Source organism: Schistocerca gregaria, chromosome 4 (genome assembly GCF_023897955.1).
Source record: "Schistocerca gregaria isolate iqSchGreg1 chromosome 4, iqSchGreg1.2, whole genome shotgun sequence".
In the NCBI taxonomy this organism is placed as follows: Eukaryota; Metazoa; Arthropoda; class Insecta; order Orthoptera; family Acrididae; genus Schistocerca; species Schistocerca gregaria.
Window position 1 is genome coordinate 467,076,631 of NC_064923.1, and position 1,059,823 is coordinate 468,136,453.

The 1,059,823-nt window shown below is 42.3% G+C and overlaps 5 protein-coding genes and 2 pseudogenes across 10 annotated transcripts in view; 3 read left to right on the top strand and 4 right to left on the bottom strand.

Moving 5' to 3' along the window:
* Window positions 1-20,737, top strand: part of LOC126268077 (protein spire) — a 731,327-nt gene extending 710,590 nt beyond the window's left edge. For all 4 annotated transcript variants that reach the window (XM_049973536.1, XM_049973539.1, XM_049973537.1 and 1 more), the window contains 3 exons: window positions 3,499-3,600; window positions 15,268-15,563; window positions 18,642-20,737. In XM_049973536.1, coding sequence (XP_049829493.1) covers window positions 3,499-3,600; window positions 15,268-15,563; window positions 18,642-18,825 — 582 coding nt within the window. In that variant the 3' untranslated portion in view covers window positions 18,826-20,737. The remainder of the gene's footprint in view (window positions 1-3,498; window positions 3,601-15,267; window positions 15,564-18,641) is intronic.
* A 39,814-nt stretch (window positions 20,738-60,551) lies between these two features.
* LOC126268205 (WD repeat-containing protein 47) lies at window positions 60,552-695,819 on the bottom strand. 2 transcript variants are annotated; one of them, XM_049973832.1, is made up of 11 exons: window positions 695,735-695,819; window positions 587,482-587,539; window positions 396,894-398,603; window positions 299,900-300,061; window positions 266,081-266,162; window positions 85,757-85,968; window positions 74,041-74,210; window positions 73,507-73,677; window positions 67,387-67,523; window positions 64,892-65,111; window positions 60,552-61,927 (listed from the first exon to the last, which is right to left on the bottom strand). In XM_049973832.1, exons 3-11 carry the CDS (start codon window positions 398,582-398,584, stop codon window positions 61,782-61,784), a joined length of 2,991 nt encoding a protein of 996 aa, XP_049829789.1. In that variant the 5' UTR covers window positions 398,585-398,603; window positions 587,482-587,539; window positions 695,735-695,819; the 3' UTR covers window positions 60,552-61,781. The 2 variants fall into 2 exon arrangements, with proteins under 2 accessions (XP_049829789.1, XP_049829788.1); XM_049973831.1 differs by lacking the exons at window positions 587,482-587,539; window positions 695,735-695,819 and adding an exon at window positions 569,635-570,741.
* LOC126268280 (5S ribosomal RNA) lies at window positions 151,795-151,912 on the bottom strand (annotated as a pseudogene).
* Window positions 695,820-695,862: 43 nt separating the features above from the next.
* LOC126268206 (selenocysteine-specific elongation factor) lies at window positions 695,863-717,728 on the top strand. The gene is made up of 6 exons (XM_049973833.1): window positions 695,863-696,851; window positions 701,327-701,496; window positions 701,576-701,687; window positions 708,220-708,380; window positions 715,994-716,804; window positions 717,481-717,728. Exons 1-6 carry the CDS (start codon window positions 696,575-696,577, stop codon window positions 717,642-717,644), a joined length of 1,695 nt encoding a protein of 564 aa, XP_049829790.1. The 5' UTR covers window positions 695,863-696,574; the 3' UTR covers window positions 717,645-717,728.
* Window positions 717,729-760,905: 43,177 nt separating this feature from the next.
* LOC126365852 (syntaxin-6) lies at window positions 760,906-936,366 on the bottom strand. Of its 2 annotated transcripts, XM_050008513.1 has the most exons (7): window positions 936,106-936,366; window positions 928,361-928,533; window positions 770,085-770,179; window positions 769,884-769,943; window positions 765,564-765,796; window positions 764,808-764,902; window positions 760,906-763,972 (listed from the first exon to the last, which is right to left on the bottom strand). In XM_050008513.1, the coding sequence occupies exons 1-7, from the start codon at window positions 936,138-936,140 to the stop codon at window positions 763,896-763,898; spliced, it is 768 nt and encodes a 255-aa protein (XP_049864470.1). In that variant the 5' UTR covers window positions 936,141-936,366; the 3' UTR covers window positions 760,906-763,895. The 2 variants fall into 2 exon arrangements, with proteins under 2 accessions (XP_049864470.1, XP_049864471.1); XM_050008514.1 differs by lacking the exons at window positions 928,361-928,533; window positions 936,106-936,366 and adding an exon at window positions 788,382-788,527 and having other exon boundaries at window positions 770,085-770,194.
* LOC126268293 (5S ribosomal RNA) lies at window positions 826,763-826,880 on the top strand (annotated as a pseudogene).
* A 30,859-nt stretch (window positions 936,367-967,225) lies between the features above and the next one.
* On the bottom strand, window positions 967,226-969,117 carry LOC126365853 (TELO2-interacting protein 2-like). The gene has a single exon (XM_050008515.1). It carries the CDS (start codon window positions 969,016-969,018, stop codon window positions 967,654-967,656), a length of 1,365 nt encoding a protein of 454 aa, XP_049864472.1. The 5' UTR covers window positions 969,019-969,117; the 3' UTR covers window positions 967,226-967,653.
* Between the last annotated feature and the right edge of the window lie 90,706 nt (window positions 969,118-1,059,823).

Sequence of the window (1,059,823 nt, forward strand, 5' to 3'; positions counted from 1 at the left end):
AATTTCACGCCAGTCACATGCAAGAGTGGTGTTAGTTGTGCCACTATGAGTATACAAATCAGAATTGCTTTAAATAGACACTGTAATGGTCGTGAGCATTATTTGCCTTTGAGACTGGACATGGTTTGTTGGTGCCTGTCAAAAACACCTTTAAGGTAACAAAGATACCGTTATCAGTACCTCACTGAATTTGGATGAGATCATGTAATAGGGCTATGAGAAGCTGGATGTTCCTTATGTGGCAGGAATGTATCCAGTGTACATGGCTGCTGCAGTAGTGTTCATGAGGATATACAGTCACAAGAATTCCATGCTCCAGATGGGGATGTGGCACTATCGACAGGGAAGACCATTGTGTTTGGTGTCTGGCTCTGGTGCATTGTATTGAACCTGCAGCAGCAATTTGAGCAACAGTTGGCTCCTTATGTCAAAGACAGCTCTGAATTGAATGCTGTAGCATGAAATCCACTGATCCAAAACCACCACCATTTGCAACTTCAGTGGTGTAAAGGGTGAGGTCATTGGAGGTTAGGGTGAAGCTTGTTGTGCCTTGGTACCAGTGATTCCCATGTGTTAGTTAAGAGGCGGCCAATTTAGGGCATGCAATCAAGTTATGTGTGTGCTAGATGCACTGGACCTAAACCTGGAGTAAAACAGCTTTGCTGACAAACTAAGTGCAACAGGTGTGGAACTCCATCCTACAAACAGATATCCAGTATCTGTACAATAGAATGAATGCATGTTTGCATGCTTGTATTCAACATTTTGTTGGTGACACCAGTTATTAATGTGCCAGCATTTCAAATTTGCAATGGCTCATCTCATGCTTACATTAACCTGTGATCTAGCAATGTTACTCACTTAAATATGTTACCTAGACAAATATATTCCTGAAATTTCATTAGTCTACATTAATTATGTTTTGGTGTTGTGATGTTTTTTCCATCAGTGTATTTTGTAATGGGAACTGAAATTAACAAGCCATGGTCCAAGATAATATAGTTAGTGAAAATAATATGGTTATATTCTTTTTACATTCCTGCTGCTGGCACAACTAGTCCATTTACAGTGCCTAACAAAAAAGTGAAGCACCCAGAACGGGAGGAGGGAACAGCATAAAACCTCACTGGTTGAGAGGATATGTTATGTTATTTCAGTGATTACAAAACTGAGTCAAATATACAAAGAACTTGGCAGTATGAACCCACTTACCAGTATGATGATGCCCCCCCCCCCCCAGTTGAGCACTGATTAAATTTGGAAGAGTGTCAAAAACTGTTGTTTCCTCTCCTGAGGCAAGCCGGCACACAAGTGTTGCAACTGGTCCTTAATATACTGTTTACTTGCACTCAGAAAGAGGTGACATCTGAGCTGGTCTCATGCATGTTCTATCAGGGACAGATCAGATGATCTTCTTGGCACTGGGAGTACCTCAACATCATGCAGATATTTCGTAGAGAAATGGTATGTATGGATTATCATTGTTCTTTTGAAAAATGACACTGAGATTCTATTTCATGAGAAGTAATATATTAGGACATCCCGTGTCTGTGACATACTACTGTGCCATCAGATTTCCTTCAATCATTACTAGCTGTAAATGTTAGTCATACCCGATGGTTTCCCTCACCATGCCATGAGCATGTGTCTCTCCAAACCATTGCAAAAATGAGTCCTCTCCCGATGTTACCACCGTACTTGCTGATAGTGGTTATCCAGGATAGTGCAGAACTACCATTCATTGTCAAACATAATGGGATACTATTTGTCAACAGTCCATGCTTCTCAGGCGTGACAGCATTCCAAACACAGTTGTCTGTTTTGTGGTATTAACTCCAGCTTACGCATGAGATGGTAATTCTCCAATCCATCTGCTGCTAGTCTCTAAGCAACAGTGTGAGACAATACAGAATGTTACAGAGGGTCCATTACATGTTCTTGGATGGCAGGCACCAAGGTAAATGGGATGCAATGTGCCTGATGCACAAGACAGCAACACCCTCTTGTGGTGGTCGGATGTGATCAACTGGACCTTCACAAGTATATCTGCTCTCATGCTCCCAGGCAGTCTAACATTGGGCCACTGTCTCTCAGAATGCCCCACAAATATGTATATTGCACGATTCAAACAGCTGGAAAATTAGAGACCCACAATGCGGCCCCTTTCAAGCTGTCGGATGCTTGTAATGCTGCTTCACCCAAGTACAAGGCATCTCAGTGTACGTTAGTGTTCACTCAGTGTCTGATGCTGTTCATACCCCTTATATACCCTACCAGACATGGTTACAACACTAAACATTAACAACATTAATGCACTCTGCTGGACATACTCACCAATGATGTGTAAGTCTACAAAGTTAAATTGACATCAAACCATGTCATCCAGGAGCTTCACTTTTTTTTGTCAGGTATTGTATTTACTATTAATTGCAAGTGCCATATCAAAATACAGTTATTTCACAATTAATGAATGTAATTGATTGATTAGCTTCCTAATGTGGGACTTAGTTAAATTCATTGTCACAAGATTTATCTTGTAAAGAAAATCTGAAAATGTTCTTCATTCATATTATCTCTGTTAATGCTTAGCTGTGTTCTTCAAAATAGAGCCATAATCATAAACCTTTAAGATTTGAATATGCAGAATTTGTTGATGTGGCAATGGCATTTGTATATTTGCTATAGTAGTAGTTCACATGAGTGTTAAAGCCTCTTAATGTAAGAAAAGTTCAGGTTTTGAAAACATCTGATACAAGAGCCATATTTGGCAACTAAGTACAGCCATGTATGGATGCAGTATCAATGATTGGTGTGGGTACTTAGTATGTAGAGTCAAAGAGGCCCTTTGATTTATATAGATACGGATTTAACCATCACATTAAATGTGACCACTGAAGATAATTTCAGTCAATGGTTTGTGATATAAGGCAGGAGCTTGCGTAGTTGATACGTCATAGAATAATCTCTTTATTTGGCTCTTTCAAGGCTGGACTAATCCCCCTGGGGCATGTGACACTCTTCAGCAACAACAAATGTCCTCAGAAACAGCCTAAATCAAGGACACTCATTTAAAGAACAGTAAAGGATTGCACATTGAACTGAAATAAGAGCTTCAGTTGGTCCTCTTTCCAGTCACTCTGAAACCTTGACAGATACTGGTATGGAAGTGTATTCATTTCATTCTCACTGCATATACTGTGCCTTAACATCAGATTTCTTGCAAACAGAAAACTTTATAAAGAATATTGCTTCTTTGGTGTGGGTTTTTCCTCAAGTATCTGATGCTCTGACATTATTATAAAAAGGTAAAACAAGTAGAGCATCTGAAGAAACACTGTTAAACAGAAGGCATAGTGAAACACTAAAAAACAAATCTACTTTCCCAAGTTGCTCGTAAATTGGTTCTTGAGATAGGACTTAAACTGGACTTCAAATTAGTATTAAGCTCCACGTACTTAAAATTTATTCTGCTTATTTGAGATGTTATTTTCTTTCTAGGTGTGCTTCCTTTGCCTGAAAACAAGATTTGGAATCTTTGGTCCCTGGGGCCAGTTGTGCAAACTGTGCAAGAGAACAGTGTGTGCCAAATGTTATTCAAAGGTAAGGAGAAAAACATGAATGTGTTTAATTTTGTAATAGTAATTGACAGATAATTTTGGAGCAGTGCTACGAAGTGAACAAATTGTGTATGAGCCATATTGTTTTCCATGTAATCTGTAAATGATCCTGTTCCATTTCATAAATGTAGACTTGTATTGGCATACATAGTAAAGTTTGCGCAAGAAGCAGAGAACAGAAGATTTTGAGATGCTGTGCTATAGAAGAATGCTGAAGATTGAGTAGACTGAATAACTAATAAAGAGATAGTAACTGAATTGGGGAACAAAGAAATTTGTTGCAACTTTATTATGTGACATTATCAGTTGATAGAACACTTGCTTGGACTTGCCCTGGTAATGCAGGTAAGTGTGCGTATTGGGGGAGGGGGGGAGGGGGGGGGGGGGGGTGTAGAGACAGACAGAACTTGTAGAGCTTTGTAGAGGGAGACCTAAATATGAAGACATTAAGCAGATTTAAATAAATGCACTTTACAGTAGCTATAACAGAGATGAAAACTTTTGCACACAGTAGAGTAGTGTGGAGAGCTGCTTCAAATCAGTTTTCAGACAGAAGACAACAGAAACATAGTTTTGTTACTTCAACAATAGAAATTCCAGGATGGAATGTAACAGCATTATGAAAAGGATAGTTGTTGCACAAAACACACACACACACACACACACACACACACACACACACACACACACACACACACACCAGACTGTGGTAGCTGAAGCCACACTACAAGAAGCAGCAGCAGTAGTGCATGATGGGAGAGGCAACTGGGTGGGGGCAAAGTGTAGTCTGGGGTGGGGAGGGGGAGGAATAGCAGAGTAGGGGTGGGGGACAGTGAGAGCTGCTGGAGAGCATGCAGGGATGAGGTGGAGAAAGGATTCTGGATTCTCTGTGGTGGTGCGAGGAAATTTTGGAGGGTGAAGTAAATGTTTGTAGGTCTGTGAGGCAGGGTTTGTCAGCTATGAGGGGACATGGGGGGAGGTTTGGAGATTGTTGTAGAAGTGGTGGACAGTGGTACTCCAAGGTGGGAGTAGGAAGTGAGTAGGGTTGAGAGTTTTTTGAGGTGGCATTGTGCATGTTGCTATATTTCCTGGAGGGCAAGAGTTTCAATGTGTTTTATGGGATCCAGGAATTTGGTATTGCATAGCAGGAGAATTTTACAGATGGAGAGGAGGTATTGTGAGGTGGTTTGGGCTTGGTTGATAAAGTTTTGTGGGAATATGTCAGTGAGGGATAAGGACTGACTCACTCTGCACAGATGAAGGTCATTATGGAAGGAAGGGTGACAGCCAGAGATGAGTAAGATGGGTAATCTAAACAGACCTGAAACACATTCATGATCCTTTCCTCCAGAATCCTTCAGCCCTGCAGAACTATCAGTCCTTTCCAAAGGCCTCACCTTTTTCTCCACTTCCAAATTCAACTGTGTAGGACTTGTTAAAGACCTGCTCTCCTACTCCTGGTGCCTACAGTGGAAACACTTCCTCACTACCAAACCTACCAATCAGACTCGACAAAAGACCAATGGCCATCCAACTGTGATCTAACCTCACTGACCCCATATCATCCCCTGTTAACTTTCCAGAATTTCTTAACCTCGAACCTTGCCTCACCATCATTACTCAAATCCCCCAACATGCAAACTAACCATAAATCTGCAGAAAGAACTGTGGTCCACAGTCTAAAAGATGATTCTGACCTTATAATCCTAACTGTGGATAAAGGCTCTACCATTGTTGTTTCGAACTGCAAGGATTACGTGGCAGAAGGACTATGCCAGCTGTCAGATACATCTACCCTTGCCACTGTGACACTATACCAGAAATCCAGTAGGATCTTCATCTCTCCTCAAATCCTTTGACCTATCCCAGAAGCTCTCTCCAGAGTCCATCTCTGTCCTCACCTTTACCATTCCCCACAGTCCTATCTTCTACATGCTTCCTAAAATCCATAAGCTCAACCAGCTAGGACGATCCAGTTACTGTGCTCCACAGAGAGAGTTTCTGCTCTTGTAGACCAACACCTTCAGTGTGTTACCCGGAACCTACCCTCTTACAGAAAAGATACCGACCATTTCCTTCACCGACTCCCCATAGTTCCTGTCCCTTTACCACAAAATGAACTGCTCATCACTATTGATATCACCTCCCTTTACACTAAAATCCCTAATGCTCATGGCCTTATCCCTATTAAACACTACCTTTCTCACGCTCGATGGATTCCAAGCCAACCACCTTTTTCCTGGTCACCATGATCAACTGTATCCTCACCCACAGTTACTTCGCCTCTGAAGGCATTACCTACAAACAAACCCAAGGTGCGGCTACGAGCACCAACATGGCACCATCCTATGCCATCCTATTCATCGGCCATCTAGAGGAGTCATTCCCAAAACATCCAGAATCCTAAACCCCATCATCTGGTTTATATTCGCTGATGACATCCGTGCGATCTGGATCAAGGGTCAGGACACACTATCTATATTCCTCCAGATACTCAACAGCTCCTCACCCATTCACTTCACCTGGCCCTACTCGACACAACAAGCCACCTTCCTAGATGTTGACCTCCACCTCAAAGATGGCTACATCACTACCTCTGTCCATATCAAACCTACTAACCAGCAGTAATTCCTCCACTTTGACAGCCGCCACCCATTCCATACCAAGAAGTCCCTTCCGTACAGCCTAGCCACCCGTGTTCTTCGCATCTGGAGTGACGACCAGTTGCTCTCTGAATGTTCCGAGGGTCTCACTGAAGCCTTCACTGACCATCCTTGTACAAAAACAAATCTCCCGTGCCTTACCTTTCCAGTCTCCGACCACATCCCAAAGTCCCACAGTCCGGCCATAGAGGACCATTCCCCTCTAACTTAGTACCATCTGGGACTGGAGCAACTGAATTACATTCTCCGCCAGGGTTTCGATTACCTCTCATCGTGCCCTGAAATGAGAAATGTCCTGCCCACTATCCTTCCCACCCCTCCTACTGTGGTATTCTGCCGTCCACCGAACCTACACAATATACTCATCCATCCTTACACAACCCCTGCTCCCAATCCCTTACTTCATGGCTCATACCCCTGTAATAGACCTAGATGTAAGACTTGTCCCATACATCCTCCTACCACCTACTCCAGACTGGTCACTAACATCACCTATCCCATCAAAGTCAGGGCTACCTGTGAAACCAGTCATGTGATTTACAACCTAAGCTGCAACCACTGTGCTGTCTTTTTTGTAGGCATGACAACCAACAAGCTGGCTGTCCACATGAACGGCCACCGATAAACTGTGGCCAAAAAACAAGTGAACCACCCTGTTTGCTGAACACGCTGCCAAACACGATATCCCTCATCTCAATGACTGCTTCACAGCCTGTGCCATATGGCTGCTTCCCACCAATACCAGCTTTTCATGAATTGCACAAGTGGGAACTCTCCCTGCAATATATCCTTCGTTCCTGTAACTCTCCTGGCCTCAACCTTCATTAGTCATTGTCCTCAACCTTCAACCACTTCCCTGTTCCCATTTCAGTACTACACAGCCCTCTCTTTAGCCCACACACTTTTTACTTATCTTCTCTTCTCTTCCGCTACTCCCCACCACCATGTCTCCCCACTCTCCATCTAACCTGTCGACTGCACCTAGCCGCCCTACCCTTTCTCCACCTCATCCCTGCATTCTCCCCAGCAGCACTCACTGTCCCCCCACCCCTACCCATCCAGACTCATAACTGGGTGGTAGTCATGCCAATGCAAAAGGCTGAACAGCATGTACATAATTTGTGGCATATGACATTTCATTTCACAGGTAGCTCTCCCATTGAAGGTATAAGTTTTACCAGTTACAAGGGTGGAATAGGTGGTGGTAGGAGTGTGCATAGGGCAAGTCTTGCAGTGGGGATGGTCACAGGGGTAGCAGCCATAGTTATTCTAAGTTTGTTTTCAGTGTATATTGTGCTGGGACTAAATATCTGCTAATGCCATATGTATGATCATATGTCAATGCCCACCACACCTAAAATTGTTTTCATTGACCTCCCAAGCTCCGCAATATCATTTTCAGACTCTATGCTCCTTCTGTACCCCTCCCCCTACCCTGTGGCTGCTACCCCTGTGACCATCTCCGCTGCAAGACTTGCCCTATGCATCCTCCTACCACCACCTATTCCAGCCCTGTAACTTGCAAAACATACACTATCAAACAGAGAGCCGCCTGTGAAACGACATGTCATATACCAGCTGTTATGTAAACACTGTTCAGCCTCTTACATCGGCATGATTACCACCCAGTTACTAGTCAGGATGGACGGGCCTAGGCAGCGTGTGTACACAGTTAAGACACAAATCCTGTTGCTGACCATGCTGTACTTACACGACAGTCATGACCTCGGTGCGTATTTCACCACACGAGTGCCACACAATAGTTTCTCAGATCTCTGTAGCTGGAAACTAGCACAAAAACATTTTTTTTTGTTCTCATCAACCACCTGGCCTTAATTTATGTTAATTCCTCCTGTCTCAGAATTTCTTCACAGCAACTACTCCTTCCTTCACTACATTTCAGTTTCGTTTACTGTCCTGTCTATTTTTCACCATCCCCCACTCTCACCTCTGTTACATACAATGCAGTTAGCTTTTCACTCTTATTAACTGATGCACAATGTTTTACCCTGTAAGCTCTCAGGTTTTCAGATCTTATCCAGCACAGTCTCCCAGTCTCCAACAATCAGTCTTTCCTTCTCATCCTGTCTGGTAAGTCTCCCCTGACCTGACTTTCTGGGTGACTTTCCTATTACTTCAGACAGAAAGTTCAGCTTTAGAAGTAGGTCCTAGACTAAAACTGTCCTCAACCCATAGTTCCTTTCACCACATGAAGTACCATGGGCGCAGTTTTGTGTAATTGTTTTCAGTGTATATTTTGCTGACATTTAATATCTGCTAATGCCATATATAAGATCATACGTCAGTATAATGGGTTTTATTATTTTTGTGCTTGTGGCTATAAGACTGTGGTATGATTTGGTCATGTTCTCATTCATGTTGTTTTTCTTTCCATTAGAAGTCTCTTATCATAATTGGATCAAAATTGGGGAAACAGTTTCAAAGAAAAATTTTTTCAAGGCTGGGTGGTTAAGTGCCAAGCTGCAAGCCCAAATGTCTTGGTAAATCCTAGAATTTTTATCTGTCACTTACCACCTCTTTTATCTCTGGCAGTGTCTGTTGATATGAAAATCGCTAAGTTGCAGCAGGGTTCAGAATCCACATCAAACTGTAGGTCCCCCAATAACTGGCTGCTTTAGAACACTGCATTAGTAGAACCATAACTTCTTTCCACATTGTTGTAAAATTTGAACAAACATATCTTTTGTGAATATGTGATTGGACACCATGAGTTCGCAGCACTACTTCTCATTATGTGCTGCAAATCTATCTATCTACTATTTTTTTTATTTTTTCCATTGGATGGTCTTCTTTGTCCTGATTGTGCTTGGTTCTGGTTCATTTTGTGCATTCATTTTCTTACCTTCCAGCTTTCTACAACTTTTCATTATTAATTATACGGCCGCCTTGTTGGGTTTGACTTGCTACTTCCTTTCTAAATTTTACAGAAGTACGGATCTTGCAGGGAAAGTCATTCAACGTGGCGTATATTCCACCCATGTGCCTTTCTGTCTTTGCACCATTCTATCTTGCAATGGTTTCTGTGCCCAAAAACCAGCACAATAGCCATTCTGTTGGGTGGAGGGGGTCTCAAAGTACCTGCGTGGTGGTGGCCCCCTGAACACGCAGAGACTGCACTGTTGGTGTTGGAGCTGGAAACTCCCCACATAAGCCAAGGAGTACAAGCCCATCAAGGCTGGGCACGTGGGGACTCCGGCAATGGTTTACTGACAATTAACTATTGCTGTGGCTGGGTGGCATCCAGGGGGAGAGCCCCTATTCAGAATGGGGTGGTATGATGGCTGAAAATTTGCACACAAAGCAAATTAGACTTTCTTCTGCTCGTGGTCACACAGTCTCTTCTGAAGCAAGACTTATTACACTGCAGAGAGGTATGCCTCCAAAATGTTCCTTCCCCTGGCTATGACATGGAAGGAACTTAGGGCTCAGAGACAAGGTGCAAAATACTCCCTCCCCCCCCCCCCCCCCCCCCCGCCCCCAAAGTACTTGGTATGTTCTAGGACATAAAGCCTTTGTTCTTTATTGAATATGTTGAGGACACATTTGGGATAATAACATAAATTTCAAAAATGAATAGTGGCTCTGTTCTACTTTAAATGGCTTCTGCCACGTGGTCGTGGGTGCTGCTCACCTCTAACAAACAGGATGATGTTTGTCATTATAGTTGCACATAAAAGTCTCAATATATTATGAGGTATCATTTTCCATAGATGAGGTATGCATTTTGTCATTGTGCTTTGGGGACTAAAAGACAACAGAGTGGATACTGGAGCCTTCATCTTAGCCTTCAAAGGTGACTCATTTCCTGAGGAGGTGAAGGTGATGGTGTGTCAAACTGTATACTCTTCCTCCCATGTTTAAGATTTGGAGACATGTCTTCACATTGCAATACCAGCTCCGTCTGTAGGAACTGAGGCCTTCAGTTGCACGTAAACCCTCCTTGTGCCCCTCCCTCCATTTGTGTCAACTGTGGGGAGCACAATTTCCCTTGTTCATCAGACTGCATCATTTTCAAATGTGAAAAGAAAATCTTGAAATACAAGTCCCTTCACCGCCTCACATATCAAGATTCCAAGAAAAAAAAATGATCACCTACATCCTACACATATGCCAGTCCTCTTCAGTGACTGTGCTACACCCTCTCTCTTCTACATATGCCCCCCCGGGTCACACGACAGCACCTGCTCCCCTGGTGGTTCAGGGTCCTCCTCCTACTGTTTCCCCCACATCCTTTCTAGTGTGTAGATTCCCTGTCCATCAGGATGTTAGTCCCCAGCCCCAACTGGAGAAGCAGCAACCTCTGCTAGCACCCTTACCAGGAAGGGGCCCCTCAGGACTTTTTTTTCAATGACTCTTCTGATCTGCAACCAAATGCTAGCCAGTAGCCGAATGAGTTGGAGGTTGTAGGACTTCATGTTCCTCGTCTGCTCCAGATTCTGTGATAGACAAGTCCTCACAGAATTCTAAATCATCTAAGGACAATAAGTAGTCCTCCCAAAAAAGGGAGATTCTGATGGACCCCATGCCGCCAGGCCCCACATTCCACCTCTGTATCCAAGGCAGTGTTCCTGGTAGCCTCTACGGATTCCGACTCTCCTGCTGCCAATGAACCCTGATTTGGAACAAGTGGCAAGGTATACCTTCCCAACCAGTGGCAGCAGGTGGCATTGAGGCATGACTTGCCTCCTTGGTCCCTTCATGTCCCCCACAGGATACTAATGTCTTGGCCCTCCACTGAAACTGTAGCTGTTTTTTCAACCACTTGGCTGAGCAATGACAGCCTTTGTGTACTTGCCCTGTTTCTTTGCATTGTGCTTCCATTAATGCAGACCCCTACCCTTTGCAGCTATTGGAGCTATTATAAGAATCACACTGACTGTGAAACAGCTTCGGGTGGTGTTTGCAGGTACATTCTGGACTCTGACTACAGCAAAATACATGCCAGTCAACGTGACATTGGAGGCTGTGGCTGTTTGTGTGAATCTATAACATATCTTCTTCCCAATGAGGTGGTGTCCCAGAACAGGTTATGTAGCAGTTGTCTCAGCTCCCCTCACCCTTTCTAATATTGGGTGACTTCAGTAAGTGCAACCCTTTGTATGGTGGAGTTATGACCATTGGCCTCATTAAAGCTGTTAAAACTTGCTGCTCACAGAGCTCATTCTTTACCTTTACCTTAACACTGGTGTTCCCACACACTTCAGTTTGGCATATGGGTCTGATTCGGTCATTGACCTTTCCATTTCCATTTGCATGTCAGGTCTTCTCCCATTCATCCACTGGAGAGTTTATGATGACCTGTGCTACAGTGACCACATTTTCCAATCGTTTTGACCCTTCCTTGGTATTACTCATTGTGATGTCCAGCCAGATGGCCTTTCTCCAAAGCTGATGACGATGCTTTCATGACTGATGTTGCACTTAGCATCCCCCCACAAGGAGGTATTGATGCAGTTTCCAGAGCACAACTACAGCCGTTGTCAGCAGTTTACTCAGTGATCCCCTCTTCCTTGGGATTCTCTCAAAACAGTGAGCCAGTTGCTGTGAGTCTTGGCTCCATCCAAAGGTGGTTTTTGCCAGTGCAGTTCTACTGCTGACAATTCGGTTTGCCTGTTGTTCAGCTAGTTTTGGCCCCATATCAACATCTTATGGCCCTGTTTTGAATGTGCAGTCTACAGTGTTACCCTTCCTGTATTCTGACAACTATTGCTCCTCAGCTGTGGGTGTTGCTGAATGCCAATTGTATGGTGCCATATGAAAGGTGCTATCCTGGGCTCTCACTCGAGACTTTGTTTTCCACTGCCAAGACATGTCATGCACTTCAGTCCCCATCTTACTGTCCATCCTCAACCAGAACTCTACACTGAGGGCCAAATGCTCAATATTGTAGAGTCTTATTAGGTTTTGGGATTGGTCTTTGATACCCAGCTGACGTGGCTTGCCAGTCTTCACCTACTCAAGCAAACTTGCTAGTCTTCCTTAACACTCCTAACAGTCTCCATAATACAATCTGGGATGCAGACTAGTCTACACTTCTGTAGCTCTATGAAGCTCTAATCCTGTTTCACCTTGGTTATGGGAGTGGCTCAGCACCACTTTCAGCTGATGTGGGGTACAACTTGTGAGAGGTGCCTTTTGGACAATACCTGTGAACAGGAGGCTGGCGTGTCTCCATTACAGATCAGGTACCAGCAATGGCTGCTCAGTTATGCAATACACATTTGCTGTTCCCCTGAGCATCTGAACTACTGTGTGTTTCCTGTGTGGAGACATATTTACTACAACAGAGGCAAAGGTTTGTAGTCATGATCATAGTTTGTATACAGATTGTTTGATCTGAACTCCATCTCCCCCCCCCCCCCCCCCCCCAATGTCGACTGTCAGGAATCACATGTGCCCTGTCCTTGGATCTATCTCGACTTGTATTTTGAACTGAAAAATTCGATCGCTATGGTTTTTTTGCCACCTGTTCCTGGACATCCTTCATGTATTTCCAGGTGCAGAAGTGATATTCAGTGACAGTTCTAGAGTTGATAGATGAACCAGATTTGCCTACACACTTGGAAGATGCAGTGAACTACACTCCCTTCTGAATGGATGCAGTGTATAGCAGAATTGGTGACCATTGTTCAGATCCTCAGTCACCTTTGGTATTACACTGGCGAGTCATTGTTAATCAGCAGTGATTCATTGAGTTGATTTGTAATCCAGCTGTCAAGCAGCACTACCTTTGACACACATTTGTTATGACTGTCCAGGATTTCCTGTATGAAACCCACCATGCTGGATGCGTGGTCATCTTTATATAGCCCCTGGTCACTTGGAGATCCCTTAGAATGAAAATGCTGACCGGTTGTCCAAGTTGGCTACCAGGATACCAACTTTGGAGATGGGGATATGGGAACTGGACCTCTAGTCAACTCTGTGCCGACAGTTGTTGGAGGCTTGGAATCCAGATTGGTGTGGTCTGATTTCTCTGAATAAACTGCAAATCATAAAGGAGGTGGTGACTATGTGGCAGTCTTCCCTTCGTGCTTCTCACAGGGAATCTACTGTCCTATGTTGGTTTCACATTGGCCACACTTGGCTGATCCACAGCCACATCGTCTTCAGTGAGGATCCACCCCATCATCAGTGTGGTGCCCAATTCACAGTGGCCCATATCCTACTGGACTGCTCTAATTTTCTCATCTTACGGCGAAACCTTAAACTTGCTGACACACTACCTCTCATGCCAGCAGACGACTCCAAAGCAGCTGATCTGATTTTATGTATTACGTATGAAAGTGGTTTTCATCCCTCTCTGTGGCATAGGGCACATGGTCCAACACAAGGGGCCCATGGCTGCACTTGCTCAGTGGTCCGCCCTGCCTTCTGCCCTTACCACATTTTTAAATGTTCGTAGAGTTTTGTACCTGTACCTGTAACTGGAACTGGTTAACAGACTTATTGTCATTGTTGTCTTTCCTGAGATTTTAACACATGTTGCTAGTGTTCTTGTGGTAATGGAGGATGTGGAAGTGATGTCCAGATGCAGAGAATGTGTGTCCAGTTTAACACTCGCTAACTTGTACTTAGGTATGTCTGCTGGCTGTCTTGATTTTTGGACACAACTGAAGCCATTGGGATTTGGCTTGTGTTCTTCCTGCCTAGGGACTATTCCCAGCTTGACACACAAAGGGTTAGTGGACTGATGAACTTAGTTTTATCCCTTTAACCCCATCAGTCCACCTATCCGAACAAACAACCAGAAAAACACAAATTCTGGGCAGCCAAAAAAATTTTTGAATTGCAGTTTCACATAAAATAATTTCAAGAATCCATAATGATTATACATTATGTCCAAATCATTTGCATGTTTGTGTACCTGCTGCTTCGCAAATGAAACCTTATTCTCTTAATTTACACACACACACACACACACACACACACACACACACACACACACACACACACAGGTGCATTCATCTTTGCTTGCCAATGCTTGTAAAAGAAATTACAGGCCTTTCACATCCACAGTACTAACTTCATTGTATGGAACTCCCAATAAATATTTTTTTTCTGAAAGTGTGTTATTTGTATTGACAATTGTTAACTTCAATTGACAATTGTTAACTTCAATTTTAACAGTTCTTGTGACAATGCTCTGTTTCGTTAATAACGTAAAACAGCTCCTGGGAAGGCTCTTTCTCCAGATAGTGTTGGTAAACATGGTAAATATAATACTGAAATGTGACTTCCTGACAGATTGTTTACTTCCTTAAAGTTAAACACTGTTGTCTGATCTTATATTCATAGCCATACAGTGATATTTGGCCAGTGTCATTAATTTGAGTAGTTTTTGAAGCTATTGTACTCCAACTTTTTGTGGAGTTGCCTTTTCTAACAAGCCATATCATTTTCTAATAATCTTTTATTCCATTGTAGATTACATTTGTATAAGCTCCTTAAAAGTAATGTTTTAGGTTTTTTCATAATTAACACTAGCTGCCCAATACAACTATTTCATAAAAGTCAAGTCAGTTTATGGATTACATATTTATTCAAAAGTCCTTTTTTGACTCTTTTTCCATGTCCCAGAGACTACTCTTGGGATGACTGATGAATACAACGTAATGTAATTTTGGAGCTGTCAGTATTGTGTCCCAAGTTGTTCACGTGTTATCATGATGAACAACTGCCTGGATGAATTCCCCTCACATACACATGGTGGTATGTAATTTTTTTCTGGTAGTTGTCCATAATGATTATTGACCACGTAACAAGTGCTAATAAATCTGCCTATATCACACTGAATGTTCAGGAAGCATACAAAGTGTTCGTTAAAGATCAGAATGGACCTTCAAGAAACCTTCAGAGGCACAAGAACATGATGAGACTACCTGATATGTATGCATATCATGACCATGTGTTTTTGCTGTTTGTAATAATTACATTAATAAAATATGTTTCAACATCATTTCCAGATGAGGATACCAACTGAACATTTCTCCAGAGTACCTGTCTTTGCTTTGAGTCCGGGTCTGTCATCTCCAGAAGAGGAGACAAAGGAGTCATTTCCAAGGTCATTGATGTCACGACTTATGGTTCCTGACACAGCAGCACGAAATAGCGTTGGGAGTGCACCATCCAGTCCACATCTTACAAGAGGCGAATCAATGTCTGCACCGCCTTCTGCTATGAGCTCTAGTATGACGGGCAGCATAGAAGGACCACAGTCGTTACCTGCCATGAGTCCTGCCTCTACAGCCAGTGAAAGGAGGTATAATTAAATCTTATTCATTTCCTAGGTGTCACCTGCCTGCTAAATATATCCCACACTGTACCTGTACAAAACTCTCCAATGCAGTATGTTGCTAAGTGACTTCATACAATTCCAGTGCAACTTTGAAACTGAAGTAGCAGCTTATAATTTTACTTATCTTGCTCATTGCCTGTTTGGCATCCATAGTTCAACATCTTTTCCAGTTTAGAGAGAATTACTTGCTTTTTATTCTTAAATGTTCATAGATATAAATTGTAAATAAAATAGAAAGAAACTTCCACATGGGAAAAATATATTAAAAACAAAGATTCCAAGACTTACCAAGCGGGAAAGTGCCTGCAGACAGGCACAATGAACAAAACACACAAACACACATACAGAATTACTAGCTTTAGCAACCGATGGTTGCTTCTTCAGGAAGGAGAGGGAAAGACGAAAGGATGTGGGTTTTAAGGGAGAGGGTAAGGAGTCATTCCAATCCCGGGAGCGGAAAGACTTCCCTTAGGGGAAAAAAAGACAGGTGTACACTCGCGCACGCGCGCGCGCACACACACACACACACACACACACACACACACACACACACACACACACACACACACACACAAGCAGACATATTTATTATAATTATTTAGTGGACAAAAAAAGTCAGATTTCAACAAAAAGCATATATTGGATAAATACTGTGAAACAATACAAAATAGGATGACAGCATGTGTGCAATCAGTAGTAGGTTAGAATTCTGAGAAAATGTGGTGCATATGTGAAGGAAACCACATACAAGATGCTAGTATAATCTATTTTAGAATACTTTTCCAGTGTTAGGAGACCTTAGCAATTAGGCTTGTAACAGATATTGACAGGATTGAGACACACACTGGTCAAATTGTAACTGATAAATATATTCCACACAAAAACGTAACAAACATCAAGAGAACTTAAAAAGAGAGTGATTACATAGAAGGCAGCAATATTTACACGAAACCCTATTGCACAAAATTTAGAGAACTGGTTTTAGAAGTAGGCTGTACAATAATGGTTCTTCCACCATTATTTGCAGGAGAGCTTCTGTAAAGTCAGGAAGGTAGGAGATGAGGTACTGGCAGAACTGAAGCTGTGAGGACCGGATGTGAGTCTTGCTTGGGTAGCTCAGTTAATAGAGCACTTGCCCGCGAAAGGTAAAGGTTCCGAGTTAAGAGTCTCGATCCGGCACACAGTTTTAATCTGCCAGGAAGTTTCATATCAGCACACACTCCACTGCAGAGTGAAAATCTTATTCTGGATTGCTTATATTGTTTAAAGATCATGAGAATAAGTGCCCATGGTAGCAAGGCCACAGACATTGGAGGATGTTAATGTACAGAGGGTGGCATCCACAGACAAATGCAAGAGGTATAGTGATGATTGGGCAGGAACCGTAAAAAGATGGTGGACGAAATGATTAGTGTCATAGATATAGGAAGTGAGTGTCTTTAAGACCTGTTGGAGATGAGGGTCATCTTTTTGTATGGTCATTATGACCAGCCACAAAAAGGAAACTAGCACATTTTGCTGTGAAGTACTTTGGGAATGAGTAAGAGGTGGTCTCTCTCTCTCTCTCTCTCAATTTATGATCAAAATGGTGGAAACTTTGTCTAAAAGTGTCCCCAACTTTTTGCGCTAAAACTGAAACAAGCGACAGTGGGTCAGAAACTGATATTAGGATAGGAGAATCAATGGTCAAAAAGGCATATTTATTATGTTATGGTCACACAATGGTTTCATCGTATAAGAACAATGTAGTTCATAGTAATTGTTCAAAGCGATTACCACGAGTCTCGATGTATATGCGGCGTATACAGTTCTGCCACACACTCACAAAGATCCCAGGTGTCTGTTGTACACTGAAACTGACAGTGAGTGATAAACAGCATATACCCCTAACCACCAGACAGACATAATGTATATAACTTAACTCATAGCATATGTGTCATGTGACAACGGCATCCATTGCACCGGCCAAGTCTGGGCTTTCAGAATTGTCTGACACATTTCACAGTCAACTACAGGTGACCGGTTGCCTTTTTTAATTTTTTTTCTGTCATAGATTTCCATTATTGTAAATTCTTATTTATACTTTTAGACAAGAAGGTTATCCCATCATCTCGCTGGTATCAAGCCCAACACCACCTTTCTAATTCTCTTGGCCCCAGCCACATTCTAACACAAAACTCTATTTTTCCTTCAAAGGAAGATTTCCTATCCACCAAACTACTTGAGCCATTTGTGGTTTGGCAATGACAGCCTCTACTCTTTTCTCCAGAAATCTAAAATTTACTACCAAATTTGCTTCAATTGGTCCTTCTCAACTCCTCAAATGACTTCATGAAAACTGCAATTAATAGCAATCACACCAACCACTATTCCATTTAAACAGCTGTCACTAGTTTAACATCAAAAAGTCCGTTCCATACATCTGCAATAGGCAGCAGGAGTTATGTAGAAATAGCTTTACAAACATTATGGTGCACATCTAATCCAGAGACAAGATTTCCCACACTATCTTTTCTATGACATCAACCAATCCATCACTACTTTGGAACAGTCACTGACCAATATTTCTCTTATCACTCGGGCTTTGAAATGCTAAAACAAAACCTTCACCAAGGCTTTGACTGCGTCTTGTCATGTCTGGATTGGATCCAATCCAATTCAATTGCTCTCATTTCTGCATCATGTGGAACAAAAGATAGGAATGTATAGTGTGAAAGAAGCTGCAATTGGAATTACAATGAAGTGTCTATGTGGAAAGTTTAAATAACCAACTGTCTACCCAGAAAAATAACTTGAGCACCCACTTTCTAAACATGCTGAAAATTATTCATCTGTGAGACTTATGAGATTATGTTTCTCAAAATATATATCTAGCAACAACACAAGTCATTTATCTTTTGAGTGTTCCAATGGTCTGAAGATTTGCACCATATAAATAGATGTTTGTTGTGCTGTTATGTTTAGCTCCTTTGAACTATTTTAACATTCAGGAATAGTTCTCGTTAAAATTTCACTTTCCAAATGTAACAATTTATGTTACAGGAGTATGTTGAGCCGATCAAAAACACTTGGGCGACCTGAAACCAAGAAAGATAAGCTGAAGGGCCTCCAGATGACAGTCTGTCATGACTGCAAGACGATGGTCATACAGATTATTAAATCATCACGCACAAGTCGCAATAATGCCATTAGACACCTTACATTAAACCTTTCTCCTGTATACTGAAATGTTAAAGATGTGTAAAAGTTGTAAATATCCTAGATGAATAAAGATGTCTGTACCTGCACTTGACCTGTTAAACCCAGGGTAATATTGTGTTGTTAAGGACTTTGTAAGAAGCCCAGCTATTCTATATCATCCCAGCCATCAAATATATATTGCTGTTTCCTTACATAAATAGCAAAATGAAGGCTGACAACTAAATGAAGGTGCTGTGCAACCCCATGTAAATAATTCTGTACAATAATTTAAAACTGTAATCATTTTCATTTTCTCTCATTTCTTTATTTATTTCTGTAATTGTTTTGTCTGTCGCACATAAATGTGTAAAACTACATCCCTCAACATGTTGTTGAGTGAATTATGGAAGTGTTACAAAGCATCTGAGACATAAGAAAGATTGCATAATTTGCTGAGTTGTGTTATATGTTTAATATTTTATTCTGTCATGTTACTGAAACCCAGGACAGGCATAACATGTCTGTTGTTCTGACAGTGTGTGTCATTCTTGGTCCTCACTGAAGGAGTTTCATGAAAATTTTGAATCTCTGAAGTGAAGTGTGAGAATGAGGTTACAATTTCAGGGTCATTCACAAAATTAAATTTTCCACACAGTGACTGCAGTTATAGTATCAGTGATACATTGCTCTGAATCTCAGAGAAAGGAAGATCTGAGGTCTGAGTTTCATTAACGTTCATGAAATGGTTTTGTAAATAAGGTATGGAAAAGTGATGACTGTAAGAAATGAATGTATCTTTTCATCTTGTTGAAAAATCTGTAGAAGTTAGGTCTGTGTCAGACTGGTTCTTTCTATAGTTGTTAGTGGTGAAATAGTTCTGGTGATCATTCCTAAAAATATATGTCTAGAGTAATGTGATACTAATATTTATTTAAGACCTAATGAATGATCTAATTTGATAATATACTGTAGATACAATGTGTGAAAGCATAATATAGTAGTTGTATCAAACAAACTGTTGGGAATAGGAGATAATTGTTGAAGAGTACACAATCAAGTGCACAGCTTTTTTATTTTAAGAAAAATCCTGTAAATCTCCTACAATGGCCTTCACATATAAGCTAGTTACACATTGTTTAGATAAAAGGAAAAGCTGTGAAATTGTAGTACTTACAAACACCCTCCTACACAAGATATTGTGCAACAGAGAGATTCAGGCACTTTGCTTTACCATATAATTTAATACTGCAAATAGTTTGCCACAGTTTGATCTGAATCCTGTTTGTATAATTTTTCATAGAACATTTGTTTGTGCCATTCTAAAGTACAGTAAACTTGGATACAACCAGAAATGTTGAATAATTTTTTAGAAACCCACAGTATTTTTGTATAAATAGTGTTATTACATTGGGATTTACGTTACGTATGAGATGCTCCACACTTCAAAATTGTATAAACTGTCTTCGTACAGGAGTCCAGAAAAACATAGGCAGCACAGCAAGGAGAAAGTAAGTGATGACTAAAAAAAATCAAAATTGTCAGCATAGACAATAATGAAGAGATGAGTATTTTAAATGTGAAGGATGATAAAAATAGGATCGCTATATTTTAATTAACAAATGTTATTTTTATACCTGAATTGTTGTATAATTATTTGCACTCTGTTGTCATTTAAATTGTTGAAATGGTTGTCACATTATTTTAAAACAATTTCCACATGAATATGATCTGCCTTTTAGATGTGATTCTCATCCTTCACCTTCTTTCATAAGTCATACCCTTGATAGGAGTGAGTGTGGAAGGAACACAGACATTCGTAGTTCACAACAGTAAATGCCTCATATTTGTACATACATGTGTGTACGGTTTTCTTCTACTGTAATGAATATGCTCATTTCCTGTCCTGCACATTGTTATTAAAACTGTGTTCCCTTCAATAAAAAGATTGAGTTTTTTAATTGAATGATAACATGATTTTTCATATCCATTCTGATATTTTTTAAATAAGCCATAAATAATTACCTAAACAACAGTGTTCACATTCTTTTCAAGGTGGTGCACAAGAAGTCAGCATATTAATTTCTAAATTTAAACAACAGGAGGAGTAAAAGTATGCCAAAGTTTACAGTTGAGGTGTTAAGCTGTCAACAGGAACATAACCTAGGTGTAAATGTTTATTAATTATTTATATGCCTCTGAGTTGCTCAAGGCCTCAGCTGCTGTACAATGAGTCCAAGAAAGATACTGTTTTCACAAAGTGTGCACAGAATCAGCCAAGTGAAAAATGCGTGCAATACATACGTTTACTCATATATAAAAAAGCCGATTTTGGAATTTCCCTTTGTGAGACAATGTACAAGAAGCGTGTTCCAATTCAAAGTTCTAGATTCACTTACATTACTGATCACATCGCTTCTGCATCATGTTTCTTGGATTGTATCAATATCTGTTTGTATTGCATTAAAAACAAAGATTCCAAGACTTACCAAGCGGGAAAGCGCCGGCAGACAGGCACATGAACAAAACACACAAACACACACACAGAATTACTAGCTTTCGCAACCGATGGTTGCTTCTTCAGGAAGGAGAGGGAAAGACGAAAGGATGTGGGTTTTAAGGGAGAGGGTAAGGAGTCATTCCAATCTCTGGAGCGGAAAGACTTCCCTTAGAGGAAAAAAAGGACAGGTGTACACTCTGTCTCTCTCGCGCACGCGCACGCGCACGCGCACGCGCACGCGCACGCGCACACGCACACGCACACGCACACGCACACGCACACGCACACACATATATCCATCCGCACATACATATATCCATCCGCACATACGCAGACTCCACACCCTCAAGGTGCATCTCCGGATGCACACGGGGGAGAACCCGTACCGCTGCGAGATGTGCGGCGAGTGTTTCAACTTGCTCGGGAAACTCAAAACACACAAGCAGATCCACACTGGGAAGAAGCCATACAAGTGCGACGACTGCGGTAACTGCTTCTCCGCCCCGAACAGCCTGAGGCGGCACATGCGGATGGATGTGTTTTGTGTGTGTGTGTGTGTGTTCTAGATTCACTTACATTACTGATCACATCGCTTCTGCATCATGTTTCTTGGATTGTATCAATATCTGTTTGTATTGCATTAAAAACAAAGATTCCAAGACTTACCAAGCGGGAAAGCGGGAAAGGTATAAAAGCGCTCCCTTAAAACCCACATCCTTTCGTCTTGCCCTCTCCTTCCTGAAGAAGCAACCATCGGTTGCGAAAGCTAGCAATTCTGTGTGTGTGTTTGTGTGTTTTGTTCATGTGCCTGTCTGCCGGCGCTTTCCCGCTTGGTAAGTCTTGGAATCTTTGTTTTTAATATATTTTTCCCATGTGGAAGTTTCTTTCTATTTTATTTACATCATCTGTTTGTATTGCGATATATTGTGAAATTTCAAGCATTTAAGAGTGCTGCAATAAACTGGTACTGTTATCGTCAATTATAGGCTTAAAGTTGTTGGAGCTCCTATTAAATTTTTGAGAAAAGGAGGCCTAAACTTGTCGAAACAATTGTTCTCTAATTTCGTTGTACAGTTACTTCAGAAATAGGTTATTTTTGAGAGTTTTTGGATGCTTAAAAAAGAAACTATATTTCCCTAAGTTACTGGTACGAGTGTTTTGGACACACAATTTATTTTTTTAGCAGGTCAGTGTTTGTTGTTTGCAGTCCTGCCAAGAATATATCACCCCCTAAATTTCATTGGACATCAGTGCAAATAAATGTTTGTTTTTTGAGAATTTTCAGAAGCTACCATTTTCCTTTGCATAATTCACAAGCACTTTGTAGTCAATCAGCATTTGTGATTTAGCTACTGTAGCAGATTTTCTAACATATTTTGTTACATCTAGTTTTCCCTTAAGAGGAGTTGCCTTAATATATTATCTACATTTATCATAAATTAACTCTGTTTTCAAATTTGCAATCAACTGTAACTAACCTCAAAATATTTTAGAAAACTAGTAATTTCTACCACAGGTGCTTGTGTCCCTTTTATAGAAATTTCATTTTGTGTATTTTCTTTAGTTCTTATTGGGAATTAACAATGTCTTAGCTTAACAGATTAAAAGATAATCAGCAGGCTTAATTTAAAGTTCTTTGTTCACTGCCTTGTAAAACATTGTACCAGCCAAAATGCAGCCCCACTGTGAATGTTGTTCTCAAACACAGGATGAATTGATTGATATTTGTAAGCAGCTGGAAATCGCCAAGACTATTGTCAGATGATTGGTAGCTGCTGCAAATCTGTGTGTTGAAAGAGCTTCCAAGAGTCATGCTGGTACCTCAAGTATTATCCTCTCCTGTGGATCCTGCCTCTTCTATAGAAAGTACAGGATCTGTCATTACCCATCCACTTGACTGGGAGTGGGGTGTCACTCGTCGATCTAGGTGTCCTGTACAGGGTAGATGGGGAGCAAGGAGGACGTGGTGGTGTACCAATCCCTCTGACCAACAAGTTTGAGGTGCTCTTTCTCTCTGAGCCATTGGGACACATTTCACCTGTTTTGAGGAAACCTGTTTTTTCTGGTGTCAATAGAAAGTAAAGGCAAAAGGATAGGGCTCAGCAGTTCAGATATACAGCGAATGATGATACCCCTTAGGGAAATAGTAGCAAGGGACAGGGAAGGACATCAGATGGACTTATTTTGTATGCCTGGGGGTCTCATTCAAAATGCTGACGAGGCTATTCCGGCAGCCATTGAGGCAACAGGCTGCAACCAACTGGAGACTGTGGCGCACGTCGGAACAATTGATGCCTTTTGTCTGGGCTCTGAAGTCATTCTTGGGTCATTCCAGCAACTGGCAGAGAAGGTTGAGAAGACCAGTTTCAGTGAAGCTCACAATTCACAGCATTCCCCCCAGAACTGATTGTCACCCTTTGATTCTGAGTCATGTGGAAGGACCAAACCAGAGGCTTCAAAGGTTCTGTGACAAGGTAGGCAGTGATTCGTGGACTTTCGCCATAGGCTTGTGAACTGTAGGGTCCCCCTAAATGGGTCAGGTGTGCACTACACATCAGAGGCTGATACTCATGTAGCTGACTGTGTGGGGTGCACACGAGGGATTCTTAGATTAGGTGACTCTCCATCCAATACAGGTAATGACAGCTGTAGGAAATCCAGAAGATTGAAAGAAATGTATTCCACAGCTGAGCTTATCAAAATCCTCATGGTAAACTGCCAAAGCATTTGCAACGAAGTGCCAAAGTTTGAAGCACACATAAGTAGGTACAGATAGCTAGATGAAATCTGAAATTGATAGGCAAGATTTTTGGGGAAAATTTAAATGTTTGTTGAAAGGATAGGCAAAAGGAAAATTGTCACAGTAGACAAGAAACTCAAATTCACTGATAGAAATTGAAGGTGCATGTGAGACTGTTTTGGCAAGACCCCGTATCAGGTGTGGGCGTAAAATGATTGGATCCTTCTACTGCCCACCACACTCACCGCCCAACACAACTGAAATCATCATCTTGGGTTGTCGGGTGTTCTGCTGGATATTAGCATCATTCTTGCATGATATTTCGGTAATGTGCCTCGTAGCCTTCATCAGGTGCGACCTGAGACTGCTCCTCGAGTGAACCTGGTTGGTCCAATATTTATGTCTGTGGCCTTCCCCCTCCACTGGCAGTTGCAAGCATCCTTCTGCGGTCCATGCCTGCTCGCTGCAACCTGCTAGAGTGCTGCCATTCAGTTTTCCATTCGCTGCAGTTCTGGGCATTCCATCTTCAGCCTGGTGCGTTTGGAGTTCTGTCTGGGTTGCAAGGCGTTCTCCTTGCGGCCCTCTCCTGCTCACTGTGATCTTCTGGAGCGTCACTGTTCTGTTTTCAGTATGCTGCAGTTCTGGGTGGTCCTGCTGCGGTCTACGCCTGTCAGACCAACTACCGAATGTTCAATCTTTGGTCTGGAGAGCCTGGCCCACTTTCTGGGGATCGTTTTTTTATATCCACGCCTTCAGTTCTTCTATTCATGGAGTGCTGCAGCTGCCCCATTGCTCCTTTAACAATTCCAGAGCAGGATCCCAGGCTCTGTTTAGCTGGTACCCCATGTCGCGGTTCATGAGATTGTAAGTTACTTTTATCTCTATTGATTCCCTTATAAAACTGTCCCAAAATCTGGGTGTCTGTGCTAGAATATTGGTTTTATCATAATTCATGGCATGATCTAGTTCTAGACAGTGTTCAGCAATGGCTGACTTTGTCACCTGTCTTAATCGGGTGTGCCTTTGGCATCAAAGCCTTGGATCCTGCTCTGGAATTGTTAAAGGAGCAACAGGGACATCTGCAGCACTCCATGAATAGAAGAACTGAAGACACAGATATAAAAAAAGATCCCCAGACAGTGTGCCAGGCTCTCCGGACCGAAGATGGAACATCTGGGAGCGGGTCCGATGGGCGCAGACCACAGACGGAACACCAAAAGTGAAACGGCGACACTCCAGAAGATTACAGTGAGTGGGAGAGGACTGCAGGGAGAATACCTGGCAACCCGGACTCCAAACATACCAGGCTGAAGATGAACATCCAGGAGTGGGTGTGGACCCCAGAGGGAATGCCCAGAACCGCAGTGGACGGAAAACAGAACGGCAGTGCTCCAGCAGGTCGCAGCGAGTGGGGTGCGGACCGCAGAGGGAACGCCTGCAGCTGCCGGTGGAGGGGAAAGGGCACAGACATGAATACTGGACCAGGTCCACTCGAGTAGTAGTCTCAGTTCGCACTTGATGAAGGTTACAAGCTACATTACTGAAATATTGTGCAAGAACAATGCTGAAATCTGGCAGAACACCTGACAACCCAAACTGTCATTAGAACGCCAGGAAAGCCTGAAGAATTACACTACTGAAAACATTAGAGAAAACCTCAGTTCACTTGTATGAAAGTTCCTCAGTCAAACTGTAATCACTGGTGGAGACTTTAATCATCCAACAATTAATTGGGACAATTGTGGTTTCATTAGTGATGGGTGACAAGACATCTAGTGAAACTTCACTAAATGCCTTCTCAGTAAACTCCATATAGCAGATAGGCAGGAACGCCTATTCGTGATGGAAATTTATTGGATCTAATGACAACAAATAGACATGACCACCTTGACGATGTCTACAATGAAACTGGTATTAGTGACCATCATGCAATTATGGCAACAATGATTACCAAAGTACAGAGAACAGTTAAACAAAAAGCAGAAAGATGTATATGTTCATACACTAGACAGTAATGTCTTACCTCAGTGAGGAAATTGAAACATTCAGCACAGGTCAAGAGCATATAGAGGAACTCTGGTTCAAGTTAAGACTATGCACTGGAAAGCTAAGTACCCCGTAGAATGGTCTGTAATGGGAGGGAACCTCTGTGACATAGTCACTGCAAAGAAAATTCTAAGGAAACAAAGATTACTACAATAGGTGTAAAACAAAGCGTACGGCTATAGAGAGAGAGAGATAGAGATAGAGAGAGATGCTGTGAACGAATGGTGTTTGGCTGTCAACAGAGCAATGTGTGATGCCTTCAGTGACTACTGTAGCAGAATATTGTCAAATGACATTTCACAAAATCCAAAGTAATTCTGGTCACATGTAAAGGCTGGTAGTGGCACCGAAGTCCCTAGCAAATGAGACAGGAACTGAATTAAGGGCAGCAAAGCAAAAATCCTGTTTTCAAATGTTCCTTTATGGAGGAAAACTGAGAATTGCCCATTTTATTCATCGTACCACTGAAAAGGTTAATTTAAACACGTATTGTGTTGGTGGTGTTGAGAAACAGGTGAAATTATTAAAGCTGAACAAAGCTCCAGGGCCTGATCGAATTCCTGTCAGATTCTGTATGGAATTTGCAGCTGAGTTAGCCTTTCTTCTAACTAAAATTTATCATACATCCCTTGAACAAAAACACATGCCCAGTTCTTGGAAAAAAGGCATAGGTCAGAAAAGTCTACAATGAGGACAGTGAAAGTGGTCCATAAAACCACTGTCCAATATCCTTGACATAAATTTGTTCTAGATTCTTAGAACATAATCTGGACTCAAACATGAGGTAACTCAAACAGAATGATGTCAACATTAACCAGCATGGATTTCAAAAACAATGATCATGTGAAACCCAACTTGCAATTTCCTCACATGACATACTGAAAGCTTTGGCTCAAGGCAATGAGGTAGATGCAGTATTTCTCGATTTCCAAAAAGCATTTGACTCAGTACCATGCCTACACTTATTGTCTATAGTAGGCTCTTATGGCATATCAAGTGAAATTTGTGGCTAGACTGAAGACTTTTTGGTAGGGAGGACACAGCATGATACCTTGGATGTAGAATCAACTTCAGGCATGCCCCAAGGAAATGTGTTGGGACCCTTAATGTAAATGTTGTATTACCTTGCAGACAATATTAATAGTAAAATCGGGCTTTTCACAGATGATGCAGTTATCTTTCATGAAGTACTATCAGAGAGAAATTGCATAAATAGTCAATCAGATCTTGATAAGATTTCAACTAGGTGCGGAGAGATTGGCAACTTGCTCTAACTGTTCATAAATGTGAAATTTTGCCCTTCATAAAACGAAGAAATGTACTACCCTATGACTATAATATCAATGAGCCACTGTTGGAATAAGCTAACTCATACAAGTACCTGTGTGCAACACTTCGTAGGAGTCTGAAATGGAATGATCACATAGGTTCAGTAATGTGTAAAGCAGATGGTAAACCTCAGTTGATTGGTAGAATACTAGGGAAGTGCAATGAATCTCCTCTGTAGATTGCTTACAAATTTCTCATGCAACTGGTTCTAGAATATTGCTTGTGTGTGTGTGTGTGTGTGTGTGTGTGTGTGTGTGTGTGTGTGTCCTGTACTGGATGGAACTAACCGGGTATATTGAACATATACAGAGGGCAGCACAAATGGTCCCAGGTTTTTTTTTTAATTCATGAGAGAGAGTCAGAGATGTTGAAGGAACTAAAATGGCAGACTCTTGAGGACACGTAAACTATTCCAAGAAATCTGTTAACAAAGTTTCAAGAACTGGCTTTAAATGGTGACTTAAGAACTTAATATCCTCTATGTATTCCTGAAGAGGGTCAGCAGCCTTTTCAGTAGTTGCAGGGGCAACAGTCTGGATGATTGACTGATCTGGCCTTGCAACATTAACCAAAACGGCCTTGCTGTGCTGGTACTGCGAACGGCTGAAAGCAAGGGGAAACTACAGCCGTAATTTTTCCCGAGGACATGCAGCTTTACAGTATGATTAAATGATGATGGCATCCTCTTGGGTAAAATATTCCGGAGGTAAAATAGTCCCCCATTCGGATCTCCGGGCGGGGACTACTCAGGAGGATGTCGTTATCAGGAGAAAGAAAACTGGTGTTCTACAGATCGGAGCGTGGAATGCCCGATCCCTTAATCGGGCAGGTAGGTTAGAAAATTTGAAAAGGGAAATGGATAGGTTAAAGTTAGATATAGTGGGAATTAGTGAAGTTCGGTGGCAGGAGGAACAAGACTTCTGGTCAGGTGACTACAGGGTTATAAACACAAAATCAAATAGGGGTATGCAGGAGTAGGTTTAATAATGAATAGGAAAATAGGAATGCGGGTAAGCTACTACAAACAGCATAGTGAACGCATTATTGTGGCCAAGATAGATACGAAGCCCACACCTACTACAGTAGTACAAGTTTATATGCCAACTAGCTCTGCAGATGATGAAGAAATTGAAGAAATGTACGATGAAATAAAAGAAATTATTCAGACAGTGAAGGGAGACGAAAATTTAATAGTAATGGGTGACTGGAATTCAAGTGTAGGAAAAGGGAGAGAAGGAAACATAGGTGAATATGGATTGGGGCTAAGAAATGAAAGAGGAAGCCGCCTAGTAGAATTTTGCACAGAGCACAACTTAATCATAGCTAACACTTGGTTTAAGAATCATGAAAGAAGGTTGTATACATGGAAGAACCCTGGAGATACTAAAAGGTATCAGATAGATTATATAATGGTAAGACACAGATTTAGGAACCAGGTTTTAAGTTGTAAGACATTTCCAGGGGCAGATGTGGACTCTGACCACAATCTATTGGTTATGACCTGTAGATTAAAACTGAAGAAACTGCAAAAAGGTGGGAACTTAAGGAGATGGGACCTGGATAAACTGAAAGAACCAGAGGTTGTACAGAGTTTCAGGGAAAGCATAAGGGAACAATTGACAGGAATAGGGGAAAAAATACAGTAGAAGAAGAATGGGTAGCTCTGAGGGATGTAGTAGTGAAGGCAGCAGAGGATAAAGTAGGTACAAAGACGAGGGCTGCTAGAAATCCTTGGGTAACAGAAGAAATATTGAAATTAATTGATGAAAGGAGAAAATATAAAAATGCAGTAAATGAAGCAGGCAAAAAGGAATACAAACGTCTCAAAAATGAGATTGACAGGAAGTGCAAAATGGCTAAACAGGGATGGCTAGAGGACAAATGTAAGGATGTGGAAGCTTATCTCATTAGGGGTAAGATAGATACTGCCTACAGGAAAATTAAAGAGACCTTTGGAAAGAAGAGAACCACGTGTATGAATATCAAGAGCTCATATGGCAGCCCAGTTCTAAGCAAAGAAGGGAAGGCAGAAAGGTGGAAGGAGTATATAGAGGATCTATACAAGGGCGATGTACTTGAGGACAATATTATGGAAATGGAAGAGGTTGTAGATGAAGACGAAATGGGAGATACGATACTGCGTGAAGAGTTTGACAGAGCACTGAAAGACCTGAGTCGAAACAAGGCCCCCGGAGTAGACAACATTCCATTAGAACTACTGACGGCCTTGGGACAACCAGTCCTGACAAAACTCTACCAGCTGGTGAGCAAGATGTATGAGACAGGCGAAATACCCTCAGACTTCAAGAAGAATATAATAATTCCAATCCCAAAGAAAGCAGGTGCTGACAGATGTGAAAATTACCGAACTATCAGTTTAATAAGCCACGGCTGCAAAATACTAACGCAAATTCTTTCCGTCGAAATGTTGGAACACGTGAGGCAATACTGACCTTACGACTTATCTTAGAAGAAAGATTAAGAAAAGGCAAACCTACGTTTCTAGCATTTGTAGACTTAGAGAAAGCTTTTGACAATGTTGACTGGAATACACTCTTTCAAATTCTAAAGGTGGCAGGGGTATAATACAGGGAGCGAAAGGCTATTTATAATTTGTACAGAAACCAGATGGCAGTCATAAGAGTCGAGGGGCATGAAAGGGAAGCAGTGGTTGGGAAAGGAGTGAGACAGGGTTGTAGCCTCTCCCCGATGTTATTCAATCTGTATATTGAGCAAGCAGTAAAGGAAACAAAAGAAAAATTTGGAGTAGGTATTAAAATTCATGGAGACGAAGTAAAAACTTTGAGGTTCGCCGATGACATTGTAATTCTGTCAGAGACGGCAAAGGACTTGGAAGAGCAGTTGAACGGAATGGACAGTGTCTTGAAAGGAGGATATAAGATGAACATTAACAAAAGCAAAACGAGGATAATGGAATGTAGTCAAATTAAGTCGGGTGATGCTGAGGGAATTAGATTAGGAAATGAGACACTTAAAGTAGTAAAGGAGTTTTGCTATTTAGGAAGTAAAATAACTGATGATGGTCGAAGTAGAGAGGATATAAAATGTAGACTGGCAATGGCAAGGAAAGCGTTTCTGAAGAAGAGAAATTTGTTAACATCGAATATAGATTTATGTATCAGGAAGTCGTTTCTGAAAGTATTTGTTTGGAGTGTAGCCATGTATGGAAGTGAAACATGGACGATAACTAGTTCGGACAAGAAGAGAATAGAAGCTTTCGAAATGTGGTGCTACAGAAGAATACTGAAGATAAGGTGGATAGAGCACGTAACTAATGAGGAGGTATTGAATAGGATTGGGGAGAAGAGAAGTTTGTGGCACAACTTGACTAGAAGAAGGGATCGGTTGGTAGGACATGTTTTTAGGCATCAAGGGATCACAAATTTAGCATTGGAGGGCAGCGTGTAGGGTAAAAATCGTAGAGGGAGACCGAGAGATGAATACACTAAGCAGATTCAGAAGGATGTAGGCTGCAGTAGGTACTGGGAGATGAAGCAGCTTGCACTGGATAGAGTAGCATGGAGAGCTGCATCAAACCAGTCTCAGGACTGAAGACAACAACAACAATGTATTGTTCACATAGAGATTGTGAGAATAAGATCAGAATAATTACTGTGTGCATAGAGGCATTCATTCAATCAATCATTCTTGCTGCACTCCGTATGTGAATGGAATGGGAATAAACCCTGATAACTAGTACAATGGGACGTATCCTTGGCCACATACCTCGTGGTGGTCTGCAGAATGTAGATGCCCTCATGCTCATAAATTAAGGATAATGCTGATACATGGTGAAACAATTCTCTGGTGGGCAGTTTATGGGTTTAAATCACCTCCGAGTATGACCATGTGGTGCACTTGACCTGCGCTCATTGCAAGGTCGTTGCTGGCAGCAGTCCACATATGCAGAGGTGTGTTGGTGCATGTCAGAGTACGCTGCAACGAGAAAGCATGCAGACGTTTCCAAACATGCTAATGGTGACTGTTTTGAAAATGGCTCAAAGAACACACATTGATGACGTTATGAGGGGTAGGATACTAGGGCGGTTGGAGGCTGGTCAAACACAGCAGGTCATAGCATTGGCCCTCCGTGTGCCACAAAGTGTGAGCTCAAGATTATGGAAATGATTCCAGTAGACAGGAAAAGTGTACAGGCACTATAGTACGGGACGTCCACAGTCTACAACACCACAACGATATCTCACCGTCAGTGCCCGCAGACGGCCATGGAGTACTGCAGGTAGCCTTGCTCAGGACTGGAACAGTTGTCTCCCAACACACAGTCTACAGACGACTGAACAGACATGGTTTATTCAGCCGGAGACCTGCAAGGTGCATTCCACTGACCACTGACCACTGACCACAGGAGAGCCCGCAAAGCATGGTGTCAAGAATACAGTACATGGTCATTGGAACAGTGGTCCCAGGTTATGTTCAAGGATGAGTCCAGGTATAGTCTGAGCAGGGATTCTCGCCATATTTTCATTTGGTGTGTACCAGATACCAACCCATTAATGTCCTTGAAAGGGACCTGTATGGAGATTGTAGTTTGATGGTTTTGTGTGTGTGTGTGGGGGGGGGGGGGGGGGGGGGGAGGGGGAGGGGGAGGAGAAGAGGGTGGAATTAGGATTGGTGCATGTACACCCCTGCATGTTTTTGACAGGTCGGGTGTATCGGAATGTCATTTTGCACCAGTATGTCTGCTTTTCAGGGGCGCAATGGGTCCCACCTTCCTCCTGATGGATAACGTACGGCCCCACTGAGCTGCCATCATGGAGGAGTGCCCAGGCAATTGGAGTGGACTGCCTGTTCTCCAGAACTTAACCCCATCGAGCATATCTGGGATGCTCTCGGTCGGTATATTGCTGTATGTCTTCAAACCCCTATGACACTTCAGGATCTCTGAAAGGCACTGGTGAACGATTGGGAGGCAATACCCCAGCAGCTGCTCGACTACCTGATCCAGAGTATGTCAACTCATTGTGTGGCCTGTGTACGTGTGCATCATGATGATACCCCATATTGATGTCAGGATACATGCACAGGAAACATTGGCGTTTTGTAGCAAGTGTTTCGGGATGGTTTTCTTAACTTATCACCAATCTGTGTTGTGTGTGTTCCATATGTGCCTATGCTATTTGTGCTAGTTTTGTGTAGTGCCACGTTGTGTGGCCCCACATTCTGCAACTATCCTTAATTTACAAGCATGAGTATAGAAAAGACAATTCAGTCAGAATAAATAGTTATTTTATTTTGTTCTACCCCTCAATTTCAGTTTTCCACTTCGATCAACAGCATGTGGATTAGAACATCCTTAATCTAGTGAAGTGTATTTTGTACATAGGTGTGCACAGTCAGTAGTACATGCATATAGTTCATACTGAAATTATAACTGTTTGCTATAATGACAATTACTTTCTTGGAATTTGTTGGGGCCTTGGTGCCAAATTAAGGAAATGAATCTGAGGTGAGTCATTACATTTACTTGTTACATTGTTTGTATTCCAATCATAAATTAAGGCATCATACATGCACATAATTAATTACTTGCAGCATAAAACTCAGCAATGCAAGTTACATTTTTTCATCTGTTCATTCATGCCCGCATGTCTTTAATGAACAGATAAAACATATTTATACTTATTGCCAAGAGAATATTATTAGAATTGTGGCATGAATATCACTGTTTACTTTTTGTAATAACAAAACATAACTTCAATAAATGTAGACCAATGCACTCAGAATTAGCATGATGCTAAAATGAGATGTGGCACTATTAAAACTGTGTGTTTTGTTGCCATGGAAACATTGTTCTCGCATCTCCAGTACGTAGCATAATTAAGTGGAAAGTAACAGATTTTTATCTACCTATCAAATTCAGTTTACTGAAATGCTATGGATAGCATTAAAATTGCATTGTGATGAGTAATCACACAACATTTTTATTCACTGATCTGGTCAGCCAGCAAGCATGGAACTCCTAGACAGTTTGCTCCAAAGATTAAAAACTGCAGCATCATCATTATCATCATCATCATCATCATCTGGTAAGTATGTATGCTATCTGGTAAGTGTGTACGCTGTCGTATAATGGTGAATAATCCTGCAAGACGTGCAATTTATGATCAGTACTGAAGGAAATGTTTAGTACAGTTACTAAAAACAAATATATACAATTACTTCAGATGTAAAACAGTGATTCAAAAGAAAGAAAAAATACAAATACCTTGTTAATTACAGCTGTATCCCACTAAATCAGAACAAGCACACAAGGGCCATCCTGAATGTAAAGGATGTTTTGCTATACCACGATATTCTTTAATAATAATAATAATAATAATAATAATAATAATAATAATAATAATATATGGAAACTGAACTAAATGTTTTGGGACTCACTTTGCCTACTTTTCCACATAGTCACATTTGACATTAAGGCATTTGTCATATCCTGGCACCAGTTTGTGTATATCCTCTATATAATGTGGCCACCTGCCTATTTAATCACATAATGACAGTGTCCATCAGGTCTTCATGATTTATGAAGAATTTACCAGAATGGTGTTTCTTCAGTTTTGTGAAACTGAAGATATCCAACAGATGTAAAACAGACTGTAGAGGGGGTGCTCAAAGATACCACACTGGAATTTCTCAAGCAGCAAGGCTTGTGGCTACTGGGCAGTATGCTGGTGTGCTGTGTACTGTCATGCAATAGAAAAATTCCACATCAGAGCTTGACTTTCTGGTGCTTTTGGATAACCCAATAAAGATGTCAATGTGTAGCACAGTGTGCGTCACTATTGACTTGCGTTGCAGGGCATTAAGTTGATGAGTAGGACCCCTTCAATGTCCTAGTAAATAGAAGAAACCATCAGTGTTTGAGCTGATGCTGTTTGTCTGAATTTGGGTGGCTTCTGTGGTGACTGAGGACGACGTCACTCTGTAGACTGTCACTTCATTGTGGGAGTGCTAAGAGAAACCCATGGTTCGTTTCCTATAACAATCTGGTCAATGAATATGAAACCAACCCTTTCATAATGCTCCAAGAATGCTAGTGCATCACTCATTTTCACAGATTTTTGGTCATGTGCGGCACCCTAATTGCCTAGTGACATTTCATGCACAGGTAAAGGAGTCACTTCCTGACACTGTTCATGCACGTGTGTACACAACCGTGAAGCATCAGTTCTCTCAAACGATGCTATCCACCTTCAGTTTCAGTGAGTCTGTTTTGACGTAAGGGTGCCCTGGTCTCTCATTGTGAAAATTGGTTATCTCATTCTTAAACATTATGCACCAATTTCGGAGTCTGGCTGCATTTGTTACACCTTTGCTATAAATTGTAACAAGTCTGTGATAAATGTCATAGCATCAAATATTTTCTGCCTGCAGAAAACAAATAACACCTTGCACCTCAAGTCAGTGGGATTTGCAATCAGCACAGCCATGGTCACAGCTATCTCTGCCCTTATCACACGCAAGTTATAAGTGATATGGCAAGCGTCCCCATCACACTGAATGCAAGAAATAAATAAGCGGTTGCCATAAGACAGGTGCACAGTCTGTATGCACAAAGGTTCTTTTTTTTCTGGATGATCCTTGTACTTACAAAAAGTGTTGGACACAGATATAACAATAATAATGAGAATATTGTGACTGCTTTTTTTTCTTTTTTTTTTATAATGGAAATGAAATTATACTACTGGCATGGTAATTCTCAATAATATCAGCTTAGATGGTCAAAACTGTCATGAATATTATGTAGAGTCAGTGATGTATCTACTGGTGTATAAGCTGCACTCCACTTTCTAAGACTTTTTTTAAGAGAGAAAATTTCTTAATACACCTACTGTAAAACAACTGTAAAATATAAGTGCATATACAATATAAGGCATTATAAGGACATTCTCAAATCCACAAAATTCATCCTCAGGACTGAAGGAAGAAATACTTGAAGCCACCATGTCAGAAGCTAAATACTCAAACAATAAGTTATTCAACATTTTACTGATTCCACACATCTTAAGGGACTTAATCGCAGTTTCAGTTTTTGTAGAGTTCCATAAAGCTTTGACCCACTCACAAATTGGAGAAATGCTTTCCTGGTGGTGTAGCTTCAAAATCCATCCATTTGTTCCACTCCTCCTCCATAAGTCCCTTAAATGGTCTGTTGTATATACATTTAATGGCTGAAGTAAACTAATCAGTCCTATTACTTACAACACAGTCTCCAAGTACCTGAGCCTATTTTTAACATCAGCTGTCCTGTGAGAATGAAATTGATCCCACACTAACAGGGCAGGCTTCTTCAGCAGGCCTCCAAGTCGCCTATATCAAATTTTTATCTATCGACAACCTCATTCCTCCTCCGTCTGTTGAGTCTTTACTGTGTAGATGGACAAATGCTCCTTTAGAAATTGTTCCTTAGGAAGCATCTTTATATATATAAAAAGTGGCAGCAATTTTGTCCTGTAAGTACAGCAGGATAAAATGACTCATTACAGTCTTTTTCATGACCCTAGAATCCTCAGATCTGTTAGAAAGCTTAGCAGAGTCTTATGCATGTTACCAGTCCATGAAAGTTCAAACTTCTCATCTCTTTTCCTTGTGTTAATGACAAATACTCTGCTGGCATCTTCTGTGATATCTTTGTCTTGGTCTGAATTCAAAGCCAGTACCTCTTCAAAGATCTTGAACACCATATGTTGATCCAGTAAAGTCAGCAATCCATTTGTTATTGGATATTGCTTTCGAGTGATGTATGGTCATTTTCATAGAAAGTGAAATTCCCTCATGCCTGTACTCTATAAAATCCAAGTACTGAGTTTTTCTTCAAATTTTCTCCACTGAACGGATTCACTTCTCAGATTATGTTTACTGTGGGGTGCTTCTTTCAAAACATCTTTCTGATTTTTATCAGTTGAAGGTAGCCCAAAATGCATTCTACAGTCTGGTTCCCCATGCTCTCCAGGATATGCAATCACTTGCAGCTTAAATGCAATAGTATAGCAATGCCATTTTTCACTCACAGTCTGCAAATAAAATTACAATATAGATACGACACAAGTTTATCTCCACACTAAACACAAATAATAACTGAAGCATGAATAAAAACCGTTAAAGGTGGTGCATGTGCATCGATTGAATACTATACAACCAGAATACTAAAAATTTACAAGGAAGCTAAGATATAATTTCTTCAAGCTGAAACACAGAAATTTCGAAGAAATTTAGCTTTTAGGCACCTACTTTAACATGTTACCAGCGTGTAAAAGACATTTTTAACAAAAAAAGATTCTTATATGACAGTAAACATGGTAAATGGTATTTGCCTCACAAAAAATTGCTCCATAATTTGATAAATTTCAACAGATTTTATAATTATTAAGTGAGAAATATGGACAAATTCAATTCTCATATAATTTCTGCAGGGAAATTATTGAAGCTGGGACTACTAGCTTTTACCTGGCTGACATGAGGGACAACCACAAATTAAATTTTAATTAAATGAAAATAGAAGAATGTGATGTGAAAGTAGTTCAACTGGATATTATTTTGAAAATGAAAAATTTCGAAAACCATCAGAAATTAGTCTAAAACTGGAGGTGTTAGGAAATTTAAGCATCACGATAGTACAGTGAGTGCATTTAGTGATTTGCTATACAAAGATGTACAATCTTCTCTTTGAATGCCATAATTAGTAGCATAAATTCTTAGCGCCTAAGACATAGTTCAGATTTAACTAAGAAAATCAGCCCATCCATTACAGGACATGTGTAGTCATTCAAGCAGTGGAAAGTCGCAGACATATAGTTATCTTTGTTACTCAACTGATCATTTGTGAATGAACTGCAGTAAATGAAAAACAGTTCAGCTCTCAAGTGTTAGAAACAAAAATGCAAGCAGATTTTCTGGGCTGCCAAATGCACATTCTGGTGTAGGTACCAGTCTAATGACATGAATGAAGAAAGAAGTAAAGTCCACATCTGTAACGATGGCAGCTGAAAAATCTGTTAGAAAATAAATCGAAGGGTGTAATGACAAGAAACAGCTTTCAGTATATGATACAGAGGTACGTGATTCTCCACAGATTCCCTAAAATAAAAGGTAGGTACTAACCAAGATAATGGATAGCACTACTGGAAAAAATGAAAGAAATAACAGCTGTGTAAAAAAGAAGCCTAATTAACATATTTTTTAATGGCAATAGGCTACAGAGTGTGGCATCACAAATAGCCATGATGTTTAAGATCTTGATATAGAAAAAACAAACAGGAATGAAATAAATGACAAAAAATGAGCAAACATGTTGCTTTTAGACACATTGATGTATTTCCACTGGATATGACTTCTGAAAACCAAAATATCAAAGAAGCAGGGAGACAAAAAATTTAAAAAAAAAGTCCTTGAAATTCTTCATCCAAGGACTACTATGAAGATATAATCCTACAAGACTTACTCAGTAATTACACAAATCAGACTGGGATGGCTTGGGCAGAATACAGAAATGAATTATACAAAGACAGCATATTATAACAATAAAACTCCCTAATAGTTCACTGAACCAACTGAATATTGATCCTAATGAAAAAGACAACCAGTGTTCCATGTTTTGATGAGCAAAGCAAAGCAAAGCAAAGCAGAGCAGACAGTGACATTGACCTGCAAAAGAAAAATTACGTACAGAAAGTCTATGCACTGCAGTCTCTCATTGTAGGTCCATACTTAATACTACTGAAGCAAAAATAATAATGTGGGAAGAGACCACAACATGTTTATTTGTTGTTTTTGACAACAAAGTATATCACACGTCTTACATAGTACAATTAGCCTCATTTATACTAATAGGAGAATATGCTAGAAACAATACAAAATTAACAGAACATCTACAAAAACTTTTGTGAAGGCTTAAAAATTAAATACAAGACCACTGTCAATGAGCATAAGCTCAGTAACAGTACTGTAAATTAAAAAAAATATAAAAAGCAAGCAATCTTGTCTTTGAATACAAATAAAAAATGTCATTTATCAACTATATGATGGACTCTGTATTTTACTACCACCCAATGGGGAAACATATTCATGCAACAGAGTTAACAGAACTGGAAATTGTTGTTATACTTTAAGATGCAAATATAATGGCTGTAATGATTGTACACTTACTGTGAACATTACTTTTAAATCTCAGTGATGTTTAGAATATGTGTAAATCCACAGAGTGCGCTATCCAGCAGATCAAAGCATCAGGCCTATACCGTGATATAAGCTTCTGAGGTATGGTCGTGGGAACCAACAGTGTAGAGGAAAGCCGTGTTGTTTCTATTGTACAGACCCTTCATGAAGTTAGGTCATAGGAGAAATCTAATCCCCACTCTACCCCAATTACACAATCAGTTCTGAGGGTCTATGTTTCACGTAGCAGTCGTTAAACTAGGAGGTAGACTGTGGCTACTTGTAAACATCTTTTGAGGAATAATCAAAAGTTTTTGAAACTTGTAGTGCATCAGCCCAAATGGTCAAATAACATCCCGCATGGGCTAAGTGGGCTGTTAAGAACAGATGCCACACAATATCTGCTAGTGCATCGTATACCTAGTATTACTATCAAGCCTCAGTTTGATGCATTGTCTGCCTGTCAACTTCAAAGTTCTGCCGCTGTTATATGTTTACAGCAGAGAACTTACTCACTCATTCAGGAACCAACACAGGAAAAAGTGTCCATAGGTGTCAGAAAGCTGCACAAATTACAGCAATCAAAGACGGAGGACCAAGTAGAGTATTACAGTCACTGAAGGTAACTAGCATCAACACACCTCAAATGTAAGTTCGGGCAAAAAAATAAATAAATAAATAAATAAAAAATAAATAAATTTGGAACAATACACAAATATTTTTGAGATGATCATAGTGGTAAAGCATCATATCAACTATGCTATTAAAATCTAAATATACTAATTTTAAAAAGTTAATTCTTAATTTAACTGCAAATAGTGCTGCTAATGGGAAAATGTGCTGAGAATAGCTGAAGTGGACTTTCCATTCTTTGAAAGTGAACAAAGAGAGCTTTAAACAAACACTATTATTTTGATACTGTATCTTTGTTAGAGCAACTGTCGAAACGTTTTAAAAATCAGAGAAGTTCATACTTAGATTATTATGTACTGCACAATGACTGTGAGGATGTATATGGATATTGTGCAGTTCTGTGAGATCCTATTTGTATAAACTAAATAATATTAATGGCAATTTTATTGACACATTTATAAGAGAGGCAACAGAGTATATAATATTTATAGCTGGTGTACTCCACTAAATGTTAATTTTCTACATTTTGTTTTTCATAAAATTGTCAAACTGGCTGACCACCTAAACATACTTTGGTCAATGAATTTAATACTAAGCACCCAACATGAGTTTCCGACAAGGATCAACCTGGAAGAATCATTGAGAGATGGCAGGATGAGGAAGTGGTAGTAACGCAATTTGTTTAAGTTACAAAAGTAATTGGACCAACTCAGCAGCCCGATGGAGTTGATATCAGTCATATCTAACTGCATAGCCATGCATGCTGAAAGAAGATATTACAAGATTACTATTGACCCAATCATCATCTAATATTGAACACACTTAATACTTCCCTAAATGAACAAATACTATCAACTACAACCTTCAAGTCTGACTGGTGTTATTAAAATCCCCAGTGTTTTGAACAGGTCTCTACAATGAGCTCGATTACTATTTTTAATTGTTATTCTTATGATCCTTTCTGGTTTTCATAGTTTCACATATGAATAGATTGTAACTAAAAAGACACTGGCTTTTACAAAGTGATGCGTGAACTCTAAGGGCATAACATTAAGTATCCGTTTGTGCTCTCACAATGAACTGAGAATCAACATCATTTCTTGCTTTTTTTTTTATGCAGTCTGTGGAGGTGCCACAGTGACATTGTCCCTCTTAAGACTGAAATTTATGGAATTGTTTTCTTTATGTTTAGTATCACCTTGTCGGAGGTGTGAATTATGTGAAATACTTGTATCTAAAATTAAAATATGAAATGCCAGAAACACCTACTTTTACTTGAAATACTTCTTTCAAAAAGCATTTTCTGTTTTATTTCAAAAATATAGAAAATACCGATTTTTGTATTTGAGTACCTTAGGTTCAAATCCACTATGTGAACAAAAAACAAAATTTGAGTTAGACCCACCCTCTTGTATGGTTTTTCACTGGCTATAAATGCCATATCAATTAGGCTGCAAAAATGACTTGAATGCATTTAAAATGGGGTGGAAAAATCAAATGCATGTACAAAGATGGCCATGTCTTCAACACATTAGAATGTTAAACTGCAAAATCCTCATCAGCTCCAAAAGGGGCAAAGTTTTAAGGAATAATGGCTGCCAACAAAGGGTATGGATGCAGAACTGGGCATGTCATCTTGGAACATGTTACACATTATAAAAGCTGCAGTTCTGAGCAGCCTGTGACTAAAATGTTTAGACTGCTAGTACGAGGTGCATTCAAGTTCTAAGGCCTCCGATTTTTTTTCTCCAGACTGGAAAGAGATAGAAACGTGCGCATTGTTTTAAAATGAGGCCGCATTCATTGTCAATACGTCCCAGAGATGGCAGCACCGTACGGCAGATGGAATTTTACCACCAGCGGCGAGAACGAGAACTGTTTTAAATACTTAAAATGGCGGCGTTTTCCTTACTTGAACAGCGTGCAATCATTCATTTTCTGAATTTGCGTGGTGTGAAACCAATTGAAATTCATCGACAGTTGAAGGAGACATGTGGTGATGGAGCTATGGATGTGTCGAAAGTGCGTACATGGGTGCGACAGTTAAATGAACGCAGAACATCGTGTGACAACAAACCGAAACAACCTCGGGCTCGCACAAGCCGGTCTGACGACATGATCGAGTAAGTGGAGAGAATTGTTTTGGGGGATCGCCGAATGACTGTTGAACAGATTGCCTCCAGAGTTGGCATTTCTGTGGGTTCTGTGCACACAATCCTGCATGAAGACCTGAAAATGCGAAAAGTTTCATCCAGGTGGGTGCCACGAATGCTGACGGACGACCACACGGCTACCTGTGTGGCATGTTGCCAAGCAATGTTGACGCGCAATGACAGCATGAATGGGACTTTCTTTTCATCAGTTGTGACAATTGATGAGACGTGAATGCCATTTTTCAATCCAGAAACAAAACGCCAGTCAGCTCAATGGAAGCGCACAGATTCACCACCACCAAAAAAATTTCGGGTAACTGCCAGTGCTGAAAAAATGGTGGTGTCCATATTCTGGGACAGCGAGGGCATAATCCTTACCCATTGTGTTCCAAAGGGCATTACGGTAACAGGTGCATCCTACGAAAATGTTTTGAAAAACAAATTCCTTCCTGCACTGCAACAAAAACGTCCGGGAAGGGCTGCGCATGTGCTGTTTCACCAAGACAACGCACACGCACATAGAGCTAACGTTACGCAACAGTTTCTTCATGATAAAAACTTTGAAGTGATTCCTCATGCTCCCTACCCACCTGACCTGGCTCCTAGTGAGTTTTGGCGTTTTCCAACAATGAAAGACACTCTCCGTGGCCGCACATTCACCAGCCGTGCTGCTATTGCCTCAGTGATTTTCCAGTGGTCAAAACAGACTCCTAAAGAAGCCTTTGCCCCTGCCATGGAATCATGGCGTCAGCGTTGTGAAAAATGTGTGCGTCTGCAGGGCGATTACATCGAGAAGTAACGCCAGTTACATCGAGAAGTAACGCCAGTATCATCGATTTCGGGTGAGTAGTTAACTAGAAAAAAAAATCAGAGGCCTTAGAACTTGAATGCACCTCGTACTGGAGAGAATCTCATATGTTTTTGCTCCTATTGCTCCCTCGTAAAAAGAAACATACGAGAAGGTGTGGTTTTATGATAAATTGACCAGCTGGCACGCTCGTTCCATTGTTGATTTTAGAAAGACTTTGTGGTCGGTTTTACTGTAGGACAGTCTGAAATTGACACAGATAATTAAGAGGAAACTTCTACTATTGAAGAACATGTTGTTGAACCTGACAGAAATAGTGCCGAGAGCACTGTTAGTGATGACAGGGAAGAGGCCACGAGAAACTGTGGTTCCAAGAAGAGAGGAAAAAAGATACAGAACCGTGGAAACGAAATGTTGAGCAAAAGAAGAGGTAGGGAAGACCACTTCTTATAGTAATATTCATATATTTAAAAGTTACTGTTTTTTTTTTTCCGTCTACCTTCAGATACCAGAAAGGTTTCTGCAGATGCCGAACTGTAAACATCCTGCTGGAAAGCTGAAACGTAAGTAACTCACTATGAGGATGTATGGTGGATCCATGAACATTTTTAAGAATAAAGTAACCGTGACTGGCAGAGAATCTGTATCTGACAGCATGCCGGCATGTCATCTCGTTGAAAAACTGATCTTAGAGGGACAAGTGTCAAGAAAGCAACTAATTACAAAATTTGTACTCCCAAAATGATGTGAAGGAGTTTCTAAAAATGTAAGGGTTTGCAGATTGGCTTTTGTGGCGTTTTTCAGGTAAAAAAATGAGACTCAGCATAATTGTCAGAGTATGAGGAATGGTTCCTCACCTGCAACCACTGAAAGAAGAGGTGATGACAGAAGAATGAAGTTGCGTGAAGATCGGAAAACTACAGTTGTCAGACACATTGAATAATTCCAGCCTATCAAAAGTCACTATTCTACAGAAAAATGCTTCATTACCAATATTTGATTTGAGCAGTGTGTTACATGTGCAAGTAAAGTGGGAAATGTTTTGTAAGAAACATCCCAATCTGTATGTAAAGTATGACACTGCCAGACAGTGTTTTGCAATAATTTTAATTTCAGTTTCAGAGCACCTTGTGTTGATACATTTTCTACATACTCATCCCTACAAACAAAGATTTCCTTAGAAAATCGACCAACTGAAAAGAATAAATTGGAACATCAGCTCATAGCTTGCAAAATTCAGAGTAATATATTTTATTAAATACTGAAGGAAGACATCAGTGGTCAACTTATTTAAAGTTATGACTGGCAGAAGAATTCAGTCCTCCCAAATCAGGCAGCCTTTTAGTCAAGAGAGATGTACTTACATAATTTCACGGTCTTATGAGGTTCTTCTAGAAGTACTCAGATGAAACGAAAATGTAACCTTAGCAGCAGAACAAGTTTGCAAATGTGTTGAACCAGACTGCTTCAACACTTTGTCATCATCTGCTTCATGCTGATTTGGATGATGTCACCAAACTACATCTCTTTTCGGATGAATGCAGTGGGAAAAATAAGAATGTGACAACGATTGGGACCAAGACACAGAGGAATTAAAGACATTAGCTGCCAGCCGATATTGATTTATATCAATGGGGCAGATTGAAAATTTGTGCCAGACTGAAACTGTTTCCAAAGATTTCCCCATTTTCATAAAAGATGTAATTAACGTTAAGTCTGAAGTGAATGACTAACACTAATTAAAATTATTACTGTGTCTTATAATAGTTCAAGTTTTGTATTTTTTATCTAAAGGTTTGAACCTCTCTAAAGATTTAAAATAAAACAGCATTTCAGCATTTTCTTCGTTTAAGTTTCTCCCTTTCACATTATTTTAAAATACAGCTAATTCCTGACATAGCCAGATATGCACCTGAATTACTTCTATGGCTGGTTGCGCAACCAACTGCATTTCTATCATGGCCACTGATACAGTTGCACAAGTGGCTAACTCAACCATTTGGTTGAAAAATGGGCTAAAAATAATTTCTGAAAGAAAAGTAATAATTTAGTGGTTAATGTAGTAGTACTGTAGAATGTTCATCATTAGGTCATTATGGTTTTCCATTTTTATTGAGAAAATAACCACTTTTACAGCACTGTCATGAGATCAAGGGTACAATTTTCCATGGTTCCCCAAAAACCTATCAGCATCAACTTAGATGCCATTTCCACCTGGGCTACCCATTTGTAAAATGAAAACTGCTTCTCCTGAATTTTATTATGTCACACTTCATAGTTATCATTCATTTAATGAGACGTGTTTAAACAAAAGTAGTTCCACGGTGGATACAGACGGTGCAGTAAGCTCAAGAGATATACCTGTCAAGTGAATATAACAATGTCCCTGGTTATTAGAAAAGACAGTAAGACTTGAGCACACATTATTAACAATCTGTGTGAGGTAACAAAATAACTGGCACACCATAGTACTTGGAGTCAGGATTTGGGATGATAATGTATTGCAGTCTGTTATTTCCATAAATGAAGAGTGACAATAGAAAATGTTGTAACTACCAAATGTGTCATGTGTCAGGAGACTGAAAAAACAAGGAATCTCTGTTTCATCTCAGAAACCATTTGGAATAGGGCATGGGGCCACATGAAGATTTTTGCTTCAAATGATTGAGACACTCTGTATAAACGTGGATAGCCACCTGAAGATGAACCCCTTGGTTTAAAACTGATAGTGATGCTATTTGTGTAAATACACTACTGTGAGGGGGTGGGGGGAAATCACTGCACCTGAAAAGACGATGTCGATTTTGATCCAATAATGGCGTATGCCACCTGGAGGATAGTAGATGTACTGTTAATGGTTTCATTGTCAACAGATAGCATAGTGACATAGGTAACAGAACGCCATCTGAGTCTACCATTTAATAGGGAATGCTCACAGCCTGAAGGTTCAGTGTGGTGCAAATGGACAAAGCAAGTAGTTGACTGTGCCACGAAGATGGACAGTTGGTTGAATTGGGGGAGGTAACCAGTGAGGTCATCAGTCCCTTGATCTAGGACAGCATAAAGCAAGGGAAGAACAAGACAAACAGCACAGTCGAATCAAGGAGCAAACAACGAGGGTAAAAGGAATGTCAGGGCATCAGGAAGAGGAAAGAATATTAGGGGGGTGAATGGAAACGAGGAGAGCAGAGGTGCCCTAGAAAAAAATGGTTGAAATGGCTCTGAGCACTATGGGACTTAACTTCTGAGGTCATCAGTCCCCCATGCCCGAGGCAGAATTAGAACCTGCGACCATAGCAGTCGTACAGTTCCAGACGGTGCCCTAGAACTGCTACGCACAGTGAGGGACTAGCACCAATACCAACCTATCCAGTTACCCACTACAAACCATCATCATAATACAATGGGGATAACATCAGCGGAAGAAAACGAGAAACAAAACTCCACAACAGACCAGACTAAAATATAGGGAAAAGTCAGGGAGAACCTTGTGAGTGTGGAGGCAAGGTCAAGACGTCCAAAAAATGCATATGCTAACTGAGGGACTAATTTCAGAGGAAGATGCAGGGACTTATACCTAAGAATACAAACCACTTTCGCAAAGAAAATTGAGAACAGACGTAACCCTGCAAAAGTCATCCACTGACACCCAAGACAAGGAAGGTGGGAGGGTGTATTTAGTGCGAAGGGCCAAAAGGCAGGGGCAATCCAGCAAAATATGGATCACCATGAGTGGGGCCCCACAACTACAAAGTAAGAGCAGCTCATTGTGGAGCAAAAACCCATGAGTCAGTCTAGTGGCCAATAGAAAGACTGCACAGGATGGTAGATTCCTGACAGGAGAGGTATAAGTAAGAACACCACATGGTGGCAGTTTCCTTTATGGTATGAAGTTTGTTAGACAAGGGGGAAGCCTCGCAATAGTCAGGCCATGATTGAGCAAAATGGCGTTTGATGTAAAGCTGTAAATCTGCCCCCCAGAGGGTTCACAAAAAGCCATATGATCAGCATGTTCATTGCCAGGGATAGCTACATGACCAGGAACTCAAAGAAGCAGCATCACCCAAATCTGTCAGTGGCAGAGACCAAGGGGTGGCAGGAAAACAAAACTCAGGTGAGTGAGAACTGATAGGGCCTGATCTATGACCATCAATTCCACAGTAAACACACCACATGTGGCAGGCAAGAGATGGTGTTTCATGCCAGCAGAAAATGTGAAGGAATCCTGAAACTCTCATAAGAACATTCGGAACAAACAATGGAACACCATTGGAGCAATGGAGGCTTTCAGTCCCCGAAAAAGATCCATTCAAATCCATGGCTGAGGAAGTAACCAAGGAGGTGAGGTTGGGAGAGAATGTGGGGAAGAGGACAAGAAGGGGAGGTGGAAGTCATGGAGTAGAGATGCAATGTGGAGCCCAACAAGTAAAGCCACCTGAGTGCTGGCAGTGGGCAGGCAACAGCCCTAAGCCGTGAAAAGAACAGAATAGGAAAGGTCAGCAGGGGAAGAGCGGATAGTGATGGTATAGGAAACCCGGAGCTGGGGTCATCGAATCTAAGGGGAGGGATCCCAGCATCAACAAGAATACTTAAGACTCAAACAGAAGACTCAACCAGAAGACTATTGATGGGGCTAGTGCGAAAGGCACCTGTGGTTAAATGGATACCACTATGGTGAACCTGGAACAAGAGGAGCAACATGGAAGGGGCAGCTGATCCATAAAGTTGACAACCATAGTCCAGATGGGACAGAATCAATGGCCAGTGAAGGCGGAGATGGGCCAAATGATCCACACCCCAAGAGGTGTGGGCAAAGAAGCGAACAACATTGAGTGTGCAAAAACAGCCAACCTTCAGATGACGGATATGGGTCAACCAAGTATGCTTGTTGTCAAAAAGAAGATCAAGAAATGGAACTTGGGCACCTTGGTCAGGCATTGGGCAACGAGGTAGAGCCCTGGATCACATTGGGCTGTACTAGAGTGATAGAAATGCACAACCCTCAACTTGAGAGGAGAGAACTGAAAAGCAGTTGAGAGTGTCCACTTGGAAGCCTGCTGGATGGCATTCTGAAGCTGTCGTTCTGCAGAGGCCACCTAGTGGGAGCTGCCCCAGATGTAGAAATCATCCACATACAGAGCAGGGTGACCAACAGTCTGGCAGAGGCCCCAAGTCCATTAATAGTGATCAGAAAAAGAAGGACACATAATACTGAGCCAATGCCATTCTCCTGTGTCTGTGGTGACCTAACAGGGCCCATCTAGACTCTGAATGACTGGCAAATAAAAATCAGGAGGGAGGCCAAAAGACCCCACTCATGGGTTATGAGGAGGATGTGACAGTGTCAAGCTGTGTTGTAGACCTTATGAAGATCAAAGAAAACTGCGCCAAGATGGCAGTGCCGAGAAAAGGCCTGCTGAACTGTGTGGTTTCCAATCAAAGCAGATGATCGCTTGAAGACAGTTCCTCCTGAAAGCCACACTGGTAAGGAGATAAAAAATCATCAAATTCAAGGAGCCAGCGAGCCACCATCTGTTTGAATAACTTAGAAAGAAAACTGGCCAGACTGATGGGTCGGTAACTGTCAAGGAACAATGGATCCTTTGCCAGACTTAAGGATAGAAACCACAATACTTTCTCTCCATTGAGAGGGGAAAATTGCTTGGAGCCAAATATGGTTTAACACCTGGAGCTAATATCAGCATTGTGGAGGATTGAGGTGTTGAGGCACTTAGTTATGAATGGAATCAGGGCCATGAGCTGAACTGTGGGAAGAATAGTGTGCCAGAAGAAGTTCCCATTCAGTAAAAGTTTCATTATAGGATCCAGCCTGCAAGGAGTAAAACATAAGTGGGAAGCTTCAGCCTGCTGTTTCCAGAGGAGAAAGGCAGCTGGTTAGGAGGTTGATGCTCATGCCATCACAAAATGTGTTCCGCAGTGTTCTGTGAAATTGATGGATACGTACAAAATCCACCTGGATGGACACTGCCTGGAATAAACGACTGCCGCTGACTACCTTGGATGATGTGGAGTGTAGCCCACGCCCGTGATGAAGGGACAGAAGAACCTAGACAGGAGACAAAGGATTCCCAACACACCATTTGATTAAGTAATGGGCTTCAACACAAAGGTGTTTTAAAGATTGGCAGAGGACAACACTCACAGATAGCAGTGGCAGTAGCCGTGCTCCACCAAACAACTGGCCAACAGTGAATGGGGCCCAGCAAGTGGGGAATGGCAGTGTGTATTATCGCATTGGACAGATCAAGGACGACTTCAGCAATGCAACCTGACAAAGAAGGTGAAAACGACCTGAGAGGTATACAGAGGCCAACCAACACAATGGAAAGCCCAGTGGCCTGACCTGGTCACTGGGAGGTGGGAAGAGAATGAGAGATTCAATGGGGAGTGGTCACTATCACAGACATCATGTGGCAACCAGCGTAAGGAAGGAAGAAGGGGAGAGAGTAAAAGATCAATGGCAGAGGAAGTGCCATATGCAGCACTAAAACAAATAGGGGAACCATCACTAAGGAGGCACAGGTCATGGTCCACTAAAAACTGAGAATAAGGAGGAACTGACTACATGAAGAAGTGCTGAGCCACGAAGGGTGATGGGCATTAAAATCCCCAAGGAGGAGGAGGAGGGGGGGGGGGGGAGGAGAATGCTGAAGGAGGGCAGATGGGGCAACAGATGTAGGAGGCCTCTCAGGAGGGAGATAAAGACTGCAAACTGTGGCAGCAGAGGCCATGTGGACCCGAATGGCAACTACTTCCAATGTGGTATGAAGTGGGATCCATGTACTAACAGTATCCGTAAAGACCGACACACGAAAACATGAAACCCATGAAGGGACGGTGACTCAGCACCAGTAAAATGAGTTTCCTGGAGAATGACACTAGCTGCTGAGTGAAGCCGCCCAGAGTGGCCGTGCAGTTCTGGGTGCTACAGCCTGGAACCGAGCGACCGCTACGGTTGCAGGTTCGAATCCTGCCTCGGGCATGGATGTGTGTGATGTCCTTAGGTTAGTTAGGTTTAATTAGTTCTAAGGTCTAGGCAAGTGATGACCTCAGAAGTTAAGTCACATAGTGCTCTGAGCCATTTGAACCATTTTGCTGAGTGAAAGGCAAAAAGAGATTTAACTCTGGAAGGTGTCAGCAGCAGCCATTATAGTTCCATTGAATGATCACGAAGTGGGTATCCAAATGGACAGCAAATGGGTTGGAACCAACCACACTGCTGGGTGACCATCCATCACTAATCACAGTGGGGTGACATCCATAAATAAGGTGTCAGACTAAGGTTGCAAGGGGTTAGATGGCACCTCCAGGGGCACCGGGGAGGGGGGGGTTCCTTGTCCTAGAACTAACATTTCTTGTTTTCCTCTTTCAGGGATTCACGAGTGCAGGGCACATAAGGAGTGCAGGCTTCTGCAAACCCTGGAACCAAAAGAGAGCAGGCGACCTTGGGGTGTACAGAAGGTGCATCCCACAGCAGAGTTGTGTTCACAGACCCCTGGCCTGAAAGATGGCCGGGGCAGGGGTCCTGGGAGGTAGTCACGCCAGTGGCAGGTGCTGAAAAAGGGGGGCCCTTCTTTGTCTGGAGAGGGAGAGTGGCACCCAGAGAGGAAAGAGTGGGAACTACAGGGCATGGGTAGAGAAGTGGGAGATGAGACGGGGTAAGGAAGAGGCAGGAAGGGAAAGGATGTAAGAGAGACAAAAGTAGAAGAGATCAACACTGGGTGGAGTCGGTCATAGTTTTGAAGAGCGTCAGTATAAGGACGACGATCCGAGGACTTTTACTCTTTTACCTTCTTTTCTTTCTTGTAAGCTGGAAAATCTACCGAGCATGGAGAGTGGCAGTCATGACAATTTACAGACAGGTAGTGGAACACAGGGCTTCCCTCATGAACTGGGTGTCCACAGTTGCCACACAGAGAGTCCGCCATAAAACAAAACCACCGAAAGTACCTCATGGGTGTCAAGACATATGGCTTCACATCACATCAGTAACAAACACACAACCTTAACCTTGAAACTTCCTGGCAGATTAAAACTGTGTGCCAGACCAAGAATCGAACTCGGGACCACCCGAATTTGAGTCTCGGTCCGGCACACAGTTTTAATCTGCCAGGAAGTTTCATATCAGCGCACACTCCGCTGCAGAGTGAAAATCTCATTCTGGAAACCTTAACCTTGACCTTCCCTGGGAGGGTATCTCCTTCAAAAGCCAGACTTTACGACCCTTCTGCACACATCAAACAAAATGAACGCCATGTTGATATAGATTAGCCCACAGTTCTTCATCAGCTTCAAGGATGAGATCCCTATGAAAAATTATACCCTGGACCATGTTTGGAGACTGGTCAGGAGTAATAGACACTGGCACATCACCAAGATGATCACAAGCATGAAGAGCTGTGTAGTGGGTGGCAAAAGAAGGTTTGATCTAAAATGCATCCGACCACACCTTACCAAGAGATTCCACTTCGTAAACTCATCCTCGATATTATCCACAAAGAACAATGCCCTGATGGTGGAGAATGTGCCCCCATTCACTCTAGTACAGACTAAGTAGCAGGGAATGTGCTTCATCCTAAGACGGTGAGCCTAACCCTCCTCCTAGGGTGTAGCCAGGGAAGGGAAGGGAAGGGAAGGGAAGGGAAGGCTGCAGGGTCATACGAAGCAGTATTCAATGTTCTGTTACCATTCAACCAGATGGCTGTTTGTGAATGCCCAGATTTTTGCAACTTGATACAGGTCATGTGCCAAGAATCCACCTTGATACTACTCACTCCAATCAGGGGCTTCCCCCATGGGTGGCATCCAGCCACAGCATGGGCCGCCTGGAAGGCGGCTGTTGCCAGAAGTTCCCATGCTCCAAGATGATAAGCAACCACTCATTGGCACACATAGGCAGGCAGAAGCAGATCAAGTATCAGTAGTAGTGTGATCCCTGTGTTGGCATGGGACTCAAGTCAGATGGTTACATAACAGCCCCACCATATAGACTGGTTACACATGCTGGTGGCCTAGAAGGGCAGAGGGGAGGGGCTATGGTGGGGACAGAATAAGGGAAGGATGGGGGGGAGGGGCGAGTGGAACCCATACTGTAGATGCCAGGGAGGGAGTTCTTGTCCAAATGGATCACAATAAAGACAGAAAATTTAGAAGTGAAGGTGCCACATAAGTTGGACATGCTGTGTCAGTTGTGCAATGATTCTGTTACCATTTATCACGTGAATATTCTCACATCTTTAGATAGGGTTCTGGATGTCCACGCAGCACAGACACCTGCCAGGATCATCATACAATAAAGCAGCAGTGGCAGATCGTACAGCTACCACAGCAGAGAGAAGAGGGCTTGTGAGCCCTTACATGTAAACACAAACTGCTGTGAACCAGTTTTTGGTGTGGGATTATAGGCATTCCTCTCTAGCGCACCTTCCACTTACACCACAGCACCAATGTGCAAAGTTCAACTAGTGCCATCAAAGGATGACTTGGAACGTGGAATGGCACACTGTGGTCTTCAGCAATGAACAACGGCCTTATGGTGTTGAATGTGTCCCCATCCATTCTAGTACAGACTAAGTAGCAGGGAATGTGCTTCCTCCTAAGATAGTGAGTCTAGTCCTTCTCCCAGGGTATAGCCAGGGTACGCCTGCACACAAGTTACGGTTATTTACACATACGATGTAGACCTGATGAGCACTGCCCTGTAGTGTGCAATCACCCCAGGCACAATGGCCGCACACCATGCCTAGTGATCTGGGGTGTAGTAAGTTACAATTCTCATTCACCTTTGGTGCTTCTGGAAGGGACGTAACCAGTGCTCAGTACATGCTGAACATTGTTAGATCTGTTCTCTAGTCATTCCTGCAACAAAGAGGTTACATTTTGTTGCAGTATGATAATGCTCGCCCTTATACTGCCAATGAAACTCAACGTGCTCTGCAAGATGTGCAGCATCTGGCCACTATGATCTCTGGAATTGTCTCCCATTGAGCATATGTGGGATATGATGGGACGAGAAGTGACTTGTGCGACACATTAACCAACAACTCTTACAGAACTACATGAACAGTTTAAGCACACAAGGAATAATGTATCCCAGGACAGCACTCCTCAACTATATGTTTCACTGGATGTCAGAGTCGGAGCCCGCACTGCCGCCCTTGAATGCTACATAGACCATATACTAATATAGGTATGTCAATGTGGGTCAACACCTGGTACCTCAGAACCACTTATCTGTACTGTTGCAACAATAGGTCCTGACCGAATTAGAAACCTTTAAAAGGGTGCACTATTTTTTTTCCTGGTAGTGTAAATAGGATTACTAACAATGGCCAATTGCTGTTTTCTTCTTTGCAATCATCATCCTGTATTTTGTACAAAGTCACCATGTAAAAAACATCAGTTTTCCACAAAATAGCAGGGAGAAAGTTTTTGTTGCAAGTTCCATTAATACTGAGGCACTATGTTTTATTTCTGATAATACAAGTACAGAAATACAGCATTAGGTTACTAACCAGTAGAATTGTAGTCAACAAAAACTGATTCCCTTATCTTCCTAATTTTTTAATTCGAGAGCCAAGTACAGCTTGGCACAATGACCCTGTGCCACCTACTACTGCATGTTTGAAAGACTTTATTCATAGTTTGTCACCTACATCAAGTCTAGGGACATTCTGCACAGTTCTGAGGAAAAAATCGCACTGAAAACACGTTTTGTGAGAAAACCACACATATAACATTTTCATTACCCAGTCTTCATTAGTATTTTGGTTTGGACAATTTTAACCTTAACACACAAAGGAATTACAGACATTGGCTACAAGTGGGCAATGATTGCAATCAAAGCGGAAAGTTGAAAATTTGTACTGGACCGGAGTTTGAACCCAGGTCTCCTGCTTGTTAGGCAGATGCGCTGACCACTAAGCCATAGGGGTCACTGCAAATGCACAGGCTACCCCAGAATGCCTTGCATCAAACACAAATTCTCAACTTATTCAAACACTAGTAATGTAGTGCCTCTTGCCCATTTCCCCTTACTCACAGCATTTTACTGATTCCTGTAAGAGTTCGAGCTTGGTGTGCATCTGTACTGACAAGATCATTGGCTGTCTCACCTTAATCATATATTGGTGACTGTTCTTTTGGACATGTCTGAAAGATAATCATCACATATATACCTAGTTGTGACCTTGTCTCGCATATGCCCATGTTCTTGTTGCTATTGGATGCAATCTTTCCCAGTGTCCTTCAGACCCCAGATCTACTACTTCATTCTTCATACACCTTGCTAACTTTATCCAAACTCACAACTACTTCTCCTTTGAAGGGCAGATACACAACCAATTACAGCACAGCCATGTGCACCTGCATGGCACCTTCCTATGAACAACACTTTTAAGGGCCATCTACAGATCTTCCTAGCCTCCCAAAATGATATATTTTGGGTCTGGACAATCTACCACCATTACATCACAATCTCAACACCTTCTCTCCCATCTAATTCAGCTTCCTAGATGTGACACCCTCCTCTCTGATGACACCATCCACATCTCTGTTCACATTAAACTCACCACCCATCAACAGTACCTATATTTCGACAACTGTCATTCCTTCAATACCAAAAAAATCCCACGCATACAGCATGGCCACCCATGGACAGCATATCTGTAATGACAAGAACTCCCTTCACCAATATGCTGAGGGTCTCACCAAGGCCTTCACAGACAGGCACTATACGCCAGACCTAGTCTGCAAGCATACCTCCCATGCTGTTTCACCACACAACCCCAGTCCTCCCACGAGCCCCCAAGAATGAGCTAGAAACAAGTGTCCCCTTTGTCACCCTATACCACCCTGGACTGGAATAACTGAGCCACATCCTTTGTCACGGCTTTTATTACCTACTATCATGCCCTGAAATGAGTGATATCCTGTTTCAATGGCTGAATCACATCCAGGGCCATCTGGGTCCTCCCCTCCACCACCACTTCTTTGAACTGTGCAGATGGGAGTCATCCTTACTGTTTCCGAAATTATCCTAGCCTGAACCTAGGTGCAACCTACACCCTCCACCTAACAGTTTCCATCCCCTGTCCTGTCACTGCCTCCCTATTCCTGCCCCACACTCTCTGTGTGCTACCCTCTGCTAACACACCTGCCTTTCTTACCCCTTCCCCACTCCTCTCCTTTTACACACAACCCTCCCCTCCCGCCGCCTCCTGATGCTGCACCTTTAGACAGTCTTATCACACTTCCTCCTAAGCTCTGTGTTACCCTTTATACCCTTAACAGCCCTTCTAGCATTGCTGTTTCCATTCAAGGTGACAGTTGCATTCCAGTCTGAATTTCCAGATATGGCGGCCTTTTCATTGTGCCTGTCTGCAACTCAACATGTATAGCAATCTATTTTTTTCCTTATATTGTTAATATTCCAACTTTGAGTTTCCTCTTTGGATGTACATTTTTACCATCCTTACCAAAGTACTTTAGGCAGCAGAAGGAAAAGTGGCATAAAAGACATACCACTGTCAAGCTACCTCTTCTCCCAATTTGCATCTCTCTCTGTTGACAATTGCTTTTACAATCATTTTAATTTGTTCCCTCCTCAGAAATTTGCACTAGATCTTGCCGATACTAGTAGTTAAGCCACTTTTCTACACTATCAGCATGACAACCCCACTGGAAATCCGTACAGAGTTTCTTCAGCATACTTCCTTTTCATTGTTGTGACAACTGTATGAGTACAAGCAAACTACAGCAAGTAAAGTACTTAAGTGGTACAGGTTTTGTTTATTCTCCTTCAGTTTCCGAAGATCACTATTCATAATAAGCAGACCTAATTGAAAATCACAGACATACTTGACCAAAAAATGATTAACTTCATGAAACAAAATGGAACAATCTTGGTCTCTATCAGGGGCTATGATGGGGTGTGACACTGTGCAGAAGTAGAGGAATCACTTCCATCCTCTTACTGTGCTGAAGTCTTCCTTCTGTTTCTTCCATAAAAAAATTAATTTACAAGTATGTTAACTTTAAACACAATTCATTACAATGATTGTTCAATTAAGAATGACCATAATTTTTTACGGTCTTAATTTCCCATGCTAGAATTTAATTTGATAATATTATGTTAGTTTAATGTCTAACAAACACGTACTAGCTTCATTGATGGCAGTCGTGATTCCTGCCTGCGAGTGCTGGAAAGCTGAGAATTACAGTATCATCAACTACAGAAGTGTATGTTACAAGCAATGTTTGAGGAAGATCGTTTAAAGGTAATCACTGTTGATGAAACTTGGTTACATTACTTAAATCCAGAGAGCAAACAGCAAAACTCAGTGTAGAAATATCCTCCTCCAACTACCATAAGAAGGAAAAGCTGTTGCTTCTGCTGGGAAAGCTATGCTTATCTCATTTTTTCAATGAAAATAATCGATTTTTGAAAATACAATATAACTGGACACACAAAAAGATCTACTCATCAAGTGGCAGCAAGAGAACGTGGCCAAAATTTATTACAGTTTGCAAGTTTCCAGATGAAGCTGGTAGCTCCTTCTGGAAGACGGGTTGAAAGGAAAAGGGTGAAACGAAAGGAAAGGAGTGAAACGAAAGGAAAGGGGTGAAACGAAAGGAAAGGGGTGAAACGAAAGGACTGGTGAAATTTAGGAAAAAGGGTATAGTTCGGAAAAGTTGACCAGAATCCCAGGTCAGAGGAGACTTTTCAGATGGGATGAGAAGGATAGCCTTTGCCTCTCATCTTATCCAGTAAGTCGCACATGACCCCTTTTTCCTAAACCTCACCAGTCCTTTTCCTTCTGTCACAAGTTATGTACTTCTGGCAAGTGAGAGACTGTTTGTTTACTCTTAGGACAGTGGATCTTTGACATGTTGTATTGTATGTTCTGTGACTATGAAAAAAAGTGTTGTTAGACGGCTAATCACTGCTCTACTGTGATTCACGACACCTTCACCCATCCTCCTTCCTTCTGCCAGAAGAAGAAGCCACTGGCCCCAAAGGTTTACAAACTGTCCACTGCTTGTTGAGTAAATTTTTTTATCTATCCAATTACATTATATCATCTCTATTTTTTTTTATATTCGAGGAACTGTTTGTCAGCATGTTGTACTTGCATACTCATCTATAACTGTACAAGGCAGCCGGGATGCACTGGAACCTTTGAAAGTCCAGATCAGGAGCAAAACAGCAGACATCCAGCCAAGAAGATGGATGCTGCACCACAATAATGCATGGCCACACGTGGTAAATGTTAGTACTAAGTAGCGCAGATTTAGCTCCATGTAACTTTTTTCTATTCCATAACCTGAGTAGACACCTTTGTAGGAGACATTTCCCTTTATCAGAAATGATAGTGAAGGTGCAGAGATTATTCTGAAGGACCTTTAAAGAAATTGTTTCCAGTATGTCTTTGCAGACTGATAGAAATGTTGGACAGGAGTATCACATCCAAACGATACTATTTTGAGAAAGACAATCAAAACTACAAGGATGAGTAATGGTATGCCGGGGGGAAAATCATTGATTAATAAGGAATAATATAGGTAGTTAATTTCTTTGGCATCTACTGTAAGTATATAATGCTGAAGTACCAAACTGATTATTACACTCTATAGTATTAAAAAATGAACAGCAAAGTGCATAAATATGTTGCAGTAAAGTCAATAAAACAAACCAGAACCTCACACATCAGAAACATTACATAAAAATGGCATGGTACAAAGAGAAAAAACACTTGAAAATGGGAATCACTTTCCAAAACATGTAATGCAAAAAATATGAATAAAAGATAATGGTGACAGGAAGTAGAAAAGTCATTTAGGAACAAACTTACTATTTCCACAGTCACAGGCTTTCACAAAACCATTTGTAATGGACAAAATCACATTATAAATATTTTGTTCACAAACACTGCTCTATCAGCTATCTTACTGTTTTCGTATTCACGAAGAAATAACAATAATTCCTGTTGGCATAATTTTAATGTTGCATGTACTTATGTAGCTTATAAAGGAATTTTGAATCACAGTACTAAATCATTTCAAGGTATATGAAACCACTGAATACACAACACAAACAAATACAGATATCTGTTGTGTTCAGGCTAGAAAAAAGGCTGGAAAATAAACATAATAAATATAATGTGGAATAAAGGAAAGTAATCTGGTCAGTGGAAGTTGAGGAAAATGAGTGAGATATTCAACGAGTCGTGTAAGTCTCTTGCTCCTCATGATGGATTCGATCCTGGCAGCTAATATAGAAAAGCACTGCCTGAACAGAGTAACCACATCTCACTCACTGATGACTTACTATTTACTTACCTTAAGGCAACAAGAAAGATACTGCTAAATTAACCTCAGCTTCAATACAAATCTTATAACAAAATAATAGACAAAAGGAGAAACCTAAATTAGTGCCATTTACTGTAATTAAAAACTTTTAATAGAAATATCTAAAAGTTCTCAAGTTTCCAACATCAAGTTCATACTTCCATAAACAGTGGGGTTCATCTCAACACTGGCAGATAATCAACAACTCCCTCCACAATACTATGCTTACAAAATAATTGTTCTGTAATCAGACTGTAAAAAAAATCTTTGTTAAAAAGCTGGAGAAATTTTATTTCTATTTTAAATCTCATAAAAGAAATGCACCACCAGGACTATCATTAAGCTATGAAGAACCAATTGTTTTGCAGTAAATACTGTCCTAGAAGCTTCACTGTAGAAGCGAGAGAAAAAGTGTGGCAACTGATTCAGTCAGAGCTGCTACACTTTATGCAAATGTCATGCTGAATATGAAAGATGTGAAATCTCAGATGCTCAACATTTATTGTGCAATAATACTGTGACAGTATACTGCAGAAAGTCTGAGGTCAAGAACAGCACAATATTTATGCCATTGTAGTGTAGTTGTTGGTGCTGAACTCTGATGTACTGCTACTGCAATCACTATGTGCTGCAAAAAGAAAAGGAAGAGGAAGCAGCAATGGGTGAAAAAGAGACTTGGATGGTGTTCTAAATACAGCCATACCAAAACGCTAAGATCTTTCAGTAGAGCAACATTACTATCAGAATATTTTAAGGATGAACAAGGAATATTTCAGTGAATGGGTGAATCTTGTTATCTCTTATGTACACAGAAAAGATACTGTCCATACACTCATCGAATTTGGCTTTTCACAATGCTGGAAAAGAACCACAAACCCAAAAAGAGTATGATACATTATTGTAGAGAATTGGTACGTTGTGCTGTTATGTAATCTTCAATAGATAATTCAAGCTTCTGAAATGAGTAAATAAGCAGTTGCAATTGCAGTGTTATTTCCCTGCATTTAAGCACTTCTGTTGAATGTTACTACAGCTAAACCCTGAATAAGTATTACAAATGAGACCATGCTGGAAAACATTGCCTCCAAATTTTTTATGCAAAAACTCTTACAGCTTTTTAAATAAAACAATCATCATTAACATTCTATATCTGTAGTCTTCATGTCTACATATTTGCAGTCCTGCGCTGCTAAAAGGCTCCGAATTGTAGCATGTAACATGGTGGTGTGTAGGTAACAATGGCAGTGCGTGAGAAACAGCATGCTGTATCTAAGTTTCTAATTCAAAGAGTTTGTCCACACATGGAGCACCCTATCCTTCATTACGACAATGCCAGACCACACACAATCACTGCAATATGTGCAGCAATCCAGTGCCTTGGGTTCACTGACATCAATCATGCTCCATACAGTGCCAACTTGGTCCCATTCGATTTTCACATGTTTCCACAACTCAAAGAACATCTTCGAGGGCTTCACTTTGATAGTCACGGAGCTTCATCACTAAAGTCAAAAATTCTACTGTGATGGTATCAACAAACTGATCTCTTGGAAGAAATGTATTCATCCTCAGAGTTACTATGTTTAAATATGTAGATATGAAGAATAAAGATTTAGAATGTTAACAACATTTGCTTTATTTATAAGGCTTTCTAGTCATGTGTAGGCTCCAAAATGCTGAACAGGGCAGTGAGTGAAAAGTCACTGACTGAATGCAAAAAGACCTTATTATCAATATTACATTTCAGAATTTAAAGTCATTACATATCCCGGAATTTCAAGTAACCAGTGGACATAATAGATATATGTTGTTGTGGTAACAAACTTGAGCAGACGCCAGAGTTTTCACATAAAAATTTGGAGGCATTACTTTTCAGCACCCCCTAGTATATAATCAAACTACTCTGCTAAAAGCAGTTCAACAGACGATTTCTTTCACCTGTCTTTCCTTATTCATTCATATGGCATTGCTGTCTCCATGTCTGCAAATCACAAAGTCACAGCAGGAACTGTGATGTATTGCATAATATCACATTAATACAGTAAATACAGTATATTGGGCAGACAACAGACAATTGGGCTAGCTCTGCAGTCACCTTCAATCTATTGCGCTAGTTGTCAATACTGCTCGCACAGAGCCAGTATTATTAGGAAATATCCAGTACTGTGCAGTAAATATTGGGCATGTTAGGGTTACTTAAGGAAACAATGGAGAGGGTATTAATTTCTTGTGCACTAAAATTTTGTAATAGAAGATTTGTTGAGATAATATTTTCCATTTCTCCTTATCTCACCTGACAGTGTTAAGTAACAGGTTGAGACACTCATTTGACAGCACTTCTATTGGCAAATACTATCTTATTTCAAACACGGAAAATGTAAATCGCTGCTCCCAAGAAATCATAGTTTCCAGAATCTCCATCTTGATTTCTGTATTTTGTCCTATTCAAGTGCAACCATTTTGGAAGCATAATTATTCAAATAACTATGATAGCACAAAGTCATCTATAAAATGGACCACTAATACACTATGTTTTTGGTATACTTACAATAATAATAATAATAATAATTATTATTATTATTATTATTATTATTATTATTATTATTATTATTATTATTATTATTACTACTACTACTACTACTACTACTGTTTGCCATTGCTAACATTAGTTGTCATCAGGTATCTATCAATAGTGGTTACCCTGGGTAACAAAATTTTAAGCCAACATTTGGGAGCTATTGTGCACTGAACTGTTGTAAGCAGTGTCTTCCAGTACTTCCAGCACTGAAACTTTCAGCTGAGGTCAAACAATGGAGCCATCCTTTTGAGATTGCCAGTCCCTACAAAAAGTTTGTTATTTCATGGGAGTAATTTTGTGGTTAAAAACACATAACTCTGATAAACTGTTATTCACATCCAGGTACAAAATACAGTACCCATTTTTTTTACATTATATTGAGTTCAATAGTTGGAAGGGTCAATAAAACATATTTCAATTTTCATCTGTTATTACACTGCAGTTTAATTTGCACATAGAAAAAAATACAGCAGTAGACATTTGCTATTTTGAGTGGATTGAAAATGACAAATGATTAGGAGCTGTCACACATAGTATCTGCAAATGAAGGCACCTGGAATCCATACATACAATAGTTTAAATTTCACCACCAAAATGAAATACTTTTCAATAACAATGAAAAAGTTTTGTTTTATTCTAATGAAGATCATTGGTTACTACAAAAAAATTGTCTAAAATACTGAGTATCCATGAACTTGTAAAATAATGATAAAAAGCATTCTGAAGCTACTCTGTTACAGAAAACATTTATCTTACATTACATGCTGCAAATTTAACTACACGATTATGATATACAGTTTAACACTTCGCAGATTTCTATACAGGCAATATTAATGAAAACTTCACTTAACTCATAACATGCACAAGGTGACAAAAATAATGTTTAAACAATTCATAAGAATCTCTCTAATCTCTTACACTTGTACAGAAAACACACACACACACACACACACACACACACACACACACACACACACACACACACACAATTCAGAAACAATGTTACTTGTATGCACTGTACATTATATACATATTCCTACAAATAAAAACTTACAAGACCTGCATTGTCAGAAACTATTGAATTTTCTTCAGTAAGAAGCATCATTATTACATCATATACTGAGTTAAAATTCTGTTCGATTCTGTATAAGAATAAGAATCTTGCCTTGCAAATTCTTTATTGAAAATAAAGAGCAAAATGTGCTGTATCTCTCTCTCTTATTTCATATTAATTTTCAGCATATATATTTTTATTAATATTTTGTGAATTGTTTCCTACATCAGCACTGCTTGTTAACATTGATTATACAAATGGTACTTGGAACAGTAACATCAAAACAATGAACTCAAACTCAATAACCACTGAGGAATAAAATTTTAAGATGTGTACGGAGTGAATTAAGATCTACTTTTATGAAAATAGAATCTATATTCACAATGATCTACACAAGTGCAGCTGACAGTAGCCAAAAAATACCATACACATTGAAAAAAGCTATGTATCCAACAAAGTTAGAACAAGCATGTTGTACAAGAGGTACTAACACAGTTTGAATTTTCTCCTCAGGTACATCTGATATTAAACATCAAAAATTAATTAGTTTAAAAGGATTATTTGCCACTGTTAACATACAAAGAAAAAAGATAAAATGAGATTCAAACAGGAGGCAAAGCCCATAGAGTTGCAGTCTTGTCAGCGCTCGTACTGAGGAATGAGAATTCAGTTGGATGCCAACGCCCCGAAATTACCTTGTCTTGATGCTGTGCCACGACAACACTTGGCAGAGGTAGAGTCAGATCACCTAGAAATTTTTAAAAACAAATACCTTGTACACAAATTTAGAGATGGCATTCCATGTTATTGACATATATTTTCTGCAAAATTGGAACACTGAGTGCATATGGTATCTAATAAAACTTCACAGATTATTTCAACTTTGGTCTAAATTTAGAAACTGGAAAGATCGTGGTGGGTGGGGGGAGTTTATAACCTCCAAGACATGATAAATTTAGCTAACACTGAAAATAGAAAGAGGATACAAATAACTAACAACACATACAAAGGAGACAGAAATGTCAGAATGGCACCTCTGAAGGAGAGAAACAATTGCAAGCCTATACTACTACATACTGACAAGTTGTTGTTTAATGTTGTAACCAAAAGTATGGAAATGTAATTCAACTTTTTATATAATACTCCACTGGAAATATTAACTGAAATAATCTATGTAATTTTTTTTTACAACAATGCACAGTTTCTCCGTTACTGCCTAGTGCAAGAAAGAAAATGCTCTGCTGTGCTGTGCTGTATGGTTTTGTTTTCTTTCTCACAATGAGTTTCAACTAATGATAGCAGGGCGGCATGTTTACACAAGTTGTTTCCCTTGTATACATATGGTCTCTTTATACAATATGAATCACCTAAAATTCGCATGGCAAATGTTGCAGATATGGAAAGTCCTACTGATCTGCAGTTTTCATAAAATGGATTCATAGTCAGGGACTTGTATTGTTAGCCAACCAACAGATTGTAATAATACTTGGGATGTGTATATTTGTGCGAACATACACTTTTTTAAATGGAGCAATGTCTATTGGTATTAACAAAATAAAAGTAGGGTAAATTAGAATGTCAGTGGTGTTTGTTGCAGGATTATTGCTTAAAAAGTTTCCGCACTGACACTTGTTTCTACCATTCAACCTGCATAACCACTAGGTACAAAATTGTTGTGTTTTCTTACTGTGTGCTAGTATGTTCCCCAAGTGCTTTGCAACTTGCTAGTCAGTTAATGTGTGATAGTCCGAGCAGTAGGTCGTGAGAGGATTACGCGATCTACCTATGCAGAAAAAGCGAACATGCTCATGGTGTATGGAGACTGTAAGAAGAATGCAGTTTGTTCTTGTACGATGTATGCAGCACGATACCCCAAGGGATGTTAACCATCTCGGCAATTATTTATCAACCTCTTCAACCAGTTACATGAAAGTAGTAATATAACACCTAGACAACATAACACAAGGAAGTAAGTGGTTTCAGAAGAGAGGCACATTAATCTTCTTGCTGCTGTTGCAGTTGATCCGCATGTTACCTCCTGTGCAACTGAAAGTGGAGTGGCATGAATCAGGCAAGTGTCTTACACATTCCCCGTCAACACAAGTTTCATCCCTATCACATTTCTCTCCATCAAGAGCTGCATGGAAACAACTATGAGAATCGTGTTAAATTCTGAACATGGGTATTAAGACAGGATACTCCAGATGTATATCATGTATCTTGTTTAATGATGAAGTCACATTTAACAATAATGGCCAAGTAAACTTCTGAAAGATGCACTAGTGGTCTGTTGACAATCCCATAGGGTTTGTCAGCACCCATGGAGTGTAAACATGTGGTGTGGGACACTGAACCATCAGCTCATAAGTCCGTTATTCACAGATGGAATATTAAACGTACCCAACTATTGCAGTCTCCTAACCGGATGCTATAAGATGTTCCTCTGCAAACTAGGAGGAACATGTGGTACCAACATGAAGGCCGTCCAATGCATAGTGCACCAAGTACTATAGCGTATCTCCATGAATTGTTTCCAAATCATTGGATGGATACAGAGGGTCTATACCTTGACTGGCCCATTCTCCAGACTTGAAGCCAGTAGACTTTTTTCTTAGGGGAAAGGTGACAGATGCTATCTACAAAGACATACCAACTACACCTAATGGTAGCCAATGACATATTACTGCAGACTGGTCGCAAGTGTGCAGCAGTCATTCCACGCCACACTGGAAGCATGCACTGCCAGTGCCTGTGGTCATTCTGAACATAACGGTTTCTCATTACTTGTCAGAATCTACATAACCATTTTACACACCCATGTTGTTCTTTAGTGTCTGCTACTATGCGTACTGTAGAAGTGTTGACGTAGAAAGTTTTCAAAATAGGATATCTCATAAATGGCTCATACTAGAATCCAAAAACACCGCCATTGATATTCTAATTTACTCTACTTTTAGCCTGTTAATATCAACAGGCATTGTTTTATTTAAAATAGTGTATGATCATGCAAAAATACAATTTCTAAGTATTATTATAATTTGTTGATTGGATAAAAATATGAGTACCTGACTATCAGTCCAGTCTGTGAAAACAGAATATCAATAGCACCATGATTTCCACAACATTTGTGGTTCAACTATTAAGTGTATTCAACTTGTATGCATTTCTGAACAAAAATAGTATATGCAATGATGTGCCCTTTCATTTTCTTCCTTGCAGTCAGTTTTCACGGAAAACAGGAAAATTTTATTTATGGTATATCAACTTATGGTTACAATACTGCTACGGAATCTGAATTTGCAACAACAAACAAACAAAGATTGATGTAAAAGACATAGGGAGGAAAGCAGATGGACAATGAGAGATGAGGGAGGGAGGTCAGTCTCCTGAAGAAGTTTGGCTATACAGAACTTACAGAACTGGAAATGCCATGTGGATAGGGCCTTCCGTCAGGTAGACCATTCGTTTAGTGCAAGTCTTTTAAGTTCATGCCACTTCAGCAACTTGCGTGTCAGTGGGCATGAAAGGATGATGATAAGGACAACACAACACCGAGTCCCTGAGTGGAGCAAATCTCCGACCCAGCCAGGAATCGAACCCGGGCGTTTGGTATGACATTCCATCGCACTGACCACTCAGCTAACAGGAGCAGACTATTCAGAACTAAAGCAAATACATTGATACTGTATGTAGTTTAACCATGTGCACCCACCTTGTAGATCTGTGAGGACTAATTTGTTGTCATATCCACCAGTGAGAAGATAGTAGGCACTGGGGGAAAATCGTATTGACCGAACTTCAGCAGAGTGCGGCTTGAAGCACTGCACATTACGCCCACCCCTTATATCATATAAAACACAAGAAGAATCTTCATGACCAGAGACAAGCAAACGGCCTGAAGGATCAACACACACAGCAGTCACTGGTGAGCCCTGAAAGACAGAAAGGACAATACAGTAAGAGACAGTGCAAAGTGAGTACCAGAAAGCAGATTATGTGATACAGCATTTCATAAACAGAAGCTATCTGTGATGATTGAACAAGAGAGCTAATAATTGACGTAATTAGGTAGCACAAGATCAGAAAGGCACGAAAGTTTATAAAATTAAATAATTAATTCACATGACACACAATGCAATGAATTCTATTTTACATGTGTTATGTACCAACAATAAAAGTCTCCAATGTAGAATTTTCTAGGCAACACTCAAACTGAACTATGAACTGTTTTCCTTCCCCTCAGTAGTAAAAATGCCAAAAATAAGGAAAGTATTAAACATTTGTATAAAGTTATAAACGAGGAAAATACACAATTCATCTATTACAGAATGGCTTGGATCACATAGCAAAGCTTTACCGTCTTTTGTTTTAGCAAAAATTCTTATCACCTTCCAAGTACTCTCCATTACACACAATACATTAGTCCAGTCAGAGTGTCCTTTGTTGGAAACATTTTCTATACTCATCTGCAATGACTCCTCCTCTTCAGATGTAGAAATGAGAAGAAATTGCACACAACTATTTCAGGAGAGTAAGATGCAGGTGGCAAAGTAGTAATGCTGTTTCTGACCAAACACTGGTGCCCCGAGAAGGCTGTGTCAGCAGGAGCCTTGCAATGGTGGAAAAAATGGATCTGCCACAGATAGTGTGTTTATTTACGCATACTAATATGTAATCATCTCAGAACCACCAAACAGAAAACCTGAGAACTGTCTGGCATGGTGGAGGATACATCCACACTCTTTCTCACATCAAATAAATGAGCACCACCTTTGGTTTAATGAGCTTTTCTTGGGTGAACTTTACTGTTTGTTTTCAGAAACATAACAATAGCACCATGACTTCTCATCACTAATAATCTTTGAAGAAGTAGTGGGTTTAGTTTTATAAAATTCTTTGAAAGCACAACATGCTCCCATTTCATGCCCTTTTCGCTGGTTGGTCGTAATGTGAAACACAAATTTGGCAGAAATCCCTCTCATTCCTAAATGTATCATTAATATTTGCTGCACTGAGCTTGAATACAATCCAATTAACTCTGCTATATTTTCAATTATCTGCTGTAAGTATTCAAGCACAAGCTCACAAATTTGAATTCTACTGAAATTTTCACCTGTTTCGGCAGTTGTTGGACTTCTGGAACATTAATTGACGATTTGCCATTTTGAAGAGTGAAAACTACTCATACACTTGAGTTTTTCCTGTAACATCATTGTAAACTGTTTTCAACATCATAACAGTTTCTACAGGAAGTATAATTTCAAGTCCAGGCATTGTTCATATATAACTGCCTCCAACAGAGACAAGGAGAGTGTCAAACACCAGTGGGGAAAGAAAAAAAATCACTTATAGGCACACAAGAAGGAGTTGTGTGATGAACTCCTATCCAGAAAAATGCACTCTACGCCAACTGTCCACGGCAGCATGACTTTAGATAACTACTTCAGGGTAACCCTCAGAAATTGGTCCTACACCATCCAAAAAATCTTGAAGAGGATAGTATCATTTCTTTTTACTCGATAGGTGGCTTTATTCTTGAGCAAAACAGTTTATTATTTCATCTTGGCACTTTTCATCCAAGTTATGTAGGAGGGATTACAGTTATCACTCAAAAATGGATACACGACTGAGCCTAACCAGTTGTTATTAAGGAAGAGACTAACTTACACACAAAGCTGCCTAGGTTTTATCCTTTGTCCATTATAGTCACACTCTGCTGAATGGAACCACCAGCCATTAAACACACTGCATAGCATTCTTACCTGAACTTTGCCAGCTTTTTAGAATTCAAGTCACCTATGGCTGGTCTGCACACCAAATCATACTGATGTGAGAAATTACCCTCTTCATTTGTAGTTTCTTACTATTTATTAAGAACAAATTTTTGTGCTTGTAAATAAAACAATATCGCAATAGAATTGTTGAGTCACACATAGGAACAACACAAATACTGTCAAACAAGTAAGGGTTTGGCCAAAAAGGCCTCCTTCCGAACTAGACAACAAACAACATATCAAGATCTAAACTGGAAGGAGGCCTTTTTGGCTGAAAGCTTACTTGTTTGACAGTCTCTTCGTTGCACGTCTCTGTGACCCCAACGTCTCCTCTATATGGTGAGTAGCGCCATCCTTTCCATAATATTGTCATTATTCAATCCTGAACTTTCAAGTGTTTGACAAAGTTAGAATTAATATTATTGTGACTTACTCTGTTTCCTGGTGCTGTAGCCGGTGTCACCATATTCACACACCCACGGGTCCGCAGATCCCAGAATCTTACAGTCTTATCTTGTGAGCCACTAACAAACATTGCACCACCCCAATTGTACAGTGTCAAAACATGGCCTGAAAAATACAGAGGGCACTGTTAATGCCATGATCATCAAGCGATTCACTACAGAATATTTATTTTGCCTCAGTTTATTTTCGCAGTTAAATATGTAAACTTCATTAGGTGTGAGACTATGGTAATAGCCACATGCACATTACAAAATATTTTTAACATACTGATGCCAGCAGCAATACACCATTAATAAAATGATCATAGAAAGGAGGAAGACTAGGGTTCAAAGTCCCATCACTGATAAAGTCATTAGAGACTTATCAGATGCTTAGACTGAGGAATAACAGAAACAGAAATTGGCTACACCCTTTCACAAGAAGTGTCCCAGTATTCATCTTAAGCAATTTAAGGAAATCACAGAAGCCTATATTGTGACAACCAGATGGGGATTTTAACTGCCGTTATTGAGTTATACAATGATAAGCCAAAACATTAAGACCACTGTCCACTGCAATATTGGATGTCATCAGATGGTCTTGTGGGGATGTGACATGGTAACAAAAGTATGTAAGTGGAGCAGATATGGATGCCAGATCACCCTAGCAAAGATATAGGTTGCAAAAAATGGATAAAGTAGGATAGATGGTGATCTGTGGCATCCTTGCTGAAACAGTACAATGCTTATGCATGCACAAATGTTTCACAGCACACTGTTCATTGTACATTGTTGAACATGGAGCTCCACAGCAGGCCATCCCTAAGTGTTCACTGTTGAACCAACGACATCAATTATGATTGCAGCGAGCACAAGACCATCAGGATTTGACTGTCGATCAATGGAAATGTGTTTGGCTCTTCAGGTGAATCACATTTTTTTGCTACAGTAGGTCACTGGTCATCTCCACAAACACAATCATTGAGGTGAACGGCATCTCCAAGTGTGCAGCATACCACAGACACATATTGGTGGGATTGATGTCTCGGTGACCAAATTTGCCTAATGTAAACTCTATGGAACCCATCTGTGTAGGCGAGTTACATTACCTGTGCATAGGCATCTAATGCCACGTACCTCCCCAAACCTACCAGCAAACTGTCGGATCCTCGATACACGGAATCAGCAATGTATTCCAAAGACTGACAAACAAGCTATTACGCAGGTGGTCATTATATTTTGGCTCATTAGTGTAGACGGAGAGCAGGGACTTTTCTGGAGTGATTCATAATGTTGTTGGGGAGGCCAAGTCAACCATTACATCCAGATCATACAAAGAAAGAGCACGTTATAAATCAATACAACTAAATTATGGTCGCAGATTCCCACAACTGACAAAATCATTTGGAGTTATCACAGGTCAACCACATGTACATCTAGCAAGTCCATAAACTTGATTACAGATGTAGCCTAATAAATTAATTACTTGCAAAATTCTGAAACTACCAACGTGTTGTGTAAGTATGCAACTGTCAGAATAATTATGTGATTATGATAAATCACTTTTACTGAAAATTCCAATAGGGTGTTGGCCATTAGGAAAAGCTGTGCCCGTTCAAATTTTGCTTGTGGTCCAAGTGGTCACAGAAGGAAATTTTTATGTACTTGTCCTCACATTGGTGTCACATGGAAAGTGCAACCCTAGAGCAACAAAAGGTCTCATCCCTGTCAAAGATTTAATAGGGGTAGCTCGGTGCTGCTTCCTTGCAGTGTTGGCGACATGGACTACATTTTTAGCTGTACAGCCACACTACACAGGTTATAAAATGGACCAGTGACACCAGATTCCACCTCATTTGTACCTCAGTCGCATCTCATCCATTTCTTGGTCATTTACTTTGGCTTATTTGTTCTTTGTTAATACGAACACAGACACAGTAGTCAGCCACTGTGCTGGATACAAGCATGCTCTGACCTCCATTACCTTGTAACACTATATGGGCAATGGAAAATCTGCATGCTCATCAACTGGTATCACTTCATTCTGCAAAAGTGACTGTGTCCTGCTGGTTGACAGCATAGTTTATTGTAGGGCTGTATTTTTTCGAGGAGATGTGTCCTGTGGGTCACGTTACCTGCAGAATCACTGGTGAATGCTATGACAGTCTTTTGCACAGCAAGCGTCACTCCAACCCCTCAATGGTATGAATGTCTGGGTACGATTATGTTTAGGCAAGGTGGCATTCCTCCGCACATTACACAGCCAGTGAAGCGGCTGCTGCAGAGGCATTTTGGAAATGCTAGATTTATCAGCCATTATTTCCCTACAGCCTAGCAGTCCAAATCACTTATCTTAATCCATGTGACTTCTGGCTGTGGAGTTATCTGAAAGATTGTGTGTTCAGTGCTTCAGTTATGAATGTAGCTGAATCAGAGGTGCACACTGTGCAATGCATTCTGAACATTACCCCTCAGGCACTACGATCTCCTCTGGGATGTACTGTTTCTCAATATCAAGTTGTGGCAGAAAATGGTGGACAGCATATTGAACACTACTTGCACCAATCTCACGACAGTTAGAAGCCCATGTCATTTTGATTTATATGCTGTTTTTGGAAACAAGACAATTAAGTCCCAATTAGTGTTTAACGTCCCGTCAACAACGAGGATATTAGAGACGGAGCACAAGCTCGGGTTAGGGAAGGATTGGGAAGGAAATCGGCCGTGCCCTTTTAAAGGAACCATCCCGGTATTTGCCTGAAATGATTTAGGGAAATCACGGAAAACCTAAATCAGGATGGCCGGAGACTGTATTGAACCGTCGTCCTCCCAAATGCGAGTCCAGTGTGCTAACCACTGCGCCACCTTGCTCGGTCATGGTGGATGGGCAAATGTAACTAACGGTGCCACAACTATTGACTGCCAAACCTGTGCTGCCATGCACTTTGAACAGTATGGATGGTGTAATGTGCAATTCAAAGCGTAGTTATCATACTACAATTCATTTCTCATTTGTAGCCAACACCCCTTACGTTAAGACACATACAGTGCCATCTACTGGTAAAATTTTCATTAATTAATTAATTTTTTGTTCCATGTTTCCCGCTGCATCAATAATATGCTGCTCAAATTTGATGTCATTCTGAGCAGTTGATCGCTTTCTACAGCAATTTGAAACTGGAACTTCAATTATGAAAACCCTATATTTTTATTCACAGATGAGGAATAATCTGTTTTTATTCATTTAAGTGTAAGGCATTTCGAATAATATTTGTTAATCATGGACAATAAACAACAATTTTTACCTATATTTGTTATCTGTCATTCAAATAAATTTTGCCCAACTCTGGTGGTGGCTGAAGGGCATCACACATGTGCACTCTGCAAATTGGCAGCGTAAGTACAAGTGAACAAGCACCCATTTGGCTGCGCCATCTGCATGGCAGTGTACAAATGCTCTCTCAACTGTTGTTAGGCAAAGCAACATCCAGAATCGTCGGAAAATTCCGCCCAACTGTGCGAAGTATATCCGTGCTCTCTTTTACACACCATAGCCATGAACAGAATGTAGATTGGGCATGCACTTTAAGCGCTCTAGTGAGCAATTTCAGTGGAAAGAAAGGTTACAATAAACTAAAGAAAATTATCAACATCCATGAAGCTAAAATAAAACTATAAAATCTATTCTCAAATTAATAAGAAGGCCCACATTCACCGAGACTGGAAACTGTGTACATCACACAGGGTAATTAATACCTAAAGACATGAAAATCAACTACTGGCTTTCAAAATACTCTAATCAATATGGGAGACATAAGAAAAAAAGTGTGTGTGTGTGTGTGTGTGTGTGTGTGTGTGTGTGTGTGTGTGTGTGTGAGTGAGTGAGAGAGAGAGAGAGAGAGAGAGAGAGAGAGAGAGAGAGAGAGAGAGAGAGAGAGAGAGAGAGAGATTTGAGGAAGGGGGGATATGGTTAAAGTAAGTACACAGTAAATAATAGTGTTGTTGTTTTGAACTCTGATTTATTGATTCATAGTAGTTAACTATGAGCGACTAGAAAGTTGTGCTATGATAGGATCTTTTCTTGTGTGTGTTTGTGATCATTAGTGAATTATGTTTTCATTATGGTGTGAACTTAAATGCTTAGAACACACTCTTATATGTCTTTCAAATCGCTAACAACCAATAAGCCAGCAAGCCAAGCTATGATGCACGAGCTTGGAAACTCGCATCAAAATTTAAGCTAGTGAATAAGTAAATGATCATCTTTATTAACTGAATTTTTTTCTGTACCATAAGTACACAAATTGGAGAGAAGAGAAATTTGTGGCACAACTCGACTAGAAGAAGGGATAGGGTGGTGGTAGGGCATATTCTGAGGCATCAAGGAATCACCAATATAGTACTGGAGTGCAGCGTGGAGGGTAAAAATCGTAGAGAGAGACCAAGAGACGAGTACACTAAACAGATTCAGGAGGATGTAGGTCGCACTAGGTACTGGGAGATGAAGTAGCTTGGACAGGATAGAGTAGCATGGAGAGCTGCATCAAACCTGTCTCTGAACTGAAGACAACAACAACAACAACAACAACAACAACAACAACAACAACAACTACTACTACTACTACTACTACTACTACTACTACTACTTTTCCTGATACTTCTATGTCACCTGCATATTAATGTACAAAAATTTCATATTCAAAACTATTTTTTCTCAAGCTATGCTATTAAAACATCTGACCAATTCAAATCAGAGGAAACAAATGACAGAAATTCACAAAGAAACAGACTTAGCAGCTGTATTGTTCTTGGTCCGTTAACAAAACAGACAACTATAAAGGAAACTAGGTAAATCTCTGGATGACAACTTTCATGAAATTTTATGGGATGAAGTAAGAGGGTAAGGGACTACAGGAATTTGAATGTACTACCTAATCATCTGAACTTGAACACAGCTTATGAAAGTGGGACCTGTGCTCTTCATTTGTATTTTGGTAATGGAGTGTTAGAAGTCAGCACTTTAAACTAAACTTTTATTTCATGTAATGTGCAAATTGTGACTGCACTGGGATGACAATTAGAAGGACTTAATGTGTCATGAACAACAAATGGTGCCTACTAGATAACAGAGTGAAACTGGATTGTCCCTTGTTACGTCTGGTAAGTTAATTTATTTTTTTCACCTGCTTCTTCAAATGTAAATCGCATGTCCCATATCCATGGATTACAGATTTTGTTGTATGTATGCTCAGAGCATCAACTATTTGTGTTTTATTATTTCCCTCACCTACACTACTCATGTCACTTTTCACATTTTCAATTAAGGCCCTGGCACTCTTTTTTTAAAAATTTGGTGTTTCATACATACTTTACATTATCATAAAAAAATTCATCCTTAGGGTTACTTTTTGGGTTTGCTCTCTGGAGATGATCATCCACAGAAACTAGAACTGGTTGGCACGCTGGGAGCTGAAGTGCTGGCATATCACTATACTGACATGCCAACATTCCACACTATTGCATCTCACCGTCTACCTGATTGATATGACATTGTGGACCAGTCAGTCTAGTAAGGATGTACAATCCAGATCAAATACACCTACTCACTCTCCAACACAACTAGCTCCAATTTAATTGGTCATAAAAGTTACAGATACTCTACATAGGCCACAATATTCATTAATGTAGGTACAAACTTTAAACCAGTCAGCTGAAACAATTCACTGACCCAGAGAAAGCAGAATACTTGTTACAAATGTGCACACATCACATAATGACATGAAGGTCCTCAGATCTGATGAGTTTGGCACACTGTAACTTAGTATTATAGTCACCCCTTACTTTAAATAGCTTTATTGTAGGAGTTGCGACTCTAAAATGTGCTACTGACAGTTACGTTGATTCCATGTTCACCCAACAAAACGTTAGTGACTGTTGTCTGGAGATATGTGAGCTTACTTTGAAATTAAACAACTTCAATTATTGTATAACAGATTTTTCAGAAGTCATAATAGAACCACTGCTAAGCTTTCCATGGTATTTATGAAACAGAAGTGTTACACTTAATAATAACGATCAATTATTAATTTACAATTAGATCAGTGACATACCTGAATGACCACTCAGTGCCAGGAATGATGTTCCTGTAGCACAGTCGGTCACATATATTTTGCAGTCACCAGCACCACCACTAATAAGAAGGCTGGACTTGTTTGTTGTATCCTCAAGGAAGCACAAGTCCCGGACAGTTCCATCATGCATTGTAAGCTCTATTTCTTGACCTGTAGGATAGAAAATTTTATTTTACAACTTACCTATTCCAACTAGTTTAGTTCAAGGTGTACATCTTGCATTTATACAGAAAAAACACAAAGCAGGAGTTAAGCACAAAATCAGCAAACATAATTATATAACAAAAATGGTTATTTCTCTCTGATAAACAAGAAATAGATTTTCTGGATTATGTTGACAATACCTATTGAGTCAAAGGTTTAATGAAACCTTTAGTACAGATTACTTATGGAGCTTTATCATCAAATGACATCAGATTTTCCTTGCAACATCAAACTCTACACAAATAAATTATCCTTACATTCCACTAGTGAACACTGTAATTCATTCTGAGTATTAATTACATAACTCACCCTCTAAATTGGAAGTATCTGCATTGAATCGCATTAACTTCAGAGTTTTGTCATTGCTTCCTGTAGCCATTAAATCACCAACTGGAGTCCATGCCAAACAATATATTGAACCTTTGTGGTGCTTTGTACGCTTAAACAATACTGTTGGCTGATATGTAGCATGATCTTCCCTATAACACAGAAAATGACCTACATCAGTAAGAAAATTATTTATTTTAAACTATGTTATTGGACTAGCAAATACAAGTAATATTTCTGAAAGTATACAGTCACTTAAAATTAGCTTTTCTTTAGTGAAGAGATGTTCAAACCAAGGGGTTAGAGTTTAAGATCCCATCAATAGCGAAGTTGTCAGAGATGGAGCACAAGCTTGGATTACAGAAGTGTGAGGAAGGAAACTGGCTATGCCCTTCTCAAAGGAACCATCCCAGTATTTGCCTCGAATGATTTAAGGAAATCGTGTAAAACCTAAATCTGGATGGGCAGATGTGGATTTGAACTGTCGTCCTCCCAAATACAAGGTTAGTGAGCTGACCACTGTACCAAATCATTCAGTAAGTTCTGGCAGCACACAACATGAACACATTGCTTATCACTCCTGACTCTCCTTACTTTACACCTCACATTGGTCTGTATACGTTCTCTCCTTCTCTCATTTCTATTTAAGAATTTGCTATGCTACTGTTATAATTTTTCCCTTCAGACAGGTGTACCCAATTGATAAAGAAATTGATGGAGAACAGCACTTAATACTGCCTACATTCAAAGAAACAGATCTAAAACTACAAAATGGATTTACCAGTCCAAGAAAAGACATTGCACTCATTCCAACACCACCTCAATTTGTACCCACTTACTTTACAACACCTTTGCCCTTTTTCCCCTCATTATCACATTTGAACAGGTGATTTCATTTCTCAGCATCACATACTCCTGCCTCTATTTATTGTACTATGCATATTTGGTGTCCTCTACAAACAACAGAATAATTACAGCAACATTACAAGAAAACCAAAGTTATCCCAGTGTGTCAGTTTAGTGATATATTGAGCAATTTATAGATAATCATACTGGAAAAACTACATTTTTCTTTAACTATCAGGGACTATAAACTACAACACAAGAATACAACTGGAGTCCTGGAGAGGTTCAAGAGCACATAAATTCTTTTATTTCACAATTTTATTAGGGATCATCCTGTGCCAGCATCAAGCACATTTAACAGATGGTTCTCCGTCTTTGCCATTTCATTTAGGTACCACTGATGAAAGGAGCAATCTTTCCCCTTTGCATACAATTTTATCTCATAGTGACTGGAACAGCAACTAATATGGCATATTCTCTTGTGGAACAAAAAGACTGATCATTCCCACATTTTCTCTAGTGTATTATGCGACTTGGCAGTGCTTTCAGTAAGTGAAAAAAGTCAACCATTGGTGATTATACAGCAACTCTCATGTCTCTTTTTTTGACATCAAACTGGTGTAGAAGTCCACTGATATGTTTAAAGCTTTGCATGTGAAATATCATTGTAAACTGAAGCACCAAAGAAACTGGTATACACATGCATATTCAAATACAGAGATATGTAAACAGGTAGAACACTGTGCTGCAATACATGCTGAGCTGGTAAAAGTGTATGGCAACATCGCATCATCATATCGATGGTAGGAAATGAAAACCTCGTAACTGCATTTTGTGAAATTGTACAAGAGAAGCAAAAAAGGTTTCTTAAAAAATATATAAAGTGATACCAGTACAGATAGTAATGCTACATGTGTAACTATACAGTAGAAGCCTATTTATTGACAGATTAGAGAAATCCATGCACTTTCATCTCACTCTTTGATAATGGAGTTACTCGAATCCTAAGATTTTGACAGACAATGGAGTAATGGGGTTTTAATTGCTTATCATCAATATGACACTGGGGTTAGATGATACAGGTGTTTCCTGTGTTGTGAAAGAAAAGTCTGAATGGCAAAGAACGAAATGCCGTACAATACTCTGAAGGACTGGGATTCGCAAGACAAGTGGTGGCCTAGGCAACGCTTAATTTATAAAATTTTAGGTGCTTGAATGCATAAAAATCTTACGGTGAAATCATGTTTCTACAAAATAGAAAATGTCTTTTTACAAAATACTGTTCTGGAATTCCAGTTTTTGAAACCACAAGATGTAATATAAACAATTGGTGCTACCTTCTTTCCCAATACAGTGTCACTTTGCTTCATAGTTCTGCTCTATACATATTGGGCTATTGCTAGTTGGTAGTCTTCATGACTATGATGTCATTCTTTCAGTTGCTGCCAGCCACAACTTTCAGATAGTTTCATTGTAGCTGTTAATTGGTACTGGACACATTTTCACAGACCAAACCATTTAGCAATGGCTGACAAAAATATTCCTGAGCCATTGGGGTCATGTACAGATCCAACTTCCTGAACAGTTAGGAAAAAGAATTCACCATGTGACATGAAACATGGAGTTAGGTGTCATTTATTTTCTACTCACTGAGTTGTATAATAACTGAATTGATTTAAGTTCATATTCATTACTAGAAATAAGAAAAACATTTGAACATGAACGTCCCTGTAATACGAACAAAGCTTAGCTTATCTTGGGTTATACTGTAGATCTCTGATGCTGATGATAGTCGTAATCAAAAGACAGTATACGCAAAGTTTGCTGATGCACACCGATCACGACTAAAGAACGAAGCTCGAATTCTACAGTTATGTTGTGACTTAATATACGTGACATATTGCAAGATATTTTGAACATAACACTAGTTGCCACCGGTGGGTTCCGTGACTGCTCACATCATTCAAATGCCAGCCCATCTGAGGCAGCACAGAAAATATGGCAGCATGAGTCAGGCCAATACACATGATTTCTTAAGCCACCTAATCACCATATTTGAGTATATTGCAATGACCCCGAGACAAATGTGCAAACTAATCACTGGGACTGTATAGCTTCACCACTGCCTGAGATTGTGAAGACTCAACCGTGAACGGACAAGATGAGCGATTTTTTTGTCCCCCCCCCCCCCCCCCCCACGCACTCACGCGTTTTGTGTTAACAGATTATACTCGTCAGAAACAAACTGACACAGGAGCATACTATCGAAATTTCCTGACGAGGTTATGGGACGCTGTCAAGAGCAAGTATCGCTGGAAGCTATCCAATGGTGTGGTTTCACAGGAAGCAGTCACACTTGTTGCTTCTTTGGGCTACCAAACTTCACCCCAGCCTCCGAATTCTTCTGACAGAGCACCGAGGAACTTCGTTCTCTTTCCTCATGTGAAGAGACAATTGAGGGTAGGTATTTGACAATGAGGTGATTTACGAAGTGATTTTCGAGGTTGAACTTTTCCTTAATAGCCGAAACGCAGACTTCTACAACCAACGTCGCTACGAATTCTTCAAATGTTGGGGAAAAAAGTGTCACCCTGAAGAATGAGTATGTCGAGGAGGACTGAAATCACCACCAGTTTTCATGGTCGCAGCACGATTTGTTCGAGGTGATAATCGAAACTTTGTGATCATCACTCGTACGTTTCAACATACACCATTGTGGTTGGGATTGTGGATCAACAGTGATTTAACAGAATGCGTAAAATCATCTGAGAAAGAACGAAGTCGTCAGCTGCCACAACAGTATGCAAAGAGTCAAAGAAAAGGGTAGGTTCTGACGTGATACGTCTTTGATGGACGAGTAGAAAAATGCTTAGAAGCGCGTTCGGCTGAACCGTGAAACCTAAGAAATTCCAGAAAATCTCTGACGTTTCGAATGGAGACGTAGAATAAGAAGATGAAACGAGCATGGTCCTGGCAGACATTGCTCCCCAGAACGTGATATCGGTCGTGTCAAGAATTTTTTTTATGGCCACAAGAAACTGGTTGGAGAAAGCAGTCCCGCTCATTAGTAGCAACGCGAGAAAGTGAACTAAGTCAAGACGACGGACGACTGTGAGGGCGACTCCACCTGTTATACAAGCGGAGTCAACAGATAGGCATCAAAGCTGTGGAGGCACCACCGACTGCGTTACTCGAGGTGGCACGCGAAACAAATTACAAGCTTCTGTTCAGGAGTTCCTCAGATATGCATGAAACACGTTAACTACTACAGACTCAACGTAATACTTCGCCCGATCCTCGATAAACTGCTGCTAAGTGCCTTACAGCCGTGTGCGCGTTCATTTTTATCTTCTCTTCACAGATACGTACTCATCATTACTAATATGCGACATTGGATATTATTATGAAGGGATAGGTAGATCATTAGAAGTTGTGTTTCGAAGTTGGGAGAATCTACACTACTGGCCATTAAAATTTCTACACCACGAAGTTGACATGCTACAGACGCGAAATTTAACCGACAGGAAGAAGATGCTGTGATATGCAAGTGATTAGATTTTCACAGAATTCACAAAAGGATGGCGCCGTTGGCGACACCTAAAACTTGCTGACATGAGGAAAGTTTCCAATCGATTTCTCATGCACAAAAAGCAGTTGACCGTCGTTGCCTGGTAAACCTTGTTGTGATGCCTCATGTAAGGAGAAGAAATGCGTACCATCACGTTTCCGACTTCGATAAAGGTCGGATTGTAGCCTATCGCGACTGCGATTTATCTTATCGCGACATTGCTGCTCGCGTTGGTCGAGATCCAATGACTGTTAGCACAATATGGAATCGGTGGGTTCAGGAGGGTAATACGGAACACCGTGCTGGATCCCAACGGCCTCGTATCACTAGCAGTCGAGATGACAGGCATCTTATGCGCATGGCTGTAACGGTTGGTGCAGCCACGTCTCGATTCCTGAGTCAACAGATGGGGACGTTTGCAACACAACAACCATCTTCACGAATAATTCGTCGACGTTTGCAGCAGCATGGATTATCAGCTCGGAGACCATGTCTGCGGTTACCCTTGACGCTGTATCAAGACAGGAACGCCTGCGATGGTGTACTCAACGACGAACTTGGGGGCACGAATAGCAAAACGTCATTTTTTCGGATGAATCCAAGTTCTGTTTATAGCATCATGATGTTCGCATCCGCGTTTGGCGACATCGTGGCGAACGCACAATGGAAGCGTGTATTCGTCATCGCCATACTGTCGTATCACCCGGCTTGATGGTATGTGGGTGCCATTGGTTAACGTCTTGGTCACCTCTTGTCCGCATTGCACTTTGAACAGTGGACGTTACATTTCAGATGTGTTACGACCCGCGGTTCTACCCTTCATTCGATCCCTGCGAAACCCTACATTTCAGCATGTTGCAGGTCCCGTAAAGGCCTTTCTGGATACAGAAAATGTTCGACTGCTGTCCTGGCCAGCACATTCTCCAGATATCTCACCAATTGAAAACGTCTGGTCAATGGTGGCCGAGCAACTGGCTCGTCACAGTACGCCAGTCACTATTCTTGATGAACTGTGGTATCGTGTTGAAGCTGCATGGGCAGCTGTACCTGTACACACCATCCAAGCTCTGTTTGACTCAATGCCCAGGCGTATCAAGGACGTTATCACGGCCACAGGTGGTTGCTCTGGGTACTGATTTCTCAGGAAATGTGCACCCAAATTGCGTCAAAATGTAAACACATGTCAGTTGTATAATATATTTGTCCAATGAATACCCGTTTATCATCTGCATTTCTTCTTGGTGTAGCAATTTTAACGGCCAGTAATGTATGTAGAAACACGTGAAATGTCACGGGAAATATTTCGTGACTTCTACATTCGACCACACGCAGGCTTATGGTTATTTCAATGTTTCAAACGTGACCAGTGATGTTACGAGACTAGCTGGCTTAACTGGGTTAATATATAACCGACTACTTCTATGGGTAGTTTTGGGACTATTAGCATTGTGTACTAGATAGTAGATGACTACTGATACGAGGAAGAGGCGTGTGGATGTCTGCAAAAACAACTTCTTAGGCTTTTCAGGCTTTTACTCTAAAATCTTCACCCGTGGCTAATGCTTATTTTATCAACTTGTTCCGCATCAAAGGAGCATCGGAACAGAAAAGCCCATGTGCATATTACATAAATCGAAAAAGTCATAAAAATGATGAACAATGTAAATTACACATTGATCTGGTTTTTGGGTACTGCATGCATTGTCCTTCACAACAATCCGTTTTCCGTAGGTTGCCAGTGCTGAGGTTTATTGTGTCTTACTTAATTCGGGTTGAGAGACAGAGAGAGACGACCTATTTCACAATAATAAATGCTACACGATAGTTGTTCTCATTTTGAACAAAAATAAATAAATAAATAAAAAAGTCAGAGTGTCCAGGTCATTCACGTGTCGACTTCCCCAAAAAGCTTACGAGAAAGGACTAAAAATGTTCAAATGTGTGTGAATTCCTAAGGGATCAAACTGCTGAGATCATCAGTCCCTAGTCTTACACATTACTTAAACTATCTTACGCTAAGAACAACACACACACCCATGCCCCAGGGAGGACTCGAACCTCCGACGGGAGGGGCCGCGCAGTCCGTGACAGGGAGTCTCAAATAGCGCGGCGAGAAAGGACTAGCACAGTTATTTTATTCTGAAAGACGTGTTAGTAGATTCTGATGTAATTATTTTAGTAGTGGGTAGCCACTAGACATTATTTGCCAACGTTTTCACAATAATTTCATAATACTAATGTGCTAGAGCTAAACAGTTTTTGGACAAAACAAAAAAAATTTTGACTGACTATTTCCAAGTAAAAATAAAAGTAGCAATTATGATTATATTTATATATATTCTAAATTACTCCTCTTGTAATAGCTAGCAAGGAAGGACAGAAGATGAAGTTCTAACATCCCATCGAGAGCAAGTTCATTACAGGCAGAGCACATGAACGAATACGACACAGGTGGAGAATGGCTCTGAGCACTATGGGACCTAACTTCTGAGGTCATCAGTCCCCCAGAACTTAGAACTACTTAAACCTAACTAACCTAAGGACATCACACACATCCATTCCCGAGGCAGGATTCGAACCTGCGACCGTAGCGGGCGCGCGGTTCCAGACTGTAGCGCCTAAAACCGTTCGGCCACCCCGGCCGGCGACACAGGTGGAGAAGGAAATATGTTGTGTTTCCTGCGAAGGAAACATCCCGATTTTTGTCTAAATCGAAATATGGAAACTACAGAAAAAGTAAATCTGGATGGTCGGACAAGAGTCAATCATGCTCCCCAGGAATGCGAATCAAGTTCTGAATCTCTCTTGGGTGGGGCTGCTAGTTTATTATAACGCCAGCTATTTTACAGATTTTATGCAAACACTGCATTACATTGTAGCCAGTACTGATTGTGGGTCTCCGACGTGCCGTACTACTATACAATTTACCGGTACGGTAAATATCTTTTATTATTTATGTAAGAACGATAAAAGAAAGGACCCGCGAAATTAGACACCTATATGCACAAAATCGGTTTGGTGCAGGATTCTTGAACATGTTCTCAGTTGTAACATAATATACTGGTTTGAGACGGGAAAGCTTCTGTCTATAAACCAGCACGGGTTTAGCATCGGTCTGTGCGAAACTCAGCTTGCCCTTTTCTCGCATGAGATCCTGCGAACCATAGATGACGTTCAACAGGCACATTCCATATTCCTTGATTTCCGTAAAGCCTTTGGCACGATGCCGCACTATAGACTGTCAAGAAGGCTGAGCATACAGAGTAAGTTCCTAGATGTGTGCCGGCCGCGGTGGTCTAGCAGTTCTAGGCGCTACAGTCCGGAACCGCGCGGCTGCTACGGTCGCAGGTTCGAATCCTGCCTCGGGCATAGATGTGTGTGATGTCGTTAGGTTAATTAGGTTTAAGTAGTTCTAAGTTCTAGGGGACTGATGACCACAGATGTTAAGTCCCATAGTGCTCAGAGCCATTTGAACCATTTTTGAACCTGTTGCAGTAGGTACTGGGAGATGAAGCAGCTTGCACAGGATAAGAGTAGCATGGAGAGCTGCATCAAACCAGTCTCAGGACTGAAGACAACAACAACAACATGTGTAATTGGCTTGAAGACTTCGTAAGTACTAGAACGCAGTAGCACTATCCTCGACGGCGAACGTTCGTCAGAAACAAGGGTATCGTCAGGAGTGCTCCACGGAAGTGTGACGGCACAGCTCTTCATCTCTGTCTACATACATGACCTGACGGTCAGGGCGAGGGTGGGCGGTATGCAACTGTTTGCTTACGATGTCATGGTGTAGAAGAGCTGTCGTCGTTCAGTGACTGCAGGATCACTTGGACTTTCTAGTTGGTGTGACGAATGGCAGCTTGCTCTACATACGGTAAAATGTAAGTTAATGCAGATGAGTGGTAAAAACAATACCGTAATGTTGGAATACATCATTAGCAGTCTGCTGCTGGACATGTCAGTATTTAGACGTAACGTTGCAAAGCGATATGAAATGGAACGAGGGTGTAAAGATTGTAATAGCAAAGTCGAATTTTAGGAAAGTCTGGTTCCTCCATAAAGGAGGCATCATATAGGACACCAGTGGACCCATTCTTGAGTGTTGCTCGGCTTTTTGGGGTCCTCATCAGGTCGGATTATAAGACGACGTCGAAGCAATTCAGAGGCGGGGTGCTATATTTGTTACTTGTAAGTTCTAACCTGAGTCGAAACAAGGCCCCGGGAGTAGACAACATTCCATTGGAACTACTGACGGCCTTGGGACAGCCAGTCCTGACAAAACTCTACCATCTGGCGAGCACGATATATGAGACAGGCGAAATACCCTCAGACTTCAAGAAGAATATAATAATTCCAATCCCAAAGAAAGCAGGTGTTGACAGATGTGAAAATTACCGAACTATCAGTTTAATAAGTCACAGCTGCAAAATACTAACGCGAATTCTTTACAGACGAATGGAAAAACTAGTGGAAGCCGACCTCGGGAAGATCAGTCTGGATTCCGTAGAAATGTTGGAACACGTGAGGCAATACTGACCCTACGGCTTATCTTAGAAAATACATTAAGGAAAGGCAAATCTACATTTCTAGCATTTGTAGACTTAGAGAAAGCTTTTGACAATGTTGACTGGAATACTCTCTTTCAAATTCTAAAGGTGGCAGGGGCAAAATACAGGGAGCGAAAGGCTATTTACAATTTGTACAGAAAGCAGATGGCAGTTATAATAGTCGAGCGACATGAAAGGGAAGCAGTGGTTGGGAAAGGAGTAAGACAGGGTTGTAGCCTCTCCCCGATGTTATTCAATCTGTATATTGAGCGAGCAGTAAAGGAAACAAAAGAAAAATTCGGACTAGGTATTAAAGTCCACGGAGAAGAAATAAAAACTTTGAGGTTCGCCGATGACATTGTAATTCTGTCAGAGACAGCAAAGGGCTTGGAAGAGCAGTTGAACGGAATGGGCAGTGTCTTGAAAGGAGGATATAAGATGAACATCAACAAAAGCAAAACGAGGATAATGGAATGTAGTCGATTTAAGTCGGGTGATGTTGAGGGAATTAGATTAGGAAATGAGACACTTGAAGTAGTAAAGGAGTTTTGCTATTTGGGGAGCAAAATAACTGCTGATGGTCGAAGTAGAGAGGATATAAAATGTAGACTGGCAATGGCAAGGAAAGCGTTTCTGAAGAAGAGAAAGCCATGCGGATAAGATGCCTGTCATCTCGACTGCTAGGGATACGAGGTCGTTGGGATCCAGCACGGCGTTCAGTATTACCCTCCTGAACATACCGATTCCATATTCTGCTAACAGTCGTTGGATCTCGACGAACACGAGCAGCAATGTCGCGATACGATAAACCGCAATCGCGATAGGCTACAATACGACCTTTATCAAAGTCGGAAACTTGATAGTACGCGTTTCTCCTCCTTACATGAGGCATCACAACTACGTTTCACCAGGCAACGCCGGTCAACTGCTGTTTGTGCATGAGAAATCGGTTGGGAACTTTCCTCATGTCAGCACGTTGAAGGTGTCGCCACCGGCGCCAACCTTGTGTGAATGCTCTGAAAAGCTAATCATTTGCATATCACAGCATCTTCTTCCTGTCGGTTAATTTTCGCGTCTGTAGTACGTCATCTTCGTAGTGTAGCAATTTTAATGGCCAGTAGTGTAGATACAGATATGAAAACTGAAAGAAGCTGTGCAGGTCATGTCGCCAAGGAAGTTATTTGCTAAAGAGATAAGGAAAGACAGACATACAGACGGCGATGTAACGGAAACTATGTGAATGGCTAGAATATGTGAAGCTATACAGGGCGAAAAGTATTTCAACCGACAAACTCGGGGAGGTTGCAGGGGACATCAAAACAAATATTTTTCCCTAGTGTTATTTTTTCCTATGAGGATTATTTAAACCGGTGGAGGCCGTATTAAGCTCTTCAGTTGTTAGAGGCCGTATTATGCTCTTCAATTGTTAGAGAGCGTATTATGCTCTTCAGTTGTAGGCAACTACTGTCCACCAGTGTAGTAGTGCATTGTCTCCGTTTACTAATGGAGCGATACACCTGGAGTGAATACACTGATAAGGTTAGTGCGTGCTATGTAGCGCACCACATCGGACGAGCAGCACAGCGGGTACAACAACAACAATATCCTAATCGCCGTATCCCGCACCATACGACTTTGCTGCCGTGTACCAATGTCTGCGTGAGACCGGGTCATTTAGCAAATTACCTGGACAGGAACGCCGTCGCGCGATAAGAACGCTGCAATTTGAGGAAGCTGTCTTGCAACATGTGGAGCGGGATCCTTCAATCAGCACTCGTGCAATTGCACTTAACATGGGGACGAATCAGACGAATGTAAGAACAGTCCTTCGAGAGCAATAGATACGTCCATTTCATTTACAGCGTGTCCACAGCCTGGAACCAGTTGATTATGCACCCAGTGCATCGCGAGCACTGCTGGAAGACGTCCCGCTCCCTCCAAGACAACGCATGCGGTTCCAACATAATGGGGCACCGGCACACTTCAGTCGTCGTGTGTGTCGATTCCTGGACCGACGGTTCCCAGAAACGTGGATTGGCAGAGGTGATCCTGTACCCTGGCCTGCTCGATCCGCAGATATGTCCCCTCTGGACTTTTTTTGTGTGGGGAGAGATGCGCAACCTTGTTTACGCAACTCCTGTTGCATCAGAAGAGGATCTGGTTGCCCGGATAGCAGCAGCAGTGGGAACAATTCAGGATACTCCTGGGGTTTCTGCCCGTGTCAGACAGAACATGATCCGACGGTGTAACCTTTGTTTACGGGTCAATGGAGGCATTTTTTTAAAATCTGCTGTAATTGAAATTGGGTTGTGTTAATGTGTTGTCTCCTGGTCATAAAAAAATGGAAAAGGGTTTCTTGGTTTAATTAATTTGCCGCCAGAGAAATCTTCCTCTATCGGTTTAAATACTCCTCATAGGAAAAAATGACGTTAGGGATAAATATTTGTTTTGATGTCCCCCTACAACCAGAGTTCGTCGGCTTAAATACTTTTCACCCTGTATGGACGACTCTGGTTAGACACTGTACTGAAAAGTGAAGTCAACAGAAGGTTTCCACCTAGCAGTAGATGTCAAATGGCTGATGGACAAGAAGGGAGGAGGAGGAGGAAGACAACAACAACAAAAACAACAACAATAATAATAGTTTGAAAGATGTAATTTCCACGATTATGATAAGGTGCGAAACGTGTCTGCTTTCCGTGTGAGGGGAGGTATCAGAAGTAGGCGAACGCACCTGAGGTCCGAGAGCTTGGGGTAGGAGCAGATGCGGAGCGTCTTGGAGTTGGAGCCGACGGCGTAAAGGCGCCCCTGCGGGTGGAACTCTGCGCAGCGCACGGCCTGCACGTCCTCCAGCGTGGTGACGGCGACGAAGCGCGGCCGGCCCGGGCCGCCGCCGCTGCCCACGCTGCCGTTCAGGTCGCCGTCGCCCACCGCCGTCGCCGGCTGCTGTAACACGCAGGACAACACGTCGTCACACGCTGCCCCCCGAGCAAGCATCTAGCGTCGCACAGCGTGCCGCAGCTCTCAAACTTTAATCAGACTGTAACTGCCGAACAGAGTGCTGGTCCACCTTCGGAGAGCAATACAGCAGCGATTCCACATGGCAGGGATTCGACTAATGTCTGAAGTTACAAGCCGTGGTTAGGGGTCGGGGGCGGGGAATAGTCGAAAAAGTGACAAGAATAATTCTTCGGCAATTGGTAGAACTGGCGCCTCCACTAGACATTTTGTATTAATTGCCCTAGCAGCATTGCTGTAGTAACATTACTGAGGTCACTGTGACTGTCTTTGTAAGGCCTACTCATTAGATGAATTTTTGGATATAGTAAATGGGTAATTTCCCAACCCCCCCCCCCCCACACACACACAAAAAAAAATTAAAAATATTGAGTGTCATGTAAAACTTTGTGTAATTTAATATCTTGTATAGACACCTTTTATTAACCTGACACGTTCCACATCATTACGAAGTGTCGTATTCATGATATATGGAACAAGTACTAATCTAATCTGATTTCAAGTGTTCGGCTGGCAGACATTAGACACCTAAATACCAAGATGCTAACAACAGGCTGCGTTTCCTGTTGCGGAAATCAGGAGCACAAACTGTCGCAATGCTTCGGACGGCTTATGAGGTTTACGCGTGGTTTTCTGGTTTTAAAAGTGGTCAAATGTCAACTGGTGACGAATCACGACCGCGACGTCCGACGAATTCCAGAAGGCACGGAAACACTGAAAAAAATACTTCTTGCGATCGTATGTGAGCACTGTAGAACAATCGATGAATCTGTAGAAGTTACTGGAATATCCTGAAATCTGGACTGAAGATGACACGGCAAATTTGTTCCGTGTGTGCTTTCATACGACCAGAGGGTCAATCACTTGCGCGCGTGTCGGGAATTGAAAGAACAGTCAAAATCTGGTCCGCATGATGACGCAAAAGCCATCACAGACTTCAAATCGTGGTGTTACTGATAAGACCCAGAAACCAAACAACAATACAGTCACTTGAAGATTCCTTCATTTAGGTGGATGAATAGCCGTTAGTTGCCGCACGCCAAATCAATAGTTACTCCCTCCTACCTACCTACCTACCTACCTCTCTCTCTCTCTCTCTCTCTCTCTCTCTCTCTCTCTCTCTCTCTCACTCACTCACTCACTCACTCACACACACACACACACACACACACACACACACACACACACATCGCGACATCAACGGGATCTTCCACCACTAATTCGTTCGCCAGAGTTTCACATTTAACCAATATTACTACCCTGAAGTGCTAATACAATTACGTGAGGCAGTGACAAAGAAACGACGCTCACTGTGACAAGCAGATGGGCTTCCGCACTACGGCAACGCCACTGCGCACACAGCAAACAGTGTCAGGCAGGTTTTGGCGAATAATTAAATGACAACGGTTTCCCAACCATTCTATCTAGTGCACATCATACGGCTGTTCGCCAAAGCAGAACTTAACTTGCTGTAACTTATTTTGTCCTCCACCCACTGATTCCTTCCACTGACTCACCATTATACTCAACAACGACGAGGTAGTGGTGAAGGGGCAGCGCGATGTAGCACATTACTTTTGTTCCAAACACACACTTTTTTGCAGCATCGCAGCTTGCTTGTTTCTCTGGATTTCCAGCGTCTGGGTAACCAGACGAATGACACTTCCCTCCCTTGAAGGCGTATAGCCGCGCGGGATTAGCCGAGCGGTCTCAGGGGATGCAGTCATGGACTGTGCGGCTGGTCCCGGCGGAGGTTCGAGTCCTCCCTCGGGCATGAATGTGAGTGTTTGTCCTTAGGATACTTTAGGTTAAGTAGTGTGTAAGCTTAGCGACTGATGACCTTAGCAGTTAAGTCCCATAAGATTTCACACATTTCTTTTTTTCATTTGAAGGCGTATAAAAGTAGTTTGTGTCTTGCGAGGTCTAATAGTACAAGTGTAATATTAAAGACAGGAGGATTTGATGTTATAATAGCAGACCAAGTGACAGGGAATTTTGGAATGAGACGCATTAGGCTGTAAAGTGGATTGAATTAAAAAGCTATGGCACCACATGTCGCTGAAGTGGTGCTTATCAAATTAAACAAACAACAACGGCTGTTATCACTTCTGATGCGTCCAAACCTATTTTAAATGGATGGATCGGCGCGTACTGTAAGCAACGCAACAGAATCTCATACGAGCAAGCATAAACACTTATACCCTTCCCCAACGTATGCAGAATACACGAAATCATATTCGCCACAAGCAGTACTGGGAAAGCAAAATACAAAGATTTTTTATTCCCCGCCTCTCTCGACAAGTTAACTAAAACATGTACAGTAAGTTAAAAAACTGCCACCCGTGGATTACGAGCTTCCCCGTGCATTTGTATGGAAACTTTACAACTGGCTTTAAGAGTGAGACAATGTCATCCGTAATGTTCGCTCAGAACTACAGAAATGTACTAACACAAGGGTTTTACAGAAAAAATAACGGGGTCCCAAGAAAATAACCTTGTTTCTTTTGTTTCAGAAAATACTGCGACAGTAGAGTCATCAAATACCCTGCCTTGTGTATTTTCATTCTTTCGTGAGCTGTAAAGTATAGCCATGAAGGAACATAAAGCAAGCTAGTTATCTTAGCACATCGTTGACTCCTGACAAAATTACCCCAGAGCGTTACGATTCCATTATCTCACATGTAATAATTTCTTGCTCTCTCTCAGTGTTCGGTCACAAAGTCGTTAGTGTATCGCGGCGACTTACTTGTGACGGAGCGCTACTAGTTTGCCACCGTTATCGCTCGTTGCTGTGGAGTCAAAAAGCAGTGTTTTTCACTACTGGTGTTTTCTTTTGAGACTAGGAAAGAGGCTCATAACCGTTGTACATACTGAAATATCCACATACTGCCACAACCACCTTCCAAATTTTACGGTCATAACTCGACAATAATTTTTTGTTATCTATACAACGAGCTTTTGTTTTCTAGAAGAGATTCACAGAATATGGAATAACAGACAGACACGATTACTGCCAAATGTAACTTTTTTTTAGTTCTATAAAGGCAGTGAGTATTTGAAACACACAGAAAGTAAGTTTTCATTGCTAGCCAGAAAGCACGCCCATATCTCAAGCACACACTCACTCTTTGGCCAAAATCTCTAGCGTGACTGAAGAGGGAGTTTATCGGCTCAGCCTATGCTTTCGTCACACAATGGCAAAACGCCGCCGTATCAGTCACTGCCACCAAGAAACGTCCAACACCGCCGCAAAAAAATGCAAACAATTCAAGACTCGGTAACGGATGTAGTTATGATCAAGGCGACATAGAGCATATTTATCCGAGAGCTCAAAGCGCGATTCGGATCAGAGTTAAATGTACCTTCGCCAAAGGCCGCGACGGAAGGAAGCCCGAGGATGCGGACGCGTGCGAGAGAGAACGCGGTTTGCGGTCGCTGTGTTTTCCCCACTGTCGGTTTACTGCGCTTCCACGCCAGCAAGCTAAGCATCCGCAGGCAATGAAAGCGGTTATTAGCGGCCCAGCATCACAAATATTTTCTCACGTACGCTATAGCGCCGAAAAAACAAAAAAGCGGCTGCCGCTATGGATACAAAAACGTGCTAGGAGACGTGACAGCCACATGACGACTTCCGCAATCCTACACCGTCTCCTTTGAAAGCTGTCCTCACGTCGCCAAGGAGCTTGTGACGTCACAACATAGAATTCCACGTTCCGCTACACTGCTAAGCGTGAAGAAAATAATCTGGGGTGTCATCAAGAACCTGGGGTGTCATCTTATGGAGATGAATGTGGGCATCGAGATGCGATATCGGTTTTTTGTCACAAGCAGGACTTGGAAGTCCCCGGATTGTGGCGTTAAATACTGTTTTCAATGGATTTTTTTGTCGTAGCTTACGTGCTGTTTCAAGACATCAGCAAATTGAGAATATCTCAAAAATGCTTTGCTTTACATACGATTTGTTATAATAAAATGACAGGAAGCTACGTATCTGTGGTTCCATGCTCGACATTTTTAGTGTTAACGTGTGCTATGAAAAGTACAGCGTTTCAATGCTACGGCACAATGACCCAGCAAAAAGAGCGTCGTTTTGGTACAGTCTGTCAGTTAAATATAAAATTTGTACATACAGTCTACCATATACGTACGCCCGGCTGCCATGTCGAAGCCATACGGTAGTTGACCTATGAAGAGACCGTCAGTAGATAGGTTCGCGTCCATCCCCCCCCCCCCCCCCCCCCCAATTCCAATTTGTTCACCTTTTGTTTCGTAAAAGGTTCTCGGAGGTTCCTATTAATTTAAGTGAAGTATTATCTGCACTAATCGATGTTATTGATTAAAAATAACGTATTTGCTGCAATTCTTGTTACATAATCCAATAACTGGAATGATTCTCCAGTGACCTGAAATCTTAACGTGAATGCTAGTCTATCTCAGAAAGTAAACTTAAGTTACATACTGGAAGTTTTGGCTATTATAAACTTCGTGTAAAATATATGTACCTATCTCCTGGTTCTATGGACTGCCTCGTGTTTTTATTTCCGGAAAATATTTTTTTCAGTGATGGTGAGTAGTTAGAAAAAATACCTTCGCCGATTCAAATGTAGTTACGAAACGAATCTCTATCTTGAAACTTAGGAGATGAAGAACGTTAATTCAGGGTGTTGGTAGTCATGCAACATCTACATCTACATGACTACTCTGCAATTCACATTTAAGCGCTTGGCAGAGGGTTCATCGAACCACAATCATACTATCTCTCTACTATTCCACTCCCGAACAGCGAGCGGGAAAAACGAACACCTAAACCTTTCTGTTCGAGCTCTGATTTCTCTTATTTTATTTTGATGATCATTCCTACCTACGTAGGTTGGGCTCAACAAAATATTTTCGCATTCGGAAGAGAAAGTTGGTGACTGAAATTTCGTAAAAAGGTCTCGCCGCGACGAAAAACGTCTTTGCTGTAATGTCTTCCATCCCAACTCGTTTATCATATCTGCCACACCCTCTCCCCTATTACGTGATAGTACAAAACGAGCTGCCCTTTTTTTGCACCCTTTCGATGTCCTCCGTCAATCCCACCTGGTAAGGTTCCCACACCGCGCAGCAATATTCTAACAGAGGACGAACGAGTGTCGTGTAAGCTGTCTCTTTAGTGGACTTGTTGCATCTTCTAAGCGTCCTGCCAATGAAACGCAACCTTTGGCTCGCCTTCCCGACAATATTATCTATGTGGTCCTTCCAACTGAAGTTGTTCGTAATTTTAACACCCAGGTACTCAGTTGAATTGACAGCCTTGAGAATTGTACTATTTATCGAGTAATCGAATTCCAACGGATTTCTTTTGGAACTCATGTGGATCATCTCACACTTTTCGTTATTTAGCGTCAACTGCCACCTGACACACCATACAGCAATCTTTTCTAAATCGCTTTGCAACTGATACTGGTCTTCGGATGACCTTACTAGACGGTAAATTACAGCATCATCTGCGAACAGTCTAAGAGAACTGCTCAGATTGTCACCCAGGTCATTTATATAGATCAGGAACAGTGGAGGTCCCAGGACGCTTCCCTGGGGAACACCTGATATCACTTCAGTTTTACTCGATGATTTGCCGTCTATTACTACGAACTGCGACCTTCCTGACAGGAAATCACGAATCCAGTCGCACAACTGAGACGATACCCCATGGCTCCGCAGCTTGATTAGAAGTCGCTTATGAGGAACGGTGTCAAAAGCTTTCCGGAAATCTAGAAATACGGAATCAACTTGAGATCCCCTGTCGATAGCGGCCATTACTTCGTGCGAATAAAGAGCTAGCTGCGTTGCACAAGACATCGAGGATACCGATAATATGCACATGCACTTTAAGTGTATTCAATGTAAAACAAAGTGGAGTGTAGATTCAACAGAGTTAACGAATAACTTCTACTACTACGTGCTCGGCGAAGTTATTGGCCGGCCGCGGTGGTCTAGCGGTTAAGGCGCTCAGTCCGGAACCGCGCGACTGCTACGGTCGCAGGTTCGAATCCTGCCTCGGGCATGGATGTGTGTGATGTCCTTAGGTCAGTTAGGTTTAAGTAGTTCTAAGTTCTAGGGGACTGATGACCTCAGTAGTTAAGTCCCATAGTGCTCAGAGCCATTTGAACCATTTTTGAAGTTATTGATCAATGCAAAATACAATCGTAACTTTTGAATGGATTGCATCAGGACATTCAAACTGCACGGTACACCGCGCGGCATGATAGGAATTAGTATGCGCATGCACGGTTTGATTTAGCGACTAAGCCCACTTTCATTTGGATGGGTTCGTCAGTAAGCAAAACTGCTGCATTTGGGGAACTGAGAATCCGCATTTCGCAATCGAGATGTCTCTTGACCCTCAACGGGTGACTGTGTGGTGTGCAATTTCGAGTCACGGAATAATCGGTGCAATATTCCTCGACGGCACGGTGAGTACCGAACGACAGTAAGGGTTTGGTAAGATGCTTCATCCCCATTATAAAAAGTGACAATACGCGGTTCATGCAAGAAGGAACTCGACCCCATCTTATCTTAGCAGGAGTGTGTTTAATGTCCTGGAGGAGCACACTGGGGACCTGACTAATTTACCTGTTTTCATAAAGTTCAATAATTGTCACCCTATATTCAGATCGTTGTACAGCCTTATGTAGTGTTCAAGCCAACGACGAATCCAGAATCTTCTTCGATATTTTCTTCGACAATCGCTGAGAGAGTTAACGCAGCTATTTATGTACGTTCATTTTCGTAAACGAATTGTGATTTTCACGCCAGATGCAGCCAGGAACTACCGCTGGAGCGCTGCGGTCGCGTATCACGATAAGAGACGCGTTTTGTTAGATGTTACAGGTCTTCGTCTTCACAGCGTGCAGCAACCACGACGGTCACTCCGTCTGACGGGCTTGGCGATGAGAAATAGGCTCTGTGAGATGTTGTCTCTGGGACAGAAACGAACCTAATAAGTGTACGTACTTTTTTCCCCGCAAAACACAGTTCACACTTGTGTCTTATTTTGTAATTAGTAATGTTTTGCCAGTTGTGATTTAAGAATAATAAAACACTATTAGTAATAACAGTGAAGTGCATGCACGAACATAATCAGCTCATACTGCCATACTTCTTTAAACATTTAGAGACTAATTTCAGAATCTCCGAGCGACCGCCGACTAATGATACTGTTGTAGAAAATAAATTAACAGACATTTCGTCACGGTTTGTCCGTGATTAGCTTACTTTACATCTACATCTACACACCGCAAGCCACGATTGTCACTTCTCCCCTCTCCTCTTCCAGCCGCGAATGGTCCTCTGTAGGAACAATTATTAGTAAGCCTGCATGTGAGCTAGAATCCCCAAATTCGAAGTTCATGGTCTTTTCTCAAGATAGTCGTAAGAGAAAACAATATATTGGTTGAGTCCTCTAGGAACGTACGCTCTCAGAATTTCAACAGCAAACACATCGTAATGCAGAGCGCCTCTCTCGCGGTGTCTGGCACTACAGTCGTCTGAGCATCTCCGTGACGCTTTCGCGCTTACTAATTGAACCTGTAACGAAACGCTCTGATCTTCTTTTGCCCTTCTCTATTTCCTCGATCACTGCTATCTAGTACTGATCCCAGACTGACGAGCTCTATTTAAGCACTGCTCCAACGAGCAGCTATCTCGTTTGTAGGTGGACTACACTTTAAAAGGTTTCTTCCAATGAATCTCAGCCTGGAATGTTTTCATTCTACTTGAGATCGCTCCGTACGCATAGTCCTAGATATTTTGTGTATGCGGCTGCTTACAGTTATTGTTCTGCAATCGTGCAACCACAAATAATCGGTCTTTCTGCCTATTTACGCGTAGTACTTTTCATTTAACTATGTTCAGGATTTTGTTTGTAACCCGCCACCTTTAGTAACAATATTTTATTTCCCTGTTTTAGTCGACCAACAGGTTTCGAAGTTAAAACTCGCCTGTTTTCAATTACTGTCTATCTTTGGGTTTCCCATCTGCTTCAGTTTAAAACTACCACCAGACCCACGCAACATCGATGAATAATGTCCAAATTTGCAGTTAAACTTCAAATCAAGCAACATATACACATGTGCATTGGTAAATACCATGAACATGTTACATTAAGTGTATCAGGAAGTTTTTCACCGATACAGAAGATGAACATTTCGTGGCCAAATGTAGGTGATACGAGCTAAAGCATATGTGACGCTCCAAGACCTTGAATGCAGTTTCTGAAAATGGAGCTATAGCTAGGAAACCTGTTGGCCCAAAATATGAAAATAAAACAATGTGACCTGCGAATAGGGAACTTCCAGTGCCATACAATCGTGCGAAATACACTGAGAATTACAGAGGATCTACCTGCTGGCAATTCACCCACAATACGAACAAATCGAATGTGCAGGAATGCTTGTTTATGTTTAGTTGTAACATCAGCGATGAATTATCAGGACCGTGTATCATCTACGGCTGAGCGTCCGAAGCGATTTAAGGCGCAAGAATCAATATTTTCTGTAGGGACGACCACAAAGAAGACAATTCCGATATTTATTGCGTAGTATTGACGAGCGGCAAAATGCTCCTATCTGAGCACAAAAACGCGGATAAGTTTTTGTTTATTTAAAAGACTAACTGAAAAGTGGGGTACCAGCCGCCTCATTCTACCTTTCTCAGCGCCTTTAAAAATGTTTCCAAAATTTTTTGGCATGAAAACATATTCCCGCTCTTTTTTAACATAAATTTCACGCAACTCCCACAACTCCCTTCTCTGTAACTAGCTCACAAACACCAGTCCATCACTAAGTAGCTCATACTCATCCGCTCCCACCACTTGCTTACTCTCACTCACTCACTCACTCACCCATTGTCAGTAATTCTTCATGTCAATGTCTCATGTCTCACAGCCACATTCTCCCTCGTTCTGTCCTACACCACAATCTCCTCTCACTGTCACATCTCCCTCTTTCTCTCTCTTACTTCTAATATCTCATTCCTGCTGCTACTGCTGCCTCTTCTCATTGTCACTATTTCTATTTTCAGCGTTGTCACCGTCATAGACTCTGTCTCTCATTGTCAATGGCTCTCACCCACTTACACTTTCTCCTGCTCTATTCCTGTCTCCTCCACTCTTTTCCTAACTCTGTTCTGTCACTGTCAGTAATGTTTCACTGCCACTGTTTCCTTCGCTTTCTCTCACATTGCCGTCGTCTCCTTTGCTCTTTCTATACCATAAACACAATCTACTGTCTTCCAGTATTTACTACTTTTTCCGTCTCCTTTCACTGCCACCATCTCCTCTCTCAGCAAAAAACGCACGAATATACTTGCGAGCCAATTTTTTTGCAACTGATACTTCAGAGCCTTGCGCAGTTGAGACCTCACTTTTCATTCAAAGTCTTTTAAACATCAGTATATTCGCCTTTTTTGTGCTCCGATAGGAGTATTTTTTCTTTGGTTCCCTTCTTTTTCCTGCTGCAGCGGGGCAAGTCACTCATATGAAAAGAAATGTATTAGGCAGTAAAATTTTGAGTCTGCTTCTTGTGAAACTGAAATAATACAAGACTAATTATACGACTCAGGCCGGATTTTACGTGCAAAAAAATTGCATGTGCCTCATTACTACAACATGGGGTGTCAAGAACCTTTCTGATGATAACAGAGACACTTCACAGCAAATTTCTCCGGGCTACGCCACTTTCCCAACTACGTTTCTCGCCTCGCATTTTACGTGTGAATTTTACGAGTACATGCAGGGTAACTTCGAATATCGGAATGAATAAAGATACCAAGAAAATTTTCGAGGTTAAGTGATATCGGCGTCTTACAAGGGAAACTCCCCATTGCACATCCTTCAGATTTAGCGGCTAGAGGGGCTCATTGGACAGCCCGTCAAAATCTGAACAAAGGTCAGGCATTAAAACAGGAAGGAGGTGTACTGAACTGTGAAGAAAAAAGTAAAACAGAAACAGTGTACGGCCTAAACTTAAGAAATGAATATTGAACGATGAAGTGAAGCGGCAGCATCGTGGTTAAATAGTCACAGTGTTGGGCTTTCGAATGGGAACCGCGAACCTTTGATGACAAGGCGAAAGTCAACCGAATCTTTCACCGGAAAACGTACCTGGTGTGTCATAAACGGCATTAGTGACAGTACGTGAGTCATATAATAGGACCTAATGCGTACGTCTGGTGAGTGGGTGAGATATGCCTCCTTGCCTAATTTACGTGTTCGTATGAATGTGATCACTTCCAAGGAAATAATGAAAATATAATAGTTTGTTACCTAAGCTGCGACAAATGAACGCAACTGTTTCACAATCACACAGTTTCTCTGTGCTCAGTCAAAACATGAGATTTTAACGTTTTTGAAGTTGCGTTCCGCCTTGAAAGTTTCGCTCTTGAATCCCTTTGTTGTAACCCATTTCACAAGCGTTTATTTGTTGTTTTCATTTCTGTGAGACGTCTACGTGGTATCTCGGCTCCTTTCACTATACATCATATTTATACTTGCGACGTTAATGTATGCTTACCACACGACTCATATTCTATAATCAACGTATAATATTACAACTTCCAGGACTACAGGAAGAGAACAAACATTTCAATGACCGGGAGACAGTTCATAAAACTGTGTAAAGAAAATAAAAATAAATAAATGATACATGAGGGTTTAGAAGCCGACTTGCCAATTTGGTAATCCAACACCGTAACCACTTAACCACGACACCAGCGCTCTAGCATCTTCCTCAATGTTGCACTTGTTAAGCTTGGACTGTTCACTGTTTCTTTAATTGTCCAGTACACCTTCGTTCCCTAAGCTGGAAGTAGTGTGTAAAATTCATATTTTGAGCATGTATAGTAGAATGGTAACACTAAGATGACCTTTCTGTTGGTTATACAAATGGCCCGTAGCCCAAAAGCCATACAAAACACTTGACCCTACCTTTTTATCACCTACAGAACCCGAGGTGAGACCTGGAAAAATACCATTTTTATGCGAGAGTGTTGGAACTGCACGCTGTTGCATGTGTGCCTATAAAGGAGACAAGAGTACATTCCAAGAAGAGCTACACGTTGCGTCACGCGTTTATTTACTAATTGCGAAAGCACCATAGGGGGCTCATAACTCCAGTGGCAGAAGCTACGACATGTGTCGTACATGACGAATATTGCAAAAGAAAAGAAAAAGAAAAGAAAACGGCTGTACATGTTCCAGCAGTAAAATTATACTTTCTCCCACATTCTCATGGTAAACTTCATGCTGATACACTAGGCCTTGAGGGTAAAAGCCGCATGAACTCTAGCTTATACATACGATAGACAACAGCAACGTTCCTTGCCGTGACAAAGGAGGGGTGAAATTATTGTGACGCAACACTATCCACCCTCCACAACGTGTTGTAAGGATGCTTATCTGGCATACATGTAGATTAAACCTGGTGAGAAGCAGTGACAAACAGATTAATTCAGAGGCATGAATGTGCTTCCGGAACATTACTGTAAATGACCGAGAAATCGATAATAATCCAGCAGTTCAGCGCAAGAGTTTCATTTTATCGTTACATAAATGAGGCGAGCTGCTGTTTTGAAAGGATAACTATGTGACACGCAAAACCGAAATTTAAACGGCTGAAATGGCAGCCAGCCAACAAAAAATGAAAATAAGGTACATTCCGCTTCGAACTGTGTAATGATTCATTTAATGAGCCTTAACAAAAACTCATAATTTCTTCGCACTGCTGGCGACTACGCGTGTGTTGAATATACTACCGTGGTGCTAATTACTGGAACGGGAAAACGAGCTGGGAACCCTCTCTTCCAAGAAAGTACTCTGGCATTTCGCTGGCGTGATTAAGGCCGCTAGAAAACAAGCACCTTGGACGATGAAGCAGGGCAGCGTCACATTTGCTTTCTAACTGGCGTAAAGTTTCCTAGTTGATGACACTTTTGAAGGCTTGCGTGTTGCCCGTGGCTCATTCGTAAATTGCACGTGCAGTTGACGGCGAAGAGCGTGTGCACAATGGCTGAGCTGGCCAGAGCGTGGGAGACCGAATGTGAGCCTGCAGGCTTTCTTCGAAACTACGAGGTACATTCGAGTTCTAAGGCCTCCGATTTTTTTTCTCCGGACTGGAAAGAGAGAGAAACATGCGCGTTGTTTTAAAATGGGGCCGCGTTCATTGTCAATACGTCCCAGAGATGGCAGCACCGTACGGCAGATGGAATTTTACCGCCAGCGGCGAGAACGAGAACTGTTTTAAATACTTAAAATGGCGACGTTTTTATTACTTGAACAGCGTGCAATCATTCGTTTTCTGAATTTGTGTGGTGTGAAACCAATTGAAATTCATCTACAGTTGAAGGAGACATGTGGTGATGGAGATATGGATGTGTCTAAAGTGCGTACGTGGGTGCGACAGTTGAATGAAGGCAGAACATCGTGTGACAACAAACCGAAACAACCTCGGGCTCGCACAAGCCGGTCTGACGACATGATCGAGAAAGTGTAGAGAATTGTTTTGGGGGATCGCAGAATGACTGTTGAACAGATCGCCTCCAGAGTTTGCATTTCTGTGGGTTCTGTGCACACCATCCTGCATGACGACCTGAAAATGCGAAAAGTTTCATCCAGGTGGGTGCCACGAATGCTGACGGACGACCACAGGGCTGCCCGTGTGGCATGTTGCCAAGCAATGTTGACGCGCAATGACAGCATGAATGTGACTTTCTTTTCGTCGGTTGTGACAATCGATGAAAAGTGGAAGCCATTTTTCAATCCTGAAATAAAGCGCCAGTCAGCTCAATGGAAGCACACAGATTCACCGCCACCAAAAAAATTTCGGGTAACCGCCAGTGCTGAAAAAATGATGGTGTCCATGTTCTAGGACAGCGAGGGCCTAGTCCTTACCTATTGCGTTCCAGAGGACACTACGGTAACAGGTGCATCCTACGAAAATGTTTTGAAGAACAAATTCCTTCCTGCACTGCAACAAAAACGTCCGGGAAGGGCTGCGCGTGTGCTGTTTCACCAAGACAACGCACCAGCACATCGAGCTAACGTTACGCACCAGTTTCTTCATGATAACAACATTAAAGTGATTCCTCATGATCCCTACTCACTTGACCTGGCTCCTAGTGACTTTTGGCTTTTTCCAACAATGAAAGACACTCTCCGTGGCCGCACATTCACCAGCCGTGCTGCTATTGCCTCAGCGATTTTCCAGTGGTCAAAACAGACTCCTAAAGAAGCCTTCGCCGCTGCCATGGAATCATGGCGTCAGCGTTGTGAAAAATGTGTACGTCTGCAGGGCGATTACGTCGAGAATTAACGCCAATTTCATCGATTTCGGGTGAGTAGTTAATTAGAAAAAAAATTGGAGGCCTTAGAACTTGAATGCACCTCGTATAGTGTCGTGGGCACCCAGTAATCGGAAGTAACACATGCGCAAAGACGAAAAAAAATTAGAAGTCACCGTGGTTATCCAGTTACAGAACCGGGAGCCTCTCGTTTTCGTAATAGATGAACGCTGACGTACCTACTTCAGCCTGAAGACAGAAGGGTCCCCTCTTGGTACGTATCGGATTCGACAATGCTCTGGTACTTTCTACAGTTTTACAGAATATATTGAAGGTCGACAGATTTTTATTAGATCGTTTTAGTGTTACTCAAACACACTATCTGTTCAAAAGTTTCCAGACACCCCATGTAATGCGTAATCGATCATTAGATACCACGAGTAGCGGCCACGCCAGTATAAAAGGAGGCGGCGAGTTCTTTGTTGTCAGTAGAGAAGCAGCAACAGTCGAATGAGTCCGTCAGGAGAGCTCAGTGACTTCGAATGTGGGCTAGTTATTGGATGCAGCCGAGTAACAGGTCCATCAAGGACATCTCAACCCTTCTCAAGCTCCCCAAGCCGACTGCAGATATTGCGACTGTGGAGTGGAAACGCGAAGGAACAACCACAGCTAAGCAAAGACCAAGCAGGCTGTTGTACTGACAGATGGGAACGGGGGATCATTGCGGAAGGTGGTTGTAAAAAATAAAACGTAATCAGCGGAAGTGTTCAATGAGAGTTCCGAAGCACTACCAGCAGACTAACCAGCACAGTCACTGTGGGTGGGGAGTTAAAAAGAATGACTTTTAATGGTCAAGCAGCTACTCATAACGCACATGTATCTCTTAGTCAGTTCTAAACGACACCAGATGTAATGTAAAGAACGACGTCACTGGCGAGTGGATGATTAGAAATGAGTGTTTTTGAGTGATGAATCACGTTATACCCTGCGGTAATCCAATAGAAGGATTTGGGTTTGGCGAATACTTGGAGAACGTTACGTGCCATCATATGTAGTGCCAACAGAAAGTAAGAGATGGTGTTAAGGTATGGGGGTGTTTTTCGTGGTTAGGGTGTGGTTCCCTTGTTATGCTTAAGAAAATGCTAAATGTGGAATGATGTGAACTTTTGCAGCATTGTGTACTGCGTACAGTAGAGGAACAGTTCAGAAACAATGAGAATTTTTATCAGCTTGACAACGCAACCTAATGTAAATCGGCACCTGTGAGGCGATGGTTTGTAGACAATAACATTCCTGAAATGGACAGGCCCACACAGAATCTCAACCTAAATCAATGAACCGTCTAGAGGGGGTGGGGATGTGTTACAACGTCAACTTCACTCCACATCCCAGCGTCCAACCTCATTGGTTTCGACTCCTGAAGATGAATGACTGCTATTCCTCCACAGATATTCAGACATTTTATTGAAACTGTCTCTAGGAGAGACTGTACAACCGCATATGGATGTCCGGTAGTAGCTATCCACGTACTTCTGATCAGACAGTGGATTCGTTGTTAATGTTGATACACTTCTGTATGAGTTCGAACCAATTTTGTAAACATTTTTTCCACCTCCTGTTGGTAACTCAAAACGATGATTTTGAAAGGATTCCACAGCTTCTTGAGGTGATGTAAAACGCTGGCAACGTATTTTTTTAAAATGCGGGAACCAATTGAGATCGTTTGTCGATAAATCAGGTAAAAGCGGGCAATGAGGCATTAAGCAGGTATTTTTTACGTCAAAATATCGAATGTATGACTAACTGTATGACATATGGCATTGTCATCACGATGAATCGTTTTCGGTTGTTTCTTCCTGAATTATTACTGATTTGCGATATTTTATATCGTTCAGCATCAGCTGTTCTTCGATCCTCTAAAACACCACTCCGGATATGTCCTGTGCAACTAATGAAACAAGTGATGGTTTTTTTGGAAGTGCTTCGCGAGCGAACGATTTTTGTTGATTTCGATTGATCCTGGAACACCCAAACGATTGACTGCTACATAGCGTCCGGATCGTACGAACATGCCGCAGTCTTCGGTATGTGTAAGAGTAGCTCTGTCTCGTGGTAAGTCACTGAAGGTCCTCTCAGACAGCGATGCGAATAGCGTCCATGTTTCCTGAAACTGCCGTCACGAAATTAATCGTTGATGGAAGGACGACCACAAATTCTTCAAACCAGTGGTGAACGCACTTTCTGAAAGTGACTGGTTACTAGAAGTTGAACAGAGATATTTCAGGCGTTGTTGTGGAGTTAGGCTTAAGAAAAATTTGGAACAAAATCAAAGAAAATTTTCACTTACACTCTCCATTTTTTCATAACTCTTGTTTCTTTAAAAGCTCGATGTGGACAAACTAGTCTGCCAATTTCTGAACCGCTATTGTTTTATTGATACGATAGTAATTTCACATCTCGACAGCGCATATATTGGTTCGCGAAATGTGACACCTTCCACCATTAAAATTGGCACATCTCAGGTGTCTAACGTGAGCGAAGGCAAGAGACATCACGGAACTTTCTGCGGCTAACTGGTTGAATCCACATCTGCTAATGAGCATTAATATAATTAACACTGCACTGAATTCAACGTCTCTAATATTGACCTCCCTTGCAGTTAAAAGAATATTTCGGATCTCTCTCTCTCTCTCTCTCTCTCTCTCTCTCTCTCTCTCTCTCTCACACACACACACACACAAACGTACGCGCGAGCGCGTAGGCGCCTGTTGGACGTAACGACAATCAGTAACAAAGGAAACGAGTAAAGAATACAGGGTACATACGATTTAAAAAATTTGCAGTTACTTCTACAGCCCAACCAGACAGGTTAAAAAAAAAAAAAACCCACACTTATTCCACAGTCAGGAGAATAACGCATTCAATTTTTCGCGCCATTGCAACAAATGCATATTGTCGGTGTAATGAGGATAATTTATCAGTCCAAATCTATACTATTGTACGGAACACCCACTCAAGAGTGTTTACTGGACCTCTCAGTGCCGTTCCAAAGGCGTGGCGACGCAGCACACCTTTTCCCCTGTTGCGTAAAGGGCCGTTTCCATTTTACGCATAACTTACGCGAGGTGGAAAAAAGAAGGCGACTACTAGCTAGACCCAAGCAGGAAGCGGTGCGCGCGCCCCTCATCTCACGAGCTCACTTTCACCGGCCGCTCGGCTGCCAGTGACGACGAAATAATAACTACGGCACGCCGCTTTCTGATCGGCCGGGACGGGAAATTGCCGACAGATTTACGAGCCGGAAGCGGAAGCCGCTACCCGCAGCCCTCAGGAGGCTGGACAACAATTCTGTTTGGACTAGTTCGGCCTGCTAAGGCTTGCGCTGAAAAAAAAAAAAAAAAGAAGAAAAAGGCACCCAACGAGCGGAATCCACCGATCAATTATTTCTACTTCCACTGCTTTCCTCTGTTGACGTTCGTGTAGCGTGTGATTGTGTGTGTGTGTGTGTGTGTGTGTGTGTGTGTGGGGGGGGGGGGGGGGGGGGTTCTAAAATGAGACAGTTTTCGCACACACTTTTACACAGCACTCAATGCGGGGCTCTTTTATCGCTAATTGTACATCTATGAAGTTTTCTCGTTATTTTTATACGTGTATAACGTCAACTGTTTCATACACCTTAAATCGCCTATCGTCCAATGCAAGACAGTACATGTTATCGTGCTTACGATTAGCATCGCTGCCTCTTCTACGGAAGGACCCTGGTTTGATTCCCGGTACCTACTCAAATTTTTTCTGCGTTAAGCTGATCTGAAGGGGGTCCACTCAGCTTCATGAGGGCATATGAGAGAGATGATGATGTTTGGTTTGCGGGGCGCTCAACTTCGTGATCATCAGCGCCCGTACACACTCCCAATTGTTACACAGTCCAATTTCTTCACATTCCTATCTAGCCACTGTCACAAATGATAATGATGAGAATGAAATGATGAGGGCAACAACATAAACATCCAGTCCCCGGGCAGAGAATATCCCCAACCCAGTAGAGAATCGAACCGGGAACCCCATGATACAGAGGCAGCAACATTACCCACTAGACCATGAGCTGCGGACTTGTAGTAAAATTGAATAAAGAAACAGCCGCATCACCAGAATTCATGTACTGGCAATAACCTCTGGAGGGATTGGGGAAATGCAGATCACATGTCCCACGATCATTTATCGATCCTCGTACTGTCTTGTAAGTTGCAGCCGGAACAGGCCTAAGATTGAATCTGTGAGTGGTGCTTAGGTGTTTTCGTTGATCTGTGGCAGCAGTGTTGTGACGTCTTCAACAGGGGTCGCATTCAAGGTACGTGCGCCCATGTTTGCATTCTGTGGCACATTTCCTTACTGCTTAAAATGAAGAAACGGGGTTCATGTAAGTCTTTGCTTATGTTAAGGTTCATAGTAAGTCGTTGTGCCTAGTCAATCCCTTGAAAAAATATGTTTAATTAAAAAGAGAGAAAAAACTACTCAGCATCTTGTGTTACTGAGCAACCAATTCTAATAGAAACAAATTATACCTACGCCTTATCTAAGATTTTGACCTGAATCAACCGTGTCGGGTGGAATACAGAAGTCAAATACCAAACTAGACTACGGAAAGGAAAAAAAGGTTACTTTTCGCTACAAAAACTTATGTACTCCCAACTCTTGACTAAGAAACCAAACAAACTCTACATCGCAATTATCAGGCCAGTGCTGCTATACCGAGCCGAAGCATGGTGCATGACCAAAAAATAAGAGCACCAACTTTCAGTCGTCGAAAATAATGCGTACAGAAAATTCTCTACGAGAATATTTCATCAAGCAACATACAGATGGATTTGGAGAGTCAACTAATTAAGCTAAGACCACAAACCCTCGGTAGTTAATATCGCCAATGCTAGAATTTTGCAATGGGCACGCCATTTGTCAGTGTGGACCATGGCAGAATAATCCCTCAGGTATATGACAAGAAGATGGCCGCGCGGGGTAGCCGGGCGATCTTAGGCATCTTGTCACGGTCCGCGCGGCTCCCCACGTCGGAGGTTCGAGTCCTTCCTCGGGCATGTGTGTGTGTGTGTGTGTGTGTGTGTGTGTGTGTGTGTGTGTGTGTGTGTGTGTGTGTGTGTTTTGCCCATAGCGTAAGTTATTTTAAGTAGTGTGTAAGCCCAGGGAGCGGTGACCTAAGCAGTTTGGTCCCATACGATCTTCCCACAAATTCACAAAAATTTACAAGGAGATGGAAGGCTCCAGACCCTCTGGAAGACCAAGAAGCAGACGGCCTGACGAGGTGACCTCAGACTGCAGAGTGCTGGGTATCACTGGAAGTGGCACAGGACAGGAAGAACTGGAGCCAGGTAGTGAGTAGTGAGCGGCGCCGGATCTTCACGTCCCAAACAAGCCAACAGCGTGAGTGAGTGGATGAGTGACACATTGGATGCAAAAAAATATTCGAGAGGTTGCAGAGATGGTTTTTCAAACCAAATCGAGGACAAGAAATAGTGCCAGGAAAATGTACAACAATACTGCAGAACGTCGAAGTGTAGCGGGAAAACGCCTGCTCCTAGGCTACCCCCAGGCGTTTGTACTCTCGACGGGCGGGTTGCGCCCGACTCCATCTAACGTCATATGCTTCCGGATATGCGTTCCGATCCTCAATCTGATCTTCAAGACAACCTCTACAACCCCACTGTGTGTGTATCGTGTAGTTATACACTGTATAATCTTAATTAGTATAACGAGCTCCCCTTTATGGAGTTAATACGGAAGTATTAGAGCACAGCTAACCGAAAGACTCGGATGGTAGAAGTACAAAGCATACACTTTTTTTTTTTATACCGGAAATTGTTATTTACAGTATTTACAGAACACGCTACAGGTCGCATCTGACAGCCCACTGCTTTACTTACGCTTTATTCGCCAGAAACTGAATTTATTTACAAAAGTACATTTAAAACTCACCGTATTTCGTAACACTTTCACTTTACTTTCCGGAAAGCCGAGACGGCGATATAGTCAAACGAATTTTGTCGTGCAGACTAATGATAATACGACACAGTGCAGTGGCTCGGCGTTTGTGATAAGTGGTTCCCCGGTTACCTCGGCTTCGCATTGTTCCTTTACTGAACAATCATTTTTCATTATATCTGCATCACTTAAAAGCTCAAAATCCGGTTCAAAGACGCCGCTATTCAACTACCTATGGTCGCACGTCATCTACGTGTCTACAACTACAAATACGGAAACATTCGTTCAAATTTTTTATAATTTGAACGAATGTAATAAATTGAACTTTGGTTTTTTTTTTATTTTTCAGACAGTGTCGAACTTCGCACAGATAATTCGCGCATTGGATAATTTCCACCCGGAACATCGGGAGTCTGCTGTACTTTAAAGTGATAGACAATAAATAATATGAAACAACAGCACATAATCTTCGGCAAAGATCCCAGATTCGAGTCCCGGTCCGGCACACAGTTTTAATCTGTCATGATGTGTCAAATGAGCGGCAAAGTTTGAGAGGTTTGCTCTTCAGGTAAGGCGTAGGGCCTGATGTATCAATTGTCTCTCTTAAGATAAGTAATATAAGATATTGACATGATGCTCCGTAAACATTAATGCAAAAATAAATACTATCTCAATCGTACCCACTGTAACACATTTTCTCGAGGCCCATGCGTGCTAGCCCCGTTCGCTACTGAAGTCGCCTCGGACCGTGCCCGGCTGCAGGGAGGGGGGGGGGGGGGGTGAGTCTTTCGCTAATTATCTTAAATAGGTGTCAGCTGGAGTACACTATGCAAATATTAAGGGCACGATGGCCGGTGTTTTCCAACATCTGTCGCACAAAAACTACTGAAAGACCAGCCAGGAAGGAGCACTTTACATTAGATGTATTAAGGGGGGGGGGGGGGGGGGAGGCAGGAGATGGCCAATGAGAGCTGCCACATTCTGCTTCTGGAGCGGTTCAGGAATTGCGAAATCCGGGTACTCGATCACTAGTTCTACTGGGTGTTGATATCGTGAACTATCTAGAGTGGAGGTGTTGATTAGTATTGATTTCAGTTTTCATAGTCTTACTGATCCACCAAGTATTTTTTCCACTGCGAAAATCTGAGAAGAGTGGTAATGGTATTTCTTGTGTGTTTGCTAAGTGGTTTTTATAGCAGAGTGTTGTTTTTAGCGAGGGTGTACATGGCCAGTAGCCAAGCAATCCTCAAACTAAGTTGTGGAGCTAAGAAGCTAGTTGGATGGTTGGTGTTTCAATGACTGAGGTGGACTTGGCAGCGGTTATCATTGAAACTAATTAATTTGTTATTTTCTAAGTATAGTAGTTTGCACAGGAATCTGAGTATCTGTTTTTGTTATTCTTTCCCTATTGTATTTGAACAGTATATAAATATATACATATATATTGTTGTAGAGATTATCGGTGGGAGTTGTTAGGAAGAAGCTGGAGGGAGGTAGTGCGTGAACTGTTAGCTGTGTTATATGCCAAGTTCGTGTCTCGTAACTGTTGCGATAGTAGTAGGGCTGCTACAGGGCATTAATTATTGATTTTGGAGTAGTGAAAATTTTAACTCCATTCCGTGCGTCAAAGTGGAGCTGACGATTCTTAGTTAAACTAATCAAACCCTAGCAATACCAACGCATTTTCCATAACGCCTATTGCCAAGGGGGGTACGTTGCGCCTACCCTAAAAAAGTTAAAAACAATCTTCGTTAATTGTTGCTGACTTCTATTAACAACATACTTTTTAAATAGGTGCTCATGTGTAAGTAGGGTCCAGAAACTGAAAATATCTTTTAGCATACCCTTAGCAACATCAATGTATTTTCAGTAATGTATACTACCAAGCTCAGGGTACTTTATGATCACATCAAGAAAAATTTCGTTAGTAATTTTAGACTTTTACACACAACTTCTACAGAGAAACCAATGTCTCAGTGAGGTCCTGAACCTGAAAAAATTTTATATGACGTTCACTATGAAAAGTGACATCATCTACTAAGACTTAAATTTTTAGGTTAAGTTTAGCTGATATTTTAAAAACATTTATGGAATCTGGTAGAAGAATTCATTATAAACAATAACTTTTTCCAAATTTTAAAATATAAAGTAACAGACTATATTTAAAAGTTTTTGGAAGTTGGACACAAATAACCCCCCCTCCCCACGCTTGGCATTCGGAGGATGAATGTGTGTGGCAGTGCACAGAATTAATCTGGACCTGGCAATAAACGTTTCCAATTAAAATGCACAGCAGTACATCCCGTAATTTGTGTCGCACGCTATACATCGCCAAGAGCACGTGGGTTCAGGCAGCGGCCTCGAGCGTGATTTAGGCGACGCTACAGAAGCCCTCGAAGCACGGGCGAAAGGAGCGTTTCAACATTATGGCTATAGCTGAAAAGAGAGTGAACACATCAGTTCGCTTCTTCACTCGGGTACGGAAGGAGGAGGACAAACAGGAAAGAGTGGCCCTTAAGAACTTTGAACTGCGCCCCTGAAAAGGTACCGGCCGGGGCAATACCGGGCGACCGAGTGCGCAAGGAAAGCTGAGCTGCGAGCGGAACAAGGGAAGCCCGGCCAATTGGGCGTTGGTAATTGCTAGAAAGCGTTCCCCGAAACGCCGCAGTCGGTCCTTCATAATTAGGGAACGCGGCGGCCAGCCGCAAGTCGCGACTCGGTGCCGGTTTGTTTCGCACGGAAACAGACTTTCACAGCCAGGCAGGCAGGATTAATTGCTGCTGCGCCCCGGTCCTCGGCGTCAGGAACTCTGTGTCAGTGTCCTTGGCGCGAGGTCGCACTCGCGAACATTCCGACGAGAGAGAAGCAGCGCTCCCACAGAACACGCAATATGACTGTCTTCACAGTTAACAGAAGATCACCACAGATTCAGTGTGTTTTTCGTGCAAGAATACACACACCTATACAATCATTTAGGGTGTATCAGTAAATCCTCCGATTCTTCGAAGAATAGAACTTCTTTGCACGAGGGGCGTGCAATAATTAAAGAGGGTAACTGCTCTGGGGAAAAAACTGTTAGTACGGCCAGTTTGGTACTTTTATGGCTTTCAGTTGGCATCACTGGACTGAGCCCTGGTCAGCTGATATATCAACACTGTTTTGTTTATATCCTCAAAAATACCTTTAAAGATGGTGAGTCCGCTTGAAACGTCCACATTAGTTGAAGAACGTTCTGTTATTCGTTTTTTACTTCCAGAAGGCGAGAAACCAGTGGATATATACTGTAGAATATTGAAAGCTTATGGTGAAGGTTGTATGAATCGCGTAAATTTTTACAAGTGGGTAGAGCAGTTCAGAAATATTCGCGGCTCAGTCACTGACGAACACCGTTCTGGCCGACCGGTTCAGTTTCAACACCCTCATTTGAAAGTTGAATTGAGGACATTATTCGTGCTAACCGCCCTGTTCAAGTTAGCACTGGTACAGTTCATAACATTGTCTGTAACAAACTGAAGTATCGCAAAATATGTGGAAGACGGGTTCCAACGGAGTTGACGCAGCTACACAAGGAAACAAGATTGAGACTGTGCATAAAGCTAAAGGAATGTTATGGAAGAGAAGGTGAGCACTTTCTCAACAAAATTTTAACTTAAGATGAAACTTGGTTTCACTATTATGAGCCAGAATCAGAAAGACAAAGCATGGAATGGAAGCACACCAACTCAGCTGCCAAGAAAAAATTCATAACCTAAGCATCAGCAGGAAAGTCATGTTGACGGTGGTTTGGGATGCTGAAGGTCCAGTTTTTTGTGACTATCTTAAAGAGCAGCGAACAATGAACAGCCAATACTACACAGATTTGCTTTTAAACAAGATGAAGCCAGCAATGAGAGAGAGAGAGAGAGAGAGAGAGAGAGAGAGAGAGAGAGAGACGACGCGGATGTCAGAGGAGGTGTGATTCTCCAGCAAGACAACGCACGTCCTCTTATTGCTCAACTAAACCGTGAAACCATCGACAAAATGAGCTGAGAAGTACTGCCTCATCCCCCTTACAGTCCTGATTTAGCACCTAGTAATTTCCATTTTTTTTGGTGCACTAAAGGAGGCATTACGTGGGAAGAGGTTCCAGGACGACGAGTATGTGAAAAAGCTTGTGGGGAAATTGGTTTAAACATCAAGATAAAGAGATCTCTGCAGACAGAATAAAAAAACTTTTAGCCCGTTCGAACAAATGCATAAATGTTCAAAGGGATTATGTTGAAGAGTAGAAAAAGTACTGTTTTGTAAAAATAAACGCTTTTTCTCCAGACCAGTTTGTCCCTTTAATTACTGAATGACCCTCTTACGATACAGCTTCAAACGTCCGATTACTTTAAAATGAACTAATGTGTTACATATTTAAGTATCTAACCCAGATAGAAGTTTAGACATGGTTTGGAATATTGCGTAAATTTGTTGGAAGTCGCTCAAATACTGGATGGTTATAGTATGGGTTAATTGTGGGCTGTGTATTACACTACCTCAAGACATAGACATCGTTTCTAGTTAAAACTATTCCGGTCCTTTTCCCATGAAAAGCAACAGCAAAGAATACAAAGACAAAGTCAATTCATTTCATACGCCACATTACAAAGATTAATTTCCATGAACGATTGGAACATTTTTGTTGCGCCTTCTGGTTGTTAAGCTTGATTATTCCACGGATAACATTCTTAATATTTTTAATTTATTAAAAACGGAGAAAATCGAGTTTCGTGCTGTTATTAAACATTTTCGTTTGAAAGGATGGACTACCGCACAAATCAAAATAGAACTGGATGAAGTCCAGATGCACTCTGCATCATCACTGAAGACAATTTACTTTTGGATTAATGAATTTAAACATGATCGGTCTTGCACCGAAGACGATGCGCGTTCCGGCCGTCCAGTTGAGGTCAAAATTCACGATATGATAATGAAGACCGCCGAAGAAAAGTTTGTGAGAATTCTGAGGCAAAGGGGATCTCAATTGAGCGAGTGTATGGTGTCCTGCGCGGAGAACTGGCTATGAAGCTGTGCGCAAAGTGGGCGCCGCCGTTGCTTACAGCCGACCAAAAGCGCACCCAGCACATGTCAACACAATGTCTGGCGATGTTTAACATCAATCCAGAAGAATTTTGCTGCGGTTTGTGGCTGTGGTTGAAAATTGGATCCATAATTACACATCAGAGTCAAAACAATGGACAAATGATGGTGATAGTGCACTGAAGGAGGCAAAGACCATTTTGTCATCTGTTACAGTGATGGCTACTGTTTTTCGGGATTCCCAAGGAATAATGCTCACAGTTTACTTGGAAAAAGGCACAAACCATAACTGAACCCTATAATGTTTCATTGTTGGGTCGTTTGAAAAATGACCAAGGTTGCCACACAAAAAAGTGCTCTTTCACCAGGATAGCGCACTATCCAACACATCAGTGATAACAATGGCGAAAGCGCGTGAAAAGGGCCTTGAGCTGGTTCCTCGTCCACCCTATTTACCAGTATTGGCCCCAAGTGATTCCTTCCTGTTCCCTAACATGAAACTGTGTTGCTGGGAAGAAATTTTCATAAAAATGAAATGATCGTATGGCATTGCTGGCCGAGAGGCCCCATGCGGGGAAGTTCGGTCGCCGTATTGCAAGTCCTTTTTAGTTGACGCCACTTCGGCGACTTGCAAGTCAACGATGATGAAATGATGACTAAAGACACAACACCCAGTCGTCACGAGGCAAAGAAAATCCCTGACCCCGCCGGAATCGAACCCGGGACCCCGTGCGCGGGAAGCGAGAACGCTACCACAAGACCAATGAGAAACGGATAGCTGCATCAAGGAGTAGTTTGCAGAATTCTACGGAGCTTGTTTTTCTGAAGGGAAGGAAAAGTTGGAGGATTGCTGGACCAAGTGTATATTTCTCCAAGGAGGCTATGTCGAGAAGTAAGGTGAGCTGTTTAAAAAACAAACATTTTTCTTGCTCTTTTACATGACTTACCAAACCTCCCTCGTAGAATCGCATCACGCCGAAGTGACACCTTGGGTCCAAATGGAAATTCATTTCGCTTTGGGATAAGTCAGCGGGAAGATTAATAACAAGAAGTGCAGCAGAAACACAGAGCAGCGGACCTGGGTGGAAGCTTCGCTTTCCCGACGCCAGCCGCTACAGGAAATAAGATTAGAGGCGCTGGCTGCGGAGAGAGTGTCGTGCGTCCTGCTAACCGCGATATCCCGAGAAGCTGCAGCCAACACCAACACCGGCCGCTTCGCTAAATTCGGACAATCGCCGGAATCGGCCCTTTAAGGCTCCCATTATTGGAACTACCTTCCTCTGTCAAAACAGGATGTGAAGATAAAATGTTCAACTCAGTACCGGAATACTGTTACAACGACTTCTTCAGCTTCGTAAAGTCTCAAGGCCGTCCAAATATAAACTTCCAAGTAAAGCAGCCAAGTTCTTCAGAGCGCTGTTGGACTCCATACAGCAGTTCGAGGACCTAAAAATAACTGTGAGTTAACTGAAGACGAAACCTTCATCCAAAACTGGTTTTACCAACCAAATTCGGGAAAAGAGAAAGCGACTGACTGCGGATTTTCCTCCGCTGCCGGTAACTTTCATCCCGTGATGATGAGTCGTCCGGCAGCAGTTCCTAACTCCACGAGGTTTGGAATTAACGAAGTCAGCAATTAAATGCCATGTCGTTCCAAATCATAAGGCAGACATCCATAACTTAGTCTGCCGTGCAGATGAAAAGAATTCATTTAGCAATTTTGATTACATAAATATTACTGCTTTCCTGACTGACAGATCCGACGCACAGGAACAAAGCACTTCTGTCTGCTACAATGCTTTGTCGGGACAGCATCCCAGAGTTAAAGAACATGAATATAACGCAGAATCGTGTGCACTTCTAACTACTGTAGTAACACTGATAGTCAATATGACTGCAGAATGGGTTGAAAGGTAAATTAGTAACTTAAAGAGTGTCAACAGAAAAAGTAAAATGAAAATTACATTCATTATACTATGTTATGGCTGTGAGGTATTATTTAATTTCAAAACTCGCTAAAATACTTGATTTTCTTCTAAAGTTAGAAACGGCAATTCTTTCATAGGATGTATTCGATAGGACTAGAGTTTAAATGAGCGGTGGAAACGGATTCTAACCCCAACTGTACTTTTTGGCAGGCAATGCTCTTACCGGATAGACCATACAGTTATGCCTCACTATCTGACTTCACAGCTTCAGTTCGGCAGTTCCTCTCATACACTGATGATGAAATAGTTTGCGAAAATAAAAATTAGTGTCGAGAGAGAGAGAGAGAGAGAGAGAGAGAGAGAGAGAGAGAGAGAGAGAGAGAGAGAGAGAGAGAGCTCTCAAGTACAGTTCGGAGAATGAAGGCCAGGAAATCGACCACGTTCTTTTCAGAAGGAACCATTCTATCATTTAGGAGAATCACGGAGAACGTAAATGTGGATGGTTGTATTGTAATTTGAAACCCGTCCTTCCCTAATGTGTTTCCAGGGTGTCACCTCTTTCCGTTTCTAGAAAAACTGTCTACAAAACTCTATTTTTCAACATAATCTTCGTTCAATGCGGCGATCTTACGCCACCTTTAATGGGGGAGCGTGTATGCCCGCATGGTAGCGCTCTACTGGTTGATGTCGGAGCCAACGTCTTACTGCATCAATAACCTCCCCATCATCCACGTACTGCTCCCCGCAAAGAGCATCCTTCATTGGGCTAAACAAATGGAAATCGAAAGGTGCGAATTCCGGGCTGTAGGGTGGACGAGGGAGAACAGTCCAATGAAGTTGGGAGCTGCTCTCGGCTGCGCAGATTGGTGCTGAGTCTAGCGTTGTCATGGGTAACGAGAAGTTTGTTTGCGTTTTTAAGGCGACGAAAACACTGAAGTCGTTTCTTGAAACTCACAGCTGTATGCGGCCGACCGGCACGCGAGAGATCGGACAGTTTTGAGCGACCTTGTTGCAGTGACGACAGACGCCTCGCCCAATGACTCACCGTGCTTTTTTTCACTGCTTGGTCGCTGTAGACATTCTGCAAGCGCCTATGAATATCTGCGACGCTCTGGTTTTCCGCCAAACGAATCTAATTGGCAGCTTTCTGAGCGAAACACACCTCCGTTACAGATGCAATTTTGAAGGCTACATATGGCGCCGCAACCTATCGGAACTTACGAAACTATGAAAGCTAAAGTGGAAATATTCCACGATGTTCCACAAAAATTGTTTTTTTCTTTCTTTTTTTTTTAAACCAAAACTGGCCGAGAAAACAGTTTGTTACACTACTTATTGAACACCAATCGCACATTGTCGATTACAGATAGTATTTTTGAGATCCACGAAACAAAGTGACGTAGGGTCAAATAATACATTTAGACAAACACTTTTTTTTCCATTTGCTGCTACATGTCAGGTATACATTTAAATCCTCGCGCCATAATACTGTAGCAAGTCGACAGTGGCGCCATAACAAAATGACACAGCCTGGGGGAGGGGGGGGGGGGGGGGAGGCGAGGATTTCAATGTGTATCACACCTGTAATATCAAACAAGCAAAAAATATAATTACGTAAATTCATGTCTTCGAAGTAATAATTAGAACTTATAACCAACGCACAATACTGCGAAGCGTGAGACAGTCATACCGATACATGGCGTACTGGAAAACCCATAGTGGTGGGCGACACAAAATGTGCGCGAGATCTTTCTGCCGGTATCATACAGAACTTAAACAGAGATGAGGTGCCTTCACATGGCAATATTGCTGACATTACTTTCGCTAACGCCTTCCATAGATGGACAAGCCCTTAATGAATATCAGCAATGGTCCATGATAGTTCTGTTCGAGTTGCCGTCATTCGACCGAATTCATCTCGTCCCTGTCCAATCGGATGAACATCTGGTACGGGAGCTGGACACACCAGACTAATTCAGCCCTGTGTATCATCCATCAGATGTAATACGCAGGTTAATATACGCCACCAATGAAGCTCTCACATCATTGCTGGATGTCACTTAGCCCACAATCATTACAGTGGTTTAGGAAACACATGCAGTGGCATACGTGCTCCGGCCCCAATGGAAGCGCTGATGCCATCATATTGGTTTGTATTCAAGACCCTAGGGCAATTTTCACCCTACGAAGAAAATACACGTTTTTAAATGTGAGCAGGTCAATACTGCACTGTTCTTGGGTTCACACACGGTGGACAAGATTCCACATTTGCCGAAAAACACTATTCGTGTGTATCAGGGGAATGCATGTGGTGTGTCACAGTTATTAAACAACTCAGTCTGAAAAGAATTCATCTCATAGTTCGCTGAGCATACAAAACGACATATCGAACCCCGTGATATACAGTTTGAAGGGAGAAGTGCGGAGACATCTCAAGGCAGGGTTCGAATCATTAGGTAGATGTCTTCCAGAACTTAAGGCAAGATGACAACCCCATACTAGATTGCAGCACGTGGTGGAGCGTGTCCGCTCTATTGTTACATTTTCTAGCCATCCAGAATCTTTCCTACGGCTGTGGAATTATGTTACAGAAGACACTGAACTCCTATGAGACTATGGCCAATTATTACTCCAATACTTCGATCACGAGTAATGGTATCCAAAAGTGTTATCCTGTTACCAAATGATTCAATAATAGCGTACCCAATGCATATATACTCAGAAACGCTACTTCCATGTACAGCTGCAGAAAAACGAAAGTTTCGTCCCCGCGTTCGATGCAAAGTACATTATGTGATTCTGCGCTTCTTCACGATGGTTTAGTCCGTAGTGGCACCATGAGGCAAATTCTTTCGTGGATCTCAAATATTTCCTAGGTTACAGACAGGTGTCTAGGTAGTGTCTTAAGGCGTTTATCGCTAAATAACATCCCCAGAGGGGCGTGCCCAACGGTTCACAAAATAATGACTCTAATCATTGGCACAGCCTGACTCTTATTCACAGTCCCCAAACCTCTTAAAAACTAAAAAAGGAACAACATCGATACTAACTGCTATTATGCCCATGTGGACGAAAACGTTAAAAACAGAACAAAAACTTAGCAGTGTTTCTACAGTCCCCTCTTCTCTCTTCCAATCCCTTGTCTCTCAAGAAAGTAGGCACTTCTGAAGTTATACATTCTGAAACCGTCTACTTCTGCTATTCATTTATCAGTATAAAAATACAGAAGATTTGGATTTAACATCTTGTCGACGAAGGTGTCATTATTGACGGTGATTGATTACGGATTTGGGAAGGATGGGGAAGGAAATCTATCTTTTGTTGTTGAAAGCGAACCATTTTTGAGCAGTTTGCGAAAACCGCGACTAACGTTATGCTGGATTCCCGAACGGAATCTGAGCTTCTAACCGCATATGAAAGTCTATTGTTTTACCACTGTGCTACCTCACACTCGATTTGACTAAGCTGCAGATGTGTCGACTACCTGCTACTAAACCTGTCCGGGAGGGAGGGGGTTTAAACTAAGGAAAGGCGTGTAGAATCAAAAGCGTGCCAATGCCTCAGAGATCGCCATATTAACTTCGCAATCCGTTAGTTTCGCCGTGGCTCCTCACAGAGGCCGCATGACTACGACCTTTTGCCGTACTTTCGATACCGCGAGCGAAATATTTATGGCCATACTCTCTCAGGTCGCATTCCGGTGCGGACGTATTTCATCTGCGTACAGCTGCGCTGAAAGCCCTTCACCGCACAGTGGAGAGAAAGGAATTCGATACGAAACTGTTTGGTAATAACTATTCTTGAAGGCCGAAACGTTCGCCGATTTCGCAGCCACTCGTGAGATTTCACGGCGCTGGCGTGTGTCGGAACAGAGGAGCTGAGACCTTTGAAGAATTCTGCAGCGCCTGCATATGGCCTTCTACGCGGCACAGGAGAGCGACAACAATATTTCACGGCCGAGCACATACCCTGAGAAGCAGACATCAGCTTTCCACGGCAGCGTCTCGTGGTAACGGGGACAATGAGTAAACGAACACGCGCCCCAGGTATCTGATGAACGCACTATTTCAGGGAAAAGACCGTCTGACGAGAAGGCAAGCACGAACGCACACGTTCTGGATTTTTCTTGCGGGTAAGATTTTGGATAACAAGCCCGGGCACTCTTAGATGTTGTTTCCCACAGATAGTAAAACCAAGAGAAACGCTCAAGACTATTTTTCTGAAGTTTTGTACTGCCATCTTCGTTCAACGATGTGTAAAGGTAGTATTATCAGCGATCTTTTGCTAAAAAAGAGAGCCAACCAACTGTGGATCGCATTATGCACCAATATAACGATCAACAACATATCAATTTATTATGGTGACAGATCCATTTGCGTGAAAAAGCCGATAACTTTAACACTACTACCGTCCCGTCATGTATCCCTAGGAGTTTTAGACCGAATTACAAGTACTTGTTTCATAAGTAATACTATTTTTATAGCCTTTGCATCTTCACTGCGCGACTGAAGATTAACTCCATTCCATTTTGCGGGCTACTGCGTACCAATGTTCCATTAACACTACCCTATTCTCACAGGCATGAGTAAGTGAGACGAACAGAGATGTCGTACCAATCAACTACCACAGCAACTCGTACTTCGAAAACGTGTTACATGATAATATTACTAAATTATCCGATTTATCTATTTAATTACAGATGACACTGATGTCCATCGTCCCAAATATATGCCTGGGGTTTCAGTGGCGAGCCATGTAATTCTGTCTGCAGCCAATACAACACATACACTATATGATCAAAAATATCGGCACACATACTAGTGGATCAGTAATACTGTGGGTTTGAATCGTTCGCTTTTATGGTGGCTTGAACTGTGTGGGAGGCACTTTCAATGACATGTCTGAATGTCCGTGAAGGACTGGCAACCCGTTCTTCCTCAACATCCGTAACAAGGGAAGATAGTGACGCGATCGCTGGGGTTTGGAGCGAAGTCGGCGTTCTAACCCATCCCAAAGATATTCCAGGTCGGAACTCTGGGCTTTCCAGTATAATTCAAGAGTGCTGTTGCCTACAAACCATTACTTCGCAGATGATGCTTTGTGGCAGGGTGCATGTACCTGACACAATCATTCATCATCATCTCCGAACTGTTGCTCTACCGCATGCAGAACAAAATGCTGTAAAATATTCCCATATTCTTCCGATCTTCCCGCATTCTTAAACGCAATAAGAGGAGCACACCCTAACCACGAAGAACCCACCCATACCGCAACACCATCTCCGTACTTCATCGCTGGCACTACACTTCGTGGCAATTAACGTTCTCCAGACGTTCGATAAACTCAAATCCTGCCACCGGTTGCCAAAAAGTATAGCGTGATTCATCACTCCAAAAGACTCGTTTCCAGTCACGCACTGCCCAGCGCAGTCGCTTTTTACATCACCTACAGAAACGCATGGCTTATGAGGAGTTGCTCGACCACTGTACCCTGCCCTATTTAATCTTTTTAATTCGCTACAGTCAGTCATTGTGCTATCCGAAATGCTGGCAGCACTCTGAATTGCACGAGTGATCCTTTCCGCGTCTTTCAGTGCATGAGATCTGTCTGATCTTGTTTTAGCTGTGGTTATTCCTCTGCATTTCCAATTCAAAATCGTATCATCAGTACATGAGCTGCTTTAGACAGGGTGAGGCCGTTGTGGACGAGCGGTTCTAGGCGCTTCAGTCTGGAACCGCGCGACCGCTACGGTCGCAGGTTCGAATCCTGCCTTCGGCATGGATATGTGTGATGTGCATGTTGCTCAGAGCCATTTGAACCACTTGAAGACAGGGTGAAATGTCCCTAATGGATTTGTTACTCAGGCTGCACCCAACAACTAGCGACGTTCGAAGTCACTGAGCTCTCCTGGCCGACTTATTCTGCTGTTCCTGTTTCGCTGCCAAGATCACTTTTTTTAACTTTTCATTCTCTGCTCTAATCAAGGAGGGCGGGCAGCTCAAAGGCTTCTTGTATGCCCTTTTCAGCCATTCTGTTTTGTTATGTTGTTTGCATCCTTATTATTTTTTTGTGCTGGGTGGGCTTTATAACTGCAAACAGGAAATTTATCTGGAGACTGCTGCTGGGGACAGCTACGGTATTTGCCTTACGGCCAGATGACAACGCAGTACTCCCCAGCCCCGTTTTACAGTGGCCGCTCCGCCTCTCCCGACGTCTGGTGGTCGAGTCCTCATCACAGATAGGGTGTCTGGATACTTTTGATCAGTTCGCGTGGCCAAATCTCCTGATATCTTACGGTGAGTTTTGTGCGAGGTTAGGCTACGCAACCTAGAGTATAGTGAAAGTTCCATAATTTTAAGATAGAAATTAGGTACTTTGAGATAAGGAATTGAATCTTTAGTTTTCGACGTTTTCCACTGACGGATAGAGCCTGAGTTCGTAGTAACTGTTGACAGTGACGTCCACCAACCATCACGCATGCAAAACATCTTCGAGTGAAATTAAGCTGCGCCGTGTCAAACATCCCAATTGTCTGTTGCACTCTGTGGTTATAATTGAAGTGCAGCTACTCACAGGTCCAGTGTGCGCAGTAATTATAGCGTGGCAGATGCCACACCAAGCTCACCTGTGTTTTCTAATTTTATTATCGTCTTCCACAAGCCATTTAATGAGATCGGTGTCCTCTCCTCAGGCTTTTCGGACGGCGATACTTTGTCAATGCAGCACAGTATTTGGTGCCGTTCACATCAAACAGTTTCACTAAGAGTGCACGTTCCCTCTTCTCGACAGCCGCACTGTACACTCACGTTATGGCTTGTCAGATGACTGTGTTTGTCACATCGCCGTACGAACAGTGTATGAACACCATATTTGCGCCTAGCGGCCACAGTTGGAACTATTTTTTTTTCAGCGAAAATCGGTTCCGTATTAACGTATCAGCATATCTACCAAGCTTCGTTGCAATAGGATAATGACAGCCCACACTGTCAGCCAGCCGGTACAATGAGACAAGCAGCTAGAACACTAACAATAAGCCTCTAATCAGTTTCTGTTGGGTTTGAGACACCGCCGATTTCGCGTGAACAGCTTAGCAGTGAGCCAAGTCTTTTTTCCCCATAAAATCCAATACCACCTCCTGAAATTCTATCGAGCGACAATTCTTTTCAGAGAATCTTATGTTCTCTGCGGCTTATGCCACCTAGTTTCTAATAAACTTCTACCAATTTCTTGCAATTAAGATGACATTTTTTGCGAAAGTTTCCTCTGTCAATTCTTTCAGCTTTAAGGCACCACATCCTTCTGCAACACACATTAATTATATCTTCAAAACCCTGTAACGAGTAACGCTCCACCTCAGCTACCATGAACGGTAAGGAGTGGTAAACAATGTGCAGATGTCCTCGATGATTGCGTATAGTTTCTTTACTAAGTAGCGCCCCCAACGTCGATACGGCATGCAGTTCCTCCCTCCCCCCCCCCCCCCCCCTCTCCACTCTATGAGGCATAACCAGTTTACAAACACATACCTCACATGCATTGCTCATTCATGGGGTTCTAAGAGTGTGAAATGCCCCTTTCCCACCATTATTCCTTATTTGAAACTACTCGGCCGGCCGGAGTGGCCGTGTGGTTGTAGGCGCTACAGTCTGGAGCAGAGCGACCGCTCCGGTCGCAGGTTCGAATCCTGCCTCGATCATGGATGTGTGTGATGTCCTTAGGTTAGTTAGATTTAAGTTCTAGGCGACTGATGACCTCGCATAGTGCTCAGAGCCATTTGAAACTACTCAGTTAAGGATCCTGTACCATCTGTATGACTTGTGACCCTGAACTTATGCGCGGATGCACTGCAAGTAAACGCGGTACACGTGTCTTGCATCAGAAAGAGTTAACGCAAATAATCCACAGTGTTGTAACAAGGGACGATTGTAAATAGGCTTGAGCTCGGCAATCCGGGAGAGAAAGTTCATCAATTAACGACACAAAGAGCGGATAAAAATACGCGACCACTTGACAACAACAATTTAGCTATTAACGCACAGTCACGATGGAATTTATACAATATTTCAAAAATTCTCAAATACTTTGTTTCGGACGGCAGCCATCATCACTTTCTGCAGAAAGCAGACCAGAGCGCTGTCAGTTTCTCATTGTATCTTCTTTTACTTTTAACAGACACTGATGACCTGTGGCCGAAACTAGCTGTTTGGGAAGTAATGCAGTATAATTGCGATCCGGACTGTCCATTACAATTAAGTGGGAGAGATTTTACATGTTCCAAGATCCACTATCAGTATTTTTATTCTGAAGTGGAAATGTTACCGAAACACAGCTATCGGCCTGATATCCATGGTAAATTAGCAGATAGGAACCGCTGAACTGCGAAAGGTGCTTTGTCGATTATTAAAAATTTCTGCTCCCGCAGATAGGTCAGTGACACGTCGGTCTATAGTGAGGCGAGAGGATTGTTTTCATAATCGCGCTGCTGCCACTGGTCACAGTACGTATTTTCGCTTCGACAGGAGACAACGACATCGTGATGTGACGAACGAACAATGGTGGAGGGTTTTAAAGAGTTACGAGCCACTCTAAATGACGTGTGTGTAATTACTTACTCAGGTACGTACTGGTGACAGCGATTCTGGGAAGGTAGTATGAGATAATGGTCGATCAAAACGTTTCTGTTTGAGGGCGTTGTTGCAGAGCCGAATTTAACGTCCCCATCCGACAGATGGGTCACCAACAGTGTCACACTCATGAAGCTCTGCAGAGAGGTTTGGAATTTAATCCAAGGCATTGGCGCGAAGACTAATCGTCAGGAACTTCTACGCCGCAACCTCTCCTCCCCTTGCTGGCATAATACTGACGGCGAAAATTTTGCATTAGCAGGATTCGAAACAGCTTACCGCCGGGTCGAGCGCAACCTCACCGACATGCGTTAGCGATCTCAGGTATGGAGGCGGGTAGCTACGTAGATAGTATGCTAAATTGTAAACAATAAATAAACGAACACTGACGTCAAGCCAGTTATTACAAAGGAACTGCTCGAACCAAAACTGAGCCAACAGAATTGAGGAGTCGAATGAGAGAGGACAATGGTGATACGGTCACGCACTTGGCTCCGTTCTGAACTCTGAGCAGTGGTGAATGAGAGTAACGATGCACTGGCGACATCACCATCGTACAGATGGAAAGAACGCACAGCCTGGCAGCGGCATCGCTGGCTTTCTTTTTCGCTGTTCCATCTGCGGAGCGGAGCGCTGGGAGATCGGTCGTGCGCTTCGCTACACGCCCTGGTTACTCTGACCGCAAAGACGTTTACGTGATACAGCCATACGATTCCCAGTAAATTGCCTGCACGAGTTCCTAGTGCAAACTGGGTCTTACTAAAAATTCTCCTACTTGCGACTGTACTCGCTTCAAGAACGGAACAAGTTAAGCTTCTATTCAATATCTCTCAGTCCAATTCCTGTCGAATACGGAACACTGATGGAGACTGCAGAGCAGCAGTACAAATTCTTGGATTCATATTTTTTCCTTCACTCCTGTCCTCATAAACTGCAGCAGACACCTTTCCTCCCTTTTAATAGCAACTGCCTCACTCCCTGTAATGTTACGGGAAAACTTCGGATATGTTAGCAAACTATTTGACACTGAAGCGCCAAAGAAACTGGTATGGGCATGCGTATTCAAATAAGACATACGAACAGGCGGCGCTGCGGTCAGCAATGCCTACATAAGACAACTGTCTGTCGCAGTTGTCAGATTGGTTACTGCTGCTACAATGGCAGGTTTCAAGATTTAAGTGAGTTTGAACGTGGTGTTATAGTCGGCGCACGAACGATGGGACACAGCCTCTCAGAGGTAGCGATGAAATGGAGATTTTCCCGTATGATCATTTCACGAGTGTACCATGAATATCAGGAATCCTGTAAAACATCAAATCTCCGACATCGCTGCGACTGGAAAAAGATCCTGTGAGGATCGGACCAACGACAACTGAAGAAAATCGTTCAACGTCACAGAAGTGCAAACCTTCCTCAAATTGCTGTAGATTTCAATGCTCGACCATCACCAAGTGTCAGCGTGCGAATCAGTCAACGAAACATCATCGATATGGGCTTTCGCAGCCGAAGGCCCACTCGTGTATCCCTGATGACTGCACGACACAAAGCTTTACGCCTCGCATGGGCCCGTCAATACCGACACGGGACTGTTGATAACTGGAAACATGCAGCTTGGTAGGGCGAGTCACGTTTCAAATTTTATAGAGCAGATGGACGTGTACGGGTATGGGGACAACTTCATGAAGCAATGGACTCTGCATGTCAGCAGGGGGCTGTTCAATCTGGTGAAGGCTCTGTAATGGTGTGGGACATGTGCAGCTCGAGTGATATGAGACCCCAGATACGTCAAGAAGGTAACACGTACGTAAGAATCCTGTGTGATCACCTTCAGCCATTGACGTCCATTGTGCATTCCGACTGACTTCGGCAGTTCCAGCAGGACAACGCGAGATCCCACACGTCCAGAATTGCTACAGAGTGGTTCCAGGAACACTCTTCTGGGTTTAAACACTTCCGCTGGCCACCAAACTCCTAGACATGAACATTATTGAGCATGTCTGGGATGCTTTGCAGGGTGTTGTTGAGAAGAGATCTCCACCCCTTCGTACTGTTGCGGATTTATGGACAGCCCTGCAGGATTCATGGAGTCAATTCCGTCCAGTACTACTTCAGGCATTAGTAGAGACCATGCCACGTCTTGCAGCGGCACTTGTGTGCTCGCGAGGGCCCTCCACGACATTAGGCAGGTGTAGCAGTTTCTTTGCCTCTTTAGTGTATAGGAAAGGCGAGCACAACTGCTGAAGGTCATGATCAGTGAAAACACCACTGACAGCTGGCACAAGTTGGTTTTAATTGAATACACTACCGGATTCATGGCTCAGGCCGCGTTTTCAAGTGCAACCTAGATACTAAAGAATTAAAATATAGTTGTAAATTGTACTGCGAATTTGCACTATTATATGAAGATTATTGGAAGACATATCCTCACAAAAATGATTTTATTAAGCCATAGCGTTCTTAGTCAGGCTATTGCCATTCTGAGAATATTAACAGTATTAAAAAAAAATTATACGAACGAAGGATAATTACGAAGGCGGTCCATGTAATATTCCCTAATAATGTTGCCGGGTAGATCGAACAGGTATACTGGCCATTCATTTCATGTGCAAGTTATCTATGAGAAAAAGAAACAGTGCTGAAGGCTAAAACATGCAGGAACAACGTTTTTCGACCTGATAGAAAGAACAGTTTTCTCCGAAGTGGAACCTAAATACAGTAGTCTACTAAAAAATACCGCTTCATTGGTCTGATCAGATGGCTGATGCGTTACACCATCCCACCTGGTTCCCACCGAGGAAACAAATCTTTCTTTTTTAATATCCATTATTGATTGCATTAACAAATTCTGATTCATATCATAACACAAATTCCCAATACAGTTTATAATTATATTTTAGTTTTTAAATATGTAGGTAGCACCGGAAGAGACTGCTGTGAGCCGTGTAACCGTTAGTGTCATCTATTAAAACCAAGTTTTACCAGCTGTTAGTGGTGTTTTCATTCATCAATCGGATATGTTGTGAAAGAAATGTTAGAAAAGCCTGTAACGACATCAAAACTGCGATTACTGATACAGAATGTACCATTTGCGGTAGGAGATTTTACTGTGCTTCAGCAAGTGAGTCTAGTATCTTAACCGCTGTGACAACTCTCTCAGTGTTTACAATTAACTGTACTTATCATTAAAATAGTCAACCAGTGATTGCGTCATCCTATGCCATTTGTCTTTGCAGTTACTGAAGATTGGTGTCGCAGACAAAATTTACGTCATTATTGTTGTAAAATATATTTTGGAACGGATCACTCGATTTAGGCAAAACCTATAATGGATGTATGTTGCTATCATGGTACACAGCTGTCTCATTGTTAGGTTGTATAAGTTTCACTGCAGTGTTCAATTCTCCTTCCGTGGTTTTTATGTCCGCTGATTAGACCGATGTTTGCCTAGTGCTCCTTTCCCCACATGACTTAGGAACATTTTTTGTCAGGCTGTTATGGACTATAAGGTAGTGGAGCGTGGATACAGAAATTAATTCAAGGCCGATGCCGCTCAGCAGACTGTTTACAAGTATGGAAAATCGATAACCCCATCAATATGGGAATTTTATATTAGGCGTGGTGCATGGTCCTATGGCCTCTGATAAGCGCTTGTCTTCCTCTTAGCCAGATACTGGCTCACCTGATCAGTTACAGGACGGCCTTCACTTCACAGTGTAGTTCTGGACCGACCTGGAATTTATTTTTGCTTTTACAAATCCAAATCGCTGCCATGGGTTTACAGGTAGCAAATAGATTAAAAAATTGCGAAGTCTGCCAGATAAAGTATCCTCCCTCTACCTGTGTGTTTGGTTGTTTTCAGAACTTGCGCAACACTTTGAGAGTTGCTTTTCTATCGTGTGGATTTTAGCTTCTATAGCATCAGCTTCCTAAGCGGATGTATTAGGAAAAAAAGGACTAAACTAAGGACAAAATGGCATTTAAACACTGCCTCTATGCCCAAACTCTCCCTCAGCAACAATATTTCGCGTTGTGGCTTTACACGGAGCAATGGGGTCGACTAACCCCCATGTAATCTTCTGCCAAGCGTCGTGATAAGCGGTACAGATGTGGTTTTCTCGACGTCGGAACCTCTCCTAATCGCTGAAGTAGCTCATCAGTTGGACTTACGAGGCTGCGTGCACCCCGTACCAGGCCTCGGTCCCCCGAATGACAGTTAGCGGCAGTGGCAGTGGCCACTTAGGGGACCGTCAATAACAGTGCTCTTCCCAAATGCGTTTCTCAGTGCGTTAAGCACTGTTGAACCTCACGACTCCCTCAATCGTACCGACATGGCATGACCGACCTAACCGGCGTATTTCGAATGGAAACACGGCAATGGCCGGACTACGGAATGTTTCTGACAGTACGATCCAAAAGAACATTCCTACGTACTTAACCTTATTTCTGTTGATCACGGGAAAATGAATACGTATTCATGCCTATTCTGAAGTTAACAGAAGGTGTGATTGATGCTAATACGTAAATAATGTGGACTTCTGATTAACTGGTGGTGTCTTTGACATTCAGTCACGTAAATCTCACAACAGTACGTTGTGTATCACAGAGATTGATCCCGAAAGTAATTTGCAATTACTCGTCGTAATTCTTTGTTTGTCCCACTACATGGGGACGATGAATACGTGTAAGTGACTACACGAATCCTTTTCTCGCAACCAGATCGAACAGCGCAAAGAATATACAGCCTTATTTAAATTAATTAGCCTTTAACATTTAAGCTCCAAAGTAGTAACACTGTCGCGGCCGAAGGCCTAATGTCTGCAGGCACGCCATCATAGCGCCCTGCTCTCTACGGCGATCTGAAATGTCTTTAAAGTATCGCCCACAAAAATTACGAATCTATCTAGTATTTCCACTATGCTCCTCTTGACTACTTTTATCGCTCACCACATGGCACGCGCAACTGAGCGTTACGCGAATCTCTCACTGCAGTGACTCCCTGTAAACTGGCTAGGGTAGAACTTCTCTAGGCAAATCACTTTGGTCCCGTAGTGTTTATTTTCTATGTTTCTTGTTATGTGCGTGACTATATGCGTACAACGTACACAAATAATGTCGACGAATTTCGCCATCGGCCACCAGTAGAGCAGTTTCTCACACCATGCAGCTATTTTATAACGCCGTAGTTTGTTTTTACGAGCGTTCATGCGTTTTTTTCATTTGGATAGCCACATAAAATCCGCGTTACAGGCTTCTAGGGATTTTAGGGCGGTCTTAGATAAAATTCTGATAACAAGCCTATGTCCGGCCACGTATCGTTGGATGCAGAATAATGTTAAAGATGGGTCAGTTTGAAACCATTACCACGGTACGCACACAGCGGAGACAATGAGCTCTGAGCTGTCGGCTCTACAAGAGCCCAGGGCATGGGCAATGTTTTAAGCAATAGTGGGATTCTCTTCTGCGTGACTAAGAAAGCAGCGCGCGCGTTCGTGAAGCACCGTAGTCAAGCCTTCTAGTTGCGAACGTACCACTTTCTCGCAGCCGGTTTTGTAGTCTGAAGAAGATGGTGTGCGATGTCACAATTACGAGGGTTATTCGGAGGTAAGGTCCGAAACGCCGTAGCTAATCCATTGTCACGCGAGTACTGGAACACCGGCCGTTGTGGCCGAGCGGTTCTATGCGATTAACTCCGGAACCGCGCTGCTGCTACGGTCGCAGGTTCGAATCCTGCCTCGGGCATGGTGTGTATGATGTCCTTAGGTTAGTTAGGTTTAAGTAGTTCTAAGTCTAGGGGACTGATGACATCAGATGTTAAGTCCCTTGGTGCTCAGAGCACTACATTCGACTACATTCGTTATCTTTTTATTGTTTTTGTCGATGTTGATCCTATAACCACCTTGCGAGACACTGTGCACTCTCTGCATTGCTTATCAAAACTTTATATCTATCAAGTCGCCACCACAACTTCTTGAAGTTTGTAGTACGCACAGAGAAACACCCTGTAATTGCAAAGTAAGTTCGTTCCACACCGTAGCGAAAGGTAGTAATTATGAACCACTGCACGTGTAATTTACTGATCCTAGTTCTAAAATGTGTACTTTAATTCGAGTAAACCACCATTTGACTGTGTATTATCATATTTATGTTTTATACTATCCAGATTTCGCCTTTTATGCTACGAGGGATATCCACAAAGTACATTACGTTTTGGAATTAAAAATAAATAAAGTATTGGAATTTTTTTTATTACATACAGATGAAAGCCACACTTAAATACTACTTTTCTACATAGTTGCCATTTAAATTAAGGCACTTATCGTAGCGAAGGACGAGCTTGGAAATTCCTTCATCGTAGAATTCTGCCGCCTGCGCCTTCAACCACGTGGTTACCTCTTCTTGAATCTGTGCGTCGTCATCAAAACGCTGAATAGCCAACCACTTCTTCATTGCTGGGAATAAGTGGAAGTCGCTCGGTGCCAGGTCGGGACTGTACGGCGGATGAGGAAACAACTCCCACTTGAAAGATTCGAGAACTTCACGAGTGGCATTTGCCGTGTGGGCCCGGGCGTTGTCGTGAACCAGCAAGATCTTTGAGCCCAACTTTCCCCTGCGCTTGTTTTCTATTGCTCTTGTGAGGTTGTGCAGAGTTTGGCAATACCTCTGAGAGTTTATTGTAGTGCCTCTTTCCAGGAAGTGCACAAAATTCACATCTTTTCTGTCCCAAAAGACAGTCATTACGTGGTTGCAGGCGCAGGCGGCCGAAGGAATTTCCAAGCTCGTCCATCGCTACGATAAGTCCCTTAATTTAAACGGCAACTATGTAGAAAAGTAGTATTTAAGTGTGGCTTTCATCTGTATATAATAAAAAAATTTACAATACTTTATTTATTTTTAATTCCAAAACGTAATGTACTTTGAGGATAGCCCTCGTATTATCGAGTACAATGGTAATATTTGTTAGACCATTATCAAGTCATATCTGTTACGGGAATGCCTTAATAAACATCTAACAACTTCTAGCATTTTACTTGATAAAGACATAAAAGCCGAAGTCTAAGGCAAATATAATAATACACAGTGAAATACTGCCTTAAAAAGTATTGCACGACTGTGGCTCGACGCTATGGAATACTTTAATTCGGACTAGAGATGCGGCAGGGTGGAGCGGTACCTGTCGGCAGCGGCGCGCGGGAGCGAGCAGGTTCTCGGCGGAGGAGCGGTGGTGGTGTCGGCGCGCGTCGCGCTCGGCCCAGGGCGCGTAAGGGTCTTCAGGGTAGGCGTCGTCCCAGTCGCTGGCCGTGTCGGAGCGCACGTCTTCTAGCGAGCGCGTCCTGGAGCGCCGGCACGCCGGCAGCGCGCACGCGCAGGGGGCGGCGGCGCGCGCGCGCGAGGCGCGGCGCTGGGGCGCAGGCAGCGGCAGCGGCAGGTGGTGGCGCGCCGGCTCCACCACCAGCAGGCGGCGCTGCGGCGCGCGCGTGTCGCGGTACAGCGCGGGCGCCATGAAGTAGTACTCGCCGCGGCTCTTGTTGCTGCACTCGACGTACTCGCAGCGCGGCAGCTGCGGCTGCGGCTGGTGGTACAGCGGCGGCCACGGCCTCGTGTGCGACAGCATGCTACGCTAGGCTACTCTACTGGGCATCTCTGGCGCGCGCCGCGACACGACTGAGCGCTGCTGACCGCCGACCGCTCTCTACTCTCTCCGCTCGCTCACGCACGCCCCGCGGCAGCCTCCTACTCCTCCTCCTCCTACTACTACTACTCCCACTACTGCCGCCAGCATCATCAGCGCCGCAACTGGCCCGCGACGTCGCAGCCTGCTCTCATGCCTTACTTGTCTAGCTCTCTGGACCCGCGCATCGTTATTTCACAAGGGAACCTCCCCATCGCACCCCCCTCAGATTTAGTTATAAGTTGGCACAGTGTATAGGCCTTGGAAAAACTGAACACAGATCAACCGAGAAAACAGGAATAAGTTATGTGAAAAAAAAAGGAAAATATACAAACTTCGTAGTCCATGTGTAAGATAGGCAACATCAAGTATAACGTAAGCTCAGGAGCGCCGTAGTCCCGTGCTTAGCGTGAGCAGCTACGGAACGAGAGGTCCTTGGTTCAAGTCTTCCCTCGAGTGAAAAGTTTATTTTCGCAAAGTTATGATCTGTCCGTCCGTTCATTGACGTCTCTGTTCACTGTAACAAGTTTATTGTCTGTGTTTTGCGACTGCACCGCAAAACCGTGCGATTAGTAGACGAAAGGACGTGCCTCTACAATGGGAACCGAAAACATTTGAGTGCAAGGTCATAGGTCAACCGACTCCTCCACAGGAAAACACGTCTGATATACTCTATACGACACTGATGACGGAATGTGCGTCACATGACAGGAATATGTTGTCGACCCACCTAACTTGTACACTTAGCGAATGGGCTAAAAGAGTCTTCTACCTTGCCTGATTTAGGTTTTCTTGTGCATGTGATAATCACTCCAAAAAAGTGATGAAAACATAAGAGTTTGTCACATAAACTGCAAGAAACGAACGCAACAGTTTCATAGTCGCACAGTTTTCCCTGTGATCTGTAAAAACATATGTTTATAACGTTTTCAAATTTTTCCGTGTGTAGACCGTCAAATCCTGCATGTGTCCAAGCAATTCTGAACATGTTCTGGAATTCTGGAGAGCGAAGATGATTATGTGTGAGTGCCTGAACTTTGATAATTGTCTGAAAATAAAAAAAATTAAACATTTGACTAGGGGGAAGACTTGAACCAAGGACCTCTCGTTCCGCAGCTGCTCACGCTAACATCGGGACCACGGCGCTCCTGAGCTCACACTATCCTTTATGTTACCTATCATGCTCTTGGACTACACAGTTTGTATATTTTGCTCATTTTTTTCATAGCTTCACACAACTTCTTCATGTTGTCTCGATTGATCTGTGTTCAGTTTTTCAAAACCTATCCACTGCGCCAACTTACAACTAAATCTGAGGGGGCTGCAATGGGGAGGTTCCCTTGTCAGCAGAAACAGCGCATCCAAACTAACGTGAACAGGCACCCTACACTGATTACACAAAAATCACTTGATAGCGAGTTGCAAATACACATATGACAGTAATATCGCGTATACAAGGTCAGTCATTTGTGCTCAGGTGAGTCATGTGAAAAGGTTTCTACATCTACATCTTTATCCATACTCCGCAAGCCACCTGACGGTGTGTGGCGGACGGTACCCTGAGTACCTCTATCGGTTCTCCCTTCTATTCCAGTCTCGTATTGTTCGTGGAAAGAAGGATTGTCGGTATGTCTCTGTGTGGGCTCTAATCTCTCTGATTTTATCCTCAGGGTCTCTTCGCGAGATATACGTAGGAGGGAGCTCCTTCGGTGAAGGTATGTTCTCGAAGCTTCAACAAAAGCCCGTACCGAGCTACTGAGCGTCTCTCCTACAGATTCTTCCACTGGAGTTTATCTATCATCTCCGTAACGCTTTCGCGATTACTGAATGATCCTGTAACGAAGCGCGCTGCTCTCCGTTGGATCTTCTCTATCTCTTCCATCAACCCTATCTCGTACGGATCCCACACTGCTGAGCAGTATTCAAGCAGTGGGCGAACAAGGGTACTGTAATCTACTTCCTTTGTTTTCGGACTGCATTTGCTTAGGATTCTTCCAATGAATCTCAGTCTGCCATCTGATTTACCGACGATCAACTTTATATGATAACTCCATTTTAAATCACTCCTAATGCCTACTCTCAGATAATTTATGGAATTAACTGCTTCCAGTTGCTGACCTGCTACACTGTAGCTAAATGATAAAGGATCTTTCTTTCTATGTATTCGCAGCACATTACACTTGTCTACATTGAGATTCAATTGCCATTCCCTGCACCATGCGTCAATTCGTTGCACATCCTCCTGCACTTCAGTACAATTTTCCATTGTTACAACCTCTCGATATACCACAGCATCATCCGCAAAAAGCCTCAGTGAACTTCCAATGTCATCCACAAGGTAATCTATGTATATTGTGAATAGCAACGGTCCTACGACACTCCCCTGCGGCACACCTGAAATCACTCTTACTTCGGAAGACTTCTCTCCATTAAGAATGACATGCTGCGTTCTGTTATCTAGGAACTCTTCAATCCAATCACACAATTGGTCTGATAGTCCATATGCTCTTACTTTGTTCATTGAATGACTGTGGGGAACTGTATCAACCACATTGCGGAAGTCAAGGAACACGGCATCTACCTGGGACCCCGTGTCTATGGCCCTCTGAGTCTCGTGGACGAATAGCGTGAGCTGGGCTTCACACGATCGTCTTTTTCGAAACCCATGCTGATTCCTACAGAGTAGATTTCTAGTCTCCAGTAAAGTCATTATACTCGAACATAGTACGTGTTACAAAATTCTACAACTGATCGACGTTAGAGATATAGGTCTATAGTTCTGCACACCTGTTCGACGTCCCTTCTTGAAAACGGGGATGACTTGAAGTGATTATTGCCACGCGACAGGAATAAACGGACCTGGAACGCGGAATGTTAGTCGGAGCTAGATGCATGGGACATTCTATTCCGTAATTCTTACGGAATTCAATATTCTGCGATCCACAGTGTCAAGAGCATGCCGGGAATACCATATTTCAGGCATAACCTCTCACCAAGGACATCGCAACGGCGTTTGGGTCGAGTTGTCACTGCGAACAGACAAGCAACACCCAGTGAAATAACCGCAGAACTCAATGTGGGACGTACGACGGACGAACGTATCCGTTAGGACACTGCGGCGAAATTGGGCGTAATATGATACGGCCTTTGCTAATAGAACGACATAGCCTGCAGCGCCTCTCCAGGGCTCGTGGCCGTATCTGTCGGACCCTGGACTGGCCACGTGTGGCCAGATTTCAGTAGGTAACAGCTGATGGTGGGGATCGAGAGTGGCGCGCGCGCGCGCGCGCACACACCACAGATCCGTGGACCCAAGTTGTCTGCAAGACCCTGCACACACTGTTGGTGATTCCATAATGGTGCGGGCTATACAACTGAACGTGAAATGGTTATGCTCGCACAATGCGTTCTGTCACCGGGGCACAACTGTTCGCAATTCGTCTGAAGAACATTGCGGACAATTCGAGAGAATTATTTGTCCAGCCAGATCGTCCGACATTAATCCTGTCGAAAGTTTATGGGACATAATTTTCTGTGTCCTATTAGCCCAGTATTGTTTCATTCTTCCTGATGTGGCTTCTTCTTCTTATTCTTCTTCTTCTTCTTCAGAGACTTTGATTATTCGCTTGGTTTTCGTTTTGAGTTGAAACCCCAGCAGCGATGTTGTAAGCTATATCGCAGAAGTTAAGTGAGTATCTTTGAGCTGCGCGAGGGCGCTATGTTTAGCTGGGCAAGAGAGAAAAGTCGAAGTTTAAGTGTGTTAGGCTGACAATACTAACCAGCGTTAGTGACGAAGCTATGGCCATATTAGGATTCAAATTTAATGTCTAGTTTATCATTTTGTTCAACCAACATGATTATGAAACAGATTTGTGAAGGAAGAAATCTAATGGAAGGTCAGGTAAGTACAATAATGATAATTTTTTTCACTATTCCTGCGCCATCGAACGAACTTGGTTATTGTACTTAAAGTTGTTAGATTTGAGAGATAGGAAAGCGTATTGTTTGGATGTTGAGAAGTTCATTAAATTTAAGATCTGCTTTGAGGACTTGTTCTCAATATACAAAAAACACCTTGTCATTTATGCGCATATTTCATTTTCTTACTAACCTTTATCTTACAATTCTTTTTAATGGATGGCCCAATCAAGTTACAATATGACAGTTGATTTATTAGCTCAGGCTTACAATCAGAAACAGAGTACTTCATGTCATATTTTTATTAATTTAGGTGACTTTCAACACATTTGTGAATGTTCAACCTTTCATCACCCGCAAGTTCTGTTAACTGTTGGGCGTCACATCGAAAGTATCAGGACATAAGTGTAGCAGTGCCCAGCAGCTCTTGAGCACCAGAATACACGGATATGGTTAGTTCGCTATATTTTACTGTGTAACTGAATATTCTCCTTGCTATTTTCCATGGTAATTATTGAATGATCGTTTTACTATTCATTACAATAGAGGCTATTTCGTAATTAGTTGTTTTAGTCCATAAAATGAAGCCAAGTGTACGAAGTATGTTTTCAAAATTTTTGTATGAATCATTAAAAGAATCACCTAACCTAATAAAGAAAAATTGCTTCCTCCAGAAAAAATTCAGGTCTGAAATAGTTAAGTCCTTCAACGTTTCCTTACATCATCTTGGTTTTTGCCCCCCAGAAGAAGTCAAAATTTTTGTTGTTGATCTATTTGCGTTCATTCTAATGGTGGTCCATAGGCAACGGCCTTGCCGCAGTGGATACACCGGTTCTCGTGAGATCACCGAAGTTAAGAGCTGTCGGGCGTGGTCGGCACTTGGATGGGTGACCATGCAGGTCACTATGCGCTGTTGCCATTTTTCGGGGTGCACTCAGCCTCGTGATGCCAGTTGAGGAGCTACTCGACCGAACAGTAGCGGCTTCGGTCAAGAATACCATCATAACGACCGGGAGAGCGGTGTGCTGACCCCACGCCCCTCCTATCCGCATCCTCCACCAAGAATGACACGGCGGTCGGATGGTCCCGGTAGGCCACTCGTGGCCTGAAGACGGAGTGCTTTAATAAAAAAGCAATACCTCTTTCCCGCATTGTGTCACAGTTTTCCGATAGTTCGGTAAAGAGTTTCATTGTTGATATGAATTAGTTTGTTGTTGTGGAACCTGAAATCAAAGATTTTTCTTAATATCTTCCTTTCTTTGGTCTCACGCCTTTCAACTGAGCCATGGTTGGTGATGGACAATGTTTCGGCTGTATACAGGGCTTTCGGTTCGATTACTGTATTGCAATGCCTTATTTTTGCATTCAATAAGAGGGACTTCTTGTTATATGCATCTTCGGTGAGTTGGAAGGCCAGTTCAGCCTACGTTTTATTTGATCCATGATTAACAAAATTTCGTAGACAACCTCTTCGTGACAAGAACGCACATTTCCACAAATCTATCTAGTCCAAAACATGAAAAATGAAGAAAAAAGGAAGTTACAGCTGGAAACGAATCCAAGGCTTGCAATGCATAGCGTTACAAACAGAAAATGAATACTTGTGGCCGAAGGAAAGTTTTACAACTGCTGCAAAAAATAATCATCTTATTTATGAAGTTGTCAACTGCGAATTAAGTTATGGTTAAAATTAAAGGAAGTGACAATTTTATTTTTGTCGAGACCACACGAAAGCGCGGTCATTAGTGCTCGAGCGTTGCGAGAAGTAGAAACCATACAGAAAAATTATGTAAAATGTGTAGTAATCAAAAATAGCGCCACAATTAACAAAAAAACTAAAAATTGTACAATAAACTAAGCACGAGTATACTCAGAGATGAAATACCACTTACAGGAGGATGACTACTGAAGTAAAATGTAGGAGGAAACAACACAGCAATCGTCAATGGGAGAATACGAGAGGCATAAAAGTATTTTATGCGACCAAGATTAGCAAACACGGAGCGATGGAAACTATCCGTGTACACGAATAGTAAGCCCCAAATGATTAGTAGCACAGTATCGTATTTTCTGAACAACAATGAAAACTTAATTTTCGTAGCCTTGAATACGAGTAACTGAAACGTATCCAAACAATACAGTTAATTTTAACTTGGAGCACAGCATCTCAATTTACCTTTCAGACAATCCAAGATTAGTTTAGTTAAGTATATATTCTGATAAACCTTATTTTAAGGTAGCAGAGTAGCTCTACCTTTCCTCTAAACTGCTTAAATTATCATCTCTTAAACCTCACTGCACTCTACGGGAGTCATTAGAGTAGACACCATGGCATCTGGGTGTGATAAAATTCAATCGATTGTCGCTTATTCTGTAGTGTATGGGGACCTAAGCAAATTCATTTCCATAGGGTATCACTGCACGAATACTTCAGTCGAGATTAGAAAACCATATGACCATTTTGAACGCGATTTTCAAGCAAAAAATACACGCTACTACGGGCTATTACTCACTGGGAAAACACTAAGATAACAAAAACCAGCAGTTGCATCTATTGAGAAGAAAACTAATTGTGTTACAATGCCATTAAACGTCAGGATTTTCCGGATAAACTGCGCATTTCATATCCTAGCTTATTGGGATAGTATGATCTGATGTGTATTTATACAGTCTGCTGTTCAATCGTGTGATAGGGTTTATATCACAATAAAAGACAAGAAAAGTTCAAAGTAATTTTAAAAATAAATTATGCACTACTTTAATCTGATTTTATAGTGCTAGTAGCTACAGTTTTAAAAGGTAAGAGAAATAAATTGCTGCTATCATTAAAGTTCAATGAGTCAAAATTGACGTGTTTCAGAAACGCGAAATAAAACTTCTATGAAGAATGACAAACCGACGAATTGGTGCAATATCCAAGCCGTGAGACCCCATCATTTTCCTACGCACAATCACGCATTATGAATGTACGTAAAAGCCATGCCACACTCTGTTAAGCAAGCTAATGCATCCACTTCACGTCTGCTGGACTAATACCATACTGTATACACGTTCTGAATACACAGGAAGCTTATAGAAGAATAAGACGTCAGATGTGGCTGTGCCTAATACCACAATATGTAACATTTCCTAAGCTATCCTAACTGCCTTAGAGAATGTACCCTCGATGAATTATGGCAAGGATGCAAGGAAGCACTGAATGTAACAAGTTTTGTTTTGAAGCGTTATATACGTAATTTGGCTATTTCCGCCCTCCGACCATCCAATCACGTATGCTCAGTCGTAAGGGACGTCTGCACGTTAAGCTGGTACATAGATCAAACATTTTCCCGGAAGCCAATTTTCTTGGAAACAAATTAATGAACGTACCAGATCTGTTTGTTTCAATAATCTCGCGGGGATCTACAACCTGGTGCTCACAGGTTTTCAGAGGCAGCTTGAGCAGGGGACAAACTTCGTTCCTCATCATCAAGCCACCTGTTGAACACATATCATATTTGATCCCCCTTGCTAACAGCTGGCTGCCACAGGTAGCTAAAGTGCACAAACCATGACACGATGCTATCTGTAAGTGGATTATATCTTCGTACAGTCACGCACTTTTGGACCCCAATGCATCTTAAAGACATATGATCTCAAAGTACAGTACTTATCTACATTTGTGAACTTTCGTCTAGCTTCAATTTCAGAACAGTCTGCCAAGTTTATTTTGCGGAAAACTTTAGAAATTAGCAGTTTTCTTTACGTAATGTTCAGTTTGGCAAAAAGCACCAGTTTCGCTATCCAATCGACTACTTGCTCGCACACTAAGCAAAAACCTGGCTTATAATGTTACATAACCAGATACCAAACAGTGAGTGCAGCTGTTGGGCCCCAGCTCCACTACATACCTACGGCAGTAATCCCGTGGTCTGACCCGGCGAGTCGCCTTTGGAAAGCTGTTTCCACGCTCCATCGTTTTCGCTGCTGTGTCGTCATGCTGTAATACACTAAATGAGTGAAAGCGAGAGCCAGAAATTGAAAAAGCTGCGAATATTTCTCGATGCCGTGTAGCTATTAAGCCATTACTTTCACAAATCATGTTCACAGAATAACTTCACAATGTACGAAGCCAACAACGCTACTCACTTGTGTCCCCCACCCCCCTCCGTCCAGGGAGTTCTCTCCCTTCTGTGTCTTCCGTCAGCTTTAATGTTATCCATGAGTTCCTGCCTGTGTCGTACCCACTGTCCCCCCCTCCCCCCTCGTCATCTCTCAATCAGAGTGCTGAAATGGGATGAATGATGACTGTTTTGAAGACGCTGCTCCTGCTATTCCCAACATTTCTTCGTTTGAGACACTATGGTATCTTCAACATTCTCTTGCAACACCAGATTTCGAAACCTTCCAAGCTTTTATTTTCCACCGTCCTCATCGTTCAGGTCCCTGTTGCGTACCTGCATAAACTCCTAAATAATCGTTTCCTGGCAGGTAAGGAAACACTGTTTGTCGTGAGTAGCTTTCTTTTCTGGATGAATGAGTCTTGTAACTCGACTATTCTAGATCTATCTAATATCTGTAGTACTTCTGCCAACTTTTCATCCCGAAGGTGCACGACTTCGATATCTTTTTCATCTCTTAAGCAGTTAATGATTTTTATTTTTTAGCTTCTTCTGATCTCCCACTTTTTCTATTAAGACCCCATTCATCTGGTGAACCGCCTTCTGTAGCTCGTCTTCATTTACATCGAATAAAGCAATGCCAACTGCAAAACCGATCTTTCTGAGGCTTTCTCCATCAACTGTTATTCCATGTATGTTGGTTTCTGAGGAATCTATCATTGCGTTTTCCATGTACCAATTAAATAATAGTATTTGTTTAATATCTTAGTTCATGGTCAGACTTCCCTTGATTCTTGATCCTTGGAGAACTCCATGATTATCCCTTTATTCCTGCAGTGTATTTCTGGTTTCTTCATCTTTAAACGGCGACCAAGATTGGTGCGGGAAGTATAAAGGTACTACCTAAAATTAGTCGCGTAGTTAATATTGCCTTCGTGATCCACGGTTCCTTCGAAATCAAACCTCATCATTTTGTAAATATTCTTCATCATTCTTCCGCATACCTTCACACATATTCGTGATTAATACTCTTAAGTTATCTGATACATGACTGCGTACTGTTCGCATTTTTTCCACTGTTAGTCTTTAGAATGAATATCATACCTGTCTGCTCAAAAATTATACACTATTTCTGCTAAAAATTATAGCCTATTTATCCCTTCATATAAATGTCATTTATAATATGAAACAATATGTCTTTAGTTATTTCTACGTCTTTTTTCAATAGTTCTCTAATAAGACGGGTTACTAGTGAAATTCTGAAGTGTTGTTTCTCTTTAGCGGTGAGCTATCGCGTCGGCGTCGGAGTCCGTACATCCGAAACTACCACTGCACCTTCGTTTGCAGCGACTGACACTGCACGATTACAGAGGCGGTATTCTCCAGGACTAATGTCACTGACTAACTTCGCCAATGAAGTCAGCTTGAGAATCAACACATCCATACACGCTACTGTCCACACAGGAATTCTGCGCCAGCGACAAACACTCGCGACACTGACGTAAGAAGGCGCGGAGATTGCCTTGAAGGGGACTGCTGGCAGCAGACAGTCTCCTACACCGAACAGCGTGAGGTGAAGGACGCAAAAATGCCACATGGCCGCGACCGGGAAGGGCTGAGGAGGAAGTGGCCCCCATCTGCAGCAACGCTTGGCGGCTATTGCGAAAACGCTCATTTCGGTTATCTAGCGCTGTTACGGCTAAAGCCACTGACAGGTCAGAGGACAGCACTGCACAATGGTTTAGTCATCGTAAATGAAAAATACGTACAGGGTCGTCCATTGATCGTGAGCGGGCCAAATATCTCACGAAATAAGCGTCAAACTAAAAAACTATAAAGAACGAAACTTGTCTAGCTTGAAGGGGGAAACCACAAGGCGCTGCCATAGGTCAAATGCATATCAATTGCGTTTTTTTTAAAAATAGGAACCCCATTTTTTATTTTATATTCGTGTAGTATGTAAAGATATATGAATGTTTTAGTTGTATCACTTTTTTCGCTTTGTGACAGTTGGCGTTGTAATAGTCACAAACATATGGCTCACAATTTTGAACGAACAGTTGGTAACAGGTAGGTTTTCTAAATTAAAATAGAGTACGTAGGTACGTTTGAACATTTTATTTCGGTTGCTCCAATGTTATACATGTACCTTTGTGAACTTATTTCTGAGAACTCATACTGTTACAGCGTGATTACCTGTAAATACCACATTAATGCAATAAATGCCCAAAATCATGCCCGTCAACCTCAATGCATTTGGCATTCCTCTCAACAGAGAGTAGTTCGCCTTCCGTAATGTTCGCACATGCATTGAAAAACCGCTGACGCATGTTGTCAAGTGTTGTCAGTGGATCACGATAGCAAATATCCTTCAACTTTCCCCACGGAAAGATATCCGGGGACGTTAGATCCGGTGAACGTGCGGGCCATGGTATGTATGGTGCTTCGACGACCAGTCTCCTGTCATGAAATATGCTATTCAGTACCGCTTCAACCGCACGCGAACTATGTGCCGGACATCCATCATGTTGGAAGTACATTGCCATTCTGCCATGCAGTGAAACATCTTGTAGTAACATCGGTAGAACATTAAGTAGCAAATCAGCATACATTGCACCATTTAGATTGCCATCGATAAAATGGGAGCCAATTATCCTTCCTCCCATAATGCCGCACCATACGTTAACCCGCCAAGGTCGCTATGTTCCATTTGTCGCAGCCATCGTGGATTTTCCATTGCCCAATAGTGCATATTATGCCGCTTTACGTTACCGCTGTTGGTGAATGACGCTACGTCGCTAAATAGAAAGCGTGCAAAAAATCTGTCATCGTCCCCTAACTTCTCTTGTGCTCAGTGGCAGAACTGTACACGACGTTCAAAGTCGTCGCCATGCAATTTCTGGTGCATAGAAATATGGTCTACGGGTGCAATCGATGTTGATGTAGCGTTCTCAACACCGACGTTTTTGAGATTCCCGATTCTTGCGCAATTTGTCTGCTACTGATGTGCGGATTAGCCGCGACAGCAACTAAAACACCTACTTGGAGGTCGTGGTTGACGTTTCATATGTGACTGAACACTTCCTGCTTCCTTAAATAACGTAACTAGCCGGCGAACGGTCCGGACACTTGGATTATGTCGTCCAGGATACCGAGCAGCATACATAGCACACGCCCCTTGGGCGTTTTGATCACAATAGCCATACATCAGCACGATATTGACGTTGTCCGCAATTGGTAAACGGTCCATTTTAACACGGGTAATGTATCACGAAGCAAATACCGACCGCACTGGCGGAATGTTACGTGATACCACTTACTTATACGTTTGTAACTATTACAGCGCCATCTATTACAAAGCGAAAAAAGTGGTACAACAAAAACATTCATATTTCTTTACGTACTACACGAAAATGTAATACAAAAAAGGGGGTTCCTATTTTTAAAAAAACGCAGTTGATATCCGTTTGACCTATGGCAGCACCACCTAGCGGGCCAACCATAGCGCCATCTGGTTTCCCCCTTCAAGCTAGACGAGTTTCGTTCTCAGTATTTTTTTCGTTTGATGCTTATTTCGTGAGATATTTGGCCTGGTCACTATCAATGGACCATCCTCTATATTCCAAATGAAACCATTCCGCTTTTGACTGCTAGAACACCATTTATTGCGACTGAAATTTCGACATTCTGTTATTCTCAAGCATTGAGAGATGAGGTAGCTTACTGAGTAATATAAAGCTGTGTCATGCTGTGTCAGAGCAGTGGCGTGAGCGTTGTGGATGTATCAGCCCTTCGTATACCTTACAGAGCTGAAGAAATAAAGATATAAACACGACAGTTTAAATTTCATGTAGTACGCTTGGTAACTATCACAAAAGCGGCAAAGATGACATCTTTGGAAAATACACGTCTTTGCAGTTACTCTCGGAGCTCAGCTCAGAGATGACTTATCTAGTTGTTTGCAAGCACTAGAATGGTGAGCGTGAGTCCACGGCAGCCCAGATCAGAATCGCAGCTTTCTCTGATCTGGGACCTCAGGGCCTGGGACCTCTCTCTCGTCGAGTATCCGGTGCGTGCGGTTGGGCAACGGCTGCCCTCGCACACAATGGACGCCGTCTGTTGCCTCACTTCGCCTATCACGGCGTTCCTCGCTCCACTTCTGCAGTCTTTCCGCTCACTACAGGGGCAACAGCCTCTTCGTCGTCCACAGAGAGAGGTATGGAAGGGAGTCGTAAAGGAGGAAAAAAAAATTCAACCACAGATAACGGTTTTTTGCGTCTGAATTAATTATCTGAGAGTAAAACTTCAATACCGTTCGACTACACGACAGTAGTCTCTGTAATCGATCATGCTGTCAAGTATCTATTCAAAGTAATTTCATGTGGAACAGCCAATCAAATCTGGCCATGTGGAACAGCCAATCAAATCTGGCCTTGCGGAAAGGCGATACCAGTTGGGTTTCGGATCTCGTATAATGGCTACAAGAACAAAATTAGAGGCATCGGGACGTATACAGATCAGCAGTACTGGTAACGATTCTGGAAGACCTTTCAAATCAAGCGAGAACGTAACTTCGCACGGTTTCAACAATGCTTTCACAAAAGAACATAGTATTAAAAGGTAAAGCTTTCCCGAAGACATACATCAGTGATACGAATACCAAACGGACGCGGCTATTACCCAGGACATTTGTACAAAATTGAAGTTTCAACCTCTTCATATTGCGAAGACCACTCCTGAGGAAGAAGGTCTAAGAAGTAGATCTAAATCACCTCCTCCTTGGCTGTTCTCACCAAACTTCATAAGATGAGCCTTGCCCGCAGCCAAAAGTCTATGCCCACATCGCAAGATACTTTCAAGAAATGGACATTCATCTGTAAATTCTGAGATGTGAAGACATCGAGCCGCAACAACCGTACAAGTTGATTGACTGTACAAGTAAATATAAACTGCTAGTAGAAGAAGAAACCGCATGCTGTCATTAAACGCCTTTGTAATTGATTATTTGTGTACAGTGTTAATCTCTTGCCTGATTAGTTGCTTAATTCCAATGATGAACACACTAAATTACTAACACGCCCAGAACAGGAATAAGAAAGTTTCTGTTATTTGTAGCGTCTCCGCACCATTACTGAACCATAAGACAAGCGAAGAGGAAGGGTGCGAGTGGGAGGGTGGTGAGTCCTGCACACCCCGTTGAAACTGGACGGAGGGTTACCAAGAAAGGATGGAGATTCTTTTTTTAACATCACAGTGCTTCACTGTGAATAGACCTGTTGTATTCCTTGCCAGAAAGATGAAACAAGCAGTAACCAACATTTGAAATAATCCTAGTAAAGACAGGATATCGATTGTATTCTGAAGCACAATTAGCCATTGAGTAATGGTAAACTTCAACATAGCAACAATGCTACTTCTAATATTACATAATTGTTACGTATGTTAACATAGGTATCTCTTAAATTTACCGTATTCGGAGAGGTGATGGCTGTATTATTTTTTACTATTTTCTGTCAAATTACCCAGTTCAGAAATACGAAAGACGTAATTTTTATTACGTAGCGGTAAATCCGATGAACAATTAAAGTTGCAGGTTGCCTATCTAACGGCTTCCAAGTGCAATAAAAATTTAATTTCTATATTTTATGTAATTATTGACCGAATTTAAAATTTTTAAATGCTCTCATATTCTACTCATTAAGAGGTATGAATTTTATGTTAGAGATGTAACACATTGAGACAAGTGTTACAGTCACAAATTGTGTGAGGAGGCAGTGTAACTCACGACCCACATTGTTGTTGTTGTGGTCTTCAGTTCTGAAACTGGTTTGATGCAGCTCTCCATGCTAATCTACCCTGTGCAAGCTCCATCTCCCAGTACCTACTGCAACCTACTTCCTTCTGAATCTGCTAAGTGTATTCATCTCTTGGTCTCCCTCTACGATTTTTACCCTCCACGCTGCCCTCCAATGCTAAATTTGTGATCCCTTGATGCCTCAGGAAATGTCCTACCAGCCGATTCCTTCTTCTAGTCAAGTTGTGCCATTCTCTTCTCCCCAATCCTATTCAATACTTCCTCATTAGTTACGTGATCTACCCACCTAATCTTCAACATTCTTCTGTAGCACCACATTTCGAAAGCTTCTATTCTCTTCTTGTCCAAACTATTTATTGTCCATGTTTCACTTCCATACATGTCTACACTCCATACAAATACTTTCAGAAACGACTTCCTGACACTTAAATCTATACTCGATGTTAACAAACTTCTCTTCTTCAGAAACGCTTTCCTTGCCATTGCCAGTCTACATTTTATATCCTCTCTACTTCGACCATCATCAGTTATTTTGCTCCCCAAATAGCAAAACTCCTTCACTACTTTAAGTGTCTCATTTCCTAATGTAATTCCCTCAGCATCACCCGACTTAATTCGACTACATTCCATTACCCAAACTATATTCAACCAGTATTTACCGATGACAGCACTTTGCGACTTCCACGAACTTTACACGTCTTTCCAAGCTTTTCGAATTTTTTTTCTCGCTTACAGGTTTTTGTCTCTTAATTCGTAAAGGATTTACACGCTTCACGTCAAATATTTAACATTTTAAACCATTTGTAAAGTAATCAAGCGTTTCAAGCTGTTTTATATGTGGGAGTTTGATTCTTTAAAGAATGAGAGAATGAGATTTGGTGTGCAGGCGGGGAAGAAATGGGGGGGGGGGGAGGAGGGGGGGAGGACGAGTGCGATTTACTGGTATCACAGGATCTGTGAAAATGTTATCAGGTTATTAAAATTATGCATGAATATCTGCACCGATGTTTTCATTTTGGTTCTTGCGAATCACGGAATAATACGAAAATAAAAAAGAATTCGCACCGCGTTGCGAGTACGGAGCGTTTTAAAACAATAAACCTTACGCCAAGGTGACTACCTCTGTATTTCGCAGTCACACTAAAAAGAGCAGCGGAAACGTCAGTTTTATCAGCGTTACTCAGTGAATTTATTCGTTCAGCTGCAGCGTAGCAGAAGGTGAAAATTTTCTGTCGTGCTCATGAAGTGTAGCACATCCTACGAAGGAGCTAGCTTATAAAGCCCTTGTTTGACGAATAGTGGAATACTGTTCGTGTGTCTGGGATCCATACCAGACAGGATGGACAGAGGAAATAGAGGACGTTAAAAGAAGACCAGATTCGCTTGATGAATGTGAAAGCTACACCGAGATGCTCATCCAACTCCTGTAGCAAATATTATAAGAGAAGTCTTTTGTGTCATGGTGTGGTTTACAGCTAAAAAGGCGTGAGCGGATTTTCCTAGTAGTGTCTGTCAATATATTGCTTCTCCCTACGTGCAGAAAGGGGAAAAAGGTAAAATTAAACATAGCTCACACGGAAGCTTGTCAATATTTATTTTTCTCGAGCACTATTATCGACTGAAACAAGAGGGGAGGGGCGGATGAGGGGGGGGGGGGGGGGGGGGCGTGAGTTGTGTTTCTGTGGTACACAAAGTAACCTTCACCACACAACGCAAGGTGATATGCGCAGTGATGGAAAAGTAGAAACAGATTCGCGAAAGCCCATTCCGTAGCTTATAGGCAAGATGACGCAGTCGTCAACACACTGGATTCGCATCGGAAGGACAGCAGTTCGATTCCCCGTTCGGACATTCAGATTTAATTTTTCCGTTGTTCCCCTAAATAGTCGAACGCAAATGCCAGGACGGATCGTTTGAAAAGGCTACTTCCCAATTCACTCCCCGTGCCTTCCTTAATCGGAGCTTGATCTCCGCTTCCAAAAGATTTCGTCGACAGGACGTTAGATTTTTTAAAAATTTTCCCTTCTTTTTCCGCCGCAAAATTAAGTTATGAGTAATTGTAACTACCTGTATGCTTTGTGAACTTATTATACTAGGGTTGTCCAGAAAGTAAGTTCCGATTGGTCGCGAAATGGAAACCACTGGGAAAATACGGTACAGCTTTGCACAGATGTGTTGGGCAGTGTCTCTAGTATGCCTGTCGATCGTGTCGCGTCGCTCTTTTCATTTTTGAGTGAACAGTGAGCACGTACAGATGCGTAGGGAATAGCGTCTCCCGCCAAGTATGAGAGCCTGATTAGAGATTTCGCCTGTGTCATACAGCCCACATAACACAACTGTCGAGCAGTTCCTCCTTCTGCCAATTCTCGGCCGCACACTGCAGGGGCAATGAAGACGCTCCTGCAGCGTTTCCGATGAGAAGTATTTGATCACCCACAATACAGTCCGTAATTGGCTCCCCCCTGAGTCTCGTCTCTGCTCACAAGAACCTCTGGTTATAAAGACAAAATTTTTCCACAGGCAACGTGCTCCAGACCAATGCAGATAACTGACCAAAAGCACAGGCGGCTGACTTCTATGACGAGGATATTGGAATGTTGATAAGACACTACGACAACACACTAAGTTGGAGCGGCGACTATGTAGTGAAGTAGGTGGTAGGTGTACCTAACTGTTGCAAATAAAACTTTTCTGGTTTTCACTGTGGTTTCCATTTCGCTGATCGGAACTTACTTTCTGGATAATCCTCGTATTAACAAATGCTCTCAGTTTCCCTGCAAATCTAAGGCTCAGGTTCGGCAGCGTGGGAAAAATTTGCTACACTATAGATCACTGCACAAGGAAACCGTCCGAATGACAGGAGCATCGATCTGCGGAATACGGGCCACCGCAAGCATCCAGACTCCCCCAGTGGGGTAAGAAACAGACCGCACCTGCCCCAAATTCAAGGTCCATGAGCAGGCTTACGACTCCGAGTTAGAAAGTTATCGCCTGCCGCCGGACCACATGGACGATTTCTATTTGACGGCGCGGCGCCACGCTTGTTCGGTGGGCGGTATGCGGCGTGGCGAGCCCAGGAGTCACTCTCTGGAAGGCATCCGGCCGCTAGAGGGGGGACGGGACAGCTCTGCTCTTTGAATCCATCTGCGTGTGGCGTGTCCAACGTCTTTCACCAAAGCCATTAGCGTGATTTCACCGGACGAGTGCTCTACAGTGGCCGAAAGTCTAGTCACGCCACTCTTTGGTTTCGAAATCCATTCGTCGACAACACTGCAGAGATTACGATCATTAACGTAAGTAAACTATGGCATACCAATCAAGGTAAACTGCTGATTTAACAACAACTAATTATTTACTATCGTACAGGTCAACAGCTGCGTATCAGCAGATTCCGATGTAACAAACGTACATTATCGTCACACCTGAGGAGAAACATACAGAACACACTTAGTGCAGTTTTCTGCAGCCTTCTTAGTGGTAAGATAACCAGTGTAATGTAGGCGTAATTCGGGGTGATTTTTCCCCGTGTACAAACTCTAGGGACTGATCGATGACAGGATACGGAACAAAACAGGTCTAATGAACTTATGTCCGGAAACGCAGGTTTTCCATGCTAGAGACCATTTGTTCAATCATACATTGTTACCATAACCCAAACATTTACGAACATATGTTCATAGACTTTTTTTGATCTGTATCTTCTCGTCGATGAATCCCTAGAGTTTGTACACAGTGGAAAAAATCGCGCTAAATAATTTTATTACTCATACTTGTGTTACGTGATTAAAATCACTCCGTGCTAGCTTCACCATCCAACAGAAACGTCGTAAGCACTTCTGGTATTGTATTGTATCTATATAGCGTGATAAATACCGTAACTGTTGGACATGTGCTATCTCCCAGTAAACAACAGTGAAGTGCCCTTCCCACGACAATTTCAGAAGAATGATTTGCTTGTGGTATTGGGCAGGAGGGGATTATTGCTCAGAATCGTGCCGAGTGTTCATCTGAGATCTGTTGTTATGTTCTACAAGACTGCATCGCAATTAATAATGTTATACTGCTGTTATAAAATGTACGTAATGATCCTTGCGGTATGTGTGTGTGTGTGTGTGTGTGTGTGTGTGTGTGTGTGAGAGAGAGAGAGAGAGAGAGAGAGAGAGAGAGAGAGAGAGAGAGAGAGAGAGAAGTTCGAGCCTGCCTTATCGGCTAACATTTACGGCAGGTATCAATCGAAATAAACACAAACTCGTTAGGCGTGCGCCATCTCTAGAATCTCATGATGCAAACTAACCAATCAGATGCAGTCACCTGCGCGAAGAAGTAGGAGCCTCGCCAGTTTCATGACAGGACTCACCCGTTCACGGCGATGACAGAGGCAGTCATCGAAAGCTAGGTATTTTTGCGAAGCACTCAGGTTCGAACTAAATGGTTTTGATATTAAGTTTAATGGATTCATGTGTCTTAAAATTCTCTCGCCATCAAATGGGATGTGGACACGTTTTAAACAGGTCACAACAAATTGTGCTCCTGTAGGGAAAAATTTTAAGAACTCAAGCATCAAGCAGACGAGTATAGGCCCAAGTGAAATTATGGTCAGCCTCGATTACAATGTGTACTACAAATACACAGATATGTAACAACCTAGCAACAGACAGGGGGAAGAACAGCAGGACGATCTAATATGCAGATTAACAGGAACTTCCCAAGTGCGAGCAGGACTTGGGCACAGAGGGTTCTGTACAAACTTAATTATGTATACAGATAGTTCATCCCTCCAAGGAATCGAGAATCTCTACGATTTTTGCCTGTTATCGATATCGATTCTGGCAAGATATCAGTCCTGGGAATTCCAAGACTGTATCGAAATCTTTATAGTAAGTCATGAGACCAGCCCGGATATACAAAAAGAACCGAGCAAGGGACTTTAAGTTTATGTGTGCAGAGAGAGAGGTGATGTAATATTTTCATTTACTTACTAAAATACGACGACAGCTTACATTTTATGTTTGCTTGAAGTAATATTTTTCCATTACGCTTTTGACGGATGAAGTATGCAGTGTAAGTCGTAACGGCAAAAAGATACTTAACATAACGTATTTTACGGACTACGACCTACAATCACACAAATGTGTCAGTGGATAAAACATTCGTGGTCCAAAGTGAGAGAAGACATTATTGTTAAATCTTTCGAGAACTGTGGCATAAGTAACGCTCTCCACGGCAGTGAAAACCATCTTATATATGAAGGGGACAACGATGACGACGAAGACGAAAGTTCAAATGACGATTTTCAGGGATTTTAAAGGTCAGTAAGGTTTTATAAACTGAAATTTTTTTGTCTGGCTTTGCAGTCTAATAATGAAAATGATAAAAATATTTTTTTTAATGCTTGAAAATTAAGGTGCGCCTTCCAGTCCCTAGCGTCTGAAAGTCCGTAAAATACGGTACAGTTCAACAATTTTCGGATATTTTTCCTTTACGTTTATGGTGAAACACGCTTCCTGCCAAATTTCATGATTCTAAGTCAACGGTAAGTGCCCTAAAGGTTTTGATGAGTTTGCTAGTAGACACAAATGCCGTATCTCTTAATTTCATTGACTTACAAGTTTAAATTTTTTACATTGCCAAGGGCCCATAGAACTTAGTATGTGACGTAAACTCCTGGAAAAAAAGTTCTTTACAATAGGACAAATGGACGACAAAGCTGTCCAATGAGGGTTCTGTTTTTACCGACTGAGGCACGGAAGCCCAAAAAGAGAATGAAATTGACATTCAGAAGATATCTGCGCGCCATTTACGCAGCAGAAATCAGTCCTACTGACGTGCTCTTGAGCAGTTGATAAATAACAAATTTCGACCCCATAAAATTACAAAAACATAAATCATGTAAAACACGTGAACTCAAACGTTGCCAAAGTTTTCTCTTATTTTAACCACAGAGGTAGAGACTACCTGACGCAAACGATTTATTCGAAATGCTTATTCAAAGTCAGTTGCATTAAGAAAAAAACTGGACATCTGATTAAAAAAAAAAGAAAGGAAAAAAAAACAATATATTTGAGATGTTTCTCTCAGTGAATCTCCTATTGCCATTTCACTCTTATAAGGTTTTCTTACTGTACGGTTCTTTTGACACTAGTTATTAACCTCGAGCCAAGATATTTGAGCCGACAATACGGGACACACAAATTGAATTACAACTGGCGTGGCTGACAAGGCGGCTACTAAGTAACCAAAACAGTCTGACGAAAGCGAAACACGGTTACGTAAAGTCTGGCAGACGGTCCTGCCCTTCCACTCTCACTTGATGCTCTGCTAGTGACATTTGGAGGCACCAGAGCCTAGTATATGAGCGTTAAGAACCCACGAAACTTTTTTTTTTTTTATCCTCGAGGTAACGCTACAAACGGCGCCGTATATCAGACGCCCCAACTTGTTACGTGGCGTAATAATAAGCGCTGGCTGCCTCTAAAGCACGGTAGTCCCGAAGTACTGTCCTCACACGCCTTTCTCAAACCTCAAGCTCTGAGAGCTGCGAACAGTACAGTTTAAAGCCAATCACTTCAAGGCCACAGTATTTAACACTACCTATTTCAGCAATTTATCGACAGAAAATTCATCGACAGAGAGATCAAGAGTCTACGAAAGCAAAAGCATTAAATTAAGACTTCATTGTGACTTTGTAATGGTAACTATCATTCTCAACAAAAATTCCAATTAATGGAGTTTTAAGCGACCATAATTTTCAAGCTAACTGAAAACGGAGAAAAATAAGTGATCCTTTAGTACAGCGGTTATGGACAGAGATACTTATCTTGTTTTGACTCACCTGTCTTCTGACTGGTTTGATGTAGCCTGCCAAGAATTCCTATCCTGGGTTCACCTCTTCACCTCCGAGAAGTACTTTGATCCTACGTCCTCAATTATTTGTTGGATGTTTTCCAATCTATGTCTTCTTTCGAATTACTTACCCTCAAACTCCCGCCTACTAACGTTCCTTTCTTCGCCAATTCTGCGACGAACTTCTTCATTTCTTATCTCACCAATTCACTTAATTCTTAACGTCATTCTACAGTACCACGTCCAAACTCTTCGATTCTTTTCCATTGTTTCAACAATCTATGGTTCACTTCGATACAATACCGTGCTCCAAATGTACATTTTCAGAAATTTTCTTCAAATTGGTATTACAAGACTTCTCTCGGTCAGGAATGGTCTCTTTGTCTGCTTTGTAAGCCTTCCTTGCTTGCTTCATGCGTCACGTATTATTTTGCTTCCAAGCTATGTACCAGAATTCCCTAACTTCGTCCACCTTATGGTAACCAATTTTTTCCTTTAAATTTATCGCTATTCTAATTTCAGTCAATCCTTATACTTGGGTCGATTTTTAGTTTATTCTTAAATCATATTCTGTACTCATTAGACTTACTTCCATTCAGCATGTTTTGTAATAATTCTGTTTCACTAAAGATAGCCATCTCATCTTTTTATATCCTTTCGCCCAGAAATGTAATCCCATTTTTGAACCATTCGGCCGAGCGGTTCTAGGCGCTACAGTCTGGAACCGCGCGACCGCTACGGTCGCAGGTTCGAATCCTGCCTCGGGCATGGATGTGTGCGATGTCCTTGGGTTAGTTAGGTTTAAGTAGTTCTAAGTTCTAGGGGACTGATGATCTTACAAGTTAAGTCCCATAGTGCTCAGAGCCATTTGAACCGTTTTTTGAACCATTATTTCTGCCATTGCTCCTTCGCCGTATAGATTGAACAGCAGTGGCGAAAGACTGCATCCCTGTCTTACACCGTCTTCAATACGAGCAGTTCACTTGGTCTTCCGTACTTATTGTTTCTTCTTGGTTCTTGTCGTTATTCTGTATTACACATCTTCCCCTATAGCTAACTCCTATATTTCTTAGAATTTCTAACACCTTGAACCATTTTAGATATTAAATGGTTTTTTCTAGGCTCAAAAACCAACCAAAGTTTTTAGATTTTTGTTAAATCCTGCTTTCATTATCAATCGCCTTTACCCGCCCTAAAACCACCTGACTGTCATCTAACAGTTACTCGATTTTCTTTTTCATTCTCTTGTATGTTATTCTTGTTTGCAATTTAAGACACATGCGCCGTTAAGCTGATCATGCGATAATTCTCGTACGTATCTACCCGTGCCGTCTTCGGAATTGCGCGGACGATGTTTTTCCGAAAGTCTGATGATATGTTTTCAGATTCAGATTCTAGAACACCAAATTAAATACTCGCTTGGTTGCCAAACCACTCAGTAAGTTCAGAAATGATGAAGGAATATTATTTATTCGTTCTTCTTTACGTGATAACAAATCTACAAAGCTCTATTAAAGCCTGACTTCACTATTGGCTCTCCTGCGTCTTCCATATTGACTCTCATTTCTTCTTCTCTCAGATCATTAGATAAGTCAATCCACTCTCGTAGAGGCCTTCAATGTACTCTTTTTCACCTTATCGCTCTTTCCTCTGCGTTTAACAGTGGGATTCCCATCACTTCTTAATGTAGCCGCCATTGCTTTTAATTTCAGTCCTCCCATCGACCATTTCTTTTTCAATTTCTTCAAATTTTTTCTGCAGCCATTTCGCCTTATCTTTTCTACATTTCCTATTTATTTCATTTCTAAATGATTTACATTTTTGTATTCCTGCTTTTCCCTGAACATTTCTGTATTTCCTTCTTTCGTCGATTAATCGTATAATTTCTTGTTGCCCAAGATTTCTTCAGTTAGCAAAGATCGTCTGATCAACTTCTGTGATCGGGCTTTTTAAAGATATCAACTTCCCTTCAACTGAACTGCCTACTGAGTTACTCATTATCACCATATCAACAGCCTTAGAGAACTTTAAATGCAAACTTTCCTCAGTGATTCTTCCGGGCGACTCTCTTTGACTTCAGTCTAGTCTCCATCATTACTAAAGTGTGATCTTGAGCCTATATCTGCTCCTGGCTACACCTTGCAATCCAATATTTTATTTCAGAATCTGACTCACAATGTAAACAGCTGCATCTTCCTGGGTCTCTGAGACTTTTCCAAGTGTACCTCCTCGTCTTGTGATTCTTGGACAGTGTATTCGATATTAACCAACTCCGCCCGAACAGGCCATGAAGGCCCAATGGTAACGACCGGGCGCCGTGCCATCCTCAGCCCACAAGCTTCACTGGATGCGGATACGGAGGGGTATGTGGTAAACACACCGTTCTGCCAGCCTCCGACCGTATATCAGTTTACGAGACCGGAGTCGTTACTTCTCAATCAAGTAGCTCCTGAATTTGCCTCACGCACGCCGAGTGCACCCCATTTGCCAACAGCGCTAGGCAGACCAAATAGTCACCCATCAGAGTACTAGCCCAGCCCGACAGCGCTTAACTTCGGAGTTCTGACGGGAACCGATGTTACCACTGCGGCAAGGCCGTTGGCCTGTATTCGATATTACTAACTGACATTTACTGCAGAACGCTATTAGCTTGTTTCCTCTCTCATTCCTACTACCAAGCCCATATTCTCCCTAATTCTGTCTTCTGCTCCTTCCCCTACCCTTGTTTATCTGCTGCTGAGTGAATCTCTGAAGACTCGCAGAAGCTTAGAAACTTGACGCAGCAAACGAGAGAACATGCCTCGCTTTTTAATAATGACACGCTTGAACTACGTAAGGTTCTCGACAAAATATGCTTCAATTATATTTTTATTTCCTATGATTCTGGGTTGAAATTGAATGGAAAGAGAGTTCGCTAGGTTTTGTCGCAAGGCAGAGGCAAGAATTGTGAAGATAAATGGAAGAAAATATTTCAGAAACAATGACAAACGGTTCGTTTCAGCACTTCGTGAAGCTCTTAATTTCGTCTTCTCTGCGGAGGGAAATCGCCTACATATTATAACAGATTAATTATATTTACTGCACTGAAAATGGCCACATAGTGATCGAAATCTGGATAGGCAACTAACATAATTTGCGACTGAAACTTCGTGACAGGTTAAAACTGTGTGCCGGACCGAGACTCGAACCCGAGTTCGATTCGCGGTCCGGCACACAGTTTTAATCTGCCAGGAAGTTTCATATCAGTGCACACTTCTCATTCGGGATCAGTTGCGACTGTTTGCTGTGTCCCCTTACCATATGGTGCAGCACACACAGTTGCTGCCAGCAGTGTACCACCATATTTCCGAAGTAAGTGCCGAGCACTCGTGCCCCGGTGGCGGTGCCGGGATGCCAGTACAGGGGAGAGCGCGCTCCCGGATGAACGCGGCGTCTGCGGTGCGGTACCCGGCGCTTTCGCCGCACCAGCTGACTACTCCTAGTTTCGCTCTGCCGCGTGCGGGAGATGGGCGCCCGACGCCAACAGCAGCTGCTGGCCTCATTTCCTGGAAGGTGCCTCTGCTGCCGTTGCCGTGAAATCGCCCTAACTACCCATTGTGCTGCAATCTCCGCTGCACCCTTCAAGCGCACGCCCGTCAAAACGCACCTAAGCGAACTACGGCAGCATGCCCTAACTAGCTCCTTAGTTGCTTGTATAATTACCCTCTAACAGTTCTGTACCCACATACGCTATATGCTCCGATAGACGCTATGCACGGCACGCCGCACAATACTTCGTACCAGTGCCACACCCAGATAGGGGAGGCCATTTTCCCTCGTTCCAGTTTCTCCTAGACGGTCCTAGGTCTACTCAGCCCCCTATAAAATGAGAACGGGGGTTCTTTCCCACGAGTAAAAAGCGGCTGGCGCGATGGACCGGCCACCCTCGTTCTCCTACTGCCGCGACGATGACAGGCTAATAATTCGGGTACGGGCTATCGCCACCTATTTTTACTTTTTATTATTTATTTATTGCTTGTTTAGCCTGATCTCTTACATCTGACCAGGAGCAACCCACAAAAGACACTTCTACATAGCAATCACAATAATAATAATTCGCATTATTAAAAAAAAGTAATGATTTGCAATACAAATCTACTACTACTACTACTACTACTACTACTACTACTACTACTAATAATAATAATAATAATAATAATAAAGGCATTAAGAATTATACTGATTAGTTTAGCGTATTTGAAGCTTTGATTGGTGCTAGAATAAGTGGAAGGGATAATGAAAGAAGAGTGGATTTGAATGGAAGTGTAGGTGTCTGCTAGGAAAGAAGATAATTTGAATAGTGAACTCTGTAGACAAGGGGAGAGGGGAGGAAAAAGTGGTGAGAGAGAGAGAGAGAGAGAGAGAGAGAGAGAGAGAGAGAGAGAGAGAGAGAGAGAGAGAGAGAGAGAAAGGGGGGGGGGGGGTTGATGAGAGTGAGTTGCAAGAAACCAGGGCTATTGTGATAGAAGGCGGACCATTAGTTGTCCTTTAACGTTTGAAAGGATTTTAATTTCTGTAATATTTTGAAGAAAACAGTTCCAGAGTGGGGATTCCTTATACAGAAAACGGTTTATAGAACATGGCAATGTTGTATGGCGGTAACGAGGGAATTTTACTTTGCTGATAATCAGTATTTCTACTGTACTGACCAGATAGCATCTTGTGAATTGCAGATAAATAGGAAGGAGTGCCATGATTGAGGAGAACATGCAACAAACAAAGGATATGATAATCTCTACGATTATCGGCACGTAGCCTTGATAATTGTGCATAGCGTGTATCACAAATGTATCGCACACAAGAATTCACCGCCAGTTCCAGCCGCCGTGAGCTCTCAAACGTCCTTGGAGAAGTGTCACCATAATCCAAGATGGCGAGTATTAGTGACTGTACGAGTTTCTTTTTGTATTTTGTCCAAACGGTCGGTACACGTTACGAACGCTGACGGCAGTAAAATCGTTCCGCAGTCTGTCGCAAGTGCTGGTTCCCGAATTTCCGCAAAAAGGTTCCGCGAAAACATAGCCTCCTTCCCCTCTAGGACTCATCTCAGCTCATGGGCATTTTCATAACACTTTCTTACTGACCGAACCAATCTAGGACCACGCCTTTGAATTTCTTCAATGTCTTTTTCTTATCCGGTTCCATAAAGCTGTGAAATACTCTAACATTGTTAGAGAATAGTGTGGGAAAGCGTTCTGTACGCCGTCTCGCGTACAGGTGCACCAAACTTTCTCCCACCAAACTCAAGTCGGCCATTCGCGCTCATTACAACTGGCCTCACGAACTCGTTCCACTTCCTGCCGTTTCTTCAAGTTATTTAATCTAAGCAAATTATTCCAGCAGCAATAATGTATTCGAACGTAACAGGAATTTTCCTGCTACTCATCTGAAACAACTGACACTTGTCAACGATTAAAGCACGCTGCCATTCTTTAAAACCCCATCAAAGTTTTGTCCAAGTCGCCGCTACAGTGACTCAACGACGACACCATCCTTTAAACATATCGTCATCAACTGACAGTCTCCGATTGTGAACCATCATATCAGATAGTTTCGTAAATTGAGTGGGTAAGAGGTCTTATCACACTTAACTGCATCTCTCCTGTCGCTACCTGCATCTCTAATAAACACTCGCCGTCTAGAACAACATACCGAGTTTATTTTACGGTTTGGGCATCTACAACTGAGTTACTTAATAAAATATTTCAGTTTTTAAAAAAACTATTATCATCTAAAAAATTAGTTGTTAGTAGTCCCTTTATTAAAAGAGCATTTCAATAACATGACGTCAATTGAACTGTTAGGCGGCCTGACCTTCCTCCTTCAGGCATAGTCACGTCTCCACCAAGTGGCTTTTGCGGGAATTTGTTGATTTTTTATCACTGGTCCATACCCGTGGCTCATAAACCTCATGTACACTGCCCGCGCCTGCTGCCTATTTAAATTTTAGACGTTTCGCCCTGTAACCACACAATTTATGTGGTTCTGGCAACGCGACCTCCATCCGAACGTCGGGAACCGTGTATTTTTCACTAACTAATTATAAATTAGTTATACGTATACACTCGAGGATGGGATTGAAGCACCACGCAAACGGTTGTGTATGATACTGTAATAAAGGTACTACTATCAGCTGATGTGGCTACAAAAATTTTTTGATGATTTTAATAGTTTTTAAACTTTTTAAAATATTTCATCACTAAAAAAAAATTCGAGCAAGTCACGTATTTGAAAACATTCAACATGCTCTTTTGTTTGGCAAGTATCCAACAACTGTTACGATGTAGCAACAGTACACTAGTTCAATATGCATTAATAGAATGTGCCATCATTGTTTCTAACAGAGCTAGCTGATTTCTAGATAGCTTCTACTACATTTGATCACGATTTTTTCCACCTACTTCAGATTTATCCAGTTCTTACTATCTTCTCCACTAGCATTCTGATATGGTCCGCGTATTACATGCTTTCTAGTTCCAGTGAGTCTTCACTAGTGGTACCTAACATCTCAGGGGCTTCAAAAGCAATTTCACATCATCAAACTGTTTTTACATTCTAACTAATCAACATATATTAATTTTTTCTAGCTTATGAGGGTCACATTCATAAATTGCGTTCCGGACGATATGAAGAGTATAGCGAAATTATAACTGTCAGAGTGTGTGCTGAATGCGCGGAATGGGGAAAAAACGACCATCGTCATGGCAGTGATACGTAGGTAATACAGCGATTTCATGCAGGCAGGCATGGAGTGTGGATGTAAATCCGATACAGAACGCCTAGGGGTGCTTTCCATCGTTCATTGTGCAGGTCTCTTCGCAGGGGCACAACATCTCCAAGTCATTAAAACGGCCTTATATCGAGTCCTTCGAAAACATTTATAGTTGTATCCACACTGATTACAACTACTGCAATCTAATGACAAGCCCCACCAATATGAAATTCGCCATAGACATTTAGGAAGCATCTACCAATGACCTGAAACAATTTGCGCGCGAGAATTTATACTGATGTAAAGAGTATTTATGATTGAACTTTTGCTATTTGAGTCATTGTAGACGGATAACCGTTTACCGTATGGGTACCAAACTTTATACGAATTATGTTCAGACTAGGCGCTGCAGCATTTGCGTTGTTAGTAGGATTACTGCCATGACTTAGCGTCAAGCGCCCGACACTGGTACGCCAACAAAGGGAAAAAACACAAGCAGTAGTGCAGTACACTTCCAGACGTCAACATGCGTCTGGACATGGTGAACAGGGCTTTACTCGTAAAGCTGTTTTATCAAACAACAGCAATCGTGCTCTTCGAGAGTATCGACACATTAAAAAGAACACGGAGAGGTCTTTCTGCACCGGAGTTGAACAACATGATTCGGAAGTTCGAAGTAACTGGAGATTTGGGAATTGCTCCTGCAAGAGGGTAACTGCCAATTGCGCCGCTAATTGGAGAAGTTACTGTTGCCATGGCTGAGAACGCTGGACGCAATCTGCGATCTGCAAGCAGTGCACGAGCTGTGTCATGACAGCTGAACATTCCATACTTCACATCCCACCTGAGAAGATTCACGGAGCAGTAGAGCAATATCTAGAGCGTACCATGGCATCGTGGATGCAGAGTGCCATCACAATGATCAACGTTTGTAACCTGTAACGTAAACACGGTACGCAATTAATAAATGTTGCCCCCTCATGCGTAAATTACAATGTGTTTCCTTACAAATGATGGCACATAGTCCATTGTCCTACGATCACGCGCTTCTCGTGGGGGGGGGGGGGGGGGGGGGAGGCTCTCAAGTAGTGAAATTATAAGCACCCAGGACTACCCAAACACTTTGGGTATTACTTGTTACAATTTGTCGTGTTGTTCTCATTAAGTACATGCAAGTTTTGAGTAATTAACGAACCGCGGAATGTCAAATTTTTCAACAATACATTAATCAGAGTAGGTTGTTAATTCGGAAGATAATTTATTTCGCGTTGTCTCTACAGCACTCAACTACAAATTAAGTTTTCTGCACACGTGGGTAACTACTGATAACGGTTACTAAATATGACGCCAAGTGTGTCATTGACTTATCGTTCCCATGGTCTGATCATGTTACATGATATACGCTTCTCTTGCACGTATATTTCGTAGCGTCGAAAATTTGTTTCTGCCGGAACATCAGTAATACACTTATTTTGGGTGGCATGCTTAGCAGAGTTTCAGACAAGGCAAATGAACGACCCGTGTGTAACGCGACTGTGTTCCTAACATAACCCACTGCCGTAGCTCGTCTTACAAAAACGATTTGTTTGGATGGATTAGCATTAAGCCTTTCACGTCACTCGGAACAGCTGAGCTGCTTGTAGTTCCAGCTCTGGTCGCTAGAGAGCAGCACGCACCGGCCAACGTTTCCCTGTCGCCCGATAGAGCGCACTAGTGCCCGCTCACTGTGCCTGACGGTTAACGCCCATAGGAACATTTAACAGTCCGAATACCGCGGTGTTAATAACTAAATCCATGGGAAGTTGCGTGCATATGCCCCCTCTCGGAGAAGCAACAGCAACCTAATACGCACGTCCACCTCAGCCTGTAGTGTGCCGGCAACCGTTTTGTGCTGCATTATCGATCTCTGGTTTCGTAAAGCTGGAAATTCACTTCATTAGCACAATTTTGCGAAATATATGATAATTTCTTGACAGTATTTTCAGATCTTGTTTTTATGAAATGTAACTATCTCAAATAGGGTTATATTACTTGTCAACATAATGCACTAGTAAATCTATCATGAAACTACTTTTTGTACAAGACATACAAAATAAATTCGAGTGATTTTTGCTTCGTGAATTACAAGGTTTACGTATCTTTTACGTAACCTATGCCTTTCGATGGCCTATCACAGCAAAACTTTCGAAGTTGATAACTACATGTCAAGCCATAATGGAACTCACTTTCGTAGTCCTAATGTCCTACAGTTGGTCTAACGACCACTCTTGGGGACAACCCACAGATCGCAATCTTCTTTACTTTTTTACGTTCCTTACTAACCTTATCAATACGACAGCACAGAGAAATTTTTCGCACTACATTTTATATCGTCATTTAGGATACTCAGATAATAGTAATGAGGGATTTTGCCTTCAACATTCTCCACAGGACACTACTTAACACACTTGCAAAGCGTACTCTAAAGGCTCGGACATCGGCTGCGACAGCGTAATCTAATTCCACTAGGTCTCTTAAATAAGTCCTCTGCCGTGGTGGTTTCTAGCAAGTAGTGGCCCTCCAACACGTCGAAAATCTAGAGAAAGAACTTTAATCGCAGACTTTTACACTTGGTCTAATATTTTAGGCGATCACTATGAACGGACTACGAGAACGTGTTCTAAATTGCACATATCTGAGGCCTCAAAATTCATCTGTCATTGTTGCCGCGTAAACGGTCTCTCCCGAAGCTGCGTAACGAAAATGGACGGAGGTTACAGTTCTACATCTACATCCATACTCCGCAAGCCACCCGACGGTGTGAACGAACGGCAAGCTCAGATGAGCCAGAACCGATGAAGGAAAGAGGCCGTGGCTTTTCTAGGCGATTGCTCCTGCAATCGACCGAAATAACAATATCGAAGGTCGGAAGTCGAAATCATGCTTGCTAAGGAGTGTTAACAACACTAAACATTTCAGTAATCTAGCAGGGTGGTTTGATAAGTTTGGTAAAAAAGCAAGGAAAATGTTTCGTAAACAACTCATCTAATTCCTCGACATGATCTCCTTCAAGGGCTACACACTCAGTCCAGCGATCCTCCCAGAAGAAAATATGATTCATGCATTTTCGCCATTGATATTGCTGATGTGTGGGACGGTGCATTCTCCTGGCGAAAGAGCAATTTTTTTGTGTGCCAAGCTTATGTCGTCCTCCTGCCAATGCAAGTTTCAAATGACTTAACAATGAAACTTAGTAGTGTCGAATTATGGTTTCTGCCTTTTTTCAAGTAATAAGTCACGATTATTCCTTGGTAATCCCCAAAAAATAGACGCCATCACCTTACAAACTGACAAAATGGTCTTGTCTTCTTCGGTGCACTTTCACAAGCCTTTGTCCTTTATTTTGACCCTGGTGTGTAATGATGGATCCAGTTTTCAACCAAGTTCACAAACCGCAGCAAAAAGTCTTCCGGGCTGCAAATAAATATCGCCAGACATTGTGTTGACATGTGCTGGATGCGCGTTTGGTCGGCTGCGAGCAATAGCGGCAGCCACCTCGCACACTACTACTTCATGGTAAATTCTCCACGAAGGATGTTCTGCACTTGCTCAGTTGAGAAACTTACAGTCTCAGCAATGGCACGAACCTTTATTTGGCGGTCTTGATTACCGTATCATGGATTTTGTCAAAGGTTTCCTTTGTGGTGAGTTCAGACGGCCGAAACACGCATCGTCAAAATATTCTTCTGTTTGAGTTCAATAGGGTGGTGACAGCAGCGAAGGCAGCTAGAAACATTTGCGCAATATATGAGGATAATACCATTGGACAGAGCGCAGCAAGAGAATAATTTTCTAGTTTTAAAGAGGATCGTTTTGGTATTAGGCTCTCTACTTTCAGGAAGACCTCCGGGTTTGAAGATGAGCAAGCGCGGCTACTTAAAGAACTACGGGGATAAAGATTTGTGGAATGTTTCGCATCCATTCGTCCGTCTCCCGGGCCCCACATTCTCAACGCCTACATTTAGCTGGCGTCTCATCGCTTCTATTGCACAAGCGGTGGCGCCGACACAACGACCAGTCCCCATATCTCGAGACTCCATCTAGGCTTGCCTCACGCCGTGGCATACTTCCCTTCCTCAGTGGAATACCTGTGCCCAATACGCAAAACGTAACGTATCAATGCGGGCCGCGATCCTTACGAAAAACCATTAGTTTCCTTACAAGCTAATGTAGCGGCTGAAATAATTTCGCGACGAATATCGTGCTTCATAGCCTTGAAACGGCGAAGATCTTCATTCATAAGGGAAAGCAAGTTCCAAAACTGTCAGTCTATGCATATGGATTTTCGATGATATATTGTGACTGTTGGATAAAGTGTGTTATATCCTCGTTAGGTCCGGAGCAACACGCAGCAATGTCTTACAGAGCATATGTTTGCGACAAAATACAGACGTTAAGTTGAATCACGTATAGACAGACATGGAAGTACTTATCACGTAGGTAACAACACGAAGCATTTAATGAAAAGCAGAGCATGAAGTCTGGCTGTCGTGTTTAACAACTTTAAAATAGACACATGAAAACGGGAACTTCCAGTAAGTCGGAATTTTAACGGTAAAACGTAGAGACAAAATTGGTAATCGCAGTTCGTAAAAGCAGGAGTCAGATGCTCCTGAGACTCTAATATGTATCGAAACTGAGTGAATCGCTCATCATTTTTACAATAGTGCTTGATTGACATTCGGGTCTTTATCAAATGCAGCGAGCCACTTCGTGTAGATCGATATTAAATTATAGGCTGTGATTTTGTGGATACTGAAACATCTAGAACAAACCCTCCCAACTTGTTCAACCGGTCACATGACAAGTTGAAGTTGCGCCTGTTGCCTTGCGATGAACAATTTGCCATTAAGGGTGGAACGCGGTCAGGACCTTGTAATTCCACCTCTATAGCTTCCTTGACGTACGAGCTACGTTTGCGTAAAAGCAAGTTGCAATCCTCCAAACGCCGTCGACATCCAGTACAGTCCATTGTCTCGCGTCTCCCGTTCATTCACGCTCCAGAAATTCAAAGTGGAGCCCAATACAGTCTCGTATAATACATGCCAGGCCATCACACCGGTACAAGTAAAATGGAGCCCTTACACAGAGGACTTTTTTCGAGGTCCATTTTGCCGGAAATCTTTAAAAAAAAGCACTCAGTTGCGTTTACTCCTAATATGTCAAGAATATTCCACTCTGCAATCTACATTTATGAAATTCAAAATTTCATTGCACAATAATGTTACGCCATCCTCAGACATCCACACAGATGACATGCAATCGTGTGTGTTGACGCCAATAGTAAGTGATGCTAATGCCTTCTTAAATCACCTGCTTCTTAAGGTGGCCTGCGCAGTGGATGGTGTACGAGTATGTGAACGCAATGAAATTTGACTTTTTAATCTCTCCCGGAGTAACTGAAGGCGAGGTAATCCACGGATGTGTCGCAGAGAGTCCACACATTTTTACTTATTGTATATTCAATGAACTGTGGATGAAGCCCGACGAACAGGTATTACATGCATTTATCAATAATGACAGTGCATTGAGAATGGATAGTTTCTAGTTGAAATCTTGATCTGCCAATAAAATTAAAAAGGACGACTGATAGCTGAAATCTATTATTTACAAGTATTATATAAGATCTTTCACCGTTCTTATGTGGCAAGTGCAACAGTCCTTGATTAGTACTCATCTGGGCCCGTTACGTGTTATGAGACCAAGACGCTGCTGTATTTGATTATATTGTTTATTACTACAGGCCTATTTTGACGTGATTGCCGGTGCACAGATAATCTGAAGATGACAATCACGCCAAAGTAGGCGTTATCGATTCATTAAAACAACGCTAAACTCTTGCTATTAAATTATTGGGACGTAGAACATCAATTTCGTGACGTCTGTCTCTGGCACTACTTTCTACCAGAGGAAGAAGACTAGGCACAGCTTCAAAAAAAAAAAAAAAGTCATCGTTTCACAGTTTCTTTTTCAAACTGCTTAGTATTTGTTTCTAGAAGGACCAACGGAAACTGGAGGGATAATAAAATGACCGTGCCTCGTGAAATTGCCTCACACTGTAAGAACAGACCCACCCAACCGTTGCCCCCTTCCGGGAGAGCGACAGCTCTCTAAAAATGTGGAGACCATCTGTTCACTTGTGACGCAAGTAATATTTCACAGTGAGTCAGCAGCTAGCTCGGCAGATGGTAACTCCAAGTGCCGTGCCGTGCCATAGTGCGACGTCGGAAGCTCTAGGTAAATGAAACCAAAAGCGTGGCACTCGTTATTCCTTCGCACATCTTACGTCCATATGTTCTTAAAGGAATTTCCGTTACAGAAGCATTCTTCCTTCTTGTTATGCTTTCACAGTCACTAAGTCATATATGCAGGTCAGGGTTTCTTTAGACAGAGTGACAGAGAATTCTCTGGACAAACTGATAGGGTTTGCTGAGGAATGTCGGATGAATGTCAGAAAAAAAAAAACGTCACTTCGTCCACTACAGAGAGAGAAAAAAGTCAAACTTTTATATACACACCGGAGTTTGGGTACAGGGTTCATTAACATGTTACTTTACATGTGCAAAGTTAGTCTGTCACTGTACAACATGGAAGGTGACACTGACGGTTACCGCAGACATAGTCAGCTTACCCAAGCGGAAATGACATGATTGGCACAGGGGAGAAAATAGGGCATGGTCATATCAATCCAGTCAGAAGGCTATGACATATATATACAGGGTGTTCATAAATAAAGAAAAGATGTTGTGTGGACATGTGTCCGGAAACGCTTAATTTCCATGTTAGAGCTCATTTTAGTTCCGTCAGTATGTACGGATGAGGCTTCATTCCAAGTGATCAAATTGTAAAGTTTCACAATCAACATGTGTCGGCTGACGAGAATCCGCACGCAATTGTGCAACCACGTCATCAACACAGATTTTCTGTGAACGTATGGGCAGGCATTGTTGGTGATGTCTTGATTGGGCCCCATGTTCTTCCACCTACGCTCAATGGAGCATGTTATCATGATTTCATGCGGGATACTCTAAATGTGCTGTTAGAACATGTGCCTTTACAAGTACGACACAACATGTGGTTCATGCACGATGGAGCTCCTGCACATTTCAGTCGAAGTGTTCGAACGCTTCTCAACAACAGTATCGGTGACCAATGGATTTGTAGAGGCGGACCAAGTCCATGGCCTTCACGCTCTCCAGACCTCACCCCGCTTGACTTTCATTTATGGGGGCATTTGAAAGCTCTTGTCTACGCAACCCCGGTACCAAATGTAGAGACTCTTCGTGCTCGTATTGTGGACGGCTGTGATACAATACGCCATTCTCCAGGGCTGCATCAGCCCATCAGGGATTCCATGCGACGGAGGTTTTATGCATGTATCCTCGCTAACGGAAGACATTTTCAACATTTCCTGTAACAAAGCGTTTGAAGTCACGCTGGTACGTTCTGTTGCTGTGTGTTTCCACTCCATGATAAATGTGATTTGAAGAGAAGTAATAAAATGAGCTCTAACATGGAAAGTAAGCGTTTCCGGACACATTTCCGCATATTTTCTTTCTTTGTGTGTGAGGAATGTTTCCTGAAAGTTTGGCCGTACCTTTTTGTAACACTCTGTATATCTGATGCGCAGATTCCACCTATGTACAACAGAATCCGGAAGCTTACAGCTACGCATTTTCTGCTATAATCATGATGTCTTCTCCGTCTTGAGGTCGAAAGAAAAACATGTGAGCGAGGCGCTTCCTGTCTATTACCTTTGTGGAAGAATGACGCACGCTCCTTAGAAGTCGGGTAGTGTGGACAGGTTCTCAAGTGGGTGGACCGCTGCTGCCGCCGACTCCGACCTCTATAAGGCATCGGACAGACGCCGCCAAGGTTGCAGCCAAATGCCGACTTTGGCAGGTGGTTTCCGTTCACTGGAGTGCCCCACTCATAAGCTAACAAGGATAGCTGCTGCCACAATCCGTTCGAATAGACATGCGGCACTCCTCAATGTTACGCGGCGGAATATGATGGAAAAGTATACAGTTTCAATGCAACTCTCTTGCATTCTGTACCCTGTACTCAGCAAATGAGTACACTAGGAAATCAAAGGCCAGCGCAAACTGTTGTTTGTCTATGAAAAATACTTCAGAGATTGTGTTCACAAAATCACTGTATTTATAAAACAAAACAATACACAAATGAAGTGGTTTTCAAAGAGTCTTTAAACACCCACCGTAGTACTTTCTGGAGTTGCATTTAGTACCGCAGTACAATTTTCTTGCATGTCCTTCATTGCGTCATACTGAATACGGTGGGTGATCCAGCACTGCGATCCATCTGAAAAGCTCGTGCAATGTCTCCGCTTTATGGACTGGGATGTCGTTATTTAGGAGCACCGAAGAACCTACCTCTCGGTATTCGCGTCGAATTCAATGAATTCTCGCCCACTAACGCTGGAGGACTCAAGTAATTTGATGTTGCCTCACCACTGCCATTTTCCGGAGTCCCAGACATGTACTGTTATATTCGCGCCAGGATGCCTGCTGCAGCAATGCTAACGTTTTGATTTTTTACACTGCTTCTTTCGAAACTTCAAGGATCGTAACTCCGTAACTAGCCAAGAGGTAGCATTGCAGTTTGGAATTTCACACAAGCAATCCTAACGGAACTGAAACAAACACTATACCTTATGTGAATATTTTTGTTAGTTAGCATGTTACTCATTATCTTTGTTACGACTAGTATACAAAACAGCCTATAAAATAACTAAACAAGAAAAAATAAAGTTTATTCAGAAGTAATCTAGTATGGAGACAATCGCTGGGATTTCTCACAACACGGTGGTTACACATAAATAAGAAATAAAATGATTCAAATACAGCCAGCTGCTTATTTCTTCATTTACGCTTCTATTACGCAAACCAGTGTCAACTGCTTAGCAAATGCCTACAATTGTAACAGTTTCTTCCCGTTCCAATATCGTATGGAGCGCGCGAAGAACGACATTGTAAATGTGTGTGCGCGTTGGAATTAGTCTAATCTTGTCTCCGCGGCTCCTGCGGGAGAAATACGTAGGGAATGATGAGCATCTCTAAATTAATCATTTAATGCTGATTCTTGAAATTCTGTAAGTAGGCTTTCGTTGCGTAACTGGTGCCTATGTTCAAGCGTCTGCCAGTTAAGGCTTTTCAAGATTCCCGTGACGCTCTGCCACGACTCAAACCTTCGTGGCCATTTGTTCCGCCCTTCTTTATTTTCGTTCAATATCCCCTGTGAATCTCATAGCGCACGTGTGGGATGCAATGGGGAAGCTTACTGCAGCACGCCGCGCGGGCTTAGCCGAGCGGTCTCAGGCGCTGCAGTCATGGACTGTGCGGCTGGTCCCGGCGGAGGTTCGAGTTCTCCCTCGGGCATGGGTGTGTGTGTTTGTCCTTAGGATAATTTAGGTTAAGTAGTGTGTAAGCTTACGGACTGATGACCTTAGTAGTTAAGTCCCATAAGATTTCACATACATTTGAACATTTTGAACTTACTGCAGCACGTCTAAAAGCACCAACGACGATCCAGCAATTGTGAACAGCGTTGGTAGAGGAATGGAACGCCTTTACCACACGGATTCCTTCCCGAACTTGTGTACACACCGGAGCACGTTGAAGTACGTGCGCCGTCGCCCGTGGGGATCACACACCTTATTAAGTACCACGTTCCGTCTTTTGTAACGAGCGAGGTGGCACAGTGGTTAGACACTGGACTCGCATTCGGGACGACGACGGTTCAATCCCGCCTTCGGCCATCCTGATTTAGGTTTTCCGTGATTTCCCTAAATCGCTCCAGGCAAATGCCGGGATGGTTCCTTTCAAAGGGCACGGCCGACTTCCTTCCCCGTCCTTTCCTAATCCGATTGAGACCGATGACCTCGCTGTCTGGTCTCCTTCCCCAAAACAACCAACCAACCAATTCGTCTTTTGTATTGTCCAGGGGACCATAATCAATCGCAGTAACTTCAGTTTAATTATTGTATTTGAATAAAGGTATCATTTTTGTTCGTACTTCTTTAATTTACCTTTTGTACTACACTGCACCAGTGCTTTCTATTTTATAGTCCAAATTTCATCGAGCTATGTTACTTGGCAGCGAAATGTTATGCGAATGTTACTTTCACTCTTAATTATTACACAACAGTATATATCCTAGCATTTTACGAAGTGTACAGTTTTATATCTCTGAACATTTAAAACAAGTCGACAACCTTTGCAGCACTTTAAAATTCTATCGGGCCAGAAGGAATTTTGTGCAGTTGTCGGAGAGTATATCATCATTCGTACCTGCAACGGCGGAAACTTTGAGGCTACTATTGTCTGCAAGGTCACTAATACACATCAATAATAAGGGTCCAAATATACTTCCTTTAGACTATCTGATGTTACTTCTACGACTCTCCACGTAAGATAATTTGCTGCGTCCTCCCTACTATACGAAACCCTCAACTCCGTCACAGATTAAGTTTGAGGTCTCATGTAATCGTACATTTATCAAGAAAAACTGGCGACATTCTGGGTCAAATGCTTTTCGGACGTCAAGTGAGAAAAGTTCAAGTTGAGCTAAGAATTAGGCACTCTTGGTGGTTGGCATGGAGGGAGTCATTCTGAACGATATGCCTCATTACGTTTGAGCTCATTGTAAGTTCTCTGACTGTGTAACAAATATATGTCAAATGATATTGGGCGCTAGTTCTGCTACCATCCTTGTAAACTCGTGTGATATTTGTGTGCTTTTCCAGCTACTAGGTACAGCCTTTTGTTCACGCCATCTGCGGTTCATTACGAATCGACGTACGCCGTTTAATTTTCATCGCATATCGTACCCTGTACATGCGAATATTTTCGTTTTTTAACTAAGATCGTTACTGAACAGTACAAACAGCACCTTAAATTCAATTAAGGTAACACCTACGTTCGATTAACTAAGAACCTTCTGTGACGGCAACGAAGAAGGAACTTATCCTGCCGACCCATCCGTTTTCAATTAATGTGACATGCTTAGGGAATTTTCGGAAATAAAAAAGTTGCTTGTTTTTAAATCAGGAAGTCTTACTTCACCTCTTGTTTGAACTGTAGGTTCTTACACCGGCAAACAGTTATCCGCATGCCGTTTACACTTAGCTGTGGGCGTAACTGGGACGGAGGTAACGCTTTCACCGCAAAAGTCACATTGCCCACACGGTATGAATATGCATAGCCATGCTGTGGAACTACCGTAATTTTCAACTCTCTCACTAAATGTTCACACTTGTACGTACGTCTTCGTGTAACATTCAATTCATCTGCACTTGTCAAAGGAATTGAATTTTCTAATTTCTTCCTTGAGACAATGGACTTTCACAACATTTTTTGTTACCTTGCACCCGTCACTCCTCATTCAGGGCAGGAACTATGCCCACTATCATTCTTAGAGCGTTTGAATTAATTCGCGAAAACGTTAATAAATACTTCTTTATGCTATTATTTCACCGTTTGGTAAGTCGGTAGCAGGTGTGTGTGTGTGTGTGTGTGTGTGTGTGTGTGTGTGTGTGTGTGTGTGTGTGTGTGTGGTGTGTGTGTTTGTGTGAATCTATCATTTTCCTTCATACACACTGATTTCTCTGAAACAATTAGATCCGAAGTCAAAAAGATTATCAATCACTCGAAAAACGCCGACTGTTTACTACCTAGCTTCACCGAGCGATGCACGGATGTATAATGTAACAAAACTAAAACTCCATCGGACACACTTTGGCACAGGAAAAAAAAACAAGCGGAAATAATGTTAAGGAAATAATGTTAAGGAAATAATATTCACGTTTGCAGTTTTTTATTACAGTAGGTTCTTTCTGTCCAACTGTAACACGTTTCGAAGTAGGACGTCAAGAAATACACCCGAAATATAGGTTCGAGATAAGTACAGCATTTCACAGTCGGTACGCGTCTTATCCAGAGCACTATCATAAAATAATAGTACTGTCAGTTTTTTAAAATGTTAGAGGGGTGTTCATATATTCTTTGCATTCCAGTGCTTGTAATCTTGCGCTTGAAGATTCCATACTTATTTTATATGTTAATGAAAATTGGTACTACCATCACGAACAATGAGGAATCAAAGAGGAATTGTGTCTTCGATTTCAGAAGCACTGCTACTGAACTTTTGCAAAGCGTTACTAAGGAAAGAGGAATTGTGTCTTCGATTTCAGAAGCACTGCTACTGAACTTTTGCAAAGCGTTGCCAAGGATGCACTAACTGATGAAACAGTGCACGACACTGAATGCACCTCGCACCAAACTTTTAGTGGAACGGCGAAATGTTTTAGGGTTCCCAGTCGAGCTGAGCATTGAACTCCTGCACCCTATGGGCTCCGAACGTTTATATAACATATCTTCACTGCCTAAACATCAGATTAGTGAGTGATTGCCGTAACGGTCCTGTTTATAACAGAGTTTTACTCTCGTAGTCAGCTATGCCATTCGATGCGCATATTTTTGTTTCCATCGAGTAGATATTCCAATGGTGTTTGTCTGCCATGACGAATAAAATAACCGATGAGACGGTATTAAGAGCAAGACTACAAGCGCTGTTTCCACTGAAAATTCCATGCCTGTTTTACAGCTTTTCCAGGCGTCACATATAGTGAATCGTTATGAACAGGATCTGAAAATTTATTGATCTCTCATCCGTCAGAGCCGGTAAATATCAGTCGCCTGAAAACAAATGGGTTTTAGAGGGCATAGCAGGCTGAAATCCAATTCTTCTATACATTTTTTGCACAACACCAACAGTACCTCACATCTCCAATGACATGTTAAGCCCTGCTCTTCTCTCCCCCGATCACCTCACTGTTCCATCAGAGACCACGCAGTAAGTAAACATTAAGATCATCGCTCGCAGCTCTTACACTATCTGATTAAAAAGTACACAGACACCTCTACGCAATGCGGAACTGACCGCTAGATGTCGAGGAGTGGAGTCGCCAGTATGAAATGACGCCGACAGTATTGTGTTGTTAGCAGCGAAGCAGTAACAGCAGAGTGGGTAGGTCAACAGAGCTAAGTAACTTGTAACGCGCACTAGTAGTTCGACGTCACCTGAGTAACAAATCCGTCAGGGACATTCCAACCATTTCACAGTGGCCCAAGTCGACTTTTGGTGATGTGATTGTGAAGTGGAAGCACGATGGAACAACCACAGCTAAACAACGACAAGGCAGACTCCAATGTACTGACCGATTGGACATTCGAGCGTTTCGATGGTGGTGGTAAAAAACTGCATTTCAAGAGAATGGGTATAGTGCTCCTGCAGCTCCTTGTAAGCCACACATTTCTTTAATCGGCGATAAATGACGCTTGAGGTGGTGTGAAGAGCGAGCCACTGGACGGTGGATGACAGAAAGCCAGCGATTTGGAGTGATGAATGACGCTGTACCCTGTGGCAATCCGATGGAAGTGTTTGGGTCCGGCGAATGCCTGTAGGATTTCACCTGTCATCATGTGTAGTGCCAACAGCGGAGAACAGGAGATGGTTTTATGGTATGGGTGTGTTTTTCGCGATTACGGTATGGCCCCCTTGTTGCGCTTTACAAATCCCAAAACAAATGGTTCAAATGGCTCTGAGCACTATGGGACTTAACATAACATCTGAGGTCATCAGTCCCCTAGAACTTAGAACTACTTAAACCTAACTGACCTAAGGACATCACACACATCCATGCCCGAGGCAGGGTTCGAACCTGCGACCGTAGCAGTCAGGCGGGTCCGGACTGAGCGCCTTAACCGCGAGACCACCGCGGCCGGCTACAAATCCCAAAAGTGGAAGAATATGAACATGTTTTACAGAATTATGTACTGCGCAAAGCAGAACAACAACTCGGAGACGATGGTAGCACGACAACGCGCCCTCTCACAGAGCGGCATTTGTGAGGCAGTGGTTTGTAGGCAGCAACATTCCTGAAATGGACAGGCCTGCTCGGAGTCCGCACCTGAAGCCAATGAAACACCTCTGGAATGAGTTAGAATTCCGACTTCACACCAAACCTCAGAGTCCAGTATCACCGCCTTTTTATCTGGTTTCGGCTCTTAAAGAAGAACGGCTGCCATTCATGTATAAATATTCAAACACCTCATTGAGGGTGCTTCCAGTAGAGTTCATATCCTCATAAAGGCGAAGGGTGGTTACCCACTATATTAACGTCTACTGAAGCTGTCCGCAACACTTCTGATGAGATATTGTATACCTTGATTGCAATTCCGATGTGCCTGGGAGCTAAATGTCTACAAGAGTGTTAGCACAACAATGAACAGAGAACTGGACTAGCCACACCATCTGACTACTACTGTCACATTAATAATACGGTTCAGGCATCTTATCGTAATCAGACTCAGTCGCAGCTAACAAGAAGTGGTAAGGATATCACGATGGCGCACAACAAATTCAATGCAGCAATCTGACCAGGAGAGCATAAACATTGCCATTACAGAAACATGCAGCTGTTACTACGCCTTCGCTGCCAAAAGGGATTACAGCGAAATGGCACGGCCTCTTCCCTGAGTTACTGTCACTGTTATTTTATCCATGTTTATGTCTAAATTTACATACGTATACTTCACGGTCCACTGTGCAGTCCATGGTGGCGAATACTCTCCGTGGCAATATTAGTGATTTTCTGTCTTATTCTAATCGCGTACTGAGCGAAAGAAAAACAACTGTCGTGTTTAACACTCTTATCTTACTGTCTGCGTTTATAAACCAGATAAACGGTGGTGTCAGTAACATTGTTACACGTTCTTCCACGGATACCGAATCTGTAAATTGATCCAATAGGGATATTGGAGAATAGCGTCGATTTTCTTCAAAAAACTCCCAACTGAGTTCTCCGTACATCCTCGTATTCAGCGGCCCCTTCCTCTTTCAGCAGTGCGGCTTTGAACTAGTTCAATTTCTATGATCAGGACTCCGAAGTCCAAAATCCTGAATCGGTCGCAATAGCGTCTTGTATTCCATTTCCTTTACAAAGGAATCTCACTTTCCGAGAAAGGCTCATGGAAATTAGCCTTTCGTGATACTGGAATGACGTTTGTCCCCTTTCATATACCTTTTAGGTACAGGTAAAACTGTCATCAACCCGAAAGTTGAATTTTGTAACGAAGAGATTTACTTGCCATGGCCCTAATGCAGGCAGCACGTGTTGCCTTCCTCAGAACTTTGAACTAACTCACACAGCCAATTATAGACGGACCTACAGTTAAAAGTGGGCTACAAACCATGGCACAACTCGGTATTTTTCAAATTAAGAAACATTACCGGAGGTGGTAGAAGTGATAAATGACAGAAAAATCCTAGGAAAAACTGGGAATCGAACCTGAGACCTTTGGATTCGCAGTCTGACATTTTGCGACAAACTCCGAGCCAACCTACAACCCCTACATACCTAAATGTTACATGCTCCAGATCCTTGTCACTAATCTTGTAATTGGGTACTATCGATTTCTTCATCTTTGTTTCAGGCGGTATCAGCTCCAGCGGCGAACAATCGTAATGATGACATATTGTTTATGTATACTGGGAATAACAGAGGCCCTATTACACGAATTTGGTGTGCACGTTCACTGTCACTTTCGTTCTACGAACACTACATAGAAAAATGAAACCATCAAGTCGGCTGGAAACCTATCCTCCAGCAATCACGCTGAGACGAGAGCACAATTGAGGATTAACTTTTTTTTTAGGTAAATGTTTGTCGATAACCTTTGAGTGAGAACAATCTCGTCAGCTAAGCGTATTAAATTGCTGGAGTCGCGTGCTGGAGGAAGGCGGATTCGTCTTGGCTGCTGCATTGGTGATCAGAGTGTCGATTAGAATGCTGCACACCATTCCGTAAGGAGCGCCGTCAGGCGCCTGCAGCTGGCAGCTAAGGTCCACGGGCCGTCTGGAAACCGGCTTCCCGTCTGTAGCGGAGCATCCGCATGCAGATGGCGTCCGCTCCGTGACTCATTAGCAATCCTTGTCCCCAGCAACCGGCGCCAGCGCGTGTCAGGCCCGTGTCTCCGTTTCCCGATCGCCTACCGCCGTCTAGACTACACGGTAGAGCCAACACAGAAGAAAGTAATGAATGTGTTGTGGCAGTTGTCAACGGGAAATAGGAACCACTAGAAGTGCAAAATGGGGAACAGGAAAAAAAAGATGACATTCGAATTACAATTTTTTTTCCAAATTAAACTATATGATTACCAGCGACCTTTTCAAGTGTCCCACATCTATGATGTATATATGCAGACCGAAGCGAAAAAGTTTTATCAAGGCCAGGATTCGAACCTGGATCTCCTGCTGACTAGGCAGATGCCTTAAAACTACACCACCCTACCACAGTCGCTTTGCACACTGCAAGACTATCCTCACACACCTCCTTCCTATTCACGCCTCATTCTCAGCCCTCTTGGTCCTCCGCCCAGAACATGAGAATTTAAAAATATTGTAACCTCTGAACATGTCATGTGTATCACACATACTAGAAAATAAATGTGTGGCACTTACTGTGAAATCAGTTGTAATTTTACAATTAATGTAACGCCCCTTTATCCTTTAATCTGATAAGAAACATACGTTTAGTAACCTCCTGCGCACGTGGGTAGATAAATGAAAACAGCACAAATAAAATAAATGAAAGCAATGGTCAGGTTTCGAAAACAGGGCGCAGAATTAAGAGGCCGCGACGCTAGCCACTGAGCCATTTCTTCTGAGGATATCGCGCGATGAAAGGCACAGAAAGTAAGTCGAAAACTTTGACTGGCGTTTCTTTAAGAAACGGTCGAATATCTACGGATAAGCCGAGACACATGTTTGTTAATTTTTACTCCTCTGCAAGTGAGCGAAGCTTGAGAAATCGGGTAGTGGCCCTTGCCGTGTTCTCCTCGTCAGTATTCTTCTTTATGTTTACAATCTTGCCTTTCCTTTCAACCATAGCACACTGGACAAAAGACATTAATATCGAAAGTAACTTAAATGCTTTTTGTTTGTAAGAAAGTGGGCGAGAAACAGGTTATAGCATGTTTATCACCGTGGTCAGACACACTCGACAAGTTGAATGTTCCTAAAGTTACGAACAAAGGGACTTACACAGTGCTCAATTTAGTGGAGGAGTTTTGAAGTACAAAGTAGCTTCTCTGGTACTTCTAGACTGCATCGAGTTATTAACCATGGCACATCCCCTTATGGCACTTTCAGCGCTTCCCATTTACAACCTTCAGCTGAATATTTGAACCAGACTACGATTCGGATCCAAATTTCCTGCTTTTCACGAGCAGTCTACTTGGCCATAATGCTATCTGAGAACGTCTAGAGGCATGACTCAAATTTATACTGTTCCTGCGTTTCCTCCTATTACTTCTGAACAAACACCGATGGTTCTCCACTTCGACAGGGTATGGTACGCCATCGTCCTCCTCCATGACCGTTCCTCTGGTGGTCCTGTTCCAAAACTGAGAATCATGTTTGTTCGGAAGTAATAACTGGAATCGTGAGGAAATAAGATTTAATTCGGGCCTGGAAGCATGTTCAGACAGCCTAATGTATACGACGACTGATCACAAAAACCAGGCAATTTTGGTTCGATTCCCTGTGTAGTACAAATTTCCATTAACCACAAAATTTTCCTTACATTCGAATTCAGCATTTATGAGTGTGCTTTCATTGATATTTCAAGTTAATGTATATCTTTTCACTAATCCCCATTAGCTACTTTTACTTGAAGTCAGCGAAATTAAACAGAACAGGTTAACTGGTTTTGATTATAAACAGAAAATTCTTTAAATATACTGGAAGCGCTTGGGGCAAAACGTGGATGGTACCGTCTGAATGCAAGAACTGCAATTAGTGACGGGAATAAGTCACATTCGTTAACTGTTTAGAAGTGGAAGTCTGATCTGATTTACGACGTCACAACCATATACATCTAGCCATTGAGAAGGTAATCACGGAAGTTTGATTCACTCATAAAAGAGGCCGGTTACGAAACTCCTGTTCGACGAACCCGAAATTACGTTTCTGGAAACATTTAGAAAGTTGGATTAACATAGGAGGTGGAATACATTCAGAGAGGAGTTGCGCGATTCAGGACAGTCTATTGAGTCGGCACAGGGTGTAACCGAAATGCTCAACGAACTCCAATGGAAAATGTACACAAATTTCGCCTCAACTGCGCATTTTATATTTTAACAAAACCGACTTCAGACCTACAATTCCATTTTCAAGTGGTATCTGAAGAAAATAATCAGCGGAATGTAGTAGAAGTCCTTCAATTTAGTGTACTGCTACTTTATATATGTAAGTTCTTTGACAGCTTTCGCTTACTATTAGTGTTCATTCACAAACCTGCATTCCACGAAAAATACAGTCCTGTTCTGATAACAGTGCTTTTTCATAACCAAATGTGATCTGTATCCTATATTCAAAACTTAAATATTTTAGAAAATTAGCTCTCCACTTTATGTGTTTTTCTAAAAACTATGACCTACAATGTCATTACTATTAATTTCACATTCATCTGAAGTACTGACGACCATTAATTATTGTCTGAAACACGGAATGACTAAAATTGAAATATTTCAGAAATAACTCATGGGAATGTTGGCATGGGTGCTACAGAATTTAACTAAATGACGTATAAATTCAATAATATTTGTATCAGGTTACCCGCTTATTGAAAAAAAACCAACGATTGTTAATGTGGACCAAAGGAAAAGTTCTATTTCCGAAAATAAAGGTGCCATGTAGGAAATTGGAATGTAGTCAATCATTCAAATACTCGAGAGCGCCAATCGTGATCTCGCTTGTAACTATTTGATTTTGGACTAACTACAGGAGACATAGGTACTGTGTGTAAAACGCCGAACTACGCTAAAGTGGCAATGTTCGCAATGTAAAGTCGTCGTTGATGACACAAGACGAATACTCTGTAAGAGAACGTGAAGTGACCGGGAATCCAATAAACCTCTTACAGCGAGGAATCTCTTAGAGAACTGAGACATAAAGAACAACGTCTTCTAATGGAAAGATTTCAAATTCAGATTAGTAGGAAGCATATCTTAATGATTATTAACGTTCTAAATGACCCTCTCATGAACACAATCAATTTTTAAGTGAACGAGGGTTCACAACTGCCAGCTGTTTTAATTAGTCACCTTACAAACTGTTTGTGGGAGGTTAGAAGCTCTGATCTCGCAACGAATTCTAAGAACTAGTGGTGGTTCCCTAATTCCGGTATGTGGGAAGAGGACAACTCTTCCTTTCGCGCCAGACGCAGGCGACAGGTTGAGCCGGCTGCAGATGACTTCAGCCGCTGTGGAATGTGCAGTGGTCTGCACCGTCGGAGGCGGCGCGGGTGTGGGTCAAGGCTCATAAGTACCGCCTGCTCCCCAGATCCGTGCCAAGGACCGCACGACGCTCCACTGGAGCGCAATGCTGCGCAAAAGCAGTGCCGATTACACGCCAATAGCCTTTTGTAAAGAACAGGGAACATTACTTCTGCTGCAACAGACGAATTAATCGCCATTGATTCAAATTATTTCTGAATTGGTATGACCTGTCCCCCCACAAAGCATTGACCACGTCGCGGTAGGGCGGCTTGCGTGCTTCAACGCTACAAAAGTGTCGTGCCCTAGGTGCAACCACATCGCAGAGGTTATCTGTGGAGAGATCTGTGGTTCCTAAAGAGGAGCGGTAGCCTTTCCAGTAATTGAAGCGGTAACAGTCTGGCTGATCTATGATTCAGTCCCTTAACATTAGTCAGCCGGCCGTTGTGGCCGAGCGGTTCTAGGCACTACAGTCTGGAACTGCGCGACCGCTACGGTCGCAGGTTCGAATCCTGCCTTGGGCATGGATGTGTGTGATGTCCTTAGGTTAGTTAGGTTTAAGTAGTTCTAAGTTCTGGAGGAATGACGACCTCAGATGTTAAGTCCCATAGTGCTCAGAGCCATTTGAACCTTAACATTATTCAAAACATCCCTATTACGTTGGTACGGCGGACGGCTGAGAGAAAGGGGAAACTACAGCACCTACATTTCCAGAGGACATGCTGTTCTACTGTATGGCTTAATGGCGGCATCTTCTTGGGTAAAATATTCCAGTACTTAAAACAGTCCCTGATCCGATTCTCTGGGCAATGACTACCCAGGAGGGGACTGTCGTCGAGAAAATCAAAACTGTGGGATGGAGTGTGGAATGTTACATCCCTTAATAGGGGAACTAGGTTACAGAATCTGTAAAGAGGGAGACATATGTTGAAATTAGATATAGTTGGAATTAGGGAAGTGCAGTGTCAAGGACAGGACTTCTGGTCAGGTCAGCACAGTACAGGTTTACCAATACGATCGATTTACTGGTGAGTGGGTACTGAATCAAATGGTTCAACTGGCTCTGAGCACTAATGGGACTTAACATCTGAGGTCACCAGTCGCCTAGAACTTAAAACTAATAAAAACCAAACTAAGCTAAGGACATCACACACATCCATGCCCGAGGCAGGATTCAAACCTGCGACCGTAGCAGCAGCGCGGATGCGGACTGAAGCGCCTAGAGGCGCTCGGCCACATTGGCCGGCGGTACTGAATCGATTTTGGGGAGAAAACAAGTTTTGATACAACTTCACTAAAATGGATTAGTTGATAGTATGTGTCCGAAGGCATCAAAAAGTTATCAGTATGGTTACGATGTTAACGGAGTGGTGGCGACGGGGAGGGGGGGAGAGGGAGGGAGGGAGGGAGAGGGGGAGAGAGAGAGAGAGGGGGGGGGGGTAGAGAGGGAGGATTGAGGTAGAGCAATCCTTGGGACAGTATGGAGGTTCAAATGAATGTAGGCTGCAGTAGTTCAACAGAGATGAGGAGGCTTGCACTACTAGCGTGGAGAACTGTGTCAAATGGGTCTTCGGACTGAAAACGAAAACGACAACAACAACAACACGGCTAGACGACTGTTCAGACCGTAACTAAAATATGTTCGCTTGACGGGTTATAGAACGGTTATTCGGAAAGTGAGGTCCGATAGGTCGCGAAATGGAAGCAATAGCGAAAATCCGATGAAGCTTGCACATATGTGTTGGACAGTGTCTCCACCGTGCCTGTCGATCGCCTCACGTCCCTCTTTTCTGTTCTAAGCATCCAGTGAGCACGCGAAGATGCCGAGAACAACAGTGTCTCCCGCCATGTCTGGCTGCCCGCTGCGAGGTTTCGCCAGATTTCATACAGCCCCATGTAAAATACCTGTCATACATTTCTTTCTTCACGACAATTCTTGGCGGCACAGGGCAGCGTCAACAAGGACGCCAATGCAGCGTTTTTGATGGGAAGTAACAGATCAGCCACCATACAGCCCAGAGTTGGCTCCCTTCGATGTTCAACTCTGTTCACATGAACCGCTGACTATGAAGACAACAGCCTGGGAGTAACAAAGAACAGCAGAACACTGCAAAGAAGTGGCGGAGGGCACAGGCGGCTGCCGTGTACGATGAGTGTACTGTAAAGTTGGTGCGGCGACATGTAGAGAAGTAGCTGGAAGGTGTAGCAAACTGTTGCAAATAAAACATATTTGATTTTTCACTGTAGTTTCCATTTCGTGACCGATCGGACCTTACTTTCCGAACAGCTCTCGTACTAATGAGCAACAATGATGAACGCAAAATAAAAGGGTATTTTAATCCAACGAGAGACAGTGCGACAGACCTAACATTCAAAAAACAGCGACGTACTCTCATCTAGTTATGCAACTGGGTGATATCATTACTGCTTCTGTAAACTGCTATGCTATGAAGTATGTGATAGACTTAAGAGCACATTCATTCGCTTAGCGTTAAGCAATGTAAATAATTAGAGCTAGTGGACGGCAGCACACGTGTGGGGGCGCGAACAACGTCCTCGGAACAGCCGTGCTGGGCGTACACACAAAGGACCGTATGCTAGCTCGATCAAGCGAAGTGCTCCTGGCGATGACGCCAGCGCGGCGGCGTGATGTGATTGTGAGAAAACGGATGGCGCTATTCGTGTATTCGGGCCCAGTGATAAACTGAACACCAAGTACGATAGTTTACAATTTGCGTCACTCTTTTCTCTGTTGAAGGAATGGGAAACAATGAAGAACAATGGCGCTCGAAGCACTCTGCATCTCAATTACTCACAGACCGAACCGTTGTTCTCCCGGGCATACAATTTGGTCGAGCTATAGAGAATCATCGTGCGACAGACAGAAAAAAGTGCTTCGTAGAGGGTACAAGGCTCCATATTAGCAAAATACGGAGCTGTAACGGAAACGGAGGTCAGTTTCTGTGTGTGTCAAACCATGCAACTCGTGACGGAATTCATACCTTTGTAGAGAAGCTTAACTGGAAGATATGAATCAAAGAGAAGTAGAACAGGTGTCCAGACATGTCACCTAACTTTTTCATGCCAGCGAGAAATTATTATTAGAACACTCGACTAATACCACACGTCCTGCGCTCAAACATAGCGTTCGGCGGTACACTAATCCAAAGCCGATGCACCGTCGCTTGAGCTACAGTAAGATATGTCTTAACTAAGAACAAATGTCTTTTTCGATGACTGGCTGCAGGTTTAATAACTATGATATTTTTAGTGCGCGTTAAAGCTACACTGGCGAATACTAGAGCCACGAGCACACAAATAATTTAATGGCTGAGGCGGGAAGGGAAAGGGGGGAGGGGACACTTGGTACTGTTCGTCAGTGTGCTCTTGTAGCAGGAGTAACACCCGTCCACATGTCCTCATGACTGTAGAGCGCTGCTGCTCTGTCCTGCACGTTTACTTGACAGTTCTCCAACTGAACATACACTACACGATCAAAAGTATCCGGACACCTGGTTAAAAATGACTTACAGTTCGTGGCGCCCTCCATCTGTAATGCTGGAACTCAATATGATGTTGGCCCACCCTTGGTCTTGATGACAGCTTCCACTCTCGCAGGCTTACGTTCCAATCAGGTGCTGGAAGGTTTCTTGGGGAATGGCAGCCCATTCTTCACGGAGTGCTGCACCGAGCAGAGGTATCGATGTTGGTCGATGAGGCCGGCACGAAGTCGACGTTCCAAAACATCCCAAAGTTGTTCTATAGGATTCAGGTCACAACTCTGTGCAAGGCAGTCCATTACAGGGATGTTATTGTCGTGTAACCACTCCGCCACAGGCCGTGGTGCAGCATACATGCCGGCGTAAGCACTGATTTTTTTTTTGTGCAGCGGAAATAAGTGATAAACCAGAGGCCGAATGCTGATAGCATTATGAACCTTTCTTTTGAACAGAAATAATGAAATGCGGAACTTTAACCTGGATGTTGTGCCACCAAACAAGTAACAGCAGGAAACGTAACGCGCACGTCGAAAACATTGAATAATAAAAAGAGTGTAGAAAGAGGTAGAAAGAAACCTGAAAATATCACAAGGGTCATTTCACTTCAACAACGAGGAGGTGTATTAATTACAGACCAGTAGCCGAAATACATATATAGTAAATATTTCCAAAGCGACAAAATGTGATCAAAAGTGAAAAGGGTACCACAATGGTGGTGAAATGTGTTTGGTTAAACACGGAAATATAACTGTGCTTTACTAGAGGACAGACGCTGTTAATTATCATCTTAGCTCCTCATCTTCATCGCGAGGGTTGCACTGCGCTGCTATACTTCGGTCCCCAAATTAGCAGAGTCGCTAGGCATACTTCGCAAAAAAAAATTTGAGACAACGGTGGTCTTCAAGAAACGCGCTGGAAGAAACTGTAGATTCTGCTAAAAATGGAATAAATATCTGATTAAATGACAACTGAATTTCGCTTAAAAATGGTTCAAATGCCTCTGAGCACTATGGGATTTAACATCTGAGGTCATCAGTCCCCTAGAACTTAGAACTACTTAAACCTAACTAACCTAAGGACATCACACACATCCATGCCCGAGGCAAGATTCGAACCTGCGACCGTAGCGCCTAGAACCGCTCGGCCACAGCAGCCCGGGGAATTTCGCTTAAGTTCGACATCGAGTGTATATGTGCACTATTGGAAACAATGCACAAATCTACATCCATCTACTTTTCCAAAATACAACCCACAGTAATCGACGTTTCTATCCAAGGTCATGGCAAAGGTGTTTCCCACCGTACTAATTATCAGATCTTCTTCCATTCCATTCTCGTGTGGAACGCGGAAACAATGACGTCAAAACGCGCGCTGTAATTAGTCTAAATGTGTCTCCGTGATCCCCACGGGAGCTGTGTATATTGTAGTATATTCCTAGACTCATCACTGAAAAATGATTCTTGAAACTTTGCAAGTAGGCTTTCACGGTTAATTCGGGTGAATCTTTCAAGTGCCTGCCAGTCCAGCTTCTCCAACATCTCCGCGACACTCTTCCGTGAGTCAAACAAACCTGTGGCCGTTCTTGCTTGCCTTCTTTGTATACGTTTAATGTCGCTGCTCGCCCCCATTGGAACGGGTCTCTCAGGCTTTAACAATATTCTAGAATGGATCACACGAGTCTTTTGTAAAGTGATCTCCTTTTTAGACTGATTACGTTTTCCCAGTATTCTACCAATAAATCGAAGTCTATTACCTGCGTTACCAACGATTGAGCCTCAGTGATAGTTTCATTTCATACTCCAACAAATTGTTACATCCAGGTACTTGTGAGAGTTGATTGTACTTGCGACTCACTGGAATTGTAATAAGAGAAGAATATGGATTTTTCTCATTCGTGAAGTAGAAAATTTTTCGTTTCTTAACGCGTAAAGCAAAATGGCTATCTTTAGTTCACTTTGAAACCCTAGCAAGATCCCACTTAATATTTGTAAAGCTTTTATTTAGACAGTACTTCACTACAAAAATAATTGCATCATTTGCGAAAGGTCTGAGGTTAGAGCCAGTATTCTCTGTAGGGTCAGATGGAAACATAAGACACTGCCCTGAAAATTAAGAACGGTGTATTCTTAATCCTAGGAGTACCAACTTACTTAGGTTAGTTACGTGGAGCACCAACCAAGGGCAAAATCTGCCTGTGTTACGTATCCAATGCGAAATCAGCGCAAAAAGTGCACAGTGACGTGACTAAAAACGTAATTTTTGTAACATATAGGGCGTTCAAATACCTGTAACTCAATATACTATTTTTCTCTGATGAGAAGTATGAGAAGCAACAGTGATCAGGACAATGGAAGTTTGCATAAATTAAGTCCGCACTTGATCATATAGGCTGTTCAAAATTTCTATTCACTCTTTGACCTAATAACTGAATAATGCACTTTTGTTCTTGACGAAAAATTTCAAAAACGGAAATAAAAATGCACAATAAAGGTTACCCCATATTCAAAACTTTCAAGAAACACACTTCAATTGGAGAGAATACTGTCATTTACAGATGACATTTACCCCCTCCAACAAAATGAATGATTCTGAATGACTCTTACACAGATGGCCACAAACTCCACATCGCGGAGTTTTTGTATATGAATAAACAAATGGAGATAGCATTTAAAGGTAAAAACACGTAGCCAGAACTTATTTGAGGAAACAGCAGTTACTGCCATGCCAAGGTTACAAAATTAAATTGACACGCAATTTGAATTATGGTCACAGGTAGTGTCAACACAGGGTAAAACGTGTTCTTGAGCACAAACGTTGTACTTGCATTTCCAATTTGTAAAGTTTTAAACAAATAAGTATACAGTAAAGCACTTTATAAGCTGAAAGACAAATAAACAAAGGATATCTATTACGATTTTTTAATAAAATAAAAAATCATGGGAAATTTATGTCCTTCTATGGTGGTTCTAAGGCTAATAAATCTACATCTTCATCAAGCGTTGCCGCAGGACGGAACACGCATACTTGTTGGAATCTAAGTGGGGCTTCTTTTAAGAACTGCATGTCCTCCATTTGTCAGCTGCCACGACTGGGGCAACTCTGACAGGGCAAATCAGCGTTGGGAAGGGAACGCACAGTCGGCAGGTAGAGCGTGGTGCGAAGCGCGCAGGCGTGTATTGATTCGGTGGCTACAGCTGCGAGCGTGCTCCCCATTCGGGAGGCGTGCCCGCAGGCATTACACGGATCGTGCGCTCTTTGCGGGCCATCGACCGGCACCACTGCAAATGGAGCCAAATATTTCCTCGCCGAGCGCTGCCGCTCCCCAAAAAGAATAGAACGCGACTGCCGTTGCCAGTAAACAGTTGCGCGAGTTGCAGAACGCTGAAAGGAACTCGAGTTGACATGAATCACACGCTCCGACTACGGCCAGGGGCACATAACGGCTGTCATTGCTGCTTAAGCGTTGGCTTGTATCGAAAATCAGAACTTTTTTTATGTTCCTCCACCCGTCACCATATCAGTCTACATTAAATCACTAGTTTTAAATGTTGCACGTGTTACAGCAACTTTTGTCATATATCTATCAGACAAATGAAGTGTCGATATAGGAAACGCCGGCCAGTGTGGCCGTGCGGTTCTAGGCGCTTCAGTCCGGAACCGCGCGACCGCTACGTCGCAAGTTCTAATCCTGCCTCGGGCATGGATGTGTGTGATGTCCTTAGGTTAGTTACGTTTAAGTAGTTCTAAGTTCTAGGGGACTGATGACCTCCGATGTTAAGTCCCATTGCGCTCAGAGCCATTTGATTTGGGAAACGTACTCTGCTGCCTGTCTCTAGGCTTGATCGACGTGCAAACCATGGAAAAAGTATTTCAAACAAGCGGTGGTACATCGCGTATGGTCTTTATGCCAAACAGTGCTTCTCTCTCTGGAGTTTCAAAATTTAAAATGCATTAGAAACAGTTTTGGTTGACTACAGTTCTACTAGTCTAAACATAATGCTGTATTTCCGTACTTGGACTATCACAAAATAAAACATTGTGCCACAGTATTAAAGAGACTTTGAATAAAAACTTTCTTCCTGCTACTTTGTTGTTTGAGACTGGCTGTGTACGGAAAACAAGTTCATCCATGAAAAGAAGAAAACAGCAACTAGCCACTGTTCATAATGGTACTTATTTACACAAATAGTGTTGTTACTGGTTTCGAACCGACAAGTTCATTATCAGATGGGTGTTCGCATTTATATTACATCTGCTGTTGTTTACGTGAGTTGCTAAAAATCAAAAACGGCAGACGAATAATGTAAACAACACAAATATAGCAAAAATGTGAACAAACGTCTGACGACAAACCTGTCGGTAAATAGTGTTATTAACAGAGGCAGATAGCCATTTTCTTCTTTGCGAAGAGCCATTTTCTTCTTTGCGAGGATCAACTCGCAAAAACTTTCTTATTGGCACTTAGAACGTTCTTAATAAAGTAACAGCGTAACCTTTTGGATGTTATACATAAAAAATGGCTCTCAGCACTATGGGACTTAACACGGAGGTCATCACTCCCCTACTCCCTAACTAACCTAAGGACATCACACACATCCATGCCACCGTAGCGGTCGCGCGGTTCCAGAGTGTAGCGCCTAGAAACGCTCGGCCACTCCGGCCGGCGATGTTATACATCACCTGCGTAAAAATCAGTTACGACGTCAGAACTATTACAACTTTTCGAAGCGTTGGAGTACGCAGCAAACTGTATTGAATACGAAATTACTGTTTTCACAGACTCACGGACTGCACTCATAATGCTGAAAAAACGTGACTTATGAAATTATGCAACAAGTCGGTAGTCTGTAAAATGACCACAAAGAAGTCGTGTGCATTACAGACCACACAGGCATCCGCGGCAACGAACAAACAGTCCTAATGGCTAAATATGGTGCAGCTTCAAGCAAACCAAGCCATCCAAAGGCACAGAACACTGATTTTCTACTACGACTTTAAAAAAAAGGCTTTATAGAGAAGTGATCTCAACAACTCGTTGCTAAGCCAAGGAACTAGCGTCAAGAGATTTTTATACAATAATCGCACGCACGAGATTAATTTATGGTCGTTTTAAAAAATATCTGCATCAACTGGGACTGACTGACGCTCTTCTTGTAGCGGTCGTCGATCATATGAACCGCCTAATATTAGGACATCCCAAAAAGAAAACCACGACCGGATCGAACACTGCAACAATTGCTGCGGGGTACATTGGCTCCCATTGCGTTACCAATCTGTTGGGAACAACAACAACGTCATAGTTTATAAATATCTACATACACTACTGTAGGGGTTGTGAGTCCTTGTAATAAGGTAGTGGAAACTTTAGATTCTGTGAATAAGACAAGAAGTGTTTTTCTACGTTTCATCGCTAGAAAGTCATTTTGGTGCAGAAATGAGCCTGGAAAGACCTGAATCATGAGATTACTTCTGAATACAGCTGAGAAGTATAGGCTGGAGGGGCGACTAACTACCCTACACACACACACACACACACACACACACACACACACACACACACACACACACACACACACACACACAGACAGACAGACAGACGCGCGTAGAGAAAACTTCTATCAAATTTTGCTACAAATTCCTGAAAATTTTAAGTGTTGTTTCGTAAATGAATATAACCGTATTTTTCAGCGCGAGCGTTTCACTGCATGTAATAGTTATATGGTCATGGAACGAAGAGCCAACAAAAAAAGGGAAAACCAAAATATGGATGACGCCCATATCAAATGTAATGTCACTTCCCAAAATCACAGGCTAACGACGACAGAGCTTAGACAAACATAAACATTACTTTCACGCGAGCAGGTCGACTGTAGCAGTGCGTCGTGAAGCAATACGGTAAAGAAACAAGGTAGTTTGTGCTTCAGTGTGAAACTGGAAGAAATGGCAGCTTGTTTACCGGAGATGCCGATTACGGAATTACATTTCGTAGAGTCGAGCGTTGTGTACTACGTGACCAGTTTGCGTACTCTACACCTGATCTGCCAGCAAATGGACGGAAGGACTTGTAAACAAGATGATGCCTGCCTCGTATAATACCTGCTAGGCAGTGTCAGCCACACTTCAGAGACGATACGAACAATTTTTTCCCGCGCTTGTTGAACCTACTATCAAGTGTCTCGACACTGTCTAGCAGTCAGTAGGGAGGCTTCACGATCAGATGTGGGGTAATATCCCTAAATTCGATATGATGATAAAATCAACAGTCGAGATGGCAATAACATTTGTTTATTTATCGGTTTAGGCTTATGTAAAAGCATCTTCAGAATTTTTGGCCCCCTATGGCTGGTGATAGCGGCTCCTAGCTTTTCTCGTGATGCAAAGATCCTACAGTGTGGCATCATGAGAAAACTGAGCAGCCGCCGGCACTGGCCATAGGGGGCCAAAGATTTTCAAGATGGCTTCAGAACATGCCGAAACCGGCAAATAAACAAATGTTATTGCCATCTCGGCTGTTGATTTTAACCTAAATATAGCACCAGGTCGCAGTACTCCATGGACAACGTTGTCTAAATTTTACACCCAGAAGGTCTGGCGACCGACTTTTCGATTTCGCCACCTCCCAACAACTCCCAAGATTCTTAAGACTAGGCCTACCTAGACCCAGAACATGATCAAAAAATTTGTTTCTGGTTGTGTAATACTGAATTAGTACAAACTTTCCTTTTAAAATTATTATGTATTTTGGATTTAGCTTAATTTACTCTCTAAAAATATGTGGCGCAGGTTTGTCACGACACGTTCTCTGAAAAGTGTATCATTCGACATTTCCAGTAATTCCACAGATATATCTCTGAAACACGTTCCAACAGCTGGCTAACACAGTTAAGTACCAAGAGCAACTGTTTCAGTGCCCGATGGCGAATCTCAAGAATAACCTAAAATACAGGGAGTATCAAAAAGAATAATCCGATTTAAAAAATCGGAACTATTATGTTATTTGAGATATGCGTAAGCAACTTACTGTTGGAAAGAGCAAACACTCAATTTTTACATGGTTCCCGCTAGGTAGCTGCAATATGCGACCACTTCAGTTCTAGTATAAATAGTGTCGGGACAACAGAAAGCGTTTCGTGTTCTACGTTTTGTGCAGTGTGGGTCAGTAATAATGTTCAGCGTGACTTTCGTACTAGGTGTATGGCGTTGATCCTCCTAAAACAGAGCATTACACAAAGGCAAATCCCCGGACCGTCCCCGAGTGTCTGACACCGACTTCGAACGCACCCGCCATAGTTTCACAAGGTGTCCGCAGAAATCCGTTCGCCGTGCACTTCGACAGCTCAACATGTCCCCGATGTCCGTTTGGGGTTTGTTGCGTCGGCATTTACACATCAAACCATACAAAATTCAGTTACTGCAAGCTCTTCGTGAAAGTAACAAACAACAACGTACGGAGTTCTGTAATTTCGTTCTTGGCAAGATGGAGGACGGCAGTTTTCATCTAAGCTTAGTGTTTAGTGACGAGGCAACATTCTATTTAAATGGAAAGGTGAACCGTCATAGTGCGATAATATGGGGTACGGAACAACCACCTGAAGTTGTACAACATGAGGAGGACTCTCCCAGATAAGCGTAGCGGTCATCTCATACATATACTTGGGTGTAACACTGTGAGGATATGAAATGGAACGATCATAGGGGCTTAATCGTAGATAGGGCAGGTGGCAGACTTCGGTTCACTAGGAGGCATTCCGAAAATGCAACCAGTCTACAAAGTACACTGCGCACAGAACACTCGCGCGACGCATCCCAGTACTGCTGAAGAGTGTTGGACCTACACCAAACAATAGGAACGGAGGATATCGAATGGATGCACAGAAGGGCAGCACGAATGGTCACAGGTTTGCTGGACCCGTGGGAGAGTGCCACGAACATGCAGAATTGGCGGACGCTGTAAGACAGACGCAAGCCATCCCGTCAAATCCTACTTCAGAATCAACTTTAAGAGATGAATCTATGAATATAATACAACCACCTTAAGTGTGACCCCCACAGAGATCGTGAAGACCAAATCAGACAACAATGAAATGGGAAAAACTCATGGGATACCCACAAATATCGTCCCCGGCGTAGTGCAGCAGCTTCACGTGGCATGGACACAACCGGTGGGATTCATGTCGGGCGATCTGGATGGGCAAATCATTCGCTCTAGTGTCCAGAATGTCCTGCAGATCAATCGTGAACGAAGTGTTTGTTATCATGAATTTCATGAGTAGCCATTTCCAATCAATGACGGGTTCAGCTGGACCAGGGGACCCAGTCCATTCCGCGTAAACACAGCCCACACCATTAAGGAGTCACCATCAGCGTGCACAGTGCTTTATTGACAACTTGGGTCTATGGATTCGTGGAGCCTGCACCACACTCGAACCGTACCACCAGCTCTTCCCGACTAAAATCAGGAGGTGCCTGAGCAGGCCAGTGTTTTGCAGTCGTCTAAGGGCCCAAACTATGTGATCACGAGCCACGGTATTCCCATAGTCGAGAGTCGAACCGATATGGTCAAGAGCCCAACAGAGGCGCTGCAGGCGATGTCGTACTGTTAGAACAAGCACTCGCATTGGTCGCCTGCTACCATAGCCGATTAACGGCACATTCCGTCGCACTTTCCTAACGGATACGTTCGTCGTGTCGTCCCACGATGATTTCTGCGGTTATATCACGCAGTGTTGCCTGTGTGTTAGCACTGACATCTCTATACAAATGCCGCTACTCTCGGTCGTAAAGTGAAGGCAGACTGCCACTGCGTTGTCTGTGGTGAGAGGTACTGCCAAAAATTTGGTATTCTGGTCACGTTCTTCATACTGAGGATAGCGGAGTATTTAATTCCCTCACGATTTCCGAAATGGAATGTCCCATACATCTAGCTCCCAGTAGGATTCCAAGTTCAAACTCTTAATTCTCATCGTGCGGTCATAATCACTTCGGAAACCTTTTCACATGAATCACCTGAGTACAAGTGACAGCTTCGCCAATGCACTGATCTTTTACTTTTATACCATGTGTACGCGATACTACCGCCATATGTACACTGTGTGTTCAAAAGTATCGCCCCCCCCCCCCCCAAAACATACGTTTTTCATATTAGGTGCATTGTGCTGCCACCTTCTGCCAAGATACTCCATATCAGCGACCTCAGTAGTCATTAGACATCGTGAGAGAGCAAAACTGGGCGCTGCACTGAACTCACGGACTTCGAACGTGGTCTGGTGATTGAGTGTCACTTGCGTCATACGTCTGTACGCGAGATTTCCACACTCCTAAACATCCCTAGGTCCACTGTTTCCGATGTGATAGTGAAGTGGAAACGTCAAGGAACACGTACAGCACAGAAGCGTACACGCCGACATCGTCTGTTGACTTGATAGAGACCGCCGACAGTTGAAGAGGGTCGTAATGTGTAATAGGCAGCCATCTATCCAGACCATCACACAGGAATGCCAAACTGCATCAGGATCCGACGCAAGTACTATGACAGTTAGGTGGAAGGTGAGAAAACTAGAATTTGATGGTCGAGCGGCTGCTCATAAGCCACACACCACGCAGGTAAATGCCAAACGACGCCTCGCTTGGCGTAAGGAGCGTAAACATTGGACGATTGAACTGTGGAAAAACGTTATGTGGAATGACGAATCACGGTACAGAACGTGGCGATCCGATGGCAGGGTGTGGGTATGTCGAATGCCCGGTGGACATCATCCGCAAGTGTATGTAGTGCCAACAGTAAAATTTGGAGGCGGTGGTGTTATGGTGTGGTCGTGCTTTCATGGAGAGGGGGGGGGGGGGGGCTTGCGCCCCTTGTTGTTTTGCTTGGCACTATCACAGCACAGGCCTACACTGATGTTTCAAGCACCTTCTTGCTTCCCACTGTTGAAGAGCAACTCTGGGATGGCGATTGCATCTATCAACACGATCGAGCACCTGCTCCTAATGCACGGCCTGTGGCGGAGTGGTTACACGACAGTAACATCCCTGTAATGGAGTGGTCTGCACAGAATCCCGACCTGGAATGTCGACTTCGTGCCAGGCCTCACCGACCGACATCGATACCTCTCCTCAGGGCAGCACTCCAAGAAGAATGGGCTGCCATTCCCCAAGAAACCTTCCAGCACCTGACTGAACGTTTGCCTGCGAGAGTGGGAGCTGTCATCAAGGCTAATGATGGTGGTGGTGGTGGTGGTGGTGGTGGTTAGTGTCTAACGTCCCGTCGACAACGAGGTCATTAGGGACGGAGCGCAAGGTCGGGTTAGGGAAGGATTGGGAAGGAAATCGGCCGTGCCCTTTTAAAGGAACCATCCTGGCATTTGCCTGAAATGATTTGGGGAAATCACGGATGCTTTCGATCACAGTGTATACGTGCATATCGCTATCCCATGACTTCGGACACCTGAGTAACTACAGCGCGCACAAATCATTTATGAACTTGTTGTTACCGCGCTCCATACACGAATGGAGCGGGAAAATGTCTTAATGACACATACACCTCTGCCATTACACAGTAGTTGGCAGAATGTGGGCGTAGATGTAGAGTGAAATGATCGTATGTCATTGATCGGGAGACCTCGTCAGGGGTTATTCGGCCGCTTGATGGACGCCGCTTCAGTGACTTGGGGCAATGAGATGAAATGATCAGGACAACACAAAGACCGAGTCGGCGAGCGGAGAAAACCGCTGACTCTGCCGAGAATCGAACCCGGGAGCCCGAGATCTAGAGGCAGTGCGCTAACCACTTGGCCGCGAGCTGCGACCTGGCTGATCGAATAATTTGCTAGTAACAAGCCCATCCACGGACAAGCGTGAGCTGACATACCGGAGAGTCTTCGCGATCCGTCACCGGTGGCGAAGGAGGCGACGTCGGCGGCGGAAGGTGGCAGACGGTGCTGGGACAGAGGCAGCAGGGCGGCAGCACGTGGCAGCAGGGCGCGAGCTGCAGGGGCAGGCAGAGGTACGGCGTGGGCAGGGCCGCGGGCAGCCGCTTCTTGTCGAGCAGCCCGCGCAGCGCCATGCCGGCCACTGTCGACAGTCGCCTGAGCTGTGCGCCTCCGCCTCCGCCTGCCCCCGCCGGGACACGGCCGGACCTTCACGCCCCCGGCGGACGCCAGCCGGCTGGAACCGACGCCGCTTTCTACGACCGCTCCTTACGCAATTCCTCTGCCGGAAGACCGAGCCCCGGGCCGCTTCCCCTACCAGCTCGCCACATCGTCATTTACGGCATTCGCACCTGGCATCGAGCTCTGCATACTTTAACTTTGCTAAGTCTGTAAAATGCAAACTTTCCGGACAGAACTATTAAACTCACTAAAATATTGCGCGCTATTATGTCGTTGTCAGGTAGATTTTCTCGGCATTCTCACTTTTCGTCCGCTTTCCTTGCATCTTTAGTTGGGAGTTCGGTTTCCGACTGACCCTCCCCAACAGATCGCTCCAATTTGAAGAAATTTTTAGTTGCAGAGTACAGCCGCGCAGGTCGTTTTGGGACATGGGACATAAACAAACTGTGTAATTCAAAAGCAATCGCCGATAAACATTTTCACGTCTGTATACTGCAATGAAACTACATTCCAGTTAGCAACGACATACAGTGAGCAGCGATCAACTGGACGAATTCCTAACTGTAGGATCAATCAGGTGGCTCGTAGTGAAATTAAATACTTATGGAATATCGTGATTTCTTGTCAGAGAGGTAGATATTCTATTGAAGCCACTCAAATGGTGGCTCCATGGAGCCACAGCATGCGCTGATGCACTTTGGTTGGATCTCAGCGAAGAGTGAAATCTGTATCGCACAAATTTCGCCGACACTACAGGGCAGCTACCGGTGTGTATTTGCAAATATTGTACAGCATGCTTAAATAAAGGGAGGAGAGATTTTATGTTCATGTCAGAAGAGAGGATGCCGAATCCAGCAAATTTTTCCATTTAGTCACTGGTCGGAAACGCACGATCGCTTGTGTATTTATCCTAAACTGTCTCGCACGTTTGCTAAAAAGTGTATACTGCTAAAGTTAGCTATACGTAATCGTTTAATCTTAATTGTTACGCCTAGGCATAAAATCAGCATCTGGCAGAAGTAAAGCTGCAGCTCAGATGGTGGAGCACTTGCCCTCGAAAGGCAAAGGACCCGAGTTCGAGTCTCGATCGGGCACACAGTTTTAATCTGCCAGGGAGTTTCTTATCAGCGCACACTCCGCTGCAGAGTGTAAATCTCATTCTCGAATCTTCAGATATGTACACGACAACAGATGTAGCACAGCAGAACAACAACAACAACATCCTACAATCCGACAAAAAAGCATTTATTGACACAGCAGATTCTGTCTGCTTACTGGGCACACTTCCACGCATTCTTCCGATAGTGGCTGCCGTTTTACGGTCGAACGTTGCCTTTTCGATCTGTATCTGACCACGCACCTTCGCAGCACCTCATCCAGATTATCTGTGGAGGTTAGAGATGAAGCCAATTGCACAGCAGGAGGCAATGAGCGCGGTACAAGTGTCACCGCCATCTCTCATACAGTAATTACACCGCATAACATGAAGCTTGCACAGGATATAGTGGCATGGAGAGCTGCATCAAACCAGTCTCAGGACTGAAGACCACAACAAAACAACATGGAATACAAACTTTAACCGCAAATAACTTACAGTCATCATGGAGCAGTCAAACACGTGACATCAGTTAGGTACGTGTCTGCCAAAGACAGTGGTAAACTAAATGGTCATTAGGACATTAAAGGAAAAGCACTGGGATAAATTTAATACTTTCTCCGCGTTCGGTGATTGAGCGCACTAAATTCTAAAACGTATTTTGTGCCAAAAAATGATTAGCACATTAATTGGATAGAAATTTGTACGTGAGCCTGCCGCCAGATATTTGACGTTTCCTCAAATGCGGGAAAAAAAAATCTAGGCGTGGCGTGATGGTCTTCAATCGTCGGCCCTGTAGGATCAGCTTCCATTTTATTACAAAACACACACACACACACACACACACACACACACACACACACACACACACACACACAAATTAGGAGCCTATGATTTCAAAATTTAGAGAGCGTAAAACTTACGGACCTTCTTTAAACATAACAAAACGTGAGGTTTCAGCATGACATGGTCTTCGTACGGTGCGTGGCCATAAGTACCCTGTGCCACTACTTATCACTTCCTGTCCTGCAGCCGGCCGCTGGTGGCCGAGCGGTTCTGAGCGCTACAGTCTGGAACCGGGCGACCGCTACGGTCGCAGGTTCGAATCCTGCCTGGGGCATGGATGTGTGTGATGTCCTTATGTTAGTTACGTTTAAGTAGCTGTAAGCTCTAGGGGGACTGATGACCTCAGATGTCAAGTCCCATAGTGCTCAGAGCCATTTTTGAACCTCTAATGCTCCACTCGCAAATAGAGCGAGGGGGGAAACAAAATGGCTCTGAGCACTATACGACTTAACTTCTGAGGTCATCAGTCGCCTAGAACTTAGAACTACTTAAACCTAACTAACCTAAGGACATCACACACATCCATTCCCGAGGCAGGATTCGAACCTGCGACCGTTGCGGTCGCTCGGTTCCAGACTGTAGCGCTTAGAGCCGCAAGCCCACTCCGGCCGGCAAGGGGGGAAACGAATGCCTACATACCTCCGAACGAGTAATAATATCTTGTTCGTGGTCCTTACGCGAATTGTACGTTGGCGGCGGTAGGATCGTTCTATAATCAATATCAAATGTAGGTTCTCTAAATTTTCTCAACAGCGTTCCTCTAACGACTGTTGCCTTCCCTCAAGGCATTCCCATTTGGGTTTCCGAAGCGTCTCCCTAACAGTTGCGCGTTGCTCGAACCCAACAGTAATAAATCTAGCAGTTCGCCCCTAAAATGATTCGATGTCTTCCTTTAATCTGACCTGGTACTGTTCCCAAACACACTAGTAGTATTCAAGACTAAGTCTTACCAGCGTCTATATGCTGTTTCCTTCACAGATGAACCACACTTTCCTAGAATCGAAGTCGACCGCCAGCCTTCCCTACTACAGTTCTCACATGCTCGTTGCATTTCATATCGCTTTGCAACGTTAAGCCAGCATATTTTAACGACGTAACTGTGTCAAGCAGGACACTACTAATGCTGTATCCGAACATTGTCCATTAGTTTTTTCTACTCATCTGCATCAACTTACATTTTTCTAGATTAAGAGCTAGCTGTCATTCATCACACGAACTATAAATTTTATCTACGTCATCTCAACGACGATATGCACTGGGGATCCGAACCGCTGTCCTCCCGGATACTCGTCCACAGCGCCAATTCGCTCGCTCGGTAAACGAAAGGATTTGACTGAAGAGTTATAATTTGCCTCTCAAAATTCATCTTGCTGTACAAGACTGAAACGTGGAGTCTCACAAATCAGCAGCTCAAGTGAGATCTGTTAAGTTCAGTGAAAGGTTGCACACGCCACGTCCAGATGAGGAATGAACCCATTAAAAATGTTGAAGGGACAGAAAAAAAACAATAGAAATACAGAAACAGGTGGAAAAAACTAGTTATCAGAATGCCGGAAGAAATACTGACTAAACCACTGTTGGGATACGGGCCAAGAGAAGGATGACACCATGGTACGCCCAAAATGAAATAGGCTCATAGATAACCTTTGAAGAAGAAACAAGCAGTTAGCCTAGGAAATGACGATGATGGTGAAAGTTAATCTTACTTTTACAGCCAAGGGTGGCAGCACTCGCCAAAGAATCAATAGGAGCGAGTGAGGATGGGTCTTAAGGAACAGTGACGTTTATGTCGCACGATTAGTCGGCCTCGCGCTCCGGCGTCACACGCACTCCCAACGCCGTGATCGATAACAGCCGAGAGGCTGGTTATTTGGCAGCTCTCCACACGCAGCAATCGGAATTGCAGATGAATGCCAACTCTGCGTGGTGCGGCGAGGCGCGGCAACGTACCAGGCGTTGCGGCAGCGGCAGCGGCCCACGTCGGACATTCATCAAGCCGCGCGCCACGCCCACCAGCCGGGAGTCAAGTTCAGGACCCTGCCCGCGCAGGGGGGCGAGGCCAACCACGCTGGCGTTGCGTCCACTCATAACTTCCTCCAACACTGGTAAATCTAGTTTCGTAAGGGAAACAATTTCTAAGTTTCCGCTATCATCTTTCCCTTGCTCTCATGGCACCTTTCCACACTTCAGAATCTCTGAATCAACTCCCAACAGAGACACTGCTACACTACGTACCCTCTGCGACAAATTGCACGGTGGCTTAAGGAGTTGCATAAATGTAACTTAAGCATCGGAAATAACGACCTCCTCCTCTCCCCGGCCCGGAAGCAATTAATTGATAAGCGAACCAAATTCAGTGTTACCTCTGTCATCTATCCCTTGCTATCACGACACCTTCCCATACTTAAACAACTTCTCACAGTAACCAGCGAACAGACACACTTCCCCATCTCTTAACTTTCCAAATAGATTTTCTTTGATTGACAATCTTAGACAACTGAGAAAATTCCAGAATGAGATTTTCACTCTGCAGCGCAGTGTGCGCTGATATAAAACTTCCTGGCAAATTAAAACTGTGTGCCGGACTAAGACTCGAACTCGGGACCTTTGCCTAAGAGCTCAGTTGGTAGAGCACCTGCCCGCGAAAGGCAAAGGTCCCGAGTTCGAGTCTCAGTCCGGCACACAGTTTTAATCTGCCAGGAAGTTTCAACTGAGAAAATTATTCTCAAAACTTGAAATCTTGCTTCATTATGGTCTTAATTTGGCTTTTTTCTCCTAACTAGACCCGCGTCGTTATATTTATTTACTTATCAATGCAGAACATCTACATGTTACTGCAATACAAAATTTCAAAGGCTTCTAATATTTTCCTGTATGTCAACCAGACGCCTTTCTCGCCCGTGCACAGCTGTACTCCAAACACACCTCTTCCAAAGTAGTCTTCTGATCACAATGCATGTATTTTTTTATCTTAGCACCTATTTATTTTTACAGAAAACTCGTCTGCCTTGTCAATCCTCCTTATAATGTCTTTCTTGCACCTTTCTTTCTATAGTGCAAAATTCGTTCACCTGTTGTAGATTCTCTTGATCAATTTCAACATTTAGCCATCAAGCATATCGAACTGTGGTCCACTCCAATCAATAAAGAGCAAAACGAAACGCTTTCACCAATAACCAACCGATTTCTCTCCTTTTTGATTCTGCCATCCACTTAAGTTACGCTTACCAAGAAGTACTATTATGTGACAACTCGACAATAGGCATGTGATAGTGCATACACAAATCTAACCAATAACTTATTGCCACCATGAAGAAGGCAGACTGAACAACTGCCGTAAATTCCGTGATTTTATATACTTCATGATACGGGCACAAACATGAGCATTTTCTTTAACTATGTAGCACATACCTAACGCAAATCCCAAGAGCTGTCAGGCTCATTTTATATGCTGTTTCGAAAGATATTTGCTACTTCGTATTTGGAAATGTCTAGGGATCAGGCCAAAGAAATACTACTAATCGGATGTTTCATGTGACATCCGATTTTTATGTAAAACGTCGATTTGTATTTGAAGTGTAATCCCACATAAGTATAGTGATATATTCGGCTTAACAATACGTATTAGCACAGTTAAATAAAGGTAGACGAACTAATATTCCTGTCTCAACATGATGGTGCAGTTGCATTGAAGCAACGGACCGTGCAACGCCAACCGGCACACGAAGCAGGGCAAGAAATGGTAAATGAATGCTAAATTACGCGACGAACGGCTCCACAAATTTAACCGGAAGTTTTTACTAGTCGATCCGGATTAATTCCCTCCACTGGTACACATGTGAAAGTAAGAGTCGCCAGCTTCACGATGACTTACATGCTAGGGTTAAACTTGGAACATCTCCAAAGCTAATAGTTAAAAGCCCTGTAGCTATACTACTACTTTCAAGGAGGATTCCCAAATCAGACCACTGGAATGGAATGTGTGTACCGCTCTCACTCCAGTGCACCGTCTTCAATTGCTTACTGGCAACACCCGCCGACTGTCACAACAGAAGAGGAGCACAGTTGAAAGTCAATTGTGAAAAGCTCACTCAGAAACATCACGCTCAAATTTAGACGGAATCAAGTGAAATTTATTGGTATCTGTTACACTAGCCAAGTCCGTCACTTTTACTCAACACAACCTCCAACTAGCAGATCTCTCCATGTTACGATCTGAGGCCGCCTTTTGCCGGACATTCACAGTCCACATTTATCGATCTAGAACGCCCGCACAGAAACACCGGTAAGTGCCTACGCAGAATTCGACGCCAGCGCATGGGAAGGCATTCTGTAATGCTTTGTTGGGTTTCCGTACGGGAAAAATAACCTCGTTGATTACGAATGATCGTTAAATGCAGATTTCCGAATGATAAGTACTTTAAAAAAAAACAAATTCCGCCCCAGAGGCCCACGTTTTTCGCTTCAACCCCACGAGGGCTGACGGCCGACTCATGAATTTCGCGAGCTCCAGACCGCTCCAGTGATTTTTTTCTTTTTTTTTTTGCATATAGGCCTTCCAACCAATCAGAATCAGGAGCAGGAGCAGCATGTAAGCTTTTTCTTTGGCTATTTCCAGCTACTGCTTACAGTACTTCTGTTAAAAACTTTATCTGAAATGGATTGTGGAAACACCGGCCAGCATGGGAAAAAGCTCTTCCTGTAAGTCAGCCATTTAGGATGATTTGGGAAATACCGGCCCATCAGCTGCAGCCTGAAGAAAGCTTGCTTCCCCCTGTATCCGAACACCGGAAGGTAAAGCATACACGCACAGCCAGTAAATGGTATTATATACTGATCGAGAGTAAGCCACAGTATCAATTACTTCCTCTTATTAGCCAATGATGATGATTATTATTATTATTATTATGATTTGTGAGGTGCTCAACGGCGCGGTTATCAGAGCCCGCACAAATTCCCAGTCATTCCATTTCCCAGTCTCATCACTTTCCTGATTGATGATGAAATGATGAGAACAACCCAAACACCCGATCCCCGGGCGGAGAATAACCCCAACTCAGCCGGGAATCAAACCCGGGACCCTGTGATCCAGAGGCAGCAGCGCTAACCACTAGACTACCGAACACCGCAAGACTAATGCAGGACAGCTCGATAGAATGGACACACAAAATGCATTTTAAACATTTTGTTTGTAAATGGGAAAAAAGATGTTTTCCATTGAGCGTATTTGCTTGCCTATCAATGCACTGAAAAAAATTTAAATCTCAGTTAAAACACTGGAGATAATGGCCCAGACGACTGTTAGGTAAGACGCGCGCGCGCGCGCCTGTGTGTGTGTGTGTGTGTGTGTGTGTGTGTGTGTTAGAGAGAGAGAGAGAGAGAGAGAGAGAGAGAGAGAGAGAGAGAGATATCTGTGAATCTACATCACGTTCCTTGAGTACACTAAGATTGGCTCTTGGTACTTGCTGCGTAATTACTTTGCAAGTGAGATAGTGGGACGTAATGAAAAACCTGGAGCAGGTCAGGTGTTTCACTTCCCGGTCCCGACCAGCCCGAAGCGTTGCGAAATGCCAGCCGGCCGCGCAGCCGCAGGCAGCCCACACGCTGCTGATGGCGTTTAAATCGCTCCCGCCCAGGCGCGGGGCTCAGGTGGGCAGAGCCGGTACCCAGTAATTGGTGCGTGGTCGCAGGTGCCGCCCACGGTGGAAACCTAACGCGACTAACTTCCTGGGCGCAAGACAGCGAAGTCAATAGTGCCTTCAGCAATGGTTTTCAGCCCTAAAACTCGTGTCAGGCGCGTATACCAGTGTCTTGCCTCTTTTAAATGAACACAGCTGCTGTCAGTTCCATTCTCGATACCGGGCTGGTCATAGGAAACTTTCACAGTGGAGTGGCTAAGTTTTGAAAGTGCGTCGGTTTACATGAAGTAAAGCCTTGACAGCGAAAAAGACATCTACTCTAAAACGAGCTGTGAAATAAACATGCTGGATTATGGATAACACAATTTTCGTCTAATTTTTCATCATCCAGGACGATCATTTCGCAGTTCGTTTACGAGTAGAAGCCTTTCTCGCAGTCTGCGCTTGTCCAAGATACCCAGTATCAATTTTTTCTTGCTGGTACGGGAGTATCGACGTAATTGCTCGTTCTAGGAGCCTCATCTTTGACTTCGGTGATTTCTACCCCCCCCCCCCCTTCCGTTTTACTCTATAACACTTCCCAAGAACTTGACTCTCTCCACCTTCATTGTTCATCTCCAACCATTATTCCGCTAGTTGGTCTATTTTTCTTTCTTTCTAGCTGTAACCAAGATCTCACATTAGTTTACATTACAGTTCATTCCATACTCTCAGTTTCTTCTCAAACACCCAGTTGTTCCTGAATCTCCTCCTCCTCCTACTCCCTCTTTCCACAGATCAAGTCGTCCGCGAATACCACTACTTTCATCGTGTCTTCTCCACTTTTTTCTGCCACATTAATCATTATCTCGTCCCAGACCAGAAGTTACTTTGAAGTAACAGCCTTCCAAACAAGTGCCATTGCCGGGGATAAACGTAATGAAAGCTGGCTGGCTTGCCGGCTGGTGGCTGCGGGCAGCAGAGCGTTGCGCGACACGGCGCGATCTCCGTGTCGGATGGCGGCGCGGCCGCGGAGAACTGTTCCGGCCGGCAGCCGCGGCCCTGAAAACTTGGGCTGCCGCTCCTGTTGGCAGAACACAGACCAAGAAGCAGCCCGTCTGGCGATAACAGGGCAAGGCTGCGCATGTTCTTACAGTCTGCCTATACGAGATCCAATTACTATAATTTATAGATGCGCTACTAATTTTAGTTTGTGAAGGTTGGAGGATTAAGTTAAATGACCTCGAAGACGAGGTCAGAGACAGAACACTAACTAGGACTAGGGAAGGAAATCGTCTGTGTACTCTTCAAAGGGACCATCCGGGCATTTGCTCCAAGTGATTTAAGGGACACCACGAGAGAACTGAATCTTTACGGTTGGACGGCTATTTGAACCGCGGCACTCCTGAATGTGAGTCCGGTACGTTAGCATAAGGTATTCTGGCTCGGTTTTCGCTTCGTCACAAATCTGAGAGCGTACATACAGTATGGATATTCGGAACACATCTGCAGACTACCCATTCAAGGATCATTGCAAAAAAAAGTTACACTATCTAGTCCAAAGTATCCGAACATCGCTATGTAATGCCCGTGTGGTGTCGACTGAAATAAGACTTGCAACTCGGCGGCCGAACTACCCGAATGATGCCTCCCAGCCAACAATGCCACACGATCATTTTATTTCGTCTATACGTAATGCGGAGACCATTAGAAGTCACGAACCGTGGACCCACAAATATAGAAAGAGGCTAGGCAGGCTACTGCGTTCTCAGTGCAGAAGCAGGTAACGGCGCAATGAGTCGGCCGGGAGTGATCAGTAACTTCCATCGTGGTGCAGTCATTGGATATCACAAGAGAAACTCCCTATCGCACGCCCCTCAGATTTAATGGTAAGACGGCCCAGTTGAGAGCCCGTCAAAAAGTGAACACAGGTCAAGTATGAAAACAAGAAGAAAGTGTACTGAACTGTGAAAAAAGGACGCAAAATAAAAACAGTGAACGGTCCAAGGTTAACAAGCGCAACGTTGAGCAGCATGGGATAGCGACGGTCTCGCGATCAAAGCTCCCTCGTTCCTTTTTCTTTTCTTTTTTTTTTTCTTCCCCGCTGTATTCAAATTTGTGTTGTGTCGTGGTGTAACATCCGTGTCCAACAGCGAAGTGTAAGGAAGGGGCCTATAATGAAAGTTGATTCTGCACAGCCACACTATCAGCAGCCGAAAGGACGTGGCTTTCGAATGAGAACTGCAAACGTTTGATGAGAAAGCGATAAGTTAACCGAATCCACCACCGGAAAACACGTCTGGTGTTTCACACACGGCATTAGTGGCAGTAGGTCTGTCTCTTGTCGACGCACCTAACTTATGCGCCTGGTAAGTGAGTGAGATATGCCTCATGTGAATACGATCCCTCCCAAGAAAATGATGAAAACGTGACAGTTTGTCACATAAGCTGCAACAAATGAAGGCAACAGTTCAGAATCATACAGTTTCTCTGTGTTCTGTCGAAACACATGTTTTTAACGTTCTGGAAATTCCGTTCCGTTTTGAACGTTTTGACTCTTGAATTCCTCTGTTCTAACACAGTGACCTCTATTCAGTTTTTGACGAGCTAGCTAGTGGGCCATCTTATCACTAAATCTGAGGGGAGAAGATGGGGTACTTTTCTCGTTAGTAACAAAGCCACACAAAGTTACCCAAGTCGACTGTTGGTAACGGTGAGGTGAAAAAGCGAAGCAAAAACAACAACAACAGCTAAACCAAGATTAGGCATACGCCAAGTGGTGACGGACTGGTAACGTCGAGCACTGCGGACGATGGTTGTGAAACACCGAATGAAATCGGCAGAAGGAATGACTCGTGAGTCGTAAAGTGTTACCAGCACAATGACTGTGCGTAGGGAGTAAAAGAATGGGGACAATAGTAGACCAGCTCCTCAAAAACCACACATTTCTGTAGTTAGTGCTAAGCAACGCTTGAAGTGGTAGAAAGACTTATACCACTGGACAGTGGCTGACAAAACGAATGCCGGTGGATGTGGCCGAGCGGTTCTAGGCGCTTCAGTCTGGAACCACGCGACCGCTCTGGTTGCAGGTTCCAATCCTGCCTCGGGCATGGATGAGCGTGATGTCCTTAGGTTATTTAAGTTTAAGTACCTCTAAGTTCTAAGGGACTGATGACCTCAGTTGTTACGTCCCACACTGCTCAGGGCCATTTTAGCCATTTGAAAACGAATATTTTGGAGTGATGAATAGCGCTATATACCTTGGCAATCCGATGGGAGAATTAGGGTTCGGCGAATTCCTGGAGAACGTTATCTGCAATCATGTCTAGTACCAAGAGGATAGCGTGGAGGAAGTAGTGTTACGGTGTTGTGATGCTTCTAGTGGTTGAAGTGTGGTCGCTACTGTGCTTAAGAAAACGCTAAATGCGGGAGCATATGAACACATTTTACAGCGTTGTGTACTGCGTACAGTAGAGCAGCGGTTCAAAGACGGTGATTGATTGTATCAGCATGACAATGCATCCTGTCAAAAACAGCATCTGTGAGGAAATGTTTGTGGATAATAACACTCGAAGTGGCCGGACCTGCCATGAGTACCGACTGTGGAACGCCTTTATGATGAGTTAGAACGTCGACATCATTACAGACCCTACAACCGATATCACTAGCTTCTCTGGTTTTGGTCGATGAAGGAGACTGACATTCCTCCACAGACAGTCAGACAGTTCGCTGAAAATGTCTCCAGAAGAACTGAAGCTGCCATAAAGGACACACCCTATATTAATTACCCCTAATGTGTGTCCGGATACTTTTGATCAGATTGTGTACGTGACCGGCCATCTTAGTCTGCGGCCACACTGTGATTGTAAGACTGAAGTTAGGGTATTTAATAAAAATAGGGCAGACCTCGACGATTAGGTTGTTTTAACACCACAGTGCTCAACTAGATATGCTCCTATTTGTGTCACTACCTTCGTCCGACCTTTGAGGGGCCTTACCTTTCCAGCTTTTAAAGGACCTCCGGTTTTACGTAGACACCGAACCGGCGTGTTATTTTTCGTATTAAAAACCACTGTCACGAGTCACAGAAGCGACAAACATAATAAAAAGTTCTGAACTCTGCTCCTTTGGATTTTTAGTTTGGCACTTTCCCGACAGTGCTACCAAGCCACATCAGAGTATATAATACGGACAGAAAACAGACTATTATCGTATTATTTTCACTATAATATGTATATAAAATAGATAATCAATTCTTATTTTTACTATGTCCGACGCGGTTTGATGAACTATTTTTAAAGATAACAGTTCAGGTTTTCGTCTTTACTTCAGCATTTCCCCTCTCTGATACTGATACAGGTCTGCATGGGTAAGAGAAATGCAACCCGTACCTCCAAGTCTCCTACCCACATCTGTGGATATAAAAAATTTTGTAAACCTCTTTAACCCATGTACACCAGAGGTCCAGCGACAGGTTTATAGATGGTCTGGTTTTCCGTTTGCTGAAGTCTAACCTCGTACTGTACATTCCATAGGCTACGAAAGTAGAGGGTGGTAGTTACTACATTTTGATATAACTTTTCACTTGTTTTATACGATCCGTAAGTCACAACTTTATGTCGTAATTACTGAAATGCATTATATGATATTTTCTTAGATCATTTAAGCAACACTGAGACGTCAAAATAAGTCGTGTAAAAAATCTTTTATCTGGCACACTGTTAAATGTTAGCCACGTAGTTCGTTTTTACAAATCAGGTTAATTCCCCATGATATTAAATCATTTTAACGCGGTACACTTCTCAACGTAACGAGCGTTGTGCTGTGTATTTGTAAATACAGAGGGTAATTCAAAAAGAAAGAAGAGATTTCATTGTTTATTACAGATAAGCTAGAAACACACCGCACGTGTCAGTGGTTAGAGGAAGGTTCAACGTTTTGACAAAGCTACGCTGTTGTTTGTAGCTACACGGAGACTACACCACAAGAGAAATCATTTTGTGTGCTGGAATTTGCGCTAAGTCAACCCATTCTTTAAGTGCAACGTATATTCCGCCGACAATCCAGTAGGAAGCCGCCCCTGCACAAGCAGATTTATGAATGGCATAAAAAATTCTTGGAGGTTGGTTGCATATGCAAAGCGAAGAGCAGTGGTCGGTCACGCACGTCTGATGAAAAAGTCGAGCGTTTCAGAGGTGCGTTCACAAGGAGCCCTCGGGGAAGTCCATAACATGGGCAGGCCAGCCCAAACAACGGATGCGGCGTGTTCTGAAACGAGCCCGGCGTATGAAGCCTTGGAAGTTGCAGTACTGCAGCAATTTCGTCCCGGCGATGATAACTGAGGATATGAATTTTGCATTTAAATTCTCCAGGATATGGCAGAGGTTACTTTGCGAACGAACGACTTATCTTTACGACAATTTAGGTTAAGTAGTGTGTAAGCTTAGGGACTGATGACCTTGGCAATTAAGTCCCATAAGATTTCACACACGTTTGAACACTTGATGAAGTAAACCGCCATAATTTAAGAATCTGGAGGTCACAAAATTCCGGTGTCGTAGTCGAACATGAAAGAGGTTCACCGAATGTGAATGTGTTTTGTGCCGTTTCTGTACAAAAAGTTTTTGGACCCTTCTTTTTTTTGTGGAGGAAACTGTGAGAGTAATATAATACCTGGACATGTTGCAAAATTGGTTGGTTCCTCACCTTCACGAAGATTCCAATGATTTCATTTTTATGCATAACAGCGCCCCGCCTCACTTTCACCTTGAGGTGCGACGTTACCTTAACAGTATCATCTCATAACGCTGTATTGCAAGAGATGGACAAAAAGATCTTTTTCATTGGTTTTCGCCTCCTAGGTCACCAAACCTCACACCTTGCGAATTTTTTCTTCGTGGCGTACATAAAAGGCAGAGTCTTTGTGCCACATACGCAGAGAAGGCTGGGAAATCGAATTGTTGAAACTGTCGGTTCCATAAACGGCGACCTGTGGATTTGTACGTGGAATGAAGTAGATACCATTCCGGTGTTTCTCGAGCAAAGCATGGTGCTCGTGTTGTGTGTGTGGTATAGTATCTGTGCCATCATAAAACTGGGAATCTTCCTCTGTCAAGTAACATGCGCAATGTATTTCTATCTTTTACGGTTTGCCTGTAATAAGCAATTGAAATCGGATATTTCTTTCATTATCGCCTTGTATTTAGAAGAAACACTGAGTGATTCACTGATTTGTGCGCATTCTAATGTCCCGTAAATGATCAAAGCAAGAAAAATGAAAAAAAAAAACAGCACCTCAATCAGAGGAGACGGAGTGATCTTACTGCTTTTTGCTTACCTTACGTGGACCGTATCTGACTTTTCACTTCTTGCAAGTGCTATCTGAATTTCTGGATGGCAGATTGGAACTTATTTTTAGTAACAAACAGTAGCATCTTCAACACGTCCCTATGACTACACGAGAACCGCAATTCGGTAATTTACCTGTGGTTTTATCTACAATATGAATTAGCCTCTGTGGCGTAATACAGTCCCATCATTTCGATCCGAACCACCCCCCCCCCCCCCTCCCCTCTCTCACACAGACTCACACTCTCACACACAAGTTAAAAACATGCTAACACTGGTGACAAAAGAGGATATCAGCAATGTAAAGCACTGATTAATAAGAAAGGATATTTTGGATTAGCTCATATGGAAGATCAATTCATATCTCATATTAAGCGACAAACGTAAGACTCTAAACATGTGTGTCCTGACCTACTGTAATGCAGATAGTATCAGTTTTTTATTGAAGAGTTAGTTAGCAGTAGATCAGTATCCAAACAAACTGTAAATTACGCAATACCACATACGCACTGGAATTCGTTAAAACTCTCTAAACCGTTTGGATACAACACAAGTCGGACATCAACAAATGTTCTTGAGGTACTCGTTCTGCCGTAAATAATGCCATGCTCAGTTACGTATAAAAGCTCTTAAAGTAGAAATCTAAACGCTCGAAGCCCCGAGCTGTTGCTGCCTCTTACGCTCTACAGCAATGCAGTCCAGGCGCAGGAACTGCATCCCAAGGACATTTTGAGCAGCAGCACCTGACGAGCAACACTGTCTCGCGTAGGAAACAAGGGAGCCGAAGGCAAGCGGGGAAGCAATAACTCAAGTCTTGCAAAACCGCCGCCTCTGTTTGTCCTCGAGTCACGGTAAAACAGCGGCACTGCATTGTAAAGTTGACTAAGGACTGAAGAGGTGGACTGAGTCAGTGTTTTATTGTCTTCAGGAATGTCATGCTGTAAAGGATATGCTTTGATTTTCAGCTCTACAAACTAATTCTGAATATAATGCAGAACAGCTCTCTCCCGAAGCAATTCAAATGGTTCTGAGCACTATGGGACTCAACTGCTGTGGTCATCAGTCCCCTAGAACTTAGAACTACCTAAACCTAACTAACCTGAGGACATCACACACATCCAAGCCCGAGGCAGGATTCGAACCTGCGACCGTAGCAGTCGCACGGTTCCGGACTGCGCGCCTAGAACCGCAATCGAAGCAATTACCAACTCTCAAATGACTAACTGCCTTCATTGGCATACTGAGTGGGGAGTTTCGTAAACATGCGGAGTTCCTATCACTTTCAAGTCTTTTGCAGCTCCGCAGCACATCGCAACAACCTTCTCTCACCTGTTTGACTAACTACGAGTTCACAAGACATATGACGAAGTTAAAAGGAGACTTTTCTGCATATCACTGAAAATAACGTTTATCTGCAGAATATGTCTATATAAACGAGGATCTAAAAATTTTATCCTCTTCTTAACTTATTGTAGTTTCATACACACCTGTGAAGAGACACGGGGCATTAAGGAAAAGGAAATTCTTTCTAAGGAAACGAAAGAATGACATACGCTTGTTTTTATTTTAGACACACACACACACACACACACACACACACACACACACACACACACACACACACACACAGTCAATCATCATCGTCTTTTTACTATACATTGCCACGTTGTTGTTGTTGTTGTTGTTGTCTTCAGTCCTGAGACTGGTTTGATGCAGCTCTCCATGCTACTCTATCCTGTGCAAGCTGCTTCATCTCCCAGTACCTACTGCAACCTACATCCTTCTGAATCTGCTTAGTGTACTCATCTCTCGGTTTCCCTCTACGATTTTTACCCTCCACGCTGCCCTCCAATGCTAAATTTGTGATCCCTTGATGCCTCAAAACATGTCCTACCAACCGATCCCTTCTTCTAGTCAAGTTGTGCCACAAACTTCTCTTCTCCCCAATCCTATTCAATACCTCCTCATTAGTTACGTGATCTATCCACCTTATCTTCAGTATTCTTCTGTAGCACCACATTTCGAAAGCTTCTATTCTCTTCTTGTCCAAACTAGTTATCGTCCATGTTTCACTTCCATACATGGCCACACTCCAAACAAATACTTTCAGAAACGACTTCCTGATACATAAATCTATATTCGATGTTAACAAATTTCTCTTCTTCAGAAACGCTTTCCTTGCCATTGCCAGTCTACATTTTATATCCTCTCTACTTCGACCATCATCAGTTATTTTACTTCCTAAATAGCAAAACTCCTTTACTACTTTAAGTGTCTCATTTCCTAATCTAATTCCCTCACCATCACCCGATTTAATTTGACTACATTCCATTATCCTCGTTTTGCTTTTGTTAATGTTCATCTTATATCCTCCTTTCAAGACACTGTCCATTCCGTTCAACTGCTCTTCCAAGTCCTTTGCCGTCTCTGACAGAATTACAATGTCATCGGCGAACCTCAAAGTTTTTACTTCGTCTCCATGAATTTTAATACCTACTCCTAATTTTTCTTTTGTTTCCTTTACTGCTTGCTCAATATACAGATTGAATAACATCGGGGAGAGGCTACAACTCTGCCTCACTCCTTTCCCAACCACTGCTTCCCTTTCATGCCCGCCGGCCGCGGTGGTCTCGCGGTTCTAGGCGCGCAGTCCGGAACCGTGCGACTGCTACGGTCGCAGGTTCGAATCCTGCCTCGGGCATGGATGTGTGTGATGTCCTTAGGTTAGTTAGGTTTAAGTAGTTCTAAGTTCTAGGGGACTGATGACCACAGCAGTTGAGTCCCATAGTACTCAGAGCCTTTCATGCCCCTCGACTCTTATGACTGCCATCTGGTTTCTGTACAAATTATAAATAGCCTTTCGCTCCCTGTATTTTACCCCTGCCACCTTTAGAATTTCAAAAAGAGTATTCCAGTCAACATTGTCAAAAGCTTTCTCTAAGTCTAAAAATGCTAGAAACGTAGGTTTGCCTTTTCTTAATCTTTCTTCTAAGATAAGTCGTAAGGTCAGTATTGCCTCACGTGTTCCAACATTTCGACGGAATCCAAACTGATCCTCCCAGAGGTCTGCATCTACCAGTTTTTCCATTCGTCTGTAAAGAATTCGCGTTAGTATTTTGCAGCCGTGGCTTATTAAACTGATAGTTCGGTAATTTTCACATCTGTCAGCACCTGCTTTCTTTGGGATTGGAATTATTATATTCTTCTTGAAGTCTGAGGGTATTTCGCCTGTCTCATACATCTTGCTCACCAGCTGGTAGAGTTTTGTCAGGACTGGTTGTCCCAAGGCCGTCAGTAGTTCTATGGAATGTTGTCTACTCCGGGGGCCTTGTTTCGACTCAGGTCTTTCAGTGCTCTGTCAAACTCTTCACGCAGTATCGTATCTCCCATTTCGTCTTCATCTACATCCTCTTCCATTTCCATAATATTGTCCTCAAGTACATCGCCCTTGTATAAACCTTCTATATACTCCTTCCACCTTTCTGCCTTCCCTTCTTTGCTTAGAACTGGGCTGCCATCTGAGCTCTTGATATTCATACACGTGGTTCTCTTCTCTCCAAAGGTCTCTTTAATTTTCCTGTAGGCAGTATCTATCTTACCCCTAGTGAGATAAGCTTCTACATCCTTACATTTGTCCTCTAGCCATCCCTGTTTAGCCATTTTGCACTTCCTGTCGATCTCATTTTTGAGACGTTTGTATTCCTTTTTGCCTGCTTCACTTACTGCATTTTTATATTTTCTCCTTTCATCAATTAAATTCAATATTTCTTCTGTTACCCAAGGATTTCTAGCAGCCCTCGTCTTTGTACCTACTTTATCCTCTGCTGCCTTCACTACTTCATCCCTCAGAGCTACCCATTCTTCTTCTACTGTATTTCTTTCCCCTATTCCTGTCAATTGTTCCCTTATGTTCTCCCTGAAACTCTGTACAACCTCTGGTTCTTTCAGTTTATCCAGGTCCCATCTCCTTAATTTCCCACATTTTTGCAGTTTCTTCAGTTTTAATCTACAGGTCATAACCAATAGATTGTGGTCAGAGTCCACATCTGCCCCTGGAAATGTCTTACAATTTAAAACCTGGTTCCTAAATCTCTGTCTTACCATTATATAATCTATCTGATACCTTTTAGTATCTCCAGGGTTCTTCCACGTATACAACCTTCTTTCATGATTCTTAAACGAAGTGTTAGCTATGATTAAGTTGTTCTCTGTGCAAAATTCTACTAGGCGGCTTCCTCTTTCATTTCTTAGCCCCAATCCATATTCACCTACTATGTTTCCTTCTCTCCCTTTTCCTACACTCGAATTCCAGTCACCCATTACTATTAAATTTTCGTCTCCCTTCACTATCTGAATAATTTCTTTTATTTCATCGTACATTTCTTCAATTTCTTCATCATCTGCAGAGCTAGTTGGCATATAAACTTGTACTACTGTAGTAGGTGTGGGCTTCGTATCTATCTTGGCCACAATAATGCGTTCACTATGCTGTTTGTAGTAGCTTACCCGCTTTCCTATTTTCCTATTCATTATTAAACCTACTCCTGCATTACCCCTATTTGATTTTGTGTTTATAACCCTGTAGTCACCTGACCAGAAGTCTTGTTCCTCCTGCCACCGAACTTCACTAATTCCCACTATATCTAACTTTAACCTATCCATTTCCCTTTTAAAATTTTCTAACCTACCTGCCCGATTAAGGGATCTGAAATTCCACGCTCCGATCCGTAGAACGCCAGTTTTCTTTCTCCTGATAACGACATCCTCCTGAGTAGTCCCCGCCCGGAGATCCGAATGGGGGACTATTTTACCTCCGGAATATTTTACCCAAGAGGATGCCATCATCATTTAATCATACAGTAAAGCTGCATGTCCTCGGGAAAAATTACGGCTGTAGTTTCCCCTTGCTTTCAGCCGTTCGCAGTACCAGCACAGCAAGGCCGTTTTGGTTAATGTTACAAGGCCAGATCAGTCAATCATCCAGACTGTTGCCCCTGCAACTACTGAAAAGGCTGCTGCCCTTCTTCAGGAACCACACGTTTGTCTGGACTCTCAACAGATACCCCTCCGTTGTGGTTGCACCTACGGTACGGCCATATGTATCGCTGAGGCACGCAAGCCTCCCCACCAACGGCAAGGTCCATGGTTCATGGGGGGAGGGTTGCCACGTATGACACGTAATATTTGAAGATGGCAAATGTATGTATGAAGTCGGTGATGACTGTTATAACTGTTATTGTGCACATAAAAGGAGAAATAAATATACTTTTTCCCTGTGTCATGTGAAACAGGACGGACGTTTCATTCCTATCATCGGCAGATTAACAGCCCTGATATGCTAGCCACTAAATTGATGACAAAATATTTTTGTAATCCGATAGCGGAAAGCCCTAAGCCTTAGAAAAAGTGACGTTTGTGAAGCTTTTTTCAAAATTAACGGGGATTTCTGACAGAAGTGATTAGGAGAGGAGACGGGGACATCAGTTCAGGCAAAGATGTGCGACATTTCGCGACAAAGGAGGTGAAACAAATATTTTGCGGAAATTTTTCAGTTTGAAAAGAAAGGTAATCCTGTTATTTCGAAGGTTGGCTTGAATACTGAAATGCGTTACTAGATATTCTCTTACTAGAGGTGGTATTCGTTTCCCTTTGTTTGACCTGTCGTGCTGATTTATCCCATCAGTCGTAGGGGGACCAATAATATTATGTATACTGTCAACAACGGTGCAACTTGACACTTTCCATGTATAAAAATCATTGGCAGAGGCGAAAGAAACAGTGATCGAAGAAAACATCCGATCATCCGTCGATGTTTGGACCCTGAACCTTTGCGTTCTAAAATCGGGCGTATGTCACGGAGTATTAACGTTCCATCATTCACACTGCACCCCTACTTACAATAAATTGTTCAGTTTTGATACATACACCACGAAGAAAAATATTTGCCCATTTGCGAATAAGTACTTCCTAAAGTTCTTATATCGACCTTTTTTAACACTTTGAAATACTCGGAGTGTCCGACTCGAAGGAACATGACGTATATGTGCAGAATCAAAGGTAGGTGTCCAGTATCAGTGGACGGTAAAATATGGAGGCAAGTACTTCATAAGCTTTCCTATGGCAGGGCTATCAACAAGTGACTAAAAACACCGCCCGTTCACAGTGACAAGTGTCATTTAACGACTGAAAATTACGGTGTTGTCTGCCACATGAAGAGAAGCAACAGCTCCAAAAGCGTCGGTTTCGGTTGCGTCACGGACAGAGACGATTATCCGTGCGACTATTCAATGCGACCAGAAAAGGAGCGCCTCGAATCCGCTGGGTGCGCCGAGACCGGAGGCGTCAAAGAAGGCGGCGCCTTGCGGATGGTGAGGGCTTCCAGTGGGTCACGGGCCGACCCGGGGTCGCGCGTCCCACTTGCTGTGGCTGCTACACGGCACCAAATGTCCGCGCGGGTCATGACCGCCGTCGCCGGGCGCGAGGTCACGTCAAAACTGAACAGGCGAGCGCTCTCCCTCCCCCTCCCACCCACCCCGCCACATTCCACATACAGCCGCTTTTCCAACAAGTAACACAAGTGGCGAGAGGAAGGGAGGGGACTTCATATCTATATGAATCACCGTTGATTTCTCTAAGAGCAATCTCCTATAACAGTCAAGCCTCCGGTCCGTTGTGCAAAGCAACATTACGTAACACCCATAGCACATTTGCGCAATACGATTTCTCCGCTCTCTGATCCGTATTGCGTTGTGCCGCTTCCGGAAAAGCATACGTAAGCACTGCATGCATCAGAACTTGCAATGTTACTGACGTAGAAGGGGACATATTACACGAGATATAGCAAAATCAAATAACGCTCTCAATAAGGTGATCAGTGCACCCAGGCGTTGTGAAAAAGTGTAGCGAACTCCATATAGCAGTGTCCACTAACAATCTTCTTTTTATTATTGTGATTCGTAACTTGACGATACAGAAACGTAGTAAAAAAATATTACAGGGAAGTCAGCATGGAGAGGAACTGCAATATCTCATCTGTAGAAAGAGTATGTACCACTGACTTCGCCACCTCATATATTTCTGAAATGAAACAAAACGTGAAAAAAGCAGTCGACCAGGGACGCACCTATTGTCAGGGGCTCATAATGGGCAGAAATGCAAAATCCCTACAATTAAGCAAACATCACTTTCAACACAAAGTTACTTTTTATTAGTGGCACTTTTTTTTTACTGAAATCGAAACTAAAGGTACAATCAGTGAAGACAGACTTGATATCACTGCGCTAAACCTTATGCCTTCTGGAGTACTTACGACTTTTAAAATAATGGAAGAGGTGCCGCAGTTTCTGCTGTAATGCCGTAATGCGTGTTGCCTGCACTGTCTTTAAGCCTGCTGTAGACAACCCTTGCTTTGCACATTACGGCAGAAACTGATGCTGTTGCCATCGTTTAAAGCCTACGTATTTCGAAAGGAATGAAGTTTAGAACAGTGAAAACTAGCCTGCCCTCACTAATTATACCTCCAGTTTTCATTTCTACAGAAAGAACAAACATTTGCTATTTAAAAAACGTAAATTTGTGTCGCAAGTGATGTTTGTTTACATTTACGGATTGTGCATTCCTGCCCCTTGTATGAACTTCCACATAGGTGCAACCTGGCCAATTGCATTTTTCACTTTTTGTTTAGTTTCGGAAATATATGAGGTGGCAGAGTCAGGTGGGACACCCTATATGTCTCCGTGGACTCCGGAATTGTGTAGTAAAAGACGAGTGAGCATCTGGCAGGCTGCTTTTCTTTCCACAGATTTTTCTTTAAGAGTTCAACATGATGTTGCAGTTATATCTAACTTTGGGATTTGCGAGGACTTTATCCTTTTAGAGGGGTCAGAAACTTGACGAGACGAGGTACTGGCGCATTTAAAGCTGTGAGGACGACGGGTCGTGAGTTGTGCTTGGGTAGATCAGTCGGTAAAGCACTTACCCACGAATGGCAAAGGTCCTGAGGTCGAATCTCACCCTGGGACTCAGATTTGATCTGCCAGGAAGTTTCATATCAGCGCACACTCCGTTGACTGTTTTCCTCTTCTGTGGACTTATGCTTCGGTTTCGTTTAAGAAAAGATATGGGCGACCGATTAAGAGTTGCAGTCAAAGCTCAAATTATCACTTCGAAAAATTAAAGTTACGTGATTTTTTTACTTTTCTCCACTTGTGGTACGCATTGAAATCCCCGCGCCACTAAAGCACAGCACGCCGCTAGAGGACCAGGAACGAAACTAGGCAGGCCATTGATCAAGGGCCATGTTGTGAGCTACTGCTCAGATGTTGCAGCTGTGTCAGACCGATCCAAGCGGTTAAAGAAGTCATCTGGATTAGCCTGATACAGTTGCAATATTGAAAAACTGAAAACGAATGCTGAAAACGAATTAACTCACAACATAGCCCTACACCAATGGGCAATGTTGTTTTGCTTCTTCTGTAGGCGTTCTGCGCTTTTGTTGAACGTGGATTTTAATGTGCACCAAGAATGCAGACAGGTGCCTGAAAACAAAAAAAAAAAAGAAATAACCTAACTTAAATTTTCGAAGTGGTAATCAAAACTTTATGACTCCGTACATTTCCATTCTTCGTGAAGATAAACTGCCTATATGCAACCGGAATAAGAAAAAAAAGGCACCAACCGTGTTTTCAACAATTGTGTGACGTGCTAGAAAGAAAGATAGAATTCTTATTTACTATGAAAACTTCTGATCGTCACTATGGGATCGTGAAACATTGTCATCTCTTCCTATTTTCCAAAACCGATGTCAATAGTGAACGCAGCACGTCCGAGAATATTAATTCTTTAATTCCATTGCGGTGTAGGCTTAAAACTCACCACTGTCCCACTGTCCATTAAGTAATTCAAAAACAAAATCATTAACGTGTGATCAATTCAACACGATGCAATCACTTCTGCTTAGGGTTCAGTGTGATATCGGTACTATAATTTCTGGGACTCTTGCTCTTCTAACTAATATATATATATATATATATATATATATATATATATATATATATATATAGCAGAGCCGCAACAATGTCGTCACAGGATGAGACGTGATATAACCAACCTGACTATCTACTTCGAAGCACTGGGAGATTTGCACTAGCAACTGGGAAACGGTTCTTTTATTTTCAAGTTAACTTTCATTGCTTGTTCTTACAACTGATGCCATGGCCTTAATCGTAACTGACCTGTAAAAGCTTCTGTTAAGTCATTTATTACAGTTGCCCAATGATTAACGGAGAAAGTAGGTATTTGTTATAATTACAATACGCTATATGACAGGTTTGTACCAACGACATCGAGTGCTGGGCTTTTGTTGCGCTTTAGTGCAAAATGTGAGGCCATCAGAAACAGATCCCTATTTTAGCGCTTAAAAGGAAGGGTAAAGGAAATTATCTTGGCTTTACTGAACATCTAGCGACCTGTCCTACCTTCGCCTGAGTAGCACAAAGTATCTATGGGCGGACGATTTGTTTGTAATATGGATGGATGGATGGATGGATGGATGGATAGATAGATAGATAGATAGATCGACAGACAGACAAAAACCTTCCTTGTGAATCAGTTTATCTGTTAGTGAAAACCGTATCAATAACGTACGGTAGTTCCTCAGATTAGGATCCACGCAGAGACTGAATAAAGCAGTTGGATACTTTATATATGTCTAGAAACTCGACCACCATTCGGCTAGGAAGGATTGCTCGTGGCAGAGCTCTTCGGAATGCTGTCGGCTTCTAAGTGCGCGGATGGCGGACGGATGTTGTACAAAGTAGTCCGTGAGGAGGCGTGGATGGAGCCGGCTGTATCATCGAGTTCCACGTACGGCGAACGGGACACACAGCGTTACGTCAGCACTGAGTCAACGCGTTGTTCCGCAGCGTCGCCAGCAGTGGCCGTAGCTGGAGAGCCAGCTGGACTACGTTTGGCGTTCTTAGCTTCCACGGTTTTTTTTCCGTGCCATCAAGTCGTTTGCATGTCTAAGAATTACGTACATTCTACTTTTCGAGCAATTTCTTTCATCCGTTACCCTTCATAAACCGTTTATAATATAAATAGAACGGTTTCATGGAAGGCTAAGAAAACTATCAAACATCTGAGGCTTAACAATACAGCACACATTACACTACATAAAGCAATACTGAATAGAGACGTTTCTGTTTGTGAATAGGAGTAACAATAGTATAAATTCCTAATTATATCTGACGCGGACTGGAACCAATAGTTTCGAATTATATCTGACACGGACTGGAACCAATAGTTTAGTAATATATACTTTGTAGAGAGCTGTATTTCAACAGCTAGGGATAAAACAAGAACAGTTTGGGAATTTTTGTTTTGTTTATTATGTTTCTTGAACATACGTGTGTTATGGTGTATTATTTGAAAAAAATTAAGTGAAGCTAACAATTTCATACACAATAAAGGTTTTCACAGAATATTCGAAACCGGAGACGACAGGCAAACAACAACTAACAAGCAAAAAACAAACAAAAGCCTTCTGTTTCGCCAAGGCGTCCTAAAAATTGCCGAAGACTTCAAAAACACTGTCACCATAATATTAAAAATAGTGGGAATTAAATGCAACCACTGACTTAACGATGTCCAAGAAATCAAACCAACGATGTACAGCAACGCCCACAATTGGCGAAATCACAACAGAAATGCGATTTCAAATCCAGAATACTGCGCGACGCGTTCGCGTAGACGGGCGTGATATCCTTTGACGTCTGGGGCTGAAGGATAAAACGCAAGCTGTACGATCTGTGCAACTCATCCGAGCAATCGTTCCTTGTAGAAAGATCTGTAAGTCACGCGTTAATGTAGTCCAACCAAACGGTTTTAACAATTCCGTTACAAAATAATGAACAATGTCTGTTCTGGCAGGTTTGCGGCCACAGGGAGTTAGAGGAGATTTATATAGTTTATAGAAGTTCTGACGAAGGAAAATGGTACCGGTATCAAAGATGCAAAAATTGTGTGTGTCTAAAGGTACAACGGTAAATTTTGAATGTCAACAGTGTAACTGTTTACCTACCCATGAATAACTTAAGATCTCTCACTTCTACATAGTAAATTTGTCGTCCACTGCCGAACCCTCGTAGTTAATCTGCGAATGTTCTTAACATGATTTACTAGTGTGTAATTACGCATGCCTCAGAGGCCAAGGCTAATTTGTGCAAGGCGAAGATATCCGCCCCACGGCGGAAGTTTGCTCCCGGCCTCACGAAGGATGCACAAACAGCCAGTCGCTAAAGGTAACGGCGTACCGCGTTAGCAAACATATCTGACAACGACGGACTCAGTTTACCTATTACAGGGGGACCTGTGAGAATATAAACACTGCAAGCAAACCTGTTCCAGCATATGAGATAAAGCGTGCTGTAGCTTTACAGAGTTACACCACCATTTTTTCCGCTTTTCCCCCTCAAAGAAACGCTGTCGACAGTCACTTCACAATCATTTAAGTGTTTAAATAGCTGCAGCAAGTACGGATTGCGCCAAATTGCCATAGGCAAAAGCATCATTTAAAATGATTTAAAAAATGATTTAAAAAATGTTTCAAATGGCTCTAAGCACTATGGGACTCAACTGCTGTGGTCATCAGTCCCCTAGAACTTTGAACTACTTAAACCTAACCAACCTAAGGACCTCACACACATCTATGCCCGAGGCAGGATTCGAACCTGCGACCGTAGCAGTCACGCGGTTTCGGACTGAAGCGCCGAGAACCGCTCGGCCACCACGACCAACAAAATAATTTAAATCTGGCTGTTTTGGGAATATTGTTGTCCATTACCACAATCATATTTACGCTTACTGTAACCTACAAAACCGAAAGCATTACAGAGAAGACTCTCTGGAACTTTAGTGCTCTGGTTCTTAACAAGCAACTGCAAATACCGTAATATTTTTCTATTTCGCATTTTATTGAGGGTTTTTACTGAAAGCTCTAATTGTCTATACCCACACTAATGTGTCAGATGTGCGGGAATAAGTATTTTCTGTTTAATGATAGGGTGGTTGTTACAGTTTCGTACAAGTTGCAGATAGTATGTTGTCCTCTTCCGTGGAAGAGTTGTCAGCAAATCTGAACGCCGTCCGGGTTCGATTCTTCTTGTTGCTGGCAAGAAGTCTTCCTTTGCAAGGCTGTAAATGTACAATCGAGAAATTACTTGGTTGCGGAGCTGTTGGTCTCGTTTCGAAAGCGGACAGTAAAGGCCAGGAGAGTTGTCTGCAGACCACTTGTCATTCAACACTGTCATCACTTTATGTTTTTGGGGATGTGTAGCACCAGTCATTCGGGAGGCCAACTTACAATAAAAAATGAAGCTCGATCTAAACTTAATCACTGGCGGCAGTCAAGGGGTATTAACCTGCAGGCTGCTAGTAGAAAAACAATGCCTTTTTAATCTCGGCAATACAGTAAGGAAAGAAGATTGAATTAAGTTCAGTTTCTCTGCAACAGTGTAGTCATTATACTTTGAGCACAAGTTGAGATTTTAATACTAACAGCTTCCGTCTCCCACTAATATACACAATACTTTGTGATTTGTACAATATAAATTTTGATCAGTACACAAGTAAATGGACCTCGCACGCGACGGCGGTAAATAGACTTAAAACCCCGATGATTTCATGGAATACTTGTGAAGAACGAATAGTAATATACATGGCAATCATGTACGTAAATCATATTATGTAGCTGCAAGATCCACCACTGATTTATTTAATTCGGTTAGGATCCGTATAAACTACCGAACAGGATGCGTATTCAACATTACAGAGTAGGAAAAACTAACAGACTTCCTTGAAGTGTTAATTCTGTCTCTCATGTTAGCATTTACTTTCTTTAAAACAAAATATCTTATTCACAAATCATTTGGTTTGTGGCAGACCTACAGGAAAAATATTTGTTCTGCCGTAACACAGTCGTTAACACTGATGCTATGCATTCGTCCTATCTTTCTATCTTGTCTTGCTTCGTTGGGTCTCTCTCTCTCTCTCTCTCTCTCTCTCTCTCTCTCTCTCTCTCTCTCTCTCTCTGTGTGTGTGTGTGTGTGTGTGTGTGTGTGTGTGTGTGTGTGTGTGTGTGTGTGTGTGTGTGTGTGTGTGTGTGTGTTTTGCCACCTTTCAAATGATGACAGACAAAGAGCAGGTATTATGCCCACGCTGGATCTCTGTGGAGTTACTGCAGTGCATCAAGGTTGAAAAAAAGGAAGTAATCGACTGCAGCCTTATAAAATAATCCATTCTAGAATTAACTGTGGCATTTGAAGAATACATGGTAAATATAATTAGGGATGGTCTAGTTTTAATTCCCTCCCTCCTTCCTAGCGAAGCCGAATCCAGTATATTTAATATTACAACGTAATCACAAGATTTTACGTTATAAGTGATTCGAGATCCTTGATCAGTTACAGACTGAGATGGCGGAGGAGTATCTACGTAGGTGCTGCAAGGATCGTGACGTGTACCTTCACTCAGACTGTCAAAAAGCGCTGGAATCTCTATTACAGAGCGTTGCAGAATGTCATGAATCCCCTGTGAGGCTAGAGGAAAATAACAGGTTAAACCTGTTTTGGATCCCTATCGATTGGAATTGGTGGTAGCTGAGGAGGCTGGCCAGGACAGGTAAGACCACCCCACTTGTTGAACCGGAATCTGTCCTAACCATCACTAAAGCGATGGCAAAATCAAAACTACGTAGCTGGATGGGGAAGCAGCACACAGAATATTGGACTATAATCCAAAAACACGCCGCAAGACAATGAGGCCGAACCATGTTTAAAGGGAAATTCTGCACGCTTGGACTACAAGGAGGAGGCAGATTAAATTCAGTGTAGGACTAACGACTGTCCATAGGAACTTCAGGAACCACCTGCACACAATAGGTATAGAGAAAGAAGTCCGGAAGTGCAGACTATGTGGTACACAGTATGAAAACAACACGGCTCTGCATCTTCCAATGCGACAAACTGGAGGCCAAAATCCCTAAAGAAGTTGTGGCTAATAAAGGCCCTGTAAATGAACTTTTGCTATCGTTCAAGGGTACAGGCTGGCTTTACTAGAATGACAGAGCGAGAAACATCACTTTCGGAGCGGACAGCGGTGAGCAAGTCCACTGTTTTGCGCCCAAAAGTAAAACAAATTCTACCTGTTATGGGTATGTATAAAGACGCAAAGGAATCTGTAAATTCAAACGTAGAGGGCAGACATTGTGCTCGACTACTACATCTAAATTACACGCACTGGTAATAATCTGGACCTAAAATAATATGTACGATTACATCAAACACTCCCATACTTTTATGTACACACACACACACACACACACACACACACACACACACACAGATGGTGCAGACATGCCAAAACATGTACTAAAACAAGAATTGCCAGGCGTATTTATGAAAACCTATTTCAAATGCATTTCTCAGAGGCCGTCTTATTTAAGGAACTACGTTGTGCAGTACAGTGCACGGTAGATTGCGGACAACTCTGTAACCGATACACAAAGGAATTAAAGACATTAGATACCAGTGGACATTGATTTATATCAATGGGCAAGTTAAAAATTTGTTCTGGACCGAGATTTGAAGCTGGGTGTCCTGTTTACCAGGCACATGCAATGACCAGTACGCCATCCAGACACAATGGTCACCACAACCGCACGGACTACTATTGCCTATCTCCAAATTCTCAACTTATAGCACCATGGGTTCCAATCCTAGTCCGGTACAAATTTCCAGCTTGCCACACTGATATAAATCAATGTCCAGTGACATCTAATGTCTTTAGCTCCTTTGTCTCTTGATTCACGGTGGTCGCAGGATCCAAACGGTGTCTGTTCATTCGGAGATATCCGGAAGAACAGACACCACATACACAGGACGTTTCACAACACATATTACACAACTTTTACAGATTGTACAGGGGACTTGGCAGATCATGCTTTACAAGGGAATCCACCATGTCCGGAAACGTCATCCAACGACGCAACAGAGTGTCAAAGTTCCAGACGCCGGCGCGTTTAAATTTATATACGTCCAAGGTGATGCCGTGTTGATGTTACAAACTTTCAAGGACGATGGAGACGGATAAATGCATCAGTTTGAAGTAAGAGTCCCTGCTTTTGAATCTAACGAGTCTGATAGTAGAATTTATGTACTGATACTGGTGTTGCTCACGAATGTGGGTTAAGGAAGTTTCAGAGGTGGTAACACGGACCAAGAGAAGAAAATGTGTCTAGTAAATATGGGCTCTACAATACTTCTGAGGAGCTATAAACACCTGTTCATCTTCGCGAGCGTGAAAAAACACATCCACCATTGAACAAGTACTCATAGCTCTTAAGGTATGCATTCTAGAACCCATGTTTACTGGACTTTTTTCCTTGTTTTCGTCCATACTACTCCCTCGGGTTGTTGCCTACCCTACATTCTTAGGAAGAACATTAGCAGGAAACATATTCCACTGCCAGAGGTGTCAGTAGGGTTTTCGCTTATAACTTTCGATTCGTTCGTTTCCGGTACAGGAACCCTTATTTCGAATTGATACATTTATGCTCCTCCATCATCCTAGAAAGTTTGTACCGTCATCATGTAATCACCCTATATATACATACCGACGCATGCGTAATTTCTATTTAGCGTGTCCCCGAAGTCGCAGGTTCACCAACAGAAATTTATGAATCATGCCCAAAGAGTTAATATTGAAGTACTTTTATTAGGTATCTACACTGAACCCTGATTGCGCGTTTCGCATCAACCACGCCGGCCACCTACAAATGCGTTGCAGAGAGGGTTGTGACTTTCTTAATTAATGCAATAGCGGGTGACGACATCGAAGGAAGACCTGTGATGAATATAACCATCATTAAATTGTAAAGCGAAAGGAATAACTGCCTCACATTTGTGGGAAATCAAGACTGTAACACAATTACAGCGGACCGCCGTAGTGATTATTATTGTGCTAATTTATTACTAAGCGGCAGAAACAGTGACACGAAACAACCGCCACAGCGGTATCAGTCGATCAGACCCTTATCCTTAGGACAAGGTCAATCTCTAAGTCATTTATTACGCTGCTACTTGGTGACTGATAATACGCAAACCAAACGGGAGTGTTTCAGTGTCCTTGGTCTAGCAAGTACCCTCTGTAACCTCTCTGAAGTGTGTAACATGAATTGCAAAGCACCTAATATGTAATCACCCTATACATACATATATACATACATACATACATTTACATGCGCCGACGCATGCGTAATTTCTACTGATCGTGTCCCGAAGTCGTAGGTTCACCAACAGAAATTTATCAATCATGCCCAAAGAGTTAATATTGACGTATTTTTATTAGGTATCTACATTGAATCCTGATTACGCGTAACGCATCAACCACGTCAGCTTAACACGAACCCCATAAACTAGGGAGACACTTACGCACACGTAACACTTCGAAACCCTGTAAGTACCGGGAAAAGAATGCTACGATACGATCGAACAGATGTGACGATTATCCGAATTAGCCCGCAAAGCAATACGCGAAGGAGATACAAAGAAGGAAAACAAGGACGTTAATTAGCTCTCAGTGCACTGCGAGACAGCTGCAGCGCGCCTTACCGCCGCTCTGATGATGTCCTCCCAGAGTGGGTCATCGGAGCTGCAGGAGAGGCGACGCGAGCCATAGACGTCATAGGAGCTGCGCCTGATGGAGTCGAGCGAGTCCGTGGAGAACCTGCGGCGCGACGAAGCGACAGACGACGAGCCGACCGAGTCCCTGCGGCCCGAGCCGAAGGACGACGAGCCGACAGAGTCCCTGCGCAGCGAGCTCGTCGACGAGCCGACGGCCGAGTCCTTGCGCAGCACGGCGGCGGACCCGCCGTGGCCGTCTCGGCGCAGGAGGGACCCCGTGGATCGCGCCAGCGAGTCGCGGCGCACCAACGAGCCCATGGACTTGGCGATGGAGTCCCTGCGCAGCGTGCCGGGGAAGGCGGACGGGTGCACGAGCTGCACGTCGCGGCGCGCCGGGGGCGTGGAGAGCGCGAGCGAGCTGCGGCGCTGCGCCGCGGCCGACGACGACAAGGTGTTGAGCGCCGGCATGGACTCGCGCCGCGGGCCCACAGAGGAGCGCCGCCGGCCCGCCAGGTTGGCCGCGGAGCCCCGGCGGGCGGCGGCGCAGCCGTGCACTTCGCAGCTGCGCGACTGCACGCGCGACTCCACCACCACCACGTCGGAGGCGCGCCGGCCCTGCCGCGGCGCGTCCAGCCTCACGTCCCTGAAGAGCGCCTCGAGGCGATTCACGGGCGTCGCGGCGGCGCTGCTCATAGCGCGGCTGCTGCTGCTGCTGGCTCTCGGCTGAGCGACTGTGGCCGATCCGGTCGCGGCGGCGGCAGCCGGCGGTCGGCGGTCTCCCACCAGGCGGGCCCCCGTGGTTCCCTCCACACACGCGCTCGCGCGCCAGACCTCCGCTAGCCATATTAGGCCCGTTGCCGCAAATCATCGCAGCTGCGCGAGGGAGCAAGCCCGCTCTTATCTCTAAGTGTCCCACCCCGAAGCACTCTGCGCACCTACTCTGCGCCCCTGTTAGCCTTTCCAATCGTGTTTACACCTAAATCACTGAGCAGCGTCCCGAAAGAGGCGAAAGCATCTACCGGGTGGGGCAAATAAAAGCGGATCGGACGAGTGGATATTATTTCATGTTAATGAATGCGTATAACCACACCCCGTGACACGCACGCAACGTGTACGCCCGCCACGTGCTCCACACCGGTTCAGGGCGTTGTGCCAGCTGTGTCAGTATGAATGGAACAGTCCAAAGTGGACGATGGTACTCATAGTGTAACATCGAGTGTGCGTTTGAGAAGTTACGTGACAACAAAGTCGTAAATACGATGTGGTCAGTTGTTTGCTGAGAAGTTTAATGGCGTCAAAGTGCCAGCAAAGAGTGCCATGCAACGCTGACTCCGAAAAAAAAAAAAAAAAAAAAAAAAAAAAAAAAAAAAAAAAAAAAATGCCTGCACACCAGAAAATGTGGCTGTAATTAACCAGAAAATGCTTCACAGTCCTGCCAAATTAAGACTACGCCTGTCGCAAGAGACAGGGATATCACGTCGATCATGTACCCTGCAACTCTGTTCTCAGAGCCACTTTTATCTGGCCCACTCCACAGCTTTGCTTCCTACTCCATCTAACAAGGGATGTCTCTCGGCTGCAACAGGAATTTGTATTTATATTTGAACTATTGAACACAGACCCACCTCGTATTTCTAACCAGACCTGCAACGGCGTGTGATTGTGTTGCCCTTGGTTTGTCCACAACAGCGCTTGCAGTCCAGGAGGAGAGGAGAGTTAACACGGCAATCAGTCAGTTACCTCAGGAACCAGTTCACATGTTTACTGTAAATGAACAAGATCATTAATGTTTCGAACGTTTTAAATACTGTGGCATCCAAGTTAACTCTCTTTAACCCTTTCACAGCACCTGGCTACAATTGTGTACATTAGCTTTTACTGCGTCTTAGCTCCAATTGAAATATTTTTTTCCCAGTGGAAACCTGAGTTACACTTTTGTGAATGGTCAACCTTTTCACCATGCGCACGTGCTGTCAACTATTGGGCATCACTATGAAAATATCAGCAAGTCAATGCAGCATTGCGCACCAACTCGTCACCACCAGAATACGCGGACGTGGTTGGTTCGCTACATTCCTCTGTATAATTAAATGTTGTTATTGTTGCTGTGCGGAGTGGCCGTGCGGTTTGAGCCGTCATGTGACGAACTGCCTGGCCACTCCCGCCGGAGGTTGGAGTCCTCCCTCGGGCATGGATGTGTGTGTTGGTATTAGCATAAGTTAGTTTAAGTAATGTGTAAGTCTAGGGACCGGTGACCTAAGCAGTTTGGTCCCTTAAGAATTCACACACACTTTAACATTTTGTTGTTAATGTAATTATTGAATGATTATTTTACACGCTTAAGTATTGGGAGTCTCTGCTGGGTTGTAGGTGTACAGCTTTCAGGAACAGTTTGCCTTTGATACACCCACACTACACAACTGTGACCACGTCATTGCCGTGTTGTGAGGGTGTTTTTCATATCAAAATCGTGTACTAATAGGCCTCAGTAGGGGGAGAACGTGAGTAGCTTCGCTAAAGAGTCTTTTACAGGCGAAAAGATATCAAGTTTTCGCCATGAAAGCAAGGCAAAGAGAAAGAAGCATTCTACGGTATTTTATTCCTACAATTTAGTTCCATTTTAAATCGTCTCTACAAGATTTTGCGCTTAGGGTGTCGTTATCAACTTGTACGTTGAACTGCTTTCTTGCTCGTCCTAACTTTTAGCTCCAATACATCATCGCTTCTGAACACACAAACACATTAACTTTGAAATAGTTTTGGATATGATCGGAAGCATGTTGTCATAAGTATCGGTCATTTTGTTGAATGTCACATTTTCCTTCGCCGTAAGATACAGTTAAATACCTCATTTCCACTTAACTATAGACGAGTGATAAAATTAGGGACCCTAAAATATTTAAGAAATAAAACGCAATTAAACTGTATCTGCACTTCATCTACGTTACTTTTACAGAGAGAGTAGACGCCTCTCCTGCCGCTTCTGCCTCTTTAAGGAGCTTCAAACGACTGCTGTTTGGTGCCGAACTACAAAACGTAATATTCACTGGTACTGTCGAAATACAGATTATAATTTAGGCCGATGGTGGACACCCCTGCAGACTTCAGAGAGTTGCAGTGTTTTTTCTCCCTCAGTAGTCCTAACGCAGAGTTTGCCACAGTCCATCTAATGCACATTTCTTGGAAGAAAATAGCGCTAAACCCAACCCACGACACTCGCGAATGCCATGTCCACGAAATCAGTAGCAAGTTCTGCTGGTTAGCTTTCTGCGTATATATATAAGCCAGAAACTGAGCTGAATCCACTTCAATGAATACTTCCTTTAGCATTTTGTGTGTGTGTGTGTGTGTGTGTGTGTGTGTGTGTGTGTGTGTGTGTGTGTGAGTGCGAGTGCGAGTGCGCGCGTACGCGCGCGCGCATATGCTTGTGTAGTAGCAGCAGTAGTATAATAGGAAAACTGGGTTTAACGGTCATTAGAGGTGGAGCACAAGCTCGGATTGTGTGAAGGTTGGTAAGGAAACTAGCCGTGTCCTTTCAAGGGAACCATCCTGGCATTTGCCTGGAGCGATTTAGAGAAATCAAGGAAAATCTGATCCTGGATGACCGGACGCGGGTTTGAATCGTCGTCCTCCCGAGTGTTCTAACCAGTAGTAGTAGTAGTAGTAGTAGTAGTAGTAGTAGTAGTAGCGGCGGCGGCGGTGGTAGGGGCAGGATGGACGCACTCCATCCTATGTATGTGAAAAGAAAGCCGCACACCCTGCCCCTATCTAATATGTGCTCTTATTTCTAATACAGTTAGCGTCTGATTACAAACATTAAATACTACATCAAAGTAAGGGGGCGCTAAAGGACAACGAGCATGGCATCTGATTAGTTTCCTGCGCCTGTTTACACTCGGAAGAACGCCGCTCCTGGCAGGGCGCTTTTATCGCAGCGCAGTTGATGTAAGCATACGGAGAATCATGACATCATTTCCAGCAGCGTAACACTCGAGTTACGCAGAAGTTTCTGCATTTTATTCCTGCCGCACACTCTACAGTTTTAGTGGCCTCTTCATTGTATTCTTACATACCAATTGTCGTATGTCATGGATTATTATGAGAACTAAGACATCTGGAACATCAAATAAATCGCGAAAAAAACAACAGACGTTTCCATTATAAGTTGTAGTCTCGCGAAATGACCACAACGATAAAATCAGAGAAATTAGAGCTAATATAGAAATTTATCAACGATCATTCTTCCCATGCGTCATTCGTGAATGGAGCACGGAAGCGGATGTCCAGGTGGCTTGCGGAGGAATGCAGCAGACAGCGAAAGGTCGTTCCCTCGAGAAAATCACTTACAATAAATCAAGGAATTTGAATGGGGGGGAAAGATGGTGAAGAGCGTTAAACTGTAATGAAATAACATGTTGCTTTTTCACCTATTTCGCGCCTCGTTAACGTTCTATTGTCATATGATGGTAAGTAGCTTTGTCTTCTGTTCCTCTAGCGTCCGCCCTTCCTTTCAGTAGGCACTACTCGACGCAAGCGAAATAACGAGAAGAATACCTAACAGTGATGTTTCGTGTTTAGAGTAGCAGTTTCTTCTTTAAAGGAACTAGAGCGCATAACACAGCAATTACGCTTTCTTCAGATCTCGTTACGAAAACTGCCCACCATAACTAACTGGCTTCGCTATTCCGGCTTGTAAGCATCAGCTTAACTGCTACAGCGAAAGGGTTCCAAATATGTGTATAAAAACAGATTCCTGCTGTGTAAATACGAATCGAATATCGAGCACTACAAAGTCACAAAGAAGAGGGCGGCATGGCCATGTGACGCCAACGTAGCTCTTACTAATATAGAGAATGAACTACAGTTTCTCGATGTGTTTTTAAATATTACCCATCACGGCAAACTGTACTTCTAGCCGGAATGGCGGCACCGTCGTATTTACACAAAACAAGAGAGAGAGAGAGAGAGAGAGAGAGAGAGAGAGAGAGAGAGAGAGAGAGAGAGAGAGCTCTAAGCACAATGTGCTCCAGTGTTCTTACAAGTGGTGCGCTGAGACACGCATTGTTTCTATCAGCATATAAACCCTGGTCGGCCGTTTCGTTGTTGATATTTCTGGCTCACTCACTCACTATACGAAAGCGTTTTCAGTGTTATGAGCGTAGAACTGTGCCTATTCTAGATAAAACGCTTGAAATTTAATGTTTTATTTATTTATTTATTTATTTTCATTTAAATTCGTACGTGAGACTTTCTTGTAAATTTAAAAGCGAATCGCATAAACAGAATTATCTCCCGGAGTCTTTCTCCACTCGCTTTTCAGTTCAGCTGTAGGTATGAAGAGCTGCGAAGCTCATGCTGAGTTGGTATTTTTGTGTACTGTTTATAAGTCAGCGGAAATTTCTGCCTTGTGGTATATTTCACATATCGTCAAAACAATACCTTTTGTGAGCCCTTACGCCCTTTCCTTCTTACTCGAATTAGATACTCTAATCATGCTCTGCACGTTATCCTTCCGCAGTAGCAACTCGTCTAATTATTAAACTAACATTTTGGAAGCTTGTTAAGTCTTCTCCTTCGTCATCATCTTGTCGTCAAAACTGAAGACGTTAATCGCAAGCTATTGTGTCTGCCCGCGAATAAACTGTCTTATATACACTGAGGAGCCAAAGAAACTGGTACACCTGCCTAATAACTTGTAGGCGCCCTGTGAGTACGCAGAAGTGCCGCAACACGATATGGTATGGGCTCTACTAATGTCTGAGGTAGTGCTGGAGGGAACTGACACCATAAATCCGTAAGCGTACGAGAGATCTCTTGTGAACAGCACGTTGCAAGGCATCCGAGATGTTCTCAATAATGTTCATGTCTGGGGAGTTAGGTGACCAGCGTAAGTGTTTAAACTCAGAAGAGTGTTCCTGAAGCCACTCTGTAGCAATTCTGGGCGTGTCGGACGTCGCTTTGTCCTGCTAATGGTTCAAGTCTGTCGGAATGCACAATGGACATGAATGGATGCAGGTGATCAGACAGGATGCTTACATACGTGTCATCTGTCAGGGTCATATATAGGCGTATCAGGGGTCCCGTATCACTCCAACTGCACACGCCCCACACCATTACAGAGCCTCCACCAGCTTGAACACTACTCTGCTGACATGTACGGGTCACGGATTCATGAGGTTGTCTCCATACCCGTAGACATCCATCCGCTCGATACACTTTGAAACGAGATTCGTCCGACCAGGCAACATGTTCCTAGTTATCAACAGTCCAATGTCGCTGTTGACGGGTCCAGGTGAGGCATAAAGCTTAGTGTCGTGCAGTCAGTAAGGGTACACGAGTGGGCCTTCGCCTCCGGAGAGCCCATCAATGAAACCTGCAGCAATCTGCGGAAGGGTTGCACTACTGTCACGTTTAGCGTTTCTCTTCAGTAGTCGTTGGTTATTCTTGCAGTATATTTTTCCGCCCACAGCGATGTGGGAGATTTGATGTTTTCCCGAATTACTGATATTCATGGTACATTCACGAAATGGTCGTACGGGAAAATCCCCACTTCATCGCTACCTCTGAGATGCTATATACCATCGCTCGTGCGCCGACTGTAGCGCCACGTTGCAACTCACTTAAACTTGATAATCTGCCATTGTAGAAGCAGTAACCGATCTAACATCTGCACCAGACACTTGCTATCATATAGGCGTTGCCGGCCGCAGCGCCGTATTCTGTCTGTTTCCATATATCTGTATTTCAATACCAGTGTCATTGGCGCGTCAGTGTACTGGTATTACTTTGCATGCTTCATTACGAGATTATAACGACCACTAACTACTTCTAACTGTACCGTGGCTGTGCTGTGAAACGCCACGAACTAGATTAACACTGTAGCGAGCTCACAGATCGTTTTGCGAAGAACCAGAGCCCTTGCAAACACACACAGTAAACGGCGTCGCCGAACATGTTGTTTTGGGGATACAGCTCACACCATGAAAAATGTATCTCCATTTTACGTGGAATTGGGTTCAGGTACCGACGATTACATATCTAAGCACGAATTTCTCACCGCCAGGGCGAAGCTAGTGCCTCAAAACGCATAGTGCCGGAGGTCCTCTCGGTCAGTATTTATTAGCAGCGTAATTGGCGAGGGACGTATCGAGATAGTCTGCACAATTGTGGTGGCGCTGTGGTTAACGCAACTGCCTAGTAAACAGGAGATACAGGGTTCGAATCCCGGCCCGTCACACTTTTTGACTCGTCGCCAGTGACTCCGCATAACGTCCCGTTGCAGCTTATATCAAATGTTCCGATGTGTGTGACTTCCTAAGGGACCAAACTGCTTAGGTCATCGGTCCTTAGACTTACACACTACTTTAACTTAAGCTAACTTATGCGAAGAACAACACACACACACACACACGCCCACACACACGCCCACGCCCACACACACGCCCGAGGGAGGACTCGAACCTCCGGCGGGAGGGGCCGCGCAGTTCGTGAATGACGCCTCAAACCGCGCGGCCACTCCACGAGACCAGCTGATATCATTAGTGTCTTCCCTTTCCTTTACTTTCTTTGCTCCCTCCTACAAATTCAATGTCATAATATGTATCACGGCATCGGATTCCGCGTGGTGTCTGCTCTTTCAGACGCGTCCGAGTGAACAGACACCACGCATTCGTATAATGTATGTATGAATGTGGTTGGCAGGTGAAACCTGTGGCACGCGCAGTTAGCAACATAGAAGTCGACCTTAACAGCGATAACTGGCTCTGGCAGTCACTAAACAAGATTGCTGACGCCATCAGAACGTCAATATCTGCCACAGAAGGGGGATCTGAATCACGCAACTCAAGGGCACTGTGTGCGCACTGCTTGCATCTTGATGAGAGATCAGAGCGTATGGTAGGCTGCGGGGAATGTTTTGAACACCGAGGGCAGTACCAGTTCGTGGATGCCCACAAGTTCCTATTCCAATATGTTATCACAAAGAGGACTGTGGCAGTACCGTCTACACGAGAAGTAAGTTTCAATCAGCCCCCAGCATTTAGTTACTTGTTGCAATAGTGAGAAGGATGTATTTTTAATACCCCTGTGGTAGACGTTAACTATCTGGCGTTCTCTTGCAGCCATAAGCTTAGACACGAATATCAACCTAAAGGCGCGAAGAATTAAATGGCTTTCGTGAACACCGTTATTCATCTGTGCCCTCATGAAACTATAGACTTGGTACTTACTAGAACTAGAGCACAATTGGACGTACTTTACGAGACTGTAAAAACCAAATGAGACATTCACCTCACTACATGCATTCCTAAATGATGAGAATTTTACGGAAAAAACATGCCTGAAGAATTTATCTCCCCTATTACCTTTTAAACTAAAATATATATTTTAACAGCGAATTTTTTGATAGTCCTACGATACATAAAATCAGGTCAATTTAAGGAGATACGAGTCAGTACAGAACTGAAAAAAAGCTAAAACGAAACAAATTACAACACAGTACAACCAGACGCCACAAGGTTCTTTTTCTACAAACGAAGGTATCATTTCGCTCACCATTACACTATTCCTGGGGGCATACAACCCTTTTACATTGAGCATGTAAAGCAAAGGCAATGTATACATCTACATGGATACTCTGCAGATCAAACTTAAGTGCCTGGCAGAGGGTTCATCGAACACCTTCACAAAAATTCTCTTTTTCTAATCACGAACGTCGCGAGGAAAAAACGAACACCTGTATCTTTACGTGCGAGCCCTGGTTTCCCTTATTTTATTATGCTGATCGTTTCTCCCTAGGTAGGCTGGGGTCAACAAAATATTTTCGCATTCGGACGACAAACTTGGTGATTGAAATTTCTTGAGTAGATCCCGCCGCAACGAGAAACGTCTTAATGATGTCCACACTAAAAACCTCAATCATTTGTGACGCTGTGATTCTTGAGTTTCTCCCGGCGTATTTGATAATCAAAATATCCACGGGTGTACTGCCGGTCTATAGTGTCCAACGGGCACAATATTTCGGCGATCAAACATGTCGCCATCATCAGGTGAACTGACGGACTGAGCTGTGAACGCGCCGACACACTCTCCCCTATTTTTCTTAACATTTATGTCTCAGTACAACCTGCCCTGTAACATCCCTACAAGCATTTCAAACATTTTCTGACCGCCCTTTATAGTGCGTGACTGAGCAGAGACAATTTCGATGGACTCACAGCAAGATTACAATTCAGATAGTCTCGTCCTTGTTTTTGTCCGACCTGTTTCGGATATGTATGCAGGAAGATCTAGATTTAACGTAACATCGACGATAAGATCATTAAAGAAGAAGCGCAGACTCGAACTGGAAAAAGAAGTGTCCGTGTATTTTCCAAACTACGTTCGCGGCATTTACCTTATACGATGACGGGAACCACATAAGGCCTAAATCTGGATGACTGAAAGGTGATTCAAATCGCAGTCCTCTCGAATGTGAGTCCAGTCTCTTATTATTACGCCACTTAGGTATCCGCGGTACAGTCCGGTACACACGGAAGGCAAGATCAGAGAGCGTCGAGAACTGCATGAGAAAATTCATCCCGGCTGCCAGCAGAGCGGAGTTCAGGTAGGTTACGTATAGTGGTCTGCTGGGATGCGGATTTTCTTTGTAGTTGAAAGTTAAAGGACAACATCAACATTATGATTTTCGTCCACTTGCTCTATATTGAACCGAGCGAGGTGGCGCAGTGGTTAGACACTGGACTCGCATTCGGGAGGACGACGGGTCAATCCCGCGTCCGGCCATCCTGATTTAGGTTTTCCGTGGTTTCCCTAAATCGCTCCGGGCAAATGCCGGGATGGTTCCTTGCAAAGGGCACGGCCGACTTCCTTCTCCGTCCTTCCCTAATCCGATGAGACCGGTGACCTCGCTGTCTGGTCTCCTTCCCAAAACAACCCAACTCTCTATGTTGAAATTTCGGGAGAAAGCTTTCCGAGAGAGTCTGACAACATATTATTTCCTGGTAAACACATGTTGCGAAATAACCGCGACGAGAAAATTTGAGAATTTAGACCTAATACAGAGGCTCCCCGACAATCTTTCTTCTCGCGCACCCTACGCGAGGAGAACGGGACTGGAGCGATCAGTTAGTGGCACCGCAAGTACCCTCCGCCACACACACTTAGGTGGCTTGTAGAATACGTAGATGTATACATGCGATTGATGCACACAGTTATGCTATTTGTCACTTTTATTACTTATTGTGGACCGAGTGATGCTATAGTAGCTTGAATGGAAAGGATATATGCGATGTTGACAAGTGCGTGATGTTAAAGGTTCAAATGGCTCTGAGCACTATGGGACTTAACATCTGAGGTCATCAGTCCCCTAGAACTTAGAACTACTTAAACCTAACTAACCTAAGGACATGACACACATCCATGCCCGAGGCAGGATTCGAACCTGCGACCGCAGCGGTCGCGCCATTCCAGACTGTAGCGCCTAGAACCGCTCGGCCACTCCAGCCGGATGATGTTAAAGCTGCGGAAATATCGTCCTCCTAGGTTTCCGCATAATTACATCTCCACAATGTTTCCGTCGTACTAGCAGCTCCTTAACATCTGAGTTATTTCTGTTTCGTCTGCAATAACAGGCGTTACTTATCTGTCACCAAAAGCAGTCACATAACACCATAAAGACGACTCCATGGACTGGAATCTTTACTTCACGATCTGTTGCCTTTTTTGTGTGTCGCACATGAGGTAAGTCATGTTCGGTATAAAATTAGGGGAGCTATAAAAGATTCCCTTAATTGTACTTACAAGAATAAATGCAACGTTTAGAACGTTGAGAAATGCAGCACGTTATCATTATTCTACACTGTACTGCATTTACGTACATTTGGCAAACTGGTTGCGCTGTTGCATCTTCAAAGTTAAAGTGTCGGATCTTGGTTCTCACTCCGTAAAAATATGAACTACTTCAAAAGTAGTCAACAATATTACAAATGGCGCAGTTTCTCGCTATCATGATAGAACTTTGTTTACGTCCATTTAATTCGTTGTTAGGTCCCTTTACAATAAAGAAACCTGAGGTGACCGAACTTACGGGATACCTTCTAATATCGAACCGCGCCTTCTTTTGTCCTGTTTAGTACAGCAGCTCGACGTGCCATAGACTCAAGAATTCACTGGAAGTCCCCCGCAGAAATATTGAGCCATGCTGCCTATACAGAAGTCCGTACCTGCGAAAGTGTTGCCAGTGCACGATTCTGTGCACGAACGAACCTCTCGATTTATCACAAAAAATGTTCGATGGGATTCATGTCGGCCGATCTGCGTGGCCAACAATTCGCTCGAATGGTCCAGAATGTTCTTCACACCAATCGCGAAAACTGAAGTGACCAAATTCATGGCCCAGTGACATGGCGCATTGTCATCCATATAAATTCCATCGTTGCTTGGAAAGGTTGCAAATGGTCTCCAAGTAGCGGAACGTAACCATTTCCAGTCAATGATCGGTTCAGTTGGTCCAGATGTCCCAGTCAGTTCGGTGTAAACGGCCCACACCCTTATGGAGCCACCACCAGCTTGCACAGTGCCTTGTTGACAACTTGGATCCTCGGCTTCGTTCGGTCTGCGCCACACTCTAACCCTGCCATCAGCCCCCACGAACTGAAATCGGGACTCATCTGACCAGGCCACAGTTTTCCAGTCGTCTAGCTTCCAACCGACATGGTTGCGAGCCCAGGCGAGGCGCTGCAAGCCTGTTAACAAAGGCATTCGCATTAATCGTCTACTGCCATTGCTCATGAACGCGAAGTTCGCCGCACTCTCCTAAGGGATACATTTCCACATTGATTTCTGCGGTTATTTCACGCAGTGTCGCTATTCTGTTAGCACTGACTACCCTACCCAAACGCCGCTGCTCTCGGTCATTACGTGAAGGCCATTGCGTTGTCCGTGATGAGTGGTAATGCCTGAAATTCGGCATTCTCGGCCCTCTCTTGACAATTTGGATCTCGGAATATTGAATTTCTTAACGATTTCAGAAATTGCATGTCCCATGCGCCTGTCTCCTACAACGATTCCGCGTTCATAGTCTGTCAATTCCCTTCATGCGGCCATAATCACGTCTGAAATCTTTTCACATGGATCACCTGAATACGAATAAAAGCTACGCCAAAGCTTGTGTATGCGAAACTACCACCATTTATATATGAGCATATGGTTATCCCATGACTTACGCCACCTTAGTATAATTCTTTCCAGGGCACCACCAACCGAATGAACTTCCACCACGACGAAAACTGGCCAAGTGTAGAGCACGAACTGAACTTAATTTTAAAAGCGAACAGCAGTTTGAAGATGAATCTGTTGCTTCTCAACCGGTGCCGGAATTATTTCGTTTTAATAAATACAACTAGTAAGAGTGCCTGGTCGCTGCTTTTACTTTTTGGTATTATTTAATACAGTCACCGTCTAACCCTGTTTTGTGATCTGATGTAATACTCATTTCACGTAGATATACTCCTGTGTACGCAGTTTCGGTACGTTTGCTTCGTTCTGGGAATTTTTAATATTACTGTGACGAGAGAATCACTGATTTACCATTCTCCAGCTGTTACAGCTTTCCGCCGCGGCAGTTAACTGCACAGAAAATCGGCTGCAGCAGCTTCGACCCCTGGAGTGGGTGCGACGTAAGCTGTGAAGCACCATTAACAACATCAACGGCGAGGCGAGCTGCAGCAAGGCCCGTGTCCCGGCCTGCGGCTGTCAGCAGAAGGCGGAACGCGCCAGGCTTGCACAAACAGCGCCTTGTTGGTCCAGATAACATCCGCCGGCTAGGCGCCGCATTCCTCTGGCGCTCCTGCTGCCCAAATGGTGCGCCTCGCCCTCACATCAGTTCTCGCATTCCTCTCCAATAGCCACGCCCGTGTACGTCGCCCATTCGTCCATTACTAAACGCAATGGGGGAAATGGGCGGACGCCTTTCTTATAATTGCCTCTTATCACCAAGCTTTTTCAGAAATCCATGTCTAACTGATACAAGTTTGTAGGCTTCCACGGCCGGTGTCATTTTGGATAAAATGATTTTAGGTACTCGGTCGTGTCACTGTAAACTATTAAAACATATTGCCAACATTTCGATACACTTGCTGCAATCCCCTCCAGGGCGGTTCACCGGGCGAAGATGGCCGCGGCTAGTCGGTCGAAACGTCGGAAATTTAGACGAGAAACTGTCACCAGTGCACGATTTGGACGCGAACTGGTCTCTCGATTGTCTCCCGCAAATATTCCAAGTAATTCATGTCGGGCGATCTGGATGGTCAAACCACTCGCTCGAATTGTGCAGAATGTTCTTCAAACCAATCGCTAACAAATGTGGCATGTGACATGTTTCGGAAGATCAAGTTCATGAACGGCTGCAAATGATCTCCAAGTAGCCGAAAATACAATTTCCAGTGAAATACAGGTTCAGTTGGCCCTGAGGACCCAGTCCATTCAATGTAAACATAGGCCACACCATTATGGAGCCACCACCTTGTTGACAACTTGGTTCCATGGTTTCGTGGGGTCTGCGCCACACACTAACCCTACCGTCTGCCCACGCCAAGGTTTTCCAGTGTCTAGGGTCCAACCGATATGACCACGAGTCCAGGTTGTCGTTCTGTTAGCAAACGCACTCTTGATGGTCGTCCACTGCCATAGCCCATTAACGCCGTATTTTGTCGGACTGTCTTAACGGATACGTTTTTCGTACCTTCCACATTGATTTCTGCGGTTATTTCACTGTTGCTTATCTGTTCTCACGGACAATTCTACGCAAACACCGCTGGTCTCGGTCGTTAAGTGAAGGCCGTGGGCCACTGCACAGGCCGTGGTGACAAACCTGAAATTTGGTGTTCTCGGCAGACTCTTGACACTGTTGATCTCGGAATATTAAATCCCTAACGATTTCCGAAACGTAATGTCCCATACGACTAGCTCCAACTACCATTCCGCGTTCGAAATCTGTTACTTCCATTCGTGCGGCCGTAATTAGATGGAAAAACCTTTCCACTTAAATCACCTGAATACAAACGACAGTTCCGCTAATGCACTTTGCGTACGCTGTACTATCGCCATCTGTACATGTGCACATCACTATACCATGGCTTGTGAGCTCAGTGTATTCTACATTTATGCGAATTTTAACGGGTTTATGATTCAGAAAACGCATTTGAATGTTGACTGATTGTGCAAAGATCATGTTATACCCCGCGTAAGGAAGGGAAAGGTCTACCAGCAAGTATTGGAATTGGCCAGCGGCAGGATCAAGACTGCGGTATAACGTACAGCGATACTGTTGCTCGCCTGGGTCGGTATTCCATGCCTGTCGTTTGAATAAGGAATCAATGGGTTCTAAAGGGTCACACTCGATGCCATTGAGGATCTCCATGGCCTCTTGCGACTAGCGCCCGAGAGGAAGCACTTACGTAAGACTGATGCAGGAGATAGAGGAGAGCCAACGGAGAGCGGTGTGTCTCGTCACGGGATCGTTAAAGTCGGCGCGGGAGCGTTACAGAGATGCTCACCAAACTTCCCACGCGCCATTCGCGAGAACTGGGTAGGGGGGATCAGCAGGGGTATCAGAAGTACACTCTGCCACACACCGTCAGATGGCTCGTGGGGGATCGTATAGCCTGATTAAGTATCTTGAGTGAAGGAACCGGCTTGTTTGCGCCAAGAAAAGAATCCATTGGGGCAGTGCGACGACGCCTGGAGCACCATGTACTGTCAGCACGGCCACAATTATTGCGGCTTCCACTGACGCGGCAGTACAGAAGTGCGCAGGCAACGGTGCGCTCAACGACAACAGTGGACAGTACCACGTTGTCTTTTCAGGTGAGTGCCAATTCTGTCACAGCATCACAATGGACGTACCCGTGTGTGGAGGCTCCGAGGAGAAAAAGCTTTGCCAGACTGCATTCGCGATTGCTTTCCGGGCCCAGAAGCAGGCTTTATGGTGAGAGTGGGCGGAGTGTGCATGCCGTTGGGTACACGACACCAGCATCTCTGGTTCGTATTATCGGCAATTTGGACAGCAGTTCTGACCCGTTAATGTTAGTGATGATAGCTATCAACGAGATAACGCAAAACAGCATGTTGCTCCAGGTGCCCCGGTCTACTTCGACACAGAGGGCGTTGACTGTTGTTCTCGCCGGAACGTTTCCCATATCTCTCACGACATGAAAGCATTTGGGATAGATTGTTGAGAGCCTGGCACGTCACTGCTGATCAGGTATTAAGATTTCTGAACTCTGGCATAGAATTCAAGCAGCTAGGAATGAAGTACCCACATCTGTCATCGAAGACAGTCACAATCGATTTAAAGACGGGTTAGAGCAGGCCTTAACAGCTCGCCGATTTTGAGCACGAGCACTCGCGCCAACTCAGGAACTTGCGAGCAGAGGAGTTGTGGCGTACTGGGAACTGAGGGAAATACGCGCGCATCATGTGGTGGTGTAGCAAACACAGGATAAGTACCAAATGCGAAACATGGGAGGAGTCACGTGACAGCTCTGTCATCTAAGAGTACCAGTGACGAAAAGAGCAATGACGAGTTGGCACTTTGTAACACCGACAATGTCTTCCAATTTCAATCGAAAGTACGAAGAATCTTATCTCTGTATACAGAAAGATATGCTTGCAAAGTGTTCAGTGTTTCATAAATTTTAAAACTTAAAAGGAAGCAGAAATAAGGAAGAAGAGGAAGAAAAATCAAGTGAGTGTGCCGTTCGGACGACTTACAACACGTTTCTACAATTAGCAAAGTCCTTGCACCCTTCCACAGACGATGATTTAATAAGAGAATACTTGTGGTTGCACCTGAACATTTATGTCCACTTCAGGTACAATAGTTTCGCGCGGTGTCATCAAACAAGATAACCATGCTCTCACATACAGGTTATGGCAGACAACGTTCAAAACCAGACTGCTAAATGTTTTTAAGAATTGTTTCATATTCTTTAGCGCTCTATGGAAGTGTAGATATCACATACTGTTGGATGTGACATTCTTAGCAGCGTTGAAGAAAATGTAGAAGTATAGGCTTCATCAGGAATTCATTGATTTGTGTTTCTACGGAGAGAGCTCCCGAGATATGTTGGAAGGTGAACTAGGATTCATAGCGCAACTGAATGGTAACATGAAAAAACTCCCAGTACTGAATTCGTGGCAGCTCTGTATATCATATTTCGCACCCCCGTATGTCACCAAATTACCTACCAATTCACCCACGTATTCTTCCTATTAGGAGCACAATAAGTAAAATTTAGTTATTTCCCACAACACAGGTCAGCTATGTATTGAACAAGCAGATGCCGCTTTCTCCTGAGACAAGTGGACACAGTTAACCATTCCCCCGTCCGACAGTTCTTTTGAAGCCGTCCAAGGTTCTCTATTAATAGGGCCAGGAGTGTGGTCTCATGTGGGGTTACTCGTTAAACTCAATGGTTTCCCCAGGCCAAATAACAAATAAGTAAGGTCTTAAATAATCATTTGTTGGCTACGTATTCCTTGGCTGAAATTTCTATCTCAGGCGTGACCGCACTGTCTGTCTGTCAGTACGTCGGTCTGCTACCGTAATGCGCTTCTTAGTCGCTGCTGGAGTACTGATTATTAATTCGTGTTTTGCTTCCCCTTTGGAAGTAGGTCTATAAATAGACTAAAGAACTAGACTGGCCCCTCTGAAAAGCAACTTTTGAAATATAAATTTAATTTCTAACAAGACAAAACCTCGCTTTTCATCGACACCTGGCGTTGCATGAAACACCATTATGACATTATAACCAGCGTTAATTTGGGCTGATCGCATGTAGTCACAGCAAAAAAGCATCACCGTGAAAAGAAACTCAACACCTTACTATTTCTGTAAACCAGTTCTGCGCCTCGCTCTTCCCAGAATCAGGACAATTATGTTTGGCTTCTTATGTAGCATTAACATTTGCGTACCTGAGACACACACACACACACACACACACACACACACACACACACACACAAACAGGGCGCGCATGTGTGAATGAAAAATAAAAAATGAAATATTAGGTGAACTCTGTTATTAAAAAATTATGTGAACTTATTTTAAAAAAAAAAAGGAAAAGTAGGTAAACTCATTATTTCACAAGTAAACGTTGTACTTGCCGATACATTTATCCCACAGAGACAAGACGGTCAATGCCTTCATGGAAAAATGTATGTGGTTGCGTACGAAACCATGAACAAAACGCGTGCATCTCTTCGTAAGAAAGAAATCAACGTCCATGGATGTCTTTCTCCGGGGCTCCAAAATACAGAAATCGAATGGGTAGAGATCGGGAATCTATGGAGCATATGTAACGGCTTCCCAGAGGAACCTCTGCAGCGCAGTCGAAACAACCTTTTGTTGACTGCAGAAATTTCGCTATGAAGCCTTTACACATTCTCCGTACAATCGTGATATCTCCCCCCACGCAATTTCCACAGTTTTGGAGTCCCTAAGAAAGACATCCATGGCCGTCTATTTGCTTCAGACGAAAACATTCACGGCTGGGTACAAACATGCTTTCGTATGCAACCGCAAACATTTTTCCATGAAGGCGATGACCGTCTTATCTCTCAATGGGATAATTTATCGACAAGTACGTCGTTTACTTGTGAAATAATATGGAGTTTACTTACGTTTCCATTTATTTTTTATAATAATAAGAGTTTACCTAATTTTTCATTTTTTCATTCACATGCGCGCGCGCGCTTTGTGTGTGTGTGTGTGTGTGTGTGTGTGTGTGTGTGTGTGTGTGTGTGTGTGTGTCGGAGCACTACGAAATCAGTTGCACAAATGTTGATGTTACATAAGAAGCCAAACCTAATTGTCCTGATTCTGGGAAGAGCGAGGCGCGGAACTGGTTTACAGAAATGGTAAGGTGTTGAGTTTCTTTTTCTCGGTGATGTCACATCGCCTACGTGCACCAATAAACTCCAGCTACCACGCTCCTTTTACGAAATGCAACACAAGCAAATGGAGCTGTTGCACTGGCCGGGAAAGCTGGCTTCATAAGCGTTCTAAACCTAAAATACAGTGGAAAAAATTCTAGTACAAAGACATGAACATAGTCTAACAAGTTCAATAACAGTAATGCACCTAATGAGGCACTGGCTTCGTGTGAAATAAGGATTATCTGTTCTTGAAATTCAGATCTGCTAATTGTTTTAACCCACCTCTATAAAATCAATGTCTTCATTTCTCATAGATGTATTAAATGGTCATTATCAAAAGGCAGGCAGGCAAGGGGGAGGGAAGGGAAAGAAAGAAAGAAAGAAAGAAAGAAAGAAAGAAAGAAAGAAAGAGACAGACAGACATCACGACATTCGGTTGTCCATAGGCTGCAGTTCAGGCAAGAACGTTTCTCATGACACATTCGACAAGAAACACGACGAGACTACGAGAAGAGGAGGACGAGAAATGACTGATGGTTGCCCAAAGAGGGCGATCCTCGAAATCAAGTCAATTCGTGTGGGTGACAACTAATACGTATCTACGAGTCTTCGTTTTAACTCTAAAACTTCATATAATCATCGGCAGCTAAGTGACTTTTGCAGGGAAAAGCTGTCTAATTAGAATTTCATATATTTTTATGAAGGTACTGAAATGTGGGAGCACTCTTCTGACCACCCTGAGCTGATAGAGATTTATGTAATTTATGTTTGTGCACAAGTACTGTAAATACGTATAAAAAGATACACGCTCAAAGAAATCTTAAAGAGAAAAGCCTTGATTCGACCCTAAACATCACGGAAGGAGGTCATTTTCATTATGCGTAGCCCATCGTGAAGACCACGGGGAAGACCTTCGAAATTCCTTGCCAGAAACATCCCAGCGAAGAGATGCTGTACGACAAACAAAACGGTGAAGTATGCTAACACGTATACAAATATTGTGCTTAGTTTGTTTATTCATTACAGCTCACTGAAGGCTCACATGCACTCTGGCTTCTTTGCACAGTGACCCGACGCATTTCTTACAGAGTTTGCTAAAGTAGGCCTACCACTACTGTATTTGTTGTCTGGTTTATTGCTACAGATACGAAACAATCTCCTGACCTTTTCTATCATGCAGGGCTTAACTGTCATCTCGTTTTCTAGAGAAAGTAATGAATTCGGTATCTGTACGCTAAACTTGCATCGTACATACAGTTAAATTTACGGGGGCGTTCTGTTTGTATAAACGCATAATAATGACTTCACGGTTCAACCTCAAGTGAGGCAAATCGTGTTTGCATCAACAATATCTTGATGACTGCCGTTTTTGCCATGTGTGTTTTGCAGTGATGAAAATGAGGTTCAGTATGTGATGTTACAAGCACGTATTTCGTGATGTCACCAAATACCAGCGGATACACGAGTTGACAACTTATTTTCAGGACATTTGGCGATTTGAAAGAACCATGAACGAGACATATGTCCTGAAACATGTACACAAAGGTAAGTTCTAGTTTGAGATATACAGTGTAACAGGTACAAAAAGTAAATATTTTTTATATGTGGTATCTTAATATGTATCCACTTTAGTGTCTTACTTGTTTTTTCTCTGCGTCTGTCTTCCCGCAAACACGTCGCATAGTTTCGCACTCATATTTTTTTCGCAGTCGTAACAGCAACACGAAGTGGACTACGCCTCTCAGTATAGGCTGACCGTTTACTGAGCACGTGTTCACGCTTCAACATCTAATCTGCTGCCTAGGGGAAAATAAGCACTAATGGCTTGCTCTCGCCGCATGTACTTGGAGGTACTAACATAAATAAAAGGATGCTACTCTTAATAGCCACAATAATTAATCTGCAAACGAAATAAAACTGGTGTAGTGTCGTTCAGTAAACTGTCCTCAGTCATCAACAACTCGAGCCGAGTCTTTAGAGAATTTCAAAAGAATATACTGAATGTAAGTACATAAAACTGCAACCAGTCATTTTTTGAAGTTATTATTCCATAAACTGGTTTTTCGAATCTTTTCTGGTTCATCTTCAGATAGTTTTCGGAAAGTTACATTACTGTTCCTAGCATAAGGCTGTGTGCTGGCTCTGTGACAAAAATACAACATGCTTTTATGTATCGCTGTATATGTCAATAGGGATGCAACATTTTAGTTTTGTACTTACTGCGACAGTATGGGCGGTTTTTTTCTGTTAGTCCATCTGTTTGCTTTCATTTTGATGGTAAATAAATACATGAATTACTACAAGAATTAACTTCAAGTGATCTGACGTCTTATTTCTATTCGTATATTAACGTAGAATATAGTCAATTTGTGATTATTCATGTTAATGCCAATCTTGATTAAAGTATATGCTCATAAACTGACAGCGTTATACGTTAATATACGAACAGAAATAAGACGTCAGGTAACTTGAAGTTTGTTCTTGTAGTAATTCATTTATGGATTTATTTTATTTTGAGCTCTCATGTTAACGACAGTCTGATTGAATTATTTGCCCATATACCAACTTTAATAGATGCAAACAAAAACAAATAACGTCTCCGAGCAAACTATGATTATGACATATCTTTTGTCAAGGTCTTTGTGACAAGCAACAGTTGTATAGCACATGCTGCACGATGGCAAAGTTTCGCTATCACAGAGTAAATGTATACAGACTGTGTAAAAGTGTATTAAGTGACGTATCAACTGAACATCAAAATGGAAGCCGACAGATGGACACCAACAGAAAAAAGTTGCCCATACTGAAATTTTGCACACATTTCGACAGATAAACAGTACTGATGGCGATACATTAAAGCATATTCCATCTTTGTCACAGAGCCAGCACACAGCCTTATACTAGGAATATTGATATAATTCCATAAAACCCTCTGAAGATGAACCAGAAAAGGTTCGAAAACTGGTTCATGGAATAATAAATAACTATTCATAAAAGTGACTGGCTGCAGTTTTATGTATTTACATTCAGTTAACAGTCATGGGTTCTGAAATATCTGTAAGGGATAAGAACAAAAAGAATATACGTATCAAATGATAGTGTGTGACCGAAAAATTACGAAATTACAAGTAAAGAGCAGCTGTTCGAATATGAGTCAACAAATATACATACTTGTATCTCGTGCAATGCCCATGAAGGTAAAATAGAGATATTCCACGTCACACGGACACTCACCAGTAATCTATCCTCCCGCGCACCGTTAGAGACGAGAATAGGAAAGGGGGCACGCGACAATGCTAGGCAAAACACCCTCTGCCACAGTCTATGCGGTGACTCGCGGACTAAAGTAGTACAATTGAAAACATAGCTATATGAATAAAAATCAAACTTGTCTGTCGATGTTGTTAAAGAAAGATTTGACTTCTTTTGGCTAATCTATGGCATACATTCTTCAAGTCGTAGGGTACGCGGCAAAGATATGCACCACAGTGTAATAATAATAATAATAATAATAATAATAATAATAATAATAATAAATATAATGGCGTGCGACGAGGGCCTCGCGTCGTGTAGACCGCTCGCCGGGTGCAAGTCTTTCGATTTGACGCCACTTGCACGTCGATGGGGATGAAACGACGATGATGATTAGGACAACACAACACCCAGTCCCTGAGCGGAGAAAATCTCCGACCCAGCCGGGAATCGAACCCGGTCCCTTAGGATTAGCAATCCGTCGCGCTGACCACTCAGCTACCGGGTGCGGACTGCACCGCAGTGACACGGCAAGTTTACGAGACATGTATTCTTTGGAAATTCTTTGTCACTCTTAGTTCAGCTTAAAGTTATGTTGACGTGGTCCAATTTAGTAATCGGAACTGAACCGACGCAGCAACGTGCTAATTAAGAATAGCAGTCCTCTGGACTCATTCCCTCTGCCTTTCGTTCTTCATACACACATCTCTCTTACACTGACTAGAGTACCGCTCCATGACTGAGGTCCGGAAGCACGTTGCTGCCTTCAGTTTTCTAAAATACAGCCGGCACGTGCGCTGGACTATCAAACCACAGAAGCTACCGCAATGTTTCGCAACGCCGTGTCGCCACTCGTATCTGTGTACGCAACTGCGGCGGCGTGACGACCCCGCATTTCTGTGGGTTGTGCGCGGGCATTCCTAACACGTCGCAAGGCCGACCGCTCTCACAGATCGGCGGTATTTTTCCGGAGCGGCTGCTGTTGCAGCGCCGGCTGTGAGGAAACGCGAGCGGGCGCCATATCGGCGTCGCGGTCGTCCGTGGCAGAGGACGCCGGCCATAAACGGCGCGACGAGCCCAGCGCTGTGAGGCACTACCTGTTGTCTCGGCACTCGAGCGCACAGTTCAGCTCTGCTGGAAAAAGTCTTCAGCAGCCTGAGGTGACTGCAACGATATGCTCCTTTCTGGCTGAAGTACGAGTAGCACAATCAAAACCTATGTTGAATTAACTGGACTACAATTTCAGTAAACTACTACTACTACTACTTCTTCTTCTTCTTCTTCTTCTTGATTGCCTTTTTCCCGACTCTAGAGTCGGCATTGTTACATGGATCCCGGCAATTTTTGCGGTCCTCACACGGAACGAGGCAGTTAATGCAAACGCGGGAGCTGACGGGACATCCGAACTCACGAGAGACAGCGTTATCGGCATACGGGACGAGCTGGTTAACTCAGCGCTCTCCAGCGGCCGTTGTCTGCTTTATTTGGCTCGCAGGCTACACAGTTTCTTTACGAAAACGGACTCGCGTCACATAGCTCTGTCGGCGAATGTCGAGTAAGATTCTGGACTTCTCGGTGGCTTGCACAGCGAATTGCTGGTACAGGAATACTACATAATGCTGTACAACCAACGATCCGAGATATATACTAGTAGCAGTTATTCATTAATTCAAATTTTAATCCCTTTTCTGTTTTAAGATACAGTATCTAATGTCAGTCTGGACATTAAGATACAGTATCTAATGTCAGTCTGGACATTAAGATACAGTATCTAATGTCAGTCTGGACATTAAGATACAGTATCTAATGTCAGTCTGGACATTAAGATACAGTATCTAATGTCAGTCTGGACATGCATAACGTCCATATTCTCGATGTTGCATTGACTACCAAAACTCTGAAATAACGTACTTCATCACATAGATATCAAGATCTTGAGTCGTTTCGAAAATTCATTCGAATGGAAGAGTAGATTCTTCCGAAGCTGCTCACCATGAATAAAAACGATATTTATCGGTAAGATCTAGCACGAGGTTGTCCCTAAACCCAGACATAGGAATTTATATTTTAAAGAAAATTTCATAATAGCAAAATCTTCCATTATGTAATTTGCGTTTACATTCACACAACCTGGCAGTCACGTAAAGATTTCTGGATACTGGGGAAACATTCCAGTTGTTCGTCTCTGCAACAAGAACTGCAGCAAATACATTATTTACAATAAATAACATCGGCTACGGCAGATATTGCTTCTATTAAATGAACAAGAGAGAGCCAGATTATTTTAGAAAACAAGAGGTGAAAAATTGCAATGAGGTAGACGCGAACCTGCAAGCCTTCTCTTCAGAAGACACGAATTCACGACGCTGGCAACGGCACTACCACTTCGACACAACGACCGGAGCTCCGTATAATGCGAACACTATCTGAAGCCTTTACCTGCAAATGTCACTATCTGATATTCAATATGCAGACTGTACCGAAAAGAAGCGCTTTTGATAAATCATCAACGTGCCGCAGCATTCAAACTGTAAACTTCCGTAACACATAAGTTATGACACACAAACATGAACTACACGAACCGTTACCTACCGACATATGATTTCTTGTAGTTTTTATTGTAACATTATTATAACAGACAGGTGCTGCAAACGTCAGCCATGTTCAAAGTTGTACGCTTCTTACACGCCCATGTATCAAAGGCTGTCTCAAAGTGCACAGGCATCAGAAAGAAGATCCTAAATACAGATAATTACCTTACCTTCAGATGAAGTCACCCTTAGAGGTGACGAAACCTGACCAAGGTATCCAAAAAATCTGTGCAACCCGTCGGCAGATTTTTACATATTTTTCAAAAACTAATGTGAGAGCGTTGTCTAACGTGTGTGTGGCGTGTCTCTGAGGCAGGACTTTGGGTACCAGCCTGGTATTTACCTAGTAGGATGAAGGAATCCACATAAAAGACTACATCCAGGCTGGCCAGTTCACCAATCCTTGTCGTTAACCCGAGAGCCGGATTCGATTCGGGGCAGGCGCGCCTCCCCAAGTATTCAAATCCCAGTTAAAACATTTCCTTGTGACTCTCACTTATTCTGTACAGGATTTCTTTGCAGTAATTTAGAACCTTCCTCTGTAACGTGTTATTTATGTAATACATCTCTCAAACATTTGGGTTGCGTCGGTTCTTTATTTTAGTTTATAATTTTTTCTGATAAGCATTCAGTAAACTATGTTATTTATTCGTCCCACGACAAAGTAGCTTTGGCTCGCTGTTCTAGATATACATAAATTCTCTGCAAGACACGATACGGTGCATGGCGGAGACTACTTTGTACCACCGCTAGCCGCTTTCCTGTTCCACTAGCTAATAGGGCCACGGAAAAACAACTGTCTATATGCCTCCGTACGACTCGTAATTTCTCGTGTCTTATCTTCATTGTCCTTACGCGAAATGTATGTCGGCGCGAGTAGAACCATTCCATCAACTTCACATGCCAGTTTTCTGAATTTTCTCGATAGTGTTCCACGAGAAAAAAAAAAAAAAAAAAAAAAAAAAAAAAAAAAAAAAAAAAAAAACACTAACCCACCGGTAACAAATCTAGCAATCCGCCTCTGTACTCCTTAGATGTCTTCCTTCAATCCGACCTGGAGCGGATCTCGGACGCTCGAAGAGTACTCAAGAATGAGTCGCACTTGTGTTCCATGTGCGGTCTCTTTTACAGGTAAACCACACGTTCTTCAAATTCTCCCAATCGACCAAAGTCGACCATTCGTCTTCCCTACTATAATCCTTACGTGCCTGTTCCACTTCTTATTACTTTCCAACGTCACGCCCAAGTATTTAAATGACGTGACTGTGTCAAGCAGGACACTCCTAATGCCGTATCCGAACATTACAGCTTCTCAGAATGAGATTTTCGCTCGGCAGCGGAGTGTACGCTGATATAAAACTGCCTGGCAGATTAAAACTGTGCCCGATAGAGACTCGAACTCGGGACCTTTGCCTTTCGCGGGCAAGTGCTCTACCATCTGAGCTACCGAAACACGACTCACGCCCGGTCCTCACAGCTTTACTTCTGCCAGTATCTCGTCTCCTACCTTCCAAACTTCACAGAAGCTCTTCTGCGAACCTTGCAGGACTAGCACTCCTGGAAGAAAGGAAGGTAGAGCACTTGCCCGCGAAAGGCAAAGGTCCCGAGTTCGAGTCTCGGTCTGGCACACAGTTTTAATCTGCCAGGAAGTTTCATTACAGCTTTTGTTTTTCCCACTCATCTGCATTAACTTACGTTTTTTCTATATTTAGTGGTAGTTGCCATTCATTCATCAGATCAACTGGGAATTGTGTATAAGTCGTCCTGTATCATCCTACAGCCATTCAACTTGGACACCTTCCCGTACACCGTAGCATCATCAGCAAACAGACGCAGACGGCCGCTCATCCTGCTCTTCAGATAGTTTATGTACACACCGAAGAAGAGCGGACCTACCACATTTCTCTGGGGCACTCCAAACGATACCCTTGTTTCTGAAGAACACTGGCTGCCGAGGACAATGTACTGAGCTCTGTTATTTAAGAACTCTTTGAGCTATTCACATATATGGGAACCTATTTCATATGCTCGTATCTTCGTTAACAGTCTGCAATGTGCCATAGAATATGATAATGCATAAATGAAAAATAAAGAAGCTACAGATACCAGATGTCGGGGCTTGACCCGTGACGCAATATTTCCCTTTATGTTAGTATAAATGAACAGCTAAAGGTTGTGCAGACTTTACACATTTACGCCATGAAATACTGTACGTCTATACGGTGTTGAAAATTACGCCTACCGTAATAATTTGGACAATACGTTTTTTACAAATGAAGCTATCTATTATTCTGTGCAGGTAATTTTATACGTACCATACTTTATACAGTTTGTCACCTGTAAACAACACCGGAATGTTTTATATTTTTATGTTTCTGTTTCATTTCGAGCTGAAAATCGCTGTATCATTTTGGATTGCTTGTGTGTAACTTACGGCTTCTGTTGCTGATGTGTGTTTACAGTTTTATCAGACGCAAATAAACCACACAATCTCTGTTTTACCGTTACCCTGTATTTTGTTTTATACCGAAAGCACAACTATCGTCAGCTCATGTGTTACTGTAGCTACATCATGTTCAGGTGTTTCCCTGTATGTCTGTCTGACAGATGCCTAGCGACAGAACAGAAAACTGATAATATCTGTTTTGCTTTCATATTTTTTGACGTTCTGTCATAAAAACTACTGTAATACTACTGTGGTTTGTATTTTCCATAAATCAGATTCCTACGAGTGGCTTATGTCCGCTATTTTAACGACGACATGCATCATATCACGAGGATGGTATCGGTAAGCTCAATATTCAAATTTTCAATGAAAGTAATGTAAGTGTGCGCTGGCGACATAATGAAACCACTTCCACGTTTCAGTTACTACTGTATATATCATTCAAAAGGGTGGCTATTAATTGTACAGTAACAATAACAGTCGCATCGACGCAGCAAACAGATGGTAGAATACCATATTTAGTGCAGTAGCTCCGTACGCTTTCAACACATTTCCGCATGATGTTCCGTGATCATTTGCAAATCAAAACGACAGAAATAAGAGCTTTTAATGTATTTAAAGTATTATGACACACAAAAAGACGGAGCTCGGCGAATCCAAGGATGTGTAGAGTCGTGAATGCGCCGTACACGTAGAACTAAGCGACGACTTTTCTTGCGCATCCCTTAAGCTCAAATTTAACGCAAATCTCAGGCTGTGGTGGATTCATGAACTGAAAGGAAACTGTGGAAGCAAGTACCGCAAACGCCTCAGAATGCAATGGATTCGTGAACTACAGTCGTGCAGAAAGGAAAATTTTCTGACGACTCCCTCTTACAACCTGCCAGCAAACTAGTGGACGCTACTGTAGTGACCTCGTTCTCGGAGCCAGCACGTCTAGGCGGAATAGCGGGCAAATGACGAGACTGGTGATTAGAAGGCGCCACTGCACAGAACGTGAAATGTCGACGCCTACGTCTTGTGAGCAGTCTCAACAGTTCGTATATTAAGTGCATAAATGATGAGGGGGGAAAGCGAGATTATTCTGCCAGCTGCACGTGGGAGCTAGACAGCACATTGAACTCAGGGAGGCAGACACTATGTAGATTTGTGGAAAAAAACAATTGCGTATTTCAGTACCCAAAATCTGTGGTATGAATTCCATTTTACACACCAGTTCCCATTTAGGTGTTGCAGTTTTCGGAGACGCTGGCGTAGTTAATCAACCTGTTCCTATGAATCGAGAAGATATTACAAATGTAGTAATAAAACCTATGACAGGATTCGTGTTGTTAAGTCATGGGAGATAAAGTTATATTGTTTTCGGTGGAAGAGGAGACGTTAGGCTTCATCCGGGCAAGATGTCACTTTGGTGTTGTGTATCCTAGAAGCGTAAGGCAGCTTTCGTTCCCAGATCAGTAATAATTTCAATTCTATTCATACCAACTTGTCTTTGTGATATTTCCTGTATCATGTATCACACAATTTATCTCCGACACTTTTTCCCCCATTTAGTACTGACCACCACATTCCCGTTCGTCTTCTCACTTTTTCTCTAATGTTGTTTTAAACCGTACTTACGGTTAAAACAATATCCAAGAAATAATTTGAGTAAAACCGTCGATTCTGCTCGCCAATGCGAGGGATGTCGCTCCTTTAATGTCTACTATCGCGCCTGTTTGGTAAGGACTCCAAACATTTGAGCATCACCATAAAGTAGGTCGTCTTATCGCCTTGTTAACGGTTCCCTTGAAACGAGGCATTACACTTTCCTACATTTCTCCTAACAAATCCAAGTCCCGTATTCGCCTTCTCCATTACTCGTTTCACATCTTCGTCCCATTGCATATGGCATCGTAGTATTTAATGCTGGATATTTAAACAGGGTAACGGCTTCATTTCACAGTTAATCTCATAATCTAATACTACCAGATTCTCCCTCTTGTTCATAAACACTAACTTTTAGATAAACACAACTAACATTTACCATACAAGTGGAAATGATGTCTTTGGCGTTCAGCAATTAACTAGCCAGTAGAGAACAACATCATAAGCAAAGAATGAGACTGCTAATGCATTCGATAATTCAAATATTAATTGAGAACGTCCTAGGATAAATCCTTTATATTTATCTAAAATATTAGCAGCTCCATTACACTTTTTGGGACCACATTTGATATTAACACCGTTTCTGCAGAGGCTTTGCCATACAGCGTAACTCATTTAGTTTCTATCTTCAAATATTCTTTCAGTCAATCATGTATCCTAGAAGATGCCCCATATAATAAATGGGCAGTGCAAAGTCACGTGACAATTTTACCATTCCACTCATCGGTCAGTAATAATCACTGCACCTATTTTAACACGAACAAATTCGCATCTCTCGCTTAGATCGACGATCGCAGTAATGTCTGAAGTTCACTCCGAAAATATTTCTTTATTGCGTGTTAACATAAATTACAGATTAAATTTCGTACATATAGTGCGTGTGAAGCTTACCTGGGCGTTTAGCAACCACTACTAAGCAAATCCAACACAAAGAGTTCGCTGTGAACGCAAGACACTATTTAAGGAAATTAGTTTACATAACTGGCGTTCTAGTTGACTTTGCATAAACATCAGTGAACGAGGAGGAAAGGTGGCTGTAGAGGAGGTGTCTCCGTGTGTGTACGTCAAAAGAAGCCTCTATTTTTCTCTCTACCAAACGTAAAATGGAAAGTAACAAAATGAGACAGAAACGACTAAAGTTGTCCAGAGTTTTCAAAACAAATGCATTGCTTTAGCATGAAGTTTAGCTCTGCACTGAACATTTTCTAAGAAGAATGCTACTGCACTTTTGAGTATTATATTTTGATGCCACTGGTATATGGAACACAGTCACACTATCCAAATAGTAATGGCTTCAAATTGCATTTTCAAAATACTCCAGAAGAGTATTTTCGCAATAATTTAGAGCGCATGGGGTACAGTCTTATACTGACTACCATGGCTACTGGTATTCTTTCGCGGTACCTAGAGTCGGCAGACATATTGAGTCTACCTAACAGAAGGCACAGATGTCTGATACTTCCCTATCGGTATACACCGAGGCGTTGTTGAGGATCGCTAGCTGCTTGTCGGTAACAAAAGCAGGTCATTCTAAGACCTATCTTAAGGGCTAAGATTCTCTAAAATTTACGTTAATTAAGTTTACAGTGCAGAGAAATGACATTCTTAACGTTACAATCCTTACGCATTCGGCGAGGTGAATCAGCAGTCTGCACTTTTAATTTAACCCATTCCTTTCTCAATGTCGTTTAATTTTGAACAAGGAAGCGCGATAAACAATGTATTTTTTTCCCGACAAAACGTGTGTTGCAACAGAATCAAATGAAGACATTTGCCGTACAACAACGCGATTTTGTTCATCTCACGGTAGCGCAACAAACAAAACAAAACATGTTGTCTCCTTGTTTTTCGGCCTTTTGTTTTTCTGCAGTTGCACAATCACAAGTTTATAGGTTAACTGCTGTCTTCTGCAACAGTAATAAGACTCTTATTAAGACCATGTGCTTTTACATTATTCTAAAGCACCTTCAGTGGTTACTGTAACAATATGGTTTTTTCTCTTACAAATTTGTTTGTTATGATCATGATCAGTTCGCACGCTGTACTTAACTGCCATAGACCGTGAGTAGCGGAAAGAATAAAATCTGCCTACAGTATCCAGCGAATCATCCGAACTGTTCGTGACCATTTCAAACAAAATTATGAGGAGAAAACCATGTTGTTACAGCGACCACTGAAGCTGCTTTATTCTAAAAGCAAAACGCATCTGGTATTAACAAGAACTTTATTACAGGTACAAAAGACGTCAATTACCTGATACAGCTTGTAAACGAAGTAAACAAAATTGTTCCAACAGTCGTTCTAAGAGATTTTTTGGCCACTCGAAAATGGCCATTATTTTTCTTTAAATAAAAGTATTTGTTGCTAGTTGCGGTTTTAATTCAAAATTCTCATGTAATGTAAGATGTGATCACTTAGTACAAAACTTTCCAACTTAATCCCATTTCATGTTTCTCAATTGTGAGAGAGTCTACGTCAGTTAACTACAAAACAAATGTGTGTCCATGGCGCTTACCCATCACTTAACAGTTTTCTGAAACGATTTATTTCGTGTAGGTGCATAATTGTACAAGGAAGCGTTCACCCGAATTTCACATGTGTAACACACGATATAATAAGAAATTGACAATTTCACACGCATAAAAATTTTACGGCAAAACAGTGATATTATCCGCTTCGTTGTACAATTAATACTATTTTCTACGAAGATGTTAGCTCTCCTGTACAACGGACGTAATGAAGCAGATAAGCTTTCTAATGAGTTCACAGTGCATTTTGTGATCTGGGAAACAGGACGTTCAGACGGGATAAAACATAAGCACTGACATTTATGACGATGTGTTGCCTCTTCCTAATCCGAGACAGACGCCTTCCAGGACTATTAGCTTTGCTTTAATGTAAGCAATATGATATTGAAAGTCACGATTTATGTGACTGTCAAAAGGAACTAACGCAAGACGCCAAATTACACTATCACATTTAAGACATTACGGCATCGACAGCACACGCAAGGAAGCACGATAAGCAACACGGGAGACCATTACTGCCAACGCTTGCGCGGAATACACGCAAATCACGTTAAGTGCGCCCACAAACTAGGAGACACTGAGGCCGTAAAGTAATTAGGCTGTGGCAAGTTTAATTGAAGCCGCTCCGTGCCCGGAAGACCAGGCGGTGGTGCGAGAGTGAAACGCGGCGCGATCGCCGGCAGTGGCCACATCTGGCGGTCGCGGCGCGCACTACGTGCAGGCGGATCGTTAGTACCCGTCGAGTCCATTAATTATTCAATCGGTGCTAGACACGACAGCGTGGTCACCCAGCCCTGAGAAGGTACTTCAGTTTTATCTTCCGCGTGTGGAAGCAAGCCGATGGGGCTGCAACACCAGCGAGGCAGCTACCGTCGCTGCCAAACCGTCCAAAACAGCGTAGCTGGTCAGCGAGTTTGATAATTTCTACGAGGGCTGGATTTACAGACGACGGCGCTCTACAGGAAGATTTTTCGGCGACCTTCCCCAAACATTGAACATCAGTTTTTGCTTTCGACTTCTGACTTTTACATACATTTCTTTGTTTCGCTACAAAATTATGATCTCAAATTAGAAAAGAATTATACAGGGTGAGTCACTAACTATTGCCACCAAGAATAACTCCGAAAGTATGATAGGAGCTGAAAAGTTTGTGGGATAACAGTTCCATTGGACAAAGGTGGTTATAATGTGACGTTCGTTTGTTGCTAGGTGGAGTGGCATCGGAGATATGAAGGTGAACTTTTTTTTTTTTTAGTGGGATGCTATAGTTTGGTACTCATTTTCTGATAGCGGCTATCGAGACGAATCCAGTGATGTGTAACAGTAAAGTCTTTGAAGGTTAACGAAGGTCACACAGGTCCATTTACAGAAGGTGTTCGAAGTGATGACCATTGGTATCAATGCAGTGCTGCAATCTTATGGATTGAGTGGTAAGAAGCACATGCTCTGACAATTCTGTCTCGCGTATCTTCAGGAGTAGTTGGAATGTCTTTATAAACAATATATTTTACGAATCCCCGCAAGGAAAAAATCCAGAGGCGTCAAGTCTGGCGAACGAGCCGGCCACGACAAATCTCCTCCGCGTCCAATCTAACAATCTGGAAATTGTCTCTGCAACTCATTTCTAGCCATCAATGAAAAATGTGCCGGACACCCATCGTGTTGATACCACATTCTGTTCCTTGTTTCTAAAAGTATTTCTTGTAATAACAGACCTAATGTTTATTGCAGTAATGTGGTGTACTTTCTAACATTAAGATTTGCTTTGATTTAGCAAGGTTCTAGTCAGTAAATAAAATCAAATTAATTAATGTGTCATCCCTCTGAATCTGAAGTTGAGTCCATCGGCAGAATTCAATACGACGCATACAGTCCGTACCAGGTAATTCTTGGTGGAGACATTTGGTAAGGATGGTGTTTATGGCGATGCAGAACACGAACAACACTACTCTGGCTCAGTCAGATTCCCTTGCGATTGGACGCGAACTAACACAAGGATCCCGAACCCACAGCGGTAAGCGTATTTAAATGTAAGACGTCTAGGGTGGGTACGTTGAGGATATCTTTCCGCGTATAAGTCTCTAGCTCTTACGGAATTTCGTTGGCATTCTCCGTAAATGAAAATCATATCGACTTGTTCTTCGAAGGCATCATTCACATTCGCTTGATTCGACGATTACTGATTAGTACTGTATTGCGAAAGTGTTGAATGGTGTTCACGTGTCAATGGCATGTTAGATGGATACGCCGTATTCGGCATATATTTACTATTTTCACGATATACGAGAATGAATTGTCAGAGCATGTTCTTCGATACGGCTCGAAGTGATAAGGAATACCACTCAGACCATGATAAGAAGTTTGCAGCACTGGATTGATACCAATGGTCATCACCGCTAACACCTTCTGTAAATGGACGTTCATGCCACCTTTTTGACCTTCAAAGACATTACTGTTACACATCATGGGATTCGTCTCGATAGCCGCTTTCAGAAAATAAGTACCAAACTGTAACATCCCATTTTAATAAAAAGTTGAGCATAACTCTGACGCGACCCCACCTAGCAACACAAAACCAACGTCATATTATGGCACCCGTTTTCCCGTGCAACATTCGTCCCACGAACTTTACAGCTGCTATCATACTTTCGGAATTATTCTGGGTGGCAATATTTAGAGACTCACCCTGTATAATTTCTAATGGAATTATGGAATTACTCTCCACAAACCTGTACCGATTTAGAAACCGTGGCTAGTGCTAAACTCAGCTTGCCTTTTTTTCGTACGATATCCTACGAACGATGGATGAAGAGCAACAGGCAGTTTCCATATTCCTAGAATTCCGTAAAAGCGTGTGCGACAGTGCCCCACTGCACACTTAACGTTAAGTTCGAGCGAAACGGAATACGTTCTCAGATATGTTAGTAGCTCGAAGACCTCTTAAGTACAATAATACAACGCAGTACGTTCTCCTGGACGGCAAGCGTTCATCATAGCCATGGGTATTCTCAGGAGTGACCTAGGGAAGTGTGATTGGACCGCTCTTGTAGTCTATTAGTATACATTAATGATCGGACAGGTGGCGGGAATAGCAGTCTGCGACTGCTTGCTGATGACGCTGCAGTACACGGGAAAGTATCGTCGTTGAGTGACCGTCGAATGATACAGGATGAGTTGGGCGGTACTTCTCTGTAGTGCAATGAATGCCAACTTGCTCTAAATTAAGAAAAATAAGTTAATGCAAATGGGTACGAAAAACAATGCTGCAGTGTGCAAATACGGTATTAGTGATGTGCTGCTTCACACATTCACATCAGTTAAATGTCTAATCGTAACGCTGAAAAGCGATATGAAATGGAACGAACACACAAGGACGATAGGAGGCGAAGAGCATGGCCGACTTCGTTTTACTGGAAGAGCTTAAGCGAAATATTACTGTAAGAATTCTGAGAACTAATATTTTCGGCTGACTGCACAGCGATTATACTGCCACCAACGCACATCTCACGTAACGACTGCGAAGACAACGCAAGACAAATTAGTGATCATATTGAGGACATAATCTTTTTCTCTCGCTCCAATTGCAAGTGGAACATAAAATGTAATGACAAGTGGTGGTACAAGGTACCTTCCGCTATGCACCGCATGGTGGCTTGCGCAGTATGCAAGTAGTAGATGTTGACTCCGCACGAAACAATTACCTTCTTCTTATTGTTATCTTTGAGCTGCGAAGAGGACAGCTATATATAGATTTCTTTAAAAATACGATAATAGCTAATGCGCGTAGTGATGACAGCTGAAGATCAAAGCAGCGTCCTGTTTCGCCGGAGAGCTTCTGTGAAGTTTGGAAGGTAGGAGACGAGGTACCGGCGAACTAAAGCTGTGAGGACGGATCGTGAGTCGTGCTTGGGTAGCTCAGTTGATAGAGCACTTGCCCGCGAAAGGCTAAAGTCCTGAGTTCGAGTCTCGGTCCGGCACACAGTTTTAATCTGCCAGGGGGTTTCACTTCAGCGCACACTCCGCTGCGGAGTGAAAACTTCATTCTGAAAATATCAGCTGTACTGAAGAAGTTAACCACGTAAACATCAATATGTAATCCTGACGAAAATTCACCGAAACTTGTTTGAGTGTTAAATAACAAGAATTTGTGTTTCCTCACGGAAGAACCGCATTTCGAGAGTTATTTAATCTTTTGTACTTTACAGATGTTACCAGTGTTACGCTAAGCAGTACCATTTCGTTTAACAAACAGGCAGGACAGATTGCATCCTACATTTTTCGTTGTAAAGTAAGAACTTGCCGAACTACTTAGTAAAAGGTTAAGTCCACAAACATTTTACGTTTCCTGGTGATACATAGGCGCAAGATGAGGAATATCCGACACCACCATTCAAATGGTTACGAGTGACAGAGTAACAGCATACAAATGACCTACAGAAATGATGAAAAAATTCTTAAAGGCGAGGTACCGCATCACTGTATAAAATATTTTAATTATGAACTGTAAAACCAACGTTTCGACTGTATTACAACGGCCTTCCTCAGAGCAACACTGGTTTTGGTGAAGGAAAGGTGCCTGTATTTACTGCATACGATTGGTGTCAATACGTTATATTTGTGATACTTTATTGGCCCCTAGAATATAACAGGCTAGGGAGAGGTAGGAAAGATGTTATTCGTTAGCTAGCCGGCCTGTTAGTGATTGGAGGCAGACTGCAAATCAGCGGTTCGCTTCTGGTGGCCATGTTTTCTTCCTGATGTGCGGGGAAATTCACTGACAGTCCCTCTCCAGCTGTTTGTTTAGGCTGTCGCGTCCGTGCCCGGTGAGACTTCAGTCGCGATACCGCTCGTAGCCCGTTGGACACGGGCAGCTGGCAGCCAGAAGCCGTCCTCTCTACTGATGTTCTCAGGTTGCTTGATAACTTCTATCGTCTCTCGAAATTTGCGTTGGCGCGTCCAACACTATGCCGCCAGCTCACAGGCTTCCTAGAACAAGGTAGGCTGTTCACAGTCACGGCGGTGTCCCGCTATCGCTGTACCAATCGGACATACAGTTTATGTTACGCTACCCATGTGCTCACTCGTCTGCTAATTCGTCTGTCTCCCGTGAATAGCTACTCATTGACAACGTAATTCATATACTCCTGCAGTATTTTATTTGTTGACTACATCCTTGATACATCCTATCATGCTGTGGATACTATTCGGCAGTTGTGGAAAATCGGCTTGAAACCTCGTCGCTGCCTAGCCCTTCACTGATGCTCATTACATACGGTACTTGCGCACACTTTCTTGTCTTCAACGGTTGTTTTATTTCGGTTGGCCTTGGTGGCTTTTATCATAACCGTTGGTGCGAAACTTTGTGATGTAGCTCCCACGATTCTTCTTTGATGTTGTCAGTGTGTCACTCATTCGGTACGCACGGTCAGTCAGCGTGTGCAAAACTGAATACGTCTGAGGAGGGAGATGTTCTTCGTACCATTACTTGGTGTCTCCATTCCGATTACCATGAATATGAACCACGATATTTTTTCAACGTTCTCGGTGACCAAGTTTTCCTTGTCTTCTACACCTCCATGGTCAGTATGCAGTGAACAGTCCGCAGCTCGTGGTCGTGCGGTAGCGTTCTCGCTTCCCGCGCCCGGGTTCCCGGGTTCGATTCCCCGCGGGGTCACGGATTTTCTCTGCCTCGTGATGACTGGGTGTTGTGTGATGTCCTTAGGTTAGTTAGGTTTAAGTAGTTCTAAGTTCTAGCGGACTGATGACCATAGATGTTTAGTCCCATAGTGATCAGAGCCATTTGAACCATTTGCAGCGAACACTCCCATCTTCCAAGATAGCATTCCCGTTCACAGGGCTGCGCCAATGCATCGCTGGTTTAACGGACACTCAAGAATCCTACTGCACTTAGGCTGTTCCGCTAAATCACCCTATTTTGATCCCAGAGAAAATTTCTAGGACTACTTGGAACAGCAGGCGAAATGCAGCAATCTACGTCCCCGTAATTTTGTATCTCTGTGGGATGTAACACTCAATTAGAGGCTTCAGCTGCATACGGCATACCACAAGAACTGTGTGGATTATGTTCCTCACTGAACTGTGCTCAATGTATTCTCGTCTGGTGTACATGTTATGTCTACAGAACAGTGACATTTTCTTAATATCTCTTAGTGTCCAAGAACACCCCTAACTATTTGTTATTAAATTCAGTTTTTTCGGAAACAGTGCCTGACAAAATAAAAGCGCCCAGAGGGGAGAAGGAAACGAAGTGCCACTTCATGAGTTGATAGGGTATGTGATATTTCAATGATTAAAAAATCGAGACAGATGTATACATAACTTGGCAGTATGACGCTGTACGCTATCTGGCCTCGATGTATAGCATCCTCTCTTGAAGCAAGCTGGCTCACAACTGTCACTGGTCCCTTACATCCTGGATACTGGCACAGGGACGGAGTTAACGTCCGACCTGCTCTACCGGAGACAGAACGGAAATCGCTGGCCACTGGGCTACCTCACCATCATGCAGACAGTTCATACAGACAGGATGTTTGTATGGACGAACATTATCCCGTTTAAAAATGGCAATACTACACTGCCGTCTGACATAGCATGCACACATCAAAAACAGTTTTGCTTCACCCCGGTTCCCATAACTCCTGAAGATCGACGTTGACTGTGCATGCTGTATCACAGGCACAGTCCCTTTCACTGTTCAGAGATGTCACTATACCCGCCCAAAGACGTAAACAACCATGCATGAGCGGTGCCTATTAAACGGCCCACAATCGATCAGTTCGTCATTCGGCCAGGAATTAGGTACAAGGCTCGTGTTGTCTGTAGTTCAACCATGCCTAGATGGTCAATACCGCGGTTCGATCGCGTCCGCATTGTTACTTTGTGCCAGGAAGGTCTCTCAACAAGGGGAAGTGTCCAGGCGTCTCGGAGTGAACCAAAGCGATGTTGTTCGTACATGGAGGAGATACAGAGAGAGAAACTGTCGATGACATGCCTCGCTCAGGCCGCCCAAGTGTTACTCCTGCAATGGATGACCGCTACCTACGGCTTATGGCTTAGAGATACCCTGACAGCAACGCCACCATGTTGAATAATGTTCTTCGTGGAGCCACAGGTTGTCGTGTTACGACTCAAACTGCGCCTAATAGGCTACATGATGGGCAACTTCACTCCCAACATCCATGGCGAGGTCCATCTTTGCAACCATGACACCGTGCATCGCGGTACAGATGGTCCCAACAACATGCCAAATGGACCGCTTAGGATTGGCATCACCTTCTGTTCACCGATGAGTGTCGCATATGCCTTCAACCAGACGTCGGAGACGTGTTTCGAGGCAACCTGGTCAGGCTGAACGCCTTAAGACACACTGACCAGCGAGTGCAGCAAGGTAGAAGTTGCCTGATGGTTTGGGGTGGCATTATGTGGGGCTGACGTACGCCGCTAGTGGTCATGGAAGGCGTCATAACGGCTGTACGATACGTGAATGCCATCCTCCGACCCACAGTGCAACCATATCGGCAGCATATTGGTGAGGCATTCATCTTAATGGACGACAATTCACGCCCCCATCGTGCACATCTTGTGAATGACTTCCTTCAGGATAACGACATCGCTCGACTAGATTGACCAGCACGTTCTCCAGGCATGAACCCTATCGAACATGTCTGACATATATCGAAAAGAGCTGTTTATGACGTGATCCACGAACCACTCTGAGGGATCTACGCCGAATCACCGTTGAGGAGTGAACAATCTGGACCAACAGTATGCTACGACGAATACAGGCTTGCATCAATGCAAGAGGACGTGCTACTGGGTATTAGAGGTACCGGTGTGTGCAGCAATCTGGACCACCTCCTCTGAAGATCTCGCTGTATGGTGGTACCGCATGCAATATGTGGTTTTCATGAGCAGTAAAAATGGCGGAAAAAATGTATATGATGATCTCTATTCCAATTTTCTGTACAGGTTCCGAAACTCTTGGAACCGAGGAGATGAAAAACTTTTTTTGGTGTGTGTATAAATACGCAAGTTGTCGGTGGCGTACCCTTGTTCCCTAGGCTACTACCACCCGTGATCTTAAGTCATAAGCGATAGTTTCGAGCAACTGAATGCCGCTTTGCCTCTCCAAACGTTGGAAGAATGGTCCCCCGTCAGGTCACAGCCATACTCGACGACGATCGCCATCTGGAGTATTGCAGAACCGCAATTCGTCGCTAGACGAAATGCGACGCCATGCATTATCAGCCCGTACATCCTCGTCATGGCATTACTCCAAACGCAGCCATTTGTGTTGCGATGTTAACGGGACGGTAATTCGTTTGTCCAGCTGCTGCTGGTCTCCGGCGAATGGTGCGGGATGACAAAACGCTGCATAAGCTCATTAGTTCTTCCCGGATGGGAAGTGCAGGTGTGAAAGGCTTGCGATGGATTTAATCAGGCCACTGTCAAATCCCAATGCCGCACAAATTTTGATACTGCACGTTTCGACCATCAGGCCAAACTGAGCCCTTCTTCAATCTCTGCCCATCGTTGTAATCGCTGTCTCATATGGCTACGCGGCGTCTCCGTGTCCTCGAACAGTTATCACTCAACATCTGACACTCCTCACGCACCTTGTATGTCTTATCAGTGCTGGTAACAAGGCTGAACACGAACGACATTAATGCATTTTGATGGCCGTTTTACCCAAGGTAGACAATTTTAACTATAATCATTTACATACTCGTCGATGGTGTATACGTGTATGAAGTTTCTGTGTGGTTAATATTTTTTTGTCAGGCAGTGTAGAGAGAGAGAGAGAGAGAGAGAGAGAGAGAGAGAGAGAGAGAGAGAGAGAGAGAGAGAGAGAGAGAGAGAGAGGGGGGGGGGGGGGCGGATCAGTAGAGAAACCACAGTTAAGCGAATTAAACCCAACAAATTTACACAAAAGCAAAAAAGAAGTAGAGGGGACGAGAAGACCGAGATGCAAAGAGAAGGGGGACGGGGAGATTTCCTAGAAATGAGAAGCCACTGAAGCTCTTTAACGATCGCTGCACATTTTAGAAGCCAACTCCCAGAAATACGCCCGCCGCCTCCGCGGCAGCTCTTTAGATAAGACGCTGTTCTGGAATACGAGCAAAACGAGAGGCAGTGTATCATTCACGGGGTGGCCGGCGAAAAGCCGCTCTTAACCGCCGGATTTATACCCCAGAGTCGCATTAAGACTGTGTCGTCGACTCTGCGGGAATGTGTCCTCTCGTGTTCCCGACTCCTCTTAGTAACAGCAACCCGAGTAACAACGTCCTCTACGCCAGGAACTTGCAGCTATTTAATGGCAGAGTTAATCTAGTGTTTTGTCTCCGACTTGCAGTTTAAACACTAGGGAGTTTATGTTTTCATGCTAACGAGCTGGTTAGGTTGTTATTAACGGATACGCTTCGTACTTTGGTACAAGATTCTTCATAGACGCACGGTCGTACTTATCACAGTCAAAAACCGACATTAATGCACTCTCCATTATTCTGAACATCACCAGTTAAAAGGTATTCTAGCAGCGTAGTAAGCACGGATGTAATTGCACCTGAGATACAAAGTTGCCAACTTTCTGCTGTGGGGAAAGTATAACTCAACACTTTAGATTTCTAACTAATCAACTAAATTTGTTTCCTGAGGACATCAATCATGTGTTCTATTATTTCCAAATACAGGCATTATAGAAATTAATTACAGTGTATTGGCTCTCATTGATCATCAGCTCGAGATTACTATGCGCAACCACACAGATGGTAGGTGAATCACGTGAGATCCCAGTTACTATCAGAAGACTTCATGACAGTATGCCGTACTGATCTCCTCCTCCGCCAAATTCTCCCTAACTCCTCAAATATAAAATTATACACATAAGGTGTGTTTACAGAGTTAGAGTGTTTATAGTACTTAATAGCTACTGTGAGGGTAGAGTGTAAATTATTCTTTACGAGCGGTTGTTTGAGCGTGAGGAAGACCTTATATGAACAGTGGCCAACACGATTTTTTTTTTTTTTTTTTTGTGTGTGTGTGTGTGTGTGTGTGTGTGTGTGTGTGTGTGTGTGTGCGTGTGTGTGTGTGCGTGTGTGTGTGTGTGTGTGCAGCGCCATGTATCGGCTGTCCCAGAAATGTTGCGACAAACTTGAAACGGTTGCATAGCAGGTGTCTAGAGGAACAAATAAGAGAATAGAAACCCGTGTCCGGGAAAGTCATCCTACGACGCTACAGAGCACCCGGCGGGGTCAGGGATTTTCTCTGCCTCGTGATGGCTGGGTGTTGTGTGATGTCCTTAGGTTAGTTAGGTTTAAGTAGTTCTAAGTTCTTTGGGACTGATGACCATAGATGTTAAGTCCCATAGTGCTCAGAGCCATTTACTACAGAGCATTTGCTGAGTTACAGACGCCAGCGCCTGCCAGTAGGCCATCCCTTCGGCAGCCAATGTGATGTACGCTGACGGTCCGTAGGCGGAAGGTCTCGCAATGCTGTTTGTTATTCAATGATCGTGACTGATTTGCACGATAGCCAGTGGAGAAGTTAGAGCTAGCTGCTGCGTAGGAGGGCCTCGTCTTCTGTGAATGCGACGCTGTGTTGCCTTGGTGGATGACGGTTCCGGACACGGGTTGCGATCTGCAATTTATTTTTTTCCTGCATACTGAAAAACATTTGAGATTTTAGAGGACTCCAGGAGAAAAATAAATGGCGGGTGGAAGCTCGTGTCCGAAACTATCATCCCCTGAATCAACAGAGTATCGAATTCGTACGAGACAAGGCCTTTCTACGCTACAACTAGTTCCATCTTCAGTAGTGGTCACTAAAAACAACACTGCGAGACGTCTCTCCTGCCACCTGTCAGCGCACAAACCCATGCTTGTTGCCGAAAGGATGGCCTAGTGGTAGGCGCCGGAACCTATAACTTCGATGATCTGCAGCGTCACTGGACGACGTTACCAAATAGGGGTTCCTATCCTCGGCTTGTTCCTCAATACTCCCTCTACAATCCCACGAATTTTGTGATAACATGCTGGGACATAACTGAATCAAACAAACCTGGAACTCCCGGAAAGTGCTGTGCTAGCCAGCAATGGCTGGTTCCCATACATAGATCTGCGTTTGCCATACACAAGAAAAGCAAAGGAGAGCACAAACGCTGGGGAGCGGGCAGAATTTGTTTCACTAATGGCTTCTTCTTATCCTTAACGATGTAACTGTCAGAAAATCACCATTATTGGTCTCAGTTTCTGCTTAGAGCGAACTGCCAATTGTAGTTGGTTTTCTGTATTGAAAAGAAATGGCTTTATGGATCAAAATATCACAAAGTCCCCTTTGAACACTTTCAAAGAAGTACTTCGAACCAGAAAGTTCACGACACTGAACCCCTTAAATCTAGTGGGTTGCCGATCCCTTGATGTCGCAAGCTCCAAGCAGTTCCACGAAAGTGTTTCACCACAGAGACCTTTCAGCCAACTCACCTTCAAGAGCAGAATTCAGTAATGACCAGTGCTCATTTTATGCTCCCATTAATAGCATTTACTTTTCAAGCGCTGCTTCCTGCCAGGACTTTTCGCTATTCTATTTCCAACAGCTGCTGAGGCGCTGAAGACCTTGCTTTCGTGCGCCCAAAACCCCTCTACTACTACTACTAAAAAAGCTGCTGAGAAAAACCTGTCTTCATTGGAAAATGACTAGCCCATAAATCAACCTAGTTGGCTACGTGCACAAAGGACTTTTAGACATTTTACATATAGACCAACCCATGAACTGCTGACTTGACAAAGCCCCCGATCACTGGTTAACAGACTCCATCTCTAACAAGCAATAGGACAGCCCCTTATAGCGGCCAGAATATTTTATAGTAGCTAGAACAAATACGTGGAAAGATCGGTAAGAAAATTAGCTTCCATTTTTTAATCTGCAAATTCTTACATTAAATGTATCAACGAATCAAAAAATACAGGTTCGGGATTTTTTTATGAAACCTGGTGCACTGATTAAATAACCTTCCGCTCGCCTCTGAAATCACTCATGTTAATTAACACGAACATGATACATACTGTTCGATAAAGACTACTCACTAATTTTGTGCGCTAGGTGTCGGTTCCGTAAGTAGTATAGGTACTTTACAGTTTCTCAACAGCGTAACAACGGAGCTTCTCACAAATGCATTTCTGTTCTTGTACCTTCAGAGAATCACTCTGGCTTCATTGCAGACGTTAACAAGTTTTAGGTCGATTTTGCTATGATCTGCCATTTTCATGTCGTTTCTACGTTAAGATCCCAATACATTTAAACTACAGAAGTTTATTGACAACCCTGTAATTGAATACTATCTGACACTCTGTTGTGTGCATTACCTCGCGTCAATCCACGTTTTATCTACTTCTCCTTACGATCATTCTGCGAAGATGTTTTGTTGTAGGCAACAGGACTGTCAGCTAACAGTTAAAAATGCCGCTGACATGTGATAAATAGTTTTTATACACTGACACCAATAGCAGAGATGTTACTCTTCTTTCGGTCGCACGTTATGTTACTTTTGTTTCTGTCAAAGAATATCCGTCGTCCAGATTAATGTACTGCTTCATATCAGGCTAAATTTTTAGTCATTTACAAGGGCTACTAAGAAAATAAGAAACGATCGATCGCCAAGTGGAAACCACGGTGGAAATGAAAACTGTTTTATCTGCAACAGTTAACTACACCTTCAAGCTACTTCCCTAAATAGTCGCCGTTCCGACTTACAAATTTGTCGTAGCGTTGTACCAACTTTCCAATACCCTCCTCATAGAATACTCATCCTGTGCTTCCTGACAATTTTCTACACTGGACTGCAGCTCAATTTCTATGCCAAAATGTTGTCTTCATACACAGCGGTTCATCTGAGAAGGGATGAAAATGAGAGAGGGCCAAGTCCGAAGTATATTGTGGGTGATCGAACACTTCCTACTGAAAACGCTGCAGGAGCGTCCTCATTAACCTTGCAGTGTGCGCCTAACATGTCATAAAGATGGACATGCATGACAGTTATGTTCTGTGTGGTTGCATGAAATCTGGCGAACTCTTTGGGCCGGCTCCATACTTGGCGGGAGAAATTATTTTCTAGGCATCTTTACGCGCTTACTGTGCGTTCAGAATGGAGAAGAGCGACGAGAAGCTACCTGCGGGCATACTAGGGACATTGCCCAACATCTGTGCAAAGCTTCATCGGATTTTCACTGTGGTTCCCATTTTGCGACCGTCCGTCTCACACTTTTCGAATAGCTCCCGTATAAATTTGTGGTGATGCTGCAACAGTCGTCCTCCGAAACTCTACGATGAAGTATCTGGACGTAAAACTTGAAATGCAAATCTTTGCTAATATGAGACACAAAATATTCATTACCATTAAAACTTCTAGAAGATGTGCTAAGACGGCTCAGAGACAGCGGCTGCATTTCTGTAAATCGCGATGTAAATATATTTCTGTAAAAAATGAAACACCCTCAAGGACTGTGTTCAGTGGTACCATGATAAAATATATGCACGCTGAGGCGCTGCAGAGTTAGTGTTTTATCTGTTAAGGTCATGGCGATCAGGAGGCCTGTCTCTAGCACGCTCTGTTTTGACTCTGCAAGCAGTAACTGCGGTGAGTCAAAAACTGAAGAGTGCTCCCAACATTCATTCCAGAGTACAAACATGCCCCTAGGACTAGTACGTGCTCCTATAGAACACCCTCAGCCATCCGAATAGAGTCATGCTGTGGGGCTGCGGGAAGCTGTGTGGACTTGCCGACGAACACGTGCCGAGAACAATGTATCGTAGGTGGTGGTCGATGATAGTACATTCCCATAGCTGCAGACCAGGTTCTGGCCGTTCACGTGGTTCAGACGCACGTTGCGTCAAGATCGACTAATTGTGCGGATGGCACTGGCTGATCGAAAATTGCCCAGGGACGCAATCTGGCCACACCTGCTGTGTCATCAAGGACCACTGCAAAATGTGTGAGAGCCGCAGGATTAAGATTACGTGTGCCTATAGCAAGACTACCAGTGGCATCACGACAGCGCCAAGTATGGCTACTCCTGGTGTTGTGAAAGAGTGAACTAGAGAGCGGAATGCAGCTCCGTTGTCTTCAGTGATGATGGTAGGTTCTGTCTGTATGCGAGTGATGGACGTACATTTGTATGGCTTAGACCTGGTGAGCTGCCTATTTCAGAGTGCCCTGGTACGCGACGCATAGGTTCCATCCCAGGATTGATGGTATGGGAGGCCCATCACTTACAACATGCGGTTACATTTGGTGTTTCTGCAGGGTCAGTAACCAGTCCCCGCTACTTTTCGCAGGTTGTTAATGCAATGCTACTGCCATTTCTTCTACAGAAACGTGGCGGCTGCTACGACGCAAATGATCTTAGTGATGTATAACAACTACCCAGGCCAGCAAGATCACCAAATCTCTCGTCAAATGAACACCTGTGGGACATGGTGAAGCGGGAATAGCTCGTTCTTCTGGGCCTGCAAGAACCATTACTGAATTGCAACATTAGGCGCCAAATGCTTGGGATGATCTGCCGCAGGATGCCATTCAGTACCTTTATGATAGTTTGCAAGCGAGAATCACGTTTGGCGTTGCTGCCAGAGGGGGCTGCATCGTGTACTGATGCGATTGTTTGGGCCCTCTTTACTGCGACGTGTTCCATCTGATCTGAATCTGTCATCATAAATTCCTACAATGACGAACTGCCTTGTCAATAAAACTACCTTGTTCTTGAGGTTGTTGCTTTTTTCCGGCAGCGTAACAACAAGAGCATCGAATAAAACGTCAGAGGTCAACAACACATGCAAACGTTTGACAATGAGCTGCAACATTGTGTCAACCTGTGGCTTCAACACTCCAAACTGCCAACTTTGCCACTTGTCACAGAGCGTTTGCACATGAAATACCAACTCCTTTGTCTTTAGAACGATGTTAAGAGGCACACGTTATGTCCTAAATCCTGGTTCTGCGCAGGCGTGTCTTACCTTGACGGTGTCGTAGTGTCCGTCGGGCAGGTCCACCGCGCAGTTCCCCGCGTGATACGACAGCGGCGCCGGCGGGTGATCCCTGTGGACAAGAATACTGTTATAACACAGCAGTAAGCCAAACACACACACACATTCTCTCTGCAGCTCCAACTGCTTACTTGCCCACCTCGCTGAAACCGCAAATACCTCGTATACCCTAGACTTTTTTTTTTTTTAATAATGTATAGTCATTTATGCAGACTGAAGCAAAGAATGAAAATTTGTACCAAGGCCGGGATTTGAACCCGGGTCTCCTGCTCACTAAGCTGATGCCCTAAGCGCTATGCTATCCTGTAACAGTGGTTTTGATCAGCTGCTGGACTAATCTATCACGCTCCCCCCCCCCCGTTTCGTTCGATGCTGAGGTGTTATTCCAACACAGTTGAAGAGCCTCTGCATTATTGTTCGAGTTTAGGGGGAAAACCATGTGGGCTGAGGCGTGAATGAGAATTTGGATTGAGGAGGGAGGCGTGGTAGGGTAGTCCGTGCAGTTGTGCAAAGCTACTGTGCCAGGGTCACGTAGTGGTTAGCGAAAATGTCTAGTCAGCAGGACACCCGGGTTCCATTTCAGGCCTTGGTAAAGATTTTCATTCCTTGCTTCAGCCTGCATCCGTAATTTAGTTGAAAGGGTCTCCGAAACCATAGAGGTTTTTTTCTACATCTGGTTTATAGAGCGGCTGGCTGAGGACTGCCCATTACATTACTGATTACTACAATCTTTTGAAATGTAGTCAGTGTACAACGAGAGTGCTTACAGAAAGCTCAAATGTGTGGGACCCATACCGAATAGGATTAACAGACAGGCAGCGTAAATGGTCACAGGTTCGTTTGATTCCAGCGCTGTGGATATGATGCAAAACCTCAATTGGCACCCGATTGAAGATAGTCGCAGATTATCCCGCGAAAGCCTACTCACAGACTTTCAACAACAAGTACTAAGGGAACAATGTAAATATATTCCTCATCCTCCTACGTACTGTTCCCGTGGGGACCGCGAAGGCAAGATTAGACTAATTACAGAGATACTTAAACAGTCATTCTTTTCACGCTGTATATGCGATTGGAACAGGAAGAAACTGTACCATGCAGTACGATGCTAACGAGTTTGCAACGTATGTAAACGTCGATCACTGTTCAGAAATGGTGTTACAAGTAAACAATCGACCACAATTGTCTTATGCTCTCTGCGCATGAACAGAAGATAAAAACATTTCACTGCTTCAACTGGTCAGTACTAAGTAAGTATGAGGGCAAAACTGAACTTATCTGGCTTTGCACTGACAGAACTTTTACAGGTAGAAACCTACTTAATTTACGGCGTTAATCCCTTTCAGGTCAATCCACACTGAAGGAGGTGTGCAAAATACCCTTTTACAACTTGTTAGTGGAAGAGTTCTCTTCACTGGACTTAAAATGTCTTCACGACAAATTTCTTTGGATGCGGAAATAGCTGGAAGCCAGAGTGTGGCAAATCTACTGAACAGTTCGTACATGAATTATTTTCTAAAATGGTCCAAGGGTTGTTAACACGAACTACCTCTTCGTAATTGAAATATTTAACAATGTTATGGGATTCTCGTGAACAATTTACATATGGTACATGGAGATCAGAACTGAATTCTCAGATAAATTTGTGGCAATACAGCAATGAGGTTAACATCATCCGCAGCTTGTTCCGACTGAATGTTGGGTGTCTTTCTCGTAGTTTTCGGGCAACTTCTTTCTTACTTTCTTCCTTCCTTCCTTCCTTGTAAGCAGTTCAGTTAACTGATTTTTAAATGACGCAACGTAATGGATACCCTGGGGACAATCAACACAGGGCAGCAATAATATCTAATAGTTCCTAATGACAGTTTGCGTCACATGGCACTTCTTTGAAAGGAAGGAAGCATAGTCGGAATTTCCTGAAATTGAATAGTGTCATTTGATTCTTAGGCAGATATCGAATGTAAGCCAACTAAGTAAAAAGGGGGGGGGGGGTTAGATGACCGGGAGGAGATGAGTAGAGCTCTCCTCTATTTCTCTGATTATTTATTGCAGCAGTGTGGAGTTTAAAAGGGAATACGTTGATTGGTGATGTCACAGTAGCACATAAAACTGTACAGCCAAGACGTCAAAGTTCGAAAACGAAATGGCAAAGGAACACCACACCGCAACATGATATGAGGTATGCAGCAAATTATGTCTGTTAATGATAAACGAAACTAAGGCTTATGTTGTAAGCATCGAACCTTCGCCTTGCTTAAAACTTGACCGTAAAAGAAACGGAAAGGTTCTATCTGAGAAGCGAGCTAAACAAGGATGCCGAAGAACGAAGGCGACTGCAGTAAAATGATGCAGACAAAGACAACATCGTCAGCTACAAAGCTTCGTTGGTATTCGCTAACAACACCGAATAGGTAAGTAGTGCCTGAAAGTATAGATACGAAGCACATCACTGAATGAAGGTGAAACGTGGGAACCCGTCAAATCGGGAAAGAAGGAACTTTTACAATTTGAAACGGTGTGCTACAGAAGTGGAACAGAAACTCAAAGTGTTATAATTAGAGTACAAGAAAGATGTGAGGAAAACAAGTTTTTTGAGTGGTTTTCCCGTTACGAAAATGGTGAAATGTCAACTGATGACAAACCCAGTTCTCATCGTCCTTCAACGGACAGAAATGTTGGAAACATTCGTGCAACCATCAACGAAGATCAACGACGGACCACTGAAGAAATTGTGGAGCTGTCGGGATGACTGAGTTCAGTGCAGCGAATTGTGACAGAAGATTTTGGAATGAAAAGAGTGGCTGCCAAATTTGTGGCACGACTGCTGAGCAAAACCAAGGTGGCGTGGAAGCATGCAGTGCTTTGAAAGAACTACCGAAATGATCCGCACTATTTTTCAAAAATTTATGGAGATGGAGTCGTTCATTCCGCAGGATTAGACAGTTATGGAGGCTTTTTTACTTGGAAGATGCCTTTTTATTGCAGTTAGGTATTGGATTTTCCATCATGACAATGCCCCTGCTCACACAGTTTTTGACCAAAAATCGTAGGACCCCATCTCTCCCCAATTCTCACCCGATCTTAACCTGTGCGATTTTCTGTTTTGTTTTATAGAATGAAAAACAGACATGAAATTAAAGCAGTTTGCTGATCTTGCTGAGCTGAAGGGAAAAAGATGTGACGGAGGCGCTGTCAAACACCACAGAGGATGAATTTAAACTGTTTTGAAAAATGGAATAAAAGGTCTGACAAGTGCGTTAGTGGAAGTGGAGAGTATTTGGAAGGTGATTGAAGGTTTGTGCTTAAAATGTGAATGAATAAGTTAAAAAAGTTCGGTTTATTTTGGGTAACCTCTCATAGTGCAAAGCGGCGTTCTGCTGAGCGAAACCATCGGTCTCTTCTAAACCTCAAACTGCAAATTGTATGGATGTCTCGTGCAAGTTGCGGAGAGGGACGGAAGCAGCAACTGTGCGGCCACTGGTGTCTGAATCTATTTTTAGACGTTCAATTAGGACAGGCCTCCCTACAGCATGAACGGCAATTGCGTCCAATGAGAGATATTTCCGGCAGTGGTAGGCTGAGTCAGCGAGGCCCGCGCCACCTGCTGGATTAGCTGGACGAGTTCGGCATGCGCTACCCAGATCACGGAATAGTCATGTGATTCGTTTCAAATCTAAATTCAAGAAAACGCAGGTGACACCTGTATATAAATATGGTAAAAGAAGGCAGAATTAAACACCAGAGTCCATAACTAATTTGCTGGAGAATTCTGGAACATGTGAGTTCTAATATAATAAATTTCCTAAGGACCGAAAAGCTTACGTCCATGAATCGGCATAGCTTTAGAAAGCATCTCTCAGTTTACCCTTTTCTCGCATGATATACTGTGAACTATAGATGAAGGGCAACAGGCAGATTTCATATTTCCAAATTTCCGAAAAGCAATTGACAGAGTACCTCACTGCAGACTTAACTAAGGTATGAGCATACGGTACAGGTCCCCAGATATGTGTGTGGCTCGAAGACTTCTTAAGTAACAGAATCCAGTATTTTGCCCGAGACGGTGAGTGTGCACAGACAAAGGTATGATCAGGAGTGCCCCAGAAAGTGTGACGGGACCGCTATTATTTTATACAAACATATATGATTTGTAATTAAGTTATACACAACTGCAACCAGTCACTTTTTTTCAATAATAATGCTTTATTACATGAACCGGTTTTCGAACCCTTTCGGGTTAATCTTCAGATGATTTCGGGAGGATCCGGGAAGTTACATCATTACTGGTAGTAGCATAATGCTGGGTGCCGGTTCTATGGCAGTAAGATGGGTCACACTTTAATGTATCGCCATGACTATAGCTTATCTGTCGATATGGATGGAAATTTAGTTTTTACTTACTGCGACAGTATAGGCGGCTTTTTTCGTATCTGTATGATTTGGTGGATAGGGTGAGCAGCAATCTGCGGTTGTTTTCTGATGATGCTGTGGTGTACGGGGAGTGCTGAAGATGACTGACCGTAGGATGATACAAGATGATAGACAAAATTTTTAATTTGGCGGAGTAGAAAAAACAAATCCATAACGTTCGAATACAGCAATAGAAGTCTGCTGCTTGACACTTTCACTTCTCTTAAAGCACGAGTGCGCAAGGATTACAGTAAAGAAGGCTAATGGTTGATATCGGTTTACTAGGAGAATTTTACCGGAAAGTGTGATTTATCTGTAAAGGAGACCGCACACAGGACAGTAGAGCGACTTCTTGTTGAGTACTGCTACAGTGTTAGAAACCAGTACCAGGTCGTATTAATGGAAGAGATTGAAGTAGTTAAGAGGCAGGTTGCTAAATTTTTAACGGTAGGATCGAACAACACGCCAGTGTTAATGAGATGCTTTGGGAACTCAAATGGGAATTCCACGAGGCGACATTATTTTCGAGGGACGCTATTGAGAAATTTAGAGAACTGGCATTAGAAGCTGACTGCAGAACGATTCTGCTGCCTCCAACAAACATTTCGCGTAATGGCTACGAAGATAAGATACGAGAAATAAGGGATCATACGGAGGCTACAGACAGTCGTTTTTCCTTCGCTCTATTTGCAACTGGGAGGACTAGTAGCGGTACATGGTATTTCCGCCACACACAGTACGGCGGCTTGCAGAGAGTGTATGCGCGTAGATGTAGATCAACAGCAGCACGAGGTGTGACCCCCAGGGGCAAGAATACACTCTTTGAATGTTGTCAGTTCTTGACGGTTGGAGGCTCGTACGAACGCGTACGGCTTCCACAGCATCCCAGACATGCCCTATAGGTGACAAACGATGGGACTGGTCGGGCCAGACAAGCATCCGTACATTCTTCAAGGCATTTGTGGCGTGTGTTGCAGTGTGGGGCCTTGCATTATCGAGTCGGAATGTGTCGTGCGGTATCCAAGTCACATAGTGAGTGAAAAGAGTGATCATCATTTTTGTCATAGACTGGTGAGCTTCCGCTTACCTTTTCATTGCCAAGTGGTTATTAACACTACTACCTCCGATGCTGTCGCAGTAAGTAAAAACATTCGTTTTTCGACACAATTTGCCGTGTAACTACAACACGAGGCGATGTATTAAAGCTTTTTCTATTTTCTCGCCACAAAGAAACAGTCTCCAGTTCTCAGCATTGCGCTAACATTTATATGTAACTTCTGCATGCTTATCTGAACATAATACTGAAAGGATAGGAGGCTAGTTAATGGAAACGAACATTTATTAAAGAACTGGCTGCAGTTATCTGTATTTATATTCAACAAAACTTAATTGACTGCCTTATCATATAGCCGGTTTTCACATGCACGATCTGTTTTAGATTAACTTGTCACAGCGCACAGTGGGCCACCGCACTACAAAACCTAGAGAGAATAAGAGAAAAATGTGCACGTTCCCACTTTCGTCTCGCGAATTTTTTTTTTTTTTTACATTGCACTGGTGCATGTCATTCCAGTCTCAAGTCGATATAACACATGCCGTGATAGTTGACGGTAAACAATGAATCGGACGACGCTATACATTTTCAGATAATGTTTGTGTTGTCTATTTAATGTATGGACAGCGATCCTGTTTAGTTGTCACTATAAAATATGAAGCTTAGCGCTCCAAAAGGTATGTTTATGACATTTTCAACCGGCGTAATGACGTATATCGACTTAGAACTAAACTAATACGGGTTTTATCCGAAATCGGTGGCTACAAAATGTCCTCTACGTGGCTCCACTTTCGTAAATGGCTCTCTTACTACCTTAATAGTAGAGTTACAAACTTCAGATGTATTTGCGAACACTTTTCTGCACTTTCTAGTAGGCAATTCTACCGCTTGGTAAAAACGGGCCCCTCCTTAGAGCAAATATCTCAAACTACTGTCTGGACAAAAATACCGGTTGATCAAAAAGTCAGTATAAATTTGAAAACAGAATAAATCACGGAATAATGTAGATAGAGAGGTACAAATTGACACACATGCTTGGAATGACATGGGGTTTTATTAGAACGAAAAAAATACAAACGTTAAAAAATGTCCAACAGATGGCACTTCATCTGATCAGAATAGCAACAATTAGCATAACAAAGTAAGACAAAGCAAAGATGATGTTCTTTACAGGAAATGCTCAATATGTCCACTATCATCCCTCAACAATCGCTATAGTCGAGGAATAATGTTGTGAACAGCACTGTAAAGCATGTTCGGAGTTATGGTGAAGCATTGGCGTCGGATCTTGTCTTTCAGCATAGCTAGAGATATCGGTCGATCACGATACATTTGCGACTTCAGGTAACCCCAAAGCCAATAATCGCACGGACCGAGGCCTGGGGACCCGAGAGGGCAAGCACGACGAAAGTGGCGGCTGAGCACGCGATGATCACCAAACGACGCGCGCAAGCGATCTTCCACACGTCTAGCAATAGGGGGTGGAGCGCCATCCTGCATACACATCGTACGTTCCAGCAGGTGTTTCTGATTCTCTCTCTCTCTCTCTCTCTCATTACAGCTACTTTTATGCACGATTGTCATGTGGAGTCACTGACGTTTTGCTGTCCAGTGCCATCTGTCGGACATTTTGAGAACTTTTTTTTTGTTCTAATAAATCCCCATGTCATTCCAAGCAGCATGTGTGTCAATTTTTACCTCTCTATCTGCATTATTCCGTGGTTTATTAAGTTTTCAAATTTATACTTACTTTTTGATCAGCCGGTATGTCTGGAGCGTTTTCTATAGAACTCTCGGGGAGCTATTCGTCAAGCGATCGTTTTTTTCTTTTCCTGCAGTAATGACACATGGCAACATCCGTCCATATAATTACGTTTCTAGCATTTGTAGGTTTAGAGAAAGCTTTTGACAACGTTGACTGGAATACTCTCTTTCAAATTCTGAAGGTGGCAAGGGTAAAATACAGGAAGCGAAAGGCTATTTACAATTTGTACAGAAACCAGATGGCAGTTATAATAGTCGAGGGACATGAAAGAGGAGCAGTGGTTGGAAAGGGAGTGAGACAGGATTGTAGCCTCTCCCCAATGTTATTCAATCTGTATATTGAGCAAGCATTGAAGGAAACAAAAGAAAAATTCGGAGTAGGTATTAAAATCCATGGAGAAGAAATAAAACACTTTGAGGTTCGCCGATGACATTGTAATTCTGTCAGAGACAGCAAAGGACTTTGAAGAGCAGTTGAACGGAATGGACAGTGTCTTCAAACGAAGATATAAGATGAACATCAACAAAAGCAAAACGAGAATAATGGAATTTAGTCGAATTAAGTCGGATGCTGCGGGTATTAGATTAGGAAGCGAGACACTTCAAGTAGTAAAGGAGTTTTGCTATTTGGGGAGAAAAATAACTGATGATGGTCGAAGTAGAGAGGCTATAAAATGTAGACTGGCAATGGCAAGGAAAGCATTTCTGACGAAGAGAAATTTGTTAACATCGAGTATAGATTTATATGTCAGGAAGTCGTTTCTGAAAGTATTTGTATGGAGCGGAGCCATGTATGGAAGTGAAACATGGACGATAACTATGTTGGACAAGAAGAGAATAGAAGCTTTCGAAATGTGGTGCTACAGAAGAATGCTGATAATTAGATGGGTGGATCATATAACTAATGAGGAGGTATTGAATAGAATTGTGGAGAAGAGGAGTTTGTGGCACAACTTGACACGAAGAAGGGACCGGTTGGTAGGATATGTTCTAAGGCATCAAGGGATCACAGATTTAGCATTGGAGGGCAGCGTGGAGGGTAAAAATCGTGGAGGCAGACCAAGAAATGAATACACTAAACAGATTCAGAAGGATGTAGGTTGCAGTAAGTACTGGGAGATGATGAAGCTTGCACAGGATAGAGTTGCATGGAGAGCTGCATCAAACCAGTCTCAGGACTGAAGATCACAACAACAACAACAAGACATAATCGAAGCTGCTGCGTTGCCGATTCGTCGGCTATCTGAAGATGCGCAGCAATCTCGGAATAAGGATTTGCGGCGTTACCGAGAATATTTTACAATCAAATATTCACGTGAGAAAACTATGCAAATCGCATTCCATCGGCTTCTTGCATCTACTGATCGGTTCATCTCAACAGTCCAGAGAATAACAACTGAAGAAGATAAACAGTTACCTCCAGACAACCCGACACCGACCCTTCTGAAAGTAGTAACAAAGCTACCAATGTGACTATGATTTCGACTGAAAAATGTAAAATATCCAATAACAATTTTCAATACGAAGATTTACGCTTCTAAGTCGTCATCCACGACCTCTTCTTACATTATACAAGAAGTTTCACTCGAATCCGCTAAATTTATAACTTTTAATCTGCTATTCCCAATTTTGTAATTCCGACAACGGATACCTAATCATTGAGTCCAAGAATTTAAAAAGAACACAATTTTGTTGGATTTTATATCCAGTTTTCGATTAGGTCCTGGTTTTGAAGCGAGTTGGCCAACTGTGAACCGCAAGGAAACAACTGCGCACTGATTTGCCACCACCAGTCTCTCATCTTTAGTGGCGAGGTAGTATTTAGAGCAGATAACATTCCAGAATCACAGCGAGATACGCAAATATCAACGAATTAATATTTCCATCAAGAACGAAGAGTTAGGAAAAAAAGGTAGACTACGGTTTAAAGTCCCGTCGACGACGATGTCATTAGAGGCAGAGAGCACAAGCTACGAGCTGGTGAAGGATAGTGAAAAAAAAATCGGCCCTGTCTTCACTTTTAGAGGAGGCACAGTAAACCTGAAACTGGAAGCTTGGACGGCAGTTTGCACCGCCGTCCTTACTAACTCGAATCGCTGTCAACCACAGTTTCATCTCGCACGGTAACTGCTACAGAAGCGAGGCATGGGGTTAAACTTACGTTTGATCAGTGTCAGTTGTCAATATACTAGGGGGTTATAATTAAATTTTCTATACTTGAACCTGTGTAGATGAAAAAACATTTACCCATGTTGTTACTCAACTTTATAGGAGTGACGTTCAGATTGCGTGCTGCAGAATCTGCGTTTTTAGTAGTGTCAGCTTCACGACTTGCTGTGAGGCGCCGGAATTGGTACGGCGAAGTTGAGTTTAAACAGAAGCATAAGTGTGCATTACAGTTGCAGGTCGTCAACATGGGTCCGGACAAGATGACCTGTTTTATGAACACAACAGCAATAGTGATTCTGCTACTCGTGAGTATCGACACCTGAAAGGAATACGGAGAGGTCCTCGTTCCGCACCAGGGTTAAAGAAGATGGTTCGGAAATTCGAATTAACTGGTGATTTGGGAATTGCTACCGAAAGATACCGATGGCCAACTGCGTCACACATTGCTGAAGTTACTGTTACCATGGCTAATAATGTTGGACGCAATGTGCGATCTTCAAGCACTGCAAGACAGCTTCACGACAGCTGGGGCAGGGGCCACATCCCACATGACATGTTTCGGGCCGCAGCAGAGCATTCTGTACTGCGTTCCACACTGTCGGGGTCGTTTTCGTCACAGTGAGCAACGTTAGTAACCTGGAAGATGAACATGGTACGTTATTAACAAACGTTACCCTCTCATGTAGAAATTAAAATAGTTTCTTTCAACGGTTTATTCTTTACTTTTCTTCCACATGTCCTTTAAAATGTTTCCATTAAGTTTCGTTGTCACAAGATCACTCATTTTCCCATGGGGGGCCCTCTCAAGTAATAAAAGTTTAGTTATAACCACCCAGCATACATGGCGTACTGTCTTGTGGCTATTTATGTTGTCTGACTACTCCAGCACAAAGCATTGCTTTGAAGCGTCGCTTTCGCACTACGCAATCTGTTTCATACAATCAAGTCCACAATTTAAGTGATATGATGTGACGTCAAACATGCGCAGACGTAACAATGGCAGCATTTATTTTCCAAGGTCACAGTTTGATCGTGAGGTGGTGAATGCGACGAGTGTGATATCATGTGAGTAGCTATAATTCTTGCTTGATACTGATTTTACGCGTAGTGAATTTTGATGAGTGGTGTGTCCCCCATTTTGATAACGTAGTGTGTTTGGGGGGAAGAGAACAAACTTCAAGGTCATCGGTCTCTTCGGATTAGGGAAGGACGGGGAAGGAAATCGACCGTGCTCTTTCAAAGGAACCATCCCGGCATTTTCCTGTAGCGATTTCGGGAAATCAAGGAAAACCTAAATCAGGATGGCCAGACGCGGGATTGAACCGCCGTCCACCCGAATGCGAGTCTCAGCACTAAATGTACCAAAAAAAAAGAAGGTTGAAATCAAATTTTTAAACCAAATATTAGACATGACTAATACATGGGTAAAAAGGTGAAGGAGAAGTAAAAAACTAAAATTAAGAATAATGGCCTCTAAGCGAGCAAACTATCCAACCTTATAGTTTAAACAGGAATCTGAGCCAAGTAAAACCTTAAATCCTTTTCAAACTTGTCAGTGGTACCCTCAATTGAGAAAATATAGTTATATAGGAAAGTCACTGCCATCTTTACCGAATTAAAAAAAATACAAAATCACCGAGATGCACTGAAAGTGGCACGCCACCAGAACAGCGCAGAGGGCATCGTTTTAAAACAGCTTCTTTCCACCCATGTGACTAGAGTGATGGCAGCTCTGACTGAATTGTTGGCTTGGTATTATGTCCGAACCTACTAGCGCCCATCTGATAACCATTAACGGGCGATAAATTAACAATCAATGGTGATTTACCCGCTCTAGTCGTACAATAATGTGGATAATCAAATGACATAACTCTGACTGTTACACGCAAAGGATGTGGTTCAGTATCTCAATTGGTTAACTGTCCGGTTCCATGACGTTCCCTGCCGTAGTGTGACATTCATCCCTAGCAATGCTTTGTGAAAAGCGGCTAACAGAACCACGGTTCGTAACTGTGCCCGTAACAACGGGACTTTTCGTGTCAAAGAGGCGGGGAGACGAAGCAACCACGGAACTCAACTTCCAATCAAAGGAAAAGCGGTGAAAAAGTCTGCCCTCAAACCCACGTACGTTTTCCTTAATTATCCTAAATAGGCTCCAGCGAATGACACTTTTTTTATCAGTAATGTGATGAAGAGTAAGGAGACAGAGTAACACGGTCAAGAGGATCTTGTTTAGTAACCCAGTGAAGTGAGCATTCATCTATAATTTGATGAATACTTTTCAAGTATGGAGTAAGAGAACTATAGTATCACATTTGAATACAGCAACGACAAATACATTGCAAGATACGTTTTACCTGTTGAGGGTACTCTAGCTCCAGCGAAGGCTATTTAACCTGTTGCTAATAATATATCACGACAGGAGCGCAATAAGGCACCGCCGATATTGGACGCTGGAAGAGTGACTCAAGGGATGAGGTTTTTCATCTCCAAGTAACCGACTCACTGCGGTGTTTCTCTCTCTCTCTCTCTCTCTCTCTCTCTCTCTCTCTCTCTCTCAATAGAATTTTATCAATACGTTGCCGCGACGTTGCCCAAATGACATTCGAAGCCCTCGCTAAGTTCCTCCGTAGGAAGACCAAGAATTACACAAGAAATGTAGAAAGCAATTCAATTACGAGACAGATTTTTTTTCCAACGAGAATGTTTGTCGTAGAAATCGACGTCGAGATATTTGGGTTCACCAACTACTGCTCAAGTTACATCAGATTTCTTCGAGTAGAGCAGGGACAGATTTTCATCTCGTTCTATTCACGTTTAAACAAAAGGTATACCTAGTTCCTGACGCCAGTCACGATAATGAAATAAATAACACACTGAGTTTAATGTAACACACATTTCTGACTCTTTGGTCTCCGAAATGCGTCTCAAATGTCGAAGTAACATACAGAGTTATTTACATAATTCATGTATTTTCACATAACTGGTCACTAACGTTCACGCCGTTAACAGTGACATTACTTTCACGGACAGGTAGCTTTTATGAATTCCGCTAATCACCGCCCTCATCAAATAGGTCACAAAGTAACTTATCGCAAGAGAAAAATAATTTTCTTGAAGGAACTGGCCTTACAAATTTTATCACTGTCGGGTAACCTACTGAAGTATTTATTTGCTGTATCTCTCCCCATGTCCACGCGTTATTTTCCGCATGTATGTTCCCTTAATTAGAAAGAAGCAGCATCCTACTGTTTTTTTTTTTTGAGTCAGTGTTCATTCTTGTCGTTTGTTTGAAAATGAAAACAACGTCTAGTTTCATAAATGTTTACAAACAAACAATTTGACATTAAAGTCGTTCGACTCGACCAAACGTAACGCGCTTGACACCAAACCGTTAGGAAATATACATTACAAAATAAAGCCTCGACAAATTTCCAGGCAAAACTAATTAACCATAAAACCGCGGACATGTTGATGTTCAGGATGGTCATTATAATCAGAATCAAGAGGGAACATCCGCTACTGAATATGCTGGAAGATGAACGACGGATGCAGAGAAGTAACGAATTACATGTTCAGACGTAGCTGGAATATCCAAATAGTACCATATGATCTTTTGCTATATGTGAAGAGTATCTTCATATACACGATTCTTTTTTCTAGTGATAAACAGTAACGGCTGTAGAGTCTTTGCAAAGAGTCAGTTTAAACTTGTGAACTGCAGGAAACCAAATAAATATGCAGATAAAATTCAATACCTTTTTTGGCTGCTGTCTTCCGTAGACTCTGCGCACTGTAAATGATATGGAAACAGGTGTACCCAGTAAACAACTAACAAGTGTGATAAGGCTATGGAAATACCGGTACAGTTATCACGCAGTGAAGAGGGCATTTGCAAATATTTGGATGTGAAAGATACAATTTATGCTAACATTTGTTAAATAATGTACTCGCATACATTCTGTTTGCGAAACAATATTAACAACAAATTTGCATAGCAATCCATCACTTCTGTGCTGTGTTTGTTTTATGACAGTTGATAGTAGAAATTTTAAGCTGTCAACACGATTTGACTGGAAGTCACAATGTTCTGAAAATAAAAGTACTTCTGACGCTACAAGAGTGGAAGGCACAAAGAGAATTTAAAAATTATTCCAGCCCATCTTCGCACGTTGGTACAGCAAACTTCTACTGCTACTATTTAAAAAACCGTCTAAGTTCCACATATTTCTTTACTAACTTACGAACGACGCGTTTCGCCCGGATACGGCATCATTAGGTTATGTTAAAATACGAGAAATTGTCTTATAAAAAGCAGCCTCCATGAGATTACCTTTATTATGTTTTATGCGGCATCATGCCCTCTTCGCATGTTTTTGTATGTAATGGGCAAAAGCTGCTATGAATTTGCTGAATGAACTCATTTTCATGCGTAGACTGTTCTTGAATCCAGACTTAACGTACACAACACAGTTTTCTCGCGAGAGTGCGTACTTAGAGAAGAGTAATGGTGAACACTATAAATCGCTCTACGTCTCTCTCATAATAAAACTTCATCCATAAAGCCAACAGTTATCCAATAACTCCAAATGCAATTAAAAACAGCGTGCCTCGCAAGAAAGTAATACAGGAAATAACAAAGCAGGGAAGAGTTGAACACAGATCTTGATGACACTGACGTGAAGGAAGAAAGATTACATCATTAATGGCGACAGTCTGTATTTGTGCAGTAACTGCATTCATTAAAATATGATGCCCATCAGACGTTTAGATTACTGGTATAATCACGCCTGGGGGGCTAAAATGACGACACGAAATAATACGTGTTTTCTCATGCTTAGTATCACGAACTTGGCGAGTATTTGAACTGTGATTGTGTGACATGTAGAGGTTTGAACCGGCACTACGAGCGTTCTCGAATAGCCGAAGTTGTTAAGGCGCCACTAATGACAAACAAGAAATCCGGGTTCGAATCTCAGAACGTCACAAATTTCCATTTGCCGCAAGTAGCTGACACAAATAAATATTGCCAATATGCAAATCAATTTTAGAAAGAAAGATTCGCGGAAGTACCGGTAACACGGAGCACAAGTTGAGAGCGGAAATGTGAAGAGCACAAAATCGGCCACGGCTCCTTCCAAGGGAACATTTTTGCATTACATGATTTGGTGAAATCATGGTAGACATAAATCGTGATAAACAGTGATTTTACAACCAATCCTCATAAATTACGCTCAAATCGTTTCGAGACCTGAGTCATCTCGACTGATGCTCGAGGACAACATACTAAAAAAAAAAAAGTTACCGAACACAACTGTTGCATTCGGGGGCGACAAGAAACGATACAGAAGCTAATACACATGTTTACGCTTTACCAAACTGTGTTCTTTCAGTTGTCAGAATATTAATGACGGGAGACGAAATCTCTGGCTACCTAAGGAGAGACTACAACGTGTCTAACACGTGTGTCTACAATTAGACATCCACATTCTATGACAACTTCCCGAATGTCGCTCAGGAAGGGTTTTACACGTATTGCGGTGTCAAATACACCTACAACATGTAACATGAAGTGGACAAAGCGCTGTGTGAGACCAGGCGAGAAAGCAGAATGTATCGTCTAGTAGGACTTTTCGATCATAATATGCTCAGACGACTTACTTTCATCGACGTTCCTTGTTTGTGAGTAGTGTGTCAGCGATCTTACAGAAAATACCAGAGTAAAACATTTGCCGAAATCACTGGGAAATGGGAAGTAAACGAAAACCCAACCTGGGCAAAGTGAGCATAGTACAGAAACCCTCAGCGACTGAAGGGATCATTTCTGACAAATGGAAAACCATCAACCGCCAACTATCAGCCAACTGCACACTATAGTAACTCGTCTTAGTATCGGCACTACTCGCAGCGAAGACATGGCTTTTGCAGCTGTGGCCGAGTGGTTGCCCCTACGTAACGTCAAATTGGCAATCTGATACAGAAAAGTAAAGTAGAAATATCCCGAAGAATGTTCTCATGGTAACTGCTTCAATGTTAATCTGATTTATTGCTTCCAGTAAGATAAGTAGTAGACATAATTTAGCCGTCTTATGTTTCCGAAAATCGTACTGAAAACACATCAGAAATCTTTGTAGCACTCCGTTTACTATCAACGCGAACATTCAGAATTCCTTCTGTTTCTTCACCACAATACCGGAAAAGAAGTGAAATGCCACTGGCTAAATATACCAATGATGTGGTCGTTTACCCATCGGTACTGATAAAATAAATTTTTACAGCATCCAATAAAGTTAGCGGCTTCATCCTTGTCAAAATATTTTGATGGTTGCCTTAGCAGTCTTCGTCGGATAACCATCCAGATATGTATTTTGTCGCTGAACACACGCGATTAGCAGTTATTTGACTATCGAAAGCTACAACAATAATCTGTAGTCGGGCAGACAGCTCTTAATTTGGTTATTTTGTATTTTACAACATACAACTTCTTTGCCAATAAAAGATAGCTATTAAATCTAAGGTACCGGGTGACAATTAATTAACTATACGAAATAATATCGTCAACTTCTAAACGATTTGCGTCAGGACGTTCAAACTGCATGTTGGCAGCGGGGGATGATGGGATTTAGTAGGCGCTGTGTGGTTTGGTTTAGCAACGAAACCCACTTTCATTGGCATGGGTTCGACAATTAGCGTAACTGGCGCGTTTGGGGGACTTCACCCTCAAAGGGTGACTGTATGGTATGCAATGTCCAGTTCCTTGATGGCACTGTCGCTACTGAACGGAACGTGAAGGTTTTGGAAGATGATTTCATCCCCATTATCCAGAGTGACCCTGATTTTGACAAGATGTGGTTCATGCAATACGGAAGTCGACCCCGTCGAAGCAGGAGAATGATGTCCTGGAGGAGTACTTTGGGGACTGCATTCTGGCTCTGGGGTACCCAAGATGCCACTGGCATGGGCCTCGATTGGCCGCCATTATTCTCCGGATCTGAACACGTGTGACCCCTTTTTGTGGGGCTATATCAAAGACCGGATGTACAGCAGTAATCCGACAACCATTGCTGAGCTGAAAACATCCATTCAGGAGGGCATCGACAGCATCGATGTTCCAACACTTCAGAATGTCATGCAGAATTTTGCTATTCGTCTGCGCCACATCATCGCCAATGATGGCAGGCATATCGAACATGTCACAACCGAAATCAGAATATCTGTAGTGACGTTTACATATTGAATAAAGTGTGTGCACGTCGTAGTCTGTAACTAATGTACTTTTTTTCATGTAGTTCAATAATTGTCACCCTGTATACGAAGTTTTCTGAACTTTAAGCTGTGAACGTAACGCCTCAATTCTTCGCAGTTGTCTGGGAATGGGTGACCTACCATCATGAACTGACGGAGAGAGAAGAAATGTGCTAAACTACTTTGCGACTCTTCCTGTATCCGCACATTAAGGAATATAGTTTGCTCTCTGGAACAACTTTTGGTGAAGTTCGTGATTTAACAGGAGGTTAGGAACCAAGTTTTTTTTAAAAGTCTTTTTAATCTAAAACCAGTCTTCCAGTGTCAGACCGAGAAATTATCACCTTCCCTTGGAATGCAACATGCAGTGTCGGCAAACACAAGTACACATCAAACAGAGCTAATGAAAGAGGGAAATGACGCTTCCTTTTGCACAATGCCAGTGTAGCTTATCTCCTCCTCTGCTAGGAAATCCAAACGACTATTGCAGAACAAAGGGGGACACGCAGCTATTCATGCAGCGTGCAGGCCGTGACGTCAGCTGCGCTGCTTCTCTAAATAAGGCTACAGTGGCATTTCACAAAAGGAACTGCCATACATGCCACTACTCACAACGAACTTCAACCAGCGGCTCTCATGGACTTACGCTCAGAAAGGCACGCCTTTCCACGAACTTCCCAAACTTTCGTTCTAGGTACGTTATCCATTCTGCATCTCCATTTGTTCTCTGCAAGCCACTTAACAATGTGTGGCACCGTGTACAGTGATCTCTTAGCATCCCTCCTATTGCAGTCGTGAATGGCGCGCGAGAAACACAATTTTCGGGAAGCCTCTTCGTAAGCTCGAATTTCTCTGATATATACACGGTCGTTAACTGAGATCTTACACAGAGTGTTTGCATCAAACGTCTAGGGGTGACAGATCATGTAATGGGGAACAACTTTTGTTAGAGACACTGTTCGCCGATGCTTCCTGGCGACGCTAGGCGTCTGTTATTATGAGTTACGCCATGGTAACATTCGGCAAGGCGTCGGTACTGGTAAGCAATTTGTGTTGCCTAAAATCCAGGCCTCTGCTTCGCATGAAAGGGTGGTAAGCAGAGCTTCTAAAATATGTGTTTGATCTTAGAGACGTTTTTCTTGTTGAAAATCACTGTCAGTTTACTGAAATAGGTATTATGCAGCACTATGGTGGCCTTTATTTTTTTCATATTCCGTATTTCTTCACGCACAACCCCTAGTTTTATTTCCTTTTGTTTTAAGAAGAAGAAGAAGAAGAAATTTAATACCTATTTGGTGAAACTGGAGACGAGGAACCCATGCTGCAGAGATCGAGAAGTTGTTCCATGTCATACGTGTTGTTTCTTGCTGCTTATGCATGTGCTTGACTGAAATCACACTCCAAAATGAAATTTTCACTCTGCAGCGGAGTGATGAGAGTTCATTTCAGTCAAGAGTTTGGACATGTTGAAGTTAAGCATGGATTTAGATTTTTTCAGTAGGTTCCTTTTCCTCGGGATCCGAAACCACCTATCTTGGTGCAAAGATGCAAAGAAAAGTGTTAAGGTGGCATGTCATTTTTTCTTCCAGGAGTGCTAATCCCGCATGTTTCGTAGGAGAGCGTCTGTGAAGTCTGTAAGGTATGAGATGGGGTAGTGGTGGAAGTAAATCTGAGGACGGGTCGTGAGTCGTGCTTGGGTAGTTCAGATGGCAGAGCACTTGCCCGCGAAAGGCAAAGGTCCCGAGCGAGTCTCTGTCCGGCACACAGTTTTAATCTGCCTGGAAGTTTCAAGTGTAGTCAAGTTTACGTTCATTCAATGCGTGGCACTCACTAATAACGATACAGACAGATAAAACCAAACAAATAAGGTTGTTTCCACTGGCACAAAATGTACGGGCAATCGGAAGTGAGCTATTTCCTCACATAATATGAAAACAACTGCAATAATTATTCCGATAATGTGCGCAGGTGGATTGCCAGGATGGTAATACTGTGATCTCGCAATACTCTTAGGCTGTCAACTCATTACGACTGGCTAAACTTTGAGCGTTTCACTACAATTTTATTTCGGAGTGGAAGACAATGTATGGTTATTTTAATTAATGTCGTAGACAGAAGCAACAATCTGAAGAAAATATTTCCCGTCGTTTCCGTTTCGAACACGGGGAGGAGTTGGACACACAGGGTTATTCCCAAGTATGTTTCAGAAATTGTTTCAGAAACTGACTGAGTAAAAATTACAATACATACAGAAAACACTTACAGGAGTGGATACAAAATGTCTCTAAGTTTTTAACTCACGTTATATATGCTCAAAATGGACAACATCTGTGACATGACAAATGTAAATACGAGCGCGCAATTAATTGGCACGAATGGTCCAGGTATGCGAGACAGAACCCGCTACGCAAATCCGTTCATTGGGTTGTCTACCAGCAGGCGCGAATTAATTCAATGCAAGAATACTGGCATCAAGCGAGTACAAGACAAGGTTAACAATGAAACCTGAATACAGTATAGGCTACAGGTGCAAGCTGTAATTGTAAGAATTCTGGAAATCTCATCGGACATCATATTACTATTGGGACAATGACACAATGCAATAACATGCAGAAAACTCTCGCTGGTTCTCCGATAACGTTCTGTGGCACACATGCGCCCCGGTAGCGAAAGAGATAAGAAGCACGTGGAAGTGTAAGACATTTTTCAACAGTGTATGTTTTAAAGACCTTATTATGACCTTTCCGCGGCTAAAGGCACTAATGCGAACACAACGAAAAGTGGAAACGTAACTGACGCGGATATTTATCATCTTCCAGATACACCGCTGCGGACGAATGCTTCAAACCAGTGACCCACGTCGCAGTAGAGTGCTGCTGATCTTTCTGAGACACGCAGCTGAAAACTGCATTCGTAACAGAGTCATATTATTCCAGTTATAATCAATAATTGCCGAGGATTCGTTAATCGTTCTCTGAAAAGGGACGTAACCCAGTAACGAACAAAGGATGAGAGACATATTTTCTAATATGGAGCTATTTAATGGAACAGTTTCCAGGCGCAAAGTACATTTCATTTATCTTCATACGATGGTCCTTATCCGAAATATGACTGACGGTGTGAATGGTTACGATGCGGAGGCACCAGTTTCGTTTTCCCAGTGACAGACTAGGGGGAGGATTTACACGGAGCCCTCTACGGCTCGTGAGTGAGACAAGCTGCTTGACGAGAAATGGCGGCACTGTTGTGTGAAAATCTATATTAATGAGTGGGCGAGCAGTGTGATAACTACTAGCTTCACAACACTTGCGCCTACGACAACAAACAAGACCAAAAAGTGAGTCGGTACCATGTGACTCACGGAACTCTTCGTGGAGTTTGTGTTTTTAATGAATATGCAATAAAAATTGACGCAGACAGAAAACACAGATTTCCTTCTTTTGACGAGTTGTCACCAAAACGATTAGGATTTCTGTTATGTCTCCAGGCCTTACTCCAACTTTTATTATCACTGATGGTTAATTTCGGTGCATTCACTTCATTTTTATTCTTGTACAACAAAATGTATTTCACCTGCATATTCCAACGAAGTTGTCTATATATACAAGAACTTCCCGACGCGTGCAGAAGATAATGACAATATGCAGACTAAAATGTTTCTTTCATTTTTCGTTTGGCCTTACTTCTATTTACAGGAACGACCTTTCGGATACCCTTGCGTGTATATCAACAGAGATACGTTTGAAGTGCATTCACAAGGATTAGTATGAGTAACTACAGAGCTGACGGTTAGGATCATAAGTAGTAATCAGTTTCCAAATTTAAGACCCTTTTTCCGCTTGTTTCACAACTGAAAATGTTTCCTGTATTTTGCGACCATCGTGCTTCGTTTGAAGAAGCAAGTGCATGAAATCTGAACAATGTTATTTTACGAGTGAATCTCAATGTAGACAAGTGCAATGTGCTGCGAATACATAGAAAGATAGATCCCTTATCATTTAGCTACAAAATAGCAGGTCAGCAACTGGAAGCAGTTAATTCCATAAATTATCTGGGAGTACGCATTAGGAATGATTTAAAATGGAATGATCATATAAAGTTGATCGTCGGTAAAGCAGATGCCAGACTGAGATTCATTGGAAGAATCCTAAGGAAATGCAATCCGACAACAAAGGAAGTAGGTTACAGTACGCTTGTTCGCCCACTGCTTGAATACTGCTCAACAGTGTGGGATCCGTATCAGATAGGGTTGATAGAAGAGATAGAGAAGATCCAACGGAGAGCAGCGCGCTTCGTTACAGGAACATTTAGTAATCGCGAAAGCGTTACGGAGATGATGGATAAACTCCAGTGGAAGACTCTGCAGGAGAGACGCTCAGTACCTCGGTACGGCCTTTTGTTGAAGTTTCGAGAACATACCTTCACAGAGGAGTCAAGCAGTATATTGCTCCCTCCTACGTATATCTCGCGAAGAGACCATGAGGGTAAAATCAGAGAGATTAGAGCCCACACAGAAGCATACCGACAATCCTTCTTTCCACGAACAATACGAGACTGGAATAGAAGGAAGAACCGATAGAAGTACTCAGGGTACCCTCCGCCACACACCGTCAGGTGGCTTGCGGAGTATTGATGTACATGTAGATGCAGAATTAATTAGTTTAGGCTCGTACAACTAGTTTGTGCGCTACAGAAAAGTGTATGCAGCTTAGCAAATATTAGTTCGTGTGAAAAAAAGGTATGTACCTCTCTTATGCCTTTCACGACCTTCCATTTTCTGTTCTCATCGGTAAGAGGATCTATGTGATACAGGACTAAGAAGACTGTTGGCAGCTTTCAACACTTCTAAAAGGTGGATCTGGTCACCACTACCAATTTTAAAATCTACTCTCCTGCCTCCCGCGTGTATTTGCAGCCCAAAAGCCACCGCTCAATGTTAGCTGTCTTGCATAATCGTAATGTCTTCTTTCTCAATCAACTACTTCACTTCCTGTTTCGTTCTCTACAACGAAATGAGTGAAATTACGGCGTGTTAGCCTGTATAACCACTGTGATTTAACTTAATATCAGAACCGCCAACAGTCCGTGATGTTAAACAAGCACAGTGGCGGCTAAGGAAAACGCATAGCATTGTGAATTATTTCAAGACAGTTGTGCATATACTGTAAGTGGTTCACCTTATCTCCGGGAAATTTCACGATAGAAACTAATGGGAAAACGACTGAAGTTCCCTCATTCCTAGCTGCAATTGGTCTATTAATACTCTTGTTAGTCATCATATGACTAAAATGAAAACATGAAATGAACAGGAATGTAACAGAACGGCAAAGCGAACAACAGACTTCTGCTTGATATCGACTGATACATCCCAAGATAGAACATTTCCGTACAGAGGCGTCACACTTTAATGAAGAGCTTAGTGAAAAAAGTGTGGGATGACAGTAACGAATGACTGAGCGACTACACACACACACACACACACACACACACACACACACACACACACACACACACACACCTGAGGTAATCTAAACTACTGTGGCTTGTATGTTCCTCGCCTCTCTGAACTGTGACTACACATTCTTCACTTCGATGCACCTGCTGTAAGCGCTGAGATCGAAAAATAATCTGCGAGAAATGGACGACGGCGCATCCCTGACAAACGACGTAAACTTCCCAACATTTCGGCTATCACGTAGCTTCGACCAGACGTTTCCAGCATCGGGAGCCTGGATACTCTTAAGATCACATAAACATAGCTGCGCGAGATTTGTTTGTCGGATACCGGAATGGGATAACACCACGGCTTTCTCGTGTACTTTTCCCGCTCCGCCACTGAGCCAGTAACTTTCACACAAATACCAGCGACGACAGGAAAATAAGAAGACCGATACATCTCTAACAATCTCAAGATTATGCGTGAAAGAAACATTATCCGTAATTCACTTCCCAGTTCATCCTCATTTCTAGTTGCGCTCTAGTTCCGATACTTCAATGCCTCTCAGAAGCTTTCTGACTGACGGAACAATTATTTACTTCCCTGCTTCCCTAAACAGCAAGACAAAAATCGAACTAATCGAGCACACAGCAAACAAAAATAGTACGTACAGATGCCTAGTTACTCTCGCGAGTTCGTTACAGAAACATGAGAATGGAAGACCGAAGTAAAATACCAATCATAACGCAGTCGGATATATTGTGGATTCGAGTTTAAGGCGGGGGGGGGGGGGGAAGCATATCTCCCGACAACTGCGTATTATCACCACTTGCATAATATTTTCTTTACTCCATATTAAGTATTTGCGTTATGCAAATATCGCAAGGTGAATACCACGCTGCATCAACATTCACATGAGTAATTTCTGTTTGCACCGTCACTCTGGAAAATGGGAATGTGAAGAGAGTAGTGACAGATTTCAACAGCAGTGACATCCATTATGTACGCGATTTTCTGCAGGAACCGATTAGTTTTTATATGCTTTACTTCTCATGTTCTTTAAATTTATATATCCTACAGTATAATACTGCATTATGGTTTTCCCAACTTTCCATGCGCAGTTTTCCATTCCACAACACACACTTGATATAGCGCTATGCGAGGGTAAAACCTTTCCCGCGATAACCCCATTATATCGCGCTTCTACTATATTCTCTATGTTGCAAAGTATCTTGTGAAACTTAAAACTTTCTTCTGTTATCCTCGTATTTCCTAAGCTCATTTCATCTTCACTAATCAATTTCCTTAGTCAGTAGCTGCACGTTATTTCCTCCTCCGTCAGCTGCTCAAAATTATAAAAGGATGTTCATTTTCTGCACATACACCATATATCAGTAACATCAAGTTCAATATGCACCCATACATATGGGACTGAAAAACCGGAACACACTAAATCGAATTGCTATCTAAAGCACAAAGCATTAATGTTTCTACAGTTTAAAGCAGATTTCTATAAACACCTGGCACATTTATAAAGTCCAATAGTGGGAAAACTATGAGTGACACATTCGAATGCTTTCAGCACCCTAATCACAGTGGTACGTAAAGCTTCAGAATACAGTCTGTACGAGCCGAGGGGGCTTCGCTTCTAAGTGCAGCGCGAGTGCTACCTGCAAGTCCTCAAAAAATAAAACTACACTAACTACTCGCAGAGAGGGTACAGCCTTGTTACAAAATGTGCCTCCTCTGCAACACTGGCTTCGCCCATACCCTGCACCCTCATTCAAAAAGCTATCAAATTAAAATGTATATTTTATGTGTGATGGAAAGGGGCTGACCATGTTCAATTCTACAAAAATCATCACATTACTGCTGGATTCCATACTCCTGAACAGGCACAATTTGGAAGACTTCAGGCTGCCAATACTTTGTCTGACCACTGCCACTAATAATAATAATAATAATAATAATAATAATAATAATAATAAAGTATAGGCCCTATAACACTGTTGCAGCCATCGCAAGTTACTGTTGCATTGTTCTGTCAATTAGTTCATTTATTGTTGTAAAGTGAGTAATGCAATACTCTATGGTCTATTTCAGCAACTACCTACAACTCTGAAAAAAACATTTTCGCGAGCTATTGAAGTATGTGTGATGAATACGTCTCCGTTTTACTGTAATAGATGCATAATACGAAGTATGTGTGTAGTGTGTGTGAACTATGTAAGTAAGACCATGTTCGCACATTCACCACATTGCGGCAACATTAATGCTACTACTTGGAAAACACTGGGAACGTATGCAATCAATATTGGAGCCCAGTCAATGAAGGAAAAGAAAGGTCAAATAGGGAATAATTCATAAAGTCTCAGCCTTTTTTGTCCAGTAACAGGAGGGTGCGCCACGAACAACATACTAAAAAAAAGGGTAAAATGGACAATCGAGATCGCAATAAGAGGTGTACGATTTTGGTATCACGAGAAAACCAAGGAGCCGCCAGCACTAACCATAGGGGGCCAAAAAATCTGAAGATGGCTTTGAGATAAGCCGAAACCGCTAAATACACAAATATTATTGCGATCTCGACTGTCTATTGTAACCTAAATGTAACACAAGGTTGCTGCTCTCCATAGACCATGTTGTCTAAATTTATGGTACTAAAAAAAAAATCCTGGTCCATGAGTTGTGGGAGGTTTAAAGGTCAGTTTTATACGCTTTCTCGAAAAACGCAAAAAACCGCTGCTTCAAGCGGGACTGTTTCTCACTACAAAATTAAACTACATTTAATCTCCTACAAGGAAGTCTCTTTTTAGCCAGGACTACTAGTCCCCGCATTGCGGAGGCTGTAAAAAACGTGTATTTTTTAAAGGTAGTGTTTTAATGGTATAAAATTTATATTTATTGTTAAATGAAGTGTTAAGAACAAATATCAAACGTGTGTGTCACATCTACGCGTAACAGTGCTGTATTAAGGTGTGAAATGCGTTAGGGTGTAACGGCAAGGGGGGGAGGGGGGTGTAAGGTAAAAGCGTGAGGGACTGCTGTCGCCGGATTGTGATAATGCTCTCCCCTCTTTCACAGACCTACAAGCGAGTCCCTACTCCCTTACCACACTATGTCATAAGAAGCTACTACAGGGAGTTTACACTGGACTCGCATTTGGGAGGACGATGGCTCAAACCCGCGTCCGGCCATCCTGATTTAGGTTATCCGTGATTTCCCTTTGAAAGGGCACGGCCGATTTCCTTCCCTAATCCGATGGGACCGATGACCTCGCCGTTTGGTTCCTCTCCCGAAACAACAATCCAGCAGGGTGTTTCACGAAAGTAGACCAATCCTTTCGCAGTGCGCTTTATATATCACCGGTGACGCAGAGCGCGAACATACCCAGGGATGTTCATTTTTCCACAAAGAGCATTAACGTTGCATGGAATACAGATATGAGTTAACAATAACACTAACGCAAAAGACTGACGTGGACTACTTTTTACACTGTTACGACGTTTGCCACGGCCATTTCCATAATAGGTTTCCTTCCACGACTTCGTTGTGCCAAATATCTGAGTGCACTTTCAACGACATTACATTAACGGTTCTATTTTCTCTAGTGGGAAATTGTTTCTTTGCCATGATGTCTGCTTACTTGTTTTGTTGGGGGCCTTGGTGCGATGGAATCCAGACAAAGTTCACCCACAATCCCCACTGCTGCAGCTCAACTCATGGCTGCAGTATGATCACATCATGAATGTTACGGTCCTTACGTGTAACTGGTGTATTCAGAGCTGCTAGCACACTAGTCACATATCATCACTGTCAGATATAATCACTGTATCAAGTGTGGCAACGTTGTCTTGGATCTTGTAGTGTACCTCTGTGTCTGAAGTTTCGTTGATCTCTATGGTCCCTTTAGTTGTGTACTGATACACAAAACAGCGGAAGTGAGTGTATTCACAGTATATAAGAATAAGCCCGTTGCAGCCCCACACCATCAAACGGAATCCTGTTTACAACTATTATTTACTGTTATCACATTACTGCATTGAAGATGTGCGAATGTCAGATTAACGTAACACGTTATCTGTATCAATAATATACACTGATCAGCCAGAACATTATGACCGCCTACCTGCTATCGATATAAAGACGTCCAGACGATAGCAGTGTCACCTGCCTAGCAATGACTGCTACTCAGACACACGCACGGTGCATGTAGTATCAGTGAGAATGCTGTACATGTGTAGAATGGGGAAGGCGCGACCTATCTACGTTTGACCGAGGGCAACTTGTGATGACCTCGAGGCTCAGCAAGAGCGTTGCGGAAACTGCGTGATTTGTCGGGTGTCCGAGGAGTTTTGTGCTGTCTTCAACACGTGGCGAAACCACGGTGATACCACGTCTAGGCGTCGTGGGGTTGGGCGGCTACCCTTGATTACAAATGTTGGACGTCGTAGGCTGGGCAGACTGGTAAACTGGACAGGCAGTGAACTGTGACGGAACTAAAAGCAGGTTTTAATGCTGGTCAGGGTGCAAGTGTGTTTTAAAACACAGGCACCGAACACTCCCAACGATAGGCCGCCGCAGTCGACGACCCATGCATGAGCCATTATAATACCAAGACGACGACAACTACAACTGAAATCGGCACGTGATCATCGACACTAGACGTTGGCGCAGTGGAAGAACGCCGCATGGCCTGATGTACCACCATCATGCTGATGGGACGGCGCGAATCCGTCGTCTTCTAGGGAAACAGCACCCTGACACTTCCGCGGGACGGAGACACGCTGACGGCGGCTCCATTATGCTCTGAACAACATTCACGTGGGTGTCCATGGGTCCAGTGGATCTCGTGCAAGGCAGCACGATGGTAAAAGAGTATGATACACTAGTTGCACACCAAGTACACCCTCTTTCATGACGATAATATTTCCCGACGGCACTGGCATTTTTCAACAAGATAACGCGTCATGTCACAAGGTCAGTAGTGTGACAGAATGGTTCGAGGAACACAGCGGCGAGTTCCAACTGATGTGTTGGTCCCCCCAACTGACCACATCTGAGCCCGATCAAACATATCTGGCATGTGATTGAACGTGGAGTCACAGCTCATCGCCCCCTCCCCGGTATTTACGAGAATTATGTTACTTGTGTGTGCAGATGTGGTTCCAAATCCCTCCAGCGACCTACCAACGCCTCACTGCTGCCATGTCACAATGCGTCGCCGCTGGTATCCGTGACAAAACGTGGACATACCGGCTATTAGGTACGTGGTCATAATGTTCTGGCTGATCAGCGTATATATCAATTGGTTCTACTAATAAACTCATGAATGAAGTACAACCACCAGTAAATCCTTTAGGTTCGTCATAAAAATAAATTTATTCGTAGCTTAACTTTTTGTGTTTGTAAATAATGGGCATCTTTCTTGACTGAATCAGGTGACTTCAAATTTTCTGAAGATTATTCTCATTTGAGTGAACTGAGCGATTGGTTTGGAAAATATGTACAATATGTACGACGAATTTCAATAAGAAAGGAGCAGTATCCCCAATTCCTTGAACAGGCCGCTGAAGGACGTTCTTGAGTTCACCACACGAATAATTCATACTGGATTCTGAAAAATTTAGCCCGCCTGGATGAGTGTTTTATTAAGTGATCCCGTGTGGTGACATGGAACGAAGATAATCTGAATATTCCAGCGCTTTGCTTTTTGCAGCTGTGAAAACCAAATAGCGCCCAACCAGTTCGGGTTCCTACATGCAGTTGGCACAAGAGAAGCAATATTTAGTGTACAAGTATTGTTCCGAAGATGTAGGGACATCAATTTTGATGTATTTGCTTGCCTCATTGATTATCAGAAGGCATTTGACCGAGTGAAGCATGAACAAATGATAGAAATACTAAAGGAAACAGGAACTGATGGTAAAGATCTAAGAATGATAGCCAATTTATACTGGAACCAATCTGCAGTCATGAGAAAAGATCAAGATCAATAAGAACAAGTAACAACACGATGTTGTGTCAGGCAAGGCTGTATAATATCACCGATACTCTTTAACCTGTATTCAAAACACATATTCAGAGAGGTTTTACTTGACGTGGAAGAAGGAATCTCAGGGAATATGGTTCACACTCTACAATTTTCGTTATGCAGATGACACTGTGGTGTTTGCGGATACACTGGAAGGGCTGCAGAAGCTGATAAAATTTGTGAGAGAAGCAAGAAATACGGCTTGGACATCAACACAAACAAAACAAAATTTATGATTATCAGCAGGAAGAAAATTCGAGCTGTGAATCTCTACACCATAGAACGTCTTTCACAGTACGCGCATCTGGGCGCCGTCATTAACGAAGCATGGGACAACTCGCAGGAGATAAAGTGTCGCATCGGAAAGGCGAGGAGTGTTTTCAACTCGATGAGCTCAGCCTTTAAGAGTCACGATCTTACCATGAACACAAAAATGCGGATCCTCAGGTGTTGTGCGTTCTCAGTTCTGTTGTACGGTGTGGAAACATGGGACCTTACAAAGGCAACCACTACCAGATTCCAAGCCTTTGAACTCTGCATATACAGAAGAATGTTGAGAATATCATGGACACAAAAAGTGACAAACGTCAAGTTAAGAAAAGCCCAGAGCTGATCAACATCATGAAGTGTCGCAAACTACAATACCCTGGCCACTTCATGAGGAATAAAAAAAGATACGAGCTTCTTCAACGTATCCTGCAAGGAAAAATCAAGGGAAAGAGACCTTCTGGACGAAGGAGGATTTCTTGGTTCGACAACCTCAGATCTTGATTTAATATTAACTCTGAAGAACTGTTTCGGATTGTAAATGATGAAGACTGAATAACCATAATGATCGCCACCGTCAGAAGCCGACAGGCACGCTAAGAACAAGCAGCTGGTATTTCCAGCAACATTTACATTGCAAAAGAAAAAAAAAGGCCAAAGCGTTACGAAGTTCTGCAGTATGCTCTTCGCAATTAAATTTATCGTGGAGTTGCAATTCCAAGAATTTAACACTGTCAGCTTCTGTTATCTCCTTAACGTATTTTAGACATATCCTAGAAGGAATACATATGATGTAAATTTTCGAAGTGTAGGGACAAAAAATTGGCTAAAATCATTTATTAAAGTACTTGGAAAACGCATTCATCGCTGTTTCAAAAAGTGTACTTGATTTACTGTTTACGGCAATGTTCGTCACACCTACGCACAAAACAAACCTATCTGGTGATGTTATTGGTACAAAGACACCGATATACGTGAGCAAAAGTAGGGGCCTTAAGAGGTGTGTGTGTGTGTGTGTGTGTGTGTGTGTGTGTGTGTGTGTGTGTGTGTGTGTGTGTTCTTATAAGAAAGGTGTGTTTTATGATTTATATCCAAAAATTTATTTGTTGAAGCGTTGTAGGTTAAAAATGACAATTTGTAGGAAGTAGAATGTGTAGATCCCATCTAAGGCACTACAAAACACGACACGTCCACTACGGATGAGTTTTCTAGGTGAAATGATTACTGTCGCCTAGCTCGACAACTTGCGCTCCCAAAAAAGTGACGCACAAAAGAAAGTCCCCATGCAGTTCTATAAGAGAGATATTTATGAGAAAATGAAATTCGGAAGGAAAGGTGGATAGCTTTGACGACTAAAATCCCCGTCCTTCTACGTGAAGTATGAAGGCAGTCCCATTTACCAAATATGGCAGTTCGATGGTATTATTTTACTTTCGACGCTAGCGTACCTCGCAACAGTAGAGCTGCTGCTCGTACTCCGCAGCAAATTAACATGCCATCAGGCGGGCCAGGTGCAGTGGGCGGGAGCGGGGAGGTCCGTATGCTAATACGGCGCTAACAGGCTGGCACTCTGCTGACGTACGCCTACAAGGTAACGCCGGACGCGACGATGACGGATGCTCAGAGGCTCCACGTGCGCCGGGCGCAAAGCGTCGCGCCCATTACCGGACCTCGCCGCCGCGGCATTCCACGCGCGCTTCACGACCACCTGTGCACTCAAAATCTGCCCTGTTGGCACTGCCATTACTACAGCTGCAGTCCGCTCCGCACAGTTTTCCTTTCTTTCCACTTTCAGTACACTCGGTTTACGTATGAAAGCGAAATTCTTTCCACTAACTGCAATATTTATCACGCATTATACACAACTGCGTTTGCTTTCAAGGCCATTTTCAAGTGTTTACCAACGACGACGACGACGACGACGACGACGACGACGACGACAACAACAGCAACAAGAACCACGTTGTAAATAAAAAGTTGCAAATTATTACGTCTGTCTTACTGAATCGCTTAAGTCTGAAAGAGTATTGATAAAAATCGTAGAAAATCTTTGACTTATCTTGGGCTGCAACAGCACGCATTAGAAAACAGCCAATGACAGCGTACCTGTACAAAACCACTGACTCAAAATTTGAATACAGAGGTGTGAATGTAAAATAACAGCAACATACTCACTAAGCAGAGAAGCGTCACAGTCTATTAGATAGCCTTCCTTCAATAAATTTGTGACAGTGAAACATATTGCAAATAACGTGTTCTACATGCTAGCGTACCAACGCATGATTAAGAACTAACAACGGCAGCGCAGGAAAATTAGGCTTAAGAAGCATTAACTATACAAAACATTTGTTTGTTTTATGAGCACTAGGCCGTGGTCCAAGGCATGTTTCTCCGGCTAACGTTTCGTCTGCCAATGCCAGACACATCAGAAGCTGCAACGACTCAGAAAGCAGTTAGTATCTCACACATGTTCAGCAGCCCCAACTGTTTATACATATCCACGATGATACGGTTCGTAACGTCATCAGACCGTCGCCTAGACGCGGGATCGCACCGACCGTGTGTTGCGAGCTAGTACATGGGAAGAGTTGGTGTTGTTGCTTTAAATAGCACGAAGGCCCACCATTTGTCCAGTCCACAATTTGTCCGGATTGTTGAGCTTGTTTGAGACAGTACTCGTTTTCTGAGTCATTGTATTCTTGATGGTTCTTTCTTCAGCGTCGGAAGCCGAATCTGTGGGCGGAGATATATGGCTTGGACCGCGACCTTGTGACCATAAAACAAAAACCAGGAAGGGCGTAAATACCGGCCGTGGAGGCGTGCGCTTTTCTTGCCGTGTTTCACAAAACTTTATTACTAGTGTTCAACCTAGGTTTCTCGCTCAAAGCCGATTTTCGAGTACACAACAGATTCCGAAGATTGCAACCAAGTGAAGATGAACACGTACCCGCTTCATCTATCACTTCTCGACTTGAGCTATGTTATTCCTGTGGACTATTTTGATACTGTTACATTTCTATTGTACGATCTTATCACATTCATTAGTAAACTATAAAGAAACACACATTGGAATACAGCTATGTGCAGAGGAGTGGCTATTTTATGATTACGCATCTGTGAACGAAAGCTCAAAGGTGACACTCGCATGAACGAGTTTCACAATAAACTCACAACTGAATCAAACTGTTAAGAAGTCTTACTAAATATCACAGCCTCAGTAGAAAAATGTCTCTTTCATTCAATAACTGTGTGCCTGCTGTGCCCACTAAGAATGAGACAAGTCAACAGCAAACACACATCGATGTCCAACTGACAGCAAAATCTCTAAAAGCAGATCTCTACGTGAAAGCAAATGCGGTTCCCAGTCAGCCAGGTATCGAAATGTGCTCCTGTTTTATTATATCATGAAGTTCTTCAAATATACTAAGCCCGTTTTCGGCTTTCAACGAAATTTTAATGGGCCTGCATGAAATTCGGTGCTCCATCTGTGGTTGTATACACACAATCTCCAGGAGTATGATTCTCTATCCTTGTCGAGTTCTCTTTCTTACGTTCTATTTAACTAATATGTTGCGATCCGTTAGCTAGAGGTATTGAACCTATGTGGAAATTGTAAAATAATTGAATATCATTGTCCGAACTACTTTTTGTTGAGATTTTTCCCTATACATGATTTTATACTTGCCAACACTTACGCTACACCTCTCTGTGCTTGTACTCACGAAAAACTATGGTAAAGCTAGGAGAAAAACACGTCATTGCGCAAGATTCAACGCACAGGACAAGCTGCGTGAGTTTTTTCGCTTTAAAGATAGTAATCGCAAAACAACAATTTTAGAATGGGAGAAGTTCACTGTGTACGTTGAATATACAGTAAGTCAACAGGACAATTAACACTTTGGCATATACAGCAAGAAATAGAACAGACTATTTGTTAAATAATCTTCGGCCCACCACCAAACAAAGCAAGACGGATCCTTCAGTTCACTTGTTATTGTTATGTCTTACAACAGAGCTGAGATTTATTTTATGAAACTGTCAATGCCGTAGCCGCGCGGGATTAGCTGAGCGGTCTCCGGCACTGCAGTCATAGACTGTGCGGCTGGTCCCGGTGGAGGTTAGAGTCCTCCCTCGGGCGCGCGCCTGTGTGTGTGTGTCCTTAGGATAATTTAGGTTAAGGAGTGTGTAAGCTTACGGACTGATGACCTTACCAGTTGAGTCCCATAAGATTTCATACTTATTTATTTTGTCAATGCCGTAACACAGTGTTAGTCTTTGCAAGGGTTATAAGCGTCGGCGGCGCCTGCCATTTAAGATTTCAAAGGGCAACTGGCAGACAGAACAAGAAGATAATCGATTTAGATACGTCGAATCTTACATGAAATTTAATTGTAACACTCCCGTAGCCCTCTTCACAGCTCACATGCTTGATCACAAGTAACATAGGATATATTCGCTTTTTTAAAGAGCGAAAAAAAAAAGAACAGGAGCGTTTATGTACCTGTAGCATACTTGTCGGCTCCAATACAGTCCCTATGCGACGCGACTGGTATACCCAGGTTCCATTTTGCGAAATAGTGTAGAAAGTCATATAAAAATTTTTGCTGCCTCTCTCATTGTATTCCCCTTCATGTAACATACTATAACTGAATTTCGGTTTGTCTGGACTCACCACCACAACAAGAACACAGAAATGTGGGATATGTGAATGAGAGGAATTTTGAACTGATAAAAGGCAAAGAAAAAAAATTGTTAATTCCCCGTCTACGATGTGGACGTGAAAAACGGAGAATAAATTCAGTTTACGTTGAGCGTAGGAAAAGAAATTGCACTCTTATTTTAAAATAGAACTATCCTACGTTTATTTAAGATGATCTAGGGAGGCCGGCCGCTATGGCCAAGCGGTTCAGACGCTTCAATCAAGAACTGCGCTGCTGCTACGGTCGCAGGTTCGAATCCTGCCTCGGGAATGGATGTGTGTGGTCTCCTTAGATTAGTTAAGTTTAAGTTGTTCTAAGTCTAGGGAACTGATGACCTCAGATGTTAAGTCCCATAGTGCTTAGAGCCATTTGAACCATTTTGATCTAGGGAAAGTACGTAAAAACTAAATCTGGATGGGCAGATGGTGATTACAACCACCGCCATCCCGAATGCGAGTCAAATGTCTTAAGCACTGGGCCACCTCGCTCGGTAAATTGTATCAAAGGTGGTTCGATAAACACAACAGGGATGAGGGTAACTATATCTCCTACCCTTGCCGACCGAATACTGACGATGAAAATTTCTTCCACCATCAGTATTGAAAGAAAATCTAAGTCTGACGTTGCGTCTCCGTATAGGCAGCGGAAAGACAGATGAGCATGACTAGGGTTGAGCTTGTACGCTAGAGCGCCGGCAGCAGGTGTTTACCTGTTGACCTCGTGGTGCGGCAGAGAGCCGTTGACGGCGACCCTGCTGGTGGCGGGCGGCGGCGCGTTGGCCCTGACGACCACAGTAGCGGCTACTGGCGCCGCAGGCCTGCCACCCACAGGGGGTTTCCCCGTCACCACTCCGCCAGAAGCGCTGCCCCCGCTGCAACAAGCATACCCAGTTCAGCCACACGTCTAGCAAGCCACTTAACATACGAAAGAAGTGCCAGCGCTAAGTAACTCGTCATACAAAAGCTTCTGTGAGTACGTCCGTTACGTTGGCTACCTCAACCTGCAACATGCTAAAACCGAACATCTTTTCTTACTCACTATCAATCAATATTTAGGCTCACTTATAAATAACCTTATAAAAAAACTTTAGTGGAGTGTTGTGTACATAACAGTACTGGCTATACAAAGGAGGCGGGAGACGGTCCCTGAGAAGACGAGGAACAAATACGGCATCCATTATGACGATGTATCTTCAAACAAATGGTTTCCATGCTACAAGTCATATCTGCTAATATGTGATGTGTAGGAGCTGTTTGATGTGGTTCCCAATGGTTTCAGGACATTTACGCACACGCCGTAATATGTAGTTACACAATATTTACAATACACTAGTCTGTAGCCGAATGGAGGTATTTCAGCCTCTGCACTTCTCAGATGGTCTCTACATATAGGCTACGTTTCTATTACATGTAATGAGGGCCGACCACACAGCGTGCTACGCAACTGGACTGTCAAGTCCGATACATCGATCTAAGAAGAATGTGTCAGAATGCTAAATGACCATCATGATAGTTCAATATCATCGAATATACTTCCTGGAGCAGGGCGGGCAGTATGTTCCGGAAGAGGTCTGGATACAGTTCGTTTTCGAATCTAACAGAAGGAAAGGCCGATTCACAAAGCGGTGGTAATTATCCGCACCCACACACTGAAGATGAACAGTTAACAAAGGTTTGTCATCACCACTGGCATTTTGCGTAGCCCATTGGTGGGTGCCGCGGACTTCGTCGACAAAATCTACTATAAGGGTGCTGCATAGAATGCATGAAACACTTTCCAGTATAGAAACTCAGCACTTCCGAGGGAATGCTTAGTAGACCTTACATATTAGGGATCGTGCCCTGCGGTTTGTTCTGAATCAATCAGTATACATTTTCGGCAGTTAATGCGGTCTTTGCAGTGCGTAGAACACAGGTGGTATATATCACTGCATCAAGAAAACTCTCCAGTACGTAAAATGTCTAAACGTGAGGGTTGGTTTTAATACCACAATGCATTACGAAGTATCGCTCTAATGGACGTGATATGTCTTTGCTTTCCTTCGATAGCGGACTGGATTATTCAGCCAGTTGAAGGTTATCTACAGTTTAACGTGGAATCAGAACCATGGTTCAAGTAGGAAATTTTCACATAGATGCACTACGTCAGGATCTCGAAACTTCGTTGAGTCAATCACACTTTGGGGAAAGAGGACAACAACTGTATCCAACGTCATATATGTCCAGGAACAAACTGCAGTAGTTCCAAGGAGACAGCGCGCAAGACCAGTATGTGTCGCATATTATGATCACTGACTGACTAAACACTGACGATTGACGGAAAGCCGGCCGCGGTGGTCTCCCGGTTCTAGGCGCGCAGTCCGGAACCGTGCGACTGCTACGGTCGCAGGTTCGAATCCTGCCTCGGGCATGGATGTGTGTGATGTCCTTCGGTTAGTTAGGTTTAAGTAGTTCTAGGTTCTAGGGGACTAATGACCACAGCAGTTGAGTCCCATAGTGCTCAGAGCCATTTGAACCATTTTTTTTTTGATTGACGGAAAAGTCAATTTCAGCCTTTCGCAATACACCTCCACTACCCTCCGTACTGGTGATCGCTAACACACAAGTACTGTCATGCTCCTCGACCTGAAATTCACTCGTTCGGGTCCTGCTCAAAGAATCTGAATCAACAGTATTTGTTCAGCGTAGGTCAGGAGAGTGGTGGCATACAGATTCTCATCATAAGACAATCATCATCGACACAACGTGTTGTGGCTGAGATAAGGGCGTTGAAGCAGGTAATTATATATCGCACCCATTGGTCAGATGAAGGTACCTACAACAGATTTTACCAAGAGAAAACGTGGTGAATTTTTCCAGTGAGCGAGTGATAACAACAACCAGCCGATAGCTTATTTTTATGTAAAACGCGATACATTAGTTTAAGAGAGTGGGGGTGGATGAGAAAGAAGAGTGTGCCAGAAATGGCGTTCAAAAAATGTTCAAATGTGTGTGAAATCTTATGGGACTTGACTGCTAAGATCATCAGGCCCTAAGCTTACACACTACTTAACCTAAATTATCCTAAGGAGAAACACACACACACACACACACACACACACACACACACACACACACACACACACACACACATGCCCATGCCCGAGGGAGGACTCGAACCTCTGCCGGGACCAGCCGCACAGTCCATGACGGCAGCGCCTAGACCGCTTGGCTAATCCCGGGCGGCAAATGGCGTTCAAAAGCGTGTGAAATTCGAGAAGTGCACCATTATTTATACGTGAAATAACCCACCTGTTGTACAGTGAAAGATGTGAAGCTTCATTCCCCGCGACAGATCTCGTGCATTTAGTTACAGATTTTAGATAATTTTCCACGTCCTGTTACGTAAACGTTGGGTTGGTTCGTCATACCCATCTCAGTTAACAACATGCACACACATAAGCAGAACACGAAGGGTAGACATTACACGTTAATAAGCGGGTCACGTACACGAATTATATTCTTGCCTCGATTTTACAGTGTGCATCAAGATAGCAATGGAATGAGATAGGTTCACGATGGAAAAGTAAGTCTGGATGATCTCGCTCAGTAAAGGTGGCGTCGTGGAGCCAGGAGAAGACTCTTTCGGCCATTAAGGTAATTGAGAACTTCAGACTGAACAAACAGCCACTTTAAATGTGATCCATAAAACCGGAAACAATGCTAAAGAAAAATAGATAACGTAGTGACATCTGATCAGTTTGAAAAACACTCTACGAGCATAGGAAATTCAATAGTGAGCGGAGATTTATCACAATGAAGTAGAAAGTACAAGTGGAAACTAATTTAGTGATCTTAAGGATTCGGCAGTGCGTTCTTTATATGATAACGCAGAAAATCTTGGTAATTCCCCGGGGAAAGTTAAGCGAATAGTCAGCAGCGCTTGGTAAAGAGTGGCTTGTTTGAAATTGTTTATTCGTTGCCACAGCGGGAAAACAGCTACAGAAAAATCCTTAATTCGTCTGTACGTAGCATAAACGGCAAGAACAGGAGAAATTTAAGCAGCTGCACTAACATGTACCTACCGCAGGAAGCTCAAAAGTGTGGCCGGAGTGGCCGTGCGGTTCTAAGCACTACAGTCTGGAATCGCGAGACCACTACGGTCGCAGGTTCGAATCGTGCCTCGGCATGGATGTGTGTGATGTCCTTAGGTTAGTTCGGTTTATGTAGTTCTAAGTTCTAGGGGACTGATGACCTCAGATGTTAAGTCCCATAGCGCTCAGAGCCATTTGAACCATCGTTTTATCTAGTTGACTTTGGTGCTAACAGAGCTTAATCGAATGAAGCAGAAATCGTAGAAGTTGACACTGGGCAAACTATCTTCAGGTTTATGCTAAGTAATTTTATTTCCTCGTTACAGCATCAATCCGCTCTCTGTAACTATCAGTAAAAATTAGGACCTTTCTTCCCAGAGGAGATGTACACTTATTTCTCCGACATCTACATCTACATCTACATCCATACTCCGCAAGCCACCTGACGGTGTGTGGCGGAGGGTACCCTGAGTACCTCTATCGGTTCTCCCTTCTATTCCAGTCTCGTATTGTACGTGGAAAGAAGGATTGTCGGTATGCTTCTGTGTGGGCTCTAATCTCTCTGATTTTATCCTCATGGTCTCTTCGCGAGATATACGTAGGAGTGAGCAATATACTGCTTGACTCTTCGGTGAAGGTATGTTCTCGAAACTTCAACAAAAGGCCGTACTGAGCTACTGAGCATCTGTCTTGCAGAGTCTTCCACTGGAGTTGATCTATCATCTCCGTAACGCTTTCGCGATTACTAAATGATCTTGTAACGAAGAGCGCTGCTCTCCGTTGGATCTTCTCTATCTCTTCTATCAACCCTATCTGGTACGGATCCCAAACTGTTGAGCAGTATTCAAGCAGTGGGCGAACAAGCGTACTGTAACGTACTTCCTTTGTTGTCGGATTGCATTTCTTTAGGGTTCTTCCAATGAATCTCAGTCTGGCATCTGCTTTACCGACGATCAACTTTATATGATCATTCCAAACTGCTTTCCTCAGAAATATCATCGTAAACATGAAATGAGCATAAGAAAACAAATTCAGGCCTTAAAAACGTATTGATCAAACTCAAGACATAAAAGACGCGCAATACAGAGCGAAGGAAACCTCTGAACTGTTGGATCTTTCTGCAGAGGCAGACATGATCGGCTTGTGGATATTTTGCTAACACGGTGGTGCGTTATAACACGCCCATCCTCCACGTGCCTTTTATCTTGTAAATATCCAATGCGTCACCGAAAGCCCCGCTCCAGAAGAAAGAAAGGAAGTTACACCAGCTATATTTAGACACTTCCCGCGCCCCCTCGGCTTCTTTATATACAACTGCCGCCATGCGGCTGGAGCAAAAGAAGTTCCGGTCTCCAAATTTAGGCGCCTTGGACAATGGGCCACTCCCTGATTTCCTTACAAAGTAGCGCTGAGATAGACAAAATAAAACACGCCTCTGAACATGGCATGCAGATTTGTATAATGCTTAACTAAAGAGACAACTTTAATGTCTAATGTGTTTTTGGCTCAACGCTGTCCTCTGAAGGATAAAACAAACAAAACCAAAACAGTGCGACGCTTATTCTAGGAGGGCTGGGAATTTGCCTAACCGCAGTTTCCTCTGATACGGTCTTGACGCAAAACAAACTTACGGTGTGTTGCAACACTTTCAAAGCAGAGTTGTTGCTCACTGATGTCTTCAAAGAAACGTACGAATTGTCGTGCTCATTCAGACATTGCATCTATTTAATTATAATGGAAAATTTTCCAAACTAAAGTTGCGAACTCCCAAAGTCATACGATGAACGAAGTGGAACGCTCCGGTGAAGCTAGTGAGCAAATACTGGATTTCGGCCCACGGAGAACACATTAAGCGATATACCTAAAGGTAACAAACCTTCCAAAATTTTCGCATCTTAGTCACCCGTATTATAAGAATTCCAAACGCTTTTATAAGTTCGTAGTGTGTCCACAACTTCTCGGGCAATCCGATAACTGTACTACATGTAAACTTCTGTAACGAAGCTACAACAGAATAACCTAAAATCGGAAACTGACAGACAAATTAAATATCAACTACTTACTCTTGATAATATTCCGCAATTCTCAATCAGAAAACATGTTAAATTAAACAACACTGTTCAGAGACGAGTCGTGGATATTGATTTGACATGATAATGTCAACTTGCGTGCAGAGTGTACAAAAAGTGTATTATACTCCACAAAACATGCCACATCATACTATGGACTACGAAATTCTCCATAAGGTTGTCCTGCATTGGTAACTTCCTGTTGACTCTGCTTGGTGGAAAGCTACAGGGAGTCACTATGTACTAGTATGGCAAAGGAGCACGGGAGTTCTGTGAACATCGGAACCCAATTTTTCTTTAAGCGTTACGCTTACAAAGGGTTAAAAAAAAAAGAGAAGAAGAAGAAGAAGAAGAAAGAAAGAAAGAAAGAAAGAAAGAATGAGACTGCTCGCATTACTAAGTATGTTCCATGACGTATTTGTGGGCGCTGTTTGTCGACATTTACTTGTGTCCTTACGCAGTGACAGGTTTATCCGAAATCGATCAAATGTGTAGCAGCGGACGAGCAATTTACTGCATTCCGTTCTGGCATTCCGCCAGATCTGTGCGAGATTTTACCCAAAATGAAACGATAATTGTGTTACACATTTGTATACCTAAAAAATATTTCCACTGAGGGAGGGGTCTCTTCAAACTAGGACCAATATTCCGCATTTCTACATCCCTTGCTTCCACTGCTTTAGAACATTTTTTAAATGTAGTTTTCCGTGAGACTGCGCCGGAATATTGTCCACTTTTTAACCTTCCACTTGAGCGGAAGAACACTACACGAACAGTACAGCAGAAAAGCTCTTCCACTGTCACTGAGTTAGGTATTTTAGTGAACTTCCCGCAGAATGAGAAAACAGTTAAAGGTTAGAAAAAACAGTCACTTCTAACACTCCAAGATACATAGTTCCTTAGTAATACGTGCATTCTCGTTTCTTTCTGTTAAACATGTACGTCCTAGATGGGAACAGTTATTTTTCCTGGGAATGAAATGTGATAGTTACTCAAGCACGCAGACGTTCTACGCAGCTATACACTTCATGTAAGCTGACAAAGATCCCACTGAAACCTCGGAAAGTCTGAGCACATGTGAGCAGTTTCAACAAAGCCTAGAGCCAGAAGCGGGAGTGCCGTTGTAACAGTGATACTTCGAACTCCAGTTTTTATTCTGGTTCGGTCAATCCTACAGTCTGTCGCATTCCAGATCAACTATCGCGGCGACCTACGAGCATTTCGTCATTCCATGCCAAGAAAATGACGCAGACAACTGTAATCAGTGAAGCACTGCAGTATGACTCATATTTTACGAGAAAGTCTTTACAGATCGCCGCTCTTTCGACAGGCTGAAATACTACGTCAGATATCAGTTATCCGCAATGCGTGAATATATGTAAGGCATGAGAAAATATTTCATATTTATATAGAAAACGTACCGTTTACACTCATTAAGCTACCTTATTTCAAAACAGAGAGCGAAAGTTTCCGATTAGATGCTTACAATTAACGTGTTTTGAACGCGTAACATAACCATCAGGCTGTTTTAATGTTTCTGCTTTTAATCCCGTGACACAAGAGCTTCCTGATTTACCGTCTTAAATGAGTGCCTAACCATATCCCCATGAGCTAAAGATGAATAATTTCCGACCGGCTGTTTCAGGAGAGTTACACACAAAGTGATACATTTCATGCTCGATGCTTCGCAGCATGTACATTTTTGCTGGCCATCTTGTTGCACATCCTGATCTCGGCATTTCAAAAGTATTTATTCGCCAGACCGGCATCTAACAACAGAGGACAGACAACCTATGTCGACAACACAGCAACACTTCACATACTGTGCTCGTCACTACATCAGGCGGCGTGACTTGTCAAGTGTAAACCCTTTATGATTATAAACTATGTCAATCTACAAAACATAGGAACTCAATGAATATTTAAATTGTAATTATAGCTTTGTACAAAACCATGCGTACACGACCAATATCCCTCGGTAAAAGCACTTTCTTACATCTTCAGTACACGCACCGTTGCGTGTTCTTGTTATAATGGCGTGAAACGGTGAACGCAATAAGAGCGACAATCTCTTTAAAATAGAGGTAACATTATGACACACAATTTCTTCTAACAGTTCTGCCTGTACTTGTCTCACTCAAACTTCCATTTCCCATCGGAAATTCCTGCCACAGGAAGTACAGGACTGTTCGTTAGGGCAAGGAGTCTCCTAGTACAAAAAGTAATAAAGTGGCCTTTCAAAAGTGACATGTGGCATGTTTTGTAAATATATTGAACAGCAGTTTTCCGCAACAAAACGTGTAATTTGCGTTATCTGTACTTTTCAGAAATCCATGCAATCTCAAGAGTGCATTACCCTGGATAATCTAGAGTTTACTACAGTTCTAGTTACTAGAAAGGCAGCAATGTTTTGTTCGAGATTTATTATGGCTTCGTAAAGGCAAAATTCACATTCCAATTTCATAAAAGGGTGGCATGTGGCTGAAGTTAGCGAATGATTTCTCTATTCCGAACTGAAGTATTGTTGCGAAAGTCAACATGGCATTAAGCGGAAATATATTGCGGCTGATTTATAAACCTCTGCACCCCGTATGAGAATCTACGATTCAGCGTTCATTACAACATCAGAGACTAGATTCACTACAGAGAAGCAAAATAATATGAACTATATACTAACATGAAACGACGAACAAAGAAAGGAGTTCCCACTCGCTCCGTACAGAGATAGTTTGATTCAACGGAATACAAATGGGAAAGTTACAAAGAAACAGCAAACCCTAGGATTGTAAACAAACTGCCTCCAACAGCTACGCATTGTATAGTGACTTGTGGATGTAAATATATGTAGATGTAGCATGGGATATATGGAATTACGGAAAAGTGCAACAAGACGTTTTCTCATTTCTTTAGCAACCGTGAACAGTGATAATATCGGGGAGTGGAGTACTAGTCTTCTTCCCTCACGGGACACGATTGTTAAACTCAAGGAAATGGCTGAGTACTACAGGACACGATGGCCATAAAAAGTTTATGCAATATGATCTATCAGTGCAGTTTATCAGATGTCGATTCAATGCTTTTATTTTAGCCAGAAATCAATAGCACAAGAGTTCTGCAACAATCTTCTCTGGACAGGCATTAATTTGTATGAGCTGCTAACAACAAAAGGAAGTAGTAGGTGCATACGGCGAAGGAAAATGAGTGTTGGCTATTATCCTAAACAATATGCGGCAGTCAGTCAGTTCCTTAACCGTTTGGTTAATAACCAGCATTAAAAGTTTCACATGGCTTAGGCTCTGGAAATATGTATAGCACTGAACTAGCTACCATAAGAAATATTCTTGTGCCATGCATTGCTACGGAAGTTCTACTAGTAAATGGGATGCTGACGTTGAGCGCTCACCCGACTGGAGACATCGCGGTATCTTTTACGTTATTTGATTGACACCTGAGACGTCAAACGTATTTTCCTAAATTAGCAATTCTGACATGAATAGGAAAACATTAGGTAGCTTACCCCTGAAAGTTAGCAAGCACCACTGCTCTGGAAAACTCACTCTAGCACTGCGTAGAAAGAGAGAATATCTTTTGCTAGAGTTTCAATACAAAAAAGTGACTCACTTACTGCACATAGACGTACTTAGTTTTGAATTTTAAATATGATTACAACAGATGCAAATTATTGATTGACGTACTAAAAAGACAATGTTTGACACAATATCTTTAACTGACTTTCTCTCTTCCTCGTACATATTGTGTGTTGGGTTCTTATGGGTCTGCACGTATGGCTCCTCTCTTTAAAATGTCTGATATTTGTAACAGTTTAAATATTTTACTTTCATATTTCGTCATTTGCATTACAAAATGTAATGTCTTCAGATGTAACAATATACAGTGTGTTTAAGACAGGTCTCAGACTGAAACGTTCTCATGAGAAGAGCTCACTCATTGCCAGATAAGCCTCGCTAGTGTAGTTCATAACATTGGAATGCTTTTTTTACGTCATACAGCCTTCACATTATTAAACATTTACTTTAATTGATCAGTTTTACAGCATTATTGGTTGACGTTATGGAATGTCTTACGATATTTTCCGGCCGGTGTGGCCGAGCGGTTCTAGGCGCTTCAGTCTGGAACCGCAGTCGCAGGTTCGAATCCTGCCTCGGGCACGGATGTGTGTGATGTCCTTAGGTTAGTTAGGTTTAAGTAGTTCTAAGTTCCAGGGGACTGGTGACCTCAGATGTTAAGTGCTCAGAGCCATTTGACCCATTTTTTTACGATATTTACAAAACAGGAAAAGTTTTGGCTTCAGTCACTTTAATTACAAAAACGTTTCGTAACTGTACGTTGTTGCAGCGCGTTGTCATCTTTATGTGCCTATTTATTGTTCATACATTACTCTGTGTGGTACTTTATTCTGTGACTCTTTCCTAGGTGTGCCTGTTAACGTGGCGAAATACTGCCTACTCCGATTAATTAGTTCGGTATTAACCAGTTAACACCATCCTGTGTTTAGTCTGAGATAAACACACAAAACTTTGTGAAATGTTACACAACAAAGTCACATAACAACTAGAAATCTACGAAAAGCCGTATGAAAGTCTGTATAACACAGAGTGATGTATTAATAAAATACGGGCAGCTGAAGGTCACACTGTTCTCTATTAATGTCTCCTGCGAAATTAATCTTCGTAATAGAAGTGGCAAACAGAAAACGCGCTGCGTTTTGTGAATTTGTGAAGCGTTCACTCGTTAGCAATTAACAACTTTTAACGGTGATTTTATACAACATTAAAAATTAACTTGTTCGTCATTGTGTAGTACAAACGGGGGTAAAAATTGCTATAGAGGTGTGCGGATACATCCGTTCTCAGTGCGGATCACTAAAGGAGCAGAATAAATAACGATATCCTGCATTACATCTCAATTCAGCTAGTAAGCAGTTAACTTGCTATGAATTACAAAATTAGAATAATAATGTAAAAAAATCCTGTCTTGACCGAAATCACTGTCAGGTATAAAAAGGACTTGGCTGCGAATAGGACGTCATGTGAACTGCAGTATAGTAAGCAGCAGATAGTGCGCTTCCGGAGTGCTTTGCAATATTCAGCTGCCTATTTATTACTAATACATTACTCTATGCGACACGCAGCACATTGTAGTCAGATTGATGCGCTATTCGTAGCGGATCATTTTATGTATGATGATGTATACGGTCAAATTTCTTTGCGATCGAGACAGAAAACATACTACGAACAGTATTGGGATCTCTACATGTCAGTGAAGATGTCACACTTTCAGTCAACTTCGTATGAGATTTATGCAGTAGTATTGTTCTTCCACCTCTCGCGGCTCGCCCGAAATCGCCCCCCAGCCCCCGCACCTCCTTTCACCGCCGCCACTACCACAACAACATGAGGAACGACGGAGGAGAAGCACCACAATGGTGTTGACATTTCGCACCGGAGATGCGTAGACAGTCGAGGCGCAGACAGAGGCGGCACTCACCAGGCTTTGCACGTCCCGGAAGCAGCGGGGGTGGGTGCGGAGCGGGGGTGTAGCCTGACTGGGGGCCGGTGCTGCCTGTGGCCGAACATGGCCAGTGGTGCCGGCGGCCCTGAGGTGTGCACAGGCCGGCGATGCGCGCGCGACTAGCGCCTGGGGACTGGGGACTGGCGACTGGGCGCTGCACGGCGCGGCGCCGGGACGTCACACAATCAACACAACACGGCCGCTACAAAAAGAAGCGCTGCACTTGCTGCGTCATTCGCCTCGCGAGATTCAATCGCTCGCACGGGCAAAACCGCCGCTCACTTGGCGCGCTTTTTGTCTCCGGCAGCGGTACACGGCAGGCACGACCTCCACGGTCACGCCTTCGTCACGGTAACGGGACACTTGCTTCTGAGAATCGCTAGGAGCTAATCGATACATTATTGCCTGTTTTTTAATCACAACAGTTAGTTGTGTAAGCATTCCAGTCTCACACACTGCAGTTACGAGATGTAGTTATCCAATCTCCGCATCAACACATAGTTACTATGCTCCAGCTCATGTCTGGAACTACACTATCTCATCAAAAGTATCCACATAAACCATTAATGAGCATTAAATGAGCATTAATACGGCGTGTGTCCACGCTTAATCTTTTATGGAGGGTTGAACTCGACTGGGTACACTTTCAAGCAGACACCTCAATGTCTGTGGAGGATGGCAGCCTCTTCCTCAAGAGCTGAAACCACAGAAGGCAGTGCTGGTGCACTTTGGTGTCTGGAGCGAAACCGACATTTTAACTCACTCCAAGGGTTTCCCACTGCGTTCGGGTCAGGATTCCTGATGCTGTGACCACACGAAACTACTTCCGTCAGGCCACAACTGTGTGTTATTTGACTGCTCTGGGAGAATGCTCATCAACTATAACACATAAGATATTACTTCACTTTATTACATAAATGAGTAAAACATTTACGTAATTCTGACATACTTCCATGCCATAGAAGTACTGGACAATATACAATTCTCATCAACTAGCCACGCGTCCCCTGATGCACTAATTAACAAACTATTCTCCTGAGGTACAATATTCAACATTAACGAGGCACATTTCATCTGAAACTTTAATGGTCACTGTCCTACTCGATGATGCTGATTGCTCAGCTGAGGTCTCTAACTGCGAGACATCTTGCAATGCTCGACACTATACTGACCTCAGCTCGTGTGCATTTATGTTACTGAATTGGAGGCGTGGTCTACTGGAGCACTTCCCATACATCGTTGAAGATTCTAGCGAGCACTGTTATATCGATTCGCATTGCCGACTGTTGTGTGGCACTGCGATCTCTGTACGATACCACACTGGCAAGGTGAGTCCATTTCAGAAATAATATTGTCCACAACCAACTGCATCACAGATACTGCTTAATGGCAGATTGGAAAAGTTATGCCGATTGGAAAGGTCGTGCTGATTCAACCGATCTCCGAATCGTTCCTGTAGTAAATAATGATGTAAAATGTGCTCATATTCTCCTGCATTTATTGTTTTACTGAACACAATAAGGGGACCACACCCTAATTACAAAAAAACATCCCCATGCCATACCACCACCACCACCACCACCACCACCACCACCACCACCACCACCACCACCACCACCACCACCACCACCGTACTCCACTGTTAGAATTACACGTGATTCGCCAAAGCCACACCATTGAATCAAACTGCCACAACACTCTGAACCATTTGTTTCCAATAACCCCCTGACCAGTGGCAACACTCTCTACAGCGCCCCAAGCGTCGCTTAGTAATGATTAATGACATGTGTTGCCTATGAGGAACCGCTCGACCACTGTACACCATTTTTAATTCCCTCCCTGCAGTCACTGTATAAACTAGACTACTGATAGTACTTTGGAAGTCACCACTGATTCATTTTGCTGATTTCATGCAATGCTTTTACAATTTCTTTTTATACAACTGCAAATGGCCTTCCTGTAGTGGTAACACCGGTGCCCGTCAGATCACCGTCGTTAAGCGTTATCGGGCTGGGCTAGCACTTGGATGGGTGGCCATCCAGTCCGCTGAGCGCTGTTGGCAGCGGGGTGCACTCAGCCCTTGTGAGTCAAACTGAGGAGCGACTTGACTTGAAAAGTGGCAGCTCCGGTCTCGTAAACTGACATATGGCCGGGAGAGCGGTGTGCTGACCACATGCCCATCCATATTCGCATCCAGTGACGCCTGTGGGCTGAGGATGACACAGCAGCCGGTCGGTACCGTTGAGCCATCCAAGGCCTGTTTGAACGGAGTTTAGGGTGGTTTAGTTTTATACTACTAACCTCCGCAATGCTCGATGGTCCCTGTCCGTCAGTGGATAAGGTCTGCCTGGTCTTTGTTCAGTGCTGGTTGTTCCCTCACGTATCCACTTCACAATTACATCTCCAACAGACGACTTCTACTGCTTCAGAAGGGTTGAAATGTTCCTGATGGGATTTGTACCTCAGGTGACATCCATGGCTCAATTTCTGCCGGAATGCGGCGGAAAGCCGTTCCGGCACCACGCAGGCTATTTATTTTTACCTCACTGGAACAATTCGGCTCTGGACATTTAAAATAGTACATGTGTACTAAATCGTACCGTAACTGTAATTTGCCGCTGACACGTATTACAGGGACGTTCATGTTCAAATGTGTTGCTTATGAATATTAACTTAATCTAGTTGTACAACTTCATGAGTATACGACACATGACGCTTAAAGCATTTGCTAAACATCTAACTCTGTGTCTGATGTCACATTGTTTTTTGTTTTTTCTAACTCTTCGGGAGTCAGAACAGTATGCGACTCCAATGGGGTAATCATTATTCATGGCTAAATTCTGAATACTCTATTCACTGATATTGGACACACGTTCACCGAGCAGCTGCAACTCAAGTGTCTGAAAGTAGAAAACAACATGTCAGGAACGAAGAATACCGACTTGTACAGACACGTATCGAGCAGAACTAGGGAGCACCACATGATGTTTGTATAAAATCTTGATGTTTTATTGTTTTGATTACAAAAAATTATGCTTTAAAAACTTTAATTTCTGAACAATATTGTGTAAAATAATTTCTCGTTATGAGTTTTATCGCAAGTTTTCAAAAAATTGAACGTTGTGATTTTTGTGGCTGGGGCGAGGATGGTTACGAGGGAGGAGGGGTTAGAGACTTATCCCTGAAGAGGTGCGTTCTAGCACCTAAAAGCTGAGAAATTAAGCACTGGTGACATCAAATGTCAAGTCCACGTTCGAAGTCACGGAGATGCTCCTGACTGACCCATTCTTGTTCTTTGCTGACAACAAAAAACTCGTCGTCTCTTCTTAGGACAATAAGTGATTGATTCCCCATTACATAGAGGTATTTTGTTAATATTAACAGCTAATGTACTTGCGCTGCCTACGTGACTGGATGCAGCTGTGCGTCGTTACTTCGCTGCGGAAGCGTGAAAAACTTTAACCGACAATGTATTTGCAGCAGCCTGCTATAAACATCATTATATTGATTATGAGGAGAACAACGTCACGGTGCCGATCGAGAAGATCACGAAACGTTTCTCCAAAAATACTGCAATTCATTAAGTTAATGGCGTGTACATTACAGACGGAGAGGGACACAAAGTGCCCACAAGTTTCCATTTATGCATAAATATACAGAATGGAAGGAAATAGTACTTCGGCAGACATTTCACATCTTTTGTAACACAGGGCTCAATGGCTACCAAACTAACTCCCAGAAACATTATTCTATCTAGGAAATTTTGGAAAGTGCCGCATTCGTCGAATCAATGTATGTTAAAATCGAACCACGCTTTGATATGGATATATAGTTTAACAGATTTTTAAGAAAACGGTGAAGTACTGCTGTTCAAGTTATTCATTAAATTACACTTGAATTCACACACTTTACACTGTGAAGAAATACGGCAAGGTGACTGTGTGTTTATGAGCGAATCTTTGCCGAACAAGCGTGCCTATTTAATTTCTCAGGCGTTTAACACGTGATGACATTTCACATGTAAGAGTACAGCAGCAAGTATTGCAGGCATCTCTAAGGAACGGGGTGTGAAAACCCCATCGCCATCGCCATAACCGCCAACAACAATCATCGCTACAGTGACGGACAAAGTCATAATCACCACAACGAATGAACATCCAAATGGAGTGAACTGGAATGGTATGGTAGGCACCGGGCGCTCTGCGGCTTCAGTTAGACTTGATAGATAACAAGTTCCGAACTTATCTCCGAGTCCTCTTCTCCTGTAGTTCTTACGACTAACTGCTAAAGTATTATGATAATAAGCTGATACAACACGTTCTCCTTTAATAAGTTTTTATCGTCACCATACGTAAGCACCTTCTTTGAAACGCATCGCCAATGATTGTGTACTGTAGGGCAGATTGTGGCTCACTGGTTAAGTGGGTAAGGGTTAGCCTGAAGTTTTAATATCACATGTTTTGCCTGCTCTTACAACTTATAATGTTCTCGTGGGTACGCTCCACCATTATTGTGTCTCCTTGGCACAATATTTCGACAACGCAGCTCCTCATCATCAGTTGTTCCCTGACGTACTAAAGCGCCAGATGGACATCTCTTCCTTTCATCCCTCCTTCACCTTCCTGTGGTCCTCGCTTCGGTGTCCGGTACGCCGTCCGTGTTCTTCCAAATTAATCTCAAAAACCTCTCCAACAACATTGTTCCAGAGCCTGACGATGTCAACGGGCTGATGACGTCGAAATGTTGTGCAAAAAGACAACTCATATTTTAATCCTGGGGTTAATCCTCAGCCTAGGGTTGTTCAAGTCACTTACCGCTTATTTTACCTCATAAATAGAACGCTCGTCTTTGCAACAAACAAAATTTTGCATCATCAGCTTACTTGCTTCTGTGCATCACATAACTATACTCTGAAAAAAAATTGATCCTGAAAATAGAGGTAATTTCCTTGAGCTTAGCATATCATGTCTGACCTCTTACACAATATGCTTCTTTCTGATTTTGTACATCATTTTGCATCAGTGGCTCGCAGTGTCTGGTGTCTCTCTCTCTCTCTCTCTCTCTCTCTCTCTCTCTCTCTCTCTCTCTCTCTCCCTCTCTCCCTCTCTCCCCTCTCCCTCTCTCCCCTCTCCCTCCTCTCCCTCTCTCTCCTCTCCCTCTCTCTCCTCTCCCTCCTCCCCAAAACCCCGAAAAGTTCATTAATGGGAACCTCTTATCAACCCACTAAAACATTCGAGATTTACCTTGAAAAACCTGTGATGCGTGTCTTTTCCTCTTTTTTCCAAAATCTATTCCTGATGGAGATATTGGGATTGTTTGGGACACTCTTGGACGCTTCTTTTCGACTTTCTTGGAGAACTTTAAACGTCTGGATGCTTCTCCGTACTTCCAGGCACTGTTCAATTCATATATCTCTGAGGTACATCGTTGATTACGGAGGGAGAGAGAAACTGGCTTAGAGTGAATATAAACCAACATGTTTTCAAAATAATATCTACACTCACAACGAATAAGGAATTACGTCTGGTACGGATGCCTGCATTTATACATTTAGGCAATATCTTTTTCTTAAATAAATAACAATAATAAAGCAAGTAGGTAGTAGCTAATTTTCTAGGACGTTCCATTTCTGGGAGTTCTGAGTTCTAAGAAAAACAGTAACATTTTCTTTCTCCTGCAATAAAAATAGCAGTAACTACAATAACAATAATAATGTTTCACTCCAGCATCTTGCCACCTGGATCGAACAACATAAATTTGTTTCACTCATTCACAACAAATACTTTTCACTTGAGCTATTTTAATCCTAAGTTCACGTAACTACCGAACTGATATAAGGAACCTTTGTTATCGGCGCCGAACCGTTCAACGCGCTACGAATTCAGTTATTCTTGCTGCACCGTCATTGCTTCAAGGAACTGGCGTGTCATTTCACGCAGATTTCCTGTGGAAAGTGCCGTTGAACAGAGCGACACCAATCTGTGAAAGTTGCCGGACATTCTCCGAAACGAAAACGGCTTAGTTGTCAAGAAAGAGAAGCGCCATTCTAAGCTTGCTTAAACAAGTTGTCCTCTAAGTATTGCATGCTGTTTTGTTTTGCCCAAAGTTACACGTTACAGAGGTGGGAAATATTACATCCGGTCAACTACGTGAAGTACCTGACGAAGTAAGTTGTATCTCAAAGCAGAAGAACATCGTATTTTCACAAAGTTAAAAACGATGAATAAAATAAAACTGTCGTTTAGTTTCTGCGCAACAAGACAATGCGACCAGTGAAGTGGTTTAAAGGGCACAGACCAAAATGACGCTTCAGAAAGCAGTAAAATATGCCAAAAAGGCAACTACGTGATGCTAAATACTACTTTGGACTAAAGATCTCACTGTTTATATTTTTCGCAAATTTCCATCCATCGGAATGTCGAGCCGCTGATTAAAGATATTTGTTGTGAGGAACTGTGGAAAGTACTAGTTGGGGTGTTCTAATGTATATTATTTGAGACTGCAATGTTATGTTGCATCTTTACTTCAACGCTTGAGAAAGCTGATGCCATGGGATCGTCATCTAACAACGAGAAAATGGGCCAAAGATGCTGTTTGGGTGTCAACGCCCCCCCCCCCCCCCCCCAAAAAAAAGCGGTTTCGTTACTTCTCGGTGCTTCGAGGAACATAAATATCGATACGCCGACCACACATTGGTGCCAACGTTGTTTGATTTCTGTCTTTGCCGTTTCGAAACCTAGTTAGTTCGTTTGCTCGTTCGTTCGTCATCGTCCTATTTATTTTCAAATTGAATTCTTCGAAATGTCTCAGGAACACTGGAGCAATATTATTCACGCTCAAAACTGCATATGCGCTCGCAGTGATCTGCACGTCAGACATGTTTACGTTGGTTCTATACGAATTCAACTGACTGTTGGCTCAAATGTGTGGGTGCTCGCCAAAAAATATTGGTCAATGTTGACGTCAGCGTTGGCACCAATTTGTGATCGAAGGGCAAAGAATCAAAGCGCTGCTCCTGTTTACGCGTGGTGTGCGTTTGTAAGATTTTTCTTCTCTCAAGAGAGTTAAACCAGACCCAGCACATCGAGCACGTCAAGAATTATATTCTGGACTTGTATGTTAATACGAGGAAAAGGATGCACAGGAGAGCGTTTCAATACTCAGACGCTGATTTCGATATTTCAGTTAAATTTGCGAAATATTTTCGAGAACAGTAGTGGAAGAGTTGTAAGCGGTTTAGTAGGCAACGTCCGAAAACAGTAACTTTTTTTGGTGTATGTAGAAGTGGCGAAGCCGTATAGGATTTGGTCAATATTTGTTTTACCCTTTTGAACAGAAAGCGTCCGTCAGAAACGCCTAGAGAAATAGTAAGGTACAAGATATTTTCTATGACTCTAGACCACGTCAACCAGTATAATAATTGATGAGTAACACTGACATTGGTCTACACTTTGTTCATTTTGTATGTGATTTTGAAGGTGGTGAATTAATATTAACCAACAACTAAATAACTATAATCTAACCAATTAAGACCAAAGTATCTAACTTCACTGCCAATGAATAGTTAGGTTCAGATGGGAAAACGTTTTACCTCTTACAATCAGTGCAATTTTGATGTTTACGTATTCCTTTGAATGTGGCAAACATTTAAACCAAAAAAAGATAAAACGCCATCATAATAAGGTCATCGCAATCATATGTAAATTACTTTAAAAATAAATCAAAACTATACAGTTCTGGAGACCTTTTCAAGTCTCAAATACCTATGAAGATGTTTGAGACTAGATAAGGTATTTGGAACCATATAGCTTCATTTCAATAAAGCACCTAGGTCTGGATTTTAGATGGGATCTCTCATCACTTAATAAAAGCCAGTCTTCCATTCTACAGTGTATACCAGTTAGGTTCCTTTCAGAGTATGCTGATGCATTAGCTCCATCCTTAACAATCATATACAACCGTTCGGTCGACGAAAGATCCGTACCCAAAGACTGGAAAGTTGCACAGGTCACACCAATATTCAAGAAAGGTAGTAGGAGTAATCCACTAAATTACAGGCCCATATCGTTAACGTTGATATGCAGCAGGATTCTGGAAGATATATTGTATTCTAACATTATGAATTACCTCGAAAAAAAAAAAAAAAACGGTCTACTGACACACACACACAACAGGATTTAGAAAACATCGTTCTTATGACACACAACTAGCTCTTTACTCGCATGAAGTGTTGAGTGATATTGACAAGGGATTTCAGACCGATTCCGTATTTCTAGATTTCCGGAAGGCTTTTGACGCTGTACCACACAAGGGGCTCGCAGTGAAATTGCGTGCTTATGGAATATCGTCTCAGTTATGAGACTGGATTTGTGATTTCCTATCAGAGAGGTCACAGTTCGTAGTAACTGACAGAAAGTCATCGAGTAAAACAGTAGTGATTTCTGGCGTTCCCCAAGGTAGTGTTATAGGCCCTTTGCTGTGCCTTATCTATATAAACGATTTTGGAGACAATCTGAGCAGCCGTCTTCGGTTGTTTGCAGATGACGCTGTCGTTTATCGACTTATAGTCATCAGAAGATCAAAACAAACTGCAAAACGATTTAGAAAAGATAACTGAGGGGTGCGAAAAGTGGTATTTGACCCTAAACAACGAAAAGTGTGAGGTCATCCACATGAGTGCTAAATGGAACTCGTTAGACTTCGGTTACACGATAAATCAGTCTAATCTAAAAGCCGTAGATTCAACTAAATACCTAAGTATTACAAGTACGAACAACTTAAATTGGAAAGAACACATAGAAAATGTTGTGGGGAAGGATAACCAAAGACTGCGTTTTATTGGCAAGACACTTAGATAATGTAACAGATTTACTAAGGAGACTGCCTACACTACGCTTGTCCGTCCTCTTTTTAGAATACTGTTCACGGTGTGGGATCCTTACCAGATAGGACCGGAGTACATCGAAAAAGTTCAAAGAAAGGCAGCACGTTTTGTATTATCGCGAAATATGGGAGAGAGTGTCACTGATATAATACATGATTTGGGCTGGAAATCGTTAAACAACGGCGTTTTTCGTTGCGACGGAATCTTCTCACGAAATTCCAATCACCAACTTTCTCCTCCGAATGCGAAAATATTTTGTTGACACTGACCTACATAGGGAGGAACGATCACAAAGATAAAATAATGGAAATCGGAGCTTGTACGGAAAGAGATAGGTGTTCATTCTTTCCGCGCGCTATACGTGATTGGAATAATAGGGAATTGTGAAGGTGGATCGATGAACCCTCTGCAAGGCACTTAAATGTGATTTGCAGTTTATTCATGTAGATTTAGACTTTGTTTGATGCTGAGGTAGTATTTCAATGCCTCTGCAATGCTGTTCGAGTTTAAGGTGAATGGCAAGTGGGCTGAGGCGTGAATGGGAAATTGGATTGAGGAGGGAAGCGTGCCATGGTAATCCGTGTAGTTGTGCAAAGCCACTGTGACTGTCGTAGTGGTCAGCGCATATGACTGTGAGCTGGAGACCAGGGTTAGAAAATCGGCCTTGAGACAAATTTTCCTTCGTCGTTTCAGTCTGCATACATAAATCAAATGATTCTTTGTTTTTTGCACTGAAGTTATTCCTTTCATAAAAACAGTTACCCTGTGATATCTCTACAACGAAAATAATGCTCGGGCAGCTAGCGGCACATAAAAACTTATTATTATCCAAAGTCAGATTAGCCATTATTCAAGTCGAAATGGTTATTTTACAGAGAGAATTCAGAGTTGGTGAGAGCATTTTATGGTTTTGACTAGTACGAGAACGCACTGCATTCGGTGTATCTCGTAAAAACGAAATGTCATTTATTATACTATTATTCACCAATTATCATTCGCTCGATGATTGTAGGCTAAGTTGAAAAATGGTGAATTTTAACTACTGTCATATTGGTCCCCCAAGGTCGAATTAGATGGCACCTTTTTGAAACTGAAAGGGCGAAAAATTTTACCAATAAAAAGGTATCTGATAATGACGCAAACGAGCAATAGTACATGTACAATTTGGCAATAACTTGGTTCAGTGACGCACCTTAACCCAAAATGCATATGCTGTTGGGCTACAGCGCAATATATTCACGAAGAGAGTGCCCCGGTCCATACACTTCACCAACCTAAGCGAAGAATATGAACAAGTGCGTTTTCCGTGGCAACTGAGCCAATATTACGTTTAAGAAAAAATCGAAGCACTCAAATAAGTACAACAAGGTTTATAACGTCACGTTAAAATTCTTTGTCATATATCACTTTTGGCAAAACAGATAAAGTACGAAACGCTAGGAGTAGTTGCTGTCGAATGAAGGTAACAGCGCCTCTGGAAAATCAATTCATGTTATCCCTCTAATTCCAATACTTGTTGCTACCCCTTTTCTGTTCAACTCACACATTACGTAGAAGAAAAATCCACTCAAGGGCTAAATATGGAACCTTTTCTAGACTCTTACCTGATTTGTCATAAAGCACAGACGGTTAACGCAGTCAGTCACGAATCGCTGTCTCATGATAGCAGCAGATTCCCAAAAATCAAATTTTATCAAGGTTCATACGTTAATTTATTGTGAATAAGAGCCAGTCATACACTTTCTTGGACACCCATAAACAAATTTGTTTATTGCTTAAATCACGGACCAACCGTTCGTCAACGTTTCCCTTTCCTTCAATCCGCATTATGTTGTTAATACCTCTCACAGGCAACGTTCTCAGTAAGCGTCGACGTATGGTATCATCTCCCACTCTCGTTAGGCTTATAATCGCTCACTCCATCGCTGCTTCGGTTACCAATTAATTCTACTCAAGATACTGGAGTTTCAAGAAATAATTAACATACAGTTTTTGCCCCTTACTGCAGTTTTCAACTCTTCAATGAACAACATGATTTTAACGGCTAGTCTGTTTCTCTATCTCAATTAAATATTTATCTATAGAGTTGTATTTGATGTATCATTAATAATTTCTTCATAATTAGTTTCTCTAGCAACATTTTCGAAGAAAAAGGACAATGTACACTCGCAATCAGTAACAAAATTAACATTTACATATCGGCATATCCTAAACATGAAGCTACAACTCTCTACTGCGAATTACTTCCCCGTAAAAATGAATTGGTGAGATAGAAAAATGGACTGGAAGAATATCGGAGTGAAATGGTAATTTATCTTGCTATAGGTAGATTAAATATAACTGAAATCGATATAAACATTTATCCCACACGATATCCTAATAAAACTCACTTATCTAAAAAATTCCAGGGGGATAAAAAAAAATCTGTGGGAGAGATAATGAACGGCAGTTTAATTCTATCGCAACAAAGTTATGGCACAGTTTCACTGCCCGATACATTAATTTACGAGCGCTAGGATTCTGCTGAATCGAGGCTTGACAACGCTCCGCGGAAAATAAACCGCAAAACATGTCAACATCCACTCTTCTCGTTCGCCCTTATCGACACCCCACAGTAAAAGCTACTCTTTATGCACCACCTGGGAGAGAAGTAAAATACAACTGTTGCTGCGCACCAGAATGTTCGGAACTGAACATTTTAATTAATTACTGCGCTAGAGAGAGAGAGAGAGAGAGATAAGGAGGGGGGGGGGGGGGGGGGAGGACGTCCAATTGCCAGTGGTACGCAGTCGTTATCTATATGCTGCATCCAGGCAAACGCTGTCCCCCTAACTGAGCAACCAAATCTACCACTTCCCCTCTTTGTAATGAAATTTACGTGCTTATTGGTTTTTAGACACACTTATTAACATACGTCACCAGGGGACTCGTCCGAAACTTTCGCACTTTTATATCTGTAAATTATGACAGTATTTGGAGTAGTGTATTCGTTAGGATACGGGTTGTTTTCGAATGAAGAGAAAACATCTTTAAAAGTGAGCCGAACGACTTGAAATAATAACAAATTTATGATAAATCCTTGTATACTCATTCCTATGTGACAAAAAATGTGTTCTGCGTTGGGAATGTTTGTCCCGGCTCGTATAACGGGCAGCGATCAGAAACAGTCAGCAGGGCCGCATAGCCTATGGCTTTAACGCAACATTTTCAATTACAGTGCGCACGATAGGCCGTAGTAGCAATTCGAGGCGGCAGTGACAAATATGTTTGTTATTTCAAAAAGTATATTAGTTTTGAAAAGACAACTTGTCACAGTTATTATCTATGGAAAGGCTGTATACCAATTATCCAGATGAAATGAAACGTCATGTGGCTAGGGCCTCCCGTCTGGTAGGCCGGTCGCCTGGTGCAGGTCTTTGTAGTTGACGCCACTTCGGCGACTTGCATGTCGATGGGCATGACATCATGAATAAGAGAACACAACACCCAGCCCCTGAGCGGAGAAAATCTCCAACCCAGCCGGGAATTGAACCCGGGCCCCTGCATGGAATTGAGACACGCTGACCACTCAGCTATTGAGGCGGTTAATTATCCAGTTAAGTACTTTAAAACGAATAAAACGGTAGTTGTAATAACGTATGAAAAGGGCGTCTCTTCTTCGCGATTAATTAATTAGCTTCGCAACACGTATGTATGAAGGTGGACATCCATGAACAAGTTTTGCCTATGATAGTTAAAAATGTCATCAAAATTTTCCACAATGTGAAAAGGCGGTTAAAAAACCTTTCTAACGATACCTCATTCAACCCTCTACGATTAGTATGTTGAGAAAAAGGGATGCTGACTTTCGAAATAATACATACGAGGAAACGCCAATTATTATCCGCAATTTATATTTTTGTTTGTTTTGTTAATGCTGTCCATTTACGCATCGTTTGTTTATTTGTTATTATATCTATGCAATTTTCAAGCTGCTAGGTTTGTTTCGTTATCGATTCCTTTTTGTTAATCATGGCTGCTTCGTTGTCTATTTGCACCAACGAAGAGTAACGTCCAGCGATCCGTTTTTTGTGGTCGGAAGGCGTATGAGGGGCCGAAATTCATCAAAGACTTTCGGTGCAGTACGGGAACAGTGTTTTGCCACAACGGAGTGTCTACGAATGGATTGAAAAATTCCGAAATGATCACACAAGCGTTACTCACGATGAAGGAGCCGAACGACCGTTTACCACCAGAAATGAACCATTGAGCGTTCACGTGAAATGATTTTCTTAGACAGACGATCAGCTATTGACGAAGTGCAAATTAGTCACGGTTCTGCATACGAAATCATCCACAACAGACTTGGGTTTCATAAAGTTTGTGCAAGATGGGTCCCAAAACAACAACACACAGCTGCCTAAACAAACGCGCTTGGACATCTGCAAAAGGCATTTGGGCCGCAATGGTAACGAAGGGAACATCTATCCATCATTCCGAGCCAGAGAGGAAACGGCAGAGTATGTAATGGAAACATCTAAATTCGCCGTGCAAGAAAAAGTTGAAGAGCCAAGCGTCCGCAGGAAAACTGATGCTTACTGTTTTTTGGGACGCACAAGGTCCAGTACTGGAACATTATGGGGAAAGGGGCACAACAATAAACAGTACGTCACAGTGAGATACTTACTGCCAAGCTAAAGCTTGGATATCGAAGCGAACGCCGAAGATTGCTGTCAAAAGGTGTAGTGTTGTTGCATAACAATGCACGTCCGCATACTGCTGCCCACACTGCTGAAACGCTCCAGAAACTCAAATTTGAGGTACTGGGTCATCCTCCACATAGTCCCGATTTTGCCCCTTCTGACTATCAGTTGTTTGGTCCACTCAAAGGAGCCGTCGATTTGCCTCGGACGAAGTAGCGAAAGAAGCGGTGCATTCCTGGCTCGCAGCTCAACCGAAAACCTTCTTTTATAAGAGCATCAGGAGGCTTGTACGTCGATGGACCAAGTGCGTTGAAACGCAGGGAGACTATGTCGAAAAATGTTATTGTAAGTTTCCTATCTGATTATAATAAAAGTTTATTACTACTTTGCTGATAATAACTGACTTAACCTCGGATATGATCTTAACTGCAGAATGTGATACGTTTGTGATGCGGTTCCACTATTAACCCGTGTGCAATGACCGTCGGTCGTTAGTACGTGTATTACATGTTATTTTGTTCCATCGTTATTCTCCACACGCTATTAAGGAACAGATAATCTACACCTTCAAGGTAACAAAGGATGCAGATGATCAGACGTCTTCCGTGGTTGCAATGTCCAGACTGGCATTGCCTGCTCTCGTTTTGCAATTATGCCCAGAGTCGCGACCGCATTAAGTACTGTAACTATTACTGGTTACTACCGGTTATCATCTGTGACGCGGAAGTTTCACGTACAGAACTTTCGCACTGCGAATAGTCTGCTAGACAGTAAGAAGCTGATACTGAACAATGGGAGAACTATCGGGATGAGGTAATTCTATTCATACCCTGCAGCAGTTCAAATGGCTCTGAGCACTATGGGACTCGACTTCTGAGGTCATCAGTCGCCTAGAACTTAGAACTAATTGAACCTAACTAACCTAAGGATAACACACACATCCATGCCCGAGGCAGGATTCGAACCTGAGACCGTGTAGCGGTCGCTCGGCTCCAGACTGTAGCGCCTAGAACCGCTCGGCCACTCCAGCCGGCCCCTGCAGCAGTCTGTACAATAAATCCCAAAAGATGAAAAATTGTCATTTCTCGTGAAAACCGCCTAATACTGCTGTTTGTTAGCAGTGAGTCGCCTCTTAGACACCCATGTTACGTGTAGACGTAAATATAACTGTTACCATGTGACAACCCTTGTGTGCACGAATGACTTCTTTGGTACATCTGTCTTATGAAAGTTATCGACCAGACACTATCCACTTTCTTACATACATTACCCATTTCCTTTTCGGCAGTTTATGGTTCACTTCCATAAAACACTATACTCTAAACAATTTGCGACTCTAGTTGGCTCTATTAAAAAAACCAACGAAGTGATGGAACTTTCATTAGTGGAAGTACGTGAAGGGACCATCCATATTAAATCATGACAACAGAAAACGTGAGTTACTGACAGACAGAATATGAGCCGGTACTTTCAATGTTGGCAGACGATTTGTGTATGAGGAAAGTGGCCACGAAATTCGTACCGTCCCCGACGAGATGTGAACAGAGGAATGCCGTCTCGAAATAAATAGGGCATACTGTATGACATAACAGTACTTCGTGTTATTTTTGGCTATTTCCCAAGCTGAAAATATCCATGAATGGAACCCGAATTGAGTCAACGAATGCGGAAAGCGAAGTCCCGGCTTATAACTGTTCCCAAAAATGTGTTCCAGAAGTGTTTCCAAAAACTACAAGAGCACTAGGAGAATCGTATCCGTTACTAGCGAGACTACTGTGAAAGGGAATCGGCTCCTCTACCTCAAAATCAATAAATGTATTTCGACATTTTCTGAACACGCTTCGTATTACAGTACTTCCTCCACACAGCGTCTACTTCGTCACCAAAGTAGTCAGTACCTGAAAGATTTTACTACAAAGTCCTTCCTTCCAATGATCTTTTGACGGAACCTTCGTGTTTGCTGATTTTCATCATGACTTTAGTCTTTTATACTTCTATCCTTATCTCACACTCCTCCTTCCTATTTTACAACACATTCCATGATACATTGCTGTTGTTGCTCTTATTCATTCAACACTGCTTGATCATGTTTGTACTTCACTAACAAATATTTCTGAGCCTATTTCGTCTCTTTCATTTTTTTAATACTATGTCCATCAGTACCTCGGTGTAAATATTGCAAGGAATTGGCGACAAAAAAATCCTTCTTTAATATTAGTCCTATCTGTTCCTTAATCACGTAGTAGTAATAGTAGTCGACCGTAATTGTTACTCACTGTCTTGCATGACGATGAGTTAACAATTTTATTTCCAAAAATTATAGGAAACAATTTACGCATTGTACCTTGTCAGTTCGTATGCAATCGTGCTTGTAGGGCAGTGTAAGAAAGATTTACGACAAATTAGTTTTGCTCCGTCAAGTAATTCAATGACTCAAATGCCTGTATATAGCTTCAAATGGTGCGACATAGTCTATCACTGTCATTTCTCATAGGATTGTTGTGCAGCCTGTGATCAACAGAAGGCATTTTTTGCAATAGCTTTCGGAAGCAGTGATTCTTTGATGACAAGTCAGATTTGGCAACAGCAGTGCACTCCTACGCACTGGCGTGTGTGTAACGTTAAGCACGGTTGCAGGGTAGCGCGGTAGTAATGCAGATGGGAGCCGTCAACGAGTAGCGGTCATCAGGTTTCGGAACGCCAGCAAGCTGTAATGAGGCGGCGGGAGGAGGCAGCTAATCATAGGAAGTGGCGGTTAGAACACACATTCCACGACCCAAGTGGTCATCCCGGAGAGATAACGGGTCATAAGGAACTCGTCCAAACTACTTTCAGACGTGAGGCATTCTCCTCCACACGGCGACCGTTAGCCGCTCCTATCCAACTCAATCTTCACGCATGCTCCGATCTCCACGAGGCCACGGCGCCGCATATTCAATAGCTGCTTCCACTCACGACCTTTCCTACGCAGGACTATGAAATACCTCCGTCTGATACCGGGAACGTCGGTTGCTTAAATATAACACACGAGTGACGTAGAAAAAGGTCTCGGTCTGAAAATCAGACGCACTCTTTAATTTTCTATAGAAGAACATGCTCAATATTTCTGCACGGGACTTTCAACGACTTGTGTAGTACATCTCACGTCGAGTTGCTGAACTATGCCGAGCAGAAGGAGGTTCGACACGATAATGGGATGCATCTCAAGACTTTTGTCATCTCAGTGTAATCTCGTCCTTGTTAAAAGTTGGTCGCTGCTGCACCTGGATAGTTTCCAATGCAATTAGTGTGCAACACGTGCATATGAACAACTGGCAAAATACTATTCAACAATGAGAACTCATCTTGGGAATACGACGTTCACCAAACAATGAACTGCACACATTACAGGCGTGTGGCCTGTACCCGTTACATTCGCATCTTCGTTTGTTCTCGGTAGTACCTGTAGTGCTATTTTGCGACAGTTGACCGGACAAATGCAAATCAACTACTATTTACTGGCAGATTTACACCGTAGCGCCAAAGAAACTTGTATAGGCATGCGTGTTCAAATATAGACATATGTTAACAGGCAGGATTTGGCGCTGCCGTCGGCAACGCCTACATAAGACAACAAGTGTGTGTCGCAGTTGTTACATCGGTTACCGCTGCTACAATGGCAGGTTTCAAGATTTAAGTGATTTTTAACGTGGTGTTATAGTCGGTGCACGAGCGATGGGATACAGCCTCTCAGAGGTAGCGATGAAGTAGAAATTTTCCCGTACGATCATTTCACGAGTGTACCATGAGTATCAGAAATCCGGTAAAACATCAAATCTCCGACATCACTGCGACTGGAAAAAGATCCTGCAAGTACTGGACCAACAACGACTGAAGAAATTTGTTCAACGTCACAGAAGTGCAAACCTTCCACAATTGTTTTAGATTTCAGTGCTGGGCCATCAACAAGTGTCAGCGTGCGAACCATTCAACGAAACATCATCGCTATGGGCTTTCGGAGCCGAAGGCCCACTCGTGTACCCTTGATGGACTGCACGACACAAAGCTTTACGCCTCGCCTGGGCTCGTCACCATCGACATAGGACTGTTGGTAAGTGCAAGCATGTCGGACGAGTCTCGTTTCAAATGGTATCGAGCGGACGGACGTATACCGGTATGGAGACAACCTAATGAATCCATAGACCTTGCATGTCAGCAGTGGACTGTTCAAGCTGATGGAGGCTCTGTAATGGTGTGGAGCGTGTGCATCTGTAGTGATATGAGACCCCTCATACCTCTAGATTCGACTGACAGGTGACCCGTATGTATGCATACTGTCTTATCACCTGCATCCATTCATGCCCATTGTGCATTCCGACGGACTTGGTCAATTCCAGCAGGACAATGCGACACCTAACACGGTGTACTAGTTTCATTGGCTCTTCAGTGCACAAGAACGGCTATAGTGTTCGAGATATTCATTTGGCCATGTCTAAGAAATAAAAACAATGAGATAATCATCGTAAGGTGATCAGCCCATAGCATTCCTTCCTTTTTTGCAGAAGTACAAGAAATGAAATTTGCAGAGTCCTGGGCAGATACTGTATTCAATCCATCTTCCAACTACAAATGAAAACTACAGAGATGGTGCTCCCAGTAAAAGGCAGTTTTGGTCTCTGTGTCGTGGAAATTCATGTAACGTCTTGTTATTGTGGTAGCAGTTACATCGGTCAGTCAATACGGAAGATTTCAAAACGCTGCACAGAGCAGCGACAGTCCATTAAATACGCAATTTCGACAAACCTGCTGTTGCCTAATGCAGCATCAAAAACAAAAATACGATGATGTTTGAGAAAACGGAAATAATAACTATGGATCTGCTTACTGGGATTCCTTCATCAAAGAAGCCGTTGAGACCAGAATGACTAACAACAACCTAAACCGAGACAGTGATTAAGCTATTAGTGTTCTATGGAGACGAACGCTTGATGCTAAAAGGCAAAAGAGAAATTGATTCATTCACCATCTAACGAAATCAGCATCGCTACCGATGTTCTTCAGTCAGAGACATCGACTATGCCTGGTAGCATATGGAAGTTCCATGATGTCTCTGTGACAATGCAGCCAACCGTAGTACCCCCTAGCCTCCTGAAATCTCAAGACGACGACGGAGGAGGAGGAGGAGGAGGACGACGTCGCCGTTGTCGTCGAAGGCTCTAAATTGACAAAGCAGACGCGACAAGAACTTCGTGAAGTATCTATTCGCTACTAAATTTTGCCTGGAAGACATACTGGGAACGCCTCGTGCTTCGAAGACAGACGCTCGCAGTTACGATTAAATTAACATTTTCGTTGACTCTGGCGATATACTACGGAAACTCTAAATTTATTCTACATGTATTAATGTACAAGTGTGAGAGGGTGTCACGTGTTAATTACGCATAAACTACTGGACTGATACTTAACGTGAATGGGTTATACGTAGGCCTGTAGTTGTTTCGTAATATTTTATCAATTGAAGACGTCGGTAATACTAACACACACAATGTTCCTACATGAATTTCGAATTTAGTTCAAGATGTAGTGGCCAACAGACAATGTCATTCTGATAATGGACTGCACGTAACTAAGGTAATGTATCACAAAGAACTTTATAGTGCTATTTTCAAATGAAAACCTAATTGGCAAGAGTCCCAGAATAGCAAGCAATACGAAAGAGTATGTCAAACGTTTTAAAGCCCGTTCTTTATAGCTGCATTCTTTCCCATTTTAATGGAACATTATAGGTATTTCTCGCATCCTAGCTTCCACGATCTCCTACCTTTAGAATCTTTCGTCTGCAAATTCCTCTGACATAGTTCTACTGACTCTCTCTCTCTCTCTCTCTCTCTCTCTCTCTCTCTCTCTCTCTCTCTCTCTCTCTCTCTCCCCCCAGGTTTCTTCAGGCGATTTCTTCTATTAGTTGGAATCTATTCCAGCATATTTTTGGGCCGTTGTACATTTCATTAATATTCCCCCAACTAATCTCGATCTGACATCAGTTTTTCGTACAACTAATTTTATCCAGTCGTCCCACTTTACACTGCTTCCAACGAGTACTAGTAACTATTTCAGATGTGTTAGTTACTGCAACACCCCAGATAGCCTCTCCCTGGCAATAATGCCATATGATCGTCTCACTTCAATGATTGCAACGACTGAGTGACAACGGGTAATCAAATAATAACGGATCTTTCCGCGTATTTACGCGCAGCACGCTACATCTGCCTATGCTTTTGGACAACTGCCAGTGCCAATACAACACGTCAGTTTATGGCGCCGAGACTTCCCTATCTACAACAGTGCAAATCGCTAATAGCGTAACGGAGCTTCCGACTTTGTCCCCATAGTTTATACCTAGTGTGAACTTTCGAAACTTCTTTAATACCTAACTTAGACACTGCGCTGCACTACCCGAGGACAATTAGCACCGCTTAGTCCACACTGCTTGCGCAGGTACCGCCGGACATTCCATTCTACATGTTTTGCAGGTAAACCTATTGTGGCAATTCAAAGTTTACAACAGACAAGGACTCGATTCCCTGCTTACCGCCAGAACTCGCTTTAACTATTAGGATATCCGTGCACGTGTTCAGGTCTGACAAACTTTTGTCACTGGTGGTTATATCTATGATACCTCAATACAAGCCTGGCGTTACAACAATCTGCAGCTAGCCATATGACTAATTTTTTGTACATTGAACTTATGATACAGTACACTTCGAAAAAAAAAATGTGGAACATCTCTAAATACACTATCCAAGGCAAAATAAACTACTAGATATCTTGAGAGACGGAGCTTCCAGTAGAAAATGAGGCGAGGAGTGTCGTGCTGTCAGCAGAGGAGCATTAACAGCAGAATGGATCGGTCAGGACATTTCAATCCTTTTAAAGCTGTCCAAGTCAACTGCTGATGATGTGACCGTGAAACGGATACACGACGGAACTACGACAGCTAAACCAAGACCAGGCAAATCTCTTGTGCTGACGGACAGGGACCGTCGAGAATTGCGGAGGGTGGTTGTGAAAAATCGAATGAAATCAGCGAAGATATCACTCGTGAGTTCCAGAGTGCTACCAGCACTCCAGCAAGTACAGTAACTCTACATACGAAGCTAAGCAGAATGGGTTACAGTGGTCGGGCAACTCTTCTGAAGCCGCTCATTTCTGTAGTCTGTGTTAAGCGACGCTTCAGCCGGGGTAAGGAACGGAGCCACTGAACAGTGGACGAATGGAAACGAGTGATAAAGCGTGATGAATCAGCCCATCTCCTGTGGCAATCCGATGGAAATGTTTCCAGTTTGGCGAATGCCTAGAGAACGTTACACGCCATAATGTGTAGTGCCAACAGTGAAGTACGCAGGTGGTGCTGTTAATGTAGACCATAACATTCCTGATAACAGAGCCTCGACCGGAAACCAATGGAGCACCTATGAGATGACTTAAGGTTTAAGTAGTTCTAAGTTTTAGGGGACTGATTACCTCAGAAGTTAAGTCCCATAGTGCTCAGAGCCATTTCAACTTCGCTGCAGATCCCAGAGTCCACTATCACTAGGCTTATCTTCCCTGGTTTCGGCTCTTGAGGAAGGAAAGGTTGCCACAAACATTCAGACACCTCACTGAAAATGCCCCCAGCAGAGTTTAAACCATCAGAAAGGCGAACGGTGGACACGCCGTATATTAAAGACCGCATACGATAGCGTATTACGAGTTATTTACTATGCTTTCTGGGGAACATATAGGCAGGAAAGAGTGTATCGTGCGAGAACTTTTTGAACTGGACACTTGACATCGCTTATCACAGTGGGTGACAGTGAGTGGCTGTGGCAGCAGTAAGCTACAACCCGGACGGCAGGAAGCAGCTCGGCGAGGCGTACACGTGCCGCGGCATGGCCGTAACTTTGAAGGCGGAAAGGGGGAGTGGGGGCTGAGCTAACACCCGGCGGCGCACGTTTACAGGCGGGTACGGCGAACGTGCCGGCTGTATCTCCCAAACAGCCCGCCCTGTAAGCAGACGTTTCGTTCCGAAGCACGAACCTCACTCACCAAAACTGTACATTTCACAACACACTGGCGCTAGGCTACAGGAAGTGTACGGTCTGGTTACCAGTATGAGTAATGAGTAGATTACACTGATCAGCCAGAATATTACGACCACCTACCTAGTAGCCGGTATGCTCACCTTTGGCACGGGTAACAGCGGCGACGCGTAGTGGTAAGAAAGCAATGGGGCCTTGATAGGTCACTGGACGGAGTTGGCACCACATCTACACATACAAGTTACCTAATTTCTGTAAATTCTGGGAAGGGGGGGCGATGAGCTCTAATGCCACGTTCAATCAAATTCCACATGTGTTCGATCGGGTTCAGATCTGGCGAGCCAGCACATAAAATGGAGCTCGTCACTGTGTTCCTCGAACTACTACATCACACTCCTCACCTGGTGACATAGCGCATTGTTGAAAAATGCCACTGCCATCGGGAAACATGATCGACATGAAGGGGTGCATGTGGTCTGCAACCAATCCTTGGCCGTCATGGTGCCTTGCACGAGCTTCAGTGGACTGATGGATACCCACGTGAATGTTCCCCCGAGCATAAAGAAACCGCCGTCAGGTTGTCTCCATTCCGCACTACAGGTGTCACAGAGCTGTTCCCCTGAAAGACTACGGATTCGCGCTCTCCCATCACCGTGATGAAGAAGGTAATGGGATTCATCAGACCATCAACGCTCTGCCACTGCGCCAACACCCAATGCGATGGTCACGTGCCCATTTCAGTCGTAGTTGCCGATGTCGTGGTGTTAACATTGGTTCACGCATGGGTCGTCGGCTGTGGAGGCACATCGTCAGGAGTGTTCGGTGTACTGTGTGATCAAACACACTTGTACTCTGCCCAGCATTAAAGCCTGACGTTACATCCGCCACATTGCGCCGCCTTTCTGTTTTACCACTCTGCCCACCATACGACGTCCAACATCTGTAATGAGGGGTGGCCGCCCAACTCCATGACGTCTGGACGTGGTTTCACTTTGGTTTCGCCACGTGTTGAAGACACTCGCTGCGACACTCCTCTAACACCCGACAAATCGCACAGATTCCAAAATGCTCGTGCCGAGCCTCCGCGCCATGACAATCTGTCTTCGGGTCAAGCTCGGGTAGATTGCACGCCTTCCGCATTCTACATGCGGACAGCACCAGACTTGCGCAATGCGTGTGTCTGACGAGCAGTTATTTCTCGCCAGGTGACGCTGCTATCGCCTGCTATCAATAATAAGTCAGTGGTGATTATGTTTTGGCTAATCAGTGTAAATCAACACAAACGAATCTTGACTGCTTACTTTACTTTACCACGGAACTACGAGAGGGAGTAAAATGATAACCTTAAAAACATAATTAGGATTCTTTTCCCGTATCATTGTTCGATAAATCTATAGTACACCTACCAGCGCTTTAACCCTACGATGCATGGTGCCGAAAACACACATGAACGCATATGCAGGGCCTCCAAGGCCCTGCCCTAATTTAAAATTTTCCTCTTTTCATATAATGATTCTTTGGAGTTAAATTTATTTCTGTCAAATTTATTGTCATATTGAAAGATTCCTAAGATACAGTAACATGATCTGGTGGGCCTGATTAAAATTTTATTAATTTTTTTAAAAAAACTAAGAGTCAATTTTTATTAGTTGCATCCATTTACATATAGCATATACAAATAATTTTATTAATTCACAAATAAGTTGCAGTTTACATTTTATAACATTTATTACAACCAATTTCTTCAATTAAAACATACTCATTATTCACAATATTACGTATATAGGCAATATTTTAACAAAAAGTTATTATTCATTGTTCACATAAAATTGCATTTTTCTTAGTTTTCAACGTGTGACAAATAAGAAGCACAAAGAACGCCACTATGTTCCTGGCAAATAAATGTTGGTTTTACACTTAATGCATGTCATAGCACTTTTCCTGTGTTTATTATATGGACAATAATTGCATCTTCCTCTTTTTCCTGAAACAGGTAGTTGGTTCGGCAACGTGGCATCTTTTTGAACACCACATCTTTGCTTGGCATCAACGATTTTCTTTGGAAGATTAAGGATCAGAATATGAAGTTCCATTAGTGGTCTTACCATTTCCTCTGCTACATCTCTTAGGAACAAACATCTTTCATCACTTCTTCCACTGTGGTATGTCAGATGTTGGGTGGAAAATAAAATTTCACCGTTCTTTGCTGCGACGTCCATTATATTTATCCATAATGCAAATGGCCACCTTCTTGTTTGCCTCTTGCAAGTGTAATAACGAATTTTCGGGTCCATTTGATCTACTCCGCCCTTCGTAGAGTTATAGAACTGTATTATATCTGGTTTCGTTTTTGCATCAGTTTCATCAATGTTTCTGTCGTGATGCAATGTGCTAATGAGAACTACAGACTTTTTCTTTTTGGGAACATAACATTGTAATGTCACCTCTAAATGCAAACAAAGAGGAATGAATGAGGCCGATGGTTTCATCTCATTAGGAATTTCTGGTTTATTTTGTTTGATTGTTCCCACCACTGTAATTTGCTTCTGAAGCATCTCTTCTGCCAGCTGCACACTAGTAAAGAATTTGTCAACAGTAATATTTTTTGATGATCCTTCAATGCTTTTAGCAAGATCTTTCACCACATTCAATCCAAGATTTTTCTGAATAGGTTCATGGGGCTTCCTTCCCGTGTAAACAATTCCGTCTAAAGCATATGCAGATGTAGCATCATATAAGCAAAATATTTTTGTGCCATACTTGGTTGCCTTAGACGGTATATACTGGGTGAAGCTGCATCTTCCACGGAATAGGACTAGCTGTTCGTCAACTGTGAGAGAATCATTGGGAATCATTCTATTTCTACACTTGTCAAGAAATAGTTCCCATACATAGCGAACAGCTGCAAGTTTGTTATCTGCAGATCGAGCTTCACGGGTACGCCTGTCATCAAATCTAATCACTCTCTATATATCCTCGAATCTATTTATTGACATGGTGGCCTTGTATATAGGATTTGCCTTTTCATCCAAGAATAATTCCCTAATAAGGACATCCCAACTCTTCCCAACACCAGAAAGCAGTAAAAGACCATGAAAACCCTCCATTTCAGCAAGCGAAACGTTTTCTCACGCAAAGCAGCCACCCTTCTGCCTTCAATATCTATGCAGTTCATTTCCTCTAGTATTTCCTTAGAGATGAAATAGTCCCAGGCATCCTTAGGTTTACAGGTTTGCGTGTCGAAGCCACAGCAAAAGGCGTGTCTCTCGAACAGCAGCTTGTGCAGCACTAAACGAGTCATACTCGTAACAATACTATGCAATAATAAAACATTTCATAGCAAAAAGATCAATAATACACCGACATCACCAATATGTGAAAGTAGTCTGTATTATTTTTTGGTTATACTATTACTACAACAGCTACTGCTGCTGTTGGCACTCCTGTTGCTGGAAATACCACCACAGTTATTGTTGAATTAATAACTGCTACCAAACAAATGTTGAAGACAATATAGGCTAAAGAGCATTTATAAATGTGTGAGGGCTTCTGAAGCCCTGCTTATGCATTCACGGTGTATGGCTAAACGTATTGAATTATACAAAAAACTTAAAAAGGTATCTCGTTCAGACTCGATAGGAGGAATGTCAAAGTGTTACTGAAAGAGTACTGGAAAGCAGTTCGAAATCAAACAAAAAATTACAGAATTTTTTAAAAAATAAAGACATACAAGGGCCTCGGAGGCCCTGTAATGCATCCTAGGGTTACAGAAGCCCAAGAGGCGGCAGGACACTACAGACAAGTGAAACACGGCTACAATACCAGTTTACAGTGGCTGCCCTGCTCGCGACAGCGTAAACGAAAAACAGTGCTCTCCAATACTTTCCTGAACGGTAAAGGTGAGAAATCATTTAAATCCACCGGTGAATGAAATTTCAATATAGTGAAGCTTGTTTATCGCCACAGTAATCATATGAATGGAGTAGGAAGTTCCCCGCCCTGGTCAGGCACACTGCGGCCAGTCTAAAGCAGCACTCGCCGTCTGACGGATGAAACAGCCGCAAATCTGAACTCCAGTTATTTCTCAGCACATCACATTGTTGATGATGTGCTTAGGTTTCGCAAAGTGCCTGCAAGGTGGGTGCTGCAGTACCTCACTCCACGATACGCTGACTCTGTGAAGACTCTTCGAAGCAGAGGACGGTAGCTTCCTTCGTTACAGGAGATGACTGACCCCACTACCAGCAATCCGAAACCAAGAGAGCAAGCAAGGAATGGCACCATTCTTCACACCAAAATACAAGAAGTTCTAGGCGCAGCCGTCTGCGGGTGATGTTGCGCTGACACACTTTCTGGGTGAACGGGGTGTTACCTATTAAAAAAACAACCTGCAGGTGTCATTCTGCAACATGACCTCAAACTGACCGCACAACATTTGCCGTCACCACTCACTGCCACTCTACACTCCTCCGTACCCATCAAAATTCGCCTGAAATGATTACAACATGTTTCGACCTCTCACATGCAACGGGGGCAAGGAAATTTCGTTCCGGTGTGCAAGAATGCACATCACCACATGAATTTCTAATCAGAGGAAACTTGCATTGCCTATTCGCTAGAAGCGAGAGATGAACATCAGTGACACTAAATCAAAAAACGAAACAACTGTTTCCACGTCTGCTCAATAAATCCCAAGTAAAAATAAATTTAAGGTTTTCATTTGACTGCTTCCGCATTTGTCGAGGCGTTTTGGCTCACGGCTGTTTTAATAGCCGTGTCCTTCCGCTGTGCCAAATTTTATAAGGAAGAATCAACTTGGTGGTAATGGACTTATTACTTGGACTTACTACTACAGACCACATTCTCTTGCTCCATCAGGCTGTGGAACTCAAGCTCGTCGCAACGGTAAACTACGTGCAGAAATCTTCTGAACAGTGAAAGGAGAGAATAAAGACGTCTAAGCCTCAGTTGGGTTCTACTTTGAAGACGACCATCACATGGTAATCTCATTAAGCATAGCTCTCGTATAAAGGCAATCGGGAAAGCCTACTCTCGCTGAGATGAAACTCGGCAGGAGAACAGTAAACACGTTTTGTGTAGTTTCTAAATCCACCTGTGCGTGACGCACTCCTTTCGGCGATGGAACTACCAGACTCCTGTATTTAGCTACTTTGGGACTCGTTAGTGCCAGTGAGTGCTAATGCCGAAAGAGAAGCAACAGTGGTTCATTTGACGACAACACAGAGTTCAGGAGAATCTAAATCAGTATCAGTTGTCATCGATGGATTGGTTGCCCATCGACGGCAGACAAGCACCGCCATCTGCACCATCTAGTAAGGTCATCCGAAGACCAGTATCAGTTGCAAAGCGATTTAGAAAAGATTGCTGTATGGTGTGGCAGGTGGCAGTTGACGCTAAATAACGAAAAGTGTGAACTCATGAACACATGAGTTCCAAAAGAAATTCGTTGAATTTCGATTACACGATAAATTAATTCTCAAGGCTGTCAATTCAACTAAGTACCTGGGTGTTAAAATTACGAACAACTTCAGTTGGGAAGACCACATAGATAATATTGTGGGGAAGGCGAGCCAAAGGTTGCGTTTCATTGGCAGGACACTTAGAAGATGCAACAAGTCCACTAAAGAGACAGCTTACACTACACTCGTTCGTCCTCTGTTAGAATATTGCTGCGCGGTGTGGGATCCTTACCAGGTGGGATTGACGGAGGACATCGAAAGGGTGCAAAAAAGGGCAGCTCGTTTTGTATTATCACGTTATAGGGGAGAGAGTGTGGCAGATATGATACACGAGTTGGGATGGAAGTCATTACAGCATAGACGTTTTTCGTCGCGGCGAGACCTTTTTACGAAATTTCAGTCACCAACTTTCTCTTCCGAATGCGAAAATATTTTGTTAAGCCCAACCTACATAGGTAGGAATGATCATCAAAATAAAATAAGAGAAATCAGAGCTCGAACAGAAAGGTTTAGGTGTTCGTTTTTCCCGCTCGCTGTTCGGGAGTGGAATAGTAGAGAGATAGTATGATTGTGGTTCGATGAACCCTCTGCCAAGCACTTACATGTGAATTGCAGAGTAGTCATGTAGATGTAACCTTGTAACCTCACTCGGCGAACCTCAGGTGATTTCTTTGCATGAGAATTTCTCCTGACCCAGGGCACATGCTGAAATTTGAGGCAGAAGTTTTAGTGGATATGAGATAGAAGCCACAGCAGCCACGATGGTCAGTTGTTCCTGATGGAGGCGTATTCTCCATCAGAAGCAACTGAGCGTCGTGGCTGCTGCTGTTGTGACTGTTCATAAGCCACAGATTGCTTGTGATTGGTCGTCTTACATCATTACTTAATACTGAGTAGACATCTATTCATTAGGGTCTGATATTTAGCTTGGACTAGACAACTGGGGGCTTTAATCTTCATGGTTTGTCAGGCTACATAAAGCAATCTAAACACATCGACTAACAATCCGTCGCCTAATATAAACTTAGTTTACGGCGACCGCATTCAGTCAACTAGCGCGATCAAAGCAAACTACCCCCGACAATGCTGGTGTCTGGTGCCAGAGTTTGAGTGATATATTTATTAATACGATTTATTTGGCAAGGAACGGCTTAAAGCTTCTTAAGCTTTTGTCAGGTGAAAACTGAATGACGCGACCATATATAATATTACTTGTTACTTAATACGCAGATGTTACTGACACAAAAACTACATAAAATGATGCGACGAGGTATTTACATGAAAAACATTACTTTTTCATGTTACTGAGGAATCGTTACATTTGAATAACAGATTAAAAATAAATTTAATCTTACTTTTGATTTCTAGTATGTGTGTAATCGAAACTTAAATCAACAGAATGTGTGAAAATGTAAATCGTGTTTCATGATTTAAAACTAAACCGGAATTCTGTGCCGTTTGTTCGTTGATGTCAAGTACTTCCAGTAGAGTCGTCGTCCTGGTTTTCTTAACAGTATGTAGAAGTTCAGAATCTACATTTCTGTTATAAGATGTTACGCAAAGGTTGAGTATGTCTTTCCTACTATCCATCTTCTTTCACGTCCCAATAATAAAGTTGCCACAGCTCAGCTTGAGCTACCCACATTTGCTTAAAAAAAAGCCGAGACCGAATAAATATTTATTTATTTATTTATTACAAGCTGTTTCGACAGACTTTGCTGTCTTCTTCAGGTCCTGAATTTTTTTTTGTTATGAAACGTTTTCATTTTAAGACCTGAAGAAAAAAAGAACTCTGCGGGTGCCGGTTGTTTTAAATAAATATGTATGCTGTCTTGGCTAAATAACACAAATCGCTCCTTCTGTCTTTTCAAAATGAGAAAATTCAGTTACCCGCATTTGTTTTGCAACAGTGCTTGCACCTAATATTATACGCCCCCCCTCTGAGCCTCAGGTTTCATTCTGTCTTTACTACTCAATAATAATTCAAGTATGCTTTTGTTATTGCAAAACGCAGGTATGTAGTTGCAAGAAACATTTTCGCACGGTTATTTGAAATTTCGCTAATATTTTAGATAGTGCAGCATTTTTGTAACTAATGACATGTTCCTGCGCGTGTGTACAGAAGTGGCTTACGTAATTTTACGGCTGTTCTTTTTCTTGGATAATTATCAATCACATCAGATTTGCAGTCATTACTGGTAGCGATAATGAATTTGATAATGAGCAATTCCTTTTGAAATGCAGTTTCAGAAAACGGAACTGATGTGAAACGACGGAAAGCTGCACGTTTGTGCCCAGATGCGGGCGATTTTATTTTTAAAGAAACTAGCAGCCTCATGGAGGGAAAGGACTAAGCAGAGTGAATGTGTGACTAGATCGTCGGGTGCCATAACAGGCCTACGAATTGGTGCACCTTTTAGTAATTATTTGCCCGTTTAACACTTCACATGTCACAGATGTTGTCCGTTCGCTCGTTCTTGCTTCGTGTACGACAAGACTGCCCTCCTTCCCCGCAAGAAAGTCCTGATGTGTGAGACATTTAAGACGGCTGAAGTCTGATCGGGCCAGACGCCATGACAGAACTGACAGTGTATCGCCGTTCGCGCATCACATATGTTGATGCGCGTCTTCCGGCCGCGTGACGTGCTTCAGCTGCCGCCGTAATGACAGGCACCTGCGGCCGCGCGTGGAGGCTGCAGACCCATCAATAACACTGGCTGCTGCTGCTGGCGCCTCTGCTACTGGCAGCAGGTTGGCCCCTCGGCACAAGGGCACATCCCATCTGTCAACGCCATGCCGTCTGCATTACCAAACGGCACGTGTCGTATTCGTTTACCGTTCGCGTACCGACATATTACAGCTGAAAGCGACTGCGGCTGAAAAAGTAAACGCCGCTAATTTAATAAGCGGTGTAGCATTATCTGAAAGTGGTACAACATCTGTTACCATTACATATAATTTTTTTCGCTTTAGGCTATAGCCAGATGATGCCAATTACCGCACCTATTGCTTTCTCACTGTCTTAACTGCCTGTTTCCGAACGTCAGAGGCACCTTCTCATTTCTTGCTCTTGTGTTCTTCGGAGCTTATTTCAACTGATCCGTTATTGAAGTTCTATTCTCACTGTAGAGAAGCGGTCTACTGCAGCCCTTCACAATTACAATAAATATCGTTTCTGGATAGAATGAGATTTTCACTCTGCAGCGGAGTGTGCGCTGATATGAAACTTCCTGTCAGTTTAAAACTGTGTGCCGGACCGAGACTCGAACTCTGAACCTTTGCCTTTCGCGGGCAAGTGCTCTACCGTCTGAGCCTACTCAAGCACGACTAACTCCCCGTCCTCGCAGCTTTACTTCTGCCAGTATCTCGTCTCATACCTTCCAAACTTCACAGAAGCTCTCCTGCGAACCTTGCAGAACTAGCACTCCTCGAAGAAAGGATATTGCGGAGACATGGCGTAGCCACAGTCTGGGGGATGCTTCTACAATGAGATTTTCACTTTGCAGCGGAGTGGACGGGCGTGAGTCGTGCTTGGGTAGCTCAGCTGGTAGAGCACTTGCCCGCGAAAGGCGAAGGTCCCGAGTTCGAGTCTCGGTCCGGCACAGAGTTTTAATCTGCCAGGAATTTTCATCATTTCTGGATGTTGGACATGGCTTTGTTACTTATATCTTCCCGTATTTTTTTATTTTTTTTTAACCTTGACTTACCATCTCATGGTTGAGTGATGTGAGGACTGTGTAGGAGTACATGGTGTATCTTCTATATATCGTCAGGCGGGTTTTCTCTGGTGTTTCGGCAGTTATTTGCGATTTCATCTTTGCCACATATAGCTGGAGTCAGCCCAAACAAATCCTGCTCATCGAGTCTTTCATATTACGTCCAGTGTCGACGGAAAGCGTTGGTTTGTTACAAACAAAATGATCTTTAACTCGGAATTTTATGTGCCCATTCGATATGGCGGTCCCAAGTTGGCCTAGGGCGTTCTATCGGTATGTTTTAACAGGAACAGTAAAACAAAGAATAATAAGCACCCTCAACAGCGACAGAGGAGCGCTTCTGCACGGCGGTAGCATTCAGCGCGGACCAGAGTGGTGTTGTCGATGCTGGAGAACTGGTTATTCTTCGTGTTTTAATGCGGCTGTTAATACACATCGCTAAAATGAATACCGAACTAGACTAATTTGGGACCGCCGTATCGAATGGGTACGCAGAATTCCTCTTAAAAAATAATTTCGTTTGTAACGGGAAATAAAGCGACGCTTGCTATGGACTCTAGGCGTCGCATGAAAGACGTGATGAGCAGTATTTGTTTGGGATGATTCCAGCACACGTCGCAAAAGCAAAAGTGCAAATACCTGCCAAAACACCAGAGAAAATGCGCCTGAAGACTCTTAGGAGACACACCCTCGACATACTCCGGTATGAAAGCCGGCCGGTGTGGCCGAGCGGTTCTAGGCGCTTCAGTCCGATACCGCGCAACCGCTACGGCCGCAGGTTCGAATCCTGCTTTGGGCATGGATGTGTGTGATGTCCTTAGGTTAGTGAGGTTTAAGTAGTTCTAAGTTCTAGGGGACTGATGAACTCAGACGTTAAGTCCCATAGTGCTCAGAGCCATTTGAACCGGTATGAAAAGAATAAGAGTACACATGTTTATCGCTTTTCTAATAATTCTGTTTACTTTCCTTCGAGACTAAAAAAAAATTGGACTGTCAAAGCTAACGCTCAACATCTTCGTGATAGTTACCTGTATTTGTATTAAAAGTTGACAAGCATTATGAAGACAAATACTAATGTCAACAAAACAAAAACTAATACTCATGTTCTACCTCAGCTTTATATATTAGCTAACATGCACGATCTACCGACTTCGGCTTCACTTCATCTTCAAGAACTGTTATATCGTCTGCATATTAGAATTCTTACATCAAGCTCCAGTTTACAAGCCTTTTTAATTATTATTGCAGTGAGATGGAACAACTGAAAACTTCATAATGGCCGCGCTGCATTATTTACTCCGTTCTCTCCCCCCTCCCCTGAGAGGTGAAGGGTTTGTGGGGGGGGGGGGGGGGGGGAAGAAGGGAGGTGAGACATCAGTTCGTACGACGGCTCACCCACTAAATTGAGTGTGCTTAACACTAAATGATACGTACAATTAGCATGCAGTTATTACTCTCTGGACAACAGTCACTCGAAAACCTAACAAAATTAACTTCTGATAAATAATATCCATCAGTTTCCGTACAATGTTCTGTGTAACATGCAAGAAACGTAACAAATGACGTGTCAGTCGTAGAATAAAGCGCAGACTGTCTAGAAAGTGAAGTGACGCGTGTAATATCTCTCTACTTTCAGCTTCCAAAGTAGCAACAAATCATATCGACATCTAAACAAAATAATAACGCGATGTTTATTAAACATCACTTATGCTAAGTAGGTCTTTTTCTCGCTTTATTTGAAGACGGATATGATGCCGTAGAAGATAGTTCTAGTTCGTCACTCGAAGTAATAAGACGCTTTTTGTTCACTGGTCTGCCGTTATGAGATATCTGCCACGACAAGAAGGTATACGAGAGCGGCAGCTCATTTACTATTACCACAAAACAAGAAATATATTTAAATGCAACCACATACTTGGAATAATTTTATGAACGAAGGAAAATAAAAATACTGAGGTAATTTGAAGAGCTATTCTGTATGGGGAGGGGAAGAAAGTCGACTGCGCCCTTTCAAAGGAACCGTTCCGGCATTTTCCTGAAGCGATTAGGGAAATCACGTAAAACCTAAATCAGGATGCCGGGCTTGACGCGTCGTCCTCCCGTATGCGAGACTGAGTCACTTTGCTCGGTTCTCAGAACCATATGCACAAGAGGAAAAATGAAGCTTTTTCTTATCATGGTATTCAAAGTCTCAAGTCAGAGGGGCCATGCCACGGAACTATGTAATTTATACGAAAAAAAAACAAGATAAAAGTATTAGTATCAATTCGTACGACGGACTTATAATTGCAGAAAATCAGAAATAGAAAATCCTACGCGATTGGACAAACTCCCAACTACATTGTTAAGGCAGAGCACCTTCGACGTCACAGCGAAACCTTAAATGATTACTGAATGAATATTTCACTCTGCAGCGAAATGTGTGCTGATTGGAAATTCTTGATAGATTAAAACTACGCGCTGGACTGGACACGAACCCAGAAAGTTGCTTTTCGCGGCCGAGGCTTTCCGACTGACCTATGCTGGCATGATTCAAGACACTGCAGGACTGCTTGGGACTTCGAGAAATTTGAAAAACAGGGCATTGTTACTTGCGGAAGTAAAGCTCAAGCTGTGAAGGCAGATTAGGGCTGTGTTTGGACACGAGTCTAACTGTTCGAACAATTTACGTCGCAGTTCCGGACATCTCCGGTTCTGTTCGATGTTTTGATCGGTCTGCGATCTAACAACTTTAGTTGGTACTATCACAACGACATGTCTCAGCGTTATTAATGCACAATGGATTTTAACATTAAAAGTAACTTTGAAACAAGACCAGAAATATACCTTACGTCATGCACAACAACAGCAACTAATAAATAAATAAAAGACTGGAATAATTACTCCGCCCAATCCTCGAGCTTTCTCTCATCCTGAGATCTAGTGACGTCTGTTGATACTATTTCCATGGCGGATCTTGCCGCTGTAATTCATTCTCGCAATAAAATTACAATCACTTCATTACGATTTATTTCGTTTGTTCGGCATTTAATTCTTGATTAAGTGTCTCGACTATTTCACCTAAACGTTGATGTCTTGTCCGACCTGGCCGGGAATCGAACTCGGGTCCCTTAAGCACAAAGTTCACAGACACTTTGAGAGGATTTTTCCGTCCTCTGCGCTAGGAAGCAAAAGCTTGACTGAAGAAAGATAAGATGCGCTCTAGCTGGGAAGCTGACGGCGAGTACGGATGAATAATGAAAATAAATGGCACTGCATTTTCCGTTGGTCAGTAGTACAGGTTCCTAACATTTCGGGAAAACTGCCTGATGTCGATGGCTTCCTATAACGGTATTGCGATCCAGAGTTTTGTAACCATCTCCAGGTTGGTACAAATGGTCGAACCATTCTGGGCCTAAATATGGTGGCAGCAAGTTACCGACATGCATTTGTTTTCCTAACACTTTATGAAACTTCGTTAACAAACTACTTGTGCAATTAAGATCCAGTAGAAGAACAATTTCACTGGTTCCTCGCAAGAGTATTTTTAGCGGATAGTTAGGGATACTCCAAGTCATTATCATTTTATGTCCGACATCCATTTACTAAGACATAAGAGAAAGAACGGAACCAAAGGAAAAATTTGCGATACATCAATGACAAGTTAACATATTCTACACAACTGTACTAATTCAGAAACATTGCTATATTTATGCTGTTGTTTTCGTCTACGTATTGCGTGCGAATCATAATTGGCGATAGAAGGATGGTCACATTACCGAGTTACGAAAACACTAGCACCGAAGTGTGTGCACGTAAATGTGAAACAAAGCACAAACTTGCAATGGTTCTCCATTAATTAATGACCGCCACTGAGGATGAGCTCGAAATGGCATTAAGTTACTGACGAAGTAAATAATTAGTTGTGGTTTACTTTTTTTTCATTTTAAGTACTAGTTATTTACAAGGTGATCTCACGGATTCGACCTCTTCGATATTCTTCATGCTTAGGCCTATGTGATATAAAGCAGGTCACAGAGCCTGGGCATCAGTAACCTAAATACGATGATTTCCGAGAGCCATCGAGTACAGAACTATCGCAGATTATTAACATATTAGCCCGGTGGTGAAATGCGTAGCGTAGAAATCCGGCAATTGTTAAGTCCCTGGTTCGACTCTCGCTGGGAGCAAGATTTTTTATTTTTATTTACTTTTATTAAATTACAGTTTAACACACCTATGCAAAATACGTTTTCGGTAAACGAGAAACTGCATCATTAAGACTATTCACTAGAACTGGGTTCTTTTATTCCATTCTACAATCACAAAATAATTGTCCTCAGGTTATCAATTTCGGTCAGTGATGACCGTCTTCATATCTGTTTAAAACATATAATACACCCATGATGGCATCAACAGATAAAAGCAAAATCAGCCAGGTATCGTTTAAAATAGCTAAAAATATTGTCCGAACGCTGAAGATGGCCACCACTGACTGAAGTCTATAGTCTGACGGAAAAATCTGTGTTTTCATTTACGACCATGTCGCAGCTTGTAATGTTGTTCAATTTCTAGAAATAATAATAAAAAAGATTTATTTTCTATTTGATGTTTCGTATTTTGTACTAAATTTAAATTTATTGTGATTACTCGCATTTTTATACGATTAGTAACTAAAAATAAGGGTGTGTTATTAATGTTGCATCAATATTTGTTAACGTTTTCTTTTGTAACTAAACATGAAATTTAAATAAACGTAAAAAAGGAATTACTACCAGCGAGATGGGAACCCGGGATTTTACGATTATCTGACTAACAACTGCGCAGTACAATTTTAGGATATTAATCTCCAGATACTGACCCTCAATACGAAGAAAATAAAAGGGTGCCCGTTCTTTAAGTTCCCCTTGTTGGACTATTAACATATCCCTTACGTTGTGCTTAGACCGGTGAAGGCGCTAACTCAATTTTCATGGATTAATAGCCCCAAGTCTAATAGTAGTTGATATTTACAGAGCCAACTAACAAGGTGTAATTATGTGCAGCGGTATTACACACTTTAATAGTAGAAAAAAATTGGAAAATAAACAGGGGAAACAGAACGAGAAAAAAGCGGCACCAAGACGAGATGGGGCAATCAGTCTTGTTTCTCAGCAGAGCCTCTGCAGAATTTCGTTCCCTTCAACGATACTGTTTTCCATATGAATTCAAATATTCTCTCTTTAGTTCACTTAAGCTTTTCCTGGAGTACCCAGCGTGCCTCATCGTTTCTGTTAATCGAAAATTGCAGATCTGATTCCAATACGACCGGCTAAGGCGAATGTCTCCGCGGGCATTGTAGTGGAAAACGTCATCAGCGTTATTAGCTATTGTGTGGAGGAATTGGGCACGGATCGCTTGCGCGACGTTATTACCGACAGCCCATTGTTCGCCGTGCACACACAGCCGGCAACACTTGCTGCTTCCTCGTGATGCAGGTTGCGTTGTGAGCTGCAGCAGGCGTTACATTCGTAAAACGGTTGCACTGATTCTCATCAGCAGACAACGGACTCGCTGAGAGTATGCAGAGATGCAAACTTTTAAGAAAGCCAGTTAGTAATGTGCCGTATAGTGCAAGCACGTGAGAGGGGCGGGGACTTTCTCTTGTGCATCGTTTTGAGCACTGAAAACGCTTACAGTTATAAACTAAAATATCGAAGAAACAGTAAATTTTGATAGGTCGTTATTAAATTCGTAATTATTGGAAGATTCGTAATTATTACGATTTATTCGTGAATGCTGCCATCTTTGAGCATGTACAACTATAGCAGCGAGTCGCTAATTTGCGGTATTCACATTTCACTATACGCTCCAAGCACCCAACCATCATAAGCTACCTAATTATATCTAGCTTTGCTATGGAACATTTTATACACTGCACAAATGGATTCTAACTTAACCTACTGTAGCAGTCCATTTACAGCATTGTTTTGCCTTAAGTTTATCGACAACTAGGTAGCTTCCCATAGCGCTGATTTTCAGGTCATTGTAACGATGTACTGCAGATGTCTGTAAACGTTGTTATTAATTAGTTACTTCACTAAACTTCGTGAAGACCCTGAGCCTGACTTTAGAAAGAAGCAAAGGGATCTAGTGTACAGTAAGAACTGTGTTGAAAATATTAAATTTTCCGAAGCGAGGTTATTGTATATGACAACATATACCAACTTCTGTTTTTACTTTCGCACAACACTTTTGGAATGACATTGTTTTTGTTCTAAGTTTTCTACAACATATTTTGTACGCTACATTCCCCAATAAGAGTAACCAGAACTTTTCTTACAGAACTCCACTGTTTCATTTTACAATCACTGTGCTTTCGAGATAACTATTGCTGATTTATATGCTTTTAGTATTTCCCGAACCATCCTCTGAAAGTTCTCCAACTCAGTTCTGCGTAAAGGGCGTGGGGACACAGCATACAGAATTATAAGCATCTCTCCGTCGGAGTGTATGATGTAAGAGCATGAGACTACTGAAAAAATATTAGCTGACAACGTCAACACTCTTATCTCAATTTTTCCATGGGACTCTTTCCGTATAAACGATTTCAAGAGATATTCAGAGGATACCAATAAAACAACGGGTGGTTACTTCCATGAACCGCTGCCTGTAGGTGCACCAGAAGAGTTCACCTTTTTTAACGTTTGTCTCTGTAACAACTGAAAACTGCGGTACACATTACAAGGAAGACCAAAACGAATAACCAATGTTTCATATCTTCCAACAACGGATGCGAAAAAGTCTTGATCGTTCGCTTTACAACTACAATATTGAAAGAAGGTGGGGGACGGAATGATCTCTAGCATGTGACGACCATTTGGTGTCAATATTGGTAAAATATGTATCACGCACGTAACAGAGGAAAAGCTCGTTGATTAAGCGATCAGCCGCCAGTCACTGAAGTCAACCAGAGTCGCAAATAATCTAGAAATACACGACTCAGGCGATTTGAAGCTGAATGACTACATAAATCTGGCAGCCGGGTAGACAAGTGCAAGACTTATAGAAACAATCGGAAGTGCAATTCAAACACCAAATAGGTCGCTTCTAAATCACCTACTCGGGTAATTCTTGAGTCATATTCGTTGTTCGGAGACCCTTATTTATTTTTTTGGCATTTAGAAACGCAATCATCTTATCAAATGCTTGAAGCACTGTATTAACTGCAATGTTTTTATAGCTATGTATCGAATATTATAATTCGTTTACAAAATTGCTCGTCCGTGTTCACTATATTAAAAATATTTTTAGCCACTGAATGGTTGAGTCAGAGTATTTCATCCTCATAGCTATGCTCTTCAAAAACCAGTATATGGTGCAATGATTGGCTTTCACCGCACACACATTCAGAACTGTCTGACAGGTCTCGTTTATTCATCAGTTGCTTACATCTACCAGCACTTGTTCTGACAGGGTTGAAAGGAGAGGGGGGAATATGATTAAACAAACTTTAATGGAGAGATGCGATACGAAAGGGGCTGAGTACAACACACCACCTTACTTTCAATTCCAAGAGTTCATGTTAACATACAAGTCATGAACGACATTACTAGAGATAAAGGTTGGAGAATGTAATGAGCACTTGAGGAAAATTATAGCCGTTGACGATCATACAATGGGATACAGGCAATCTCCCCATTTCTAGCCCCTTACCCTATCCGCGAACAGAAGAGGTATGTGGGTTGGTTCAAATGGCTCTGAACACTATCGGACTTAACTTCTGAGGTCATCAGTCCCACAGAGCTTACAACTACTTAAACCTAACTAACCGAAGGGTATCACACACATCCATTCCCGAGGCAGGAATCGAACCTGCGACCGTAGCAGTCGCCCGGTTCCGGACTGAGATATGTGGGGAAAATAAATCTGGTACACTGTGTATATTATGTCACTCCTAGTACTACGGTTTGCGGAGGAAGTCGCGTATGTTCAAGCTGTAGCGCCCATTTTCTAGTGATTTGCTTCGTGAAAAAATTCTCTCGCGATTTCAGAATTAAACTTTCACTCCTCAGCAGAATATGATTTGAAACTTTCTACATTGAAGAGCCAAAGAAACTGCTACGCCTGCTTAATATTGTGTAGCTACCCCGCGAGCACGCAGAAGTGCTGCAACACGACGTGGCATGGACTCGACTAATGTCTGAACTAATGCTGGAGCGAACTGGCACCATGAATTCTGCAGGGCTGTCCATAAATCCGTAGGAATACGCCGCAAGTGACGGTAACTATGCCATGTGACAGCCGCACACCCTAGTCGGCCGCCTGGGCAACTATGAAATGATGATACAAGCGGTAACAGCATGCCCAAGTCAGTTCTCTTCGGTGAGCCGTCTCAACTAGATTACAGCCATTGACGCTAGACTTACCCTGCCCAATTCGTTGTTTCGGCCTGCTGTAACGCCACTTGGCTTGGTGGTCAGTACTCGACTACATGAGACTGAAGCACTTCCTCTGGATACTTCTGGAACTACACGTGTCAGTTCTTCCACTTTTTTTTTTTTTTATACTTTACGTTCCGTCGGGCCCGTAGCGTAGTATACGTCAGTATAAGATATAATGAAAATAATGCTCCAAAACTAGCTACAATAACGTAATACATTTTTCACAACTATAGCTTTTTACTGCTTTTACTCTTTTTCTGTTTGGAAAACGATCGCTCTAATCACGACGATCTAGTTTGTATGGCAAAAATCATTTCACAGAGTTGATAGAGCTCTAGCTCTAGAAGTCCTATGTGAAGCTCATTTTGATGCGGGAAACTTTGTATTTCCTTTCCCCTGTGTCCTCGTAATAACTCTTGCTATCCCAGAAAGCAGGTGGCTGCTGTCTGTCCCTTAAGTATTTCCCGGTTCTGTTTCATTGCTTCATTGAGCTTTGTGCTTGTACTTTTCGGTTCATCTAATCGCAAATCAATCCTACTTTTACCGAAAGTGTCCAGAGCTATCCATACAGCGCATGTATATTAGATTCTGATTGTTCATGCGTTGAAACTGCAGGTGCAGATTTTAAGGTCCGAATAACCAAGATGTTTACTGTTCCAAGGAAATTTGTCCTTTCCGAGCAACAAACATGGCAAACAGTTAACACGTTTCACTGCCGTATAACCAAACTTTTTGTTGTAGATACGAGGATTAAATATTCATACAAAATTTCTGGATTTGTTCTCTGTCTAAATTGCTGAGGCAGGAGGTAGATCAACCATTTTTAACAAGTCATAACCTTCCACTGACTGGCAAAGAGTGGAAAAGCTTATTAAAAATACTTACAATAAGATCACTACTGTGCAGTCACTTTACGAAACTGCTGGCTAAGAACCACCATCTATCACTAATGCACGATGATGCAGATTAGCAGAATAGGAAAACTGCATACATCTACTCATGGTTCACGCGAACCGCGTGTGACATCAAAAACGGCCACATCGGAGTCGTGACGCCCACACAGCGCCTTGCTTACACGTTTCATGAATTATTACAAGGAAGCGCACACGCAGGCGACCATCTCTTCTGTAGCACAGGAACTAGCTGTCTGTTCTAAGGCAAGACAATGCGGACTGTGAAATAGGTATTATATGATTTAATTATTACGGCTGGACTTATTACGAATATTTAAGTTTTAACGACTCATACATTTGATAGAGCATGCAATGCACGCGTTGCATGCATGGAGAATACGCCTGCCGAGCAGTATTCAGTTTTTGTATCTTTGGACTAGCGTGCACAACGAGCTATTCGAACAGCTGATGTCAGAGGGATGACGCGGGAAGCAAGCTGAGAACATGCGACACACACTTCCATTCGCGAACTGCTATTTTCGAAATGTGTGGAGTAAGACAAGGGGTGAGGGAAGCGAGTCGCGTGGCGACAAACGGGTGCGCACGCAACTGGTCGCGGCCGCACGGCCACGGCTTCTCATCTGGTTCGATCGGAGGAAGCCTGCAGCGGCGCGCGCGCCTTGCGTCACCCCCACTTCCGATGACTCAGCTGCACACACGGACCAGCAGAGGAGCATCCCACTCGCCACTCAACGGCATAAAAAAAAGTGGGGAAGGGAATCTGCGAGGAAGCGGGGTCGCGACTACTCGATGCTGGCGAGCAGCTCTCTCGTAGCAACGGCGCTTCGACCAGAGGACGCTCTAGTACTATATTCTAAACGTGTCCAGCCTTTTAGCTTACATGGGCCTCATTGGGAGAGGACGAGTATATTTGGGCCATACATAATACACTTAGAAAAAGCTTGATTGTAGGAGGATACAAGATCTACATCCATACTCCGCTAGCCTCCAAGCGGTGTGTGGCGGAGGGCACAATTCGCGCCATAGTCATATTCCCCCCCCCCCCCCCCCCTCTGTTCCACTCGCGGATCGCGCGAGGGAAAAACGACTGTCTGACCGCCTCAGTACGAGCTCTAATTTTCCTTATCTTTGAATGGTGATCATTGCGCGATTTGAAAGTTGGTGGTAATAATATATGCTCTACATCCTCGGTGAAGATCGGATTTCCGAATTTAGTGAGCAGCCCCTTCCGTTCAGCGCGTCGTCTATCTGCAAGTGTGTCCCACTTCAAACTTTCTATGAGATTTGTAACGCTCTCGCGATGGCTAAATGCACCAGTCACGAATCTTGCCGCTCTTCTTTGAGCCTTCTCAATCTCTTGAATCAGACGCAACTGGTATGGGTCCCATACAGACGAACAATACTCTAAGACTGGACAAAATAACGTATTTTGAGCTACTTCCTTTGTTCAAGAAGTGCATCGCTTCAGGATTCTGCCAATAAACCGCAATCTAGAGTTCGCCTTACCCGTTACTTGTGTAATCTGATCATTCCATTTTAGATCATTTCGAATAGTCACACCCAGATGTTACCGCTTCCAAAGACTGATCATTTATTTTGTACTTGTACATTAATGGGGATTTTAGCCCTGTCAGACGCAGTACGTTACACTTACTAATATTGTGAGATAACTGCCAGTCATTACAGCAAGCATTTATTTTCTGCAGATCCTCATTGATTTGTTCACAACTTTCGTGTGATATTACTTGCCTGTAGACTACAGCCTAAGGACGCTGTCAATACCATCAACCAGATCGTTTATGTAAATCGTAATAAGCAGAGAACCTATTACACTGCCCTGGGGCACACCTGAAGTTACGCTTGTTTCTGTGGAAGTCACCCCGTTCAGGACGACATGATGCTCCCTGTCTGTCAGAAACCTTTCTATCCAACCGCATATGTTATCGGATAGACAGTAAGCGCGCACTTTTTGTAGCAAGCGATTGTGCGGAACTGAGGCGAACGCCTTTCGAAAGTCGAGACATAATGCATCAACCTGGGAGTCGGTACCTACAGCATGTTGTCTATCATGCACACAGATGGCCAGCTGTGTCTCGCATGACCGCTGTTTCCTAAAACCGTGCTGGGTTCTGCAGATGAGCTTCTCAGAGTCTGAACACAAAATATTTTCCATGGTTCTACAACAAATCGGTGTCAGTGAAATTGGCCGGTAATTATGTGCATCCGATTTTCTACCCTTTTTATAGATTGGTATGACCTGGGCATTCTTCCAGTCCCGTGGATGACCTAGACAAAATGTCTAGTTGGTGTGGTGAATGGCAGCTAGCGCTAAATGTAGAAAAATGTAAATTAATGCGGATGAGGAGAAAAAGCAAACCCATAATGTTCGGATACAGCATTATTAGCGTGCTGTTCGACACAGTCGCCTCGTTTAAATATCTGGGAATAACACCGCAAAGCGATATGAAACAGAACGAGCATGGAAGGATTGCAGTAGGAGAGACCTATGGGGCAAAGTGTGGTTTATCTCTATAGGAGACCGTATGTAGAGTGCTAGTGCGGCCTGTTCTGGAGTACTGCTCAATTGTTTGCGATCCGTAAGAGATCAGATTAAAGGAAGACATCAAAGAAATTCAGAGAGGGCTGCTAGATTTTTAACTGGTAGGTTCGAACAACAGCTGAACGTTACGGAGATGCTTTGGGAACTCAAATTAGGAATCGCTGGAAAGAATACAACATTTTTTTTGAGGGACGAGAAAATTTAGAGAACTGGCATTTGAAGAAGACTTCGAGAACGATTCTGCTACTTCCAAGATAAACTGCTCGTAAGGAACACGAAGATACGAAAAATAAGGGCTGAAAAGGAGGCATGAAAACAGTCTTTTTCCCTCGCTCTACGTGTGAGAGGAACAGAAAAGAGAATGAAATGAGTAATAGTGGTACGCGGTATCCTCCACCACGCGCCATACGGTGGATTCCAGAGCATCCATGTAGACGTAGAAAAAAAAAAGGGGGGGATGGTCAGATGTTATAGTTAACACACTCAAGTAATTTAATATTTATTAGTTTGATTCCTTAGTCTAAAAAAAGGTAGATGGAATTAATTTGACATTTTATGTATGAGATTTCATTGATAATTTTATATCTAAGTAATTACAAATCACAGAATTAATGTGACGGTTGAGATGAATTTTGGGAACTAATTTATCAATATTAGGTCCAATCGAAGTGGCTACAATACTCAGCGTGTTCTCAAGGTGTTCACCTGAGATTTTGGTTCTATTTTTAATCTTTGTGTGCTTTAACACTTGGAAAGAACTGTTCACAAACACGCGTGTTTCCTAACAAAGAGGGCATATATAACGCATGACTGTGCGGTGATATTTGTCTCTGGGCAGGTATGATTTTTCGAAGTCCAACAAAGATCCAAGTAAAATTTTTCTTTTAGGTGGACGTCGGACGACTACTCAATGCATTCCATCTAAAAAATCTATCTACTGATAGTTCGCGTCGGTTGACAGTAGTTCCCAAACGATAACTTCCGACATCTGCCAAAGACATGGCTCAGATAGCCCTACAGTACAACCACGTTATAATGAACTTTCTCTGTTACGGGAGGGATGTGTAGAGAATGAGACGGTGACAGCTGCGGGTCGACGAAGGGCGAGGGGGGAGGGAAGCAGATCCGCCATCACGTGGAGTACTAACACATTTTATTTGTACCGATCATCTGCCATGGTAGAAATTGCACACGAACGTAAAAATATTTCGTAAAAGTCCATTATAGAGACGTTCATGTTCGAACGTGTTTCTTATTTGTTGCAATAGATAAGATATCAAACCTATCATAACAGAATTAAGGTACTGCCTGATAGCAAAATTTGGCAGTGATTGCAATCCACATGCATATTTATAACTTCCTCCTTCATGTAGTGATCAGAACTACGGTGGAAGGTAACAGAGAACTTCCTTGTGTTTCCATATTAATTTCATTATACCACTCTAAGTATCTAGTTTCGCAGCTGTAACTGAAGTAGCCGTGGGATAACAGATAGACGCGAATGGAAGATTGGCCGGTTATAAGAATGAGACTCTTCGGGTTCAAGTACAGCACAGTCGGAAATGTTAAGATCAGGGTGGACCAATAAGACAATAGCATCGCTTAGCGGCAGTTTCAACTGAAGATATAAAATTTATCACAACTTTAAATAAATAGGATATCATGGAATTCTTTTATCGACCGTGTGAAAGATTCTGACTTCTTGTGCCGCACTGAAACTTTCTTTTGATCGCATGCGACCCGCGGGTTGGACACCCCTGTCCTATACGGTATCCGCTATCGGTAAGAAAGTAAAATTGTCATCAAACCGAAGGCTGGCGTTACTAAGTATGGTTCTATAACAGGTGGTATGCCGTTGCTTTGTTCCGAACTTTTAACTGACAATCAGTTGAGCGGGGCACCTATAGCTTAACATGATTTCCGGGCCACGATATAACTCCGTATTGTTTATATTAATAGCCATTGCTAGAGGTGAAAGAATTTAACAGTGACAGATGGAAATGCTAGGAGTGACATAGAAATCTAGACCCTTTAAATCTGGAGTCCGAAAGTTTACCATTGTACTACACTCTGCTATCGATTCCAAGACAACAATATCTGAAATATCGCTACCAGGGTAGCATCTGAATGACTATGTCGATATACACAGTATCTCAAGGTTTTGATTATTTATAAAGGGAAATTTACATGAATTCTAGTACAAAATTCAGTCTTCAGTTGCACAGATATGTTTATTTCGCTTTACCGGTTTCAACAATTTTTTTTATTTTCAGAAGCCTATAAAAAAATGGTTCAAATGGCTCTGAGCACTATGGGACTCAACTGCTATGGTCATTAGTCCCCTAGAACTTAGAACTACTTAAATCTAACTAACCTAAGGACATCACACACAACCATGCCCGAGGCAGGATTCGAACCTGCGACCGTAGCAGGCGCACGGTTCCGGACTGCGCGCCTAGAACCGCGAGACCATCGCGGCCGGCAGAAGCCTATAAAATTAAGGATATTATGGCTTTACATTTATGCAAACTACAAGAAGTGTATTACAGAAACTTACTTAGTATTGGTTTAGTAGATGTCAGTATCTTTTTCGCAGAAGCTTAAGGCCATGGTATATCCAGATATGTAAATATTGTACGTGATTAGTGTAAATACGTTTTGATAGATTCATGATTTATTCTAAATGAACGAAATCTACGTGCGTGTCAAGTTTCTGTGCCATTATTACGGATCACACACAAAAGCATACAAAAAGTATAAGTACTGTATATAAGAAAGTTATATAAAATGCATTTGAAATCATTTGGCATATAATTCTAATATATGAAAGGAATGAGCTCATTTTCACATTTTATATAAATTCTATACAATTAATACTTGCTCAGCAAAGGCAGTGAGAATTCATGTAAGTTTAATTTTTGCACGACACCTTAAATTAGAGAAACATCCAATTCCTCGCCCATAATAGCTTAACATGAAAATTTTCTTAGGTTTAATTGACGAGGGATACAAAATGAACCTTTCAGAAGAATTTGAAATGTATTATCATTCCTATTTAAATTCGAAAGACTTTCAGAATGATTGGCTTACTTAATAAAAAGGACACTATTTTCGTTGTATAGCATCTCTTAAAAAATGTGAAAATCAGACCACTCCTTCTAGGTATTAGAACTATGTGCCTTGTTTTTCAAATGTATTATATAAAACTTCGTTATGTACCTCAGTTACACTTGTTATATGCTTTTATATATGTTCCTAGCTGCTGGCATAACAGCTTGACACGCACACGGATGTGATACATTCACTGTAAATTATCATTCTGCCAATCTGTGTTAACGATAATCATACACAATATGTACAGTTTTGAACATGTAATGGGATTACGCTTCTGTGAAGAAAATACTGAAACCAGCTAAATCAATACTAAGTAAGTTCCTGTAATACACTTCGTATAATTTACGTAGCAGTATTGTCAAAGTCTAATAACTTTTACTACCCCTAACGACTTTCTGCTGAAAAATGAACTATGAATAAAACAAATTTACATCAATATAGCTATTAGGAACGGCTGTAACTACCTTATGCATAAGAATGCGTCCATAATAATTACGAATACTGGAAAAGGAAGATAAAAATTTCAATCACTGCGCAGGTGAAGGTGACTCGGACGTTGGCGCATACTATGTCAATGCTGCAAGCCACTGACAAAGAAGCATTTACTGCATATCTCATTTTCAACGAGGAGACAAAGTGTGTAACTAACATCAGTGCGAATCACTAAGTTGTGTTCCGTGCAATGTCAGCACTACTGCTGCATGGTCTATTTTACTTCCTGAAGTGTTCCAGCAAACATTACTTGGGCATGTTTAGGCAATGTTTAACGGCACCGCTTAATAAGGAACCCATCAAGATGGACGCCCCACAATAGAGTTGGATCGGTCGTACTGGGCATCAGGATGCTGTTCCGATCTTTACCGCCTACATCACCGGATTTGATACCCGTGGATTGCTTTTTATGGGTTTTGTGAAAGGCCTTGCCTATTTACCTCCATTGCCAATAACAACTCCGGAAATCAAAATACGAATTTGTAATGTGACACGCAGGTGACGCCACGTAGCCTTTAGAATTTATGGTACGAGAAATGGATTGTCGTTTTGATGGTGTCCCTGCGTTCAAGGACAGTCATACAGAACGTCTTTAAAGTAATTTTCTTTTAGAACTTTCCTGCACATCCTCTGTAAATCTTAATGGTGTACAGCTGTGCATTACACAGTTATAGGCGTCGATAATAACGATATTCACTTTGAATTGCCTCGTATATTAAGCTTTTCTTCAAGACAAAGGAACTAGTGGTGTTGCCTTCAGGCGGAAGACTAGTTTGATGCTCTGTCCACTGTATTTCGACCTGTGCAAGCCTCTTCCACCTCTGCATTACTACCATTACTACTGCAACCTACGGCGAGTTGTACCTGCTTAATGCAGACACCCCTTGGTGTCCCTCTACAATTACTCTGCCCCCCCTCCCCCACCACACACACACACACACACACACACACACACACACACACACACACACACACACACACACACACACACACTTCCCTCGTTTCCATGTTAACTGATTCTTGACGCTTCACGATGTGTCGTGTCACCTATGAACTGATCCTTCCTTTTAGTCAAACGTACAAGCCCACAAACCATACAACTTATCGTCGTGGAGTGCCTCGTATGTCTCACACATGCAGTAAGCCATACAGTAGATGCAATCAGATCGGAGGCGTTTATGTGTGAAGGCCCGGCCAAACACGTGGATTCCGAAGAGCGGCAGCAGCCTTTTCAGTAGTTGCAGGGCCAACAGTCTTAATAATTGGCTCATCTGGCGTAGTTAATTTAAAACAATGTGTACTGCGAGCACCTTAGTGCAAGGCGAATTTGCAGCGATTATATTTCCCAACAACATGCATCTCTACTGAACGACTTATTGACGATGGCGACATATTGGCCAAATTAAGTATTTCTGGGGTAAAATAGTCCTCCTCCTCCCCCCCCCCCCCCCCCCACCCCGTTTAGATGTCCGGATGGAAACTACTCAGACGGATATTAACACTAGGAAATCACTTAGAATAGAAATAGAAACCTGGAAAATCATGCTATATTTTTCGACGAACGACCTTGAGTAATCAATCAGCTTAAAGAAAAGCTGAGAGTAAAGGGCAAACATTGTAACAAAATTAAGTAATGATACAGTTTAAGTTCCGGGCTAGGTGTAGATGTAATCAGTAGAACCATTTTATCGTGAAATACTCATTCACAAAAAACCTTCCCTTTTTCAATTTAAGTACTCACTTTGAATACAAGGCTAAATATGGCACTCGTGCCAATTTTGCATGGTCGAATTGGAGTAGGGCCTGTACAACCAATACCCAACCACTTTTCCATGATAGATGTGTACACAGAATATTTTGCTGAAATCTAATATGTTCCTTTCAATACGTACATGAAACAGAAAAGAAATGGTAATGCTGGTATGGAGTATTCATGTGGATATCTAAGTACAGGGTGGCCAAAATTAAAAGAGGCCCCATATCTTACAAGCAACATACAGACAATTCGCTCTTTTATTGTAAATACGAAATAGTAAATTATTACTACTATGAAAAACAACTTATTGAACATTCAATAGGTCGATGGTCCATAGGAAGCGCGGAAAATGTTCACCGTAAACTTCAATTCACAACCCAACACGTCTCGACGTTTCCCGAAACTTTTACCATCTCATTTGGCGCGATTTCCGCAATCTCACTGCGAGTATCTGTATTTCTGATCTTCAGTTGTATGTGGATTGTTATTACAGATTTTAGCCTTTAAATTACCGCACAAATAAAAATCAAAGGCAGACACACCAGGCGATCTTGGACGGCCATAAACCTGCGGAAACTGTACATTCTTCTCCGAAAGCTCTATGGACGTATGACATTGAAAACCGTTAAATATGCGCCTTATCGTCATCTAGCTGGAAAAACGCGTACTCTCGTTCTTCCTCCGTTAGCTGCGTTATGAATGGTTGCAACAGTTTCCTTATACACGATTGAAAGTTCACGGTTTTGTCATAGAAAATGATGTCTACAATCCGTTGATTTGAAACTGCACATCAAACGGCTAATTTCAGACCATGCATAGGCTCCTCAAAGCGTTCCCTTGGATTGTCTGTTGACCAACAGCGTGTGTTTTGAAAGTTCACGTACTCGCTAGGGCGGAACATGGTTCGTCTGAGTTGAAGTAAAGATTTGAACCGAGGTAACCATCAGCGACCTGCGTAATTTATTTATCAAATGGTTCAAATGGCTCTGAGCACTATGGGACTCAACTTCTGAAGTCATCATTCCCCTAGAACTTAGAACTACTTAAACCTAACTAACTTAAGGACATCACACACATCCATGCCCGAGGCAGGATTCGAACCTGCGACCGTAGCCTAGAACCGCTCGGCCACTCCGGCTGGCGATTGATTTATCTCACATCGTCGTGCGTAATCCGTAGGTTTTAATGCTTGCGTCACTCTCACTTTGTACGAAGTGCATTCAAGTTCTAAGGCCTCCGATTTTTTTTCTCCGGACTGGAAACAGATAGAAACATGAGCGTTGTTTTAAAATGAGGCCGCGTTCATTGTCAATACGTCCCACAGATGGCAACACCGAACGGCAGATGGAATTTTAACGCCAGCGGCGTGAATGAGAACTGTTTTAAATACTTAAAATAGCGACGTTTTCCTTACTTGAACAGCGTGCAATCATTCGTTTTCTGAATTTGTGTGGTGTGAAACCAATTGAAATTCATCGACAGTTGAAGGAGACATGTGGTGATGGAGCTATGGATGTGTCTAAAGTGCGTACGTGGGTGCGACAGTTGAATGAAGGCAGAACATCGTGTGACAACAAACCGAAACAACCTCGGGCACGCACAAGCCGGTCTGACGACATGATCGAGAAAGTGAAGAGAATTGTTTTGGGGGATCGCCGAATGACTGTTGAACAGATCTCCTCCAGGGTTGGTATTTCTGTGGGTTCTGTGCACACAATCCTGCATGACGACCTGAAAATGCGAAAAGTATCATCCAGGTGGGTGCCACGAATGCTGACGGACGACCACATGGCTGCCCGTGTGGCATGTTGCCAAGCAATGCTGACGCGCAACGACAGCATGAATGGGACTTTCTTTTCGTCGGTTGTGATAATGGATGAGACGCGGATGCCATTTTTCAATCCAGAAACAAAGCGCCAGTCAGCTCAATGGAAGCACACACATTCACCGCCGTCCAAAAAATTTCGGGTAACCGCCAGTGCTGAAAAAATGATGGTGTCCATGTTCTGGGACAGCGAGGGCGTAATCCTTACCCATTGCGTTCCAAAGAGCACTACGGTAACAGGTGCATCCTACGAAAATGTTTTGAAGAACAAATTCCTTGCTACACTGCAACAAAAACGTCCTTGAAGGGCTGCGCGTGTGCTGTTTCAACAAGACAACGCACCCGAACATCGAGCTAACGTTACGCAACAGTTTGATAACAACTTTGAAGTGATTCCTCATGCTCCCTACTCACCTGACCTGGCTCCTAGTGACTTTTGGCTTTTTCCAACAATGAAAGACACTCTCCGTGGCCGCACATTCACCAGCCGTGCTGCTATTGCCTCAGCGATTTTCCAGTGGTCAAAACAGACTCCTAAAGAAGCCGCCATGGAATCATGGCGTCAGCTTTGTGAAAAATGTGTACGTCTGCAGGGCGATTACGTCGAGAAGTAACGCCAGTTTCATCGATTTCGGGTGAGTAGTTAATTAGAAAACAAAATCGGAGGACTTAGAACTTGAATGCACCTCGTATGCTCGACTATGTAACAAATTCAAGTTCTGGCATGACGTTCGTTTGATAATTAGTGGGGAGGATAGACGTCTAACGGATTTACGTAGCCTTCTTACCATAGTATCGTGACCAAGATCAATATTTTCCCCCGAACCAACAATTTAGTGATCAATTTCTGCACAACACTTCTGCAGAAGCAGCAGTCTCTGCATATTTTATCCTGAACCCTTCATTTAACGTTTTAATTATTCACATCCAAAAGAAACGTCAACAATGAACACATACTGTTCGACTGGAAACGGCATTTTGCGGAACTGTACTTAGAACGAGCTCAAACTGACTACTGGCAAAGCAGCACTTATCACTAAATCGTCGCACGTCACGTGACCCTGATCGACGGCCGCCCCAACGCTACGAAATAACAACACTCACATATTTTAAAATATCACGTTCAGTTGCACAACACGTCGCCTCCCAACCCATAGTAATGCCAGTACGAAGTGGATTAAAATTATTCTGGAAATGTGGAAGTCTTAATCCTAAATGGCGGAACAAGAACAGCGAAAACCTTTCAAGCAAATTATGAAGAAATGCTTACGCTTGTTTTACTGACGCCAGAGGATTAACTTGCATCTCCTCTTGTGGTCAGAGCTCCCTCTAAGATTCTGCTACACGAACAATGTTTCTCTGAGAATAATCCGCAGACGGACGTTCCTTGAATGTTTCCTCACTCCGTTGCCCCTGAAATCCCCGCGTCTGACATTCTAAGTTTAGCGGGTACTCTCTGACAACAGTGCGAATAGAACAGGGATTCAAACCGAACAAAACAACGCGTTCTACGGCTTTTAGCCATCAGCGCCCAGCTCAGACTGCATATCAGCTCTATAGAATGAGGTGAAATCCTGAGATGATCCTAGCCTGAGGACATCTCGGTGTACAGTAGAACACGGCCACGCGAGATGGTGGTGTACGTACAGCAGAACTCTCAGTCTGGATGTGCATGTGGTTTCAGGGGATGTCGGATTACACTGACTTTCACTCACCACCTGAGAACGCAATATTCAGCATTCGCGATAAACAAATATGCGACACACTGAATTCCACATTTTCCAATACCCACAAAACTGAAGCCCTATCGTCCTACTTTGCTCGTCTACATTTGTGATGTCTGAAGAGGGACAATACTCACTAACCCACTTGTGTTAGGCAAATCCAACACCTTCCATGAAAACCCTGACTTGATAAGCAAATCCAGTAGTATGTCACATTGCTCCGAATAAATCGTGACATTAAATCAACCAAAGTAATACGAGTAACGAGTGAGCAAATGGAATACCACAGACTAACACAAGAATGCCTAAATGCATGTCATACCTTCCCACCGTGAGACAGACGCAGTTCCGAGGGGAGAAACGAGAACAGAAGCCGAGAGCAGAAAAGCCAGAAGGCCCTACGATAAGGGACGGACACCCACGTTTCCAGTTAACCACCAGGACCACCCCCAGCCCATGTTAAAGCTACAGCCCTCCAGAAGAACAGTATAGATCTTACAATAACACTAAACGGGCCATACCAGCCGCAAGTTTTAGCGTGAGAGTTTTTCGCGTCTCCGTTACGTTTCAAACGTTAAAAACATTGCCCCACCACGAAAAGTATAACGTTTCTCATTGGACAGACAGAATTTTTGTAGGCGGAGCTTAAGGTTAACATTGAGGCCCTGATTGATCAGATGAAAACACAGCCAGATAGTTTGTTTTTTTAACCAACTTCGGTAAATTGTAGTAAGGAGAAGTTAGGGGAGAGTTGCTTCGGAGACGGCGAGCTGTATGGAGCTGCGCCAGCCGCCGCCCCCTGACAAACACCGACAAGGTAATGAACGCACGCGATGCCGCATAAGGCTTCACTCAGAACTGCAGAAGTCTCATCTGTTACATCCCCTTTTTACGTAATACTGGTGTCGATCGTCAATTGAAGCTCATGGTATTCACATTTGCTACGTAAGTTAAAATCTGAAACGCGATGATTTTTCTGTTATATAATTATTGAGAAGCCACATCAGCCACTGTAATTTACGAGAAGCTAGATAAGTAATTAAAGATAACTGAGGGTCACTGTAGATCATTTTGATAGTTTTATCTTTTGTGAAACTTAATTTAAACCTATTTTATAGATGTGATATTGCATAGGTCATCCTTCGATCCACTGTAGAACTTGGAAACCCATGGGAATATTCGTTCACATTTTTGTTGAACGCAGTTGGTTTTTATCATCCTGTATTAAAATATTTCCTTTTATCAATAGTGCAATATATCAACAATGTTTTGTGAGTAGAACAAAATTTCCAATGGTAAACTTAACTGCTTTTTCGACGTTATTTTACCAGCTAACTAAAAATAGGAAAGCCTTGAACCCCTTCCACTAAATTTAGTTAGTATTAAGATTCTTTTACAGGGAGTGCAGTGGAGCTAACGCTGAAATCATTAAGTATTTGGTTATATCATCGCTAGTCTCACTGAACTCTTCTGAACTCTACATGTCATATGTAGTCTGGCGTCTCCTTACCAGCAACAGGTCCCAGGTTCAAACTAGTCAATTCCCTAAAAAACACGCTGCGAGCGTCGTTGCGCGAAAGTGGTAGGGAGACACGACATAGAACAATAGACACTACGCAGAATGTTAGACACTCTCAACGCAATATAAAAAGGAACAGCATTTGCGAGCGACATTTGAGTGTACTAGCCTCCTTGCCTAAAAGTTAAGAAGAACCAGCACGTTTACCGACTTTCGGGTCCCTTCAGTTGTACGCTTTGTTACTCGTGTTCCCTGAAACGTTAAATTGAATTAATATATGTTTGACAGCCTCAACAAATATCAAGCTTTATCAATGCTGAAATTATCGCGAATCTTTAGTGCATTGGCAATTACGTCTACAAAATAGTAATTTGTGAACTACAATGCAAATGAGCGAAAAAATAAACAGTTAAAGAGTTACCAACCATTAAATTTATGTTACGTAAGTCATTTCGTCTTCGTTACAATTACTGGTTTCTAAGAAAAAGTTTATCTTTAAATGGATTCAATACAGCAATGAGACGAATTACTGATTATCTGTTGCAACTTTTCTTAAACGTGGTGGTGCACTAGAATACAAATCCTACTGCAGGTCCACACTTATATTACAAATGCGAAAGTAACTCTGCGTGCTCCGTTTTCGCGACTAAATCGCTGAACTAATTTTCATGACATATTACGGAGATAGGTTTAACACCGCGGAAGGACAAAAACTACTTTAGCATGTAAGTACGGACTCCCAAAAAGGGTGAACTAAGAAATGTTTTATTTCCATGAATTCCAGTTATACCGACGGAATTGCCATTTCAATTTAAATTACTGCAATTCCCACCAGAAACTGCTTTTTGAATGACGACAAAACTCAAGGGCAAACACTCAAGGGCAAACACTCAAGGGCAAACACTCAAGGGCAAACACTCAAGGGCAAACACTCAAGGGCAAACACTCAAGGGCAAACACTCAGTGTCCGGTGAGAATTTAGAAAAACAGTGTTTTTCTCATGGACGACTACATTGTATGTTCATGTGTATCGAACCCGCAGAACCTTTAGGCCTACATCGTAGCGAAGGAAGGCAGCTCCAAAACGTTGCTTAAAGAACTGTGGTAAGATCGCGCAATACACAATTCATAAGAAAGAATTTATTTTAGTTTTTAATATTTTTCAACAAAAATCAACATTCATTGTGTTCCTGTCCACACGCAGTATATACATTTACGCATGCGCGCGCGCGCGCGCGCGCGCGCACGCACGCACGCACGCACGCACGCACACACACACACACACACACACACACACACACACACACACACACACACACAATGCGAGTGCAGTCGCGGATAACAGCTAATAATAAATGTTTTTAGTAATTCATATTTCCACTATTTGCAATTAATAACTTTTGTTTAATAGTACACTGTGGAACCAAAACCTTGAACATATGAGTAGGAATTTATCTCGTATATATAATACAGACATCTGCTGACTAACATCTTACTCGAAGGATAATAAATTTCATGGTCGGTAGTAGTTGCACAACACGAGTTACCATGCAGACACTGCGTTTTTATGCTGCCACCTATTGACAAAATAGCTTTATAGCATATGTATCACTCAGAGGAATGTATAATATATGCACAGAGTTAAGAAGGTAAACGTCTGTGAAAACAATTATAATCTCTAGGGTATTTAATCGTATCAATTGCGAATCTACCCCAAAAAATTCAATCCTCCGTATTTCTACGAATGCTATTTCAGCTTATTTTTTAGATTATTTCTTATGTCTCGCACAGTATAGCGTTCTAAAAAGTGACGATGGGCGTGGGTATTTAAGTAGGATGAAACACGACAACGTGAGATATTTCTCTCGTAGAGAACGTCTAGTTTGTCACGAAATGACTCCCTTTGAAATAACACTGACGCGCATTTAATTACTGTAATTGCACTAGAGGGAAAAAAGTAATAATGGCTACTTGCATCTAGTACTTTGCTCGCTCTTCGTTAATTCCAGCAGTCAAAAAACAAATTCAGTAAAAGTTTTCCTTTTACATTCAACGACAACACTTGTATAGAAGTGCAAAACTATCTCGTAAAATACAAGGTACACTTTTCGTTCGTTACAAAAACCTCAGAAAGAGCCAATCACGATTTTGTACAGTCGCTAGAAGTCACTTCATTTACAATAACGGCGCAATTTCCTCTTTAATATTAAATGGTTAATTACATACACTGCACACATTTAAATTTCACAGGTTAAAAACTCCGTGTCTGACAGCCACTCAGACCGGACCTTTCAGACAACGGACTCTCACGGGCCAGGCTTTTTCCGTGTTACCAAGCAGACATGCTTCTCACTCGGGCTCAAATTTCTCAATCTGTCTTTCGTTCTTCCTCATTTCAAAGAGTCACCTCTAAATATAAAATGATAGCGTGGAAAACGGCTTAGTCAAAGCCTAGCAAAAGTTACCAGCAGCCAACCGTACTTCGAGATGCGATCTTAGAAAGCTAATGTCGTAACAGCGTTGTTAGAACAAGACGAAGACCCTGCGACGAGTCTCATCCGGCACAGCACATTGTCTCAGTCTTTCGTAAGTTCATTAGAGCCCACTTTCCGCAACAGAGTTTAAAATTTATTCTCATCATCTTTATTCGAAACTAACGGTAGATGAAGTCACAAGATTCTAATAAACCATTTTTCTTTTCTGAAATATTCTCGGTTTATGTCCTCTTTTTTCCTGGCATTATCCCCGCCAGGGCAGCCGTGCGGTTCTAGGCGCTACAGTTTGGAACCGCGCGACCGCTTCGGTCGCAGGTTCGAATCCTGTCTTGGGCATGGATGTGTGTGATGTCCTTAGGTTAGGTAGGTTTAAACACACACACACACACACACACACACACACACACACACACACACACACACACACACTGCAGTTTCTGACTCGTTCACAACATGACAGAAATAAAACATTTCAACACAGCGGCGAAATGTGGGCGCAGTTTTCTGTGCAGACAACCGATTAGTGCTGGAAGTGGAACAGTTTCACCAGCAGAAAACAAAGAACATTTGTAACGCAGTACCAACACACGACAACTGAAGATGTTTATTAATAAAGTGAGGCGAAATAGAAAGGGCGATTACGCATTTGCACATTGACGTAACCCCACAATTATTTCATGTGATATTTATCTCCGGACGCTTTATCTTCGACAGTACGTTTGGTTCCAGGACGTCACGGGAAGGAATAACAAGGAACGTATGATCAGTTTTCTCGCGCTCCTAAACATATAGCAGTTATGGGAATACGAGCTGAATCTCGAACCGGTAATGGTCAGAAAAATAAACAAAAAAACTATTATATACTTCATCAATCTAGAGCAGTGGTCGTCAAAACTGCGGGCCACAGGCAGCATTCGACACCAATCAAGAATTCGGGCAGTCCCCGGTTCTTAGCCGTATTTTATAACAACATGCGTCGATCAAGTAAGTGTATTGTATGATGCGCTTCGTTTTAATCTACTTTGGTTGACTCGTCCCTGAGCAAAGTAGGTTCGCAGCTTACGCCACGGGCAGAGGCGTAAGCAGTGCAGCCACTGCAAGTTTAGAGGAATGAGGCGGGGCATGTATTATTGTCTATCTTCCAATACAGACAACTCACGAGCGTGCTACTATGATATAAATTTTGAAACGAAAGTAGCACGGATTCACGAATGCGCGTTACAGAGATGGTCATTTTCAACTGCTGCACTTATCTGTAGCAAGGAACATTAATTTAAGCGGTTCTAATAGAATGCATTAAGAAGAAAAGGACATCCAAAACATTTTGTGAGAGTTTTTGATCGTCTCTCAAACTGCATATGGTAATGCATTTAAATTTAAGTACAATAACTGTTATTAATTAAACATTCGCTCACACAGACAACAAAACTGCACTCTGCAATTAAAGTATCAATAGCTTTAGGTCGCCAAGGTGGCAGCAATCTGAAACACAACAGTCGACACGAAGTGTTCCGAATGGTACCGACATTTAACAAACAGTACTGTGGCGGATGGAGGGGATTGGGCCAGGGGGTGGGGGTGGGGGAGAGGGAGAGCGCGGTGCGTTGGCAACTTACCGTGCTCTTACTATGGCTGGTCGATTTGGGGATCATAACTTACTAATTTGTAGAGTTTACTAATTATAATAATGCAGTGAAGTGACAAAGTCATGGGATACCATCTAATATCGTGTCGTACATCTCTTGCCCAGAATAGTGCAGCAACTCAACGTGGCATGGATTTAACATGTTGAAAGTCCCCTGCAGAAATACTGAGCCATGCTGCCTCTACATCCGTCCATAATTGCGAAAGCGTTACCGGTGCAGGATTTTCTGCACGAAGTGACCTCTCGATCATGTCCCATGAATGTTCGATGGGGTTCAAGTTAGGATGACCAAATCATTAGCTCGAACTGTTCAGAATGTTCTTCAAACCACTCGCTAATAACTGTGGTCCGGTGACATGGCGCTCTATTATACATAACAATTCCATCGTTGTTTGGGAATATAAAGTCCATAAATGGCTGCAAGTGGTCAATGATCGGTTCAGCTGGAGCAGATAAGTCAGACCATTCCATGCAAACACAGCCCACACCGTTATGGAGTCATCACCAACTTGCACAGTGCCTTGTTGACAACTTGCATCCATGGCTTCGTGGGATCTACGCCACACACTAACCCTACCATCAGCTCTTACCAGCTGAAATCGGCATTTTTGTAAACTCAACCAATAAGGGTGTAAAATAGTGGACGAAATTTTTTTCTTTTCAAAATACATGATTATTAAATAAATAAGCCTACTAAAAGGTTTTAAGGCCGCGTCTATTACAACTGATTTTTGACGTCTTAGTTAGAAATAAGAAAAAATAATAATACGTGTTTCAGCGTTTCTGAAAACTCAAAGCCTAAGGGAATGCAATAGGGGATGAAAATTTTTAAGACAATCTTTCGTTACTGCAAAAATATTAAATCTAAATTTATGAGAACTGGTATTTCACTGCTCAGTTAGATATAAAGACATATTTTTAAGGGGACAGAAGTTGCTATGAAAGTATCTCGATAAGAACGCAAAAGGCATGATTAACAAACACTTTGGGCTCCATCTACCAGAACCCCTTTTTGGTCAGAAGTACATGGAAAAAGACCATGCCTATTTGGCCGTAACTAGCATGAAAAGCTTAGAAGGTGTTGCAATTTGTGAACAACATAAAAATTCGATTAAATAAAAACAAAAACAAAATCCTTGCAGGCCATACAGTCTACGCGAGCGAACCAGCGGGCGCTAAGCTAGTTTACAAAACAGTGGAATCTCGCATAGAGAGCGTAATTCGCTATAGTATCTTACTCGTAGTGCAAAACACTCGTTAAGCGGAACAAAATTAATGTAAAATACGATAATGCGTTCCATGCAGAAAAAGTACTGAAAGTTTTATCTTATTCATGCCATTTACGACTATTCAAAGAAAATTATACATACCGTTATATGTACATTATCACTCATGGTACATAACTAATTCTTTTTACAAAGAATTTACCTATAGTCATTTGTTTCTGCCGACGCGTCAACGCTTGGCGAAAATGCGACACACAGCATTATCGTAAAAATTTTAGCGCACGTAGCCACTACTTTATTGGGGTGACGATTTTCAATGTACGATGCAAACGGTTCCCATGCTTTCAGCATTACTCTTATTGCGCCAGAAGATTGCTGCTTTGCTGTTACCTCCTCCTCCTCCTCCTCCTCCTCAGACCTCCTCTCCACAACTTCCTGTTGTGAAACACACTGCAACTCCATAAGCTCTTCGGTGGTCATTTCTCGGCTGTGATCTCCCACACGCTCATCGATATCATTGTTGACCACTTCTAGTCCTATACTCTTGGCAAAAGACACAATCCCATTGACTACAGGCTCCACATGTACTGACTCAAATGCCTCAGAGTCACATTCGATAACACACTCCGGCCATCTTCCATGCACTAGTGAGAGTTCTCTTAATAACCCGTTCCCACGGCTTTTCGACCATCTTGACACAGCCAGCGATGTTTAAGGGATATTTCCAAAATTCTCAGAGAGAGATTCGCAGCTTTGATCAATCAACGCAATGCTCGAAGAATGTTTTAGTGTAGAGCTTCTTAAACTTAGAAATAAACTGTAGCGTGTCCGTAGGCTCGAGTAATGGAGTGGTGATGGAAGGTAGAAATTGGCTCTTGATGAGCTGAAATTCTTCAAGGAAGTGGTCTTGTAGGCTTTATAGCGTCCCCAATGCTATATTACGAAAAGATTAAAAAAACGGTATTTACAAAGAAGAGACATTTAAAATTTGAATAATAAGTGGACACTAACCGCTCAGGCGAACATAAATTTCTCTCCGTATTATAATAAGTTCTCTGTGTAAGTTTCGAGGGCAATGAAATATAACAAAATGATCTAAAGAGACAACAAGATACGCTCTTTTGTTAATATTTTAGTCGTCTTCACTACTTCTCTTGTCTTGGTTGCGTGTAGACGGACATCTTTCGAGTGCTGGCAAATGAAAGCACATTTGTACGTATTAAGCAGATAATATATTGATTTAATATCATTGTTCACTTTTAATTTGTAAGAGGTGATTCCGATTTCATGTCCGCCTTCCTGAAGAAGAGAAATTTGTTAACATCGAGTATAGATTTAAGTGTCAGGAAGTCGTTTCTGAAAGTATTTGTATGGAGTGTAGCCATGTATGGAAGTGAAACATGGACGACAAATAGTTTAGACAAGAAGAGAATAGAAGCTTTCGAAATGTGGTGCTACAGAAGAATGCTGAAGATTAGATGGGTAGATCACATAACTAATGAGGAGGTATTGAATAGAATTGGGGAGGAGTTTGTGGTACAACTTGACTAGAAGAAGGGATCGGTTGGTAGGACATGTTCTGAGGCATCAAGGGATCACCAATTTAGTATTGGAGGGCAGCGTGGAGGGTAAAAATCGAAGAGGGAGACCAAGAGATGAATACACGAAGCAGATTCAGAAGGATGTAGGTTGCAGTAGGTACCGAAGATGAAGTTTGCACAGGATAGAGTAACAGGGAGAGCTGCATCAAACCAGTCCCAAGACTGAAGACCACAACAACAACAACAACAACAACAACAACAACAATGGTTGTGTTGTTGCAACTTTATCGTCGGGGACATTTCCACGAAGGTTATTAAAATTTGCACACCCAAAAAAATACACTGTGTGAACAAAAGTTCAGAAAAATGTGTGGTCACAAGCTGCACTAAGATGGTAGCAGAAAGAACACTAAACCAGGACTGCAGTATGTACTTATGGCATTGTTCATACGCCGTTGCCGACAGTGAAAGGTGTTCATATTGATGAACGCCGCCTCCCCCCCCCCCCCCCCCCGTCCCACGCGTAAACTGTTGGTGACGTCATACTAAATCGTCGTCACTTGCTATGCGAAACATAGCTCGTTAAGCGAGGGTTTTTTTTTTTATTATTTTTTACAATTCGTTTAGCTCGTTATGCGAATTGCGCATTATGGGCGGTGCCCGTTAAGCGACGTTCCACTGTAATAAATTATCAAAGATCTGGTTCTGCTACAAAGATTAGGTAGCAAGTTGAATTTGCCTCGGTAAAAGTTCGAAAAGTCTTAAGTTCTAGTCATCAGTAGTGTGACATTGTAAACGAACTTACTGCATTGCAGAGCATTTTACTTACAGCAGTTATACGACAGTACCAAGCACACTGCACCTCATATTAATAGTTTTAGCAACGCCTCAAGGACGGGAGGGTTCCAAGTAGTGAGCCAGTTATCCGTGGCGCGTAGCGCGGTTTCTGCGCCGATTCCGTGCCGTGGGCGGGATGGTTGCTCGAGGCGGGCGGGGCAATGAACTGGAGTGCCCCAGGTGCTGCGCGAGGCTCCTGCAAGCACTAGGCCGACGGGGCAGGCGTCAGCCTCCGAAAGTGCAAGTGCGCGGTGCCCACAAGCACATCTGCATCTACACGATTCAAACTTAAGTGCCTGGCACAGGGTTCAACGAATCACCTCCAAGCGGTTTCTCTGCCGTTCCATTCCCGAACAGTGCGCGGAAAACATGAACACTTAAATCTTTCTGTGCGCGAGCTCTGACTACTCTTATTATGACGATCATTCCTACCTAGGTAGGTGAGCGCTAACAAACTATTTGCACAGACTGAGGAGAAAGTTGGTGATCCGAATTTCGTGAGAAGGTACTGCCACAGCGAAAAACGACTTTAATGTTTGCCACCCCAGTTCAGGTATCTTATCTCCACTATTTTGCAGTAGTACAAAAAAAACTGCTTTTATTTGAATTTTTTAATGTCCTCCGTTGTTCCTATCTGTTGCGCGTCCCACGCCGCACAGCAGAACTCCAGAAAAGGACGTACAAGCGTGGTGGAGACAGTCTCTCTAGTAAACCTGCAATTTTTTCTCAGTGTTCTGTCAATAAATCTTACCTACGTGATCGTTCCAAGTAACGTTATTCGTAATTGTAATCCCTAAGTATTTAGTTGAATTTACAGTCTTTAGATTTGTGATTTATCGTGTAACAGAAATTTAGCGGATTCCTTTTCTGTTCTCACGTGGATGACGCCATACTTTTCATCATTTAGAGTTAACTGTCACTTTTCGCACTATACAAGTATCTGGTCCAAATTTGTTTTGATCATCTGATGCCTTTATAAGACGGTAAATGACAGCATCATTTGCAAACAATCTAAGAATGATACTCGGATTTTCTCCTAAATCGTTTATGTACACCAGGAACACCAGAGGGCCTGTAACATTTCCTTCTGTTTCAATTTGAATCAATTTTACACCCCCTGTCAATAACACTCTCACTTTGTTAGAATAAAGAGCTAGTTGAGTATCAGAAGACTGATGTTTTCCGAATCCGTGTTAGCTGTTTATCAATAAATCGTCCCCCTCCCCTTCCCCCATGCGACTCATAATGTTCGAGCACAGTATGTATTCCAAAATACTACTTAAAATCGATGTCAGAGATATGGGTCTGTAATTCCCCGAATTACTCTTATTTTCTTTCTTGTGTACCGGTGTGACCTATGTAACTTTCCAGTATTTACGTACGGGTCTTTCAACAAGCTATTAGTTCTAAGTCATTGCTGTACATGGAGCTATTTTATCACCGTACTCTGAGAGGAACCTAAATGGTATACTATCAGGACCGAAGGTCTTGCCTTTATTGAGTAATTTAAGCTACTTTGCTAAACCGAGGATATCACCTACGTTACTCATGTTGTTATTCTGAAATACTTACTTCGCCTTCTTTGGTGAATGAATTTCATAAAACCGTATTTAGTAATTTTGCTTCATTGGCACTGTCATCAGTTACATCACCTTTGTTATCGCGCAATGAAGGTACTGATTGTGTCTTTCCGTTGGTGCACTTTACAAAAGACTACAATCTCTTGGGTTTTCTGCCAGATCTCGAGTCAGAGTTTCGTCGTGGTAAAGTATCAAAGCATCTGGCACTGAACTTCGTGCTACATTTCGAGCTTCTGTAAAACTTCGCCAATGTTGAGGGTTCTTTTAAATTTGTCACTTTTTTCTTTGTTTTACAACAGTGTTCTGAACTGTTTAGCGTACCATGGGGAATCGGTACTATTTCCTATTATTTTATTTAGTATACGTTTCTCAATAGCCGTCGATATTACTACTTTGAATGTAAAGCACATTTGTCTACGCTTACATATTCAGGTTGGAAGACTGTTTCTCATGAACGCCTCAAGCAATTTCTCTCTCTTTTGTCACCTCATTAGAACACAATTTGTGTCCAAAAGATTTACAAAATCTAAGAAACAATACAATCCATCTTTCAGGGTGTGACGTAAGGTACTGCAGGTACTACTATCACTCTTTAACTCTTCAATCACGAATGGTAAATGCGAAATGGAACTTCTCGTAACTCTCAATAATAGTGCTTTTTTTGATAATCTCACCTTTTCTCGGTGATTTGCATTCCCTTAAAATTATGCCAATCACTCTAAATTTGGATTATGATGCTTCTGCGACTAGTTTTATATGATCATTCCAATTTAGATCTCATCGGAATGTATCTCTTGTGTACTTTACAGCTGTTGCTATTTCCAGTGATTTATCGCCAATTGCGAAACAGTTTTCGTCGTGCGCATGCGTAATACTTTAATTTATTTACTCTTCTGGAGTAACAGCACGCCCCTGCACCAATCCTGAATTCTCTCCAAGTCCTTTAAGTATTTCGATACAGTTTTCTGGCGTTGCAAATTTCTTACATGAAGAGAATCAGCCGCGAAAAATCTCGCGGTACTTCCGACGTTACCCACCGCATCACTTACATACAACGAAAACTGAAACTGTCTTACAACATTTCCTTGCAGTAATCCCGTTAAGATCGATGTGGTGTTCGATACGCTACGAAGTCTTGGAAACAGTCACGAAGCTGCTACGGTACTCCGTTGGGCTCATAGCCGGCACCTGTGGCCGAGCGGTTCTAGGCGCTTCAGTCAGGAACCGCGCGACCGCTACGGTCGCAGGTTCGAATCCTGCCTCGGGCATGGATGTGTGTGATGTTCTTAGGTTAGCTAGGTTTAAGTTCTAAGTTCAAGAGGACCGATGACCACAGCCACTTTGAACTCATAAATTGTAGCCTATTTACAATAGCCTTGAAACAGAAAACAAAAAGAAACAGATATCTTTTCCATAATAACCAAGCAGGTAACAGGACAGCTGAGGCACATTCTTGGCAGTGAGGTGGGCTATTACGTGGCTCAAGACCTCTTTTTTTCAGTTGATCCCAATCTTAGGTAGCTGTCCAGGTTCTTCATACTTTCCCGGCGATCTGTTGACACATAGAGTTGTCTGGTATTCTGCCGAACATCAGTGTTGTTCTTGCACGATATTTCGACAATGTGTCTCCTTATCTTGATCAGGTGCTACGCGAGACTGCGCGTCGAGTGGGACGGGTCCAGTATTTGACATCCGGCAGAATACCAACACCTCAACATGTCAGCTTATAACACTGTGCACAATAATACTAAGAGTTACATATAAGAGCATGCACATCAGATTTCAGTGAATCAATTATACCATCTTCCACACCAGTCCCCGATTTTATGTAACAAATATCAATCACGGGGCTTAAACAACTTTTAATTAAATATTATCATAAAACGTTAAGAGAGAAGACAGTTATAGCTGGAGTAATTTTACTGAAAATCTGACCAAACAGATGATCGGAAACTAGAATAATAAGCTTGTGAACTTCAGATGAATCTCATAACATTTGTATCCTGAGTAGAGGTCTGTTGCTGCAGCAGTGTATACAATGAATTCCGTATTTATTTTTCGTGCGCACTACAGCTGAAAACGCTCTCTCGCAAATGGATGTAGTAAAAAATGGTATACTTTTAATGCTTTCTCAACCACAGCGTTGTAATCGTCGTGTAAAGATGGGTAAAAGCGCGAAATCTTCGATTCTTTAACATTTCGTTAACGGCGCTGTCTGTAGAAAGTGCTGTCCAACTCCCATGTCAGCTAAGGACAGTTCTTGCACAACTGACACTGATATTGTTTCCGCAGGTAAATGTGAACTACAGACATTACAAAAATTCACTACAGTACTGTCTGAGAAAACAACTGTCCTACCATCAAATCCAATTACAGGTAGTAAAGCTAACCGCGAAGTTTCGACTTTCTCAAGGCCCATATCACATCCTGAACTACTTTTTGTGATTCCTATTTGTGGAACCGTCAACACAAACAAAACCTCCAAAACGTGAAGGCCAATGCAAGCTACACTGACTGCAATAGTACTTGAGTAGACACCTAACAACTGATAGTATTTATTAAAAAACTGTATAAACCAACTGATGAGCAATATAACGCTATATTCACATGCAGTTACTGGATCAACAAAATTCTCACGAATCAAAGCGGTTTGTGGATCCAAAAGTCGGAATCCCAACCCTGTAGGTTTCCAGCAAGAGATCTCGCTAGTCAGTCCATCGAGTGGCTTACTCATAAATCGGAAATTAATCCCCCAAGTCCAACCAAATATTGAGTGGCATTATCGTCCATGAAGCAGAGATAAGGACCAACTACGCCTCTCAGAAGTTGTAAATTTCGTTGAAATGTCCATCCTCAAATCCATTTTGTGTTAATAGTATTGCTCCGAACGCCAATGAAGATTCGAAGCTCTCTATGCATGTCTAATATGTTGTGTGACAGCCACAATCCCACAATCAACAAAATGGTGCGCTCTATGAGGTTTCTGTAGTCACACGACCCACCACATTCGTTCCCGAAGGATTTTCTGCTAGAATCATACATCAAATTGAAATGGGATTTATACGAAAAGAGCACTCTTCTAAATTCATTCGTAGATCGATTTTGACGTTGGCACTAAAATATACAGTGGACCATCTGCGCACCTCCGCGAGAAAGATACAATTTTATCATCGTTTGGCACACGGACTAACAGTTCTGAGAGTCCGAAACGTAGTTTTGATGAACGTCTAATGGTTTTAATACATTCAACATCCCTGAGACGACGTACAGTGAAATGTGACAACCTGTGTATCGATTACAGAACTACACGCTGTTAAACATTAGATATTCTATACACGAGCAAAACAACGGCGTTTGGTATCCACAAAGGCGCAGTATTCACACCTACAGCCAAGTGAACAGAACGAAATGCTCCTTTGCCAGTAAAGGTCTGAAGCCCATATCAATACAATGACAGCAACAGTCCTCAACCACACTATCGTAACGAGCAATTACAAAAACTGCTGAAAAAGATTACTGCGAAGTACATTTTATTTCGTTTGAAGCCAATAAGACAACGCGTGGCTTACATATACCACTTCTTTCTTACCACAGGTGGCAATGGCTATTCGTGCATCTTTTTACGTTAGTCCACAGATTAAAGCATTAACCAAACGTAGTTTCAAGACAGAAGCTGGCAGGCGTTATCTATATCTTGTTTTAAAATACTGTCACGGAGCTGAAAATTTATGACAAAACTGATACCAAATAATTATTACAATGAGTCCAACGTATGCACTTCGGAGCTGACGTATATTTTATAAAGCTGATTCTACCCTGGGCCGAACAATTACTTCGATCGAGTTCACTGAGAAATTGATCATCACGCGCAGCTACTTAGTAAGTCTTTGCAGACAGACAAACTGTATTTCAGAAGATGTATTGCCGATGAACATAAAGGTGAAAGTTTATTTTGCTTCCGGATGAGTTACTGAGAAACAAAAGCTACATTTAAACTGAACTTCAGCGTTTCTCCTGTTGGCTCAGATTCTTGGTTCCACACGATGCCTAGGAGGAAGACTGTGTATAGCCACGTTTAGGGTGTCGTCTTTTAAGCCGTAATATACTGAATGTCTAGTGAGGCAGGGAAAGTGTACGACCCATCTCTTACCAGACTAGCAGTGTAGAAAGCGTGGCTGCGCGACGGTTCCCTCTCATAGCGACAGACTGAGGCATGACGCGCCGTTCACTGAGCTGCGAGAGTAGTTTACTTTTTGCTTAACTGAGAGAAGCCCACAACGCACGGGTCGTCAGTCTTCGCCGCCGCCGGCGGCCATCGTTTGTCACCTGGTACACGTCTCTCTTTCTTTCTCTGCAGTTTCTCATGTTATTGCCTTTTTTGACGCCACTTATGGCTCAGGAGATCAGTCGTTGGCTCTTACTCAGGTAGATACGTTCAAAAAGCTTTTGACCCCATACCGCATTAACTCTTATTAATGAAATTTATGATTGGATTCAAGATTTCTCGGTAGGAGGGACGCAGAGTGTTGTCTTCGACAGAGTTATCGACGGATACAGAAGTAACCCAGAGAAGTGTATGTTGTTGTATATAAATGATCAGGAAGATTAATAGTGATCTCCAACTTTCTGCAGGTGATGCTCGTATCTATAATAAAGTACTATCTCAATAAGCCACACAAATACCCAGTCAGATCTTGGAATGATTTCAAAGTGGTACGTTAATGCCAACGTACTTTAAATGTTCTTCACAAAACGCAAACAAACGTTGTGTCCTATTATTACAATATCAGCGATCCACAAACGCAGTCTGGTCGTGAAGACTTATGCGTAACACTTTGCAGGGATATGACATGAAATGCTCACTCAGGTCCAGTCGTAAGTACGGCAGAAGGCAGGACTTCGTTCCACTGGCAGGATACAGAGAAAATTCAATCGGTCTACAACAAAGGAGACCGTGTACAGCAACTCTCGTGCGACATCTACCTACAATATTGCTCAAGTGTGTGGGACCCGTAGCGACTACCACCAAAAGGGAATACTGAACGTACACAAAGGAGTACAGCACGAATGGTCACTGGGTTGTTTGCTCCATAACAGGGTGTCATGGAAATCCCGAAAAACACGAAAATCGAGGAGAACCATTCCGCAAAAGCCTACTTACAAAGTGTCTAGTATCTAGCAGTATATTGTAGGGCATTGTGTATCGCTCCCATAGAGACCGCTAAGACAACGTTAGCCTAATTACACCAGCACAAAGAGATTTTTAGGCACTTGTTATTCCAGTGCACTCTACGCCAATGGAACTGGCAGAAATCTAATACGTGATAATGGGAAGCACCCTTTGCCACGCACTTCAGTGATTTACAGAGTATGGTTGTAGATAAACAGCAAAACTGTACACATTGTTTCCTTCAGGCTTCGAGGAGTTCTAGGCGTAAACAATTTACAACATCCAATCTGCAAACTGAACACTGAAGCAGTTGTACGATACATATAAATTTGGATAAACGCGGCAACTTGTTATTGTACAATCAGTAGGTATTTTTAATTTCTATTAAATACGTTTGCCAGATTTCGAGCCATTGTAGATGTGTGAACAGGACATACACTTACTGACAGTCAGTAAACTCACTATCAGTTATCCTCATGCAGCTAATCATTGTGTAAGGATACTGGGTTAAAACAGGTACCTTCACAATGCAGCTCTTACAGAGTCCCGTTTTCCAAGCCAGTCAAGCTCCTGTATACCATGAGACCACCTTAAGTCCACCGACTAACTGCACGTACTCTACTGCAATAACCCGCTACCTGATGATGAGCGTGTGGTGGTACAAAAACAAAATAGATAACAAATAATTTAAAATGGTCTTGCAGTGCCCGCTTGTGGTTTCTTTCTTATCGGAGACCAGTAAACGTAGTTTTGGGGATATCAACAATGAAATGTAATAGGTATAAATAATGAACAGTCTTCGTCTAGCTTGATACTGCTCAACGGACGTTAAACGTCACAAAACGGTCATGAACTTAAAGTAAAACCCAAATGGCCAAAAAATATAATTTTCCTTACCAGTAATTTATCTGAACAATGGAAAATACACTCACGTTCGGAAAATAAAACAGAACACTTTGAACGACTACAGATAGGACGATCAGATTCAAAGGACTTGTACATTAGTATGTTTTGCAGAAATTATTAGTTTTTGAGCCATGCAAGTCCGCGAGTTAACATCGATATCGCGGCGCAATACCAGCTACCGGTAAAATGTGCGTGCGGCCCTCGTTGTCTCTATAAACCTAAGGGACTAGGTAAGTGTTACTTGAGCAAACGAGCTGGATGCCTCGCAGACGTATGCGCGAACCCTACCATCAAATTAGTGAGTCTGGAAGAGGGCGCATTATTGGCATGAGAGAATGTGATGCATTCATCCGGGAAATTGCTGCTCGTGTGGGACGAAGCGTTTTGGCAGTGCAACGGGTGTGTGTAGAATGGTTCACGAAAGGCCGTAGAACAGCGAGAGGGGTCAGGTCGCACCACCCACACCACCCCTACAGAAGACCGATACATCATCCGAATGTCATTGCAGGTCAGGTCTCCGTTCTCCTCGGCTCTGGCGCAAAAGTGGAACATTATAACACATAGTACTCTTATCAGTGGTGACAATCCTTCGCCGTTTATTACGGCGTGGGTTACGCGCGCGTCGTCCACTTTTCCGCCTACCCTTGACGAATGTGCAGAAGCATGCTAGACGGCAATAGTCTATGAAACGACATCACTGGGGACATTGATGGCATCAGATAGTTTTTTCGGACGAATCCAGGTTCAATTTGTTCTATAAAAATGATGGTCGGATTTTCGTTCCCCGCAGACCCGTGGAGCGGCATCACAGTGACTGCATTCGCACGTGACATACAGCTCCGACTCAAGGCCTTATGGTGCGGAGTGCTATTGGGTACAACCTAAAATCACATTGGTGCGTGTCCAGGGCACTCTAACCAGTCGGAGCGTAATATCTGAATTCAATTGATCATGCTCCGATAACTTTTGTTCGAATGTCTTATTTAAGCAGGAATTACTGTCGAAGAATGTACATAAAACATTTGACAGCTGAAAATTATACATTTCTCTAATGCTACTGTAATTAATTAAGTTGTTTGTTGTAAACTGACAACAATTGTGGACGGATGTAAAGTAGTACCAATGAATTAACATACTTTTTGTTTAAATATGACTGTTTAGACACCGTCCATGTCATCATGGTATAATACTGTGACATATTTACTATAAAACTTATTGTATGAACAACATTGCGCGTATAAAAAGTTCTAGAACTTTCGGTTCTATAATCTCCTCACATACGTAGGGAGAAAAAAAAAAATGGTCGAACTTAACTAGTTCAGTTAGTCAGCGTAAGTAAGACAGGAGCTGTAACGTGCATTCCGTAACGTTAATTTGTTATTTCTGCGAAAACCAAGTGTTCAACATGGATGAAAACACTTTTCTCGGGCGAATACACGTTAAGAAAATTGATGTTTATGTTAATGGATTGTGTGCTCGAAGTTGTAAACTGCCACCACTAGACTAATGGCACACTTTGTTATCGTTTAGGGAGGAATACCAAATGGGTTTCAGGAATGGACGGCCAAGTGCTGGGCAGATTATAAATCTGAAGTCGATCCTCCCCTACCCGAAACTCAAGAACAGAGAATTCGTAGCGGCCTTCGACGACTGCAGAAAGGTGCACGATTCAAACGACCCTGTTTCATATCCTTTAAGAGTCTCGCCTAGACGCCAAAACAAAAATGATTATTCAACAAACCCTAACGAACGCCCCCTCTAAAGCGGAGTTCATAGAAGAGGTATCTGATGTCGTTGAAATCAGGACAGGTGCGAGATATGGAGATGGACTATCGCCCATGCTCTTGAACTGTATTTTAAAAGTGTTTTCCGAGAATGGCGGAAGGAAACGAATAATTCAGGAGCAGAAAATGAGGTAAGACTAGGATGTAAGTATATGAATTTTACAATCGACAGTCTAGCGTTTGCAGATGATCTAGTGATCTTTTCAGACTTACCAGGCACGACACCAAAACCATCAAATGAAGATACAGGCAGTAAAGGCTGGGCTTCAGATCTCCTTTGAGAAGACGCAGTTTATGACAAGCAGAAAGTCACCCCAAGAGAAATGGAGTTCTGACTAGGAAAAATCAAGCAGGCAGAAAAATTTGAATACCTAGGTGAATAGATGGAGCCTAATCTATCAAAAAGCCTTCGCATCACGCTTTAACAAAATCGAAATGACTACCATGGAACTAAAGTCATCTAAAACAGTAAGAGATCGAAATCCTCAGGCGCCTCAATCAGTCACTATAGCACTGTCGTTATATGCGATATGCACATATACACATTATGGTGATATCGCGTACGAAAGGTGTTAAAAGGCTATGCTTTGGCGCAGCTATCATTTGTGCTGAGGTGATGCATGTGAAAAGATTTCCAGCACTGATTATGGTAGCACGACGGGAAATTAACATACTTTGGAGGCGGAATGGTAGTTGGAGCTGGATGCAGGTACATTCTATTTCGGAAATCGTTATGGGATTCAATATTTCGAGATCCACGCTGTGAAGAGTGTGCAGGGAATAGAACATTTCAGGCACTACTACTCGCCACAGAGACCGAGAGCCTCTACTTCGTTAAGTAAAGACATTTCCTTAGAGTTGCCAGTGCTAACAGACAAGCAACACTGCGTGAAATAAGCGCAAAAATCAATGTGGGACGTACGATGAACGTATCCTTTAGGACAGTGCGGTGAAATTTGGCGTTAATGGGTTGTGGCAGCACACGACCGACGCGAGTGCCTTTGCTAAAAGCATGAAATTGCCTGAAGCGTCTCTCTTCGGCTTATGACCTAATTGGTTGCACCCAAGACTGGAAAACCGTGGCCTTGTCAGATGAGTCCAGATTTCTGTTGGTAAGAGCTGATGGCAGAGTTCGAGTGTGGCGTAGACCCCATGAAGCCATGGACCCACGCTGTCAATAAAGCACTGTGCAAGCTGGTGGTGGTTGTAAATGGTTATGTGGCTACTTGGAGACAATTTGCAGTCATTCATGGACTTCATGTTCCCAAACAACTATGGAACTTTAATGGATAAAAATGCGTGATGTCATCGGGCCACAACTGTTCGCGATTGGTTTGAAGAACATTCGGGACAACTCGACCGAATAATCTAGCCTCCCCGACATGAATCCCAAGGAACATTTATGGGGCATACTCGAGAGGTCAATTACTGCACAAAGCCGCGCGGTCTTGGGCGTCTTGCCACGGTTCGCGCTGCTTCCTCCGTCGGAGGTTCGAGTCCTACTTCGGGCATGGGTGTGTGTTGTCCTTAGCGTAAGTTAAAGTTAGATTAAATAGTGTGTATGCCTAGGGACCGATGCCATCAGCATTTTGGTCCCATAGGAACTTACCACCACAAGAATTTGCTGCACGAAATATTGCACTGGTAACAAAAAAATGGTTCAAATGGCTCTGAGCACTATGGGACTTAACATCTGTGGCCATCAGTCCCCTAGAACATAGAACTACTTAAACCTAACTAATCTAAGGACATCACACACAACCATGCCCGAGGCAGGATTCGAACCTGCGACCGTAGCAGCCGCGCGGCTCCGGACTGAGCGCCTAGAACCGCGAGACCACCGCGGCCGGCGTTATAGAGACAGCATGGCTCAATATTTCTGCAGGGGACTTCCAACGACTTGTTGCGTCCATGCCACGTCGAGTTTCTGGACTCAGCCGGACAAAAGGAGGTCATACACAGTATTGGGAGGTAGACACAGTGAACAAGAAAGGGCTAATGGAGTTAAGGCCAAAGAAAGAAATATTCTGAGAAAAATTCTAGGTCCCATCGAATAGAACAGTGAGTACAGAAGGCGTTACACCCATTAACCGCAACATGTGAGGAATATAAGTGTCACATTTCGGAAAATGTTTGCTTTTTATGCCCAAATGACATCAGTGAGCCCAGGAATGATATCGGAAAGGATATTAACTTACTTTCAAGATAAAAAAAAAAGTGGTATGGTTCAAAGGAGTCGAAGGCGATGTACGACAACGGAAAATTACTTCCAAAGATATCAAGGTGCGTGATCGGCTTAAGGAAAAGTTACGAACGCACAAATGTTTCCTATAAAACCCGAAGACAGGAAAAACGTAGACCCAAGAGAGATGAGAACACTGCCAGAAACAAATGCACGCGCAATGGGCGGCAGTTAAACATCAGAAAGAGAGACAGTTGAACTGAGGTTGTCTAGTTGGTCGCAAATAAACAACAACAATAATAATAATAATAAAATAATAATGCCATACGGCTTCCAGCTATCTCTGATGCCACTTCGGCGGCTTGCGCGTCAATTTCGCTGCTTTTTTAAAACTTAAATCAGCTTCTCATTTCGCCTCGCGAGGCTAAATGAACGCCGTTTCCGATTTCTCCCCCCACAGAAAAATCTTAGGCCCACACCGAGAATCAAACATGGGACCACCTCGTCATTACGCAATTACGCTACCGACTAGACAATGGAGGCGGCCTAAGATGCGATAAAATGCAGATAATAATGAAGGCTTGGTTGGTTGGTTTATTTGGGAGAGGGGACCAACAGCCACGTCATCGGTCTCATCGGATTAGGGAAGGACAGGGAAGGAAGTCGGCCGTGGCCTTTCAAAGGAATCGTACCGGCATTTGCCTGAAGAGATTTAGGGAAATCACGGAAAACCAAAATCAGGATGGCCGGCCGCGCGCTTGAACCGTCGTCCTCCCGAATTGCGAGTCCAGTGAGCTAACCACTGCGCCACGTCGATCGGTAATTAAGGCTTGCGCAAGAGACAGTAATATCAACTACATCATTCAAACAGTGAAGTAGCTTCTGACAAATATGACGACGCCCACTGCTACTTCAGCAATCTTATTCCAGTTATACTGCCCCACATTGTGGAGTACAGTGAGCGCTGTTTCCGGACCAGAGGAATATGAACCACCTGCGAGGTATAGCCAGGTGTCCGGCATGCAGCGGCACGGACGAGTGCGTAACTGCTTCAAGTTCGACGAACGAACCCGCCGCAACTGGTCAAGGACGGGGAGTGGCACCTCGTAACTTAAACGTTGTGATCCTACGCTCGTTTGGCAGCCACTGGCGCGCCGCATCTCCGCGACGTACCACAACAGTCCGTCGGCGTGGTGTAGCAGCGGAGCGGAGCACCTTTTTTGGCTGTAGTTTGACGACGTAATTACATGTTTAACAGTACACAGAACTTAAGTACCAAATTCATGGAATGAAGTTACTGTGGTAGCAATAAAATGGGATTTCGGGCCGCTTCGAGCGCACTTACGAATTTATTCATTCCTTAAAAAAGGGTCTCCAGATTTTCTAAATATTCAACTACATTCAACCATATTCAATCCTTTTGTAAGGATCTTAGAAACCCTTATCGTTCTGTTCAAGGAAATCCAAGACAAAAAAATCTTTTTTGTCTCAAAATCTTAAAATTGCAGACCGCACGACAGTCAGAATGTAAAAATACCATTTAAACTTATTCAACAATATCAAAATCAGACTGTTCATAAAAATATTAAAAATGTCAGATCCCGCATGTTGAATTTGAAACTTGGAAATTTTTAAAGCTTTTTCAAAAGTGACATTTAACTGGTTTTTATTTACTTTTTTACGTTCCTGTGTTTTTCTGTACAGGATTCCTTGAGCAGAACAACGATGGGGTTTAAAGCTTTGTAAAAAAGGGGGTGGAAGTGGGTGTATTTTGATGGCTATATCTACATCTATATCCATATTCTGCTAACTACTGCTTAGTACATGGCAGAGGACACATCCAATCGTACTAATTATTAGGTTGTACTCACGTATGAAGCGTAAGAAGAAATGCATCTCTGCCCGCTATAATTAACATAAATTTGTCATCAGAATCTCTGATACCGAAGGGAGAGACAGGTATTGGGTTGTAGTGCTCTTAAAATCCATGCGACATCATTCAAAGCTGTTTCTTCCAACATTATAAGTAAGCTTTCCCAGGATAGTTTACATGTATCTTCAAGCCTCTGTCAGATTAGTGTCGTCAGCATCTCAATGACACGCTTCCATCGGTTAAACAATTCTGTAATCATTCGTGCTGTCCTCATCTGTGTATGTTCAATATCCATTGTTAGTCCTTGAGCAATATTATAGGAGGGGTCGCACGAATGATTAAAAGACATCTCCTTTGTAGACAAACTGCATTTCCCCAGTATTCTAGAAGTACGTCTACCACCTGTTTCACCAAAGGCTGAGCTGTACTAGGTGTTACACCCACTTATGAGTCGACCCATTCCACTTTTACTCGTTCATACAGTACTTTCAGGATACTATTTTTTTTCTTTTCGTTTTGCGAAGTGCGCAGTTTTACATTTTTGAAGATTTTAAACAAGTTGCCAATCTTTGCACCACTTTGAAATCTTACCAACGTTGGTCAACTTCTTTCAGGCTATACTTCATGGTAAATGTCTGCACCAACTGCGAAAAATATTCAGTTACTACTAATAAAGTCATTAATACACAACACGAACAGTAAGGATCCCAACAGACTGCCCTGGAGCATACACTGAGCTACTTTTGAAACTGTCGATTGCTCTCCATCCAACATAACTTGCTCCGTCCTCCCTATCAAAAAATTCTCAATCCAGTAACAAAGCTCACTTGATACAACACCTGATCGCACTTCTGACAATAAGCGTACGTGTTAGTGAGTAACATTCCCTCGGAAATCGTTGAATACTGCCTACCCGACTACCTTGATGCATGGCTCTCAGGACGTGACGTGCCCGGGGGCTACGTTTTTAAGAAATGAAGAAAGGCAGTGCACTTAAAGTGGGCCAGAAACCTGACTTTATATCAATTAATTGTAAAAACTACAGGGTAGAAGAAAGAAAAAAGGCCGATGAGACAACCGTAATGGCTCTAAGCACTATGAGACTTAACATCTGAGGTCAGCAGTCCCCTAGACTTAGAACTACTTCAACCTAACTAACCTAAGGGCATCACACACAGCCACGGCCGAGGCAGGATTCGAACCAGCGACCGTAGCAGCAGTGTGGTTCCGGACTGAAGCGCCTGGAACCGCTCGGTCATAGCAGCCGCCTCAAGCGTAATGCATGGAATATTGTGCAGATAACCATACGCCGTAAATGCACAGCCCATCAGCAGCAAGGAGCGCGTGGAAGTTTCTCCGATAGGTCAATGTTTTTAAGAGTGTGAAGAAGGGTGATTTCGCTAGACAACAATGCTGCTGTGTTATGCTGTGGCAATATCAACTTTCTAGCGAAGTTGGAGCCGTTAGAACGTTTGTCAAAAGATGTAATTTGAGTAAAATTAGTGTTTACAATTTATATTTCATTTTCGCCATTGTCTTAGTTGACACTTACTGACCTGTTGTACTTGCTAGAAGGAAGTGAATTCATGCTCTGTATGTAAGTAAAAGTATTCAACATGTGGCCTTCAGATTTCACCATTAGTTATATCGCACTTACTGTACCACACTTCGACGATACAGGTGGTCCCAGGAGGAATGTAAGTTGTTCAGGGACACGAAAGGAACAATCACTGGAAGCAAAAACCATCTAGTAAAAATGAGCTATAAAATGTAAACTTTCATAACTATGAGCACTACATCTTCAATGTTGTGGAATACGTCTCTTCTACTGAACCAGTGCTCATCTGCTCTTCGGGTATGCATTTTAGATAGCATGTTTGCTTGATAGTTTTTTTCTAGTTTTTTGCGTACTACCTTCTCTCAGAATAAAGCAACAAAACAGCTTGCAGTAAAACTGATTTGATTCACTGTATCGAAGATGAAGAGCTAATAGCTCTTAAGGTATGCATTTTAAAGCCTAGGTTTACAGGACTTTTTTGCTTCGAAAGATCGTCCTTGTCATATGCCAGAAAACTGACCATTCCTTGTGGGACAACCTGTATTATCGCAGTGCTATTTTTGCAGGTTAGTTTGTTACGTTAAAGTAATAACCCTATGGTACTTTCAACGTAGTTAACTTAATAGCCAAACTTACTGTGTAAATATCACAAATAATTCGCACCTAACGTTATCCACTATGGTTAGAAAGTTAAAGTCTGCCTAGCTTTGACTGTTCAACTGAAACCATTATTTACAGCTAATGTAATTAGTAACTACACTCTCCAGTACAACAGTCGTTAGTTGGGTAAGCCAGTTTAACTACACACACTTCCACACTCTCGTCGCAGATTGGCTGTCGTTTAACGACCGAAGCTCCATAACGGTTTATTCCGACAAAATGGTTATATGTTTTTTTTTTTACTTTCACACCCCCCTACGATGCTCTTACCATATCAGATTTTTTATATTCCAACACAAAATTTGAAACCTAATAAAAAATGACCAAGCACACAATAGTGACCATCAAATCCTTTCTCCCGTTTGTGATTTCAGTGAGAAGAAACTTCCAGTTTCGCGTATTTGATCTAGCGCACGTTTCCCTTCGAACAAAACCTGTCTATCACACAGAGTGATCCTATGTTAATGACACTGTTAACTAGAGGGATCACGCAGGTGGCAAGGGCACATTGGTAAATGCTCAAATTCTTTGCAGCTATGATTTCGTCAGTCACGGATTGAGAAAAGAACAAAATATGCTCATCAGTAAGAATGGCATTTAGTTCATGATTAAGTGAGAATTATTTCTTACTTTAAGAAACTCAGCTGTTTAGTTCTGCACATGAAGGGCACAACGCCAGTAATAAATTTAAATGATTGGGGGGCGTTAAATAAAAAATGGACAATCTTCAAAACAGTTTATATACAACAAATCTTTCAAAACACGTCTCAGAGCTTATTAAACAACTCTGTTTACACATTTTTGCAGTTGGTAGCGTTGAAAGTATCAGAGAGAAGGAATCCAAACATTAATATACTTTGCTTATTCCATTCCATCTAATGGGGGAGCTCATCCGTAGTAATGAAAGTCTTCACTGCCCAGAATCATGCTGGAAGAATAATAAGACGTTATCATCCCAGGTCCGCTTGAAGACAAGTGTTAAAGAAGTCCATTATTTTAATTGCACCATAACAGTACACATTCTCTACTAGAATTTGTTAATAAGCCATTACAGTTCACAAGAGATATCAGTGAATTGGCTCCTTTTGCATGCGAGAGTTTGATCGGCTACGTGACATACAGCCTCTGACTACATCACATTTTACACAGGCCGGTCAGTACCAATACTGTTGGGATTGCTGGCACTGTTCATTCTTTCAATCCGAAGTCAGAGTCATAATGGAAAGAAGACCATGTTTAATGATGATCTCTCATCATTCTATTCTTTCGAACTACCCATTTTCCAAGACAAAAATCAAAGAAATACCATCATACGATTTTTTTCCTGTGTACCACAGCGCCCGTTCTATGTCTTGCGCCAGTTTCACGCACGAATGTCGAAAGCTTTTTATCACAATTCTGACGGCAATAAAAAGGGCTGCGCAATATTGGGACAAAATCATTCAACCTATTGTCGAACGCTACAGTCTACAGTCCTTGTTTCGACTACTGGTTCGTCGTACAGTACCATTACGCGCGGATACACCCATCCAGTGCCTTGCTCAGCAGCAGAAGAATTTGATTTCACTTTTGTGCGAAGTTGTCCACTTTCTAAAAAACTTCTTTTGTTTTGGTGACTATTACACAATGAAGTTACGTTTCTATTTTCATAGTGCTTATTCCTTCATCCCCTGCTTCTCTGACTAATACCACAAACGTTCGCAGATACTCTCGTGGTGGAAAACTTTTCTTAGGGGCTGTTTATGCTAAAAACTTCTGCTACAACGAACCCGACTGTTCATAAACGTTACAGTGAGGATGTCCCATTTCAAGTGATTTCTTTGAATCAGCCTTGCCAAATATTCAAACTGAGACGGACACGAAATACGGTGTGTGTGTGTGTGTGTGTGTGTGTGTGTGTGTGTGTGTGTGAATTTAGCTTCTCTGAACTTAAACACTGTTCCCTCTTTGACTGATACCCCTCTCTCACTTCTTGTCACGTCCGCTATCTAGGTGACCCAGCCTCGCATGAGTGAAGGTAAAAGGCAGCGACAAGCTGGAATAGCTTGTTAGACAAGACCATCTCACCGCGGTATCTGAGCGACACACATTTCGGCGTGCCCATCCGCAGACTCCAAACCGACTCCGCATCCGCTCGGAAAACCTGTTGGCCGCATCTCGCAGCTGTCCGCTTTCCTGAGACGCTTAATGAGACCACCTCGGACCACAAATCGCACAGCCTGCGGACCAGAGCCTCCAAATAGATGTGAAGCACAGAAGGCTCTACCCTGTCTGATAGGGTTGTACACAGTCCCTCACCCTACCTCCTGGTCCATTTACTGCCTTAAAAGCACACTGGACAAAACATCAGGCACCGTGTTAATGAGCACATTTTCACCTTGGAATGTAGTAGATGACGTCGACCTGGTAACAAGTAGTGGTCGTGTGACATTTCACCACTGGCTTGAGTCATGGCAGATAAGTCGTGTGTGTGGATTCATGAAAGCAGTTGTCATGACGGTTGAGTAAATGATTTTTTAAATGTATTTGCAAAGAGGATGTACAGCGTTAGTGGTAAACCTGGTATTCGAGCAGAATGTGTCCATCTCCAAGTACCATTCAGTGTTTAAAGTCTTAATTCCCGTAGTGCGGCAATGATCACGCCGGAAACGTGACATAAATGACAGCTCCACCAATGCACTGCTCTTTCATACTACTTTGTGTACGTGATACTGCCCCCACCATCTGTGTATGTGGATACTGCTATCCCATGACTTTCGTCACCTCAGTGCAGGCGTAAATGGACGGATGCAATGTGACATCCAATACGAAGTGGATATCCTAGATGAATAAAGGCAGTCTGTGCACATTTCCCTCACTGTACATTGTAAAGGGCGAAGTGCTATGAGAGAAGCTATGGAAAACAAAATAGATAAGGACTTATTTAAGATGGATACGGAACTTTATCTTCAAAGACACAGAATTGCGATCGGCACAGAGAATTAATTATATAAAGGAAAAGCTTTTACTACAGAAGGCCAGCAGGACGTACAATCAACAAGTTTTGATTGCTAGAAGACGTTATTGAATGACAACGTAAGTGAAGATCACACATTAAATGAATGTTGATTTGCATATGGAGTGTGGTAACTATTGGGCAACACCACAAGTTACAACTTCAGTGGTCCCTGACCCTGTCCTCCGCATCATGTAGCTGTACGGGGGTTACTCCCAAAGAAATGCACAGATATATCCTTGAGAAACTAAATATTATGTTCCACACAATCTCCGTCCCCTCAGCTGCCTTACGCCACAGAGGAACTAAAGTGTCTATACATGCACGGTAGAAGTCAGAACCGGCACGTTGGAGCCGCTGTTTAACAGAGTCATCATCTTCAAATCTCGTTCCGCAAAAGGATTCTGTTTACGGAACATGTGATAATCAGACGGCACTGGATCAGGGATGTAGGGTGGCTTTTTCAGTGTTGTGTATCCTAGCTTTGTGATCTGGGTGGGAATTTGACTGACGTGTGCCCAGGCATTATCACCCAACACCAAAACATCGTTTCTTTGCCGATGTTGTCGAACACAACAAATTCGAACATGATATATTTTAAGGACTGTCGTATATGCGTCAGTACTTTTTGTGGATCAGAATAGCACGATGTCCGCAAGCGAAAGTCGTCCTTAACCAACTAATACAGTAGCCCATTTATTTTCCTGCTCGAGGAGCATTACTGAATTGTAGCCCATTTATTTTCCTGCTCGAGGAGCATTACTGAATTATTTCCTTTTCTTGTTGTTCTTGTATGACGCCATTCCACTGACTGCCGTTTCGTCTTCCAATTAAAGTGGTGTAGCCAGCGTTTCATTTCATCTCCAGTTACAATTATTGGAAGGAAGTCATCCCCAGAATCCTCAAACAGTTCCAAATGTTCGTTACACATTATCTTCCGTGTTTCTTTGCAGGCATCCGACAAAACTCTCTGAACCTACGTGGTGTTAGCATTTTTCAACTTTCTCTGTCTCAATTATGTGCATACGCTCGCTTATCCCACTCCCACTTGGATCGACAGTTCGTTCACTGTTACGCGTTTGTCAGCCAAATTCAAATTGTGAATACAATGCACATTGTTAGCAATCCTTGCAGTGCTCTGCCTCTGCGCGGGAGGTTCTAAGTACTGTAGCGCCCACTTTCATCAGATGATGTACCTGCCTAACGACTAATTGTACAGAAATGATCGTATGGTATTGTTGGCCGGGAGGCCCCATCCGGGAAGCTTCGGCCGCCGAGTGCAAGTCTTATTTCAGTCGATACCACACTGGGCGACTTGCGTGTCGGTGACGAGGATGAAATGATGAGGACAGCACGTAACCCAGTCCACGAGCGGAGAAGTTCTCCAACCCGGCCGGGAGTCTACATGTAAAATATGGAACACCAGCCGTCCTTACGATGTTAACAGGGCTACCAGTTGCGTAAGTACACCATCTTCATGCCTTAACTGACGCTGATAGGATTAAATTCAACCGTACACACGATTCCTCAGTGGACGACACATATGATCTGGTTTCCGCAGACTACCTGTAACAACGATGTTTTGTCTCTAACCATCAACTTGATGGCTGGAGATACAACACCGTCTTACACGTAGTCTGCTAAAACCAGTTCAGTTCATAAATGGTGGCCACTGAGGAATCGTGTATACGATTAGCGGTAACACCCTCAGCGTCAGTTAAGGCCTGAAGATGGTGTACTGCAGCACGGCAACTGGTATCCCTATAACAAATAACACAGTGAGGACGGCTGTAGTAGGTGTTCCATTTTCTTGCTTAAGTGAACGGCCGAAGTCCATCAAATCTCCGGTCAGAAGAATGGACACACAAAAGCTCAATCTCCTGTGAATGTCGCTGTCGTGTTCTCACAACACAGGAACATTATAACAGCACGCTGCTTCAGACGAACATGTGCAGCAGCTATCTTGATGAAATGCTGCAGCAGCACGACTCGCGGAAACAAATTGAATTAAATTAGAATATAGGCAGTGAGAACGTTTCTATGAAAAAAAATTGTGCATTTCTTTTGGCGTAACTCTTGTAAAACGAGTAACACAGGGTCACAAGTAAATGACGGGGCGCTCACTGTTCCTTTCTGACATCTTCTGGGGAATTGCAGTGACATACTAAGTGCGGCAGACACTTCGGTAAAAAAATAAGTTCGTGATAAAATTAAACATATGTACTTTTATAAGAGAGCAATGAAAACGGTAAAAAAAATTAAAAAATCGTAAGGTGATTTTCAGTATGACCCAAGAAACTGTCTTCATGCCAGAGCCCACAGACCGGTTGCACTCACTTTGAGCAAACCATCGATTAGAAATTTGCAGCTAGTTGAAAAGCTTTCAAATGATTTACAACACTTTCTACGTACCTTATAGTTAGTTACTGTCCAGTTTTTTCTACATTAACTGAAAATCTAGGAAGAAAGTAATAATAATTACCAAGCCATCTGTTGTACATCTCACGGTGTATATAACAGTAATAATTACAGAAAGGATCGATACGCTAATTAGTTACCAGTTATAATGTTACATAGATAAATTTAGTTAGAACCGGCTTTAGATTAACAGTTACTAAATTATCTGGAAAAAAAATAGTCGGGGCGTACTTGTATAAAATTACAAGTAAATAGTTACTTAAAAAATACGGTATGCTTTCCTTTCATGATAAAATTCATGTAAATAAAAAAAAAAATATTGCTGACATGTATAAAGGAAACTATTTCGGATACAAGAAGCTTGTTATGTAGACCATTGATTGATTTAACATGGACTGATCCATTTGGGCATTCCAGGTTTAAGAGTATGCTGAATTGTGGAGACTGAACTCGCTTATTCCCACCCTAGTTCTGCATGTTGCTTGAAACGGAAGACAACTCTATATCCATGGGTTGAATGTACGTCTGACAGCACATGATTGCTAATAATACGACCCGAAACGTTCACTCAAACGGGTGCTGTGTCAAGTGCGGCAAACAGCCTGTGCCTGTGCTTCATTTTGAGGAGAACAAAGAATATGGGAGCTTTGTGAAAATAACATTTGTGGAGTATGAAATGAAGATGAGTATTTTGCATGAAAATTCCCAAATAAAATTTTTTGGGGCTCTTATATTTCAATTAATTTTTAAAATCTCCAAAATTATGTTATATTTGTTACATTTTGAAACCTTAAAATCATCATATCAAATCTATTTGACTTAAAGACCTAACATTTTTGTCACTTCATTCACTATTTCGTAAGCATCAAAAATTTGTGCTACTTCACGATATTCGTAACCGCTGAATCTCCCCAAGTCAAACTTTTTGTACAGTTTCATTCGGACTTTTCTGGTTTAGAAAAAAATGTTATGTTAGTCATACATTATTTGTTTAATGTGTGTACCAAATCCCGTGATAGTATTCCGGGGGGAACATATTAAAATTAGTTTAACTGTCCTGATCTGAAACAGCACCAAGTGCTTATTCTTAGAACTTGTTACCAAGTTGTAATGTTAACCTAGTCTGTGAAATAATTTTTTACTTACTATCAATCAATTTATTACATTATTAGAATCACACACTCGTTACATTATCATACACTTATTACATTATTAGAAACACACACACTTAAATTGAGATTTTACTTTCCCAAACGTTAATGCGAAAAGGTTTTAACATACACCAGAACACGCTCAAAGAAGACTATGAATAATTTACTTATTATACCTACAAATACATTACTGTTAATGTTAATTACATACTAGTGTTGCTGTTATTATTTAACTATGTTTTATTTGAGTGCCTTGCGATGAGAAACTCTTTACTCATATTCAACAAGAAAGAGTAGTTCTGCCGAGCTATAAGGACAAATTATTGATCTAACAACACGTTGTTTTCCAACTCTTCATCTCATTGTCGACATGCTCTTCCAGTGGCAGTTATGAGATTTAATTTACGAAGTGCGAAGTTTCTAACTACGGTCAATTTTGCTCGTCTTCTTGGTTATGAAAAAGAGAGACTTGGTCCACAAGGATGTGTAAACGTAATGTTTACTTCTACGTTGTCATCTCTTGATAGTACGCAAGCCATCCACCGTTTGTTGCCGTTAGCAAAGGCACGAAGTCCTATGATGTGTTCAATAGCATGCCATATGCATCTACACCCACTCGAATTTTATTTACTTCAAAATCTCGAAAATCCTCAGAAACAACTTTTGCTATGGCTTTGTACACGGGAATAAATGCATGGTACTTTTGAGTCCCTGTAACTGCTATGGCTTTGTAAAATCTTTTTGCCACCCTCCTTTTTATGCTGCATGCTCATTTGTCACACTGAAAAAGTGACTAGAGCCATATCTGCTTTACTTCACTCAAAGACCTGGAAGGAAGCTGATATTTGATGGCTGTGTATCCGCGACTGATTAATATGAATGTTGTCAAAACTGCCTCAACTGTTTCTGTAGGTGCTGGCAAAAAGGTGTTTATGTCATGGTTACTGAATAAATCCCCAATCGCTCAATAAAACATTGAAAGGCACATGCTGGAATACGACAAGTACAATGTATCACTTCGTTCTCTCTGCTTGGCACTTGTACTCCAGCGTAAGTACTTGAGTAATTTATTGGACGAGTGAGCACGGTACTTTTCTACCACTTTACAAATGAGCACATGTGCCTAACGAGTTATTCATGCTTGCATGCATGCATGCGCAGATGGATGCAGCAATCTGCTCCCGTTTCCTATGTGAGCGCTATGCTATCAACTGATGTTAATTATACTGAACAGAAGTAAACGTTTTGTTTTATTATACAAAGCAGTCACAAACACTCTCAAAAGCTTGTAAGGGTGTTGCAGGGTAGATTGTGCTGAGAAATAACTGTTACAAAAAAAACTAGGTACGTTGCGCCTTTTCAAAGATAATTAGCATTGAAATTAGCCAGTCAGGCCACTGCGCGAGCAAATTCAAGCGGAGTGCCTGATACAATTAGTGTCAGCTGACAAAGCACGAGACTGTTCAGCCCTTGCCTCGGGTTCGATCCTTACTACCGCCCGAAGTGCAGTTTTGCTTCGCTTTCTTGTACAAGCTTTGCAGACTGTTTCTGATCACCCTGTGTGTATTATCAACATATATTTTCTACTGTTGTTTAAATATGAACCACAACTGATTTAAAAGTTATATAAAATCGAAAGGTCATAAGATCCTTTATATTATTTTTGTCAGTTGTTATATGGCACACTTCTGTGTTTTTTAAAATGATAGACCGAAGTTTGCTTAAATATTACTAAATTTCATGTTAACTGAACTTTCATGAAGCAGCTTGCAAACTATTTTCAATAGAGGTGCAATTCGCAGTAAAATAAAATTTAATTAAACACGTTCATCATGAAATCTGTCACACTTATTAACAAACACTGTAGAACTAATACACCCACTTTTTTCCAAAACAAAAACCCTCCTTTGAAATTTTAAAAATTTAAAGAAGTTTGGTTTGGGAAGATACAGCATTTCAATGAATTTGCTCAAGCAACACATATAATGAACTGAATAAAATGGCATTTTAAAATGAATATTCCAGGCAAGCTGCAAATAGTTTAATTAGTCGTGCTGCCTCCTTACTACAAACTTATCTCGGCTATAGCGTCATTCTTAAGCGAACTTTTCGATGTTACAGTTGACGAGTCTACGTAGCTTTATGCAGTAGAAGTTGTACATAAATGTCAGTTTACATACATAGTTACGTCTAGTTAAAATAAACGCCGATATTTCATCAGTGAGTAAAGTGTTGACTATGTTACTCGACTGTTATAAGTCACGAAATATCTATTTCTGAATAATTTTTTCAGTGAAATACTTTTGGTAGCTAGATTGACAGTTTATTCTCGTTATGCTTTCTGTTTACAGTGTAATCTTTGCAAGTCAGTCACGTTAGTTGTGTTTCATTAATATTATAACCTTGTTATGATTGGTATATATATTTATCTTCTGTTTTCGTTTACTGTGTGTTTTTATTCTCTGATGCAATATGTGCATATATTCCAGTTAGAGGTAAATGTATATGTACATTGGTCTTTATTTACATCTTCTATAAACTTATGTAGAGTCACCAACCGTAAGCCAGCCGCGGTTCTAGGCGCTTCAGTGCGGAACCGCGCGACTGCTACGGTCGCAGGTTCGAACCCTGCCTCGGGCATGGATGTGTGTGATGTCGTTAGGTTGGTTAGCTTTCAGTAGTTCTCAGTTCTAGGGGGCTTATGACCTCAGATGTTAAGTCGCACAGTGCTCAGAGCCATTTGAACCATTTATTTATAACCGATTTCTTTCACGTGGAGTGAGCCACCTCCGGATTTCATTTCGAGGTCCACAAAGTAGATTTTTGGTTTCCAAAGCCACGGAATAGTAAACGTGTTTAGCTTGTCTATAACAAAGATACTGACCTGACTTCGGAGAGGCGGTTGTCGGCAGCGGCGATCTGGCGCACGAGCTCGTCGCGCTCGCGCTCCTTGGCCTGCAGCGTGTCGTTGATGCGCTGCTTCTGGCGCTGGAACTCGCGGTAGAGGTCCCCCTCGAAGTTGGCGTTCGGCTGCGGCTCGACGACGGCGACCGGGTGGACCGCCGGCAGCTGCGGCGGCGGCTGCGGCTGCGGGGGGCCCACGGAGCAGCGGTCCGACAGCGAGTCGCGGCGAGACGAGCGCGCCGTCGTCGCCGTCGAGGAGGCGGTGGCGGGCGAGTCGCGGCCGCGGTGCTCCGGCGTGGACGCCGCCGACGACAGCGCGCCGCCCCCGGCCTTGCGGTCGGGGCTGCGCGACTGGCCGCGCACCGGCCGCTTCGCCGTGCTGGCCCCCGCCGGGCTCGGCGGCTGGAACTCCGAGTACGAGGTGCTGAGGAAGACGTCGCCGTCGTTCTCGAACAGCCGGTCCACGCTGGTGTTCATCAGCTTGTTGTTCTTGTAGCCCGTGAGGTGAAAGCTGGCGAAGGAGGAGCGCGACATGGCGTGGTGGCCGCTGAGGATGTCGCCGGTGGAGAGCGCCATGACGACGGGGTTTGCGAGCCCGGCGCCCGCGCGATGCGGCCCCGCGCCCGCGCCCTGCTGCTGCTGGTGGTTCTGCTGCTGTTGCTGCTGGAGGCCGTGCGGCAGCCCGTCCAGCGCCGGCAGCAGCGAGCGCGACATGATGTCGGCGGCCGAGCGGGGCCGCGTGAACGGCATCGCCGAGTGCGGGAACTGCTTCGGCTTGATGGGCGTCACCAGCATGTGCTCCGTCCAGGAGGTCTCCAGCGACGGCCGCTCCAGGCGCACGATGTCCACGTTGAGCGTGCGCTGCTCGAACGGCACCGAGAACGTGTCGGCCGGGATGCTCTGCAGCCACGACAGCAGGCTCAGGTCGGAGTCGCTGTAGCCCACGGATCCGTCCAGCAGGCGCGAGAAGGTCATTTCCTGCTGCTGGGACTCCTTGTTGCCCGTCGCCTTCGCCTGGCAGTAATTGACGCACGACTCGTACAGTATCCCCTTGATGATGAGATGTATGAGGCGGTCGTTCTTCGCGGTCGGCGTCGGCTCCACGATGCCGGCCGCCGTCTTCTTGATGCACGGTAGGAACTGCTCGACTAGTGGGTACACCTCGCGGAAGCACTGCACGCGCGCGTTGCTCGGGTTCCAGTCTTTGTATTGCAGATGGTCGGAGAGCCGCGGCAGCGTCAGCAGCAGGCAGAGGTTGGAGTAGTCCTCCTTCGAGGGCGCGACGCGCTCCAGCTCGTTCAGCACCTTGACCACGTCCTCGACGGCGCTGTCCACGGAGGTGGGCGCCGCCGTCGGCGAAGTCGCCAGCAGCGCCTCCGACTTGATGCACAGCAGCTCGACGTACTTGTGGCGCAGCACGGCGTAGCGGAACCGGCGCGCGTCGAACGTGGGCAGCGCCTCGAGAGGCTGGATGAACTCGAGCACGTCATCCCACTGGCCGTCGAGGATGAGCTGCCGCAGGAAGAGTACGTCGTCCGAGTAGTTGCCGTTGATGACGCCCGTCTCGCGCTCCAGCGACAGCTGGCTGATGTGCAGGTCGCGCGAGTGCAGGAAGTCCAGCGTCAGCCGGACCACGTCCTCCTCGCGCAGCGTCAGGTGCGCAGAAGGCATCACGTACCGTATCCGCAACCTGCCAAACACACCCGCTGTTATACTTAACTGCTCTACAACGACGTACTTAGAGCTAGGGGGCAGACACAAATGACACGGCAGTTTAAATTAATACTAACTGGCTTCCAGCGCTAAATAGACAACGACGTATACGCTCGTTTGGTGCAAGAGATTTATGTACGGGAGTAACGTCTTGCATTTAGAAGGCTGTAGCGAATCAAGGAGAGGCTAGCCTTTCGTACAACACAAATATATATACAACTAGTTGAGAAACCGGGCGTTGCCTGGGACAGAATACATGGTATAGGATAAGGCATGAGTACCATTCTACTTATGAGATGCAAACACACGTATATCTAATTAAGGACATTATGAATGCAGTTATCCTGTTAGCAAGGTGCGCGACAGTGGGTGTGTGTGAACGGCAAAAATCCGCGAAATATTGAGCAATAATTATTCTTAGACAAAGCTAAATAATATATGACTTATGAACTTTACCGTAAAAAATGTTTTTATTCTTTCATTCACGATGCAATATGCTCACGAAGAGTACTGCAAAAGAAGAATAATTGACGAAAATACGCTAAATCATGAGAAGGATTGTAATTACGAAGAATAAGCGAAATGTTTATCCGAAAACAGTGTAGTGTGCAGTTCTATTATTCATTTGTCACGTACGAGTATTTTTATCTTTTAGTCTATCTGGATGCTTCTCCTGTGTCTCTCTGTTGATCGTCGACAAAGTGTGATTGACGAAAACACACACAAACTAAAAAATGATCTATTAATAACATGTTATTAAGTCTGAATGACGAAATCGCGCAAGCATCCTACTACGTCGGACGAAGGAAAAAATAAACGCACTTTCAAATGTACATTGTTAAGTTCGTTTTCATAGACTTTTCCTGAGAGTATTTATTGCTCCACGTTTTGCGGATGTTTGCTCGCCACGCTCACCCACTCCCACGCACCGCGACCAAATTCCCTTACAAAAAGCGTTAGATCAAGGGCTACCTACCATCGTAACCACGAGAGGGTGGCAATAGGTGACCATTGAGAAAAGTCTGTCAGTACGTACGTATACGCACACACACACACACACACACACACACACACACACACACACACACACACTCACACTCACACATACACACACACACAAACTTTTTTTTCTACATAGATACAGATAAAAAGAAAATACATGGCGGTTCAAAATCGATGGATGGATTATAAGCGGCTATAATTATTTAAAGCATAGCCGTACACATAATGTAAAGGTAAATTCAAAGCTTTGGTCGTCGCACCAGTGCAAGGACGCGGGCCCATATGCGGCGATGTGTAATTGAAGAATTTGTCCGCCTTTCGTTTGAACGAAGACCATGGAAATCAATGTAAGGAGCCAGAGGAAGCTTGAAAAGCCACAAAAGTTTGGTGTGTTCACAAACCAATATTTTCCAAACCGTTGGATCGGTCGCACCTAAGATGCCATGTTCTGCTCTTGGCCATCTTAATATACCGACCTGATACCCACGTAGTTCTTTTTATGGGGTTGTGTGAAAGACCATCCGTATGTGCCCCTTTTGGCGAAAACAGCTCCACTTACATGTTATCCCTGTGACCAAGGAGAGTAATAGAGACCACCTATACAATACGTGAAAAATGTTTCTTTTACGTTCTCTGTAATTCTTGTCGTTGTATCGCTACCCATTATATAGTTACAGCCATTTAAAATCACCACATTCGTTTGGTATTGCATTGTACCTACGGATGCTACAAAGCAACAGAGACGAGCGCAGTACTACGTGAGGCTGAGGCGATAACACTAGAAGCAATGATGGAGAACAAATAAAGCAAGAAGAGAGGAAAATACTAATGAAAATTCTAGGCCCTGCCTGAGGTGGTGGTGAGGTGCACGCAAAGATATAGGGAAGAACTGTACCAGACCTCGAGGACACTACCAGGAGAACTCGACAGGAAAGGGCAAGATTTGAAGGACATCGTGATCAGGATGACTATGGAGAAAACTATCGAAAGATTATGGAGAACAACAACTAGTACAAGAGAGAAACAGGGAGCCAAGTTGTTTGTTAAACTCGGGTGGTGTTAGTTGGAGCCGGGAGAGAAGGTGGAAGGAAATCAAAACTAGAGAAGCAAGTACACATTGACTAGTATTCCAGAGATCAACGACGGTGAACGATACAGGAAAATAACAATTGTGCAGTGAAGAGAATAGGATATTGAAGATCTCTGACGCAGAGCGCGAGAGAATAAGATTTTGGGATGAGAAAAAAAAGACGAGAAGAAAATAGCACTCATGTAAGGGATACAAAGATCCTACACATACTGTAACGAAAGAACATGAAGAGGTACCTTATCTTTGTCGTGTAGGGCCAACTGTTGGGAGACCTGGATACATTTATGGAGTCGCCTCACTTTGAAACAACCGATCTGGCGGGAAGTTATCTGCAACCACAATCTACTGCAGGGCACTGTATATAGCCTGTGTAACATCGAGGGCATGGTGCTGTGAAGTTTAATACGAACTGACAACAATCAGTCAACAAGAGCAAGTTTACTTTCATACAATATTAACGGACGGAACCGTAAAATTTCATAAGTGATTCATCGTATTTTAAGACAGGTATCCAAGCTATTTCCGGGTCCACGCTTGTTCTGTATATTCTTGAGAGATTAGTATTGAGGGAATTATTACTGAAACAGGAAAAGTTTGTAATCTGCTATTAGAAACATTTGTTTCGACTTTCTTTAATTCAGAAATGTTTCGATAATACATGTGCAGGTCTTCTCCTTTGCCTTGTATTGCTTCACATTTTAACAGCCTTTTCCTAACTGTAGTTGAAAATTCCCCGGACATAATAAAGTGAGAAAATTCTTGGACAGTGGAGTAGAAGATACGGCAGCAGCAATAAAATATGGCACTTGCTACAGATGCGTTCGACCTACAAGGAAAAACTGCGTACTTGTCTGATGACAGGAATTTCAAAAAACAGACAAACTGGGGAATCGGCAAGTCTGGACAAAGACATGAAGGACCGTCACTTTTGAAAGATTTCACAAGGTAAAGAGAGAAGACCATACCTAAGCGCAGTGGTATCTAAGTGCGTTACTAAGTATGATTTCTAAAGTATGCTACCAGTGAAAGAGGGATGCCAGGGAGAAGAGAGCAATCCTAAATACTACCGTGAAAAAGACCTCTTTCATGCAGACAAATCTCGTTATCCTTTGAGGCAACGTATGGAAGCAGAAAAATGTTTCCGAAGTGTGTAAATGATGTGAAAGTGAAACCTTCTCACATGATGTTTTCAAAAGAATACAAATTTAACGAACCCTTCGGTTTCAAATCAAGGAAAACGCGATATTTGCTTTTAATAAAACTATCAAGAGGAGTAGCTTCAACAATTGACGAAGTCTGTATCGCGTTGATTCACCTCTGGCCCTTATGCAAGCAGTCATTCGGCTTGGCATTGTTTAATAGAGTTTTTAGGTGTCCTGAGGGATACCGTACCAATTGGTGCGTTGGGTCGTCAAAATCCTGAGCGCCGTGGAGGGCCCTGTCCAAAATGCTCCAAACGTTCTCAGTTGAGGGACACCCGGCAATTTTGCTGGCCAAGGCAGGATGTGGCAAGTACGAAGACACGCAGTAGAAACTCTCGCCATGTGTGCGCGGGAATAATTTTGCTGAAATGTAACCCAAAATGGCTTGCCTTCAAGGGCAACAAAACTGGGCTTAGAATATCGTCGACGTACCGCTGTGCAGTAAGGTCGCCGCAGATGACAACCAAAAGGGTCCTGCTATGAAAAGAAACTGCACCCAATACCAATACTTCTGGTTGGCGGGTCTTATGGCGAGCGATAGTCAGGTTGGTATCAGACAGCTGGATGGGCGTCTCCAGACACATCTTCGGCTTGGAATCTCCGTGACTGGAGTAGAACTGTTTTGAGTGACGAGTCTCGCTTCGAAATGAGGCCCGATGACCAGCGAATATGTGTCTAGAGACGCCACCGGCAGTAGTGGGACAGCACTCTGAAAACCTTAAGAAACAGCGTGCTGATTCAAAGTATGTTAACATGCTGAAGAATAAAGACTTGTCAATTCTGCGTCTTTTATTAGACTTCATCAGGGTGGTGGGAAATTTAAAACTGAACGCGGAGGAAAGTAGTTTGTTCTCAGTAGTCATGCACGAAGTTTTCAGATTCTTAAACTGGGGCAACAAAGAAGGAAAATGAGTTAATAGATCGATTCGGAACCACCACCTCTTGCTAACAACACTGCACTGTGTGTCTCTAGGGCATGCAAATTTCAACAGCTAAAGTAAGAAATTTATAGGAGCAGTTTTTCTAGTAGACTGGAAAATAAATTATAATGTACAACGAACGCATAACAAGTAATAGTACAATTTATCAACGACGTCACAGAACCAGATGGGCGGATTTTTTGTATTTAGAGTAGTTAATAATGACTGGTTGAACAAGATAAGATATAAATGAATAAAAATTCCTTGGAGAATTTTTAATGCACAAATTATAGTTTTCAAAAGTACGCATCAGACGTGTGTGAAATGGATGTGTATAAATAGCTTACAGTTGCGGCTGAGAGACTGGGACTTCAAAGGCTAAAAACCCTTCGAAAATGCAAAAGTTACCACTCTCACAGTACTTCGAAAATTTTGAAGTAGTAAGCAGCTTACGTCGCCGTCAGTCAATAGCAAGCAGCAGTAGTCGCAGATTTAACGAAGCCATTACGTTGCACTCTGACGGTGGGATCCTGCTCCAAATAACGGCACGAGACAGCCCTCGAAACTTCGCAGCGAGAACAATATTTCACTGCAGGACGGCGTCTGCAAATTCATCATCAAACTCAATTCTGCGACGACTGTGTGAATTGAAATTTAGAAACTGATCGTTATGATTGTGCGTGTTGAGATCTCACCGCGTTGAGGCACATTCGCTTGTATCATGTAACACGGAAACAAAGATTTGTAGCGACTATATGATGTGTGTTCAAGAAGTACTTGCATCCACTTCTGCGTCACACTGCACGACTCCTCAGCCTAAGTTTTAATGGACGTTAAATGTATTAAGGGCGGACTTGAAGATCCCGGTTTTACGTTTGTGTTCCAGCTGAAAAACAATATTTACACGCTTGACGCGACATCTTTTACGGTTCTAATATGAATTTTGTACGAATAAAACAAATTGCGATAATATGCGTTCGGAACGACTGGCAGACTCCACACCAGTGATAAACGCAGCCTTAGTCAATAAAGAGCGTCACATCGCTTACTAATGGCTGTTCACGCACTAAGCTAAATCGCTGATTTCATATGCACTAGTTGGTAAAACTGCTGACTGTATTGAGGCAGAGCACAAAGTCACTTTGGACAGTGATTCGGAAGTTAATTGGTCTTGTTACTTCAATCAATTTGTGGAAACCACAAATAATCTATTTTCAAGCCATGTGGAGACTGACGATATTGATGTATTGCGTCTAATAATCGTTGGCAGCACAACTTTATACAGCGAACTAATATTTAACATTCATTCATTTAAATTCCACTTTACCGAAGGATTACGTTAACTGCGTGGTATACTTCTCCAAATGACTAGTTCGTAAAGCTCAAGAAGCGGTGCATCGCTTTTGCGACAGGGAGGTAGGGTACACCCAACCCTTCTAGGCAAATATCAGGCTACTTCCTCATCTCTGTCGTGTCAGCAACACACTAGACTGACAAAATATGGACTCGGGTGGAACGAAGTTTAATTATTTCACTGACAGGCTGAACACGGTTCTCACTCGTTATTTAATCACACGTTTGCGACGACTGGGAGGTAATCTGGTTTTAAATAAAAATACATGCAAATCTTTCACCAACTGTCACATTTGCAGGCATGAGAACTCAAGAAAAGGAGGAAGAGGATAATGATGCTTAAAACCCAACTAATTGTGTCCTAATAGCCACAACGCCAAGACACCTCAAAAGACCACAGTTACCTCCATACCGACTGTAACTGTGTCGCGGAAATACGTAATATAGAGGTCTGCTTAGGAGTAAAACACGTCGCATAAGGATACTGCAGGTGTTGGTGGCACTTATAAAGTTTCGCACGAGTTGCTAGGATGCCACAAACACATTTATTACATAGATGAGTTGTTGCTTCTAACAGGTATCAAACGCCAATCCTACACTGAACAGTTTAGCAAAGCACCAAGGTGTAGTAACTTCTTGGCAAAAACCACTTCATAAATCACTAACTATGGATAAATTGAAGGAAATTATAATCATTCTTAAGTTTATACTGATCGCACGTCTTTAAAAAAGCACCACTGTGTTTCAGTGTTACTACCCCTATGAAAACTGAGGCACAGGGACACTGAACATTCCTTAATTTTTTATTGTATTTTTGCAGACCACGTGAGGATGTAAAGAGTTGTAGGAACATTTCACGCACTAATTGCATGTGACTGCCATGGGATGCAATAGAATCCCTTTTTAAATCAAGAAACTGACACCAATACAGAAGTAGAGCATGGAAATTTAGTCTGGCTGCAAAAGCCTACGAACTTACAGTGCTGATGTTTAAAACCTTAGCTCACTTTTGACACACACTAAATACTTTGATGTACACCCTACAACTACGACAACAGCCGATTTTCATACCTGTGCAGTAATTTGTGTTGACTGTATTTCTTTTTTTAAAGTGACGATTACGAAGTTTTACAAAACAGGCTACCACTGAACTCTATGCCTGACAGATCAACGGTCTCGACATGCTTGCTTGAAGTACTCAGCCAATAAGTCTTCGTCCTAATTTGGACATTTTCGGAAAATACTTCGTTTTATGTAATAAATTTATTATACAAAGCCACGAGGAAAATAGCAAAATACAAGCAGCATATTTGCTACATTTCCAAATTAATACGTAAATGATGATATACATGAAAATCATTTTCGCATCCCTGTACCACAACCAAATGGCCAAGTAAAGTTTCCTCACATCATACCGCTTCCTTACCTCCCCGATGAAGACAATAACAGTCTGGTAATCAGCTGTAGTTTGTCAACGGCTATTAGACAGTGGTAAACCGATGCCGTACCTACAAATACACTTTCAACCTATTACCGACCATTTTGCGAAAGTTATGAGTCTCATATGAGCGACAGTCAACTTTTTAATTCTCATTTCCAAAAAAAATAACGTTACGTAATTACAGAATTGATGCCAGTTCTTAGCAATCGTGATCTCACTAAGACTATCATAAATGAAGGAACGCGGTCTAAATCACTATTTTTATTCACGACTATACTCTGTAGTACTACAGCTTTGTAAATTTTAATTTTTATTTGAGCGCCTCTTTCTCCTTTTCCAACCTGGACCTGAAGATGGTCGGCAGCGCAATCGAAACCGGTAGTTGTGAATGAAATGATACTGTGATACAGGCGGTGTTTATTTTCTTCTTCTTCTTCTTCTTCCACATAGGCCTACTAAGGACCACGGCATTCAACTGTTGTGTTTGGAGAGGGTTTTGACGTTCGGCCAGTAGCTTTGGCTGTGCTGTTCCTTCCTCTCCTCTACTGGTGGACTGCCCTCGATTACAATTTGCTTTCGCATTTTCCTGAGAAATGCATGGTCTTTCCAATCACTTTGGTACCTTTAATTTCCTGCGGATCTTTTCTCACTTCCCTCTACCATGGTGATTTGGTCTCCCTCTTTTGCTTTTATTCGAGAAGCTGTCAGGTCAACCTTCTGGGCCGGCCCCCTGTGCGGTTCTAGGCGCTGCAGTCTGGAACCGCGTGACAGCTGCGGTCGCAGGTTTGAATCTTGCCTCGGGCATGGATGTGTGTGATGTCCTTAGGTTAGTTAGGTTTAACTAGTTTTAAGTTCTAGGGGACTAATGACCTCAGAAGTTGAGTCCCATAGTGCTCAGAGCCATTTTTTTTTTTCAACCTTCTGGGATGCATCCTGTAGACATGTCCATATGAGGCTAAACGTCTCTTCCCAGCCACGTCGATATTTTTTTCCCAATTTGTTGAGCACCTGGTTTGGATGTCTTATGTTCTTTATCTTCCTTGACTAGTCTCATCAACTTCCTCATAATCACACTAAGATTGTTTGTAGGTAAATGTCTGCAGTCCGGGTACAAATCGAAATCCCCGCACCACAGTTCCGCAGCACCCCATTTTCACCAAACATTATTAAAATTCAGTACTGTACGGTAATTCGGTTTATTTGCAGGGGAAAATTGCTGCAACAATCCATGCTGAGTTGGTTGAAGTGTGTGCCAACAATGCACAACCATATGAAGCAGTGGTTAGGAGATGCTGACACTTAAAATATATTCACAAACAAGTGTGTACGAAGAAGAACGAAGCGACAGAACAATTTTCTACGAATAACCGAAAACGTCGCCATGGTTCTCGGACACAGGCGTTATCACAGTCGAGGCGATGGTGGAAAAAGTGAAATTCAGTCATTTGTCAGTTTTAAACGTCCGCTTCCTTAGCTAGGTTATCAATGCGTTTCACAGCTATTAAACCTGAGTTTAACTCCTGGTTCTGTCACGGATTTTCCACAGGTGGAAAAAATTGAACTGGCTGCATTTAGTCTCGTGATACTATTTGATTTAAAAGTAGCTACTTCTAACTAGGAGAACACAGCAAGTGCCATAACTCGATTTCCCAAAAACTTTGACCAGTGGAAGAGGGGTCAAAATAAGCGAACACATGTCTCGGCTGATCCGTCGGTACTTGACCGTTCCTGAGAGTTTGCCATTTATCTACCCATGTCTGCAGAAGGTTACTGCAAGATTAATTTTTTTGCAATGTATATTGAAATAACACTGTCCTTATACGTTTACTATTTTTATGTCTAGTGAATGAATTAAGAAACTATAAATGAATGGAAAAATATTTTAAAAGTGTTCTCGGTGCAATACCTGTAGTGTCTCTTGATGGATAAACATTCGGAAAAGTGATCCGTTATGCGTGGTTTTCCGCGAAGTTATTGCCAAAGCGTGAAATCTCCGGCACTGTTGACGACTCCAACCCCCCCCCCCCCCCCCACCTCCGGGAGATTTATGCGAAGAAATGTAACTGTTGCAAACGTTCGCTTCGTGTGATGGTCGCAGTGTTAAGAATTTCTATGTACCGATTGTTTCTACGATCTGTATAATCCGTAGGAATGCAACAGATCTTCCGGAAGAATAAACATAAGAAGAATTAAATATAAGAATATGAGAATTTCAAAAGATTGCCTTAAAATACACATATATACCATATAATAAACGTATAACAGTTACGGTGAAACCCAGTTGTAATTCTGCAATTAACATAACGTCCCTGTATCCTCAAACTTTATGAGAAAAATTCTTGTTGAGCCTGTCTATGTACATGGGTAGATAAAGGAAAAAAACAAAACGAAGAGAAATAACAACCTGGTTTCGGAAATGAAACGCGAAAGTGAAAGGGCGCGACGTTAGCCACTTGGGCTCCAGTTGTGCTACGCTAACCGTCCGCTGAAAGGCATCTCAGATACAGGGTGTACATAAAATCCGGGAACACTCAATTATTGCACAAGAACCAAGCATTGTACAGTTATCATACATATGTCATTTTGACAAGAAACACAAAGTTTTTTTTCCGTGTATACCGCCACATCGTAGTTCAGTAAGTAGTTCCCATGCTGGGATGCGTATGGCAAGAATTCGAATACCGTATTGACGTCTGGCGCTAGTCGCAAACATGACGAGCTTTCTGTGTGTTGGAGTTAGACAAAAACAAGTGTGCTAGAGCTGTTCAATGGATATTTAGAACCAAGTACTGTAAGACACTACCAACAAGGAAGGCCATTTACCAATGCCACAACAAATTCTTTACGACGGGTTGCTTGTAACTGGCAAAGAGAAGAGGATGTCCCAGTGTGAGTGAAGTGAATGTGGAGCGCGTACGAGAGAGATGTTGCAGCAATGGCTGATGCCTCAAATGCAATCGTACTCTCCGTTCATCTTGCAGCAGAATGGGGCTCCACCCCAATTTCATCGTGAAGTACGTGGGTACCTGAACCCGGAGCTGCCGCGTCGATGGATCGGCCGTGCTACAGAAGGGGACAGCTGTTTCATGAAATTTGCCTCCCCGAACACCAGATCTCACTCCGTGTGACTTTTTTCGGAGGGGATACATTGAAGATCTGGTGCATGTACTGCCTCTACCACGTGATGCAGCAGAGCTCCGGGAAAGAATACAGGAAGCGACTGCCACACTCGACGATGCCATGCTGGGATGGGTATGACAAGAATTCGAATACCGTATTGACGTCTGCCGGATCACTCATGGTTCGCATATCGAATGTTTGTAAAACTTTCAGAATTTCTCTTCAAAATGTAATATGTATGACATCTGTACAATGTCTAGTTCTTGTGCAACAAATAATTGAAAGTTTTCGCGGACTATGTACACCCTGTACGTCGAAAACTTTGACCGTCATTTTCTCAGAAACGATCGAAATGATCTACGGATAAACCGAGACAATGTTCGCTTATTTTGACACCTTTTGACACCTTTTCCACTGGAACCCCCCATGAACCATGGACCTTGCCGTTGGTGGGGAGGCTTGCGTGCCTCAGCGATACAGATGGCCGTACCGTAGGTGCAACCACAACGGAGGGGTATCTGTTGAGAGGCCAGACAAACGTGTGGTTCCTGAAGAGGGGCAGCAGCCTTTTCAGTAGTTGCAGGGGCAACAGTCTGGATGATTGACTGATCTGGCCTTGCAACATTAACCAAAACGGCCTTGCTGTGCTGGTACTGCGAACGGCTGAAAGCAAGGGGAAACTACAGCCGTAATTTTTCCCGAGGACATGCAGCTTTACTGTATGATTAAATGATGATGGCATCCTCTTGGGTAAAATATTCCGGAGGTAAAATAGTCCCCCATTCGGATCTCCGGGCGGGGACTACTCAGGAGGATGTCGTTATCAGGAGAAAGAAAACTGGCGTTCTTCGGATCGGAGCGTGGAATGTCAGATCCCTTAATCGGGCAGGTAGGTTAGAAAATTTAAAAAGGGAAATGGATAGGTTAAAGTTAGATATAGTGGGAATTAGTGAAGTTCGGTGGCAGGAGGAACAAGACTTCTGGTCAGGTGACTACAGGGTTATAAACACAAAATCAAATAGGGGTAATGCAGGAGTAGGTTTAATAATGAATAGGAAAATAGGAATGCGGGTAAGCTACTACAAACAGCATAGTGAACGCATTATTGTGGCCAAGATAGATATGAAGCCCACACCTACTACAGTAGTACAAGTTTATATGCCAACTAGCTCTGCAGATGATGAAGAAATTGAAGAAATGTACGATGAAATAAAAGAAATTATTCAGATAGTGAAGGGAGACGAAAATTTAATAGTAATGGGTGACTGGAATTCGAGTGTAGGAAAAGGGAGAGAAGGAAACATAGTAGGTGAATATGGATTGGGGCTAAGAAATGAAAGAGGAAGCCGCCTAGTAGAATTTTGCACAGAGCACAACTTAATCATAGCTAACACTTGGTTTAAGAATCATGAAAGAAGGTTGTATACGTGGAAGAACCCTGGAGATACTAAAAGGTATCAGATAGATTATATAATGGTAAGACAGAGATTTAGGAACCAGGTTTTAAGTTGTAAGACATTTCCAGGGGCAGATGTGGACTCTGACCACAATCTATTGGTTATGACCTGTAGATTAAAACTGAAGAAACTGCAAAAATGTGGGAAATTAAGGAGATGGGACCTGGATAAACTGAAAGAACCAGAGGTTGTACAGAGTTTCAGGGAGAACATAAGGGAACAATTGACAGGAATAGGGGAAAGAAATACAGTAGAAGAAGAATGGGTAGCTCTGAGGGATGAAGTAGTGAAGGCAGCAGAGGATAAAGTAGGTACAAAGACGAGGGCTGCTAGAAATCCTTGGGTAACAGAAGAAATATTGAATTTAATTGATGAAAGGAGAAAATATAAAAATGCAGAAAATGAAGCAGGCAAAAAGGAATACAAACGTCTCAAAAATGAGATCGACAGGAAGTGCAAAATGGCTAAACAGGGATGGCTAGAGGACAAATGTAAGGATGTAGAAGCTTATCTCACTAGGGGTAAGATAGATACTGCCTACAGGAAAATTAAAGAGACCTTTGGAGAGAAGAGAACCACGTGTATGAATATCAAGAGCTCAGATGGCAGCCCAGTTCTAAGCAAAGAAGGGAAGGCAGAAAGGTGGAAGGAGTATATAGAAGGCTTATACAAGGGCGATGTACTTGAGGACAATATTATGGAAATAGAAGAGGATGTAGATGAAGACGAAATGGGAGATACGATACTGCGTGAAGAGTTTGACAGAGCACTGAAAGACCTGAGTCGAAACAAGGCCCCCGGAGTAGACAACATTCCATTAGAACTACTGACGGCCTTGGGAGAGCCAGTCATGACAAAACTCTACCAGCTGGTGAGCAAGATGTATGAGACAGGCGAAATACCCTCAGACTTCAAGAAGAATATAATAATTCCAATCCCAAAGAAAGCGGGTGCTGACAGATGTGAAAATTACCGAACTATCAGTTTAATAAGCCACGGCTGCAAAATACTAACGCGAATTCTTTACAGACGAATGGAAAAACTGGTAGATGCAGACCTCGGGGAGGATCAGTTTGGATTCCGTCGAAATGTTGGAACACGTGAGGCAATACTGACCTTACGACTTATCTTAGAAGAAAGATTAAGAAAAGGCAAACCTACGTTTCTAGCATTTGTAGACTTAGAGAAAGCTTTTGACAATGTTGACTGGAATACTCTTTTTCAAATTCTAAAGGTGGCAGGGGTAAAATACAGGGAGCGAAAGGCTATTTATAATTTGTACAGAAACCAGATGGCAGTAATAAGAGTCGAGGGGCATGAAAGGGAAGCAGTGGTTGGGAAAGGAGTGAGACAGGGTTGTAGCCTCTCCCCGATGTTATTCAATCTGTATATTGAGCAAGCAGCAAAGGAAACAAAAGAAAAATTTGGAGTAGGTATTAAAATTCATGGAGACGAAGTAAAAACTTTGAGGTTCGCCGATGACATTGTAATTCTGTCAGAGACGGCAAAGGACTTGGAAGAGCAGTTGAACGGAATGGACAGTGTCTTGAAAGGAGGATATAAGATGAACATTAACAAAAGCAAAACGAGGATAATGGAATGTAGTCAAATTAAATCGGGTGATGCTGAGGGAATTAGATTAGGAAATGAGACACTTAAAGTAGTAAAGGAGTTTTGCTATTTAGGAAGTAAAATAACTGATGATGGTCGAAGTAGAGAGGATATAAAATGTAGACTGGCAATGGGAAGGAAAGCGTTTCTGAAGAAGAGAAATTTGTTAACATCGAATATAGATTTATGTATCAGGAAGTCGTTTCTGAAAGTATTTGTTTGGAGTGTAGCCATGTATGGAAGTGAAACATGGACGATAACTAGTTTGGACAAGAAGAGAATAGAAGCTTTCGAAATGTGGTGCTACAGAAGAATACTGAAGATAAGGTGGATAGATCACGTAACTAATGAGGAGGTATTGAATAGGATTGGGGAGAAGAGAAGTTTGTGGCACAACTTGACTAGAAGAAGGAATCGGTTGGTAGGACATGTTTTGAGGCATCAAGGGATCGCAAATTTAGCATTGGAGGGCAGCGTGGAGGGTAAAAATCGTAGAGGGAGACCGAGAGATGAGTACACTAAGCAGATTCAGAAGGATGTAGGTTGCAGTAGGTACTGGGAGATGAAGCAGCTTGCACAGGATAGAGTAGCATGGAGAGCTGCATCAAACCAGTCTCAGGACTGAAGACAACAACAACTTCCACTGGGCAAAGTTACTGGGAAAGAGGGTTATGGAAACTGACAACTAAAGAGCGCTGTGCGGACCCCACGCCCTTCCGTATCACATGCGAATGACGCCATTGGCATAGGATGAGACGGTCGGTCAGTACAGAATGCATGACGCGGTCAGTCAGCACAGAATTGCCAGTAAGGGCCGGCACGCAGAGTTGGTCTGTCTTCAACATGTTGCACGACATTTTGAGAAAGACAAAGGGTGGCCGTCAGCTGGGTTTTGCGCATGCTCACACTTCAGAAAGCGCACCAATGCGAGGCAGCTGCGCAATAGTTGTAGCTGTCACAGGAAAATCCAGATGGTTTCTGTAACCATATATTCAACAAGCACGAGCAATTCGTGCATCACTACGACCCCTAGACAGCCCTAATCGGGCTAGGTGATACTGAGTGCCTTTTGGGATTGACATGACGTGCTGCTAACAGTTTATGTGCGAATGGGGCAAACCGAAAGGAGCATATTATCGAAAACTTCTGGCGAGGTTACGGGAGGCAGTGAAGACGACGCTGTCCGAGGGGGTGTTTTTCCTCTACAATGCCCTAGCTCGTTCTTCACACTATACCATCACATATGCTGCTTCTTTGGACGAAATTTTGCCCCCCCCCCCCACCCCCTCCCCACCCCCGACCCAGCCTCCTGCCGTAGTACCAAGGGACTTCTTGCTACATCCTGGAATGATAGTGTGATAGACTTTTATTATCAAAGTCTCCACCAAGAGGTCCATCATTGACAAGAATGTGTCGCTTTGATGGGCGGAGATGCACAGAAGATTCACTATCAAATTTAAAGGCCGCTAAACATTACAACAGCTCTTTGGACTTCCTAAATATAGTCTGAAAAATGGTACGATTAGGAACCTGGAATGTTACACGTTGCTGGCGACACGTTAACTCGGTGTGCACCCTGGCGCATAAAATGCCGACCCACATGAGGAAGGGAGAGGCAATCTGTAGTACACGGCCCCTGCGCCGCTCGACGCCGCGCCTGGTAGCCCAACACGTCCGCTGGATGGCTGCTCGCAAAAACAGCCTCTGTCACCAAGTGTCATGCGGCGTGTAATGCAAATGCACGACGCAGCGCTTATGCCCTAACAGAATGCTGCACCCACATCGCTCACTGTAATGTTTCAGCACGCACATACAGTTACCAGAGTTGCTAATACGCAAGGTAATTTTCAAAACTGGGAACAAACTGCTTGGAGATGGTCAGTGACAAGTGGAGGCAAAGCATTTGGATCACGGATTTACTTCAAACTTTGTACACTTTTACGCGATTTCGATAAAAACGCAAAAGAAGTTTTACGCGTCAATGACGTACCGCTACGTCGCAGCCCTGAACATGAGATGGCGGCGGTCATGTGGTTAGCGTTCAAGCTCCGAAATCAGTCGATCACTGGATCAAGTCCTGCTCATGTTGTTTTTAATTTTTTTTCGGCACTAGTCACATTTCATACATATTACATTTGAAGGGCAATATGCTGAAAGGACACGTGTATCTGCATGAAATTGTACTGGATTTCCGATGTTATTTCGCTACTTACTAATTTTCACTATCACAAAATATTATGCGATTTTTATTTCTATAGGTAAGTTAAAAATGCTATTAAGCGTCATCAAACTTGTTTGTATTTGACAACGAAAGAGAATTGCTTCTCGTGACGATACTATTAAATCACATTCAATCGAACATCGCCAATTTTCAGCACAGGTACTTATGAAAATGTTGCGTTTAGGCGTGGTTTGCACCCAAATTGTCGCAAGACAGAGAAATTTTTCAAAAGTCAACGAGCTTTGTTTTTTTCCTCTCAGAAACTGAAGATTTCTTGTGCATGCGGGACAACTGCGTTAATTCGATGCACTGGATGCAAACTGCTTTTATGTTTTCCGTATGAGAAAATATCATTCTGCAACTTGTAACGTCGACAGGAAATCAGGCAGTTAAACATACATTACCCTCATATTCTGGCATATTGCAACTCATTGTCTTATTGAATAAAGTTAATTACACCTTCATTTATCGATGTTTCATCTGGGCTTTCAAAGCCTGTCTCTCGTCTTTGAAACATCTGTCTGCAGATCGAAGCGTCCAGGTGCAAAGCAGTTCTCGGTATCTTATCCGATTGCAGATTTAATGGATATCGGGAATCACGACAGGTATGTACATTCAGGAAAAATTTAAGCGTTTGGTCGTTTACCTGTCGAGAGTTTTAAATATAATATCTGTTCTGATAATAAAAATTAGCAGAACAGCCAAATAACAATGGAAATTCAGTGAAATTTCAAGCAAATTTACGTGTCTTTTAATCATATTATCTCTAAAAGTAGAATGTATGAAGTATTACTAGTACTAAAAAAACTAAATAAAAGAACATTAGTGGGGCCCGATACAGCGACCCACCAATTACGGAGATTGGACGTTAAGCACATGATAGCGCAAGGCATCAGTCCATCAATCACGCGTAAAACTTCTCTTGCGATTTACTCTAAATCGCCCAACTAGTACGCCTTACTAACTGCACACTACGTTGTCCTAATGGTGTAGTTAAAAGTGTACAGAATCTGAATTAAATTCATGATCAGAGTGTCGTGGCCTCCCCTCGTGGGAAGGGAAACATTTAATAACATATTAAGAAAAATGCCCTTGAGCCTGTTGAGTTCTATACATTCCTTCGAATTCCGAAGTCATCACGGATAAGCGACTCCCTGGCACAATCTGTAAGAGGGAGACTCTTCCACAATTGCTGCTCTTGCAAGTTACGTATGAGAATGATTGATTAGTTGAGGGGAGTTACGAAACTAAACAGCGAGATCATCAGTTCCGCGATTCCAAAACGCTACGTAAGCACAACGTCGGTGAATTTTGGAAGATAGGATATCAGAGATTGGCTAAAGTAAAGCTGTGAGGACAGGTCGTGAGCCGTGATCGGGTAGAGCTCTTGCCCGTGGAAGGCAGAGGTCCCGGGGATCGAGTCTCAGTCCGGCACACAGTTTTAACCTGCCACGAAGTTTCATATCAGCACACACGCCACTTCGGAGTGAAAATTCTTTCCACAGAAACGTTATCTACGATTTGTTCACAAACCAGACTAGCTACAAGAGCGGAAGGCCATGAAAGGGAAGCAGTAGTTGAGAAGGGCGAGAGACTGGGATGTAGCCTATGCGCCCATTTCAGTATATATATAGAGTAAGCACTACAGGAAACTCAAACAAAAAAAAATTTGGAGAAGGAATTATAGTTCATGGAGAACAAATAAAAACGTTGATGTTGGTAGAGGGCATTGTTATTCTGTCAGAGATGGCAAAGGGCTTAGATGACCAATTGAATGGAACGGACAAAGTCTTGAAATCTTGTTATCAGATAAACAACAACAAAAGTAAAACAACGATAAAGGACTGTGGTTGAATTAAGTTAGGTGATGGTGAGGAAATCAGTCTTCAAAGTAGTAGACGAATTTTCCTACTTTAACAGCAAATCAACTGGCAATTGTAGAAAGTGAGAGGATATATAAAATGCAGACTGGCAATCGCAAGAAAAGCTCGACATCATTCTTGAATACATTCATGGGAGTACCGGGAAAGTATTCTCGCCGAAGGGACCCGAACAGTAACCCACTTGCACTCTCTTCCATGCTAAGGAGAAGTGCTGCAACGTCACTAGTTTACAATAGAGTACAATAACGAAAGACAGTAAGTGGCTATGTGCAAACAAATCTCTTCAAACTTTGAAGGCACTTCAGGTACAGAATAATAAAGAATGTAAGGAACTAACACGAGGTTATAATTAATAATTCGGTCCTGTGAGCATCGATGGCTGAAGAATCACTAACGATGCAGAGGCAACTAAGTAGGTCAAGTTCTCCACATTTATAATTGTCAACATTGGATCTTAACTGAGCAGACAATTAACCAAGGTTGTAATTACTCATTTATCAATAGCCTTTGACAATATTGTACAATATCTCCGTGTCTTAAATTTGTTTGCCGAAGAAGTAATGAGGAAACTGAGACAAGGTTTTAGAAAAGTGATTAAAATTTTAGGGAAATGGATACGAATGGCAGTGAGAATTGAAGAGCCTTTGACCGAAGATAAGGAAGACGCAGGAGAAGTGTAAAATGTAATGAGGAATCACACTCGGCGAACGATAAACAAAGCTACGACAAATGTGGTGAGAAGTAGAAAACAGATTAAATGATTTATGAATAGCAGAATTGGAGAAGTAACTTTAGCAGACAAGAAATAACTGTCGTATCTGAGAAACAAGACGACAGAACGCTCTGCGTGTGTCAATCATAGCATTCTGTCGAGAAGAAACGTGAAGTACGAGAGGCGTTAGATAAGTAATGCAACACTTTTTTCTCAACAGATTTCTGTGAAAAAAAATGCGCAATTTGTGATGGGACGTAGTGGAATATTCCCGCTTCAGCCCCTATAGTTCAAGTAATTCCTACAGTTGGCGGCGCTATACGTAGCCTTCAAAATGGCGTCTGTAACGGACGTGCGTCCCAAGCAGAGAAATGCCACTGAGTTTCTACTGACGGGAAACAAGAGCACCTGAGATATTTATAGGCGTTTGCAGAATGTTTGCGGAGACGTGGCAGTGAACAAAAGCACATAAGACCATAAAGATCAACAAAGGACAAACGTCTACCATCATTACGTCAAAGCAGCGCAAACTTATCCCATCTTCCGCGTTCCGGCCGACACACTCATTCGAGGTGATCGACGGATCACAATGAGACACCTCGCTGCTCAGCTGGACGTCTCTGTAGGTAGTGCCGAGACACTCGTCCACTAGAAGGTGTTTGCCCGATGGGTTTCTCGTCGCCAAATGGAAAAAAAAACATTAAGAGCAAAAAAGGATCATCTGCGCGGAATTTCTTGCGCATTATGAGGCTGATCGTGACAATTTTTTGTCCGACATCGGCACAGGCGATGAAACATGGGTTTATCACTTCGAACCGGAAACAATTGCACCCTCAGCTGGTAAGTTATGTCGACGGTCTTCTGGGACTCTGAAGAGGTTATTCTGTTTCATGTCCTCCCCCATGGTGCAACGATCAACTATTAAGTGTATTGTGCTCCACCCGAGAAATTGAAGAAACTACTTCAGCGTATTCGTCGTCACAAAAATGCAAACGAACTGCTACTACTCCGTAACGACCCAAGGCCTCGCAAAAGTCTGTGGACCTGAGAGCAGCTCACAAAACGTCATCTAACTGTTCTTTCTAATCCTTCATCCTTCCATCTGTCGGCCCAATGGAGGATGCACTCCACGGGAAGCAGTAAGTGGATGACGGGTAGGTTATTGATGCAGCATAACGTTGGCTTTGACCAGGAGAGTGGTAGAATGAGGGCATAGAGACCCTACCAGAAAGGTGGCGTAAGGTCGTCCCATTGAACGGAGACTATGTTGAAAAACAGGGATCTGTAACCATAAGAGTGGGAAATAATTTGATGTATCGGACTCCTCAGTAAAACCAACGAGCTTTCAGAAAAAAAAATGTATTGCATAATTTATTGAACGCCCCACGTATTCCTGAGACACCATCCATTCCGTTAAGTTGCTCTTGCAAGCCCTTTCCCGCCTCTGACAAAATTACAATGCTATCAGGAAGTCTAAACTTCTCTCTGAACTTAAAGTTCTCAATGTACAGATTAAATAACGAAGAGGGTATGCTACAACCGTGTCACTTTCTTCTTAACCACTGCGGGGATACAGGCCCTCGCAGTAGCGTCAGGTCTCCACGATGAGTGTATTGGAATTCTGAATAAAACCAATCTGCTTTCTGAAAAAAATCTATTGCGTTACTTGTTGAACATTCCTCCTATTTGAAGTGTGAAACTAAGACGATATACAAAATAAAGAAAGGGTGCGAGAAAAAAATGTGAAAATCTCGCCAGGAGAAGAGAGAGCTCAGTGGACCATATGCTTGTACCATGAAGTTCACAAGACTATTTCACTAGGTCGTTATTAACTAGGTCAGACACCTCACACAGAGAACGTCCCAGGGTGCTCCAGACAGCTACAACTTCAAGAAAAATCGCTACTCCGCTTTTGGCAAGATCACTACGTAGTTTTTTTTCTGAACAGGTTCTTTATTTAAACTGCAATAATACATATTTTTACACACAAGTTCATTCTTAAACAATCTTGGAACAGACTCTGACTCGTTCGCTTTATGATGATTAAGAGTCCTGACCACCAAAAGCATACTCAACGAAAAACACGAAGTCTCTGTTGGACAGCTCATTAATTTGAAATGTGTGATAAGCAATCACATCTCTATAATTAAAACTCTCCATACCCAGTTTATCTTTAAGATCATCACGACATACTTCAGGTGCGGTAATCCAACCATTACCATGTTGAGCCACATCATTCTTAGTAACTTAAGCTCAGTACATGTACCACGAACACAGATGGGCATTGCAAAACAAGTTGGGAAGCCACATTGTTCGTTGTATTCCCTGAAATATTGTCAGCAGCTTCGTTAACTGGAAGGCGCGAGCGTCGACTCCTCCTAAAATGGTTTCATTATCAGTTGCATTCGTCTACAGAGTCAGCATCTATGATTGATTATACTCATCCATTTATCTGCAAATTTTCACATGAGCTGAATTTTATCGAATTGTTTTGTCGTGACTTTCTGAATAAACAACGAGTGAGGCACCCACTATTTACAGGGTGACATTTATTGAACGATATGAAATAAAATCGTCATAACTTCAGAACGGTTCGTTTTAGGAGGTTCAAACTGCAAGGTTGGCCGCGGGGCATGATGGGAATTAGTATGCGCAGAGCCCACTTTCATTTGGATGGGTTCGTCAATAAGCAAAATTGGCGCATTTTGGGGACTGAGAATCCGCATTTCGCGATCGTGAAGTCTCTTCATCCTCAACGGCTGACTGTGTGGTGTGCCACGTCACGGGATAATTGGTGCGATATTCCTTGATGGCACGGTGACTACCCAACGGTATGTGAAGGTTTTGCAAAATGATTTCATCCCCATAATCCAAAACTACCCTGATTTCGAAAAGATGTGGTTCATGTACGACGGAGCTCGACCCCACCGAAGCAGAAGAGTGTTTGATGTCCTGGAGGAGCACTTTGGGGATCACATTCTGGGTCTGTGGTACCCAGAGGCCACTGGCATGGGCCTCGATTGGCCGCCATATTCTCCTAATCCGAACACATGCGACTCCTTTTTGTGGAGCTATATTAAAGACATGGTGTACAGCATTAACCCCAAAAACAATTGCTGAGCTGAAAACAGACATTTAGGGCGTCGTCGACAGAATCGACGTTCCGACATTTCGCTATTCTTCAGCGCCTCATCGTCGCCAATGAAGGCAGGCATGTCGAATATGTCATAATCTAAATCAAAATATCTTTAGTAACGTTTACTTGTTGAATAAAGTGGATGAGCGCTGTAGTCTGCAACTAATTTACGTTTTTTTTCATATAGTTCAATAGTTGTTACCCTGTAGGTGAGTATTTTGAAAAGGAGCATAACGTGTCCTAGTTAAGAATTTCTCCTACTTAATTCATGAGCTTGTCTAGCAATGTACGAGGCATTCGTATTTACTACGGATGAAATCGCGTTCGTATATACCTTCATTACTACGGTTTCTGTGGTGTTTTATGTACTGCGCTGTAAAAGATCAGTATACGACGTATGAGTCAGAATTACTTGTAACAACATTTTGTAAGTCACAGTGCACATCGTAATAGCCAGAGATATTGTTCTGTAGCTAAGGGCAAAATCCTCCAGCTGACTGCCACTAAAACGAAATATTCTTATACGAATACGATTTTCTGCTGCTGGTTGCGAGCATTCGGATCTTTGAAAAGCGGCTTTAACGGCGAGAATGATTTTGGAGAACTGCGGAGGATCTACAAAAGCCTCAGTAGAAATCCCTACGGACATTCTCCAAATCCGAATGTGTTTTATATGGTAACGATCTTGATGCATTTTTAAGACCGATCACTTTCCAGATGTTTCCGCAGGAGCTGTAAAGATATCAAAGAAACCTGAGGAACAGTTCGATAGAGATCTTTGAGAAAACTCGTAAAAACTGAATGCGGTACGCCGCCACCGAATGATTCACGCATTATACTCGCTACGGCGTCGTTTGCACGCGGTTCCTCTCCCTACCTAATGTCTGCCTGGCGGTCATGAATAAGACAGAGTTTAGAGAAGCGATGGAAGCCAGCGGGCTGAAGAATCACCACGAGTGGATGTGGCAGCAGTGATGGATGGGCCAGACGTTCTATTGGGTTACTGGAGAAAAAGTGCCGGGTCGTGGGTGCGGTTCCACCTCGACGGCGGGAGACTGCGTAGCACCGGCCAGGGAAATGGGAGGAGTGCGGGAGTGGGGTGGCAGGGTGAGCAGAGCAGTTTGGGGAGAACTCAGGGAATCAATTGCGAAAAGGGTTTGCAATGAAACTGTAACGCTAAAGAGCTCTACACGTAACATGTTCCCATAAAACAATGAGGAACGTAGCGTAAAACAACGCGCCAATTACTTTTTTCAGACATTTCAGCCAACCGGTTCAAATCTTACTGAAGTAAATCAAAAAGGTGGTTGTGTTTCTAAAAATGATACAAATTAATCATGGTGTGCATCGCATCTCTGTGCAAGTTAACTCTGCCCATTTGCTTAACAAGAAAATTACTATAGACTTATCTTCTGTCGGTCATAATGACTCTACTGGTACTTAAGGGAATAATACTCAAATTATTAAAAGTTATTTTAAATGGTTCAAATGGCTCTGAGCACCATGGGACTTAACATCTGAGGTCATCAGTCCCCTAGAACGTAGAACTACATAAACCTAACTAACCTAAGGACATCACACACACACACACACACACACACACACACCTATGCCCGAGGCATGATTTGAACCTGCGACCGTAGCAGACGCGGGGTTCTGGACTGAAGCGCCTAGAACCGCTCGGCCACACCGGCCGACTAAAGTTATTCTAGATTTCAATCTGGTCATCTAAAGTTACAGTTGTGCATTACTTATGTAGTTTCGAAAGTACTATCACCAACTTTTCCCACAGAACTCTTCCAAGCATCAACTTATCATTTGATCTGCACTCAGACGTTTAACATCCAAGCATAGCGCACGTGAGATGCAACAGAATCTTTTTGTGACACTACGGAAAGAAAGCTGCATCTAGCTGATTCTGGATCCTATGGACTGTTGACCCACCACTCGATTTATACACACCTGCGCTAACAACAGACCAATGTACGCTTCAAGCGTTGTTTTGAACTAATCCTTCCCAGCTGTCACCATAAATTTTGTGACCTCAGTCATTTCCAACACAATACACTACATATTATCGTTCGTAACAGCTTGAGAAGAGGATTTTATATCACTTAGTCTGGATATAACTTATCTCACCAAGAGTCAGTTTTATAACATTTCAACTAAACGCTGTTTCACTTTGTGGAAAAATGTTCTACGTACGAGGTGATAAACTTGTCTTTTGACTGAACTACCTGTACCGTTTGCACTTTGACAAGTAAGATACAAAAGTCTGAAGTGCCTTCTGGTTCAGATGTAGGATGCTGACGTTCGCGGTGTCTTTTTCTTCTTCTTCACAAACATTCTCCTCAATGTCAGATGCATTTAGTAATGAAGCCGACTGCTCGTCAGAAAGAAACCATTTCGTCATAATAGCCACACAGAAATTACTACGTTAGGTACATGAACTGCGTTCGGATCAAACAGCTGATGAAACATTACTGGTGGTGATAGTGCTTCGATAATGTTTTGATCGTAATAAACTAAATGAATTATTGTGTAACTTCACACATTTCAACAAGAAGCAAGCGAAGACTTGCACTGTTATAAAGAACATTATGTACGTCTCTCAGACATAAAGAAATAAAATTTTACTACCGATATTTGTACATGTTGTAAACTTTTAAACACCTGGGTCATACCGATCCAAGCATGTAGAGTAAACAAACTAAGCTACTGCACCAGAATAGGTAGAATACAAGTTTTCGTTTCATTTTAGTCTTAAGATATGTAGAAGTACACGAAAACAAGTAAGTTTCAAGCGCTAGCGTTTAAATACGTTACGGAAGAACAAACCCCTTTCCGGGTCAGCATGGTTAAAGGAATGGCATTGCCAATCCTCGTCTTCACGTTCTGAGGTACTTCTTATCAAAATCATCAACATTAATGACGAGAAAGCATGACATATATTAAAACTGAGTTTAACTCCTGTGATACTCCATACATGCAAGAAGCACAACAAAAATAGGAATTTAAAACGTTGTTCAATACATTACCAGAACTTCTCACACAACATTTTTTTCATCTTCGTTAAAAATTTTTGCATGAAGGTCGGCGTTGCCACTAACACGTTCCCTAAAGCTACAGCTTCCTATGGAACGCACCTTGCACCCAGGCTGCCAGATTCCGATATTCCTCGCATTAGTAAAGATCAGTAGTTTTGCTTTCATGACTATGGCATCGATACTGATACCAAGTAGTCGATAAACTTATAGTATCTGAAGAAATATCGGAGAATCGGTCTCTGAAGCTTCGATTAGTGTTGCAGAAAATAGTAACTACTTATAGAAACCGAACTGCATGCAGAAACGGCGAAGCCACCGGCCCATCGGATTATAGAAGGAAGTCGGCTCTGCCATTTCAAAGGAACCATCCCCGCATTTGCCTGAAGCGATTTTGGGAAATCACGGATAAACCTAAATCAGGATGGCCGGACGTGGGTTTGAACTGCCGTCCTACCGAATTCGGGTCCAGCGTGCTAAGCACTGCGCCACGTCGCTCGCTAAGTACGTAGCAATTACCTTGGAAAAATCATTGTAGCTATTACCTTGGAAAAATCACTGGAGTACCAACTTTATGATACAGTTAGTTCTTGCAAACATAGGGTAATTCTAATACTCTTTCTTGTATTCAAAATGAGCGCTTTTATCTTTTAAAAATACACGTTAGTGATTGCCTGGGCCTTAAATATTAATAATAAACTTTTGTTTCGACATTGCTCACGTGATGCGGCAATGTGAAAACCGAGGAATTTGAAGGACAAATTTCTATAACAACTACGTTACCCTATTCAGCAAATTTGGCACATCACTGACTCTCCCTATTCCTACATTTACGAACAATCATGGCAGATACACGATTTCAGCCCAGTGATTACGTTATAGCAACAAAAGTTGAGGTTCAGTAGATCTTCGCGATATTAGTTTGGAAAGCAACTAACTGGAAACTACCTGCAAAAAAAAGTTTTGTAAAAACTACTAATCTTAAACAAAATAGTAAGGCGAAAAAATAACCATACTTTTGTCTCGAAAACAGTTCCCACTATGAAGCCTGGAAATACGTTTGTGCGACAGCATGTTACTGATATTTTCGTTCATCTTTAGAAGATGCTCTTCAGTCAGGAGCCACGCGGCTGCTATGGTCGCAGATTCGAATCCTGCCTCGGGCATGGATGTGTGTGATGTCTTTAGGTTACTTAGGTTTAAGTAGTTTTAAGTTCTAGGGGACTGATGACCTCAGGTGTTAAGTCCCATACTGCTCAGAACCATTTTAGAAGATGCGAGCAATTCTGTATCCAGCACATCTGAAATTAGTTTCCTGCTACTATATCGGGTGGTTTTTTTGTTTTTTTTTTCAGTATAGTTGCCCACAAGTTTTAATTAATTACCTGCAACGAAAGTATTTCGAATTGAAGTAACACATTCTGCGAAAAAAATGGCTAGTGATATTCGCAAGTTATATTAAGCTATAGGAGCAAAAATGTGAGAACCGTCTCATTGTACCAAAGCTTGGAGTTGGATAAACCGATTCGCCGCAATGAATTCCAGTCTCCATCACCGGAACACAATTGAGCAAAGAGCCTTCTAAGCGCCTCCGCACGTTCACAGCCCACTTTAAAGCCCACACGCAACGGGCGAGCCTTGGAACTGTGCACTAATATGGACAGCCGCGTTGCTAGCGCTCTAGATAAATTGGCGCACGTGCTGTGACAACAGAGCTGTATACCAGCCGCACAAGTCACCGCTGACGACGACCGTCTTTAGCAGAAAGCAAAATAACGGCACGCAGACCTCCAAACAAGCAACTTGTAAACTGCAGTTTGATGACGCGAGCACGATGACTCACATTACGTAGGTTCAGCGAGCTGCCGAATACACAAAGTACGTCGTCAGAAGCTCTACTGGTAAACCAGACTTTGTGGACGTATAATGTTAATTTAATTACTGGGTATAGTGCTACAGAAGAATGCTGGAGATCAGATGGGTAGATCACATAACTAATGAGGAAGTATTGAATAGGATTGGGGAGAAGAGAAGTTTGTGGCACAACTTGACCAGAAGAAGGGATCGGTTGGTAGGACATGTTCTGAGGCATCAAGGGATCACCAGTTTAGTATTGGAGGGCAGTGTGGAGGGTAAAAATCGTAGAGGGCGACCAAGAGATGAATACACTAAGCAGATTCAGAAGGATGTAGGTTGCAGTAGGTACTGGGAGATGAAGAAGCTTGCACAGGATAGAGTAGCATGGAGAGCTGCATCAAACCAGTCTCAGGACTGAAGACCACAACAACAACAACAACAACAACAACAACAACAGTGCCGAATGCGTGAATATGAAGACAGCAGAAAGAATGCTGGCAGCAGACGACATGTTTTACAATAATAAATGCTCAGTGTTGTGTTAACGATATTCGTGGTTAACACTGATATGTTCCACTGAACGATGCCAGAAAAGTATGAATACGTGTCGTAATTTTGTATTATAAATTTTAAATGAGTGTTGTATTGAAAATGCCATGTTTGTAATTTATTTCATGTTCTACGATAGCGTACAGGCAAGGTGTTACAGTGCTATTCAGACGACGCGGGCACTATTGGAACCCAGCAGACGGACGGTCAGAGCACGGTAGGCGACCTGGGAGATAATGTCGAGACCTATTTTTGATTGTCAAAATGACTAAACTGCTGAATTTGTACTCACAATTGCATCTGGAGTCAAACTGTTCAAAAAATAAAATGGTTCAAATGGCTCTGAGCACTATGGGATTTAACTTCTGAGGTCATCAGTTCCCTAGAACGTAGAACTACTTAAACCTAACTAACCTAAGGACATCACACACATCCATGCCCGAAGCAGGATTCGAACCTGCGACCGTAGCGGTCGCCCGGTTCCATGCTGTAGCGCCTAGAACTGCTCTGCCACGCCGGCCGGCAGTCAAACTGTGGACGTCGAAAGTTGTGGTCCATTACATGTGTGTCTATTGGTAATTCGTAATACGTAAGAACTGTTCTTAAGTAGTACTGATATGGCTCAGTTGAGATACTATATATAATGTAATATACATTATGTCAAGGGCTTCTATACGAAGAAAGGTTTGTTAAGACACTTTAAGGAAATTTCTTAGATTTCAGACGTAGTTGTGGATGTTTCAACTGAAGACTAATAACGGCAATTGCTATTCGAAGATCAAGAGTGTTGCACAGGATAAAGTAGTATGGAGAGCTGCTCCAACCCAGTCTTTGGGCTACAACAACAACGAAAACAACAAACATTATGAATGACAGCTAAATGAGCTGCAACATTCATAAAGCTTTATTTGAAGTTCAGCACGTAATTGGTTGTGACTGGAGGTGACAGTAATACCTATAATTGTTAATAGTGAAGCAACTTTAGTTATTAATTGGTGCATCAATCTTCAATTACGTACTAAACTTTAACTAAAGCTTTATGAATGTTACAGCTCACTTATCTGTCATTCATGCTACTCTATCCGGTGCAATCCTCTTCATCTGTGAATGACTACCGCAACCTCCACCCTTCTGAATCTCCTTAGTGCACTCATTTCTTGGTTTTCTCCTGTGATTATCACCAGCCACATTTCTCTCCATACTAAACTGGTGATCCCTTGATGCCTCAGAATGTGTTCTATCAAATGGGTCCTTCTTTTACTTAAACTGTGCCCCAAATTCTTTTCAATATCTCATTACTGACGTGATCTACACACCTAATCTTCAGCACTCTTCTGTAGCACCACATTTCGAAAACTTCTCTTTTTCTTTAAAATGTTTATCGTCAAGGCTTCATTTCCATACACGGCTACACTCCAGACACATACCTTCAGAAAAGACTTCCTAACACGTCTATATGCAATGTTAACAAATTTTTCTTCTTCAAACAAGCTTTTCTTGCCAAAACCCGTCTACATTTTGTATCCTCTCTACTTCAGCCATCGTCAATTGTTTTGCTGCCCAAATAGCAAACCTTATTTACTACTGTAAGTGTCTCGTTTTCTAATCCAATTCTCCTAGCGTTCCCCTGATTTAATTCGACTACATTCCATAATCCTTATCTTGCTTTTGTTGATGTTCATCTTATACCCTCCTTATACATGCTAGTCGAAAGGAACCAATGACTAATGTAACAAAAGTTAAGAATTGAGTTCATGTGCATTTAGACTGATCGATCCGAAATTGACTTATTAACGGCATTTGTACTCTGGTAATGCATTTGTATGGCGAAAATGTCAGTGTTACAGGTCTGTTGGAGTCCTTTAATTCATCTATAACGAATATCGAAGTGATATTTCAGTATGTATTACCACGTTTCTTGGTGGTCGTGTTATTTCCCTACTGCGCTTCAAATCTGAACATTGATACGTAACCTGTCTTACCGAAGTTTGAAGGGTGACATATCACATGGAAACAGTTACTGAAATGCTTCTGCACTCTGTTGAGGCCTATTGGGAGAAATTATCACAAAATGTAAACGGAAAGAGAAGTTGTGACAAGAGACTAAGGAACTGTGCGAACATCGATTTAGTGACAGTTCATTTGTTTCACAAAACTGCTAACGTTTTATCCACGAAGGGAATTAAAAACTAAACGTGAGAAACATCCCTGTCCTACTCCTCGTAACCGAAAAGTGCCTGCTATCGGAGAACTGGATTCGCCAGAAGGATAATTAATTGGCGGGTTCGTCTTGTTCCTGGCTCGATTACGACTGTGCACCTGCGACGTGGCGAAACGCGGTCGCAACAACCATGTAAGCAATGAAAGTCTTTATCCACCAAATAAGCCTGTAGTTGATATCAGCAGCGGGTCGGAATGACACATCACACAGACCTCGTACGTTGCAAACCACAGTAAATTTTATCGGTGATATCCACGGCAAGACGAATAAGGATATCGTACACACATCCCTTAAAGATTTTGTCAAAGTCACGAAGGGCTTGACAACTCGTTTCTCGGCTCTAAAGAATGAAATTTGTACACAAATTTCCTGAGACAATCAGAATGACGACGCAATGAGCGGGTGTCTGTTCCACGCTAGATAAGACAGTCGACGATTGGGGTACTAATATTTTTCCTATCGTTACCGTAAAAATGACTATGTACTAGAAGTACTGAAGTTCACACACAACATTTTTGAGTAATTGAGCTTTGATGTGTGCACAACTTAACAACACAAACACTATAATTCAAATATTCACGAATGTAGTAGTAGTAGTAGTAGTAGTAGTAGTAGTAGTAGAAGAAGAAGAAGAAGATGATGATGATGATGATGACGACGGTGATGATAATGATGGATACAACCAGATGGTACCACAGTCTCCATATTCTGAAAGTGTTCAAAACTGAAGTTGCATGATGTAGACTTTCTCCCGTTCCATTTTTTTAATTAATGTAGTATTGCAGGTCTGTTTTTTGGTTCTGTCTCGGCAAGTATATCTCGATATACTGGAAATATCCATATTTTGTAGAAAGGCATCTGTATTAGAAACTCCGCTAAATAGTCGATATCGATAGATATGCAAGATGTGCAGTACTTGCACAGTTGCAGTTTCTTGCATACTTTTATCGATTTTTGTACGTAGTCAATTACTGTTTCTCGCTTATCTTGTACAGAGTTGACTAAATAAAATGAAGATTTATTAAGCATTCTAATACCACACTAACTGACAGAGACATTGTAAAATTCGTAACATTCCCAATAAAAATGGATTTACCGATGAAATCACTTTGAAAGTGGTACTGAAGTGCAGGCACGCGGAACAGATTGTAGATTTTTGGCACTGTTTCAGTTTTATTCACGGGTCATCCTATTCTTAAATTCACAATTATTAATTTGCAGATTATCAGGATTTGGTACCACTTTTTTAATGTCTTACAGTTTTTGAAGTGCGTAATATCTGAAGTCCGTATAACTAAAAAGTGTTTTCCAAATTCTATTTTAAATTTAGAAATATTATTATTCTTTCTGGATCAATATTAATTGAAATTTAAAGTATTTAACCAACTCCACAAATTTATTTTAGAAGTAACGAAAATGTTGAAAATAGTTTCGTAAAAGTAAACAAAATTCTCGACAACATATGTGTGTAAGTCAACAATGATTAACCTCTCATACAGCGATGTTAAACAAGATCGTTGCACAACAAAAAATTTTCGAATAAGACAAATTTTGGATATATTGAAAATCGACAATCTTGACTGGAATACACTGTTCAAATTCTGAGGTATCACCAGTAAAATACCAAAACCAAAACGTTATCTACAATTTGTACAAAAGCCAGACTGAAGTTATAAGAGTCGAAGAACATGAAAGGAAAGCAGTGGTTGAGAAGCAAGTGACACACGGTTGTAGCATACCCTCCTTGCTATTCAATTGATACATTGAGAACAAAGTTCAGAGAGAAAAAGTAAAAAAGGTTGAGACTTCCTGAAGGCGTTGTAATTTTGTCATAGACGGCCAAGGGCTTTCAAGAGCAGCTAAACGGAATGGATTGTGTCTCAGAACTACGTGGGGCGTTCATTAAATAATGCAATAATTTTTTCTGAAAGCATCTTGGTTTCATTGAGGATTCCGATGCTACACATTATTCCCCAATCTTGCGGCTTTAAATCCTTGCTTCTCAACATCATCTCCGTTCAATACGACGGCCTTACGCCCCCTTACTGGCAGGGTCTCTACGCCCTCATTGCACGACTCTAGCAGGTCGACGTCGGAACCAACGTTGTACTGCATCAATAACCTTGCTACCATCCAGGTACTGCTTCCCGCGGAGTGCATCCCTCAGTGGGGCCAAACAGATGAAGTCGAAAAGTGCGAGTTCCGGCTGTAGAGAGGATAAGAAAGAACAATCCAATGAAGTTTTGTGGGCTTCTCTCGGGTGCGAGGACTTGTGTCATGGAGAAGTAGTTCATTTGCATATTTGTGGTGACGAACACGCTGAAGTCGTGTCTTCTATTTCCTGAGGGGACCCAATACACTTCACAGTTGATCGTTGCACCATGGGGGAGGACATGAAACAGAATAACCTCTTCGGAGTCCCACGAGAACCCATGACTTTACCGGCTGAGGGCGCTGGTTTGAACTTTTTCATCGGTGGAGAAATGGTGTGGCGCCATCCATGGACTCGTTTTGTTTCCTCTTCGAAGTCATGAACCAATGTTTCATCGCCTGCGTCGATGTTCGACAAAAAAATTGTCACGATCTGCCTCGCAACGCGCATGCAATTCCGCACAGACGGTCCTTTGTTGATCTGTAACGTCGTCTTTTAGGCGGCGAGGAACCCAGTGGTCACACACCAACTGGTGGACGAGTGTGTTAGCACTACCAACAGAGACGTCCAGTTAAGCAGCGAGGTGAGTGTGCCTGCACGTTCCAACATAGCAGGAGTCACGCAGCTCTACAGCAGACTGGCACGTGGGTGCTGGAACAGGTTTGCGCAACGTTGCTGTGATGACGACAGTCACTTCTCCCAACGATTCATCGTGCTTTTGTTCGTTTTCAGGCCTCCGTAGATATCGTGCAAGAGCCTATTAACATCTACAATGCTCTGGTTTTTCGTCAAGGGAAACTTAATGACAGCTCTCTGCTCGGAACGTTACAAACGCCATTGCCAAGACTACGCATAGCGCCGCCTTCATGGAATCCTAGGGACTGAAGCAGGAAATTTTCGTGATGCTTCACTGCAAACTCCGCATTTTTTTTAACCGAAATTGGCCTAGAAAAAAAAAGTGTTACATTATTTATTGAGCGCCAGTCGTAGGGCATGAGATGAATACCCAACCAGATGAAAAACAGGGGTTTAATCAAATTAAGGCAGGTGATCCCGAGGGAAAAATATTAGGAAATCAGACACGCTAAATGAAGATAATGAGTTCGGGCATCAAAATAACTGACGATGATCAGGTAGAGATATAACTTGCAGATGGGTAATAGTAACCGGTCTTAAATAAGAGAAATCTGTTAGCGTCGAATATAATTTTATTAGCCAAGTTATAACAATATTTGTTTATGGTTCATTTAAATATTTTATAATTTTATTTTTGCTTTAAAATTTTCACACATTGGTACTAAATTTTCTGTATATGTAAGGAGTGTTATACTCGACGTTGAAGTTCTTTGTACTGTATGTGAATAATGTAAGTAAAATACAGGGTGCTTATAAATGAATATCGGGGTTTTAATGCTTTATAATATTTATTACATTAAACTTACAGTTGTAAATGAAATGTCAAGCGAAGTATGTGATTGGTTGTACTTCACTGTACCCAAGCGCTGGATAGGCCGCTAGGGGCTTTGCATTGCCTCCACGTTCACCCGACCTAACGCCATGCGATTTTTTTCCTTTGGGGCTTCATCAAGGATCGTGTGTACGTGCCTCCGCTACCAGCAGACCTCCCTGAATTAAGAAACCGGATTGAAGCAGCTGTTGTTACAATCACTACTGAAGGCACACTTACCAACGTTTGGGAAGAATTCGGCTATAGACTGTGTGTGTGCGGTGTGGCAAATGGTGCTCACATTGAACATTTACAAGGTTCTGGGTAAAACTTAGTTGCTCTTTCATTTGACGTGTCATTTATAAGTGTAAGTTTAATATAACAAATATTATAAAGCGTTAAAATCCCGATATTCATTTATAAACACCGTGTACTATATAAATTGTTTTATATGTTAAATAACTTTCTGATGATCTTTCGTATTTACAAATATTGTGTGCGTATAAATTCTTCATGTTGATGTAACTTTGACAATTTAAGAAATGGTCGCGCTTAGAAACAATGTAAGAAATAGGTGATATGTAAAAGCCAGTGTGCTTTCATCTGAAACGCAGAGTGAAAAAGATACCAACGTCGAATTGATGCGCTAACTAGAGCATGCGCGGGAAGTAAGAGACACAGTCTGTAGGCAGGAGTGATTGAGGTAGCACCTTTGTGGAGTAGTAGAAGCTTTGCCTGCAAATTTGCACAAAATGCGGACTGTAAACGGCTTACGGCATAGCTGCGAGTTGTTGAGCTACTGTATGTAGAATTGAACGATGCTAAGAAGAGAAATTAAGCCCATACAGCAAGAGACTTGCAGGCCGTACTGTGGGTAGTGTGGCCGCCATAATTGTTCGCTATACACAAGGCTGCAGCCACCAGATAAGATTTTTTTTATAGTCAATTTCCTCTTGTACAGCGTGAACCATTAATTTGGACTGTGTTTTAATAATCAAATGGTTCAAATGGCTCTGAGCACTAGGGGACTTAACATCTGAGGTCATCAGTCCCCTAGAACTTAGAACTACTTAAACCTAACTAACCTAAGGACATCACACACATCCATGCCCGAGGCAGGATTCGAACCTGCGACCGTAGCGGTCGCGCAGTTCCAGACTGTAGCGCCTAGAACCGCTCGGCCACCCCGGCCGGCTTTAATAATCATTCTTGAACTTTAAAGAGAGTGGTTCACCCTAGTATTTCATTCTGATCATACACCTGTATAGGATAGGACGACCTCCATTACATTGGCAGCATCGAGATCATTCAGACGATTTATCGCAAATTCACTTGATCAAGTTTTTAGAAAATGTTGCCGGCTCTAGGTATACGTGGATACATGCGTACAACCGGTATTTGTAAAGTTTGTAAACTGTAGGAGATGGAAGTTTCTTAAGTTAGTGCGTGCGCTTTTACACCTGCATTTGCAAGCACAGGTGTTATTCCTAATGATGCTTGCCTGGGTTTAGTCGAGGTATCAGCCTTCAGACTACTGTTTTCGTAAGTGCCGTAGCAAACAACGCCGCTAAACGACTATGGTTTTATTGCTAATGTGCCTTTTATGCTTCCGCCCACTAAACCCGCTACGTAATCTTTATTTCCAGCATCTCCCATTCCTCAAGCTATGAAAATTTATATCGACTAGACGGGCCGGTTCCAGAACAGCTTAGCCAGACTTGCAGATACTGGAGCTCCTTCCACCTTACATGCCAACTTACCGTGGCCAAAGCGTTTGCATCTTACGAAGAGCAATGGGATACGTAAAATAGTGGTTCTGCTTGGGGTAAATGAACCCCATCTTAATGCTCTGAGAGCAGTAATGCATTAAACGTCACAATATAGATAATAATTTTCACTCCATATATTATGTTTACTACTTTAGTTAGACTTTCTCTTGTAGATTCTATTAGTAATTAAGTGATGTTCATTTCAATAACTTCTTTTACCGAAGTTTCACAGTATTACAGTCCTTAGTCACAGTTTAAAATTCTGAAAATACCTCGTTGGCACGTTATATAGCCAGTCGTGTGTGTGTGTGTGTGTGTGTGTGTGTGTGTGTGTGTGTGTGTGTGTGAGAGAGAGAGAGAGAGAGAGAGAGAGAGAGAGAGAGAGAGAGAGGAGAAGAAGAAGAAGAAGAAGATTTAAAATAAAATTTCGAATGATTCGTCTTCTCTTTATTACAGAAGCAATTACACAATTATCGTATCATCAACACTAAACTTACTTTCATTGATATTTATCAGGGGACTGGCTACCGTATGATGGCATTAGCCAGCATGGCCTACCTGATCAGGTCACAAGCATCGTTAAGCTTAGCGCTAAGCTTAGCCAAACGACGAAGAACGTAGGGGCCTCGTGCAGAGATTTTAATGGAGAGGAGAAAATGCTTGATGTAAGAGGAGAGAGAAATCGCACGTCTACCAAATTAGCACAGAATTAACAGTGACCTGGATAAAATAGGTGCAGCAACAACACACACTCGTGTGGAGTTTGTGGGCGTTTTGTAGCGACGTGAGCAGCCCAGAGTTGACATGGCTGTTAGCCATACGAACAAAGAGCTGGGCTAATTGCTTGTAAGTGAAAGTCTCATATCTGTGCCGTGCCTGTTGTGGGAGATGGGGAATATACACTAATCCTGGCTTGCATATGAATGGGCGGACGAAGAAAAGATCAGGCTGAGCATCTTGCAAGAAGTGTAAGTGGGGCCACAAGCACACATGAAAAAAATCTGTGACTACTCGAGTCACAGGCACTTTTTTGTTTTTGTTTTAGGAGAGAGTCACTTTATGGATAGACAGTACTGAAAGAAATTACAGCCGAACGGGATCATACATGTAACATTTTTCAGAAGAACAAAATTAATTTTTTTCGTCAGAACATTAGAAGGTTGAAAAACAAAATGGGTGAGATTAATGTATGATTAGAAGATGTGGAAAACTCTGAAGTGATAGATGTTCTCAACCTGTCAAATAAAAAGCAACAGTTAGCACTTTATGGAGATTTTAATGCAGATTTCCTAAAAGATACAGACACGACAAATGAACTGCAATTATTATTTGGGTGTTCCAACGCAAATTTCTGAAAATATACGGACAGGAAAAACGAACCAAAATATTATTTTCTTTCGCAATCTAATTTCTGTCGTCAATTTTCCAACTCATGTGCAGCAAGATTGTAGGAAACATTGATAAAAATTTTACAGACAGTGTTCACGCTGAAACATTTAAAGTGTACACAATTACTAATGGAACGTCTGACCATGATGCACAATAAAGGGAAATAAACAATACGGACCTTACAACCCTGAGGCACGTTAATACAAAGCAGTGAGACTTATTAATGAGAACAGGATATAGTGTTTTAAGGGTAAGTTAAAAAGGGTGGTATTGTATGAGGAGTATCTTATAGCTAGATACACTAGCATCAATTTCAATTTATTCCACAATAAATGTGTGTCAGCATTTGAAAGCTTCTTTCCTAAAAAAATTTCCGCAAGATCCATAAAAAAAAGAAAAGAAAGTAAGCCGTAGATAACCAAGGGAATTAAAATCTTTTACATAAGACGGAAATTATGAAGACCCGAGTAAGTCAGGATCAGACATTACTTACCTACTACAAACAGTACTTTAGTATTTTAAGGAAATCCATTAAAATGTCCAGCAGTATGCACGTGCAGAGAGAAATAAATAACATAGATAACAAGATTAAAACTATATGGCACATTGTGATGCGGGAGACAGAACAGCTAGTCAATGTACAAGTTACCCAAACAGTTAAATGATAATGTTGTGAAAGGTAATTCAGGAGCTGCATGTACTTTTTACAATACTTTTTAAATGTAGCGGCAAAAATAGGGTAGGTTCAGTTCAAGAAGCTACACAATATATTTAAAACGTCACTCCACGAAACGTTAAGCAAATAGAAGAAGCACAACACCCCCTTCATTGATACTATGAATTGAATAAAAGAATTATAAAAAATTTTAAAAAACAAAAGTTCATGTGGTGTCGATGGAAATTCAGGCAGAATTCTGAAAAGTTGTTCCAAATTAATAAGTAATGTCTTGTGTGAAAAATGTTATGCATCACTAGCACAAGATTTTTTTCAGAAAGCTTAAAAATGCCATTGTTAAACCCCTACATAAGAAAAATAACTAGACAGACAAACAACTGCTTTACAGTTTCCTTACTGACGCCTCTTTCCAAAATATTCCAAAAAGTTATGCACTCGAGAATATTCTCACACGTAAGTGGAAACAGTTTATTTAGCGTATCACAGTTCGGATTCCAGAAGGGTTACTCCACTGAAAATGCTGCTTATATATTCAGAAAAATAACTTAAGCCTTAAATAACAATATATCGCCAGTCGGTATTTTTTTGTGGTCTTTCCAAGGCTTTTGATTGTGTAAATCATGTTACTATCTCACAGTACATCATGTTTTGTCTTAGACAAAACTCAAGTTTTATAGAATTGATGGCATTACGCACAGCTGGTTTCAATCTTACTTGACAAATACAATGTAAAAGGCTGTTCTAAGTGTGCCATGTCGGAAGGGTAGAAAATTTTAGTGACCGCAGAGAAATCAAAAGGGAGTCCCAAAGGGTTAGATTTTGGGTCCACTCCTATTCCTTATATACGTGAATGATCTTCCACTTAGTGGTAGAATGCTCCAAATTTTTGGGTGTACATACTGATGAACACTTCAAATTGAGGCAGCATATTACTGGATTGCTCGAACAATTAAGTTCAGCTGCTTTTGCTCTTCGTACAATTGCTTGTGCTCGAAAAATAGACTCAATCTACTGACGTATTTTGCATATTTCCACTCGATAATGTCTTATTCAATAACTTTCAGCGAATACCATCACTTAGAAAGAAAGTACTGATTGCACAAAACCGAGCATTAAGTTTTATTTGTGCTGTTAATTCGCGATCGTCATGCAGGCATCTTCTCGATGATTGAGTTACTTTAACTGCACCATCACAATACTTATATTCTCTAACGAAACTCATTAATAATGCATCACAACTTGAGAAGAGCAGTTATGTTTATACCTACAACACAAATGCAGTCAAGGCGAACAATAAATGTGAATGCCAGAGATTGTCCACAAACAACGGCTTCACCACCTGAAACCACCAGCGTACTTGCCGTGTAGGCAACCTTGAAGCCGCAAGGTACTTTAAAGTTGCTACGTATCTCCTCACGACTGACCCGATGGCTTTGTGGATGCGAGACGACAAATTTAGAGACCTATGAGTACATTATGATTTACTTACTAACTACATGAAACCTATCGACAAGTCGATCATTATTCTGCTCTCCGCTGCCAAGGAGTAGGTAAATGAAACAGTTCCTACGTTTGTTTACTCAAACCTATTACTGCAACAAAGGGCACTCCAGTTGGAAGAATCGAATTCAAAGTTTGCCTGTCATTATTTCTTTCAGTGTTATGACATCAATGTTTGACAAGTGTTGTCAGGCTAATTTTATGGCAACAATCTGAAGCCGCATTTCCATATCTTTTGCTTAGTATTCGTGCAGGACTTTTGTTAAAAGTTACCTACAGAATTTAACCAATGGCTATTCACAGCAATTCAATAAAATCATCAAGGTGTTCTTGCCGCCTAAGTGCAACGTTTCGGATTTTTTAAACTTCATCGTCTTTCGGGTCGTGCCCACTCAGCCATCTCAGTAATGGAAAGACGATATGGCATAGAAACGTAAGGACAACGCATCATCTAGTCCCCGAGCGGAGAAAATCTCCGACCTGGCCGGCAATCGAACCCGGGTCCCTCTGGTTAGGGATCTTGCCGTGCTACCTACGGGGACTAGCGTTCCGAACAGCAGACGGAAAAACTACCTATGAACATGCTATTACATACCGCGTCGGCTCTAGGACGCCTGTTAACGTTTGGGCAATACAACTCTCTAGCTTATGCCTTACGTATACCATAAAGGATTTGGGTTCTGCGTTTTAAGTGATAAAACCCGGACACCTGCCCCTACAATCCACTTTCAAGAAAACAGCTGTCTTCTAAATAACAATGTAAAATAGAGAATTTTTCTTTGGATTGATCTATTTCCTCTTAGTAAAAAAATTGTAGTCTGAATATAAAGTTCGCTGTTTGTCCTACCACGTTTCTGCGTACGTGAAGAAAGTCACTGAGGAATGCGAAAACACCACTCCTTTGCGTGTCGAGCGTGAGGAGCAAAATAACGAGCAAAATCGCTAAATGTCTGTAACCAGAAAGATACTCAACTGAAATTCAAGAGTGCATACCAGATACCGAAAAAAAAACCTCTATGGGTCCACAAACAGCAGCGGCAAACAACGCAGGAAACATGCTGTTTTACAAAGAAAAACGAACAGGACGTCATGCTCCGAGAGGAAGAGAGAGATTCTTTCGACAGAGTTTCCCGGAAGGAGAAAGCGCTTTCAGACGACTGTCTTCACAATGGAGAACTTGGACGGTGACCGATCGATCGGATGCGGTAATAAGACGTGGAGAAGACGAACGTCGTAAACAAGAACCACGACGTCTCAACAAAAAGTCTTTGGCGGATGCAGTTGGCTGCCGCTCAGTGGCTGACGAAAATAGGCACCGGTGGGCAGGCCATTCTCGCGTCAGTCCCAGGCGAGATGAGACAATATTTCCTCCAATGTCTGCGGGCATTCAGAAAGACAGTCACACCGAAAAGTGATACTCAATTCGGTTCACGACTAAAAAGACAACACGTTACTGAGCTTCATCTGTTACAACATGCTATTCTCTGCGAGTACCCGAGAAAACAGATCCTCGATTATCGCTGAGAAATAACCTAATACTACGACAAGCTACACCTCAATTACGTATATTATCTGAGATAATCTTTTTAAATAAAGATACACAGAAGTAACGCATATTATATGGGTAAGGACAGTAGCTTAATGGAAATAAACTTCACCCGGGATGACAATAAAAGTAACTTCCAGAGTGGAATGGTATATCCAATACCTTAGGTGTCTAGTACGTCAAACAATTAACAACCGTCGTCGATGTTGACATCAATAGGAACAGAAAAAAAGCTAGAATTGCAATGATTCCGCAGATATAGAAAGGGGGGAATCGTCTACGACCTATTCAAATGAATTGCACTTAAGGGATCTAGCAAAACCGCAGAAAACAAAAACATGTCTGTCTGGTCGATAATTTGAACCTTGTTTTCTCCGTAGAGGAGGCTCCACATTAACACTGCGTGCCAGCAGCTACGGGGAAAGCAAAGGGCCTTCAAGGAAACATCTGATTCAAAAATGGTTCTGAGCTCTATGGGACTTAACATCTGAGGTCATCAGTCACTTAGAACTACTTAAACCTAACTAACCTAAGGACATCACACACATCCACGGCCGAGGCAAGATTCGAACCTGCGACCGTAGCAGTCGTGCGGTTCCGGACTGAAGCGCCTAGAACCGCTCGGTCACCCCGGTCGGCGAAGCATTTGGTATTTGCTTCACACGGTTTATGTAAAATACGAATATGATGGTCTAACAGGTTTTTAATCGCGGTTCTTCTCGATAAGTCCCGAATCTCTATCACTATGCTACCTGCTTCGCTTAAAAACGAAATGTTATTTTACTTTGTAAATATATCATCCTTTAACAACTAGTAATATGAACAACTTCGATTGGTATCTGCTTTGCTTCGGTAATGATTCGCCTCGACCCGAAAGCTGTGTACCACGGAGCTTCCTTACGCGCATTTACACTGGAGGTAGTATGCACTTGTTTTCCTCGGACTTCTGAAGTGAGTGACCGCCCCTGTTACAGGGGCCTACAGTTCAACGCGGACTCCCACCCACGGTGCGACTTGCCATTTTTCACATAGCCTAAGGTGAAAGAAGCTACAATAACAGATGAACTCTAGAAGTCGCTCAAGGATTGAGCCCTTGGCCCGATTTGCAGACTAAGCTTGCTCACTTCGCTACAAACCGAAATAATTATTAATGCTAAAAAAGAGGCTAAAGAGAATGGGAAATTAAACCAGTTATTGCACTATCCCCAGTTCCTCAGTCTGTACTACTGTATTGTTTTGTTTGGTGTCATTTAGTTGCTACATCACGTACATGTTATACATTCATGTAATTTCGTCAGATATGCAAGATCAAGAACGACACTGCAACCATTTAAATAAGTCTGGGATGTTACCCTCCCACTTTCCCACGTGAAAAGCAATATTACACGTGTATCTGAAAGCAAAGATTAAATCCTCGTGCTAATATCATTTATGAAATTAGGAAACTCAATAAGAAGTTGAATGCTGCTACTGAGGTAAACCTAATATAATGTGTGATTTTTAATCGAGATATCAGTGGTTGCCGAAAACATTATACAGCTGCATTCGCTGAAGTTATTTGAACAAATATCCTTTTGTTCTGTACTTCAGAAAGTAAGTTACACATGTCGGTCCATGCTAAGACCGTTGTGCAACAAGATGAAGCATTGTCAGGAGCGAGTGCACTTTCTGCTTTTACTGCAGGGAGAGTTCTGCTGCGGAACGGATAACATAGAGCTGGGCAAACGGTACTCGCGTTCGAATGGGCTCGAGATTTCCCAATAAGCCACAGCGTTTGATACAATATCGCAATCATGTGACATTTGATTCGCGCGGTGCGAGTACAAGGGATAAGCAAAAAACTAAGAACTAGCCACAACAGTAAGCTGTGGCTCAGCATAAATTCCCAATTTCGTGAAACAGTGGAGAAAACAGCATTAAATCCACCCACTGCACACACTCCTATAGCGTTTGAACAAATTTACAATACGCATATGGATATATGTGTGGATATAAGAAACCTTAATGTCGATTTTTAAGTATAGGTAACAGACAAATACGAAAATGTTCTCCTCCAAATAATCTTGCTTGACTGAATCCAGTATAATATTTTATTTGATTATGAGAGGTGGTAATGATTTACCTAGGTTGCAAATGAGCAATTCAATCTTTTTAAATATATCTGAACAATAGTAAAAAACTTTATTAGATTTTAATCAATTTAAAAACAAGACAGCAACATTCAGATGACACCATCACGACAACTAATCACGAATTAAATGCTTAACAAACTAACTGTACGGCAATAAAGTGACACTAATTTTTATCACGGAAATAATTTACAGCGGTATGACGCGTCTTGGAGATAGTGCCTTTAGAACTCGAGAATCTCACAGTATCATGATTGCAATCTTTTATACGCTTATTAATTTCCACTATTTCGTGTGACCTACGATCTAAAACAAATTTCAGTGTGTTTTTCGCAGTTATTTTTATTGTTAAAATCAATAGTGCATAATAAACGCTAAGGGAGATCGTTGTTATAGTACCAGATAGTCAACAGATCGCAGGCCGATCAAAAGATCCAAGCGAACCCGAGATTTCCCGAACTGTGACGTGAAATGTTCCATCAGTTTGAGTCGTATTAAAAAAAGGTCCCAGTAACAGGTGTTTCATAGAGCAGAAGTTAAACAGAGCGGCATTTTCCTAAGTTTAAGTAGGCAGATCAGTACGATTCTTGTGAGCTGTACGTGCAAGTTCCACACAGATTCATCGTGTAATTCTGGCGGGCGTTGAAACGGTGTCAAATATTTAGCCAAGGCCGTAGTGACTTGGGTGGTGGTGATGGGGAGGGAAGGCCATCGACACTGAAAAAGCACGACAATATCCAAGGCAATAGATGAAGAACATCTTGAGGAGAAAGAGTGTCACGAATGTGATCACTTTTAAGTACGGGGCACCGTACAATAAAAGTTACTTCGCCTGTCATAATAATATGTACCTTACTTTTTGAAGTCCCGTCGTACTTCAAATATTTGCAAACCGTTTTCTCTCTGACGAACACATCAATTATAATTGCCACTGACATGACATGTGCGCATTGTATTCCTTCGCAAACACAATCATTTATAGATCATTTGCAGGATTTTTATCGAGAAGATGTAAAACGAGAAACTTTAGAGGCATTGACAGCATGGCTATATGGTCATTTATAGGTTGCTAAATAGATCACTGGACTAAATTTAATACGAATGAAAACACTGAAGTAGTTATACGCTTTAATAGTTTAAGCTACACTTATTGCCGATTTTTAATAAAAATTCGTCATGGGTTGGAAGGAGCCGACCACAAGGAACGATTTTAAACCAGATTTAAAATCTAGTTTCCTACTTCTCAGGTAGCAAATGATCGAAGATACATTTTTTGTTGCCCTACTGATCACATTAATATGGCTGGGCCTTGTAGTTACCAATTAGGACCACCCAGGTAATGGCAACCGATCAGATGTGGAAAGTTCCCTCAGAACTTCGTGTTTAGACACACAATTTTTCGTAGGTACAGCTGTTTACGGTGGCAACAGAGAATAGTGCCTGCCCGCACAGGCTGCTGTTTTGTATTTTTAAACGTTATCCAGCACGGTCACTCGACCTCTTTTTTATCGATGTCCTGGAGCAGTTAACACGTAGCGTTGCTCTTCATCATAGAGGACATCGTGGACAACCGCCAGCCACCGTCGGCCCTTCACGGCGAGATGATGTGGCTTACACGCCACGTAACGAGCTTCATGCCGCACAGTGCTTCTCGCTGCCAGCATTTTTCTCTCTCGCACGTCTAAGCGTTCACTGATCACATTTTTGTAACTTTTACACTGAGGCGCCAAAGAAAATGGTATAGGCATGCGTATTCAAATACAGAGATACGTTTACAGACAGAATACGGTGCTCGGTCGGCAACGTCTATGTAAGACAAGTGTCTGGCACTGTTGCTAGATCGGTTACTGCAGCTGCGGTGGCAGGTTATCAAGATTTAAGCGAGTTTGAACGTGATGTTATAGTCGGCGCACGAGCAATGGGACACAGCACCTCCGAGATAGCGATGAAGTGCGGATTTTACCGTACGACCATTTCACGAGTGCACCGTAAGTATCAGGAATCAGGTAAAACATCAAATCTCCGACAGCGGCGCGGCCGGAAAAAGATCCTGCAAGAACGGGACGAACGACGACTGAAGAGAATCGTTCAACGTGACAGAAGTGCAACCCTTCCGCAGATTTCAATGCTGGACCATCAGCAGGTGTCACGGTCGGAGCCGAAGGCCTACTTGTGTACCCTTGATGACTGCACGACACAAAGCTTTACGCCTCGCCTGGGCCCGTCAACACCGACATTGGACCGTTGATGACTGGAAACATGTTGCCTGGTCGGACGAGTCTCGTTTCAAATTGTATTGGGCGGACGGGTGTGTACGGGTATGGAGACAACCTGATGAATCCACGGACCCAGCATGTCAGCAGGGGACTCTTCAAGCTGGTGGACGCTCTGTAATAGGAATCTGATCTCCTCCATCCATTCATGTCCGTTGTGCATTCCAACGGACTTGGCAATTCCAGTAACACAATGCGACACCACACACATCCAGAATTGCTGCAGAGTGGTTCCAGGAACACACTTCTGATACTTCCCCTGGCCACCAAACTCCCCAAGACATGAACTTATTGAGCATATCTGGGATGCCTTGCAACGTGCTGTTCAAAAGAGATATGCACTCCTCGTACTCTTACGGATTTATGGACAGCCCTGCAGGATTCAGGGTGTCAATTCCCTCCAGCACTACTTCAGACATTAGTCGAGTCCATGCTACGTCGTGTTGCGGCAATTCTGCGTGCTCCCGGGGGCCTAACACGGTATTAGCAGGTGTACCACTTTGGTTCAAATGGTTCAAATGGCTCTGAGCACTTTGGGACTTAAATGCTGTGGTCATCAGTCCCCTAGAACTTAGAACTACTTAAACCTAACTAACCTAAGGACATCACACACATCCATGCCCGAGGCAGGATTCGAATCTGCGACCGTAGCAGTCGTGCGGTTCCGGACTGCGCGCCTAGAACCGCTAGACCACCGCGGCCGGCTGTACCACTTTCTTTGGCTCTTCAGTGTATATTACTTGAAGCTTGTTAACGTTTGTACTTGCTACTGACATTAGCGCAGGATTTCCTTCAAATCTTAGTGCTAAATATTCGTTTTTGTTGTCTTCTTAATCTTGAATGCAGAATATATCTCAATTAAGGAGACGACTTTCGGGTCATCCCATTGTTATGACTGTGGTATTGCCAATCCTGCTCATATACATCACCACGATGAACTTCGATTAATCAGTGTTCGAAGTGACTGCTGACATTTTAAGTAGGATTGAGTAGGATGCTTCCACGCCACAAAGAATGGCGTCACCTTAATTGGATTCCATTTGTTGGTGGAAGCGGTGGGCAGTACAGTGCGATTATCCACCCATACAGGGGTGGTTCGCATAAAAGGCGTGCCTTGTTTAGAAATGACAGCGCGTGATGGGCAAGTAGGCGCAGGCGCTGGCAGCTGAATGCGCCGCGACAGGTGGCTGGCTGGGCAAACAGGGGCACCGTTAGAGCGGCGGGCCTTCCCGACCTTGGTTGGCCCGCGCCCAGGCCAGCCTGCCGGCACACAAGCCACTCGTAGCTCTCCCGACTCGCGAGGTCGCACGTCCGCTTCCTAGTCTCCGCTAAGCACGCCCACGTCGCAATGGCTCACTCCGTACCACTGGAGAACTTCTCAGTATGGGCATGCCTTAAAGAACAGACAACACGCAGTCATGCAACTGACTCGCCTCGATGGGCATCTTCAGCAGGGATGCAGAACTTCCACCTCCTGCGGGAATCTCAAAGCAGTAAGCACGGAGGACATGGACGGGGCTGCGGAAACGTGCCGCTATCTGGGAGCGTGGGTCGGCCGAGGGGCGTACAGAGGTTGTCCGCGCAATTGTCCGAGTGGCGCAGAGGTTAACGCAATTGCCTATTAAGCAAGAGCCCCAAGTTCGAATCCCAGTCCGGCGGACATTTCACTCGTCACTGCTGATTCACCATGAAGCAACGATGTAGCTGACATCAACAGTTCTTTCCCTTCCATTCATCTACATACATACTCCGCAATCAACCATACGGTGCATGGCGGAAGGTACCTCGTACCACAACTAGCATCTTCTCTCCCTGTTCCACTCCCAAACAGAACGAGGGAAAAATAACTGCCTATATGCCTCTGTACGAGCCCTAATCTCTCTTATCTTTATGGTCTTTCCGCGAAATATAAGTTGGCGGCAGTAAAATTGTACTGCAGTCAGCCTCAAATGCTGGTTCTCTAAATTTCCTCAGTAGCGATTCACGAAAAGAACGCCTCCTTTCCTCTAGAGACTCCCACCCGAGTTCCTGAAGCATTTCCGTAACACTCGCGTGATGATCAAACCTACCAGTAACAAATCTAGCAGCCCGCCTGCGAATTGCTTCTATGTCCTACCTCAATCCGACCTCATAGGTATCCCAAACGCTCGTGCAGTACTCAAGGATAGGTCGTATTAGTGTTTTATAAGCGGTCTCTTTTAGAGATGAACCACATCTTCCCAATGAACCGAAGACGACTATCCGCCTTCCCCACAACTGCCATTACATGCTTGTCCCACTCCATATCGCTCTGCAATGTTACGCCCAAATATTTAATCGACGCGATTGTGTCAAGCGCTACGCTACTAATGGAGTATTCAAACATTACGGGATTCTTTTTCCTATTCATCTGCATTAATTTACATTTATCTACATTTTGAGTTATCTGCCATTCTTTACACCAATCACAAATCCTGTCCAAGTCCCTGCCTTCCCTTCTCTTCTCTTTCTCTCCCCCCCCCCCCCTCCCCTTCCACCTCCAATTTACGTAATATGTATCACCGCTGTGGGTTTCACATTGTGTCCGTTCTTGTGCGAAAGAACCGACACAGTACATTCATATGGCCTTGGTGAATTCGGCCTTGAGCTACGTAAAACTGGCCGCTTACCCTAGGGTCAGAGAGGTATTTCGGTGCTACCGCATGTGAGAGGGAGAAAGTTTTGTTTTTTGTCTCCCAGCACTGACTACTAACACACATGTGCGACTCTTACCGAACAGTTGCAATGAATTCCAAACGGAAGTAACCTGGATTCAAGGATGAGCATAACAGAGCCGGTCGTCTTCAAATGCGGTACATATTCGCGGCAAGGTTTTGTGAAATTAAATTGAGGCTGTTGTCGAACTGGGTACAATAACATTCACGAAAGGTTTATGATCGTGTCTCATACTGCATAATGCTATTAATGAAACAGTGTCACTGTTATTAATCAATCATCAACTCATGTAGACAACTTCGTCAGACAATTACAGTGTCACACTTTTGGGACAGGTGATAGGGGCAGCAATCTGAAACGACAGTCGACATGAAATGCTGCCGAAATTTAACGATCAGTGCTTGGGGGCTGGCTTACAGCGCCCTCATTATAGCTCGTCTATTGGGGGATCATAGCATGCTAATTTATGTAGCTTATCAGTTAGTAATACGATCGACACATATGCGCTCCGCGGTGTTGCCCAACAGTCATAGTGACTCCTGAGCAAGAAAGTCTGATGACCACAATTCTGGACGGAAGGTATCCTCTCCCTCGTACTCCAATCCAACGTGGCACTGTCACACAGCAGATGGAAACACGACCAAATGCGTTGGTACAATGTTTACGTATGAACACTATCCCTCCAAAAATGGATGTGTAACGTTCCGTTTCTATACGGGATACGAAATAGTCATGGTAATTTGCTAGTCACGTACAAACCTGTATCATTTATTTCGTCGAGATATGTCATCGAGATATGTCACGGTAAGTACTTACACATTGAACTGAAACTCCAATAGTCACAATTTGACAAAATTATTCATATTATTGAAGCCATGACTGACTTCGGGTTTCAGTCCGTATATTCAGATAATTAATAAAATATAATGAGTTGGTTTAGCAAAGATGTGGTGCACCTTTGTGCATTGTAATAATTTTTTTTGTAGATGTTGCATTCGATTGGAAATAATGGAGTAAATTGATTAGAAAGTTACATGGACGCAAACCATACAGACGGGTGGAAAATGTCGACTCTGTGCAATTTCAAACATTCTGGAAGATTCTGAGTTGCATCCATGGATGTTGCCCTTTTTTTATATACACTAATTTCTCACCATCTAGTGCGTCGAATATACTCATGTCATGTGGATATGTTTATAGCCATGTCCCTCTATGATGCAACAGCCACGGTTATAAAATACTTTACAATTTGCTTTCTCCCTGTTTTGGCAAATTCTCATCTAAAGAGCGATCAGAATAGACAGAACAAGTTCGTAAGACATGGTCGGAATCAGACTACCTCAAAGAACCAAAAGTAAATTACATCATGTAAGAATGGCGCAATTTGCTCAAGAACACGAACTGAAAATAACCAACACCTTCTGCAAGAAAAATCAAAACCTAAGATGAACTTGCCGCTCGTCAGAAGGCAAGACGAAAAACGAAACAGATTACATTCTAACGGACAAACAAAACATCATAAAGAACATCCAAGTAATCTCACAATCTAAATTTAGCACAGACCATAGAATGGTGAGCGCAAAAATAAAAATTACGAAGAAACGTAGGAAAAGCAAGCAAACCAGAAATAAAAAACTGAACAGAGACAAATTTAAACAAGAACTACAGAAGCAACTACAACAATCATATATCTATGCAAAACAAAACACTCCAGAAATGTATAACGCACTACAAAAATGCATATACCTAGCTCACAAGGACCCAAGCAAAGACGAGCAACTGAAGAAAAGTCGAATCAAATTAAGTCAGAGTATCATACAGCTAATCGATCACAAATCGATAATGTTAAAAACTTGAGATATTTCAGACAGGAATGAAGAAGAATACGGAACAGTAGACAAAATTACGGAAAGGGAAATACGGAAAGACATCCGCGAGCACCCACCAGCAACAACGAGACAAATACTGGAACCAACAAATCAATTAGAAAAGCGAGGATAAGCGCCCAGGGCGGGAGAACATCTAAACACAGGAGAGGATATAATCAAATCAGCAACGGCATTCTACAAACCAATATACAATGGCGCTCCATTACTGGAGTACTATGTGACAAGAAAATTCCGAACAGGCTCAAATCAAAAGTATACTGATCGGTAATCCGCCCAGTTGAACTGTAAGGGGCTGAATGCTGGCCTTCAACAAAGGAAATAGAGCATAAGACTTGCTGTTATGGAGATGAAAATCCTTAGGTGGACATCGGCATTAACACTGCATGACCACGTCACAAATAATGAAGCTCGTAGGCTATACGGTGTTGCACCAATTGTAGACAAAAAGAGAAAGCCGCCTACGTTGGTGCGGGCTTGTCCTCAGAGAAGACGAGACAACAGTGGCAAAGACTAGTTTCAACCTAGATGTAAATGGGAAACGGCCAGCAGGACGGCCAAAGCGGCGATGGCTTGACACCCTGCATGAACACCTCAAGATCTCAGGCTTTCACTCTGATCAGGCACAAGATCGCAAACAGCAGACTCCGCCAGCACGAAGGACAAACGCTAAGGAAGAAGAAGAAGAAGAAGAAGAAGAAGAAGAAGAAGAATATACACAAGTTTTCTACCAAACAAAGCCACAGACCGCAACCCTGTCGATACAGACACAAACCCCCCTGAAACCATGCACAGAGAGGTTAGAACAACTATCACTGAATTGAAAAAATGGAAAATCACCTGGAGAAGACAACATATACAACGAGCTCTCAAAAGAAGCCCAAGATCTCCTAACACCAATCATCACATAAGTGTTCAACAAAATCATACAAACGGAAGACATTCTCGATCAGGGGGAAACAATTACGACTGAATTTTGGACGAAAATGGTACGGAAGATGACGAACAATTACAGACCCATAAGCCTGGTGTCTAACCTACATAAACTGTTCACGAAAATACTAACAAGACGATTAACAAAAACACTAGACGAGAACCAAACCTCACAAAAAGCACGATTCCGCAAAGGATTTAGCACAGTGGACCATATTCAATATATTAATCATTTAATATTAGATCGCCACCTCAAAATATACCTTGATTCTGTTGATTACAGCAAAGCATTCGATACCATCGAACATCCAAGCACACTTCAAGCACTAACAAATCAAGGAAAGAGGAGTTACGCAAGGGAATCCCATCTCTCCGAAACTACTTACCGGCATGCTGGACGACATATTCAGGAAACTAAAATGGAATAAGAACGACGGAATATGCCTCAACGGCAAGAGACTAACAAATTTGGGGTTCGCTGACGACATCGTCCTCTTCGCCAAAACTACAAGGGAGCTGCAATCAGTGCTACAGGAGCTTAACACACGACTCAAGAAGGCACGACTCATAATGGATTAATCTAAAACGCAAGTAATGGATTAGAAACACCAATATATTTTGAAGGAACGGAACTACGGTATGCATCACAATACATATACCTAGGCCAAATAATTTCCTTTAACAAAATGGAAAAAGAACTAAAACTAAGAGGTTCATTAGCTTGGAAAGCTTTCTGAGCCTTAAAATTCACATTGCTAGACAGATCCATGAATAGGAGGTTCAAAATGGAGGCACTCGAGAGCTGTGTTTTTACGATGTTGTTATATGGATGTCAGACATGAGCTCTCAAAGTCAAAGAGAGAAACACACTACAGGTACGCTAAAGGAAAATGCAGAGGAAGATCCTTGGGATAAGACAGAACATCGAAAACGTCGATACACAAAGTGTCAACAACAGCAGACATAGCACAACAGGCTACGAAGACGAAATGGAAATGAGGCGGCCACCTGGCGATGCTGCAAGACGACAGATGGACGGCACGAGCTGCCATATGGGACCGCTCGTCGGCAAGAGACTCCCAGGAAGACCAAGACGCAAATGGTCGGACTTGTTCATGAAACAAGCAGGAAGACAGTGGACCAGCACAGCCAGAAACAGAACGGAGTGCAAAGAACTACAACTAAGTGATCAAGTGTAACTCAATGTGTAGTGTGCAGTCCTCTTACGCGGACTAGCTCACCGCGTGAGTCTCTAAAAGCAGCTACCCCTATTTGTAGGAGGCCTTTGCCCTCAATGGGACCACACAGACTATTTTTCATTCATTCATTCAAGACGGATAGGTATTTGAACACTGTTTCTTCATAAAGTCAGCCGTATATCTTTACAAAGGTATCACAATGGACACTTCATCTCCTTGATGTACTGTATATTTCGTTAGACAGCTTTCCTTGTCTTATTAATTTTAATTGCCGTTGAACTTAACGCTTTCACCGCGTGCAGCACTAATAAAATATGAAGAGTTAAGTTCTGCCGTTTCGAGCCGATGCGCATCGCACATCGTTGAAAATTTTCGCTGCTTCCCGTCGCGGCTTTCTTCCTTACTTCTTTTTTGAGGTCTCACGTAGAAAACACTCTACAACAACTTCACCCAGGTGTCTCCTGTAGAGTTCTTTCATGGTACCAGAGTTGCTGGGAGTTATCGAGTATTAAGAAGTCTGTCATTTAGCACTCTTCATTTGTTGAAACAACGCGAAGACACACGAGTGCTCTAAAGGTGTAGGCCTACTCGCACCACATGATGTCCAGCGTACCCCTTCCCATTCATGTCGTTTCTGTAAAATGGCGTTATATTTCTCTTCATCTGTCCTTCGTGTGTAATGACGTGTTGTTTGCTTTTTGTGCACAATATTTCGACGACCGACCCAGCCGTCTTGTTTACGTGCTGAGAGGTTTTCTTTTTTTATGTACACACTGCCTGGACTACAACAACACTGAATTGAATTATTGTTGGCCTGGCGCTGCTATTTATAAAGCCGAGTTCGATTCCCTAGGCCCACGAAGCCGTTTGATGCTTTTGTTCGTTTCACAGTCTGCATTGATATTCCGTGAAAAGCACATTGTCTTAATGTTTCCCAGCTCTGTTATATGTGATGACCAACAAGATCTGAATAAACTGTGTCCCAGACCCGAACGAATTCTTTAAACTGAAACCTCTGTCCTTTTTATTAGATTTTCCAACATATTTGTTTCGCTAGACTCCTTTATTATGCTGTACCAGAAACTACGCGTTTGAACCACGATAATAGTCTCATCGTATTTCATTTCATGATTATATTTGAGACAATATTCGTCGACAGGTTATTTGCTTGGTTGTTTCAGTCGGGTGTGTCACAGTCCTTCAATTTCTCTTTGACTATTTTAATAGAATGCCCCAGGTAAACGTCTACTTAGTTCCATTCAACAAGGATATAAAGCCTTCTCTGCAGCGTTAAAAACGATCTAGGTCTCCGAAAGCCATCTATGTACGGGATTCCATGCGAGTACGACATGTTTTACGTGAAGGCAGACTCCTAGAACAGTTTTTTTTTTTTTTTACAAACATTCGGTATGCGAACCATGAGTGACCCGGCAGACGTCGATACGGTAATTGAATTCTTGCCGTACCCGTCCCAGCATGGGATAGTCGACTGTGGCAGTCGCTTCCCGTATTCTCTCCCGGACACACTTGTTTTGTCGAAGTCCAACACACAGATAGCTCGCTCCGCACCTGGACTCCCCATGTTTGCGACTAGCACTGACTATCGGCAAATTACCAAACTGTGGCGGTATACATGAGAGAGAGAGAGAGAGAGAGAGAGAGAGAGAGAGAGAGAGAGAGAGAGAGAGAGAGAGAGAGAGAGAGAGAGAAACAACTTTCAGGGTTTCTCTTCAAAATGACATATCTATGACATCTGTTCAATGTTTGGTTCTTATGCAATAAATAATTGAAAGTGTTCCTAGACTTTATGCACATCCTGTACTATATCCGCTGATGGCGACGGATGTATTGGACAGTCTGGGGGACAGCGTAAAGCTAGGCAGTAAAAACCCAACACTGGTCAGGAAACCGAAATCTAATAGGGGTGTCGTCAATAATATGGGCACTGCCGAAACCAAAGATGGTCTTGGAGCCGTCAGTGTAAATAAATGTGGCATCTTCCATTTGTGAGCATAGAGCAGCAAATGCCCGACGATAAACTATATGCGGGGTAATTTCCTTGGGAAGCTGCCAAAGATCACGGAGAAGGCAGGTCCGGGGATGAAGCCTAGGTGGCGTAGTACCCCCATTTGTGAAGAAAGTTTTAGGAAACTGGAAGGACAGTGAATGTAGCAGTTGACGGAAGCGGACTCGCGGTGGTGGCAGAGGGGCCTCTCCGTATGTGAAAGCTAATCTCGGGAACTATCGTAAGGGTTTTGACACGGTTTTCACTAACAGACTGATTCACCAGGAATTTGTTTATATAATTTACGACAACTACGCCAGGCAAGTTGTCCCGCCTTAGGTGCTTAGTGCGATCCATGCGAAGCCAGAGTGGGTCGCTCGTTGCATAGAATCAGTTCTGAACAGAAATAATATCCACAGCAAATTACTACTACCAATGCAAGAAGACGAAACATGAGCCGCCCAGTTACGGTCACTAGTAAATGTACTCCTACTGTTCATGAAGCATACAGCGGTACACAAACGAGAAAACCGCCAAAAACACAATGGAAGCGTCGGAAACGACCGCTTCTCCCTGCAGTTAGGCGCATGCATTTTCTGAATAGCACGAGAGATACGGGTTTTCTCCGCTGAGTAGGCCAGCGTCGTGCTGGCGACTCATCCGTGTGACCTACGCACACGACACCGCCTCCAGCAAAGAAACCGGTCAACGGGCCGAAGGTGGCTGGACCTCTTTCTCCTCCGTGCCCATCACAAATAATGCTGATAATGGCAGGCGTGTGTAGCCTGGAACCTACATCGAGTAAATTCCTGCTTGGAATGTTTGTCCTTTACTGCTTGTGTTTGTATTTTTCACGTGCGAAAGAAAAAACGTACTGTGTAGCATAGTATGTATATGACAATAAACAAATCATTAATATTACTGAACTTTACTTGGTGTAACAGTTTACAGAATGGAGTACAGTGATGCAAAAGGAAACGAGGCCGAAGTACGAACTGAAATACGGAAAAAAAAAAACAAATAAAAAGGCGCGCCTTCAAGGAATTATCCGAATGGGACGGAAATCGGTAGATGCGATGTAAATGTACAGACAAACAATTACAATTTCAGAAAAATTTGATGATTTGCTCAAGAGTAGGAGTTTTATAAACCGCGGCAGTGAATAACGCGTTGGTCCACCTCTGACCCTTAGACGAGTAGTTATTCGGCTTGGCATTGATAGAGACGTTGAATGTCCTCCTGACTGATACGGTCCCAAATTATTTCCAATTGGAGCGTTAGACTGTCAAAATCCCGAGAGGGTTGGAGGGCCCTGTCCATGAGGGTTGGAGGCCCCTATCCATCAAACGTTCTCAACTGGGCAGAGACCCGGCGATCTTGCTGGCTATGTGGGGTCTGGCAAGCACGAAGACAAGCAGTAGAAATTCTCGCCATGTGCGGGCTGCTATTATCTTGCTGAAATGTAAGTGCAGGACGGTTTGCGATGAAGGACAACAAAACGGAGCGTACAATATCGTCGACGTAGCCACTGTGCTGTAAGGGTGACGCGGACGACAAACGAAGGGCGGTCCTGCTACGAAGAGGAATGGCAGCCCAGACCACTACACCCAGTTATCGGGCCGTATGGTGCAATTTTATTTCATAGTAGGACCCCTCTTGGCTGTCGATCGAGGCACCCTTATACCAGAGCGGTACGTCGACGGTATTCTACGGCCCTTTCCTTTCCGCTGCTCTTCATGTCAAGCCATCCTGGGCTTACGTTTAAATAAGACAATACTCGCCCGCACATGGCGAGAGTTTCTACTGCTTGTCTTAGCCCTTGTCAAGCCTGACCTTGGCCAGTAAGGTCGCTGGATCTCTCCCAATTGAGAACGTTTGGAGCATTATGGGCAAGGTCCTCCAACCAACTCGGGATTTTGACGATCTAAGGACCCAATCGGACAGAGTTTGGCATGATATTCATCAGGAGAACATGCAATAGCTCTGTCAATCAATGCGAATAACTACATATTATTGACTTGCTCTGTTTGAGACTCTTGGATAAATAATTCAATTTTTCTTTAATTTTAATCGTCTGTTTGCTTGTAAATGTAAATCACAATTACCGATTTCCGTCCCATTCGAATAATTCTTTCGTGGCGCGTCTTTTTTTTTTTTTTTTGGGAACAACAACAAGCAGAAGCTGTAAGATCCATGTAGGCGACAGTGAAAAGAAAAGATGCGCGAAGCATTCCGGTCATTTACAACAGAAACTGAAGGATCCATACCAGTAACCACTTATAACTTTAAATTATATTACAATCCTTACTTCTACAGTCAAAGTTTCCAAGAGTCATACTCGCTGATGGAAGTCCATGAATTTAACGGCAACTTTAAAAAAAGTCTACAATGTAATTAAAAACGAGACAACGATATCTGCAGGTAAACCCGATACGCAATAGGCCTATCGAATGTTTGAATCGAATTCCTCGTGAATTTTTAATATTCATACCATACACATTTGTTTTGACACTTCACGGACGTTCCCTCAGTGTTCTGTACAAAAACTTACTCCAAGATTTCCCCCGTCACTGAGCGCACGACTTCAGGTAGCAGTGGGGTACAAGACCTGTTGCGCTTTACCTTCACCTGTAGCTGATTGACGTCACTTCTTGAAAGCAGTTTAAGGGTCCTTCGATCACGGACAACAGCAAAGATGGTCTCGTGGCTAGTACTCTTAAGTGACTACAAGAAAATAATCATTTATCACTCACTATTAGAAGTCTATTTCGTAGTCCCGTACAAACTCGGTACATGCTAGTTGTAAAGGTACCTTCACCGAAAATGAAGCTGTCTACGTACACTCATAACAATCATGCAGCTACAATGAACAAAATTTTTCAACCTTTACGTCATCGCCGTCGTCGTCAGCGCGCTCGCCCTCCCGCAAGAAACCAACAAGAACAAAACGCCACGCGCTCTAATGTTCCCTCTACAAATTTCGCTAGAAGTATGGACAATACACAATACGTGAGCCACACTTTTACTTTTGCTAGATACAACGGATGTCTAGTCCAAGTCGGGTTAGTCTCTTGAGAAATAAAGCACACACCATTAACAGAGCACTGAAATTAGTAAGCCACGACACTACACACAACTTTTCTCCTTTCCTTTGAACGAGAATGTCCAACATCACCGTACTCTCGCACGTGACGCCGGGTCAAGGCTTTATAACATTTAAGGAGCTGTTTGGACTTTGTTACAACAGATTTCTAATTTCACCAAGGCAGATTCTTACCTCTCACATTCTTCCTCTAGTACAAGAAAAATCAAATGGCTCTAACCACCATGGGACCTAACAGCTGAGGTCATCAGTCCCCTAGAACTTAGAACTACTTAAACCTAACTAACCTAAGGACATCACACACATCCATGCCCGAGGCAGGATTCGAACCTGCGACCGTAGCGGTCTCGTGGTTCCGGACTGACCTGCCTAGAACCGCTCTGCTACCGCGGCCGGCTCTAGTACAAGACCCGCGCCTGTAGTTGAAGTAATGGCTAGCAGGATAGCACACTGTGTCACCCTCTTGACCGCTTTATTGTCTAACACAGACGCCTTCCGCAGTCGATAATCTCTCCAGAACGATTTTAAAGGAATTGCAGTATACTGAGGCGCAGGCAGCTCGATACCTGTTACGTTTACAACGATTTGATTCACCAGTAAATACATCTGTATCAGTACATTTGTGAACAGAATTTTAACTCGATTATGTAAGCTGTAGTACAGTGGTGTAAAAAACAGTTCGTGCGTCGACGGAGCCTTACAGGCGTGCCGTCGCTGCCTGACGGAAAGTGCCACATATTTTACGTAGAAATTACTGCGTTCAAAGACATTTCTAGTAAACGGAAAAACAAATTTCATGTTTTGTTTGACCAAAATAAATATTTTAAATCTTGGCAAAAAACAGCAAAAAGGTGAACTAGTAATTCCAGCCGGCCGCGGTGGTCTCGCGGTTCTAGGCGCACAGTACGGAACCGTGCAACTGCTACGGTCGCAGGTTCGAATCCTGCCTCGGGCATGGATGTGTGTGATGTCCTTAGGTTAGTTAGGTTTAAGTAGTTTTAAGTTCTAGGGGACTAATGACCACAGCAGTTGAGTCCCATAGTGCTCAGAGCCATTTTTAGTAATTCCATTCAGTAGTTGAGGCACAAGCAATGGCTAACCGTCGCCTTTTTTTTTTAGCAAAATAGAGTAGAAGAAAGCGTTTGTCCATTGTTGGTTATTTGCATGGCAGTCGTAGTGTATTTCTGAATTTCACTCGGTTCTGCCGAAGACTGGTGCTGCTAAGAGATTACTATCCCGAGGCGAATGAAAGTAACACCTAATTCATAGCTCCATATTTTCTTGGCGAAATTAACACAAAAAATATCAGCTTTCAGCCTTGGCACAGTCAAATGTGAAAGAAACTTCGGGCGTACCCGCAAGGAGCGTTGCAGATCCTCATTATTCCAGTATTATATCATCTAGTAGGTAATATCGGCGACTTCAAGAGACTTTTTAAGACCGTGCAGTTGTATAAATTGAAGTCACTACGCGAGAAAACTGCAGGGAAATCTTCTAAGACCTACAAAGGCCTGACACTTGGATCAGCCAGTCGACAAACAAAAATAATTGTCACTTATTATTGCGCATAAATAGGGGGGTGGGGGGACACCCATCATGATTTCGTCGTACATTTGATGGTAAATCACTCTAGACAGTCACAAACATTAAATATGTAGCAATCTGTGCCTGGACTGGCTTAAAGTGCGATAACTATATACGGCTAACCGTAGGAAAATCGTACGTGAAACAGATTCACGTAAATGGAGAATTTGACGACATTATTCTGCAAGTAACTGTTGCCTGGAGAAGTGAGATAATCGCATTGATGAAATGCTTTTCCAAAGGAGGACAGGGTATTATTCAGCTCTAGAGTACATTTCAGAATGCACACCATATTCGCTGCCGCGTTCCTGTCACGCGCGTTCTTCTGAGAATCGGACAGTCTATCCTCATTTACCTTGCGAAAGACGATGTCGGTAAAAGAAATTCGACCTCACACGGAGACTTATTTAGAATTCTATTTCTGCGCTCCACTAGCAGATAATGAGAGGAATTACGGCGGCCCATAACGTACCTTCCGCCATACACCGCAAGGTGGTTGTCGAGTGTAGATTTAAAGTTACATGATGAACGGAAATTATGGAGTGCTGTTACATTATTATTTATGGACTGTGAATCCAGGTAATACCTTGGAATTGAGCATAAGGAACCCTACTTAACAACAACCACTTCACAGACCGTAAAAGCAAAAACAATCTCGAACTTGATGGAGAACGATTTCGTTGCTCGGAATTGCATATTATCTCTGCCAGTTGGGTGCAATTTCTCCGAAAAATGCATGCGCACGATTTCGTGAAGAACCCTTGGATAAACAGCAGCCTGAAACGCCTCTCAAGCTGCCGTCTGGCGGCGCAGCAGTGAATGAGTAAGAGGTCTCCCGCAGGGCGCAGCATTAAGGCGGCATTGTCCAAGCGCGGCCATCCGCAGAGGCCACTCTGCCAGAGCGCAGGCACGCTCGTGCGTCACGCGGGACATCCTTTAAAGGGGAACATGCCGCGCTTCACCGGCGCAAAGAGGTAATACACGCCAAGGGTAACTTCAACACCATGTCGCTTTACTGAGTGGTCACCGACAAGATGCGTTGGAATTCTAATGTCCAATTTTTTTCTGATTTGCTATTTACACTTGCCACTTAGATGGCTACAAGAATCTAGGTTGACTCATTGCTTCACTCAAACTCTTTCATTGTTTTCTGTTTCCGGCCTTGTTCTCGTGATCTCCCACGGCTTCCACATCTTCCCTGATCTTATCCGGCCCCCTGAGATTTGACCTTCCCTTCCTTGTGGCTTTACTTCTCGCACTCCTTTTGCCATCCCTTCGTCCCCTCACAGTATATCTAGTGCTCCTTATTAATGCTGTCAAATCCGGCTCATTGTACAGTGCATCTATTTCCTTGTCTTCATTGTTCTGAAACGTCCAAGTTGAAAAACTAGTCCCATTTTTATGAACACGTGGTGTTGAAAGGTAATAACTTTCCTCTCCGACTTCTTGCTCAGTGACCATATTTCGATCCCATATGTAAAGATCACTTGCACAATTAACTTGCAAATGCGAAGTTACAATGTTCTTTTCAGTAGTTTAATGGTGAATAGTTCATCCACTGGAAACATTCATCTCTCTGCCGAATTTATGCGGTTCATTGTATCCTTCTCCAAGTTTTTATGCTTTGAAGGATTCGAGCCGCGCGGGATTAGCCGAGCGGTGGAAGGCGCTGCAGTCGTGGACTGTGCGGCTGGTCCCGGGGAAGGTTCGGGTCCTCCCTCGAGCATGGGTGTGTGTGTTTGTCTTAGGATAATTTAGGTTAAGTACTGTGTACGCTTAGGGACTGATGGCCTTAGCAGTTAAGTCCCATAAGATTTCACACACATTTGAACATTTTTTTGGAAGGATTCGGCATATGATACTTAAACAACATCCTTCCGATTACCAGTGTTTCCTCTGTTTCAGTTTTATCTTTTACTGTTTGCACCAGAAAGTTTGAACTTCCCACATTTAGTCTTTACCTTGAATAGGAACATATTTTTCACAACGCCGACATCATGATTCCATGGTCGTTGCGAACAATGTTAGCGGACATGGTCAGATTGGAAAAGTGGCGAACTTGAGTGACTGACGCACCATAAAAAAATTCTGAATGTGCTGGAACAGAGTCTGTAAGCAGAAGAAGGTAGTACTTTAATGTACTCCCGTATAGGAAGTGCTCTATGTCTTGCCTTTCTTAAACAAACAAAAAAAAAACCTTTTACGGTTGTGATTACAGTAAAGCTGAAGGCGTTTCCTTCTTTAAACACGTTTTTAGGACGGTGGTGTCTCCGAAGTGCTCCTTGGAACACAGAGTTAGAACGATGCCTCCACAATATGAAAATACGACTGTAATTTTCCACTGTACAGTTCCACTGTTTCAAAACGGCAACGTGTCTCATCTGTTGTGACAACTGACGAAAAGAATTTTAAAAAATTTACTATTCATGCCATCATCGTGTATCACCACCACCTGAGAAATTGCCACCCAATTACCCTTTTGTTACAGGGGCAAGCACGAAGGCACTCAAATACACCTCCCCCCCCCCCCCCCCCCCCACTCTCCCACGGAATCGAAAGTGGTCTACTTAGAATCAGGAGCTTTATACACTACTGGCCATTAAAATTGCTACACCAAGAAAAAATGCAGATGATAAACGGGTTTTCATTCGACAAATATGTTATATTGGAACTGACATGTGAATACATTTTCACGCAATTTGGGTGCATAGATCCTGAGAAATCATTACCCAGAACAACCACCTCTGGCCGTAATAACGGCCTTGAGTCAAACAGAGCTTGGATGTCGTGTACAGGTGCAGCTGCCCATGCAGCTTCAACACGATACCACAGTTCATCAAGAGTAGTGACTCGCGTATCGTGACGAGCCAGTTGCTCGGTCACCATTGACCAGACGTTTTCAGAATTAGATCATCACTCTGCAGCGGAGTGTGCGCTGATATGAAACTTCCTGGCAGATTAAAACTGTGTGCTGGACCGAGACACGAACTCGGGAGTTCGTGTCTCGGTCCGGCACACAGTTTTAATCTGCCAGGAAGTTTCAGACGTTTTCAGTTGGTGAGAGATCTGGAGAATAAGCTGGCCAGGGCAGCAGTCTAACGTTTTCTGTATCCAGAAAGGCCCGTACAGGACCTGCAACGTGCGGTCGTGCATTATCCTGCTGAAATGTTGGGTTTCGCAAGGATCGAATGAAGGATAGAGCCACGGGTCGTAACACATCTGCAATGTAACGTCCCCTCTTCAAAGTGCCGTCAATGCGAACAAGAGGTGTCCGAGACGTGCAGAAATGGCACCCCATACCATCAAGCCGGGTGATACGGCAGTATGGTGATGACGAATACACGCTTCCTATGTGCGTTCACCGCGATGTCGCCAAATACGGGTGCAATTATCGTGATGCTGTAAACAGAACCTGGATTCATCCGAAAAAATGACGTTTTGGCATTAGTGCACCCAGGTTCGTCGTTGAGTACACCGTCGCATGCGCTCCTGTCTGTGATTGCAGCGTCAAGGGTAACAGCAGCCATGGTCTGCGAGATGATAGTCCATGCTGCTGCAAACGTCGAACTGTTCGTGCAGATGGTTGTCGTCTTGCAAACGTCCCCATCTGTTGACTCAGGGATCGAGACGTGGCTGCACGATCCGTTACAGCCATGCGGACAAGATGCCTGTCATCTCGATTGCTAGTGATACGAGGCCGTTGGGATCCATCACGGTGTTCCGTATTACCCTCCTGAAGCCACCGATTCCATATTCTGCTATCAGTCATTCGATCTCGGCCGACGCGAGCAGCAATGTCGCGATACGATAAACCGCAATCGCGTTAGACTACAATCCGACCTTTATCAAAGTCGGAAACGTTTCACCACACAACGCCGGTCAACTGCTGTTTGTGTATGAGAAATCGGTTGGAAACTTTCCTCATGTTGGCACGTTGTGGGTGTCACCACGGGCGCCAACCTTGTGTGAATGCTCTGAAAAGCTAATCATTTGCATATCACAGCATCTTCTTCCTGTCGGTTAAATTTCAGGTCTGTAGCAAGCCATCTTCGTGGAGTAGCAATTTTAATGGCCAGTGGTGTATGTCTTCTTGCTGCTAAATGCTTGTCTTACTCCTGAAAGTACGTGAGCAAATATTAAATTCATTACTAAGAAATTCACCTGCAGTCCAGAAAAATATCCGCAACTAATGAGAAAGAAGTTAGAACTGTAAACCAAAAACATCTGAATAGGGAACTACTACTCGTATGTAGAAAAACGGTGACCAGATGGACAGAAGTCGCAACTCATCTGAAAAGTAGGAACCTGCCTGTGTCCTAAATAGGTAATCTGCGTAGGGTACGTAGTGATGGCGAGAACTGACTCCTGTTTTCGAGTGGGAGTCAACCTTGAGTTGAACAAGACTGGGCACGAGCCAAAACTGCAGTCGCTTCCAACATATACCCAGCCGCTTTCCCCCTGCGCAGGAAAGAAGGTGGCAGCGCAGACGGGAAAGAAATTCCACGCTCCGAAATCACTCTCGCGAGAAGGAAAAACCGTGGTACCTGAGTGATTCTTTCGCTTTTGTCACACGCTAGGCGTAGCTAATCAGACGTGAAAATCGCTTCCTACTTTTCTTGGTAAATTTCGCTACTTCAACGACACAAGTTACCAACAATTTGTAGCGCTCAGTGTGCGTCTCTAACTTTTTTTACAAGCAATCCTTCCGCCATATGATACATTAGCAATTTCGGTTTATCTTTATCGAATTAAAAGCACGACTACCGTAAACATTAACGGTACTTATTTGTAGCAGTAAGGGAACACACTGCTCTTGCTTATTCCTGACTTCGTGTCCAACAATTTGGAATGCTTTGCGACGCGAAATCTGCAATCATGCCCGATATTACGTTCACAGGCCATCATACATCGCTATAGGTGTTTTAGAACGCAACGAGAAGAAGTGAAATCTGAATTTCATCCGGCACGGAATGTAGCCTGTCGTTGCAAACTCTTACGCCGGGAACAAGAAATTACCAAGTTTAAATAATATTACGTTTCGAGAGAGAGAGAGAGAGAGAGAGAGGGGGGGGGGGGGGGGTGATACCTGCCCTTTTCAGCCACTACTACGGGGCGCTTCCAGAAGATAAATGTTGTGCCACTCGTCTAACATAGGCTCTTTCGTCGGTTCTGAATTTGAATATCGGCATGTGGGTCATATCAAACAGGTTATTGTGGATAACACGAAATACCATGTCAACTTAAAAAAAAATTCTTTATCTGCAATAATAATGCTAATTTAGTACTTAGATCTATTTCGGTAACACTTCTCAGCAATGTATAGTTTTGACGAACACACTGCGAATGTAACAGCAAATTTTATACGTTCTGATGCCGAATGGACATTCCGGGCAGTCACTCGAAATATAGTTGAACAGTACCAAACCAAGTCTCGTTCATCAAATCTGAGAAGCAAACGCGAGACATACGAAAATGGCAGTTAAGAATGCTAAAAGCTGACAGCACTTCTGCTGTGGCCAAGAAAAAGTATAAAAAATATTCGTTCGGTTGTAACTACAAAGTTCGTGAGGAGAATGCCTGGTCAAGGAATGCCCTCAGCCGATTTTTAGGCTTCACAACTTTCACAGTGAGCTGGGTACCGATTTTCGACAGCAATCTCCATATTCCATTTCTAAATTTTTAATTTTATTAACAGCTTTTGATCTGCCACAGCAAGTAGAAAATTAACGGAATGATTACAGTTGCCAGGCCTGCATATGCCAATCCTATGGCGATCCTGAAATACTACTATTCTTGTTACATACGCAAGTTAAAACTGATATGTATTGTCACTACATGAAATGCCGACGAATTTTAAAAAGAAGCTATGGTATTCGCGTACGTGGAAAGCTCTCAGCACAACATGTGTACGCCACACAAGGTTGCCATTCGGGATGGAGGACATGCCCCTAACTGTTTAACAGAAATGCTTCCGAAGCGTCGAGAACAACAGTTGCGGTAACCTCAGCGGCTCAGGCAGACGGACGAGTCAGCGGCGCGGGGATAAGTAATCCCACGAGGCGGCTGGCAGTGCACAATTGGAAAGCGGAGCGGGTTCCGTCGCGCTGCTGCTGCTTTTGCTCGTGGCTCCCGGACGATCTCAATCGCGCTAACTGTTCCCGGCAGCTGGGAACGGCTCTCCGGCACGTAAAACCAGCGGAGATAATTAATTGCTACGCACTGTTTCGCAGCCTGCTGGCGAGTCTTCCCGTCTCACCAGCCAGCTGGTGGCGGCGTGTGATGTGGAAAGTGCTTACCGCTCCACAAGTCGAAGAAATGCAGTAGACGCTACGTGCCCTTTCCACGCTTTAATGGCGGTCTGGCGTTCTGTACGCAGGGTGAATCAAAGCTTGCGTACTCTGACATCACAGCACCAGTCCTTGTGCACTAAAAGAACAAAAATATCCAACGGAATTTCGTCTCTTAACGTCTATAGGTTTATCAACTCTCGTTTTTTTATTCGTAGTTTACTGTTGCTCTCTCAGTTTACATATGATCTTTTTTTACCATTAGGAGAGAATGAGTGGCGCTATGGACGCTAGAAAATGGAGTGCCACGTGGAGAAATCGTAACATTTCCGACTTATTCTCCTGTGAGTTCAGTAGAGGGGTGACAGCAACGGAGTCAACCAGAAACATTTGCGCCGTGCATGCGGATAATGCCACTGGATAGTTCCCCATTTTAAGGGGGATAGTTTTGACATTAGTGACACTCCACATTCAGGAAGATCTTCGGTGTTTGATTTAAATTCATTAATCTATAATGATTCACGTCAAGTACTCGACAACTGGCAAATGTGATGAACTGTGGTCGTTGCACCATTGTGCGACATTTGCATTCCATGGGGAAAGTTCAAAAATCGGGAGTACGGTTACCGCATGCGGGTGACCATACATGCATCTCTGCTTGTTCATTATCAATTGGCTCTTTAACAACAACGAGCACTGTTATTCTGTATCGTTACCGGTGACGAGAAATGGCGTTTTTATGCTAGCATAAGGAGAGAAAAGGAATGATGGGTCCCAAACAAAGCAGCAGGAACTCCCAGTTCGGAGACCTACGCGCCCCCACAAAAGATGTTATGCATCTGGTGAAACAGCGGCAGTGTGGTATACCACGAATTGCTTCCCAGAGATGTAACCATCACTGCTGCCGTTTATTGCTAACACCTGAGACGTCCTGCAGGGGCAGCTCAAGAGTAACGACCAAGAAGACTGCGTTATGTGATGCTACTCTACGACAACGCCTGCCCCTATTCTGCTAGGCTGACCAAAAAATACTGTATAGGAGTTGGGTTGGGAAGTCATTCCGCGCCCACTTATTCACCTGATCTTGCGTCCTCAGGTTTTCACCTTTTCCGATCTTTAACAACCTTTAAGGAACTTTCTTTCCGGGTGAAAACACGCTCCGAATACGGTTCGACAAATTCTTCGCCTCAAAACCATGTGATTTATAAAGACCCGGAATCGAAAAGTTACCCCAGCGTTGTCAAAGTCTTGTAAAAAGTCAAAGAGAATATATTGGTGATGACTAAAGCCTCTGTTATTTATACCAGTTGTGTTTATTTAACTTCTGGAAAAACGCTACGAACGTATACAGCAACCAAACATACATAGCTCTGCAACTCTCGCGGCTGAAATAAGCGACCGTCCCGCACTTCGCCTTCAAAGGTGGACATGAAAAATTATAAATAATACTCTTATGGTTTAGACTGCAAAGATTCGGTAGAAAAGACGTCAAAGAAAGACCAAGAAGGAGAGCGGTGAAGTCAATTTTTCTCTTTTACATTATTTTATTATTTATTTATATATTTTAATTTAGGAGAAGAAGATGAAACGAAAGAGTATGCAACAGAAAGCATGGAGTGGTGGTGTGTAGAAAGAGAATAAACGTTCAAAGATAAAACCCATCTCTAATGTGGAACCAAAGAACGGCTGCACTGTCATTCCTGTGTTTGTATTAAATGTTCGCACGCTTTTTTGTGTAAGATCCGCTGTAATTACTATATAAACATTAACAAGCAAAATACAGTTCCACGCAACCTGAAATTTGAGAACAAAAAATTAACATTACCCCTACCCTAGACCTGGAATTTAACGCTAACTCGGGTATTCTGATTCAAAACCACTCACTGCTCACCGCACCAACTGGATGATTGTTTAACACAGGATTTAACCAAGATACTCATACATACATTTTTGCTAGATACCTTTGACGTACGTCTTCCATTGAAAACATGCACCGGGCGAAATTTCGTTAGACGTTATTGTACTGTTAATATGCGATGAATAGTACTGTGGCGTTCGAGTGCGTAATTTTTGGTTCACCATGTATATAAAAAAACTCGCTTTACTACTCGTCCATTCTTATCATCTAGATAAGGCAAAATATTCCTCACATATTACACAACAAGACGACTGTAAAAGTGTAGAGATAATGTAACTTTTTAGTGAGTGAAGTACAGTCTTAAAGAGAAAAATCTGGCATATATTTTCACAGTAGAGCTCTCTTAAGTCGTCTGAAAAATATAAAACCTGCCATGCATTCATGAAGGTATTATCATTACGGAACTTGGAAAATGTACAGAGGGATATGTTGCTAATTAAGATATTACTGACAAACAGAAGAAATTTTAACGTATCACTCACAAGCAGATATGAAATCTATTTTTAAATTTCGCTTTAACGGATCAAATTCTGCAGTCACAACTGCAAATAAGTACGAATATATGGCTGGACGGATTACGGGAAGCATTTCTATAATTTATCGAAATTATTAGACAGATCCAGATTTTAACACTACAGAGACAGCTGATACTGGTCATACGAAGTTACGTATTTTTTTGTTTTATGTATTATACAGAAAAATCAGCTGAGTAATATAAAAGGCGGGCAAGTGGCTTTCTTCCCCCCCCCCCCCTCCCACCATTTCCGAAGTATCTTTTTCTCCCTACATAGAAATATAAAGTACTCTAGAAATAATTACCCATTACTATCAGTTTGAGTAAATTAGCGCTAGTCGTAATTTGTATTTAGTATAGGCCTACTTTAAAGAAGAAACGCCAGCGGTTGTTTCTTATGTTAATGTGTAACTTCATCCGTTCCACATCCCAGAAGCTCACTTCCACGGTTGGATTTACGGAACACGATGTGCGCCTGAATTATTGAACGAACGACCACACAAAACTAACCATGAGGAAAGGGGACATAGGACTGACACTTACTGGAAAACCCCTAAAGAAATACATTTGAATCCATGATCTGTAATTTTTCTTTTATATGACATCTCTCTTGCAAATAAAATATTTTTGAAATCTGCAATACACTCTCTCTCTCTCTCTCTCTCTCTCTCTCTCTCTCTCTCCACCCCGCTCCGTCCCTGGATAAAACTGAATAACGAGCGGCGAAGAAGTATTTCATTTCAAAAAGGTTTAACCTCACGAACATAAAAGTGGAGTTGCATTTGATAGTAATCCGCTCGTCCATTGAAAATACGTGCTCAGGACGACCAACGACCTGTAAGGTCAAAGAGATTGTGGCAGACGTTCACAATGCCGGCACTGCAAAGATCTCGATGTACCATGCCCACCATATTTCGCATCAACTTTTGAATATCACACAGCTTTCCCACCTATGCGTGCCTTGCTTGTTCGCGAATGACCAAGACGCATTCGAATGATCATTACTCAACGACTGTTAGTTGTCATTAAACGCGAACCACGTCAATTTCTGCAAAGTTTCGTTACATTCGACGAAACCTGTATTCAACGTTACACATTATAGACGAAGGAGCAATTAAAAGCATGGGTAGTAAAAGTAAAGAGCGCACTGAAGAATGAAAGAATGTGTTCATATTATGGAATGGCCACTGCTGCTGATTTCTGAGATTGTCGGAGTTCCATCAGAAGGGCACAAACATCACCTGGTGGCACCAGGTTCTCGACTGGAAAAGAAAGAAAGAAAGACTGTATTCAGACTAAATTTCCATCTTTTTTATCGGAAGGCAACAGACATAGCCCTGGTTTTAGAAAGTCTTATCAAAACAAAGACCGATTTCGCGACAAATTCAGATGCATCCTCAGGTGATCTAAACAGGGATTAGAAAGGAGCTACTTCACAATTATTTTCCTTTTACATTGGGTTAGTAATATTATTTTAAGGAATAGAATAGTCCTGTACGTTAGATAGTTACACAAATTGTGCAAGCAACATTACTTTACGCTGTCCCGAAGCCTCTCGCCATCCTTCACGTCACTGACATAAAAATCCGCGTGAAGTACTTGTCAAACTGATAAAAAGGGGGTGTCCCTAAAACTGCACCACCACCTCTTTCACGCTTTGCCGTTCGGTGTAGTAGTCCCATTTTTTCCGGCGCCATCTCGGTGGGTTTTCTGATACCACGGCCAACGTATTTTTCGTCGTGGCTGCTTTCACAGTGTTCTTTATGGCCGTGCCGTATCGTCTCCACGTACGGTGCGTTTTTATTGGTGCTTGTGTACGTTTTCGCACACTTTGCAGGCCTTGTCTTACTTTCTCCGCACCAAACACTACTTTTGTTTCAGCGGCAGTCGATTTTCATCAAATTGACAACCGCTTCTAGCGGTTTTTAATTTATTAATGAGGTGAAGGACGGGAGAGGCTTCAGGACAGCGCAAAATAATGTTGTGGACACTACTTGTGTAAGCACCTACTGTACAGGACTATTGTACACCATATTATAATATTTACTAAACCAATGTAAAAAGAAACAAGTATTTTAAAATACTTCCTTTGTAACTCATTTTTTACATCACCCGAGGGTGCGCTTAAATATGGCGTGAAACCGGTCGTGGTTTTAATATATACACAAAACTTTATACAGCCAGGACGATGCTTTCTGCCTTCTTAGAAAAATGTGGACATTTGGCTGTGGTTGCCCGGAATTCAAAATAATATGAAAAAGTTCTCTTCCAAAATGATTTGCGTTCGCTCACACTTATCTTGGGTTGTCGCAATAAAACTAGCTTCGCTTCAAAGTGCTTCCATTTATACAAATTTAAAAATCTTATTCTACTGAGAACATTATGAAGTAGAGTAGTCACTGGTCCAAATGAAATGATTTACGAAACGACTAAGTCAAAATTACATAGCAAAAAGTTATCTCAAATCTAGTATTCTTTTTCCTTTGTCAAACCGAAAACTAACGTCCTACGCAAGTACGTTGAAAGCAGCAGTTCGGCGCAACGTTTACTGCAACTGCTAACGTGAAAGTAAGACCCGCTCCAGGAGAGAAAAGGAGAAAGGCTGTGAAACAATGCTTGAAGTGGCCATGCAGAGCAGGGCTGAATGGAAGACTGAAGCAGCTGAGGGGGCTAAGCGCGTAGTGACAAGATTGACAAGCATACACGCTAAAGCATTTTGCGCAGGCAAGCACAAATACCTTTCGCACCACACAGTCCAAGCAGGCATTTAGAAGTGTCTGACTGTGGCTTGAGAATGTCGAGCCCCGGCGGCTACGACAGGCTCGCTTCGCCCTTGTGATGGGAGGGAGGGAGGCGGGGGGAATGGAAGAAGAGGAAACGTTATATGTGGTGTAAATATGAATTCATATAACTAACCTAATTATTATTGGACGAACGAAGACATACTTGAACATGTACTTGAATCTTCTGTCATTCGTACACAGAATGATTAAACCGCAATTTGCAATCACTATAGAAGCCACACGAAGACGAAGTGTAATGCAATTTCTCGCGAGCCGCAGGAGTTTTAAAGATATCAAATACATGTCTATAGTATTACTAGTGTTGGCTTGTGCAGGGTGTTCCACATTAACGGTACAAACTGAGATGGATGAAAATATACAACAGAAGCAAAAATGTTCCAGTAAACGCGAGTTTGTAAAGTAGCCGTTTGCCAATGTGTGAGCACGGAGCCGCCACTGACTATAACATGAAATATTATTGTATTCCGTAGACATGGGTTTGAAAAGCAAACTTTTCGACTCAGTCTCCATTTAATTGGGCACACATATCACTCGTGGCCTACCTTAACAATAAATACAGCATTACTTCAGCAAGTTACATTTAATAATTTAGTGTACTCTTGTATTTGTTAAAGAAGCTGTTCCACGTGTCTTCCTCGCACTTTGATGCGCACTCGTTCCTGCGAAAAATTGCACATTCTTTCGAAAACCTTCGGATCACGTAAATCTTAACAGGACGACTATTCGCTTCCAGTTCAACTCTGCCAACGGGATTTTAGTACGCATAACTTCTGAGATGAGCCCAGACAGGAAAGTCCAGAGGAGTGAGTTTAGGTGATCTTTGAGGCGAAGCATCAGGCTCTGATCAATCCGTCTTGCACCGTACTGGCGCGTTAGATGTAGTCTCGTGTCAGCGCCAAAATGTGGTGGTACCATATCGTGAATGTAACGTACCACATGCCCCAAATAAGGACGATAGCTGCAATATGAGCCGAATTGAATAGGGATTAAGAAAAAAAATTAAATTTCAAACACGACTAAGGCAATACACCAAGCGGCCTATTATCTGGGTGCGCATTATCCGTGAACAGTTCGGAGATTTAAAATAAAAACACGAAACCTCAATTATTGTTCTGCCAGAATCTCAAGGAATATTTTCGTTTGGAATCCACTATTATGAAAAAGACTCATGTTTTAAGGCAGAAGACAATGCGGACTCCAATCCCACTGTGGGACATCTTTGGAATATTTTTCCATTGCTTCCACGATTTCTACTTTTGTAAAATGTCCGCAGTACAGATTGTATACCTGTCACGTTCCTTTCAGAGTATGCTGATAATACCACTCCATACTTAGCAGTCATGTACAACTACTCGCTCGTACAAAAATCCGTACCCAAAGCCTGGAAAATTGCGTAAGTCACATCAATACCCAAGAAAGAAAACAATAATAATCCGTTGAATTACAGACCCATATCACTAACGTCGATTTCCTGTAGGATTTTGCAACAGATACTGTGCTCTAACATTCTGCATCACCTCGAAGAAAACGTCAACACGCATTAAGAAAATATCGTTATTCTGAAACACTACTATCTCTTTATTCTCACGAAGTAATGAGTGCTCCCGACAAGCGGCATCAAACTGCTTGCACATTTTCAGATTTCCAGAAGGCTTTTGGCAGCTTTCCTCGCAAGCGACTTAATTAAATTGCTTGCCTGTGGAGCACCGTATCAGTTGAGTCACTGGATTCGAGATTTCCTGTGAGAAACGTCATAGCTCGTAGTAACTGGCGAAACTCCTCGATTAAAATGGAAGTAACATCTGTCGTTCCCCATGGTAGTGCTATATTCCTGATCTACGTAAACGATTTAGTACACAATCTGAGCAGCCCTCTAAGATTGTTTGCACATGATGCTGTCATTTACGGTCATGTAAGGTTATCATATGATCAAAACGAATTGCAAAATGATTTAGACAAGGTATCTGTATGCAGTATAAAGTAGCAATTGGCTCTAAGTCTTGAAAAGTGTGAAGTTATCCACATGAACACTAAAAGGAATACGCTAAATTTCAGTTACATGACAAATCTCACAAATATAAAGGCTGTACACTCAACTAAATGCTTATGAAAAACTTATATTGAAACGAACATATAGCTAATGTTGTGCGGAAAGCAAACCAAATACTGCGATTTATTGGCAGACCACTTTGAAAATGAAACCGGTCTACTGAAGAGACTGCTTACACTATGCTTGTCCACTCTCTTCTGGAGTATATCTTTGTAGTGTGGGATCCGCAGCAGATGGGATTGACAGAGTAAATTAACGAAATTCGAAGACTGGCAGCACGTTTTGTACTATCGCGAAAGAGGGGACACATTGCCACGAACATGATACGTGAATTGAGATGTCAACCGTTAAGGCAAAGGCATTTTTCGCTGCGGCAGGACCTTCTCAAAGTTTCAATCGTCAAGTTTCTCCTCAGAGTGTGAAGGTACTATGCTGGCGCCCACATACCTAGGGAGAAATAATGATCATAATAAAATAAACATCAGAGCTCACACGGACAGATTTTTTCCGCACGCTGCTCGAGAGTGAAATGGTTCGATGAACCCTCTACCAGGCACTTAGTAGTGTATTGTAAAGTAATCATCTAAATGTAGATGCTTCAGTTATGCTTTATCACATAGATAAAACATTATCTGAATTTAGTAGCTGAAGATGAATGGCTGCACATATTAAGAACATTGTTCTATGCGTTTGCCTAGACATTTCTGTAAGAGGTGAAGGTCGGTAATTTGCAACACTTCCTTTAAGGCAAGTCCGTGACAGAAAAGCGATGGGTTTTCAAATGTGGCCCGCTCCATTTTCTTCAAATACAGTAAGTAGCAGTTTCTGGTAAAAAGTCTATTTTGAGATTATTTTTTGTTTTTTGGTTATTCGTGCAGTCTCGGGATCTTACTACAATTCACACTGAATTCAGTGGCGGATTGTAACCACAATAAACTGCTTGACTCTTCGGTGAAAGTATGTTCTCGAAACTTCAACAAAAGCCCGTACCGAGCTACTAAGCGTCTATCCTGCAGAGTCTTCCACTGGAGTTCATCTATCATCTCCGTAACGCTTTCGCGATTACTAAATGATCCTGTGAAGAAGCGCGCTGCTCTCCGTTGGATCTTCTCTATTTCTTCTATCAACCCTATCTGGTACGGATCGCACACTGCTGAGCAGTATTCACGCAGTGGGCGAACAAGCGTACTGTAACCTACTTCCTTTGTTTTCGGATTGCATTTCCTTAGGATTCTTCCAATGAATCTCAGTCTGGCATCTGCTTTATCGACAATCAACTTTATATGATCATTCCATTTAAAATCACTCCTAATGCCTACTCTCAGATAATTTATGGAATTAACTGCTTCCAGTTGCTGACCTGCTACACTGTAGCTAAATGATAAAGGATCTTTCTTTCTATGTATTCGCAGCACATTACACTTGTCTACATTGAGATTCAATTGCCATTCCCTGCACCATGCGTCAATTCGTTGCACATCCTCCTGCACTTCAGTACAATTTTCCATTGTTACAACCTCTCGATATACCACAGCATCATCCGCAAAAAGCGTCAGTGAACTTCCAATGTCATCTACAAGGTCATCTATGTATATTGTGAATAGCAACGGTCCTACGACACTCCCCTGCGCCACACCTGAAATCACTCTTACTTCGGAAGACTTCTCTCCATTGAGAATGACATGCTGCGTTCTGTTATCTAGGAACTCTTCAATCCAATCACACAATTGGTCTGATACTCCATATGCTCTTACTTTGTTCATTAAATGACTGTGGGGAACTGTATCAACCACATTGCGGAAGTCAAGGAACACGGCATCTACCTGGGAACCCGTGTCTATGGCCCTCTGAGTCTCGTGGACGAATAGCGTGAGCTGGGCTTCACACGATCGTCTTTTTCGAAACCCATGCTGATTCCTACAGAGTAGATTTCCAGTCTCCAGAAAAGTCATTATACTCGAACATAATACGTGTTCCAAAATTCTACAACTGATAGACGTTAGAGATATGGGTCTATAGTTCTGCACATCTGTTCGACGTCCCTTCTTGAAAACGGGGATGACCTGTGCCCTTTTCCAGGGGGCAAGTTCCTTCGCGTACTCTGTGTAAAATCGAACTGGTATCCCATCAGGTCCAGCGGCCTTTCCTCTTTTGAGAGATTTTAATTGTTTCTCTATTTCGATATCTACCATTTTGTCATTGGTGCGACAATCTAGAGAAAGAACTGTAGTGCAGTCTTCCTCTGTGAAACAGCTTTGGAAAAAGACATTTAGTCTGTCATCCTCTGTTTCAGTACCATTTTGGTCACAGAGTGTCTGGACGTTTTGTTTTGATACACCTACCGCTTTGACATAAGACCAAAATTTCATAGGATTTTCTGCGAAATCAGTACATAGAACATTACTTTGGAATTCATTGAACGCCCCTCGCATAGTCCTCTTCACACTACATTTCGCTTCGCGTAATTTTTGTTTGTCTGCAAGGCTTTGGATATGCTTATGTTTGCTGTGGAGTTCCCTTTGCTTCCGCAGCAGTTTTCTAACTCTGTTGTTGCACGACAGTGGCTCTTTCCCATCTCTTACGATCTTGCTTGGCACATACTCATCTAACGCATATTGTACGATGGTTTTAAACTTTGTCCACTAATCCTCAACACTATCTGTACTTGAGACAAAACTTTTGTGTTGAGCCGTCAGGTACTCTGTAATCTGCTTTTTGCCACTTCTACTAAACAGAAAAATCTTCCTGCCTTTTTCAATATTTCTATTTACGGCTGAAATCAGCGCTGCAGTAACCGATTTATGACCGCTGATTCCCCGTTATGTGTTAACTGTTTCAAATAGTTCGGGTCTGTTTGTCACCAGAAGGTCTAATATGTTATCGCCACCAGTCGGTTCTCTGTTTAACTGCTCAACTGTTGAACAGGGAGGAGGAGCTGGCGGCAGAGTTCTTCGACGTGGGCATTAAGAAGCTTGTGCCACTGCTCACCGCTTGCGCGGAACGGGATGGCTGGGTGGAAAAAGAGTCAACAACTGTATTAACAATACCCTGCATCTTTTTTTTTTTTTTTCAAATAAACATTTCCTATATATATATAATATTAGCACACTTAGTTTCTGAACATGCCTCGTACACTCAATTAGAAACAGCTTCCTCTTACGTGTAGTTTTGACAATTTCGTCACTTCGCGCTTCATTTCCGCGTCCGACATAGTGCAACATCGTAACTTAAGTTTGCTTGTATAAGCCTGCACAGCACTGGTACCCAAGCTGACTCAATAGATTGTTGGCCATTGTGGATGCATTTTCAGATCTGCCCTAGAGATGCTCAAGCATGCTTGCATTAAATGCTTGAGTAAGCGTGCAGCTGCGAGTGCAGAAGCCTCCTGAGTGCAGCCGCAGCAGTCGTCCCAGCTACCGGGACGTAACCGCCGCAGCGGCGCCCCCCGCCGGCGACAAGAAAGCAGCGCGCCGCTGAATTGCCCCCTTAATGCCGGCGGCTGGCGGTCTGCAATCGTCCGCTCCCGCGCACAGCAAGAAACGCCTCCGGACGCGGATCGTTAGCGCTCAGTAGAAAGCAGGGGACCGCCACTGCTCACATCCTAGCACACAACAGGTGCCCGCCAATACAGCCCACCCAGTTAACGCCAACTCACCGCTTTCCAAGCAAAGTTAAATAACAGATTGGTAATTAAAAAAAAAAAAAAAAGAAATGCGCGTCAGGGCCGCACCCTTCGAGAGGGCAGAGGAGCGCCATCTCTAAAAACTGAATTCACCACACTGTATATTTGGAGTGTTTCAAGGATGTCTAGTTTTCTGCGTTTTTGGTTGGATGTGTAGGATGCTAACAACACAAGTATTAGCATTTTAATTTTTTGTGAAAAGGAATCCTAAACCATATTCTGAAATAGTGTCTTGCTTCTCCACTAGGCAGTGCCACAAGTTCCTCCAAAAATCGTAACACAACACACACACACACATACACACACACACACACACACACACACACACACACACAAATGTAATACTAACTAATGTAAATCCACCCGATGATGGAGATATAAACCTTCGACGCGCGTCGTGGAAATAAATAAAACGAAGACTGCTAACAGTAAACTTGTTGTTTCATTTAATGTCAGTAACAGTCACGGTAAAGCCTAACCTAAAAATGTTCTCATTTGAAGGTTCCTGAGGCCTTTTATGCAGACTGAATCGACGAATCAAAATTTGTACCAGTGCCATGATTCGAACCTGGGTCTCCTGTTTATTAGGCAGTTGCGCGAACCACTATGCCACCCTGGCACAGTGACTTTTCACAACTGCAAGAACTAGAACTTCCCTCCTCAATGCAAATTCCCATTCACGCCTCAGCCCACTTGGTATTTCTCGCGGTTTCGTTTGATGCTGAAGTTCAGAAGAATGCAAAATCCTGAAGATGGGCTAAAATTTACAGACGCGCGAAATTTGGCACGTACTTCGATGCGAGATGCCTTTAATAGGTTCCACAACGAAACATTGTCTCGAAATTTGGTAGAAAATCCGAAGAAATTCTGGTCGTATGTAAAGTACACAAGCGGCAAGACGCAGTCAATACCTACGCTGCGCAGTGCCGATGGTACTGTCATCGACGACTGTGCCGCTAAAGCGGAGTTATTGAACGCAGTTTTCCGAAATTCCTTCACCAGGGAAGACGAATGGAATATTCCAGAATTTGAAACACGAACATCTGCTAGCATGATTTTCTTAGAAGTAGATACCTTAGGGGTTGCGAAGCAACTCAAATCGCTTGATACGGGCAAGTCTTCAGGTCCAGATTGTATACCGATTAGGTTCCTTTCAGATTACGCTGATACTATAGCTCCCTACTTAGCACTCATACAACCGCTCGTTCACCGATAGATCTGTACCTACAGATTGGAAAATTGCGCAGGTCGCACCAGTGTTCAAGAAGGGTAGTAGGAGTAATCCATTTAACTACAGACCTATATCATTGACGTCGGTTTGCAGTAGGGTTTTGGAGCATATACTGTATTCAAACATTATGAATCACCTCGAAGAGAACGATCTATTGACACGTAATCAGCATGGCTTCAGAAAACATCGCTCTTGTGCAACGCAGCTAGCTCTTTATTCGCACGAAGTAATGGCCGCTATCGACAGGGGATCTCAAGTTGATTCCGTATTTCTAGATTTCCGGAAAGCTTTTGACACCGTTCCTCACAAGCGACTTCTAATCAAGCTGCGGAGCTATGGGGTATCGTCTCAGTTGTGCGACTGGATTCGTGATTTCCTGTCAGGAAGGTCGCAGTTCGTTGTAATAGACGGCAAATCATCGAGTAAAACTGAAGTGATATCAGGTGTTCCCCAGGGAAGCGTCCTGGGACCTCTACTGTTCCTGATCTATATAAATGACCTGGGTGACAATCTGAGCAGTTCTCTTAGGTTGTTCGCAGATGATGCTGTAATTTACCGTCTAGTAAGGTCATCCGAAGACCAGTATCAGCTGCAAAGCGATTTAGAAAAGATTGCTGTATGGTGTGTCAGGTGGCAGTTGGCGCTAAATAACGAAAAGTGTGAGATGATCCACATGAGTTCCAAAAGAACTCCGTTGGAATTCGATTACTCGATAAATAGTACAATTCTCAAGGCTGTCAATTCAACTAATTACCTGGGTGTTAAAATTACGAACAACTTCAGTTGGAAGGACCACATAGATAATATTGTCGGGAAGGCGAGCCAAAGGTTGCGTTTCATTGGCAGGACACTTAGAAGATGCAACAAGTCCACTAAAGAGACAGCTTACACTACACTCGTTCGTCCTCTGTTAGAATATTGCTGCGCGGTGTGGGATCCTTACCAGGTGGGATTGACGGAGGACATCGAGAGGGTGCAAAGAAGGGCAGCTCGTTTTGTATTATCGCGTTATAGAGGAGAGAGTGTGGCAGATATGATACACGAGTTGGGATGGAAGTCATTACAGCATAGACGTTTTTCGTCGCGGCGAGAGCTTTTTACGAAATTTCAGTCACCAACTTTCTCTTCCGAATGCGAAAATATTTTGTTGAGCCCAACCTACATAGGTAGGAATGATCATCAAAATAAAATAAGAGAAATCAGAGCTCGAACAGAAAGGTTTAGGTGTTCGTTTTTCCCGCTCGCTGTTCGGGAGTGGAATAGTAGAGAGATAGTATGATTGTGGTTCGATGAACCCTCTGCCAAGCACTTAAATGTGAATTGCAGAGTAGTCATGTAGATGTAGTATTCCAACAGAGTTGGAGAGCCTCTGCAACGCTGTTGGAGTGTAGGAGATATACCAAGTGGGCTGAGGCCTGAATGGTAATTTGGATTGAGGCGCACTGGAATAGACCGTGTAGTTGTTAGTAGTAGTTAGTGCCTCTGCTTAGTGAGCCCTAGACCCATATTCGAATCCCGGCCTTGGTACAAATTTTCATTCGTTGTTTCAGTCTGGAGACATAATTCAGTTTCGCTTTTAAGGAAGCCAGAACATATAAGGGATACAGACTAGCGGAGAGTATCCACAATGAAATTTTCACTCTGCAGCGGAATATTGGATTATATGAAACTGGAGCTTAAAACTGTGCGCCGGTCCGAGACTCGAACTCGGGATCTTCGCCTTTCGCTGGCAAGTGCTCTACCGACAGCGCTACCCAAGCACGACTCACGACTTGCCCGCGAAAGGCAAAGTTCGAGTCTCGGTCCGGCACACAGTTTTAAGCTGCAGTTAAGTTTCATATTAGCGGAAAGTATCTGAAAAGGAGACTTCTCTGTCTCACGCACGTGGAAAAATTCCAACGACTGTTCTGTCCAGTCCTTAATATGAAAGAGATGAATATTTAGTTAATATAAAATCCAAGCACAGATTCGAACTGCAGAAGAGATCACGTACCAACCGATAGCAATCACGGATCGACTGTGTGCATTATTACTGAGCTGATAAATACGAAAGGCAAATTTTCCAACCAAAAGTAATTTTTGCCAAGATTCCGAGCCGCCCAACGTCTTGCCAAGGAAAAGGAGCAACGAATGGGAAGGTCGACACAATTTTTAGATCTCTGTAAATCAATTTAGTAGAATAGTACAAACGTAGCGTGTTCTTCAAGCAGAAAGGCAGGAGCCGTTTCGTTCAAAATTGCTACGCCACAGAGCTTCCACGGAATGATACCTCTTTCTGCGTAGGCTCTGGACGGACGTCACTGTAGAATGATCAACTTAAGATCCAGGAAATCTCACCTCCACTGAAACGCAGTACGAGGCGTCAGCGCTCTCTTCCTGGTCAAGTTGGCTGCATGGAACTATATGTTTTACTGGTGTAGTCACGCGGCAAAATCACCGAGGAAATACACACATCAAAAAGAGTTTTGCATCACCCGGTTCCGAGAGTTCTGGAACCTGTACAGAAAATTGGAATATAGATCAACATAAACATCATTTCCGCCCCTTTATTGCCCATGAAAACCACACATTGCATGCTGTACCACCATACAGCGAGACCTTCAGAGGTGGAGGTCCAGATTGCTGTACACACGGGTACCTCTAATACCCAGTAGCACGTCCTCTTGCACTGATGCAAGCCTGTATTCGTTGTAGCATATTGTTGGTCCAGATTGTCCACTCCTCAACGGCGATTCGGCGTAGATGCCTGAGAGTGGTTGGTGGATCACGTTGTCCATAAACAGCCCTTTTCCATCTATCCCAGTCATCTTCGACAGGGTTCATGTCTGGAGAACAAGCTGGCCACTCTAGTCGAGCGACCTCATTATCCTGAAGGAAGTCATTCACAACTTGTGCACGATGGGGGAACGAATTGTCGTCCAAGAAGACGAATGCCTCGCTAATACGCTGCCGATACGGTTACACTATCGGTCAGAGGATGGCATTCACGTATCGTACAGCCGTTACGACGCCTTCCATGACCACCAGCGGCGTACGTCGGCCTCACATAATGCCTCCTCAAAACAGCAGGGAGCCTCCACCTTGCTGCACTCGCTAGAAAGTGTCTAAGGCGTTCAGCCTGATCGGGCTGCCTCCAAACACGTTTCCGACTATTGTCTGGTTGAAGGCATATGCGACACTCATCGGTGAAGAGAACGTGATGCCAATCCTGAGCGGTCCATTCGGCATGTTATTGGACCCCTCTGTACCGCGCTGCATGGTGTCATGATTGCAGAGATGGACCTCAAAAATGGTTCAAATGGCTCTGAGCACTATGGGACTTAACATCTATGGTCATCAGTCCCCTAGAACTTAGAACTACTTAAACCTAACTAACCTAAGGACATCACACAACACCCAGTCATCACGAGGCAAAGAAAATCCCTGACCCCGTTGGGAATCGAAACCGGGAACCCAGGCGCGGGAAGCGAGATGGACCTCGTCATGACGTCGGGAGTCAAGTTGCGCATCGTGCAGTCTACTGTGCACAGTTTGAGTCGTAACACGACGGCCTTGGCTGCACGAAAAGCATGATTCAACATGGTGGCGTTACTGTCAGGATTCTTCCGAGCCATAATCCTTAGTTAGCGGTCATCCACTGCAATAGTGGCCCTTGGGCGGCCTGAGCGAGGCATGTCATCGACAGTTCCTCTCTCTCTGTATCTCCCCAAAGTCTGAACAACATTGCTTTGGTTCACTCCGAGGCGCCTGGACACCTCCCTTGTTGAGAGCCCTTCCTGGCACAAAGTAACAATGCGGTCGCGATCGAACAGTGGAATTGACCGTCTAGGCATGGTTGAACTACATACAACACGAGCTGGGTACTTCCTTCCTGGAACTGATCGGCTGTCGGCGATGCTCATGCATGGTTGTTTACATCTTTTGGGGGGTTAAGTGACATCTCTCAACAGCGAAAGGGACTGAGTCTGTGATACAATATCCACAGCCAACGTCTATCTTCAGGTGTTCTGGGAACCAGGGTGATGCTTAACTTCGTGTGTGTGTGTGTGTGTGTGTGTGTGTGTGTGTGTGTGTGTATAACCAAGAGGGGAGACATCCCAAGCCCCACTCTGAAGTAGTACAGAGCCGCGATTGGTTGTTTTTAGACGTCGTGAAGAATGGCGTGCAAGTCTAATGCATTTCTACAAAATGTGCGCAATTTCCGTGATGTTAAGTCTAGAGACCGATGACCTAATCAGTTTGGTCCCTTAGGAATTCACACACATTTTAAACATTTTTTGAACTGCTTACTACTTTCTTCCGATTGATTCTCTCTCAATATATCTAGTGATTTTTCCTACGGGCTGCAACATGATTTTGTAACGTGTTTTTCTTCGTTCTTTTCCCGTGGATAACTCGCTTGTGTTTATAGTTGTCTAGAATTGTGGATTCATGGCCGTGAAGGCTGCCTGAACATTACGCTTGTGTTATAGGTCAATACACGGATTCTGGACTCAATTACAGCACCTCTGTTACCCACTTTAGCCGTTCCTCCTGTCCATAAGATAATGAAATAAGCGACTAATGAAACGCCTACAGTAGGTTGCGAGCTCCGATGCTGGACTGTTACTAAGACAGATGGTTTTGCAGGTGAGCCATAATTTTAAAATTGCATAAAGGGGTACAGAGTTATAGGTGCGCTTGTTATCACCGAACGGAATCAAACATATTTACACAAAGCTGTTTCATGTAATGATCGTACCACATCTTTTTCATTTGTTAAGCTCGTTATGAGAGGTGATGGGGCAACGTGTTTTCTCCAGGGATTCGCAGGCCTGGAACATATACTAGCCCAAGAGGTTTTTAAGTATGCCCTGAGCGAATTGTCGTGAAATCTCACTACTATTACGTCATCCACTGCGAAACTAACGCGGGTTGCTCCCCATCCCTATCCTAGCTCAGGTCGTGAGTACGATTTTGCAGTGGATCCTAGCTATGACAGAAATGACGATTATTTTTGATACACATCTTGCACCCACGCAAAGTCGAAACCTTTTGTCCACTACCTCGTGGATCATTCGTAGGCTGAAACTATAACCAACACACAGAAAAGCCAACCGTAAAATTATCCATTAAAAGGTATTCACACATGATGGTCCTATTTCTGTAACTAAAGTTTGAATGCAGCGCTACATATAAATGGGGTGGGGTTACTCCTCGTATCGAAAAACTACTGCAGTTATTTAAAGCAACGAGGTACCCGGCCTGACTAACAGAAGAATTTTTGAATGCTATAACCTCAACAATTATGCTGGGCAGGTTCATATTCAACTGCACCCAGCTGTGATCTAACTTCGAGGAGACAGACGCGTTAGAAATAACAATCAGCAGTGAAATCCGGGTTTTTAAAATAATGGGTCACGATGCGGTACTGAATTTTTCGAAACTAGTTTTGATGTCTCTGTTTAACGATGCCGCAAAAGTGTATAAATGCATGGTGACCATGCTGAACGACAGCAGAGGGCAGTTCACGCTATGATCTGTACTAATTCGCCTGTTCACCATTAAATTTTTTTAGGTCACAGGAGCCACACTGTTTTTTGATTTACTCGCGTATTGAATCAAAAGCAGCGGAAAATGGTTTCACAGAGGAGCTGTGATACGGGAACTAGTGAATGTTCAACAGATGTAGGATGTGCCATAGGAAAACGTAAAACGACTGCTAATATGCTCAGTATACATGAAGGATTTATGAGAAGACAATAACACTGTTTTATGACAATGCTGTTTTGTTGGTTGAACGCATTCATACAACACTCCGTATTACCACTTTTTGCACGCTTTCTGAGGAAGCATTGGCGCGTCATTTTTTATCGTCAGGTGATGTATGACATTCTCTAACTCTTCGTTCTTACTTGAATAGGCAATAGATCGAGTCTCGAAACGATTAACCTGACTGAATATTCCTTTTTTTTATCATTCTCCAAAGTTGATACGAGTGAGTTCTTCGACACTGTAGAGTTGAAAGTACTTGTTCTGCCAGAGGTGAAAATTTAATTTCTGGTGTTCTGTGTGATGTGACATTGAAGCCAATCTGTTGTTACCCCGTGTTTTCGTTTGGTATTTATTTTAGACAAGACTATCGTGAAACTTACTTGATATTATATTTCTGGTCTTTTACTGTTAAAAATTATTGTAAACAACTCAAGTTTGCCAATTTCATCGAAGTTATTTTGAATTCGTATTTGCAGGGTTTACTTATAACAGCTGATTTATCACTCACAGGCAAAATTTAGATAGATGAATACAGAGTTTTAGATATCTTTAACCCTAAAACACCAGAAGAGGGGGGGGGGGGCGGGGAGGGGGGGGGGGGTATTACATTGCTGCTAAACCATCGTGAAGTTTACAGCTTCAAGTTTGATTCAAAGGAAGTCGTAATTTGTAGGCTACGCAATCGTTGCTTTCAATTACTGGATCCCCAATGATATGTTACACACCAAAATAAGTACAAAATGTCCTTTTTATGCTCTACCTGACGGTTTTGCAATCTAAGGTTATCTGAGATACAAGTGGTGCAAAACCTTATACAACAAATTTGTACGTAAAGGGGATTGAAAATAAGAAATAAAAAAAGGCTCCTTACATCAATATGCTGATCCTAAGGAGAAAAGGAAGAAACGGCTGCTATACACACGTACGGGAATATAGCCATGCTACGAGCAGTACGGGTCGCAATGCATATTCTTCGTAGGTACCTAGCGGTATAAAGTTAGCAAGGTTCGTATTTCGTTAAAGTCACTATCGTTTACAACAAATTTAAGTTTTCTACGAAGAATATGCCTGGATAAGTTCGTCTGGCTTATGTAATACTCTGTAGTTAGCACACCAGCATTTTGCTTCTTAAATGAAACAAAACATGAAGATAGGTAGATGTTGCACCAAGACTGGAAGTCACACAATGCAGTTATCTGGAAAAAACGTGAAAGCGGTTCGTGAAATGCGGGTACATAAACCAAACAATGCAGCAAGTGAAACGGTGAAACGCTTTATGGTTCGTGGAATGTTAAGCGAGGTTACTTTTAACGGACATTCAAGGAGAGAGAGTAATTGCTGCAGAACTATTGCGTTCCATTTCTCTTAACTCTTAAGTAGTCGCTTTCCTTTTTGTTACTTTATTGCTCGCGTGGTGTACTGTGTGAATATGTACATGATCCTCCTGATTAGAACTTTAGTGTCTACCACTAAATAAGTGCGGCTATTTGTGATTAGTGTAGAAATACAGTGAGCTTGGTTTGTAAAAAAGTCCAGAAAAGAAAGGTTCAGCAATTTAACATAATAAAACGCACGCAGTAGATGTATAACTTCAACATACCAAGCAAATATGCTAAGTTCAGTAAAATAATAAGTGAGTGGCCAGGGTTGAACAACACGATTACTTCAGAGAATATGCAGAAATGGAGAAGTGACGTATGGAGTACACCAGCACGAGTATTTAATGGTTAAAATAGGAAATAACGGCTGTTGAGTACACGATGCGACATGCTTCTGCTGAAGCTTCTAGCATTTATTCAGAAGAGAGATGATCAAAAGAAATGTATTAATACGTCATTTTACGAAGCTTCGTAGTTTCATAGTGGCGAATGGAACTTTATGCACGGTTTCTCTCTAAGAGGGCGGTTGTTCGATTCCTCTTCGCACAGCCATTTGTGGGGCGTGGCATTGTCAAAACGCTGCGCAGCTGGTGCATTAGTTTACGGAACTCAATTTGTCACGCATACTGCGACCAAATCGCTGCTGTTTGTTTATCAGATTTGGGCCGTATACAGCAATATTACATTCATCTGATGAAAAATGCGCAATGCAGGTAAACTTCCTTACATGATATATATGGCGTTGGCATTCTATAAACAACTTAGAAAGTTTCAAATACTAATGCCATCCATACAGACAGTAGAATAATATCAACTTATGGTAGCAATTTATATAAAAAAAATAACTTCCTGGGCACGTAAAGAGGAACATAGTATCCTACTTATGTTGTATGGATTATTAACGTCTATTCGATGTAGCGACATGATGCTTCTCCAGTAAAAATGAAACAAGTATAATTTAAAAATCATTTCTTGAAAAGAATTATAAGGAATATACATAATGGCTTTCTCGTTCTGCATTAAATGAACTGTCGAAGAAATAGTTATCAATAATTGGTATGAGTTATTGCAAAGTAGAGCGGCAAAATAATGCTGCCATAGTGCCGGCGACTTATAAGCCTTGCTCATTGGAGGGTATTATAATGTATTTCGTTATATACGATGAATATGTAATGTTGGTGAAGGACTACGAATATGGAAAACATCTGGTCACAGCTTTAACTAGGAGCAATTTTCAGGTTTGTTTATATCGTAGCAAAGAAAGTCTCTCTCTCTCTCTCTCTCTCTCTCTCTCTCTATCTCTCTCTCTCTCTCTCTCACACACACACACACACACACACACACACACACACACACGTACGTGTGTGTAAACATATTTTGTTTATCAACAATGACTACACGAATCACGAATACTAACAACAACGTATTTATAAATCACTGTGTGTGTGTGTGTGTGTGTGTGTGTGTGTCGGGGAACAAGGGGCTTTTTTGCTACTTGTAATATGAGTACTCTTGCTTAGTAAAACCAGTTGCAAGTGTTTCATTGACGAACTTTAGGAATTACAAGATTCTGAATTTCACAACTATGTAAACGACTTTCTACGGAAATCGATGCGTACACAGACCGCAAGTCGAAAGTAAAGAAATTGTTAGCCATGTGAATAACCGATCTTCTAAAAAGAATCGTGAATGAGTACGAAGACTGACAGTTATAGAATCCATTGATTCCCTGTGACCAAACACAATATCCTCTGACTGACTAGGATTATCAGTCAGACACCGAGTAACTACGGAGTTAAATTTGGACTGCTGCATCTAATGTCGCTGTGGAGATTACGACTGTACTGGCTAATTCAAATATTCTAGGACACTTAATCCTACCAAATTCTATGCTACTCTCAATTACACTTTTACATTCAGCCTGATCACATCTTAACTGCAACACTCTTACAGCCTCCAAAACGCGTTTCACCGGCATCTAATGCAACAATGAATCTTCTCGACATTCAAACTATGTACTGGACGAATTCCACCATATCCCTCGGTGGTTTGAATCGGACCGGAACCGGTATCTTCGCGGGTTCCGATCCCTGTTCGGCGCATGACAGTTAAAATCCGTTACAATCCTTAGTTACAGCACATTGCAACAGTTGAAACTCATCTTAAGAAACACTACAACACTTTGCTACATACGCTTACTGTGGACGATGTTATTTCTCTTCCCGGTTTCGGATCAGCCCAGACTGCAATCTCCTCACCGTCGCCGAGGTTATACGAAGCTAAGGTCACTGCGTGTATCCGAGATCCGACGCCGGTCGCTGACACGAGACGGGGCACAGAGAGTCACATCACAACAGAGTACACACAGCACAAGACGAGACGAGCAGCGGTGCGGAGCGCAGCGCGGCCGACGCGACCATGTGGGCCGCCCGGTACGGAGTGTCACTGCATCGATCGGCCGCCGGCCGGCCGGTTGGCTGGCTGGCGCCGGCGGAGGAGAGCGCCGGCCGAGGTGGGGCTGGCCGGCCGGCCGAGACACGCACCGTTACCTGCGCCCCGGCCCCTCACACATCCAGGCCGCATTTCCCTTTCTCCGACCGCACTCATCTCCCCGGAATCTGGCATTGAGAGGCGGAAAAGTACTAAAAGAGGTGACAAGGAGGTAGCTTGCCAACTTCCACCGCTGATGAGACCGCTTCGCCCTCTGCCCTACACTCTAAAAACCCGAACGATGCCTCCAAATCCTTTTCAGTTAATCTCCTGGAGCAACCAATGGCTCGTCAAGATCAACCTAGGCCATAATTATTACATGCGGGAAAGGGAGGTAATGACAGTGGCACGTAAAGTGCCCTCCGCCACGCACCGTTGGGTGGTTTGCGGAGTATAAATACAGATGTAGATGTACCTTCGAAGCCTCACCTACAGTCTCAGAGAAATTGCAGCATTAGAAAATTGCAGCGAAATGCAGGAAGATCTGCAGCGGATAGGCACTTGATGCAGGGAGTGGCAACTCACCCTTAACATAGACAAATGTAATGTATTGCGAATACGTAGAAGGAAGGATCCTTTATCGTATGATTATATGATAGCAGAACAAACACTGGTAGCAGTTACTTCTGTTAAATATCTTGGAGTATGCGTGCGGAACGATTTGAAGTGGAAATTAACTGTTGGTAAGGTGCGTGCCAGGTTGAGATTGATTGGGAGAGTCCTTAAAAAATGTAGACCATCAACAAAGCAGGTGGCTTACAAAACACTCGTCTGACCTATACTTGAGTATTGCTCATCAGTGTGGGATCCGTACCAGGTCGGGTTGACAGAGGAGATAGAGAAGGTCCAAAGAAGAGCGGCGCGTTTCGTCACAGGGTTATTTGGTAAGCGTGATAGCGTTACGGAGATATTTAGAAAACTCAAGTGGCAGACTCTGCAAGAGAGGCGCTCTGCATCGCGGTGTATCTTGCTGTCCAGATTTCGAGAGGATGCGTTTCTGGATGAGGTATCGAATATATTGCTTCCCCCTACTTATACCTCCCGAGGAGATCACGAATGTAAAATTAGAGAGAGTCGAGCGCGCACGGAGGCTTCCAGCAGTCGTTCTTCCCGCGAACCATACGCGACTGGGGGAGGAATGGGAGGTAATGACACCGTTGGGTGGTTTCGGAGTATAAATGTAGATATAGATGTACCTTCGGTCTCACCTACAGTCTCATTACAATTACTCGTTAGTAGGTATTTTCACATTTTGGAGCTGCCGTTCTTCAGAGGTCACAACGTCACACCCGAACTGTTCAACATTGCAAACCTGCCACAACAAAAGGTCAGTTCACTTCTAATCCCTTCTCTGGGTTCTTTTCTTAATGTGCTTGGATCCCGAATCCTAGCTCTGGCTCTTTTGTTTCGCATTTCATCAGACGTCATAACCACACCAAAAACAACACACAAAACGATGATAACGAAATTCGCATATTTCGTACACAAAACTAGCCAAAAACCATCGCACAAAATGCGATTCGGCGTCACATTTTCATTTATTAGATCGGCATATAGCAGACAAGCTTCATACTATATTGCCTGGGGCCGATCTTTTTGAAGGCAGCAAATCTTCATTGCAACTGGTTGTTCAAAAAAATGTTCAAATGTGTGTGAAATCTTATGGGACTTTAACTGCTAAGGTCATCAGTTCCTAAGCTTACACACTACTTAACCTAAATTATCCTAAGGACAAACACGCACACCCATGCCCGAGGGAGGACTCGAACCTTCGCCGGGACCAGCCGCATAGTCCATGACTGCAGCGCCTGAGACCGCTCGGCTAATCCCGCGCGTCCAACTGCTTGTTAAGAGGCATAAATATAGCGCCATAATTTGAAGTGATGTCGTAGCGAAGAATCATGTCATGAAGAAGGCTGTGGGTTCAAATCTCTTAGATGACATTTTTTTTTAAATTGTAAATCTTTAACAAAATGATCGATTATTATTATTATTATTATTATTATTATTATTATTATTATTATTATTATTATTATTATTATTATTTTCAGTTAACTCTTTTAAATGTATATTTCTTTTATTTTCATCATCGTATTGACTTTTCCATTTGCTCTTATTTTTTCTTCGTATCGTTCATTTTTCGCTTGGAATGTGTCTCTTCTATAACCTGCAACCGAGTGGCCTGTCACGACTACTCGTCCGTCGCTTCATCTCGTGTAGCCATTGTCAGGTTAGTTTCACACAACTGAGGAAAGCAAGAAGTTACACAGTTCGCTTTTAGTGCTGAAACGAATGTTTTTCTGTCTTTAGTATGCTCGTGCACTTCAGCTTTAATTGCCGTCAACAAAGTGAGGTTGATTAATTGGTCCGTCGCAGGTTCTTGAGCGCCTTTTTGCCGGTACATGCCACATCGCGAGGTTGTCGTTAGGTTAGGACACTAGTGCAAATTCAGGGCTACAGAATGTGTCGTCTGCCGCTATTCAGTCATTGGTCACTTAAAAACAGCTCTAGACAGAGTACCTGGCGTTCCTGACAAACCTGACGGCTACCGCTTCCACAACCGCTTCGCATTACATGAACAGCATTCAGCACTTTCAGAGGACCCGCCGTGTATGCGTTTCGCCTTTAACCGAGCAGCAGCCGAAGTGGCAACACTGTAGCCTCAAGCGACAGACGTCAACTGCCAAGTAATTTTAATCACACTATATTAACCATCCAGGAGAAAGATAACAGCAGACTACGAACTGGCCGAACTTGGGGATTACTCACCTCCACTATCCACCACACCTACAAAATTTTGATTTGACCCATCTCTCCTATGTAAATGTTACCTGTTCTATCTCTCTCCAAATCTTTGAACGTGCTGCACTCTGCCTTGCTTTCTGTATGCGTTTACCTTCCCCCACAATGATCCTTTACGATCTCATCACATTTCCACCTCACCTCAATCACATTTAACAACTTTGAACAACCTACACCATCTGCAAACTTGACTCCAATAATCTTACTGTTTTTCACCTACCTTCAGTTCGTAGTACACTGCCACGACCGTACCGCCACGACCGTACCGCCACGTTCCAAAAACCGTACACATGCACGCACTCCTGATCCTCTCCCAACGAAATTTCAACCGTCTTCCTCTCCCATACAATGAAATCTGCCCCAACATTTACCCCTCCTACCAACTACTATTATTCCACCGCGCCCAGGCCAACTCGTCAGGGCTTCCTTTCCTTTCCCTCCTCGTCTTTACCTACCGCTTCTCCCTTCCCTCCTCAACTTGCCCTACCTCTTTTTTCCCCTTTCTATTATGGCCTTACCAATACCCCTCCTCCCCCTCCCCAACAGACTTCCCTAACATCCACTCCGCTTCGCCTCCATTGGTACTACCAGCCAATTCTCCATACTTCTAACATTTGCTTCTCCAACAGACGATTTTTTTCCAGGGCAGGTAATTGAACTTTTAGTGACAGTTTAAAATCACGATTTTCTACATTTTGTTTTATATGTGTTTACATTTTTCTGCCTCATCTTTCAGTATTCCTGTTTTAAGATTAACGGCAAAACGACAGAAGCCTTCATTAAATTTACCCTTCCAAATTTTAAGATAACTTATCCGATGAGCGGGTTGACTGTAACGCTCACAGCCCCCCCCCCCCCCCCTTATGGTGTGAGGGATGACATAATACAGAAAAACTAGATGGCAAAACACTCGTTGGTCCAATACGTGAGTCTTGCTCCCCAGTCCAGGATCCTTAGCAAACACGATTCATGAAGAAATTTGGAACACATTTGAAGGCGGTGATGACGTACAACTTTTAGATGTCTCGGAAAATTGATTGGTCATAACAGCTATACGTCACTTCATTAAAACTGGCAGTTTCGTTCAAATAACAGGCCATCCTCAACCATACACAAGCTGTCCGAGAAGTCCCCCTACGCGTCTTGACTTCGTAAATACGCACAGGAGCAGCTGAAATTCAAATACCGCTGCCAACAGAGAGAGAGAGAGATCACAATAAAAAGGATTTGAATTTGAGAGGACTTAGACGTATATTTGTGAATGAATTTTCGAACGAGGACATCGAGGAGCGCGTATTGCAGCCTGTCCTGCTTTGTTTGCACAATTTACAAACGCTGTATCTCGACAAACAGTATTATTTTCTGTTCAACCTGCGATCTATAGCATTTCACACAGGAGGAAAGTGGTTTTAGGGTCTAAGGAAGGAAGTTGCTGGAAACGGCATCGCTCGGCAACATCTCCAACCCTTTAAAATGGTCACCTCGAAGTCTGGATATTGTAATTTCAAAAAAGCCATTATGGGGAATAACCAGGTTCCTCGTAGCTCTACCAAAGTGCAAGACTAATAAAGAATTGCGGGAAAGTGTATAGTAAGCTTTTAGAAGCTTGGAGACGCATAGACCACTGTGTAAGGTGCGATAGTACAAATGCAGATATGCTGTATACGTAGGTTTTATACGTAATTACTCTAATATACAATATACGAGCAGTGTATAACCTCGGGGTAAGGGAACTTTTAGGACATTGTACATCGGGTGTTCAGTAAGTAATACAACACTTTTTTTCGCGGCCAATTTCGGCTGAAAAATGCGGAATTCGTTGTGAGACTCTTAGATTATTCCTGCTTCTGCTCCTAGAGTTTCATGAAGTTACGATACGTGACTGCGCTATACTTAACCTTTAAAATGGCATCTATAACGAAGATACGTTTGGGCTTGTAGAATATCTACGGAGACCTGGCAGTGAACAAAAACAAGATGAGTCGTTGGGTGAAGCCAATCATCGTCGCAACAACGTCGCGCAAACCTGCCCGATCTCCCGCATGCCGGCTGATCGCATACATCTCTGACTGTTGAACTGTTGGAATGTGCAGACTCTCTCATTCGAGGTGCTCAACGGATCACAATCAAACACCTCCCCGACAATGCAAGATCACACACAAGTCTGCACATCCGAGAGCAGCTCACAAAACTTCAATGGACTGTTGTTCTTCATCCACCCCACAGCTCGAACCTCACACCTTTCGCCTTCCGTCTGTTGGCACAATGGAGGATGCACTCCGCGGGTAGCAGTACGTGGATGATGGGAACGTTATTGATACAAAAAACGTTGGCTCCGACGGCGACCTGTAGTGTGTCACCATGCGATCATACAGGCCATCCCAGTAAGATGACGCAAGGCCGTCACACTGAACGGAGATTCTGTTAAAAACGGAGTTTTGTAGCCAAAAGAGTGGGGAATAATATGGTGTATTAGAATCCCGAATAAAACCAACCTGCTTTCAGAGAGAGAAAAGTGTTGCATTAGTTACTGAACGCCCCTCGTATATGTAATGAGAAAGACCACAATCAGGCACAATGAACACAAACCAAAGACAATAAACATATGGCTACAAAACCTACGTCACTGCACCTATAATTACAAAATACGACATTAATTACAGGTCATGTGTGCAATCATGTTCATTTATATTTATACATTAACTGCACAAAAATAACAGACTGCACAAAAGAAGCCGATTTTTATATATAAGGCAATCACACGACCAGACTGAAGCGTCATTTTCTCTTGTACAACAAAAAAGTGTCAAAAATTAAGAACTGGAACGGGTCGCTGTAAAAGCTTGATGACAGTGGGCTCTTGCACATGATCTTTTCTGTGAATGCGGTGAACTTCAAACTATGGATCGTATTTAGAACTGTGTACTTTGCGGTTTCAAAGGAAGAGGAATTAAAGACATCTACAGTGTCTTCGGAGAGTCTTCAGAGGCTCAACAATCTTCAGCGTGCTATTTGACTGTAGTGTGTCTGTACACGTACTCTCATCAGTAAAGTTCTATTTTAAAGTTCTTTTAGATATGCAAGCTTTTGAGTTTTTCAGTGAGAGGTGTAATGTGCTTGTAGTGTTTACAGTATATTTTCCTATATACTTAATGTTTTTTCTCACATGTTATCTTCTTTATTACGAATCGAGGTTTTTTTTGTATTATTGTCTTCCCCACGCCGATGTCGAGGTTGTAGAACTCATTCCAAGAATGTTCTTGCACCTGCGATTCTAAACAGCAAACATGACGCACTCTTTAAGAAATTTAGCGTCCCGATACTCTACGCCACAAACACAGTGCACTGTTTGGTCCTTTAAGCGGAGACGAAATTCATGCAGCGACCATTAGCGCTCAACTCGGAGATGGGTTAAGATTTTTTTTTTATTTTTCCAGCTGAAAGTACTCAAAACCGGTTAACTTAATCTCCCTTAATGCAGCAAATTCGGCCCCCACCAGGAAAATGTCCCTCCCAATGAGATATGGACCTGTTCCTTAACAGCGAGATAACTGCCTATAGGAGGGCAGAGAGGAAACAATAAGCAGTAGAAGGGATGTTGCAGACCACCTTGGCTGCTGCATCGGCTACTTCGTTGCCCCGAACATAATACTATCTCTTTTCCTAGAGGCAGCGAAGGAGAGAGTACTGCATGCGCTTCGCTGGTTTAACAACTTGATACTTGTACTGCATGGTCTGCAGCACACACCGGGAAGCTGAGAAGGCGAAGCAATTCACAGCTCGGATGAAATTATGTTCTTGTCTTGGCGCATCTTCCACGCGCTAGCTTTGCCTGTGACAGGACACAACTTGCTACAAATCATCAACGTACTATTTCGATCCTTAGCTATTCATGAGTGATTTTATAAGTAGATGCTGCCAATACCAACTAAAACAAGCAATGTTCTGCAAGCAGACGATGCTCACTTCTGGCAAGATCGGTGCTTACTATACGAAAGATTTTTAAAGCGGGGGTCCACATACACTGCTCAGCAGTGTGGGATCCGTACCAGATAGGGTTGATAAAAGATATAGAAAAGATCCAACGGAGAGCAGCGTGCTACGTTACACGATCATTTAGTAACCGCCAAAGCGTTACGGAGATGATAGATAAACTGCAGTGGAAGAGTCTGCAGGAGAGACGCTCAGTAGCTCAGTACGGGCTTTTGTTGAAGTTTCGAGAACATACCTTCACCGAGGAGTCAAGCAGTATATTGCTCCCTCCTACGTATAACTCGCAAAGAGACCATGAGAATAAAATCAGAGATTAGAGCCCACACAGAAGCATACCGACAATCCTCCTTTCCACGAGCAATACGAGACTGGAATAGAAGGGAGAACCGATAGAGGTACTCAGGGTACCCTCCGCCACACACCGTCAGGTGGCTTGCGGGGTATGGATGTAGATGTAGATACGTGTGAAGCTACCATCACCTACAGATGTTATGCCGCTGAGAAAGTTCCAACGTTGTTCAAAAATGTTCAAATGTGTGTGAAATCTTATGGGACTTAATTGCTAAGGTCATCAGTCCCTAAACTTACACACTACTTAACCTAAATTATCCTAAGGACAAACACACACACACCCATGCCCGAGGGAGGACTCGAACCTCCGCCGGGACCAGATGATAATGCAGCGGTACTGATTTGAGAACAAGAGCTTAAGACAAGCGTTGACAAGCCAGAAAAAGAGAGACAAATTGGCCCGACAGTGGATTCCCACATGAATAATTGAGGAATGTCAATTAATATAAGAAATGAACGTCGAGTAATGTAAGAATTATCTACCGATGACAATATGCTTACAAATTATTTTCAAATGAGTAAAATTTATTTTGAATACATATCCACGAACTGAGCAAACGTGGAACATTTCTTTCAGGTCAAGAAAGTCTTAATGCCACCGACGGAAGGCACTGCTATGCCACAACGAAATTTTCTGCTATCACTTCATTACAAAACTTGAAGTCAATTGAAAAAGATCATTGCATTATAACTGAAATACTTTAATTTATTCACAGGTTGCAGTAATATTATGCTCAAGAAGATTGTACTCGTTAAATCACTAAACTTTCATAATATGGTCGGTAAATTTCAAATGATACTTTGTTGCGTCAAGAAGACTAAAAAAAACTATAAACTCCTCCCGCACAGGCCATGAAGGCCCAAAGGCACCGACTGGCCGCCGTGTCATCCTCAGCCCACAGGCGTCACTGGATGCAGATATGGAGGTGCATGTGGTCAGCACACCGTTCTCCCGGCCGTCAGTCAGTTTACGAAAGAGGAGCCGCTACTTCTCAGTTAAGAAGCTCCTCAGTTTGCCTCTGTGCTGAGTGCGCTGAGCTTGCCAGTAGCGCTCGGCAGACCGGATGGTCGCCCATCCAAGTGCTAGACAAGCGCGACAACGCTTCACTTCGGTGACCTGATGGGAACTGTGTTACCACTGCGACAAGACCGTTGGCGTTAATGAGACAGTTACAAAAAGAAATTTTTGGATGCTAAAGAGAGACTAGAATCGTTTATAAAACATCGTTACGGAAAATAAACCGGGTGGAAAATATTTATAACGCTAACACCAATTAAGTTACTCTAGTTAATGAACAAGAGGAATTTTCTTTGAATATGACAGCATCGAAACGTACAACATTGACTGATAGATGTACAACTCAGTATCTTGACTAATAGGTACATATATCTGTACAAGTTTCATTTTGGCAACCCTGCATTTCTCGCATCCAAATTATGCAAAATATAAGATTGGTAACATACTGCGCGCAAATTGTATCAGCAGGAGCTCCTCTAACTCTATTAGTGTGCGGCTGTAACTGAAACGTTTGAAATCTTGTTAACTGGAGCCTTGCCGATATAATCCTTGTCGGTCGAGAGATCGGCAGCTGGCACCCCAGTTTACGTTTTGTTGAGAAAGACACTGTGAGCGAATTGAAACAGTGGGCGATGGCTTCATACCTGGTTGCAGCGGGCACCACCACATCATGCAACTCAGTCAGTTCGGTCTTGTGACAGCCAACTGCTTTCCTGGCGAAGACTTTGGGAATACTGTCAAAAGTTTGGAATTCTACATTAATTTAACGTGATAAGTTCATCGACTTTATGAAAAATACAAATTTCATTACCGCAACACGAACTCTTCGCCTACTGTTTGATGGAAGTCACCCTTAAGCCACTTCCTAACTGTTGTTTCACTCATGACTGGCCGGCCGCTGCGGCCGAGCGGTTCTAGGCGGTTCAATCCGGAACCGCGCTGCTGCTACGACCGCAGGTTCGAATCCTGCCTCGGGCATGGATGTGTGTGATGTCCTTAGGTTAGTTACGTTTAAGTAGTTCTAAGCCTAGGGGACTGATGACCTGAGATGTTAAGTCCCATGGTGGTTAGAGCCATTTGAACCAACTCATGACTGTCACGGCTCATTTCAAGGCATTTTACACGCTCCTTGTCTCTCACTACCATTTGCTCTAATACTGAGCCTTTATTATAAATATATGGTGTTAACGGCGCTCAGCGAACTACTGAATCAGAATGTTGTCTGTGCGCAGTCCTAACGAGAAGGTGTGCTGTTAAGATTTTAAGATTTCAGTGAATGTGAAGTGTAAACGCAACTGAGTGAAGTGTTAACATTTGTGGGAAGGGCGTTAAAATAGGCTTAAAACATGTAACAATTCTGCGACGGTTTTCCGGGCATATGAGCTATCCGAATAAAAGATTTTTAATTTAATACGAATGAAGTAGTATGTCACAAAACGTCGGAAAGAAAATCAAGAGAAAGTATTTCTTACTGTTAAGAAGTAGTTATTCTGCCAGCGGAGCAGAACAATCCAATACTTTTACAGTTGAACCGTCAATTCTAATGCACCATCAACTTTTCCGTTGCTGCCAGCTTACGGAGGTAGGAGGTTAACGAGGTCGGTGGTGCCGTGTTATGATTGATGTGACACTCTTCCCCCCCCCCCCCCCCGCCCCCTCTCTCTTTTCCTTCCCCCAACACACACACACACACACACACACACACACACACACACACACACACACACACAAACACTAACGCGAGTGCAGTCGTTCGATACATCCTGAGAGGGAAAGATCGCCTTCAAACTTTCAGCTATTTGCATCCAAGTTGCTCTTGAATATTTTGTGTACACACTTACTTGCCAAGGTTACATATATAAATTTTATGATCGAAACCGTAATATAAGGGAAAGGGTAAAGGCAATAAAGAAGGCTCTACGACAGTAGCCGTCAAACACGTTGGCTGAAGTGCCAACAATGACGACGTAGGGCGGTATCTCTGCCGCATATGTACCGATATTACTATTAACTTCTGACCTACATAAATCAGTACCAGCTATAAATAAGGGTGCGGTAAGTTGGACACCTGCCCATAAGTACTTATGATTAAAAGCTGGCACCATTCAGCACACTTCGTGTCAGCTGTTCTCTGTTTCACATTGCTGCCACCCTCTGCGGTCCTACAGCTGTGGCACTATAATTGACTGACTAAGTTTATTATCATGTCTGTCTGAGCGGATGAGTAACTGATTAATAACAGTGACTGTACTTATTTTTAAATGCATCACTCCAGATGACACACAATAATAAATGTTTACTAAATGTTTTGAATGTCATTATTTTTCCACTCATTGCGTTGTACAAGAGTTTTAATTTAATTTCGTATTCCTTGCTACAAGTATGTACCGCATTTAAAGATGACCGTCTCTATAATGCACGTTCAGGACTAATCAGTAAAAGGCATACACGCCCACCGCTCCTCTGTCCCTAAGATACGCGGTTAATTGTGCTTAGCTCACGGCCAAAGTAACTAATTTCGATTAAATTTAAGCACATCTTAAAATATTACTGTCACTAAAAGTATTACTCAGCAGGAAAACTACAATCTTAAAACGCAGTTAACGTTTTTGGATACGGCTGTTGGTTGCTAGATGCATAATACTATAAAATACGGCTGAGGGCCAGGGGCTGCAGGAATTCTTGATATGGTGGGGTTCACTCTGACGATCACTACTCTTTGAGCTAAGGTGGTCTCTACGGCGAATGGTAACGAGCTACTTCCAGAACGTGCCTTCGCTCATGCATCACAATCGTCATCAAAACGGTTCTCAGCTCTCTAACATCCACGCACATGCTGCCCGTAAGGTTCAACTTTTGTTATTACTGATATCCGCCTGCCACATACATAAATCTACATTAAGAATAACTTACTGCTTTATGGTCTTCTTGCGCATGACTATAGAGAACGACATTATGACTGCACCAGCTCGCGGAATTACTGTTACTCAAGTTCTTAAGTTTACTACTTAATTCTAAAAGTTAGACTGACGAGTAAAAACTTTTTTCCCCTAGCACCTACTTGCATCAACTACACGAGTAGCAGCGCGTCGTTCTAGAACGCACTAACGCGACACACAGAATAAATCTCTCAGCTAACGAGAGAAGCTTGTTTTTCTCTCCTCTAGTTCGTTTTGAGACCGAGCAACCTCGTTAGGTCTGAAGCAGATGGAGAAGTCTGCCCGAAACGTTCGCTACCGTGCTTTTCTCTAACACCATTCTCAGGAATGCGGTGGACTTTCTCAGGGAACTGAATTCAGCTGGCTCTGGGTCTTTTAGACTGAGAGCTTTCTTCACTATTATTATCACTAATTAAGATCAGAAACCTACGGCAGGTTAACCAAGGTGGACCTGAGTTCGCCGGCCAGGGTGGCCGAGCGGTTCTAGGCCCTACAGTCTGGAACCGTGCGACCGCTAAGGTCGTAGTTTCGAATCCTGCCAGACGCATGGATGTGTGTGATTAAGGGGCCATGATTTCTCCGGTGTGACGAAGAAGTCTATTATTCTTACACCTTTGAGTAGTCATTGAAAGTGAGTATAATAAAGATCTAGGAAAATGCCTCATACTGTTCTTTATAGGTACCGGCTTGCTTTGTAACACTCATAGCGAGATAAACCGCACAATAAACACAGTTCCGGTGCAGGCAACAGTGGGTTAAAACCTCTGTTCTGCCTCCCTGCGTAAGTCAATCACTCAGTCAAAGCAATTATGGGGGTGTTTCTTTCGACAAGGAAAAAATCTGTTTCGTTGCCCAAATTATCGACTGAGCTAGCACTACTACTTTAATGAATTCGATACCAACGAAAAAAAACTAGCCGTCCCTGTGATGCACCGACACATTTCTATGTCTTTGCCTTGCTGTACAACGTACAGGAGAACTGACTGCAAGAGCGCCAGGGTAGCTGCTATACAAGCCTGTTCTTTTCAGCCAAATCCCCGTGAGCTGAGAGTGACGCAAAGTGGTTTCCAAATAGGAATATTGGGGAGTGGATTGCGTGTTCTGAAAGGAAGAAAGAAGGGGAGATTCGGGTTCAAACGACCCAACAACAAGGCCTTTAGAAGCCCTCCCAACACCTTCCTTACGTGATTTAGGAATATCACGAAAAATTTAAGTCTGCATGTCTGCCGTCCTATCTAGTGTGTGTCTAGTGATTTACTACTGAGCCACTTCGCTCGGTACCAGTTTAGACATCTGCCTGATAAGCGAGTGAAACCTCCCGAAAACTTTGGGCGGCCTGGGATTTAAGTTCTGGAGTTCGCTTTCGCACGCACAAGTGCATATGAAGTGACGAGAAAAATACTATTTGGTTCACCGTAAACAGATAAGGAAAAGCTACCATCAGTCTGAAGCGTTTTACTAGCCATGGCCCATTGCTCTTGCCTTTCTCTGACCACTGAACAGACTTGAGAACTAGTTACAGAAAGAGCTATATTTACTGTGGACTCCGAACCACTGTGGAGTTTGATATCTTTCATGTATACAAATTACTATCGGAGGCGAAAGAAGCTACAAGTGACAGAAAAAAGCCTTAGACCTACTGAATACCAAATTCCAGACCTCTGAAGTTTTACTTTCACACTCGCTGACCAATCAAGCTACATGAAGGGTTGTGAATACATCTGCAAGCAGTGGATGCAGCTGTCCACGTGACCATGATACAACCCGTGTGCATATGGTAAAACATGATGCGTCTGTCGACAAATATCCATTTGTGGGAGGGCCAGTATCCGTTTGTTGAATGGTTCAAATAGCTCTGAGCACTATGGGTCTTAATTTCTGAGGTCATCAGTCCCCTACAACTTATAACTAGTTAAACCTAACTAACCTAAGGACATCACACACACCCATGCCCGAGGCAGGATTCGAACCTGCGACCGTAGCAGTCGTACGGTTCCAGACTGTAGCGCCTAGAACCGCTCGGCCACCTCGGCCGGCCCCGTTTGCTGAGACTGAGTCAATTAACAGTTTTCATGTGATATATTTCAATCGCTAAATCCACTATACTAATTATGAACTTTTGTTTTTAACTGCCTCCCCCACGAACCATAGACCTTGCCGTTAGTGGGGAGGCTTGCGTGCCTCAGCGATACAGATAGCAGTACCGTAGGTGCAACCACAACGGAGAAGTATTTGTTGAGAGGCCAAACAAACGTATGGTTCCTGAAGAGGGGCAGCAGCATTTTCAGTAATTGCAGGGGCAACAGTCTGGATGATTGACTGATTTGGCCTTGTAACCTTGCTGTGCTGGTACTGCGAACGACTGAAAGCAAGGGGAAACTACGGCCGTAATTTTTCCCGAGGGCATGCAGCAGTTTTTAACTGAGGACTACACAGTAACCCCGTACTAAATTATGATCTCTATGTGGCATACTGAATCCTGCAGTACGAAAGTAGTGAACTCGTCGCTGTTGGTAGACGGATTCCCGGATACAAGTCTAATAACTTCGTCGTTAATGGGACGTTAAACCATAATCTTCCTTCTATTATGTCTCATAACACCTGTTGGTAACGAGTACGTCCAATTTGCAACAGCGCTACTCAGTGGTGTTATTACTCACTGCGGCGTGTGCGTGACGACGGAGGAGAGCGGAGCGGTGGTGGGGGCGGTGGTGGTGGTGGTGGGGTGAGGCGTGGGGGCAGGAAGAAGCAGCTTCTTCAGCAGCCCGTGGTGCACGGGGGACGTCCCCGTCGCGGCCGGTTGGTCTTTGGATCCCGTGGTGTTGCGCTGGTCCGCGAGGCGGCAGCAGGTACAGATAGAGGTGATTAACCCCGGCGGGTACGTGCAGAGCGTCTCGGAAAAAAGCGCCCGAGTACCGTCACGCTCTGGGCGCTTCCGCCAGTCCAGCCAGCAACCTACCAAACCCTTCACCGCCAGCAAACACGTTGCTGACCACTACTGTGCCGATATCTACGTTCGCACTGTTTCTCACATAGAGTAAGCGGTAGCATATGTGACCATCCGAAGTCCTAGTACTGCACTAACACTTCCGTCATACGCAATACCCTTAAATGAACAGAATCACGCAGAATATGCGAAATAGCATGCCAACAATAAATGATTAAGACTGCGAAGAAATGGCGTTATCACCGTCCTTCACGATCAAGCAAAAGCAAAGGATGCTGGATGTTTGTACCGAGCTCGGTTGCTGGTGCTCCGTCAAATATCGTTATCAATATTCCGAAGGCACATTAACTGTGTGTGGCAGAGGGCACTTTTGTTACCACTATCACTTCCCCTCTTGACTGGTCAGTTTGGAAACGGTGCGTAGAAAGAAGGGCTAACAATAAACCTCGGTATTGCTATAAATTTTCGAATTTTCTACTCATGCTCATTTCGCGAGAGGTGTGTGGAGGAACTAATGTGTATCCAGAATGTGATTGTCACACCGCAGTGGAGTGTGCGCTGATATGAAACTTCCTGGCAGATTAAAACTGTGTGCCGGGCGGAGACTCGAACTCGGGACCTTTGCCATTCGCGGGCAAGTGCTGTACCAACTGAGCTACCCAAGCATGACTCACGACCCGTCCTCACAGCTTTACTTCTGCCAGTACCTCGTCTCCTACCTTTCAAACTTCACAGAAGCTCTCCTGCGAACCTTGCAGAACTAGTCCTCATGAAAGAAACGATATCGCGGAGACATGGCTTAGCCACAGCCTGGGGGATGTTTCCAGAATGAGATTTTCACTCTGCAGGTCCCGAGTTCGAGTGTCGGCCCGGCACACAGTTTTAATCTGCCAGGAAGTTTCATATCAGCGCACACTCCGCTGCAGAGTGAAAATCTCATTCTGGAAACACCCCCCAAGCTGTGGGTAAGCCATGTCTCCGCAATGTCCTTTCTTTCAGGAATACTAGGTCTGCAAGGTTCGTAGGAGAGCTTTTGTAAAGTTTGGAAGGTAGGAGACGAGGTACTGGCAGAAGTAAAGCTGTGAGGGCGGGGCGTGAGTCGTGCTTTGGTATCTCAGTTGGAAGAGCACTTGCCCGTGAAAGGCAAAGGTCCCGAGTTCGAGTCTCGGCCCGGCAGACAGTTTTAATATGCCAGGAAGTTTCAACTAACGTGTTGTCAGACTCTTCTTCTAACGCACACTCTCCGAATTTCAACACTTAAATATCTCTGCAAGCAACCTTATGATGTTTGGTGGAGGGTATCTTCTGCGTCACTGTCACTACCCTCTTCTCCTGTTCCCGTCGCGAATGGTCTGCGGGAAGAACAATTGTTGGTAATCATCCTTGTGAGTTCGAATCTCTCTCATTTTACCTTCGTCGTCTTTTCGCGAAATATAAGCAGGAAGAAACAATATATTTGGCGATTCTGCAACGAATCTGCGCTGTCAGAATTTTGACAGTAATCCATCCCGTAACGCATAACGCCTCTACTGTAATGTCTGCCACACGAGTTTGTTGAGTATCTCCTTTAACGCTTTCGTGCTTGCTGATCGATCCCGTGCCGAAACTAGCCGCTCTTCATTGGATCATCCTTATCTCTTCTATCAATACAACCTGGTAACAGACTCACACTGATGAGCAATATTCAAGAATAGCTCGAACAAGTTTTTTTTTTTATGTCACTTCTTCCTGCATAAGATTCTTCCAATGAATGTCACCCTGCGTCCCCTTTCCCACAATTACTTTGCTGAGATCACTTCACTTTAGGTGCCGGACGATTAGTCCTAGGTATTTTACTGTTTCCAGCGGTTTATCGCCAACAGCATAAGCTAACCGTAATGAACGACATCTAATGTTTACGTGAAGAAATGAGATCGTCATCAACTAATGTTCACCTAATAGAAGCCGAAGGAATAGTTTGACACCTGTAGAAAATTACCACCAGCAAGAAAGGTTCTTTTCAAATACTAGTACTAGCCCATCATCCTGTTGTAGTCAATGCGTAACGCATATCAGACAATACACACAGAAGAGAGGAAACTAACACAATTAGTGAAGGGTTTCCTCAGTCTAAAATTACCGCTTCTTTTGATATCTAAGGACCAAACATTATCTGTTTTTAGCAAAGATTCTAAAACACCAGCCAGTCAGACTTCCACGTTTCATTTACTAATAATTATTACTGAACAGTCAAAGCGTTAATAATGGTGTAAAGAATTAGTTGAAACGTTGATGGCCAGGTTTTCTGTAGAATTATTCTGATGGATCCCCAACACATGAAGAAACTGGTTGCGCTTGCTATTGCTTCGCGTTGTAAACAGAGAAAAACTTCCATTACCACTAGTAAGTATTGTTTATACTGCACAAGCAACCGCAATTAAAGAAGATATTGTGTTTGGTACGCAAAGATGGAGCAAAACACTAACTCGTACCGACTCTAAAAGTTCTTTGGAACATTGCAAACTCGAAAGTGGGAATCTTACACCAATATCTGTATTAATAAAACGATGGATTTAATAATGAAACCCACGAAAGAAAACAAAACTGTTCATTTAATGTGGATAATGGAATAATAAGATACTCGACTCAACGAAGTACTAGATAGTCTTGTAAAACACGCCATTAAAGGTAGGAAACGACAATTTTCATAGCTTCCGTATTCCAGCTTTCATTACGTTTCACGCAAAGAGGCATTCCAGCAAGGTAATAGCCTTAGCAAGCATCGCAACAGGAAAAGTAAGGATCTTGAAGACAGTTAAATCAAAGCATAAAAGTCTAATACACACGTACAAATTTACCAAAGTCGATATTTTTGTGTTAGTTGTTTACGAGTGCGCTTCTTGTTTGTAATTGATAATGGTGTGTTAATTTTGAAATCATTTTGATTCTTTAAGGCTGCAATGTTTCAGTGCAGGAGACTTCGCATTTTTTTGATGATTTCTCAGAAATGTGGAGCTCACATTTATTTCTCAACATAGTCACCCTGGCGACGGAACATTTCTCCGAACTGTAATGTTTGACTTGGCTGAGGCAGCAACTACCTCAGCTCAGCTTATACTGTTTCATCACTATTAAAGTGATGTCTTCGAAGGTGTTTTTTCCGTTTTGGAAACAGATTTATATCGGATGGGGGCAAGTCGGGTTTGTATGAAGGATGATTGATTACAGTGGACCCAAGGCGTCGAGTTATTGAAGATGTCGCAGCGTTCGTTTGTGGCCTGGCATTGTCATGGTCAAAGAGAGGGTGCTCCCCATGTGGACCAGCTCTTCGAATTCGAAACACTATTACACCACACTGTTTCTCAAGCACCGACATACGCTACACACTGCCATGTTACACGCTACAACAACTGACAAGAAAAACAAACATGCAGATTGTTAACACCTAGGGAACAGATTTTTATGTAAAACTGTAACCAATAAATTCCCAAAACAGCACACTTAAATCGTATACGAAATTCTATTTGGCATAAAAAGTATTTTTGTAACATTTTAAGTAAATAAATATTTTAAATTATTTTGCTCAATATATGAAGAAGGCAGGCGGAGACCTTTATGAAGCTTCCCACACAAGATATCCGTAACTGGTACAGTACATGATTTACACAGAGCGTGTGGGCAGATAAGTACATTGATACCGAAGTGGACAAATTGATCTCAAATGGCAAAAATGTGTTTATGAAAACGCCAAAAAGAACTGATTTGTTCAGTGCCAAAAATCTGGATCATTCACTGCTACCTAGACCCGTAAATACTCTTTGGGGTACACGGTTGGAAACAGAAGTGTATTATCCAAACAATTTTGAAAATTTTTAATTAGTGTTTGATGAACTAAACAAGGATGACTCTTCAATTGAAATTCTTCAGAATTTATTCAATGACAGTACCTTAGAAATGAATTGAAACGTTTCACTATCAAAAAATTAGAAACATCGGCCAGTCTGTTAAATTAGACCGCTAACGAAGACACAGCACTGAGAGAAAAAATTAATTCACTCAAACGTCCAAAAGTGGAAGCTATTAATCAGAAATTCTAAAGTTTGTTCGAAAATAAATGGTGCGTTTCATACTATGTGTGAAGTTGCCAAGGCTTTGGAAGGGGAAGTAGACGATGGTGCAATTTCAAATTTGTGTGCCAGTGACATTCCTTTGATAATATATGCAGGACTACCATCACGTGATGTTGATGGTTCCTTGACCAGGTAACGTGCTCTGTTTCGGGGCAACTGACATCGGTTTGCGATGGGAAACTAGGAGAAAGTTTTCGTGGTTCAATGCAACAGCAACTTGTTTCAATCAACCACTGCCTCAGCATGAACGGAAAGTGATTTTTAACATTAGTATTAACAGTTTTAGAATATTGAAAACAAAGTATTTTTGCTCTTTTGATGCATATTTTTCCTACACAAAAATAAAGTATTTTACAGTTTTTTAGCACATAAAAATCGGTTCCCTATTAATAGTGTTTGTTTTACTTAAAAAGCTTTTTAAGTTTCCACATAAAAATTCGGAGGTAATACTTTTTAGCACGCCCTCCTATTTCGGTTAGAATTTCTCTCTCTCTCTCTCTACACAATACAGATCAGACCCACAGAATGTTTAACATTGGTCCAACCGCATGCGAATGAGTCTCGCGACGCAACCCTGATAAATTCAAGAACGCACAAAACGACTTCGTCAACGGAAGTAGATATGACTGATTTTTCTTCCTGTTTTAGATACAAATTTGACTCATCAGTCTAATCGCAATAATTTATGTATTTTCATGTATATGAACAGTGGTATAAAGTTCGTTTGAAGTACGTATATCCTTTTAGGTGTTGTAGTATTTACAAACGTTACTGGAATTTACTCGCCCTTCCAGCATAACGAATCATCTAGTAGAAATGCTGTCTAGATATACACAGGGTAACGTTAAAAAATAAATAAAAAAAGAAAAAACACTTTTTCGTACTTCAGAAGTGTCCTATGTCAAAGTGGTATTTATGAAAGAACTTTTAAGAAAAGACCTGTACCAGCTGGTACAGCTTTCGCACAGCTGTTGCAGCTATTGACCACAAATACAAATCGCATGGGTATTCGCAGGATACATACGGGTATTTATGTTCTGAGGAGAGTTCTTTTTTCCTGACCACAGTTCTGAGAAATTTGTGCCTGTTAATGGTGCTGATTGCGTTCCCGAGCATTATTTTATAGTTTCACGCATAGGCCATATGAGTACAAATCATGCTCCCGAGTTTTATGCCCTTATACGACTGCCACTCTAAGTAAGTCAGATGATATGAAAGAGATAATTAATTAATCGGTCGACAAACAATTTTGATTCAATGTAACTGAGTTATATACACATTAAAAAAAGATTTGCACTATCATCTAATGAATCTAACCTTGTCACAGAAAATCAACAAATATACAGCTATAAAACCGTTTCAAATATGCCCACTACAGAAATATTTTCAAATTCAAGTTGAAGTTGTTTCTCATTATTACGTTCTTTCATGCTGTGGAGCAATTCTTGAGTACTTGTTTAGTCAATCACAAAGCCCAAAATGACCAACATGTGCGCATATAAACACATTTTTTTAAGGGAGTGTGCGCGACTTTGTTGAACTAACAAGTTCCACATCACACTTCTGCCGTTAATATGATCAGAGGAACACGCAGCACCGCAAAATGGATGTGGGCCAACCAAAACGGCGTAGTGCATCTTGTTGCCAAACTCAGGCTGGGCAAGGAGTGGTGGTGTTACCAATAGTTGGCAAGTTGAAACACTATTCAGTAACCTATTTTTGGAATAGTGGGCCGAACTTAATTGTCCCGTCAGCAGCATGTCGTCAGGTAGAAAGAACTACTAAAGTAAGAGCAATACGAAATAACATTTGTCACTTTCTCCGTGAATCATCTAGTGATTCATCCGTACTACTTTGGAAAGTGATAACAAAATCTCAGTCACTTGCTGCCAATGCTTTACTACGTATAACGACGCAACATTCTCATCACCACACTTCATCAAAGTGTGAATATATATAGATTGCTGTGGTTTTGCTTGTATGACGCAGTATTATGGTACCACCGGAGAGCGGTACAAAAAAATATGTATTAGATGTCATCTATACAATGATCAGTATAAATAGACTGGGCGGGAAATATTATGCACATACTTGCTTATACGTGAATACATGTGCAATTAAAGATAGCAAACACACTATTATTTGCTCGTTTTTGACGTTACGTTAAATTTATATTTTTGACGCAATTACAGTATTTTTTATTGTGATTTCTGATGGTCTCGTGCTACCCAACATATCAAATATCTATTGTCAATCACTATTCAAAAATTCTACTGAATATTGACAAAAACAATTATGCTTTATATTGAATTTTTGCAGATCCGTTGGAAAGAAAATGTGTCCAAAAAATTCTTGAAGTAACTGTTTATTATATTTCATTCAGTTACATTATTTCTTTATATAATAAATTTTATGGAAAAATCATAAACCTACTTAAATGAGTTGTAATAACAAAGACCAGGATTCAATTTTCGAATGACAATTTGGTATCATACTAACACCTAGGAATAGCAGTTAATGCGAGTTTTCTAAGTAGTTTTCTAAGTTGGAATGTTTATGTTCTTACATGAGTCTACTTGTATCATTTGATAAGCGATTTTAGCGTGCACGAAGGTTTGCTTAACGGACTACTTGTCATCATCGTCTATGACACAGTCACTGGATATTATTTTCTAATTTAACGATTATGGCAACATATAGCAATATTTTTTGACGACTTCAAACAATTTCCATGTTGTCATGCTGTACTAAATCGCTTCGCATCCTCTAACACATCGCCGTTAAGGGCAAGGTCGGGAACTCACGAAACAGATCATAAACAATTTAATCCTGACAAAATTGTGTATTAGTTAAAGTTAGAATTTACTAAGGACTTCATAGCTCTCTCTATTTCAATTGTGATTTTATGTATGTTCCACTTTGAGGAGGTACCTACGAAAGAGTCTATCATAACACTTCAAACCTGCTCTAATTTCAGTTATCTTTCTCTGGGTTTGTCTTGCTTCGATTAAAAAAGTATAGCTGTCTTCAGCCTCAAGGTATGTTCGACCAAAACAGTGCTTCACTAGGCATGGCTCAGTTGGAGATGGTATGCCCTTTCCTCCGACTTTTGAACTGACTCAGCCAGTTACAGGTAGTCCATGTTGTTTAACTTGCTTTCTGACTGCTGGTGCAACTAGACTTTTTCACATTGTGGAAGTCACTCTCGAAGGTGAAAAAGCTTAACTGACAGAAAAGAAAATACCAGGGCCATGCGAGGGTTGAACGCCGGGCCTCGCAGCCACATTCTGCATAGATAGCGAGTAGCAAATTTACTGGCAATGTCATCGATCCCTTCAAAAACGATCGCAGGGGACTTGACTAAAATTTTTAGAGCCACGTATGGTAAGCGAACATACTGTCCTCAGAAGTGTCAAAGCGTTCTCTACCAGTCACCATATTTCTTTCCCTTATGTCAGTATCTCGCTCCATCCGCTCCTCCAACCACGGGAAGCAGAAGACGCTGTTAGGATGTGAGATATTAAAATTGTCAGTGAAGCTTCGTTGGTCCACATGGTAGATGAAAGTTTAGTCATTCCCGTGTCGATCAGAAAGACCTTTGGTTTCCATAGTTGCCAACTTCGAATGATGTTGCTCACAACTAAACAACACGAATCTATGAACAGTAGTAGACCTAAAACCACCTAGTCACAGCCGATGTGACTCCACAAAGAGTATCAGCGCTCGGGTTACAATACTGCATACATGCGGCTTTATAGTTGAGAGATGATTATGATGATGATGATTCTAAATGTAAAGGGAACAACTACATAGTTATTAGTCCCTCAATCCTCCCATGGCGTTCGAGGACGTAAATACGAGCCTTTTTTTCAATAATAATAATAATAAACTATCTTATATTTTGTGCTAGGTACATTAATGCTTTACTTGGAAGCCAACGGTACCGATCGGCCGCCGTGTCACCCTCAGCCCTGAGGCCTCACCGGATGCGGATACAGAGGGGCATGTGGTCAGCACACCACTCTCCAGACCGGTGCCGCTATTCATTAGTCAAGTAGTCCTCAACTGGCCCCACAGTGACTGGATACACCCCGCTTGCCAACAGCACTCGGCAGACCCAGACGGTGACCTATCCAGGTGCTGGCCAAGCCCGGCGGCTCTTAACTTTGGTGATCAGATCGGAAATGACGTTACCACTGCGACAAGGCCGTTGGCTATGAATGCCTTACAAGACTACTAAAATTCAAATTCCAAATTCAAACTAAAATCTATATGCAAAACTTTAAACTGGCGATGTAGATTAGAAATGTACGTTGTGATAGCACGTCGATTATTTTATACATGTTGTTGTTGGGGTCTTCAGTCCTGAGACTGTTTTGATGCAGCTCTCCATGCTACTCTATCCTGTGCAAGCTGCTTCATCTCCCAGTACCTACTGCAACCTCCATCCTTCTGAATCTACTTAGTGTATTCATCTCTTGGTCTCCCTCTATGATTTTTGCCCTCCAAACTGCCCTCCAACGCTAAATTTGTGATCCCTTGATGCCTCAGGAAATGTCCTACCAACCGATCCCTTCTTCTAGTCAAGTTGTGCCACAAACTTCTTCTGCCCAATCCTATTCAATACCTCCTCATTAGTCACATGATCTACCCACCTAATCTTCAACATTTTTCTGTAGCGCCACATTTCGAAAGCTTCTATTCTCTTCTTGCCCCAACTATTTATTGTCCATGTTTCACTTCCATAAATGGCTACACTCCATACAAATACTTACAGGAAAGAATTCCTAATCCTTAAATCTATACTCGATGTTAACAAATTTCACTTCTTCAGAAACGCTTTCCTTGCCATTGCCAGTCTACATTTTATATCCTCTCTACTTCGACCATCATCAGTTATTTTGCTCCCCAAATAGCAAAACTCCTTTACTACTTTAAGTGTCTCATTTCCTAATCTAATTCCCTCAGCATCACCCGACTTAATTCGAGTACATTCCATTATCCTCGTTTTACTTTTGTTGATGTTAATCTTATATCCGCCTTTCAAGACTCTGTCCATTCCGTTCAACTGCTCTTCCAAGTCCTTTGCTCTCTCTGACAGAATTACAATGTCATCGGCGAACCTCAAAGTTTTTTATTTCTTCTTACTGGATTTTAATGTCTACTCCATATGTTTCTTTTGTTTCCTTCACTGCTTGCTCAATATACAGATTGAATAACATCGGGGAGATGCTACAACCCAGACTCACTCCCTTCCCAACCACTGCTTCCCTTTCGTGTCCTTCGACTCTGCGGTGCTATGTTGCGAAGGAAGTAACCACAACTTCCGGTGGTTATCAGCAATTTGAGGACTTGGCGACTTTATAGCGTTCCACTGAGAACACAATGGTCGCCAATACACAATATTAAATTTAATATCTCTCCACTAAAGTTCCTATCCGTACGAAAATGTTAACAATTCCATCGGATGTGAGGATTAAGTCTGTCGTTCCTTTGTTGCTTTTCGGGACGAATTGTTTCAGTATGAACCGACACGTTGTTTGAACACTGCCATTTATTTCACTACACAGCTACAAACACAACGCCGCTTTTAATCAACATACAGACGCCCTGGACACAATACAGCCTCTACTGTCTTCACATCAAGGAAGGTGGACAATCCTGGTGCACTCTATCCCAACGCGCGTGATACAGATGATGCAATGCAATAACAAACAACATATAAAAGTCACTGTTCGCTGTGTTTGCAAGAACAAGTACATAACACGCACTAACACGAAAACAGTATGTGGTGAAGGGTAGAATACCTTAAATACATTGCTGGAAGGAAAAAGCCCCTCGCCTGGCTTGACATGCTGTGTATACCAGCTCCGTGCTGAAACTGAATGCCGACCACTCGGAAAGTGGAAAACTTAGCAGCTGGCCAACGGTCTCACTGTGTCCTTCAGTCTATCCTAACAGTACCTCGCGTTCCTGTGTAGCGACTTCTCCATTGTGTTTTCGATGTCTGCAATTGATTCAACAGCCGCCGAAACCGCGATGAAAAGGTCGGCGTTCGGTATAGCTGCTGCTATCCAATTCGTGCCCTCAAACTGCATTCTCATCGAACTGCTCACGTTCTCACGCTGGAATTGTCCTAGCGGTCTCATAAACGATTCCGGTCGTACGATCGGCAGAAAATGCCGCGCGGACAGCTCTCGACAGATACGTTTTCTTGTATGCTGCCCAACAGAAATACCTGCAACTCTTTTTGCCACAGGTAGCTCGTGACGGATTTACGGAAGTAAAACTTCTTTCTCGGTTTGCACAGTCCCAAGACACATAAGGAAAGAAGAATAAAACGTACTGGACACTTTATCAGCTTGTAATTTTCGTTACAGTAACCTGAAAAGGTGCGTGTAACGTAAGATTCACCATTATATTTCAGTAAGTGTATAGATTTAATTAACAACGCAGAGAATGCTCAGTAAGTTCTACAACATGCGTAATCACAAATATTCTGTTACTTATAATATTTACCACCATCTGAATAGTAGAAATAGAAACGGCGTTGATATCAATGAAATGTGCATGTTGGTAACTAGTGCAATAAAGCATATCAAGTGTCATCTTCAACTCCTTTATAATTTCGTTTGCAAGGCTTTTTAAAAGCAGCCTTGTTGCGTGCGTATTGGTTAGACAGAAGAAATGACAATGAAAATGAAATTAGCGTACGGCATTTTGGGCTGTGAGTCCCCCATTCGGGGAAGTTCGTCCGCCGCGGGCAAGTACTTATTGCATTCGACATCACATTGGGCGACTTGCGTATCGGAGATGGGATGAAATGATGATGATGATCATGGTGCCATCACAACATCCAGTCCCTGAACGAAGAAAATCTCTTGCCCCAGCCGAGAATCTAACCCACTGCCATAAAAATTTCTGATTAGTATTTTTTATCGCCTATGAAATTTAATTCGAAGTTGGTTACCGCTTTGAAGGAGCCTGCTAACAAACTTCTAAAAGTTCCAAGTAGGCGACTGAATTTGTGTGTGACCGTATCCTCTTTAATATAATCAAGTTAAATAGGCCCTACCACTTCAAGCACGGTCGAAAACATCAACTAAGCGCAATTTGTGTACTAACAACAGACGAGTAAAGGTGTGATGTAGCCTTATTATATCAGAATAAAAATTCTGCTTTATTTCACATGTAAACTTAACCATAAGAAAGCTGTTTACCATGTACATAAGAATACTTATAACTTGGCTTTTACAACTAAACTTACCTTTTCAAACCAGTCACGTTTCACCTTCTTGTATTAGAAATAAACAGAAAGGTAACTGTTTTGATAAACTCTAAATATTTTGTGTTTCATGGTAACAGTGATTGGTTGTCTTAATATGTGAATTATTTACGGGTGTACAAGATCTGATTTCGCGCTGTATCTTATGTTTTGTGTGCGTCCATTGGTTCTTCTGAACTCAAACTTCTTTGATAAGTTTTCAACCAACCTTGCTGTTCACTGCACTCTATCTCTTATGCGAACTTAACAACACAATTGTAAGCACAATATGTCAGCGACGATCCAACATTACGGGTAATGAGTATCTATCACTTTATCGTGATTTTACTCTAGGTATGTCACTATGTCATTGATGGCTTTGTATCAACCTGAAGATCATTATAACGAGAGATACCGGTAATTGAATAAACAACTATCTGGGAACAGAAACTGTTGTATTTACAAAATTTCAGAACATTCGATATCTGTCACCTTCACAATAACTACGTCTCCTGTCATCAAGAGTGCAAATTGTGACGAAAACTAGTAACATGACTTCATTTGACGTCTGAATGGTGAGGAACTCTCCCGCACATAATTCAGGAAATCCCAATTTAGTAATTATCTCAAACTTATCTTACGAAAAATGTCAAAATGTTGAGCATGTTTTATTAAAATGTGGTCATGATCAACCTCTACGTTCTTAGTGTAAAAAATGTAACTTACTAGGCTACTTCAATAGACGAAAATCCAGGCCAGCCCAAGTCTAGCATCCCATCTCCGAACACCGAAAGAATTAACAATATTTTAGTATTCACGGATGCTGATAATACACTTACTGCCTAACGGACTTCCGAATGTGCTGTGAATAAGTGTAGCATTTTCCATATCCGCATATACCTCTAAATGTGTGCGTATATGCGATCTAGTCCACCATTCTTCCTTCAGGTAAGTGTTTGTCTTTTTTTTTTTTTTTTTTTTTTTTAAGTTTACCAAAGCTTCCGCAGTAGTTGTTGAACAGATCGAACAACTTAGGTAACAGAACACAGTATGTTGTCCTCGACGGTAAGTGTTGATCGGAGACAAGAGATCATCAGGAGAGCTCCAGGGAAGTGTGATAAGACGGCTGTTATTTTCTATACACATAAATGATCGCGCAGAGAGGGTAAGCAACAATCTCTCGTCTGTTTGCTGATGGTGCTGTTGTAAATGGGTAGGTGACATCGTTAAGTGACTGCAGGATGATACCAATTGACTTAGACAAAATTTCTGGTTGGTATTTTGAATGGCAATTAAATCTAAATGTAGAAAAATTTAAGTTAATGTAAGTAACTAGGTCAAACAAACATGTTCGAATGCAGCACTAGTAGTGTGACGCAGCCACGTCGATTAAATACCTAAGCGTAACGTTGCAACGCAATATGACATGGAATGAGCAATGTAGTAGGGAAGGTGAATGGTCAACTTGGGTTTATTGTAAGAATTGTTCGTCTGCATAGAAGGCAGCAAACAAGACACTAGTGCGACCCCTTGTGGATTACAGTTCCGAGTGTTTGGGAATCACACCACGTCGGATTGAAGGAAGACATCGAAGCAATTCAGAGGGAGGCTAATAAATTTGTTTCTGGCACGTTCAAGGACAACGCAAGTATCACGAAGATTATTCGGGAACTCAAATGGAAATGACTGGAGGAAAGGCGACATTCTTTCCGAGGAGCACTATTGATAATGTTTAGAAAACGGGCATAACGCTGACTGCAAAACGATTCTACTGCCGCTAACGTACATTTCGGCTAAGGGCAGCAAGATACGATTAGTGTATTAGGCCTCGTAAGAAGGTTTATAGACAGTCTTTCTTCCCTCGCTCTATTTGCGAGTGGAACAGGATAGGAAATGACTATTAGTGGTTCACGCACCAGACGTTGGCTTGCCGTGTGTGTACGTAAATGTAAATCTGTGCTGAAACTGCCCTCGCAATACTGCTTGCTACAGATGCGCATAGGCGACAGATGTTACTTCACCAGAGACGCCGGCGACAGGCCACCCCCGGCCGGCCCAATACGGGAACACAGTAGTGCACTGACCGTCCGGAAGGTGGCGCTTGCATGCACCGAGCACACGTGGGCGGCACGTGCGTGCGAGGGGCAACTGCAGGCTCACGCCGCACAGGCGGAAGCGCCGCGGGGCATTGGAATCACCGCATCAAGAGCGCGTGTTTCTTGTACATAACGAGTCGCGCCGCAAGCCGCCTCCCTTTTTTCGTCCACACTGGATGGCTCGAGGGTCTCCGAACAGACTCCGCGGAAGGACAGTGCTACTATTTGTTGCGGAGACCTTAGCCAACGTTTTCAGACGAAATATTCGGTGATCCTCCTGCGATTTCAGTATTGCTGCCTCTTGCTGAACACCAAATGTTTTGCTTTCCTTTTTCTACTCGGATATATTCCAGCACTTTAGTGCCATGTTCACTGGATCTCATTTTATTTCTACGAAAATACAGCAAAGGTTCACTGTTTTTCTATGTTATTGCTGTAGGTCTAAAACTGTAATTTGGGAATCATTTATGGTTTGTATTTTATTAGATAGCATGTTGTCTTTTTTTTTTTGTGGAAGACTTATTTTTGTAGCATTCATTTTCGACAGTAACGGTAGAGGATAGCGACACGGAAGTATTCTGGGTCCATGTCAGGTTGTAAAACTGGTAAGCGGTTTCTTCACATGCAGATCGAGAAAGGCCATTGCAACTGCGGCTGAACCGTCAATTTTATTCATTTAATGACCGTTATTTTGCAATATCATGCGGCACTACACCCAAAAAACGTTTTGCTTAACAGTTACGGCACTACGGTTAGAATTCTCACCTTACTAATTCGTAAGTTTCGTTCAAGATTTCTCTGCTCATCTCCCATCTTTAACGACCAAATTCGTCATCAAATGTATTAAACGAAAAACTGTTTAAGTGGAACGATTTCTGTCACAGACTTGTTAAGTACAAAAACTCTGAAATGTTTATATTGTTGCATTTATATCCGCAATATTGCCTCATACATTATCGAATGTCATTTCTGACATGAAAATGGGAGGAAAATGTTTCACTGGCGGCCATTCACATAAATTAACTAGGTGAGTATCGAGCGATGCCCGCGTATATATTTATTATAATTCTGTTACTCCTTCTCCTTCTCTCGCCTCTCTTTGTTCATCTCCTGCCCTCCACTCTCTCTCTGTTAATCTCCTCCCCGCCTCCGTCTCTCATTCCATCTCCTCCTCTTCCCTTCCTTTGTCAGCACGTTTCCTCATTTTCTCTTCCTCTGCCAATTTCCTGCTCTTCCTTTGTCCATTTCTCCCCCCCCCCCCCCAATCCCGTCTCTGTCCATTCCCTCCTCTCCCCTTCTCTCTGCACGTTGTCACTCTGACTCCGATATGAGATACCTGGTTTTTAACCCCTTCCCCCCCACAGTATTTCTTCCAAGATAGTAGATAGTAAGTAATGTGTGCACCAAGTATACATGAAATTGATAAAGGGATTCAGGAGGAGCTTTGTACCCACGGCTTTGACGGAATATGCACATGTCATATATTTCACATACATTTGACACACTTCACACATATTGGTACACACAGTTCACCTGTACTAACGAATCTTCGTTTTCACGCACCTCAATGTTTATGACGGCAAATTTGCTGAATTATATGTTGCACAATTATATAATTTTGCATGTACATTCAGCGGTATGTGTGAATACTATCTACGAAGGGTGTCGACAATTCACATAATAGTAAAGAAGATTTAAATTTTAATTGCCATGTCTGATGCGAAAATGAATAGCGAAAATGTAGCAAGCAATAAACTTTTTCTCCAGTCATTTTGACTGGACTGTTGTTGTTGTTGTTGTTGTTGTTGTGGTCTTCAGTCCTGAGACTGGTTTGATGGAGCTCTCCATGCTACTCTATCCTGTGCAAGCTTCTTCATCTCCCAGTACCCACTGCAACCCACATCCTTCTGAATCTGCTTAGTGTAGTCATCTCTTTGTCTCCCTCTACGATTTTTACCCTCTACGCTGCCCTCCAATACTAAATGCCCTTGACGCCTCAGAACATGTCCTACCAACCGATCCCTTCTTCTGGTCAAGTTGTGCCACAAACTTCTCTTCTCCCCAATCCTATTCAATACTTCCTCATTAGTTATGTAATCTACCCATTTAATCTTCAGCATTCTTCTGTAGCACCACATTTCGAAAGCTTCTATTCTCTTCTTGTCCAGACTATTTATCGTCCATGTTTCACTTCCATATATGGCTACACTCCATACAGATATTTTCAGAAATGACTTCCTGACACTTAAATCTATACTCTATGTTAACAAATTCCTCTTCTTCAGAAACGCTTTCCTTGCCATTGCCAGTCTACATTTTATATCCTCTCTACTTCGACCATGATAGTTATTTTGCTCCCCACATAGCAAAACTCCTTTACTACTTTAAGTGTCCCATTTCCTAATCTAATTCCTTCAGCATCACTATCAGCGAGAAAATGATTCGTATAGATTTGCAATTATGAGTCAAGTTTGCTGCAAGTCACTAACTGATCTTATTCTCATATACTGGATGAATAAAATTTGGGTTGTTCGCGAGTCGTTGCGTACACCTATTTCATAGCTGGCCGCGGTGGTCTCGCGGTTCTAGGCGCGCAGTCCGCAACCGTGCGACTGCTACGGTCGCAGGTTCGAATCCTGCCTCGGGCATGGATGTGTGTGATGTCCTTAGGTTAGTTAGGTTTAAGTAGTTCTAAGTTCTAGGGGACTAATGACCACAGCAGTTGAGTCCCATAGTGCTCAGAGCCATTTTTGAACCTATTTCATAGTCCCACCTTCCCCTTTAAGCAAAAGCAAGTTTTTCATGCACCTCAATCTTCATGATGTCATATTCCTGCACTGTACGTCGTAGAACGATATCATTTTGCACGTATATTCAGTGATATAGTGCGCAAAATGTGTTGCGAACAGAGTTAGTAGTAAAGAGCTAGTAAATTAAGACATCTGCATGACTGAAATTTTATTGAACGAACAGCGAAAATGTAGTAACCCACTAACTCTTTTTCCTTTCATTATTTTCTAGCGAGTGTCAGCGAGGAAAGTTTCGAAAAGGTTTCAAATTAAATTTAAAGTTTATTGGGAATCGCTCAGTATTCTCATTAGCGAACACTGGATGACTATAGCCTGGGTAATTTGCTCACCATGCCCCAAGAAATATAGTATTCAGTTTCTAGCTATGATACTTGACTTAGTGGTGGTGGTGGTGGTGGTGGTGGTGGTTAGTGTTTAACGTCCCGTCGACAACGAGGTCATTAGAGACGGAGCGCAAGCTCGGTTTAGGGAAGGAAATCGGCCGTGCCCTTTTCAGAGGAACCATCCCGGCATTTGCCTGAAACGATTTAGGGAAATCACGGAAAACCTAAATCAGGATGGTCGGAGACGGGATTGAACCGTCGTCCTCCCGAATGCGAGTCCAGTGTGCTAACCACTACGCCACCTCGCTCGGTACTTGACTTAGTGTGTTACATGTTTAACGTAAGATTTCACTTCTTAATCAGAAGACTGTGGCAGCATATTAAAATTTTAAATCCGGTCAATAATTATATGACACGCTGAAAATAAAAAGCCGTTAGACACACAACTGCAACTGGGAATTTGCGATCGTTTTAGTCATCTCATTCTCGTTTTCACCACTACTGAACTGTTACGTTTCCTGAGCTGTATGTGACGACAGTGCTTCGTCAGCAGCAGAGGCCAGCGAAGCCGTTTAACAGATTAACATGAACGACAAGGATCTTCCTTCTACTACCTGCGGGTTGACAGTGCTCACGTGACTGCCACTGAAAGAAAAATTACAGTTTAACGTCTCGTCGACAAAGAGGTCATGAGAGATGGAGAAGAGGCTCGTATTGCACAATGATCGACTCTAAACTATGCAGCTGAAGGAACATGCAAGGCGTGGCTTTAAACTGTTCTGCAGAAGGACCATCCACCTAATCGTCTCAACCGCCATCCAGTAGCCAGTCACCGCGTTAACGCAGTCTTCCACAGGCATGTTTACGGTGTCCCCCTCAATAGCCGATAGCACATTCGCGCCTCCACTGGAACCGGTTCTTGGCATTACTCTGACGAAAACCCCCTTTGATGTTGACAGAAACATTAAAAATATTTTACACCTTGACATGTTCACACCAGAATATTACGCCAACTGCCTCTGACGCTAAAGACACCGATAACGTAATGTTACTCCTCATCACTCTCCAAACAGCCGAGCATGAGAAAACATACTAAATTCTAAAAGTCTGTTATACGCGAGCCAGCAGCGTATGTACACCAGTGAGCTGTGACATGTCTACTGCCCACTGCAATATTTAGTGCCACCTCATGACGCTGCGAACACTTGACGCTCGTAAGGAAAAGATACAGTAAGATGTGACAAGACATGGGCTACCTCTGAATATCGTACTGGACCTTCTTTTGCCCGGTGTAGTGCAGCAGCTCCACGTGGCATGGACTCAACAAGTACTTGGAAGTTACCTGCACAAGTGCTGAGCCATGCTAGCTCAATAGCCTTCCATAATTGCGAAAGTGTTGCTGGTGCAAGATTTTGTGCATGAACTGGTCTCCAGTTATGTTCTGTGGGACTCATGTCGAGCGATGGATAGCCAAATCATTCATTCGAATCGTCCAGAATGTTCTCCAACCCAATTGCGAACAACTGACATGACATTGTAGTTTGGGAACATGTGAATAACTGCAAATGGTCTCGAAGTAGCCGAACATAATCATTTCCAGTCAATGAACGGTTCAGTTGGACCTAAGGACCCACTCTATTCCATGTAAACACATCCCACACCATTATGGAACCACCAGTAGCTTGAACAGTTCCTTGTGGACAACTTGGGTTCATGGGCTGGTGTGGCCTGAACCACACACTAACCATACCACCACCAACTGAAATGGGAACTCAACTGATCAGGCCACGGTATTCCCATAGTCTTGGGTCCAACCGATAAGGTCACGGCACAGGAGATGCGCTGCAGGCGATGTCGTGCTTTTAGCAGAGGTACTAACGCCAGTCTCTGCTACCATAGCCCAATAACGCTAAAATTCGTAGCACTCTCCTAACGAATGCGTTCGTCATACGTCCCACATTGATTTCTGTGGGTTTTTTCAAGCAGTGTTGCTTGTCCGTAAGCACTAACAACTCTAAGCAAACGCCGCTGCTTTCAGTCGTTAAGTGAAGACCGTCGGCCACTGGGTTGTCCCGTGGTGAGAGGTAATGCCTCAAATTTGGTATTCTCGGCAAACTATTGACACTAAGGATCAAGGAATATTGAAATCGCTAACGATTTCCGACATGTAATGTTCCATGCGTTTAGCTCCAAATACAATTCCGATTCAAAAACTGTTAATTCCCGTAGTGCGGCTATAATAACGTCGAAAACCTTTTCAGATGAATCACCTGAGCACAAATGACAGCTCCATCAATGCACTGCCCTTTTATACCTTGCGCACGCAATACTAGCACCATACATATCTGTACATATTGCTATCCCATGACTTTTGTCACCTCAGTGTAGAAATGGGGCAAAGACGAATGGGACATGATTCCAGCTACTGTACAGGCCGCGAAAGGGAAACCCAATGAGTTACGCGACTTTGACGGAGTGCAGATTCTAACGGCCCAGTGTCTAGGAACCAGCATTTACGAAACTGCGAAGCTGATTGGCTCTACACATGCTTCTACCGGGAGTACCTTTGAAAAGTTGTCGAAGGACAGGGAAACCACGCGTAGGCGACAATGAGTTGGACGTCCTCATCTGGTCACAGTACGTTGAGTCGGAGGCTTGCGTGTTCTGTAAAGCAGGACGTGGCGATAAGTGGCACATCTTTCGCCAGTACAATGCTGTTTTAGTTACACGTGCCTCTAAGCACACTGTTCAGCGCACACTGTTGAACATGGGGCTTCGCAGAAACAGGCGAAGCCCAACGTTTTCACGAGTTGACCCAACGACATCGTCAATCACGACTGCAGTGAACATGAGATCACAATGGATAAATGGGAACGTGGCGCCTGGCCACATGAATCACGTAGATGGCCGTGTCTGGATTCGCCGTGATTCAAGGTAACTGCTGCTTGGTACACCATGCTCCGGGCTCAGGTCGATGCAGGCAGCATTATCCTAAGAGCGACATTCATCTGGGCTTCCTCGTGAGCTGCGGTAGTAACCCGACCACTGTAAGAGGTGTGCACTACGTGAACATTACTGTGGATCACCTGCATTCCTCCATGCCTGATGTCTTCTCCGAGGGTGATGGCATCTTCCAGCAGGACAACTGTCGGTATAGCAAGGCCAGAGTCGTGCTAAAGTGGTTTGAGGAGCATGACAGTGATGTCTTGGCCACCAGATTCGCCTCGTCTAAACCGGATGGACAAATATGGAAAGGTTATGGCACGCCAGCTCAGCGCACTCATACCACTGGCCGCAATTTACGGGAATTGTGTGATTTGTCCGAAGACGTTTCATGCCAGATACTCCGGAAAATTACCAACGACTTCTCAAATTCAAGCCACGCAGAATCGCTACTGCAGGTAGCTCCTCACGCTGTTAAGTAGGTAGTATTAATGTTTAACTCATTGGTGTACGTCATACAAACTACGATGCAGACGTTTTGGCAAGTCTGCGGACAGGTTACGAAAAAAAAGGACCTGACTACATCGTTAAATGTTTGTCTGCCTGAAAAGTACAGCAATACCAGACTGCGAAAGCCAAGAATCACACCAGATGCCGAGGTTCCAATATTTTCCTTTACTTATTGGCAGAAATAGGATTGCGCACACCTTGCAGCCACTGGATGGATAATACCACAGGCTACAGAGGAATGTGTATAGAATGTTATCTGGAAGTGTTATACACGCGAGGTGACCAGTACACGTGCAACACTAACAGTTCAATACAGAAGATACACACATCAAAAGAAGTTTCGCATCGTCTCGGTTCCGACAGTTCCGGAACCTGTACAAAAAAATTGGATTCGAGATCAACGTAAAAATCATTTCCGTCCTTTTTATTGCTCATAAAAACCACACATCGCATGGTGTACCACCATACAACGAGACCTTCAGAGGTGGTGGTCCATATTGCTGTACATACCGGTAGCTCTAACACCCAGTAGCACATCCTCTTGCAATGAGCAAGCCTGTATTTGTCGTGGCATACTATCCACACGTCCATCAATGCACTGTTAGTCCAGATTGTCCCACTCCTCAACGGCGATTCGGCGTAGCTCCCCAGAGTGGTTGGCGGCTCACGTCGTCCATAAACAGCCCTTCGCAATCCATCCCAGGCATGTCCAATAGGGTTCATGTCTGTAGTATATGCTGGCCACTCTAGTCGAGCGATGTCGTTATCCTGAAGGAAATCATTCACAAGGTGTGCACGATGGGGGAGCGAATTGTCAACCATGAAGACGAATGCCTCGCCAATATGATGCTTATATGGTTGCACTATTGGTCGGAGGATGGCATTCGCGTATCGCACAGCCATTACGGCGCCTTCCATGACCACCAGCGGCGTACGTCGGCCCCACACAATGCCACCCTAAAACAACAGGGAACCTCCACCTTGCTCCATTCGCTGGACAGTGTGTCTAAGGCGTTCAGCCTGACCGGGTTGCCTCCAAACACGTCCCCGACGATTGTCAGGTTGAAGGCATATGCGACACTCATCAGTGAAGAGAACGTGATGCCGGTCCTGAGCGATCCATACGGCATGTTCTTGGGCCCATCTGCACCGCGCTGCATGGTGTCGTGGTTGCAAAGATGGACCTCGCCATGGACGTCGGGAGTGAAGTTTGCGCATCATGCAGTGTATTGCGCACAGTTTGAGTCGTTAACACGACGTCCTGTGGCTGCACGAAAAGTATTACTCAACATGGTGGCGTTGTTATCAGGGTTCCTCCGAAACGTAATCCGTAGGTAGCGGTCATCCACTGCAGTAGTAGCCCGTGGGCGGCCTGAGCGAGGCATGTCATCGACAGTTCCTGACGCTCTGTATCTCCTCCATGTAAGAACAACATCGCTTTGGTTCACTCCGGGACGCCTGGACACTTCCTTTGTTGAGAGCCCTTCCTAGCACAAAGTAACAATGCGGACGCGATCGAACCACGGTACTGCACGTCTAGGCATGGTTGAACTACATACAACACGAGTCGAGTACCTCCTTCCTGGTGGAATGACGAACTGATCGGCTGTCGGACCCCTTCCGTGTAATAGGCGCTGCTCATGCACGGTTGTTAACATCTTGGGGCCAGTTTAGTGACATCTCTGAACAGTCAAAGGGACTGTGTCTGTGATACAATACCCACAGTCAACAGGAGTTTTTGGGAACCGGGCGATGTATTTTTTTTAATGTGTTTAGTTTCTGCAGCATGCAGCACATTAGAAATATGGTATCTCTCAGATGGGTGCCCGTTTCGCTTGAAATCTGTCAACAGACCTTTTTGTTTGGCGAGAAGCCACAAGCGGTTGTAGCCATCAAACATCCGGAGAAAGAGAGAACTTCCTACAAGGCAGTGTCTATGTGTGGCATAATATTTTGTTACAAGGACGCAAGTCATCCAAATCTTTCCATATGAACTACGAATACGAAAGTCACACATTGCAATCCTGGAACTTCTCCACGTACGTAGGCCTCTGTAATCTATGATTATTTCATGCAACAAGGCGATAAAAGACAAAGCATACAGGATTGGTTCCTTGAACAAAAATGTTAAACAGCAAAGTTTTTGGCACATGAATACGCCAGCTGGATCCTAGAGATTTGGCTTCAAAGAAAAGCGGTAACAATGGCTTAGTCACCATAGAGACTAATTAGACAAATAAATATAAGTGAAGATGGCGGCGTAAACTTGCTGAGTTGCAGGTGTTGGGTCACAGGAGTTGGGAAGTGTCAAGAATTATGCCTTCTGTGGGCCCATGGGCCGTCCTTCGTGACCCAAGGACAAAAAGAGAAGACTAACCTCTTACCGTGTTGCGGCCTATCTCATTTCTAGGGCCAACTTCCGTGCCACAGAAGGTATGACGCTAATGGGCGGCACAAAATGGTACTCTTGGAATACTAAGTAACCTTAATAACATTGCAAGTCATTGGAAAATTTTAAGTAAATGTTGAAAGTACGAGATTTAGACTCTTTAGCCTGCTCAAGAGCATCGGAATTCCAGAAACACCACGATAGTGCCGGAGGCGGCATCGATTTTGAAGTTTCAATCCAGTTCTAAATTTTGAACACGTTGTGCAGGAGGCAATGACAACTGTTGTTGTTGTAAACACATGTAGTCGTATGTAAGCAAAATGGAAGAACCGAGATCTAAGCGAAAGTCGGGCGCCAGGTAGTTGCATATAGTACGTATTCGTTAGCGAGTAACAAGTATTACCATCTGAAAGATTACGTTACTCGCATGTTTTATTCCCCAGACACTGCTCAATGAGACTTAGGCTAAGTTCGCAGTTTTTTTATTCCTACAACTCCTTACCCTTAGCGGACTAAGGGCGATGAAAATGTTTCTATATGAAGTTCCTGCTGACGGGAGAGCTGTATTCTTCCAGTTTCTGATCGTCAGGAGAGCAAGTTGTTGGTGACACGATGTAACGGGTGCATTTTGTCACTCCCCATGTTTTCTTTCGCCGGGTGAAATTTGTTTCCGCTCGGGCGGAATTGGCGGTATATGTGCCCTCCAATTCATTCTCTTCACATGTTACGCTTTCCGCTGTACGGCAACTCGCTGGCTTTCGATAGCCCACAGTGTTAACAAAGCTACGGCGCAAGTGTCAAGCATGCAGGTACTGCCGTTCGGCGATCACATGTCTCCGCGCCTTCTACTGCAAAGGCGGCCGCTGTAATGCAGAAGTGCCTTGTCTGCATACAGTGGCGTACTGTCCTGCCTGAGGCAGTGGTGCGTCCATTGAATTTGGAATTATTTTGATGTGAAAACAGGTTCTTGCAACTTGAGCAATTACCATCAATGCCAGCGCAGCGCAGGTCGTTGTTCATCAGTATATAGAACAGATCCCACTCAAATGCCACATTCACAAGCACAGTTATAACGTGACAGCTTTGCAAAAAAATTTATTTGTAATGGCTACATCAGTAATAACGTTCAGTAACGAATATTTTGTAACGATTATGCGGCTTAATTGCAACGAACAAGTCAGTAATTATCGCATATCGTCATTCCACATGACACTGTGGATAATTTTGAAATTCAATACAAGAAATGTGGTGAAATGAACTTGTGAGGAATTTACGCCATAATTTCTCTTCCCCTTGTCGGCATGATATTGTGGATGGTCTACAGTCCGCCTTCGGCGTTGTAGTGGCTCGGACGTGCCTAGCGCACCGCACCTACCGCGCCCCGTTACCGCGAGCTTTGTTTACACCCGTGGAGCTTAGCATAGCGGTGCATTGATTACTACGTATCACGATGGATCTTTCTTGCCGGAAGGCGACTATCAAGTTTACCGCCGACGCAAAATACACAAGACCGAAAGCACACGATATTGAACGTTTCACGCGCGAAGTGGTGAAGCTAGATCCCCGGAAGCTGATAGGAATTCACCTGTCCATGGTAGCCAGCGTCGTATACGTAAAGCTCATAGACGAGGTAGCGTGCGCGACAGACTTATTCGTCGTTTCACCGACGGTTACAGTTTTTGCAATGCCGGAGGGAACGTGGGTGTGGTTCTGTTGATCATGTAGGTCTTTGAGTTAGAACGGTACGTGTATTCGAAATTAGTTATCGCAGCTCTTCGCTTATATGGCACGGGCCTTGACCATGCTGTGAGAAATGTACCAGCGTCGAGACGTATCCCGTGCTCAAAGGAATGCGTCAAATAAGAACTGAAGTCCGGAAACATATACCGTCCTACGTGTCAACAGGTGGATGTCGTGGCATCGTTATAGGCAGCGGCGACGTACACTTAAACGAAATGTCGAAATGACCGATGGATCGCGGGCCACGTTACAGAAGGGTATTGTACGTGTCTTCGCTCACCATTATCGCAGTTCCTATGCGGAGGACCAGCAGGACATAGCAGGACTCGCAGACATGCTTCTTGGTGAAATGACAGCGGCGGACGCTGCCCTAAAGTGTGGTGCGTTAAACGAATCTCCTGGACCGAATGCATTCCCTCTTGAGTTCTACCGCACCTTTGGTTCTCTGACGGGACCGACGAGGGTACAGAGGAACTCTTAACACCTACCTTACTTCCTACCGTGTTCACAGAGGATATCATGACATCCGTTCCAAAACCACGTGGGGTCGTAGACCACGAGACTACCAGCCTTTGACATTACTGAGCGGAGACTACAAAATCTTTGCACGTATCCTCCATTCCCGCCTTCAAGCGGCGATAAAGGACAAAATACAGTTAGATCAAGCTGTCTAGGGGCATACAGTCATGTCATAGCACTGAAGTCGGCATGTAGATTACGAGGAGCCCTAGTGGCAGTGGATTTCGATGACGCTTTCGACCGAGTGGACGATGTGTTCCTACGCGCGGTCTTGGAATGGATGTAAATTTCCCTTTGAACGCGAACTTGAGTCTTTGTGAACGGTGCTAGCTCAGACCCTATCACGATTCAGTGCCCGGTGCGGCAAGACTGCCTCCTTTCGGCCACCTTATTTCTAGTGGCTCTTGAACCTGCACAATACGGCCTCCGACGACCCATTGAAGGCCTCCAACTACGGACCGCTTCTTTCCAATGCCATGCATACGCCGTCCGCGTCGTTCTTTTGGCCAAGTCAGGACAACCAACACAGGTGTTTGATGTGCGTTGTCCGTCATGTGCTTACTGGAGCCATATTTTTTAACTATATCTTAAAAAGTGCCACATATCTGGAGATCTCTGACTCTATCTATGCAGAATTAATATATTCAGAGAAGCTGCATGCAGTATTCCGACAAGATGGATCAACCTTGCACACAACCAATAAAGTATGGCTCACATCACCAACTTGTCACCTGATGACACACTTGTCAGTAGAGGCCCCTGGCCCCCAAGGCCCCATCGTGTAATTTTTATTTATGGGGCACACTGAAAAGCAAAGTGTATGCTGACAATCTTCGTACAATAGACGTTCCTAAACGGAACATTATTAGAGAAATTAACATCACGCCTGCAGAATTACAGCGTGTTGCTAGTAACGCCATCACGCGAAGTCAGCGATGCCTGGATGCCCATGGCTACCACTTCCAGCATCTCGCATAAACAAGTAACTGGATGTATTTTTAATGTTACTTTTATCTATTCTTATTAGTTAGTTCATTGTTATCTGAATCTAGGGAGTCAGGTGTGCAAGTTTTATCCGGGATACTCCGTGCCTGCACTAGGCGGCCGAACTACCCAGACAGGGGGTCTCTCTCCCGGCCGATAATGCCACAAGATCATTACACTACGTTTGCAGGACGTAACCACTGACCGGTATCGATAGGTTCAAGGGAGAAACACATGAGGCCGAATAGGGCTTACTCAAAGAGGCCGAGGCGAAATCTAGCACAAAATTTGGAATAACTGAGTGCTTGGACATCAAGTAATTCTTTCATATACGGAGAGTCCTGGAGGAAATAGGTACGCAGAATAACCGACAACCGGCTAGAACTGACGAAGGCTGCACTGTGCGTCGTAGGCCTACGGAAGAAGTTGGGCGCCGTGTCGCATGAAGCGGACGAGAGCAGTGAGTATACGTCTACGTCGCAACACGTGCGGACGGCCGGCCTTTCTTTTTTGCGCTCCGCGGACGCCTTGGCTCGCCTTAAGAGGTTTCCGGTCGCCGGTCGCGGCTGATTGGACTCGTCCGGCGCGCGCGCACTACACGCGCAAGCATCCCAGCGCTGTCCTGCAAACCTGTTCCCCTAATGATGGGACTTACCTCACCCGGAAATCAAACCATTACCTACAGAATGCCTTCTTCCATCGATGTCAGTAATCGTGCGACGACGGCTGGATGACAAGTCTTGATGTACTACTGCAAAAGGAAGTTTCAGACGAGGGTAATGTTTTGTAGCCAGGGACGGCGAAATGCTCTTTTCCTCATTTTCAAAGTAGTCGCTATGTATGTAAGGGCATTGTCGAACATATGAAGTCTAACTCCAGAAACTTGTGGTACCAAAAATGGTTTTTGTCGTGTTGGATTCGCTTCTATAATAGAATCGGCTCACAAGGACTCGGCAACTTTTAGCTGCTTAAGACCCCGAACTGTGCAACTTGTCCAGAACTGTCCTTTCTGCCAGTATTCTGCAACTAGCAGTAACCCTCTTGGCTACTCCCTGCTGCAGGCCGGTGAGCCATTTTACAGGAACTTGTTGGTTGGTTGATTCGGCGGAGGGGACCAAACAGCGAGGTCTCATCGGATTAAGGAAGGATGGGGAAGGAAGTCGGTCGTGTCTTTCAAAGGAACCATCCAGGCATTTGCATGAAGCGATTTAGGGAAATCACGGAAAACCTAAATTAGGGTGGCCGGACGCTGGTGTGAACCGTCGTCCCCCCGAACGCGAGTCCAATGTGCCAACCACTGCGCCGTCTTGCTCGGTGTTTTATAGGAGTGTAAGAATGTTGCGTTAAAGAGGACTATTACATTTTCACTACAAAATTCTGAGAAAAGTAAATCATCATCTTAAATAATCAACAAAATGATGACGTAAAAGTGCTTAGGGAACCGAAAGCACACGGCACACCTAAATAGTTCGAGTTATGGCATCAGAAAATAAAGGAAACAAGAGTTACAAAAACATACCTTTACTGACCTTCAAACTAATCCCGTTAGCTACAACACACTTTCGTTATCGGTTGTAAAGCTATCGAAAACTGTCACCAAATGCTTCTTGTTGAATCGATTGAAGCAGCGTTGTCACACGTTGCTGGTAGGGATGGGAAAAACCGACCGGTTACAGTACATCGATACCGTTATTTTAACTCTGAATATCCGGTATTTTTCGGTATTTGTTTGGTCTATATTATAACAGGTGTATTTTATTTTTTACTAATAACCGAGTAAAAAAATCAGTCACTGAAGCAGTCGTAAAATATTTGATTTTTAAATAAACATGTTTTACAAAAATGAGTAATTTTTTGTCTTAAAATTTACATTGCTTTGAACTATTACGTTACTATAGAAAACTGTAGAAGTTATCAGAGCTACTTTAATAACAATGCCGACGGAACCGGGCAACAACGGATGACACAGGATTTTGATGGTACGTGTGAACACGCAGTGCGCAAGTACAAGGCCTGCTCCATCTGGACTATGTGGTAGTGTCTCGCTGCCGTCATTGGACTTCAAATGTATTACAGACTGGCAGTGTGTCTAGTCTTGAAGTATTTTACGAATTGTGGTATCAAAGTATACATTGGTCCATTTGCTTCACAATATTAAGAACGGAGAAAGCCAGAACAAACTTGCGACATCACTACTTTACAATAAAAACAGAAACTAGATGATCTGGTGACTGTGTCTATATGCCTTTATCTGCTTGTAGCCATTTACAACGGACAAATTAACACAAAAAGTAGAGTGCTGCATCTTCGGTTTTCACCCTTAGCAGCGACTACTCGTAATGCCCAAACAGTGGTAGATCCTCGATCACAATATGATTTTTGAGTAGAGTTTGAAAAACTTAAGATTCAATAGGAGCATAATGGTGATTTTTTTGCATTTTTCACCCATTCATCACTTTTCGAGAAAAGCAGCGAACGGTGGAAAGACAAAGTTTTCTTTCATTTGCCAATTCATTTAGATTTTGATTCTATGTTTCTTGAAACTGAGTCAAAATTTTTAAAACTTGGTTCGATTTCTACGCTATCACGGGAACGAATAGGAATAAAAACAGAATTAGTAATTTCAAGTCAAGTTAAACCACCGCTGGAAAAAAAACAAAAAACGATATAAACGAAAACCGGTTCTTTTAGCGATAACCGCCACCCTTAGTTGCTGTGTATGCGAATCAGTAAACATGAGACATGATGCTATCAATACTATGTGGAGGCCAAGTGAGAGCCAAGGACTTTGAGTACATCTTCTTTCCTGCCTCCCAAAAAAGTCGACTGACAAAATCAAAGATTAAGCCGATGTCGATCGTCTTTTACGACAGCAAACATCATGAATTTCTAACCGAGAGAGGAAGAGGAGACGATGAACATCATGCCATTGACTGTCGCTTGGTCTATGAGTCGTAGAGGTTTCATGACGGATATCCAAGATCGCATGGGCACGGTGTTTCGAGCGATTCCACAAGGAGCGTTTGCTGACTTTTCCAACAGCTAAAACCTCCGATGTCGGAAGCGTGTTGTAGCTAAGGATGATTACTTTTAAGACCAGGAGAGGTATTTCTAGCTCTTGTTTTCTGAAGTTTCGGCGAGCGTTCAGAGAACATTTCAGACGTACCTTGTATATAATAACGGCCTTCAATAGAAAATACCTTTATCAAGAAGATATTTTGAAGCTAACAATAACATTGAAGCTGCATACGAAACACACTTTAATAAGTGCAATCTGTCTATTTCATCATTTTGTCACGGTACAATAGTTCCCTTGACAGTTTTTGGTACGGAACCAGAGCTACCACTATTTAGGTCGGTTGTTCCCAACCTTCCTCAGACCATTAACTTCGTGTGCACTCAGATGTTAACTACTGACACCACACATATATTACTAATATCTAAGCCTTGGCGGCATTTCATATCTTCAGTGGCGAGGCACCCTGGGCCCGACGTAAAATTATTTAAAAACGGCCTATATCGCAGTCTATGTTAACTTCTGACCAGTTTCGGCCTTCAATTACGGGCCATCATCAGAATTTGCAGCAGCTGGATAACGGCGATGGCGCCTGACCCGCTGTGTAGACCTCAGTCACTGTGAGTGATCAACAGTAACAGTGAGTGAGGACTCCACATCGGGTCAAGTGCCGTCGCCGTCGTCCAGATGGTGCAAACTCTGATGATGGCCCGTAATTAAAAGGCCGAAACTCTTCAGAAGTTAACATAGACTGCGATCGAGACTGTTTTTAAATAATTTTAGGACAATAAAGATCGCTGTCCTCCAACAATGTCATGTAAAACTAGGTCCGACTTATTGCGGGGATCATGTGAGATGCTGCGAGCATGGAAGAAAACGGAGAGTGGGGAGCTGAGGAATTAGTGTGCGACCAGTTGGGAATTTGGTTCAGTCACGAGGCGTGCTCGGATAGCCGAAGCAGTTACGGTGACCGCTCGCGTAAAGCACAAATTTGCCTTCTCCCCACTGAATTATTTAAATGCCCTCATGCGCTTAACGTCGGTATTTCTGTTTCATTATGTATATATACCCCCACGGAATAACGAAGTGTCCGAAAGAACATACACCACACGTATAATAGCAACTTAATGTTAATCAACAAACGTCTAAGAGACGTAGCCGGGCAAATCCTTAGTGCATACCAATTGCGGAGAAGTGCTGCTTTTAAGGTTTTTTTCATCTTCAGTTTTATTTTTTACGAAAACGCGCTCGGAAGAATTGTGGCTAAGACGTCAGAGGGAATATAGGAACCCATGCAGACTGAATATTTACCTACGCCAGTTCAAGAAATCTGTAATTAAACTGCAGAACGTTTGTGGGAACTATGGAATCCACAGAACTGTATTGGCAGGTTAGAGGAGCACATCACAGGTAAAGCACCTTACAAATCTGAGGATTTTATAATTACTAATGCTTTCCTTCGATAGTCTTGTTAGATGTTTCAGATGCAGATGGAGTATAATCATCAGTTTGGCTGCAGCAGTGATGGGAGAGTTTTAAAAGAAATTTCTTCCCGTGTAGCATTTTTCTGGCGACATGGAACCGCCTATGGAAACTCTTCCACATACTTAAGTTTTCTAAACCGCAGAAAACTCAAAAAGTCGTTCCTACCATATTCCTGAACATTAGCCATTCCTCCTGCGACACACTGTTTACCACTGTGTCGCCATAAACTGAGAAAAATAGGTCTAAAACAACTGAAACGCTTGACCAAAACTTACTTCCTTTCTAAAACATCAGGATAACATACAGCCACACTCGTGTTAAACAGTACGCAAAGACAAGAGTCAACAATTCCCTAAGTAAAAAAGAAGTATTTTTTCAAACTAAGCAGACTGAATGAATTGTAGGAACTAGACGATCGTTACCAACATCATCAAAAGATAGGTGCACTTTTATCAGTTTTGCGATAAAAACTTAATTCCGTAATTTCCTGCAAGAAACGCAGGACTGCGACTAACGGAATCAGGACAGCTTGTTACAACACGGAAGCAACGCAATTAACAAGCGCAGAGACCAATTTCCGGAAGTGAAACTTGTGAAAGGCGACTTACGAGTAACGAGAGAAAATGTTTCTGGCTTCGTTACATAGCTTCCAGCTTCGCATCCATTTTCTGTGGGCGATTAGGTACTGTTTACGTAATTTTAGTGTGTTTGTTAACTTTTCCTTAATTAGTGGTTCTGCAGCTAGTTAACAACAATAATAGATTTGCAGTGTAAAAAGTAAAATTATAAAACCTGTATAATGCAGGGATAATTCTGAAAATTGCCAGGAAGATCAGAAACTGAACAGCTATAGCAGCAATTGTGTGCCTTTACGAGCTTCGAATACACAGTTTACGTGCAGGGAAGCTCAGAAGAATGGTTGATAAATTCATTGAAAAATCACTCATCCCTTCATAAAGCAATATTTAAATATAAAATAAAAAACCTTTTCTTTGCACATCGTTACATCCTTTGGTGAGCCACCCATTTCTCCGTCTTCTGTCGTGCAACACTGTTTCCTCTCTGGCATTAGTTACAACTTCCTACTGACATTAAGTATTATTAAGGACGATGAGTAGTAAGTGTTCCAACAACTTGCGATCTTGAAATTAGTACGCCGAATGACCGTTTAACTCTCTCATCGCCTAATTTATATGAGCTTTTCGGACAGCAGCCTACGTTTGTTTCGGAAATGAAATCGAGAGAACGTTGCATAACAGGAAGAGAACTCAGCCACAGAAATTACACAAAAACCAATCGTACGAATATATCTCTTTTAAGTATATCGCAGCAAAAGTGATAAAACCAAGATATGTTACGTACCTTTCACTGTGAATTTTAAATAACAGTAACTGTTTTAACAATGACGGCTTCACAAAACACTATATCCTTAAATTTCTCCGACAATGAACTTCATTCAATGTGTCTTCTACTATTACGATTACAAAAGCATACCATTTTATCAAAGCTTGCACTCACTAACAAGGTAAATAAATGAACTCGAAAGGCTAAAACTGAATAAAAAGATGTTCAACTACAGAGATGTGTCGGTTCTAACGCTCTTACCTGTAATAGTCTGCGAGATACCATTTGGAAAAAAGATACGCATTTCTTTGAAACAATGTATAGAGCAACAGTCTAACAACTTATATACTGAGACAGGTCAGGCTGGCACGCGGAACATGCTGTCTGTGACGGAATTTAATTAATGGTAGAAGTAATTACAGCGATATAAGCTTAACATTATCAGAACCAGTGCATTGAAAATTTAGATTTCTCGCTGACATATGAAGATTCCATTAACTACTATACAAAGAACAGACGCCATGTTATATTCTTCTAATCACTTGCCTTTTCACCCTTGTTTCTTAGCTCTTGTCTTGCGCTCATGGCTCTGTTTACCATTCCATGTATTGAGGTTTGCTGCCTATTCACGTAAGTTGATTTACCGTTAAATAATCATTATAATTATCAGAACTGAATTTTAAAAATTTAGTGTTGCTGTGAAACAGACGCCTTTTCCTCTCCTTGCCATTTACGTAAAGGCTCTGTACGTGTGGAAGCTAGTGCGGTATATTAATTTAATTCCCAAAAGTAGCTTAAATTAGTTTTCTCGCGCTCTGCATTGTGAACAACCTGCATTTTAAAGTTATTTTCGAAGTCCGATTTTCAGTTAATATACCACGGTTATCTCTGATTATCGAAAGTTTATCTCCACGTAAAACCACGCTAACAAGAAGGAGAAAAAAATAATAATAAAAAGAAAAAGTTCAAATGACTAAGCACTATGGGACTTACTATCTGAGGTCATCAATCCCCTAGAACTTAGAACTACTTAAACCTAACTAACCCAAGTACATCCCACACATCCATGTCCGAGGCAGGATTTGAACCTGCGACCGTAGCGGTCGCGCGGTTCCGGACTGTAGCGCCTAGAACCGCTCGGCCACCCCGGCCGGCCCATCTATTGTCTAAGCGCTGCAGTGTGCGAGTGAGACAGACGAGAACCCAGTAGGGAAACCCAGTAGGAGCCGTTTGTGGCCAAGGAAACATAGGAGTGTTAAATATGGTGGACCTAAGATCGGCCACTAAGGGAACCATTTATGAAAACTATTTAATTCTGTAGTAATTCAGAGATTGAAGTCACAGTAATTTTAGTCTACCATCTCTCTTAAATTTTCGCGGTGAACGGTGATCCCAATAAAATCTTGAATAGTGATCATATCTATAATAGTTTAGGATTTACTGTTAAAGTGAAATTTGCAAGTTTTGTTACAAAGACCTTAATGCTAAAATCTGAACGCTTTAGTCGATCGTTAAGATCAACTTTTCATACAGAAGCGCATCATTAAAATGACAAATTTTGTAAGTAAACTCTGTAAGTTAGTTTGTTTAAAAGATACAGAAAAATTTAAATAATCAGTATTTTCCGTAACGCATCAGATCATAATTTTCTTCACACACAACACATTGAACAATGACAACATGACACCTTATTGAATCATTAGGTAATAGAATATTCGTTGTAAAGTTTAGTACTTAATAGTTACTTTTGTTCTTTATTTATCACAAAGCTCATCGGCGCAAGGCTATTGCCCATGGCATTCAAAGCTAAGAAGGAAATTGTATTGGTTTTATGTAAAAGAATATAACGTTTATTATGTAATGGATATTATTGTTACTTTATTTAGAACGTGGAATCACGACCGCTACGGTTCCAGGTTCGAATCCTGCCTCGGGCATGGGTGTGTGTGATGTCCTCAGGTTAGTTAGGTTTAAGTAAGTCTAAGTTCTAGGGGACTGATGACTTCAGATGTTAAGTCTCTTAGTGCTCAGAACCATTTGAACCATTAGAACGTGAAAGTGGTCAAGGTTTGATTATGTAAATATGTTAAAATGTAAAATAATGTAGAATATGCTGTAGCCAATCAGATGGAGGGCTTCGGGCAAGGGAACTGCCCTAGTCAGTTGAGCGATGTTCGGTGCGCGGGAAACGCGGCCGGGGACGGGCAGAGGGATGGGCCAAAGCGGACAGTTCAGCTGGAGACACCAAAAGGTAAAGTTCGGATGCAGACGCAAAAGCGGACAGTCGGTCTTTAGTCAGCTACGAAGAGAAACGACTTAGAAAATTTCGCGTTGTGTGGTATCGCGGGACTTAGTCTCTGAGCGGTGAGCAGCCGCGCACCTGGTGTGAACTGTGCAACTTTTCGATTGATAACTCTTATTTCGCGATGAGATTGTGAATGATCGAACTGTGTCAAATGGATATGCGCTCGAGTGTAACAGTAACTCTAAATACGACCACTTTCGCCATTAGTTTGCTATCTGAATAAACATTATTCTAGCCAAATCGCAACTGTGTGGCCTACAGCACTTATGGATAGTTAATTTGGTTCCCGATATTATTATTACTGTTATATGTTATGTTAACTTTGTATTTCGCAAACTTGCCATCAGCTAGACAATTTAACCAAAGTTTCACAAGTGTCTAATTTAGGACATGTAATGCGACACGTGCAGTCCAACTCCTAGACGAGTTTCAGCCAAGACATTTCGACGAAGAGGCACCGCGTGTGAGCCCGAATATCTTTGGGATGTTAGCTCGCACTCTTGATAATAATTCCTGCCATCATTGCATTTTCGCTTTACGTAAAGGATATATTTGAAGTCTAACTTCCATTATTAAATGTAGGAAGAAGAGTTCATAATAATAAAAGGTATTTATTCTTGCTTTCCCAATGTTTGTTTATGGAGATACTATACCAATTTCCCGCAGTAAAATTATGTCACCTGCTAGGCACCGGCCTTAACACGCAGAAATGTAACACCTGCCGTAAATATTACCGGCCTTAGAAACCAGAGGTGAATGGCTCGGGTCCTAACTGCTCCCCTCATGCCTGATGGCTATCGAGGAGGACGGTGGTGGTGGTGGTGGTTAGTGTTTAACGTCCCGTCGACAACGAGGTCATTAGAGACGGAGCGCAAGCTCGGGTTAGGGAAGGATTGGGAAGGAAATCGGCCGTGCCCTTTCAAAGGAACCATCCCGGGATTTGCCAGAAACGATTTATGGAAATCACGGAAAACCTAAATCAGGATGGCCGGAGACGGGATTGAACCGTCGTCCTCCCGAATGCGAGTCCAGTGTGCTAACCACTGCGCCACCTCGCTCGGTGAGGAGGACGAATATAATCGCTGCGTCGTCAAGGGAAGTCGAAACTTAATGCTTAACACCAGAAGTATCAGGTAAAAATGTTACGAACAGCATACGGAGGCGAATTTTCTCCTTGAAGCAGACAGCTTATTTCTACGTGCACATTTTCCCGAATTTTATACATCTAGTGCGATCGACAATGCCCTAGACTCAGATAAATATTGGCAGGAGGCCACAAATGCAAATCACCACGCTGGACGCAGCACTTGCGGCGCCAATATGACCTGAGTGCGTACCGGATTGTCGCCGTTACAAAATACCTACTGATGTGTGTGCATACCAGGCTGCAACATAATGTTTTCAGAAATGTGGCGTGTCGCTCTTAGAGGCTACGCCCTTAGGCATTCGAGAGCGAGCAACCGGCTTCGCCCGCAGTTACGCGGCCTGCGCACGCAACACGACCCGTCCCCGTTCCGAAACTCGCGAGGTCCCACGACAGTTATTCCGCTGGACACGGATGAAACACCGTCGCGTCCCGGAAAAGAAGACGAGGTAACGCGGCGACACCGATTACAAACGCAATGACCCCGCGGTGTTAGGGCCGCGGGTCAGTCTACAAGTAGGACCCCGAAGCCACAGAGGCGACTACTGGGCGCCATCAACAGTTTCTGCAGCTGGCAAACTGGCCATTGAGAAACCAACGCCAAGAGTTCCTGCCTGTTTCTATACAAGGGCGATGTACTTGAGGACAATATTATGGAAATGGGAGAGGATGTAGATGAAGATGAAATAGGAGATACGATACTGCGTGAAGAGTTTGATAGAGCACTGAAAGACCTCAGTCGAAACAAGGCCCCCGGAGTAGACAACATTCCATTGGAACTACTGACGGCCATAGCAGAGCCAGTTCTGACAAAACTCTACCATCTGGTGAGCAAGATGTATGAGACAGGCGAAATACCCTCAGACTTCAAGAAGAATATAATAATTCCAATCCCAAAGAAAGCAGGTGTTGACAGATGTGAAAATTACCGAACTATCAGTTTAATAAGTCACGGCTGCAAAATACTAACGCGAATTCTTTACAGACGAATGGAAAAACTGGTAGATGCAGACCTCGGGGAGGATCAGTTTGGATTCCGTCGAAATGTTGGAACACGTGAGGCAATACTGACCTTACGACTTATCTTAGAAGAAAGATTAAGAAAAGGCAAACCTACGTTTCTAGCATTTGTAGACTTAGAGAAAGCTTTTGACAATGTTGACTGGAATACTCTCTTTCAAATTCTGAAGGTGGCAAGGGTAAAATACAGGGAGCGAAAGGCTATTTACAATTTGTACAGAAAGCAGATGGCAGTTATAAGAATCGAGGGACATGAAAGGGAAGCAGTGGTTGGGAAAGGAGTAAGACAGGGTTGTAGCCTCTCCCCGATGTTATTCAATCTGAATATTGAGCAAGCAGTGAAGGAAACAAAAGAAAAGTTCGGAGTAGGTATGAAAATCCGTGGAGAAGAAATAAAAACTTTTAGGTTCGCCGATGACATTGTAATTCTGTCAGAGACAGCAAAGGACTTGGAAGAGCAGTTGAACGGAATGGACAGTGTCTTGAAAGGAGGATATAAGATGAACATCAACAAAAGCAAAACGAGGATAATGGAATGTAGTCGAATTAAGTCGGGTGATGTTGAGGGTATTAGATTAGGAAATGAGACACTTAAAGTAGTAAAGGAGTTTTGCTATTTGGGGAGCAAAATAACTGAAGATGGTCGAAGTAGAGAGGATATAAAATGTACACTGGCAATGGCAAGGAAAGCGTTTCTGAAGAAGAGAAATTTGTTAACATAGAGTATAGTTTTAAGTGTCAGGAAGACATTTCTGAAAGTATTTGTATGGAGTGTAGCCATGTATGGAAGTGAAACATGGACGATAAACAATTTGGACAAGAAGAGAGAGGAAGCTTTCGAAATTTGGTGTTACAGAAGAATGCTGAAGATTAGATAGGTAGATCACGTAACTAATGAGGAAGTATTGAATAGGATTGGGGAGAAGAGGAGTTTGTGACACAACTTGACCAGAAGAAGGGATCGGTTGGTAGGACATGTTCTGAGGCATCAAGGGATCACCAATTTAGTATTGGAGGGCAGCGTAGAGGGTAAAAATCGTAGAGGGAGACCAAGAGATGACTACACTACGCAGACAGAAGGATGTAGGTTCCCGTGGGTACTGGGAGATGAAGAGTCTTGCACAGGATAGAGTAGCATGGAGAGCTGCATCAAACCAGTCTCGGGACTGAAGACCACAACAACAACAACAACAACAACAACAACAACAAATTCAACTGCACGGCGGTGTTCAATGTTCACCGTGACAAATAAAACACCATAGAGGTGACATGCACCAAATGTCAGAGTGGCAAGATGTTTACTACATGCTTGGATATGCAAAAGAGCAAGATATAAGGGGCAGTCAAACTAAAATGTGGCAGTCGGAAAAATTATTTCAAACGCAAACCGCTATAACAGTTAATACACTTACACCACCACGAGAAAAGGCGGTCAATAATGCCTCCATGGAAAAATGTTCGCGGTTGCCTACTGAACCGTGATTGTACCAAGGCACCGCACATCTTTGTCCGAAGCGAACGGCAAAAACAGGGAAAACGAATGAGGACGGATCAGGACTGTACTGACGATGTGGCAAGGGCTTCCCAACTAAACTTGTTGATTGTCTAGAAACAACGTTAGCAACTGGTCCACGGGCATTATCATGCGACACAATGATGCCGTCCATCAACGTTCCTGTGCGTTTGAAGCATATAGCGCGCTTCAAGTTTTGCAGAGTTTCCACATACCGCTGTGCGTGAATTGTAGCGCCGTGTTCCACGGAGTCAATGAGCATATTGACTTTCCCGGAGCTGGCGTGCCTGCTGTTGCGACTACGCCGCAGAAGTTTCGCTGGGAACCACTTACACATCCTCGATATAAATGCTTCTCTCTCCATGCGATTTCCATAGTTTTGGTGACCAGAAGGAAGACTTTCGTTGCCGTTGATTTGCTTCGGACGAAGAAGTGCGTCTGGGTACAATCATCGTTCTGTAGGCAACCGCAAGCATTTTTTCCATGAAAGCGTTGACCGTACTGTCTCACAGTGGAATAAATGTATTAACACCCATGGCGGCTGCTTTTTAAAATAATAAACAGTTTACTTTAATTTTTTTCCATGTCTCGTTTTCATTTGACTGCCCCCTTATAGGGAGGGGTAAAGCAACCCACATTACTTAGAAATCGCATCTGAATACTGTTGGTTTGTGAGAAGATTGTGATGAGGCTCCTACAAAGAGGAACACCTACTGGCTCGAATCGAAATCCTATAGTGACAGGGTCTTGGCTTGTCGGGCCTACGGTTTATCGATACGCTACACTGCTGCTCGCACTGGTCGGGAGTTCACGACTGTCTTGACGATTTGAGGTCGATGAGTTCTGAAGGCTCCTATTCAGCGCGATGCTAAATTTCAATAGCCCTAGGCACTAGCGTACCAGAGGAGGACATTGTTCGCTCGGCGTTGCGAGCTCATACAACTACTGCAAGTACTTTGAATCAGGGAACGGGCTTGTCTGCGCAAGGTAGGTAGCGGCGAGGGCAGTGAGACGACGCCTGGTGCACCACGGAGACCGAGTCAGCACACCACCACCACCACCACCACAGCACACTTTGACGCGGCAGCAGAGACGCACGTCGGCAATGATGAGACCAAAGACAACTCTGCACACACGAGCAGTAGGCCAGATTATTGCCAGCTCTGCGTACAGTATCACGGCGGACTAATCCGTCTGTGGAGCCTGCGAGGACAAAGAACGTAGCCAAATATGATTCGTCATTGTCATATGGGTCCTATCACTTTTCATGGAGCAATGGGGTTGCCACTAAGAGCATAACCCAATAACCTCTGGTTCGTAGTGCCTGTTATTTGGACGTGTCAGATTTCTGGACGTCAAGATCGGTGCCTGTGACCTACTTTAGAGATCTCCGTGACGTTTTATTTCAACAAGATCAAGCATGAACCCATGTTCCCTGTGGTGTCCTGACTTATCTCGATACACACGTTGTTCCATTGTTGCCCTGGCCAGCACTTTCTCCAGGTATGTCACTGAAAACATCTGGTCATGAGTTGCCCAGAGAACGGCACGCAACCACTCGCCAGCAACTACGACTGATGAACTCAGGCATAGAGTTGGAATGGAATAACGCACCTGAATCTGTCATCCACGCTCATGTCGACTCGATGCCATGTGACGTCAGGAATGTTGACGTTGTTATATATGGCAGCTCTGGGTACTAAATTACGCTTCCTGTTTGACACGAAATAACCTACAATTTAAGTATGTATTCTTTCCACTGCGGTGAATACGCTCAATAAGTAAAATTCGATTATCTGTTGTCCTTTCTGGTACTCCAATCTTAGTAGCCATGCATTGTACTTTACCAGTAGGACTAGATCAAGTTCCTGATATCTCTGAAAAACCATGTTCATGAGGCGAAATATTTTGTTTCTGTGGTGGTCTCGCGGTTCTAGGCGCGCAGTCCGGAACCGTGCGATTGCTACGGTCGCAGGTTCGAATCCTGCCTCGGGCATGGATGTGTGTGATGTCCTTAGGTTAGTTAGGTTTAAGTAGTTCTGTCGCAGGTTCGAATCCTGCCTCGGGCATGGATGTGTGTGATGTCCTTAGGTTAGTTAGGTTTAAGTAGTTCTAAGTTCTAGGGGACTAATAACCACAGCAGTTGAGTCCCATAGTGCTCAGAGCCATTTGAACCATTTTGTTTCTTTCCTTGGGTACACACTGAGATGAACGTCTGTCACGAAACTATGAGCCAGTCAGGATCACTGCATGGATGGTTCCTTTGAAAGGGCACGGCCTGCTTCCTTCCCCATCCTTCCTCATTCCGATGGGACCGATGACCTCACTATTTGGTCGCTTCCTCCAAATCAACCAACCAATAAGCCCCGATTAGACAGGTATGGAAAAGGAAATTTGAGTAAGGAGGAGATCAGTATTTAACATCCCGTCGACAACAAGGTCGTTAGAGACGGAGCACATACTCGGATCAGTGGAGGATGGGGAAGGAAACTGACCGTGCCCTTTCAAAGGAACCATCCCTGCATTTGCCTGAAGCCGTTTATGGAAATCACAGAAGACCTCAATCGAAATGGCCGGACGCGGGTTTGAACCGCCGTCCTCCCGAATTCGAGTCCAGTGTGCTTATCACTGTGCCACCTTCTACGTCTACGTGGTCCGCCCCCGATAGCTGAATGATCAGCGCGACAGAATGCCAATCCAAAGAGCCCGAGCTCGATTTCCGGCTGCGTCGGAGATTTTCTCCGCTCATGAACTGGGTGTTGTTTTATTCTAATCATCATCATTTCATCCCCATCGACGTGCAAGTCGCCGAAGTGGCGTCAAATCGAAAGACTTGCACCCGGCGAACGGTCTACCAGACGGAAGGCCCTAGCCACACGACACTTTTACATCTACGAGCTACTCCACTCGCGGAAAAAAAAGACTTTCCTTGTTTTATTATGATGATCGTTTCTCTGTATGTAGGTCGGAGACAAATTACGTGAGAAGATCCCGATGGAACGAAAAAGCCTTTTTTTTTTAAAAAAAAAATGATGTCCACCCCCAAATCCTGTATCATGTTTATGACACTCTCTCCCTTATTTCTCGATAATACAAAATGTGTTGATCTTCTTTGAACATTCTCGATGCACTCCGTTAATCCTGTCTGGTAAGGCAACCACAACACGCAGCAGTACTCCAAAAGAGGACGGACAAGCATAGTGTAGACAGTCTCTTTAAGTAGATCTGTTCCATCCTCTAAGTGTGCTGCCAATAAAATGCAGTCTTTGGCTCGCCTTCTCCACGATATTTTCTATATGTCCTTTCCTATTCAAATTTTTCGTAATTGTAATTCCTAGATATTTAGTTCAATTTGCGGCCTTTAGATTTGACTTTGATTTACTGTGTAATCGAAATGTAATGGATTTCTTTAAGCACTTTTCATTAGTTACGGCCAACTGCCACTTTTCGCATCACACAGATTTCTTTTTTAAATTGTTCTGCAGCTGGTTTTGATCTTCTGATGACTTTACTTGTCGACAAGCGACAGCATCATCTGCAAACAACCTAAGACGTTTGTTCAGACTGTCTCCTAAGTCCGACAGGAAGTCATGAATCCAGTCACATAATTGAGACGATATTCCACAAGCACGCACTTTGATTACCAGCCGCTTGCGAGATACGGTGTCAAAAACCTTCTATAAATTTAGAAATACGGAATAAATCTAAAATCCATTGTTGATAGCGCTCAACGTTTCGTATGAGTAAAGACGTGGTCATGTTTCACAAGTACAATGGTTTCTAAGCTCATTTTCACTATGTATCAATAGTGTGTTCTCTTCGAGGTAATTCATAATGTTCGATCAAAATATATCTTCCAAACTCCTGCTGCATATCGACGTTAATAATATGGGCCTGTAATTTATAGGGATACTCCTATTGCCTTTCTTGAATATTGGTGTGATCTGTGCAACTTTCCAGTCTTTAGGATGGATACATGAGGAGTCGCCCGTAAATACACTGATGTTCACAAAAAACAGAACCCCTTGAGCGACTAGAGACAGGACGTTTATATCCACAGCGCGTGTTCGTTAGTATGTTCTGCAGAAATGATTAGCATTTGAATCATATAGACCCCTGGGTTCAAGGTCAACATCGATATCGCTGCGCAACACCACCCACTGGTTAAATGTGCCTGCGGCTCTCGTTGTCGCTGTAAACCGACGGTAATAAATCAGTGTGACCTGAACAGACATGCAGGATGCGTCGTACACGTATGCGCGAACCGTACCGTCAATTCAGTGACTTTCAAAGAGCTTGAATTATTGGCATGAGAGAATGTGGTGCATCCATCCGGGCAACGGGTGTGTGCAGAATGGTAAACGGAAGGCCGTATAACACGATGAGATAGGTTAGGTCGCACCACCCAGACACCCCCCCCCCCCCCCCCCCCACGAGAAGATCGGCACTTCACCCGAAAGGTATTGCAGGAGCAGGACAGATTGGAACCATCTTACACTATCAGGGGTGGCGTGCGCTTCGTCCACTTCTCCGCCTATTTTTGTTGATGACGATGTTTAGTTTGTGGAGCGCTCAACTGCGCGGTCCTCAGCGCCCGTACAAAGTCCCAATTTCTACACAGTCCAATTTTTTCCGCAGTCCAATCGAGCCTCTGGCACTAATGATGATGATGATATGATGAGCACAACACAAACACCCAGTCCCAGCGCAGAGCCGCCTATCTTTGACGAATGTGGTGAAACATGCTAGACGGCAATGGTGTATGGCACGACGTCACTGGGGACAGAAATGGCATCAGATAGAGTATTCCGACGAATCCAGGTTCTGTTTGTTCACCTTGCTCGGTGAAAGAAAATCAGGTGCGTCAATTTCATTGAAATCGTTCCAGCAGTCACGCAGTGTAAATAGTAAAAACGGAAAACTTAAGGCTGGATTGTCGGACGAGGAAGTGAAACTTGCTCCTCCTAAATCAACATCCCTCATCTTAACCACCGCATCGTATTGGTTATGAGTTGCGATATACTCCAACATGCTGAAGGGAAATTCATATGCGACTCCCTTAAAATTAATTATATACGGCTTGTAATTCTATGCACAATTCACATACACTTTACATATCCACATTTCACGAACAAAATATTTACCACCCCTCCTCGAGCGAAGTTCCATTTTTTCCCCCAAATAAGCTTTGTTTTCATGCCGCATTTTTCACTAGATTTTCTTAGATATTTCCCTCACTGTTTTTCTAGGGATTGAAAGTACACTGGAGTGCAAAACGTAAGGACGAAAGTAACTTTCGCATGATTTATCATTACCAAGTAACATATCTCGATGAAACTTGGACCAGACCTAGAAATAACTACTACAGCACAGAAGGTAACTTAAATAAGCAATGAGATAACAGAAATGCCATTTTTACTCAAAGACAATAATTACACTTAAGTCTGTTTATTATGGTCCCCTGAGTAATACAAATGACGGAACATTGTTTTTAATAGGGTGTGTGATTACCACGGATGTAAGTGCCCGCGCTGCTACGTGCCCCAGTGCTGGCCACAAGGTTGGTAAGAAGTTCTTGTGATAGGCCGTTCCATTCTTGCACCAGCGCGACTGACGAGTGTTGGATAGTCGTCGGAACACGTGGACGTGCAGCAATACGTTCGCCCAAACGCTTGCCACACGAGCTCATGGTTGTTAAGTCGGGGAACGGACAGGCCAGTCCATTCGCCGAATATCCTATCGTTCCAAGAGGTCTTCCACCTGCGCAGTGCGCTTCCGTAAACTGTCACATGTTTGACAGTGTTCCTGGGTGAATGTGCACCCTCATATGGCAGCCAGGAACAGTGTCGAACATGACCCGTTTTGGTGGTCCACGGGTTACTGTTTTGGAAGGCATAATGTCGCTTCGGCGAACTGACCTCTAAATCTTTGAACACAGTACACTCACTGCTCAACTTTGGTGTGACATTGTACTGCTTCCCCATGTGCCTCTTTCCAGGGGTGCATTCGACCATCACTTCATTTTTATGAATGGCAATGCGCAACGGCATTCTTTAAAGGAGAGAATATTTGAAGACTGGACTGACCTGCCCCCCCCCCCCCACTTAAAATTCCATCAAGATTCTGTGGCGTGCGGTGGGGAGACTTATTTCAGCACGTCCACATGCAACAACCACCACACAGCAGTTATTAAACGCGCTGATGGAGGAATGGACCGCCCTACCAAAAGAATCCCTTAGCAACCTTGCGGCCAGCATGGGATCACGTTGCAGAAAATGCATTACCGTCCGTGGTGATCACACATACCTATTGAGAACTATATCCCGCCTTCTGTACTGTCCAGAGGCGCAGTCATAAACCGGGTGACTTCAGTGTAATTACTGTCTATGAATGAAAGTATCATTTCTGTTCGTCTCATTACGTATTCCTTTCAATTACCTTCTGTACTGTACTGCAGCAGTCCTTGCTAGGTATGGTTCCAGTTTCATCGAGCTATGTGATACTTCCTGCCAAAGTTACTTTTGTCATCAAGTTTTGTACACAGTGTCCTGTTTCGATAACTATCAATGAGTAGTGCCGACTGTAATAGCCCTTCTTCTATGACACTGAACTTGTGGTTAAACAAAAATCTAAAGGATATAACTACACAGGGAGGCGTGGTCATTTCTTGATAGAGGCCTCAGAAACCCCACACTGCCGTAGACCTCAAATACGACAGCACAAAATTAAACGCGCTTTGTGTAATTTCTAGTGTCAATCATCTGACCCATGCGCCTGCATCGAGGGAAGAGCAAAAGATGAAGTTTACAGCGACATGCTTGAACGTGGGTAATAAGACAGTACAGAAGCATCTAAATATGTACCTAAACAGACGTCTCTCGAGTCGAGTAGGTACATATTGCGTGCAAACAGTATCTGCACACAGCTGAAGAGAATAAATGGAAAACATTCCAACGGACATTTTTCACGAAACGCGTTTACACTGCTGTTTTGTTCCCGGGACTCTATTGTATAACCATAGATTTGAACCAGGAGCCAACCTATGGAAAAAGTCTCTTAAACATGCGATAGTAGATTGCGCATAAACTGCAGAATGTTCCTTCCTCTGGTGTTCCATAAGAAATGATGACTACAGTCCTACTAGTTACAAAGGTGATGCTGTATTTCCGTACTAATATTATCACAAATAAAATTTAGTGCCTCAGCATTAATGGCACTTTCAACAAAAACTTTCTTACTGCTGTTATGTCGAAAACTGACATTTCTGAGACTGTGGTTACACACAAAATACAAGCAGATTGTTGCAAAGAAGAAAACAGCAAGTACCCACTGTTAATAAAGGTACGTGGCACCGTTATGGGTTTCGAACCGACATGTTCATCTTTTGTTGTTGCTTAATATCAGTTGCTGGAGAGAGAGAGAGAGAGAGAGAGAGAGAGAGAGAGAGAGAGAGATAAAGTAGCCAAAATCAAATGTCACTGCAAACGCCAATTAAATATGGAACAGACAACAATGAAGTTATTACATACTAGTCATTATTAAACTTAACATTAATTATATTCACAAAGGGCCCTTGTCAACTGGTATATCGGCGAAAACCATATCAAAAACTTTACAGTTGTTCCTGAGATTAATATGAACTTACAGACAGAAATTTCGACGTACGACTTTAACGTATAGAAAAACGTACCGTGACAGCCACATTATACGGCGCTTATCGAATGTACGCAATACTGCAGTCAGATCTGTGAATACTACACTCATGCTCATAAATTAAGGATAATGATGATATATGGTGAAACAACGCTCTGGTGGGCGGTTTGCGGGTTTAAATCACCTCGGGGTATGACTTTGCGGTGCATTTGACCTGCGGTCGTCGTACGGTGGCGCTGGCAGCAGTCCACGTACGCAGGTGTGTAGGTGCATGTCAGAGGACGGTACAGCCAGTAAATGTGCAGACGTTTTCAGACGTGCTAATGGTGACTGTGTTGAAAATGGCTCAAAGAACACATATTGATGACGTTATGAGGGGTAGAATACTAGGGTGACTGGAGGCTGGTCAAACACATCAGGTTGTATCATAGGCCCTCCGTGTGCCACAAAGTCTATTATGGCAACGACTCCAGCAGACAGTAAACGTGTCCAGCTGCTACAGTACGGGACGTCCACAGTGTACAACACCACAAGAAGACCGATACCTCACCATCACTGCCCGCAGACTGCCACGGAGTACTGCAGGTAGCCTTGCTCGGGACCTTACCGCAGCAACTGGAGCAGTTGTCTCCACACACACACTGTCTACAGACGACTGAACAGACATGATTCATTAGCACGGAGACCTGCAAGGTGCATTTCACTGACCCCCGGTCACAGGAGAGACCGTAAAACCTGGTGTCAAGAACTCAGTACATGGTCATTGGAACAGAGGTCCCAGGTTATGTTCACGGACGAGTCCAGGTATAGCTTGAACAGTGTTTCTCACCGGGTTTTCATCTGGCGTGAACCAGGAACCAGATACCAACCCCTTAATGTCCTTGAAAGGGACCTGTATGGAGGTTGTGATTTGATGGTGTGGCGTGGGATTAGGATTGGTGCACGTACACCTCTGCATGTCTTTGACAGAGGAACTGTAACAGGTCAGGTGTATCGTGACGTCATTTTTTACCAGTATGTCCGCCTTTTCAGGGATGCAGTGGGTCCCACCTTTCTCCTGATGGATGATAACGCACGGCCCCACAGAGCTGCCATCGTGGAGGAGTACCTTGGAACGGAAGATATCAGGCGAATGGAGTGGCCTGCCTGTTCTCCAGACCTAAACCCGATCGAGCACGTATGGGGCGCTCTCGGTCGACGTATCGCTGCACGTTTTCAAACCCCTACGACACTTCAGGAACTCCGACAGGCACTGGTGCAAGAATGGGAATGCTTGACCACCTGATCCAGAGTATGCCAAACCCGTTGTACGGCCTGTGTACGTGTGCATGGTGATCATATCCCATATTGATGTCTGGGTACATGCGTGGGAAACTGGCGTTTTGTAGCACATGTGTTTCGGGACTTATCACCAATACCGTGGACTTACAGATCTGTGTCGTGTGTGATCCCGATATCCCTATGCTGTTAGGGCCAGTATTGTATAGTGGCACGTTGTGTGGCACCACGTTCTGCAATTATCCTTAATTTATGAGCCTTAGTGTACTACACGGTCCAGTCACGTTAATGTGAAGACCGCTTATGTTCGACGTCAACGTACAATAATCAGTAACAGACGTCAGGACGCAGCACTAGCAGAGACGGTATATGAAGCATATAGGAGGGAAGCGGTGGGCGGGGCGGGGGGGGGGGGGGGGGGGGGGGAGAGGGGGACGTGGAAAACAGTGCAATCGTGGTCGTTATGAGGAAACGGAGCGACTTATCTCACGTTCAAAACGGCATTATCATTGGTTTTCGGTCCGAAGATGGAAGTATTTACGAAACGGCTACGTCTGTAAACTATTCGCGTGCCGCTCTGGTTAAAATATACAGCGCATGGCGAAATGGTACTATTCAAAACCTGCGCCGAAGAAGTTGCTGTGCAACACGGCCCATACGTGACAGATGAACGACGGCTGCGGAGATGTCTACGGACGAATGGACGTGTAACTGTTGAGCAGCTGACCACCCAGATCGACGAGGGGGCTCGGTTCGTGCACCCATGCTGACTGCTATTCATCGGCGACGAATGCTACAATTCGCACGCCACTACCCCAACTGGACGCCCGTTGAGTGACAACTGGTGGCCTTTTTAGAAGAATCACGTTTTATGCTACATCGGACAGATGGGCGCTGGCGCGTACGGCGTGGAATGACTGAAAGCAAGCACCCTGCAACAATCTCTGTTGATTCGTTATGGCGTGGGACAGCGGCTGGTCAAATTTTTGGCCAGGAAATTCGCCAAATAGCGGTGCAAATTGAGAAGTCATTTTATTTCATATTCGCTATCAGACTTGACTGCAACTCAAGTCTCCGAAGGAAGCACTTGAGAATTCACGACATCCAGAAACAGATGGCCCCAGTATGCCAATATCGATAATTTTTGAGAGGTGCATATGGGACCTGAAGATGGCACATGGAATTGCCGAAACAGATTGCGAATATAAAATAAAGTAACTTCTCAATCTGCATGGCTGTTTGGCGAATTTCCCTGCAACAATCGTCGGAAGGTTCCAGGCAGCTGAAGGGACCACTATGGTCTGGGGAATGTTTTCGTTGCATTCCTTGGACGACCCCGTCATTCAAGAGGACAGTGTAGCAACAGTGGTATGCATTTACCCTTGGAGGCTATGTCCATCCTTAAACGCTGTTTGATTTTTCTCGGCATGATACCATCTACCCGTAAGAGAATGCATCGTGTCACACCGCTCTCCTTGTATGTACATGTTTCGAAAACCACCAGAATGAGTTCACTGTACTGCCCTGGCCACGAAACTCCACGGATTTAAACCCAATCGAGAATCTGTGGGACCAACTCGATCGCGCTGTTCGTGCCATGGATCCTCAACCGTGAATCCGAGCGCAGCTGACCATGGCGCATCTCTGTCGGTACCTTCAACAATCTTGGTGTCTCTTTCGCGTTGCAAAAGGTGGTTATCCGGGCTTCTGACAGCTGGTCACATTAATGTGACTGGGCCGTGCATGAAGCCACATGTCGCTATCATTGGCAACAACTTTGGAATTCTATTAATACATTCTATCCGTAACATATCGTAAAAATTCATGCGAGGGTGAAACTCAGATACAGCGGCAAAGAATGATACTTTATCCTAACGTGGAGAAAAACTGAAAAGCTTAAAACACTCGTCTTTAATTTAGAAGGGAATCCTTTCCGATAAATACCACAAAATGACCAATATTTGCTAATAAACAAGTAATTAAGTAACACCGATTAGTCTCTTTGAAATAATCCATAGATTTTCTGTCCCTGAGATATCACAGATACATCATATTTCATAAATATAAACTTTCCCGATAGGTAATTTAAGCGACCGACAGAACGAAACATTATTATTATTCATTTCAATGAATTTTTCGTCACTTCTTGGTAGTATAGTTTCAAATTTGAGAGTGAAAGCAAGAGCCGCGCGATTAGAGGCGCCATGTCACGGACTGCGCGACCCCTACTGCCGGAGGTTCGAGTCTTCCCTCTGGCGCGTGTGTGTGTGTGTGTGTGTGTGTGTGTGTTCTTAGCATAAGTTTGTTTAGGTAGAAGTCTAGGGACCGATGACCTCAGCAGTTTGGTCCCTTAGGAATTCACACCCATCTGAACATTTTGCAAGCAAGAAAATTGGGTTCTGTTTCACTAATGTTTCCGCTCAGTACGGCTTCGAAACTAGCTCAATAACACACATTATGGGAAAAATAACTGAAATACGATTAAGTGCCTAAGAATTTTTTTATTGCAAATGAGTAGTGTGCAGCTATACAGTTAGGTAAATAGAAATTGCGTGTAGCAACTTCCGTAAAGCGTAACAAATTATGCTTCTAAAAGATACATGAAGCTCGTAATGTGTGGAACAATTCTATTAAAAAGGAAAACACTTCCTAATCTTCTGCAAAATTATAGTATTTATTTGGCCTACGAAGCTGGAAGACGGTTAATGAGCAAATAAACATTTTGGAATTAATATTATTATCATATTCTGCCAAGCAGCGACTGAAAATTTAGTTAATTACAACTAATAAGTTAACTATAATTAATTATCTAACATTTGTCTGGTGCTGGACACTCTGTTAGGGCTGCAATTATGCCGTATTCAATATCAAAGCCCTTCACGCGAAAACTATGGAATTCTTACAAGAAGCCAGCAACGGACTGTGACGGAATGTACAACTATAGAATTAAGTTGTGAAGATTTCAGTTGAGAATTCTTGTTTCAAATTTTATTGTGGGTATTGATCTCTGTTTTGATAACTTAGTAACATAACTGAACCATAGAAAAATTTCCATAAGAAGCTCTAGTTCGCCGATTCGAGTTATATTACTACAGCCAACAACAGTCAAGAATCTTTGAACACTTTCGACACAATAGGCAGCAAATTTCACAGATGGTGTTCACGTCTGTCGACTACTTTTCTACGAAAGATCCAACGTCAGCGAATTACGAAGGGATCGCATCACTTGCCCTCCCACAGAACGACATGCTCAACGCAGCAAGGAAGGTGGTACGGTTTTCACTTAATTTATGTTGCACCGGAAAGTAGACTTCAGTTTTCTATTTTAAAGCGTTATTTGGGAGTTTCAAGTTTGTGGTTGCGCTTTTTGATTAAAGAGACAACACAATATAATCATGAATATGCAAATCCGCACAGTTCTTTCGCGTTCCTTTTAATATTTCGCTCGTAGAAAAGTTTATAACGGCAGTGTTGTTAGTCACAGAGCGTGCTGGGGAGAAAGGGAACTGGGGATAGGAGGAGGAGACGGCGATAGAAGGGTTAAAGAGAAAGAGGGAGACGGAGGGCAGCGTCAGCTTTCATTTAATGCGACGGTAGGCCGCTGCTAGGGAGATCAGAAAGTCTTAATCGATTACGCCTAAGTGATGTTGAATAACTGATACTTGTGCTGAAGCTACTGAAAGGCTGCTGTGAAGAGCTATCGAGTTCTGTGAAATTTGACTTTGAACAAGCACTATTTCGCCATTTTTTTGTTAGCATCCCACTAAGACGATGAATGGACATTATTTACTTCCAATATGACAGAAGTAGAGGAGCTACGGGCAAACTTCAAACGGACTGTAAATCGCGCTGGAAAATGTCGAGGAAGCACTCTCGGTACGAAAAAGAACGCGCAAATCACAACAGGCAAAAGCCAGTAGAAATTCGTCCGTCTCTAAAAAGATCAATGCGCGATTCATCGAACAACTACAGCCACATCTTAGCAGAAGATCTTGCCGAGTACCCGTTAAAATTCTGGTACTACGGAAAATCCCTAAGCGGTTCGAACGCTTCTTTCCAGTCACTCATTGAACAATCTGGTGTGGCAATACTAGATAGCAAAAGGAAAGCTGAAGTTTTAAATTTCAGGGTTTAAAAAAGCATTCACACCGATCTATCGTATAAACAAACGGTCGTTTTGTTGTCGCACAGACTCCGGGATGGAGGACACAGTAACAGGCATCCATGTCGTAGACAAACAACTGAAAGAGTTGAATACAAATTAATTCGCCACGTCCTGATGGAGCCCCAATTCGTTTTTCCAGAGTGTAGCCTACGGCATTCGCGAAACGCATCGAGTAATTTAATAAAACACGAAAATATTTGTAACTGAAGGCGTTATTAGGCAAACCTCCTGTGATATGAAATGGAACGAGCACTTAAGGACGGTAGTAGGGAAGGTGAATCGTCGATTTCAGTTTTAGGAAAATGTGGTACATCTGCAAAGGATATCATGTACATAATACTAGAGCGATACATACTTGAGTACTGCTTGAGTGTCTGGGATTCCCATCAGGTCTGCATAAAGAAAGATATAGAAGCAATTCAGAGGCGTGCTGCAAGATTTGGTACTAGTAGGTTCGATCAACACCCGAGTATGCGGAAATCCTTCGTGAATTCAAATGGGAATCACCGCTAGGAAGACGATGTTCTTTTTGCGAAACATTATTGAGAAAATTTAAGCGAAACGGTATTTAAAGATGACTGCATAACTATTCTTCTGGCGGCAACGTACATTTCGCGGAAGGACCGCGAAGATAAGAAAAATATGGGTTCATACGGAGGCCTCCCCCCCCATGAACCATGGACCTTGCCGTTGGTGGGGAGGCTTGCGTGCCTCAGCGATACAGATGGCCGTACCGTAGGTGCAACCACAACGGAGGGGTATCTGTTGAGAGGCCAGACAAACGTGTGGTTCCTGAAGAGGGGCAGCAGCCTTTTCAGTAGTTGCAGGGGCAACAGTCTGGATGATTGACTGATCTGGCCTTGCAACACTAACCAAAACGGCCTTGCTGTGCTGGTACTGCGAACGGCTGAAAGCAAGGGGAAACTACAGCCGTAATTTTTCCCGAGGACATGCAGCTTTACTGTATGATTAAATGATGATGGCATCCTCTTGGGTAAAATATTCCGGAGGTAAAATAGTCCCCCATTCGGATCTCCGGGCGGGGACTACTCAGGAGGATGTCGTTATCAGGAGAAAGAAAACGCGTTCTACGGGTTGGAGCGTGGAATGTCAGATCCCTTAATCGGGCAGGTAGGTTAGAAAATTTAAAAAGGGAAATGGATAGGTTAAAGTTAGATATAGTGGGAATTAGTGAAGTTCGGTGGCAGGAGGAACAAGACTTCTGGTCAGGTGACTACAGGGTTATAAACACAAAATCAAATAGGGGTAATGCAGGAGTAGGTTTAATAATGAATAGGAAAATAGGAATGCGGGTAAGCTACTACAAACAGCATAGTGAACGCATTATTGTGGCCAAGATAGATACGAAGCCCACACCTACTACAGTAGTACAAGTTTATATGCCAACTAGCTCTGCAGATGATGAAGAAATTGAAGAAATGTACGATGAAATAAAAGAAATTGTTCAGATAGTGAAGGGAGACGAAAATTTAATAGTAATGGGTGACTGGAATTCGGCAGTAGGAAAAGGGAGAGAAGGAAACATAGTAGGTGAATATGGATTGGGGCTGAGAAATGAAAGAGGAAGCCGCCTAGTAGAATTTTGCACAGAGCACAACTTAATCATAGCTAACACTTGGTTTAAGAATCATGAAAGAAGGTTGTATACGTGGAAGAACCCTGGAGATACTAAAAGGTATCAAATAGATTATATAATGGTAAGACAGAGATTTAGGAACCAGGTTTTAAGTTGTAAGACATTTCCAGGGGCAGATGTGGACTCGGACCACAATCTATTGGTTATGACCTGTAGATTAAAACTGAAGAAAATGCAAAAAATGTGGGAAATTAAGGAGATGGGACCTGGATAAACTGAAAGAACCAGAAGTTGTACAGAGTTTCAGGGAGAGCATAAGGGGACAATTGACAGGAATAGGGGAAAGAAATACCGTAGAAGAAGAATGGGTAGCTCTGAGGGATGTAGTAGTGAAGGCAGCAGAGGATAAAGTAGGTACAAAGACGAGGGCTGCTAGAAATCCTTGGGTAACAGAAGAAATATTGAATTTAATTGATGAAAGGAGAAAATATAAAAATGCAGTAAATGAAGCAGGCAAAAAGGAATACAGACGTCTCAAAAATGAGATCGACAGGAAGTGCAAAATGGCTAAACAGGGATGGCTAGAGGACAAATGTAAGGATGTAGAAGCTTATCTCACTAGGGGTAAGATAGATACTGCCTACAGGAAAATTAAAGAGACCTTTGGAGAGAAGAGAACCACGTGTATGAATATCAAGAGCTCAGATGGCAACCCAGTCCTAAGCAAAGAAGGGAAGGCAGAAAGGTGGAAGGAGTATATAGAAGGTTTATACAAGGGTGATGTACTTGAGGACAATATTATGGAAATGGAAGAGGATGTAGATGAAGACGAAATGGGAGATACGATACTGCGTGAAGAGTTTGACAGAGCACTGAAAGACCTGAGTCGAAACAAGGCCCCCGGAGTAGACAACATTCCATTAGAACTACTGACGGCCTTGGGAGAGCCAGTCATGACAAAACTCTACCAGCTGGTGAGCAAGATGTATGAGACAGGCGAAATACCCTCAGACTTCAAGAAGAATATAATAATTCCAATCCCAAAGAAAGCAGGTGTTGACAGATGTGAAAACTACCGAACTATCAGTTTAATAACTCACAGCTGCAAAATACTAACGCGAATTCTTTACAGACGAATGGAGAAACTGGTAGATGCGGACCTCGGGGAGGATCAGTTTGGATTCCGTCGAAATGTTGGAACACGTGAGGCAATACTGACCTTACGACTTATCTTAGAAGAAAGATTAAGAAAAGGCAAACCTACGTTTCTAGCATTTGTAGACTTAGAGAAAGCTTTTGACAATGTTGATTGGAATACTCTCTTTCAAATTCTAAAGGTGGCCGGGGTAAAATACAGGGAGCGAAAGGCTATTTACAATTTGTACAGAAACCAGATGGCAGTCATAAAAGTCGAGGGGCATGAAAGGGAAGCAGTGGTTGGGAAAGGAGTGAGACAGGGTTGTAGCCTCTCCCCAATGTTATTCAATCTGTATATTGAGCAAGCAGTAAAGGAAACAAAAGAAAAATTTGGAGTAGGTATTAAAATTCATGGAGAAGAAGTAAAAACTTTGAGGTTCGCCGATGACATTGTAATTCTGTCAGAGACGGCAAAAGACTTGGAAGAGCAGTTGAACGGAATGGACAGTGTCTTGAAAGGAGGATATAAGATGAACATCAACAAAAGCAAAACGAGGATAATGGAATGTAGTCAAATTAAATCGGGTGATGCGGAGGGAATTAGATTAGGAAATGAGACACTTAAAGTAGTAAAGGAGTTTTGCTATTTAGGAAGTAAAATAACTGATGATGGCCGAAGTAGAGAGGATATAAAATGTAGACTGGCGATGGCAAGGAAAGCGTTTCTGAAGAAGAGAAATTTGTTAACATCGAATATAGATTTATGTCTCAGGAAGTCGTTTCTGAAAGTATTTGTTTGGAGTGTAGCCATGTATGGAAGTGAAACATGGACAATAACTAGTTTGGACAAGAAGAGAATAGAAGCTTTCGAAATGTGGTGCTACAGAAGAATACTGAAGATAAGGTGGATAGATCACGTAACTAATGAGGAAGTATTGAATAGGATTGGGGAGAAGAGAAGTTTGTGGCACAACTTGACTAGAAGAAGGGATCGGTTGGTAGGACATGTTTTGAGGCATCAAGGGATCACAAATTTAGCGTTGGAGGGCAGCGTGGAGGGTAAAAATCGTAGAGGGAGACCGAGAGATAAGTACACTAAACAGATTCAGAAGGATGTAGGTTGCAGTAGGTACTGGGAGATGAAGCAGCTTGCACAGGATAGAGTAGCATGGAGAGCTGCATCAAACCAGTCTCAGGACTGAAGACAACAACAACAACACGGAGGCCTATAGGCATCCGTTTTCCTCTCGTTCTATCTGCGAGTGCAACCCGGCAGGAAGTGACTAGTAACGGTAAAAGGTACCTTACGCCATGACTTTCACGTTATGTATGTAGATGGAGAATAGCGAAACGATTTACCAACTGCGTACAAATCGTATTTTACATTTAAAGTAGTATATTTGAGACCGCAAATATTCGTCCATACCTTATTTTCTAAAATATTTATGCAACAGAATTGTTTTCAGACTTTTTGCTTTCATGCCTGTTTGCAGATGACAGACGACCAGATGCGGTTACGAAATGCATTCTGATGCTATGTACAGATTAGCCACTAAATTAAAACTTCCGAGGCCGTGGTCTTATTTATCACTATGTGCAGATCAATGCTTTGCATGTAATTTAAGCATTCGTCACAGTGTTAATGTTTGCACGTCCACGTTAAGCGTGCTCTCGCATTGTGTGGCTATTTTATGGGGACAACGATTAAATCTATGTAAACAGACACAGTACCAAAGTACTGAGAGCCAAGGGTGCTCAATAACTTACTGAAAAATTTAGTACAATCTGATGCAAGCAGTTATCGCTATAACAAGAAACAATGTTTTTGCCATAGTTTAGAAACCGCTGTTGCTCACCAAGTCTGGCCACAACGCGTAACGGGGTAATTATATCAATCTGGCCCGCTTTTCGCAGATCAATGCTTTAAATCGTCCAACTGTAGCACATTATACCCACAGGCTCCACCTTCCTGTTGCGTCACTTCCAGATCTAACCAAACTTTGTTCACTGACTACTCTTACGTAAGAATGACATAAATGCCCATAGAAACAATGATAGAGCAAGCCAGTCTTCCGGATCACGATGTGTGCATAGGTCGGGACACACACGTCCGGGCAGTGTGAAGGCCGAGCGTCAGTCGAGTGACTGCCGTGCTCCGGTCCGTTCCTGCAGGGACCACACATGACCGGGACACGTCCTTGTCTTTGATGTTCCTTGTAGTGACTCAGACTCGGTGATCTGTGTTTCTGTTTGTGAAAGCTGTAAAACATGTTCAATAATTTTCGTAATAGTGAATTAGGACTTGTAGGACTTGCTTTAGACGAAGAGGAAAAAGAACGAAGGCAAACAAGAAGAAGAAAATTGTGGATCCACAGTACCTGGAAAACAAGACCAGTACAGGGAGAGTCTCGAACATTATTTTCTCATCTCATTGGTGCATAAGACTAAGCTTTATGAATATATGATGATGACGCAGTACATCTTCGAAACCTACCTCGAATTCGTGGGAGATCAACAGATGCTGCATTTGCTGTACGAGAACAACTCAAAAAATTCCTGAATTCTCCACATGGGACTGTGGAATGGCAAGAACATGTCGCCTTGGCGATATAACGATGACACGAACCAAACATCTGTTTGTAAAATAAAAAGTAAATAAATATCTTTCGGGTATTAAAACTTGTATAGGTTTTATCTTACCTTTGGCTTGTAGATCTATTGCAGTTGTCTTCCAAACTCTGTCTTTGTACTCGATATTCCTGTAGTTTTCACTTCCCTGATCGTAAAGAACAGGAAACTTACGAACTTCTTCTATTAGCCGTGTGTTTTGTACACAGAACAGTCTTGCGCAGCTGCACAGCTCACAAGACAATCCTACTGTCAGGCCGTGTCGGTCACGTGAAAAAGTAAACACGGCGAATCCCGCCCGGCCCGGCCCCGGCCCATTGACGTTCCCCGTGCAGGTCAAGTGGGGCCCGCTACATTTGTTTTAAAGATGTATTTCGTAGTCCAGGTGACGGGCGATACTCGGACGTGGCTCGGCACGGACATGTGTGTCCCGGCCGTATCAGTTATTGGATGAAGCGTGGCGTATGGCGTTGAAGGCCATGACAATAGCCGCTAATGTCTAACAAGGTTAAGAAGAACGTCGTAATTGTTGAAAGTGTGTGAACTAGAGTCTTCAGCCTTTCTAGTGGCCACCTTATTCGACTGGTAGGTAGTACGTGCTGCATGCCGAATTTCTGTTAATCGCAGTTTATAAATCTGAAGAAACGTATGCACGGATTCTACGTCAGTCACCTGGAATTCAGCAACGACGCGAGACCGTAGCTGCACCTTACACACCCAAGACGCTTTGTCTGAAGCGCCCGCCCTAACAGGATTTTCAATTACACAGTCCCTCGGTGTGTGGTGAAGGGTGTAGGAAGAAAGCGGCCGACGCCTGTCATTAACGTAACGGAACGTTAATCGGAGGGTCGACGTGAATAACTGGGCCGTCGGAAGCTATACGCCAGGCAGCGCCAGCTTAAAAGTCGTTCACTCTGTCACACAGCAGAAATATTACTTTCGACGTAGATGAAAATACGATCTCACGTCAATCGGTGACGGGACAAAAAGTGTCATCGTGCCAATCAATTTTCTCCCACCATCCCGCTGTTGTTTTTCTTTTCGTCACTGTGTCTGTGGACAGCAATGTGGTTCATTTAATTCAAGTTTCAACCTATTACAGCCTGTAAAAGCAACGTGTGCGCATGAAGGAACAACGGTCTATTTCATAATTACTTTAAGTAGGTGCAGTATGTTCAGATTACCTTTGTTACTCCTTTTTTAAGGTTTCACTATAGAAAAGACAACTGGGGTCTTTTAAAGATTATTCTGTTGCATTTGATTATTTTCTCTTATTACACGGATTCCGCCGTCTGTTTATCTGCTGAACATATGACGTATCAGTGCGGCACATATAGCGAAACAACCATTTTTGCTTGTTGGTATTATACAAATCAAACATCGAACTTGACGCGTTATATATTGGACGTAACATACAAACATCTGAGTATAACAATTTTTATGGATATGATATGAAATGATCGAATAGACGCAGTCACAGGTAAAGCAGACGGCAGGATACTTTAAATGTAATCAGTCTACAAAGGACATTGCTTAAAAAACTCTGGGCGATCCATAGTAAAATACTTCTCACCGATGTGGGACTCGTACCAAATATGACTAACACAGGATACGCGAATGTAACAGGAAGAAGCCCTAATAAACTGGTGCAATGGAAATTATCCTCTGCCATGCGGTTCACAGTGGATTGCAGTCTATAGATGTAGAAGTCAACCAATACACATACCGTAATGTTGACATTCGTCCTACGATGTATTTCTTCCAAGCCTCTGGAATCTTATCTTGAAGATAAATATTTACGAAAATAAATGTATGGTTCAAAAATTCAAATGGCTCTGAGCACTATGAGACTTAACATCTGAGGTGATCAGTTCCCTAGAACTTAAACCTAACTAACCTAAGGACATCACACACATCCATGCCCGAGGCAGGATTCGAACCTGCGACCTTAGCGGTCACGCGGTTCCAAACTGAAGCGCCTAGAACCGCACGGCCACTAACGGGCGGCAATATATATATAGGCAGAATTACGCTAAACACCTGGAGCAGTATCTACTAAACTTGATATAGGTGTTAAATATCTGGTAAAAATGTCGTGGCCTTAAGTGACCCAAAGAATACCTAGAGGTATTGGTGGTTGTGAGATCTCTGGAACTTCCACAGCAGTTTCAACGAAACCTGGAAAAATTAAAACGTACCAACTCAAATGTGGCATTTTAATAATTAGACTGATATGAGTATGAAATGTAGAGTTTTAAAGTGTCTAGGCTGCTGGCGTTCCAAAGTCACTGAAAGCCGGATGTGGTCAAATAAATTGAAGTAAAGAGTGGATCCAATATCGCCGCACTTTTGATTAGGTAACTGTGTTGCTTGCACAAGGTTAGGTTAACCAGAGAAGTTACTCTTGTTACTTGAAGGGAACTTATTTTGTTAAATTAGTACGGTATTTTGGTAAAAGATGTAGTTTATAATTCGCGTTATATAATCATATTTCTAAAAACATGTATAAAAAATTAAAATAAATACACGAAAAACTGAAATGTGACGATTTAATATATGAGACAAGCGCTAGTCAGTGAAGGTTGTAAACCTGGATCACTGGTAAAGGGCAGATATCACGTATGTTTCATTCTGTTCTAAGCCGTTTAAGCTACTACACTACTGCGCAAAGAATATTTTAAAAGGTTTCTCTTCTGGCAGTCGATCAAACAGGGCAGAAGTTACCAAAAAGTTACGACAAAGAAAATGTTTCTTGATCACAAGTGAAAGTGCTTCCAGGCAGATGGATCGGTGGAATGGAGTCGTGACACTCAAGTTTACTCTGCTTCACCGGGGATAGCGCTGAGCGTTCCTTCCAGAATGAGGTGAACATTCTAATTTGTGAATGGTGGTTTCTCCGGCATCTTTCCTTTACCCCCCCCCCCCCCCCCCCCCCTCACGGAAAAACAGAGTCGGTGCGCTGTATTCGTCGTTTCACGGACAACATGATACCCGTTCTCTTCACTATTCCACTTTTAAAATTCTGCGATTGACAGTCTTTAGGGGCGACTAGTACCACCGAAGAGGTATTTATAGAAATTCAGTAAGTGCTGGCCCAGGTGACGGTACTGAAGGGGAACATCTCACTACTAGTTGGTCAGCGCCGAAAGCTCACAAAAGTTACTTTGGTTAAAGGGAAGAATAAAACTTGGTTTATCCGTAGTCACTAATGGCATGAGTGAGAAGTCAGTAACAAGACATGGCTTGCTCCAATTGAGTTTCGTTGCTCCGAAGTTCTTGCTCTTTACCCGATAACTGACACAGATAATTCAACTTTTCTTGTGCCCTCGAAGTTACTGCTTGAATATTCCGTGTGGGGCACTGAGTGTTCTGATACATTAGCCCAGACAGCGATACAGGAAGACTGGCAATCGGTGCTTGACGTCACTGTCTTCTGGCCCACAACACAGAATCAAGAATTAAAAAATACGAATCACACTGAACTATCACTTGTTTTACCAACCTGAGCGGCTAGACAAGAACACACAAATTTCATGTCACCTGTCTGGCGTGGATACACCTCTACACACATAGAGTGACTATTATTGAGCTATATGAAAAAAGAAAAACGTCAATCGGTTACTGCACACACTTTATTCAACATGTAAACGTCACTAAAGATATTCGGATTTAGGTAATGACATGCTCGATATGCCTGCCATCACTGGTGATGGTGTTGCGCAGACGAATAGCGAAATTCTGCATGACCCGCTGAAGTGTCGGAACATAGATGTTGTCGATGACCTCCTGAATGGCTGTTTTCAGCTCAGTATTGGTTTGAGGTTATTGCTGTACACCTTGTCTTTAATATAGCCCCCACAAAAAGGAGACGCGTGTGTTCAGATACGGAGAACATGGCGGCCAATCGAGGCCCAAGCCAGTGGCCTCTGGTTGCCTCAGAATGCGGTCTCCAAAACGCTCCTCCAGGACGTCAAACACTCTCCTGCTTCAAGGGGGTCGAGCACCGTCTTGTATGAACCACATCTTCTCGACATCAGGGTCATTTTGGATAATGGGGATGACATCTTCCAAACCCTTCACGTACCGTTCGATAGCCACCGTGCCATCAAGGAATATCGCTCCGATTATTCCGTGACTGGACATTGCACATCACACAGTCAACCGTTGATGGTGAAGAGACTTCTCGATTGCGATTCTCAGTCCCAATCCCAAATGCGCTAATTTTACTTATTGACGAACCCATCCAAATGAAAGTGGGCTTTGTCGCTAAACCAAACCATAGCAATTCGCATGATGGCCCGCGGCCAACCGTGCAGCTTGAACGTCCTAATGCAACCCGTTCAGAAGTTACGACAACTTCATTTCATATAGTTCAGTAACTGTAGACTATTTACCATACTTGCTGTTGTTGTTTAATAATGTATAATTTCAAGTTGTGGTTGAAAAAGACGTATCTTTGGGTTCCAGTATAACATTGTTTGAAAGTTGCATCCCAGCAACTATATGCAATTGTCAGTAACTACTTGCACATAAGGGCCGGCAGAATAATTAAACAATGCTACATTTCCTATCTCGAGTCATTTTTGGTATTCACTGTTACCGACATATTCGCCGCCAGAGATTCTGCAACTGAGTTGATATTTAAAACTAATCATTTATTCTGCCAACTCAGCTGAACACTTATTTCAAATTTTTGATATTTTATCACAAAGTGAGTCACATCTTTCAGGGATTCTGAAAATAAGAGTGGAAGCACCTTTGCCGGTTGGCATTTACGCATGCCTCGTTCACTGACTTGGAACGTTAATAAAGCATTTATAGTCTGGTATTCGATCTTCAGAAGGGACGACAAAGCTATGACGTGGAACCAGGAATTAGGGACCAATCCCCTCAAAATGGTATCCAGTTTTTTACGCTATATCATACGTAAATAACTATAATTGTCATGATAACACAAAATTCATTTGAAGCGCGTTACTGCGACACGCCTAATAATTAACTGATGACATTATTTTACGCTGGTGTTCTTGCCTTAAGTTTCTGCATTAAGCACTTAAATCAATATATCACATACTCAGGTATCAAAATACGTCAGGGCTTTATTTCCAATCACTGCGAAGAGACTGAAAAATACAAATAATAATATTATAATAATAACCTGAGAGAATTAGGATCTCAAAATCTACATGACAGTAATGAAATCAGAAAAATCACAATCACACATTACACGCGGGATTTTTAGAGGTAGAAGAGAGAAAAACTAACCGACATACGTCGTCTGCGCAACGAAAATTAGGCCATTCGTTGCGTATGAAGGAATACTGGGCGAAAAGGAAGGCCAACAAATGTTGATTAGGCGTGGTGCTAAGTGATCCATCCGCGAAGAAGAAGAAAAACAAGAGTTGCGCGAGATGCGTTGGTGTTCGTATCTATGTAGTACGGATCGGTAGCAAGTCCTAATTTTAGAGGAATCCCCTTTTGACTTGGATTACAACAATGGGGGCGCACAGAGCTAAGATATAATTTTTCGCATAAAGCTTTTGTCCCAACGCACTTACACTTGATAAACGATGGACACTATTAACATCCCCAAGTAACTATGACTTACAAATAATCAGAACAGGAACGCCCCTCATTAAATACATGAGCACTAAAGCCATACATTTGACGGGGCAAACCCCTTTCGTTATGTTAGATAACGTCAACAAACCGATGTGTGAAGTAATAATGCATGCAGAAATAAAACACAGAATGCTATCTTCAGTGTGAACGAATAAATTCTTTAATATTCTCTCGTCGCAATGTTGTTTTCTTCTTCTTTTTTTACTTTTAATATCAAAGCAGTGTTGTTATATGTGTATCTTGTTTGCCCTCTGAAAAGATGAAAGCTCGCATGAACACTTCACGTAATAAATTGTTTCACAGCGGTTATATGGAAGGTGATGACACAATGAGCTGTTTATTCAAATATGCCAGCGAATAACGAACAAATTCCATTTGGATTCTATGCATAAGTACCTCTTTCTTATTACTTCGCTGGTTCTGCGCCTTAAGGGCTTACATAAATATTCCTCCTTTTAGTGCAGTACTCAGCAGAATGGACGCCGCCTCCCATTAAGAGTGAAAGAAGTGGCTTACGCACACAGCAGCTCGATAACAGCACATAATCCCATTAAAAGTTCGGTAGACTTCGACTTTCTGTCCCTCCTTTGAGGGTGCCGACCTCACGCAGTTGTCCCAGTGAAGTAAAACACTGGCGGCAGCACAGTTAGAATCTTTAGGAACTCTCCTTGAGCGCGAAAAGAACTTTTCAGTTACTGTTACTACTAGTAACGCTTAACTAAGGAGACGTTAGTCTTGTGTCTAAAAATTCAAACAATCAAAATAGCTCTTTGAAAATGACATTATTTCCATTACTCTTCCTCGCAGATTTTTTTTAAAAAAGGAAAACACATGTCAACCAATGTCTACATAATACTCTGCGCTATTATCGCCATCACTCATGTCGGCGATCCATTTGCACTTTATACAGGGTGATTCAAAAATGCATGTAAATATTTTAAGGGTGTATTTATGAGGTAAATATAAGACAAAAATGTTCTATACAATTTTTGCTATACTTGGCTTATTACAGAGTTATGAACAAAACATGATAATACATTCAATACAACGTAAAGTATTTACTTCCCAGAGTTCACAGTTTAATTACAGTGCATTTGGACTAAAAACGCAAACTGGTAAATAAACGTGACGTAACAAACTGAAACAATTCCTCGCGAATACTGTATTACTTTAGTTCCTGTTGATTGAACTAAATCAATGCAAAATAACTAAGGAAAATACCTGAAGAATTTACAGACTGTACTGTATGTATTTGCACAAATCTTAATGCAATGCATGTTCAAAATGCTGTCCCTGAACTTGCAGACAGACCCGTGCTCGTCGCCGCAATGATCTCTGCACATTACACAGTCCGTTCAACTCTCCACGAATAATTTCACAACCACCTTCATTTCTTTGTTGTAGCACTTCTCTGTTCGGTACTGCAGAAGAATACACCAATGTCTTTAGTCGGCCCCATAAATAAAAGTCTAAAGGGTTCAGGTCAGGTGATCTGGCTGGCCAAGCAATTGGTCCTCCGCGACCTATCCATCGATGTGGATACGCATCATTGAAGTACGCCCTTACGTTGCGGCTGTAATGGGCAGGAGCACCATCGTGCATAAACCACAAGGTGGCTCGTGTTGCAAGAGGGACATCCTGTAACAATCCAGGCAATTCCCCCTCCAAAAATTCGCGGTAAGCGTGCCCAGTCAGCCTTGGAGGTAGAACATGAGGTCCGAGTAAGTCATTCCCCACAATACCACACCAAATGTTTATGGAGAATTGATGTTGATATCCACGCACAATTCTCGCGCCAGGATTCTCGACAGCCCACTGGTGCATATTATGCGAATTGATTACACCCGCACGAGTAAACATGGCCTCATCTGTGAATAATATCCGCCGAATGAACATTGGATCATTAAAATGACGCTCTTGTAACCACTGGCAGAATTGCTGACGGCGAGGATAGTCTGCAGGTGTCAATTCGTGCACTTTGTGCAGTCGAAATGGATGTAACTGTTGTCTCCGAAGCAGCCGCCATACAGTAGATTGTGGAAGTCGTACAGCTGCACTAATTTGTCTCGTACTGATGGCTGGATCTTGGTCTACCAGGTCCAAAACATGTTCCTCGACGTTCACTGCATGCTCAAGTGGTCGACCTGAATGTGGCCCAGGACGAATGCCATACTCCCGCATACGTCTGTCCACAGATACAAACGTCTGATGACTTGGTAACCGTCGTCTTGGAAACAGCTCACTGTACCTTCGCCTTGCTGCAAGTGCGTTTCCACCTGCTGCACCATACACAAGGTGCATATCAGCATACTCACTGTTTGAGTACATCATGTGCAAACACAAACAAACACTATTCATGCAGTTTCGAATCAACTGTTGGGAGATAAGTATGTGCATTACGTACCTGCTGCTTGCACTGACGTCGTTTTGATACGGACATGACTTTCGTATTTTAACGATAACTCTGGAATTAAACGTTTATGGAAAAACATTTATAGAACATTTTTGTCTTATATTTACCTCACAAATACACCCTTAAAATATTTACATGCATTTCTGAATCACCCTGTATATTTTGCCTTGTGGTAATCAAATGACAAGAGTTTTACTGTTTTTGTTTGCCTCAGTAGATTTATTCGTGAATTTTTGTAATTATTTTGAAAATATATACCACTGTGGAATGTGCAGTATCTCCTAGCTGATGACACAGTTACTTTCCTACGCGAAGCAAAGATTCTGAAAGTTGTTCCGCGTGAGACATTTAGGCAGGAACGTCATTTCTGTCTCAACAAAAAACACTCGTGTAGTACGTTAAGATTAGAAGCAACAAGTATGGTTAAAAAAGTCTCCTCGTTTGAGATTACTGATGCACTGGACAATGGAGCAGAATGATCTACAGCACAGTTCACCAAACTTTTTTTTCACAGCGGACCGGATAACTGAGAAAATCACGAGTGCGGGCTGCATCGTCATTCTGTACCATATCTGCAAGCCAGATCGAAACCTCTGGGAAAGAAACGAGAAGCTAAGTTCAGCATTCCCACATACCTAGCGTGCATATATCCGGATCTCAGAAACCAAGAATAAGCAGAAAAAAAATGTGAGACTTGTGAAACTAAAGTTTGGCTTTCAAAATATCATACAAGTTTGGTCTGAAATTGCTGCATTTAGTAAAGAGAATTGCTTTTAAATGTTCATCAGTCAATCTCGTTCCATGTGCTGACTTAACATACATCATTTTGGAAAACGTTTGCTCATAGACATAAGATGTTCCAAACTCCGATGCTGTAAAAGCGGCAAATTTTTTCAGTTTCGGAAACTCAACATCAGGAAAGCAGCAATAAAATTCAATAATTTTTCCATCACTGTGCTACTCTTTAAACGAGTCATCTGCTTGCAAAGCAATGACATTCGACTGTAATTCAAGTAGCACATCATTAAGTGTACATCATACCGATTCTGGAACAAGAACGCTATTCTCAGTTCCGTTGAGACCTGAAAATCCCTCGAAAAATTGTTTCTTCAGCTAACGGATAATTTTTTTCGGAAAATCAAACCTGGCGTCCTCGGGGATTGTGATGAAACTGAGAAAAGTTTTCTCCTTCAAGTTGTGCTTCGAACAATGACAGTTTTCTCCGACATCCTTTGATGATTCTGTACAGATCACAGACGAGGTTATCCTTTCCCAGAAGTTTCAAATTCAGTTCATTCATGTGGAATGTGATGTCAACCAAAATGACAACTTTGACAGCCAGACAGGATCTGACAGCAGTGGATCAGCTCTTTTTCTCACAGAGAAAAACATGTTTCCTTTCGGAGCTTGTAAAAACGCAACAGGATTTTACCGCAGCTCAGCCACTTCACTGCTTTGTGATAAGACAAGTCACAGAATTCGGAATCAGTTTCTTCAAAAGAAGCCTGGAACTGACAGAGACTGAGTGCATGTCGCCGAATGAACTGCATACGGGACAAGCGCCCGTGTATGGTATCTGTACAGATGATTTAACAGAGACTGTACGCAACAAGACATGACAACACGTTCGTATATCCTTGTGTACGAAGATATCCAAGTTCGTATGTCGGTATGCGGGCGATGGGAGAAATTTTGAGATGGGGTTCTTGACTTGCTGAAGTAGGGTCAAAGTTTCTCGTGACGGATGGCCATGCTGTTGCTCGAAAAACTCAGAAGGGACGCGAGTGGTTCACCATACACGAATCCTGCTGCACGCAGTCCTAATGACATCAGCAGGAGGACAGAAACGTCTCGTGTTCCATACATTATATCAAGCGAACTCTAGTATCGTCGGCGGACCGGATACGGCCCACGGGTGACCCCTGATCTCGAAGAAAAAAATTGAAATTAGTGGACTCAAGATGCCCTCCTGAAAACTCACTCGCCTATTACTTGACAAACAGTAAGCGACGGACCAAATTCTTTACGTTTTTCCGCACTCCTCTAATACAATACAGTTAATTATGTTTCTAAGTTATATTGTACAATGCCGTTGACACACATTTCAAAAGAAATTATGAGGAGGCGCGATTGCTGATATGTATAAAACTCAGTGAGGTCCTCGTTAAAATTTTACATCTTGCCTTGCAAAAATTAAGAATTCTATTCTTTACTCTGGTTTAAGGGTTCAATATAACGAGCCAAACTACGGAGGTAAAAGCATAGATCTTGCTCATACTAAATGTCAGTATTCACTGAGGGCCTTTTCACTTCAAATTACGCCAAATTTCACAGTATAATCAATTAATGACAAAACATCTTTCTATGATGCTAACAGATTTTTTGGGCATTGCTGATTACCAGCAATGATGACAGTGTAACATTTATAACAAAAAATTTCATATTTTTTTAATAGAAGAATAAATGCTTGAGGTTTGATCATATAATACAGGTGACCTAAAGCAGTGGCACCTCGGGCAACGCTGTGATGACGTCACGATCCGCCCGTTGTGTGGCTAAACAAACAGTTCGACTTGCTGAGCTTGTTTAAGTTTGAAATTGGTATCCGAGTCTTTATAACATCTGAAACGTCTTTAGCTTTAGGAGACGAAACGTCAGTAACAGAAATATTTCTTAGACACGGCCTAATGGCCATAAAACAATATACACAAAGGAAGCTTGGGGTTTGTCGTTCTGCCAGGGAAAAGATCAATACAGATGTAGCAAAAGTTCGGATTGGGGAAGCTATGCGGCAGTGTCTTTTTCCCATGGAAGAACTCGGCAATCTCCTTGATCTGGATGGTTGTCCTGGAATCTGGAAGCCAGTGTCTTAGTCAGGCCTAGGATATTTTCTGCAGTTCATCGCTTGTTTTAGTTCTGGCAGTGATTTGTTAATGCTCACCCATGTTTCTGAGTCCACAAAAACTCTGGGTCAGCAGTTACGTATAATGAACTAAAAGGCATTAAAATAATGCACGTAACATGCGATTTTGGGAATTGTCATGAATGCTGATACGACTTATCTATACGCAACGCATTTACTCTACTGCAGGAGTTCCTAAAATTCTCCTCTCACGGAACATTTTAAGAATCCTGGGACTTTGATTTCCACCTTATTTATTATTGAGGTTAACAAATTTTAAACAATGAGAAAGACGTATTTTAATCAGTGATTATTCCAATTTTAAAACATAACTAATAACACACAAATCATAAACCGAAAAAAATAATATCGTCAAAATGTCGGAAAAACGCCATGTTATTAATAGTTTTTCGCGGAGCACTTTCTTCCCGCGGAACACAGTTTTCGAAACCCTGCTCTAGTGCCACAGTGCAGTGCGCTGAATTTGCCGCGTTCATGGTGATTCTATGAGACATTCGACGAATGTTTTCCAACAGACAAAACACTATCGATTTACTGCTTCACTTTTATTTGAAGGCGTAGTGAAGTCTCAAATGAAAGTAACTGAAACTAATCGATTTTTCTGTGTATTTCTAATCAATCACAACTCTCGACAAACAAACCCATTATGTACGAAATATTATGTGTTAGTACTCGAACACAAAGGTTAGATATTAATTATTGTCGCAAAGACGACTAAATTGTTTTTCAGTTTCATTACACCCTAAAGGCAAATGCTGCAGCAGTCAGAATGGTGTCTGAGACACAAAGAAAGCCCCCAGAAAAAATTGCAACTTGCACTAGCAGTTACTAATTTGCATGCTTTGTGGTAAGTTCACTATCAAACGTAAACTACGCCCTTTTGCAAGTAGAATCACAGAGTCGCTCATAAAAGGTGCAAGTGTGAAGCAAAACCCCTAGCGATTTACATCTTCCGCGGCAATTTAAGTTATATGTATCACGACCTCCAGTTTTAGTTATATATATCGAGACCTATGTGACTGTAGCTAAGTGGATAAATAACAGAACACCAATGTAAAGTTTCAGGGATGAATAGTTACTCGGCCCTTAGAATTTTTTCTGTCGCTTCTTTCATCTCTCGCAAATGAAATATGTATTGGAATCCATTCTTATCTGTAGGTCTCTGTATAACTGGCTTCACAAGTCACTACAAAGACCTCCAATAGGCCCATATACGACATGGATGGGTTGCAACGTTAAAACACTGTACCGACACTTGGTGCAAGGATTGGCAGTCCACCCTCAACGTACACAAACAAGTTGGCGAACAATTACTGGAAGCAGTCACATACGCTCACAAAACCCTTGTTCGGCCAATGCCTGAATACTGGAAGTCAGTCTCGGACCAGTACTAGAGCGGTTTCATAGAGAAAACAGAAGAAAGTCAAGCAATGCGTTTCGCCGCAGGTTCATTTGATAAGCGCGAAAACGTCACGGAGATGCTAATTAAATTCCAGTGACAGATGCCTCAAGAGAGGCGTTGAGCATCGAGGTGGTGTTTACTGTTAACATTTCGAGAACGTGCGTTCTTATAGGAGTCAACCATATATTGAATTCTACTATGTATATCCTAGCGATATGTGGTGCCATACATCATAATGTGGTAGGTACTTACGGCAGTAAATCAGTGTGGTGTTCAAACCAACATTCGGGTGGAAGACAGCTTTACTTTATCGCACTTGCAATATAGCGCAAAAACGTCCTCCGTTACTGCTGTTAAGTGTTTTAGCTGTTACGGTCCCTTGTAATTATGTAGTCACTAACTAGCCCCCCCTCCCCAAACTCACTCACTCACTCACTCTCTCTAACATGCGCAAACAGATGACTGTATTCGAATACTGAACAAAAATACATAAATACATGGCGAAGGACAGATTGTGATACTGAGGTCCCCCCCCCCCCCCCCCCCCCCCCCCGAAATCTGGTTGTGGTGACAGACTGATCTGTAGTGTAATACTCCGCAAGCTTCCTTACGGCAGTTGCAAAGGCTATTTCGTGAACTACCCGCCAATTTTCACGTTCCAGTGACGAATGGTTCGTGGGAAGAACACTTTCTTGCAAGCCTTCGTGTGTGCTCGAATGTCTCTTATTTTATATTCATAATCTTAAGAGTACGCAATACACTGGTTGACTGTTGTAGGACCGTAAGGTCTCGGAATTTCAATAGCAAACCACACCGTGATGCAGAACGTCTCTCTTGCACTGTCTGCTACAGGAGTTAGCTAAGCATCTACGGGCCGCTTTTTTTGCTTACCAAATGAAGCTGTAACGAAAGGCGTTGTTCTTCTTTACGTATGTTTCCTCTATCAGTTATGGTCCTAGACTGACGAGCAATATTCAAGTATAAAACTAGGGTGGAGAGATGCATCAATCCATTCTTCGGACTGACAACAACACACAAAACTGCGAAAAATTCAAAGAGGGGGATGAGGGTGGGGGGGGGGCGTCCCTTTCGTAACATTTACCCAAAGTGACATCTACACTTCCAAATCCACCGTAGAGTACATACAGGAATGTGCGTTGTATGTAAACATCACAGGTATTTTGACACATGCATGGTACATACAGTGTGTTTCACAGTTTATGTTACACACTTCTAGAGATTGTAGAGGGGACTTAGTACATGAAGTTTTATATAGGTTCCTATGTCCGGAAACGGCATCCAACTACACCACAAGCGTCAAAGTTACAGGCGCCTGAAAATGCGTGTACATACAGGGTGATCTCGTGATGATATTATGAACTTTTCAGGAAGAAAGAGAAGGATAAATGTATCAATTTGAGGTAAAGCTGTACTGGAAACGAGAAAACGCATATCTGAAGCGCTATGAGCACTTGTTCATTTCGCTAGTGTGACACCCATATTTTCTATTGAACCAGTGCAAATAGCTCATAAAGTTAAGCATTTTAGAGCCCATGTTTAGTAGACATTTTTTCTTGTTTTGGTCCATACTACCGCCGGTGAAATTTTGCTACCGCACGATCTTGGCAACAAGTCTACCGGCAGACGTATTCCATTGCCAGAGCTATCCGAACAGTTTTCAATCGTAGCTTCCGGCTGAGTGGTTTTCCGGACCTGTGTTCCGTACCTCAAATCAATCAATTTATCTTTGCCCATTGTCCTTTAAAATTTATGACATCAAGGAATCACCTTGTGTATACATGCACTTACAGCTGCCGTAGTCAATAATTTTGACGTTCTGTAGCTTCCTTCGATATTCAAAACATTACATACTGATTCCAGTCTAGAAGTCATAGAAGTTTTTAACGGTAATTTCCAAACATCCTGTATATCATTCGCAATGGGCTGCTTGTTAAGGGCTTCGAATGATTAGATACAAAAAAAGTTCTATATGCCCATCATGTATTAACATGTGACAAGTTCCTCATTCACTTAACAATGACCAAATAGAAAGGAAGAAACTGGTCGTGAGATGTTCATAATGTTCTAAAAAATAAAAAATTAAAAATTAAAAAAGCAACTGGAGCTACATTACATTAATTAACAAATTTAAGAGTTAGGAAGATTTTTCTGAAGGGCTGCCTTGGTTGGACGTTAAATGTGTACGATAGGCAATACAGCCAAGTGGAAAATTTAAAGTTTTGAAATGTGGTGCTACAGAAGAATGCTGAAGATTAGGTAGATAGGTAGGAGAACAAACGAGGAGGTCCCGAATCAAATTGGGGGGGAGGGGGGGGAATTTATACACAACTTAATTTAAAAAAAAGGGCGATCGTTCGATGGGACGCATCCTAAGGCATCGGAGACTTATCAATCTGGGAATGAAAATAGCTGTGGGGCTGTAAAAAAATTTGCAGCAAGACCAAGGCTTGAATACATTAGGCAGGTAGCGGTAGTTATGCACGGATAAGAGACTTGCACAGGATAGACTAGCATAATTTACAAAAAATTCAAGGAATAGGGGGCTGTGAAGAGGAAGGGGCGCGTCCACTTTGTGACTTTTACACAAGGCGACACCTACAAGTATACTTCGCAGCCCAACGTAGTACGTCACACGTACACAGCAGAGAAATTCTTACACATGCACCGCTCATGTATATATTATATATACAGGGTGATCAAAAAGTCAGTATAAATTTGAAAACTGAATAAATCATGGAATAATGTAGATACAGGGGTACAAATTGACACACATGCTTGGAGTGACATGGGGTTTTATTAGAACAAAAAGAATACAAACGTTCCAAAAATGTCCGACAGATGGAGCTTCATCTGACCAGAATAGCGATAATTAGCATAACAAAGTAAGACAAAGCGAAGATTATGTTCTTTATAGGAAATGCTCAATATGTCCACCATCATTCCGCAACAATAGCTGTAGTCGAGGAATAATGTTATGAACAGCACTGTAAAGCATGTCCGGAGTTATGGTGAAGCATTGGCATCGATGGCGTCTTTCAGCATCCCTACAGATGTCGGTCGATCACGATACACTTGTTACTTCAGGTAACCCCAAAGCCAGTAATCGCACGGACTGAGGTCTGGGAACCTGGGAGGCCAGGCAACACGAAAGTGGCGGCTGAGCACGCGATCATCACCAAACGACGCGCGCAAGAGATCTTTCACGCGTCTAGCAATATGGGGTGTTATTTTTGGTTCTAATAAAACCCCATGTCATTCCAAACACGTGTGTCAATTATTACCTCTCTATCTACATTATTCCGTGGTTTATTAAGTTTTCAAATTTGTACTGTCTTTTTGATCACCTGGTATATATGAGACTACGCGAGTTCCGTGGCAGCAGGAGTACATACCCGTCTCCGCAGTACCACGGGCTGTGATGGTCGCTGGGACCCGCGGTCAGGCGGACCATGTCTCAGCGGCCTTGGCGCGCCACCATGGTCCCGTCTGCATCCCGCAGGCGCGCACGAAACCGCGTGGAGGCACGCAAGCACGCGACCGTTAGGCCGCAGGTGTATCGACTGCAGCGAGCACGCCGCTGCAGCGCCACACTACGGCGCGCCGCGGCAGACCGCTAGCAGGGTCCCGCGGGAAGGGACGCGAAGGGAAGGGAGCGGACCCCGACAAACCAGATCCGCCGCGCTCAGCTGGACGCCGGGGCTTCCTCTCGCCTCCTCTTCCTGCCTCTGTGACCGCCGCCGGACCTCCGTCCTCTCCTCTGGCAGCTACCTCTCCGAGACGGGTCGTTAACCTGCCACGGCGGGGCTGCGGGAGCGACACTTCCGAAAATAGCTCCGCCCGCGGACGGGGAATCCGGATGTTTGGGGGCGGGGAAGAAGAAAACAAAAGTGCAGACCTGGAAGGTCTATCGCGGAGGAGGAAACTTCCGCACGGCGCTTGGCGCGCAACTTCCTTCCGACAAACTCTTCTTCCACTGGCGCGCAGCACGCGAGAGTAATCTATCGCGGCTGTCGCTGCTCACAGTTGTACACAAACACGCACAGACATACACACTTTACTGTCAGCGCCCTAGAGTAAAACTACTGGTACTAGTCCGAGTGTTAGTTATTCAGAGAAATTGCTCACAAATGCGCACCGTTACTGAAGCTGACGACGTCGTACACTGCCACAGTGCATAATCACTCTGGAGGTGCCCGAAGGTTTAATCCGGTATGAGACACATCGACGCAATTCGTCACGACAGCGACCTGTAACGCGGCAGGAGTGCTGTCCGCAGAGAGGCCAGTGGCGAACTGCCGGCGAGGCGGTGTGGCGCGCAGCTGAGAGACGATTACGCCGCCGGGCCACTGACCGCGACTGCGGAGCGCGTGGTCGCGACGCGTCCCTGATTCGCCCGGCCCGTCGCGCCAGAGGGGGTTTCTAGGTCCGTCTTCACACACGCCGGCAAAATAAACGCGCGTGTGACAGCAGGCGCGCGGCCGGCTAACAGCACGCAGGATGTCCGCTCGACGGCGAGGCGCGCGTGCTGGAACGCCTGCAGCGACTTTCTTCCGCGCCACCTACTTGTTATAGCGCTTCATTTCAACGGAACTGACTTTGAGATTAACCACATCTCTAGGTAACGGTATTTTATCGTCGTTGCCTTCAGTCCGAAGGCCCCTTTAATGCATGATGAAATGCAGCCTTTATTGGAGACATTCATTGGTGAACTGTTCTCGTGGCGTTGTGCTGTCGCCAAGTTTCGGACTCGTCACTTTGCCTAAAAATGGCGTGTATAAAATACGGATGTCGGTGATTGCTGGAACAATCGGTTTTTGGTTGCATTGGTTTATTTCAATACGTACTGAACCTGTCTTAAAACCGCTCAAAGTAACTGGTTTCTGAAATAACCCATTATCAGTTTTTTTTATTCCTGTTACTTTCTGTAATAAACGTAGAAAATGAAAACAGACTGAAGGCAAAGAAAAGAAAACGTATTCCGCTCACCGTTCGCTTTTTTTTCTCGAAATTGGTAAGCAGTTGAACGCTAGGAAATATCACGAGTATTCTCTTACTGATTCTAATTTCTTGAAACTCGGCTCAAAAATCATGTTATAATCGAGGATCATACCACTATTTCGGCATTACGAATAGTCAGACTAAAGTGTGTTGAACTCTTTCTTTGGCGTTAATTTTTCCGTTTGAAGGGCTACAAGCAAGTAAATGCCGACGCAGGCAGCAGATCATCTACTTTTTATTTTTATTGTAAATTATGAATGAAATCTTAAATTTGCAGTCGGCCGGCGTGGCCGAGCGGTTCTAGGCACTACAGTCTGGAACCGCGTGACCGCTACGGTCGCAGGTTCGAATCCTGCCTCGGGCATGGATGTGTGTGATGTCCTTAGGTTAGTTAGATTTAAGTAGTTGTAAGTTCTAGGGGACTAATGACCACAGCAGTTGAGTCCCATAGTGCTCAGAGCCATTTGAACCATTTTTTTGAACCCTCCCGCCGGAGGTTCGAGTCCTCCCTCGGGCATGGATGTGTGTGTTGTTCTTAAGTTAGTTAAGTTAGTTTAAGTAGTAAGCCTAGGCACCGATGATCTGAGCACTTTGGTCCCTTGGAAATTCAGACACATGTGAACATTTGCACCGGTATCGGTTCTAACCGGGTAGTTTTTCCCACCCGTAATAGGAAACTCGTCGAAACGCTGAAAAATGACGCCAGGACCCGAGAAGATTTCATCAATTGTTTAATGCACTTCTCCAAGCTTGTCTATTCCGTCTTAAAGTCTTGGAAATGTTTTATGTTACTACTACTGACGGAAATCATTGAGAAGCACTACTCAGATTTTTATCAAAGTTTGTGGAAATGGTTATCACACAAGGAGTATTAAATGATTAAACTTTCATTCCATTCGGAACTGATGTCCCTGATACATTCCGAATGTTTTATTGAGGAATTTCTTGCCATGCTTGAATCAATGCTGTAACAGTTAATGACTCCTGAGTGGGGACTGATGTGACAGCGTACATCATCCCATCGCATACAGACATAGTCTACTGTTGCTGCTACTGCTTCTGTCGTGGTCTTCAGTCCGAAGAGTGGTTTAATGCTGCTCTCCAGGCAAGTCTGTCCTCACGTCTGCATAGCTACTGCAACCTACGTCCATTTGAATCTGCTTACTGTATTCGAGCCTTGGTCACTTACGCAACATTTACCCCCACACTTGCCTTTATTACCAAACAGACGACTCCTTGCTACATCAGGATGTGTACTATCAATCGAGGTCTTCTTCAGTCACGTTGTGCCATAGCTATATATTTACTTTTTCCCCTAATTATATTCAATACGACATCATTTGTTATACGAATTATGCATCTAACCTTCAGCGCTATGCTGTAGCGTAACATTTCAAAAGTTTCTACACTCTTCTAGTATGAACTACTTAACCGTCCACGTTTCACTCCTGTATAAGTCTACACTTCAGGCAAGTACCTTAGAGAAAGTTCTGTTAACATTCAATAGTTTATAATCTACGTTAACAAATCCCTTTTGTTTGGAATTGCTTACTTGCTATTGCCAATCTACATCTATATCCTCCCTACTTCCGTCAATATCAGTTGTTTTACCGCTCAAATAACAAAACTCATATGCTACTTTCATTGTCTTATTTCATAATCTTCTTCCCTCAACACAGTCTGACTTCATTCGACAACATTCCAACCGTCTTTATTACTTCTGATGATATTTATCTTATAACGTTGTTTCAAGGCACTACCAATACCGTTCAGCTGCTTATACAAGTCCTTGGCCATCTCTGAGATTTACTAATAACAATGTAATTATGTCAAAGTTTTTGTTTCTCGTCCTTGAACTTAAATTCCATCTACATATTTTTCTTTGGTTTCCTTTACTACTTGAATAACACCTGAGACACAACCCTGTCTACTCTTTTCTCTACCACCGCTTCATTCTAATACCCCTCCACTCTTATTACTGCCGTCTGATTTCTGTACAAGTTGTAAATACCTTTTCGCTCCCTGTATTTTAACCTTGCTACCTTCAGAATTTCGAAGACTGTATTCCACTGAACAATGGAAAAACAAATTAAAATTAACACGGCCTCTAAGAAAACAAAAAGCTAGCTGATCAACATTAGAAAAGCATGCACATGCCACTCCCATATGCAGCGGCTAGCACACTGGACTCTAATTCGGGAGGACGACGGTTCAATCCCGCGTCCGGCCATCCTTATTTAGGTATTCCGTGATTTCCCTAAATCGCTCCAGGCAAATGCCCGGATGGAACCTTTGAAAGGGAACGGCCGACTTCCTTCCCCGTCCTTCCCTAATCCAAACAGACCGATTACCTCGTTGTCTGGTCTCCTTCCCCAAACAAACCAACCACTCCCATACAGGTTCAAATCTTGCCGGTAGTAAGTTGGGTACAGGTGCACATGTTGCTACAGCCCTAATATAAATATCAGAAATCAAAACTGGCAAAAACTGTCTACTTCTGTCGTCCGTGAAACAGATTTTTTTAGGCATGGCGAATATCTCTTGCTTTGCATGTTAATGTAATTACTGCTGAAGCACAAAGAAGATTATCTCTCTTGAAAAACTTCACTTTAAGAACACGGTGGCACTTTTATACACAGAGATCGGCTGTGCTATTTCTAGGCGTTTGATAGCTGTTTTATCGCAAGCGTCCTACCAGCTAACCCAATGCTGCACTGTCTGGTACGATAAGGGTATTCCGATTAGTAATTGGATAACAACTTCATGTAGGAACAAAGACTATTGATATTTTTTAAGAATATCGGGATTCCGATATACCTACATTTAAAAAGTATAGTTATCGAGCCTCGCTATATGGAAAAAAATATCGGTATACCGATATATCGACGGAAATAATATCGACCTATCAGCCACATATATACATACTGCCAGTTTTAGAGATGTATATTTAAGTAATGATTTATTATTAGATAATTAGATATTCTGTGCATCAACAAGCTAGCAGCCTGCTTATGCCCCTTACAGCGAGAGCTGTAAGGAAAACGATCCACGTTAACGCTTGGCGATAACCACTTGCACGTCAGCGACCTAGCAATCGTAGTGTTAAAATTACGTGGTGAAGTTAAACGTCGCACCGAGCGCCGATTACGTCAGCATTTCCCCTCACACGCCTCCGCCCGCCATCTTATCATTTAGATTTTTGTTCACCAATGTCAGCAACTGGTTTTGAAGAATGCCGATGTGAGGCAACAGCACGGTAGTTGCTTTAAAAATTGTTTCTTAATGCAACTGTTGTGCTATTTTTTCACATCGGATATCTTGTTATTCCATTCAAACAGCCACCCGCCAGTGCAATCAGATTTCTTTGTACCCTCTTATACTTGCTTCACAATGTCAAAGAGAAAGACTGGAAGTGGTGAAAGCCCAGAAAGTAGTAAGACTCTTTCAAACAGTGAAAGTAAAATTGTGGTCTACTACGATTTCAAAAGAACAACTTCAAACATTGATCGAAAATGGCGAAAAAATATATAATATACAATAAAAATAACGGCACTCATTATTGATATACAGATATACATGGTTTAAAAAAAATGTCACCGATATATATCGCTATTTTAAGAACAATCCTAGTAAGAACGCATCCGATTTTAAATGCAGAAGTAAAAATGTCACGTCAGCGCATAGCATTGTGCTGGTCGACGGAAATGAACATAATGTTGCAATCAGTTGTCAGCGCACAGAGAATGCCGCATTCCTGTTTGCAAGACAATTGAAAAGCTTTTTGCTTCCTCTAGTGTTTCCCACGACGCGAGGGAAGCGAGCACAATTACACGGCCTTCCCACGAAAGTGAAATTTAACAAAGGAGTAATTCCAGCATTGCCCTCTTAAAGGGACTTCTTCTTTGAAAGGTCACAAAGCTGTGCACCTGGTCTTGGTCGTACTTTAAAAGCAATACTTACAACTGAGAGCGAACCGTAGCAGTGTAATGCTTACACACGTACTGACAGTAGTACTATATTGTCAAAATAAGAGTATAAATATGATACATTCACTCAATCCAGAACAATATTTTATTCCGAATTCAGCAACTTCCCGAAATTATTCACGACTACTCTCCGCTACACATCGGTAAGTTATATTACAGAACTGCAGTGATCTTCAGATGAAATGTAATTTCGTATTTTTATTACAATATTTGTAGAAAGATAAATTGTCTTAAATACCTTAACGGACTTCTAACCAAAAAGTTCTTGAAGAATCGAAACTACATACTAACGAGCTTCGCTTAAAAGTACTTTCATTCCATCTTTAGCATCACTAACCTAAACGTTTAACAGTACGTTTTAGAAACTTTGCTAGTCTCTGCCACCAGCTACAAGCTGTCTGGCCCTAAGATAACGATGCTGGATGCACGCGGGTAGCACCCTTTGTATCTTAATCTCGTGAGTCCCAACACTACGAAAAAATATCTTAAAATTTTTCAGACAAATAAACTTTAGTGTCGTGGTAAGTAACGAATACAAGAAGATATTGGAAAAAGTAAACAATCAATTGTTTTAAGTACGTGGTTTCACTTTGGAGTCACTGTGACGTACAATTTTCAGCACACCATCATTTCATGTGACATATTTGAAAGCAATTTCGCATTTTTCCTACACGCAATCCAACATCTCTGAACTTGCATGGACTCATAACGCTTAAAATAAATTACAGTCTTAAACAACAAGCAAAACGTCAGTTGCTGGAAGGTTTCTTGGGGAATGGCAGCCCATTCTTCACGGAGTGCTGCGCTGAGGAGAGGCATCGCTGTCGGGCGGAGAGGCCTGCCACGAAGTCGGCGTTCCAAAACATCCCAAAGATATTCTAAAGGATTCAGGTCAGGACTCTATGCAGGCCAGTCCATTACAGGGTTGTTACTGTCGTGTAACCATTCCGCCACAGGCCGTGCGTAATGAACAGGAGCTCAATTGTGTTGAAAGATGCAGTCGCCATCCTAGAATTGTTCTTCAATAGTAGGAAGCAAGAAAGTGCTTAAAACATCCGCGAAAAGCACGACGACACCATAACACCACCGCCTCCGAATTTTCTGTTGGCACTACACACGCTGGCAGCTGAAGTTCACCAGGCATTCGCCATACCCACACCCTGCCATCGGATCGCCACATTGTGTACCGTGATTAGTTACTCCCCATAACGTTTCTCCACTGTTCAATCGTCCAATGTTTACGCTCCTTGCACCAAACGAGGCGTCGTTTGGCAATTTACCGGCGTGATGTGTGGCTCATGAGCAGCCGCTCGAGCATGAAATCCAAGTTCTCTCACCTCCCATCTATCTGGCACAGTACTTGCAGTGGATCCTGATGCAGTTTGGAATTCCTGTGCAATGGTCTGGATATATGTCTGCCTATTACACATTACGACCCTCTTCAACTGTCGACAGAATCTGTCAGTCAACAGACGAGGTCGGCCTGTACGCTTTTGTGCTCTACGTGTCCCTTCACGTTTCCTTTTCACTATCACATCGGAAACAGTGGACCTATGGACGTTTAGGAGTGTGGAAATCTCGCGTACAGACTTATGACACAACACGCCATTACCTGACGACGTTCGAAGTCCGTAAGTTCCGCGGAGCTCCGCATTCTGCTCTCTCACGACGCCTAATGACATCTGAAGTCGCTGATATGGAGTGCCTGGCATTCGGTGACAGCGCAATGGACCTAATACGAAGAACTTACGTTTTTAAAACTTATGTTTTTGGGGGTGTCCGGATACTTTTGATCACATAGTGTATTTATTTTCACTGTCAACGACCTAAATTTGATTAAAAAAAAAAAAACACACATGTCACTATCTCTCAGAATCACGTAGCACAATTTCAAAGTTCTGTTCCACTAAACATAGAATTACAAGGGTGTGCTGAAAAGTAATGCCACCGAATTTTTTATGTAAGAACTCTTAAACCTTTCACAATAAAACAAACGTTATTCACATTCTACATCTTTATTCTTCATGTATACATATTGCAGCCCTCTGCCACTAGAAGGCTCCGAATCATTGTAGTGTGTACCATGACGGTGTGTAAAGTAACTAAGACGACACGTAAGTAACAGCGAACTGTAATCGGTTTTCGAATTCGAAGAGTTCATCCACGTATGTATAACTCTCTTCTTCAGCATGACAGTGCCAAAATACACACGAGCGATGCAACATCTACGACAATCCGACGCCTTGGTTCAAATGGCTCTGAGCACTATGGGACTCTATTGCTGTGGTCATTAGTCCGCTAGAACTTAGAACTACTTAAACCTAACTAGCCTAAGGACATCACGCACATCCATGCCCGAGGCAGGATTCGAACCTGCGACCGTAGCAGTCGCACGGTTCCGGACTGCGCGCCTAGAACCGCGAGACCACCGCGGCCGGCCCCACGCCTTGGATTCACTGTCATCGATCATCCTCCATATTAGTCCCGACATGGCCCCATCCGATTTTCATCTTTTTCCAAAACGTAAATAGCACCTTCGAGTACTTAACGTTCGTAGTAAAGGTGAGGTTGTGGCTCCGGCTACAAAGTCAAACACACTACAGTGATGGTATCAACAAACTGGTCTCTCATTGGGAGAAATGTGACTATGCAGACATGAAGAATAAAGATGTTGATTCTTAAATATGGTTGTTTTACTTTAAAATCTTTAAGAGTTTTCACGTACAAAATTCGGAGGCATTACTTTTTAGCACGCTTCGTAAAGGTCGCTGGATTGTAGCAATTAGTCTAGAACTTCTAACGCTAAAATTGGTCTTTTTCGATTGTTCTTACGCCACCCACTACTACCACCTCTCACATCGGCAGCTAAAATTGGTCTTTTTCGATTGTTCTTACGCCACCCTCTACTACCACCTCTCACATCGGCAGGGAGAGAGCGTCATCAGCATTGTCACCTATAAGCATGGCGACTTTCAAAACTATGGATTCCAAATTAATATTGCTATTTTTCTATCACTTTCACATGTCACCTCCTGGCCACACTTACCCACTCTTAGATGGATGAAGGTTGTTTTTTCTAGGCAGGAGAGCATATGTGTACCATATTTGGTTGAAGTTTCTCCATGGGTTTGTGAGTTATGCTGGAAAAAACTCAAATACAGCAAAAAGCCATAAAAAAGGTCAATACACTACGTAGTTTAGTGGCGCTATGTAAAGAGGGCATATGCTGTGTTTCCAATCCACCAAATTTGACAATGTTTCAGAACGCCTTCCCATATGGCCACAAACATTTACTTTGATTTCTTGAAAGCATGACACATCTGTACAGAATATTCAGACCTATGCTGTGTGCAGGCGTTACTGTGCTACAATATAGGTGTGCTGCAGATGCTACAGTAACACCTGCAGAATTTCCTCAACTACGGCTGCCGAACAATACAACCACCTGTTCTTCGCAATGAATAACTGATCTACGGGCTGCCCTGGACGTTTGCGCAGTCGGATTCAGTAATCAGTGTATTCCGATTAAACCTGGTTTCACTAACAGATATGACTATAGTCTGTACAGTAAATGACCAAAAACAAGTAAAAGAACCGCTAACGAACTGTCCATTTGTGAAGTGCTAATAAGAGGAGAAGAGACGCCGACCTTGCTCAACAAGGCGCAGTGATACTATACTGACAGACACCGCACAACTCCCAAATAATGCGACACATCTTTGTCGAGTGGACAGTGATAACATGGATTAAGTATACCGTGGTGACTTTGCATTACCTGTCACTTGCCGAAGCCTTCCTCACCGTTCCTGACATAATTAGTTCCACGAGATATACGTAGGAGGAAGCAATGTATCTGTTTAGTCGTCTAGGAACACACGCGGGACAGTAAACCGTACCATGAAGCAGAACAATCAAGACAAAATCAGAAACATTCGAGTCCACACGGAGCCCTTACTCGCAATCGTTCTTCTCACGAACCACCGACGAATGGAAAAGTGACAGTGAAGGGGAGTGACAGAGGTACACAAAATACCCTCCGCCGCACACCGCAAGGTGGCTTGCAACGAACAGATGTAGGTGGTGGCCACCAGAGTTCGAGCCACTGTTGCTGCCAGATATGGTGCAATGTCTACTGAACTTCGCACCCTGTATACCCCAAATCACTACAAATTTAATCATACAAGCATCAAAAAGAATTTTGCATCACCTCTGTCCCGAGAGTTCCGGAACTTGTGCAGAAAACTGGAATAGAGACTAACATAAACATAATTTCCGCCCTTTTTATTGGTTATGAAAACCACACACTGTATGTTGTTCCACCAAACAGCGAGACCTTCAGAGGTTGTTGTCAGATTGTTGTACATACCTTCAATACCCAGTAGCACGTCCTCTTGCACTGATACATGCCTGTATTCGTCATGGCATACTATCCGCAAGCCACTGTTGGTACAGATTGTCCCACTTCTCAACGGCGATTAGGCGTAGACCCCTCACAGTGGTTGGTGGGTCACGTTGTCCATGAACAGCCCTTTTCAGTCTGCCCCAGGCATGTTCGATAGGGTTCATGTGTGGAGAACATGCTGTCCACGCTAGTCGAGCGATGTCGTTATCCTGAAGGAAGTCATTCACAAGATGTGCACGATGGGGGAGCGAATTGTCTTCCATGAAGACGAATGCCTCGCTAATATGGTTGCACTATCGGTCGGAGGATGGCAGCCTCTGCCACGGTGGCGGTGGTCGTTTATTTTGAGGTCGTACGACGGCTCAAGTTATTAGCGCCCAAAGAATTACAGTTTCTGGTCAAATGTGGTTTGTAGGTTTCAGACCGGGTCTCGTAATCAAAATTTAATACCAATATATTTAAACAATGGTGTTTAGTTTCCTGCAATGCCTGATTTTTTATATCAATTTTATTTTTATTCTGTACTACGTAGTTTCGGCTATGTAGCCATTTTCAAGTAAAGTGTGCGACCCGTTAAAGACATATATTTTGAGTTGCGGTCATATAATTTTATGGGTAGTACGTGGGGGGTTGGGCTTGGGAGCTATGGCCACGAAATCCGGTTCTATACAAACTGCAGCACACAGCCAAGCCATTTGCTAGTGCGAGGGAGCACTGAAAGAAATTAGTTTCCTGCATTGATTATTTTTAGCTTCGTTTTATTTGTATTTTGTGTACTACGAAGTTTCGGTTGTGTAGGCACTTCCGGGTAAAATGTTTACTAAGTTGAACTCGTATGTTTTGGGCTACAGGCATAACTTCATGGGCGGCGTAACTTAAGTATTGTTATTGAAGGAATGGTAAATCCATGTTTGCAACTACTACAAAATTTTTATTTCTATCACCAAAAATAGATATTTTCTTGCAGTTGCAAAGACGGATTTTAAAAAAAATCTTCAATAATTATAAAGCAACTACGGGCAGTAAGACCACACAAATGAACACTTTAAAATACTGCTATTTTAGTTTTCTAAATGAGCAAGAAGTTCTCGAGAAAAGTAAAATATGTAGTAAATGACGATAAAGCTAAAGACTGCAAAGGACTTACAGTAACATTACAGATAAATGACTGACTGATAGTTGATAAAAAGTGGATGAGATTTTCATATTAGAATTACCCCCATAACAGCTAAGTGAAGAGGAAGACGTTCGGGGGAATAAATACAGCAAAGACGAGAGAGATGAAGAGTATTTTTGCTGACGGAAAATTGAAGAAGGCACAATATAAGGAAGGACGAAGAGCAGTGTTTAATGTAAAAGCCGACGACGAGTTCATTAGGGACGGGGCACAAACTTTTTTAGATGAAGAATTAAGAGGAATATCAACCGGGTATTTCCAAATGAGCCCTCCCACTTTAATCGATTTAGGGAAACCATGAACACCTAAATGTGTAGGTCAGGGCGGAAGAGGTCATGAAAAAGAGTTGTGTAGTGTATGGAGTGAGATAAAAGACGATAGGCGAAGGAAGAAAGACATGAGTAGAATACTGATACAGCGGAAGAAAGCAGTCTTCAAGAAAACGAGCCTGTTGTTATAAAATACTGATGAGGCATCGAGAAAGAAGTTTCTGAAACTGTGTCTGTCACACAATTAGAAACGAATTATTATGAAGTTTCGATACGACAGGCGGAAACAAATATTTAAAATAAGTTTGCTGAAAACTGATTAGGTGGATAAAGTACGAAATGAACAGGTGAGGTAAAACGTCTATAAATAGTTGCTATTTGCAAAGGGGAGAGATGGACGGGATGCGTACTGAATTATCGATTGATAATTAATCCGAGGATAAAAGCGCCAGAACAAGGGAAAAAATACTGGTATAAATATTAGGACATATAAAATACAGGACGATAATTACTGAACTATATTAAATAAAATTGTCTTAACTCCTGAACGGTTTGCGTTAGGACGCTCAAACTGCACGGTTCCCCGTATTGGGGATTTTAGTGCGCGGTATGTGGTTTGTTTTAGTGACGAAGCCCAGTTTCATTTGGATGGGTTCACCAATAAGCAAAACTGGCGCATTTTGAGGGACTAAGAATCCGCATTTCGCGATCGCGAAGTCTCTTCATCCTCGACGAGTGACAGTGTCGCGTGCAATGGCCAGTCAAGAAACAATCGGTGCGATATTCCTTGATGGCACGGCGACTACCGAACGGTACATGACGGTTTTAAAAGATGATTTCATCCCCATTATCCAACCTGATTTCGACGAGATGTGGTCCACGCAAGTCGGAGCTCGATCCCATCGAAGCAGGAGAGTGTTTGATGTCCTGGAGGAGCACTTTGGACTCTGAGCTGAAAACTGCCATTCAGGTCATCGACAGCATCTATGTTCCGACACTTCAGCGGGTCATGCGGAATTTCACCATTCGTCTGCGCCATATCATGCCAATGATGGTAAACATATACAACATGTGATAACTTAAATCCGAATATCTGCAGGGACGTTTACGTGTTGAATAAAGTGTGTGCACGCAGTAGTTCCTAATTTAAGTTTTTTTTCCCTTCATATACTTCAATAGTTGACACCCTCTAGATTATCTTACAAAAACCGAGACAAGCAAGTTATCACAAGACTAGAAGAGATACAAGGCGGTGTAACACCATTTGAATGACTGCTGACTAAAACATTTCCTGTCTCCGTCATTTTTTGTGCTTTCTGGCAGTAGTCCTTGCAACTGCGTGAAGCCCACGAAAACCCGAGCACGTATTAACCCTCCACGGGTCGAGTGTAGCATTCAGTAAAACAGCAGTGCACGTACTGATAAAGTAGTTTACGTACCCAGCAACTTCAGATTTTTTTCCGTAATATTAGGGGAAAACATTATTTGAGGAAGGAAATTTCTGTACAGGGGGAAACTGGGGAAGTATTTTATGGGCCTAGTCTTACTACTAATGCCATTTAGTTCAAACAGCACATACTTAGTTTTCTGGATATTCAACAGATGTCGCTCTATCCTCAAATCATTCGATGACCTTTCTTTTTGTTGGAGATATTGGTGGTGCGTCAATGGTAAATCAATGGAACAACGAAACAAGCATAGAAAAGCTAATGGGGCGCTCCTGGAGCAGGCCTTTTACTTTGCTGGTCAGACTATTGTTCAGTTTATGTGCTATAATTTTTTGATAAGTACGATAATTGTATGGCTGCCCACATTGATAACAAAATTTTAAAGGAATAGGTAGTGTTGCGATGTTTGGAGAAAAGTTGCCGGAATGTTGTCGCACAGATGACAAAATGGTATATATCGAAATAGACGACAGAGGGATAGAGAAACAATTAAAATCGCTCAAAAGAGGAAAGGCCGCTGGACCTTATGGGATACCAGTTCGATTTTACACAGAGTACGCGAAGGAACTTGCCCCCCTTCTTGCAGCGGTGTACCGTAGGTCTCTAGAAGAGCGAAGCGTTCCAAAGGATTGGAAAAGGGCACAGGTCATCCCCGTTTTCAAGAAGGGGCGTCGAACAGATGTGCAGAACTATAGACCTATATCTCTAACGTCGATCAGTTGTAGAATTTTGGAACACGTATTATGTTAGAGTATAATGACTTTTCTGGAGACTGGAAATCTACTTTGTAGGAATCAGCATGGCTTTCGAAAAAGAAGGTCGTGTGAAACCCAGCTCGCGCTATTCGTCCACGAGACTCAGAGGGCCTTAGACACGGGTTCACAGGTAGATAGCCGTGTTTCTTGACTTCCGCAAGGCGTTTGACACAGTTCCCCACAGTCGTTTAATGAACAAAGTAAGAGCATACGGACTATCAGACCAATTGTGTGATTGGATTGAGGAGTTCCTAGATAACAGAACGCAGCATGTCATTCTCAATGGAGAGAAGTCTTCCGAAGTAAGAGTGATTTCAGGTGTGCCGCAGGGGAGTGTCATAGGACCGTTGCTATTCACAATATACATAAATGACCTGGTGGATGACATCGGAAGTTCACTGAGGCTTTTTGCAGATGATGGTGTGGTGTATCGAGAGATTGCAACAATGAAAAATTGTACTGAAATGCAGGAGGATCTGCAGCGAATTGATGCATGGTGCAGGGAAAGGCAATTGAATCTCAATATAGACAAGTGTAATGTGCTGCGAATACATAGAAACATAGATCCCTTATCACTTAGCTACAAAATAGCAGGTCAGCAACTGGAAGCAGTTAATTCCATCAATTATCTACGAGTACGCCTTAGGAGTGATTTAAAATGGAAATGATCATATAAAGTTGATCGTCGGTAAAGCAGATGCCAGACAGAATCAATGGAAGAATCCTAAGGAAATGCAATCCGAAAACAAAGGAAGTAGGTTACAGTACGCTTGTTCGCCCACTGCTTGAATACTGCTCAACAGTGTTGGATCCATACCACACAGGGTTGATAGAAATAGAGAAGATCCAACGGAGAGCAGCGCGCTTCGTTACAGGATCATTTAGTAATCGCGAAAGCATTACGGAGATGATAGATAAACTCCAGTGGAAGACTCTGCAGGAGAGACGCTCAGTAGCTCGGTACGGGCTTTTGCTGAAGTTTCGAGAACATACATTCACCGAAGAGTCAAGCAGTATATTGCTCCCTCCTACGTATATCTCTCGAAGAGACCATGAGGATAAAATTAGAGAGATTAGAGCCCACACAGAAGCATACCGACAATCCTTCTTTCCACGAACAATACGAGACTGGAATAGAAGGGAGAACCGATAGAGGTACTTAGGGTACCCTCCTCCACACACCGTCAGGTGACTTGCGGAGTATGGATGTAGATGTATCATTATCAGGATTTTTTTTTCTTCTTCTATGGCGGAATTTCGAAATCTCTATCTGAAAACGCTGTGTGTACCTGCAACAAAGGATTGGAGAGGGGCAGGCGGCACGAGTTTGTCGCGACAAACAGCTGTCGCCAATATTCCCAGAAGCTGATCGGAAACAATGTTGTTGTTGTTATTGTGGTCTTCAGTCCTGAGACTGGTTCGATGCAGCTCTCCATGCTACTCTATCCTGTGCAAGCTTCTTCATCTCCCAGTACCTACTGCAACCTACATCCTTCTGAATCTGCTTACTGTATTTATCTCTCGGTCTCCCTCTACGATTTTTACCCTCCACGCTGCCCTCCAATAATAAATTGATGATCCCCTTATGCCTCAGAACATGTCCTACCAAACGATCCCTTCTTCTAGTCAAGTTGTGTCACAAATTTCTCTTCTCCCCAATCCTATTCAATGCCTCCTCATTAGTTATGTGATCTACCCATCTAATCTTCAGCATTCTTCTGTAGCACCACATTTCAAAACCTTCTATTCTCTTCTTGTCCAAACTATTTATCGTCCATGTTTCACTTCCATACATGGCTACACTCCATACAAATACTTTCAGAAACGACTTCCTGACACTTAGACCTATACTCGATGTTAACAAATTTCTCTTCTTCAGAAACGCTTTCCCTGCCATTGCCAGTCTACATTTTATATCCTCTCTACTTCGACCATCATCAGTTATTTTGCTCCCCAAATAGCAAAACTCTTTTATTACCTGAAGTGTCTCATTTCCTAATCTAATTCCCTCAGCATCACCCGAGTTAACTCGACTACATTCCATTATCCTCGTTTTGCTTTTGTTGATGTTCATCTTATATCCTCCTTTCAAGACACTGTCCATTCCGTTCAACTGCTCTTCCAAGTCCTTTGCTGTCTCTGACAGAATTACAATGTCATCGGCGAACCTCAAAGTTTTTATTTCTTCTCCATGGATTTTAATACCTACTCCGAATTTTTCTTTTGTTCCCTTCACTGCTTGCTCAATATACAGATTGAATAACGTTGGGGAGAGGCTACAACCCTGTCTCACTCCCTTCCCAACCACTGCTCCTCTTTCATGTCCCTCGACTATTATAACTGCCATCTGGTTTCTGTACAAATTGTAAATAGCCTTTCGCTTCCTGTATTTTACCCCTGTCAACTTTAGAATTTGAAAGAGACTATTCCAGTCAACATTGTCAAAAGCTTTCTCTAAGTCTATAAATGCTAGAAACGTAGGTTTGCTTTTCCTTAATCTAGCTTCTAAGATAAGTTGTAGGGTCAGTGTTGCCTCACGTGTTCCAATATTTCTACGGAATCCAAACTGATCTTCCCCAAGATCGCCTTCTACTAGTTTTTCCATTCTTCTGTAAAGAATTCGTGTTAGTATTTTGCAGCTATGAGTTATTAAACTGATAGTTCGGTGATTTTCACATCTGTCAGCACCTGCTTTCTTTGGGATTGGAATTATTATGTTCTTCTTGAATTCTAAGGGTATTTCGCCTGTCTCGTACATCTTGCTCACCAGATGGTAGAGTTTTGTCAGGACTGGCTCTCCAAGGCTCTCAGTAGTTCTAATGGAATGTTGTCTACTCCCGGGGCCTTGTTTCGACTCAGGTCTTTCAGTGCTCTGTCAAACTCTTCACTCAGTATCATATCTCCCATTTCATCTTCATCTACATCCTCTTCCATTTCCATAATACTGTCCTCAAGTACATCGGCCTTGTATAGACCCTCTATATTCTTCTTCGACCTTCCTGCTTTCTCTTCTTTGCTTAGAACTGGGTTTCCATCTGAGCTCTTGTTATTCATACAAGTGGTTCTCTTTTCTCCAAAGGTCTCTTTAATTTTCGTGTAGGCAGTAACTATCTTGCCCCTAGTGAGATAAGCCTCTACACCCTTACATTTATCCTCTAGCCATCCCTGCTTAGCCATTTTGCACTTCCTGTCGATCTCATTTTTGAGACGTTTGTGGATTTCTATTACCCCTCGTCTTTTTACCCACACGATCCTCTGCTGCCTCCACTACTTCATCCCTCAGAGCTACCCATTCTTCTTCTACTGTATTTCTTTCCTCCATTCCTGTCAACTGTTCCCTTATGCTCTCCCTGAAACTCTGTACAACCTCTGGTTCTTTCAGTTTATCCATGTCCCATCTCCTTAAATTCCCACCCTTTTGCAGTTTCTTCAGTTTTAATCTACAGTTCATAACCAATAGATTGTGGTCAGAGTCCACATCTGCCCCTGGAAATGTCTTACAATTTAAAACCTGGTTCCTAAATCTCTGTTGACCATTATATAATCTATCTGATACCTTTTAGTGTCTCCAGGGTTCTTCCATGTATATAACCTTCTTTTATGATTCTTGAACCAAGTGTTAGCTATGATTAAGTTGTGCTCTGTGCAAAATTCTACCAGGCGGCTTCCTCTTTCATTTCTTAGTCCCAATCCATATTCACCTACTACATTTCCTTCTCTCCCTTTCCCTACACTCGAATTCCAGTCACCCATGACTATTAAATTTTCGTCTCCCAGTTAAAGTAAACCACGTGTTGAACACAATACAACGGCGCAACCATTGGAGGGTACGTGCCATGTCTGCGCCTGGAGAGAGAAATTAGGTCTGACGACGTAGTTACATGAGGTAATTAGTCTAATAATCACACTATCATTCAATCAAGTGCTTTGAGAAGCGGTCATGGACCGCACGTAGTGTAGTTATTCCATCTTAGAGCGAATAATTCATATTGTCATGGTCGATAACTTCAATGGGCAGCTACTCACATGGAATTAGCATGAAAAACGATTTCGTAGCAGTGCAATCAACTCCATTCTGCGTCTGAAGCATACCTTACATTATGTATGAAACGCCGTTTGCTCTGTGAAATCACGATTATTCCGGAAAATGTAAGGATCTTTTTGTCGATGCACAGGCAGAATGCGGACACATTGTTTGACTCACCAGGGCAGCTGACAGGGCGACGCCCACGCCGCCTACATGAATGCTGCAGCCCACAGACCTGCAACAGAACAAGGCCACAGTGTAAAACCAGGCACGAGACTGCAGACCTGCAAACAATGCCCACAGGAAAAAAACACGCACGTACACACCAGGTGTCAATCTCATTAGTAACAAATTCCAATGTGAATCTCTACAGACTCAAGTTATCACAACAAACGTATTGCCAAAATTTTCAAACCAGGATATGGACCTGGCTCCTTCAAGGATACAAGTACTCTGTCTTACGTATTATGGCACGGAAATCTGGTTTTGAACAATTGAGTGTACACAAACAACAGCTTGTACGAAGCTTGTGCTCTTAGAAATTATATTTTGAACAACTATTGACGAAAAACACACACGTCTCGACAACAAATCGTTGGCATAATATATTCTATTCAAAAGACTTGCGGGGACATGTGAACCAACTTCCGGTATGTTACGTCTATTGTGATATAGGCACTACCTGTGGTCTTATAGCATGGTCTGAGATCTTTGCTTACAGTGCGGGCGATAATTGAAATAATTCGCCAGCTATTGACTGTTTCATACATTACAGTGTCAGGTGATCCCTCAGAAGGTGTCCCAGCATTTTCTAGTCACGTGCACAATTGGCAGTTGCCATTTGTGGACGTTGAATTCAACCAAGCACAGGCTATCTTAATGCTGTGCAAGTTGCAAGGGCGGTCTGTTTGATCCAAAAAGTATGGACTTCCGGTCGTGTTGCTACAGATGCCAATGCCTCTCCATGTATCGTTCATTCACAGGTTGTGGACACTTTACACACGAGTAGTTGGACGAGGTTGCCGCCGCATTACAACCCCAGGCGAAGACCGATATCTGGTCATCTCTGCGTGGCGTCGTCTTACGGATACCGCCAGAGCCCTGCAAGACAGTGTCAGAAGGGGGCACTGGAGTCGCTGTGTCCTATCAGACTGTAATGAACAGCAAACAATCCAGTTGGAAGAACATCTGCAACTGAGCACTATAGCAGAGGTTCAAAATACCACTTAAGTTTTAAATTTCTTTATTTTCACACGACCGGTTTCGGACTGTTATAAGCTGTAGCTACGACACCTGAAGATGGGCTTGTAACAGTCCGAAACCGGTAATGTGAAAATAAAGTAATTTAGAACTTAAGCGGTATTTTCAACCTCTGCTGTAATGAACAAGTTACGAGGAAAGATCTTACAAGCCAGACGTCCTGTTCGAGTACCTCGCTTGACACGGCACTATCTTGTAGCACATCATTTCCGCTCTTTTCATGTCGAGTGGCAACTTCCGAAACTCCACATGCGAAACGTGTTATTCACAGACGAATCCAGATATCTTCCGACGCAAATCGATGGCCTTGTTCGCGTGAGGAGACTCGTGGTTAGCGGTACCTGCCAAATGCTGTCAGGAAATTGGCAGATTTAGAAGGTTCTGTGATGATGTGGGGAGGCTTCAGTCTTCACAGCCATACGAATCTTGTCGTTGTCCATGGTCGTCTTACCGCCAGGCAGTACATCGAACAGATCTTGTTGGAACATGTGGTGGCTGCTGCATACGGCAGTGGCCCTGAATTCTTTCTAATACCAGTCCCTATGTGGCACGCATCAGTAGGAATGTCTTGGGAAGCATGGATATTGAAGTAATGGAACGGCAAGCGGAAAGTCCCGACATAAACCCCATGGTGCGTACTTGGCATGTGCTTGACGGACATGTTTGGATCGCCCTATTCAATCACAGACTCTCCAAGAACTCTCAAGGGCGGGAACGGAGACCAAAGGGTGGCCTCTGCAGGTGTCAGGCATTGATAAATGGCTCACGGAGGCACCACATGTTATCGAAGCTCTCAAGTCCACCGAGTAGCACCCAAGACGAAGGGATGAATGACTTTGTTCATTTTGTTTTCGAAACTGCCATGTACACGATCGAAGATGTAATTATGTTTTGTTGTATACTCAGTTTGTGAAAGATAAAGGTATAATTTGGTAACATACCCAGTCCTCAATTGGTGCTCAGTGGAGTAGGGCAAAGCCCGAAATGTAATTCTTTTGAGCAGTGTATAAGCTTTACAAAGAAATGTTGAAGAGTAGAACTCACTAATTTACCTTTGGTAACTATTCCACATAATCAGCGCTTATTTTCATTCTATAGGATTTGAGCTTTTTATTGCAGCGTTTTAGCGGGATTTAACCTGCTCCCTCAACCATCGTGTCACCGTCTCTCGTTCTCTAAGCTTCAAATATTTTCGGAGTGCTGACATGTTATGATTCTGCTTTCGCCCAGTCTCCACAAAACGACTTACAGTCTTTTGTCATAGCTATACCAGTTGCCGAGATACCGGTATCAACTTGGTTTTTTCAAATGGAATAAGAGTTGCCTCGAAGTCTTTAGTCAAAAACGTCATGATGTAATAGTTATGTAATCACTGGGTCTTCCGTAATACATTTTGCCGAGACGATTGCAGACTAACGCACCAGGCCTTCTACACTGCGCGTTGCTGAGGAGCCATAAGGCGATTCATTAAAATTGTTTCTCTATGAGCACTAATGGCTGCACAGCGTGAACGACTGGATTACACACTGGTACCTACGCTGGTAGGTTCCTTTAACCCTCTGTACGATGTAAGCAAAAGGTCTCTCCCCTACCCTCTCCCATTTCCTTTAGAATCATCTACTGTAACCCTCTGGCATGGGAATGGGCTTGTGTGTCCTACCAAAGTACTGGTTTTGAAATATTAGTGTGGAAACAAACCACTATTACATACGTATTGTTTCAATGTCTTTGCATCAAACGTGTGGGGGTGATAGATTACGTTATGGAGACAACTTCTGTTAGAGACAAAATGTTTGCTGATGTGACGCTATGCGTCTTTTACTGGTTATACCCATAAGAGGTGTCAGGGCGTTGGCATTCTGCGGCGAGCGTATGGAGTGTGTGGAGGAAAGTGCAAGCGCACATTTTGTCCCTAACGAAATTTGTTCCCCATGATGTGATCTATCACTATAATACGGAAACCACCCACTGTTATATGTACTACTGTATATTCTCTTGTTACTACAGATCCAATAGTTACGTAGAAAACTCAAAGCCATGCCTCGTTTGAAACCCAAGTCCGCGTCGGAGGCGAGAGTCGAACCCACGACCTCACCTTCAAGAGACAACAACGCAGGCACGAGGTCACGGGGGCTGACTACCAGAACTATTCGCCTTAAGAACCAGACCAGTTCCTTGGCGTCGTCCTCAGTGTTCGTAAAGGCGTTATCGTGTTGCGTAATATTTTATTTTCTTTCCAGCTCGATATAGTTTTTCTGAACCTCTCACAGCAGATACGAGAACTTATGACATGCTATTGAGGCAAAAACGGGTCTATATGTTCCCCTTTACCATTCCGGAGGATGGTATGCGTGGTCAAGTTTTTTTTTTTTTTTTTTCTTTTGACAGTGAGTATGTCTGGAGCCACTCCGTTATTCGTCCTTCTCTCTAGAGTACCGAGTGTGCCACTCTTAATTTCATTGTACATTGCCATTTAGCCAGGAAAAACGTCTCCTTGTACCGTCGCAGCTCGAAATTTGTTCTAGGAGCCATGTCCAGGGCGCTGAAGTGACACAGCCAGGGTACTGCCACAATTGTGGTCTGGGTAATTGGGCCACGGCATGTAGGGAAAAAACGAAATAGAGGAAAAAACAGTGCAACCATATGCTGTATCTTTATTTGCATAGTCTGGCATGGTATTGTATTTAAGTATGGGTTTATTAATAAATATTTAACTGACTTTCAGTCAAACATAACTGTTGTTTAAGTATCGTGACAGTAGTTGATTCAGATGCTCTTATAATTCCATATCCACCGGCGCTGACATAACGCTCGGCTTGAAGAGGACTGCAATAGACAATTCGCCACGTTGATAATTAGATCTTGAGCAGAAACGACCGAGGCATATAGTTTTGCGAGAACATTAATTGACGACTTAGAGAAAAATCACTTTACGGTCGAGTTTTTACCGAATACGTAGCGAAGCTACGCTCGTGTTAACAGACACTCAGTATTCATTACCGTGGATGAATAAAAAATTTCTAACGACAAAATACACTTCTTACACGGCACTAATTAGCCCTTTTTTCTTTCACTATGCCAACCTCGCCTGTATCGACGCCGCTACATTAATGCGAAAACATCTCGCTAAAAACGTTACTCAACGTTGGTAGCTGTCGTCGACGCCTCAATGAGCGTTGAGTTTTTCCTCCGTATGACCTACGCGATTTATATGAAACGTCAGTAGTACTTAACGACACTAAGTAACACATAGCGAATGGAGTATCATAATCCTCCACTGATGAACTATAGAGCGAAGTTAACATGCAGGATTCCAATTCAGGAAAGGAGTTTCAAATCCCTGCCCGACATCCACATTAAGGTTTTCCCTGATTTCCTTCAAAATAGCTTTAGGCGTGTACCGCGGTGTTTACTTTGAAAATAATACGGTCTATTTCCTTTCCCCATCCACTCCAACCTCGTGCTCTGTTTCTAGTACATCGTTCGCATCGGGATGTTGAAAGTTTTGTTACGTTTCTTCGAATGACGAATCTGATAACAACTTTCTCATTCTCGAAGTTTCACGGAAAGTAAATCAGTAACAGGGGAACAATTAAGATCACTGGCTACGGGTCGTTTAGCATTGATTTTATCACTACCTCTTCAACAAGTAATTTGAAATGTTGCATTAAATTCAAATAAAACGCTGCTTTCCGCAAAGACAGTGCGCGTGTCTTTGCCAACGCCCTTAACGAATAACGCCAATTTCAAGACAAAAGTTTAAGTTCTTACCACGTACCTATTTTCGCTTTTATTGTTTCCTCACATAACGCATGTTTGAGCTCCGGACATCAGAACTGACAATGTAAGAATTTCCCCGAAGCGTTAAAATCTCTACTGTCAGCAATATTGCATTAAATCAAGTAAGATCGGGAAACAAAACAGCACACAGTGAAGCAGATATATTTAAGGATACAGGGTACTTTTCCGGCTCAATATTATATAAAAATCAACATCGATTCCTTTTAGGCACTGTTTATAATGTATATGTTTAACAGATTGTTTTGTTGATATCAGGTAATGCAGCACACTTTCTAAACAAATTAGAAGTATTTTGAATATTTTTGAACCTGATTAGGGCTATTAACAAATTACAAAGAAGTTTAAGCTTTTTTCCCAAAATTCTTCCTCAAACTGAGGTACCATTTAATCCAATGTTATACATTTGAAGGCGACCAAATTTTTACCAGATATGCATGACATGATGGCTGAGGTACTAGACCTATTTAATTTCACCTACTATGTATAGGCAATACTGACCCTACGACTTATCTTAGAAGAAAGATTAAGGAAAGGAAAACCTACATTTCTAGCATTTGTAGACTTAGAGAAAGCTTTTGACAATGTTGACTGGAATACTCTCTTTCCAATTCTGAAGGTGGCAGGGTTAAAACACAGGGAGCGAAAGGCTATTTACAATTTGTACAGAAACCAGATGGCAGTTATAATAGTCGAGGGACATGAAAGAGGAGCAGTGGTTGGGAAGGGAGTGAGACAGGCTTGTAGCCTATCCCTGATGTTATTCAATTTGTATATTGAGCAAGCAGTGAAGGAAACAAAAGAAAAATTCGGAGTAGGTATTAAAATACATGGAGAAGAAATAAAAACTTTGGGGTTCGCAGATGATATTGTAATTCTGTCAGAGACAGCAAAGGTCTTGGAAGAGCAGTTGAACGGAATGAACAGTGTCTTGAAAGGAGGATATAAGATGAACATCAACAAAAGCAAAACGAGGATGATGGAATGTAATCGAATTTAGTCGGGTGATGACGAGCGAATTAGATTAGGAAATGAGACGCTTAAAATAGTAAAGGAGTTTTGCTATTTGGGGAGCAAAATAACTGATGATGGTCGAAGTGGAGAGGATATAAAATGTAGACTGGCAATGGCAAGAAAAGCGTTTCTGAAGAAGAAAAATTTGTTAACATCGAGTATAGATTTAAATGTCAGGAAGTCGTTTCTGAAAGTATTTGTATGGAGTGTAGCTATGTATGGAAATGAAACGTGGACGAGAAACAGTTTAGACAAGAAGTGAATAGAAGCTTTCGAAATGTGGTGCTACAGAAGAATGCTGAAGATTAGATGGGTAGATCACATAACTAATGAGGAGGTATTGAATAGGATTGGGGAGAAGAGGAGTTTGTGGCACAACTTGACTAGAAGAAGGGTCTTATTGGTAGGACATTTTCTGAGGCATAAGGGATCACCAATTTAGTATTGGAGGGCAGCGTGGAGGGTAAAAATCGTAGAGGGAGACCAAAAGATGAATACACTAAGCAGATTCAGAAGGATGTAGCCTGCAGTATGTACTGGGAGATGAAGAAGCTTGCATAGGATAGAGTAGCATGGAGAGCTGCATCAAACCAGTATCAGGACTGAAGACAATAACAACAACAAGAACAACAACTATGTATATTACAAGCACAAAAAATATCACATCATACATTTTAATTTTTATAATTTTTTCCTAATAAAAATGTTATTTTTTCTATAATTTATTTGATTCTGCACTAAAGTTTAGCTGTACAACATAAGTATGGAGAATTGCATGTTATAGAAAAAAAATTAGAGCAATGCTGTATAAACTTTAGGAAATATTTGTACCTGAATTCTGAAAAATACAACTTGGGGAAATTGAGAATGAAGAGAGGAGTCCATTTGAACTGTGCCTCAGAATATTCCTGAAGCATAGTCTTCATCCTGCAGCATTTCTTCATTTTCATGCTTCCTCTTGGCACTCCTATTAGCACTTCTTGCTCCTTTGGTAACTTGAAGAGCGAATCTTACAGCTTCATTCATCTGTTTTCTGTCACAAGCGAGCAATTGATCTTCCATATTAGAGCCACATTTTATGCCTAAACTTCTCATGGTTTCCAACCTTCCTAATATAACTCCAGCATTGAAACATATGATTGCGAAACTTTCATTTGTGTTCTGAGTGCCCCATGAAGACATTTACTAAGCAAAACAGGGTCACTCAGGTCAAAAAATTGGTTTTATTTCATTCATACCAGGCTCAGGAAGAGAATGCTTATGGTGGTATATTTGACCACTTTCTTTTGCTTTTTGACAACCACACCAATAATCTGCTCCTTTAAGGCAAAGTCTGAACAGGGTCATCTGTGGACGACTTATGACAGTAAGTGGCCCATACAGCTTTTCTTATTGCTGTAACATCATTCAGAGGTGCAGTTCGTCTAACGTCCGGTCCATAATAACTCTGAAGAAGGTCTATTTCAGTTTCTGTCAATCTGCCTTGACCAGAGATTTTCCATCAGATAGCAACTTTGCTTTCATTTCTCTTCGTAGCTTCCTCAATCTAGCACCCATCCCATTTTTCACATGTACACAACACTCCAGTTTTATTACTAAGGTATCACCATAATCACTTAACGCATTAATTTTATTGAAAGCTTTAGAGTGCCCATCGCCTATGTACTTCGCACATCTAACGTTATAAACGGGCACCGACCTCTGAAATATTTTTAGAGCTCCATCACATTCCATACCTCCACCGTAACCATCATAATTCTTAGAACACTGATGTTCAATATGTCCTTCAGTGTTACCAATGCAGGTGTGACAGTGCTTAGATAATCGCTCAACATCAACAACTTTTCCATTCTCCAGAGAAATAGCACTTACAACACCATTCAAGGAACGATGTCCTCGACGTTTCCATGTCCCATCAAGTACAACAGCAAAATCACTTGTTTAACTCATATTTACAGTTTATTCTACTGCACCTTTCATGTATGCTTTAGACACAACCGTCACGGCACCTAAAAGTATTTCTGTGCTGAACCTACAGGGAGGAGGAGGAGGAAGGTCTACCAAACCACAAAACGTTTGAGCTGCCTTTTATACTTTTCCTATTGCACCCATTGCATACACTAACTTCAAATTAACATAATAGGAATTATGCACAATATTCGAAGTCATTTTCGAGGTAGATTTATTGCAGGATCTACACAAAACATTTAATTTTGACGCTAAACCCTTCCTGCTACTTTGTTGTTCAGTTATTTCTAGACAGCCTACACCATCATATTGTTTACATTTCGCCACTTCTTTTATCAAAGAAGATAGATGTCCACATCAACAACAACAAATCCACTACAAACTGTGTCATTGTCAACACACAAAGTTGAATCGCCAGTAGGCGTGTAACGCGGGAGTTTTTTCCCTGAAGAACTGATATATAGGTTACTTTCAACAGTGTGCCTCATACAGCGGCCACCATTTACATTGTAATTTATCCACTATCAACTTCTTTCTGTATGCAGTTGTAGTTGTACTACACTACAGAAAGTAAAAGCCATTAAGTATTACGACATATTTGATACGTTATATGAGTGATGACCACTTTATCTGACACTTCGTACACAATGTCATGACCATAGATTTTGTGCAGCTGTAGAATTTCAGTTTTCTGGGTTTGGTTTGACGCACACTAGTGTCTTTCATGGACGCTAGCCATTTTTGTTACCTGTTGACGGCTTCATAAATCGGAAACAGATTAGTACTAAACAAATATTTGCAGAACATAACGCAATTTATCTAATTTTCATCCTTAAATATGAAATGGTTATATAAAGAAGCAACGGAAGGTTCCATTAATATACGGTTTTAAGTTCGTCTTCCTTGGTATTTTCCTGCCTGCGGGAGGTCCGGTAATGGTGGAATTAATCCATTCGCGAATCAGTAAAGTATTTTAATTCCTTAGCCAGATTCTCCTCTTATCACCAAGAACCACCAGTTATGTTAAGAGAGTCAAGCAGTGTCAAAAAACAAAACAAAAAAGAAACCTGTTGGGATGGTATGAACTTCGTTCAGTGTTATGTATGCATTGGAAGTGTTCGTGATTACGAGATGGACATACAGAGCTGGCTGCGCATTTTTACAGACTAGTGTAGAAACCGGTTTATAAACCACATTAAGGCAGACCACGACCAGTGAGCAACGAGTTGAGATCATCATATGCTTACAACTAATGTAAGATTTTGAAATTCGCATTTATAATTATGTCATCAACGTCGTTTTAGCGAAAACATGAACTATAGTGTATTTAGCACTTGCAAGATGATATTACTATTTGAAGAGTTCCTTATAATTGAACAAAAGGATGGTACCTGACTGGCCGTACACATTTAGGCTATCCTTAGTTCGCTTCACAAGGATGTAAACTGTTTCCTTACACATCCTTTTAGGCCACTTCTAACAACCTGCCCTCGGAAGAACGTTAAGCATTAATATTCCTTCCTCCCTCCTCTTGTCAAACGAAGGAAAGGTGGAGCACAAACGACGCTCGAAAATGTTAAGGAGTAAGACACAATTCATATCACAGGGAGAAATTAAGGAGTGCGTGCGACAGATACAAGGCAGAAGACTTTCTAACTTCGATTGCATATTCATTAGTGGTTACATACCGTGCTGAAGCATACGAGATCTCTTAAGTAAACTCTGAAACAGTAATTTTTAAATTAATTTATTGCACTCCGTAATAGATCTTCGCACACGATATCAAAGACGCCAACCAAAACACCTCTGCGTTTTTTGATAGCCTATGGTCTTCCTTGCTCATGAAACTGTCCGCCCACGCTGGACAAAACAGTTATCAGTAAAAATGAGGTTTACTAAATTCTTTTCCCTTTACAGCAAACTAATTCACTCGCCCACCTGGTATCCACAGCACAAAACGACGAAAGTAAGGCCACTGTCCTCATTTTCTTATATTTTTGGTTGTTGAATCATCTTTTATTTGGTGGTTAAAGAAAAAATAATACATTTTCTCCAAACACATGTTAGTCGTTTTAGCAAAATTACTTTAAAGTGTGTCGTTGGTAGGCAATTTGAGGTCCACAAACATCTTACACACTGCACAAAAATACTACTTATGCGATTGTTCCGTAATGATCATTTGTAGGCGAATGTCAGTTTAGTATTTCATGTGCTTTTTAGGAGTATAAAATATTGACCTCCTTATAGTGATATGAAAATTTTAATAGCTCAGATCTTTATAGAGGCAGAAATCAAGAGTCAAATAAACATCCCAGAACTTGGAATATTTTAACAAGAATCTACAATGCTGCTAGTTCAGAATATATTATGTTCCAGTTCTACAAAATATGTAGATTTTGTTTTTATAAGGCTGGCTGTTGCACAACAGCTAGGACGTTATCAGTCGTAGTTCGTCGTGATGAGGAAAATTGGGAGAGGAGGGGGGGGGGGGGGGCGGAACGTTAGTGCTGAAGTAATTCTGGGAACAATAGAAAAACTTAGCCAGGACAGCACGTGTGAGATTGGAATCAGAATTCTCGCGAGTAGGTGTCTTAACCATTGAGCGGAATCGTCTGTTTTAAGAATAATTAAGAAAAATAACTATTTCACAGATAGACGTAAAATTCATTTCTTTTACTTACAATCTGTATGCTTGCCTATGGCACGGTATTAGGCGAACGTACTGCCGACTTACCGGCCAACGACCGCGAGATCTCGCTTTCGAGCACACGGAAGAGATGCTAAGCCAGATGGGGCACTGCCGTGCTCTTCAGACGTCGGCGCACTGAACCTCGTCTTCCGAACACCCTAACCACTCAATCCCCGCTACTATTTCTGCTGCAACAGAATTAGCTTCCCGCTCCCTCATCCCACACTCATTATATACGCCCTCCTGTGTCTGGATAATACAGGGTGCAGCTTCCGAAATACACGGCAGGAACGTTATTGGTGTCTTCCTCACAGACACGTCCGGAACAATACGTTCGCACGGCGAACGCAGACACAAATTACTTTTAACGTACTAGAAAAGAGAATAAAGAGAATGTTTACGCCGGTGTTCATACCATGTAATTATCAGTTATTAGCTCCATGTTTGTCGATATTCAGTGTCCCTTTCACGCAGTTTTTCTACAGTTCGTGAAAGTAGTAGTAAAAACCCAACACTGATGGTTATTTTCTTGAATTACGCATCATTGCAGTCGGACCGGGAGGGAAGAGAATGGAAAGAGTTCCTGATAATATTGTAAACAATTAGTAGGACGTCTTAAGGTGACAATATTTGATATTTCAGGAAAAACAGTAAATATTTTAGGAGGCGGTAGTACCTACGGACTACTTCGAATACAGCATTCTGTATAACATTTGTTCAGTTTTTATTGGCTACAGAGATACAGCTGTTAGAACGTAACTACAAAAAATTCTTATAGAAAGTGTTAAGACCAAAGCAAATGGTTGAGTTCAAAACTGATTTTCATAAATTCCTCCTTCCATGTAATTGCCCTTTCGACATCTCTTGACATCGGGGGGTGTCGGCGTTCTTTCATGATGGCAGCGAGAGAAATTCGTCCAGGAAAAAAAAAAATTAAGGGGGTAAGGTCCGAGGAGTTGTCCAAGAAATGTATTTCTGCCGATCCGTCTTCCGGGGAATGTTAGGTTTAGATTCTGCATGTGCTTGTTGAAGGACTACGTTCCACCTACTTAATAACGTATTTTACCTCACCCACACCTTGTTTATTTGCGTGTTCAGATGAAATATTACTGCCGGGAACTCAGTACGTCTGATGCAATTCAGTGAAAACTCGAGTGAATACTTTTGAATCTGGAACTGTGTGTTAGGAAATGCGTTTATAATATTCTCCGCAAGAAGTAGCGTTTTCTCTACAAAACTCATGCACAAATACCATATCGACATACTCAGAATTTGAAAATGAATGTGGTAAGCATCAAATCACAATCACAGATGAAAAGTTCAGTTGTAGAAACTCAAGGTCAACTTCACAACCTGAACCACAAAGAAGTCGATAAATAAGAAACTGAAGCACCAACATGTGAAATTAAACCTAGGATACTCACTTAATTCATTACGTTCCATCTCTAATAATGATTGCCTGAAATTGTACTAAACCGTAGATTTAGCACTCCCGAGAGTGATGGAAATACAGGGCGACAATTATTGAACTATATGCAAACAAATGTAAATTAGTTACAAAATACGGCTTGCGCACACTTTATTCAACATGTAAACATCACTATTGATATTCGGATATACGATATGACGTGTTCGATATGCCTGCCATCATTGGCGATGATGTGGCCCAGACAAATAGTGAAATTCTGCATCACCCGCTGAAGTGTCGTAAGATGGATGCTGTCGATGACCTCCTAAATGGCTGTTTCCAGCTCAGCAATGGTTTTTGGGTTATTGCTTACATCTTGTCTTTAATAAATATAGCCCCACAAAAAGGAGTAGTATGTGTTCAGACCAGGAGAATATTGCGACCAAACAAACCCCATGCCCGTGGCCTCTGGGTACCCAAGAGCCAGAATGCGGTTCCCAAAGTGCTCAGCCAGGATATCAAATACTCTCCTGCTTCGATAGGATTCGTCTTGCATCAACCACCTATTGTCGAAATTAGGGTAACTTAGGATAATGGGGATGAAATGCCTTCCAAAACCTTCACGTACCGATCGGTAGTCACCGTGTCGTCAAGGAATATCGCACCGATTATTCCGTGACTGGACACTACACACCGCACTGTCACCCGTTAAGGATGAAGAGACTTCTCGATCGCGAAATGCGGATTCTCAGTCCCTCAAATGCGCCAATTTTGCTTACTGACGAACCCATCCAAATGAAAGTGGTCTTCGTCGCTAAACCAAACCACATTGGGCATACTAATTCCCATCATGCCCTGCTGCCAACTCTGCAGTTTGAACGTCCTAAGACTAACCGTTCAGAAATTCTGACGATTTTATTTCATACAGTTCAATAGTCGTCACCCTGTATCTCGGCTTTAGCAACTACTGTGTAACTTACATCAGCCAGTCTGTCAGAATGTTCACGAGAAATTGCGCTTGTTCCTCCACGCAGGGGGAGGGGGTGGGGTTGCAATTAGTTTCGGCGTTGTCTTGCAGTCATTAAGGATGCGAACCTTTGCAGAACAGTTTCTTCTGCAGTAGTGGAACGTAAACGTGACTGAAGCACACTAATAAATCCGTCCCCAACTCCCAAAAGGGTGCTCCTGCCTCTCCTGCACAACTTGAACGACAAAAAGTAGTTTACGTTTTGACCGTGCAGAAATAAGACATGTGTTCAGGCTATAATAAGTTTTACATAGCAGAGTGATTTGAACCTTGTAGAATAGCGACGTTTCTGACTGAAGGTGTGCTATCTGCGTGGACGCAGATGCAATAGCCAGAAAGAGAGTGACTTTTTAAAAACCATTTTCTGTTTCTAGAAAAGGGAGAAAGGCGTGAATTTTCTAGGTCGAAAGGATTTGCTGCTCCCGGCGTTTGTATGATTTGGAATTCTATGAAAAACAGTGGAACATGTAGTCATACAGTTGCAAATTGTTCAATGGGCATGGCTGCATAACGCTGTGTCGAATCGGGGAGAACAGTACTGACCTTAGCGCTGTATTTGGCCTATTTGCGGGCGGTTTTGGAAGGTTTCCCCCCCATTCACCTAGCTGAATGAAGGCACTGAGTTGCACTTAATGATTATACTTCACGCAAACACCTAAAATATAGCTTTTATAACACATTTTGTTCAACTTTTAATTACATCATATTGTCCTGTCTACGGCGAAGGCATTGATTAGTGACAGATCATAAGCTCTTAAATTTTCAAAGACGGGGAAGGAAATAGGCCGTGTCGTTTCAAAGGAACCATCTCGGCAATTGTGTGGAGTGATTTAGGGAAATCACGGAAAACCTAAATCAGGATGGCCGGACGAAGCAATTTATCTTCAAGAATGAGTGATAAACTATTAACCGTTTGGGTACAGTACGTTTCGAGTACTACTTGACGAATTTGATTACTGGAGGCACGATACGTCTCCAAATCCACCGAATGAGTTGCGTCAAATACGGCAATATTATAATCTTATCCCCTGAGGGATAAATTTCTGCGGAAGCCCATGTCAGATACGCTAAGCCTTTGCGTAAAAGTACTATGATTTCTGTGAGTTTTGAATAAATTCAGAATAATCACACAAGAACAGAACTAAGTCTTGACATCAAAGAAGATACCGTGGTGTGACGATACGGATACAACCTTATAAGTGAATGGTGCTTATTTGTTTAATTGCATCGTTACCTAACAACATTAACAGCTTCCGAGTTACAACGGCGTTAATAAAGCAGCACTGTCGTGAGCTGAGCTGTGTAATCCTGTTCCTCATGAGCGTGGAGCCGCTTGAGATCAGAGCCTCCGCCACTGACTTCTCTTGACGGACGGCATGCCATTTGTATCTCCAGCGCTGTCCCAGATCAATGACAAATGCTGGATAATGCGTAGGAACAGAACGGCGTTTCATTGCCTGTCCGCTTCTACGAAGCAGTTCTCCTAAAACCCTGTTTGCCCGTTGCTTGAACCCACAGCAGAAATTTAACGCACCAGCCAGCTTCTATGTCACCGTGTGAGCCAAAGCCACTCACTGTTAGTCATGGAACGCGCCACTACATAAGGGGGCTCTTCAATAAAGAATTATCATAATTTTTATGGTCCTCCTCAAAGTAGTGGCCCGTGAATGCGATGCGTTTCTGCCAGTCTTTAAATACATGCTGGAAAACATTTTTTGAAAGGTCCATCAAATCGCCTCCGCAGCCTTCACCAATGCTTCTGCTGATTGATAATGCCTCCCACGAAGGCGTTTCTTCATGTTAGGGAATACAAAAAAGTCACATGGGGCTAAATCCGGACTATAGAGAGGGTGAGGGATGCGCCTTGCGTTGATTTTTGCAAGATCTTCAGCAACAACATTGGCAATATGCGACCACGCATTATCGTGCTGCAGCACCCTGCCTGCTTCACGGAAATGTGGTCTTCTGCGCCTGATTTGACTTAATTTTTTTCGGAACATCCCTGCAGTATTGTCCAGTTACTGATGTGTGTGCAGTTACAACATGCTGATATATCATTCCATGAATGTCAAAGAATGAGATGACCATAACTGACCCAGCAGAAGCAACCACTTTTGCTTTTTTGGGCGTTGGTAATGAAGGAGATTTCCACACAGAGCTTTGCTGTTTGCTCTCAGAATCAAAATGATGTAGCCAAATTTCATAAGCAGTGGTTACATTTGAAAGAAACGCCGGATATTCCTCAAAACATCAACTTTAAATGCAAGGCGACCTGCACGCGAATGTCCTTTTCTTCGGCAATCAACAGTCTTGGAAGCCGTCGCGCACCGACACTTGTCATATGGGTATTTTTCTGTCATCAACGTGTGGGTGGCGTCCTTTGAAATGTTCAGAATCCCAGAAAGTGATCTGAAGGTAATTCGTCGATCCTCTCTCGTAATGACAACAGCGGTGTTGATGTTTTCTTCCGTACGAGCAGTAACTGAGCACCTTACTTTGAAACTGATTGTCTCCCCTCTTTTAAACATTTTAAACCACTTTCGAGCTGTGCTGTAGGGAAGAACAGACTCTCCATAGGCCGCCTGTAACATTGTATAGGCCTCAGCTGAAGATTTATTGAGACGAAAGCAGAATTTCAAAGCCGCATATTGTTCCTCGCGTGTACCTCCATTGTAGCGGTAGGCAATACTGAACATGTTTGACCCTGTCTGCCACTCACTCACAGGCGGGAACCAGGAGTCCTAACGAAGAAACTACTAAGGAGTGTTTGTTGCACATTAAGCTAACAGAATATCACAAGATTAAATTTTAGAGCGAGAAATTATGACCATAAAAAAATATGACCATTCTTTATTGAACAGCCCTCGTAAATTACCGCAATCTGGAGAGAGTGCTGGTAAACTGAATGAACACAGGAATTATCTGTACTATATGCTCCGTGTCTAAGGAGTTCCACCAAGATATTAACTGTTATGTTCTGAAACGTTGCTGTACTGCCCCTGCCGGCCGCAGTGGCCGAGCGGTTCTAGGCGCTACAGTCTGGAACCGCGTGACCGCTACAGTCGCACGTTCGAATCCTGCCTGGGGCATGGATGTATTTGCTGTCCTTATGTTAGTTAGGTTTAAGTAGTTCTTAGTTCTAGGGGACTGATGACCTCAGAAGTTCAGTCCCTTAGTGCTCAGAGCCATTTTTTATTGACCCTCAGTCATTAACCTTTCGAAACGCAATACCTGCCATAACTGATTTTGCTAACTTATTTAAATAAAACCATAGATGCAGATGATGATAAACGCAACTGTCAGGTTAGGGCATATTTATCTTCACCATTACTAAAATATTTCCTATTTAAGTTAAAATATCAATACGTAACATTCTGTAACATAAAAATTCTAATTTAAATCTGAGGCACTCTCTGTCGACCTCTATCATATTCTTTCTTAAAAATACGAGGGTAATCCCAAAAGTAAGGTCTCCTATTCTTTTAAGTACATAGACCTATTTATTTCTACAATGGTTTCCATCAGTTTACAGCTTGACCATTTAGCTATTTTTTGACATAATCACCATTTCTGTGATGCATTTTTATACACGATGAGACAGTTTTTGTATGCCCATGTCATACCGACTCGCCAACATGCTGTTCAGAAAGATGAACCTCGTCAGAGCTGAATCGCTTTCCAGCCAAATGTTCTTTTAACCTAGGGAACAGGTGATAGTCACTGGGCGCTAAGTCAGGACTAAAGGATGGTTGGGTGACTATGTTCCACTGAAACTGTTGCAGGAGAGCAACGGTTTGCCGAGCGATGTGTGGGCGAGCGTTGACATGGAGAATGTGTACGCCCTTGAGTCTCACAGTACCTGTCAGCGTCAATTGTGGTCCCAGCGATTCAGCCCCGACGACGAGGTGAAAGAAGAGGTTCATAACTTTCTGAACAGCATGGAGGCGAGTTGGTATGACATGGGCATACAAAACCTGCCACAGTGTCTACAAAAATGCATCGACAGAAATGGTGATTATGTCAAAAAATGGCTAATGTTCAAGCTGTAAACTGATGTAAACCACTGTAGAAATAAACAGGTCTATGTACTTATAAAAAATAGGAGACTTTTGGGATTACCCTCGTTTATTATGTGACATTGGATTTTATAACAAGACTTTAGAACTAGCTTAAAACAAAGTAAGAGAATTGATAAAAACATGTGAACAGAGAACTCTCATGGCTACCTCTGACAATAACTAAACAAATAAATATAAACCCCTATTTTGAAAAAAAATAACAGATAACATTACAATCCCCCATCGAACAATTTTAATAGCAGGGCAACAAATAAAACATAATTCTGAAACATGTGACAGCTAACCATTAGCTGTTCTTTGCTCACACTCTGAGATTCAGTGAATACAGAAGTCTATACAACATGAACAGCGCCATCTAATGGATCCACTAACTAGAGAAGGGGAAAGACAGGCGTTGCTATTGTACATACATCTAGGATGAGTTTTTTTACAGGAAATCTTCGATGCTCCACAGATTATTTGTCTAGCAAACCATCGTGCAGTGTATTTACTTGAAACCACGAAGCACCAAAACCTCTCGGTGATCGGAGTTAGATTCAATCCCGTTTTTCTTTGTGATGCCGTCCCTGCCTTGTCATACAGTGGAACCTCGTGTATTCGGACTAGGTAGGACCGTGTGTCATCTCGATTACCGAAAATCCACAAATTCATAAGAAAATTAGAGTGACATCGTTTTTATATGAGCACATTTAATTTGTTTTATCGTGAACACAGAAATCATACATTATTTTCATACAGATTTTACATATTAAGGCAGATTCGTATATCTTTTATGTGCAGTAAGATCGGGCAGCCTTTTCACCAATATCATTTCAACCGAAACTGTTTCCGCCTGGCGTTCCGAATAAACCATCATTTTGTCTAGAAGCGTTGTTGTCGCTGTATGTATCGGAGTGCCTTCAGACTGAGAATCAAATTACTTAGCCATTACAGCACGCCTATCGCCACTGTCTGCAGACGAACAGACCGTGATAATTTCGTTACTAGAAATCATGCTACAGCTAGCGTCACTGTCATTTCGCAGCACGTCATTTATGACATTAACACTCATGCCTGAGTATTCTGGAGTGTTTGCAAATGCATCAGCGATCTCCGATGGATCGACACTGTCCATGGACACAACTACGAGTTTCTTCCCCTCTGCTAGATTTGTGACTGGTAGTTTCAACAACAAGCAAGCGTTACGAAAATACTTCGGGAACTAAAATAGGAATCCCTGGAGGGAAGGAGACATTCTTTTCGAAGAACACTGTTCAGAAAATTTAGAGAACGGGCATCTGAAGCTGACTGCAGAACGATTCCACTGCCGCCAACATGCGCTGCGCCTTAGGACACGAAGATTAGAAAAATTATGGTTCGTACGAAGGCTCATCGACAGTAGTTTTTCCCTCAGTCTATTTGCGAGAGGAATAGGAACGAAAATGATTAGTAGTGGCACGGGGTACCCTGTGCTACGCGCCGTAATGTGGATTGCGGAGTATCCATGTACATGCCATTTCGTACCCACAATGAACGGGGGCAAAGCAGTACTGTAAAATTCAAATTTAAATTGTTAACTGAGACCGTGCCATGAACCGTGTATGAAGCTTCGCTGAATTTAGATTTAATGATTGTCGCTGATGGTTGTTGCCGCTATTACTTCTGGAGCATCAAATACTGTACCGGAGATACCGGATAACGAGGACCATATAAACATATTTTCATTGTATGACATTCCTCCCAGTCAAAGTAGACAAAAAGATGTATGGTAAGAGCCAAATGTTACAAACGTGGCAGCCGAAAAAAGTATTATCATTTAAATTAATACTGATGCCACACACAGAATTCTCCTCGATGGGAATCTGAAAATTAGGAAAATAAATTGCATCTCACAAGTACGAGAATTGTCGAATGTTTGGTAGAAAAAGAAAAAGGCACCAATCCTCTTTCAAAAGTGCTTCTGGATATCCCCTAAACGCAGTGACGTCTTGATAACTGAGTGCTACTACTTAAAAAGTTCAACTATTTACCCCCGAGTTACTTCTTACTTGAAATAAAGTTACGCTGTTCCTCAATAAAATTTTGATTCTTCATTGCCAAATTGCGCACGCATACCTTTTCTAATAGAACAGTTCCATAAAATTGCTCGGATGGAATTTCCGCCTCTCACCAACTCTTCCCTGGCTGCTGCATGCAGCTGACAGCCTACTGACAGACAGGCACCACAAGGAAAGGCTGCTATTGTTCCCCTCTCTTTCAGGCGTTCCATTAAGCGTCCTCCATTGAGTTACTGTTCTCATAAAAGCCCACGACATATAAAAGGAAAGAGTTTGCTGCATGATATAAAAAGCTACCGACAAGAATGGAAAGCGTTCCTCTCTATATCGCCGAGACAACATAGTTACGGCGAGTTGTCCCCATTTACCACGGCGACATTTTCCTCTTCCTACTTGTTCTCTCCTTTCTCCATTTCTGTTTCATCTTGTTTTGCTGCTCCTGATCCCTACGCGGGATAAATGAGAGTGGCAACAGAATTGTTGGACTGTCACCAGAATAGATTCACATTTCTTCCAAACCTTCATTTAAGTTCCCTAAACATTTCTGTAACACTTCTGTATAGACTATATCAATCTGTTAATATCCTAGCACCACGTCCCTGAATTAGTTTGACGTTTGTTGTCATGCCTCTATGAGAAGGACTCCACATTGGATCACCGTTCAAGCACTGCTAACATTACTGCTTTGTATATGACTCCCTTTAAAGATTTACTATATTTTTCGAAAAATATTCCAACAAATTATTCATCTTCTCTGGTACTGGTTCTAATCATTCCTCCCATTTCATAGAGTTTTTTTTACGGTACTCTGAAGATATAAGCGATGTAACAGTCTTCAGAGCTTTATACGTGAAATTATACTCTGTTCAAATCAAAATACACTGTGTATGTGTGTGGAGGGGGGGGGGGGGGTGTCCACATGTAATTGAACAGAATGAACAGAGCTCGGTAGAAAATTCTAAAAAGTTTTAAAATGGCTGAAATCACTATCCAATGAATTTATTTTCTGAGAAATCATTAACCACCCAGTATCAACTGTAGAACACTGAAGCGACTCATTGTTGGGTCCTGGTCGAGTGTTTGGCATCCCCACTAGGTCGGATTAAAGGGAAGCATCAACGCAATTCCGGGGCCAACAGCTAGATTTGTTACCGGTAGTTTTGATCAACGTCAAAAATTATATGGAGATGCTTCGGGGACCTAAATGAAAATTATCTTTGGAATGAAGTCAGCGTTCTTTTCGAGGAACGCTACTGAGAAAATATAGGGAACCCGTGTTTGAAGCTGACTGCAAAACGATCCCACTGCCGCCAAAGTACATTTCGTGTAAGCACCACAAAGATAACATACGATAATTACGTCTCATGCGGAGGCATACAGACAGTTGTTTTTCCTTCGCTCTATTTGCGAGTGGAACAGGAAACGAATGGCTAATAGTGGCCAAAGGTACCATCCGCCACGCACCATACGGTGGCAAGGGGTGTATGTATACACATGTGGATGTGTATACATAAATACGAACATCCATCAGAATTAAAACTTCCTGGCAGATTAAAACTGTGTGCCCGACCGAGACGCACAGTTTTTATCTGCCAGGAAGTTTCATATCAGCGCACACTCCGCTGCAGAGTGAAAATCTCATTCTGGATCCATCAGAATTATTTTTCATCCTGCAGCCACGTGTACTTTACTTAGACTTCTAGAAAGACTAAAACTGTGTCCCGGACCAGGACTCGAACCCATACCAGAGTGCATTTGCTAACAGCACGACATCGCCCGCAGCGCCTCTCCTGAGCTCGTGACCATATCGGTTGGATCCTAGAAGACTGGAAAACCGCGGCCTTGTTAGATGAGTCCCGACTTCAGTTGGGCCGAGCTGATGGTATGGTGCGAGTGTGGCGCAGACCTCATGAAGATATGGACCCAAGTTGTCAAAAAGGCACTGTGCAATCTGGTGGTGGCTCCATATTGGCGTGGGCTGTGTTTACATGGAATGGACTGGGTCCTCTGGTCCAACTGAACCGATCATTGATTGGTAATGGTATTTTCGGCTACTTTGAGAGCATTTGCAGCCGTTCATGGACTTCATGTTCCCCAAAAACTATGGAATTTTTATGGATGGCAATGCATCGTGTGCCGCGCCACAATTGTTTGCGATTGGTTTGAAAAACATGTGGACAGTTCGAGTGAGTGATTCGGCCACCCATAAAACAATTATGTGAGGTAATTTAGAGGTCAGTTCGTGCACAAAAATCTTGGCCTGCAATACTTTCGAAAATATGGACGGCTATGGAGGCAGCAGCATGGTTCAATATTTCTGCAGGGGACTTTCGACTCGAGTCCACACCACGTCTTGTTGCTGCACTACGCCGGGCAAAAGGAGGTCCGACACGATATTAGGAGGTCTTTTTTTTGGAAATTTGTGGTAAGATCCTATGGGACCAAAGGTCATCGGTCCTTAAGCTAGGTAACCTAACTTCCTCTAAGAACAACACACACACACACATACACACATACACACACACACACACACACACACACACACACACACACACACACACACACACACACCCATGCCCGAGGGAGGAATCGAACCTCCGACATATTAGGCGGTATCACATGACGTTTGTCATCTCAGTGTACTATTAAATGGCTAGTCCGGTGTTCGATTGCAGCTGCTGGCTGCTTATCTAACGACTTGAACGAATGTTTGATTTTCGGTATTTCATACAGTTATTGACAAAATTTAAAAGGCTGTCAATTTACAGATTATGAGTTGGACTGAGCGAGGTGGCACAGTCGTTAGCACACTGGACACGCATTCGGGAAGACGACGGTTGAAACCCGGCTCCGGCCATCATGATTTAGGTTTCCCTAAATCGCTCCAGTCGAATTCCGGGATGGCTCCTTTCAAAGAGCACAACCGCCTTTCTTCCATAATCTATAGGGGATCGATGACCTCGCAGTTTGGTCCATTACCACAAATCAACCAACAAACCAACATTAAGAGCTACAATGTTATGTTACAAGTTTAACACAACAGATCTACAGCTAAAATTAGAAACTGTCTTAAGGCAGCATAATCCACCGTGCGCAGATAGGAGGCTATATTTATACAGTATTTGAGAATAGGGGCACTTATTCATTTGCAATAAACTTTACACAACATAGCAAGCGGTCAAGATTTTTTTGCTGACGTCCCCCACAAAATGATGTTAATCGTTTACTACATTTTCGTTGTTCATGACGTAAAACTGCGGCATCAAGCAAGACGTTATAATTTATTACTGCTTTACTACTCACTCTATAACAGGTTTTGCGGGCAGTTTTAACATATCCATTGCATGTGCCTGGAAAGGTATATCAATGCACGACATTCCGTTCGGGATATATGTCGTTCTGTACATGGGAGTGCGGTTGTTTGAAGCATCGAAGGTGTGATGTTTACTCATCATACATTAATAAACAATCGCTTCACAGGGAATTTTCCGAAGATATAGACGAGTAAAAGTAATTCTTTCCAAACGACAAAAATTGCCGATAATTTTTTCAACACACCTCGGACAAATGGAAGTTGGAACTATCGGTGTCAAAGAGGTTGGGGGAGATAGATAAGAATCTATGTGGAGGCAGATCATCAGGCAGTACTTGATTAAATGGATTTTACTACTCCAGATATTAGAGGCGTCTGCAAATGCGCACACGCCCACTGCGATTGCACTTTCCTTGCAACAGTCTTGTTTCTAAGCGCACGAAACGTAATAAGAGTGCAGTTCTGGGAGAGACGAGACGTCCCCCGAGCTGGCGCTTCCGTTGCGGAGTCACGCTCGCGCCACTTTCTCGGCACCGGCAGCCAGAAGGGACACGCCGCATTCCGCGCGGCGACGCACTCAGCCAAATTGCGCCCTGCGTCCACCCTCCGGGGTCCCCTCCTGCCTGCTCCCCTCAGCGGCGAGCACTTCACGCCCGGGCTATTCCTCACCCACAGATCAACGGACTTCGTCAAGAATTTACAGCCACTGCAACATTCTGCCACAATAACTTGTGCTCTTCGATATCTCTAGGACGGATATCATTGTATTATCTTCGTCACGCTTTTACTGATTGACGTTGTGTCTCAGGACCCGTGATCTCATAAGAAAGTAAGTAATCAACAAAATTAAAAACTCCTTCAATTAATACATTGCATATGCATTACCTCTATAAATAAAAGGAAATCTGACTGGCTCATTCATCATCGCCCAATCCAGACCGCTAAGGACAGAAACTTCAGATTTGAAGAGGCTATTGGTCTTATACTGTAGGTATCGTTTAAGAAACGATTGTTCGAAATTCCACCCCTAAGGGGGTCATATTGGTATTTTGTTTCTTGGTTAGAAATTTAAAAAATGTCTTAGTATTTTCGGAAATTCGACCTGCCGGCCGGGGTGGCCGAGCGGTTCTAGGCGCTACAGTCTGGAACCGCGCGACCACTACGGTCGCACGTTCGAATCCTGCCTCGGACATGGATGAGTGTGATGTTCTTAGGTTAGTTAGGTTTAAGTAGTTCTAAGTTCTAGGGGACTGATGACCACAGACGTTAAGTCCTATAGTGCACAGAGCCATTTGAACATTTTTTTGGAATTCGACCTCTAAGGGGTTGAAATAAGGGATGGAAGATTTCATGGAAAAATTTCATTATGAAAGAATTTTTGAAGCTAAATCTATCAACATTTGTATGTGGGTTCTCGTTTCGACTTAAAAATGTACGCGTTTCAGTATTTTTGGAAATTCAACCTCTATCAGAGCGAAATAGGGCCAGACTGATTCAATGATTCAACATCTCCCAGCCCAGATCGCTGAGAATACAAACCTCGAAATTGGAGTGAGTGTTTATCTTATACTAAAGGCATCTTTTAGTAAGGGGGTGAAATAGGGATGAAAGGCTTTTTGAAATTATGTCGCTATTAAGGCAGTTTTGAAGCTATAACTAAGAAAATTAGTATTTGGTTTCTTGTTCAGAAATAAAATTACACATTTTTGGAAATTCAACCACTAAGAGGTTAAAATATTTGGTGAAAGATTTTTCAAAAAATAAATCAATATTAAATCAATAATAAAGCATTTTTAAAGCTACTTAAATGAAAATTGGTATTTGATTTATCGGTTAGAAATAAAAAAAGTGTTTCAACGTTTTTGAAATTCAACCCCTAAGAGTTAAATCTATGGAAATATCATCACATGATATAAAAAGGTAGGTTTAACAGAGGCCACCTCAGTTCCAGCTACCAGAATCTCTTTCTGGTTAAAAATACATGCGAGAAAGACCATGCTTCCATGGTATTAATTACGTTTAGAAGATATTGTAATTTGTAAACGCCATAAAAATCGACTAGAGAAAAGAAAAAAAAATATCTGTGCACACCATACAGTCTGCAAGAGTGAAGCAGCTGGCGATAAGCTAATGTGTTATAAAGAAAAAGATAAAATACAGAGATAGGAACCAATATCATTGTCACAAATATGTATACTCTACAGCTCACGGTGTAGTTTTTTCCTACATTTGTATTTTATCTTTTGCTTTATAATACATATGCGAATATATTATTAGATTACCGTACTTTTTAATTTCGTTCGTTTTTACTTCATAACGGAAGAATTTCCTTTACGCTGTACCAGCCAATGACTTGTGCGTATGTTACGTGGCTGATTATACTATTTATTTCCGCTACATACTTTGCATTTTTCCGTTAGTTTTATGTCATTCATACAACCGCTGACAAAAACTGCACTTTGCGGCGCCAAGTACGTGTATTTTTCATGATGTTTTGACCTCAGGGTGTGCTACCTTTGATGGTATTAATCATCTTTTAGATGTCGTAGCTCTTCACACATGTGAAAGGTCGGTAGGAACCTCGTGATTTGCTGACAAATTATACAAAATGCCTGTGTAACAGCAAGAAACTACAACAGCAGCAGAAATAAGCTTCACAAACAACAAAAACAGACAAGATATAATATATGAGAGATATAAACATGCCAGCATACATAAATAATAGCGTCATGTGAGAAAGAAAATGAACAAAAATCCAACTGAAGATACCTCATAAAGTGCTGAAACATGTCTAGGTACTACAGAACTATAAAACGATTCTTGCGTACCGCTAAATGCCTATCCAGTTTTATTATGGCACTGTTTCTAATGTTACACTTTAGTAATTTTTATTTTGTTGCCTCTTTTTTACCTTTTCAAACTCAGATCTGAAAACGACAGGCTGGGCAGATTGAAACAGGTCTCCGAAGGTTAATAAAAGAAATTGCGATACAGGTGGTGTTCTGTTTCTTTATTACGTTTTTAAGCCTCTTCAGCCTTAAACATAATTCTTCCATTTCTTCTCGGTATTCTGGCGTACCGCTTTGTCCACTTTAACAACAGACATCCAATACGGCAACATGTCTTTAGAATCAACATAGTTTGGTTTCGAAGCTATCACACTAAGCGTGTTTGCAGATTAAGTTATGGAAATTAAGGTCCGCCTAGTATGCAAGCAACTATTCTGATGAATCTCAAAAAATGTTTCAGCAAATGTGTGCCATCTTCAGTGGGTACTTTTATCCAGATCTGCAAAATGCATAATCCTTTAAATAATTACCGAGATGAAAAATTGTACTTAAAAACATTCTACGTCGGTTGTAATTATTACCTTTTTCTTTATAAGGTTACCTTCTGTAGGACCTTTTTAAATTTTTATGTAACTAGCCATCTGCAGCGAAATGACACTATTATTAGGTTGGTTAGTCAGCTAGCAGAACAGTTTATAGATATAGTTTGTCGTGTGTACATATATCGGGATTACTTACAGTAATTTTTGTTTCATATACACATGCTCATCTACAGTCGAAATACACGTAGAGGGATCACTTGTTACCATGCTCGTTCTGGTTGCTCATTTGCACTTTGTTCCCCCCCCCCCCCCCCCCCTACTCCTTCTCCTTTCACTCTCTTCTGTGTGTGTTTTTATCTTGTATGGTCCATTTAATGTGTCAAATAATGTGCCACTGCACAGTGTAGTGTTCTCCTTCTGTTCGTACTTTAGGTCAGCCTACTAAAAGTTAAAAGTGTATGTACATCGTTTCAGTTTCCCGATCAGTTTGATGTCTACCCAAATGTCCTTGATGTATGTGTTTCTGTTGTCTGTAGATTTAAACAGGCGAAGGCGTCTGTCGGAGCTTCATTCGATTGGATCACACGAAAGACGGTCGAAATATTAGTGGAAGAAACGGAGATTCTACCAACGCACATCCGTAATCTAATGGGCCAGTCAGTGCTGGGAAAATATGAAAATGTAGACCCACATGTAATATTTTCTGTACAAATGAAATGACACAATTTCAGCGATTTTACTGGTCCCATGCAGACTACAGCGACGAGTGAAAGTTTGTACCAAGACCTGGAATCGAATCCGTTTCTCCTGCTTATTAGGCAGGTGCGCTAGTTACTGGCACAGTGGTTCACACAGCTGCACGGATCACCCTCGCACGCCTCCTACCTCGATCCAAATTCTCACTGCCGCCCCAGTCCACTTTAAATTCCCCCCTACACACTAACGGAATTGCCAAGACTCTCCAAGTTCTCGAATAGCACCTCAGCATCGAACGTATAAGGGGGATACAACCTGAAACCCAGGTGCAGCTACTTATACAAATGAAATGACACAATTTCAGGAACTTTATTGATCTCACACAGATATGATTTTATGTATATAGACTGAAGCGGCGAGTGAATTCATTTGTATAAGTACCTGCACCTAGGTTAAAGCTGGATCCTCCCCCCCCCCCCCTTTATGTTCAATGCTGAGGTGCTATTCCAGAACATGGAGTGGGGCAGTGAGAATTTGGATCGAGGAGAGAGGTGTGCCAGGGTAATCCGTGCAGTTGTGTGAACCGCTGCGCCAAACTGCCTTAGGGGCTAACGCACCTGCCTATTAAGCATAAGACCAGGGTAAGTTTTCCGGCCTTGGTAAAAATTTCAATCGCCGCTTCAGTCTGTATACATGAAGAACTTTCTGTCTTTCGTATATAATGAGCCAAGTTACATCCCGCCCTATATGACCATCTTCAGAGCAGAGGCTCTAGATGATGGAAATAGCACCTACTGGTAGCCGTCGCAACTGCCTTTTTTATTTTTATTTTTTTAACCGAGGCTGCGAACGTATTTTGCCTTGTTCAAAACGCAATAAATGTCGTTCAACAAGCAATGATTGCCATGTGAACACTTTATTCTTCCCTGTAGTCCGACAGTTATATTTTCGTCGCTACAGCAGACCACACCGAAACAAAATTATATACCGTACTATTATAGATACGACAACGACACCTTATTAACCTATATACGGAAAGGATTTAGACATCCAAATGACGCCAAGCACTGCGTCCAAAAACGAAATTTACCTTGGAAGCAGAATCAAATAAATCTATAAACTTCCTGGACTTAAAAATTAACAACAAACACCTTTTTGGAATTTACAGAAAACCACCTACGGCGGCCGTTGTGGCCGAGCGGTTCTAGGCGCTTCAGTTCGGATCAGCGATGCTGCTACGGTCGCAGGGTCGAATCTGCCTCGGGCATGGATGTGTGTGATGTCCTTATGTTAGTTAGGTTTAAGTAGTTCTGTCTGAGGACTGATGACCTCAGATCTTAAGTCCCATAGCACTTAGAGCCATTAGAACCACCTACAGCAAACACCATAATCAGCTGCAATTCTTGTCATCGAAAATGCCAAAAATATGCCTATTTTCGCCTAGAGATTGATAGGGTTAAAAATCTACCAATAGAACAACCAGCAATACAGAAGAAATAACTATAATATATAGCCTACACAAAGAACTTCAACCCAAATTTATTACAAATATTATACAAAAAAACGCAGAATCTATAGACCAACCAATACACCGTAATACAACACTAACAACAGAAACCCCAACCAAACAAAATACCCCAAGCTTACCTGATGTCTACATGGCAAAACTGTCAAACGAGATGAACAATATAGTAAAAATACACCCATAAAATTAGCATTCAGAACTGCCAACAACCTAGACACAGACCTCTACTCTGGAAGAATCAGAAATCTGAATACGCTAATCTACGCATATACAGAATTACATGTGACAATCAAAACAAATTTACACTGGGCAAAGAGGATGAAATTTTAGCAGCAGATTTTGAGAACATACTAGAGATAGTGATTGCACTCAATAGAAAGTCTACGTGCATTCAAGAAACCAAAACCATGAAGTCGGCAAAATAGAAACTGCCCTTCAAGTGTTACGTGTAATACCTAAAGGACTGGTAATTAGCAAGAGTGTTTGGATATCGGAGCCGCGGGCTCCAAACGATATATATCGAACAAGCGATTCCAAATCGATCACGCGACTGTCGTGGCGGGCGTTATGATAAATTACTTGTGAGATGCTAGGAAACCCCAAACAATTTATGGCGGTAGAGAGTGGGATGTCTGGTATTGTAGACTTTCTTCGACCGATTGCCTCACGTGGAAGAATCAAATTCCATGCTTATGCCATGTAGAAAACTTAAATTTTTGTCGGAAATTTGACACTCCACTAATATTTTTGCGTGACATTGGCAGAGTCTACTCAGATTACGGTAAAAAAGGGAATGCTTCCCGTAGCACAAACATCAAATGGCCTTTCTCTTTGTAATCACAACTATTTTAGTGGTAACACGCTTATTTTGTCGTTGCTGTTTTGACCACTATAAACATGCTCACAACGCCCACCACCACAGTCGCGTAATCGATTCCCTATCTATCGTTTGGAGCCCGCGGCTTCGATAGCCAAAAATTCCTGGAAATTACAAAAGGCCTTGTCATGAACATACCGTAAGAATTGGAAATTAATATAAACACGAAAAATTATCCGCACGCCATACCATATTAAACTCACAGGTCGACGTCAAACGTAAATATTATCTAGAAAACTACTGACGTTCTGGATCATGACAACAGACAAAAAAACAAACAACCAGAGATTATAGAAACAACTACTTTGTCTGTGCCTCAAACAATACCGCTAACTATCTGTAAACACTTTGTAAACGAACAGCATCACTGATAATTGCCAACTAGCTATAAAATTGCTACATGACTTTATTTTACCATCATAAAAATGCGACAACTGACAAAAGAATTCGTCAATGATGCAATATCTACGCCTCGCCCAGCTAGATGTAAGTATACATGCATAATTAACTCCACAAGCATTGTCGCAACCAACCGGTATATTCGCAGGTACACTTGACAATGGAATACCGTCGAAATAGTCCTAGTGTAAGAAATATAACAAAACTGTTAGCAGCTAACTTGGATGATTCAATTTAAAACGTCATAGACAGAAAGGCGTCCCGCGGCTCCTTCGATCAGCAATAGTTAGTTATCAAACTTCACGAAAGAGAGTTACTTTGAACAAGGAAATTTGGCGTTTATTAAAAATAACCCGCGCTACCATTGGCAATAACATATGTTGCTAAAGAAAATTGAGATACTATCAGAAAGAGACCAGCCAGAGAAATGCAAGCGTAAGGCGAAAATTATTGCCTCAGCGTTGAGGAGAATGGGACGAAAATCGGCCCACAGGAAGTTTAAGAGACAACTGGACAACCAAGACTGCTGACAATAGGTGAGTAGGGAAAAAATGTCGCAAAGAGTTATGGTAATAAGGACCCAAAGCGATGGAAAAATGTAATTGTGGTTGAAAGAATATTCAATGTCTAAAAATTAGATGGTAAGATGTGTGTACATTGCATGACCAAGGAATTACTGTAAAAGAACAATTTTCCGATCAGAATAAAATACTGCAGGGACGGTGTATTGGTACGGCGGATAACGTCTGTGTGCAAACTGTGCTAACTACTCTATAATTACAGGTTACCATTTCGGAAGTGTGTTTACATGAAAGTATTATTAACTGGGAGAAAGGATGGGACCAACGTAACAATTCTGCAACGACTACACACTTAAGATTTAATCACTTTGTGACTGCCTAAATGATATTTTTAATACCTTCATAATCGCTGCATCTCAGTGATATCCAAACCACTGGTTTGGCATGTCGGTTAAGTCGTCGGTGGCATTCGAGGGCATACCACCTAGAATAAGATTATAGTTTCTAAAGCACTATGCTGTTCAAATCAACCATTAGGATGAGAGCACCTTCACTTTACTTGTGGGGAATTACAAATAATTATCGTTGCTTTCTTCGTCCCTATTTCTGGAAGGTTTTATTTCACACATAATTGCAGAGTTTTATTCTTTTACGCCAATACTTCTTATCACATAAAGACAACTGTTCTACTTCGTCAGCTACTGAAAACAGTTGAATACATCGTAGAAAAAACATTTCTGGCAGCTTATTCACTTTTATTGATCGGGAACAAAAGCCTGCTAATAAAGTAGATCATACTGTTATTTTCATGTGGGGGAAGTCCAGTATAAAGCTCATCGTAATGCTAATTTAAAGATACAATTACTTGCGTTGCGGAAATCTCTCTTAACACCTCCACTGTACTGAACGTTTGTGTATTTCACTCACTGGGGTAAGAGCGAACGCTGTTCAACAGGCAAAACCCCATGTATCTAACAATGAATCACGGCCTACGACTACTTTTCCTTATTTTACACTATTTTGTTAATTTTGCTTAATTTATTCTTCTATATTTAACTACAGTCGGCAGGATTTAAATACTGGATTACACTTTTGTAGACTATACTACCATCATAGCCTGATTACTTAGATTAAAGCCTCCATGCAGGGCAAAAACCGCAAAATGTACATCTGGGTCAGCTGATAATGTCCCATGTGGATATTTTCGGAGAACTGCAATGTCCCATGTGGATATTTTCGGAGTAACTGCAGCAGCGGGCAGCAGTGCAAGATGTAGTGAGAATTTCACAGGCACGACCAAAACTTAATGGCGATCAAAATACAAGAGAAAGCACAAAGATGATTAAGTGAGATACTCCTCGTCACGTAACAGTGTGCTACGTTTCGGACGGGTGTGAGTCTAACAGTTTTGAATTGTTTCCGCGTACTGTCACACAAAAGATAACAACGTGTCAGCTGGTAAGGATACGACGAATTTTGCATGTGCGACTGGACAGATCTTCACTGCAGTACTCTATGTTATGGGAGAGTGAAATTAAACTGTGTGCAGTTTTGTAGGATTTTTTGGAAAAAGCTTTCAGAACAAGTTAGCGTGCGATCCAGTTTCTTGGTTGATCCCAATTACCATTCAGAGTTTTATCTTTGTGTCTAATGCTTGCTGTCAGTTCGCTGAATTCCTACGTCACAGAGGGAAAAAAGGGAAGATTACGGTTTAACGGTCCCTCGACGACAAGGTAATTAGAAATGGAAATACCGGCACGAAAGAAATCCTCTTGAAAATGAAAGTTGAAACGGCCGCTCAGCAACAGGTGCTATCGAAGAAAACGCGTTCCGAGTACAGGAAACCAGTAAAAACGAAGGCACAGCACTCACCAAAATGTCTACTGCATTGTTGTGACAGACTCAGCAACCAATAATAGGATGTTGCAGGAAAATATTTACGCGAAAAATATTTGTTGGTCCTGCTGTTTAACCGGGAAACAGAATGCTCATCATTAGGAGTTTTGTCTACATGTACTTGATGGCGGTAGCTCTTAAGGTCAAAATATATATTAAACATCGCAGCAATATACAAAACATGACTCCCCGCCGATCGGATCAACGCGATAGCTATGGACTTCACCGATTATGCTCACGAAACAAAAGTAAAGAATGCATGGAATGTGAGATAAAGATTCTTCGTTAGAAGGGGATGCATAGTTTTACGAAAGATCGAGGAGGTGTGACCCATTAGTGGGTTTCTATGGGGTCTCCATCAAAACTACATGCCTGCTCACTGGAGGGTCGCAACCCAATCATTTTCTTCGGAAGTCCCGAATCCAGCCCCTTGAATATCCACCTCACTGCCTAGGGAAGGCCCATGTCATTCCCTTCTCCTGAAAAACGTGAAAGAACCAATCTAGAAGATCTACTGGGGCGGCAATGTGGGTTTACGTTATAATTTCACAACATTCGAAGGCTTGTTTTCAAAAAAGGCAGGAATTTGCGTCACATACTCTAAACTTGATAGGTGAGTCCCGCAAAGCATCTAATGTTGTAGGAAGAGACTCATTGTCTCAAATTAACATGAATTCTGTCTGAGGAAAAACGCTACAAAATGGTTGCACGATCATCAGTTTTTGTTAACAGTGTGCAATACGTGTTCACTTAAGGTGTTCACAGCCTTTGGTATCTCGTCTGCCTTTACTAGGCGGACGTCCATCATCACAAATGTTATTACCAGCTCTTTACTTCTATCCGTAACAGGAAGCCCTGGATAACTAGTTTGTCGTGCTCGTGCAACCAAGATGAAATTCACTGCACCACTACCATTGATCTCTGAGGACTTTTGTAGCAAACTGCCTTATATTGGGGGCGCTTTTCTTTTTATGGTCTCGTGCACGAATCTGCAATTTACCGCTAATTCCCGAAGTCCGTTACAGGGAGGTGAAGTTCTTATCTGCATCCTCGACTACGCCCGGTCTACTTCAGTCTGCTCTTCCTCCTTCCCAAAGATTATCTCGTGGTCACAGAGTGCGCTTATTATAAGGTCTGCTACTTAACATTTAACTTTTGGGGCAGATGCTCTTTCAGTGGACCTAAGAGAGGGAACTGGTCTGCGCCATCTTTCTACTAATTCTACTTTGTTTATGTACAGTGTTTCCTGTTCCGGAGATTGGGGAATAACCTAGTATTTGCCTAAAAACCATACTAGGGCGTACCAGACCAACGGCCGTCAATCAAGCGTTCGAACTCGAGATGGGTTTGGTCACCTCCCTGCCTGTAAGCGCACTGCGCCTTAAGCTATAAAATCTAGTCTCCATGCTTTTCTACATCTACGTCAGATTCAATATTCTGAAGTGCATGGCAGGCGGTACGTCTCATTGTACCAGTTATTAGGGTTTCCCTCCTTCCACCCACGTACGGAGCACGGGGAGAACGGCTGCTTATATCCCTCCGTGCGTACTGTGATTAATGTTGTCCCCCACGAACCCTACAGAAGCGATACGTAGGAGGGTTGTAGTATATTCCTAGAATTACCATTTAAAGCCGGTTCTAGAAACTTTGTAACAGCCTTTCTCGGGATATATTACGTTTAATTTCAGGGGTCTGCCAGCTCCGTTTCTTCGGCATCTCTGTAACACTCTCGAACAGGTCAAACAAACCAGTGACCATTTGTGCTGAACTTCTCTTATACGTTCAATATCCTCGATTAGTTCCACAACATTAAGCAATATTCTAGGATGGGTCGCACGAGAGATTTGTAATCAGTCCCCTTCGTAGACTGATTACACTTCCTCATTGTACTACCAATAAACTGAGGTCTGCCACCTGCCTTACCCACGACTGAGCGTATGTGCACATTCAATTTCATATCCCCACGTAGTGTTACATTCAGGTATTTGTATGAGTTAGCCGATTACAACGGCGACTCACTGATATCTTGGTCAGAGGACACAACGTTTCTCCGTTTTGTGAAGTACAAATTTATCCATTTCCGAACATTTACAGCAAGTTCCCAATCTCTGCACCACTTTGAAACCTGATCACGATCTGACTGAATATTTGTGCAAAGTGTTTCAGACAATACTTAATAATATGTAACTGCATCATCTGCGAAAAGTCTGAGGTTACTACTTATATTATCCGCAAGGTCATTAATATAGAACATGAACAGTTTCCTGGGGGCACACCCGAAGTTATTTCTTTGCCTATCGACGACACTCCATCCAAGATAACTTGCTGTCTTACATACAAAAACAAAGTAAAAAATTCTCAATCCAGTCACAAACTTCGCTTGATATTCCATACGATCGTACTTACGATAATAAGCGTAGGTGTGGTACTAAGTCATTATTTTTGGCATGCGAGAAATACCGCATCTACCTGACTACCTTGATTGAAGGCAGCATGTCGCTGTTTCTGGAATCCATGCTGGTTGGTACGAAAGAGACCATTCTGTTCGAGATACCTCATTGTGTGAGTTCAGAATATGTTCTAAAATTCTACAACAAACCTATGTCAAGGATACTGGACGGTAGTTTTGTAGATCACTTCTGCTACCCTTCTTGTAGAACTGTGCTGTCTTCTAACTACTGGGCACGTTGTCTTGTTCGAGGAATCTAGGATGGATTGTACAATACTGGCCATTAAAATTGCCACACCACGAAGATGACGTGCTACAGACACGAAATTTAACCGACAGGAAGAAAATGCTGTGATATGCAAACGATTAGCTTTTCAGAGCATTCACACTGGGTTGGGGCCGGTGGCGACACCTACAACGTGCTGACATGAAGAACGTCTCATACCGATTTCTCATACACAAACAGCAATTGACCGGCGTTGCATGGTGAAACGTTGTTGTGATGCCTCGTGTAAGGAGGAGAAATATGTACCATCACGTTTCCGACTTTGATAAAGGTCAGATTGTAGCCTATCGTGATTGCGGTTTATCGTATCGCTACATTGCTGCTCGCGTTGGTCGAGATCCAATGACTGTTAGCAGAATATGGAATCGGTGGATTCAGGAGGGTAATACGGAACGCCGTGTTGGATCCCAATGACCTCGTACCACTAGCAGTCAAGATGACAGGTACCATCCGCATGGCTGTAACGGATCGTGCAGCCACGTCTCGATCCCTGAGTCAACAGATGGGGACGTTTACAAGACAACAACCATCTGCACGAACAGTTCGACGACGTTTGCAGCAGCAGCATGGACTATCAGCTCGGAGACCATGGCTGCGGTTACCCTTGACGCTGAATCACACACAGGAGCGACTGCGATAGTGTACTCAACGACGAACTTGGGTGCACGAATGGCAAAGCGTCACTTTTTCGGATGAATCCAGGTTCTGTTTACAGCATCATGATGGTCGCATCCGTGTTTGGCGAAATCGCGGTGAACGCATTGCCATACTGGCCTATCACCCGGCGTGATGGTTTGGGGTGCCATTGGTTAACGTCTTGGTCACCTCTTGTCCGCATTGCACTTTGAACAGTGGACGTTACATTTCAGATGTGTTACGACCCGTGGCTCTACCTTTCATTCGATCCATGCAAAACCATACATTTCATGTACGGGCCTATCTGGATACAGAAAATATTCGACTGTTGCCCTGGCCAGCACATTCTCCAGATCTCTCACCAATTGAAAAGGTCTGGTCAATGGTGGCCGAGCAACTGCCCCGTCACAATACACCAGTCACTATTCTTGATGAACTGTGGTATCGTGTTGAAGCTGCATGGGCAGCTGTACCTGTACACGACATCCAAGCTCTGTTTGACTCAATGTCCAGGCGTATCAAGGCCGTTATTACGGCCAGAGGTGGTTGTTCTGGGTACTGATTTCTCAGGATCTATGCACCCAAATTGCGTGAAAATGTAATCAAATGTCAGTTCTAGTATAATATATTTGTCCAATGTATACCCGTTTATGATCTCCATTTCTTCTTGGTGTAGCAATTTTGATGGTCAGTAGTGTAGTTAAAAGAGGGACTAACTGAGCTGCAAATTCAGAACAGAATCTGACAGGAATTCCATCGGGCGCTGGAGCATTTGTTCAATTTCAACGATATTAGCTGTTTCTCAACGCCACAGAGAAATATCTATTACACTCATCTTTTCACTGGTAAGAAAACTAAATCTGGGTAGTTATCCTGGGTTTTCCTTTATACGACCTCTCGATCACAGAAAGTTCCGTACGTAAAGAATGGAAAGTTACCAAAGTCACACCAATAGCCAAAGAGAGAAAGAGGTGTAATCCGCTGAATTATGAGGCCCATATCACTAACGTCGATTTGCAATAAGGTTTTGGAACATATACTGTATTCGAACGTTATGAAGTACCTTGAAGAAAACGATTTACTGACACACAGTCAGCACGGATTCAGAAAATATCGTTCTTGTGAAATAAAATTAGCTGTTTATACTCATGAAGTACTGCTGTCGACAGGGGATGTCAAATTGATTCCATATTTGTAGATTTCCAGAAAGCTTTCGACACCGTTCTTCACATTCGTCTTCTAATCAAACTGCGTGCCTATGGAATATCGCCTTAGTTGTGCCACTGGATTCGTGATTTCTTTTCAGTATGGTCACAGTTCATAGTAATAGACGGAAAGTCATCGAGCAAGACGGAAGTAATATCCGGCGTTCCCCTTGGAAGTGTTATAGACCCTCTATTGTTCCTGATCTGTATTACCGACATAGGAGACAATCTGAGTAGCCCTCTTAGATTATTTGCAGATGATGCTGTCATTTACCGTCTTGTAAAGTCATCAATTATCAAAACGAAATGCAAAATTATTTAGATAAAATATCTGTGTTGTGCGAAAAGTAGCTATTGACCCCGAATAAAGAAAAGTGTGAAGTTACTCACATGAGTACTAAAAGAAATCTGCTAAATTTAGATTACGTGATAAATCACACAAATATGAAGGCTGTAAATTCAACTAAATACTTAGGGATTAAAATTACAAATAACCTAAACTGGAACAATCACATAGATAATGTCGTGGGTAGAGCAAACTAAAGACAGCGATTCTTTGGCAGAAAACTTAGTAGGTGCAACAGATCTGCTTACACTACACTTGTCCGCCTAATTCAGGAGTATTGCTGCGCTGTGTGGGATGCGTATCAAGTGGGACTGACGGATGATATTGAAAAAGTTCAAAGAAGGGCGCCTAGTTTTGCACTATTGCGAAATAGGGGAGATAGTGCCATAGACATGACACGTGAATTGGAGTGGCAATCATTAAAACAAAGGCTTTTTTGTTGCGACGGGATCTTCTCATGAAATTGCAAATACCAGTTTTCTCCTCCGATTGCGAAAATATTCTGTTGGCGCCCACCTACATAGAGAGAAATAATCATCATGATAAAATAAGAGAAGTCAGGGTTCGCACAGAAAAAATTTAAGTGCTCTTTTTTCCTGCGCGCCGTTAGAGAGTGGAACGGTAGAGAGGCAGCTTGAAGGTGGTTCATTGAACCCTCTGCCAGGCACTTAATTGTGAATAGCAGAGTAATGATGTAGATGCCGATGTGAAGGAACATTTTAAAACAGATTTAAGTATTTTAGCTTTTGTTTTCCTACCCTCAGTTTCAGTTCCTGTCTCATCCACATGTGAGTGGACACTAACTTCGGCGTCAGTAACAGCCTTTACAAACGACCAGAATTTCTCTGGGTTTTGTGAAAAATCATGCTTTGGCAGCCATGTAAGGGTTCACGCATTGCTCATTTGACAGCTAAATGCGTCTCATTCTGCATTAGTTCTGTAGAAGTTTCTTTACAGCGACTGCATACCTTGGAGGGCCCCTCCCATCATATCTATCCAGTGCGTCATCAACTATTCTTTTATCTTCATTATTATCCAGTACTTACAAATTATTCAACAATCATTGAATTATACCTTCCAAAACTTAAATGGTATCGGACTGTTCCCCATGTCATCCATTATAGAACATTAACTTATTTTACCACTACAGCACGTGTCTTCCACCTGAAATGAACGCTCGCACTGAATACGTCTCGATGACACCACCACTTCAGCACAGCTACGGCTGTAATTACCTTCTATTACCAACGTATCGTTAAACATATGGCTAGGCGAGTGTAACGGCCATCATCTACTTCTCAGACTAATGCTAAATGTTTGTCCTCCAAGTTGTTCTAGGAACAGCATTCTTCTAGGGATATCCCGGATTTAATATGAGTGCTGTTTCACACACCGGCATTAACAACGTCGCTGCCATGATTTTCTGTGGCCATTTAACGCGAGCGTGGCGTGGTGTATCTGTGTACATCAATGTCCACAACCGCTTTTCGCAGTAAAATAGGGGCGTTGCTCTGAAAATTATGTTTCATTTGTCATTTTCACGAAACCCACAACAGATTTAAAATGCTTATTCTATACATTACAACTATCTGTTCATTTATCACATTTAACAGCATGTTAAATAAGTAGAGACCTCTTTGATTGTCTTACGTGAAGAGAAGTCTACCTCTAAGTAGCCAAAGATGACGTCCAATTTCAAATTGCCGGACATCGGTAATTACCGAACAATAATAACTAACTTACGTAGTTTAAATGTATTATTTTACAGGCTGATTTGTTTCGTTGATACATCTTAACAACTCAGAGGACACATAATTGAAGGGCATGACGACAGAGATATTCGTCGACGAAGGTCAACTGTCTGAGGCTCAGAGATAAATACTCTCGTCAACAGAATCAACGCATCCTACAGCGCCACTCGTGTCAGGAAATTTTTTGTGCCTCTATGGAGATAGAGTAATATATATATATATATAAGCAACGTATAAAAGGGAAATGTTACTACCAAAAACTCAATAAGTTCTTGACCGATTTACTTCCAATTTTTATACATTACTCTGATGAACATTCGGACGAACAATGGCTGTATATTTTCAATAGATATATTATATAAATATATACGTGAAGGACAATGAGGAAAAATTGTTACAAAAAATCTCTAAAGGTGTTCGATCGATTTACTCCTAACTGTTACTGCAATAAAGGTGTGGATACGTATAGGGTATATATTTTTAATAGAGATATTACATAAACATACAAAATGTGTAATAGTGAAACGATGCTAGCAAACAGAAAATTTTTATTTATAGTTTATCGGCTTATGACTAGAACACTATTACAGAACCAAAATTTGCAATATCAATAAACAAGGCTCGTGGTCAGAGAGAGCGGGGAATTGGTTGTGAAAAGAGGGTGAGAGAAAATGGACATAGAAAGTGAAAAAGAGGTGATGGATAGAAAGAGGGGGCAGGAGGAGAAGACGATCAAAGAGATGGGAACGAGGACAAGGAGATTAGGACGTATATCCAACAATGTTAAGAGGATGCATGGGCAGAGACTCCCCAAAATTATGGAAGAACTAAAGATGGATGGTAAAAGACGTAGAGGGCGCCCGACAACACGGTAAAAAATGGGAGTGAGAATATCTGTGGAAAGAAGAGGTGTGACTTGGCAGCAAGTGGAGGAAGAAAAGTGGTCGGAGGACCGAGCCAAATGGAGAGGACTCAGCACGCAGACCCGGCAGTAGCTGGAGTGGGATCTGGATATAGATATAGATCCAATTCCCATGTGTGTCAGAAATGTGCGCTTTCTCTTGTCTTTCTTTTGCAGTTAACCAGATTGAGCCACAGCAATGGTACTGTACATACGGTGGTGGAAGTAGTACAACAATGCCTAACGGTTAGTTCATCACGTGAAGCTCAGTATCTTTGTTAAGAAGCAGCTTGTCTCTCAAAAAGGTCTCGTAACTGCCCAACAGTCTTGAGAAACCAACTCTGGTGAATATGTAGCTTACGCAATGACTTTAAACTCCTTGGTCACGTCGGCAGCAGCCCATAATGGACTACAGGCCTACAGGCGCGAATAGAGTGAGGGATATCATGGTGGTCTTGATCCAGTCCCCTCACCCCCCCCCCCCCCCCAAACAAAAAAAAATCCAGTAAAAGCATTTATATTTTTTTCGTATATCAATTTCGAAATTCAAGAGCTAACTTTCGGAAAATGTGGTAACCTGGAAACTATGTCTCGATATTGGCAAGGAACTGTAGAAATTACACACAAGATACTTTTCAGCTATCGCTGTAAGGGCGAGCTGGGCTTCCAGAGGCAAAGAACGCTTTAGCCAGTGGAAGGTGGCCGCGCCCTTTCACAGACTGACCGCACTTGCCGTCGACGACAAATCCGACATGGATCGTGAGTCCACAGGCAGAACCGTGAAGCCATGGGAAGTTGAGTAAGCCAAGACAAGAATGGAAAGTCCATCCACTAGGAGAAAAAATAACTGACTTCTCGAATGTAGGCGGAAATAAGTGACACAAACAGCATTCCCCTCATTTACAGGCTCGCAGAGAAATAATAGTGTGCAGACCTGCATTCCGCTGTGAGAGTTTGTTGCTGTTATACACTGACGTAAAAAATAGCAACGCCAAAAAATAATGTGGAGTAGTAAAATTTCAGTAATATATTTCTCTAGGTAACGTGTTTGAGAGATTAAGATCCCAAAAACATAGGTAGATGTAATTCCAAGATAAGCCATTGCAAATGCGAAATGATGGTACATTAATAACCCGATGAATGCAAGCAGGCAAACGTGCATACATTATTTTGAACAGGTGCTGGATGTCAGTTTGTGTGCTAGAGTTCCATGTCTGTTGCACTTTGTCCTACAGTACAGGGACGGTAATGCTGTTCGTGAATTATCCTGGGGTTATCCGATAATGTCCCATATGTGCTCGATTGGAGACAGATATGGTGATCCAGAACGCCGAAGCAACGTGTCAACACTCTGTAGAGCATGTTTGGTTACAACAGCGGTATTTAAGCGAGCGTTATCCTGTTGGAAAACACCACCTGGAATGCTTTTCATGAATGAACAGATTTACGTACGAATTTGCAATCAGGCTGCGTAAGATATCCACGAGAGTGCTCCTTCCGTCACACGAAATAGCACCCCAGACCATAGCTCCAGGTGTAGGTCCAGTGTGCCTATCACGCAGGCAGGTTGGTTACAGGCCCTCAACTAGCCTCCTAACTAACACATGGGCATCATTGGCATCGAGGCAGAACCAGCTTTCACCAGAAAACACAACAGACCTCCACCCTGCCCTCCAGTGAGCTCTCGCTTGACGCCACTGAAGTTGCAAATGGCGTTGGTATGGGGTCAGTGGAATGCACACTACAAGGCGTCTGGCTCAAAGCTGTCACTGAACGAACTGATTTTTAACACAGTTCGTTGCGTCCCAGTGGCGCCATATGCTGCTTAAATTCCTGCTGCAAATGCAGTACGATGAGCCAGACCCATACGCCTGACACGATGGTCGCCATCTCGGTAGTGCCACATGGGCGTCCGGGTTCCGGTCTTCTTGTGTCCGTTCATTCCCGAGACGACCGCTGCCAACAATCATGTACAGCGGTTACATTCCTACCAAGTCTTTCTGCAGTATCACAGACGGAACATGTATTTTCTCGTAACCCTGTGAAATGATCTCGTTCAAACACGATGAAGTGTCTTTGTCGCCTTGAAGGCATTCTTGGCTTACACCAACTCACCACGCCCAGTTTCAAAGGTTTTAACGCTCACGACCATTACAGTGCGTATTTAAAGAAAACCTGATTTGTATCCTCACAGTGGCGCTACTAGCGCCACTCTCCAGACTGTCGTGTAATCGGAAGACATCATCTTTCAGATGCAGAAACGTGCCTACCAATTTACGTTTATGTTGCACAACTTCTTGGTGATCCGATGTTTTTTTTTTCTGTCAGTGTATTTCTTAAATCAAATTCACGACACATGTACTTATCAAATTTTGCGACAATACTGTATTTCTCATTATCAACCATTATTAATTATCATTAAGCATTATACTGTCAATAAACAGTTTGATATTCTCATTGTTACATTCATATTCGCTGTGACACATCACAGGTGGCGAACTAAAGTCACATTCTCGTGGGAGTGGAGGGGGAGGAAGAGAGAGCAACAAACTGTGTCGCTCCTAACCCCCTCCCTCTCGAACTGAATCTGGATTCATGTGAGCGGACTTGGCGGTCTACATAGTGATATCAGAAAGTTATTAAGCAACCGCTGTTTTCGCGTTCCAGTGAAACAAATCAACCAATTTTCAACAATTCACTAATAATTCAAATTTCAAAACGAGCGCATGAAAAGCTGACTTTGAAATTTTCCACTTCACAACCAGATGACAAGATGCCAGAGTTATAAACTGCCTGACAAAATAAGCGAAGCGTCCAGAAGGGGAGGTCGAAATAAAATGTAACTTCACGGGTTGAGAGTGTATGTGATATCATTTTGATGATTAAAAAGTCGAGTCAAATTTACAATGCACTTGGCAGTAAGAGCCCTCTTATGAATACGAAGTTCCTGATCCTGCAGCCTGGATGCATGCACTGATTCGAGTGGGACGGGTGTCCTAAAGCCGTCGTATCCTCTCCTGAGGCAAGCTGGCCCACAACTGCTGTAACTTGTCCTTGGTATCTCTGATATAGGCGTTGGGACGTTGTTACGATTTAAGCCCAAATTTGTTGTATCGGAGACTGATCTGGGCATCTTGCTGTCTACGCAAGTTCTCCACTCTCACGCAGGCATGTCACAGAGAAACGTGCCATATGTGGACGAGCATTGTCCTACTGAAAAATGGCACCACTACACCGTCCCACAAGACCGCAGGACGTCTGACTTATCGTTGTGCCGTCAGAGTTCCCTCAATCACCACCAGCCGTGACATGAAATCATTCCCGACACCATGATGCCAGGAATAACGCCACTGTACCTCTACGAAACATTGGAAGAATCGGACACCACGTCGTTGCCATACTCGACAACGATGGTCATTGAGAGTTGTGCAGAACCAAGATTCATCGGTTAACACAATGCGACGCCATTCATCAGCAGTGCGTGCTTCCCAGTCACGGCACCACTCCAAAAGCAACCGTTCGTGTCGTGGAGTTAATGGGGGACGCACAATACAGTGATTCCCAAATCCGACTGCTGATAGTTTCCGACCACTGGAACTAGATGATATCGAACGTTGCACGGAGTCCATTTCTTGTTCTCTGATGTCAGGTACATATGTGTATGGGAACAATGTGCTTGGTGCACAACGAGGCGATACTCCCTTGTGGTGGTCGGCCGGAGTCTTGACGGCGTGTGTGCCGTCTCTGACCTTCCCATGCAGTCCAACATCGGGCCACCGTCACTTCCTAAGGCCCGAAAAAATCTGGATATTGCACTGTTCGACCAACCGGCGACATTTAAACCCACAGTGAGATCTCCTTCAAACACTGTCGAGTGCTGATCACGGTGTCTCACACGCGTACGTTGCATCTCTGTGTTCTACACAGTAGTGATCACTCAACAACTGACGCTGTTATGCCCATTGTACACCCTATCAGGCTTGGTACCAACAGTAACGCATTCTCGTGGTCGTTCTGGTCACAGAAAAGACAATTCTATTATTTACATATCTGCCGATTGTATGTGTCTTCACGAAGTTACATTGACATACGATCATGTCTCCTGCGTGATTCACTTGCATTACAACAATCTAAGTATATTTCTCTGAGTAGACTCGCTTAGCTCCACACTTCGTTCACAATGAAACTTGTCTCGGACAAGTTATAGTGCCAGTTTGCGTTCATGCAACGTGAGTATCTCAAAAATAAGATTCTTAATCACTGCACATCGTGGTCTGGCCACACTACCTACACACGCTCCCCCCATAATATCTTCACACGCTCCACGCTCATGCCATAGGACCTTCACACTATTCCGCCAAGAGACATATTCCCTCTAACTGGAGAACCTCCGAATTGTTGCGTCAATACGCCTTAGTAAACAAGCTCTGCAGAATCACCGTGCTGGTATCGGCTGACAATTAACGAAAGAGCGTGTAATGCAGTATTCAAGCAAGTTTAAGCTGTTTAACAGAGACCAATTTCGCTTGTAGGTAAAGAAGGTATGTCACAGAAAATTGCAAGCGAGAAATCGAATTAAAACTGTCTGCGTCTCGCTTCTTTTAACAGGAGCTAGCCGTGGTTAAATTAAATAAAACCTCTTTATTGACTCGAGCGAAAAGAGTTATTTTCAATTTCTGTTCTCTTTCAGGTTGGGATGAGGTCGAAAGAGAATTCTTTAATAATGAGAAAGATGTGGAGTAGCCGTTGGCGATTATCACGCATGGGAACTATGCCCGAGACACTCAAAGTTGGATAACTATAACGTAGTTACAACTGCGTTTCTGGGATACCAGGTTAAAGCACAACTGATCGACTATTGCACAAGAACATAGAAGTTCCGCGAACTTGCGCCAACTGAACTATGCTCTCACGAGTTACACTGCCTCACGTAAGGATCATATATTGGGGCTCAAGACGATGTATGTCATAGTTAACTATCGCAAGAATTTTATATGCTAGCTTCGTTGTTTGCAAGTACAAAATCACAGTACGTGAAATAGTTCAAGTATTGGGTCATAATGTGTTTTATGCAAAATATCATGAGGGCTAAGCCTACTAACCTGACAGACCTACAGAACAGTTTGTTAACTACCTGCTCCAGCCTTTCATACCATTACAACTTCTCCTCAGATGTAAGGAACTTAAAAAGTCTCGTATCACACTGTGAAACGCTTATTTAAATTGCAACGTTTACTAATCGTTTTAGCAGCACCATTTCAAAATAGTATTCGCTCTGAGCGGCAGCACTAATTGCAGGGTATCAACAGTTAACAAATAATTCTACGAGAAAAGTGGCCATTAACACATAAAAAGAGCAATTCACCTCTTTTTCTTACTGCCCACAGCAAACGTTACAAGGGGAAGGCAAGATCTAATAATAACGACCCCAAGAGAAACCGCTAATTGGCATTAACAAAGTGAAAGGTTTTTCCTTATTTGGAGGATAATACAAATTGTTAGTCATTTTGGCGTAATGGTTTCATGCAGCTTTAAAACAATGGCGCTAATTTCGTTAGGTCCAGCAGGTGGTTCGCAAAATGTTTATCATTGGGGAAAACGAGCACCTCTCTAATATTATTACGATCTATCGATTGGGTCTCACAACGTCCATGAGGCGTACACTGGGAGAAAGCAAGCAGTAACGTACCCAATTATCAAGAAATACGGCAAAACAGAGTTTAATTACTAGGGTTGTTACATACAGTCTAAGCTACACTCCCTGTCGACGTATCTACTTAAGGGGAAGCAACTGCGAAAGTGTTCTCTGGAATGCATTATAATAATAACTGGCACTGAAATACTCAAAGATAAGATAAAATTAATTAACGTAAATATTTACCGACATGCCCCCTTCGGTATGCCGCGATTATCAACGACAGGCCGAAAGAAACATTAATACTTCCCCAGTACGGAACAAAACAAGCGGGATCTCCGAGAAACAATCTTCCGAGAAAATAAAGATTTACCCATTCCACATGACGATAATCAATGCGGCGTACTGAGAAGCCCAAGTATCCTCAAAGCCTTATAACAACAACTCGTGGAAGTGCTACTTTGTTTTACGCTTTTCGTTCTTATTTTATTTTAGCTATAAGAGCAAAAGATTAGCATTTGAGATATTCGACTGGTAAACGATTTTCTCTTCTTTTTATTCACGTTATCGCTTTTGTCAACTTGACGAGGAACATCCGTGTGCACCGCGTATGTAGGCTGAGGACATCGAGTATGTCTATCAGTTTATACTTCAGCGTAAGATCTTTGCAACAGCTGTTTAATAGTCGCATGCCCAAATTAAACATTGTGTGGCCATAGCGTGTGTGTTTACTGCGATGTAGCGTGGAATGTTACGGCAGAAAATGACGAACTCGGCACTTTCAGTACTATGGTATCGATGCAAGTGTTAATGTAGAACTGCGCCAGTGTGTCCCTAACCCACCAATTATTCATAGCGGTGATATTTCCCGTCGACATTAAGAGTGTGCTGGGGAACTTCGTTTAACGCAGCGGCCGCGAGGCTTGCCAACAGTAATGTTGAATTTGAAGGCCATTTTGAGTGTGGTTGTTTACGACGACGAACGATATCTATATCAACGCCGATACACAAAATTACTTAAATCTCACTGCTGAAGACCAGGCAAAGAACTTTCTGATAGAGATCCATTTTATCAAGACATTTGTAAAACAATTTAACTTCTGTAATACCTCTTTTAGCACTTGGTACGGCAGTTTTGTTTTTACATAAATATATTGTAAATAAAGCACTCAAGCTAACCATTTCCAGTTTCATTTTTCTGTATTTAAAGTTTCTGGCGATAAAAACCATATTACTCGTTCTATCATTAGTGTATAGCATTGGCTTACAGCGAGAAACTTAAATGACAGTTTGCCAAAAACTCGCATGAATATCAAACTACAATATAAAGCAAATGTTTCTCCTGTTAGAAATTAAGTAATTCCTAACTTCTGTTTAATCTTCAGTCAGGGCTGTCACTTTACCAACACGGCATTTTCAAACACACACACACACACACACACACACACACACGCGCGCGCGCGCGCGCGCGCCATTGCATCTGAATACCTATTACGCGTAAAAAAGTGAAAACTTAATCAGAGGTCGATGTGTACAACGATCTGGGGAAAGGCACTTAATATTGCCGAAATATAGTTGCTGTGGGAGAACTGACCCACTGGAATCTCAATCCTACAACGCACCCCACTAATGTTCGAGACAGTACTGGTACGTACTGGATAACATGATCTCTGAATTGTTGTAAATCCCTTTAAATGAGATTGTACGTCCTTTAAAATCTATGAAAATATTCAAATACCATTGTGTTGTATGTAATGTAACTGAATATAAACAATCGTAAAAGTGAGGCTTTGACGGCTCAGAGAGAAAGTGTCAGACTCCAAAACCGTAATTCGAGAGTTCGTTCCACAGTCGATTCTGTTTTTTTCCTGTTACTTGCCGCTTTTTTCACTTCTGGCGATGATTTTGTTAATATGAAAAATGATAAGTTGCTCTGTGGCTGGGAGTCCACTTTAAACTACAACTGTCTTGCTACAACTGGCTGAGTAATTCAGTTTAGAGGTTGGAGGAAAGCAAGGGCACATCACCTGTAACAGGACCATGCCTACCAGAAGCAGTGCGGTATTCAAAACAACCTCAGTATTGAGAACAGCTTTTTACGCGTGGAAATTGTTTCTAACTTGTCTTGCACGGCTATCTGCTAGTAGCTGCCTTGTGACGTAAGATCCCCAATTCTAACCTATTAGATCAGCCTATCTGTTTCTAGTATTCAGCGTGCCTATCGGCGATTTCAGTAACCCATTCGAGACGCTGTGTTTTCTACTTGGCCTTCTAAAAACGACGTCCTGTGGGACCTCTTAAACTCTTCTATGACATGAAAGTGTCCTGTTGCGTATACCTCTAGTGGCTACTGCATTAAAACATGTAATTTTAGCTAGTATTCTTCGTAGATTGCTGTGGACAGTTCTCCTTAGCAATCACTGGCCACAACAGTGAAGCGGCCAGCGTTAACTATTGCGCAGTTGTACTTTAATAACAATTCAATGTAGTATTCTCACTTCACAAGTGGCCCAGTAGGTCAAGAAAAATGAATGCCGCACAACTGCTAAGAAAAATGTCGCACAGGTATGATATTACACGGTCGTGAAACACAAGTTTACTTTGTCTGTAGGAGGACAGGGTGCATAAATTTTTCTCTAAACAGACCGGTGAAGGTTAGTGTAAAGAAACTACAGACAAATGGGCGTAACACAACTGTGAGGCGCAGCCTGACCGCAGGCATGGTTTCCAAAATATTGTTGGTACCACAGGGGTGTGTCCACAGAAAATGTTGTGTTTATTTTGGTGTCCCGTATTAGCGAGATGTCGAATTTTGTACAAAATCGTCATTTCCGACTAGGTATCGCAGTTGCAAACTGCAGGGCGTGTTGTACAACAGTCGCATGCCACCTGCAGCTTCATTCACAAGATGCTTCACATAATGCTTCTTTTACTAACTGCTGTAGTAACTACAGTTTCTGCGTTTATCTGCTGTGTCCGCGGCGTCGGATCTAAAGCCAAGCGGTACGCCTTTTGAAAATGTGCATCTAATAACGGTTTATACAACAGCATACATGGGACCTATTTCACGTTCGTAGTGTAAAAATAATAATCCTAGAAAATACCGCTGGCTGGGTTTACTTCCACAGGAAAGTTACATGTCCTGTATACAATACGGCGCGTTAGTCACATCTATCTTTGTGATCAACTAAAGCGTCAACGCCCAACGCTCGCGTTAATTCTACGAATGACATCCAGGTCTACAGAGCAGTCCGTGAATTTTTACGGGGGAAGGGCAGCACATAACGAGCACAACTAGGCAACACATATTCTACAAATGATATATTCAGAATACAGTATACATTTTAGTTGCGCCATGGGTTATTGAATGTCCTATCCGAAAAGAGTTTCTTCGTGCAACTTTTGCTCTTATTGTGAGTTAAGCAGTTCTGATGAAAAACCGTATCATTCCAGCCATCTCAGGTGTTTTCGTAGTATTTGTAAATACACCGACACAAAAATAAATAAATAATACAGTTGTTGTTGTCTTCAGTCCTGAGACTGGTTTGATGCAGCTCTCCATGCTACTCTATCCTGTGCAAGCTGCCTCATCTCCCAGTACCTACTGCAACCTACATCCTTCTGAATCTGCTTAGTGTACTCATCTCTCGGTCTCCCTCTACGATTTTTACCCTCCACGCTGCCCTCCAATGCTAAATTTGTGATCCCTTGATGCCTAAAAACATGTCCTACCAACCGATCCCTTCTTCTAGTCAAGTTGTGCCACAAACTTCTCTTCTCTCCAATCCTATTCAATACCTCCTCATTAGTTACGTGATCTACCCATCTAATCTTCAGCATTCTTCTGTAGCACCACATTTCGAAAGCTTCTATTCTCTTCCTGTCCAAACTAGTTATCGTCCATGTTTCACTTCCATACATGGCTACACTCCAAACAAATACTTTCAGAAACGACTTCCTGATACATAAATCTATATTCGATGTTAACAAATTTCTCTTCTTCAGAAACGCTTTCCTTGCCATTGCCAGTCTACATTTTATATCCTCTCTACTTCGACCATCATCAGTTATTTTACTTCCTAAATAGCAAAACTCCTTTACTACTTTAAGTGTGTCATTTCCTAGTCTAATTCCCTCAGCATCACCCGATTTAATTTGACTACATTCCATTATCCTCGTTTTGCTTTTGTTAATGTTCATCTTATATCCTCCTTTCAAGACACTGTCCATTCCGTTCAACTGCTCTTCCAAGTCCTTTGCCGTCTCTGACAGAATTACAATGTCATCGGCGAACCTCAAAGTTTTTACTTCGTCTCCATGAATTTTAATACCTACTCCAAATTTTTCTTTTGTTTCCTTTACTGCTTGCTCAATATACAGATTGAATAACATCGGGGAGAGGCTACAACCCTGTCTCACTCCTTTCCCAACCACTGCTTCCCTTTCATGCCCCTCGACTCATAACTGCCATCTGGTTTCTGTACAAATTATAAATAGCCTTTCGCTCCCTGTATTTTACCCCTGCCACCTTTAGAATTTGAAAAAGAGTATTCCAGTCAACATTGTCAAAAGCTTTCTCTAAGTCTACAAATGCTAGAAACGTAGGTTTGCCTTTTCTTAATCTTTCTTCCAAGGTAAGTCGTAAGGTCAGTATTGCCTCACGTGTTCCAACATTTCGACGGAATCCAAACTGATCCTCCCCGAGGTCTGCATCTACCAGTTTTTCCATTCGTCTGTAAAGAATTCGCGTTAGTATTTTGCAGCCGTGGCTTATTAAACTGATAGTTCGGTAATAAATAATACAGAGTGTTTCAAAATGAACAACCTGTTTTAAGGCGTTGTAACACTTATTATGTTCAACTTACAATTGTTAATAATACACCAAATGCTAGAGCAACTCAAACAGTTTTGTCAGTATGCCTGTCGCAATGGGAAGTGTATGGAATGACAAAGAGTGGCTGAAAAATGTGCTGAGTCTTTCACGCTTAGCCCCAACAAATATCCCAGCGGAAAGTTTATGAGCTTTTCTTTTCCAGTGAATCAACTGTAACTGATGTTGCTTATCTTAATGTGCTAAAGGTGCCTCAATGGGAAGAAGTTGAACACATCTTTGTTTGGCAGCAAGATGGTGCGCTGCCTCACTGGCTAACTCAGTACGAGACTGCTTGAACGACGTTGCGTCCGACCGGTGGATTGGGCTCACGAGGCCGGTTCACACAGCATTTTATGCATGACCACGTTCACACACGATCTGACGCGATCATGTGTACGCGCCTCCGATACCAGCTGATCTGTTAGACTTTAGAAACAATGTTATTGCAACAGCTACTTCTGACACATTGATCAAGGTTTCGGAACAACTCGCTTACCGACCCCATATGTGATCGGTGTTCACACTGAATAATTTTAAGAAAAACTGTCTGTGTTTCTCTTTCATTTGGTGTATTACATATAATTATAAGGTGAATGTAATATGTGCTGCAAAACCTTAAAACCCGTATATCCATTTGGAAACAGCCTGTACATTCACAATTTCCTTATTTCCAAACAGAGCGTCCCCTCCACTTCTAAGGCGTATCTATGTTCCTCATCTTAGTGTATTAAGGTAGGAGAATTGTAAAAGACATTTATTACTGTACTACAGATTCTTTCGAAAGAATTTTTCTGGGTTAATGCAGCACTTATACCTAATCACTGAAGGCCTTCCAGCGCAGTAACTGTATGCCGCACAACGACACATATTTTAGACATGCATTTTGTATGAACTTTTAAAACGTAGGAAATAGAACAATATCTTTCGCAATAATCTTTCCCCACAATGATAAAGTTAATATTACCACTGACCTTTTTTACATACATCATTCACAAGACTTCAGACTTCTTTTAATCTGTAAGCCTGCTTTATATAATCAAATAACAGTAGTTAATTGCTAATAAAATGAACAATTTTTAGTTAGGAAAGGAATTTTACCTTTAGATAGATTTTTGTACACATGAAAAAAGAAATGCGCCGCCGTTGTCATTTATACACACAAGTTCATCCTAGTAACACATCACACAGCTTTTCTGGCTGAAATATTACAAAGCCGCAGACAGACATGAAGAGAAAGGGATGAATTCACTTGCATTTGAAGGTTATCAGCGATTTTTCTCTCTTTAGTAATTTAATTAACATGAGGCTCACTAGATGCCAGTAATTGTTGCTGGAGGACCACCAGAAACCCCTAACCGTGCGGTTTGCGATCTTCTTTTTTGTGTGTGAACGCGTAACCACTGAGGCAAGGTAATCTCAAAAGGGTGCATGAAGGAAACAAAATATACTTTCAAGCCCAAACCATTATTGTTCTACTTGTCGCAGCGAAAAGGAGAGACGGCTTGCTGTGTCTCTGACTACAGAAGTTGGCAAGAATTAATTCATTTTCAAACCAATGTTACCTTTTTTTAATTTAAGATCATAATTCAATGAATGGGTAACGTTTGTAAGCGGTGCATTGAGGACTTCGTTGCACCTTACGAATTATTACGTTATATACAAAGTTTATTGATGCTCCTTATGAAATAAGACACATTCCCATTCAACTATCGATCGAATATAATTTCCTCATACTCAAGTGGAACGAAATTCTACCGCTCCTAATTTTCGTATTAAATGCCTGTATCGTCGTCGTCGTCACAGCCTTTTGCCATACACTGCTCGATAAATACCTCTACGCCTTACCATGCATTGCAGTTTTCTGCTGAAAGCACGCGTTTAACTCCGTTTTCTAATGTCATGTATCCATCATCCATTAGTAGACACCTCGGCATTTTTTTAATCTCTTGGGACGAATTTTAAAAATATACATAGTTCCCCATCGCCCATTTGCTTGCCTCCAAGTCACACTAACCTTCATTACATTCTCATTGCAGTTCTAATAACGTCTTCCACTCCTGTCTATTCCCTGACCCCCCCCCCCCCCCTCTCTCTCGTAATTCCCAGTGCTAAACAAGACCCATTTGAAAAATATTTATTGTTTTTAATGAATTCTTCTACCTGATAGTATAATTGTTTCAAAATTTTGCGGTTAAACTTAATTTTCTGGATTAACTGAGATTTCACAAACGATTTATTCGATAATTAATGCCATTAAAATGTATTTTCAGGTTATGAAGCCTACATAAACATCTACACCTACACTCAACGTATCACCTCAGGGTGTGTGGCAGAGGTTACTTCGTGTTTAGCAGTATCTGTTTAAAAGTATGTTGTAAATAAAAGTCAATAACAATTAATAAAAGCTTATATAATTCACCGACACAGCTTCCAGCCATTTTTACTCTTCTGTTCGTCACTTTTCCTATCCATCGTCTTCACGTGCGTTAAATATAAAAATTCATCAACTGATTCTACCACGTTACTATTAATTTGCACTATTTTGTTTTGGATATGCTGGTGCGCACTGGAGGAAGTCGTTTCGTTCAATAAGAGTACTTGCATTAAAGCGAAACAGTCCAATGCTCTAAGAAAAACTACGGTGATGCAAGTGTGTCCGGCCAGCACGTATTCGTCCTCTTTTTTCCCTCCATTTTGAGATCTGAAGACATTCTCTAGGGCCGATGAAAATAGTTTAAGCGCAATTTTGAATTCACCACTTCACAGGGAAAGTGTAACGGCAGCTGTAAGGCTCAGGATTACATTCTTCAGTGTAATGACGTTGGCAGAATCAATGCCTTGTTTTTAATCAGGGTGTGCATAGTCTCTTCTTAATTTAAGAGTGTGGCTTGAAACAAAGTTTTAAGACTCGCTTCCTCGAGTAGCTACATGCGAGATGAAACCGGCTACATACCACTCTACATCTCATGTAGCGAAAATAATATTAAACTACGAAACTACAGTGAACTCACCAGAATCGGCCTTACTAAGGCGCCAGCTGCAGAGAGGGAGGGCGGGTAGAAGGGACACACAGACTGAGAGCGCGATCCGTCACTGACATCATTATAAACCCATAATAAAAGCTACCACATTAGAATATTATATTACATATAAACATGAGAGCTGTTTTACATCAATGACCGGCTTCAAAACACTTGTGACTCTTATGACTAATTGGGCCCTTCTGCCCGTTGAACTTAAATTAGTATTAGTATCGAGGATTTTGCCAATAATAAAGTTCAGAAAGTAGATTTTTGAAAATGAATTACTAAATACAAAAGGCGTTCAAAAAGTTTTGCACAGTCTCCTCTATTTTTTTATTTTTTGCGGGAGCAGAATGAAATTTTTTGTGAATATACTTGGAACATTTTGCTATAATTTGGTATACAAAAATATTTTCTTTTACTTACAGGTCAGCCATAATATACCGTGAAGTAGATGTCAAGTTGCGACAAAGGTGGGTGATGGAGATCCCCTTAAAGACCGGCGATGACTGCCACATCGATTCACAGGAAATTCCTCCCTGTTTATGGGGAGGACACAGTGGATCGCAGCAGTATCCAGCGGTGGTTGCAAGGGTTTCAAGAAGGTGATTTCTCTCTACTGGACAATCCACGATGCGGTAGATCATCGACGGCAGTGGGTGATGTGAATAAGGAGACCATTGATCACAGATGTGCGACAGCACGAGAGTATGCTGAAATGGCTCGTTTGCCATTGGGTAGTGTGGTATCACTGGTAGAGTCACTAGGGTACACAAAAATCTGTGCACGTTGGCTGCCTAGAGTTTTGACAAGAGAAATGAAAACGATTAGGAAGAATGTGTGCGAGGGTCTCATGAAGATCTTTACTGAAGAGTGAAAACAGTGTTTTGACGGCGTATTTACCCAGGATGCAACATGGTTGTTTCTGTCCGAACCTGAGGGCAAAAGCCAATCCATGGAGTGGTGTTATCCGTGTTCACCTCGGAAGAAGAATCCAAGGCTTTCACGAACAGCAGGTCGAAAGGTGATGGCCCACTTCTTCTGGGATCAGTGTGGTGTCATTTTCATTGACTTTTTGGAACCTGACTGCACAATTAACAGGGACCGTTACTCTTTTGTCATTGGACAAGTTGCGACGTACCATTAAGACCCATAGACTACAGCTTCAGGGTCAGCTCATCAGGCTACACCATGATAATGCCAAACCCCGTACAGACCTTATGGCGCAGGAGAAAATCAGGAAAATGGATTGGAAAATTGTTCCTTATCCTACCTACAGTCCGGACTTAGCTCCGTCTGATTTTTACCTCTTTGGTAGTTTGAGGGCCCATCTGTGCGGTAAAACATTTGATAGTGGGAAAGACCTTATTTCCTGTGTCAAGCGATAGTGTAAAAGTGAATCCCCAGAATTTTACCGAAGTGCATTTACATCATGGAACGAACGCTGGGCCATACGCGTCACAGCTGATGGAGGCTTCATTCAGTAGGCTCAATGAATAGCTAAATGTTCCTAGTCTGCTCACAAAAAATTCATTCTCCTCCTGGAAAAAAATAAAAAAAATTAGAGACGACTGTGCAAAACTTTTTGAACGCCCTTTGTACATGTTTTGGTGTTCAATGTTAGATAATAAAGGAAGATATTACAGAACGTGTTTTTGTGTAAATTCTAAAACAAAGCTAACCTCTCAATGAATTTTTGAATACTAGGATTTGATTCGCAAGTCATCCTAACTACAATACCGGTTGGGAGGTGTCAAGGTAGTACTCACAGCCGGCGACGGATAAACCAAGACTATTTCTGGTGTTCTTATCACGACAAGTTTCGGATGTAACATTTTTAAGCGTGGTACGTCGGTACGAAAGAAATTCGACAGTAAATGCGTATTTTTTTTCTTCATTTGAGCCTAAATAATGAAATTTTTCATCGCCGATCATTAATTAAGAGCATTCCAGGGTGTGGCGATGGTAGCGGAGAGGGCAGGGGAAATAATGCGAATCCTAATATTATACACTTTACAGTTGTCACTAATTCATGAGCTGTTTTGCATAACATTCTTTCTTCTACGACAAGATTTCTATAACATGGCTAGAAACTGTCGTTCTAAGTTGGACGGTAAGAGAATCTGGACCTCAGTCAGCAATTTGCGGAAAACAGGTAAGTGGATTTACATGTAGGAAGTTGGCTACCGTGTACCGCTCGAGCAAAAGCCGGAAGGGGCTGACAGATCGTGGAGGTACCAATGAATATGTATGTGGCGTACCTGGGCGGAGGGTCTCTGGGCCGGTGCTTTATGAACGGTGCGGGGGATGGGGAACAGCGATCCGTTGGCATGCTGCGGTGGCAACACAATGAGAGCGGGCCCCAACGGTTTCAAGGTCACGGCGAGACCACCTCACAAGGCTACCGGGGGTCTCTTAATGTAGCGTACATATTTATCACTAGGAAATTTACATTGCTTTGTATATCGTAGATCAGCGGTCTGTCTTAAAATTGCAATAGAGCCGTTCCCTTTCTATGGGTCATTAACAGCTTTAAGCGACAATTGTCAGAAATTTTTGTTAATAAAGCCGCCCAGTTCGCTTAATACACTTTATACCTATTTACAACGACGTTTCGCCTACAGCCATCGTCACGTCGTCATAACTCGGAAGTTATGAAAACGAAGTTGAACACACACTTTTTGTTCTGTCTTAAGCGTGATGCAATTTTAAAGTTTTACATCAGACACGATCATCAATGGTGGTTTGTAGATCTAGTATACATAATACGTTTTTACATTTCGCTATTTACAGATTAAAAACAGTTTTTCCTTAAGAATTTGGCGTACAATTTACTTACGGTACTTATTACTCCATTTTACATGTTCTGTAGTCCATAAGTTTTCCCCTCGTTAGGAAAGGCAGAGGTGAAAAAACTTCGTCGCACTTTCACCCTTCTGTTAGTCTTACACGAACCCGGGTTTCCTTTTTCTATAGTTGCGTTCTTGCACCTCACAAAAGAAAAGGTGGGATGCTAAAAGTCGACAAATAGCGAAGGCTGAAAGAGAAACAAAGTTTTTCTCGACTTTAACACCTACTAACAATTAGGAAAAAACCTTTAGACTTCAGAACTTGCGACAAAGAGTAATAAACAACGTAAGTAAATTGTGTGCCAAATTAATACGGAGAAACTGTTATTAATCTGTAAACAGCAAATATGTAGACTTCCAGTAACCTCTCATCCGCCCCACCCCCGATTCTCTAAAGATTCGAACTCCAATAAACAAACAGCCTCAAACGTCAGAATATTTTACAAATGTGTTGTTGAGCTTTTCGCCGTGGGGCTGAGTACTGGCCCATCCGACAGACTAGCCTGTTTAATTTACGATAAATAACGCACGAACGGTATCACTCTTACTGGGATGACAAGGCCTTTATTCGTTCGCAATTCAAGTAATATAGAACGTCTTTTAGACGCAGTGCACGCCACTCGCGAGACAACAAATAACTCTCTTGTTGATTGGCTACTACTAGATATGCACAATGACAGTCATGACAGATCTCAACATACAGTTAATAGACGAAACACAGCGCTCCTCCTGGCTGGCACGGACCTAATTTGACAGCGCGAAATCGAACAATCGCCACTACCACTACACAAAACTGCTGGCCGCGGTTGTCATTAGTTAAATATCTGACGTTAATCATGTAAAATCTTTATGGATGAAGACGCAAAACACTAAGTTTCTTGGTTTAATTAGTTTCGAATTATTCATCCATTTATTTTACTTAATAAACAGCAAAAATATAAGTGATGAACTTTCTACCTTTCATTTTCTTGTGAGGGTATCAGCAAGAAAAAGTTTCGTAATTAGGTGTAAAAATTGTTGCAAGTCATTAAGTGCTCTCATTGTGCCTATTCAATGCCAATCAGCATTTCTTTTGAGCCACGTCTCACATCCGAACATCATGGAAAGACCATAGCCCTTACTATACGGTTCTTTGTTATTTAAGTTATGTCTCTACTCCTTAAAACATTGTCAAGGCTGGATACTGCCTTTCTGCTAAGTAACAAGAGTCCCTCGATTTCGTGGCTTCAGTCACCACCAGCAGAAATTTGAGAGACGTGATAACTGGACATAGAAACTACTTCCTCTTTTTCTTCTCCCATATGCTACGACGTGATAGGCGCAATTGCCATAATTTTCGTATTCTTGATATTGTAGCATTAGATCAGCCTTTGCGCTTTCTTCTTCCATCTTCAGTAAGAAGATCTTTAAACCTTCCTCACTTTCTGCCATAAGTATGGTAGCACTTGCATATCTAAGTTATTTATATTTAATTCCAACGATTTTAATTCCGGTTTCATGATGTGCACTGCATACAGACTGAATAAATTAGGTGACAACATGCAGCTTTGCTGTATCCCTTTCTGAATCTTGACCCATTTAGTTGCTCCATATATGGTAGCCACCGTGGCTATAAGGTAAATGAGATGTCTGGTACGCCCATCTTTTCAAATACTTCTCATAAATTATTTTTGTCGATACAAAGGCTTAAGCATCATCAATAAAGTCTCTGGTCCCTTTTCCTTTCCGAAATCCAGCTTGTTCTTCGGACAGCTCTCTGTCTATATACTGGCGGAGTCTATTTTTGTAAGATTTAAAGTATGACCTTGCTACAGTGCGTACGGCAAGAAAAGAGCTCTGACAGTTGACGAGGCTTGGCGCACGTGCTTTACGCACCCACGACGACAAATCAGATCGTGAGTTTTTGCTTACGTTACCGTGGCAACGACTCAGTGTTGTCGTAGAGCTGGGCTCCAGAAAAAAGAAAATCACATGGGGAAAGGGAGGGGGGGGGGTTGGGTTGATTTGGTGGAAGAGACCAAACAGCGACGTCATCGGTCTCATCGGATTAGAGGAGGACGGGGAAGGAAGTCGGCCGTGCCCTTTGAAAGCAACCATCCCGGCTTTTGCCTGAAGCGATTTAGGGAAAATACGGAAAATCTAAATCAGGATGGCCGGATGCGCGATTGAACCGTCGTCCTCCCAAATGCGAGTCCAGTGTGCTAACTACTGCGCCACCTCGCTCGGTCACATGGGGAGAGATCAGGACTGCATGGAAGACGTGCACGGACTTCCCAGCGAAACTGCTGCAGCGTAATCGAAACAACCCTGGTAACATATGGTTCAAAAATGTTCAAAAGTGTGTGAATTCCTAAGGGACCAAACTGCTTAGGCCATCGGTCCCTAGACTTACACACTACTTAAACTAACTTATGCTAAGAACAACACACACACCCATGCCCTAGAGAGGACTCGAATCTCCAGCGCGAGGGGCCTCAAACCACACGGCCACACCGCGCGGGGCGCAACTCATGGGCCGGCATTATCCTGCAACCGAATGGGGCCGTCAGTAACGTCCTTGGGCGTTTTGACTTATGGAGCGCTTCAATTTTTCCAAATTGTCCACTTACCGCTGTGCAGAAGTTAAACACAATGTCGGCACCATTGAAACACCTGGTATAACAATAAAGAATATCCTTTCCAGTCCCGTACCACCGCGGGAGATGAAACATGGTGTCGTCATCTTAAGCCGGAGAGCAAGCATCAGAGACGACAATGAAAACACATGGATTCAACACCCTCCCCCCCCCCCCCCCTCCCGCAAAAAAATCCAAAGCCATGCACACCAGATTAGGAAAAGTCATGGTGGCCATTTTCTTTGACTGCAAGGACACGCTGCTCATTGACTTCTCGGAACACGACGCCACAATTAACGGACAGAGGTACGTGGACAATGCAAAAATTTAAGTGCGTCATTTAGTCCAAACACCTGGGAATGTTAAAAAACGGTACCATTCTGTTGCAAGATAATGCCCGCCCACTGAGCAAGGTTGTTTCGCCTATGCTGCAGAAATTACACAGCGAAGCCCTTACACGTCGTCCATTCAATCCTGATCCCTCCCCAGGCTCTCCCCTTGTTTCTGAAGCCCTGAAAAAGAGACAGTCGTCGTCGTCGTCGTCGATTTGCTTCGGACGAAGTGGGGCGATCCTTGGTGCAATTATGGTTCCTCAGAAAACCGCAAACATTTTTCCATGAAGGCGACCTTCTTGTATCGCAGTGGGGTACACGTATTAACAGTTATGCAATTACTTTTAAAATAATAAGTAGTTCACTTACTTTTTCCTTCCCGCGTCGTTTTCATTTGACTGCCCCTTATAATACAGATATTTGAGGAATCACCACTGATGATGTTTTGCAAATAAAGGCGAATCACGTCTACTGTAAAACTCTCTTAAAATGCAGCACACCTAAGATAGCGAAAACAATTTATAATTTCCACATGTCAAATAATTTATATATAACAGCTACTGCGGAAGTCAGCCGCCCAAACAAGCTATAAAATGAAAATAATTTATAATTCCACTCTTTCGAGGAAAAATACAAAACAATATTATACACCTACGTAGAAAATTGATATCTGATAGAAAGCGCTAACGAGCCAATGCTATCCAAAGAACTCCTCGCACACGCGTCTACGTAACGATACAAAAGGTCAGACAAAGGGTACTGTAAGTGTACCAAGTTGTCAAACAAGTCTAGCATCTCGCTTAATGAATTCCGGTTAACTGCTGCAAAACACGTTCGCCTTGCTGTGAGGATGTAAGCACTACATCATCCGGAAGAATGTGGAGCAAAGAAGTAAAACGAAGGTCTCCAGATTTTCCCCTCACATCAGGTGATTAACAGTGAGCATCTGTAGAAGCGGCATTTACGCTTCCGTTATTCTATCAGCAATTCGTCAAAAGATTAGAAGACGAAAGTGAATGACAATGGTACAGCCCAAAATGTCACGAATAGTCTAGATCAAGATAAATACAAACGGTGACTTTCTGAACTTTGTCGAAGTTTGGGAAGTAAACTAACAGAAATGTATTATGACGCCATTACATTATTTCATATAATCATCAAAGTAGCGTAAAATTACTTTACAATTCTTGGTCAGGAAAGATTGTATCGTGTTCACTGGAATCCATTGTTGTGCTTTTATTTTCACTTTCACTGGGGCATGTATGTTCAGCTACATGACGTTCGTTTAAGCTCTTGCCACGACTGTGTCATGTTCAGTTTATTAGGCCGTTCATTTCACATTAAGGAGAAAATAGAGCTCTTTTTGCAGAATAACATACCATTATACGGATTATGCAACGAAAGTCATAGAACTGTTACATCAATAGCAATATTTATCTTAAATCAGAGGATTGGAGGTTCGATTCACAGGTGCTCAAATACCTTTCGCTTTCGTTGTTGTCTTTATGAGTCACACTGCACTGTACTAGAAAATCCTACTTCCTATTTTACATACCGTATCTTCTTTCTGTTTCATAAGTAACTACTAAATAATATCAAAAGCTAAATCTAAGTTAATATCTATAGGTAGCATATTTATCCGCAGTTACATTTCCCGGCTCTTTATCAGGACGAATACACAGACGGGGTTGGAGAGATTTTTAATGCTGCGAATGTTAGCTTCGTTGCATGCGTATGTTCTTCGTCTTTTCTGCTCTAAACTTCAGAAGTTTAATTTTTTGTGTTGTGGAGTATATTTTGGACGAATAAATAAATTCTGGTTTGGGATTGAATAAGGCAATGACGAAGAAAGCAATCTTGCAATTCGATGGCTCATATTCACTGGAATGTTTACACAATGGAACAAGAGAGACCGGCCGGAGTGGAGCCGAGCGTCCAGAGAGAGAGAGAGAGAGAGAGAGAGAGAGAGAGAGAGAGAGAGAGAGCTCATATACACATGTCGAATATTAGAGAATATATTTCTATTAAATTAATACGAAAGTCCCAGAATATTTTAGAAAAGGCAAAGGTGAAAATACAAATTTGGAGGAATCAGGACTCCGCGGAGCCACAACACACTAACTTCGGCGTCGTAAGTTTGCGCCTCTATCCATTACGCTACTTTGAACTTACGTGCTTATGTGTCATATTTTATGATGCCCTGAAGGCATTAATCAGCAGTATGTAACTGACTGACATTTAGTTATAACAAATCTTACCGAGAGCGACGAGTTTTTTTATAAATTTTCAGAGCGCCATTGACTTCTGACGGCATACTTTCCTAACACGGCAGTTATAATAGGAAAACAATGAAATATGAATATTCTTTCACCGCCAACAGAATGATTCCAGTAATTTTCTTACAACAAATAGTACAAATAATGACGCGTTTTGAGGAGATCATCAATTCGTAGGTGCTTTTAAACGGAATGCTATATTCACAGGGGGAAAATTACACTACTGGCCATTATTATTGCTATACCACGAAGATGACATGCTACAGACGCGAAATATAACCGACAGGAAGAAAATGCTGTGATATACAAATGATTAGCTTTTCAGAGCATTCACACAAGGTTGGCACCGGTGGCGAAACCTACAACGAGCTGACATGAGGAAACCAATTTCTCATACACAAACACCAGTTGACCGGCGTTGCCTGTTCAAACGTTGTGATGCCTCGCGTATGGAGGAGAAATCGACTTTGATAAAGGTCGGATTGGAGCCTATCGCGATTGCGGTTTACGGTACCGCGACATTGCTGCTCGCGTCGGTCGAGATCGAATGAGTGTTAGCAGAATATGGAATCGGTGGGTTCAGGAGGGTAATACGGAACGCCTGTGCTGGATCCCAACTGCCTCGTATCACTAGCAGTCGAGATGACAGGCATCTTATCCGCATGGCTGTAATGACCGTGCAGCCATGTCTCGATCCCAGAGTCAACAGATGGGGACGTTTGCAAGACAACAACCATGTGCACGAACAGTTCGACGTCGTTTGCAGCAGCATGGACTACCAGCTCGGAGACCATGGCTGCGGTTACCCTTGACACTGCATCACAGACAGGAGAGCCTGCGATGGTGTACTCAACGACGAACCTGGGTCCACCAATTTTTTAGGATGAATCCAGGTTCTGTTTACAGCATCAGGATGGTCGCATCCGTGTTTGGCGACATCGCGGTGAACGCACATTGGAAGCGTGTTTTCGTCATCGCCACACTGGCGTATAACCAGGCGTGATGGTATGGGGTGCCATTGGTTACACGTCTCGGTCACCTCCTGTTCGCATTGACGGCACTTTGAACATTTCAGATGTGTTACGACCCGTGGCTCTACCCTTCATTCGATCTCTGCGAAACACTACATTTCAGCAGGATAATGCATGACCGCATGTTGCACGTCCTGTACGCGCCTTTCTGGATACGAAAATGTTCGACTGCCGCCCTGGCCAGCACATTCTCGAGATCTCTCACCAACAGAAAAGGTCCGGTCAATGGTGGCCGAGCAACTGGCTCGTCACAACTCAATATGCCAGTCACTACTCTTGATGAACTGTGGTATCGTGTTGAGGCTGTATGGGCAGCCGTACGTGTACACCCATCCAAGCTCTGTTTGACTCAATGCCCATGCGTATCAAGGCCGTTATTACGGCCGGAGGTGGTTGTTCTGGGTACTGATTTCTCAAGATCTATGCACCCAAATTGCGTGAAAATGTAATCAAATGTCAGTTCTAGTATAATATATTTGTCCAATGTATACCCGTTTATCATCTGCATTTCTTGTTGGTGAAGGGTCATGGCGTTTTTGTTTTGCATGTCGGTATTCAGGTTGCAATGGCTTTATTTATCGACTGTCGTTTATATGTAGTTCACTGTTATTATTTGAGTTTACATATTGTCATTTGCAGATAGTGACTCGAGCCGTGGATGCTAGAAAATGTAGTGCCACGTGGAGAAATTGGAACATTTCAGACATTTTCTCCTGGCGACTGCGGCTGGGGCAACCAGAAACTCCTGCGCCGTGCATTATGATAATGCCACTGGACAGAACACGGCAAGATTTTTTTATTGTTTTAAGGAGGACCGTTTTGACATTAGTGACTCTCCACAATAATCCGCTTCAGTGTACTCAACAATTGGCAAACATGATTAACTGTCATCACTGCACCATCGTACGGGTACTGCATGCTCTAAGCCAAAATCACAAAAATTAACGGGCGGTGGAGAGGAGAGATTAGTGTTTAACGGGCGGTGGAGAGGAGAGATTAGTGTTTAACGTCCCGTCGACAACGAGGTCATTAGAGACAGAGTGCAAGCTCGGATTAGGGAGGGATAGGGAAGGAAATGGGCCGTGCCCTTTCGAAGGAATCACCCCGGCATTTGCCTGAAGCGATTTAGGGAAACCACGGAAAACTTAAATCAGGATGGCCGGACAGGGGTTTGAACCGTCGTCCTCCCGAATGCCATACCAGTGGGCTAACCAGCTCGCAACCTCGCTCGGTGGCGGTGAGGGAGGGAGGGGGGTGGGGTGGAAGGTCTTAATTGCATCTCTGCTTGCACTTCATCAATAAACCCGCTAACACCACCGACCATTCCTATCCTGTCTTTATGCAAACATAAGGAAAAGATAGGATGGTTGATCCTCAACAAGGCAGCAATTCCACATACATAGACTTACGCGCATCCACAAGAGATAATGTTATGCATCTAATGGAACAGCGGCTGTGTAGTGTACTTCTTGCTGACATTTATTGTCAACAACAGACGTCTTGCAGACACAGTCCAACAATACCGACCAAGAAGAGTGAGTGAAATGATGCAGCTCGACAATAACGCCCGTCCGCATTCCGCTAGACGGCAAAAAACACTATACAGTAGTTGGGTTCGGAAATCATTCCGCACCCATTTAGTTACCTGACATTGCACCCTCAATTTTTCCACCTTTTCCGCTCTCTGTCAAACAATTTCCAAGCAATTTCCTTCATGATGAAAATGCGCTCCGAACATGGCTCGACGAGTTCTTCGCCCCACAACCAGTGAATTATACAGTCAAGGAATCGAAAAGTTACCCCTGCGTAGACCGACTGTTGTAAATACTAAAGGAGAATACATTACTGATGACTAAGGTCTCTGTCATGTGTATCTATTGTGTTTTTAAACTTGTGAAAAACAGTACGAACTTAGGCATCAACCTTACAACAAAGAACTCCACTCCGTAGAAGCCAAGCCACCAAATCTCTGCTACACTTAGCTAACCAGCATTACAACGCGCAGCCGTAAGATTTGTTGCAACCTATTTGATAAAAGTAACTCAATATCAAGAGTTCCAAAAACGTCGACTGTCATGTTAATTCGTCTAGGAAATCTTCGTAATCCGTCCCGATAATTTAAAATCTATCATCAATTACTGAGAAAGGAAAGATATCTTACAAAATGACCACAACAGGTAAAGCAGAGGAGTTAGAGCTCATGCAGAGGCTTGCCAACCGCTTTATTTACATTTTGGATTCTACAAGATGTAACTTATCGTAACAAATGTACTCTAAAATATATAAAATGCCTGGTTTGACAGGTTACATCAATAAATTAAATGAAGTGCTATACGTAATTGCTTTAATTGGCAATTGTCATAATTGTCTTCAGTTGATTATTAATGTGACCAGGACAACATCGTCTTTACTTTAGTAACTACTGCCTTTAGTGTAACGGTCGGAAAATACTTTTGTAATATTTCTTTAAGGCGATTCCCAATTAACGTTAAGCATTTTTCTTAAAGGCATGACATGCTGCGTTAAATTTTCTTTTATTGTAACTACCCGTTTCTGTTTACACCATCACGACATATCTATACATCAAAACAAAGCACAGAATAACTAGAAATGCACCAAGTCCAATCAGTTACACATTAGTGATATTTTAATGGCATACTGCCAAAAGATATAATATTAATCACATGTCATTGCGTATCATACTAATATGGCAATCCCTATGATTAGGATACTGCTCCGTCTTAACTGCAGTGTTTCTATTGATTTTTATACTAATATGATATACTCTGACATGTGACTAATATTTTATCTTTTGTTAAATATACATTTATATCACTCATGTACAGTTGACTAGACTTTACTGATTTCTAGTTGTTTCAAGCTCTGTTTTGATTTACACAGATGCTGTGATGTTAGTGAAAACTGAAACTGGTAGTTATAATAAAGGACAATTTAAGAGCTAAATGTCGTGCATCAAAACATCTCTTCGTGTTTCTTCACCAGCTTCATTTATCCAAATTCAAGATTTCGACTTTAACTTATTCATCTGCTCAGCATTGTGCTTAATTTGCAAATCACAGTCAAATTTTTAACATTCTCAATTGTTTCGCTAAAAACTATTAATATCTACTTGTCGCCTTTGTGTGAGTATCCCCCGTACAAAAAGTAATTCTGAGGGATATGTTCGGAGTAGCAGCTCCTTTGCGGAGTGCTTTTAGACGTGGAGGCCACCGGATTACGTTTCCTGCGGCCCTTTTTACGGCTTGCATCCACCCTCTGTATGCGTCTAGTTCTTGTTCATCGAGTTGCTTTTAAAGGGAAAGTGGCACCCCTGCATTAAAAAGTGCCCTTGAACTTCATCCACGCCACTGTTCTTTTATAAAGTGGTGCTGGATGCCTTAGGGGAGTCTTCTTAACACCAGAGTTCTCGCTACCACGGCTTCGTTACCATGGCGATCGCCCGGAAGAGGGTTTTCGAATTGCACTTACATCGGTGGAGTAACAAGTACTTCATATGGTGGTAGGTTCACATTGATCGTAGCCAAAGTGGTGACGGCTTACTATTGCCTTCCACCAACAAAATGTTTCAGTTCATCGTCATCTTGCAGTAAAACATTTTTAATTATTACAGTAACATTTCATCAAATTCAGTTGACATTACCCATCGTCTAAAGACTGAGCTGATGCCCAAATCAGGAACTTTTACAGTTTTAAAAGTGGCATTTTACCTCAAGTCGACAATGAATGCTACTTAGCATCACTAGCACTTAACTGAGAACAAAGTCGTCACCGGCATGATGCGCCAATTTCTGTGCAGCTGTTCCTTACACAAACATCAAAAAAAGTTTTGCATCACCCCATTTCCCAGAACTCCTGAAGATAAACGCTGAATGTGGATATTGCATCACAGACGCAGTCCCTCTGACTGTTCGGAGATGTCACTAAACCCGCCCAAAGTTGTAAACAACCATACGTGAGCAGCGCCTATTACACGGAAGGGGTCCCACAGCCGATCTGTTCCAGTCATTCCACCAGGAAGGAGGTAGATGGCACGTGTTGTCTGTAATTCAACCATGCCTAGAGGGTCAATACCGCGGTTCGATCGCATCCGCATTGTTACTTTGTGCCAGGAGCGGCTCTCAACAAGCGAAGTGTCAAGGCGTCTCGGGTGAACCAAAGATGTTGTTCAGACATGGAGGAAATACACAGGAACTGTCGATGACATGTCTCGCTCAGGCCGCCCAGGGGCTACTACTGCAGTGGATGACCGCTACCTACGGATTATGACTCTGAGGAACCCTGACAGCACCCCACCATGTTGAATAATGCTTTTCGTGCAGCCACAGGACGTCGCGTTACGAGTCAAACTGTGCGCAATAGGCTGCATGATGCACAACTCCCCTCCCGACATCCATTTTTTAAACCACGACAATATGCAGTGCAGTACAGATGGGCCCAACAACGTGCCGAATGGACCGCTTAGGACTGGCATCACGTTCTCTTCGCCGATGAGCGTCGCATATGCCTTCAACCAGACATCTTCGGAAACGTGTTTGGAGGTAACCCGGTGACATTGTCCAGCGAGTGCAGCAAGATGGAGGTTCCTTGCAGTTTTAGGGTGGCATTATGTGGGGCCGACGTACGCCGCTGGTGGTCACGGAAGGTGCCGCAACGGCTCCACGATACGTCAATGTCATCCTCCGACCGATAGTGCACCCATATCAGCAGCATATTGGCGAGGCATTCGTCTTCATGGAAGACAATTCGCGCCCCCATCGTGCACATCTTGTGAATGACTTTCTTCAGGATAACTACATCGCTAGACTAAAGTGGCCAGCGTGCTCTCCAGTCATGAACCTTGTCGAACATGCCTGGGATAGATTGACGACGGGCCCACCAACCACTCTGAGGGCTCTACGCCGAATCGCCATTGAGTAGTGGGGCAATCTGGACCAATAGTGCCTTGATGAACTTGTGGATCGTATGCCACGACGAATATAGGCATGCATCAAAGCAACAGGACGTGCTACTGGGTATTAGAAGTACCGGTGTGTACAGCAATCTGGAGCACCACCTCTGAGGGTCTCGCTCTATGGTGGTACAACGTGCAAAGTGTTATTTTCATGAGCAATAAAAAAGGCGGAAATGATGTTTATGTGTATCTCTATTCCAATTTTCTGTGCAGGTTCCGGAACCCTCGGAACCGAGGCGATGCAAAACATTTTTTGATGTGTGCGTTTACATCACGCTCATAATGGATTTTAAATTAATATAATATATGGATTTGACCAAATTACGCCTTCCTCTGGCCGGTCTCGTATTCTGTTTGCAGCTTACTGTCGTATTTCTTCGCAGCGTCTTTTAAGGATACTTATAAAAACGTAAAGCTGTCATTAACACAAGGTTGGTTTGAACACCAACAGTGCTTTACTGGATATGGCTGTAAGGGATATGGTACGCTCTAGCTTTCCTCTGAGCCCATAAGTAACTTAGCCATCCACTTACAAGATACCTACAGTTAAATGTGGACGCTGGACCACAGCGCACCTCTGCATGTTTCACATTAACCAGCATTGCCATACGTGGAAGAGGTGATAAGAGACAAATAAAAATCCTAGTACCTACTGGGAATTGTAGCTTTGAATCTGTAATCTAGTGCTTATACACTGAGTCAGGTACTTATAATAAATGAGTAATCGTAGATGAACTAAATTTAGACCACATACAGAGATACAACTAGTGTATTTACATGTAGTTACGGCGTCGAAACAAACTGATATTTTTAATGGTTTCTTGAGGATGGGATTCTCGATAGCTCCTATCATAGCCCAAAGTGACTCTTCGTGTGGACTTTCGAAATTCACGAAACGATGAAATTGCTAACCAATTGTATGGGCTTGAGAACAGTATCTGGTGTAAGAAAAAGAAGTCTTAACACACAGCCGAGCGCCACGAACGCTTCGAAGAAAGGCTATTACTTTGGGGTCCAATGTTGCAGTTGAGGTAACTGAGTGACCTAAATTCGAGCAGTTGAAATCACTCGTAAATGCGAACAGCGTTACAGTTCTAGATCACCATGGTAATCTAAAGCGAAGCGAACGGTGCACATGGTCCAACAGTATCCAACGAACTATGAGAGCAGAAGAGAGCAGACGTGTGGTAATGCGTCATCGTTGCACCAAGTCTCGTGGTGAAATTCTCCGATCCATCACAGTCATGTGGATGAGGGATGACGTGCCATCCCTGTGCTGACGTCGCAATTTGTGGCTCACTACAGAGTTAATGAGTATTCTGATCTCCGACCTGCATCTTTCCCATACATACCTCCGACAGAATCACTCCCCGTACAAAGAACATGTTCACAAAGTTCTTCTATGTATCTTTCTTTCAATTTCGTGATATAACGCTCTTCGGCGTCGGCGAGACTTAACAATCCATATTGCGAAGTTTGCCCCATGCAGGCAAGAAACACGACGTTTAATACTGTATACAACCGTGTATACTGCATACTATCATATTTAATAAAAGGGACTCGCGTCACCAATAAAAGCAGGCGCTGGAATTTAAAAATTCCATATGAGCGACAATTTACACAATTTCTGCGATTTTTTTTCTAGTGCAGGCGCAGTTTCTCATCAGTAAATACGAGTAACATAATGCCGTCTTCAAGATATTCCTCCTTTAGCTTAATTTTATTATTTATTCGTGTTTTGCGACATTCTAATTAACACATCAGTGGACTAAGTGTGTTCGACAAGAAAGAGAACGAAGATGAGGTTGTCGAGGAACCGGTTATTACGCATACTGAGGCACTAAAGGGCGTTGGTTTGGTATCGAGTACGTGGTTGCAAAATTAGTCCAGGTTTTTCTATTCTTCCAACGAGAATCATCGAAGAAAAATGTGAATGAAAAACAGAAACAAAAAAATGCACGATTATTACCAGAAAATTAACTGGATGGATGTGACACGTAACATTCGGTACATATGTGTCCCATGGCAGGTGATCAGAGAAACAATGGGAACTAGTTGCCTGTTACTTTTATGTATACATGTTCCGCTGATAAAGGGAAACCCGGCACTGGATTACAGGATTCTTATAACAGTAGACTGCAACTGTCGGTTGTGCTGTCTTTTAAAGTTTTGTTGTTAACCCTCTGCTCTGTATTGGCGCGCCGAATTAATTCGCGCCTCCAAGCAGACAACCAGTGAACACTTTTGCAAAGCGGGCTGCTGTTGCGCCTTGCTGGACACGCGAAGAACTGCACTCTAGTATTGACGTTTGCTGCGTCACAAAAGGTGACCGTACTGAGCTCTTGTAGTGAGAGTTAAAAGCTGTACACGTGTGTGTGTGTGTGTGTGTGTGTGTGTGTGTGAGAGAGAGAGAGAGAGAGAAAGAGAGAGATTTTTAGGCAGTCGCTTTCTAAAACCCTGGAAGTACTATTAAATAACCCTGTATTGTCTCATCCCCTCCCAAGTAGGATAATGGAATGGCAAGATTTTTTCATATTGTTACTTAGAATGCAACAGCAATTAAAATGACCATACATTAACGTTATTCACTCCGGCAAAAACTGATGTCAAATGGCTAAGTGTAATTTTACAAAAAGTTGTTACTTTCCGTCGAATAACGTGTGAGTAATGCAGCGTGAATTCATGTGTGATCTGTAGCATGTTTTGTAACTACAGTATTAATAAATTAAAGCTTCTGGTAAAAATATATGTATTTTGGATTACCCTTGTTTTCCAGGTATCTGTGCAGCCTCGGATCGCATTAACACAGATAATCTGGAGTTTGTTGTGTTTGGGGAAGTTGATTCTGATGAAAGCGCGTGGAGTGTCCTGTTTTGTGTGTTGGTGATGCAACAGAAATGGGTAATGCTGAAATCCGATAACTGCAGGTCGCATATTCCCACTAAGTTGAGCCGCTGGCCTTAATGCTCCCACACGGCAGGCGTGTCTTCTTCAACTAGCTCAAATGCCCCTACTCCACGAGACACTGCGGTGAACTTTGGAATTCCACACAAAACATTAGCGTGAAACGTTTTAGCTGCCTGTATACCACGCAGTTGAGTCGCGTAGCAACTTTGCTACTGGAATGCCGCACTTGTTCTTGACTTTCATCTGTTAGATTATTACTATGTTGCCATTTAAAAGGTGGTGTTAATTTAAGTAATTCTTCGTATCAACGAATTTCTTTATGCACATACACCAAATAAATGTCACAGTATACCCCAGATGTTTGCTACATCCGAAAATTGACACTCCCATGCAGCTTGATGACTAGATAACGTGGGTGGCAGAGTGCCAGAACATTTGGCTGTGTATAATAACACAAGAGGTTATTTACGTCAAAATGAAATTGCAGAAGCCAATGTCCAGGAATTTCAAAGAACTGGGACAGCTCGCCCTACTTTGCTTCTTTGGAGCTCGTCCCGCGCCAACGCGGCCGTGTTATTACAGGTTTGGCTGTGTTAGGTGTAGAGGATGGCCGGATGCCCTTCCTGCCACCACCCCGAACCCCTTAGGACGTAAGTAGTGTACCCCAACTCTCTGCATCTAGTGTAAGCCACGAAAGTTACGACTCACAGACATTTGAACACGTTCGCACTGAGGCGGAACCTGGGGACCAGCCCGGTCTTCACCTAGCTGGATGTGGAAAACCACCTAAAAACCACATCCAAGCCGACCGGCAAACCGACCCTCGTCGTTAATCCGCCGGGCGGATTCTATCCGGGGCCGGCGCGCCTGCCCGAGTCCAGGAAGCAGCGCATTAGCGCTCTCTGCTACCCTGGCGCGTGAGACAGCTCGCCCTACTACACTCCTGGAAATGGAAAAAAGAACACATTGACACCGGTGTGTCAGACCCACCATACTTGCTCCGGACACTGCGAGAGGGCTGTACAAGCAATGATCACACGCACGGCCCAGCGGACACACCAGGAACCGCGGTGTTGGCCGTCGAATGGCGCTAGCTGCGCAGCATTTGTGAACCGCCGCCGTCAGTGTCAGCCAGTTTGCCGTGGCATACGGAGCTCCATCGCAGTCTTTAACACTGGTAGCATGCCGCGACAGCGTGGACGTGAACCGTATGTGCAGTTGACGGACTTTGAGCGAGGGCGTATAGTGTGCATGCGGCAGGCCGGGTGGACGTACCGCCGAATTGCTCAACACGTGGGGCGTGAGGTCTCCACAGTACATCGATGTTGTCGCCAGTGGTCGGCGGACGGTGCACGTGCCCGTCGACCTGGGACCGGACCGCAGCGACGCACGGATGCACGCCAAAACCGTAGGATCCTACGCAGTGCCGTAGGGGACCGCACCGCCACTTCCCAGCAAATTAGGGACACTGTTGCTCCTGGGGTATCGGCGAGGACCATTCGCAACCGTCTCCATGAAGCTGGGCTACGGTCCCGCACACCGTTAGGCCGTCTTCCGCTCACGCCCCAACATCGTGCAGCCCGCCTCCAGTGGTGTCGCGACAGGCGTGAATGGAGGGACGAATGGAGACGTGTCGTCTTCAGCGATGAGAGTCGCTTCTGCCTTGGTGCCAATGATGGTCGTATGCGTGTTTGGCGCCGTGCAGGTGAGCGCCACAATCAGAACTGCATACGACCGAGGCACACAGGGCCAACACCCGGCATCACGGTGTGGGGAGCGATCTCCTACAATGGCCGTACACCTCTGGTGATCGTCGAGGGGACACTGAATAGTGCACGGTACATCCAAACCGTCATCGAACCCATCGTTCTACCATTCCTAGACCGGCAAGGGAACTTGCTGTTCCAACAGGACAATGCACGTCCGCAAGTATCCCGTGCCACCCAACGTGCTCTAGAAGGTGTAAGTCAACTACCCTGGCCAGCAAGATCTCCGGATCTGTCCCCCATTGAGCATGTTTGGGACTGGATGAAGCGTCGTCTCACGCGGTCTGCACGTTCAGCACGAACGCTGGTCCAACTGAGGCGCCAGGTGGAAATGGCATGGCAAGCCGTTCCACATGACTACATCCAGCATCTCTACGATCATCTCCATGGGAGAATAGCAGCCTGCATTGCTGCGAAAGGTGGATATACACTGTACTAGTGCCGACATTGTGCATGCTCTGTTGCCTGTGTCTATGTGCCTGTGGTTCTGTCAGTGTGATCATGTGATGTATCTGACCCCAGGAATGTGTCAATAAAGTTTCCCCTACCTGGGACAATGAATTCACGGTGTTCTTATTTCAATTTCCAGGAGTGTATAATCAAGGAATTAAGGATAGGAAAGATCAATTTTATATAATATCCTATGAAGTGGAGATCAGTAACCGAGGATGCACTAGTAAAGAATCTGCAGAGATAATTGCACATTGCAGCTATGAGGCACAGAACGGGCGGCTATATTAATTCTTGTCTACCCAAACGCTACAATACACGCAATAATTCAGAAACGAAGAAAATCCAGATCCAACTTCACATTTCTCTGCCTGTTTTGACGCTTCCTATGAGGTGACTACGTGGATCTATACGTGAATTGGCGTTGTCCTAGAGTTGTTGAAATTCTCCTGCTCATAAAAGATGATCCTGGCTTTATAGTATCCTCAAAGGTTGATACGAATAAATATGACGACTTCGTCCTTTGTTATATATGTTAAATAATCTTTTTACTGTATTGCACTATAAAGTCTGCCAAGTACAGCAGTATCTATATAAAAATTGGTATGTTCATTTAGGGACAGCAAATTTTCGATTAAAAATAAAAAGTAAAATTTTATACCCAAGACCTTTTATTATAATCAGTATTGAAAATCCTATACTAAACACTTTTGTATTGTTCATGTTATAAGATCCTATAATAAGAAAAGCTACGACTTGAACCTGAATTCGCAGTACGAGCTCCGTGCCGATTCCGGGCACGGCGCAGAATATTTGTTAATAAATTGTAGTAAGTGATAAGATACTAAACATTTCAGTAACTCTGTAATTACAGGTCACAAAGAAAATCAACTGTACCTACTCCAGTTTTTGAGAGAGAGAGAGAGAGAGAGAGAGAGAGAGAGAGAGAGAGAGAGAGAATTTTAGCGCAGCATCCTTTCATTTTCGCATTGTGATTGGAAAAAAAGGATCGTCGGCCATTATTAATACTGTTGAATCCGTTATTATAAATCAGCAAAAACTTTCACATTTACCGGTAAATCTTGAATTTTCTTTGTCGCGTAGCAACTAAGTCTCAAACAATACGATATTTGCAAACTGTTTTTGCGCCAGATGATACGTGTAATACCAAAACGTTACATAAGGCAGCAATGTGTGTATTAAATATGTGCTTCAGGATGCACCTAAACTTATTTATTTAATTACGGTTCGAGACTCGTAAACTATTAAATATATTCCTCTACTTGCAACTATAATTATTTCATAAAAGAAATACATATGACAAAATTATCATTAGAATAATTTTATTCAGGATTTTAACCCTATTTTTTGTGCTGGTACATATCCCCCATTAAACCAGTTACACGGCTCTTGTTAACATGGTGGCGTAGTAGAGTCCTTTTTTCTTTGCTAACGATTTGGTGGTCAGTGTTTTGTTTGTGGGTTGTTAAAGTTGACTTTTTACCACGAATCCCGCCCATATTGCGACAAATGAACATACCATCATTTTCAAACCGCACTTGAAACGAGAGATCGTTGCGTATGGCAATTTAAAGCCTCGGTGAGCGAGGCTACGCGAACCAGGAGATCCAAAGTGGAATTTCGTTCCATTACAGAGGAAACCAAAAGGCCTGAATGCAGAGAGAGAATCCTGGCCATGCACAACTCGTGCAACCACATAATCAAATGTAACAAACGACAGACGTTATCGATAGTGAAATATTAACGAACAAAGGGTTAGCAAGGAACACAACTACTATCACTCCGTTGTCTGACCAGAAGGAGCAGGATTATAAGAAGAATTTAATCAAAAAGCTCTCAGTCACTTGCTACTGTAATCTCAACAGCTTCCTTAATAACACTACTCCAATATGAAATTGCGCGCCAGAATCTGTTTTGTTGAATCCGATCGGATGATCGGTATCAAGGCAGTTCTCTACCATCTCGGATTTGTCCGTTTGTCGTCAGCGTGTGTGTTCTAAACATCGGTCCCGACAGCGTTAAAGAATGGCCAAAAATAAAACTAACATCACGAAAAGGTGAATCGCCCGAATAAGCATTAAGATAGCGGAGCATTCACACACGAACTGTTTCTAGTCCAACAGCATCGCAGAATTATTTATACTGCAAATATTACAGTACAGTTCCACTAATGAAGCGCTGAAACATAAACGATGGCAAGCTGAAAAGTTATATGCCTGGGATAGACATAGTGTTGATGTCAATGAAATTCTATTTTTGTGGTGCTGGCATGTGTTGTGTATTAACATTCACTTTCTGATCGAAAGTATCCGAGCAGAACTATATAATGCGGAACTGACCACTAGACTTCACTGGAGGCCGACCCGCCAGTATAAAAGAGAACAGGGAGTACTGTGCTGTCGGCACAGAAGTAGCAACAACAGAATGAGTCAGTCTGGAAAGCGCAGTGACTTCGAGCGTGGCCTGCTCATTGGATGCCACGTGAGTAACAAATCCATCAGCGACATTCCAACCCTTATAAATCTGCTCTGGTCGACTGGTTGTGGTGTGACTGCCAAGTGAAATTAAGAAAACCAAGCTACACAAAGACGAGGCAGCCTTAAGCATCAACGACTGGACTAGGACTGTTGATATTTTTAAAAATATCGTACATCCGATACATCGATATTTTTTTAAAAAAAAAAAAAGAAAAGAAAAGTCATTTTCGGCCCTCGATGTATCGAAGGAAAAAATATCAACTCACTGGTCTATAAACATATAATGCTGGTTTTAGAGCTGTATATTCAAGTACTGATTATTACTAGATATTCTGTACATCAACAAGCTAGCAGCCTGCCAATTCCCCTTAGAACAAGAATTGTAAGGAAAACGATGCGCGTTCACGCTTGGCAATAACAACTTTGCTAAGAATGGTAACTGCATGTAAGTGGCACAATAAAAGAAAGGTGTCTGTCGTTCTGTTTCGTCACATATAGGATTTGTCCGGAACACTTCATGTCGACTGCCCTGTTTCTTTTATATATATATTTCTGCCAACGTCAGCGACCTGGCAGTTGTAGTGCCAAAATTGCGTGGTGAGCTTGTAAGACGTGTATATTTCTAGTGTCTATTGTCAAATCACAATTTATGAAAAATGTTTATATTTTATGAATAGGATTAAGTAGGAATAATTAATATTTGTCATGTTGGAAATAATTGTGGTAGCAGGGAATGTTTGCACCAAAGTAGTGTTGGCAAGAGAGACAGCGCACAGATGTAATTTTAAAAAGGGCGGGAGAGACCGCACTTTAGCAGTCGTAGGCAGTGTTGCCAATTTAGCGACTTTGTCGCTAGAAATGGTGACTTTTTCCTTCGTCTTAGCGACAAAAAAACTTTTAGCGACAAAAATTATTTAGCGACTTATCTGGCGACTTTTGGAGTACTAACGACTTTTGAAGTACAAATCGAAACTATTTTGGGCCAGTATTTTCATTAACAAAACTAAGATTTTAACTATAGAATGGGTACTACACTGACTTTGTTCTAGATTTACTAAGTTAAATTAAGTTCTTAGCAGATCATGTAGCATTGTTCAGCATTTAGTAAACCTGAATGTGGGAATTGGCTACAGAGTAAGAAAACCTTGACTCTAGAACAATTCATTATTCATTACCCACTAGCCTGTTATCGTCGATAGCGTATCGATCTATAATTCTTCAACTTTTCAACTCCCTTTATTTTTCGAATTGACAAAAAAATACATAATATTAAGTATAATGAAATACATTTCTGTCCAGTAACCTCTAATTTGTCGAAATCTTAACTCGCAGTCGAATTATTACCACATGCACAGTTGTAACGCAAGAACAATTTGGTGGGGGTATCTCAGACATTATTACGTTTTAAACAATGAACAATAGAACTGTATCGAGTTACCGAATGAGTAGATTATTTCATGACCTCTAGTTCACCTGAGTTTTAATGTATTTTCAGTGATTATAAATTGGTGAATCTTACGTTGTGGTGGCTTTCACAATGGATTTACCGCAGAAGAAGAAGAAGAAGAAGAAGAAGAAGAAGCAGTACGCTCAAAAATATCGGGATGCATGGGAAGCAGAACCTGAATTCAATGGGTGGCTGAAACCAGTCGTTGGAGATTTGTCCAAGGCAAGTTTTCAAGTATGTGCAATAGAGTTTTATGCTAGATTGTGTGATATTAGAAAGCATTCGAAAACTATTAAACAAAAAATTGATTTAAAAAAACATAAACCATCTTACCTGTGAAAATTGTTCCGAAAACTACAGTTACAATAGCAAGCAGAGCGGAAGGCGCTCTTTCTTTATTTATTGCTGAACATTGTTCTATTTTAGCTGTAGATCATTTAGGAATACTGTGCAAGAAGGTGTGATCCGGTGACGAAGGCACTAAAAACATGCAATTACATCGTACAAAGGGCACTAACATTATAACTGAAGTTTTGGCTCCATATTTTATACAATCATTGATTGAAGATATAGGTAACCAAAAATACAATGTACTAATAGATGAATCCACAGATGTATCAATATCTAAAATGCTAGGTATCGTTATACAGTACTACAGTGTAAACAGCCAAACCATTAGATCAGCGTTTCTCAAACTCGCTATAGTAGAAACTGCAGATGCAAGAAATCTGGCTACTGTTCTTGTGAATTCTTTGAAAGATCTTCCAATCGCTAATATGGTAGGAATTGGCACAGATAATGCTTCTGCAATGGTTGGAATAAACAATGGACTTTTCGAACAATTCGAGACTTGGCCGCTATCGACAGGGGATCTCAAGTTGATTCCGTATTTCTAGATTTCCGGAAAGCTTTTGACACCGTTCCTCACAAGCGACTTCTAATCAAGCTGCGGAGCTATGGCGTATCGTCTCAGTTGTGCGACTGGATTCGTGATTTCCTGTCAGGAAGGTCGCAGTTCGTAGTAATAGACGGCAAATCATCGAGTAAAACTGAAGTGATATCAGGTGTTCCCCAGGGAAGCGTCCTGGGACCTCTACTGTTCCTGATCTATATAAATGACCTGGGTGACAATCTGAGCAGTTCTCTTAGACTGTTCGCAGATGATGCTGTAATTTACCGTCTAGTAAGGTCATCCGAAGACCAGTATCAGCTGCAAAGCTATTTAGAGAAGATTGCTGTATGGTGTGTCAGGTGGCAGCTGACGCTAAATAACGAAAAGTGTGAGATGATCCACATGAGTTCCAAAAGAAATCCGTTGGAATTCGATTACTCGATAAATAGTACAATTCTCAAGGCTGTCAATTCAACTGAGTACCTGGGTGTTAAAATTACGAACAACTTCAGTTAGAAGGACCACATAGATAATATTGTGGGGAAGGCGAGCCAAAGGTTGCGTTTCATCGGCAGGACGCTTAGAAGATGCAACAAGTCCACTAAAGAGACAGCTTACACGACACTCGTTCGTCCTCTGTTAGAATATTGCTGCCCGGTGTGGGATCCTTACCAGGTGGGATTGACGGAGGACATCGAAAGGGTGCAAAAAAGGGCAGCTCGTTTTGTATTATCGCGTTATAGGGGAGAGAGTGTGGCAGATATGGTAAGCGAGTTGGGATGGAAGTCATTACAGCATAGACGTTTTTCGTCGCGGCGAGACCTTCTTACGAAATTTCAGTCACCAACTTTCTCTTCCGAATGCGAAAATATTTTGTTGAGCCCAACCTACATAGGTAGGAATGATCATCAAAATAAAATAAGAGAAATCAGAGCTCGAACAGAAAGGTTTAGGTGTTCGTTTTTCCCGCTCGCTGTTCGGGAGTGGAATAGTAGAGTGATAGTATGATTGTGGTTCGATGAACCCTCTGCCAAGCACTTAAATGTGAATTGCAGAGTAGTCATGTAGATGTAGATGTAGAATATGGTTTGAAGCATTTGGTATTGATTCGTTGCATTTGTCACTCTCTTCAGCTTGCAGTTTCGCACGCCTCAGTGAATAGCATACCTAGAAACATAGAGTTTCTTGTATGGGAAACCTACAATTGGTTCTCCATGTCACCCAAAAGACAAGAGGAATATAAAAAGGTTTATGAGACGAATTGTGGAAAACTGCCACTAAAAATTTTTAAGGTCTGTGCAACACGTTGGCTTTCAACTGATCCAGCAATACGAAGAATTCTGGAGCAGTGGGAAGAAATAAAGCAACATTTTTCACTTGCCGTGGTACAAGACAATTGTTAAACTGCCGATCTTTTGTACAAGATGTATTTTGACGACTCAAATCATCTTTACATGTTTTACCTTAAACATGTTTTAAAAGACGTACAAATAGCAATAAAAGCTATTGAAGGAGAAGACAATGACGCCACTAAATTACTAGATAGCCTACACTTTTATTTCTCATGCAGTCACTGGGACAAAACAGTTTTTCCAACTGTTGTTGACAACACCAGTTCCAAGCGAATGTACGTATGCAAATCCGAACCTTGGCTTTATTTTATATGTTTGAACAGAAATTATCTGAGTCAAGTTTGTCTGAAGAAAATAAAGTTTATTTGAAGAAGAGATGCATTCAGTTTAGTCTGAAACTCATAAAAGAAATTCAATAAAGATTGCCAAGTAACGTTACGATCCTGAAAAAAATGTCAATTCTGAATGTTGAAGAAACACTAAAAGCGAATAAAAATAGCGCTGTAGCGAATGTAGCCAAAGAATTGGGTTTTACTGGCGATTTCATAGACGGTATGCAGCAAGAGAGGCACAATATCAACTTCATTAGGTGGAATAACACTACTAACACTGTTCGATTTTGGAGTGAGGTTTTGCAGGGGAGAATACTTTTTCTTTGATTTCACAGCTAGCAATGACTGTTCTATACCTACCGCATTCAAATGCAGAAGTAGAAAGAATATTCAGTTCTATGAACATTATAAAAACTAAACAACGTAACAGATTATCGTTAAATACAATTAATGCTTTGATCATATTGAGAGACCAGCTGAAGAAACAAAATAAAGATTTTGCATCTTTTGACATACCGTCAGATGTATTAGAGCCTATTGGAACGAACAAAAGTTACTCTTTTGCGATAAAACCAGTCTAACTGCAACATCATCTTTTGAGCGACGTTCAGCCCTCTAAATCAACTACAGTTCTGTCAGAGCATGAAACAGAAGAGTTATCCGATCTTCTGAGTGACGACGATGAATAGCTCCCATACCGGTATGTATATATTTTGTAACCTAATTTGAGTTCTTGCTTTCTGTTGTTACAAATCTAGTTGTATATTTCGAGTATATTTGACGACTATGATTGAAACAACAATTTACGTGTAATTCTTCATGCTTTCCCGGCGATCTGTTGACATCTTGGATATTCGGGAATCCAGCCGGATGTTCGCGTCGTTCTCGCACGATATTTCAACAGCACCTGCTACCTGCTACCTGAAGAAGACAGCGAGGCACGCTGTTGAAATATCGTGCGAGAACGACGCGAACATCCGGCTGGATTCCCGAATATCCAAGATGTCAACAATTTACGTGTTGCGTCAATTATTATAACATATTTAATTAAACGTTAGCGTATTTTATATGTATGTTGTTGCAAGCCATGCATCATTCAATTAAGACAAATATAGCAATTACGTATGAGACAGTAATCCCCCCCCCCCCCCCCCACTGGCTTATTTCATCATTCACAGCACGAAATTTTCAGTACACCCCTAGTAAAATCAGTTTTAGCGACTTTCTAGCGACTTTTGATATTGAATCTAGCGACTCGTTTTTTTTTTAGAGTTGGCAACACTCGTCGTAGGAAGTCAGTAGTAAGTGAGAAGTGAAGCGAGTCGGTAGCAGGTCTGAAGCGAGAGGTTGAGAGGAGCGGTGTGCCTGCCAGCCACCAGCAATGGTTTGCAAGAGATTATAAACGGATGTACAGAGACATCAACTAACTATTATCACAAGAGGAACTAATTTTATTGAATTATTTTTTTGAGAAACTCAAGACTACTGAAGGTATGTTTGCGCAATGCTAGTTGTAAGATTATTGTAAAAAGTAAGTCACATTTGAAAGTTTGTAAAATCATTTCATTCAGAATATATTTAATTTTTGCCAGCAATATTGCATTACTGATCATAATCCATCCCAAAAACCATCAACGTAAAACTTTGCAAAATTTTGTTGTTGTAAAAAACAAGTTTAACTATGAATTACGTAACTTCACACAAATTAAAGAATAACGTCGGCTTTCCTATTAAAGAATAAAGTCAGCTTTGGTAATAAATACAGCCACTTATTATGACAGCCCACCAGCAGCTAATGGAGTATAGTAAAACAAAGTATATTCGTGTCGCAATTAGATGTAGCAGTCAGATGGCAATCCATTAACAGTAAAAAAGGTAAGAAACAGTTTTAGGTTATTGCAGGTAACAACTGAGGGCCACGACGACGACACATTCTATGTTTTGTCGAAATAATCAGAAAATAACTTTTAATAAGCAGCATTTAAATTTTTATGCGAAGATTGAGAAAGGGAATTAATTTCAAAGGGAAGTTTACATTTGTTATTATTAAGCAAGTGGTAGAAATCCTAAGGGAAGTTTTCACAGGTTATTGTAGAAGGGAAGGTTGAGTAACGAAAGAGATATAGAGGAGACGGGAAGGTTTCAAGCTCAAACGTTGTAGTTTGTGTTGATGGCATAGAGCGCTGAATAGCGTCAACGTTTCCCCCTCACACGTCTCCGCCCACCGCAAAGACCAATGTTACTATTTAGATTTTTGTTAATCATTTTCAGAAACAGTTTTTTAAGAACGCTGGTGTGAATAAATAGCACACTAGTTGCGTTAAAAATTGGGTTGTAACACAAATGGTGCGTTATTTCTTCATATCGGGAATCTTGTTATTCCATTCACCCCCCCCCCCCCCCCTCTCCAGTTCATTCGGATTTCTTCTTTGGGCCACATACATTTGCTTTACACAATCAAAGTGAAAGACTGGACATGATGAAAGCTCGAGAAGTAGTAAGACTCCTTCACACGGTGAAACTAAAACCATGTTCTATTACAATTTCAAAAGAACAGTGTCAAATTTTCTTGCGAAAGAATGTAATATAAAATAAAATTTTCGGCCCTGATACTATCATTTCGATATCGATATATCGTGCAGAAATGGCTGGCTCTATATATCGATATTTTTTGGAAAAAATATTGATGTATTGATATTAGGTCATAGTCCTGGCCTGGACCGTCGAGCACTGCGGGAGTTGTCAAAAATCATATGACACCGGCCGAAGGAATTACTCGTGATATTTCAAAGTGCTTACTGCAGTTCAGCTAGCACAATGGTCGAGTAGGTCCTCAGGAGCCAACATTTCTGTAGTCAATGGCAGGCGATACTCGAGGTTATGTAAAGAGATGCAATTGGACAGTGGAGGACCGGAAATGAGCTATTTGGAGAGAAGTATCACGGTAGATCCCGGGTGAATCCGATGAAAGGATTTAGGTTTGACGAATGGCTAGAGAATATTACCTGCCGTCGACAGTGAAGTACGGAGGAGACGGAAATGTTTTTCGCTGTTAATGCCCTTAAGAAACCGCTGAATGCGGAAGGATACTACATTTTATATTATTGTTTACCGTGTAGAGTAGAGGAACAGTATCAGCTCGACAAAGCACCCTATTATAAAGCAGCATTTGTGAGGCAATGGTTTGTGAACAGTAACATTTCTGGAATGGACTCGCCTGCCAAGGGCCCCGACCTGAAACCAATGGAACACCTTTATGATGTATCGACTTCGCTCCAGACTCCAGTACCCAGCATCCACTACCTTCTATTGTTCCGGCTGCCATGTGTCACCTTGACCCGCTAATATTTTGCTCGTGCATCTTTAACGTAGCACCGTTTATTTCTTCTTTCGGTTCAAAGGAATGAACTGGAAATTCGTGCCGCTAATAGTTTTCTTCTTGTTTCGGGCAATTTGTCACATATGGCAGGTGAGAATTCTTCTTTTGTTTCTTTACATTTCCAGCAGTTGAGTAATGCGTAGTTGAATGCAAACGTGTTTGTATATCCTTGATGATGACAGCGGAGCTTACTATCAGCCATTTAAATTGAAGACCATCCAAAAACTGAAACAACAAATCAAAACAACGAGAAAGTGCGCAAGCTGCTGTACGTTCACTAATGAAAGTTGCACGAAATAGCTGACCCATAGCGAAACGTTTCTTCGCCTTGTGTTGGGAGATGCCACGGCATCGCCCATTCGCGGGAGCGGCCGGAATCGGAAGGCATTAAACGATGTATTGCGCTACTGATAAACAAATAAAATGCTAATCAAGATACCCGGATCGATCATCAGCACTGATACACTTTCAAAGCGAACTTAACAATGAGACAGGCAACGGCGGAAGTAAAGCTCTTACTTACGTGCACTGTCCTCGATAAGCAAGGTTCCGGGTCCGAGTCCCGGTCCGACACACAGTTTCAACTTGCGGGAAGCCACAGTCTTAACAAGCGCAACCATACTAGCTTTTTTTTCCGCAAGAAAGGGTTAAAGTTATCACTTCTGCAACTACAATAACAAATCCTTTAACACACTACCTGTCCTCGGAAAGGTTCCGACCAATAATGGAAACCGACAACAAAGGTCTACAATCAATCCATCAAACTGTTTTCTTGTAACTTTCCAACAAATATCCACAAAAACCTAACATGGTAACAGCTGTGATATAACTGTATAACTTGCTGTCGATCTATCTATATATCAACCTGTAGAGCGTTGACTGTAGGCTAAGGTGCCGATTTGAAAATCTCTGACTTCTTAGGTTTTTTTTTTTTTGTAGGATTTTACGACACTTTTGACAGTTCTTTTCTGCTAATATTTAGAGGGGCGTAGCATCTTGTATACAATGGCTAACAGCAATATTTAACCCGCCTGTTTAATTTTGATACAATCGGCGAAGTATATGACGGTGTTAAATGACGTTAGTGTGTCAAAATTTGGCAATGCTACATAAACTAAAGGTTTCGAGTCAAGTTCATTTCAAGAAGATCACTACTGACACCTCCAATACGTCACTTTAATAAATCCAAGTATGCATCACATTCGATGCGTGTTCCCGTAGACGTCGTAAACTGGAGCCAACAAATTATTTTTTTAATGAAATCATTAAGCTTTTGACTGTTAAAACGTTATTTATTGCGACTGCAGTTTCGACATGTGGTCATTCTCAAGCAATCGGTCGTCGAATTAATACACGTAATATTGTTGTAATGTGACCTGATAGTCACGTCATCTTTTTATCCCCTTTTAAGCTATATTCTCGGGATGATTTGTGAATTCTGTATTCATTTAACACATATTTCCGTCACTTCTCTCGTCCCAACGCATTAATATTTGCACTTCACAGATCATACTCTTTGTATGTCTACATCTTTGCCGCTTTTATGATCTATCTACCACGCCTGGTACATGAAATTTAAACTTAAGTGTTTATATCATTATTTCCACCAGCCACACTGGACTCGCATTCGGGAGGACGACGGTTCAATCCCGTCACCGGCCATCCTGATTTAGGTTTTCCGTGATTTCCCTAAATCGTTTCAGGCAAATGCCGGGATGGTTCCTTTGAAAAGGGCACGGCCGATTTCCTTCCCAATCCTTCCCTAACCCGAGCTTCCGCTCCGTCTCTAATGACCTCGTTGTCGACGGGACGTTAAACACTAACCACCACCACAGTATGTCACATCTTTACATTATTAAGTGGATTACAGCATTCCGTGTAAGTAGACTTAAATTTTCACTTTTAACGTTCGTTAATTTCATAATTACGTTTTTTATATCTGAGGACTGACTGTTTCCAGAATGTTTGAAAATGAACACATGTCGAAACTGCAGACGCTGTAAATAATGTTTTAAGAGACAAAAGCGCAATGATTTCATTTAAAAATTTCACCAAGGCTGTGGACACAGTTACCATCAAACTCCTAAATTTACGTATTTTTCACAAATGACTGAGATTTAAATGAAGTGTAATAACAACAGGCATTTTGGACTTGTACTTTACAGCTCAAAGCCAATAAGTCAAAAGCCACACAAAATACGACTTTCATGTTTCGACAGAAACACATGCCTTTAATTAGCTGTAATCAACTCCAAGTCTAATGACTCCTTAACACTGTATTATTCATATCATCCAGTGCGCAGGCACTAAGATGCCACACACTCCAATAAAAACGGCCACACACTCCAATAAAAACGATAAAAAGGATGATAACTTCATGCCCGCACAAGTGAACACATTTATAAAAGAAGCAGTATTTTATAACAACACGTAGTAAAGTGTTTTTCTGTATTCAAGTATGAATGTGGCGATGTGTCCTCTTGTGGCGTCAGAAGTCGACTCGAGACGACTTCAAATATCCCTCACTTAAGGACTCACAGATAAGATCGTATAGATGGACGTCGATCCAACTCAAGGATAGAATAAATGTACCGGCAGGAGCAGCAGACGCCCTCGTCAATTATTCATACAGCACTAAAAGCATTTACTCACGCAGCAGCTGTTGCTGGGCACCTGGACCGACCCTCTGTTTTCCTCTTGCTTTTCCTTTATGTCTGCATTCGAAACTCAATAAGTATGTTCAACGACAGACATCCACTGAATAACGCACAGGCAATAAAAACGAATCTCTCCCTCCGCTTGTAATGGCACTAATCGTTGAAATTTGTAACTATAGATTAGACTACTTGCCCGAAACCAATCTTAATATTTAGACGGATTCTCAGAATACTTTGCGAGGAGCACGTGCTTCGGAAACCGTAGTTCATTACACGTTGTTGCAGAAGGGATTCCACAGTGGATCAGATTTCAAGAGTGGCATCGTTACCCAAACGACAACTTAAGTTGCGACTGCAGTGTGCAGCGAAACTCTACGATTGACCTATGAACATTAGAAGTAAGTTGACTAGTCAGATTAATCGAGCTTCCTTTCATATTATAGGTGCCGCCAATGCGAAACGCATAAAGACTACAGAGGCAGTTTTATGGTATGGGGACTTTCATCTAGATCTCCTTAGACCTTTTCTGCTCCAGTACGCACGGTGAAGGTCCAGATAGAACTTTATTAATGTTTTTTATTGATAACACTTTCATAATTGGTATCTTTTCGGCGGAGGTGGCTCTTCCGTGACAACTGTCCACATCATAGCCTACAGAGCTTTGACGCGCACGATAACGAACTGTACCTGATTTCAAATTATCGACCATATCTAGGATGCCACCGAGAGCCAAGTCAAAAATTCAGAAACCATTTCCTCGTTCTCTACTGGAACTGCATATCCTACGCGTGGAATTTACTTTCCCCCCAAGCTCCATGACCTTGCAGAACACATGCCAATACAACTGCGGCAGGTCGTTCCTTTTCGATCAACAATTTGATCAGCGCCCTCCGATAAAGTAGTCGGGCTAATGTGGCAGGCAATAGTCTAAAAAACGTTCTAAGCGCGCTAATTGTGCTTGGTGAATCACCTAAAACTTGAAGAGCAAATATTGCCGAAACGGAAAGTGCTATTGATGTGTGGTTTTCACAGTATGGATTAGTAGTCAGGGGCTCGTATTGTTAGCCAGTCAATAGATTGTAATAATACAAAGAAGGTATATTTTCTGTGCACATATACACTTTCTTAAATGGAACAATGCCCATTGACATTAAAGATCTAAAAGTTGGATAACTTAGAATATCAATGGTGCTTGTTGCAGTAGTCTAGTGCGAGTAGTTTACAAGGTATCGTATTATGAAAATTTTCCACACCGACACTTGTCTGTGCCATTAAACCTGCGTAGTTGCTAAGTACAAGGCTGTTATGTTTGCTTGCAGTGGACTTGTGTGTTCCTTGAGAGAACGGAGACTTGCTAGTCTGTGCGTTACAGTCCAAGCAGTAGGTAGTGAGTGGACGTTGGAATTTACCAATGCAGAAAAAGCCGACATTCTCGCGGTGAGTGTAGGAAGAGTGCACTTCGCTATTGTACAGTGTATGCGTCAAGATATCCCAACAGACGTCAACAATCTCAGCAATTATTTGTCAACCTCTTCAACCAGTTACGTGAAACTGTAGTGTAACAACTAGCCAAAGTGTCAGAAGGAAAAAAGTGACGACGGAAGAGGGACAAATTAATGTTCTTGCAGCTGTTGCAGTTGATCCGCACATCAGCTACCGTGCAATCGCACGAGGAAGTGGCGAGAGTCAGGTAAGTGTCTTACGCATTCTCTCTCGACATATATAAAACCCCTGTCACGTCTCTCCATCAAGAGCTGCGTGGAAACGATTATGAGAATACATGGGCATTAAGGGAGGATGCTCCAGACGTATCACGTATCATGTTTAGTGATGAAGCCACATTTACCAACCATTCCTGTCAGCTTCTTCAGGACAACGTCCATGGCGTGTAAACGCGCGACGTGGGACAGCGAACGACCAGCACATAGGCCCGTTTCTCATAGGCGGAACACTGAACGCGCACAAGTATGGCAGCCTCGTAACAGATCATCTTTCACGGATGCTGGAAAACGTTCGTTGTAGACTAGGAGGAAACTACGGTACCAACACGACGGCTGTCCAGCCCATTGTGCACGGAGCACTACAGCATATCTTCACGAACTGTTTCCAAATCGCTGGTTTGTACGCAAAAGTCCTGTACCTAGCGCCGGCCCGTTCACAGGATTTGATGCCTGTAGAGCTTTCTGCTAGGAAAACTGAAAGACGCTGTCTACAAGGACATACCAACTACACCTGATGATATGTAACGACGTATTACAGCAGCCCGCTCGGGCATCTGTGATGAAATGCTAATACGTGTGCAGCAGTCGTGTCACACCAGACTGGAAGTGTGTACTGCCGCTGCCTGTGGTTATTCTGAACACAACCTATGATGGTCAAAATCCACACAACTAGTTTATGCACTTGTGTTGTTCTTCAGTGTGTGCTACAACAGGCATACCTGCCAACATTTTAAAAGGCTATCAGTAAAACTAACGTGCGACAAAAAATCCAACTATTTTTGACATACCCTGGCTTGACGAAAATAATAATACTACTACTACTGGGCTACAAAATACAATAATTCATGCTTTAAACAGGATATTTCAATGAAATCTCATCTACTTAAATCATTGGCCAATGATTTGTAGATGAACATAACAATCAAGAAGAAATTCATGTTAAACAGCAGCAGGCGTGGTGAATATTGGTTTGGAGCATGGATAACAGGACTTCCTTGCTGAATTACAGCAGATAAGCGATAACTGGACAAGGATTTACACAATACAACATGTTTATCGTAACACAGGCGAGAAATGATATAATACACACTGTAAACCACATGCTAGTTCGATTTTAAAGTCTCAGTTGTGGCCTTTTTAGCTTGCTGCAAAAACTGTTGAGAAAATGTTTTGTCATAACACGGACCAGAATTCTTGGTCTTCAAAAAAGAAAGACTCCAAAGATTCATTGGACATGGATGATCTGAACTCTGTTCTATTTTTCTTCACAACGCAGAAACTACGTTCACATTCTGCATTGTTACGGGGTATGGTGAGAATAGAGAACATTACTCTAGAAATTCGGTTACACTTAGGAAGGCCATCAGCTCCAGTAGTCTATCCAAACATCTGCCTAAAGAATACCATCTAGTACGTACATGCTTCAGAGTTTTCTTTACCTCTTTATTGAGCAAGTTCTGATATCTATGAAGGCGTTCTTTCTTTTGATACTCTTCTCTAACAAATAAAACATATCAACAACGTTCTGATCCACTTTCCGTGGTAATCTTCCAGCACCTTTTTCCAACTGCTAGATTAATCAAGTGGGAAGTGCAGCCTATGACGCCAATACCTGGTTGAACTTCCTTCACAATGCTCAAACCCTATTTTTGTGTCCTATCATAACGGGAGGATTGTCGAAGCAGAAAGCCACAAAGTTTTCAATCGGTATGTAATGAGAATTTAGCCGCGATAACATCAGGTTATATGTGTTTCACCCTGTTGAGAACCCGTCTAACTCTGGTATGGATAATAGAGTTCTGACTACTTTTCCGGCTAAATATCATAGAATGTAACAGCAGGATACAACTTGGCATTCGTATCATTGCTTCCATCCGCTGCCAAAGAAAATGTGCGTTCTTAAAACTTCAGAGGATGCAATTTTTGCCATTTTACTTACAATATATATCGTTTTCGTGCGACCACAGCTATATTTCTTTGCAACTTCTAATGTGGGAAACATCATCTTACATACGGCACCATCGTGATCAACTGCACTTAAAGGCATACTGTGTTCTACCAAAAAGCAAGTAAACAGCAGTGGGCCCTAATTACGTCACTGTCAACGTTTTGACAGTCTCGTTATCTTCCTTCTAGTTAGCGTAACTTACGTGTTCACCGCACTTCTCATGATTACTTACATCGTTCTTCCACCAAATGGAATATTAATATCACACCCGTGCAAAAGGCAAAATTTTCTCCCTTTCTTGATTTTAGCATGCACGGAAAACCAACAGGACATGATTCAAAAAAAGTCTGGAAGTACTGTTTTTATTGGATTAATTCATAAATTTTACAACAGGAATATGAAAATGTCCAAGAACAAATGTCTCGATATGTACTGAAGTATCGACAGGAACCTGGATCACTGAAAGTCACATAAAATTATAACAAACGCTCAAGTCCGTCAAACACTTCATTGAAACAGACTTTCCTTCGACCCACGCAAACAATCGATTGTGCGGAAGTGGGATGATTATCGAATGTTAACGATTCAAACTTTTCTCCACGAAGTCGTAAAATGACACCGTCCATCCGTAAAACTGTAAAATGCTGCACGTTCTGCGAATTTTTACGTATAAACCGTAAAAGTTGGCACGTTTGCACAGGTGTTGTCCAAGTGTCGGTGTAGAAACTTTTCAAAATACAATATCTCGTAAACGACTCGCGTTAGAATTCGTCATCAAACACCGCTGACATTCCAACTTTGTCCACCTTTAGTTTATTAATGTCAATAGGCGTTGTTCCATTTAAAAAAGTGTCATGCTGCACAAAAAATACACTTTCTACGTATTACCTAAATCTGTTGACGGGCTAAATATACGAACCCCTGAATACCAATTTATTCTGTGAATACAGCACACCAGTATCACTATCAATTTTCACAATATCTGCAATGTAAGTTTTGGGTGATTCACCCTGTATACATAACATCGGACAACCATGACTGAGCCATCAGATGCAGTTTCTTTTGGTATTTCTGGAGAGATTTTTCTGTTTTTTGTTGTGCAGATGTAGTCAGTAGAACATCTGATTGCTCATTGAGTGTTTCATATGAAATCTAGTGTCAATGCAAAATGTCATTTCACTTCTCATAAATTCACGTCAGACGATCTAGGCGGCCAAACAGTTCGCTAGAATTGTCCTAAATCGCGAACAATTACGGCCCGATGACATGGTGCATTGTCATCCACAAAAATTCCATCGGAATTTGGGAACATGATGTACATGAATGGCTGCAAATGGTCTCCAAGTAGACAAACGTCCAGAGGACGCAGTCTATTCAATGTAAACAAAGCCCCCACCATTATGGAGCCACCACCAGGTACCACAGTGCCTTGCTGACAACTTGTGTCCTTATTTTCTTGGTGTCTGCGCACACAAGAACTCTAGCATCAGTTCTTACCAACTGAAAACGGGACCTATCTGACAAGGTCACGATTTTCCTCCAGTCGTCTAGGGTCCAAAAGATACGGTCACGAGCCCAGGAGAGGCGCTGCAGGCGATGTCTTACTGCTAGCAAAAGTACTCGCATCGGTGTGTAATGCCATAGCCCATTAGCGTCAAATTACGCCACTCTGTCCTGCGTTCGTCGTACGTCCCACATTGGTTTCAGTGGTTATTTCATGCACCGTTGCTTGTCTGGTAGCACTGCAAGTCTACGTAAACGCTGCTGCTCTTGGTCGATACATGGACGCCGTCGGCAACTGTGTTGTCCGTGGTGGGACGTAAAGCCTGAAACTGGGTATTCTCAGCACACTGCGGATCTCGCAAAATTGAATTCCCTAACGATTTCCGATATGGAATGTGCCATGCGTCTAGCTCCAACCACCATTCCGTGTTCGAAGTCTGTTAATTCCCGTCGTGCAGCTATAATCATGTTGGAAACCTTTTCACAAGAATTACCCGACTATAGATGACAGCTCTGCCAATGCACGGCTTTTTTATACCTTGTGTACGCGTATCGTCATTTCCGTATCGCTATCCCATATGTACCACAAGAGGAGCAATAACTGGATGTTATTCTTTATCATTGCCAACGATGAGATACGCGATCTGTTTGTTTAAAACGTGTGTATATAAATCCTACGTCAAGATAGCAAATTTTCTTTTTTGATTAACGGTTTCTGCTCATTGCCGAGCCATCTTCAGATTAATCTCAAATGTTGTTCAGTGTGTGACAATCCTCACAAATAGTTTTATTCTGAAGATGGCTCGGCAATGAGCCGAAACCGATGATCACAGAAATTTTCAATCTTGACGCGGGATTTCTATCCACACGTTTCAATAACTGGATGATAATCCTACATTCCAAGCAGCATTTCGGGAACAGAGCCAACGTTTCTGGTTAGGGAGAACACTGTTTGATGTACCAGTGCACAGAAAGAGGATAATCTGGTGATGGCTGTGTGTAGGACGAAAATGCTAACAATGTAGTTAAATACAAACTGCCACCTTTAGTGGAAATCAGTCAACATTTAAATCAAATATAGAAAATGAAGGCTGAGGAAAAACTACATTCGCGAAACTACGATTTACACAAAGACAGAGTAGAGGATGACATTTGAAATAACGATGCTATGGCCGAAACATGCACTACTGGTCTGTTGACAATCCCCGTTGGCTTCGTCAAGTGGAACATCAGCGTTCATGGAGTGAAAACGTGTGGTGTGGGATAGTGAACCATCAGCTCATAGGCACGTTTCTCATAGAGAAAGCACTCACCGTGCACAAGTATCGCAGCCTCCTAACCGGTCATCTTCCACGGATGCCAGAAGACGTTCCTCTGAACACTTGGAGGAACCTGTAGTACCAAACGATGGCTATCCAGCCCATAGTGCACGGAGTACTACAGCATGTCTTCAAAAATTGTTTCCATATCATTGGACTGGACGCAGAGGACCTGTACCTTGGCCGGCCCATTCCCCGCATTTGTGAGGAAAGCTGAAATATGCTGTCTGCAAGGACATTCCAATTACATCTTTTGATACGTAACGACATATTATTGCAGCCTGCTCAGACATCTGCCCCGAAATGCTAGCATGTGTGCAGCAGTCGTTCCATACCAGACTGGCACCGTGTATTGCTGCTGCCTGTCTTGAGTTGTCTCGTTACTTGTCAGAATCCACGTAACTAGTGTATGCACTTATGTTGTTCTTTAGTGTGTGCTACCCCAAGTGTTGTACATGTGTCAGTGTGAAAATTTTCAACAAGTATTGTTTCATTAAAAAAGTATTTACGTTCGCACAAAAAATTTACTTTGTACATATTATTACAATCTGTTGATTGGCTAACAGTACAAGCCCCTGACTAACATCCTTTCTGTGAAAGCCACACATCAGTAGCGCTTTGCATTTTTTCAATATTTGCGATGCAAGTTTTAGTTGATTCACACCACATCCACTGCTCAAAAGAATTAGAGGAACACGAGTTTGGGCGCCTGCCATATTCCACTGAGCAATAATTGAGGACTGTATGTTAGCAAATTACACTTTTATTTTAACACAAATTAAGAACATGACAAAACACCACTACATCCTTGATCGCTTACATAAAAAAAAACTAACGTCCACAAGGCATCCTAAACAGAATGGAAACAGTCATTCATTCCGTCATCCTGTGTGCTTTTCATTGGACTCTGGCAACTTCTGTAACATGTATGCCCTCCGTGAGCGTTTATAACTGCCTGACATCTAAGTGACAAGCTCTGTGTAAGTCTACGGAGGTCACTCTGTGCTATCCGTCTCCATTCTTCAAAGATAAAGCCCAAGAGATTTCTTGGAGAGTTGTGGTGGAACAGGACGATCATGAACACATCTGTCAAGCATGTCCCAAATATGCACAATGGAGCTTCTGTCGGGACTCACTGCCGACCATTCCATTACTCCAATGTCCATGTTTCACATGACATCCCCACAGACGCCTGCCACATGGATGCTGGCATTAGAAGGAATTCAGGGCCGCCACTATATACAGCAACTACCAAATGCTCTACAGGATCTGTCTGACGTAAACCTGGTGATAAGGCGACCATGGACAATGACAAAATCCTTGTGGCTGTCAACACTGAAGTCTCCCCACAACATCAAAGAACCTTAATCTATCAATTTCATGAACAACAGGTATCTCATGGCGTTCCATGCCTGTTGCACTTGGTCAGTCAATACTGGTACAGTTACTGCTTTTTGTGGATGATGCTGGAGTTATCATCCGATGATGCCCCATGTGTGTGTTCTACTGCAGACAGATCTAGTGATCGAGCAGGCGGTGGTAACACGTCGACACACTATTGAGCATTTTGGGTTACAGCAGCGGTATGGTGGCGAGCGTTATTCTGTTGTAAAACACTGATGGTATGCTGTGCATGATTAGCAGCACAACAGATCGTATCACCAGACTGGCGTTCAAATTTTCAGTCAGTTTTTGTGAGATAATCATGAGTCTCCTGTTGTCATACTAGATCGTTCCCCATACCAGGAGTTCCGGTGTAGTCCAGTGTGTCTAACACGCAGAGGGATTGGTTGCAAGACCCCAACTGGCTTCCTTCTAGCAACACATGGTTATCACTGGCACCGAGGCAGAAGCAGCTTTCATCAGAAAACACAACAGACCTCCACTCTTCCCTCCAGTGAGCTCTCGCTTGACACCAGTGCAGTCGCAAAATGCGGTTGTTTGGGGTCAATGGAATGCACGCTACAGGGCGTCTGACTCGGAGCTGTCCTTAAAGTAACCGATTTGAAAAAGTTCGTTGTGTCACTGAGGTGGCATATGCTGCTCAAAGTGCTGCTGCAGGTGCAGCATGATGCGCCAGAGCAGCATGCGGAACACGATGGTCTTCCTTCTCGATCGTGCCACATATCCGTTCAGAGCCCGATCTTCTTCCGACCTTACATTCTCGTGACCATCGCTTCCCGCAATCATTTACAGTGGCTAAATTCCTGCCAAGCGTTTCTGCAGTCTCACATAAGAAATGTCGAGCTTCTCGTAGCCCTGTTACACGGCCTGGTTCAAACTCAATGAGGTGCTAATAACGGCGTCTTTATCGCCTTAAAGACATTACCGACTAACATCAACTCACCACTTCTAGTCTCAAAAGTAGCTAACGCTCACGACTGTTACTGCGTGTCTTTCAAGCAAACCTGATATGCATCCTCGTAGTGGCGCTTCTAACGCAACTCTTTACGCGACTGGTGCGAAATCTGAATAGATATCGTCTTTCAGATGAAGAAACGCGACTATCAAATTTCGTTTATGTCGCATAACTCCTCCTTGGTGTTGCGATTTTTTCCGACAGTGGATTTAACATATAAAAATAATTTCAACTGAATTCGAATTACTCTATTGCCAGGAATAGTACATTAAGAGGATATGTTTTATAATACTTTTTTTCAAGTGTATACTGCGACAATAAAAGAACATTTTCGGTATCATCTGTTTGCTACAATGTCCATCGTCACTAATATTACTAAGGTACCCCAACTTATTTTTCGTTTTGAAGCGCAATGAATACCAGTTATTTCCCCGAATTCTCTCAAGTCGCAGAAAGCTGCCGATCAGAACTAATGATTTTGTACGACGAAAATGGTCGATGGTGCATATTTTAGGAGATAAAATACTCCTTGAAAGATCCCGCTGGATTGTGTCTTCTTCCCCTATGAGGATATTGCAAATAGTGGCAAAAGTGGAGCTAGCCTGGATTTCTTGCCAAAATAATGTCTAACTTACTCGCTATCCTCTGCTCAATTGCTGACGGTTTCTGCAACGGCAACCCCAATAGATTATGATTCTTCAATATTGCTGGCAAAGAAGCTAGAAGCACTTCCAATTGTTGGTTCCGTGAAAGCATTTTGTGCCCCTCGTACACAAACGGAAGGTTCTTGCGGAAATGAGTAAGTCACAGGTTTCGTGACTTGATGATCACAAAAACTAACGGCTTCAATTCCTGTTCCCCAACTTGTTAGGACATTATCAGGCGGCAGCACTAGGTTCAAAATGGTTCAAATGGCTCTGACCATTATGGGACTTAACATCTGAGGTTATCAGTCCCCTAGAATTGAGAACTACTTATACCTAACTAACCTAAGGACATCACACACAGTCCGAGGCAGGATTCGAACGTGCGACGTAGCGGTCGCGCGGTTCCCGACTGAAGCGCCTAGAACCGCTCGGCTACAACGGCCGGCAACACTAGGTTCGGCAGTGGTTCCCTGTAGAGCGACACACGATGCGAGACTCTGAGAAACATTTTGTTGGCATATAAAATTATTGTATGCTCTTCTCAGTGATATGTTGCAGTGCCTGCGCCAGGCAGCAAGCAGAATGGATAAAAATGCTGCTAGAATAGCAGGACAGATGCCGCCTTCAGCATGTATGTCGCAGAATGTGAATACGTAACAAAAGATTTGTATTCTAGAATTAACTCAAGCCATGGCACATTAAGTCTATCATTCGCAAAATGAGCTACTGCTGAGTGATCTGTGTATTCCAACACACAGGAAATCAATAATGTCTCTGAGGATTTCTCTCCGAGTTTTCCAGCAGTGAGACTGCCACATACAACCTTTGTTTTATCGACGTCTGCTCGCACGTGGTCATTACTTATCTAGCACCGTACACTTTTCGGAGCCTGCTGGTAACAAAAATCTAAGTAGTTTTTTTCTCAATGTCGATTAATCATAATCTGTTGCCTGCAATTGTTTCGCAGAAACACGCGATATTTATGCACTTTAACACTGTACCATGAAATGATCGCGTAACCATAATAGCGGAGAATGTGTAACGGAAAAATTCATTTGTGGAGTTTGGAATCTTTCGTGTCTGCGTCAACAACATTTGCATCTTAGACGATTGCACTAGTCTGACCTCTATGTGCGCATCACTAAACATACGTTGCTGAAGTTGGGACTTCACAGAGCACGCGATGTCCTTATTGCATGCTCTAGATACTCTCTCCACAGGTAGCGAAAGCGTCGTCCATCGTAGCCCGAGATATCAATTTAGATAATTTTTGAAGGCCACAGGAAGCGTCATGAATACAGAGAATTGTGAACGCCGTACAAGCACTTTTCTGAAAAGAAGTTAAATGTGTACGCTACACTTCGAGTTGACTGGTTTTCCGACGTAATCTGTAATTAGAATCACACTCCCAGGCAATGTGTTACTTTGTTCCGGTTTTGCTCCTTCAGAGGGTTTGCTCTTGCAAATGGACTCGTGTTGCCGACTAAAAAAAGAAAAAAAGTTACTGTGCTTGCAGGGCTTAGATTCTGCAGTGGATGATAACGTGGACTCCCCCAGTTCCTTGAGAGAACTTCCTAATATCATATAGTTCATACCTTCCTCTTCTCCATAACCATAAAGAAGGCTATCAGTCATTAAAAGGCGATGTTCAGCATTTTTAAACAGCCCTAATTGAATTTAATTCTTGCAAAGGTTGTATAAAATCCTCTTGAGGCTGTTCGCTTTACATAGAAATGAGCTGTCAGGTTCACAGGAGGTATCACTATTAACGTTTGTCGTTCGCACTTCTTAGATCTGAAACGCTAGAAGTCGCTAGTACTCGGAAACTATCGAGGCGCTTGTCTTGTATCGATGTGTTGTTCTGATATTATAGAAGAAATGTTCCAAAATCGTTCTAGCCCTTTGTAGATGTTTAGCATGTACACCATTCCTCCTGTCCACTGAGAAAGCTGCTGGATATATCACAGCCATGTGTTAATCCTCCGTCGCTCTTAATTGACCTCATTAGAACTTGCTCGAAAGTTAAATCTGTCGACAGACCTCACCAAAATGTATCAGATCTGCAAATCATGAAGTCCTCTTCAGTTACAATATTAAATTCGTTTGGGAGTATCCGGTGTTGTAGGTTATTCGTGTCTTGCAATTTAGAAGAGCACTTTTAGCGTAAAAACATTGACCCACTGAGTGAAAGAACGGGAGTATTTCACTTTTTGTATCCATATGAAGCTCCCAATCTCTCTGCTTCAACTGATATCTTCCGTACAATCATTTGACAATACTGCACCCAGAGCTCAGAGGTAGGGCCTTCTCTTCCCAGCCTTTCCAATGCAGTTTTGAATTTAGCACGAACAATCTGGACAATTTCATCCTCTCTGGCAAAACGGAGAAGTTACTTCTCACTTAGCACTCTTAGTTTCTGCTCGTTCTCTCTCAGCTAAGCCTCATTAAGAGTCAAATTATCCAGGCGAAGTTTAGTCAATGTATGAGTTCTCATAACCCTCGAGTATGCATGGCCACTGAGAATTTTGTAGACACTGTTCTTGGCGTGTATTGTAGCAAGCAGTTCTTTACACCACTATCTGCCATCGTGGCACCACTGATTCCCATCAGTGAAATAAGTAGGTGAAAAACTCATCACTACGGAACTCAATTTTTACGATAAATGCATCTCATGTAAACACACAATCCAGCCTTCAAACATGACACTAAGGATTTTCCTTTGTTCAGTCCAAAGACTGGTTTGATACAGCTCTCCATGCTGCTCTATCCGCGCAAGACTCTTCATCTCTGAATAAATACTGAAAATCAAATCCATTCCAACCTGCTTACTGTACTTGCCTCTTGGTCTCCCTCTGTAATTTTTTACCTTCCCCCTCTCCCACTTCCCTGCAATTGACGATTCCTTAATGCCTTAGAATGTGTCGTGTCAACTGAGCCCTACTGTTAGTAAAGTTGTTTTAGAAAGTTCTTCCTCTCCCCAATCCCATTCAGTACCTCATCTCTAGTTTCATGATCTATTTTGTTACGCTTTGATAGACAGCCATATTCCAGACAAATATTTTCTGAAAAGACTTCATAATACTTAGATCTATATTCGACATTGTCAGATTCTCTTATGCTAAAACGCTTCTTCTTTTCAATGCCAGTCTACGGTTTATATTCTCTCTAGTTCGACTATCCTCGTCATTTTACACCTCACATAGCAAAGTTCATGTACCGCTTTTGGTGTCGCACTTCCTAATCTAAGTCCCTCATCGCCCGATTTAATTCGATTCCATTTAATTACCCTTGTTTTGCTTTTGATGGTGTTCCTTTCAAGACACTGTCCATTACATTCAACTGTTTTTCCAAATTCTTTGCAACAAAATAGCTGAATAGTATCTATATTTCGCTTCAGAATTTCAAAGCGTGTATTCCAGTCAACGTTGTCAAATTATTTCTCAGTCTGCAAATGCTATATACGTTTGCCTTTCTTTAAATTATCTTCTAAGAAAAGTAGGTTCAGTATTGCCTCACGTATTTCTACATTTCTCTGGAAGACAAAGTGATCTTCCCTGAGGTTGGTTTTAACATTTTCGAACTCTTCTGCAATCAGTCATGGCTTATTAAACTGGTAGTTTATAAAATATCTATCAGCACCTGTCTTGTTTTAAACTGCAACTATCACATTCCTCTTCATGCCCGGGGTATTTCACCCGCCTCATACTTCCTGCGCACTGGGTGGAATAGTTTTGTCATGGCTGTCTTTCCAAAGTTCATCAGTATTTCTGAGGGAACGTCATCCACTACAAGCGCCTTGCTACGACTCAATTCCCTCAGTGTTCTGTCGAATTCCCCTCCACAGTATCATATCTTCTATCTCATCTTCATCCACCTCATCTTCCTCCTCTACTGCATTGTTTTCAAGTTTATTTCCCATTATATAACCGTCCTACATATTCCTTCCACCTTTCGGTTCTCTTCGTTGCTTAAAACTGGTTTTCCATCTGAGTTGTTGTTATTCACGCAGCTGCTTCTATTTTTCTCCAAAGATCTCTTTAATCTTCCTGGTAGCACTATCTACCTTTCCCCTAGTTATACATGCCCCCAGCCATTCCTGCTTTGCCACTTTGCACTTCTTTCGCCTGCTGCATTTTTATATTTTCTCCTTTTGTCAATTAGAGTTAACGTCTACTGTGATATCCAAGGATTTCTGGGGTGGTGGTGGGGAGTGTATGGGTGCTCAATGGCCACGTTATCTCCTCCAAGAATTTTTACTAGCCCTTCTATTTGTACCTTCTTGATCCTCTGCTGTCTTCCCTATTTCATCTCTCGAAGCTTCCCATTCGTCATCATCTGTATTCTTGACTCTGGATATTACTTCCTTTGTCTCTCGCAATAACCTCTGGCTCTTTTTACTTATTCAGGTCCAACCTCCTTTATTTCCTAGCTTTCTGCAATGTCTCTCACAAAAATTTCGTCCTCCGCATATTTCGGACAGTAAATGGATTAAATATTGGCAATCTGGCAACACTAAAATCATATGTACAGTAACTACCTCTGTCTGACTATAGTGATACTGTTGTCCAGTTGGTGCAATGGATAGCATTCTGGGTAAGCATGCAGGAAGTTAAGGTTTCGATTCTGGATCGAGGATTGTTTGTTTTTATTTGCTAAAAGTATTCTGCATGGTACGCTATCTGGCTTCTTAATCGTCATGGTCTTCTACAAAACATTTGCAGTTACGTACTACAAACACAGAAATGAAAATACAATCGTTTTCATTACTCAGCTTTTAAAGAAACCTTTTGTACATCGTCGATACAAATTGTTTGGCACCCCTGCATCCACTAGATTTCAAACTTGTACCTTTCCTCAGTGGTCCCATCGATTAATATCAACTATTATTCTTGCAGTGTTTATGTGCATTCATTTAGTTAAGGCCTTAAGTCACCAGTGGGGCTAGCAACATGCTTTGCAAATAATTTCGATGGGACCAGCGGGGCAGAGTACGCAGAAAACAGAGTTAGTTGCCTCACAAGTGATTACAGTGTTGCCATATTGCCAATCTTATTCTCTATTTCCTGCCCGAAATATGCGCGAAATTTTGTGAGACTTTTTGTATTGCTAGTACGTAACGAATTGCACTGCGATGTCCGAGAGCGCGAATTTTTCTTCACCCTCTGCAATAAGTCTGAAACCTTCCAGTGTCTCTAGATCTCTTCCATGATTCTTACACTAAATGTTATTCTTAATTAAAATCATGCTCCGCACAAAATTCTACCAGATGGCTTCCTCTTTCACTCCTTCCACCAGTCTACATTCTCCTGCGATTTTTCATTATCTTCCTTTCCCAAGCATCGGATCTCATCCCCCATAAGTTAAATTTTTCTCTCCGTTAACCACATAAATTATTTATTTTATCGCATCATACATTCTTTCAATCTCTTCGTCATCATCTACAGCGCTAGTTGGCATATGACCTTTACTGCTGCGGTGTTTACGATACTGCATTCACTATGTTGTTCAGAGTAGCTTACCCCCACATCCCTATATTCTTGTTCAGTCTAAACCTTCGCCTTCTACTGAAAGGTACAGAAGGTATGCCCACACCAAAAGCACCCCATGGACGGCAAGACATATAGCTTCATAACACTGATAACACATAACCTTGAGCTTCTACACGGGGGTATCTCCCACAAAAGCCAGAATAAAGGCGCCAGTAACTGTGCGATGGTCCTTACAATCATTCTGCACACGCCGAACAAAATGAACACCTCACTGTTTTAGATTGGTCAGAATTCCCCATCAGTTTGAACAATGATGTCCCTATGCAAAATGACTCAATGAATCATATTTGAAAACTGCTGAGATGTAATGGACACCGGAATGTCGCAAAGATGATTACAAGCTCAAAGAGCTGCAGACTTGGCGGAAGAAGAATTTTTGATCAACAAGGACACCACCGTCTCTTAATGAAACACTCCGCCACATTTGTCTTCGATATTTTCCACAAAAAATAATGGCTTTTGGTGGTGAATGTGTCCTTGTCTATCCTGGTACAGACCGGGTAGTAGGAAAGTCTTTTGCCCCAAGCCGGCGAGCCTGGTTGGGATTGGATTGTTTGGGGGAGGAGACCAAACAGCGAGGTCATCAGTCTCATCGGATAAAGGAAGGACGGGGAAGGAAGTCGGCCTTGCCCTTTCAAAGTAACCATCCCGGCATTCGCCACGAGCCATTTAGGGAAATCATGGAAAACCTCAATCAGGATGGCCAGACGCGAGATTGAACCGTCGTCCTCCAGAATACGAGTCCAGGCGAGCCTGGTCCTCCTCCCAGTGTGCAGCCAGGGAAGGGAAGGCTGCACGGTCATAAGAAGCAGCATTCAATGATCCGTTACCAACCAAAGAGATGATCCTAGAAGAACAGACAAATTTTTGGAGTTTGATACGTTTCATAAGCAAAGCATCCGCTCTGACACCACCCACTCTGATCAGAAGCTCTCTCCAAGGGAGCCACCCAGCCGTAACAATGACTGCATGTGACGCTGGCTGTTGCCGGGAGCTCCAACGCTCCGGAATGAAAATTAACCACTCCTAGGCACACATGGTGAGGCAATAGATAAGGTGTCAGAAGTGTGATCCCTGTATTGTCACGGGGCTCAGCCAGATGGGTACATAACAGACCCACCAAACGGACTGCCTACACCTGCATGTGACCTAGCGGGACAGAGGAGGGCTGTGACAAGGAAGCAGGGGGGAAGGGAGAGAGGAATCCACGCTGTAGACGCCTTCCCCAAAAGGCTCACTCTACGGAGAGAAAATTTAGAAGTGGAGATTAAACTCAAGGGAAAAACAAAAACGACAAAAAGGAAGGACGAAAGGGCAAGTGGAACAAAACCGCAAGGAATACAGGAAACCAAGTGGACAGCCAGATCAAGAAAACAGAGAGGGGTAGGAGGGGACAGCGGGGAAGGAGCAACGACGGAGAAGGAAATGCAGCCTGGGTTGCAACAGCTCGGGACCCCGTCGGCACCACACACGAATTCAGGCAAGAAAGCGAGCCCACTGGGGCATCGGAGGTATGTCAATTTTCTCGAATACAGGGAAGACGTAGTTTTAGTTTGATGTATGTATAGTTACAGGGTTGTGGAAAGACATTAATTTTTAAATGAATAAATGTTTTCCAACGTCGACGTATTCCACATCCTTTACGATCCTTTCAATTAGGAGATGTGCTAGGAACATTATCACATATCCGTTCTTTTGTAAAACGCATTTTTTGTGTTCATGACATGTTTTATGTCCTTGAGGTTCTCGCTATGGATCTATGGAAAGCAAAGTATATCTGAGAGACCCACCTTTAGGACACTGAAAGAAAAGCGTGTTTTGTTTCTCAAACATTTTCCACTTTAAAATTTATGCACCTCTGTATCGTTCTACACTTACGTCTACGTGATTACTCTAGTATTCACAATAAAGTGCCTGGCAGAGGGTTCAATGAACCACCTTCATGCTGTCTCTCTACCGTTCCACTCTCGAACGGCACGCCGGAAAAACGAGCACTTAAATTTTTCTGTGCGAGTCCTGATATCTCTGATTTTATGGTGATGATCATTTCTCTCTATGTAGGTGGCTGCCAATAGAATGTTTCCGCAAACGGAGGAGAAAACTGGTGATTGAAATTTCATGATAAGATCCTGTCGCAACGAAAATCGCCTTTGTTTTAATGATTGCCACTCCAATTCACATATCATGTCTGTGACACTACCTCCCCCATTTCACGATAATACAAAACGAGCTGCCTTTCTTCGTACTTTTTCGATGTCATCCGTCAGTCCCACCTGATGTGGATCCCACACCGCACAGCAGTACTCCAGAATAAGGCGGACAAGCGTAGTGTAAGCAGTCTCTTTAGTAGATGTGTTGCACCTGCTAAGTGTTCTGCCAATGAATCGCAGTCTTTGGTTTGCTCTAACCACAATTTTATCTACGAGATCGTTCCAGTTTAGGTTATTTGTAATTTATATTTCAACCTAATACCGAAATAACTTTTTCCAGTTTAGTACTGGTACATCAAAAACATTGTTTTGGAAGGATTCTCGGGTTCTTTAGACAATAAAAGTCATTATTAGCTCATTTTTTGACACAAACCAACAAAAATTAGTTCGGATAAATAGATCAATGAGACATCAATCACGTTTTTTTCTGTAAAATAATCAATTACGTAACTTGCTGTGTCACAGCTGGCATCATCACGACCAACAATGATGCGAAGTTTTCGTTTTATTCTGATTTCATCGAAGATCTGGCAACCAAATTCCTATATACCGTTCAGCACTTCTGACTTATCATCGCTCCTAGATAGCAATGGTCGCGACTATTTCTTGGAGATACTTCGCGAACAAACCGCTGTTGCTGGCTTCGGTTCATCTCGGAACACCAAAAAAGTTGATTGCTGTTTAGTTTCCGGCTTGTACAAACACATCTAAGTTTCGCCTCCTGTTACAATATTGCTGCATACGCATTCTGCATTTCCTCGAAAATACTATTTGAGCACGTCCTTACACCAACTGACACAGGTCAGAGTTTCGGTCAAATTGTGCGGAATCCAGTTGGAAAAAGTACTTTTCAGCGCTAATCGTTCGTGTGCAAAACGGCACATACCGAAGTCTTCATGCTTTTATGCAAATGCACCCATGTATATCCTGAAGTATCCAATATACACTACTGGTCATTAAAATTGCTACACCACGAAGATGACGTGCTACAGACGCGAAATTTAACCGATAGGAAGAAGATGCTGTGATATGCAAATGAGTAGCTTTTCAGAGCATTCACACAAAATTGGCGTCGGTGGCGACACCTACAACGTAATGACATGAGGAACGTTCCCAACCGATTTCTCATACACAAACAGCAGCTGACCGGCGTTGCCTGGTGAAACGTTGTTCAAATGGCTCTGAGCACTATAGGACTTAACTTCTGAGGTCATCAGTTCCCTAGAACTTAGAACTACTAACTAACCTAAGGACATCACACACAGCCATGCCCGAGGCAGGATTCGAGCCTACGACCGTAGCGGTCGCGCGGTTCCAGACTGTGGCGCCTAGAACTGCTCGGCCATCCGGCCGGCGAAACGTTGTTGTGATGCTTCGTGTAAAGAGGAAAATGGCGTACCATCACGTTTCCGACTTTGATAAAGGTCGGACTGTAGCCTACCGCTTGCGGTTTATCGTATCGCGACATTGCTGCTCGCGTTGGTCGAGATCCAATGACTGTTAGCAGAATATGGAATCGGTGGATTCAGGAGGGTAATACGGAACGCCGTGTTGGATCCCAATGACCTCGTACCACTAGCAGTCGAGATGACAGGTATCTTATCCGCATGGCTGTAACGGATCGTGCAGCCACGTCTCGATCCCTGAGTCAACAGATGGGGACGTTTACAAGACAACAACCGTCTGCACGAACAGTTCTACGAAGTTTGCAGCAGCAGCATGGGCTATCAGCTCTGAGACCATGGCTGCGGTTACCCTTGACGCTGCATCATAGACAGGAGCGCCTGCGATGGTGTACTCAACGACGAACCTGGGTGCACGACTGGCAAAACGTCATTTTTTCGGATGAATCCAGGTTCTGTTTACAGCATCATGATGGTCGCATCCGTGTTTGGCGACATCGCGGTGAACGCACACTGGAAGCGTGTATTCGTCATTGCCATACTGACATATCACCCAGCGTGATGGTATGGTTACACGTCTCGGTCACGTCTTGTTCGCAGTGACGGCACTCTAAACAGTGGACGTTGCATTTCAGATGTGTTACGACCCGTGGCTATACCCTTCATTCGATCCCTGCGAAAACTTCAGCAGGATAATGCACGACCGCATGTTGCAGGGGCCTTTCTGGAAAATGTTCCGACTGCTGCTCTGGCCAGTAAATTCTCCAGGTATCTCACCAACTGACAACGTCTGGTCAATGTTGGCCGAGCAATTGGCTCGTCACAATACGCGTCACTTCTCTTGATGAACTGTGCTACCGTGTTGAAGCTGCATGTATACGCCATCCAAGCTCTGTTTGACTCAATTCCCAGGCATATCAAGGACGTTATTACGGCGAGAGGTGGTTGTTCTGGGTTCTGATTTCTCAAGATCTATGCACCCAAATTGCGTGAAAATGTAATCACATGTCAGTTTTAGTATAATATATTTGTCCAATGACTACCCGTTTATCATCTGCACTTCTTGGTGTAGCAATTTTAATGGCCAGTAGAGTAGTACCAAAAGTGATCCAACTGCTGCTCTGGCCAGTAAATTCTCCAGGTATCTCACCAACTGACAACGTCTGGTCAATGTTGGCCGAGCAATTGGCTCGTCACAATACGCGTCACTTCTCTTGATGAACTGTGCTACCGTGTTGAAGCTGCATGTATACGCCATCCAAGCTCTGTTTGACTCAATTCCCAGGCGTATCAAGGACGTTATTACGGCGAGAGGTGGTTGTTCTGGGTTCTGATTTCTCAAGATCTATGCACCCAAATTGCGTGAAAATGTAATCACATGTCAGTTTTAGTATAATATATTTGTCCAATGACTACCCGTTTATCATCTGCACTACTTCTTGGTGTAGCAATTTTAATGGCCAGTAGTGTAGTACCAAAAGTGATCCAAGGATGAAAAATAAATAAATCTCGCGCATTGTTGAATGTCCATCCTCTTCAGTCATTTTGCGCATAGGTAGAGCTGACGTACCTCCGTGTTTCCCCGAATTTGTACAAGTTATGAGGGTATCCGGTTTATTTTTATTCATTTAAGCAACTGGTCGGGGCAATCCTGGACCTTTTTTATCTAGAGATACTCGACTGACTGAAAATCGGTTTTAATAAATCATAGTTTAAATTCACTAAATGAATCGTTTCATATTAGAATGCCATTGGCAAGCACGCTTAGTCTCTCTCCTACGTACACATTTTCCATACTTCTTCACTGGGAACAATTAGTAGTCGCCGACAATCTAATGCCCCGTACCGCTTTCAAAAAGGTCATCAACAGGCCGTGTGCGTCCGGGAAAGTAATTCGATTTGACCGTCAGGGGTTTTCGAAGTTCTCGCCCGGGATCGGCAACTGACGTGATGGCAGGCGTACGCACAGCGTCCTTATTTTATTAAACTGCAATCCATTTTGGTCGAACTTCACGAAATATATCGCTGATGGAATTACGATCACGATGAAATTCTGCACACCAATGAAACAAGCGAAATTTCCATTTCGTCACAACATTAGTTTCGTACACGCTCTATCTAATTAATAGACTCAGCCAATTTGTGAGCTACTACTGTTTTAAACGTACAACTAACTACAAATTAATTTAAAAAATAGTGATGTCACTTCTCAAACGTACCATTGCTGGTCGTTTCAAAAAATTTAGGTGACCCTTGTATCTATCTGTCTAACGAGGCACAACAATATTCGGCAGTGAACAGCAAAACTTCAAAGGTAATAGAGGAACAGCTACGAAGGGCAAGGTCAACAAACAACTTGGCATGTAGGCTATCGTGACAGACGTCCAATCATGGTTAAGGTCGCTGGCGGGCGAGTTCAACGACGAGAGTGTACGTAAGCTCGGCCACCGTTACGGAACTCTGAGAGCAGCGTAACGTTACTACAGAACACATCAAAACGTCGACACACGTGTTAAAGCTTTCTTGATAACAAAAGGAAAGTTTCATAACAAATGTCTCACTTTTCACAAAGTTTGCGGAGGTTATTCGGCATCACGGCCGGGATCAAACTGTGACTACTATTAAGCAAAACCCCTTGCTACTACGCATATACACTGCCCTCCGCTCTTTAAGTAGGATTATTGGTAATTTTAACACTGACAGATGCGCGAAGAGTACTACAAAAGGGACATAGCGCCTTTTAAAAAAATGAAAAACATAAGTTTGGCTGCGGCATTAGAAAATGTGAAAAAATATAGTTATTTAGGAAGTAAGGCCGACTGGAGCTAGAGACACATTAGAATCAGGTTGTGCTTGTGAGGTAAACATTCTAAAGAAAACGCACGAACTGCTACAAAATACTGCCATGAAACTGAGGATTATATATAACTGCAGTGTGTAGTATAAAACGAAACGCGAAGCGCGAGAAAACTGGGAGATTTACCGTCTCGTCGAAGAGTTGCTCAAATCTAGATAGCCGCCCGGGGATGTGATCCCTCATCCTCCTGAAGATGAGTCAAGTGTGACGGCCACTATGCAATCTTGCTCGATGGGAAAACCTATTTTAATAAACTTTAAGCACGTGAAATAGAGTGCTACGAAATGATAAAAAATTAATGGTCAATCATGAAACTGAGAGGTAACAGTAGGAAGTATATGCAAAATCTTTATCAATAGGAGACAAGATTGAGGGTGGGGGTGGAGATACGTTCCAAGACAGGTTAACGACACATTTGTAAAAGGTATCTAGCAATAAGCAACTAGGAATTACATGGGCGAACATGGTACCATATAAAACAGGTGCTGGGAGTAGCGGGCAAGCAGATACATCAAGCTTAAAAGTATGCCATTTGATTTTATCCAATAATTACATTTTACTTGACGTTGGCTGACAACAGTCACAGTAGTGGTTTTTCATTACAGCGAACACGCCACTGTATGCATGATTTAAACATGATTTTTTCACAGCAGCGGCAGAAACATAGGTACATTTCTGTGTATAAAAAAAAGGTCAAAAAGAGACCAAGTGAGCCACTAAGAAAAGCATGGATATCAAACCAAATTATCGTATTGGTTAAAAACAATCTTGGTTGCAATTTTACTTTTTAACTGCGCGTTTCGCCCTTTTAGGCATCTTCGGGTTATCTTAGTTTGGTATTTGTTAGAAGAATCCTTTAGTCAGTGTAACCAAATTATTCCTATCTGCTTGAACACACAACTATGCATTCTGCTCTCTAAAGAGCACTTGGCCCCAAAAAGGAGTGAGTACCTAAAACTTCTCAACAATTCAGGGGTGTCATGAGCGACGCTGATTGTTATAGAGACCGAGATATTCCACAACTAGCACTAAAAGAAAACTGAATCTTAGAAAATAAATTCAGATCGATATTTGTGCACATTTGTGTCTCCAAACATAAAAAATGGAAAATATTGTGACAACTTTGCATTTCGGTGATAGTAGTCGGTGCTTTAATTTCATAGTACGGTTTAAAAATCCATATATCATTTTACGGTTCAGCTATGTTATGTGGTGATACAGTGGTGGTGGGTGAAGGGGCAGAGAGGTGACGAGTTTACAAAGATTACTACAATTACAATATCACAACCGACCACTCATGGACATAACGCTAGTATGTCAGGCACTCCATTTCTTTCTCTCTCTCTTTTTTTTCTTCTTTTTTTTTAACGATAATCAACTTCTCAGATATTCAGTAAAGAATGTTATGCATAAACATCAAAAATGGAGAACTGACATTACATCTGTGTTAGCTACCTGTCATCACAAACAGTGCATATAGTGTATCAGCAATAGAAGACCAGCACACATGATTAAGACGTCCCTTCTAACTCTACGAAACTGTCTCCAAAATACAGTGCCCTTTGGAGCGCTGTTCACACTAACTAGGAGTGACACAAAAAAGAAAAAAAAACAGTGGTACGTAAAATGAAATGCAAACTGAATTGTTAGAAGTCTCATTGTATGAAATATCTTTAATGCAATAGTTTTAATATAAAATTTAAGCGCATTAATTGTTGTTCGATGTTAATCACGTATTGCGGTTCATACTTCAAATTATTGTAATCAAACGGTTGCAAAAGCCAAGCCAAGGGCATTTTCAAATAGGCTCTTTGCTACCACAGGTTCGGCAGTTAACAAATCAGAAAATAATAGCTGGTTTCACACAGTGAGAAACTACACAATCGGTACCGGTTATTCTTAATTTACGCTGATTCCGAGAAGAGAGCTATCACTGAAAACGGTGGCTGCGATGACCTGCTATCTTAAAATACTGGAACCATCATAACATATGGCAAAAAAAAAATATCCTGCGTAATATGGGTCACTAAAACATGTCACGAGGAAGTTACTGTCAAAATTTCAGTTTAAGAGACTACGTTATAGGGCAAATGTCAGTTGGCGGCATTTACGACGATTTGTTTAAAACCTTGGAGATCAGACGACTTTCTGTGAAATCTAGCTGGGGTTCAGTGATATACATTTAGGATTCATAGATAATCAAGACATGCGACTTACTTTCCGAAATCCTCGATTCCTAAACACAAGACATTCAACACATCACATTCGACAACACGCTTCTCGCACACTAAATATAACAAACATCTTACGATCAAAGATGTATTTCTTCGCTGTACTAATGATCTCTGGCCGTGCTAGTGTCAAAATGAGACGGAACCGCTAAGACTTATTTGAATCGAGCTAAACCAGGGATTTGCAGTTTTTTAACGCGAATAGTGGGCAACAGATTTAACTGATTACCTGAATTTTTAAAGCAATTTTCTGAAAACTGAAAATTTTCCCTTACGAAGAGAAACAAGAAAAATGTGTCGCGTTTGTTAAGATAAATGAAAGATAACTTAAAAAATACATAACAGGTTTAGATTCTGCCAAACCACCCCCTTCACTCACACATACTTAGTGCAAAGTTGCACACCATTGGTAAACAATAAATATCGACGCTGTACATTTCACGACATCATGAGATTCATGGAATAATCAGATTTCTGTTTATCGCTAGCGTCAACATTTTTGTAGCCAGTGTCTCATTAATGTACGAGATAACACCTTGCAATTACATCATAGCCGCAAAGTAATGTGGGCAAAGAGTGTTTTGTTGAGTGCTAGTTAGAGGACGTGCGCGATTTTCAAACACCTGCAACGGAACTTATCAAAAAACAAGCGTGTGACAGTCGTTTCATTCTGAGTTATAGTGGATACCCAAGAAAACAGCTTAATGTTTATGAATTGTTAGAACAGTGGAGTCTATCCATTACTGTCAAAACAACATAACCTAAATAACCTAATGCATAGCTCCAGTTTCGGTATTCTGTTATAGTGACTAGAAAATAAGTAGCGATGGGGAGACAAGTTCTGAATTTAAATGTAGGCATTCTGGGTCACGTCGATTCCGGAAAAACCTCTTTAGCAAAAGCAATTAGTACAGTTGCCAGCACAGCGGCGTTTGACAAGAATCCTCAATCTCAAGAAAGAGGAATAACGATTGATCTTGGATTCAGTTCTTTTCAGGTTCACATGCCGCCCCATCTTACGAAATATAGTGATAAAGAAATTTTGCAGTTTACATTTGTGGACTGTCCTGGCCATGCCTCTCTGATACGAACAATTATTGGTGGTGCGTAAATTCATATACACTATAGGAATCAAAGAATAACCCTCCACTAGGATGTAAGATGTTTCTACGATGTGATTTAGGAATTTAAATGGCCTAATACATTTGTACTTTGTATCGTGAATTTCCAACTGTTCTTAGAGAGTTTCAGTTTTTATTTTGTACATTCATACGGTATATATTTGATTACCTGTATATCTTTATGAACACTTGTATTGTATAAGTTCATGCTGAATCAGAAAATTTAGTACATTAACCTACTCAACAATTTCTGTTGTTATGTGTTCTGTGAATTATTGTCAGTTTATAGCAGACTCATTAATAAAGGATGATTGTGATGGTTTTACTGTTATTTTCAGGATTATTACATTATCCAATATTCAGATTATTTTTGATAATAAGCTTTCAGGTTTCCAAATTTAGAGCTTGTGAGAACAGCCATGCATAATGGCAAAACATAAGCAGTGTTTCCTACTGCATTTTTTTGTTTAGCTTTGTAAATGTTGGTGATAGATTGATAGGCAAGATTAAGATGTGGCAGAGGCAATGAATTCACTTAGTAATAAGCACTATATTTGGACAGTAAAGAATAACATGAAAGTTTATGCAGCTAAAATACCAGATATATGCTAAAGGAGCATACCATGTCATGGGAATACTTCCATCATATGCATTCCAAAGCCTCTTATTCCATTCTCACTGTTTTACATAAAATTTTCCCTGTGCTATTGCCAGCACACTTTACCTTTCCATCCTTGACACAGTGTATCTGTAAATTGTTAACTACTGATATAAATTTTGACATGCGCTCTGCTAATAGACAGTATAATTTCATACTCTCATCACAGTATTTGTCTCTTTGAAGGCAAATTATTGACCTGCCCTCATATCCTTAAAACATTGAGACTTGTCAAAATTATATGACTACAATACTCCCATAAGGCCTAAGAGAAAGAAATAAACAAATGTACCTTGAGCTGCTGCTTCCAAGTTAGCTGTTTCTTCATGATTTGCGAGTGAGCATGGCATACATGAATGTTAGAGATGACTGTATTTCACATGAAATTACATTATTTATGCTTGGTTTGGATGTGGCTGTAACTTTTATTCACTCACTGTGATGTGCAGATAAGATGCATATATTCTTCCAGGACCTTAAACTTTTTTGGACTCTGTTTTTGAGACCAGCTGTATTGCTCATACTGACAGTATCTCCAGTTTTCTCTCTATTTCATTCAACAGGGTTTTTGCTTATATTTTGCCTTTCAGTCACAACATGCTACATGCTAAAATACTGACTGTATGATTACATAATAATTTTCTTTGATGTATCAGAGAGTTATCTGTTAAGTAAAATTTTTTTTGTTGAAGTTTGTGACCTGCTGGGTCTAACATTCCTATTGTATTTTTTCAAGGATGAAAATAAACAAATGATGTTTTGCTTCCCTTATATTAGTTGAACAAAACACAATTTATTTACTATTCACTCTCAAACATGAAATTTTTGCGTGAGGAAGCAGTTAAAAATCCATTAATATGATTCTGTCGTAGTTTCTGGGCTATACATGGTGTCATTATTCAAATTTCAAGCTCCTGTCCCTAGCGTTTTGGGCTGGGCAATGAGTCAGGCAGTGAGGGCATTGCCTGTCTGATATTGAGATGAACAGGTAGAGGTCTAGCACACTATCTACTTCAGTTTTTTGTATCAGATACTAATCTGATTTTGTAATTAGAATAAACCAATGCGAGTTACACACCTGTTAATTCCTATTGCTCCACGCATATGCAAAACAAGGTCTGAAAGCTATACAAAAGTTTAAATTAACTCTTTGACATGACTTCTGTTGTAGGTGATTTGACTTCTGCTGTGGCTGACCTGACATTAGTTTCTGGTGACTGGCAGTCTTGCAGATGAGTAGTCATGCTTTTCCCATGAGTACATGATTTCACAACCTTCAGAATTTCGATGGTCATAGCTTCTTTGGCCTTTCTATTCCATGAAGACCATGTCTAATGAAGTGGCCTCTTATGGTACTATCTGCACATGCAAATGTAGCATTTGAGTAATCACTGCAGATCTTTACAATTGTTTTGTTTTGATGGATGTTATATGGAGATAATACATGATACTCCCATGAGATCGGCTCTTTCTGGTATACTAATGATGTAGTAGTCCGCCTTTGACATTTTTGGAAAGCTTCAATTAGAACACTCTGTGCACATGCCCTCTTGCTTCTACACACATTGTTTGCAGCTCCAGCTAGCACACAATCACTGCCAGGTCTTAAATGAATTCTCACAGCCATTCAGCATTTCCTTAAGTGCAATATGAGGATTGGTGATATCCATGACATTGAAACTTGGGTTGCTACTTTCCGCAATTTCTGCTAGTTCCCTCATTATTGATATGCCTACCTGGAGTCTCCATTGTTATTATAGTTTGTCTCATATGTTGGTATATTGCATTTATTTATGTTTCAACAGCTTTAGCACATTCACACAATTTACTAGATTATTTGATGATGCTGATCTCCTTGTTTCTGCTGTTGCTACGTCGGTTTTCAAGTTTCACTACCTCTTCGCAAATAACATTCCCAGTGCAAGGAGAACAGTCATGAATAAAATGTTGTTGCATTTTTATTTTTGTACATCCAGGTATCAAACTACTGTTTGGATGCTCATGGACATGAAAACTGAAGTGGGCTGGTGCACCACTGTGTTGCCTACTATGTCCTCTCATGGAAAATAAGAGGTAAAGTCCAAACAAGTGTGGCAACACATTTAGAATGAGCCCAAAATAATGTGTACCATTCAAATAGGGTGGTATTAGTATCTTATACAATTACAGCTCAGCAGATGATGGGGATTTGAGATGTGGATGTAAAGTGATTGTTCGGTATAAAACACAGACAGTTTACAAACACATGCCTTACACACATTACTCTTTCAAGACTTGATACTGCTAAAACAGTCATTTCCAGTTTCTAGTTCCTATCTGAAATTGCTCGTTTTAGGATACTATATTGTCTATATAATTTTAACCTTAGAAGTTTTGGTGAAACTGTACATGTGTTGGACAGCAAGAGCGCACCCGTATGATAGTTTGGGGGAGAGAGGGCTCGACCTGGGAGTGTGGCGTATGTTCAGTATTTTGGAAGACGAATGGCAATGTGTAAGTAGTCATGAAAATGTTCCAGTTCTGACCTTGTGAAAGACAGCATAATATTGACTTTTGAATCATTTTCTTGAAAGAGAAAAGCCTACAATACATTTTTTCCTTTCCCTGAGAGCTGTGAGTGGAGAGTGGGGGCAGCCCTTGTTTCTACTGGGGAAGGGCACCTTTGTCTTAGAATGTCTTTCTTCACAATACATTTACTTCTTAATGGTAGGCTCTTTCTTACTGATGGTAAAAAGCTATTTCATCTGCACTATGATGTGTGTAAACATAATACAAAACACAAAAATAATTATTTTTACTTCTTTGTCTAGGATGCAGAATTTAGTAATTCACCATGATGCAGATATCTCCAAAAACATCCCATTGAACATAAATAAAAATATAGGACATCTCTGCCTACAGCCACCCCTTCTAAAAATTATATGATGACCTAGATTTGAGATTGAAACCTTCTGTTTTGCCCGTGCTAAGAAACAATGTTCAGTGTGTAGCAGCATGACAAGGAATACTGCTTTGTAAGCAGGCCTATGTAGTTCAGATTAATTTCTTTGAAAAATATTAATGTATTCATGTAATGACTAAGCTGCTAGCAGGAACAAACAGTTCAAGCAAGTTGAGTAGCAGGGGCCAGTGACCAGGCACGTGTAGTTGTTTCATACTGTGTTGCTTGTTTGGTTGGATATACAAATAATCTTGTCATGTTTAGCTTGCTGCAGGCCAGCAACACTGCAATTTGTCAATCGCAGAGCTATTTTATTTGAGTTATAATGTAATTGTGGAAGTAGAAGTTTATTTATCTAAATTATTGGCGTTGCAATTAATTTATTAGGTTACAGATGTCTGGCATAAGGAAACTAATAAGGAATGATATAGATTGTTAATACGGTGTTGCTTTGTTTCTGGATCGAGGTGCTCTTATCCGTTTGCATTATATTTTACCCCTCCTTACTTCTTTGCAACATATTTATGTATTTCTATTGTGTTCTGTTTGGTAGACTTTTTAGTGTTATCACTTTAGTGTTGAACTTCTGCCATGCAGAAATCTACAAGAATAATTTAAATTTTCTTTGAAACACTCTAAATATTTTATTTAAATTATTAGAATAGTATCACAGATTCATGCAACTAATTTTCTCTCTTGTGTAGATGACAGCAGACTTTGACCAAGTGGCTTGCCTTATATTTATAAAAGAAATAATTTTCTGTGTTTTTACCTTTATAAATATGAAACTTTGCTGGTTAATGAATGAACTTGTGTAATGTTGTCTTTACTGAAATAATGATTGTTTAAATATTTCAGGGGCTCAGATTATAGACATGATGATACTTGTAGTTGATATAATAAAAGGCATGCAGACTCAAACTGCTGAGTGCTTGATTATTGGGGAAATAACGTGCAAACATATGATTGTTGTTTTAAATAAAATTGATTTACTACCACCTGAGAAAAGAGGAGTAATGATTGAAAAGGTAAGATAATTTTATAATTATCTAACAGGACAGTGCTTTAATTACAGAAGAAAGCTCATTAACTTATTACATTTTACAGATGACAAAGAGAATGAAAAATACTTTAGCAAACACTGTCTTTAAAGATGCTCCTGTAGTTAGTATTTCTGCAAAATCTGGGGGAGATTCTGATTTAAACAGTAGTTCTGTTGGTATGTATTTTTTATGTTGAGTCTCTCTTACCTTTTATTATTTTCTCAGTATATCGTTCATATGTTAAATAATATGTATTATTGGAAGAAATTATAGAAAATGACAAATTTATTATAGATCATTTTTCCTTTACTTTACTGGGGCATTCATACTGTGCAAGATATCTGTTGTCCTTAATATGATACTGAAATCACTTGTTAGTACTGTATGCAATAATTCTGTTCCCAAAATAACTCTTCAGGCTTGCATATGTAAATAGTATTTAGTAAACAGCAGTTAAATTGTATGAAGTAAATAAACAGCTTTCTATTTAAGAAATACCAAAGCAAATATCCCTGACTAAATAGCCTAAATAGAACATCACCAGCACTAATTATTTCGAAAGTGGTCTGTAATAACTTCTTAATTTAATTTCATATTCTTTGAGATGTTCCTTGAATGCATTCATAGTACAGTGTTTAATAATGTCCATTTGCTGAGCATAATTTTGGTGTTCATGATGTATACAATTTAGAACAAAGTATTATTCTTTCTCACCATTCCTTACTCCTAGTACTACTACCACTACTAATAATAATACTACTACTAGTGTGTCATTGTATGGAAAATGTTATTGCTGTGTGCATTGCTGAATAATTAATTGCAAAAAGGCACATTCAGATAATTGTGATTTATTTTGCTAGTGATTTTCCTACACCACTTCATGTAAATTTTGAGACTGTTTCCAGAACAAGACCAAAATACCGCTGGTTCCTCTCTCAGTATAGTGTACCTATTTTAATTGTTACCTATATTGCATGTGGGATGCCCAACTGTAAATGAAACATATGCGAAGAAAAAAGGGGATTTAAGAAAGAAGAAATGTAATTTGGTTTTTCTTTTTAGCAAGTTAGTAATTATTTCTTTAACTTTTCAAATTTGACTCTGTATTACTTCAGTTTACCACCAAGATTAAGAATATATTTCTGTCATTTATTTTTCTTAATTTTATACATGATTAGTTGACACAATTTTATGTAACAATTGGGTGTTAACCTGAAGGTTAACTTACCACATAAGAGTGTTCCTGTAATCTGAAAGTCCAGGGACACGGTTGAAAAATAATTATTTTGCAAACATTTTTCTTTTTAACTGTATTTGACAAGTTAAGTGCTGGTCCAGGATTCAAATCCAAAAATCCCTTCACATGCGGTGTGCACAATATGAGGCCTTCCAATAACCTACTTCAAAGCTTCAAATTGTCATGATATTTTTCCCTTGAAACTTTGTCAGTTTGTGAGGTATGTTTGTCTAGGTCAGCTGATCGTACACCAAGTGTGAAAGGCAGGGTTCTGTTTCCAGCGTGACAATTTTTAAAAGAACTACATGGATGTCTCTATAGGCCTCCGGGCTCAGCAGCTGTTGTGGCTGAGCACCTGACGGATAATTTGGAAAATATTTTGAGTAGATTTCCCCACCATGTTATAGTTCTGGGTGGACATTTTAATTTGCTGGATATAGATTGGGAGGCTCAAACGTTCATAACAGGTGGCAGGGACAAAGAATCCAGTGAAATTTTTTTAAGTGCTTTATCTGAAAACTACCTTGAGCAGTTAAACAGAGAACCGACTCGTGGCGATAACATATTAGACCTTCTGGTGACAAACAGACCCGAACTATTTGAAACAGTTAATGCAGAACAGGGAATCAGCGATCATAAAGCGGTTACTGCATCGATGATTTCAGCCGTAAATAGAAATATTAAAAAAAGGTAGGAAGATTTTTCTGTTTAGCAAAAGTGACAAAAAGCAGATTACAGAGTACCTGACGGCTCAACACAAAAGTTTTGTCTCAAGTACAGATAGTGTTGAGGATCAGTGGACAAAGATCAAAACCATCGTACAATATGCGTTAGATGAGTATGTGCCAAGCAAGAGCGTAAGAGATGGAAAAGAGCCACCGTGGTACAACAACCGAGTTAGAAAACTGCTGCGGAAGTAAAGGGAACTTCACAGCAAACATAAACATAGCCAGAGCCTTGGAGACAAACAAAAATTACGCGAAGCGAAATGTAGTGTGAGGAGGGCTATACGAGAGGCGTTCAATGAATTCGAAAGTAAAGTTCTATGTACTGACTTGGCAGAAAATCCTAAGAAATTTTGGTCTTATGTCAAAGTGGTAGGTGGATCAGAACAAAATGTCCAGACACTCTGTGACCAAAATGGTACTGAAACAGAGGATGACAGACTAAAGGCTGAAATACTAAATGTTTCTTCCAAAGCTGTTTCACAGAGGAAGACTGCACTGTAATTCCTTCTCTAGACTGTCGCACAGATGACCAAATGGTAGATATCGAAATAGAAGACAGAGGGATAGAGAAATAATTAAAATCACTCAAAAGAGGAAAGGCCGCTGGACCTGATGGAATACCAGTTCGATTTTACACAGAGTACGCAAATGAACTTGCCCCCCTTCTTACAGAGGTGTACCGTAGGTCTCTAGAAGAGCGAAGCGTTCCAAAGGCTTGGAAAAGGGCACAGGTCATCCCCGTTTTCAAGAAGGGACGTCGAACAGATGTGCAGAACTATAGACCTATATCCCTAACGTCAATCAGGTGTAGAATTTTGGAACACGTATTATGTTAGAGTATAATGACTTTTCTGGAGACTAGAAATTTAGTCTGTAGGAATCAGCATGGGTTTCGAAAAAGACGGTCGTGTTAAACCCAGCTTGCACTATTCGTCCATGAGACTCAGAGGGCCATAGACACGGGTTCGCAGGTAGATGCCGTGTTTCTTGGCTTCCACAAGGCGTTCAATACAGTTCCCCACAGTCGTTTAATGAACAAAGTAAGAGCATATGGACTATCAGAGCAATCGTGTGATTGGATTGAGGAGTTCCTAGATAACAGAACGCAGCGTCATTCTCATTGGAGAGAAGTCTTCCGAAGTAAGATTGATTTCAGGTGTGCCACAGGGGAGTGTCGTAGGACCGTTGCTATTCACAATATACATAAGTGACCTTGTGGATGACATCGGAAGTTCACTGAGGCTTTTTGCGGCTGATGGTGTAGTATATCGAGAGGTTGTAACAATGGAAAATTGTACTGAAATGCAGGAGGATCTGCAGCTAATTGACGCATGGTGCAGGGAATGGCAATTGAATCTCAATGCAGACAAGTGTAATGTGCTGCAAATACATAGAAAGATAGATTGCTTATCATTTAGCTACACTATAGCAGGTCAGCAACTGGAAGTAGTTAGTTCCATAAATTACCTGGGAGTACACATTAGGAGTGATTTAAAATGGAATGATCATATAAAGTTGATTGTCGGTAAAGCAGATGCCAGACTGAGATTCATTGGAAGAATCCTAAGGAAATGCAATCCGAAAACAAAGGAAATAGGTTACAGTACGCTTGTTTGCACAGTGCTTGAATACTGCTCAGCAGTGTGGGATCCGTACCAGATAGGGTTGATAGAAGAGATAGAGAAGATCCAACAGAGAGCAGTGCGCTTTGTTACAGAAACATTTAGTAATTGCGAAAGCGTTACGGAGATGATAGATAAACTCCAGTGGAAGACTCTGCAGGAGAGACGCTCAGTAGCTCGGTACGGGCTTTTGTTGAAGTTTCGAGAACATACCTTCACCGAAGAGTCAAGCAGTATATTGCTCCCTCCTATGTATATCTCGCGAAGAGACCATGAGGATAAAATCAGAGAGATTAGAGCCCACACAGAAGCATACCGACAGTCCTTCTTTCCACGAACAATACGAGACTGGAATAGAAGGGAGAACTGATAGAGGTACTCAGGATACCCTCCGCCACACACCGTCAGGTGACTTGCGGAGTATGGATGTAGATGTAGATGTAGATGTAGAAATCGTTTTAGCTTGTACTCTGTAAAGAGTAAGGGAATTATTTTTAGTATTTCTTTCCCTTTAGGTTCTATCTTCAAGATTGCTACTCTGCAGTTGCTTTTTTTACGTTGCCCTTTCATATTGTTGTAGTGTGATTTCCTTTTTTCCCCGAGTATGATGTCAAATTACCTATATTCAGATGAAATGTTTTACTTTAAAAAGCTATTTTCTGAACATTTTATGGTGTTCAACTTGTCTTTCAGTGTTTTTGATAAGCAGTTAAAAAGTAAATGTAACTTGATAAAATAATGTGTATGATAATTAACAATGAAAACTGACGTGGCTGAGGATGTGCGAAAATAAAACCAATAACATTCCAGTAGACATGGGTTTGGAAAATAATTGCGAACATGTGGTTGTGAGCCGCCATTAACTTCAGTACGAAATGTTGCCCTAGTTAGTACAAATGTATTTGAAACGTAACAAGAAACTCAGTGCTAGTTTGGCTCATTTCATGTTATATAGTTTACTGCAGTTTTACACTTGTTGTCCTCATATTTGTGTGTAATACTTCACCTATCTCTGCAATGAGCTACAGATTCTTCAAACACTGCTGGATCATCTCTTGAATCTTGACAAGACTGTACAATTCAATGCCTGAATTCCTTAACTTTATCAATGGCATTGTTTCACAATTCACTTACAAAACGTTCCAGGTTCCCATCATACATGTACCATATTCCCCAGCCATGAGTCATTGCGATCATCATATATAAAAAGATACACCCATCAAGAAGTTTTCCTGTAAGTGCCAGTCAGCAAAAGTATAATTATTTCTTTACCAATTAATGTAGAATGAAGATTGGGCAATCAAATTAAGCTCTTGGTGAGGTGCTTCAACGGGTACATACACAAGATTTATAGCATAATTAATTCAGCAGTGAGACGGACTTTAGTTAAAAATTGATATATAATCGAAACAAGTTCACAGATAGCAAGGTAGTATGCATTGGTGGAGGTTGTAACACACAATTCATCATCTTTCTTTCTTAAAATTTAAAATTTTTAGTGTATGTTTCTTTTTTTTGTTTATGTCATCCATAACTGATGAACTATTGAAGATACATCAATTTTGAGTAGAGCAATGGTAAGAGCAGTAAAAATTTGGTAGGGAAGTGGTACCAAATTAATAGTTGTAATAATATTTAACAGCACAAAGAGAGAGAATGCTTTTTGAGCATTGCAACATTTTTGACAAGAATTTTGGCACACAGCTTAATGGGGCAGTCACATAATTCATAAATTTTCTGTATCAAAAGATGTAAGTGAGGCTGATGTAACTGCAGACCTCATTAAGTGACATATACAGGAATACTGTGGAGGAGGTGGGCTGAGGCTATATAAGGGCGACGGCCATCATGGCAGGGAGAGAGTTCTGTGCAATGTGGTTGGAGAGGGACCTGTGCTGGTTGGAAAATGTTCTTTGCAATCTAATTGAAGTAGCATGTAGGTCAAGCTGTGTGATGATTCCAGGCACACAGGCTTTAAGGAGATAAAAATTTTATGGACAGTCCATTAGCTGGACTTAGAAAACTTACGGCCTAGTTAGGTGTTTGATTATCTTCTCCCAGGTGACCATCTGGACTTGTAATTCTCATGTGATGTGGGTTTTGGACTCTGTTTCTGAACACTAAAGTTGGACTTTATGCCAGTTTTACCTCTAAGGGTCTCTGATGATTTTACCACAGATAAGCACTTAGGAGTAGCATCGTGTGTCAGTTTGACTCAAATTAAGTATGGATTAGTCTGTGGTTGATTTTCCTTTAACGGTTAGCAGTGAACAAAATTAATATTTTTGGCAGTTTTTTCAATTTATTAAGTTTTATATAGCAAGTTTACCTGCCACTATATTGGAGGCTCAATTCGCTTTTAACAACTTACTGAAGTAGTTGGTTTCACCAGTCTTTGAGTTTATGTGACAGTTTTAGAGACAATAAAATTTTATTAGCACAAATTGAAATGTTGTTGTCACAGGTCATCATTTCACATAATTTGCAGCTGGATAATGCCTAGTGATTAATTGTCTCACTGGTTAATAGCATCAAGAACAAATGTAATTTCATTATTTCAGTTACTAATCCACTCAGGAAAGAGAAGCTGAATTTATCATCATCAGTGAAGACAACAAGAGCTATCATATTTAATTTGGAGCGCAATAATTTTTTTTTTCCAGTGCTGTCACAAGTTGCAGCTTATAATCAAATGTTCACAATTATCTCACAAATGGCATCTTTCTGGATCTATGTTTACTGGAATGTTTTTGACTGTATTACCATATCATTTCCTTATGTCAATTTCTGTTTTCTGATAAATCCTGTATAAATGAAAAATATTGTCACATTTTCTTTTGATGACTATGAAGGTGCTTTTGTGAACAAAATTGTACTTATTAGTTGTATTTATGATAGAAAATGAATATTCAAAGTAAGACTAATGAAAAGTCTCCTACCTTGCGTGAAAGATGGCAGTAATAACACAATCACAATGTTGCCAATGGTAGCAGTATTGTTGTTGTTCATTACACAAAAATGTAGCTTGTATTTCATTTAATTGTAGTTACATTTTATGTTTTATATATTGAAATATGATGCATGCCCTGTAAGTGGAAATAATATATAATCTGTTTCACAGGAATAGAAGAACTTATAGAAACACTAAAACAATACGCTTATGTTCCCACCCGTGGTACCTCGGAACCATTCTTGTTTGCTGTTGATCATTGCTTCAGCATTCGTGGGCAGGGGACTGTAATGACTGGAACTGTTCTCCAGGGATCTGTAAATGTTAATGATGTATGTAGACTTAACGTTTTATTTCTCTTCTAAAAATATTTATAGAGAATTTAAAAAAAATATTTGACAGGTTGTGTATTGTTACTGTTGCACAGTAGGAACTGATCTTAGTTTCTGATGTAGAGGTTGATATAACTAATCAAGTTCTTTAGGTATTTATTGGTGTTGTTAAATTATTTTTGAAAATATTGGATATCAATACAGCATGATGTGTAAATTGTTTTTATATGTTTCCATTCACTTGATTGTGTTCATTGTGTGCCCGAACCACCAATGTGATAGGGCAATGTCTTGAATATCTAGTTCATCATAGAATTGCGTAGTCTATTCCTTTCACACCTGTAGCTTTGCAGAATGAGTTTTGATGGCACCTTTTTAATTATTGGGGTGTTGATATAACTCTACGAATTTTATCTGTACTTTGTGATAACCTGAATTATGTAGTCATTGTAGAGTTGGGTCTTTTATCAGAAGTGTAGGGGTGTTGTGGAAAGTCACAAGTGATGTATTTTTTGGGATGGAATGGAAGGAGTGTTATAGAGATTTTTCATCTTTTTGATGATGACGATTCTTGTAAAAAGTTCTCGGTGTGAGTATTTGATACAAACTGATCAGTGCTGGCTAAAGTTCTGATTATCCCACTGTGTTTCAATATGGCCCAAAGAATCTAGTTTCTTTCAAATTAGTTAATCCTGATATCCCTTGCCAACACTCCATGATACTTAGATCTCATGTTACAGTTGCAGCAAGCATGTATAAATGAAGAATTAATGTTACGAAACAGAGCCTTCCAAAATGCCTTCACAAAAGAAGATGAAGTAAATATTGCAGAGTTCGAATTGAGAACAGCTGCCAATATGAGTGACGTAGAAGTAAATATCCACGGAGTAGTGAAGCAACTTCAATTACTTAATAAAAGCAAGTCTTCTGGTCCAGACTGTATACCAATTAGGTTCCTTTCGGAGTATGCTGATGCATTAGCTCCATACTTAACAATCATATACAACCGTTCGCTCGACGAAAGAACCGCACCCAAAGACTGGAAAGTTGCACAGGTCACACCAATATTCAAGAAAGGTTGTAGGAGTAATCCACTAAATTACAGGACCATATCGTTAACGTCCATATGCAGCAGAATTTTAGAACACATATTGTGTTCGAACATTATGAATCATCTCGAAGAAAACTGTCTATTGACACACAATCAACATGGGTTTAGAAAACGTCGTTCTTGTCAATCACAAATAGCTCTTTATTCACATGAAGTGTTGAGTGCTATTGACAAGGGATTTCAGATCAATTCCATATTTCTGGATTTCCAGAAGGCTTTTAACACAGTACCACACAAGCGGCTCGTATTGAAATTGCATGCTTATGGAATATCATCTCAGTTATGTGACTGGATTTGTGATTTCCTGTCAGAGAGGTCACAGTTCGTAGTAACTGACAGAAAGTCATCGAGTAAAACTAGTGATTTCTGGCGTTCCCCAAGGTAGTGTTATAGGCCCTTTGTTGTTCCTTATCTATATAAACAATTTGGGAGACAATCTGAGCAGCCGTCTTCGGTTGTTTGCAGATGACGCTGTCATTTATCGACTAATAAAGTCATCAGAAGATCAAAACAGACTGCAAAACAATTTAGAAAAAATATCTGAATGATGCGAAAAGTGGCAGTTGACCCTGAATAATGAATAGTGTGAGGTCATCCACATGAGTGCTAAAAGGAACTCGTTAAACTTCGGTTACACGATAAATCAGTCTAATCAAAAATCCATAAATTCAACAAAATACCTAGGTGTTACAATTACGAACAACTTAAATTGAAAGGAACACGTAGAAAATGTTGAGGGGAAGGCTAACCATAGACTGTTTTATTGGCAGGACACTTAGAAAATATAACAGACCTACTACAGAGACTGCATACACTACGCTTGTCCATCTTCTTTTAGAATACTGCTGCGCGTTGTGGGGTCCTTACCAGATAGGACTCATAGAGTACATCAAAAAGTTCAAAGAAAGAAATATGGGAGAGATAGTCACAGAAATGATACAGGATTTGGGCTGGAAATCGTTAAAAGAAAGGGGTTTTTCGTTGTGACGGAATCTTCTCACGAAATTCTCTTCCGAATACGAAAATATTTTGTTGACACTGACCTACATAAGAAGGAACAATCACCATGATAAAATAAGGGAAATCTGAGCTCGTACGGAAATATATAGGTGTTCATTCATTCCACGCACTATACAAGATTGGAATAATAGAGAATTGTGAAGGTGGTTCGATGAACCCTCTGCTAGGCACTTAAATGTGATTTGCAGAGTACCCATGTAGATGTAGATATAGAATGTAGTTTGAAGTATGATCAGCAGTATTGTTCTTGGATTTGAGTTTTCATGGATGTTCCAAAATGTGTTTATATCATAAAACTGATAGTAATAAAATATTAGTAATGTTCATATTTATTATTATTTATTAATATTTAGAAGGCATATGTTATCGCTCAGTGGCCTTCCAAACTCATGTAGCTCAGTAAATGAGGCATTTATTCAGCTCTCCATAACCCAAAACTTTTCCAGTTGTTGAATTGGTATCATTCTATATATACGAGTAAGAGGTTGATATCTGTTAATTTTAGATGTGACTGTCCTTACTGTCATTCTTAGTGGTATATTGCCTTAATGTAAAGAACCTTTGGGATTACAGCATAGAGAAAGCAAATGATACGGCATTGAACTTGCCTGAAGTTACTTAAAGCAGCATCTAAGCACTGAAATGCCTGACTGTCACCAACATCATCACAATTCTGCTGTGCCGTGTTTTCCTGTGAGAAGTGGTGGATGCTGATTATGTGCTTTGTAAATAAGCAGGAGTTGTAGTATTGATTGTTTAATCAATTAGAATGTCATAAAGTAATAAAATGCACTCCGTGGAGGCAATTCCTAGTTATGATAAGGACCTTATGAACTCCGTGATGTTCCTGCTATTTGCAGATAACCTATGTTCCAACTGTCATGTAGAAACTTGGGGAAAGTGCTATTCCGTAGCCTTCAGATTTTCTTCAGTTGAGGTTTGATGATGTGTACTTTATTGTATCTGAAGTCAAGAAGAAATTCATTTCTGTGTTTGGAGGATACGATAAATTTTCAGTTTGCCAACAAAATGAAAAATTAAGTGCACTACCAAACTGAAATGCTCTTTACAATATAAATCAAAGTGCTAAATATTTTGCAATTTTGTAGTTGAAGATTATGCATTGAAGTCAGATTGGCCTTCCTTGAGTGCTATAAAGCATTTGTATTTTACAAATTTCATTACATGTGATGACAACTGACTGGATGTATCTGCCACTCAATTACAATCTGTTGCTGGATGTAAAACACTTAGTAACAGCCATTCTCCCAATACTTCTGTTAAGTAACAGATTACAAATCAGCCCACTGACAGTCATCTTCTACCCACTGAGCTTGAAGTGGAAGAATTCACAAAATTTTTGTTTTGCATAATGTGACTCCTTCTCAGCTATTTTCGTCTTACTCATTCTGATTTTCAGCACAAACATGATCTTAACATAGACAGTGGTAAAGACATAGAGTTGAGAGGCCCTAAAAACATTAGGCAGGTGGAGGGAGAACTCATAACTAATTTTCTACTACACAGCACTGGTAGACTGCAGGGAGCAACTTGCAAGCAGTTTTGCATTTGTGCTGCAGACAGTGTGATTTTAGGGTATGGCCATAAGTGCCCTTTGGATAAAGCTGGTGAGAACCCCCTCTCTTCAGAACAATGGGCACAGCATGCGCTTCAGAAAAGCTATGGTGCCTTACCATATTGCAGCTATCTCAATACACCCTTGCGGATACTGCTGAATAGTAAGTGATTGGCAATTTGCATTCCAGTGTCCACTTCCTAATCTCAATTCTCTTGAGAGATTAAACAGTGTACAAAAGAAAGCAATGAAAATGGTTGCATACCGAGGCCATCTGGACTATGTGTACTGAACTGGCTATATTTGAAGCTTGTGACTATCCATAGCTGTTGTACAGGAGGAAGAGTGACTCCAAACGTCACTTGAAGACATTGCCCATGGTAAAGCGATTTGCTAAAACGACCACCATTGTCAGCCTAGATTCAGCATCCAGTCTGAAAGATTTGGAGAGCTTTGTGGGTCTCATGCTTGATGCAAAGCTATTACGGTTACCACAACCGAGGGATTAGAGAGAGGTAGTGAGAGAGCACGGTTGAATCCTAAAGCACATTACATACAGTTCTTTGAATTCACTGCATGTCCTAAAGAACCACAGCCACTGGTCCTGGGAAATGTACCAGTTTATAAGGCTTCTTTGTGATCCTGGCCTAATTTTGGGTGCACTGAGTATGGGTCGATGAGACCTGTACGTATCAAACTCATCGACTCTATCCACCATTCTCTGTGCTTAGGCCGGGAAGCTACTACTGACCTTTCAGTGGCATCTCTTCTTAATGTGTTATGCATACAGTTTCTATGATGTTCTGTAATCATCAGTATGCCAAACTGTTGCTCTTTCTACTATAGAAATAATTTTTGAAATTCACTTTTGAATAATTAGGGGATGTATGATCTGTGCAAAGCATGGCTAAGAGACTGTTGATATGGGACAACTGCCAAACTTGACACATGAGTGAAACCAAAGTACTCTATGGCACTGGCCCCTTACCTAGCTTGCACTTATCATGAATCTCTAGCCCAGCGCAAAGTCCCAAGTGACTGGAAAGAAGCTAATATAAGAAGGGTAAAAGAATGGACACATAAAATTAAAGGCCAATATCCCTAACTTGTGTATGCTGCAGAATCCTTGCACATATTCTCAATTTGAATATAATAAACTTTCTTGAGACCGAGAAGCTTATGTCTATGAATCGGCATATTTTAGAAAGCATTGCTCATGTGCAAATCAGTTTGCCCTTTTCTCACATAATATACTGGGAACAACGGATGAAGGGCAACAGGTAGATTCCGTATTTCTGGAAAGCATGTAACACCGTGCCTCATTGCAGGCTGTTAATGACGGTAAGAGCACATGGAATAAGTTCACAGTTATGAGAGTGGCTTGAAGACTTCTTAAGTAATAGAACCCAGTATGTTGTCCTCGACCGCAAGTGTTCATCAGAGAAAATGGTGTTGTCAGGAGTACCCCAGGGAAGTGTAATAGGACTGCTGCTGTTCTCTGTAGACATAAATGATTTGGCAGATAAGGTGGGCAGCAGTCTGCGGTTATTTGCTGATGATGCCGGGGTGTACAGTAAGATGTCGCAGTTGAATGACTGTAGGAAGATACAAGATAACATAGACAAAATTAATGTGATGAATGGCAGCTTAGCCCTAAATGTGGAAAAATGTAAGTTAACGTGGATGAGTTGGACGATCAAACCTGTAATACTCGTATACAGTATTACTAGTGTCCTGCTTGACACAGTCAAGTCGTTTAAATGTCTGCGTATAACTTTGCGAAGCAATGTGAGGTGGAATGAGTATGTGAGAACTGTGGTAGGGAAGGCAAATGGCTGGCTTTGGTTTATTGGTAGAATTTTAGGAAAGTATGTTTCACCTGTAAAGGAGACCACCTATAGGATGCTGGTGCGACCTGTTCTTGAGTACTGCTCGATGTTTGGGATCCATTCCTTGTTGAATTGAAGGAAGACATCGAAGCAATTCAGAGGCGGGCTGCTAGATTCGTTACCAGCAAGTTTGATCACCACATAAGTGTCACGGAGATACTTTGAAAACTCAAATGGGAATCCCTGGAGTGAAGGCGACATTCTTTTCAAGAAACACTATCGAGAAAATTTAGGGAACTGGCTTTTGAAGCTGACTGTTGAACGATTCTGCTGCTGCCAACATACATTGTGCATAAGGACCACAAAGATAAGATATGAGAGATTAGGACTCATATGGAGGCATATAGGCAGTTGTTTTTTCCTTGCTCTATTTGCGAGTCGAACAGTAAAGGAATTGACCAGTAATGGCACAAGGTACCCTCCGCCACACACCGTATGATCGCTTGCGGAGTATCTATGTAGATGTAGATGAACCAGCTTATGCCCAGAATAATTGAGGTACAGGACTGCATTCCTGGGTGTATTTTTACTCAATGTTTCAAGAAATTTTAAATTAGCACCACAATTGTACAGCAGAAATCAAAGATGGATCTAAATGAAATGACAGTCTTCACTTCTCTATGATTTTCTCTGAGTTTTTCTTTGAGATATGTTTGCCAAATAAATACAGAGTGTTTTAGGTGGAGCTAAACGTTACCTTGAGAGCTCTGGAGCAGATGAACGATTTTCTGGTTGTGAAATTTCATGTGTGCTTTGATTTCAGAACTGACGTTCATTCAATTTAACACACAAACAAGTTCAGAATATCCCTAATTCTGTGCTCTGCTTATAAAGAGGTGGGGAAGAAGGAGTCATACTACTGGGTACCAAGACACTTTGAAACTTAAGGTAATGAACTGGCTGAAGAGGCAGCCAGAAAAACAGGTGCTGCAAATTCCATGTCCCTTTGTAACATCCTCGCACATTACTGTTGAGGTACAAAACCATGCATTCACAGAAATGAGAGTATCTGGAAGTGAAGGATGATTGGCTGCAGCTGCTAAAGGCAAGAGGTGGCGTTAGCAGATTTTCCAGGTCTTTTCGCATACCAATTTTAGGACACAGCATTTTAATAAGTTATATTTTTTTTCAGACCTGAATGTGGAGGCTACTTCAACTGCATATCTGCCCTCTATCTTAGCAGACAGATATTGGTATATGATACAGCTTTTTAAGTTTTTTGAACTGTGTGGTCTCATTTCTCAATTATTGGGGGATAGAGCTTAATATTTTATCAGGTTGTGTGTAGATGATCAACCAGTCAAATTTTCCTGTGTTATTACTGCAGCCCCTCTTTGCTGATCTATTGGGGTTTTAGCAGACTTTAGAATAGACACCATATTTATAATTTTGGTGATAGTGTGTGATTATGTAGGTGACTGAGTAAAACCGAGAGACAGTAGGTGTGATTTGACTGTGTTTGTATTTTTAATACCTTTTTAAAGTTTGCACAGTTTAACTACATTGATCTCAACCTAAGTTATAAAGTTAGGTAATAAGTTGTATGATTCTGCATGTCAAGTTCTCCAAATTCTGTCTACCTTCCCTACCTCATAACAACTCTCTCTCTCTCTCTCTCTCTCTCTCTCTCTCTCTCTCTCCCTCCCTCCCCTCCCCCTCCCCCTCCCCCCTCCCCCTCCTCCATTCTGTCTCCCACTGCACCTCCCCCTCCCCCTGCCTGTCTGCATTTGCTACATGTCAACATAGGTTGGGCAGTGACAATGAAGGAAATAGAAACACTATTCATTGTGTTACATCTTCTTTTTCAATCAGTCTTATCATTCAATTTTTTATTATGACCTTTTTAATGTGCAAGAAATAGTAATAGAGATTGTTTGCTCTTTTATAGCATGAATTTCTTTTCATAATGTTTCAGTCTGAATAGTGCAATGTGACTGTACTTTTTCTCTTGGAATAGTCATTTCATTATAAAAATGTTGTGTCATAATTTTTATGTATATGTTTCATTTCTTTTCAGGCAATTGAAATCCCTTCAATGCAAGTTACTAAAAAGGTAAAAACAATGCAGATGTTTCATCAGCCAGTTGAACAGGCATCACAAGGAGATCGACTAGGCATATGTGTTACACAGTTTGATCCAAAACTTCTAGAAAGAGGGCTAGTATGTTGCCCAGGATATATCACAAATATACATGCTGCAATTATTTCTGCTCAGAAGATCAGGTATTTCAAGAGTTCTGTAAAATCAAAAATGAAATTTCATATAAGTGTTGGTTATGAAACTGTGATGGCAAAAGTTTCAGTTTTTGGGCTCATGGAGAATGATAAATGCTCTGAGAAGTCGGATGACAGAGGTGACTCCTTCAGTTTTCAGCAGATATACAAGTATCAAGATGAGTTACTGTCTGATGAATCAGATAGTACAAAACAGATAGAAAAGGAATTACCTTTAAAACAATATGTTTTACTTGAGTTTGAGAAACCAATATTGGCAAGTTCTCGTTCCCTTGTCATTGGTTCAAAACTGGACATTGATATCAATAGTAACAGTTGTCGAATTGCATTCTGGGGAAAGATGCTCGAGAGGATTGTTGATAAAAATTATTCTACTGCTGTACTACCAAAACTCAAAGTTTACAAAGACAAATGCAAGACAGGAATTGTTGACAGAATAAAAAATGCAAATGAAGTAATTGGAAAGGACATTTTCAAGAAGGAAACAAACATCCAGCTGTTTGTAGGGTTAAAAGTGAACCTGTCCACTGGTGAAGAGGGAGTAATAGATGGAGCATTTGGCCAGAGTGGGAAAATAAACATCAGAATTCCAGGTCAGTTCCTAAATTACTGGAGAGTAATACCTTTCATCTTTTTTGATGATAATATATAGATCACATAATCACCTGCAATATTACTCGTGTGTGTGTGTGTGTGTGTGTGTGTGTGTGTGTGTGTGTGTGTGGTGTGTGTGTGTTTTATCTATTTTTGACAAAGGGCTTACTGGCCGAAAGCTTTATTTGTAACAGTCTTTTTGTTGTGCCTATCTGCGACTCAACATCTCTGCTATATGGTGAGCAGCAACTTCACTTTTCATATTGTTGTTACATTCCATAATGGATTTTCTGTTGTTTGATTTTTTCCTAACTAGTACTTCAGTGAACGTACATACAGACCTGTCTTTCTGTGCTGTCATCTCTACATCATCTTCATGCCTCTCTCTATAAAAATCTCTGTGCCTGATTTTAGATAATGTTGTGTGTACATCCATCTTAAGCATCATATATAGATGTTATTCATATGGGTAGGCCTAGATCTACGTATACTATAGATTATTAGAATATCGACAGAAGCAGGCCTATTTGCATTTTGCAGCATGTGTGGATTTAAATGTATACAGTACAAGGTTCAGTTTGTCTCATGTGTATCTATTATTGTTGCATGTATACTGCCACATAATTTCCAGGTTATTTGGGTATACCGCATATTCTGTATATTACTCTGTTGCAGGTGGCCTGAAAGATACGACTATTTCTCAAATAAATCAAGGCTCAAAGAAAAAGGGTAAAAATGTTGCTGTACAAGATGATGGAAATGATACTGGGCCTGTGAAATTTACAGTTGCATTCAAAAGATATGCATATGATCCTGAAAAGAGGATGATACAGCTTTAATGTCTGCGAAGACAAACTTGAAATTGTTTGTAATTAAAGTTACTCTGTTAAATGACAAATAAAATAAATGTGTAAGACACTGAAGTCATTCAAATGTGAAAAAATTGCCCAAGTAATTTTTCAATTCTCCTTCAATACATGATGCTGCAATACTGGTCAAACTAGGAACATCTGTCAAAATTAAGCCTTGCGAGTAGTTCTTAAAGGCACTGGATTTGCAGTTGGGAGGATGACAGTTCAAAAATCTGTGTGGTCATCCAGATTTAGGATTTCCATGGTTCCCCTAAATTACTTGGCACGAATATTGGAGTGATTCCTTTGAAAAGCATCTGGCTGAATTCCTTCTCTAATCAAGGAGTATCTGATGACCTCATTGTTGATGGAGTGTTTGATAACCCTGCTCCCTACTTTTACATCTAATAATAGGCCTGTGTACATGATGAGTGAAATAAATTCATTTATTGCTAATGTTTCTGTACTGACGGATCAAGCTAGAATCAACTTGTGCACCTTTTGATCTGTTTATGCTTCCATCGTAGCCAAAACCTCAAGCTATTTCTATTAGTTTAGCTATAAATATTGTTCAATTATCATCAAGAGAAGTACGAGAAGAAAAGAAGTGTTTTCCTGAGGGCTGACAGGAGTGTAGTGCTGTGAAGAAATATCTCGTGTACTTTGGAATTGTAACTTTGGCATCTAGAATATTGACAGCTCAAATCAACCTCTTTCATGGGGCATTAGATAGAATTTGTGTCAGTCTGGAAACTAGTGGAGCTGCCTATGTCATTGTTTGAGATAAAGGCATCTTCAAGCTTACCCATATGTGAAATTTATGCTATTGTTTAAAACTACTTTGAAGTGAGATATGAATTCATCAAGGAGGATTGAGCAACACAATTTAACCAGCTGAATGCAGTGAGAGGGAGACTGATGTAGCTAGATGGAAAATCCTGTAGGCGATCATGGCAGGAAAGGAAGGTGCTAGAGAAATGTGGTGTACTATGTTCTCCCCCTTGACTAATTACTTTTCTCTCTCTGCTTATACTCCCTGTCATACTCAGAACTGGTGTTAGTAATCATCAATAGATAATTTTAGCCATTTTTTGACACCTATTCTTGGCTGTCCTTGAGACATATTCGGGTTTGGAAATGTTATTTACAGAACGGCTCAATAGTCGACGGACGAACAGGTTTTGCGTACACACATGCATGGTGCAGTGAACTGCATTCTCTGCCACATGGCTGCAGTGTCTTTACTGCTTAATTAATGCTCATTAAACTATCCCTTAGGCATGTTCGTTCTTCCACTGGCAAGTGTATCCTAATTTGTAGTGACTCCCATAGCAACCTTCAGGCTATGGAACAGTGCTACTCTACTCACCCACTGGTTATGCCTATCCAGGATCTTGCCTGTTATCTCCATCAAGCTGGACAGCTGTTATTTTCGTTTGGACCCCTTGTCATGTTGGGATTTTTGGAAATAAATAAGCTGACTGGCTGGCCAAGGTGGCCACCAGGATGTCGATTCTGCAAGTGGGGGTCCCAGAACTGGATCTTTCGTCATGTTTACCCCCTCAATTGCTGGAGGTATGGAACTCAGAGTGGGCTGCCCTGATCTTCTCAAACAGATTGAGGACAATGAAGGAGACCACAACCCTATGGAAATCTTCCCTGTATGCTTCTTGCAGGGAATCCACCGTCCTCTGTTGGCTTCACATTGGCCACAAGTGGCTATCCATGGCCACATTCTCCGACATGAGGATCCTCCTCACTGCCGGTGCGGAACCCACCTAATGGTGGCCCACTTACTCATGGATTTCTCTCATTTAGTTGAATTGAGGTGGCATCTTAATCTTACTGACAAGTTACCTCTGGTGCTAGCAGATGACACCAAAGCGGCTGATCTGTTGATAAGTTTTTCCTGCTAAGGTGGTTTCTATGCATTCCTGTAAGGTAGGGCTTTTTGGCCTCATTGACCATCTGAGGGGTTGGTGGAGCACCCCTCTCCTGCTCCCTCCCTCCCTCCCTCCCCCCCCCCCCCCTCTCTCTCTCTCTCTCTCTCTCTCTCTCTCTCTCTCTCTCTCTCTCTCTCTCTCTCTCTCTCTCTCTCTCTCTCTCTCTCTCTCTCTCTCCACCCCACCAGGTATTCTTGTTGGTCCTTGCTCTATGGCCCAGCCTGCCTCCACCTTTTCCACTGTTTTATTCTCTTTATTCTTTTTTATCTCTTGGTTTTAAAGCCTTGCCTTGACTGATCTTTTGACTTGTGTGTGCGGTCTTTTTTCTGGGCTTTTATTTCTGTTTTTTATTGTGTCAGTTACATTTAGGCTTTCTAGGGTTTGCCTTTCACCACCTTCCTTCATCGACCATTCCTGGTTTGCCACAAAATGAGTGAAGAAAATGATGGTCTTGTAGTTTAGTCCCTTTCACTCCAAACCAACCAATCATTTTAGCCCATTATGCATTGTTGGTCTTGTAGCTTAGTATAAACACATTGCTTTTTTACCCACAGAGACTCAATATTTGGTGCCTGTAATAAAGACGTGTTTGTCTGATAAGACTAACCTGTATCACACTACTCTGAGATAACACCATGGTGCTGCACTTCCTTTTGTTACTGCTTCCAAGTGTGTTACGTTATAAAATTTTGTGGTAAATGCCAGCAAGATGTGTTATTTTGATCTTAAATATGGTAGCTCCTCTGCTCAGAACATTTGTGTTACACTTCAGTCATACCAGTTAGTGTAATATTTAATTGTGTTTACATAATTTTTTGATAATTGTATTTATGTTCATTCTTATGTACTCTCTTTCAATTTAAAACCTATTATAATTTTTCTCCCTGCATTATAGAATTATTTCTAATGACAGTACTGAAACAGCAGTGTTGAAGTTTCTCACCAACTGTTGATGGTCTGGTGTGGATATGGTGTTATAGGTAAGCTGAGATTGAGCATTTTGAACTTCGTCTTCACTACCTAAAAGTAAAATAGTGTTGTAGTCTGTATGTCTGTTCATTTCTTTTTGTGTTCTTACTTCATGTGGGTTATCTATGTTTACCACATTGAAGATTCTCTCCACTGTGAGACTGCTTTTCTGGAGCGGCCACAATAGACTGTTTTGTCAAAAGCAGAACTTTACTTCTGCACACAGTTCAGATTATTATCAAAATACTTCTTATTAGTATTCTTATTTATTATCGATTCCATTGCTGCATTGTGGGCTTCTTGCCTTTAATGTGCCTACATTGGAATCATAATCAAACTTAACTTACTCAATTTTTTCTTGTAATACTCCCGGTATATTTACTCTTTGTCTGTAAAATAATTCAGATTGTGTATAACTTATATAGCTTTATGTAGTTTTGCTAAATAAAAAGATTGCATAGGGTGATCTCTCATGCTAGGTGCTCAAATAATCCAGTAATGTATGGTGTCTTCTCTCAAGCTTGTAAGAATCTCTGCATCAAATAGTATCAACCACTGATTTATTTTTGAGCTGTTAGTTATACCCTGTTGAAAAGATCTCTTAAGAAATTAGAACCTCAGTCTGTACAAGAACTTATAGAATTCCATGCCTGAAGACTATTTGCTACACAAACGTCCTCCGTGACTGTCATCATGTCTGGGCACTTCCTGAATGAGTTGTCATGGATTTATTTTGAAATACTTTTGCTTCTGAGCCTACTGCATCATTTATTTCTCTGTAATTACTTGTGCCTGCCACACATTCATCATATTCCTTGTTCTAGGTAGCTGGCATGTGTCTGTCACAATACTGTTGTACTCACTTTTGGGTTTGTTTTTAAGTTGTTGATCTGTCAGATTGCTCCTGGTAGAATTCTGTTGAACATTTGAGTCAGTTGTCTTATTCTGTAAAGTGCGTCAACATTGCTGTTCATCTTATGTGAATTAATCTTCGGACTCCACTGGACAAGTTTGGATTTCATGTCCTTCATGCTAGAAATTCACATCAGGATATGATCATTCGCCACCATCAACCATGTTCCAAAGCTATACTGCTTCTTTGCTATAGTGCTTCTTTGGGAACACTATAGTTGTCAGGTCCTCTTCTTTTGCATTATAATTTTTTGTGCCTTATTTACTGTTTTATAAGAACATGCAAGCTGCAAATGCTTACCATTTTCTGATGTAGTTACTGTCGACACTGCTTCATTATTGGCATGTGTAACAAAATTATGAGTTGGGATTTCTCTTACACCAATTTTAAGAGCCATTGGCTTGCCTACTTACAGTTTTGCAGTTCTGAGCAGCACATTATTCACTAGTGCTTGTGGAGATGCTTAAAAAACTGAAGGTAGACCATGCCTACATTGTGGTTAGTCTAGATGTGGTGGTATTTTTTACGAGGGTGTCTGTGAAAAGTCTTTTGGTCCGAATTTCCACCTGATATTGTTAAACAGTTTCACCCCATTCTGGTGACAAGTTTCCTGTATTATGGTTAATATTGAAGAATTATGGGTGGCACAGTGAGAGGTTCTCCACAGTTGCTGGCCATGGTGAGTGTCATCATGGCATATTTTGAAGAATAAATTCTGAATTGCTTTACCCATCTCAGTTTTTCCAGTATGTTGTTGACACATTTTTAATATGGCATCATGGGTGCTACAGCATTTTGTAGATCATATGAATGGTGAACATCTCAGCATCAAATTTACAGACAGGTGGAGAGGGAGGGCAAGCAACTGATCAAGGATGCATTAGCTGAGCACAAGGCAGGTGGTGAGCTCGGTCATTCAGTGTACAGGAAGCCAACACACAGCAGTAGCTACCAGAATGACAGTAGTTTCCACCATCCTGTGCACAAGAAAGTGGTCTTGAACACCAATACAGTGAGTGTTGATTAATACTGGTGATGACAATCTACAATCTAATCTAGATCATTTCAAGTGTTGAAAGACAACACCTATAGCGAGAAAGACGAAAGTGGCGGAGATCGCTCTGTGACAGTGCGGTAGAGGCAAAGCTTTCAGCAAGTCTTCCCACTCCGAAGATTCAGGAAAAGTTACACCCTGGTGAAGACACTGCCAAGTGTCTATAGTATTCCCTGTGATACATGAGTCATATAAAACAAAGGAAACTGGAGAAGTTGTTGTGACAGAATTATTGCCTTGAGAATCGGCACAGAGTACTGTTTGAGAAGACAAGGATCTTGGCCCAGGTAACTAAATATTATTATGGTGCAGTAATTTCAACAGGGATAGCTCTGAACTCAGAATGGGAATGGAGGAAAATGACATTTACAGGTTGACAGGCATGACTGTTTCAAATATGGCACCTATCCTCACACCTTCTTTCATCACACATGTGGCAAGCTGGATCTGTGGCACACTTCCCAACTCACCTTCCTGCGATCGAATTATTTCAACTCACCTGTAGATCATTCTGGATTCTGCTCTCAACACTTTTTCGCTTTTTTTCACACCAGATCTCCAGTTGCTTTCTAGTTCACCTTTATCTCTCCCCATATATTTTTATTTCAGCCTCATGTTACACTTTCCACCTTCTAATGCCATGTCACCCTCACAACACCCCCGCAATGACCCCATTAAGTTTTATTTACATTCTCTCCGCAAACATGCCTTCGCCCTAGCCAGATTACGCTCCCATATTTTATTTTCTCAGACTTTCTGACATTTGGCATTACCCCCAAAGGCCTCACACTTAAAGTTCCCATCTCTGGTTGCAACCCTTCTTTCCATCAGTCCCTATACCAGTTCCAAACTGAACAATCCATTTACCTCACCGATCTAATCCTTCACCTACACATGAACTCAGCGAATGAACACACCCGTCAACTCCTATCCTTAATAAAAGTCCTAAATCTTTCCTCTCCCACATCCACACCGGCTGTTCAGAGCATCCTCCTACAGGCCAACCACAAATTAGAACAGCATGCCACCCTCCACCTCAAAAAACTATCAAATCTGCTGGTTTCTCACCTCCGGAAAGGCAACTCACTCACCCTTCACAACCTTTCCAGCAAACCTCAACCTCCTCTCATTGCACACAAACTCATTCTCTCCCATCTACTCAATCTCCCACTTCCAGCTCCACTCCCTCCAAAACCTCAAAATTCCAATCAACACAATCTGGAACCACAACACCCTAATTCAGTAGTTAACCTTTCCTCCAAACCTCTCTCCCACTCCGAAACCTCTGTCCTAGCCAACGGCCCCACCTTCAGCCCCACTCCCAGATTCAACCAAACAGCCCTCGTCAAAGATTTACTGTCCTGCACTCGTACTCTCTGCTGGAAATATCACTTTGCCATGAAGAAAAATGATCCTAATCCTACTCCTAATGATCCAACTCCCCAAGATACTATCCAAATTGAATCCTGCCTGGAACAGTTCTGCCCTCCGTCACAGCGGGACCCACCTCCTCTTCCTCAAAATCACCCTCTCCAAAACTTCCAGCAATTTCTGACTTCCAGCTTTGCCTCTCAGTCCTTCTTAAAAAATCTTAATCCTACTTCCAACATCACCACTGCTGAAGCCCAAGCTAACCGTGATCTGAAGGCTGACCGATCCATCGTCATTCTTCTGGCAGACAAGGGTTCCACAATCGTGGTACTTGATCGTCGGGAGTTTGTGGCTGAGGAACTGTGTCAGCTTTCAGACAACACCACATACAAAGTTTGCCAAGGTAATCCCATTCCTGATGTCCAGGCGGAGCTTCAAGGAATCCTTAGAACCTTAGGCCCCCTACAAAACCTTTCACCTGACTCCATCAACCTCCTGACCCCACCGACACCTCGCACCCCTACCTTCTACCTTATTCCTAAAATTCACAAACCCAATCATCCCAGCTGCCCCATTGTAGCTGGTTACCAAGCCCCCACAGACTGTATCTCTGCTTACATAGATCAGCACCTTCAACCCATTACATGCAGTCTCCCATCCTTCATCAAAGACACCAACCACTTTCTCGAATGCCTGGAATCCTTACCCAGTCTGTTACATCTGGAAACCATCCTTGTAACCATTGATGCCACTTCCTTATACACAAATATTCGGCACGTCCAGGACCTCGCAGCGATGGAGCACTTCCTAGCTTCATCCTGACCCACAACTTCTTCACTTTTGAAGGCCAGACATACCAACAATTAAAGGGAACAGCCATGGGTATCTGGATGGCCCCCTCGTACACCAACCTATTCATGGGTCGCTTAAAGGAAGCCTTCTTGGTTACCCAGGCCTGCCAACCCAAAGTTTGGTACAGATTTATTGATGACATCTTCATGATCTGGACTCACAGTGAAGAAGAACTCCAGAATTTCCTCTCCAATCTCAACTCGTTTGGTTCCATCAGATTCGCCTGGTCCTACTCCAAATCCCTTGCCACTTTCCTTGATGTTGACCTCCATCTGTCCAATGGCCAGCTTCACACGTTCGTCCACATCAAACCCACCAACAAGCAACAGTACCTCCATTACGACAGCTGCCACCCATTCCACATCAAACGGTCCCTTCCCTACAGCCTAGGTCTTCGTAGCAAATGAATCTGCTCCAGTCTGGAGTCCCTGAATCATTAAACCAACAACCTGAAAACAGCTTTCGCATCCCGCAACTACCCTCCCAACCTGGTACAGGAGCAAATAACCAGAGCTACTTCCTCATCCCCTCAAACCCAGAACCTCCCACAGAAGAACCACGAAAGTGCCCCATTTGTGACAGGATACTTTCCGGGACTGGATCAGACTCTGAATGTGGCTTTCCAGCAGGGATACGACTTTCTATAATCCTGCCCTGAAATGAGATCCATCCTTCATGAAATCCTCCCCACTCCACCAAGAGTGTCTTTCCACCGTCCATTTAACCTTCGTAACCTCTTATTTCATCCCTATGAAATCTCCAAACCACCTTCCGTACCCTCTGGCTCCTACCCTTGTAACCGCTCCCGGTGTAAAACCTGTCCCATGCACCCTACCACCACCACCTACTCCAGTCCTGTAACCCAGTAGGTGTACACGATCAAAGGCAGAGCCACGTGTGAAAGCACCCACGTGATTTACCAACTGACCTGCCTACACTGTGAAGCTTTCTATGTGGGAATGACCAGCAACAAACTGCCCATTTGCATGAATGGACACAGGCAGACAGTGTTTGCTGGTAATGAGGATCACCCTGTGGCTAAACATGCCTTGGCGCACGGCGAGCACATCTTGGCACAGTGTTACACCGTCCGGATTATCTGGACACTTCCCACTAACACCAACCTGTCAGAACTCCGGAGATGGGAACTCGCCCTTCAGTATATCCTCTCTTCTCATTATCCTCCAGGCCTCAACCTCCGCTAATTTCAAGTTGCCGCCGCTCATACCTCACCTGTCTTTCAACAACATCTTTGCCTGTGTACTTCCGCCTCGACTGACATCTCTGCCCAAACTCTTTGCCTTTACAAATGTCTGTGTGTGTGTGTGTGTGTGTGTGTGTGTGTGTGTGTGTGTGTGGGCGCGCGCGCGCGCGAGTGTATACCTGCATTTTTTTTCTCCCTAAGGTAAGTCTTTCCGTTCCCGGGATTGGAATGACACCTTACCCTCTCCCTTAAAACCCACATCCTTTCGTCTTTCCCTCTCCTTTCCTCTTTCCTGATGAAGCAACCGTTGGTTGCGAAAGCTTCAATTTTATATGTATATATATATAAAAATTCCATGTGGGAAAAATATATTAAAAACAAAGATTCCATGTCTTACCAAATGGGAAAGCACTGGTAAATAGGCACAATAAAAAAACACACACACAAAATTTCAAGCTTTCACAACCCACGGTTGCTTCGTCAGGAAAGATGAAAGGATGTGAGTTTTAAGGGAGAGGGTAAGGAGTCATACCAATCCCGGGAGCGGAAAGACTTACCTTAGGGGGAAAAAAGGACAGGTATACACTCGCGCATACACACATGTATCCATCCACACATATACAGACACAAGCAGACATGTTTAAAGGCAAAGGGTTCGGGCAGAGATGTCAGTCGAGGTGGGAATGCAGAGGCAAAGATGATGTTGAATGACAGGTGAGGTGTGAGTGGCGGCAACTTGAAATTAGCGGAGATTGAGGCCTGGTGGATAACGAGAAGAGAGGATATATATATACAGGGTGTTACAAAAAGGTACGGCCAAACTTTTTGGAAACATTCCTCACACACAAAGAAAGAAAATATGTTATGTGGACATGTGTCCGGAAACGCTTACTTTCCATGTTAGAGCTCATTTTATTACTTCTCTTCAAATCACATTAATCATGGAATGGAAACACACAGCAACAGAACGTACCAGCGTGACTTCAAACACTTTGTTACAGGAAATGTTCAAAATGTCCTCAGTTAGCGAGGATAGATGCATCCACCCTCCGCCGCATGGAATCCGTGATGCGCTGATGAAATCATGATAACGTGCTGCACTGAGCGTAGGTGGAAGAACATGGGGCCCATTCAAGACATCACCAACAATGCCTGCCCAAACGTTCACAGAAAATCTGTGTTGATGATGTGATTGCACAATTGCGTGCGGATTCTCGTCAGCCCACATGTGTTGATTGTGAAACTTTACAATTTGATCACGTTGGAATGAAACCTCGTCCATAAAGAGAACATCTGTACTGAAATGAGGATTGACACATTGTTGGATGAACCATTCGCAGAAGTGTACCTGTGGAGGCCTATCAGCTGCTGATAGTGCCTGCACATGCTGTACATAGTACGGAAACAACTGGTTCTCCTGTAGCACTCTCCAGACAGTGATGTGGTCAACCTTACCTTGTACAGCAGCAACTTCTCTAATGCTGACATTAGGGTTATGGTCAACTGTACAAAGAATTGCTTCATCCATTGCAGGTGTCCTTGTCGTTCTAGGTGTTCCCCAGTCGTGAGTCATAGGCTGGAATGTTGTGTGCTCCCTAAGACACCGATCAATTGCTTCGAAAGTCTTCCTGTCGGACAACCTCTGTTCTGGAAATCTGTCTCGATACAAACGTACCGCGCCACGGCTATTGTCCCGTGCTAATCCATACATCAAATGGGCATCTGCCAACTCCAGATTTGCAAACATTGCACTGACTGCAGAACCACATTCATGATGAACACTAACCCGTTGATGCTACGTACTGATGTGCTTGATGCTAGTACTGTAGAGCAATGACTCACATGTCAACACAAGCACCGAAGTCAACATTACCTTCCTTCAATTGGGCCAACTGGCGGTGAATCGAGGTAATACAGTACATACTGACGAAACTAAAATGAGCTCTAACATGGAAATTAAGCGTTTCCGGACACATGTCCACATAACACCTTTTCTTTATTTGTGTGTGAGGAATGTTTCCTGAAAGTCTGGCCGTACCTTTTTGTAACACCCTGTAATGGCTTGCCTGTCCTGCCAGTCAGAAGTTTTTAACTTTTGAGAATGATGGTGGTGACAGCCGCCAAGAGCTCAAGAATTTTATCTCAACTGATGCAGCCTGACAATAGAGAACATTGTATGCAGTTATGCTACCAGAAAAGACTTGGTGGAACGTAGTTATGAATACCTTTGTGAAATCAGGTCATTGAAGCAATGGAGGCTTCATCAGTTTTCCTTATGTGCTTCATATATTGTATTCATTCATCAACATCCTATACCCTTTGTTAAAAGTTCATGGTGTGGCTTTAGAAATTTGTTAAACTTGGATTGAACCTACAATAGTAACCCCTTTAACTCCTTGGTCCTTTATGTTCTAGCACAAACTTTACGTTTTTCATTTTTCCCATGTCTGGGGGAATTCCTTCAATTCTAACCACATATAAAAATACACTGAAGACCCAAAGAAACTGATATTACTGACCAGTATTGAGTAGGGCCACAACACGATGTGGCATGGACTTGAGTAATTTCTGAAGTAGTGCTGGAGGAAATTGACACAATGAATCCTGCAGGGCTGTCCATAAACCCATAAGATTATGAGGGGGCAAGATCTCTTCTGAACAGCACATTGCAAGGCACCCAAGATATGCTCAATAATGTTCATGTCTGGGGAATTTGGTGGCCAGAGGAAGTGTTTAAACTGAGAAGAGTGTTTCTGGACTCTCTCTGTAGCAATTCAGGATGTGTGGAGTGTTGTGTTGTCCTGTGGAATTGCCCAAGTCCGTTGGAATGCACAATGGACATGAATGGATGCAGATGATCAGACAGGTTGCTTACATACGTATCACCTGTCAGAGTCTTATCTAGACACATCAGGGGTCCCATATCACTCCAGCTCTACACACCCCGCACCATGCACCATTACAGAGCCTCCACCAGCTTGAAAAGTCCCCTGCTGACATGCAGCATCCAGGGATTCATGAGGTTGTCTCCCTACCCGTACACATCCGTCCATCCACTCGATACAATTTGAAACGAGACTTGTCCGACCAGGCAACATGTTTCCAGTCATCAACAGTGTAATTTTGGTGTAAAACTTCCTGTTGTGCAGTCATCAAGGGTACACGAGTAGGCATTTGGCTCTGAAAGCCTATGTCGATGATGTTTCGTTGAATGGTTTGCACGCTGACACTTGTTGATGGCCTAACATTGAAATCTGCAACAATTAGCAGAAGGGTTGCACTTCTGTCACACTGAACTATTCTCTTCAGGTGTCATTGGTCCTGTTCTTGCAAGGTATTTTTCTGGTCACAGCGATGTTGGGGATTTGATGTTTTACCAGATTCCTGATATTCACGGTACACATGTGAAATGGTCATACAGGAAAATCCCCACTTCATCGCTACCTTTGCTTGTGCACCATAACACCACATTCAAACTCACTTAAATCTTGATAACCTGCTATTGTAACAGCAGTAATAAATCTTACAATTGCTCCAGACACTTGCTGTCTTACTAGGCTTTGCCGACTGCAGTGTCGTATTCTGCCTGTTTACATATCTCTGTATTTGAATACAGATGCCCATACCAGTTTTTTTTGGCACTTTGTGTAGCTTCCCTTCTCAGGAGCTCAATTTTTTTCATGTTCAGCTGCAAATTATGTTCATATATGAAGGTTCGCGAGTCTGTGTAGCACAGGTAGGTGTGCAAAATAAAATGCAAGAACCTTCCCTGCCCTGCTGCTGTTCCTGTTCTCTCCTCCTCCCACCCCCATGCCCTTCAGCCTCCCAACACTTTGCTTATCTGTCTTGTCTTGCCACCATCTAGTCCCTGCACACTCCATCAGACACTTCCCACCTACCACACATTGCTGCTTACATATAACCAACCAACCAACCAACCAACCAACCTACCTACCTACCTACCTACCTACCTACCTACCTACCTCCCTCCCTCCCTCCCTCCCTCCCTCGGCAAATGCCGGGATGGTTCCTCTGAAAGGGCACGGCCGACTTACTTCCCCATCCTTTCCTAATCTGATGAGACCGATGACCTCGCTGTCTGGTCTCCTGCCCCAGACAACCCGACCTCAACCCTCCCAAAGCCCAAAATCACAGGTCTGGTTCAGATTCACTGAGGATATCATCATGATTTGGACTCACGGCCAAGACACCACTATACTCATTTCTTCACAACCTCAGCAACTTCTGTTTCGTCTGCTTCACCTGGTCTCCCTCAACCAGTATGCCACCTTCCTGGATGTTGACCACCTCCCCTCTGATGGCTTCATGAACACCTCTGTCCACATTAAATCCACCAGCCACCAACAGTACCTGCATTTCAACAACTGTGATCCCTTCCATACAGCCTAGTGACCCTGGGACAACGTAACATCAGTAATGAGAACTCCCTTGCCTAGTATGCTGAATGCCCCACCAAGACCCCACAGACAGGCACTATCTCCCAGGTGTAGTTCACAAGCAGATTTCCCATGCCACTTCCCCACACAACCTCAATCCTCCCACCACCCGCAAGAACTAGCCACAAATGAGTGTCCCTTCATAACCCAATATCACCCCAGACTGGGACTACTGAAGTACATCCTTTGTCAGGGCTTTGATTATCACCATGCCCTGAAATGAGGGATGTACTAACCAAGATCATTCCCACCCCTCCTGAAATGATGTTCCATCACCCACTCAATCTCCACAACATCCTAGTCCATCCCTATGCAACTCCCAAGCCCAACCCCTTGCCAGAGGGATTATATCCCCATGAAAGAACTAGATGCAAGATCTGACCAAACCACCCAACTATCACTTGCTGTTCTAGACCTGTAACGTGCTTATCCTATCCGATCAGAGGCCAGGACCACTTGTGAAAGCAGGTATGTCATATGTCTGCTGCAATCATTGCAGACGTTTTTATATTGGTATGACTATCAACCAGCTGCCCATCCAATTGAATGGCCTCTGTCAAATGGTGGTACAACATGCTTGGCTTCAGAATGCAAGCCACCTGGACCCTCCCCTTCACAACCAGCTTTTGTGTACTGTACAGTGGGGAGTTATTCTTACAATACATTCTGCACTCCCAAAGTTATCCCAGTCTCAACCTACAGTAAACAACTGTTCCCACAACCTCCATCCAATAGTTTCCACCCCCCATATGTCCTATTCCCATCTTTCCTATTCACATCTGTCACCCTCACTGTGTGTTGCTCTATGTTGACACACTCGCCCATATTTTTTCCTTTCCATGCTCCATTTCTTTGCCATTCCATGTCACCTACTCCTCTGTCTGTGTCTCTCCTTTGCACCTCCCTGCCCCAGAGCCTCCGGACACTAAACCTGGAAGTCTTGTCATACCGTCACCTAGTTCCTGCATCGCCACACAGCTCTTTTCTCGCTCAGCTGCAACAATCACTGGGGGGAATGGCAGCGTGAACTGCACAAATGGTAAAAATCATAATAAATCTTGACTTTTCAATTCGGACATAAGAAGGTTGTTGAATAAGAAGCATGAGCTTGTCATATCACTCCTAAAAATGTATAACATCAAGTTATTTTTACAATGTGCTATGCATACAGAATGCCGTTTTGAATTCCAGGAACTGAACAGCTGCATCGAAGTGGATACAAATTATTACTATATTACTGTGGATGTAATGTAAAGAAAGGATTGTCGCTTTATACGCAGAATGTGGAATAAAGTTTTTGGCTACAAATTATAAGAGTGTGAGTGCTGTGCTTGTAAATATACAAGATAGCACTCATGACAATCTACAGACCTCCATATGTACTTCATTGAGGAAAGAATGATGATTATACTAATAATTAGCAAATTGATACTTATGGGGATTTCAATATTGATTTCATCTTAGATTTTTCTGATTGATGAAGCTGATATCAATCTTGGTGTGAACCCCTACTGTAACATTTCCAGCAACTAAGTGTTCTCATCAATCAGGCTTAACTAAGAAACAGAACCATCAGTTGCACTACAGATACATATGTGGATCCAGAGTGGGGGGAGGGGCAGGGGGGTTGTTGGGACCATCGTCCTTACCCCCACAACTTTTACTAAAAGCATCTATATCCTTACATATATTAATTCAAAATGTTTCAGCTATCTGCGGGATAATAAAATAGCATGAAAACCAAAGCTCAAATATGGCAATAAATTCTAAAAAAATTATATAAGCTTTGTTTAACATGATACTTTCCAGTTACTTTCCTTGGGGGTAGCTCGTGTGAGCTGGTTTGAGCCTGACTGGGCGCAGAAAACATTCCAGCTGGGAAAAGCTGCTCGTTAATGGGCTGAGCATACTTAGTCCACAGGTGGAACCAAAAAACCACAGAATTTTGAGTAAGTCAAGACATAAGGGAGAAAAAGGCTCCAAAAAGGAAACGACTGAAAGATACACATTCTCCTTCACTCCCTCACTCCCACTGCCTCCCATGTACACAGTCTTACGACTACAATCTGCAGACTGTTGTTCGCACTCTTAGTGCTAATTGCAATAATAAGAGTGATGAGTGGTGAACACAATTTTGTACCATATAAATTATGAAGTTGTCGAAGTTGTGAACGTTTGTTGCTATTTAACTTCTTAAATCAATTCCATGGCATCTGGGAGCATAGTTTCTTGTGCCAGGAAAAAACAGTTTTATTTAAAGGGGACCAACAACAGCGTAATAAAACTAATTATTATGTCATCAAAAAGCAGAAATGTGCTAGGCAGAAAAAAATCAAACTTGCAAGAACAAAGCAAAGGCAATTGGGACACATTTTGGGCACAAAACAAATAATGTCCATAAGGCAAATTGTTTTCAACTGCCTGATGACAGTAACAATGCGACAGTTGAAATTAAATTCACAGGTCCAAATAGCAGCTGAAAACGCACAAGCCAAAATAAAAAGAGAAGTATCACTTTTGGCAAATAAAGGGACATGACAAAAATTATGTCAATGACAATGAACAAACTGTCTGGATATCATGGTATTTCAACCAGAGCACTAATATTTTGTACTGACTTGGTTGTGCCTCCTTGTGGTAACTTTCTAACCAGTCAATGAGTCATGATGTATTTCCTGAAAGGCTGAAGTATGCAGTAGTAACAGTGGAAATCAGCAAGTAACTTCTAATTATAGATCAATTCCCTCCATCCCATTTTCCCAAAATTTTTTGAAAAGGTAGTTTACAACACGACATTAAAATTCCTTTCAAAGAATAACATTTTAACAGCAGCTCTCTTTGGCTTCTGAAAAGCATTTCCTACTGACAAGGCTATATATGAAATCAGTTATGGTAAAACTACAAAGAATTACCCCACTGATATCCCATATGATCTTTTCAAGGCTCTCGACTGTAGATAACAAACTTATAGTACAGAAAATAAAATGGCATTGTTTCGGCAGCAATCCTCGTATGAACGAAGGCATACCTTAACAACAGATAACACAGGGTCACATTAACAAATGGTACAACAGGAATAACATTAAACTTGGAAGCGGAAAAAAAAACATAAAATATGGTGTCCCACAAGGTTTGGTGCTTGGCCCACTCCTGTTCTTGACCTACATAAATTGCGAGGGGCATTCCGTAAGTAATGAAACACATCTTTTTTCTGATAGCAGGTTGGTTATATTCGGTTCCAGTCTATCATATTATTCCCCACTCGTTTGGCTACAAAACCCCATTTTTCAAAATAACCTCTGTTCAATGTGAAGGATTTCCACCATCTTCCTGGGAGGGCTTGTATACCCTCATGGGACCACTCTACTGGCCAATATCAGAGACACCATCTTTCTGCATCAGTAACTTCCCCATCATCCTTGAACTGCTTCCTGTAGAGTGCATCTTACATCGGGGCAAACAGATGGAAGCCAGAAGGTGCGAGGTCCAGGATGCAGGATGGATGATGATGAACAGTCCACTGAAGATTTTTGGACTGCTCTTGGCTGCACAGACTTGTTACGGGTTTGTGTTGTCATGGAGAAGGAGAAGTTAGCTCGCATTTTCGTGGCAACGAATACACTGGAGTCATATTCAGTTTCCTGAGGGTAGCACAATATACTTCAGAGCTGATTGTTGCACCATCAGAGAGAACATCAAACAGAATAACGCCTTCAGAATACCATCTCCATGACTTTACCCATTGAAGGCGCAGCTTTGAAATTATTCTGCCCGAAGAGAGGTGATGTGGCACCACTCCATGGACTGTCTTTTCGTTTCTGGTTCAGTGGGATGAACTGATTTTTCATCACCTGTGACTATGTTTCACAAAAAATTGTTATGATCAGTCTTATAATGCGCAAGCAGTTCTGTACAGATGGTCCTATGTTGCTCTTAATGGGCACCTGTTAGATGGCGAGAAACCCAGCAGCCACTCACCTTCGAGTACCCCAACTGGTGGATGAGTGCACAGGCGCCGACTCCATAGGGCCTGAGATGGCCCAAGCCCTCTCAAAAATTCGTTTGGGGGACCGAAGCTCCCCCAATAATTTAAGAAAATTATTAGTTATATTATGCTTTGTAAAATCACACAATTATATTGGATTTTTTTACTTTACTTGTTGGACGATGTTACCTTTTAAAATACGTTCAGTAATGAGTTGAAACAAATAATTACTACGATAGGAAGCAGGTTAACTGAAAACGAGTGGCGTGAATCATGATAGTGTTATGGTGCTGCGGGCACACTTAGAATTTGTCCCGGTGTGCGAACCTTTGGGTAGAGTCTGGTGCTGGCGGGCCAGTGCTGCGGCAACATCAAAAGGACTGGAGTAGAAGAATCAGAGTAACATCATCACTGTGGTGCAGCGGTTCTGAAACTAGATTGTCGCATGAAGGGTAGTGAATTCAAAACTCACCTGAACTATAAAATTTTAATTTATGTATTCGGTTTGATGACATTTTAGAAGTATCCATGAATGTCAAGAATCATTGTACTGGAAAGTTCTGTAACTGTATATATATATCGTATGTGTTCTAGCTGGAGGCAGTTCTCTCCGCAGTCTTGTATGTGCAAGTGCTGAATAAACCTTCGTTAAGTGAAGTTAGTGTTCGTCATTCATCTAATTACATCTTCTTTTACTTGACATTATTCTGGTGTAGGCGCCGGGTATTGGAACTTGTGATAGCACACATTATCAACGATACAATGGCTCCCATAAGGCCACGACAGAGCCATCATTTACATGGCGATAAACCCGAGTTCGAGCCATATTCAAGTGGCATATAGCCAAATTTAACAAATGGGATGACGCTGTGTGTTTGGCTAACATATTTTTCTACTTGGAGGGCACTGCCAAGCAATGGGATGAGAACAACGAGGAAAAGTTCACAAGCTGGGAAGTATTCCAGGTGGAACTGCACAAGTATTTCGGCGACACACAACGACAGAAGTGTAAGGCTGAAGATAAATTGAAGTGTCCAGGAGAAACTACAGCATCCTAAATTCAAGACATCTTGGAGCTGTGTAAACTAGTGAATCCTAGAATGAATGAAGAAGGGAGATAAGGTTGCACATCTCATGAAGGGTGTTGCTGAGGACATGTATCAAGCTCTACTCCTGAAGGAGGTTTCGACAGCAGACGACTTCATAAAATGTTGCCAGTATATCGAGACAATGCATGAAAAAAGAATTACATGCAAGAAGTTTGAACAGCCTCCAAACGTCATATCAATGTCTGTGATGGAGGAACAAACTGATTTCACAAGTGTTCTTCGTCAGATAGTGAGAGAGGGAGTTCAGAAGGCACTTCTATTGTGTGGCGAGCAAGAAACCGAGACGCTTCAAGAGGTCATAAGGGAGGAAGTGGAACAGACATTGAACCCATTATCTCGTCCTTCATTTCCCTTTAAAATGGTGAAAAAGTCGAGACCCAGAAGAAGTTACATTCCTACAATGCCGTATGAGGAACCTGTTTGGTCGCCAAGGAAGACTGACGTCTGGAGGACTCAGGATAACCAACCAGTATGTTTCCACTGTGGACGACTGGGACATGTGGTGCGCTATTGTCAAGAAAGGCGGCAGATATTTGATAACGCCCACGCCAGAAGTCAGCAGACTGATCTTAGCCGACGCCAACTCCAGGACAACGAAGATGAAGAAGAAGATGATGTGGGTGCAGGACAATGTAGGTCACCATCGCCACAAGCTAGGTGCCAGAGAGGTCTCTCCCAAACATGCCAATAGAGGTCTCCATCGCCAATCCTAGCCGCCGCAACCTGGAGTACTAAAGGGTGCAACCTTCCTTGGAGGTGAGGTTGCCGAAGAGAAAAATCATATTCGTTGACAGCAAAACATTTCTGCTGAAGGTGGATAATGGGAAATATGTACAACCTACAGGAAGATGTACTATTTATGTGAGTATAACTGGCCATACACAGCCCTTAGAATTCATCGTCTTACAAGAGTGTAGTCATGACATCATTCACGGGGGGGCTTTTTGAAAGCTTCTTAGGCGAGATGAGATACTGTGGACAGGAAGATGCGCATCCCAGTGTGTGGAGAATGTGTGCTGGATGAAGTGATCATTCCTGCAGTCAGCACTAGAAAGGTAACTGTCATGTGTCATGCCATGCATCAACCCATGGATCTTGTAGTGGAATGTAAGAGAAGCATACCACTGAAGAATAACTTGGTCATCCCAGCCTCTGTCATCTCCTTTTAAGAACAGATTCAGTGAATTATGGATAGTTAACTATCGCCGAGAACCGCAGAGCCTTCCAAGACGCATGTGCATAGCAAATGTTGAGCTGTTATTTGTAGAACAGCTGAGCGCCATAGAAACCTTCCATGCCGAGTCCGTGGGCGAAATTAATGCTAGTTCTACAAGAGAAGATCTTCTAGCTCAGCTATTACCAGGTCTCACTAAGGAACAACAGAAGAAGCTACTTGCCATTCTTCAAGAGTTCTCTGAATGCTTCAATCCACAGATGAAGAGCAAATTAGACAAATCAATGGTGAATCACCAGATTAGCACTGGAGACCATCACCCAATAAGCCAGAGAGCATACCATGTGTCAGCAATGGAACATCGAAATATTCACGACAAGGTAGAGAAAATAATGAAGAATGACATCATTCAGCCTTCACAGAGTCCATGGTCGTCACCAGTGGTTCTCGTCAGGAAGAAAGATGGCAGTTGGCGCTTTTGTGTTGATTTCAGGAAGCTTAATAAGATAACTAAAAAGGACGTTTACCCTTTTCCATGAATTGACGATACACTAGGTTGTCTGAAGGGGCTAAGTTTTTCTCAACCATGGACATGTAATTGGGATACTGGCAAATCAAAGTAGATGAGGCTGATCGCAAGAAAACTGCATTCATCACCCCTGAGAGCCTCTATGAGTTTAAGGTAATGCCGTTTGTTTGTGTAATGCAGCAGCAACTTTTGAACAGATGATGGATAATCTTCTATGTCACCTGAAGTGGACGATGTGTCTTTGTAATTTAGATGACATTATAGTGTTCCCAGAGACATTTGATGAACATATAAAAAGATTGAGGGCCATTCTTAAATGTCTCCAAGAAAGTGTCTCTTTGGAGCAAAAGAAATTAAAATACTTGGACGCCTTCTGTCAAACGAAGGTGTGCGGCAGGCCCAGAAAAGGTGAGATCTATAACAGAATTTCCTTCTCCTAAAAGTATTAGAGATGTGAGAAGCTTCCTCAGATACTGTTCGTATTACTGCCTTTTTATCAAAGACTTTTGTATCAAAGCCAGGCCACTCCAAGAGCTGTTAAAAGCTGATGCTAAATTTATCTGGGGAGGTGCTCAACAAGATTCTTTCAATGTGCTATGAAAAGCTCTGATGACTGACCCTGTACTTGGTCTGTATGATGACAGAGCACCTAGAGAACTACACCCAGATGCCAGTGAGTATGGGATCGGTGCTGTTCTGGTGCAAATTTTGGATGGAAAAGAGAAGGTTATATCCTGTGCTTCCAGGACACTTACAAAAGCCGAGAGAAACTACTCAACTACAGAAAGAGAATGTCTTTCTGTGATTTTGGCCATGTGCAGAAATCGACAGTATCTATATGAAAGGCCATTCACAGTTGTTACAGACCATCATTCACTTTGTTGGTTGACAAGTCTTAAGGATCCAACAGGATGACTCGCCAGGTGGGCACTACGTCTTCAAGAGTATGACATTACCATAGTGTACCAGGAGCATCAAACCAGTCTCAGGGCTGACGACAACAACAACAACAACAACAACAACAACCAAAGGGGAAGAAAACACCAAGATGTCGAATGTCTCTCAAGAAACCCTGTGCAGTACCATCAAGACTGATGAAGATAGTTACTGTCTCGCTGCACTCCATGATCTCTCTGCTGAGCAGAAGGACGCCAAGATACCTCAAATTATGCTTGCCTCAAATCGGTCAGAGGATATGAAAGGACAATTTAAGGTAGTTAATGGATTACTTTGCAAGAAAAACTGATCCGTTTAGAAAAAGGTGGCTACCAGTGATTCCTAAACGCATGTGCTTAGATGTTCTACAGAAATTCCATGGCACACCTAAGGCCAGACGTTTAGGATTTATTGAGACATATGACAGGGTCCGCAAGATATTTTTCTAGCCAGGTTTATATAGAGTGTCCGTCACTATGTGTTGCACTGTCAAGAGTGCCAGAGGAGAAAAGCAGTTCCCCAGAAACCACCTGGCCGACTCATACCAATTTCACCAGCCGAAACATCTTTCCAGCATGTTGGGATTGACCTCCTTGGATGATTTCCAACGTCTGCTAGTGGCAATTGATGGATTATTGTTTGCACTGATTATCTGACATGCTATGCCATTGCAAAAGGCGTGAAAACAGCCGAAGCATTCGAGGTAGCCAAATTCATCATGGAAGACATTGTATTAAAACACGGTGCCCCAAGGTCGTTAATTACGGATCAAGGGAAAGTTTTTCAATCGAATCTTGTGACAGAGATAAACCGTCGGTGCAACATTACTCATCACATGTGGACTGCCTGCTATCCACAAACTAATCGGCTTACTGAACGCCTTAATAAGACCTTAGCCAATATGCTATTAATGTTTGTCAGTGTTGAGCAGAGCATCTGGGATGAGGTGCTACCTTTCATGAAATTTGCCTACAACAAGAAACCAAGACACCACAGGATTTAGGCCATTTTTCCTGGTGCATGGGCTTAAGCGATGACGACGATGGACACTATGTTTCCAATACATCCTGATTATGTGGATGACGACTACAACAGCCAGGTGTTAACCAAAGTTGAGGAAGCTCGGCAGTTAGCTCAACTCCGCACGCTGCAGGCTCAAGAAAATGGTCGCTGAAGGTATGACGCAAGCCACTGCCCTGTTGTCTACCAGCCTGGTGATCTCGTGTGGATCTTCACTCCTTTTCGGAAGGTTGGTCTCTCTGAGAAGCTCTTCAGGCGCTACCTTGGACCTTGTAAGGTAGTAAGACAGTTGTCTGATGTTACTTATGAAGTTGTAGATTTTGATCCCGACACAAGACGACGAAAGATCAGAGATACGGTCCATGTCCTTCGATTGAAGCCCTTTAAGGATCCTGCAACCCAGGGTAAATTTGAAGCTCCAGTGACAGGCAACAAGCAGAGAGGTGACGAAGAGCATAGCGGCAAACGAAGTTCTAAGAAGGTCAGCACTAGGGTAAATATCAGTCATCAGGAGTTGGCGTATGCAGGACCAATGACTCGTTTCCGGACTAGGAGGATGTAACACTGAGATGCTGTTCTCTTGAGGAGGGAGCAATGTCACAGAAGAAGCTGAGTTCAAAACTCACCTGAACTGTAAAATTTTTATTTCAACATTCTAAATGTGTCCACAAATATCAAGATTCTTTGTACTGTGATGATCTGTAACTGTATATATACCAGATGTTTTCTGGCAGGAGGCCATGCCGTTCACTCGGTGCTCCCGTATGTGCAAGTGCGGAATAAACCTTCGTTAAGTGAAGTTAGTGTTCGTCATTCATCTAATTACACCTTCTTCTATGTGATAATCTGAATAACGGCAGTTTAGCTCTTGAGACAAATTTTACGGTAGTTAAAATTTATTTGTGGCTCTTTTTATGAATCTGTGAAATTTAAATAATAAACTAGGATTAGATACCCTATTATTTTAAATGTTAATTATATAATTTGTGCCAGCAGCCGCAGTTATACGATTGATACAAGTGAATATTATTGGTTAAAACAGTTGTTTATATTATTAGGGTTAAAATATAAATTTGTAAGGTGAAATGTTAACATTTATTTGTGGCTCTTTTTATGAATCTGTGAAATTTAAATAATAAACTAGGATTAGATACCCTATTATTTTAAATATTAATTATATTTACCAGGGTACTATTAGTTAAGGTCTTTAAACCCAAAGAATTTGGCGGTATCTCATTCCATTCAGAGGAACCTACCCCGTGATTGATAATACACGATTTACTCTACTTAATTTATTTGTTTGTATATCTCCGTTATCAGATAATCTTTTTAGAGTTATAATTCTCAAGATTTATAATTATAAAATATTTCAGGTCAAAGTGCAGCTCATAGTTAAGAGGAGGTGGGTTACAATAGATTTTTGTTTATAACGGATTTGATGGTGAAATACTGTTAATGAAGGTGGATTTGATAGTAATTTAATTTATTTAATTTAACTGATATTGGCTCTGAGGTGTGTACACATCGCCCGTCGCTCTCATTATTGACTATTCTATTTCTATTTTAAAGTAGCTTCAATTTAGATGAGATAAGTCGTAACATAGTAGATGTACTGGAAAGTGTATCTAGGAAGAGGTTCAAGATATAACTTATTAGTAAAGTTTTTCACTTACACTGAACATTTTTCTGTGCAAATCAGGATATCTTGATTATTTATTTTATTATATTTATTTTTTGTTTATTTAATTATTTGATATAAATAATTTTATTGAATTTTGTCATAGTATATTTTATAGAATTGATTTTTTAAATTATATTGTATTGGTAATGTAAGTGTTTTATGAAATATTATTTTAAATTTTTTAAGTAGATTTTATTTATTGTACATTTTGTATCAGGGTTTATCAAAATTGGAAGTATGGAAGTGAAACATGGACAATAAATAGTTTGGACAAAAAGAGAATAGAGAGGTTTGTGGCACAACTTGACCAGAAGAAGGGATCGGTTGGTAGGACATGTTCTGAGGCACCAAGGGATCACCAATTTAGTATTGGAGGGCAGCATAGAGGGTAAAAATCGTAGAGGGAGACCAAGAGATGACTACACTAAGCAGATTCAGAAGGATGTGGGTTGTAGTGGGTTCTGGGAGATGAAGAGGCTTGCACAGGATAGAGTAGCATGGAGAGCTGCATCAAACCAGTCTCAGGACTGAAGACCACAACAACAACAACAACAACAACAACAACAACAACAACAATCATTGATGATTCCTTAATTATCAGTGAAGACTTTTTGGGCTTATACAAGACCCCCAACACTGAATCACAAACTCTGTTTATTATTTTAAAAGACATGTTTGCTTGTCTTGATTTGTCAGTGGATAACTTAAGAGGACAGTGCTATGATGGTGCCTCGAATATGAGAGCTAAGTTCAAAGGACTAAAAAAAAGTTGGTTTCGGATATACAACTGAAAGCACATTATGTGCACTGCAATGCTCACTGTTTGGACTTGGCAGTTGTAGACAGTATCCGCCATCTTACATCTATGAGGGATATTATGGCATTAGCCAAGTACTTAATAAACACAGTAAGGGAATCCAACAAAAGGATGGGACTTTTCAGAAGCGTATGCTGTGAGAGACCAAGCTGGTCTACAACTCCTTTGCCTGACCCAATGGATTATGCAAGCTTCTAGTATCTCTAGAATACTGAAAAACTCCGAAGAACTTCTAGAGTTTTTTGAAACATTTTCTGCAGAGGACGAAACAGAGGCAGGTTACAAATGTGCAGGCTACCTTGAGTTAATGTTACAATTCAATACTTATTTCTTTTTATGTATTTATTGTCATGCAATGAAGCCAGTAGAGGACATCAATGAAAAATTTCAATGCTCTTACCTAAGTGTTGCTGCTCTGGAAAAAAATATATGAGGGCTTGATTTGCATATTGAATGGAAGGCGTGATAGTTTTAAACACTTTTGGGAATTGTGTTTAAAAAGAAAAACCTTCACAAGTTGATGATCTTTTGCTTCCTCAGAATCAAAGTATACCAAAGAAGTATGAAAACAACAAAGCCAGCTCACCACACACTTCCAAAACTCCAAAGGAGTACTACAAAGCTGTTTACATTGAAGTTTGTGAAACGGTGCAATCTTGCATTACTGAACGGTTTGCTTCAATTGGACTCACACAGGTCACTGCAGTTGAACAAGAGTGCTTGCTTTTAGTAAACAGAAGTGAAACAAATTTGGAAATGTCAATCGAGTTTTTCAAAATTGACCTAGACATTGAGAGACTGCACTTACACTTGAATATGTTAGCTTATATCGCTAATAAAAAACAGTTGGCCTTAAAAAACATGTGATGTAAGAAAGTACATTACTCAAGAGCCTGCAGTTGGAGAAATGTTATGTGAAGTAGTGAAGTGTGTTAAGCTTCTCCAAGTGGTTCCTATGACAACATCAACAGCAGAATGGCCATTTAGCACCCTTAGATGTCTGAAGTCGTATCTCCAGTCAACAGTGGGACACAAGCGACTGAACAACTTGGCTGTTCTTCATGCCCACTGAGATGTTTTGGATGAATTGGATATCTGACCAATCATCGACGACTTCATATTCAGTAATCCAGTCAGACGCTCGACATTTGCACCTTTCTAAAGACACTATACCCCTAATAATGGCCAGCCAGAGTGGCTGAGCGGTTCTAGGCGCTACAGTCTGGAACTGCGCGACCACTACAGTCGCAGGTTCGAATCCTGTCTTGGGCATGGATGTGTGTGATGTCCTTAGGTTAGTTAGATTTAAGTAGTTCTAAGTTCTGGGGGACTGATGACCACAGAAGTTAAGTCCCATAGTGCTCAGAGCCATTTTGAACCCTAATAATGGCATTTAGAGCAATATTAAAAATCTTTATACAATAGAGAATTAAATACATAAATAATGTAAAATTTTCAGTTTCGAAATATTACTACTAGTTCTGTATTACTATATTACTATACTACTGCATTAGTTATTTTCAAATACTTGATTACTACCCGCTATTTACAAACTTTTTGACTGAAAGTATGAGGCATATTATATTAACTTTATTAACTGTATTAAGGCATTAAATTCAAAGTAAACATAAATTAGCTATTTCACTTATTAATCAAAGTGCTTTTATTGTGTGTCAGCAATATTTTATGTTTTATTCTTTTAATAATAGTTTAGGATTTATTTAAATATAATTTCAGTCTTTTCAGAGATATATATTCACTGCTCTGTAATAGTCTATAAGCATGATTATTGCTGTAAATTAAATTAACTTTTTATGGAAATACCATGTGTGTTTATGTTTTGTTTCTTTTTTCAAAGCCAAAAGATGTATCAGGCTTGTCGAGTTTCCCAGAGCATCAAGAGTCCATTTTTCAGGGTTCTGATGTTGATCATATGACTCTAGATGACTTTAAAAAACTTTAAAACTCACTATTTTTCATCTAAACTTTAGAAAATTTCCTGGGACAAGACCTCCAGTATGCCCCCCCTCCCGCTAATATTTTTTATAAGTTGGTGCCCCTGGATGAGTCTGTCAGCACTACCAATAGAGATGTCCAGTTGAGCAGTGAGGTGTTTGTTTGTGATCCGTCTATCACCCTGAACGAATGTGTCCATACGTTTCAACATTGTAGAAGTCACAGCTGCGTGTGGCCAGCTGGCATGGGGGAGATTTGCATGACCTGGTTACGATCCTGACAGACACCTTGCTCATTGACTCACCATGTGTTTGTTCACTGCCAGGTCTCAATTCTTCGCTGAAGGGACAAGAAGATATCTAAGAAGATTAAGCAAATTTACAGAAATTGGTGGGTATTACAAGAATAAATCTACAAAAACTGTATTGCTTTAGTAAACCAGTTTTGCTACTAGCTATTTGTCCACTTAATTAGTGAGTGATCCTCATAAACATATTGCAGTCAGCTCCAGTGTGACCTTCTGAGGGAACAGTGTTGTGAACTGTGGTGCATGCAGTGTAGCGTAGTGGTAAGGAAGACAACCTGGCAGGTGGGTGTTGGGTTGTGGGTTGCCAATTCAAACCCAACCACAAGCAATTATTTGTTACTTAGTATTAACCATTTCTAGAAGCTTCTTGAAATAACCTAAATTTGTAATTTTTGTATATTCTCGTATATTCAATGACAATATTAAGAAAAAGATAGATTAAACAATGGAAAATCCTGGATAGACTGTAACGATATTATGAAAGGAAAGTTTCTACTCAGCATATAGTGCAGATGCTGAATCGCTCATAGGCACAACAAAAAGACTGTCCCAAATAAAGCTTTTGGCCATTATGGCCTTCATCATCATCATCATCAACAACAACAACACCACCACACACACGCACGCACACACACACACGACTCTGCACATTTCAGTACAGTTGTTGTTAGTAGAAAGGATCCAGATGCCACAGACTGCAAAACAGTCACTGAAGAATAACACTGTGCTGGGCAGTGTGCTCAACAACTTGGTAGTCCAGTTGTTTCTTTGTTACAGTTCGTCAATGGCCATTCATGCTGACAGACAACTTCTTGGTTCTAATGCCCATATAGAACATACCACAGTAGTTGCAGCTTAGCTTGTGGATTACATGACTGGTTTCACAAGCAGCCCTGCCTTTGATGTGATAGGTGACGCTTGTGACTGGACAGGAGTAGGTGGTGGTGGTGGTGGTGATGGGAGGGTGTGGGACAGGTTTGGCATACAGCTCTCTTACAGGGATATGAGGCAAGGGGTCAGGAGCAAGGGTTGTGTAGCAATGGACGAGAATGTTGTGTAGACTAAGATGGCGGCAGAAAACCTCTGTGGGAGGGGTGAGAAGGGTAGTGGGTAAGACATTCCTCATTTCAGGACACAATGAGAGGTAGTCAGAACACTGGCGGAGAATGTGATTCAGGTGATTCAGGTGCTTCAGTCCCAGATCGTACTGAGTTACGAAGAGGAATTGCTGGTGATTGGTAGGCCTGATGTGGATGGAGGTACTGATGTAGCCATCTTTGAGGTGGAGATCAACATCAAGGACGATGGCTTTTTGGGTTGAGAAGGATCATGTGAATTGCATGGGGAATACAGTGTTGAGGTTCTGGATGTTTGGGATTCTAGGTGGTTATGGAAGATACCGCTAGTTGCCCCCTGAGTAGGTTGGCTTAGAATGGTGCCACATGGCAGTGTTTGTAGGCAGATGAATCTGATAGACAGCGGAGTCCTTCCACCAGGTAATCCTTGTTGTTCAATACAATAGTGATGGAGCCTTTGTCCGCAGGTAGAAATATAAGGCTGGGATCAGTTTCCAGGTGATGGGCTGCAATTATTTCTATTGATGTAAGGTTAACTTGCATGTTCAGGGATTTGGGGAATGATGATGAGGCAAACTTTGAGGTTCTGGAAAGTTAACAGAAATATCAGTCCCTTCAGTGCCTTACCTTTTGTCCCACTCAAAAATTCAATCATGCTGGATCTGTAGTTAAAGACCTTCTTTCCTTCTCTCAGCCCCTACAGTGGGAACACTTCTTTGTCAACATCCCTACCAATGAGAACTAACCCAAAACCAATTTTTAGCCCTGCCTGAGCCAGTTCACTCCTCCATCCAGCCACGAACCACCCTCACTGCCTCCAAATCACACCCTGTTGACTTGTCAGACTTTCTTAACCTTAAACCTCGCCTCATCATCATTCTCCAGATTCCTCAACCTGCAAGCTAACCTTACATCCACAGAAAAAACGTCAATCCACCACCTAAAAATTGATCCTGACCTTATAATCCTACCTGCTGAGAAAGGCTCCACCACTGTGGTTTTGAACCACAAGGATTACCTGATGGAAGGACTCCATCTGTATCAAACCTATCCACCAGTAATACCTACACTTAGACAGCTGCCACTTATTCCTTACCAAGAAGTCTCTTCCATACAGCCTAGCCACCTATGGCTGCTGCATCTGTAGTGATGAGCAATCCCTCGCAAAACATACCAAGGGTATCACTGAGGCCTCCTCTGAATGAAATTACCCTGCCAACTTTGTACAGAAACATCTCCCATGCATTATATCTCCAGTCACCCACCACCTCCCAAAGCCCCACCATCCAACCACAGAGGAGTGTTCCCCTCATGACTCAGCACCACCCAAGACTGAATCAACTGAATCACTTTCTCTGCCATTCTCTCACTGGGTCCTCAAATGAAGAATGTCAAACCCACTATCTTGCTCACCCCTCCCACAATGGTATCTGACTGCCCACCAAACCTACACAATATCCTTATCCATCCCTTCTAAACCCCTGCTCCCAACCCCTTGCCTCTGAGTCCATATTCATGTAATAGACATAGATGCAAGACTTATCCCTATATACTCCCACCATTACCTACTCCATTCCAGTCACAAGCAGCATCTATCCCATTCAAAACAGGGTTATCTGTGAAAGAAATCGTGATTTAAAAACTAAGCTGCAACCATTGTGCTGCATTCTAATGGGCATGAATGGCCACCAACAAATTGTGGCTAAGAAACAGCTGGACCACCCAATTGTTCAGCATACTGCCCAACACAATGTTCTTTGTTTCAATGACTGCTTCTAACAGCCTGTGGCATCTGGATCCTTCCTACCAATACCAGTTTTTCTTAATTGCACAGGTGGAAACTCTCCCTGCAATATATCCTATGTTCCTGTAATTTTCCTGGTCTCATCCTTCACTAACCACTGTCCCTGACCCATCTATTCCCTTCGCTATTCCCTCTCCAGCACTACAGTCTTCTAATCCACCATCACACCCACAGGCTTTTTTACTTCTCTCCTTTTCTGCTCCCACCACCCCCACTCAGCTGCCCTGCCCTCTTATCAAGTTGCCCTGCCCTCTCTCCACCTCATCACTGTATGCTCTCACTGCTCTCACAAGCAGCACTTTACCATTCCCTAACTCTACACCAGTCTCCTCCTTACCCACACCACCCTGATTGATTCTCCCATCATGTGCTGTTGCTTGCATTCCGGTCTTGGCAACCACAGATAGTGGACATGCATATGCAAGTTGCGTGTGTGTGAATTTGTGTGTATCTTTTAGCTGAAAGCTTACTTATTTAGCAATTTTTAGTTGTGCCTGTCTGCAACTCAGCATCTCCACTATATAGTGAGTAGTAAACTTACTTTTCATAATATTGTCATAATTCATTCCTGGACTTCCCATTGCTAGAATATTCAATGTTGGTAAAAATACCAGCATCTGGAATATTTGATGTTTGTGTCAACAGTTGTAATCTACATCCAGGATGTCAGTTCCATTCTGGTTCCACACTGGTCTCAGTAATAAATGTTCTTCCAGGGCCAAGTTTTGTATTTCACCTATCACTCTGTCTTGGGATTTGGATTTCATTGTAGTTTCAGTATGATAATGTTTGGTGGAGATGCCATGTTCTTCAATACATATTCGTAACTGTAGTTCTACATAGGCAACAGGAAATGGAATACAAACAATACATTCCTAAGACCCATATGTTCAGGAGAGAGGTGGACTTCAATTGTTTGGCAAATGTGTACTTTTACTTGGATAGCACAGCCCAGTAATGGTTCAAGAACAATGAAGAGAGGCTCAACCGCTAGAACAAATTACAGGACAACCTGAAGAAAACTTTTAGTGCCAATCAACAGCAAGTCCATTTAGCAGAAGACCAACTCAAGAACAAAAGGAGTCACAGACATCATGTCCAAGCTCTTCTCTTAAAGGATGGCACAACAATGGAAATAATCTAATGCTGTGAGAGCATAAAAAAACTGCAACAGAAAAAGAGTCAAACGAAACAGGTATGACAATCTCCAATATGTGATCTGTATTGCACTTAAGGAAGACCACTATCACCTCCTTCCTCTTATATTCCATCTTCTAAGAGAAGAGATACAGCATTTTATAACAGCCAGAGCTGTCTGGCTGGGTACACAGGAGATAGCAGCAAAGAATATTGAATCAGGAAGAATATCAGGAGGTAATAGAGAATGTCGAAGAAGAGGTGTGTTAATCTTGGGCACTGGTCTCCATCGAACACACAATGAAAAGTAGACTCATCCAACCTGGACTTCTGCCATCCTGGACTGCTGCCTTCAACCGACAACCCAGTATCCAGCCAATACAGGTACAACTCCTTTAGGAAGTGCAACATACCACAGAAGAACAGACAATTGGAGAATGGAGGAAAATTTGTTGGATTTTCACTGGGGTGCCCTGGACACATTGTGCACTATTTCAGAGAAAGAATGCAAGGTTTTGAAAACCATTGGACCACAAGGTATTCATATTCTTGCAAATGAACAAAATGTGTTAGTCATCACAACATTCCTATTCATGCCAGTGAAATGCAGAAGATTATAGTCAACCTGTGGGCTGAATCTCATCACCGTACACTGCATGCGAGGTTGCTTCCCAAAATGCCATAGCCATTCCATGTTGCCATACTGATGCACCAGCCACTTGCCTAGCTGCCGAAAGCAGGCAAACTAATTTAGAGGACCTCCTATGGAGATGACTGCACAATGCAGCTGAAAATCCTCCATGGATGATAGTTAACAAGATGACAGTAAATTTTATCGATGGGCGACTAGTCTAGATGCTAGTAGAGTCAGGACCACTTTTTTCTTTAAAGTCATAATGTGTATTGTCACCAGGTAAAGAAGATGAAGTTCTATGATGTGAGAGGGATTGTGCTGAAGCATCTACATCTACATGACTACTCTGCAGATGGAAAATATGTACAGCTGACGGGAATACATATTGCAAAAATAACTATCAATGACAAAACATGGCACTCTGAATTTGTCATTTTAACGGAATGTTGTTCTCAACTGGAACTTTTTGCAGATATCAAAAGCAGCCATAGACTGTGGAAGATCTGAGCTCCAGACTGATGAAGCTGTTTCACCAACTATGCACCACAAATATTGCTCTGGGAAGGTGTTTGCTATTGCAGACATGGTAATCTTGCCATCATCAATGACATAAGTGCTAATTGTCTATCCAGATGCTCCATTCAACTGTGAAACTTTTTAACAATGCCAGTGACTGGCAGGAATTCTGTACCAATTATCAGATGCTTTCAAATCCAGAATGAAGAAAAGACAGATCAACCAGGCAACGATAAAACTCTGTATCAACACTGGAGATCGCTTGCTAAATAGTCAGTAGTAACATAGAGAATCACCAGCCAGGTGATGGATAATGCAAGTGGAAATGGAGAAAGTGCTGCAAGATGATATCTTTGAATCTTCAAAGAGTTCTAGTCCTCCTCTGTGGTTCTTGTGAGAAAAGATGCCACCTGGCATTTCAGATGACTGAACAAAATCACAAAAACCATCTCTGCCCACTGATGTACTTTGATGATACCCTAGACTGTGTGGGAGAAGCAAAGTATTTCTCAACTATGAAATTGGAGGCAGGCTATTGGAAATTAAGGCTAACTGAGAAAATACTGTTTTCATATCTCCCAACAGCCTCTAAGAGTTATGTAATGCTGCAGCCACCTTCTAATATATGATATACAACCTGCTTCATACCTGAAATGGGTGACGTGGGTTTAGTATCTGGATGACATTGTCACTTTTTCAGTCATGTGAAGAACATTTAAGCCTCCCAACAACTGTGCTGGGAGTGTGTTCAGACAGCAGGTTTGCACTAAAAGTGCTTCTTCATGACCCAGGAAATAAAAATGTTGGGATACCTAATGAATTCCAGTAGAGTCTGTCCCGATCCAGAGAAAATAAGGTCAGTCACAGATTTTCTGACTCCACAGCACATTTGTGACATGAGAAGCTTTCTTGAAATGTGCTCATATTACTGATAATTCATAAAGGACTTCTGTACTAAGACATGCTCCTTGTGAAAATTACTGCAGGGAGCAGCCAAATGTTCCTGGACTGGGATGTATGAAAGACCTTTCTTGTCTTTAAGGAGGCACCGAAATCATCTGTAGTCATAACATTGTTTGATGAGAATTCCAAGACAGAACTTCACACCAATGCTAGGAGTTGGGATATGGTAGTTCTAGCATAAAGTCAAGAGGTGCTGGAAACGTGATGGCTTATGATTCCAGAATACTCTCCAAATCTGAGATGAACTATTCTACCACTGAGAAAGTGTGCTTTGTAGTTGTCTGGACCATTAATATGTTCAGCCACTATTTCTGTGACAAACTATTCACTGTTGTTACAGATCATTATTCTCTATGCTTCTGACTAGAGCGCGCGCGCGCGGGTGTGTGTGTGTGTGTGTGTGTGTGTGTGTGTGTGTGTGTGTGTAGGCTTCGTGAGTGCAACATCATGGTATACAAAAAGAAACACAAACACAAGGTCGCTGACAGTCTTTTAGAGAATCCTTTGGTGGAACACAGCAGCATGGATGAAATCTCAGTCATCACTGCATAACATGACATTGTTGATGAAAAGAGGGAATTTCCAGCATTGCTCAAAACCATAGAGCTCCTGAAGAATGAGAAACCAACCAAAAGTGGATTTCAATTAATAGACTGAACATTGTATAAGAGGAACTATAATCTGATGGGGTGGAGATTGTTGCTTGTTATCCCAGCTCATTTGTGGTGAGCAATCCTGAAGTATTTTCCATGGTGCTCCAACAACTTGTCAGCTGGGATTCATGAAGACTAAGCAGAATCAGATGCTGGTATCAGTGGCCAAGATTTTACCGATCTTTTAGACACTATGTGAGCCACTGCAAGTAATGCCACTGACAGAAGCATATGCTTTGGTTTCTTCAGGGAGTCTAGTACCAATCCTGCTTGCAGCAGCAACATTCCTCTGTAATGGAATTGGCCTCATGGGGAGGTTCCCAAAGTCGACAAATGGGAATCGATTGATAATAGTCTGAATTTAGTACCTCACAAAAGCTGTGCTGACTGCTGATGCTCCAGAAATTGAAGATTTTCTTTAGTAAGACATCATTCTGAAGCACAGTTCACTCCATTAGATGATTTCTGATCATGGAAACATTTTTCAGTTGAGACTATAATTTCACATTGCAACATCATCCACAGGGCAACTGCTTACCGTCCACAGACAAATGGCCTCTCAGTACATTTTATAGGACATTGGGAGATATGTTCTCAAAGTAACGTAACAACAAAATAATCAGTTTTTGAAAATACAAGTAATTGGATAGATAAACAATCTACTCATGAAGCAGCAGCAGTAGAACACACATATAAAAAGATATCATAGTCTGCAAACTTTCAGAGCCAGTGGCTCCTACCCCTGGCAGAAGGATTGAAGGGGAAGGAAGAGGGGTAAAGGAAAAGGAGTGGTGAGGTTTAGAAAAACGGGTAGAGTTCAGAAACATCACAAATAAATGCAGGTCAGAGGAGACTTACTGCATGGGATGAGAAGGGAAGACTGATTGTTAGGGACTACACCAGATGAGATTTGAAAACCTGAGAACACTCCCCAACAATCAGTGTTTCCTTTTCATCTCATCTGGTAAATTGCTCCTGACCTGGGGTTCTGGGTGATGTTTCTGAACACTATCCTTTTCCTAAACCTCACCAGTCCTTTTCCTTCACACCCTTCTCCTTCAAGCCTTCAGCAAGAAGATGGGGCCTCTGGCTCCAAAACCTTGCAAACTGCAATACTAGTACCTTTTTATACGTGTGTTCTCCTGCTGCTTCTCTATGTAATTTGATGTTGAGCACAAAGTTTGAGATACAATGCTGCCTGTTGTGACTTTTACTTACAACAGAGCAAAACAAGACACTATGGGCTACACATAGTTCTTTCAGCTCCATTGATGCGATGCTGAAATGACACTGGATACACTGATCCTGTTTCAACGAAACGATACTCAGAATGACTACATGAAACATTGCAGCACCAGGACTGACAAAGCAAGGCAGCCAGCTCACATTTGGACCCTGAATGCCCAGGAGCAAGAAAGAGCACTATAATGCCACATGAGATGCAGCCTGGGACACTTGGTATGGGTTTTTAAGCCTGTTTGGAAATAAAAACTATTGGAAAAGTAACTGAAGTACTACAGTGGGTTTCATCATAACCTTCATTGCATGTCAGATGATACGTTGAGGCTTATGACCTATCATGAGGAATACAAAAGGACAGAGACATATGAAGTCCTACTTGAGTCCAGAGGCACAAATCAATGATGGGAGGTTCAAGGAATCTGAAGACCTAGTAGAAATGTAGTGTGGTGTAATGTAGTTTTGATAGGAGGGGCTACCTTTGATGTTTATTGAGATGAGGATGTAACAACACGACCACAACATAAGGATCCACCAGTGCTGCCATACTGAGGGCTGCTTACAAGATGTAGATCCAGGGCGATAGAGTCTAATGACAACTTTTGAAACAGTGGGTCACTGTTTCTCCAGGAGGGGGAGCTATGCCATGAACTGTGGTGTATACAATGTAATGCAGTGGTCATTGACAATACCATGCATGCTGCAGGTTGCCAGTTCAGACCCAACCACCAGCAATTTGTTATTTAGTATTTGTCATTTCTGGAAGGTTCTCGTAATTTATGTTTTTAATATTTGTATGTTCTGGATTATTCAGTGTTTGTCTTCATAGATCAAATCAAATATTTACAGATCAGAAGCTCACAAAGTGCCTAGACACATGCATATACGCTATCTGATCAAGAGCTTCCAGATACATATTATAGGACATTGATGTGGGGTATGTCCATTCTTCACCTTTATGATTGCTTTCTCTCCACTGGGGACACTTTCAATCAGGCATCTGAATGTCCACAAACTGTCCTTTCACAGATGCTGCTTCATGACACAGTGAATAGTCATGCTGATACACTCAGTCACCATCTCTGAACTGTTTCTCTACTGTAAGCAGCACAAAGTGCCATAAAATAAGTCCATTTACTTCTGCATGCTTATGCATGATAAGTGGACCACACCCTAATCATGAAAAACACCCTCATAGCATAACAACACCTCTTCCACACTTCAATGTTGGCACTACACACTATGGCACGTAATGTTCTCCAATTACGTGCCAAACACAGACCTTTTACAAGGTATAGTGTGATTCATCACTCCAAATTACTCATTTCCAATCATCCATTGTCCAGTGGTGTCACTTTACATGACCTCAAGTGCCACACAGTGCCAACTTCAGAAATCTATGGATTATTAGGAGATACTCAGCCAGCCACTGTACCCATTCTTTTTAACCCCACATGCATAGTCGTTGTGCTATCTGCACTGCTGGTAGCATGCTGGAATCTCATGAGTGATTCCTTCCACTGACTTCATGTGATTTTTTACAACTACCCTCCAATGACTAGTCCATGTTTGAAGTCACTGAGCTCTCCTGACCAACCTATTCTGCTGTTATTGCTTCTTTACTGATGATACAATACACCCTGCCTCATTTTATACTGGCGGGTCCACCACCTGTGACAGGTAGCAGTCAATTCCATTTTCCATAGGGGCTTCCAGATGCTTTCAACCAGATAGTGTACGAAGGCAGAAGCTGGTTTTCAAATAATGTAGTGCAGAGGAAAACTAGATTGCAAAAGGAAAGCAGTGCACAACCCACTGTAAAAACACTTTAAAAAAACTGTGACTTTAGGGCTTTGACTTTTAAATATAGCATGAAATTCCCATGAAAACAATTGAGCTAGGAATTCTTACAGAATTACAATATACACACTTAACAACAGTACATAAGGACTTCAGTACCAAGTTTTGTTGGTATATTTATCAGTCTACACTACTTGAAAAAAAGTCAAGTACACAGAAGGGGAGGAGGGAATTACGGGGTGTGGAGTTGGGGAGTGGTAATAGAGTCAGGACGGGTTGAGAGGTCTGCCCGGCGACTAACGTGAGCACATGTGCAAGTGTCTTGGGTATGGATTCTGGTGAGTGGTTGCTGCGCATGTTTGTGGGCGGGTTTGAATACATGGCTGACTCCGAGTGCCGTCTTCATGCTTAGCCTGGCCAGCCGGCTCTGAGACGTGGCACACCAATGAGAGAGTTGAAGCCAGTATTGTTGTGCTGAATTCTGGGACCCATTTGGAACCGGCAAGCTTCAGCTTTGATTCTTAAACTTCAGTTGAGTTTTGGATTTTGAGGTCTAAACTCATTTTCTTACTGATACATATAGGTCTGCCATAGGTATTTGGTAATTTTACTTAACTGAAGCTGTTATTATTGAAGGCCAACATGTTCTCTTTTAATTAAATTAAGAGCTTTAGTATTTCATTGTTTGAGGGGGTATGTGATGTTATTACAATGATTACAAAATGAAATCAAATTTTGAAAGGACTTGGCTGTATGAGTCCACTTATCATATAACACAGCACCTCCCACTGGCATTGATGCATGCACTGACTCTGCTGGGCAGATGTCATAAAGCTATTGTATCCTCTTCTATTGTATCCTCTTCTGAGGCAAACTGGCCAACAACGATTGTAACTGGTCCTTGATATTTTGGACACTGACACTGGCACTGGCACAGAGTTTATGATCAAACTGTTCCATTAATGTTCTATTGGGGGCTGATCTGGGGTTCTTACTGGCCATGAGAGTTCCTCAACATCAGGCAAACAGTTCATAGACACACATGGAGTGTGTGGATAAGTGCTGTCCTGTTGAAAAATGGCACAATAATACTGGCACATGAGAGGTAACACATGAAGACACAGGATGTCTGTGATGTTCCATTACGTCATTAGAGTTCCCTCTTTCACTACCAGCCATGTTCTGCAGTTATGCTTGATGGCTTCCCAACCACAACATCAGGAGTAACACAGCTGTTCCTCACCAAAACAATGGAAGAATGGGACCTGTCCCCTGATCACAAATACACTCGCTAAAGTTGGTTGCCAGGAGTAGTGCAGATCCATGATTCTGTGGCCGTTGTGGTCGAAAACAATGTAAAAGCTTAAATGTTTAGTAGACTTTTCATTGTACCTGTTGGCGACTCTTAATCTCCATATCGAAAGGTATCACACCACACATTTTATATGAAAAACAGAATGATATATATGAACAAGACACATTTGTCCAAAAGCTTACATAGAAAGCACTTTTCCCTGTCTAAGGTAGTAATGCGCTGAGTACCATCACAGCAGGATCCTATATTAGTTGGCCCAATTCCTGGATGTATTTTCTAGGCATCTAGATGTCCTAGCATCTAAAAGAATTCCAGGCAGCTGCAGCAGGCTATTTTCCAGCAGGTATTTGAATTAGGCCAAATATAACAGAACATAGGTGAGGTTAAACATCTTGTCAACTTTTCCTGATTGGACACACTGTTGGCATTAGTGGTTCACAGATGAAACCACCAAACCAAAAGACACAATAGGAACTACACCAGATGATGATATTTAAACATTAATATTGTCAAAAAGTATTAGTCTACATATAAGTGAGGTAACCAGAATAAGATAAATGACTTACCTTCATCAGATGACTGAAAAAGCAGAAAAGCGTTTTACCTAAAAAAAAAAAAAGAAAGGGGGGGCACAGACTTCCTCTGTCAAACTCACTGACCACAATGATGGTGTATAACTTCCATGACCACTTCTCAACAGCCAGCAGCACTGTTCAAAGTAAAACAAATGCATTGGCCACTTTTCCCACCCTGGTCACTTCATTCCACCTTACCCTACTATTAATATAATATTATTTCATAACTCTGTGTCATTCTACAGTACAGTACTTGAAATATAGACCATTGACTTCTTTTTGCTTACCTGAGTCTTCCCTTTGAGGGATTTATGGTATATGATTCATGCACTGTATTGAGATTAATGAAACATACTATGATGGTAGAGGTACACAAAACACGCATTTATTCTCTGTACTTATAGTCCAGCTGACAATAAAAGAGAGTTGAATAAGGGAAAAAATTGTGTTGTCATAAATTTTTGTACAGTGGTAGGTGGGAGTGTCATGGACAACATACTAAACATCCCCACTGGTGGGATGTGACTATGGGGATGAGGCCATTTAAAGGTCTCATTTTTTACATTGTTCTTGAATAAGTCAAAAAGTGCAGCCTCTATTGAAAATGTTTCCCAGTACAAAACTAAATTACATTCATTTTATTACAAAAAAAAGGTTCTATTCATTTTTTCTCTAGGGGTAAATAGTTTTGAAAAACCCTTAGATTATTAAAAATAGTGTTTTAATGGTATAAAATTACTGTTTACTCTTAAATGAAATCAGTTAAGTTAAATATTAAATGTGTGTACCATGTCCAAGTGCAGTAGAACCATATTAAGGGATAAAATTAGTGTGTTCTGAAGGTTTAACAGGGTGCAGGGAGGAGGTGGGATGGAGGGGGCAGCAGTGGAGGATACACGTATCATGGAGTATGGTGGGCATGCACTTCTCCCCTTCATAGATCTGCAAATGGAAGAGTGGGCAGGTAATTCTCCATTCTGTCCACCCCAATATCTCACAAAAAGCACCTCCAAGGTGTTTAAATAAGTTACATCAACCCTCTTTGGCATGTCTTATGAACCACTGGTGATGCAGTGTGCAGACATGTGCTGGGAGTGTTTATGTTCCACGAAGTTCATTAACACTATGTGGAATGCAGATATGAGTTACTAATACTAAAAACACAAGTAACACATATGGGCATATTCTAAATAGATCTCTGCACAGTTCTACACTGTTAGAGGCAAAATTGATGCTGTGTGTTTCTGTATGGCAGTTGTAGCATACTTTGGGGAAAGGTAACTTCACCACCACAAGCACTGCTCACTTTTCATTTTGCAGACAGACTACAACTCCCCAGCTTTCCCTGTCAACTTTTCTTAAGTTAGCAAACAAAATAATTTAACTGAGTTCTTGTTTGCATAATGGAATTATTTCCAGTTTTTTACGTACTTATTTGCAGCTGGTAAGTGAGCTGTTTATATATAAAGTTCAACAGCTGGAAGTGTCTACCACACTGAAGAACCTGTCCCAGATGTAACACAGAGTGAATATGTATTCCACAATGTTGATTTTACTGTCTCCACTGTCACTGGCTGAAATATCTTTCACAGCATGAAGGTTATGAAATAATCACCCAGCTTCAGCCCCACCAACATCTGAAAAGGCCCAGAGGCTTAAATTGTCCCCCTATGCAAGAGAAATAGGTCACCTAGGCGTCATGGAACTTCAGATACTTTGACTTAAGACAAGCAATGCATTAAAGCAGACTACTGTTCTAGACCTGAACATGATAAAACCCATTCCATCAGACACATTGACACCCATCTTGAAAGAGAGGCTGTGAAAGTGTGGCAAGCAGCTTCACTCTGTGCAACCAACTCACAAGTGCCAGCATTTCCGGATGGATGAGATTTATGCAACTTCCTGGCAGATTAAAACTGTGGGCTGGACCGAGACTCAATCTCGGGACCTTTGCCTTTGCGGGCAGGTGCCCTACCAACTGAGCTACCCAATCACAACTCACACCCCATCCTCACAGCTATACATCTGCCAATACCTCGTCTCCTAACTTCCAAACTGTACAAAAGCTCTCCTGCGAACCTGCTACCAAGTTAGCTCAGTTGGTAGAGCACTTGCCCGCTAAAGGCAAAGGTCCCGAGTTCAAGTCTCGGTCCAGCACACAGTTTTAATCTACCAGGAAGTTTCATATCAGCACACACTCTGCTGCAGAGTGAAAATCTCATTCTGAGATTTGTGCAGTCTACCAGAAACACAATTAGTGGTGAGAGAAGTGCAATAACTTTCTAATCAATATTTATTCACCAAAAAGCAAATATTACAAAATTATATGGCTTGATATTCACTGTCAATGAAACAACAGACACCAGAAAGTGCCACATTTACCAATCCAATCCCTTTCCCACCAACACTAAGGAGGTTGCTGGTAACATTGCAGTTACAAATTACACATTATTCAGACACTGATTACGGCAACACATTTTATATAAAAGTTCACTTAACAACTGCAAATAAGTACCCATTTAATAAACAGAAAATAACTCCAGTACATAAACATGAGCTCAGTAAAGGTATTTTATCTGCTACCTTAAAAGAAATGGACAGAAAATACTGGGGAGGTATAGTCTGCCTGTAAACTGAAAAGTGAGCAACACCTGTGATGAGTTAAATTGCCTTTTCTGAAAAAATACTATCCTCTACCAATGTAGAACAGGGTGCAGAGATTCACATTCTTATGTCCATAAGAGTTTCTTTTGTTAGCATTGTTAGTCACTCACATCTGTATTACAAGTACTGTTAATGCACTCTGTGGGAAATAAACACTGTCCGAGCATGTCTACACACTGTGCCACCAGTAATTCATAAGATGCACTGCAGAGGGGCAGTATAAGTTTGTGAAACACCTTGTATTGCTTCTTTGATGTAGCGGGGTGGATATATTTGGGAATGATCTGCTCACTCTTCAGCTTGCCGACCTATGAAGGAGAGATGTGCACAACCACAATATAATGACCTACCTTCTCTCAAACTTCTAGCCTCCACCCCACCCCTTCCACCCTGTTATACCCCCAGAACACAACTGTTTTATCCCTTACTATGGCTCTACTGCACTAAGGTGATTCACAAACTTAATATTTGTACTTAAACCACTGCATTTAACAGTAAACTATAATTTTATACCACTACAAAACTATTTTTAATAATCTGAGATTTTCCAATATTATTTTTAATAGAGACAAAATGAATGAGATCTTTTTTTTTTTAGCAAATTTAATGTTGTTTAATTTTGTACTGGGAAAATTTTTTGCTAGTTGCTGCAGTTTTCAAGTTATTTAAGAAAAATTAAAAAGACCTTTAAATACCCTCTCACTCCCTCCCACTCCCGCCCTCACACCCCAATAGTGTGGATTTTTAGTATGTTGTTCATGACATTCCCTCCTACCACTGTACAAAAATTTGTGACTGCATGATAGTTCTCCTCCAATTTTCCTTTGTTGAATAGAGTATTAAAGAATATAGTGTAAAGAATATAGTGTAAAGTATGCAAATAGAGTGAGGGGAAAAATGACTGTCTGTATGCCTCTGTACTGCCCACAATCTCTAATCTTATCTTGATGGTCCTTGTGCTAAATGTATGTTGGAGGCAGTAGACTTTCTGCAGTCAGCCTCAAATGCCGGTTCTCTAAATTTTCTCAACAGTGCTCACTTTCCTTCCAGTGTTTCCCATTTGAGCACCTCTGTAACACTTGCATATTGTTAAAATCTACCAGTAACAAATCCAGAGCCCACAGCTTGTGGTCCAGTGGCTAGCATTGCCACCTCTGGATAATGGGGTCTCGGGTTCAATTCCTGGCTGGGTTGGGAATTTTCTCCACCTGGGGACTGGGTGTTTGTGTCATCACCACCACCACCACCACCACCACCACCACCACCTCATCCTCATCATCAAATTACCATTCAGGAAGTGGTGGGACTGGAAATGTATATATTGAGAACTTGTGTGGGCACTGACAACCACGATGTTGAGTGCTCCACAAACCAACATCACCACCACAACAAATCAAGCAGCCTGTATCTGAATTACTTTAGTGTCTTCCTTTAGATGCGAATCCCAAACACTTGAGCAGTACTCGAAGCAATGAAACAATGCATTGCACTGTTGTCCTATATGTGGTCTCCTTTATAGATAAACCACTTTGCTAATATTCTCTCAATAAACCAAAGTTAACCATTCGCCTTCCCTACTACAATCCTTACATGCTCATTCCATTTCATATTGCTTTGCAATGTTACACCTAGATATTTAATCGACATTACTGTGTGAAGCAGCACATTATTAATGCTGTATTCGAACATTATGGATTTGTTTTCCTACTCATCTGCATTAAGTTACATTTTTCTACATTTAAAGCTAGCTGCCATTCATCACACCAACCAGAAATTTAGTCTAAGCCCTGTATCCTCCTACAGCAACTCAATGCCAACATCCCACCCCCCCAATACTGCATCATCATCATCATCATCATCATCATCATCATCATCATCATCATCAGACAGCCGCAGACTGCCTTACCCTGCTGCCAGATCATTTTTGTATTTATAAAATACAGCAGTTCCATTACACTTCCCTGGGACACTCCTGACAATACCCTTGTCTGATGAACACTCACCATCGAGGTCAATGTACTGGGTTCTGTTACTTAAGACGTGTTTGAGCAACTCGCGTATCTGGAAACTTATTCCAAGTACTTGTACCTTCAGAGACTTGGCAGAGTGGCACTGTGTCAAATGGTTTACGGAAATCTAGCAATATAGACTCCCCCTTCATCGACAGATCACAGGATATCGTGAGAAAAGGGTAAGCTGAGTTTCACACAAGTCATGCTTTCTAACACTGTACTGATTAGTGGGCAGATGATGTTCCTCCTCATGGAAATTTATTATATTTCAACAGAGAATATACTCGAGGATTCTGCAGCAAAGCAAAGTTAAGGATATTGATTTATAATTCTCTAGATCCGTTCTTTTACCCTTTACATTTCTCATTAAGAAAGTCAGCAAGGCTGAAGTTATGTATTAGCATATTTTTTAAGTTATGTAGATATTCTTTAGATTTGATTCGTGTAAGACTACTGAACTGTATGGAATCACACACAAGTTACTGATTATGGAAACTGACTCCATCACCTGTTGCAACTGTTATTAGTGCTGGTCTGTAACAAACTGAAAAGAAATGAAATGTTATTCACAAAAGCCCATATAGGTTCATTCTGTAATTTATTATAGAATTTAACAGAAATAGTACAGAAATTAAAAATCAATTCCATTTTCATTTTTGATATTTAAATTTTCCACATTTTTCTATCAAGAAGAAAGTTGACTTTGATAAGCAGTATGAGAGAGAAAATCAAATAAGACAAGAAAGTCCAGTTTCTGTGAATACCTTATTGAGTAATTGCTCACTTAACATTTCCGCACAAAATGCAGTTGTAGGACACATGTTATTCACCACAATGGGACCATCAGTAGGATTATACAGTGGTTTTTTCTTCTGAACCACCATAAGCTTGCACCTTTGATGTACACTTCAATAATCCTTAGAGCCTATTTTAAATTATTATGTACAGTTTCAAATCTACATTTATTTAAAAAGCTTAAGAACACAATAATACAGTTCTATAAGACTTTGAAGTTGAGAGAATCTTTTGTTACTTGTATGTATAAAGGGGGGAAAAAAGACACAGCCAACCAACTGGCACACTTACGATGTGCAGCTACTATGTACATTGTTTATGAACGAAACAACAACATAAATTTCATGATTCTCATGTATCAATCCATTGCACCTTTGTCTACACAGTATATCAGTTCTTGTTGTTAAGGTTAATGGATCATTAACTGGATAAAACTGAAAATAAATGACTATATTTGTAAATTTATTGCACATATAGTAAAGTCTGCTTTTTTGAACCCAGAACACAAATAAATAAATGAAATTTTAACATATACATAAACTGTGTTCTGTGTATTTTCACATAAAGAAATGTTAGACTACCTATCAAATATCTGTATCTAAGTTTCAAATACTGTTTGCTCCTTTTCAGCAAACTTTTTGTTTTTGAAAATATGATAAATATTTACCAACCAAAGATGTTCTGTAATCAAAAAATACTTGTAATATTCAATACATTTGTTTTTTATTTTCTCTTATCTGGTCCAAATGCATTTCTTATGAAATTCAGTCCAATAAATTTCAGTTGTGCACCTTCAGTTTCATATCACCATCACAAAATATAAACCCAGTGTATTTACAGAAGTGGTCTGATACCACACTCTATTATATTAACACAGCTGTGTATTTTAATAATTAACATTTTGTTAGTGTCAATCCTACTGCAAGTGGCATGTTTCATTGAGATGACTCTTAGAAACTTGCGATTGTCCACATAAATGCCATTTATCTCTAACAGCAGTACATCATTCAACCTATCACTGCTGCTGCTGCTGACAAAGAGAAATCTATACAGTAATCTAAAAAAATGCGACACATTCATTAGTAAGGTATAATTTGTTTCATTTTTGAATCAGATGAGGTGAAAAAAAAATGCTGCAATATGAATGCTTTCTCTGGTGGATTTACTATACTAAACAAATGATTTTGATACACTATTTTGAAATTACAAATTGTTATTTTACTGTGTGATACTGCTCTTATTCTTGACACTAGCAAATTCTGCTGTCTATCACCCACAGTTCAAAATTAATTATTATGAACAATTCATTTGTACTGCAAACAAACAACGAAAATTTTATGCCAACACCAATGTAGCATATGCAAATACACATTTAAAGCAGGCAAATGTCAGTCAGTCTTTTACACAATGTTCATACCAGTATAAATCACAACTAAATGAAGTATTTACAAAATTACATGAAGTATCATTGAAATAAACTTAACTACAGAATACTGTAATATAAAGGAACAGTAAAGAGTGTGCATAACAATACAGTGTAGCAGCACCATAAATTTAAAACAGTAAAATATAATACAGCTGTTCCCTAGAGGATAACTGAAAATGATCAGTTGTAACCATTTACTTTATTGTAATATTGTAGTAGACAAGCATAAATAAAATCTTACACACTATTAAAAGACCTAGAAGTACCTAAGGAAAGTGGAATAACACAGTCCATACATTTTATTTGTACATGGAATATTCAGAGAATGCAAATTAATTTCTCCCCATACAAATAACCCTCTGAAATTTGTGCCATCTTTCAAAGTGACAATGTGAAATTATTTACATTTTGAAGCTCTCACTTATATCATGAAGCTCTTCTGAGTAACATGTCCCACTTGATTTTTGTTGGGAGAGGATCTGATTCTATCTAGAACTTTTCTTTTGCTGTGATTAAAGTCTCTTTTTATTTGCAAGTAATTCGACACAAAATTTTGACATAGAAACTTATCTCTCTTTCATCAAATCCATTACCAAACAGATGGTATAGATGCACACCTTATCTATATATATCTACCAGTATTTTTCTTATATTAATTGTGAAAATCCTCTTTTCATATAAGTAACACTAATAATTCCAGTACATTAAGTTTTTATATTACCTGTCATCTACATCTTTTGCACATACCAGATGATTATCTCTAGAATTAAAGGTTAAGTTGATGGTTGGCACCAAATAGTCTTTTGAGTTAATAAAATGGTTTGCAACTTTATGCATAAAACAGCACTTAGAATTATTTTCTTTATTTCTATTATATACATTATACATTATTTGCATCACCTCCGAATTTACAGAAAATAAATGTAAACTGGAAACAAAACTGCTGACTCACTATTTAAATCTCAGTATGTACTTTGTAGTAACACACTGTAAGTACAGTTTTACTTCTTGATCATATTTTGAATGTTAGGTAAAGGGCTATATCACACGCACAGTAAAACTAATTTATAAAATCCTATAAGCTATGAATAAAAACCTTGTATAAATAATAAAGCACCCCTTCAGTAATACTTACACTTTCATATGAAGAATCAGAAATTTAACTGTGTGATCCTAGCCCCCAATGTTATTCAACAATGTATATAACAATGATTTATAACTATTTTGTAACAGTTATTGCACAAAGAATGTTACACACTCAGTGCCAAAATTTCTCTTTCTTGTATGCAGCAGTATAAAGAAAATAAAACACAAATTCATGCACTGTCACAAATCTGCTTGTAGGTCTCCTCATGTAAAGATGAACAGGATGATGACGATAACCATTATTCCCGACAGTACTCCTATAGCAATCCATTGTCTTCGATCTATGAAAAAAAGGAAAAGTTAAAAAGGATATAGGATGTGTGTGCACTTGCACGCAGATAACAAAGATTCCAAGACTTACCAAGCGGGAAAGCGCCGGCAGACAGGCACATGAACAAAACACACAAACACACACACAGAATTACTAGCTTTCGCAACCGATGGTTGCTTCTTCAGGAAGGAGAGGGAAAGACGGAAGGATGGGTTTTAAGGGAGAGGGTAAGGAGTCATTCCAATCCCGGGAGCGGAAAGACTTCCCTTAGGGGAAAAAAAGGACAGGTGTACACTCACGCACACACACACATATCCATCCGCACATACACAGACACAAGCAGACATATTTAAAGGCAAAGAGTAAGGGCAGACACACATGCATCCGAAAGCTCTTAAGTACTTTATATTTCTGTTGCCTGAGATACATGAAATATTGAACTGCATTACCCATATCACAATGAAAAAAATCACCAGCAGGTATATTGAAGATGACTGCTTTTTTAGTGAGAAATTAACACATTCATTTTAAGTAGTTTTATCTAAATATGATGCTTCAGAAATTACTGAATCTATTTTAAACCAATACATTGGTACTTAAACTTACCAAGCAGCATTTAATTGTCTTTAAACTTAATCTCTTATACTAGCAGTGGACAAGAGCTCTCCCCAGTGGGTACTCAAATTTTCATTTTGAGCATGCAGGCATAGTTAACCTGATAATGTCAGGAATAGTACAGGGTTGTGATGTTAGATATGGGTTAGAAGATTTAAGGCTTGTCTTACAATTACTATGCATGGTCATTAAGAAAAGAACTATAGACATGAAAAAAATGGAAGACATACCATTTGAAATATGGAAAACCTTAGCTACTCTTTTCATTGTAGAGTCAAGTTTTGAATCAGTGTTTTCCATTTCATTACCAAATTCATCAAGCATCCTGTGAAAAAATATTTCCATCAAATTTTCATAAAAATTATTATGTTCTTGCAAATCTTAAGAATTCATATACACATACATGATGGCGTGCGCTCACACACACACACACACACACACACACAACAATAATCATTAAAAAAAAAGGAGGACAATGCATTAACCCCTCACAATCAAAATACTCATAAAATGATGTCTCACTGTGACTATGGTTAACTTATTCATTGCAAGAGAATTCTGCAACTGTATTGATTTTTAATATTTGTTTTATATATGATTTGTTTTTCCATCTTAGTTGTACATTTCTTTTACTGTGTGACTAGTTTCAGTCACACACAATCATTTTTAGATTTATGTACTTGCGTAAGTAACCCATTGTGCCTGTATGTGAACTATACATCACAATAATCAACTACATAGATCTGAAGACGTTTGAGTGTAATTGGAGCTAGCCATGCAATACAAATGCACAACTGAAATAGAAAAACGAATTATGTAAAAAAAAGAAAAAAAAAGATTTAAATCTCCTTGTTTTGGAAACAGAAGTTTCATTACAGTGCTAAGGATATTACGACAAGAAATGAATCTAAGTGAGTGGCTAATATTTACAGGAAGAATACATCTGACTTCTAAAAGTCTCTACATTAGTTCTGATGAATACTTACACTGCTTGCTCATCCAGTTCATTTCCAATCTGCCTGGATACTGTTTTAAGGGTTCCCACAGAGTCACTGATTATGTCCAATTGTTCATCTTGACTACGGAGCATGTGGTTCTGTTGCTGCAGAGTATCATCTAAGAATTGTCTGTTGGGACTGTCCAGTTCATTTTCCAGTTTTGAATATTTTGTTGTTCCATGAGTAGATGGCACTCTCACAGGACTGTTCTCAAGAAGAGGCTGTGAAATACACCAAAGTTAATTGGACTGAAATACGAAAATATTAAAGAAACAAAGTGACCAAATGTAAATAATCAGAAAATTAAGTAATAAACACACTAACTGGCCATTTAACTTAAACTCCCTGAAATTATATCAGTGAAATCCATTAAGAAATGCTAAACCTGCAATACAACTAATCTCGTATGACAAATTCAAAGAAGGAAAAAGGGACAGTGGTAAAAAGGAAAGTGGTTGAAAAAGTTCAGACACAGGTGGGAAGGAGGTTATATATAATGTAACTGGCTAAATGAAAAATCTACTTATTAAGTAGCAGAAGGAGAATACACACATAAAGGTAAAGGTTTCGTATCCAGCATCCCAGTCGGAAAGGAAAACTGTTACATCCACATCATTGTTCTTGGATCATGCAAAATGTAGTTTCTAACCAGATCTTCAAACAGCTAACCATACTGTATGGTACAATCAAATTTGAAACAGCACAGTAAATTTCAAACATAAATATCAACCATTAGAACACAAAGGTTTACATTTGCATCACAAAAGAAATGTATGGATGTGTGTATTGGTTCTTAATTGGAGAAACAGGAAATCTGATATTTGCCAATTACAACGTCATCCACCTTTGGTGGAAAACAATGGCTTGAGTAAACCATACATATTTTTTGATGCAGAACCTGAGCATACGATAAAAATGGGGGTTCCCATTTGGAAATACAAGGCTGACCTGTTAACACAGGAGGGGTGGTTAGGAAGTAGCCAGTTGCAGCATAGGCAGATGACACTTTTACTAATATTAACTTTTCACGTAGCTCATTTTTTTCTTATGATTCATTATTTTCAATAGAGTTAGTTGTCTCAAGTTAGAATATACACACTATTGTTGGTAGGCTGATTTGGGAAAGAGGGAAGGGGGGGGGCACTTGTGAGTGAAGAACCATGGGTCAACTGGTATGGACAATAGGAAGACGGCACAGGATGGAATATTCCTGCTGGAAGGTTTATGAGGAGACCCCAACTAGATGAGAAAGCATTGCCCACAAAGGGCAATGGGCATTAAAATCCCTTATAAAGAGGAGGAGACAGTGGAGATGGAGATGCAGAGAGAGAGAGAGAGAGAGAGAGAGAGAGAGAGAGAGAGAGAGAGAGAGAGAGAGCAGTTGAGGCAGCAGCTGTAAATGTCCTGTCAGAAGGGAGATAGAGGTTGCACACTTTGACAGCAGAGTCTAAGTGGACCCAGACAACAACCACTACCAATGTGGTACAAGGGGGATCCAGATGTGGTTTGTTAAAAAAAAAACTGGCTCTGAGCACTATGGGACTTAACATCTGAGGTCATCAGTCCCCTAGAACTTAGAACTGCTTAAACCTAACTAACCTGCCCGAGGCAGGATTCGAACCTGCGACCGTACCGGTCGCTCGGTTCCAGACTGACGTGCCTAGAACCGCACGGCCACACCGGCCAGCATGTGGTTTGTGCACTATATTCGAATATTAAATTCAGTAGTTTTCAAACTTTCATCCAAATATTAGCAGTGTGTTTAGAATTCAATTGCAGTTGTAGTTGTAGTGGTTCTTAAATTCTGACCAAATTGTTTGTGCGCTGTTACACAGTTATTAAATTTAGTATTTTCAATGGTGTCTCATACTGCTTGTGGCAAAATAATGGTTTAATAAACTTTTTGGAAACTGTCTCCCACCTCTTTTTTCTGTGTGTTGAACTGGTTTAGCAAATTTCATGCAGTGGTTTTCAGCTGATATTTCTTATTGTGTCTAGTGAAATATTGTAGTAAAATTTTCATTCACTATTTTAATTTTGTTGAGTGTTCCAATGGCTACTTGAATTTTTGATTTTAGCTAAGAAATTGTGTGAAGTTTTGGTGGTATTGGTATTAGATGGGCTTAGTAGTAGTAACAATAAAAGTTGTTGCTTTCTTACTGGAGAGAGAATTTCGAGACCACTATTGTTAGTTGTTTAAATAGCTCTACTGTTGTAATTGAACTTAGTTACTGAAAAAAAACTAAATGTCTCCTTTACCTGTTAAAATTTTACCATGAGAGAGATGTGCAGGCATTGTCTTAAGTTTGTAAGTAGTGGGTTTCATTGTGGGATCTTTTCGAAGTATTTTCATTGGGAGGGGAGAGGGGGGGGGGGGATGTAGTAGGGTAGCTAGTGGGCATTCTAGCAAGATGTCACACTCTTAGAAAAACTCAGGTTTTATGGAACTGAAGGCTATACACACAGCTGATTTGAATCATACTTAACAAACAGAAAGCAAAAAGTTGTGCTGAATATCACAAATAACGTTGGGAGGGTGGTAAATTCTAATGAATGGGGAGTTATCACAAAGGGAGTCCCACAGGGTTCACTTTTGGGTCCCCTGCTGTTCCTTATTCATGTGAATGACCTCTCACTTAACGTTCAGCAAGCAGAACTAGTACTTTTTGCAGATGACATGAGTGTTATTATAAATCCAATTTCTGAAAAAGCAGATGAAGATATTGTTAAGGATTTCTTTCAAAGAATTATTAAGTGGTTCTCAGAAAATGGACTCTCCCTTAATTTTGAAAAAACTCACTATATCCAGTTCTGAACACCGAATAGAGTCATACTGACAATTTCTGTAGCATATTAATGGGGGTCAGTTAACAGGGTAGATTTCTTAAAGTTTTTGAGTGTTCACATTGATGACAACTTGAACAGGAAGAAGCATTTTACCAAGTGTCTCAAACAGTTAAGTTCAGCATCTTTCACTCTTCGTATAATTGCGAGTCTTGGTAATAAACAGATCAACCTCCTAATGTACTTTGCATATTTCCACTCAACAATGTCTTATGGAATAGTTTTCTGGGGTAACTCACCACTTAGACATAAAGTATTGATTGCACAAAAGAGAGCAGGGAGAATAATTAGTGATGTTCACCCAAGGACGTCATGTAGGCATCTATTCAAGGAGCTGGGTATTTTACCTGCACCATCAGAGTACATATATTCGCTAATGAAATTTGTTATAAATAATCCATCTCAATTCGTGAATAACAGTGATGTTGATATGTACAACACTAGAGGGAAAAATAACCTTTACTATCCATCATTGAAGCTGTCAGTTACTCAAAAATGAGTACATTATTCAGCAACAAAAATCCTTGATCATTTGCTAAACAACAAAGTGTCTGGCAGGTAGCAGATCAAGTTTTAAATCTAGCTTAAAATCATTTCTTTTGGGCAACTCCTCCTATTCCATGGACGAGTTTCTGTTTTAAAACTGGTAAAAAAAGAATTGTACCTCTAAATGTAGTTGCATGTGTAGAACTAAAAAATTTCAGTAATATTAATATTAGCACTATTCGTATATGTGTGTGTGTGTGTGTGTGTGTGTGTGTGTGTGTGTGTGTGTGTGTGTGTGTGTGTGTGTGTAATCTGACTTGTTCCACATCATATCAATACAATAATCGTGAGAATGATCTATGGAATATGAGATAACATCACTAAACTAAAACTAAACTACACACAGATCATGTAATTCACGTAAGTAACAGGCCACTGATTTGCATACATGGTGATGACACCCGACAGCAACCCAGGTGGGTACCGTATGATTTACATCAGGTGAATTTGGTTGGTGAGATATCAATGTGAATTCACTATAATGCTCCTCAAATCAATGTAGCATGGTTCTGACTCCATCTCATCAAAATGAAAGAGGATCAAGTGGTTTCAAGAATATTTAGGGATGAAGTCATTTCATAAAAGCTCAATGGAGACACCTGGAAATACATGGCTAAATGAAATTAAAACAATATGCAACTGGCTGGGTATAAGTAATTAGCAAGAAGCAGCAGAAGACAATAGTATTTGGTGGCAGTATGTGAGATTAGCAAGGCACCTTAGAGACACTTAGAAGCCAAGAAGAAGAAGATTCTTTCCAAGTACATTCATTCTTGCAATGTTGTTTAGGGGATTTTTATTCATATCTTGTAAAATATTGATATGTTATTAGACTGTTATGTGATAATCATGCAAAGTGACTTACATAAAATTAAGCAAAGAGCTGTGGAATGGGACTGGGATGAAACGTAATATTACCTGTCTTGCAGTGCGATCCCTGTCTCTACCTCTTGAAATGTTCATCTTGTCTTTCATTGTCTGGAGAGGAGATCAAACAAGAACAGAAAGTTACTTATTATGTAAACAGCAGTATGTTAACATCTTTATAATGACATTCAATCTAACAGCTGACAATCTGTAATTAATATTTGGAAAAAAAGCACAAACAAAATTTCTCACCTTCACTTCGTCTCGTGTTTGGTCTATAAAATTCCTTCGGCTGCTCAATTCCTTGTTGTCAATTTTAAATTTTCCTGGATTTTTCTCAACAATGCGTGAAAAAGTTAAGGCTGCAACCATAGTTTACGAGACATAATAAGAAAATACCACACAGTACATAGATTATTGAACCACAAAGCAGCAGTCAATTCCCCCCCCCCCCCCCTCTCACAGGCATATATTTATCATTTCTATAGCTCTTGCAGCTTTCACCAAACTTTTTCTAAATAATAATAATAATAATAATAATAATAATAATAATAATAATAATAATAATGGTGATGTTACCTGCAAGATGGTCATGCCTTTTGCCAAATGCCACAAAATATACAACTAGTTTAAAGAACATGCATATTTTTCATTACCAAAACTGTAACAAAACACTTTACTCTCAGCTCATACTCACTCCAAAATAAGATGTCAATCTCAGATATAAATTAATATTATTCTTCAACAAATGTACCGCATTGCATTTTTTAACATATTAATTTGCTGTTGTTTTAAATGTTAGATACCTGTTATGTCTATCTGGGCTCCACTGTTAGTAGGACTAATAAAAATGGCTGACATATTCTGTGCTACTGGGCCCACTGCCAAATTGTATCACAAATAGCAATCAGCAACCAGGCTTCCAGCAGATCAAGTCCCTCCACCCACAGTAAAGAAAAGCTACCCTCTGTCAAAGACAATACATCAGATCTCACCACAGCTTGTCAAACTTTCCTCTAGCATTGTGCCACCTAATTTTTTTAAATAGTACCAGTCTGATGGCTTCGGGCAGCAAGTCTTCTATATTCAGCCACTGCTAATGTTATGGATCTAACAATAGCCATAATGTGTGTAGTATGCATTACATATTAAACATTGTGCTGTGCTTCTAACTTGCCAATATCCTTCATTATTCCTATTTGGTACAGAGCCCACACAGTTCAGCAATGGATCCCAGACACTTTAGCCAGGAAATTACATGTGACTTCCAGAGTATAGATGTAGATGTAGCTATAGTCAATGATGGGTCACACATCTGATCTTTAAGCAATCTCCTTCATAGACTGATGTGTTTTCCTTGTATTCTATGAGCAAATTGAAGTCTGCCACCTGCTTTACTTACAACTTAGCCTATGTGACTATTTTGTATCATATCCCTACAAAGTTTTATACTCAACATGAAGATAATACAGGGAAACATTCCACGTGGGAAATAGATATAAGTTTTTAAATAAATTTTATATATAAAATTTATACTCTGGTATTTGTATGAGTTGATCACCTCCAACTGCGACCCGGTAATACTATAGTCATAGAACACTATGCTTTTTCGTTTCGTAAACTGCGCATTTAAAGCAAGCAGCCAATCTTTGCACCACTTTGAAAGCTTATTATGATCTGCCTGAATACCTGTGCAGCTTTTTTCAAGCAGTTCTTAATTACACATAACTGCATGATCTGCAAAAAGTGTGAGGATACTATTAGTATTGTCTGCAAGATCAATATACAACATGAACAAGAAGGGTGAAAACACACTTCCCTGGGTACACCTGAACTTAGTTCTTCTCTGAGATGGTGAGTTACAATGTGCAGTAAAATGACGTCATTTCTCGTTTGATAGCTGCTCAACGCAAAGCATCTGTTTAATACTAGCAATGGGTGGAGGAGTTGGGACTTGTTGACTCACAAACCATTTCTACCCCTGTGACACATGCTGAGGGGAGTTCACTTTCTCCATTCCCTGCTCTGCATTATTTTTGTAATTAACAAAGTTTGACAAATGGCTGTTTTCACACCTGTAGATAACACACTGAGGTGACAAATGTCATGCAATAGCGATATGCAAATGAAAGTGGTATTGCATACAAAAAGTATAAAAGGGCAGTCCATTGATGGAACTGTCATTTATACTCAGATGATTAATGTGAAAAGGTTTCCAATGTGATTATAGCCACACAGTGGGAATTAATGAATTTTGAATGGGGAGTGGTAGCTGGAGTTAGATGCATAGAACATTCTATTTCGGAAACCATTAGGTAATGCCATAATCCGCAGTGCCAAGAGTGTGCCGAGAATACCACATTTCACACAATACCTCTTGCCATGGACAATGCTGTGGCCAACAGCCTTTACTTAACGACCGAGAGTAGTTGCATTTGTGTAGAGTTGTCAGTTCTAACTGACAAGCAACACTGTGTGAAATAACCGAACATATATATTAGGGTAGTGTGGCAAAAATTAGTGGTAATGGGCTATGGTAGCATATGACTACTGCAAGCGCCTTTGCTAACACCGCAACATTGTCTTCAGCACTTCTGGCCTTGAGACACATCAGTTGGACCCCAGATGACTGGAGAACCATGGCCTGGTCAGATGAGTCCCAATTTCAGCTGGTAAGAGCTGATGGTTGGGTTCATGTGTGACATACACCCCATGAAGCCATGGACCCAAGTTTTTTTTTTTTTTACAAGGCACTGTGCAATCTGGTGTTGGCTCCATAATGGTGTGGGCTGTGTCTACACACAATGGACTGGGTCCTCTGGTCCAACTGAACCAATCTGGAAATGATTAGGTTTGGCTGTTTGGAGACCATTTGCAGCCATTCATGGACTTAATGTTTCCAAACAATGATGGAATTTTTATGGATTACAATCCACCATGTCACCAAGTCACAACTGTTTGTAACTGACGTGAGGAATTTGAGTGAAGGATTTGTCCTCCCTGATTACCCGAGATGAATCCCATTAACATTTATGGGGCATAATCAGGAGGTCAGTTCACACACAAAATCCTGCACTGGCAACACTTTCGCAATAATGAATCATTGAAGAGGCAGCATGGCTCATATTTTTGCAGAGGACTTTTAATCACTTTTTGAGCCCATGCCAGGTCAAATTGCTGCATGGACAAATGGAGGTGTGATACATATAAGGTATCCCATGACTTTTGTAAACTCAATGTATTGTGAGTTAGGCTTGCCAGATGCACATCATCAAAATTCTTCTTTAAAATGTAAATGAACAGAGTTCATAGTCTAGTCAGCCGATTTCGAATGCCATCATCGTGGGTTTACAAATATTTGTTCCAAAAATATGCTAACATGGTTCCTTACCACCTTAGTGTCACAACTGATCCAATGCCCAGTCTTTTAGCTGGCAGATATTGCTGTGGGCATAAGCCAAAGTATTGTGCTAGGTACTCTACTGCACATCTCCGAGCAAAATACAGATGCAAATACAGCAACAGGATTGTAGACTGCTGCTAACAATGTAACAACTGTTCAGCTCATCTGTCTTATGTAGGGGGCAGTCACATGAAAATGAGACAAATGGAAAAAAAAGTAAATTGACCATTTTGTCTTACAGTGGAAAACAGTAGTAACAGTTATGGCATTTAGATTTGAAACAATAAAAAGTTTCCTTACTTTCTTTCATCTGCCTTATTTTCTTATAACTGCCCTTTATATGACAAAGTGTTACATCTTATTCGAGCACAGGCAAGCTTGAGATCTGCAAGGGACTGCATATTACAGGTACTGGTGTTTATTATTGTTTATTAATTTCACCCAACACAAAGATCACGGTTTTGGAGAACATTGAGTGAATTTTTTTAAATATTACTAAATCGATTCTGAGACCACATTCCAACCTTGAGAATAACCCCTAGCACAGACAGGGGAGTAGCATCAGAATCTCGAACATAATGCAACATTTTACAATGGCTGCTACAGTACCACAACATCGTTTGCTCGCTGTGTTTGGCAACGACCATACAAGAAACACTAAGACTTTATTGGTCCTACATGTTCTAGTGATACAGAAGTAGGAAGCCCAGGCCTCAAGAAACAGTGTACACAATGGAGGTATGGAAGTTGAGTTTAGAGGAGCATGTAAATTACGAGGGTAAGTCAACAAATTATCCGCAATTAAGTTATATTTTTGTTTACTTTGGTAGTACTGTCATTTTACGTTGATGACGCATGCTTTGTTTATTTGTTGTTATATCTTTACAAAATTCAAGCTGCTAGGTTAGTTTCGTTATTGCTTCCGTGCTATTAATCATGGCTGCATCGCTGCCTATTTGCACCAAAGAAGAGCAACATTCAGTGATCCGTTTTTTGTGGTCGTAACGCGTATCAGGGGCAGAAATTCATTTAAGACTTTTGGTATAGTACGGGAACAATGTTTAGTCATACCCGCCCCAGAGGAGAGAGACTTATTGAACTCGACATTTTCATGCAGGATGGGCCCCAAAGCACATTACTCGTGAAGCTCACCTGCTTCTCCCAAACATTTGGAAACAATCTCACTATCAGCTGATCATTTCCAAATATTTGGCGGGCACGATCACCTTGTCTCACTCTCTGTGATTTCTGGTCGTGGGGCTACCTGAAAGACGGGGTTTACCAGGGAAACATTCACACATGTGCTGATCTGAAGAGCAGTTTATCAAGAGATGTAGCCAGCACACCTACGGACATGCTTCGTATTGATTCTGCTTTATTTCTCTTCGCCATGTCTTTGACATTAATGCTACCAAGTCTGGTACTCGTGCAGTAATTGGTTTCTGTGTTATAACGTGTTAAGTGGGCAAAGTTCATTTATAACTAACCAGTATTAAATGTTTATTTATGTATTATATACATTACGAAAATGGTACATAGGAACATGCGCTTGTTGGAAGGCAACGTCGTGTCAAAATTCAGAAGCAATCGGGAAGAACTTTCTAAGGTTTACGGTTTCGAACAAATGATCATTTACATTTTTCATGTTTTAAGACTAAACGACGAATGCAAATTTGTACCTAGGCTATGACTCAAACCCATGTCTCCTGCTCAATAGGCAGATGCGCTAGCTCTACGCCACCGCGGCGCAGAGTCTTTGCAGAACTGCACGGATTACCCCAAAACGCCTCCTCCCTCAAACCAAATTCACATTCACATTCATGCCTCAGCCCACCTGGTATTCCCCCTAAACTCAAATAGCATTGCAGAGGCACTCCAACTGTACTGGAATAGCATCTCAATACCGAACAAAAACGGGGGATCCTGCCTGAAATACAAACACAGGTGCTTTAATGAATGAAACGATATGCTTCCAGGGACCTTTTTAGTCTCAAACATCTATGATGTATACAGGGTGGTCCATTGATCGTGACCGGACCACATCTCACGAAATAAGCGTCAAACGAAAAAACTACAAACTACGAAACTTATCTAGCTTGAAGGGGGAAACCAGATGCCGCTATGGTTGGCCCGCTAGATGGCGCTGCCATAGGTCAAACGGATATCAACTTCGTTTTTTTTTTTTTTTTTAAATAGGAACCCCCATTTTTTATTACATATTTGTGTAGTACGTAAAGAAATGTGAATGTTTTAATTGGACCACTTTTTTCGCTTTGTGATAGATGGCGCTGTAATAGTCAATTTTAGACGAACAGTCGGTAACAGGTAGGTTTTTTAAATAAAAATACAGAACGTAGGTACGTTTGATCATTTTATTTCGGTTCTTCCAATGTGATACATGTATCTTTGTGAACTTATTTCTGAGAACGCATGCTGTTACAGCGTGATTACCTGTGAATACCACATTAATGCAAAAAATGCACAAAATGATGTCCGTCATCCACAATGCATTTGGGAATACGTGTAACGACATTCCTCTCAACAGCGAGTAGTTCGCCTTCCGTAATGTTCGCACATGCATTCACAATGCGCTGACGCATGTTGTCACGCGTTGTCGGTGGATCACGATAGCAAATATCGTTCAACTTTCCCCACAGAAAGAAATCCGGGGACGTCAGATCCGGTGAACGTGCGGGCCACGGTATGGTGCTTCGACGACCAATCCACCTATCATGAATATGCTATTCAATACCGCTTCAACCACACGCGAGCTATGTGCCGGACATCCATCATGTTGGAAGTACATCGCCATTCTGTCATGCAGTGAAACATTTTGTGTAACATCGGTGGAACATTACGTAGGACATTAGCATACATTGCACCATTTAGACTGCCATCGGTAAAATGGGGGCCAATTATCCTTCCTCCCACAATGCCGCACCATACATTAACCAACCAAGGTCGCAGATGTTCCACTTGTCGCAGCCATCGTGGACTTTCCGTTGCCCAATAGTGCATATTATGCCGGTTTACGTTACCGCTGTTAGTGAATGACGCTTCGTCGCTAAATAGAACGCGTGCAAAAAAATCTATCATCGTCCAGTAATTTCTCTTGTGCCTAGTCGCAGAACTGTACACGACTTTCAAAGTCGTCGCCATGCAATTCCTGGTGCATAGAAATATGGTACGGGTGCAATCGATGTTGATGTAGCATTCTCAACACCGACGCTTTTGAGATTCCCGATTCTCGCGCAATTTGTCTGCTAGTGATGAGCGGATTAGCCGCGACAGCAGCTAGAACACCTTACTTGTGCATCATAATTTGTTGCAGGTCGTGGTTGACGTTTCACATGTGGCTCAACACTTGCTGTTTCCTTAAATAACGTAACTATCCGGCGAACGGTCCGCACACTTGGATGATGATGTCCTGGATACCGAGCAGCATACATAGCACACGCCCGTTGGGCATTTTGATCACAACAACCATACATCAACACGATATCGACCTTTTGCGCAATTGTTAGACGGTCTATTTTAACACGGGTAACGTATCACGAAGCAAATACAGTCCGCACTGGCTGAATGTTTCGTGATACCACGTAAAACGTTTGTGAGTATTACAGTGCCATCTATCACAAAGCGAAAAAGTGGTCCAACTAAAACATTCATATTTCTTTACGTACTACACCAATGGGGGTTCCTATTTTTTAAAAAACGTAGTCGATATCCGTTTGAATGGGAATTTTGATTGAGGAGGGAGGCTAGCGTAGTCCGTGCAAATATGCAAAGCCACGTTGCCAGGGTGGCGTAGTGGTCAGTGCATCAGCATAGTGAACAGGAGACTTCGTCACAAATTTGCCTCCGTCGCTTCAGTCTGCATACATACAATATCGATGTTTGAGACTTGGAAATGTCTCTGGAACCATAGAGTTTCATTAGATTTACATTTTTACTTATGTAGACAGTGAAATGCTACACATTTCGGATACGAGACTTGTTACGAATCAGGAAACAAAATTTCTTTAGAAGATTAGTTTTTTTAGTTACTTTGGAAAGCTTACACCGCCAAGCGATGCCCAACCATTCATTCGAATTTGGCAAGGAAGATAGTTGCCGGCAGCAACAGCGAGTTATCCACAGAACGACAGCGGGGCCGCAAATTGCGCGCGTAATGGCGTCACCGGGCCTAAATTGAGTTGACAGCTAGTTTCCGAGCAGATTAACCCGCTTGTAATCTTGACGCATCTGGCACCCTGCAGCGAAAGCTGAGACCGCGACCGGCTCCTGCTGGCCTTGCTTCGCACGTGCTCCCAGGAATATCAACAGCGAGTCCTGGGGAGAGAAAATCTCTCCAACAGCTGCTGGAGTCGAAACAGACTAACTTGGAAGCCGGGTTCTTAAATAGGAATTAGTAATTAAAATACTACGAAAAACTGAGATACTGCTTCGTACGCGGTACAAGATACTGAAACATGGTTTTCGGCAGAAGGATAAGTTTTTTTGCTGCGCAATTAATGATAATCATAATTGTTTTGAAGTGTTGAATCCAGTATATTTTACTTTAAGCTGCACTTACTTATTTATAATTGGTATTCGAAATAATTAAGTCCGTAAAAAAAAAGTTTCCAAAAAAACGATCCGGACATTTTCTGAAGTGATGTCAGAGGAAACCACCGCATTTGGGAGTCCTTGAAATGAGCATAACGATATTGCAATCGTTAAAGTTTACAGTGCAAATCTTCGAAAAACGTCGTGGAAACGTGCGGTTTCACCCGATTTTCCACGCTTAACAGAGAGATACTTGTATATGCACCACTGTCATGGCTCCCATATTTGGTGCCTATGTGCCTTTCCCCCAGATAAGGTTAACTGAAAACGTTGTTACACAGCATTCCGACTTCCAAGGTAACTGCAATGCCGTTGGGGATCAGGTAGTTGACATAAAAAAGTTTGCGATTTAAGATTGGGTTGTTTTGAAAATCAAGCTTACGCAAACACAATTTGTTTATTTTTGTATTTACTCAGATATGTTTCGATACCTGTGTGTCGTCTTCTGTGGGTCAAATTTTTATTTCTGTAAAGTGTAATATCATATTTATAATAATTTAACTGTTGTAGATCTAAGAATTACAATTTGTGCCATTCGCTTTGTTTTGTTTAGACGCTTACCTTAAAATTACATCACTAGATGAACTGCATTAATTATACACCCATTTTGTGTTCTTTTTCGCCGTGTTTTTTTTTTTTTTTTTGGCAGCATGTTAACAGCAATTAGTCATGAAGAAAATTAATGCGTATTTATCAAGAACTGTTTCGTGGGTAGATGTTATGTGCGTTTCTGTACTTTTTTTCGTCCTGTTGCGTGTCTGGTTGGTGTCTCGACACGCAACAGAACGGAAAAAAAGTATTGAAGTACAGGAAAGCACATAACCTCTAACCACGAAACAGTTCTTGATAAATATGCATTAATTTTCTTCATGGCTTGCTTACAGGTGACATGCTGTCAAGAAAACGAAGAAACAGAGCGCGAAAGCCGATGTATGATAATGCAGTTCATCTACCGATGAAATTTCAAGGTGAGCGTCTAAACTAAACAAAACAAAGCAAATGTCACATATTGTAATTCTTAGGCCTGCTACAGTTAAACTGTTATAAATGTGATAGTGTACTTTAAAAGAAATAAAAATTTGACCCACAGAATATGACACACAGGTATCAAAACATGTCTGGGTAAATACAAAAATAAACAAATTGTGTTTGCATAAGGCTGATTTTCGAAACAATTCAATGAATACAGAAAGTTAATCGATTCTGAGAATCTAGACTTTCGGCGCTTTTTGCCTGTTATCGACATTGATGCTGGTAATATGTCGGTCTCAGGGCTTTGAAGACTTTCGAGAGTGTTTTAATTTCAAGTTGGACGTCAGATAAATGACGAAAGAATTTTTTCGTGTGATATATTTATAAATTAACAATTTTATCGTCTTTTTCTGTTTTCCGACTTTCCCTTAGTTACTATAAATTCGTGGAGATATGTTCCGTCCATGCAACTAATTGAAGACTGTTTATTGCCCTACACCTTTCATTTCTTTTATTTGGGAAGCATCTTCAGTGGAGATTTCCAACGCCGTTAACTCTATATGTCTTGTTCTGGAGATGTATTCGTTAGGTTAGATGCTCCAGCTGGCTGATTTCTGGCGTTATTTCTCCCACTTTGTCACATCGCAAATATCACTTGCACTTTCTACTTTGTGGTCAACATATGCGTGTTTTCCGTGTAACAGTTTTATGATTGTTCCTTTACTTGTACCATGTAGCCTTGCTTCTTGCCAAATTTCATGATTCTACGTCAGCGGGAATGCCCTATAGCTTTTGATGAGTGAATTTCCTAGTATCAAAATATGCGACCTAAATGGCCGTATCTTTTGATTGCACTGACTTTGAAGCTTCAATTTTTTTACGCCGCAAAGGGACTGTAGGACCTCAGTACGCGACATAAATTTCAACTTGATACTTAACAACCTGACGGACTGACAAATCGAGAGACAGACGACAAAGTGATCCTATAATGATCCCGTTTCTACAGATTGAGTTCCTGAACTTTATAAAGGAAGATTGGGTCTAAAAGCCGACGAGATCACATGGTAATATTGAGGTTACGGAATACGCCACGTCGGTTTTAAAATATCCGCCCGGAATTTGCCTTAAGTAATTAGGCGAAACCACGGAAACCTAAATGTAGATTGCCACATGGGAGGGGGGGGGGGGGGGCGGGGGGGTTGAACCGCCGTTCTCTGTCAGGAGGTCGCGAGTATTCCCCATACTTACAGACCAATATCATGGGACCATCGAAAAATGCTGTAAGACGCATTTATTCACAGACAACCAAATTCGGTCAAGCGACCATCTTCAAGTCAGGGACTGATGTTGCCTTAGGTTAAGGGAAGGTTCCTTGTCGCTGAATACCTAATTGTTACCAGTTGTAGCATCGACATGAAAGAGTTTAAAAAATAATATGCGTGAAGACATTATAATACATAATATACGTATACTGATGAGCCAAAATATTATGACCACTGCCCGAAGCGAGATTGACTGCCGCCTGCTGGCGTTGTGTGTAAGTGACGCAGTGAGCAAAGTACACACGGTGAGCAGAAAGATTCTGAAAAGCTTGTAGGGGTCTCGCAGTGGAGCTTGTGGTGAGAAATAACTGTTAAGAACAAAATCTATACGTTGCGCCGTTTCCGAGCTACGAGGGCTATTCGGAATAAGCTCCGATAGGTCGCAAAATGGACACCACTGTGAAAATCGAAAAAAAAAAATTATTTGCAATAGTCAGCTACACCTTACAGCTGCTTTTCTACATAGTCGTCGCCCCGACTTAGACGTCTGTAGTAGTGTTTGTTGTACGGACTATTTTTTTTTTTCAGTACCCTGTTATAGAAGTCAGTCGCCTGCGCTTTCCGACAATTCTCTATGCTGGTCTACACCTCGGTTGTCCGTGTTAAAATGTTGGCTCCATAGCCAGCGGTTCGTGTGACTAGAGATGAAACTCAGGGGAAGCCGATTACGGGCTTTATTGAGGGTGATCAAACACTTTCCATCGAAAACGCTGCAGGAGGATCTTCATTGTCTCTGTTGTGGAGTTCTGTTGTGTTTTCTGATCAAAGCTGGTTCTGTCTCGGTGCCAGTGACGGCCGTGTGTTGGTTAGGAGGAGGCAAATTGAGGGCCAGCAACCAACCTGTCTGCGCGTTAGACACACTGGGCCTACATCTGGTGATACGGTCTGGGGTGCGACTTCGTACGACAGCAGGAGCACTTTCGTGACTATCCCACGCACCCTGACTGCAAAAATGTACGTAAGTCCGGTGTTTCGATCTGTTGTCCTGCCATTCAACAACAGCATTCCAAGAGGTGTTTTCCAATAGTATAGCCGGCCGTTGTGGCCCAGCGGTTCTAGGCGCTTCAGTCTGGAACCGCACGAGCGCTACGGTCACAGGTTCGAATACTGCCTCGGGAATGGATATGTGTGTTGTTCTTAAGTTAGTTAGGTTTAACCAGTTCTAAGTTCTGGGGAACTGATGACCTCAGATGTTAAGTTCCATAGCGCTCTGAACCATTTGAACCAACAGGATAACACTCGCCCACACAGCGTTGTTCTAGCTCCACATGCTCTACAGAGTGTCGACATGTTGCATTGGCCTGCTCGGTCAACAGATCTGTCTCCAGTCCAAAACATATGGGACATCATCGGTCGACCACTCTAATGTCATCCAAAGACAGCGTTAACCGTTCCTGTCTTGACCGACCAAGTGGAGTAGGCATGGAACAAATTGCCATCCGGCACCTGTACACCACAACGCATACACGTCTGGATGCCTGCATTCAACATTCTGGCGGTTACATTGGTTATTAATTCTCCTTCACTATTTACAACACTCTGCCACCGCTGGGGTAACTTTTCTATTCAGCGACTGTAGATATTACGCGATTTTAAAGCGAAGAAGTGATCGAGCAATGTTCGGAGCGCATTTGCATTCGTAAAGGAAGTTCATTGAAGATTGTGCGAGAGAGAGCGGAAAAAGTGAAAATCTGAGGGCACAAAATCAGGTAAGGTGGGCAAGAAAATGACTTCCCGACCCAACTCCTGAATAGCGTTTGCTTTTCAGTCTAAGAGAGTGGATGTGGGCGTTATTGTGGAGTAGCATTACTTCACGCAGTCTTCCTGGTCATTGTCCTTGGACTGCGTCTGCATGATGGTTCAGTTGTTGACAGTAAACGTTAGTAGTGATGGTTACACCTTGAAGAAGCAATTCATAGTACACCACACCGTCGCTGCTCTTCTTTTTTTGCGGATGTGTGCAGGTCTTTGTACGGAGAATTTCTATTTGGTTTGGGCTCAAGCATTCCTTTCTTTACCTGTTAACATAAAGACAATGTTTCTCGTTACAAGTATCTACAAAGGATAAGAATGATCGGTTTTGTTCACGAGCCACCTGATGACGAGCAAGCACAGACGCACAAAGGACAACCTGGTTTCTGTGAATTTGCTTAGAGTATGCGGTACCCATACACTAGATTTTTGAACCTTCCCCATTGCATGCAAATGTCGCACGATGGTAGAATGATCAGATTTGTGAATTCTCGAGTACACTGACGTGGATCATTGTGGATTAATGTGTTTAAACGATCTTCATTAAACCTCGGTCTTCCTGAACGTGGAGAGTCACTAATGTCAAAACGGTCCCCTTAAAACGAAAAAACACTTTTTCTTGTCATACTCTGTCCACTGTCATTATCCCTCACACGGCGGAAATGTTTCTGGCTCCCTCTGCTGCCGTCAACCCTCTACTGAACACAAGGAGAAGAATATGTCGGAAATGTTCCTATTTGTTCACTTGGCATTCCATTTTCTAGTGCCCACAGTTCCAATTATTATCTCCAATGACAAATTGATAATACGCAAACTCAAATAGCAACAATGAGCTACAAATAAAAAATGACAATCGATACGTAAACCAATAGCAACCGGAATATCAACATGCAAAGCAGGAACGCTACGAACTTAATTTGAATAATTTATGCTTGCAAAAATTTTTTGGCGCTCCAGTTTCTGACCTTCCGCGGTCCGCCAGTGGCGGACCATGGCCCTACGTGTTCCATGTTGACCCAACGATATCGTCAGTTACGATTGCAGTGGGCACATGATCATGGAGACTGGACCCTGGATCAATGGAAATATAACGCCTGATCCATATCGATGGTCGTGTGCAGATACCCATCATCCAGCGGAATGGCTGCTCGAAGCATGCACAGCGCCACGGACGAAGGTTGGTGGTGCTAGTATTATGCTTTGGGGAACGTTGACCTGGACTTCCATGGGACCTGTGGAGGTAGGTGGGGGCACCATGCCGGCCGGAGTGGCCATGCGGTTCTAGGCGCTACAGCCTGGAGCCGAGCGACAGCTGCGGTCGCAGGTTCGAACCCTGCCTCGGGCATGGATGTGTGTGATGTCCTTAGGTTAGTTAAGTTTAATTAGTTCTAAGTTATAGGCGACTGATGGCCTCAGAAGTTAAGTCGCATAGTGCTCAGAGCCATTTTTGAGGCACCATGACATCTGTGGACTACGTAAACATTACTGCGGACCACCTGCATCCGTTCATGTGATATCATTTTCCTTCAGGATAACAGTCCAAGTCACAAGAATCGTCCTATACTAGTCTTATGAGCATGATGTCTTGGCCACAAAATTCGCCTAATGTGAACCCAACGAACGTGTATGGGACGCTAACGGGCGCCAGCTCTGCGCCCACAAACTACTGGCCCGTAATTTACGGGAATTGTGTGACCTGTGTGTAGACACATACCTTCAGAATCCTGCCAAGGGCTTGTCAGATCCATGTCACGCACAATAGCTACTGTACTGCTTTCCAAGTGTGAACCAGCACTGCGTAAAGAAGATGGTTGTAATATTCTGGGTTATCAGTGATCGCATACCACATATTTTAAACTACATCCACAATCCGCAAGCCACCTGACAGTGTGTAGCGGAGGGTACCTTGAGTACCTCTATCGGTTCACCCTTCTATTCCAGTCTCGTATTGTTCGTGGAAAGAAGGATTGTCGGTATGCCTCTGTGCGGGCTCTAATCTCTCTGATTTTATCCTCATGGTCTCTTCGCGAGATATACGTAGGAGGGGGCAATATACTGCTTGACTCCTCGGTGAAGTTATGTTCTCAAAACTTCAACAAAAGCCCGTACCGAGCTACTGAGCGTCTCTCTTGCAGAGTCTTCCACTGGAGTTTATCTATCATCTCCCTAAAGCTTTCGCGATTACTAAATGATCCTGTAACGAAGCGCGCTGCTCTCCGTTGAATCTTCTCTATTTCTATCAACCCTGTCTGGTACGGATCCTACACCCGTGAGCAGTATTCAAGCAATGGGCGAACAAGTGTACTGTAACCTACTTCCATTGTTTTCGGACTGCATTTCCTTAGGATTCTTCCAATGAATCTCAGTCTGGCATCTGCTTTAGTGACGATTAATTTTATATGGTCATTCCATTTTAAATCACTCCTAACGCCTACTCCCAGATGATTTATGGAATTAACTGTTTCCAGTTGCTGACCTGCTATAGTGTAGCTAAATGATAAAGGATCTTTCTTTTAATGTCTTTATGCATACTGCTTTTGTTACTATTTCATTTAGATTCTGGAACTGATGACGATTATGTATCTGAAGCCAAGAAATGTTCCTCATCCTGATATAAAGGTAATCCGTGACATGCAGACGGTTGCTTTACCGAGACCGGGTGCCTGAAGAAATGCACGTTACATCAACTTTTGATGGCTCTATGATTCCGCTCTCTAAACACAATGAAATTGTGCAGCACTAATTAATTAAACTGAAACATCATGCAGAATGCAACAGTTTTCCACGCATGTCAGTGTTTATGACGTCATATCTACTGAACTATGTATGGTACCATTTTATAACTTTGTAGGCGCGTCTAGCGGCATATGTAGATATACTGTTCGCGAAATATATTGCGAATAGAATTAGTAGCACAGAAGTAATAAATTTTTTTGTCACATATGGCGCGGCAGTTCTTTCGCGTCACGTTGTTTATGACATCACATCCCATGATAGGCAGGGGGTTCTTACTCCCACAGCGATTTTGCCTGACGCTAAGGGATGTGTGTACCAAGTTTGGTTGAAATCGGTCCAGTGGTTTAGGAGGAGATGTGGAACATACATATGTACATGCAATTTTATAATATGTATGTACATATACGTCACGGATGCTGCTCCCTGTTGCAATGAGGCACCGTCTGGTGGTATACAGCGACGCGGAGCGTCGCTGAGGGGACAGAGACCGTATACCGCGCAGAATCTCGTGTATGGATCTCTGCGAGAGAATAAGCTACAGCAGAATACAGACAAACCTGCTGCAGCTCTGTAAGACAATGCAGACTCCCATACGGACTAGCACATTCAAGCGTCGTTTGCCACTGTCAGCCTGTGCTTGGCGGCGCAACGCGGCTAATAACTTGCAGCACGTGCTCTCGAAACATTCCGTAACAACAGGGACAGAACTACTAGCTCTCTCTTACTAACAATTAACCACAGGACAACAAGAGATCAGCATCAAGAGTTGAGGCATTGAATGTGAGGCTTAGAAGGCAAAGAAAAGGTGAAGAACAAAAAATTCTGACAATTTGGATGGCACAATGGCCTGGTGCAAACCTTTCTATTGGACGCCACTTCGTCGACTTGCGTGTGCCTAACAAACCCTAGTTTTCCGACAGTGGAAAGGGGATGTACCGTTTAATGTAGAACATGAATAACGTTTGGTACTGGCGGCTGCTCACATCGTTGAGAGCTGAAGGGTAGGTTAAATGGACGACCAAAAAATACGTATTCCGCTCAAGACTCGATGCCGCCACCTCTGTTTCCAGGAACACACATTCAAGCGTCGTTTGCCACTGTCAGCCTTTGCTTGGCGTGCTCTCGAAACATTCCGTAACAACGGGGACAGAACTACTAGCTCTCTCTTACTAACAATTAACGGTAAACGCTAGAGTATGCGGCCCGACAGGTATGTCCGTACATAGTTCATCGGTAGGGTTTGATGAGTGAGTTTACGAATTTAAAATATGTACATATACGGTTGTATGTTTGATTGTAATGACTTAAAAGCTTGAATTATTTACGCCGCCAGGGGGCCGTAAACCTTTGAGTTTGGCATAAATTTCAACTTTATACATCGACCCGTTCCTGGGGTAAAAGGGACCTGAACTGATGGATGAATGGACGGACGAACGAACAGGCCGCCAGGCAGGCAGATGGACGAACGAAATGATCCTACAAGTGTACCGTTTTTACCTCACGGGATACGGAACCCTAAGAAGTAAAGTACTGTACTGACTAACTTTGTCTTTCTACAAAGATGCACAGAAAGACATCATATATCCATTTTTAGAAAGGAAAAATTCTCTCACCGAAGTAGTTTCACTGTTGTCCAACAGAAACTCGATTGAGCTCAATCAGACGTACGCATAGCGGGTCACTAAGCTTCATATATTCGTGCAGTTGTATTTTCAATAGACGAAAAATGTGCCGCATACCAACAGCGTGGAGCGAGATTGTCTAGCAACATAACCAAGCTCTCCGTGATTCCAGGGCACAACTAATCATGAACGGTGTACGTTTCCGACCAACCAGTTCTTGTCTCACGTCCTGGCAAGACGTTTCTCCAATACCATCGCGAAAATTTCTGCGACAGCACCGAAGAATGTGATATCGCGGTATTTTTCTACTCCGAGCCCTGACAAAAACTATATACATCCATTCAAAAATATATTTGCATCAATGCCTCTGTCCATACTACAGTTAAAGAGTATAAAAATGCAACAAAATTACGAACTTCTCGGCGTAGCATTACTTTCAGAAAACATCGTTTCGATATCTTGAACGCCTGGCATATGGAGTAAAGAGAGTATGTTGAGCACAGTATTTTCATACACTTCCAGAAGTGATTTATCGCCATTCCGCTAAACCTCTCTATTAGCCAGTTACCAGTAAACACCAGATTCTTAAACGAAGCGAACTCTCCAGTTTACAAAACAGCTTTAAACGTTAGTGTGTTTAATATTTGGCATGTAAGCGAGAAGAAAGTTTGGAAAAGGTTTGAAATTATGTTGAATTTGTTAGGTCTCGCCAAGTGCTCTCATTATGAAACACTGGGTGAGTACAGGTTGGATAATTTCCGCTACATTTTAAGCAAAAGCAAGTTTTTCACGTATCTAAATGTTTATGATCTCATATCTCCTGAACTATGCGTCGCAGAATGACATAATTTTGCTGTTACATTCAATGGTACAATTGTGGACACTGCGAACTGTGTTGCGAATAGAGCCGGTAGTAAAGAAGTAATAAATTGAAACGCTTTACTGCACTAACAGCGAAAATATAGTAAGCGGTGAACTTTTTCCCCCTTGCATCATTTGTGTGTGTGTGTGTGTGTGTGTGTGTGTGTGTGTGTGTGTGAGAGAGAGAGAGAGAGAGAGAGAGAGAGAGAGAGAGAGGGGGGGGGGGGGCGGGGGAGCGGCGAAAGCGGAGAAAAAAGTTTCGTAAATGTTTGAAATGTGTGTGAAGTTTGTGGGAACTCGGAAAGTGCTCATTCTTAAATAGTGGATGTATAAAGTCAGAGTTCTTTCGCGATGTCAGTTACGTTGCCTCAAGACACGGATTGCACTGAGTCAACACTGTTTTAGCAATTCACACAACTTAAGTTTGAGCAACTCATTTACACAAAAAATTGCAATTTCTGCAGAAATAAAAGGGGTGTAAAGTATTACTTGATGCATCAGGATTCTAAGTTTTTTTTTTGCTTGCTACTTACTTCACTAATGGTACAATCAAGAATTATTCTTTATGTGCAATGATCCAACGATAAAAAAAATACAATTTAAGCATGCCGTAGAAATACACCAACTTGTCAGACACGGACTGATTTGGAAAAAAAAAAAAACCGTAGAACTAGAATCACAGAGTCAAATGAGCCTGGCAATCTTTAACAACTCAGAATTATTGAGAATAGAATTTAAGACTCACGGGGCAGGTAAAATAAGATATTTGTAGCTTTAATATGTATATGATTATCTCGCGAGATGCGTTAGCTTTCTGTACATCTCCCACTTTAATCAGTAAGTGAATTATTCACGCCACAGCTTCAATTCTTTATCTGTACTTCTCTCTTGTTTCCTGTTATTATAATATTGTTTCATGATCTTTCCTGATAGTTATGTTCCGTACATGATGCTAGACATATATTATGTATCTGCATCTTATATTTATTTTTTAAAACAGTTCGTCATTTGCCATCTGTGAACGCTGTTTCTTTTTAGATTTGTCTAGATTTCCTTTTTAAAAACTGAAAAAAATTGCTTTGTTAATCCTATCGCACTTACTCCCTGATTTTCTCGTTATTTCCAATACTTTGTGCCTATTGCAATATATATAATTATCCCTTACTTTTAACGATATTTTGTTTTTATTGCACTGATATAATTTATCACAGGACACTTCACATTTCAGCTGATATACACATCAAACACATGGTAATAACTGCAGCACACTGACTCAGTTCCATCTTTTTACACGCTCCATCTTCTTCGGTAAGCCGTTTGCTCCTTCCATTTCACACAGTCTCTTCTATTGATTTATTTCTTCCTCTGCTGGAGAGGGGATGTGTGGATGCGGGCAGCTAGGACGGGGGCACAGTCGACCTGCGCAAGAGAATGTAATAAGTGCTGTGTTCTCTGCTGTATTTCAGACCCTTCCTCTTTGCACATTTAATTCGAATTCCGAAGCGAGACTTCCGAAGCTAGACTGCCGTCCCCTTGTAGCCAAAGGAGAAATCTAAACGCCGGCCGTCTTTGCTAATTTTCGGCTTGAGCTGCAGGAAGGGGCGTCACACAGACGTCTTCCTGCTGCTCTTCCGGTAGTTACCAAAATACGGACGCTACGGCTATTCTCAGCAGCCCACAGACAAGCTTCGCCGCTTCCTCAGCAGCTGTGACTAACAACAGCGAGACGCTTCTGTATCTCTTTATATCAGTTGCTTTGACCAAAGGGAGCCGTGAATTATGTAGATTATTAATCGGTACTTTCATACAGCCTAAGCAAAGAGTGAGTACGATGGTTGTCTCAAAAGAAATAAGTTGACGTTACGTTTATGAAGGCGGTTTCATCCTATTAAAGAAGACCACAGTCGTTTATATTTGCGTTGTTACTGGTATAGACCATCAGTAAGTACATAATTTTTAAGTGACAAATTTATTTTAGTTATTCCTCACGCTGTATCAGTTTCTACTACCTAATCGTTATCAATAGTCCCTCGAAAAATATGCAACAGTAAAGCATATATATAACGACGTTACATTAACAAATTAAATAAATACGTAAGTACACTGCATAGAATTTAGAAGTGGTACCATAAGCGCTCCACAGTCGACGCAGCGCAAAAGCACACTAGGAGTCAACATTTCTACGAGCGTCGTGCTAGAGAGCTGACTGGTGTTGGTCATCGTAAGTTCTCCTACAGTCAGACGTGGCTGAGGATACTATTACAGTTTGCTTTGTACATGTTATTTAAAATTAAGTACTTGTTTTGGTATTCAGTCTGAAGACTGGTCTGATGCAGATCTCCACGCTACTGTTCCTTTGCAAGCCTTCATTTCTGAGTAACTACTCCAGCCTACCTCCATTTGAACCTGTTTACTATATTGATCCCTTGTTCTGCCTCTACAATTTTTATCTCTCACAGCTGAAAGCCTTAGGACTCAATTACATGTTTCTGTCTTTAAGTTATCCAGCCTAGAAAGAACAGCGATGTTTCGTTAAAGGGGAAATAATACTGTTATCACGAGAACAGGACTCGCAGACCATTTGAACATACAGTAACGCTGATTTAACTATTATATCCAACAGTAAGAAAGGAATATATTTTTCATTTTTGTGTCACTCGTTTTTACACTCATTTCGTGTTATCTGTTCTCATGCTGTTTTTCTGGATTGTATCTGTACGGACATACGGCCCATGCAAAACTACTTATTGATTAACAAGTTAAGGTAAAAAGGAATTTACTTACATTTTCGTCATTTATTTTAATCGCAATATTACATTTCAGTAGCTCATTTCGTGGAACAACCGGTGAGTTTTTGTAATTATAATTAAGGGGCTTGGTCACGATCTGTTAGTCCGTCACTGTGGGCATTACATTAAGATAGTTGTTACTTACTAACATTACATACAAACTGCTTGTCTACTATTGACCAAATCCGACTTGCTAGTGCAAACAGAAATTGGCGCACATATAATTTTAAATGTCATGATCATTCAGTTTTGTCTCGCGTTCAGGTTATTAATTTACAGGGTGAGAGATAATATGTCATAAGACATCTGTAATGAACAATTTAAAATTAGACTTCTCTCTCACTGTGACGAGCATTTTATGCGATCTGAAATCAAGGCTCGTTAATGACTCGGTCCAACTTCAGACTTGATATAAGAAAGAATTCTGGTAATATTTTCTCTGCTCAGAGAGCATATAACGGGTGTAAAACACTTTCCTCCATTACCAAACTGACGATTTCTTTATGTCTCAGGATGTGTTCCATCATTCGATCCCATTTTTGTCAAGTTCTGCCATGAACCTCCTTTCTCCTAGATTCCATTTAGTACATTCTGAGTTGTTATTGACCTACCCATCCAATCACCTACATTCTTCTGTAGCACCACATTTCATTAGTTTCTATTCTCTTCTTTCTGAACTGCTTGTCACCAAGTTTCCTTTCCATACCATGCTACACTTCAGACAAATACATTTATAAAAGATTTCTTAACACTTAATATGTTAACAAATTCCTCTTTTTCACAAATGATTTGCGTGCTACTGGCTGTCTGCATTTTATATTCTCTGTACTACAGCCATCATCAGTTGCTCTGCTATTACTGTAAGTGTCTTATTTCCTAATTATCGGACCACATTCCATGCCGCTTCGGGTTCTTCCAAATCCTTTGCTGCCTCTAAAAAAATTACAGTAAAGTTACCATCCCCAAATCTCAAAGTTTTTATTTCTTCTCTTTCAACTTTGATTTCGTCTCCAAATTTCTTCTTGGTTTCCTTTACTGACTGCTCAGTATACAGACTGAATATCATTGAGGATATGTTACAACGCTCTCTCATTCCCTTCGCAACACTGCTTCCCCACGCCCTTCGACGCTTTTTGTTTCTGTACAAGTTCTAAATAACATTTCACTCCCTATATTTTACCTTTGTGGCCTTAAAAATTTCAAAGGGTGTAGTCCAATTATCATAGTCAAAAGCTTCCTCCAAATCTACAAATACTATAAATGTAGGTTTGCCTTTCCTCGGTCTAGCTTCTAAACTAAGCTATAGGGTCAGTACTGCCTCATGCCCCCAAAACTTCTCCGGAGACTTATTAATCTTCAGTAAGGTCGGCTTTTTCCATTCTTCCGTAAACAATCTGTGTCATTATTTTGTAACCACGACTTATTAAACTGACAGCTCGGTAATATTAACATTTGTGTGGCACGTATCTTTCTCCTAGCTGTGCACGTTTTTACAACTATATGCTTGCAACTCTCGTCTAGCCATTCCTGTTTAGCATATTTTGTACTTACTATCAATCTCGTCTTTTAGACTTCGATGTTATCTTTTGCCTACTTCACTCGCTGCATTTTTCTCATTTCCTCTTTCGTCAGTTAGAGTCTGTATCTCTTAGTCATGGCTGCCCACGATTTTTATTACGCTTTGTCTTTTTCCGTATTTGATTCTCTGCTGCGTTCACTATTTGACCTATCACGTCTACACTTTCGTCTTCTATTGCTTTCCTTGCCACTTTTTCAATCAATAGTTGCCTAATACTGTCTTTAAACTCTCACTGTGTCTTTCTTTTAACTTATGTAGTTCCCATTTACTTAATACTATCCCTCTGCAATTTCTTAATTTTTAAGCTTCAGCTCATAACTAATAAATTATGGCTAGAGTTCACATCCATATGTGCAAATGTTTTACAGTTTAAAATTTGGTTTCGGAATCTCTGTTTTAACACTGTGTACTCTTTTGAACCTTTCCTGTGCCTCCAAGTCTCTTAAATGCAAACATCCTTCTTTCGTTGTTTGTATAGCTAGTATTGATGATGATTAAATTATGCTCTGCGTTAATTCCAGTCGCCCATCATAAATTTTCGTCTCACTTAACTACATGAACAATTTATTTTGTTTTTCACACATTTCTACTATCTTGTATTTGTCTGCGGAGCTAGTTGGCATATAAACTTATACTGTTGCTGTGGGTGTTGGCCTTTTGTCTATATTGGTTACGATAATGCGTCCACTACGCTGCTGGTAGAAATTTACTCACATTCTTACACCTGCACTACCCTCATTTCATTTTGTGTTAATAAGTTAACGTACAAGGGTCCTTTACGATTTTCCATGGCTGTCAATTATTTGAAAACGATTAAAAAGTGACTTATAAGTATTTTACAGCGTCCTCACATGTCTGGAAGTCCCCTTCAATAGCGAATAAACAGCTAACGTAATTTCAAAGACGAAACAGGTGAAGAAATCATCGAGGTACTTGGTAAATCTAATTGACATCAATTGCTTGCCATAAACGTTACTTCTACGCTGGCAGGACGACATAGCGTTTTTAAGCTACCATGTCGTCAGGATACTGAGGACAATCCAGCGAAGTTCCTCTTCGAAATTTGCTACGCGATCTCCTTAACGTTGGGCTGCAGAGCGTTGTTGATCGAGGATTACACAAGGGCTATCCAGAACACACGTTTTGGTCTACCGCGGCGGTAGGCGGTGCTACAGACGCCATCTTAGTGCAATAACGTTCCTCCGCTCAGTAAGCAACCAGCGGTGATAGTGTGTGGAGAGCGTCTCTGCTACTTTGCTTTCTGTGACGTGTTCAAATGGGCGTTGCAATAGAAAATCCCGCCACTTGTGCAGTACGTCTGATTAGGTTTTTGTTGCGAAGAAACTGAAAACAATTGAAAATTATCGCGACCTTGTGATTTATAGGAAAAGGAATAATAAGCGAAAGCCGAGGGAGGCAATGGTGCATTAATTTTAAACATCTCCGTACTAATGTTCACAATGAGGACCGCAGCGGTAGGCCTAGCCTTGTGACTGACCAACTGGTCATGAAAATCAAGGACAAAAATCGTTTCACGATTATGGAACTTATGCGACATTTTCCCCAAATTTCACGGAGTTTGATGCATGAAACTGTGGCGGAGTGTTTTGGTTACCACAAATTTTGTGGTGGCTAGGTTCCCACAATCCTAATGCAGGACAACAAAAAACAAGAGAATGGCAGCAGCAATGACCTTCCTCGAAGATTACGAGAAAAATGGTAACCAAGTTATCGATCGTATCCGAACTGGGGACGAGACTTCGGCGAAGCATTTGAACTGTGAAATAAATGGACAGTTGATAGAATGGGGACACACAAATTCTCCTAAGAAGCCAAGGAAGTATTTGCATGCACTGTCAGCATGAAAAATCATGGCTACTGTGTTTTGGGACTCTTAAGGAGTGATTCTCGTTGGTTTCCTTGAACGAGGCACAATAATTAACTCAGACAGATATTGTCAAACTCTGTCTAAGTTAAGGCGGGCGATACAAAACAAGCGTCGGGGAAAACTTTTACACAGTTTTTTTTTCTTCACAACGCATGTCCAAACACGGCTAATCCTTCACGAGATCTCCTACGGAGTTTTGTATGGGAGGCTTTTGATCGCTCACCATACTACCCGGATTTGCGCCGAGCGACTACCACCTTTCCCTACCAATGGAAGAAACGACTCGCTTCACAGCGTTTTGATACTGATGCTGAACCGCATGCTGGTATAAACCAATGGCTGCAAACGCAGACGGCAGATTTCCACAACAACACTATTGAAGCACTTGTGCCACGGTATGCTAAGTGTCTCAATTTGAATGGCGATGATGTATAAATAGCTTATAGAGTACCTTTAAAATGTGTATCAGCAAATTTGGTTTTTCCGTCTTGTTAAATTTGTTTTCCAAGCATCCCTTACTTTCCAGATAGCTCTCATATATTACAATATTACATACTGGAGATGGCTGGAAACCAATAGACGTTAATTTCGGATTCCATTCCATGTACATAATATTAAATAATTACGAAATATAACGGATGTAAAAACAAATTCAAATCTAAAAACTAATCAAACACAACAATGGTTAAAAACATGTAACAGAAGAACGGCAGTTCACAAAAGGAGTCGGTAAACGTGGAATAAAAAGCGTTATGGTATCACTTTTAAATTTCATGTAGTAAGCTTAGTAATGAAATATCGTTATATGTCTCCTTTACTGTTTCCTTCTCGTTGATTGTACTATTGATGAAAACTATTTAGTCGAAACATCCATTATTTTTATTTGAGCATTGACTGAAAAACTTTAAAGACTACTGTTGCCTGAAATCCCCACAGCCAAGTGTTTTTGAAGAGTCAGTCTCGAGTTGGTACGGCTGCAGAACAAGTTGTGAACAGGTGCAATGCGTTTCCAAACAATGGCGAAAATCTGATGGAGAAGACATGCGAGCTGAACACTTGCCGTTACATTGTTACCAGCAGTTTACAATTCTGTTGCTGCACACGCACCTCTGTTCTGCTCGGAGATTCGCAGCGGAGTACCCAGCGTAATATCTCAGCACCAGCCTACAGAGATTCGCAGCGGAGTACCCAGCGTAATATCTCAGCACCAGCCTACAGAGATTCGCAGCGGAGTACCTAGCGTAATATCTCAGCACCAGCCTACAGAGATTCCTGCCATCTAAAAGACTGAGCACTGGCTAACTTGTACCACTAAGGCGGAAAGGAACGACGACAGCATTTTTTGAAACAAATATTCGTATAAACCCTTGATAACGTCAGTTGAAATCGCCCGATTAGAATGTGAACTCTGTTCGCTCTGAAGAAGAGTTGTGACGATGTGCATCTGGCAAGCCTATGTTACAATAATTATGCTTGGCAAAAGACAGAGTATGACACTGACATACCAATACCATACACTGAAAATGTTATTAGTGTGACGTTTGATGAAGAACTGCTTGAGTGCAGAAGTGATGTCGAATAGGAAAAGATGACTTTGCTTTGACAACTTTATTGGAACCCATACGTGCACTTTGAAGACTGATTCTGTGCAACAGAATCAGGTCCGTAGAAAAATGTGTTGCTCAGACATCGTAGGGAAAAACAGCAATAAGTCACGACACTGAAACACGTGTTTCGTACTATTACACTGATATTTTGGTTCTTCGCGTTGCCGAAACTCCTCTCTAAGACCTTGAATAGATGACAATTCAAATGTTTCTCGTGATGCAACGCGCAGTTTTGTACAGAATAGCTCATGCCGTTCTTTTTGAGATGAGCAATTTATATTGTAAGAACATATTCGTGCCGCTTTAAGGTTTTATTTTCTGTATGTGTCACATGGAACAATTACGGACTCCTTAAAAATGTTACATTATTTGTTAGATACTTTTTTATCTAAGAGAAAGTGATTTCTGTACTGTGAGAACAGCGTGTACACGGAAAATTCAGAACTTTGAACAAACTGCGTCTTTCATGCAATTCCAAATACACGACACATTGTTGGTTCTAACTTTTTTTTTTAATGATTCAGTGATACGTCTCGCGACCTTAGTGCAGACTGTATGCAGCGTGTTTTCATTTCTCGCCATATTCATGAGACATCGCAAATGCCGGTTTCGGAAGGGCATTCATTCTACAGCTACTGTCATACTCGGCAAGCTTCCATACGTTGCGTGGCGCAGGGTACCGTATACCACAACTAGTCATTTCTTTTCCCGTCCCACTCTCAAATAGAGCGACGGGGAAACGACCGTCTATAAGCCTCCGTATGAGCCCTAATTTCTCGTGTCTTATCTTCGTACTCCTTACGTGCAGTGTATGTTGGCGGCAGTAGAAGTGTTTGGCAGTCCGCTTCAAATACCGGTTCTCTAAATTTTCTCAGCAGTGTTTCTCAATATCAACGTCGCCCATTTGAATTCCCGAACCATCTCCGTAACACGTGTTGTTTGAACCTACTAGTAATAAATCTAGCAGCCCGCCTCTGAATTGCTTCGAAGTCTTCTTGTAACTCGACGTGTTACGGATCCCACACACTCGCGCAGGACTCAGGAATAAAATGGTTCAAATGGCTCTGAGCACTATGCGACTTAACTTCTGAGGTCATCAGTCGCCTAGAGCTTAGAACTAATTAAACCTAACTAACCTAAGGACATCACACACATCCATGTCCGAGGCAGGATTCGAACCTGCGACCTTAGCGGTCGATCGGTTCTAGACTGTAGCGCCTAGAACCGCACGACCACTCAGGCCGGCTGACTCGAGAATAGATCGCACTAACGTCCTATACGTGGTCTCCTTTACAGGTGAACCACTCTTTCCGAAAATTCTCCCAATAATCCCAAGTCGACCATTCGTCTTTCCCACCACAATCCCCACATGCTTGTTCCATTCCATATCACTTTGCCACATTATGCCCAAATATTTAAACGACTTGGCCAAGTCAAACAGGACACTAGTAATACTTTATCCGAACATTATACACTACTGGCCATTACAATTGCTACGCCACGAAGATGACGTGCTACAGACGCGAAATTTAACCGACAGGAAGAAGATGCTGTGGTATGCAAAAGAGTAGCTTTTCAGAGCATTCACCCAAGGCTGGCTCCGGTAGCGACACCTACAACGTGCTGATATGAGGAAAGTTTCCAACCGATTTCTCATATACGAACAGCAGTTGACCGGCGTTACCTGGTGAAACGTTGTTGTGATGCCTCGTGTAAGGAGGAGAAATGCGTACCATCACGTTTCCGACTTTGATAAAGGTCGAATTGTAGACTATCGCGATTGCGGTTTATGGTATCGCGACATTGCTGCTCGCGTTGGTCGAGATCCAATGACTGTTAGCAGAATGTGGAATCGGTGGGTTCAGGAGGGTAATACGGAACGCCGTGCTGGATCCCAATGGCCACGTATGACTAGCAGTCGAGATGACAGGCATCTTATCCGCATGGCTGTAACGGATCGTGCAGCCACGTCTCGATCCCTGAGTCAACAGATGGGGACATTTGCAAGACAATAACCATCTGCACCAACAGTTCGACGGCGTTTGCAGCAGCATGGACTATCAGCTCTGAGACCATGGCTGCGGTTACCCTTGATACTGCATCACAGACAGGAGCGCCTGCGATGGTGTACTCAACGACGAACCTGGGTGCACGACTGGCAAAACGTCATTTTTTCGGATGAATCCAGGTTCTGTTTACAGCATCATGATGGTTGCATCCGTGTTTGGCGACATCGCGGTGAACGCACATTGGAAGCGTGTACTCGTCATCGCCATACTGGCGATCAGCCGGCGTGATGGTATGCGGTGCCATTGGTTACACGTCTCGGTAACCTCTTGTTCGCACTGACGGCACTTTGAACACTGGGCATTACATTTCAGATGTGTTACGACCCGTGGCTCTACTATTCATTCGATCCCTGCGCAACACTACATTTCAGCAGGATAATGCACGACCGCATGTTGCATGTCCTGTACGGGTCTGGATACAGAAACAGTTCGACTGTTGCACTGGCCAGCACATTTTCCAGATCTCTCACCAATTCAAAGCGTCTGGTCAATGGTGGCCGAGCAATGGGCTTGTCACAATACGCTAGTCACTACTCTTGATGAACTGTGGTATTGCATTGAAGCTGCATGGGCAGCTGTACCTGTACACGCTATTTAAGCTCTGTTAGACTCAGTGCCGTTGTTATGGCCAGAGGTGGCAGTTCTGGGAACTTATTTGTCCGGATCTATGCACTCAAATTACGTGAAAATGTAATCACATGTCAATTCTAGTATAATAAATTTGTCTAATGAATACCCGTTTATCAGCTGCATTTCTTCTTGGTATAGCAATTTTAATGGCCAGTAATGTAGGTTTGTTCTTCCTACTCATCCACATTAACACATATTTCCATTGACGCTGGCGTTTCTGTAACTAAAAGACTTTGTTTGACAGCAAAAAGCATTATACAGAATTAAATAATAGGCTCCACAGAGACACAACAAAATAGGATAAAATTTTTTGAAGTTTCTGAATGCGGCCACTGACGGTGTTTCCGGTTGTTGTAGACGGGACGCCGACATGGAGAACCGATTACGTGATGACAGACCGGTTTCCTATGGACGCTGGTTAACAGCGAGCTTCGGTAACAAAACTTTCACTGCACGCTTATGTGTGCACTTTCTAGAACACACCAAACATCAAAGGAAAGTGCTGTCGTCCTCTTCACCGCCAAGTGCCAACCGCTGTTATCCTAAGCTAACAGTTCTTTCTCGACGGCAAAATGTTTGACACGCGCTCAGAAGGCCCGACGTTGCTGTCCCGATTGATGTGAAAGATTGTGACACTCTTGCCGTCGTTGTCATATTTGGAAAATCTCGAATCCCCCTCCATCTTTAGCATTCATACAAACTTTCGTACGTACAATGGAGGGTCAAAAATATGGAAAATAGGAAAACCGTTGGCATTGGAAACACATTTCAGTAGTCTCGCAATGGATAAATATACAGCGTGACCGCCAATTATCTCACGAAATAAGCGTCAAACGAAAAAACTACAAAGAACGAAACTTGTCTATCTTGAAGGGGGAAGCCAGATGGCTCTATGGTTGGCCCGTTAGATGGCGCTGCCGTAGGTCAAACGGATATCAAAATAGAACCCCATTTTTATTACATATTCGTGTAGTACGTAAAGAAATATCAATGTTTTAGTTGGACCACTTTTTTCGCTTTGTGATAAATGGCGCAGTAATAGTCACAAACATATGGCTCACAGTTTTAGACGAACATTTGGTAACAGGTAGGTTTTTTAAATTAAAATACAGAACGTTGCCGGCCGCGGTGGTCTCGCGGTTCTAGGCGCGCAGTCCGGAACCGTGCGACTGCTACGGTCGCAGGTTCGAATCCTGCCTCGGGCATGGATGTGTGTGATGTCCTTAGGTTAGTTAGGTTAAAGTAGTTCCAAGTTCTAGGGGACTAATGACCACAGCAGTTGAGTCCCATAGTGCTCAGAGCCATTTGAACCATTTGAACAGAACGTAGGTACGTTAGAACATTTTATTTCGGATTTTCCAATGTGATATATGTACCTGTGTGAACTTACCATTTCTGAGAACGCATGCATAACAAATACCCTTCAACTTTCCCCACAGAAAGAAATCCGGGGACGTCAGATCCGGTGAACGTGCGGGCCACGGTATGGTTCTTCGACGACCAATCCACCTGCCATGAAATATGCTATTCAATACCGCTTCAACCACACGCGAGCTATGTGCCGGACATCCATCATGTCGGAAGTACATCGCCATTCTGTCATGCAGTGAAACATCTTGTAGTAACATCGGTAGAACATTACGTAGGAAATCAGCATACAGTGCACCATTTAGATTGCCATTGATAAGATGGGGGCCAATTATTCTTCCTCCCATAATGCCGCACCATACATTAACCCGCCAAGGTCGCTGATGTTCCACTTGTCGCAGCCATCGCGGATTTTCCGTTGCTCAATAGTGCATATTATGCCGGTTTACGTTACCGCTGTTAGTGAATGACGCTTCATCGCTAAATAGAACGCGTGCAAAAAATCTATCTTCGTCCCGTAATTTCTCTTGTGCCCAGCCGCAGAACTGTACACGATGTTCAAAGTCGTCGCCATGCAACTCCTTGTGCATAGAAATATGGTACGGGTGCAATCGATGTTGATGTAGCATTCTCAACACCGACGTTTTTGAGATTCCCGATTCTCGCGCAATTTGTCTGCTACTGATGTGAGGATTAGCCGCGACAGCAGCTAAAACACCTACTTGGGCATCATCATTTGTTGCAGGTCGTGGTTTACGTTACGCATGTGGCTCAACACTTGCTGTTTCCTTAAATAACGTAACTATCCGGCGAACGGTCCGGCCACTTGGATGATGTCGTCCAGGATACCGAGCAGCATACATAACACACGCCCGTTAGGCATTTTGATCACAATAGCCATACATCAACACGGTATCAACGTTTTCCGCAATTGGTAAACGGTCCGTTTTAACACGGGTAATGTATCGCGAAGCAAATACCGTCCGCACTGGAGGAATGTTACGTGATACCACGTACTTATACGTATGTGACAATTACAGTGCCATCTATCACAAAGCGAAAAAAGTGGTCCAACTAAAACATTCATATTTCTTTACGTACTCTATGAATATGTAGTAAAAAATGGGGGTTCCTATTTTTAAAAAAAAGCAGTTGATATCCGTTTGACCTATGGCACCGCCATCTTGCGGGCCAACCATAGCCCCATCTGGTTTCCCCCTTCAAGCTAGACGAGTTTCGTTCTTTGTCGTTTATTCGTTTGGTGCTTATTTCATGAGATATTTGGCCCGGTCACTATCAAGGAACCACCCTGTATACAGGTCTTGTATGGTTTTCAAGGGAATCTTCTACCATTCGTCCTGCAAAATAGTGGCAAGTTCGGGTAACGTTGACGGAGGGTGGATGGCGATTGCGCACCCTTCTTTCTAAAGTAGACCACAAAGGTTCAATAATACTGAGACCTGGTGACGGTTGTGGTCAAAGGAAATGTGATGCCTGCTGTGTGGACAGGGGCCCTGTCTTCTTGGAGCACAGCACCACCCTAGGAGAATACCGTGTATTATGGGATCGACTTGATCAGCCACAACCGTCACGTAAACCTTGGTAGTAATACAGCCTTGCAGAGTAACCATGGTAACCATGGAATACCACGATACAGCTAATGGTTGCACCAATCATCACCGAAGCCGTTCCATGTTTCACACTCCGGACGTACTAGTGATCTACCGCCAAAGTTGGGAACAGTGAGAAACAGGACTTGTCCGATGTAGGCTTGGAAGGCGTGCTCGATCATTTAAGAGCGGCCTTCAGAACAAATGGCTACTCTCGGAAAGAATGATAATGAATGAGCCGAAGGGAAAGTATTCCTTCCATTTGTAAAGAGTATCACAGATCGCACCGGGAAAGTACTCAGAAAACGCAGAATTGATACGACGCATAAACCAACAAGAAAGGTGCGCGAATATTTGAAGGAAGAAAATGACATACGTCCGCCGGTTGCGACAAAACGAGTATATAAAATCCCTTGCACTTGCGGGCAAGTGTACAACCATTAACACCCGCCACAAGGAACACAACAGCAACTGTCGCCTGGACAAGAGGGATAAATCAGCAGTAGTAGTCCACGCATTAAGACCGGGAAAGCACCAAATTCGTTTCTCTGACATGGTGGTTTTAGCAAGATCTAATAATTAATACGCTAGGATGTACAGAGAGGCCACAGAAATTCAAAATCACAAAAACAATCTCAAGAGAAAAGGAGGGAGACAAAGCGGACACGTTGAGGGCCCTAGTGCTAAATAAAACAGTCAGGCCCTCTACAGCTTAAGTAGGTGCGACTCCGCGATCTTAGGCAGCAGTGTGGTGACGTCACGAATCGACCGTTGCGTGGATGCATGTAAACAGTTCCTATTGCTGAGCTTCTTTTGAGTCTGCAACAGCTTTCAGAGTCGTTAAGGCCTCTAATGAAGTTTCCAGCAGTGGAAGACGAAACGTCAGGCAGAGAACTGTCGCTTGGACTAGGGCGTTATGCCCATTGCTAGCAAGACTCATCCGACAACATGACAATCTTCAATTGCTCCACGGACCAGGTTTTATGGCTTTGGCTCCACGTTGTCCTGATACCGGTATTTGGACCACACATGAGTGGTTTTGGATTTCCAACTCTCTCTTCAATTCCCCGCTTACGCAGCTCCCTTCTCGTTTTGGTGCTGACATGGTTGCACCTGCCGTCGCCTATTTTTCGTCACAATCATCTTCAACAACCTCTGCCACGATCAGTCAACACACAATTTCGTCCGGGTTGAGACGTCTCGTATGAGTATTTTCCACTTCCCCTGTATGTGGTATAAACTTCGACATGGTACCTCTTGAAACGCTAAACTCATCGGCTACCCTCACCACCCAAGCGCCCTCCACAAGAGCACCAACAATTTGCCCACGTCCGAATGCTCTGAGCGTCGACTACCAGCGGCATTTGTGTTAAAGCACGCATTTTTTGCGGTGTTTTCATGTTTTTGTCTACCCTGTTCGTTTCTACCGCTATGAAGCCCAACTGCGCAAAATAAATGGTTCTGAGCACTATGGGACTTAACTTCTGAGGTCATCAGTCCCCTAGGACTTAGAACTATTTAAGCCTAACTAACCCAAGGACATCACACACATCCATGCCCGAGGCAAGATTCGAACGTGCGACCGTAGCCGTCGCGCAGTTCCAGGCTGTAGCGCCTAGAACCGCTCGGCCACTTCGCCGGTCCAACTGCGCAGCTTTTCCATATATGAAGTTGTGTTCTAGTTCCAGAATGAGGCAATCAGTATCCGAGCATAAAATTGTTATTTTATTTGTTTTATTTCTATTATGAATTACGTAATTCTGTTGACATTCTATAGCATTACAGCTATATCACATATTTAGTACCGAAATTTTGCTTGCGCGAATCCAACAAACTGTCAAATAAAAATTATTAGTCTATAGATGACAATATGAGGATTCTGTGGCTGTGTTGTAAGATATGTTCTAAATACAGCCACCATCCACTAAGCTGACATTTTTCTTTAATACACTTTATTGTTTCTTGTGATTAACTGTTTCGAACATATTGTTATCATCAAATGGCTACAGGATGAACTATTAAAACGTTATTCAATGTTTTGAATGTCATGTTTCCAGCGCATACACCTTAGTTGCTTTAAAGATTTGTATTCTTTTCCTGCAAGCCTTCGAAACGACTAGGACGCATTCACTTTTAAGTACGCATGCTGTATGTTTATCACGTAATATCCGACATGAATTTATCCTCTATTTTCATTTCATTTTAGAATATTTATCTCTTTGTAATATTTTCACTGTAGGGTACCATGGTATTCAAAGCATTAAACATCTGATTAACAGCTCGTCCTGTAAATACAATGCAGCCATATGATAAACAAAATGTTCGGAACTAGTAATCCCAAGAAAAATTTATTCAAGTAAAATCATCAAGTTAATGGCTGGTAACTGTTTTATAACCTATAAAATAAAAATAATTTAATAAAATCTTACAATTCTCGAAAGTGGCCTAGATAACATTTGTTAAGGCACGTCCATACTAGGCCACTCCAGGCCAACGCACGACAGACACTGGATTCGGACGAACGTTGGTATGCATTGCATTGGCGTTCGGATTTTCATCTACACTAAACGAAGGACTTGGGGCCGAGAGATTCGGCCATGTGGCATCGTAGCTGGCTCTGATAACTTGCCGGTGCTCCTCACATTCCGTTATTAGCAGTCGTAATATGTGCGTCGTCATACGGCATTTATTTTAATGCAAGAAGCTGATCATCAGAAAAAAAAGAAGATGAATGAAATAAATAAATATCAGTGTTAGTGATGTTGCGAAACAGCTGAAATCGTTAAAACTGAAAAAAGCTCGAGGCCCTGATGGAATCCCTGTCCGATTCTGTACTGAATTTGTGGCTGAGTTAGCAGCCCCTTTTCTCACTATAGCCTAACGTAGAACCCTCGACCAAAAAACCGTGCCCAGTTCTTAGAAAATGGCACACGTCACACCCGTCTACAAGAAGAGTAGTACAAGTTATACGCAAAACTACCGTCCAGTATCCTTAAGATCGATTTGCTGTAGAATTTAAGAACATATTCTGAGCTACAGCATAAGGAAGTATCTTGAATGGAATGACCTCAGTGCCAACCAGCACGGTTTTCTAAAACATCTACCATCTGAAACCCAACTCGCACTTTTCTCACATAACACACTGAAAGCTTTGGACCAAGGCAACCAGGTAGATGCAGCATTTTTTGATTTCCAAAAAGCATTTGACTCAGTACCGCACCTACGCTTATTGACGGAAGTACGATCAAATGGGGTATCAAGTGAAATTTATGACTGGACTGGACTGAGGACTTTTTAGTAGGGAGGACACAGCATGTTATTTTGAATGGAGAATCATAGTCAGGTGTAGAAGTAACTTCGGGTGTGCCCCAGGGAAGTGTGTTGGGACCCTTGCTGGCCATCTTGTATATTAATGACCTTGCAGTCAATATTAATAGTAAAATCAGGCTTTCTGCAGATGCTTCAGCTATCTATAATGAAATACTATCTGAGAGAAGCTGCATAAATAGTCAGATCTTGATAAGAATTCAACATTGGTGCAGAGTTTGGAAACTTGCTCTAAATGTTCAGAAATGTAAAATTACAAAACAAAAGACGTAGAATATTGTGACTGTAATATCAGCGGACTCATAGAAGTACCTGGGCGTAACACATTGTAGGGATATGAAATGGAATGATCACATAGGTGCAGTCGTGGGTAAAGTAGGTGGTAGACTTCAGTTTATTGGCAGAATATTGGGGAAAAATCAATCTGCGAAAGAGATTGCTTACCAATCACTCGTGCGATCCATCCTAGAAAATTGTACAAGTGTGTGGGATCCGTACCAGATAGGACTAACAAGGGGTATTGAACAAATACAGAGAAGAGCAGCACGAATGGTCACTGTTTTGTTTACTCCATGGGAAGTGTCACAGAGTTACTTGGGTAACTGAAATGGCAGACTCTTGGAGACAGAAGAAATCTATCCCGAAAAAGTCTATTAACAAAGTTTCAAGAACCGGCTTCAAATGATTATTCTAGGGATATACTACAATCCCTTACGGATCGCTCGCAAAGGAATCCTGGGGATACGAATCAGAATAATTACTGCACGCACAGAGGCAGGCAAACAATATTCTTCCCACGCTCCACGAGTGAATGGAACAGGAAGAAACCCTAATAACTGGAACAATGGGACGTACCCTCTGCCACTCACCTCACGGTGGTTTGCAGAGGAAATATGTAGATATGATACTACAAATAAACAGCTGCCTCTGGTCAACAAGGGCTGCCCTCTGCCGACTTATGTAAAGAGCCTGTTATGCCTAAAAAGTATATCGCCTATAATATTTATTTTTAATTGAAATTCAGGTCATCTTTTAATAACATTCAGCTGTATTTTCGTGCAATTACAATACGCATATTGGTTGAAGTGTATGTATGCCTATGGTTAAACGAGTTTCTACTAATGTGCCAAAAATAATTATTATTTATAGTTTTGTTGGATCAAGTAAGGAATTTTATTACAGCATGCATTCTATTTTACTCTTTTGAAAGGAAGACCCACACGCGCCAACAAGTCATATAAACAAACAATCATTACGCACACAATGTTGAAACTTATATGTACATATGGCATAACATGTACCAACATAATAAAAACAAAATTTCACTGATATCGGCGTCATCTTTGTGCAGACGGACAAATTTCTCCATGCCCTAGTAGGACATGGGCGTCATAATATCAGACGCTTTGCTTCTTTTTTTTTTTTTTTTTAGAAATAACCAACTATTAAAGTCGTGTAGGGTATCACAACATTACCGCAGGTTTATGCTCAACAGCGCTGAAATAAAACGTGAGGAACACTAAAGTTTATGACAGAAGTAATCGTCCAGGAAGAGCCACACGCTAATCGTTACCGCCAATAACCTGCAGAAGACGTCTATGTTTAACCGTTTTGCTGCAGTAAACAAAAACAAAAATGTGAAAAAATCTCTTTTCCACTGAGAGCAATGAAAGAACATTTCATGCGGCGTGTCTCTACGTATACTGCCGTAGGTTAGCATAAATATGTACTTTTGTAACTCTGCAGCTGTTAGAGATAAGATTTAAATCGCCTGTTGACACACACTTTAACGGTTTCTGTAGACCAACGGCAAACATGTGTGACTGCGATACTTGCTCTGGAACCAGAATGACGTAACCAATCCGCCGTACTCCAAACACTAATATAATTTTGAGCATTGCATACCAATAGCACGTAGAGGTAGTCAATGTAAACAACGAAGTATGCCGTGAACCTTCGGCTGATAGAAATGAAGGCCGAGTTCCGTTCATTATGTCGAAATGCTACTTTACTGTGTTAGGTAACCTGAGAATGTGTCCTACATGTTAACTGGTTATGTGTGAGAAAGCGGTAAAACTCATCGATGTTTCCACAGCTGGTATTTACGCAGGGGAAGCGTTAGATCGCGTGGTGCATGTTAGGCACGGTAGCGTAGACGTATACACTACTGGCTATTAAAATTGTTACACCAAGAAGAAATGCAGGTGATAAATGGGTCTTCATTGGACAAATATACTAGAACTGACGTGTGATTACATTTTCACGCAATTTGGGTGCACAGATCGTCAGAAATCAGTACCCAGAACAACCACCTCTGGCCGTAATAACGGCCTTGATACGCCTGGGCATTGAGTCAAACAGAGCTTGGATGGCGTGTACAGGTACAGCTGCCCATGCAGCTTCAACACGATACCACAGTTCATCAAGAGTAGTGACTGGCGTATTGTTACGAGCCAGTTGCCCGGCCACCATTGACCAGACGTTTTCAATTGGTGAGAGATCTGCAGTGTTGCGACTCCTGCAGTGTTGTAACGTGTTGACACACTCATTCGAAGTGATAGACGGATCACAATCTAACACCTTGCTCTTAACTGCTGGCCAGGGCAGGAGTCGAACATTTTCTGCATCCAGAAAGTCCCGTACAGGATCTGCAACATGTGGTCATGCATTAGCCTGCTGAAATGTAGGGTTTCGCAGCGATCGAATGAAGGGTAGAGTCACGGGTCGTAACACAACTGGTTCAAATGGCTTTGAGCACGATGGGACTTAACATCTGAGGTCATCAGTCCCCTAGGACTTAGAACTACTTAAACCTAACTAACCTAAGGACATCAGACACATCCATGCCCGAGGCAGGATTCGAACCTGCGACCGTAGCAGTCGCGCGGTTCCGAAGCACCTAGAACCGTTCGGTCACCAAGGCCGGCGGTCGCAACACATCTGAAATGTAACGTCCACTGTTCAAAGTGCCGTCAATGCGAACAAGAGGTGACCGAGACGTGTGACCAATGACACCCCATACAATCATGACGTTTTGCCATTCGTGCACCCAGTTTCGTCGTTGAGTACACCATCGCAGGCGCTCCTGTCTATGATGCAGCATCAAGGGTAACGGCGGCCATGGCCTGCGAGCTGATAGTCCATGCTGCTGCAAACGTCGTCGAACTGTTCGTGCAGATGGTTGTTGTCTTGCACGCGTCGCCATCTGTTGACTCAGGGATCGAGACGTGGCTGCACGATCCGTTACAGACACGCTGATATGATGCCTGTCATCTCGACTGCTAGTGATACGAGGCCGTTGGGATCCAGCACGGCATTTCGTATTACCCTCCTGAACCCACCGATTCCATATTCTGCCAACAGTCATTGGATCTCGACCAAGGCGAGCAGCAATGTCAAGATACGATAAACCGCAATCGCGATAGGCTACAATCCGACCTTTATCAAAGTCGCATTTCTCGTCCTTACACGAGGCATCACAACAACGTTTCACCAGGCAACGCCGGTCAACTGCTGTTTCTGTATGAGAAATAGGTTGGAAACTTTCCTGATGTCAGCACGTTGTAGGAGTCGCCACCGGCGCCAACTTTGTGTGAATGCTCTGAAATCTAATCATTTGCACATCACAGCATCTTCTTGCTGTCGGTTAAATTTTACGTCTGTAGCACGTCATCTTCGTGGTGCAGCAATTTTAATGACCAGTAGCCCTGTATTATTGCCAGCAAAGCACTGGTTTGTTGGAAACGTTCTGACAGATTAATACTACGTGCTGAATCGGGATTGTTACGAGACCTATTTTTTACACAGCCAACGCTCATACCAGCTGGGCCATCCATGCATACCTCAACGTCCGATTAACTGGTCAAATTTGCAAGAACTCTCCCCTAAGAAGGCAAAGATCAGCATTTGGCTCTCAATTCACAGTTATGATATAACAAGAAGTTTTGTTAGTTTGTGGAGTCTGCATATTCATTGTGGCAGCAAGTTTTTTAAGTATAGGTTTATTTATGAATTGAGGTGCTTGTAGGGAAAAGAATTGCCAGTATTCTCCTTCCTCTACTGAAATTTCATTTTTCTCTCCACAGTTTTTTCTCCACCACGAGGAATTATCCATCAACCGTAATTATCCGCTCTTCTTTTGCGACACACAAATATAATGTGTATAGAGCTTATAATGACTGTAGCACAAGTAGTTAGAAAGGAGAATGTCTGTTCGGAATGATGGTGACATTAAATTAGAAAGTAAGTTTCACTACACTGCGGGTGCAAGGGAAGGTATGGAGGACTGGAACGGAAGAATAACAGGAAAACTTGTCTACATAGTAGGGAATTTGTGTTACGGCGCATTTTGGGACTCAAATATTTAATTTACTATTATGATCATGTTTCGTTACTACTTGTTAAAAATTTAGTATGTTGCGAGTTCAAATACCAATGATGGCTGCTTGAGATTTCCGTCATTTCCTTGTGAGATGTTCTCAAAAGGGGTGAATACAAACGGGATTACATTTGCAAGGCATGACACCGGACAGCACAAATGGCCGTCCCTCCGAATTCTAAGTTATATGCACGATATGCAACACTGTATGATGCTGAAGAGCCTAGAGTAAAGAGTCTTTTTCGCTTGAGCTCTTACAGTGCTGTATCTACTGATAGTCTAATGGCAAACGTCGCGCACTGTTGGCGCGAAATTGCGAGTTCGAGACAATTCATTCCATTGTTTTTTTAACCGCATTTCGGATGTGTGTTAAAGGTATCAGTCTGATGCAATCTCAAAGATAATATGCTTCACTTTGTGTTTCTAAGCCGCCAGTAATAGAAACACCTTCAACGAAAGAACTTGTGGCTGCGTCACGATCAGAACAGTTTATGGTCCAGTGTTTCTTCGCCCTGTAGCGGCAACCGGCCACTCGTCTCCGGCCGTTTGACTCCAGTCGCCATCGGACGAGGAGAATACAGCGTGGCCCCTGTTGGCACATCTTGGGCACGTCTCTGCTTGTGCATTAGTAAGCGTAAAACTGTTTCTCACCCTCTTCGCTTCTCGCAAGTCGTATACGACATACGGAACCGATTATCTGCATACAAAACCTTTGTAACACCTAAGATAAACAAGCTAATACTTTGCTCACCTTCCTGAAGGTGTCACTATCTACTGCAACACATTTCGGCAACCTGTGTCATTAATTACGCATAATACAAATATTAAGTAGAAAAAAATACGAGGGATGTTCTATAAGTAAGGCAACACTGTTTCTCGGCCATTTTCGGTTGAAAAAAAGGCAGAATTTGTTGTTGAGACCTAGTCGAATATTCCCGCTTCAGACCCTATAGTTACATCACGTTCCTATAGGTGGCGACGCTGTAGGCAACCTTCAAAATTGGGTCTGGAACGGTGGTATGTTCCAAGCAGACAGCTGTCATTGAGTTGCTTTGGGGGAAATACGAGAGCTTCGTAGATGTTCATAGGCTTGCAGAATGATTACGGAGACTTGGCGATGAACAAGAGCACGATGAGTCGTTGGGCGAGGAGTCTGTCGTCATCGCAACAAGGTCGTGGAAACCTGTCCGAGCGCCGACCGGCCGCACACAGCTGTGACTCCTGCAATGCTGGAACGTGCGGACACACTCATTCGAGGTGATGCACGGATCACAATCAAACATCTCGCTCATAAAACTGGACGTCTCTGTTGGTACTACTGACACATTCGTCCACCAGAGGGGTAGCCACAGGGATGTGCCTAATAAGGTGCTCGCCGCCTAAGAGAAGATCAGAACGAGCTTCCATCTGTTTGGCCCAATGAACGATGCACTTGGTAGGAAGCAGTATACGCATGACGGGGACGTTACTGATGCAGCTGACGTGGGCTCCGACGTCGGCCAGTAGAGTGGTGCCATGCGAACATACACGCCCTCCCTCTAAGGTGGTATAAGGCCGTCGTAACGGAGACCATATTGAAAAATAGGGTTTTGTAGCCAAAAGAGTGAGGAATAATATGGTGTATTGGAATCATGAATAAAACCAACCCGCTTTCAGAGGAAAAGTGTTGCATTACTTATCCAATGCCCTTCGTATTTTTTTTACTACTGCAACTGAAGCGATTATTGTAGTTAGACTTTCCGTACGAAATAACTTGATAAGTGGAGTGAGTACCGCGCAGCTACACAACATGCGTAGGTTAGTATGAGTGTATTTATCAAATGCCATTTTCTTATTTGAAGTTCTGGTATTTGTCTATCAGCTACAAACCGGATTTTGCATACCAGCATCTTGTGAATGTTTCTGGAGAATTTATGCGTTGTGTGAGGCGAGTGATGTCGGAAAATTCAGGTCAGAAAAAGTTTCTTGTTTCAGTTCATATGGTTCAAATGGCTCTGAGCACTATGGGACTTAACATCTGAGGTCATCAATCTCCTAGAACGTAGAACTACTTACACCTAACTAACCTGAGGACATCACGCACATCCATGCCCGAGGCAGGATTCGAACCTGCGACCGTAGCGGTCGCGCGGTTCCAGACTGAAGCGCCCACAACCAATCGGCCGGCATTGTTTCAGTAAAGACCGTTCTGACGTGAATGATTTTCTACATTCAAGAAGACTCGATAATTGACGCACGTAACGAACTCAGACCATTTAACCTTTGAGCGACATTTGCATTCAATAGGTAAGGTTCAGATGTCGGGAGTAGGATTATTGTTTGCTCTAATTCAAAGCAACAAAAAATCAGAAGGGTGAGTATTCTCGCATATTTTTTTAAATTTCATCTGTTCGCTCATTAATCATTATTGGGAACAAATGCCAGCTGCGATGGACACACCCCAGGAGAGGAGTGCGAGGCTGACGCGTAGACACGTTCAGAGTACCAGGTAGGACTGGTGGCGCGCGTAAACACAGGGACAGGTACAAACGCGCGCGTTAACACGTCCAGAGCAGTTAAAAGAGTTAAGTAATGTGTAAGCCTATCGATCGATGACCTCAGCAATTTGGTCCCGTAGGAAATTACCACAAATTTCCAATTTACATATAGTACACCGGCTGAAACGTCCTCATTCAGCTACTTTTGCCTAAGAATAACTGCCAACTTTCGGGACACAGAGAGCAGTAAGTTAACACAGTTTCAAAAAATGATCCCCTCCAAGATGATATTCTGTGGTGTATCTGTATATGTGCTTGACAACTGCTGAAGACCCACAGCCCAAGAACCAAACAGCCGACAATTATTAAGAAACACCCGACCAATGGCAGTAAAAGAAAATGGGACGTGTTAACAGCACAACGAAGCCTATGCACGAATGCTCTTTGTGCATTCGAGAGTTTAGGCAGAGTGGTGTTTGTCGAAGGTTGTGAAATCGATTAGTGCGACATTTCGTGTGGTACGTAACATGCCTGCGAGAAGTCATCCGATCGTGGACGACTCGATGTCGCAGGAACTGTCACCATGGTTGTAACAATAATGGGTGTGTCAAGAAGTGTCATTTCGCGACCAAAAAAGGCCACTGAAGGTGGAAATGCTATGTGAAACCATGCTGGTGGCCGTAGATGGACCAACACACTGCTACAGGATCGATACCTAGTGATGATCTCTCCTACGCAGTTCGCTGCAGACCTTGCAACCGCTACCGGTACACGTGTCTCTTCTACCAGAAGCATTTCGCGATGGTTCAATCAGGCTGGTCTGTAATGCTCCGAAGCCTGTTAAACGCATCCCACTTCAACCACGCCATAGGGAGCGTACTGGATGGAGACAGCAACAGTGGTTCAGAGCGATATTCTGCGACGAATACCGAATACAAGTAGCGCAGTGGTCAGTACACTGGACTGGCATTTGGGTGGACAACGGTATAAACTCCCGTCCGGCCATCCAGATTTAGGTTTTCAGTGTTTTCCCTAAATGGCTTAAGTCAAATTCCGGGATGGTTCCTTTGAAAGGAAGCGGCCGACTTCCTCCTTTGTCCTTCCCTAATCCGAGCTTGTGCTCCGTCTCTGATGACCTCGATGTCGTCGCTATGTTAGTAATGTCCTCCTCCTCGTCCTCCCTCTCGTTTCACTGTGGCAAGTGATTCTGGTCGCCAGTTAGTATGGAGAGAAGAGGAACACGTTGCGCATCACAGAATGTTCATGAACGTCGTCGGTATGGCGTAGGCGTTATGGTGCGAGCAGGCATTATGCTCAAACACCGTTGGGTATCTTTGCGCGATGGAACGTCACAGCACAGCACAGCAGTATTGCACGGACATGATTCTGGATCGTGTACGTCTGTTTAGGCTGCTCTAGGTCCCGACATTTTGTTCATTGGCCGAGAATGCCCTCCCGTACAGGACCACTGAGGTATCTCACACGCTAGAAAAAGATACTGAACGTATGGAATGGCCTGTATACTCCCCAGACCTAAACCCTATAGAGCAGCGTTTCTGAAGCCGTTGGCAGCGGCCGACTTCAGGGCCACGGGCAACTTGGTACTAGGCCATAAGCGCTGGTGAGGAGTCTAAGACAAGAAAAAAATTATCGGGAGCTTCAAGGGTTTCACTTGTCAGTCGTCAGGGTCAGCGAGTACAGAATGAAATAAAGAGTAGAAATGCCCTATCGATATCCTATATCATCCACAGCGTAATGGTCTTTTTGTCATGTCGAAACCTGCCTTGCTTTATTTTATTTTAATTTGTTTACGCTCTTCCACACACTCTGCAATACAGGGCTGATGCGCGGCCTTGGCTGGCTGCCTACGACGTAAACACACAACTGGCCACAATCCTATCGCAGTTTGTCGAGTTGGTAGTTTCTCAGACGCCAGTTCAGAAGAATGACTCACTCGAATATGCTCATTTAATATCCAGACACAAGAAGAAAGAAGGAAGGAAGGAAGATTGGCGATTTACGCCCAGTCCACAGCTACTGTGCTAGCAGTGGTGTTAGAGCTGGAGCTTTGCTCGGATTTCTTACTATCGGAGTAGGAGGAAGCGGCCTTGGCCCTGTTAGGGAACCATATCGGCACTCGCCTGGGTGATCACAGAAAACCGATGTCTGCATGGCCGATCCAAAAGTGGAACCCGGGTGTTTCGAACGCACGTTGAATGTGTTGGCCGCTATAGCAACTCGCTCAGTTCCCGTGGAAATTATGCTGAATTCGCATTCACTGAGGTTTTTTTTCATATTTGGCCACTAACAGACTTTGTATTTGTGCTGGTTTGTAGAACTGATACTGACATTTCGGTATCTACAATAATGCTTTTATTTAAGTCGTTGCGAAATAAAAAAAGAAAGAGAGAAAGCAGTTGCTGAATAGTGCCTGTAATTTTCACCGGTAAAATTTCAGAATACATCGAAAAATCAATCTATGTATTTCTTATGGACTGTCATAGCTGAGATCCGACACAGCTGTGTCTTTGACAGTTTTACCTCAAAAATGCAACAAAATGCAATGAATTATCAACGCCATCATATTCTGTTTGCAGACGCCCCTTTAATGAGGTCTGGAAGCAGCAGAAACATAATGGAAACTGTGTGGATGACTGCAATGACTGAGGCTGTAGCGACTTGGAAATACTATTTTCTTACCCGGTGTGTGAATGCATCTAACAATGACTCAGACTTTTTGTGATAATATAAGAAAATTCGTTAAAGAAAGGTTATGTTAACATGAAACCTAAGAGAATGAGTGACAACTGGCTGCGGCAGACTACGTGCATGCTCCGTGGCTCGAGCACCCACATAAGTAATCATGTGGGTCCGGCGCATTCAACATTATAGTTTGACAAAAACAAAAGAAGAAAACAAGCATTTCTCGCTAGCCATTATCAAAAAATAAAAATGTCATGTAATTAGGGCCTCTAGTCGGGTAGACCGTTCGTCGGGTGCAAGTCTTTCGATTTGACGCCACTTCGGCGACTTGCGCGTCGATGGGGATGAAATGATGATGATTAGGACAATACAACAACCAGTCCCTGAGCGGAGAAAATCTCCGACCCATCCGCGAATCGAACCCGGGCCCTTAGGACTGGCATTCTGTCGCGCTGACCACTCAGCTACCGGGGACGGACTATCAAAAAATAATAAGCAGTTAAAACTTTGAGGTGGAAGTTAAAATTTCTAACTCTAAAGTGTAGCTGTTTGTTTCGAAAGTGTGCAAATGCAACCATCCAAGACACTCCTCCCTTCCTTGCCTGTCTCTGGCCAAGCGAAAGGCAATCCCCGCAATAACAGTGGAACATACTGTGAATATAATCACGTCTTTTAGGCTTGCTCAGACGTTTTCTGGCGAATGACACTACAATACCCTCTACTCCATTCACAACAATTGCTTTAGAATGACTACTTTCCGATATTGAGCACTAACAAAGAACAAACCAAAAACATGGAAGTTGTGACCTACTACATCAGTACTGTGGTTGATTTTTTTCCTTCTTTTGTTTCAATCAGATAAGAGAGGTGTGGTTTACGATTTCGGCGAAGTATTTTCACGTAATCTTAATTGTTATCGTTTTGCTTGTTCTCCGAGATACAATAGTATGGAAGGAAGCGGGAGCTTAGAATGTAGACCAGGAAATGCCCATTTTCAGAAAAAAAGGGACGTTACCGTGGTAATAGTACAAAGAAGATGGTCTACTGAGCGGATAAGTGGAGTAAAATTCTTCTGCGAACAAAAAGTTTCGCTATTTTCAAACGGGGCACGATAAGTGGACGCTCGTGGAAAACTTTAACACGATATTGAGCGTTGCTTCTTTAATTTACTTTTGAATTCCAGCAGTTTGCTTGTCGCTATGGGTAAAATCGACATATGTTTGTCTTTGTCGTTGTCGTCACAGGTGAATATTATTGACAATGAACATAGTGACAACGATGTTAAAAGAATAATAAAAATAAAAAAAATGGGACACGAGCACGTGCCTTCTGCCCGTTCGTGCAGTACATTAGCGACAAACAAATAAAAGGTAGTCTTTTAAAAAATATGGAGACCTTCCTGAATACGCATACCTCGTTTCGCCATCGATGTGCACCCTCAGAAATTTTGGAAATTCTGCCTCCGTGACGACAGAACTGGTTGCACTGTCACGGTCACGGACACGGAAACATCACTGGTGAGTGTGAAACTGCCATTTAAATTCCTACAACAATACTTCCAACTCCGGTGGAATCACGGGCCAGTCACGGCATTGCTACGCCACTTACATGTGTAAATCCACCTTTAGTCAGTGTCTGCGCGTTGTACGATGGGGATGTGCCTGCTATTAGCTAGTGCTACTTCACGTCAATATAGATCCTTGTTTTCGGACAGGGTTTTGCCGTAACACGAGGCAGTGAAGTGATGAAGGAACTGCCACATTAGATTCTGTAAGTAGAGAGTGTCACTGGCTGACTGCAAGTAGTAGCAAAATAGCAAAGAACACGGAAACATATTTTTGTAAGTATAACTCTGATTTTTAAAAACTCTGGTGTATGCATTGTGGTGCCGAGGAGGAGCCTATGTCTTAGTGTCAGAGATCTGTGTTGGAAAGCTATACAGAGAATGTATCAAACTACAAAATTTAAAGACATCTGTCAGCTAAACATCATGAATGTGTAGGAAAGTCTCTCGATTTATTTTCAGTCTAAGAAAGAAATTTTCCTACGACTAAATCCACCACGGAAAAGTCTTCAAAAGCGAAACAAGCTAAGAACCAAAGTTTGGAAATTGGAAACTTGTGGTAAGGTCTTATGGGACCAAACTGCTGAGGTCATCAGTCCCTAAGCTTACACACTACGTAATCTAACTTAAACTAACTTACGTTAAGGATGACTCCCCACCCCCACATACACACCCTGAGGAAGGATTCAAACTTCCAACGGGGAAAGCCGTGCAGACCGTGACAAGACGCCTAAGACCGCTCGGCCATCCCGTGCGGCGAACCAAAGTTTTTTATCAGCTGTTCATTAACTGCTACGAAGGGGTCAAGTTACACTGGTGGAAATTAACTTAGTATACCTGCAGCAGAAGTAATAAATATGTTTTGTGTGATGAAAAATGTACATAAAAATAAATTAAATTCCTTTGAAAATACAGCTGTGAAGAGAAGAATTGATGAAGTATAGGAAAATGTGAAATAAGCTGTCATTACTGCTTTCAAATAAAGGGAACACTTTTCGCTGCACCTTGATGAGAGTAAAGGCGTTTCTGGCCACTCTGATTTAGCATTGCTTGGTCGTTATGAGTTGAATGGCAATACTGAAGAAGTTGTTTTTCAGTCTCTTCCGACAAAAACAACAGGTGAAGAGATTTTTGTTTCTGTTGACGAACTTTAGAAAGCGATTGAAATGGATTGGTCGATGTGTGAACGTTTGTCAACTGATGGGGCATGTGTTATGTCTGGTATTCATATTAACTTAGTCGGCAAAGTTAGGATAGTTGCTTCCTTGGGTAAGTGGGCACATTTCAGCATACGTACGCCCTTGTAATTAAAGGTTTGGACGAGTGGCTCAAATAGCTCTTGACGCATCAGAGGACGTCAACTTTATCAACGCAAGGCCTAAGAACTCGAGATTGTTAGTGTCTTGCGTAATGAATTGGGCAGCGAACACACAGCTTCTACTTCACTGCGAAATTCGGTGATTGTTGAGGCGTAAATTTTGTTAGTATTTTACTTACGGGTGGAGATTGTGACTGAAAACTTGCAAGTTCCTACTTAGAGCGTGTGACAGATGAAAACTCGTTCACACGATTGGCTTATCTGATGGATGTTTTCGGTGCCTGTAACGCCTTTAACTGCTCTGCAGGGCAAGGATTTTCATAAAACTTTTATACAAGACAAAGTAGAAGTAATGATGATGAAATTCCAGCAATGGGTTCAAAAGTGGAAAAGATACCTTGGACGTGTTTTCATTCCTACATGATTTTCTGGAGTCAACGAAGTCTAAACTGCTCAAATAACAGCTGACCCCAAATCTTTGACCACCAGCCACAGGCAATTTAAAATCGTACTTTCCTCAATTTTATGCGAATATTTTTAGTAGGCCTAATTGTAAATACTAATTTTCTTTAGACTGTATCTTTTTCTAAAACAGTTAATTTTTCAAACGCAACGATTCTTAACAGTAATAACATATTTTAGTTCCTTGTCTTAAACTATAAGTATAAATTTTGTTCTTCATTCATATGAATGAGAAATCAACTAACTAGACTTACTAGAGTAGTATCTGTGCCTTTTTATGTTTAATTTAGGAACTACTTCCCTAAAAATGTGGGCAAAATTCAATGGATCAGAAATCCCTTCGGTAAAAAATACTTAAAAAACCAAAAAGTCATGAAATGAAGAAAATTCATTAACATTAATTGAAGTATCACGTGATCAGTCTCCAAACTTGTTTTTTGAAACAACACTATCGATATCTGGCTGGCTCTGAGCACTATGGGACTTAACACTATCGATATCGTTCTGCATAAGTGTTCGGCAAGGGTATCCAGTAATTGTCAATATTATACTGAGCCACTTGATGGGGTTCTCGATAACCTGTGTGAACAATTTTACTTAAAAAAAATAAAAACAAAGGAATAGACCGAAAGTAAGACTAAAATTAGATTTGAGGTTAAAATTAACAGTCTAAATGCAGATCTTTATTCTCCCATGGGGGACAAACAATGTCAAAAATCCCATAGGGCTTTTATTTTTGACACTGATCACTCGATTTTGAGTTTTCATACAGTTGTGACAGCTAAGTGAATACAATAAAAATCTTCACTTCATAAAAGAATAATAAATATTTTTCAATCCTTTCTGCATAAGTCTTTTACTAATTAGGCCTACTGACACAAATGTGCATACAAATATATTTTGTGTCTTTATGTTTTTTACTTGCATATTTAGTTACTTGGCTTCTAAGCAGCTTTTACGAGATAGGTAGTCCGTACAACTAAGAAGTTTAGGAACCGCTGTTATAGAGCACGCCTGGGATGATATTGGCAGACGTGTTTGTCAACGAACATCCCCTTCTTGAACCATGCAAGACTCGAAAACTGCCTTGAGAGACGTGTGGGACGACATCTCACACCGGCTGTTCTACAGTTTGGTAACCAGCTTGAACCACAGGTGCAAAATGTGTTATTAGTGCCCAAGGAGGACATGTTCCTTACCGAGAGTGATATCGACCTGTATGTTTGGAGTCTCACCTGTGCCAAACATGAACGATATTTATGTGATATTATGTTGCATTTAAGGCTATTCTCATTTTGCGCGCCTAGACCCGTTCCCCTCTCACAGTCAGCGTACGGGCGCTGATGACCACGATGTTGAGCGCCCTCCAGATGCAACAGCAACAACAACAGCAACAACAACAACGAATGTTATTTACTCCTAGCATCCTGCTTTCACGAAAGGTGAAATCTTTACCACTTTTCGTTATATATATATATACCACTCCAACTCCATTACATATGTACCGTGTTTCATACCGTCCATCATAGCCTGCAACTTATCCTCTTCACCAATGTATCTGATTCCAGAATGAGATTTTCACTCTGCAGCGGAGTGTGCGCTGATATGAAACCTCCTGGCAGGTTAAAACTGTGTGCCGGACCGAGACTCGAACTCGGGACCTTAGCCTTTCGAGGGCAAGTGTTCTACCATCTGAGCTACCCAAGCACGACTCACGACACTTCCTCACAGCTTCAACTCTGCCAGTACCTCGTCTCCTACATTCCAAACTTCACAGAAGCTCTTCTACGAACCTTGCAGGACTAGCACTCCTGGAAGAAAGGAAGGTAGAGCACTTGCCCTCGAAAGGCAAAGGTCCCCGAGTTCGAGTCTCGGTCCGGCACACAGTTTTAGTCTGCCAGGAAGTTTCATAGCAGCGCACACTCCGCAACATCTCATTCTGGAAACATCCCCTAGGCTGTAATTGAGCCACGTCTCCGCAATATCCTTTCTTCGCTTCGTTTTATTTGAAAACGTCTGTTTTCGCTGATGTAGATGAGTCAAATTCAGCAACTACACTTCAGAACAAGTTTTGTTCACGACATGATAATAATACCCCACCACACAGGTTAAAAATCTCCACCTGACACAGAACTAAATTTAAAATTGGTGATTACATAAATTACGAAGGAGGAAGGAAGGTAGAATATGTTCAAATGTGTGTGAAGTCTTAAGGGACTTTACTGCTAAGGTCATCAGACCCTAAGCTTACACACTACTTAACTTTAAATTATCCTAAGGACGAACAGACACGCCCATGCCCGAGGGAGGACTCAAACCACCTTCGGGATCAGCCGCACAGTCCACGACTGCAGCGCCTGAGACCGCTCGGCTAATCCCCCGCAGCGAAGGAAGGTAGAGTAGGATTCAATACGCCGTCGGTGAAAAAGTCCTTAGAGATGGAGCAGAAAGTCCGATTGGAAGAAAAGGGGGAAGAAAATAGGCTACGCCGTTTCTCCCGGAATTCACCTCAAGCGATCTATGAAAATTATGGGAAATCTGTATCTAGATGGTTGGATGGTATTTGAACCGCAGTCCTCGCGAATACAAGTCCAGTGTCTTACCACTGCTCCACCTCGCTCGGTTGTACAATAAGGGAGGAAAAGAAAGTAAGTTGTCAGTCCAAGATGTCTGTGTACTGCAGAAACAGTGCTTTCCCTGTAGCCTAACAAATTAAGACTTTTGCATCTCTGCAAACTAACCCATCCCACAAAATGTGGATGAGTTTCGATTTCTTCATTTTCGCGTGGAGTTTCCAATCGCCAGCGCCTAGATTGGCTAGTAAATAAACTTATTTTTACTGTCTTCCTCTGCACATTTGTTACGAAAATACATTTATGCAGCACAGTAATTCCTCTTATCGTATCTTGGCATATGGGAGGAAACATGTCATTAGCTCTTAACGATATTTCGTAAAGTTCGATTAATGTCTTTCATGGCTGGAAGGTATTCTTCCAACCGTTTACGTCCTGCGCGACTCCTTAGGCCACATCAATGCCTTTCGTGTTTGCAAAGCAGAACTGTGCTTCCTTTTGGTTTGTGATTCTCATGCACTCAAAGTCACATGCCGTTAAATTCAGGACACTTAAATGCTATACGCGAATTGTGAAACAATGGTGGTCCTTTTTACTGACCCGAAGATGAACTCGGGGCCCACGCGCAGGACACCTGTAAGCGTTCAGAGACTTGCAAAAAACACGGTGCAGTTGTTGACAGGTTAACACTGACTACCGGCGTGTCTCGTTACACGTAAACCTGTACTCTGGACCACGTCGGCCTTGGGCGACAAGTTTTCCAACTGCCGACCATGAAATTATAGTCGCCTATTAGTCCCCCCCCCCCCCCCCCCTTTCATTTTCTTGTGTAACGTGAACTCGCTGTCGCGAGCCGACGGAGGATTACGACAGTAAGGACAAAAGTTGCCTGTTCCGACATTATTTCCCCTCATTCACATGGTCACTGCACTTAGATAATAACGACAGCTATGAAGGATGGTTAGAATGTTACCTTCAAACGAATCACACAATATTACATGTCCAGAGCAAGATTATATTATCACCCTGCACGGCTGTGAGGGCGTGTCGTTTGTCCGATCTCTGGTAGCTCGGTTGGTGGAACATTTGCCCGTGAAAGGCCAATGCCCCACGTTAGAGTCCCGCTCCGGCATATGGTTTCGACAAGGTTTCGTTCGCAGTTCCTTCACTTGGAATCTCCCTATTTTCACGATTCGACCTACTCTTTCCCTTAAACAGTGTATAAGAGCAGGAATTACTGAATCAGCAGGTAGAATGGCTGTTTTTTGATAAAAGGTATAATAATGAAGTTTAGGCAGATTTAATTTGCTTTTGGACATTTTTCAGCTGTTTTCTGATAATATGTCATGTACCTTCATACTTCAAGCTTCAAACTTTTAAAAACTGCAAGCTGCAATGAAAATAAAAATACTGTTTGTTTTATTCTGTTTAAAAGTTGCGCGAAAATTTACACTCTCTCTCTCTCTCTCACTCTCTCTCTCTCTATTATAGACATGTGTTAAAAACAGAGCGGGAGAGATTGGAGCCGACAGATAGTATCTACACTAATCTTTTTGTCAAAAACAAGAATCGATACCCAAGGCGTCTACACTTTCCATTCAGTATTTTTAGCAGTAAGATACCTTTCTTACGATACCACGATAAAAGTATCGGTACTTTCCGTTCGGTACCGTGTACCTACATGGACGGACCTGGGAAACCATACATAGAGCACACTAATGTCTAAGGCTGGCCGGTGTTGCACCGTCATGGTCGTTAAATCGCCGCATGCGGACTCACTGCGGGTGTGGGTCACCTTCCTGTCTCAATACTAGCGCGTTACGTTATCCAGTCAGGTTCCCGCCAGGATACGCTACCCACATGAACCTGGCAGTGGAGATCTGAGATACCAATGCAATGTGCCTGTGTCGCTAGTCGGGGCAAAGTTATCCTCGGTGCTCCCCGCAAAGAGTCTCGTAGTTCACTCGTGTGATATTTTGGTAGCTGAACCCCCCTACAAAACAGCTATCTACTACTATCACCTACTGTTTCCGAGAGAGCATCGCAAGTACTGGGACTGAATTTTGGGCATTCTGTGATGTCACTCTTTTTTTAAGTTAAAGATTCAGCAGATTATCTTACCAATTGTCCAGTTTTGCTGCCTCAATCTCATAAGTGGTGTAGTGTTCATTATGGCATAGGAGGCACTAGGGCGCGTCTCATGGCGTATACATTCATTTTTCCTTACTCAGAACACCACTGGAATAGGGCAGAAGATAGCTAATATTGGCACAAAGTACCGGGCGATCAAAAAGTCAGTATAAATTTGAAAATTGAATAAATCACGGAATAATGTAGATAGAGAAGTACAAATTGACACACATGCTTGGAATGACATGGGGTTTTATTAGAACCAAAAAAATACATACGTTCAAAAAACGTCCGACATATGGCGCTTCATCTCATCAAAATAGCAATAATTAGCATAACAAAGTAAGACAAAGCAAAGATGATGTTCTTTACAGGAAATGCTCAACATCTCCACCATCATTCCTCAGCAATAGCTGTAGTCAAGGAATAATGTTGTGAACACCACTGTAAAGCATTTCCGGAGTTATGGTGAGGCATTGGCGTCGGATGTTGTCTTTCAGCATCCCTAGAGATGTCGCTCGATCACGATACACTTGCGACTTCACGTAACCCCAAAGACAATAATCGCACGGACTGTGGTCTGGGAACCTTTGAGGCCAAGCATGACGAAAGTGGCGGCTGAGCACACGATCATCACCAAACGACGCGCGCAAGAGATCTTTCACGCGTCTAGCAATATGGGGTGGAGCGCCATCCTGCATAAACATCGTACGTTCCAGCGGCTGTTTATCAGCCAGGCCGGGGATGATGCGATTCTGTAACATATCGGCGTACCTCTCACCCGTCACGGTAGCAGTTACAAAACCAGAATCACGCATTTCCTCGAAGAAAATAGGCCCTATAACGGTAGATAAGGTAAATCCAACCCATACCGTGATTTTCTCGTCGTGCAATGGAGTTTCCACGACAGTTCTAGGATTTTCGGTAGCCCAAATTCTGCATTTGTGGGCGTGAAATGAGCTTCGTCGGTCCACAACACGTTACTCAACCAATCGTCATCTTCCGCCATATTTTGAAACGCCCACTTCGCAAATGCCCTCCGCTTCACTAAATCGCCAGGTAACAGTTCATGATGGCGATGAATTTTGTACGGATAGTATCGGAGGGTACGCCTCAGTGCCAGCCAACCAGTAGTGTATGCCGGCCAGAGTAGCCGAGCGGTTCTAGGCGCTACAGTCTGGAACCGCGCGACCGCTACGGTCGCAGGTTCGAATCTTGCCTTGGGCATGGATGTGTGTGGTGTCCTTAGGTTAGTTAGGTTTAAGTAGTTCTAAGTTCTAGGGGACTGATGACCTCAGAAGTTAAGACCCATAGTGCTCAGAGCCATTTGAACCAAGTAGTGTATGGAATGCAGGTGTGACGTGCGACTGCACGAGCGCGGACTTCCCCGTGCATAGACAAACCTGCTACAGTCTCCATTTCTTCCTCAACTGTCTCAGCAGCATTACGCCTTGTGCTCGGTCGGCCACTACGGGGTCTATCGCCTAAACAATCCGTGGCTTCGAACTTCGAAATCATTCTCGCTATAGCTGCATTTGTCAACGGACTTTTACCCGTTCGAATCCCCTTCCAAAGGCGATAGGGTCGTAACGCTGAACTAGCAAATTCCCCATTCTGATAATACAGCTTCACTAAAAGCGCCTTTTCAGGTAACGTCAACATGCTGTGATTGCTGGCGCATATGATTCTCTCTCTCATTACAGCTCCTTTTATACACGATTGTTGTGCGCAGTCACTGACGTTTTGCTGTCCAGTGTCATCTGTCGGACATTTTGTGAACTTTTTTTGGTTCTGATAAAACCCCATGTCATTTCAAGCTGTGTGTCAATTTTTACCTCTCTATCTACATTATTCAGTGGTTTATTAAGTTTTGAAATTTATACTGACTTTTTGATCACCCGATACCTTCCGCCATGCATTGAACGATGGCTTCCAGAATATTTACGTAGATGTAAAACCGAGGCAGCCTAACTTAGCGTCTTTCTGGCATACAGCGTGAAATACATCGAAATTACACAGTTGGCGTGCGGAAGAGGTAAGGACTGATAGGAACAGAATCTCTATATTCAAACGAAAAGTGTCAATAGTAACACCCATTCATAATCTTTTCAAAATGGAGATGTGCAGACGCAGCTAAAAGTTGGGTTCAGTGAGACAGAAAAAATATATTTTGTATTCTGGTCTTACAAAGAGCATGGTTACCGCAAACAAATTAGCGAATTTGCTTCCCGTGTTAGTCATACCACACCGGCAAGTTCGTGTCTCACGCAATCACGCTCATAGCTGGACACTGCAGCGTATTCTTGGTATTCTTCAGCGGCCTGTGGCTGGTGTGTTAAACAGTATGTTCTAAATGCGTCTGTTTGTAATATATCGCGAACAGAAAATGTAACGACTGTTTTGTTTCCTCTTGAAGCGTATGCCTTAGCAGAATGGCTGACGCAATCCTTGGCTTGTAGTCGGGGAGAAGTTGACAGTGTTTTCCAGAGACCAACCTGGCAATCTACCAGTTCTGTTGCCTTGAGATGAGTTCTATGCAGAATGGTTGCTTGCGGTTTATTGTGATTGCAGACGCGGATCACCTACGTTAGAGGACTTTTCCAAGGTAAAAGACAAGGAAGCAAGAACCTTTGGCACAATTTTTGTTTTTAATTGCGGTCTTAAAACGAATGTAATTTCTATGCCGTCTCTTGTCGGAGTTTGCTCGCTGCTAAGCCATTGTCTGTGAGGAAGTTGTTGCCCTTGTTATGCGCTATTCTTCGCCCTACATTGTTCACGTACCGAAAATAATTTTATGCTCCTTACTTTACATTTCACTAACTCAAATTTAACAATTTTTTGTCATTTTTTCCCTTGGACGTAGCTACAGAATAAAGCATGACATTTATACAGTTCCTATTTTGAAGTTCCGTCTAGATTGTCACGACAACAGCTCTCCCTACTATTAGATTACCAGCAGAGCAAAAGCAATCTAGCCCTAAAACAAACAACGAACACACGGTAGAACGAACGGAAATGTGACATTCCGTGGGGACGGACTGTGTAATTTAAATGAACTTCATTCTTCTCTGTATTGTTTCAATGCATGACAAATTTACATTTACATCGTCACATATATTGAGCTGAATAGAATAATAAACTCGCACATAATATGTGAATGCGTGGGTGACGGTGCTTTCGTTCAGAAATATGACCTGTACGCAATATTACTAGCAAGTACGTGTTATACCACGGTCAAGTGCGTTTAATGTCTCTTCTGAGTAATTACCAACCTTTCACAATTTAAGAAATTAAGGGACGCCTACGGTTTCGCTGTAAAATCACGCTTGGTACCGTTTATTGAGAAAATTTGAGACACTTTTGCAGTTTGCCTCTCCCTTGCGAGATGAGAGTCAAATCCGTTAGAACTGTTCGTCTTACTGTGATGAATACATTTTGTGTTGTTGAAGGCAACAAGAGCCGTATCAAACAGATTCAAGGATTCGAGTTTTTTAATGCTGAGTAGGCACCTAGGGCTTCGATGCAGGATTTTACTTTGCTGTTTCTGGTGGTGGTGGTGGTGATGATGACACAGGATATCAAAGTCTAATTTCTCAAACATAACATTTTAATTGTATCACAACACTTGGCGACACAAACATCAAACAGCTCACGAAACCGATAAATATTACGAGATGAATGCATGCATGCATGGATGTACGAGCCACATCTCTAAGTACTAGACCGGTTTCAACCAAACTTGATACAAATATCCCGTGCCATAAGTCAGCAGTCGCTGGATGGGGTGGGGGGGCTTAGAACATTTTACTCATCATAGTTCAGGAATTATATGGCGTCATAAAACACCGAGATGAGTGAAAAATGTCGCATCATACACTAAATTTTAATACATTTCTTCTTTACTACTAATATTCTCCTACAATCGAGTCACCTTAAGGAAATCCTTACCATCTGGCAGCGCTTTTGACAGCCCTCAACTGCGAAGCGCAAACGGCTGTAGGTGAAAACAATAGCTGTCTATGAAGCCATGAAGAGGCGTTGCCATAGAGGTGTTTACAAAATGGCATTGTAGGCAAGCGAAGCAGCTGCGCTCAGCGTACGAAAACTGTTTCATAATATCAAAGGTGTTTTCACGAATACATGGAAATGGAATTTTTTCGATATTACACTACGAACACAGTTTATTTTTTGTTTTCGTGTCTAATAGAAAATTGGCGACACCGGTTTGTCAGCTGATATATCCACGAATCGAACAATATAACTCTCAATAACATAGCACCTAGATTGTTAGCCCCTATGGTAGGCACAACCGAACTATATACTGAAACGATTTAGCACTCTAGTCAGTCCACAATAGAAAAAAAAGGTTCAAATGGCTCTGAGCACTATGGGACTTCACTTCGGAGGTCATCAGTCCCCTAGAACTTAGAACTACTTAAACCTAACTAACCTAAGGACATCACGCATGCCCGAGGCAGGATTCGAACCTGCGACCGTAGAGTTCGCGCGGTTCCAGACTGAAGCGCCTAGAACCGCTCGGCCACCACGGCCGGCACAATAGAAACACAAGTCAACAAACAAAATTCCTACGTTATAAGAAACTATGTCTATAATCATAATGATATCCCCGTCGCGGATCCGTCAGAGCCAGAATGTATTAGTGGTAAAGAGCTGCTCGAAAACACGGAAGCCTACGGTACTCCTAAAATAATCACAAATCCTCGTTTCCTCAGGAGACTTAAGCACATTGAAAACGAAATCGAAACGTATGTTAAGCTCTCAAGCAATTGCAGGAACCACACCTAAACACCGAGAGGAACTGACTCAGTGCTCTCAAAAAAATGGCTCTGAGCACTATGGGACTTAACAGCTGTGGTCACCAGTCCCCTAGAACTTAGAACTACTTAAACCTAACTAACCTAAGGACATCACACACATCCATGCCCGAGGCAGGATTCGAACCTGCGACCGTAGCAGTCGCGCGGTTCCGGACTGAGCGCCTTAACCGCGAGACCACCGCGGCCGGCTCAGTGCTCTCAGCAAAGCAACAACTCGCCAGTGTAACCACACGAATTCCTCTCAGTTCTGGCAAATATTCAAAAATACAATGGAAGTAACTGCGATAACTGCGTTGAAGAGCAGATCTTCAGAAAGGGTAGCGGCTTCTATCCTCGAAATTCCAGCCAACGGCCTTACCGCAGTGGTAACACCGGTTCCTGTCAGATCACCGAAGTTAAGCGCTGTCGGGCTGGGCTAGCACTTGGATGGGTGACCGTCCGGTCTGCCGAGCGCTGTTGGCAAGCGGGGTGCACTCAGCCCTTGTGAGGCAAACTGAGGAGCTGCTTGATTGCGAAGTAGCGGCTACGGTGTCGTAAACTGACATACGGTCGGGAGAGCGGTGTGCTGACCACATGCCCCTTCATACCCATATACAGTGACGCCTGTTCATTAAGGATGACACGGCGGCCGGTCGGCACCGTTGGGCCTTTATGACCTGTTCGGGCGGAGATTAGTCACTACAACGAAGCACTTAGAGAACTAGTCGCTAACTGGAAGGACAACTAGTTTGCACTGACCAGCGTCTTCGACGAAAACCAAATATAATTCATATCAAATATTAGAGAAGAAAAACAAATGTAGCAATAAATAAGGTGACGAGGTAGACAGAGGCACAGGGAGTGAAGTACATATCGACTCATTGGAAGACTGTGAAAAGAAAGATGATCAGAATCCGGAAAACAACCCAACGACTCTTCCTCGTACCGACCGACCTATGAAATGAGTCTCAATTCTATGACAACAAATGCCCGCTATCTGTCGCTGGCGACACATACGCCGGATTGAGAACGAACCATATTTCAGTCGACCATATCTTCTGCATTTCCGAAAAGCACTTGAATCAATACCATACCTACGCTTGATATCGAAAGAAAGATCATTTGGAGCATCCAAGCGGAATTTATGACTGGATTGGGGAGCTGTTGGGGAGGACGAAGCATATTATCTTGAATGGAGGATCATCAACAGACGAAGTAACATCGATTGTGCAACGAAGTGTGTTCGGACCCCTACAGTTCATGTTGTATGTTAATGATCTTGCAGGCCGATCGGAGTGGCCGTGCGGTTCTAGGCGCTACAGTCTGGAGCCGAGCGACCGCTACGGTCGCAGGTTCGAATCCTGCCTCGGGCATGGATGTGTGTGATGTCCTTAGGTTAGTTAGGTTTAATAAGTTCTAAGTTCTAGGCGACTGATGACCTCAGAAGTTAAGTCGCACAGTGCTCAGAGCCATTTGAACAATTTTATTGATCTTGCAAATAGAATTTATACAGACGATGATGCTACGTATAATTACGTACTGTCTGAAAAAAAGCTGCACAAATCGATCTTTATAACATTTCAAAGCGGTGGAATGACTGGCACTTACTTTAAATGTTCAGAAATGGAAAAGTGTGCTCTTCACAAAATGAAAAGCCGTAGTATCCTACGATGATAGTATCAAGGAGTCACAACTGGTACCTGTCAACTCGTACAAATATCTGCGTGTAACACTTTTTAGGTATATGAAGTGGAACGAACATACTGGCTCAGTCGAAGGTAAAGCAGCTAAATGCAGTGAGTCTACAATGGAGATTGCTAACAAATCACTCGTGCGATCCCTCCTAAAACATTGTTCACTCATACCAGACAGAACTAACAGGGCATATTGAACGTATACAGAGGAGGGTAGCACGAATGGCACAGGTTTGTTTGACCTGTGGGAGACAGAGCTGCTGAAGGAACTGAACTAGCAGGCATTTTAAGACAGACGCCAACTGTCACGAGAAAAATTACTCACGAAGTTCCAACAGCATGCTTTGAACGATGAATTTAGGAGTGTACTAAGACACTCTACCTTTCACTCCCGCAAGGATCGCGAGGACATGGTTAATCACGAAACGCACAGAGACTTCTAAACATTCTTCCCCCTCTACAGACGTGAATGGAACGGGAGGAAGCTCTAATTACTAGTTCACTCAGAAGTAGTCTCTACCACACCCTTCAGGATTGTCTGTACCGCATGGGCTTAGATATAAATGTAGATTCGTAGCTATGCCATTAGAACGCTAAACCTAATCGACTGGAGACGGTACTCTATTACCCAACGAGGTGGCGCGGCGGTTAGCCTACCAGACTGGCATTCAAGAGGAGCTGCATCCACCTCTCTGTTCAGCTATTCATATTTAGGTTTTCTACTGTTTTCCCTAAATAACTTAATGCGAACACCGGGATGGTTCCTTTGCAAAGAAAACTCTCGATTTTCGAATACGATTTTTTGCAACATTCACGCGACAGTGGACACGAAGCTTTTTTCTGAAGAAGGAGAGGTAATCATGGACGGGATCGACTTTTTGGAATCGCCTCTACGCTGATGTAGGTTAGGGTCCCAGATATCACACCCAGCAGCCATTCACTCTGGTGGTCTCTCGTTGGTGAGTACCCGACGAAAGAAGAAAGAATTTCGCCTGATACACTCAAGCATTAAAAACGATAACAGTACGAAGTGTTGTTGCGACACAGTCGTTAAGGTACGTTCCTGATGCACTGAATGTTGTGTGTTCGAATCTCTTCATCTCCTTCAGAGCTTTTTATTTTCAAATTTGTATCGATATCACATTGATCACTATTTTTATTCATTTAATTATTTTAAAAACGTTTTATTTGTAAATTTCTAATCCTTTCTCATGTCATTTTAATCATAATGTAAACTATTTTGTTTCCTCGCATTCTGTCTTCCAATCATTATTTTTTCCATGTGTAATTTTTGTGCATGTGATTTCAATTATTTTTATGTATTATAAGTGGTTTTTTTCTGCCATTTTATACTTTCGGTCATACTACTGCATCCATTATTTGCATTCCTCTCGTTGATTGAACTTAATTTTATTTATAATCCTTTCTTTCGTTTAAATCTTCATACTGCTTATTTTGTCCATAGGTCACCAAGAAATTATGTTATAAATGTTTGAATGACGATTGCTCTAAAAAAAAAAAAAAGTAATATCTCGTAACGAAAAATATGTTCGTAACACCACTGCAGAACAAATAGAAATATATTATACAGTCTTTTGTTTTTTTAACCGACACATTAGCGTTTTCGAACGTTTAAGTATTATGATGGATAAGTCAAATTACTTAAAATCATACACAGAGGGATATCAATCACCCTTCTTTCAAGACAAAATAATAGTAAATGAACCAAGTAGTAGAATGATCAAAATGATGCTTTAAAGAGTTATAAATGTTAAAATTCATTTAAACTAATTAACTAAACAAGAATAATGATCAAAGTCAGATTGATAAGAAATTGAAAATAAGAAATTTGGAAAGAAGTGGCGAGACTCAAACCCTAGACCTTCTGCACTGCAGGAACGTACCTGAACCGCTACACCACAATACCACTCTGTGGAGAGTTATCTTTTTTAAGACTCTAGAATACCATACAAAAGTCCGAATTCTTTCGTCGATTACTTGCAAATGAGGGCCCACCAGGGTGAATGGGTGCTGGGTGTGATAACTGGAAGCTTAACTTAAATCACCGTATAGATGGGTTCAAAACTGCGATCCCCACCTATCGGTGCCACTCTTCGTTAGAGGTCGTCCGCCCGTTTAGCTGGGTGGTAACGTGCTTGCCCCCCATGCACTGCGCCCAGGTTCGATATTTGGACTGAGTGTTCTGTTGTGTTGTCCACATCATCATCGGCCGGAAATCGCCCAGTGTGGCGCCGACTGAAATAAGACTTGCACTTGGCGGCCGAACCCGACTGGGACATCCCGGCCAACAATGCCACACGATCGTATCATTTCATTTCATTTATTAGAGGTACGTGTAGGAGTGTGTTGTAGTGCGCTGATCACTAGTGTTACAAAAGGTGTCTATTTTGTTTAGAAGTTGGAGATTATGAACGATATAACAATGCATCTGTTTTATATGAAATGTCAGCAGTATAGGAGCGATTAATTATGTGGAAAAAATCTGATTTTTTGCTCAAATTTATGCGGCTCGTGAAAAGGAGCTCTATACTGGAGACGCATATAAACTTCTTTATATGAATATGTTATATAGGCGGAACACCACAACAGAAACTCCGTACAGTAATTGACAAATGTCGGTTTTCATACTTTCAGTAGCGACCTACACATTTGTCACTGTAAATCATAACTAACTAATGGCTCTGAGCACTATGGGACTTAACAGCTATGGTCATCAGTCCCCTAGAACTTAGAACTACTTAAACCTAACCTAAGGACATCACACAACACCCAGCCATCACGAGGCAGAGAAAATCCCTGACCCTGCCGGGAATCGAACCCGGGCGTGGGAAGCGAGAACGCTACCGCACGCATATCTAATTAAAACGATAATGGAAACACGAATACTGCAGTGTACTGTTGCGTCGGAGTTTCTTTCCAGGAAGTAGTTCGGTTCTGTGGTTCTTCCTATCGAGATGTGTGTTCGTAGTCGGCTTTGCTGAAAACATACTGCTTACACGTGGCCTAGTGTGCGCGATCACCACTAGCGACAACCACGGCAGCAGCAAGAACTGTGTTGTGCGTCTGTGCGCACAGACCGCAAACAGACGCCCAGTAATACAACACGACGCCGGGCGGCCGGATGTGGCGCCAGGCAAAAACTGTGAGCTTTATTCTATACATTTCGAGGCAGCAAATGGTACCAGGACAACTTAGCCGAGATGTCGGGCGTCGTTTAACATTGTTTACACATGTTGTGTGGGCAAAGAGAAATTACTGTGTACTTGTTTCCTTTCCACAGACAATTCAAACGATTCTTAAAAACTGGCGGTGTTATCAAATGCGCTTAGTGTGTATCAGCTTTAATATGGACAAAAAAGCTCAGAATACAAGAAAAAAGATAAAGGGAAGGATAGCTTTGCAGTTGGGGAAACTGCAGAGAAAGCTATGAGGAAAGCTAATATAATAAGCATTTAGTGTCATCCCGAGATATCTCGCATAAAAATGGTTTTGAAGTATGTTTTCCTTTTTACTCGGTGCAGTTCACATTATGGAAAAGGGAGAGGAAGTAAATGAGGATGAGGTGTCAGATGCGATGCTGTGAGAAGAATCTGATAGAGCATTCAAAGATCCAAGTGGAAACGTGGAGTAGACAAGATCACCCTCAGAAGTATTGAAGTCCTTGCGAGAGCCAGTCATGAAAAAACTATTGCACATGCTGTGCAACATTCATCAGACGGACAAAACAACCTCAGACATCAATAACACCCACTTCTTGTTGTATGACGAATGGCAGCTAGCTCTAAATGTAGAAAAATGTAAGTTAATGCAGATGGGCAGGGAAACAAGCGTATAACGTTCGAGTACTGCTTTAGCAGTGTGCTGCCTGACGCAGTCACGTAGATAACATATCTAGGCGTAACGAAATGGAGTGAGCATGTGAGGACTGTGGCAAGGAAGGCGAATGCTCGACCACAGTTTATTGTGACAACTTTTGCAAAGTGTGGTTCATCTGTAAAGGAGACCGCATATAGGACACGAGTACGACCCATTGTTGAGTACATTTAGAGTGTTTAGGAGCCGCACCAGGTGGGATTAAAGGAAGACATGGAAGAAATTGAGAGGAGGGCCGCTAGATTTGATACTGGTAGGTTAGAACAACACGCAAGTATTGCAGAGGTGCTTCGGCAACTCAACTGGGAATCCCTGGAGGGAAGGCGAACACTATACAGAGAAAATTTAGAGAATCGGCATTTGAGGCTGACTCCAGAACGATTCTACTGTCGCCAACGTACATTTTGTGCAAGGACCATGACGATAAGACCAGAGAGATTAGGGTTCGTACAGAGGCATGTAGCCGGCCGGTGTGACCGAGCGGTTCTAGGCGTTTCAGTCAGGCATGGATGTGTGTGATGTCCTTAGGTTCGTTAGGTTTAAGTAGTTCTAAGTTCCAGGGGACTGATGATCTCAGCTGTTAAGACCCGTAATGCTCAGAGCCATTTGAACAGAGGCATGTATACAGTGGTTTTTCCCTCTCTCTATTTGCGAGTGGGATGGACAAGAAAATAATTAGTGGTTGTACAGGGTACCATCCATGCTTGCGAAGCATGTATGTAGAGGCAGAGAGAGACTGATAGGACGCGCCCTGAAGCCTCACGGAATCCTCTATTTGGTAACGGATGGAAGTATGGAGGAGGCGGGCGCTGCAAAAATTACAGAGGGACAACAAGCCTCGAATACAGTAAGCAGATTCAAATGGATGTGGGATGCAGTACTTACGTAGAGACGAAGAGGCATGCGCAGACTAGACTAGCGTGGAGACTTGCATCAAACCAGTCTTCGAACTGAAGACCACAACTGTTCATGTACGGATACTGTATTTCCACAGTTGTCATTGGGAGTATTAGGAAAGAATCGCTGCTTCATTCGTTTGGAATATCTTTTTAGCCCTGTCCGCTGTTAGAAAGACAGTAGATATATCGTAACAGATAATGTAAAAAGTATTTAATTCAAAATGTATACTTTTTGCAGCGCAATGTGGTTTTTACAGAAAGAAAAGCCATGTTTCAAATAATGCAGAAATTAAAACAGTTTGATACTGAACCACCGTAAGTTGCTACAGAATATAACATTTACTGAGAAACACGTTTCGGTTGTACAGTCACTCACAATGCAACACGCAGCACATTACAGCCAACGCAAAAATGGAGGTGTCTAATTGTGAGACTATGGGCGAAATTCCTTGTATGTACCTGTGCATATAGGTATTACATTCTTTATTTACGCAGACTATGAAGTCAACTTACAGGCGTGGAGAAAAAGAGAAGAAGGTATAACCCTAATTGCTTGTAATTAAAAAAGAGTTCCAAGGCAAAGCCCACCCCCCCCCCCCTCCCCCAGTGACAACGCTGAGTGAGAAGCTGTCATCACGTAGTCGATTTCAATAATGAAACTACACGTACTGTCTAATAAGATCACACAACCATTAAACAAAGTGTTCAGTACACAGAAAGCATGGACATACGGATGTTTGAGTATGAAGTGTCTCGGGCATCTCCAGGCATCCACTGGCTACAATGTATTCCGTTTGGTCCTGAGAAAGGTCATGCTACCGATACCAGTCGTTCTGTAAAAGCTATACGTACTCTAGTAGCTTATGGTGATACGCCTATTACATTGTTTTAAAGTTGTGTACCACTGCATTACAAATGCTAAAATTAATTGCGACGGTTTTACTTTTTCACTGACAGGTAGCGCTAAGCGCTTTACTGGTATCAGCCGAAAAGTCATGGGATAGCGGTACTCACATATAAGGTGCCCGGAAATTCCCTTTCTAGGACATGTAGAGGGGAGTAAGTATAAAATATTTCGAAGAGGAACCCATGTCGACGGCCATTTGAAAACATGTTTGCTTGAAGGGTATGCAACAGAGTAACCACGTTGGGGTGGTTAATTCGGATCGGCTGTCATTTAACCTCTGTCCTACCTCACTGACCTTGTGCGAACCTCATTCACGTGCCTCTGAACATTAGAGCAACACGGTTGGGTACACGTTTGCATAAGACACAGACATGATCCTTCTCCATGGCGAAGCTCACAGTAATGGAAGAGCTGCCCATCGCCTTTATCTAGATCGTTCTCCGTAACATATGACTCCATCGCATACCCTTTTCGCCACAATTACATACGGAACGGTTTCGGAAAGGATACCTTCACCTTCAGCCAAAGGCGCTACAGTCATGGACTGTGCGGCTGGTCCCGGCGGAGGTTCGAGTCCTCCCTCGGGCATGTGTGTGTGTGTGTGTTGGTCCTTAGGATAATTTAGTTTAAGTAGTGTGTAAGCTTAGGGACTGATGACCTTTGCAGTTAAGTCCCATAAGATTTCACACACATTTTTTTTCCACCTTCAGCAAGCGTAACTATGGTGCGCCAAAGAGACGTCGCACACACGAATTCGAAGAGGCCGTTGAAGAGAATCCAACAACACACAAGCAATTTCTCTAGCTATTAATGTGTGGAACTGTGAAACAAGTGATGTACTGGGTTACGCCTAATCACTTACTTGCGAAAGTGGTTGCGCTACCAACACATTTTCAAATCATCGTAGCACAGAAACGTCACGCCTCCGGACATATTACCTACTCAGTCCTCTTCACAACTCTTAGCAGTTTGTAACGGGAATTTCCAAACACCATGTATACAAATTGTGGGTGTATCGCGTACACATGGCATAAAAGAGCATTGCATTGGCGGAGATGTCATTTGTGCTCAGATGATTCACGTGAAAAAGTTTCCGACATGATTATGGCTGCTACATCTACATCTACATTTATACTCCGCCATCCACCCAACGGTGTGTGGCGGAGGGCAGTTTACGTGCCACTGTCATTACCTCCCTTTCCTATTCCAATCGTACGGTTCGCGGGAAGAACGACTGCCGGAAAGCCTCCGTGCGCGCTCGAATCTCTAATTTTACATTCGTGTTCTCCTCGGGAGGTATAAGTGGGGGGAAACAATATATTTGATACATCATCCAAAAACGCACCCTCTCCAAACCTGGACAGGAAATTACATCGCGATGCAGAGCGCCTCTCTTGCAGCGTCTGCCACTTGAATTTGCTAAACATTTCCGTAACGCTATCACAGTTACCAAATAAAGCTGTGACGAAACACGCTGCTCTTCTTTGGATCTTCTCTATCTCCTCCGTCAACCCGATCTGGTACGGTTCCCACACTGATAAGCAACACTCAAGTATAGGTCGAACGAGTGTTTTGTAAGCCACCTACTTTGTTGATGGACTACATTAACTTTATATGATCATTCCACTTCAAATCGTCCCGCACGCGCACTCTCAGATATTTTACAGATGTAACTGCTACGAGTGTTTGTTCCGCTATCATATCATCATACAATAAAGGATCCCTTTTTCTATGTATTCGCAATACATTACATTTGTCTATCTTAAGGGTCAGTTGCCACTCCCTGCACCAAGTGCCTATCAGCTGCAGATCTTCCTGCATTTCGCTGCAATTTTCTAATGATGCAACTTTATACTACAGAGACAGACAGACTTTGAAGGTGGAATGGTAGTTGGAGGTAGACGCACAGAACATTCCGTTCCGGAACTAGTTAGCCACTTCAATATTCCGAGATCCACAGTGTCGACAGCGTGCCGAGAATACCAAATTTGCGGCATTACCTTTAACCACGGACAAAGCATTGGCCAGCGGCCTTCACTTAATGAACGAGAGCAGCGGCGTTTGCGTAGAGTTGTCAGTGCTAACAAACAAGCACCACAGCGTGAAATAACCGCAGAATCAAAATAGGACGTACGGCGAACTTAACTTTTAGGGCAGTGAGGCAAAATTTGGCGTTAATGGGCTACGGCAGTACACGACCGACGCAAGTGCCTTTACTAAAAGCACGACATCGCCTGCAGCGCCCCTCCTGGGCTTGTGACCATGTCGGTTGGACCCTAGACGATTGGAAAGCGTGTCCTCATCAGACGAGTCCAGATTAAAGTTGGTAACAGCTGGTGGTAAGGTTCGAGCGTGGCGCACACCCCATGGACCCAGGTTGTCAACAAGGCACTGTGCGGTATGGTGGGGGCCTTCTTTTCAGGGAATGGAAAATGGTTCAAATGGCGCTAAGCAGTATGGGACGTAACATCTGAGGCCGTCAGTCGCCTAAACTTAGGACTACTTAAACCTAACTAACCTAAGGACATCACACACATCCATGCACGAGGCAGGATTCGAACCTGCGACCGCGGCAGCAGCGCGGTTCCAGACTGAACCGCCTAGAACCTCTCGGACACAATGGCCGGCTCCTGGAATGGACTGGGTCCTTTGGTCCAACTGGAGCGATCATTCATTAGAAACGGTTTTGATCGGGTACCTAGAAATTGTTTGCAGCCATTCCTGAACTTCACTTTTGTGGATGAAAATGCGCCATGTCACCGGGCCACAGTTGTTTGCATTTGGTTTGAAGAACATTCTGGTCAATTCGAGCGAATGATTTGTCCACGCCCAACACGAATCCCGTCGAGCATTTATGGGACGTAATCGAGAGATCAGCCCGTGCTCAAAATCCTGCATTGGCAACACTTTTACCATTATGGGCGGCTATAAAGGCAGCATGGCTCAATATTTCTGCACGGTACTTCCAACGACTTGTTTAGTCCAAGCCACGTCGAGTTGCTGCACTACCGTGGGCAAAAGGAGGTCCGACGCGATATTAGAGGTATGCAATGACTTTTGTCACCTCAGTGTATATGCTAATTAGCACTGGAGTAACTAAAATTAAGTAAGTGGAATGCAGTGCTGCATGTTGCGGGTAGGCAGGTCAACTTATGCAGTACAATTTGCTGTCTATCGTCAGAGAGATTACCTGGAGCATCCAGTCCCTTTGCTCGGGCCGGATATTGTACTTCGAGACTCCGCAGCGAATGGACGCGTGTCTTTGTCCAGCAAACTCCGCAGTGATCGGAAAGCGTTAGGCATCATGTAATTTATCTTGGGTTCTAATTTAGCATTTCAGTGGAAATAAGGGGAGGGCAATCAATTCTCCCGCACTGTACAATCACAACGTAGGTATACGAACACAGGAGCCAGAGACGTGCTAGTGAGCACTACATACAAGTGTATTTGATTATACACTAAAAAACGTAATTTATGTGATCGATAAGTATGGTAGCATTGCGGTAACACTGGACTCGAATGCGAGAGGATGACTGTTCAAATCCCCACCCAAACATCCAGATTTATATATTCCACGAATCGCTTATTGCAAACGCCACGATGGTTCCCTTGAAAGTGAACACGCGATTCCATTCCCGGATTCGAGCTTGCGTTCCGTCTCTAAAGCAGTCGGAACACAGGCCGTGCTTCCGGACGTCAACGTTGAGCGTACCGAGTTCAAAGTGCGGCCGAACGCTCAGACACGATGTGACTTGTGAATCTACACGTGCCTCAACGACGTAAACGCGATATCAGCGCGGTCCAGCGGCAGTTGTTGGCTGTATGTGGCTCGCAAATTACAGTGTTTACGAAATGGGAGGACGGTAAAAGTCCTGCGTCAGCTCTATTAAAAGGCACATTTCCTCCTTTCTGCGTATGCTACTCATGTTGTTCTGTATGCAGTAGCTTCAATATCCATGCAAATGTTTTAAGGCAAAAAGGAAAGTGCCGCGTGCAATCAGTAAGGACATCGGCTTATAAAAGTTCCATAACATATAGTGCGACACAAATTTAAAACATATCTCCACATAAGACGAAAATTATGTCATCATTCCCATTTTTTAGTAAAACCCTAAGGTCACGCTTACTTGATCACTGTTCCTATTCCGCAGCATAATATTTACAACAAGTGTTATACACAACTTGGAGGAAGATATTTTGAACGACACTCCTGGAAATTGAAATAAGAACACCGTGAATTCATTGTCTCAGGAAGGGGAAACTTTATTGACACATTCCTAGGGTCAGATACATCACATGATCACACTGACAGAACCACAGGCACATAGACACAGGCAACAGAGTATGCACAATGTCGGCACTAGTACAGTGTATATCCACCTTTCGCAGCAATGCAGGCTGCTATTCTCCCATGGAGACGATCGTAGAGATGCTGGATGTAGTCCTGTGGAACGGCTTGCCATGCCATTTCCACCTGGCGCCTCAGTTGGACCAGCGTTCGTGCTGGACGTGCAGACCGCGTGAGACGACGCTTCATCCAGTCCCAAACATGCTCAATGGGGGACAGATCCGGAGATCTTGCTGGCCAGGGTAGTTGACTTACACCTTCTAGAGCACGTTGGGTGGCACGGGATACATGCGGACGTGCATTGTCCTGTTGGAACAGCAAGTTCCCTTGCCGGTCTAGGAATGGTAGAACCATGGGTTCGATGACGGTTTGGATGTACCGTGCACTATTCAGTGTCCCCTCGACGATCACCAGAGGTGTACGGCCAGTGTAGGAGATCGCTCCCCACACCATGATGCCGGGTGTTGGCCCTGTGTGCCTCGGTCGTATGCAGTCCTGATTGTGGCGCTCACCTGCACGGCGCCAAACACGCATACGACCATCATTGGCACCAAGGCAGAAGCGACTCTCATCGCTGAAGACGACACGTCTCCATTCGTCCCTCCAATCACGCCTGTCGCGACACCACTGGAGGCGGGCTGCACGATGTTGGGGCGTGAGCGGAAGACGGCCTAATGGTGTGCGGGACCGTAGCCCAGCTTCATGGAGACGGTTGCGAATGGTCCTCGCCGATACCCCAGGAGCAACAGTGTCCCTAATTTGCTGGGAAGTGGCGGTGCGGTCCCCTACGGCACTGTGTAGGATCCTACGGTCTTGGCGTGCATCCGTGCGTCGCTGCGGTCCGGTCCCAGGTCGACGGGCACGTGCACCTTCCGCCGACCACTGGCGACAACATCGATGTACTGTGGAGACCTGACGCCCCACGTGTTGAGCAATTCGGCGGTACGTCCAGCCGGCCTCCCGCATGCCCACTATACGCCCTCGCTCAAAGTCCGTCAACTGCACATACGGTTCACGTCCACGCTGTCGCGGCATGCTACCAGTGTTAAAGACTGCGATGGAGCTCCGTATGCCACGGCAAACTGGCTGACACTGACGGCGGCGGTGCACAACTGCTGCGCAGCTAGCGCCATTCGACTTCCAACACCGCGGTTCCTGGTGTGTCCGCTGTGCCGTGCGTGTGATCATTGCTTGTACAGCCATCTCGCCGTGTCCGGAGCAAGTATGGTGGGTCTGCACACCGGTGTCAATGTGTTCTTTTTTCATTTCCAGGAGTGTATCTTACTGCAAGTATTGGAAGCTATCATGTACATTAAGACAATCGAACAAACTCGTCAGAAGAGCGCCATTATATTTACATAACGTCTAGTATTATAGAATATACTTTTATCAGACTAATAAGAAAGTATCAGAAGATAATATTAAACGCGATGTTAGTAAAAAATATTTGGATATAATGAGTTGCGGACCTGCTCCGCACCACCTGTTACCTTAAATTCTGGGTCTCTGCTCGTCACGCTACACCGACCATGAATGATTTATGACCATACTACGCGTTTTACAATCTGCTGAAAACTTTAATCGCAGACTTGTTACTGACTGACATTTAATTATAACAAACTGTACCAAGAACAATGCATTTTTGATGGATCCTAAACGTGCCAATGCACAAAACGGCATACTTTAATGATAAGCAAGTTACAGTAACTCATTAATCACCAGTATGATGTTTCCGGTCAGGTTATTACAGCAAACCAAGCAATTAACGACGGGTTTTCGAAAGATCTTCAATTTGCTGGTGCTTAGAAATGGCAAATATACATATCGGCTCGAACTGGAAACGAATATGGCGTCTCGCGCCTGTGTATTGAAGAGAGATGGCGTGCATGTGGCGTACGTGGCGTTCTTCTATCTCACTGGTCTACATTCAGACTCGCGGTGAGAATATCTGACAAGCTAGATATTACTCTGGAACTCTCCAACGTGCTTTTTCCACGCTATGATGTTTTCAAACGTGGTGGTCCCGGGTTTGTCTTTCGATGACCGATAGGATTATTGCTTGGACTGGAGCACGGTTGAGGTTCACTTAGCCCTTTAATGCCGAGAGGGAAGCAGGTTAAAGAAGTAAGGACGAAAACTGACATCGAAATATTCCGCCTCCTCCTGGTTTTGTGTGTGTGTGTGTGTGTGTGTGTGTGTGTGTGTGTGTGTATGTGGTAGCGCGAATTGGTATAGTTATACACGTATTGAGAGCGACCGAGACGGCGCTCCGGAACGCTGGAACGGCCAGGCAGCGGGACCTGCGCCTGCAGAAGCGAGAGCGCTGGAATGCGCCTCGCGCCCGCAGCAGCCGAGTGCAGTGGTATGCTGGCGATATTGTGCGGCAGAGCACAGCGCCGCTCAGGGCACGGCCCGCTCCCACGCCGCTCAACACTCGCCGTCTACGAAGCTGACTAATGCACGCGGCGTCACGTCACCATCACTCAGGCCCTCCACCGCCGTTGCAATTAAGCCCCTGTCGGCCAACTGTAGCGTATTTCCGAGCGGAACTAACTCCTCTCGACGGACATCGGGCTGCCGTGGAAGCGCCGCTCGCGTATAGTGTTTTCAAGTTACAGGATAGAGCAAAGTACACTACAGGCCATTAAAATTGCTACACCACGAAGATGACCTGCTACAGACGCGAAATTTGACAGGAAGAAGATGCTGTGGTAAGCAAAAGAGTAGCTTTTCAGAGCATTCACACAAGGTTGGCGCCGGTGGCGACACCTACAACGTGCTGACATGAGGAAAGTTTCTAACCGATTTCTCATACACAAACAGCAGTTGACCGGCGTTGCCTGGTGAAACGTTGTTATGATGCCCCGTGTATGGGGGAGAAATGCGTACCATCACGTTTCCGACTTTGATAAAGGTCGGATTGTAGCCTATCGCTCGCGTTGGTCGAGATCCAGTGACTGTTGGCAGAATATGGAATCGGTGGCTTCAGCACGGTAATACGGAACGCTCTGCTGGATCCCAACGGTCTCGTATCACTAGCAGTCGAGATGACAGGCATCATACCAGCGTGGCTGTAACGGATATCATGCAGCCACGTCTCGATCCCTCAGTCAATAGATGGGGACGTTTGCAAGACAACAACCACATGTACGAACAGTTCGACGACATTTACAGCAGCATGGGCTATCAGCTCGGAGACGGTGGTTGCGGTTACCCTTGACGCTGCATCACAGACAGGAGCGCCTGCGGTGGTGTACTCAACGACGAACCTGTGTGCACGAATGGCAAAACGTCATTTTTTTCGGATGAATCCAGGTTCTGTTTACAGAATCATGATGGTCGCATCCGTGTTTGGAGACATCGCGGTGAACGCACATTGGAAGCGTGTATTCGTCATCGCCATACTGGCGCATCACCTGGCGTCATGGTATGGGGGTGCCATTGGTTAAACGTGTCGGTCACCTCTTGTTCTCACTGAAGGCACTTTTAACAGTGGACGTTACATTTCAGATGTGGCTCTACCATTCATTCGATCCCTGGGAAACCCTACATTTCAGCAGAATAATGCACGACCGCATATTGCTGGACCTGTACGGGCCTTTCTGGATACAGAAAATGTTCGACTGCTGCCCTGGCCAGCACGTTCTCCAGATCTCACACCAATTTAAAACATCTGGTCAATGGTGGCCGAGCAACTGGCTCGTCACAATACGCCAGTCACTACTCTTGATGAACTGTGGTATCGTGTTAAAGCTGCATGGGCAGCTGTACCTGTACACGCCATCCAAGCTTGCTTTGACTCCATGCCCAGGTGTATCAAGGCCGTTATTACGACCAGAGGTGGTTGTTCTGGGTACTGATTTCTCAGGAACTATGCATCCAAATTGCGTGAAAATGTAATCATATGTCAGTTCTAGTATAATGTATTTGTCCAATGAATACCCGTTTATCATCTGCATTTCTTCTTTGTGTATCAATTTTAATGTGTATTAGGTTCAAGCATAACTTTGTGTTTTTGTTTTTCACTTTGGTATTCCGGTTGGTATGGGTTTATTCATCTAAGGTCTTTTATTTGTACTGCACTGTTGCTGTTTGAGAGTACGTATTGTCATTTGGAGATAGTGAGTGGGGCTGTGGACGCTAGAAAATTGGAGTGCTAAGTTGAGAAAACTGTACATCTCCGACTTATTGTTCTGTCTGAATTCGGTAAAGGGGTAACAGCAGCGGTGGCAGCCAGAAACCTTTTGCACCGTGCATGGGGAGAGAACACGGCAAGGAAATAGTTCTTCCTTTTTAAGGAGGATCGTCTCTCTCTCCACGTTTAGGAGGACCTTTGGGTTTGGATGAATATCGTTTACATGCATTAATCCACAATGACCCACGTTAGTGTACTCGAGAACTGCCAAATGTGATGAGCTATGATCATTTAAATGCAATGTGGAAGGTTCAAAAATCGCATGTATGGGTACCGCATGCTGTAAGGCAAAATCACAAAAATCAGCGAGTGGCCACGTGTGCATCCCTGCTTGCTCGTCAACTATTGGCTCGTGAACAATACCGACCAGTCTTATCCTGTATCTATAACACTGACGAGAGATGGTGTCTTTATGCTAACTTAAGGAACAGAAAGGAATGGTTGAGTCCAAACAAAGCAGCAATTCCCCGTACAAAGACCTGCCTGCACGCATCCAAAAAATATGTTATGCATATGATGGTACAGCGACGGTGTGTTGTACTACGAATTGCTTCACTGGCTGTAACCATCACAGCTGACATTGTCAACAACTGATACGTCTTGCAAAAGCAATCCAAGAACAAAGAGGAGGAAGACAGAAGTGATGCCACTCCGCGATAACGTCTGCCCGCATTCTGTTGGACTGACAAAAAACACTTCACAGGACTTGGGTTGGGAAGTCATTCCGTACCCATCTTATTCATCTGATCTCGCGTCCTCAGGTTTTAACCTTTTCCTCTCCATCGAACAACCTTCAAGGAACTTTTTTTCCGGATGAAAATGGCCTCCGAACATGGCTCGACGCGTTCTTTGCCTCAAAACCGCGTGATTTCTACAATCGCGGAATCGAAACGTTACCCCAGTGTCGGCAGACTACTGTAAACAGTGAAAGAGAATATATTATCGATGGCTTAAGTCTCTTACATGTGTCTGTTGTGTTTATTAAACTTATCGAAAAACGCTACGAACTTATGCCCCAACCCAATAAAAACGATTATGAAAATGCTGTAAGAATTCAGTAAGTTTCCCCAAATTGTCTTTTTATCACATTAAATAAACATGCATTTAAGTAAATTACGTAAATCGTTTTAATTAAAAAAAAAACACCAGTAAGACATCAGTTCAGGCACAGACATTGTTACAGATAAATCCTGCAGTTAATCACCACATTGTATAGTATTCCCAGTAGCATTTGCAACACCTCCTGACGGATCGGTTCTTTCTGTGCTTCAATTGTTTGTGGGGGAGGGGGGGGCGGCTTACACTGACACACTTTACTCTTTAGCTAACCCCACAAGAAAAAGTCACTCTTTGTTAACTTCGGTAAACGGAGAGGCCATGCGACATCGCCATTTCGAGATATAAAGCATTAACAACATTCGTGCTTTCTCTTGCCGTATTGAGCGGTTGCTCTGTCTTGTTGAAAAAATGTCACCAAGTTTACATCGTAATTAGGACATAGTAGAGTTTAAGTTTTCCAACATGTTTCCGTATCTTTGTGAAGTCATTGCCACAACGCTGAATAGATCGTCTTCGGAAAAGCAGTGTTCGACGATTGCTGATACGGGCACAGCGCACAACATAACTTCTTGTGGCACAGAGAGGTTGCTGATGCTGTTCTCTAGGACTGCAAAACCACATCTTCTGCTTCTTGTCGTTACCGAACAAATGGAAATGGGCCTCGTCTCTTCTGTAAACTGCTTACTATATCTTCGTATTCATCAACCTACGCAGTACCTAGATGGCGTGGGTGGATGGATGGAGGGGCGAGGGTACTTAATACACATCTTCTGAAAATACTGTAATCTCATCCGTTACGGTTATTGTTCTTTGCCTTTCGCCAAGTGCTCGACCGACTGATATATCCGAGCACAACTCAGGGGCGCCTCAACAGCTTCGCTTATGCGAGTACCACAGTTCGCAGCTCGCGGTGTAACGTCAGCCGGTACGGTAGCTCAGCGTGTTCGGTCAGAGAGCTGGTTGGCCTCTAGTAAAAAACTGAGTGAAAGGATCAACAACGAACTTGAACGGATGTCATGTGACATCCGCAGCGACCAAACAACGATCAACAACGAACAAAATGAAAAAAAAAAGAAAAAGTGGTTTGCGTTGCTGCCTCTGGATCACGGGGTCCTGGGTTCGATTCCCGGCCGGATCGGGGATTTTCTCTGCACAGGGACTGTGTGTTCGTTTTGCCATCATTTCATCATCATTCTGGAAAAGTGGCGTGAAAAGACTGAGATTTGATGCGGACGCTGATAACCAGAGTTGAGCGTCCAACAATCAAACATCGCCATCATCCGCGAGTAACTCTACTCCTACTAGCGGACTTAAAACTGTGGCGGCAGGTCGTGAGTCACGTTTGGATAGCTAGGACGGATGAGCACTTGTCCGCAAAAGGCAAAGGAACTAGGTTCGATTTCCGGTCCGGTACAAATGTTCAATATGTCAAGAAGTGTAACTACACTTTTCGACGATTTTTTTCCTATAAATCCAGCTATGTACTTTGCAGAGATATTAAACATGCAAATATCTGTACTTCTCAGATGGATCTACCGAAAATCTTGTTTTCCCTTTTGTAACCATTATTTGCAAAAATGTCAATTTATTTCGGTGTAAAGTTATGCGACCATCCTTTGTAATTGTACCACCAGCCCCCCCCCCCCCCCCGCACACACACACACACACACACACACACACACAAACACACAAAGAAGTGCACTTATTAGAGTGGGACCAGGTAGGCGCAAAGAGAGAGAGAGAGAGAGAGAGAGAGAGAGAGACTGGAAGACGTAATTCTGTCCTGAAAGTGAAAGAGAGGTGGACAGGACATGTAGGCGACGGAATTGTAACTGGACCAAGGAAGTTCTTTGCTCAATTACATTAAAGAATAATAATACCGAGAATTAAGCTTAATGTGAGTAGATTGTTTCATAAAACGTGCAGGAATGGCATCGACTCATACCGCTGAGACCGGAATGCATGTAAAATGTAGATAAGGCATTCGGACAGTAGTTGATGTGAAGAGTCTGGTAGTAGTGGATGGGAGTAGACTAAAAGCTGTCGTAATGTTGAGAAGACTTATCTATAGCTCAATTTCATCAGCATACCTGCTGTAATTTCTTAGACTAATGAAGACAATGAGAATCTTTGCCTAGGGAAACCAACTAACTTAAAAATACGCAGCATTCGCCGCTGTATAGTACACGAACAACCTGTCAAAAGTGGAAACATTTTCCGACAATCCACCACATGGAAATGGGTGCCTTACCGTGATGGGTTTTGCTTTTTATCTCAGGTAACTCTCTTAGCAGGTTATTGTCCTCTTGACTGAATGCAACCCATTTATTCCCAGCTAAGACAGTACAGGAATAGAAGCCACGACAGTCAGCATCATTCCTATCCGCGAATAACTTAACGTTTTTCCACATTTCATCCACAAATGTGACAGGTACCCTAAAGGTAAAACTCTACATGATGTATATGTATGTGTAACAGCATCAGTCATATTATTAATACTGGAAAACATGTTTGAAAAAGGTGTGGTGTTAAATCCAGTCCCAACAAGACCTTTACGATTCTGACAACGGGAAATGCTCAAATATCCGAAAGCGGCTGTGAAAATGTAGCCTACTTGACCTGCCTAGGATGGGAATTGCGATTTTTTTCCGCATACAACACACGCAATATAAGAAAGTACTTCAGTTTTAAAATATCCCGTTGTAATGACGCTAAATGCGTTGAAATTCTGTACTGCTGCGTCACTCAGCAAAAGCTACGCCAAGACTTTTCCCAGCTAAAGTTCTCTACATACGGCCGACACTTCCTGGACTCTCTTCACAATCACAAAAATCCTATTTCACTAGTATCAGTATAAGAGATAATCTCGTGGCATTTTCACGACCAAGATCTCCTGCGTACAGTCCACGTGTTCCCGTGTTTTAAGACACCGTAAAAACCCAAGTAGTCATTAAAAGTTCAAAGTTTTCTCGTACGGTGAGTGTGTTAGCTGTCTTATCTTCGCGGCAGTTATGGATCATAAACCTCGTGCACCGTGAAAAGAAAAGCGACATGTTCGTGGAGAGCTCAGAGGAAATAACTGATTCTTGTGTCAGATTTATTCTTTTATGCTCGTTTTGCATGACTAAGTTTCAAAAAGGCCGCATGCGTGAAGCAGTCCGAAAGAAAACTGTATCTGTGGCGAAGAATTCATGGCTTTTGCACTGCGATAATGCACCTACTATCACTTTGTCCCTTGTTTGTAAATTTTTGGGCAAAAACAATACTGTAACTAGTAATACTCTTTGCGCGTTTGCACCCGGATCTTCATGTCAAGTTGACACAATAATTCGACCGTCCACCTGGGCTTCATCCTCAGGTGAGACGCTGCTGTTGCTGATGGTTCAAATGGCTCTGAGCACTATGGGACTCAACTGCTGTGGTCATTAGTCCCCTAGAACTTAGAACTACTTAAACCTAACTAACCTAAGGACATCACACACATCCATGCCCGAGGCAGGATTCGAACCTGCGACCGTAGCAGTCGCGCGGTTCCGGACTCAGCGCCTAGAACCGCGAGACCACCGCGGCCGGCTGCTGTTGCTGAATTATAGCTGTTGCTAAAGGAAACGGTTGTCATCTGACCGGTTAGTGGAACCATGCTCTGACCTGCATCAAAACATATTCGTTCTCAATCGGCAGAAGAATGTGACGGCTAGTTCCAGCAGCGATATCTTGTTCTTGTTTGCCTTCACCACTGGCGGCACTGCTAGCAGCACCGCTTGCAGTGCGGGCAGTAGCGACGTCATTTGATGGTGCGCTCGACGCTCTCTGCTGCCCCAAATGCAGAGGCTGGAGAAAGCTATGGAAACAACGCGAGAAATGCATGCTTGAAAATAAATCAAGGAGCTAGCCAAGTTCGCAGCTTGCGCTGGCGCATTTGACCACTAACGACTCCTGTGCAATGTCTTCAATACATTGCAGATGCCAGCCGTGATCAGAACAGTGTTCTGTGCAGTTGTGAGTTCATTATGTCTGAGTTTAGTGAATTCGAACGTTGGCAAATTGTTGGTTCTCGTATGGTGGGTGCTTCCGTACCCATGGGAGCCGAGGCGTTCGGTGTTTGAAGACGTACCGTATCGAAGATTTATTCTTGCATAAAGGGAATGCGGAAAACCATCCGCTATGCGGACGAAAGTGTGCACTGAGTGAGAGTAACGGACGTTCATTGAAAAGGATTGTGCTGAAAAATGAGAGGACAACTGCAAAGGTCGCTGCAGAACTGAATGTCGCACTCGCAGACCCTGTCAGCACCAAAACAACACCAAGGGAGCTCCATAGGCAGGGAATTTCAGGACGAGCTGGAATTCCAAAATCACACGTCAGTGATGCAAATACCAGTAACATGGAAACTTAAAGAGTCGAAGCTATAAAATTTGGATTAAGGAGAAATGGAAGAAAATCTTTTGGTCGGATGAGTTGTTTCACACTGTTCCCAATTTCTGGTCCAGTTTACGGCGATTTGGGTAGGCATTTCGTGGTATTCCATGGGCCCTATAGTCTGCAAGATCGCATTACTGTCAAGAATTATACGCTATGTGATCAAAAGTATCCGGACACCCCCAAAAACATACGTCTTTCATATTAGGTGCATTGTGCTGGCACCTACTGCCAGGTACTCCATATCAGCGACCTCAATAGTCATTAGATATCGTGAGAGAGCAGAATGGGACGCTCCGCGGAACTCACGGACTTCGAAAGTGGTCAGGTGATGGGGTGTCACTTGCGTCATACGTCTGTACGCGTGATTTCCACACTACTAAACATCCCTAGATCCGCTGTTTCCGATGTGATAGTGAAGTGCAAACGTGAAGGGACACGTACAGCACATAACCGAACAGGCTGACCTCGTCTGTTGACTGACAGACCGCCAACAGTTACAGGAGGTCGTAATGTGTAACAGATAGACATCTATCCACACCATCACACGGGTATTATAAACTGCATCAGCATCAACTGCAAGTACTGCGATAGTTAAGCGGGAGGTGAGAAAACTTGGATTTCATGGTCGAGCAGTTGCTCATAAGACACACATCACGCCGGTAAATGACAAACGACACCTCGCTTGGTGTAAGGAGCGTAAACATTGGACGATTGAACAGTGGGAAATCGTTGCGTGGAGTGGCGAATCACGGAATCGAGCACCTGTTCATAACGCACGGCCTGTGGCGGAGTGGTTACACGACAATAACATCCCTGTAATGGCTTGGCCTGAAGAGAATCCTGACCTGAATCCTATAGAACACCTTTGGGATGTTTTGGAACGCCGACTTCGTGCCAGGTCTGATCGACCAACATCGATACCTCTCCTCAGTGCAGCATTCCGTGAAGAATGGGCTGTCATTCCCCAAGAAACCTTCCAGCACCTGATTGAACGTATGCCTGCGAGAGTGGAAGCTATCATCAAGGCTAAAGGTGAGCCAACACAGTTATTGAATTCCAGCATTACCAACGGAGGATTTTCAGCCAGGTGTTTCGATACTTTTGATCACATAGGGTTCGACCATTTCGGTTGATCAGATCCATCCTCTGGTACACTGTTCCCAATAGCGATGCTATGTTCCTAGACAGGAGGGTCCTTGTTCACAAGGCTCGCATTGTACAGGACTGGTTTCGTGAGCACGAGGATGAATTGCCGCTTCTTTCCTGGCCACAACAGTCACCAGGTAATATTTTTTGAAACTTTGAGGTCTACTTTGAAGAGAAGGGTGCGCGATCAGTGTCCACCCTCCATCAACATTATCTGAACTTGCCTTATTTGCACGAAGAATGGTGAAAGACTCCTTTTAATACTATAGAGGACACGTATTTATCCATTCAAAGACGCCTGGAAGCTGTTTGCTTATGGCTTTCCTATACCGTATTAAGCGTTGTAATATGTCTTGTTTTTGATGTTTCCATACTTTGTCCCCCCTGTAGGGGGGCGGTTCCAGCACAGCAATAGATCAGCGAGGCTCAATAAAGGCAGCATCTCAGCTGAGGATAACGGCCAGACTGTCCTTCGAGATACTGCGTCAACTTGACTTGAAGATCCGGGTGCAAACTCTACAAGAGTATCACAAGATATTCCGTCGGGGAAGCTTACTAAGTCACAATACTGTAACTGTGCCACAGTCTCCATATTCATCGAACACGGCACCATGAGAACTTATGTTTCCCGAAACAAGAAAACCTTAAAGGGTCGTTGTTTTACAAGCATAGATCAAATTAAAAATGCATCACCGAGAGAGCTAAAAGCTATCTAAGAGATCGAGTTCCAGAAGTGTTTCGGGCATTAGGAAAAGCGCTGATGTGTAATATTTAATGGACTATTTTGAAGGAAATTACATTGTTGTAGAAGAATAAATTAAATTCTTTCCAAAAAACAAAAACTTCCTTTATATTTTGAACACACCCTGTAAGTCTGGTTTTTATGCCAGATGGCCCATCGTGTAGCATCCAGTAGCGTACATTCCAGCACCATCATTACCGAGAGAGGCTGCGCAGTGGTGGAGACACGGGACAAGCATTCATGAGGACGGTGGTTCAAAATCTCTTCGAGCCACCCAGATTTAGGTTTTCAGTGGTATCCCTAAATTGCTGAAGACAACCGGCAGGATGGTTCCTTAGGAAAGAACACGGCCGAGTTCACCTTCCGTCCTTCCACAATCAGAGCCTGTGCCCCGACTCTAGCCACTTCCCTTCAACATCGCCCCAGCCAGATGGCGGAAATGGTCTGTAGCACCATCATACAACATCATGTTGGCATCAACTTCAGAAACACAGTCAGTCCAAGAAAAACAGCTGTACGGAATTACTTGGCTAATGTGAAAGATCTTCAACCCATCTGTAATGCAAAGGGCATATACCGCGGTGCACATTTACAGATGGCGGTAGTATTGCGTACACACGGTATAAAAGGGCAGTGCATTGATGGAACTGTGATTTGTACTCTAGTGATCCATGTGAAATAGTTTCCAACGTGATTATGGCTGCACGACCGGAATTAACAGACCTTGAACACGGAATGATAGTTAGATCTACATGCATGGGACATTCCATTTCAGAAATAGTTAGGGCATTATTCAATGTTCCGAGATCCACAGCGTCAGTGCCGAGAATACCGAATTTCAGGCGTTACCTCTCACCACGGACAACGTAGTGGCCGGCGGCTTTCACTTAAGGCCAAGAGCAGAGGCATTTGCGCAGAGTTGGCAGTACTAACAGACTAGCAACACTGCGTGAAATAACCGCAGAAATCAAAGTCAGACGTAAGGCGAACGTATCCGTTAGGACAGCGCAGCGAAATCTGGAGTTTATGGGCTACGGCAGCAGACGACCGACTTGAGTGCCTTTGCTAAAAACATTGCCTGCAACACCTCTCCTTGGCTCGTAACCACATCGGTTGGATCCTAGAAGACTAGTAAACCGTGGCCTGGTCAGACGAATCCAGATTTCAGTTGAAAAGAGCTCATGGAAGGGTCCGAGGGTGGCGCAGACCTCACGAAGCCATACACCCAAGTTGGCAGTTAGGCAATGTGCAAGCTGATGGTGGCTCCATAATGGTGTGGGCTTTTTTTACATGCAATGGACTGGGTTCTCTGGTATGTTCGGCTACCTGGAAACCATTTGCAGCCTTCACGAACTTCACGTTGCCAAACAACGATGGAATTTTTGTGGATGTCACCAGGCCACAACTGTTCGATTGGCTTGATGAATATTCTGGATCATTCCAGGGAACGATTTGGCTACCCAAATCGTCCGTCTTGAATTCCTTCGAACATTTATGGAATATGATCAAGAGGCCAGTTCGTGCACAAAATCCTGCACCGACGACATTTTCGCAACTACGGACGGCTATAGAGGCAGCATGACTCAATATTTTCGCAAGGGACTTTCAACCAGTTGTTGAGTCCAAGCCATGTCGAGTTGCTTCAGCCGGGCAAAATGAGGTTCGACATATAAGGGGATATCCCATGACTTTTGTCATCTCAGTTTACGTTGCTAACTATTATAGTACTCCGTAGTTCGAGGAAGGCGGTTGGTTGGAAAGAAGGGGAAAGAATGTTTATGCGACAGAAGCTCATAATTTTGAAAAGACAACCTTGACCATATTTCCATGTCTTGTACGATATCCCGATAAACAGTTGACTGCCACTTAATTTTCTCACAGCTTATTGTACCTGGGTCTAGTGCAAAGACGACGAACTAGGTGCTAGGATAATTTTTTAAGTTAAAACAGCCGTCATAAATTCATAGGCTGAGTTTATTGACATGGTGCATTACTAGATACGAAAATTCAAGTCGCGTAATGCCCTCTGCAATCGTTTATGGGGAAAGTGTGAAGTGCGTTTCGAATCAATTACTGAGAGCTTCATTTCCAATCGTCGTCCAGGTCATTAAACACTAGTTGAGAAACCACTTGTTATTTTGTGGTTTCATAATTGTTACTAAAACATATTTCTAAAAAAAATTACTGAGGTCAATGTACGCTCTATGTGCGAAATAATTTTTGCTGTTTTCCATGGAGGACTTAATGCATAATTGCTGTTGTCTGACTTGAGCGTATTAGATCGTAATGTGTTCTTATAATTTTAACGTAATCTAAATTATTTTGACTTTATTCCTTCTGAAGAAGATACCCTTACTGGTACTGAAACCTGGCCAAGGCTTATTAAACAAACTTCACGCAACCGGTTGGCTGTATACACCGTTTATTGAAAATTTCAAGGAATAATTATTGAGTTTTATTATGCCAATAACTTTTTGAACGCTGTTCCTCTTACAAGGAAAGCAAGCACCCAATGCGTTACCGATTTTGCTCCTCTTCGCACACTTATTGTACTTATTTAGATGTAACAAATGTCGTTATAGTACGATGTGCCTCTCAATCGAGTTTCAAAGATTTACCGTAACTGCAGAACACCAACGAGAGCGCCATACGTCAAACAGAGGCTTTATGTGCAACCGCTTTAAGGTGGCTCAGTACATGCCTATCCATATTGCGTTCGTGTCCCTTTATTTTCTTTTTTTTCCCTCGAACCTGTTACTACATATTTGTATCGCTACAAGAAATTGTGCGTCTTCGAAAAGGAACCATAAGAATAATAAGGTACGTTAGTGGCAAGGTATAATAAGGAATGTTCAAGAAGTGGACGTTTGTCTATATATTTATACGCGCACTAAAAAGTTATTACACTGATATCATTACAATTATAATTCATCGTCGTCATTGGCACGCCGACATCAGTGATTGGATATAAAGCATGAAACCAAAGCGAAAGGTTGCAAAAGCATATTAGATGAATGAAAGAGTTGAAAACAAATAAGTCACCAGGTCCAGGTGCAATCCCAATTCGGTTTTACAAAGAGTGCTCTACGGCACTGTCCCCTTGCTTGCATTTGCCACAAATCTCTCGCCCAGCGCGAAGTCCCATGCGACTGGAAAAAAGTGCAAGTGTCTCCTGAATATAAGAAGGGGAGGAGAAAGGATTCGCAAAATTACAGACCAATATCCTTTACAGACTTAAAGGTAGGGACGTAAGGAATAGGTTCCCCGATGTCAGTGGCTCGAGGAGTTCTTAAGTAGCAGAACCCAGTATGTTGTCCTCGACGGTGAGACAAGGGTACGCCAGGAGAGCCCCAGGGACGCTGTTATTTTTTTATATACATAAATGATGTGTCGGTCACGGCGAGCAGTTGCTACGGTCGTTTTCTGATGATACTGTGGCGCACGGGAAGGTGTCGTCGTTCAGTGACTGTAGGAGGGTACAAGACGACTGATAAAACTTTTAGTTGGTGTGATGAATGGTAACGGGCACTAAACATAGAAAACTGTAAGTTAATGCCGAAGAGTAGCAGAAACAAACCCGTAATGTTCGAGTGCAACATCACTAAAGTCCTGCTTGACAGTGTCACGTCATTTAAATATCTGGGCGCAACGTTGCAAAGCGATATGAAATGGAACGAGAATGTGAGGATTGTGGTAGGCAAGGCGAATGGTCGACTTCGGTTTATTGGTAGAATTTTAGGAAAGAGTGGTTCATCTGTAAACGAGACCTCATATAGGACACTATTGTGACCCACTGTTGAGCACTATTCAAATATTAGGATGCACGCCAAGTCGGATTAAAGGAAGACGATGAAGCAATTCAGAGGCGGGCTGCTAGATTTGTTAGCAGTAGGTTCGAACAACATGCAAGTGTTACGAAGATGCTTCGGGAACTCAAAAAGGAATGCCTGGAGGGAAAGAGACGTTGTTTTTGAGGCACACTATTGAGAAAATTTAAAGAACCGGCATTTGAAACTGACTGCGAAACGCTCCTTCTGCCGCCAACATACACCTCGCGTAAGGACCACGAAGATAGATACGAGACGTTAAGGGCTCATACGGACTCATAAAGACAGTCGTTTTCCCTCACTAGCTGAGTGGGACAGGAAAGGAAACTACTATTAGTGCTACAAGGTACCCTCCGCCATGCGCCGTTCGGTGGCTTGCTATTTATTTATGTAGATGATTGACAGTTTATGACAAGCACATTTTTTTTCTTAATAATGACTGAAAAAACTATACACCTCACTAATATTTAAGAAGAATATTTTTTAAGGATAATAATGCGTACTTCAAAGTGATATCAGTATCGGAGGTGTCAACTGAAGAGTGGAAGTGGTAAACGTTCAGGTTCTAAATGACAAATCTCACATTATTCAGGAGAATCAAAACACAATGCCTCTTTCTGTAAATATGTATGTGTGTCCAAAGAACTGACAAATCTCTCAGATTGACTTCTGTTTCTTACACGGCTCCATTCTTCTCATCCGACGTTACAAAGTTCACTGTAAAAATTCCTGTCCCGTTGAGGAAGGAATGGCAACATCGTCGACAGATCTTTCTTTACTAGCTGAGAAACATAGCTGGTTTTTCTTCTCCTCTGTCGTGCTTTAGAGAAAGGATTTTTAATAGCTGTTTGAGACAGCTGAGTATAATACACTTCGGTGATACTGCATATGGCGAGCTCAGATGCCTTCACTGACAATGTTTCAGTACTATCTTGTAAATCCAACAAATCAATTGTGTTCATTGAAATTACATGGAATGGGTTCTTCACTTTTGCTGACGCAACTCCTGAATACAGCTCTGCTTGGCGCAAATACAATCCACTTTCTAGTAATGAAAGTTTGAAACATTTTCTCCCGGATGTAACAAATGCACTATGTCTAGGAACATTCAGTTGAGTACCGAGAACACAACAGTGCTGAAAACGTGTTTTTGAAAACTGCAAAAAGGCCTTTAAGAAAGGTTTCCTCATGCTCTCTTTTACTGATGCACTTACAGCAAATGAGGACCAGTGCAGTCTTCTAATGAGAGAATTTTCTCAGGCCTAGCAACAATGTAGAGACAGTCTGCAATTGCTTCAGAAAATGTTTGGCTTGCTATGGAAGTTTACTACTTCTTCTTCTTCTTCTTCTTCTTATTCTTCATATTATTTTTATTGTCTTCTTTCCTTTCTCAGACCTTAGGTCTGGTTAAAAATGGAAAGTAACGGGGACCTTGATCAAGCGTGGTTTCCTTTTAACTGTACGGTATATGTTACATTGCACTTAGGAACTTTCGGGTAATTGAACATGTATCAGTAATTACAGATTTCTGTAGTTGTATATATAAGTCTGGACGTAGCTGTATTGCGTTGATGTACTGGTGGATATTGTGTGGTATGACTCCTGTAGTTGATAGTATAATTGGTATAATGTCAACTTTATCCTGATGTCGCATGTCCTTGACTTCCTCAGCCAGTTGGATGTATTTTTCAAATTTTTCTCCTGTTTTCTTCAGTATATTTGTTGTGTTGGGTATAGATATTTCGATTAGTTGTATTGATTTCTTCTGGTTATTGTTGAGTATGATGTCAGGTTTGTTATGTGGTGTTGTTTTATCTGTTATAATGATTCTGTGCCAGTATAATTTGTATTCGTCATTCTCCAGTACATTTTGTGGTGCATACTTGTATGTGGGAACATGTTTTATTAGTTTATGTTGTATGGAAAGTTGTTGATATATTATCTTTGCTACATTGCCATGTCTTCTGGGGTATTCTGTATTTGCTAGTATTGTACATCCGCTTGTGATGTGATCTACTGTTTCTATTTGTTGTTTGCAAAGTCTGCATTTATCTGTTGTGGTATTGGGATATTTAATAATATGCTTGCTGTAATATCTGGTGTTTTTTGTTTGATCCTGTATTGCAATCATGAATCCTTCCGTCTCACTGTATATATTGCCTTTTCTTAACCATGTGTTGGATGCGTCTTGATCGATGTGTGGCTTTGTTAGATGATACGGGTGTTTGCCATGTAGTGTTTTCTTTTTCCAATTCACTTTCTTCGTATCTGTTGATTTTATATGATCTAAAGGGTTGTAGAAGTGGTTATGGAATTGCAGAGGTGTAGCCGATGTATTTATATCAGTGATTAATTTGTGTATTTTGCTAGTGTCGGTTCGTTCTAGAAAGAATTTTCTTAAATTGTCTACCTGTCCATAATGTAGGTTTTTTTATGTCGATAAATCCCCTTCCTCCTTCCTTTCTGCTTAATGTGAATCTTTCTGTTGCTGAATGTATGTGATGTATTCTATATTTGTGGCATTGTGATCATGTAAGTGTATTGAGTGCTTCTAGGTCTGTGTTACTCCATTTCACTACTCCAATTGAGTAGGTCAATATTGGTATAGCATAGATATTTATAGCTTTTGTTTCTTGCTGTCAATTCTGTTTTCAGTATTTTTGTTAGTCTTTGTCTATATTTTTCTTTTGGTTTTTCTTTAATATTTGTATGATCTATTCCTATTTTTTGTCTGTATCCTAGATATTTATAGGCATGTTTTTTCCATCGCTTCTATGCAGTCGCTGTGGTTATCCAATGTGTAATCTTCTTGTTTAGTGTGTTTTCCCTTGACTATGCTACTTTTCTTACATTTGTCTGTTTCAAAAGCCATATTTCTATCATTGCTGAATACTTCTGTTATCTTTAGTAAATGGTTGAGTTGTCGCTGCCAGTAGTTTTAGATCATCCGTGTACAGCAAATGTGTGATTTTGTGTTGGTATGTTCCAGTAATATTGTATCCATAATTTGTATTATTTAGCATGTTGGATAGGGGGGTTCAGAGCAATGCAGAACCAGAAAGGACTTAATGAGTTTTCTTGGTATATTCCACGCTTAATCTGTATTGTCTGTGATGTGAAATTATTTGAATTTGTTTGGATATTAAGTGTGGTTTTCCAATTTTTCATTACTACGTTTAGGAACTGTATCAATTTAGGATCTACTTTGTCTACTTCCAATATTTGCAGTAAGCATGAGTGGGGTACACTATCAAAAGCTTTTAGGTAATCAATGTATGCGATCAGTGTAGCGCATTATTATTATTATTATTATTATTATTATTATTATTATTATTATTATTATTATTATTATTATTATTATTATTATTATTATTTACACTTATTTTCACCATCATTATTGTTCATTTCCGAAGAAACATGATTAGTTGTAACCATACAAGTAATTGATTGAAGATTAGATGGTTCAAAATGATTGAAATGGCTCTGAGCACTATCGGACTTAAGATTTGAGGTCATCAGTGCCCTAGAACTTAGAACTACTTAAACCTAACTAACCTAAGGACATCACACACATCCATGAGCGAGGCAGGATTCAAACCTGCGACCTTAGCGGTGGCGTGGTTCCAGATTGAAGAGCCTAGAATCGCTCGGCCACTTCGGCCGACTGAAGATTAGAAAGAAGTTACAAGAATCGATGACTGTACGGACAGACTTTCAGTCTGCGACTCAAGCCAATTCACACTGGCGATCACGTCTCACGTCACGCCACGTCAAAATATTCCACACAGCATACCAAATGTCGGCATTCACACTGACCGTCACGTCACGTCACGGTAGCGTCAATGTTTCTGCGGAAAAAAGTTTTGAAGGCCGACTTCAAGATCACGTGATCTTCAAGCACATTTTCTGCCGATATATAGCTATGCGCTCATCCTTTCGTTAGGTCATAGTTTTCATGGCTGGTATCAGTTGTTATTCTACGCCTTTGTTATTGGTTCTTTCTTATTTCGTATTATTTGGTACTGACTGAAAACAGTTTGATGTGACCTGACGTGACGGACTGCGCGGATACACCCTAACGTGACGGTGCCAGGACGTAACATTACGTGACAGTGCGTGACGGGCAGTGTGAATAGCGCTTTTAGCCAGTTGCGCTAACTCCGTTGCTCTACGGTTCGCTCTGCTATTCAACTCAGTCACAAAACGTTTAACTTCGTTTCCTCGATAACGCTGGAGAACCACGTCGTACGAGAGTAACATTTGTAACATCTCTGTATGTAGCACAGTCTTGCTACAGACGAGCAACTTCGGTGTCCCGTTGGATAAATATCTTAGTCGTTAAAATGACGTCTTTATCGGAGCAGGCGATGGGGTACGATGAGCGACGCGGTATGTAGTGCCCCAGCGGTACGTTGTTTTGGATCGATACACCCTACCTACGTCTCGATTATGGCTGCAATTTCTTTTACTGCCGCAGGGTAGAGAAGGCGAGTAAACGAAATAGCCTTCCGATCCGCCTTGAAAAATTGATTATCTACGATCCGCAGCGGCCCGACCGGCGCGAGTGCGCCCGGAACGACGGCGGACCCCGGGGGTCGTGCAGCCGCGGCGCCGCCGAGTTCTGCAGCTGGGCTAGGCTAGCCTACGTTAGGCGGCGGCGCCGGCCCAATTACTCCTGGCCCGCCACCTAATTGCCGCGGCCCGTACCGTCCAGCAGCGGATATTAGCAGCTCGCTGCAAATACCTCGGCCATTTAAAATCAATAGGCCGCTCACGCTCGCCGTCGCGGCGGCACTGTAACGGCTACCAAGTTCCTACTGCATTAAGCCCGTTTCGCGCGAGCGACTCAAAACTCACTACTCGCGGCAGGTGCACGAAAATCTTCCGCCAGCCACGTCACGAATAGGTCTGTGATGTCGATGATCAATTACCACGGCCAGCATGGGGTATGCTGCAACTACGCATGCGCAGAACCGCGGGACTTTACCGTCGTCTGTTAACATCAGAAGTTAATCTATTTCCGCAGTACTCACTGGTGTTACAGAAATGGATATTGTACTTTTGTGCCTTCTTCATCTTTGTTTTATCGTGGCTTTGTTTTCGTGCTGCGTTGCGAGTACTGCATGAAGAGTTCATAACGGGTGCTGTATATAAGAGGGGTAGAAGGACGGATCCTCAAACTTACAGACCAATATCCTTAACATCGATTTGTTGCAGGATTCTCGAACATATTTCCAGTTCGAATATAATGAATTTCCTCGAGACAGAGAAGTTGCTGTCCACGCAACTCGCCCTTTTTCGCATGGCAGGTTTGATCATCACGCAAGTGTTACGGAAATGCTTCAGGAACTCGGGTGGGAGTCTACTGAGGAAATTTAGAGAAGCATGGATGAAGGGTATCAGACGGATACCACATTCCTTGACTTCCGGAAAGCGTTTGACTTGGTGCCCCGCTGCAGACTCCTAACTAAGGTACGAGCATATGGGATTGGTTCCCAAGTATGTGAGTGGCTCGAAGACTTCTTAAGTAATAGAACCCAGTGTGAGTGTTCATCGGAGGTGAGGGTATCATCTGGAATGCCCCAGGGAAGTGTGGTAGGTCCGCTGTATTCTATCTACACAAATGGTCTTTTGGATAGGCTGGACAGCAATGTGCGGCTGCTTGCTGATGATGCTTTGGTGTACAGGAAGGTGTCGTCGTTGAGTGACTGTAGGAGGATACAAGATGACTTGGACAGGATTTGTGATTGGTGTAAAGAATGGCAGCTAACCCTAAATATAGATAAATGTAAATTAATGCAGATGAATAGGAAAAAGAATCCTGTAATGTTTGAATACTCCATTAGTAGTGTAGCGCTTAACACAGGCACGTCGATTAAATATTTGGGCGTAACATTGCAGAGCGATATGAAGTGGGACAAGCATGTAATGGCAGTTGTGGGGAAGGCGCATGGTCGTCTTCGGTTCATTGGTAGAATTTTGGGATGATGTGGTTCATCTGTAAAGGAGACCGCTTATAGAACGCTGGTGCGACCTATTCTTGAGTACTGCTCGAGCGTTTGGGATCCCTATCAGGTCGGATTGAGGGAGGACATAGAAGCAATTCAGAGGCAGGCTGCTAGATTTGTTACTGGTAGGTTTGATCATCACGCGAGTGTTACGCAAATGCTTCAGGAACTCGGATGGGTGTCTCTAGAGGAAAGGAGGCGTTCTTTTCGTGAATCGCTACTGAGGAAATTTAGCATCTGAGGCTGACTGCAATACAATTTTACTGCCGCCAACTTACATTTCTCGGAAAGATCACAAGATAAGACGAGAGAGATTAGGGCTCGTACAAAGGCATATAGGCAATCATTTTTCCCTCGTTCTGTTTTGGAGTGGAACAGGGAGAGAAGATGCTAGTTGTGGTACGTGGTACAGTCCGCCACGCAGCGTATGGTGGATTGCGGAGTATGTATGTAGATGTAGATGAATTAAAGTGCAGCTACTCACGGTGGTCCACTATGGACTGGAACTATCTAATGGCAGATATGCTAATGCGTTAATGCGGCACCAATTTGCGCTGAAAAAAAAAGTCCAGTTAGTCATCAGGTGCAAATCTGGTGCTGTACGGCATCTCGTTCACGCCTCCGGTGCTCATATTGAACAAAGAGTGTAAGCGGAGGTTAATAATAAAATTAACATCATACCTTTCTCACTTATTTGACCTTCTTTTCTGCCCACGTCCCGTCCCTGATCCAATATATATGAAAACATTGCTACACATTTTTCTTGCATTCACTCTGCCAGATTTGCACCAGGAGGCCGAAATTGGAACTAAATTTTTTCCAGTGTAAATGTGTTTCGCATTGAAGCATTAGAACAGTGCCACTTTTCGCTGCTGTATGATAATTACAACCCACATTGGATCTCTGTGAGTAGCTGCCGTTAATTTTAAACATCCGGTATTTTTCGTGAACAATTCTTTTTTAAGGACAAAGCTTTTTTTCCTTCTCGTCCTTGTGTGCAATCCGCACTTACGCTGTGCCTCTAATGATCTCGTCGTCGGAACATAAGTCTCTTAACGTTTTCTTTTTGATGGGCCCGCAGCACTTATTAGTTCTAATAACGGCATATTATATAATATTCTTCCACGTTTTTGCAGCAATTTACATCATGATTAGCTCATTTCGGCAATTTGTCATTCTCAAGTGTTCCTACAATAACGGTATAATCTTTTCTTATATTATATGATAGAAATTTTTGTTGTAGAACGAACAATTACCAATAGACACAAGCAACATTATTTTATTGTATAATAAGATAAAAACTGTAACATCATTACAAGATCACTTTAACATGGCAACAAATCCTGAAACGAGCTCGTCGCGATGCAAAGAAGAGGTCCGCAAGAATGAACAGTAGGATTTCAGTCACTTAGTACAGAGATGCTGTTGCGCCTGAGTGAAATAACTATGAGCGCGGTGCAGTACGGAAGGACAGCTCTTTGTAATTATGGCTTTGTTGAGTTGAGAATCTCGATCATTCGCCGTCGAGGGGTATTTAGGAAATAACGCGTTTCCCCACATTTCAGCGACTCTTTCGTCACTGTTTCAATTTGAAACGAAAGCATAAAACCCTGGATGATCCGATGATTGTACGGTGGTTGCATCAGTTCAGATTACGGATCTGTACAAAGAAGGAAAGTCCAGGGCGAAGAAGGACGCAGTGGACCGCGGAGCGAGTGGAGCAAGGGCGCTAAGACTCATCCGGAGTTCACCGTTCTCCTGCCAGACATGCCTTGGCGCTAACAATGTCAGGTCATTCACTGCGACATCTCGTCTTCACTTCCACCAATGCAAACTGCAGATCGTACTGGAACTAAACGAACAACAAAGTTACCCGACAAAGCTTCGTCTTACACTTCCTGAAACGTTTAGCAGCCGACGCGCAAATGGGAAACAGAATACTAATGTCAGATGAGGTCCCTTCTTATCTAGATGGTGGTGTAAATAAAAATACTTACAGGTTCTCGGCGCCAAGTAACCAAGATAATTATCGCTAGCAGCATGAGAAAATCGTACACTGAGGACGTGGGGTGCGGCGTGACTTCGTTTGGCACCATCAGTCCATATTTTTTGAGGATCCCCATGGCCGTGCAGTAAATGTCACCAGCGATCGTCATTTCCAAATGTTAAATGACGTCTTCCTTCACAGGTTGAACAACGTTATATGGCTCCAACAGGACAGGGCAAAAGCTCATACGGCCCGCCAGTCCATGAATGTCTCGCGGTGTGGCGTCATTTTCTTCAGTTTCCAGATTTGGAGTTATTCACTGGGCAGCAGAGTCGCCCGATACAACTACCCACGACTTCTTCTTGCGGGAATACTTTAAGAGTCAAGTGTACGCTACACGTCCTCATACCGTGGCTGAACCGAATAAAGGGATACAGATAGCTGTGAAAGAGAGCCCATCTACGATTCTGAATCGATGGAAGCTTTCGATCGCCGCCTTGTGGAATGCGAGGAGCGCGATAGTGACCATCTAGATGGTATTGTATTCAAAACAAAGTAAAGATCGTATGTAATGGCATGTATTTTTCTATGTTTTCAATTTGTTTTTCAATAAATATGTTATTTCGCTTCGAAGTTATCTTCTCTTTATATCCTACTATTCATTCCGCCAGACTCAGTACAAAGAATTAACGAAGTGTCAACTCCACAAAAAAGGAAAAAAACTGGGAGAATATATGTATAAAATAGTTCCCTAATAATCAGACAATGTAGACTTTCACAGTGTGTGTTTAATCCCGTTAAAACCTTCGGCCTTAGAGCATGTGGTGGCATCAATGGCCGCTCGCCCTTACTATTATTATTGCTATTATTATTAATGGGTGGCCATTGCAGGGTTGACATTGAGGCGTTTCCTGCATTTGGGTTCTTCTTGCTGAATCTTCTTGGCTGCATATGCTTGCTATGACGTATCTTGTGGTAGTGTCATGTTCGCGACAATTAGGCTATGGACCGCTGCATCGAGGGTTATAGGACACCCCGGATTTATAAAGCTGCTAAGAGGGAATCACCATCGTCACGTGATACCATGGACGTATAATAAATGGAATTCTCACGACGTCACAAACTTGAAGCCGACGTCCGCCATCTTAGTTGCCCCTTCTAGTGGAATGGTTTTAATCTATCATTTACAGGTATACTAGATATTCCGATTATAGTCTGAAGTGTAAAGGAATCACATCCCATTCGGAAGTATACTCTTTCAAGCGACGTTTTCTTTTATATACATGAATTTTGACTGTGCTGTTTACTTTTACTGAGTGGTTTTATTTCTGTCGTTTGCATTTAGATTTTCTATCAGTACAACTCGAAAAACTCTATGGATCAACGCTGGGAGAAGGAAAGACTGGAAACAACACACAGTAAAATACGTTTTCAGCGGTTTTGGGGCTAGGAAGTGGACCGAATACGAGTTTCGTCACTCCATATTATGAAAAATGTTGAATTACGAAAGCAGACTTTCCATATCACATACGTCTGTTCTTCGTTATCAGAAACCTATAACAAAAAGAGTCACCTTAACGATCGAAATGTGTCGTATTACTGGATTAAATATGTATTTACGACCAGAAAATGCCTTCATGACATTGTGTTATGTACGAAAGCATTAAAATTTTCTACTAGTACTTAATACGTTCACGCCTGTTCTGAGAATTGTTTTTCTCTCTGCATGGCGGCGCGCGCATTCAAGCTTTCCTTCACCTGGCGGCGATGCTTTTCCCGGTTCTTGCTGTGGGCCGGCGGTCATGCTCAAACATCTTATGTTACTACTTTAATATACTGACCTTTTCTTTTGAAAGTGGTGTTCAGTCCATTCTTATAAAACGAGATATATCGCATAAAATAATTTAACACTAAATTAATAACAAATTATGTGGCGGCTGCTGTGGCCGAACGGATCTAGGCGCTTCAGTCCGGAACCGCGCGAACGCTACGGTCGCAGGTTCGTATCCTGCCTCGGGCATGGATGTGTGTGATGTCCTTAGGTTAGTTAGGTTTAAGTAGTTCTAAGTGTAGGAGACTGATGATATGAGATGTTAAGTCAAATAGTGCTTAGAGCGATTTGAACAAATTACGTGATATCTCCTTTATTCAGAAAGCTGTCTCGTTGAAGCCTTACACAAAATTTTACTCGGAACTGTTCCTTGCGCCTGGGTGACAGGAAATACATCATACGTTACTGTATTGCTGGTAGCATAATTTGTACAGTCGAGGGTGAGCCACTGCGCAATGGAAAGATCTAGAGTGAGCCAGTGGCGGTACACGCCGGCGCGTGGGTGTTAAAATAACTCTTGCGCGCACACGACAGAACTTAATAACAAGAAACATTCGTAAGCAGTAGTTTGCTATACTTTGGGGAATGTAACAGTGTGGCACCGGCATGAAAGGAACGAACGGCGTAACTCATTTCCGCGTGATGCCGATTATGCGATTATCTCTGGTTGGCATCATCGTTGTCGATTAAACGAAATCGATCGTCATTCTGTTGATGTATTTTATCTAACTTAACGCCTTATTGTTTTTACTTAAAATTATAGCGCCGTTTACGAATCTCTATGGCCTGTACACACGCGAACATGATAATGTATTGTCTTTGCTAAAACCCTCGCCCCACACAGTTAAGTAGTGTTATTGACTTGGTACGGATGTACCGTGTAATGTTAATAAATTTTATGGGGACCTGCCGTTGTGGGTGTTCATTTTAGAAATTGACTATGCCCATTTAGGCAAGCTGTTTTCTATTTTGTTCTGAAGAAGGCGTGGTTATCCACGTTGAAACCTGGGTAAACACCGGGAATTTTCGCAATCGAGGCGGATTATTCATAATTTATCTGTTGATAGTGCTGACACACTCCTCGGCCAGTTGGGATTCCCAAATGTGTGTGCCCGCCGGGTTCCTCGCTCCCTAACAGAAGACTGTAACGAGCAACGAAGGGCCTCTACGGTCGCAGGTTCCAGTCCTGCCTCGGGCAGGGATGTGTGTGATGTCCTCAGGTTAGTTAGGTTTGATTAGTTCTGAGTTCTAGGCGACTGATGACCTCAGAAGTTAAGTCGCATAGTGCTCAGAGCCATTTTTTAGCAACGAAGGAACCTCTGTGGCCGCGCTGAGTGGCCACGCGGTTTGAGGCGCCATGTCACGGACTGCGCGGCCCCTCCCGCCGGAGGTTCGAGTCCTCCCTCGGGCATGGGTGTGTATGTTGTTCTTAGGGTAAGTTAGTTTAAGTAGTATGTAAGTCTAGGGACCGGTGACCTCAGCAGTTTGGTCCTTTAGGAATTCACAAATTTGGGCCCTCTGTGCGGAATTGCGCAACTGAAGGAAGCATCGCGCGGGAAGCAGTAAGTGGACGGTGGGAAAGTTGTCGATACAAAATACGTTGGCTCCGATATAGACCACTAGTGATACTATGAGGGCATAAAGTCCCTCACAATAAGGTGGCGCAAGGCCGTCGCATTGAACGGAGATTTTGTTGAAAAATAGAGTATTCTAGCGAAAAGAGTGGGGAACAAAATAGTGTATTGGAGTTAATAGTGTATTGGAGTTATGAATAAAATATACCATCTTTCAGTGTTGCATGGGTTATTGAATATAATTGCTTCTAACATAAATTTGTAATGTTAATAAATTTTATGGGGACCTGCCGGTGTGGGTGTTCATTTTAGAAATTGACTATGCCCATTTAGGCAAGCTGTTTTTTATTTTGTTCTGAAGAAGGCGTGGTTATCCACGTTGAAACCTGGGTAAACACCGGGAATTTTCGCAATCGAGGCGGATTATTCATAATTTATTTAGATAATTACGATTGCTGACGCGCTGCAATGCTGAAAGTTCTTACTATCAACGGAGATTGAGCAGCGAGGTGTTCTAGTGTGATCCGTCGGTCACCTCGGCTGAGAGTGTCCGGACGTTCGAACACTGCAGGAGTCACAGCTGTGTGAGGCCGGCCAGCACGCGGGAGAAAAGTATCTGCGATGTTCTGTTTTTTCCGCAAAAAAAAAAACTCATTGACAGCTCTCTCTCCTTGGAACGCACCTCCGTTACAAACGCCATTTTGAAAGCTACGTATAGCGCTGCCACCTGAAGGCTGAAGCGGGAATATTCCGCATTTCTTCAACCGATACTGGCAAAGAAAAAAAAAAATGTTGCATTACGTATTGATCGCGACTTGCAGAAAAGAAATGTAAAAAGTAAATGAATGATTTGTTTAGAATATGAGAACCAAGGCTGTTGCACTTCATGCTGCTGAATTCATTGAATGATCGAGACGTTCTTCGAAATTAGTCTTCAAATATCGAAAGTGGCCACGAGGATACTAGAGCTGAAGCGCGTAAAATAAAATAATTTTTCCATAACTGATAGCTGAATACCATTATTTACAGAAATTCACGTTTTTTCCTGGTTTTAATACATCCTTAGATTGTCATAGAGGAATCGTGTATCGCCAGAGTATTGTCCGTTGAGCCAATGACCAACGAACCTGAATCGTGCGTGTACTCAGCGGGCCTCAGAATGGCACCATTAATCTTTATTTTACAATTGCCATTACCAACTTTGGCCCATATAAACAAGTACTCATCAGCATTTAATTTCTTCTTCTTCCTAGTACTCAAAACAAATGGCATGCTTGGAACTAGAGTACCATAAGGCGCTTTAGCCAACAGTCCTGTAGTCTCAGAAATACTCCATGTCTTCCAAGTGAGAATATTAGCATCAGGAAAGGCTTCAAGGCCACCATAATACACTTCTAACTGCACTTGTGTAGCGCGCTTTAGCCAGAATAGGTGGGGTTTTTAGAGTGGTTTCCTTTTCTCTAGAGCAGGGATGCCCAACCAGCGGCCGAAAACATGTATCAAGGGGCCCAAGAAGTTAGCATCCATCACACGATCGGTAAAATATAAATAAATAAATTTTACAGAATTCTGTTTCAGTAAAGTTACGATAAACTGAGTATTTTCAGTGTGGAATTCCCACTACATGAAGCTACTCTCTCATTGGCTCATCCCATTTCCTTTCTTATTTTTTTTACCCTTCAGCAGTTATTACCAGTGTTAAGTATATTACGTGCGGCCCAAAAAATATTCGTCTTCTTCTAACGTGGCCGATGTAAGCTAGCACGTCGGACACCCCTGTTCAGGATCGTCGTGTACGTTGTTTTGAAACGACCTGCGAAAGTCAGCGACCGAGTCTCGCACCGGCGCACATTTTTAATCTGTCAAGAATTTTCATCTATCCAATAGGTCACAAACTGCCGAGTACACACGACTCCACATCCAACTGTCACTAAAGACCGTAACATGACCCCTCGGTGACTTAACAAAACGACTCAGAATATTTCTTTTCGACAACGAACACTTCAGCTTCCCTTATAGCCTCTTACAAACCTCTGAGTCTTACATTATTTCCTGACATTTCCCTGAAGTTTCCAGTAAGTTCAGTTTTCCTGGGAAGTCTCGATTTTCCTGGTTGTCCGGACAAGTCGTCACCCTGTAATATCATACAGAAGAGGAAAAAGTTAATTAATCGGACACTTATTTCAACACAGAGAACATCTTCGATAGAAACCTCGTAAGAAAATCAAGAGGTAGGCCCTAACCACCCACACAGTAAAGTGCAATAAGTTGAATGAACTGCCGAAGTTACAAACAACTACATCAAGTTTCGAATACCCGATTGATGCATAACCAAAAACTAGCTGGTAACAGTTCACTTTCGGGAAACAATCTTCCACTTTTTCCGTTTCATACATTCACTCTTTTCCTGCTGGCTATTCTCATTTTACCTAGAGTCAGTAGATCGCTAAAAATGAATTTTTCCTTGGGTATTGGAATAACAGATCAATATATTTCAGTGTCTCAGTGTGCGTGGTACGGATTCCTCGGACGTTGCTGCCTCTCGTTCGCTATCACCTCAGTAACAAACCCATCAAACGCATTTCGACTCTTCTAAAACTACCAACAGCAACTGTTGGAGATGCGACTGTCAAAAGGTCAAGCAGGCTTCACTGACGGACAAGGACCGTGGAGCACTGGAGGGTTGAAAAAAAAAAAATCGCATGGAATCAGAGGAAGAAATCGCCCATGAGTTCCGAAGTGCTACCAACAGTCAGCTAGCACAATAACTGTGCGTAAAGGGTCAAAAATAATGAGGTACAATGGCCGATCCGCTCCTCAAAAGCCACACATTTCTGTAGTCAGTGCTAACCCAAGCTTTAGGTGATGCATAGAGCGACAGCAATGGGCAATATATGGCTGGGAACGAGTAATTTGGATTTTGAAACACGCTACACCCAGTGCCAGCGCGATGGAAGGGTTGGGAGTTGTCGAATGCGTGGATAACCTTACCTGTCATAACGTGTAGTGCCAACAGTGAAATTCGGAGCAGGTAGCACTAGCGTATGAGGATGTTTTTCGTGGTTAGGGTGGGGTCCACTTATCGCGCTTAAGAAAACGCTCCTTGCTGAAAGATATAAACACCTTTTATAGTGTTGTGTAATACGTGCAGTACAAGAAAAGTTCGGAGACGATGATTACTTGTATCAGCACGACAATATACTCTTTGAGACAGGTTTGTGCACACTAACATTTCTGAAATGGACTGGCCTAGCCAGAACCTAAACCCAATGGAACATCTTTCGCCCCAGACCCAGCGTCCAACATGACTACCCTCTCGTTTCGGCTCTTAAGGAAGGACGGGCTGCCATTCCTCCTCATTGAAACCGTCCACATCACAGTTCAAGCCGGCATAAAGGTGAAGGGTGGAAAACCCCATATTAATGTATACTAAGTTGTCCGGATACTTTTGATCAGATAGTGTGCATTCACTCGAATCCAAAAGAAAACCTGGTACGATAAAGTGATACGCCTGATTTAAAACGTTGACGTCGTCCAATGAATTCTGCGTGCCACGTTTCGCTTCTACTGACGTGAGACGATTCTGTGAGGTTGTGACGCACGGTTACAAGTGCCGATAACCGAGGGCGCAAATTAGCCTTACCGCTGCTCGGCGCCGGAGCAATTCGCGGTCGGTAGCTGCTCCTACCTCGTGAGCACTTTCTAAGTAGCGCCTGCGCTCGCGCCCGCTTCTGTTTCCGGGACCGCTGAGTCGTGACGAAAAAAAAAGCCAAGTGGCACTCACGAGCCACGAGCCGCATTGATTCGCATTCCAGTCAATGCCGCAACCAGCACGCCGTGTATCTTACAAAGCATTTTCTCCACCGGTAACGTTTCTCACTGCTCTACAACAAGTAAATGGTATCCACCGAATCGCATTTTTTTCTTTAATGGCAGATAACGGGATGGCAGCAGCCATATTGCTGCTTTTTTAGCCACACTATGTTAAAAGTACACGCATGGTTCATTTTTTACAGCAAATCGATTAAAGTAATAGAATTTAAATGCAATTAATATGCAAAGCTAGACAATCATACATACCTAGGCTCTGCTTTGAGTGCACAGTTGTTGAGTCTGGTCCAGAACTATGTCACAGAACATCTACAGAAATCAACTCCGTGACACTTCTATACCATCAGGATGTACGAGGGTCACTCCAAAAGAAATGCACACTATTTTTTTAATCCATCTTTTATTCTACATGTTTCAAAGTTTAACAGTGTGTAGATACATCTTTTAGGAACAAAATTTTCTTTTCCCCACATAATTTCCATCCCTCTCAACTTCCTTAACGCCATCTTGGAACCATCGCCTGTACACCCGCACGGTAAAATTCTGGACCAACCTGTTGGAGCCCTCTGCCTCGTGATGACTGGGTGTTGTGTGATGTCCTTAGGTTAGTTAGGTTTAAGTAGTTCTAAGTTCTAGGGGACTCATGACCATAAATGTTAAGTCCCATAGTGCTCAGAGCCATTTGAACCTGTTGGAGCCACTGTTTGGCAGCGTGCACAAGGGAGTCATCATCTTCGAACCTTGTTCCACGAAGAGAGTCTTTCAGTTTCCCAAAGAGTTGATAGTGACATGGAACCAGGTCAGGACTGTAAGGCGGGTGTTTCAGTGTTGTCCATCCGAGTTTTGTGATCGCTTCCATGGTTTTTTGACTGACATGAGGCCGTGCATTATCGTGCAACAGCAAAACATCCTGCTTTTGCCGATGTGGTCGAACACGACTCAGTCGAGCTTGAAGTTTCTTCAGTGACGTCAAATATGCATCAGAATTTATAGTGATTCCACTTGGCATGATGTCCACAAGCAAGAGTCCTTCGGAATCGAAAAACACTGTAGACATAACTTTTCCAGCAAAAGTTGTGGTTTTGAATTTTTTTTCTTGGGTGAATTTGCATGATGCCACTCCACTGATTGCCTCTTCGTCTTTGGTGAAAAATAATGGAGCCATGTTTCATCACCTGTCACAATTCTTCCAAGAAATTCATCTCTACCATTCTCGTACTGTTCCAAAAGTTCGCTGCATACCGTTTTCCCTTGTTTCTTTGTGAGCCACTGTCAACATCCTGGGAACCCACCTGGCACAAACCTTTTTTAACGCCAACACTTTGAGTATTCTGCAAAGACTTCCTTCCCCCATCCCAACGTAACGTGACAATTCGTTCACTGTGATGCGTCTGTCAGCAGTCACCAATTCGTTAACTCTCTGCACATTGGAGTGTGTGCAGTACGAAGCCTGCCGCTGCGAGGACAATCTCCAATATTGCCGTGTCCGCTTTCATCACGTAACCTGCTTACCCACCGACTAACTGTACTGCGATCGACAGCAGCATCTCGATACACCTTTTTGAATCTCTTGTGGATGTTTCCCACTGTCTTGTTTCCACAGCACAGGAATTCTATGACAGCACGTTGCTTCTGACGAACGTCAAGGGTAGCAGCAATCTTGAAGACATGCAGTAATGGCACCACTCACGGAAACAGTTTGAACTAAGTTTGAAAAGAAGCGGAAAGGATGTATCTACACACTGTAAAACTTCCACACATGGAGAGTGAAAACTGAATTTTTACAAAAATAGTGTGCATTTCTTTTGGAGTGACCCTTGTATTTCTGATAGCAAAACCTCTACCAGAAATTAACGACGAGCTTAATGGTTGGTGCACGGCGTTAGAAAATAAAGGACTTAGAGTAAGCGGGACCAAAACGGAGTGAGTGTATCGCATCTTATCAAGAACGGGCGTAAGTTCGAAACCGCAAATAGATCTATACTATGTTCTCCAAACACCAATCTATCTGCTCGAACAGTCCACGAATATACTGCCGGTTTATAGTGTCCAACGGGCACAATATTTCGGCGACCAGACATGTCGCCATCGTCAGGTGCGCAGACGAACTGAGCTCCTCAGCAACAAATACGCCGGGAGAAACTGAAGAATCACCAATCAATCTGTTCGAGTATCTCGGTTCGGTAATAACATCCAGAGCTTCCACTAATCAAGACACTGAAAACCGTGCGAGAATTGGGGCGCTGAAATGGAGGACTTTCATAAGAGTCATCTGCAATACGAAAATGCCTATCGAAGTCAAAGGAAATCCAAACACACGAGCGATACGACTACCTCTAACATATGCTTCAAAAAGTTAGGGCAAGCGCAGACCGGAGGAACTGAAACTCCAGGTTGCAGAAACAAGAAGGCCTGGAGGGGTGATCCTAAAAGACAGAATAAGGAACGACCGCGTCCGAGGTTTGTTTAAGGTGGCAAACAAAGCGGAAAAGTTACAAGAGAATCGCCTACGCTGCTACGAGCATATCACGCGCCGTGAACCAAACCATATGGCAAGAGCTGTAAGTACTTAGCATACACGAGCCGAAAGCGTGCCCTGGACATTCGCCGAACTACATGGTGTAGGATTATAAAGACCTGAAAACGCTGGGATTGCACCCAGCAACGATATAAATACATTCAGTATGGCGTAATAAGACTAGGAGGGCAGACTCCAAGAGACATACGAAATAAGGCGAGAAAGAAGAAGACTAGTCATACTGCCTTAGGGGAATATGGCGACTGTCTAGTCAACTGCTTAATTATCGACTGGCGTACAAAATTCAAGGACGAAAGTAGCTTTCGCGTGAAGCGTCACTGCCAAGTAACTACTTGATACATATCTGCTATAGTACCGGGAGATCAGAAAGTCAGTATAAATTTGAAAACAGAATAAATCACGGAATAATGTAGATAGAGAGGTACAAAGTGACACACGTGCTTGGAATGACATGCGGTTCTATTAGAACCAAAAAAAAAAATACAAAAGTTAAAAAATGTCCGACAGATAGCGTTTCTTCTGATCAGAATAGCAATAATTAGCATAACAAAGTAAGACAAAGCAAAGGTGGTGTTCTTTACAGGAAATGCTCAATATGTCCACCATCATTCCTCAACAATAGCTGTGGTCGAGGAATAATTTTGTGAACAGCACTGTAAAGCATGTCCGGGGTTATGGTGAGGCATAGGCGTCGGATGTCGTCTTTCAGCATCCCTAGAGATGTCGGTCGATCACGATACACTTGCGACTTCAGGTAACCCCAAAGGCAATAATCGCACGGACTGAGGTCTGGGGACCTGGGAGGCCAACCATGACGAAAGTGGCGGCTGAGCACGCGATCATCACCAAACGAGACGCGCAAGAGATCTTTCACGCGTCTAGCAATGCTTTTTTTTATTTTTGGTTCTAATAAAACCAAGCATGTGTGTCAATTTTTACCTCTCTATCTACATTATTCCGTGGTTTATTAAGTTTTCAAATTTATACTGACTTTTGATCACCCGATATATTACAGAAGGTATGTGAAAGAAACACGAAATAACAGAGACGACACTTATTCAATTACAATGATTGCACTCATGTAACCGCAACCTATGATGGTCTTCTGGGCATTACAAAAGGCAGGAAGTGGTTTTTAACATTGTGTGTGTGATCACCACAGTCGGCAGTGCATGTTCTGCAACGTTCTTTAAGCTCGCCACAAGATTGGTAAGCTCTTGCGACGTTCCACTTCTCCACAAGTGCGGTTGACAAGTGCTAGATGATCGCTGATGCATGTGGATTAACTGTAATACGTCTCCCTAACGCGTCCCACACGTACTAGAGGGGATTTAAGTCGGGCGAATCGCAGGCTAGCCCACTCGCCAAATATAAATACGCCTAGCCGAATGTACCTCTGAAAATTAGAGTACGTGCATAGCGAATGAGTACAGTGACACAACAACGTTGAGCGCTCAGTGTACCGTGTTCATAGATTTGGAGGTCAGTACTCCCACGGAACTTGATGCCTCCCCGCACCATTAGATCGCGTTCGGCAGTGTCCCTGGATGCATTACGTTTCCCTGCTTCCCGCCATATGTGGGACGTCTGTCTAGTTGAACCACTGGAGGAGAGACAGAAAATTCGAATGAGAATTGCGAGCTTCGTCGCAGATTTTTTAGTTTCAGAAATGCTGGACAAACTCCAAAGGGAGACATGAAGAGAGGGCTGTGCAGTGCATCAAACTCTTAGTCTCAAAATATCGAATGGCCATGTTTCATTACATCCTCAAACTTCTGCTCTCATAATGACCACTACGGTAAAATTACAGACACTGGAGCGCTTATTGCCGCGCACAAGGCTGGATGGATGGACAAAATTCTGGAGCACTGCTTAACTCCGTCACATACCGCATGGTCGCTTTCCGAATTCAGATGTAAGGTTGCTCATGACCCTTTGATTGGCCACGCTTCAGGAATTTCATTTCCTTGTCAGAACAGGCCTGTAGTTTACCGTGCTACAGAGTGACTACGATAAGCTGTCCGCTATAGAGGGCGGGAGTTGGTTGTCAGTCAACTTTTTTTTTACTTCCAGGGAAAGTGAAAGCTGCAGCATAGTCAAGTATCGCCGCGGGCTGAGGTAACATCGGCAAGCCGCGAGATTCGATATCAAGAACCGAGCGAGGTGGAGCAGTTGTTAGCATACTGACTCTCATTCAGGAGGATGGCGGTTCAAATTCGTGACCGGACACTCAGATTTTGATATCGCATGATTTCCCTAAATCGCTAATTTATTTTAATAATTCAGACAGCTTCTATTCATCGTCAGTTTTCAAGGACACAAAATAATCAGCATCAGCAACAGTCAAAATATTGGAAATATGGACAGATAATTTTTCAACATGTGGAAGCACTTACTATCTACACTCCTGGAAATTGAAATAAGAACACCATGAATTCATTGTCCCAGGAACGAGAAACTTTATTGACACATTCCTGGGGTCAGATACATCACATGATCACACTGACAGAACCACAGGCACATAGACACAGGCAACAGAGCATGCACAATGTCGGCACTAGTACAGTGTATATCCACCTTTCGCAACAATGCAGGCTGCTATTCTCCCATGGAGACGATCGTAGAGATGCTGGATGTAGTCCTGTGGAACGGCTTGCCATGCCATTTCCACCTGGCGCCTCAGTTGGACCAGCGTTCGTGCTGGACGTGCAGACCGCGTGAGACGACGCTTCATCCAGTCCCAAACATGCTCAATGGGGGACAGATCCGGAGATCTTGTTGGCCAGGGTAGTTGACTTACACCTTCTAGAGCACGTTGGGTGGCACGGGATACGTGCGGACGTGCATTGTCCTGTTGGAACAGCAAGTTCCCTTGCCGGTCTAGGAATGGTAGAACGATGGGTTCGATGACGGTTTGGATGTACCGTGCACTATTCAGTGTCCCCTCAACGATCACCAGAGGTGTACGGCCAGTGTAGGAGATCGCTCCCCACACCATGATGCCGGGTGTTGGCCCTGTGTGCCTCGGTCGTATGCAGTCCTGATTGTGGCGCTCACCTGCACGGCGTCAAACACGCATACGACCATCATTGGCACCAAGGCAGAAGCGACTCTCATCGTTGAAGACGACACGTCTCCATTCGTCCCTCCAATCACGCCTGTCGCGACACCACTGGAGGCGGGCTGCACGATGTTGGGGCGTGAGCGGAAGACGGCCTAATGGTGTGCGGGACCGTAGCCCAGCTTCATGGAGACGGTTGCGAATGGTCCTCGCCGATACCCCAGGAGCAACAGTGTCCCTAATTTGCTGGGAAGTGGCGGTGCGGTCCCCTACGGCACTGTGTAGGATCCTACGGTCTTGGCGTGCATCCGTGCATCGCTGCGGTCCGGTCCCAGGTCGACGGGCACGTGCACCTTCCGCCGACCACTGGCGACAACATCGATGTACTGTGGAGACGTCACGCCCCACGTGTTGAGCAATTCGGCGGTACGTCCAGCCGGCCTCCCGCATGCCCACTATACGCCCTCGCTCAAAGTCCGTCAACTGCACATACGGTTCACGTCCACGCTATCGCGGCATGCTACCAGTGTTAAAGACTGCGATGGAGCTCCGTATGCCACGGCAAACTGGCTGACATTGACGGCGGCGGTGCACAAATGCTGCGCAGCTAGCGCCATTCGACGGCCAACACCGCGGTTCCTGGTGTGTCCGCTGTGCCGTGCGTGTGATCATTGCTTGTACAGCCCTCTCGCAGTGTCCGGAGCAAGTATGGTGGGTCTGACACACCGGTGTCAATGTGTTCTTTTTTCCATTTCCAGGAGTGTAGAAGCTTGTTGAAACGCAGGCTTGGAGAGGAAGCACTTTAATGCTTGTACATATCATTTGCCAGTTACCTTAGATTCAAATTATTTTTTTGAAGTTCATGTCCAACCATCGCGGCTAATGTCGCAATTTCGTGAATAAGGCGGCGGAAGAAATTTTCGTCATCAGTATATGGCCAGGGAGGAATTGAACACACAGCGGTGTTTGCTTTCCTTGGTCATCGGAGAACGAGGCAGGATCCTGTGCCGAATCCTAAACTTCGTCTTAGTATATCATGGGATGGGAACGTAAGAGCTTAGTGATGTAAATTTTTCGTTTGACTCTCACAAACATAATGTGTCCCCTCGTGTTCTTCGAGAAGAGTAAATTAACATAACTGTAAGGGCATCACACTATCGCTTCCTTTTGCTGGCATAATTTTAGATAATGGTGCAATACAGTATGCACGAACGAATGGACGTGAATGGTTACTGCGTACTATTCCTCGAATGCAGACTAGCCAATAAGCACTCATGTGCAGAAGAGGCTGAGTGTGTATTGGCCAATTTACGGTCCAGGTTTAATGAGGTATAGTCCCTCGTTCTCATGTTCGTTCACTGTGCATTTGCGGTTTAGCACAAATACGACACTATAAAATACATGGACTTACCAGTAGGTCACACACCGCAGCTATACATCTCTTGAGTCTTCTCTTCGTTCGGCTGTACTGAAATTGTGACGCCTAGAATACGATAACGGACTAAAGCCAAAACAGATCACGCGCATTATACACAATTTCAGCTGGAGCTGGTACGTACGAGGCACGCCCTGAAATTTCTCCGTCTTTGAATGAAGTAGAATCAATGTGCCAAAGTTCTGTGATCTTTGAGAAGAACTCTCTGCAAGACCACTGTTAAATTTCACTGCCGTAAGGTGAGTTTCTTGTTTGTGGAGACAGAGTAAACAAACAAGTACTGGGATTTAACGTCTGTTCGACAAAGAAGTTATTAGAGACGAACAGAAGTTCGGAGTGGATTAACAAAGGGAAGGAAATCGGCCGTGCTCTTTTCTCAAAGTTACCATCCCGAAATTTGCCTTAAGCGATGTACAAAAACCATGGAATACTAAATCCGAATGGCCGTACGGGGATTTAAACTACTGTCCTTTTGAATGTGAGTCAGGCACTCTGCCATCTCGCTCGAGGGATAAGTGGATAAAAGTGATTCACGAACTGACGTGAAGTACTTCGTTTTGAGCCCATCAGATATTAAAAAAATGAATTCGATCGGATAGTGTGAGTCATCCTCTCCGTTTTGAATCGTTAAGAAGTGGTGTTTTAAATTTAAGCGTGGTCGTCCGACTATAGATCAAAACGTGCCCTCACTACATTCAAAAATTTATACCATCGACGGAACTAAGGAAAAAATTCACAAAGCTGTAGCGAAATATTGTCTGCTGGTAGTACGAGAGCTCACTGGAGTTTCAAATATTTTGATAGACTGATCACCGCATTTACACGATTTTTTTTACGTATGATAGCCGGCCGGAGTGGCCGAGCGGTTCTAGGCGCTACAGTCTGAAACCGCGCGAACGCTATGGTCGCAGGTTCGAATCCTGCCTCGGGCATGGATGTGTGTGATGTCCTTAGGTTAGTTAGGCTTAAGTAGTTCTAAGTTCTAGGGGACTGATGACCTTAGAAGTTAAGTCCCATAGTGCTCAGAGCCATTTGAACCTTTTTTTTTTTTTAATATGATAAATCTTTCAGCTCCTAGGTGTAGTTTCTGCTTACCATCGAGCAAAAAGGCAATGGAATGGCCTCTGGTCAAGATTGTTTACGCTTGTTCAGACGCAATTCCAGTGAATACTGCTACCGTTTCAGGAAACTACACTCCTGGAAATTGAAATAAGAACGCCGTGAATTCAGTGTCCCAGGAAGGCGAAACTTTATTGACATATTCCTGGGGTCAGATACATCACATGATCACAATGACAGAACCACAGGCACATAGACACAGGCAACAGAGTATGCACAATGTCGGCACTAGTACAGTGTATATCCACCTTTCGCAGCAATGCAGGCTGCTATTCTCCCATGGAGACGATCGTAGAGATGCTGGATGTAGTCCTGTGGAACGGCTTGCCATGCCATTTCCACCTGGCGCCTCAGTTGGACCAGCGTTCGTGCTGGACGTGCAGACTGCATGAGACGACGCTTCATCCAGTCCCAAACATGCTCAATGGGGGACAGATCCGGAGATCTTGATGGCCAGGGTAGTTGACTTACACCTTCTAGAGCACGTTGGGTGGCACGGGATACATGCGGACGTGCATTGTCCTGTTGGAACAGCAAGTTCCCTTGCCGGTCTAGGAATGGTAGAACCATGGGTTCGATGACGGTTTGGATGTACCGTGCACTATTCAGTGTCCCCCCGACGATCACCAGAGGTGTATGGCCAGTGTAGGGGATCGCTCCCCACACCATGATGCCGGGTGTTGGCCCTGTGTGCCTCGGTCGTATGCAGTCCTGATTGTGGCGCTCACCTGCACGGCGTCAAACACGCATACGACCATCATTGGCACCAAGGCAGAAGCGATTCTCATCGCTGAAGACGACACGTCTCCATTCGTCCCTCCATTCACGCCTGTCACGACACCACTGGAGGCGGGCTGCACGATGTTGGGGCGTGAGCGGAAGACGGCCTAACGGTGTGCGGGACCGTAGCCCAGCTTCATGGAGACGGTTGCGAATGGTCCTCGCCGATACCCCAGGAGCAACAGTGTCCCTAATTTGCTGGGAAGTGGCGGTGCGGTCCCCTACGGCACTGCGTAGGATCCTACGGTCTTGGCGTGCATCCGTGCGTCGCTGCGGTCCGGTCCCAGGTCGATGGGCACGTGCACCTTCCGCCGACCACTGGCGATGTACTGTGGAGACCTGACGCCCCACGTGTTGAGCAATTCGGCGGTACGTCCACCCGGCCTCCCGCATGCCCACTATACGCCCTCGCTCAAAGTCCGTCAGCTGCACATACGGTTCACGTCCACGCTGTCGCGGCATGCTACCAGTCTTGAAGACTGCGATGGAGCTCCGTATGCCACGGCAAACTGGCTGACACTGACGGCGGCGATGCACAAACGCTGCGCAGCTAGCGCCATTCGACGGCCAACACCGCGGTTCCTGGTGTGTCCGCTGTGCCTTGCGTGTGATCATTGCTTGTACAGCCCTCTCGCAGTGTCCGGAGCAAGTATGGTGGGTCTGACACACCGGTGTCAATGTGTTCTTTTTTCCATTTCCAGGAGTGTATATATGGATTCACTATTGAATAGTCATAACAAATACAAATGACATGACGAAAAAGAATTGATGACCAAATGGGGTAAGAACCTAAATAATCAAAAACGGTTTTACCAACAGGAAATACCATAACTAAGATTTTTTGGGACTCTCATACTCTAGTGCTCACATACTACCTGCGGAAGGACAGGACCACGAGCTGGGACTATTATGCTTCACTACCGGGCAAGCTGAAGAACGTTATTCAGGCTACGCCTACGTTTCGTGCAAAGCAGTTAGTTCTCCACAACATTAATGAGCCCTCACAAATATCTCAGACTGTTGTTACAAACATGTTAGACCGTCACTTCAAAGTGCTTTCACGTCGTCGTATTCTCCGAATATGGCTATCGGGGGTTACTTTTTGTTTTCAAGTCTACATAAATGATAGAGTGAACAAAGCTACATACCAAATGTTGAGACTGAGACGAATGTTATATCGTACAAATTCTATTGATAGCACTCATAACCTTGTTGGACAAGGCGCCATGATTTACTTGATGACTGTCTTTACAAAATGAAGATTTTTCTCTCTTAAGGCCGAGAACTTTAAGACCAGATCTTGTTTTTGAGTACCATACCTGAAGTGTGAAATGGCCAACAATCAGGAAGGCTTAGAGGAGGTATGTTCTCGCTGGTCAAATTACATGTCAGATATAGTATGAAGTAACGAGGCTTAGTCGCCCATTTACTCAAAACGTTCACTTTGTAAGTGGGAACTAAACATAAATATAGAATGTCCAAAATAAATGAACTTCCTGTCATAAGCACCTTGTTGTGATTTTAATGTTTCTCGCTCATCCAATCTTCTGATCACATGACAACAAATAGTTAAACGCCAAAGCTTCAGTTGTTGCCAGAAAGTACTTTGCCTTTTCGACGTCTCTCAGTCATGCCAAATTCTTTGAATGACATGGGGTGGACAGGTGAAGCTGGAATTCGTACTGGTTCATCTAAGAATTTCGCTAAATTTTCCATGAAGAAATTTTCTATGAACAGTCACCTACTGCAAGTTTTCTTGAAAAAAGTTATGTTCAGAAGCCTATAGCAAAATGGTTCTCCAGTGGCGATGCCTCTAATTTCATGTGTAACGGTACGCCTTGAGTTAGCACTGCGAAAGTGGTTGCAAACATTTTGCGCAACTTACTGATAGCCTGAAAAAAATCGGTCACGCTGCTGTCGCAACAGGCAGGTGTTAAACGTACGAGGGACGTAATGTATAACTTTTTTCTGAAAGTACGTTAGTTTTATTCAGGATTCCTATACACTGTATTATTCCTCGCACTTTTGGCTAGAAAACCGTGTTTCTCAACATAATCTCCGTTCAATGCGACGGCCTTAGGCCATCTTATTGAGAGGGCCTGTATGCCCGCAAGGTATCACGTTACTGGCCGATGTCGGAGCCAATGTCTCACTGCATCAATAACCTCCGTATCATCCACGCACTGCTTCCCGTAGAGTGCATTCTTCATTGCGCCAAACAGAAGGAAGAAAGAAGGAAGGAAGGAGCGAGATCCGGGCTGTAGTGTGTGCGCGCAGACTTGTGAGGCCTCGCGTTGTCATGGAGAAGGAGAAGTTCATTTGCATTTTCGTGGCGACGAAGACGCTGAATAGTTTCTTCAGTTTCCTGAGGGTAGCACAATACACTTCAGAGTTGATCGTTGCACCACGAGGGAGGACTCAAACACAGTAACCCCTTCCGAGTCCCAGAAGACAATCGCTATAACTTTACCAGCTGAGGGTGTGGCTCTGAATTTTGTCTTTGCAGACGAGGTGGTATGGCGCTACTCCATGGATAGCCGCTTTGTTTCCCGTTGGAAGTGATGAACCCATCTTTCATCGCCTCAGACGATGTTTGACAAATAATTGTAACGACCAGCCTTGAAAAGCTCATACAATTCCGCACGGATTGTCTAGCTGTTCCTTATGGTCTTCCGTTAGGCGGCGAGGGAGCCAGCGCGCACATAACTTTGAGTACGCCAAGCAGTGGACGAGCGTGATAGGCTACAAGCAGTGAACGAATGTGTCAGCCTACCAACAGAGACGTCCAGTTGTGCAGCGAGGTGTTTGTTTGTCATCCGTCGATCACATCGGACGAGAGTGTACGCACGTCCCAACAATGCAGGAATCATAGCTATGTGCCGACACGCGCGAGGTCGGTTAGGTCTGCATGACTTTTGCGACGATGACACACGATAGTCATTCATTGCTCTTTATGGTCTTCAGTGTTTTTGTTCACTGCCAGGTTTCCGCCCACATTCTGCGAGTGCCTCTCAATATCTGGGATGCTCTCGTTTTCCGCAAAAAAGGAACTCCATGACAGCTCTTTGCTTGGAATACCCTCCCTTAAAAGACACCATTTTGAAGGCTACGTACGGTGCCGCTACCTATCGGAACTTCATGAAACTATAGGGGCTGAAGAGGGAGTATTCTATAATCTCCCACAACAAACTCCACATTTTTTCAAACGAAATTGGCTTACTGAACTCCCCCTCGTACATCTTATCATTTTGTACTTAAGTCCTTATACCTCAAACGTTACTGTCCTCCATGTGTTTAGGTATTATTTCTAGGTAATAGAGAAGAGTTATTGCGAGTTTTTGCCTAAGAAGATTGTGGAATGCGTACGTGATCCGACTACTTTACCGGTTATTAAATCTTGTTTCATTATTTCGTCCAAGCGAATAGTCATACTAAACGCTACCGGACCAGCGTAAACGCTCAGTTTGTGTATCAAATTCCTCTCCGATTTCTGATGGTGAATTAGCGGCCCGATGTTCTTTCTAAACATCGTCAATAATCGTATATACTTTTATCTTTAAATTGCGGAGGGTTCTTACTTTAAGTTACAGGAACTTTAAAGACAGATTGCTTTTCCCCAACAAGATGGATCTACGTGCCACACATCTCCTCAGTCACTATCTCGTATTCGTGAAGCCGGCAGAAGGACAGTTGGGGATGGTGGTCTACAAGTAAATATCACGCCTGGAAACCGAAAGATCGCGGGATCGAAACCTTGTCAGGCCCTGAAATCTATCATTCTGCCTTTACTCTAGTTTTCGCCCCTCTTGAAAGACTTGCATCAAGCGACTGAAAATCCGGCTTTAGAGACTCCCAACCTATCACGCGTCACCACTATTTTTTTCGCAGAACAACGCACACTAACCAAAAGTTTGTGGCCACTTAGTTCTCCGGACGTGCCTGTCTATGATTTTTATCTATAGGAATTTTTCAAAGGAAAAATGTACGAAAACACCACTAAAAAGTAGACCACCTGAAGGAAAATGTATGCCGGAGTACTGAAACAGACGATGTTAGTTCTGCGTGCAGTGAGTTTGAATGTGATTTTAAGAGAACAAGAATGCATAAATACAAAGGGGGCGACCAATTTGAATATCTGTAGAAATTTTTGAATTGTTGAAATTTGTAAAAGTATTTTCTTTTTCTAAATAATATGGAATTTTTCTATGACAACGTTTGTATTATATATGCGAGGCTGCTTTCACCTTGGACATACCGTCCATGTACTCATCAGATACTTTCATAAAACAGTTACATATATTCCATTTGTCAGATGAATTAACTTGTACTCATCAGATACTTTCATAAAACAGTTACATATATTCCATTTGTCAGATGAATTAACTATCTTCTGTTGAGTGCAGTATGGTGAGTGGGGGGCAGGGGGGAAGGGATGGAGGAGATGGGAGGGAGAGGCCATCGAGCGTTCGATCAGTTACACAGAACATATTAGTACTGTGCAAAATATGGAGATGGTCACTGTTGCGGTGTGGAATTCACTCTGCCCTGTGAGACAGTTACGCAAGTGAAATAATTAACTGGAGGGATCGCACTATAGTCTGATTAAAATTACTTGATAGCTGACACTTCATGCGTTGTAATTGGTTTTCTGCAGTCAGAGTACTCAACGTCACGCCCGAACGGTTCGTCCTTGCCAAAGTGCCACAACGATTAGTTCTCCTCACATTCCTTACCCGGCTTTCTTCCCTCATGTGTCTGGATCTCGAATCCTGGGTGTGGTCCTTTTAAGTTCGTATTCCATCACAAACGATAACCAGCCCCCCCCCCCCCCCCACACACACACACACACGCACACAAACGATGCTAAAGAAACACACACATTCTTAAACAGTTCTAACCAAATACTACTGAATTGTTCTGCATAAGACGCGATTCATCGTCATTTATAAATTTATTACTATCACAGTGATCTGGTTACATTAGATAAGCTTCGCACGACATGACGCCAAGGCGAATTTTTGAAGGCTATAAGTTGTTGCGTCTGGGACACCATAGTCATAAATACAACAGCATTTTGCATCGTGATGGTGTAGCGTATGTGAAGGAACTGAAAATATTGTGATTCAATCGCAGAGGTGCTGAAAAATTGTTCCAGTGACACACCAGAGAAATATCTGGTAAACCTTTTATCTTTGGAGACATAGGAAAAATTTCGCCCTTCGTTTTTTATTTCTTGTATGAACGACTACTTTTTGTTCTGATGGGCTGGTGAGATGTCGTACTGTCTAATTACTAGTGTGTGTGTGTGTGTGTGTGTGTGTGTGTGTGTGTGTGGTAAATGAAAGAGTTAAAAGACGCAAGATGTGTTTTATATTATTTTCATCGCACAACAAGCCTTATTCCCATGCCTATGGAGTATTTATGTTAAGCAGAGAAGGCGAGTTTTAGATGGAACCGAAGATCTTCAAAACGGCGCTGCTCAACAATAGAGGTGCGTGATTGTGCTCTCTACTTTCCTTTCGTGGCCGCTAAAATTACTTCCGATTCGTTTTGCCGAGACATTCAGAACCTGCAATCTTCTTTTTCTTATAAAAATACTAGTCCGATGCAAAAGAAATACTCTTAGATTTAAATAATTGCCATTCTTTTACCCAGGCCACGGGGAATGATAGAACGTACGTGCCTCTACTCTGAATGTACGTTCTCAATCTCCGAGTGTGTTACGACGAAATTATTTCACAATGAAAATTTCTCATCAGACCCCAACCACTCGCACGCGAATGTACGTACCCTCTGAATGTATCTAGTCAGTCACGCGCGTTGTTCAAAAGCTTTACTTTTAATATTCAGTGGATTACATTTCCGAAATTAATTTTTGTTTATGCTGCAAATCGTACTTCACGCGAAGTATTTATTACGTAAGTTTCAGGCTCAATTTAAAAAAAAAAAAGATTCCGAATAATAGAAATAAAGAATAACAATCAAACAAATCAAACCTAAATAAATAAAAAGAGGGGAACGTTACACGTAGTGGTTAGCGTATAAACCTGATAAGTATAACGTCGAAGATTCGAACCTTGCAAAATGCAGCAAAACTTTTTATTTTTCTAAATCCAATCAAAAGAATGAGTATTATTTTCATTCAAATAATTGTATTAATTTTTTTTATTTGTGATAGTTTGCCGCGTCGTATTGACTTTTATACTTGGTCTTTTTTTATTTCTATTTTTTTTTCGTTTGAATTCTACCGGTGTCGTCCATAATCTGCAACCAAGTGCCAACGAGGACTGCTCATCGATTCGTAACGCGGCATCCTGTGTAGCGAGTGTGCGTTTCATTTCAGGTAGTCAATGACAGTGAGAAATTCCAATTCGTATTTACCGCCAAAACTGAAATTTTGCTGCGGAAGATGGCTATGCAAACAAACATTTTATGAATTTTTTCTGTCTTGAGTTTGGTGGTAGATATTAACCATAAATGCCGTGAACAAAGCGATCGTGATTTCATTTCTGCCGGAGACTGCTGACCGCCGCTTTCTCTGATACACTGCACTTCACGAGACTGTGGATAGGTTAGGATATGAGTTTAAATTCCGGGCTAATCCGTTGTCTGCCACAGTTCAATCACTGGGCACTTAAAATCTGCTGTCGACAGAGCATCTCCCACTGCCGTCATACCTCGCGGCAGCAGCTTCCAACATTGCTCCCTGTAATACATTAACAGCCCTTGTGAGGTGAACCGCCGTGTTTGGGTCTCGCCTATAATCAGGCGGTTGCTACCAGCGGGTGTGGTAACTGTGTAGTGGCAAGTGATAGACGTCAATTATGAAGTAATTTTAATCAGATTACAGACATTTGGCGAATAGTAACTGTGCCAACAATGTAACAATAAACAGCTATTTTATGTATACCCAGGTGTCGAACCAACTGCCGATACCTTTCACAAATTTCCCATTATTGCGTCACTTAAAATCGAGTGGCCTGCATTTTTAAATCTCCTGCTGAAAATTCTCAGCTGTGATTAGAACGTCACTTGACACTGCCTGCCTAGCGCATGGTATACCCGTAAAAGCCAAGAGCTGTAGTCTTAAAGGATCGTACTCACTAGGCCATCGAATAACAGCCAACCCCTTCGTTGGCCGAGGTTTGCTTAGTGTGTACGGGCGGTAAATCAGAACCAACGAAGCGGTTAGACTTGGTTGCGGTTCGGTCTGCTGGCGGTAACATCAGAACGTTGGCAGCTGGTTGGCGTTGTACCCCTATCTGTTTCTGTGGACGCTGGGTGGAATGTTCGTTGGTTCAGCAGCAATTTGCTGTGCCTCTGAAAAGGGCGTGTAGTTAAGTTTATCAGGAGTGCCACAAGCAGGACTTAGTACGCTTTCAGGACCCGTTTTGCTCTTTAATTTAACAAGAGCATCATCAGAAACTCTGGAACATATCTTTTAAGGTACACTGTTGGCTGTCAGATTAAAGAGCGAAACCAGTCAATACAACATATCGAGTGCGACTTGTGGCTGGCCTGGAAAACTTAATTTCAACGGTCGCCGTTTCTCCTGTAAGCAAAGCCTACTCTCGCTAACGGTGCGTATTTGCAGTGTTTAAAAACCGAAGTATATAGTGGAGTGTGAAGAAAGCATAAAGTTGATAGAATTAATCGTGAACGGGAATGTTTATAGGTCTCTGCGAATTGGTAATGGCTCTGAGCACTATGGGACTTAACATCTATGGTCATCAGACCCCTAGAACTACTTAAACCTAACTAACCTAAGGACATCACACAACACTCAGCCATCACGAGGCAGAGAAAATCCCTGACCCCGCCGGGAATCGAACCCAGGAACCCGAGCGTGGGAAGCGAGAGCGCTGCCGCATGACCACGGGCCTCTGCGAATTGCGATTATAAAAACAAACTGAAAAGATTACACACTTGGAGGGAAATCATTCAGCTTTTAGAAAGTGATATGCACGATATGAAAAAGAAAATCAACTCTTCATTGACAAAAACCAAAAAGCAAAATTGGGAGTGACTTAACTTTCTGCTGCAGGTACAGCTATCCTAAAAGAGAGGGGTCACCTATGGAAATTTTAGGGCCTACATACTTCAATAAAATTTCGAAATCTGTAGCTTTCATTAGCGAAAAGAATTATGAAATAGCCCACGTTCCAATCAAGCTTTAAGGTCAGACGATTTTGTCCCACCATTTTCCTCCCTAGTTTTTAAAAGAGCTGTCGTCCACCAGGGTCGTTTCTTCTTCTTCTTCTTCTTCTTCTTCTGATGCTCAGCTTCTCGCAGGAAAATAAATGCTGCACATGCGGCGACTGCTAAATCCTCTTCTTCCCTCACATTGGCCAGTGAAATTTAATTGAAACGCTACTCTATAACAACAACATAGCGTGAGCAACTTTGTCAAGTTGTCAGAGCGAAGTGCGATTCCATCCAACATGGCCGAATCCCTTGGCTCCATGCCCTTCATCTAGTGTGGATGAGAAGCCGAACGCCGATACAGTGGTGAAAAGCGTTCGGCCGAAACCAGTCTCTGTTGTTCGTTGGTCTAGTGTATACGCGCCTTTAGCGCCGAAGCGAAAACGGGGGATGTTGCACCGCGAGTACTGGAACGTATGATTCACTGAAGAGGCTCTAGTATTGTTCCACCTAGACGGTTACAAAATTTTAATGTGCAAGTGACGAAACAGCAATAAGAAAACTAATACGGCGGGTCCGTGGAGCTGAATGGGAGCTCGCCGCCGCGAAGTGAACGCACGGGTGGATAGCCTGTGCTAGCGATACTCGCAGCGGAGCCGCGCACCGCCCGCTCCGTAGACTAATGAGGCTGCAACCTGAGAGCGTACAGTCAAGTGGGCATCGCGCCGGTCGATGCTGTGCGCATACAAAGGAGCAGCAGCCCGTTTCGTAAATTGTCGCCGGGCCGGCGGGCGGGCGCCGACCTGCTGTGTGACGCAGCCGCTGCGCGCGCCGGAACACCACTCAGCCGGGACGGAAGGACGGCACCGAACTTGCCGCTCAAAGGGAGCCGCCGATCGATTGACTAATTCCTGCCTTACGTCATCCGACACGTTTACTCGGACGCCTTAACCTCCTCAGTCGTGAGCTATTATTTTATGAATGAAATGTTCATATTGGTAGTCAATGCACTGCTCTGGGATAAAATAAGACTCAAATACTAAATTTTAAAAAATGGTGTGATTTACTAAAACTTATTGCACGGAGTAGTACAGTCTTCACAGATTGTTTCCAAGTCGTTGGATTGGACGCAGAGGACCTGTACCTTCTTCGGCCTGTTTCCGGATTTGATACCTGTGGTCGTTTTTTCTGAAGGGGAAAAAGCTGGAAGACGCTGTCTGTAAGGACATAGCAACTTCAGTCGATGATATGCAACTGCTCGGACATCTCCGCTGAAATGCTAGCACGTGTGCGGCAGTCGTTCCATACCAGGCTGAAAGCGTGTATTGCCGCTGCCGGTGGTCATTTTGAACACAACCTGTGATGATCAGGTGTCTGGTTACTGGTCAGAATCCACATAACTTGTGTGCACTTGCGTTGTACAAATGTCGGTGCGGGAACTTTTCCAAGTACGATATCTTGTAAACGACTTCGCGCTAGAAACCTGCAGCAAACATCAATGACATTCTAATTTATACTGTTTTTAGTTTGTTAAAGTCAATAGGCATTGTTCCATTTCTTAAAAGAAATATATGTTGCACAAAAAACACTTTGTAAGTACCATTACAATATATTGATTGGCTGACAATACGAGCCCCTGACTACCAATCCATTCTGTGAAAACCTCACATCAGTTGCACCTTCCTTTTCCGTAGTATTTACGGTGCAAGTTTTAGACGATTCGCCCTGTATTCATATAGTCCTTTTTCTGTGTCTATGATAAGTGACAAGTAAATCAACTGAATAATATTTTTCTTTCAATTCGTATTTTCGTTTAACTTGAATATCGAAACCACTGTCTTATTCTTGAGTGCACAGTGTTTTTCGAATTCCCGTACGTTGCACGTACGAGAAGGTGCAGTGGTTAAGGCAAAAATGGTCTTTCATTCCGTTGAAGGATTGTTGAAATTCCCGTTCGGGCCTCCTAATTCGTATGTTTCATGTGCTTTGCGTACACTGATTAAGGCAATTGCCGCGACTGTTTTTTGGGCACGGACACGATCGATTTCATTCCCAACTTTGTCCTATCCGAGCTTGTGCTCCGTCTTCACTGACATCGTTGTCGATGGGGAGTTAGCCCATTAATATTCATTCCCGGCACCCTGTGAATGTTGCTTGAAATGCCTGTCACAAACGAAATTACGTGATCAATTGATAAGAACGAAATTATGCACAGACAAGTGCCAAGTTAGTGAATTTCATCTGTTCAATCTTCATTTACGGGTATTTTACCGAACTTTGGTTTTCGACATTTGCAAAACAAGAATTTTCTCAGTTCCTAAAAGCACAAATAAATTGAATATTAGTAAGAAAACAGCAAGTAGTTTATGGTATGTTGATAAATTCAGCGCCATTTCCTGAGAGTTGATCCGAGGATCAGATGGAGTAAGTACCAGCCAATACAGAAACGTAGTAAGCTCACTGTGTGTCTAACGCAGCGCACAGAAGATCTGAAACAATATTTCATACCAAGCACTTACAAGGGAAAAACCTGATATGTCAAGTTAATGAAGGTTTACGTAAATCATGTAAACGAGAATGAAATTACGTCTCCCACAAGAAGCCGCCTGTTGTCTCCTGATAGAAAATGCTCTGTTTCATCATCGATACTGAGTGAGATGGCACACTGCACTCGCGTTCCGAAGGACAATGTTTCCAATTTGTGTCCAGCAGTCCAGATTCAGGTTTACAGTGATTTTCCTAAATCACTCCGGCAAATACGGGGATGGTACCTTTGTAAGGACACGGCCGATTTCCTTCCTCATCCTTGAAACAATCCGAGCTTGTGCTCCGTATCTTACGACCGCGACGTCGACGGGACGTTAAACCATAATCTTCCTTTCTTCATCGCCGATACTCGCACAAAATACTCCAAAATACACTAAAGGAAACAGCATTCAACAACGGGGCTATGGTTTCTGCTGCGTTATGGCAGCGTTTGCTTCAGTTGTGAATCTTTGCGGAAAAAATCTTATTTGTCTGAAGTTTTGCAATTTCTACATATTCGGAAACTTTGATCCAAGAGAGAAATACAAAAAATTCTCACCGGAAGTACAACAATCTTAGCTCAATTCCCACACCATAGAATAAGTGCTGAAAATCGTTGGTACATCGAAACCGATGTAACTAAGTTCACCGGAAGGCCACATTTCTAGTTGGGAACTCTTTCACAGTCAGCTAGATGGTTTCCCCGGCTGATGGTTTTGGAGGAACCGACGGAGGCGCTGCCACAGGGAGGGAGCACTTGCTTATAGACTGGCAGGCTGTGCGGATATGCCCAGCTTCCCAGGCGCGCGTAGACAATGCTGCACTTCTTTGAAGCGTGCTTGGCCACAACGCCCTCTCGTGGCCGGAAAAGCTTTTTCGCGGGGCGACGGTAATGGCCCGCTTTTATGCAGGCCCGTTGCGGGGACTGGGAGACAAATGTTCGCGATATGCCGGCAGCTACGTGAGTAGAATGCACACGAGCGAATCCCCGCGAAAGCCGCAGTTTCTCAACGTCCCTATAAAGAGCTGTCAGAGGTACAAATCCAACTTTCTTCAAGTACTGAGCATGTTTTTCCTGTTTCGTTATGTCTCAATTATCTTGTCGCCATCAGCGATCTACGTAACATTCCTGCTGTTCGTTCTTGTTGACACAAGACTGCACTACTATGTCTGTGAACAGAAAATTATTATTCAGTAAGGCGGAGGTGGTTAGGTATACATCTGCAATTCACGACAAAAGAGCTCTAGGATCATATCGAAATTTCTGGGATCAATATTCTTAATACCGCTGATTTGTCAATCCTCGGGTTTTCGGTAGCAACACTGTATCGATGACACCGAGGTTACGTCTATGTCCACATGATTAAATGCAATTTTACACGTACAGGTTGTTTCAAGTCTTCACATCAAACGTCTAAGGCCGATAGACCACATCTGCATCGTACTACGCAAACAACCTATCAGTGTGTGGACGAGGGTACTTCTGGTACCACAAACTCAACCACCTTTACCTGTTCCGCTCGCAAATGGCGCCTGGGAGGAATTATTGTCGGTAAGCCTCTGTATTAGTTCTAATTCCACGAATTTTCTCGGCGTGATAATTTCGCAATAAGTACGTGGAAGGAAGTAATATGCAGTTCGACTGTTTCCGGAAAGTGCTCTCTCGAAATCTGAATAGTAAATCTCTGCGTGATGCACAACGTCTTCACTCTTCTAACGTCTGCCAATGGAGTTTGTTGAGCATCTTCGTAAGGCTCTCGTGCCGTTTACGCGATCCCTTGATGAAACGCCGCTGTTCCTTGGAACTTCTCTATCTCTTCTATCAGTCCTACCTGGTACGGGTCCCACATAAATGAACAATACTCAAGAATCGATCGAACAAATGCCTCGTATGCCACTTCCTTCGTGGATGAGTTACATTTCCTCAATATTTTTCCTGTGAATCTCCGTCTGGTACCTGTTTTCTCCTACTATTTGCTTTATGTGGTCATTCCACTTAAGATAGCTTTAGATAGTTACTCCTCACGCCATGGGGAACAACTTTCGTTTGAAACAAAATTTTCGCTGACGCTTCTCGGTGACGCTAGGAGTCGTAATATTGTGTTTAAAGTAACAGTTTAGATCGCAATGATATTTATTTATTATGAGCGATTTCGACTTTAAATTAAAGTCATCTTCAGATGTGAGACCCCTATGGCTAGTGCCGTCGCGTAGTATGCAGATGCAGCACAGCTGGTTAGTAGATCCTGCTAGTTCGGTGAAATCTTGTCGTCCCAAGGCCGGTGAACTAAATAAAACGATGCCTAGTATCGCCGGGAAACATTCTGTCTTTAACACAACCCATCACCCCTAGACACTTGATGCTAAGACTTTGAAACAACCTGTATATTTTAACTTATGCAATTTCTTCTCAATTTAATATGAAGTATCTTCAGTAGCCCGATACACAATGCGATTCGCGGAACAGTTAACACACTTTTAAGTTTGTGAATGGTTCAAGACACCTGAACGAGGTTTTAGGCAACTTATAGTCCACAGAGGGCCACATAATTTTGTTGCGTGGTTAATACTTTTAACTGTTGTATCAACCGAGGTACTGAAACAAGTTTGCTGTTTAATAAAACAGTGTATTTTTCTTCTTGAGGGTAGTCATAAGCTCTACAAAGTACGAGTACGGCGTAGATCTTGTTAATGTCTGCGTTGAAATGTTGCGTAAAGGGATCCGAGAACTATTTTAAAATTGGCAAGACGGCCGAAATCTGCTACAGCAGTGTAAATATCGCCCAACGGAGCTCTGATGCAAAACTGTGTCATTATCTGCAGCAAGAATCTCTTGCTACTTCTGCAGCGCAGACAAGTAAACAGTCGAATGGCTTGATACGAGCATGCGTTATATCAATAACTTTTGAACGACGTTAAAAAGTACATAATTCCATATAAATATACTTTCTACAATATTTTGGTTGCTTTTGAACACGTACCTGAATAAAGTGCACCTCTGCGTACTACTATTTGCCGAAAATCTTAGCCGTCCACGACATAAAGGGGGTGTTACGCTTTAAGCGACTCGTCCAGTATATACACGTTTACATGCATCGTGTTTCACGATTTTATTGTAACTTTATGTTGAAGACAGTTATTACAGCCTCTGTATTAATATATATGTGTATTTTAATACTTACGAAATGCGATAATCTTGCACTACACTTCTGCTGTGGGCAACATTCCGAAAAGTATATAGAGCAAATCTTCAACCTCAAGACAGAACACGATGACTTCTGTATATTTCCAAGAAGCATTCGGGTCCTGGATCAACCTGATGTATAGTACGAAACAAACTGATGAACTGAATCAAAAAATCTAACAAATAGTGAGCCAACTTCCAATCAAAAATATCATAACTAATCGAAATGAAAACAATATTCTGACAATATGGCATACTGTAAGTCGCCCTTCCTCTTTAACTGTGTCCCGAAATAAAAAAAAGAATGCAAGAGTGGGAACAGTCACTGCCAGAAACTGGAATAAAGACCCAAAGCAAATTGAGGACCAAACATCAAGTCGTCCAATTAAGTGCCTCGCTTCGGAGACAATGTACCTATTTTTCCTAAAACCGTCATATAAATAGATATTTTGGCAAAAATTTCAAACAAAACAAGCCTTCTAATCCCCACATACAAAATAGAGTACATGACCTACATTTGCGCAGAACACAAGTCGTTAAAACTGGTTCTGTAAAAGTCAAAGTGCAAGAATTGATTAGCTTGGAGTAGTAATACAAACAAATGGTTTGACCAAAGTAAGGCAACGATAACACATTATGCGAAAAGGAGTGAAAAGTGCTGGGATAAAATCTGGAGCAAAAACAAGTAAGTATTAAGAAACAACGAAGAACTTCAAAGAAATAACCCACAACTCTTTAACAGAAGAGACGTGTTTTGTTTTTGCGTGTATCACAAGCATGAGAGGTTAGAGATTAACCAAAGTAATTTTTCAGTACTTGAGTATGAAAGAGAGGCTCTAATGGCTCTGAGCACTATGGGACTTAACTTCTGAGGTCATTAGTCCCCTAGAACTTAGAACTACTTAAACTTAATTAACCTAAGGACATCACACACATCCATGCCCGAGACAGGATTCGAACCTGCGACCGTAGCGGTCGCGCGGTTCCAGACTAAAGCGCCTAGAACCGCTCGGTCACACCGGCCGGCTAGTATCAAAGAGCAAAAATAGAAAGACCTACAAGATATTCAGAACAAAGAAATATTTAAAAGAAAAATCATACGCTTTCTGATTTTCAAGAAGAAGAAGAAGAAAGGAAATGTAGGAGAACTTTCACCAAACAGCTGTAAAATAAAGGAACAAAGAATTAAACTATGCAATATGAAGTACTTGAAACGGACTTCAATAGTTTTATTTCCTAATATCTATACAGTAGTCACTCTCGTTTGGAACTTTAATTACTGACTCCGTTTTGTCTTCTGCTGAACGGACAATATCAAGACAACGAACTGAATTCCTTAACGTAAAGTTTAATCCCACTTTAAGTTACACAACAGCCCGATAATTATGAAGCTAAGCGTATGTATGTGACTTGTCATTTGTCTTATAAAATTTAATGAGCATATCGTTTTCGAGAGGAATGTTGTTAAAGAAGAAAAGTGAAAAGCAAGACGTTAAGTACCGGTGGTTGCCAGTATCTTCCATGGCTCCTTCCGAATTTTCCTTAGGCGGGGTTACTTAAAAGAACATACCTTCGTACAGCTAGTCTCTACAGGCTTAAATGGATTCGAAAGTAAAACTAAGGATAAATTTACCAGAAAGCTATGATGTTTGAATTGAACTTCCAAGTTGTTTCTGGGAACCCCGAAACAGTGCTTAGTAACACATCATAGCCTAAACGTTCCCATTCCTTTGTCAATTATCAATATTTGTAGAATAATGTTAACCGTGATACTAATATTAATTACTATCGTAATAATGTTGTTTTATTGTCATACCGATCCACGAACATCATGGCGCATTATTATTTTATTATTATGTTTTGAAATAATTGTTTATTATTCAGTATCAATACAGAGTCTCGCATTGAATAATATATTCTCAGGTTTCCAACCGCGTCAGATAATTAAAATTACACTAGCTTTCGGCCAAGTAGCCCTTGGCTACTGTCAAGTGGTGTGAAATAACACTTGACAATGGTATGAAATAACACTTGACAATGGCCAAGGAGTACTTGGTCGAAAGCTCGTGTAATTTTAATTACTTGATACGGTTGGAAACTAATACTTTTTATTCGTTATCCAGTCTCAGTTGCACATTTCTTTGTGCGACTGAGAATGACGAGTAAATGAAAATGGTTTCAAATATCAATACAGTTGCTGATTCCCATGGGACGAATATGTCATCTACAGTATTCTATTTTGTTTTAGATCAATAAGTTCTGTGTGTGTGTTATGATTTACTTTAGGATGATATGTCACATATCCCTATCGCTGATAGAATAAAATGAAATGAATGTTTAGTTTTCGGTTGCTGATGTCCGCAGACCAGTAACGACACGGATGACGAAACTTTTCTACTTACTAAACCTTTTTTGTGATTTATTTGCCGGTTATTTGTGCAAAATATGATTTTTTAAAACGCAATTTCACAGCGTTTCGTCAACTTTCTTTTTCTTTTCGTGAAGTTTGACACTCGCCTGTCTACCTTATGTCAGAACGTGCATGGTAAAATACATCAACGATAATACATCCAAACATCCACTTTGCACAATTTGTAACATTCGATAATTTTACGAAATATAAGATAATGGTAACTTTAGAATAATTGTAGTGCACTTCTTCCCATACAGAATGTGGCGTAAGATGTAATCCACAAGAACAGAATTACAATGTCTAAAAGTGGTATTATGGATTTTAAACAACCGCAAATGTGAAGAAGAACGCGGGCGAAAGTAATTTTTCCAAAAGGGTATCTTCGCCTTTAGTGTTGGCGTATTCGGTGCCCATATCTCAATCGAGATTAGATAGCAACGACGAATGAAGCAGTTCGCCACGCGGGTCCAAAAGCTGAACAGAGATTTAACGGCGAGGTTGCGTAAGGTCTTTATTGTTTTGAGAGTAATGAAACGGCACGGCGTTCTACAAATGACAACTAGACTTGAGCAAATGGACACTGTTAAGACAAATTACAAAACTAAATATTTGTCTCAAGGGAAATCCCACATGAACAAGACAGTCCATCGAATAGTTGACGACTATACTATTAAAGGCGGGGTCACAACACTGGATGAACAAGGATGACGATTAAAACTGGCCGTGCCCTTCTAAGGAACCATTTCGGCATTTGTCGAACTAGAATGGAAAGCGCGGAATACTTAAATTCGGATGACCGGGGGGATTTTGATTCCTGCTCCTCACGAAAGCGAAATAGTGACTTCCATTGCAGCATCTCGCTCGTCGCTCTGAAGTTTAAAAACAACCCTTAAAAAGAATAACAGTAACGATGTGAATCCTACTTTTAGGCATTTTAAAAAAATATTTTGCACACATAGGTGAAAATTCTGTAAATTTTTCATTTATAAGCTGTTGATTTAAAATAGCGATGTTGTAACGATACTAGTCAAAGTACCCAAAAACATACCTCCACTGACTAATGTCAAACCGATAAAACGAACACTGTAGTTAGAGATATTTGCTGCTACTCAGATTACACTATCTGAATAGAAAACGTTCGCCACTTTGATATTTGCCGTTGTTAAAAAAAAATCCAAACGATAGTTCATTTATTTGGTCACGAAGTCCAGTTTTCAAGTTTGTATTTATTTAACAAGTTAGTATGACAGCGATTTACAAATATTTCGTTTTCGTTGTACACTACATATTGATTAAAAATTACAATATTTGTCACACACATTGTCTTATGTTCCTACTACACTACACGGTACTACTAATATTTAGATGGTCGGAATTAATACTTAAAAAAAAATGTCTGATTGAAATCAGTAAGAAATGTTACTATACTTATGCGGTTACGTGAAACAATAGAGAAACTGGCGGCAAGCGTATGTAAAAATATATGGCGGTTTAGAAATTAAGAGTCAACCTATGAAGCATATGCACTGAAATGTTACGCTTGGGTTAACATCCATAAACAGTATTGTCTAGATCTGTTATCTGAGTAACTGGTCAAGCGGAAAGACAAACTTGGGGTCAACATCAGTTCAGATGAAAGCCAGGCAGAGATAAAGGAATACTGTTCAGTTACAAACAAGAGGTTATAGCCCAACGAAGGGCGGAAGACAGACGCACAGCTACCTAACAGCTTACGCTGTCTTACGGCACATTTGGACGTCAATCAGGAAGAGATCGGTGGGTGAATTAATACAGGGGCGCTCTACATCTTCAGCAGCAGAGTCGACTTTCACAATGCCAAGCAAATTGTTTAAAAACTTGTGATCCCAGCATTAATGTAGCATTTGCTAAGAAATTTCCTCTTTCAACAAGCTGTCGAGTGCATGACTACGAAGAGTTTTGACCATCTGGGAATGTCGTGACTACAGCCAACACATATTTCAGCTTTCTGCTCTACAGCAATTTAATTACGAGAAAACCTACATTAGCTGTGCCCGAGCGGTTCTAGCCGTTTCAGTTTGGAACCTCGCGACCGTTTCAGTCGCAGGTTCGAATCCTGCCTCGGGTATGGCTGTGTGTGATGTCCTTAAGTTAGTTAGGTTTAAGTAGTTCTAAGTTGTAGGGGACTGATGGCCTCAGATATTAAGTACGATAGCGCTCAGAGCCATTTTGAAACCCACATTCTAGCAAAAAATTCAAATTTTTACCTCGTAATATAAACTTAAAGAAGAGAGACGGATACCAACACTACATGTGTATTACTCTTCTGTCTGATGGACTCAGAATACTGGGATTGAACGAAAATTTAGAATCTTGAAGAAGAGCAGTATACAGAATGAAATCTTCACTCTGCAGCGCAGTATGCGATGATATGAAACATCCTGGCATATTAAAACTGTGTGCCAGAGACTCGAACTCTGACACCTTTGCCTTTCGCGGCAACTGGTTTACCGAATGAGCTATCCAAACACGGCTCACGACCCGCCCTCACAACTGTACTTCCGTTAGTCGTGCTTAGGTAGCTCATTCGATAGAGCAGTTGCCCGCGAAAGGCGAAGGTCCCGAGTTCGAATTCCGATCTGGCACATAGTTTTAATCTGCCAGGAAGTTCCAAGAGCAGTGTGGTTTTAGAAGAAACACGCTTGATATCTTCCGTAAGATTGATCTTAAAGAAGCACTGGTACAAAGGACAATATGTAATCTTCATTCCCTTGCTTATACTGAGGAGGCTTGGGAAAGTACAGACATAAAATCTGGAAATACACTGAGAGTATATCTCGCCCTACTGGTTAATTGATCGAGTCAAAATGTTGTACGAACACTGGCAGAGTTCTGTTGAAATAGATGATGGCTGCGAGTGGCTAGGGATCGAGCAGAAAGTACAGCGTGGCAATGCATTTTCCCCAATTTTATTTATCACATCAATGATGAAAAAAATGAGAATCTAAAGAGTCAACAACAAAGATGAGTTTCAGGTTCTTCTCTTTGCAGATAATTTAACAGGGGACGAAAATTAGGATTACAAACAAGAAGTTAAACAATTATAATATTCAATATTACATTGATATATATTTTATTCAATTTGTTCTGAAAATAAGGAAGTCCAAACCGTCAATTTTACCGTTACCCAACGGGACATATGTACTATTAACACACTGCACGAAAGAGTTGTTACTAGTACCGCAGTTCCGTTGTATTGGCATTGCAGCAACAACTGATAACCAACCATCTGCTGAAATCACTGGTCGATTATGTACTGGACAATAGTTTTACCCCGTGGCGAGAAAGCTTGACCGGGATAAAAAAGTTTCCTTAAAATCAAAAGTAACTTTACACGAGATTCCTTATTCTACTAAATCTTCTTTAGGTCTTACTTCACAGCTTTGATGAAATATATCTCACACGCACACTGCAGAAAATTGTTTAAGGTTTTATTTTACTACAACTAGTTTCGACATTGTATGTTATCACCTGACAGAGTTTAAAGTTAGATAGTGGTGTATACCACATGTCCATTATTGTAAAATGTTTTTCAAATCTACGTAGAGCTGTTGTCTGGTTGATGTCGTGTGTACAACAGCCCCACTTGCTTCCACAGCACTAAAAAGATGCGTAGACACTTTACGATAATGGGTATGTTGTATACACCATTTGAACTTTGATGTCTGCCGTACGATCATATAGTCGCCATAGCTGCTGTATACAAGAAATACAGAATTTAGCAGAAATATGGCGGTGTACGTATAAATGTTCCATGTACCAGTTACCAAATACGTCCAGAAATATGTACGCAAACCAACAAAGGAATAGCGAATTACTAGTGGTGCAGATGGAGTTCTTAAGCATTATGATAAAAAAAATTGAGACAACAATATCAGAAGGCTGGAGTGGTTTAGTCATCTCAAACGAATGGACTCACACAGAACACATTGTGGTTTCAGAAAGGAGCAGAACACGACATACCAAGAAGACGTGCAGGGAAGAGAGAGATCGATAAGGACATGAAGAAGAACAAGCAGTAGGAGGAGAATAATGATGATGGATAAGTCTGACACCAGCCAACGTGATACCTTAAGTCATGTTTGCGACCAAGAAAGATTGAGGCATAAACCAGATACATCCACTGTTATTACAAGTAGAATGTTTTTATTTTTGGCAAGCTCCTACAAGAAAACAAACAAGACTAACTTCTTGTTTTGCTGCTAACACGTTTCTCTGACAGTATGTGCGCAAGTAGTTCCTACGGCGATTCCGCAGTCGACACCTGTGGCTAAGGATTTGTCTTCCATCACTTCGGTCACCGATGGCCGTAATTATTCTTCGCTAAGGTACTTAAGAGTCTAGCAGAACATCTTTTGGGGTCCATAGTTCGCCAATATTCGAGTCATTTCAGCATCTAACATTTATTTAGGATATAGCGCTTTTCGTCTAAAACTGTGTCATTGGACGGACAGATTGCTATTTTTAAGCACTTAAATCTGAAAAGACACCTGATTTTTTACGGGATTCCAAGTGTTTATTTTTACGGGTTTCAGTGGACGGTAAAGTGGCTGTCGGAATGGTTAGAACATTTTTTTTTTCAAAATTTCTTCTACTGAATGAACCGGAGACGGAAAAACAAACACTGAGGAGCACTGTCGTTCTGCCAACTTTCACTCGCCCTGTACTATGTGAATGCTCGTCTTATGTAAGTAAATCAATAGCCGTTTGGACTACTATTGTATTTTTCATCGTAAAACTCCAAGCGGCAACAAAGGTCTGCTGTTAGCACTTGGTCGCTGGTCTATTCTGGCACCTTTGAAACAGGATCGTATCGGTAAAACAAATTGTCTTTTTTCCCCATGGCTAACTTTAAAGTCCACTTCTGTGGTACAAAAACTGCAATATACTGTTCATAGTGCGCAGATACAGTTATCTCTCAGCACCTTTATGTAGAGTAGTTTATACAGAACACCTAAGTACTTCTGTCTCTTGCGAGAAAAGAACACCTAAGTACTTTCGTCGCTTGGGAGAAAATATTGGAATTTCACCCATCATCACATGGTATCTCCCATTCCGTATTTTACCGGTTGTCATTCTGTAACACTTTATAATCCTGGAAGCATATTCCGTCGCCTTTTTGGCGAAGTGACTTATTCTTCTGCTTAGCAATTGACGCTATATAGCTGGCTGGCTGAGCTAATAAAATTAGCTTTTTTAATTAAGAAAATAGTGGCCAAAATTCTGCAGTTGAATGTGACCGTGCCTACCCAAAATTAATTTATGTTACGGCTTGTATTTACTCTTACCTTTATCGAGAAATAACTGACTACTTGGAAACAAATTTTCATATTCTATGCCAGACTATGTAATAGCACATTGCAGTGCTGGAAGACTGTAAACTAGCTGAGAGTAAATCCATTTTTCAAAAATATTTCCATTGTGAATTTGAAAAGTGTGTCCTGTACACGTATCAGAATTCCCTACACGGGGTAAGCATTGAAGAGTACTCTTCCACTTCAACAGTGTACGAGTTCAAATGTTATTAGCATTAATACAAGTTCACGGAAATACTATATATGCATTTCTGTACGCTAAAATGGTTCAAATGGTTCTGAGCACTATGGGACTTAACTTCTGAGGTCATCAGTCCCCTAGAACTTAGAACTACTTAAACTTACCTAAACTAAGGACATCACACACATCCTTGCCCGAGGCAGGATTCGAACCTGCGACCGTAGCGGTCGCGCAGTTCCAGACTGAAGCGCCTAGAACCACTCGGCCACTCCAGCCGGCTGTACGCTATAGTTATGACATATTGTGTGAGATTCCTTCCCAAGTCGGATCGTGGCTTCAGAAAATAGCCTCTCAACTAGATGTTACCGCAATTTACGTCAGGTATAATTTCATCAAAGATAACCGCACATCTGAGAAATAACCCATATGAACGAATGTCCTTTATTAATGGTGTACCGAATCAAAACCTTCTCAGACATACAGAGTTCTTTGTGGAACACTTTGTTGAGTGTGTGTGTGTGTGTGTGTGTGTGTGTGTGTGTGTGTGTGTGTGTGTCTTTAGGATTTAGCGCCTCGTCAACGACAAGATCATTAAAGCAGAGCATAAGTTCAGACTGTGGAAGAAAATCTGTGGTGCGCTTTCAGTGGTACAATACCATCAATTAATTGCCTTGTCTTAAGAAAGTGTCGTCGCCTTGAGGTATGTCATTTTGTTTGACATCAGAATACGCTACAGAAGGCTGCTATAATTAGAGGTGTGACGGGAGTGGAATCCACTCTGGTGCCTTTTTGTAGATGACAGTGATCCCAGACCTTTCCTGCTCGCAGAAAGCTGTGTTCTGTGCGAGAAATCTGCGCCCAATTACAGTCACAAGACGAGCTAATTCACTTGCAAATTCTGGTAGGACCTGACACTTTTTCCATATGGGCGTTTGCCGGTTTTATCAGTTTCCGACTGTTTTCAAAACCACTAAGTCATCTTTGAACCAGTGCGGCTACTGAATGGTGATAATTCCTATCACTACTTAGTATAGCGCGATTGCGCTTTGTACTGTGGAGCCGACCTCCTTGTATTATAATGTGCGTTAATATTGATGCGTCCTTAATAGAAGAATTTGTCCGCTTTATGTATACACACGTACAGGAGGGACAGAGAACGACTGAGGAAATGGGTTAAGGAAGTTATGAAACGACGTTTCTTAATGTCCGGTTTGGCGTACGCGTCTTACATAAAAGGGAGACAGTCGTGCAGTGAGGCAGACGTGCAGCCGGGAACAGGAAACTACTGATTCTCCTAGTCGCTGTTACGCCACAGTGCTCGCAAACATACTAGTTAACAACTTGCTGGTTGTCCGGGCCTTCTATATTTACTCTGCTACAGGAGAGAAACAGGCACTGAATTCGAGCTTGCTCGCAACGCACACACGAGAAACAGCAAGGAAGGCATCCTCTGTGTGTTTCCGATGATCTACTGGATGTATGTGTCAACTGCAATTTTACTTTCCTTCAGACTGAGATAGTACACAAGGTGAGACCGAAGGAACCTTAAAGGATGCTGAGCACAATACTGGTAGCCTGACCAAACTGCTGTATTTGCGCTGAGTATACTTCCTGCTTGCTTACATAACAGACGTTACTTTAGTAGTAATCCACCAGTGAAATCTCACACTGTGTTCATAGTAGGGTTTTTCCTTTCTTTTTTGTAGGCTGCCTCCGTCGTGAAGATGCGGCGACTATTCCGTCGCCATTTGAATATTGCACGTCACGGTCGCGTCACTAGCCGCAATACAGCATCCCTCTAGCCAGTATTACTCTCTCAAAGATAACTGACAATTTTTTTATAAAAGCTAGGGACGAACGCAGTCCAAAGCTATCATCAAAATATCGCGGTGTGCCGTCGAGAATTCTATAGACGATCTTTAAGTTTTCTTTACACTGTAAAACAGGCTTTTGTATTAGTACCTTCCGTTGAATCAGCTTTCACTCAAAAGATGAAACCAACTCGTCGTACTAAATGTGTACGAAGTCCAATTAATATCGACCACTGAGGCATGCGCTGATAAGGAGCTCTCCACACTCAATATGAAAACTATGAGCCGCAATTCAGGTAACTCGTACCAGTTTCCCACAAAATTTGAAAAAGTATTTGAACTTTAATATCTGTGATATAAGAGCTCAGTCTTCAGACGTAAAAGTGACTTCTAGCTTACCGCATGGGCCTATTATAGGTCCATAATTGTTCATCGGAAGTTCTGTGACACTTTTCGCGGACGATGCTGTAGTATACAGCAAATTCGCAATGCTAGAAAATTGTTGTGAAATACAGGACGACCTGCATAGGATCGACACTTTGTCCAGGGAGGGACAAGCGACCGCCAATATAAATGTAACGTATTGCGTATAAATAGACAAAAAGGTCCATTATTGTAAGGTTACACGTTTGCAGAACTGGATGCAGTTACTCGCACAAAATATTAAGAGTACGCGAATTGAAGGGAACGATCACACAAAAATAATTGCTGGAAAAGAAGATGCCAAACAGATTCTCTGGATGAATTGTCAAGGAATAGGGTCCGTCAATTCTGTTCGGCAGTATGGTATCCGTGTCAGATAGGATTGATAGAGGCAATAGAGAAGATCCAAAGAATAGCAGCGCCTTTCGGAACAGATTCACTTAGTAAGCACTAAAGCGTCACGAAGCTGATCAACCAACTCCAGTGGCAAACACTACGAAAAGAGGCATCCTGCATCACAGTGTGTTGACTGTAAAAGTTCAGAGAGCATATTTTCCTGGAAAAGTGAACAAATACATTACTTCCTCCTACGTAGGTCACATCTCGCGAAAAGACCATGTAGATAAAATTACAGAGATTCTAACCCAGACTGAACCTTACCGGCAATCGTTCTTTCCTCGAACCATTCACGACTAGAACAGGAGACGGAGGAAGTGACAGTGGTCCACGAAGTACCCTCCACCACATACCGCAAGGTGGCTCACGGAGTATAGATGTATATGTAGTTGTGCCATAACTAACCGTAACGCATTCTGCGAGATTTTCCTATGACACGGTTCTTACAATGAGTGAAGAAATCCGTAACCTTGTATCGGGTAATGTGAAACAAAAAAATTTTCCTTACTGGTCAGAAGCAAATCCGTTGCCCAGTTCGCGAAAACACTCCCTACACGCACAAAGCAAGAGCGTAACCATGATCCGAATAACAAGGAGAAGGAGACTGAGGAAGAGGAGGAGGAGGAGGAGGATGAGTCGATTAGTGTTTAACGTTCCGTCGACAGCGAGGTCACTAGAGGCGAAGCACAAGTTGGGGTTAGGGAAGCATGGAGAAGGAAAGTGGCTGTGCCATTTCGAAGGAACCATCTCGGCATTTGCTTTAAGCGATTAAGGGAAATTACAGAAAAACTAAATCATAATGGCCGGACGAGGGGTTTGAACCGTCGTCCTCTCCATTGCGACTCCAGTATGCTGACCATCGCGCTACTCCGGCTCGGTTCCGAATAATGCGGAGGGAAGTGGGGGTGGGGAAGGCGGAAAGAAAGTGGAGGAGTAGCTATCATATTAGTTTCGCAGAGGACGAAATAATTTTGACATTTCATGCGTATGACTCTGGGTAACATTGCTACTAGTTATTACAAATTAAACGTTCTGGCTAGCTTCACTCTGATACTGAACTGATATTTCGGTGTTTGACTGGGAAAGTTGCGAGTTCATTTGGTGAATATGTATAGTTTTTCTCCTAACGGGGATAGGGGGGGGGGAGTAGCTATCCTCCCCTACCCCTAGGAGGGTACGCTCTTGTCCATACATCTTTAAAGTGTGGAAGGGTTGTCATATAATCCTTGTCGCCACACGGAGATGCTACATTCGTGTTTTCTTCAGTGCCGCCGTGAAATCTCTAGCCGGGGGAAATGATTTCAGTGAGATGGCGTTTCAGCACATCCTGCCAGAGGCAAGATATGTTTCCAGCACGTGATGTCCCGTGGGGAGGAGACATTCCGTCGCCTGCACGTTCGCCAGACGTGACCTTAGGTGGCCAAAGGATGTTAAACAAAAATTTGACATCCTCTACAGAATAGCCGAGTCCTGCAACCATCGCTAAATAGATGGACATACAGAAATTAGATGGCTAATTCCTTCAAGGGCATCTTAAATCGCATGTGTAGATAAGCATTACTCTGAACATTATCCAGTTGACGATCCGCGTGATATTCCACGCTCTATCTGACTGAATGGGTTATCTACATCTTTGCTCTGCAAATCACTTTTAGGTGCGTGGCGGAGAGTAATGTGTGTGCCACTATCTTTTTCTCCTCTTCCTGTTCCAGTTGCAAACACAGCGCGGGAAGAATGATGTTCGGTAAGCCCCCGAGTGAGCTCGAGTATCTAATCTTACCATCATGGCCTTTCGCGAAATATGCGAAAGTGGAAGAAATATTGTATATTGGTTGACTCTTCCAGGAAAGTACGCTCCCGGGATTTTAATGGTGAACCGTACAGTGAAGCACTGCCACTGGAGCTGGCTGAGCATCTCTGTGACGCTTTCGCGCTTGCTAAATGAACCGGTGACACATTGCGCTGCTGTTCTTTGGATCTTCTCTGTTTCTTCTATCAATCCTTTCTGGTACGGGTCCCCGTCTGACGAGCTCTGTTCAAATATTGACAAAACAAATGTTTCGTATGTAAGATACCTTCTTTGTGGATGGACTGCATTTCCTGAGGATTCTTCCAAAAAATCTCAGTCTGGCTTATGTCTTTCTTACGCGATCGTTCGACTTCCAGTCGTTCTGCTCCTTATACACACTCCCAGATATTTGATCGAGAAGTTCAACTACACTGTCAAATACGTTTACCTTTGTTATCACAAACAGAAAGCTGCCAGGTTGGTGTGGACCATCTTGAGTTATCTACTCACGTCTCCTTTTTTATTTATCTCGTAAGGAAGATTAGGGTATAAAAACTCGTCGACAAAGATTCATTAGAAGCTGAGAAAAAGCTCAGATGTGGGAAGGAAATCGGTCGAACACTTTCAAAGGAGCAATTCCGGCATCTTTCGAATTGAGCGATTTATGGAAATCTCGGAAGACCTAAATCTGAATGGTCCGACAAGGATTTGAACCGCCATCTTCCTGAGTACCAGTCCTGTGTCATATTAGCGCGCCACCTCCCCCGGCTTCAGTCAATTGACAAGCTTTAAAAATGTACCCGATGTGGGGCAACTTCAAGTGTATTCGGAAAGAACAGCAATCAAATTGCAACATGCACTGCAGCTGTAGAATTTCCATGGTTTATCCGAACCATTTTACGGAACATTAAAATGCTTCCTCCACTAAAGCGACATTTCATTCGTCCCTTATGCACTAGAAATGAGCTAGCGTTCGGACTTAAATGCCAATACTTTCGATGGGATGAATAGAACTTTAAAATAATTCCTCAAAGTTTTTGGATAATGATGTACTGTCCATTGATTGCTGAGCACGCGCCAAGACACCATTACTAACAGTCTGCCCTTCACGCTCTCAGTTTATCTGAGTCTGTCCGGTTTTTTTCCCCGTGAAGTGTATAAGCAGGCACTCAGAATTTCCAGACTACTTGAAGACCGTGACAATTCACTTAACGAGAGGACTGCTGCGAGCGAAACGAATCATTAAGAAACGTTACAGAAGTGTGCCACCGGTAAGTACTGGATACATTCTTTCTGTGCGTTTATGTCTCCTTTCATTTATTTGCCTATTATGGATTGAATGAGAAAGTAATGTAATGAAATGAAATAGACGGCTCGACACATTACAGGGTCGGCGATTCTGAGCGGTCTGCACTGCTATAATTTCGTGTCTTTCCATCTTCACTGATTTCATCCTGCCCTTGTGGCAGGGTCAGGCGAGATCCTCCAACGACAGCGTTCCCCAAAGTTTACATCCACACCACACCAGCGAAGACAGTCCGGTGACAATGGAAGTTTGAGTCAGTCGTGGATGTACGCTCAGAGAGTCTAATGGTTATGATGACTACTTACCAAAAGCAGGGAATGTGGATCGAAGACTGGTCTGGCACAGATTTTCAACTATCACGACGTATTTATTACTTGCTTTTTGTTTTACGGATTAATGAAACTTAAGGACAGTGACATTGCTTGCCGTGTGTGCCATCTCTTAAATGGGTAACTTATTTTATCTCTTTTTTTGGCGATTGGCTAGTACCTGAGTCCATAGCGAGTTCGATACGGGAACACTTTCGAAATTTGTCACAAGCAAGAACTGCGTCGCTATAATTGAAGTGTTGCTACTCATATAGGTCCAATTTGGACTATAATTATCACATGACAGAGAAATTTGGTAATCTACTAACGGGATAATGCGGAATCTATCTACGCTGAAAAAAAAAGTAGTTCCAATTTTAAACACTAGATGCAAATCTGGCTCTGTGAATGCAAGTAAGACGTATAAAAATGTTTCCATATGTAATGGATTAGGAATGGAGCGTGAGCAGAAGAGGTCGACAAGTAAGAAAGGCATAATGTTGATTTTATCATCCGCTGCTTACACAATTTGTTCAAGATGAGCACAGGAGATATCGACGAGATGCTTCATCTGTAAAACGGCGTGTTCAAAGGGTAGCTCACATTAGTTCCGGTGGAATCTGACAACGTGTTCCTGTCTACTGAGCTTGATATCAGACATACCAAACGTGTCCTTGCTACACGCGTTCATTTAAATATCCGCAGCTACAAGTCACATGGATTCACATCAGAAGTTATTGCAAGCCATGCATCTGGAAAACCTCAGGACATGAAACGTTCGTGGAGGCTGCATTAAGAAGCTCGTTCACTGAGTGAGGTGTTTCACCACGTTGCATGAAAACAGTAGTTTCCACACAGCTGCGCTCTTCCAATGCAGGAATCACATGCTTTACAAGGAGGCCTCGATGACGTCCAGACGTCACGGTGCCCCTGACACGCCCTCTGTGTGTGTTCTCTTCACGGAAAGATGGACCAAGAATAGAAGTGCTTGTTGACCAGCCACATGCCATTAACTTCGACCAGTGTCCGGTACCGAAGAGAAAATTCGGAACGTTGCTGCGGATCACGAAGTTTCAGTTGCTGCACCACCTGCATCTTGTGCGGTTACCAGTGTAACGCAGACAGCAAAACTTTCCGTACTGTTGGCCATGAGATATAAAATTCTCGAGATACGGCACAAGCATGTGCTCAGTTACAAGAACAGCAACCTCGTCAAAAACTTCCATCTGGATAGGACGCTTTCCTCTTACATGTGCCACACCAAGCTCATCCCAGTTCTCGAATTTCTTTATCGTCGTCTTTAAACCTCGGACCTTTCAGTCGGCGATATTCTCTCAATGCAGTGCTGCAATTGCTGCCGTTGACATCAAACAGTTTCACTAACAGTGTATCGGTCCTCTTTCCTTGCCAGCCATACTGCTGACTCACGCTATGGCGTGTCAAATGACAGGGTGGGTGTCATATCATCGTACAAATTGAGTACAGTGTCATATTAGCACGTTGGTGGCCAAAACTAGAACTAATTTTTTTCCAGCGCAAGTTGGTCCCACATTAACGCATTAGCATAACTACTACGTTTCGCTTCCATACGATAATTACAGTCCACAATGGACCTTCGTGAGCAGTTGCACTTTAATTATAGCCAACATGCGCCCGTGCGTGAAGAGAGCTGCTCCATTCATTTACCAGTGACGTCAGTCACATTTGACAGCTGGAATATCTGTCGATTATTTCTTTGTTTTTTTAAAGAGTAGTGGTTAATCCACAGCGTTTTGCAGTATGCTGCTGGTTACGAGTAGAGCAATCTATTTTTAATTATCTGCTTCATTTTAAGTTTATCACGAAAGACATGCCACCTTAACGCTAATTGAATAGTTGTGAAGCTACCAGTTATTTACAACACACAATATGCGTCTGTTCGTGGCTTATACAGTAGCACGAGCAAAGGAAAGAAAGCTGGGAGTTTAACGTCCCGTCGACGACGAGATCCATGGAGGCGGAGCACACGCTCAGGTCGGGGAAGGACGGTGAAGGTAATTAATTGGCTGTTGCCTTTCGAACGAACCATCCCGCCTTTTGCCTTACACTATCATCCTGAATACGAGTCCTAACTCTTGCCTCTGCTTCTACTGGCTCGATGAGAATAGGAATGTTTCTGTTATATCTATGTAACATATGAATCTACAATAAACCACACACGAGAAAGCGAGGGAAATCTCAGCGCGGCGCAGAGGTAGCACTGATACCAATAGATTTTTTTTAGGTTTGGTTCCCGCTATGCGATAATGTGAGTCGCGATTGAGCTATATCTCCGGTTTTGTTTAAACGTCTGTTTTTAGTAGTGTTGTATATGTATCATTCAAAAGTGTAAAATGAAATAACGTTTGATCATAAAACTTTTTTCTTGGTAGTTTATCAACGAATTAACCAACGTCGGTGAAATGTCTACGCCATCATTTTCAACAGTTAATAAATGGGCGGATGAATTTAAACGTGGCCCTATTTCGCTTGAACACATCTACGCGAAGGACGCCCTGAAAGTGAAAGCACGGATGATGAAATGGAGAAAGTGTGCAAAATGATATTGGGCTATCAGCCATGAAAGGTGTATGAAACAGCTGATGCCACAGACATTTTGCAAAAGTAGTACGTTACATATGGCCTGAAGAATCAACTAAGAGAAATATGTTCGATATGAATTCCGCATTTTCCGAATGTTCATCAAAACCTAATACAGGAAAATATGTCTGCAATGCATGGGCCTTTTTGAACAGAATCCCTCCGAATTTTGTGCGACGATCTGTTGCGGTAAATGAAATGTGGATTCACAACTTCATGCCAGCAACGAAGCAGCAGACAAAACAGTGTGTGGAAACCAGAGGCCCTGAACCTAAAAGACCAACTCGGTTTCCTATTCCGGAAGATCCATGGGCAGTGTTTCCTGTTGTTACACTTTAACCAGGACAGGAGGTATAGCTTCACTGACGCTTTGAAATGGGCGCTCGGTACTGAAAGGGTGAAGAGAAATAAGCTGAATTATCCACCGTCTAGCGGAATCGGCACGACAATGCTTATAGACACCGACATAATCTATAGTACCATATGGAAATTTCATGACTTCGTGACGCCTTCATGACATAAATGAATACGAAAATACCACATATCATTTCCGTATGACATAACTCCTTACGATGACGACAGAGAAAGTTGTTGAAAGATTCGGTTTACACACCTTTCTGACGCAGCAAGGAATCGGAGAAACATTTAACCAAGAATGTCGCTGCGACTTACATTCTTATGGAAAAGCATTATTAGAAAATTGCAGAATCAACCCCCTCAGTAACTCATTATTTTTTACTTAGTAAAAAAACAACAAAAACACTCTGTTTTTTAACAGTTAACTAAGAATGACTTATTATTCATCACTTTGCCAAACATGCTGATACAGCCTCCAAAGAGACGCAGTGTGACATTCTGTCTTCGATCGGCTCCTATCAATAAACTGTGCCACATTCTGGGTATGGAACCACTGGGTATCCGCGGGAAAGTAACTTCAGAAGTGGAGAGGGAGACACAGATAACTGGTCCAAGGGATCCCTTGTTTGGACACGAGCATCAACGACGAAGACTCACATCAAGAATTCATGCCAACAACTACATAACTCTTATCTTCCGGAACTCGCCGCGCGGAATTTTGTGGAGATTCTTTGTCCGAAGCACACCGAACGAATGTCAGAGGAACCAGCCGCAGGTTCACACATGCATTATGTGACATGCAGGACGCTGAACAAATTGAGAACTGACGTATCAGGATCCAAAGTCAACCTAAGATAATGTACTTCAGCAGTGATGATGAAATTTGTCAGTGTGATGTTCTGCAGATCCAACAACGTTTACCGGTCTGCAGGAACTTACCGGATACATATACTGCCAGTGATCTTGATGCAGCAAACAAAATAATCAAAACCACCGAACACTGGGCTCTCCACATAATATTAAGAGAAGTAGCTTGCTGTTTATTTTTTATCTTCCTGTCTGTTTTATAATTTTTTATAAATATTTGTCGTACGTATTAATTTCTATTATTATTACACTACTGGCCATTAAAACTGCTACACCAAGAAGAAATGTAGACGATAAACGGGTATTCATTGGACAAATATATTATACTAGAACTGACATGTGATTACATTTTCACGCAATTTGCGTACATAGATCCTGAGAAATCAGTACCCAGAACAAGCACCTCTGGCCCTAATAACGGCCTTGATACGCCTGGGCATTGTGTCAAACAGAGCTTGGATGGCGTGTACAGGTACAGCTGTCCATGCAGCTTCAACACGATACCACAGTTCATCAAGAGTAGTGACTGGCGTATTGTGACGAGCCAGTTGCTCGGCCACCATTGACCAGACGTTTTCAGTTGGTGAGAGATCTGGAGAATGTGCTGGCCAGGGCAGCAGTCGAACATTTTCTGTATCCAGAAAGGACCGTACAGGACCTGCAACATGGGGTCGTGCATTATCCTGCTGAAATGTAGGGTTTCGCAGGGATCGAATGAAGGGTAGAGCCACAGGTCGTAACACATCTGAAATGTAACGTCTACTGTTCGAAGTGCCGTCAATGCGAACAAGAGGTGGCCGAGACGTATAACCAATGGCACCCCATACCATCACGCCGGGTGATCGCCAGTATGGCGATGACGAGTACACGCTTCCAATGTGCGTTCACCGCGATGTCGCCAGACACGGATGCGACCACCACGATGCTGTAAACAGAACCTGGATTCATCCGAAAAAATGACTTTTTGCCATTGGTGCACCCAGGTTCGCCGATGAGTACACCATCGCAGGCGCTCCTGTCTGTGATACAGCGTCAAGGGTAACCGCAGCCATGGTCTCCGAGCTGATAGTCCATGCTGCTGCAAACGTCGTCGAACTGTTCGTGCAGATGGTTGTTGTCTTGCAAACGTCCCCATCTGTTGACTCAGGGATCGAGACGTGGCTTCACGATCCGTTACAGCCATGCAGATAAGATACCTGTTGGGATATAGCACGGCGTTCCGTATTACTCTCCTGAACCCACCGATTCCATATTCTGCTTATAGTCATTGGATCTTGACCAACTCGAGCAGCAATGTCGCGATACGATAAACCGCAATCGCGATAGGCTACACTCCGACCTTTATCAAAGGCATCACAACAACGTTTCACCAGACAACGCCGGTCAACTGCTGTTTGTATAAGAGAAATCGGTTGGAAACGTCCCTCGTGTCAGCACGTTGTAGGTGTCGCCACCGGCGCCAACCTTGTGTGATTGCTCTGAAAAGCTAATCATTTGCAGATCTCAGCATCTTCTTACTGTCGGTTAAATTTAGCGTTTGTAGCACGTCGTCTTCGTGGTGTAGCAATTTTAAAGGTCAGTAGTGTACTTTATGTTTGTATTTCATTGAATATCCTAATTAATTAATCTCTCTCTCTCTCTCTCTCTCTCTCTCTCTCTCTCTCTCTCTCTCGTTCGTGTGTGTGTGTGTGTGTGTGTGTGTGTGTGTGTGTGTGTGTGTGTGTGTGTGTGTGTGTATCCTGGATGCGTAAAATAAATGAATTCATCAATTAAAAAATAATGAGATTTTGTTTCAGAGGGTGAGTTTGGTGGCAAAATTTGTTGTATATAATGGCTCATGTCTGCTCTCGCTCGTGAGTAACTGTCCCACAAAGACTAGGAACCCCTGGCTTAGGGCCTTCTATCAGTGCGTAGACGACCGAAGACTAGAAGCAAAAATCAACAATTAAACATGATACATGAAGTTCGCAACAGACTGAAAGGCCAGTGGTGGAAGTGGTAGTGTTGTCAATGAGGACTGCATGTTTGTCCCTCGATAGTCTGGAGTCTCCGTGGCAGAGAAACCTGAGAGTCGCGGAAACAAGAAAGGGGCGCCGAGAAGTGAGACGTGTGGAGCGGGCGGTAGGTAAGGCGCTTTGCGGCGGCACGCCGTCCTAAGGTTTCGCCGGCACTTTGCGGCTGCCGCGGTGGGGCCCGCGCTAAGATTTCCAGGGGATAACTATTCACACCAGTGCCAGCATCACCGGGTTCAGGGCGCAGCGCACGTCGCTGTATTGTGAGTGGCGCAGAAAAGTGGTCAGCAAAAGTTGAAACGTCTTCACGATGTACACTCTTGCTCATAGATTAAGGATAATTGCAGAATGTGGTGCCACACAACGTGGCACTACACAGAACTGGCGCTAATAGCATAGGCACATAGAGAACACACACGACACAGATCTGTAACTCCAAGGTATTGGTGATAAGTTGAGAAAACCGTCGCGAAACACATGTGCTACATGTGCACCACTGTTTCCTACGCATGTACGCCGACATCAGTATGGGATATGATCACCATGCACACGTACACAGGCCGCACAACGGGTTGGCGTACTCTGGATCAGGTGGTCGAGCAGCAGCTGCTGTATAGCCTCCCATTCTTGCACCAGTTCCTGTCGGAGCTCCTGAAGTGTCTAAGGGGTTTGAAGACGTGCAGCGATACGTCGACCGAGAGCAGCCCAGACGGGCAGTCCACTCCATTCGTCTGATATCTACTGTTTCAAGGCACTCCTTCACGATGACAGCTCGGTGGGGTCGTGTGTAATCATCCATCAGGAGGAAGGTGGGACCCACTGCACCCCTGAAAACGCGAACATACGGGTGCAAAATAACGTCCCGATACACCTGACCTGTTACAGTTCCTCTGTCAAAGACATGCAGGGGTGTACGTGCACTGCCGGCCGCGGTGGTCTCGCGGTTCTAGGCGCGCAGTCCGGAACCGTGCGACTGCTACGGTCGCAGGTTCGAATCCTGCCTCGGGCATGGATGTGTGTGATGTCCTTAGGTTAGTTAGGTTTAAGTAGTTCTAAGTTCTAGGGGACTAATAACCACAGCAGTTGAGTCCCATAGTGCTCAGAGCCATTTGAACCATTTTGTACGTGCACTAATCATAATCCCACCCCATACCATCAAACCACGACCTCCACACAGGTCACATTCAAGAACATTAAGGGGTTGGTTCTAGTTCCTGGTTCACGCCAGATGAAAACCCGGCGAGAACCACTGTTCAGACTATACCTGAACTCGTCCGTGAATATAACCTGGGACCACTTTCCAACGAATATGTACTGTGTTCTTGACACCAGGCTTTACAGGCTCTCCTGTGACCAGGGGTCAGTGGAATGCACCTTGCAGGTCTCCGGGCGAATAAACCATGTCTGTTAAGTCGTCTGTAGTCTCAGTGTCTGGAGACATTTATTTTGTTACGAATCCTCAGCGCCACTTGTGTTAATGCTTGAATGGACCTTGAAAGATCTGGCTCTTCTGATGAGGAGGATCGGGTACATCTACTCTTGTATCACACTTCTCCCCTTGTTGTGCTTAATTGCTTGGCGCTTATCGCACACCTTTCTGGCAACGGAACTGTTGTACTAACAAGCATTTCCGTTTCGAAACTTACAAGTCGTACTTTCCCAGAGTAAGATACTAAAGAGAAATTTAAAAGTGGTTATTTTTGCGCTCACAGTCATAATTTTTACCACAATTTTTTGCCACTGGCTAAGTTCGACGTTAGTGCTTTTGTCAATAAGCAGCAAACAGCATTACAACATATAACATACAGGGCAAATAAAAAATATGGAAACAACAAAAACACAACACATTATCATGCTTCATATGACGTAGGAAGCCCGTTGGCATTAAAAACAGCTTCCAGTCGTTTCGGAAATACAGGTCGTATATGCCGATTTCAAAGGAATCTTAAACGATTATTTCCAAAATAGTGGCAAGTTCAGATAACAATGATTGAGGTGGATAGCGATCGTGTATCGTTCTCTCCAAATTGGCCACAAAGGTTCAATAATATTGAGACCTGGTGACTGTTGGCCAGAGGAGATGAGACAGTTCATCTTCGTTCTCACAAAACCAGTCCTGGGCGATGTGAGCTTTGCGGATAGGGGCCTTGTTGTCTCGGATTATCCACATAATGCATTTACGCATTGAACGCATTGCACAGGTGTCGTCCGTGGTCAAATACAACGGCGCAACCTGAAGGGGTGGCTAGCATATGCATTTATGTTAAAGCATGCAGTTCCATATTTTTGACCAAACCCTACAGGTCTCCTATGAAAAACAATATCACTTTCCGTAATTAATGATTACGATCAGGTCAAGGACTGTTTCACATGACAACTACGTGGTGGTAGTAGTTGCAATAAAACGCATTTACTAATGATAACAACAACAGGCGAAAATGCTACGGTCGCAGGTTCGAATCCTGCCTCGGGCATGGAGGTGTGTGATGTCCTTAGGTTAGTTAGGTTTAAGTAGTTCTCAGTTCTAGGGGACTGATGACCTCTGATGTTAAGTCCCATAGTGCTCAGAGCCATTTGAACAGGCGAGAAACAGCCAATAAAGCTGGTCATTGTCTCACGTGTGAGACCCCTACTAGCCTCGTGAAAATTACGTGTGTTGTCTCCAATTCAAGGGAGGTAATTTCGTAGTCAGGGAACTGAGGAAAGTGCCTTTGTACTTAGGAAATTGAATTCGGGAGGAGAGGTGTTCAAATCACCGTCCCGCCATCAACATTTAAGTGTTCCGTGGTTTTCTTGACTCGTTAAAAGGTAATTCCCGCGTGGTTCCTTCTAATAGGTCACTGACAATTACATTCTCTCTTTGCAGCTAGACAACACAGATAGTCCTATTCTTTTTCGCTTTGGCACAACGGTACTTGTGTCATCTATGAGCAGTAAAATTGTGCAAGGAGCACTGAACATCAACCACACTAAACTATCCGTCATGCTTCACTGCAGGGCACAACTACAGAAAGACCAGGACAAATATTTGCACTTTGTGTAATGAATAGCAGCTCTTTTTACTTGTGGATATTTGCATGGTAATACCTATAAGAAAGAAAAAATCAGATAGTAACGGATTAGAATATTAGGGGCGAACTTCTTGAGAACGTCGCATCTTACAGGGACACCACTAAGAAGCGATATGAAATTGGACGATCACGTAAAATCAGTATTCGGGAATGTGAATGAAAGAAGCAAGATTTATTGGAAGGGTTCTGGGGAAGTGCAATGCACCTGTAAGGGAAATCTAGGTTACTGTTCCAGCGTTTGAATTCCTTGCCCATTTTTCTCTCGCTCAATACGTGAATGGAATAGGACAGAAGATCCATATATTGGTACGCAGTACCCTTCGCCATGCTCTGCACACTTGCAGAATACATATCAGGACAGCGTATCCAGCTGATACCTTGCCGAGAATCTACACACCTGCCGCAAACGGAAAATGCAAATTCCACGTGATTTTCCATTGAGGTGTAACACGTATGAATGAGACAATAATAGGAAACTCAAGGGCAAATCCGAGACAAGGAAATAGTCACGCTTGCTTGCTTTCCGTGTCTGCAGAAATCCCATTCTCTTGAGCAACTGGTGTTCCGCGGAGCGTATCGTTTCCGCGACCCATATATCAAGTAGCCTTCGCGTGGAGTGCAACGCGGTTGAGGTGCTTGAGATACCAGACAACGCCACCAACTAGTCACTTGCGACTGATCTTCAGACACGATGAAGGATTCAAAGGGAATGTCTAAAATTGCTATTGCGTTGCCCAGTACCGAAAAAACACTTTCCCAAAGGACAGGCAGGCTTGAGTCTCAGTGTTACTAACAGTGGTTGCTATACGCCAGTTTTCGTCGTTCTCTCTTTATTCACCGTCCTATAGACGAAAGATTCGTCTCTTAAGATGGTAAAAAAAAGAACGCGAGTGTGGCCTTTCCTAAATAAACAATCCAGTCATCAGCCTGATTTCATGATGTAAAAAAGTTTCTGGGTAGCGCCGCTACGTCTGAATTTAAGAGTTCAGCATTTTACCAAAGCATCATGTGGTTAGCGGAGCAAACAACGTCGCCACAGATGAACATTTGATAGACTTTCAGTAATAGTAAAAAAAAATTTTAATGTGCAGCTCAGACCTTTTTCCTCGCCGAAATTCTGGGCGTTCCTTTCGAATCTTCCTCATTTCAACGGCTGATAGAAGTAAGTATTACGCCCCCTACGACGAAAATGTCCACGTACTTAAATATTGATTATCCTCCAACAGGAAGTGACAATGTTGTTAAGACATAAAATTGCGACTTCACTGCAGCGTCCCAAATGATTCATTTACAGCAAAAACTAAAATAGGCGAATAAATTGCGACATATGTTTCTATTATAAATGGAGACGGTTCAGAAACGGTTCGGTGAGTTTCTAGGTACTGCACTGGGAGTACACTAAAATGCATGTCGGAGAATTCCCGGCATAAATTTGAAGGTAACGGCAGAATTATGATCCGTAGTCCTACAAAATATTATTCGTCACACATAAATGAAATTTAATGTTAATCGAACATTAACATATCGCCTAGTGTACAAAAAGCTAGGGCAAATCGCCAGTAGACTTCAGAGTTAGAAATAATGGCAAATTAGGCTACAGCTCGCATCGAAGTCTATTTCCTATAAATGTTAGACCTCATGCATAGACCTACCTATTGTCTGTGTTCCCACGCATCATGTGCGAAAGGAACAAAAAAAAAGGGGGGGCTTGATAGTGGTACCATGAGTAGCCTACACGCTACCTCACACTACACTTGAAAGCGGCTTGCGTGGTTTGGATGTAGATATGCTTTCTCGCATCAAAATTCACACTGACCTTCTCGGGAATGTTTAGTGGAAATGTTTTCATCTTGGATGATAAAGTCCACACACTGGAGCAATGTGCTCGGGACGGAACGAAATGAATGCTTGGTGCGGGCTAAATCAGACTACCTTAAGCTTCCCTTGCAGTACAACGCTGCAAATGGTGCTACGTACAACTCACGGGAAATACAATCCAATGTCCGCGAAACAGCAAGGACGTGTGGGCCAAGAAGCGCATTCTCAGCCATATTACTTGCTACCGAACAATATGTTTCAGCAAATCCATCTTTTCTTACTCCCCAGGAGTATGTTCACAAACCGAAAGAAAACCGCCAAATTTTTCTGCGTCTATTAGAAAGATAGTATCTGACCATTCAACTTGAATATGCCTTGGATGATGAAGTCGCAAGACATCTGATAATCTCTTATCAGAAAACATGTGTTTTGTGCTGTAGCTACTGTTCTTGGCACTCGTTTTCTACAAGAGGCAAAAGTGAGTTTTGTCCGCAACTCAATACAGAACTGACATTTGTGGCAATAAATGTATGTTCCAAACGCAGAAAAAACCCCGTGTTTTGAAATCTAATTACAGCGTAAAAGACTTGTACAATAATAACTAACAGGTGTTGTGCTAGAAATGTAAAACAATAATTATATTTGAGAGGTCTATTGGTTAGCGTGAGGATCACTCAAAGTTCTGAGAAAGTAACTCAAATTCCTGGTGTTAGGGAATTTGCACTCGTAACTTCTCAAATTATACTGAAGATGATATGCAGCAACAAATAATCTCAAACCACTTAGTGAGGGGAACGATATGTCTCTTTAGCTGGAGTATTCAGTAATGATTTATAAGCATACACCCACTTCCGAGGACTCAAAACGATGCTGTCATGTTAAAGAGAGTACTTAGAGAGACGACATGGGTCCTGGACTTAGCTTTAAGGTGGATGCGAAAGGGTGGCGACTCGGGTGTTCTCAAGGAATGCTTCAATTTTGGCCGCTCTGTGTGCACGCTGCCTGTCGTGAAGAAACTACGTCCCACACCAGCTTGTCTTTCGCCCCCTCTCTGAATCTCGCTCCAGAATACCAGTTTGACAAAACTGTCCAACATTTTTTTCAGTTGCGATTGAAGGTATGTATCCACCTTCCGCGAACGTGTGCAAACTAATTCGGCCCACACGAGACAAAGGCCTCTTCCCAAGCTTCTAATCGGTGGAATCATATATGGCCTCCAGATGACGAAAATCGACCCTATCCTGCCAGAATAAAAACTATTGAGCCACAATTAACAGCTCCCAACACTCACCCTTCTGTCACCGAGTTATTTGTTGCAGTACCTATAGACAGGAGATTTTCTAGGTATAAAGTCTATCGTGGTAAGAACTTTATGACGGTCAGTGGCCAATGCCTCAAAATATACATGTGCTGGCAAAGTATAACGGCCGTCCTTGCTAGAATCAAACGCAAATCCTCCGATTCCTCAGCTCCATGACATGTTAAGCACAACAATGAAGAACTTTTGCAGCGCATTTGTAATCCGCACAATAGCGAATTTCGGAATAACGGATTAGACTGTATAAGGCTCTCATATGTCCACCTTCCATGGACCGGAATACAGTTCTCAAAACTCGCGAAGTACCTCTTGCAAAAGGGCAAGGACGAGACCCCCTAATACCCAGCGACAGAAAAAATTTCCGGAGTAGTGGCATAATTACCAGCATCATAATTCGCTTATTAATGGAAATATTAATTTGGTTGTTTCCACTAGTTATACCGAAACTGAAACTTCGCTCGCTTGTCACACTCCTGGAAATGGAAAAAAGAACACATTGACACCGGTGTGTCAGACCCACCATACTTGCTCCGGACACTGCGAGAGGGCTGAACAAGCAATGATCACACGCACGGCACAGCGGACACACCAGGAACCGCGGTGTTGGCCGTCGAATGGCGCTAGCTGCGCAGCATTTGTGCACCGCCGCCGTCAGTGTCAGCCAGTTTGCCGTGGCATACGGAGCTCCATCGCAGTCTTTAACACTGGTAGCATGCCGCGACAGCGTGAACGTGAACCGTATGTGCAGTTGACGGACTTTGAGCGAGGGCGTATAGTGGGCATGCGGGAGGCCGGGTGGACGTACCGCCGAATTGCTCAACACGTGGGGCGTGAGGTCTCCACAGTACATCGATGTTGTCGCCAGTGGTCGGCGGAAGGTGCACGTGCCCGTCGACCTGGGACCGGACCGCAGCGACGCACGGATGCACGCCAAGACCGTAGGATCCTACGCAGTGCCGTAGGGGACCGCACCGCCGCTTCCCAGCACATTAGGGTCACTGTTGCTCCTGGGGTATCGGCGAGTACCATTCGCAACCGTCTCCATGAAGCTGGGCTACGGTCCCGCACACTGTCAGGCCGTCTTCCGCTCACGCCCCAACATCGTGCAGCCCGCCTCCAGTGATGTCGCGACAGGCGTGAATGGAGGGACGAATGGAGACGTGTCGTCTTCAGCGATGACAGTCGCTTCTGCCTTGGTGCCAATGATGGTCGTATGCGTGTTTGGCGCCGTGCAGGTGAGCGCTACAATCATACGACCGAGGCACACAGGGCCAACACCCGGCATCATGGTGTGGGGAGCGATCTCCTACACTGGCCGTACACCTCTGGTGATCGTCGAGGGGACACTGAATAGTGCGTGGTACATCCAAACCGTCATCGAACCCATCGTTCTACCATTCCTAGACCGGCAAGGGAACTTGCTGTTCCAACAGGACAATGCACGTCCGCATGTATCCCGTGCCACCCAACGTGCTCTAGAAGGTGTAAGTCAACTACCCTGGCCAGCAAGATCTCCGGATCTGTCCCCCATTGAGCATGTTTGGGACTGGATGAAGCGTCGTCTCACGCGGTCTACACGTCCAGCACGAACGCTGGTCCAACTGAGGCGCCAGGTGGAAATGGCATGGCAAGCCGTTCCACAGGACTACATCCAGCATTTCTACGATCGTCTCCATGGGAGAATAGCAGCCTGCATTGCTGCGAAAGGTGGATATACACTGTACTAGTTCCGACATTGTGCATGCTCTGTTGCCTGTGTGTATGTGCCTGTGGTTCTGTCAGTGTGGTCATGTGATGTATCTGACCCCAGGAATGTGTCAATAAAGTTTCCCCTTCCTGGGACAATGAATTCACGGTGTTCTTATTTCAATTTCCAGGAGTGTAGTTAGTACCTTCACTTATGTGGTCGCCAACGTTCTAGTTATTCTTCCAAACGTTAAGAACATTCTTTCGCTCAAAAGACTGGAAGGTTGCACAGGTCACACCAATATTCAAGAAAGGTAGTAGGAGTAATGCACTAAATTACAGGCCCATATCGTTAACGTCCTTATCCAGAAGGATTTTGAAGCATATATTGTGTTCAAACATAATGAATTACCTCGAAGAAAACAGTATTGACGCATGGTCAACATGGATTTAGAAAACATCGTTCCTGTGAAACACAACTAGCTCTTTATTCACATTAAGTTTTGAGTGCTATTGACAAGGGATTTCAGATTTATTCCGTATTTCTGGATTTCCGAAAGGCTTTTGTCACTGTACCACACAAGCGGCTTGTAGTGAAATTGTTTTCTTAGGGAATATCGCATCAGTTATGTGACTGGAATTGTGATTCCCTGTCAGAGAGGTCACAGTTCGTAGTAAAGTCATCGAGTAAAACAGAAGTGATTTCTGCAGTTCCCCAAGGTAGTGTTATAGGCCCTTTGCTGTTCCTTACCTACATAAACGATTTTGGAGACAATCTGAGCAGCCGTCTTCGGTTGTTTGCAGATGACGCTGTAGTTTATCGACTAATAAAGTCATCAGAAGATGAAAACAAATTGTAAAACGATTTAGAAAAGATATCTGAACGGTGCGAAAATTGACAGTTGACTCTAGGTAAAGAAAAGTGTGAGGTCATCCACATGAGTGCTAAAAGGAATCCGTTAAACTTTGGTTACACGAAAAATCAGTCAAATCTAAAGGCCGTAAATTCAACTAAATACCTAGGAATAACAATTACGATCAACTTAAATTGGAAGGAACACACAGAAAATGCTGTGGTGAAGGCTAATCAAAGACCGTGTTTTATTGGCAGGATACTTAGAAAATGTAACAGACCTACTAAGGAGACTGCCTACACTACGCTTGTCCGTTCTCTTTTAGAATACTGCTGCGCGGTGTGGGATCCTTATGAGATAGGATTGACGGACTACATCGAAAAAGCTCAAAGAAGGGCAGCACGTTTTGTATAATCGCGAAGTAGGGGAGAGAGTGTCAGTGAAATGATACAGGATTTGGGATGGACTTCATTAAAAGAAAGGCGTTTTTTGCGACGGATTCTTCTCACGAAATTCCAATCACGAACTTTCTCCTCCGAATGCGAAAATATTTTGTTGACACCGATCTACATAGGGAGAAACGATCACCACGACAAAATAAGGGAAATCGGAGCTCGTACGGAAAGATATAGGTATTCGTTCTTTCCGCGCGCTATACGAGATTTGAATAATTGAGAATTGTGGAGGTGGTTCGTTGAACCCTCTGCCAGGCACTTTAATGTGATTTGCAGAGTATTCATGTACATGTAGATTGCATACGTTTAATAATACGAGGATGTAGCGCTTTATATAACATCAAGATGAAGTTGCACGTAGGTCACATGACTAATGAAATACGGTACGAATTTATTCCATTAAGATTGATTAAAGCTTTTCTTTATGGCGCAACTAGTGCTGAAAATCACTCTAGAATTAAAATATCACAAGGATCACTTCTTGTGAAGCAGGTAACAAGTGACATCTGACAGTCGAATTCTTGAAACTATTGGTCATAAAGAAATATTTTAGTGGAGGTTGCCTAGAATAGACAAAGTCTGCAAATATTAGATTGGTTATAATTACTTATAGGTGAAGAGCATATACATAATACGCTTAATAGCCTACGGTGCATTCCTTATTCAAGATGGAGGAAAGTATTAGAAGAGAGATCTGTCAATATGCAGGTGACTGAAGACTGAGTGCCATTTCATCTGAGCAGAAACGAGAGAAAGATGTCGGGGTTATCAATACATCATCCCTATCTTTGCCTGAGGCATTCTGGGAAACTCCTCCTCCTGGATACGAAACGAAGGACGGAAAATTAAGGTTCAATATCCTGTCGACGAAGAAGTCATTAGAATCGAAGCACAAGCTCGAATTGGAAGAGGAAGTCAGCCGTGGCTTTTGAAATTATCTTAACAGGGTTAGGGAAATCACAGAAACCTAAATCTGGGTGGCTGGAAAAGGGTACGAACCACCGTTCTCGCGAGTACGAGTCCAGTGTCCTACCACTGCACCATCTCACTCTTTTCCGGATACGAGTTCGATTCGTAAAAAAAGTGACAACTCGCCTGGTTTCACAGATACCTCAAAGATTAGGAAGTTCGTAAAATCAGAGCAGAATTACAAATTTTTTACCACTAATTACAAATCTTACAAACCTAGAGTGAACTGTAAATGTACGAGTTCGCTGTAAGAATTTCACGACGAATAGCCACACGGGGAAATTTTAATGAATAAAAAACGAGTATAGAGTTTAGCACCGTGAGACAGAGCTAGTATGAATAACTAGAAATTAGCTATCGACAATTCTACTTTCGATCTCCATCACAGCTGCTCGCCTTCCGCTACAGTATTTTGTAAGATGACTGTCTTTAGCAATGAAGCTCTTCCCATACACAGCTCATTTACATGTACTATCAAACTGTGACAAAATTTTTGTGATAATGAGTTATTATCGTTTCGATACTTGGTCTTTCCACGATTCCACTTATAAATTAATATTCACTGAAACATACTGTTTTCATATCCCTTCATGCATTTTAAAATGAGAGGAAAAGCCTACATTGGAGATACATAGTGACAAAAAAAGTGAAGCACCCACCAGACGAGGAGGAGACGAATTTAAACTTCACAGGTTGAGAGGCACACGATGTGATCAAATGTATCCGGACACCTGACTGAAAATCACTTACACCTCCATCGGTAATGCGGGAAGTCAATACGGTGTTGGTCCACCCTTAGCCTTGATGATAGCTTCCACTCTCGCAGACATACGTTCAATCAGGTGCTGGAATGTGTTTTGGGGAATGGCAGCCCATTCTTCACGGAATGCTGCATTCAGGGGAGGTATCGATGTCGGTCGGTCAGACCTGGCACGAAGTCTGTGTTCCAAAACATCCCAAAGGTGTTTTATAGGCTTCAGGTCAGGACACTGCGCAGGCCAGTCCATTACAGGGATGTTATTGTCGTGTAACCACACTGCCACAGGCCGTGCATTATGAACAGGTGCTCGATTGCGTTGAAAGATTCAATCGCCATTTCCGATTTGCTCCTCAACAGTGGGAAGCAAGAAGGTGCTTAAAACATCAATGTAGGCCTGTGCTGTCATAGTGCCACGCGAAGCAGCAAGGGGACAGGACCCCTCCATTAAAAACACGACCACACGCTAACACTACCACCTCCGAGTTTTACTGCTGGCACTACAAACACTAGCAGATGACGTTCAACGGGCTTTTGCCATGCCACCCTGCCGTCGGATCGCCACATTGTGTACCGTGATTCGACACTCAACACAGCGTTTTCCATCCAATGTTTACGTTCCTTACACCAAGCGAGGCGTTGTTTGGCATTTACCGGCGTAATGAGTGGCTTATAGCAGCCGCACGATCATGAAATCCAAGTTTTGCCACCTCCTGCCTAACTGTCATACTACTTGCAGTATATGCTGTTGCAGTCTGGATAGATATCTGCCTACACATTACGACCCTCTTCAACTATCTGCTGTCTCTGTCAGTCAACAGACGAGATCGGCCTGTACGCTTTGTGCTGTACATGTCCCTTCACGCTTCGACTTCACTATCACATCGGAAACAGCGGACCTAAGGATGTTTAGGAGTGTGGAAATCTCACGTACAGACGTATGACAAGTGACACGCAATCACCTGACCACGATCGAAGTCAGTGAGTTCCGCGGAGCGCCCCATTCTGCTCTCTCACGATGTCTAATGACTACTGAGGACGCTGATATGGAGTCCCTGCCAGTAAGTGGCAGCACAATGCACCTAATACGAAAAACGTATGTTTTGGGGGGTTTCCGGATACTTTTGATCACGTACTGTACATTATGTTATCTCTCTGATTACAAATTCGAGTCAAATTGACAAGGAACTCGCCAGTATAATCCCACATGTCAATGTGACGGTGCGCTCTCTAAGGCATAGATGCACACTAGGTTGGGACAAGTGTCTTAATGCTGTCGTACCCTTTGTTGACGCAAGCTGGCCAGCAACTGTTGTGAATGGTGCTTAATATCCTGGATACTGGCACTAGGGCGAAGTTGACGACCTAGCTGGTCCCACGCATTTTCTATTGGGGACAGATCTGGGGAGCTTGCTGGCCACAGTAGTACCTAAACATCACCCAGACACTTAATAAAGACAAATGCCAAGTGTGAGCACTGTACTGTTTAACAATGGCACCACGATATTAACGCATAACACATGAGGATACAGGACGTCACTGACATACCGTTGAGCTGTCAGAGTTTCCTCACTCACTATCAGACGTGACGTGAAATCATACACGATGGCACCCCACACCGTGACGGCAAGAGTACTACCGCCGTGCCTCTCTGAAACATTGGAAGGATGGGACCTCTCCACAGCCACCGCCGTCATCCGAAATAATGCAGAGCCGCAATTTATTACTCAACACAACACGACGCCAGTCATGAGCAGCCCGCTTTTCCTGATTGATTGGGAGTGTCTATGGGACCAAACGGCGAGGTCATCAGTCCCGCGATTCCGAAGGTACTTACTGAATGAAGAGGGTCCGCTAAAAGTGGATTAATCGTCAGGGGAGTCAAATTATAAAATAATGAAGCTAAAACACGTACAGTAAAAAGCATAAAACTTGAGACCAAATCTAAAAACTGGAAAAAAAGGGCGGTCTTTCCATGGAAGAGTAATCGTGGGTTTGCAGACCGATAAGACATGAAGAGAGGTTCCAACCACAACCACCCTGCCCCCGCTCCCGGAGTAAGGCAAATCCTTCCATCCGGAAATAAAAACCATTTTCAGAGAGGAGACTGAGAACCAGATCAGCCATTCCTTAATCGTCTGCTAATATTAAAATTAAGATACCGGGAAGGCTAAACTTAGCACGAAGGGCCAAAAGAAGGGGACATTCCACCAATATGTAGGACACCGTCAGTCTGGCTCCACAATCACACTGCAGGAGTGGTTCGTTACGCAGGATGAAACAATGGGTGGGCCTGGTATGACCAATGTGTAGACGGCATAAAACAATGGACTCCTTACGAGAGGATCGGTCCACGCATCCTGGTCACGCATCGCTCCAAACGCAGCCGTTTGTGTTGTGGTGTTAACGGCAGGCTAAACATGATAGTCCCCGACCAATGGTGCGGGAATACAAAATGTTGCTGGCAGTCCACTACTTGTTCTTGGATGGCAAGAGCAGATGTCAAGAGGTTATGATGTGCTTCGTGCAATGTATAGCGATCCTACCTCGTCAAGATTAGACATGGTCGATTGGAGCATCGACGACGACTATGCCGACCCTTACGTTTCCCTGCGTTCCAACATTGGACCAATAACATGTCCGAATGTCCCAGAAAGATGGCTGCTGCTCAATTGGACCAGCAGGCCAAATGGAGACCCCTAATGCGGCATTTTCCACACACTGTTCGGTGCTGATAATGCTGTCTAACACGAATACGCGGCATCTGGATCCTTCGCAACTGTCATTGAACGCCTAACGCTTTCATGCCCCTCCCTTGCCCTACGAGAATGGTAACAACACTAAAAACGAACAACACTAATTTTCTCTGGTGGCGGTTTTACCTGTCACACGGAACTGCAACTGTAATAATTTACATAGACTTCAAGGGTATGTACGTGTACGAAGTTACATTATCATCCGACCATGTCTTCGGGGTGCTTGACTTTTTTCGTCAGCCTTGTATACTCTGTGATTCTAGTTGTGTTGATAAATCATAAATCTTTAACAAAGACACTTTCTTCAAGGTTACAAAACGTCATCGATTGCTGGTGTTTCCTCGCGTGCTGAAACGTTTTAGTAAAGTAAGTTGTAAACACAGACATTAATTTCATGTTAATGCAATCTTGGCGAGTTATTTTACGAAAGTTTATTTTGACTTGTTTGTGAAAGATACCAAGGGAAGTCTAGGAGAAATATTTTATTGGTGTTGTATACTACGAACCCAAACCCACCTCCCCACCGAGGACGTTAACACACTACTGCATGCTGACACTCGACTCAGAAGTAGCCAATTTTATTAATGGTAGCGGAAGACACATTCAGCAGATTTGGCCCGTAGAGGTAAGACAGGTGGCGGCGCAGCAAAGTTGTTTATCTTTAAAAAATGGGGGCAATGACCGTTCTTGGCTGCCAAATCTCTTCGCAGTGTCCCATCGAGTGGGAGCATGCTACACTGCTGATTGTGATCCGTTCGAATGGAAACGTTAATCTCAGTGCCACACTTAGTGTTATTCTAGAGGAGTAACTAAGCTATGTGCCGCCTCCGCGTTTCACAGTTTTGCTTCCTCTCACCCGATACATCCACGACACGTCACAAGGAACTCTACATATTACTGATTGTGATAAGACAACTTTAAACTAACTCTTGCCCACGACGAAATGCGAGATTCCTGTATCTGACCCAAACGCTCAGTACTAATTTTTGAATACAATGAATTAAATAAGATCAACTCCGTGTTCTGAATTTTTGAGTAATCCCCCACCCCCGAAACACAGTACGACTAGTTACGAAGTACGATAAACAGATTGACACGCTGATGTATATTATATTTTCACGCGCGACTGCCGTCCCCTGTGAAGAGACTGCAGGAGAGGTCCCAAAGCGTCAGCACATCATCAAATGCGATTTTCAGGTTTCGGAACGTCATTTTCCTGTTCTCTAGTTTGCATCGAGCAACTACCTAGAACAGCAACGCGAATGACCACAGATTCGTTTGACTAGCGAGAGGATACGGAACAAATGCTGCAAAATTTAAACTGACAGACGCTTCAAAAGAAAAAGAAATAAACCAAATATCTATGAAAGCATACTCTGAAAATTCTGAGATTTGATTGCCACATAGAAGTCAATGAATGTCTTTGAACCTCTTACATATTGTTCCTTTAGGAACAGTAAGAATAGAATCATGCTTCCAGAAGGTTGCTTTACCCTTGAATCAAAATAGACGAAACTTCAACTGCCCCCATCCTCCGTAGACAAAAAAATACTTCGAACTTTAATCCTGCTCTGACACGCAAGTAGACGTATCACCTCGAAGAAAGGCGGAGCATCATATAATGGATAATGATTAGTAGCAAGTAGACTCAGGACCATTCATCGTGAAATCTCAAAACTATTTCCATCATCAATCAGTGCTTCGGTACGTAGACTGGAACTGAATGGTCAAGAAGAGCATCTAAGAAGATGCAAACACGGGAAACAATATAATAAGTTCGAGAACTATTCAGTAACCACCACACCACACAGTTTTCACTTTGGTTGGCGAAACGAAATGCGAACATTTCAGCGGTGGTGGTGGGGGTGGTGGATTTAGGGGAGGGGACCGAACAACGAGATCATCAGTCCCACCGGATTAGGGAACGATAGGTAAGGAAGTCGGCCGTGCCTTTTTCAAATGAACCATCCCGGCATTTGCCTGAATCGATTTAGGGAAATCACGGAAAAACTACATCAGGATGGCCGGACGCGGGTTTGAAGCGACGTCCTCTCGAATGAGAGTCCAGTGTGATAACCACTGCGCCACCTCGCTCGGTGAACATTTCAGCTGTAGGAATATAATGTCCACTTCCACATCTCATTTCAGTTCACAACATATTCGTAATGGTTCGAACATCGAAATCGATTATGGTAGCGAGAATGGATGATTAAGTATTTCCTACTGTTATGCAGCAAAAATTTTGTCATTTTATGACTGCAGAGTACTTTGCGGCTGCTACAAATGTTTTTCCGTGCAGCTTCCAACGACCTGCTATACGTCAGATAAACTGGACTAAAAATTGGCGACAATGGTCCGTCCGCTGTATGGATCGTTAACTGCTACATTATGTCCCGTGCACATCAAAGATAAAAGAAAACAAGCAGTAAAAGCAAGTGACGGCTTTTAAAAACAATTACACTTAGGATTCTCTCCATCAGGTCGTCCTCTTCTCTCGTCTTCTGTTCTCTATTCTTTACTACAGTTTTTCGTTTAGATGTTCCGTCGTCGCGAATCAGACGACAAGATGGTTGGAAAGTGTCTGGCGTTGACGAGATAAAACTGGCAAGCTGTGCTCTGAGGAGACGACAGAATACTTAAAATTAGTACGCCGATATTAAAAACTCTGTTATTCACCTATTTCGCTTGGTCTTCTAGAAAGTGATATGAGTCTATTCTCTTTATTTATTGGTCTGTCTTTCTCGATTATTCATGTGCCTACGTACTGTCATTCAACTTGTGGCACTATGACGGTATTATGCAACAACAGTATTTTTTCTGTTCCATTTCTGTCACCCCATACAATTAACGCAGCACACTGGCAAACAGCAAGGGTAAGCTAGCTGCAAACTACAGAGTCTCTAGTCACCATAAGAAGTCGTAAAATATTTAAAGACCATAAATGGACTATAATTTTGCACACAATGATTGTCTAAACAATCGCTTCAGGTATCGCTATTCTTCCGTTGAAATATTCTACGCTTAACCGCGATTAATAAGAGGAAACACCGTTTTTCAAATCTTTCACAAAAGAATGTAATATACTGTATTGCAAGACGCAATATAAAAGAATTTTTTCGAGGTTAGTTCAAAAGACCTCGTCACAGCTTGGATGCGAAGTTTGTGGCAGAAGAGGAAACGCTATTCGGACATTAGTAATTCTCTCACAATAAAATTAATTATAAGAAAAAGGAAGGCTGTATACTAATACTATTTCACGTTGCCAAAAAACTTAATTCATTCAAAAAGGATATCAATAGTATCTTCCAAATCTTCTAGATCCCATTCAATGCTGCGAAGCGCATTTCGTAGTTCTGTTGTAGTCCATTCCAATTCATCTTTTGATACACTATTACCTGGGTCATCATGTAGCTCAAGCCAACGACGATACAATCCTCTCGTTTTGTTTAAAGCTTTGCATACTTCACTGTAATAAATAACTTTATTAAACAAAACATGGACAACATATCATGTACTACTAAGGTAAAAAATATATATATTAAGGCAATGACAAATATGTTCACTCCTGTCAATCAATAGTTAAATCAGTTTTAGCTACTCTGTTCATTTACTTTCTTGTTCCACAGTGCTGTTAAGATATTTTTCCGTATTATAAATTTTGTGGCCTGAACATTACAGAACTATTTAAGTTCGACCTTTTTTATACTTTGATTGCAATAATGCTTTCAATATTGATAAGGTATTAATGAAACAGTGTGCTACAAGTACCTACGGCTACGGCATTAACTGCCTTATTTTAGTTGTTTTGTCGTGGAATGAGATACAAAATCTACATCCAAGAACCTGTCTGTTACGCGGTACACGCAATAATCAGATAAAATGTGTTTATTTACCTGGAAATAACAGCACTGACGGAAATGGAAAGTGTTAGACCATGAACACCTTGACCAGACGCTACCAAACTAATACTCCACTATTATGCCCATGGCGTAGGATATGTTGATTAAAATCCCATTCTTATTCGCGCGTATTTCCAGTACAGAAGAAAAGGCATTCTTACAGATGAAGGATGGTGTGAGTACATGATGGCTGTTCGGTGTGTCTAATGTTACTGGAACTTTTCAGTCGGAAATCGCAATACAGCATGCCGAAAGGATATGTTCGAGCAGCTTATCTCCATCTTTCAGGCGTTGAGAGCTGTCGAACCATTGGCATGAGAAACGTGGAAGTATCGCACCGACAGACCACAGAGACAACTGACTCTACTGGAATTACTGCAAAACGAGTAGAGACTCACGACAGCAGTGTGGCAAAGAGAGCAGACACAGATTCTTCCAGAAGAACTATACGACAGGAATATTGTTTCATTGCTCGACTGGTTCTGACGAATAGCTGGACGACAACAGCTGGAATACGGGTAAAAGGTGGTAGTGGAGAGTCGCCACGAAACGCCAGGAACAAATTACTGGAAACTGGGTTGATATCTCAAATTGCCATGGGTCGTTTACCGTTAACACCATACCACAGACAACGGCAATATTTTTGATGTAAGGCCACAGTAAAACAGACACTGAGTAGCATCCTCTCGTGCTCAGCGATGAGCCTAACTTCTGTTTGTAGTGGTCAGATTGACGCCAACGTGTCCGTAGGCCGGAAGCAGAGATCCTCGAGAAGCATACCACTTCAACTCATGGAACTATGGTGAGAGCTACTGAATATGGTAACAGGAGTGATATGGTAATTGTTGAAGGGAAGTTGCATGTCCATGAATAAGTGGCAGAAATGGTACACCCTGCTGTCACATCCCCGCAGGATAATGAAGATTAGGACAATGCAGATCACACAAGCGCCTCCAAAAATATATGAATCCTCCACTGGCCTGCCCAGTTATCTCATTAGTTACCCACAAATCATGATTGGGATGCGACGAGATGACATACTTCCATACGAGCAGCCAGCCAGAAATCTCCATGAACTGACACAGCATCTATGTCTGGTAAGAAACTCCACTAGATGATATTCGGAGGCTGTTTACTTCCAAGCCACAATGAATACAAAAAGGTACTCTTGTCTATGTTTGTAATGACGTTGATGAAGGACATCGGTTCCGAATGGAATCAAAATTTAATCATTTATTACACGTTTTGTGATTAGCATCTCCATAAGTTTAAGAAATATCGGACTGGTGCTTCAATGTGTAACACTTTCCCATTTTCGTCTGCGTAAATTTACAGGTATTGTCCCATCTGGACAGACATACATGTGGGCATTGAAACTTGTCGTGAATGAATACTTGAGTACATAAAGACCGACAGTCAGGTATCGTTCAAAGTTTCCATAGTCAACAGCTCTTAATGCCAGTGACTGTGGCAGGCCGTCAGTGCCATTCTCGTCTTGAGGAGATGCCACTGTATTCGCAGAAATTGCTCGCAAACCTCTTTATGGATTCAGAAGAATACCGGTCCGAAAGGCGTAACCTTAATGCCCTTATGGTGGAAAGCATGTAGTATCTTGACGCAGTAGACCCATGGTGATCTATAAACATCACAGTAATACATTCAGAAGTTATGAATCCTTTACATGACAGTAGGAGACAAAATGTGTCTGCCCAATGCTCGTCTGCTCACGCATTTCAAAATATTCTGTGATTTTACGCACTTGTTTGTAGGTCTTTCACGCGTGGTAACCAGGTTCATTTATTGTTATTGATATCGCCTGCAAACAGTCAAATTCCTTATAATATGATGTATTGTATCCATTATGAGATATGGCTGTTTAAAAAAAATGAAGATGATCAATTAATAGTCTCAAAACCCTAAAACCAGCCTTCCTGCCCGTTTTACCAGCCTTCTCATTTGTCAGTTGCCGCTCCGAATCTCAATTGTTGGGATAAACGAATAGTCAAAAATTTAAAAATCTCCCACATACAGCCAACATTTAAAAGAATTCCTTACTGTGAATGAAATGCAATTTATGTCTATTGCAAATAGTCACTTAACACGTTAACCAACGTGTATTGAAGGTATAGAAAGTCTGAAGAAGAATTGTCGGATTCTTTGCAGACTCATTTTTGAACACTGACACCAAATGAATGATTTACACGTAAGAAAAACGTGTACATGCCCTCTCCCGCTAATATTAAGTTATCAGTAATACAATGATCAGAATCGGATACGTCTCCACCGGTTTTAGGATTCGAGAACCCATACGAGGTACTGGGTGATTATCCGTAGGAGGGGGCAATAGACTGGTAATAGCGTGGACAGGTGTAATTCTTGCTAGACTCTATAAAGAGTCATTATTGCTTCAATCTGTATCTGTGCATTGACTAACAGACCAGATTTCAGCTACCAGACAAAGATAAGTAGCAAGGTATACTGAATTTGGTGCCACAGTGTGCAGGATCCATTTCCCACGCTCAAAACATGTTTTTTCGTTGCTGGGAAAGAAGCTTAACCTCCCAAGCTCCACAGACCTGTCGATGGCTTGCAATGTTGGACTTTGTAGTTGAAAAAATTGCTCCCTCAGTGTATGAACCAATCTCGAGGCAATTTCACCAAGACAAGATGGCTAGATACAATGTCTTGCTCAAAATCGTCCTTACTACCTTCTATACTTGTGTAGCAGTGTGGAATAGTTAATGTAATTCAGAAACTCATTCCAAGATCTTTCCTTGCTCTATGTGTACAGACATATGAGGTGTGACAAAAGTAATTTGACTGACAACATTGCGAGCAATCTGGCAACGCTGTTTTGTTCTACTTGGCTAGACAGGTGCGTTCATCCCTTCCAAATGTTAGGTCCGAGTTTCAGCTACGTATAGCCATCAGGTGATTTTTGATAGCGCCATCAGTGAAGCTTTGTTTTTATTGTGTGTTCCGAAAAGGGGAAAGCGGAATTTATTGCAAAGCTATGACATAAAATTTTGTGTTTAACTTGGGGAATCCAGGAGTGTCACCTTTGAAAAGTAGAAATAGGCCCATGGAAAACATTCCTTATCAACAGCGCAACTTTTCTGGAAAGCCGAGAACACGTTGAAGATGAACCTCGCTCAGGGAGACTTTCAACTTCAGAAACTGACGGAGACATCGAAAGTGTGCGTTCTCTTGTGATATTAGACCGATGTTTAACAATAATGATTATGGATGGCCTGTTAAACACTTTCACCGTACATCAAATTTTGACCGAAATTTTGCAAATGCGGAAGGTTTGTGCCAAAATCTCACAGCCGAGCAAAAGGGCAATTTAAGAAACATGTACATTGTTCTACTTGACAGAATTTCCAATGACTACGAATTGTTCAGTGGTGTGATCACAGATGATGAATTCCGGATTTTTGAATGCGATCCTGAGACAAACCAGCAAAGTGAGAAGCAATGGCACACACAGACCTTTCTTCAACCGAAAAAGCTCGAATGAGCAGATCAAAACAATGCTGATTAGTTTCCTTCTTTAATTATTATTAATTTAATTATTATAATTATTTTGATAGTAGGGGTATCGCGTCTAAACAATTTGTTTCACCAGCCAACTAACCAAGCGTTTTACAAAGATGTTCTTGAAAGGCTGAGGAAATGGGTGAATCGAGTATGACTGGTCACCACTGACAAGTGGGCTGCACTCTCCACGTCACACAGCCATTTCCATTACGGAATTTTTTACCTCAAAAGGCATTCCTGTTGTTCCACAGGTCCCCTACTCACTTCATCTGAGTCATTGGGCCTTTTCTCTTTTCCTGAAATTTGAAAATGTCTTAAAACGACGTCATTTTGGGACTCTGGAGAACATAAGAATGTGGCCGACATGTAAAAGGCCCCACCACCAACTTTAGCTTTTCAGCGCCATTGGTGTACAGCTGCCAAAGGGCAACACTTGGAAGGGGAAACTACCATTCGAAAATATAAACTTTGGTAGATACATCAGTCTCAGTACTTTTCTCACACACCATGCATTTGCTCCCACATTTCGAAAGCCTGCAGCATTTTCTGCCGATTGATTAAATTTAAAGTTCTCATAAAAGCACACCTATCACCAACTGCGAAGTGCTTTTTTTTCCATTTTACCAGTCGAAAGACCGTCTTACCTATAGATTCTTCTGTGGTTTGTTGAACCGCGCTACCATTATTATCCTCCATCTTCCGGACACTACTGTCTCGTTTAAAATAGTCATCTAGTATTATGATGTTAAATTTGCCTTGCAGATGTTCCATTTTTGCTGACTACTTTTGGACACTACTGGGGTATTGTCACTGGAATACAAACCTTTGGTCACTTCCCCATATTTAGTGTCTATGGGGGTTGACTAACAGAGATCATGAACGATTTTACAGTCATTCGACTCCAGAGGCAGACAGTTACTAAGACTCATAACACACAGAACGCGATGAAGTCTTCCACTAGGAGTTCCGCGACCTCTTTAAGCACTTTTTCATCCAGTGGTACAAATCGTGGCAGCTATAAATAACTCACTGTGATCTTGATTTGTGTAGGAACCTCAACAGCTGAAAGCCAGTGCGAGAACTAGGAAACAATGATATGTTTCATAACAAACATATCCACTCCGCCTTTAATCTCCTCTCTAGTAAGTTTATCTTTGCCAATGGAGCTAGTAGTCTCTTAGATGTGTCAATGGCTTTTAAATCGGTTCTGGTAGGCACATGCAAAATGGTTTTTTGTTCCTAAAACTTCTGTAACTACACATATGGTCTGAATCCAATTATGTCCCGTTGTCATAAGGAAGCCATATAAATAGACATGTTTTTCCTTTCTTCCTTATCCCTCATCATTCAGTTTCACCGAAAACAAGGAGGGGAAAGAGTTTCTCTCAATTGCTGGCGAAGAAAGCGTTGGACTGCTTAGTTCTGTAACAGTTATTGACGTTCAAAACAGACTTTATTGACCTGCGACGTCCGACACTCTTGATGCCTGAATTTTTCGCCTCTCCCCCTTTTTTTTATTTTAGCAACAACATAGGCCCACACAACAAAGTAGTTTTAAAGAAGCCTTTCCGTCCAAAGTAGTTCTATCGTGGGCATGGACCCAGGCATGACCACAGCCATTATTTTATGGGAGGTATCTACTGAAGGTGCGACTTCACAAGTAAATTTACAAGGAAACTTATTATTGCCTCTATGTTTGCTTGTGCGTCTGCTGGAGCACTGACATGAAAAGCGTGGGGTTTCACAATGGAACTAAGCTAGGTCTAGAAAATAGTCTTTAATTCTTCTGCACTTTTTCCTCTCCGAGGAAAACTGGACAGTTTGCATTTCATATGACATATTTTTTCTCCATCAGCTGATACAGGATAAGGTACACTAACATCTACCCGGTTCGTGAGAAACTGTCTCGTATTGCCAACACGTCGCTGGTCTTCGCACGCTAATAAGGCGGTGCGACCTAGCCTCTGGCAATTAAAGAAATGCGCAATCCTTGTATTTCTTTACAGATTTTGGAAACTATTTTTGCATCTCAATTTTCCGTACCGTCTGTTAAGGTTTTCCTAGTATTATCAGACGTATTCACTTCAATATTTTTCAATTATTATATATATATATATATGAGGTAAGTTACTGTTATTGCCTGTTGGCTTCAGCACTGGTACTACAAATTCGATTGTTAGATCTACATACAGCTGTTGCTTTTCTTTCTCATGTTTAGTCTAATTTAAAACTCGCAACAGTGAAATAACATGCAATGGTTCATTTATTCGTTGACACCGAAGCATGTACAACGAAAGCAGGCGTTCACGTGAGTCATATTGATCGAACATACCTGTTTCACTTTTGCTTCTACGCAACTACTACATTTAGCTCGCTCTTTTTGTCTGACAGGTTATTATCTGACATTTTGACACGGTAGAAGTCGCTTTGTCGCAGAAGCTTCACATAATTCCACTGTGCATTATTTTGCCCATTTTAAATCGAATAACATACATTTTTCTGGAATTTAAACATACGCTATTTACACAAGACACTGCCTTGTTCTCGAATCAGCGTGAAAAGAAATTCCAGAATCTCACTATCCGTATTTTTAAAGCACAAACTCCGGCGCACTCATTATCATTCGCGCATAGACACGATGCTTCGGCGTCTGATTAACGTCAGGCAACTGAGTTAAATATAAAATAAACGAGTAGAATCCATCTCATTGTTGACTGTCAGAGCATAAATGACAAAGCCGCGGGGTTCGAGTCGGTGCATAGCGGCTGGAATGTAAATCTTTTTCGGGTGAAAAGGTGGAAAAAACCTTCAGTATAAGCGACGACTTCGTAATGAATGTTTTACACTTGAAAAAAGAGTGCCTGGGCTTGTTCAATGCCGTATTAATACAATACACAAATTGTAAAGTGTTGTATTGTTTTAATAGAAAAATACAAAAGTGAACTTCAAGTTGTCTTGGAAAATCCACAATATTTAATTACTGGAACAATGCAGATATAACACTCACTTTGCCTTACAAATACCATAGAAAAAAAACTCTCTGTACTTTGATCTAAATCATAAAAAGGTCTTTGCAAATGTCTGATGTGCGCTTTTTAACTTAGCAAACAAAAACTGTCGATAAAAGAACGAAGGAATTTGATGGGCACTGTTATACGCATGGCACAATAAGTATTGGGAGGAGAAGAGGAATTCAGAAGCATCTATTTCTTCCTCGCATATACACATGTGACAGACTGATAAATGTAAAATACCGTAAGGTATATTCCTTTGTCGCTGAAACTTTTCAACTTCAGTGATTCGCAAAGAACCGTCTGCGTTGGGATAAATATTTAACGCGTAGGCACATTCACTAAAAGGAAAGAATTTTATCGTCTGAAATGCTTTAGATCGCTACAGAGACCAGAGAAGTTTCAAAATTTTGATTCTTCCCTGGATTTCGAACACTTTTTCCCGCAGCACCGGCTCAATGCAATAATTAATTTATGTCGTATTAGTAATAAGAAACTAGAAGACAACAAATATTTTTGTTAAACAATGTATATTAGTGTGAGTGCAGGTAACCTACGGAAAAGATATAGTTAATAGTATTTACTCACTCTTTGACTACAAAGAATGGATCTTCAAGGGTCATGTCAGCTTTCAGCGACACTCATTCAAGAGGCTTCTGATGTGGAATTCGGTCTGTATACACGCGTTTTCACTCATGAGGCTTTATTTAAAGCACACAGTTGCATCAATGCGAAGTCAGCCGTATACTTAGCACCTAGACTCCCAAACAACCACCGCACATTTCGCACCTTCATCGACTAGAACAACTATATTCTGCTATATCAGAGAGGTTCGTTGCTGAGCTTGACAGCAAAATGTTGTCATACCAACGTTACAAAAAAGAAACTCCTACATAACGCAGTGTACTTACATGCTAAATTAGAGTGGCATACATGAGGTTTTTAACGATGGTTCAAATGTTGCTTATGAAAATATGTACTAACCTTCTAGTCTAGGCTAATGTTGGTAATGTAGACAGGTGATAACATCTTTGACCATAGATACATGTATCGAAGAGCGATTAGAGACGCGGTATTAAGGAATTTTGTAATGAGGAAGACGTGGGGATGTGGGAGTTCTAGTGCAGGTTTGCAGTATATCGGTAATATTTTTCCTCCCCTCTTTCTTCACATAAGTTTATTTGCATCGATTTAGCCATAACTACAAACATTAAACGCTGTCTTTAAATATCGGAAGGAAACGGATAAAAAGTCCACAATTATAGGTGCCGTACGTGATTGTTACGTTTTGGGATCTACTTTTCTCTCACCGTCAGTAAAAGAACTTCATCGCGGATAAAGGGATACTTTAATGTCCACAGAACAACTGTATACACGATATGCCTAATGTTGTACAAAAGGCATAGTAGTATTGTATGACTGATGCCAAAAGAGAGATTTCTCATAAACAGTTTAGCAGCACAGTATTTTAGCGGATGTTTTACACCTTTTAAAATGTTTATGGTCATGCAAAATTATGAAGGGGCTTCGTAATTTCTGTACATCTTTGGTTCATCTAGTGATTTAAAACATTTCATGTGATACTATCAGTTTTTGGAACTTTAAGGGAAACGCCCAAGTGTTGCACACGTATGTGTTATATAGCAATAAATTTGCTTCTATCATGTAGTTTTAATTTTCATTCGTGTGGAGGGATGGAGAGGGGAGAATGTGGTCTGTCAGATTTGTCAGTTTTTAAAACATAATAAGCTAATTTGCTATGCTGCAGTTTTATTGGTAATTTTATTTTGGTATAAATGACATACTGCAAAGATTCACATTGAGTTTGCTGTTGGTTCTGGTACAGAATGGTTACTTTAAATAACCCCTTTGTCTAGTACCTCGATGGTATTTAAGAAACAGGACAAATTTTTATATGAGGTGGTTTGTAAATAAATAAATAAAAATAAAATAAATGAACTACTGAGTTGACTTTTTCTATTTCATGTGTGTTTCATAATGGTGGTGTATACGAGTGCCAGGTTATTATCAGTGGTACAGAGGTTTGTATCGCACATAAGTCTGATGGATATAGGCTTACATTTAGGAATTTACGTATTCAGGAGAAATTCTCAAGGATTAATGCTACTGAACAGCATGAAGGAAAATATGCATGACTTGTTTTAGTTTTCTAATGTATGGCAATATATTGTAATTCCATAACTTTTGATTAAGAATAACTGTAACATGATATTTTTGTGCCACAAAACATAAATACATTATAGTGCTATTTTCGAACACCCCTGAAATTATCCAGCATGAGACATGTGGGAAAAAAGTATCTGTTTATAACGGTTTATGTCATATAAGAAACAAAAATTCATTAGTTTCTCCTTGAGTTTTATTTGTGAGTGAAACCATCATAACTGTTCTACAACTAATTATTAAAAAAAGCTGCAAAAATTTAGTTACTTCCATCAGGTGAACGAATGTAAGTATTTCAAGATTATCTGTTTAAAAAGTGCTTTTCAGTATTGTTTCAATTACTGTAGAGTAACACAAACAAATTGAGCACCAGATAAAAGAGCATGTTGCTTCATGATAAAAGATGTGTGTTTTGTAGTACTGTCTTCTGTATCGGCTACTAAAGTTAAGAAATTGCAGAATAAAAGAATGTAATCACAACTGCAAGAACCTCAAAGCACACACCAAAAAATTTCCTCATCAGTTGATAGTAGCGTGAAATGGCTGCTTCTGCATATTAACTCATAACTTGTCATTGTCATCAATGTGAAGAATGGTTAAATGTGGTTCTCAGTGCTACTGCATCATCACCTGTGAATAACTGCTGCTACATACATACATCCATTTGAACCTGGTTACTGCATTCTCTCTCTCTCTCTCTCTCTCTCTCTCTCTCTCTCTCTCTCTCTCTCTCTCTCTCTCTCTATCATCAGTATTTCTTGTATACCACCACGTTTCATAAGCATCTACTCTCTTCTTGTCTGAACTGCACTTTTGTACAAGGCTACACTCCAAATGAATACCTTAAGCTATAATCAGCAGAAATACTATAGATAAGGTGATTATAGTAAGCTTAATTTTCATTACTCTGACTGTTTTTTGTCAGAGTACCTAAATTCATCTGTGCCAAAAATGGTGAAGGTTGTTCTCCAGAAACAAGCTCTGAACTGATCAAAGATGAATGTTCCTAATTATAAACTAGCAAAGGATAAATGGCATTCTATGTACCAGGTGAAATGGTCCAATGATGTATGGAAAGAGTTCTATTCCAGCCTGTTGAGACCTTATGTTTATTGCTGCTCTGTCACAGAAACCCAAAAGTAGTTAAGCATTGTCAAAATGGAAGTAACCCTAGACTGAAGCTCCCACCAAGTCTTATTAGGCTCAGCACAGTATATACAATCTAAACCTGCTTCGCAAAGCTAGTAATCTACAGATTTTTAAGGAAAAAGTATAACCAGGAAAAGAAAACTTTTAAAACTGACACTACTAATCTTAGGAAGCAGATTAACAACAAAGCAATGGAGCACTCTGATAATATAAGTAAAGCATCTTGGGAGTAACTAAATCAACCCTTATTATAAATACACAGGTTGAGACCCCACACCACCTCACCCAAGGTGCCGAATGTGAATTTGTGGAGGTGAATGAGGAGGAAGTTGGCAAGGTAACACAAATGGTAAAGAAAAAAAATTCATCTGTATCGTATGACATAGCCAATGTAATTACTAAGATGTGCCTAAAAGTAATCTCAAAACCTCTAACCTACACGAGTAATTGCAACATTAAATAAATGTATCCAACTGTTCTAAAACTGAGTGTTGTGAAACCAGTGTATGAAAATGGAAGAAAGAAAGATGTCTTTAACTATATGCCAATATTATTAATTATTATTTAGGAAGATATTCAAAACAATTATCCTGTGTCAGGATAATGACTTTCTCGCATAACACAATCTGCTTATAAACTCCCAGGCTAAGTACGACCACAGCAGTTACAGAGTTCGTTATATTTTCTACCATAGAACAGTTCAGCAACACCTGTGACCATGTATCAGTTTTGCTTTAGCAGAAGCAAAGAATGTGCATGTAGACTGCCATGCCTGCAATAGTGAGCTGGGGCTTTTTTTCCCGTACCATTCCTCACCCTTTATATGATCTAAGTTCTCATTTGTTCACACTTGTGGTTGACTGCCACATTGTAGTGTCCACATTACACTTAATTTCCAGATGTTAAGAGGGTAACTCCTTTGAAATCATGCGGTTGGTGTTGTTTCGTCAAATAATTGAAGACTGGTCTGTTATGCTGTTAATAGTGTGATTCACCAACCTTGTTGCATATAAGACAGTACTTGGCTGAGAGTAGGAGCTTGCCTTATCACAGGGGCACATCCCAACGCGTGAGAGGGAACTTGTCTGGGGGTTGGACAATGTGATGTTATTTGCAACAACAAAGTTTCCTAGTTATGAAAGTTTGGATCATGTTCCATAGCCAAAATAGTGCATCTGCTTTTGAACATTACTGAAATGAGTTTGCATGCTGAAAAGTAACACTTCCAGTTTTTTTACATGAACATTCTTAAAGTTTTTTAAATAAGACAAAGATTATTGACATTCTACATCTTTATTCTTCATGTCTATACATTTGCAGCCCTGTACCACTAGATGGCTCCAAATTGTAGCATGTAACATAGAGGTGTGTAATGTAACTGTGTCAGTGCATGAGAAACAGCAAAAATTTGAAGAGTTCGTCCTTGCATGGAACATCCTCTCCTTCAGCATGACAATGTCAGAACACACATGACTGCAGCAACGATCCTTGTGTTTACTGTCATCGATCATTCTCTATACAGCCCCAACTTGGCCCCCCTCTGATTTCCAACTGTTTCCAAGATTTAAAGAACATCTACAAGAACTTCATTTTGATAGCGATGAAGTGGTGAAAGCAGAGATAAGATTGTGGCTCTGTCACCAAAGTCAAATATTCTACAGCACCAGTATCAAAAAACTCCTCTCTTGTTGGGAGAACTGTTTCGTCATCAGGGTGAGAATATGCAGACCTAAAAATTAAAAGTGTAGAATGTTAATAACATTTGTTTTGCTTGACAAGATTTAAGAGTTTTGACATAAAAAATTCAGAAGCTTTACTTTTCAGTATGCTCTTGTAAACTGAATATTGAAAATTTGACAACTAACTGCCCAGCGCGAGGAACCTTTGTGCAGTATGATTAGGCAGTTTGGAGCTTGGCCCAAAAATAGATTTTGGTGAATAACTAGATAAAATTTGTTGCATTATGAAAAGATTTTAAATTTATGTACGTCACAAATAATGAGACTGATACAATGCCTGTGTATTGTTTGAGACAAACTGAGACAGATGTTACTGCTTTCTGCAGTTGCTTTTAGGAGTCTAATACTAATGTTGTCTGCTGCTGCTGCTGTTGTTTGAGTAACCATTGAATGACTTAACAGCCTTCCTAACTGAAAGTTCACTTGATACCGTTCCAATAGTACATCACAGCACTTTGCAAGCATACTTTGTAGTTGAAAATACCAGTACATATGTCTGATAACGAGCTGATCTTTTGGATTCTGTAGACATCACTGAACATTTATTTCTCTACAGATACATGGAATAAATGTGGCTTCATATAACAAGAAACAGGTAAATTCACCATAAACTCAAGCAGGCAAGTCAGGAGAAGAAACCCTATCACAGTACACATCCAGACATGAATTTAGTGTAGCAGATATAGGAAAGTCCAAAAACCAAAATAAACACCGTCCTGAAGATTGCAGGATGTGTTATGAAGAGGATACAGATGTCACTTTAATTTGTGGACATACATGAACACCAAAATGGCTTACAACAGTCCAGGCAACCAGCTCACATAGTATGAGGCCATAAACCTCATGCCACGTGGCTTGCAATGCCTGTGAAAGATGTCATAGCAGTTACAGAGATTGACAATGTATTTTCCATGTTTATGCATGATGTGACTAAAACAAGCAATTCGTGTGATTTGTGCAACTGCTATACATTCTATAGAACATTTCCTTCACAACATATTTGATCATCTTATTAACATCTGAGCTTTCCACTATGTTTAGCTTTTTCTTTTTTTTTTTTTTTTTCACTGAAATAAAAGCAGTGGAGGAGTAACTAACTATGGAAGATGTTTTTAACTTTTTTTTAAACATATGTGTGTGCTCTGTTTCATGTATCAGATTTTCTTATCGCTTCTTAGGCATGTTCATTCAAGAATACAGACCCCACACTCTACTGTAAATAATATTGTAAATCATACAAGTGGTTTCTAAAATAATAGAAGCTTGTGGAAGATATTGTGTTTGAGAGCTTTTGCCAGCTGTGCAGCTGCACATCACTGGAATGGAAGCATGCAAATTGTTTGCAGAAAAAATTTGAAGTATTGTCATGCAGTTCTATGCCTTGTTTTGGTATGCCATCTTTGTTAATAAATACTTGTTACTTGTTGAAATTTTCTTTAATGTTTCTTGACTGTCTGAAATTGCATCCTTTACCAACATCTGTAGGGTACACCAACTGTCTGCTACTCAACATTTCCTCAACAAATGCTATCACCTTAAAATGTGTCTTCATTGACTGAAACTAAAGCTTTACAAACATTCCTTCATTACACCAACTATCTGCACTGATCATTTGCTCAACCAAAGCTCCCGTTCATATGAAAACTTCTGCCTCCTCACTTAATCGTGTTGATATTTGCCAATAGCTGATTCACCTTTGAAAGGTTGGCACTCAAATAGCACAGTGGCATAGTCAATTGGACAGTATGGTTCTGTCCACTGTCTGTCTTTTCATAGATTATTTGAAAATGCCTTTCCTGGAACCAGTTTCTGATTTTGATTCCTTGTCATGACCTACAGAAAAGATGAACTACTTTATTTCCTACAAATTTTTAGTTAATTTTTTATAAAATCATTTCATTTTTTGTTACCACCATCAAAGTCATCTCTGCAACTTGCTGTCATTATTAACTGTATCTTGTAAGGAATCTTCTTAACCAGAAATTTCTGATAGTTCCGAATTGTGCAAGTCAAAATCTCATTCATTCCTTGTCTCCAGTAACTCGTCAACCAGTCAGGACTGTTATTTTTTGACATTTACCGTTTCATGAAGACTCATATTTGGGGCGACAAATTTTAAAATTTCCTGCCTGACGATACTGTTTTAAGTTTCCTTGGTTTCCCTAAATTGGTTATGATATTGCCAGTATGCTTCCTTGAAAAAAAGGTGTGGCGAATTTCCTTCACCATCCCTGACCCTTTCAGACTTGTCCTGGAACTCTCATGACCTTACCATCCACTTCATGCTAAAACCTAATCTTCCTCCCTTATGGCATTTGGATGGACAGATAACTGAGATGGGATCAGCACTTGAACATGCTGATCATAAAACACAGTTCAGACTGACTAGCAATTAGAAGTGCATCTTGCTGTCTTGAACTGCATACAAAAATGCTAACATATTTTGCACACTGTCAGCGGCTAATATCTTACAAAACAATTTTGTAATGCAATGAAGCTGAATCAATAAGAATTTATTGTGTAAAAATGAGCAATAAGAATCTTACCTATATTTGACAAGGCATCTGGAGTGGGACAACTATCCCTGAGAATTATTGAGATCTCTGGAAGAGTCAGCCATGAAAAAACTATTTTACCAGATGTGCGAGACATATGAGACAGGAAAAATAGCCTAAGACTTCAAGAAAAAAGTGAGAATTTCAATTCCAAAGAAGGTGGGTATTGACAGGTGACAATATCATTTACCTGTCATTAAAAAATCATTGTTGCATGTATTAACATGAATTAAAAAAATAAAAAATAAAATGGAAAGACTTGTAGAAGCCAGCTTCAAGTAAGATTAGTCTGGATTCTGTAAAAATATTGGAACATTCAAGACAGTACTGATCTTTATCTTAGTATGTAGATTGAAGAAAGGCAAACCCACATTTGTAGGATTTGTAGATGTTGAGAAAGCTTTTGGCAATGTTGACTGGATACTCTCAATGAAATTCTAAAGGTAGCAGGGTTAAAAGAGGCTACCAGTGCAATAGTGGCCTTAACCACATTTTTGGAAAAAAATGAAGTATTCACACAGAACATCACTTCACACCCTACCATTACATGCTACAATCGCTGGACATGTATTCGGACGCCATGGACAATGTGGCAGCACCAGATGTTTATGCACCGTGCAGTGCCATATGATATGGGACGCAATAGTGGCCTGTGCCACACAGAATACGTTAACTTGAAGGGAAATATAGTGCCAAAGAAATGTCCCAACCTCAGAGCATACGCGCGTCAGAAGGAATGTGGTCGACATTTTCACCTGAACACTGGCAACATCTCTATGACTCATTCTATGCATTAGGTAGTTTAGAATTGCAGTTGGCACACATTTTTGCTATGGTGAAGATAGTCCCTACGGCATGCTTATATTCCTCTGTGACCACATAGTCATGAGTAACAACACGCGTGTACCATTTCCAGAATGAAGAGGAAATGGACATGGAGGTGTGTAAAATGTTCTTAAAGAACATTTTGAAAATATACAGATGGTAGGATTACAAGGGTTCTTTAGCACAAAATGCTGCACCAGATCGGAACCGTTATGCATAAATGAATGAAGCTGTGGTCGGAAGTATTTGTCACTAGACCTGAGCGTGGGGAAGTTATATCATTTACATAAAGGCAAGCATGATGATCTGGTCTCATACTACATGTTTGGTCAGATATTTAATACAAGATTTAATTTGTCCTTTCATCCCCCTACGCCCCTGTAACTGATTCCTGCCATAATGTGACCTCTACGAAATCAAACATGCTGCAGCCAACACTGTGGAAGAGAAGGGTAAATGCAAACAACAGAGAGAGTTACATCAGTGAAAGGCCGAGACCGTGCGGGCGGGAATGCATCACAATGTAGCAGAAGGGAGACATCAGGGCAATGCAAATCAGAAGCAATGAGATTGCTTCTGATTTGATGAGGACGTTGCCGACACTGGTACTTACACAGGTATCTGTTACTACAAGTGGCAATTGTGGACATACTGCCTTGGAATACACGATCTACGTACCAAGAAACCTACCATGTATGTATGGAGTGAGGACAAAGCATCCCAAGGATCGCAAGAAATTGGATTGTGTCTCATGCATTACATTAAACATAATGTCCAAACAAAGCAACTGATTATGTACGTGGATCAATGTTGTGAGCAAAATCAAAATATAAAAATGACCTTACTGTGTCAATTCATGGTTCTGCATGCACAATTACACCGGAAGTAATCCACCATAAATTCCTAGTCAGTGGGCATTCATAACTACCATGTGACCAGGACTTCAGTACCATCGCAAAGAACAAGAAATTTCACCAGAACATATACATACCCTCTGACTGGATGAATGTCATTACCACTGCAACCATAAAGTGTCGACACAAAATACTAGGGTGCAATGGTTCCATATTCAGTGGCTTCAGTATAAAGCATCTTCTCCCCATTACAAGTACTCCAATGAGCCAGATGTCCCATTTACCGACGTCAGTTTTGGTAAACCAGCGTCAAAAGTAATTAAGACTCTGGATGTACTACATCCCAATGGACATGCTATCAGTGCATTGAAAAAGACCGTTTTAATGACCTTGCTGCAATTCATACCCCCAGTGCACCATGGTTATTACCGTAACTTGAAGACATCTGCACAGCTGCGTGGCGACACCATTCCTGTAAATGATGATATGGATGGTGAACATTGACACTTCATGAGTATCTTGTCCAATGTTCGACTAGTGTGTAAAGCAATAATGGCCTATCCCACACGTTTCGTGTATTACAGCCAAGTGCGCTGAAACAATAGTGGTCCTACCCACACAAAAAATGGTCTAAAAATGCTATTACGGTTAACTTCACATATAGCCAATTACCAGACACCATACCACGTTATGTATACCACAATCATTGCTATATGCCACAATCACTACACATCAATTCTGCAAACGTTGATATCTTCCAGTGACCATCAAATATGAGTAGCAAAATATTATCTGCTACTTGTACAGACACCAAACTGCAGTGATAATGGACAGACAACATGAAAGAAAACCAGTAGATGAGGAGAGGGAGTGACAGTGTCATAGCCTATTCCCCATGTTGTTTAATATGTACACTGAGAAACTGGCAAAGGAAAGAAAGAAGAAATTTGAAAAATGAATTGGAGTTCAGAAATTTACTGATAACACTGCAGTTCTGAAAATGACAACAAAGGGCTTGGAAGGACTGATGAATGAAATTGGTAGTGTCTTGGAAAGAGACATAACATGAACAACAACAAAAATAAAACAAAGATAATTAAATGTAGTCTAATTAAATAAGGAGATGCCGAGGGAATTAAATTGAAAAATGACACAAATTAATTGTTGAGTTTTGTTATTAGAACAGCAAAATAACTGACTATTGCCTAAATGGAGTAGTGCAGATTGGTGATAACAAGAAAAGCAATTCTAAAAGAGAAAACTTCATTAACATCAAACATAAATTTAAATGTTAGGAAGTCTAGTATGAAGTTATTCGTCTGGAGTGTAGCCTGGTACAGAAGGGAAACATGGATGATAAATAGTTTAGACAAGAAGAGAACAGAAGCTTTTGAAAATTGGTGCTAGTGAATAATGCTGAAGATTAGATGGATAAATTGCATAACTAATGTAGAGGTTCCGAACTGACTTAACACATCCTGACGCACCAGGGCATCAATTTGGTTAAGGAGTGTAATGTGCGGGTGGGGGAGAGAGGCGTAAAAATTGTAGAGGGACACCTAAGCTTGACTACAGTAAGCAGTAAATGCATGTAAGTCTCTGTGGCTATGCGGGGATGAAGAGGCTTCCATATGATAGACTAGCATTGAAGGCTGCATCAAACCAGTCTTCAATGCATTATGAGTACAAAGTTCTGGGAGTAGGGCCAGCAGGAGTTAATGCTGCAATAAGAGTAGCACGAGCTACACCAGCAGATGACACTAAAACATTAGTGACAGACAGAGCAACAGCATAGTGATCCGTTGAGATGCTTGCAACTTACCTTCATCACTTCGTGCTTTGAGAGGTAAATAATATTAATGAGCTGAGTCAGCAACAAATTAAGCTGCTTTCTTTGAATGCTGCTCCATAAGAAGTGGCCCAAAAACTGCACTCGTAAGTTGAACCTAGCAGTATAGAATTTTTTTTTAACATTTTTGATAGCAAAAATGTATTTTACTGGTTGGGTACAGTCCAGTCACAACCTTAAATGGCAGGTGTTTGTTTCTTTCTCTCTTCATCTTTTTTCCTTGGCATTTCCTATGTGAATTTTCTTAAATGGGAAATCATCAACTGATTTGCTTCTGATTATAAAGTACATGCCAAGGCATTAAGTGCTTCCAATACTAGTGTAAAAAAAAAAAAAAAATGTGAAATTGCCTAATTATTTTTCTGCATAAAACATTTGACTGAGTGTATTTCATGAACTGACAATTTTGCAGTCATTTGTCATCTGATGAAAGTATATCATCATCATAATCATCATCATCATTCCCAGACTCACTTTCACAAGGCAATGATTTGTACAGAAGCCAGTAAAGTAGTTATATTAGTAACTCCTAGAGCATCATGAGATACTTTAATGTAGGAGCAGACAGAAAATTGTCACTCCAGCACTACCAGAATGGTGAGATCATCATAACCCCAATGTGAGCCAAATCACACTACAAGTAGCTTTTAATCTATTCTTCATTAATTCCCCTATGACTTGCAGCAAATTTGGCTTTGGTGGTATTACATTACATGGGTTCAAAAATGAAAACCAAAGCGACCTAGTACCAATGGATTTAGAAAAACTGTAGAATGATTACCAAGAATTACCTGAATCGTGTTAGTTTGAGCAAGTAGTCTTCATGTGCAATTGACACTTGAAACATTGGCAAAACAACTTTTTTATAGAGCACAACCAGTACATTGAAAGATACAGTAAAAGCATATGTTGATTGATTACAATAATTACTCTTATATTAATGTGTTCGTGGGATACATGCTATAGAGATAAAGAAACCAAGTACAGCTATAGGAATACGTGGCAATTTTAAGGCAACTGCCAACACCCAGTTGGACTGAGACCAATGCCCCATACCACAGCAGGACAGGCATTCATGAAATTAGTGATAGGGCAATAGTTCACAGAGACTGGCATTACAGATGCAGACCTAGTGGGGAACGTGTAATGGTGGTGGTGGCGGCAGAAGTGGTGTGAGCAGAATGAAGGCAATATTTCAGGAACAGGTTATTGATTGACAATGAAATGAAACAAACAGTTTGCCATGCATGTTCATGAAACCAGTCCTCCACCACACAATAGTTTTCATTGTGACCCAGAACACCCTTGGAAATGGGTGCACACTGTTTTTTCATGGCTGTTCAGAGACAATGTGACTGTTAGTACTTGATGCTGTTCCTAATTTCTGATGTTGTTGTGCTGTTCCTAACTTCTGATGTTGTTGCTGTGGTCTTCAGTGCAAAGATTCATTTGATGTGGCTCTCCACAATAGTCTATCCTGTGCAAGTATCTTCATAACCATTACTTATTTATTTGTATTTTACACATCTTGTTCTGTAGGACCAAACTGAGGAGCAAATTTCTAGTCATGGAATGTGTCAATACATGAAACTACAACATAAAAGTAATAACAGATTAACTGAAATCCAAAAAACGACAACACACAAGTTTATGTAAACACAATCAACAGTATAGCACAGGAATCAGTTTAATTTTTCAAGGAACTCCTTAATGGAATAGAAGCAACTGAAATCACTCAACAGAGGAAAGTCCACTGGACCTGACGGGATACCAATTTGATTCTACACAGAGTGCGCGAAAGAACTTGCCCCCTTCTAACAGCCGTGTACCGCAAGTCTCTAGAGGAACGGAAGGTTCCAAATGATTGAAAAAGAGCACAGGTAGTCCCAGTCTTCAAGAAGGGTCGTCGAGCAGATGCGCAAAACTATAGATCTATATCTCTGATGTTGATCTGTTGTAGAATTTTAGAACATGTTTTTTGCTCACGTATCATGTCGTTTTTGGAAACCCAGAATCTACTCTGTAGGAATCAACATGGATTCCGGAAACAGCGATCGTGTGAGACCCAACTCGCTTTATTTGTTCATGAGACCCAGAAAATATTTGATACAGGCTCCCAGGTAGATGCTATTTTCCATGACTTCCGGAAGGCGTTCGATACAGTTCCGCACTGTCGCCTGATAAACAAAGTAAGAGCCTACGGAATATCAGACCAGCTGTGTGGCTCGATTGAAGAGTTTTTGACAACAGATCACAGCATGTTATTATCAATGGAGAGACGTTAAAGTAACCTCTGGCATGCCACAGGGGAGTGTTATGGGACCATTGCTTTTCACAATATATATAAATGACCTAGTAGGTAGTGTCGGAAGTTCCATGCGGCTTTTCGCAGATGATGCTGTAGTATACAGAGAAGTTGCAGCATTAGAAAATTGTAGCGAAATGCAGGAAGATCTGCAGCGGATAGACACTTGGTGCAGGGAGTGGCAACTGACCCTTAACATAGACAAATGTAATGTATTGCGAATACATAGAAAGAAAGATCCTTTATTGTATGATTAAATGATAGAGGAACAAACACTGGTAGCAGTTGCTTCTGTAAAATATCTGGGAGTATGCGTGCGGAACGATTTGAAGTGGAATGATCATATAAAATTAATTGTTGGTAAGGCAGGTACCAGATTGAGAAAATGTAGTCCATCAACAAAGGAGGTGGCTTACAAAACACTCGTTCGACCTATACTTGAGTATTGCTCATCAGTGTGGGATCCGTACCAGATCGGGTTGATGGAGGAGATAGAGAAGATCCAAAGAAAAGCAGCGTGTTTCATCACAGGTTTATTTGGTAACCGTGATAGCGTTACGGAGATGTTTAGCAAACTCAAGTGGCAGACTCTGCAAGAGAGGCGCTTTGCATCGCGGTGTAGCTTGCTCGCCAGGTTTCGAGAGGGTGCATTTCTGGATGAATATATTGCTTCCCCCTACTTATACCTCCCGAGGAGAACATGAATGTAAAATTAGAGAGATTCCAGCGCGCACAGAGGCTTTCAGACAGTCGTTCTTCCCGCAAACCATATGCGATTGGAACAGAAAAGGGAAGTAATGACAGTGGCATGTAAAGTGCCCTCTGCCACACACCGTTGGGTGGCTTGCGGAGTATAAATGTAGATGTAGATGTAGAAGCAGTGACCCATGAGAAAACACTTCAGTTTCAATTTGAAAGCATGTGAATTGCTGCTAATATTTTTGATTTCTTGTGGTAGCTTATTGAAAATGGATGCAGCAGTATACTGCACACCTTTGTGCAAGGAAGTTTGATCCAAATACACATTGGGTTTCTGCCTAATATTAACTGAGTGAAAACTGCTAATTCTTGGGAATAAGCTGATCTTGTTAACAAGAAAAACGGTAAAGAGGGAGAGAGAGGACGATTTCTGAATACCCAGACTAATGAACAGGGGTCGACAAGAGGTTTGCAAACTTACACCACTTATTGCCTGAACTGCCCATTTCGGAGCCAAAAATATCCTTTGAAAAAGGGAAGAGTTACCCCAAAATATAATATCATACGTCATAAGCGAATGACTACTTTTCATGTCGAATTATCGCTTACTTCAGATGAATGGCAACATTAAGCCTCTGAATAACATCCTGAATGTGGGCTTTACATGACAGTTCACTGTCTGTCTGAACAACTAGAAATTTAAACTGTTTAGTTTCACTAATCATAGACCCATTCTATGAAATTAAAACAGGGTGTTTTGTTGAATTGTGTGTTAGAAACTGAGTCTTACTGTGATTTAACATTAGTTTATTTTCTACAAGCCATGAACTTATGTCACGAACTGCACTATTTGAAACAGTGCCAACATTGCACACAAAAGCCTTTACTACCACGCTAATGTCATCAGCAGAGAGAAATATTTTAGTCACCTGTAATACCAGAGGGCATATCATTCATATAAATAAGAAACAGGAATTGCCCAGCACTGATCCTTGGGGTAACCCCTCCCCCCATTCCCCCCCATTTAACCATGCTCCACTCAGACCCCATGTCATAGCCATTCTAATGACCTTTTGCTGTTTGTTGTTATAGTAAGAGGTGAATCAATTGAGAGTTACTCCCCATATTCCATAATTGTCCAACTTCTGGAGCAATATTTTGTGATCAACACAATAAAATGCCAGGGGTTCAAAGCCTTCTGTTTAATCCATCTAGTACCTCACAGAGAAAAGAGAATATAGCATTTTCAGCTATTAAACCACTTCTAAAACAGAACTGTACATTTGATAGTAAATTATATGAAATAAATGATATCGTGTTTTTATTTAATTCATCAGCAATGCTCAGAAACTGACTGTTAAATACTCTACATAAAACTATATGATTAAAAGTATCCAGACACCCACAAAAGCATATGTTTTTCATATTAGGTGCATTGTGCTGCCTCCTATTGCCAGGTACTCCATATCAATGACCTCAGCAGTCATTATACACCATAGGAGAGCAGAATGGGGCACTCCACAGGACTCATGGACTTCGAACGTGGTCAGGTGATTGGGTGTCACTTGCGTCATATGTCTGTATGCGAGATTTCCACACTCCTGAACATTCCTAGGTCCACTATTTCCGATGTGATTATGAAGTGGAAACGTGAATAGACACATACAGCACGAAAGCGTACAGGCCTACCTCGTCTGTTGACAAACAGAGACCGCTGACAGTTGAAGAGAGTCGTAATGTGTAATAGGCAGACATCTATCCAGGCCATCACACAGGAATTCCAAACTGCATCAGGATCCACTGCAAGCACTATGACAGGTAGGCAGGAGGGGAGAAAACTTGGATTTCATTGTCGAGTGGCTCTTCATAAGCCACACACCATGCCGGTAAATGCCAAACAATGCCTCGCTTGGTGTAAGGAGCGTACACATTGTACGACTGAACAGTGGAAAAACGTTGTGTGGAGTGACGAATCACGGTACACAATGTGGTGATGTGATGGCAGGGTGTGGGTATGGCGAATGCCCGGTAATGTCATCTGCCAGCGTATGTAGTGCCAACAGTAAAATTTGGAGGTGGTGCTGTTATGGTGTGGTCATGTTTTTCATAGAGGGGATAGTAACCCTTGTTGCTTTGCATGGCACTATCACAGCACAGGCCCACATTGATGTTTGAAGCACTTTCTTGCTTCCCACAGTTGAAGAACATTTCAGGGATGGCGACTGCATCTTACAACACGATCAAGCACCTGTTCATACTGCATGGTGTGTGGCAGAGTGGTTACATAACAATAACATCCCTGTAATGGACTGGCCTGCACAGAGTCCTGACCTGAATCCTACGGAATACCTTTGGGATGTTTTGATACGCCAAGTTTGTGCCAGGCCTCACCGACTCACATTGATACCTCTCCTCAGTGCAGCACTCCATGAAGAATGGGCTGCCGTTTCCCAAGAAACCTTCCACCACCTGACTGAATGTATGCCTGCGAGAGTGGAAGCTGTCATCACAGCTAAGGGGGGGGGAGCAACACCATATTGAATTCCAGCATTACCGATGCAGGGTGCCATGAACTTTTAATCACAGAGTGTATATCTGACTTAACAGTAACAGAAATGTTTTTACTACAAACCCACTTCGCACTGTCGACCTTGATGTATATCCATTTGTATTTCTGTATGTGGAACATACGTAAGATTCCAAAGTTATTTTTAAGCAAAATCAAGACAGTTTCAAAATATTCCATAAAAATCCTGGACAGGAGAATCAACAATACCAATGTTCTTCCACTGACTTTAAAGGACAGCTCAAAAATTGCAATGTTTCCTGATGCCACAAGCATACTCATCATGGGTCGAAACTCAAACTTATCACACACAGCTCAGATAATAGCTGAACAGGTGTATAAGTGATTCACAGCCAACAGTTCCCGTCTCAGTCTCACAAAGACTCACATTAAGCAGTTTCAGACAAGCAATAATGTCCTTTTAGCACTGGAAGTAGAAATTAATGGTCATACATTGAACAAAGCACAATTTGTAAAATTTCTTGGGGTCCAGCTGGATAACAAATTAAAATGGACCCAACACGCAGAAACTAACCAAGAAGCTCGGTTGAGCATGTTATTCCCTTAGAAACATCTGTCACTGTGTTGACCTAAAGACAAGTGTGTTGGCTCATTTTGCGTATTTTCACTTTGTGGTCAAATGGAATTATCTCCTGGGGGCAGTGAACTTAAAGTACATAAAATGTTTGTTCAGCAGAAAGGAACACTAAGAATATCGTGTAGAGTAGATTACTGAATGAATAGTGGATGGGGATGGAGAGATTTTATATCCCCATGATGTAATGATTCTGAATCAGAATTATTTAAATGGCTTCTGGACAGTGATAGGGAGGTAGAAGCCATAGATTATGTTAGTAAATACTGAAGAGTTGTGTATTAAGTAATGTCTGCCATGAGCATGCTCATGACAGCCCCTGTAATGGGACAAAAAGAAAATCATTGCAATGTTTGACAGATAATGTCAGAGTAGGTTCACCAAGTTAACTTCCTATAAATGTGCACACTTGTAATCCCATTCTGTAGAATAGAATAACAATGGATAACTGTAAAAGGTAATAGATGAAATGAATCTGTTGGTCATTAACAAGAAATCTGTTGGTCATTAACAAGACAATATCGGATCTTTAATTACAGCCATGTTGTGTGGGACAAGATGATAACATCAATGAGTAACTTATCACATTCATACAGATGGATACAGAATTATTCAATACCGACGACAGCTTATCTAGAGGAGCTGAAGATTGTGCTGCAAATATCACTGGATGGTTATAAATTATTTATGATCTTGTGAGTGAGTAAGGAATCTTTCAGAACAATAGCATGTCACTGAGGAACATGTCTCTGCATCAGAATCCTCATCATCAGGTTCAGTTAAATGCGCGACTGTAGCAATCTTTTTTTGCTAAACACAGAGTCAACACAAAGAGGAAATCAGAAATCACTTCCAGGCAGAGAAATGGTTTAAATGCATGCCACTGAACTAACAATCAAGAGCAATTATCAGGAAAAGGCACAAAACTCAAGAAAGGAGCACTTTTGGTGGTAATACTGATAAAGTAAAATTAAATGTGAATGCAATACTATAAGAATTTTACTGAAGGGGATCAGATAGACACTACATCTGTCAAACCTATATAAGAAAGGCATTAGCTTGAAAGTGAGCTTGAAGTTTTGATGAAATAGGCTGCTGTCTCACTTTATGGAGCAAAATTCAACTAATGACCACAATGTTTGGAGTACATTGGTGTATTCTTCACACACTAAGGATATTGATGATTATTGTGCTATTGATAAGGTGGAAGAAATCAAACTGAAATAGAATCTGTACAGAAGTGCTCCATAAAGCAAGGGAGCAAACAATTTCTCAGGAAGAATTTTGACATAAGTCAATTGTCCAAGGCAGAATTTTAAGTCAATTGTCCAAGGCAGAATTTTAAGTCAATTGTCCAAGGCAGAATTTTTGTGCACATGGAAGTCGAAGGCATCATAATAAAGAAATGGAAAAAAGGCCCACCGGTAGTAAGATCATACTGACCAATTTGTTTGTTACATATTTTGGGTCAAACATTAAAAATCTCTTTTGCAATCTACTACTGGCTTACAAAAGGGTAGACGAACTGAACCCAAATTGGTATGGTCTTAGAAAAGACAAGACAGTACTAAACAATCCCATTAGTTAGGCCAATAGTATGATGACAATTGTAATGAGTTTGATGCAGTAAACATCAAAATAGTGATACATACTCACAAAACCTCGGCATCCTCATAATGGCCGTATACCGTTGTTCCATAAACTATTCGAAAGACAAAACGGTACAGAGATTAAGATATTGCCAGCAGAGTATATTCACTCCACAGATTTCTTTCTCTGGGATAATATTCAAAGCCACAGTCATAGAGCCATTCTCAGAATGCTTATTTTCATGTTTTATTAGGCTTTGGCTACTTTCATCATCAGATCAGGCCTTTGGACATGTCAAATTAAGCTCAGTGCCACTTGCAATAAAATGTGTGCATAAATAGGCCAGGGCTTGTTTCATTTGCAGTTGACACTGGAATTTGATAAGTTCTAAGTTTACTTTTGATGGGAGTAGACAAAATGCTGTAATAATAATAACAACAACAAATGTTAAGCAATCCAGACAGCTTTATTAACACATTCATAGTAATCACAGACTCATTAAAGGAATTTATTTCCTTTATTAATGAATTAATGAGATGCTTATTGTTACAGGGAAATACAGAATCCCTTCAGTAATTATTAGTACTCTCTACAGTGAGCTGCATGTTACTGCTTAAATAATGGGAATTCTGACAAAATTAAATAGATAATTTTTCAACCAGCATTTAGTACGCAAGAAATTGAAAGTGACATATTATATTTACAGCAGAGTCAATGAGCAATCTCGCATGCATTCTAAAGAATTTTTATAATTTCTTGCATTGCATGAGAAAGACTAAAATTATAACTTTCCAAGATAGATAGATTCAATTTTTGTTCCACAGACCCAAAAAATGAGATGATTCTCGTGGGTGTGAGACATGTCAGAAAGTATAACATAGAACATTTTAATATAATACTTACTACCCTGATCATTTGTCAAAATAGGTGAATACAATGCAGTAAACTGGAATAGCTAATATGAGGCGTGTTTTTTAAGTAAGTACCATTTTGAAATTAAAAAAAGACGTGCTAAGATATCTCAATAATTTTATTTTTACACGAAAGCCTGTACCTTAATCTACGCACTGACGCCATTACAGTCTGATTATTCCTTGTTTGCACTGTGTACTGAGTGTTTAAGATGCCTCTGATAATGGTGAGTCTCTTTGACTGTGAAGTACGGGCTTTTATAAGATTTCTTAGTGCTAAAGGCCTAAAAGCAATCAATATTCATTGTGAGAGCTGTGCAGTTTACGGAGAAAACATTATGAGTGATGGTGTGGTAAGAAAGTGGGTGAGAGCATTGAAAGTGAAAGATGGCCGCACAAATGTGCATGATGAACAACGGAATGGGCGTCCTTTGGTCGTTAATGAAAGTTTGGTGCAGGAAGTGGACAATAAGGTGAGAGAAAACAGATGCTTTACAATTTCATTCTTGCAGGATGACTTTCCTAATGTTTCTCACAGTGTTTTGTATGGCATTGTGACCGAACACTTGAATTACTGAAAATTGTGCGCACATTGGGTACCGAAAATGTTGACTGATGTGCACAAAACCAAACGTTTAGACAGTGCATTGACTTTCCTTGAGCGGTACGACGACGGTGATGATTTCTTAAGCCAAATTGCTACGGGCGATGAAACATGGGTGGCCAACGTCACACCAGAATCAAAGCAACAGTCCATGGAAGTTGAGCAAGGGCATCATTTTGCTGCAAGACAATGCCCGTCCACATGTGGCAAATCAGACCAAAGATCTCATCCCATCTTTTCGATGGGAACTCTAGATCATCCTCTGTATAGCCTTGATCTTGCACCCAGTGACTACCATCTGTTCCTGCACTTGAAGAAACACCTGGGCGGTCAGCGTCTTCAAGACGATGACAAAGTCAAAACAGTGGTGTTGCAGTGGTTAACAAGTCAGGCGGCAGACTTCTATGAGGAGGGTATTCAAAATCTGGTACAACGTTATGACAAGTGCCGCAATATTGACGGAAATTGTGTAGTAAAGTAGATTAAGGTACAGGCTTTCATGTAAAAATAAAATTATTGAGATATCTTAGCAAGTCTTTTTTCAAAAATTTCAAAATGATAATTACTTAAGAAACATGCCTCATACTTACACCGAGCAAGGTGGCGCAGTGGTTAGCACACTGGACTCGCATTCGGGAGGACGACGGTTCAATACCGTCTCCAGCCATCCTGATTTAGGTTTTCCGTGATTTCCCTAAAGCATTTCAGGAAAATGCCGGGATGGTTCCTTTGAAAGGGCACGGCTGATTTCCTTCCCAATCCTTCCCTAACCCGAGCTTGCGCGCCGTCTCTAATGACCTCATTGTCGACGGGACGTTAAACACTAACCACCACCACCTCATACAGAATTAATACACTGTCAGAATGAAACATAATTATGCACTATTAATAAATTTGTCTTACACAAAATACCTAATCTTGACTGTTATGACCAAGTGCAATCAAAATTGAAATCTAAGAGACATTTTTACTTAAGCTGGCTTAACAGTCTCTGCTAAGATATTCATCTATAGAGTAGAAGGAGCTGATTATCAAAAAGTCTTTCAAACTCTTTTAAATCGTGCTTTATCTGAAACCAAGTTTTAATGGTTACTGGCAATTTATTGAAAATGTGTGTTCCTTAATATTGACCCCTTTTTGGACCAAGGTAAGTGATTTTAGATCTTTATGTAGGTTGTTCTTATTCCTAGCATTGATACTATGTATTGAGCTATTGTTTGGAAATAGAGAGATATTACTTTAAACAATATATAATATACTGAGAAGCAGTGGTTAGACTACAAAGTTCCTTGAACATGTTTCTACATGATCTGTAATTTACACCACAATGATTCTTATCACATGCTTTTGCACCCAAACAATTTTGCTCAGTTTGAAGAGTTACCTTAGAACATTGTCCCACATGATATAACAGAATGAAAGAAAGCAGTGTATGAAAGTTTTTTTATATTTATATCTCCTATATCTGACATCAGTCTCACTGCAAATATGGACTTGTTTAGGCACTTCAGCAATTCTGTGGTATGCCCTTCAGAACTGAATTTACTATCAAGTTGTAATCCCAGAGATTCAACACTGTCAACCTCGTTGATCTGCATGTCTTCATATATTATATGTATGCTGGAAGGAAATCTTCTACCGGATCTGAATTGAATATAGTGGGTCTTCTCAAAGTTTAATAACAGTGAATCAGCTTTATACGATTTATTAACATCAGTGAAAATTTAATTAGCAGCTATTTCTGAATCTGCACTTGACTTGCTACTTACTGCAATGTTTGTATCATCTGCAAACAAAACAAACTTAGCATCTGGCAATGGAACAGACGAGAGGTCATTAAAGTATACAAGGGGGCGGGGGGGGGGGGGGGGGGGGGGGGGGGGAAGAAAAGAAAAAAAAAAAGACACCGATTGACCCAATATGGAACCTTGAGGAACACTACATGTAATTAATTCCCAATCAGATGAAGACTGACTGCTTACTGCACAGATATTTTTCAACAACACCCTTTGCTTCCTGTTAGATAGAAATGACTCAAAGCATTTCACAGCATTGCCGGTGACACCATAATATTCTAATTTACTTAAGAGCCAAGCCAACATGTGAAAAGGTGCACTTACTTAGAGGCCATGGCCCCTAGCCATATAATTGTAGGACAGAAAAACAGTCTTCCTCAGGCATATTGCTGTCAAAAGAAATCGCGATTATATAATATATGCGTGCTCTATGTATATGTCCAGTTGGCCTCTGGTGAAGACAGGCAGTGCCAAATAAAAATATAATCGAAACAGTTAAAGATATGGAAATATGGCCTATACTACTAGCCTAACAGAGTCAATGCCTAGAAAGGTATTGGATGACTTTGCAAAGCATTAGAAATAAGTACAAATAAATGACACTAGCTGAGAGTGTACAGCTGCTACAGGTCACCCATTAAACTCTGGCCAGTGGAGGGATACGATGGCAAAAATCACTGACTGTCAGCCTGGAACCTCCAGGCCATATAATTGTAGGACAGAAAAACAGTCTTCCTCAGGCATAGTGCTGCCAAAAGAAATCGCGATTATATAATATATGCGTGCTCTATGTATATGTCCAGTTGGCCTCTGGTGAAGACAGGCAGTGCCAAATAAAAATATAATCGAAACAGTTAAAGATATGGAAATATGGCCTATACTACTAGCCTAACAGAGTCAATGCCTAGAAAGGTATTGGATGACTTTGCAAAGCATTAGAAATAAGTACAAATAAGTGACACTAGCTGAGAGTGTGCAGCTGCTACAGGTCACCCATTAAACTCTGGCCAGTGGAGGGATACGATGGCAAAAATCACTGACTGTCAGCCTGGAACCTCCAAACTATATGAATGCTGGTACAATAAGGCACAAAGAGTGTTAACATGTCAAGTCGGGGATCTCGCACATGCACTCATACTCTGTAAGTGTTTTCACTGGCAGTAGCCTGATTGTGAGCTTGCCACCAGGTAATAACTACATTTCTTTGACATCTGTTGATGAAGAGCAACACAACTTTTGTGAGATAAATGGAGATATATCTGTGTTGATGCAATATTTAGATATTTGTTAGAAAGTAAGAGAATCAAGATTAATCAGAAACTACAACCTTTTTTCATGAAAGAAAAAAATATTTTTTTAAGTTCTATATAGAACTACTAGAAACTGAAGAGACTGTGCTGCAGTACTTTGTTTCCAAGATTGCTTCAAAGTATAATCTCTGAAAGTTTATTTTGTTTAAAGTATAATAAAGGTCTAATGTTAACAACTCCTTTAAAAAATGATTACTTGTACTTAATAATTCCTGTAATAGAGCAATTCAAATAAAATGCTACACCCCTTAATCAAATAGCCATATAAACTACTGCCATCAGGCTAGGCAAGCGTATGGAAAATACAAGCTTTGAGGGTGAATTTTACAGTCACTGTAACAATGACTGCAGAGGATGTTGTAACACACTGTTGTGCAGTACATTATATAATGTAGTAGACTGGTTTTAGTAATAACTACTTGTAGTGGTGCTTCTGTGATAGGGCTGCAAATTGCCTACTTTGCGGAAAAGGTGGCCATTTATTTAGATATAATTAATTACTGGAATAAAATACATATAATTTTGCATAGTGCTGTAATTAATACTCTAGGAATGCAGCACTGTCACAGCCAATTTCAGGTATACAGCTATTGATGTTTCACAATAACAAGAATAAATGCTAAAAGTAAAATGCAGAGCACAATTGGGACACAAATGTAATGAACCACAGGGTATTTTCACACCCAAATGAAATGTGAGGTGTCAGTAAATTAAAGAGTATATATCACAATAATAAGAAAATTGTGAAGGTCTAAAACACAATTACCAAATGACTCCACTTTATGGAGAGTAAAAGAGGCGTCTGTCCATTTTACCAGAAGAAACAAGTAACTTCATAGCCTAGTACCATACTGAATAAGAGCTCACAAAAGGCTATCATAACTGCAATGGTATATTTTGCAGTCAGTTTAGTCCTACATAAGCTTCAATTAAGTCAGATTCAAAACAGCAGTGAAAAAATTGCTCTAAGAAGTATTTCTGAGGTTTAAGGGCAAAACAAGGCCAAGACAGGTGATGGCGATTGTTCTCAAGACTGTGATGAATATTTGTGAATAGAGTCACTAAGTTAACACCACTGACAAAAGAAGTAACTAGATGGATGAAGAATGTCTATAAGCTGTCAGAAAAGTCTATCTGCACCTTCCACACATTGAGGAATAGAATAAGATGATGAAACAGCTCAAATGAAAATAACTAATAATTCAATCCTTTAAGTTATATGAGCTTATACACTTATAAAGGTTTGCACTGAGAATAAACATGGTTGTTTAGGTACTGCTACGCACACATTTTACTAGTGTATGATATCAGAACAAAACAACAATTTTAATAGCCTTTTAAGAGATGCCACTATTTGATATACATTGACATAAGTTAGTTGCAACTGTATTGACATCTGTTGCAGATAAAATGAAGAATTGTTAATTATTTAACAGTAGATAACTGCATGCTCACGCTGAGCAGAGTTAACAAAATCTGTTGTAAAACAAATAGCGAAAGTAGCTTAAAACAACTTTAAAATTAAGTTACATGAAAACAAAGATCAATAGAAGACTGCAGACACCTGTAAATTTATTGTCAATGTTATAAGTATTATATATAGGTGTTTCAAAGCAGTGCTAACAAAATCTTCTAACAGATCGTGCTGTAATCGCAATACACAGTGCCTATAAATAATATTCCAAAGTCCAGAGCAAGCATTTCCATTGCTGAAATGTAAAAGGAGATTAGCATACTCAACGAAGAGGCTGAAATCATGTATTCCATTTCTGCTACTATAATATTACTAGTTAGAACACAAAATTCGGCAACAAGGCACAGATTTCAAATGTGATTTAAAGTTACAAGAGGACCTACTGCGAAAACATTTGTAAGTTTGTCACCAAATTTGAATGGGCAGACAGTGTGGCTGACTATCTAATGGGGAATGTTGGCCCCAGACCAGCTGCAGTTATTCTTGAAAATGCAGCTACATTTTCTAGACATATTCAGCAAAATCTGAGGATATTCATTGAAAAAATTGCTGCAGAAACTGTTTTGAAATGTTGTAGCATGCGTACGATACTGAGACACAGTCTGCACAGTTTCATTCAAACTCCAAAAGCACATTGTGATGCCTGAAGCATGTGTGACAAAGGGCTCAAATTGCAATGCAGTTTCTCGCATTTCAGGAAAATGAAGGATTTGACACTGGCTCCATCTGCTTCACAGGTGCAGCACATTTCCATGTGAAGGGTTTCGTGAATTAACAAAACTGGCAATTTTGGGGTTCTGGAAATCCCCATTTGTGTGAAACAAAACCACTGCATTCTCTCAAATTTACTGTCTAGGCCTAAGATATGCATCAGAGGCACTGCTGGACCTTTTTTTCATGCGAGAATTGATAATTAGTGAACATTACATTCCTATTATGGAACACTTTGGTGCCATGCAGCAAATATTGAAGGATCAACTAGACATTAAATCATTCATCCGAGATGGGTTCCAATCACATTGCAACGAACAAGCAATTCACTTTCATGATGAATAATATGAGAATAGAGTCACTACTGTTCCAAATTTACAAATGCCAGAATGGGTTGGCCACCATACTGACATGATCTAACTCCGTGTGTCTACTTTTTGTGAGGTGAATTTAAAGCCAGTGGATGAGCTAGAATAGTAAGTCTGTGTGTCAACTGAATCAATTTTTGTTGAGACACTTCAAGTTGCAAAATTCATAGTTCATTTACACCGCCTCTATAATATGAATGGTAGACGTTTTGAAAAGACTGTGATGTGATTGTAAAGACTGCCTGCACAGGACAAATTTATTTATGCATGCTGGTATGAGCTGTACAGAACCACCTGTTAGCAGCTTTTGTAACTACTATTTTGAATGTCTGTATAAGATTCTTATAGCTTTCATAATAAATTTGCCATTTGTTGTGTTGTTCTGTTCATCTTAGTTTTCATGTTACTTAATTTTAAAATCAAGGAGTCCTTTGTTGGACCTCCTCTAAGATTCAGTACAATTTAACACATGGCCAGTCCTCGATGGCAACTCTGAAAATAATACCGCTTGTAAGCGAGCAATGAAAACTTTGAATGCTACATTTTATAGAGTTGTCAGTTTACATTTTACAAGGAGATCAATAATGATGCCTTTTCTATTAGTGCTAACAGTGTTTTGTGAAGTGTGCACAGAACAAAAATAAATTTCATATAGCCATATGTAAGATACTATCCACCCTGCTACACCCCCACCTCCTTTCCATATATATCCCCTGCAAATACACAGCTACAGCCATGACTGGAACTTATTAAACAGACTGCATTATAAGCAAACTGAACAAAAATTAATCAACCCCAGCAGACATCAATACCATATAACACTGCCTCTAGCTTTGATAATGGCCTCTCTTCAACATGGACAAGAGTACAAAAGTTTCTCCAGATATGCAATGTCCAGCTGAGACCACTCACTGATAACAGATCCTTTAGAACTACCAAATTCCAGGGGTGTTGACTGCTATTTTTTACCTGCTGTAAAAAATAATCTGAAACATTTTCTATGAGGACAAGGTTGGCAGATTTAGGGTCCACTTAACATGTGGTAACGTCCCTGAGATTTCATAAAACCAAGAATATATGCTTGGAGCCCTGTGAACATGAATGTTATAACAACAGTCATGTTCACAGGGCAAGATTGTAGTGTCCACAGTGTACTCACAATGAAAATTTGAAAGAAAGGGCAATATTAGGCACTGAGAATGCTGAAATCACTATCCTGTTTCAAATTCATGGCAACCAGAATGAGTGCATTGAAGGCATCATACAAAAAACACCCCCAAAAGAATCATATCTGGCCTGAACTACAGCATCCATAAATTGCAGGTTAAATTCCTCATGGAAACTGTAATGCACTCACAATCTTGCATCATTTGAAGAGAGGCAAACCAGCGAATCAATAGACCACACTATATGTCTCGATTCAACTACTGTTTAATTTGCCCACTGAAAACATCCAGCTTTACAGTTTGTCCATGAGAAGTTGCTGATATTACTCAAGCAGCCATAAACAGAAAAGAGCCACCAATCTTAAGCTGCCCCTACGCGTTAAGTATTACTATATATATATTGTTAACAGTAATGGAGCCAGCACCACAGGAAGCAGCTGACGCTATCTTCCTGCCACTGCTCCTCTCTCCTTGATAGTCCTATGTGGGGAAAAGCGCGCCTTCTGCCATTCCTGACAGCAACTGCGCAAATCGTCGCCTTAGTGTGGAGAAGTTGTACATGCTGCTGCGAGCAACTGTCTTTTGGGAGGTATCCAGCTCCAAATATGCATTGCACGCACAATATGTGCTCAGGATCTGGTTGAAATTTACCAACATTCACTGAAAACAGCAACTTGCGTCTAGTTTGAAAAAGATTGCTATTGAAAGGGTATAACATTCATCTCTCCCCAGGAACCATGGACCTTGCCACTGGTGGGGAGGCTTGCATGCCTCAGTGACACAGATATCAGTACCGTAGCTGCAACTACAATGGAGGGTTACCTGCTGAGAGGCCAGACAAATGTGTGGTTCCTGAAAAGGGGGAGCAGCCTTATCAGTAGTTGCAGGGGCAACAGTCTGGATTATTGTCTGATCTGGCCTTGTAACACTAACCAAAACAGCCTTGCTGTGCTCGTACTGCGAACAGCTGAAAGAAAGGGGAAACTACAGCTGTAATTTTTCCTGAGGGCATGCAGCTTTACTGTATGGTTGAATGATGATCACGTTCTCTTGGGTAAAATAAACTGGAAGTAAAATACTCCCCCATTCGGATCTCCGGGCGGAGACTACTCAGGAGGACGTTATCAGGAGAAAGAAAACGGGCGTTGTACGGATCGGAGCATGGTATGTCAGATCCCTTAATTGGGTAGGTAGGTTTGAAAATTTAAAAAGGGAAAAGGATAGGTTAAAGTTAGATATAGTGGGAATTAGTGAAGTTCGGTAGCAGGACGAACAAGACTTCTTGTCAGGTTAATACAGGGTTATAAATACAAAATCAAATAGGGGTAATGCAGGAGTAGGTATAGTAATGAATAAAAAATAGGAGCATGGGTAAAATACCATGAACAGCATAGTGAATGCATTATTGTAGCCAAGATAGACACGAAGCCCACACCTACCACAGTAGTACAAGTTTATATGCCAATTAGTTCAGCAGACGATGAAGAGATTGAAGAAATGTAGAATGAGATAAAAGAAATTATTCAGACAGTGAAGGGAGACAAAATTCAACAATCATGGAGGACTGGAATTCGATAGTAGGAAAAGGAAGGGAAGGAAATGTAGTATGTGAATATGGAATCGGGGTAAGGAATGAAAGAGGAAGCTGCCTGGTAGAATTCTGCACAGAGCATAACTAACTCATAGTTAACACTTGGTTTAAAAATCATGAAAGAAAGTTGTATATGTGAAAGAGGCCTGGAGACAATGGAAGGTTTCAGACATATTATATAATGGTAAGACAGAGATTTAGGAACCAGGTTTTAAATTGTAAGACATTTCCAGGGGCAGATGTGGACTCTGACCACAATCTATTGGTTATGAACTGTAGAAATTGTGGAAAGGCCGGAATTTAAGGAGATGGGATCTGGAAGAACCTGATGTTGTAGAGAGTTTGAGAGAGAGCATTAGGGAACAATTGCTAAGAACGGGGTAAAGAAATACATTAGAGCAACAATGGGTAGCTTTGAGGGGTGAAATAGTAAAGGCAGCAGAGGATTAAGTAAGTAAAAAGATGAGGGCTTGCAGAAATTCTTAGGTAACAGAAGAGATACTGAACTTAATTGAAGAAAGGCGAAAATATAAAAATACAATAAATGAAGTATGCAAAAAGGAATACAAACGTCTCAAAAAAGAGATCGACAGGGAGTGCAAAGTGGCTAAGCAAGGATAGCTAGAGAACAAATGTAAGGATGTAGAGGCATATATCACTAGGGGTAAGATAGATAATGCATATAGGAAATTTAAAGAGACCTTTGGAGAAAAAGAGACCCTCTTGTATGAATATCAAGAGCTCAGATGGAAAACCAGTTCTAAGCAAAGAAGGGAAAGTAGAAAGGAGGGAGGAATATATAAAGGGTCTATACAAGGGTGATGTACTTGAAGGCAATATTACGGAAATGAAGAGGATGTAGAGAAAGAGGAAATGGGAGAATAGTATTGTGCGAAGAATTTGACAGAGCACTGAAAGATTTAAGTCAAAACAAGGCACCAGGAGTAGGAAACATTCCATTGGAACTACCGATAGCCTTGGGAGAGCTAGCCCTGACAAACTCTACCATCTAGGGAGCAAGATGTATGAGATAGGCGAAATGACCTCCGACTTCAAGAAAAATATAATAATCCCAATCCCAAAGAAAGCAGGTGTTGACAGGTGTGAAAATTACCAAACAATCAGTTTAATAAGTCATTGATGCAAAATATAAGACAAATTCTTTACAGACGAATGGAAAAACTGGTAGAAGCCAACCTTGGGGAAGAACAGTTTGGATTCCATAGAAATACTGAAACATGTGAGGCAATACTGACCCTACAACTAATCTTAGAAGAGAGATTAAGGAAACAGAAACCTTTGTTTCTAGCACTTGTAGAGTTCGAGAAGGCTTTTGAAAATGTTGACTGGAATACTCTCTTTCAAATTCTGAAGGTTTCAGGGGTCAAATACAGGGAATGAAGGGTATTGACAATCTGTACAGAAACCAAAGGCAGTTTAAGAGTTGAGGGCCATGAAAGGGAAGCAGTGGCTGGGAAGGGAGTGAGACAGGGTTGTAGCCTATCCCCAATGTTATTCAAACCGTATATTGAGCAAGCAGTACAGGAAATAAAAGAAAGTTTGGAGCAGGAATTATTACCCATGGAGAAGAAACAAAAAAATTAGCGGTTTGTGGATGACATTGTAAATTTGTCAGAGACAGCAAAGGACATGGAAGAGCATATGACCAGAATTAACATTGCCTTGAAAGGAGGATATAAGATGAACATCAACAAAATCAAAACGAGGATAGTGGAATGTAGTCAAATTACATCAGGTGATGCTGAGGGAATTAGATTAGGAAATGAGACACTTAAAGTAGTAAATGAGTTTTGCTATTGAGGGAGAAAAATAACTGATGATGTTCGAAGTAGAGAGGATATAAAATGTAGACTGGCAATGGCAAGGAAAGTGTTTCTGAAGAAGAGAAATTTTGCCAACATGGAGTATAGATTTCAGTGTCAGGAAGCCGTTTCTGAAAGTATTTGTATGGAGTGTAGCCATGTATGGAAATGAAACGTGGACAATAACTAGTTTCGACAAGAAGAGAATAGCTTTTGAAATGTGGTGTAACAGAAGAATGCTGAAGGTTCGATGGATAGATCACATAACTAATGAGATGTTACTGAATAGACTCGGGGAGAAGAAGAATTTATGGCACAATTTGACTAGAAGAAGGGATAGGTTGGTAGGATATGTTCTGAGGCATCAAGAGATTGCCAATTTAGTAGTGGAGGGCAGTGTGTAGGGTAAAAATTACAGAGGGAGACCAAGAGACGAATACACAAAGCAGATTCAGAAGTATGTAGGTTGCAGTAGTTACTTGGAGATGAAGAAGCTTACGCAGGATAGAGTACCGTGGAGGCCTGCATCAAACTAGTCTCTGGACTGAAGACCACAACAACAACAACAACAACAACATTCATCTCCAGTCCCTAACACTTATGACACTTTTACAATGACCGTTCTTAGACCTTGTTACGTGGGTGTGCTTTGTACACCATTTCTTACAGATACTATGGAGAGAGTGCTTTGACACACTAATAAACTGGGTATATCCAAATATAATAGTTCCTTCCTGTCATGTCTCCATGTCAATCTTACTCTGCTGGTTCTATACAACCGAATGGCACATAGCACCCCTCCAGTGCTATGTGTTAAATCAGCTGTGGATGATCAAATGACTACCTAGTATTAGTTCTACATCTCTTGCAGTGCTTCAAAGAGATCAGTGTGCTCTTTTAAAGGGACAGCTAATATTTTGTACAGTGGGATTAGTTAGTATGAAGGTCAGTAGGTTCCCATTTTTTTCTGTCACCATATTACTTAATACAATGTATTTCTCTGGTTGATGTGCACAGTAAAGAACATAAAAACAAGACATAAGATTTTCAAGTTTAAGGAATCACATGTACCTCATTAATTTATTACAACAAAACATACTTAACAGACAAATCACAACTGCAGCAAATGGTTTCAGTGTAAAGTCCACTAAAGACAATTTATATACAATATACATTACATAAGTGCAAGTATAAAAGAACAGCTAGTCATTGTAGTGTGAGGCACGTCAGATATAGCATTAGAAATACATACTTAAAAGACACAAGTCATAAACCAAACATTCATAAATGTTAAGGATGTATGTATTCTAGCTGCCAAGTTTGATCAATAAAGAAATAAAGGGTGAAGATGATCAGTTCATGTAGCATTACTGTGTTAACGCCCCACAAGGGATAGCAGAAACAATCTGCCTGCCTCTTGTACGGAAACATCAAGATACACTTGTCATTTATTTCTAACAGAAGAGAAGGGATTAAAGAGATGTAACAATCTTTTGAATAACTTTATGGAAGTCTTCACTGAATAAATCTTTTTCCAACAGTAGGGAACATGTGGTCTTCACTTGTTCAGGGGCACAATACCCAATTATGAACAAACATTCTTCAGCCTCCTTCAGAGCTTCATTATAAATAGCTACATTGCAGACAGACAACTTTGTATCATCTGGACTGTGTAATATGTCTGTCACATCTATGAGGAATCTAAAAAGCATCCTCAGCAGCCTGTTACAGTGATGCTGGATTCTTGGCCATACTTTTTGTAAATAAACCTTAAGAGACAACACAGTATATTTCAAAAAACTTGGACTAGAATGGCCTCCCATTTCCATATAGTTACTGAATAATTCCAAAAGGCGAGACGACCAATTAACAAGACTTAATGGCATATTTTCAAGAAATAAAGGTAAATTTTCTAAGTAGGCTTCCCTAATGTCTGTTTTTTGCCACAGTTCCAAATTTTCAAGTATGATTTCGAAAGTTTCGTCGTACTTACACCACTCTGTGATACATTCATCTTTCAAATAGTTTCTTTCAATTTTGTCCAATAAATTAAGAAGGCATGGGACAGCAATTTTAACGACTTGTGGATTCTTGTGAACCAAAGACTGCTTTACTGCTGAATACATAACTTCTGCATGGCAGTATAAATCTGCCTTAGTAGAATGTTCTGCGATATAAGCAATACATTTTATGCCTCTCACGGCATTTTCTGGAATGAAGTCATCTGTCATAATTAACGCTGTAGGAACAATCATTCCGAGATAATCGCCTAAATATTTTCTGTGCACCTGGAATAACAGCCAATAGTAGCACGCAACAGCCCCTGGGAAGTGTTTCCACGTATCTTTGAGAAGTTTTGGGCGCAATGCAGTTAATACTGGTTTGAACAATCTTGGAACTTCCGAGTCTGAGTAACATTTCTCGCCGACAAGAAGATCCCCAATGCTATCGCACACGAAAATCTGACACAGCAACGATATTATTTCACGACTGTTGGTATTAGTTTCTTGATTTGTCCATATATTCTCACTAATATGTTCACCACAAAGTGTTAGCAAAGAAACAGCGAAATTCGATTTAAGTTTCGCACATTTTGTCCCGTAATTACTACTTGACTTCAATGTACTCATAAAATTTTTGAGAGCTTTCAAATTACGAGCAACAACGGGTACATGATTTGCGAAATCTTTTCTCTGAGGTGGTAAATCAAATCCGGAGTCTAACTTCGGCAATAACGAAGAATTCACAACTCTCTCCGCCACATCCCACGTATTATCCGTTATGTATTCACCATCAATGGAGTATAACACTTCTAATTCACTTAACCCGTCATCCATTTTTATGTATTGTACACATACCACTACACCAGATTGTGTATGCACAATTGCAACAGCTTAACATGAAATTGTTTACAAACACTTTAAGTCTACATTTCAGCAAAGATGACAATAAGTGGTTCGGCCTTCGACCATAGATACTAATATCTATGGTCGAAGGGTTCGGCAAACAGTAGGCACATCTATGGAGCAAAGTGTAAAGCCAGGTTCACACAGGCAACAAAAGTATCGCCACTGCTAATGGCGAACTGCAGTTGCTTTGTAGTTGCATGTGTGAACTCCTAGTTTTCGGTGGCGCCATTTAAGAAGCGCAACTTTTGTCACGCCGCAAAAAGTTGAACTTGGTTCTATTTTGTTGCGCCATTTTGCCGTCTCCACAATCGAATAACGTCATTCGATTGCTACCTCGCGGCTGGATTTAAAAACCTTTCTAGTGCGTATTCATACGCGGATAGTGCTTTTGTTTGTGCGTTTCTTATTAATATGTCGAAAAAGTGGCCAACAGCCACAATTATGAGATTCTTGGAGATGTATCAAGAACGAGAATGCCTTTGGAACCACAAAAGCGAATCATACAATGACAGAAATTTGAGAGATGCTGCATTAATTTAAATAGTAAACAGTATGCGTGAATATGTACCTGCAATTGATGTAGCTACAACAAAATTAAAAATTTGAAGCATTCGAAATGCTTACATGAATGAACATAAAAAAGTACTGAAATCACTCAAGAGTGGTGCGTCTACAGACGGTATTTATAAACCCAGCCTAGCTTGGTTTGAAGCTGCAGACCGCTTCTTAAAACATGTAGTCGAGACAAGAGAGACGAGAAACACTTTGGTAAGTAATATTTTACATTTATTATGTTATATGTACAGCCGTTTAATCAGCTGAGACAGTTGACGCCATTTTGCAAACTGCGCAACTACGAAGAATTTGTGGCGTCCTGTGTGAACGGTAGCTCACAGCGCCACTTCAGAATGACTTGACTTGTGGCGATATTTTCGTTGCGTGTGTGAACCCGGCTTAACATATGGAGGTCTAACATTTGGAGTAAGCCTTGAAACCACAGGCAACGAAAACTTGCAAATACTTGTAAATCCGTATGACCTAGATATCGTGTGCATTATATACAATACGATACCATACTGAAATATTCTTTATATTTAGCGAACAGACTACAATGAGAAAAGTACACCTGGTCTACATGAACGCTCTCTCACTGCACAGTCAACAGCAGTTAGCGTGGGTACTCAACGTGGTGTCCATATAGACACATTGTGATGTAGGGAAAATGCCCACAGCGTTGACAACATGACTGAGAAGAATAACCTCAGGTTGTAGAAGTTGGATGTTTTCGTCATCAATAATTATGATGCCATTTCCAGCAAGCACATCAATATTTGTTTGAGGTGGGGTCCTTAAATATCATTATCCTGAGAAAAAATGAAATGTCATTAGGATAAGTGCAGCAGAAGAGTATCTAAAATAGGATACCACCCACAAACCGTTTCCACTTTTGGGCTGCGTTTTTGAGTCCACACGACGTAAACAGGTACTTACCTAGGTCAAAATATGTAATGATCGTTGTCTTTTGTACACACTATGTGTACATCAGTATTTGGTGATAAGCTTGTTTGTAACCCAGGACACTGAAGACAGAAATAACCACATGGCAGCGAGTAATGTCCCGTATGTTTGGAACTGAGTTACTGTCAGTTATAACATAGACCTTAAGAGTTCTGTAGTCATCACATAAACGTAAGATACCATCTTCCTTTACGCTAATTTAATTGGTGAAGCCTGTTAAAGTGTCTAACAATTCGTGCTTTTAAAAGTTCATCGCCACCTTCCTTGGCGGCGTGAAGTTTGCCTGGTGGGAGGCGCATGGTCCGTGATGGACTGGAGGGTCAGGCTTGGTGGGGATCCTGTATATGTTCCGTTTGTGGTGGCGCACCGGGTGAATAACACTCACAAAGAATTCATGAATGGAAGGATTAAGACTGGACAGCACTTGAGCAAGAGGTGCATTACTAATGTTGTCGATACGAGAAGGCTGTGAAAGCAGCAGTGCATCTGAAGCTGTTGTAGGCACATTGGAAGTCATTCTTGATGGTTGATTTGGTCGAAGATTTTGTCGGTGATGTCATGTTATGGTTAGCTCCTCAGTCGTTTTTTGTACTGCCAATAATATTGATTCACTCTCCTGTCAGAGGCCTAGACACTGAATGCAGGGTTTGAAGGAAAGAAATTAGTTTTGTTGAGTTTTTGCGACCGTGTTGATGCAATCAAATAAAAGACGGTAGTGGTCATCTGTTGGGGCACACTGTTGCTTGCAGACTGAAGAGGATGTAATAAAGGTGCGTTTCTTTTCCAGGAGACCGAGGCCACTGACACTGGCGACCACACAACCAGTGTCATGTTGAATGAGTGTGCAATTGGACATATCCAATAGGAGCCAAAAGTGACAGAGAAATTTGTCACTGACTACTGATTCACCCATCTGTGATTAGGTAGTTTAATGTTCCAGTGATTGTCAAACAGTGCCTGGAGATGTATTGCCCTTTTGTCATAGAGTGTGGTGGGTAATGTCAGTGATGCCACGCTGATGGTGGAGCTGAAATCGATCTGATATAGATGTGTCCAAGGTGATCCCAGATACAGAGTCTGCCATTGTCTCATGTCAGTGAAAGTTGCAGTGGTCCCTTACTACTTAAGATGAGGTGAGTGGCATCAAAATTGGGGCTCCTGTTGCGAGTAGCACAGCCCTTTTGGGTGGTCACAGTATGGACTGCAGTTGTGCACAGGGTTACCAAACTGTGTGTGATACCAGCATAGGCGCAGGGTGGTGTCTTGGGGAGTGTAGTTGTCAATAGTTTGTTTTGTTGACACAGCCATGTGAAGAACGTTGTCCTGGCTGGAGGCTGTGAGGTCATAGTCGACAACAGTAGGGTGTGGTTAGGCTGGTTTGGCTATCACAGGGAACAGTGCACACCAAGGTGGGTGCTGCTGTCCATGTATGGTGGTATTGTTGTCAACCAAACTGATACACTGTGTGTTGAGTAACAGTAAGAATTGTGTCCAGTAATTTAAACCTGCAGTCTGATTCTTCCTCCTTATTGGTGATCATGGAAAGATGTACTTGAGATGGGAGGTCAGCTACTCACAATGTCAACAATGTATAGTGAGGCATCAGTTACGAGCTGATTAATGTTTGTAACCAATGTTATAATTGTGAGGTAGTTCTGTTTGTTATTTGTTGATGTAGAGTGCTTCTTGTTCTTCAAGAGTTCTGGAGAGACGTTGCAGAAGTGCTTATTTCACTGTAGAATATTCATTGTCCACCAGTGGTGCAAGGATGATGTCGCTAGTCATGTCTGCATGCTCACCCAAGTGGCTGTGGAGCATTACGAATTTTGCAACATCACTGATGCACCATGAGCTGCGAGAATGCTGTCCACCATAACAAACTACATGGAGAGCTGATCGGAATGGAACGGCAGTATGTTAGGGTAAGCACTGTATTACTTTGAGGCGACCATTGTGGGTAGCTATGCCAGTTGCCACTGCAAGAGGCGACTATTGGGAGGGCATAAGTGGAGTTGTCAAGAGGCACTCTTCCAATTCGCTCCTTGCCAGTTTTCCTCATAAGGATGGTAATGACCTGTGGTCGCCGATAGGTGCAGCAAAAGAAGATTTAGAATCAGTTACTTATTGCCATAAAAATACAGGTAGCGTCTTGACTCATGTTTGGCGCTGTCCATCAATGCCTGCTGAGGAACTGTGTTGCAAGTAGCCTTCAGCTCACTCACAGCACCTTACACCACACACTTCGTTCCATCCGGCAGCTGCACTAGTAGTTCGCCACTTGCAGTGGCCCCTGTACCGCGACACCATGACAGTGAGTGGTAGTGGTACATGTATTGACCTTACACACACCTACTTTGAAGGTGCTCTGTCCTAACCATCCTTCTTCATCATCCATCGTACCGCAATGACAGTTGCTGCGTAGTTGTGAAGTTCGACGATACTGGCCTGTCGTCCAGGTAGGCACTATTCAGTTTGCCAGAATGTCAGGAACGCTGATCCTGGTGGGAAGGATAGACCTTCAAGTCCTCCATCTGCGACAGACGCTCTTCGACTGGTGATTATGGCAAGGTAGCCATCTCTCCCAATACTTGTTCTTGTTGTCCATAGCATGTAGGAAATCTACAACCAACTTGTGCTAGACGTCATTTCACTGCAATCAGGGACTCGAGTGCGAACGTTGCGTAAGCCATCTATCTGACCAACTGCCTTACGAACTAAACTGCTGGTGTATTTATGGAGACAAGTAGTACCTAATGATAGCCAGCCTGATTCGTCATGACCACATAGGTCTTGCTATTACGAATGTATCGGCGGTTTTACTCCTGCTGTGCTTGCTTAAAGAGTTTGTTATAGCGCAGAATTGGATTGTGATGCTGTTGATACCGTTTGTTGCATTTGGCTAAGCCGTTCCTTCGTCTTATAACGAAGGTGACATGACCCTATTTGGCTGCTCTACCCATTATATTCTGCTGAAGTCTGTTTTCTGGCTCGCCAGAAACACTCATATTGTGTTTTGCACTGACTCAGTCTCAGTGGTGAAATTTCAGTAATGTAGCGAGATAGATTTGTTCTGGGACTTTGAACATTTTATCCGCTTTACTGCCCTATACTATGTTGGTATGCAACACTGCAGGAGGGCTGGCATTGGTAACATAGGTGAATGTCCCATTGTTCGGCACTTGACTGGCGAGTGTCATTGTCACTTTTAACAAATAAACTTCTTTGAAGAATCGGTTGCGTAGCACTGTATGTATATGCGTTGCTCTCGTTTCCGTAATTTTGACGTGTAGTCGTTCTCAGTGGCTGCATTATTGATATATAGTGCACAGTTCAGTGCGTATGTATCGTAATTCGCGGTCGTCGAGAGGCACCAATGTCGACCTATATGGCGTAGGTTCGGTGCAGAACATTTACAACACGATACAGTATGGAAATATTATTTATTTTCCGTGAACAGTACACCATCTTGAAACCTGTGCCAGTAGAAACTGCATGCATCGCAGCTCTCGAAGGCGATCATAGGTAATGCACATATGGTCACCACATTGTATTACCCCACTGACAGTCTATCTTGCTTCACAACAGACGACCTTTGGTGTTATTTTGTTTTCAGACAGGCATGTTGCTTTTTACAGCAGCTTGGAAAGTAAGCTTCTTATCTCAACAACCAATTCTACCTCGTTTTTGTAATTAAAATTAGTCAGGTTTCTCATGGGAAATAGATACTGTAAATATAATTTATCATGTAGACTAATTCTCTACAAAAGTTCGTACTGTTATGCATAGCCATTGATCACACTGTGATTGCAAAAAGAAAGACACTACCAATGCGAGTTTACAATGAGTTTGGAAACATGTTTCTCTTTGCAAAATTGTTTCCAACGAAGTATACAACTTGTTTGTAATTATGTTCGCCATTCACAATCCTGGTAATCCTAGTGGCAAACATTTCTGTATCTTCTGCTGTGTTGAACATTTCACATTGTGTATTCAAATTGACAGCTATATTATGTCCAGGAGAGGGAATTAATTAATGATACGTGGCGCCGATTATTAATACTCAATAGTACAAGCAGACAAAGTCAAAGGCATAATAATCATCTTGAACAAAAGGATACTATAGCAGCTGTGGCAGGAATGAGGAGGAAGGAGTCGCTATTTGTAATTTCACGTCGCTTTCCAGTTCTTAAATTCTAAGAAATTTGTTAGGGCTGCTTGTTTAAAGAAAGACACAAATTGCAGAAAATCAGTTTCTGTGAAACATAGATTTTTTGCCAGTCTTCGCTTTTTGTCAACAGGAGATTAATTTCAAAGCCTTTCACATTTATTATATTTTTTTCAAAGTCGGCTATATCCCAGATAACTCCTACTCTTTGTAAATAACTGGTTGATTGATGTTTTATGAACATACAATCAAAATATAAAAGTAGAATTGTCATTGTTGATGCTTCTGCCATATCCACACTCAATTCTGTTCTTTTACATCAATTCAATTCTATCTCAAAGAAAAAATTGATACAATTTTTCTGGATTGTGTTGATGGAGACTCTAATTTATTTTCAGCATAACTGTTGCTGATATTATGCAAAACTGCGATTTTCTGGCTGGAATCGTACTTTAACTTGGAATTTTTATAGTTTTCATATCATACATTCCATAGACACTCCTCTGCTTTCTCAGGATGTGATAATATCAAATATCTGTTGCGATTGTTGTCTTCACAAGACAATGGGTATTTTAACTTACGAAAGTAAGAAGTATGTTAAAACATAAACAAACACTAAAGCCACACAGTGCCATTCAGTGTTAGCATACTGGAAACAATACTTTTTTCTCTGATCTGTACGAAACAGCCATTGAACATCGTTTTTCTGTTCGCAACATGTTGCAAACATCGATAGCCCAGTAGTAGATGGAAACAGTGCTGCAAATATTGTTGGAAAGTATGTTTCAGACTCAGTGTAAAAGTGGCGTTAAGTTACCATACGATTTAATTCAGGTCAAACGTATCTTTAAATTTGTGGAGACATAATCTGCTTTTGTATTTTCACTTTATTGTTATTTTTACCCTCCAACTCTAAAGCAAAAATTTTAAAATTATACTTAAATCAAAAGATCTTCAGGATATTGACACTTATGAGGTAACGTGAACCTCAGCAAGTCCACATTCTCAGTAATAATACTTACGAAATACGTCATGTTACTGTATGATATGATATTTTAATGCTAATCGATTATTAAAAGGAAATGCTGAAGGCTAGAATCAAATTGCTGCCACAAAATTTATAAATTTCTTGCCACTTTACTTTTATTTACAAAACTGAAGAGAGAATCTATTTTTTTTTCATGACACTAATTGTTAAAGACCTGTACTATAAAAGGAAAGAAAGCCTTATAACAGAAAATCCACCTAGTTGCAGCTGCTGAAGCTCTTGGGCAGTAGAGGGGAAGTTGCATTCAGTCAATAAGTTATCCTGTTTTGTATAATCTCTCCAGTCCTAAATGTATAGACACAGAGCTCAAGAACACATTCTGGAATAAAATAGGAGCAGAAATAAAAGCAACTAGTAAGTAAACATGCTTATATTTCCGATTTTACGCCAATAATTGCAACCAAGCTAGATAAAACATTATTTATGAGAGTTTTAGCCATAATTGTAACATTTTTTTTATATCTGTATGTTTGATAATCAGATAAGAACGTCAGTCTCAGAAAAGAGGTATTCAGTAAGAATTTCTTTCACACAAAATGTATCTGTCGTTATGTTCCCTCCTTGCAAATGTACATATTGTAATGTGTGATCCCCACTGCTCAAATCCACTTCCTGAGTTACATAATCATACATATTTCTATTGTATTATTTCATAAAATCATGCATTATTATGTAATCCACATTTGTTGGATTGGCTTGAATCTGCCTGTGGTAAAGTCAAAAGTTTTGAGATAGTATACTGAAACAGTTTTCTGATTTCCTCAAGGCATGACTCAAAAAAGGGTCATAGTTACGATCGTCAAATTATTCCCTGTATGTGGTTGGATTAAATATGCTGCTTTGTCGGCTTCAGTAATAGGTGGAAACTGGGTATTAGTGTCTGCTATCATAGAATTTGCTCATATATTCAAGGAGCCTTGTTGAAGCGATTTATCTAAATTTGAATTGGCAAAAAGCTCATCCACTACTGCTCTTTCCATATGCACCAGACTCAATGGCAATAAAGTCACATCGGGTGTCTGCAAGAGCCAACAAAATCATGGAGAATGTCTTCTTGTAAGTAAGGGGGTGATGTGTGCAAAAGTGAACAAAAACTTTTCTTTTCGATTTGTTTATAGTCAACAGTGAAATTTGTTGACAACTAGTTCCTTAGCTCCAACAGCTTCATATTCGAAATCGTGTGGGAAGCAGCGAAACAAAATTTATGTTGTTTGACGTTTTCAACCATGCACTGTATCACAACTCTCTGTGCTGTTAGATGGACATTCACAATTGTGTGCTTTTGACAAATAAGAAATTCATTCCTGAATGCTATCATGCTCACCTTTAGCTTTCTAGTAAGTTCTGGACCTACTAAGGCGGTACATTCACGACATAACTCACTATTCAAACCAATCTCTGGAGGTATTTATGTCTAAGGTTGCGCAATGACAACAATTCACCATCTACAATTGTAAAACTCGCAACATATAATGCTGTGACTGTTTTTTAATGATGGAAACATAGGAAGAGCGAATGTTTTACAGCGTTTGGACTCCAGCGCTGGTGAATTCACTCTAACAATTCATGAGAAAATTGAATATCGTCATGTATCTAGATGTGAAATGTATCTTCAGGGCCCAGTAAAGAAAATATGACACAAGAAAAGTTGCAAGACAAGTCTTGAGGACAAGGAAGATCCTGAGTATAATCGTGGAGCGTTCTGCGTAGACATAATTGAAGAAAACGTACGTTTGTAGTGAAATTCGCACTGCATAAAGGAATGTTTTCATGTATTTGTGCTAATGTCCACTTTACTTTATCATACAGCGTAATAGAACAACTAATTACATCAAGTGGGAAACGAAACAGACGTATCAAACTTAGTCCCAAAGAAACTGGCCCTGTAAATAAGACACACTGTCCTGTCGACTGTTGATAGTCATGTCAAGAGTAGAGTACCAGGTATGGCATGTTACTTGAACTTCACTTCCACCACACGAGTGTGGACGGTAGGTGGATTGGTGCTGTTGGATGATTCTGCTGATACATCCAGTCCCAGGGTATTATAGTTGGGCTGGTCACAGCTGTCTTGCTCTTATGGGACCGTTGACTTGGTGAAGTTGACTGTGGGGTGGTGTGTAGCGCTGGCAGCTTCCAAGCAGGTTTTACCTGCTCTGTGGGGACGTCGGTCGGATTGCCCTGGTTTAGATTAGACTAGATTACATTAATACTAGTTGCATGGATCATGAATACGATATTTCGTAATAATGTGGAACGAGTCAAATTTTCCAATACATGACATAATTAAGTTAGTTTAACAACATAATTAAGTTAATATAACAACTTTTTAAATTTTTAATTTTTTTAATATAATTTTTTGTTTTTTTTCTTTTATTTTCTTAATTTATATCTAAAAATTCCTCTATGGAGTAGAAGGAGTTGTCATTCAGAAATTCATTTAATTTCTTCTTAAATACTTGTAGGTTATCTGACAGACTTTTTATACTATTTGGTAAGTAATTCATTTAATTTCTTCTTAAATACTTGTTGGTTATCTGACACACTTTTTATACTATTTGGTAAGTGACCAAAGACTTTAGTGGCAGTATAATTCACCTCTTTCCATGCCAAAGTTAGATTTAATCTTGAATAGTGAAGATCATCCTTTCTCCTAGTATTGTAGTCATGCAGACTGCTATTACTTTCGAATTGGGTTTGGTTGTTAATAACAAATTTCATAAGAGATTATATATACTGAGAATATCCCTAAATCCTTAAATAAATGTCTGCAGGATGATCTTGGGTGGACTCCAGCTATTATTCTGATTACACGCTTTTGTGCAATAAATACTTTATTCCTCAGTGATGAATTACCACAAAATATGATGCCATATGCAAGCAATGAGTGAAAATAGGCGTAGTAAGCTTTTTTGCTAATATGTTTATCACCAAAATTTGGAATGACCCTTATTGCATAAGTAGCTGAACTCAAACGTTTCAGCAGATCATCAATGTGTTTCTTCTGATTTAATCTCTCATCAACGGACACACCAAAAAATTTTGAATATTCTACCTTAGCTATACGCTTATGATTAAGGTCTGTACTTATTAATGGCGTCATACCATTTACTGTACGGAACTGTATGTACTGTGTCTTATCAAAATTCAGTGAGAGTCCATTTACAAGGAACCACTTAGCAATTTTCTGAAAGACATTATTGACAATTTCATTACTTAATTCTTCTTGTCAGGTGTGATTACTATACTTCTATCATCAGCAAAGAGAACTAACTTTGCCTCTTTATGAATATAGAATGGCAAGCCATTAATATACACTCCTGGAAATTGAAATAAGAACACCGTGAATTCATTGTCCCAGGAAGGGGAAACTTTATTGACACATTCCTGGGGGCAGATACGTCACATGATCACACTGACAGAACCACAGGCACATAGACACAGGCAACAGAGCATGCACAATGTCGGCACTAGTACAGTGTATATCCACCTTTCGCAGCAATGCAGGAAGCTATTCTCCCATGGAGACGATCGTAGAGATGCTGGATGTAGTCCTGTGGAACGGCTTGCTATGCCATTTCCACCTGGCGCCTCAGTTGGACCAGCGTTCGTGCTGGACGTGCAGACCGCGTGAGACGACGCTTCATCCAGTCCCAAACATGCTCAATGGGGGACAGATCCGGAGATCTTGCTGGTCAGGGTAGTTGACTTACACCTTCCAGAGCATGTTGGGTGGCAAGGGATACATGCGGACGTGCATGTCCTGTTGGAACGGCAAGTTCCCTTGCCGGTCTAGGAATGGTAGAACGATGGGTTCGATGACGGTTTGGATGTACCGTGCACTATTCAGTGTCCCCTCGACGATCACCAGAGGTGTACGGCCAGTGTAGGAGATCGCTCCCCACACCATGATGCCGGGTGTTGGCCCTGTGTGCCTCGGTCGTATGCAGTCCTGATTGTGGCGCTCACCTGCACAGCGCCAAACACGCATACGACCATCATTGGCACCAAGGCAGAAGCGACTGTCATCGCTGAAGACGACACGTCTCCATTCGTCCCTCCATTCACGCCTGTCGCGACACCACTGGAGGTGGGCTGCAAGATGTTGGGGCGTGAGCGGAAGACGGCCTAACGGTGTGCGGGACCGTAGCCCAGCTTCATGGAGACGGTTGCGAATGGTCCTCGCCGATACCCCAGGAGCAATAGTGTACCTAATTTGCTGGGAAGTGGCGGTGCGGTCCCCTACGGCACTGCGTAGGATCCTACGGTCTTGGCGTGCATCCGTGCGTCGCTGCGGTCCGGTCCCAGGTCGACGGGCACGTGCACCTTCCGCCGACCATTGGCGACAACATCGATGTACTGTGGAGACCTCACGCCCCATGTGTTGAGCAATTCGGCGGTACGTCCACCCGGCCTCCCGCATGCCCACTATACGCCCTCGCTCAAAGTCCGTCAACTGCACATACGGTTCACGTCCACGCTGTCGCGGCATGCTACCAGTGCTAAAGACTGAGATGGAGCTCCGTATGCCACGGCAAACTGGCTGACTCTGACGGCGGCGGTGCACAAATGCTGCGCAGCTAGCGCCATTCGACGGCCAACACCGCGGTTCCTGGTGTGTCCGCTGTGCCGTGCGTGTGATCATTGCTTGTACAACCCTCTCGCAGTGTCCGGAGCAAGTATGGTGGGTCTGACACACCGGTGTCAATGTGTTCTTTTTTCCATTTCCAGGAGTGTAAATTAAGAACAATAAAGGACCCAAGACCGACCCTTGTGGAACCCCATTCTTGATAGTTCCCCAGTTTGAGGAATGTGCTGATCTATGCACATTATGAGAACTGCTTATTTCAACTTTCTGCACTCTTCCAGATAGGTACGAATTAAACCATTTGTGCATTGTCCCACTCATGCCACAATACTTGAGCTTGTGTAGCAGAATTTCATGAGTTACACAATCAAAGCCTTTGAGAGATCACAAAAAATCCCAATGGGTGGTGTTCCGTTATTCAGATCATTCAAAATTTGGTTGGTGAAAGCATATATGGCATTTTCTGTTGCAAAACCTTTCTGGAAACCAAACTGACATTTTGTTAGTACTTCATTTTTACAGAGATGTGAAGCTACTCTTGAATACATTACTTTCTCAAAAATTTTGGATAAAGCTGTTGGAAGGGAGACTGGACGGTAATTGTTGACATCAGATCTACCCCTTTTTTATGCAAAGGTATAACAATAGCATATTTCAGTCTACCAGGGAAAATGCCCTGTTCCAGAGAGCTATTACACAGGTTGCTGAGAACCTTACTTTTCTGTTGAGAACAAGCTTTTAGTATTTTGCTGGAAATACCATCAATTCGATGTGAGTTTTTGCTTTTAAGCAAGTTTTTTATTTTCCTAATTTCAGAGGGAGAAGTGGGTGAGATTTCAATTGTATCAAATTGCATAGGTATGGCCGCTTCCATTAACAGCCTATCATCTTCTAATGAACACCTGGATCCTACTATATCCACAGCATTTAGAAAATGATTATTAAAAATATTTTCAGCTTCTGACTTTTTGTTCGTGAAGTTTCCATTCAATCTAATGGTCAGGAGGAGAATGTCCACTGTGTGTGTGTCTTATTATAGTGGTTGGTACAGACCGGTGTACAGTGGCTGCAGAGGATGTTGTACCAGATCCTTGTAAAGCATGACATGAAGTGCCTTGTGTTAGAAAATTGGGTGCATGTTGTGCTGTGATGCTGGAGTTGTATGAGGGTTCTCCACATGCTTTCTGACTTGGTACAAGAAGTGGGGTAGCTGTGCCTCGTTCAGGAGTAGCTTGGGCCCAAGAAATTCCCTTGCAACACGTGATAGTTCCCTGTCTACTAACTCTGCTGATCAACAGCCCACATTAGTTTCTAAGGCAGTCCATAAACCCAACAAAACCAGTGGCAAAGCTCGAATCCAAGAGTCTTCATGGCACAACAGGGTGGCCTAGGGTGCAGTGCCACCTTTCCACCAAGCTGTTGGAGGCAGTCTGTTGTCTGTTTACACTTGAAGCCACAAAGTTTTGACAATTGCTGGAACAGTCAGACTAAAAGTGGCATCCCTGGGTGATGGTAACGATAAATGAACACCCGAAATGGACTACCCAAGTTTCCATGATGGAGAATAATGTAAGGGTGTGGTCTGGCAGTAAAAGTGTCACACCTTAGATGAGCTGTAGGATGCGTTCATAAGTTGGAAACACATGCCAGTGGAAGAATCTGTCAGCAAAGACTATATCTGTGCATCTGAAATCTGAGCACTTGTAAGTTCAGAATAATCCAACATCGGAGTTAGTACGTTCATGCATGAAAAATAGTCTGCTACAATATTGTCAGCTTCATGGATCTGGCACACAACTGTAGAAAATTGTATTCGATTTGGAGAGCCTGCCGAGGAGAACATGAATTGTTTTTTCGGTAACTTGACACAATAGGATTGTGGTTGGTATATATTGTGACAGGTCTGTCCTCAATGAAGGATCGAAAATACTTGACATTCTCGTACATCGCGAGGTGTTCCCTTTCAACCTGTCATATGCAGTCCAGCGAGTTTGGCCGGTATATAACTTTTGAGAGAAAAACATTAGTGGTTGCCAATGTCTGTTCATCTTGTGATGGAATGCCACACACCTATTGTGAACTGGCTTGCATCGACTTCTAAGGCTAGGTGGGCTCCCGGTGCAGGGTGTACGAGAGCCAGCACATCATGCAGGCTCTTTTGCAGCTTCATGAAGGCCGACTCCATCTCAGGCTTCACGGGAGAGGGTGTTGCCATTTTTGCTAAGCCCAGCCAATGCGTTGCTTAGTGGTGTCTGAATGGTGGCAGTTCCAGTGAGATGACGACGGTAAAAGTTTATTATTCCTAGGAACTGCCTGAGTTCCTGATTATTTTTGAGGTCAAGAAGGATATGCAATTATTCCCATCTTTCTGGCAGTGGAAAAATGACCTGAGCTGACACTTTGTAACCTTGGAAGGTCACCTTTAGTTCTCCGAACACGCACTTGTCCTCGTTAAGTGTTATTCTATGATCACTGAGCCAACTTTGCTCCTCCTTCAAATGCTTCTTGAGGTCCTCAGCATTTTCGGAGAATTCCAAAATATCGTCTAGGTATGCAAAACAAGAAGGTAACGTTCCCAGCACACCGTCCAAAAACCTCTGCAAAGTCTGTACAGGATTTTTGAGCCCAAATGGCATTACTAAAATTGAAACAGCCCAAATAGAGCTGTCACTGCCTTTTGAAATATGTCTGGTTTGGCCATGGGGATCTGGCTGCAAGGTTACAATAGTCCAACACAACGAATATGGTAATCCTGACCACTGAATGTGCATATTTTATATGCAGGATGGGGTATTTGTCCAGCACAGTTTGGCCGTTCAGTGCCCAGCAGTCACTGCTCGGATTCCACAAACCATATTTCTTACGGATGAAGTCTAGCCCACTGGATGGTTGGGTGATTCCTTCTTGTAACATCTCGTCGAAAGCGGCTTTTGTTTCGTGTAGGTAATCAGTTGCGAGTATGCGAACATGGAAACAGACTACTGGGCCTGGTGTGTCCAAGTACATCGCCTTGTGCCTAACCATACCCCTTTTTGTTCTGTGTCAGTAAGGCTTGGGTGCTGCCACTGCAAGGGAAGCTGAGGGGATGGGTGGGGGGGGGCTGTTGTTGCATCATCAGCCATTTTATGGTCATTTGAGCTGTCTGCAGGTCAGATTCCTTGTTTGGCATGGTAGCCTTCAGTCTGTCGTTTTCTAAATGTAACTTGTTGGACATGTCTCTGTTTGCACCACTATTCCTCCAAAGTATGGGTGGTCGATTACAGATTGTGGTTCTAATGCTTCCACGAGCTTCTGTCGCCCTCTAATGTATGTACGCTGAGATTCTCCACCCTTGACCAGCCATGAGGTGTTAACTGTCCTGTTTTCCATGGATAATGCACCCTTCAGCGAAACGGACGACACATTGTGTAATTACACAGTCAATGCGTATTTCGTTAAGAAATGGCCCCCAGTATAGGCTGGTCGATTTCGGTGAGCACAAAGGTCCAGTTGCGTTTCTCTGCGTTTCCAGTGTCAATTGCCAGTGTTTTTCGTGCATATGTTTGAGTAGCCGAGTCGTTGACTGCTTTCAATTAAACCTCATCTGTGCATCTGTCTGTAGGGAAGGAATTAACTGTAGGGTACTGACAGTAGATCCAGTGTCGGCCAGAAACATCCATGCCATACAGCAATCAGGGATGAACAGCTGTTGAAGTCGATCTGTATAACATAGGCTCCCAATGAAATGGGAGAGTCTTGCTCTGCTGTGATTTTATGCGCAGGCTGTGTTCTTCATGTTCGGCTGCAACTAAGGCAGCCCGTTAGAGACATTTAGGTGTGAACATAGTGCCCTGCACTTGACAGATTGCTAATCAAAACGTCTGTGTAATCAGCAATAACCAGTTTCATTGTTCACCCATCGCGTGGCCTGCATCGTGGGGCGTGATCGTGTATGTGCATCCTCTATCGCAACCTCTCGTTGACAGAAGTGTTGCAGATTTGCTGTCAGGTGATTGATAGTGGTGTGGAGGGATTGGAGATCTTTTTCACGGGCGGTGGTCGTTGGTCAGCCGTGACAGCATAGGCTGGGCAGCAGCATCCACCGGATCTGCCACACTCAAGGGGATTCGTTTTCTATGGTGGTTGCACTGATCGCCACCTTGGCACGTGAGCTGAGCAGGGCAAGTAATCTGTTGGCCACTTGTAGCAGCTCACTTAATAGCTCACTCGCATACAGTATCAAGGTTAAGTGCAACTGTGGAGGCAGCTGTTGTAGCCAAATGTGCGAAAGTAAGCACACAAGGTTCCACCATAGTGTGTAAGTGCCTCCAAAACCTGAAGGCAACCTGTCACAGCACTTCTCGTGGTACAACAGTTGTGCTAGTCGCTGTGCAGCGAGAGATTAGTGCCGCCTTTAGCGTGATGCGAGCTTGCTGTGGAGAGGTGTGTAAATGATATTCGACTGTTGGCTGTGATAGGCAATATCTTCTCGCAGTGGCGCGGGAAACGACGGCACGACCAGTATGGTTGGAAATGTAACGCCGTGGACGGATTCGGTTTTAGACGTAGGATCCCGGGATGCCGTGATTTGGGGGTTTCATGTATCATGTCGAGTTTCTTGTAGATGTTCTGGATAGCATCGTTGATGTAGCAGATGGAGTTTTGCGTAGACGACATGCTTGTACGTGTCGACACTGTGTATGTGCATAGAAAAACTGCTCATTGCCACACCACTGTAGTTTTGGGGTCACCACTTATGTAGGGAAACTCACACTACATAAAAGAACATTATGCACATTTGTGCTAATGTCCACTTAAATTTATTATACAGCATGACAGAACAACTAATCATATCAAGTGGAAAACGAAACACACTTATCAAACTTAATCCCAAAGAAACTGGCCCCATAGATCATGCGCATAGTGTCCTGTCGACTATCGATAATCAGTCCCACAAGCATAACTTTCAATTACAGTTTCCCAGACACGACCTTTAGTGACACTTATGTACCTTTCTCTCTGGACATTTGTGATGTAATACCTTGATATTTGACCTATAAATTTTTCACATTGTAACAAACAAATACACAGAGATACCCTTTTAGATGTTTTCTTTAAGCTGAGTAATTTAGATATACATACCGAAATTCCTATATCGATTCCTATAAAAAAGATGTCAAATATTATCAGTTTTGATATCCAAGATATTCAGAATTGCTAATGTACAACTGTTTATATGAATGTTGACAGAAAGCAATTCTACTTTGGCAGTGATTTGTTTTATGGGATGTAGGGAGAAGAAACACAAATAATTACAGATTTATTAAAATTAAGAATTTTATAATAATTCCTAAATTCGAATGATCATTTTGAAAACTGAATTTTAAGTTGCATCATACTATTACTAACCATCATATAAAATTTTACTTGTTCATCTTTAATAGCTCAGGAAAACAGTGATGTGGTTTTCAATGGAGGCTGGATAGTAAAATGTTTCCCACTCAAAGCACCTTTACAGTCAGGAAAATTTCACATTTCATAAAATTCCTTACTGATACTCTTCCACATTTCTTCTGTCAGATTAGGCACCAATTTGGACCTCATATTGTCTGTGACTGTCTTGCGGATTTCTTGTATGTGGTGGTGGTGGTGGTTAGTGTTTAACGTCCCATCGACAATGGGGTCATTAGAGACGGAGCGCATGCTCGGGTTAGGGAAGGATTGGGAAGGAAATCGGCCTTGCCCTTTCAAAGGTACCATCCCGGCATTTTCCTGAAACGATTTAGGGAAATCACGGAAAACCTAAATCAGGATGGCTGGAGACGGAATTGAACCGTCGTCCTCCCGAATGCGAGTTCAGTGTGCTAACCACTGCGCCACCTCACTCGGTCTCTTGTATGATCTTACAAACTGTACTATACCCCATGTGATAACTAAATTAAATCATGTTTAACTCATCTCCAGAGGCCAAATATCCGCATAGAATATAGACAGTGGAGATAATTAGTTGATATTAGTGGAAAATTGAGAATACAGAGACTTCACATCGCTAAACTTTTTTATGCTTTACTGCCGTCATATGAAACTATAGTGGGGAATGCTAGAGATTGCTTCAAAAAGCCTTTGAAGAAAACTAAAACTGTGAATGGCCAAAAGAGCCAGAATGTGAAGCGTTACAAATATTTGAAGCAGCTAAGGTTTTTTAAGAAGTTCTTCAAGGTTAGGGGAGCCAGCACTAACATTGATGTTGTTGTTATTGTGGTCTTCAATCTGAAGACTGATTTCACGCAGCTCTCCATGCTCATCTATCCTGTGCAAGCGTCTTCATAACTACTCTAACCTACATCCTGAATCTGCTTACTGTATTCATCTAGCCGGCCGCGGTGGTCTCACGGTTCTAGGCGCGCAGTCCGGAACCGTGAGACTGCTACGGTCGCAGGTTCGAATCCTGCCTCGGGCATGGATGTGTGTGGCGTCCTTAGGTTAGTTAGGTTTAAGTAGTTCTAAGTTCTAGGGGACTAATGACCACAGCAGTTGAGTCCCATAGTGCTCAGAGCCATTTGAACCATTTTTTGTATTCATCTCTTGGTCTCCCTCTATAATTCCTCCACTGCCCCAACTTCTCTCCAACACTAAATTGGTGATCCATTAATGTCTCCGAATGTGTCCTGTTAAACGATCCCTTGTTTTAGTTAAGTTGTACCACAAATTTCTTGTCTTCCCAAATATTTTCAGTATGTCTCATTAGTTATATGATTTATCCATCTAACCTTAAGCATTCTTCTGTAACACCACATTTCAAAAGCATCTATTCTCTTCTAGTCTAATCTGCTTATCGTCCATGTTACACTTCCATACATTGACGAAATAACAAAGGAAGAATTCACAGGAGTATCGCCCGAAAATGAAGAAAACACTCAAAACTACACAAGGCTAGCCAATAATAATGAAACTGTAGATTCACAAAGTCCTGCGCCACACAATCTGAAACCAAGACGCTCCATTCGCTGTGTTATGCTGCAAAAGAAACCAAAGAAGTTGCTACCAAATGCTACAGTCCCGTAGATTGCTGCTGCTACTGTAGTGGATATCTTAATTAAAACACAGAAAGTGTCATCGCTACTACTACATTCTGTTGACGCTTTTATTAATCTGGAATGGCTTCATCTTTGAAAAAATAACCATTACGTTATTGGCATTATGTCAAATCAGATATATTTACAGCCATTTAAAAATGTGAGTTCAGAATACTCATGGACTATTAGCAATTTCTGGAATCATTCACTTGTGAACGTATTCTGTTCCGAAGTATGCTGAACGAGTTTCCCCTGTACGAAGCTCTCATTATTCTACTTCTAGGAATGAAAATAAAAACCAGCCACTTCATTCAAAAATTCACTGCAACAGTATTTTCGTACTCCTGCTGAACAAAAATCAGTCTAAAAGAAAGTTTTACATTTAGTTTTATGCCAAAGTCATGGTTTGTTTGAATGTCTGAATGAATTTTTATTTTCAACAAGTGTTGCACATCTTAAACTAACAAAGAAACCATATTTTTATCTCTTGCATACGTTCACTTATGTAAAGTCTATCTGATTTGTTATTTGTGTGATCTGATTTGCAGTGGTGAATGAATGTTGACGTCAGATATTTGATTACCAGTCAACTGTGGAAGTTTATTGTTATTCATGTCCACATTAATTTTTCAGGTATTAGCTAAGCTCAAGCAAATCACGAGCCATTCTGTTGGTGTGATTGCGTTTCTTTTGTATGATTCACTTTTTCAGATTATCTTCCCATTTCTTCAATAGTATGTTGATTGTTTTTTTGGCTTCCTGAAATATTCATAAAGCCTGCTCCATCATCCGTCAGTTCACTCTAAAGTGCAGTACATTCCCCTTCTGTTACACTTACTTTTCCGTGACTCACTTAAGTTTATCCACTTGTTTTTCCTCTTTCACATACCATCGTCATCCGAGAACTATGCCATCCTGGCTGCTCAACTCCACTGCCATACACTGGAAGAAACACTGTTCTCTGCGAACAGGCATCACTGTACCATCATAGCTGGTGCAATCACAGGTTCATCAGGGCACTGTTGCGTCACTTGGGTGCATGAATCCGCCTATTTCACGCCATGTGGCTTGGCAGTCAGCCAGTATGGTGTTTTCGCAGGTCCAATCAACTAGGATTGGAAGGTGAGGTGGTGGGTATATTTTTGCAAGCTCAACTTATTGGCCTAAGGCTCTGTTACTAAGTGGAGCTGCTATCATTTGGCTCTCTTCAAAAAGGTGATCAATTTGCAGTTCATATTACTTGCCTGCCAGAGGGTCGTTTATATCACTTTCTTTTTCTACTGTTCTACTTTCTAAAAGCACATGCGGAAATTGAACATTAAAATCTTTCTGAATGAGTTGTCATTTATTTTCTTTTATTGTTGTTGCTCTTGTTGTGGTCTTTGGTCCTGAGACTGGTCTGATGCAGCTCTTCATGCTACTCTATCCTGTGCAAGCTTCTTTATCTCCCAGTACATACTGCAGCCTACATCCTTCTGAATCTGCTTAGTGTATTCATCTCTTGGTCTCCATCCACGACTTTTACTCTCCACAGTGCCCTCCAATGCTAAATTTCTGATCCCTTGATGCCTCAGAACATGTCCTACCAAACGGTCTCATCTTCTTGTCAAGTTGTGCCACAAACTCCTCTTCTCCCCAATCCTATTCAATACCTCCTAATTAGTTATGTGATCTACCCATCTAATCTTCAGCATTCTTCTGTAGCACCACATTTCGAAAGCTTCTATTCTCTTCTTGTCCAAACTATTTATCGTCCATGTTTCACTTCCATACATGGCTACACTCCATACAAATACTTTCAGAAACGACTTCCTGACACTTAAATCTATACTCGATGTTAACAAATTTCTCTACTTCAGAAACACTTTCATTGCCATTGCCAGTCTTCATTTTATATCCTCTCTACTTCGACCATCATCAGTTATTTTGCCCCCCAAATAGCAAAACTCCTTTACTACTTTAAGTGTCTCATTTCCTAATTAATTCCCTCAGCATCACCCGACTTAAATCGACTACATTCCATTATCCTCGTTTTGCTTTTGTTAATGTTCATCTTATACCCTCCTTTCAAGACATTGTCCATTCCATTCAACTGCTCTTCCAGGTCCTTTGCTGTCTCTGACAGAATTACAATGTCATCGGTAAACTTCAAAGTTTTTATTTCTTCTCCATGGATTTTAATACCTACTCTGAACTTTTCTTTTGTTTCCTTTACTGCTTGCTCAGTATACAGATTGAATAGCATCAGGGGGAGGCTACAACCCTGTCTCACTCCCTACCCAACCACTGCTTCCCTTTCATGTCCCTCGACTCTTATAACTGCCATCTGGTTTCTGTACAAATTGTAAATAGCATTTCGCTCCCTGCCACCGTCAGAATTTGAAAGAGAGTATTCCAGCCAACATTGTCAAAAGCTTTCTCTAAGTCTACAAATGCTAGAAATGTAGGTTTGCCTTTCCTTAGTCTATTTTCTAAGATAAGTCGTAGGGTCAGTATTGCCTCATGTGTTCCAACATTTCTACGGAATCCAAACTGGTCTTCCCCGATGTCGGCTTCTGACAGTTTTTCCATTCGTTTGTAAAGAATTCGTGTTAGTATTTTGCAGCTGTGGCTTATTAAGCTGATAGTTCGATAATTTTCACATCTGTCAACACCTACTTTCTTTGGGATTGGAATTAATATATGCTTCTTGAAGTGTGAGGGTATTTCGCCTGTCTCATTCAGTTTGCTCAGCAGATGGTATAGTTTTGTCAGGACTGGCTCTCCCAAAGCTGTCAGTAGTTCTAATGGAATGTCGTCTACACCCGATGCCTTGTTTCAACTTAGGTCTTTCAGTGCTCTGTCAAACACTTCACAGAGTATCATATCTCCCATTTCATCTTCAACTACATCCTCTTCCATTTCCATAACATTGTCCTCAAGTACATCGCCCTCGTATAGACCTTCTATATACTCCTTCCACCTTTCTTCTTTTCCTTCTTTGCTTAGAACTGGGTTCCTATCTGAATTCCTGATATTCATACATGTATTTCTCCAAAGGTCTCTTTAATTTTCCTGTAGGCAGTATCTATCTTACTCCTATTAAGGTCCTTACATTCGTCCTCTAGCCATCCTTGCTTAGCCATTTTGCACTTCCTGTCGATCTAATTTTTGAGACGTTTGTATTCCTTTTCGCCTGCTTCACTTGCTGCATTTTTGTATTTTATCCTTCCATCAATTAAATTCAGTATCTCTTATGTTGCCCTAAGATTTGTACTAGTCCTCGTCTTTTTACCTACTTGATCCTCTGCTTCCTTCACTGTTTCATTCCTCAAAGGTACCCATTCTTCTTATACTGTATTTCTTTTCCCCATTCCTGTCAATTGTTCTCTAATGCTCTCCCTGAAACTCTGTACAGCCTCTGGTTTAGTCAGTTTATCCAGGTCCCATCTCCTTAAATTCCCTCCTTTTTGCAGTTTCTTCAGTTTTAATCTACAGTTCATAAACAATAGATTGTGGTCACAGTCCACATCTGCCCCTGGAAATCTCTTACAATTTAAAACCTGGTTCATGAATCTCTGTCTTACCATTATATAATCTATCTGAAACCTGTCAGTGTTTTATTACGATTATTATGTCTCCTTATGTAGGTTGGTGAGACTAAAATATTTTCTCATGCAGAGGAGAAATTTCACGAAAACATCTCAGCGCAAAGCAAAACGCCTTTGTTTTAATGATTGCCACCCCAACTCACTTACCATATCCTTTACAATCTCTCCCCTACCTCGTTATAACGTAAAACGAACGGCGATTCTCTGTACTTTTTCGATGTCCTCCATCAATCCTGTCTTGCAAGGAAGCATACTACACAGCAGTACTCGAGTAGAGGACAGAAAAATGTACTGTAGGCCGTCTCTTTAGTAGACCTACTGCATCTTCTAAGTTTTCTGCCAGTGAAACGATGTCTTTGGTTCGCCTTCCCCACAACAATATTTATGTCATTATTCCAATATATACTGTCTGTAATTGTTATCCCTAGTTATTTAGTCACACTGAAATCCTTCAGACTTGAGTGATTACCATGTAACAGAAGTTTAACAGATTCGTTTTAGTACTCATGAGGATGACCTCGCACTTTTTCTTATTCAGAGACAACTGACATTTTAGCACCATACAGATATTTTTTCTAAATCATTTTGCAGTTTGTTTTGATCTTCTGATGAGTTTTCTACATGGTAAATGACAGCATCATCTGCAAACAGTCTAAGAAGCATTTTAATCGTACATATAGATTATCAACAGCAGAGTGCCTATAATACTTCCCTGGGAAATATCGGATACCACTTCTGTTTTACTTGATGACTTTCTGTGCGTTAATACGAACTGTGACCTTTCAGACAGGAAATCGTGACTCCAGTCGCACAACTGAAGTGATACTACATAGGTATGCAATTTGATTAGAAGACCCTTGTGAGGAATTATGTCAAAAGAATGTTGGAAATCTAGAAATATGGAGATCCCCTATCTATAGAACTCATCACTTCATGCAAATAAGGAAATAGTTGAGTTTCACAAGAATGATATTTTCTGAATCTGTGCTGATTATGTGTCAATAGACCGTTTCTTCAAGGTAATCTATGTACACAATACATGTTCCATTATCATGTTGAAAATTGATGTCAATAACATGGATCTGTAATTGATTTGATTTTTCCTACTTCCTTTTATGAGCAGGCTTTCAGTATGGGTTTTTCGTAGAGTGATCGCTTGTGTATGATTGCTAAATATGACGATATTGTATCAACATACTCTGCTTCATTACACTGAGGATTTTTGCTTCTAATTTACTCATGTTGGCAGTTGTTCTTGACTCAAATTCTCCATTATTTTCTTGAGTCTTCTTTGGTGAATAAATTTGGGAAAACTAAGTTTAATAAGCGCTTTAGTGACACTGTCATCGATAATATTGCCAGTAGTATTGAGCAGAGAAGGTATTGACTGTGTCTTGCATAGGTGTACTTTACATATGACCAGCCAAGTTGATGCCAGTTATTAAAATGCCTATGAAATGCATGTACAAAATTCTCAGTATATTTGGGTGGAACCAGTCTGTACTAGCTATGTAATTACATTCAGAAATCTGCAGGGTGCTTTTTGATAAACGTTACTCTGTATGACAGTCATGTGGTTTTGGAGGAAATATATGTTGGTGAGCACCATGATTACTCACTTTGTAAGTATTCCTACTCAACTGTCCAGGTAGTTCAGAGCAGTGATGTATACCTACAAAAGAATGAAAAGGCGAAGATATTCCATCAGGTATGAAAGAATATTTCTTTCAGTTATTTAAATTTTTAGTATTTAATTTTTTGTTGGATTTTTAGTAGAGTTATGCAAGTAACAACCGTTATTGACTGTAGAGCCTTCAATTTCATTTCATTTCAAAATTGTTGAGACTTCCATGATCAGTTGCTGTCTTAGGTTCTTCTGCCAATACGTGTTTGATGATTTTTCTAACATTTTACCAAGATGAGTGGCTGGCATTGTCTAAGCTTCACCCTCCACTACCAAAGATGGAAGGTGAAGTTTTGACAGTGTGAGCCACTTGTGGTGGTAAAAGTCAGAAAAATTGTCATTCCATTTCGTTTATTCATCCAGATACGAATCGATGGTGTCTGTATTTCATCAACTGCAAACACAGTATGATACAATAACGAATGTGCAGTGTATTATGAAATTGAGTATATAAAATAACAATCAGATATTGTAAGTCACACTGTAGAAAAACCATAGAGCTTGATACAACAACAGCAGAATATACCCAAAAGAGGGCAATGGAAAATAGGAACAGAAAAATAATATATTATATAATATCAGTATTTCATGTCAACAATTATACCACAATTTTTTCTTATAAGATCCACAACAGATGTTTATATTTGAGAGAGTGGTCATTCATAAGCAGTTTAGGATGAGGTATCAGAAAATTATATCACTTAAAACAGTTATTTTTGATTGTTTTGTGGCACCTGGTAGCTTGTTGCACTGTTTAATACAGAAGAAGTTAGTATATTAGTATAGCAGTTTAGGGTGAAGTATCAGAAAATTATATCGTTTAAAACAGTTATTTTTGATTGTTTTATGGTACCAGGTAGCTTGTTGCACTGTTTAATTCCCAAGAAGTTAGTATATTTTTTGTTCTGTCCTTATTTACTCTTACATGTAGAAGTTGTTGCTTGACATTGTGTTGTATGTTTGAAGATCAGTATCAATTCTGATTTTAACCTAATGTAATTTTATGTTGACTATACTTTTTTAATGTTTACAGGAGGAAACAGAAGTGTATTTGGTTGAAAATATACTTGTTAGATCATATTAATACAATAATTATTGTTACAGTCTGTTTTGTAATATGAAACTGTTTTAAGATTTGTTTTATTGCGCCCCCAGAATATAATTCATTGATTAACTACAGAATGTACAAATGAGGAGTATTGAGTTTTGGCATATTCTTTTCTATGTATGTTCGTCATTAAATCCAAATCAAAGCTAACTGAATACCACATGTTTGTGAGATGTAGAATATTGGGCTTCTAGTCTAGGTATTCATCCAGATTCAAACTCTAAAATTTTGTTTTACCTAACTGCCTTGCTTGACAGTTATTTATATTAAGAATGAATGCCTGATGAAACTATGTTTTTTTTAATGAATGAACTGTTTTTTTAAGCTTTATAGTTAGCAACTTTGATTCAGATCAATTCCATATGTACTTCAGAGCCCTGCTTGCAGTGTTTGGCTATGCCTGCTCTACATCACTTATTATACCAGTCGTCGACATACATTGTCACTTGTGCACCTTTATAGCTACCTAAATGTTATTTAGACAAATAGATAAGGGAGGATTACTAACATATTGCCCCTGAGACAACCCACTGCAATTCTTTGGAAGTTTGATGTAAATTTAATTGTCTGGTTCTGACCATTAATCGAGGTTATTTCCTTTAGCGAGTCTCTATGTTTGAAATAAGACTGGAACTAGTTCTTGCTACCCTTGATTTCCCCCTATACCAAATTAATCTAATTTTTACAATATAACATTGTGATATACAGCATCAAATGACATTGCTAAGTCAGGATTTAAGAATGTAGTGATATTGTTCTGGTCCTGTTTGCTCCCAATATGTTCTATGAATTGAGCCATAGTTGTTTTGTGAGCCCTGTGGAAATGTAGGGAGGAGATTTGAATTTTTCATGAAATCTAATACTTTGAAGTTAGTTATAGTTTCTATGACATTACTCACATGGGCCTCCAGTTACCCACTTTTAGGATCTCTCCCTCTTTGTATAGGGAGTTTATTTTCAAAACTTTTCTAATATTAGCAGCAGGAGTAGTTTATTGCATAAACAACTTAAATGAATTACAAAAGTGCATGAAAACGGTATTTTATATAAATTCATATCTGACCGATATATAAAAATAAAATCTGAGTTCTAACACTTTTGATTAAGAATTCATCCACATTAGAGTAAGTACTTGATAAAAAGTGCTACTGACATGCAGTAAATTGTTAGAGTTATTTGCTACAAGTTCACTGGCAGTATTCATTTAGGCTGTAACAGGGACTGATCAGTAAACATTTGAATACTGCTTTCTTAAATGAAGACTATTCATTTTTATTTATGTTTGCCAGAAGTTCGTTGTACAATCTAGTACCCTGAATGGTTATTTGTTGATAGCCCTGCGCCAAGCGAGAACTGCCAGTTTTTTTGTATTCTTGTAAATATAAGTAATTTTGGTTATAATATCAGTTAGATTGGTACAGATCACTTAGTATACAGGGTGAGTCACCTAACGTTACCGCTGGATATATTTCGTAAACCACATCAAATACTGACGAACCGATTCCACAGACCGAACGTGAGGAGAGGGGCTAGTGTAATTGTTTAATACAAACCATACAAAAATGCACGGAAGTATATTTTTTAACACAAACCTACGTTTTTTTTAAAATGGAACCACGTTAGTTTTGTTAGCACATCTGAACATATAAACAAATACGTAATCAGTGCCGTTTGTTGCACTCTAAAATGTTAATTACATCTAGAGATATTGTAACCTAAAGTTGACGCTTGAAACCTTCGACGTTCAGTTGCGTGTTGTAAAAAACACGGGCCACGGTCGGCGAGCAGCATCTGCAGGGACATGTTTACGATGACGACCGTGTTTACGAGTGTGGCTGTAGTGCACTGTTGTGTTTTCGTCTAGCTGTCGCCGTGTCCGCATGTAGCGCTTGCTGCTATTGTTATTCTGCATTCGTCTCCGCACGCAGACCACCTATAGTACATCGTGTTACCAGACGTCTATGATGGTGTACTGTTGCAGGAAATGTTACTCTGAAAAGGCGGAGATGATACTCATCTATGGCAAGTGTCGACGAAATGCAGCTGAAGCCTGCAGGCTGTACGCAGAACGGTACCCGGACAGAGAGCATCCAACGTGCCGCACATTGCAAAACATCTACCGCCAACTGTATTCAACAGGTATGGTCGTAGCACGCAAACGGGTCCGTAACAGGCCCGTCACAGGAGAAGCGGGTGCAGTTGGTGTGTTAGCTGCTGTTGTAATGAACCCACACATGAGTACACGGGACACTGCGAGAGCCGGTGGACTGAGTCAAAGTAGTGTCATGTGCATACTGCATCGTCACCGCTTTCACCCGTTTCATGTGTCGCTACATCAACAATTACATGGTGATGACTTTATTCATCGAGTGCAATTTTGTCAATGGGCATTGACAGAGAATGCGTTGCAGTTCTACCTATTTACCGATGAAGCGGGTTTCACACACCACGGGGCAGTGAATCTACGGAACATGCATTACTGGTCCGTGGACAATCCTCGCTGGCTCAGACCGGTAGAGCGACAGCGACCGTGGACTGTAAATGTATGGTGCGGAATCATTGGCGACCACTTCATTGGTCCTCACTTCATTGCAGGGGCCTAAACAGCTGCAACATACATCGCGTTCCTACAGAGTAATCTGCCAACGTTGCTCGAAAATGTCCCACTGGAAACGCGTCGACGTATGTGGTATCAGAATGATGGTGCACCTGCGCATTCCGCAATTAACACTAGGCTCACCCTTGACAGGATGTTCGACGGGCGTTTCATACGGCGTGGAGGACGCATAAATTGGCCAACCCGTTCTCCTGATCTTACACCTCTGGACTTCTTTCTGTGGGGTACGTTAAAGGAGAATGTGTACCGTGAGGATACGGAACAACGTATTGTGGCAGCCTGCGGCGACATTACACAAGATGTACTGCGGCGTGTACGACATTCATTAGGCCAGAGATTGCAATTGTGTGCAGCAAATGCTGGCCACCACATTGAACATCTATTGGCCTGACTCTATTCCACTCCGTAATTGAAAACGGAAACCACGTGTGTACGTGTACCTCACCCCTCATGATAATGTACATGTGCGTCAGTGAAAAAGACCAATAGAAAGGTGTTAGCATGTGGACGTAATGTGCTGTTCCAGTCTCTTCTGTATCTAAGGCCCATCACCGTTCCCTTTGGATCCCTATTTAATTCGGTGCTCTTCTATACACACGATCGAACAGCGGAGGAATGGTACTCAAGCGTCAACTTTAGGTTACAATATCTCCGGATGTAATTAACATTTTACAATGCAACAAACGGCACTGATTACGTATTTGTTTATGTGTTCAGATGTGCTAACAAAACTAGCGGCGTTCCATTTAAAAAAAAAGTAGGTTTGTGTTAATAAACACACTTCCGTGCATTTTTTTTATGGTATCAGAATGATGGTTTGTATTAACCAATTACACTAGCCCTCTCTTCACGTTCGGTCTGTGGAATCGATTCGTCAGTATTTGATGTCGTTTACGAAATATATCCAGAGGTAATGTTAGGTGACTCACTCTGTATATGTGCAGCAGATAGGTTTTTAAGCTATCTATTAAAGGTTTCACTTTTGTTTACATAATGTTGCAAAAATCGCGAAAAGATCGTAATCAGGTTGTAGCCGTACTTTTGTTTACGTTTTTGATGTTTTTGATGCTGTAAACCTCGAGAATATCTATTTTTTTCTCTACAGGACTTTAATTAGAGCATACCCCTTCATTATTTTAGTTCATATTTCCAAAAAGCAGCTGAATTTAAGTTGTTGGTTCAGAAACTATGCACTAATACTAGTCGTTTGATTACATACAGTTGTGTATAGGCCTAATTTTTGTAAATGTGTTTTCTTGTTTGTGGGAAATTTAACTTATTATCACAAAGGTATTGTATTTACCATGAGTGAAAAGTATCTGACTTGCTGCAGAGTTGCTAGATTGGGTCTCTGGTGTGATGAGCACTGTAGCTTTTTCCATGTGGGTGACTGTAGTCTCATGGGAATGGAGGAAGTAAATGAGGCTCTTCAGTGATTTTACAGGATACATAGTAGGGATAGAAAGTTGTGGGACAGATGTGGAGGGCACAACAAACTTTCAACAGCAAAATTGAAAACTAAGGGTGTAGGGAAGCCAGTGAAGAGAAAAGAAGTGTTATACTTGAGTAGTTCTCATGCTAGATGTGTTGGTCAACTTTTGCAGGACGGACTAGAATCTGAATACAAGCTCACAAATTTTTCTAAACCTAGTGCTAGTCTGGAATGGTGACAGAGGATTTAGTAGGATCACTTTGCAAAGACTTCACCAAGCAAGAACCAAGCAAGACACGCTGGTTGTAGTGGGATGATGAGGTAACGACATTTACAGAGACACTGGGTGCAGTATAGAGATGCAAAGAATGCATCAGCATCCAGACATACCAATACTGGTTTTGTATCTGCTCTCAGGCACCATGTACCGAGCGAGGTGGCGCAGTGGTTAGCATACTGGACTCGCATTCGGGAGGACGACGGTTCAATCCCGTCTCCGGCCATCGTGATTAAGGTTTTCCGTGATTTCCCTAAATCGCTTCAGGCCAATGCCGGGATGGTTCCTTTGAAAGGGCACGGCCGATTTGCTTCCCCATCCTTCCCTCACCCAAGCTTGCGCTCCGTCTCTAATGACCTCGTTGTCGACGGGACGTTAAACACAAATCTCCTCCTCCTCCTCTCAGGTACCATGACCGACCTCATTTGAGCTTTTTGGTCAGGAGAGTTAATTTGGAGTTGGAATGGGTGCTTATGTAGCGTGCAGTGTGGCATATTGGTGTGGTTCCTGTCGATTCTCTCACTAGACAGGATTGTACTTGGTATGATCTTCACTTGAACAGGAAGGAAAAGGATAAACTGGTTGGGCTAGTAGCAGAAAATTTAAAGGAGGAAGGCACTATCACGATTGATAGAATAACACTGCGTACGTGGTTCAGAAAAACATATTTTTTGAGGTGGGGGTTACCAAGAAACCAGTTCTAAGAGAGGTTAAGAATGAAACAAACCTTCAGTTTGAGAAACAAACCAAACAACATAATTCAGGTATACCGCATCAGTGCAAACAGCTGTTGCTTAAAAATTTTCAGTGATCAGCAGAAATCTTATTTTCACCACTCAGTCATTGAGGAATGTCAGCTATCTTTTCTGTGTCAAAATATTCGAGGACTAAAAGCCGTAACTTTATTACTGATAGTGATGTAAAAAGTGTGGGTGTTTCGTCCAATGACCTTGTATGGGGCTCATTAAAGTGGTTGCAGAGCAGGCTGCATTGTAACATAGTGCGACAAAACATATTTGCAGGCTGAAAGGGCTTTGTATAGAAAAACTTGAGATGCGGTCTGAGGGCTGGGTGGTGGTAAATAGGAGGGTTAAATGTGTTCTTTGACACATTGTAAAAGTGCTGGTGGGGATGGCTTTGGTGGGGATGGCTATACGTCTTTTGTGATGACCAGAGATTCACTGTATAAGATTTTAGCCAACGAAGCTAGCAGATCTTCTTTGCGGGCTGTGCTCACTCCAAGCAGGACCCAGAGCAAGAGCTTTCATCCAAAATCTGCCATGGCACATGATTTTGACGTTTCAGGTCCTGTGCCATTTCTCGACCAGTCCTTTGCTCTGCAGGTGGTAGACGAAGGTGGGAGTATGTTTAATACCGTGTAGATATCATCCCAAAATTGTGCTAAACGCAGTCTCTGAAAATTATTTCGAACAGTTAGTTCATGAGCCTATGCGTATAGGAAACGGTTGTGAAAGCACACTTCACCTCTTAGCAACAAATAATCCTGAGTTAATAACTAGCATCAAAACCGATTCAGGGATTAATGAACACAGGGTTGTCGTAGCGAGATTGAATACTGTAATCCCCAAATCCTCGAAAAATAAGCGAAAAAATTCACTTGACGCCTTCCTGAGAGACAATTTCCACTCATTCCATATTTAATAACTCTGTAGACAGATGTGGCTTAAATTCAAAGGAATAGTATCGGCAGCAGTTGAAAGATTTATACCAAATAAATTAACAAACGACGGAGCTGATCCTCCTTGGTACACAAAACGGGTTAGAACACTGTTGCAGAAACAACGAAACAAACATGCCAAATTTAAACAAGATCGCCAAGATTGGCGATCTTTTACAGAAGCTCGAAATTTAGCACGGACTTCAATGCGAGATGCCTATAACGGTTTTTACAACGAAACTTTGCCTCGAAACCTGGCAGAAAATCTAAAGAGATTCTGGTCGTATGTGAAGTATATTAGCGGCAAGAAACAATCAATTCCTTCTCTGCACGATAGCAATGGAGATACTATCGAAGACAGTGGTGCCAGAGCAGAGTTACTAAACACAACCTTCCGAAATGCCTTCACAAAAGAAGACGAAGTAAATATTCCAGAATTCGAATCGAAAACAGCTGCCAACATGAGTAACGTAGAAGTAAATATCCGCGGAGTAGTGAAGCAACTTTATCACTTAATAAAAGCAAATCTTCTGGTCCAGACTGTATACCAATTAGGTTCCTTTAGGAGTATGCTGATGCATTAGCTCCATACTTAACAATCATATACAACTGTTCGATCGACGGTAGATCCGTACCCAAAGACTGGAGAGTTGCACAGGTCACACCAATATTCAAAAAAGGTAATAGGAGTAATCCACTAAATTACAGGCCCATATCGTCAACGTCGATATGCAGCAGGATTTTAGAACATACACTCCTGGAAATTGAAATAAGAACACCGTGAATTCATTGTCCCAGGAAGGGGAAACTTTATTGACACATTCCTGGGGTCAGATACATCATATGATCACACTGACAGAACCACAGGCACATAGACACAGGCAACACAGCATGCACAATGTCGGCACTAGTACAGTGTATATCCACCTTTCGCAGCAATGCAGGCTGCTATTCTCCCATGGAGACGATCGTAGAGATGCTGGATGTAGTCCTGTGGAACGGCTTGCCATGCCATTTCCACCTGGCGCCTCAGTTGGACCAGCGTTCGTGCTGGACGTGCAGACCGCGTGAGACGACGCTTCATCCAGTCCCAAACATGCTCAATGGGGGACAGATCCGGAGATCTTGCTGGCCAGGGTAGTTGACTTACACCTTCTAGAGCACGTTGGGTGGCACGGGATACATGCGGACGTGCATTGTCCTGTTGGAACAGCAAGTTCCCTTGCCGGTCTAGGAATGGTAGAACGATGGTTTCGATGACGGTTTGGATGTAACGTGCACTATTCAGTGTCCCCTCGACGATCACCAGAGGTGTACGGCCAGTGTAGGAGATCGCCCCCCACACCATGATGCCGGGTGTTGGCCCTGTGTGCCTCGGTCGTATGCAGTCCTGATTGTGGCGCTCACCTGCACGGCGCCAAACATGCATACGACCATCATCGGCACCAAGGCAGAAGCGACTCTCATCGCTGAAGACGACACGTCTCCATTCGTCCCTCCATTCACGCCTGTCGCGACACCACTGGAGGCGGGCTGCACGATGTTGGGGCGTGAGCGGAAGACGGCCTAACGGTGTGCGGGACCGTAGCCCAGCTTCATGGAGACGGTTGCGAATGGTCCTCGCCGATACCCCAGGAGCAACAGTGTCCCTAATTTGCTGGGAAGTGGCGGTGCAGTCCCCTACGGCACTGCGTAGGATCCTACGGTCTTGGCGTGCATCCGTGAGTCGCTGCGGTCCGGTCCCAGGTCGACGGACACGTGCACCTTCCGCCGACCACTGGCGACAACATCGATGTACTGTGGAGATCTCACGCTCCACGTGTTGAGCAATTCGGCGGTACGTCCACCCGGCCTCCCGCATGCCCACTATACGCCCTCGCTCAAAGTCCGTCAACTTCACATACGGTTCACGTCCACACTGTCGCGGCATGCTACCAGTGTTAAAGACTGAGATGGAGCTCCGTATGCCACGGCAAACTGGCTGACTCTGACGGCGGCGGTGCACAAATGCTGCGCAGCTAGCGCCATTCGACGGCCAACACCGCGGTTCCTGGTGTGTCCGCTGTGCCGTGCGTGTGATCATTGCTTGTACAGCCCTCTCGCAGTGTCCGGAGCAAGTATGGTAGGTCTGACACACCGGTGTCAATGTGTTCTTTTTTCCATTTCCAGGAGTGTATATTGTGTTCGAACATTATGAATTGCCTCGAAGGAAAGCGTCTATTGACACACAGTCAACATGGATTTAGAAAACATCTTTCCTGTGAAACATAACTATCTCTTTATTCACATGGAGCGTTGAGTGCTATTGACAATGGATTTCAAATGGATTCCGTATTTCTGGATTTCCTGAAGGCTTTTGACACTGTACCACACAAGTGGCTCGTAGTGAAATTGCGAGCTTATGGAATATCGTCTCAATTGTGTGACTAAATTTGTGATTTCCTGTCAGAGAGGTCACAGTTCGTAGTAACTGACGGAAAGTCATCGAGTAAAACAGAAGTGCTTTTTGGCGCTTCCCAAGGTAGTGTTATAGGCCCTTTGTTGTTTCTTATATATTTTCACGATTTTGGAGGCAATCTGAGCAGCCTTCTTTGGTTGTTTGCAGATGCCGCTGTAGTTTATCGACTAATAAAATAAACTGCAAAACGATTTAGAAAAGATATCTGAATGGTGCGAAAAGTGGCAGTTAACCCTAAATAACGAAAAGTGTGCTGTCATCCACATGAGTGCTGAAAGGAACTTGTTAAACTTCGGTTACACAATAAATCAGTCTAATCTAAAATCCGTAAATTCAACTAAATAAGTAGGTATTACAATTACGAACAACTTAAATGGGAAATGTTGTGGGGAAGGCTAACCAAAGACTGCGTTTTATTGGCAGGACACTTAGAAAATGTAACAGATCTACTAGGGAGACTTTCTACACTACGCTTGCCCGTCCTCTTTTAGAATACTACTGCGCGGTGTGGGATCCTTACCAAATAGGACTGATGGAGTACATCGAAAAAGTTCAAAGAATGGCAGCTCGTTATGTATTACCGCGAAATATGGGAGAGACTGTCACAGAAATGATACGGGATCTGGGGTAGACATCATTAAAAGAATGGCGTTTTTCGTTGCGGAGGAGTCTTCTCACGAAATTCCAATCACCAAATTTCTCTCCCGAATGCGAAAAATATTTTGTTGACACCGACATACATAGGGAGGAACGATCACCACGATAAAATAAGAGAAATCAGAGCTCGTACGGAAAGATATAGGTGTTCATTCTTTCCTCGCGCTCTACGAGATTGGAATAATAGAGAATTGTGAAGGTGGTTCGATGAACCCTCTGCCAGGTACTTAAATGTGATTTACCGAGTATACATGTAGATGTAGATGTAGTTTACAAAGTGCCGTCAAGAGTGCCAAATCAACTTATGGCAGACTGGTATGTAGAGATGGTTTCTGGTATGATGAAGTCTAATAAAATAACAATCCAAGTGCCAACAAAAGCATTTTCTGTCGTTTCAGCTGCAGTGTCTCTAATGGGTGTTGCTTCAACCCACCATGAAGCCCTGTCTGTGACGGAGTCGAGGAACTTGTAACCTTCTCACTCGGGAAGGGGGCCCACAAGAACAATGGTGAAAGCGAGCTATGTGTTTCTCGAACTGGCTGAGATACTGTTGGATGTGTTATTTTACCTTGTTGCGTTGAGAAGTACATCTGTGTCCAGGTGCGGCAGTCTCTCTTAATGATAGTGTAGACAAAACGCCCAGTGATTAGGCAGACAGTGGGGCGAATTCAGGAATGTGAAAGGCCGTGCTGTTGGTTCAAAGTTTCGTATTGCATTTTTAGTGTTACAAGCTCTCCAACTTTGTTGAAAAGGACATCGCATAGGATCACTGTCTGGGAAAGTGCGTCTTTCGATTTGGAGGCTGTGTCATTGCTGCATAGTAGTTCAGCAGTGCTAGTGTCAGTTTGTCGGGAGGCAAGTAGCTGTTTATAGTCAGAGCCGAGGCAGACTGTGTTAGCTCTCGACAGGTAATCAGCAATGATGTCGTTTGCACCTTATAAGTACTACATGTCTTTTAAGTCCTGTGAGATGAAATCCAGGCGACGAAAGCGACGTATGGTGACTTCCTTCAATGGGTGTTTTATAGTGTCAACAAGTGGCTTGTGGTCCATTAGTAGAAAGACGTTCCAACCTTCGGTATCTTCGTGGAAGTACTTAACTGTCTCATAAGGTACGAGAATTTCCCTGTCGAATGCCGACCATTTGGATTAGGAAGATGTCAGTTTGCAAGAGAAAAGCTGGAGATGTTGGGTTTCACCACCCACCAGCTGTTGTGGTGTCATTCGCATCTGTGGTAACAGTCAGTTGAGCATCCAGGATGATATGCGTGAGGGTGTTTGCGTTGACCAGACATTCTTTTGCAGATTGAAAGCGTTTAATATGTCTTTGTTCCATCTGGCCTCCTTTTTCCCATTTTGTTATGACCTGATAAAAGTCTATGAGTGGCACCTGTAAGGCAGCTGCTTGTAGCAGGTGGAATCGGTAGAAATTTAAAATTCTGAGGAAACATTAATTTTTAGTTGGAGCTGTCATGTGGTGTCTGCCCTGTCTGGTGTTGGTTTATGCCTGTGACACTGAGTGTTCAAGGAAACTGACTTCTTTTTGATGTAGTAGTGTTTTGTCCTGATTGATCAACATGCCACTGGACTGTAAGATTTTGAGAACTTGTTCGAGGTGTACTTCACATTCAACAGGGATGGCAGAAATCATAAGGATGTCATTGAAATGTGCTCAGCTATGATTAAGGCGGCAGAGGATCGTGCCAATAAATCGTTGCCAAGTCTGTGCAGCTTTTTTCAACCTGTAAGGCATGAAAGGGTATTCATAGAGGCCGGAGGGTGTGATTACTGCTGTTTTCTCGATATCAAGATTGGCTTCTTTTTGATGTAGTTATGATTTGTCATGATAAATCAACACACCATTCTCTTATAAGATTCTGAGAACTTGTTCCAGGTCTCCCTCTTGTTCTTCAGAGGTGGCGGAAAAAATAAGGATGTCATTGAGGTGTGCGTTGCATGACTAAGGTGGTAGAGGATCTTGGCAATGAAACGTTGCCAAGTCTGTTCAGCGTTTTTCAACCTATAAGGCATGAAAAGGTATTTGTACAGGCTAGAGGATGTGATAATAGCTGTTTTCGCGATTTCTTCAATGCGCATAGGGGTTTGTAAACAGGCTTTTATACAATCAGATACACTAAAGATGTGTGCAGCTACCAGTGCACGAGTAAAGTCTTGTGTATTTGGTACTGGGTAACTGCCATGCACTGTACAGGTGTTGAGGGCTCAGTATTCGCCACAGAGGCGAAGAGTTCTATCTTTTTCGGTACTAATTTGATAGCCAATGTCCATGGGCTATCAGGTGGACAAACGGTGCCAGCATACAGTATCTCATCAATCGCTTCTCTAGCAGCATGCAAGTTCGCCAGTGCTAGTCGGTGTGCCTTATGCCATACAGATGGGCCATTGGTTGATAAGATTTGGTGCACACTGACATCATGGACTGCACATGCTCTGATAATATGGGCTTTATAGAACGAAGAAAAAGCAGAGCACTGGCTGTGTGCGATGAAGCAGATATTGTGGCACTAATCTTCGTGCTGTGCAGTAGCCCTTGTCAGGTACAATCAGATGGCATGAGTACAGGCTTGAGTGGGTGATGCCATGTATGACAGCTTTTTGTGTGCTAATCTAAGGACAGTCAAAGTGTCATTGATACACAGGAGCTGGCAGGCATTTTCTACATTGGAGTGTCTCGTTATTGGTGTGGCAGTTGTCGTAATGCTGCTGCATTAAAGAAGTTCCTGTGTCACCATAACACACCCATGGAGTATGTCGGCATGTGGAGAATTGTTGTTAGCTTACTGTGTAGGGAAGCACACTGGATTTAGGGACAAAGGTGCGGTCAGAGCCGAAAGCCAAGGGCTGCATTCTCTGGTCTCCTGTTGTATGAGTGAAGCGTTTGTAATGTCAGGCGAGAATCGGAAATGACGAAGAAAATCAGTGCCCAGCATACGTTCGATGACATTGTTGTTTTAGAATGTCCATGCGAGTTGGTGTTAACTCGAGAGGTGAAAATTGCATGTCGTAGATCCATACTCTCTGGTCGTGGAGTTGTTGACTGCATGCAGGTGGAATCATTGCGTGCTGTTGGCCGTTGACATGGAGACTTGATGTTGTCTGAGTCAGTGCACCTACAATGCGTTGTGACTGCAGTTTAAGTAATGTCATGGGGTGTGGCATTTGCGTGGGGCGTCGCTGAAGGATAGTTGCCTTGACTTGGCCACCATGACCTTTGTTCTGTTGTTTGGTACTGGATTGGAGCCATGTGCAAGCTTCCACTGTGTAGTGGTGGTGATGTTACTGTCAGTGAATTATACGTCTACATCTACGTGATTACTTTGCTATTCACAATAAAGTGCCTGGCAGAAGATTTAATGAACCACCTTCATGCTGTCTCTCTACCGTTCCACTCTCTAATGGCACGTGGGAAAAACGAGCACTTAAATTTTTCTGTGCTAGCCCTGATTTCTCTTATTTCATCGTGATGATCATTTCTCCCTATGTAGGTGGGTGCCAACTAATGTTTTCGCAATCGGAGGAAAAAACTGGTGATTGAAGTTTCACGAGAAGACCCCATCGCAACGAAAAACGCCTTTGTTTTAACGATTGCCACTCCAATTCGCGTACCATGTCTGTGACACTATCTCCCCTATTTCGCGATAAAACAAAACGAGCTGCCTTTCTTTGTACTTTTTCGATGTCATCCATCAATCCCACCCAATGCGGATCCCACACCGCACAGCAGTACTCCAGAATAGGGCGGAGAAGCGTAGTGTAAGCACTCTCTTTCATAGACCTGTTGCACCTTCTAAGTATTCTGCCAAATAATCGCAGTCTTTGGTTTGCTCTACCCACAATATTATCTACGTGGTCGTTCCAATTTAGGTTATTTGTAATTGATATCCCTAAGTATTTAGTTGAATTTTTCAGCCCTCAGATTTGAGTGACTTATCGCGTAATCGAAATTTAGCTGATTTCTTTTAGTACTCATGTGAATAACTTCGCACTTTTCTTTATTCAGGGTCAATTGCCACTTTTCGCACCATACAGATATCTTATCTAAATCATTTAGCAAGTGGTTTTGATCATCTGATGACTTTACAAGACGGTAAATGACAGCATCATCTGCAAACAATCTAAGATGGCTACTCAGATTGTCTCCTATGTCGCTAATATAGATCAGGAACAAAAGAGGGCCTGTAACACTTCTTTGGGGAACGCCGGATATTACTTCTGTTTTACTCGATGAGTTTCCGTCTATTACTACGAACTGTGATCTTTCTGACAGGAAATCACGAGTGCAGTCGCACAACTGAAGCGGTACTCCGTAGGCACGCAGTTTGATTAGAAGACGCTTGTGAGGAACGGTGTCGACAGCCTTCTGGAAATATAAAAATATGCAATCAATTTGACATTCCCTGACGATAGCACTTATTACTTCATGAGTATAAAGAGCTAGTTGTGTTTCGCAAGAACGATATTTTCTGAATCCGTGCTGACTATATGTCAATAAATCGTTTTCTTCGAGGTACTTCATAATGCACCGAGCGAGGTGGCGCAGTGGTTAGACACTGGACTCGCATTCGGGAGGACGACGGTTCAGTCCCGCGTCCGGTCATCATGATTTAGGTTTTCCGTGATTTCCCTAAATCGCTCCAGGCAAATGCCGGGATGGTTCCTTTGAAAGGGCACGACCGACTTCCTTCCCCATCCTTCCCTAATCCGATGAGACCGATGACCTCGCTGTCTGGTCTCCTTCCCCAAACCACCCACCCACATCATGATAGTCAATATATGTTCTAAAAACCCTACTGCAAATCGACGTTAGATATGTAGGCCTGTAATTCAGCGGATTACTCCTATTTCCCTTTTTGGGTTTTGGCGTGACTTGAGCAATTTTCCAGTCTTTCTGTGCCGAAGTGGTTGTATATAATTGCTAAATATGGAGCTATATTATCAGCATACTGTGAGAGGAATCTGACTGGTATACAATCGTGCATAAATCCTATGGACAGAAACATGAAATAACTAATTATTAAGCTGCAATCCAAAGAATGTGGGATGTTATTATGTGTTTCATGAACATAACGAATATCTGAATGAAGTAATCATAACCATAACGAAAGTGTCTAGGCATTTTTTAGTTCGATTAATCGTGCATAAATCATGTGGATAAAAACGTGAAATAGGGAGAAATTAAAGTGTTTCCTATTTTTATAAAAGGCAATGAATTGTACATAATTCATGTGGGAAGAAACGGTAAACTGAGAAACTGAAGTTCGAAGTATATCCGAATGTTGCTGGAAATATTAAACCATCTAGTTCTATTTAATTTTGCCTTAATGTTGTAAATCAATTAAGAACAATGAACAGTGCAGATTCACAATAGTCGATGTATACAGAATGCACACAGCAGTCGATAGGACAACTCGTGAAACTCATGATGACTCGTGCCTACGTCACGCTGACGTAGGGCTCTCCTCACCTAGCGTGAAATGAATGGTACCCTATTAAGCGGAACCCGGAAACCCACCACCCGATGGCGCAAGTCAAGGAATCTGCAGCCTACACGGTCACAGAACCCCCTGATCCTCTGATTCAGACCCTCCACTCGTCTCTGCACCAAAGGACCACAGTCCGTTCTATCGACGATGCTGCAGATGGTGAGCTCCGCCTTAATCTTGGAAGCAAAACTGGCAGTCTTTACCATTTCCGCTAGCCGCCCGAAATCAGACAGAATCTGCTCCGATCCAAAGCGACACACGTCATTGGTACCGACATGAGCCACCAACTGCAGTTGGCTGCACCCTGTACTCTTCATGGCATCCAGAAGCACACTTTCTACATCTGGAATGACTCCCCCTGGGATGGACACAGAGTGCACACTGGCTTCCTTCCCCTGTGTTCAGTGCTGTCTGATAACTGCACTAGGTTGCCCATTTGTAGAGTGCTGTCTTGGGTGCTGTAGCTTTCTGGTTGATATAGTGCATGTGTTGTGAATAAACAACCTTTCTGCTAGGGCCAAGAATTTATCCAGCAGTTCTATCTCACATGGTATCAGTGTTACATGTAACTGCTATGGCAGTTTAACAATATAGGGCGTCCATGAAGTGGCGTCGGTCGTGAGATTTGTGTCACTATGGATTTTAGATGGCTCCAAAGTTGCGATAGCGTCTTGTCTTTGACCTATTCACCATACAGGGCTTGCTGTAATTGTAGCTCCGATGCTCCATTGTTTTCAATAGTCTTTGAAACAGCACTTCTTAGCTGTGTTGTATTTATTTTTGGCTAGTGGCAACAAGATGACACCACTGATTACGTTGGTATGTTCCAAAGGATTACTGATGATCATGATGTATTTGGTGTCGTCATAGATGACGTTCTTTGTACCGAATGCAAGCTCAGGAATGGCGAATCATAATGCCTCTTGTTTTTGTTTTTAATGGTGGTTGTCTCACTTGAGACACGGGTTTATGTGACTGTGAATGTCTGAAGGGTGATGCGATCACAGTTGGCCAGTTTCATGTTAAAAATATGGGAGGTTGTGGTGAATCCAGAGCACCATTACACACAATGGTTTGTGTTGGCAGGTGTGAGACGGACAGGAGTTTAGACACATTATGTGGCCCAGGAGGAGTGGAGGATACACAAAACATATCACAACTAGTGACGAGTTCCACTTGATGGATCAGTACACACTGATGTGGATAGTAAATGATTATTGGGGATGCGGATGCAGAACGTGCGAGTGTTCGAGCAAAACACGTGTCGTGGTAGGGTGCATTAGTATCATGAAATAGTTTGTTATTAGACACATTTACCACACATTGATTCACAGGAGTGACGCGTGCATTTACAGGGTAATTTTGTTCAAAATCTAGCAATAGGTTCTATGTAATCACGCACTGTTGTGGTACAGTGGTTGTTGTTTCAGTGGTTAGTGTATCAACATATGTTAATGTACGTTTTACCACTGAGCAGTTTTGAGCACAGTGATTACACTGTCAGTGCACTTCGATGACGTTAACCCAGAGGCAGCAGTGCATGAAGCTGGTAGCGTTGAGAATCCAACAAAAGGTGGTTGCATTGTTAATGTGTAGTAGGCCGTTCGTGATGAAAATTTGCATATCTTGTGTACCCAATATGGCTTCTTTGGCGATAAGACAGGGATGATGTTACAGAAACACAGTTTATTGACAAACACAATACAAGAAGCACATCCATTCACTGACAGCTTGGAACCCACTGCAGTCTTTAGTCAACTCACGGATATTGCAGTCCTCGCTCGCTAGTGGTGGTTGCAGGTCTTGATATCCCCCCAAGTGAAGTAGTAAAATGGTGCTGTACTTTGATGTTGATATGTGCAGTATCACTGGACACAAAACCAAGCGCATAGTTTGTTTCTATTTTCAGAAAGACTTACAACACCAACAAATCGACGTCTCACTGTAAACGAGTAGATATGTATATGGTAATATCAACAAAGTAAGTAAGTGTACTGGACTAAACTGCGAAAGCAATTGGCATTCTAACTCTCGCCTGAAATTGAGACTCTTGAAAATTTGATTTTTGGAATACTCTACATGCGTTTCTTCTAAATACAGCTACATAAATAGTCTGTGAACCACAGCAAAGTGCATGACAGAGGGTACTTAGCATGGTACATTTGTTCCAATTATGTGTAAAACATGGAAAGAATTATTGTTTGACTGTCTCTGTGTCTGCTGAAATTAGTACAATCTCATCCTCATGGTCATTGCAGGAGTGATTTATAGGCGATTGAAGAATGTTTGTAGACTATTTATTTGATACCGGCTCTTCAAACTTTGTAAGTAGACTTTTGCATCTAGCTTCAGGTGTCTGCCAACTCAGGTTTTTTGACATTTATGTGACACTCTCCCATGTGTTAGACGAACAGTGAGTAGAAGTTTACTATCCACAGATAGTCCTATTTGGTATGGGTCTTGCACAGTTGAACTGTATGCTAAAATTTGACATGTCATTGATTTGTAAGCAATTTCCTTTGCAGACTATTGCATTTTCCCAGTATCCTGGCAATAAACCAAAGTCTGTCATATCCATTTCTTACAACTGAGGCTATCTGACCATTACATTTTATATTCCTGCAAATTGTTACACCCAGGTATTTGTATAAGTCGTCTGATTCCAGTTGTGAATCACTGATGTTGTAGTCATATCACACTACGTTTTAGCGTTTTATGAAGTGCACACTCTTATATTTCTAACAACTTAAAACAAGTTGCCAGTCTTCACATCACTTTGAAATCTTACTTAAATCTGACTGGTTACTTGGTCAGCTTTCTTCAGGTAGTAGTTACATCATCATCTAAAAGTCTGACGTTACTAGTATTATTGTCCACCAGATTGTAAATACACAACATGAAAAGCGAATATCTCAACACACTTTCCTGGGCCACACCAGAAGTTACTTCGACTTCTGTCAGTCACTCTCCATCCAGGACAACATGCAGCGTCCTCCCTACCGAAAAATCTTCAATGCAGTCTCAATCTATGTCTGACATCCCAAATAATCAGGGTTTGTTAATGATTGTTGATGTAACACCAATTTTAAAATACACTACTGGCCATGAAAAGTGCTACACCAAGAAGAAATGCAGATGATAAACGGGTATTCATTGGACAAATATATTATACTAGAACTGAAATGTGATTACATTTTCACGCAATTTGAGTGCATAGATCCTGAGAAATCAGCACCTGGAACAACCACCTCTGGCCGTAATAACGGCCTTGATACGCCTGGGCATTGAGTCAAACGGAGCTTGGATGGCGTGTACAGGTACAGCTGCCCATGCAGCTTCAACTCGATACCACAGTTCATCAAGAGTAGTGACTGGCGTATTGTGACCAGTCAGTTGCTCGGCCACCACTGAACAGATGTTTTCAATTGGTGAGAAATCTGGAGACTGTGCTGTCCGGGGCAGCAGTGGAACATTTTCTGTATCCAGAAAGGCCTGTACAGGACCTGCAACATGCGGTCGTGCATTATCCTTCTGAAATGTAGAGTTTCGCAGGGATCGAATGAAGGGTCGCAACACATCTGAAATGTAACGTCCGCTGTTCAAAGAGGTGACCGAGACGTGTAGCCAATGCTACCCCATACCATTAGTATGGCGATGACGAATGCACGCTTCCAATGTGCGCTCACCGCCATGTCGCCAAACACGGATGCGACCATCATGATGCTGAAAACAGAACCTGGATTCATCCGACAAAATGACGTTTTGCCATTCGTGCACCCATGTTCGTCGTTGAGTACACCATCGCAGGCGCTCCTGTCTGTGATGCAGCGTCAAACGTAACCGCAGCCATGGTCTCCGAGCTGATAGTCCATGCTGCTGCAAACGTGTTTGAACTGTTCGTGCAGATGGTTGTTGTCCTGCAAACGTCCCCATCTGTAGATTCAGGGATCAAGACGTGGTTGCACGATCCGTTACAGCCAAGCGGGTAAGATGCCTGTCATCTCCACTGCTAGTGATAGGAGGCCATTGGGATCCACCACGGCGTTCCGTATTACCGTCCTGAACCCATCGATTCCATATTCTGCAAAGAGTCATTGGATCTCGACCAACGCGTGCAGCAGTGTCGCGATACGATAAACCACAATCGCGATAGGCTACAATCCGACCTTTATCAAAGTCGGAAACGTGATGGTACGCATTTCTCCTCCTTACACGAGACATTACAACAACGTTTCACGAGGCAACGCCGGTTAACTACTGCTTGTGTATGAGAAATCGGTTGGAAACTTTCCTCATGTGAGCACGTTGTATGTGTCGCTACCGGCGCCAACCTTGCGTGAATGCTCTGAAAAGCTAATCATTTGCATATCACAGCATCTTCTTTCTGTCGCTTAAACTTCGCATCTGTAGCACGTCATCTTCGTGGTGTAGCAATTTTAATGGGCAGTAATGTGCATCCATCTCTTTCAAGGTGTGAAATAGAATCCACTTGTTAGTATTGATCGACAGTGCTATCAAAATGCATTTGTCTTATGGTGGTTTATCGCATTGCACAGCAATCAGCATTCTCATGAATTTATACTTACTACATGGGTTCAACAGCATTAATGTGGTAATAATATGCTGAGTGTTCAATTAAAAAGGTGTGAAAGATCGTAGTAAGTACAGTGGTTGACATTTGCATTTTTCTTTTGGGATAGCGTAGTGAGACATCTAGTAACTCAAGTGTAGTGTTATCTCCTATCCCTAAAAAATTAAAAGCTGTTCCGTTGTTTTTTCCGATATCTTAGGTCTGGTACACATTGAATTTCTCAAGTGCGAAAAAACGATTCACAGTGGCGTGCACTGTGAGACACTCTGTTACACACGGAAGTCTATCAAGAACAAACAGCCTTCACTGCTCGTAGAGGGAGCGATTCTGCTCCACAATAACGTGCATCCACACACCTCACACAAAATGTAAAGGCGAAGTTCAGGTGGGAGCAGCATGAGCATCCGCATAATACCCCAGACGTGTAGCATTGTGACGTCATGTCTTTGGTCAGTAGTTAGATAACGTTCATGGATCCATTCAGAATCATTAAGTCGATGGGTCCACCCCATCGACTATACCCATACTATACCTATGTGTGTGGATCTGCCCCATACGATACACCACGGATGAGACGCAAGCTGGACCCACATCTAATAATATTCACGAATGTGGTGCACCGCAAATCCATTAGTTTTGGGTATTTCATTCACAGCACAGCTGGATCCACCTCCCATGCGCATATCGGAAACCGCACCGGGACACTACCATCATAGGTGACGCATTCTCCGTTGCTGGAGTGAGGAGAGACGGCGTAGGGCCCCTGCCAGGGAACCTAGCGCATGAAATAGCGTAATTGCGTTGTGCTTACAACAGAATAACGTCAGCCCTCTGATGCCAAATAGCGACACATACACATGCGTTTTATAGGTGGATTGTATATACACTGGCTGGGCTGGTAGACTGTATCAGAGTTGGATGATACAAAAAGAAACAGCAGACGACACATATTAGGCAATAGCAGCACATAAGTATGGAAAATCGAGGTAGCAGCTGCAGAAGAAATCACTTCCATACACAGGTCAACTCCCTGTTGCAACTACCTAGGCGTTGGAGTGGAAGTCAAGTCAACAAGCAGAACTGTTTTCAGACTTTGAGTTTCTATCAACTGCACCAGTACATGAGTCTGCAGACTTGCTCTCTCATGTATTGGAATAGGACGCTGAGTAGTTTCCAGACATGCAGCACTCATCGAGTCTCATACAGCTATGAAACGAGGTTTACTATACTGTCAGCTATCTAGTTCAGTTACTTTCATGCTTGTCCCATCCGAAACGCATTCATGTAAATCGATAGAAAGAGGGATATACTTAAGATTTTTAGTAGATTGGCAAATATTATGCACGTAAAACCACACCACACCTGGTTATGTTAGCAATATGAGCATATACACTGAAGAGCCAAATCATTATGATCACATACTTAAAAGCGTCTTGGTCCATCTCGGGAACGCATTTGAGCAGTGGTTCTGCATGTCATGGATTCGACAAGTACTTTATAGGTCTCCAGAGGATTTGTGCACCAAATGACTATGCACAAGTCACACGCTTTCCGTAATTTTCGGGCGGTTGGTTTGTGGGCGCGGAGCTGGCGCCCGATAGCGTGCCATTTGAGTTTCGTCGTATTCAGATAAGCCAAAGTAGATAGCCAAGACATGAACGTGAATTCACTATCATGCTCTTCAGATCATTGCAGCAAGTTTCTAACCTTACGACATGGGCAGTTATCCTGCTGGAAGATGCCATCGCTGTTTCAGAAGACATCAAGCATAAGGGGTTACAGGTGGTCCCTAATATTGTTTACGTAGTCTACAGCTCTCACTGTGTCTTCGATTCCTACCCAGGTCCCTTGGGAGCCCAGGTGACTGTCCCCCATAACATAACACCGTTCCCATTGACCTTTGTGGCATGTTGCATGTTACGAGCAGCTGTTCGCCTGGATGACGGTGTATCTGGACGACCATCGACCTGGTTTAACAACAAACGGGATTCAACAGACCAAGCAACATGATTCCTTTAATCCACGGCCCAATATCGATGATTGCGTGCCCACTGTAATCATAATTGACGATGATGTTGACTCAACATGGGAACACATTCGGTTCCTCTTCTACAGAACACCATGTTCAACTCTGTGTGCTGAATGGTGTGATCCAAACCGCTCGTGCTTGTGCCAGCGCTATACTCTGTCTTCAGATCTCTCATAGATCGCCGCCTATTCTGCTTTAGAGAGCGGGCAAGCCTCTGATCCCCGTGTTCTGTGATGAGGTATGGAGTCTTCTTGTCGCCTACTCATGGTTTCAGCATTCTTCACCCAGTTCCACAGATGCTCATGACAGTAGTATGTGAACAGCCAAACAGCTTCGCCATTTCTGAGATGCTCGCGCCCATGCACTGAGCCACAACAATCTGTCTGCTGTCAAAGTCGCTTAAGTCGGGAGATTTCCACATATGCGCCACTTATCGTCGCAACAAGTTTCATTCATCTTTCCTCTGCCCATATACTTCTCTTGCCACTTCACATGCCCAAAACACCACCAAGTAGGATACAACCTTGTGGTGGGCAGTGGTCATAATATTTTGGCAAATCAGAGTACATATAGAAAAAAAAACGTGGAAAAATGACATAACATATGTAAAATTACGAAAATTGACAGAAGATAGTATAAACTCAGGGAAAATATGATAAAAATTGAGAGAGAGAATTAGAGAGTACTTACACTCTAAACATTCATGGTGGTGTCTGATTGTACTATATCGTGTCTCCCTACCGCTTTCGCGCAACGACGCTCAGAGCGTGTTTTTTAGGGAATTAACTAGTTTGAACCTGGGACCTGTTGCTGGTAAGGAGACGCCAGACCACTCATGACATGTAGAATTCAGAAGAGTTCAGTGAGACTAGCGATGATATAACCAAATACTTAATGATCTCAGCGTCAGCTCAACTGCACTCCCTGTAAAAGAATCTTAATACTAACTAAATATAGTGTAAAGGGTTCAAGGCTTTCCTATTTTTAGTTAGCTGGTAAAATAACGAAGAAAAAAGCAGTTAAGTTTACCATTGATAATTTTATTCTACTCTTAAAACATCGTTTATAAATTGCAATAATGATAAAGGAAATGTTTCAATACAGGATGGTAAAAACCAACTGCGTTCAACAAAAATGTGAACGAATATTCCCTGAGTGGTTTTACAAGTTCTACAATTGATCGAAGGATGACCTATGCCATATCACATCTATAATCTAGGTTTAATTTAAGTTTCACAAAAGGGAAAACTATCAAAATGGTCTACAGTGACCCTCAATTATCTTTAATAACTTATCTAACTTGTCGTAAATTACAGTGGCTGATGTGGCTTCTCAATAACTATATAAAAGAAAAATCATCGCGTTTCAGATCTGTTCTTCAAGTGGCAAATGTGAACACCATGAGTTTTAATTAACGATCACCATTAGTATTACGCAAAAAAGGGGTGTAACAGATGAGACTTCTGCAGTTCTGAGTGAAGCCTTATGCGCTCAAATATGCGGCATCGCGTGCGTTCATTACCTTGTCGGTGTTTAGGCAGCGTCAGGGCGGCAGCGGCCGGCGCAGCAGCCATCCAGCTCGCCGTCTCGGAACCAACTCTCTCTTAACTTCTCCTTACTACAATTTACCGAAGTTAGTTTAAAAAAACTATCTGGCTATGTTTTCATCTGACCAATCAGGGTCTCAATGTTAACCTTAAGCTCCACCTACAAAAATTCTGTCTATCCAATGAGAAACGTTATACTTTTCGTGGTGGGGCAATGTTTTTTTAAAGTTTGTAACGTAACAGAGACGCTAAAAAGTATCACGCTAAAACCTGCAGCTAGTGTGGTTCTTTTAGCATTATCGTAAGATCTATACTGCTCTTCTGGAGGGCTCTATCTTTTAACATGGGCTGGGGAGTGATCCTAATGTAACAGACACGCGAAAAAGTCTCACGCTAAAACTTGCGGGTGGTAGTGGCCCTTTTTGTGTTATCGTAAGATCTATACTGCTTTTCTGGAGGGCTCTAGCTTTTAACATGGGCTGGGAGTGATGTACCTGAGACGCGAAAAAACCTCACGCTAAAACGTGCGGGTTGTATAGTCGTACAGATAGGCTCGCGGGGTGGGTGCCCAGCCCCTCCCTTATCTAGCTTAACACGGTTCTGCTCTCGGCTTCTGTCCTCGTTTCTCCCCTCATAACTGCGTCTGCCTCACGGTGGGAAGGTACGACATGCATTTAGGCATTCTTGTGTTAGTCTGTGGTATTCCATTTGCTCACTCGTTACTCGTATTACTTTGGTTAATTTAATGTCACGATTTATTCCGAGCTATGTGACATACTACTGGATTTGCTTATCATGTCAGGGTTTTCATGTAAGGTGTTGGATTTGCCTGACACCTTACATATCACCACCCTTCGAACTTAATTTTTGCACTGAATTTGGCAATGATTGAATCGTTGTCTAAGTCAGTCAAAAATTTTCTAATTTATCTAAATTTTGTTGCGTATTGTTCAGCCATGTTATTCTGTTCTATGCTAGTTTGTATTACTAATTTATATTTTTATATTCTTCCACATTATAATTAAAAATGACAAGAGAAGACTATTTTTATGCTATTATTAATATTTAATTATTTTCTTTCTTTATTTAAGTGTGAAGTTTCTTTTTTTTTAAGAAGTTTGTTTTCGAAAGTGAGGAGTCTTTCACATCGATTTTCTTAGAAATATTTTTTTTATTAATGTAGTAATTGAGTAAAATCTATTCCTAACACATTTTCTAAATATCATGTGCAAGTAAAATGTTTTGTTTCGAGACACTCATTTCAACATTGTTACACTAACAAATAAGAACTATTTCCTAGAATTGCTTTGACAAAGAAATATACATGCACAAGTATTCAAATATTATCCTAACAAATGGTACAAATGTAAAAAAAATTGCTTTGACAAAGAAATATACATACACACGTATTGAGGTATTATCCTAATAAATGGTGCAAATGTTAAAGAAAGGGAAAACATCCAACAAGATAATTTTTTATTCTTTGTTTTTATAAGGAGAAACTAAGTAAAATATAGTTATTCTTTCATTTTTATGAGGAGAAAATAAGTGGCATATTGTTTCTTTATATACTGTCCATTTCAGAACTAATGACTTGTTTTTATCGTCAGTCTATTTTTTACTTAAGTCCATAGTCAATGACTGTTATTTTGTAGTTTATTAGCTGTCTGGTGTGCTTAACGTATTTAGTTTTTTACACGTTTGTTTTGCACAATTCCTACATCACATAATTTGATTTCACACAATCCTATGAATGTTCAAGCATGAGGTTGGCGAATGTTTTTGCACGAAGGTGATGGACTTGAGCGAGATGGATGTGGGCAAGTATTTGATGTACAGCTTCGTTCGTCGTTCCTTGATGGCTTTGCAAGTGTGTGTTGCTGTTGCGGAGGTCCCACAATGGAATGGAGCTGTGAGTGCAGAATCTCGTGGTTTACTGGCTTTGTATGCGTGAAAGTCATCGTTATGTGTCGCTGAAAGCGGTCGTTTTTCGTTTATAATACTTCGCAGACGACTAGTTTACAATAGGATAGGGATTTGGGAAAGTATGTCGTCTATTCTTCACCCATCTTCTTTCTTGGTCTCAATCTTGCGAATCTTCAACTTCTGTTCTTCCCGCTTTTTCTCTGCTTCTTACTTGCTTCTTGGTTCTTCTCTGGGCAGGATATGGAAATATTTATTGATAACTAGTCGCTTTGAAGCTCTCCTCCTAGTAACAGTGTGATAAATTGTTTGGGCGTGTCATTTTTTTTTGCCAGCGGTGGCTTGCCCAAGCGGTCTTCTCGTCGGGCCGTTTTTTTGCTCGCTCCGCTGTGTCGGGGCTCGGAGACCCTTCCGGCGTTCGCCGTCCCGCCGCGTCTCAGCAGGGGTCTGTCACTGTGCGGCTCGGTGTTCCATCCCTGCAGGGTTACTCCTAGCGGGCATATTTATTGCCCACTTTCGCTACAAGGGCATTCTGTTAACTTCGCTGTCCTTTTCCTTCTCTCGACGCTCCTGCTATGTAGGAATCGTGTCTTGCTAATTACTTCCTTTTCTTTCTTGATACATCTCGCGTTGCAACTTGTGGGTCGTTGCATCTCTTCCTTGCTGGAGTTTTTACAATGGTTCTTACAAAAAGTTTTACTTATAATCATCTAACATATATCTACTATCTACTTGTTTTGCACCTACTTAAAAAGCTTTACAAATTTCGGCGCCCTTTCCATGTTACAATTATAAGATATTTGGAGTCTTAACGTCTACTCAAGAATCCTCAAATTCGTTTTTTATTTTTGTGTAGTGTCGTGGTGTATAGCATTTTAGTATTTCATGCTGTTAGACTATCTACGCTTTATTCCTTCACCTTAATCTATGGTACTATTGGTGTTATTATTGAAACTACTTTCTTTTTCCCACCTTCCTCTCTCTTCATTCTTCTTTCACCTGACGATCTTATCTGCAACATAATCTTGAAATATCGTGCTGATTATTTACCAGTAATAAAATTAATCTTCAAACTTGTACTGAAAGTGTGTAATACTGCCAGTCTTAGGTAAAAATACCTCTGCTTTATCTCGTAAAATACCTTCTAATTCTCTTTTACTGTGTTCCGAAATACCTTGAACTTCTTGTAATTTTTCGTCGATTTCTTTATGGACTTCTAACATGAGTTGAGGCGATTTCCCCTTTTGTGCATACCATTCTAATTCTTCATCCTCTTTATCTCGCATCATTCTTAATTGTTTGTTTATAACTGGTATTTCTTCTAATTTTAGCTTTTGCTCAAAGAGAAGTGTGACATTCCCGAATGTTACGCTACCTTTCCCCATATCTATTATCGCTCGTCTCTCATTTAAAAAATCTGCACCTATAATCAAATCTACAGTTAGTTTAGGTATAATCACGAAGTTGGCTTCGATCTTTTGACCTTGGCACGAAAGAGTTAACCTTGTTTGTCTCGTAACTTCCGCAGCATTGTTTCTAATAGAACCTCTTACTTTAATCTTACGTGTTTTCAGAACTGGCAATTCCTCATTGGCATTACACTGCATGAATAAATTTTCTGAGATCGCAGTCAGTTCACTTCCGCTATCAATTACAATATCGACTGGGATATTCTTTACCATGGCCTTCACAACTGGTTGAATTTGAAAGGGTTGGTTCTGTTCTTCTACTTCTTGCATCAACGAATCCTCTACTGAATCATACATGAATCTTTTTAGGAATTTCCCTTGTGAATTCGAACTTTCTGTAGGATAATCTTCGACTGCTACTTCTCTCTCTTTTATTTCCTCTTCTCTATTTCTTCCTTCATTTACGCTTTCTTCTGCATCCTCTACTTTTTCCTCATCCTCGTCTATCTTCTCCTTCTCCGTCGCTACTTCCACATAATCGCATCTAAATGCACTAATTATCGCTTCATAACTTCCTTCATTATATACGTTGAGTTGTGTGCCCACTCGTAACTTATTTTCAACTTCTGTCGACTGCGCATTATCCTCATTGAATTCGCTTTCCCTGGTTTCCATCTCAAATAGCTCTGCAATACTCCTTACTTCATCCTTCCTTCCTACATTCGTTGTGCATGCCTCTGGTAATTCATCTTCCTCGTCAGTATTCTCCCGATTAATTTCGTCCCAACACCATATTGTTATTATCTTGTCTTCGTTTTCATCTGGTCCCTGCGGATTTGTTTCTTCTTTCTTCTCTTCTAGTGATAAGATTTTGATTTCTCCGTTCAAGGTGCTGCAATTGTCCTGGGTCGGTGTGTCATTCTCTTTGGCATGGGCGCTTAGCTGTCAACTCGAACGTTTATTGGGGTTTGGTGGTCTTACCTCCACGTCTCCTATCTGTATTCGCTTTTCTTGTTCAGCTTGTTGATAGTTGTTTCTTTGTTGATAATTTGTCGGTCTATTGGTTCTCCAGTACCCGTTCTGGTTGTCATTATTCCCTCTGTAATAGTTGTTGCCGTTCCTGGGTGAATTATAGTTATTGCCGTTCCTGGGTGAATTATAGTTATTGCCATATTCTCTTCTAAACCCATAACCGGTTCTTTGTTGAAATCTATTCTGGTTTCTTGGTGCAAAGTTAGCACATGGTTCGTAATTGTTTCTTCGTACTGTGTCTTGTGGATTCCACTGCTTTTTGCTTTCGTTTTCACGTGCGCTTCGTCTTTTTCTTGCATCATCTTCCGAAAATATGAACTCTAGTTCCCTTAGAATGCCTTTAGATGCTTCGACGTCATTGCCTCCGCGACCTACTAATGATTGCTGGTATTTCAATGGTAGCTTCATCGCGCATAATTTAATCAACTCTCCGTCACTGTATGGTACATCTAAGAATTGATTTTTGTTTGCCATTACTTCGAAAAATTTCACGGGACTCTTCTCTCCTGAATTTTCAAAATATGGGTTCTGTAATAATCCGTACTTCACTCTGTTCTGAGCTTCGCTGGACCAATATCGTGAGAGAAATTTCTCTCTGAAATCTTCGTACGATCGGCATGTCGCTGCAACATTCTGCATAGTTTCTGCGACTGTTCCTGACATGTGTGCACATATAAAGTCTAATTTGTGTGCTAGCGTCCAGTGTTCTGGTAATCCTACTCGGAATTGATCAATAAAAGTTCGAGGATGTAATGAGTTTCCTTCTCGAAAGTGTTGAAATTTTCTGACTGTGAGGAAATGATCGTTGTCGTACTTCGTCATAGTTCCATATGAAATTCGCGATTCTTCGTCACTTTTGTTTCTGATCATTTCTCCCGTCGTTCTTTCCGGTTGTGGTAGATCCATTGGATATTGTCCACTGTAACTTTCGCGTACCCGTGGTGCAGGCTGTCTGATTTCACATATGTTACTTTCCGCCTGTGATTGGAATCGCAAATGCGTAATATCTTCGTTAATTGCTTGTTTTTCCGGTGCTGTTACAGATACGGATGTGGCTGCAGACTCTGTGCTTGTTCGATCCTGTTCACTACGCTCTTCAATGGTTTGCAACAACTCTGTTCGCAATTTCTGAAATTGTCGCTTCGTTTGCGCTTCTATTTTGACTATGCGGTTATCATATCTTTTCAGCGCTGCTTTTGTGATACGTTTGTGTAACACACTGTTTTCAACAATTTCACGCGCTGTACCTGCTGCTTGTCTAGTAATTCCGTTTATCTGTTTCTTTAGTTTCTTGACTTCTCCCTGGGTGTTGTTACGTAATGTTTTGATCTCGTCCTGAATGTCATTACGCAATGTTTGTACTTCCACTTGTACCTTGTCAATGTCTGTTCTCAATTGATTGTGTCCTATTATTAAGTTTCCTATCACTTCTCGAGATTCTTTTGCCTCGTCTTCAATATGACTTAGGTGTAACTGAATTTTTTTGTTTTGTTCTTTAATCTCACGCATTTGTCTCTTGGTTTCTGCATTCTGAATTTGAATTTGGTTCGCTATGTCTTTATTTTGCCTTGTCATGGTTTCCGTAATTTGTTGTAATAATTGTGCCAGATTGGTGGGTCCTATTGCGTTTTCTTCCGACGTCCTACGCTCTGTGTTTTCGCCCAAGTGTTGGTTCGCAACCGATTGCATTGAACTCTGCTGTGACGCGTTTCTGCTCGCATTCCTTGTACTCTGTGGTGAGGGAGCTCTGATTACTTGTACTATGGGTTCTACGTATTCAAGACGCAAGTTAAAATCCTCATCGCCTGTCTCTCTACTTTCCTGCTATGTCGTATGCTGACCTAGGTTTTCTGTGCCTTGGCGTACATTATCCTCGTTATGATGCGTTATCTGTCCTATTTCTCGCGCTACTGCATCGTCTGTTGTACTGTCCTCTATTCTCTGTCGATTTTCATGCTGGATCTCTACCTCAATTCGGTCAAGGTCTCGATTTGCCATTGCTAATCTTTCCGAATCCCTTATTTTCTGTTTTAAAAGCAATTCACACGCCCTACTTCGCGTCAACATGCGCTCATACGATCTCACACGTTTCATAAACTTTTTGTTCACAGGGCGCTCAATCTATCTCACTAATTTCATAAATTTTTTGTTCACACGACTTGACACTACCAAGACTGACAATCCATTCACTTACTTGTTAGGTCAGAACCAACTTGTCAACGACGTATCCGCTACCTGTGCGCTTGCATTGAAGAGAAGACTTAATTCTAACAATTTTTAAAATTCATAACTTAATTATGCTATTGTCTCTGCTAGACTAATTTCTGTTTAATACTTTTACTATCTATCGATGCAGCTACTGTTTTTGACTATGTATAACTTTAGGAGGATTTTTTTTACAAAAATTTTTAAAAAAGATATTTTTCTGACCTAATTAGGCATGTGGTCGACCTTCAATCATGGTATTTTACCATCCTGGCAGGGTCGCCATTTTCTAACATTCATGGTGGTGTCTGATTGTACTATATCGTGTCTCCCTACCACTTTCGCACAACGACGCTCAGAGCGTGTTTTTTAGGGAATTAACTAGTTTGAACCTGGGACCTGTTGCTGCTAAGGAGACGCCAGACCACTCATGACATGTAGAATTCAGAAGAGTTCAGTGAGACTAGCGATGATATAACCAAATACTTAATGATCTCAGCGTCAGCTCCACTGCACTCCCTGTAAAAGAATCTTAATACTAACTAAATATAGTGTAAAGGGTTCAAGGCTTTCCTATTTTTAGTTAGCTGGTAAAATAACGAAGAAAAAAGCAGTTAAGTTTACCATTGATAATTTTATTCTACTCTTAAAACATCGTTTATAAATTGCAATAATGATAAAGGAAATGTTTCAATACAGGATGGTAAAAACCAACTGCGTTCAACAAAAATGTGAACGAATATTCCCTGAGTGGTTTTACAAGTTCTACAATTGATCGAAGGATGACCTATGCCATATCACATCTATAATCTAGGTTTAATTTAAGTTTCACAAAAGGGAAAACTATCAAAATGGTCTACAGTGACCCTCAATTATCTTTAATAACTTATCTAACTTGTCGTAAATTACAGTGGCTGATGTGGCTTCTCAATAACTATATAAAAGAAAAATCATCGCGTTTCAGATCTGTTCTTCAAGTGGCAAATGTGAACACCATGAGTTTTAATTAACGATCACCATTAGTATTACGCAAAAAAGGGGTGTAACAGATGAGACTTCTGCAGTTCTGAGTGAAGCCTTATGCGCTCAAATATGCGGCATCGCGTGCGTTCATTACCTTGTCGGTGTTTAGGCAGCGTCAGGGCGGCAGCGGCCGGCGCAGCAGCCATCCAGCTCGCCGTCTCGGAACCAACTCTCTCTTAACTTCTCCTTACTACAATTTACCGAAGTTAGTTTAAAAAAACTATCTGGCTATGTTTTCATCTGACCAATCAGGGTCTCAATGTTAACCTTAAGCTCCACCTACAAAAATTCTGTCTATCCAATGAGAAACGTTATACTTTTCGTGGTGGGGCAATGTTTTTTTAAAGTTTGTAACGTAACAGAGACGCTAAAAAGTCTCACGCTAAAACCTGCAGCTAGTGTGGTTCTTTTAGCATTATCGTAAGATCTATACTGCTCTTCTGGAGGGCTCTATCTTTTAACATGGGCTGGGGAGTGATCCTAATGTAACAGACACGCGAAAAAGTCTCACGCTAAAACTTGCGGGTGGTAGTGGCCCTTTTTGTGTTATCGTAAGATCTATACTGCTTTTCTGGAGGGCTCTAGCTTTTAACATGGGCTGGGAGTGATGTACCTGAGACGCGAAAAAACCTCACGCTAAAACGTGCGGGTTGTATAGTCGTACAGATAGGCTCGCGGGGTGGGTGCCCAGCCCCTCCCTTATCTAGCTTAACACGGTTCTGCTCTCGGCTTCTGTCCTCGTTTCTCCCCTCATAACTGCGTCTGCCTCACGGTGGGAAGGTACGACATGCATTTAGGCATTCTTGTGTTAGTCTGTGGTATTCCATTTGCTCACTCGTTACTCGTATTACTTTGGTTAATTTAATGTCACGATTTATTCCGAGCTATGTGACATACTACTGGATTTGCTTATCATGTCAGGGTTTTCATGTAAGGTGTTGGATTTGCCTGACACCTTACAACACTGTAATTGGTGTAGGAAAATTCCTGTACATGGGAACGAGTGTTTGAAAGCTAGAGGAATATGAGAAGAAGTCGACATGGGAGCACCGGGAAGCAGGGATACAGCAATTTATCGTGGAAATCGACAAGACGGCTGGAGTTGATTGTTTAACGTCGATGACCACCAAATGTAGGGCAATAAATTTAAATATGTTGGATCACAATCTCTGGCGTGACCTCAAAGTTATCGGCAATCACCTTATAGATTTTTATAAAGTTTCAGACATTTGACTACGATAAACTTTACAACATCCTTAGCTAAAGAGCATTGCATTACCAGCATCTGTAATATACAACTTCAGAATGTATCCCAATTTTTACCCTTTTCAAGGCTGTTTCAGTGTTTTCAACTCTAATGAACAGTATTTACACTCTGCCTCTGTGTACTCTACCAATCAGAACCATTTGGTTCAAAAAATGGTACAAATGGCTCTGAGCACTATGGGACTTAACTTCTGAGGTCATCAGTCCCCTAGAACTTAGAACTACTTAAACCTAACTAACCTAAGGACATCACACACACCCATGCCAGAGGCAGGATTCGAACCTGCGACCGTAGCGGTCGCGCGGTTCCAGACTGTAGCGCCTAGAACCAGACGGCCACTCCGGCCGGCAACCATTTGGTATCAGCTAACAAATACCCTACAAACAGTTGTTGTTGCTTGGTTTCTAACAATACACTGCAGTATATCTGCTATGGTAATAGGAATACATTCAAGTTGATTGCTAAAACAAATAAATGTCTTGTGACTAGGGCCTCCATTGGGTAGGCCATTCGCTGGGTGCAAGTCTTTCGATTTGACACCACTTCGGTGACCTGCTCGTCGATGGGGATTAGGACAACATAACACCCAGTTCCTGAGTGGAGAAAAATCTCCGACCAGGGGGGAAGTTGATTGCTGTCTTGGATAGTTTCCTACAAATGAGAACGATCTCCCTCTCAATTGACACGGATCTACCTTAAACGGTGGTAGAAAGTAGATGAAGTAATCGGTTGAGAGGGGCTGTAACCATATTGACTAATGATAGGTTCCAGAGAGAGAGAATGTTGTGGCAGGCCATCTATCGCAGATTTAACCATTTGTTTCCGTTTTTCTGTCGAGCCGTATCAGTGTTTGTTGTAGCCTGCTTTCATACAATTGCATGTTTGGGTGTGACTTAAAGCACTATCTGCCTGGGATCATTAACTAGTCGAACTTGTCCATAACACAGCCGACTGCCAACACATGTGTGATGAATCATGTCCACCAAACCGATGGAAAACCTATTTCAACACCCTCTTCTAGATGAGCGAAGGCACATGCAAAGTACACCATTTCCCGGGCACCATCGGACACACATCGAGTCTTCAGATTAATAACTGCAGTGACGACTTGTATACAGTTGCGTGTTCTTGTGTGACTTAGAGCACAATCTACCTAAAGTCGTTAACAGCGAATATCTCCATAGCACACTCTGCAGAGGACTTCCAATGCGTATGTGGTGAATCATGTCCACCAAACTGATGGAAAACCTATTTCGGCACCCTTCTGTAGGCAAAAACAGATGGATATGAAATACTACATTTCCCTGCCACATTTTGGACACAAATCGAGTTTTCAGTTTCATAATTGCAGTCATTCTAAGTCAATGACAGGGATTTGTGAGGTACTGTAATCCCCGTGCATACTTTTGCTTCACAGTTCCTAAATGTGTGGAAGAAACTGTTTTCTCTTGACAAAGTCAGTGCAGTATGGCGTGTAATTTCACATATCAAACAGCGCTGCCAAGTATTTCTCTATTTCCTCATAAGATGTCATTATTTCACACATTTTTCGTTGCTGATGGTCATTTTATAGGAATGATGCGAGCATATCGTAATTTCTGAACCGTAATCGGACATGAACAGTGGGCTCTATATACCTCCTAAAACATGCAGTGCATGTGTCACAAAGAACCTATGTTTCTTCTCTTTACAGTAGGAAGTAGTAGTTTTATCATCATAAAATTTATCATCATTGTGAGCAGAATAGAAAAATGTCAGAGTAAATGTACAGTATGTCAGAGGTTGAAAACATATTTCTTGCATTAGAATATTAAAAGCGTTGAATTTCACGACTAATATGTCGGAAACCATGATGCTTTAACATATAGCATATTTAAGTGCGTTCTTGATATGAACTCCAAACTCTGGGACACTAATCCTGAATTGATAATACAAACGATTTGCATAAAATGTTTCAAACTCCTTCCATCTGGAACTACATCATGCACAAACCATGCGGTTCTTCTTCATCTTAACATCTATTATATCGCCACAACACTCTCAAATTTCACAGGCTCATATCTATTGTATACTAATGAGGAGTGCTAAATTACTCAACATGCACACATAGTAAGATTGGTATGGATCAGTCTTCGCAGGGACAGTAGTTATGGTGTTGGAAAGAGAATACCAGTTTATATCACAAGTGTTGGTCACTTGTGACAGTTTGGAACACATCTTATGCTCATTTGGAAAGCAAAATATCGAAGTGTATTGATTATGTGGAACTCTGCTCATTCTGTTTCTTCATGAGACATGAAATGTAGCAGATACGTATAGTGCCCTCCCACTTTTGGTGAGTTCCAAGTTAAATCGGTGACAGTTGACAATCATATAGATGGAGGGGGGGGGGGGGGGTTGGTTAAAGACAGAGAAACACTTAAAAGGTGCATACAGAGACCATCTAGACTTTTGCTCAGGATCCTAAGCCGATAGGTTGAATGAAGGGGCAGCTCACTTCGAAATAAAGGGCAGTGTGCCGCTATGGATACCATTAGTTTATCTGGATTGTCATCACCAAAGGTAGTGGTGAGATCTTCCAATCTGCGGCTTTAGCCTGCAAATACGAGAATACTTCATGACTCCCATCCGTGTAGAATGAGATGGACAATCGTAATAAAACCTTACTGAATTTATAAAGTGTTTCGGCTAAGAACATAGTTCTTGCACCTCCTCTCTGTTGCTGGCTTTTTGCAACACTGTGAAAAACTGTGTCACGTGATGTAGGCAGTGTAACAGTATTCAAGATATGTCCACATGTATAGAGCACTCGCAAAATAATGGAGGGGTGATGTGGCAATGATACAGAAATTGAGAACCATGCTGCAGTGTCATTGTCTGATTATCAATCGACGTGATGAGTCATTTTGTTGTCGTGACAAGTGGTTAAAAGTAGTGGTTTGTAACTCGAGTAATAGGGTAAAATGCTTGAAATTACGGAAAACTTAGTCAAATTGAGAAGACTGATGAAAAATACGTAAACTGAGGAAAGTACGACAAAATTGATTGTAATAAGCCTCAAACTCTCCAATTTTCTCATCTGTTATCGACAAGAGTATCATGGACTAAGTTCGTAGTTTTACTCTGTTGGACGCTAAGAAATAACGAGGAGGGAATGGTTGTGAATTGTAATTTGCTGTTGGGTGTAAAAATAACTGTGTTTATTTCCAACATGCAACAGATAACGCGAAAGCCGCTGTTCTGTATTGATATTTGTGCATCTGATATGTATATAATACCCACATGCATGACAATTTATTCAGGTATTTCGCTATTCTTCGAGGGGGGGAGACGGGACAGTCTTTCCGAGAATTACGTTTAATGGCTTGTAGAAAACGTCCTGTTCTTCAGTCATTTGTCCATCTGTGACTGATTTCAGAAGACTGGAAGCAGTATATCACTGCCATCAGACGGATATCTTTGTGTACCATCAGCGACAGGTTAGAACAGGAATGGAAAAGCGGTATCCCTACCAATGGAGGCAGGAGGGGACTGGAGAAAGGAGCTAGGAGGGGAGGTAAGACTTGTTCTAAGCTGCTTAGTTTTTATCCACACACCGAGGCGAGAACACACATCCAACCATCACCACTATCTCCTAGTGAGATGTTTTGGACTCTGTTTTTTGTGTAGCTGTGTTATTACAATGGATTTTCTCCACTCCCAGTTCGTATGTTGCATTGCGATGTGCATTTATGAGTCGTTGTTTATTCATGACAATTTCGATGTGTAATTAGAGCAGTGAAGCATTTTCCATCAGTTATGGTAGCGTAACTTCTTGCTGCCCTGCCCCTTCTTATCAAGTATGTATGTGTGTGTACACAAGTTCCTCAGCAACTATACACTTGCAGAGTGGTGGGAGGCAGCTCTTCCAGCAGTGGCTTTAGGACAAGTCTCCGCCAATTTCGAGTGTTATTGTGAACTAGGGCACACCGCAAGGTGAACATACACTCACACATACGATGCGACAAGCGTCCCCAGTCGAGCCCCATACGCCAGGGTAAGCACCTCTGGTTCGTTCAGTCTGGGGTAGTGGAAAAGGACGAAGTTGTCTCCTGCACTGTGGATTGAGCACGTATTTCAAAAAACATGTACAACTCCAGCACAGGGAGTAATCTCTCTGAGTTGCAAAAAGCATCGTCAGTCCACCCTGCTTCATCACCATATTTTGCTGAGAAGTATTCCCCCTACGCTCATCCATTATGATCTTTTCTGACCATCACCACTACTCCCACCATAATTGGAGGGTGGGTTATTTTTTTGCCACTGTATTTCTTTCCAGGTAGTAAGTAATATATTTACTAAGTTGGGTTACAATCGATCCAGACTGGGAGGACTGGGAGGAGATGTTGAAACTATGTGTACACGACATATATTGCACACATATACCTATGGTTCTTTCCTGTTTACACAATACAACTCCAGAGAGGATGTTAAACTTATGTATGGTACACAGTCCTGTGGCTTGATCTTAGACCTGAAGTCTAGTGATGAAATTATTTGCTCACTGCAATGGTTGATATAGTGAACAGCCCAAATAACAGACAAATTGCACTAAATATATTTAAAACTATTACAACCAAAAATTGTAAATAAATAAAATTTTGAACATTTTTATGTCTCCCACTTCTCATCCACATCCACACTCCTTGTGATATTCAGTGTGGAATTTCAGTGTGGACTCTTACTTCCGCAATAGTTTTGTACAAGTAATAAGTCATGTGCCTATTAAATTTTGTTCATGATATGCCCGCTAAAACTGCTGGCCAGAACAGGTGATTAGGATTGTGGAAAGGGCCAAATATGGTGTCGGTCAGGTTCACTCAAAATTTTAATTAACACACACACGCACATATATATATGAGAGAGAGAGAGAGAGAGAGAGAGAGAGAGAGAGAGAGAGAGAGGGTGAGAGAGCGAGGCTGAGAGCCTCAAGGCAAGGGTGAGTAGACAAACATAAACAATATCCAATACAAATGGCTGAAGGCCCACAGTAAAATTATAAAGTTTTTAAAATAAATTACCACAACCTTTGAAAGGCAGAAGGCCACAATGCTGCAATGTTTTTTTTTTCTTTTTAGAATAAGGATTTAAGTGGCTGAAGGTCCACAACTGGTCTTACAAAATTCAAAAAAGCAAGAATTTTTTAAATCATTGGCTATGTTGATTATAAACAGGCAATTAAAAAATGGTTCACATGGCTCTGAGAACTACGGGACTTAACTTCTGAGGTCATCAGTCCACTAGAACTTAGAACTACTTAAACCTAACTAACCTAAGGACATCACACACATCCATACCCGAGGCAGGATTCGAACCTGCGACTGTAGCAGTCGCGCAGTTCCAGACTGTAGCAACTAGAGCCGCATGGCCACTCTGGCCGGCAGACAATTAAACACCAGTGAAGAATACAGTAAAGACAATAGCACTCAGAAATCCCCAGGGGATCGGTCTACCCTCGTTAACTTAGGTGAAACAGGTGGTGAGGCCAACTACACTTGATCCATCGGAACCCAATCCAGGGACAGCCATGGACTGAAAGAGAAAATTACTTGCTTGCCACCAACTGGTACATGAGAATTCAAACACAATCAAATATGTATATGTATTAAGCTGTCAAAACTACACACTACGTTGGACAGCGACAACAGGTGAGGGAAGGACACTGCCTGAAATTACGTTAGTGGCCAGGGCAGGTAACCAGAACACTAATGGCCACAAGGCAAATAAATTCCGCTGGCACATTTGAATTTGAAATACGGTAATATAGTGAACATCACCCAAAAGGAACACTGCCTGAATTTACGTCATTGGCCAGGGCAGGTAACCAAAACACTAACGGCCACAAGGCAGAAAATTGCGCTGGTGCAGTTGAATTGCAGTCAACCACAATAGTTAATTGCACCACATGGTAGCTAAATTTCAGCAATAGAAACACTTGCTGTTGTTTACAGGATAACCTTCTCAACAGCAAACCACCAAAACGAACCACACCACATGAATGGATGTGGCTTGGGTAGTTGAAACCACTACTCAACTTTGACGTCCTGGGTTGGTGAACCACGAAGCTCGTAGCGATTGGACAGCTCTACACACTCTCTGACAATGTGCAGGGACCGCCAGCGGACCCAGCCGACTGCACCACATGGGGATAACATCCCTGGTCTGCAGCAACCGACTGACTCCCCTCAGAATGCCGACAACATCTAAAATAGTCGTCAATGCAAATACACTCCTGGAAATGGAAAAAAGAACACATTGACACCGGTGTGTCAGACCCACCATACTTGCTCCGGACACTGCGAGAGGGCTGTACAAGCAATGATCACACGCACGGCACAGCGGACACACCAGGAAGCGCGGTGTTGGCCGTCGAATGGCGCTAGCTCCGCAGCATTTGTGCACCGCCGCCGTCAGTGTCAGCCAGTTTGCCGTGGCATACGGAGCTCCATCTCAGTCTTTAACACTGGTAGCATGCCGCGACAGCGTGGACGTGAACCCTATGTGCAGTTGACGGACTTTGAGCGAGGGCGTATAGTGGGCATGTGGGAGGCCGAGTGGACGTACCGCCGAATTGCTCAACACGTGGGGCGTGAGGTCTCCACAGTACATCGATGTTGTCGCCAGTGGTCGGCGGAAGGTGCACGTGCCCGTCGACCTGGGACCGGACCGCAGCGACGCAAGGATGCACGCCGAGACCGTAGGATCCTACGCAGTGCCGTAGGGGACTGCACCGCCACTTCCCAGCAAATTAGGGACACTGTTGCTCCTGGGGTATCGGCGAGGACCATTCGCCACCGTCTCCATGAAGCTGGGCTACGGTCCCGCACACCGTTAGGCCGTCTTCCGCTCACGCCCCAACATCGTGCAGCCCGCCTCCAGTGGTGTCGCGACAGGCGTGAATGGAGGGACGAATGGAGACGTGTCGTCTTCAGCGATGAGAGTCGCTTCTGCCTTGGTGCCAATGATGGTCGTATGCGTGTTTGGGGCCGTGCAGGTGAGCGCCACAATCAGGACTGCATACGACCGGGGCACACAGGGCCAACACCCGGCATCATGGTGTGGGGAGCGATCTCCTACACTGGCCGTACACCTCTGGTGATCGTCGAGGGGACACTGAATAGTGCATGGTACATCCAAACCGTCATCGAAACCATCGTTCTACCATTCCTAGACCGGCAAGGGAACTTGCTGTTCCAACAGGACAATGCACGTCCGCATGTATTCCGTGCCACCCAACGTGCTCTAGAAGGTGTAAGTCAACTACCCTGGCCAGCAAGATCTCCGGATCTGTCCCCCATTGAGCATGTTTTGGACTGGATGAAGCGTCGTCTCACGCGGTCTGCACGTCCAGCACGAACGCTGGTCCAACTGAGGCGCCAGGTGGAAATGGCATGGCAAGCCGTTCCACAGGACTACATCCAGCATCTCTACGATCGTCTCCATGGGAGAATAGCAGCCTGCATTGCTGCGAAAGGTGGATATACACTGTACTAGTGCCGACATTGTGCATGTTCTGTTGCCTGTGTCTATGTGCCTGTGGTTCTGTCAGTGTGATCATGTGATGTATCTGACCCCAGGAATGTGTCAATAAAGTTTCCCCTTCCTGGGACAATGAATTCACGGTGTTCTTATTTCAATTTCCAGGAGTGTAATACCAACCACACACACAACCTGACATACATTTGCACAAAGACCTGAACGATACCCAACAGTAATTGAGCATGCACAAAAACAAATCGGGAATTGATGCACACACACACCGCCGACTCATGAACGATCGGCGAGCCAAAAAGCGTCGTCCGGTAGGACGACCGACCGACGATCCACCAAGACCGTGTCCCGGCTCAGGTGATGCGTGGTGATAATGGTCGGGCGAGCCATGTTGATGTGGACCTCACTGCTTGCTTCAACCCGACTGCAATAGTGCAGCATTGCAACTCTCCGAATGGTAGGTCCGGACTGCACTCCAGACGCGTTCCAACTGACTGGCAGACCCGACCTCACCACCCGAACTCGGTTACGACAGACAGCGACTAGGAAGTAATAGCAGTCAAGCAAAGTTAATACATGAGGGGATAAATCGATATGCGCTGCTAGCGCCGCTCACGGTCAGGCAAACCGGCAACTCAGTGACAGTAGTAATTTAAATTAACATAGTGAAGTGGAAGTACGTTAAAAGCAGGGGATAAAATAACGGATGGCGGGAACACGAGCCACGCACGGCTCATCCTCCCCCCCCCCCCCCCCCCAAAACAAGAACCAGTGGGAGATATGCCGAAATAAATTAAGTAGCAGCTATTAAAAAGGCACAAGGCACTGGCCAGGAAAGGCCGCATGCGAAACACTCAGGCCGACCCATCCCTGAAGAGGAAACATGCTCACTGGCTACCCGACATCCCTGCCCCAGGAAGAGACCGACCTAAGTCTGGCAAGATGACCAATTCACAGCCATTGCTACGCCAGCAACGAAAATAGCGAGATACCCTCTCGGACTTAAGCAGTGCAGAGGAAACATGCCCCAGGCAACCCAACATCCCTACACAGTAGAAGGCACCGAGCTAAGCGTCACAAGAAGACCGAAGTTGAAGGAACTATTCGAAGCTGACAACCAAAGAGCTACCAGAACTTTAAGACCAGAAGGTAAAGTCTCAACTTAAAGGATTATCAACGGCCACACTCAATCCAGCTGACTGTCACCAGGTTGGGTTCCCTCTAGAAGATAAATAGTGTCTTCAAGGCCTTCAATAGCCTTAAAAGAACCCGAATTGCCACTCCTGTCTCTCCAACCACCACCGACGTAACGTCAACCGCTGTAGCATGGCAGTGTGCGAATGTGCTACCAACTCTGGAGCCCCTGAACAATACCCAACAGTCACTAAACATGCACAAAGATAAATCGGGAATCGTTGCACACACACACACACACACACACACACACACACACACATATATATATATATATATATATATATATATATATATATATATATACAGCCGACTCATGAACGATCGGCGAGCCAAAACGCGTCGTCCGGTAGAACGACCGACCGACGATCCAACAAGACCATGGCCCGGCACAAGTGATGCATGGTGGCAATGGTCGTGCGAGCCATTTCGACGCAGACCTCACTTCTGCTCCAACCCGTCTCCATTAGTGCAGCATTGCAACTCCCCGAATGGCAGGTCTGGACTGCGCTTCAGTCACGTACCAACTGACTGGCAGACCCGAACTCGCCACCCGAACTGGCTTATGACAGACAACGATCGGGAAGTAATAGCAGTCAAGCAAAGATACTACGAGAGGGGATAAATCGACATGCGCTGCTAGCACCGCTCACGGTCAGGCAAACCGGCAACTCAGTGACAGTAGCAATTTAAATTAACGTAGTGAGGTGGAAGTACGTTAAAAGCAGAGTATAAAATACATGATGGCAGGATCACGAGCCACGCACAGTTCAGTCCAGATTACTCCAGGTATTTCCAAGTCATCCTTCAATGTCAGCCCTATGCACTTCCACCCTTATGGAGTGCAAGTGGTTCTCAACCCCATAGTTCTTCTTTCCAGACAGTAAGTAACTAAAAAATCCGCAATTCCATGTTTGTTTTCGTTTGTTAGCAGAAGCTGGTTTCATCACAGTATACTTCTGATTACAACTTCTTATGTGTACTGCATTCTTGGAATTGAATTGTAAATATGTTAATCGTATTCTGTTTGCGTTCTTCTTCCATCTGTAATGATTCCAAATTTATTTTTATTTCATATGAAATAGGAGCTGCTTTCGTTGGGTGATGTTCTGTGGAGTTCAGTGTTTCCATTATTGTTTATTAATCTGAGTCTGAGCTGCTCGATTTAAATACATTGTAAGCACATTGCTCGCACTCTATGTGATATTTGTTTTCATCGATTTTCCGTATTTTCTCGCACTCGATGGTGTAGTAAGTAACTAACAATTGCTTGACTCCACGTTTGTTTTCGTTTGTTAGCAGAAGTTGGTTTCATTACAGTATACTTTTGATTACAACTTCTTGTGTATATTGCATTCTTGTAATTGCATTGTAAATATGTTAATCATATTCTGATTACCTTCTTCTTGCATCTATAATGATACCAAATTTATTTTTGTTTCATATAAAATAGGAGCTGCTTTCGTTGCGTGATGTTCTGCAGACTTCAGTGTTTCCCTTATTGTTTATGAATCTGAGTCTGAGCTACTCGATTTAAATGCATTGTATGCATATTGCTCGCGCTCTACGTTATTTTTGTTTGCATCCATTTTCCGCACTTTCTCGCAGTTGATGGAGAACTCCATGTTAGCAGGTTTTGACACTATTGGTGTTCAGCTTTAGTATATCTTGCCAAGGAAAGAGTGTGTAATTCTCCTTTGTATTGTATAGCTTCTTGCCACCGAGTGCTATGCATTTCATGGTGTCTTGCAGGTGGATGTAGGTATAGATGAGTAGTGCCTACGCTTTGTAGTCTTGTAACTAGAGCATTCTATCTTACAAATGCTTATAATGCAATAGCAGTTACATAAATGTATTCACATGTTATTAACAGGTACTACGAATGGTACATTTTAGTAGAAGTCAATGAAATTTGTGGTGGCCTCCATTAAATGCAAGATCAAGAAAAATTGATGGTAACAAAAAATAATGTAGAACAGGCTCAATATACTCACAATGGATTCAAATCAATGATGTTGATGTCATGTCTTTCAGCACACTGATTCAAATCGAGCCGTTCTCACACAGATTCGTAAGCAGCAACTGAGATGAGTTCACAGAATACCATGTGACGAAACAGTTTCTGTTTCATATGAAACAAATACCATGTGACGTAACAGTTTCTATTTTATATGAAACAAATACCATGTGACGAAACAGTTTCTATTTCATAGTAAACAAATACGGAATTATTATATCCCCCCCTCCGCAAATACAGATAAGAGTAAAAATTAAGCAGAATACAAGCGACATATTTACATTTCAATTCAAAGAGTGCAAAACGGACAAGACAGTCGTAATCAGAATAATAATTTCCACTTTTTACTGTTCTAATAATTAGTATAGCAGAAAATAATATTTTTAAGAAAGAGGACAAAAACAGCAATTAATAAATTCATGTTCTTAAAATTTATCAAGCCAAAAGATTGATTTCTTTTATGACACTGATTGAAGTACAGCGGCAATAGCAGGATTACGATGTTAACCGCAAAACACTAAGTAACTTTACAAATAAAAAAGTACATAAGATAAATTTGCATTGTTTAAAAGTTAGTGATTTTTCGAAGTGCTTATAGTTCACTGTTTTTCTCCTTTCCTTTGTAAGTAGGATGTTTAGGTTTTTTTATTGGTAACGCCAACGCCACGTAGCGCTCTGTAAGAAAATCACTGGCTGTGCTGTGTGCAGTCTGTGACTGGTTTGCATTGTTGTCTGCCATTGTAGTGTTGAGCAGCGGCAGCTGGATGCTAACAGTGCGTAGCGTTGCGCAGTTGGAGGTGAGCCGCCAGCAGTGGTGGACGTGGGGAGAGAGATGGCGGAGTTTTGTAATTTGTAAGACTGGATGTCATGAACTATCATATATTTTTTGACTATTAAGGTAAATACACTGTTTGTTCTCTATTAAAATCTTTCGTTTGCTAACTATACCAATCAGTAGTGCCTTCCGTAGTTAGAATCTTTTATTTAGCTGGCAGTAGTGGTGCTCGCTGTATTGCAGTAGTTCGAGTAACGAAGATTTTTTCTGAGGTAAGTGATTTGTGAAAGGTATAGATTAATGCTAGTCAGGGCCATTCTTTCGTAGGGATTTTTGTAAGTCAGATTGCGTTGCGCTAAAGATATTGTGTGTCAGTTTAAGCACAGTCGTGTATAAATTTTTCTAAGGGGACGTTTCATATGGCGACCCTGCCAGGATACCTCACTGGAATCTTCTGTTTTTTTCCTTGTAGTTTGTGTAATTAGTGTAGCTTTTGTTTATTGCTAGCGCGTAATCATAGAGAGAATTTCTTTTGTAGTTGCAGTCTTTCATTGTTGTACAGTAAAATAGTTGTGGCATGCATGTAGTTTTGCACGAAGTATTTCGCAGCTGTGCTTGCAATTAACTAGATATTATTTTCAGTGCTATGTTAATGTGTTCTCTTATTTTTGTTCTTCAAATTGTGTTTTTCTGTGTTGTCGTGTGAAAAATTGTGACAATAATGGCGTGTTAAAAACGTAACACTAGGCTCCAAAGTAAACTGAGAAATGACAGTGAAGACGAAAGCAGTGTGTTAGCGTCACCATCTAATGAATTCACTAACGTTCAAAGTAGTAATTTGGTAATAGCGCATAAGGAAATGGAGCGGGTTGCAATTAATGGTGTAGGCAGTGAAACAATTAGTGAACAGGGAAGCGTTATCGATCGATCGGTCGGCAACAGTTCGCCTCAGGATTCCGAAATGACAGGACACAATATTGCAAATACTGTACATTCAGGTTTTGCGTCCTCACCGTTTTCTCAAATAAGTCAAGACACATTTTCTGTTTTTCAAACTGCGAATATTGCCGGTTCAAATGCATTGCCGAATAGCAATAAGGAACATGTTTCAGACACCAGTGCATTGTTATTACAATTAATGCAACAAATGGGACAAAAGCTTCAAAAGTTAGATACAATGGAACAAAATCTTCAAAAGTTAGACACAATGGAACAAAATCAGAGACAAACACAGCAAAAGCTTCTAAAGTTAGACACAATGGAACAAAATCTTCAAAAGTTAGACACAACGCTTGAACAAAATCAGAAACAAATGGGACAGAATCTTAAAGAGTTAGACACAATGGAACAAAATCTTCGGAAGTTAGACACCACACTTGAACAAACACGTGAAGATTTAACTACTGAGTTACATAACATTGAATCGAAATGCCAAAAAATCTGTAATGACGTAAAAACACAAATTTGTGAGCATTTTCAACCTATGTTTTTGCGGCATGAAAATGCATTACAGAATCACGAAGCAGCCATAAAAGAATTGCAAACTGTTGTTCGTGAAAATCACGACACCTTGCAAGCTAAAATGGACTCAGTTGCATCCACCGATTCGGTTACGCAACTTGCAAGAACTCAGGAAAACTTAAAGGTCACAGTAGATTCGATTTCAACTCAAATGGACACTCTGAAACTTGGTTCAGAAAAACACACTGAGGAAATGTGTTCACTATCGGAGAAAGTAGCCGAACTTTCAGATCAGTTCACTAACTTATCTACAAAGGTAGATGATGATCTGAATGATACAGGAGAGTGCAAACAAATTAGGAAATTCAAACAAAATCAGAATCAAATTAATACGCAACACCAAAGAGAAATCCGGGAAGTACAAGATCAGTTGACACAGGTAATACAAGAATTACGTATTTCAGAGGACACTCGCACTCCAATATGGGAAGAGGGACATAAAAATACGGAACTGCCACAAAATAACAACACAGGGCACTTTGGAGACTATGAAAGAAATTGGCAAAGTACACCGAATTTTGAGATGGAACCGCCGACACGACGTAACAATGACCGATATGCTACCCACCGAGACGATGATTTTGACTATAAGCTGTTCATTACTACACGTAAATTCAAAACATTTAAGAATTCTGGCAACGACATTCATCCACAAGCGTGGCTCCATCAATTCTCTCATTGTTTTCCTCCCAACTGGTCAATAGAGCACAGATTAGAATCCATGTGTGGCTACTTAGAGAATGAACCAGCTGTAAGAATGCGATCGGTCATTCACGATTGCCACAGTGAAGGAGAATTTTACCATGCCTTCCTCTCAGCATATTGGTCCCAAGCCACACAAGACCGAGTAAAACATGGCATCATGATGATGAAACATTTCGAACAATCCGAATTTTCCACTCTTGTGAAATATTTTGAAGACATGTTGCACAAGAATCAGTACCTGTCAAACCCATACAGCCCGTCAGAACTCATCCGCATGTGCTTAATCAAATTGCCTGAACATTTACGGCATATTATTTTGGCAGGCCGTTGCAAAGACGACATTGAAGCTTTTCAGGGACTCTTACAAGAATTAGAAATTGACACTGACAATCGCGGAACGCGAAATCAGGAGCACAACAGTTACAGGTCACACCTGTCACAATTCCGCGATGATAGAAATAATACACGACAAGGCTATTCGTACAACGTAAATCGTGACCAAAACAGACACCACCCGTATGACAACCTTTGGCAGAGTAGTAATTATTACAGGGAAAGATCACCTCTCCGCGGTAATGACTATCACAGAGACAATCAGAGAAACAGACAATATGGAAACCAAAATAATTATTATCAAGGGAGACGGAATAACTTAAGACGCAACGGTCCAGCGCGCAGTTACGATTCATGGAGAAATTCTCCACTACGTGACCGACAAGAAAGAAACTATGGAATCTACCGACATGACGACAGACGATATAATCATAACGACAGACCGGAATTTCATCAGAACTGGCGGGATCCAAACAGAGCTGGGCCCTCTCGGCAAGTTAGGTCTCCTAATCCTAATAACGACGCGCGCCAACAAAGAGACAGACAATGACTCGCACCGCAGGCAGCCGCGTGCGCCGGCTGGCTCAGAGAAAAATAACATAAGCTAACCTTGAGCAAAATTCCAGTGTTCCTTACCGACGTAATCACATGATAATTGCTTTTCAGTTGACAGTCTGCGTACTAGGAAGAGTAAAGGTTTACACCACATTTTACATGTAAAACCATTTATTAAGAGATAATCTGCTTTTTAACTTTGTCTTTGCCATAAAACATTTCACTTCACATTTGTAGTATGTTTTGTCACACTGAGAAACTGTTAACACGCAACAATGTTTTGAAGTTAAATATCTAATCAAGAACCAAGAGAACTTATCTAAACAGAAATTACGAATGCATTGTTACAGTGAACAGATGACACAGTGTCATTGTGTGTGTGTACTTTCTTGCTTGTTAGTGGCACGATTATGTAACGACCATAAGGCTGACATAATTAGAACATTTACCAGTACTACTAATGAGATTTTAATGCAACATTTTGGTTTACTTGCAAATACATTCTGGATTTAAAGTACTTTCTGTGAGATACCAGATGACACAGTGGTTAGTATATGTGACAGCTACACGATTATATCACGACGCTACTAATGAGTGACAATTTACAATGTTGCTTTTGCGGTGTATCTGTTTTATATCTGCAGTTTTTCTGAATAATTCTGGAAAGTAAAACATGTTTTACTAGTAACTTTTGTGGTATAGCTACAATGAGACAGCCTTTTCTGTAGCACAACAATACGTTACAGTACAGTACTTACTTCATCACGGCAATAAGCGTAGTAACTATGATATCTATACGCAAAGCATTTCACTTTTGTTTATCATGAGGTAAGTACATTGACTTCTGCAGAACTTAGTTTTCGGAGGACGATAACTACGACACTTCCACAGAGATTATCTTACAACAAGACGCACAGTTTAGCGCTACCCTTACACGTATTTGAGTGATTAATTTTGTACTTAAACATTTATTCTTAAAGATATTTGAAGTACAATGATACAAAGGTTTTCCATGATACATTTCATTCCATTGCTGTAATCTGCAACACCTGAGGATATAATTACATTAATCCTCAGGGGGGTACACGCCTACTTTGTGTACCATGTGTTTGGCAAGCACAAGGAGCCCTAGCTAATATGGTATTTGTTTATACAACTTTACACATCGGTACCATATTTCTCTAACACAGAGTTACACAGCTATCTGATTATTTGACAGAGAAACAAACATATTTTTACTACGTCAGTGACACATGTTTACGCAATTACGCAGGTGGATAACTTCACACTTATGAAATTGTATTTTGTCTGTACTTTGTGAACTGTTCATATTTTTTTCGGAAACATTGTGGTACTATGAGAGCTTTGAATGACATATTTGGTATGGGATCACGATTTTTAAAGTACGTTTGAGGCAGATGACACTTTTGACATGAGCAGAGAATTTTTTTTAGGTTTTGAAATTATTGGAGGAAGCTACGGAGATTTTGAGAATTTGACTGTGGTGTTATGATGTTATTATTACGACGACGATGTGAATTATGCTGCTGAGGTATGTTTAAGCTGATGCTATATGAGTTATTTGGTTATGCTACGTATCTGTTATGATGAAATATTGAAGAAGTGTCGACGAATAAGGTAAGAAATAATGAGTAGAGGTTAGGGACTCTGGTTTTTGAAAAAGGTTGTTGGAAACCAAGAATCGTACTTTAAGAGTTATGAAATGTATGTAAATGCGTGAATGTATTACTATGCCGACGAAAATTTTTTGGACACTGTTATATCAATAGGATTTTGTTTCTACTGATTGTAAAGCAAATTCTTGACCTGTGAATTTTTTTTATATGAGACTGCCACTGTAGCGGAAACTGGTGTCATAAATATTTCGATAAGACAGTTAAGTGACCACCTGCACGTAATGCGTCGTGGGCACCCAGCTGCGGGACAACCACCTGACAAAAAGAAAGCCATTAGTGTGTGCCTTTCAGAGACACAGGTAAAAAAAAAAGAAACCATTATCCTCGCTATTGACATTCATTCCTTTGTAGAAAGCCTAATGAAACGATGAGAAACATTACACGGCTATTGTCCTGCTAGTTGAGAGAAATGCCATGTGGCTTGCTTTATGCATTTATTTACTCATTTTGTTTAATATCTAGTATCTAACTGCACTGAAGCATTGGTTAAAATAAATTTTATGGATGTACTAAAATAAATATTTTATGCCTACAGATCCAGTAAATAATAACTTTATGATGTACTTAAAAAAACGAAGTAGCACAAAAAGACATTTCCCTTCACAGAAATTGCATACAGAATTGTCTTTTCAAGTACATGGTAATATTTTTTTACAATAAATTTTTGTGGTGCACCACTTTAATTGCATAGACATTAAGATGTGAATAGACATTGTCCTTATCTGCATTGTTGTCTTTAGTGTAACATTTTTTCTGCTTGAGCTTTGTCATGTTTAGGTATAAGTTATAGCATTTGCTGCGGCTGTTTGCCATTCATAGTGCTACTGAATGTCACTTTGTATTACTAGGTTAAGCCAATTTTATTACTGATTTATTTTTCTTGTTTGCTGCACATTGCCTTATATTAGTTGTAATATTGCTGCCTTTTTTTGCCAATTTCCATTTTTTTATCATTGCTGTTTGTGTAAATTGTTTTGTGCTGCTGCATTGCCTCGTCCCTTAGTTAAGCATCTGAGCTCAGTAGATTTAAGTTAGCTTAAGAGGGGGTAGCCTATATAAGAGAACGAGTTGTGATGGATTTGAAGAAATGCACTGAGAGGTTATATGAGAAAAGTACAGAAAGCAGGTATAGATAGGACTTTTTGGAAATAATGAAGAACGAAGGGAGATCTCCAAGAAATAAAGAAAGTTTTGTTTGCAAAATACTGCAGTAAAACAAACCCTGTCCTTTCCTTTTGTGTTATCCCACTATGTGTTTGTGTACCCTTGTGTATTTGTTTTCTTCCTGTCTCTGTGTGCTGTTTCATAGAATTTTTTCTCTTCTAATACTAAGCGACATTCACTATGATGAGGAATACTGTTATCCTCAAATATAATTTGCGTTAATAACATGTTATTTACTTTGTAAAGATGTTTACACATTATTTATTCTGTTTTGTTCTAATGCTCATGTGTGAAGTTGATGTTTCAAAAGATATTATGATCTTTTATGTATGTACTTATAATTTTTGTAACACTGATGTATTTGCTATTTCGATTCTTTTGTAAAGCCTGTACTACTGCTAATGTTATCTGTATTGTTATGTTCTTTAATGATGTATTTTGTACCTTTGTTATTGTATTCTTATGTTATAACATTGTAATTGACACCAGTTCATCAAATTAAGTAACTTGTAGATTACATTTCACTGCACACGTTTCTGTTGGTCATAGTATATGGACAATATGTGAGAAGTAGGGACTGATAGTGTTTGCACGTGTGTTAATAATTCAGTAAGGGACTGGATAACAGCATTGCTGGTTGTAAGGACATTTCAAAAACAATTTTTGTGAGTGCACAAGTGGTGGTTATGGACTTGTTATATTATCCGCAAGACTCTTCAATGGTGATTGTGCGCCTGCACAGTCAAACAGATGGCTGCTGGCCATCTCTACAAGGACTACAGTGGGTCTACACCTTTGATGACCCACCAATACCATTATTTCTACAAGGACTGCAATGGGTCTGCACCTCTGGTGGCCCACCAATACCGTAATCTCTACCAGCACTACAGTGGGTCTGCTCTGTGATGACCTACCTACCGATATTCTTCAACGTCGACTCACTCTGTTGTGGCCCATTACCTATCTGCATGTCAAGAGTCAGTACTGTCTTTCATTGGAAGGACAACACTACTTCTTCAAGACTGCTTAGAAATCCACTACTTCCATGTGCATTTTCTTTTACTACTCAGACTTTGAGAAAAACACTGCAATTTTACATTGATGAATGATCATGACTGTCTTTATGGACTGTGAGAAAATTTTAGCTTTTGACCAACATTGTATCGATAAGTGTGTGCATTTCATTTCTTTGTTATTGTAATTATGAAAAAAATTTCAAATCTGTATTGGCCACTGCCCAAAACAACTTGTAAATTTTTTTGTGGGGAGCATGGGGGCTATGTAAGTAGGATGTTTAGGTTTTTTTTATTAGTAACGCCAACGCCACGTAGCGCTCTGTAAGAAAATCACTGGCTGTGCTGTGTGCAGTCTGTGACTGGTTTGCATTGTTGTCTGGCATTGTAGTGTTGAGCAGCGGCAGCTGGATGCTAACAGTGCGTAGCGTTGCGCAGTTGGAGGTGAGCCGCCAGCAGTGGTGGATGTGGGGAGAGAGATGGCGGAGTTTTGTAATTTGTAAGACTGGATGTCATGAACTATCATATATTTTTTGACTATTAAGGTAAATACACTGTTTGTTCTCTATTAAAATCTTTCGTTTGCTAACTATACCTATCAGTAGTTAGTGCCTTCCGTAGTTAGAATCTTTTATTTAGCTGGCAGTAGTGGTGCTCGCTGTATTGCAGTAGTTCGAGTAACGAAGATTTTTTCTGAGGTAAGTGATTTGTGAAAGGTATAGATTAATGCTAGTCAGGGCCATTCTTTCGTAGGGATTTTTGTAAGTCAGATTGCGTTGCGCTAAAGATATTGTGTGCCAGTTTAAGCACAGTCGTGTATAAATTTTTCTAAGGGGACGTTTCACCTTTTTATAGAACAGCTGTCACTGAGGCTGCATACTTTGTTCTCTTCTTGATGAAGCAATGATTGGACCAATTCTTTAAAGATCTGTGTTGGAGTCAGCAGCAGATAATGTAGGTTTTACACTTGACCTTTAGAGTTTTAAAACCTCCAGTTGCCTTGGAGCAGATATTGTGTCAGTCAGATCAGCAAATTTTTGCTTCATTTTCTTCTTCTGCTGCTATAAATTTGAAAGCTCTATATTTACTTTGCTACATTCGACTTTCTCACTTTCTGATTCCTCTTCTTCATACAGGTTTACCGTAACTTTGTGGATATCAACATTAACAGGATGGAAGACATGTTAATCGTATTCTGATTACGTTCTTCTTGCATCTATAATGATACCAAATTTATTATTGTTTCATATAAAACAGGAGCTGCTTTCGTTGCGTGATGTTCTGCAGAGTTCAGTGTTTCCATTATTGTTTATGATTCTGAGTCTCAGCTGCTCGATTTAAATACATTGTATGCATATTGCCCGCACTCTATGTTATTTTTGTTTGTATCCATGTTCCGCATTTTCACGCACTCGATGGAGAACTCCGTGTTAGCAGGTTTTGACGCTACAGGTATTCAGCTTTAGTATATCTTGCCAAGGAAAGAGTGTGTAATTCTGCTTTGAGTGGTGTTGAATGATGTTTACTGAACTAGATCGCTGGCTTATTTTGTGTGTGCAGACAGAGTGAATGTGCTTACACTTATTCCATCAAACACTGGAATCTGTACATGAGCACATGTATTAAATGCTACAATACAAATCAATTTGCAACTGCAATCATGCAAATTTTCCCAAAAAAAAGTGACATTCGCCTCAGCAGTAGATGATACAAGCCAGCCTCTTCCTTCTTCAGCTATGCTTTTTTTAACCACCTTTGTCCTTAAGTTGTGCTTTCTGTGAATATCCTTCCTGTGAGTTTCCCCTTTGTCAGAATAATGAGCCTGTCAAATAATTTGTTTCTGACGAAGTTCGTTAATGCATGAATGTAGTTGTCGATATGTTCCATATATTTGCCATACAAATATGAGTATTTTATAGTTAAGTGCATTCTTCCAATATGTGTTTTTGCGTTAGAACGGCTCTTAGTTCTGTAACAGTATGCTCAGAACCCGGTTTTCCCAGAATAATGTTCTTAGAGGTATACCCCAAACTTTACGGTAACGAGATATGAAATCAGTTGCTCTGGTACTAAAAGAAATATGTGCTCAAAAGTTATAATGTCTTCTTTTTGCATCAAACTGATCACTAGCTTATAAGTTTCAGCTAGTCTTTCCTTGGTTTGATTTTAGTACATATATTTTTATCCATGTCCTGTTAGTGTGGCATGAACAATACGGTCTTCTTATAGATTCTCCCATTTGTGAAAGCCAAGCATTATAAAATGACTCAGCTAAATGTGATATAAACACCTACAAACATATTTTTCCTATTTTTAGTCTTTATTTAATTAAAAAAATAATAATAACATGTCTTGATCAGACCTGCTGGGAATAGGGTAAGTACAAGAAGTGTAATCAACTCAAAATCATAACCATTAGTTCCATGACTTCTATCAGTGCAAATACAGTTAATGCCACCTGTTTTATACTCTTTGTCACTGTAGAGTCTTGTACCATAGGAATCCAGGGAGAGAATGTTTGGTGGCAGGTATCCTCTTTCTGCAACACAACTGTATGCATTTATTAATGGGTTTCTTTATTTATGTAAACAGGAAACTACTATCTTTAAGTGAATCCATGTGTTGAGGTACAAGCTCTTCTGTGATAGTTCATGTTAGCCTCACAGCTGGTGTAGTACAAGTCCCGCTATAAACACTACTCCAGTCACTTGACACCCCCATGGCTGGTGATGTGAACTGACAGACGCCAGCTAGAAGCTGAGCTAGTAACTGAGCTAATAACTGAGAGACTGCGACTTACTCAGACAGACTAGTGAGCTGGTAACTGAGACAGAGCCCTCCAGTCCATGGCGGCGATCTAAATACTTGTGTTCCAGGTGCCGTTGGTGGCGTGTTGCTTGCGAGACGGTCTTTGACCTCATTCCTGATAGGCGTGCTTGATCCAGCTCCTACTATCGATCTTCCTGCTACATCTTTGCTGACCAGTTTGACAATAGCTTATGCCAGCACATTCTTCCCCCCTCCACCTAAAATGCTGCATCTTTGTTGTGTAGGGAGGATGTGGACTACAACAGGAGGGGAGGAGGGAAGGCAGGATGCTGAATGTAGAGATGAGCCGGGAGCCATGACTGTGGAGGATGGCATACTCCCAACAATACCCCTCCATATGACTTGCGAGGCAACAGGAAAATCCTCCGAAAAACTCCAGTCAGGGCACACGTCCAGGCCTGAGGGCGTGTCCTGGGGCGATGATGGCGACGGCGATGGCGACGGTGATGGCAGTCCAGGTCTATCGGGTCAGCAAGTGGGGCAGTGAGGGAGGGGGTGCACCGTCCATCCACTCCTCCTCGTGGCACCAGTGGGCAGCTGTAGAGCCACACGGTCCATGAGGCTGTGGATCTGGGTAAAGAAAAGCAGCAAAATCATGGCGAAATGACATGCACGAATTTGATTCTGGTGGTGGCGCTGTAAACCATCGGGACCTGCAATCAAGTACATAAAAGATCCAATGCTTTTACGGATCACACCTCTTTCCCAGCGCCCATGGTTGCTGTTAACTCTGAAAAGAGCCATACTGCGCTGCACAAAGCGATATTTTCGGAACATTGGAGGCGCTGGATGCTGTGGTGGGTGTAGCAAGTGTAGCAGCGTCTTATGGCAGCGGACATGTAGAGTACAATAAAATAATGGACGGAGTGAATAGATTTGATCAGCTGCATCAGCATACATAGAGGGTCTATACAAGAGCAATGTACTTGAGGACAATATTATGGAAATGGAAGAGGATGTAGATGAAAATGAAATGGGAGATATGATACTGCGTGAAGAGTTTGACAGAGCACTGAAAGACCCGAGTCGGAACAAAGGCCCTGGGTGTAGACAACATTCCATTAGAACTACTGACAGCCTTGGGAGAGCCAGTCCTGACAAAACACTACCATCTGGTGCGCAAGAAGTATGAGACAGGCGAAATACCCTCAGACTTCAAGAAGAATATAATAATTCCAATCCCAAAGAAAGCAGGTGTTGACAGATGTGAAAATTACCGAACTATCAGTTTAATAAGTCATGGCTGCAAAATACTAACGCGAATTCTTTACAGGCGAATGGAAAAACTGGTAGAAGCCGACCTCGGGGAAGATCATTTTGGATTCCGTCGAAATACTGGAACACGTGAGGCAATACTGACCCTACAAAATATCTTGGAAAATAGATTAAGGAAAGGCAGACCTATGTTTCTAGCATTTGTAGACTTAGAGAAAGCCTTTGACAATGTTGACTGGAATACTCACTTTCAAATTCTGAAGGTGGCAGGCGTAAAATACAGGGAGCAATAGGCTATTTACAATTTGCACAGAAACCAGATGGCAGTTACAAGAGACGAGGGGCGTGAAAGGGATGCAGTGATTGGGAAGGGAGTGAGACAGGGTTGTAGCCTCTCTCCGACGTTATTCAATCTGTATATTGAGCAAGCAACAAAATAAAAATTCGGAGTAGGTATTAAAATCCATGGATAAGAAATAAAAACTTTGATGTTCGCTGATGACATTGTGACTCTGTCAGAGACAGCAAAGGACTTGGAAGAGCAGTTGAACGGAATGGACAGTGTCTTGAAAGGAGGATATAAGATGAACACCAACAAAAGCAAAACGAGGATAATGGAATGCAGTCAAATTAAATAGTGTGATGCTGTGGGAATTAGATTAGGAAATGAGATGCTTAAAGTAGTAAAGGAGTTTTGCTATCTGGGGAGCAAAATAACTGATAAAGGTCTAAGTAGAGAGGATATAAACTGTAGACTGGCAATAGCAAGGAAAGCGTTTCTGAAGAAGAGAAATTTGTTCACATCGAGTATAGATTTAGATGTCAGGAAGTCGTTTCTGAAAGTATTTGTATGGAGTGTAGCCATGTATGGAAGTGAAACATGGACGATAAATAGTTTGGACAAGAAGAGAATAGAAGCTTTCGAAATGTGGTGCTACAGAAGGATGCTGAAGATTAGATGGGTAGATCACATAACTAATTAGGAGGTATTGAATAGAATTGGGGGAAAGAGGAGTTTGTAGCACAACTTGACTAGAAGAAGGGATCGGTTGGTAGGACATGTTCTGAGGCATCAATGGATCACCAGTTTAGCATTGGAGGGCAGTGTGTAGGGTAAAAATCGTAGAGGGAGGCCAAGATATGAATACACTAAGCAGATTCAGAAGGATGTAGGCTGCAGTAGGTACTGGGAGATAAAGCAGCTTGCACAGGATAGAGTAGCATGGAGGGCTGCATCAAATCAGTCTCAGGACTAAAGACCTCAACAACAACAACAGTGTGAGCAGTATGTTGTAGGCCGTCAATCATGGAAGCAATGGCACAAACTGTTTTTCTTTCTTGTAGATTGGGCGCCTGTCAATTCCTACATTATGTGGAGGCTACAGAAGCAGACCAGCTAACATTTACATTGCACTTGACAAGGCAGCTTATTTATGGCTTCTCAAGTCATAAGCAAAGAGGAAGGCCTGTTCATTCCCAAACTCCAGAAAGAGGCGTGTCTGGAGTACAAGATGAAGTTTGGAGAAAGTTGGAACTCATTTGCCTACAAAAGGTACAACAAACATAAGATACCGCCAATGTAGCACCAAGAACAAAGTAAAGAGAACAAAAATTATGTGTAGCAACTGCCATGTACCTTTGTGTGCAGCACCATGCTCCTGTAGGTTCCATAGTACATCACATTAGTGAACTCAAAGGACAATATGGACTAATACAAATATAAATGTAATGTACACTCCTGGAAATGGCAAAAAGAACACATTGACACCGGTGTGTCAGACCCACCATACTTGCTCCGGACACTGCGAGAGGGCTGTACAAGCAATGATCACATGCACGGCACAGCGGACACACCAGGAACCGCGGTGTTGGCCGTCGAATGGCGCTAGCTGCGCAGCATTTGTGCACCGCCGCCGTCAGTGTCAGCCAGTTTGCCGTGGCATACGGAGCTCCATCGCAGTCTTTAACACTGTTAGCATGCCGCGACAGCGTGGACGTGAACCGTATGTGCAGTTGACGGACTTTGAGCGAGGGCGTGTAGTGGGCATGCGGGATGCCGGGTGGACGTACCGCCGAATTGCTCAACACGTGGGGCGTGAGGTCTCCACAGTACATCGATGTTGACGCCAGTGGTCGGCGGAAGGTGCACGTGCCCGTCGACCTGGGACCGGACCGCAGCGACGCACGGATGCACGCCAAGACCGCAGGATCCTACGCAGCGCCGTAGGGCACCACACCGCCACTTCCCAGCAAATTACGGACACTGTTGCTCCTGGGGTATCGGCGAGGACTATTCGCAACCGTCTCCATGAAGCTGGGCTACGGTCCCGCACACCTTTAGGCCGTCTTCCACTCACGCCCCAACATCGTGCAGCCCACCTCCAGTTGTGTCGCGACAGGCGTGAATGGAGGGACGAATGGAGACGTGTCGTCTTCAGCGATGAGAGTCGCTTCTGCCTTGGTGCCAATGACGGTCGTATGCGTGTTTGGCGCCGTGCAGGTGAGCGCCACAATCAGGACTGCATACGACCGAGGCACACAGGGCCAACACCCGGCATCATGGTGTGGGGAGCGATCTCCTACACTGGCCGTACACCTCTGGTGATCGTCGAGGGGACACTGAATAGTGCACGGTACATTCAAACCGTCATCGAACCCATCGTTCTACCATTCCTAGACCGGCAAGGGAACTTGCTGTTCCAACAGGACAATGCACGTCCGCATGTATCCCGTGCCACCCAATGTGCTCTAGAAGGTGTAAGTCAACTACCCTGGCCAGCAAGATCTCCGGATCTGTCCCCCATTGAGCATGTTTTGGACTGGATGAAGCGTCGTCTCACGCGGTCTGCACGTCCAGCACGAACGCTGGTCCAACTGAGGCGCCAGGTGGAAATGGCATGGCAAGCCGTTCCACAGGACTACATCCAGCATCTCTACGATCGTCTCCATGGGAGAATAGCAGCCTGCATTGCTGCGAAAGGTGGATATACACTGTACTAGTGCCGACATTGTGCATGCTGTGTTGCCTGTGTCTATGTGCCTGTGGTTCTGTCAGTGTGATCATGTGATGTATCTGACCCCAGGAATGTGTCAATAAAGTTTCCCCTTCCTGGGACAATGAATTCACGGTGTTCTTATTTCAATTTCCAGGAGTGTATAACATGTTTTTTGTACTAAAAAAAGAATATGCATTTTTCTTTAAATTAGCAAGTTCCCACTAATTGTTTTACACTCGTAGGCTAAACTCTCACTTTCAAGATTTAAACTATGATTTTATGAATGGTTTCTTAGCCCAATGAAGCGTTCATAAAAAGTCTACAACTTCTGGAAATAATTTGGTCACTAAAGGGATAGGGTGTCTGCATTGGCATGCTCTGCCGTAGGTCTGTACACGAATTCATACTGATACTGCAAAAGCACCAAAGCCCAAAGTTGCAATTTTTGAGCAGTGCGTATAGGAACTGGCTTTGATGGAAGAAACAAGTACTGCTAAAGCTTGTGATCTGTCACTAAATAGAATCTGCGACCATACCAATAGTGATGGAATTTGGTCACGACATACACAATAGTGAGAGCTTCTTTTTCTATTATAGAAAAAATTGCACTGCGTTTGAGTAAGCAACTTTGAGGTAAAAGTAATATATCTGTCTTGTTCACCAATTCTGTGTGAAAGCACAGCGCCAATTCCGTAAGAAAAAGCTTCGACTTGCAAAACTACTAGCTGTGCAGGGTCAAAATGCACTAAACATCTGTCACCAAGAAAACAGTTTTTGAATTTCTGAAATGCGTCTTGACAGCCAGTAGTCCACACAAAAGGTACATTTTATCGACACAAGCTATGCAATGGGGCCGCGATCTGAGCGTCTTTCGGTATGAACCGAATGTAGTACCTTCTTGCCTAGTATGGACTGCAGTTCAGACACATTGTGAGCAGCAGGTAGGTCACGGATTGCAAGCAAATGAGATTGGAGGCGGTGAACACCCTGACTGTTTATCGGATGACCTCAGTACTGTAGTTCAGTTTGGAAAAAGTCACACATTTCGAGACGACACTTGAGTCCTGTTTCTGACAACACTCTAAAAATGCATATTGGCAACGTGTTCCTCTGGTTTACTATCTGACACGACAATATCGTCAATGTAGTTTGAACAAAATGGCACTTTTGCAGGCAGCTGTTCCAAGTAACGCTGAAAAATGGTGGGTGCAGAAGCACTGTCGAAGGGCAAACACTGTGATTCTTCATCCAATGGAATTTGCAAGTAGGCATCACGCAAATCTATCTTAGAAAATTAACGTCATGCACCAAACCTGTTCATGAGTTCCTCACGCCGAGGTAACGGATACGTGTCAACTACTGTCTGTGGGCTGACTGTAGACCTGAAGTCAACACAAATGCGAAAGCGACTAGATGGCTTAGGCAACAACATGAGAGAACTTGCCCATTGACTAGCTTGAATGGTAGCACTTACACCATTATCTTGCAGTTCTTTAATCCACTGGCTACTTTGTCTCTTAAAGCAACTGGAACGAGGCGGGCTGTGCATCGTCTTTCAATGTAACATGCCCTATAGAGCTATTAGCTTTTCCCATTCTTCCTGAAAATAGTTCAGGAAATTCTTTAAGCAAGCTAGCGACACTCTCTTTTGGTGCACAGGCCTTTGCTGAAAGTTCATTGTCTTGGATGCTAAGGCCAAACAAATCAAAGACATCTAAACCGAATATATTATCACTGCCTTTTGATTTCAACACAGTAAAATTCACTGTGCTAGTGCGAGATTTGTAAGTAGAAGGCAAACTACACTGTCCGAGCACTGGATTCGCCTGTCCGTTGTAAGCAGAGAGGTGCTTGCTAGATTCAGAAAGGTGTGGTAAGCCTAACTGTTCGTACATGGCACGATTAAGCAAGGTTTCTGAACCACCTGTGCTAACTGAAAGCTTAAACGACAGCCAGCAACGCGTAATTAGACAAATAGTTTGTTAGAATATAGTTGCACAGCACTAGGGCGAGAAGCAAGCATAAATTTAATCTTACTTTTGTAAGAACCTGTTGTAGGTTTTGTAAGCAAAGTGTTCGCTGCATCTGCCCGAGCCTGTTTTTTGCCTGGGAGGGAGCAAATTTGACGTTTTTGTGCTGTTGCAAACAAACTGCTTGGACGTGGCCTTTTTTTCCACTCGTGTAACACATTTCGTTACTTGGTGGGCAATCCTGTCTTAATGGCGAGCAAAACATCTAGGGCAAGAGTTCACTAAGTTTACAGGCCAGTCCACGCTGCTGTGTATGCGCTCATTGTGGCTGCTTGGAGCAGTTGCGAGCAATGGGCGACTCGATACGACAAATCGGGGCTGGTCAAGCTTATCGGCCGCTATGGCACCTGAATCTTATTGCCCAAAGACTTGCATTACTTGAGGAAGTGGATCATAGAACTTTAGGATCTGTTTCTGTATTGTAGTATCTGGGACACTGAATGTTATTGCATCTCTTATCCTGAAATCGCCACAACTACAATGTGAATAGTTCTGTGGCTCCCCTCCTGGAATACATGCAAGACCAAACAACAACAAATTAGCAAACATGATCACTCCTGCAAGCTATAACACAAGAGAAGCAAGCAAAATCTTCTGCCAAGTAGATTAGCTTGGATGTGTACTGAATTATCCTCATTGTCACTGTTGTATCCTCCTTGCCACTGTAGAGTCTTGTACCACAGGAAAACAGGAGTTGTTTGGTGGCCAGAATCCTATTTCTACAACACAACTGCGGACATGCATTAACAGGGTTCTTTATTTACATAAACAGGAAGCTACTTATCTTCAAATGAGTACATGTGTTGTGGTACAAGTTCTCCTATAATATTCCACATTAGCCTGACTACTGGTGAAGTACAAGTCCCGCTGTAAACACTACTCTGGGCGCTATACATTCTTGTAGCTGGTGATGGGAATTGGCAGACCCAACTGAGTAGTGACTGAGCTATTAACAGAGAGACTGAGTCTGAGACTGACACTGACTCAGACCGGGACTAGTGAACTAGTAGCTGAGTCTGAGCTCTCCGGTCTGCAGCGGCAGTCAACATACTTGCGGTCGAAAGGGCACTGGCGGAGTGTAGCTTTCGAGACTTTCTTTGGCCTCTCTCCTGTTCCAGCGCCTACTATAGATCTTCTTACTACATCTTTACCGACTGGAGTGCTGGCGACAGCTTACGCCAGCACACCGCCCTTCTTCAAAATTTCACATTGAGCATTATTCTTGATAATAATGACATGTTTTCTTCACAGGAGTGGATGACATTGGCTGCTTTTATGGTGTGGCTTTTACAACAACACACAAGGGTTATCTCTAGCAATGATTTCGTTTACCAATGCTTCTACACTGGTGCCATCATCCTTATGTCTAACGACATTGGAACAGAAATTATGGTACTACTAAACATTGTATAAATCATTTTTGTAACCAGATGTATATCATCTAGCTTACAATCAGATAAAGTGTCTCAGCTCAACAATTTCAGAGCAATTTTGTAACCAAGTGTATCTTTAATAATGATCAGCTGGGACTGGAACTTACCGAAGTACTTTCTTTTTGCATTTCAGTTATCTCTGACATATGAAAAAGTACAGTAAATAGCATACCGTCTTTCAGTTAATCTCTCTGTACAGAGAGAGAGAGAGAGAGAGAGAGAGAGAAAGAAAGAAAGAAAGAGAGAGAGAGAGAGAGAGAGAGAGAGAGTGAGAGTACATCTTCTTACTACAAATATGTGTTAATTTACCAGTGATGCTGACTTTGAGAAATAGTTTGCATGCTTCAACAAGTTATCATTCAGTTCACAACTTTGGAGTTACAAAAGAATTTTGTTGTATTAATTCTAGTCTACAGCAAAAATGCAGCATTTTCCTATTAGAAATAGCGACTTTGATTCTTATTTATCTGTGGATAACAAGGTTACATTATATTATGGACCACTTGAGACAACTAATTAATGCTAAAATAGTTTATAAAGTTCCTTAACACATCAAAAGATAACTAAGGATACAAGATACTTAAAAATGGTGGAAAAATCGATTTTTTATGACTTTATTAAATTCTATAGTCTTTCCTGATAACATTGAACATTATAGAGTTTCAAAAGAAAAATGATCTACATATCCCAAAATTTAAAGTTACAGTAATGTATGTCACCACACCTCCTTTATTTCTGTTACAGAAACCAGTATTATTTCGAAAAAAACTGTGAACTTTCTGTTTGCAGCGGTTATACCTATGATATATATGGTAGTAACAGTGCAGGATTTTAGTGTCTGTAAATGATTGTCTTTGCTAGTATTTACTTTTGGTTTTCTGAAGCTGTTTGTTCACATGTTACTGAATGTTTGTTGCCCAAGTGCTACATGTATTTGTGGAAGTACATATCCTTTGTTGTTGTTGTTGTGGTCTTCAGTCCTGAGACTGGTTTCATGCAGCTCTCCATGATACTCTATCCTGTGCAAGCTTCTTCATCTCCCAGTACCTACTGCAACCTACATCCCTCTGAATCTGCTTGGTGTATTCATCTCTTGGTCTCCCTCTACGATTTTTACTCTCCACACTGCCCTCCAATACTAATTTGGTGATCCCTTGATGCCTCAGAACATCTCCTACCAACCGATCTCTTCTTCTGGTCAAGTTGTGCCACAAACTTCTCTTCTCCCCAATCCTATTCAATACTTCCTCATTAGTTATGCGATCTACCCATCTAATCTTGTTGTCCAAACTATTTATCGTCCATGTTTCACTTCCATACATGGCTACATTCCATACAGATACTTTCAGAAAAGACTTCCTGACACTTAAATCTATACTCGTTGTTAACAAATTTCTATTCTTCAGAAACGCTTTCCTTGCCATTGCCAGTCTAAATTTTATATCCTCTCTACTTCGATCATCATCAGTTATTTTGCTCCCCGAATAGCAAAATTCCTTTACTACCTTAAGTGTCTCATTTCCTAATCTAATTCCCTCAGCATCACCCAACTTAATTCGACTACATTCCATTATCCTCGTTTTGCTTTTGTTGATGTTCATCTTATATACTCCTCTCAAGACACTGTCCATTCCATTCAACTGCTCTTCCAAGTCCTTTGCTGTCTCTGACAGAATTACAATGTCATCGGCGCACCTCAAAGTTTTTATTTCTTCTCCATGAATTTTAATACCTACTCCGATTTTTTCTTTTGTTTCCTTTACTGCTTGCTCAATATACAGCTTGAATAACATCGGTGAGAGGCGACAACCATGTCTCACTCCCTTCCCAACGACTGCTTCCCTTTCATGTCCCTCGACTCTTATAACTGCCATCTGGTTTCTGTACAAATTGTAAATAGCCTTTCGCTCCCTGTATTTTACCCCAGCCACCATTAGAATTTGAAAGAGAGTATTCCAATCAACATTGTCAAAAGCTTTCTCTAAGTCTACAAATACTAGAAACATAGGTTTGCCTTTCCTTAATCTTTCTTCTAAGATAAGTCAGTATTTCTATGGAATCCAAACTGATCCTCCCCAAGGTCGGCTTCTACTAGTTTTTCCATTCGTCTGTAAAGAATTCGCATTAGTATTTTGCAGCTGTGGCTTATTAAACTGATAGTTCGGTAATTTTCACATCTGTCAACACCTGCTTTCTGTGGGATTGGAATTATTATATTCTTCTTGAAGTCTGAGGGTATTTCGCCTGTTTCATACATCTTGCTCACCAGATGGTAGAGTTTTGTCAGCACTGACTCTCCGAAGGCCTTCAGTAGTTCCAATGGAATGTTGTCTACTCCGGGGGCCTTGTTTCGACTCAGGTCTTTCAGTGCTCTGTCAAACTCTTCACGCAGTGTAGTATCTCCCATTCCATCTTCATCTACATCCTCTTCCATTTCCATAATATTGTCCTCAAGTACATTGTCCTTGTATAGACCCTCTATATACTCCTTCGACCTTTCTGCTTTCCCTTCTTTGCTTAGAACTGGGTTTCCATCTGAGCTCTTGATGTTCATACAAGTGGTTCTCTTATCTCCAAAGGTCTCTTTAATTTTCCTGTAGGCAGTATCTATCTTACCCCTAGTTAGATAAGCCTCTACATCCTTACATTTGTCCTCTAGCCATCCCTGCTTAGCCATTTGCACTTCCTGTCGATCTCATTTTTGAGATGTTTGTATTCCTTTTTGCCTGCTTCATTTGTTGCATTTTTATATTTTCTCCTTTCATCAATTAAATTCAATATTTCTTCTGTTACCCAAGGATTTCTACTAGCCCTCGTCTTTTTACCTACTTGATCCTCTGCTGCCTTCACTACTTCATCCCTCAAAGCTACCCATTCTTCTTCTACTGTATTTCTTTCTCCCATTCCTGTCAATTGTTCCCTTATGCTCTCCCTGAAATTCTGTACAACCTCTGGTTTAGTCAGTTTACCCAGGTCCCATCTCCTTAAATTCCCACCTTTTTGCAGTGTCTTCAGTTTTAATCTACAGTTCATAACCAATAGATTGTGGTCAGAGTCCACATCTGCCCCTGTAAATGTCTTACAATTTAAAACCTGGTTCCTAAATCTCTGTCTTACCATTACATAATCTATCTGATACCTTTTAGTATCTCCAGGGTTCTTCCATGTATACAACCTTCTTTCATGATTCTTAAACCAAATGTTAGCTATGATTAAGTCGTGCTCTGTGCAAAATTCTACCAAGCGGCTTCCTCTTTCATTTCTTAGCCCCAATCCATATCCATCTACAACATTACCTTCTCTTCCTTTTCCTACACTCGAATTCCAGTCACCCATTACTATTAAACTTTTATCTCCCTTCACTATCTGAATAATATCTTTTATTTCATCATACATTTCTTCAATTTCTTCGTCATGTGCAGAGCTAGTTGGCATATAAACTTGTACTACTTTAGTAGGTGTGGGCACCGTATCTATCTTGGCCACAATAATGCATTCACTATGCTGTTTGTAGTAGGTTATCCACAATCCTATTTTCCTATTTATTATTAAACCTACTCCTGCATTACCCCTATTTGATTTTGTGTTTATAACCCTGTAGTCAACTGACTAGAAGTCTTGTTCCTGCTGCCACCGAACTTCACTAATTCCCACTATATCTAACTTTAACCTATCCATTTCCCTTTTTAAATTTTCAAACCTACCTGCCTCATTAAGGGATCTGACATTCCATGCTCCGATCTGTAGAACACCAGTTTTCTTTCTCCTGATAACGACATCCTCTTGCGTAGTCCCCGCCCGGAGATCCGAATGGGGGACTATTTTATCTCTGGAATATGTTACCCAAGAGGACACCATCATCATTTATCATACAGTAAAGCTGCATGCCCTCGGGAAAAATTACGGCCGTAGTTTCCCCTTGCTTTCAGCTGTTCGCAGTACCAGCACAGCAAGGCCGTTTTGGTTATTGTTACAAGGCCAAATCAGTCAATCATCCAGACTGTTGCCCTTGCAACTACTGAAAAGGCTGCTGCCCCTCTTCAGGAACCACATGTTTGTCTGGCCTCTCAACAGATACCCCTCCGTTGTGGTTGCACCTACGGTACAGCTATCTGTATCACTGAGACACGCAAGCCTTCCCACCAACAGCAAGGTCCATAGTTCATGGGGGGGGGGGACATATCCTTTATAGTGTGCAATAAATACGAACTGTGCCATGCATCGAGAAATTCAATAAAAGGAAATTCGGTGGTAACCAGTTCACACTGCTGAAAGTAACCTACATGTCAGTTCTTCAGGGAAGAAACTCTCACAATGGCATTCCTCTTGGTGATTCAAATTTTTGTATTCACAATGACGCTGTTTGAAGATGATTTGTTATTGTTGATGTGGGCATCTTATCTTCTTTGGTAAATGAGATGGCGAAATGTAAACAATGTGATGGTGCAGGCTGAAAGGAAATAATAGCAGATGCCAGACTGAGATTCATTGGAAGAATCCTAAGGAAATGCAATCTGACAACAAAGGAAGTAGGTTACAGTACGCTTGTTCGCCCAATGGTTGAATACTGCTCAGCAGTGTGGGATCCGCACCAGGTAGGGTTGATAGAAGAGATAGAGAAGATCCAACGGAGAGCAGCGCGCTTCGCTACAGGATCATTTAGTAATTGCGAAAGCGTTACGGAGATGATAGATAAACTCCAGTGGAAGACTCTGCAGGAGAGACGCTCAGTAGCTCGGTACGGGCTTTTGTTAAAGTTTCGAGAACATACCTTCACCGAAGAGTCAAGCAGTATATTGCTCCCTCCTACGTATATCTCGCGAAGAGACCATGAGGATAAAATCAGAGAGATTAGAGCCCACACAGAAGCATACCGACAATCCTTCTTTCCACGTACAATACGAGACTGGAATAGAAGGGAGAACCGATAGAGGTACTCAGGGTACCCTCCGCCACACACCGTCAGGTGGCTTGAAGAGTACGGATGTAGATGTAGAACTGAATAACAAAGTATCAGAAAGGGTTTAGTGTCAAAATTAGTTGTTCTAAGTAGATCCTGCAATACCCTACGCCACACACTGTCAGGTGGCTTGCGGAGTATGGATGTAGATGTCGATGAAATCTTTCTCGAAAATGACTTCGAACATTGTGCATATTTCATATGATGTGAATTTGTAGTTAGTGTATGCAATGTGTGCAATAGGGAAAGGAAAAAAGTTGCTCAAACGTTTTGTGGTTTGATGGACCTCCCTCCTCCCAGTAGGTTTAGCAAGCATATAAAAATGCTTTTAGGTGCCTTGACGGCTGTGTCTAAAGCATCAA

What these genes read in the sequence shown, in the direction of transcription:
- LOC126268206 (XM_049973833.1), top strand. Translation starts at nt 696,575, where the DNA reads ATGGGGAGACAAGTTCTGAATTTAAATGTAGGCATTCTGGGTCACGTC. An exon ending in GATACGAACAATTATTGGTG is followed by an intron (nt 696,852 to 701,326) that starts GTGCGTAAATTC and finishes TAAATATTTCAG; the next exon opens with GGGCTCAGATTATAGACATG. An exon ending in AATAAACATCAGAATTCCAG is followed by an intron (nt 716,805 to 717,480) that starts GTCAGTTCCTAA and finishes ACTCTGTTGCAG; the next exon opens with GTGGCCTGAAAGATACGACT.
- LOC126268205 (XM_049973831.1), bottom strand. Translation starts at nt 569,693, where the DNA reads ATGGTCCGCCTGACCGCGGGTCCCAGCGACCATCACAGCCCGTGGTAC. An exon ending in CCCAAGCTCTCGGACCTCAG is followed by an intron (nt 74,211 to 85,756) that starts GTGCGTTCGCCT and finishes TCTGTGTTATAG; the next exon opens with GGAAGATCATGCTACATATC. An exon ending in GGCACTGAGTGGTCATTCAG is followed by an intron (nt 67,524 to 73,506) that starts GTATGTCACTGA and finishes TGTATTTTTCAG; the next exon opens with GCCATGTTTTGACACTGTAC.
- LOC126365852 (XM_050008513.1), bottom strand. Translation starts at nt 936,140, where the DNA reads ATGACCCTTGAAGATCCATTCTTTGTAGTCAAAGA. An exon ending in GGGATCGCACTGCAAGACAG is followed by an intron (nt 765,797 to 769,883) that starts GTAATATTACGT and finishes TGTATTTCACAG; the next exon opens with CCTCTTCTTGAGAACAGTCC. An exon ending in GAACTGGATGAGCAAGCAGT is followed by an intron (nt 764,903 to 765,563) that starts GTAAGTATTCAT and finishes ATTTTTTCACAG; the next exon opens with GATGCTTGATGAATTTGGTA.
- LOC126365853 (XM_050008515.1), bottom strand. Translation starts at nt 969,018, where the DNA reads ATGGATGACGGGTTAAGTGAATTAGAAGTGTTATACTCCATTGATGGT.